A 1,153,433-nucleotide genomic window follows, 5' to 3' on the forward strand; every position below is an offset into this window, starting at 1 on the left:
CAGCTGGCTTCACTTACTTTGTAGTTTCCGGACCTTGTTACTGCAGCTCAGCTGGCATTCAATCAAACAAAAACTTACCAAAAGCCACATGCTCCAATTTTTTACAGTATTTTGTATCACAGGAAAATTTACCTTACTGGACAAGAAGGTGGGATGAGGGTGTCGGCCTAAAGATAAATGGGCATGACCTAAAATGCAATGTGGCAAACTATTAACCCAAAAGGTTGGCACATTGCCTTTGCCCACAGTATTAATTAAAGGGGTTATCCAGCAAAATCTTTCTTTTGATTTTAAATCAACTGGTTACAGAAAGTTATATATATTTGTATTTTAATTCTAGTTTAAAATTTCAAGTCTTCACATACTTGTAAGCTGCTGTATGTCCTGCAGGAAATGTTGTTTGCTTTTCAGTCTGAAACAGTGCTCTCTGCTGACATCTCTGGCCGAGACAGGAACTGTCCGAAGCAGGATAGGTTTTCTATGGGATTTGCTACTGGTCTGGACAGTTTCTGTCACAGACAGAGGTGGCAGAAGAGAGCACTGTGTGTATGGGAAGACTTGAGATTTTTAAATAGAAATAAATTACAAATCTGTAATAACTTTCTGATACCATTTGATTAAAAAGAAAAAGATTTTTGTTGGATAACCCCTTTACTGGGGCAAGCCATCAGAAAAAAATCTTTTAAATCCACTTGTGTCAGAGATCTGTAATTTACTTCTATTTAAAAATCTCAAGTACTTATAAGCAAATCCCCATAGAAAACCTCTCCTGCTCTTCAGATCGGATAGACAACACTAAAGGACATACAACAGCTGATAAATAATGGAAGACTGGAGATTTTAAAATCAAAGTAAATGACAAATCTGGGGCACATGGCAGCAGTTGATTTGAAAGATTTTTTTTACTGAAGTACCCCTTTAAGAGTATAATCACTGGGGTCCTATCACTGGGATCCCCGAAATTTTTAAAATTGAAGCATGTCTCATTTTAGCGCGAGAGGAAAATGTGCCTCGCTCGACAAGGGGTTGGAGGGGAGGTGTTCGCTTATAGAGGAATGGGCATAGGCTATAATGCCACGTGCCAAAATATTGCACCAAAATGATGACCCATTACCCACAGGAGAGGGATTAACGTGCAGATGCATCAGCCGCACAATTTTTTTAAGCAGGCGGGACTTTTTATGCAGTGCACAAAATATGACAGTTGTTGCACCAAAATTATCATTCGGTACAAATGCTTTGATGACTTTTCTGCAATTTTTTTGGGGCTAAAACAGCTTGGCTAAAAATAACTAAGCTACGGTAGGAGTGTAGCACTGCTGCACATTTTTTATGTGCTAAAAACAGAAAAATCTTACTTACAAAGTAGCTAATAAGCAACTATGCTCCCTCCAAGCGTAATTTTTTTTTCTAAAAGGTGCAGTCGGCGCAAAAAGTTTAAAGGTAACACATAAGCCTTCATGACTCAAGCGCAATTTTTTTACTCCAATGTGCAAAAACTTAATATTAGCCAAAATAATAATGCAAACACAGTGATGCATGTGCATTGTATCGCTGGGGGGGGTCCAACCACTGGGATCCCCGAAATCTTGAGATTCCATCGAAGACTTGCAGCGCCTGTACCCGGCCTTTTCTGTAGGTTTGATAGACAATGTACAGAGTGGCAGTGTACATGTGTGACCAGACAGATTTGGGACCCTCAATTTGTTAGACCACCATAATGATACACTTAGTGTTCCCTAACCTGTGGCTCTCCAGCTGTTACAGACTACAACCCTCAATATACATGATGGGAGAGGTAGTTGACCAATGCCTGGAGAAGCACAGGTAGGAGAACACTGGACTATACTGTACATAGTGTATAATCTATTCTGCAGCTTCTGTATCAGTGGAATGAGTCCTCCATGAACCAATGAGACGCGTCTGCCTAAGGAGCGTCTCCTGCTCTCTAATCCTCTCTATGGTTACGAGCTTCCTGGTCGCGTCTTGATTACGTCACATCACACAGCACACGTGCAGAGGCATCTGCGGAAGGTAACTATTCGTGTGTCTGTAGTTTATATAGATGCGGTGACGTCATGTGACCTATAGCGGGATGTATAGCCGGGACAGTGGTGTGACGCAGCTTCACATGTATAATCCCGGGGCCCCGGTGTATCCATTGGTGACCGGTCCTTCCGCCGCTGGCTGTATGGCTTTATACTATAACCCATGACATCACGATGTATAGGCAGCCCAGGCTGTATGAGTTCTATCTATATGACGTCATCGCTGTTCCTGTCTATCCAGTGGCAGCAAATTACTGAAACTGGAAATAAGGGCAATGTCTACATCCAATCAGACGGTGTCTTCTTCACCAGTGGTCTCCAGCCTGTGGCTCTCAAGTTGCATGCTGGGAGTTGTAGTTTTGAAACAACTAGGGAGCCAAAAGTTGGGGAACATCACTTTGTAGACTTGATGTAATCATTACACATGATATGTAGCCTTCCCTACACTGTGCCTCTGTTTTACACTCACTGAAGAGTCTGAGGAAGCACAATAGAACACTGACTTCTTCTGTCTACAAGTATAATAGTGTTGTAAAGTTAGATATTTTTTTTATATTCTGCAATGTAGACTTCTGACCACTAGATGGCAGCAAATGCAATGAATTTATTCATGTTGCTTATATAGTGCTAATTGACACTGTTAGGGCTCATGCACACTGAGCAAAAGGCCAGGAATTGAAGAGGAACCGCTCCTAAATTCTGCTTAAAATCCTCCTGTAAAAGAATGAACAGAGCAATGTCTCATTGTGTTCAATGGGATTTCCGCTCTGTTGTTCACACTGCAGAATTTCCAAGCAGAATTTTCTGCCCCAGATCTGCTTTCCTCTCAGAGGGTATGTGCACACTGAGCAATTCTCGAGGAATTGTAGCTGAAAGTTTTCAGGCAGAATTCAAGCAGAATTTAAGCCCCCCATTGACTTCTATAGGATTCCTCTAGCAGATCTGCAGCAGAAAATTTTGCTCGGAAATTCTGCAGTGTGAACAACAGAGCAGAAAACCCATTGAACACAATGGGACTTTGTTCTGTACATATTTTACGGGAGGAATTTCAAGCTGAATTCCTCGCCTTTTCCTCAGTGTGCACATAGCCAAAGGGTGCGTGCACACTACGGAATTGCCGCGTATGACCCGCGGCGCATTCCGTCGCTCGTCTCCGCACGCGGCGGCGCGCATTTCCGCCCGTGCCATAGAAACTGTTCTGTGCACGGGCGGATTCCGCGTTCCGTCGAAAGAATTGACATGTCAATTCTTTTGGCGGAACGCGGAATCCGCCCGTGCATAGAATAGTGTCTATGGCACGGACGGAAATGCGCGCCGCCGCGTGCGGAGACGAGCAACGGAATACGCCGCGGGTTATAGGCGGCAATTCCGTAGTGTGCACGCACCCAAAAGAAGTAAGGCTATGTGCACACTGAGGAATTGTCGAGGAATTGAAGCAGAAAGTTTTCAGGCAGAATTCAAGCAGAATTTAAGCCACCCATTGACTTCTATAGGATTCCTCTAGCAGATCTACAGCAGAAAATTCTGCTCGGAAATTCTGCAGTGTGAACAACAGAGCAGAAAACCCATTGAACACAATGGGACTTTGCTCTGTACATATTTTACAGGAGGAATTTCAAGCTGAATTCCTCGCCTTTTCCTTAGTGTGCACATAGCCTAAAGTCACTTCTTTTGGGTATGTGCACACGGAGCAATTCTCGCGGAATTCCGCCTGAATTCTGCCATAAAAAGCGGGCGGAATCCGCGTGGAATTCCGCCCGTGTAAATGCAACATTATTCTTTCCATAGAGAACAATGGGATTTCCGACTGCCCGTGCACACAGAGTAAATTTCCGTCCGGAATTCCGCGCAGAATCCGCATTCCGCCCGAAGAATGTACATGTCAATTCTTTGGGCGGATTCCGCTAGAGGAATCTTATAGAAGTCAATGGGGTTTGAATTCTGCTGGTAATTCCGCTTGATTTCCGCTCAAATTCCGCTTGAATTCCGCCAGAGCAGAATAGGCGAGGAATTTCAAGCAGAAATTTTTCAGCTACAATTCCTCGAGAATTGCTCAGTGTGCAAGGGCCCTTTGGCAGAATCTGCCAGAGGAATCCTATAGAAGTCAATGGGGCTTGAATTCTGCTTGAATTTTGTTTGCATTTCTCTTGAATTCCACTCGAATTCAGCTTCTTTTCTGCTCGGAGCAAAATAGAAGAGGAATTTCAAGCAGAAATCTTCAAGCACAAATTCCTCATCATTTGCCCAGTCTGCATGAGTTCTAAGGGTGGGTTCACACTACGGAATTCTCGCGGATAAACTCAGTTGAATTCAACCGGCTGTACGCGCTCACGGACGTACGCCTTACCGCCGGCTCCATAGACACCATTCTATGGGCCGGCTGATTCCGCATTCCGACAAAAGAACTGATGTCAATTCTTTCGGCGGAATGCGGAATCAGCCGGCCCATAGAATGGTGTCTATGGAGCCGGCGGTAAGGCGTACGTCCGTGAGCATGTACAGCCGGTTGAATTCTGCAAATTGACATGTCACTTCTTTTGGCGGAATGCATAATCCGCCCGTGCATAGAATAGTGTCTATGGCATGGGCGGAATTGCGCTCCGCTGCATGTGGTGACAAGCGACGGAATCCGCCGTGGGTTATACGTGGCAATTCTGTAGTGTGCACGCACCCAAACTCTCTACAGGAACTGTAGAGGTTGCTCTCCCCTAATTTCTCCCAGACACACACACACACACACATTCTGTTTATATGGATGGCCATTTAAGCAATGAGATTTAGAATCTGATACTGACAGACAGGAACAATTTTCATAAGTGACTATCTTTCCATACATATTAACACTAAAGAGGAGTTTTTATGGATACATTTATTTTTTGTTCTCTAATCCCATTCTTAGCAAGGACTTCACCTGTGAGGAGTGTAGACAAAAACTAGATGGCCAGAACACAGGAACAACTAATATGTGACTTTTTTTTCCCCAGAATAGCAAAGATCAGAAGGACTTTTAATAATGGCAAGATGCAAAGGGGGACAGAAACGGAAGAATGTGTTTCATGTAGCAAACACTAAAAGTGTGAAAGCCAAAAATAAAGCAAAACCTGTGCTGTCAAACCTGAAGAAGGTGAGTGCATGGTGAGCTGTGACCTATGTCTTCTGTGTCATGGACTGCAGCTATTCTGTACTTTAACCTCTTAAGGACATATGCCGTACCCGTACGCCATATGTCTACAAGAGGTGTTCAGACAGGGGCAGCGCCGCGATCCCGACTGCTATCTGCAGCACGGGACCGAGGCTATTAGTGGGAGCGGGCCGGTCGCCGCTCCCGCTAATTAACACTGTTAGATGCAGCTGTCAAACATGACAGCTGCATCTAACAGTGTTATTTGCAGTCCATCCCTGGTGTCTAGTCACAGCATATTTTATGCAAAAATTCAGCCTGCCATTGCAAAGTACAATTAGTGACGCAAAAATAAGGGCTTATTTGGGTTTCTAGGTGAAAAAATGCAAGTGCTATGGCCTTTTAAACACAAGGAGGAAAAAACGAAAAGTGTCACTGTTTTTTTTTTTTGGCAGATATCAATAGTCCTGGCGATTTTAAGAAACTTTGTAATTAGGTTTATTAGGCAAATATGGTATTATCTGCATTCAAAAAGACTTTCCCCAGGTCCCCTCCCCTCATTCTCTCTCATTCACTGCTCATTGTCAGGAAATTTCGACTGTTTTACATCAGTTGGGCCCTGTGTAACCTATGGAGAGGGGAGGAGGGAGATTAGTCGCCAGCAGAGAACAAAGGATTACACAGTGGGAGCTGTGGGAAAGCCGGTATTCAGAGGTCAGTGCCTCATCTCCCTCCACCTTCAAACTGCTTTTTCATTATAAAAATGCATTTTTCAGCTAATAAACCCAATTACAAAGTTTCTTAACTCACCTGTACTATTGATTTTTGCAAAAAAATAAAAAATAAAATAAATATATATATATATATATATATATATATATATATATATATATATATATATATAAATAATTTAAATGACAGTGACACTTTAATGCAGGTTCTTCTTTCTTCAGATCAATGCTACAACAAGCGAGAAAGTCCACAAAGTAAACCAGGCTTTTACGGAGCTGCACAAGGATGTGGCACAGGCAAAAAAGACGCCCGCAGCAGTGTCAAAAGAGAGTCAGGTAATGTATTTTATTCAGTCTTTTCATGATATTGTATAAAGGTAGTGAAACAGCCACCCCCTTCCCCCAGTGTTCTCAGCAGGTAAGACTACCATCCTCTTAAGGCCCAACAGCCCAGATCTTGCAAAAGTACAACTGGCACCATGCCCTGGCAGCTCAGCTGATGCAAAACTACAATTCCCAGCATACCCTGGCAACCACAGCTCCCACCTACCCCATTGTGTTATTTTTATAACACTGCTAGATTTCTTTGACTTACCTGTGGAGGGATATGCATCAGCAGATTATAGGTGCTTAGGAAACAGGGCGCTATAGGATCTCTGTGGCTTCAGACAGATGTAAAAGGATATGGAAATAACATAAACATATACGGGGAGATAAACATGGTGTAAAGTGAACCTGGCTCAGTTGCCCCTAGCAACCAATCAGATTCCACCTTTCATTTTCCAAAGAGTCTGTAATGAATGAAAAGTGGAATCTTAAAAATGGCTACTGACTTCATCAGAGGGCCAAATATATTCAGACTGGTTAGACAAACCCCTTTGCATTTATGAACCGCCTTGAATTTATGGCATATCCATAGGAACATATCCAACCTCTGGGACCTGCTTTTAACCTGAGATTGAGGGCCCTGGTCCCCCTCCAGCCTGCTTGACTTAGTTAGGGTGACTGTTCTATGATTGTTGTATAACTCCCACTAAAGTTAAAGGGGTACTCCAGTGAAAATCTTTTGGCTTCAGAAAGTTATATAGATTTGTAATTCTTTTTTATTTAAAAATCTTAAGTCTTCCCATACTTATCAGCTGTTGTATGTCCTGTAGGAAGTGGTATATTCTTTTCACTCTGACAAAGTGCTCTCTGCTGCCACCTCTGTCCCAGACAGGAACTGTCCAGAACAGTACCAAATCCCCATAGAAAAGCTGCCCTGCTCTGGACAGTTCCTGTCTCGGACAGAGATGTTAGCAGAGGGCACTGTCAGACTGAAAATAATACATCACTTCCTGCAGAACATACAGCAGCTGATAAGTACGGGAAGGCTTGAGATTTTTAAATGGAAGTAAACTACAAATCTGTATAACTTTGTGACAGCAGTTGATTTGAAAGTAAAAGATTTTTGCAGTATAACCCCTCTAACAGGAGTTACAAAAGTGTACATGTATATGTGTGTCCTTTTGGCTACTACGGGAAGGGCCCTTGATTTTAAACTAGGTGTGGGACCTGCACCTGTCACACTTCTGCAGGTCTCCTGTTTTGTGCCACAAAACCGAGCCGCACAGTCTGTTTAAAAGCAGGCACTTACTGATAAGGACGGATACTTAGTGCCTGTAGTAATGCTCATTTCTCACTGCCAGTCATACAGAACGTGACAACGTAATATGTGGAAAATGGCATTTACGTTCAGAATTAGGGCCGTGCAGAAAATGTTCCAGTGGCATTTCTAATGATGAAGAGGGTGGGGAGTAGGGACGGAGGGGTAGTGCAAAGTTAGGGCACAGATATTCCCGTTTGGCATGGGCTGCAAGTTTAAAAGTATTTTTTTAGGACAATAACTGCATCACCTGCCGAACGGACCTCAGGACAGATCTTGGATTAAAAGCAGCTTTTCGAAGGTACAAGTGGTTTGGGGGGGGGGGTCAGATTGTGGGTACAGAGTCACTTTAAGCTCCATTCACTTCAAAGGAACTGAGCAGCAAAACCCTGCCCAAGCTGGAGACAAGAGTGGGTCTGTCTCTGGAAGAAAGTGGCCATGGTTTTGTAGTGCTGGATAACCCCTTTAAAATGTAGTCTTCTTAGGACCTGGTGTGGATGATTGATAAGGTGGGAGCAGATGGCTCTTCCCGACGGCTAGATAGGAATGAATAGACCCAAGGGTTAAAGGGAACCAATAAGCCCAATTGAGCTGATATGGTTCTCAGGAGTGTGGTATACAGTAATGGACCTCTCTGCTTGTCAATTATCCCCTCCAAGTGTGCTGACAGGCAGAGAGCTGTGATTAGATGTGGACGGGGAGCCGCCCAGATGACTACCTCCCTCCCCTACCTGTCACGAGCCGGGGAAGACGACTTGTTTTTCTCCAGTATAAAGCTTCTGCCGCAGCCGGTAGGTGCCACGTCTGCTGCAGAAGCTTTATACAGTGCTCCTGGGAACCATATCAGGCCAGTTGGGCTGATTGGTTCCCTTTAAGTCCTCTAACCACAGCTCTATTCAGAACAAAGGGAGATGGGGGGGGGGGGGATACAGAGGTCAGACCTCTGCAATCTCTTACTTGTCCTCTACCCTATGGAGTTATTTTATCTTGGAATACCCCTTTAATGTACTTGCTAGTCCTTGGTGATTGCAAAGGTAACATTCTAATTTAAGATTCATCTTAATGTATAGTGGTTGTTTTCTAGGTTTCCAAGCCAGCTGCAGAAGCTCCTCCTGTTGACGTAGACAATGCCACAGACCTATTTTCGCAATTATAATCCATTTCCATGAAGAGAAGGACACTATTCTGTATTATGTACATTTTATTGAAAACATAGTACAAAAATACAAAACATAAGAGTGGTTACACAACAAGGAAGCACACGTGAGGAGGATAGAGGTTTATTAAAGATCCATGGTCCTATACATAGCAGATCAAGGGACTGAAGTGGAGAAAGTGCTACAACTACAAGGCACTTAGACTGCCGGGCATGGTTTAAACTTGGCAGTGATAGTTCACTGGGAAAATTTATCAAGATCAATGGTTTGGCACAAAATTTGCTGGGGGTGTAATATTTTGTCAATGTCACATCTAAGAAATCGATAAGGGCTGTCCTACATATTTTGTGCTGCCTTGTGCAAGGTGGCTCCAACTCAATTCACTGTGTGATCACAAGTGTAAGGGGAAGACAGTCATGCTGGTGGTTAATAAATCATGCCTTTGATATATACAGCTGTGTGTGGTCCGGTCTGTAGCGGATACTATTCAAGGACTGAATTTTTTTTTTTTTTTTAAAGAAGTAACCATTTAAATCCAGAAAGGAAAAGGTTGAAAAATAAAAATGCTTTTATATAATTGTAGTCTTTGGTCGCTGCAACGGGCATGGGCCTAAGGGGCTGATCCAAATTCCCCCCTTATTCTTTTGAAGACAGACAGAAACGTGAATTGTTGATTTCCAGTCCTTAAAGAGTCACTGTCGTATTTTTTTTTTTTGCAGAAATCAATAGTCCAGGCGATTTTAAGAAACTTTGTAATTGGGTTTATTAGCCAAATCTGCCATTATCTGCATGTAAAAAGCCTTTTCCCAGGTCCCCCCCTCCTTCCTCTTTTTCATCCACTCTGAAAAATCTGAAAATTGTGACTTGTTGCAGGAGACGTACCCTGTCTGTTCTAGGGAGAGGGGAGGGGGGAGGAGGAAGGAGGGAGTTAGCCGGCAGCAGAAAGCAGATAACAGAGGATTACAGGCACGGAGCTGGGTGACAGCTGTAATCTGAGCTCAGACAGGTCACTGGTGATGGTCAGAACAGATAACGGGTGAGGGATTTGTAGATTAACTCTTTGTTGTCCTGTTTTGGTCTTTTCTTTAGCTCTCTCCATAGGAGAACAATGAAGACAGGGGGGAGAGCTTCAAACTGCTTTTTCATGATAAAAATGCATTTTTCGGATAATAAACCCAATTACATAGTTTCTTAAAATCGCCTGGACTATTGATTTCTGCAAAAAAAAAATTCACGACAGTGACACTTTAAATTCCAACATATCTGATTCACGTTTTCTCTCAATGTCAGAAGGCTCCACATTACAGTGGATCTGGCGACATTTATCTTACACATATGGATGGACAGATGAACAAGTGCTTGCCAACTTCCTAAATGCACAATAAGGCTGCGTTCACACTACGTATATTTCAGTCAGTATTGCAACCAAAACCAGGAGTGGATTAAAAACACAGAAAGGATCTGTTCACACAATGTTGAAATTGAGTGGATGGCCTTCATATTGAAATAATGGCAGTTATTTACCATTATATAACAGCCATTGTTTTAAAATAACAGCAAATATTTGCCATTAACCCTTTGAGGACCAGGCCCAAAATGACCCAGTGGACCGCGCAAATTTTGTTCTTAGTGCTTTCGTTTTTCCCTCCCCCCTTCTAAGAGCTCTAGCACTCTCAGTTTTCTATCTACAAGCCATGTAAGTGCTTGTTTTTTACAGGAATAGTTGTACTTTGTAATGGCGTCATTCATTTTACCATAACATGTATGACGGAATCCCAAATATATTATTTATGAAGATATAAATAGGTGAAATCGTAAGAAAGAATGCAATATGGTAACGTTTGGGGGGTTCCTGTGTCTACGTAATGCACTATATGGTAACAGCGACATGACACTATTATTCTATAGGTCAGTCCGAACACAACCATATGCAGGTTACACAGATTCTCTGTTATATTTTTTTTTTTATGAAATCCTTTTTTTGGCAATTAAATATTAATAAAATGGGCCTATTGTGACGCTTATAACGGTTTTATTTTTTCACCTACGGGGCTGTATGGGGTGTCATTTTTTCCGCCATGATCTCTTGTTTTTATTAATACCATATTTGTGAAGATCGGAAGTTTTGATCACTCTTTATTGATTTTTTTTAATATATAATGTAACAAAATCGGTAATCTGCGCACTTTTTCCCCTCTTTTCGTGTACGCCGTTTACCAGTCGCAATGACGCTTGTTATATTTTAATAGATCGGACAATTACGCACGCTACGGTATATTATATGTTTATCTATTTATTCATTTTTATATGTTTTATTTATATAATGGGAAAGGGGGGTGATTTAGACTTTTATTGGGGGAGGGGTTTTGGGGCAGTGTGTTAGTGTTTTGAACTTTTTTTTTTTTACACTTTTGAAGTCCCTTTGGGGGACTTGTACATACATTACTTTGATTTCTACACTGATGATTGCTATGCCATAGGCATAGCATTGATATCGGCGATCTGCTCATTGAGCCTGCCTGTGCAGGCTCAGTGTAGCAGATCGCCGATCGGACTGCACGGAGGCAGGTAAGAGACCTCCGGCAGTCAGTTTCAACGATCGGGACCCCCGCGACACGATCGCGGCGTTTAAGGGGTTAATGACACGCAGCAGCGCGATCGCTGCAGCGTGTCATTACCGGTGAGGTCCCGGCTGCTGATTGCAGCCGGCCCCCACCTGCTATGAAGCACGCTCCGCTCCGGAGCGCGCTTCATAGCGGGAAAAACACCCAGGACGTAAGGTTACATCATGGGTCGTCTGGGGACAGACTTCCATGACGTAACCCTACGTCCAGGGTCGTCTAGGGGTTAAATGGCGGCCATCCACTGAATTTCAACATTGTGTGAATAGATCCTTTTTAATCCACTCCTGGTTTTGGTTGCAATACTGACTGAAATATACGTAGTGTGAATGCAGCCTAAGAAAACATGCATAGTAAGACTGTGGGGTGGGATATAAACTGTAAATGGATTACAGGTTATGCAGGTTAGGAAGTGAGACTTGTCCTAACTTCTCAGTAGAACAAGCTGCCAACATGTGGCTCACAGATAAGAATGTATACTGTAAATCTTCATATCTCTTTTAGGGTATGTTCACACTGAAAAATATGCAAGGAATTTGAAGCTGAATCCTCTTGAATTTCCTCCCATAAAATATAAAGGGAGCAATGTCCCATTATGTTCAATGTGATTTACTCTTAAAATTTTCTGCCGTGGATCTGCTATATTAAATATTATTACTGTTATAAGTGCACAGTGTTTTTTCTCAGTCATTTATAGCCAAAAAAGATATTTAGTCTTTTGTGCCACCAATAAAGTGTGAGCATAGCCCAAAACCCAATATCCTACTGAAAATATGGAGAGTTGTTCCACTTTACTCACATGACTAGATCCATCGGTCTAATATGACGGGAACGACGCGAATACAAAGTTCTATTTTCAAAACAAAGTAGACCCTCCGCAGTCACCATTCAGTTAGCCAAGGACAGAAAGCTAACAATGACCACAGAATCCCTCCATGAAACATACTGTTGCAGCTTTGACAGATTTAGTGATAAATTTGCTTTGTATGAATATAATCTTAAATTCAAAAGGATATTACATTCATATTGCATTTAAAGTCCTAGTTACATTTAGTAAATGTTCTTGCATGATAAACTGTAAGAAAAACCTGGAGCTAGGGCTACTGAATAATACCCTTAGGGAAAATCCATGCCATGCAATATAAATCTATACCCAATTGTGCAGATTTCCACGAAAAACTCAGGTAATCTAGTCCCAGGTGCGTCCTGGTCCTCGGCCAGTCTCCAGTCACCTAACCACTATATAGTGCTCATATGTTGGCATGACACATTGCTGGAGGCATGGTGCACAGAGACCGTTGGGGCACCAGGGAGTATAGGCTTTTTTTTTTCAATAATTTTACACTTCTCCATGGAATCTGCAGTAAAACCAAGAACACTTCTTTGCAGGACAATCTGTAACAAATCTTTACTCCTTCTGCAACAAAAATGGACATACTCCATATTTAAAATGGACACGTCAGCAGGAAAACGCATGTGGCTAGACAGGGCTTCTTGTCAGGATTCCAGGCACACTTCCCCCTCCCAATAATCTTCTCCACTGGTGAGATGTAGTACTTTTTGTTGAAATTCAGGTGAGGCTCAAGTGCCCAGGGAAGGTTTCTCAGCATGGCAAGTGCACAGGTAAGTCCAGCCTGTGTCTAGCCAATGGCCAGTTTTCATCTGAATACCCTATCTGACCCATAAAATAAAAAGGACACGGGCTGGACTTACCTGCACTCCTGGTCACTTGATCCCTATTTGCATATTAACAAAAACACTTGTCTCTGGCTAACAGAGAGGATTACAAAAAAAAACAAAAAACCTGTGCAGCTTTATTTCCATGTAGAGGAAAAAAATAAAAATACAGGTAAAGACTCATCCCATCATTGTGCTATATATGACTGTATTTTGTTCTTATGCAGATCTGTCAGGTCTCCTGTGTTACAATGAAGGAAGCACAAAAGATGTTGGTCAAGATAAATATTTTTCTATGATATGAGTATTTTCATATGTATGGCTGTATAAATGCTATGAAGACAAAGCCATCTCATTAATAACCTTTACTGTATGAGTAAGTATTTCTCCGCTCTGTATAGGTGGGTCAGGCAGGACTCATAGGCTTTCTGAATGAGTTCTGGCAGCATTAAAAGCAGCTTTTCATATTAAAAAAAAAAAAAAATACTGAATTGAATAATAGAAAACATTCAATGCCTTTTCCTCCATACTAGATTGGAATAAAAAGAGTCCTGACAGATCTGCTTTAAAACCCACCTCTCGCCAGGTCCATGGCGCTGCGGCCTGTCCATTATAGGCAGTCTCCTCAGCATGGCACATGCCACTATCTTTTCTGCTCTTATACAGCATGCACAACATGCTATGCAGATCTGATGAGGTCCCCTTTAAGAGATGCACCTGCAGTTTAAGGGGCTTGATAAAAACCTATTTGGCCACTGTTAGTGACTGAATAAAATAAGACTTATCTCTACAAACAAGTCCGGTAATAAGAAACAAAGTATTTATAAAATCTACTTCACTGTACATTAAAAAATTATATAATTCCAAGTGTAAAAAAACAAAATAATGACGCTACTGTAAGGCAGATGGAGGTAGACAGAAGTCCAGAAAGTAGGAAATAAACCTAATAATTCAGTATCTGCACATCAAAGAGATCACACACGCCTTCACTGTCATCCAGGTTAAAATTGTAGTCATCTCCAGGGGTTGGAGAAAGTCGCAGGAGTGGAAACACTGGCAGAGGGAAAAAAAAAAAAAAAAGTCACCTGTCAGAGAAATACTGAATAGATTTTAGGTTTACATTGTAAGTCAATAAGACAGTTATTGTTGCAAGACATACATACAAAACCACTATGACTGCTCAACAAATTCAAGTGTGGTCTGTGGACTTCTAGGGATATTCCCATTCTGTTGAAAGCGGCACTATTAGTAGGTTCTGCCCAGAGAACCTGCTGATATGCCGAAGAAGCTAAATACCTTATAAGTAGATTGCAGTTACTAAGGGTCCATTTAAACAGAAAAATTATCAGACAGATTATGTGCAAAAGATTTGAAGCCAAAGCCAGAAACATTATAAACAGAGATCGGGTCATAAAGAAAAGTCTGAGAATTCTCTTTTCAAATCCATTCCTGGCTTTGGCTTCAAATCTTTGTCAGATAATCTGTCAGATAATTTTTCTGTGTAAATAGACCCTAATACTCCCCCCCCCCCCATTTTTTATTAATTCCCTAATTTCCATTATGCAAATCACCTGGCTAAGAGCATTTGGGGCATCACCCTCTGGCTCCGAGCACCACTGCGTCCCTCCCGTCTACTATATATATATATATATATATATATATATATATATATATATATATATATATATATATATATATATATATATATATATATATATATATATTATATATTCATATATGCATAGTGGGCTCTATATACAGCGCCGGCGCAGGGAAGATGTGCCATCAGAGATGGGCTGCTTCCCGCACATGCGCGATTAAGCTGGGGCGCCGCCAATCCTCCCAGAGGTCACTTAAGTTTTAACTAGAGATGAGCGAACCTGGAGCATGCTCGAGTCGATCTGAACCCGAACTTTCGGCATTTGATTAGCGGTGGCTGCTGAACTTGGATAAAGCCCTAAGGCTATGTGCAAAACATGGATATAGTCGTTGGCTGTATCCATGTTTTCCCAGACAACCTTAGAGCTTTATCCAAGTTCAGCAGCCCCAGCTAATCAAATGCCGATCGTTCGGGTTCAGATCGACTCGAACCTGGTTCGCTCATCTCTAGTTTTAACGTATAAGGGTAAAACAAACACAGCAGATACGCAGCAGATTTGATACGGTGTTCAGTTATTTAGATCTAATCTGCTGCGTATTGCAGCAGTAAATACGCAGCGTATAAGCCGTGTGTGTTTGTACCCTAAGTCTGTGTTCGTCTGTGAATGTGTCCGAATTGAAGTGATTGGTTTTTTTTTGCAAAATGTATAAATGAGAGTTAGTGTGTGTGCCTGTTGAGAGAGTGTGGATTCTTTCACCTACAGACCCATACAAGCCCTCATTTTTTGCAACACCATTTTAGGGGCAGGGTCTGCATTTCTGCAGTTAGATAACATGTCAGTCTTACCATAGGGCTATGTTCTGCAAGTCACTACGATTACAACTATAGGCAACTTATATAACTTTTATATTATTAGATGGCTTTTAAAAAATTAAAACCTTTTGGGGGAAAAAAAAAAAAAAAAAAAACCTAAAACGTTCTTGAAATTGCTCTATTACCATCCTTATAACGCTGATTTTTTTGGTCTATGGGGCTAAAAGGGGGGAAAGGAGGGTGATTTAAACTTTAAAAGGACTTTTTTTAACTACATTAATTCTAAGCTCTACTAGGGTGCAACATTGTACAGTTAACTGATCTCTCATAGGATTCAATGTAGTACATACATACTACATTGTATTCATTATTCTGCTGATCATTTCTGCTCAAGCCTATGGGGAGAAGGGAGGGGGGGGGGGGGGTTGGGGGGAAAAAAAACAAAAAAAAAAAAAACAAACAGTCACGGCCAGCTACATAACATTGATTGAGCTTCCCAGATTGCATTTGGGGACGCCTGATTACACCCACTGCACCACTGATGTGTTTTAAAAGGCATTTAATGCAGCTGTCATTTTTGACAGCTGCATTTAAGAGCCTAATTAGGCGGTGGGATACAGAAGCAGGGTCATGGTGTGACCCCTCTCTGAATTCCCTCTAGCGGACACTTGCCTACTGGTAAGACATGTGTCCTTAAGGGGTTTATACAGGAATACCCCTTTATTTTTGTGATGCATTAAGTGAAAAATTTAGTTACACACATGAATTTAAAGAACTTTTGTGCTCTTTACAAGTAATTTCAATGGCCAAAAGAGGTATGATATAGAGAACAGGAATCCATGCAATATGCTTCACTGATCAGCTACATTGACGCCACATCAGGTGCTGTATTTGGGTAGCTATGCTTCTCAGTAAGATTCCATGACATGTGTCCTGTTACGGCTATGGCTGTATATGCATGCTCTCCAGGACTCCCTAAGGGTCCTATTGTTTATCGTTAACCTGAAATCGTTCACCATATTATTGCTATGATCGTTTATTCCTTCTGATCCCAGCAAATCAATGGACAATGTGCAATTACTAGTGAACAAATGCGGAACTACAGCGAACGATTAACGATAATTTTAGGATCAGATATAAATCAACGACATGCAAGCGATTTTTCGATTGTTGCCTGCAATTACACAGCATTATTATAGTTTAAATTGGAACGATATAACGAGTTTTTGCCCGATAATCGTCCCGTGTAATAGGGCCCTAAGGCTGCATCGAAATTCTCCAGGCAAATGCTGAGCATTCATCCGAACCCAAGCGTTTGCTCAGCACTAATCATGGCCATTGACAGTAGATGAGAGATCAGTGAGGCTAGATCAGTGGTGGGGAACCTGCAGCCCTACAGCTGCTACAGGCTTGAGAGCAATAGGCTCCCCTCCACTGTGTCAGACTTAAACACGTCAAATAGTTACAATATTGAATACTGATGCATCGTAATAAAACTATTCTGCTTAGGTGACAATGCACAAAGATCATACGTACCATCAGAAGACATTAGCTCATCAATTAGGTCTCCAGTTATCTGACCTAAAGGGAGTGTGTGTGGGGGGGGGGGGGGGGTTGAGAGAAAAAAAAAATTCAGAATAAAGATTAAGCATTTGTTGGTAGCCATCAGGCGAGATATATATTTAAAACTGGGATTACAGAGCCTGTATCTGAACTGACGTAATACACAGTTCTTCAGTGTGTCTTACTCTATTAATGAACCAGTAACCACTTACCTTCCGTATCATCCAGTTTTGCAATGTCGAATGTATTGGGTTTAAGGAGATTATTAACATCCATTGTAAGGTAGTCACTGGAGCCGGCAGTGGGTGGTGGCAAATCTGTTGTCAGAGAGGGACAGAGGAGAGAATCCGGAAGTCCACAGAAGCTGTTATCCCCTGTGCTCTGCTGAACATTATCTAGAAAGACAAGCAGGAAAATGAACCAAATGATTACAACCTCCCACCCCTACCTGGGCATTTTCTGCCATTCTTCTTCACAGATTCTTACGTTCTTATGGCAGTCGATGGACGGCCATTTTCAGTCACACTGCCATAAAGCAGCACAAGTTTGCAACAAAACAAGGAAAAAGTAAGAGGGTCTTAAGACTTTCTGAATGCCTTATAATCTACGAATGTATATTATAACAAGTTCCATGGCAATCTCAAGCCTATAATGTATATCCGATGGCCATTTGACAAAGGTCACTTATTTGAAACTAATGTGATAATTCCAATAGTACAAGCTGATAGTAATACTATTTATAAAGGGGGGGGGGGAAATATCCTAAAAGTCAACCCTTGACCACCAGGAGTCTCCCTTCTAGTGTCCTACTTTGTCAAGGATAATTCTGTCTGCAGCAGCTAGAGAGGCCACAATACGGGAAATGATGGCAGGACATCCATTCCACAGTTGCCGCCCCTGCTCTCTCTGCAATATCAGAGAGAGCAGGGCGCACATGTGTTATTATATGTTACTGCATCTCTACTCCATATGCTGCAAGTACAGGCATAACAGAGAGGAGGAACTTGAAAATTAAGCAGCAGAGTATCGGACAACGTATGTTCATGCTTCTGACCCATCTGCTTGCCTATAGTGTACTGGTGAGCATCATTGCCCCCTAGACCAGAATCACAGATCAGAAGCCAGGCAGCACAAATGAGCACCACACCTATGGCTTTTTTGTAGTAGAGTTAATATAAATATAAAAAAGAACCAGGATACATCTAGGCAACAGCCAATAAGCCTCCACATTGGATTCCCCCTTTCATTATCCAGGCTGGAGGGGCTTAGATCTAGTTTGTATTTTCATCTATGTTCAGCATTTACGCCTAGGAAAGCCTATTAGGTTACATTCACCTGATGGAGATTAGAGGGATACTTTTGGAATCCATCAAGCCAGCATATATGCAAATATACCACACATTAAAAAACAAAAACAAAAAAACAAAAACACATTTTTGCTATATGTATGCCATCTCCTTGCAAGGGAACAGCAGCTGACAACTTCCCCCGCACACTCACTCACCTGTGTTGCAGTTTTCTGAAGGTTTCTCTGTTTTCTCCTCTGTTGGTTGGGGGTCAGTCTGTGTGGATGGATTCGGCATACTGGGCGGCTCAGCCTGAACCTGAGGTTGTGTAATGTCATCAGGTGGAGGAACAGGAAAAGCCACTGGCTTAGAGGCACTGGACTCCTTATTGATTAGAAGCACATTGATGGGACCAGAACTGCTCTTTAAACTAATCTGGTACTTTTTCTGCCCATTTTGACCCTAAAGAAAGAAGATTTTGAAAAATAATATGAAAAACCCAGGAGGCCCCAGACTATCAGCCTTAGATTTTCATCCAGGAATAAACCTTTATTTGCAGAGACATCAAAACTTTACCTGGCCAGAATCTCAACCAACAATCTTCTGCCATGTGACATGTCAACCCCCCCCCCCCCCACCTTGTGACAAGTCAAGTCTTAAGGGTGCGTTTACACGTACAGGATCTGCAGATTTGATGGCGCTGACTTGAATCTGCTGCAGATCCGCAGCATATTTGATGGCCCAGATTAGATTAAAAGCAAATCTGCGCCATCAAATCTGCTGCAGATCCTGTACGTGTGAACACATCCTTAGAAATTCATCTTACTCATAGAACATACTGTCAGCAATATTAAAGGATGTTTTCATCCATAGGGCGAGTTTTACAAATGGCGCTAATGGAGGTGAGAAGCCATAACCTTCCTCATTCCCCTGCAATTGAATTCAAAGGCCATATGGCTATATGTAACGGTTGGAAGGGGTCTTAGCACCAATCAATACTTTAGACTTGTTTGTGCAACATGTCAAGTTTATTTAAATGACAGTAACACTTTAAAACTGGTCGGGGGTAAACTTTGCCTTCTGTAATTTAATATAACTAGTTTAACTTCATGTCACCAAACAATCCCTTGACTACCATATAGAATGGCACCAGATGTTGGGTACTTTACTTGCACCTACATCATTGCTGTAATACCCAAAAACTGGTGATAATTTTGTGGAAGTTCGCGTTACTGTAGTTGAGGAGTTCTGTGCATGTATCCCATTGAAAAGAACAGGGCTTGTGTACAGAACTCGCCTACGCTTAGGACTTTCCTACAGCAACATGAACGTCAGTTGGCAGCTGTGTCTACATGGGGAAGTTTAATAGCCTACACAGTGACGGGTACGCTTTAAGGGTGCTAACACACACGACCGATGCACAGCAGATCTGATGCGGTGTTCAGTTATTTACATCAAATCTGCTGCGTATCTGCATTAAACAAAATCGGGTCTAAAACACCAAACAACATTCATTAACATATTAAATCCAGAAAACTACTGGATTGTGTGATCATTGCACTACACTCACCATCTCTGGAATTGGGACTTCCAACTGTGTTCCAGAAGGAGCCTGAATGGCTAGAAGTGTGTCACCTGTAAAGTGAAGCATACACATGTCCAAATTATCCTTACATAAAGAGGGTTTTCCCACAAACACACACCTTTATCTCTATCCCATCTTACATTACTTATCTATCCCATTAAAGAGTACCTGTCACCCCCCGTGCCAGGGTGACAGGCTCCCGACCCCTAGTTACAGACCCCTATACTCACCTGATCCCGCTTCCTGATCCGGTCACGGAGACATGAGTGCCCAAAGCCCGGTACGTGCGCTCACAGGAGAGTCCGATGCCCATAGAGAATGACGGAGCATCGGACTCCCCATTCATTCTCTATGAGTGTTGGACTCACCTGTGAGCGTGCGCACCGGGCTTCGGGCTCTCATATCTCCGTGAGGGATCAGGTGAGTATAGGGGGCTGTAACGGGGGGTTACAGGTCTCCTTTAACAGGTGACCAAGTTAAATTTAGTCTAAAGGCAAATATAACCTACTGATGTCACTTTATAACACACAGGTTAGTTTCTAACCTTCACCCATAATGCCGTTTCCATGCAGTTTGTAGTTAAATCCCTAGGCTAGTAAGGCGGTTTGGTGCACTGGAGGAGGGTATACCGACCTCAGTGCAGTGATCCGCCATTGGCTGGCCTGCCCCTTCTAATGAATATCAGCGCAACAGGCCGCTAGCTTACAGATTACTAGAAATTGCATGGAATAGGTGCAGAGGATGAAGGGAAGAGACTAAGGGTCCATTTACACAGAAAGATTATCTGACAGATTATCTGCCAAAGATCAGGTCATAAAGGAAAACCTGAGATTTCTCCTCTTCTCAAATCTATTCCTGGCTTTGGCTTCAAATCTTTGACAATCTTTCTGGACCCTTACCTTCATCCTCAGCACCCTGTGCTAGATAAGGGGTTTATCAGCAGGTTAGATTTGTCTAGTATCCCTTTAAAGGAATTTTGCAGAAATATGTATCACTAGAACTCCTGTATCCAAGAGATGTCCCAAAAGCCTTTAGCTAAGCCATGATTACTGCTGTTCTATATAGGAGACCAGCATGTGCACTCGTGCTGCAAAACATCCTGTTAGATCAGGTTTCTCTATAGCTGGGGCACATACACACTGTAGTTGTCCAACAACTTCAGAAGTAATTATCAAGCTTTTTCTTTACCTTCTTTTTTAACCCTATACTTTTCCTTTTAACCCTATACTTTTCCTTTTAACATTTTCAGGTATAATACAGCTGCATGAAAAACTTAGTGTAATGGAGACCCAGCTGGCTGATTTCCTGTGCACTGCGGCTGTTTAAAGCCCCCAGCCCAAAATAATCCATTCAACACTTTACCAGAAATGTATAGTAGGCAAACCTGTATTTTTTTTCTCTGGTATATTTCTGTTCTAGATGAATGCAAAGCATTTAAAGTGCTGCTTATATCACTTTTAACCACTTAAGGTCTGAGCCAATTTTCCTTTTTGCACTTTCGCTTTTTTCCTCCTTGTGTTAAAAAGGCCATAGCGCTTGTATTTTTACATACAGACCCACATTGGCCCTTATTTTTTGTGTCACTAGTTGTACTTTGCAATGTGAGACTTAATTTTTGTATAAAAATAAGCTGCGGAACCGGAAAAAATTATATGTGCAGTGAAATCTAAAATAAAATGCAATTTTGGTGTGTATGTGTGTGTGTGTGTGTGTGTGTGTGTGTGTGTGTGTGTGTGTGTGTGTGTGTGTGTGTGTGTGTGTGTGTGTGTGTGTGTGTGTTACGCCATCTGCCCTATGTTTGTTACAATTACGACAACATGTAACTTGCATAACTTATTTTATTTGATGGCTTTTGAAAAATTATAATCTTTTAAAAAAACTAAGGTGGAGATTTATCAGACTGGTGTAAAGTACAGCTGGCTCAGTTGCCCCTAGCAACCAGATTCCACTTTTCATTCTCACAGTATCCTTGTAAAATGAAAGGTGGAATCTGTTTGGTTGCTAGTGGCAACTGAGCCAGTTCTACTTTACACCTTGTTTGATAAATCTCCCCCTAAATGTTCCTTAAAGAGGACCAATCACCTAAATATAACTGTCCCTATTATGACAGTACATCTCTCCCTAACTCTATTCATGAAGATACAGACTGCATTTGCAGTCTGTATCTTTATACTTTACCTGATCCTCTGTTCCCTGGCTGTTCCGGTGGGCGCCGCCATCTTGATGACGTCACTTGCGTTCCAGCGGTGCGTTCCAGCGTGACGTCATCAAGATGGCGCCGCCGCCGGAACAGCCAGGGAACAGAGAATCGGGTAAAGTATAAAGATACAGACTGCAAAGGCAGTCTGTATCTTCATAGATAGACTTCATGAAGATACAGACTGTATTTGCATTCTGTATCTTTATACTTTACCTATCCTCTGCTTCAGTGCCGCACGGCCGGGCGCCGCCATCTTGATTACGGGCCTTGCGTTCCACCGCTGGAACGCAAGTGACGTAATCAAGATGGCGGCGCCGGCCTTGCTGCACCGAAGAAGAGGATAGGTAAAGTATAAAGATACAGACTGCAGAGGCAGTCTGTATCTTCATAAATAGATTAGAGGAAAGGGACTAGAAAATACACAGCGATCTTGCGCTGTTTAGCGCGAGATCACTGTGTATTAACGGAGCGGCGGGCAAAGGATCATGGGAACCTTTCCTGCCGCTCTGCATGACGGGAGTTTCCTGTCTCGCGCCGGCTCTTTTGAAAAGAGCCGGCTCGAGACAGGAAAATAAAAAGTGAATAATTAAAAAACGTGACAATAAAAATAATGAATTATATTTACAAATGTTAATAAAATGATGATTTACATCTAATTAGGGAAAAAAATTTTTTTAACTTTCGTCCATGATTGGTTCTCTTTAAAACTGCTTTATTCCCAGGCTTATAGCGCTTTTATCCTTTGGTCTATGGGGCTGTGTGAGGTGTCATTTGTTGCACCATGATCTGTTCTTTCTATCGGTACCTTGTTTGCATATATGCATGCAACCTTTTGATAACTTTTTATTACAATTCTTCTGGATTTGAGGCTACCAAAAACGCACAATTTTGCACTTTGGAGGGGATTTTTTATTAATAAAAATACTTTCACATTAATTAGAAGCCCCCTAGGGGACTTCTATATACACAGCACTGATCTTCCATTGAGATCAAAGCGGTGTATATAATAGAGCACTGATCCATTGGATCGGTGCTCTATTAATTTGGTCTGCTGCAGACCACATCTACAGAATACCGAGCCGGGTAAGGAGAAGGGATCCCCCCTCCGCGATCACAGACCACCATGGAGAGGCTATGGAGGGCATTTAACCCCTTGTGGCAAAATGACGTTCCTGAAACATCATGTAAAGCAGGTAGTTCCTGCAACATGCTGTCCCTGCCTCCCCCCGCTGTCCCTAACCACGATCAGGCAGCGGGAGGTGGCTGTGTCACACAGCCACACCCTGCTGCCCCTGCCCGGAGGGGAGCTGCGCTCCCCCTGGGCAGTTAACCCCATAGGCACCGCGGTCCAGGCGACCACAGTGTCTATGGGGCAGCTGGGGGGAGCTGCCTAATGCGTCTGGGCTGCTATGGTATTAGAAGATCAGGCCCCTGCACTGAGGCAGGGGCCTGGTCATATGAATGAGCTGTCAGGTTCTAACAGCTCATTCATTCTAGAATACATTACAGCACACATGTGCTGTAATGGATTATAGATGGACCTGCAAAAGTTAAAGCACACACATACACAAATACATACATACATAAAATAAATATAAATGTGGTTGGTAAATCTACAATAACAGAATTTAAACCTGCCTGGGATAAACATATATCTATCCTAAGATAATAAGAAAGGAAATACTAAAAAGGGCAAACTAGATGGACCCAGTGGTGGTCTTCTGACGAAATAATATATATATAATATTATATATATATTACATACATACATACATACACACACACACACATTCCCCAACCCCGTAATGACCCAGTCTATTAACCAGTTACATTAATTAACCCGCCCGATTAGCGCCGCAAAAAGAAAAGCCCTCACATAACTTCATTGGCGGAAAAATTAAAATATTACTGCAGTTTTTACAGTGGAGGGATTTATGGGGGTAACATACACGCCCCACAAATCCACTTCAGAACTGAACTGGTCCCTAATAAAATCAGAGCTGAAATTTTCATTAACATTTGAAAAATCGCTGCAAAACTTCTAAGTCCTCTAACATCCTAACAAGTAAAAGGACGTTCACCAAGTGACGTCACCATAAAGCAGACATGTTGTAGATGTTGCAGTAATAATTAGTTCATGTGGCATGACTATCTTTCTAAGGAAAAGAGAATTTTGAATATATAGAAATATAAATATATATGTGTTTTTTGTTTTTTTTTACAAAAACTACTGAGCGTATCAACCAAAGTATACCACAAACAAAGAGGAATAGGTCACGAAAAAACTCTCAGAATAACCGTGATAGTTAAAAGAATCGCAGAGTTATCATTACATAAAGAGAGACAGGTGAGATTTGAAAAATAGGCCCTGGATATTAAGAGGCCCTGGATATTAAGGCCAAAACAGGCTGAAGAGGCAAGGGGTTAAATGCAGCTGTCATGTTTTGAGAGCTGCATTTAAAATGTCCTTATTAGCGAACGCGGCAATACCGCTAATAGCCGCGGTCCTGGGCTGCAGAAAGCAGCTGGGATCGCAGCGGTTCAGAGGGGGGGGTCGCAGCGTTGACCCTCTCTGAACTCCCCTAACGGCGCCATGACGTATGAGATATGTCATGGGTCAAGCTAGGGCTACCATGTAGCTCTACTTATTGACTTAAAAGGGTACCAGTCACTGTGTAGGCTTTTAAACTTCCCCATGGAAATGTCCTAAGTGTCGGAAAGTTCCATGCACAAGTCCCAAAGAGAAAAATAGGATTTATGCATAGAACTCATTGACACCTAGGACATTTCCAAGGGGAGGTTTAAAAGCCCACATGGTTACAGGTAGGCCTTAAAGGGGTTGTCCAGCGAAAATCTTTTTCTTACAAATCAAACGGTGTCAGAAAGTTATATAGATTTGTCATTTACTTCTGTTTAAAAATCTCAAGTCTTCCCATACCTATCAGCGGCTGTATGTCCTGTAGGAAATGTTTTATTTTCATTCAGACATAGTACTCTCTGCTGACATCTCTGGCCGAGACAGGAACTGTCCTGAGCAGGAGAGGTTTCTAAAGAACTAGCATTAACATTAGAGCTATAAAGCTTTAGCTTTTCAGGCACGATGGGTATTCTAGTTTTGCAACAGCTCGAGGGCCGCAAGTTTCTCATCCTGGTATAAAGAGCCTAAAGGCCCTTCTGTCTCCTGACGAATTCCACTACAACATGGTGTCTTCATGGGTATGAAATGCCCCTTAGTGACTCCCCCTTAGTACTGTGCGATCAGACACAGAAGCGTTATATTATGTGGGGATAGCTTTTAATAGAATGTTTAAGTGTAACGGTCATTTTTTTTTGCAGAAATCAGTAGTATAAACTATTTAAAGAAACTCTATAATAGGTTTTATTAGGCAAAAAAAACCTCTTTCTGTACTCAAAAAGCAACTTCCCAGCCTCCCCCCCCCTCACTTCTTATCTGTGCATTATCAGGCAAAGCAGTCTTCATTACAGAGAAGCCAGTATAGACGGGTTCTGCTCTCTCCATTGTAAGCCTATGAAGGGGGGAGGGGCTGAGGGAGATGAGGGAGCAGGAAGAGGTGACATGAAGGTCAGCTGTTTGAATCCAGAGGTTTAGGTGCCCAGATAGTCTACAGAGGTCAGAAAGGTCAGTGCTTATCTAGGAACTTGCTGAGAGAAGATTGCAGGGTGTTGTGCTGTGTAGGACTGCTCCGTGCTCACTCACTCCTCTCAGCCCCTCCCCTCTCCATAGAGCATAATGGAGAGAGAAATCCTGCTTCTTCTAAAGTCAGGGGGGAGCCAGGAAAACAGCTTTTTGAGTACAGAAGGAAACTCTTCTGCTAAATAAAACCTATTGCAGAGTTTCATAAAATCGCTTGTACTATAGATATTTATTGTTTTCAGAAAAATGACCCTGAAATGACAGTTACGTTTTAAATATTTTAAAAAAATTGAAAAGTAATAAATAAATGAATATTTCCAGCATGGCAACTGCATGCTCCAGTAAACAGACCAGTAGGATTTACCTCTTACCGTATGTCAAACCAGTCATAATTATGTGCAAAGAAAATATTAGCAAATGCAAACTTACCATTAAAGCAATTGCAGAGGTCATCATGCGTCACAAAAGAAAATGTATGACTGTGTTAAGGAATAAAAGCATACACATAACCTTATATTTTTTCTTTATAAAGTCACCTGGCCCTTAGGACATCCTAACAAGCCCTCAAGCACAAAGAGTCATTTAAAGATTATTCATCAGGGAGTCTAAAAGGATATTGACCCAGATTTACAATAACGGTCTTATTCTTAAAGGTGTTATCCGGCACATAAAATATTATATATTGCTGCCCTATAGGAAAATTAAACAAACAAACAAACAAACAAACATCTTCTCCTTATCTCTCTGCACATTCCCTGGGCCCTCCACTGACTGCAGCCTCTGCCTCTTTGAGGATCAACTCGCGCAGGCAGTCACAGTCCGTGGCACTGTCCCAGCTCAGTCAATGATGGGCTGAGCAGGCTGTCCTTGCTAAGACAATTGCATCATGGGAAAAGGAGCGATTGCAGTCAGGGAAGGACACCAGGGATGTGCAGAGAGGGAAAGGGGGAGGATTTTTCTACCAATCTAGCAGAATATTGTTACATGGTGGTGCATCATAACCTATACCCCCTTTTGTAGGACACAGCAGAAAGTTGACTTCTACTGTTACATGTACATGTTTTTTGGTGTATCTACAATAGTAAATCTGGGCCATTGATTTACTAGGTTTACACCTACACCTGTGCCTGTACTGCAGTTAAGAAAAGGATATATTTGATTTTCAGAGTCATCCATAACATTATTGATACTCTGCTGCAGCCACACTTTCTGCTGGTCCAGCTCCTTCTCCTTCAGATCCAGATCTCCAATTTCTGCCTTAAGATTCTTTAATCTATCCTGGATTTCTTTTGTGTTGCATCCAGCACCGACACCCCTTATAAATGAGGCAAATGACATAGAAAAACATCACATAATAAAGGGGAGGTGACAAACATATGGAGTGTCTTCATTGCAGTAACTTTATAAATCTTTAAAGGAACATCAAGCAGAAAGTCTTCTCTTCCATCTCCTTTCTTTTGATCCTATAGTTTTATATTGGGATTAAAGGGATTATCTAGTAATACAGAAACATTGCTTCTGTCTTAAAACAGTGCTCCACCTCTCCAATGTGTGGTGCTGCAACTATTTTCTATTTACTTCCAACTGCAAAATTGCACACAAGCGGAGTGCTGATGTTTTTAGAGGAAAGCAGCTATGTTTTTCTAATCCTGGATAACCCCTTTAAAGAGAACCAATCATTGCAAAACTCTATAAACCTAATAAACATGCTAATACAGCTCCTAACACCGTGCACAAGCATATGTGTCTACAGAGTCCCTGGACACCTGTTTGTGCACTGTGTTAGGAGCTATATTAGCAATGATTATTAGATTTTATAGCGAGTTTTGTGATAACTGGATCATTTTAAAATTAAAGGGGAACTCCGAAGAAAAAAATGTTTTTAAATCAACTGAAGTAACAAAGTTATACAGACTTTATTTCTATAAAAAAAAAAAATCTCCAATTTTCCAGTACTTATCAGCTGTTTTATGTCCCACAGGGAGTGCTGTATTCTTTCCAGTGTGACACAGTGCTCTCTGCTGCCACCTCAGTCTGTGACAGGAACTGTCCAGAGCAGGAGCAAATCCCCATAGAAAACCTCTCCTGCTGCAGACAGTTCCTGACATGGACAGAGGAGGCAGCAGAGAGCACTGTGTCACACTGGAAAGTATACACCACTTCCTGCAGAACATACAGCAGCTGATAGCTACTTGAAGACTGGAGATTTTTAAATGGAAGTCATTTACAAATCTTTAGAACTGATTTGAGAAAAAGTAAAAACAAAAGTCTCCATATGCCCCAGGATATCAGCCATATTCTGTGTCCTGTTTTATTGTAAGGTGGCAGTAGAAGGCCTATACAATAATCTCCAGATAAAGGATGCCCTCTCCATAAATCTCAGTGATTTATCCTGCTCTACTCAATCTCATCCACAGCTTAGACCATTCATTGCTGCTTCTCAAGGTGAACTATAAAGAAAAGCAGGGTTTCCTTCTGTTTGTGTGCAGGATAAGGAAGACATACCAGAAGTTAGGCTCCAAAAGGTATGCTCTCAACGATTTAACAGATATTCACCCAGAGGTGTCGCCAGTTCAGGATGACGTCTGGGATTGACAGGTTCACTTTAAACCCGTAGAGTGGAAAACTGCCATATACAGGGAAAAAATAGTCCTAATCCTTGTGTACATACAGATTACCGCTTATCCTGAAAAGATGCACTGTAAAGAGACTGTACCACAGTTTTTTTTTCCCCCTTAGCCGCTCGGTGCTTGCTCCCAATGGCGTGGCTTTTTCACTTTACAACATGTTTGATAAACCTCCCCCATTTTTTATAATATACAATATGTACATGGTACTCTGTGTGTTACTGAAGTCTGATGTGAATGTACACTAACTGTTAATAGATGTTCTTACTTCCACTGGATGCTGTTCTTTGACTTCTTCTCTATCAGACCAATTCCCTCCAAGACATTAGTGATATCATATATTCTGCGCTTCTGTCTCACAGCCAAGGTATCAGCTGCCTGAAAAATAAATATATTAATTGTCAATGAAAGCAATATTTTTGCCCCCCTTTACACATAGAAATAATGTTGCCATGTAAACGCTTTGATACAACAGATGCAGGAAAAGTCAACTTAAAACTTTTCAATGGCATCTGCTCAGTTCAGAGTAAAGGTGATGTTTGCTACATCTGTAGATCTTGGAATTTCCAGACATCAGGATGTTGGTAGATGCAGTTTCCTAGTGACCGTCCGGCATAAAAAAAAAAAAATCTAAAAATCTGACTTATAATTGAAATTCAAATATTCTCTGAAAGTTTCTTCTTTCAGCTCTATGAGATGAGTCAATAGCACCTTGTTATGTTCGGATCCGACACCCGGTTTATATGACCATTACCGTTGTTTTTTTGATGTCGCGAATCAGTGATTTGCTAAATCACGCACGGAAAGCAAGCGACAGACTTGACTAAAGAGATGGCTGTCTGGATGTGGGAATAAATTATCCAGCTCTGCAGGAGAGACTTCTACAGGCGGCAATATGTATCCTCCCGCTGTATGGGCCAGCTGTGTCAAGTAGAGCATGACAGGGACAACTCGGTACAGAAATTACCAATAGTACAGGCAGTGCATATATACCACCAGAATGCACAATGTAAGGCGGCCTACAGCACCACATCTTCACAGCATAGTCGCAAATTCTTATAATGGCGGTACCGATGTATGTAAGGGTTCACTACTAAAACGTGGTCATCTATGAGCACCATGTAGAGGCTACAGATAACTAGGACATGTGGAAAATGTATCCATGTACAAATAGTAAAGTCTGCAATCTCCATTCATGTTTAAATTCCCCGATATACAATTTGCAGCCTGCTCACAGGTTCACACTCCTGTCATACGAGTGTCCTCCCACTAATACTGTGTTTCCCCAAATATGCGCTCTGTCTTATTTTTCCAAGAAGAATTCACACGCACAGCAGGCACAGAGCATACTGTATGGCAGCTTCCAGCCACCAGGGGGAGCTCAACACAGCACACTTGTACAGCACAGCAGAGACAGTGTACAGTATGATGGCAGCAGGGATATGGAGTCGGTAAGCCGTAACTCCGACTCCTGAATTTTCTCAGGACCGACTCCAACTCCCGACTCCTTCATAAATGGCCAGTCATATACCAGGGGAGTTATTTATCACACTGGCTCAGCAGCTTCTCCCTAATGTCCTACATGATTTCTGAGGGAATAAGGAAACATAAAGCAGATTCTCCTGTGTGCAGTGGATGCAGCCAGTCTCCATGTCCTGAACAACTCAGAACTAGACTAGATGGAGCAGGTGGTCTTTTTCTGCTGACAATCTTCTATGTTTCTGACTAATTATTCACCATACACAAAGAAACACTGCTAACAATGCCAGATCCCTGTGATATAGAGGTCAGCCATAGTGATATACAGGGGGTCACACAGTGATATAGAGAGGGGTCACACAGTGATATAGAAGGTCACTGTGGGGGCACGCCATAGCAGGGCTCCAGACTAAAAATTTTTACCTGGGAGCCATTGGCTCCTAACCTGAAAAATGTAGGCGCCAAATAGAATATTTGGTCGCCAACATTTTAAACCATGTAAAATTAATGTTATGTTACATGGGACTTACTGTGTGCAGAGGCCACGGCAGCCTCCTCCTCCTTTAGATCCTTTCTTTTCTTAGTTTGAAAACGTTCAACATGGAAACTTGCAACTTGACAACCATATCCAGTCTGACTCAGTACTTCAACTTCACTTGGCTAGCCTTTTAATGAGGCTTACTCTTCTGAACTTGAACTTAAAGGGAACCTGTCGACCCCCGTGCCGGGGTGACAGGCTCCCAACCTCCCGTTAGAACCCCCTATACTTACCTCATCGCGCCGGGTCCTCATCGCGCTTCTGAAGATGGTCGGGTCACAGAGATCTCAGCCGCTGCAGCCCGGCGAGCGCTGAGAGATGAGTCCAACGCTCATAGAGAATGACGGGAGAGTCCGGCGCTCCGTCATTCTCTATGAGCGTTGGACTCATCTCTCAGTGTGCGCGCCGGGCTGCAGCGGCTGAGATCTCCGTGACCTGACCATCTTCAGAAGTGGGACCCGGCGCGATGAGGTGAGTATAGGGGGTTCTAACGGGGGGTTGGGAGCCTGTCACCCCGTCACCGGGGTGACAGGTTCCCTTTAAAAGCTTGCAACAGTCTATACATACTGAGCTAGACTTATGACTGCAGCCATAGTGACCCCCCACAAGATGTGTATATAAATAGATATATCTCTCACCTAGTGACTAATGCAAGTGACCCCCTACAATACAGACACCTGAGGGGCCCTGATAATAATAATTGTGCATATATCTATCTCCCAGTGTCTGCAGCCAGTTTGCCCTACACTTATAGATGGCCCCCTCCCCTTATAGATGACCCCCTCTACCCCCATTATAGATGCCCCCTCCTCCCCCCCCATTATAGATGCCCCCTCCCCCCCCCCCCATTATAGATGCCCCCTCTTCTCCCCCCCTTATAGATACCCCCTCCCCTTATAGATGGCCCCCTCTCCCCCCCTTGAAGATGGCCCCTCTTCTCCCCCCATTATAGATGCCCCCCCTTCTCTTCCCCCCATAATAGATGACCCCCCTTCTCTTCTCCCCATTATAGATGCCCCCCCCCCCTTTCCTCTATGGTAAGCAGTATTTAAAAAAAACAAACACACAAACTCACCTGACAACCCGCTCCCCCGGCGATCCTCTTCTTCTTCAGGCACTGTCCCCGGCTGATGCGCGGCTGCCGGGGGTGTCCCATCCTATCCCCGGCAGCGCGGCGCGTCAGTGAGCTCCCTGTACGCCGGGGCTGTGACTTCTGACACAGGAAGCGTCTCTGACGTGCGCTTCCTGTGCCGGAAGTCAGGGTCCCAGGCAGTTCACTGATGCGCCGCGCTGCCGGGGATAGGACGAGACACCCCCGGCAGCCGCGCATCAGCCGGGGGCCCGGACTTAAAGAGACAGCGCGCCGCCGCCGGGGCCAGTCGCAAATGGCGCCCAGATTAATAAATCTGGGCACCATTTGCAAAATGTCAGTCGCATTGGCGACCATTTTGGTCGCCATCTGGAGCCCTGCATAGCATACACACACACACACACAGCCTGTCGTAGCCATAGCACACACACACAGCCTGCTGCAGCCATAGCACGCACACCACACACACACACACACACACACACACACTGCTGCGGCCATAGCACACACACAGCTTGCTGCAGCCATAGCACACATGCACACAGCCTGCTGCAGCCATAGCACACACACACACACACACACACACACACCTGCAGCCATTGAACACTAAAGAAAAACACACAATATTCTTCCAGAGAGAAAACACCACACAAGGACAGAGGTTACTGCTACACTACTTATGTCTTCTCCTCCTCCTCTATATTACACAGGATATCTTCATATTACACTGCTGCTCATATTCAGTCATCCAGCATCCAGGAAGAGAACAGCACAGATCTCCCCCCACACAATGGACTCTTCCAGCTCAGAAACAAACTGCCAAATAGTGACCCACCACCCTTATCGAATAGGGCCAGTGTCCTATTAGAATGTTGCTCATAATATATATTCATGAGCAAAACTTGTAAAATTCATATGAAAATTCAATTCAAAACTTTTTAAAGATTTTTTTTTAAAGCTGGAGTCGGTACATTTTTTTCCCACTCCAGCCAAAACTAGCTCCGACTCAAACTCCACAGCACTGGATGGCAGGCAACGAAATAATGGCAGACTGTGTGTAGCTCTACATCTGGTGGTAGGGGACAAAGGGGATGGCGGCAGGAGACGGGCCTCTGGGCCTATTGATGCCTTGCCTGCACATTTACAAGTGACGGCTGCAAAAGGGAACATTGGGGTTGGAGGAAGGTGATGGTCTTAATCTAACCAGCTAATGCATATCGCCGTCTCCCAACTGTTCCAGATAGATGACGTTGGGGGACAGAAGCATCAGGCATGTTGTATTTCAACTGCCCAATCCTATTGCTTTCTGGCTTAATCACCCATCCCACAATTCTACTACATAGAAACTCAAACAAGCATTCATGGGAGAGGTGGGGGGCAGCATTAATCATGAGACATATTTGTGGGATCACCATAAGGCTGACAGCTTTTGTGTGTTTATGGCCACCTTAAAGTGACTGTACCACCAGGCCCAGGTTGAAGCACTGGAGGCGGGCCGACCCACCCTTAGTGGGAGGAAACTCCAGCCCCTCTATGATTGACTCCATTAGAATCAATGGAACCCAATGGACCCACTAAGGGTGGGTCGGCCCGCCTCCAGTGCTTCAGCCTGGGCCTGGAGTTACAGTCACTTTAAGGTGGCCATAAACACACAAAAGCTGTCAGCCTTATGGTGATCCCACAAATATGTCTCATGAAGTGTTATGGTTATGTAACATAACTTTACACATGTCAGAGACACAAAAGTTTTTATCAGTTGGGGACTGGGTGTCCAGACCCCCATGGATAACTAGAATAAGCCAGGAGAAGTCCTTAGCTGAGCACTTCTCTCCTCAGCTTACTAGTACATCTATGAAGCCAGTCTCCTGCATCAAGTTGGGGAGAGAAGCGCTAAGTCAAACGATTGGTGGGGGTCTTAACATCCAAACCCCGACCAAAATCAAAACTTCTGACATGTCAGGATAGGGGATAAGTGGCCCCCTCTGATCTTAAGAATGGGTACAAAATATGAATAGAGCGGCTGGTTGGTGTGCATTGCCGCTTTATGGAAGCTGTACATGGCAGTCCTAGGCATCTCCATAGACCATAAATGCAGTGGTGGCGTACATGCTGACCCGCTGCTCCATTCAGATACAGATTCTGCTCACACCCGAACAGAAGAAAGGAGCCATTTTTGGAAGAGTTGCCATATTTTTCCAAACCTGGATAAGACTTCAGTAACATATCAGGCTTTAAAGGGGAACTGTCAGCAGGTTAGACAAATCTAACCTTCTGATATGTCCCTATTGAACAGGAGACACCAAGGGGGAAAGTATGTCTCTTCATCCTCACCACCGTTAGTCGTGTGCTCCTCAATCTGGTAAGACAGGTAGGAGCACGGCCAACCCCATTGAGCCAACTGGCTGGGGGAGGATTGGTACTATGGGGGTGGGCAGTGCTCCTAAATGTCTTATTGGACCGTGAAGCAAACTACTAACTACACTAGAACGGCACCGAGGATGAAGGGAAGAGTCATACTTTCCTCCTCGGTGACATATCAGTAGGTTAGATTCATCCAACATGCTGATACTTCCCCTTTAAAAGGGGTATTCCCCCCATTATTTTATCTTTAATACATTGCCCACCCGTAGCTTTCCATCTTTCCAAAATAAAGTTATTATGGATTCTGCACAATTTTGCTGTTATCTAGATGCATTCACCGCCACTGAATGCATAGAATCATCAGATCTCAGTCCACTCCGACACGCTCCCTGCTCCTGGCCCCCCCCTCCGAGACGGCATCACGTGTCCTCCTTCTCTTCAATGGGCCGGGTTAGTGCTTCTAACTCAGTCCACTGGAGTGAGGGAGGAGAGTGAGACGCTGACGGCTGCAGCTGCTGATCTCCCTCTCTGAAAGCAGCCCCCCCAGTGTGTAAATACAATTCCCCCCCACCCCCCACCCCACTGTGTGCTTCCCCACAGTGTCCTGCCGCCCCCACATCTCACCGGATGAGTCCAGCTAGGTTTAGGGGCATTTTATTTTTTTTAGCTCTTGGCGGGAATACCCCTTTAAAGTGACTGTACCACCAAGCCCAGGCTGAAGCACAGGAGGTGGGCCGACCCACCCCCAGTGGGAGGAAACCCCCACCCCTCTATGATATGGTTCCATTGATTCTAATGGAGCCACGTCATAGAGAGGTGGGGGGTTCCTCCCACTGGGGGTGGGTCAGCCCGCCTCCAGTGCTTCAGCCTAGGCCTGATGGTACATTCACTTTAAAGTGACTGTACTACCAGGCCCGAACTGAACCACTGGAGGCGGGCCGACCCACCCCCAGTGGGAGGAAACCCTAGCCCCTCTATGATACGGGTCTATTGGTTCTAATGGAGACGCTTCATAGAGGGGCTGGGGTTTCCTCCCACTGGGGGTGGGTCGGCCCACCTCCTGTGCTTCAACCTGGGCCTGATAGTACACTTTAAATCTACTTCAATCTTGGATTTCAGGAAAAACATAAATAAGGCCTATGGCTGTTCTCATGTTTTGCCGGACTTCCTAGGGCTGCATCCCACTTCCACAGCTGTGGGGGCTCCAACGCTGAGGGTCTGGATAACGTTGCCGCCTGCAGAACATTTTGACAGATCCGCTCAACACGAGTCATTGACATACATGGACCATCATCAGATTTGCTTACAGCGTATGTGTAGCCATGCCCCTAGGACTCAGTTCACACTAGCCTTCGATTCTGTCGCCCATAGCAACCAATCACAGCTCAGCTTTCGTTTTACCATAGCTCATTAATATTTGAAAGCTGAGCTGTGATTGGTTGCTGGGGGCAATAAAGAACACGCATCCTGTAGTTTCCACTCACTGACAGCAAGCAATACTATTGAAATGTCAAGGAGTTGAATCTCAGTGAGCAGTACTGTCAGCAGACACTAGGGGCGCTATAGGACGCCTCTCCAGCCTGGTGGGTGACAACACCGCCACTGCCCCCTGCACCTGCCGCAGCGCTGACACCTGACCACAGGGGGGCGCCCGTCACTCACCACTTTCAGGTCCAGCACTCCGTCCTTCGCTTCCTGCAGCAGTGACACAAACTTGCTGGTGAGGAGCCCGAGACTCTTCTCGTGTCTGCTGGACACCCCTGCCGGCTCCGCCATGTCCACTGCCCGTGATACCGGGGGCAGGCCTCTGTAGCCCGCCCCCCTCTACCGGGTAAACACCGGGGGACTCTCCACGCAACACGCGGAGCACCACGAGAGACGCGACTACACGGGAAGTGACGTGTGGCCGCAGCGTTGCCCGGGGAGACAGAAACTTGCAGGAAAAGATGGTACCACACAGTGACATATCTACGGAGCCCCGCCCCTTACGTGAGGCCCGTGCGGCCATATTGGATGAGGGCAAGTGGAGCGGCATATTGGATGAGGGCAAGAGGAGCGACGGACAGGACGCGTGTAACATTCTCCATATCACAGCAGCAGTACAGCCCGCGGGATTTATACAGAAATAAATTTTATACTAAGGGGTTTTCTCCCGGTTAGTACAGAGTTTCCTATTTCCAATAAGGAACCTGGTCTACCCTGTGGCGTGCGCTCTATGGTCATGACGTCACACACGCTTGGACCAATCAGAGTCCTGAAGCAATTGGGGAAGCTATCGGCTATTGGATGAAGAAGAGAACAACACAGAAACACGTGCTGTGCGGGATGTGGAGCGGCCGGGGGTCCTGGGGATATACTGAGGGGAGCAGTCAGGGGCTTTTAGAATAGGCTCCATAGACGACTTTACTATGAGGTTGGAAAGGGGGCAGTCTCATAGGAGAGTCTCTAGGGAGTGTAACTAAATAATGATTCCCTAATACAAAGAAAGTCCAAATCACCCAACAAAATATATAAAAAGACTCCCCTCAACTTCCCTGTGGAAAACAGCCGCAAAAAATAACCTCATACGGCCCCTAAGGTGGAAAAATAAGGCAGCGTATACATGGAGTAAAACTGGCGGAATAGGTTTTTTTTTGCACAGGAAACACTTTGGTGCTGCATGTGCAGGCGGGTTAACCCTGTGAGATGTGTATGTGCAAATTATACCAATGCACACCCACCTGGTTAGGTTGTACATATTAGACACGACTCTAAAGGCCCTATTCCACGGAACGTTTTTGAACGATTATCATTCATAAAATCGCTCAAACGACCGCTCGTTAACGATATTCGTTCTGTGGAATGGCTGTAAACGAGCGAACGACAACGACGAAATCGTTGTTGTCGTTCACTATTTTTTTTCAACATGTCGAAAAAAACTGTTGGTCTTTCAACAATAATTCGCTAATCTTTTCGTTGAATAAAAAATCTTTTAGTCTTTCTTGAAATGTCTACCTACATGCTCAGCCCGGCGAACGTTTTAAACGACCATGTGACGATGTAACGACCGCAAAAAAATCGTTACACTACAGATATTGTTCACGTTCCCACACGTATTATGTGTTATCGTTCGCTTAAAAAAATCGTTAAGTGCTTGTTAACGAGCGGTTGTTGGAGCGAGTCTATGAACGATAATCGCTCCGTGAAATAGGGCTATAACGTAGGTGTATAAGGAGTGCTGCTGCCTTTCACTTTCCGATTTCCCCTGTTGTGGGATCAGGATTAAAATCCAGATAACCTTGCAACAATTGTGGATTTCTAGGCGCTCAAACCTCCGAACTCGGGCACAGTCATTCCACTACAATCAAGAGGCAGAGATTGCCGTTATTATTGCCAACCAGATGTATTCTTTATTGTAGTGCTATGTGTTTCAAGGGTTAACCAGCATGCCTGATGAAGAGGGAGGTTAACCCTTTAAACGTGCAGCACTACAATAAAGAATACATCTGGTTGGCAATAATAACGGCAATCTCTGCCTCTTGATTGAAGTGGAGTGACTGTGCCCATTGCTTCACGGTTAATAGGATTTTTTTTGCAGTAAGGTTGGATAATAAAGGAAAGGATAGGAAAGATAATCTAAACTTCTTACTTGCTGAATGCACTTGCTGTCTTTCCTATGGACAGCTTAGACATTTACTATTAGAATAGAATGATAATAACTAAAGAAAAAACAAAATTATAAGGTGTTGTCCTAATCTTTACAGCCCATAAAGTCCAATGATGCCACCCCGCATGCCCTCCACAGTTCAGTCCAGGTGGTCGGGTTGCTGACCATATGATGCCTGGCAAATTCTATACATAATAGTTATATCATATTAATTAGAATTGAGCTCATGCCTGGAACTCATGGATCATTAGTAAACAAAAATTGTCTGGACTTGAAGATCGTTCAATGTATATGGAGGGCTCCTTACTCTCACCGGCAGATGATGGATAGGGTGTGCTTGATTTCATCTAGCCAACCTTTTTGTATTTAACTATGTATTTTAATTCAGTAGGGACTCCCCTCAATTTCATAATCACCAAGGCAAAAAAAAAACCCAATCAGCAGCAGGTTAATAATAAGGTGAGAAGGAGCGTTTATTTGGACTCCTAACCTGCTACTGCCCAGACCCGGAGTGTCAATTTTTGATACTCTGGGATTGCTCGTACCCGACTCTTCCCAAGAACCCTGTGGAAGCGGGTACTAGGGTAATAATGTGGGGGTTTACACTAAGACCCAGCTTAGTAAAGGATGCCAGCTATCAGGCAGCTTCCACTATTAAGCCTGTTAAGCGAATTAAAAAAAAAGCACAATTCACCAGTTACTATTTATTTATTGAAATGAAAACACCCCCATACCCCTCCTGGACCAAATTTATCAAAGAAGAAAAAAATCCACTGGTCATTGATGTATTCCACCAAACCAAACAGTCCATGGGATTCGAGTATCGGAATAAAAAATTGTTAGTAAATAGAAGGCGCTCTTCCATGCTGCACTTGCGGCTGCGGCCTTGCAATTTCATTATCTAGTGTGTACGCTAGCTGCCGCAACTAGAGCAGCATGGAATGACATCCACAAAGTGCTAAAAGGCTGAGTTACCACTTTGCATTTTAAACATAAACGCAATGTGGGAACTTAGCCTAACACTCATCCTCCATAATCCTGTCAGTATTCATCTTCCTCTATACTGCAACCTCTAGTGATCTTTACTGAAGGCTGCAGTACAGCTGAAGACACAGCCAGAAGTGGGGAGGGATAAGTGCCATGTTCCCAACATAGGAGCAAAACATTATTCTAACAGTTGTTCTGCTCCTTTACTGTAAGCAATGATCTGTATAGCTACCAAGTGGTTAAGTGGGGATTGCTACCTAGTGTCTGCCACGAAAAGTTAAATGACAAATGACATACATTGTATGCCTCCTGCTCTGCTGGAGCCTGGCTGCTGTTGTATGCCACTGCTATACAACAACTGCCTGCTCAAAAGCAGAAGCCTTCTGCTCTTGAGTGGGAAACCCTATACAGAACTGAGTGTGGGCTTTTGTACAGTAAGCATTGGTACACTATGCTCCGCTGCTTACTGCCCTGCCCAGGGACTTATTCATCACTACTTAAAGGGATACTCAGGCAATTCTTCTTTTTTTTTCTTTTTAATCAACAGGTGTCAGAACATTACATAGATTTGTAATTTACTTATATTAATTTTCTATTAACTCCATACACAACGTGGCCTCTGCACCCCACCCACAGATGAAAATCGCAGCTTACGATTGCATTGCAGGGGTGCCAATTGGACCAATGCACCACCAATGACAGCTGTGAAAACAGTTTATATGCTGTAATCGCGGACTGCTTTTTGATGATAATAGCTAGCACCCACTGGATATGCCATCCCTGGAGCCTGTGTCTTACTTTCTCACTTGACCCATACACCATGAGTTGGGAAGGACTTTGAAATGATGGTTTGTATGTTAGCTCGGCTTAAAGGGCAACTCCAAGTGAAAAAAATAAACCTGCTGCAGAAGCATATAGCATTGCTTACCTGTCTAACCCAGTTTTGAAACTACCAAAAATCCATTTGCTTTGGTAAAACAAATCACCAATATACATTTATTACAGTAAATGCACATAAAGTTCTTTTTTCTTTGCACTTACTACTGCATCAAGTGTGGTGTTCCACCACAGTTGTTGTGTATGCACCCCAGTAAGTCGTTCACTCAGGTTACAGTGGGAGATGAAGCACCTTAGTTTCCCCACTAGATGCCACTACTGTTTGTTTGTATTTCTTATGCGCAGCTGAAGTCAATGGGTTAACTGTCTTATGTCATGTGATGTACACTATGCTGACTAGAGGCGAGTGAACCTCGAGCATGCTCGAGTCCATCCGAACCCGATCGTTCGGCATTTGATTAGCGGAGGCTGCTGAAGTTGGATAAAGCTCTAAGGTTGTCTGGAAAACATGGATACAGCCAATTACTATATCCATGTTTTCCACATAGCCTTAGGGCTTTATCCAACTTCAGCAGCCACCGCTAATCAAATGGCGAACGATCGGGTTCGGATGGACTCGAGCATGCACGAGGTTTGCTCATCTCTAATGCTAACCAATTGCAGGGGCTCTTTCTTCTATCCTAACCTATCATTTTTCTCTCACCCACACTCAGCCCCACCACTCACAGGAGGATTTAGATTTACCTCTGTAGGAAGGAGTTAACTTGGTGGAGAAAGTGAGTCAGATGTTAGTCAGTTCTTAGTGACAGAGGACATACAGAGAACAGTTCCTGCAGAAGTTAAGCCAGGGCCTGACTCCGGCCAGGGCCCCTGACAGGGAACAGAAACAGAGAAAGATTTTCTATTTACAAGCTCCCACTACAGTTATGCAGTGCTAAGTCCTAAGTAGAGGAAAAAAGCCACCTAGGTTTACCCTAGCCCACTCCAAGAACCTCTCAAAAAAGTGCAGGGCGATCTAAGAGTAAGAGGAATCGACCCCAGAAGGACAAAGCTACCAAAAGTAAAGGTCTACGTATACTATTGTGCAATGCAAGACAACCGGAAATCTTGGAAGTCTGCGACACCCAGATAACCGAAGACTCGTCACCTAGGACGAGTTCTACGATACTAGGGGGCAGAAGGTGGTCAGACTTAGTCTAAATGTGAGTACGAGTATAACTTATCTACCTTTATATCCTTCAGTTCCGGCAGAGTACAGGATCTACATTGGGCAGGGCTCTGTTGGCAACTCCTCTCCTCTCTACCTCTACAAAGCACTTCTTCAAGCGCCTATTCCTAAAAAAGCACTAAGTCTACTCTATTGTCAGGAATCAAGTTTGTCAATATTTGTGTTGAGTGTACTGGTCTCTGGCAATTGCACTTAGTAAACTGTTCTATTTTTATACAAAACGCACGGGACTCTGCTTCCTCTGTTTGTACCTGCACCCATATACACTACACTGTCTACCTTGGGTTATATTTCCCCTTCTCTGTTGGTGGTGCTACCGACATCCCGGGTGGGTCTACTACCACTCCAGGTTGCCGTGACAAGTGCCCAAGGGACCTGCAACAAGCCTGGAGGTTACCGACCATTGGAGACATAAAGCGACCACAAAGCAGGTATTAACATCACACCTGTTTACTACTACAGACTGGCGTCACAACAAAGTAACGAAGACACTACTGGCCAGTACCACACAAGGTTTCACTTCCTGGATAAAATGATGATGTCACGACCCGACTCCCAGAGCTGTGCGCAGCCCGCACAGCCCTGGGAGTCGAGTCGTGACATCACCATTTTTAAGTAAAGCCTTGATGTAGTAGTAAGTGCAGGGAAAAAGGCACTTTATGTGCACTTCCTGTCATAAGTGTATATTGGTGATTTGTATAACTTTTACAGGACAATACAATAAAAATTTTCACCGGACTTCTCCTTTAATTGCAGTTCTTTATCATTTCATTGTGGTTCCCCCCCCCCCCCCAGGATTGGGGGATCCAGCCAAGCCTCCTGTGACATGACCCCCTGCCCCCTGTCTGCATCATCAGCTTGTGCCTAGCAAACACACACAATGCGACACAGAGGCATGGAATCTCTGTCTCCTAAGGGTCCGTTCACACGAAGCAAGACTGGCGGAATTCTCCGCCGCAGAATCCCGCCAGCCTCCCTGTCATAATGACAGTCTAGTGAAGGCTTGTGCGCCTCCTCTCTCCGCGCTGAAGAATGAACATGTTCGCGCCAGTTTTGATCCGTATGAACGGAGAGCAGACAAAGCAGGAGACAATGTGGATTGGCACAGAGGCCAGTTTTTTTTACTTCCTGGATGTCAATCAGCTACCAGTATGGCAGAACTGTACAGATATGGTAATACATTGTATAGAAACAGCTATATAACTTTTAATAGAAAAATAAGTTTTCTCTATCTAGAGTTCCCCTTTAACATAAAGTATCAAAAAACAGAAACGCCTGGTATTATACCATCTTTGCCCCTCAAGGTATTAAAATTGTACCAAAAATGTGGTACCTTGTGCATTTCTTAAATTGCCTAATGTAAAACAAGGGCCTTGTCTTATATATATATACATATATATTATAGACGTGTCACTGGAGAAGTGTTCGAGGGGGTGTACATCTCACCTAGGTTACTTCATAGTGTGAGATGGTAAGTCCAGGAGGGATCTGTTACTCAGCAGTGCTATGCTGATGAGTTATTTATTTTTACTGGGCCTGGATTTACATGGAATGGCAGGTAGGTTTTGGTAGTGGGACTTGCCATTCCCTCCCCTCGATCCAGGTCAGGTGTTGAGATCAGGTGAGCTCTGACCCTAATCAGCCTGAGAAGGTAAAAGCTCACACAGTGTGAAGGTGGTTGCTCTCAGCCAGGAGTGATCAGCCTGTGTGTTTGGTGGAAACTGCGAATGCAGCCATTGCTGGAGCTTATATACACCCTGCGATATCAAGGTGAAAGACGCTGTGTTATCTAGTGTCAGATAGGTGAGAAACCTGTTAGTAAGCGCCCAGACGGGCAAGATCTTTTGTTTGTTTTTGTTCTTAAAAAGCGCGGTGTTGCTGTATTTCTGTTTGCTGGACTGTTTATACTGCAAATAAACGCCAAGCTGTTCTTTTACAAGTCCAAGTCTGCTGTGAACTGTGTCCAAACACACCATCCCCCGGGAAGATCCCTACAATTGGTGCTGCGGAGCGGACAAAACGGTTGCTAGGGGCAACGGTGTGCATCAACTTGGCTACAGCTGCTTATGTCCTGGGTGAAGGCTGCTGCTTCACTCCAAAAACAGTCAAGCAACATGGAGGAGATGATGAAGCAGTTCATGCAAGCTCAGACAGACGCTAACCTGCGCCATGAACAGGCTAATCGGCAGCAACAACAGACTCTGACAGATGCTAACCTGCGCCATGAACAGGCTCTGACAGACGCTAACCTGCGCCATGAGCAAGCAATGGCTCAACAACAGAAGCTTATCGAGCACCTGATAGCAAAGCAAGAGGCGTCTGCAGGTGCTAATCCACAGCCGGTGGCAGCGGCCGCTCCAGAGACTTTGTCCGTGAGAAGAGCTGTGCAGCGTGCGCTGCAAAAGATGACTGCTGATGATGATGTTGAGGCCTACTTAACTGTCTTTGAGCGTGTGGCTGAGCGAGAAAAGTTACCATCCACTGAGTGGGCAGAGGTCATTGCTCCCTATTTAACAGGCGAACCTCAAAAGGCCTACTATGACCTCAGTGAGCAAGAAGTCAAGGACTATCCTCGGCTAAAAGCAGAGATACTCGCCCGACTAGGAGTTACTGCTGCTGTCCGTGCCCGGAGGGTCCGCAACTGGAGCTACAGTCTGGACAAGTCAGCAAGGTCCCAGATGTATGATCTGATTCATCTGGAAAGAAAATGGTTGGAGCCAGACACCTCTACTCCTGCCCAGATCCTAGAGAGGGTCGTGATGGATCGCTACCTTCGAGCACTTCCTGCTGATCTGCAATGCTTGGTGGGACAAGGTGACCCTAAGAATGCCGACGAACTTGTCAACCTTGTGGAGAGGTTCCAGGCGACTGAGGACTACCTCCGTGATGTTCCTGCAGCATCTTCACCTCCCCGGAGTGCCAGATCTGTGCCGTCAGCTGGTAAGAGACTTCCATCTATTGGGGGAGTGTGGAGGGGTGCTGATAGAGGGAAGAGCGCTCAGGGGCAAAAGACTGGTGATGGTCCCAGGTGGCTAAGTGTCCCTAAAAAGGACTCCCTGCCAAGGAGACCAGGCCCTATCCAGTGCTGGAGGTGCCATGAGACGGGACATATCTCTGCCCATTGCCCTCTTACCAGTGAGCCTGTGGACAGGGCCGTCTTATCCATTGGGCAGGGTAGGCGGCTGCCCGGGGGCCCCTGCATCCTAGGGGGCCCCTGCCCTCTGGGACCTGTATTTTTAGCTTTATAAGACGCACTTATAAAACTAAGTGCGTCCTATAAAGCAAAGACGGCTCCCAAGCAGTGCCGAGCACCGCAAGGAAGCTGGCCTGCCCGCCCCCTCTATTGCCGCTCACTATGCATATGCATAGTGAGCGGCCCTGAGCCACCCCCTCCGCCCACCCAGCCCGCCCCTTCTATCGCTTCTCAGCTGACAGCCGATCAGAAGCCCAGGAAAGTGCAATGAGCAGCACTTTCCTGGGCTTCTGATCGACTCAGCTGAGCGGCGATAGAAGGGGCGGGCAGTCCAGGAACTCACCTGTCCGCTGGCCCCAGCAGCTCCTCTCCCGGCAGCGCGCACTCCCGACATCCTCCGGGCACAGGCAGCGGGGTACAGAGACGCTGCCTGTGTCCTGGATGTGTCATGCAGCCGGACACTTCCGGCACAGGCAGTCTCTCTGTACCCCGCTGCCTGTGCCTGGAGGATGTCGGGAGTGCGCGCTGCCGGGAGAGGAGCTGCTGGGGCCGCCGGACAGGTAACTCGTTTGTTTTTTGGGGGGGGCACTGGCTACTATTGGGGGGCACTGGCTACTGTGGGGGGCACTGGCTACTGTGGGGGGCACTGGCTACTATGGGGGGCACTGGCTACTGTGGGGGGCACTGGCTACTGTGGGGGGCACTGGCTACTATGGGGGGCACTATATGGGGGGATTGGCTACTATGGGGGGCACTATATGGGGGGATTGGCTACTATGGGGGGATTGGCTACTATGGGGGGCACTATATGCAAAGATGTGGGGGATTTGATGGTGGCGGTTGGGGGGGGGGGGGCCAATTCGCACCTCTGCCCAGGGGCCCATAATGCTGTTAAGACGGCCCTGCCTGTGGAGTGTGGCGCTAGCCGGCGTCAGTCGCTATTTGCGGAACCGTCATGTGTTGCGGTCACTGGACTAGAACCGCAAGTCTGCAACATTACTGCCAATGACTTCCCTGTTAAGGCGTTGCTGGACTCAGGAAGCCTTGTCACCTTGGTGCATGCCAGCCTGGTGACTGGGGACTTTGTGCCAGAAAGACATATGAGTGTGGTGTGCATACATGGTGATACAAAAGTTTACCCTATAGTACTGGCTAATGTCGGGACTGAACTAGGCACTGTACAATATGAAGTGGGTGTGGTTAAAAACCTTATGCATAATGTGATATTGGGGCGGGATTTTCCACTGTTCTGGGCTCTATGGGGGAAAAGAAAATCCCCTGAAAAGAGTGAGGATACCCCTAAGTCTAATTGCATTACCCACGGTAAATGATTCTTTTCCTTTGCAGGTCCTGGCTGGTGAGGAAGAGGCTCCTCCCCCTGACCAGAATGTTCCAGACTTAGAGGTGTCTAGGGATAATTTTGGTACTGCACAGTTGCAGGACCCTACTCTCAAAAATGCAAGAGAACAGGTTGCGGTTATGAATGGGGTACCTCAGGAACCAGATGCTGAAAAAAGATTTCCACATTTTTCTGTGACTAACGATCTCTACTATAGAGTCACTAAGATTAATGATGAGGTTGTGGAACAGCTTCTGGTGCCTAAGCCGTACTGGCGTCAGGTACTGGACATGGCCCATAATCATGTCCTTGGGGGCCACTTGGGGACTGACAAAACGCAGGAGAGAGTCCTCCAGAGGTTTTATTGGCCTGCGATTTATGATGACATTAAAAAGTACTGCGAGTCCTGCCCCACATGCCAGCTTAGCGCCCCAGTGTCTCATTTCCGCAGTCCTTTGGTTTCGCTCCCCATCATAGAGGTACCTTTTGACCGCATTGCAATGGACTTAGTGGGGCCCATTGTAAAGTCGGCTAGGGGACACCAATACATCTTAGTTGTCTTAGACTATGCGACCCGCTATCCTGAGGCTGTGCCCCTAAGAAACACTGCATCTAAGACAATTGCACGTGAATTGTTTTATATGTTTTCCAGGGTGGGGATCCCCAAAGAAATCTTGACCGACCAAGGTACCCCGTTTATGTCAAAGGTGATGAAGGATCTATGCAAACTGTTTAAAATCTCACACCTACGTACCTCTGTATATCATCCCCAGACAGACGGGTTAGTGGAGAGGTTTAATAAAACCCTGAAACATATGTTAAAAAAAGTAGTGGAAAAAGATGGTTGTGATTGGGATCACTTACTACCTTACCTGAAGTTTGCTATTAGGGAAGTGCCCCAAGCCTCCACAGGGTTCTCTCCCTTCGAGTTGGTCTATGGTCGTCACCCTAGGGGTTTGTTGGATATTGCAAAAGAGACCTGGGAAAGTGAGTCCACCCCATACAAGAGTGTTATAGAGCATGTAGCACAAATGCAGGACCGTATAGCCACTGTAATGCCCCTAGTAAGGGAACACCTCCAGAGGGCGCAAGAGGGCCAAAGCAGAATTTACAATCGTTCTGCAAGAATCAGGACATTCAGCCCTGGTGACCGGGTACTCATTCTTGTTCCCACGGTAGAAAGTAAATTCTTAGCCAAGTGGCAAGGTCCCTATGAAATTGTAGAGAAGATCAGTGAGGTCAACTACAAGGTACACCAACCAGGTAGAAAGAAGCCTTTCCAAGTTTATCACATAAACTTGATCAAGCCCTGGAAAGACAGGGAATCCTTGGAAGCGACAAACCCTGTTAATCATCTGTCACCACCAATCCCTCTGGTCAAGACTGGTGACACCCTATCAGTGTCACAGAAGCAGGAGGTTAAAGAATTTTTGCAGAAAAATAAAGACAAGTTTTCTGACCTTCCAGGGCGTACGCATCTCATTCGTCATCATATTGAAACGGAGCCTAGAAGCAGAGTAAACCTTAAGCCCTATAGGATACCAGAAGCACGGAGGGAGGCGGTGTCAAAACGTATGCTTGACCTAGGAGTCATTGAGGTGTCCCAGAGCGAGTGGTCCAGCCCGATTGTGCTAATCCCAAAGCCCAATGGAACTTGGAGGTTCTGTAATGATTTCAGAAAGTTAAATGAGATCTCCAAGTTCGATGCTTACCCCATGCCCAGGGTAGATGAGTTGATTGAAAGGATGGGTAATGCCAGGTACATAACCACCCTCGATCTCACCAAGGGCTACTGGCAGATCCCCCTCACTCCTGAGGCTAGAGAGAAGACTGCATTCTCCACCCCTGATGGGCTCTTCCAATATGTAGTGATGCCATTCGGGTTACATGGAGCCCCTGCCACTTTCCAGAGGTTGATGGACTTGATTCTGCGGCCACATCGTGATTACTCTGCTGCCTACCTCGATGATGTGGTAATTTTTAGCCCGGATTGGGAAAGTCACCTCTGTAAGGTCCAGGCAGTGTTGGATGCCATAAGCGATGCGGGGTTAACCATTAATGCAGAGAAGTGTGCATTAGCCTTAGAAGAAGCCAAATACTTGGGCTACATTATTGGGAGGGGGTTAGTGAAACCACAACTAAATAAAATTGAGGCAATACAGAATTGGCCTAAACCCCTCACAAAGAAACAGGTCAGAGCTTTCCTGGGTATTACGGGGTATTACTGTAGGTTTGTACCGAACTTTGCAACAGTTGCAGCCCCGCTAACTGACCTGACAAAGGGAGGTAAGTCCGCAATGGTGACATGGACTCCAGAGGCCGAGAAGGCTTTTCAAAGCCTTAAGTCTGCCTTGTGTCAACAACCTGTGCTAGTTACCCCTGACTTTAGGCGAGAGTTTCTAGTACAGACAGATGCCTCTAACACAGGGTTAGGTGCCGTCCTCTCACAGGTCGTGAATGGTGAGGAGCACCCGGTGATGTACTTGAGTAGGAAGCTATCCCCAGCCGAGAAAAACTACGCCATTGTGGAGCGAGAGTGTCTGGCAGTGAAGTGGGCCCTAGAGTCCCTGAGGTATTACTTACTAGGTAGAAAATTCAAGTTAGTGACAGACCATGCCCCCCTAACATGGATGAAGCTTAATAAGGAGAAAAATGCAAGGGTGACTAGATGGTTTCTGTCCCTACAAAACTTTAATTTTAAGGTGGAACACAGGCCAGGAAAGTTACAGGCAAATGCTGACGCTTTATCAAGGGTACACTGTCTGTGGGGACAGAATGCTCAGCCCTCCGGTCTGAAAAAGAGGGGGGGGGGATATGTAGACTTGTCACTGGAGAAGTGTTCGAGGGGGTGTACATCTCACCTAGGTTACTTCATAGTGTAAGATGGTAAGTCCAGGAGGGATCTGTTACTCAGCAGTGTTATGCTGCTGAGTTGTTATTTATTTTTACTGGGCCTGGATTTACTGGAATGGCAGGTAGGTTTTGGTAGTGGGACTTGCCATTCCCTTCCCCTCGATCCAGTTCAGGTGTTGGGATCAGGTGAGCTCTGACCCTAATCAGCCTGAGAAGGTAAAAGGTTGCACAGTGTGAAGGTGGTTGCTCTCAGCCAGGAGTGAACAGCCTGTGTGTGTGTTTGGTGGAAGCTGCGAATGCAGCCATTGCTGGAGCTTATACATACCCTGCGGTATCCAGGTGAAAGACGCTGTGTTATCTAGTGTCAGATAGGTGAGAAACCTGTTAGTAAGCGCCCAGACGGGCAAGACCTTTTTTGTTTGTTTTTGTTTTTAAAAAGCGCGGTGTTGCTGTATTTCTGTTTGCTGGACTGTTTATGCTGCAAATAAACGCCAAGCTGTTATTTTACAAGTCCAAGTCTGCTGTGAACTGTGTCCAAACACACCATCCCCCGGGAAGATCCCTACAATATATATATCCTCTGGACTCACTTTGTATGCAGAGAAGTACTGCCACAATCATTCTCAAATGCCAGCAAATAAAATACATATTTAGGCTACAAACCCACTTGCCGGATCTGCAGCGAGTCTCCTTGCTGCGTTTTTGCAGCGAGACTCGCTGCAGATCCCAGCCCTATACTTTCATTAGCAGAGAAACTCGCAGCCCGATTTTGTCTGCAGCCCGCCCCATTAACCCCCTAGCCGCCGGACATTATACATTACCGGGTCCCCGTTCCTGCTTGCTTTGGGGCTCCCGGTGTCTTCACGGCCCGCCCGGCCAATCAGTGTGCTGCGGCGGGGCAGAACGTGCCGGGAGCCGCCGAAGCAAGCAGGAGCGGGGACCTGGTAATGTATATCCTGCCCGCCCCGATCGCCCCCGGCCGCACGATCGCCCCCCGCAGCCCGTGCGGCCGCAGCGCACTGATTGGCCGGGCGGGCCGTGAAGACACCGGGAGCCCCGAAGCAAGCAGGAACGGAGACCCGGTAATGTATAATGTACGGTGGCTAGGGGGTTAATGGGGAGGGCTGCAGACAAAATCGCAGCAGGGATGTACATCCCTGCTGCGAGTTTCTCTGCTAATGAAAGTATAGGGCTGGGATCTGCAGCGAGTCTCGCTGCAAAAACGCAGCAAGGAGACTCGCTGCAGATCCGGCAAGTGGGTTTGTACCCTTAGGCTGCGTTCACACTACGTATATTTCAGTCAGTATTGCAACCAAAACCAGGAGTGGATTAAAAACAAAGAAAGGATCTGTTCACACAATGTTGAAATTGAGTGGATGGCCGCCATATAACTGTAAATAACGGCCATTATTTCAATAAAACAGCCGTTCTAAAATAACAGCAAATATTGCCATTAAATGGCGGCCATCCACTCAATTTCAACATTGTGTGAACAGATCCTTTCTGTGTTTTTAATCCACTCCTGGTTTTGGTTGCAATATGAGGACCACAATACTGACTGAAATATACGTAGTGTGAACCCAGCCTAAGGGGGCCATACCTATATAAAGTCAGCCATAGCTGCTGTGCAATCCAGGTTTACTGTTTGTTTTCTTATATGTTGAACTTGGGGACAGTAGAGGTAGAGGGTCATGGGCTACATCCACATTTTTCAATATGCCTCAATGCAATAGCTTATCCAGCACAGGACCCCATATGTGACTAAATGATCACAATGGGCTGTGTACATTCACTGCCTTGTTAATTCTGTTAGGAGATGATGCTGGTTCCTGGAATACTGTAATATCTATGAGTGAACAGCAGATGGCACTGGTGCAATAGACACCGCAACATCTATAAGCTAACAGCAGATGGCGCTGCTATGAGAAACTCAATGTAGAAAGGCAGATGGTATTAGCACACTGTATAATTATGGGGTGAACTGTACTTTTTTGCTGGTACACGCACCACCGGCAGGGATTTAAATGCACTTTTCTCTTTACAAACAGGGGTTAAGTTTGGTCTTTGGACCTGGTGGATTTCCAGATCACCCCTTTAGGGAGCTTACAGTGATTAGCAGAGGATACATAAAGACAGATCACTGTGACCTAAAAAAACTAAGATAACCTTTAGCACTTTGTAATTCTCTTCATACAGTATATTCTATTGATAAAACAGGGGAACCACCCAGTGGAAAGGTATCTAGAACTATATGGTGGATGTTTATAGGCATACTTTAGGGTTTGTTCAGGGAGAGTTGCACAGAGTCCCTGTTTTCAGGAGGGGACACCATGGGGAATCATGTAGACCAGGGATTAAGAACCTTCGGCCCTCCAGCTGTTGCAAAACTACAATTCCCATCATGCCTGGACAGCCAAAGCCAAAGCTTTCTATGGGGATTTGCTGCTGCTCTGGACAGTTCTTGTAACAGACACAGGTGTCAGCAGAGAGCACTGTGTCAGACTGGAAAGAATACACCACTTCCTGCAGAACATACAGCAGCTGATAAGTACTGGAAGACTTGAGATTTTTCTCGCACTTAAATGCACAGTGATACTGATTGCTATAAAGTCAATGTATGTGTATTCTTGCTGCGTGTTTGGTGCGATTTTTACATGCGAGTTTTGATTTTCACATGATTTTCACAGGAGAGTTTAACACCACAAAAACGCAGCTACTTTCGTGCGAGTTTCGTGCGATATATACACAGCGATACGGTATGTGTGAAGGCACCCTTAAAGGGGTTGTCCAGCGAAAATCTTTTTCTTTCATATCAACTGGTGTCAGAAGGTTATATAAATTTGTAATTTACTTCTATTAAAAAAATCTAAAGTCTTTTCATACTTATCAGCTGCTGTATGTCCTGCAGGAAGTGTTTTATTTTCAGTCTGAAACAGTGCTCTCTGCTGACATCTCTGGCCGAGACAGGAACTGTCCAGAGCAGGAGAGGTTTTCTATGGGGATTCATATAAAACCGAGACAAAGTTCCTGTCTCGGCCAGAGGTGGCAGCAGAGAGCAATGTGTCAGACTGAAAATAAAACATTTCTTGACATTTCCATGACATTTAGTAGCTAATAGGTACAGGAAAACTTGAGATTTTTTAATAGGAGTAAATTACAAATCTATATAACTTTCTGATATCATTTGATCTGAAAGAAAAAGATTTTCGCTGGACAACCCCTTTAAGTTCCCCTTTAAGCCTGTGGCACATATTTGGCAATAGCAAGAGATTTAGAACATTGCCATTCTGCATTTGTAAGGATGCGATGGAACATCTAGTGGTCTGGATAAATCTTTTTGCCAGGTTAATGAGTAATGCTGGGATTACACGAAACGATAATTGGCCCGATCGTACGATTAACGATGTCGGAGTAACGATTTTTTCATAACAATCAGCATTTAGACGGTACGATATATCGTACGGAAAAATAGTTTTGCGACTGTTTTAAGATCACCCGCCCGCAGCCCGGTCCCCCGCTCATCTGCAGCCCGGCCCCACGGTCAAACGCAGCCCCCTGCGCCGCCCCGATTGCCACCCCCAACGCTCCGATCGCCACCCCCCCCCCCCCCCCCGCAGCTTCGATCGCCCCCGCCACGAGCATACCTTACCTGCTCAACGTAGCAGGTGTTCGAAATCACCGGCTCCCCTCTTCAGTGCATTGATTGGCTGAAAAGGGGGGCTGGGAATTTCAAACGGCTCCTCTTCAGCTCTGATTGGCTGAAGAGGAGCCGTTTGAAATTCCCGGCTCCCCTCTTCAGCCAATTAATGCACGGCAGCACTGATTGGCTGAAGAGGAGCCGTTTGAAATTCCCGACTCCCCTCTTCAGCCAATCAATGCACTGAAGAGGGGAATCGGTGATTTTGAACACCTGCTACGCAAAGCAGGTAAGGTATGCTCGTGGCTGGGGCGTTCAGAGCGGCGGCGTGATCGGAGCGGCGAGGTAGGCGATCAGAGCGGCGGCGATTGAGCCAGCGCAGGGGGCTGCGGATGGGGGGGGAGGGGCCGTGCTGCGGATGAGCGCGCTGCGGGCGGACTTTCGCGCGACGACTGTTTACACGGAACGATCTGCAAATTTTTTGCGAACGACGATTTAAGAACAAGTTAAAAGATCAAAGTGAACGATTTCTCGCTCGTCCTTCGCTGTGTTTACACGTACGATTATCGTTCGAATTCGATCGTTATCGTGCAAATTCTCCTCACAGCTGCTGTGGCTTTGGTGCTTTGTCCAGTGGTGAGTCTTTGCTTGAGTTATTTCCAGTTATTGTTTCTCTGGGGACAGTATTTCAGGAACAGAAGCGTTTCGCTGCACCCTGGTAATAAGAGTTTAATTTCCTGCTGGTTATCTAATAAATGCACTTCGGTTGTTAATTTGTTGTGTCTTTTAGTTCAGCTGTAATTTCAGATAAACGTTTGGATAGAGGACGTTCATATTCCTGGTTCTTTCAACAAAGTTTTCCCCTTATTATTTTGCCAAGTTTTGAGCACTAATGAAAGGGGAAACTTGCCCAGAGCATCTCTGGGGCTTGATCTGGTCATAACATTGCACGTTTTAGCTGCCACTACAGGGTCTGGTTATGTTAGTACATGGAACAGATGGTAGAATTACATCAATTTATCACCTCCTGTAAAAGAGGAGCCATCTTTATCTCAGAACACTTGGCTTATTACATTGTATAAAGGATTTTGGCAGACATTCCATTGTCGATAATTGACCCCTTTAGCACGGATCTGCTGACTTGTGGTGTTTTGTACAGATTTTATAGAATTTATAAATACACACTTGGGTGGATATTACTTGGACAAGTCATGTGCTATGGTTTTCACAGTGAAGAATGGAGCTAATTGGAAACCGCACCTGAACTAGAGCCGTGTTGTCTCTGAAAGAAAGTGGCCATGTTTTTGTAGCACTGGATAAATCCTTTTAAGAACAGGTCTAGAGTTTCAGGAGGAAATCCAAAAATTCTGGAGATAATGTCCGCGGAATTCCGTCAGCTGTCCGCCCGCACGGGCACGCGCTTTTCCGCCGGCTCCATAGACACCATTCTATGGGCCGGCGTATTCTGCGATCCGCTAAAAGAAGTGACATGACATTGTCCGCGAGAATTCCGTAGTGTGAACCTGCCCTAAGAGTGTGTGAGAGAGTGTGTGTGTGTGTGGTTATGGATTCATCAAGCAGTCTTTTACATGAAGACTGTTCTTTGTTGCCATACCTACTAATTTGAGCTCAGCTTTCAAATAGTTAAGACATCAACCATGATTTATTTAACCTTGACTTACAGGCCACGGCTGAACTAGCTTTTGTTAGGTTGGTACTTGCGCTGCCTTGCTAAGGTACAATAGCTCAGTGAAAGTAAATTTTATTAATGGTGTTTGGCTGAAGCTTATATTAATGTAAGCATGTATGTAGAGGACGTGATACAATGTTATGTTCATTAACAATTGTGGACAATAAAGAAGCCAGTCGTTGACTTACACCACTGAAAAGGTCGCCATGTTTCATTTCTTATAATTTGTTGTGAGAGGAATGATGTAGAATCCCACAGTGAGTGACAAAGAACCAGGTATATTAAGACTCAATAATAGCCAGATGCAATAAAGTTTCTCCAAAGAATCTTGAGGGTGCGTTCACACCTACAGGATCCGCAGCAGATTTGATGGTGTGTTCAGTTATTTAAATGAAATCTGCTGCGGATCCACTGCAGAAAATATGCTGCGGATTCGGTAAGTGTGAACGTACCCTTAATGAACATTACTTCAGGGTAGCTTCACACGTACCGACTCGCAGCGCTAATAACGCTGCAAGTCGGCTAGGTCCTGGCAGATCCCATTCACTACATACACGACCGCTGCGTGTATGTAATTCTGCCGGCCGCTTAACCCCTTCAGCTCCCGCTGCGCTCCCACTCAGCTGTATACATTACCTGTCCTCGCTGCACGGGGTCCCGGCGTACTGCTCTCCCGCCCGACCAATCAGTGGCTGCGGCTAGGCAACACACTGATTGGCTGGGCAGGAGAGCAGTGCCCCAGGACCCCGTGCAGCGAGGACAGGTAATATATACAGCCGAGTGGGAGCGCAGCGGGAGTCGGGCGGGAGCTAAAGGGGTTAAGCGGCCGGCAGATTTACATACACGCGGCGGTCGTTTAGACCGCTGCGTGTATGTAGTGAAAGTGATCTGCCAGGACCTAGCCGACTCGCAGGACCTAACGTTGCGAGTCGGTACGTGGGAAGCTACCCTCAAAATGTCTCTATATATCCAGGGGTGACATTCACACAGCCCATGGACTTGACAATGTACACGGACTTTACCAATTTTTTATCTGTACTTCCAGTGCACACACCACAGCCAGCACAACTACCTAAAAGATGCATGAGCACAGGACGTCCCTCATGGAGTTAAATTTATCAATCTGTCAGCTGCAGTTCTCTTTCCAAACTCCTGACACTGCTAGGAAACCGAGACACATAGATATATGAAAGGTACTATCTGTTCTTCCAGAATTTAGAAAAATGCCATTATTCTCCAATGCAAAGTGTCAGAGGCGTTCCTAAGCTCTTGATCTGCTCAAAGCTGGAATACTTTCTAACTACAGCTCCCATATCTGACCCTGCTTGATTGACAGTTAGCTATAAGCACTAATAGAGATGGGAAGGAGAGCAAGGAGGTGTTGAAGCTTGTAGAATATCGGGAACTAGGGAAAGCCTCTCTGACACATTGCCCCAGAGAATAAAAACCTTTTTCTACATTCTGGAAGCACAGACAGATATATGAAAGGTACCATATAGTCTCCTTGACCTAACAGCCAGGCCCGTCTCTGCCATGAGGCGAGGTGAAGTGTTTGCCTCAGGTGGCAGATAACACAGCCCTTGAGGGGGGCGGCATCAGCCTCCTGTGTCCTTATCATTACAACTAGTTACGGCTCAGTGCCCAGCAGTGTTTCCTGTCAGTTGCCTCATGAGAAGCGCTGAGGAGGCACTGGAAGCCTCGTATTCACAGGTATTCATATCACATAAGACATAGATATAGTGTCTCCTGCTGTTAACCCTTTCAATAATGCAGTTATTATACTCTGCATCACTTACACACTGTAGAAAAGAAAAAGTTACCAGCAGCGGGGATGCTATATTATGTCTTCTCTGCACTGCCGACCTCCGAGCTGACCTCAGCGTAGTGCAAGAGCAGGAGAAGAGGCATAAAAGTCATGTTCTGCTCTGCTGTTAACTCTTTCTGTATTGCAGAATGTAAGTGATGCACAGTAATACTCTACATTCTGCAGTACTGAAAGAGTTAACAGAGCAGCCCGTTTTATGGCTCTTCTCTGGCTCCTGAGGTCAGAGGTCAGCAGTTGTAGATTGCAGTTTGTTTTAAAGCTCCCAGGGGGCCCATAGTGGCTCAAACAGTTTAAAAATCTGGTCACCGCACACTGTTATCTATAGTGCTGTCCCATACACACTGCGATGCTGCACTGTGCCTGTCCTGGATCTTCTCTCCCTGACTATTGCTCTGAGGGGGGAGGGGGGGGGGGGGCACTTTGTCAGTTTTCGCCTCAGGCGGCAGAAAAGCTAGAATCGGCCCTGCTAACAGCTATCTAACCGTGTCAGCAGGTTGAGAAGAGAATTGCAGATGACACATGCAATTAGAATATTTCTCTTGGTGTGTATGCAAAGAGCTCACTGTCACATTTATCTCCCACAAGAAGCATGGAGCTGTGGCAATATGTATTGTGCACATGGAACATGTTGAAAACATATACAAATGTATACAGTACATGTACTACCAGCAGGCTCAGTAAATAAATGAGAAGGCTCATTTAACCCCTTAAGGACCGGGCCAATTTCGATTTTTGATTTTTCGTTTTTTCCTCCTTGTGCTTAAAAGGCCATAGCACTCGCATTTTTCCACCTAGAAACCCACATGAGCCCTTATTTTTTGCGCCACTAATTGTACTTTGCAATGACAGGCTGAATTTTTTCATAAACTACACTGCGAAACCAGAAAAAAAATAAACATATGGTGAAATTGAAAAAAACAAACGCATTTTGTTTATTTGGGGGGTATTTGTTTTTACGCCATTCACCCTGGGGTAAACCGGAGTGCTGCTCTTTCTATGTATACAGATACCAGATCACATAGAAAGAAAGTGCAGGAATCGGGGGAGGGGGCATAACAATCAAAGATACCGGAGACGTGCCTGAGCTGCGGAGGGGGCTGCCGTCCAATGCAGGGTGAGAGGAAGCAAGGGAGGGGTGACCTCTGAAGTTCTCCTGTGTTTGAGCTGTCATGAAGCACATGGCAGGGAGAGTGCTGGGGTCTCCTGCTTACCACAGGCTAGTAACAATCACAGAGCTCCAGCAGTGGCAGCAGCGTGATCAGGAGACAGGAGAGGGATGATGCCTCCAGGGGTTGGGGGAGGGGGGGTCCTGTCCTCTCCAGGCATGCATTTATATCTGATTGACTTCTTGCTATGTGCCCGATGTGTAAATCATCCCCGAGCACATAGGACAGGCAGTGAGGAGGTGGGAGGCACGCTCTGCCTGCTAACTGCCACTTAGGCAATGGACGGATTTTCAGGAGGCTGGGACAGTTTTGCACAAGTAATAGAGAGGAAAACACACAGCTAAGGGGACATTCCGCTTCATATATTTAAAAAACGGTTAAATTTAGGTAAATGATCTAAATTGCAAATATTCTTATAATGGCCTAAACTAACTAAAACTAAATTGTAAAAATATTTTATAGTTGCGCTTTAAGATTTTTCTGGATTTGATGCGACCAAAAATGCACAATTTTGCACTTTGATATTTTTTTGCGCTTACGCCGTTTACCGTGCAAAAACATGAATGTGATAAATTAATAGTTCGGGCGATTACGCACGTGGCGATACCAAACATGTTTATTTATTACATGGGAAAAGGGAGGTGATTCAGACTTTTATTAGGGAAGGGGGCTTTTGATTAAAAACGCTTTTCTTTTTTTTTTTTAACTTCTACACTTATACTAGAAGCCCCCCCTGGGGTTAGGGTTAATATAAGTGCACTGATCTTTCATTGAGATCTATGCTGCGATCTCCACCACTAGACACCAGGGAACGGCTGCATACGGTAATCGGATGCAGCTGTCAACTTTGACAGCTGCATCTGATTACCTGATTAGCGGGCACGGCGATCGGACCATGCCCGCTAATAGCCGCGGTCCTGGGCTACATGCGGCACCCAGGATCGCGGCGGTTCAGAGCGCGGCCGCGTTCTGAACACCCTTACCGACAATAGGGCGTAAGTATACGCCCTTTGTTGTTAAGGGGTTAACAATGAATACACTGGTCTTAAGAAATGTCCCCCAGTGAACTTAAAGCGACTCTGTACCCACAATCTGACCCCCCCCAAACCACTTGTACCTTCGGATAGCTGCTTTTAATCCAAGATCTGTCCTGGGGTCCATTCGGCAGGTGATGCAGTTATTGTCCTAAAAAACAACTTTTAAACTTGCAGCCCCGTGCCCAACGGGAGTATCTGTGCCCAAACTTTGCACCACCCCTCCGTCCCTCCTCACCACCCTCTTAATCATTAGGAATGCCACTGAAACATTTTCTCCATGCTGAACATTGCACAGCTGCTTAACGATCCAGACCATGTGCTGGGCTGACACAGGTGATGAATAGGAGACAATCTGCATGGAGCATTCCTAATGATGAGGAGGGTGGGGAGAAGGGATGGCGGGGTGGTGTAAAGTTAGGGCAAAAATACTCCCGTTTGGCACAGGCTTCAAGTTTAAAAGTTGTTCTTTATGACAATAACTGTATGACCTGCCGAATGGACCCCAGGGCAGATTTTGGAGTAAAAGCAGCTATCCGAAGGTACAAGGAAAGGTTGGGTTTTTTTTTTGGGGGGGGGGGGGGGGGGGGGGGGGGGGAGGTCAGATTGTGGGTACAGAGTCGCTTTAACCCCTTAACGACAAAGGGCGTATAGGTACGCCCTATTGCCGGTAAGGGCGTTCAGAGCGGGGCTGCACGGCAACCCCGCTCTGAACCGCAGCGGTCCCGGGTGCCGCTTGTAGCCCGGGACCGTAGGTATTAGCGGGCACGGTCCGATCGCAGTGCCAGCTAATACAGTAATCGGATGCAGCTGTCATGTTTGACAGCTGCATCCGATTACCGGATCCAGCATCTCCCTGGTGTCTAGTGGCGGAGATCGCTCCCCCGGGATGTTATCCCGGAGGAGCGATCTCCGTTTCTGAAGCCGGCCGGGGACCGCTCCAAGATGGCGCCGTCCCCGACTCGGCACTCGTTTACTTCCGGCTGCAGCAGCCGGAAGTAAACGAGTGCCTATCTCATGGATCTCTGCAGCATATCTATGCTGCAGAGATCTCAATGAGAGATCAAAGTGTACATACTAGAAGTCCCCCAGGGGGACTTCTAGTATATGTGTAAAAAAAAAAAAAATTGTGTTGTTGTCAATAAAAAGCCCCCTCCCCTAATAAAAGTCTGAATCACCCCCCTTTTCCCAGGTTATAAATAAAAGTAAACAAATAAATAAATAAACATGTTTGCTATCGCCGCGTGCGTAATCGCCCGAACTATTAATTAATCACATTCCTGATCTCGTACGGTGAACGGCGTAAGTGGCAAAAAAATTCCAAAGTGCAAAATTGTGCATTTTTGGTCGCATCAAATCCAGAAAAATTGTAATATAAAGCGATCAAAAAGTCGTATATGCGCAATCAAGGTACTGATAGAAAGAACACATCATGGCGCAAAAAAATTACACTTGACACAGCCCCATAGACCAAAGGATAAAAGCGCTATAAGCCTGGGAATGGAGCGGTTTTAAGTGACGTATATTTGTTGACAATGGTTTGAATTTTTTACAGGCCATCCGATACAATATAAGTTATACATGTTATATATCGTTTTAATCGTAACGAGTTGAGGAACGTGCATAACAAGTCAGTTTTACCCCAGGGCGAATGGCGTAAAAACACATTTCCCCCAAATAAACAAAATGCATTTTTTTTTTCAATTTCACCACACTTTGAATTTTTTTCTGGTTTCGCAGAAACTCAGCCTGTCATTGCAAAGTACAATTAGTGACGCAAAAAATAAGGGCTCATGTGGGTTTCTAGGTGGAAAAATGCAAGTGCTATGGCCTTTGATGCACAAGGAGGAAAAAACGAAAAGCAAAAATCGAAATTGGCTCTGTCCTTAAGGGGTTAAAGGAGTTTCCCAGGCTTAGAAAAACAGCACCATTCTTGTCCTCAGTTTAAGTGTGGCTTTTGCACCTCAGTTCTATTGAAGTGAATTGAGCTAAAATGTAATACTCAAAAACACACAACCTTGGGTCAAGTGTGGAGCTGTTTTTTTGCATTAAAGGGGTTGTCCAGCGAAAATCTTTTTTTTTCATATTAACTGGTGTCAGAAAATTATACAGATTTGTAATTTACTTCTATTAAATATCTCATGTCTTCCCATACTTATCAGCTGCTGTATGTCCTGCAGGAAATGTTTTATTTTCAGTCTGATAGTGCTCTCTGCTGACATCTCTGGCCGGGACAGGAAATGTCCAGAGCAGGAGAGATTTTCTATGGGGATTTATAGAATACAGAGACAGAGTTCCTGTCTCGGCCAGAGATGTCAGCAGAGAGCACTGTGTCAGACTGAAAATGAAACAACACTTCCTGCAGGACATACAGCAGCTGATAAGTATGGGAAGACATGAGATACACTCACCGGCCACTTTGTTAGGTACACCTGTCCAACTGTACGTTACCACTTAATTTCTAATCAGCCAATCACATGGAGGCAACTCAGTGCATTTAGACATGTAGACATGGTCAAGACAATCTCCTGCAGTTCAAACCGAGCATCAGTATGGGGAAGAAAGGTGATTTAAGTGCCTTTGAACGTGGCATGGTTGTTGGTGCCAGAAGGGCTGGTCTGAGTATTTCAGAAACTGCTGATCTACTGGGATTTTCACGCACAACCATCTCTAGGGTTTACAGAGAATGGTCCGAAAAAGAAAAAACATCCAGTGAGCGGCAGTTCTGTGGCCGGAAATGCCTTGTTGATGCCAGAGGTCAGAGGAGAATGGGCAGACTGGTTCGAGCTGATAGAAAGGCAACAGTGACTCAAATAGCCAACCGTTACAACCAAGGTAGGCAGAAGAGCATCTCTGAACGCACAGTACGTCCAACTTTGAGGCAGATGGGCTACAGCAGCAGAAGACCACCCCGGGTGCCACTCCTTTCAGCTAAGAACAGGAAACTGAGGCTACAATTTGCACAAGCTCATCGAAATTGGACAGTATAAGATTGGAAAAACGTTGCCTGGTCTGATGAGTCTCGATTTCTGCTGCGACATTCGGATGGTAGGGTCAGAATTTGGCGTCAACAACATGAAAGCATGGATCCATCCTGCCTTGTATCAACGGTTCAGGCTGGTGGTGGTGGTGTCATGGTGTGGGGAATATTTTCTTGGCACTCTTTGGGCCCCTTGGTACCAATTGAGCATCGTTGCAACGCCACAGCCTACCTGAGTATTGTTGCTGACAATGTCCATCCCTTTATGACCACAATGTACCCAACATCTGATGGCTACTTTCAGCAGGATAATGCGCCATGTCATAAAGCTAGAATCATCTCAGACTGGTTTCTTGAACATGACAATGAGTTCACTGTACTCCAATGGCCTCCACAGTCACCAGATCTCAATCCAATAGAGCATCTTTGGGATGTGGTGGAAAGGGAGATTCGCATCATGGATGTGCAGCCGACAAATCTGCGGCAACTGTGTGATGCCATCATGTCAATATGGACCAAAATCTCTGAGGAAGCTTCCAGCACCTTGTTGTATCTATGCCACGAAGAATTGAGGCAGTTCTGAAGGCAAAAGGGGGTCCAACCCGTTACTAGCATGGTGTACCTAATAAAGTGGCCGGTGAGTGTATTTTAATAGAAGTAAATTACAAATCTGTAAATCTTTGATATCAGTTGATTTGAAAGAAAAATATTTTCGCTGGACAAACCCTTTAAAGTAACTGTGCTTATTCTAACTCTGGATATCCCTTTAAATGGACTAACAGTGTCTACATTCAATCTATGCACATCTGTGCAGTACTCAAAAGCAAGGCCAAACTAGACATTTGGGAAATTAACTAAATGTAGTCTCTATTAGACTATGTTTGGTCTATTAACTCCTTAAGGTCAAAGCCAATTTTCGTTTTTGCGCTTTTGTGTTTTCCATTTTATGTTTAAAACTCCATAGCGCTTGCATTTTTTCACCTAAAGACTTATATGAGCGCTTATTTTTTGCGAAACCAATTGTACTTTGTAATGACAGGCATTATTTTTCCATAAAATATGCTGCAAAACCGGAAAAAAATCATTTGCGCTGTCAAATTGAAAAAAAAAAACGAATTTGTTTTGATTTTGTGGAGTTTTGCATTTACACCGTTCGCACTATGGTAAAACTGACTTGTTATGCATGTTCTCAAGTTGTTACGATTACAACAATATGTAACATGTATAACTTTTATGTAACATGTATAACTTTTATTATCTGATGGCTTTTAAAAAATTCAAACCATCGTTAAAAAATATATGTTCCTAAAAATCGCTGCATTCCCAGGCTTATAGCGCTTTTATCCTTTGGTCTATAAGGCTGTGTGAGGTGTAATTTTTTGTGCCATGATGTGTTCTTTCTATCGATACCTTGATTGCGCAAATACGACTTTTTGATCACTTTTTATTACATTTTTTCTGTATTTGATGCGACCAAAAATGTGCAATTTTGCACTTTGGAATTTTTTAGCGCTTACGCCGTTTACCGTGCGAGATCAGGAATGTGATAATTTATAGTTCGGCCGATTACGCACGCGGCAATATAAAACATGTTTATTTATTAATTTCTATTTATAAAATGGGAAAAGGGGGGTGATTAGGACTTTTAGTGGAGGGGATTTTTTATTAATAAACCCTTTTTTTTACATACACTAGAAGTCCCCCTGGGGGGCTTGTATATACATAGCACTGATCTCTCATAGAGATCAATGCTGTGTATATACACAGCAATGATCCATTAGATCGGTCATAGATTGCTATGGCCTGCTGCAGGCCACAGCAATCTATTGCCGAGCCGGGATCAGCGTCATTGCGACGCTGAGGCCCGGCACGGGCAGAAGAATGGATCTCCCCCCCCCGCGATCGCATTGCGGGGGGGAGATCCGTCTCACTAGACACCAGGGATGCTGTGTACAAAGCAGTTCAATGCAGCTGTCAGGTTTGACAGCTGCATTGAAGTGCTTAATTAGCCGGCACAGCAACGGGACCCGCACCGGCTAATAGAGGCTCTACCCGGCTAATAGAGGCTCTGAACACCCCCCGCGGCACCATGACGTACCAGGTACGTCATGGGTCGCTAAGGGGTTAAACTCAATGGGCTGACCAGGAGAAGCCTATGGTACATGTTACATTTGTAATGTGAATGCCCCCTATATCATATGAATAAGTTGATGTCTCCAGGGAACTGTTGCAGGTGTTAAACTTATATATGGCCTGGATGTAGTTTCTCATGTATGCTAGGTAAATTCTGGCTGAATGTCCTAGAGGTGGTGATGGAGTGATAAATTCTAGAATTTTCTTTAAAAGGGATTGTCTGGGACCTTTCAATAAACTAGCATTGTACTGATTTCTGTGGATGCTGTATGTTCTATATACAGTTTCATTATTTATTATTATTAATAATAATAATAATAATAATATTATTATTCAGCTTGTGTTCTCAGGATCAGTCACATGACCACTCTGCCTGTGATGTCACGTTCAATATGTTTCCTGTTCCTTCTACTAAACATGATGACAGGTGGGTGGGGCAGGTGTCCCTCCTATGGGCTGGCTGGAATTCTACACTGATCTTAGCCCTGCCCCTGTAGGCGGAGCTAATATTGAAGCCCAGTAAAAGCTGCAGCAGAAAGGGCAACATGACATGGAGAGTAGCAGGGGCTGATAGCTACCCTGTGGGTGGCACATTGGTTAGCCTTGTTGTCTTGTAGCATTGTACTCCAACAAGGCAGCTATCAGCCCCTGCTCTCCTCCATGTCATGCTGCCCTTTCTGCTACAGCTTCTACTGAGCTCCAATATTAGCTCCGCCTACAGGGGCAGGGCTAAAATCAGTGTAGGATTCCACCTCATGGCTCCACCTGTGATCATGTTCCGTGGAGGGAACAGAAAACCGATATTGAACATGGAATCACAGGCAGAGTGGTCATGTGACTGATGCTGAGAACACAAGAGGAGCTAGAAGTAAATAATGAGAGTGTACAGAGAATATACAACATCCATAGAAATTAATGCAAAGCTAGTTTACTGAAAAGTCCCAGAGAATCCCTTTAAGGGAGTCTACTTTAAATTTTTTAACAAATAAGTGATTCCAGGTATACAGATTAAAGCAGTTTGTATATCTTAAATTTTTTTTCCATAAATTTCCTAATGCTAAAAAGGTTGGAAAGCTCCAAATTAGGGGAAAGTGAATAATGCTATTCCCTAACACATACCAGTGATTCCGGAGGTGAGGGCTAGCTTCATATTTTTCAAAATACCACAAAATTGCACATTATGTTGTCTCTATAAATCACATTTTTTCAGTGTATATAGTGTAAGAAATAATTGTTCATACAATGAAAAATATTAAGAAACTAAAGTTATAATTTAAACACACAACAGTCTAGTGAAATGCAAACTCTTCAATGAGTTGAATGTCACCTAAGTTCCCAACACACCTATGAACAGATGTAATACTAAATTCAGTGCAGCGCTCAGACAAGAGCTACAAATCTGCTTGAATGTCACATAATGCACTGGTAAGCCGCTTGATCTTCTCTTCCATGGCTTTCTTGCTGTTTGCAGTTTCTAGGAGGAGCTGGCGCATTTCTTCTTCTACTTGATAAACCTGCAATGGTAGGAAATATCATAAGTACATGACACACTGAGATTAAGGCGGTATGGATGAACAGCTTTTAGGTAAGATAACAAGACATAAGAAAGCAGTAGGGAGTCCTAGTATTTGTTCTCTATGACACACACATAAAGTAAAGATCTTTGTCTATACAATAGTTTGAGTAAGCAACAGCCACTTAAAAAGTTTATCCCATAACTTATTTTCACATCGGAAGTGTCCCCCTAGGTGGCGCTGCTGTGAGTGGGCTTTAAAGGGGTTATCCAGTGCTACAAAAACATGGCCACTTGTCTCCAGATTGGGTGGGGTTTGAAACTCAGTTCTATTGAAGTTAATGGAGCTTAAAGGGGTTATCCAGCGCTACAGAAACATGGCCACTTTCCCCCTACTGTTATCTCCAGTTTGGGTGGGGTTTTGAAACTCCGTTCCATTGAAGTAAATGGAGCTTAATTGCAAACTGCACCTGAACTGGAGACAAGAATGGGGCAAAAGTGACCATGTTTTTGTAGCACTGGATAACCCCTTTAAGGAAAATTAATCTCCTTCCACTTGTGACAGCCGAAAACTTAAAGGAGAAGTCCATTAAATATGAAAAATCTGCTGCAGGAGCAAAATAAAGAATGTATAATTACCCTTCCCCGTGCCCCCTGCAGCATTGCATCAGCGCTCTTGGACCTCTGTTGTCCTCCTCTAACTTTTGCAATGTCACAACGCAGCTCAGGAATGCTCCCTCAGCCAGTGACTGGGGCGGGACACTGCTGCAGTCACTGACTAGCTGAGGGGGCCCTTCCTGACTAATCATGATGACACTGAAACCCTGCACTGTGGGGACATGGGGACGGGTGAGTATACATTCATTATTCTGTTCCTTCACTACTAAGCAAGTCAGAAAGTGATGTCTATTAGCCGCACTGCAGTGAAGAGAGGATTACTATACAGAGGCTGGGCTGTGAGAGAAGTGACTGGGCATGTGTGTCCTCAAGCACTCACTGACACGGCGTCATCTGCTGCCATCAACATAGTGTCAGGAACTGCAGGGTTGTCTAAAGGCCCTATTCCACCAACAGATCTGACAAAGATTTGAAGCCAAACCCAGGAGTGGATTTGAAAAGAGGAGAAATCTAGTCTTTTCTTTATGACCTGTTCTGTGATTACAGTCTGTTCCTGGGTTTGGCTTCAAATCTTTGGCAGATAATCTGTCGTCAGATCTGTTAGTGGAATAGGGCCTTAAGCCCTTAAGTCCCCGATCCCCTGTTTTGCTCAAGCACTGCTGCACGATGCTATATAGAGCAGGGTCCTATTACGCCTATGCACTGTATATTCCCACTCTGTGCATCAGCCTTTGTACAGCGAGCAGTGATAGCAATAAAAAATTCAGTACAAAGGGTGAATGGGACCTGGCTCTGTATAGTGTGGTGCTGCAGTGCCTGAGCTGAGCAGGAGATCGGGAACTGCAGGGCTTAGACAACCCTGCAGTTCCTGACACAAACATTGGTGGCAGCAGAGTGAGCCATGTCATCCCTTACTGCTGTCAGTTAATATATATATATATATATTTTTTTTTTTTACAAAGTAATATCACTATTTATAGCAATGTATTAGAAATACATTTCAAGTCTCCAGAGAACCCCTTATACTATATAACTTATTACTTGTGGCTCCAAGAACCTATAGTGTCCAGAGCACCTCGAAAACTTGCATTGGCCAAACCAGAGGGAAAGCATTAACTACCCTGGTATGTTAAATGACCCTAGTAGAAGTGGGATAGCCTATGACCCCGTCTATATGGACATAACTTACATCAGGTCTCATCAATATTCTAACTTCATACATTTTTGAAGTTGACAAACATAACTTGCCTGTTGCACACATATAAAATGTAATTGCTAAGACTGCATTTACACCCAAACAATTTACATTGCTATCCAACTTCAAAGGCTGCCAATGGAAGCGCCAGGAAAGTTTGCTCACAGCGGGAGGGCAGAGCTGCAATTAAGAATCGCAATGTAAAAAGATGATATTTCAAGGCTGCATTATATATCTAAAGGCTGCCGGGCCTCTCCAGTCCTAAGTCTTCACTCCTCCTCATTTATTTATATGAAATCATGGAAGGAATAAAGTATAAAGCGGCACATTCATCTGCTGAAACAAAACAGTCATTCAGCCCTAATGTGTTCTGTCAGTCAGATTATGTCTATTGGCACTTTACTTCAATTTATTTCTATAAGGTATAATCTGTTTTTCTTACAGCTCCAACCCTAATCCCAAATAGTTCCACACAAGCCACCATCATTCCATCAATGGAACATGTCTATGATGATCTGTGCAGCTAGGACAGGTACATGTAGCATTAGCTCAGACCAATTTTCTTGATGCCACAGTGCCCTCTAGTGACAGAACCTGGGAACTGCAGACTCTCATTTTACAAGGTTTTAGAAAATGAACCTGAGGTAAAAGCAATTTTAAGTGTAAACCTTCAAAAGAGTCTCAAAAACAAGTGCCAACGAGTGGATAATGGAAATAGGAGAAAGAAGAAAAATCAGGAATATAAGGCTATGTTCACACTACGTATAGAGAACGGCCGGTTTCTGCCCGGATCATTCCGGCCGGTACTTAAGTACTGGCCGGATAATCTTCCCGGCCGCAGAGCTCTGATGCGGGCGCATCAGCGCGTGCCCGCATCAGAGCTTCCCATAGCCCACAGTGAAGTGAGCGGCCGGAGCCTCTCGCTTCACTGTGTGAACTGACAGGGTTTCCTACAGCCGCAATTCATTGAATTGCGGCTGCATAAAACTGACATGTCAGTTATTTGCGGCCCCGCATGGGATCCCGGCTGAAGTGTATACGATGTGTATAAGCTCCGACCGGGATCCAATTAAAAATAAGGCATTGTTCTACTCCGCATAAAGTACGGCCATTGTTGCCGACGGCAACAACGGCAGTACTTTTACATAGTGTGAACATAGCCTAAAACTGAAAAACCTATTCAAGAGGCAGGATATTATTCAAGAGGCAGTGATTCAAGAGGCAGTGATTATTGGTCCCCACACTGCTATTATGAATGGGGCCACCTTTTCACTTTGGCTGCAGAGATGTGTAAACCCACACTATATGCTTAATGCACAAGTCTACATATATATGTACAGTATATATACCTGCATATTGTTTCATGCTGTACATGGATACGAAAATACATACACACATATGCATGCAAAGTACATTTATGTACACTATGGGGGAGATTTATCAAACATGGTGTAAAGTGAAACTGGCTCTGTTGCCCCTAGCAACCAATCAGATTCCACCTTTCATTTTCCGAAAGAGTCTGTGATGTATAAAAAGTGGAATCTGATTGGTTGCTAGGGGCAACTGAGCCAGTTTCACTTTACACCATGTTTGATAAATCTCCCCCTATGCACATACAAGATGACAACTTCAGGAATACAGAGGGATCAACCCCTGTGGGAGCTGTATTGTCATTATGACCCCATTCACACAATTTCAGCACTAATTCGGATTCAGAATCTGAACCTATTCAAACCTATTCCACATATAAGTCAGCATCACTTCCATTGGCAGATTCTGATAGATTGCTGACTCTGCACACATTGCTGATTATAACGTAAGCTTTCCTTGCTATAATGCTGAATGAATGTGATGCTTTAGGTGTTTATTTTCCACCAAAATTTACAGAAAGATTACAAAACCTCATTCAAATCTGCATCTGATTTAACAAAACAATCAGTGTGGATTTCAGGTGTTCCAATTTCCAACAAGTCAGCTAACTGTGTGTTCACACAGAGATTTATCTGACAGATTTCTGAAGCCAAAGCCAGGAACAGACTACAGTATAAACAGGGAACAGGTCATAAAGGAAAGACTGAGATTTCTCCTCTTTTTAAATCCCATTCCTGGCTTTGGCTTCGAAATTCTGTCTGATAAATCTCTGTGTAAATGCACCATAAGTTTCTTCAAGATGAAGAGTGTTCGGGTGAAGTTTACGTTGATTGGGGTAAAAAGGACAAATACTTGCTTTTTCATTGGCTGCCTCTATTTCCTTTTGCTTCTCACTTGCCAGTTTAACAAGCTCCGCCTGGTGAGCAGCCAGAATGGATTCTAGTTGTCTCCGAAATGCGTCATCCACAGAATGAAGCTTCTCCATAATGACCCTGAACACACAGACATCAATGGTTACACATGAACTTCAAACCCCGGGTACTATTCACTAAGAAATGTTTGGTTAGTGAAGAAAGCGACACAATGTACTATTATGTTTGTAGATTATAAGCGAACTTGCCAAACCCAAATGCTTGGCATTTGACTCCTGGTGGCTGGATAAGGTGGATGTACTGCTGTGTTGGATATATTCCATAAAGGAGGCTGAGAAGTCCTTCACTTCCTTTTGAATCACTTAAAGGAACACTCCAGCAATACATTTTATTTCCACTACCAGCATAAGTCTGACTAGCACCATAACAGGCACCATCCGGTCAGCCCTTACCCTGGGAAGAGGAAAAATAGATTTTTTGCTAGAATGCTTTTTCAACAAACTTTACTAAAAATTCATAAAGACTAGGTTGAACACAATTCACACATTACACTAAGACGCTGACGCGTTTCAGCACTTAAATTATTGTGTGCACTTTATTCGGCCATGATCTATTTTTCAACAAATTCTATAAAAGGCATTATCGGGCATTTATAAACTTTTTATAGGTTGCTACCCATACATAAAATCATCCTTATGCTTACCTTCTGCACTCCCTCAAAGTCCTCCTGCGGTGTCTCGAGTACGTAGCTTGGCAGTGGCAGCTCACTTAGTCAGTCATTGAGAGACTGGACAGCACAGCGGCCAGTGATTGGCCGCTATATCTGTGGAAGAGGCAGCAGCTGCGGTCAGTGGGGGACTCTGTAGAGGAGAACCCCGGGGAGCACAAGCCATTTATTAGGTTTTATGTATGGACAGCAATATAAAGGGGAGATTTATCAAAGGGTTTAAAATTTAGACTGGTGCAAACTGGCCACAGCAACCAATCACAGCTCAGCTTTCTTTTTACCAGAGCTGGAAGCAGAGCTGTGATTGGCTGCTGTGGCCAGTTTGCACCAGTCTAAATTTTACACCCCTTGATAAATCTCTCCCAAAATGTTTATAAATGCCAGATAACCCCTTACTTGAGCAATTCAAAGGGAAGTGCAGAACTTCTCAGCTTTCTTAAAGGGGTATTCCCCCCAAAATTATTTTTGCATTAATACTCTGCCCACCCGTAGCTTTCCATCTTTCCAATATACAGTTATTATGGATTCTGCACAGTTTTGCTATTATCCAGCTGCATTCACCCCCACGGATTGCATAGAATCATCAGACCTCAGTCCACTCCGACACGCTCCCTGCTCCTGGCCCCCACCCTCCGTGTCGGCATCACGTGTCCTCAGTCCCAGCACAGTGAAGTGACTGAGAACACTGATGGGGTGGCTGCTGTTACAGAGGGAGACAGTGATCAGCGCAGCTGTGACTGCATCCCTCACTAACAGCAGCCACCCGGTCACCCCCAGCCCAGAGCTCACCCCGTGTGTCCAGAGCCTCCCGGCAGCACTCACCCACAGCGCACAGCCCCCTGGCCCACAACCAACCGCTGCACTCACCCGCGGCACCCCCCCCCCGCGATCGCACGCGGCAAGCTCCGCCCCCGCCATCGCCCGCAGCAAGCTCCGCCCCCGCCAGCGCCCGCGACAAGCTCCGCCCCCATCGCCAGCGGCAAGCTCCGTCCCCCATCGCCCGCGGCAAGCTCCGCCCCCCCCAATCGTCCGCAGCTCTGCTACACCGTCCCCACAACTCAGCTCTGCTACACCGTCCCCCCCAACTCAGCTCTGCTACACCGTCCCCCAACTCAGCTCTGCTACACCGACCCCCCCAACTCAGCTCTGCTACACCGTCATCCCCAACTCAGCTCTGCTACACCGTCATCCCCAACTCAGCTCTGCTACACCGTCATCCCCAACTCAGCTCTGCTACACCGTCATCCCCAACTCAGCTCTGCTACACCGTCATCCCCAACTCAGCTCTGCTACACCGTCATCCCCAACTCAGCTCTGCTACACCGTCATCCCCAACTCAGCTCTGCTACACCGTCATCCCCAACTCAGCTCTGCTACACCGTCATCCCCAACTCAGCTCTGCTACACCGTCAACCCCAACTCAGCTCTGCTACACCGTCAACCCCAACTCAGCTCTGCTACACCGTCAACCCCAACTCAGCTCTGCTACACAGTCATCCCCAACTCAGCTCTGCTACACCGTCATCCCCAACTCAGCTCTGCTACACCGTCATCCCCAACTCAGCTCTGCTACACCGTCATCCCCAACTCAGCTCTGCTACACCGTCATCCCCAACTCAGCTCTGCTACACCGTCATCCCCAACTCAGCTCTGCTACACCGTCATCCCCAACTCAGCTCTGCTACACCGTCATCCCCAACTCAGCTCTGCTACACCGTCATCCCCAACTCAGCTCTGCTACACCGTCATCCCCAACTCAGCTCTGCTACACCGTCATCCCCAACTCAGCTCTGCTACACCGTCACCGCCAACTCAGCTCTGCTACACCGTCATCCCCAACTCAGCTCTGCTACACCGTCATCCCCAACTCAGCTCTGCTACACCGTCCCCCCCAACTCAGCTCTGCTACACCGTCCCCCCCAACTCAGCTCTGCTACACCGTCCCCCCCAACTCAGCTCTGCTACACCGTCCCCCCCAACTCAGCTCTGCTACACCGTCCCCCCCAACTCAGCTCTGCTACACCGTCATCCCCAACTCAGCTCTGCTACAACGTCTCTTCCAACTCAGCTTTGCTACACCGACACCACCATCTCAGCTCTGCTACACTGTCATCATCTCCTTCATTGTCTCAGCTCTGCTACTTCACCATCATCAGGCAGAAGCATTGCATGATGGGAAATGTAGTTTCCTATCTTGGATATAGATCGGCTTTTAGAAAAACTTGTAACTCAGGAACGGCAGCAGCTAGAAAGATGGGAGACGGCTCAAAAGACTCAGGGGGACTTGGTGAGTAAGACCAGCTAGGTTTGGGAGCATTTAATTTTTTTTAGCTCTTGGGGGGAGTACCCCTTTAAATTGTCCTAATCATTTGACTAGGACCTTAGGACATTTAACCACATGTACAAATGATGTATAGAATACAATTTCACCCATGTATCCTGTGGCACTTAAAGGACAACTCCAGCAGGATTTTTTAAAAAAAGTCACACACTTCATAAGCATGCGCAGCGGCATCCTTTTCATTGGCTGGAGAGCATCACACAGCTTCTAAAAAGCTCAGCCAATCAGGGCTGAGGGAGCTGGAAACCATGTGATGTGCAAGCGCACAAGCAGCCTTTTCCTCTGCCGCCACCCCTGCCTCCAACCCCCCACCCCCCCGCTCTGACGACAATGACACAAGATGGCGCCTGGGAGAAAACGACGCGGTCATTAGGTATGTATGCTTTTTTTTTTTTACTTCCGGGGGTGGGGGGAAGAGACAGGGCAAGATAGATTATTAACACACATTACAAAGTTATATAAAGCCTTATAATGTGGGTTAAATAAGCTAAAAGGCAAATCGCTTGAGTTGTCTTTTAACTAAAGGAAGAAAATCCCAAGAAACAAAGAGCCATATCTGATGATATTCTCCTGGCACCCTGCGCTGCCATTTTGTTGTAGCCCACTTTTGCAGCGTGAATGATATGTATACATGATAGACAGTCATTAGACATCAAATAAGGTTACTAACCATCCATATAAAAAGGTGGGTTTCACTGCCTCTTTACAAAGTTTCTTTAAAGCAAAATAGCTTTCTACGTACTTATGGTTTTGAAGGCTTTTGTCCCTCTCTTCAATCAGCTTCTTCTCCTTGGCATCGAAATTCTCTTTCATCTGTCTGACTTGTGTTTCAAGCTGGCTTAGTAATTCTGCTTTATCCTGCCACTTCTTATTCATTGCACTATGAATAGAAAGAGCAAATGCCTGAAATGAGCCCAGATACGACATCAAACAGCACAAGCTCCATTTAGTAAACCCTCTGCTCTGGCGGCTGCCTAATCACCTGTAAGCTTTCTTCACATCCAGCAGCTCGGCCTCCCTCTCTTCCAGCTGAAGCTTCATTTCCTCCTTTCTTGCCGTCTGCTTTTCCAGCTTCTCTTTCAGCTCCTGCAATTGGATTGCTCTTTCATCGTTTTGCTCTCGCAATGTCTTTTCAGTCTCCAGATTTTCTGTACGTAGTTTCCTTATGCGTTCATCCCTTTCCTGCAATCCCTGACAACAGAAAGAAGAGAGATGTATTGATCCTTGTTACGCCTGAAAACATGGAATTCTTTCTATCACATCACGCGCGTACGCTCTGTGACAGATAGGCTGACAAAATGGCATGCAGGCGTATTCGTGTATGGACAGGCTAGGTCCCATTGACTTCAAAGGTCTGAAGGTAATAATTTTCCACGCATATACGTGTCTTGGTTCTGACTCAAACGCGGGGTTTGCGGTCCCTGAAAAAAACTCATACGATGTGGACTGGTCAGGAAAAGTACCAACAATTACTAACTATATATATAATCTGCTAAAACTCAAACAAGCTTCCTTTTTGTTCATTACTATAACCGAACTTACAGTGGGGTATGTATAAGGAGGAGACAGAGGGGGCAAGCAATCATTGAAAGAATAAGTGTTTACCAATTTACAGATGTCTGTATGACAAAGTTTTAGAACTACAAATAGTCAGGGCAATGGTATTTGACATCTGTATTGACCATTCATTGATCCTGTCTTCAAATCAACTGAAATTACTTTTATTTCAAAATCGGAATTCTTCCAATACTTATCAGCTGCTGTATGTCCTGCAGGAGGTGGTGTATTCTTTCCAGTCTGACACAGTGCTCTCTGCTGCCACCTCTGTCCCTAAAATGAACTGTCCAGAGCAGCAGCAAATCCTATTAGAAAACCTTTACTGCTCTGTATAACATTCTGACACCAGTTGTTTTGAATTTTTTATTTTAAGTGTACCCCTCAGGAGCTGTATAAAAGCCACAGAAATGAAATAAAATCTATACCAAAAAACTAAAACACTTATGTACTCACTTCTTTCAGTTTCCGGATGGTTTCAGTTTGGTCGTCTACCATTTTACTTTTGATTCTTAGTGCATCATTGTCTCGTTCATTTTGCTTTTTCAGTGTTTCGATCTCTGTAGAAAGGACTTCAATTTTTGCCTCAAGCCTCCCTCTATCCTGGGCCAAGGCAACACCTAAAAAATATGATTTATTGTTTTCAAGACAGTGGGGGAGATTTATTAAACATGGTGTAAAGTGAAACTGGCTCAGTTGCCCCTAGCAACCAATCAGATTCCACCTGTCATTCCTCACGGACTCTTTGCAAAATGAAAAGGTGGAATCTAGGTTGAGAGAAAGCTTTCATTATTACATGAATTCACTTCATGTGCCGAGCCCAAAATACTCTTTTTAAGGGTGCCTTTACACCTACCGACAACGCTGCGAGTCTGGCAGATCAGTGTCAGTACATACACGCAACGGTCTGAACGACCACTGCGTGTATGTAAATCTGCCGTCCGCTTAACCCCTTCTGATGCCGGCCGCCTCCCGCTCCGCTCTGTATACATACCTCCTCACTCCACGGGGTCTCGGCGTCCTGCTTTCCCGCCCGGCCAATCAGTGGCTGCGGCAGGGCAACACACTGATTGTCCGGGCGCGAGAGCAGGACGCCGGGACCCCGTGGAGTGAGGAGGTATGTATACAGAGCGGAGCGGGAGGCGGCCGGCATCAGAAGGGGTTAAAGTGTCACTGTCGTGAATTTTTTTTTTGCAGAAATCAATAGTCCAGGCGATTTTAAGAAACTTTGTAATTGGGTTTATTATCCGAAAAATGCATTTTTATCATGAAAAAGCAGTTTGAAGCTCTCCCCCCTGTCTTCATTGTTCTCCTATGGAGAGAGCTAAAGAAAAGACCAAAACAGGACAACAAAGAGTTAATCTACAAATCCCTCACGGGATATCTGCTGTGACAGTCACCAGTGACCTGTCTGAGCTCTGATTACAGCTGTCACCCAGCTCCGTGCCTGTAATCCTCTGTTATCTGCTTTCTGCTGCCGGCTAACTCCCTCCTTCCTCCTCCCCCCTCCCCTCTCCCTAGAGCAGACAGGGTACGTCTCCTGCAACAAGTCACAATTTTCAGATTTTTCAGGGTGGATGAAAAAGAGGAAGGAGGGGGGGACCTGGGAAAAGGCTTTTTACATGCAGATAATGGCAGATTTGGCTAATAAACCCAATTACAAAGTTTCTTAAAATCGCCTGGACTATTGATTTCTGCAAAAAAAAAACAACTCTTTTTTCTTTAAGCGGCCGGCAGATTTACATACACGCAGCGGTTGTTCAGACCGCTGCGTGTATGTACTGACAGTGGTCTGCCAGGACCTAGCCGACTCGCAGCGTTATTAACGATGCGAGTCGGTAGGTGTGAAGGCACCCTAAGACACAAAAGGGGAGATTTATCAAACATGGTGTAAAGTGAAACTGGCTCAGTTGCCCCTAGCAACCAATCAGATTCCACCTTTCATTCCTCACAGACTCTTTGGAAAATGAAAGGTGGAATCTGATTGGTTGCTAGGGGCAACTGAGCCAGTTTCACTTTACACCATGTTTGATAAATCTCCCCCATGGGCCTTATTTCCTATCATGTACTAGTAATTAAAAGGTAAACATTACTGATGGCTATTATGCACTGTAAGCAAACCGAGAGGTTTTGTCCAGGATGAAGTGACTTAGGATTAGTAGCGCAATGTAAATAAAAGTATTAAAGCATCCGGCGCCTCTGCATTGATTAGTGGCGGAGAGACACCACTGTAGAGCCACACACCAATCATCATTAGAGGGGCCAACCAGGGCAGATCAGAGCACTGAGGGTGGTAGTCTGGCCCCCAGTGCATCAAAACGGCTCATTTACATATCTAATAAACTACCAAGTTCATGAGAACATTATGTTAGATGCTTATAAACTGCTGAGTTTCCCTTTAAAGGCAAAATGTAGGGAGTTCCCTTATTCTCCCTCTATAAGGCAGTTTAAACCATCTGTGTATTATATGACTGGCAGTATGTGAATAGCATCCCTGTGATATGGCAGTATCCACAAAATATAGGGCCAGCAGACACTGCTTCCACCATTGATAACTGCAGATCACTAGACCTCTGCTGATCTGCTGATTTCTGGAACAGCTTTTTAAAAAGGTTCTGTCTCTTTTAGATCCCTTTAAAAACAAAACGATATAAAGGTTCTGTCAAAATGAAAGATTCCATGCTTTTACCCTGCTGAGTTAGCTCCTGTCCCCAGATTTTCCTTTCGGCTTTTAATCCATCGATCAGGGACTCTTGGGCTGTGAGCTGTGAAATAAGTTTGGATTTTTCTTGCTTCAGCAGCTCAATCTGAACGCTTTTCCGCTTTTCTTCTTCCGCCGCCATCTCCAGGTTGCGTATTTTGCTCTAGAGTAGGATCAGAATTGACAACTGTTCAATGCTTAAAAAAATGTTAAAACAACAAGGGGTGTATAAGTTACAGCTACATTGTAGGAATAAATCTGTGATGGGTCAGCATGTTAACCAGGTATGGATAGCCTATCATGCGCTCGAAAATTCTTTAGGACATATAGATAATTAAAATTAGACTGTAATGTATCCTAACAGACTGTGTGATCAATAAGGCAAGAACTGGATGTATGTTCTATGTTAGGTGGGTATCACTAGTATCCACCGATGCCTCGCAGACTGGACAAGCTGTACCATCACATTGTGGTAGTGACATCAAGAAGCATTTACCATAAGTAAGGACTGGAGGGTCCCTGATCACAGTTCTCATTCCTGTGGGATTTGCTGTGGTGTATCTCCTACCTTGCAGGAGACAGACATCTTTGGAGGTATAGACGCCTGCTGCTCCACAAGTTTAAATAGGAATATTAAAAGGAAAACTTACTTTCAGTGAACTAATGGTTTCTTGCTTTGCTTTAGTGATGTCTGCTATTCTGGCCTTCTGTTCTTTTACCATGGTGGTGAGCTCCTGAATTAAACTAGCAGACTGCTTCTCTTTATGGCGGCTGTGAGAGAGCGCTTCTTTATGTTCTGCCAGCTCTGCTGTGACCGTATCGAAGCCATCTTTAACCTGTGACATCGAGATTATACTCAAAGACCAAATGGATAAAAATGGATATAGAAATACTGGGATGGTACTAAACACCAATTAGTTATCAGTTTGCTGTACTCTATAACTTGGTCTAGAAGTAGATGTGATTGGTTGCTGTAAATGAGAATGATACGACAAAATCAACCAAAAACCTTCTAGGTTTTACAAATCTGTTCACCTGCAAAAATCAAGAAAAAAAGCTATCAAAAACCATATGTGCCTAAAATTTTCCTTGCAAAAAAGCTCAGGACGCCTCTACATAAATCCAGTCAGTCGTACAGGGAATGCTGGTTTAATAAATCCGCCCCTTGGTGTGCTGGCGTTGATGTAATCATGACGACCTGGAGATGGTTATTTTAAGTCAAAATAGTCAAAGTTAGAGGGTCATCCAGGCTTAGAAAAACACGGCTCCACTCTTGTTCTCAGTTTGGGGGCATTTCTGCAGCTCGGTTCCATTGAAGTGAACGGAGCTGAATTGGAATATGACACACAACCTGAGGACGGGTGGTGTTTTTCTTTTTTAGCAGGAAAGTAACTGTGTAGCTTTTATAATCCTGGATAACTCCTTTATCAGTAAGTTAAATGTACCCAAAAATGGTGACTGTTCCTGCAAAAAAAACAAGCCACCACATGGCTATGTGTACACGAACACTTATCAATCTTAGAACAGAGGTATGATGGGAGTTGTAGTTTTGCAACAGCTGGAGAGCCGAGGTTCCCTACCCCTGTCTTAGAACAATGAAAACTAAGCAATAAGGTTCAAACTGGCTTGGTCACTAAAGGGTTCAGAGTCACCATAAAATGCCCAAACTGACCCAGATTTATCAAAACTCCATGTAGCCTGATAATCCTGGTGCATTTCATGCTTCTTCTTTTGTGGACCTTTAATAAAAATGCTTTGTAAATCTCTCTCAATAGAACTTTTCTAAAGTAAAAAAAAAACCTATGACTTAAACTTGCCTCCAAATAAAGAGGTGAGTTATTGTCCAGGCGGATAGGAGCGGCCATTCATGCAGTGAATTACACTCGCTGTGGAACATCATTCACAAATCCTTTTCTTTACTACCACTTTTGTACTTTCGAAAATGACAGTAATCACGCCAAGGCCTGTTTAACGTAAGCCAACAGCCTCGTTCTTCAGCACAGAAGACAATGGGATGATGGAAAACCGTATGGAAGGGACAATGGGAAGGAAAACACTGCACAACACAACATTTCTTGTCTGTTGTAAATGACATCCGTTGGCACAATGGACAGAGGGGCAGTGTGAGATTTGCTGGAACAAGGATGTAAAACATACAGGCCAAACAGATTTATGTGAAATGTAAGCTCCTGGGTCATGGTAAAGGATGGACGCTTAATTCGATATTTTTTCAGCAGATAGTTAGACGTGTTAATGTATTGTTTTCCTGCTGTTAGATGCAAATGTATTGATTATCATCTTTTCATTCTAAAAATTTCAGAAAATCAGTGTGAGATCTGCTGCTGTGGACTGGCCAGCAGACATTTCCGTTCCATGCGGCCTGAATGTAACCGATTACGTCTGAGGCCACAAGCTTTGATTGTTGCCTGTTCTCCTTTTGGGTTCTGAGAGCAGGATGAGCCCCGTAAGGAGTTTCTATAGCTTTTCTATAAAATCAGTACACAACCTCCGCCGCTCTCTGACTGATGCTAAACAAAAAATAATGGGCACACTGCTCAGCTAAGCGCTTCTTCCTCTAGTTTTTGGCAATTTGTGGGGGTTTCATCAACTTGAGCCACAATAATCAAAACCACTGACTTGTCACTATGATATGCCAAAAGTTTCTCAAAATGAAATCAATCCTTTAGGGTATATTCACACGGGCGGGCTCGCAGCGAGATTCTCGCTGCGAGCCCGGCAGGTCCTGTCAGTTCCCATAAACTACATACTTGCTGCGGTCTAAACGACCGCAGCGAGTATGTAATTATACCGCGCTTAACCCCTTCTACTCCCGCCGGCTGTAAGCAGCATACATTACCTGTCCTTGCTGCACGGGTCCGGCGTCCTGCTCTCCCGTCCGGCCAATCAGTGGCTACGGCTGGGCAACACACTAATTGGCCGGACGGGAGAGCAGGACGCCGGACCCGTGCAGCAAGGACAGGTAATGTATGCTGCTTACAGCCGGCGGGAGTAGAAGGGGTTAAGCGCTGTATAATTACATACTCGCTGCGGTCGTTTAGACCGCAGCAAGTATGTAGTTTATGGGAACTGACAGGACCTGCCGGGCTCGCAGCGAGAATCTCGCTGCGAGCCCGCCCGTGTGAATATACCCTTAAAGGGAACCAATCAGCCCAATTGGAGTACTGAATAAATCTCCTGAGCAGCCCACGACATGTACCGGCCGTAGCTACAACAGAAGCTTTATACGGCAGAAAAAGAAGTTTTATTACCCATGAGCGTGGCAGTCATCTGGGCGGCTCCCTGCCCTTGTGTAGTCACCGCTTTCTCTGTCAGCGTGCTCAAAGGGGATAGGTGACAGGTAGAGAGGCCAGTAACAGGCCTCTCTGCCTCTCAATCATCCCCTCCGAACGTGCTGACAGGCAGAGAGCGGTGATTAGACACAGGGAGCCGCCCAGATGACTACCTGCCCGTCTATGCCTGCCGCGCACACGGGTAATAAAACTTCTTTTTCTGACATATAAGGCTTCTGCTGCAGCTACGGCCGGTACATGTCGTGGGCTGCTCAGGAGAATTATACAGTACTCCAGGGAATCATATCAGCCCAAATGGGCTGATTGGTTCCCTTTAAGACCCAATAAATATATCTTCGCTCTTATGGGTCGCCTCATACCCAGCCAAGGTTTACACTTACTGCCTCTTCCTAGTTCCTTTACCCAGTAACAAAATCCACTTTAAGTTATCCGCTCATTCATCACATCACTATACCTCTTTAAATCTTCCCGATTCGATAACAAGAGCAGCACGAAATTCATCCTCCAGATCTGTATACTGTTGTGACAGCGCATTTATTTTCTCCTGAAACTCCTTTATCTGTAGATTATGGAGACGTTCGGCCCTGGACACCTCCTTGGCCACGGCTTCTTGGAACTCAGGCCCATTTAATGGCACTCTTGTATCAAGCTCCTTTCTGGAAATGATAAACACACGTTGTGATATAAAACTTCATGCCCCCAAAACTGGTGATGTATGCAAGAATTCATGACCTCCAAAAATATAAATCTGAATGGCCGAGAAGTGGGTGCTATATCCATCTGTGAGCATGTATGCTCCATTTATTCTCCATGGAAGCTGGCGGTAATACGGGAACACTGTACAATGCTGTTTCCATGGCTCCTATAGAGAATTAAAGGGGTATTCCCACCAAGAGCTAAAAAAAATTAAATGCCCCCAAACTTAGCTGGTCTTACTCACCAAGTCCCCCGGAGTATTTTGAGCCGTGGGTGAGCGACAGGGGCAGGGCCACAGTGCAGTGCGGGTGAGCTTCGGGTGAGGTTGAGCAGAGTGCGGGGGTGCCGCAGGTAGGTGCGGGTTTGGGGGTTTAGCAGAGTGCGGGGGTGCCGCGGGTAGGTGCGGGTTTGGGGGTTTAGCAGAGTGCGGGGGTGCCGTGGGTGAGTGCAGGGGGATGGGGCAGAGTGCGGGAGTGCCGCCGTTGAGTGCAGGGGGGTGGGGTTGGGGGGTCGGGGTGAGAGCGTGCATTGTGATCTCTGGGGCTGGGGGAACACAGTGCAGGTGACCTGGGGGGGCTGCTGTCACAGAGGGAGACAGTGATCAGTGGCAGTGTCCTCCCTCACTTCAGTGGACTGTGTTAGAAGCACTAACCCAGCCTATTGAAGAGACGTGATCCCGACACGGAGGGTGGGAGCCAAGAGCAGGGAGTGGTGTCGGGTTGGACTGAGATTTGATGATTCTATGCATTTGGTGGGGGTGAATGCACCTAGATAACAGAAAAACTGTGCAGAATCCATAACAAATTGATATTGGAAAGATGGAAAGCTTTGGGTGGGCAACGTGTTAATGCAAAAATAATTTTGGAGGGAATACCCCTTTAATAAAGTGGCAATGCAAAGTTTAACAGGTAATACCCCATTTATATGATTGGGTTACATTCCATAGAAATACACAAACTATTAGTAATACCTACATGACTGATGATATATAGCTCTGTAGAAAATACCTGATCAGTTAACACATTACAGAAGATTTCGTCTCATCCCTTATATATTGTATAATCCAATTATGAATAAATTGACAAGCTTGGAAGAAGTGGCGCTTTCACTACATACGTGTTCTGATGTTTTAATAAGCAGTGAGTCATAAAAGTTACCTGGAGATACCAATTATATAATTTTTGCACAAATCAATATCCCTTCAACTACCTAAACCATTGTAATGTGAACAACGCTGAGGATTGACAAAGAGTCCGGCAATACAGATACAAAAAGTGATGTTTTTTTTTTAAATTGATTAGATTTTTACCAGTTTTCTTCTAAGTGTGTGGATTCAAGGGCTGTTTCTGAGACTGCTACACTGATGAACCATCTTAAAGTTTGGCTATTGTTATCAGACTGATGGGATCTGACTACTGTTCCCCTAGCTGAGCACATGTATTGAGGCATGGCTTCATGCTGTTTACCTAGCAGAGCTCCACACTTTTGGTAGTGGCCATGCCTGGTACTGCAGCTTGGAAATGAGACCTAACATCAGGCACAGTCTTGAAGTGTCTCTCCCTTATGCATGCTGTCATGGTGTGTTTACTCAAAGAGATATTATCTGACAGATTTTTGAAGCCAAAGCCATGAATTGATTTGAAGAGAGGAGAAAAGAGGATTTTTGTACTCACCGTAAAATCCCTTTCTTGTGGCTTCATTGGGGGACACAGCACCTGTGGGTATAGGCTACTGCCACTAGGAGGCGACACTAGACAGAAGAAGAAGTGACTCCGCCTGGCAGGCTATACCCCTCCTATAGACACCAGGCTAACTCAGTTTAGTCACAAGCAGTAGGAAAAGAATAGAAAACAACCTCAAAATAATAGGGTGGGAGCTGTGTCCCTCAATGAAGCCACAAGAAAGGGATTTTACGGTGAGTACAAAAATCCTCTTTTCTTGTGCTTGTCATTGGGGGACACGGCACCTGTGGGACGTACAAAAGAAGTCCCAGAGGGTGGGGAAATCAGATGACAATCCCCATGCGGTCTGCCTAACGCACGGCCGCCTGCAGAACCTTGCGGCCCAGACTGTCGTCAGAGGAAGCCAGGATATGGACCTGATAAAACTTTGTAAAAATGTGAACCGAAGACCAGGGACACTGAGGCCTGATGGCGAACCGCCCAAGAGGCCCCCACAGCCCGAGCAGAAAGAGCGGTGACCCGCCCCGCCACGAACACGGTAGGCTTCTGCGATGGCCGTCCTGATCCAACGCCTAATGGTGGTCTTGGATGCAGCCAGCCCCTTGCGCGGACCCCACGGGACCACGAACAGGGAATCCGAGCGGCGGAAGGAAGCAGTGACTGACAAGTAGATCCGTATGGCCCGGACAAGGACCAAACAATGCAGGGACCGTTCCCTAGGATGGGAGGGTGCAGGGCAAGAAGAGGGGAGAATGATGTCCTCATTAAGGTGGAACGTCGACACGACCTTCGGCAGGAAGGAAGGAGGAGGGCGAAGCACAACCTTGTCCTTGTGAAGGACCAGATAAGGGAAGCGACAAGAGAGCGCTGCCAGTTCAGACAACCTACGGATGGACGTAATCGCCACCAAGAAGGCAACCTTCCAAGAAAGGAAACAAAGAGACACCTCCCGTAGAGGCTCAAAGGGAGGACCTTGCAGAACCTCGAGGACTAAATTAAGGTCCCAGGGCTCTACAGGCTGTCGAAAAGGAGGGGCCAAATGGACCACCCCCTAAGAAAAGTCTTCACCTGAGGGCGAAAATCAAGAGCCCGCTAAAAAAGAACAGACAGGGCGGAAACCTGAAAACGCAAGGTGGAATGACTGAGGCCCTTATCCAGACCGGATTGCAAAAAAGAAAGAATCTTTGTCATGGAACACACCAAGGGGTGGGGGTGGGAAGTGAGTCAGAGACCCCCCGGAAACCCCTGTGCTGTGAGGCGGGGGGAGGAAGGGAATCCACCCTGACTTAACCTCTGACAGCAATGTCCCTAAGGACACTGCGCAGGACGACACCCCAGGAGAGAGACCCCAGGAGGGGGAAGAGGGTCCCTAAAAGAACGCTAGGCAGGACAAGCCCCCCAGGAGGGAAGGGGTGGGGGGGAGACCCCAAAGAGAAGACTTGGGGCAGGTGGGACAGGGGAAATACTCACCTGTCCGGCGTCTTCATCCCTTCGGTCACCTTGCGCCGGGGTGGGGTACCGGCATCCTGCCACAGGGAGCGGGCGGTGGGGGACAGGTGACCGACGCAGGGAAATAAAACTTTCCGTGCACCCTCAGGGGGAAGCCACGTCTGGTGTGGCAGCCCACGCTGACGGTCCCCCTGATAACCTAGAAAGAAAGAGAAAGAAATAAAACTAAAATAATAAAGAGGTGCATGGCACCTGTGTCTACCTCCTACGGACACTAGACTAAAACTGAGTTAGCCTGGTGTCTGTAGGAGAGGTATAGCCTGCCAGGCGGAGTCACTTCTTCTGTCTAGTGTCGCCTCCTAGTGGCAGTAGCCTATACCCACAGGTGCTGTGTCCCCAATGACAGGCACAAGAAATCTCAATCTTTCCTTTATGACCTGTTCCCTGTTTATAGTCTGTTCCTGGCTTTGTCTGTCAGATAAATCTTGCACCATTAGGGCCCTATTACACGGAGCGATAATTGGCCGAATCAGGCTAATTAATGCTCTGTGTAATAGAAGCAATGATCAGCAGATCATTGGTTTAGGTTTGGATCCAAAATCGTCAGGCGCTAGCCATGCATCGCTACCTGTCATAGCAATGAACGGCTGATGATTGCCCAAACACCTGATACCTTACTTCTCCCCACTCCTGGTCCTCTCTCCTGTGCTCCACCACTTCTCGGTCCCGGCGTCTGCAGCATCTGAGCATCCTGTCAGCTGACAGGCCACGGCAGCCTGTCAGCTGACGCTGCTGTTGCGGGGACCGGGAAGCTGCAGAGCACAGGAGAGAAGACCGGGAGCGGGGAGAAGTATGGTATCAGATGTTTGGGCAAGAGCAGCATAAACATTGCTAACAATGTCCATGCTGTCCTTGCTGCCCGATTATTGGCCGTCTAATAGGTCCACTAAACGAGCCTCCTTAGTTTGTTCACTTTTTGGGCATGGTGACGCTTTTGTTATTTCATTTGTGTTTTTTGTGTTATAGGTGGCTATTATGATTTGTTGACACTTTAATATTGTACTAAGACCTATCTGAGTTACAGCACTATAGTACTTTCACATGCTGGGTTGCACCACGTTGCCATGTATATTTTTTTCATGCATGTTATATTTTTTCTATATATTTATAGCTATTTGCTCCGAGTAAGTGCATATTCATTCATGCCCAGAGCATAGCCGTAATGTACGCCATGGAAAGGCCAAAGTACAGTGTAGGGTCCGCACTGAGCATGAGGCCACCTTATCGTTGGTTTACACTGTTTGCAAATGGTAACCAAGAGCCCCATTATTTTTGTGGGAATTTTTTTAGCAGTTGGGGGGGGGGGCTGCTTTTTAACTATTTTTACGTCTGTAGTGGGTCTGTATCTTGCCATTGTGGTGAGCCGTTGCATTTTTGTGTTTTTTGTGTGTTTGCAGTTTCAGCCATAGCGGTGTGCTCCTGCCTAGTGTGAATGGTGTTCTAGTGACTAAACATACGTTGCATACATTTCTGGCTGTCCTACATATAGTATACATGTATCTAGAGCTTACTAAGAAGGGGTAATAAATAAACTGAAAGTCTGTTTTGCTAAGAGGAGTTGGGAAATGTATTTTATGCTTCCTTCACACTTCTCTTTCACATTAACTCTGCAGGACAAAATCTAGTCAGTGCTTCACCCCTCCCGATAGTTATGGCAGCTCATGGTACTTTTTAACATAATTCTCACAGTTAGAGCTAAATGTGGTGTAAATGCTGTAAAAAAGTGCTTGTCTGCTTTCAGGCAGTTATAAAGTCACAGTTACCTGTGCGCTTCCTCCCTTGAAGTAAGCAGGTCATGGAGCTGCTGGACCTTATCTTTGTGCTGGCGTACAGACGCTCGAAGCAACTGGTTTTCTCTTTGGGAGGCAGATGCTTTCAGTTCAGTTTCCTGCACGTGTTTCATCTGTGGGCAAAAGAAAAATGTAGAAACTTTTTATATAAATGACAAAAGACAGACAGAAATGGCACAGTGTATCCTTATCTATGTAGCAGCTACTATATCCTGTTAGGCAATTCGGAGTTCATAGAAGGGAGTCCCCTGTCCAGGATCCTCTTATTTTGGCCAGAAAGGAGACGGGTAACAAAATTTGTCTCTCATAGTGAAGCACTTGACTTTCATAGACAAAATAGGCACTGTAACTTTCAAAAACTTTTTGCTATGTCTAAAGTTTTGATCAGGTAAGGGCCTGGGTTTTTAGACCAACAACAAGCTACAAGAACAGGCTAGATGAAGTATGCAGTCTACCGGACTGTATCTTGTGCGCACACCGCAGAGGGAAGCAGCACTTGGCTGCAATTCTGTTCTCACTCATTCTGTAGAGTCTTAGGGTCCCCCATAAGCCCTCAATAACTGATGGTGGAACAATCTCCCACCCGCCTCCCATCCTCACCAAAGATAGGAACGTTCGGTACAGCCCTGAGTGGTCTATGAAGGGGGAAGGGTAAGCCCATATCTCTGACTGAAAAAAAGGTGTGGGCCGGGATTTACCACCATGGCCAACCCCGATCACCACCGACATCATCTGCTGGTGGTGGTTCTAGAAAGCTCATACACCTCATATTGACATCTGAATCCGCTGCAACAGGCGGGTTTGGATGATCAAAGTCTAAAGTGTATAGGGACCTTAAAGGCCTCACTACTCAAAGATTATTATTTAGGGAAGCTGATGGTTTGGGCAGGGAAATGGCAAATGAAGTTTAATGTGGATAAATATAAGGTTATAAACTTGGGCCACAGAAATAATAAATACAATTATGTGCTAAGTAATAAAACACTGGGTAAAACGGCTTCCAGTAAGAGCCAGGCAGTGGTTAATAAAATCATATGATGCATCAAAAGAGGCATAGATGCTAACAATGAAAACATAAATCACTGGTGGGACGACACATAGAATACTGTGTACAGCACCTGTATATAAGAAGGACACGGCTAAACTGGAGTGAATGAAGAAGAGGGCAACCAAGGTCATTAAAGAATGGGTGGGTTACAGGACCAAGACAGGTTATAAAGCTTGGGGCTATTTAGTTTAGAAAAAAAGTTCAAGGGGGCTTGGATGCTTTACTTAAAAAATAAAATATTACAAGTTATTGGCACTAGATTACATGTGACAGGACGTTGATCCAGGGATTGTGCTGTTTGCCATATTTGAGTTGGGAAGGAATTTTTCTCCCTGTGATGGGGCAGTTGGCATCTGCCTCATAAGGGGTTTTGCCTTAGGCTATGTTCATGTTTTTTAAGTAAAGAACGGACGCTGATTGCAATTGCCTCAGCGTCCGTTCTAACTGCAGGGGCGGCATTGCATTGAAGTCAATGCAATGCCGTCCGCTGTGTTCATACATGGTTATTCTAATGCCCGATCTTTAGAACAGGCGTTAGAATAATGTGCCTGTCAGTTTCCTGAACAGCGTCCGGAAACATCAGCTGTTCACACAACACAATGTGCAGCGCGGCCGCACATTGCATTGGAGTGAATGGCTAATTGATTTGCAGACACAGCCGCTGGGGCCCGCAAATCAATTGGGAAAAAAGAACGTGCCTTCAGCCGATACGGAGGTACCGGCTGCAGGAACGGGCTGAGTGCAGCCCAACGGCCAGCTGTTTAACAGCGTCCATTACTATGCAACGGGCGCTGTTAAACGGCGTGTGAACATAGCCTTACTCTGGATCAACACGGTAGGATTTCTGTAGGTTAAATTTGATGGACTCTTGTCTTTTTTATTTATATAAACAACAAAAAAACAATAATCCTGGAGTGCTACTTTAGCTTTAAGTAGTCTTGGATCACAGGAGAGTCCGTACCTCCAATGCTTCTTGCTGTATTCTTTGAGTCTCTAGCTTAGACACTGCATCTTCCAACTTTTTGAGTGTTTTTTGGTAGTCTTCTTCTCTACTAGTGTATTGTTTAATCTCATTTACCAGCCTTTTATTCTCCTCTCTTAACTGATGAATTAAGGCTTGCAAGGTGGTTTTGGCATTTTTTTCCTTTAAAAGTAATTCTTTAATCCTGCAAAAAAAAAAGAAAAAAAAAAAAAAAAGCATGATCAGAATAAAAAGGCCAAATTACCTTCTCGGCTTGTAGCGTTAGTAATACACTGTAATCCAACACTTTCCATTTTCCCTGCAGGTTTCTCTAATGCTCAGAAAAAGAGACCTCTTTACAGACAAGGGCATTCAGAAAAGATTATGACCTTATTCTTTGTTATGTTACATAAGAGGATCTTACACCCATTGTTTATATAAACTATAACTCCCTTTTAAGTCCGCACTATAATGGGGGTAGATTTAGATGGGAGGCTGTAGTAGCGCGTGGGAGAGAAATCAGGAAAGGTTGAGAGACAAAGGTCCTAAAAAACATCCCGCCAGTGTCATGGACATGAAGCAAATTGTTTTATTGATGATGTTTGGAAGATAAAGAGCGCAACAAGTAAAAAAAAAATAAAATGTTGTTCTGACTCTGACTTAGTACAATGGAGGTTATATTGCCTTTCATGACACTAAAAAGTAATGTTTGATCTTGCCCTGCTAAAGGCAGAAAAGGAAAACTAAATGCAACTGAATGGATTATAGAAAAGAGAAGCAGTCAAAAAAGTTGATTCAATAATCTGATAATAAAAAAAACACCATTAAAGGAGAAGTCCAGTATATTTTTATTAAAGTATAGTATTTTTTTTATTAAAGAATTGTATTTGCTCCCAAAAGTTATACAAATCCCCATATACACTTATTACAGGAAATGCTTATAAAGTGCTTTTTTCCCTGCACTTACTACTGCATCAAGGCTTCACTTCCTGGATAACATGGTGATGTCACTTCCTGGATAAAATGGTGATGTCACTTCCTGGATAAAATGGTGATGTCACTTCCTGGATAACATGCTGATGTCACGACCCGACTCCCAGAGCTGTGCGGGCTGTGGCTGCTGGAGAGGACGATGGCAGGGGGACACTAAGGCACACAGGACACTGGAGGGACACTGAGCATCCCTCTGCCATCCTCCTCTCCAGCAGCCACAGCTTGCACAGCTCTGGGAGTGGGGTCGTGACATCACTATGTTATCCAGGAAGTGAAGCCTTGATGCAGTAGTAAGTGCAGGGGAAAAAGCACTTTATGTACATTTCTTGTAATAAGTGTATATTGGGGATTTGTATAACTTTTGGGAGCAAATAAAATACTTTAATAAAATTTTTCGCCTGACTTCTCAGCCACACTATATTGAGGTACGCTCACCGGTCAGTGGTGTACATGGCCACGCTGTTAATGTCTTTCTCTTCCTTTGCCTGGCTATGTAATTCTTTGATATTCTCTGTTAACTTCACTACAAGCTGTTCGGCTTTCCACCTTCGTTCTCGCTCCTGATCTAATTCCTGAACAAGTGCCTGCAAGATAATAGGAAATGAAAGTCAATACAATGCCTATTGTACCTTGACAGATACAACGTGTGGGATTGCCACTTACCCTGTAAGTAGATTCCTCAACTGGCTGGGTACTGGATCCTGCTGTATCTCTTATCCTTACTGGAGATCTTGAAGTTCTGGAAAGTTTGGTCTTGTTGTGTTCTGTGCTGTCTGCTCGGTCTGAGGACAAGCTGTTTGGATTTTCATCTTTCCTGAGTGGGCTGGGACTTCTCTCTTTCCTTACTGTACTGTGCCTTGTGACACTATGAAAGAGTGAAATTGCATTATTTAGCTTGTCTACTAAGAAGTCTCTTGGCTTAAAGATTCACTGTTGTGTTGTTTTTTTTGCAGAAATCAATAGTACAGGCAAAACTTTGTAACTCAGTTTATTAGGCAAATATGTCATTATCTGCATTCAAAAAGACTTTTCCAAGGCCCCCCTCCCTCCTCCCTCTCATTCACTGCTCATTATCAGGAAATCATGTCTCGTTTACATCAGACGTGCCCCTGTCTGTTCTATGGAGAGGGGAGGGGAGAGGAGGGAGATTAGTCGCCAGCAGAGAGCAGAGAACAAAGGATTACACAGCGAGAGCTGTGTGAAAGCCAGTATTCAAAGGTCAGAGAGGTCAGTGCTGACTTCAGAGGAGATAGCCCTATGATGTAGCTGTAAATTAACTCTTTGTTGTCCTGTTTTGGTGCCTCATCTCCCTCCACCCCCTCCCCTCTCCATAGACAACCATTAAGACAGGGGAGAGAGCTTCAAAATGCTTTTTCATGATAAAAATGCAAAACAAAAAACAAAACAAAAAAAAACAGTAACACTTAAAGTCTAGGGGGAATAGGAAAAGACAGTGACTTGGTAGTATTTCTGGCTACCCAAAGCCATGCATTTGCCTGCAGTTTGCATGAGGTTTACAAGGTAACCTTTGTCTAGGGGGATAACATTGATTCTTGGGACCTTTAATATGGCAGTGCAACAGAATATACCCCAGTCTCAGACGCAGCGCTGAGACACTGGAGAAAGCATTAGAAATCCTAGCGAATATCAGTTAAAACTATTAGTATACCTGCTCAAAGTTTGGGTTCTGCTTTTTTGAAGACTGTGGCTTTTTCCAACATGGCTGCTCTTTCGAGCGCTCGGGATCTTACTTCTTTTCGTTCCAGACGCCTTCATGTTTTCTTTGCTGCTTTCGCAGTCGCTTTCTGTAGTCAGGTCAGTGTCTCTTTTAGGTTTCAATATCTTTTCTGCCCGATCGGTTTTGGAACTGGAAGCCTGTAAAAAATAAATGAAGACGTAACAAAACCTCATTTTCAGCCTTGAATTATAAAGAACAAGGTGCCATGCAGCATAAGTAGTTCTACTTTGAAACCTTCTTCAGAAGTTCTGATATCTGATCTTCTAACTTCTTGATCCTCATTTCTCGCAGCATATTGACGGCATCTTGATTTTTAATAAATTCTTGCTCAGAGGATGAAGTAATATCTGTACTTTTATATCCCAAGCCAGAGGCAACTGGTCCTTTTCTGTACTGAGATAAAACCTTATCAATTTGGGGTGTTGAGACTGGAAGATTTCTAGAATCCTAAAGATAAAGAAGAAACATGTTACTACAATAAACCTTAATCCAGTAGACTTCTTACATTTATAGGGTGAATTACAGTGGGATGAAAAACAGCGATCTGATGGGTGATAAGCGTCTGATCACTAGGGATTTCACCACTGGGATCCCCAATGATGGCAGGAATATATGTACAATGGTATACTGCAGGTGTGAATGGCAGAGTTCAGACTGGTTACCTTCAGGTCTTTGTCAGCTGTGTCGCTGTCACATGACACCAGATATTCCAGGAACTCCAGATTAGGCAGATCTACTGAATCTATATCAAGTCCAATAACATATTCACCTAATCTACTTATACCATCCAGGGCTTTTAATTGTGGTAAGTTTTCAAGAATCAAATCTCTGTATCCTAAAGAGAAAATAATACAAAGTCATGAAATGGTTACTGATCAGATATGGCCAGTTTTCAGTATTTCAAGCTTCAAATCTTAAAGGGATAGTCTCATCTCGACTAATATACTTATATTTGTAGGACTCGTCAAGTTAAATAGTTTTTAAATACGTTAATTTAGCAAACTTGTCACCTTTTCCCTTCACATTGCAGATAAGTTCATTATTTAGGTTACCGACCACTACTCTGCTCTAAAAGCAGTGGTCTGATTGGTGTTTATGTATGTTGTTGAACCCTTTTACATTTTAGTAAAACACTATCTTTAAAGCGAATGTACCATCAGGTACATTCGCTTTAATTGTTGCACATGAATATAACGGTGCCGCACTCCTCTTTTTCTTTATTTTTTTTTTTTAACAGTGCTGCTCTATTCATGTGTAACTCTTAAAGCGAATGTACCTGATGGTATTTTCGCTTTGAATCAGTGGTGGCAAACCTGCAGCCTTCCGAATCTTGTATCACGCCTGGCTGTCCAGCTGGAGCTGGTTTGACACCAGTGTTTTTAAATGGTCCCCGTAGTTTTAACCCCCCCCCCCCCCCCCCCCAAAAAAAAAAAAAAAATCTAATCTGTAATCTATAACATATTTGTAAACCAATTACTATTAAAAACAAGGGTTAATCTAACAAATACAAGGCAGGTTTTTAACAAGCGATAAGTACAATTTAAGTAGTTTTTGAGTCTTCGTAGATAATAAAGCAGTGGATGGTTGTCAATATGCCAATAGCCAAGCATTAAAAGAAAGATACCTTCTGTATAACAAACAGGGTTGCCTTTGCCGTCCTGCTCTAATGTCAGGTGTGCCAAAGAGTGCAATCCCATCATGCTGTGCAATACTTGGTCTATGCCGCTAATGCAGTTGCTGTGGAGATACAGGTGGCTGAGTTTATGTTTCTGCCCATGAAGAGGAATTAATCCTGAAAAACAAAAATCAAGACATAAGTGTCACAACCAATGGCTACAAGACTCATGCTACCAAGTGAGGAGGCTGTGAACAATAAACATGTAATGTGGAGAAGAACTTCTGGTTCTCTCACTAATTCAGTGTTTGTAGGTATTCTGCCTATGGTGTGAAACCGAGGTACCTACTCAAAATGCAGAATGGGACTGCATTCAGGAAATGGTTATTATCCCAGCAGCGCTACCGCAGGGGAAAGGAAATACTACACAGCTCCCTTTAAATCAATGGGTTCTCTGTTAATTACAAGTCAGAGCAGGTCCTCCTCCTATAATTTAGAATTTCCTAAAAGGGTATATGAAAATGGGTTTTCTAAACTAGAGAAACCCTTTAATCTGCAGCTAATGGTTACAGTGGTACTGGTGCATAACAATGCTAAGCAGATCTGTTAAAGGGGTATTTCAGGTTAAGTGACTTAAAGGAGAAGTCCGGCAATGTCAAAAAAATGTAAAACTGCTCAAGTGCTGGATCGCCACTTTGGGACACCCACTGGGATCTTCTGCAAAGCAGACATCACAACCTGGTTGATGGACTGCCCACTCAGCCAGTCAGTGATTGGGGTGGGATGCCGCTGCAGCCATTGATAGGCTAAGCGCACAATCCATCAGCCCTTCCCAACTTGTGACATCATCAGAACTTGCGGGAAAATGCACTCCACGTGGGTCCCAGAGCCTGACATGCGGCACATTGTGGGCATGGGGAGAGGTAAGCAATGATTGATTGCTTTACATCTCTAAAGTTGTTTTACACCATGTCCATAAACAATGCCCCATGGACTTCAATGAATTCACACCTAGTGTATGTTTATGCTGCTTATCACATACCACCTCTTTTATGTGTTTTCTGTACATATTATATTGGGCAGTATTCATACACAATTATTTTTCCAAAGAACTTCCACTTTGGCTTCTATATAAGTGCATGGAGCAGCCATGGGTCGTGCTCCTGGCTGCAAATAACTAAGCAATAGCAGAGAGATCATGCTGTTCTGTCTCCTAGGAACCTGTAGCCAGTGTGAGACCCAGAACATTTTAGAATTCACCTATTTAAAAGCCAAAGTAAAAACGTTTTAGGAAAATGATTATAGTGTTCAGTCCTGCACTATAATCATTTTTGTTCAGAACTAGGAGGTACATGTTAAACTCTTAATAACAGGTATTTGTCAAGTCCAGTCATCTATGTTACTAAAGGTGTCCAATGCAATGGCCACTTTTTGGAGAATCAGTTCCAGGAGAATAGACTTTCCTCTACAGCAATACTTTCATATGATAGATTCTCTTTAACCTAAATGCAAATGCAGGTCTCTCTTTATGTTGGCTTGTCTACACCAAGAGCGAAATCATAAGACAATATGAATTTATGCATCCACATCCAGTTCCGGAAGCCTCGGATTTCATAGGCCAATAAACTGAAATGTTAATTTGTTAAACAATTTGAAAAACAATCTGCAGTTCTTCATTGTGTACAAAGTGATATTATCATAAAGATGTTACTGTCACAATCCATTACACAGGCGGAGGAGATGGAGCCGTCGGCTGCATTATCATGTCCCGCTATAAATGTCTGGTCATTAATAAAACCTCTTCAAAGGCAATTCATTGTCTAGCCAAGGAAATGAGAATACAGGGGGGTTACAGATCCACTTACCACTCAGGTCATGTATACGATTATAGGAGAGGTTCACTTTCTTCAGATTTAGTAGGTGTTGCAGCCCTGAGAAAACACAATGTAAAAATCATGTTTAACAATAACTAAACAACAAAGAAACATAAAATACATTAGAAAATATAGAATGAGCCTGTAGCTGTGCGTTTATTTTAACCCTGTGACGACTCATGCCGTATGGATACGGCATGGGCGTCTGTGACCAGACAACCAATGCTGAATTTGTAGGCTAGGGCTGGGCGATATGGCCAAAAAATAAATAATCTCGATTTTTTACATTTTTTTTTTTCTTGATTTAAATCTCGATTTTTTTTTTTTTTTAAATGTATTTATTTTTTTGCTAATTATGATGGGTGTATTAGTAGAGACATAGTGGATAAGGGGTGTAGTAACAGTAGAAGCATAGAAAAAGAAGGGTGTAGTAGTAGCAGTTTTGGGAGTAGTTGTATCAGGAGTGGGGGTAGTGGTAGCAATGGTAGTGGGAGTAGTTTTGGGGGTAGTAGTAGAGCAGTATTGGGGGTAGTAGTAGAGCAGTATTGGGAGTAGTATTGGGGGTAGTAGTAGAGCAGTATTGGGAGTAGTATTGGGGGTAGTAGTAGAGCAGTATTGGGAGTAGTATTGGGGGTAGTAGTAGAGCAGTATTGGGGGTAGTAGTAGAGCAGTATTGGGAGTAGTATTGGGAGTGGTAGTAAAGCTGTATTGGGGGTAGTAGTAGAGCAGTATTGGGAGTGGTAGTAAAGCAGTATTGGGAGTAGTATTGGGGGTAGTAGTAGTAGTAGAGCAGTATTGGGAGTGGTAGTAAAGCAGTATTGGGAGTAGTATTGGGGGTAGTAGTAAAGCTGTATTGGGGGTAGTAGTAGAGCAGTATTGGGGTAGTATTGGGGGTAGTAGTAGAGCAGTATTGGGAGTAGTATTGGGGGTAGTAGTAGAGCAGTATTGGGAGTAGTTTTGGGGGTGGTAGTAAAGCTGTATTGGGGGTGGTAGTAAAGCTGTATTGGGGATAGTAGTAGAGCAGTATTGGGGGTAGTAGTAGAGCAGTATTGGGAGTAGTATTGGGGGTAGTAGTAGAGCAGTATTGGGAGTAGTATTGGGGGTGGTAGTAAAGCTGTATTGGGAGTAGTATTGGGGGTGGTAGTAGAGCAGTATTGGGGGTGGTAGTAAAGCTGTATTGGGAGTAGTATTGGGGGTGGTAGTAAAGCTGTATTGGGAGTAGTAGTAGAGCAGTATTGGGAGTAGTATTGGGGGTGGTAGTAGAGCAGTATTGGGGGTAGTAGTAGAGCAGTATTGGGAGTAGTATTGGGGGTGGTAGTAAAGCAGTATTGGGGGTAGTAGTAGAGTAGTATTGGGGGTAGTAGTAGAGCAGTATTGGGGGTAGTAGTAGAGCAGTATTGGGGGTAGTAGTAGAGCAGTATTGGGGGTAGTATTGGGGGTCCTCCAGGTGCAGGCCAGCGGCAATCTTATAGGTGGGTGGTTGTTATGGGGGCATCTACGGTCCCGCTCGGACCTGCAGGAGGAGCAGCTTGCATTTTTTTAAATTGAAAATCGAATTTACAATTTTCAAAGATATTGAAATTGATTCCCAAAATCTAGGACCGCCTTTAGTGTGATTACAGGGGCCCCGATTGTCTGAAACAGCACTCATAGATAAATGTCGCTCACAAGGTACAAAAAGGTTGGGAACCTCTGACCTAAGGGCAATTGTTTTCTATGCCATGAAAATTGTTTCTTGAAGAGTATGATGTGGCCATGGTGAGAGTAGAAGATGGATATGGGACTCTAAAGACCCCAAGACTGTATTCCAATGAGTGGATAGTCCCATACTGGGGTAATGGGAATCGGCCCTGTCGAATAGGATGTAGATGAGAGAGAGCGTGAGTGATGGATTCCAGAACACCATTCCTATATATCACACATGTATGGATACTCCATCTCCATCAATATGTGACTAGCGGGGGTCCAATTCCACCACTCCCGCCCATTAGCTGGCTGATGGGACAGCTTTGTTCATGTGAGCGCTGCAGCCTCTTCACTTCCTACCAGGAACCTCAGTACACTGGGCAGCAACTGTACCAAACACTGCAGATCATTCTATTCATTTAGAAAAGCCACAATACCAGGACACTACCCAGTGTGCAGAGATGTGCCTGTAGAAACAAGCTGATCAGAACAGGTGAGGGAAGCCAGACCCCCAATGATCAGACCTTACATGGGTTATCTGGCGCTAAAAACACAAAGCCACTTTCTTTCAGAGACGGCAACACTCTTGTCTCTAGTTCAGGTGTGGTATGTAATTGCGCTCCATTTACTTCAATGAGACTGAGTAATGGTCCGTTTACACACACAGATTATCTGACAGATTTTTGCAGCCAAAGCCAGGAATTGACTATAAACAGGAAATAGGTCATAAAGGAAAGACTGAGATTTCTTTTTTTTTTCAAATATATTTCTGGTTTTGGCTACAAAAATCTGTCAGATAATCTGTGTGTGTAAACGGACCCTAATGCTGCGTTTACACAAAAAGACTATCGTTTGAATTTTCGCAGTAACGTTCGTATTTGAGACATAATCGTTTTGTGTAAAGACAGCAAACGATCAAACGATGAGCGAGAAATCGTTCATTTTGATCTTTCAACATGTTCTCAAATCATCGTTCGCTAAAAATTCGCAGATCGCTTCTTGTATACAGTCTTTCAAAGATTCATCCTATGTGAAAGATGGGCTTAAGCAATCTTAAAAACGATCGCAATAACAATTTTTCTTACGAATTTTCGAATGACTTATTCGTCTAAACGGTGATCGTTATAAAAACCAAATCGTTGCTTCAAAATCGTTAAACAACCGATTGGGCAAATCATCGCTTCATGTAAACGCAGCATTACAGAACCCCACCCAAAGTGGAGACAAGAGTGGTACTGTCACTGGAAGAAAGCAGACATGTTCTTGTAAAGCTGAATTATCCCTTTAAAGTGTCACTGTCGTATTTTTTATTATTTTTTTTTTGCAGAAATCAATAGTCCAGGCGATTTTAAGAAACTTTGTATTTGGGTTTATTAGGCAAATATGCCATTATCTGCATTCAAAAAGACTTTCCCAAGGTCCCCTTCTCTCTCTCATTCACTGCTCATTATCGGGAAATCTTGACTAGTTTACATTAGTCAAGCCCTGTCTAATTTATGGAGAGGTGAGGGGGAGGGGGAGATTAGCCGCCAGCAGAGAACAAAGGATTACACAGCGGGGAGCTGCATGAAAGCTAGTATTCAGAGGTCAGAGAGGTCAGTGCTGACTTCAGAGAAGATAGCCCGGTGATGCAGCTGTAAATTAACTCTTTGTTGTCCTGTTTTGGTGTCTCATCTCCCTCCCCTCTCCATGAACCATGAAGACAGGGAGGGGATCTTCAAACTGCTTTTTCATGATAAAAATGAATTTTCCGGCTAATAAACCCAATTACAAAGTTTCTTAAATTCGCCTGTGCACTTTAATGGCCTATCCTTCCAGAGGAGCTAATTTGAGCATTTCATAGACAAAAGACATTGTAATCATCATACTTCAGATATAAGACTGTATAAGTATACGGAGAACAATACTCTAAACAGGTAAATCATTCATAAGGCTGTGTTTACCAGGATGAAAAATGACAGAAGCAGATGGATCTTATTGTAACATAATGAGGTCTGTGAGACCCCGGTGTGGAGGTTCACATCTTAGTAAACTCTCAGGATGGTGGCTGCCGGCAGATTAGATACCGAGGTCACAAACATGCTCTATAGCTCTACATAATCCACCACCCAGCACAGATCACATGTACTTTGCTGTATGTTCCTCTTTGTCCAAACTGATGACATTTCAGAGCAATATCCTGCAACAACATGCAGCACAATGATGGCGAATGAAAGGCTCGGGAAATGGTGCCCGGATTGTATCTCTTCATACCTGCATATGGCATAGTTGTATCGGACCTTTACAGCATATGTCACAATTCTGCTATGTGTGAATAAAGGCCTAATGTATGTATATGTATATATAGATAGATAGAGATAGAGAGAGGGAGGGGGTGGCACTCTAAGATAGGTACAAGGAGGTTTCCACAATACAAAACAGCTGGCGCCATCACAAAAGTACAAGTCTCGGAATGATTATATGGCTTTCACACCAGAATTATTATACTTTTCAAGGCAATCTGTCAAAAAACGAAGCAAAAGCAAAAAATAAAAATAAAAAAAACACAACAAAAAGCAACAGTAATAAATAATAACAATAATTTTTATGTCACCAGATTCTAAAATGTATAATTCACTGCAGTGGAACAGGCTGAAATTTCTGTTGTGAGGCACAAACAAAACTTTTACTTTATGGGACAGACTGAGTGTCAAAAAAAGACAGAGGAAATTCGTATTTCAACATGAAATAATCAGATATTCTTATGCTGTTCCTTTTACTGTAAGGCAGTGTATGCTGTCCCCCTTCTTTTATGAAGGTAACATCTTAGTTTAGAGTGACACTGGGACAGATTCACAAGCAGCAATATATGGAAATGTGATTTTTGTAGCATTTTTAAAGGGAACCCTTCTTGCTCCCTACTGCCCCTCCATTATTTTATGGCAGTACTGAACAGTGTACTGAAGTTGTGTCTACATGTTATCTGCAATGCGGCACTTTCCCTTTGATTGACAGTCCCAGAGTGTAGTGACAAGTCACGGAGGTGGAGGGACAGCAGCATCTACTCGCACTGCCTGCCTCTTCCTCCCCGCCTCTCAGGATTTAATGTTTCATATAATGAACTGCAAGTAACAGAGTCTGTATACTCTAAATCAGAGATTGGGAAGTTTCCGCACTCCTGCTGTTGCAAAACTACAATTCCCATCATGCCTGGACAGCCAAAGCTTTAGCAAGAATGGACCACAGTTTGGCTACATGTATAAGGGTGCCTTCACACATACCGACTCGCAGCAAAAAACTCGCTGCGAGTTTCTGCTACGAGCCGAGGTCCTGGAAGGCCCCTATCACTACATACAAGCAGTGGTCTGAAAGACCGCTGCGTGTATGTAATGCAGCCGCCCCGCACCGCTGTCTCCATACATTACCTGGCTCTGGCTGCACAGGGTCCCGGCGTCTTGCTCTGCCGCCCAGCCAATCAGTGTGTTGCCCAGCCGCAGCCACTGGTTGGCTAGGCGGCAGAGCTGGACCCTGTGCAGCCAGAGCCAGGTAATGTATGGAGACAGCGGTGCGGGAGCCGAAGGGGTTAAGGGGGCGGCTGCATTACATACACGCAGCGGTCTTTCAGACCACTGCTAGTATGTAGTGATAGGGGCCTTCCAGGACCTCGGCTCGTAGCAGAAACTCGCAGCGAGTTTTTTGCTGCGAGTCGGTATGTGTGAAGGCACCCTAACACTGATTTAAACATAGAAAAAAAAATACAGCTAGTATATTGCAAAACTGCTATCAATTACAATCACTGCTGATTTTTTTTTTTTTTAAAGGGGAACTATCAGCAGGTTAGACAAATCTAACCTGGTTATAGCTAGAGATGAGCGAACCGGGTTCGGGTTCAAATCCATCCAAACCCGAACGTTCGGTATTTGATTAGCTGCGGCTGCTGAACTTGGATAAAGCTCTAAGGTTGTCTGGAAAACATGGATACAGCTAATGACTATATCCATGTTTTCCACATAGCCTTAGGGCTTTATCCAACTTCAGCAGCCACCGCTAATCAAATGCCGAAAGTTCGGGGTCGGATGGACTCGAGCATGCTCCAGGTTCACTCATCTCTAGTTATAGCCCTTTATAGTGCCCGGGACAATGAGGAGGAAGATGTGTCTGTTACCTTCCTCCTCTGCGCTGGTCCCATGCTGTAAGGGTGCGTTCACACCTACAGGATCTGCAGCAGATTTGATGCTGTGTTCAGTTATTTAAATGAAATTTGCTGCAGAAAATCAGCTGCAGATCCTGTAGGTGTGAACGCACCATTAGTCGGAGTAATCTGGCCCACTTCTTCTAATGATAATGGAGCGAGTGGGAGGGCTGGATGATACGGCACCCTGCCAATCAGCTACTGGCGGCCTATCTTCATCAGCAAGTCATGTTTAAAGTGTCACTGTCTTATTTTTATTTTTTTGCAGAAATCAATTCACTGCTCATCATCAGGAAATCTCAACTCTTTTACATCAGTCGAGCCCTGGAGGGAGATTAGTCCCCAGCAGAGAGCAAAGGATTACACAGCAGGAGCTGCATGAAAGAGGTATTCAGAGGTCAGAGAGGTCAGTGCTGACATCAGAGGAGATAGCCTGGTGTTGTAGCTGTAAATTAACTTTTTGTTGTCCTGTTTTGGTGCCTCATCTCCATCCACCCTTCCCCTATCCATAGAAAACCAAGCCAGGGGGGGGCTTCAAACTGCTTTCTCATGATAAAAATGCATTTTCTGTCTAATAAACCCAATTACAAAGTTTCTTAAAATCGCCTGTGCTATTGATTTCTTAAAAAAAAATGTAAACAACAGTGACACTTTAAATTTCTAAGAAGCCTATTAAGTTTACAGCTTAGCAATTCTTCCAGACTTAATAAGGGGTTATAGGGGTTTTCCAGTGCTACAAAAACATGGCCACTATCTTTCAGAGACAACATGACTCTTGTCTCCAGTTCAGGTGCGGTTTGCAATCAAGCTCCATTCACTTCAATGGAACTGAGCAGAAAACCCCGCCCAAGCTGGAGACAAGAGTGGGGCTGTCTCTGGAAGAAAGTGGCCATGTTCTTCTAGGTCCGGATAACCCCTTTAACCCTGCTGTTCTGTTCGGTCAAAAATGACTGAATTTGAAATTTGATATTTTTTAAAATATTCATTATGCGGTACTGAAACGTGTGGTTTATTGACTTTTCCTCATTTGAGGGGTTCTCACTAATAGCAGTTTTTATTTATTTATGACCGATAGCCTTTTATACTAATCCCCAGCCATTTTTTGAAAAAAATAAAGGAGTTATAATCTCATTTTGGTCGATATAGTTTATCTACTACTATTTATCAGTTTATCTAGGTCCTTTTGGTCCATACAGAGTTACACATACATACATTTTATATAATGCTGGTGAAAATGTGACTGTAGATGAACAACTGGTATCATTCAGAGGTAGGTGCCCATTCAGACAGTATATTCCAGGTAAGCCTGCAAACTATGGCATCAAAATATGGACTCTGTGCGACAGCAAGGCCATAAGGCCATGTAACATTTTTTTGACACAGAAAAAAATAAAAATTAATTTTTTTTTTTTTTTTTTTAATTTCATTTTAATTTGTTTATGAACAACCATGTTCACACACAGTATAATAATGCAAAAGAAAACTAAATTCAAATAAAACACTTAAATTAGTAAAAAATCCAGACTTTAATGGGCCCGGTCAAAAATAACCGGAACATTATATGTGTATAGTAGAACCGAACAGAACAGCAGGGTTAAGTGATAGAAGGCTCTTAAAGAGATTTTTCTGAGATGCTATGAGCACTGACCTTCTACTGCTGTGAGACGGTTACAGGACAGATTCAAGCTCTGCAGACTTATCAGAGAATCCAGGCCCTCGATTCTGGAGATGAGATTGGATGACAAGTCTAGATGCTGTAACCTGTGGAGGTGTGAGAGTCCTTCAATCCTGGAGATCTGATTGCAGTGCAGGTTGACTGACAGGAGGTGAGCGCTCAGGGTAACTTCCAGCAAACTGGCAGAGTAAAAAAGTAACACCAGTAAATATGTGATCATATTTATTAAGTGTATGGTCTGTATAAAACGGGGGAAACTGAATAGCCGCAAATCAGTTAATGTAGGAAGGGAAGCCTTGATTTACCTTTCAGGCACAGCTCTAATCCTTCTGTAGGAGGCAGATAGGCTCACAAATTGTAGGTATACAGCCCAGAATCACGCTCCCTCTTTCATGCACATAGGACTAGATAAGCCCACCCCACATCATGTGTTCTGTCTTGCTGTCCCAGTTACAATAGGCAGAACTCCCCTAACAGACAGTGGGATAAAAAAACATGTTGAATCATTCCCCCTCCTGGACACTAACAATCGTCTTATACTGCTTATTATCTTTTTAGTCTTCTTCGCCCAGTTCTGAGCTGCTGCTTTCTGCTGAAGACAGAGAAAACTGTGTGAGCTGTTTTCTACGTCTCCCCATCTTCCCCCCTCCCCTCCAACATGGCTCATGCAAATAGCATCTCTGGCCGGCTGGCTCTGTACTCGGTAATGCCGGGAGGGTTAATCTGAGGTCAAGTTGCTGGTGACCTCACTGTGATTTACCCTCCTGGCTATACAGAATACAGAGACAGCTGGGCAGGGACCATGTTTACATGAGCCATCCTGGAAGGGAGAGGGGAGAGGGGAGGGGGAGACAGAGAGAAACACTCATACACAGTTTTCTGTGTCTTCAGCAGAAAGCGGCAGCTGATAACTTGGGGAAAGAGACTGAATAGATAATAACTAGAGATGAGCGAACCTGGAGCATGCTCGAGTCGATCCGAAGCCGTACTTTCGGCATTTGATTAGCGGTGGCTGCTGAAGTTGGCTAAAGCCCTAAGGCTATGTGGAAATCATGGATATAGTCATTGGCTGTATCCATGTTTTCCAGACAACCTTAAAGCTTTATCCAAGTTCAGCAGCCCCCGCTAATCAAATGCCGAACGATCGGGTTCGGATGGACTCGAGCATGCTCCAGGTTTGCTCATCTCTAATAATAACATGTATGGAAGGAATTGTTAGTCTCCAGTAGGGGGGTGATTCAACACGTATTACCCCAGCAGAATACCCCTTTAATTAAAACAGTGATGTAAGACATATCTTAGTTGCCTTGGCTCCTCTCTCCAGTGCTTACCTTGTGATTTGTTTATCCATTAAGCTTAGTTCTTTGCTATCATGGTCGCTGGCCGCCATCTTTACTCAGAGCAGTGGCCCAATCCTAAACACAAAATATTATATTAACATTTATTACAATAGGTCGACGTGTAACAAGAAACCGCTAGATAGCTTGTAGAAGCGTGGCCTAAACACGTTCTCTCAGAAGACGGTCTCATAATATAAGTCTGTGGGACCATCTCGGTCCCATAGACTTTTAGAAGCACGCTTCTAACCCTGCTCATTTTAACAAAAGGTTCAGGTCCATGTACAACCAAAACTTTTAAGATGTAAAAATTTTCTTAAACTGACAGGTACAAAAAAATAAAAATTACAGCCCAAATACTTGTCAATGTCTGTGTCCCTCATCTATCCTGGGTACTCTGATGTGTGAGGATACCAAGACTTCCAAAATGATGTCAGCACAGTGGGCTGTGATTGGCTGCTATCATCAGGTGACATGTTGTCAGTATGAGTAAACAAAGTGGTGGGAATCAGAGGGGTAAGTATGTTGAAGTGTTTTCTTTTTTTTTTACATTTTGTGATTCTAGAAAACTCAAATATCCCTTTAACTATTAATTATTTCTCAGCGCAGACGGATTAGGAAATTATTAACATTACTAATTCCTATATATGATGGATCAGTGCGCCGTACGGTGGATCTCTACTTATAAAAGTGAGCCTAACGTGATTACATGATTGTGTCGGGACAATCTCACCATGGTGGCAGCCAGGACAAGGCTTTGAGGCTTGACACGTGCCGCCATATGTATCTAGTGCAGCGCTCCCAAATCCGTGTTTCAAAACTACAACTCCCATCATGCCCGGACAGATAGGGATCACTGATGTGGAGAAGAGTGTCATGTGACATGTGAAGGATGACAGATCACTAATGAATCACGTGGTAATGAGCAGCGTCCATAGAGTTATAGTACAGCTGATACTGCGGCACTACAAATCCCAGAACAACCAGTATATGCACATATACAGAGGGCGGAGAATGATGCAGCGAACAGCTACCATAGTGTGAGTAGTACCGGCAGGTAACGCAGCAAAACACTCACCCGGGTGTGCACAGGGCTCTGCGGTCCCGCTTTAGGAAGGCGGCACGCTACACAGCCGGAAGCTGTTAGCGGCATGGCAACCGTACGCGTCCAGCACATAGCCCCACCCACCAACCTACGCTTGCAGCAAATGGTCCCGCCCATCTCATCCTTACAACAGGTAGCTCCGCCCATCTCAGCCTTACAGCCAATCAACGAAGAGCCGGAAGGACGTACTTGTTTGTTTATAAAATGTGAGGTGGGCGGCAGAGAGCGGCGTAGGGCGGAGAGGGCGGGAGTGATGTCAGGTCTTTATCTGACGGCTGATCCTATTATGGGGACCGATCATAATAGGCGACATATGAACACGTGTGAAAATAAATATTAAAATATTTAAAATAAAAAAAAAATAATAAAAAAAAAAAAAATATATATATATATATATATATATATATAAACCTTCCTCTAATTCCATAGGTCCAGGCAATGTTCTGTTACTGTTAAGGAGTGTGTTTCTGTTTCATGTGTTTATAAGAGTGTGTTCACATGAGGGTTATGGACAGGACAGGCAAATCACCCCCAGAGTTTACAGGGTTAGGCAGCATTCACACGTTCAGTGTTTTTCCCACCCCGTGATTGTGGTCCGGCAGCAACCTCCGTGATCCTTGCAAAACAGTCCGTTTTTCATCCGTTTTGTATCCGTGTCCGTTTTTTTCATGGATCTGTGTTAAAGCATTTTAAATTACATTGATTACATCACATCCGTGTTTTTCACGGATGAACACGGATGTCACATCCGTGAAAAACACGGATCTCATTGATTTCTATGGGGAATTCTTTCCGTGCATCCGTTCCGAGTAATGACATGTCCTATTTTTTAACGGAACGGATCACGGATCCGTGAAATCACGGAACATCTGAATAGCCCAATAGAAAGCAATGGGCTGTAAAATTGTTCGTGCGCACCGATCCGTGCGCACGGACAACTTCCCGGAACGTGTGAATGCAGTCTTATTCCTATCAATCTGTTATGCCGTGGGTGGGGGCCCAGCTGCCAGGGTTGTAGTTAGGCCTGCCCTCCACCATGTATGCTCCTACTCACAGATACCAGGTAATGTGCAGGACATGGAGGTATCACAGCCACATACTGTGGCAGTACAGATCATAGAATAATCCTGGCATCACTATATGAGATGGATACACAAATACATCCTGACCACCTAGAGACCCCGAGCACTCGCCTCGGCTCCTCGTAGTCCTGGCAGCAGTCGGTGCTCCGGTGACAGTACGAGTCGCAGTAGCACGTGGTGAAGGTGACCCCAGTGCAGGCATTATTACTGGGCACACTAGTGCTCAGGTGTGTGACAGACCCAGGTATCACTAGCCTTATGTAGACTGGCGCTCAGGTGTGTGACAGACCCAGGTATCACTAGTCCTATGTAGACTGGCGCTCAGGTGAGTGACAGACCCAGGTATCACTAGCCCTATGTAGACTGGCGCTCAGGTGTTTGACAGACCCAGGTATCACTAGCCCTATCTGGACTGGCGCTCAGGTGTGTGACAGACCCAGGTATTACTAGCCCTATGTAGACTGGCGCTCAGGTGTGTGACAGACCCACGTATCACTTGCCCTATGTAGACTGGCGCTCAGGTGTGTGACAAACGCAGGTATCACTAGCCCTATGTAGACTGGCGTTAACGTGTGTAACAGACCCAGGTATCACTAGCCCTATGTAGACTGGCGCTCAGGTGTGTGACAGACCCAGGTATCACTAGCCCTATATAGACTGGCGCTCAGGTGTGTGACAGACCCAGGTATCACTAGCCCTATGTAGATTGGCGCTCAGGTGTGTGACAGACCCAGGTATCACTAGCCCTATGTAGACTAGCGCTCAGGTGTGTGACAGACCCAGGTATCACTAGCCCTATGTAGACTAGTGCTCAGGTGTGTGACAGACCCAGGTATCACTAGCCCTATGTAGACTGGCGCTCAGGTGTGTGACAGACGCAGGTATCACTAGCCCTATGTAGACTGGCGCTCAGGTGTGTGACAAACGCAGGTATCACTAGCCCTATGTAGACTGGCGCTCAGGTGTGTTACAGACCCAGGTATCACTAGCCTTATATAGACTGGCGTTAACGTGTGTAACAGACCCAGGTATCACTAGCCCTATGTAGACTGGCGCTCAGGTGTGTGACAGACCCAGGTATCACTAGCCCTATGTAGACTGGCGCTCAGGTGTTTGACAGACCCAGGTATCACTAGCCCTATCTGGACTGGCGCTCAGGTGTGTGACAGACCCAGGTATTACTAGCCCTATGTAGACTGGCGCTCAGGTGTGTGACAGACCCACGTATCACTTGCCCTATGTAGACTGGCGCTCAGGTGTGTGACAAACGCAGGTATCACTAGCCCTATGTAGACTGGCGCTCAGGTGTGTTACAGACCCAGGTATCACTAGCCCTATGTAGACTGGCGTTAACGTGTGTAACAGACCCAGGTATCACTAGCCCTATGTAGACTGGCGCTCAGGTGTGTGACAGACCCAGGTATCACTAGCCCTATGTAGACTGGCGCTCAGGTGTGTGACAGACCAAGGTATCACTAGCCCTATATAGACTGGCGCTCAGGTGTGTGACAGACCCAGGTATCACTAGCCCTATATAGACTGGCGCTCAGGTGTGTGACAGACCCAGGTATCACTAGCCCTATGTAGACTGGCGCTCAGGTGTGTGACAGACCCAGGTATCACTAGCCCTATGTAGACTAGCGCTCAGGTGTGTGACAGACCCAGGTATCACTAGCCCTATGTAGACTAGTGCTCAGGTGTGTGACAGACCCAGGTATCACTAGCCCTATGTAGACTGGCGCTCAGGTGTGTGACAGACGCAGGTATCACTAGCCCTATGTAGACTGGCGCTCAGGTGTGTGACAAACGCAGGTATCACTAGCCCTATGTAGACTGGCGCTCAGGTGTGTTACAGACCCAGGTATCACTAGCCTTATATAGACTGGCGTTAACGTGTGTAACAGACCCAGGTATCACTAGCCCTATGTAGACTGGCGCTCAGGTGTGTGACAGACCCAGGTATCACTAGCCCTATGTAAACTGGCGCTCAGGTGTGTGACAGACCCAGGTATCACTAGCCCTATGTAGACTGGTGCTCAGGTGTTTGACAGACCCAGGTATCACTAGCCCTATGTAGACTGGCGCTCAGGTGTGTGACAGACCCAGGTATCACTAGCCCTATGTAGACTGGCGCTCAGGTGTGTGACAGACCCAGGTATCACTAGCCCTATGTAGACTGGTGTTAATGTGTGTAACAGACCCAGGTATCATTAGCCCTATGTAGACTTGTGCTCAGGTATGTGACAGACCCAGGTATCACTAGCCCTATGTAGACTAGCGCTCAGGTGTGAGACAGACCCAGGTATCACTAGCCCTATGTAGACTGGCGCTCAGGTGTGTGACAGACCCAGGTATCACTAGCCCTATGTAGACTGGCGCTAAGGTGTGTGACAGACCCAGGTATTACTAGCCCTATGTAGACTGGCCTTAAGGTGTGTAACAGACCCAGGTATCACTTGCCCTATGTAGACTGGCGCTCAGGTGTGTGACAGACCCAGGTATCATTAGCCCTATGTAGACTGGCGTTAACGTGTGTAACAGACTCAGGTATCACTAGCCCTATGTAGACTGGCGCTGAGGTGTGTGACAGACCCAGGTATCACTAGCCCTATGTAGACTGGCGCTCAGGTGTGTGACAGACCCAGGTATCACTAGCCCTATGTAGACTGGTGCTCAGGTGTTTGACAGACCCAGGTATCACTAGCCCTATGTAGACTGGCGCTCAGGTGTGTGACAGACCCAGGTATCACTAGCCCTATGTAGACTGGCGCTCAGATGTGTGACAGACCCAGGTATCACTAGCCCTATGTAGACTGGCGCTCAGGTGTGTGACAGACCCAGGTATCACTAGCCCTATGTAGACTGGCGCTCAGATGTGTGACAGACCCAGGTATCACTAGCCCTATGTAGACTGGCGTTAACGTGTGTAACAGACCCATGTATCACTAGCCCTATGTAGACTGGCGCTCAGGTGTGTGACAGACCCAGGTATCACTAGCCCTATATAGACTGGCGCTCAGGTGTGTGACAGAAGCAGGTACACTAGCCCTATGTAGACTGGCCTTAAGGTGTGTAACAGACCCAGGTATCACTTGCCCTATGTAGACTGGCGCTCAGGTGTGTGACAGACCCAGGTATCACTAGCCCTATGTAGACTGGCGCTAAGGTGTGTGACAGACCCAGGTATTACTAGCCCTATGTAGACTGGCCTTAAGGTGTGTAACAGACCCAGGTATCACTTGCCCTATGTAGACTGGCGCTCAGGTGTGTGACAGACCCAGGTATCATTAGCCCTATGTAGACTGGCGTTAACGTGTGTAACAGACTCAGGTATCACTAGCCCTATGTAGACTGGCGCTGAGGTGTGTGACAGACCCAGGTATCACTAGCCCTATGTAGACTGGCGCTCAGGTGTGTGACAGACCCAGGTATCACTAGCCCTATGTAGACTGGCGCTCAGATGTGTGACAGACCCAGGTATCACTAGCCCTATATAGACTGGCACTCAGGTGTGTGACAGACCCAGGTATCACTAGCCCTATGTAGACTGTCGCTCAGGTGTGTGACAGACCCAGGTATCACTAGCCCTATGTAGACTGGGGCTCAGGTGTGTGACAGACGCAGGTATCACTAGCCCTATGTAGACTGGCGTTAACGTGTGTAACAGACCCATGTATCACTAGTCCTATGTAGACTGGCGCTCAGGTGTGTGACAGACCCAGGTATCACTAGCCCTATATAGACTGGCGCTCAGGTGTGTGACAGAAGCAGGTACACTAGCCCTATGTAGACTTGTGCTCAGGTGTGTGACAGACCCAGGTATCACTAGCCCTATGTAGACTGGCGCTCAGGTGTGTGACAGACCTAGGTATCACTAGCCCTATGTAGACTGGTGCTCATGTGTTTGACAGACCCAAGTATCACTAGCCCTATATAGACTAGCGCTCAGGTGTGTGACAGACCCAGGTATCACTAGCCCTATATAGACTGGCGCTCAGGTGTGTAACAGACCCAGGTATCACTAGCCTTATGTAGACTGGCACTCAGGTGTGTGACAGACCCCGGTATCACTAGCCCTATGTAGACTGGTGCTCAGGTGTTTGACAGACCCAGGTATCACTAGCCTTATGTAGACTGGAACTCAGGTGTGTGACAGACCCCGGTATCACTAGCTTTATGTAGACTGGCGCTCAGGTGTGTGACAGACCCAGGTACCACTAGCCGTATGTAGACTGGCGCTCAAGTGTGTGACAGACCCAGGTATCACTAGCCTTATGTAGACTGGCGCTCAGGTGTGTGACAGAACCAGGTATCACTAGCCCTATGTAGACTGGCGCTCAGGTGTGTAGTTTAGTACTCTGTCCCGGTGCCTGGCACGGGATGCAGGATGGAAACGTGGCGCTTTTCCAAATGCAAAGAGAAGAGACATGGGCTTATGGTGCATTGGAGTGCAGGAGCCGGCTTAGTCTCTGGTGTGGTGTGAACGGGACAGTAGTCTCAGGTGCGGTGTATGTTCCTATGCTTGAGGGATGCTGGTCCTTGCTCATGGCCAAGCACGCCCCCATAGTGCATGGGCCCCATAGCAGTTGTGTGGTCTGCCTTAATGGTAGCTATGCCATTGACTGGGACCCTTGCCTATCTCAAAAATGTTCAAAGACGAATACTCCTTTAAGGCTAGAGACAACCCCTATGATGTATTTATTTTCCCCAAAATAGTGTGTATTAGTATAGGTGTAATTTTTATTCACCATTTTAGCCTCTACAATTTTTTTCATTACATTTCATTTAAAGTGTCAAGTCATGTTATTCTTTCATCGAGTGACTCACACCCGGAATGTATTGGGGTGTGTCTACGGTACAGTCCACGGCAAACTTTTTCCACGTTTTTAGTAAGATTTCTGTCATGTCTGAACTCCTCCCTATACAAGTAGATGAAATCTGTAAGATGTACATCACGCTCAGAGCTGCTGGCATGGTCTTCAAGTGCCCAGCATACCATCTACTACAGCACAGAAGTTGTCAGTCAGATAAACACAGAGCGGTGGCTGGAGAGTGGTGCGGGTGCAGACAGTGTCACAGGCCTGCCTCTGCAACATTGTCAGACAGGGGGGTGAAGGAACATAATAAAGAATGTATACATACTCATCCTTATGCTCCTGCAGTGCTGCCTTGCCCATCTCCGACAGCTGCCGGTATCCTGCTGCTGCAATCTTACTTACCTGTATGATGGATCACCTGCTCAGCCAATCAGTGACTGGGGTGGGACACTGCTACAGTCACTGCCTGGATGAGTGGGTGGTCCATCAGCAGGGCCATGACATCGCATCAGTAGAAACCAGGGCCGACATACCCGGAAGCCGTTTGAAAATTACATCCGGCGGCTTTCTGAGAGTGGTGGGAGTAGCGCTATGGGGGGCACAGCGATGGGAAAATATACTTTATTATGTTTCCGCAACCCCCTTTCTGCCTGTGATTTTCTATATTTGTGCGACCTCTCCTTTAAATGTACATTCCTTTTTATGTGGAACCACAGCAAAAGGACCAAGTCTGAATGTCACACAGATGCTAAGAGAGTAGGACTGTCTAAAGCCAGAGATATGTTGTGATTTACTTGTTTAAGAGTCTGTGCAGTCATTCTCTGCCGCATCTACAAAACCATATAAATAAGGATGAGTTTCTGAGCTCCTAAGGAACGATCTACAGAGCCATAAATATATGCATTAGATTGTAATTACGCTTTTGTCACATGAGTCATTATCCAGAAGTATAGCTTCTGCTCAAACAGCTGCTCACGCTCTCATAGCTATTTCTGTTATTAATTTAAATAAGTTATTCTGTAATATGGTATATTACGATATATTTAAAGGGGTTGTCCAGCACGTTAAAGTTTTTTTATATGTTGCTGTCCTCATATTAAACATAAACATCTTGGGGGAGATTTATCAAACATGGTGTAAAGTGAAACTGGCTCAGTTGCCCCCAGCAACCAATCAGATTCCACCTTTCATTCCTCACAGACTCTTTGGTAAATGAAAGGTGGAATCTGATTGGTTGCTAGGGGCAACTGAGCCAGTTTTACTTTAAACCATGTTTGATAAATCTTTCCCCTTATCCTTACTTCTCCACACTCCTCCTATGGCGTCTCTAGGTCCCCTGTTGACCACAGCCACTGACACTTCTGAGATAAAATTGTGTTTACAGTGACAGCCTGCCGAGCCAATCACTGACTGAGAGGGGACAGCCAGGCAAGCAGTGATTGGCTGAGCGGGCTTTCACTGCTGGGAGGATTTTCTAAAGTGGTTCTGCCTGAGAAGCCACTGGAGGACTGTGGAGTAGTAAGTATAGGATGTTTGGTATGTTTTATATAATATAAGGGCAGCACTATATAAAAAGTGCCAGATAAATCCTTTAATTTAATGCCCATAATTTTTATGTGAACAGTATTTTTTTTTGGTCCACTCACTGCCAGGAATCTTTTGTCCACAATGTGGACTCTATTTTGAATGGTAAATTGCCCAAATACAACCAGAATAGAAAAAAAAAAAAAGAAGATTTTTAGGCTATATCCCCCACCAAAAACAGCTAAATATTACCAAAAAACTGTTGAGAAAAATTGCAAAACTAACAGAAAATTTACATGTATAGCTTTATAAAAGTATACCTTTTTATGAAAAGAATGGCCGTTGTTTTTAATTAATTAGTTAAAACAATGGCCATTCTTTTCATACTGCAGTCATTTGCACTGACACCAATACAAACAAGGATTGTTACGGACATGGAGAGAAAGGAGCTGCTGCACCTCACACCTATGGCTGACACTAATGCCTCTCGGCTACGTTTAAAAACCAATGCCAGGATGTTGGTATATAATTTAATCTAACCATATTGCCTCATGTACCACGTGCAGGTCCCCTGGCCAACATGAGTCCCTACACTAACTTACCACTGTTGAACCTTTCTCTCCATGTTTGTAATAAATAAGGACTGTTGTTTCACACAATGTATTGAACAACGGTCATTGTTTACTACGACGGTCAAAAAAATGATCATGTCAATTATTTCTGGCAATATTATTTATACGTTGTGTGAACATTGCCAACAAGGAGAAGTCCAGGGAAAATTTTTATTAAAGTATTGTATTGCCCCCCCAAAACTTGTACAAATTACCAGAATACACTTATTGCAGGAAATGCTTATAAAGTGCTTTTTTCCCTGCACTTACTACTGCATTAAAGCTTTACTTCCTGGATAACATGGTGATGTCACGACCCGACTCCCATAGCTGTGCGGGCTGTGGCTGCTGGAGAGGATGATGGCAGGGGGACACTGAGGGACACAGGGCACTGGAGGGACACTGAGTATCTCCCTGCCATCATCCTCTCCAGCAGCCACAGCCCGCACAACTCTGGGAGTCGGGTCGTGACATCACTATGTTATCCAGGAAGTGACATCACTATGTTATCCAGGAAGTGACATGACCATGTTATCTAGGAAGTGAGGCCTTGATGCAGTAGTAAGTGCAGGGAAAAAAGCACTTTATAAGCATTTCCCTTAATAAGTGTATATTAGTGATTTGCATAATTTAAATAAAAATGTCCGCCGAACTTCTTCTTTAAGAGGACATTCTAAAAGGAAGTCGTAAGAACACAAGGGGGCGCCGTAACACATATGTAACATCAGCAGATACACAGATTTTTTTTTTATTACATACATAAAGATTTTAGGTTTTGTATGATATATAGATATGTATTATTTCATTGTGGGACAGCCCTCTTTTTATATTACTCATAGGGGGACATTTATTAAGTCTGACATTTTTTACGCCGGACTTAAAAATGTCCCCGCATCTCTGGCGCTACGGGGATTTATGTAGAGGCGGAATGCCTCTACATTAATCCCGTGCGAGCCAGTGCGCACGGCCGAAAACCTACACCAGCTGAGGACTTGAGTAGGTTTTCGGCGTATCTTTAAGATACAAAAATGATGAATCGCGCAGACTATGAGTCCGCGCCCCCCCGTTCAGCCCCCTCCACACCCCCTCCCCGCCCCCTGGCGTATCCGTCAGAAAGTGCCGATTTGCGAATATTTTATTCGCAAATTGCCCATTTGCGCTTAAAATCATTCGCAAATCTGCACTTTCCGCCCAAAAAACACATTTCGCCGGATAATACATGTCCCCCATAGTGTTTTTACTTAGTAAGCCAGAAAGAAAAAGTGAGAACAAAAACATAAAACCATTGTGCGCTCACATGGAAACACCCAGAGCACAAGGAATGCCTATGGTATATAAATAGTAAAAAAAACAAAAAAAAAAACAAACAAAAAAAAAACAACAACAAAAGACAATATATAAATTACCCAAATAAGATGCATCTTCATGGCTGTATTCTTATGAATAGAAACAGTATATCACCAGCCCTGCTAGGTCCTTGTTTAATGTATGAGAGCCAGAAGCCATCATTTGCCTGGAAGCACATTCCAAATAATACCGAGATGTGAATGATCATTGCTTCAATTTTTCATTTAGCTGCGGAGCACTTTTCATCTATAATTTATGAATGGCAATTATTTATTTGCTACAAATTAAAGAAATGAGATCTCCCGGTGGAGACGGAGCGTAATCTCTGTGTTTCATAATAAGTGATATATGGGTGTTCGGTGATTAATTTATCAAAGCAGGTGTAAATACACCGGGACAATATTAATCACTGGATTCTATCTACTGCATTCATCATCTACGGGGGATTACAGAGCAATCTTGCACATCTCACTTTACAGTTTTCTAGGAGCAGGGGATGTACAGTAAATAAGACAGTGATATTAAAGGGAACCAATCACGCCAAAAGCGGCCCTAACGCTAAGGAAACGTGCTGGTACATCACCCAGCGCGCTTCCCAAACATACCCTTGTAGCCTGTGTCCCATGTGTATATAATCCACAATCTTACTTTTATAATCTCCCGAGCTGTATGTAAATTACGGGTAAGTACTATAGTCATCTGGGCGTGTGGCTCCTCCATCTAGTCATGGTCCTGGGCATTTCAGCGCCATAATCACGCCCACCTGGCCGTGATTGAAAGCGCTGTTCTCCTGTGACATCACCCGGTGGCTGGCATTGCACGCCAGCGGGCCAACGTCTTTACTACGCCATGCATGCACAGTAGAGCAGGAGAAGACTCTGCTGTATGTCTTAACTACGCAGCGCATGCGCAGTACAGCGGGAGAAGACGCTGCTGCACGTCTTTACTATGCCGCGCATGCGCAGTACAGCGGGAGAAGGCGCTGCTGTACGTCCTTACTACGCTGCTCATGCGCAGTACAACAGGAGGACATGCATGGGAGAGTAAGCTGTGATTACAGCATGCTGCCTTGTGCCGAATGCAGCAGCTGATGCTGTTCTGCAGCAACTTTGGTTCGGGAACTGGCAGGAGTGCTATGAGAGGGGAGTAGGCAGGGTGGGAGGACTGTGATGAACAGTTGAGGGAAAGCAGTGCATCATGGGATGTTGAAGCACAACCACTAAGTACAGAACTACGGGCCCCCAAAAAATGGATTTTTGTTAACAGGTAATCAATAAAGTATGCTTCTGCAGGATGTTTATTTTATTACCTGATGTCAGCCTATCCCTTTAGGTCTCCACCTAGGGCTGTAATTAGAGATGAGTGTACAGAGTGTTCCGAACTATGAAAAAAGTTTGGATCGGTACTGAACAAAGTTTGTAAAGATGTTCGTAAGTTTGTAAAGATGGTGGCTGCACATCTAAAAAAAAAAAAATGGAATACTCACCTGTCCACGCTCCCCCAGTGTCCTCCTCCGAGTTTTAAGGGTCTTTAGCCGCCTCCAGCCTGCTCAGCCAATCAATGCCATGCCCTGTAAATGGCTGAATATGCTGTCAATCTTGTCTCAAGAGAGACAGCCCCCTCAGCCAACCACTGACTGGGACGCTGTCCTGTCTGTCAGTCAGTGATTGGGCACTTTGGGGACCGCAATAAAACAGCTAAATGTTTAAAGAGTCACTGTTGTATTTTTATTTATTTATTTGCAGAAATCAATAGTCCAGGCGATTTTAAGAAACTTTGTAATTGGGTTTATTAGCCAAATATGCCATTATCTGCATTTAAAAAGCCTTTTCTCAGGTCTCCCCCTCCCTCCTATTTTCCATCCACTGCAAAAAATCAGGAAATTGTGACTTGTTGTATGAGACACAACCCTTATTGTTCTAGGGAGAGGGGAGGAGGAAGGAGGGAGTTAGCCGACAGCAGAAAGCAGATAACAGAGGATTACAGGCACAGAGCTGGGTGACAGCTGTAATCAGAGGTCAGATAGGTCAGTGCTGACTGTCAGAGGAGATAAAGGGTGAGGTATTTGTAGATTAACTCTTTGTTGTCCTGTTTTGGTCTTTTATTTAGCTCTCTCTATAGGAGAACAATGAAGACAGGGGGGAGAGCTTCAAATTGCTTTTTCATGATAAAAATGCATTTTTCGGCTAATAAACCCAATTACAAAGTTTCTTAAAATCGCCTGGACTATTGATTTCTGCAAAAAAAAAATTCACGACAGTGACACTTTAAGCATTTTGCTTAAATTATGCACAAACATAGCCATAATATGCTTCTGTGTGTGGGGACCCTAACTCGGAATTCCGAAATACTTTTATTAATAAGGAATCCATTGATTTCTAATCATTTTGTCTTGACCTGATATTATGACACACCAGTAAAACTTTGTAAAAAGTTCTGGAAGCCGTGTACATTTACCCTCTGGGAAGTCATTACCAGCGCTCAGGAAGTCTTTGCCGTTATACATGGCTTTTGACAAGGTTCCAGCACTGAGTTACTGGCACAATGTGCTGGACGTCAGGACTGTACAGCTTCTGTGTATTATCTGCTCATGTCTGTGGGATCCTCACACTGAAATAATAAGTCAGAGCTTCAGCCTGGAGACACAGAGGAGCTTCTGCCGAAAATAGATTTAAGAGCCCCCGTGGATGGAATCATGACAAATAAATATAGTTTGGTGTATCGCAGAAAAAATATATTTCTGGCCTCTGGCCTTTATTAAATCCACTGGTGGGTGAAGTTTTGCCATGTTAGCAATGGGGACAGCTTCCTTTTAATGAGACATTTTATTTGTCATTATCCTATTTTTAATTATTACTATTAATGTAAAAATAATTAATAACAAGGAGTGTGGGTTATGTCTACAAGTTAAAGGTTTACGCCAACTAAAATCTTTTTCTTTTAAATCAACTAGTTTCAGAAAGTTATATAGATTTGTAATTTACTTCTATTTAAAAAGTCTCAAGTCTTCCAGTACTTATCAGCTGCTGTATGTCCTGCAGGAAGTGGTGTATTCTTTCCAGTCTGACACAGTTCTCTCTGCTGCCACCCCTGTCCATGTCAGGAACTGTCCAGAGCAGGAGCTGTTTTCTATGGGTATTTACTACTGCTCTGGACATCTCCTGTTACAGAAAGGTGGCAGCAGAGAGCACTGTGTCAGACTGGAAAGAATACACCACTTCTTGCAGGACATACAGCAGCTGAAAAGTATGGGAAGACTTGATATTTTTAACTAGAAGTAAATTACAAATCCATATGACTTTCTGAAACCAGTTGATTTGAAAGAAGAAGATTTTCGCTGGACAACCCCTTTAAAAAGAATGCCCCCCCCCCAATAATTTTATTCATGATTTTTTTTTTTTCTTTAGCATTTTTTTGTGGTCACAACTTCATTTCTCTGATACAAGACTCCAAATCCCCTGCATATACATACATTCAGATAAATGCAGCTACTCTGCAGGCACCTCTTGGCCTTGCTGTCCCGCACTTCATTACATGGGACATAGCGGTATAGAGAAGGATATATTAATTGACACATTACATTTTTTAGAAATATGGGCCCCAGCAATAAATAGTGGTCTTTATAGAGAGAACCACTGTACATAGATTGTAATGTAACTGGTCACTGCAAGGTTGTGCACCAATTTTCTGGTGTACAAAAGTCACAATAAATTGCAGAATGTATTAGGAGCATTATACCTCTTATTATAACTGAGCCAGTTTCACTTTACACCATGTTTGATAAATCTCCCCCAGTGTATTTAGATACAGATACAGAGATTTGATAGCAAATTATAGTTTAAATTTTGCGTTACACTAAAAAGCCCTATGTGTTGTATAAGTTATATATCACCCAAAAGGAAAACTAAAGTTTCAGACTATTACAAGTAAGGGCCCTATTCCACCGGACGATTATCGTTCAGATTATCGTTAAATCGTTTGAATCTAAACGATAATCGTTCAGTTGAAATGCAGTTAACGATTAACGACCGAACGAGAAATCGTTGATCGCTTTATAAGACCTGGACCTACTTTTATCGTTGCTCGTTCGCAAAATGTTCGCAAATCGTTCGCATTGAATAAGACATCGTTCGGTCGTACGCAGTAGATACGAACGCAATAACGAAGAAATAGCGAAGAAAAAACGATTGCAATTACGATCATAAGTAACGATTATCGTTCCATGGAAATGAGTGAACGTTTTCAGGTCTTTTGCAATAGTGGTCGTTTGAGATCGTTAATCGTTAACGATTACGCGAACGATATTCGTTTGGTGGAATAGGGCCCTAAGTAAATAATGTGGGATTGTTTGGATTACTGCAGTGATCAGTAGTGATACAATGTGAGTATCAGTGTCAGTTATAGGCAAACACCATCTAACTAAACTAAAGTTTAGTGACCCAAGGCGGACAGGTAAATGAAATACAGAATGGTTTAAACAGAAGCTCTTTGTTTTGTAGCATGACCCGAGGAGGACTGTTCACACAAGGCAAACCAAAAATATTGATGGACTAAAACTGAGAACTGGCCCAAAGTTCTTGCTTAAAGGGGGTTACATTTTTCACAAATTAACTGGTGCCTGAAAATTAAACCTATTTGTAAATTACTTCTATTTAAAAACCTTAAGTCCCTCCAGTACTTACCAACTGCTGTATGCCCTGCAGGAAATGGTGTATTCTTTCCAGTCTGATGCCAGGCTATAACTCCCTGACACCATTTCATTTAAAAACTTTTTTTTCTCCTTTAATAAATTCAGGAGTTCAATTACTTTTTCCCCTGCACTGTGGATGTTTACTCATACTGCGTTTATATGGAGGGTAGGTAAGAAATAAGTATTGGACCAGACACTGAAGTACACAGTGTGAATTAGGATATTTATTGAATGCAAACGCGTTCTCTATATATATACAGTGAGAAACATCACACAAATAGTATCAATTTATTCTGCAAAATAAATATATATATATATATATATATATATATATATATATATATATATATATATTTATGTCCTGGAGGCTCTTGAGTTTGGCCTTGCACTGTAGGCACCATGGGGCTTTAGTATCTGATTGTGTTCCTGAGGTTGGGACACCTGTTACAGCCACGGCAGCACTGTCACTCCTGACACTGCACAGGTACTTACCTTTCGCCAAACCCGCATCCACCCGTCCTCCTCCTCTCTCCCTGCTCCCTCTCTTCAAAGCACTTGCCGGTGTGCGCATTCCCTGCCTCCTAGGGCATGCGCATTCTGGCACTGCTATAACTTAAAGTGTCACTGTCGTTATTATTTTATTTTTTTTGCAGAAATCAATAATACAGGCGTTTTTAAGAAACTTTGTAATTGGGTTTATTAGCCGAAAAATTAATTTTTGTTATGAAAAAGCAGTTTGAAGCTCTCCCCCTGTCGTCATGGTTTTCCTATGGAGAGAGTGAGACGAGGCACCAAAACAGGCCAACAAAGAGTTAAGTTACAGCTACATCACCAGGCTTTCTCCTCTGATGTCACCACTGACCTCTCTGACCTCTGAATAGCACTCTGAATAGCTCCCCCCCCTGTGTAATCCTTTGTTCTCTGCTCTCTGCTGCCGACTAATCTCCCTCCTCCCCCCTCCCCTCTCCATAGCTCAGACAGGCTCTGATTTCCTGATTTTGAGCAGTGGATGAGAGAGATGAGGGAGGGGGGGACCTGAGGAAAAGCTTTTTGAATGCAGATAATGGCATATTTGCCTAATATACCCAATTACAAAGTTTCTTAAAATCGCCTGGACTATTGATTTCTGCAAAAAAAGTTTTTAACGACAGTGACTCTTTAACCCTTTGAGGACCAGGCCCAAAAAGACCCAGTGGACCGCGCAAATTTTGATCTTAGTGTTTCCGTTTTTCCCTCCTCCCCTTCTAAGAGCTCTAGCACTCTCAGTTTTTTATCTACAAGGCCATGTAAGGGCTTATTTGTTACAGGAATAGTTGTACTTTGTAATGGCGTCATTCATTTTACCATAACATGTATGATGGAATTCCAAATATATTATTTATGAAGATATAAATTGGTGAAATTGCAAAAAAGAATGCAATATGGTAACGTTTGGGGGGTTCCTGTGTCTACGTAATGCACTATATGGTAACAGCGACATGACACTATTATTCTATAGGTCAGTCCGAACACAACCACATGCAGGTTTACACAGATTCTCTAATGTTATAAATTTTTTAAATGAAATCCTTTTTTTTGGCAATTAATTATAAATAAAATGGGCCTATTGTGACACTTATAACTGTTTTATTTTTTCACCTATGGGGCTGTATGGGGTGTCAATTTTTCCGCCATGATCTCTAGTTTTTATTAATACCATATTTGTGAAGATCGGACGTTTTGATCACTTTTTATTAAATTTTTTATTTATACATATATAATTTATACATACACATTATTTATATATAATGTAACATAAAATCGGTAATCCGCGCACATTTTTCCCTCTTTTCGTGTACGCCGTTTACCGTTCGCAATGACGCTTGTTATATTTTAATAGATCGGACAATTACGCACGCTACGGTATATTATATGTTTATTTGTTTATTTATTTTTATATGTTTTATTTATATAATGGGAAATGGGGGGTGATTTCAACTTTTATTGGGGGAGGGGTTTTGGGGTAGTGTATTGGTGTTTTTAACTTTTTTTTTTTTACACATTTGAAGTCCCTTTGGGGGACTTCTACATACATTAGTTTGATTTCTACACTGATGAATGCTATGCCATAGGCATAGCATTGATCAGTGTTATCGGCGATCTGCTCATTGAGTCTGCCTGTGCAGGCTCAGTGTAGCAGATCGCCGATCGGACCGCACGGAGGCAGGTGAGAGACCTCCGGCAGTCCGTTTTACCGATCGGGACCCCCGCAGTCACACTGCGGGGTCCCGATTGGTAAGTGACAGGGGACTCCCCCTGTCACTTACACTTAAACACCGCGGTCGCGCCGCGATTGCGGCGTTTAAGGAGTTGATGACACGCGGCAGCGCGATCGCTGCAGCGTGTCATTACCGGTGAGGTCCCGGCTGCTGATTGCCGCCGGCCCCCACCTGCTATGAAGCGCGCTCTGCTCCGGAGCGCGCTTCATAGCCGGAGAAACACCCAGGGTGTACAGTTACGCCCTAGGTCGTCTGGGGACAGACTTCCATGGCGTAACTATACGCCCTGGGTCGTCTAGGGGTTAAAATGACAGTACGTCCCTAATTGGTTTGCACCCAATCACCTCCTCTATTGGGGTGGTTACGGGCAATCTAGAGAGGGTCTCTGGCAATTTGGGGTGGTTAGAGGCAACGTGCGGTGGCCGGAAGCAACGTGCGGTGGCTGGAGGAGACGTGCAGTGGTCAGAGGCAATCTGGGGAGAATTACGTGTGGATTCATCCTTAAGATGGAATTACGTGTTGGAACATCCTTAAGATGGATCCTGACCTACAGGATGCGGTAGGAGAAGGCCCCCAAATCACTTACCGTAGGGGCCGTAGTATCGGCGATTTGGTAACACATAGTCACCTTTCACCAGAACCACAGTCACGTACCTGGTTGGATGCTAGGAGCACTATAGGTTGCTATAAATGTGGACATTGTAAGGCATGTGCAAACGTCATGAAAACAACCACATTTAGTAGCAACAGAACTAATCAGACATACAAGATTAAACAGTTCATAAATTGTAGCTCCAAGGGAGTCATTTATCTGGTGACCTGTCCGTGCAGAGCCCAATATGTAGGCAAAACTCTCAGGGAACTACGAAAAAGGGTGTTGGAACACTTGGGGGACATTCGTAACCATAGGGACACCCCATTGGCACAACATGTGAATTCATGCCAAGTAGGGAATATTGGACAACTCATGTTCATAGGGGTGGAGCTATTGCAGAGGTCAGCACGGGGAGGGGACATAGACAGGACTCTCCTGCAAAAAGAATGTAGATGGATCTATACCCTTCATACGATGGCACCAGAAGGGATTAATGAACATCAGAACTACTCCTGTTTCATTTAGACTCGTCCAAGCCCCCTGCACATTCCGCTCTCCTCTTTTCTTCTTCCTCTGACCTTATCATACCACCTCCCCCTCCATCTCTCCTCTCCCTCCCCTATATTGTAATAACACCTATCTCACTTGTCTACACCAGCCCAATTTTACAATCCATACCTCCCTGGGCTGGTTGGATCTCTGATGGCTCACCTTAGGCAGACAGGGAGGGTCTTAGTAGACCAGTAAGTTAGGTCCATCAGATAGTTAGGTGACATAATAGGGTTGTTCTAGTCTAGGTTCCCGAGTGGGACCGCCCTTTTTAGGGCGGCCACCCCACCTAGGAATAGGGCCTAAATCAGCATTCTATAGGGCAAGTTTTAGACCCGATGCTATGTGATGCAAAGTTTGTTAACCGCTACATGGTTCTTGTCACGCTTTTGCTGTTATATCCTGACCCTTATTTTATTAACTTGTTCCCATATCCGACCTTACTATCGCGAAACCCAAATCCCACCCCCATTTTTGTTATCTCGCCCTCCCCCTCCCTTTCTCCCTCCCCCCCCCCCACCTTTCAGCCCCCTTTGTTCTCCTTATTTCCACATTAACATACATAGATGCCATGATATAACTGGATAGTCACACTGGACATCTATCCCTATCCCTAATTTTCACATTGATATACATATGTGCCTAGATGGGGATAGCCACACTGGACATCTATTTTTTGTTAGGGATGGTACCACATCATTTAGTATTCTCCTTTGCCCCGCAATTTACATCTAGGTCCGGGAAATGTCTTTTTATACATACCAGTTTTATATCCACATAGCCAGTGACACGGTGCTGCGCGGGGTCCCAATGAACCTGACGCAGCATAGCACCTGGTTCAGAACCTGGACAGCGGCGCCCCACCGCTCACCTGACACTCTCACTGAGCATTACGTGGGAACTGCCAGGGAGGGGGCGTCCCGCAGCGAGAATGTGGCTGCTTTAGTCACGTGATCGTGCGGAGGCGTTCCCTCACCAGAACGGGATGGATTGACCCCCGCCCAATCAGTGACGCGTCCTTGTCACGCGACGCGCGCGGGGGGGGGGGGGCGTTCCCATCCGGAGGCGCACGCCTCTGACGCCATGGTGTGGGCCGGACGCGGTATCTTAAGCCAGCGCCGGCATGCTCAGTCAGCTCGCTGCCAAAGCAGACGCTGACTTACTTCTGTATCCGGAGACCGCACGGGGAAATCAGTGAGTAGAAACTGTACCGTAGGTGATAGCATACCCTCGGTTTGTGAGCATTGTTACTGAATGGGCATGTTTTCACAACCTAGGTCGTTGCTGTAGAGCTGCCACTGCAGCCATTAGATACAGTCACCCAGGGGTCCGGGAGCACACAGTGAGTAACCCACCAGGGATATTTTCCTTTCTATATAACAATCACCTTAGATTCAGAGGTGTAATCGTTTGTTGTTTTTATTGCAGTGCTTCCCGTGTACCGCACCCCGTTTTGGTCTTAGACAAGGGCCAGTGAGTAACCGCTGAGCGGCAACAGCATGATCTCATGCACACTTGATAGCCCGTCATTTGCATACCCTGCATGTATATAGGTGTATAACTTATACATAACTACTGACCCCAATCTTTGGGTATGCTTGTACTTTGAATTACAAGCGCTAATCTCCACCACTGCGGTATTGGCGCGAATATACTCCCCTGATGACGCCGCAATAACCAGTGGCAGAAACGCGTTGGGAGGATACAACGCTAATGCACTATAGCTGGAGCATATCTAGCCTCCACATGATTGATTAACATATAACTGTGGTTGAAGTCCGCATTCCGGATGGGCGACTTTTTCAACCGATTTTTATAAACTTGTAACTAGGTGATGGGTTCACTATTTATTGGTGTTTATTAATCATCAGAATTAAAAGTTACGTTTTAGGCACTTTCCCTCTCATTCTGTATTTATTGAGAATTACGTGTGATTAGGGGCAACATGGGGTGGTTACAGACAATCTGCGGTGGTTACGGGCAACATGGGGTGGTTACAGACAATCTGCGGTGGTTACGGGCAACATGGGGTGGTTACAGACAATCTGCGGTGGTTACGGGCAACATGGGGTGGTTACAGACAATCTGCGGTGGTTACGGGCAACATGGGGTGGTTACAGACAATCTGCGGTGGTTACGGGCAACATGGGGTGGTTACAGACAATCTGGGGTGGTTACGGATAAACTGAAATGCTTATAGGTAATCAGGGGTGGGTACATGTAATTTTGGGTGGTTACGGCAATCTGGTGTGGTTACGGGCAATCTGGAGGGGGTCACTGGCAACGTGTGTGAGTTATAGGCAACGTGCAGTGGTTATAGGCAACGTGTGGTGGTTATAGGCAACGTGCGGTGGTTATAGGCAACGTGCGGTGGTTATAGGCAACGTGCGGTGGTCAGAGGCAACGTGCGGTGGTTATGTGCAATCTGGGGGGTTACGGGCAATCGGGGCTGATTACGCACCATCTGGAGGGGGTCACTGGAAATTCGAGGTGGTTACGGTGGTGGTCAATATGTGGTGGTTACAGGCAACGCGCGGTGGTTATGGGCAACGTGCGGTGGTTATGGGTAATGTGTGGTGGTTATAGGCAACGTGCGGTGGTTATAGGCAACGTGCGGTGGTTATGGGCAACGTGCGGTGGTTATGGGCAACGTGCGGTGGTTATGGGCAACGTGCGGTGGTTATGGGCAACGTGCGGTGGTTATGGGCAACGTGCGGTGGTTATGGGCAACGTGCGTTGATTACGGGCAATCTGGCGTGATTACGGGCAACCTGGGGTGGTTATGGGCAACCTGCGGTGGTTACGGGTAATCTGGGGGGGTTAGGGGTAATTTGGGAGTAAACTGCAATTATTACTATAATAAAAAGTGTGTGTTTTATTTTTTTGCATGTTTGTCACTTTTTGTACTTTATACATTCATTTTCACTGTATTACTATGATTACTGTGATATTTTCTATCACAGTAATCATAGTTCAGTGACAGAGACCAAATTGGTCTCTGTCACTTAAAATTTTCAGAGCTGGCTGGTTGTGGAGCGCATGCGCACTTCATAACCAGCCAGGACGTCGAGGAGGAAGGAGCTCCAGGATCAGGTAACATATATGGGGAAGGGGGGGTGATTGGGGGACGGGGGTGACTGGGTGGGCGACTCACTGACACTTTTTATCCCCTGTCACCAATGATTTATGGTGACAGGGGATAAAAAGTGCTTCTTTGCACTGGGAACAGGCGATCAGCGGTATATAGTATATACTGCCGATCGCCTGCTCCAGGACCACACGGGGGGTCCCCGATCACTGCCCCATGCTCTCCGCTACCTCCGGGGGACACAATAGAAGTGGCGGCGGGAGGAGGCAAAGTTCTGCAGCCTCCTCCCGCCGCCCGATCAGCGGGAGGACACCGAATCTCCCCATAGACGCTGTGGTCGCATTGACCGTGGCGTTTATGGGGTTAACTGCCCGCGGGGAGCGCGGCTCCCCTCCGGGCAGAGGAAGCGGGAGGATGCTGTGTGACATAGCCTCCTCCCGCTGCCCGATCACCGTTAGGGACAGCGGGGGGAGGCAGGGAAAGCATGACGTTTGGGGAACGTCATGTTGCAGGAACTACTTGTTTTACCTGACGTTCCCCAAACGTCATTTTGCGGCAAGGGGTTAAATGGCGGCCATCCACTCAATTTCAACATTGTGTGAACAGATCCTTTCTGTGTTTTTAAGAGACGAGCAACAGTAAGTATGCAAAAAGGGCAATGGCACACCAAAAATGAGAATAAGTATGAAAGTCTTTATTTAAACAAACTATGAAACATGAAGGAAAAACAATTGGAAAAAGTTAAAAACACTTAAAAACAGATCCCTGAGGAAGTCCTGAGAGCAGGACGGAACGCGTGGGACATCCTTGGGCCATAGTTACTTGCCTCTTCCCCCCCCCCCCTGTCCTTCACTACGTATTTTCCCTAGGTCTCCTGTGTTCCATTCCATCTAGGTGCTGCATGTTTGTTTTTTCCTTTGCTTGCCAAAGGGTTTTTTTTCCATGCCTGTGAATGTTCCATCTATTTCTCATGCACTTACACTTTTGTTATATATGAATTATTTCACTTGAGAGCAGGATCCTATTGGTGATTTGGGACTAGTATTATGTTATTGGATGGGGTTTGAGACAGTTACTTGGAGTATATGGTTCTCCACTATTGGCCCCGAGCACATGATTACAATCATGGTCTCTTGTTCTGTTTTTAAGTGTTTTTATCTTTTTCCAAGTGTTTTTCCTTCATGTTTCATAGTTTGTTTAAATAAAGACTTTCATACTTATTCTCATTTTTGGTGTGCCATTGCCCTTTTTGCATACTTACTGTTGCTCGTCTCTAGTGTTCTGTTTGGTATGCGGGCTTTTGTGCACCCGTTTTCTTATTTGTATTTATATATGCTATGACATTTAGAGCAGTGCACCTCCAGTTTTTCTGCTTTTCTGTGTTTTTAATCCACTCCTGGTTTTGGTTGCAATATGAGGACCACAATACTGACTGAAATATACGTAGTGTGAACCCAGCCTAAAAGGGGTTATCCAGCAGTACAAAAACATGGCCACTCTTGTCTCCAGTTTGGATTAGGTTTTGTCTCCAGTTTGGGTTAGGTTTTGTCTCCAGTTGGGGTTAGGTTTTGTATCCAGTTTAGGTTAGGTTTTGTGTCCAGCTACGGTTAGGTTTTGTAACCCTGTCCATTCTGTGAACCCCTGGACCCAGATGACAGGCCAACTCCTTTATGGACAGGGAGGGAGCCAGCATGACAGCTGTGTGCCAATGAGGTTTAGCGATTCGGCCACAGCAGGGACAGGAAAGGAGGGAAGGAGCCGTCCTGTCATCGGTGTGCCGCGGTGGGGGTGGAAGGGGTTTGGTGGTAATTGGTGCTGCTGGAGGAGGAGTACTATGCATTGCCCATCATTACATGTCACAATTCTTCTTTTCCCCCTCCCATCCACCTTAGGGGACAGGTAAGTGACAGGGAGAAGCACTGCATGATGGGAAATGTAGTTTCCCAGCCGGCACCATCTTTTAGATAGACCTGCTTCTAGAAACTGATAGCTCAGAAACGGCTGCAGCAAGAAAGACGGGAGATGGCTCAAAATACTCCAGGGGACTTGTTGAGTGAAACCAGCTAGGTTTGGGAGCATTTAATTTTTTATCTCTTGGTAGGAATACCCCTTTAATTGCAAACGACACCCAAACTGAAACTTTTTTTTGTAGCACTACATAGCCCCTTTAAGACATCCATCACTGTATATAATACATTAACTTTGAAATAAAGTCCTTTAATTATCTCATATAACAGAAGTTTCCGGAACCGTTTCATCATGCCCTACAGCTATCAATACGTCTTCTGTCCTAAACAACTGTTTAGCAAATAGTATTTAGAGTGTCTTAATAATTTATCACCCCATGACATTTACTGAACGCCGTTGTAACACGGACTTGAAGATGCCAAAAAGATCTTGATGAAATAAAGTCACAGGCTCGATGACTTCAAGCTCTATAAAGCAACCCATGAAGTTATATTATAGATATTATCTGTCTCTTCAACCATTTTTCTACTCTCTCTCCAGCAAATGGATACAGTGTGAGCTTCTAAAATAACAGATCAATCACACAGAATGAGTTGTCACTGTTAAATTAATCAAACAATCCTCGGCGGCTGCAGGCGGTTTTCTCATCTATAGAGACAATGGGAATTGATGATGATTCTGCCGCTGAAATGGTTGGCAACTTGGTAATAGCCATTTTGTCACAAATCCAACAACTGTCTCCAACAAATACGTCAATCATTAATGATCAACGCCGCAGCGCTTTCCAGTCGCTGAATTTATTCTGAGAAATATCTGAAGTGAGGAATTAGATCACGTAGACGCCATGCAATTTCACAAAGTACTTTTGAAGGATCGTGTCATCGGAAAGAATACACTGGATGGAAGAGACAAAAAGTATGACATCACTCTTTATGGTTGCTTCTAAAGTCTTCAAGAAGATTTCCAGTTGATGGTCTATCTTAGGACAAGCTATTAATCTACAGTCAATGGGTAATGTCACGGCTGGAGTCGTGGATCCGCTGTACCACCACAAACGTTGGCGTAAACCTCACCAGGGAGCGATGTCTAAGGGGCTGCTGGTTTTCACCAGAGCTGCAGCAGGTGACCCCCCAGGTTGCTACCCCTAGTTTGGCAGCTGAACCATAAGCAGGCAGGAGACAGGGGCAGGAAACACAGAGAGCTGGGACCACACACTATGGGAAGCATGCAAAGGCTCCAAAAGGGAATGACAGGGCAGGTGCACTTTAAGGCTGGGTTCACACTACGTATATTTCAGTCAGTATTGTGGTCCTCATATTGCAACCAAAACCAGGAGTGGATTAAAAACACAGAAAGGATCTGTTCACATAATGTTGTAATTGATTGATTGGCCGCCATTTAATGGCAAATATTTGCTGTTATTTTAAAACAACGGCTGTTGTATTGAAATAATGGCCGTTATTTACTGTTATATGGCGGCCATCCACTCAATTTCAACATTGTGTGGACAGAGCCTTTCTGTGTTTTTAATCCACTCCTGGTTTTGGTTGCAATATGAGGACCACAATACTGACTGAAATATACATAGTGTGAACCCTAAAAGTGTACCTGTCATAACATGTAAAAAATAAAAAACAACACAGCAAATATATAGTTAATGCTTGCCTTATGTGTACTGTTAGTTTTGTCAGGATCTGAGCTCGCTTCATAGACAGTGAGAATAGCTGCTATCATGGGATAGTATTGAACAGTGTTAGCAATGTAATGAATGAATGTAATAGTTGGCTAGGGGGACTTGAAAAGTATTTAAAAAAAAATTACAAAACGTTTCTAAAAAAATATGACACTCCATAAAAGTTTAAATCACAATAATAACACTATACTAGTAAGTAGTATATGTGCATAAATATAACACTTTAAGGCTGGGTTCACACTACATATATTTCAGTCAGTATTGTGGTCCTCATATTGCAACCAAAACCAGGAGTGGATTAAAAACACAGAAAGGCTCTGTTCACACAATGTTGAAATTGAGTGGATGGCCGCCATATAACAGTAAATAACTGCCATTATTTTAATATAAGGCCCCGTTCCCACTGAGCAAAACTAGCGGAATTCATGTTCATTCTTCAGCGCGCGCTTCCCATAGACTCCGATTATGAGAGGGAGGCTAATGGCATTTCGCGGCGGACAATTCCGCTGCGGAATTCCGCTAGTTTTGCTTAGTGGGAACGGGGCCTAACAGCCGTTGTTTTAAAATAACAGCAAATATTTGCCATTAACCCCTTGCCTCTAAAGCCTGTTTTGGCTTTAATGACCAGGCTCATTTTTCAAAATCTGACCTGTCTCACTTTATGCGTTTATAGCTCAGTGATGCTTTAACGTATGCTAGCGATTCTGAGATTGTTTTTTCATAACATATGACACTTTATATTAGTGGCAAAATTTGGTCACTACTTTGTGTGTTTTTTTGTGAAAAACATCAAAATATCATAAAAATTTGAAAATTTTGCATTTTATGAACTTCTGAAATTCTCTGCTTCTAAAAAAGGAAGTCCATATCACATAAATTGGTTACTAAATCACATTACCAATATGTACTATTTATTCTGGCATAATTTGGAAAACATATTTTACTTTTTTAGGCTGTTATGGGGCTTAGAAATTTATTAGCAAATTATCACATTTTGTGAAAGTTTCCAAAACTGATTTTTTTTTAGGGACCAGTTCTTTTTTTAAATGGATTTAGAAGGCTTGTATACTGGAAACCCCCATAAGTGACCCCATTTTGGAAACTAGACACCTTAAATAATTAATCTAGGGGTATAATGAGCATTTTAACCCTACAGGGGCTGGAGGAAAGTATTCACAATTAGGCCGTAAAAAAATCGAAAAATTTAAGTTTTCAAATAATATATACGTTTAGATTAAAGTTTCTCATTTTCAAAAGGAACATGAGAAAAAAAGCACCCCAAAATTTGTAACCAGGTTCTCCTGAATACAACGGTACCCCATATGTGGGCGTAAACCACTGTATGGGCACACAGCCGGGCTCAAAAGGGAAGGAGCACCAATTAGCTTTTTTAATGCAGATTTTGCTGAAGAAGTTTCTGAGCGCCAGGTGCGTTTGCTGAGCCCCTGTAGTGTCCGCAGAATAGAATCCCCCCAAAAGTCACCCCATTTTCGAAAGTACACCCCTCAAAGAATTCATCTTTGAGTAGGATGAGCATTTTGACCCCACATGCATTAGAGGAAAGTATTCAAAATTAGACAGTAAAAATGAAAAACACGAATTTTTCCAATAATATGTTTGTTTAGTTTGAAATTTCTCAATTTCACGAGGAACAAGAGAAAAAAAGTACCCCAAAATTTGTAACGCAGGTTCTCCTGAATACAACGTTACCCCAAATGTGGGCATACACCACTGTATGGGAACACAGCGGGGCTCAGAAGGGAAGGAGCGCCAATTAGCTTTTTTAATGCAGATTTTGCTGAAGAAGTTTCTGAGCGCCAGGTGCGTTTGCAGCGCCCCTGTAGTGTCCGCAGAATAGGAAACCCCCCAAAAGTCACCCCATTTTGGAAAGTACACCCCTCAAAGAATTCATCTTGGGGTGTGGTGACCATTTTGACCCCACAGGTATTAGAGGAAAGTATTTAAAATTAGACAGTAAAAATGAAAAACTTGAATTTTTCCAATAATATGTTCGTTTAGTTTGAAATTTCTCAATTTCACAAGGAACATAAGAGAATCCGCACCCCAAATTTTGTAACGCAGGTTCTCCGGAGTACAACGGTACCCCATATGTGGGCATAAACCACTGTATGGCCACACAGGAGGGCTCAGAAGGAAGGGAGCGCCAATTAGCATTTTCAGTTCAGATTTTGCTGAAGTAGTTTCTGAGCGCCAGGTGCGTTTGTAGTGCCCCTGTAGTGTCCGCAGAAGAGAACCCCCCCAAAAGTCACCCCATTTTGGAAAGTACACCCCTCAAAGAATTCATCTTGGGGTATGGTGACCATTTTGACCCCACAGGTATTAGAGAAAAGTATTCAAAATAAGACAGTAAAATTGAAAAACTAGAATTTTTCCAATAATATGTTTGTTTAGTTTGAAATTTCTCAATTTCACTAGGAACAGGGGAGAAGCTGCATGCCAAAATCTGTAACACAGGTTCTCCTGAGTAGAACGGTACCCCATATGTGGGCATAAACCACTGTATGGGCACCCAGCCGGGCTCAGAAGGGAAGGAGCGCCAATTAGCATTTTCAGTGCAGATTTTTCCGAAGAAGTTTCTGAGCGCCAGGTGCGTTTGCAGTGCCCCTGTAGTGTCAGCAGAATAGAACCCCCCCAAAAGTCACCCCGTTTAGGAAAGTACACCCCTCAAAGAACTCATCTTGGGGTGCAGTGAGCGGTTTGACCCCACAGGTATTAGAGGAAAGTATTCAAAATAAGACAGTAAAAATGAAAAACTTGAATTTTTCCAATAATATGTTCGTTTAGTTTAAAATTTCTTAATTTCACAAGGAATGGGAGAAAAAACGTACCCCTAAATCTGTAACGCAGGTTCTTCTGAGTAAAACGGTACCCCATATGTGGGCATAAAACACTGTATGGGCACACAGCAGGGCTCAGAAGGAAGGGACCGCCAATTTGCTGGAGCAAAACCGCAGCTAGTAATAGTTATTAGAATAGCGCAGTTACTAAAATACAATAAAAAATGAGATTACAGGTAATGTGGGGTGGTCACGGGCAACCTGGTGTGGTTATGGGCAACCTGGGGTGGTTATGGGCAACCTGCGATGGTTACGGGCAACCTGCGGTGGTTACAGGCAAAGTGGGGTGGTTACGGACAACGTGGGGTGGTAACGGGCAACGTGGGGTGGTTATGGGCAACCTGCGATGGTTACGGGCAACCTGCGGTGGTTACAGGCAAAGTGGGGTGGTTACGGACAACGTGGGGTGGTAACGGGCAATGTGGGGTGGTAACGGGCAATGTGGTGTAGTTACGGATAAACTGAAGTGCTTATAGGTAATCTGGGATGGGTACCTGTAATTTGGGGTCGTTACAGGCAATCTGAGGCTATGTTCAGAATATGTAAGAGACTGGCTGTTCCGTGACCTGGCCGGGTCACAGAACAGCCAGTCTCTAAAAAGATCATCCCAGCCGGTACTGCGGAACCGGCCGGATGATCTTTGGCGCCGCAGAGTTGTGATGCAGGTGCATCCGTGCACGCCCGCATCAGAACTCCCCACTGCACACTATGGAGCGTGCAGCCGGATCCACTCGCTCCACAGTGTGCACTGACATAGTTTTCTGCGGCCGCCATGTGTATGGCCGGAGTGTATACCATGTGTATATGCTCCGGGCGGGATCCCATAGAAGGCAAGGTAACGTATATTCTCGCCATAGTCACGGATGTTGTACAATGGCCGTGGTTTTACGAAAATATACGTTGTGTGAACATAACCTTAGGTTGCGTTCACACGTAGAGGATCCGCAGCAGATTTATTGGTGCAGATTTCATGCTGTGTTCAGTCATTTAGTTAAATTGATATCTGTAGCATCAAATCTGCTGCAGATCTGCTGCGGATTCTGTATGTGTGAATGCACCCTTAGGAAGAAATGTATGCTGAACAATGCCACAGGCAGATAAACAAATTGGGAATTATTACAGCTGCTGCAGACTGTACTAATGTGTGTAAGAATATAATATTGTTATGGGATGTTCTGCAGCAGCTCTGGGTGGAGGACTGACAGAAGTGCTGTGGGATGGGAGTAGGCAGGGTGGGAGGACTAAGAGGGAGAGCTGAGGAACAGCAATGCATTCTGGGAATTGTAGTACTGAGTAACTTTTAAACCAGGAAGTAGCGGGAGAACATAGTAGGGCAAAGGACTACAGAAACAGACAGATTTTTGATGGATTCAGAACTGGGGAAATCTGGTGTGCAATGTTATATTTTTATTTTATTTTAGTTTTTAACTCAAACTGGGGAGTCCACGGAATGCCATTGGTAGTAAATGAGCAATCCCAGAGGGTGGGCTCCATATACAGTATAGCTTAGATTTTTTTAAGAATATTATATTTATAGACAAAACAATATCAACAATTGCTTTCTTCTACTCCAAGGAAACCTCATTACGCTGAGTAGTGGCTCTTTTTTTATATTAAATTAAAAGTGCAACTTGATTGCATAGTTCTGTCATTTTAATTGAGCTGTCGGCTTTCATTTTTCCGGAATATTAATAGTCACTCTCCGTCGTTGATAGCGCTGGCTTTTAATTTCCCCAGGTGAATGTAAATATAGATACAGGGAGCTTTGATGCCATTCAGCCTGCTCATTCACCATGAAAAGAGAGAATGCAAATGACAAAACACATGAGCAGTCAATGAGAAGAAAGATTTTACTTTCATCAACATGAATATCTAGAGAACAGTGGGAATAGTCTGCTTGGTTATTCCAGTTTTCCAGTGACCATTGTGTTATATAGGTTTTTGTGTTTTGAAATAGAGGATTGTTATAGTCTACACATCAGAACCTTAAAGTCACATACTACGCCTAATGTAAAAGAGAACTATGAAGCACGTATCTATCTATCTATCTATCTATCTATCTACTATCTATCTATCTATCTATCTATCTATCTCCTATCTATCTATCTATCTATCTATTCTTAGTAATTTTAGCAGCACAGGAAAAATACGGGTGCCAGGCAAATACTCCAACCACGAGTCCACAGTATATATATAAAGTAGCTTGACGGCACTCCAGATAAGTATCTATCTATCTATCTATCTATCTATCTATCTATCTACTATTATCTATCTATCTATCTATCTATCTATCTAAATTCCAATAGTGAAGCAGCGCTACCTCAATCAGTAGTTTGGTGCCTGCGGATTGCTCCGACGCAGAGCGTAGCCTTGATAAAGTTTAACAAGGTCTGCAGCACTCCAGTATAAGTGAAAAAAATCTTGGTTCTTTATTCCATCACAGTTCACACTGTTTGTGATGGAATAAAGAACCAAGATTTTTTTTCACTTATACTGGAGTGCTGCAGACCTTTGTGAACTTAATCAATCTATCTATCTATCTATCTATCTATCTATCTCCTATCTATCTATCTATCTATCTATCTAAGAATTTCAGAATAAATGCAGCACTCGTGTAGCGATTGATGTGGTGCCAAGCAGTATTTACCAGTGACCACCCGGTATAGGTAATATAAATCAGAAGAATACCGCAGCACTCATGGGATAGCTCTCAGTGTGGAGAGCGAAACGTTGCGGTTTGGGGAAATAAACATGTTGTGTTGAATTCTATCCCATGAGTGCTGCGGTATTCTTCTGATTTATCTATCTATCTACAGTATCTATCTATCTATCTATTATCTATCTGTCTATCTATCTATTATCTATCTGTCTATCTATCTATCTATCTATTTATCTACAGCAGTGATTTTCAACCTTTTTTGAGCCGCGGTACACTTTTTATACTTAAAAAATCCCGGGGCACACCACCAACCAAAATGGCACAAAATGACACTAAAACAGTACATATCATACATATAGTTAATAATATAGATTCTAAATGTATTTATACTCACTCAGTGTGAAACCTGGGCCTGTTTTCTTCTCCCCCCTGTGCTTCTCTCCTGTGCTTCTCTCCACCATACTTCTCCCCCCTGCTTCTCTCCTGTGCTTCTCTCCCCCATGCTTCTCTCCTGTGCTTCTCTTCACCATACTTCTCCCCCCTGCTTCTCTCCTGTGCTTCTCTCCCCCATGCTTCTCTCCACCATACTTCTCCCCCCCTGCTTCTCTCCTGTGCTTCTCTCCCCCATGCTTCTCTCCTTTGCTTCTCTCCACCATACTTCTCCCCCCTGCTTCTCTCCTGTGCTTCTCTCCACCATACTTCTCCCCCATGCTTCTTTCCACCATACTTCTCTCCCCCCTGCTTCTCTCCACCAAACTTCTTTCCCCCCTGCTTCTCTTCGCTGTTTCTCTCCCCCATCCCCAGGTTTCTCTCCCCCCTTCCTCCTCACCTCCTCCGAGATGGTCGCCGCTGCTGTCCGCCTCACCTACTGGCCGCCCGTAGGGCCCGGACGTGCTCCTCCAATCAGCGTAAACCGGGAGCGTGGTGTGCTGCGGCGGGCCGTAGCGCACACATTGATTGGATGCGTGCATCACGGCCCGCCGCAGCGCACCACGCAACCGCCCACATTATAATCCGCCACTGATCGCTGCGCATTGCCGGGGAACAAAACACAGGGGCACCATAGTTTGGGGAACTTTCCCCGCGGCACACCCGACCATGTGTCGCGGCACACTGGTTGAAAATCACTAATCTACAGTATCTATCTATCTATCTATCTATCTATCTATCTATCTATCTATCTTCTATTTATTATCTATCTATCTATCTTTCTATCTATCTATCTATCTATCTATCTATCTATCTATCTATCTCCTATCTATCTATCTATCTATCTATCTATCTATCTCCTATATATCTTTTTATCTTCTATCTATCTATCTATCTATCTATCTATCTATCTACTATTATCTATCTATCTATCTATCTATCTATCTATCTATCTATCTATCTATCTCCTATCTATCTATCTATCTATCTCCTATCTATCTATCTATCTATCTATCTATCTATCTATCTCCTATCTATCTATCTATCTATCTATCTATCTATCTATCTTTTTATCTCCTATCTATCTATCTATCTATCTATCTATCTATCTATCTATCTACTACAGGACTTCTGATGTTTTTTAATTTTATGTAATAACAATAATACAAAGTGTCAGTAAAAAAAATGTTCCTTTTTTTTTGGTCTGGCCTGCCTTTCCCTGCTGCCAGGTCTAGCCCAGACCTGGCAGCAGGGAAAGGCAGGCCAGACTAAGAAAAAAAGGAACATGTCCTCCAATCCTCTTTCTGCTTCCTCTACTTTGGTTGCAGTTTTCAGGTCTGGCTCATAGGATCTGCATTCATGCTCATTCTGCAACTTAAAGAGCCAATATGCACACTTCTTAAGTGTCCTCCACCTATCCCTGTCTGGCACTGTCTTTGTTTAGTAAAATAAGGGCCGTTGATACTCAAAATATTTTTAGTCTTCAATGGTTTCCATTGAAGTCTATGGAAACAACAGCTGTTCGCTCAGACAATGCACAGACTAATAGCCATTGTTCTCAGAGGCCGTCAAATTAATGGTTAGGGCATTTATTGGTAGTCATTATTTAATGAACAACTGACGTTATTTTAAGTTGTTCACAGATTTTGTTCCCCATCCTTTCACCAAAATTCAATGGACCTTTAAGAATAACCCCACCAAAAAGGGTGTTGAATGCGGCCATCATTTAGCCTAAACTCAAATAATGTACCAATGTGCACTGACCACAGCATCTACAGGGTTAACTGCTGGGATCCGAACACGTCTCAGGTCCTGGCAGTTGTGCTGTGGGTCCGGCTATCACTGACAGCTAGGAGCCACTGCAGATGGCACAGGCACAGCTTCTGAGACTGTTCAAGTATAGGAGCATACATAAAGCAACCTCCACTGCACTAAATGCTGAGATGTAGGAGCAAATAATAGATCTGATGAAGCATTGTGGAGTTTATTGTACTGTTCCCACTAAAAATGTCAAGGTTGTTGTCGAAAAACATTGGTGAAGGGACACACGGTTTTGTTTTAATGGCTGCAAGTCCTGTGTGATATAATAGTACTGACAGTGGTGTTAGCCTTGGATGTAGCACTGCCATACACTTAGTCTAGTAAAAGCTTATAGCTATTATTAGGGGGCATCTTGCTGTGTATGGATAATGCATTGCTAGCCTGCTGCTGGTACAAACATTCTGACATAGTGTTACATAGAAGCAATAGTATGAGACATGATGACATTTTTAAAGGTTACAACTATATAGACTTTGGGAATAAATACAGGGAGGCTGCAGTAACTTTAGCATTTATGTGTCTTTTTTTTAAAACTTTTCTTTTTTATAAGAAGCAAAAAAATACAGCAAAAGACAATGTGCCAAAGTAACAGCAACAGTACCCGATATGAGACAATTTGCAATGTATGTACAGTAGGTGCAAAAAAAAAAAAAAAAAAAAAAAAAAAGGTCACAAAATATCAAATCATCAATAAAATCAAGTTTAAAAATGAACTAAAAAAAGCAAAGAACAAAAAACAGTTAAAGTTCAGACAGCTGGAAGTTATTTATGCTGGTAGCTATAGGAATATACAGTAGATAGCAGAAGAGAAGCTTGGGGACAGACACATCTCTAACAGTTTAGCCGAGCTCCCATGAAGTAGTGGAATCATTGTTTTTTTCACATAGAGAACACTCTGTAATTCCAGTTTTTAATATGCCAAAACATGCGTTGTATTGAATGTCTTATCTATATTATTGCTTTAGAGTCTAAGGGGAAGATTTATCAAACATGGTGTAAAGTGAAACTGGGGAGACTCAGTATCAATAGAGTTGCATGCAGTAGTGCTAGCAACATATAACTGTTGGGACTGGGCTTGTGCAGCCCTACACAATCCCCAAAACAGCCATGTTTCATTTTACTGTTGCCAGTCAATGTATAAAAAGAATAATGTATTTAATAAAGTTATATAGCTTCATTAAAGAAATGTTTTTTTTTTTTTTTTTTTCTATTTACGGGAACACAGTGTAAAGGTTTATTTGAATAAAAGTTTTGTCTAGTGATTCATGATGCAGAGATATGAGATTGTGTGAATTGGAGGACAAACCAGGTCTTGATAACAGTGGCGTAGCCACCGTGGTCGCGGGGGTCGCCGCCGCGACCGGGCCCGCCACAAGGGGGGCCCGTGGGGCCCCCCGATCAATCACTCTTGTGACCGCAAGCATTGTTTTGCTTGCGGTCACAAGAGTCTGGCTCCGTCTTTCTGCGCGGCTGCCGGGGGTGTCGCGTCTTACCCCCGGCAGCGCGCGCATCCCAAAACTCCCTGCGCGCCTTGGGCCCTGACTTCCAGTTTCCGGCGCGCAGGGAGTTCTGGGATGCGCGCGCTGCCGGGGATAAGACGCGACACCCCCGGCAGCCGCGCAGCAGCCGAGGACAGACCAGGAGGAGTGAGGATCAACGTGGGAGCGCGATGTCAGGTGAGTTAAGTTTTGTTTTTTTATCAGCCTGTACGGGTGGAGGGAAAGGAGGGGGCCATCTATGAGGGTGGGGGGGAAAGGAGGGGGGCATCTATGAGGGTGGGGGGAAAGGAGGGGGGCATCTATGAGGGTGGGGGGGAAGGAGGGGGGCATCTATGAGGGTGGGGGGGAAGAGGGGGGCATTTATGAGGGTGGGGGGAAAGGGGACCATCTATAAGGGAAGGAGGAAGGGGACCATCTATAAGGGAGGGAGGAAGGGGACCATCTATAAAGGGGGGGGGGGAAAGGGGACCATCTATAAGGGAGGGGGGGAAAGGGGACCATCTATAAGGGAGGGGGGGGGAAGGGGACCATCTATAAGGGAGGGGGGGGGGAAGGGGACCATCGATAAGGGAGGGTGGGGGGAGAGGGGGCCATTCATAAGGGAGGGTGAGGAGAGAGGGGGCCATCTATAAGGGAGAGGGTAGAGGGGGCCATCTATAAGGGAGGGGGTAGAGGGGGCCATCTATAAGGGAGGGGGTAGAGGGGGCCATCTATTTGGGGGGGCAACATAGGGGGAGAGGGAATACACAGAGGGGGGCATATATTATTAGGAGGTCACATAGAGTCAGGGCTACCCACTAAATGAGGGTGTAAAGGGGACAGTACAGATGTGCAGTGTGTATATAGATGAGGATGGTGTCAGAGTGAGGAGACTAATATGTCTGTCTGGCAGATTCTGTGGATTCGTGGCTTGGAGAAGTTCTCATAACGGCCTAGGACGGATGGAGAAGAAGATGAAAAGGAAAGAACTCCGATCAGAAAAGACGTCTCCTGTGAGTCACCTGATATATCTGCACAGTAATGTATATGGTGTATAGAGCCTGTGTAGAGCTGGGGCCACCTCTATATGACTGGATGAGGTGATTTAGTATACTGGATTTGGTCAGTAACAATATGGTGGTGATGGTTGTGGTTGTGGTGTGGCGGTAATGTTTCCTCCCTATATACTGGTATTACTGGTAATATTGGTCTCAGTATACAGGATTTGGTCGGTAACAGTATGGCGGTAATAGGTAATATCTGTCTTGGTGTGTGTGTGTATATATATATATATATATATATATATATATATATATATATATACATACAGTGGTACCTTGGTTTAAGAGTAACTTCGTTTAAGAGCGTTTTGGTTTAAGAGCTCACAGTTTTTCAAAATTGTGACTTGGTTTAAGAGCATTGCTTTGGTTTAAGATACTTCCTGTATTGGGTGGGAGCGCGAGTGGAGAAGGGGCATGGCCTGCATAGCGGGGTCTACAGCACTGTACTCTAAACACCTTCCAAATCATAGCAGATCCCCTTCAGGCTGGGGCTTACATCAGGGGACAGGACTGTGGGGGGGGGGGTAATCTCTCCATAGCTGTAACCCCTCTCTCCCCGGGCAGAGAGTGCTGCATGTATGTGCCCACATCTGTACTGCTCATTCCTTCATGCTCCCTGCAGTCTCTGTCAGCCCTTGTGTTTCCCATCCTCTCCATTACTGTACAGTACAGAATAATAAATATATTTGGGGTGTGGAACCAATTGTCTGCATTTACATGATTTCTTATAGGAAAATTTGCTTTGGTTTACGAATTATGCTCATAATCCAAGGCACCACTGTGTATATATATATATATATATATATATATATATATATATATATATATATATACACACACACACACAACAATAGCATCACTTGGTCGTGAAAGGAGGGGGGGGGCCCAAGTTGGCCTCTCGCACCAGGGCCCAGGAGACATTAGCTACGCCCCTGCTTGATAATAAAGAATTTAACAACTTCGCTGTGTCCAGTCCGCCTGTCTTTATTAGAACATAAAATCACATTACATATGCACAGTGTTTTTGCGCAAATACGAACCGCGTCAGATTGGCATCCTGGGACATTGCCTGGGACATCGCCTTTGTGTGTATATAATTTTATGTAATAGACAAGTGGGCTGGACGCATAGAAGTTGCTTGACGTTATTGGGGAAATCCACTGCAAAAAATTATGAAATGCATAGGCTATATAACTCTGCAATGTGCTCACATTGCAGCTTTTGTTACAGAACGGCCGGTGTCAGTAAAGTTCATCACGGCCGGTACTGTAGAACCGACTGGATGAACTTCATTTCTTTAGAATTGGGATGATGAAAATATACGTTGAGTGAACTTAGCCTAAGGGTATAAACACACACACCGTATACGCAGCGTATTTACTGCTGCGATACGCAGCAAATACGCAACAAATACGCAGCAGATTAGATCTAAATAACTGAACACAGCATCAAATCTGCACCATCAAATCTGCTGCAGATCTGCTGCATATACAGTGTGTGTGTTTTAGTCTGAGTCTTTTTTCTAACTAAGAGTGAGGAGTAGACGCTCTGTAGCGCAGTCTTCTCCCCATTCGATCTTGCGATTGGTACGAGCCTGAACACTCAGACCCGGACTGATCAAAACTTTTGAGATGTCTCTATGACATGTCAAAAGTTTTTTGTAATGGCAGTGAAACTTTTATCTATCTAGGTTTAACTGATTCCGGGACTCTATGAACTTCATACATAATCTTGCAGCTTCAAAGCTAAAATCTTCCAGTATTCCTAGTTAGCCCATAGGTTGCTCTGAAAATCTGAATTCTATAAACAGCCAACAGGTATAAGGCTGGGTTAAAAAAAAAAAAAAAAAAAAACGGGTGAAAAACGGATTGTAAAAAACGGATACATTTGTGTGCATCCGTTTTGATCCGTTTTTCCATTGACTTCCATTATTAAAAAAACGGATCAAAACGGATCCGTTTTTTTTGACGGACACAAAAACGTTGCTGACACTATTTTTTTTGTCCGTTAAAAAAAACTGATCCGTTAAACGTATGCTAAAAACGCAGTGTGAACCCAGCCTTAGACACATGCAATAAACTTATAGGTGGACATTTATCAAACATGGTGTAAAGTGAAACTGGCTCAGTTGCCCCTAGCAGCCAATCAGATTCCACCTTTCATTCCTCACAGACTCTTTTGAAAATGAAAGGTGGAATCTGATTGGTTGCTAGGGGCAACTGAGCCAATTTCTCTTATAATGCATATTAGCATTGGATTAGACATTAGACTTTGTAAAGCAACTTATGTCACTAATGCGGCAGGTACGGCACAGTGTAGCAATGCGAGTAGGGATATCTGTCAATCACTGCTAGCTCTGCTACAGGTTTATGCACACAGCTTCCCCAAGTGTAAGGTCTATTCTAATGCTAATATGCATTAGAATAACCATTAGAGAAGGCCCCACTATCTTTCAGAGACAGCACCACTATTGTGTCCAGTTCAGGTGCAGTTTGCTATTAAGCTTCATTCACTTCAATGGAACTTAACCTGCACCCAAACTGGAGACAAGAGTGGTGCTATCTCTGGAAGAAAGGGGCCATGTTTTTGTAACCCTGGATAACCCTGGCCACTTTCCCCCTATTGTTGTCTCCAGTTTGGGTGGGGTTTTGAAACTCAGTTCCATTGAAGTAAATGGAGCTTAATTGCAAACTGCACCTGAACTGGAGACAACAGTAGGGGGAAAAGTGGCCATGTTTTTGTAGCACTGGATAACCCCTTTAACGCTGGATGCAGCAGTACTATATGTAACTGGGACCAGGGCTTGTGCAGCCTGGCAGTTCCTGACACATCCAGTGGTGGCAGCAGAGGGGCTGTGTGGCCTTTACTGATGCCACTCAATGAAAAAAATAAGTAAATAAATTATATATATATATATATATATATATATATTACAAAATTATATAACTTTATTAGTGAAATGTAAAAGGAATGATCTTTTAATGCCAGAGGAGAAAAGGTATGTGTCTTACCTTCATCCTCTGCGCCACTCCCGTGCACTTAGTTGTACACTCCCTGGTCCGGTAAGAACGTAAGGATCACTTCCCGCCCATAGCAATGATATGGCCTGCTCCATTGATAATCATTAGAAGGGATGGGCCGGCTGGGAACTGATTGGCGCTATGGGGGCAGGGCAGTGCTCCAAATGGTGCCCAAATGGTCTTACTGGACCATGGAGTGGATGACTGAGTGCACTAAGACATACCTTCCTCCTCTGCACTTCCTTTGCAATATGGACATATAAGCAGGTCAGATTTGTCTAACCTGCTACTAGTTTCCCTTTATCCTAACCTTATTTTTTTTTTTTTTTCTTTACAGTTTTTCTTTTTTTGCTTTGTCATTTGGGATTATTTTATACACCACATATACCACCTGCTAGTGGCAAAAAAAAAAAAAATCCTATGCAGATGCCTAATGTTTGACCTCTAAATCTGTCCCACCAGATAACACTATTTAGTATCTTAAAGCACTGGGTAATGCACTGCCTCAATTTACAGATATTATATATTTTTTATGCTTTGCTAGAAAATATTATGTCGTATACATGCAGTTTTAATAAATTATATGACTGCTCCCTATGCATTTAGAATAGTTCTATTGCTGTTGATTGGCAGGCGGCCTTATGTGTAATAAATGTACAGAGCTACTTGCACAATTCACTGCACTTATGTCAGCAATGTGCGTGTTTATCTAGGAGTGAAACCCAGTGGAGTGTACAGCATTTACCTCCAACATAAGAACCTCGGCCGCCTTTGATCCACAAAATTGCTTCATCTATATACAAAACTGCAGGCCCAAATCATTTAAGTCACAGAATGGCTTGTATAATATGACTGTGAATTGAGTGGCCTGGTTTTCTGTTTAGATAGATTGATGATGGATGTTTTGGTCTCACATTGATCCGTACACTCCGAGATGAAAAAAACAATATGCCACTTAATGAAAAATCACTACTGCTGAAAAAGTGAGAAAAAAAAAACATCTCTAAATCTCTTATTTGGCCAAAATTGTCACTTTTGTTATTTCATTTAGTTTAGACACCTGGAGCATATGAACAGAAACTGACAGGGTTGGTTTGATGTGTGATGGAGTTCCCGTGATAGTAAAAATAGTCTGAAGTCAGTGGCGTAGCTACCTTGGAGGCAGACCATACAGCTGCTATAGGGCCCGGGCCCTGCCTTTCTCCATGGTAACTACACCACTGAAGTCCTCCTCATAACTCGGTCCAGGAGCTGCCTGCAAGGACTCCCACCCTGGACACACCGAGATGATGCCGCAGCCCCTCTCCTTCCGGACTAAGAACTCCCCCCAGACTTAACTCCCCACCCAACCAGCAGGGACTCCAAGTGGCTTGCTGCCCCTCACTACCCCCCTACCTTAGGGCCCAGAGTCTCTAAGCTGCCTGTATCTGAAGCAGGGCAGCCCCACTGCGCTGGGGGACCGGGCCAGGTGAGTATACATACAGTTTTTTTGCTATGGGTTCTCATGAATCCTAGTTACGTCCCTGGCTGAAGTACTTATCTACTTGTAATATTAGTAAAGTCCAATAATTTTTTTTTTTTTTTGTGAATGCTAAAGTACGTTTGTTCAAATTAGAGATGAGCACATCTCTATAGGCTATATCCATGTTTTCCTGGACTCCCTAGGGCTGCATCCAACTTCTTTAGCCACCGGTAATCAAATGCCGCAGGACCGGACTCATCTGTTATTGAAAAATTCACATTGACAAGACAGAAAGGAACTTGTTAATTGATGATTGCAACTAGTATGACTGGATCAAAGAGCGGTGATTGGACTAGTTCACCAGAGTACTCGATGGGCATAGGCAGCTATAAAGATTAAAATCCTTCATTATTTAATTACTTGTGAATCATATGTGTTTATTTCTCAACGTCAATGGCATGACTGTAAGGGGACCCCCAGATGGCAGGTCCAGAATTTGGCCTTAACCCCAAAAGATTTTTTTTTTTATTTCAAACTGTTTGTGGGCAGACCCTCTCTCTACTTGCTTAAGGGGGGTCTGTATCATGACATAGTGCTTTTCGGTACTTTAATTCTCTACACTTTCATTTTTAGCCTTCACTTTTAACTGTTTTCATCCTCTTCCTCTATGAGACGGGGCTCTTTTGCTAGATCATGGGTCTCCAAACTGCGGCCCTCAAGCTGTGCCAATACTACATTTTCCATCATGCCTGCACAGCCAAATCCAAAGCTTCAGCTGTCCAGGCATGATGGGAGTTGTGGTTTTGCAACAGCTGGAGGGCCGAAGTTTGGAGACCCATGTGTTAGACACTTGTCTTCTTTATCACTGTTAAACAACATTTTATTTGCCGTAGATTAGTTTGAATCACAGCAAAAACGAAGAAATAGAAGGACCCCTTTTTCTTGTATCTACATACAATACTCACAAAAGGGTCACCTAAAATGCACAGTTGAAACAAATGTGACCTTCTGGAAACTTCTGAATGTACATGTCCAGCTGTTCAATGTTTCAGTAATGTTTGCACATCTTGCTGTTCTCTTAACAAGGTGCTTGTTAGGTGGTGGTGGTGGTGTTACAGTGAGGGCGGGTGTGTCTAGACAATACAGAACTGCCCTAGACATTGTAAATGGTAAAGTGACAGCCCGTACTACTTGTATAACATCAGTAATCCAGTCATTGTGCCTCTACATGAACAACACCGGCCTAATCTCATCTTCATGGAGGACAATACTCCAGCTTATCGAGGTCACAGCATCATTAGGGAATGGCTGCTGCAGACTGGGGGACCTCAAATAGAGCGGCCTGCACCTTCTCTAGACCCGAATCCTGTAGAAAACCCATGGGGTCAGCTGAGTCACAGTGTAGAGACTTGTAACTCTGTACCCCAGTACCTCAATGACCTGAGGGCTACCCTACAAGAAGAGTGGGATGCCATGCCTCAGCAGCCAATAAGAGCGACTTGTGAACAGCAGGAGACGTCGTTGTCAAGCTGTAATTGATGCTCAAGAATAAATCTTATTGAGACAGTACCATTTTTTGGAGGGTATACCCATTACTGGTGTTGGCTTTTGTTTTAATAAATTGTTTGAAATTAAGAAATCACCATTGCTGCTTCTATTTAAGTGCCTAATGATATGGCTGAACTTTATACGTTTTTCGTAAATATTACCCTCAATCCTCAAATATCCCTAACTTTTTAAGTAGTATATATGCCCTCTAAGGGTGCGTTCCCACGTACAGGATCTGCAGCAGATTTAATGGCCCAGACTTGATTTGCTTAGAATCTGCAACTTCAAATCTGCTGCAGATCCGTGTGAACACACCCTAAGGGTATGTTCACGCTGAGAAATTCAGTGAGTAATTGAAGAAGAAAGTTTTCTTTTTGAAATTCCTCACCTATTCATCTCTGGCAGAAAAGGAGCAGAATTTGAGCGGAAATCGAGCTGAATGCAAGTGGGATTCAAGCAGAATTTCTAACACAATTCAAGCCCCATTGACTTATATAGGATTCCCAAAGGCGGAAAGCGGAATTTTTAGCACAGAAATTCCGCCATGTGAACAACACTGCGAAATCCTATGAAAATCAATGGGATAATGCTAAGTTCATATTTTATGGGCGGACTTTGAAGCGGAATCCGTGGCAAATTTCCTCAGTGTGAACATACCCTCAAAAGGGGGTTGTCCTTATTACATGGTCACCTTTATTCACAGATCTGGAAACTCCCTTCTACTATTTCTACCAGTTTTCTATTATATAGCTCCACAAATTGAATATACAGTAAAGCATGGGGGGAAAAAAATCTTTAACCAGAATCAACATTTTAGGAGTATAATATTCCCACGTATCTAGGATGAGGAAGAACAAAGTGCAAAGTTTCTGTTAGTGATTCTGTCATTCACCTTACACCATGCCAAAATCAACAAGATGAATACAGTTATATATAGGAGGACACATTGCAGCCGGGTATTGGGAGCTACGATGGACACACAGTCCAGTACGGAAGAGGAGAGAGTCGTTCTGAGAAGGACTATAGGATATTTCAGTGGCGTCAGCTTTATTGTTACGGTCATCTTGGGCACTGGTATCTTCATCTCTCCCGGTGCCGTCCTTCTCTGTTCACAATTGAACGTTGGAGTGGCCCTTGTCATATGGGCGGCATGTGGTATCATATCAATGGCTGGAGCTCTGTGTTATGCAGAACTGGGGACAACTTTCCCATCATCCGGAGGGGAATATTTTTACATCAAGAAAGGACTCGGTCCCATCCCTGCCTTCATTTTCTTATGGACCTTTGTAGTGTTCCTCAGACCTGCCGCGACAACTGTCCAAGCTCTAATGTTTGCAGAATATGTTATCCAGCCGTTTTTCCCAGGATGCCCTTCACCTGAGGCAATAAAAAAGGCTGCAGCTATTGCTGTCATTCTGACTGTAGGGATCATTAATTGCTTAAGCGCAAAATGGATCATTTTAGTGCAGAACGTGTTTACGGTCCTCAAAATGGCTGCACTCAGTGCCATTGTTATAAGTGGGATTGTCCATCTGGCTATGGGATACACCTCCAGCTTTCAAAAAGCGTTTGAGGGCAAGGTCCCCAATGTGTCCCAGATTGGAGAAGCTTTCTACCAGGGCATGTTTGCGTTTGGTGGATGGAATGTTCTGAATTACGTCATTGGTATGTATTGGCTGCATGCATGTAAATGTAAATGTTTGCAGACAGGTTGGTGACACTGGGAAGAACTGCCTGGCTCCTCACTATGCCTCCTTTCTTCCCCTGAGAGAGCTTTGGCATGCCTTATCTCTCTGAGAACAAAGGGGCCTGGCAGTGAGAATCTTACCCAACCAATATCTATTGGAAGGCTTCTATATATATATATATATATATATATATATATATATATATACATATATATATATATATATATACATAGAGAGAGAGAGAGAGAGAGAGAGAGAGACACTTATATAGCAGCAAGATTCTTTTTGAGATGGAGTGCAAAAAAATGTCATCCTATTTAAGCGGTACCCTGGCGAAAAAAAAAAAATTGGTGACGTAAAGATAAAGTTATACAGATTTATAAATTACTTCTATTTAAAAATAAAAAACCTGTCAGGACTAATCAACTGCTGTATGTTCTGCAGGAAATGCTGTATTCTTTCTAGTCTGATTCAGTACTCTGCTGCCACCTCTGTCCATGTCGCAAACTGTCCAGAGCAGTAGCAAATCCCCATAGAAAATCTCTTCTAATGTGGACAGTTGCTGAAATGGACAGAGGGGGCAGCAGAGAGCACTGTGTCAGACTGAAAAGAATACACCACTTCCTGCTGGACATACAGTAGCTGATAAGTACTGAAAGACTTGAGTGTTTGAAATTATTTAAATCTGTATAACTTTCTGTAACCAGTTGATTAAAAAGTAGCAATACCCCTTTAACAGAATTACATTGACTCATAGGGCCACTTAATATAGTGGTTTTGGTGGTTTTCCTTCGGGAGCCCACCGTGGCTGGGTCCTTCCTGGAGGGATATCTGGCTAGTCCTGTGTTTTGAGACTCTTAAATGAGGCTCCACAGGCTCTTCTTTTGCATATTCATGTTTCCCAGGGAGCAATGCAAATATGATTTCACTGCATTTAACTGGCAACCGGCATTGTTATTGTCTGGCTGGTCTCCCTGAGATCAGCGATCTGTTTTGCCTTTAACAGAATGACATTTTCTTTTTTTTTCTTTTTTTTTTTTTAATTACAAAAGCTCACTGTTGGATCCATATATAAATGTCTATTCTTGTCTATATTACCTGAAGATAAATCTACTAAAATTGTGCTTATAACTTACTGAGACTTGTAAGATTAGAAGAATAAAATTATGTATTTTGTATTACAACACAGGTACTATAAAAAAAGCAGAAAAAGTAACTTTTTGTGATTAGTTGTTATAGAATAGTGGTAGATATCTGTTAGATGCGCACTGTGGAGAAATGATCATACACACTGAAATAAATGTCTGTCACAATGATTTTCCGCAGTGATGGTATAGCAATGGTGCGGAAAGTCCATTTCAAACAGTTATTGTCATTGTTGATTGAATTTATCTGTAGCACATAGGAGGTTTTCCAGATTAGACCCGCTGCCATATTCTGTATGCTACATGCTATTCCGATCCAGATTATGCTGGTCATGGATAATCTGCAATTGCTTTTCTATCTTTCCATTATATCCTTTCTGTAGCTCCTGCTGGGTAAAATAAGTGTAACAATGGATGGAAAGTCAGATTTACAATGTTTGTCTCTGCTTAAGCCAAGAATCACCTATAGAATTTCCTACAGCAGGGATGGGGAACCTGCCGCCCTCCAGCAAAACTGCTGCAAAACAAAACCTGCTTTGGCTGTCCAAGCATGATGGGAATTGTAGTTTTGCAACAGCTGGAAAGCAGCAGGTTCCCCATCTCTGCTGCAGAACATCTGTGGGTGGCTCTTGGCTTTAGGGAATAGAGAGAGGTCTGAAGTAGTTTAGCGCTGATTTCTAATAACCTCCTCTAAGAATCTTTTATTTTTTTCCAATTATCTTTATATAACACGTTGCCTGTAAGCAGATATTAAGTTGTACTCCTCCTTAAAGGGATTATCCAGAATTAGAAAAAAAAATATTCCTCAAAAACAGCGCCACACTTGACCTCAGGTTGTGTGTAGAATTACAATTTGCCTCCATTTATTTTAATGAAACTGAGCTGCAATACCGCACACAAACTGAGGACAGGAGTGGTGCTGTTTCTGAAAGGAAGCAACTATATTTTTGTCAAAGGAAAAAGAAAATAGAGAGGGCACTCACCATAAAAATCTTCTTTATTTAGTCCAAAATATAAAATTCATGCAGAGTGTGTAGCAGTCGGCGGGGACGCCGTACAATCACAGAAAGGGTGTGACAGCCGTTTCACGCGCGCATGCGCGCATCATCAGACACTCCTTCACTCCCTCACCTGCATCCATAAGAAGCCTATCGGTGCAGGTGCAAGGGGCGTAACAACAGCAATGCATAGGTTTAAAAAACAGTATAAAACCAAGTTACAGTGAAGTTTTCAGTATTCTACAATAGGAGGAAAGAAACAAAAGAAACAAAGAAAAAGCGACAGAAAATATATATATATAAACACGAGTAGCAAATTCACAGAAACATACTGAGATCGGTCCGTTCATTTAGCCCACAGCCACTTTGTGCGTTTGTTTTTAAAATAATCTTGGCTTCTTTTTGCAGGAGTCTTTTATTTATGTCCAAACCATCACTGTGAAACACCCGCTGCAAACCCATGAACTTAAGATGTTTAACGTCATCGCCGTGCACGTCATACATATGTTTAATTAACTTTGGTACACCTTTCTTAGTTTTGAGTGAGCGGACATGTTCATAAAACCTTCTATTTAGTGGGCGGACTGTCTTCCCGATGTAGAAAAAGCCGCAGCTACAGGTTAAGGCGTAAACCACATTTCTAGTCCTGCAGCAGATTAAATCCGAGATCTGGAAAACGACTCCACCGAGTTTAACTGATTTACCAGCAGAAAAATGACAACACCAATTACAATTACCACATTTAACATTTCCTACAACGGGAGAATCTGTGAGCCAAGATTTAATGCTCATTTTTTTGGGTTCTTTAAACTTACTGCTAACAAGAGAATCTTTCAGATTTTTACATCGGCGGAAAGCTATTAAAGGTTGTGAGGAAAAGTATTTAGTTAACACCGGATCTTGAGTGATAAGAAACCAGTTATTCTTTATGATGGTACGTATACAGTCAGCCATGGGGCTAAATTTGAAAGAAAAAGCAAAACGTGTGACATCTGAGGACTTTTGTGTGGCGCTGCCACTTTTTTTGGGTTTAGATAAAAGTGAAGTACGTGAGGCTCTAAAGGCTCTATCACGGGCAACTTCCAGATCATTGATAGGGTACCCTCTGGTTGCCAAGCGGGAGACTAATTCACTAGCTTGAGCTAAGTAAGTATCATCAGTACTATTAATACGTCTCAACCGCAAGAATTGTCCGTACGGGACAGCCTTCTTGGTGTGTGTGGGATGGTAGCTGTGGTAGTGAAGGAAGGCATTAGTGGATGTGGGTTTTCTGTAACAAGTAGTATGAATAGTTGCGTCATGCAGGGAGACCAAAACATCAAGAAATTCTAACTGATGTGGATCAGTTTTATAAGTAAAGGTCATATTCATGGAATTAGAGTTTAAATACTGAACAAAATCATGAAACATGTCAGTGGTCCCCTCCCACAAAACAAAAATATCGTCAACAAAACGAAAATAACCTTTGATGAATATAAGAAAAGGATTAGAAACACTGTAAACCATATTTTTTTCCAATAATGCGAGATATAGATTGGCGAGGGTACATGCGACGGGCGTACCCATCGCAGTACCCTCGTTTTGAATGAACCAGTCATCCCTAAACGTAAAAGCGTTATTGCCCAAAATTAAAGTCAAAGCCTCACAAACAAAATCAATAAATTCGGAGGTTCTATCAGAAAAAGAAAGCAACTCCCGAATGGCTTCTACACCTCCCAAATGGGGTATTCTAGTATACAGGCTTTCAATATCAATAGTACCCAAGATCATATTATCCGTACATGGAAGGTCTTGGAGTGCCAATAAAAATTCATTGGTATCCTTGACCAGGGAGGGTACATTGGGAAGTAAAGGTCTCAGGAGCCAATCCACATATTTCGAGAGCGGCTCGGTGACCGAGCCAACTACCGAAACAATAGGGCGTCCTGGGGGAGGAAGGATAGCTTTATGAATTTTGGGAATGTGGTACCATATAGGGGGTCTGGGTGTAGGTGGTAATAATTTCTCAGCTTTATTTTTAGACAAAATCCCTTTCTCCGTGCTGGTTCTAAGGAACGTCTGTAGGCGGGCTTTAATTTTACTAGTGGGGTTCTCCTTCAATTTAACATAAGTTCTGGTGTCACTGAGTTGTCGCATGGCTTCATTTAAATAATCTGTGGTCCAAAGTAAGACAGTGTTCCCCCCTTTATCGGCCTTTTTGACCGTGATGTCATCCCGGCTTTTAAGCCATTTTATACCCGCAATTTCTTGGGGGGTCAAGTTAGGTTTATCTGTGGGGTAAATAAGGGCTCTAACGTCCTCAAGGACTTTATTTCTAAAGAGATCTACATTGCTACCAAGAGGGATTGTGGGAGAGAAAACGGACTGAATTCCACCTGTAAAAAAACTTTTTTTATTTTTAGTAATATCATTAAATGCAGAAGACCCGTTATCTCCATCTGCCAAACCTAATAAAGTATCAAGTACCACAGTGTCACTGGCTGAAGTGGCGCCCGCTAGAGAAAAACCAAGGGCACTGGAGGACATAGCAATGTCACCCTCAGGGGTTGCTGAACTGCCTGAGGGGACATATACATCAAAAAACTTTTTCAATTGTAATTTTCGTGCGGCCTTGAACAGGTCCACCTCGAAATCAGCGAGGTCGAACTGTTCAGTGACGCAAAAATTCAAGCCCTTATTCAGTACTGCAATAACATTGTCTTCCAAGTGCACGTCCGTTAAATTTACAACCAGTGGTGGATCGTCAATCAATGGAAGTTCCCTGGATTGCTCCACGAAACTTGTTTCCTTTTCACACTCTGCGTTTTTCCTTCTTCGCCCACGTCCTCGGCGAATTTTCCTCTTAAAACTGGTACGTTTTTTGCCACAATTACCGGATCGGTGGAACCAGTTGAGGCAGCTGCCCCCAACTCATCCAAGTGCCGGGTTGAGGTGGTTTGAACGTCCGGTTTTTTGGGATTATTGCTGTTATAGAAAGTTCTTTTCGGGTCCTGTGATTGAGTTTTTTTGTTTTTATTTTTACGTGTCAGCTCCTCCGTTGATGAAGAATCCGATTCAGTTGTCCAGAAGTCCGATCTTGTTTTATTTTTAGAACTCTGGTCGGTTCTCTGGTTCTTATATTTTTTATTGTTGTTATTGTTAAAGTTTCTTCTATTATGTCGTGGTTCTTTTTTAGTGGTAAATGCGTTCCCAGTTTCATAATCTAGTTTGTCCCGAATGAATTTGTCCTTTTTTTGTTCTTTATTTTTGTAATCCTGGATAACCCCTTTGATTTCTGAAGGATAAGTCACTTGTTGCTGGTCTTGTGTGCCGTGTCCTTATCTTTGTATGGGATCTTTTTAGGCACTTTTCTATTCTGATTGGTGTAGAAGCATACCTCTTCCCTCCTGAGCACAGCTTTTCTTTCTCAAGGTCCCAGCAGCAGTAGGCCTCAATATCCTGCCCCTTTCAGGTAGACACTGGGCGAGCTGTCCCTGATCTCTCAACCCCTACATACTGGAAAGACCCACTACCTTAGTTACAATGACAGTAATATCCGTCGTAAGGGTTTGGCCGTCAGTACACTAGACTAAATTGTCTAGTCTAAGTTTGCAACATCCATTCGTTCTATGCCAAAGATTTGGTGCATTTCTGAAACATTTGAAGAGGACCTGTCAACACCCCTCACCTGTCTGTTTTAGCACATACACGCATGCAATAACAATTTAGCATCACCTCTTTTTATAGCTTTCTGATGTGGCGTTCCACTGTTATTCCTAGAAATGTTTGGCTCAGTAACCAACTGGGTGTTACCAGTTGGAGGCGTGTCCCCACACTGACACTGTCCAATCAGAGCTGACACTGACTGTGTAGGGCCACACCCCTGACTAGTAACACCCAGTTGGTTATTGAGTCACATATTTCCAGTAAGAATAACTAAGAACAACACATCACAGAGCTATAAGAAAAGATGTTCCAGTATTGTTTGTTAGGGAATACAAGGATTTATTAAACAGACAATTCAGGAGCAGTGATAGGTCCAGTGACACCACACCTACTTTCTGTTAAGCAACACCCACTTGTAGAGAAAGGCACATAAGGGTCTATGTCAGGCTGGGACCCTAAGACACAGGACAGGTGAGGCCTTGCACTGGCACCCGCCTTGCTGTCCCTGTCTATTTACCACAATCTGCTCTAGGCTGCAGAGGTTAACTGGGCGACAGTCCCTGACCTGGATTGGTGAGACACAGAGACGAAGACAAAACAAACAGAATATACTCAGTGTCGTCCAGCCGGGTCAGAATCAATCGGTAGTAGCAATATAGAATCAGTAGTCAGAGAGAAGGTCGGAAGGTCAAGCCAAAATCTAGAAACCAGGGAAAACTAATCAGCATACAACTCTAGCTTTGTCACACTAACAGAGGCTCTATTGCAGGCAAGGAGGCATGATGGGGGTAGCCCCAGGGTGTGATTGGGGCAGAGACCCCAGCCTCCAACCCCCTGACAGAGCAGATTGAAAGTGCCGGCAGCCAGTCAGCATGATAGCAGCTGGGCCGTCCGTCCGGGGAGGTGTGAGCCCTGGCCACGGTGAGAGATGCTAGTGGTCAGCATGTCCTCTGTCAGGAGCCGCACATGCCATCCAGCCCCGTTTCCTGACAGTCTAAAAACCTAAAATCGAAAATATGTTAAGCATGTGGTGCAGTTTTATTTCCCTCATTATGTCTTCTACATTACATAACTTTCACAGCATTAGATGTATATTTCGGGTATGTTATAGCCCTTTAATTATCAGCAGCAAAGCTAACCGCATTGTTGTTATTGTGCTGTAATAGGCGAATACAATTCATTTGTTTTTGATAGGCCTAAATTGAGATTCTGCTGATATACATCCACATAAAGCCGGTCTAATGTTTGCCTCTTGCCTCTAATTGTCTCTAATCACATTAATTTGCAGTTAATGTTCTATTAGTTGCCAATATTGTATAAAACGCAGAACACTCATCATTCTGAGTGTCAGAGTGAGTAGCATATTAAGGTAGTCATTGGAAGTTGATGGCTTTACAGAACTAATTTAGACGGGACAAACCTTCAAAAGATGGTGGGGGAGGAAGGGGCCGAAAAGAAAATATGTTGCGGCTGAAACCAGTCAACTGATAGATACCATTGTGTTCCGAAAATTCTATAATATCAGTAATAAAATTAAAAACCAAATACTGAATCCTGATGAAGTGCACCAAACACAGATAAAGTCCCAGAATAATGTGTAACCGCTTTGTGGCTGGAGTACTTTGTAATTAGAGATGACAGAAAGTTCTGTTTGGTAGGCCTGAACCAGACCTGAAACAACCCGCACTAAACCAGCTAAATGATTGAAGGTGCTTAGCTCTTTTAGTGTGGTTTACAAAGTTTGTTTATCAATACCTGTTTCTGCTCCCCTGGTGTCCTCCTTTTCTTGTCTCTCGTGACCCCCGCGGCCACGAAAAGCCCGTTTAGCCAATCGCTGGCTGCGGTGCTGTCCCTTCTCAGTCAATGATTGGCTAAGCAGACTGGAGGTGGCTACGATCAGCAGGGGACACCAGAGGAGAATACCGGGGGAGTACGGACAGGTAAGCATACCCTTTCTTTTTTATGTGTATTAAATTGTACGGCCACCATCTTTACAAGTTAGTTACAAAGTTTGCAAAAAGTTTGGTTTGCTCATCTCTATTTGTAACATTATGAAGAGATACGGGTTAGTGATTTTTGGTGACTGCCTGGAAAACTGGGATACAGCCTGGGGCTGGGTTCACACTACGTATATTTCAGTCAGTATTGTGGTCCTCATATTGCAACCAAAGCCAGGAGTGGATTAAAAACACAGAAAGGATCTGTTCACACAATGGTGAAATCGAGTGGATGGCCGCCATATAACAGTAAATAACGGCCATTATTTCAATATAACAGCCGTTATTTTAAACTAACAGAAAATATTTGCCATTAAATGGCGGCCATCCACTCAATTTCAACATTGTGTGAACAGAGCCTTTCTGTGTTTTCAATCCACTCCTGGTTTTGGTTGCAATATGGGGACCACAATACTGACTGAAATATACGTAGTGTGAACCCAGCCTATGACCTATGGCTGTAATCCAGTTTTCCAAGCAGTCCTTATGCTGTTTCCATCCTCTCCAAAGAGCAGGCAGACAAAGGGAGTCAGAAGCCGATAGTTCAGGTTCGTACGAACCTGAACCTCAGCGGAGTCGTTCATCTCTAGTAACCACTCTATAAAGCTTTGGTGTACTTTTCTATCCTAAACTTAAAGAGGCACTGTTGCAAACATAAAAAAAGAAAATAAAATAAAACCAGCGGTTATGATCACAAGCAGCTATGCAGTTCTACACCAATATATTCTTTTTATATGTTTTCCATGTTCATATTGTGGTGTCTTACCACGGGTGTTTCTAGTTTAGGCACCTGTCGCAAAAGCCTTGTTCTTTACAGTAAAATGTTCAAAGGTGTATGTAAGTTTTACCACTAAATGTCACTATGTATTGCACAGCTGCAGCCATTCAAGGGTTACTGTCTTATTATGAGATTCAGTGCACCAATGAGAGATGCTCTTTTCTTCCTACCTATCTCAATTCTCTTCTCTTCTGCACACTCTCTTCTCCACCACTCACAGGGACTGTTACACACACCCTGTAGGAAGTAGTCACATAGAGAAAGGAAGTGTAGCGTCACTTTTAGTTAGTTCTTCCCTGATTCTCAGTGGAGCAGGACACACACAGATCAGGCATCCTTGCTGTATTTAGCCAGAAGCCTGGATCTGCCAGGTTCCCTGTCCGGGACAAACCAGCTGTGATAGTGAACACACGTATGGAGAACACAGAGACTCTTTTCCTAACAGCTATACTTACAGACACTATGCAGTGCTAAGCACTTAGGGAGGACAAGTCTGAGAACACCCCAACCCACACCTTGAACACCTCTATACAGTTCAGGGCGGTATCCTAGACGGAGGAACTGACCCAGATAGAGCAAAGCAGCCGTATCCAAGGCCTACGTACTCTATCTCGCAGGGCAGGTGTCACCCTCGTTGGACGGGTAACCCGACACTGCAGGGCAGAAGGTGGTTTAGCGAAACTCACGTCAACACACGGGCACAAGTATTCTTCTCACAAGTATTTCCTCTTCAAGTATTTCTTCTCACAAAGTTCTGTCAGGGTATATTATTAAATTGGGTTGGAGCTCTCCCGACAAACTCCTCTCTACTTCTCTGAACTCTCCTATTCTACCACAGCACATCAACATCTCTCAGCACAGATTCAGTGAACTCAAGTCTGTACCTCAGAGTCACTTGTTACCTTATTATCCTCTATTGCAAGAGACTTGTCAGTAAAGATCTCAGTTTATTAAAGGGAACCAATCACCCAGAAAATCAATGTAAAGACAAGGATATGTGCTGATAGATCACCCAGCACACTTCCCAAATATGCCCCTGTAACCTCTGTGCCCCCCTCAATTAGACAGTAATCTTACTTTGTTCAGGTCACGCGCTGTATGTAAATTTTTGCTAAGTAGTCCTGGTGGGCGTATGTAGTCCTGGTGGGCGTATGTAGTCCTGGTGGGCGTATGTAGTCACGGTCCGGGGGCGTATGTAGTCACGGTCCGGGGCTGTAATCACGCCCAGAGGGGCGTGATTCGGAGGCTTGCGGTCCAGTGACGTCATCTGGCGGCTTGCGTTCCGCGTCGCGGCCGCGCTGACGTGTTCGGGAACCCGCGCATGCGCAGTACGTCAGCGTCGTCTCCCGCCGTACTGCGCATGCGCGGGTTCCCGAACACGTCAGCGCGGCCGCGACGCGGAACGCAAGCCGCCGGATGACGTCACTGGACCGCAAGCCTCCGAATCACGCCCCTCTGGGCGTGATTACAGCCCCGGACCGTGACTATATACGCCCCCGGACCGTGACTAGATACGCCCCCGGACCGTGACTACATACGCCCACCAGGACTACATACGCCCACCAGGACTACTTAGCAAAAATTTACATACAGCGCGTGACCTGAACAAAGTAAGATTACTGTCTAATTGAGGGGGGCACAGAGGTTACAGGGGCATATTTGGGAAGTGTGCTGGGTGATCTATCAGCACATATCCTTGTCTTTACATTGATTTTCTGGGTGATTGGTTCCCTTTAATTCTACTGGGACTCAGTGATAATTGCCCCAGTACCTATACACATAGGCTACACCATCCTTGGGTTATTTTCCCCTTTCTGTGGGTGGTAGTACCTGCAGTCCTGGTGTGTCATCTCCCCACTCTGGACCACCGTAATAAGAGCCCAAGGCACCCATCACAGCCCGGCAGGTCACCGACCATTGAAGATCAATGTAGCCAGCCACAAAAAGCTAAAAGCAGATGTGCCATCACAGCTGTGTGCTGTACTAGGACTGGCGTCACTACTACATCCTAATTGGCTGGCGGTTGAGCAGCGGATCACCCGATAGCAGACACCACAAAATCTTATTGTATGGCCAGCTCTTCTGTCACACAGCACCAAAACCTCTGTAACCACACAGTTACATTAAATGTCCCTGACCAGATGAAGTGCTGGTGAGCGCAAAACATTTGTTGTTAGTCTGTAAGGACATTCCTGCTCCATACTCCCCCTCCCTGCACATGTGAAGTTTAATGAACAATAAATCGGACCTGTGACGCATCTGATCTCCCCTTTTCTACTTTGTATGAACCAATCATCTACCTTAACGAAGCACCGCTGCACAGCTTGAGACTGAAGCCTTTTACCACTGTCTGTGTCCATACTGAACCCAGGTGTCCGAGATTGGGGGCAGTGCTATTCCCTTTGCCTTACTTATATTATACTCACTGAATTGATGTATAACAAAGAGCATTGTCTCCTGGTATGCATGTATATGTGATACGTGTTGATTTTTTTTTCCACAGCAGGTACACTTTAAGCTTACCATACCCCTCCCCTTTCTCCCCTCCCCCCCATACACATACCTTTTGTTAAGCTCATGGACATACTGTATGTCTTTTATTTAGCTATACAATATCTAAACCAGGTACTTGACAAAGAAATGTCATTACCTCATCATTACTCATGACTCAATCACTACCAATCTGATACCAATCTGGCAGGAAGGGTGGAGGAAGGCCTTTAAGTTACTTGCTTAGGGCACTAAAATGGCTTGTTCTGGTGCATATTTGTAATACAGTGGATTGATAAACTGTATGAGTAAAGATGGCAGGAAAAATAGTCATTAAATGACTTTACTTAAATTGTCACTGTCACTTTAAGAAAATGTTGACATGTCATAGAGACATATAGAGAAAAAGTCTAACTCTCCTAATAAACAGAGGTGCTGGGCAAAGACAAGAGCAATATGCAGAAGAGAATAGAGAGTCCAATGAAAATTTACATGCCCCAATTCCAGCTGTACTGAAAATAATGTCTATAAAATCTCAGCAGGTATGACCTTTCTGCATTTCAAAATACGTTAAGCTCTTAGACACAAGGAATGACTAAGAGCTTAACGTAGCCTGAAACACATAGAGGTCATGGCTGCTAAGATTTTATGGACATTATTGTCAATAAAGCTGAAATTGGGGCAAGTCAGTCTTCGCAAAGAGACTTGTTAAAAGTTACACTTTTACAGTTACACTTTTTAGGTGGGTTCACACATAACGTATCCGTAGTGGGTTCCCTGTCACTTTCAATGAGATTACATACTCACAGAGGGATTGTCATCAGGCTGTGAGTATGTAAAAAGGCAGTCCCCCTTTAACATACATTACCGGCTCTGGCTTGCTTCAGGGGTTCCCGGCGTCTGAATGTCTTGCTCGTCCAATCAGTGCGCTGCCCCGCCGCAGCCACTGATTAGCTGAGTGGGACGTCCAGACGCCGGGAACCTCCGAAGAGGGGTTAAGGGGGGGTGCTTTTTACATGCTTGCTGCAGGATGAAAATTCTACTGCGAGTATGTAATCTCATTGAATTGACAGTGAAGAGAGCCGCAGCAGATGCGCTATGTGGGAATGCACCCTTTAACAATACAGGAAGGAAATTGAAAACATTATGTAAGGGAACTTGGGACCTGGATGGAAGAAGGGGACAGACAGACAGTGTGAACCCTAGTGCTAGGCAAACCAAGACTGTCCCAGCCTACTTGCCAGCCCAACCTTAGGCAGTCAGCGACAACTGGGCAAATTTCCCTACACTAGGTAAGTGAAACACAGAACAAAACAAGACAAACAAACACAACAGAGAATAGTCAGTCAGGTACAGGCCAAACTGGAAATAGCAGAACAGTAGAAGAACGACAGGCAAAAACACAGTTCAGAAGAAGAGATGCAGAGGTCAGAATTCCAAGCAATATAATACAATATGAAACTACCTTAAAGGGATACTCCGGGCCGGGGGGTATTTTTGAGGATCGCCGGAGAGGGGGTGGAAATTGAAGGCGGGGATCACTTACCTCCCCCGTTCCAGTGGCGGTGCCTAGATCGTGCCGCCCGGTACTCCCGTCCCGCGGCCGCTTCCTGGTCAGAGCTGCCGCATGAGACGTGATGTCTCAAGTAGAGATGAGCGAACTTTTCAAAAGTTCGTTCCGACCGGACTTCCGGATTCTTTTATAAGGTTCGGTTCGACCGAATTTCGGATTTCTTTGGATTTCATGGTTTCTTTCAATATCTCAAAGTCAAATTTTTTTTTTAGACTTCAATATTCACCATTACAAGGTCTATGCAGGAAACTCACCATTACAGGGTCTATGCAGGAAAAAGGTCACAAATGCAGTGAAGGAGCAGTAGTAGTCATTGGAGGCCATTGGAGGTCCAGCAATAGTCATTTGAGGCCAGTACAGGAGCAGCAGTGGTCATTGGAGGCCAGTGGAGGTCCAGCAATAGTCATTTGAGGCCAGTACAGGAGCAGCAGTAGTCATTGGAGGCCAGTGGATGTCCAACAATATGCATTTGAGGCCAGTACAGGAGAAGCAGTAGTGAACATGGAGGCCGCTCCTCTTAAAGCTATACCGACGTGACACAGGGCGGAGGCTAGTGCAACATCCCTGCTGATTGGAAGTGTTCTGGGCATCATGGGAAAGCGCCTTTCCCGCCCGGAACACTTCCTGCTTTCTAAAATGGCGGCTGCCATTTTAGAAAGCAAGAAAAAAAAAAGAAAAAATTTGGAGCGAACTTCCAAAAATCCGAATCCGACCGGACTCAGACTTTTGGCAAAATCCGACCCGGATCCCATACCGGCCAAACCGGTTCGCTCATCTCTAGTCTCAAGGCAGCTCTGCCAATCAGCGGCCGAAGCGGAGTCCCACCTGGGAGGGCGATCCTTAAAAATACCCCCCGGCCCGGAGTACTCATTTAAACTAAGAGAGACTCAGAGGCTACGTTCAAGTGCTCAAGTGGACTTCTTATGAGATGTCAGAGGCCCGTTCCAGGGTGTGATTGGACCAGTCCTTTGACATCCAGACCACACAGATCACAGACTGGCAGGAAAGGGAGATAAGTGGTGAAGGCAACTATCAATCCTTACTAAGTCTCAGTCTAGGGCTAGCAGAAGAAGGATTACCCTGATTGGGCAGAGGATTACCCTGAAGTCTGAGCAGGCACAGACATAACAAATTGGTTCCGTCTGTCAACTATTTTTTTATTTGATTCAACCATTGCATGGTTTGCCATACAGAAGTGGCACAGCCAATTCCCATATCAGTTAAGCAGTTTGTAGGCCTGTGCACAGTTTATTCTTTGTTTCTTTGTCCTGTCACTTTGTATAATTCATTGTGGAGGTAAGAGCTATAATAGTTAACCCTTCCATGACAGATTTTAATTGTATTTCTTTAAACATTTACCGGTTATTTGTTACCTTTGGCTGCCAGTGAGAATCTCTAAGTAACCTATAAACATCAAACATCCCTACATTTCTATATGTGTAATAGGCATCATAGGTGCTGGAATATTTGTTTCTCCTAAAGGAGTATTGGAGTATTGTCAGCTCAATGTCGGTGTGGCACTATGCATATGGGCTGCCTGCGGTGTGATATGTATGATGGTCTCCCTTTGTTATGCAGAGCTGGGCTCAGTATTGCCATTTGCTGGAGGTGAATACTACCACATTAAGCGAGGACTTGGATCTCTGCCGGCTTACCACCATCTGGACACTAATATTGTTTTTAAAACCTGCATCTGATGCCGCACAAGCCCTGACCTTTGCGGAATATATCAGTCGTCCATTTTGCGTTGGTTGCCCCCAACCGTACTTCCTTAAAAAAATATTAGCTCTTAGGATTCTTTGGGTTCTAGGTGTCATAAATTCAAAAAGTATCAAGGTGATGACCTAGGTACAGAATATATTCACAGTGCTGAAAATGATGTCTTTGACTCTTTTTATTGTGTCTGGAATGATTGAGTTTGGCCGTAACACTAAGGCTTTGGAGCCATTTCAGGTCGCATTGAATTCAGACGTTCCCAATGCAGAGCAGACTGCAGAGTCTTTCTATTTAAGCTTTTATGCCTATGCAGGGCGGAACTCCTTCAACTACATGGATGGTATGTATTTTAATCTATTAGTTTAAGGAAATGCAACAATGCAACAATGTAATTTTCTTAGTATAAAAGAGAACCTCGCTTAGATGTCTCCCCATCGGTTCTTAATCATGGCATACCAAATGATTGAACACTGACCCTGTCATTTATAGTTGAAGCTGATATTTCACAAAACATTTGTCATGTCATAGATGCACATCAAAAGTTTTGCTTGTTGAGTGTCCAGGTGCTGAGACCCGAATGATCACAAGAACAAATGGGGGTAAGCCCTTGATCGCAGCTTGTTCCTACCGTCTCTGCACTCTCTGAAGACAAGCTCTTCTTATAAACTTTCTATGGACCCCATCTTCAACAGTGCAGAGACAGTTAGGAGAAACAGATATTGCGTGAACATGGCCTTACACCTTACGGCTATGTTCACACAACATAGTTTTGTGGCACGCTTTTTGGACGGCTGTCAGATGGCCGCAACAGGACAATATGTAAACATAGCCTAGAGGGGTAATCCAGAAACTTAGGTTTTTAATATATTACTGCAGCATTACAACCAAAAACCAATCCATACCTACCGAATACGCTTCCTCAGGGGTCTCCTGAGATATCTTCAGGTCCCTTAGGTGAACACTCTGGCAACTCCTTCCAAGAGTCATCTAGCCAGTGACAGCCCGCTCAGCCGATTACTGGCTGTGACAGTGTTCCACTTTAGTCAGTGTGTGATGGAAAAATGAGGCTACATTCACACATTCAGTAATTTTTCAGGACCATATATAATGTCTGCAATCATCTGCAATCTTTGTCCGCAAAATTTGTCCCTAATGCATCCATATTGCATCCATAATCCGTATTTATTGTGGATCAGAAAAGAAGGAGAAGGTATAAAATCATTATTCAACTGTATTTTTTATGTATTTACGGACATTATGGACGTTTCTTCTGTAAAAATTATGAATTACGGATTCTCCTATAGACTTCTATGGGACAATCTGTGCTGGAGTTATGATGCTTACTAGAGTTTGCCAGTAATTTTTGTGACAGCAATTTTTGCAATTATGGATCTGCAAAAGAAGAGTCCGATTGAAATCAATGGGCCCTGCATTTGTACATAATTGTGGATCCTAAAAGAATACATTAAACATTTTAAAATTGGTTAATTGTTTTAATGGGGTTATCCAGTGTTAGAAAACATGGCCGCTTTCTTCCAGAGAAAACACTATTCTTGTCTCCAGTTCAGGTGTGGTTTGCAATTAACTCCATTGACTTCAATGGAACTGAGTTGCAGAAACCTCATCCAAATTGGAAACATGTGCGGTGTTGTTTCTGGAAGAAAGTGGCCATGTTTTTCTAAGGCTGGATAACCCATTTAACAATTTTTTCTTTGATCCAATCGTTGCATGATTTCACAAAAAGACTTTGTACACCTGATTCTTTTATCACAGGGGTAGGGAACCTTGGCTCTCCAGCTGTTGCAAAACTACAACTCCCATCATGCCTGGACAGCCAAAGCTTTAACTTTTGCAGTAGTTTTGCAACAGCTGAAGAGCCAAGGTTCCCTACCCCAGCTATATCAGTTAAGCAGCTTGTGCACCTGTGCACAGTTTTTTTATTTCTTTGTCCTGTCACTTTGTGTATTTAATTGAGGAGGTAATAGTTCAATGTTTGTCGGAATGAATTGAATTTGTTGACTCTGCCCGCTAACGTGTCACCCAGTAACCTATAAACAACAAACATCCCTGCATTTCTATACTTTTAACAGTTTAATAGATAATGAACTTTTAGGAATGCTGTTAAATGAACAAGCAGCATCACTCAAAGTTGGATTTCCCAATGCAGAGATCACCAACAATTCAAGAAGAGTTAGCGTGCCGAAAATGGAGCTTTTTTCCCAGCAAAAGAAGGTAAATGAAGACGATGGAAGAGTTTGTCTGAAGAGGCGTTTGGGCTTTTTTGACAGTGTGTGCTTCCTTGTCGGTAGCATCATAGGTGCTGGAATATTTGTTTCTCCTAAAGGAGTATTGGAGTATTGTCAGCTCAATGTCGGTGTGGCACTATGCATATGGGCTGCCTGCGGTGTGATATGTATGATGGGCTCCCTCTGTTATGCAGAGCTGGGCACGGCATTGCCATTTGCTGGAGGTGAATACTACCATGTTAAGCGAGGACTCGGATCTCTGCCGGCTTTCATTACCATCTGGACACTAACGTTGTTTATAAGACCTGCATCCAATGCCGCACGAGCCCTGACCTTTGCCGAATATATCAGCCGGCCATTTTACATTGGCTGCTCGCCGCCCGACTTCCTCAAAAAAATATTAGCTCTTGGGATTCTTTGGGTTCTAGGTGTCATAAATTCAAAAAGTATCAAGATGTCGACCTGGGTACAGAATATATTCACAGTGCTGAAAATGATGTCCTTGACTCTTATTATTGTGTATGGAATGATTGAGTTTGGCCGTAACACTAAGGCGTTGGAGCCACTTCAGGACACATTTAATTCAGACGTCCCCAATGCAGCGCAGATTGCAGAGTCTTTCTTCCAAGGTCTGTACGCATATGGAGGATGGTCCTACCTCAACTACATGGCTGGTATGTACATTTATCTTTTTTGTTTGTGGAAAAAGTAGAAGACATCTAATTATCTTACTATCAGTAATTTACAGGCTTTTCACTGCAGATTAACCCCGTAAAAAAATAGGGAACCCCTTAGTACTACCCCATCCCTATAGAACCTCGATTGATCTACGTACAACAGCTAGGTTCCAGCACTTGCCTTTGAATACTCACTTTTCTTTATTCTTATTTTGCCATTTGTTACCGAAAAGATCCCGAAACAAAAACCATGCTAATAATTTTAACAATTGTTCAAGCCATGTTTTCCCCACCCCCCTATGCGTGAAGTACAATACAATAATAAACCAAAGCAGGTTGTTGTTTTTTTTTTTTTTTACCAATTTACAGGCCTTTTTAATGGTTCATGTTAGTATGTTGCACAGTAAACACAGGACAGCATTTGCCATTTTATAAAAAATAAATAAATCAGTCCTTGACGTAGTCCACCGAATCCGACGTAGTCCTCAGGATACAGGTATCTGGAAAACAAAAAATAGAGAGATGAAAATGCTAGTTGCCGAGGGGGCTATGTATTGCCTTGTGGTCTTATCCTTATTGCTAAGAGAGATAGTTACCACTCTTAGTGCCTTATGCTCATTGCAAGATGGATAGTTACAGCTCTTTGTGCCTTATGCTCTTTGCCAAGGGGGATAGTTACTGCTTTCGGTGCCCTATGCTCAATGTCAAGGGGGGTAGTTACTGTTCTCAGTGACTTATTTTTGTTGCTAAGGGGGATAGTTACTGCTTTTGGTGCCTTATACTCATTATCAAGGAGTATAGTTACCTTTTCGTGCCTTATGCTCATTGCCAAGGGGAATAGATACAGCTCTGGGTGCTGGGTAGGTAGTCCCTTTGGTGTTGTTGGTGTGTTAGGGGCGATTGAATATTCTTACCACCGGCAGCTGCAGCAGGGAGCACTCTCTTCTGTCCAGTACGTCCTTCGTCAGGTCTTTCAATAAGTAAAAGACCTGACAGCAGGATCTCGTCATATAGTTTTCACTAGATCCTGCAGAATCAGCAGTCTCTGCAGACGGAGCTCATGTGAGGACTGTGACATCTCCTGTGGGCCTATGTACAAGTCTTTGGTTAGTTATCCTGGCTCACAGAGACCAAGTTTGTTTCCTCCAGAGTGGGGAAAAGAAGAGGAGAATGAATAGAGCCAATGAATAGAGCCATCATTCTCTATGGGCGTCGGACTCATCTCTGCAGTGCACGCCGGGCTTTCGACAAGAATATCTCTGTCCCGGGACCGGCACCAGGAGCGGGACTTGGCAAGATGGGGTAAGTATCAGGGGTTCTAGGGGGGGGGTGTTGACTGGCCTTCACCCCGGCACAGGGGGGGGGGGGGGGGTGACAGGTTCCCTTTAAGTGAGTGCCTCTTCTGCTGGGGTAGACCAGTGGCCTCTTAGACCCCGCTCCCTGGTGCAGTTTACGTCATCACTAGAGCCGGTTTAGTGGATCCATGACTCCTGTCGTTGCAGGTTCAATCATTTGTGCGACTGGACAGCCCTTCACTTTATTGCTGTCAACCGCACATCTTCTTTTTACATAGGGCAGTGTATTTCTGATAATATAATATTCAATCAGCCAAAGCACGAGCACTGGCCCTGTTACCCTGGACGGTTATTGGGCCCCTCACAAACACAAAATGATGGTATATCATAGAAATGTTAATAATCCTTCAATTTAAGTATACTTATTGAACAAAGTAAGTAATGGATGTGTCTAATAACATCAGCAGTTATGTGATCATCAGGAAAAAAAAATCTTATAATGGACTTTGTACTCATTTCTCTTGGAATGCTAGGTTGAAAGTGACTAGGACATTGGGAGCAGTCTATATCACTTCCAACCTCTCTGAGTTTAGACAGTGCAAATGAGGTCCTAAATAATCTCAGGCCTAGATTTGCTGCACACATCTCATGATCTCATGCTGTCAAATTCTTTATAAACTAGCGGTGTCCCCTTTCCCACATACATTTTCTAGCAAAGTCCCTAAGAGCTACTAAATCCTAAATTAGGGCATTGAGGTCCTTTGTCTATTCACAGAGAATGATGAAGCTTTCTCTAGGAGGCAAAATCACATGTCAAATCTGGACTTGCAAAGTCAGTGATTTAGAGTCGCCTACCCACCGGTATATTTGGTATCATTCTTTATGCATTCTTCATGGCATCTATTGCCACTGTAAATAAGTGTGCAGCACAGGTATATTGTGTGGATACAATGTGTTATAATAATAAAGAAAACTTACATGCAAAATCTTTAATGGGAACCTATCACCAGGGGCAGAACAAACTCTATCCCTGGATAAAGGATCATATATTTGCCCCCTCTTGACGTTCCTGCCGTGGAGAAATCACCGCCCGCTTGTCTGCTAGCTTAATATGCAAATAAGCAGAGATGAGTCAAATGTGCATAACTATAGGGGTAGGGGTTTAAGGTTGGCCAATATGATAGTGGTCCTGTCAGCAGCTTTTTGACGACTAAAATAAAGGCAAAGTGCAATAAGGCTTCTTACCCTGGATCCGGAGATATAACTCTTATTCCAATCTGTCACTTTAGTGATGAGATAGAAGTGTTAGAAATTTTATGCAAATTAAAAGATAGAACCTACCGGCTTCCCTACTGGGCTGCAAAAGCCCAGCAATGTTTGGTCTGTCAGACTAAACAGAGTGGGTGTTTACATGGAAGCATAGGGGCATCAGTTAAAGGAGAAGGGGAAGAACATTGCTGGGCTTTTGCAGCCCAGGGAAATGCCTGATTCAGAGTAAAAGCCCCATTGAACACTGCCTTTGGGTCTGTTAGCAAAAGACTGTTGACAAGTGTAAGAAGTAATAGAAATAATGTTCACCTTCTCCCCATGGTACATTTTGTATGCTTATACAATTCGACATTTTGATGTGCTGTGAAGTATGATTTTTCTGCATACTACATTACAATTTAATTGTGTGCAATTTACCATTGGTTTCTGTGCAGTTAAAGGACAATTCCAGTAACCTGTGTTTATTTAACACACATTACAAAGTTATATAACTTTGTAATATGTGTTAAAAAGCTATCTGGCCCCGTTTCCCCCCTTTCCCACCCCGAACATCCTTCCGGAAGTGAAAAAACATATATACCCAAAAACTGTCGACCGCGTCCTCTTCTCCTGGGCACCATCTTGTCTCGATGTTGTCAGAGTCGGGGGCGGGCCTGGTCTTCCTCCTCTTCGGCATCTTCAAGTAAAGTGAATGGGAGATGAAGGGACTACTGATGCTCTTGCGCACCAGCAGCCGTTTCATTGACTGAAGCACATCACATGGCTGGGGCCAATGAAAAGGCTGCCAATGTGTATGCTCACCAGCAGCCTTCTCTCTCCCATTCACTTCACTGGAACCAGGAAGTGAGGGCCATTTGAAGGTGCTAACTGGAGCTGATGGGCATGCGGCCGGTGGGAGATTCAAGTGGCAATCGTCACCGGAGGGATGGTCAGTATAAAGTGTGTGTGTGTCTGTGTTTTTTTTTTTTCTGGACCGCCGGAGTGGTCCTTTATTCAACATGGTACTGGGGAATTCTGGTCTCAAGTGTTATGCTGCTGTCAGTGGGGAGTGGGTGAGAACATGGGGAGCCTTGTAATAATGAGACAATAGGCACATATATGACCATTTGTGGGTCATTGGGCTTGCACGAACATGGAAAGTTCCTACCGAAATGGTGTTTGTTGTTATGCTGGTTGATGTAAAACTGAAGATGTGCTGGCCTGGAAGGAGAGTCTTAAAAGGGTGCAAACAAACAAAAAAAAGCACGGTTGAGTGGCAAGAATAAGCAGTGCTGGGCCGTAAGAGAGGGAGAAGCACAGAGCTGCTGGGATCACAGACCCCACAGTGTAAAGGATTGCCGAGACCGCATGTGATTCCTATCAAAAGAACCTTTGTTTAGAAAGCCTCTGTTGTGGCATGTGTGATAGGTAGGAATGAATGTGAAGAGCGGAGAGAGAGAAGCTACAGGCCAAGAAAGCAAATACAGTAATTTCTGGATCAAGAGTCAAGTGCAACTGTGAGTATCTCTGGCATTGAGCCACTGTCTGCCTGTATATACTGTAAGCCTAGCTCGAAACGGTCAAGAGACTATTTATACACGATACGCCGCTGGAGGCAAAGGTCAGAAGGCAAAGTCAGAGAAGTTTACTCTAAGTCACCCGGCAACTGCCAGCATACTATGTAACCAACTTTTTCGTCCCTTGCAAGTTAAGCCATTGTCCCTTGCAAGCTCAGCATTACAGCATTAAAATGAGACCCCTTTCTAGTAGGAAGTAGCAGCAACAGGTTTGACACCCGATACAGTGATACAGTGAAGATGAAATTTCTTCTTACAAAGTGTGCAGAAGTTAGCCCAAATATCTGATGCACTGGTGATGATAGAATGAGATGAGACTCTGCCTGCCTGAAGTAGTCCCTTACAGTGGTCCAGCTAGACTGCAGACTTATTATATTGAAGAAACCCTATCTTTCCCTGACTGTTCAGTTCTGTCCTTTGCTGTATGCTGATGAGATGCTGAATGAGGAGTTGAGACTGGGGTGCTTGTTGCTGGTGTAAAGTAGTCACCTGTATTATGATGCCGTGCACACTGTCATCTTCCAAGCTGAAAGTGACCACTGCCAAGTTGGCCGCCAGTTCATATACAGCCTGTGACATCACCCCCTATGTGCCTCATGATTGGCTATGGAGCATTTTCGTTGGCACCAAGCGTCTTGGTCATGTGATCTCACCTTCTTCTTCCTGATTTTCTGTTCAGCACTGTAGCTGGTACCATTTTGCTAACGTTTGCCTTCACCCATCTCTAATTCTCACCCTGTTTGGTAGACTAAAAACCAAAGCTTAATTTCAAATTTTTAATATTAATTCCAGAAATGTGTAAAATCATTGGTTGGCTGTTAAACAGTAGCTATGAGAGTATGCTAACGTCTAACACCCTAGCTATACAATTACCACAGTTAGTTAACTTGGGTCACCAATGACCTGGTAACCTATAAACACCCATGTTTCTGCATTCATTTCTATATGTTTAACAGATTAGTAGATGATAAACTTTTATTAATGCTGTTTTATTATAAAGCATTGAACTTCCCCATCAAAGCTGAGAGTATAAGCAAACACTCAATGTGCTGAAAATGGAGATTTCTTCCAAGGAGAAAAAGATAAAAGAAGACGATGGAAGAGTTTGTCTGAAGAGGCGTTTGGGATTTTTTGACAGTGTGTGCTTCCTTGTTGGTTGCATCATAGGTGCTGGAATATTTGTTTCTCCTAAAGGAGTATTGGAGTATTGTCAGCTCAATGTCGGTGTGGCACTATGCATATGGGCTGCCTGCGGTGTGATATGTATAATGGGCTCCCTCTGTTATGCAGAGCTGGGCACGGCATTGCCATTTGCTGGAGGAGCATACTACCATGTTAAGCGAGGACTCGGATCCCTTCCGGCTTTTATCACCCTCTGGACACTAACATTGTTTAGAAGACCTGCATCCAATGCCGCACGAGCTCTGATCTTTGCCGAATATATCAGCCGCCCATTTTATGTTGGCTGCTCGCCGCCGAACTTCCTCAAAAAAATATTAGCTCTTGGGATTCTTTGGGTTGTAGGTGTCATAAATTCAAAAAGTATCAAGATGTCGACCTGGATACAGAATATATTCACAGTGCTGAAAATGATGTCTTTGACTCTTATTATTGTGTATGGAATGATTGAGTTTGGCCGTAACACTAAAGCGTTGGAGCCATTTCAGGACACATTTAATTCAGACGTCCCCAATGCAGCGCAGATTGCAGAGTCTTTCTTCCAAGGCCTGTACGCATATGGAGGATGGTCCAACCTCAACTACATGGCTGGTATGTATCTCTAGTTACTGGTTCAAAAAATATGCCTAATTTAGTATGTTCATCACCATAGAATAAAGCATATACAAACTTACCTCCTCCTTGAAAAGCCCAACAACAACCCAACCCTGTGGAACTATAGGGTAGGGAAATAACAAAGCTACTTATTATATGTGCTTCATTTTACTGAATACAGGTTTATACGCTATCTGATCCTGATAATTATGTTTAATGGCTTAAAGTTACTGTCAATGTGGGGGGACTAAAAAAATGGCCGCATCCCCACCATATTGGGAGACCATTTAAAAAAAAAACAAAGTCAACTCACCTAGGCCCTGTTCCCGGTGTCCGCACGTCTTCTTCGCTCCCAGGCGCAGTCAGTGTACGTCACACTGGCTGCGCCGGGGATGCCAAAGCTCTCCCGGGGATGCTCGCTGCTCGGGAGAGCTTCGGGCATCCCCGGCGCAGCCAGTGTGACGTACACCGAGCGGAGAAGATGTGCGGACACCGGGGATGGGGCCCAGGTGAGTTGACTGTTTGTTTTTTAATTAACTTAGCTGCAGTTAACCCCTGCCTGACCGCAGCAGGGCTTGACATTTTTTAGCGAATAAGGCAAACCCCTGACAATCAGGGGTCGTCTTATACGCCCAGTAGCCTTATACACTGGACAATACGGTAGATGTAATCTGGCCTGTATATCCTCATAGGGGAAGATTTATCAAACATGGTGTCAAGTGAAACTGGCTCAGTTGCCCCTAGCAACCAATCAGATTCCACCTTTCATTTTGCAAAGAATCTGTGAGGAATAAAAAGTGGAATCTGATTGGTTGCTAGGAGCAACTGATCCAGTATCACTTTACACCATCTCCCCCATAGTGTCTATTGTCAGCCTTCATCTGCCCCTATTTACTCTTTGTACTGATATGTTTTAGTGCATTATTGCCAAGACACTGTCATTTTTAGATCAGTCCAATAAATCAATGACTCACTTCCAGTAATTTAGTACAAATTCCATGTAACATGCTTCAAAAAAGTCACACTTTCCCCTTCAAAATTTGTCCAACACATTAGTCATCACATTCTCAGTTGAGTTCTATAATGTCCTGCTCATAGTGTGCGTTCACATTACGGAATTCTTGCGGATAACTTTCAGTGGATTACGCCACTCGCCCCCCACGTGCTCCCGCTTGACTCGCCATCCCATTTCAATTCTAGGGGCGGATGGCAGAATCCGCCTGAGTGTAAACTTGAGTCTATGAGACGAGCGGAGAGTCAAGCCGGAGTGTGCGAGGGCGAGCGGTGAAATAAGCTGTATGTTAATCCGCAAGAATTCCATAGGAAAGAATCCCCATCTATGATAAGGACAAAACTTTCTTAAATCTAGATATAGTGGATGACATCTTTTTTTTTTACAGAATTGGCTATTAACAGGTCATTTTACAACTCTCTGTAGTGATCTATAGAGATCTTTGAGTTGGAATACCACTCAAGGCCCATGTTCAAGAGTGGCGCTATTTCTACTCCTGAATACCTTCTACCTTGATAGCAAGGTCTTGAGAAGGTAAATGACTCTGGCCATATATATTAGATAGCTTTCAGTCAAACATTTGTTCAACTGTCAGCTATGTTACCCAATATCCACTTTATGAGCCTCTAAAGGCAAAGGTCAGAAGGCAGAAGGCAGCAAAATTTACTCCAAGAAACCCAGGGACTGCTGGCATGCTATGTTGTCTTTTTTAAAAAAAAATATCATACATTTTATATTTTTCTTATATACATTTAAGGAAACCTGTCACCAAGACAATTCTATCTGTCTGTCTAATCTAATTTATTGACATCCTGTTATAGTGCAGGAAAACTGAGCAGATTGATATATGTCTTTGAAGGAAAACATACCGTATAAGTTGTAACATGTTTATTAACCCGTTCACGTCAGCCATTAGTATATATACGTTCCTGCTGCACATGCCCACGTGTGCAGAAGGAGCATATATACATTCCTGACTTCAGGGGCTTTTGATGTGTGTGGAACCACTGCAGTGAGAGTGATAATGACAGGCAGCTGCAATCCCCCAGCTGCCTGTCATTAACCTCTTAAACACCGCAATCTATAGCGATCGCAGCGGTTAAGATAGGCAGGGACAGGACAACCACCTGTCAATGATTGATCGGGACCCCTGTAGCTTGTATCTACGGGCGGGGGAAAGCCACTTACCTCAATTCTGTTGGATCGTCCATCTGTGCAGATCGCCGATAGCACTGATCAATGCTATGCTATGGCATAGCATAGATTAGTATATGCAATCTAATGATTGCATGTTTTACAGTTAATAAAAGATTTAAAAAAAAGTGTAATAAAAAAAGTTTTTAAATGTATAAAAAAAACTTAACCCCCCCAATAAAAGTTCAAAATACCTCCGTGCCCATTATAAAAATAAAAATATGTAAAGAATAAATAAACATATTACATATCGTAGAGTGCAGAATCGTCCGATCTATTAAAATATTACTTTATTGTTCCCGTACGGTGAACGGTGTAAACGGAAAAAAAAACACCAGGATTGATGATTTTTTAAATTATGTTTCAGAAAACAATAATAAAAAGAGATCCAAAAAATTTTTTTATACCAATATTATATTAATAAAAACTAGAGATCATGGCACAAAAAACGACACCCCAACCAGCCCTGTAGGTGGAAAAATAAAAGCGCTATGGCTGAATCATTGCATTAATTTGACCTCGGTCATGAAGGGATTAAAATCTCTGATCATTCTGAGTTATGGAGTCCAGTGGTCGGTGTCACTCAATGGAGCAGACTCTTGAGTATGGAAAGAAAAGAGATTTTAATCACTAAACTACAAGTTATACAAATTTTTTCCCCATAAAGATATTTACATATATGTTAACTTAGGTAGCATTTTCATGTTGACGGGATCCCTTTAAAGCGGCACTATCAGCAGGTTCTGCCGAGAGAACCTGCTGATATGCCGCAAGAGCCCTTTACCTAAGAAGTTGATAGCACTTAGAACCGCTCCTCTGCGCCTCTGCAATCTTCCTAAAATCGCTAATTGCCCCTATGCAAATTAGGGGCTGAAGAGCATTTGGGGCGTCGCCTGTGTTGGGGAGCACCACTCCGTCCCGCCCAGTCCACCCCCTCCAGTCCATTTCAGCCAGCATAGCCTGCTCCCGTCCCGCCCAGTCCGCCTCCATCTGTCCCGTACCCAGGGCCACCGATAGGGCAGTACAACCGGTACTGCCCTATGGGGCCCGGACCGCCGCCCCCGCCCCCCGCCCCCCTTTGTGCCGCTTCGGTCTGGTGAGCTTCCGACACACGCTGCCTCTATCACTGGCCGGAAGCTCACAGCTGCAGCCCTGCGGTCCTTCTCTCCTGCTCTGCAGCGGCGCACGTGACGTCATCGCGCCGAGCAGGAGAGAAGTTCCTGGACCGCGGGGCTGCAGCTGTGAGCTTCCGGCCAGTGATAGAGGCAGCGTGTGTCGGAAGCTCACCAGACCAAAGCTGCATGGGAAGGGGGGACCTGCCAAGCCTGCCTCACCTGCCTCTGCTCCCCCGGCCGCTCCCTCTTCCCCCAGCCTCTCCTCCTGTACCCCCCTCCAGCCTCTCCTCCTGTACCCCTCCTCCAGCCTCTCCTCCTCTACCCCCCCTCCAGCCTCTCCTCCTGTACCCCCCCTCCAGCCTCTCCTCCTGTACCCCCCTCCAGCCTCTCCTCCTGTACCCCTCCTCCAGCCTCTCCTCCTCTACCCCCCCTCCAGCCTCTCCTCTTGTACCCCCCCTCCAGCCTCTCCTCCTGTACCCCCCTCCAGCCTCTCCTCCTGTACCCCCCCTCCAGCCTCTCCTCCTGTACCCCCCCTCCAGCCTCTCCTCCTGTACCCCCCTCCAGCCTCTCCTCCTCTACCCCTCCTCCAGCCTCTCCTCCTCTACCCCCCCTCCAGCCTCTCCTCCTGTACCCCCCTCCAGCCTCTCCTCCTGTACCCCCCTCCAGCCTCTCCTCCTGTACCCCCCCTCCAGCCTCTCCTCCTGTACCCCCCTCCAGCCTCTCCTCCTGTAACCCCCCTCCAGCCTCTCCTCCTGTACCCCCCCTCCTGTACCCCCTCCAGCCTCTCCTCTTGTACCCCCCTGCCTCTCCTCCTGCACCCCCAGCCTCTCCTCCTGTACCTCCTCTAGCCTCTCCTCCTGCACCCCACAGCCTCTCCTCCTGCACACCACAGCCTCTCCTCCTGTACCCCTCAGCCTCACCCCCTGCACCCCACAGCCTCTTCCCCAGCCTCTCCTCCTCTACCCCCCCTCCAGCCTCTCCTCCTGCACCCCCCTTCCAGCCTCTCCTCCTGTACCCCCTTCCAGCCTCTCCTCCTGTACCCCCTCTCCTGTACCCCCTCCAGCCTCTCCTCCTGTACCCCCTCCAGCCTCTCCTCTTGTACCCCCCCCCGCCTCTCCTCCTGCACCCCACAGCCTCTCCTCCTGCACCCCACAGCCTCTCCTCCTGCACCCCCCAGCCTCTTCTCCTGCAACCCCCAGCCTCTCCTCCTGCACCCCCTAGCCTCTCCCCCAGCCTCTCCTCCTGCACCCCCCAGCCTCTCCTCCTGCACCCCCAGCCTCTCCTCCTGCACCCCACAGCCTCTCCCCCAGCCTCTTCTCCTGCACCCCCCAGCCTCTCCTCCTGCACCCCACAGCCTCACCCAGCCTCTTCTGCACCCCTCAGCCTCTCTTCCTGCACCCCACAGCCTCTCCCACAGCCTCTTCTCCTGCACCCCCCAGCCTCTCTCCCAGTCTCTTCTCCTGCACCGCCAGCCTCTCCTCCAGCCTCTCCTCCTGCACCCCGCAGCCTCTCCTCCTGCACCCCACAGCCTCTCCTCCTGCACCCCACAGCCTCTCCTCCTGCACCCCACAGCCTCTCCTCCTGCACCCCAAAGCCTCTCCTCCTGCACCCCACAACCTCTCCCCCTAGCCTACCCTCCTGCACCCCCAGCCTTTCCGTCAGCACCCCCCAGCCTCTCTGTAAGCACCCCCCAGCCTCTCTGTCAGCACCCCCCAGCCTCTCCTCCTGCACCCCACAACCTCTCCCCCTAGCCTACCCTCCTGCACCCCCCAGCCTCTCTGTCAGCACCCCCCAGCCTCTCTGTCAGCACCCCCCAGCCTCTCTGTCAGCACCCCCCAGCCTCTCTGTCAGCACCCCCCAGCCTCTCCTCCTGCACCCCCTAGCCTCTCCACCAGCACCCCCAGCTGCTCTCCATGCCCCCCAGCTGCTCCTCCTGCCCCCCAGCTGCACCTCCTGCCCCCCATCTTCTCCCCCTGCCCCATCTGCTCCTCCGCCTGTCCCCCATCTTCTCCCCCTGCCACCCCAGCTGCCCAATCTTCTCCCTGCCACCCTAGCTGCCCCCTATCTGCTCCCCCTGCCTGCCACCCCAGCTGCTCCTCCTGCCCCCCATCTACTCCCCATGCCACCCCAGCTGCTGCCCCCGAGCTGATCCCTCTGCCCCACATTGCTCCCTCTGCCCCCCCAGCTGCTTCCCCTGCCCCTCTCACCCCAGCTGCTCCCCCTGCCCCCATCTACTACCCCTGCCCCTCTCACCCCAGCTGCTCCCCCTGCCCCCATCTGCTCCTCCTCCTGCCCCCAGCTGCTCCCTCTGCCTCCCCGGATTCTCCCCCTGCCACCCCTAGCTGCTCCCCCTCCCCGTCACCCCAGCTGCTCTCCTTCCCCCTGTCACCCTAGCTTCTCCCCTTCACCCCAGCGGCTTCCCCTGCCACCCCCAGCTGCCTCCCTTCCCCAGTCACCCCCAGCTGCCTGCTTGCAGACTAGTTGTGGTCGGAGAAGTCTTCTTGATTGCTGCGCCAGATGGAGAAGAAAGCAAGAAGCGACGGCAATCGGAGAAGACGTCACCTGTGAGTCATTAGTAACTGCACTGTAATCACTTCTATAGTGTGCAGAGCCTGTGTACCATTGGGGTCTAAATGGGTCAGTGTATTGTTTGCGGTAGTGTACTGACACAGCCCCGCGGTCACTACAGTACACTAGCGCAAACTTTTAAACTAGGACCCAACTACAACAGCCGCAGGCACTACAACTCCCAGCATATCCTGAGGGCTGCAGACTGTCAGTAAATGCTGGGAGTTGTAGTGCCTGCAGCTGTTGTAGTTGGGTCCTAGGTGCATTATACACTGGATGCTTTGTAGCATATAAGAATACATAGATCTGTGGGGGCTCAGTGCAGGGACGTGACCCCAGAACATCACTAATAGGGGATAGTGGTAGATGTTTTGTTCTATCCCCTATTAGTGATGTTCTGGGGTCACTTCCCTGCACTGAGCCCCCACAGATCTTTGTATTCTTATATGCCACAAAGCATCCAGTGTATAGGACCCAACTACAACAGCTGCAGGCACTACAACTCCCAGCATGTACTGACAGTCTGCAGCCCTCAGAGTATGCTGGGAGTTGTAGTACAGTGTAGACAGATGTATTGCTGGATCTTCAGGGCTGATGGTTGTCACCCACAGATTGCAGCCACCAGGAGACTCTGCACACAGTGATTTATTACAGGGTTGTCCTCTCAGAGACTACAACTCCCAGCATACCCTGAGAGCTGTATAAATGTAGGGATTTGTCACAAATACAGATGAATTCAGGAAAGGAGCGGGGTCAGCATGTCGTGTCTCACTGGTTCTATATTGGTGGTCCCCCAGTCCGACACTGGACAGAAGTGGCCCCCAAACTAAGATGTCCCCGGCCTCCTTCCTTCCTCCATCACATTTGTTTGATGAGAACAGCGGGCATCAAGCAGAGCGACACCCAAGTGCCAGGATATATACCATGCATGTACAGCAATGGGGGGGGGGGGGGCGCCTCAGCGTGCAAAGTGCCTAGGGCAGCATAAACTCTAAATACAGGCCTGGCTGCCGGCACTTCATACCAGCAGCCTATGGGAGGCCGGGCCGTGACCTCTCCGGCAGGCGTGATCATGTGACGTCATCACGCCTGCCGGAAGTCCCGTCCCTGCGGCTCGCAAGATGGAGCCCGAAGAGGAGGAAGAGCTGCTGCCTGCACAGCGCGGATTAGGTGAGTAGGATGTTTGTTTTTTTAGGGGCACCTCTGGGGGCATTATTAGTTCATGGGGGGCACCTCTGGGGGCATTATTAGTGTATGGGGGCACCTCTGGGGGCATTATTACTATATGGGGGCGCATATGGGGGCACCTCTGGGGGCGTTATTAGTTCATGGGGGGGCACCTCTGGGGGCATTATTAGTTCATGGGGGGCACCTCTGGGGGCATTATTAGTATATGGGGGCACCTCTGGGGGCATTATTAGTATATGGGGGCACCTCTGGGGGCATTATTAGTATATGGGGGCACCTCTGGGGGCATTATTATCTCATGGGGGCACCTCTGGGGGCATTATTAGTGTATGGGGGCACCTCTGGGGGCATTATTAGTGTATGGGGGCACCTCTGGGGGCATTATTAGTGTATGGGGGCACCTCTGGGGGCATTATTAGTATATGGGGGCACCTCCGGGGGCATTATTAGTATATGGGGGCACCTCCGGGGGCATTATTAGTATATGGGGGCACCTCTGGGGGCATTATTAGTTCTTGGGGGGCACCTCTGGGGGCATTATTAGTATATGGGGGCACCTCTGGGGGCATTATTAGTATATGGGGGCACCTCTGGGGGCATTATTAGTTCATGGGGGGCACCTCTGGGGGCGTTATTAGTATATGGGGGCACCTCTGGGGGCATTATTAGTTCATGGGGGGCACCTCTGGGGGCATTATTAGTATATGGGGGCACCTCTGGGTGCATTATTAGTATATGGGGGCACCTCTGGGGGCATTATTAGTATATGGGGGCACCTCTGGGGGCATTATTAGCTCATGGGGGCACCTCTGGGGGCATTATTATCTCATTGGGGGCACCTCTGGGGGCATTATTATCTCATTGGGGGCACCTCTGGGGGCATTATTAGTGTATGGGGGCACCTCTGGGGGCATTATTAGTGTATGGGGGCACCTCTTGGGGCATTATTAGTGTATGGGGGCACCTCTGGGGGCATTATTAGTATGTGGGGGCACCTCTGGGGGCATTATTATCTCATGGGGGCACCTCTGGGGGCATTATTAGTATATGGGGGCACCTCTGGGGGCATTATTAGTGTATGGGGGCACCTCTGGGGGCATTATTAGTGTATGGGGGCACCTCCGGGGGCATTATTAGTGTATGGGGGCACCTCTGGGGGCATTATTAGTTCTTGGGGGGCACCTCTGGGGGCATTATTAGTATATGGGGGCACCTCTGGGGGCATTATTAGTATATGGGGGCACCTCTGGGGGCATTATTAGTTCATAGGGGGCACCTTTGGGGGCATTATTAGTATATGGGGACACCTCTGGGGGCATTATTAGTATATGGGGGCACCTCTGGGGGCATTATTAGTATATGGGGGCACCTCTGGGGGCATTATTAGTTCATGGGGGGCACCTTTGGGGGCATTATTAGTATATGGGGACACCTCTGGGGGCATTATTAGTATATGGGGGCACCTCTGGGGGCATTATTAGTGTATGGGGGCACCTCTGGGGGCATTATTAGCTCATGGGGGCACCTCTGGGGGCATTATTATCTCATTGGGGGCACCTCTGGGGGCATTATTAGTGTATGGGGGCACCTCTGGGGGCATTATTAGTGTATGGGGGCACCTCTGGGGGCATTATTAGTGTATTGGGGCACCTCTGGGGGCATTATTAGTGTATGGGGGCACCTCTGGGGGCATTATTAGTATATGGGGGCACCTCTGGGGGCATTATTAGTATATGGGGGCACCTCTGGGGGCATTATTAGCTCATGGGGGCACCTCTGGGGGCATTATTAGTATATGGGGGCACCTCTGGGGGCATTATTAGTTCATGGGGGCATCTCTGGGGGCATTATTAGTTTATGGGGGCCACCTCTGGGGGCATTATTAGTTCATGAGGGCACCTCTGGGGGCATTATTAGCTCATGGGGGTACCTCTGGGGGCATTATTAGTTCATGGGGGCCACCTCTGGGGGCATTATTATCTCATGGGGGCACCTCTGGGGCATTATTAGTATATGGGGGCACCTCTGGGGGCATTATTAGTGTATGGGGGCACCTCTGGGGGCATTATTAGTGTATGGGGGCACCTCCGGGGGCATTATTAGTGTATGGGGGCACCTCTGGGGGCATTATTAGTTCTTGGGGGGCACCTCTGGGGGCATTATTAGTATATGGGGGCACCTCTGGGGGCATTATTAGTATATGGGGGCACCTCTGGGGGCATTATTAGTTCATGGGGGGCACCTTTGGGGGCATTATTAGTATATGGGGACACCTCTGGGGGCATTATTAGTATATGGGGGCACCTCTGGGGGCATTATTAGTATATGGGGGCACCTCTGGGGGCATTATTAGCTCATGGGGGCACCTCTGGGGGCATTATTATCTCATTGGGGGCACCTCTGGGGGCATTATTAGTGTATGGGGGCACCTCTGGGGGCATTATTAGTGTATGGGGGCACCTCTGGGGGCATTATTAGTGTATGGGGGCACCTCTGGGGGCATTATTAGTATATGGGGCACCTCTGGGGGCATTATTAGTATATGGGGGCACCTCTGGGGGCATTATTAGTGTATGGGGGCACCTCTGGGGGCATTATTAGTATATGGGGGCACCTCTGGGGCATTATTAGTTCATGGGGGCATCTCTGGGGGCATTATTAGTTTATGGGGGCCACCTCTGGGGGCATTATTAGTTCATGAGGGCACCTCTGGGGGCATTATTAGCTCATGGGGGTACCTCTGGGGGCATTATTAGTTCATGGGGGCCACCTCTGGGGGCATTATTATCTCATGGGGGCACCTCTGGGGGCATTATTAGTATATGGGGGCACCTCTGGGGGCATTATTAGTGTATGGGGGCACCTCTGGGGGCATTATTAGTGTATGGGGGCACCTCCGGGGGCATTATTAGTGTATGGGGGCACCTCTGGGGGCATTATTAGCTCTTGGGGGGCACCTCTGGGGGCATTATTAGTATATGGGGGCACCTCTGGGGGCATTATTAGTGTATGGGGGCACCTCTGGGGGCATTATTAGTTCATGGGGGGCACCTTTGGGGGCATTATTAGTATATGGGGACACCTCTGGGGGCATTATTAGTATATGGGGGCACCTCTGGGGGCATTATTAGGATATGGGGGCACCTCTGGGGGCATTATTAGCTCCTGGGGGCACCTCTGGGGGCATTATTATCTCATTGGGGGCACCTCTGGGGGCATTATTAGTGTATGGGGGCACCTCTGGGGGCATTATTAGTGTATAGGGGCACCTCTGGGGGCATTATTAGTGTATGGGGGCACCTCTGGGGGCATTATTAGTGTATGGGGGCACCTCTGGGGGCATTATTAGTATATGGGGGCACCTCTGGGGGCATTATTAGTATATGGGGGCACCTCTGGGGGCATTATTAGCTCATGGGGGCACCTCTGGGGGCATTATTAGTATATGGGGGCACCTCTGGGGGCATTATTAGTTCATGGGGGCATCTCTGGGGGCATTATTAGTTTATGGGGGCCACCTCTGGGGGCATTATTAGTTCATGAGGGCACCTCTGGGGGCATTATTAGCTCATGGGGGTACCTCTGGGGGCATTATTAGTTCATGGGGGCCACCTCTGGGGGCATTATTAGTTCATGGGGGCCACCTCTAGGGGCATTATTAGCTCATGGGGGCACAGCAGGGAATCCTACATACAGGGGGCACAGCAGGGGATCCTACATACAGGGGGCACAGCAGGGAATCCTACATACAGGGGGCACAGCAGGGAATCCTACATACAGGGGGCACAGCAGGGGATCCTACATACAGGGGGCATCCCACATTCCTACTCGCTTTACTGCACATAACACCAAACAACGCAGTTACTATGGGAGCCTACAGGAGGGAGAAAGGGAAGGAAGTTGCTAGAAATGTGCGGAGCCTAAATTGTTTGTCTCGCAGGTTCTGAAAAGATGAAACATATCTGGAAGGTATCATCCTGGAGGTCTGGGCCGGATGGAGAGGAAAAGGGAAAGTGACGCCTCAGATCAAAGAAGACGTCACCTGTGAGTCACTGTATGACACTTTTCTTATTTTGTAGAACATCATTTAGTAGGGGCGCCCCGAGGTGACAGCTACTACATTATCTGTACTCAGAGATATCACTGTGTTATCTGTTGTGTTACATAGGACTGCAGGTGACGCTACTACATTATCTGTACTCAGAGATATCACTGTGTTATCTGTGCTGTTACATAGGACTGCAGGTGAAATCTACTACATTATCTGTACTCAGAGATACCACTGTGTTATGTGGTGTTACATAGGACTGCAGGTGATATCAGGTGATTTCTCCAGGTTGCAGAAGTTCAAACTTTATTGTGCCCTGGTGTCTGTATGTCTGTATACATGTGTGCTGGTGTCTGTGTGTGAGATCAATTCTAGAGAACTGGCTCATATATCCCATTTTCCCCAGTGGCTTAAAATGTAACCTCTGTTATACAGTTATAGAATTGTAGAACCTAAATGTGAATAAGGTGCAATTCAAATAGACACTTACTTGTATAGCTGCCTCTTGTGCTCTGTATGCAGTGCATTATATTCACCCTTGCAACGTACAATTTATAGCTTGTCTACAAGCCCAGCGGGGCTCATTATGATGGAGACTAAAACTTATACAAGAGTGGGGTAGGGGTTCCCCTGTATTCAGAATGCTGTTGAGTGCTAGGCAATGCCCCGTCTGGGATTATTGAATTTCGAGGGTCTATGCAGCAGGATAAAGACACCTCTGCTGCACAAACAGGATCTCCTAGAAAGCGTTCTCACCGCCATGTATTCGCTATCACTGGCTTGGGTGAGCTAAACTAGTCTGCCTGGGGGGGGTGATTTGTATATGCTCACTAACATGGAACAGCCTCATTATATGAGCCTTATCAACATATTCTATGTTAGTGAGCATATTGGTGAACATATACAAATCAAACAGCCCCCCAGACCCTCGAAATTCAATAACCCCAGACGGGGCATTGCCTAGTACTCAACAGCATTCTGAATACAGGGGAACCCCTACCCCACTCTTGTATAAGTTTTAGTCTCCATCATAATGAGCTCCGCTGGGCTTGTAGACACGCTATAAATTGTACGTTGCAAGGGTGAGTATAATGCACTGCATACAGAGCACAAGAGGCAGCTATACAAGTAAGTGTCTGTATGGTGACATTTAAATTGCACCTTGTTCACATTTAGTTTCTACAATTTTATAACTGTATAACAGAGGTTACATTTTAAGCCACTAGGGAAAATGGGGTATATGATCCAGTTCTCTAGAATTGATCGGAACCAAATTATACCTCCCAGCAAGGCGTGGGGCGAACACACTATTTTTTTTTTTATTAATGTGGGGGGCCCAGACACTTTGGTTGTATGGGGCCCCGAAATTCCTGATGGCGGCCCTGCCCGTACCCCCTCACCCTCCCCCCCAGTCTAGCTCACTCAGGCAGCATCCTCCTGTCCCACTCAGCCCGCCCCCTCCAATGCCGTATGACAGACGTTCAGGACCCGAGGACAATAGGCTGCTCATTGTCACACTGCGGGGGACACTTCTGACGCTTTAATGCCGTTCAGGAGCCCAGGAAAGTATGCTGCTCACTGCTATATTTTGCATATACAGTAGCAAGAACGCTATCGGGGGCTGGGAGCCTGGGCTGAGCTTTACCATCCAGCTCAGCCCAGGCTCCCAGCGCTGATCACACTGCTGCTATATGTAAACTATAGCAATGAATACCCTAATGTCCTGGAGTGCTGAACGGCTGTCATACGGCATGGGAGGGGGCAGGCTGAGTGGGACAGGAGGATGTTGCCTGGGCAAGCTAGACTGGAGAGGAGGGGGCGGGGGTACGGGACAGATGGGGCAGACTGGGCGGGACGGGAGGAGGCTATGCTGGCTTAAATGGACTGGAGGGGGCGGCACAGGAGGGGGCAGACTTGGCGGGACGGAGTGGTGCTCCCAGACCCAGGCGACACCCCAAATGCTCTTCAGGTAAAGGGCTCTTGCGGCATATCAGCAGTTCTCTCGGCAGAACCTGCTTATAGTGCCACTTTAAGTTCATTTTAACATTCAGAGTAAGCTCCTTTTGCAAATAAAGCCAATGTTGCTGTGTATCTCATCCAGCGAGGCATTCACCGTCAGGTTCTATAAGGAGTAATAACACCAACCCCCCTAAACCTCTATTTCTTAGGAATAGACCAGTACTGTAATGGATGCTTCATTGTTACTAAACCCTGGTACAGATTTTGCATTGAGATCCAAATTTTTCAATTGGTGTCTTTGGGAATACCCCTTTAATGTGGTCCACGGAGTATAAAAGTAATACAAATCCTACCTTGTCTCTCCAATTGCAAACTCAGATGTCGACCATTACACAAGTTAAACATTACCCTTTAAAGAGACTCTGTCAGCAGGTTTATGCTGCCCTATCTGAGGGTAGCATAAACTAGCGACAGAGAAGCTGAACAGAGTGATGTATCACTTACATTGTTCTGTACAGCTGATTCAGAGATATCCTCCTGAAAAAATGACGACTCTGGTCTCTGCAATATGCATGTGTGCTCAGTAGTCCTGGATATTTATGAGCACCTGTACACTCATCAACTGCTGATTATCAGTTTTCTATTCTGAATATATAGGCAGATAACTGTCAAACAACATCTGGAGGGTGGAGGGCGCCGGCGCAGCACAAAGCCCATTCTCTTTCATATCAGGAGAACGGCTGAACACAATGATGTAAATAATACAACAATCTGATCAGCATTTCTGTCACTAGTTTATTGTGCCCTCATTTAAGGCAGCATAAACCAAATGACAGATTCCCTTTAAACTCTCCGAAGTGTATACAAATCATTAACCAAGTTGTCATTTGCAAGACTTTAGCTGAGAAAACATAAATCAGAATTTATTGTCACCATGTTTTGTAGATTAACAAACAAAGCTTCACTGTAATTTTTTATATTAATTCCAGAAATGTATAAAATAAAATGTTCTACAGTTGCTATGAGAACATGCTACAGTCTGACACACTTAAGGTGTCTTAGTTATACATTTACCACCGATGAATTAACTTTAGTCACCCATGAGAGTGACCCGGTAACCTATGAACACCAACAACAATTTTTACCGCACTCATTCCTATATGTTTAACAGATTAGTAGATGATGAACTGTTATTTAACGATCAAGCAGCGTCCCTTTGAAGTGGCTTTCCGCAGAGGGTATTAGCAAGCACTACGCTCAGTGCCCTGAAAATGGAGATTTCCTCCAAGAAGAAAAAGCTAAAAGAAGACGATGGAAGAGTTTGTCTGAAGAGGCGTTTGGGCTTTTTTGACAGTGTGTGCTTCCTTGTCGGTAGCATCATAGGTGCTGGAATATTTGTTTCTCCTAAAGGAGTATTGGAGTATTGTCAGCTCAATGTCGGTGTGGCACTATGCATATGGGCTGCCTGCGGTGTGATATGTATGATGGGCTCTCTCTGTTATGCAGAGCTGGGCACAGCATTGCCATTTGCTGGAGGGGAATACTACCACATTAAGCGAGGACTCGGATCTCTACCGGCTTTTATCACCACCTGGACACTAACATTGTTTATAAGACCTGCATCCAATGCCGCACGAGCCCTGACCTTTGCCGAATATATCAGTCGGCCATTTTATGTCGGTTGCCCGCCACCGGACTTCCTCAAAAAAATATTAGCTCTTGGGATTCTTTGGGTTCTAGGTGTCATAAATTCAAAAAGTATCAAGATGGCGACCTGGGTACAGAATATATTCACAGTGCTGAAAATGATGTCTTTGACTCTTATTATTGTGTATGGAATGATTGAGTTTGGCCGTAACACTAAGGCGTTGGAGCCATTTCAGGACGCATTTAATTCAGAAGTCCCCAATGCAGCGCAGATTGCAGAGTCTTTCTTTCAAGGCCTGTACGCATATGGAGGATGGGCCTACCTCAACTATATGGCTGGTATGTATCTTGAGTTACTAGTTTATAAAATATACCTAATTCAGTATCAACATAACCAAAGAATAAAGCCTGATAAAATTTCCTCCTCCTGGGAAAGCCCAACAACAACCCAACCACTGTGGAACTATGATAGGGAAATGGTGACTAATATGGAACAACATAAAGCTAGTTTTGTTCCATATTGGCTGAATGCACATTCAAAAATTCTTGCCATTGTGTGTAAATATTTATCTATAAATATTAACCCCTTCAAGAAAGCCCATTGATGCCCAGATGTCCGGGTCAAATTATTGCAATGTTCCTCCTCACCTTCTAAGAGCTATAGTGCTTTCATTTTTCCACCTACAGGGCTGGTTGGGGTGTCATTTTTTGCGCTATGATCTCTAGTTTCTATTAATATCATATTGGTTTAAAAATTTTGATAAATTATTATAAAGTTTTTTTTGATATATAGTTAATAAAATCAGCAATCCTGGTGTGTCTTTGTCTGTTTACAAAGTTCACCAAACGGGAACAATAATGTTTTATTTTGATAGATCTCACAATTCCGCATGCTACGATATATAATATGTTCATTTTTTATCTTTTATTGGGAGGGGGGTTTATAAGGTTTTTTTTTAATACTTTTAAAAACTTTTTTCTATTGCACTTTTTTTTAACTTTTTTTCACTGTAAAACATGCAATCATTAGATTGCATGTACTGATCTATGCTATGCCATAGTATAGCATAGATCAGTGTTATCGGCAATCTATGCACAGAGCCTGAGTTGCCAAACCAACAGGACGGAGGTAAGAGTTCTACCCCCGCCCGTCGGTACATGCGATCGCGACCCGATCACTTAGTGACAAAAGCTTGTTCTGTCACTGAGTACCTTAAACGCCATGATCGCTATAGATCACAGTGTTTAAAGGGTTAATGAGACGCAGCCCACTGCTGAGACATGGAACCCCACTTGAAGGGTAGCCCTCAGGTCATTGAGGTACTGCGGTACAGAGTTAGGAGCCTCTACACCACAGCTCAGCTGATCCCATTTTTTTATGGGAATTAGGTCTTGGAAATATGCAGGCCACTCCATCTGAGGTCCCCCAGTCTTCAGCAGCTGTTCCCCAATGATGCAACCTTGATGAACTGGAGTATTATCATCCATGAAGATGAGATTAGGCCGGTGTTGTTCATGCAAAGACACAATGACTGGATTATTGATATTAGTCAAGTAGTATGGGCATCCACTGTACCATTCACCATTCAGTATGGAAGCAGAGCGTTTTGCATCAGTCACTGTTGCATCTGGTGGTGGTGTTACAGTGTGGGCAGGTGTGTCTAGTCAATACAGAACTGGTCTACACTTTGTGAATGGTACAGTGACAGCCCAAATTATTTGTATAACATCAGTAATCAAGTCATCATGCCTCTACATGAAAATACAGGCCTAATCTTATCTATATTCTCGACAATGCTCAGCTCATCAAGGTCACATCATTAGGGAACGACTGCTGGAGACTGGGGGACCTCAAATGGAGCGACCTGGACCTTCTCCAGACCTTAATCCCATGGAAAACCTAAGGGATCATCTGAGCTGTGGTGTAAAGGTTCATAACTCTGTACCCCAGAACCTCAATGGCCTGAGGACCGCTCTTCAAGAAGAGTGGGATGCCATGCCTTAGTAGACAATAAGTCAACTTGTGAACAGCAGGAGATGTTCTCGTCAAGCTGTAATTGATGTTTAAGAACACATGACAAGTTATTGAGACAGTGACATTCTTGTCAGCTATACCCACCACTGGTGTTGGCTTTTGTTTCAATAAATTGCTTAGGATGAAGGAATCACCATTGCTGCTTCTACTTAAATTTCCTACAGTCATGATATAATATCACTTTAGCCTGAAGTTTTTACGTTTTTCATAAATTTCACTTGAAAGCCAAATATCCCTAATTTTAGTAGTGTATAACTTGTAACATTGTATCGTCACAAAAAGTCAGCCTTTTCCCTTGTAAATTCATTCATCAGATTAGTCACAACATCCAGGGGTGTAGATAGGATTCATGGGGCCCTATAGCAATTGTACGGGCCCCATTAATCCTGTACGCTTTATGGCAGCTACACCACTGTATATACATATTAGAGGGGTATATATAAGAAGTTGGGGTAGGGTCTTATATACATATTAGAGGTATATGTAAGACTATTATGTACATATTAGACAGCCTCTCATATACCCTCACATATACCTCTCTAATATCCATATGATACCCTCAGATATCCCCCCATATCATAACTCTGTATCCCTTAGGGTTTGGGTAAAGTAAATATGGCCCTTAGTGGTGTGTCTAGGTCCATGTATGGGGCCTTGCCACAAAGGTCCCATAGCAGTTGCATGGTCTGCCTCCATGGTAGCTACGCCACTGACTACATCCTCCAGCTGAGTTCTGTAGTGTGACTGCTTTTTTCATTAACAATCCCCATCTCTGATAAAGATAAAACTTTTTTTCATCTAGATATAGTGGATGCCATCTTGTTATCTAGTATTGGCTATTAATAGGTTGTTTGACAGCTCTCTATAGTGCTTTATGGAGATATTTGAGTTGCAATACGACACAAGGTCCATGTAAGAGTGAAGCAGTTTCTTCAGTTTTTGTTCAAATTCTGAATAACTTTTCTATCTGTCTTATAATAATTTTTGCTCCCAAAGATGTGCTAGGTCTTATTTTTAGGGGAGGTTTAATTTTTACATAAAGAATTCATGTGTCACATGCACAGCAGGGATAGTGCGTGCGGTATAGCAGGGGGAGCTCACCACAGCACACTTGTACAGCACAGCAGGGACAGCGTACAGTATGGCGGCAGGCAACAGGATAATGGCAGACTGTGCACAGCTATACATCTGGTGGTAGAGGACAATGGGGATGACGGCAGGCGACAGGCCTATTGATGCCTTGCCTGCATATTTACAAGTGACGGCAATGGAAGGGAACATTAGGGTTGGCGGCAGGTGGCGGTCTTCATGTCCTGCACGCAGCTTCTCTGATTACAAAAGAACTGCTTACTTTTGGGGGGGGGGGGTTATATTTAGCAATTCAGCAAAACCTTTACTAGGTCTTATTTTCAGGGATGTCTTATTTTTGGGGAAACAGGGTAGGCCTGTCTGTCATACAATTGTACATGCATGGCTCGGACATGCATGCTTGTACATGGGGACGGAAAAAAAGCCTCTGCCAGACACCTCTGGTGGTTACTTGCTCCTTTAGAATGGAGAAATAGAACATGCTGAAATCCAACATGATGCCATTTGATTGAATGGAGGAGTTGGTATTCCCTATACACATGAGATGGTCAGCTGATCCAGCCCATATCCCCTTTATTATATATATCCAGCATTGGTTGTATCTCCAGAAATGCTTCCACATTGTAATTCTCATTCTATTAGTAGATAGGCTTCTGTTGAGTCTTGAGGCACTCGGTATAGTTAGCTCCTGAACACATCATTAGACTATATTTTCCATTTTTAGAGGAAGCGCTTCACCCAATAAAACATGTTTGTATCTGAAATATAGAATCTAATCCTGCACTATGCTGCATAAATATAGATGAGATGTTGGCTCTGTATCTACAGCCACGTATGACACAAGCGTAATGAAAATACAAGTCAGCCGTGGTCTACATCGATACAACATATTAATCTTCCCCGAACTATCATGGAAGAAATCATAGATGGGTTGCTGTGACCATTTATATCTAGGAAATATAAAAGCCGACAGCCCAATTAAAATGATCAATCTACGTATGGAGCCGTACTCTTAATTTAATGGCAAGCAACTGCTCGAGTTAATGGAGTTTCATCTGTTTGGGAGAAAGCAATTGCAGATGGTGTCACAGAAGTTTATAACTAATCTTTTTATGTTTCCTACAGATTGACCTATGACTCCGCCGATAGGTCAGGTATTAATGTTATTCAGCACAATTACTATTTATATCATGTAGATAGATTTTCTATGGGCCTAAGAGGACACACAGTTCTCTATTAATGTAGTCATTGCATTCTATCACTAGATTGCTGTTAATCATATGTAGGGATAGTAAATCTTTCTGAGAGGAAGAGGAGTGTGTTGACCTTCTACAGGGTTTACACATAGCTAGGGCAATACCAGGAAATCAATATATTCTTGGCTTCTATTATTGAAGAAAATAGTTCTGAGAAAACTGGATCAATGATTGGCTGGTTTATAGTAAAATTGTTTTGTGTACAGTATTAGTAAGTGTACTCACTGTACTTACTGACATCAGTTTCCTGTGTACCTTATAGAGTTAAATTTAGACTCCCATCCTCCAGGCTGTGCCGTCCTGCTCTGTGGTGAGTCTGTCCATAAGATGGTTGACATGGAGAAGCATGTGACCATGCCCCGCCCCACAGTGTCTACCACTGAGCCTGTATATGCCTATTGAGAACAATGGGGGCGGGGCATGGTCACATGCTCCTCTATGTGGTCCATCTTATGGACAGAAACACCACAGAGCAGGACAGCACAGTCTGGAGGAGGGGAGTCTGATTTTAGCTCTATGAGGTACAGTCAGTATATACAGTGGGTACACTTACTAATACTGTACACTGAACAATTTAACTATAAGTGGCCAACCCCTTTAATATGTTTGTAAGTGACATAGGAGAATGTGAGATTGGTAAGGTTTTTCTGTTTGATGATGACACAATACTGTGTAATAGAGTTGTTATTCCCAGTCTTAGTTGTTATTCCCATTCCCAGTATAAAAAAAAAAAATGACCTGAAGCATTACTGTGATTTTTGACACATGCTCCGATATGTTAAAAGTTATTGATCACATCAGGTCTCACTCCCGAAACCCAATGCAATCTCAATATACAGCCAGGGGAAGTGTGCGGCAATCTGCTACTCTCCCTGATCCATAGGAATCTCTGACTCTTTCACTGTATGGACCAAAACGGAACAAATAAGTAGGATGTGATTGACAGCTAGGGAGTTAAGCGAGCTACTGGTCACTCCCCTGGCTTTATCGCAGGATTGCAGTGGGTCTTAGGCATAAGATCCAGTGCCACCAGTAACTTTTTACATGTCTTCTGAGGACATGTGAAAAGTTTTTGAAATGACAGTACAGCTTTAACTATACTATATAAATTGTTAGAATAACTGGAACTGGTTTATTGTTTCCAAATGTAAAATAATGCACTTGGGGGATTGAATCCTCTGAATTTCGTATTCAACAGACTCCAATATATTGTATTCATAAGTGCAAAGTTTCGACTTATTAAAGAGTACTCCAATGAAAAAAAAATGTTTTCAAATCAACTTGTGTCATAAAGTTACACAGATTTGTAAACAACAAAGTTTCAAGATTTGTAAATTTCAAAGTTTCAAGTATTCCAGTACTTATCAGCTGATGTAAGTGCTGCAGGAAGTGGTGTATTCTTTCCAGTCTGACACAGTGCTCTCTGCTGCCACCTCTGTCCATGTCAGGAACTGTCCACATCAGTACCAAATCCCCATAGAAAACAAACCTCTCCTGCTCTCCAGATGGGAAAGAATACACCACTTCCTGCAGGACATACAGCAGCTGACAAATACTGGAAGACTTAAAGAGGTACTCCAGGCTGGGGTCATTTTTATTGTATGGATATAGTGGATATAGAAGCCGCCGGTCACTTACCTCCCCGGTCCCAGATTGCCCTGCCCCGTTCTCCCGTCCGGCTGGCGCTTCCTGGTCTGAGCTGCGGCTTGAGATGTGACGTCTTAAGGGAGCTCAGCCATTTAGCTAAGTGGCTGAGCTGCCTTGAGACATCACATCTCAAGCCACAGCTCAGACCAGGAAGCGGCAGCTAAACGGGAGAACGGGGCAGGGCGATCTGGGACCTGGCGATGGAATCGGGGAGGTAAGAGACCAGCGGCTTCTATATCCATCCCCTACCTTGCCGTACAATAAAATGATCCCAGCCCGGAGTTCCCCTTTAAGATTTTTTAACAGAAGTAAATTACAAATCTCTGGCACTTTCTGGCACCGTTTGATTTGAAAGATTTTTTTTTTTGCTGGAGTACCCCTTTAAACTTAGGCACACAACAACCTCATACTTAATAGGTAACGGGACAAAATTCTGTGAGAGATCTTAGTAGACAGAAAATCCTATTTGGTTTTGCTGTTTTATCATTTCTTTTTTTATGCTACTATACAATAAGGAAAAGCCCCCAAACTCACCATGTGAACCTGGCTTAATCCAGATTAATGTTGTGTGATCATATGCATATGCAGAGTGATGGACAATACTGTTCATGGCCTAGTCAGCAGAATTATAACATCTTGCATCTTACAAAGGAGAAGCAGAACTCCAGCAGATAAAGTGAGGAAATGTTGGGTTATTCACCTATGTTCACAAGGTAATTTTTTAGCTGCTTCGTCTTTATGTTTGCAGAGACTGGAGAGTTGTAGGGCTTAGCTTTTGGAAGCGATGTACAGTATCGGCCGCTGTAGGAATTTGATCTTCATCATGTTAAACTTACTTGTCTGGAATATTAATTCTTGCTTATAAATTCTCAAAACGTAAAAAGGGTGTTGACCCCTCTTAATAATGCCCTTTTATTAGAAGGATCACACTACTTGGACCCCAGCAATCAGCCATGATCTGTGGGGGAATTGGATAATAAGAGTTCCATTTTTCTTTAGTACCACAGTGGGAATTAAATATCATATGGTACCCATTCAGTCCAATAGTCAGCTATGTAATGCATGGAGAGGCCATGTCCTTCAGAGAGCCGTTGTAATTGCTTTCTGTTCCAGCTGATTAATGCAAGTCCAGAATAAGGGATCTCCTGTAATAATCTAGAATGCAGTTACTGATTATTTAAAGGGAATCTGTCACTAGGTTTAATCTGCCTTAAATGAAGGCAGCAAAAACTAGTGACAGAAAAGCTGAACAGATTGGTGTATTACTTACATTGTTCTGTTCAGCAGTTCTCCTAATATGCAGGAGAATGGGATTCTTGCTGCACCTCTCACTGCCCTCAGGCTGCTCTCCCTGCCCTTCAGTTGACTGCCTATACACAGCATGGATAGATAACTGCCAATGAGCAGCTGGTGGGCGGAGTCTTCTGCTTCTCATGAATATCTAGGACTACTGGGCTCACGCTCATAATGGAGAGGACTACTTATTGTCCATGTTATTCAGGAGTATGTATCTGCATCTGTTGCACAGAACAATGTAGGTGATACATCATTCTGTTCAGCTTCTCTGTCACTAGTTTATGCTACCCTGACATTGAACAGCATAATCCTACTAACAGAGTCTCCTTCAGTACATACAGACCATTCCTTCAGTACATCAGATACATTGTATGCTTTTCATTCATTTTATCAGAATCTTTCGCCAGATTTGCGCTGCTCTAAGGGCAGCATGAACTTGCTGACATGAATCCCGATTCAGGTGATATCTTTTTTGTTTTTATTTTGATGACTTTATATATGTAAAAGCTTTATTAGCTGGGACTACAGAGTCTGGGATATTCATGAGCTGCACAAACCTTCCACCCGCCACTGATTGACAACATTCTACACAGTGTTGACAGAAAGCTGTCAATCAGCGGCAGACACAGTTTGGAAATTACTGGGCCAGAGCTCTACAGTGACCTTTGTTTCATTTGATAAAGTAGCCATGAAGCGACTCTGTACCCACAATCTACCCCCACCAAATCACTTGTACCACCAGATAGCTGCTTTTAATATAAGATCTGCCCCAGAATCCGTTCGGCAGGTGATGCAGTTATTGCAGTTATTGTCCTAAAAAAACTTGCAGCCCTGTGTCAAATTGGCGTGGCCTAGAGTGTCTGTACCCTAGGCTTTCACCGCCTCTCTGTCCCTCCTCCCCACCCTCCTCATCATAAGGAATCCCCTTAAGGGTGCGTTCACACATACAGGATCTGAAGCAGATCCGCAGCAGATTTGATGGCCCAGGGTTACTTTGCATTGAATCTACAACTTCAAATCTGCGCCATCAAATCTGCTGCAGATCTGCTGCAGATCCTGTACGTGTGAACGCACCCTTATGCTGGGTTTACACGGAGCGATAATTCGCCCAATTGTACAATTAACGATTAATTGTACAATTAAGTTTTCTTTTATAACGATCAGCGTTTAGATGGAACAATATATCATACAGAAAGTTTGTTTTCTGATCGTTTTGCGATCGCTTAAGCCTATCTCGCACATATGTAAAATCACTGAACGACTGTTTACACGGAACGATCGGCAAATTTTTTGCGAACGACGAACGACAATTTAAGAACAAGTTAATAGATCAAAATGAACGATTTCTCGCTTGTCTGATCGTTCGCTGCATTTACACGTACGATTATCGTTCGAATTCGATCGTTATCATGCAAATTCGCACGATAATAGTTCCGTGTAAACCCAGCATTAGGCAGGATTTCTCCTATTCATCACTTGTCTGAACACTGCACATGTGCCTTAACGATCCAGCACATGTGCAGTATTCAGACAAATGATGATTAGGAGAAATCCTGGCCAGGGGCATTCCTAATGGTGAAGAGAGTGGGGAGGGCTGCAAGGCTGCAGGGCTGCAAGCTGCGGCGTAGCTACCATAGAGGCAGGGTAGTCAGTTGCTATGAGGCCCCTGCATGAGGGGGGCCCAGGGGAGAAAGTAAGAGTGTTTGTCCTTCTGCTTAACCCCTTATGTACTGCAGTGTGTAAGTGACCCAATGTTTACTTACATGCTGCAACACAAAAAAGGGTTAACAAGCAGAAGACAGAGATCTCTGCTTCACTGCACTGATTATTGTGAGGCATCTTTCCATCAAGACCCGGCGACATCTTAGATCTGTGCCAAATCCGGAGCTGCAGTGAAGTAGATTATTACTTGATACTAACTCATTGTTATGGAAATGCTGCCCAATAAGCAATGATTTACAATGACCATCACAGAGCCAACTTAAAATTCTCATCTGACACTGATAAAGTGCTCCGTGTGGCAGCTACATCATTCAATATCCAAAAACTTAAGAAGTCTCATTCTATTGTACAGCCCCTGTTATTTGGGGAATTTTTGCTACACAACAGCATGTACATGAATAACCACCGTCCTGACAATTGTCTGCACCTCAGCGACGGCCTCGGCCTGTAACACATTGTCATTGTTATTGCTACGAGTTATTGTTCTCAAACTTTTCAAATCCATCCTTTCCCCAGTGTTTAATTTATTGAGACAGTATGTTCCACTATGGGTTTTGATGTATTTAAATAGTAAACTATTTAAGGCATTTATTCACACATCGGAAATTCCCTAATGATATTGTAATTGAGACTCATTGCTTTTAGGAGCGTTTTATAGCGAAGGAAAATATGCTGTACTTTTATTGCGCAACCACAACACAGACTGTTTACCCCCTAGGAGGAAAAGAATTAGTTTTCCAACTGAGCGGTTTCTTACTAAATGTACATATGCTCATCCGTAATACCGTATAGATGCCAATAATTTCCTGCTATTATGTTGTAGCCTATTGTAAAGCCATAATGGGATGCAATCACACAACTACTAAAATGTGCTTGCATTAAGATCTGTTTACAGTGGAGTAGCCATGTATGTAAAAGCTTAGCCGAAGTAATGCTTTTTAACCAGACATCTTAGGCCAATTAAAGGGAATCGGACATGGGTAGATAGCTGATAGGGTTATAAAACAAGTGATACATGTCTCTTTGCTCTTAGCTGTTTGCATATTTATAAAATCATGTTTTCCTTCTAAGCCCAAAAGTTGGAGAGACTGGGCTGAGCAGCAGTATTCACACCTCCTGATTTATAAAATCGTGTTTTCCTTCTAAGCTCAAAAGTTGGAGAGACTGGGCTGAGCAGCAGTATCCACACCTCCTGATTTATAAAATCATGTTTTCTTTCTAAGCTCAAAAGTTGGAGAGACTGGGCTGAGCAGCAGCATCCACACCTCCTCCCTATTTCGTCCCCTGCGTGATTCATGTACAGGGATTGACTTCTGACATTGACCACAATGTGGGAACGTGGCCTAAGCTGACAAGAGTGGTAGATGGAAAAAGCAGCTGATACTACTTAGCTGCTACCCCTGCATTCAAACTGAACCTGACCTGTGCTTAGGCTAAACTGTATTGTCCTGCCTCAGGCTCCTGAGCACAAGATGGGATAAACTGTTAGGGGGTCAATATATATATATATATATATATATATATATATATATATATATATATATATGCACAGTTCTGGGTGGCCCTATCCCCTTTGCCACTGAATAGTGAAAATGTGTGCACCTCTTCCCTATCCAGAGGATCTGCAAGCAAGAGGGTGTGAAACCCAAAAGTCATGGAAAAGTAATGGAAGTGTTTTTTGGTGGTATAACCCAAGACCATTATGGGGGGCAATTTAATGTTTTCTATGTGTTGCCTTCTTCTACGTATGCAACTAGTTAAAGGGGTAGTGCGGTGGTACACATTTATTCACTAAATAACACACATTACAAAGTTATGCAGCTGATGACGCACTGGAGGGGGATCGGCATGAGGGAGGGCTGGAGAGGTCTGGCCAGCCTCCTGAAGATGATGTTTTCGACTGAAGATGGCGGCCGTGGTTGACAGTAATTATGTGAGTATAATGCAGCACACTTCCGGGGGCGGGGGGGACACAGGGAAGGGGGCCATTTACTTAAATAACACACATTACCAAGTTGTATAACTTTGTAATGTGTGTTATTTAGTGAATAAATATGTAGCACCGCACTACCCCTTTAAGACCTTATGAACATGGCTGTATAGACTTTATTATTGCAGCTAAAGCCATATTGTATCACATGTCGTGCTGTGGTAGTATTCTCAACCTAGAAACAATGGATAATACAGTGATTCATAACATACGGCGCATGGAGTACTTACCTATCCGTAATACAGATAGTGTGCATACACATTATAGCTACTACAATATAAAAAGGCATAAGAAAAATATAGAGGAAAAATAGCCAGGTATAAGCCTGGCTGTGCACATATGACCCTGCTAACAATATATTAGTCCAATATAGGATATATAACAGGATATGTATTATGGTATCATAGTTGGTATTTTTATTGCCTCTCCTATGAACTATTTCATCAAGTAATAATCAATGATAATCCTTGCTCTATCTTTGAAAAGCCACTTTTTGATTCTCTATGAGATTTTTTTTTTGCTACGTTCTTATTGATTACTTTTCATTCCTATTTTTCAGAGGAGATAAAGAATCCGAGTAAAAACATCCCCCGCAGTATAATAACCGCCATGTGTGCAGTGATCGTCTTCTATCTGCTGGTGAACATCTCATACCTCACCGTCCTGACACCCAAAGAGATTGTGTCTTCAGGTACGCTGATTTCCATTTTCCTAATGAATCGAGAATCTACAGTACAAGGTTCAAGTCATTTGTCAAATCCGAATGAAGAACTTACCAAATGAGGGCTGAAATCTGATCTTTTATTTGACTTGACTTTTGCTTTTCTTACACTTTATATAGCAGAGGGCTGCGGCAATGGTGGATATAATGCAGGAGCAGGAAAGCTTATCATGGTTGTACTAGAACCACCAACAGCATAGCGGACTCAATGCTTTTCACATCATCATTTACATTCCCTGGCTCTGATTTTGCTCTGTTAGAGTCTGGGATTAACAGATTCTTAGTTAGGCCAGTAGCATTTCTGAGGAATATATTCCTTAAGAAAAGAACAAAACGCAGCACTCACTGTCTTGCTACTCTTTACGCTTTATGAAAGTATCACATAACCAGGTGCAGGGAAGGACAAATAAAGTAGTGTTCTCCAGCGACAGCTGTTTTGTGCACTTGCCAGAAGAAGTACACAAAAGCACGAAACGGCCATCACTGGGACGCACTGGAAATCCCATGGAATTCTACTGCTGTAAAATTGATTGCATTTATTTTTTGACCCGGAAAAAAAATCTAAAAACATTTTTGGCTGGAAATTCACAATAACATTACGGCTAATAAAACAGTGTGCACCTGCTTCCCTTTAAACTTTACACAAGACATACAGTTACATCCTGTTTGTGTGAATGGTATAAGGGGCAAACTCAGTGAAAAAAAAATGAAATCCACCCTATAGTAAATATTCAAATGACTCTCTTTTCCCACCCCCACCCCACCCCCCCAAAAAACAAAAACCATTGAAAAAAAAAACATACTTGGTATCGCCACATGTGAAATTGTCCAAACTCTTAAAACATAACCTCTTTGATACTGCACAGTGAATGTCATATATATAAAACGCAAGAACAGATTTTGGTTACATCACATCTCAAGAAAGAAGAAATAAAAAGTGATTAAAAAGACCCAACTTCACCAAAAAGGTAAAGATAAAAGCTACAGAAAAATAAGCCCTCACAAAACACTGTAGACAAAAAAAAAATAAATAACATTATAGACATCATATGATTTAAAGCTATTTTTTTTTTGTAAAAAGTAAGATACCAAAACAAAAGTGAAACTATACTAATTGGGCGTTGTATTTTTTTTTGTCCTATGCTATCCATAACTTTTGGCTGTCTTTATCATAAAAGGTCCTAATGGAGCCTTTTACTGATTATAGGAGCTGTATGTAAAAATCCACATGCAACTCACACTTAGTGCATATAAGCTCCCCCTGCTGGTGGTTACAGACAAACTGAATTTTTTCTTTTTACTCTGAGTGAAGGAAGCAGAGTATTGTGAGTTTGGAATCAGAAAATAAGAGCTCATATAAAAAATTATTATAACATCAATCTCCATAGCATAATGCATCTAAAAAGAAATGATGTTCTCAGTTAGAAATAAATATATGGTACATTTTCTGTAGATTTACTTGTGGGATGAGCGATTCTAGATTCCCTGGTGAGAATGTGCCGCTGTGATCTGATCCAGCTTGTTGCTTGCTTTTAACCGTGTAGAATCTTGCCATAGCTGGAGAATTATATTAATATTAATGTCTGAGGATCAGCATGGGAGAGCTGAGAAGTAGGACTAGTTGGAATAACTTTACTTCCTTGGGACTTCAAATGTTAAAAAAAAAAAAAAAAGAAAAAAACCTGACAGGATGAAATCATTAGAGACCTATATTGTCACCTAACAGATTGTGTTGTAGGGTGTAAACATCTCTAGTGATATACAGCAGTCGTTAGAAATATCGAGAAAACTGTACCCAAAACATAGAACCAAACAGAATGTAGCACTTAACATATGGATAATGATGGAACTGAATAACCCCACCACATGGCATAAATTCTAAATTGGTCATTGTACAGTCATGGCCAAAAGTTTTGAGAATGATACAAATATAAATTTTTACAAAGTCTACTGCTTCAGTTTTTAAAATGGCAATTTGCATATACTCCAGAATGTTATAAAGAGTGATCAGCTTAACAGCAATTACTTGCAAAGTCAATATTTGCCTAGAAAATGAACTATATACCCCAAAACACATTTCAACATCATTGCAGCCCTGCCTTAAAAGGACCAGCTAACATTGTTTCAGTGATTGCTCCATTAACCCAGGTGTGGGTGTTGATGAGGACAGGGCTGGAGATCAATCTGTCATGATTAAGTAAGAATGACACCACTGGACACTTTAAAAGGAGGCTGGTGCTTGGCATCATTGTTTTTCTTCAGTCATGGTTATCTCTAAAGAAACACGTGCAGTCATCATTGCACTGTACAAAAATGGCCTAAAAAATGGGAAGAGTATCGCAGCTAGAAAGATTGCACCTCAGTGAACAATCTATCGCATCATCAAGAACTTCAAGGAGAGAGGTTCCATTGGTGCCAAAAAGGCTCCAGGGCGCCCAAGAAAGACCAGCAAGCGCCAGGACCATTTGTTAAAAGTGTTTCAGCTGCGGGATCGGGCTACCAGCAGTGCAGAGCTTGCTCAGGAATGGCAGCAGGCAGGTGTGAGTGCATCTGCACGGACTGTGAGTCGGAGACTCTTGAAGCAAGGCCTGGTCTTAAGGAGGGCAGCAAAGAAGCCACTTCTCTCCAGATAAACCATTAGGGACGGACTGATATTCTGCAAAAGGTACAGGGAGTGGACTGCTGAGGACTGGGGTAAAGTCATTTTCTGTGATGAATCCCCTTTTTCGATTGTTTGGGACATCTGGAAAACAGCTTATTCGGAGAAAACGAGGTGAGCGCTACCACCAGTCTTGTCTCTTGCCAACTGTAAAGCATCCTGAAACCATTCATGTGTGGGGTTGCTTCTCAGCCAGGGGAATCGGCTCTCTCACAGTCTTGCCTAAAAACACAGCCATGAATAAAGAATGGTACCAGAATTTCCTCCAAGAGCAACTTCTCCCAACCATCCAAGAGCAGTTTGGTGATCAACAATGCCTTTTCCAGCATGATGGAGCACCTTGCCATAAAGCAAAGGTGATAACTAAATGGCTCAGGGAACAAAACATAGAGATTTTGGGTCCATGGCCTGGAAACTCCCCAGATCTTAATCACATTGAGTACTTGTGGTCAATCATCAAGAGACGGGTGGACAAACAAAAACCAACAAATTGCAAGCATTGATTGTGCAAGAATGGATTTGGTCCAGAAGTTGATTGAGAGCATGCCAGGGAGAATTGCAGAGGTCCTGGAGAAGAAGGGTCAACACTGCAAATATTGACTTGCTGCATTAACTCATTCTAACTGTCAATATAAGCTTTTGTTACTTATAATATGATTGCAATTATATTTCTGTATGTGATAAAAACATCTGACAAACACACATAAAAACCAGAGGGCAGCAGATCATGTGAAAATATATTTGTGTCATTCTCAAAACTTTTGACCATGACTGTACAGTTTGTATTGTGATGTAACTTCTGTTAGATCCTATGGATAAAAAAGTGGTATTTCAAAGGTTGCTTGTGACTTAAAGGGGTATTTTAGAAAAAATGAACTTTTTGCCCTTTCACAGGATTGGGGAAAATTAGATCAATGGGGTCTTACCTCTGTACCCCCTGCCAATCTTTCTATTAGGCACACGGCATGTGACCCGAGGCTGTATTCATTCCCATGGAGTGACAGAAAGAGACGAGTACGCCGGAAGAGTGCTGTGCTGTGCTGTCATGTGCTGTGCTGTAAAACCACCACTAAAGTGAATCTAGGTGTTTTTATGCTACTATATTTTTGCACCATGTTGAGAATAAAAAAAAATAAAATATGTTTTTAAATAATATATAGCTTGCTGTTGTGAAAGAACTTTAAACTAGTTTCTATGTGTAATTCTGAGGAATTCTTCTTCTTCAGATGATGGTAACTTGAAGGAGGTTAAAGCACGGGAGATTAAATGGGTATTTCACCCAAGAGCTAAAAAATTAAATACTCACCAAGTCCACCTGAGTATTTTCAGCTGTCCTCCATCTTTCTAACTGAGTTACAGGTTTTTCTAAAATCTGGCCTATATTCAAGATGGCGTCGGCTGGGAAACTGCATTTCCCATCATTCATTGCATCTCAGAGCCGAATGCCAAGTATGTGCCTCATCTCGTGGTATCTGCCCATCACTGGCTCAATCTGCTTCTGTTTTAGGCTATGTTCACACAACGTATATTTACGTAAAATAAAGGCCGTTGTACGAAAATATATGTTACCTCTTCGCCTATGGGATCCCGGCTAGAGCGTATACACATGGTATCTATCTATCTTTATATCTATCTACATAGATAGAGTAGAAAAAAAAAAAGATAAAAACTGTGTTTCCTTTCTTCTATACTGCTCAGGAGGCTGTCACTGTTCTATTGTTTTTCCGCCCCTTGGCCAGGTGCTCACTGATTGGTGTCAGTGGAGGCGGGGTGGAGAGGTATTACAGCTTGCTGGGCAACAGAAAAGACAGAGATCATGTGACTTTGGTCTCAGAAGGGAGGGGTAGGACAGAGGAGTGGAGACAGAAGGAACCAGGAAATTAGGCTTTTTAGCAGTTTCAGGGTGTGAGTCAGGATGTGCTGTATCCTGTAAACCTGTAAGCAGCCTAGTTAGATCATGGGTGGCAATTGAACAGGGTAAATCCTTCTTAAGTGGAGTACCTCTTTAAGTATCTGTTAGTAAAGTAGGCCTACTGTATGTAACACAGTCCTCTTACTCATGATGATTATCCCAGTATGTAATGATCCTGTACCTTGTGCTCTTGCCTCCAAGATGGTGCAAGTGCCATCACATATGCCTGTGTTCTGAACAACTCTGCTATCACAGATCCTAAAACACCACTGCATAAGATGTCCTATCCGTAATGTAGGTTTGCATAAGAAGGACACTTTAGTATATACTGTGTGTGCAATTTCTCTTGCCTACATTGTGACTACACAGAATACAGATTCTATACACTACGTGTTATGTACATAGAGTGAATGTCATCTTATCAATTTGTCATTGCAGCTGCGGTATCGGTGACATGGGCCGATAGAACGATTCCATCGGTGGCCTGGATCATCCCTGTTTCAGTAGCCGTCTCAATATTTGGTTCTCTAAATGGTGGAATGTTTATGTTGGGGCGACTAAACTACGCTGGAAGCAAAGAGGGGCATTTACCGTCCATCATCTCAATGCTTCATGTACACTACCTGACTCCAGCCCCGGCTATGATCCTTTCCACAATAATTGCTTCCATTTTTGTCATTCCTTCTGACCTTATTTCATTAACAAACTATTTTGGTTTTGCCTCCTGGCTGCTGGTTGGACTCACCTGTACCAGTCTGGTTGTACTGCGTTATCGTGAACCCAATCTTGATCGTCCCTACAAGGTAGGTTTACATCAATATCATCATTTCGGTTGGCCAATCACTTTAAACGTCGATGTAGAGGTTATATGTTTGTTTTATGAAGTGCATATAATTTACTGTTAAAATTCATTGCATGGCATGGCGCTTTCTTGCTCAGAGAAAAGGAGCTTAATTTAATAAATACTGGATAGGACAAAAATATTAGTATAGTAAGGACTGGTAAGGAACTAACACACTAACTAACCTGCAATTAAAAATTTTCTTGCGGATCCACAGTTTTTATGCAGGAAAATGCTATGTTTACATGAAGCTTTTTCTTTACGTTTTTTTTTTTAATCACGTCAGTCATTTCGCCACCCGTTACACCCTGATACATTATTCTAGTTCAGGAGGACTAATTGGACTTTGGGTGTGTCTTTAATTGAAAAGTCCATTGAATTTAATAGTGAAGACGGTGAAAAAAGAAACACTGTGTGTAAACAATAAAAAAATAACATCAGTTGTTTGCAAAAGACATCCGAAAATAATTGTTATGAATATCATTTAGAAGTCCACTCAAACAACGTCTGTTTAATGCATTGTATGTGTTGGACGTCCCTCTTTCTGTTGACTTTGATACATTTCACTGTGGTCAATTAAAATGCTGTAATAACAGACATCATTTTAAAAAGAAAAAGCAGACGCCTTTTCTCTCTCTCTCTCTTTTTTTTTACTTGTGAACATACATGAATACTGTACTTTGCAGCGGCAGCTTTATTGCTGATTTTGACTTCTCTCCCATTAAGGGGTAAAATCAGAAATTGACATGATGAGGGGCTTAAAGCGCATGAACCAGCAGTACATTCCCTTTAAGATTTCCACATGGATAGAATGGTACCGGTGCAGGAAAGCCAGTGCCCACTTATGGCACCATTCTATTCCTTGGGAACCGGCCGTGGAAGAAGCACTGGGTGCCGGCCGGCCCCCAGTGGGAGGAAACCCCACCCCTCTAAGATGCAGCTCCATTGATTCTAATGGAGCCGCGTCATAGAGGGGCAGGGCTTCTCCTCCCACTGGGCATGGGTCGCCCCACCTGCAGTGCTTCACCCCCGACCGGTACCCGGGAATAGAACGGCGCCGTACGCGGGAACCCAGCCATGGTTCAAAAAACAGGACCGCAGCATTCTATCCATCTGAAAGTCTTAAAGCGAATGTACTACTGGTACAGTCGCTTTAACCCCTTGTGCCATGAAATATGGGTACATCAAGGTAGTGTTAAGGATGTAAAGTCCTGCATGATACAGACAACCCATTCATTTGAGTGAGCACTGTGTAATGCTTAATTAATTCTTACTTCTCTATGTTGGTACTTTAGAGAAATTTGAAGGCTCTTTTTGGTATTTCTCTATATTGGTGCCTGTAAGGGAAGGGGGGGGGGGGTACTTATACTTACCTCCTGGGCTCACACTTTCACCTCTGATCACCCACACCAGGACCAGTAGACAGTGCTTGCAGTGTTTGGGGTCAGTGCATGCAGTCTCTGCTCAGCCAATGACTGATGTGGGACACCACTGCAGCCACTGATTGGACAAATGGACAATGCAGGCACTGCTCCCAAGCACAGCAAGCACTACTTACCAGGTCTGGTGTGGGTGAATGGAGGTGGCAGCGCTAGCCCAGGAGGTAAGTATAAGTACCTCTCTTCCTAAACACTGTGGCCCAGCAGAAGGAGACCTTAAAGGAGCACTTATCAGGGGAATAGACCTGGAAAAGCATGTGGTAGTGCTGGATGGAGATGATTGACAGGGGGAAAAGCTACCACATGGAAGCTTCAAATGAGAATTTACAGATGTTTCTAATAAAGTTGCCATTCAATGTATATAGACATTGCAGATCAGAGAAGCCTACATTGTCTTGCATGATAATTACTATTACGTTTTATATTGCAGGTCTTCCTTCCCATCGCCTTTGGAGTTATCGCAGTGTCCATCTTCCTGGTTCTGGCACCTATTATCCAGTCCCCTAAAGTTCAGTATTTCTATGCTTTGCTGTTTATGTTAAGCGGTGTGATTTTTTATATCCCCTTTGTACATTTTAAGTTGAAGATCCCATTCTTTGATACAGTCACCTGTCATCTGCAGCTTTTTCTGGAGGTTTCGCCAACTGATATTTTTGAAGATTCGAAAACCGAGTAGCCCTGTTATTTCCATCCTATAAAATCAGTCATGTTTATTGAGGACACTTGTGGAAGAATAAAGGCTTTTGAAGAGTTTGCTGTAGATAAAGGTCGGACCTCAATGTCAAGTAGATGTCCAGTGAAAAAAATGAGATAAATCTATCTTGTGACCTACAGGTTAGAAGTCATTCGCTTTGCTTTATAGCAGACGTCTTGTCTGGAGACTCACTTCTATTGTGCAGGAAGAAGGCAGCTAAGGAAAAAATACTCGATAAAGTACAGTTTCAAGTATATTCTGTTCAGCGGTTTTCAGACATAGAATAATCAGAACTCCAAGGTTTCAGTGGGAGAGTTCAACGCTATACTGTAAATAGAATATATTGTTTGAATAAAAAAAAAAAATAACATTTACGTTGGATTCTGTATGGAAAATATAAAGCATAAGGCTATGTTCACACAACGTCAAAATGAAAGAAAAGGCGCTCAATTTTGATATTTAAAAAAACATCAGTTTTTGCCGCAATTTAACTGACTGCAATGGCAATGCATTGAAGTCTATGGGAAGACGGACGTCCAATGCATACACTGCATTGAATAACGGACGTTTTTACCGCGGACGTCAAAATGATGAACATGGTCATTTTTTTCTGACATCTGACATCTTTTGCAAACAGCGGATTTTTTTTTATTAGTTGTTCACACACAGTTTTTCTTTTTCCACCGTTGTTTCTCTGTTTTTACTATTAAATTCAATGGACTTTTCAATTAAGCCGCACCCAAAGGGCAATTAGTAACCCCAAACTAAAAATAATGTCAAACACCAGTCAGACAGCTAAATGACATCCGTTATTTTAGACTCAAAATAACGGACATCATTTTAAACGGAGTAAAAAAAAACGTTGTGTGAACATAACCTAACTGTCATTTAAATGTCTATTTCAAGAATCAATAAGTATGAATAGTTCAAACGATTTTTAAAAATATTCAGTAATAGGTTTTATTAAGCATTTCCTTCTGTACTCAAAAAGCTGTTTTCCTACCTCCCCCCTCACTTCAGAAGAAGCAAGATTTCTGTGTCCTTTATGCTCTATGTAGAGGGGAGGGGCCAAGGGGCACGAGTGAGCACGGAGAGGAGAAAAGTCATCCCTGCACAAAACATCATTCTGCAATCTTCTTTTGCCAAGCTCCCAGATAAGCACTGACCTTTCTGGTCTGTAAATCCAGCATTTTATGTGACAAGACAGTCTCCAAACTGTACAGCTGCTTCTCTGCTCTTCCTGTTCACTCACCCCCTTGACCCCTGCATAGGTTATAATGAACTCAGCAAACCGTCTTCACTTTGCTCCTCTGTAATGAAGACGGCTTTGACTGATAATGAGCAAATAAGAAAGAGAGAGAGAGATAGAGGGGAGGGGGAGGTAGGAAAACAGCTTTTTGAGTAGAGAAAGAGGCTTTTTTTTTATGAAATCTATTATAGAGTTTCTTAAAATCACTTGTACTATTGATTTCTGCAAAAATAAATAAATTAAATGACAGTTACACTTACTGGGGTATTACTTACTGGGATATGACTCCTGCCATATCGAGTGAGTTGTCTACCGGGCCACCAAATCCAGGCTGCCACCAATGGCTGTGTCAGGGGCTGCAAAGCTTCAGAAACCCTGGTCCCGATATAATCACATTTTCATAGGGATATTGAGCCACCCTTAATGTTTATTCTAATACATATTAGCATTTGAGCAGACATTAGAGTTGGGGAAGCTGTCTGTGTTAGAAGTGCTGCAGCAGCCTCACAGTAAAGCAGAGCGAATGGTGATAACCATCACTCACCACTCTCCCTGCTTCATTGTCCTGTGGCTGCAGTGCTTATGACACAGACAGCTTCCCCAACTCCAATGTCTACTCAAATGCTAATATACATTAGAATAAACATTAGCGGAGGCTTAGTATATCTAACTGTGTTGGGACCAGGGCTTCAGAAGAGCTGCAGTACCCGACAGAGCCACTGGTGGCAGCAAAGGACCTGTGTTGCCCCTCCCTGCTGGCAACCAATGGAAACAAAAAAACAAAAACACTTTATAAAAGAAATGTAAAAAAATAAAAATAAATCTTCGGAATATCACTTTTACATTTCTAAGGGGTTAATATTGTGGCAAAAAAATCCGAACATCAATATAAAAACATCATATTATACCCCCAAATCCTTGCATTTTCTAAAATAGACATGTTATAAATATTATATTATAAAAATGCAATCCAACACTTTACACTCTTAGGTGCCCTGATACAATTTGACATTAAGATGTAATATTTGGAAAAATAAATGCAAAAAATTAAAGTTTTTGGCTATACAGTATATGCACATAATCATAATCTAGCCATAAATAAGACAATGCCCATCTGCAGTCTCAGTGATTGAAATTTATTATTGGCAAAAATTTGCTGGAGGTGCTAAAGTCCCAGTCAAAAATATAATCTACTTAGTACTTGTGGAAACCAGCATATTGGAGTGACATAAGGGCTTGGTCATTGAGGTAGGAGACATTTCTGCTCCGTAGGGGGTTAATGCAAGAAAGCAAGCATCAATACTCTCTAAATATAGCACATAGGTTTTTTCTCTTTTGTAACATTGTCCTCGGGATATGAGCAGAGCAAAGCGGTTCAGCAATGTCTGTAGCGCTCATAAAAGAAAAATATCATTTTGATCTCTAACATAATGGGATTCAAAATGATCCGTCCAAAATAGAATTGAAAGGAAGCGAGATTGGTTGATTTTCTACATGGTTCAACTTTATAGACGAAGGGGCCTCATAAATGACATTTTACGTGACGCAGTAACTTTCAGCTAGCGGCAATTACAGTTGAAGTAGTCAACCGGTTCAATGAAAACCTCTGCATTGTTAAAGGGGCACTCCAGAAAAACAAGTTGTGTTCAAATCCACTAGAGTCAGAAAGATATACAAATTTGTAAATTACTTCTATTAAAAAAAATAAAAAAAAATAAAAAGTTTTCCAGCTGCTGTGTGTCCTGCAGGAAGTGATGTATTCTTTCCAGTTTGACTTGGTGCTCTCTGCTGCCACCTCTGTTTATGTCATGAACTGTCCAGAGCAGTAGCAAATTCCCTATAAAAAAAAACAAACTCTCCTGCACTGGACAGTTCCTGACAGGGACAGAGGTGGCAGCAGAGAGCACTGTGTCAGACTGGAAAATATACAACACTTCCTGCAGAACATACAGCAGCTGATAAGTACTGAAATACTTGATTTTTTTTTAAAAATAGAAGTAATTTACAAATCTATATAATGCTGCGTTTACACGGAACAAAAATTCGCCCAATCGAATGATTAACGATTTCGAAATAAAAATGTATGTTTTATAACAATTAGTGTTTAGACGGAACGATATATCGTTTGGAAAAATCGTTCTTGCGATCGTTTTAAGACCGCTTAAGCCTATCTAACACATAGGGTGAATCGTGGAAAGACTGTTTACACAAAGCGATCTGCAAATTTTTAGTGAACGACCATTGATGATTTGAGAACTTGTTGAAAGATCATGATGAACGATTTATCGTTTGTCGCTTGATCATTCGCTGTGTTGACACAAGCCGATTATCGCAAAAATGCAATCGTTATTGTGAAAATTCGAAGGATAATCGCTCCGTGTAAACGCACCTTTACTTTCTGTAATTATTTGATTTAAAGTTCTATTCTATAACTTCCTTTATTATAGTTTGTATCAGGACTAAATGGCTTCACTGTGTATAGCACCATGGCTCTTCTCACAGTTACATTGTGAATAAAGTGTGGATTACTACGATCTCTTGTTTTTCTTCTTTCTACAGATTGCATAGATTTTCATAGGCTTGGCTTCTGCTGGATTTTTCGGGAGTCTTCTTTTAGTTTTGTTACTTGTTTAGTTGGTTTCATAACTTCAAGGTGTCTCCTGGATCGCTGCTTATCAGTGAACATTTCAGCAGAAGCTGCACCAGCCTATTCCTCGGCTTCCTTATCAGTTAACCTACTGATTTTTCTTAGGGCATCTGAAAGAATCAACGTGATGTGGCATGAGGAACCTTAGGGAATATAGAACAATTTTTTTTTAACCTTAAAATAATTCCAAAGCACATAGATAAGCTAAGTATAAAAAAAAACATGCAAAACCCCCCCCAAAATGACGTGCTTCCTCTCACTTCTTCCCCTGTAAGGAGAATCACAACGGCAAAAAAGACCCAAACAAGTGTCAAAAATGCCCCAAAACACATAGGGGGACATTTATTTATTCCTGTGTTTTATGCACCACATTGCCGATGGTTTGCTGATTTATATAGAGGCACAAGTGTGAGCATGGAGAGAAACCTACGCCAGTTTAGAGCAGAGTCCCCGCCCCCCCATTCCGCCCCTCCCCTTTTGGCGCAACAAACTTAGAGGGGACAGATGTGAACATTTATTTGCATTCAGGTCTTTGCGAATAAATTTAATTGCATTTGGCCCTTTTACTCCAAAATTTTTTGAATTGTTTGCCTTTGCCTTGATAATTCCACCCCCCCCCCCCATAGCTTAAAGCTACTTGAATAACTTCAACAAGGAATCCTCAAAACAGAAAGAAAACAGTGCTGAAAAAAGAAGTGATACATTACTTTTTCGGAGCAGATTTACAAAGCAGCTCACAATGAAAGGATCCAAAACCACATGTATAAACCTGGTTGATTTCCAGGCTGTTTTGGAGGTTGTTTTTGTTCCCCCCCCCCTTTTTTTTACTACCCATGTGAACATACTCTAAGAAATGTTAACACCTGGCCTATTACCGCTCCGTATAATAGAGAGAAATAATCAGCCGATGAAACTCCCTTCTGCAGTTTTGCTAAGATTTCAACTAAATCATGGCAAAAATGGTGCTTAAAGGGGTGCTCCAGTGTGGGGGCACTTTTTTGGGAGGACCGGGGAGGAGGTGGCTGAAATAAAAGACGTCCACTTACCTCCCCGATTTCAGCGGCAGGTCCTGCATCACAGCGCTCCGGTGCCCGGTTCCCGGCCGTTTCCGGGTGTCTGACGCCGCCCGAGATGCTACGTTTTAGGGCCGCTCAGCCACTCAGTGAAGGAGGCGGGATCCAAGCGGACTTCAAACGGATCCCACCTTCTTCACTATGGGCGGCGTCAGACACCCGGAAGCGGCCGGGAACCGGGCACCAGAGCGCTGTGATGCGGGACCCGCCGCTTGAACCGGTTTTATTTCAGCCACCTCCTCCCCGGTCCCCCCAAAAAAGTGCCCCCACACTGGAGCACCCCTTTAAGGAAAGTATATGTCCTCTTCAGTTGACTGTGCCCCCCTCCCCCCAGGAACCTCGTGTTTTGGGCAGTTGCCTAAAATGGACATATTATAGCCTGGTCTCGTTGACCAATATGATAATTGATAATTGTGCAGGAAACGTGGTAAAGGAGTGCTATGGTAGTAAGAAATGGTACATACATTCTATGTTAGCACCCTTTCTGAATCCCCCTTCCTTTCCTCTAGTCTTTGTGTATTCCATTGTATCTGTGCTCTGCACGGAAACACCATGTGGCCGTAGCTATGGACGTGAGAGCTTTTGTAAAACATCATCTTGCAGATTCCCTGTTTGAATTATAAAACATAGTTTTGAGAAAGAACACAAAAAAAAAAAAAATCAGGACAAAGCTGTAGCTGAAGAAAATGTATTAGATGAGGATGTGAATCCGCTGGATTACAGCAAGCAATGGCAAAGCCACACCAGGAAGCAGAGTCTAAGGGGCCGCTTGTCTTCGCCAGAACCCGCCACAACACAGGATGGTCTTGCTGCGGCAGACGACACTCTAGGTCACCCTGGTTTGGCTTGCTTATGGTGGCAGACAGGGCCGCTTTAACCAGAGGGCACATGGTGCACGTGCACCGGGCCCACTGGTTAAAGGGGCCCCCCAGAGCAGGCCGGCCGTTGCTATGTGCGACCAATGCGGTCGCACAGGGCTCCAGCCACCAGCCTGTCAGGGGGGAGCGCCATGGATGGGTAATCTACTTACCCCTCCATGGCGCCCCCTGCAGGGCCCCCCGTCCGCCGCTGCCCCCGTCCGCTGCTGCTGCGGCGCTTCAGCGCTGCAGCAGCAGCGACACTGACAGAGAGAGAGCCATTGGCTCCCTCCCTGTCAGTCACTCTTGTGGCCGCACTTCCTGCGGTCACAAGAGGCCGCACTCTCCCTCTAGCGCCCGACGTCACTGGAGCGTCGGCGCGAGGGTAAGGAGAGTGCAGCCTCTTGTGACTGCAGGAAGTGCGGCCACAAGAGGGAAGAAAAGAGGAACGCGTGGACCCAGGTGAGTAACAGTGTTTGTTTTTTTCAATGTTATATAGCAGCTATATACTATTGGGGAGCACAGGGGGCTATATACTATGGGGGAGAACAGGGGGCTATATACTATTGGGGAGCACAGGGGGCTATATACTATTGGGGAGCACAGGGGGCTATATACTATGGGGAGCACAGGGGGCTATATACTATGGGGGAGAACGGGGGCTATATACTATTGGGGAGCACAGGGGGCTATATACTATTGGGGAGCACAGGGGGCTATATACTATTGGGGAGCACAGGGGGCTATATACTATGGGGAGCACAGGGGGCTATATACTATGGGGGAGAACGGGGGCTATATACTATGGGGGAGAATGGGGGCTATATACTATTGGGGAGCACAGGGGGGCTATATACTATGGGGGAGAACGGGGGCTATATACTATTGGGGAGCACAGGGGGCTATATACTATGGGGGAGCACAGGGGGCTATATACTATGGGGGAGCACAGGGGAGCTATATACTATTGGGGAGCACAGGGGAGCTATATACTATTGGGAAGCACAGGGGGCTATATACTATTGGGGAGCACAGGGGAGCTATATACTATGGGGGAGCACAGGGGAGCTATATACTATGGGGGAGCACAGGGGAGCTATATACTATGGGGGAGCACCGGGGGCTATATACAATGGGGGAGCACAGGGGAGCTATATACTATGGGGGAGCACAGGGGAGCTATATACTATGGGGGAGCACAGGGGAGCTATATACTATGGGGGAGCACAGGGGGCTATATACTATGGGGGAGCACAGGGGAGCTATATACTATGGGGGAGCAAAGGGGAGCTATATACTATGGGGAGCACAGGGGGCTATATACTATGGGGGAGCACAGGGGGCTATATACTATGGGGGAGCACAGGGGGTTATATACTATTGGGGAGCACAGGTTAGCTATATACTATTGGGGAGCACAGGGGGCTATATACTATTGGGGAGCACAGGGGAGCTATATACTATTGGGGAGCACAGGGGTCTATATACTATGGGGGAGAGCACAGGGGGCTATATATTATGGAGAGCACAGGGGGGCTATTTACTATTGGGGAGAGCATAGGGGGGCTATATACTATTGAGGGGGAGCACAGGGGGGCTATATACTATTGGGGAGAGCACAGGGGGGCTATATACTATTGTGGGAGAGCACAGGGGGGCTATATACTATTGGGGGAGAGCACAGGGGGCTATATACTATTGTGGGAGAGCACAGGGGGGCTATATACTATTGTGGGAGAGCACAGGGGGGCTATATACTATTGTGGGAGAGCACAGGGGGGCTATATACTATTGTGGGAGAGCATAGGGGGGCTATATACTATTGGGGGAGAGCACAGGGGGGCTATATACTATTGTGGGAGAGCACAGGGGGGCTATATACTACTGGGGAGAGTGCACAGGGGGCTATATACTAATGGGGGAGCGCACAGGAGGGCTGTATATAACTAGAGGAGCACATGAGGGTCTATATACTACAGGGACACCTTAAAACAATGGAGGCACAAAGGGGTGTAACTATGTAGGAGTACAGAGGGGTGTAACTACTGTATAGGGGTACAAGGGACCTAACTACTGTATATGTTGGAGCCTAAAATATTTGTCTGGCAGATTCTGGAGAGAAGATTCACAGCCAGGAGAAGACTTCAAGGTGTCCCAGGCTGGATGGAGAGAAAAAGAAAAGGTGACAGACTCTGATCGGAGAAGACGCCCCCGGTGAGTCACTGGATGTAACTGCACTCTGTTATAGGGTTGTAGTGTTAGGGGTCATGGTGTGGCGGTATTATGTAATGGTATCATTGGTGATATCTTTCTGTTTTGTTTAGTGCAGTTTTTATGTAATATGTAATCACTGAATGGTGGAAATAGTGTTATAAGGTAACTACTGTATGTATTGGGGCTCTTGATACAGTGTGGGGGCAAATTCAGTACATTATACAATGTGCAGAAAGGTAAGGGGGAGGGCCCACTCTTGAGGGCTGTGCACTGGGCCCACCAATGTATTAAAACGGCCCTGGTGGCAGACACGATGCAACGGAGAGCAAAGTAAACAAGCAAAGGAACAGCAGCATTAACCCCTTAAACGCTGTGATCTGTCACTGAGTGACCGAGACCCCATGTACCGACAGGCGGGAGTAAATCACTTACCTCCGTCCTGTCGGATCGGCATTCTATGGAGAGAGTCTGTTGTCAGGCAGGCTCTATACATAGATCGCCGATAACACTGATCTATGCTATCGTATGGCATAGCATAAATCAGTATATGCAATCTAATGTTTAGACTATGTTCACACTACGCAAGTTCCGTGGAAATCACAGCCGCTTTTTCAACGGCCGTGATTTCCACGGAACTTACGTAGTGCTGCAGGCTGAAGGGATCCCGGCCGGAGTGTATACACATGGTATACACTCCGGCCGGGATCCCTAGCGGCGCCGTAGAAAACTGACATGTCAGTTTTCTGCAGCCGCTATTCAGTGACTAGCGGCCGCAGAAAACCCTTTCAGTGCACACTATGGCGTGAGCGGCTCCGGCCGCACGCTCCATAGTGTGCTGTGGGGAGTTCTGATACTCCTGCATCAGAACACTGCGGCTGCAAAGATGATCTTTTCTGAGACTGGTCGTTCCGTGACCCGGCCAGGTCACAGAACGGCCAGTCTCATACGCAGTCTCAACATAGCCTTAAAGTGAAAAAAAAAAGTGTAAAAAAAGTGTAATTTAAAAAAAAAAGTTTTTAAAAGTATATAAAAAAAAAACCTATAACCCCTTTCTCAATAAAAGTTTCAAATACCGCCTTGCCCATTATAAAAAAATAAAAATAAACATATTATATATTGTAGCGTGCGGAATTGTCTGATCTATTAAAATATAACATTATTGTTTCCGCACGGTGAACGACGTAAAGGGAAAAAAAAAACACAGACCAAGATTGCTGATTTTTAAAATTATATCTCAGAAAAAAATTTATAAAAAGAGATCAAAATTTTTCTGTTACACCAATATGATGTTAATAGAAACTAGAGATCATGGCACAAAAAATAACACCTTTGGCTCTTAGAAGGCGGGGAGGAACATTGCATTAATTTGACCCGGGTATCAAAGGGCTCTGTCTTGAAAGGGGTTAAAGGGGTTATCCAGCGCTACAAAAACATGGCTACTTTTCCCCCTCTCTTGTCTCCAGTTCAGGTGCAGTTTGCAATTAAGCTCCATTTACTTCAATGGAACTGAGTTTGAAACCCCACCCAATCTGGAGACAAGAGAGGGGAAAAGGTGGCCATGTTTTTGTAGCGCTGGATAAGGGATCCTGCGGAGTCAAAAAAATTTACAACAAAAGGGGTCAGAAGAGGATGAAAATAATTGTTCTGGTGAACAGGCGATGAAGGAAACTGATGTATCCAAATACAAAAGTTCATTGTTCTTCAGCACAGATGGGCTATAACAACAGATGACAGCTGATACCTGACAACTGACTTCTGACTACTAATACTCAGGTATCAGAGTCAGGTGTCATGATTCTTGCCTTTGACTTCTGACTATCTTCAAACCAGGGGGCAGGTGTCAGACTTAGTGTATAATAGTTCATTAAAATCACTAGATGGACTATATAAAATGAAAATGTCAGCTTGACCTGCTGCCTGAGAAAAGGCCTGATCTGTATCCTCATGCATCCTTAGAATAACACATAGAACCTTACTTATTTAAAAAAAAAAACATTGAATGAGATTTTATCATAATGTTCTTTACTTTCTAATTCTACACAGTTACTGGCTCTAAACAGCATTATTATCTATAGGGAGTATAACTATTGTCAGGCGTTTATCATTGTGGAGGTTTTTGTATTTGTAAAAAGCATGGCAGAATAAAATGGCCTTAAGTTATTGTGACCTTTATAGGCAGCAATTTTCTGAAGAAATGATGACGTGTCCTGACATTTGATAATTGTTACAAAATGCTGGTCTTCAGTGTTCAAGGCTGTAGGAGAAAACACAAAGCAAAACAAAAAAGATGGAAAAAAACACATTGGATTACGAGCATAAATTGTTCCAGGACCATGCTTGTAATCCAAATCCACTCTTAAACCAAAGCAAATTTTCCCATAACAGATAAATGAAATGCAGACAATTGGTTCCACACCCCAAAAATAATGATTTTTTTTTAAATTCTGAATTACATGTAGAACAGATGAAACAAACATTTAGAAACAGCAGAATATGTGATATTATACGTTACTGTACAGTAATGGAGAGGATGGGAAACACAAGGGCTGACAGAGACTGCAGGAAGCATGAAGGAATGAGCAGGACAGATGTGGGCACATACATGCAGCGCTCTCTGTCCGGGGAGAGAGGGGTTACAGCTACGGAGAGATTACCTCCACAGTCCTGTCCCCTGATGTAAGCCCCAGCCTGAAGTGGATCTGCTATGGAAGGTGAGAGAGATTTCCTGGGTCGGAGTACAGGGCTGTAGACCCCGCTATACAGACCATGCCCCTCCCCCACTTCCCTTTCACCCAGTACAGGGAGCTCTTAAACCAAAGCAATGCTCTTAAACCAAGTCACAATTTTGAAAAACTGTAAGCTCTTCTTGCAAAACGCTCTCAATCCAAGTTACTCTGAAACCAAGGTATCACTCGATATACAACTCTGTAATTTCTTTACCCTTGTATGAGATATTCAGCGATTCTTTGGTGACTGGTACTGTGCCGAGGGACTGGCATATGTCTTTAAGAAGGGCTCTAGGACCTCCCCAGGTAATTACAGACCGGTAAGTTTAACGTCCATTATGGGGAATCTATTCGAGGCTTATCAGGGATTACATACAGGAATATGTAAGGAGTAATCTATATAATAAAAATGAAAGTCTGTCTGTCTGTCTGTCCCAAATAGACTTCCAAACGCCTGAACTGTTTGACCCCAAATTGGGCACAGAGATATATTAGGTGCCCGGGAAGGTTATTGCGAAGGTCCCGTCCCCGCCAGATGTACAGGAGAGGAGGGGAGGGGGAAGAGCGGCGCCCCATAGAAATGAATGGGAAAATCTCCACACTGCAAACACAGGTGATATAATTAGCTGCAGCTGCCCAGCAGTTGGCAGTTGGGAGCCTTAGCAACCAATAGGATTACTACTTTCACAGGGAGCTGGAATGTGAATGGTTGCTAGGGCCAGCTCACAACAGATCCACAGAAATAACTGGTAGACCCCCTACTCCATCTATACAGTACATGTATACAGGACCCCCTACTCCATCTATACAGTACATGTATACAGGACCTCCTACTCCATCTATACAGTACATATATACAGGACCTCCTACTCCATCTATACAGGTATACAGGGCAGTATTACCAGCTGCTGATGCCCTAAGCACTAAACCTGAAGACGCCCCCATCCTCACTCACCAATTAGCATCAGGATAGGTAGGTAATAGCTCTAGACGTCACATTTAACACCGCCACACCAGACCTGACCAATAACACCATACTGTGACTGGATAACACTGCCATACCAGACCTGACCAATACCACCTTACTGTAACTGGAAAACACTGCCACACCAGACCTGACCAATACCGCCATACTGGGTGCACGGGACCTCCACCAACTATATACTACAGGTATACTGGACCCCAAACTTTACACTACAGGTATACAGGACCCCAAAACTATACACTACAGGTATACAGGACCTCCACCAACTATATACTTGAGGTATACAGGACCTCCACCAACTATATACTACAAGTATACAGGACCCTAAACTATACACTACAGGTATACAGGACCCCAAAACTATACACTACAAATATACAGGAACTCCACCAACTATATACTACGGGTATATAGGACCCCAAACTATACACTACAGGTATACAGGACCCCAAAACTATACACTACAGGTATACAGGACCTCCACCAACTCTATACTACAGGTATACAGCACCTTCACCAACTCTATACTAAAGGTATACAGGACCCCCAAACTTTGCACTACAGGTATACCGGACCTCCACCAACTATATACTACAGGTATACAGGACCTTCACCAACTCTATAATACAGTTATACAGGACCCCCAAACTTTAAACTACAGGTATACCGGACCTCCACTAACTATATACTACAGGTATACAGGACCCCAAACTATACACTACGGGTTTACAGAAACCCAAAACTATACACTACAGGTATACAGCACCCCCACCAACTCTATACTACAGGTATACAGGACCCCAAACTATACACTACAGGTATACAGGAACTCCACCAACTCTATACTACAAGTATACAGCACCTTTACCAACTCTATACTACAGGTATACAGGACCCCCAAACTTTACACTACAGGTATACAGGACCTCCACCAACTACATACTACAGGTATACAGGACCCTCAAACTATACACTACAGGTATACAGGACCCCCGAACTATATACTACAGGTATACAAGACCTCCACCAACTATACACTACAGGTATCCAGGACCCTCAAACTATAAACTACAGGTATACAAAACCTCCACCAACTATACATTACAGGTATACAGCACCAACTATTTACTACAGGTATACAGGACCCGCAAACTATACAGTACAGGTATACAGGACCTTCACCAACTATACACTGCAGGTATACAGGACTTCCCAAACTATACAGTACAGGTATACAGCCCCCCCAACTATACACTACTGGTATACAGGACCTCCCTCAACTATACACTACAGGTATACAGCCCCCCCCAACTACACACTACAGGTATACAGGACTCCCCCAACTACATACTACAGGTATACAGGACTCCCCCAACTATACACTATAGGCATACAGCCCCCCCACCCCCCAACTATGCACTACAGATATGTGGGACCCCTAAAAACTATACACTGTAGGTATACAGAACCCCTCCAACTATGCACTACAGGTATACACTAATTCCACTGATGAAACAATACCTTTAGATTGGCCTCCTGGGCACCTTAGAACAAATCTAATTAACACACTGACACTTTATACCTGGGCAGCGACGGGTACATTTTCTAGTAGTATAATAAGTGATAACCAGCATAGTTTTGCTGAGGATAGAAGTTGATAGGTGAGTAGAAGCCTGGGTAGGGGGCGGCTGTGGATATAGTGTACCTGGATTTTGCAAAAGCATTTATAACTGTTCCCTCATGGGCTTCTGATGGGTAAATTAAGGTCTATGGGTTTAGAAAGTTTAGTTTGTAACTGGATTTAAAACGGGCTTAACTCTTTAAGGACCGGATCTATTTTCATTTGTACACTTTTGTTTTTTAACTCCTTGTGTTTAAAAGGCCATAACGCTTTAATTTTTTTTACCTACAGATCCACATGAGCTCTTATTTTTTTGTGACACAGATTGTACTTTGCAATCACAGACTTAATGTTTCCATATAATATGCAGCGAAACTGGAAAATTTTAAAATATATGTATATTTTTCTTTCTTTTTTTTCTTTTATGTTTACACCGTTTGCCCTGTGGTAAAACTAACATATTAGCTATATTTCTCAAGTCACTTAAATTACAATCATAGGATACTTGTATAACTTTTATTGTATTTGACTGCTTTTTAAAGCATGCCAGTAATGGGCAGGGAGCAGCCTAGATGACTACCTCCCCCCTCTAATAATAATAAAACTTTTTCTGCCGTATAAGTCTTTTGCTGCAGTCACGGATGCCACGGCTAAATAACTTAGGCGATTTAGCACGTGGCATTAGAAAATATGCTTTTTTATTCTCTAAAAAATGGGAAAAGGGGAGATTTAAACTTTTACTAAGGGATGGGATTTTTTATTTATAAAAAAAAAGACTTTTTTTTACACTGTAATTTGTAGTCCCATTGCTTACAGAGATCAATTCAGTACTAATGTATTGCATTGATCTCCGCAATCAGAGTTTGATTACTAAGGGCTCCTGAAGCCCAAACTAAACTATTGCTGAGCCGGGATCATAGCGTTGCTGAAGCCCGGCAGGTACAACAGATCAACTGCTCCCAATCAGACTGGGGGAGGCATATCACCACATTATACTACTAACAATAGCTTTTAACAGCGTTTAAATGCCGCTCTCAGTTTTGACAGCAGCATTCAAATGGTTAATTAGCCGGCACAGCGATAGGATGAAATCTAATAGCAGCCAAGAGCAGAGACCCCTCTCTGTACCCCCTTGGGGACCCATTGGCATACAGGTATGTCATGGGTACTTAAAGTGACCTCTCACCCCTCTTACTCTCGCTTCATTTAATCATTTAACAGTGTCAATTAGGTGGGACTTAATAGCAGTTGGGCACTATTTCCCTGCTAGGGAGTGGGACCAAATGCCATGAAGCCCCACCTAGGTGACACTGTTCTCCGATGAAATTAAGTAATTTTAGAGCACAAAGAAGACACAGACAAGTTTTATATAGGTATATATATATATAGAATGCACCGCATGTAAACCTGTGGATGGTGCAGAGAACTGCACAGTATAGTAAGGGGGTGACACAAGCCCTCCTCCTGATGACGCCCACGAGTTGGGTGAAACTAGTTAAGGGGCTGTGTAGCAGTTTTTAAATGTCACTCCACCATGAGTCTAGAGATAGTTAGATAGAGAGACTAAGGCCTCTATTACACGGTGTAATAGGCAGCAACGAGTGGGTGAGAGCCATGGGGCCGTAGAGAGGTGCGGGGGGGGGGGGGGGGGGGCTGCTCGGGTGATTGCTTGATCATCCGGGCAGCCCACAGCATATAGTAACTAAGACACAATACTTAAAACATTTTAGGAAATTAGCCAGTAAAAGTTACATTTTAATAGCGGGGTCTAGTCAAGGTGAGCTTTGGGCTTGGTTTGAACATGTATATATGTTGTGTTCGCTCAACTGGTCACTTGCTAGATGGTAACGTGTGACGCCATTTCTATGGTGTTTGGTGGAAATATAGCTCAGCCAGATGTTAGTTTGTCGTGACGCTAGTGCCGGTTGGGCACACAGGTGTGGTGGCACACCTGCTTTTATTTTAATGTACAAAAAGCAAAGGAAGGATTCAGCTCACCAAGGTGTTGTCTTCTCTTGCAGCAGCTTAGGGAGTGGAGGGTGCACGGGAACCTAGTGCCGGCCAGGCACAGGAGACATGGAAGTAGGCTGAAAACGTGGTGTGGATTCCGGCACTCTAAAGTGGCAATTAAAACATAGCTTTTAATACAATAGATTAAAACATGGTATGCACAAGACAGAGTGCCGGAATCCACACCACGTTTTCAGCCTACTTCCATGCTTTTATTTTAGATAGGCTGGCTGTACCCTTTCCCCTGTGGTCAGTAACCTGTAGGGCTGTTTGGGGGTCCCTTGGGTACTTATCATGGTGGGCGGGAGTGGAGTTGTGACCCACCTGGATTATTGGTACTGCCACCCACAGAAAGGGGAGATGACCCAAGGAAGATGCAATGGCTGTGTAGGTGCTTAGGGAATAACCACTTAGAGTCCAATTGGAATAAATAAACTTCTTCTTTACTGCAGGAAGGCTTAATACAGTGATATACAGTAGGATCTTAACTTGTTAATATCCTTGAATTGTTAACAGCCCGATCTGTGCTGGGAGTTTAGAGAAAGGTATAGTTGTGCTGACTGAGTTGCATGCTTAGAGGTAGAAAAGGTTCAGAGAATCAGAGAGGAGGATGTTGTTAAGTCCCAACCCAGGGTAGAAATATGCTCTGCTGGAACCTTAGAAGAAGAATAAGTAGAGTACTTGAGAGTTTAGAGAACACTTGTGCCCTTGTTTTCACTCTTTGGTCTTTGCACCACCTATTGCCCACCAGTGTTGGGCGACCCATCCTAGACGGTGACACAAGCCCCAGACCTTGTTACCTGGGTTGAGCAGAGTGGTCAGAGTTCTTTGATGACACCCGCTCTGTGAGATACAGTACCTAGGCTTCTAGCAACTTTGCTCTATCCGGGTCAGTTCCTTTCTTCTGTTGGATACTGTCCTGCACTTTTAGACTGTTTCTCGGTGTGGGTTGGGGTGATCCCTGACTTGTCCTCTCTAAGTGTGCGTTCAGCACTGCATAGTGTATAGAAGTGCTGCTTTCAAGAAACAAGTGCTAAGGTGTCTCATGTGCACCCATTCTCTACAGAGACCAACAAAAAAACTGTCCATGGGGGACCTGGCATAAGCCAGGGCCCTACTTGGCTACTACAGGGACCGTTCTGGCTTGCGTCCTTCCTCTGCAACAGCCAGAGTAATGGTGTGTTTACACAGAGAGATTTATCTGACAGATTTTGGAAGTTAAAGCCAGGAATGGATTTAAAAAGAGGAGAAATCTCAGGCTTTCCTTTATGACCCATTCTCTGTTTATAGTCTGTTCCTGGCTTTGGCTTCAAAGATCTGTCAGATAAATCTGTCTGTGCAGCATAAAACTCACTAAGGTGTGGCTACACTTCCTCTCCCCATGTGACTTCCTTCTACAGCATTTACAGCATTCTACAGCATTTACAGAGTGAAAGAGAAAGAGAAGGGTAGAGATAGGTAGAAAAAAGAAAGAACTCCCATTGGTGCACAGATCCTAAAAACAATAACCCTTTAGTTGCCTCCAGCTGTGCAATACTTAGGTACACAACATACATACTAGCGACACCTAGTGGCAAAACTACTTCATTAACACTTTTACGTGCTCTGGGGCACGCTGCAGGCAGTATAAAAGAACCTCTGTAGGGGATGGGGTGCACATCGCCCCACTTCCTAACTTCCCAGGACAGAGTCTAAAATCCTAGACTGTGCTGCTGGATCCATTGTCCTGCTGTGGAGAGAGTTCTACACCTATCCTTCGTCGGATGCTTTTTCTCTCAATCAATAACTCGGCTTCAAGCTGATAATTTTTTTCTTTATGGTGAATAATAGAAAGGAGAGAGAAGAAAAGAAAGGAGAAAAAAAGAAAGAAAAAAAGATAGAAAATAAGTGTACCCTCTGGTAATGCTATTTTAAGGAAGCATTGCAGTCGTGGGTGAGTGGCTGTACATTTTGACTTATGGATATAGCCACACATATAGGATGACATAATCCCATTAATGGATATGGAAACCAGGATTCTTAATTAATGAAACAGGGAGTGCAAGATCATGTGAACAAGGCTTTCTTCCACCTTTTCACATTGGATTGTTGCATATTTATATGGACCTTTTAGAATCTGGCACTTCGTGGTCATGTATTTGAACCAATGAATAATTTATTACTTAGTCCTATTGTTAGATGGATGATGCATTAATTATAATTCCATCAATATGATTCATGTACCGTGTGTGGTTAGAGTTCACCCCACTGAACTATGGAGAATTATACTGTCATCCATTTATTGTATTGCTATGGGGTTATAGCACTATTGATTGTGGACTTTGGTTCAAAATTTACATACTGCAGTGTGAACTAGTGAAGTGTTGCATGTTCCTAATGAAAACAATTGAAAGAATACGGAATTTGGTGAGCTTTAAAATATATTGTTCTAAAGGATTGCCATGGGAATATAGCCTTAAAGCGTCACTGACGTTTATTTTATTTTATTTTTTTGCAGAAATCAATAGTACAGGCGATTTTAAGAAACTTTGTAATTGGGTTTATTAGCCGAAAAATGCATTTTTATCATGAAAAAAGTTTGAAGCTCTCCCCCCTGTATTCATAGGTTTCTATGGAGAGGGGAGAGGTGGAGGGAAATGAGGCACCAAAACAGGACAACAAACAGTTAATTTACAGCTAGATCACTGGGCTATCTTCTCTGAAGTCAGCACTGACCTCTCTGACCTCTGAATACTGACTTTTACACAGCTCCCACTGTGTAATGCTTTGTTCTCTGCTCTCTGCTGACAACTAATCTCACTCCTCCCTCTTCCCTTCCCCCCCTCCCCTCTCCATAGGTTAGACAGGGCTTGACTAATGTAAAAGAGTCAAGATTTCCTGATATGAGCAGTGAATGAGAGAGAAGAGGGAGCGGGGACCTGGGGAAAGTACAAAGTTTCTTAAAATCGCCTCTACTATTGATTTCTGCAAAAAAACACAAAAAACGACAGTGACGTTTTAAAGTGGCACTCCGGTCAGAAATTACATAGTTCCTGACACAGACAGAGGTGGCAGCAGAGAACACTGTGTCAGACTGAAAATAATACATCATTTCCTGCAGGACAAGCAGCAGCTGATAAGTACTGGAAGGCTTGAGATTTTTAAAAAGTAGTAATTTACAAAACTACAGTATATAACTTTTTGGCACTAGTTGATTTAAAAACAGTTTTTTTCCTCTGGAAAAATAAATATTGTAAGCTCCAGGTGACATCGCTGCAACACAATTCACTTGAATCTAGGTTCTAGAGGTTGGAGAACCAATCATAATCATATGGCATACGCCATTTAAAGTAGAAGTCCGACAATTGCTAAAAGCCTGCAGCCTGCAGGGGGAGGGGGACAATTGATTACAAGTAGGCACTTACCTTTCCTCCTGCCTGCGATTAGCGGTGGGACCCAGCTGCTGCACTGGCTGCTTAGCCAATTAGAGACTGGAGTGGCGTCCCACCTCAGTCACTGGCTGGCTGAGCGGCCAGCCGGGTTATGACATGGACACCCTGAAGATCCCAGAGCCCAGTAGGGGTCCCATGGGCACAAAGAGAGGTAAGTGCCTACTTGTCATCAATTTCCTCCTCCCCCTGCCGGCTTTTAGCAATCGTCAGACTTCTCCTTTAAGAAGATGGGAATAGTCCTTTAAGTCCACTTTAGCATACCCCATTGAAATGCTAATCCTAAGTCATTTTTCTGCCCTTATACTGATAAAATAGCCATAAAATATAAATTTACTTGGCAACTGCAAAAAAAACCCCCAAAAAACATAAAGCTTTTATATTTCTGTCTGTGAATTGCTTTACTCTTCTAAATTGGACTACGTAATTTCATATACTTCAGAGATCACCTGTCAGGTATTAAAATAGAAAGCAATGAGACGTCCTCCTCCACACTAATTACTGTACAACTTTTATCACTAACCTCAGTTTACTTTCGTACCTTGCACTGACTGAGTCTTTGTCATATAATTCAGAACCTGCTCATATGATACATAAGGTAGCTGCTTTTACTTAAAGGGGTACTCCAGAGAAAAAAAAAAGATATATAGATTTGTAAAGCGCTTTTATTTAAAAAAAACTTAAAGTGTTACTGTCATTTAACTGTCACGTTGCAGATATCAATAGTATAAGTGATTTTAAGAAACTCTGTAAAAGGATTTTTTTTAAGCAAAAGTGTTTCATTTTGTACTTTAAAAAGCTGTTTTGCAGCCCTCCCCCTTCCCCCTCACTTCAGAAGAAGCATGTTTTCTGTGTCCATTATGGTCTTTGGAGGGTAAAGGGATCGTGGAGGGTGAGGGAGCAGGGAGACAAGGGAACCAGCCCAAGTATAGGAGCCAGCACAGCACAATATCCTGCAATCTTACCTCACTGAGTTCCCAGACCAGCACTGCACAGTCTGACCTGTGAACCCAGCATTTTCTGTGCCCAGGCAGACTACAAAGTGCACAGACTAGTTATGCTTTAAGTACTGGAAGACTTAGTTTTTTTTTTTTAACTAGAAGTAATTTATAAATCTGTGTAACTTCCTGAGACCAATTGATTTATTATCACTGAAGCTGTCTACTGTAGATTTACCTCATTGCGTACCTCAAAGTGCCTTGCATGCATAAACAACAAAAGAAACAGACAGAGCTCCATGGTGCAGGGACACTCATATTTTCAGTAAACAGCAAGTACAATATGCTCTCACGCTCCAATGGTATTCCCCCATACTGTATATCTCCCTCCCCCTCTGTAGTTGTTCCCCCATACTGTATATCTCCCTCCCCCTCTGTAGTTGTTCCTCCATACTATATACCTCCCTCCCCCTCTGTAGTTCTTCCCCATACTGTACATCTCCCTTCCCCTCTGTAGTTGTTCCCCAATACTGTATACCCCCTCCCCCCTCTGTAGTTGTTCCCCCATACTGTATATCTCCTTCCCCCTCTGTAGTTGTTCCCCCCATACTGTATACCTCCCTCCCCCTCTGTAGTTGTTCCCCCATAATGTATACCTCCCTCCCCCTCTGTAGTTCCTCCCCCATACTGTATATCTCCTTCCCCCTCTGTAGTTGTTCCTCCATACTGTATACCCTTTCCCCCCTCTGTAGTTCTTTTCCCATACTGTATACCTCCCTCCCCCTCTGTAGTTGTTCCCCCATACTCTATATCTCCTTCTCTCTCTGTAGTTGTTCTCCCATACTGTGGCAACATGGTGGCTTAGTGGTTAGCACTGTAGCCTTGCAGCACTGGAATCCTGGGTTCAAATCCCACCAAGGCAACATCTGCAAAGAGTTTGTATGTTCTCTCTGAGTTTGTGTGGGTTTGCACTATACAAATAAAAACATTATTAACATTATACTGTATACATCCCCCCTCTGCTGTAAGCCCCCCCATACTGTATACATCCTCTCTATTCTGTAAGCCCCCCCATACTTTACCTCCCTTGCCCCTCTGTAGTTCTTCCCCCATATTGTGTATACCTCCCTCCCCTCTCTGTATTTCTTTCCCCATACAGTATATCTCCCTTCCCCCCTTGTAGTTCTTCCCCCATACTATATACCTACCCCCCCCCCCTCTGTAGTTCTCCCCCCATACTGTATACATCCTGCTCTTTGCAGGTAGTTCCTATACTATATACCTCCCTCTGCAGTTTTCCCACGTACCCTCCATCCCACCATATTCAATGTCCCCTACTGTGAATCTTCTTACCACTCCCGCCTTCCCTGCAGCTTGTGTTAAGCAGGTGTGTGTGTGTGGGGGGGGGGGAGCATAACAAGTCTGGCTCTGATTGGTTGATGCTAAGCCGCCCCTGTCATAGTCTGTTGTTTTCACACCTGGGGAAGAAGCAAGTCTGGCTTTGAAACGCGTTGTGTATTTTCCGTTTTATTTTTTTTTTAAATAAATGACATATGGTATCCCTGCTGTTATCTGCACCTGTTTATCTGCTGTTGCATAAGTAGCGAAGGTTTGTCTAGTCTTTGCACATAATTGCAGTAAATGAGGAATGGGGAGGACAGGAATTGGTGTATGGGGGATACCAGGTGGGGATATGCCATCAATGTCTACAGTGGGAATACCCTTGTATAATATCAGACAGAACAGGCTTGGGCCATTGAATAATTGAAGACGTTGGATAATGTGAGAGATTTCATTACCTGCTTGTGTTATTTTCAGTTTATTGATTAATTTCATGCTTAGTATATTCCAGTTTATTACATCTTCAGCATTAATTGAATATGTCACTCGTTTATCAAGATGAACCATCTCACTACCAGACCCTAAGATCGAGATGGCACTGAGATTCAGCAATATGACACGTATGACATATGAGATCTCATAGCCCATCATGCATGACACAATCGCTAATTTTACTCCATAAATAGCTGGATTTCTGTTTAGTATTAAACCTGATGGATGAAGTCATTACCCCAACCAATCAGATGTCTGTCTGCTCCAGTGTTTATCCCAGCCCTGTCAATCTATATCAGGTAGAATGGCTTGTCTGTTCGGTATATGTGGCATCATCTGATATTACAACCCCAAGAGAACTCTACAGCCTTCTCGGGGGGTTCCAGGGTTTGGACTTCCCCCAATTACTCCACCCCACTGATGAATCCTATATAGTCCTGGAAGAAAGGCTTTATAGAATGGTGTGCAGATAATGGACATCACGTTGAGACTGTGAGGCAGGTGGGGTTTTGAGTAAAGTCCGCGACTCGGGTTTCGCTCGGAGTTTCCACCTGTTTTACTGTTAGAGTGGACAGACCTGCAAAATTGCTCAGTGTACAGTATTAGTAAGTGTACTCACTGTATATTTTGACAGCAGCTCCCTGTGTACCTCATAGAACTAATATCAGACTCCCCTCCTTCAGGCTGGGCTGCCCTACTCTGTGGTGATTCTGTCCATTTGATGGCTGACATGGAGGAGCATGTGACCATGCCCCACCCCCAGTGTCCTCCATAGGCATATACAGGCTCAGTGGTGGACACTGGGGGCGGGGCATGGTCACATGCTTCCCCATGTCATCTATCTTATGGACAGACTTACCACAGAGCAGGGCAGCACAGCCTGAAGGAGGGGGGGTCTGATTTTAGCTCTATGAAGTACACAGGGAGCTGCTGTCAGTATATACAGTGAGTACACTTACTAATACTGTACACTGAGCAATTTTACTATAAAGTGGCCAACCCCTTTAAGTAGCCAAATAATCAAGCAGTTACATGAGATACAGCATTAGGCTATGTTCGCACTTCGTAAGCTACGTAATAATCACGGCCGTTGTTGCTGATTTGCTACAACAGCCGTGATTACTACGTAGCTTGCGCAGTGATGCCTTCAATGGAATCCTGGCTGGAGAGTATACACATAGTATACGCTCTGGCTGGGATCCCTAGCGGCACCGCAAGAAACTGACATGTCAGTTTTCTGCAGCCGCTACTCATTGAATAGCGGCCGCAGAAAACCCTGTCAGTTCACACAATGGCTCCGGGCACATGCTCCATTATGGGCAGCGGGGAATTCGGATGATGGCGCGCAAAAATGAGCCCGCATCTGAATTCAGCGGCACTAAAGATCATCCAGCCGGTACTGCAGTAGCATTCATAATAAATACCACGGCTGTGCTAGCTCCAAAACAGTTGCTCAGAACTAGACCTCAACGCCAAAATGCAAAAGGAAACATACAATCATGCAGAAGCATAAATTACTTAGGCGATGTTCACACTGCGTATGTTTCCGGCCATAGTGCGAACCGCGAATATACGCACGTAGTTTTGAGGTTGATGTATTCGCTTGAAAGTATACGATATATGCTCGCACAATGCACACTACGTATGAGACTACGGCCGGATCGTATACTGCGCCATGAAAAATGAACAAGACCATTGTTTGAGGACGGAAATGTTGAAACTCACGGCCGTGGATTTCCATGCGGTCCTGTACAGAGTACTTATTTCAGCCAAATTGAACGTGATTTTTCGATCCAAAAGGTTCTGTGTGGTTTATGAGGCTGTGTGGTTTCATTTCAAGTAAATGACCTGTTTCAGATCGCTTCGAAACAAGCTAGGGAAGCATAAATGTACTACGGGCGTATGTTTGCGGTTCGTACGCATCCGGCCGCATGTCGATTTTTCCCACGCCCGTAGTTTCAGCCGCACATGTACAGCGGCGTACGAAATGCGGCCGGACTCATACGCAGTGTGAACATAGCCTTAAAGCGCACCCTAATACTCTGCATCATCTACATCACAGATTTACTCTGTTTTAACATTAGATCGGAAAAAAATTGGCAGAAAAAAATGTGTTCCTAATAACTTGCTGAAGGTCAGAATAGTAAGTGTTTAAAAAAGTTCCAAGGCATGGCAGCGGAGATACTTTTATTTCCAAAATTGAGTCAATTTTAAATAAAAATGCAAAACATTCTTCCAGAATTTTCTTTTTATAGAACAGATCTGAATTACCAAGAGAGCAATATTTTCTGATACAAAGCAGAGCTCAGACAGCAGCCATCCTTTACATAATTCACACTGCAGAAAACCCCCTTCAGCTTTGGCAAAGCTTCTAAAATATCACTGACTCCAAAGTAATTGTAATTCTCAGTCAAACATGATGCATTTACACGTTTTACTCAGCTCTATAAAATAGAGGCAAACAGAAATGAAGCTGCTCTCCGTACACACTTCCCATTGCTATTCCCACTAAAGCAGTTGACTTCAGCATTTTTATAGTCCCAAACTCAGGAAAAGTTTCCTCCTGTGACATTGTAGAACAGCTTGTAACAAGAACTTCATCAAAACAGGATTTATTTGCTTTATTCCTTTGGTTTATACCTGTTAAGTAAGTTCAAACTTTCTTCAAACGCATATCTGTAGTCCATGAAACCTGAATATTCCAGCCATGACATTTCATGGATTCAGGGCAGCTTCTGCCACAAGGCGGAATGAGTATTCTGCCTCAGGCAGCAGATTCCGTGGTCCCGGAGGGGGCAGCATAATCTTTCCCGCTGCTGTCATTTTAGTTAAAGGAGTTATCCGGCGCTACAAAAACACGATTACTTTCATCCAGAGACAGCACCACTCTTGTCTCCAGTTTGGGTGCAGGTTTTGTAATGGTCTGTTAACACGAAGCGCTAATTCGCCCTATCGATCGTTTAACGATTTTGAAGCAACGATTTGGTTTTTATAACGATCAACTTTTAGACGAATAAATCGTTACAAAGATTGCTAGAAAAATCATTATTGCGATAGTTTTTAGGATTGCTTAAGCCCATCTCACACATAGGGTGAATCGGTGAAAGACTGCTTACACAAAGCGAGCTGCGAATTTTTAGCGAACGACCAACGACGATTTGAGCGCTTGATTGCTCGCTGTGATTACACGAGCCGATTATCCCTCAAATGCGATCGTTATTGTGAAAATTCGAACGATAATCGTTGCGCGTTAAACGCTCCATAACTCTTTTCCATTGAAGTGAATAGAGCTTAATTGCAAACCACACCTGAACTGGAGGCAAGAGTGGTGCTGTCTCTAGAAGAAAGTGGCTATGTTTTTGTAGCGCTGGTTAACCCCTTTAAGTTTAATTTAACAAAAATGACAGCAGTCACGGCCCGGCTTGACAGGCACTCACCTCTCATGCCGCTGCTCATGCTCACCGCTGTCCCCTTGTCCCAACAGGCTCAGTCTGTGATGGCACCTGGCAGCTCTCACCACTCCACTTGGTGGGTTGGAGTTGCGCCGGGGTGTGTGTGATCGGGCGGGTGGTTAGGTTATCGTGTGGGGGCAATTTTGGGATGATCGGGAGGCAGTTGGCTTGTCTGGTTGAGGGGGGAAGAATGTCAAAGGTCAGCGGGGGTGCGTGGGCGGCGGAGGCTTCACAATGGGACAGCCACCTAAAAAAACCTAGAAACAACCCTGCATGGATGCCATGTTAACAACTAAGAGTAAGGGCCCGTCCACACTACGGATTTGGCGCGGAGATTCTGCCAGGAACCTCCGCTTTGAATCTCGCCTGCTATCTTTGAATGAAATGGCTCGCGCGACATGTCATTTCTTTGAGCGGAGGCGCACAAGCCGTCTCATTCAAACACATAGCAGGAGAGATTTGGCGCGGAGGTTCCCGGCTAAATCTCTGCGCCGTATCCGCAGTGTGAACGGGGATGAATGAGGAATATATCTATAAATATATTCTATTTCCTGCAAATTTGCTTAATATGTACAAATATATCGTAAAATATTGCTCTAGGTTACATTGGTTGTGGATTTTTCATCTGAAAAATTGTGAATGTAGAATCTATGTCGGTATACTGTAGCATCAAAATGGATATCTCATTCACCCATATGAGCCATGTGTGACTACTGCGGCTTCTGGCCATTTATAAGACGACGGATCTGCTCAGAGGAGTTCCATGTTGCTTCAGTTCCCATTGAGATTGTTCAGTTGAACTGTTATGTGTTGTCTGGCGTCATGTGTTTGGTATTGGGTCTGTATTTATTCTATGGTCCAGCGTTAAGCCTGTTATTATGGGGTCTGGTCTTCAAACAGTATTTACCATGGGGTCTGTATTAATTCTGGGGTCTCGTCTGAGGTCTGTCTGTACCTCTGGGTATTTATACCAAACAAAATATCTTAAATAGTTCCACATTATTCTCCTGAGCCTAGTCCAAACTTCCCTCTCAGATTTCTGTCATACATATACAGCAGAATGTGTCAAAGGGGTACTTCGGAGAACATCTTTTTCTTTCAAATCAACTGGTTTCAGAAAGTTATACAGATTTGTATTTTACTTCTATATAAAAATATCCAGTCTTCCCATACCTATCAGCTGCTGTGTGTCCTGCAGGAAGTGATCTATTCTTTCCAGGCTGACACAGTGCTCTCTGCTGCCACCTCTGTCCATGACAGGAACTGTCCAGAGCAGAAGTTTTTTATGGAGATTTGCTGCTGTTTTGGACAGACATGTCAGCATAGTGTACTGTGTCAAACTGAAAAGAAAACACCACTTCCTGCAGGACATACCGCAGCTGATAAGTGCTGGATGACTTGAGGTTTTTAAATGAAGTAAATTACAAATCTATATATCTTTCCGAAACCCTCAATTTGAAAGAAAAAAAAAATCTGCCAGGGTATCCCTCTAATTCCTTGCCCCTGCAGGCTATTTTGGCTTTAGTGACCACACCATTTTCCTTTTTTCACCCTTTTTACCTCTTTAACTTCAAAGAGCCGTAGCACTTTTACTTTTCTACCAACTGTCCTGGTTAGAGCATAATTTTTTGTACAGTATAGCAATCAGCATGTGGAGTATAATGTATAATAAGAGCATAAACCTGAAAAAAGATCAGCTGTTTGTAGATACAGGATGGAGCTGCAGATCCCCATAATGCAGGAGCGTAGTACAATAGGCTAGAATAGAGAAGCAGGGCTGCTGTCAGAGGTCTGTGTGGTCACATGACAGCAATGGGCAAGGTGGTGTGTGTTCAGCATGTACCAATCAGGTCCAGTGTCAGAAACTTCTAGACAGCAGTGTGTATAGCTGAGTGTGAGTGCAGGCACATTATAGCAGCACTGTGTATAGCTGAGTGTGAGTGCAGGCACATTATAGCAGGAATGGAGAGGATGGGAAACACAAGGACTAATAGAGCCTGTAGGGAGTATGAAGGAATGAGCAGGGCAGATGTGGGCACAGTATAGCAGGACTCTCTGACCGGGGAGAGAGGGGTTACAGCTATAGAGAGATTACCTCCAAAGTCCTGTCCTCTGATGTAAGCCCTAGCCTGAAATGGATCTGCAATGATTTAGAAGATGAGGGAGACTTCCTGGGTCAGAGTACAGGGCTGTACACCCCGCTATGCAGACCATGCCCCTCCTCCACTGCCCCTCCCACCCAGTACACGGAGCTCTTAAACCAAAGCAATACTCCTAATCCAAGTTACAATTTTGAAAATCTTCTTCCAAAACACTCTTAAAGGGGTAGTGCACAAAAAATTTTTTTTCTTTCAAATCAACTGCTACCATGAAGTGACAGAGATTTGTAATTTACTTCTATTAAAAAATCTCAAGCCTTCCAGTACTTATCAGCTGCTGTGTGTCCAGCAGGAAGTGGTGTTTTCTTTCCTGTCTGACACAGTGCTCTCTGTTGCCGCCTCTGTCCATCTCAGGAACTGTCCAGAGAAGGAGCAAATCCCCATAGAAAACCTCTCCTGCTCTCCAGACTGGAAATAATACCACTTCCTGCTGGGCATACAGCAGCTGATAAGTACTGGAAGGATTGAGATTTTTTAATAGAAGTAAATTACAAATCTCTGGCACTTGGTAGCAGTTGATTTGAAAGAAAAAATATATTGGTGCACTAACCCTTTAAACCGAGCTACTCTTTAACCAAGGTACAACTATAAATATAAATATATATATATGGTAGGTCTTAAAGTCCCATTAGACAAAGCGATTTTTAATGATTAACATTTAACGATAAACATTCGCAAACGAGATTATCATTAACCTAAAATTGTTACCATATTACACGGAACGATAGTTGTTAGTTGCGATTCTTACTACGATCGTTTACTCCATCTGATCCCAGCAAATGAAGGAACGATGTGGAATAACACTGATTGGTTAGTGAACGAATGAGGAAATATAGCGAACGACTAACAATGATTTAAGGGTCAGATCTAAATCAACGATCAACGACACACAAACCATTTTTCGATCATTGCCTGCCATTACACAGGACGATTATCATTTAAATTCAAACAATATAACGATTTTCCGCATGACAATCGTCCCATGTAATAGGACCCATAAGGTAAGCTCTGCCTTTGCCGCTTCCATCCATTACACTAATTGTAAACCATTACATTCCAGATTTAAAAAGTTTTACTTTGCCCAGTACAATGTCAAGAGTTTAAGTAAAACCATTCTTGGAGTTGACATGAGAACTTGCCATGCATCCGCTTAAGAGCAGTATTCTCCACTTTCCCATTGTCCCTGGAAACGTCGGGCACCTAATTATAGTACGCCATTAATCACAGGCAGATAGAAATGCCAATGAAAACTTTTTATTATTTTAATTAACTTTCATATCACTGATTTATGGTTAGAAGCAGAAACTATTTGTGGATTGTACATTACCAGTTTTTCCGAAGCCGCCTTAAACTGCATTGTGCTAGAATTCAATAGATTTATATGGTGCAGATTCATCATCCATTTCTATGTCACTGTGTCAAATATCTAGGTTTCTAAGAGCTGAAAGGTTTATTGTATCCTCCTTTATCTGTGCTGAGGATATAGCACATTTCAGGTCAGAACACTTTCTTAACCCATTCCCCGCCTGCTTCTTATATGGATAGCGCTGGCAACATGTAGTAAATTCCCAGCACTGTATATTTATGGCATTGTAATAGTACAAGCAATACAGTAACCTATGTGGAGGGGAGGCCTCCAACCTCAGCAATGGCTGAAGTCTAAATCTAAAAGTCATTAGCCCTTCTCTTAGTGGTGTATCTATAATTTACCACTATATAGGTGACTGCCAGGTGAGAGGACATAGTGCGGTTACCCAGAGGGAGCATCACGGGGACAAAGTCAGTAGGATGTCTGATCATAGTGGTGCAACAGCCGGCCATAGAGAAGGTTGGTGAACATGGGAGATTTTTCAAACATGGTGTAAAGTGAGACTGGCTCAGTTGCCCCTAGCAACCAATCAGATTCTACTTTCATTCCTCACAGACTCTTTGGAAAATGAAAGGTGGAATCTGATTGGTTGCCAGGGGCAACTGAGCCAGTTTCACTTTACACCATGTTTGATAAATCCCCCCCCGAGTCTTCAATAAAGAGCTCTCTTGCACCCTGTGATTTAGCAAAGTTACTGGGAAGTACACAGTTAGTATTGACAGAGTTAGGTTCCCCTGGGTCATTTGATGTAAAGAAATAATAATAATAATAATAATAATAATAATAATAATACCCAGAACAGTCCGTAACTAAGTAAAGGAGGGGATAGGTGCTCCTTATCCTTCCTCTAGCTCTCTCTTACTATAAATTGACCTATGCTTTCTGAAAGGGTACTCTGTTAAATCAACTGGGGTCTGAAAGTTATACAGATTTGTAAATTACTTCTATTTAAAAACCTCCCGTCTTCCAGTACTTATTAGCTGCTGTATGTCCTACAGGAAGTGGTGTATTTTTCCAGTCTGACACAGTGCTCTGTCCATGTCAGGAACTTTCCAGAGCAGCAGCAAATTCCCATAGAAAACTTCTGCCTCAGATAGTTTGTGTCCCGGGCATAGGAGCGAGCGGAGAGCGCTGTGTCAGACACAACTTACTCCAGGAAATACAGCAGTATTGGAAGACTTGACACATCAGCTGACGCCAGTTGATTTAAAAACATTATTTTTTTTATCTGCAGAACCCCTTTAATGCAATATAATGTAGCAGTGTAAAGTTATGTGCTACCTCACTCCCAGCTAGATAATAAAGCACATATATAAAGCAATATATATATATATATATATATATATATATATATGACTTGTATTTAAAAGAGCTGTCAAACTCATATACAACCAATATTCTCACTAAACAGGACCACTTAGTGATACACACTAAGATACAAGGAAATCCTGCTCCCTTTCATGAATGTATTGGGTATTGTAGCTGTCCTATTATTTCAGGCAAAAGGGTCATTGGGTGTAATTATGGATATCATGGAGGTTGAGTAAATAAATGACGCTAAAGTTGGGTAAACTGTCCCAATACAAAAGCATTCGCTGATATAGTCCTTGCCCAACTCTATTATTTAGTCACTTTATGACATTATTATTTTAAAGAAATACGGTGTCAAACATTTTTTTAAAATAGTCGGGGAGGAGATTTTGGAAAAAATGTCCGGACTTCATCTTTAAGTAATACTATACTGTTCTAGTGTTCGTGATGTGTGGGTCAAAGTGGGACACATGCATGGGGAAACATTTCTGCAGCGCTACATGGTATTTCTCTGAAAAAAGACCTTAAGTACTCCGAACTACGAGCCCCCTCCAGTAAAGCGGTTCCCCAAGGTGCCTCAGATGTTACCAGAGTCTAGCAGACTCCCCTGCAGCATAATCTTCTTTTATTTAACCACTGATCTGTACAGCATTTCTGCTGAATTAGCCCTGTTTATGCTTGATAAAAGATATTCCAGCCAAAATGTTTCACAGATGAGAAGTTATGTAAAAGATTACAATAAATTGGTGGAGACGGCGGCTCCTTCTTCATATTAGAAAAGACAAAGTTAGTCAGCACCTCCTAACAAAGTGGAATAAATGGCTGGTTAAAATCTGCTGCGACTGCAATGTAAAGGCAAACAAACACCAAGATGCAATAGCACCCTGCGGGCGCTAATGTGGGTATGAACGTAATATTTCCAGTTACATTACTGTTATATTTACTGTGCTTATAAACATAAGGCTCTTAGGGCACATATCTTCATATTATTGCCAATATCCCCAAGTCTATAAACTATAGTTGGGAAGCTGTAAAAAAACAGCAAAAAAACAAAAACAAAGCGGTACTGTGGTTTCAACAAACTTTGAAAAGTAGAAGCTAATATACGATTCTTTGTAATACAGTGGTACCTTGGTTTAAGAGTAACTTGGTTTAAGAGCGTTTTGGTTTAAGAGCTCACAGTTTTTCAAAATTGTGACTTGGTTTAAGAGCATTGCTTTGGTTTAAGAGCTTCCTGTATTGGGTGGGAAGGCAAGTGGAGAAGGGGCATGGTCTGCATAGCGGGGTCTACAGCCCTGTACTCTGACCCAGGAAGTCTCCCTCACCTTCCAAATCATAGTAGATCCACTTCAGGCTGGGGCTTGCATCAGTGGACAGGACGGTGGAGGTAATCTCTTCATAGCTGTAACCCCTCTCTCCACAGACAGAGAGTGCTGCATGTATGTGTCCACATATGTCCTGCTCATTCCTTCATGCTCCCTGCAGTCTCTGTCCGCCCTTGTGTTTCCCATCCTCTCCATTACTGTATAGTAACTTATAATATCACATATTCAGCTGTTTATAAATGTTTGTTTCATTGGTTTTACATGTTATTCAGAATAATAAATCATTATTTTTGGGGTGTGGAACCAATTGTCTGCATTTCAATGATTTCGTATGGGAAAATTTGCTTTGATTTAAGAGTGGATTTGGATTACAAACACGGTCCCAGAACGAATTATACTCGTAATCCAAGGCACCACTGTATATCTTATCAGAAAAAAATGTTTTATTTTCTTGTTACAAAGTATCCCCCTCCCCACACTAAAATATAATCCACTCTGAAAAATCAGTTTAGCATTGACTTTTGTTTACTGGTTACAACCTGTAAAGCTCAGATTACAAACAATATAAGTCTATGGATGGGGGGGGGGAGATGGAAGGAGGGGGGTGCTGCCTGAGAACACACACACTGCACTTACAAGTTATAAAATGCTTTTGTCAGTATATTGCTGGGCTTGCTGCAGCCGACGACCCCCTGGTTTTGCTTGCTAGCAGAGGCGGACATGGTGCAGCTGGAGACAATGTAGACAGACCAGCAGCATGGTAGGAAGGAACACAGCAAACAACATGGGCAGGAACCACGGGCAGGAATCATGAACAGGAATCAGAGAGCTGGGACCTTGCAGAGGCCCCAACAAGGAAGCCTAGGCAGGTGCAGGTATTTATAGAAAAATGTCTCTAGATATAGACCAATCAAGGGCGCACTGGCCCTTTAAATCTGTGAGAGCCAGTGCACGCACCTTAGGAAGTGTAAATGTGCATGCCGGCCTGGTAGAGATAGAGCAGGAGCGGTAAGGAGCCCCCAGGGACCGAAGAGGAGGCAGCTGCGTCCACAGGGAGCGGAGAGCTGGGTGAGCAGGTGCAGCTCGTCGTGACTAAAGCGTTTAAAACATTTCATCTATGCAAGAATGCTACCAGTAAAAAAGTGCGGAGAAAAAAGTAAGCACTGTTTCTAAAGTGAGAAAAAAAATCAATCGGGTATAGGGATGCAAATTGCCAGTTTTACTGCACAGTGAACAATGTTAAAATGAAACCCCTCCAAATTATTTTTTTTCTTTCACCTTACAAACAATTTGTTTCCTGTTTTGGGGTATATTTTATGGCAAAAGGAAGGATGTCACAACAAACTACTCTGTAATCTAATGGGAAAATTAAAGAATTGTTTAAAAGAGGGAATGGAGACCCAAAAACTCAAACTGACTGTGCCTTTATTAAAGGATAAGAAAAAGCACAGCTACAGCACCACCACTGTTCTCAGGTTGTGTGTGATATTACAGTTCAGCTCCATTCAGTTTAATAGAACTGAGCTGTAAAACCCACCCCCAAACTGAGGACAGGAGAAGTGCTGTTTATGGAAGGAAGTGGTCATGTTTGGTTAAAAAAACCATATCTGATCTGGTCTGCCCTACATTTTGTTAACAAACACGTTACTCTCCTGTACACTGCACAAAAGACGTATACTGTATATAGGCTATGTTCACACTACAGTATGTTAAAAAAAGAGAAAAGGCGGACGCTTTTGCTATTTAAAAAGAAGTCCATTTTTGCCGCAATATAATAACTTCAATGGAATGTATTGAAGGCAGTGGAATGGCGGACACAGTGTATAAAATACTGGACGTTTGTCGCCACGGATTTCAAAATAATGATCATGCCAATTTTTTTCGGATGTCTTTTGCAAACACTGGACGTTATTTTTTAGTTGTTTACACACAGCTTTTCTTTTTTCACCGTCCTTTTACTGTTCGTACTATTAAATTCAATGGACCTTCCAATTAAAGACACATCCAAAGGGCGAGCAGTCCACCTGAACTAGAATAATGTACCAACAGCCGTCATAGCACTGATTGGTGGCCAAACCGCAAATTGAACTAGATTTGCATTTCCAGGGAAATACATAGTGCTTGAAAAGAGTGCCCCTTTACCAGTGACTTTCAGAGCGCCCCTTTACCAGTGACTTCCAGAGTGCCCCTTTACCAGTGACTTCCAGAGCGCCCCTTTACCAGTGACTTCCAGAGCGCCCCTTTACCAGTGACTTCCAGAGCGCCCCTTTACCAGTGACTTCCAGAGCGCCCCTTTACCAGTGACTTCCAGAGTGCCCCTTTACCAGTGACTTCCAGAGCGCCCCTTTACCAATGACTTCCTTTTAACATAAATGCTGGGTGCTGTCCCTTTAAGAGCGACTTGGGTCCCATCCCTTTAAGAGCAACTTGGCTCCCGTCCCTTTAAGAGTGAAATGGGTCCCTTTAGGAGCGACGTGGGTCCCTTCGCTCTTAAAGGGACCCAGGTCGCTCTTAACGGAACCCAGGTCGCTCTTAAAGAGACCCATTTCGTTCTTAAAGGGACCCAGGTTGCTCTTAAAGGGACCCAGGTTGCTCTTAAAGGGACCCAAGTTACTCTTAAAAGGACCCAGGTAGCTCTTCAAGTGATCCAGGTCGCTCTTAAAGGGACCCAGGTCGCTCTTAAAGGGACCCAGTTCGCTCTTAAAGGGACCCAGGTCGCTCTTAAAGGGACATATTTTTCTCTTAAAGGGACAAATTTTGCTCTTAAAGGGACCCAGGTAGCTCTTAAAGGGACCCATTTTGCTCTTAAAGGGACATATTTCGTTCTTAAAGGGACCCAGGTCGCTCTTAAAGGGACCAATTTCACGCTTAAAGGGATATATTTTGCTCTTAAAGGGACCCAGGTCACTCTTAAAGGGACATATTTTGCTCTTAAAGGGACCCAGGTCGCTCTTAAAGGGACATATTTTGCTCTTAAAGGGACCCAGGTCGCTCCTAAAGGGACCCAGGTCGCTCTTAAAGGGACATATTTCGCTTTTAAAGGGACCCAGGTCGCTCTTAAAGGGACCAATTTCACGCTTAAAGGGACATATTTTGCTCTTAAAGGAACCCAGGACGCTCTTTAAGGGATCCAGGACGCTCTTAAAGGGACCCAGTTCGCTCTTAAAGGGACCCGGGTCGCTATTAAAAGGACCCAGGTTGCTCTTAAAGGGACCCGGGTCACTCTTAAAGCGACCCAGGTCACTCTAGCGACATGGGTCCCATACCTTTTTGAGTGACTTGGGTCCCTTTAAGAGCAACATGCATCCCGTCCGTTTAAGAGCAACTTGGGTCCCGTCACTTTAAGAGCTACTTGGATCCCTTTAAGAGCTACATGGGACCCTTTAAGAGCGACTTGGGTCCTTTTAAGAACGACTTGGGTCCCTTTAAGAGCGACATGGCTCCCGTCCCTTTAAGAGCGACTTGGGTCCCTTTTAAAGCGACTTGCGTTGCTTTAAGGGCGCCCTGGGTCCCTTTAAGAGCGATCTGGGTACTTATAATGGTAAAGATCATTGCTCGGTTACCATGACAATCTTCCTCATGTCAGTGAGACAAAATCATTAAGGACCTTCCATATATTACATCTTCTATTGGCCAATAGTGGACATGTGACTGTGGATGGTGTGATACATTGCCTGACAAAACCTTAGAGTTCCTATTGGCTGCTATATTTCTGCTATTTGCATATGTGCTGTGATTGGCTGTTAGCGGTTAGAGTGTGGCCATTATTTGCAATGGGGCATTATTTTCTATGGGAAATTTGGGGTCGTTTAACGTAAATTTCTTAAAAACGACAAATCCGATCGAAATGAAAAATAGATAGCACACCTCACACCGCCGAGGGCTTCGAAACACAGTTTGAATGGAGTGTGTGCGCAAAGCGTTTCGGGCTGTATTACGCGCAGAAAAATGGCTGGAAGAAGAAGAAACGGAAGAAGAAGAATACGGATTACAATATAGGGATTTTCAAGCACTATAATGACGTCATATTTTCTTTTGAAAAAAAGAGAGGAAAAATCTTTGTGGGAATATAAACATAAAGACAAATATTAAGGAACTGAACAGAGTCTTCTAGGATGGTGACGCATCCATTATATAATCAGAAACACAGTTAAAAATATTTTATTCTGCTGGAAAATGTTGCCTGTCAATCACTCAGACTGGTGGTTTATAACTGATTTCAGTTCAGTAATTCCTTATATAAATCTATTTTCCAGTTGAGCATATTAAAACCTCCCTGGATTGATTGACAGACATGAGTTAGATGGTTGGAGGAACACATCAGACTGACAGAGAATACCATAATGCTCAATTTTTTTTTTTAGATAATTCAGAATTGATTTGCTAGCCGATGTTTCAGGACCTACTGTATATGGTTCAGTAGTCTTTCAATGAAGGGGTTTTGTGGTCTTTATGGATCATACACGTCATCGTTTGGGGAAAATGGCTGAATAGGATTCTTGTTCAGACCTCTTGTGCAGCTTTTCTGTTTCTTGTGCCCCAATCCTGCTGCCTACAGACCCATATGAGGTCTTATTTCTGTGACAGCAATTGTACTTTGCAATGAGACTCTTCATTCTTCCATAAAGTTTGAGGTGAAACCAGAAAACAAATATTTAGGAGGTAATATTGAAATTTTGGGTGCGTTTTGTGTTTATGCCGTTAACCATGTGGTAAATCTGACACCTTAGGGTCCATTTACATAGAAAGATTATCTGCCAAAGATTTGAAGCCAGGAATGGATTTGAAAAGAGGAGAATTCTCAGGCTTTCCTTTACGATCTGATCTCTGTTTATAGTCTGCCAAAGATTTGAAGCCAAAGCCAGAAACAGATAATCTGTCAAATAATCTTTGTGTGTAAATGGACCCTTATTTCTGTTCCTCAATTAGTACAGGAATTATTACAGAAATACCAATTTTCTCTCTGACATGTTAAAAGTTTTTTGAAACGACAGGTACACTTTAAGGCTATGTTCACACTGCGTATGGGTCCGTCCATAGTTGTTCTTACGCCGACGTACATGTGCGGCTAAAACTACGGGCGTGGGAAAAATCGACATGTGGCTGGATGCGTACGAACCGCTAACATACGCCCGTAGTACAGTTCTGCTTCCCTAGCTTGTTTCGAAGCGATCTGAGGCAGGTCATTTACTTGGAAATCTTCGCCCAGCCCCGTAAACCACACAGAACCTTTTGGATCGAAAAATCAAGTTCAATTTGGCTGAAATAAGTACTCCGTACGGGACCGCATGGAAATCCATGGCCGTGAGTTTCAACATTTCCGTCCTCAAACAATGGTCTTGTTCATTTTTCACGGCGCCGTATACGATCCGGCCGTAAGCTCATGCGTAGTGTGCACAGTGCGGGCGTATATAGTGTACTTTCAAGCGAACGCATCAACCTCAAAACTACGTGCTGTAGGGATCTTCCCGGGGGATGGTGTGTTTGGACACAGTTCACAGCAGACTTTGACTTATAAAAGAACAGCTTGGCGTTTATTTGCAGCATAAACAGTCCAGCAAACAGAAATACAGCAACACCGTGCTTTTAAAAACAAACAAAAAAGTCTTGCCCGTCTGGGCGCTTACTAACAGGTTTCTCACCTATCTGACACTAGATAACACAGCGTCTTTCACCAAACACACACAGGCTGTTTACTCCTGGCTGAGAGCAACCACCTTCACACTGTGTGAGCTTTTACCTTCTCAGGCTGATTAGGGTCAGAGCTCACCTGATCCCAACACCTGAACTGGATCGAGGGGAGGGAATGGCAAGTCCCACTACCAAAACCTACCTGCCATTCCATGTAAGTCCAGGCCCGGCAACAGTAAATAATAGCTCAGCAGCATAACACTGCTGAGCACAGATCCCTCCTGGACTTACCATCTCACACTATGAAGTAACCTAGGTGAGATGTACCGTATATTTCGGACTATAAGGCGCACTTAAAATACTATGATTTTCTAAGAAATTGTAAGTGTGCCTTATAGTCCAGTGCGCCTTATATATGGACCAGGACAGCTCCGGCTTCCATGGCGCAGATAGGCTGCTGAGCTCACATCTCCCCGCTACACAGCACAGCGCTCCCTCACCTGGACTCCTGGCCCATGGCTCCGCAGGACTGTCCTGCTGTCCCGCTCTCCCGCTGTCGCGCTGTCCCGCTCACCTGCTTTCCCACTTTCTGCAGCCCGGATACAGGCTCAGGCACAGACTTTCATTTAACCCCTTGCCTCTAAAGCCTGTTTTGGCCTTAATGACCAGGCTCATTTTTCAAAATCTGACCTGTCTCACTTTATGCGCTTATAGCTCAGTGATGCTGTAACGTATGCTAGCGATTCTGAGATTGTTTTTTCGTCACATATGGCACTTTATATTAGTAGCAAAATTTGGTCACTACTTTGTGTATTTTTTGTGAAAAACATCAAAATATCATGAAAAATTAGAAAATTTTGCATTTTATGAACTTCTGAAATTCTCTGCTTCTAAAAAAGCAAGTCATAGCACATAAATTAGTTGCTAAATCACATTACCAATATGTCCTCTTTATTCTGGCATAATTTTGGAAACATATTTTACTTTTTTAGGGTGTTACTGGGCTTAGAAATTTATTAGCAAATTATCACATTTTGTGAAAATTTCCAAAACTGATTTTTTTTAGGGACCAGTTCTTTTTTTAAATGGATTTAGAAGGCTTGTATACTGGAAACCCCCATAAGTGACCCCATTTTGGAAACTAGACACCTTAAAGAATTAATCTAGGGGGATAATGAGCATTTTAACCCTACAGGGGCTGGAGGAAAGTATTCACAATTAGGCCGTAAAAAAATCGAAAATTTAAATTTTCAAATAATATAAACGTTTAGATTAAAGTTTCTCATTTTCAAAAGGAACATGAGAAAAAAAGCATGCCAAAATTTGTAACGCAGGTTTTCCTGAATACAACGGTACCCCATATGTGGGCGTAAACCACTGTATGGGCACACAGCAGGGCTCAGAAGGAAAGGAGCGACAATTGGCTTTTTTAATGCAGATTTTGCTGAAGAAGTTTCTGAGCGCCAGGTGCGTTTGCAGAGCCCCTGTAGTGTCCGCAGAATAGAATCCCCCCAAAAGTCACCCCATTTTCGAAACTACACCCCTCAAAGAATTCATCTTTGGGTAGGATGAGCACTTTGACCCCACAGGTATTAGAGGAAAGTATTCAGAATTAGACAGTAAAAAGGAAAAACACGAAATTTTCCAATAATATGTTTGTTTAGTTTGAAATTTCTCAATTTCACGAGGAACAAGAGAAAAAAAGTACCCCAAAATTTGTAACGCAGGTTCTCCTGAATACAACGGTACCCCATATGTGGGCGTAAACCACTGTATGGCCACACAGCTGGGCTCAGAAGGGAAGGAGCGCCTATTAGCTTTTTCAATGCAGATTTTTCTGAAGAAGTTTCTGAGCGCCAGGTGCGTTTGCAGCTCCCCTGTAGTGTCCGCAGACGAGAAACCCCCCATAAGTCACCCCATTTTGGAAAGTACACCCCTCAAGGAATTCATCTTTGGGTGTGTTGACCATTTTGACCCCACAGGTATTAGAGGAAAGTATTCAAAATAAGACAGTAAAATTGAAAAACTAGAATTTTTCCAATAATATGTTCGTTTAGTTGGAAATTTCTCAATTTTACGAGGAACAGGGGAGAAGCTGCATGCCAAAATCTGTAACGCAGGTTCTCCTGAGTAGAATGGTACCCCATATGTGGGCATAAACCCCTGTATGGGCACCCAGCTGGGCTCAGAAGGGAAGGAGCGCCAATTAGCATTTTCAGTGCAGATTTTTCCGAAGAAGTTTCTGAGCGCCAGGTGCGTTTGCAGCGCCCCTGTAGTGTCAGCAGAATAGAACCCCCCCAAAAGTCACCCCATTTAGGAAAGTACACCCCTCAAAGAATTCATCTTGGGGTGTGGTGACCATTTTGACCCCACAGGTATTAGAGGAAAGTATTTAAAAGTAGAGAGTAAAAAAGAAAAACTCAAATTTTTCCAATAATATGTTTGTTTAGTTTGAAATTTCTCAATTTCATGAGGAACAGGAGAGAAAATGTACCCAAAAATTTATAACGCAGGTTCTCGTGAGTAGAACGGTACCGCATATGTGGGTATAAACCACTGTATGGGCACACAGCAGGGATCAGAAGGAAGGGAGCGCCAATTAGCATTTTCAGTGCAGATTTTGCTGAAGAAGTTTCTGAGCGCCAGGTGCATTTTTTAGTGCACCTGTAGTGCCAGCGTAGTAAAATCTCGCCATAAGTCACCCCATTTTGGAAAGTACACCCCTCAAAGAATTTATCTTGGGGTGTGGTGACCATTTTGACCCCACAGGTATTAGAGGAAAGTATTCAAAAGTAGACAGTAAAAATGAAAAACTCGAATTTTTCCAGTAATATGTTCCTTTAGTTGGAAATTTCTAAATTTCACGAGGAACAGGAAAGAAAACGTACCCCAAAATCTGTAACGCAGGTTCTCCTGAGTAGAACAGTACCCCATATGTGGGCATAAACCACTGTATGGGCACACAGACGGGCTCAGAAGGCAAGGAGCGCCAATTTGCTGGAGCAAAACCGCAGCTAGAAACAGTTATTAGAATAGCGCAGTTACTAAAATACAATAAAAAAATTAGATTACAGGTAATGTGGGGTGGTTACGGGTAATCTGGAGGTGGTTACGGGTAATCTGGAGGTGGTTATGGGTAATCTGCGGTGGTTACAGACAATCTAGGGTGGTTACAGGTAACCTGCTGTGGTTACGGCCAACGTGGGGTGGTTACGGACAATCTGGGTTGGTTACGGATAAACTGAAGTGCTTATATGTAATTTGGGTTGGTTACGGCAATCTGGAGGGGGTCTTTGGCAATTTGGGGTGGTTAGAGGCAACGTGCGGCCGTCAGTGGCAACATGCGGCCGTCAGTGGCAACGTGCGGCCGTCAGTGGCAACGTGCGGCCGTCAGTGGCAATGTGCGGCCGTCAGTGGCAACGTGCGGTGGTTACGTGTAATCTGGCGTGATTACGGGCAACCTGGGGCGATTAGGGGCAACGTGCAGTGGTTACGGGTAATCTGGTGTGATTACAGGCAACCTGGGGCGGTTAGGGGCAACGTGCGGTGGTTACGTGCAATCTGGCGTGATTACGGGCAACGTGCGGTGGTTACGGACAATGTGCGGTGGTTATCGGCAACGTGCGGTGGTTACGGGCAACATGCGGTGGTTAAGTGTAATCTGGCGTGATTATGGGCAACCTGGGGTGGTTACGGGTAATCTGTTGTGATTACATGCAACCTGGGGTGGTTAGAGGCAACGTGTGGTTGTTACGGGCAATCTGGCATGATTACGGGCAACGTGAGGTGGTTACGGGCAACGTGCGGTGGTTATGGGCAACGTGCGGTTGTTACGGGCAACGTGCGGTTGTTACGGGCAACGTGCGGTTGTTAGGGGCAACGTGCGGTGGTTATGGGCAATGTGCGGTTGTTACGGGCAATGTGCGGTGGTTAAGTGTAATCTGGCGTGATTACGGGCAACCTGGGGTGGTTACGGGTAATCTGTTGTGATTACATGCAACCTGGAGTGGTTAGGGGCAACGTGCGGTGGTTAGGGGCAACGTGTGGTTGTTACGGGCAATCTGGCATGATTACGGGCAACGTGCGGTGGTTACGGGCAATGTGCGGTTGTTACAGGCAATGTGTGGTGGTTACGTGCAATCTGGCGTGATTTCGGCCAACCTGGGGCGGTTATGGGCAACGTGCGGTGGTTACGGGCAATGTGCGGTTGTTACGGGCAACGTGCGGTGGTTACGGGCAATGTGCGGTTGTTACAGGCAATGTGTGGTGGTTACGTGCAATCTGGCGTGATTTCGGCCAACCTGGGGCGGTTATGGGCAACGTGCGGTGGTTACGGGTAATCTGGGGGGGTTAGGGGTAATTTGGGAGTAAACTGCAATTATTACTATAATAAAAAGTGTGTGTGTTTTTTTTTTGTGTGTTTTTCACTTTTTGTACTTTATCCATTCATTTTCACTGTATTACTATGATTACTGTGATATTTTCTATCACAGTAATCATAGTTTAGTGACAGAGACCAAATTGGTCTCTGTCACTTTAAATTTTCAGAGCTGGATGCTTCTGGCGCACATGCGCACATCAGAAGCAGCCAGGACACCGAAGAGGAAGGAGCTCCAGGATCAGGTAACGTATAATGGGAAGGGCGGGTGACTGGGGGACGGGGGTGACTGGGGGGGTGGGGGGCGACTTGGGGGGGGGGCACGGTGACACTTTTTATCCCCTGTCACCAATGATTTATGGTGACAGGGGATAAAAAGTGCCGGCAGCACTGGGAACAGGCGATCGGCGGTATATAGTATATACCGCCGATCGCCTGTTCCGGGACCCCACAGGGGGGGTCCCCGATCACTGCCCCATGCTCTCCGCTACCTCCGGTGGCGGAGAGCATGGGGCTTTGATCATTCTTTCATTTCCATCCCTGCGAACAAACATCGTTTATTCGCAGGGATGGGGGCGGCCATCTTGGATCTGATGGCCGCCCGGGGAGGGAGCGGGTTAGTGATCGGGGCACTAGGGGGGCTGATCTGGGGTCTGATTATTACATTTTCATCTCCCCCCACCGTGAATCCACGGTGGGGGGAGATGAAAGCTGTCGGCGGCGCCGGTACCGGAGATTGCCGGTATAATGTTGATATCGGCGATCTCCGGTACCGGCGGCAGGGGAAGGGGGGCCAGGGGACACTGTGACAGTGGCGGCGGGAGGAGGCAACGTCCTGCAGCCTCCTCCCGCCGCCCGATCAGCGGCGAACACCACATCTCCCCCATAGACGCTGCGGTCGCATCGACCGCGGCGTTTATGGGGTTAACTGCCCGGGGGGAGCACGGCTCCCCTCCGGGCAGAGGCAGCGGGAGGATGTGGTGTGATACTGCCTCCTCCCGCTGCCCGATCTCACTTACGGGCTGCGGGGGGAGGCAGGAACAACATGACGTTTGGGGAACGTCATGTTGCATTAAGTACCTACTTTACATGACGTTCCCCAAACGTCATTTTGCGGCAAGGGGTTAATAGCGCCACCTAGTGGCTGGAGGTTGTAGAGCAACACTGTACTGTACTGAGGCTCCTAACTATGGTGGCCACAATGCTCCATGCAGAATTCTGCCAACGGGACTCGCTGGCAGAATTCTGCCTATCCTGCATGGTGCATTATGGCCACAGTACTGTGACATAGTAAGGAGCTTCAGTAGATACAGTACTGTGATCAGCAGGTGACATAGTAAGGAGCCTCAGTAAGTACTGTGATCAGCAGGTGACTTACGTTTTTCGTTAGTTCAAACTTATACACTATAATGCGGTGCACCTTATAGTCTGGTGCGCCTTATATATGAACCTAGATGGCTTAGCAGGCTAAAATTGAAGGTGCGCCTTATAGTCTGGTGCACCTTATAGTCCGAAAAAATAAGGTACACCCCCTCAAGCACTTCTCCTGTGACACGTCTACAGTGCGTATATTCGCGGTTCGCACTACGGACGGAATCATACGCAGTGTGAACATAGCCTTAAATTGCGCTATTCTGCCACAATTTTTCGTAATCATTCACTTTGTGTGACAGCTCAGTTTTGTCCCATAATCTGTAGTCTTACTCTTGCATGTATTTGACATTTTGATCAATTTTTTTTAGGTATCTGATGTGACCAAAAATCTGCAATTTTACACTTTTGTGATTTCTTTTGGTGTTAATATCATTTAGGCCATGTTCACATGCAGTAAGAGACTGGCTGTTCCTTGACCCGGCCAGGTCATGGAACGACCGGTGTCTGAAAGATCATTCCGAGGATGATCTTTCGCGGCGCAGAGTTCTGATGCGGGCGCACACTGAATAGCGGCCGCAGAAAATGGACATGTCAGTTGTTTGCGGCACTGCAAAGGATCCCGGCCTGAGCGTACACCGTGTGTATACACTCCAGCCGGGATCCCATAGAAGAATAGGCAATGTATCTTTTCGCAAAAAGTACGGCTGTTGTTACCGATTTCAACAACGGCCGTACTTTGACGAAAATATATCCCCCTAGGGGATTTCAATGAGCAATGCTCTTAGAGATCGATGCAGTATCTACTTACTGCATTGATCCATTGAATCTGCACTCGATTGCCTTCTGGAGGCTGTAGCAGTCACCGAGCCATGGCAACAACTGAAGCCTGCAGAGGCCTGGGGCTGCCTTTACAATGGATCAACTTCCAATGATTGCATCTCGGGAAGGAGATACAGCCACTAACTGGCCTCTCTTCCTGTCAATCATCCTCGCACTGCGCGTAGACAGGCAGAGAGCGTTGAGTAGTCACACCAGCTGCTTCCCACCCAGATGACTAGTTGCCGCCCATGTCCCTTGCACGGCAGAATAAAACTACTTTTTCTCCTTACTAAAGCTACTGCTGCAGCCTCAACTTGTACGTGCCGCAAGCTGCACAGTAGCTCTATACTACGATTCTGGGAACTATATCAGCATATAATTGGTTCCCTTTAAATGGGTGCCATGTAATGCTTAATGGCCCCTCAAGGTGGCGCTGCAAGGAAATTAAACACATACTGCTAGATTTCTCCACAGATTACAGCTGATCACTGAGGATCCCAGCAGGGAACCTTTCTAACAAATAGAGAACCCCTTTAGCAAGATTTTTTTTTCACTCTTTGTAAAGTCATGACAACATGAGTGTATATGACATTTAATAGATGAAATGCATATATACATGCCGGAAGGTGCTTGACAGATATTTGTGCAGGAATGAACCATTTGAACTCTGCATCTGCTAAATATAACTCCTGTTATCAGCCGCAGGCAGAGAAATTACTACAGAGAAGCCATCACAACACAATACACTGATAGGAGGGGACACCTTCCCTGTGAAGTACATTGTAAAATGGGAAAATTTAAAGGTTTTCCATTTACGTTCTTTGTGGAATTTCTCGGAATTAGTTGAATGTAGCTTCTAACCATGATGTTAGTCCAATAATTAGTGTACTCTGTGCCTCCTATTTATGTCTATTGTATTGCTGGACTAGTCTGGGTTTGTGCTATTCCTGTCCCAGAAGTCTGCAGTTCATCTTGTCTGTACTATAGAAATCATTCATGAAATTCTTATTTGTAATAATACTTTTATCACATTGGCTAATGACCATCTGCGGCTTAAATTGTATTCATCTATTAAATGGAACATTTCTGTTTGCTACCGAAGTCTATTCAAAGTAGTCATTTTAAGTAGTAGGGACTAAAAGAAAGACTAAAAAAAAAGTTTTCTGGGCAAAATAATTATTTTATTTATATACTACCCCCCCTTACTTATTTACTCACCCCCACTGCTGCCATGTCTTCTAGTCCTCAATGCTGTTCTGTTCTGCCTCCTTCCGATGATATTGCACAAAACTTCATTGACAGGAAGAGGATCACATTGAGATCCCACATCTTAGATGCCAGAATCAATAGCAATCACAGAGTCTAAACAGTTTTTAGGCACGTCATTGGCGTTCATGGGGTCTAGTTGGCACCACTGCAATGTAATGGCAGTCAGAAGCCCTCACTAGGCTTCTGTGGCTGTCATGACTGATCTACTAATACAACATGCCTAGGACAGGCTGTATCAGTAGATTGTCATTTTAATAGAATAATGGAATGCATATGCATTACATTGATCCATATAAATAATCAAATTATTGCTAGAAAAGTCCCTTGGGGTGCTGAAAAGGTATCAAATAATAGTATAAAAAAAGTTTATTAAACAACTTCCAAACAAAAATAAAAATAAAAACATATTTGGTATCATCACATGGTTAGTTGTCCAACTATTAAAATACTGTATGAGGCTAAATTCACACACCATAAATTTTCAATAAATAACAGCTGTTGCAACACCGGCTGCTATTTATTAAAAACTAAAATAACATTGTGTCCTATAGTATCCAGTCAGAGTGTATACACTCTTGCCGGGATTCCATGCGGCCGCATAGAAAACTGACATGTCAGTTTTGTGCGGCCGCTATTCATTGAATAGTGGTCGCACAAAACTGACAGTGCAGACAATGTAAAGTGCAGCTCAATGCAGACAATGTAAAGTGCGTAATCGCCCAAAATATTAATTTATCACATTCCAGATCTTGTACGGTAGACGGCGTAAGCACCAAAAAATCCCAAAGTGCAAAATTGCGCATTTTTGGTCGCATCAAATCCAGAAAAATTCTAATAAAAAGCGATCAAAAAGTCGCATATGTGCAATCAAGGTACCAATAGAAAGAACACATCATGACGCAAAAAATGACACTGCACACAGCCACATAGACCATCAGGTACAATAAAAGTTATACATGTTACATATCGTTGTAATCGTAATGACTTGAGGAACATATGTAACATCTCAGTTTTTTCATAGGACACACGGCGTAAAAACAAAGCCCCCCCCAAAAAAAAAATTGTGTTTTTTTTTTAAATTTCACCGCGCATATAATTTTTTTCGCAGCATATTTTATGCAAAAATTCAGCCTGTCATTGGAAAGTACAATTAGTAACGCAAAAAATAAGGGCTCATGTGGGTCTGTAGGTGTAAAAATGCAACTGCTAAGGAAAAAAAACGAAAAAGCAAAAACGAAAATTAGCCTGGTCCTGAAGGGGTTATCCCACCAAACGTAATGGTAAGTATTATGCATTCAGGTAGGTAGTGCTCTCCAGGCATCCATCAAATGAAGATTTCTCCATCAGACTGCCAGACAGTGAAATGTGATTCATTATTCATTAGAACAACCTTTCTATTGGATTTACACCCCTTCAGCTGACACTTGGCATTGAGCGCGGTTATCTTCGCTTACTGTATGTGCAGCAGCCCAACCATGCAAACTTCTTGAAACTCCTCAGTTATTATTAAGGGTGTTCACATACTTTTCAGCATATAGAGTATAGTCTGTACCTAGAGTATGATACCCAAGTCATAGGAAAAAACACTGGAAGAATTCTTGATAGAACTATGTCCCCAGTTTTGTGTGCACTCCCAACAATTTTGAGCTATTGATGTTTCAAGTACTTTCCTAGACAATAGTTTCCCTTTCAGCGCTCCATTTGTTTTATGCATAAATTGCCTCTTCTTTACATTCTTTCCTACTTTTTAAACCGCGCATAATTCAGCAAGGCTGACGCTCAAGTAGCTTCAAATAAGCTGCAGCAATCTGTCCTCAGTGTGAGTTCATAGAGTCAGTCCAAATGAATAATCAATAAAGGGCAGGGGACTTGAGAATCTAAAAAGTGAGAAAACTGTTGATCATTCCACTGAACTGTATGAAGCGAAAATAATCCTGAATAATTTACCATAATCAGCATTCCTCAGACATCTGCTACAGTGTTCAAGACAAGAATATATGACTAGACATAGTGGAGTCTCTACCTATAAATTAAGCAATTCTGTTCTCATCATAAATACTGCATAATTAGTAGTAAACAGTAAAACCCCATAGTAACAGTATATCCAACTTAAAGGGCATTTTGTGGTAGGCCGGTGGTTGCCAGGCGATAGCAACAACGGCCGTGACTAATACGAAAATATACGTTACGTTGCCGTCTATGGAATCCCGGCCGGAGCGTGTCCACATAGTATGCGTTCTGGCCGGGATCTCTAGCGGTGCCGGAAAAAACTGTCAGTTTTTTGCGCCCGCTATTCAATCAATAGCGGCCTCAGAGGACCTGTCAGTGCACACAATGACAGTTGAGTGCAGTGGGGAGTTCTGATGCGGGCGCTCGGATGTCCCTGCATCAGAACTCAGCAGCGCTGAAGATCATCCGGCCAGTACTGGCCAGGATGATGTTATCTGACACCGGCCGTTTTGTGACTTGGCCGGGTCACGGAACAGCCAGTGTCATACAATGTGGGAACATTGCCTTAAACTGGAACTACGGTGATTTAAAAAAAAAATTGCTTCTATTTAAAAATCTCAAGTCTTATCAGCTGCTGTATGTCCTGCAGGAATTGGTGTATTTGTTCCAGTCTGACACAGTGCTCTCTGCTGCCCCATCTGTCTGTGGCAGGAGAAGTTTTTTATTAAGATTTGCTACTAATCTTGACATGGACAGAGGTGGCAGCAGAGAGCACAGTGTCAGTCTGGAAAGAATACACCACTTCCTGCAGGACATACAGCAGCTGATAAGTACTGGAAGACTTGGGATTTTTAAATATAAGTAATTTACAAATCTATATATCTTTATAGTACTAGTTGATTTGAAAAAAAAATCGCTGGCATTTCCCTTTAAGGGACTGTTCAATGCTCAATGTCTGCAGTGATTTTTCTCCCCTTGGTTGGCTTCTATATCCTTAAGATGGTTACAGGAAGAGTGAACAGTAACACTCGATAAAGTGTGACGAGTGGGGGATAAAAGGGGCCTCCCGACGAGGAGCCATAAGGGGGGTCTCTGCGGCCACGACAGTTAGTGGGGGTTCTTAGTGGGGTAGTAGTTCGTGCCCAATTGTAATAGTGGTGGTAGGTGGTTGCATGCTAGTCAAGATGGCCCCCGTCAGAGGGTGGGGGAGGGGGGAACAGGTATGGCCTTTGTGTAGAGACAAAGGGGTCATTAGTATGCGGAGGGAATACCTGGGGGAGGTAGTGAGCTAAGCTAGGTGTTAAAGGGGGCGGGGTTTAGAGTATAAAAGGACAGGTAGTTTGACCAGGGACACAGCACTTTCAAGATCCCACCCTCCCACCCTGTGTTGTTGGATTCATTGTATTTGATGTTATTTATTGTATTTATGGTATTTGTTTGCTGGACCGAATTTACTAGTTGTAAGGCGGAAATCACGATCCTTTCAGCCCAGGTTTGCACTTTAGGTTAGGGGCCTCATTGACAGGGACAGTTCTTCTATACGGTAGCGCTGCTGCCAATGGGGGAGGGCAGGTCTGGTACGGGCTACCCTCAGTTGATAGGGACTTTAGTTTGTTGGCTGAAGGGTCGTGATTTGCGTCGGGCCTCCCCGTTGGTGTTTGTTACAATGTTTAATAAAGCGCAGCGTATGCTGCAATTTCCGCCAAAAATATGTTTTATTGTGTTTTGTTGGGGTATGCGGGAGTGGGGTTAGCAGGTTCCCCCCTTATAGTCAAAAAAAGCTACTTATAAAATTACCTGGAAAAAATCCATTAAACTGTAAAGTTCTGAACAAAACTCGTATTCATTCCCTGTGAAACTTTAGGTTTTTGTGTTTTATACAAAATATGAGCTGAAGGCTAAAGCGGAATGTATGAAGGGCACAGAAGTCTTTCTCTGTATATACAGCATGGACTGATAGAGAAAATAAATGCATTGCGGATATCAGTGGCTTCCAGTGATTCTTTACAAAGGTTTTTTCCCCTTACAATGATTAATGAAGATCCAAGCAAATCCATTTATATGCAAATGAAAAATATTACTATACAAATTTCTGCACTAACTGTTCTGTGGCAAAAGAATACAGGATCCAGGAATACCAACACTATATGGAGAAACACAAAACAGCTTATTACTTTGCTCTGCATGCTGATTCTCCTATCACCGTGTGCTAAAGACTTCTTTATGTGTTCTTTTTTGTGTAGTAAGATCTTTACATTTTATTCTCCGCTTTTTTAAAGGGGAACTATCAGCAGGTTAGACAAATCTTACCTACTGATAGCCCTCTAATGCGCATGGGGCGCCAAGGAGAAAAGTATGTCTCTTACCTTCCTCCTCGGCACCATTCCCATGCAGTTAGTAGTTGAATCCTTGGTCTGGAGCACCGTTAGGAGCACTGCCCTGCCCCCATTGCACTGATCCGGCCTGATGCACTGATGCTCCTGTGTTGTTCTTTATTCTTCCATTGATTCCCTGCTCCCTACTCAGCTAATCACAGAGCAAAGAAGAGAAGGAAGAAGACAAAAGAACACAGGAGCACATACTGAAAGATGACAGCTGCAGTGTCGGGGGGGAGTTGGGGAGGTAAGTATGCATTTGTTTGCCATTTTCCAGCATGGGGCTTAATGTAGGGTTTTTATTGAAAACTTCTTTAATATTTACTAAACCATGTTTTTTTTCATGATATGATTTAAAAATCTATATTTCTAGAAAAAAAATCCCTTTAACTTTTTATATGAGCTTTTAAATTGACCTTCTTTTCTGACCTAGTAATATTCTTAATAACTCGGTTATTTTTATCACCGTATTAAGGACCTGAAGGCAAAATTTAAATGTGTGTGTGTGGATTTCACAGGTATTAAATGTTGCTACTTGGTTACCTTAGTTACATAGTTACATAGTTACATAGTTAATACGGTTGAAAAAAGACACATGTCCATCAAGTTCAACCAAGGAGGGGATGGATACAGGGAAGGGGGAGGGGTGATAGGTTCTATACATATGTATCTATATTATTTTGCTCTAAGAACTTGTCTAGCCCTGTTTTGAAGCCCTCTACTGTTGTTGCTGTGACCAGATCCTGTGGTAGACTGTTCCACAGATTCACAGTTCTCATGGTAAAGAAGGCTTGTCGCCTCCGGAGATTGAACCTTTTTTTCTCCAGGCGGAGGCAATGCCCTCTTGTCCTTTGAGGGGGTTTTACCTGGAACATCTTTTCCCCATATTTCTTGTAGGGGCCATTTATATATTTAAATAAGTTAATCATATCTCCCCTTAAACGTCTCTTCTCCAGACTAAACAAATGTAATTCTTTTAATCTCTCCTCATAACTAAGATGTTCCATTCCCCTTATTAGTTTAGTTGCCCGTCTTTGTACCCTCTCCAGCTCTAGAACATCCTTTTTATGAATCGGGTTCCAAAACTGGACGGCATACTCCAGATGGGGCCGCACCAAAGCTTTATAAAGCGGTAATATTATATCCCTGTCCCGTGAGTCCATGCCTGTTTTAACACATGACAATATCCTGCTGGCCTTAGAAGCAGCTGACTGACATTGTGTACTGTTCTGTAGTCTATTATCTACAAGTACACCCAGATCCTTCTCCATCAGCGACTCTCCCAGAGTAACTCCCCCCAGGACATATGATGCATGTGGGTTATTAGTACCCAGGTGCATAACTTTACATTTATCCACATTGAACCTCATTTGCCAAGTGGACGCCCAAACACTCAGTGTGTCTAAGTCATCCTGTAACATCTGCACATCCTCCATAGACTGTACTGTACTACAAAGCTTGGTGTCATCTGCAAAGATAGAAACATTGCTGTTAATTCCATTCTCAATATTATTAATAAACAAGTTAAACAGAAGAGGGCCCAGTACTGACCCTTGGGGTACACCACTTATTACCGGGGACCATTCGGAGTAGGAATCATTGACCACCACTCTCTGGGTACGATTATTAAGCCAGTTTTCAATCCAGTTACACATAAAATTTTCCAAACCGATAGACTTTAACTTACCCATCAGACGTCCATGAGGAACTGTGTCAAACGCTTTTGCAAAATCCAGGTACACTATATCCACAGCCGCGCCGCCATCCAGGCTTCCACTTACCTCTTCATAGAAACATATCAAGTTGGTTTGACAGCTTCTGTCCTTAGTAAAACCATGCTGGTTATCACTTATAATACTATTAGCCACTACATATTCCTGGATGTAGTCCCTTATAAGCCCCTCAAATAGTTTCCCCACAATGGACGTTAAGCTTACGGGTCACCTTGTTGTGACAGATGAGCTCACACAATTTTATCACAATGTGCAAAGAAACGTGTGTAGTCAGTATAGCAATAATAGAATATAAAACTCTTCTGTAATTCGATGTATAAATAGATGATCAGACATGAAAAAAAAGGGAAACTCTTACTGGACATAAGGTCAAGAAGTCGTTTATTTACAAACATTTAAAAATTATTTTACACAGGTGAGCAAAATTATGACAACATACTGAGTACATACCGTAACAGGTGTCCAGGTAAAGTTACATTAAGAAAGTTAAAGAAACATGTTGAAATAAATAAAATTAAAGGATTTGTTTAAGATTCGATCAAGATGGTCTGCTAATTTTCTAAAGCTCGTCTTCGGGCAGTGTCTGGTATTACAGATCCCTTAAAGGGATACTGTCACCACTTCTGACCTGTCTGTTTTAGTAAATGCTTGTATTCTCCATAAAATAATACTTCTGGAACCTCTTTTCTTATAGCTCTGTGATTATTCTTACTGGAATTGTATGACCGAATAACCAATGTTACAAGTTGGGTGCGTGTCCTTACACTGTCTGACACTATCCAACCAGAGCTGACAGCACCAGACTGTGTAGCGACACGCCCCCAACTGGTAACACTTCATTGGTCATTTAGTCATATATTAGGAATAACAGAGGAACGGCACATCACAGAGCTAAAAAATAGGTGACCCTGAATTGTTATTTCATGGGCATTGTATGTATTTACTTAAAGGGTACCTGTCACCCCGACTGCCTTGGTGAAGGCTGCCCGACCCCCCGCTGGAGCCCCTTATACTTACCCCTTCCACAAAGTCCCGGTCCCTGTCCCGCCGCCGAGCTATCCCCGTTGGAAGCCGTGCACGCATTTACCAGAGATAAGTCGGGCGCCCATAGAGAATGACTGGAGCTGTAGAGCTTTCTGTTGAGCGTGCGCACGGCTTCCGAAGGGTATTTCACGGTGGCAGGACAGGGTCCAGGACTTCGTGGAAGGGGTAAGTATAAGGGGCTCAAGTGGGGGGGCGGGCGGCCTTCACCCTGGCAGTCGTGGTGATAGGTCTCCTTTAAACAATCAGGTGAGGGGATGCAATACCAGAGACAACCTCCAGGCAAAAGGACCTCAGAACTTTGCATCTAATCTCAGTTAACCCCTTCAATATTCATTCACAGGGAAGTAACAGACAATGGAAATATTATCTACACAGTGATCCTGATTGGCATGAATTGAGCAAATCTGTCCAGAGCCATAAAAAATCTCACATCAGTAGCAACATAAAACCTGTCTGTAATAAAAACCAGACTGTACTGACTTGAAAATTTATGAACACATTTTATTGTTTCATTCCCACCTGGCAAATAATTGACTGAAATGTGTTATTGTTATATAAATTATAGCGCCGTTATGATGTCTGAGACCAAAATGGGCCCTATCAGCATGAATGCAAATGTGCATCAACCTAGAGCAAGACAATTATATATCTAGGGAGAAAGGCCAAGCTATTATTTATGATATACACAATGCTTATGAATGGATTATAATCTCTATGCTACTGAACACCGATTTTGGACCTGTGCTAATATAACTTTATTAGTTCATGCCCTGGGAGAGCTTAGTGCACTAAAAGATAATATTGCAATGACAAATGAAAGGCAATTGAATTTGTTCCAGGATAAGATGTTTGGGAAGTATTGAAGATTCTTTTGCTCTGTCCTAACCATCTGAAGAGTCATGTTACTTGTGGTATTTAATAGGAACTTGAGGTCAGAATATTAGATCTAGTGATGACATGTTGTCATGTCAGCATTAGATCTAATATTCTGTACCGATTCATTGATTAACCCTTTCACGACTTGGGGTCATTGATGCAGCAATGCCCAGGTCGTTTTTGGACATCAGCTTATGGGATCATAATGATCAAATAAGCTGATGTCCCTATGTCTGCCCCCTCTCCTCTGTCCCCTGCCGCTGTTACAATCTTGTGAGAGAAGCGACTTTGTGAAGACAGCGCTGGTGTTTCCAAGTAGTTTGGCAACTTTTTCTTTTTTTCTTTTCCTGCTGTTTTTTTTCATTCAGGTATATCATGATAGTACCTTAAAGCTAGCCATACATGTATTATTTTGATTGGCCAGAATGTGGCTGGTCAGTCATTCGCGGGAATGATTGTATGAAAAAATGGCAGCAGTAACATACAAAAGTAAGGAGCTTATAATGTTGTTTAAAAAAATGTCAAAGGTTTTGATCGGTCCAGGTCTTAGGGGGACATTTATCAAACTAATTGCGCCTGTTTTCAGTTTAATATATCAAGTTTGCGCTCAAAATAAATCTAATATGAATTTATGAAGCTTTTTTAGACAAGACTATCCAAATTAGATGCGACTTTTTGAATTAGGTTTTTTTGTTGTTAATAAGATCGAAAGTGCGCCAGAATTCTCTTTTAGCTGAATTTATTAACTGCACCATTTTTTTAAAAAGTCGCATATATAGGCTCATCGCTACGTCTGCTCCGAACCAGATGAATTTTTAAGACTAATTAAAAGACCATTATTTTTAAGACACATTTACTATGCTATTAGACAATTTACATAAATTTGACTAAACACATTAGATTGGAAATTATGCCAAAACATCTTTGACAAAATCGTGTTTTTAGATTTGTTAGTAAATATCCCCCTTAGTGTTTAAATTTGCAGCGATTGTGAGAATGAGCGGGAAGAGGACCGCGCTGATGAGCGGTCTGCTTCCCTCTCTGTGTCAGTTAAATAAATCAGGCTCATAGGTTTACATTATTGGTCCAACTGATCACTTGACACAGAGCAGAGAGAGGAATGTGCTGTATGTGAAATTGTCCCGGTCAGGGTCAGAACACTCTCTAGGGTCTCTCGAATGACACTTTAAAGTGGCAAATGATCATTGAAATTCAGTCAAACTTGTCGTTCACTTGGGTTTTTAAGTAGGCTATGGCTAGAAAAAAGAAAAATCCAACCTGGCCAATCACATTTTTGGCACACATTACTTTGCTGTCAACCATTGCAAATGATGGTTTGTGTATCATTTTCAAATGGTAATTGGCTAAAATCAACCATTTCGTATGACTCCTATCTCAAGGCTATGGGGAGTTTTAGGCTATGTTCACACAAGGTCTTTTTTTAGGTAAAGTAACGGGCCGCCAAGCTGTGGGCTTAGGGTAAATAAGGGTAGTACCCTTGGGGTACATGTATCACAGGCGGAGAACCTAGGATATAGACATTAAGTAAATTGTTCAAATAAAATAATATTACATCCCATTATGTAATAATTACATCTGAATGAAAATACAAAGTTTTCAAGGGAAAAGTAAATACACATTACAGGTAAATTTGTATGTAAAAATGTATTCTTATATTTTTATCCATTCCTATGATTTATTAAAACTCTCCACTCTTTGTAAGTTTCCAGAAGTAGTTATTTCAGTTTTTTTCTATAAAAAGACAAACATAAATATATTTATCTCATACTGTATATATTGTCTAATATAAATTTACCTTTGTGTTAAAATACCAACCATAGGTACAAGGGATGAAATGTGCGTAAATGTAAAAAAAAAATACAAAAAGAAGCAACATATACTTAAAGAGGTTGTCGGGTTTGAGAACCCTTTTTAAAGACCCTCTAAGGGCAATCTAAATTGATGAGTGTCCCTTATTATTAAAGTGTCATTTCTACTTAAAACTGTTGACACAACCTTAAAACAGGGATGGGGAACCTTTGGCCCTTCAGTTCCTGCAAAACTACAATTCTTCCCATTATGCCTAGACAGCCAAAACTTTGGAGTTGTAGTTTGGCCATAGCTGGAGGGCCAAAGGTTCCCCATCCATGACCTAGAGACATATTAACAGTTTTGATCAGTTAGGATCTGGATTTTCAGATTCTACTGATCATTAGATTTAGCCAGAAGACGGGTTTGGCTAAGTGCTTCTCTTCCTGGCTCACAATGATTTCCATCTCACCACATGTATGGTCTCGTGAAATTTTCAATGGTAACAGTCTCCCTTAGTGAGACAGAAAAGGCAATGAGCCCATGAGTAATATGCTTTTGCCAGCTCTAACAATTTATAACGGTTTGAACACCCAAAGCAAAACTTTAAGTCTCTAGGACATAAGTTTTTTTTTTTTTTGGACATTGCCCATTTAAATTCCATATATTAGAGGAAAGCAGCTATAAGGAGTGTCCCTCTCTATGGAAGGCCCATCTTGTCTATTTATCACGAAGTCAGTCTGTTTGAATAGAGTAGAATGTAATGCTTCATCTTCCCTGTGGCGGCGCTGTGTAGTTTAAGTTTAAAACTAAATGCCAGGTTCTTCTTCAGGTCAAAGCAGCGGGACACCTTGGGGGGAATTTATCAAGCTTTGGGCTATGTTCACACTGCGTATGAATCCGTCCGTAGTGCGAACCGTGAATATACGTACGTAGTTTTGAGGTTGATGCGTTCGCTTGAAAGTATACGATATACGCCCGCACAGTGCAGACTTCGTATGAGCTTACGGCCGGATCGTATACGGTGCCGTGAAAAATGAACAAGACCATTGTTTGAGGACGGAAATGTTGAAATTCACGGCCGTGGATTTCCATGCGGTCCCGTACGAAGTACTTATTTCAGCCAAATTGAACTTGATTTTTCGATCCAAAAGGTTCTGTGTGGTTTATGGGGCTGGGCGAAGATTTCCAAGTAAATGACCTGTTTCAGATCGCTTCGAATCAAGCTAGGGAAGCATAACTGTACTACGGGCGTATGTTCGCGGTTTCAGCCGCACATGTACGGCGGCGTATGATCTACGGACGGATTCATATGCAGTGTGAACATAGCCTTAAAGTGTCATTTTTCGATGTAAACTGAGCTGATGCAAATAAATTTATTGGCAAACTCCTGTTTTGCAAATAAAATTTTCGCATCTGCCCAGTTTATGCCGGGTGAGGCCAGGGGGGCGGGGGCTTAACGGGGGGGCAGACTCTGGTTCTACTGAATTCATCATCTTTCTATTGGAAAAATGATGAGGAAACCTATGATCAGCTCTAAGCCAGGTGCGCCTCCTACATAAATCTGCATACCGTCAGCGCTGCGGGGACATTTTTAGGCCGAGCGTAAAAAACACCAGACTTAATAAATGTGCTCAAATTATGATTGAGGGACGCTTTTAACATAGCAATGTTGCAATAAGTGGACAACCCCTTTAACAATAAAGACTATTATCGATTTCTATTTATTTACATTGAAATTGTTAAACGTGTGAATAAAGCACGATTGTGCAAATGTACTTATATATACATTCATTTTAGTACAGACAAACAATAAAGATGCACACACAGCTCAAACGCCATTGCAGAAAAGTGACAACCATGTCCTATTCATAAAAAATGGCTCATACAAATTTACATATGTGTACAATATCATAACGCTCTTTCTAAATGATCTTTCAAACGTTATTTATAATATTAACACAACAGTCTGGAAATTGTGGAAAAAAAAATAAATAAAAAAAACACCTTTACAACCGTAATGATAAAACAATGTTGTAATACAATTGGAAAACATAAGAGAAAATCAATATTAGGAAAAAGTCAATATTTCTTCAGGCTTTCGAGGACCATTAAATAAATGGTATTCTCTTCTTACAAGACCAGGATTGTACCTGCAGAATGGAGAAAGAAGAAAGTTTGATTAAAAATGTAGACTATTTGTCACATAACAGACAGATTGGCAAAACTTTTTTTTTAAGCAAATTAGTTGGACAATAAGGGTCTGTTCACACAGAGTAAAATCGGCGGAGGAGCTCTCTGCTGTGGAATCCCGCCTGTTGTCTGTTTCTGTGGGACGCTTTGCGCACCTTCACTTCCTTGGCTCTTCGCTCAAAGAATCGAGCCATAGACACACTGTTTGACACTGAGGCAGGCGGGATTTCATGGCGGAGAGCTCCGCCGCAGAATTCTGCCAATTTTGCTCAGTGTGAACAGACCCTAATAATAATAATAATAATAATGTAATGGGGAGAAAGTGGCATCTTCTTCATCTTTCAACACTATAGTTCCACTTTCTTTTCCTGCAGGATCTCTGTAAATGTGTGTGTGTAAATATGCTTCTACCAAAACCTATGTAATGTGAAATGATAGAAGGAGGAGGGGGCAGGTGAAGCTGCAGTGTCTCACGGTATGAGCGAAAAATCAAAAAGATATCCAGGTCACTGTTTGGTACATGGAAGAGTCAGCGTTTGCATGTATCCCTGCACTGACCACAGTAGTAATACTCTATAAACAGAAGTGATTGTCCAGACCCACCTTAAGGGTAGCTTCACATGTACCGCATTCACAGCGGATTTCACGCTGCAAGTTTGCAGTGAAATCCACTGCGAATCCTGGTACTGTGATCTTCATTGGGGTTACATACCCGCAGCAGATTTTTCATTCCACTGGGAGTATATAATGCGACCCCTTTAACTCCCCACCGCCCGCAACATACAATACCTGCTCGGCGCCGCGGCTGCATCTAGAGCTCCCGTCAGTCCTGCTCAGCCAATCAGTGACTGCGGTGGGGCCATGCACTGATTGGCTGACTTTGTTTCATAGTTATAATGTGTTAGCATATATGCTGCTAATACAGTACCCCCTGTATCACTTTGAAACAGGCTGCTGCCAGGGCTACAATCATTTAATTCTCTCACTTCCCATAGCTGTATCTCCGATCACAGTGGGTCACAGGAGTGAGACCTAGTGTGATCAGTAAATTTTACATGTCTGATGACTCCACATGCCAGTAATGTTTTAAAGAATGTCTCATACATTTTCCTGTAATACCACACACAGCTTCAAGGAAAGTCAGGCATAGCCAATCGGGAATGAAGCCACTTTGTTTTAGCAATTAGTGGTGGTCTTAGCACCTGAACCCCCACCAATCAAAACTTCTGACATGTCACTATGATATGCTAAGCATTTTTATATTTTTTTTAGGTGAATAATATTAACTACAAGTTGATGGACTTTAACCCCTTCTGTCAGCAATCTGTATATATACGTTCCTACTGCACATACCCCGTGCAGTAGGATTGTATACAGTATATACAATTCTGCACTGACGGGGTTACTAATGTGAGCGGGAGCGCTGCAGTGAGAGCGGTCCCGCACACATCAGTATGTTCGGGGCCGGAGGTAATGAGAGTCAGCTGCTTGTCATTAACCCCTTAAACGCCGCGATCTATAGCGATTGCAGCGTTTAAGGAACTCAGTGACAGAATAAGCATCTGTCACTGAGTGATCGCTGCGGGGGTCCGGATCGCATGTACCGACAGGCGGGGGTAGGCCTGAGAGCAGACTCTATACACAGATCGCCGATAACACTGGCATTGGCATAGCATAAATCAGTATATGCAATCTAATAATTTATAGTGAAAACAAGTGAAAAAAAACAAAAATGAAAGTATACTAAAAAAAGTTTTTTAAAGTATTAAAAAACCCTTTTTAAACCCCCCTCCCAATAAAAGTTCAATATACCCCTTGCCCATTATAAAAATATAAATATTTAAAAAATAAAATAAATAAACATATTACATATCGTAGTGTGCGAAATTGTCCGATCTATTAAGATATTACATTAATGTGCCTGCACGGTGAACGGCGTAAGCAAAAAAGTAAAAAACACACCAGGATTGCTTTTTTTTTTTTATATTATATATCAGAAAAAAATAATAATCAAAAGCGATCAAAATTTTTCTGTTACACCAATATGATATTAATAAACACTAGATATCATGGCGCAAAAATGACTCCCCAACCAGCCCTGTAGGTGGAAAAATAAAAGTGCTATGGCTCTTAGAAGGTGGGGAGGAACATTGATGCACAAAAGACCGGGTCAGATTAGTACAAAGGGCTCTGTCTTGAAGGGGTTAAAATTACTCAATGCGGTATATGAAATTTGCATTATGGAAGATACAGTAAGCTTAGCTATAAATGATGTGTGAAGTAACAGCTCCAGAACATAATATGTAAGTACATGTGATATAACACATTCACAAAGTTACTTTTTATTCTAGGCTTAAACTATATACGAACCATAAAATGGTGCTCAGAAGTAATCCCATGCTTGAGAGCTAATCACAGAGAGTCACATAGCCCACCGCGCCACATTAAGAATGGAAAGTGGTAGCTAACGTCATCTGTCTATGTCAATGGCAAAAAAACCCCAAAACCCTCTGCTTTACAAAGAGCGTGAGACTTAGTGACTGCTTGGAGATACTCATGATTACATACTAGATACTCTGTGATTACAAGATGCTTCTAAATGCATTACCCATAAGATAGCAGTCATTAAAGGAAATGGATACACAAGTTACGACATACATTCGACTTTCCGATTCCCGTTTTAATATGTTGCTATTTATCTGCTTCTCTGAATGACAGGATGAAGCTTTTATTGTTAAGGAGATGGAATTAGCCATTTTCTTTGGTTTTCACAAATGTAAAGGTCCTGTGCTCATATATATTATTTTTTTTTGTCTTATTAAAGGGGAAGTATCAGCAGGTTCGTTTTGTCTAACCTGCTGATGGTTCCTCTTTGATATTTTTGTGGGGACATAAGTAAGTCTCGTTTTTTTCAGCTCCGTTTAAAATGATGTCTGTCATTTTGAGTCTAAAATAACGGACGTCATTTAGCTGTCTGGCCTTCCCTTAGTGCAATGACTGGTGTTGGTATGTTATTAAAGTTTGGTTACTAATTGGCCTTTTGGTGTGGCTTTAATTGTCAATTGAATTTAATAGTAAAAACAGAGAAAGAATGGTGACCAAAAGGAAAACTGTGAGTACAACTAATAAAAAACATCCGCTGTTTGCACAAGACGTCCGAAAATAATGATCATGTTCATTGTTTTGACGTCCATGGTGATAATTAGAGATGAGCGAACCTGGAGCATGCTCGAGTCGATCCGAACCTGAACTTTCGGCATTTGATTAGCGGTGGCTGCTGAAGTTGGATAAAGCCCTAAGGCTATGTGGAAATCATGGATATAGTCATTGGCTGTATCCATGTCTTCCAGACAACCTTAGAGCTTTATCCAAGTTCAGCAGCCCCAGCTAATCAAATGCCGATCGTTCGGATAGACTTGAACCTGAACCCGATTCGCTCATCTCTAGTGATAACGTCCATTATTCAATACATTATGTGCATTGGACATCTGTCTTTCCATTGACTTCAAAGCACTTCACTGCAGTCAGTTAAATCGCGGCAATAACACACGTTTTTTTAAATAGCCAAATCAGCCACCTTTTCTCTATTTTTCATGTTGTGTGAACATAGCCTATCGTTAATATGGTTTGCAAAATTATGGAATTACTTGTTCGATTTTTTTTTTTATGGAACGTCAACTGCAAATATCATTTAGATTTTAGTTACTTTTATAATTTATCGTCATAATTGCCTGGTTATGTTATAGGGACACGTCATTAACTTAAAGTGTCACTGTCACTTCATAAAACTTTTGACATGCAATACTGTCCCAACGAGTTTCTTGGGTTCATCAGGGGACAAAATCAAGGATTTTAGTAAAATTAATCAGTAAAAGATAACATTACGATGACATGGTACCATAAACAGATATAAAGCAGTCATGTAGAAACAGTAAGTAACTAGCTCCAAAAAGGACCATGGTCAATCAAAGTTCCCTTAGACAATGGAGTGGTAGTGTGCACGGAAGTTTGTTGCTCCATTCTGCGGGGATAGTTGGAATCCCTATTGCCAAAGTTCACTGGAGGTCTCACTATGATTACATATGTATACCAGTGGAACACGGATAAGTGTTGTTGGTTTGACAGCAACTTTAACTTCACAGATCATGGTGGTTTATGGTACACTTTGTACTGATTACTCTTTTTTCCCTCCATTTGTGCTGTTGTCTAAGAAAAATGTTTAATATAAATTATATCTAATTAAAAAAAGATACAATATTAGTTCAATTTTATGTTTTCTAGTATGGGATTTGGAGAATACACAGCAACATTTTATTTTGGTCTATTCAAATAAGAGAACTAAAAATGTTAATCTGGATGATAAATATTTGGATCTGTTATCTGTTTAATAAGCTTTTATAGAGAAGCGCTGCTCTGGGGCACAATAGCATCGTCCTCACTTATTCAAGTTCTTTTGCAAATGCCAAACTATTATTGCACAATCATGGCACAAAAAATGACTACCCAACCAGCCCTGTAGGTAGAAAAATAAAAGCGCTATGGCTCTAAGAAGGGGGGGAGGAACATGGCATTAATTTGACCCCGACTTTTGTGCATCAAAGGGCTCTGTCTTGAAGGGGTTAAAATTACTTTATGCGGTACATAAAATTTCCATTACGGAAGATACAGTAAGCTTAGCTATAAAGGATGTGTGAAGTAACAGCTCCAAAACATGATACGTAAGTACATGTGATATAAAACATTCACAAAGTTACTTTTTATTCTAGGCTTAAACTATATATGAACCATAAAATGGTGCTCAGAAGTAATCCCATGCTTGAGAGCTAATCACAGAGAGTCACATAGCCCACCGCGCCACATTAAGAATGGAAAGTGGTAGCTAACGTCATCTGTCTATGTCAATGGCAAAAAAAAAACAACTAAAAAAACCACCACTGCTTTACAAAGAGCGTGAGACTTAGTGACTGCTTGGAGATACTCATGTCGGTGATTACAAGATGCTTCTAAATGCATTACCCATAAGATAGCAGTCATTAAAGGAAATGGATACACAAGTTACGACATACATTCGATTTTCTGATTGCCGGTTTAATATGTTGCTATTTATCTGTTTCTCTGAATGACAGGATGAAGCTTTTATCGTTAAGGAGATGGAATTAGCCATTTTCTTTGGTTGTCACAAATGTAAAGGTCCTGTGCTCATGATCTTGTGATATTCTAATATATACACTACCATTCAAAAGTTTGGGGTCACATTGAAATGTTATATTTGAAGGAAAAGCACTGTACTTTTCAATGAAGATAACTTTAAACTAGTCCTAACTTTAAACAAATACACTCTATACATTGCTAATGTGGTAAATGACTATTCTAGCTGCAAATGTCTGGTTTTTGGTGCAATATCTACATAGGTGTATAGAGGCCCATTTCCAGCAACTATCACTCCAGTGTTCTAATGGTACAATGCGTTTGCTCATTGGCTCAGAAGGCTATTTGATGATTAGAAAACCCTTGTGCAATCATGTTCACACATCTGAAAACAGTCTAGCTCGTTACAGAAGCTACAAAACTGACCTTCCTTTGAGCAGATTGTGTTTCTGGAGCATCACATTTGTGGGGTCAATTAAACGCTCAAAATGGACAGAAAAAGAGAACTTTCATCTGAAACTCAACAGTCTATTTTTGTTCTTAGAAATGAAGGCTATTCCATGAGAGAAATTGCTAAGAAATTGAAGATTTCCTACAACGGTGTGTACTACTCCCTTCAGAGGACAGCACAAACAGGCTCTAACCAGAGTAGAAAAAGAAGTGGGAGGCCGCGTTGCACAACTAAGCAAGAACATAAGCACATTAGAGTCTCTAGTTTGGGAAACAGATGCCTCACAGGTCCCCAACTGGCATCTTCATTAAATAGTACCCACAAAACACCAGTGTCAACAGTGAAGAGGCGGCTGCGGGATTTTGGGCTTCAGGGCAGAGTGGCAAAGAAAAAGCCATATCTGAGACTGACCAATAAAAGAAAAAGATTAAGATGGGCAAAAGAACACAGACATTGGAGAGAGGAAGACTGGAAAAAAGTGTTGTGGACGGATGAATCCAAGTTTGAGGTGTTTGGATCACAAAGAAGAACGTTTGTGAGACGCAGAACAAATGAAAAGATGCTGGAAGAATGCCTGACGCCATCTGTTAAGCATGGTGGAGGTAATGTGATGGTCTGGGGTTGCTTTGGTGCTGGTAAGGTGGGAGATTTGTACAGGGTAAAAGGGATTCTGAATAAGGAAGGCTATCACTCAATTTTGCAACGCCATGCCTTACCCAGCGGACAGCGCTTGATTGGAGCCAATTTCATCCTACAACAGGACAATAACCCTAAACACACCTCCAAATTGTGCAAGAACTATTTACAGCAGAAGCAGGCAGCTGGTATTCTATCATAGGTAATGGAGTGGCCAGCGCAGTCACCAGATCTGAACCCCATTGAGCTGTTGTGGGAGCAGCTTGACCGTATGGTACGCCAGAAGTGCCCATCCAACTAATCCAACTTGTGGGAGCTGCTTCTAGAAGCGTGGGGTGCAATTTCTCCAGCTTACCTCAACAGATTAATAGCTAGAATGCCAAAGGTGTGCAATGCTGTAATTGCTGCAAAAGGTGGATTCTTTGACAAAAGCAAAGTTTGATGTAAAAACAATGTTATTTCAAATACAAATCATAATTTCTAACCTTGTCAGTGTCTTGACTCTATTTTCTATTCATTTCACAACGTATGGTGGTGAAGAAGTGTGACTTTTCATGGAAAACACAAAATTGTTTGGGTGACCCCAAACTTTTGAACGGTAGTGTATATATATATATATATATATATATATATATATATATATAATGTCTTATTAAAGAGCAAGTATCAGCAGGTTCGTTTTGTCTAACCTGCTGATGGTCTAAAATAACGGACGTCATTTAGCTGTCTGGCCTCCCCTTAGTGCAATGACTGGTGTTCTTATGTTATTATAGTTTGGGGTTACTAAGTGGCCTTTTTGTGTGGCTTTAATTCAAAAGTCCATTGAATTTAATAGTAAAAACAGAGAAAGAATGTGTGTGTAAAACTAATAAAAAACATCCGCTGTTTGCAAAAGGCGACCGAAAATGATGATTATGTTTCTTATTTTGATGTCCATTGGGCAGCATAATGGCTCAGTGGTTAGCACCGTAGGTTTCCTTCCACATACAAAAACATACAGATTGGTGAATTTAGATTGTGAGCCCTATTGGGGACAGGGAGCCTGGTTATGTTTTAGGGACACATGTCATTAACTTAAAGTGTCACTGTCACTTCACAAAAAACTTTTGACATGCAATACTGTCCCAACGAGTTTCTTGGGTTCATCAGGGGACAAAATTAGGGATTTTAGTAAAAATTAATCAGTCAAAGATAACATACCGATGACATGGTACCATAAAGAGATAAAAAGTAGTCATGTAGAAACAGTAAGTAACTAGCTCCAAAAAGGACCATGATCAATCAAAATTTCCTTAGACAATGGAGTAGTAGTGAGCATGCAAGCAGGGCCGGCGTCAGCACAGGGCTTACCCGCCTCTAGGGGCCCAGGGAAGGACAGGGGCCTGGTGTTCTGATGTTCAGCCTGATCACTGTAGTGCAGGGTGAGCAGCTGAACATCAGAAAACAGAAGGAGCAGGACCTTCCAGCCTCCTGCAGAGAGAGATGGATGAAGGACCTGATCACATGACTGGAAGGTCCTCAACCTAATTACAGTGTGGAGGTCGACTGGGCAGAGAAGACAGAGCTGTAAGTGCTGTGTGTCTGTCAGTCAGTCAGTCAGTAATGTGTGTGTTTGTCATTTAGTAGTGTGTGTGTCAGTCAGTAGTGTATGTGTTAGTAAGGTGTGTTTGTGTATGTTAGTGGTGTCTCAAGTAGATAAGGATTAAGTGTTGTTAGTTTGACCGCAACTTTAACTTCATGGCTCATGGTAGTTTATGGTACGCTTTGTACTGATTGTTCTTTTTCTTTCAGTTTGTGCTGTTGTCTAAGAAAAATGTTTAATATAAATTATATCTGATTAAAAAAGATACAATATTAGTTCATTTTCATAATTTCTTGTATGGGATTTGGAGAATACACAGCGACGTTTTATTTTGGCCTATTCAAGTAAAAGAACTAAAAATGTTAATCTGGATGATAAATAGAGGGATCTGTTATCTGTTTAATAAGCTTTTATAGAGAAGCGCTGCTCTGGGGCACAATAGCATCATCCTCACTTATTCAAGTTCTTTGGAAATGCCAAACTATTATCCAGTAATGAATGAAATATATGAAAATGTCTGCCCAAACTCTTAGCTCCCCACATAGGATTCCTATACATATATGCATCACAGGCTATTATGTAAAACATACCAGAAATCAGAATTCAGTTACTTGTATCTTCAATGTCTGATACGTGATTTTCCATCTAAAATAGCCAAAAAACAAAGGGGAAAAGAGGAGTTAGTCTGGACAAAGAAATTTAATTTTAATTTAATAATAGATATATTTTTTATTGAATTTGGCTTGAATTTCTGTTTCTTCTAATCAGTTTTAGGCTACATTCACACCACTGGAAAAGGTGGCCGTCTGTTAGTATTGAGGGCCACAAATAATGATTATGATTAGAGATGAGTAAGCCTGCTCTATCGAGAATAGTATTCGCCTGAGTGCTTCAAAGTACACAATACTTGAGCAAGTACTGCATGCTTCTCGGGTGCTTGTCAACAAAAGACTTGTTGAAAAACTGCTGACCAAGCTTTAAGGCTATGTTTACACATAGTATTCTGACAGTATTTTGGTCAGTGTTTGTGGCTAAAAACATCAGTGGAACTGACAGAGAAAATCTATAATGGAAAGATGTGCACAGTTTCTGTGTTTTCAACCTATTCCTGGTTTTGGTTGAAAAAATTGTGACCAAAACACTGAGTGAAATTTTGTATGTGAACATAGCCTAAGGCTTTGTTCACACACCGTATATTTACGTAAAACCATTTATACGGAAATATACTTGTCATTGCTGCCTATGGGATCCCGGACGGAGAGTATACACATAGTATACGCTCCGGCCGGGATCCCTAGCGGCGCCACAAACAACTGACATGTCAGTTTTCTGCGGCCGCTATTCATTGAATAGCAGCTGTAGAAAACCATGTCAGTGCCCACTGTGGAGCGAGCAGCTCCAGCGCTCGCTCCATAGTGTGCAGCGGGGAGTTTGGATGCTGGCGCGCTCGTACTGCGGTACCGGCCGGGATGATCTTTTCAGAGACCGGCCGTTCCATGACCCAGCCGGTCTCTTATGCTGTATGAACATAGCCTAAGGCTGAATAAATGCATTTTGCATTTCCACAGTTTTAATGAAGGGTACCTTTCATAACTGGACACATCAGCGGAGAAATCCTTTGCTTATCTGAAAAGTGGGGTCTGTGTCTCTGGATTAGCAGAGGATTTCTCTGCTGATTTGGAAGTCTGATTGTAAAAGTTACTCTTTAAATTGCATGGGGTGGGGGGAGCGGGGAAAGTATACTTTTATAGAAGTCTTCTAGCTGTCTTCACTATTGCAGCTCAGTCAGTGAGGTGAGATTGCAGGCACTTATTGCCTGAACGGACTCTGCTCTGCCAGTTATTGGCTGCAGCAGTGTCCCGCCTCAGCTGCTGATTGGTTAACCCACTGTTGGCCAGGCTGTCACTTTCAGATTAACCAGGTACTTTTTGCTCTGCACCTGGTTAAATACTCGAGTCTCCTTCTAATTTCGATGGGGCTCTGTACTCGAATCGATTATTGAAAAATACACGACTAGAGTAACAAGCATTTGACTATTTTGGTGCTCGCTCATCTCTAATCATGATCATTATTTGCGGCCCGTAGTGTGAACATAGCCTTACTGGTTATTTCTGTCTTGGGCAATTATGACCTATCCATAGGACAGACATAGGTAATTTACTGTTCTAGTGTATTAGAGGTACAGTAAGTATAACATACATCTTCTGCATGTGTAATAAGCAAAACAATTACATAGCTTATTATTAATCCCTTTAATTTTTTATTGTCCCTGTTTCAACCATAATAAAATAGACATATATTGCAGGAGAAATAGAGTCTCTGCCAATAAGTTGTACCAAGTCATTGCTTCCATCTTCATCAAAATCTTCCTCTATCCCATCTGTCATCTCTTCGCCATCTGCGTCATGTCCTCCCTCAACATGCTCCTCAATGGAATTTTCGGCAGTCTCCGACTTGCATTCTTCCGGAGCCAAATCTGGGTGATCATCTAGATGCTTTTTTTGACCTAGAATACAAAATCATTCATTACCTTACTTTTAGATTTATTATAATGAATAGGTCTTTGCATGTGGGTTTTAGGGAAGAATACTCCCTAATTATTGCAATTAAAATGACTGCAAATGACAACATATTGCCAATGGTCAATTTGCCATATTGCACACATGGAAATCGTGCATCCTGCTTGCCGAGTTCTGTATAATTAGTCCACCAAAAATAGCTAGAACAGTCCTCGGTAATAGTCACAGTTTCCAAGAAACTATTTAATAACTTGTGTAACGTGCTGGATAATGAACAGAATCCATGAAACCCTTCTTGCTTCAGCTATTTCCCTATTTTGGCATAAACACAACATGTAGCTGCCAGAGTGTAAAATCTGCTTGTCTGATATTAACCAGGCAAAACAAGCTGATGGTATATAGGATGCAAAGACTGCTGTATACTGAACAGGGTCTTGGCTTCCATTTTAATATCCAATCCCTTATATATCATGATTGATGCCTATGATAGAACTAGTTATAGATCCTGGGGTTGTTATTACTTCTACTACTCACTTTAGGGTTCACCATTATACATTAAGCATTGTAACCAGCAGTGTTATGTGCAGAATAGGATACATAACCAGTGGCCCTATTACAAGGCCATGTTTTCTAAAGCTGTCAGACTGAAGATTCTTGAGGACTATACATTGAGCTTAGAGTAAGTACTATAACTGGATCACACCCCTTTTCAGACCTTAGGCCCTGTTCACACCACAGAATCGACGGCGAGATTCCAGCGGAATTCAACCGCACGGATTCGGCTCAGACACCTGCCCTATATCAGTTACAATGGGAGGGTGCGCATGCCTCCTCGCCTCTCCCCTCAAAGAATTAACATGACAATTGTTTGAGAGGAGAGGCACGGAGAGCGAAGGCGTGCGCCCTCCTATTGTAACTAATAGAAGGCAGAAGTCGGCGCAGAGTCTATGCGGAGGAATTCCGCCCAGAATCCCGCCGCCGATTCTGTGGTGTGAAGGGGCGTTAGAGAGTCCAAATTTTTTTTTTTCTCAAAAAAGCAAGAAAACAACCCAGTATAAAAGGGAACCCAAATGCTTGGCATTTGACTCCCAGTGGCTGGAGAAGTTGAATGCTGCTCTAGGGAGTCCTGAAAAATTTCAAGGCAGTCATAGGGCAGCATCCAACTTCTCCAGCCACTAGGAGTCAAATGCCGAGCATTTGGGCTCGGAGAACATTGCTGAACTCGAACAGTTTGGCAAGTCTGCTCAACACTCGTAACTTTTATGCTGCCTGAAGCACAAGTCATCTGGGTGGTCCTCAGCACTATCTTCCTGCCCCACCAACCTTGTCTGATAGATTTCTCCTTGTTTTGGTGTAGAAACAGATCTTTCAATGAAGACCAGGAGGGCAGAACTTCTGGTTCGGGCATTATTAAATCGAGACAGGTTCCCTTTAAGGCTATGTTCACACTACGTAAATCTACGGCCGTAGTTCTCGCCGCAGAACCACTGCCGTAGATTTGGGGTATGGACACAGCCTCAGTTTCAATGGGATCCGGGCAGACACACATCGTATACGTTCCGGCCGGATCCCATGAGGCGCCGCAAAAAACTGACAGGTCCATTATTTGCGGCCGGAACTCAGCTCCAGCCGCTTGCTTCACTGTGTGCTATGGGAAGCTCTGATGCGGGCGCGCGCTGATGCGCCCGCATCAGAGCTTCCCGGGCGGATGATCCGGGCTGGGACCGGCCGTTCCGAGACCCGGCCAGGGTCACGGAACGGCCGGATGTTCACGTAATGTGAACATAGCCTAAAGAAGTACTCCAGGATTTTTTTTTTTTTTGCTTATATAGTGCAACATAGGCAAATATTAGAGAATAATGCAGAAATTCTTGTGTGTGCCTCGTGTTCCCCTGTTTTAGCTGATTTGACCTGCAACTGTTTTTAGCCTTTCTTTCTTTGTCTTTATTTCTATTTTGCCACCAGAATGATTTCCTAATGCTGCCCACATTTCCTAACTTTGGAGACAGAGTGGATGTAGTCTCATTAGTGCTGTTCACCTCATCAGACCAACCAGAAACATAGATCTGCCTAGAAGCCATATACACAGAACAATCCATTTTTTTTGTGCAAAAATAAAAATGTTTTTGCAAAGGTTGGGTATAGCCTATCTGGTTAATCTGCCCTATTCTAATCGATGCACTGGTCCTACAGCACAGCACATTGTATCCATCTATTTATCTGCCAATGAATTATCAGCCAAACACCATTAAACAAGGATTATTGTATGAATAAATACGTAAAGTAAGTTTGAGGAGAAAGGTTCTGTGAATTCTTTAGATTTTTTGATGTCTAAAATGTGCAATTCTAAATTTGTGTGTCTGGCATAAATAATTCAGAGATGCCGACGGCACCTCTGAGCGGAGGAAGAAGAGACTTTTCAGAATGCGTCTTTGAATGGTACAGCTTTAGAGGCCAGCCTAGCGCTCCATGCTGAGTGTATCATCTTTTTAAATCACTAGACTGAACACACTTTTCTTAAACCTTCCTCGGTTTTAAAGTTTGTATTATTAAACTTCACTATATTACAGTGGTCATATAAAAGTGAGACCCAACAATCATAGAGGACAGCTTTATTCCTGTTTAAACTTGAAGAGTTTGAAGAGAATGTACTAGTTGGAGTAGTGAATTTTTTTTCTATTACTTGGGCGGTGCCAGCGCAAAGATTCGGGTGCCTCAGTTCCTTTATCAAACTACCGCATTTTTCAAATTCCCGCTATTGGCACCAGTTTCTTGTGTATTGGCCCACTCTATGCACTGAAGGTCGGACCGTCGCCCCAGGTGTAATAATATTGCCCCCTTCCCCCCCCCCCCAAGTGATGCGCCTCCATTAGAATCAAATCTGGCCGCGTCAGTGAGGAGATATCATTACACTGAAGGGATATCGGGCCCGCCCCCAATGCATAGAGTGGGCTGGTGCACAAGAAGAATCTAGCACCTATCGTGGGAACAGGGCGGCATTTTGAAGAATGGATTATGCCACTCTGGATCTCCTGGTAGTGGGGAAAAAATCACTACTCCAGCTGGTACATTCGCTTTAACATCTAACCAGTATACCATTACTGCATCAAAAAGCTCTTTGAGAGCTTATTCATCCATTCTTGCTTAAGTTGTTAAGTGGGTAGTTCTACTCAATGATTGACAGCTCTCTGTGTGCATATAGAAAGAGCTGTCAATCAGTAGTAAGGCTGCCCACTTAGCTCAGAAAGTTGTTAGCTATTCTGAGCCTCTTGTTTAATTTTATTATTAGTCAAAATAACCCCTTTAAAAATGTATCATTGTCTCACTATCATAAGTTATAGGTTATTTTTTTAATCTACCACCAGTTTTTTGAAGCCAGTTGGGATAGCAAGGTTTAGCTTATAGGACTGATAACAGCAGAATGAAATAGCCCAGTCCCAATCACTCAATTACAAGGAATTTACAATGGTGGCTATACAAATGTGTGTGCAGTTAGCTCCCCTAGAGGTGGATGAAGGATGAATTTTGTCATTTAAAGGAGAAGTCCGGTGAAATTTTTATTTAAGTATTGCATTGCCCCCCAAAAGTTATACAAATCACCAATATACACTTATTAGGGGAAATGCACATAAAGTGCCTTTTTTCCCTGCACTTACTACTGCATCAAGGCTTCACTTCCTGGATAACATAATGATGTCACTTCCTGGATAAAATGGTGATGTCACTTCCTGGAAAAATGGTGATATCACGACCCAACTTCCAGATCTGTGCGGGCTGTGGTTGCTGGAGAGGATGATGGCAGAGGGATGCTCAGTGTCCCTCCAGTGCCCTGTGTCCCTCAGTGTCCCCCTGCCATCATCCTCTCCAGCAGCCACAGCCTGCACAGCTCTGGGAGTTGGGTACTGGCAGTTGGCCACTAGGCTTGCAAGGGGGATTGTGAAAAAGTGTGTAGAAAGGCCGGGTCAACATTTAGAAAACACTAAAAGTAAACAAGAAAATACTTGCCTATATCTATGGTTTCAATGGCATGATAAGGTTGTCTATGAGTGATTAAAGCCATGGGGGAAAAACTGTACAGGGAAGTTACATTAATAATTGTACTTGTACCTTCTCATGCCATCAAAACCATAGATTTAGGCTAGTATTTTTTTTTACTTTTACTGTTTTAAAACAATATTTTACATTAAAATTAAAGCGTACCTGTCACAGTTATTATTTTTTTTAAGAAATCAACATGGGCTGTAATTGCAAAAATTTTGCAGTATACTTGCTTATTCTTTTTTAAAAATGTTTTCTATGTTTATATCAATGTGATGCATATGACCGTATAGCCCATACTCTTTCCATTACTCTATTTGGACTTTTCTCTGTGAAAAAAGAAAGAGACCAAACATAGGACCTCCCAGTCATTTGTGCGCTCACACGAGAAAAGACACCTGTCCATCTTGCAGGTTGTATATAAACTGAGGGCAATTAACTAAAGCTAATAAAATATGCAACTTATCAGGAGTTGCGGAATCTGTTGGGGCTATACTAATAATAATAATAATAATTATTATTATTATTATTATTATTATTATTAGAGGCAATGCTCTTTGTTATGTAACTATTCAGTCAGTATAATGTCACTGTGTTACTGTGCTTCTGCATAGCACTGATCACTCAGATCAGTGCTCTACTGATCAATTCTGCCTAAGGCAGACATAATCAGTAGCGAGACCAAAGCTGATATGGAAGGTAAGTATAACTCTCCGGCGTCCACAGGAATTGATGGGCTTGCCTGCAAGTGAAGAACAGTCCGTTACCTGTCAGGGCTCTCTGTGCTGGCTGCATTTAATATGGATTGTGGCATACACAGGATTAAATTCCTGGGGATGGACTGAAGTCTGCTCCTGGTAATTGCAGACAGGTGTCAGTTGTAGCATACAGCTGCCATCCACTAGCATAGCCTCAGCTCCTGAGTCCGTGCTATATGCAACGACAGCCAGGCCACCATAAGTCATATCGGTGGTCGTCAAGTGGTTAAACATAGAAAACAAAAAAATAAATAAATTGTATACTGCACAATTGCTTTCAATCACAACCCATGTTGACTTTTTTTTTTTTTAGTGACATTGCCTCTTTAAAAATGAATATGACTATGCCTTGCCTTTATTATGTACATAAATACTGTGGCAATGAGGAACACAAATTACGATTCAGGTCTCGTCACTTACGTATTCTGATTTTACATTCACTGTAACAACAGTTCATTACCATTAAACGGTATTAGCATACATGAATACTTTATAAGCTTTGTACTGTATTTTAGAGGTTTCAACCATTAAATATAATTAACATTGGATTGTGTTATACATGGGTAAAGGACACACTGGTAAAGACGCCGCATTAAACCGAAATGACACAAAATTCCTCAGCGAAACATCTTGCTGTAATTCATCCTACAAGACGAGAACCATAAATAAAAATGGACACAAAGGGACTGACAGATGGGAGTAACGCAGCGGGTAGCAATGACATGGAGATAAACAGACACTGGAGGAATAGGAATGAAACACTGTCCTTTATGCAGAAGTTACAGACAAGAGAGGACAGAGCGGCACAAACATCACACTAAGCTGTCGCTGCAATTACAGTTGTGGAAATAGAGGAAAAGGGGACAAATAAAACAGAGAAATGGAAGGAGACATGGGAATGAAGCAGTGACTCCACAATGAAGGATTTTTAGTATGAAAATACTGAGAGTCAGGTCATTCATAGACTACAGCGGCCATATTCAATAATTAAAATGTATAGTCTGGAGTAGTGGTGTCAAACCTCCAGCTGTAGCAAATCTACAATTCTCATCATGCCTGGACATTGTCCATTGTCCACACTGGGGTTGTCCAGTGAAAATCTTTTTCTTTCATATCAATTGATATCAGAAAGTTATATAGATTTGTAACTTACTTCTATTAAACAATCTCAAGTCTTCCCATACTTAATAGCTGTTGTATGCCCTGAAGGAAATGTTGTTTTATTTTGAGTCTGACATAGTGCTCTCTGCTGACATCTCTGGCTGAGACAGGAACTCTGTCTCGGTTTTCTATGAATCCCCATAGAAAACCTCTACTGCTCTGGACAGTTCCTGTCTCGGCCAGAGATGTCAGCAGAGAGCACTGTGTCAGACTGAAAATAAAACATTTCCTGCAGGACATATAGTAGCTAATGAGTATGGGAAGACTTGAGATTTTTTAATAGAAGTAAATTACAAATCTATATAACCTTCTGACACCAGTTGATTTGAAAGAAAAAGATTTTCGGTAGACAACTCCTACTAGTTGGTGATTTGTTGCGGCTGCAAAGTATGGTGATGAGGGATTCCAACTTGCAGATCATGCTGAAGGTCTACATGTAGGGCTTTGCTAGTTAGACCCCACAGGACTAGGACACATACCCCATCATTACAAACATATAGGCCCCATTTAATGGGATAAAGCATGCAATGCATGACATGCAAATATAGTTTTTGATCATTTTCATCCAAGAGGGACACATAAAAAGTCTTGTATAAACCTAAATGATGTGTAAAGATCATATTAAATATTAAAACTTCCATTGTCTGATGGGGCTCACAGATTGTGTGAGATTAAAGGGTATATCCAGCAAAATGGTTTTTCTTTCAACCAACTGGTGTCAGAAAGTTATATAGATTTGTAATTTACTTCTATTTAAAAATCTCAAATCTTCCCATACTTATCAACTGCTGTATGTCCTTCAGGAAGTGATGTTTTCTTTGCAGTCTGACACAGTGCTCTCTGCTGCCACCTCTGTCCAAGACAGGAACTGTCCAGAGCAGTATGGGAATTTTCTACTGCTCTGGACAGTTCCTGTCTCGGACAGAGATGTCAACAGAGAACACTGTGTCAGACTGAAAAGAAAACAACATTTCCTGCAGGACATACAGCAGCTGATAAGTTTGGGAAGACTTGAGATTTTTGAAAAGAAGTAAATTACAATTCTATATAACTTTCTGCAACCAGTTGAAAGAAAAAGATAATCCCTTTAAAGTAATTATTTTATTGTATAATAGGTCACTTGTATATACTGGGGTACAAGGTGAGAGGTGCAGTGATGGCCCATGGTGTCTTTATCATCAGATGGGGGGCCCATATCCCACTACTGATGTGATATCTAATAGAAGAGTCCGCACACACATCTATACAGCAGCCTCCACTACTCAGACAGATAATTTTCAATATCCTATCAAATATTAATATACTGTACGCCTTAATTTACCTCTGTATTAGGTTTCATTGCCCAGGTAATAGGCTACTTAATTTTCATCTTTTGTTGTCAACCGTTTTCTACTTGAAACCTTTACCTAATCTCAACATTTTATCACTTACTTTTCTAAGTTTCCGAGATTTATCGATTCTCCATTATGCAAAGTCCTCACTTACCAGTGTTTTTTATTCTTTCCACCTTCACAGCATTGCTTGACCTTTCACTGAAAAATGCCTTTCTGGTTAATTTTCATACAAATGTATTCCAGTCTATCCACACTACACTGATTTAATGGACAACCATGAAGGAAATAGCATTTTACGGGAGTCAATCGCTTACAGTTCATTAGTCATGTTGGGTATTTAAAGGACATTTCCTTCAGGTTTTTATCAGCCTGATGTTCTTGTATTGTAGTATTGTTATCACATAAAGACCGCAAGCTTCTTTGTGTTATGAATGAGGTTTTTTTTTTTCTTTTTAAGCTGGGATTCTGAAAAGGTAATTCCTAGTGACTTCACATACATTACTGAAGAGGAATTCCTGTGTATAAAGTCTCCTGCACATGGCACAGCTGAACTCATATGGAGACTCTGGTAATCTATGCAGTCATTGTCTCCTTTAAATACATTATTAGGCTATGTTCACACAATGTAAGTTCCGTGGAAATCACAGCCGTTGTTACAACAGCCGTGATTCCCACGAAACTTATGTAGTGCTGCCTTCTGAGGGAATCCTGGCCAGAGTGTATACACATACTATACGCTCCGGCCGGGATCCCTAGCGGCGCCGTAGAAAACTGACATGTCAGTTTTCTGCAGCCGCTATTCAGTGAATAGCAGCCGCAGAAAACCTTGTCAGTGCACACTATAGAGCGAGCGGCTCTGGCCTTAGGCTCTATTGTGTGCTGTGGTGAGTCCTGATGCGGACACGCATGGATGCGCCCACATCAGAACTCTGCGGTGCTAAAAATAATCCGTCCGGTATTGCAGTACTGACTGGGATGATCTTTTCTGAGACTAGCTGTTCCATGACCCGTCAAAACCAAGAGGACCAGGTATTTGGTGCAGGGTTGCCCCTGTCAGGGCTGTTTTTCTACTTTTATATGTATTAACTGGTATACAGTCTTTTCGAAAGAATATAAAAACCAAAGATGTATCAAAAAGGGAAGACCCCGGGACAAGGCCTATACTGTATCTTGGACAATGAAGTCAATTCATTTCCTGCCCATTATAAGATAGTATAGTGTATGTAAACCACTAATATGATTTGTCATGCCTCAATATGCGAGTGACCCAGCAGTTATGTTTTCATTACCCGAGATGTACATCAGCAATGGAGGTTTTGCTTATTTTATCCCAATTCCCACCGATTTATTATTTGCGGCATGTCCATAGATTTTCTATTCATTCTTAGAAAATCCACAGCCTTGAGTTATACGCTTTCTCTAGGTTTAATTTCCTTCTTAATGAGATTCCCCAGCCGGTGACATAAATCATTCTCACCAACCTGCTTCAGCCTTCTGCTGTTTTTCAATTTTTTCCAGTCTTCCCAGCAACGAGTCGATTTTAGTTTTGATTTGGGTCAGTTCCTTTTTGATTGTTTGCAGCTCATCTGATTTCACTGGGGAAAGAAAAAACGGAGCGAATCATGACAACAATAATTTCATCTCAATGGACGCATTGTACAACTATCTGAAACGTTCAGGGTATTATGGCGCAGTCATGAGGTATCATTTCTACATCTCTTATTTTCTATAATATGGATGATCTTCAGGAAATGTTTTGCAGCCTAGAATGAGCTTCATACAAAACAATTGGAAAACATCTATCGTAGAAAACAAACTGTAACCGAGGAGACGCAGAACATGAACATTCATTCTATCCATGACGCCCGTAAAAGTCATACATTCATACTATCTTCACTCTAAAACTGGGTTCATATTACATTGAATATACTATATACATTGTCAAAATGGGATACTGATGTATGTGCGCATGTAATGGCACAGCCTCATTAACCTTAAAGGAGAAGTCCGGCGAAAATTTTTATTAAAGTATTGTATTGCCCCCAAAAATGCTTATAAAGGAGAAGTCCGGTGAAATTTTTTATTAAAGTATTGTATTACCCCCGAAAATGCTTATAAAGTCATTTTTTTTCCCTGCACTTACTACTGCATCAAGGCTTCACTTCCTGGATTAAATTGTGATGTCACGACCTGACTCCCAGAGCTGTGCGGGCTGTGGCTGCTGGAGAGGATGATGGCAGGGGGACACTGAGGGACACAGGGCACTGGAGGGACACTGAGCATCCCCCTGCCATCATCCTCTCCAGCAGCCACAGCCCGCACAGCTCTGGGTGTCGGGTCGTGACATCACCATGTTATTCAGGAAGTGACATCACCATGTTATCCAGGAAGTGACATCACCATGTTATCCAGGAAGTGACATCACCATGTTATCCAGGAAGTGAAGCGTTGATGCAGTAGTAAGTGCAGGGAAAAAAGCACTTTATAAGCATTTCCCATAATAAGTGTATATTGGTGATTTGTATAACTTTTGGGGGGCAATGCAATATTTTAATAAAGCTTTCCGCCAGACTACTCCTTTAAAGCGAATTTGTACCAACTATCTGCCTCCCCCCCACTCCCAACTGCTTGTACTGTTGGATTGCAAGAATGCGTCACCTAAATTTTCTTTTACTGATTACACTCAAGTACTAAAATTTATTCTTTTATTCTAATCTGTTTCTATTTTCTGACCTTAATGTTTTTTATTTCACTTATTGTACATTGTTATGGTGGCTGTCATGTTGGCTGCGCTGTTCTTAACGGCATTTAGTGACAGGCTTTACAGCAAGCCTCATGGACATAGATGATAATAGACTCTGTCCCCTTGTGATTAATGTGAAATTTTATTGAGTGGCTATTGTTTTGATGCTATCAACCTACTGGAGTCACATATTGCTGCAATGCTGTACAGATCACTTTACAGCAGTCTCATCTTATCACCACAGACACAACAGGAAGTTCGATAATCGATAAACGATAATCGTTCGGTTGAAATGCAGTTAACGATTAACGACCAAACAAGAAATCGTTGATCGCTTTATAAGACCTGGACCTATTTTTTATCGTTGCTCGTTCGCAAAACGTTTGCAAATCGTTCGCATTGAATAAGACGTCGTTTGCAATAGATAGGAACGCAATAGCAAAGAATTAGCAAAGAAAAAACTATCGCAAATACGATCATAAGTAACGATTATCGTTCCATGGAAATGAGTGAACGATTTCAGGTCTTTTGCAATAGCGGTCGTTTGAGATTGTTAATCGTTAATGATTATGCGAACGATAATCGTCCAGTGGAAGAGGGCCCTTAGCTTAGTTTTAGCCTCAGTGGGGAGAGTGAAAACTGCACGATCTCAGGATTATTTTATAACATAGATAAAAAAATGGAAGATTAGAAAAAAAAAAGTCAATAAAATTTTTTGAAAAATTTTGTTTAACATAAAAATATTATTTAAACAATAAGTCATTTTCTGATGGCACATTCCCTTTAATCCAAGATCTGTCCTGGATTCTGTTCGGCATGTGATAGAGTAATTCTCCTAAAAAACATCTAGCAGCGCTGTGTCAAAGAGGCGTGGCCTACAGAACCTGTGCCCTAGGCCTGCGACTCCTTTCCGTTCCTCTTCCCCGCCCTCCTCATAATTAGAAATACCACTGGGTGGGATTCCTCTTCAAAGTTTTAAAATTTAATCTCATGCAATGTAGTGAGTCACAGAACTGACAGGAGAAGGAATGGGAATCCCAGCCAGGGGCGTTCCTAATGACGAGGAGGGCGGGGAGGAGGAATGGAGATGCGTTGCAGGCCTAGGGCACTGGTGCTCTAGGCCGCTCCTCTTTGACACAGCGCAGCTAGATCAAAAGATGTTTTTTAAGAGAATTACTCCATCATCTGTCGAACGGACCCCAGGACAAATCTTGGATTAAAGGCAGCTATCCAATGGTATAAGTTGTTTTGGGGCATTGTGGGTACAGATTTGCTTTAATAGTCTGAATGTAGTCAACTAGTGACTATGTTCAGGTAGTTTCCCAAACATATTTGTATATTTACTTATAGGTGTCAAACTCAGGCCTTCCAGCTGTTGTAAAACTACAATTCCCATCATGCCTGGACAGCCATGCTAAAGCTTTGCTAGTTTTGCAACAGCTGGAGGGCCTGAGTTTGAAACCCTTGGTTAGCACAATAGAAACAGGTCAATTATACTCTCAGCCCTGCTATATCTATATGGATATATAAGTACCTAGTCTTCTGTGTAATGTTGGCAATAATAATGATAGGTATTCATAAGAAATTAGCACTTGCACTCGATTCGTGTCAAGTTTTATAAAATTTCCCATATTTTGTTAGGCTCGTTTTCTTGAAGTCTTCAGTAGACTCTGTATCGCCATTCCGTCTGCCATCTCATATTAATACCATTCCTTTCTTGGTAATGGAATTTTTTTTTTTTTTAATAAGGCAGTTGAGCATATTTCCACAATGAATGCTTCTCAGCTGAAGTCATCTTTTCTTCCTATAGAGGAAACCTCATCAATGCTATAAGCGATTGGCGAATTTGTGCAAATTCAATTTCAAAAGATCTCTAATGAAAAGGAATAAAACTCTGATCTGAGAGAAATGACTTCTGTAAGATGAATGGCAGGGGAGTAGCTCTCTAAATACATTTCAACCCATCCACAAGTCAAATCCTTTGCTGAGATGCCATGAATAATCTCCGAATGAATAGACACTATTGCTACAAGTAGATTATAATAACAAATATTTCCAGCATTTGCTATCGGTATCGTAGCAGCAGAAAAAAAGAGCGGAAATCCATGAGAAATATATGAACAAACAGCCTAAAAGCTTAAAAATAAATAGGGTTTGGGATTACTGACAACGTCATCGCAGCAGTGTCCGATCCTGGTGCGTCTTGTATCTCTGGATACAAAACAAATGAATCCGAATCCTTATTCTATGTATTAGGTGCTCATTTTGTGATACTCGCACTATTCAGTTATAAGAAAATATAAGGGCACCATGTAGTTATTTTTTTACCATATATGGTCATATCAATATCCAATTTTCATTCAAACTATCTACAAAGATTGAGGTGATGGAACTGAAAAAACACAATTAAAAGGAAAAAAAAATCTCAAATTCCTTCCCTTTAAGATTTTCCATCCAGATTTGTGGGCAGAAAATCTGTAAGACTTTGACATAAAAAAGTGAAGCTGCAACTTTGTGTAGATTTGCAGAGAATTTCTTTCCAGATTTACCAATGGAAAAATTCAAAGCTGTAAATCACTTAAAGAGGTACTCTGTCTATTTTTTATTTTTTTTCCAAATCAACTCGGTTTTAGAAAGTTATATAGATTTGTAATTTACTTGTGCAGTAATTTACTTGGAATGTGCAGTAGCCTGGTGTGAACTGGGCCTGGTGTTTGCTTCCGGCAATTTGGGAGTTAAAGGGGTTATCCCGCGCTACAAAAACATGGCCACTTTTCCCCCCTCTCTTGTCTCCAGGTCAGGTGTGGTTTTCAATTAAGCTCCATTTACTTCATTGAAACTGAGTTTGAAACCCCACCCAATCTGGAGACAAGAGAGGGGAAAAGTAGCCATGTTTTTGTAGTGCTGGATAACCCCTTTAAGCTGAGTTCTGCTGGACTTGATTATGCAGCTGAATAGTCTGTGTGATTGACTGGTTTCTATGCCCGTCTGCAACCTGGAAGATTAGAGCGCTGGTCCAATGGGGATCAGGCTCTTGGTCAGCATAAAAGAAAGCTGAGGCAGTCCCCTGATCGCTGGCTATTAGGTTTCATACCCTGGTCCCAGCTCCCCCTGTCTATTCCTGCGATCCCCGTCCTAACTCCCTCTGCTTGCTCGACTTTCTTACCTGACCTCTGGCTTGACTTTTGAATATCCGATTGTTACCTGATTCTGTACTACGCTGCCCATTTGGTTCTGACCTTGCCTGTTTGACTATCCCATATTGTGTTTGTTTGTCTGTCTTGTTATAGCTGAAATTATTTCACATACATTTAGAAGGACGGTAGACTGACACTCTGTCTTATTTATATGTGCTGGACCATTAAATCTCCCGCTATTTGTTATCCACCATTCAAAGGATGACTATTCAATGATACTATTGACTTGTGTTGAGTGAGCACTTAAATGCTCGAGTTAAAGGAGAAGGCCGGCCAAAACTATTTTTTAATATGTTATTACTTACGGAAAATTTCTAATGTACATTAATTATGGGAAATGCACATATAGGGCTATTTCCCTTAATTTAGTAGATCAGGGAGACTTCAGATTCTCTAAAAAGAGATGACGTCACGCCTGCAGGGGCGCACTATATATAGAAGTCAATGAGTACCATTGACTTCTATATATAGTGCGCCCCTGCTGGACACTCCATTGAAATTACAATGGATGTGTATGTACATGTAATACAGTATACAGTGTTTTTGATTGAATACATTTATGGAATACTTTGGGGAGCAAGTGTCCTTGCTCCCCAAAGTATTCCATAAATGTAATCAATCAGTACATAACAGTAAGCACGCCGCCGCCACCGAATGCCCGCCACTACCAAACGCCCGCCGAACCGCCGCTCTGGATTACACTCAACTACTACTCTCATCAGAGAGAGTAGTAGCTGGGTTCTATCGCCGCTGCCGTCGCCGCTGCTGCTGCTGATAGGTGCAGGGGAGTCGCTCATCACTCTGCAGCTCTCATCCCCCTCCGCTCCCCCCTCCTCCAGCCAAACTTTACTCTATGTGATCGCTGAATCCCCACAGGCGCCGCTCTCCGATCACGCATGCCGGCCGGGGACACCAGGAAGCACCGGGAGCCGGCATGCGTGATCGGAGAGCGGCGCCTGTGGGGATTCAGCGATCACATAGAGTAAAGTTTGGCTGGAGGAGGGGGAAGCGGAGGGGGATGAGAGCTGCAGAGTGATGAGCGACTCCCCTGCACCTATCAGCAGCAGCGGCAGCAGCGATAGAAGCGATAGAACCCAGCTACTACTCTCTCTGATGAGAGTAGTAGTTGAGTGTAGTCCAGAGCGGCGGTTCGGCGGGCATTCGGTAGCGGCGGGCGTTCGGTGGCGGCGGCGGCGTGCTTACTGTTATGTACTGATTGATTACATTTATGGAATACTTTGGGGAGCAAGGACAGTTGCTCCCCAAAGTATTCCATAAATGTATTCAATCAAAAACACTGTATACTGTATTACATGTACATACACATCCATTGTAATTTCAATGGAGTGTCCAGCAGGGGCGCACTATATATAGAAGTCAATGGTACTCATTGACTTCTATATATAGTGCGCCCCTGCAGGCGATCCATTGTAATTACACCCCCGGTTCGTGACGTCATCTCTTTTTAGAGAATCTGAAGTCTCCCTGATCTACTAAATTAAGGGAAATAGCCCTATATGTGCATTTCCCATAATTAATGTACATTAGAAATTTGTCTAACTTTCCGTAAGTAATAACATATTAAAAAATTGTTTTGGCCGGAGTTGTCCTTTAACCCCTTAGTGACCGCCATGCTGCCTTTTCACGGCGGCCACTAATGGGCTTTATTCCGATGCGTACGCCTTTTAACGGCGGGCGCATCGGAATAAATTACCGCCCGGCGGCGGCTGCAGGACGGGTGATCAGCGGTCAGTGTGACCGCTGACACCCTCCTGTAACTGCCCGGAGCGGAGGATTCTCCGCTCCGGGCAGTTTAACCTGTTAAATGCCGCTGTCAAACCATGACAGCGGCATCTAACGGGTCCCGGTGGATCCCGGACGGCGCCGTGGTTCACTTACATGATCGCGATGTCCCGCGGCGCCGTCCGGGGTCCCGATGTCTCCATGGTGATTCCGGGGTCCTAATGAAGGTCCCCGGGGTCACCATGGAGATGCCTGATGCTGACAGGGGTGGCCGCGGCTATTGCCTGTCAGCATGAGGCATGATACAATACATTGCAGTACATCAGGTACTGCAATGTATTGTATCAGTGATCTAAGTATTTTACACTAGTGTACAGTAATGTACACTAGTGTAAAAGTAAAAAAAAGTGAAAAAAAGTGTGCACCAAACACAACACAGCCCCCCCCCCCCCCAGCCCCCCCAATAATAAAGATGCATTACATTCCCCATACACTATAAAACATTACATAAAAGTGATCAAAAACACAAATCCTATACATATTTGGTATCGTTACGTCCGTAACGACCCAATCTATAAAACTATATCAATAATTATATTGCACGACACACGCTGTAAAAAAAAAATAAAAAAAACAGTACTAGAATAGCTGTATTTTATCAATCCACTTTAGAAAATACGTCATAAAAGAGATCAAAAAGTCATATACATATAAAACTTGGTATCAATAGAAACTACAGATCTTCCCGCAAAAAATAAGCCCAAAACCAGCTCTGTCGCGCAAAAGATGAGAACGCTATGGATCTTGCAATGCAGGGACAGTTTTTGTGGGTTTTGGCTAGGAAGATAGTTTCTATTGCGCCAAAGCGGTAATAGTTAAAAAAAACTATACAAATGTGGTATCGCCGTAACCGTAGCGACCCAGAGAATACATGTGTTATGTTATTAGTGACCGCCGATACGGATTTTTACGGCGATCACTAATGGGCTCTATTCTTCTGCCATCAGCTCTTTATGGCGATGGTGCAGAATAGTGCAGCGGCGCCGGTAATGCCCGCAGCCTCCTCCTCTCAGCTATCGGAGGTAGCTGAGGGGTTGGGGGAGAGTGTGGGGTCAGTCCCGGCCAGTCCCCTCACCGGTGATCGCCGTTATTATCAGTATAAAGGCGGCTACCGGTAACGGGCATTGCCAGCGCAGCTGAACGCTTTCATCTCTTCTCACCGTGAATCCACAGTGAGAGGAGATGAAAACATGTCCCCCCCATCCCCAGAATTAACCCTAGTGACCTGGCCACTGACCCTCCCCTCCCTGGGCGGCCATCTGATCCAAGATGGCCGCCGTCATCACTGTGAACAGACTCTGTTCACAGTGATGGATTCCTAAAAATGATCCAAGCTTCATTCTTTCCACCACAGGAGGTGGCGGAGAGCATGGGGCAATGATCGGTGACCACCCGGTGTGGTCCTAGTACAAGTGATCAGCGGTATATACTATATACCACTGATCGCTTGTTCCAAATGGTGCCGGCACTTTTTTACGCCTGTCACCAAAGTCAAGTGCCCTGGATTATCCGTAACCACCCTGGATTACTTGTAACCACCCCAGATTACCTGTAACCACCCCAGATTACCCATCACCACCCCAGATTACCCGTAACCACCCCAGATTACCCGTAACCACCCCAGATTGCCCGTAACCACCCCAGATTGCCCATAACCACCCCAGATTGCCCGTAACCACCCCAGATTGCCTGTAACCACCCTAGATTGCCTGTAACCTCCCCAGATTGTCTGTAACCTCCCCAGATTGTCCGTATCCACCCCAGATTGCCCGTATCCACCCCAGACAGCCCATAACCATCCCAGACAGCCCATAACCATCCCAGACAGCCCATAACCATCCCAGACAGCCCATAACCACCCCAGATTGCCTGTCACCACCCCAGAATGCCCGTAATCTCCACAGATTGCCCGTAATCTCCACAGATTGCCCGTATCCCCACCCATAGCCCATAACCATTCCAGACAGCCCGTAACCACCCCAGATTGCCACAGACTGCCTGTAACTACCCCAAATTGCCTGTAACCACCACAGATTGCTCGCAACCACCCCAGATTTCCCGTCACCACCCCAGATTTTCCGTCACCACCCCAGATTGCCAGTTGCATCCCCAGATAGTCAGTGAACACCACCAGATTGCCCGTCACCTCCCCAGATAGCCAGTAACCACCCCTAGATAGCCAGTAAACACCCCAAGATTGCCCATAACCACCCCATACAGCCAGTAACCACCCCAGATTGCCCGTAACCACCCCAGATTGCCTGTGACCACCCCAGATTGCCTGTGACCACCTCAGATTGACCGTAACCACCCCAGATTGACCGTAACCACCCCAGATTGACCGTAACCACCCCAGATTGGCACAGACTGCTCGTAACCACCCCAGATTGCCCATAACCCCACCAGATTGCCTGCTGCCACCTCAGATAGCCAGTAAACACCCTGAGATTGTCTATTACCACCCCAGATAACCAGTAAACACCCACATATTGCCTGTAACTAAAATGACACTCCTTCTCTTCTGAGCCCTGCTGTGTGCCCATACAGTGGTTTATGCCCACATATGGGGTACCATTGTACTCAGGAGAACCTCCATTACAAGTTTTGGGGTGCTTTTTCTCCCTTGTTCCTAGTGAAATTGAGAAATTTCAAACTAAACAAACATGTTATTGAAAAAATTCATTTTTTTTTCATTTTTACGGTCTAGTTTTGAATACTTTCCTCCAATAACTGTGGGGTCAAAATGGTCACCACACCCCAAGATAAATTCCTTGAGGGGTGTACTTTCCAAAATGGGGTGATTTTGGGGGGGAGGGTTCTATTCTGTAGACATTACAGGGGCACTGCAAACGCACCGGGCGCTCAGAAACTTCTTCAGGAAAATCATGCACTGAAAATGCTTGGCGCTCCCTCCCTACTGAGCCCTGCTGTGTGCCCACACAGTGGTTTATGCCCACGTAATGGGGTACTGTTCTACTCAGGAGTACCTGCCTTACATATATTGGGGTGAGTTTTCTCCCCTGTTTCTCGTAAAATTGAGAAATTTCAAACTAAACAAACATGTTATTGGAAAAATTCTATTTTTTCATTTTTACTGTCTTCTTTTGAATACTTTCCTCTAATACCTGTGGGGTCAAAATGGTCACCACACCCCAAGATGTATTCTTTGATGGGTGTACTTTCCAAAATGGGGTGACTTTTGGGGGGAATCTATTCTGCTGACACTACAGGGGCTCTGCAAACGCACCTGGCGCTCAGAAATTTCTTCAGCAAAATCTGAACTGGAAATGCTAATTGGAGCTCCTTCCCTTCTGAGCCCCGCTGTGTGCCCACACAGTGGTTTATGCCCACATATGGGGTATCGTTCTACTCAGGAGTACCTGCCTTACATATATTGGGGTGAGTTTTCTCCCCTGTTCCTCGTGAAATTGAGAAATTTCAAACTAAACAAACATATTATTGGAAAAATTCTATTTTTTCATTTTTACTGTCTTCTTTTGAATACTTTCCTCTAATACCTGTGGGGTCAAAATGGTCACCACACCCCAAGATGTATTCTTTGATGGGTGTACTTTCCAAAATGGGGTGACTTTTGGGGGGGTTCTATTCTGCTGACACTACAGGGGCTCTGCAAACGCACCTGGCGCTCAGAAATTTCTTCAGCAAAATCTGAACTGGAAATGCTAATTGGCGCTCCTTCCCTTCTGAGCCCCGCTGTGTGCCCACACAGTGGTTTATGCCCACATATGGGGTATCGTTCTACTCAGGAGTACCTGCCTTACATATATTGGGGTGAGTTTTCTCCACTGTTCCTCGTGAAATTGAGAAATTTCAAACTAAACAAACATATTATTGGAAAAATTCTATTTTTTCATTTTTACTGTCTTCTTTTGAATACTTTCCTCTAATACCTGTGGGGTCAAAATGGTCACCACACCCCAAGATGTATTCTTTGATGGGTGTACTTTCCAAAATGGGGTGACTTTTGGGGGGGTTCTATTCTGCTGACACTACAGGGGCTCTGCAAACGCACCTGGCGCTCAGAAATTTCTTCAGCAAAATCTGAACTGGAAATGCTAATAGGTGCTCCCTTCCTTCTGAGGCCTGCTGTGTGCCCATACAGTGGTTTACGCCCACATATGGGGTACCGTTCTACTCAGGAGAACCTGCATTACAAAATTTGGGGTGCATTTTCTCTCATGTTTATTATGAAAATGAGATACTTTAATCTTAACAAATATATTATTGGAAAATTTCTATTTTCCATTTTTTTCCGGCCTAATTGTGAATACTTTCCTCCAGCCCCTGTAGGGTTAAAATGCTCATTATACCCCTAGATTAATTCTTTAAGGTGTCTAGTTTCCAAAATGGGGTCACTTATGGGGGTTTCCAGTATACAAGCCTCCTAAATCAACTTAAAAAAAGAACTGGTCCCTAAAGAAATCAGTTTTGGAAATTTCATGAAAATTTGATAATTTGCTGATACATTTCTAAGCCCCATAACAGCCTAAAAAAGTTAAATATGTTTACGAAATGAAGCCAGAATAAAGAGGACATATTGATAATGTGACTTACTAACTAATTTTTGTCATGTGCCTTTTTTTTTTAGAAGCAAAGAATTTCAAAGTTCGTAAAGTGCAAAATTTTCAAATTTTTCATTATATTTTGATGTTTTTCACAAAAAACACACAAGACAGTGACCAAATTTTGCCACTAACATAAAGTACCATATGTTACGAAAAAACAATCTCAGAATCGCTAGCATACGTTAAAGCATCACTGAGCTATAAGCGCATAAAGTGAGACAGGTCAGATTTTGAAAAATGAGCCTGGTCATTAAGGCCCAAACAGGCTTGGTCCCTAAGGGGTTAAAGGGGTTATCCAGTGAAAATCTTTTTCTTTCAAATCAACTGGTGTCAGAAAGTTATATAGATTTGTAATTTACTTCTATTAAAAAAATCTCAAGTCTTGCCATACTTATCAGCTGCTGTATGTCCTGCAGGAAATGTTTTATTTTCAGTCTGACACAGTGCTCTCTGCTGACATCTCTGGCCGAGACAGGAGCTGTCCAGAGTAGGAGAGGTTTTCTATGGGGATTCATAGAAAATCAAGACAGAGTTCCTGTCTTGGCCAATGATGGCAGCAGAGAGCACTGTGTCAGAGTGAAAATCAAACAACATTTCCTGCAGGACATATAGTAGCTAATAAGAATGGGAAGACTTGAGAATTTTTAATAGAAGTAAAATTACAAATCTAAATAACTTTATGACACCAGTTGAAAAAAATAAATCCTGCAACATTAATTCCCATTCTGCCTATAGGCGCCATTTGGATTCTTTGTCTTATGAGAAATGAGTAGAAGAGAGATTTAATCTCAATATTTTAAGATGTTATTCTCTATCCATAAGATAGGGGGATAAAAAGCTGACTGCTGGGACCCCCCATTGATCATGAGAAAGGGGACAAAATTATCCCTGAAATAAATGGAATACACATGTAACAAGCACGCTATTTATTTTCCATGGGGCTGCTGAATATTTCCAAGTTCAGTGGTCAGAAATATTTATCAGCCTCATTGAGAATAAATGTAATGCTGGCCATACATATGAGGTGGATAACATTCTTAATGCGGAAAACTTTGTCACCATCCATGTGATCGGGGCAAACCAGCAGTTGGACAGCCACCTACTGTATCTGCTTGTAATCCGCTATCCATGGCATCCATAACATCTTATGATGTGAGTATCCCTTTAATTGTGTTCACCAATAGAGTAACTTAGCGGACACTAGAGCCCTATTCGTCAATTCAGGCCAGTGATCAGCTAATGAAGGAACATGCGATAACCCAACAGCAGATCTCCATATATGATAGGGGATGGGCATCTGACAGCCATTTAAAGCAAAGGGCTGTACAATCTAGTGATCTTTCATGCAGCCCTGGCCACACGATCACTGAACCATGTAATAGACTCTATAAACAATCACCAATCTTGAAGATCAGCGCTTGTTTACACTGAGGTTTGGGTCATGTAATACGGCCTTTACACAAGGACTTGTAGCATGTGTTGACCCCATCAGCAAGAATCTGACCATCTGGCTTTCCAGTTTTGTACGCATATAGGACTTCTGGATCCTATCCTTTGAGACCTACACTTATTTTCTTCAGCTTTTTGTATGCTGGCGATTTCTCTGCCCAGGCTAGTCTGTTCCTTCTGTCTTGGGTATAACTATATTACAATTGCATATACAAATCTTGCCAAATTGGCTTCAAGGAACAAACCTGTGCTGTAAAAGAGTAAAAAGAACAGAGAGCATAATGTCTTCTTATCAGTACTATGCAAGCGAAATCACCCATATTCATGTCTGAGCAGCCATGACCTATATACATTATACTTCTTAGCCTCCAGTACACCATAAATCACATTTTACTAAAAAAATATTTTAAAGTAATTTTACCATATTAGATTTACAACGTTCCCCCTATTGTAATTTTACTAACGTTCGCAGAGATGTCACCCTAGAAGACCTGGGTAAAACATTTATGCACTTAACATTAGGCTGGGTTCACACTACGTTTTTGCAATCAGTTTTTTTCCATCAGTTTTTGAAATAAAAAGGATGGAAAAACATGCAATTGTGTGCATCCATTTTGATCCAGTTTTTCATTGACTACCATTATGAAAAAAAAAAAAGGATCGAAACACCTTTTTTATTGTACAAAAAAATGTACTTGACCTTATTTTTGTGTACGTTAAAAAAAACGGATGCTCTTTGATCCATTTTTTTTTAATAATGGAAATCAATGGAAAAACGTATCAAAACAGATATACACAATTGCATCTGTTTTTCCATCTGTTGTTTTGCAAAACCGGCAGAAAAAAAAACCGATTTCAAAAACGTAGTGTGAATGCAGCCTTATTTGGCAATTTCATTCTACTTTTAAAAGTGGCCCAGCTGAGCTCAAAAACTAAAAAGAATGATACTCACCTACGATCCCCCTGATCCCTGTCACTGGCATTTCAACATCACCTGATCCATGCTGCTCATCACCACCTGGTCTCCATTGTGAAACAGGAAGTATCTATTTAGCCAATTACTGGTTGAATTGGGTCACCGATTCAGTGAGTGACTGAACAGGTGCATTTTTAGGCTATGTTCACACTACGTAAATACCGTAGTGATCACGGCTTTTGTTGATCCCGGCCGTGATTACTACAGTACTTACATTGTGCTGCAGGCTGAGGGAATCCCAGCCAGAGTGTAAACACATAGTATACACTCCAGCTGGGATTCACTAGCGGCACCACAAGAAAGTGACATGTCGGTTTTCTGCAAACACTATTCATTGAATAGTGGCTGCAGAAAACCCTGTCAGTTTACACAATGGAGCGTGTGGCTCTGGCCGCACGCTCCATTGTGTGCAGTGAAGAATTAGGATGTGGGCGCGAACTCAGCAGCGGTAAATATCATCCGGCCGTTACTGCAGTACCGGATGATCTTTTCTGACACCGGCCGGGCCATGGAACGACCGGTGTCTCACAATGTGTGAACATAGCCTTATGTTGATATGAAGGCCAGCATGTATTGATCAGCAACAAACAAACACTGCCCAACCAGCAGTGGTGGGGATTGTGGGAGATGAGTATACATTTATTTATATTTTTCAGCCAAACCTGGTCACTTTCTAAAGAAAAAAGAAATTGCCCCTTCAACTTACACAGGGGTTTAACCTTATTATAACACTTAAAAATGATAAGCATCCTAGTCTACCCTACATTACAGCAGAAATGCGTTGGCGGGATTACTGGTTAAAAAAATAAATGAAAATTGCTCTAATAGAAGAGTTGGCCCTCCCGAAATTGTGGCCAAATAACAGCAATTGTTTTTATAATAAATAACTAGAATAGTAATTATAGTCATTTGATAATAATGGCCGCAAATGTTCATGACCATTATTTATTCAAAGTCGGCAGTTGTGTTGTTTGAACCTAGCCTAAAGCTGTCACTGGACTGCACCAATGGGCATGTGGGTGGCCCAACCTTAGAGAAGAGGCCCACTATAAAGGGGTTGCCTAGTTGCTTATAAGTAGATATATTAGAGCCTTGTGTTTATATCTGGAAAATTATGCTCCGCAGCTATAGATGATTGGGGACAGTTGGATGTGTAATTTTTGTCTTGTTTTTCTCTTATAATAGAACAGATAGAGCGAGCATTAGAGAGAACAAGCTTTCAGTATGCACAGATCTGCTCGCTATCTAGATCAGTAACCATTTTCTTCTTATAGTCCAAATGTAAATTGTTATTGCCTCTAAGCGTTTTACTATAACCCAGGGGAACATCGGAAGATGCAAAATGACAGCTCCAGAACCTAAATGGTAGACTCTGGCGGCAGCGATGAATAACAATAAAAGTTGAGCTTTATTTTACAGTATTTTTCCACAATAGAGCCAAGTGAGACGTTCAATACAAGTGGATTTAGTTACCAGTCTTGCTTCAGTGATATTTGCTAAAGGCCAAACCTTAGACACATAGAAAAGTGTGGTATGCTCGCCTTTGTGAGGGGAATAGAGAAGCTATAGTTCTATTTCTTGGGGATATGGGGTGTGATGGTGAGGAAAGTAAAAGATTTAGAGGGGTTTGTGAGGAGCAGAAGATGACTTAACCCCTTAAAGGCCGGGCCTGAAATGACCTTAAGGCCAATTGTCACTTTTGCCTTTTCGTTTTTTCCTCCTCGCCTTCTAAGACCCATAACTCTTTTATTTTCCCATCTACAGGGTCATGTTAGGGCTTGTTTTTTTCCAGGAGCAGGTGTACTTTGTAATGGTTTCTTTTAATCTACCATAAAATAAATGACAGAACCCCCAAAATATCATTTACGGGGTATTTTGGGTTAAAAAAAAAGTGTGATTCTGCAAATTTTGGGGGGTTTCCATCTTCACGTAATGCACTTTACGGTAAATCTGGCATTTTTTCTTTAGTCTATAGGTCGGTCTGAACACGGAGATATGCATGTTTACTAGGTTTAAAAAGGCCCTATTGTGACTATTATAGCACTTTTATTTTTCACCTACGGGGTCGTATGGGACATTATTTTTTGCGCCATGATCCCTAGTTTTTATTAGTTAAATTTTTTTCTAGATCATACGTATAGATCACTTTTTAATACACTTTTTTATATATAAAATGTAATTAAAAAAAGCTATCACTGCGTTTTTTTACCGTTTTTTGTTCATGCTGTTCACCGTAAGGGAGCAATATTGTTTTATTTTAATAGATCGGAATGTTAATTCATTTTATTATTTTTATGTGTTTTATTTATAAAATGGAAAGGGGTGGGGGATTTTTACTTTTATTGGGGGAGGGGCTATGGGGCATTTTTAAAAACTTTTATTAATTCCCCCCCCACACTTTTTAAGTCCCCTTAAGGGACTTGTACATCATTATATTAGATTTCATACACTGATCCCTGCTATGCCTTCACATAGCAGGGATCAGTGTTATCAGCGACCTTCTGATAGAGCCTGCCTGTGACAGACTCTATCAGAAGACTGACGATCAGACTGCACGGAGGTAAGCACTAGACCTCCTGCAGTAAGGCCATGGGATCGGGACCCCCGCAGCATGTCTGTGATCCCGATTGGTAGGTGACAGGAGATGCTCCTGTCACTTACACTTAAACGCTGAGGTCGCAGCACAATCGCTGCATTTAAGGAGTTAATGGTGGAAGCCGCACGATCGTGGTGGCCCGTCATTAACGGTGGGGGCCGACTGCTGATTGCACCCTGTCCCCACCTGCTAGGAAGCGAGCTCAGCTCCTGACGTAAATGTTTGCCCCTGGCAGTTAAGGGGTTAAATAGGTTGTCCATCTTAAACTAATTTGTCCCCTATATAGGGGGAAAGAACATGAGTGGTGAAGGGATCTGCATCACAACATCTTAACTGTCTGCAGTCAAGAACAAAGTCGGTAAGAGAAAGAGACGGGTGTGGTGGAATCAAATTAATACAGCAAAGAGTGAAAGAGAGCAGTATTCAGACAAATGCAAGACAAATTAAAATATATGTCCAAAATACAGTCAACAGCACATCCTCTGCTGTACTTTATGGAAAGAGACTGGCGCTAAAGCCCGCATGGGCACGGATGTTACTTCCATGATGTTAGCCAAACACTATAATAGAAAGATTTGCAACTTTTTTCTGCATTGTGAACCGAAAAAACTGAAATTGTTTGTTACCCAGTACTCTGAATTCTGAGTTGTTTATACCAACACTTGCTTTATACCATATACCAACCAAAATGAATAGAAATAAAATCGGCAAAATTGAAACAGGATAAATGGTTCCCATGCCCTGTAAATAAAATAACAGTATAAAACTAGGGGCAGCCATAAGAAATGCAATTCTTTATTTATAGTACTATATTGAAATATAGTAGGTATAAAAGCTAATATATAAGAGCAAGATAGCAGTCACAATGAATAAATGTATACAACAGGACCACAATCTCATATAAGCCCCTACTGTATGTTACATAGACAACAGTACTATTGCAATCTGAGGCAGTAACATAAATAGGTATAAAGGGTTGTCACATACTTTTGATTTTTTTTTATTGAAGTAATTTTTTTTAATGACCGCTTTTCCAAATTCAATATTGTTAATGAATCTATAATAACTGTAATACACTGTAATGAAGGACACTTACATTTAGATGAGGAGCCACTTGAGGCAGATCTTGATCCTCCTTTCAAAGAGAAGACTCCTTTGCCTCTGCGTGTTGCTGGCACTGTTATACGGGGCCGTTTTAGGGGGATCACAGCGCGGGGAGGAGGTGGAACGCGTCCATGTCCGTAATCAAACAACCTTCAAAAATGATAACATTATGTTATTAGTTTTGTCTCTTAAAATTATCATAGTATGATCACATTATAAAATCAAGTTATGAATAGAAATTGAGGCTATACAGAAAACGTAAAGACAATATAAAAGTTCAGATATAAAAACTGAATTTTAGAACTTCCCATGTTGTAAAATTAAATAGGTGGCATCATGTATATTATTTTCCAGTAATAGTCATACATATTCTCATATATTCATGGAAATATACAGAAAAGGGGACAAATCAGGTTACATCTTTTAATTCAATTTTTTTAAATTTTTTGTCACAACTTTTTTTTTTTTGCATATAACAAGAAGCAGAAAACAATATACAATAGTTCACTCGTGTCAACATGGAAAACAATGGTAGAAAAATATTAGATGAAGACTGGGTAGATCATAGGTTATAATACTTGCATTTGTCTATAGTAATGTGGAACGGATTAAACAATGAACAAGAACAGCTGAAAAATCGGAGGTGAAGGTTTAGTCGGGGGAATTATAATAATAATAATGCTTTTATTTGTATAGTGCCAACTGAAGGAAACCTGCACAAACATGGAGAGAACATCCAAACTCTTTGCAGATGTTCTGTAGAGGAGGAGAATTGGAGGCAGAAGTTATGCAGCCTTAACATTTTACCAAATTGTTACCAGTTTTGGAATCATATTTTCAAAAAGTTATCGTATTTCCTATTTTTCTTATGGTTGAGTTTTCATACAGTTAAAATTGACCGCCCAAATTTTTATTGAAAAGTTGATTCTCTATAGGAGTGGCACTTTAAAAGAAGATGGATAGTATGCATAGTACATAGGGTGGTACTGAAAATTTCTCATGGAAAATCTAGTCTGAAAATGAGGTGGTCTTTAGGAGAGGTTTTATTTGCAATTTGCTTTGGCTATCCATAGAAATATAGAGAGAAAAGTGCAGAGCTACCTCTTCTGATCTTCCCAAACACATAAACGCTTGGCTTAGCGCTCATGTAGGAATGGAAAGAGTGAGCTGCTCCGAGATTCTTCTATTGGTGGCTTATATTCCTGAGAACAAGAGCAAGAGAATGATTTGCTGCTACAGATGGTTGATTGGTCACTCCAAAATTGGCAAGTTTGGGGGCCTTTAAAAGGGTACTACAGACAATTTATTTTAAATCAACTTCTACTCAAGTCTTCCAGTACTTATCAGCTGCGGTATGTCCTGCAGGAAGTGGTGTATTTTTTTGCAGTCTGTCACAATGTTCTCTGTTGCCACCCCTGTATACTTTAAAAATGGTAACTGCAATTCGCTCTAGAAAACTTCTTTCTGTGACAGTACCAGACATGGACAGAGGAGGCAGCAGAGAGCACTGTTTCAGACTGGAAAGAATACACCACTTTCTGCAGCACATACAGTAGCTGAGAAGAACTGGAAGACGAGTTTTTAAAAAATATAAGTCATTTACAAACCTGTATAACTTTCTGGCACCAGTGTTTTTCTCCGGAGTACCCCTTTAATGTCACAATCTATTAGCGTTATGTGTCCCATTGCTGTCCTTGCAGTTGGATCTCCATGTTCTGACTCGTGCAAGTGCATTTTGTAGCTTAGTCATGAGTGAGTAAAGCTTTTTGTTATCAGCCTCATTTTATTTTCCTTGCCCTCACAGTTCATATCACTCATATTACTCAGTGTCTGTATGCGGGAAGAAGCCACTTATCACATCTGCTTTATAGAACATGTGAATCATCTTAGTATAGAAGTTTTTAAAGTATTCTTCAAATAAAAGTTCCAGTGTTTGGTAAGAAAACTGCATCCACCCACACAATGTACTACTGCATTGTGTATTGATTGACATATGACAGCTGTAAAGGGTTCGCCTGTTACCATATGCTCTCCTAGCTTCTAAAAGAAGTGATGGAAGAGGAGATATGTGCACTGGGAGCTGTACTGTACTTATGTTATGGCTGAAGTATAAAATCAGATAAATCTGTTATCATTAGGGGAGAGCAGTCAATCTAATTCTCTTTGTCTTTATAGCTGGCTATTATTCACATGGAAGGAAAAATGGTCCCTTAGAGATAATACTCCTAATCTATGTTCATGGAAATGTCTTCTGAAGTAAGGGATAAATAAAACATAAAATGCTGAGAAAGATGGAAGCCTATAAATAAATACAGTCTGTACTATTTTGTTGCCTTTGTTCCCTAAGATAATGGATCTACTTTGAAGCGTTCATGGTTATGACGACCTCGGGGAGAGTTTTCAGATAAGTGATTGGCAATAGACCGATAGAATTAAGCAATGGTTGAAGAAGACCGCTAGGTGGATCAAAAGACTCATAATTCCACTTTAAAAGGACCCTCTTAGCCCCTTTATGATGTTCTTTATGAGGGTATCTTGAGATAGTGACAGACATGGATTTCAGTGGTCTGTCGATTATGGGTGAGTATGTAGAAGTTCTGGAAAACTGTGATACGAATACTCCCAGGCAGGAGTCTGATGTTTATAAAACACGTAGGCTTTTCCCATCACCCAACATTGATTGACAGCTATCTGCCGGTCAGTATGCATATGGAGGAAAATAGACAGTAGAAGGGCGGGTGGAGCCTGCATCTCACGGACATTAAGGGTGCCTTCATATGTATCGGATCCGCAGCGGATTTCACGCTGCGAATTAGCAGTAAAATCCGCTGCGGATCCAGTGCCAGTATGTGAGTAAACCCCCGAGAGCATACATTACCTGCTCGGCTCCCGGCTTCGGTCCCACTCAGCCAATCAGTACTGCCGTGCACCGATTGACTGAGCAGGGCCAATGGGAACCTGGAGCCTTACATGCAGCCACGGCACCGAGCAGGTAATGTATGCTCTCAGCGGGGGAATGAATGGCACTGGATCCGCAGCGGATTTCGCTGCAAATTCACATCGGGAAATCCGCTGACGATCCGGTACGTGTGAAGGCACCAAAAATGAGTATTCCCATCTGAGCTTGTTATCCCTTATTCATAGGATAGACCAGTACTTCACAATTCCAGTCCTTGTGGCCCACCAACAGGTCATGTTTTGAGGTTACCCCATATAAAGATCACCTGTTATAATACCTGATGCACCGAGTATAATTATATTACTTGTGAACTACTAAGGAAATCCTTAAAACATGACCTGTTGGTGAGGCTTGAGGACTGGAATTGAGAAACACTGGGATAAAAGAGAATATAGGATAGGGATATCAAGTGGATTGCTGGGGGATAGGACCTCCAAGACCAAGACCTCCCTTGTACGATTTCAGGACCAATAAGGGTATTAGCAGTCCTATGGGTAAGAGATAGTGGTGGTCTTTGTAAACTAAAATTTGATCAAGGAAACATTAGACCACAACACATACATCACCTCCAACATTTATGCTCCAGAGGGAAGTCTTGGAAGAAAGGATATGCAAAATAACCCTCACAATGTTCTAAGACTTCTAGTTGTAGTGAAACGTGATAGACCACCTTCATATGAAAACCGTGTAAATGCACCAGTCCATGTTTCTCTAAAATCTTGCAGCCACCATCACAGTCTTTATGGGGCTGTCAATCTGCCAATCAACACTAGCCCTAGTGCTATGTATAGGGTACACACATCTATAACAGTGCCAGTTTTAGGTGTCTACACCCTATTTTAGTTTGTGTTGAGGGACAGGCTACTTGGATGATTGTGATTCAGGAAGCACACACAGATATATGAAAGGTACTATGTGTCTCCTCGACCTATCAGCTATCTAACAGTGTCAGCAGTTTAAAATGTAAATTAAAGCAGACAGATTGACTTTAAGACCATCTGGTTGGATAACATATAAAAAAGTTTCATGTAAGTTTCAGTTCGACAACTTTTTAATACCTAATATAATGATCACTTACATTTTCTGGGATAATTGTCATTTCCCCACTTAGGGTTTTGATTTGGTTGGCTGCACAAATACAATAGAACCATAATAAAGGGATTTATTTCCTTGCATAGGAACACAATCACATTTCCAAACTGATTTGGATGATGTGTCATCAAATAGAAGCAGGGTAATGTTGATGAGTGTATCTGTTTCACTAGAATGTATTGCCAAATTATTCCTCTTTTCTATTTTTGAAGTTTATTATGCAGAACCAGATTCTCATCTGAGGAGCCTGGGGGCAGAAATGCTCTTCAGATACATTATGATCATACAGTGCACATGTGAGATAGGCAGTATGCCATGGATACATAGAAGAGTGTAGCCCAACTGCATATCAGTGCTTACTGCATACACTTTTATCATATGTTTAAGGCTATGTTCACACTGCGTATATGTCCGGACGCATATTTTCACAGCCGGACATATACGCGGTAAACTCCGGCCGGGGATTTACGCTACTTGCGGCCGGCTACGTACGGAGCGCGAACTTACGCCCGAAGTCTACTTACACTTCCCGAGCGCCCTATGTAGCGATCTGACAGCGGTCTTTTACTTGGAAATCTTCGCCTAGCCCCGGACACCCCACAGAACCTTTTGGATCGGCACAAAAAGCTGCAAAAATGAAGAAATCACCTCTACGTACGGGACCGCATGTAACGCTATGGGCGTAAGTTACGGCATTTTCATCCGCAAACAATGGTCTGGTTAATTTTTTACGCCGGCGCATACGATCCGGGCGTAAGTTCGTACGTAGTGTGAACTGTGCAGCCTTACTTCGTATACTTTCCATTATACGCAAACTACGTAAGTCTCCAGCCGCTTATTCACGGAACGCGCTATGGCCGGAAACTTACGTAGTGTAAACATAGCCTCATAGTGAATAAAGACGACTGCACCAACATAGATTAGGCTCCATTCCCTACTGAGTTCACAAAAAGAAGCTTACCAGTTCAACAACTTGCTACATATTTAACTTAAATTCACCAAGAAAAAAAAAGTGTTGGCAAAACTGGTAACACTGCTACATATATACCAGCACCACAGGTAGGTACTATGGGGAAATTTATCAAACATGGAACTTGGGAAGAAGCTGTAAGGAGCATCTCCCATTCTGGAGGTCGCAGTATTATATATTTTTATTTTTTGAGTTACAAATCATAAATAATTCCATAATCCCATTGTTCATCCAATACATCTCTAGTATGACAAATACAGTTGACTATATCTATTATGAAGAGTGTTTTACATACTGGGAATGCTTTGGATCATTTGCTTTGGACAGTGGGATTATGGAATTATTGCTGTGTTGAAGCTGAAAAAATAAAAGTAAGGCTGGGTTCACTACATTTTTATAACCGTTTTTGCAAAAAACGCATGAAAAACGCATGCATTTGTGAGCATCGGTTTTGATCCATTTTCCCACTGACTTCCATTATAAAAAGAAGCGGATCAAAACGCATCAATTTTTTGAACGTGCACCAAAACGTAGCTCACCTGATTTTTGTGTACGTTAAAGAAAAAAAAAAAAGTCTTTTAATGCATTTTTTTAAATGGAAGTCAATGGAACTTCCATTCCAAAAACATACAGATAGGTAAATCACTGCGGAAACTGTGTGCGCTATACAAATAAATAAATACATACATAAATAAATAAAATGGAAAAACAAATCAAAACGGATGCACATAAATGAATGCGTTTTTCATCCTTTTTTTTTTGCAAAAATGAATGAAAAAAACATAGTGTGAACCCAGCTTTAGGGTTAACATACAGACCCATACCTCAACAAGGGCTTCTTGCACCTAATGAGATATTTGGTTCTGTTGGTCACCATAATGTAAGTGCCATATCAAAGTCTGTACTTAGGTTAGGTTCACACATATGTTAAAGGGAAACTTTAGGCTAGAAGAATCTAGCCTAAAGATATCTTCCTATAGTGCATGGAGCAATGAGAATTAATGTAAGTTTCTTACCTTATCCTCTACACTGTTTTGTGATATTATCAATTTATTCCCAATGCTAATAAGCCATTCTGGTGTACTGGGGCCAGGACTACCTCCCCCAGTGTACCAGTTTGGCCCGGCTGGCCCTCCCCTTCTAATTATTATCAGTGGGCTGGTAGGGGTGGATCCATAGTCCAGCCCCCAGTGCACCAGGGAATAAGCTGATAATAACACAAAAACAGCGCAGAGGATGAAGGTAAGAAAATTACCTTCATCGTCAGTGCCCCGTGTGCACTATAGAGAACATATCGGCAGGTTACATGAAGTTCTAACCACCTGCAAACAGTTTCCCCTTAAGGGTTTTAATTACAGGACAAGCAATTGCAGCCTTGAAAGCTATTTTGTCCAGTAAATACTGAATACCATGATGAAAAACGCAATGGACTGCATTAAAGTCACTGGGGTGGTTGGCATTCAACCACTATTATTTTCATGGTTCTGCTCATTTGATGGAACAAAGACAATGAAGAACGTGTGACCACAGTTGGGGAACAAAGTAGGCCATGGGTGGGAGAAATATGACACCCTAAAAATTCTACAAATAACACTACTCCTGTATATAAATGTGCCTGCAAATGCAACTCAGTTTAGTCTACATTAATGGACTTCAGTTTTGGTACCAGTCCCAACTCATGGCATATATATATATATATATATATATATATATATATATATATACTACCGTTCAAAAGTTTGGAGTCACATTAAAATGTCCTTATTTTTTAAGGAAAAACACAGTACTTTTCAATGAAGATAACTTTAAACTAGTCCTAACTTTAAACAAATACACTCTATACATTGCTAATGTGGTAAATGACTATTCTAGCTGCAAATGTCTGGTTTTTGGTGCAATATCTACATAGGTGTATAGAGGCCCATTTCCAGCAACTATCACTCCAGTGTTCTAATGGTACAATGTGTTTGCTCATTGGCTCAGAAGGCTATTTGATGATTAGAAAACCCTTGTGCAATCATGTTCACACATCTGAACACAGTCTAGCTCGTTACAGAAGCTACAAAACTGACCTTCCTTTGAGCAGATTGTGTTTCTGGAGCATCACATTTGTGGGGTCAATTAAACGCTCAAAATGGCCAGAAAAAGAGAACTTTCATCTGAAACTCGACAGTCTATTTTTGTTCTTAGAAATGAAGGCTATTCCATGCGAGAAATTGCTAAGAAATTGAAGATTTCCTACAATGGTGTGTACTACTCCCTTCAGAGGACAGCACAAACAGGCTCTAACCAGAGTAGAAAAAGAAGTGGGAGGCCGCGTAGCACAACTAAGCAAGAAGATAAGCACATTAGAGTCTCTAGTTTGAGAAACAGACGCCTCACAGGTCCCCAACTGGCATCTTCATTAAATAGTACCCGCAAAACACCAGTGTCAACATCTACAGTGAAGAGGCGGCTGCGGGATTTTGGGCTTCAGGGCAGAGTGGCAAAGAAAAAGCCATATCTGAGACTGGCGAATAAAATAAAAAGAATAAGATGGGCAAAAGAACACAGACATTGGACAGAGGAAGACTGGAAAAAAGTGTTGTGGACGGATGAATCCAAGTTTGGGGTGTTTGGATCACAAAGAAGAACGCTTGTGAGACGCAGAACAAATGAAAAGATGCTGGAAGAATGCCTGATGCCATCTGTTAAGAATGGTGGAGGTAATGTGATGATCTGGGGTTGCTTTGGTGCTGGTAAGGTGGGAGATTTGTACAGGGTAAAAGGGATTCTGAATAAGGAAGGCTATCACTCAATTTTGCAACGCCATGCCATACCCAGTGGACAGCGCTTGATTGGAGCCAATTTCATCCTACAACAGGACAATGACCCTAAACACACCTCCAAATTGTGCAAGAACTATTTACAGCAGAAGCAGCAGCTGGTATTCTATCATAGGTAATGGAGTGGCCAGCGCAGTCACCAGATCTGAACCTCATTGAGCTGTTGTGGGAGCAGCTTGACCGTATGGTACGCCAGAAGTGCCCATCCAACCAATCCAACTTGTGGGAGCTGCTTCTAGAAGCGTGGGGTGCAAAAGGTGTGCAATGCTGTAATTGCTGCAAAAGGAGGATTCTTTGACAAAAGCAAAGTTTGATATAAAAACAATGTTATTTTAAATACAAGTCATTATTTCTAACCTTGTCAATGTCTTGACTCTATTTTCTGTTCATTTCACAACGTATGGTGGTGAAGAAGTGTGACTTTTCATGGAAAACACAATTGTTTGGGTGACCCCAAACTTTTGAACGGTAGTGTATATATCTTTTTTTTTTTTCCCAATGTCATACATCGATCGCATTTGAAGCACAAACTGCACAATAACACCATGTAAAAAATAAAATGCGTTATACACCAATTACATACAAATCTATTGCGGAATATAAAGCGATACATTCTTTTCCCGTCGCAACTATTAAAATTGCCCATAAAACCTTCATAATTGCGGATAATGTCTCCCTTGGATGACGTCCCTTTAATATCGAGCAGTACTTGATTCTAATCAGTGGCTCCTTGTGTCAGACACGCTCTGCATGCTACAATAAGCCATCTAAATGTAAGATTCAAGTGTCAGCTCACTTAATGGTTGCCTTTGTAAGAAGACATTATAATTCACTTTTGTGATTTGTTGCTCTGCCTCAATGAGTTTTACATCAGAAAGGTTGAAATTCTTTACTCAATCCACTATACACATTGTTAAAAGATTTATGTATGCAGCCATGGTCTGATGAAGGCTGATGAAGCCGTCTATTAAATACCAACTGCACCTGTCATCTATCTATCTTGGATAAAGTATAAATATAGTATTAGCAATATAAATAAAAAACAAAGAAAACCTCCATAGAAGGATAAATACAGCAGCTCTCCGATGCCACCTTTTGAAGGTAGCTTTCCCTCTTAAAGGTGACATCAGATAGTTCCTTCTTCCCAGAATTCTCAGTGGAGCATGAATGACCTCTGTCTCTGCACGTCTTTGATGCTGTCCTCAAGGAGAAATATTACCTCTATGGTCCAAATTTTTTTTTTTTAGTAAATTTTGAACAAAGAGATAGAATCTTCTAATGGGCCTGAAGGATCCCTTAAAATAGTGTCTCTGTATACCACCCACCAATGCTTATTTTATTACTAGGAAAAGCATTATGGACTATGAACCATTGGTTGGGTGCATGGCTTATATATATGGGACAAAAAAGTCAACTAATACCTTATAATACCATGTTTCCCTTGGGTGCAATTAACCTCTTCACATCAGTAATCTGTATATATACGTTCCTGACTGTGAGAGGGTTTGATGTGTGCGGGGCCGCTGTAATCCCACAGCTGCCTCTCATTAACCCCTTAAACACTGCGATGCACAGCAATCGCATCGTTTAAGGTACTCGGTGACAGGACGAGCTCCTTTCACTGAGTGATCTATGGCATAGCATAGATCAATATATGCAATTGCATGTTAAACTTTAAATAAGAGTGTGAAAAAAAAGTGTAGGAACAAAAGTTTTTAAAAGTATTAAAAAAAACCCTTATAACCCCCCCAATAAGTTTAATATATCTCCTTGCCCATTATAAAAAAAAACAAAAACACCCCAAAACATATTATATATCATAGCGTGCAGAATTGTCTGATCTATCAAAATATATCATTATTGTTCTCACGCATTGAACGGCGTAAAAAAAAAAAAAAAAAAACGACACGCACACCAGGATTGCTGATTTTTTAAAGTAATATGTCAGAAAAAAAAATAATAAAAAGCGATCAAAACTTTTCTTTTACAACAATAGAAAATAGAAAAATAGAGATCATGGCGGAAAAAAATGACGCCCCAACCAGCCCTGTAGGTGGAAAAATAAAAGCGCTATGGCTCTTAGAAGGCGTGGAGGAACATTACATTAGTTTGAACCGGACATCCTGGGACCAATGGCCTCAGTCATGAAGGGGTTAATAAAGTGCAAGCTAGCCAAATGCACTACATATTAATGCACTACAATATTAAGAAGCCCCCTTCCTCCTGAACAGCAGATATGATAGTGGAATTTTATCTATATTATGCACCTGTGCAGCCTACTGTACCCTACTGGATTTTCATACCACCATTTACTTTCATATGCCTTATTAACTTAAAGAGATGTGCCACCCACTAAGATTTCAGGGGCAGCACAATCTATGGGATCAGCCTAGGAAAAAATAATTTAATTGTTCCTCAGCCAATTGCTGTGCCTTTTACACAGGATAATAATTTCCCTGTATTTAAGGACCTGTGGTCAGTCCACCCAATATTTTTATAAAAGCATTTAATAACCTTTGGTACCCTGATTTCAATAACATGCCTAAAGAGTACCTAAAGAGGGACATATCAAATGTTTTCTTCGGTCGGGATCTGAGTGTTCAAACTGTCACGAATGAGGAGAATTAGCTTGGAAGAGTCAGCAAACAGTGCGTTCTCTCCAGGCTTTGTGTCATGTTACCTGGACGGCCATATAGTGTAAGTCTATGGAGCTGACCAGGTTGGAAAATAACACAGAACTGGGAGTAAACGCATTGCGTGCGTTTTTCTCCTGGCTTGTTCTCCTGATCAGTCACAGTCTGAACAATGAGACCCTGTTCGATCAAAACTTTTGACATGTCTCTCTGACATCAAATACAGGTATAGTCCGACAGCATCCCGATAAAGGTCGATACTTGATAAAGACCACACCGGTCGAAATGTCACTTGTTACCTGTACTTGGATATGTGAATAAAGCCTTGAAAACCTTTATTGGGATGCTGTCACTCTACCTGCATTTGATCTACATGTATCCATGTATCCACACTCCTCTTTACTACTCTCTGTCTCTGATGAGCAAAGCGAATCTGGCAAATCAAGATTTGCTGCGAATAGCTATGTCAATTTGCTTTGTTCTGGAAAGCGAATTCCCACTGATTGGTTATGAAAATTCGCAAAAAAACAAATGGGCGGCCTCACATGCTGTCTGGAGCATCACTGCGCGGGAGAAAGGGATTAACCATAATCCTTAGCGCCCATCCAATCAGCTGCAGGCCCCTCTGTGTTGTCAGCACCTCTCCCTCTATATAAGGCGGTTCGGTTCGAGTCGATCCGAACCCGAACGTTCGGTATTTGATTAGCTGGAGCTGCTGAACTTGGATAAAGCTCTAAGATTGTCTGGAAAACATGGATACAGCCAATGACTATATCCATGATTTCCACATAGCCTTAGGGCTTTATCCAACTTCAGCAGCCACCGCTAATCAAATGCCGAAAGTTCGGATTCGGATCGACTCGAGCATGCTCCAGGTTCGCTTATCTCTAGTATAGAACCAATACTTGACAAAACAGACAGGTTAGAGATGAATGAATAAACACAAACAAATATAATACATTGCTATGAAACACCGCAGCCTTTCCTTTGTATGAATAAAATCCTACATTGGAAGCAATTCGAAATCTCAATGTACGTTACTGTCAAAAATTGACAACGAAAAAGGTCAAAATTCAGCGAATCCCTGAGTTTATCCGCTTTAATAATAATAATAAAAATGATAATAATACACACAATAAAAATGTTGAGATTAGTCAAACAATCCAAACACTTTGGCAACAATAATCTATATGTTGATGAGCCGTTTAATGAAACAAACGCTTTTGTTCTCCCAAAAATGACGGGCGTTTGAAGATGAGAAAATAGCTTGAAAGTGAATATCTGCAGCCAAAAATTAATGCATGAATATAAATCCTCTGTCAAGTTAATTACATATTATCTAGATAACTGCTATCTGCAAGCGGCACTGTGACTTGTTAGCGATGAAATGTGAAAAGACTTCAGAATTACATGGAGGAGATTAACTCCTAAACTGCACTTAGCCGCCGTTAGAGGAAAAATACTTGTTAACTCAAGTTCTCGATAAGTCGGGAATCGGCTGTGATAATGGACATTGTATTATATTGCAGTTGGCGTGTAGACAACTCTTCTTTTTGTGCATTTGCTTTATAAATGTAATTGTATTTCGACAGATAGGATATATTGACTCGGAGTACAAATTAAAACTGCATTTGATATTCCCAGATCTCACGCATTATCCCAATATGGCCTCAAATTTCTCATTTCCTATTTGCATTGAAACTAAAGTTTCAGTACTTCTTCCGGCTAAGACGGCTCAAATGTATCTGATGAACCAACAAACATTAGATTTACTACAACAGATATGTTACAAGCATAGATCAGGTGTGTCCCTGGGTGACCTGATGAAAATGAATTTAGACCATTTAAATAAATGACAATAATGCTTTAGGCTATGTTCCCACTACGTATAGAGACCGGCCGGATGATCTTTCGGCCGCAGGGTTCTGATGCGGGCGCATCAGCGCGCGCCCGCATCAGAACCTCCCATAGCACACAGTGAAGCAAGAGGCCGGAGCCGCTTGCTTCACTGTGTGAACTGACAGGTCTTTCTGCGGCCGGAATTCACTGAATTCCGGCCGCAGAAAACTGACATGTAAGTTGTTTGCGGCGGCGTATGGGATCCCGGCTGGAGCGTGTACGATGTGTGTACGCTCCGGCCGGGATCCCATAGCTGTGTTCCGCTTCACCTATGTGTGAGATAGGCTTAAGCGATCGCAAAACGATGTATCGTTCCGTCTCAACGCTGATCGTTATAAAAAACACATTGTTCATTCAAAATTATTAATCATCGGGTAAATTAAGGACCATTACCCTGCCTACAAAACAGGTGCAAGACCTGCATAGCTACATAGTTATCCAAACCACTGAAAGTGACAGTCCCACAGACACAGGAGATACACAGAATCAAGGGAACATTTTCCTGTAGATCCTCCAATGTAGTGTATCTGATTATTTGTGTGCAATGCCCCACTACAGGCCTCCATGTGGGGGAAACAGGGCAGAGACTTAGCGGCCTATTCCACGGAGCGATGATTACACTGGCCAACAAATTTTCAAAAGTTGTTTGGTTCCGAAATAAAATTATCCATTTCTTAATAATGTTTATGTGCTGAATTCAAATATCACAAGGAAAAATGTTAATTGGCTCTAGTTTCTATCATATTGAAGAGTTCTCATGTTACTGTTTTGTGAATTGTATAGAATACAGTATAATAGCCGACAGAATTATTACTTCTGCAATCATAAGGAAGCAAGTTTACTGTTCATAAACTTTTGTAATATATTCATAGGAAACTTAGTTCTATCAGATATCAACTACAATTTACAGGCAGATCCAAGAATTTTTACAAATTAATTCATACATGGGATTGTCTCTGATAACTGTCCAACAGTAATCTGCAAGCATTGATGGGTTACATTGAGGCTAGGTTCACACTGCGTTTTTGCAATCCGATTTTTTGCAAAAATTATAAAAAAAAGGATGCATTCGTGTGCATCTGTTTTGATCCATTTTTCCATTGACGTCCATTGTAGAAAAAAAACAAAAACGGATCCGTTTTTTTTTAACGGACACAAAAACGTAGCTGACACTACTTTTGTGTCCGTAAAATAAAACGGATCCGTTTTGATCAGTTTTTTTTTTTATAATGGAAGTCAATGGAAGAACGGATGCACACAAATGCATACCATTTTTTTTCATCCGTTTTTTGCAGAAAACAGATTTTAAAAACGCAGTGTGAACCTAGCCTTACCCTGATACCTTTTTTCCATATTGGTCATTCTAAGATGATGCAATATACCAGTTGATGATGCAATGCTGATGATGCTAACTTTTCCCAGTATTGTATCACAGGCTGTGAGAAATATAGAAAGTACGTCTATATCTTGAAAATTAGAGCCAATTTCAAAATTTGAACATCATTTTCGATCTCAGCACCCCAAAATTAGTTAAGATCAACTGTTTTCATGTCGGAACCTTTTTGGCCGTTGACCAGTGTTATCAGAGATTAGAAATTCAGAGATTATCGATTATTAGAGAGAACGATCAACCGATGATCGTGTCATTGGCTGATCGTTCATTTAGGTTCAAACCTAAAATAATCGGTCGCCAGCCGCATGTTGCTGCATGGAATAGTGATGCGCGGTGGGAAACCGATGATTTCATAAGCACCATACATTACCTAACCATGTTGCAGGGCTTCTCCTGCGCTCCTCTTCCTCTAGTTCCCGCGTGCAGCAGCAGCTTAGGTGCGGCCTGTTAGTTGACAGGCCGCTCAGCCAATCACTGGCCAGGACCGCTGCTGCCAGTGATTGGCTAAGCAGTCTGTCAGCTCAGACAGGCCCTACCGAAGCTGCTGCTGCGCGTGGGACCGTGAGGGAAAAGAGTGCAGGAGAAGCCCTACAACATGGTTAGGTAATGTATGATGTTTAAACAAGGGCTGCAAGGACATCGGTATCGATGTCCCTGCAGCCCTCGCTAAACGATTATCGGGCCGTGGAACAGGCCCAGTAAACGATCTAGCAGATCGGCGCTCATTTACATTATTGATCGGGCCCTGGTCAGCCCGTAAAATAGGATCCTTAGTCAAGGAATAAACTCGCACCAATTTAATACTAATAACAGCAGGGTAGATCTCCCAGTGGCCACACATTTCTCCAGAGAGGGACATACATTTGAAGACCTGCAGGTTACGGTCTTACCGGGACATTTTGGGGCTGCGTTCACACAATGTAGATTTCAGTCAGTATATTTCAGTCAGTATTGCAACCAAAACCAGGAGTGGACTAAAAACACAGAAAGGATCTGTTCACACAATGTTGAAATTGAGTGGATGGCCGCCATATAACAGTAAATAACGGCCATTATTTCAATATAACAGCCGTTGTTCTAAAATAACAGCAAATATTTGAAATGGCGGCCAACCACTCAATTTCATCATTGTGTGAACAGAGCCTTTCTGTGTTTTTAATCCACTCCTGGTTTTGGTTGCAATACTGACTGAAATATACATATACTGACTGAAATATACGTAGTGTGAACGCAGCCTAAGACATAAAGGTAAAGAATAGAGATGAGTGAACCTGGAGCATGCTCGAGTCCATCCGAACCCGAGCGTTCGGCATTTGATTAGCTGGGGCTGCTGAAGTTGGATAAAGCTCTAAGGCTATGTGGAAATCATGGATATAGTCATTGGCTGTATCCATGTTTACAGACAACCTTAGAGCTTTATCCAAGTTCAGCAGCCGCCACTAATCAAATACCGAATGTTTGGGTTCGGATCGACTCGAACCTGAACCCGGTTCGCTCACCTCTAGTAAAGAAAGAAATGGGAATATAAAGTAATACTAATACAAAAATGTCAAACTTTGTACCATGGGCTCAATATTCATGCCAGCTTCATGTCGGCCTATGTGTGACCTGTTCTGGCTATGAAGGACATTCATTACGATTTGATAGCAAACAGATAGCAGCAAGAATTTAGCATCCTCGCAAGGTTTAGTTTATTGACCTGTTGTAAACAGCAGACCATTCTTTTCTGTGTATATTGCATTTTTTAATTTTTAAAATTTACTACATTTTAATATTTTTAAAATTCACAAAATAAAATGTGTTTGATATATACATGGTGTTGTAAAATCGCAAGAGAAAATGGTGTTCTAACGCTGTGGACGATATACAAGAGAACAAAAAATCTCATAAAGAAGATCACGGGTAGTCGTCTTCATCTCCGAAATGAAACTGGATTACATAGAGCTTGTACAGAATATGTATTAGTATGATACAACCCAGAATCCTCAATGTTGCAGGTGTCACCGAGGGCTGATCAGAATATAGACTGTTACATTAACTTATGTGAAATGAACAATTTCAGGATAAGTGTTCTGTTCAGTTCTTCTGGGGTTTAATATCCTCTTTAGAATTCATGGTTGATGCTGATAACAGCTCGCTCCCTGACTAAAGTAATCTGGAGACATTAAAAACAAAGAGCTACTGTGAGCACTATTAAACTAATTGTATTTTATAATTACCAAAGTTTCCATTATTTAAAATGAAGCAGCATTTTCTTTAGAAGAACAAATAGGTTCACATGCGATGCAAAGCACAATAGCTGCAAAAGGACAAGTAACACAAACATGAGTCTGATGCATCTTATTATTAAGGCAGCTTGATTACAGTTTAGAATACTGAACGTTCAAGCATTCACATGTATTTACTGGGAAACTTGAATAGAAATGATATTTTATGCTGAATACTTATCCACATTTAATTTTCTTCCTGACATTTTTTTTTTTTTTTTACAATTTCCATTTCTTAAAGGGGTACTTCAGAGATTTTTTCCCCAAATCAACTGTTGTCAGAGTTATACAGATTTTTAAATTACTTCTATTAAAAAACTAAAGTCTTCTAGTACTTATCAGCTGCTGTATGTCCTGCAGGAAGTGATATATTCTTTCCAGTCTGACACAGGGTTCTAGTGCCGGCCGCCCTCTGCCGCATCATCATTTTCTCAGCCACGATTGGCTGAGCACAGTTATGCTTAGAGTTGAGCACACATAGGGGGGCATTTATTAAGTCCAGCATTTTTTACGACGGACTTAAAAATGCCCCCGCAGCTCCGGCGCTACGGAGATTTATGTAGAGGCAGACTGCCTCTACATAAATCCTGTGCGTGCCGGTGCGCACCGCCGAAAACCTACGCCAGCTGAGGACTGGAGTAGGTTTTCGACGTATATTTGGGCGGAACGGATGGTAAATCGCGAGGACTCTGAGTCCGCGCCCTCCGTTCCGCCCACTACACGCCCCCTTTACGCCCCCCTGGCGTACTCGGCGGAAAGTGCCGATTTGCGAATATTTTATTCGCAAATCGGCCATTTGCGTATAAAATAATACGCAAATCGGCACTTTCCGCCGAAAATCATCCGTTCGCCGGATGATACATGTGGCCCATAGAGTTGAACCCGAGCTTGCAGCATTTGAATAGTGGTGGCCGCTGTAATTGGATGCAGCCCTAAGAAGACCTGGAAAACATGGCTCCAACCTATGGCCAATGTCTGTGTCCATGTTTTCAGCCACCGGTTATCAAATGCCCCATGCTCGGGTTTGGACGAACCTTAAAGTGCTCAAAGTTTGCTCAACTCTAGTCTTTATATTGTACAATGGAAATGAGAATGGAGCGGACAGGTGACAAGAATAATGAAACAGGACAAATAATAGGAAAAAAGGTAGAGAGAGGAAAGGAGGAGGCTAAGGTATCTAAAGAGTTTTTAGAGAGGTATACAGACAAGTGGTCATATCTTGAAGGTCAGAAGAAGAAGGAGGCTAGTCACTTGATAATGTTTTACCATAATGTACTTGCTATCCACCAGGGAATTACAAAATAAGCCATGATCGGAGTCATTGAACTAATGCGGAGGTAGACCGCCTTGCGGTATACGATGTGTAGGTGGACACATATAAGTCATTTTATATTATTACAAGTGTCACTGGCCCCTTAAAAGTTTCACTGAACTATGTTTTTTATTACTTATGATAAAGGATATTGTCTGGAACAAGTAGAGTGGCTTAGACGGTGGATATATTTTTAAAGATAGCAGAAAAGGCCACTGAAACGAGGCATCTCTTGCTTTGCTTTTCATACTTGCCCTACTATTTCAACACAAACTTCACTATTGTCATAGAAAAAGATGCTGTTCTAGCTGTTCCATTGAAATAGGACGACATTTTCTTAACGAAAAAACTAAAGCCGTAGTATGTCAACTATCGCTATAAGTGTCATTTTATCTACAGGGAAGAAGCAGACTTTTTGTAAAGAATCAATTTTCTTGTTGAAGTAGAAAGAAAATGTGAGCTTACATATCACCAAAATACATTCTGTACAGTATCCTCTAAATTGCACTTGTAGTTTACAAAGATTTATAGTGGCTTAATCCGCACAAAAGAAAATGATAAGAACCTTTCTTGTGCCTTTAGATGTGACTTGTTTCTAAAGGATGACTAAATGGTGGGGCGAGAAACCCATTTATTTTAGAGAACAAGGTCTCAAGTGTTTTCACAGGATTCTAGGAAAAAGTTATTCTCTTTATTGAAGTTTATGACGACAATCTGCACTTTTCTACTAGTTGACTTGGGTAGAGATTGGAATTGATGCCCCACTTTCGATACTTGAAATTTATTGGATATACAGAGGTTGAGGGAGTTTCTTTACAATAATGATGGTAGATACAAACTTTGCTAATTTCCACATTGGAGACGTAAAGCACCAAGAAGAAGCAGCATTGACTACAGATGTGCTACGTTCCTGTGGTAGAGACTGACATGTGTTCCTGCCAATTAGCCCCCAGTCTCTCAGGTGTTTCCTTCTGGGATCAAGGGGGCCAGTCCAATAAGCTTTTGGACCGGACCTCTGACTCACTATATAGTGTTTGCCGGTCTGATCCTCCTTGTCAGTTATTGATCTTGTCCCTGTCTGCTATTTGCTATTGCTCTTCTTTGATCCTCATGACTCTTGCCTTGTTTCTCTGACCTTCCTTGTTTGCTGCCAGCCCTGGCCTTTTTGCCTGTTCTTTGACTTCACTGTTTGGAACATTTTTTTTTAACTGTCTGGATTGATCATTCTCCTTTATTGTGTTGTGCATCTTGTCTGTGTTTTGTGTTACACTAGGGACTGTCGCCCAGTTGCTTGCTGACGTTTAGGTCAGGTTGTGGCAAGTAGGCAGGGACAGTGGTCGGGTCTAAGTCTAAGGTCTAAGGTCCGTGTCTCTTCTTTTTATCTTTTTGTGACACCAGTCGTGACATTTATACAGTCTATTCTGTTTTGTCAATTAAAAAGAAACCCCTGACACCAGTATGAACATGGCCTAAGACTCTGCTTGTTGCAGAATCAATGGAGAATATATTGTTGTGTGAACCGAGTCTTAGGATAAGGCAGCAAAAATTAAATACAGCAGCCGGTTGCTAGATTTAGGCTGTTAGGCAACAAGTCATAATCATAGTATCAGTATGTCTGGAATCATGTGGGTGCTTAGGTGGGTACACCAGGATTCTCATATTTCGCAGAATTTAATTGCCCATCCTTTAAATATATTAATGTCATATTGAGTTTATGTCATATGGGTTCAAATGAGTTGCAACCAAGCAGATCTAGGCGAAGCCTTGGGAAACTTTCATTAGTGAAGAGTAAGTGTGAATGAATATAGTCACTAAACATACTATTGAATTTTAATGTGATTGTGATTGAATATGAAGAATTTGATCATCTGTGTTTAAATTCAGTAGCAGACCTTCTAAGGTGGCCATTAATTTCTCTTTATAGCATGGGAAAAATCATTGCTCTGCAAGTTATATCTGTGGATCAGTCACTGCTGCATATGATCTATTGGAAGAAAACCTTTCAAAATGTGTCTCAGCCTTTTAAAGAGCTGGTCCTTATCACTTGAGCAATTGCAGGATGACTGATGGCTTACTTCTTCTTTCGAGCAGTAGACTTAGGTGTCCACTGTGAAGAATTACTTTTTCTACTACCAGATACTACCTCATGTACAGAGTAATTTAACCTGAGGAAATGCTCAGTTCAAGCACAAGACGTGTCGTTTTATTCTGACAGTAAAGCTAGAAATCTTCTGCAAAAGAATTGATTTCGGAACTTTTTTGGAGGGGTGGCAGCAGTTGAACTTTTCCATGTATACAAGAAAGTAACTCAAGGCACTTTTAGGTCTATGATCTACAACAAATAAAAACATGGTTTCTTCAAGGGGTTATCCAGAGGGCAGAAAAGGTCCTACCTTTTGTGCTTTCCGGTGCTCCACTTCCTCTGTCTGCCCGTCTGTGCTGATAACTTTTGCAGATGATTGGGGGGTGGGAGCACATTGTGGGCGCTGTTGGCACTGTGGGCAGGGTGAAACCACACCGGCACGTAATCTCTTATAGCTGCCTGAAGTCACCCCAACATCAGTAACATTGGGCAGCTATTGATCGCTGCCTACAGCATGCACCCAACCCCCTATCATCTGCAGATGTACCAGCGCAGAAGTGGAGGTGGATGAAGTGGAGTGCTGGAAAACAGAAGAGATAGAACCTTTCCTGCTGTCTAGATAACCCCTTTAACAGTCAAACTATCTTACCTTTGTATAAAGTGATCCTACATAATAGATACAAAATGGGGTTTCAACCTGGGGTTGGAAACACAAGGGGGGAGATTTATCAAACATAGTGTGAAGTGAACTGTCTCAGTTGCCCCTAGCAACCAATCAGATTCCACTTTTCATTTCTCACAGACTCTTTGGAAAATGAAAGGTGGAATCTAAATGGTTGCTAGGGGCAATCGTTTGATGAGTCTTCCCCAAGGGACTTAATAGGGGTGGGTTAAACTCCTTTTTCTAAAATCCCTACTAATCCCCCTTCCTAACTACCCCTAGCTGTTCCTAGAATCCAACCTCAGCCACTGATTTCCTGAGTGGGCCATCACCTATAGACCTTAAAAAAGCACCCTACGGAAACAGGAGGAAAGGCCTGAGGACAGTCAGAGAGCAAGCGAAGTAAAGGAGGCTTTACTTAACCCACACCTTCCTGAACATTTTATAAAAAATAATGTAACACTGGAGAACCTTTATGGCACATAACCATTGTAGTCCTTTATACAGTAGGTCCTCATTTGCAATGCTTTGTGCCTCATTTCATAAACCTGAGGCAAATCACTTAATTTCTTTATGTGCCTTATATAATAGTAAGGATTAGAGAAGAGTGCATGCTCGGGTCCAATCATGTTGGGGCCCAATCGTTCGGTAGAGATGATCGAACATCGGAAAATCTTAGGTTCTATAGAACTCGAACCTTGTTGAACCTTCCACATTTGATTCCCCATGCCTTCCTGGTCCGTGGGGAAGGAGGAGACAGCCCTGGTACCGCCTGGAATTCCGGGATTCAGCCTAGGTAATAGGTAATTCCAGGTGGTACCCGGGCTGTCTCCTCTTTTCCCACGGACCAGGAAGGCACCGGGAATCAAATATGGCAGGTTCGACAAGGTTCGAGTTCTATAGAACCTAAGATTTTCCAATGTTCGTTCATCTCTATCGTTCGGCAGTTGAATACAGGTGACTTAAGAAGGTGGATGCAGCCCTAGGGAGTTAGGGAAAACGTGGATTTCTGGATTCCCTAGGCCTGCATCTAACTTCTTCAGCCCCCTGTATTCTATTGCCAATCGACTGGTCTCGAACATGCTAAAGTTACACTCATCTCTATTAAGGATATATTCATATGGAGTTTTTTTTTATTTTTTTTTAGGTAAAGCACATTTACAGTATTTTACATGTTTCACCTGTAAAAATCACATGGCCAATTACCGCATCAGAAAAACCATATGTGACTGCCCTTCTATGATAAAACATTACCCAGCTGCCAAGCCTTTAGAGGAAATATTGTTGCCAACTGCCTTAAAAGTAAGTATAACAAAAATGTTTATTTTAACACATTGAGCCACTTTGAAGTGATTTTTATCGTTTTATTGTAAAGCGCAAAAACAGATCAATGAAACAAAGTTACTATACCGTTTCAGGAAACAAATGAAATATTTTATATATGAGAACTGTTGAAGGAAAGGGGCAGTAAAAAAAAGTCAGAAATAAAGGGGGGGGGATAATAGCTTGAAGAGTAACTTGAGGTCAGAGACAAGTAGTATGTTTGCTGGAGGACTTGAAAACAAAAATGAAGTCTCAAAAGATAAAAGAAGGCATCCTTGTGCTCTTAGTCATGGGCAATTACCTCTTCTCTGTAGAAACTGCATGTAATTTTTAGGAAATTTGGAAAACCACTTTAGAAAACATAATCACTTCTACTCTTTAATGGTGCCCCCACTGTGTACTGCATTGTGTGAATAGCGGGGCTTGCTGTAGGAGTACTGCAAAATAATATCTTCATCATGTGAAAACGCATTCCCTAAACAGCTTCGTTTTCTAGTCTCCAAACGCTAAAGAATTATCCGAAGAGATACCAAATGTGTGAAGTTAGGACATCTACATCTATCGTTCAGATCCAACGAATTAGGAACAACAATAATTGTAAATGAACAGAACTTAAATTAATCTTTCTAATATATATTTTTTTAAAAACAACAAATGTGTTTTACGTGTGAAGAAAAATCCCTACAAATTTCATTATACAGTTGTCATAAAATTGCTTATTGATTATCTAAACAGATTTTGAGCCCCCTGCTTTAGTACTTTTCTTTATTCAGGTGACAAAAGAATATAATGAACTACAATAATAGCTAGTAATCTGTATAGAATAGAACTATACACTATTAACTTTACATATAGCAAAAACATAAACTTTACAACCTCACATTAACTTTACATATAGCAAAAACATAAACTTTACAACCTCACATTCAGATAAAATAAGTTTAATTTTGATTCCTTAAAGAGTACCTCTCATGAAAATCAACTTTTGACATGTCATCTGATCACAGTGGGTTTCACTGCTAAGACCTTCTGTGATCAGGATGTATAACCGGGCATAATCCACTCCCTGGCTGAATCTCCATAATGGCCAATTCCGACAATATCTATGAGGCTATATTGTTAGAATTAGTGGCTGGATGGGGAGTGAATGGCACAGCTTCCGCGCTGTCTCTCTATCTCTTGATCATGGTGGGTCTCAGCAATGAGACCCACTGTGATCAATGACTTTTGACATGCCTAATGACAAGTCAAAAGTTGTTGTTCATGACAGGTACTCTTTAAAGGGGGTTTTCTCTCAAAACTTTTGTCGATGACCTATTAGGTCATAAATAGTGAGACAAAAAATAGGCGTAGTATGGTCTATGTGGGGGGAATGTAACGTAGCTTACAATTTCGGGACAAGATAAGACATATAATAAAAGATGGTATAAAAAAAGAAACAGAAATGTCACCAATGGTTTATTTACTTGGATAAAAGATACAAATATTTCCACAGTACATTATATTTTCACTTAAAATATTGTTTTGGCTGCATATTCTGCAGAGCTGAAGGGCCCAACCCCGAGCAGGCCAGCCGTTGCTATGTGCGACCAGCGCGGTCGCACAGGGCTCTGGCCGCCGGCCTGTCAGTGGGGAGCACCATGGATGGGTAATCTACTTACCCATCCATGGCGCCCCCTGCAGGGCCCCCCTCGCCCGCTGGTGTGCTGTACATTGTAGCTATGAGCGCTCGTAACGAGCGCTCATATCTACCTTCAGCAGCAGTACTGACAGAGAGAGAGCCATTGACTCTCTCCCTGTCAGTCACTCTTGTGGCCGCACTTCCTGGTGTCGGCGCCCGACGTCAGTGGAACGCCGGCGCCAGGGTAAGATGAGAGCGGCCTCTTGTGACCGCTGAAGTGCGGCCACAAGAGTGAAGAGAAGAGGAACGCGTGGACCCAGGCGAGTAAAAGTGTTTTTTTTATGTTATATGGGAGGGAGGGGGAGGGGGGCTCTATATACTATTGGAGGGAGAGCACAGGGGGGCTATATACTATTGAGGGAGCACATGGGGGGCTATATACTGTTGAGGGAGCACACAGGGGGCTATATACTGTTGAGGGAGCACACAGGGGGCTATATACTATTGAGGGAGCACATGGGGGGCTATATACTGTTGAGGGGGCACACAGGGGGGCTATATACTATTGAGGGAGAGCACAGGGGGGGCTATATACTATTGGGGAAGAGCACAAGGGAGCTATATACTATTGGGGTAGAGCACAGGGGGGCTATATACTGTTGAGGGAGCGCACAGGGGGCTATATACTGTTGAGGGAGCGCACAGGGGGCTATATACTGTTGAGGGAGCACACAGGGGGACTATATACTGTTGAGGGAGCGCACAGGGGGACTATATACTGTTGAGGGAGCGCACAGGGGGGCTATATACTGTTGAGGGAGCGCACAGTGGGATATATACTATAGGGGGAGAGAGCACAGATGGGCTATATACTACTGGGGAGTGCACAAAGGGGCTATATACTACTGGGCAGAGTGCACAGGGGGCTATATACTACTGGGTAGAGTGCACAGGGTGGCTATATACTACTGGGGGAGCGCACAGGAAGGCTGTATATAACTGGGGGAGCACACAGGGGTCTATTTACCACAGGGAGACCTTAAAACTATGGGGGCACAGAGGGGTGTAACTACTATATATGGGCACAGAGGGGTGTAACTACTATATAGGGGTACAGAGGAGTGTAACTACTATATAGAGGTACAAGGGAACTAACTACTGTATGTGTTGGAGCTTGAAATATTTGTCTGGCAGATTCTGGAGAGAGGATTCACAGCTTTATACTGTTTAGGGAGTGCACAGGGGGCTATATACTACTGGGGAGAGTGCACAGGGGTTCTATATACTACTGGGAAGAGTGCACAGGGGTTCTATATACTACTGGGGGAGCGCACAGGAGGGCTGTATATAACTGGGGGAGCACACAGGGGTCTATATACCACAGGGACACCTTAAAACTATGGGGGCACAGAGGGGCGTAACTACTATATAGGGACACAGAGGGGTGTAACTACTATATAGGGGTACAAGGGAACTAACTACTGTATGTGTTGGAGCCTGAAATATTTGTCTGGCAGATTCTGAAAAGAGGATTCACAGCCGGGGGAGACATAATGGTGGCCCACGCTGGATGGAGCGAAAAAGAAAAGGTGACAGATTCTGATTCTGAGAAGACGCCCCCTGTGAGTCACTGGAGGTAACTGCATTCTGTTACAGGCTTGTAGTGATGGGGGTCATGGTGTGACGATATTATGTAATGGTATCATTGGTGATATCTTTCTGTTTTGTTCAGTGCGGTTTTCATGTAATATGTAATCACTGTATGGTGGAAATAGTGTTATAATGTAACTACTGTATGTATTGGGGCTCTTAATACAGTGTGGGGGCAAATTCAGTACATTATACTGTGTAAGGAGCTCCGATTCTGATAACCCTGGGGTGGAGGGGGTGCGCCGAAAGGGAAGAGGAGGGGGGCACTCTTGAGGGCTGTGCACTATGCCCATCAATGTATTACGGCCCTAGGCCCGACAAGCTAAACATTTAAAAATATATATATATGTTATTTAGCGAACTTGCCTCCTTCTCCTCATATGCTGATCTTGTTGACAGCTCATTGTCTAGGTTACCGCTTGTCTATGTTTACTGGTTGTCTTAGGTTGTCTAGGTTTACTCTTCTGTAAAAGCAGTGGTCTGGCTGGTGTTTATATAGCTTAAGGGTACGTTCACACGAGTTTTGCAGCGAGATCCGCTATGAGTCAAGGTCCTGGCAGGTCTCTGTCAATACATACTCGCAGCTGTCTTTTAGACCGCTGTGAGTATGTAATGCAGCCACCCCCTTAACCCCTTCGGCTCCCGCACTGTCTGTTTGTACATTACCTCTCTCCTTGCTTCAGGGGGTCCCGGCTTCCTACTGTGGCTGCCGCTGGGAAACACACTGATTGGCTGGATGGCAGAGCAGGACGCCGGGACCCCGTGAAGCAAGGAAAGAGGTAATGTATAAACAGACAGTGCGGAAGCCGAAGGGGTTAAGGAGGTGGCTGCACTACATACTCACAGTGGTTTTTCATACCGCTGCAAGTATGTATTGATAGAGACCTGCCAGGACCCGGATCTCGCTGCTAAACTCGCAGCGAGATTTCCGCTGCGAGTCGGTACTTGTGAACGTACCTTTAATGTAGATCTATAGAACAATAGTGTATATACAGTATACTGATAATATACAGTATATAAATATGTTTACAAAAAAAAGAAAAACAGACCACTGTTTTAAGAGCAGAGTTGTGGTTGGTAACCTAGACAACAATGAGAGGGAAAAAGCAACATATCAGGAGAAGGAGGCAAGTTTGCTAAATTAAAGCGAACATACCATCAGGTACACCAACAAAGGCGGAAGACTCTGCACTACTGGACCCAGGTTAGGTAAATCACCCAGACACTGTTACATAAGCTACAACAGTGCTTGCATCCAATAGTCAAAAGAATCTAAACACCAGGCCCAGGTGCATAACATTACCATTATCCACATTAAACTTAGTTTACCATTTCTCTTCATCAGATCTCGCTGTAGCATGATATTTGTTGGGCCTGAAGGTTTCTGTTTTTAGTTAGAAGCCTTAATAAAAGATTCTGTCAAAATTGTCAGACAAAATAGCGTAGCCTGCCGAGCTGGTAATATGCCAGACATCATGCTAGAAACCTCATGGACCCCATTATTGTCAGTGAGGTCTATTATGCACCATTAGAGTCCAGCAGATACTGCATCTGGTCTCACAGTTATTTTCGTCATTCTGCTCTTAAGACATGTTGAGAACATACGACTCTTTATGTTCTTTCTTGAGCAATGCAGCAACGTTTATTCCAAGACAGAATCAGAACTTCCCATAGCATACAATGAAGCAAGTGGCCGGAGAAAGTGGCCGGAGCCGCTCGCTTCATTGTGTGAACTCACATAGGTTTCTACGGCCGCAATTCACTCAATTACGGCCGCAGAAAACTGACATGTCAGTTCTTTGCGGCGCCGCATAGGATCCTGGCCGGAGCATATACTATGTGTATATGCTACGGCCGGGATCCCATAGAGGAACAGGCTGTGTTCCACACCGTACAAAGTAGGGCCCGGCCTTACTTTTACGTAGTGTGAACATAGCCTCAGACTGATAAAATCTTTTTAAGTCAGGTACACTGAAAGAGGCCATAAGGGTTTTCTTTGGTTCAAAAAACCTTTATATTTTGTTATACGCAAACAATCGTATTATAATTGGTTGTTACAAAAATCAGACCATGTTCACACAGTGCATGAACAATGGTCGTTATACTTAGTGGCGAACAATAGCTATTTTTATATGACAAGAATGGTCGTTGTTTTAATTGCAAACAACGACTATTTTTGTCATACAAAATATGTTGTGCGAACATAGCCTCAAAGTGGATTTTACAAAAGAAATAGTAATTTTCTTGTTATTAATTGCTAAACAACATATCACAATACTGTCTCCAAAAGCTCACTTGCATTTCTTTTATGGACCATAAACAGGGTGTGCAACGAACATCAGGCCCATGGAGGGTAAAATAACACAAATATACTGTAGGTATAAGAGTATCAATGTCACGTTTATTGTTTTCCAATACATAATTGTTAACTGCCCTGAGACCAGTGCCAATGGACAGAGAAGACTCCTTGAAAAAAATATGTGCTCTATGATTCTTCCCTATAGACAGTAAACTGCCATGATGGAGGAAGACAAAACCAGGCTAGGAACATAATAAAATATCTTTCTTTAAAGTGACTGTACCACCAGGCCCAGGCAGAAGCAGTGGAGGCGGGCTGACCCCCCCTTAGTGGGAGGAAACCCTAGCCCCTCTATGAAAGGGTTCCATTGATTCTAAAGGAGTCACGTAACGGAGGGACTGGAGTTTCTTCCCACTAAGGGTGACTGAGTCATTAAGTGAAGGTATATTTGATTATTTTCCAGGTCCTTTCTCGCCCTCCCGCTCCACGGTAAGTTACAGTCTGTGGAGAAGTGCAATAGCACACCGGTTCTTGCGAAACAACTCAAATGTACTTGTTCACTTGCACAGCTATTATAAGGTTAACCCTCACAGGCTTTGACCTCTTCTCTTGTTCCTTTTTTCAAGTTTATCTGATTTTGTTACAAGGCAGAGCAGAACAATGGAAATGACAACACATATGTGAATAGCACCTGATTGTTAAGAAGATGAAAGTTCAAAAAAACCCCCCTCCCCCCCCCAACCACCTTGAAATTCATGAAATCTAAAGTGTTACTCTTCTGGACCATATATTTTACTCAAACATTTCTTGACGTTTACTAGTTTTCTAATGAAGAGTCTACTTTGTATTCCATTCCATTTCCATTCCCACCCATCAAATCAATTTTTCCAGTCCAGTGCTGAAAGAAGAATGACCATGTTGAGGAAATATTACTCAACTAACTCCATATTGTATTTGCCCAAAGTTCTTTTAAGTCTTTCAAACCCAGAATATATATTTTTTAATTTACAGTAGTATCCTCCCTTGACCACACACTCTTTACCAGAGGAGTAGTTCGGACTCATGGAGTCTCATAACTGTATGGGCAATTCTGACTCCGGCCACAAATGAGACTGAAAGGGCAGGAATCCAATGGCTTAGCAGTGGCGTGATGTGCCTTTATTGTAGCTACTGTACACCGCTGCTCTTTACCATTAGTTCACAATCTATTATTTGGCCACCAATGGTTTAGGCAAAGATTGGCCATATGTTTTTTGTTTTTACAATAAATGGGAAGGATATTGTCTATGTGGGAAAGGAGCTCAACATTAATTTGGAATATATTTACTTTGTGTAGATCAGGAGTTTCAAACTCGCGGCCCTCGAGCTGTTGCAAAACTACAATTCCCACCATGCCTGGACAGCCAAAGCTTCGCTTTGCTTCGCTTTGGCTGTCCAGGCATGATGGGAATTGTAGTTTTTCAACAGCTGGAGGGCTGCGAGTTTGAGACCCCTGGTGTAGATATATATGTATTTATATATATCATTAAAAAGTAATAAAAACTGCACATACCGATTGTAGAAATCCTCTCGGTAGTAATCATAATCAAACTCATAAGTGCTGTGGAAAGAAAACAAAGAACAATAATGATCTGGTGCCTAAAATAATTACATTCATTGATGTCTGCTGAATGAACGTTGCAATTTAGCTCCATACTGAAAGGCATCATTTTCAGCCCATTTTCTGGAAGTGCACATAAGATTAGTTAAGTATGGTAATTTCGCATCCGTCTACAATGTCACATCAAACTACTTTACTATTATGGCTATAGAACACCATGTAATGATAGACCTTTCAGGCAGCATAGAAAAACATTTATAGAGGACAACAAATAATTTGCATATTGTATCAATTGTAAGCCGGGGCTGAATATTAATTGTGGTTGCGTTCTTCTCCTAGATACATATGCATAATGCGGCAAGGTTTAGTAAGTGTTTTAACCACATGCAGGCAGGAATATAAATTCTGAAAAAACTCAGGAAAGTATAACTTTTCACCTATTGTTCCCATTATTATTATTATTATTATTATTATTATTTATTTTTTATTATTATTGCCCTTGATATAGTCCCAGTATACGGTAAGGGCCATTTCATGCGGAGTAAAACTGGCTGAATACCGCCAGCCTCCGTGTCATACAGGCAGTCTATGGGAGGCTCGCTGGCCCTAATGTCATTAGTAAAATATACACTTATATAACGTCAAACAGCCAATGTTGTTCATTTAATAATAAAGTACAGTATATCAGCTTAATGACTACCATAAGACATATGAGGAGAGGATAGCCTTGCCCAGTTGAGCTTACAATCTACAAGGAGAAACAGTAGATAGAGGTGGTCAACAAAGTTATATTTATCTGTAATGAATAATTTGAGTAAATGGATACTCAGATGTTTTCTACTGGAACCTCACCAGTGAGAACATGGCTACCTGGGCATGGTGCCAAAATAAAAATATAAATTAAACGTGTATTACTTCTATCCCAACTGTCCACTTAGATAGGTCATTAACTCCTACAACCTAGATTGAGAAATGCTGAGCTACACTGATCAGAACAATGGGGGAATTTATTGTATATCGTTCTTAGTTATATGTCAACCCTTGTGTCCAACATCAGATTTATTGAGAGATGCATGCTTCTTGTGGCCAATATGAGTCTGCTGCATGGCTATAAGCCGGCGGAAAAGATATGTCAAAAGTTTTGATTATTCGGGATTTGAGTGTTCAGACCATGACTAATCAGGAGAAAAAGTCGGTAAAAGTTTGGGCGAGGCGTGTTTACCCCCAGCTTTCTGTCATTTTCCAACCTGGTTGGCCTCATGGATTTACAATATGAGGTTGTTGTATAACACAGATCTGGGAGAGAATACTCTACACTAAGACTTCTCCCTGCTTGTTCTCCTGATTGGTTGTGGTTTGAACACTCACATCACAAGAGTCCAACAGCACCAATGATCCTAGAAACTTCATAGTGGTAAATGCATGCTGGTAGTCTACAATCCAAAAAGTATCAGGCCAATGTATTAGAAATTTAAAAAGTCCTACATCATCTCTTGTTGCTATGAAAACTCTGAAGTTTATTGTGTACCCAGTACAATGCGACGTTATGGCAGCAAGAGGCCTTTTTTTTCATGACAGGTACTCTTTAATGGAAAACTCGTAGGTTCATGCATACAAACCTGTTAATAGGCTCTTACTTCTTCTTACCAACGCCGGTCCTCTGATACCTGTAAGTCCCACAGTTTTGGTGAAATTCAAAGCTATAAAATATGCAAATACACTCATTAGGAGCAATGGGGGTGATCCTCAACCCCCCAGAGCACTGTTCTGCCCAGCCGCCGGCTTAAATGCTCACACCTCCTGATACATATTCCAACCTACCTGCTTAAGCATATGCATAGGTAGGTATGAGCAACTGAGTCGGCTGGCAGGCCAAATGGTGCTCTGGGCACCGAAGAACACCCACCAGTGCTCCTAACAAGTTAACTTGCATGTTTTTATATGACTGAATTTCACCTAAACCGCAGGACTTCAGAAGTGGAAGTAAGTGGCTACCGGGAAGTAGGTTTGTATGCAGAAACCTACATATAGTTTTCCTTTAACTTTTGTTACTCATAAATACATAATGCAAGCCTCACAAAAGTATTTATTATATGAAAAAGTATAAAAAAGTCAATGACGTTTTCCACTTCCTAAACTAATAGTTATTGACATTGGAAACAATCGATTTATTAAAAGAAAATTAATGTTTACAGTACATTGAATGACTGTGAAATCTTTTCAAATTGAAATTTGCTTCAATCTTATCATAAAATCAGTTTTCACAGCAAGATGTTGAATTGAAAAAAAAATAAAATAAAATAAAGACTGAGGCTGATAAATGTTCCCATTTCATATCATTCTGGTATACTAGAGACAATCCCAGCATGTGAAAGAGAAAAAGCATTTTTGTTTAATTTTTATATTCTAGGCTGGGAATCGGCAAATTGGAATTATCTTCTTTCTGTATTGCCTGTACAGACTTTGCAGCAGCATAAGTGCGCTTTATGGCAGCTTTAATACATGAAAGTCAAAGGATGTCAAATGAACGATGTTGTGGATGGAGGAACTAAGGATGTTTTTTTTTTTTTTTTTTTTTCAATGCTCAGGTTGAATTCTATATGTGGAAACAGCCTTATGCAGTCTTTAAGAAATTAAAAGCCTATCCCACTACACAGGTTAATGTGTTTGGCTCCCTTCTTACTGTAATTAGGGCACCAGACAGCTGATCGGCAGGGGAGTTTTGATAGTAGTGATCTTACTGTATGCTACAGAGGACATGGTTATGGTTGCAGTGATATCTGGTTTAGCATATTATCTAGCTCCTTTTTTGCATACTGTAATTATTGTGTATTACTATCTATACTATTATACACATTTTGGCTTCCACAAGAAAATAAAATAATAATCCAGAATCATAAATTTGCTCTATTTTAGATCCTTCATGTTTTTTGCAACATTAGGACGATTTGCATGAACGTGTTCCATACTCTTAGTTCAGGAGTAATTATCTTTTCCTCCAGCTACAAGTGGCGACCTAATGTCCTATGCTGAGCACCACTTTAACAGGTTGTTACATAATGTTCTTTATGGGCCATTAATATTCCTATTAAAGTGATCACATTTTCCACTCTTTTGATCTTTTGTATTATAGAAGAAAAAAAAAATCTTCCACAGTCTTTTCCAAAGTCAGATTTCTCCTTGTTAATTAAGCTGCCCTTCTTATTCCTGTTTATGAGTATCCTTTCATAGATTTAATTAGGTATGTATCTGCATCGGGAAGGGGAAGATGGTTTCAAAGTGGTTGGTTGCAAGAGTGTGGTAATGCAAGGTTACGAAAGAAAGAAAAGAGAGAAGGATCCTTCCATTCAGACACAGATGCTTGACAAGGATACCAATATATTAGTGAGAACAAATATGGAAATGGATCCTCCTGTGCAAGCAACTGGAGGGGAAAGAAGCCCTGACTTTGTACGGTGTGGAACACTGCCTATTCTTCTATGGGATCCCTGCCGGAGCGTATACACATAGTATACGCTCCGGCTGGGATCCCATGCGGCTCCGAAAAGAACTAACATGTCAGTTTTCTGTGGCCGCAATTCAGTGAATTGGGTCCGTAGAAAGACCTGTCAGTTCACACAATGAAGCAAGCGGCTCCGGCCGCTTGCTTCATTGTGTGCTATGAGAGTTCTGATGCGGGCACACTGATGTGCCCGCATCAGAACATTGCGGCCTGAAAGATAATCCGGCCAGTACTGCAGTACCGGCTGGGTTGATCTTTGCAGAGACTGGCCATTCCATGACCCGGCCAGGTCACGGAACGGCTGGTCTCTTATGTAATGTGAACATACTGTGCCACATACTGTAAATATACAACAGTCCCCAGTAAAGCTAATAAAGTTAGATCAGAAAGGTTATAGACACTTTTACATTTTCTTTTTCTTTTATTTATTTATTTTTTATTGATAATTAGGAAGCAACTTTTTAATTATTCTGTATTAGAAACTTCTTACTATTCAGATGCTAATTAGAAATTGATTAAAGAGTCACTGTTGTGAATTTTTTTTTTTTGCAGAAATCAATAGTCCAGGTGATTTTAAGAAACTTTATTAATTAGCAAAAAAATGAATTTTTTATCATGAAAAAGCAGTTTGAAGCTCCCAAACCCTGTCTTCATTGTTCTACTATGGAGAGGGGAGGGGTGTTGGGAGATGAGGCACCAAAACAGGACAACAAAGAGTTAATCTACAAATACATCACTGGCTATCTTCTCTGAGAGTCAGCACTGACCTCTCTGACCTCTGAATGTTAACCAGCTCCGTGTTTGTGTAATCCTTTGTTCTCAGCTCTCTGCTGCTGGGTAACTCCCCCCTCCCCCCTCCCCTCTCTATAGAACAGACAGGGTTGTGTCTGATGCAACAAGTAACAATTTCCTGATTCTTTGCAGTGGATGACAGAAAGGAGAGGAGGGGGGGGGCTGGGAAAAGGCATTTTTAATGCAGATAATGGAAGATTTGCCTAATAAACCCGATTACAACGTTTTTTTATCGCCTGGACTATTGCTTTCTGCAAAAAAAAAAAAATAAATAAAAAAATTACGACAGTGACTCTTTAAGTCCACAGTCTGACTAATTTTCTGCTCTGTTATATGTAACAGCAGGAACTAGGATTGCACAGCAGCTCAGAAAATAGACAGAGAAGAGAAAAACCCTGGAGGACAGCTCACACAGGCTGGAAACAGAAAGGAGGGGAGACATAGGGTAATGTGCTGCAAAGAATCATTGTTGTTTTGCTTTTTTTTTTTCAATTTAAAGGGTTATTTCCATCTCAACTAACATAGTTGAACTTTTAGGGTTCGTCAAGGTAAATATTTTTATAAATCCATTCATTTGGCAAACTCCTACTCGAGATATGGCCGCACTTTTCCTTCCATTATTGACAGCTTGTTGTCTAGTTTACGACCACCACTCTGCTGTAAAAACAGAGGTCTAGCTGGTGCATATATAGCTATAATGTATAGGGATTGAGATATAGGAGTACATTTATCAAGACTAGTGTACTTGTACACCAAGTACGCCAGGGAAGCATTTTTTCTCATAGTGTATATATACTGTATAATAAATATCTATCTATCTATCTATCTATCTATCTATCTATCTATCTATCTATCTAACTATCTATATTACAGATATATACAGTATGCACACACACACCAGCCAAATTACTGTTTTAGAGCGGTGGTCGATAACTTAGACAATGAACTGTTAACAAAAGGAGGGAAAGAGCAGCTTTTCAGGAGAAGCAGGCAAGGCTTGATAAGTTTTACAAGTATAACTATATTAGTTACAATGGAAATACCCCTTTAGTGATTGACTCTTTTGAAGGTAATTTAGTTCAATTAACTTATGTAGTAAGTGCTAGTTCACCGAATTAGCTTTGTACACATACTACATTTGGTAGAAAGCTTTGCCAGTTGATAGGTCCCCTTCAGTTGTGAATTGTGATTGTTTTGGGAGCCAGGGACCCAGGGGCGGATTAACTTTACCGTAGGCCCCGGGCTGTTCACCAAGCTTGGGCCCCCCCAATCCACTGTAACTATGGCAAAACTAGCGCAGTGTCCATAGTACAGGATAGATAATGTCATGATGCCCTGATTTGCGCAAAATTGCAGTAAAAAAAGCAGCAATTTTTTTTTAAATTCATGGCAGAACTGTCGCCAGAAGACTATATACCACTGAAAGTATAAGTCTTTTTGGGTGGTCATGGGCCCCCCAGGAGCTCAGGGCCCCGAGCTACTGCCCGAAACAGACCTATTATAATCCACTACTGCAGGGACTACTAAATTATCACCCTTAATTACTAACTTTTAGCATTTCATCTATAATTATTGTTATTTCATCATCATAACTAAGTGTAAACTCAAAATTTGAGGATCTGGGCTTCTGCATAATAGAATGATTATCCAACAAACATACCTGTATTCAGAAAAATGAATTACATATTACCATCGCCCTGGGTATTAAATGACTATAATTGAGTGTGCCCAGTGGGTTAATACATGATTAAATTGCCTCTGCTTTATTGTGAGAACAGAGGAGGGCAGGACTGGCCTCAGTGGAAGCTTAACATAAAGCTATAGAAACAGATGAAAGGTAACACATAGCTGTAATTAACCTGCGAAGCAAGCTGTGTGCAGGCAGTTCATTTCTATGTATCCTCCTGAATATTATTCATGTCTAGCCACGCTTCTAAGTTTTATTCTTCAGCTTTATGTGATCTTATGCCTTTTTAATTGATTCTGATAATAGAAAAATGCATAAAATTTTAATCGGTTAAAAAAAAGAAATTGAACAAAGTTTTTCATCGCTATATTTGAAATCCTAATCACCATCTATATTAAGAGTCATACAGATACTTAATGGCTACTATTATATCCAGATAGGATGATGTTTTCTACAGTATAATGCAGTGATAAGAATTACCAGTATCATTGCCCATAAGCACTAACTGTCTACCACCTCCGCTGTACTTGACTCTGCGTTTGCTCTATAGAGAAATAATGGAGCTGTGGGTCATGCGCTGACCTGCCACTCCATTCAAAATAAAGCTGGGAACAGCTCTAGGGATCTCCAGGGGCCAGAGGTTAGACTCAAACTAGCGATCTCATACTTGTCCCCTATCCTGTGGATAAGGGACAAGTAATAATATATTGACACCCCTTTAAGCAATATGACACATTCACTTTAAGGAGGACAAACTGCAATATTTATTTTAGTTTCCATATTTGTGCATTTTTCATTTTGCTTTAAAATATTTTTTTGCTTCTACGAAATAAACAGGACATAGTGGTGCACTTAAAGGGGGACTCTGGCAAAAAAAATTTTCTCTTTCAAATCAATTGGTTTCAAAAAGTTTTTTGTAGGTAAATTTGTAATTGTCAAATCTTCCAGTACTTATAAGCTGCTGTATGTCCTGCAGGAAGTGGTGTTTTCTTTCCAGCCTGACACAGCTCTTTCTACTGCCACCTCTGTCCGTGACAGGAACTGTCCAGAGCAGCAGCAAATCCCCGTAAAAAACCTCTCCTGCGTTGAAAAGTTCCTGTCACGGACAGAGGTGGCAGCAGAGAGCACTGTGTCAGACTGGAAAGAATACACCACTTCCTGCAGGAGATACAGCAGGGCATACCAGAAGACTTGAGCTTTTTAAATAGAAGCAGATTACAAATCTATATAACTTTCTGACACCAGTTGAATTGAAAGAAAATTTTTTGCTGGAGTATCCCTTTATGATATAACATTTTCTGCAATCTTCCACTTAATACAATATATGGCTTTGTTCACACAACATAAGAGACCGACCATTCCGTGTCCCGTCTCTGAAAAGATCATCCTGGCTGTTACTGGAGTACCAGCTGGATGATCTTTGGCGCCGCAGAGTTCAGATGCGCATCCGTATGCGCCCGCATCAGAACTCCCCACAGCACACTATTAAGCGAGTGACCGCTCGCTCCATAGTGTGCACTGACATGATTTTCTGCGACTGCTATTCACTGAATAGCGGCCGCAAAAAACTGACATGTCAGTTTTTTGCGGCGCCCCTAGGGATCCCGGCCGGAGTGTATACGATGTGTATACACTCAGGCCGGAATCCCATAGACGGCCAGGTAATGTATATTTTCGCAATAATCACGGCCGTTGTACAATGAAAATATACGTTGTGTGAACAACATGCCCAAACTGAAAAATGACCCCAGCAGAAGACAAAAGATACAAGAATGGCAAGCTAAAGGGTGTAGCTGGAAACATGATCCAGACAGGAGAGCTGAGGGCATCTTCAGACAATGCTGAATGAGGACAGTAAAGTAAAAAAGTATTATAACATTCCCTGTAGTACACTGTTGACAAGCTATAGAAATCAATATTCTAACAGAATACAGGATGTATAAAATCCTAAGCAAATATAGATTTGATAGGATAGCTCACAGGCTTACAATGACTATGTAGTTGTGATTCATGGGGGTCAGGATTCTTGGGTCATTTGTATACGCACCCATTGATTTACATAGTATACGAGGAGTAGCTGACTGCTGTTGAGGAAGGATGAAGGAAGCCCAAAGGGCAAAGCCCTGGGAGCTAGCAATCCTGGCTTTAATTTTTTTTTCTATAAAAAGGGAAACTTTGGTCCTCAAACTAAAAATAGTTGATTAATCAAGAACATTAGCATCTTAAATGACGGGTTCTGGAAGAAATAGGTGCACCATAAGCAGCTCAGAACTGGGGGAGGGAGACTGAATGCATAATAACGTAAGGAATTGTTAGTCTTACCAAGGCCAGCAACATATGAAAGTTATACTTGAGGGGAATATCCCTTTAATATGGCTGTGATAGCTTTTAAAATCCACCAACTCACTGAAAAACAAACACCCAGCCAACACTTGCCATAAAATAGTAACAAACTGCAGAAATCCCCCCTCCTTCTTCTTTACTCAGTCTCCTTCACCCTTCAAATCCATCCCCCAGTCTCAGACAGTACCTATATCCCAGACTTTGCAGCAATTTTAGATAAATGGGGGCTTACACAGAAGGGTGGTTCATGTTAGGACCAAAAGTAGTCCACCAAGAATATGCCCAGTAGGGCAGATGGTCAGTCTAGGCCTGGGCGATCATCTCCAAGAAGATGACTAGAATGCATAGTCTGTGAAGGAACTAAAAACTGGTCTAGAAGGTTATTTCAGTCTTGCCAAAGGGATGGTGTTTGAAATAAGTTTCACTATCCCCAAACCCAAGGTACTCTCTTAGCCATGCAGTATAGTAGATAACATATTCAGTCGACTCATAATGTATTTCCCTCTTGTGTGTAATATAGATACTTATTAATCATTAATATTTATAACCCTTTATTTGACTTTCATTCCGTCTTTTATTGTACAATTCTAAACTAAAGGCTTTAGTAGCCCTTACCACATAGAGAGCAAAGAGAGTGGGAGCAAAGAGAGTGTGGGAGAGAGAGAGAGTAAAATAAAAGTCAGAAAGTCTAAGTGCAAAGTTACTTCTTTCCTTTCCCAGTTTTTGACTCGACTTTTAAAGTAGATTTATAAAGCTGTCAGACACTGTTATAAATATACAGCGTTTATAGAAGAGTGCCAGAGTTTTTCTCTTTCGTTCCTTTGCATTTTTTACTGCCTGGATCTTGAACTGGGACGCTGGTCCGTAACCTTTTCTTTTACAAGCTCCTCAATGACAACACGTCACCATATTTCAGTAGATCGCGCTTTTCAAATAACCATTTCGCTTCCTCCCTTTCCTCGCCTACTGTGAGCCAAACAAAATCAATGTTTTACAATGAGCCCCTTCATGCAAAGGAATACACCACCCGTATATATCAATAACCAATTAATTGCACGCTCCCGGGATTTCACCCAAGGCATATGGTATACCATCACGCAATTGTTGTGAAGTCGGAAAAAAAAAAAAATCTCTTCAGATGACTTTGCTGACAGGCACCTGTGACTCCGTGATTGAATATATAGAAAAAGACAAAATAGCATTCATCCTAAACCGTACCCTTGAGCTCTCATCCATCATGATCACATGAGATTGCTCAATCAAAGCTACATCTGCGCCCAGGAACTCAAGTAGAAAAACTGAAAAGTAATAATATCTGTTTGGATGTGTGCGGCTTTTTACTTCCTTCTTGAACAGTGATAATGATGGTTTTACTTTTTTGACACATTATGCAGTTTGTGATCATATGAATATGTAACCATAGGGATACATCCAATGGTGTGAACAGCGGGATACAAGCATGAAAGCATATTAACTAGCGGAATATGCAGCGATCTGCAGTACATAACAAATCACTGCATAACAATATCACTGAATTATATAAAAAATATATATATAAAAAATATAAAATGTTATAGACTAAGCAGCCTAAATTAGTAATGGCCATAGCTTTCACCACTTGTCAGGACTATGTTTCTCTCCTGATAACTGCTTTTTTTTAAAAAACTATTCAACCAATATTAATATTTATTATTTCTTTCCTTCTATTATTTTACCATTTAGAATGAATAACATCACTAAACACTGGTGTAGCACAATACCTCCCAATAACTCGCAAATAAAAGGGGTAGTTCAGGCTTAAAAAAATATTTCCGCTTTGTACAGAAACTGTATGATTCTTGTCCTCAGTTTGGGGGGGGGGGGGCGGGTTTTGCAGCACAGTTCCATGGAAGTGAATGGAGCTTAATTGCAATACCATACACAATTTGAGGACAGGGGTGGAGCTGTTTTGGCAAGAAACTAGCTATGTTTTTTTTTTTCTAAATCTGGATAACAAGTGTCACTGTTGTTTAATTTTTTTTATTTTTGCAGAAATCAATAGTACAGGCGATTGTAATTGGGTTTATTAGCCGAAAAATGAATTTTTATCATGAAAAAGCAGTTTGAAGCTCTCTCCCCTGTCTTCATGGTTGTTTATGGAGAGGTGGAGGAAGATCACTGGGCTATCTCCTCTGAAGTCAGCAGTGACCTCTCTGACCTCTGAATATCGGCTTTCATACAGGTACCGCTGTGTAATACTTTGTTCTCTGCTCTGTGCTGCTGACTAATCTCCCTCCTTCCTCCTCCCCTCTCCATAGGTTACACAGGGCTCGACTGTGTAAAAGAGTCGAGATTTCCTGATAATGAGCAGTGAATGATAGAGAGGAGGGGTGCAGGGACCTAGGGAAAGTCTTTTTGAATGCAGATAATGGCATATCTGCCTAATAAACCCAATCACAATGTTTCTTAAAATCGTCTTTTCTTTAAAAAAACAAACAAACAAACAGGTAACAGGGGGGGGGGAGCAGGGCCTGACAACATGTAGAGGTTGTTTGTAGTCAGAGACTATGGGGCAACAGTCACAACAACCTTGCATATACAATTGTAGTGGAGATGAGAATAAAATAGTGGCAAAGGTCTGCAGAGTCTTTAATGGGAATCTGTTATCACTTTCATACTGCCTGAACCACAGACAGCATGAAACAGGGACACTGTGGACTCATTCTGTTCTCTCTGCCCCGCCAATCTTTATTAAGAAATCTATGAATCAAAGCCAGTGGGGCAAGGAGAAGCCACCAGGGACCACACTGATGACTTGGAACCATGTTCTTGATAGGTGTCATCATTCCTCTAAAATTTGACAGTTTTTCAAAGTGAGTCATTGGTTATTGTAATAGCGGAGTCTGTCAGTGTTACATGCAGCCTGTGGTTCAGGCAGCATGACGGTGTTCCCTTTAAGTATGCCAGTTCCAAGTATCCAAATGAAATAAATTCCCTTTAAGTATCCAAATAAAGAAATATACCATGATATAACATAATTCTAGACATATGTTCCTTGTTCCTATGATTGAAGTCAGGTTGATGCTTGTAATGTTTGCATCTGGGTCAGTCACCAACAGCCTAGGCTGTAAAGGCCCACGGGATGTCATCTCTTGTGATTTCATATAAAAAATAAGGAGAATCCTCAAAAACGTTTTCAATTCTTCAGAGGACAGGAAACCGAAATGCTATTAAATGATATGAGATCTTTCTTTTTCATACGATTGAATCAGATACATTTTGCTCACGGGCATATCACAAAATAAGCGATGTGCTGCAATAATCATCCAATTTAAACTGTGTATTCAGCTCATTTATTTTGAATTTTAATTAGCGTACTGTATCGCAATTACCGCTGTTGGCCGTTAATATATTCCACCATTAATTTTACTCCATTTGCATTGGAGATTGCTGAAGGCATTTGTAATAGTCCTGGCATAGACAGTATATGAGAATTAGCCTATTTTACTGAGCATACCTTTAAATTATTTTTACATTTGGTTTGTTTTTACTATGCTGTAACTGCATAATAAATGTAATAACCCCCGCTGCAATATGTAAGGTATGAAGGCAATGAGGCTCAGCTATGTGCACTTCTCATATACAGCACAGTCATATACCATGGAGCAAATTTATAATGTATAAGCTTTAACCTAAAGAACCCTGACCACACTGCCAAACTTTCTAGGCTGTGCCCCCATGATGATAGACAAAATGGGGAGAAAAGTGTGAATAAATGTGTGTATGCCAGAATTTTGCCCTACATTGCCTTTACTTTGCCCTATCAAACAAAGCACTGCATTTAACTGTATGTGCTCCTTTGCACGTACAGTGCACATACAGTTAAAGAGCCAGATACAGCACCCAGCGGCACATGCCTTGGTGCTGGACTTGGCCCAGGCTACCAAACAGTGCACCCCAAATTCCGGACAGTTTCTAAAGCTGCCCAAAACTCTCGATGCCCCCATAGGGTTCTAGACATCATCCACGCCAGAATACCAGACAAATATTAGATAAATCCTATATTTTCTGGTCCTTTTTTCGGGCACGGACACTTTTCAGGAAAAAATTTTGTAGGATGTCTTTGCCCAGTAGAACCATATGGGTCAGGAAATCTATCTGGATTTCCTGATAATACATCCGAATAGATTTTCCTAACATGTGCGTGGAGCATTAGGCAGCACATTAGTTGGACTGGTCCTTTTGTTGATTTTTATGACCTCTTTTGGGGCAGTGGAACAGCGGTCTTTGTTGAAAGGCCTCTAAAATTAGCCGGTTTGAGATCACGATCTGTCCCAGACCTTCATGAATACAGATTCTAGTCATGAAATGTTTGTGGAGTTTCCTGTCCAGGTATTTTTGGCTTCTCACTTTTTCAGTATCTTCCATACCTTTTCCCCTCCTACAAAAAACTTTCGACCCTGCTACTTTATTTGCCCCCGTTTCAACGTTGCTGTACTCTGTGAACAAAATGCAATAAATTGCTGTTTGCAACTCTGGATGCTGCAGGTCATCCTATACTTTGTAAGGGCCAGTCCACACTGAGCAAAAATAGCGGAATTCCAAGGCGGAACTCTCCGACTGCCTGGCTGTGTCTATAAGAGGGCTTGCAGGCCTCTGCTTCCTCCTCTCTCCGCTGAAAGAATAGATATGTGAATGACATGTGACAGAAGTGAAGGCGCGCGAGCCATCCTTTAGACACTGTGGGACACTGAGGCAGGAATTATTCCGCTGCTTTTGCTGCATGTGAACTGGCCCTAAGTGCATATTGGTCACATTAGGGATTGTTCCAGCATGCATCTTCCACCACAAGAAATAGATGATCCAGCAGTCGTTATTGCTCACTGGCCAAGTGTGGGCCCGTGCACCAGAGGAAGGTGCGCAAGGTGATCTGGCCTTTTCCATTTACTATTGTGTCCTCCAATACTACCTTGGCTTATCGGACATACCCATTGAGTTATGTTGGACTTTGTTTTGTGTGATAGGTTTCAACTATCTCCTTGTGCTAAGGACAATGTACTCCTCTGTTTGGCTCTAGTGAAGCAAAGCAGTGGGCATCCTTGTAGGGATAGTGGAACAAAGAAATGTACACCCCCTTTCCCCAATACTGGTCCTGCCATCCTGTTATACAAATCACAGGAAGACACGTAGTCTCAAAAACTTCTGTAAGTTTCTAAATGATTCTGAATTCCAGTATTATACTTGAAGAAACCAAATCTATTGATTCATTCAAAAGCTGATAACTAATAGCTCCTTTATCTATAATAATTGCCCAGAGTCTCAGGTGCTGTTGACATCGCTGTCAAGACTTACGCATGCATGATTGATTATCCAATTTATTGGTAATATTGTATCTGTCACTGTAGTTCAGTTGTGCTGGATTTGACAAGTGCAAAAGGCTGTCCGTGACAGTTGCAGGAGCAAGTGATGGGTTTAAGCACTCGGATGTTACCTCGCACTATTCTGAATGACAGGTTGATAAATTAAAATTACAGCTGAAAAATAAGACTTGGATAAGAAGCATAATATTGATAGCAAGCAGCCGGCACCAAGCATGAGTAACATTTCAGTCCCAGGCAATAAATAATTCCACAATAGTATAGTTTATCAAGTAAAGCTAGCAAAGTAGCTGTCCACCAGACTGAAGGTGACCAGTATAGATGAGCAAACCTCAAGCATGCTCGGGCAGCATTGGATAATTGGTGGCTGAAGAAGTTGTATGCAGTCCTAGGACTCCCTAAGGCTGCATTCAACTTTTTCAGCCACTGGTAATAAAATGTCACACGCTCGGGTTCAGACGAGTGTGCTTGAGGTTCCCTATATATATATATATATTCCATATATATATATTCCACAAGAAGGATATGACTGCAGCACTCTCAAGTCGTGTAACAAAACGGTGATTTATTGGCTCATGGATACACTCAGTAGCAACGTTTCAGATCCATCTATAGGATCCTTTTTCAAGCTTGAAAAAGGATCCTATAGATGGATCTGAAACGTTGCTACTGAGTGTATCCATGAGCCAATAAATCACCTGGGATGGAATGGGAATTTAATAGTTCAGCCGATTACACATGCAGCGATATCAAATATGTTTATTTATTTTTATTTATAAAATGGGAAAAGGGGGGTGATTCACTTTTATTAGGGGAGGGGATTTTTTATTAATATTTTTTAAAACTTATTCAGTAATTAGAAGTCCTACTGGGGGACTTCTAATATAACTACACTGATCTCTATGATGTTAATGCAGCACCGATCCATTAGATCGGTGCTCTATTGGTTTGGTCTGCTGCAGACCAGATCAATAGAACACCAAGCTGGGATCAACGTCAGAGTCGGTAAGATGAAGGGATCCCCCCTACGCGATCGCATCGCATGTGTGTGTTGGGGGGTGATCCCCCTACGAGACTCAAGGAAAAGGGCTATAAAAAACTTTAAAATGAAGCTGTCAAGTTTGACATGTAACGGTCTTAATTAGCGGGAGCAGCGATCGACCATGCCCGCTAATAGCTGTGGTCCAGGGTTGCAGATAACAGTCGGGATCGCGACTGTTATCAGTGGGGTTGCGGTGTGGCCCCCCTCTGAACTTCCCTAGCGATGAGATGGCGTAAATGTACATCGTCCATCGTTAAGGGATTAAGGTAATTCACCAGTGCAACCAGGCAGTAGGAAAAGTTGGAACCAGGCACCATTGAAAAGATGGTGGCAGGAAACAGGGGCAGATGACTATCCGTTTTTTTTCTAGCCTAGCCTGGCAACTTTTCTACCTAAAACAAATCGACAAACAATCTCTTTAACTTACTAACATAAAGTTTAAAGGAGTCTACCCTTGAAGCAAAACTGGTAGCAAAGTTGGTAAAATCAGATTTGGACAATTGACCAGTAAAGTGACCGATATAATTGTATTCCTCATCCTCTGTGTGTTGCCACAACACACCGTTTCCCAAAATGGCCCTTTCATATATACTGTGTATATATATATCACACATAAGCAGACATAAGAACAAATTTTATAAGGATAAAAGTGATAAGGCCTCAGGGTTAGGGTTCTCAGAGGGACAAACAGACTTTTTCCATTACTTAAAATACTGCAATCAGCTATAATGATAGTTTAGAGACAATAATAAAATGTATTATTATTATTATTATTATTATTATAAAAAGGAATTTTCAGAATAATATATAAAAAAAAAAAGTATATATAAAACTTTGTTTACTGCCTCCCCATGCAGTAAAACAATAAAAGAGCGCATACTTACCCTTCTGGCTCCACCCATATCTCTTGCTGTCACATTTGCTGGTACCAGTTGCACCCCCATTCTGGTACCTTTCAGTGACATTGTGATTTCTTGGTCAGCTCTCTGATTGGCAGGATGGGGAGTGGGATGTTATTAGAAACTACCTACATGGGATTGCATGGGACCAGAAGGGGTGATAGTGGGAGCTGTGAGGAAGGGAGAGGGGTGGGTATACTCTTTTATTATTTTACTGTGCAGGGAGGCACAAAAGTGTCTATTTCTTTGTTTTCCTGAAGACCTCTTTTAATTTACTAAATCCACGCTTGGTAGCTTAGCAAGCAGTAGGGGGCAAAGGATATAAATTACGCTTGTAAGGTCAGTCTACACAGTGTTTATTGTATTTTACCATAGAGATGTACAGATCTGCATAGAAGCTGCAGATGAATTGCAAAGTTGCTCTATTTTTCCTAATAGATGCTTTGGGGTAATAAAAAGAATCTACTTGTGAAGACAGACTAGCCTTTAAAGTAATGCTTTTTTTTTCAGTTTTTTTTTTCTCATTATTTTTAGCAGAATAGAATATCTAAAGCAACACTGAAGTAGTGTCTCCTCAATGACAAAGGGTTGTTTTTTGTGATCGGTACATAGCCCTTGATCTAAAAGTATCGTTTGTGACTTGTAGTGTCAACAGTACCCGTATGTACAGTGTAGTGTTCCCTCTTTTTAACCTTTCATTTAATCATAGAAATATTCTTTGTTCAAAAAATAAAAGCCTATGAAAAGTTTTCTGTTAATGGATTCAGTAAACTGAATAACTGAATACATACAATGGCTTTGAAAAGAACCATAATGGAGATTGCTGTTGCATTTCTTTATTAGTATTTATAATGTATTAAAGAAACACATCTTTTTTTTTTTAAAGTGTGGTGTTAACCCTTTAAGGACACAGGCAATATTCATTATTTCTTTCTTATTTTTCCTTTATTGTCTTCCAAGAGCTATAACATTTTTATTTCTCCTTTAACTTAGCTATATGACGGTTTGTTTTTTGTGGGACATGTTTTACACTTCATTCTACACCTTCCTTTATTTTACCATTTAAAGTGTACCTGTCTTTTGGAAAAAACTTTTGACATGTCTTAGATAAATGTTAAAAGTTTTGATGGGTCCTGAACACTCAGACCTGTACCAGTGGGGAGAGGACCGCGCTGCAGCTGTGTCAGTGAAAGAGATGGGCTCCATAGACTCCATTAGGAGTCCAACTCATCACGTGACACAGAGTCGGGAGAGAATTGTGGTTAGCACGGTCTTCTCTCGATCAGTTTGGGTTTGAACACTGAGGCCTGGACCAATCAAAACCTTTGACATATCTCTATGACGTTGAAAGTTTTTCCAAACAATAGGTACACTTTAAGGCTATGTTCACACTATGTATGTGTGCGGCTGTATTTTTTATGCGGCTGGAAATGTGCGGCTGAAACTACGGCCGTGGGAAAAAATAGACATGCGGCTGAAAACATACGGTCATTTACTTGGAAATCTGGTTCAACTAAAAATAACAAATAAAATCTTAAGAAAGTGATGCAAACACCTCTGGATGCATCTGGGAAAGCAGGGAACACAGTTTACATGAATTGCTATTACCGGGGTTTGCGATCCTCTGCAGTAATGCCGATGCCTCTAATAGTTAATATATTGAATTAATAAAACACATTTTCTTTGTAATAAAGACCCTTTCATTGTTCAATAATTTAATTCTAACAAATCCATCATTGTGCAATTAAATATACTGTTAAAATAAATATATATATATATAAATAAATGTATATTTATATATATATTTATTTTTTGACAGTATATTTAATTGCACAATGATGGATTCATTTAAATTAAATTATTGAACAACGAAACTGATTTTATTTCAACGAAAATGTGTTTTATTAATTAAATATTAATTAGTACAGGAAGCTCCATAAGCCGTTAATTCATATTGCCGGCAATAGAGCATTCTGTACTAATCATCACTTTACTTTAATTAAAACATCAAATGTTTCTTCTAATTATGTTGTGACAATAGCATTATTAGAAGTAACATTTAGAATTATATGTGCGCTCAGCTGATTGGCTGATCGGCTGAGCGCACATATAATTAGCGGGTCCGCAGCACAGTGACTTCATTGTGCTGCGGACCAGCGAAGAGGACACATCGGGGTGAGTATAGAGCTCTCCCCACCCCCTCCCCAGCACTGCACCCCTCCCAGCAAGGAAGGGGGGGTCACTTAACCCCTTCCTTGCTGGGATGGGTGCAGTCTGACATCAGTCTGGCCCCCAAGGGGTTAAGGGGGATGCAATACATCCTCCCTTAACCCCTTGGGGGCCAGACTGTAAGCAGCGATCTGTAAAGATTCTGCATACTTTAAGGAGCACAACACCGCTCACAATGATAGGTGTTGTGCTCCTGTTTGTGTGTTTTTTGTGTGTTTCTCCCTTTTTGTTTTTCAGATATCGGTATCCTGGGGATTACATTGTATTCCGTGGACTACGTCGATGACCAGCGGTTCTTTGTTGTTTTTTTTTTATAAAATGGTCAATGAGGGGTGTGGGGGTGTTTTTTTATTTGAATAAAAAAAATTTTTAACTTGTGTCTTGTCTTTATTTCTTTACTTTATAGACTTAGTAGTATTAGACTTCCGTCTAATAGACGGAATCCATTACTAAGTTGGGGCCTAGTGTAAGCCGGTATAAAATGGCTAACACTAACCCCCCCATTATTACCCCAGTACCCAATGCCACCAGGGGTACTGGGAAGAGCCGGGTGCCAGTGGTCCCGGAGCGTCAAAATTGGTGCTTCTGGACCGGGTGGCAGCAGGCTGGTAAGATTTAGGCTGGGGAGGGCCTAAACCAATGGCTCTTCCCACCCTGGTGTTACCAGGCTGCTGTCGTTTGGTTTTTAACCCGGCTGGTTATAAAAATAGGGGGGACCCTATGCGTTTTTTTAAAAATAAATAAATAATTAAAAAAAACCGCACAGCCACACAGATACAGAGTGTGAACCTAGCCTAACAGTGCATTTACAGAAATACTAAATTAATTTAGATTGTGTTATTTTTTAACCCCAAAAAAACATATTTAAAAAAACCCAAAATATAAATAGCTTTGCTTTTGAAGGTTAAAAAGCTTTGCCACATTCTAAGCCCAATATTATCTTTATGCTGTCTATGGAGTTGTGTGAGGGCTTGTTTTTTAAGGGGGTGAGCGAAATGTTTTTACTTTCAAATCAACTAGTTTCAGAAATTTATCCAGATTTGTAAATTACTTCTATTACTAGAAATAGTAATAGAAATTACTATTTAAAAATCTTCAGTCTTCTTGTACTTGTCAGCTGCTGTATGTCCTGCAGGAAGTTGTGTTTTCTTTCCAGTCTAACACAGTGCTCTTTGCTGCCATCTCTGTCCCAGACAGGAACTGTCCAGAGTAGTAGCAAATCCTCCTAAAAAAACTCTCCTTCTATGGACACAGAGGTGGCAGCGCAGAGCACTGTGTCAGACTGGATGAAAAACACCACTTCCAACATACATACAGCAGCTGACAAGTACTGGAAGAGTTGAGAGTTTTAAATAGAATAGAAATAAATTACAAATCTATATAACTTTTTGAAACCAGCAGATTTGACAGAAAAAAAAAACATTTTATCTGGAGTACCCATTTAACACCAAACGTGGGACTGGGGGGGTGAAAGCTCCAGATGTCCAGGTGGCACACAAGGGCATATTGTGGGGTCAGCTCTTTACTTGATACCTTAGTATCACATTACAAGAGAAAGGCATCACAGGCGGTTGTAGAGCAGAGAGCTCTTGCTCAAACAACTCTATTGCCTAATTAGAAATTAGCTTGTCTTGAGGGAACAACATTTTTTTAAGTATTATTTGCTAAATATGATCTTTTTTGTATGCTAATGGCTTTATTTAGTTGCAAGCTAATCCCTCCGCCCATACATATGTTCCTGTATTCTCCTAGCTCCCTGGCGAAGGAGTGACATTGTTTGTGCTCTGGGGAGCGGAGAGAATGAACGCCAGGAGGGAAGCCAATAGCGTATTGCTCGGTCAGTCAGAGCACCGCAGTATATAACTGTAATGTACACTCACAGTTAAAGGTCAAGGACAAGTACACGGGCCCCACAGCAGTGGCGTGGTCTGCCTTTATAGTAGCTACGTCACTGTCTATAGATTATTGGGGGTCTGAACCTTCACTGCGACATGTCAAACGTTTTCTTTTATGACAGGGAGACTTTAATTTTTGATCTAACTGTGCTTACAGAACAGATCTGTATAATATAGGCTGTTTGCATGCTGCGTTGAATGCTTTTCCATTTTATGTAGAAATTAAAGTAAACCCCTATCTATAACACCTGAATGGAGGCCACAATTATTCCCCTTTGTCCTCTGTAGGGTAATGTCCTGCTTGTATAGTAGGCCTATTACTATGCAGCATGATTATCTGCCCTGCCTAAAACTTTTGCACAGTGCTGTATGTGCCATAAAGTTGCATATGTACTTTAGAGGGACACACGCCATTCATTGGTTTTCCAAATCAGAGAAAAATAACTTTCAAACCAGTGCAATGTTTTTACTATTCTTTTTAATATTATTAAGGCTTTTTTCCAGTGACCTGAGGAAGGTCTCTGTGTGACATTTTATAGCAATGCCTGGATATCTGATTTAATTCATGTTCAATTTCCTTCTTTTCCTCTTTTTTTTACTGAAGGTCAATAAACATCTATAGGCTTTGGCATACTGAGCAGATAGGCCTCCTCTCTAGGGCTTTTTACTTTCTCAAAGCCGAACACAATCCTGTTGATTGACAAGAATGAATTTCAAGTTATTTGACCATTTACCTCAGCATTTAGAAGTTTATTATCTCTTCTGCTCAGCCGGGGCTTATTGAACCACTGGAGGCTGCTCCTGGTCATAGACAGGCGTGTAACATGGAGAATGTGTAATATGTGGCAAAAGGCCACCTAAAGCTAAATGTTAATATGTTTCAATAGATATTAGAATATTAATACAGCAACACCCATGAATTAGAAAGTTTTCAATACCGCTCTTTTAGTACTAGCTGGCTGTATGTTTTAAATATTGTCTGAAGGGCTAGTATGTCTGGCATATAAAGTCTTAAGGCCCTATTACACAAAGCAATTATTGGGCATATTCGGCCGATACCGACCGCTACGGCCGATAATTGTGTAATAAAATACAGCAACCAGCCGACATACATGTTGTCAGCTGATCATTGTCTTTCAACATGTTAAAATGTCAATGATAACGATTGCAGCGATATGCTGCCGTCGGTCCATGGAATCTTCTATGGGCTGCCTGGTTGATCTAACGATCACCCGGGCATCCCCCCACGCAGCTCGTCGGCGCTTGTTTGCTCCTCTGCATCGCACTGTGCAATAGGGGCTTTAAAAGCCATGCAATGTACCATTTGAGGAAAATATGCAAAGTAGCTCTCCCCTGTAGGGATATCTGGCTATTCCTGTGTTTTGAGACTCGCAACCAAGGCTCCACGGACTCCTTTTTTGCATATTTAAATTTTGGGGGCATCATTGGAGACTCTTGATTGGGTACTTTATTGGAATTTTTTTCACTGATCTCCTTGAGCTCACTGATTGCTGTGTTTTGTTGGTTGATTTCTCATTGCCCCAACTAGCCAGAATCCTGCTCCACACTGATGAGGGGCAAATACCCCGAAACAGCTGTCTGTGGATGGATGCCTGCCTTTGCAAGCCCTTATCATGTCGCATTACTCGTACCTTGAGTTAGCCTTTGACACAAAAGGGGCCATCCTGTTGTTTCCCTATTTTTGTTCTAATACTCACAACCGAGTGGGACTTAAAGGACAAGTGCCATGAAAAACTTTTTCCTAGTAATTGAAGCACATTACAAAGTTATATAACTGTGTAATGTGCTTCAATCACCTATCTGCCTCCCTTCCCTGTCTTTTCCCCCCTCCACCCCCCAGCAGGAAGTGTAAGAAACTTACACAGACCTAATTACTGTCGTCACCAAGCTCTTCTCTCAGCTTCTTCTTGTGACAATGAGTCATCAGCAGGAGGGCTGCTCTAGCTCCTGATACACCAGCCTCCCCCTCCCCTGCCTTGTCAGGTGACTCAGCTTGCTCAGCTCCGATTGGCTGAACAACTGCAAGCCATCTGAGTCCATGTCACTTGCTTATCTTCCCTAGTGACATGACTCCTTCACTCACTGAGTCCACTTGGCAGCAGGAGAGAGTATGAGGGGAGGGGGGAGCTGCCTATGTGACGGGAGTCAGTCGAAGAGAAGATAAGCAAGTGACATGACTCAGATGGCTTGCAGTTGTTCAGCCAATCGGAGCTGAGCAAGCTGAGTCACCTGACAAGGCAGGGGAGGGGGAGGCTGGTGTAACAGGAGCTAGAGCCACCCTCCTGTTGATGACTCATCGTCACAAGAAGAAGCCGAGAGAAGAGCTTGGTGACGACAGTAATTAGGTCTATGTGAGTTTCTTACATTTCCTGCTGGGGGGTTGAGGGGGAAAAGACAGGGAAGGGAGGCAGATAGGTGATTGAAGCATATTACAGAGTTATATAACTTTGTAATGTGCTTCAATTGCTGAGAAAAAGTTTTTCATGGCACTTGTCCTTTAAGGGGCTATCTATCAGGGTGGTTTGGTGCTCTCCCCATCATGGAGGCACCCCATGTCATCAGGCTAGGGATATCTGGCTATTCCCGTGTTTTGAGACTTCCAACTGAGGCTCCACGGACTCTTTTTTTGCATATTTAAATTTTTGGGGGGAATTAGTGGAGACTCTTGATTAAGTACTTCATTGGAATTTTTTCACTGATCTCCTTGAGCACAGTGATTGCTGTGTTTTGTTAATCTCCTCTTGTAGGGAAAATATTTATCTCTAAACTGCCACCTACTGGAGCTTTCTATTAAAGCGATGTTCAACACTCATAGGGCCTTAATACATGACTGGGGACTATACGCCAAGTCAGGATTTCCCAGTAGGAGGAGTTATCCATCTGTAGACAGCTATTTTGGGGTTCTAATGCCTTGTCAGTACAGAGCAGAGTTATGACTGCTTATTGATAGGGTTTAAACATGGGACCAAGAGGGGTAGTATGTGGCTTAAAGTGAAAATGTCACCACCTTTTTGCATTATGACTTCTCTACACAGGTGTAAAGGGTAAATTTTGTAGTTTTTATACCTTAGTTTAAATCAGACGTCATGGTGATTTTTCCAGTAAAAATTCATCTTTTATCGTCTGTGAATTGTGCTACCTGGGCGGTAGCCCCCCCCTCTGCGGCCATTGGAAGAGGCCGGCCTAAAGGTCTAGGTGCCGATGATGTCACGACAGGGCGTGGCTACCTTGGTGATGTGGTAGCCCGAGAAGCTCCACCCAGGTGGCACAATCCACAGATGATAAAAGATGAATTTTTACTGGAACAAGCACCATGACATATGATATAAAATAAGGTATGAAAACTGCAAAATTTACCCTTTCTCCATAAGAAAAATTATGCAGAATAACTATCCTCCAAAAGGAAAAGAACATGCTGTACAATGCCACCTACTAGAGGTAGTTTTCCAATTTAAGCTACCTCCAGTAGGTGACAGTACACACATAACCTGTGCAGATTGCTTTGAAACGAAATAAATGTGGGAGGTAGAGATGAGCGAACCGGGTTCGGGTTCGAGTCCATCCGAACCCGAATGATAGGCATTTGATTAGTGGCGGCTGCTGAACTTGGATAAAGCTCTAAGGTTGTCTGGAAAACATGGATACAGCCAATGACTATATTCATGATTTCCACATAGCCTTTATCCAACTTTAGCAGCCACCGCTAATCAAATGCCGAACATTCGGGTTCGGATGGACTCGAGCATGCTCGAGGTTCGCTCATCTCTAGTGGGAGGGACTTATATTTGCCATATACTGTGGTGTTTGGATAGTCAAAGATTTGCCAAATGCATTCCAATGCATGCCCAATAAAAGAGCTGTACAAACTTCCTGACACTATCAGCCATCTTAATTTTGCATGTGAGCTCTGATATGATCCCTGGTACGTAATGGCTTTATGTAAATATCTTAATGTGTAATTACTCTAGGTCTCTAGTATATAAATGATCATTGTAGCCATGCACATTGCCCCATCAGATTTATTCTTTCCAGGATGCCGCTGGATCTTGAAATTATTATTCCTATCTTATACTTGAGTGTGAGGTTTTGCTAAGCATACTCTACAAATATTAAACTATGGCTGTATTTTCACCTCAAAAAAGTTGTGTAAACATAGCCTGATTTTGTTATTTTACCCTGACACTGTAATATACTGTATGTTTATTTATTGTGGTATGATATTTTGTAATTCCTGCTCATACTCTATTACAAGAAATGCGTTTTTCTTGTGGCTTTTAAAGGGGTTATCCAGTGTGGGGGCACTTTTTTGGGGGGACCGGGGAGGAGGTGGCTGAAATAAAAGACGTCCACTCACCTCCCCGATTCCAGCGGTGGGTCACTCATCGCAGCGCTCCGTCTCAGGGCCGTCTCAGGGCCGCTCAGCCACTCAGTGAAGGAGGCGGGATCCGTTTGAAGTCTGCTCGGATACCGCCTCCTTCAGGGCTGAGCGGCCCTGAGACGTAACGTCTTGGGCGGCGTCAGACACCAGGAAGCGCCCGGGAACCAGGTAACGGAGCGCCGCGATGAGTGACCCGCCGCTGGAACCGCTGGTCCCCCCCAGAAAGTGCCCCCATGCTGGAGCACCCCTTTAAGTGTTTTCAAAGTGATACTGTCACTCCCCTATTGATACGTGCAGTTTTTAGCACCATCTAGTTTACATGCTGCATAGTTCATATTCACCTGTATAAGCCATGTCTGTTTTCTTTCTGTCCAAAAATGCTTTCTATCATTGGTGGACAGTGTCATCTGGGTGGGGCTTCACGGCCATAGTGCCTCTTCCTGCCTATGCTGGTGCTGTAGTTTCCCCCCCTCCCTTCGTGACATCATTGGAATGGGCTGCTCCTACTACAGTGGAATTCATCTTCTAGGCAGTGAAGTTGCCATATCCTTATCTTCTCTTACCACACCTGCACCACGGAAAATTAATCCCGGCCTCCACTGCAGTCCCCTTCTGAGGATGTCCATAGGGAGCAGGGACTACGGCACCGATGTAGGCAGGAAGACGGGGACACAACAACCATGAAGCCCCACCCAGATGACACTGTCCACCAATTATAAAAAACATTTTTAATAAAAAAGACATGAGAACTGCACATATCGATGGGGGGAGGGGGTGACAGTATCAGCTTATTTGTTTTTTCGTCTATGGTATATTTGGTATATTTCACCTATAGTAGAGATCCCTTTTTGACTTATTTTAATTACTGCATGTGCCCATATTTATGCCTAGCTGATTTTCTTTCTGGGTACATCTGACCCTGACAGGGTTGGAACACTCCTTTTGCTTCAGTGATAGGCTATGACGACCATCATTTTGTACAATAACGGCCGCTATTTGGACTAAAATAGCCAAAAAAAAGTTGTGGGAACATAGCCATATAGTAGTACTCATCCTTTTCTATCTTTGCACCGAGCGTTGTTTGCCCACGTATGTCAGCATCCATTTTACAGCAGTTAATTAATAAATATAGAAAAAATGGTAAGAGTAGCTGTAGAGAGGTAATATGCACATTTCATTAGTGTTGTACTTGTCGGCATATGATTATTATCTGAAGAGAGCAACCTTCTGTCTTCATAATTTAACAAACCACCAATTGCAATCATTGCAATCAATTGTAATTATCGTAAATGTTCTTTCCAAAACACATGGTAATGAGCAAAAGAAATCATCGACACTAAAAAATCTCTTATTAAAAAAAAAGCAAGTGGAGCAAGATAGCCATGTCAGTATACTAACAGTACTGGCCTTTGTCTATAGTACCTCTAAGGACACATTAAGACTATGGGAGGGATTTATCAAACATGGTGTAAAGTGAAACTGGCTCAGTTGCCCCCTAGCAACCAATCAGATTCCACCTTTCATTTTCCAAAGAGTCTGTGAGGAATGAAAAGTGGAATCTGATTGGTTGCTAGGGGCAACTGAGCCAGTTTCACTTTACACCATGTTTAATAAATCTCCCCCTATGTTTTTATAGCCTTAATGTTCACGAACATAGCGGGGAAAGGCAGCCATCTTATAGATCGTGATCATTATTAGCTGACGTCTATACACGAGACGGTCACCTTCCTTCTCCTATGTTTCCGAAGTGGGAACATAGCGTAACACTGCAGTCTTTCAGTTTTTGCTCTCTTTCTCTCTCTCTCTAGCTGTATTCATGTTTTCCAGGAAGCCTTAGGGCTGCATCCAACTTCAGCAGCTACCGCTAATCAAATGCTGTACACTGAGGTTCGTATAAACTCAAGCATGTTCTCACAACTCTAGAGGCCATGCCCTGCACACCGCCTTGCTGCACCCGTCTGCCTATCCATTAGGCGAGCAGGGTATACAGCAAGTCTGCAAAAAGACATAGATTTTTTCCAAAAGCCCCTGGTTATTGCAGACGTTTCCTAATTATGAAGAGGGTGGGGAGGAGGGACAGAGGGGTGGTGCAAGTCTAATGCACAGACACTCTAGGCCACGCCAATTTGACACAGGACTGCAAGTTTAAAAGTTGTTTTTTAGGGCAATAACTGCATCACCTGCCGAACGGACCCCAGGACAGATCTTGGATTAAAAGCTATAAGAAGGTACAAGCGGTTTGTGGGGGGCAGATTGTGGGTACCTAGTCGCTTTAAAATGTAGTACTGCCATAGTGAATGTATCTAAGTAAAAAGTTGCACAAAAAAAAAAAAAAATCACAAAAATTCATATTCATCTGGTACTGACCAGACGTTGGCCTGCGTCTGTTTGTGCGCAAATGATAAATTGGGCGCTAATCCCAGATTATGCGTATTTGCGTACTATGCGTGGGTGAGTACCTAAAACAGGCCGATTAAAAAAAAAGTTGCATTTTAAAAATATCGTCGAATACTGGTTCGTAAATAGAACTTAGACCAAAAATGGGTGAAAAATCCAATTATTCACCTAAAAATAGGTGCAAAGCTCTTGATAAATGTCCTCCTCTGTGTTTTCCTCACACAACACTTGCACCAGTTCTAACAAAAAAGTGTGTGTTGGTACATCCAGGGGTGGGCACATACCATTCCTGGCCACCATGAGGGGTATATCACCATCTTGCCCAGCCATACTACACCACCTGACTCCCCTGGGTTACCACAAGTGTGTATGATGGACCAAAATTATGACCACATAATTTCCCCCTCTATCTCAGTTCCTTTATTTGCATAAAATGAATTTCCTATAGGAAAGCTTAATGCAAAGCTGTCAGCTGCAACTCACATTTCAAGCTGCTGACACTGTTAGATATCTTTTAGGTCAAGTAGCTGGTACCTTTCATATATCCATCTGTGCTTCCAGGACATAGAAAAATGCTTTTATTCTATAGTACAAGGAGCCAAAGAAGTGTTCCCAAGCTCCTTATTGTGCACCAAGCTGTAACATATCCTTAAAGGGGTAGTGCGGCGCTAAACAATTTTTCACTAAATAACACACATAGAGCACAGTTATGCTCAGCCAATTGCAGCTGAGCAGCTAATGACGCGGTAGAGGGGGGCCGGCACAAGGGACGGTCGGAGCGGTTCGGCTGGGGGGGGGGGAACACAGGGAAGGGGGCCATTCACATACATAACATACATTACAAAGTTGTATAACTTTGTAATGTCTGTTATTTAGTGAATAATTTTTTAGCGCCGCACTATCCCTTTAACCCCCCTCCGATACCTGACCCTGCTTGGGACTCAGCTTCCAGGTGTCAATCAAGCAGGGAGGGGGAGAGGAGGCATTACAGCTCGCAGCTATTCAGGAGTTTAGAAAAGCCACTTTGACTCTCTATACCAGAGAATGAAAGTATTCCCATAGGCGTAGCTACCATAGAGGCAGAGTAGGCAGCTGCTATGGGGCCCCTGCAGGAGGGGGGCCAGGGGATGCACAGGGAAGATAAGAGCCAACCTGTGTCCTTCTGTTTAACCCCTCATGTACTGCCATGTGTAAGGTTAATAAGCAGAAGACAAGGGATCTCTGCTTCACTGGTCTGATAACCCCTGACCTCTGTTCTCCTGAGCCGTGCAGAGGTCAGGGGTTATCAATACACTAGCCATCTCCCTCTCTTCTGCTTTGAAGCTTTTTTTGTGCTGCAGCATGTAGGTGAGGTTTATGACACTTCAGTACATAAGGGGTTAAGCAGAAGGTAGTCTGCTCCTGCACCTATGTAGTTAATGGCTCCTAATGGGCCCTTATAGTTAAATGCAGTGGACTGACAGAGCAAGCAGCAATTGCTTTCTGCTCTGCCACAAGAGACTTTATTCTTTGGCCACATCACCAAATATATATATATATATATATATATATATATATATATATATATATAGTGTGTGCTTTTTGTTGTGCGGGGGGGGGGGGGCTGTACAGTTTTTTTTTGCTATGGGGCCCCATGAATCCTAGCTACGCCCCTGAGTATTCCTCTACATTCTGGAAGCACAGTTGGAAATAATGAAAGGTACCATGTGTCTCTTTGTCCCCACAGCGATCTAACAGTGTCTGCAGTTTGGAATGTGAATTACAGCTGACTGATCCCTTTTAAGATTCTTCCCACAAGTATCAAGCCCTTCCATTGCCCTTCAGCTTTTTTTTTGGTATATGTCTAGTATACAACTAGCATGTTCGGTATTCTGGGAGTGATTCCTAGCACACTGTAATAATACAGCTACATACGAAAAACTATTTATTTCACATTTATTTCCTGAGAAAATACTACTATGTTGTCTCATTGGTCTTATTGCTGCCTTGGACATTTGCATTTCTCTGGGTGGTGTCCAAGCAAATTTATTCTGTTTGGTTCTTTATGTTCCTCTGAAATTAACCATAGTGGCTGTTGTAACTTATATATTGTATATCCGCAATGGCTGAGGTCTATAGAATCATCGTACATTTCCATGGCATTTCTCATTGCTTAACTGTGAACTAAAGCCATGGATCTTTACCACCGTTGTGCGTTCCACGACTATGAATTAACCTTGTGCATTCTCGACATGTCTGCGCCCGGCTTGCTCTGATTGATTGAAAATGCGTTGTGCCTACATTATACTATTCATCCAGACAAGCTTGGAAGGCTTTCTAAATGAGTTTTATAGTTCTGCATTCATCCTTGATGCATTGAATGTATTATCCATAGAAACGAGTACAGACTCTTGTCTATGCAAAGTTGAGGCTATGCAATACCCACTTGAACGCTACCATTCAGGGCTGATCGACCTTTTGGGCATGCTGGTATTAACAGTAACCAACTTCTTTTATTGCCTGAGACTAAATAGAAAGAAAGAGTACAAAAATAGAATTTGCAAAATGGTACATTTGCTTAGAATATTTTCTGCATATGTAAGTAGAACTGTACTTTTATAACGCACAAGAACACAGGTTAAAGGAGGACTCCAGGCATAATATAAAAAATCATGGATGGCAGGAGGCAGTGGGAACATAACAATCAAGGGATACTTACCCATCCCCATGACCTTGCAGCGCAGTGCAACCGCTCACGGCCCCTTCGCAATCTTCTGTGATTTCACAACGTGCCATGGAAATACCTGCTCAGCTAGTTAGTGAGTAAGGTGGGACACAACTGCAGAAACTGGCTAAGCGGGTAGTTCCTGATGGGTTGTCAACAACAGGAGATGGAAGGGCTGTCAGTAAGCAGTGACTCTCCGGCTGTAGAGGCACAGGGCAAGGGTAAGTATTCCTGGATTGGTATAGTATGTTCCCACCATACCCTGCCCTCTGAAATGTTTCACATTATGCCCAAAGTTCTCCTTTAATGTATTACTTTTTGTTTATCTGGCACCAACGTACAGTACCCCTCAGCACTGTAGGTCTTTGTTCCAAGTTGGATTCCAAATCTAATATTCTTATTTCAGGTACATACTCTTTCATAGGACCTAAATCCTAAGGAACTGTACTATGCGCTATGGTCCTTTTTGTCCTGACAATCTGCGCAACCACTCTTGTTCATCAAGAAGAGAAAAAACTCTTGAAGAACAGTCTTTATAGTACCACAGCACCATATTCAGGGATCAGTAATAAATCTTTTAAATTTCCTATAAATGTATCCACAGCTTTAACCTTTAATAATTCCCGTGGGAGTGAGTTTACAAAGTTTGTAGCTCTTTTAGTAAAAAGTTTAACATACATTTTTACATTGAAATATGTGACCTTGACTGCTAAAGAATCAAATAAAATTGTCATAAGAGTTCTGTTTAAGACTGTATCTACATAGCTATGATGAACTCCTTAGTTCTCGCTAAAAGGGAACCAATCATGCCAAAAATGGCCCTAACGCTAAGCAAATGTACTGATACATCACCCAGCACGCTTCCCAAACATAGCCTTGTAGCCTGCGTCCCAACTGTATATAAACCCCAATCTTTACTTTTATAATATCCCATGCTGTATGTAAATTAGGGGCAAGTAGTCATCTGGGCATGTGGCTCCTCCATCTAGTCATGGTCCTGGGTGGGTTTCAACGATGTAATCCTCCGGGTGTGATTGAAATCGATGTTCTCCTGTGACGTCACCCGGGGGCCGGCACTCCATGGCGGCGTTCTGACGTCTTTATTATGCCGCACAGCTGGAGAAGACGCTGCTGTACTGCACATGTGCGGCGTAATAAAGACGTATGCGTGCCACCGAAGTGTAATGCCGGCCCCCGGTGATGTCACAGGAGAACAGCGCTTTCAATCACGCCCAGAGGGACGTGATTACATCGCTGAAACCCGCCCAGGACCATGACTAGATGGAGGAGCCACACGCCCAAACTACTACTTGCCCATAATTAACATACAACACGGGAGATTATAAAAGTAAGATTGGGGTTTATATACAGATGGGACGCAGGCTACAAGGCTATGTTTGGAAAGCTTGCTGGGTGATGTACCAGCACGTTTCCATAGTGTTAGGGCCGTTTTTGGCGTGATTGGTTCCCTTACTGGGCCGAGGAGGAAGGTATGTCTCTTGTTGCGTTGTTTCTGTTGTATTAGCAGTGTAATCCTCCGTTCAGAGCACTGTTAGGAGCACTGCCCCACTCCGATAGTGCCAAGCTGACCTGCTCCTTCTAATGATAATCAATGAAGCAGGGTGGGGAGTGCTTCTAACTTTGCTCCGGACTGAGGATTACACTGCTAACGGTGCAGGAACAGTGCTGAAGAGGAAGATAAGAGACATACTTTCATCCCTTCCTAACCAGCTGATAGTTGCCATTTTATGCCCAAAATTTATGAAAGGCTATGCTGTGTCTGTTAATCCTCTTCGGAATGTATAAACAACCTGACACGGCATGTTACTAGTTGTGGGGTGGGGGTGGGGTGTCATTACATACCCTCACATTGTCCAATCAGTGCTGACAGTGTCATTCTGCATAAGGATACACCCGTTTAAACACTAAAACCTGTCTATTTATTCAGACATTTCTTTATGGAAGACAAATGAAACAGCACAACGCAGAGTTGTAAGGCATGATTTAAAATTGTTATTTCAAGGGGAATATAAGTGTTTCTATAAACAGGACAGACAGGAGTGGGGTACAGCACTCACTTTCTTTGGTAGCGCTTTAGAGAATGAATGGAGCCAAAGCCTGTGCGCCCCCTGTTTGCAATGTGTGCGTGTGTGCCCCCTAGGTGAAACTGCAGTTTATTACCAAGCCAGGGCACTGGATGAAGTGTCTGGAAGGCGGCCTTCCTGGCATCTCTCCTCCTGGTTCTGCTTGATAGATTTGTTCCTATTTGTTTATAGAAAAGACCTGTCAATCAAGCTGAGCGTTTCAGAGTAAAATATAGTTACAAATAAGCCTGATAGGATTTCATACCTCCTGATCTTCAATGTACAGTGATTTCTTTCAGGCACTCTAAATGACACAAAACATTTTGCAGAACCAAATACACCAACAGTATTCCAGGTAATAGTTTACAGATTGATGTTCTCTTACGAAGTTGAACTTTTTTTGTTTTGTTTTAACAAGCATTGAGTCTACGTTTTCTTTCCTTTGACAAATAAAGGTTTAAACCTGTTTTATCCTCCAGAGACTACCTGAGATCCTGGACACGGTGCGGCAAAGCTTACTGAATGCCAAACACAGTCATTGTGATCTGCTCCGCGGTAAAGCTGCCCTATTTTTACTCTGCACTGAATTCCGCATGACAGTTTATTGAGTACAAAAGTGCAACAGGAAAGTCAGGTTCAGCGCGCATACTGATCACATGATCAAAGAATGATCAAAAATGGTTCCTATTGGCTCATATAATTATCTTAATGATACATATAAGCCTTGCACTATGTTTATAGAGTAAACCGCTATGTTTCCACTTTGGGAATATATCGGGGTAGGCGGTCAGACGGTCGCTAATAATGATTATGATTAGTGGCTGTCTATTTAAGGGGATGGTCATGTTTGCCCAATATGTTCCCGAAGAGGAAACATAGCCAAACAATAAACCAGAGAAACCCATGTAAAGGCTGTGTTCACACATAGTATTTCTGTCAGTCTTTTTTTAACCAGAACCAGGAGTGGGTTGAAAACACAGTACGGCTAGGTTCACACAAAAAAATAAGGTAAAAATAAGGCCTTCTTTCATATTAGTGACTGTCATTGCTCAAATAACGTCCAATTTTTATAATATTGGACATTATTTGCACAATGACAGCCGTTGTTCTTAAAGACAGCTGTCATTTTTACATAGTGTGAACCTAGCCATACTATGCAAATCTTTCCTTTATAATTTTGCCCTATCAGGAAATCGTATGTGTGAACTTTGCCAAACACAGGAAGAGCACAACAATATATATATATATATATATATATATATATATATATATATATATATATATAGGTTTGGCCAGGCATCAGGGTTTACACATATATATATATAGATATATTTTATTTCCAGTGATCCTACATTACAATATAATAATAAGTTACTAGACATCTGAAATGTTTTGAGGGATAATATCATAAGAAAGTAAACTTAGAAACAAATAAAAACACACAGGTGCAGGTATATAATATTGGCAGACTGCGGCATGGTACATAAAAATGGAAGTAAAGTTTAGTAGCCATACAGTTGTATGTTCTGTTAAGAAATATGGCACAAATTGGGCTACACCGAGTTGTACTTGGCGTAGCTCATCATTATCATTTTTCCATGTGATTAAAGTGTACCTGTCATTATAAAAACTTTTGACATATCATAGAAACATCAGGAAAAAAAGCAAAAATTGGCAGCTAAGATCCTAATTTTTTAATATCTATAGAGCAGGTTTTTATCGTGTGTACACCGAGGGGAAGTATATACGGTAAGCACTTGTAGGTTGCTGTTGCACTTTCTGTCTTTTTGTACTGTATGTCTTAGAGACAAGTAAAAAGTTTTGATCGGTCAGTGTCTAAATGTGTTCAGACCGATCGGGCGTGTCTACACTTCGCTCTGAATTTAAAAAAAGGTGGACATATAATGGGCTCCTATGGAGCCCAAATCTTTTTCTTTAAACTCAGAGCGGGGGAGAGCGCGCTGCGGCTGCGGTCCTCTCCTCGCTCCATCTCCTGATCGGTACGGATCTTAGCACTCAGACCCGAACTGATCAAAACTTTGACATGTCTCTTAAGACATGTCAAAAGCTTTTTTTTATAGCAACAGGTACTGCAGTGTCTTCTGTTTAGTAACTGCCACACAGCCACTGGCCCATTACAGTACACTTTAAGCTGTCCTTTTTTATGTGCCTATAATGTTTCTTAGTAACAATAATAATACTTTTATTTACATAGCGCCAACATATTCCCTGATACTTTACAGTTCTGGGGATACACACAATGGCAAAATCAGACATTACAAAGATACACATGGGCGTTATGGTGCTCATGGTAAGTGCAATTTTTTCTCTTGCAATTCCACCAGTCCGATATCCTAACCCCCAATACAGTCTTATGCATGATGTTTAGTCATTGTACACTGGTCAACACGCTGAATATATGAGCTGAGAGGGAGGTTGCTGCTGCAGGAAGCTGATTGAGAAGAGATTGATCTGAGATATGTGAAAAGATATGATAGATACACCTAATGAAACGTAAAGTTATTTTCTTCTGAAGAGCTACTGTACTTTGCATACTCTCCCAGGGACCATTGCATGGCCTAAAGACCTCTTATGCTAGTTTGACTTTCTCGACTGTGAAAGTAACACAATGACCCTCATATACATATATACAATACTGACCGGTTAAATGTAAAGGAAAAAAAAGAGTCCAACAGCATCCAATATTATTCAAGGTATTAGATGTTTAATCCATAACTAAGCATAACACAGCAACGTTTCAACCCATAGGGTTTTTGTCAAACATGTTTGACAAAGTTGCAGGAGATGGGCTACATGGACTTATAATATAATCAATTAGATTAAGCACTGACCCTGAGGGTGAAGCGCACTGCCACATGCTTGACCTGGCTATATCTAACTACTGGGGGAAATCCCAGACTGACCTACACTTTTGATATGTTTTTTTTTTTTAATAATGGTAACACTTTAAATGACAGCATCTTTGAGATGTACACAAATTTTCTGTTGTGTATGTCAGCATTTTCCATAGTGTATGTAAGGCATAAGCCCCGCTTACCTGATGGGTGGGTAGAAGGGGTGCAGCAAGGCGGGGAGGAGGTGTGGCCTCTTCCTTGCCTAATTTATCATAGTTAACACCTAGAAACCGGTGTAAACCTTGGCATAAAACACATTGAATTGGATTAAAAACACAGAAAGGATCTGTTCACACAATGTTGAAATTGAGTGAATGTCCGCCATTTAATGGCAAATATTTGCTGTTATTTTAAACGGCTGTTATATTGAAATAATGGCAGTTATTTACTGTTATATGGCGGCCATCCACTCAATTTCAACATTGTGTGATCAGATCCTTTCTGTGTTTTTGATCCACTCCTGGTTTTGGTTGCAATATGAGGACCACAAAACTGACTGAAATATACGTAGTGTGAACCCGGCCATAATGTGCTGAATTCTGTTTTGACTTTAACTTCAGAACTGTTCCGATTTTATTTTTACATGTCGTAGATGATATCAGAAAATGAGAAATGCTGATAACTAAGCCCAATCATAGAACAGGAGGCAATTAAGGATTCCGGTTAGAAGCAAGCTTTCAAACACAATGCTAGAATAATGCCTCGGGCAACACTTTTGCAAAGACAGCAAATTTCTGCAAAAAAGGCATTATGGCTTGTAGAGAATGCAGCTGAGATCATTGGTCCTGGCAGATGCTTCTACGACATGGAAGGAACTGCAAAGAACAGCACTTATGGTGATAAAATCAAATGGAAAAGATATTCTGTATGTACATAGATTGTAGGATAGAGGAGTACACAACATATGTGACGTGTCGGGTGATTCGTGGTCTTATCCCAGACAACCTCTTTCACATGGGAGCCGCAAAAAACAAATATCAGGGCACATGAAATATAGGAACCGTACTTTATAGGATATTCTGCTTCCGAAAATTATTCTTATTTTTTGTCCATTATGTGATCAGTGTAGTAAGCTGGTGTAGTGAAAAGAGACGTAGGCATAGTTTCTTCCATCACAGTGACTGGAGCAAGGAAGTGACCCTTGAAGAAAATGTGGTAGTGTGTATGTTAAGGTTCCCAGAAACTGTCTAAGCTCCATTTTGGAATTGAATTACTAGCCTTTTGCCTCTTCACTGAGGGGTGCACAGTGATTGGCTCCTAGTGGATTGAGCATATAATAGTAATCATTGATTTGAGCTGTAACGTCTACTACATGGTATAGGTGCCAGGAGCCGGCCGTCATGCTTGGCTCCTGGCATTGCAGAGTGAGGGGCCAGCTGCCTTCTGGCATCCCTGATGACTGGCTTGGCCTGTTGATAGGGGTATGGCGGCTGCGTCTTTTTTATTGGCGTGGCCGGGGCTTTTCCGACCCCAGCTAATCAGCACAGGTGTTCTATATTGCTATTTACTGACTGGCAGCCTGCACCGCCAGTCAGCTTAGTGTGTGAGCTCTGGAGCTGGAGCCTCAGTCCCAATCACCCCCTGGGGCTGGGACTCCAGTCTCCATAAGTATACTCTCCTATGTGTCCTCCTTGCCTGTGATAGAGCCTCATTCTGGGTGTGACTAAGCTAGCGTTGTATCCTGATTATATTCCTGATTTTGGCTTGGCTTTTTAAATACTCTCCCTGACTACTGATCTTGTACTGCTTCTACCAATAGTTACCAACCCTGCTTGTTTACTTTGACTTTACTGTGTTGTTTGTTCTGTCTTTGTCTCTGTGTTGCACTTATCAAGGTTAGAGACGTCACCCAGTTACCCGCTGCCGCCTGGGGCAGATAATGGTAAGCACGCAGGGACACTGGGGCGGGTGACAGTGCAGGGCCTCACCTGTCTTGTGTTCTTCAGTCCCAACCTAATAACAGGTCCTTTTAATCCCTCAGGATGGAATAGGAATGACACATCTGTATGTAGAATCCTTGCTTTGAAGGAGATGTTGTGATCCAAGCGTTGCCTAACTCATGGAAGTTCTTGACTCTACCACTATCTTGTCTAGAATAAACATGATTTTCTCTCTTTGGGGAGAGAGTGATTGGGGTATAGTATACTCTGCTCACTAGAAAGATCCTGTATTAATGTAAGTTAATAGACTTCCTGACTCAACTAGCACAACAGTATGCAACACTATGACACAAGACAACAGCATAAAACAACACAAGATGAAATAGTGTAAAACCATCAACACACAGCAGCAATACAGCCAACGTCCAGTCTTACATGGTGAAAAATTGCATATTAAATATATGAACAAAGAAGCAATCGATCAAAACTCAGCTCTGCTACATCATCAATATAATCTAAGTGCAGTCTAAACATAAGTGCCACCGTCATTTTTCCTTGTAACCTGTAAGCATAATGTATGAGGGGATGTGACTGCTTGGCAGATTCCATCTTCATGCTGAATGCCGGTTGGGCTTGTAGACAGATAAGCACACTTCATATCATTTCAGATAGATTTGCGTCTCGGCGCACTGACAAGCATCTACACGTTGCTGATGTGTAACTTTTTTATTATCTCTGTTAGATCAGCGTTAAATAGAACTGTCAACCAGATGTTTACATGCATAAAATCTGCCTATAAATAATGTGCCAGCTTCCAGGATGAAATGTTTCTCGGCAAGGCTTTTTATATTGTGTCATGTCTACATGATGAGTTCTTCGTTCTGCTATTTGCTGTAGAGTGCGCTTTTATCAGAGTAATTATCTGTACTTTCTATTAAATCACAAGTCAGGGCACGATTTGTCATTAAACCTGTTTACAACAAAAGTCAGAAACTCTGTGCCTGGAAAACGCTGAAAATTAGAAAATTTTATTGTTCATCAAATGTGTTGTCTGTCTGTTTTGTGTCTTGGTGAACCGGTTTCTTTAAAGGAAAACTCAGTCAAAAACGAATAATCCTGTTCCATTAGAGGCATGAGGGAACAGAATAAAGAGTCTATACTTACCCTTCCCCATGCCCCATGATGTGATACGCGTCATTGGCTGCTCAGCCGCGATTGGCTGAGCACAGTTATGCTCAGCCAATCACGGCTGAGTAGCTGATGACGCAGCAGAGGGCGGCCGGCACTAGGGACGGTCGGAGTAGTTTGGCCGTCCGTCCGAAGATGACATCATTGGCACAAGATGGCGGACGAAGGTCGGCAAGAAGCAGTCATGTATAGAGCACTACACTTCCGGGTCTGGTGTGGGTGGGGGGAAACACGTGGAAGGGGGCCATTCACTAACATAACATGCATTACAAAGTTGTATAACTTTGTAATGTGTGTTATTTAGTGAATAATTGTTTAGCGCCGCACTACCCCTTTAAAGGACCCTGATTGTGCTGTAGGTCTTTATGTTTCCGTTTTTTTTTTGCAATGCAACATCGTCTACAATTATCGGGATGAGATAATTTTATTATGCCGTCAAATTTTCTAGAAGGTTGCTCATCATAAGTTTTTCATCTCAGGTCTCAGTTAAACAAGTTCCCATCACAAATAGGCACATCTGTTACTGGGAATTATCACCATAGAATTTTTTTTACGAGTGGAAGTATATTTACAATCAGAACCTTTTTAAGCTGATTTTTTTCCCAATTCATCCGGAGTTTAAAAATATACTTAAACTTTGATTGCTTTTCCTAATGTAGTCCCTTGTTTCCAGAACACCTTGAGAAAATGTTGCACCTGTTTGAATGGCTCGGGAGAATGAGCATGTAAAGCACTATATTCATGAATAGTGAATAGGATAAGATTGCACTAGCTTTGTACTGCCGCTGCAGAGAGGCATGTTTTCTCTCCAAAGTATGTCACTTCATTTTAAAGCATTATAGGGTTATCATTAAGTGGTGATCCAACAGATTGCATTTCTATAAAAGCCCTAGCCCGGAGTGAATACTGATGTCAGGCTGGAGATGCCGGAGTTGTATACCGACGCAATTAAAACTCCTGCTGTGCCGTCCAGCAGTGATGCACATTGATGGAACATTGTTTCTCTAGAGACTGAACAGGTTGGATATTGCTTCCCCGTCTGTCTCCCACTGGATTGTACGCCTTGATCTAGCATTTTTCACTTTGTTTCCCCAGCCAAACAAATACTTATCTTAAAGTGGTATTATGTCTCACTTTTCTACAGGGCGGTATTAAAAGAGCTGCCATAGTGGTCCATGGGACCTCTACTGTACGGATTTTCATAGTGGTTTTATTTCTGCCATATTCCATATAAACAAGATTGAGTCATGATCCATTAGGCTCAGAATGTATGTGTTTGGGAATATAATTGTACAAAGAGCCTGGTGGAGATTGTATGGCGCTGCCTTCTATCATATACTGTATATAAGCCCTAATTTTTAATGGCCCACCATTAGGATTTGGTGAGGGCACTACATTCTCTTAAAGGGGTATTTCCATCGCAACTAATATAATTCTTTTTGTAGGGCTGATCAAGTTAAATATTTTTGCAAGTACATTTATTTAAAAGGAGAAGTCCGGTTGAATTATAAAAGCCAGCAGCTGGCAGGCACAGGGGGGGGGGGGAATTGATTATAAGTACTAATTTATTTCTCCCCGTGTCCGCGGTGAGTGGCCGGCCCGGCCCCGGGGCCCCCGCCGGAAGGCATTTTGTGATGACGTCACTACTTGGGGAAAAAAGGACTGTCCCAGCTGATGGATTGGCCGCTCAGCCAATCAGTGAGTGGAGCTGCGTCCCACCCCAGTCACTGACTGGCTGAGCGGCCAGTCCTTCAGATGGGTCGTGACATGTCAATGCAGGAGATCCTGGGCCGTCGAAATCCTTTTAACCTTCTTTTTATCTAAAGTTTTGATCACTACCCTCCCTATGTCACTACATATCTAGATTCCATTTTGTTGCTCTTAGGCTGGGTTCACACTACGTATATTTCAGTCAGTATTGTGGTCCTCATATTGCAACCAAAACCAGGAGTGGATTAAAAACACAGAAAGGCTCTGTTCACACAATGTAGAAATTGAGTGGATGGCCGCCATTTAATGGCAAATATTTGCTGTTATTTTAGAACAACGGCTGTTATATTGAAATAATGGCCGTTATTTACTGTTATATGGCGGCCATCCACTCAATTTCAACATTGTGTGAACAGATCCTGTTTCCTCCTGGTTTTGGTTGCAATATGAGGACCACAATACTGACTGAAATATACGTAGTGTGAACCCAGCCTAAGATATTAATCTAATTTCATGTTGTTTGGTCTGAGTTCAGTTTAGTCTGGATAAATAAGTTACTATAAGCAAGTAATTCTTTTATCTACTACACAAAGTGGGAAGAAGCTGCAAGGAGCATCTCCCATTCTGTAGGACGCAGTATGGGGGAAATAAAACATGGTGTAAAGTGAAACTGGCTCAGTTGCCCCTAGCAACCAATCAGATTCCACCTTTCATTTTCCAAAGAGGCTGTGAGGAATGAAAAGGTGGAATCTGATTGGTTGCTAAGGGCAACTGACCCAGTTTCATTTTACACCATGTTTTGATAAATCTCCCCCTATGTCTGTACATTATTCAAATAGTGTATTGATTGCAATTATCACTGTGTAATGCCTAATTTGCCCTGCTGGGGCGCTGCTGGGATATTGAACTCTAAGAAAGAACCTTCTTTCTTAGACCCATACATGTTCTTGTTCATCAACATGTCCCTGGCCGACAAGTCCCGTGCTTGAACTTCATTTTAATTATTAGGGCTTGTGCATGGTACTTGGCTAGCACAGGGAGAACCTATGGTAACCCGATCTTCCAGTGTGAGATTTTACTGCATGCTGGTTAATAGCTCTTGACAATTACCCTTTAAATATATGTGTATATAGTCATATGAAATCAGAAAACCTACAGAACTATATTTAGTATTCCACAGAGCTAGAATAAAATTACCTTCCACTTTTAACCAGGGCTTTAAAATAGACATGGGAGTTCCGTCAACAACTTTCATTAAGGCTTTCTATTACCGAATATCATTTTTATGCCGTTTTGGTCATTGCTGAAATCTGGGCAGCAAATGTGTCAGCTCTATGGTGATTCTGTCACTCTCCCTCAAGCCTAATCAGTTGCTCTTTAAGTCCACCATCATTGACTGCTATCCTCACAGTCAGAGGCTAATCGGTAGTGACACATCTTATAGCTCTGAGGCGGGAGAGAAGAAAATGTATTAGTGTTTCAGGAAACCCCATAATCATCGCTTTACACGCAGCGAGCTGATGGATATTACATTTCAGGAGATAGCCAAGGCCCAAATGTAAATGAAGCGATTCAAATGTTAAAGGGTTCTCAAATTATTTTGCAGGAATGAAGTCTTGGGGACAAAAATACAAGCTCTATTTCCCTCTGCCCTGGGCTGAGTAAGTGGCCGTTTAGACCCTGTGCATTAAAGGGATACAATGGAAAAAATAATAATAAAAAAAAAAAAAAAAAAGAAAGAAATTGGTTTCTGAGTTATACAATTTTGTAAATTACTTCTATTTAAAAATATCAAGTCTTCCAGCGCTTATCAGCTGCTGTATGCCCTGCATAAAGTGGTGTATTCTTTCTAGTCTGACACAGTGCTCTCTGTTGCCACGCCTGTCCATATCAGGTATTGCCCAGAGCAGTAGCAAATCCTCTCCTGCTTTGCACAGTTCCTTTCACAAACAGAGGTGGCAGCAGAGAGCACAGTGTGAGACTAAGAAGAATACACCACTTCCTGCAGGACATACAGCAGGTGATAAGTACTTTTTTTTTTTTTTAAATAGAAGTAATTTACAAATCTGTTTAACTTTATGACATCAGTCAAGGCTTAGATATAATAAATAATAATGCTTTTATTTGTATAGCTCCATCTAATTCCGCAGCACTTTACATAGTTTGTCAATCTCGATACCAACCTTATTTGCACTAAACACTTATTTGTTCAGCCAATGAAAGAATTTATGTAGAGAACAGCACAAAACATGCACTCGGTGTCACTGGAGCCTAAATAAAGTATTGCACCTCAGCATCCGGTACTGCTTTATGCAATGATTCTGCATGAATTTTGTGGCAGTGTTTCCTAAGGACATGCACCATTTATAGCCATCAAAGCAATAGAGAATGCTGCTTAAACTACAGAATGAAAGAAGCTAATTTCGTCTTCCTTCCTCAGAAGTAGCTTAGGGCGCCAGTGTTCCCTGGAGAAGTCTTTGTTGGTATTACCTTTATAATTCTCTATAAAAGTGAACTTACCACCAGGAGAAGCATTTTTATATCAGAGCCTTTGACAAATGACTTATTCTGAACTAGAGGGGGGATTTTACCCCACTGACCCAACCTACAAAAAAATCAGCCTATGAATTATGAAATTGCCCCCCCCACCCCCCCCCCCACCCCGACATTTGTGGTTGCAGGATTTCTGGGTTGCCCCTGTACATATTACAAAGATAAATTTGGCTAGCTTTTATCTAATGTGGATAGCATTCTTAAATGCTCCATCAGTTAAAAAAAAATTACAAAAAATTAATAGAACAAGAGAATTTAAGAAACTTTGTAATATAGCTTGTTTATTCTCTTATTGTGTTGTTTTCCTCCTGCCAAGCTAAACAGCTCAGTCCAACCATGTGTTTATAAGATGGACTAGTAGCTCACTATGCCCATACAAGTCTATGGAGAGAAGTGCGAGGAGTGAGATTAGAGGGGAAGTTCAGAAGAGAGCAGAGGCAGAGCAACTTTGATATTTTGTGTTGTTTTGATGTTGTGTGATGTTGGTTATTCTGCTTCTATGATGTAGCAAACAATAGGTAAAATGGCAGTAGGTTGACCCAAGGCTAAGCCAATCTGCCATGTGTGCATATGTACTGTAAATGCTAAAAACTTGACAACATTGAGTTGGGGTAAGGAGATAAACCCTACCAAAGTTAGCGTTGGTGATTATTTTTCAATAACTAGAAATTCTGTTCAAGGTCCTGTATGTACTCAAATCTCCCACAGGCAGACCCTAAAACTTGTGATTTCCTCCCCCCAAAAAACCCCATAAAGGTGAACTACTGTATCTGCAGGTTAGACTGATCGAACCTACTGATAGCTACCTATTGGGCACAGGGTGCTGAGGATGAGGATATGGCTCTTACGTTCATCCTCTGCGTCGTTCCCATGTAGATTTAATGTAGTGCTCTGTCCCGTATGACCGTTTAGAGCACTGCCTCTCTCCCAGAGCACTGATTTGCCCCCCGGCCTATTAATGATTGTCATGTGATCGGCAATCTGTGGGTGGAGCAATGCTCCAAACGGAATTACCAGAAAAAGCACTACATTAAAACTGCACAGGAATGGTGTAAAGAATGAAAGTAAGAGACATACCTTCATCCTCAGCGCCCCTTGCACAATAGGGAGCTATCAGTAGGTTACATTTGTCTAACCTGCTGGAGGTTCCCCTTTAAGCCAGGCAAGGAATAGCTTCCTGGAGTGACATGAAAGATTTATTTATATCTGGGCGATATTCACACTTCTCCATCTGTTTAGCAGTCACACTGATCCAAAAAATTCTAGCGGTCCCAAACATCACTTATTTCTCGGGGAGCATCTGCTACTATAAGTGCCATCCGCTCAATGAAGAACAAATCAATGACAACCAAGTTATTGGCATGTGTCACAACGTTCTTGGTGGCTTTCTACAATGTTCACTTGCTCTGGATGTGCAGTCGGTTTTATCCCAAAACGATATTTCTTGTTGATGATGAAAACTTTTTTGCTAAGCTGAATCTTTAAGTGAAAACTGTGGTTTGATGGTTCAATAAAACATAGATTCCTCGTGGGATAATATCAGCAGCTGCTCTCAATGATAATGTTCATGACAATGGAAGCTGTAATCTATTTTGATAAATCTGTGTAATTTCTTCTGATGAATTTGTCGGCAGCTTTCATATATCGTTACGGAAAGCAAATCACAAGATGTTAAGATGGCAACAGGGTTGACTGGGAATATTTGCTACGTAATTGAATAGATTAGCCAGACCACAGACTTGTCTTAAAGGGGCCTAGTGAAGGCAATCCTGGTAAATCACTACATTAGGCATTATGGCATGTTTCCGAGAAGTCAGAACCTTTCTCTTTTAGCTCCAGCTAAGAACTGACATCCGTTGACTACAATAGATACCATGTAAGGCTATGTTCACACTATGTAAGTTCCGCAGAAATCACGGCCGTTGTTACGTTGTACTGACGTAGTGCTGCAGGCTGAGGGAATCCCGGCCGGAGTGTATTCAAAAAGTATACACTCCGGTTGGGATTCCTAGTCATGTGCAGAGTGAGACTACTAAGGCGAATGATTGGCTGCAGTGTCACGTGCACAAATATATGAAATGTCATCAGTTTCGGACTGGGGTATCTGGGACCCACCAGAGGAAATGATCCTGGGGGCCCACCAATGAAGAACCAGTGAGGAAAGATAGTCAGTGTTAGTGCAGGTTGTAAAGATGGGGGCCCACTGGTGGATCCTCCAGTCCTCTGGTGGGCTATTCAGACACTGGATGGCATCAGAGCATTTCATATAGGGAATATCAAAGAGGTTGTGGAACTGGAGCACAGTTTTGTATGTTTTACCTTTGTCCTAGCCTGTATCTTACTGTATAAAGGATTCCTTGATGGTCTCTCCGCTCAAAAATGCATGTTATCGTTGCTGGACAGTGCCACCTGGGTGGAGCTGAAAGTATACCTGTCATTCTAAAAAAAACTTTTGACATGTCATAGAGACATGTCAAAAGTTTTGATCAGTCTGCGTCTGAGTGTTCAGACCCGTACCAATCGGGAGATAGAGCGGGGACAAGATGCGCTGCGGCGTGTCCATTCTCTGCTATGAAGGACGTGCTGCAGCTGTGGTCCTCTACCCGCTCTATCTCCTGATCGGTACAGGTCTGAGTGTTCTCTGTGACATGTCAAAAGTTTTTTTTAGAATGACAGGTACACTTATCGTCTGATTTCTGTAAAATCACTACATGTGGGCTAGACACCACACATTTTGTTCTTCTCCACATTAAGAAGATGGCCATGCAGGACGGGTTGGGTAGAAGGTGGAGAAGAATGGCATTTGTGGAGCTTAGTCCACATGCAGTGAATTTACTAAAATCCTGCTTCAGCACTTTCTGATCTGGGCGGTTTTGATGACATCACAGAGGGGAGGTGCCTAGGCTTCCAGATCGGCCCATTCCAATGACATTACAGAGGGACAGGGCCTAAGGCACTAATGTAGGCAGGGAGATAGGGCATGTTGGCTATGAAGCCTCACCTAGACGGCACTGTCCACCCACGATAACATGCATTTATGAGCGGAGAGACCACCAAGAAATCCTTTATACAGTAGGATATGAAATGTCCAGAATGTAAGCTTAAGAATGGTGCTGAGAACTACTTATAAGAAAAGGGGGGTGACATATCACTAAAAACCTATGTAAAACCTACACTCCGGTCTAGCCAGTGTCAAGCCAACTGCTTCCTAAACAAGCACTCTCTAGTACAAGAATTATAACTCTGAAGTTTACATGTAGACAAGGGTAAGCGACAATTATTAAATCTGGAACTTCAAATTTGGGGGGGGGGGGGGGGGGGGGTTAGAAAGCCAATTCACTCGACTCTATGAATCAGACTTTCAGCAACAAACATAAAACTTTATACAATAAATCGCACTGAGAGGCATTTTGTAAAAGCCCAGATGTCCGCTTTTAGTAAATATGTAAACACAGAAAATCAATGCGTTTTTATTTTGCCATTTGGGAGCTGACATAAATGTTTCTCATTTTTTCTTCTGTAAAACAATGGAACATAATAACACAGAGAAAAATCATTAGTGTGAACAGAGCCTTAGAGGGTTATGAAAATGTGTAATGTTGTGTTAAGCATTAGATTCTTATTATTTTTTCAATGATTTTTATACATCAGGGAAGCTTTAAATTGCCTAAAAAAAAAAGAAGATTTTATTTCTTGATTTCAATAGGCGAGACTGGAACAGGGATTTTAATGAGAACAGTGCCTACATGAATGCGTGCATGAAAACTAGTGGTGTATTCCTGAAGTAGGATGTGGAAGTGAACGTCACGCCTAGAGAAAAGATATTTTTATTTTTGACCTTATGATGAAACATTCTTGTGTATCTCCTTCTTAAGGGATGCACACTGTTAGCTCTGCAAGTATACTGTTTTATCAGTGTATACACACAAGCCCTGATCAATGAGGAACAACATCTCACCTCTGTTCTCTTCAGCTCTATGCAAAGCTAAACATTTTTTAAAGTGAATTTGTCAGCAACATTCCAAACTGCTGACCCTGTTGAATGTTAGGTCAAGGAGACACGTGGTACCTTTCATAGATCTGTATGTGCTTCACTAATGCAGAAAAACTTGACTCCTTAGTTCCTATGGCAATAGGCCTCTCAATGGCCAGCCAGCACCCTGCTCTGTACTGACGAGGGACAGTAACTCCAAAACATCCCCAAAATATGTCTACTTCTTCCCACATGCCCCTTCCTGCCTGCCTTTTTTTATTTCATGGGACTTTTCTTTTAAGGGAAAGCTATGGTCAACAGGGTTGTTTTTGTGTTCTTTCTCCCCATTCTCCTAAGCAAAGTGTCAAAGTGCCTCCTCACCCCTCCAAATGACTATCAATAAAGCAGGGATAGGGATGGGAGGGGGAGCAAGGAGGCATTCCAGCTCTCTGCACTTTAGGAGCTTGGAAACTCCTCTTTGACATTTTGTACTGGTGAGCAAAATTCAGTTAAGGCTGGGTTCACACTGCGTTTTTAGCATACGTTTATCCGTTTTTTTTATAATGGAAGTCAATGGAAAAACGGATCAAAACAGATGCACACAAATGCATCCGTTTTTGCAATCCGTTTTTCATCCGTTTAAAAAAACAAACAAAAAGGATGAAAAAAACGGATGCAAAAACGCAGTGTGAACCCAGCCTAAGGGAAGGAGACAACATGGCTTCTCCTCATGCTCATCTCAACCTCCTCCCAACAGTCAGGTCTGGTTCACAATTTAAATGCAGGGCTTCACCCCACTTTCAGGCTGTCAATCCGACCAGTGTGGGTGGAAGGAGAGCATGATTAGCGTGACTGGATCTCCTCACATCATTGCTGGCTTTAGATAGGGATAAACATGTACAGTACTTCTTGGGACATTAAGGGGTTATATATTTTTTTTTTTTGTCTTAGAATATCAGGAATTTATAGGAGTCAGCAAGAACTTAAGAACTGTATATAGGTATCATGATACTAGATTGCTCCACAACTATATAGATTAGAGCAAAATACATACAATAAAACTAATGGACCTACCTGTATAAGGAGGAGATTGGCCTTTTACTTCCTAGTTTTGGTCTATACGGTTTCGGTTCTCCAGCCATGTTGATGTCTGTGGAAAAATTCAGAAACCTTTATTAGACAACCCTGTAATGCTATAAACTACATTTAAATTAAAACTTCTCGACAATGAATACACAGTTATATTAGTAATATATTAGCCGCAGATACAGTACATTTGTGCCAGTCCTCTTGATGACAGCGCTGTCACATTCTTCAGCTAGCTGTCACTGAAGTGACAGCACCATAGGTCATTATCAAGAGAGGGTATGCTTAAAAGCATATAAGAGGATCAGAGGCTAAATGTAGACAGGTCTGTGCCAACTCTGAATTTGAGGGATATGTTTCGGACCAGTGCGATTTTGCAAGGTTGGCTAAATATTGTCAATCGTATAGTTCACCAGAGGGGCGTGTCAGTCTCTGTCAGTTCAGTTAATCATCAGAGGGGCGTGAACTTAATTTTTATAAAAGGGGGTTTATATCAAGTGATGGGTGTAATTATACTATCAACAGGTATATATTATATTATGCGTCCCAATGTAAAACACTCACACTATATAATCACACCCATCACCTGATATTCAATCCTACTCATGAATTCCACGCCCATCTATTAACTAAATTGTCACACAAATTATAAACCCCCATATCTCGGGAATGAAAGGGCATATCAAGAAACTGTTAAAAGGTGTGTGATCAGGGGATCATCAATTATTTCATGATAGCAATCTCTCTTTTTTTTGGGGGGGGGGGGACATAACTGGAGTTTACATTTGTTATCCATGACCATATTGTATCATCTTTAAAATATACAGATGTGTCCACCCTATTGTATCCAGAAATGTCAGTGTCTCACAAACTAAGTTCGATACTTTATCTGCAATTCACATTCTAACCACTGGGTGATGTACACACATATAGGATAAACATCTCAATACAGAGTAATGTAAAATTATTTTTTTCTTTCCTTTCTTTTTTGAAAGCTGCCCATCTTGTAATAATGTAATAATAAATTCCAGTATAAATTTTAATGCACACTCTAACAAACTCTTATTTCCTCGGATGTCAACAGCCGGCAGGATTCTAAATGGGTACATTAATCAGTGTAAAGTATCCAGAACACTGATTAAATAGGTTTTATGTATCCAAAAGGGCTTTCTTAATACCTACGGGAAAAAAATCTTTTTTAGGAACCCACATCATGTTTTTCCGAAAATCATATTTCAATTACATCATCAAATCCAGAATAACTTTAATGTCCCTGAGGAACAAAGCTAAGAGAACAAATACATTGTGAAAACCATACAATGACCGTGTATACAGCATGTATAGCTTCTACTGTATATAATTTTATTCAGGGACATTTATGGAGTTTGCTGGCTTGTCACATGATTGTTTTGCTTGTTTGACTGTTAAGTGTCATTTACTTTGTGTTCAGTATTAATGTTATTATGAATTATTATAATTTTCAATAATTTATATAACTATAATACCATTTGTTAGTTTCTGCAGGAGAAAAACCTAAGAAATGTTGCCACTCCTGGGCCACCCATATTGCCCTTGCTACCTCAAGAAACTTCGGAGGAGACTTAATAAGGTTGTGCCCCTGGCGTATGCTTGCCTTCTCTCTGGCATACGCCAACCATAACCCTGTAACGCCTCTTATTAAATCCGGCTGGGGAAAAAGGAATGGGATTTATATAAGACTGGAGTATGGGTACTCTTGATAAATCTCCCCTTTCATGTTATAGTTGGAATATCATATAGTTCTTGTCCAATGATTGGCTTAAATGGGCTGCAAAAACCCAGCAAGGTTCAGCTCTTTCACAGTACAGTAACTTTTACACACCTGTGCAGGATATTAGACGAGTGTGCAGTAGAAAAGAGAGCCAATAAGCTGTCAATCAAAGCAGTGAAGGTGTGTAAATGCGGGGCAAGGGCAATACTATTTTGCCAAGGGGCCGAACCTTGCTCAGCTTTTGCAGCCTAGAGGAACACCCCATGAGCTTTTGGAACTAATCTTCATATGAATTAAAACAAGTATAGCTCACCGCAAGAGGAGTCAACTTTCATAATAAAAGGATTTATGGAATCAACGGGAGAAGCCCTACTGTACCATGCCCTTAGTTTACACCCTGACCGATCAACTGTAGTGCTTTTCTGGTGTTAAACTTTTACTCTGGTTTAAAAAGTAAGGGGTGCATTGAAAATTATTTCTAATTTCCATTTACTGCCCTAAAAATCTGTCAGCCAAGTACAGGCTCTTGTCAAACTGTGACTACTGTTCCTTTACTTGGAGACAGGCTGTGATATGTCTTCATGTTCATGTCGAAGAGCTAGGAAGACATCTGTCCCAAATGTTCAAAAGTCACAAGTACAAGACTAAAGTCTTTACTTTAACCTGTAAGCAATGTAATAAAGAATCCACAAAGAACCTAATGCCTGATGGTAAAGATCAGTAGGATGGGGGTACTTTTTATAGTGAACATGTTGCCAGTTAAATACTGAATGAATCAGGGAGGCAAAATTCAGTGACGTACATCTTACTAATGCTGTGATGTGAATGTGGTTCTGTCCTATGCCAATGAGTACTCTTTGCAACTCTATGTGGATTGCCAGCACCCTGCTTATGGGTGCTGTTGATCCTAGCCCAGCCTATTGAATATAAAGTGATTGGTAAAGCATATAATGCATGCACTGCTATTCAGTATCGTATAGGAGCAGGAAGTCCGGTGATAGGCGAAAGTCCCTGTTCCTATATGCACATGGTATGCTATATACTGCTATCTATTACCAAACTCCCACATGTGCAGTACTGAGCAGCAATGCTTATGCTATATGCATCACTTCCAGTCTGGATGTGAGAGCACCAGCTAACAATAATTCTAATAAATTTTATTTTAATTATTTTGCATATTTTAGTGGAAACGCATGCAAACACATGAAGGAAACGCTAACTCCTTGCAGATTTTGTACTTAGTGGGATGTGAACCCAGCACTGCAAGGCAACAGTACCAACCACTGAGCCATTGCTGTGCCCGGCAAATGTACTCTCACTGTTGTGAGCGGCAATGCATATACTGTATGCATCACTACTCACTTTACATTTTGTGCCTAGGGCATCCCCATCTGTGCCCCCACCACCCATGCTATGCTGCTGCTCTATTGATCCCCTTCCACATTTCTACATTCCGCTGTCAATAATGTCTTTCTGGAGTGTATGGAAATATTGATCTCCGATAATCATGGATAATTGTCTCTAATACTTTCAGTATTGCCCATGAGCTATGTGAAATGCTGACAATTCTGTTCTTTTGTACCATTGACAGGGGGACCGCATGGACTGCCTCCTGTTATCTGCCATAGACAGTCACCTGCATTCTGATTATGTATTTACAACAGAATTAAATGGGAAATTTTTATCACCATTGAATATGAATTATGAAAAGACTGCGGCTAGAAAATAGGACAATTCTGCTTACGACACCATAACACTACACTTTTTATTTTTTTAATACTATTCATGTCGGCTATCCATCTTAAAAACTGGTTTATCCTAGGCACGCTATAGGAAGACATTCCGCTCTATTGCTGTCGCGCCCCATTCGTCTCTTGCTCATCTCGAACCATGTTGACAGTAGGTGCTCAGTCTATGGATGATCCTTTAAAATCCTTGTGTTATAGGGAGAAAGAACAAAAGGGTAATGATAACTATTACTCTCGTTGTTTCTTTGTTGGTAGATGGTTAATTTGACAAATGATATTGGATGGTTCATATTACCAAGGTGATCTTAGCAAAGAGGGACAACTTAACCTATGGTACTTTACAAAAGCCTCTGCTCTACTTGTATGTGAGAGTCTTTATCCGGAAGCAATTGGCATGAAATTGACTACAATTCTCCCTTTTTTTTTTTTTAGCTTTGCATTTGTTCTCCACCAGTTGCGGTAAATTGTGGCATTTATACCTTAGATTTCGATCTTTAGCAAGGGAAATAATTATCGGGTAATCTGACTTTCTATCACCTCAATTTTAAAAAATCACCTTTGCAACAAAGGAAATGCTAATCACATATAACAATTATTTTCTGGAACACAGTTTAGACACAGACCATATTAGATGCGCCCACTTGTTCCACGCTCGGCTTCGTCTTGAAGGTCATAGAACTACCTCATAGTTTGACAAACAAGGTTCCAGTGCGAGAAAGAATAATTTATTCCATGAAATTCCTGAAATGTAAGTAAAACGTGTCGTGCTATCCGCTAATGAAGTCTGAAACGTCTATAGGCGCTACGCTGTATCATGTAAAGGTCATGTGTCGGAAAGATTTTTCATGTTTTGAAAATTAGGTGATCACAACACATTGGAAACATTTTTTAAAGACACAAACTGATCTTTTGTGTGTATTTTTTGGTTATTTTGCTTTCTTATTGTACACCTGATAAACTGACCAGATGAGCATTGTCATTATTAATGGTAACAGTTTTATTGTTTATTTTGTATCTATTTGTTACCTTTTACAGTTAGATATACACTTTTTTTTTAAATTAATCTTGTTTTTAAAGAAGACGCTTTAAGGTGATGTTCACATTATGTTTCTGCATCCTGTTAATTGAGTTTTTTTTTTTTTTTAATCAGCTGTCAGTTGGCCTTGGCATGTTCACTTATATCAGTTTCTATTAGTGTCAAATTAGTTGCCAAAAGTCCGGCAATGTTTATCTAAACCCAAAAGCTCAGCATTTGACTTCCAGTGCCTTAAAAAGTTGTATGCCACCTTTGGGAGTGCTGGAAAATCTGAACACAGCCATAGGCAATAGGCTGTATCCATATTGTCCTTACAGCCCTGGGTGGCTTTAAACTTCTCTAGACACTAGGGGGGACATTTATTAAGTCCGACGTTTTTTACGCCGGACTTAAAAATGTCCCCGCATCTCCGGTGCTACGGGAATTTATGTAGAAGCGGACTGCCTCTACATAAATCCCATGCGCTCCGGTGCGCACGTCCGAAAACCTACGCCAGCTGAGGACTGAAGTAGGTTTTCGGCGTATCTTTTGGCAGAACGAATGGTGAATCACGCGGACTCTGAGTCCGCGCCCTCCGTTCTGCCCTCTTCACACCCCCTCCCCGCCCCCCCGGCGTAGCCGGCGGAAAGTACCGATTTGCAAATATTTTATTTGCAAATGGGCCATTTGCGAATAAAATCATGCGCAAATCGGCACTTTCCGCCGGGAAAAAAAAAAAGTATGCCCGTTGATACATGTCCCCCTATCAAATGCCAAGTTCTGGTTTGGACGAACGGTGTCGAACTTGAACTTTCAGCAAGTTTGTTTAACAGTGAGTTCCTATCCATTTTAATTTGATGCTTTGTTTACATTTTCGCCTCTTTAGAGGTGTTAAAGGGGTTGTACAGGCAGCATTATTTGGCTAATGCTTTCTTTTTCCCAACACTTATGGTACTTTCTTTCTTCTGGTGCCCCGATCATCACCTTCGGGCAAAACCACATCACCAATCGGCTTGTTATCTCCCATCCTTACTTTGGAAGATGAGATTATTCTAATGAGACTTGTGTGCACTTTCCCATAATTTCTTTCTATTGATTACTATTGCTAAGTACTCTTTTTCTTGTTTCATCTCCTCTTTAGAAAGTGATATGTCTTTGCACTGATAAATATGGATTAACGCATTAACCCTTAGATTAGACCACTGAGGGCCCCTCAGCTCTGCCCACAGTATAAACTACGAAGACTAGAAGTGCTTCCATAGAAGAAAGACGTCTCATTTTACGCAATTCATTTAAAATCACCTTACTGGTGTGAAATGGATGAATTACTGGAAGCAAGCGCCTATGTGCAGAGACTAACATTAAAATAGAGATGAGCCTCAACAACTCCCACCTGTGACACCAGCTCAAGATGCTTTGCAAAGTGAAAAAGCCAATTTCTGAGCTTCAAAAATTCTGATTGCACTTGAGCTGCGGTGAGAAATGATAAGGCTGCATGTGCTCAAGACTTTATCCCTACTCGGTAATGCCAGGGTACGGTACAGGACAAAGTGGAGTTTATACATGACACAATGGATCAGGTTGTTAATATAAAGGTGCCTTGATGACATGTTGTCTTGGAGGGCACTTTTTATACTAATTCTCCTATTATAAACCCCCTCTGTTATAATAACGAGACCCTTTTTTAAAATGTATATGTTTTTTGTTTTTTTTTCCCAACCATAGAAGGTGAATTAGCATTTGTAGGCAGCTCACGATCTTATGAGATGCTATACAATGAGTAGAGAAGAGTAAATTTCTCGGCGCTTCGATTCACTTAAATTAAACATAATTGATCCAAGAGTTCTAATACAAACTCTTTGCATTCTGTCCATAAACATGCAAGTCCCATGGCTCTTTCTTTGTTGTACCTGAAAATTTGGGGATTTCTTAATAGCTCATCTATTACTTTTAATGCAGACCTGTCATCAGCTTTTTGATTACTTAAGTAAAGGCAGAGTATAATACAGCTTCCATCTTGAATCAAGAGATATAACTCTTATTAAAATTCTTTGATCCAGTGCTGAGATATAAGCTTAAGAAGTTTTATGCAAATTAGGAGATGAAGCCCACTGGGGGTGTTTCCTTCAACTGCAAAAGCCAAGCAACATTCCTCCTGTCTCTTAAGCACCGCATGCATGTACACCCCCATGCTATAGACATTGCCAGGCTTTTGCAATTTGCCTAAAACTTCTAAAGCTTATATCTCAGCGCTGGAGCAACTGATTGAAATAAGAGTAATATCTCCTAATAATTCAAGACAACCGACCCTTCTGGCATTTGCCTGAAATGCCAGATGGCCAGTCCGGCCCTGCTCACAAGCCCCACAGCTGGGGGCTTCAGGCCCCATCTGGCTTCTGAGGCTCTGCCTGGAGTAAATAAGCATTTTATTAGTCGGAGACTAATATACAGTAAATCTTGCTTTAAACTGGACTTGGAGTCATGAAAAGAATTCACCTCTAAATAATTTTATAACTTACGTCCCTAATTTTTTTGGTAACACTTCATTCCTCACCAATTATTATAGTTCAGGCCTGCTTTGTATAATCTCTTTATTGTATGTGTTCACATGCAATATATTGAGAACTTGTTAAGCGCTATGATGTCTTAGAAAGAAAACACATTAAGTTGTTATCTAAGAGGGGATCTGCAGACTCTTCAAAGCACCAGGGAAAAGATTCTAAAGCAATCATTCATCTAAAGCAAGCAGAACAAAACCCTATTTACATAAGCCACAGGAAGGCTCCATTATAGCATCATATAAATAAATAATACACAATGGATTTTGCATTGCATGGGATTACTTTATGTTTCAGCTCCGGCCAGACCTTCAATCAGTCAGCTACACAGCTTTGCCTCCACACCACGGTGTGAAAAATTCAATACTTACGATTCCTATCATCTTACTGGAAATGTAGAGCATTCACATTTGTATTAGCTTCTCGACTTTCTTGGATAATCTCTTCTACCAGTTCCACCAACAAACGAATCTATTCACGGTGAAGCTAAGCAGCTTATGTATATTTTTCTAGACAATATAAGACCTTGTTTGATTAATAATGGAAGGACAACTCTGCAAACTTTTCCTCGCCTGTTAGATGTATCCTAGTTCTTTTATTTAAAAGAAAGTCACAGCAATAGACTGTGGGGAAATAATCCGGAGGCAATATAGTAAATCCAAACGTGGCACTTTTATTTTATTTTTTTAAGTTTTTAACTATAAAAGTTACAGTAGGTATAATCAAAGTGTTACTTAACTTAACTTTTGACATGTCATACAGAGATTCAGCAACATCATCCAAAGTACTAATACAATGGGTTTCAGCCGTATAGGTATACGGTACTAAGACGACGTTTCGACCATATAGGTACACAGTCAAAATGTTGTATTAGCACTTGCCAAATAAAACCACTTGGATTATTCTATTACTTTGGATACTGTTGGCTTTTCTTGGTGGCACATACTTGGGATTATGGCCTCTGATGCGTACCCTTACTCATGACCATAGCCATCGGATCTGTTGGTGCTGCTGGACCCCATTGTTTCTGGTATGTCACAAGAAGGTGTCAAAAGTTTTATTCAGTTGGGGCCTGAGACCTCCACCTATCTCTAGATATAGTCGGCAGAAGCATGCGACTGTGTACCTAACTTCCTAGCTGACTGCTCAATCCAAAGATTTATGGAGGATCCCATCCCCTGCAAACAGTGGTATTAAGTGGTAAGCCAGGAAGTGAAGGAAACAACCATTCGCTTCTCCCCACTGTATCTTAAGATTAAAAACTGATGAAAACAAGTGACAATTCAAAAGTGACAATAACAGCCCACAACCCAGATGACTACTTGGGGGGTAATGACCATACGGCGCGCCAATCTGTAAAAGTAAGTTTATAAGTTTTCCTTTTCGGGGACAGAGGATATAGGGACATGTATGGGAAGTGTCACTGTGCTGAGTGATTTATCATCACATTTGCCTAGCTTAATAACCATTTTTAACGTGATTGGTTCCCTTTAAACACTGCGCACACTAAACTACAATCACATTTTTTTTTATCCCTTTATCCATAATACATTCAAGAAAAGAACCCAAACTATATATATTCCATATAACATATGATTCCACGGCCCTCACTCAATCCGACCGGGCATTGGCCAAACCCTGTACAATACTAGATACAATGGAACAACAGGAGGTGCGTGAATCACATGGAAGCATCACGGAAACTCACTTACAGATGGTACTTAACCCCTTACCGCCTATCGAAAATTTTCCCCAGTACTTCCCCATTGTGCTGGAGATGCCAAGCAGAGACAGGCACGTTGATGCATGTCTGGGGGTCGTGTAGTAAAATAACGCAGTTTTGACAACAAATCAGACAATTTGTTCGACAGGTATTAGGCTATAATCCCCCTGGGACCCAGACATGGTTCTATTATCTTTGGGCTTAGGAGACCTCCCAACAGCAGACAAGACAGTGTTGTTTCACATTTTACTTACAGCGAGATCTAAAATTACTCAAAACTGGAAGTCCACTGAATTGCCTATTGTTACTGAAGTCTCGCACATAGTACATCGGAATTGTATGATGGAACATATGATAGGAGGTAGTAGTACTTCCGCTAACAGACCTTTGCAGTTAAATGGGCTAAGTGGCTTCATTATTGTGACTTATTATTGTGACTTATTGGGACTCGAATTTTCGCATAAACGATCGCATTTGAGCTATAATCGTACCGTGTAAACACAGCAAACGATCAAACGACGAGCGAGAAATCATTCATTTTGATCTTTGAACATGTTCTTAAATCGTCGTTTGTCGTTCGTTGAAAATTCGCAGATCGCTTCGTGTAAACAGTCTTTCACCGATTTACCCTATGTAAAAGATGGGCTTAACTGATCTTAAAAACGATCGCAATAACGATTTTTCTTACAAATTTTCAAACAATTTTTCTAACAATTTATTTGTCTAAAAGCTGATCATTATAAAAACCAAACCGTTGCTTCAAAATCGTTAAACAAACGATTGGGCGAGTTATCGCTCCGTGTAAACGTAGCATTAGTGGTTCCTAATGGGTAAACGATGTAGGCCGAGTAGACCGGGCCACAACACTATGGTGACTTCTCTGTGCCCCTCCTGCTTCATATCCCTCCCCCCCCCACTCCTCCCTTCCTCTCCCCAAACCTTAGTACAACTGTATTCTCTTATTGTTTTGGTAATGGTTGACAAGATGATGGTAATGTTTTTGATCGATTAATTTTAAACATGCAGTGTTTTGTTTTAGCTCCGGTTGGAGCCTGTTTTTTGTAAATTTGCTCTGTATGGAGCATGTTATAACTATTCGCTGTTTTGCAAACAATGTGTCGTTTCATTATTGTATTCTTTTTTTGAAAACTCAATAAAACATTTGAAATATAATATTTGATTTAACAGAAAAAAGAAATTGGATGAACAACTCCTTTAAAGCTTCACAGTAAAAATCTGCATTTATAGTTCACACCGAGATAACTGTGCAAATCAAATTTGAAGCACAATTTAGATTGTTCAGGTCATATACAAATCAGATTTTTTTTTACATATAATGGATTAAAATCCTTATCTGAGAACCTGTACTATTACTAAAAAAATGTTTTTAAAATGAAAAAAACAAAACAAAAAAAAACAAAAAACAAAAAAACAACCTGTAGGTTTTAGACAACACATAGGAAAAAAATCAAATATGAAACGGTAAGGGTTTATCTCTGTGCAGTGAGGGCATTCTTATTAAATTCGGCAAAACTTGTCTACAGAAAGGAAGCAGATTAGAAGCGCTCATACCCTGCTACAAGATCTGAACTCTGATCTGGAAGCAAAACCTCTCGGAAATGAAAAGCTATTCCGTGTGTGTTTTCAGGAGCCAATAATCTGAGGCAGCAAGCAACGAAAAAGAGAAGAGGATTCGGCTTTGTCTCTAAGGGTCCTATTTTACGGAGCGATTTTTACCGATTAACGACTAACAATAAACAAATCGCAAACGAGATTGTTTACCATATTACACAGAACGATGGTCGTTAGTTACGATTGTTACTACGATCGTTATTGCGATTGTTACTACGATCGTTTATTCCTTCTGATCCCAGCAAAACAATGAACAATGTGCTATTACTCTGAACGATTCGGAACTTGAGCGAACAAATGTGGAATTACAGCGAACGATTAACGATAGTTTTAGGGTTAGATCTAAATCAACGACACGCGAACGATTTTTCCCTGCAATGACACAGAACAATTATCGTTTAAATTCGAATGATATAATGATTTTTCACACGTAATTTTTCCCATGTAATAGGGCCCTTAGATGCTTTCTATACTGAAAATTTGGGATACGGATTACTCTGTGGATATCTCTTGCAATGAAAAAAGATCATGAATACTACGCAGTAAGGGCCCTATTCCACGGGCCGAGGAGGGCCCGATCAATAATGTAAACGAGCGGCGATCTGCTAGATCGCCGCTTGTTTGCTCGGTGGGGGAACGATGATTTTAGGTCTGGCCCTAAATGAACGATCAGCCGATGACACGATCATCGGCTGATCATTCTCTCTATTTCTCCGAACAATAATCGTCCGAATCGGGCCAAATGTGGCCGATTCGGACGATTATCGTTACTGTGGAATAGGGCCCTAAAGGTGCCTCTGCTAATACACTGTATATGGCGGGCTTGGCCAACTATCTTAGGGCCCTATTAACCGGGATGATTATCGTGCGAAAAATTATCATCATTTGCAGCACAAGGTGGCCAAGTAGGCTTCCCAGGTTCCGCAAATTTCCCTTTAACTGCAAACATCCCCGATGAGCGCTTACAGTTATGACTAGACTCGACAACTTAGTTGTCAGGGAGGGGGGTAATCAAAAGTTTGCTATGGGGCCCAGCCATTTCTAGTTATGCCCCTGAAGCAATAAAAACTTTTGACTGGTATAACGTGTAAAGTTTTTCTAAATGACAGGAACACTTAAAAGGGTTACTCTAGAGGAATTTTTTTTTTTTTTAATTAAATAAACTGGTGTTAGAAAGTAAGACTTGTAAATCTGGTGTATTCTTTCCAGTCTGACACAGTGCTCTTTGCTGCCACCTCTGTCCATGACAGGAACTGTCCAGAGAAGTAGCAAATCCTAAAAGAAAATCTCCCCTGCTCTGGACAGTTCCTATCACAGACAGAGGCGGCAGCAGAGAGCACTGTGTTAGTCTGAAAAGAATACACCACTTCCTAAAGGACATACAGCAGCAGATAAGTATTAGAAGGTTTCTAATGGAACTGCGTCACACAGGGTAGGGGGTTTCCTTTCATTGGGGGGCGGACCGGCCCGCCTCCAGTGCTCCAACCTTGGCCAGGGTTGGTAATTGACTAATGTTGTGCTTGTGAACCGGGCCACAGTTCAAAAAAATCAGCTTCCCCTCGCCGGCGGCGTTCTATTCATGTGTAACACTTAAAGTGAATGTACTTGATGGTACATTATCTTTAAGCTGGAATCTAGCTGGTTATTACCCAGATCTTTCCTCATCAGTTTTAAGTTTTGTGATCCCGAAAAAGTGTTTTTATCCCGAAAAGTTAAGCTACATAAATTTATGACAGTAATCTATAGTGGGCAAATGGAAAAAAAAAAAAAAGCTTTAAAATTCTCCAAATCTACAATACTTGTGAAATATAACAGAACGTAAAAGTCAATTATGTAAATGTAAATCATGAGAACAGGAAAGAACGGCACCAACCAGCTCCCAATCTCGTTGCCGATAAGCTTTGACTGCTGTTGTAGCTTACGTGACAGTTTGCTGACAATAAGCCGACTACTAACTATGATTATTTCACTGCTGGAATTGCGTTGACCTTTTAAAATGACTCTATGCTTGAACAATTTCCTACTTGCTGTAGTGTTACCTCATTTGCACTAACAGATGGACTGTGGGCTCGGCGTTATTCTGCACTCCTCATACTGAATAGAGCAGAAGTTTTGTGTGACTGGTGCGGGTACTGTATTATTTAGCACTGGGAGCCTAATAGCTTTGTGCACAGTCCAAATGTAATAAAATTATAGTAATTCATATTTCATTGTGACAACGCATGCACGGCCTTCTATAGAAGAACAGTTGTAACTACAACCTGCACCTGAAGGAGGTCGTAGTGTCTAACCTCGGACCAGCAGGGGTTTTATAACTACAAGACATGGCAAAGTACAAAGTTAGCACCTCCTAACAAAGTAAAATAAATGTACAGGTTGGAGTCTTTTCTAATTTCTCTATACCAAGGCAAACACAAGTATAGCAGTTCATTGAGGGGGTGCCACCAGCGGATATTGATGACTTGCCTAACCAAGTGCATTCAACGTGGCCGATTATTCCTCAGACGACCATTAATAACTTCATTGTTAGCATGACAAGGTGTGTAAGTGTGTGTCATGGCGCTCATACTCATAAATCAAGGTGATGTGAATGCATAGTTTTCATTTTTTATCATTAAAGGGGTATTCCAGAGAGGGGAAAAAACATTTACAATCAAATCTTCTCAGAAAATTATACAGATTTGTAAATGACTTCTATTAAAAAAAAAAAAAAAAAAAAAAAAAAGTCTTCCAGTACTTATCAGCTGCTGTATGTCCTACACAAAGTGGTGTTTGTACCCTTTCTAATCTTACATGCTGCTCTCTGCTGCCACCTCTGTCCATGTCAGGAACTGTCCAGAGCAGGAGAGGTTTTCTATGGGGATTTGTTGCTGCTCTGGACAGTTCCTGGCATGGACAGAGATGGCAGCAGGGAGCAGACTAGAAAAAATACACCACTTCCTGTAGGACACACAGCAGCTGATAAGTAGTGGAAAAGTTCAGTTTTTAAAATAGAAGTAAAGTACAAATCTGTATAACTTTCAGACACCCAGATCATTTCTCTCCAGAGTACCCCTTTCACATGTCTGCCGATCCTGTGATATCTGTAGTTCTCCGACTTTTCCGTCTTAGTGTTGCACTTTCATAGTTGAGAAGTGCATGTGCAAACAGTATACTGAATCACTTCAAATTGAATTTTTGCTACTTTTACTATGTACAGTTTTGCAACCAAATGTCTTTTTTTTTCAACAGTTCCCATGCAGACAATGGATTTTCATGGTAACGGACAGGGATATTTTGCATGGTATAGGCTGGATTCTTAGAGCCAGTTCACATGGAGTAGATTTGGCGTGATTATTTGTTAATTCTTTGAGCGGACAGCTGCGGAGAGTGGAGGTACACAAGCCCTCCCATAGAGAAACACAGACGAGTTTACTCCGTGCGAACTGGCCCTTACAAATTCTTTTTTTTTGCTCCCTTCTTTGTGCTAATGTACATTTGGTAGATTAACCAGAAATAGAGGACAGAAGGGAATATGGCTGCCATCACAAATACAGAATCTTCGAGAGATAATAGAAGATTGCGTCTAGTCTGCTTTCGCTAGGACTCTATCTTATAAAAGAGTAAGATTTTATGATGAGTGTAAGATCAGATCCTTGGAAGTAATAAAAGGGAGCGTGACTCCACTGAAGCTGTGAAAGGCTCTTTGAACAGATCCACAACCATCAGCCAGGCAGTGTGGGAGATGACTTGTTTCTGATTGAAGGCATCATGGATCCTGATAAGTCCAGATGAAGGAGCTCTGCACTTTGCAGCAGGAGGACCCCCAGGCGATAGTCCCCAGAATAGTGACGGACTGTAATGTAAACTCTTAGGAATGAGGTCCAGGATGGTGGTCATGATGGAACAGACCAGAGGGCACGACAGAAATATAGCCAGAAACAAAGCCATGGATAAGAGCCAGGAGTAGTACAACAGGTAACTGGTGAACAAGCCAAAGGGCAAGGAAAATTAGAGGAAGAGATAGAGGTCACCCAAGAGTCAGGATCAAGAACAGTGATGCAGGAAAGACATGTCTGGAGTAGAGATGATCTAACAGGGCTGAGGTTCAGGTTCGTACGAACCCAAACCATCGGCATTTGACTCCCGCTGCCTTCCCGTTCCTTGGGGAAGGTGGAGACAGCCCGAGTACCACCTGGAAAACAGGGATACAGCCTATTACCTAGTCTGTATCCCTGTTTTCCAGGCGGTACTCAGGCTGTCTCCACCTTCCCCACGGAACATGAAAGCAGCGGGAGTCAAATGCCAATGGTTCGAGTTCGTACAAACCTGAACGTCGGCCCTGTTCAATCATCTGTAGTCTGGAGTAGAGATGAGCAAACTTCGAGTATGTTCGGGTTTGTCCAAAACCAAACTCTCAGCATTTGATCACCACTAGTGATGAGCGAACATGTTCGTAAATGTTCATATGTTCGTACAAACATGACACTAATTGTTCGCCAATCACAAACAATTTGTTCAATAATCGGAATGGTTATAACAGTCATTTTCGAACATATTCGAGCTAGCGAACGAACGTAGCTAATTTGCGCTTTGCGCCTGATAATCTGAATGCATGTGCGTAACTCTAGACCAAAACGTCCGCAATCTGTGTATACACAACTGCGTAATTTACACTTTGCACCTGATAATCTTTATGCATGGATACAGCCATAGACCACAACCCATTTTTTTCCAGAATTCCTTAGAGCTGCGTCCATCTTCTTCAGCAACTGGTGATCCAATGCCAAGAGTTTGCACAAACCCGAATGTAGTTGAAGTTTGCTTATCTCTAGTCTGGACCATTCCTCTGTATGCCATTGTTACCTTTGGACACCAGATGTCTTATCAATCTAATGCTACAGAGGAAGAGGTATCTTCCTGCCTAGCAACTGCATGCGGCTATGAGCATGGTGAGATGGATAATATTTTCCTCCCCTTGCTTGCTAATACTGGCATCCGTGGTATGCAAATCAGGAAGGAGGATCAGATGCGCCAGGTCATACAAGGATTTGGATGCACAACAAAGGAACTGAGAAAACTCCAGCAAAACCGAGAACACGCTTTATAGGAGCTCCTCTGCATTTTAACTATTTATGGGCTCTATGTTATATAGGTCTGCAAAGGGCTTAATTCCCCAGTACTGACTAACTCAGGACCTAGTGCATTGTTTGTATGTTTTCTAATGGAAGCAAGAAAATTGATGTATAGTTTCCTTTAATTTGCCCCTCATTATTCCTCCCCATATGTACATACTAGACACAGCCAACTTATCTATCCCACATTGTTCTATACAAAGGAGCATGGGGCATATGCTGGTGTTATGCAATAATAGTTATATTATACACTTTACTCCGGTTGCTTTTCGAAGCTACTGTAGATGCAGAATTTAAAACGATTTTATTATTACGGTCTTTAATGAAATGATATTTGAGTGGATTCTGTGGGAAAAATAAATTCAATTTCATGAAATTGCTGCACATCTTCTTATCATTGGCAGATGAGACCATATGATAAAAACCTTCATTTATAGCTTTCATTTTCTATTTACAAACAGACAAGTGCAATACACTGTTTCTGCGCTGCTCCTTGCAAAATCTCACGCCTTAAATGTCTAATACAGTGACTAAAAAGAGAACTGCAGTGATAAGAATGTTATAATAAAAACATATGCGGGGTATGGTATGTTAGGGGTTGGGAGAGGTTGAAGCTAATCTGTGTCCCCCACCCCCACCCCAAACCACTGGTACTGTTCTGCAGGTTGAGTGAATCCATGCCTGGTGTTGGGGTCCATTTTCTTCCTTGTGCAAGTAACACATTTTCACCTACTTGTGCTGCCTCCTATACACTATATAGTCACTAAAAACATCATCCTGCAATCCCACCTCACACTAGCAAACCTTCAAAAGTTCTCAAAGCAGCACTGAGCAATCTAACATGTGAATAAAACATTTTCTGTGGCCACAAAGTCTGCAAACTGCACAGGCTGTTTGTCTCCTCCTCTTGCTCTCTCATTTCTGTGCCCCCCCCCTCTATATATAAGAATGGGCATTGTAAACCTGTCTTCACTCTGCTCCTCTGTGATGTAGATGACTTTGCCTTGACAATGAACAGATAAGTAGTGAGGGAGGGACAGCCTTGTAAGTACAGAAGGAAGTCCCTTTGCCTAATAAAACCTATTACAGAGTTTCTTTTATTCGCTTGTACTACTGATTTCTCTATTACACAGGGCAATCAGAAGGAGCAAGCGAGCGCCAACCTATCAGGTCGGCGCTTGCTTGCTCCTCATTCCTCGCTCTCTGCTGTTGGTATAGTGAGTGGGTAAGTGCTAAGGGAAGGGGCACAGGGAGCTGTGGGAGGGGCCAAATCCGGCCAATAATCGCTTCTTGTAATAGGGCCTTGAGTAAGGATTTCCTGGGGGCAGAGGAATAATTCTGATATTCCCAATTGCATTGTTAAACACGAACTGGAGAGAATGGAACCGCTGCACATCCCATCTATGGCTGATACTAATGCCGCTAGGCCTATATTAAAAATCAACACCAGAGTGTCTGTATATGAATTGATCAAGCCATATTGCCCCGTGTACCACCGCGCAGGTCCTCTGGTCCACACGGGTCCCTACGCTAACTCCACACCGTGTCGGTCAGCGACCGCCAACCCCGCAAAGCGTGCACGTGCAGGGAAGGGAGGCCATGGAACGGCCCTGCAACCCCAATGTCACAGGACCAATTGCATTGTTGCTACAATTATTTAGTTTTTTGTATCTAAGCTCATCTTCCTTTTTCTACTAACAATTACCCGGCTGTCCTAATGGATAAAACAATATAGAATTAATCTCCGGAATAAGGATCGATTTGTAATTAGTGAACTTATCTAGGACTAACAGAAGCTTCCCAATCTCATATTTTCAATGGCATGATGGTCGGGCTGTAACATACGAAGCGATAGCCGCTCTTGACTAATAATAGCTTCTGCTAGACCGTACATCTCACTTAATAATTTATGCCGGAGCCGGCTTGGCATTTTGTGTTTGCAGCAGTGTTGCTAAGCAGGGCACATTCTATCTCTTTTAATAGACAATTAGATGCTATTGTTCATTGCAGGCATTTTTATCTTGTTATGGGTGGAATATGGACGCTGTTTATTGCTGTACTGTTGATCAGCTTTTTTTGGGGCAGCCTTTTTTTTCCTGCTAATTGGAGTTAATGATGCTCGGCAATGGTAATACGCCTAGTTATGTATCAGGGTTGGAAGACAGCTCTGTAATTTTCCGTATTGAGCCACTTCTCTATTTTCTCTTTATGTTTTAACATTATTTGGAGGGAGATCATCTCCGGAAAACAATAAGTAATTGTCACATACAATTAGTCATACATGTCAGAGATATCTGCAGTAATTGCACATTCTGTAATCCGCTTTCTTTGTCTGGGGGAATAGGCAAGTCAATGTGTGACTCTACCTCATACACCGGTCATGCTGGTAATAGCCTATATAGCATTGAGTTGCCAGTATTAATGCAATTTATAGTCATTAGACATTGCAATATGAGGACAAAAGGGAACTGAGTTTTCAGTTTTCCATTGTTATTGTTTGGTAAAAAGCCCATATAATATCGGAATAGTTTTTGCCTAGATAGGCCACACACATGTTCAGTCTGTACAAAGGGACTTTGGCCCAGATATATCAATATACCTAATACCAAAGCTGTCTGATTTCACAGCTCACCTTTTCTCTTACCAGGTTCTTGAAAGTATATTCCAATCTCGTAAAGATGTCTTCCTGACTAGTGTTGAATGGACTTGCCAAACTGTTCAGGTTTGGCAATGTTCTACGAACCTGAACTCTTAACATTTGACTCCCGGGGGCTCTCCGTTGAAATACTGAGCCTTTAGGTTCGGAGAACGTTGCTGAACCCAAACAGTTTGGCAAGTCCACTTAATACTATTCCTCACTTTATTCCTCATGATGGTGCCTTCAGAAGGTGGTCAGGAAGCCAAAAACATCTAAACACTGTTAATGTCACTCCCAAATCTACAAAAATTACTTAACTCTCAAGGCTATATCAATTGTGCAACTCTCAATGGCAGTTCCGCAAATTGCGTAACAAAATATTTGCTTCACAAGTTGGGAATACCCCTTTAAGGTAGTAAAGCTGGAACTGGTTGCTATAGGCAAAATCAGAAAGTTCTGGTTTAAGGCAGATTGATAAATGGGCCATCGAAGTTACAAATCAAGCCAACTGAACCTCATGTGCTTCTGCATGATGCCTTCCTATTTGTATTACTGAGCTATAGCTTTCTAAAAGAAATGTTGCTAAATGAATTTATCGCAAACACAGCATCCATGTAAAAGCTGATCAGCGGCACATGGACACGAGGACAAAGTGAGACCCTGACGATGCACCTGCCAATCTGTCCCTTCCTTTTGGAATGGACGGCTCCAACCTGAAGACTGCAGTTACACTCTCTAGGTAAAACGCACAAGACAAGGACAGGACAAACAATAGACAATAGAAGCAAGGTCAGCAAACCGGGTCAGTAACTGTCAGGCTATGAGGTACAGATTCAGAAAGGCAGAGGGAAGTCCAGGAAAGTAAGCCAAAGTCCAGATACACAAGAAATAGCAAACCAAGATATAACGCTAGCATAGGCACTCCAATAGAAGGCTTTATAGCAGGCAATATAAGATGGTGGGAGAAGTAGTTTATAGGAGCTGAAGTCCCAGTCCTGGGTCTTAATTGGGGCAGGGACTCTAGCCCCCTACTCATTGACCTGGGCAGACTGGCAGTGGTGTCTGCCAGTCTGCATAATCAATTATAGGGGACAGCTGAGTGCCGCAGTCAGGGAGTGAAGCAATCGTGCCAGTTAGGGTGTAACCAGGGATGCCGTCAGAACTGAGTGCCCTAGCCGAGGAGTGAGTGGGCCCTGGACGCCACGCCAGTTGGTCGGGAGCAGCACATCCAATAAACTTACTTTTCTTCTTAATAGAGTTGTCAGAAAGTTTTGTTTTTCTTCCCTTCTAGTTTTCAAGTGGTCCAGATCATCATTGGATGTCTGGATATAGGTTGTCAGATACAGCATTCGTACAATTTACCCTTTAGGGGCAAAATTTATTATGGGTCTATTGAGCAGGTCCCAGACACTTTTTTCCTTCTCTATATATAAAAGGGAAATAACAGAAAAAAACTAGGGTCCCATATACAGTATAGATGCCATGTTATGGCTCTACTCAAACAGTGTACTACAGCCTCGGTTCCTATTAAAATAAATAGATGCTGAGACTGCAGTGTTACTGTACCTACTGTACTGTACTGCAGTGTTGAATCCTCTTCAATTCTGTTCTAGTTCCAAATTTATGGGTCTATTTTTTTCTATTTTTCTGCACCATCCATTCAAATGGATATGTGTTCATGAAGTACATGGATGGGTCCTGAATGGAGGCAAATTTGTAACTTATGGTACAAACTAGACAGAAGTTTCCTATTTGCATCAACCACTTACAGAAAATTATACAATATGACCCAAAATGACACTAGTGCAGGGATAAAAGACAAGAGAACAGATCTTCAATTGTAATTCCATCAATAAAAATTAAAAAATTGCCAGAAGTACATTAGAAATAAGTAAAGCACCAAGATAATGTTAATAATGTTTTCTATAGGGCTTTGTGGCGGTAATATCTAAGAATACTGTGGTTTGTAATGAAAAGAAACAAGTGGATGCTTAACCAAATAAATCCTTTCATTGAAGCAGGTAGGGGGTCTTTCATACCTCTATTTTATACAATTTGGAAATGATTCAACGTTGGAAAAAAACACCTATGCTTAAAAGGAACATTAACATAGAAAATACACAAAAGAAAAAAAAATCCCGGCAATCTCTCCTGTAATCTTTTCCTCCACTTTGATCGTATTATTTTTCTTGCAGAAAAACTGTGAGATATTATGTAAGAATAATAATCGCCATATACACTGATCAGCCAGAGTATTAAGACCACTGACAGGTGAGGGGAATGACATTGAGAATCCTGTGACTGTGGTGCCTGTCAAAGAGAAAGATATATTAGGCAGCATGTGAATAGCTAGATTTTAAAGTTGACATTGAAAGGAGGAACAATGAGTTAGGGATTAGCCCAGTGTCGAACTGGGGTATCTGGGGCCCACCAGAGGAAATGATCCTGGGGGGCCACCAATAAAGAATCAGTGAGAAACGACATGTCAGTCAGTTTTAGTGCAGGTTCTAAAACTGGGGGCTTACCGGAGGATCTGGGGGGCCAGTCTGACACTGGATGAGCGCAACTTGAGCATACTCAAGTACCTCCTAACCCAGAATTCTCGACATTTGATTACCGGTGGTTGAAGAAATTAGATGCAGCCCTAGGGAGTTCTGGGACACATGGATACAGCCTATTGCTGAACTGCTGTATCCATTTTTCCAGGCAGTTCTTAGGCTGCATCCAACTTCTCCAGCCATTGGTAATCAAATGTCGAGACTTCTGGGTTCGGATGGACTCGAGAATGTCAAGTTGCGCTCATCTCTAGTAAGGATCTAAGCAACTCTAAGGGCTCAGAGTGTCTCCAAAACAGCAGGTCTTGTGGGGTGATCCTGGTATGTAGTGGTTAATAGTACCCATCAAAATGGTCCCAGGAGAGGCAACACACACATCCATTCTGGAGTTATCATTTAGAAGGAACTTATTCATAATGATTCTGAAAATAGATTTTTTAACATTCTGTTAAATATATATAAAGGGTGTTCCAAAAGTAGGTGGACAGTGTGTAATAAGGAGATTTATCAAACATGGTGTAACGTGAAACTGTCTCAGTTGCCCCTAGCAACCAATCAGATTCCACCTTTCATTTTCCAGTCTGTGGAACAGACTCTAGGGGCAACTGAGACAGTTTCACTTTACACCATGTTTGATAAATCTCCCCCTTTAACTTTAAACAGATCTTAATTTCAATTGCTCCAAACTAGAGGATAAATTCCTTCCTGGCTCCAAATAGAATAATTAAAAAAAAAAAATTTTTTTTATATATATATATATATATATATATATATATATATATATATATATATAGCCCTCTTGTGTAGCCAGAACTCTTAAGGCCCTTCTTGCATTTATTCCTTGAATCAACCATCACAACACTGTATTGAATGGGGTTCCATAGTCTCACTGCTCTTACAGTAAAGAATCCATGCTGTTATGAAAAAAACTTCTTTCCTCTAGACATAGAGCATGCCCATTGCCTTTTAGCAAAAAGATCACTCTGTACTGCTCATTAATATCCATTGTATTCATACATTGTGATTGAATTACTTTTTAAACATCTGAAATAACCCCAATCCTGATAACTTGTCTTGGTCCCGAAATACACCAATTTCCTAGTTCCCTTGGTTGCCTTCCTTTGCACCCTCCCTAGTTTAACCAGTCCGATCCTTATATACAGATGCCCAAAATTGAACACAATATTCCATGTGTCATCTGACTAGTTAGTCTGTTAGTCTGTAGTCTGACTAGTTTCACTTTACACCATGTTTGATAAATCTCCCCCAAAGTTTTTAATTTTTTTTTTTCTGAACCAAAGCAGGAACTTGATGGGCTTTTTTCAACCTTATCCGCTATGTAAGTAAGCATATATTAAACAATACTCTTTCTATTCTTGTAATGCTATTTAATTAAAGAGCAACACAATAAAAGCTTGAGATGCTGTTGATAAAAGAGAATATATTACCGGATATTGCCAAGGTTGCATTCATCATTCATGTGCAATGATGTTTGTCCACACCATGATAGCAAGTGTCCATTGTTCAGAGCTGATTATTTAAATGCAATAGACATAGACTATTTTTTTTTTTTGCATTGCTCTAAAAGACAGGGACATTCTCACTTTTTCTTTGTATCCTAGGCATAAAACTGCAACTTGAAAGTTTGGAAGAGGTCAATATGACTTCTCTGGGTTCAAGCATAGACTCTGTAGATACATTGCTTCGAGATGTATGGTCAGGGGTGTAGCTAGGATTTATAGGGCCCCATAGCAAAAAAAACTGTACAGAGCCCCCCGTAGAGTTCTTTTGCTTTGGGGTCCCATGAATCCCCCCCCCCACACATACACATATACACACACATACTCGCCAACTCGACGCAGTCCCCAGCTGTTCCTTCTTTCTCCCAGGTCTAAAGCACGCGAATGACATCACTCATTCACCGAGGAGCTGAGACAGAGAGCAGCCTCTTGTGGCTGGAGGTGCAGTGCTGCCTTCAGCCACAAGAGAGCCTCGCAGGGCAGGAAGCCAATGGATTTTACTCTGTTAGGGTGGGTTCGTACTGAGGAATTCTCGTGGATAATGTCCGCAGAATTCCTCATTAGAACCCACCCTTAGTCAGAATGCCGCAGCATGTGATGATTGTTCATCACAAATGCTCACAGATAAAGGGCCGGATGCCAATATGGGCCTGTGGGCCCCTTAGTGCACAGGCCCTGTAGCAGTGGTGTGGTCTGCCACAGCGTATGGTACTTGCCTGTGTCTTTTCTATAAGAGCATACCCCAGGCCTCCTGTATCTACCACATATATGTCCTTCATGCCTGTGGGCAACATGCATAAAGCATAAATGTGAGTAACATGTGTGTACATACATGAAAGTTGAAGTCATGTTGTTGTAGTGTGTATTGAATATAGACAACACAGTGACAATACAGCCATGGTTTTACATCAAAAAGGCTAGACTTAATGTTTGTAAAAATCTCCATATATCATGATTGCGGATCTGGGCAGGTGAAAAGTTTTTTTTTTTTTTTAGCTTCAATGAGCTTTTTGGCTGAATCCACCACTGGTGGGTTATATCAGAGGGCCCCCTGACTCTCCACCAACAGATAATGCCGGTGAAGATAAGGGTCAGGAGTGATTGATTTGCACTGCCAGCTCTTTTGTTCTTGTAGAAATAAGCTGGTGCCAGAACTGTATGGCTGCACTTAACCCTTCCTTCCCCATAAAGAACAAATGTACATCGGGGTGGGGTGGGATAGATAACTGTCAGCCCAACAATTGTTTGGCCGACAGTTATTGAAGATGTTAGGTGTTGGGCACGTTTAGAAAGCAATGGCACGCAAACTAGTCATCTGCTGTTATGGCCCATCTTATAGAATGATGACCTACTGTATGTGTTTAGACCAATTAGTTGGAGAATCTACATTGTATTTGGCTGCAGTTCTCTTGACTGTCAGAACTGTTTTTCACTCCTGTTATCCCTTTGGTCGAGTAGCTTCTGTGTATAGGATCCCCATTGGATATTTAGACATTTCAATAGAAATGTCCGAGGACACAGCTCACCGCTTTCCACTGGGCACTCCTGTGCATGGATTCTTCACTCGGTGAAAGATGCCAGCCAGTATAGAGAAAAGATGAATCCAGCAACACAATGCCCGCCCGTATAGGTCTTCTTTATTGTGTAAAGACTGTACCTGTACAAACATGTTTTGGTTTCTAGTCATGTTATCATGATGATATATTCCATATAATACCATGAGTAAGGTTAGTTAGATCCAAAACATGTTGGTATAGTGTGTTTCATTGTGTTTCATTGTGTTTGCACAATAAAGACGACCTATACGGGCTAGCTTTGTTCAAAGTCATTTTTTTAAATGTGTATTCACACTAAAACAGATCCACAGAAAAACTCACTTAATTTTATTCTGCACTTGGCAGCCATGTGTCCAATTTCAATACCGGAAACCGCCAACCGTGAAAGGGCAGCTGTCTAATAAAGTCACCGTTCAATTTATATATAAAGCAATAAAACAGTAAAATATTGCACAAAGCAAGCAGTTCATCTTGCCTTTTTGTGTTTATTATCTGCACTTGAAAAATAGCCGTCTTATTGTGACACTGCTGTGGGCATCAGTCCAACTTGTTGTCAAAGCTAAGTCAGATTGTCCCTAGCTAAAAATCTTGGCTATGGCATATGGACCACTTTATACAATTGTCATGTCAGCTCCTCATCCTACATAGCCGGGATTATCATTTGCAAAATGTCCAACATCGGAATTCAATCAAGTGGAAAGTGATACCTGGGCTGAAGAGCGACTATGCAAAAACCCACTAATGAGCGAGCTCTTGGCAACTGCTATTAAGATGTCTGTGCTGATGCTAAGATCACTGTGACTGTGATCACAGTGTGTTCCAGCCTGTGTGACATTGAATGGTAACATAATAAATATGTGACAGTGAGTAATGACCGCAGAACTTCCTCTGTTCTAAAGATAAAATGCTACCTTCATTCACAACCAAGAGCTGAACTTCAAGACGTATCATTGACATTCATTGTCTGCCGGTAAAACAGAAATGATGAAAATCATCCAGTAGAGCGGAAAGCCTCCTGAAATATCAGTGTTCAGACCAATCTTCATCGTATGGCAATACTAAATATCTCTAAATCCTTTCATGTTCTAAGTCTTATCTGTAGATAAACATAGGGGCAGCACATAGAAAGCTTTCAGCTCCTTCTGCACGTCACTTTACTGCCAATTTCTCTACATAAAGATTTGAAACCTGTGAATTTTAGATGAACCTTGATGTTGTCAGTGGAAATATCGGGGCTTGCATCTCAGTGTTGTGACATCTTAATTCAGTCTTTTAAAATGACTCATGTTCTTTGCTCCATTTGTGTAGAGCAATTTATTTGGAGATAAAAAAAAAAAAAAAAACCTTTAAAAGATGTCGGTTAAGGACACAAAATATGTGTGGCCTCACTAAGCTTCTGTAGGCGTCCTTGTGAAGAAATTTATTCTGATGCAATATGGGATATCTGTCTGAATGTGGTAACAGCATAACACAGAATAATTTTAATGACTGTCCTTATTGTGGTTACTTTTTGAAATTAGGAGGATGTTCAGGTTTTAACATTAAATGGTCATTGTTTCAAACAATGTCCCTTCATTTCATGTGTTATGTTTGTGCCTGTCCAGACCTCGTATGGCTGAGACAGCGCTTTTAGCTATGATTTAGTGTGCATGTTTTCTACTCTGTCTGATTCCAGCACTTGCTGTGTGGTGATTGACAGATTCCACCACACCTGTCTGGTTTCTTCTGCTTGCCTTAGTCGGGCGGCAGATGGTTTAGACTAGTAGTGTAGATAGTTGCTTCTCAACTACTTTCCCTTCCCTGCCAGTCTGTGTTTTGTGTAGTCTATATTTCAGAGGACTGGTCCAATCAGGCCCTGGACCGGAACTCTGACATCTTATAAGTAGTCTGCTTATGCTCTTGCACATTGCTTGCGATAGTCTCTTGTATCTTAAGCTGATGTTTCATATTGGATTGGATTGTTTGGAATTCTGACCTTTTTGCTTGTCCTTCTGACTTCTATTTTGCCTGCTGTTCTTGCACCGCTATGCTATTTTTGATTCGACCTGTATCTGCTTGACTATTATTTATTGTGTTTGTCTGTCTTGTCTAATTCACTTACGTAGTGAAGGTAACGTCACCCAGCTGTCAGAAATCACCTAGGGTTGGGCTGCAGGTAGGGAGGGACAGTTATAGGGGGGCTAACATTAGGACTCACACTGTCTGTCTGTCCCTGCCTTCCATCCAGGTCCCGGGTTCCCTTACACTATGTGATTCCTAAAGTGTTTATAAATCCCTTCATTTCTCAAAAATGACTCCTTCTCCCAGAAAAAAGCCTCGGTCAAAAGGTGTCTTCTTGATGTTAGGGGAATTCTGTCTCTAGTAACAGCTAGATCAGGACGGAACACAGACATCAAGGGTAGGGCTTAGCTGCAGCTATGTGCAGAAGATGTGTAGAGAGTAGTGTTGAGCAGACTTGCCAAACTGTTTGGGTTCTGCATCATTCTCCGATCCTGGGCACTCAGCTTTTGACTCCCAGTGGCTGGAGAAATTGAATGCTGCCCTAGGGCTGGCAGGAAAACATGGATGCAGCCTATAGCCTCCAACTACTCCAGCCACCGGCAGTCAAATGCAGAGCATTCGGGTTCAGAGAACATTTCCAAACCTGAACAGTTCCGCAGATCCACTCAACACAAGAGAGTATGGGCTGTGTTCTTGCAAGTTGAGCCAGTCTTCCTGCCAAAGATGATCTACTCTTAAAGGGTAAACCAAGGCTTTCCTCTCATCCTTCATCCCATATAAAGCTCAGAGCAGCTGTGTCTTGCGTAAACACCAGTTTACCCACTGCTGTATGTCTATAGTCCTCCTATCAGCAGCAGTTCAATGCTTTGTATTCCTTGATGTGCTGCTGTTTCTTTCCCTTCTTCTCACATAGTACCTTGCAAACCCAGTGCATCAGTAACCCAATCCCCCCCCCCCAACTGCCATTTATTGTATGGTACAGTAAGTCATCCTCCATCGCAGTTTCTGCTTGTTCAATGCATTTTCAGCAGCGCTTTATTGTGACAGTTTGTGCTGTTCTGTGATTTTCCAGACAAGTAAGGAAAAGGAAGAACCTGCGTGTGTACTATTGGCAAACCTCAAACACTGGTCCTGCCTCCTGAGATGGAGAGAATGAGAAATAGCTGTGCACCATGAAGGAGAACCTGAGGTGCTCAGTCACAGCAGTGAGAGCCCAAAGAAATCTTTTCCCCATTTTAAAGGGATATGCTGTATGTCCCACCCTATGTGTCCACCCTAGGTAAATAGCATACTCCTCCTTTGCCACACAGCAGTCATAAATTGGACATGCCCCATACCATCACTATGGAAGTCATGTCATAGTGCAAGAGTATATACAAACTGCAGCAAACAAAACACTTAAAGAGAATGTACCATCAGGTACTTTCACTTTAGGGGTTGCACATGAATAAAACGGTCCTTCCTTTGAACCGCGGCCTGGTTCCGTGCAAGACACCAGTCTATTACCAAGCACTGGCTGGGCTGAAGCACTGGAGACTGGCCGGCCTGCTCTCAGTCTGATGAAACCCCCTTCCCCACTGTGATGCAGCTCCACTAGAATCAATGGAGCCGTGTCATAGAGGATCTGGGATTTTCTCCCACTGGGGGTTAGCTGGCCCGCCTTCAGTGCCTTATCCCGGGCCGGTGCTCAGTAATAGACTGGAGCTGTGCGTGGGAAGCGGGCCAAGGTTAAAAAAAAGGATTGGGCACCGGCTTCCCCACGTCGGTGCTGTTCTATTCATTTGCAACAATTAAAGCAAATGTATCTTATGGTACATTCACTTTAGGAAAAAACAGTAAATGTGCTTCTTATTCTGTTATCAGACTCAGCTCTGCTACATTTGAGCTTCTCAGTTTGTAAAATGCTTTATCTATCCTTCATACAATGTATTTTCCATTTATAGCTAAAACAAGCGATGACATTACCATCACCATTGCAGCACTAATACACTGCATGGGTTATTGGTTTGTTCTGGTTGGGATTGTGGAAAGTCATCTACTTTATATTCCTATAAATACAATAACCAGGAGCATAAAGTAAGAACACCAAGTGCACAAAGACTTAACAAATACAAGGGAAGAAGTCAATGAGCCACAGAGAATGGGAGATCTTACAAGAATTACTATTCAGCCTGCGCAGGCCTTATTCCTCACTAATTCTGTCTACTTTTATCTAATAAGCATCTTTGATCCTTTTATCATCCCATCATTAAAGCCATCGGTATTCATCTATGCAACAGCAATCAATGAATTCAATCACCAAGAAACAGGGAGAAGATAAAGGTGCAACTGAGTGTGACAACGCTCCAATATTTAATAGAAACAAGACATTTCGTGGTGTCAGCAATACTGGCTGCAAATAAATTATCTGCATAAGGAATGAATGAGAATCGGTGGTAAGGTACGTGGTTCCCGCTTATTATCTAGAGTCTATAAACTCAGTTTGCACATATTGTCATTACATGCATGTAGGCACATTATGGCATATGGTGACGCAGTCAAATGACACACTTTACAGCTACGTTGCACCCTTTTATTACATATAAATCATGTATAAAATACAATAAATGTGGTGTCAAGCATGTATGTTCAATATTTAGTGCAAATTGTGTATTTCCAGTAGTATATCCAGGGGTGAATTAACTTTACCATAGGCCCTGGGCTGTTCACCAAGCCTGGGCTCCCCCACCCCACTGTAACTATGGCAACACTAGTGTGGTGTTCAGAGTACAGGATAGATAATATCATGATGTCCTGATTTGTGCAAAATTGCAGTAAAAAAGCAGCGATTTTTTTGCAAATGATGGCAGAAATGTAGCAGGGAGACAGTATACCACTCAAAGTATAAGTCTTTTTGGGTGGCCGTGGGCCCCCCAGGAGCTCAGGGCCCCGAGCTACCACCCAAAACAGACCTATTATAATCCACTACTGAGTATATCTGCCCCCGTGTTTTTAAAAGGGGTTTGTCTTATAAAGTTAGTCCCTTCTGTGAAGGGAGTGGCACTGGTATCTTTGGAACATTACATTAACATTACAGGGAATATATAGACTTTCATATAAAGTGTGAACGGGTCAAGTCTCTCATGGCTGAGGCTTCTCTTGTTCAGTGGCTCCTAGGTCCCGTTCTGAATGGGGACTCCACTTTTATAAAGTACTGTACAGTACAGGGGGGCATATTTAGCCATAGGTCACCCAATAAGCTCAAAGGATGTCAATTATGACCATTAATTACAATAACTAAACATCAGGTAAACCCGAAAGATGGCGTTGATGATGATCTACACCTAAAGGGTAAATCAAGGCTTTCCTGTCTTCTCTCATCCCAGATAAAGCTCAGAGCATCTGTGTCTTGTGTAAACACCAGTGTAGCCCACTGCTGTATGTCTATAGTGCTGCAATGTAATTTCCCCCTCTCCGCAGCAGTTCAATGCTTTGCATTCCTTGATGTGCTGCTGTTTCTTTCCTTTCCTCTCACATAGCACCTTGCAAACCCAGTGCATCAGTAATGCACTCCCCACCACCTGCCATCTATTGCATTGTACAGTAAATCATACCCCATTACAGTTCCTGCTTGTTCAATGCATTTTCACCAGCGCTCTATCATGACAGTGAGGAGTAACTACTTTTCTGTCATGGCTAAAAGATGGAGTCCTTTACTGATGTTGACATTTCCTATTATGGATTAATGAGAGCCCTATTTATGTCAATGGAAGTTTAATTCAGTGAAGATACTGTAATGAATTAATTCATTCTATGTCATTATGGAAATACAGTTCCTTAAAGAGTTTATCCAGGATAAGAAAAATCACAGCTACCTTATTGCAAAAACATTGCTACCCCTTTCCTCCATTCACTTCAGTAGAACTGAGATGCAAATCCTATACCCAAACTTAGGGCCCTATTCCACCGGACGATTATCGTTTGCATAATCGTTAACGATTAATGATCTCAAATGACCGCTATTATGAAAGACCTGAAAACGTTCACTCATTTCCATGGAACGATAATCGTTACTTATGATCGTAATTGCGATCGTTTTTTCTTCGCTATTTATTCGCTATTGTGTTCGTATCTATTGCGAATGACCGAACGATATCTTATTCAGTGCGAACGATTTGCGAACGTTTTGCGAACGAGCAACGATAAAAATAGGTCCAGGTCCTATAAAGCGATCAACGATTTCTCGTTCGGTCGTTAATCGTTAACTGCATTTCAACCTAAAGATTATTGTTTAGATTCGAACGATTTAACGAAAATCGTCCGGTGGAATAGGGCCCTTAGGACGGGAGTGGTGATGCTTGTGGAGGAAAAAAGGCCATGTTTTTCTAAGCCTGGACCCCTTTAAAAGGGATTAAATAGACTATCCTACAAACATTTTATTTCTACTAAACATCCAAAAGAAAAGCAGGACATGGAATATTGATCATATAGAAGACAGATTAAGGAAGGTCAACCTGACATCCCCAAACATGGTGTCCACTAATAAGAGCAGAACTCCAGGGGTTAGAGGAGCTGATCACTAGGCCAACTTGTCTTCATGACCCAACACTTTATACAGCATATTAAACCAATCAGCCATAACATTTAAACCAGCTGGCAAAAAAATTGTATAGTTCTGCCCCAAATCCCTGAAGACATCCTGTAGTATCTGGCATCAAGACATTAGAAGCAGATCCTTAAATTTTTATAAGTTCGTAATGGATCAGACTTGTTTTTCCAACAAAATTAACAGATAATCAGACTGAGATCTTATGTAATACCTCTGCCATGAGTGGGTGCACTTGGTTTCGAACAAGGTTTAGGCAGGTGGTAGGTGTCAAAATTTATCTACATGAATGCCAGGACCTAGGGATTCCCAGTAGAGATGAGCGAATTTACAGTAATTATAAAGCAAAGCGCTTCATTATCTCCGCAATCTGCTCATCAGCCGGCTGCTGTTTGGACTGACTGCCGCTCCTCTCCAGGTGCTGGGAAAAGCTGGATCCAGTCCTGGGAAACTGAGATAAGTTCTTTCCATAGAAGAGTTACCATAGCATAGTTAAGCGCATGTACAGTAATTACAAAGGGAAGGGCTTCATTATCTCTGCAATCCACTCATCAGCCGGCTGCCTTATAACTGACTTCCCCTCCATGACGCTCCTGCCTGGGTGCTGTGAAAAGCTGGATCCAGTCCTGGGAAACTGAGAGAAGTTTTCCAGGACTGGATCAAGCTTTTCACAACACCCATGACTACACAACCCCATAAACAGCATACTGCAATGTTCCATGTTCTGACACCATTTTATAATAGGAAGTAGTAACTTTTTTTTTTTAAATGAATTATACTATGGTAGCTCCTTCATGGGAAAAAAAGGAAGGAGCAGGTTAGCTGGGCTAGCTTTCCCTCCATATGTCCATCAATGAACCTTGGGTGGCCAATACGCTGTCACTTTTTCATCAGCTATATTTCCTTGGACTAACTTTACTACTGTAGGTACTAACCACCGCACACCGGGAACACCCCACAAGATGCCCTGACCCAGTCATCAGACCATCACCATTTGTCCCCTCTTTTTCTTACATATTATTCCTGCTTTCCACACATCATCTTTAAGCCCTGGCTGTTCACTTGCTGCCGTATACAGTATATTCCACCCGTGACAAGCGATATTGTCAAAAAATAATCTACGTTATTCACTTCACCTGTCACCGGTTTTAATATTACAGCCGATCGGTGTAGATATCATCCAGATAAACACAAGGCCACTATTTGATGTGACAGTGTAGGACAGTACAATGGTCACAGTGCATGCTAAGATGTCACCAAGCTGTCATGGTGATTATGGTTGGAACTAAGCAAAAACATTCAGACACAATGATATTCCGAGACAATGATATATACACATTTGTTATAGTATAGCATGCAGTGCACATAATATAATTATAAACAATACAATATAATTTAAACAAGCAAAACAAATAAAAGAATCATTTACAGATGTAGCAGAGCTCAATGTGTCATTTTAAACACTGAGCTACATTTTTTTCCCAGCATGAGAACTCTCTGGCTGAGGATAACTTGTAGTCCTGTCCAAAACCAGAGATGACACATAATCATATCCCAACCTGGCTCTGCTACCGTCACATACTGGATCCTGAATGTCAATTACTCATGTTAGTAAAAGAGACTAAATATTTTCATATTTCATGGAGTGCAAGCCTATTTTGTAGAGGTAATAATACATTATAAAAAAACTGCATGTATGTATGATAGGGCAGGAAGAATGGAAATAACAATGCTTATTACATAGATGGATATGTGATGTAACAGCTAGGAGATACGATAGATAGATAGATAGATAGATAGATAGATAGATAGATAGATAGATAGATAGGAGATAGATAGATAGATAGATAGATAGGAGATAGATAGATAGATAGATAGATAGATAGATAGATAGATAGATGATAGATAGATAGATAGATAGATAGATAGGTAGATAGATAGATAATAGATAGATAGATAGATAGATAGATAGATAGATAGATAGATAGGATATAGACAGATAGATAGATAGATAGATAGATAGATAGATAGGAGATAGATAGATAGATAGATAGATAGATAGATAGATAGGAGATAGATAGATAAATAGATAGATAGATAGATAGATAGATAGATAGATAGATGATAGATAGATAGATAGATAGATAGATAGATAGATAGATAATAGATAGAAAGATAGATAGATAGATAGATAGATAGATAGGATATAGACAGATAGATAGATAGATAGATAGGAGATAGATAGATAGATAGATAGATAGATAGATAGATAATAGATAGATAGATAGATAGATAGATAGATAGATAGATAGATAGATAGACAGACATAATCTGTGTGCTCAGTTAAGATAGTAAATGTTTACATCTCGTCCTATGGGATAACCCCACTGTAATATCATGAGTAGCACCAAAAGTCAAACTCAGCTCTGCTTCATTCTCCCACAGCACAGAATTAACAAACTCAGCCTTGCTACATCTGTGTGTACATGAACAAATTCTCTACGAACGTAGCTACATGAATATATTTCTACAAACAGCTGAAACCTGTATCATCATCATCATCATCATCCTCCTCCTCACTCAATAGGACGAGACCTTGCGAGCATCACCACCTTTGATTTGTATACCAGATTGTTAAAAGCAATTGGGTGGCATAATAATAATGTGTCAATTAGAAGGCAGATTAAAGGCATACATTCGGCTAAACTTCATTTGCAATTTTTTTTTTTTTTTTTTTGCTGATATAAAGCTGTTCATTTAGGAGAGTTTCCATAGTAACAATGGAACTATTTTTCCCTAATACACGGATACAGCACCCCTTTCATTTTCTGCAGAATGCATCAAAGCCGAGCGAGTAATTCTCACCCGTGAATGTCATTTATTGATTTATGTCTTACTCCACAGGAAAAAAAATAAGCATCCTATCCCATATCCTCAGCATCTAAGGGATCATAGTAAGAATAGAAAGAAATGAAATGTACTTACATCTCTGATTCCTGCGTTTACTCTTGTACATGGTCATGGTGGACGGAGGCGACTTTTTCAGTAATTAATTTTTTATTTTATTTTATTCACACAGCAACACAAAGGGAGCGGATTGTGCTTCTGCTTTGCAGAGAGACACTTGGCTGTGATGGGAGCTAACCAGCAATTTCACACTGTGAACATGGTAGAAACCATTCTGGTGAAATACAGGGGGGTGGGAAGGAGAGCGAGGCAAGGAACAGATCATTTATATGATGAGACACGGAGTCAGATGCAATCGTTTATATAACTTAGTAAGAATTCCACTATGAGACATACATGGCACAATAATGCAGGCAGTACAGTAGCTGACAGCTTTTCTATGTTAACGATTGGTGTTTATTACCAATAATATCAATATTGACTATTTAAATATAAACATGCAATTCTTTTAAAATACATTGTATACTCTTGCACGTGACTGTCCACTATCTTGAAATATTGCCATTTTCACAATGGATTCTAGAACAATAGACTGGTACTTCCTGTTTAAAGTAGCTTATTGGCTTTGCTGTATAGATTGGGACACCCTGAACAGAGTCATCTCATGATCATTAGAGAGTGGGTGTTTAAGGCCTAGACATGGAGAAAGAGTAGTATTATAAATATAGATATGAATAAAGAATTGATAAAAAAAAATATATATATAGATATGGTTTCAATAGATTCAAATCCTCTGTTATTTTCTGCACCCATCACTTCTTGGAAAGTGTAAAAATCTTTGACATATCTCTATTAAATTATTCTAGTCATAATAAAGAAAGGAAGTGTATATATCTTGTTATTGTGCCAAATCTGGGCTGTCTCTATTATTCTAGTGCAGTGGTGGTGAACCCTCAGCATTCCAGCTGTTGCAAAACTACAATTTTCATGATACCTTGCCAGCCAAAGCCATATGGAAGGTCCACCATCACCGCTCTAGTGGATCAGTTCTACTGGAGACTAGGACATCTACTGCATTTACTTGGTGTTCTCTGTATTAAAATACAGTCACTTGACAGTCTATTTGCATGACTAGAGGTGTATATGCATTGCTGTTCACTTATACAGCTCTATGCAAAGTGCAAGGGTTGTAGCGCAAGGGTGCTCTGCAGCCCCTAGGTTAAGGGTACTCAACAACTTTTAGTGAAGGACCACTTACCGGTCTTTTGTCAAGTAAAGGTGCGAGCTAGTAAACGTGTTTTGTTACTTTTCACAAACGTTGTTGAACTATTTACATACAGAATTGCTGCTTATTAGTTGGAAAACTGGCATTCTTTCTCTCTCACCAGCCCTTTGAAATTAGATACAAAGGGGGTGACTGCCCCCAGTAGTATATAGCCCCCCTGTTGCTGCCCCAGTAGTATATAGATCCTGTGCGCTCCCCCAGTAGTATATAGCCCCCCTGTGCACTCCCCCAGTAGTATATAGCCCCCTGTGTGCTCCCCCAGTAGTATATAGCCCCCCTGTGCGCTCCCCCAGTAGTATATAGCCCCCCCTGTGCGCTCCCCCAGTAGTATATAGCCCCCCTGTGCGCTCCCCCAGTAGTATATAGCCCCCCTGTACCAATGGCTCCCTCTCTGTCAGTGCTGCTGCACGGTAACTATGAGCGCTTGTTACGATCGCTCATAGGTACTGTCCAGAGCACGGCTAAGTATACAGGTATACTGAGCTGCAGCAAGGGTCCGGACATCTGGCCTCTGTGGTCTGTGTTTGGACCGCAGTCCGCCAGTTGAAGACCCCTGCCCTAGGTGATATGCTAACACTATAGCGTTCGCACTAGCTACTGTATATTTGTACATCTTGGTAACCTGACATCAGTTATAGACATACTTGCTGTAAATCCACTTTAAGGCCACATGTCATCATGAGATTTTCACAATTTTCCAATTATCGAAGAAAATAGCCCTAAAGTAGGGACTTCAATGAACGTTAACAGCTATAGTCCCCACTTATCGGCACTATACTTACATTCAATTTGCCATCATTATCTGTCAAACTGTATTAGTCCATGAACAGCTCAGCTTGCGACCATAATAATTTGCACTTTAAGACACAGGGTCACTCATATCTTCTGGTTTACCCCCGATATACTGGATCTAAGCGGAGTGTTGGTCAATAGAGTTGTATGCTTTATTTTCTTTGCTTTCAGTTTCCCAATTTTTATGATTCAATATGATATTAAATGCTGGGAATGAATGAACTTCTGCACTTTTGTGTATACACATAATTATTGATATGCTATGTGGAGGTGGGATCTCAACAATGTGACATTTCTCTTTGCTTGCTCATTGTGATTGATTTATTCACTTAGGACGTCATCTATTATTTACCATTGATCTAGGAGCAGATGAAGAGCAGCAGTCTTTGGTGGTATGTAGAATACAATGACTAAATAATATGGATTGGTCTTCTATAGTTATGTTTTTAATGTTTGTTTGCATTTGTTATTATTGTCATTGATTTACTGTACTTGTGTATTGTAGGGAAAGTGTTCTCAGATCCTATACAAGTGCAGTAACATGGCAGAGTGGCACAACAGCTAGGCGGTATTACTGTTCTTGTATGGGGATCTACCTACGTTTCAGCAGAAGAGTTACATGAAAATGTATTAGCAGGCATAGTTACCTAGACAGGAGAATAGACCAGTGTAGTTGGGGTTTAGGGAATACCCTAACTGTACCAAATCCGCTAATATGAATATCACTTAATATAATTATATCTACAAGTAAAATGACTAAAAGAGGCAACCATATCAACAGGTTTGTAAGTGTAAAATCTGCTGTTAATTTACTCTTAATTTTTTAAATAGGCGATTTTTATAAATCAGTAGTAGGAAACTATAATACAGTGTTGCCTGGGATTACGAGCATAATTCGTTCCGGGACCGTGCTTGTAATTAAAATCCACTCTTAAACCAAAGCAAATTTTCCCATAAGAAATCATAGAAATGCAGACAATTGGTTCCACACCCCAAAAATATTATTTATATAAATAAATATTTATTATTCTGAATAACAAGTGAAACAAATGAAACAAACATTCAGAAACAGCAGAATATGTGATATTATGTTACTGTACAGTAATGGAGAGGATGGTAAACACAAGGGCGGACAGAGACTGCAGAGAGCATGAAGGAATGAGCAGGGAAGATGTGGGCACATACATGCAGCATTCTCTGTCTGAGGAGAGAGAGTTTAAAGCTATGAAGAGATTACCTCCACAGTCCTGTCCCCTGATGCAAGCCCCAGCCTGAAGTGGATCTGCTGTGATTTTGAAGGTGAGGGAGACTTCCTGGGTCAGAGTACAGTGGTGTAGACCACGCTATGCAGACCATGCCCCTCCCCCACTTCCCCTCCCACCCAGTACAGGGAGCTCTTACACCAAAGCAATGCTCTTAAACCAAGTCAAAATTTTTAAAAACTGTGAGCTCTTAAACCAAAACACCAAGGTATTTTATCAGAGAAAAATGCCTATTTTTCCACTTATCAGGCAACTTCCTCCCTCTCTTCTAAACATATCATTCACTCTGTAAAAATTGCTCAAATCCACCTTAAGATAGATGAGTTCTCTGAAGTATCTAAGTGCAGCCCCCTAAAGTCTACAAAGGGGGAGAGAGAGTTGCTGAAGAGAGAAATAAGCTGATAGAGACACATAGAGGGAGCTTGTAGTAGAAGTTATAGATTATCCCAGTGCTGGATTCACAGCTTACACTGCTCAGTGCTTCTCTGTAATGTCCTCCATGCTGCTGTTGTTTCTATGCTATACAGTATGTATGAGATGTGATCGGGGTTAAGCTCCGTCTACTACATCTCGTTTAGGGAAAACTGAAATCTAGAAATAATGAGGTTAAAAATTGTAAAAACTAAAGTCATAACAAAGTTTTATAATGACTTTAAATAATGAATGACTATATGAACCACATAAAACAGACTATATGAAAACTGTTTATATTTTATTTAATCTACCCTTTTTTTTAGTTCTTGTTTACACTTTTTCTGTTTAATGATTTTTTTTTAAACCATTAGTAAATCCTAAATAACTAAAAATACTAAGACCACAAAAAAAACGACAAAACAGTTAAAAAAATGGGTGAAAACTGCACCGTGACTTATGCAAAGCCAAACAGGATATCATAATGGTAAACTAGTTGAATTCCCCTCACTTCTTATTGTTTCACACTGTTCACTATAACAATATTATTTTCCTCAAGAAAATGACCCAATGTATTGTTAGGTAACAAAACCTGAATGTCACAACAGGGTCTCGTAAGTCTCAGTGATAACTGCTAAGAGTTGCCATATTTCAGTAAAAATCTATTTCCTGTCACTGTCTGTGATCATCACATAAACAGCCCCATAGGAGCCGTGTCTTACACCCCCCTGCCAGCTTGTTACCACACTTATTACAGGTACCAGGCGCCCGTATATCAGCAGGCTATTCACTACAGAGTTTATCCTCAGCTTGTACTTGTATCTAATAATATAAGAAAATGGGACAAAAGTAGGCTGCCGTAACGCCATGGCCCTTTGGTTAGGTTCTTCCAAGTTTTTGTCATTTTATCCAGGAGAATATATATTGGTACAGTTTATTTTTTTATTTACCTTTCTCTGGGCTTTCATTCTTTTCTGCTCTGTTGTTATTTTTTTTTGTCCCACTTCCTATCTGGTATAAATCTTTTAATGGTCTTCCTGTTCTTGTTGTACATTGTGGCCAGGAAGTCAGCCAGTTTTATCTCCATCCTACTACACTGACTTCACCATAAGCCTACCCACTGCACTCATTGAACCCTTCAATATACTGGGAGGGAGATAGGGTTGGCTGAATTGCACAAAAGAGTGTACTGGAACTGGAATGGGTAGACTGTTTGTTACAAGATCTATACTAGAACAACAGAATAGTTTGCATGTAGCAATGTATATTCATTAGAGATGAGCAAACCTCAAATATGTTCGGGTTTGTCAAAATCCAAATGCTCTGCAGTTGATTACCGGTGGCTGAAGAAGTTGGATGCAGTCCTAATACATTTGGGCTGGGATTTACTAAGACCGACATTTTTATTAAGGCTCCTTAATAAATCTGCCTTTGCAGCCCTGGTAATGCACCACACAGGTACATCTAGTTTCAAGCTGGTGTAGATGTCCCTTATGATTTATGGTAGATGACTGGCATAAATTACAGTAAATTTGGAGTGCTGATGTGGGCATGCTCCCTTTATGCTGTAGCCCGCCCATTTTTTCGAAAGATTGATAAATCCCCCCTTTATTTGGTTATCTCCAAATCAAACCATAAAATTCAAGTCATGGGCTATAAAATGCTTCTAAATGAGGTTGTGACAAATTCTGGGTCCTCCAGGGAACCCTCTGTGCTCTGGTTGACTAGTATTACCCTGCCTACAGTTTTATACCACAGTAAAAGGGATATTCCAATTTTTTTTTTTGTATGTTGCTCGAGGCATAGAAAAAAAAAAAGTCAAATAAACAAACTTCTCTACTCTAGTTCCCCTCAGCCTCTGTTCAGATCCCTTGCTCATCACCACTTGTTGCTATTTCCATGATCTGGTGTCTCAGCGGGACCTGCCCTCTCAGCCAATCAGTAGTGCTGTGGCGTCCTACCTCAGTCAGTGTTTGGCTGAGCAGGCATGTTTGGCTGTGATGCCTGGTCTTAGAAGTAGCAACAAGCTGTGATCAGTAGGGGATTGGAAGGCTCTGGAATAGGAGCTGAAGGGGACTTGTAGTGTCCTGGAACCCATGTGCCACTACTGTGTCTTAGTCTCTTCTAGAGTTGAGCGAACTTAAAGCATGCTTGAGTTCATATGAACCCAAACGTGGGGCAATTGATTAGCGGTGGCTGCTGACGTTGCCTATGGCTGTATCCAAGTTTTCTAGGGCTGCATGCAACGTCCGCAACCACCGCTATTTAAATGCCGCACAATTGGGTTCGGACAAACTCGAGTATGCTCAAAGTTCGCTCAACTCTGCCTCGTTCAGATGTGCCTGCTCAGCCAATCAATGTGTGAGTCAGGACACTTCTGCAGTCACTGAGTGGGTAGTTCCTGTGGTGTCGTGAAAACACAGGAACTGGGAGATTCAACAGACTGGAGGTTGACAGTGAGCAGTAATGCTGTAGATGCAGGGACTGGTAAGTATCACTCCATTATGTTCTTACCACCCCCTACTCTCTGTTGTTTTTCACCTTTGCCCTGAGTATCCTTTAAGGCACAGTGGGTCAGCTCCTGTTAGTTACCCAACACCGCACTGTAATGCAATGTCAATGCTACAATATATTGTGTCTTTAATAAAGATGGATTTCTAACTGGTAAAAAATAAGTGGCGTGCATTTAGTAAAAATTGTACAGAAAGCAAAAACTGTGTAGCTGACTCATTCTGAAAGAAAGTATCTATACTGTAAAATAATTTTATGCTGCTTATTTGCTTTAGGACATTGCTGCACTCCAGTGATTTTACCATTATTGACCTCCCTAATGTCATATAAATTGCTGACACCAATAATACCGCAGCTAATAGGCGGCAAGAAATAAATAAAAAAAAAACATAGAAATGAAATAAATGACTGCTACTTTTTCCTTAAGGTATTTAGAAAATAAAAGTGGAGGCGGCTGCTGGAATTTGCTTTTAAAAAACACATCATCATATTTTTTAACCGGCGCTCCCTTGATAGGCCACGGCTTAAGTGTTTAGCTATAAAATGTCTCTGTCAGTTTAAGTATAATATAATGGGCCTGCCGTGCAAGAGTGTAACTCACAGCACCTTACCTGAGGCCCGCGACCACCATGAATCTTTAACTGTAGACACTGTATAGCACATATTACTTTATATAGAGAGCTGTACTACGTTGGTATTATTTAGGCATCATATAGCAGTATTTATTTTAACTTTGTGTGGCACTGTACAGCATATTATTTTTGCCATCGATGATTTTAATGCTTATTTACCATTAGTGGGGGAGAAGCTATAAAAATCTTAGGAACAAAGCACTATTAAATGGCCACGCAAGATAACTATTAAAGGGCATATGTAAGAAATGACATGTGGTTCAACCACTTGGGTGCCTCCTAGAGATGAGCGAATCATTGAAAATTTGATTTGCAATGTTCACAAATTTTTACCGCAAAATTTGCAAACTATGAGAAACAGATCTATACATACCTGTCCACGCTCCCCTGGTGTCCTCTTCCATGTCTTTAGTCGCACACTCAGGCAATCACTGACAGAGGGACAGTACCGCAGCCACTGATTGGTTGAGCGGACTTTTACTTATGAGACACAAGAGTGACAGCCCGCTCATCCAATCACTGGCTGCGGCTCTGTCCGTTCTCAGTTAGCAAGTGATTGGCTATCACTCTTGTGCTGTCCATGAGTCAGTAATTGCCTGAGCGCGCAACTTAAGACACATAAGTGGACACTGGGGGAACGTGGACAGGTACATTTTTTTTTCAAATTTTGTTTATGGATTTACCAAAAAGTTGCCCCATCAATCAATTAAATTTTTGCTTCGCTGGATTCGCTCTACTCATCTCTATGTGTGGGGATTGCTGCTTAGTTCATTCTCTACAAAGCCTTAGAAGAGCACCAAATTCTGCAAGTGTCTCAGGAAGATTGCTAAAAAGGGTGAATCTCCTGGAGGCTGCCTTTTTTAAAATTGTACTCACCCTCTCCACATTCCTGTAGTTCTATCCTCTCTGCTGTACTGTAACAGAAAACATCCTGATGCTCACCTTGACAAAATAAAAAACAAGGCAGGAAGGCAAGGGGGTACAGGAACACAATAAACAAAGTATACTTACCTGTCTCTGTGCTTCCGTTGCTCTGCTCCTGGGTCCCACTGCTGGCTGCCGGCCATTGTTATTGGCCAACATCCAGATAAGTCACGTCCCTGGCTCCCCCAGCTGCAACGTCACTGCCCGGCTGCTCAGCCAGTTACTACAGTGGTGTTACATCCCAGTCACCGATTGGCCGAATGAGCGATCAATCACCTGGGTACGTGACGTTTCAGCTGGAGGAGCTTCAAACGGGACCCAGGAGCCGCACTATGGGGAACAAGCATATGTAAGTCCACTTTGTTATGTTTCTCCACCCTCTGCCTTCCTCTATTTTTTGTTTCATGGGAGTATTTATTTATTTTTTTTATACTTTTTATTTGGTGAGGTATTGCACAGATCTGGCATGTCTCTCATCACAGTGTCTCTTGAAATAGATAGGATTATCTTTAGTGAGGCAATATGAAAATATAACAAATTCAAAGGCAGAGATGTAGGTAGAGTATGGATGAAACAATATCTCATTGCAGTAACCTGAATACTTGTAAATGATATAATTATAACTCTCATTTATTTCAAGATAAAAAAAAAGATACATATTGCCATCCAACATCCATCTAAATTGGTATTTTTGAAAATCACACAAAGGACAATAAGTATAATCATCTCCATCTTCCTTTAATGTTACAGTCAAACCTGTCTTTCAAAGGGGTTATCCAGGATTAGAAAAAGCACAGCTACATTCTTGCACAAACAGCGCCACCCTGTCCTCAAACTGTGTGTGGTATTACTATTCAGCTCCATTTACCTAAATGGAACAGAGCTGCAAAACTGCACCCAAACGAGGACAAGAATTATGCTTACCCAAACATAAAGGTGGTGCTCAATTACCTAATATCAGATTCTATAATTTGGCCTCCATTTTCAGACACATCAGAGACTGGATTAACGGTACTTCTTTCTTTTCTAATTATTCCTTGTAGTCTGCTCTTTCTTCTCCTTGGCCTTTGGCTTCGCTTCTTCACTTCTCTATTTCAGAACTACCCTCACATTTAAAACACAATGTTATTATCGCTGATACCGTGGCCACATGGAAAGCTTTAAGAAAATTGTATAAACTCCCATTTAGTCTTTCTAAGTTTTTCCCATTATGGGACAATCCCCTCTTTCTACATGGTAACATCAATCCTGACTATATGGTATGGAAACAAAAACAAATCACTCACTTAAGTAACTTACTGGACTCCGATAAGGGAGAGTTGTTATCTTGGGAAAAATTTAGAGACATGTATGATATCCCTCCCCATCACCAGGTTTTATTTGAACAACTGTGTTCTTTTGCTATTAATAGAGTTAAATCTTGTGCTAAGGCAGAAAAAACTAATGATTTTGATTTTCTACGCTCCAATTCTTCTCCCACCTTAACTCTTTCACAAATATACCGTAGGATATGTGTTGATTCCTTACACAAATCTCCTCCCCCTTTTCTCCGGAAATGGGCTGCAGAAATACAAACAGATAATTTGGAACAAAAATTGCTAAATAGCATCCGATATGTTACTGCAGCCACTCCCAGTGTGAAATTGAGGGAAATCCACTTCCGGCTACTCCATAAGGCAATTTACGCTTTTAACTTTTCTTACTCCACCATGCCAGATGATTTCTTGACATATTGTCCAAAATGTAAAGAACCTAGCGCAGATTTATTACACTGTGTTTGGTCTTGTTCTCAAATTCAGACATACTGGCAATTAGTACAAACCTTTATTCAGAATACATGGAATGAATCCATACCTCTAACTCTACTCAGTTATGTTTTTCATGTTGTGGTGGCCGGGGATGGAGATCCCTCTGAAAAACCTATAGCCTCAAAATGTATTCATCTTACTCTGTTATTAGCCTTAAAAGGCTTACTAAACCACTGGATCTCTGACACACTTCCCACTATTTCTGAGCTAACAACCTCGCTTAAAGAAACTCTTCATTGGGAAATGCTGGATGCAATCCACAACGAAGATGTTTCCACAAAAAAATTCATTAAAAAATGGAAATTTTTTCTCATAAAGGTTCTGTCGCAGGAGGAGAGGGAAGCTGTTATGAAACACTTTTGTAATACTGTTTGGTATCAGACGGCGGAGGCAAGGGGCACCCTAGGAGTACACAGAGTTCCTTAATTATATTAAAGATAGAGATTCTTTATCTACATTTCTTTCGATCCTTTAGAGCATTAATTTTTGTTCTTTAGATTCTATTGTTTTTTATAGCAAAATTGTTTTCAAACTTACTATATTGTATCCTATTTATGTCTTCCTTTGATATGTAACTGTATTGTTATAGATAAAATTTGAAAAATCTAATAAAAATATTTGGGAAAAAAAAAGAATCATGCTTACTTATTAGTGACCTTTTTTTTACTTTTCTTTTTTTTAACCTATTTGTGAATTTTATTATTCTAAACCTCTAAAATTCCTGTTTCCTTAAGTCCTTATTCTACGGAACAATTATCGTTCATAAACTCGCTCCAACGACCGCTTGTTAACGATCACTAAATGATTTTTTTTAACGAACGATAACACATAACACACGTGGTAACGTGAACGATATACAGTATGTAATGTAATGTAATGATTATTTTGCGGACGTTACATTGTCGTTTAAAACGTTCGCCAGGGTGATCATGACCATACGACACACCTACTTTTTTAAAACCTTTTTAAGAACGACTGAAAGATTTCGAACTAATCAGCAAATTATCTTTTTATATCTTTTTTTTTTATCTCAACGATTTTTTTTCGACATGCTGAAAAACAATTTTGAATTACTCACCAACAATTTTGCAGTTGTTGTTCGCTTGTTTACAGCTATTCCACAGAACGATTACCGTTAACAAGCGGTCGTTGGAGCGAGTTTATGAACGATAATCGTTCCGTTGAATAGAGCCTTTAGTTTGGCCAATTCCTTGCAGGTGACCTTTGTGTGGCTCCTGCTTTTTACAAGCAAACCTAAGGCTGGGCAAAGTGTTTTCTTCATTTATATGGGCATTTGTTGGCATGAATCTGTGCAAAAAGGTGTAATCCATTTTCAATCCTCAAGCTTTATCACCTTTTAAAAGGCCCGCTGCTAATAATTTCTAGGAATGGATCAAGAATTTGTCATTGTTTAGAAACAAGTTTTTAGAAATAGCTGGAGTTGTTGTAAAAAGTAAAATAAAATCATACTTACCTATCCCAATTCCCCAGAGTGCCTGTTCTGACATCATCCCTTGTTTAGCTTATCATTGCTATTTCTTACTGCTGAGACAAGTTGTCCCAGCCACTCACTGACTAAAGCTGGCTATATGGTAAGATGTGGTAAGATGAGCGAGCATTAGTAATCGCTTGAGTATTGGGATACTATAAAGTACTTGAGCGAGTAATGCATGCTACTTGGGCACTTGTTACTTGCTCGGCCCTTCCTGACCAACGGCGAGATCCTCTGCTGAATACAAAGATGCAATCAGGCGATAATGCGTCCAATGAGCGGCTGAGACAGACATCATTCCGCTCAGTCAATATTGGGTGAGCGGCAATAGTGAAGGTAGATGGAAGTGGTAAGTATAATTTTCTGGCTCCCCCCCCCCCCCCCCACACACACACACACCAACAAAGCATAGTTTGGCCCCCAGGGGGTTAAGGGGAGCTGTCACTTTCAGATTACCTGGTACGTTTTGATCTCCCGCAGCAGGGGGTGGGGGTGATTTGGAGTTGGGGGGCACCTGGTTAAATACTTGCATCTCCCATTGTTTCCAATGGGGCTTGTTACTCAAGTCCAGCACTCGGGTAATGTGCACTCGAGTATTAAATATGTTAACCTTTTCCAGGGTCCCTCGTGGGTTTGGTATTTCCAACCAACATAATATGCCAGGGGAAGCTAAGATTGGTTATCCATTGAAGTATTATGTGCCCAACATCTATATGAATTTGCCCATAATTCAGCAAAAGGACGGGTCCACCAGAGTGTTATGGTTCATAAAGAGTAAATCCAAGCAGGAGCCTCCTCTATAATATGTGACCTCATGAGGCATATTGGCAGAGGTTGTCCACTCTTGAACCATAGCGGCATGAATCTTTTATCACATCCACTATTTATTCTCTGTGGTCTTCACATGGTTCCATTCTTGCTGCTGAAACTATCATTTAAAGAAAGGCGTCTTTGGAGGTTTGGTATCAGATATCCACATCAATAATAAATAACCTTTGCTGTGCAATAAGCAATTTACCTGCATCAGAAATTGATAGAAATGTCATTCTGTCAAAAATCCTATTTCTTTTAAGCACAGTGTGAAAAACCTCAATACAAAGTAGTTTTTAGTATTTCTCACAATGGGTGAAGGGGTTTGGTTCTATAAATAGCCAGAAAAGGCAATCTCAGACACCCAGGGGTATCATTAAGTCGCTTCACCATTCATCCTTAAGAATAGCATGAAATATAATTCTATTATAGAGTAATAACACTTTGTTATTGCAGTGTAGACTTAAGCGGCTCCGATGAGCTGGAACAAATGGGGAAAATACCTTATTGTGAATAATGTATATATTCTTAAGGCTTTAACATGACGATTATTGGTCGCGTTTCTGTCAAGGACCAAATGGCGGATTTCATATGTATAGGATTACAGTAGTTAGAGGGGTTATCTAGTTAAATACATGATGGGGTGTCTGATTAATGGTGGATCACTGGTTTGCGATGATCTAGTGCCTCCTATGCATGCATGCTATGTTCTATCTTACATAGTGTCTGGTAGACCACATTCTTGTCTATTGGATCCTTTATTACAGTCACATGTTGTCAGGTAGGGATTTGGGAGGACACAGACGAGTGCAGCCCTGCAACTGGCACCCGCCCCAGCTGGCCTTACCTGCTTGCCGCGACAGCTCTAAACAGCTGCGGACAACTGGGCGGCGTTCCCTATGCTGTTACAAGTGAAAACACAAAACAAGACAAGACTCACATAAAAATGGAATGGTCAACGGTCAGAGTCAGCAACAAACGGGCAGCAGAAGGTACAAAATCGGAATCCTAAAGCGAAGTCGAGGTCACAAATCCAAGGTCAGAATCACTAAACAAGTATGGTCAGGGAATAGCGAGATCAAGGCACAATGTGGTATCACAGGCATTGGAGTGAGGGAAGGGGCTGGGATTTATAGTGACCAGGAAGCTAGGTGCTGAGAGCTAACTGGCTAGGTGTCAGGTGTCACAGCAGAAACAATCAGTAAATGAGTCACAGTAAGAAAATGCAGGGAGAACTGAAAAACATGGAGCGGATCACAGAAGACAAAGAACATAACAAAACCAGGAACGGACTATGGTAAAAAGCACCGCAGCGCACCAACAGCAGACCGGTTGCTAAGGACGCCGTTGGCGCGCCCTCAGCAACCGGCCCTGCCAGTAACCACGGACGCCATCAGCGTCCCTCCAGGCTGAGCCGCACGCCTCGGCAGAGGCAGGAGCCGAGTGCGCGGCTCGATTCCTGACACATGTATTGTTACATTGCTAGATATCTGTTCACTCATACTCATCTCTGTAAAAAAAAAGAGGTTCCATTGACCTCGAAACGCATTGTTATTGAGATAATAAATAACTTATACCATATTGGACCAGTCTGCTGCTATATTCCCCCTTGCACTAAACACATCTTTCACTGGAGATCTGACTGCATGAACGCTCCGGGACCGAAACTTCTACTCATCCTACCTGGGAAAGCCTGGCTACCTACCCTGGATACACTCTGGAGTTATCGACTTGCAGTGAGGTAAACCCTGAAGCACGCTAAGGGCCTGTTCACACTGCGGAATTGGCGTTGAATCCAGCCTGCTATCTCTTTCAATGGGAGGCCTGGTGCGCCTACACTCTTCGCTCAAAAAGTTGACATGACAATGCATGCAAGCAGGGCCGATTCTAGCTATTTTTTTTTAAATTTTGAGACAATTCTCGATTTAAATCTCGATTTTCTATTTTTATGTTAAATAAGCAGAAAAAATACACCAAGACACGTGAAGCAGTACTACCAGCTGTACTTGAAGGAGCTGAAAAATTGCATTTTAGCATTATATCCCTGTTCCCCCACATTCCCCCTACAAGATTATCCTGCCCCCTGCCCTCCTCACATTCCCTGTAATTTCACCATGTGCATAGTGCCCCTCAGATTCCCTGTAATATCACCATGTGCCCATAGTGCCCCTCAGATTCCCTGTAATATCACCATGTGCATAGTGCCCCTCACATTCCCTGTAATATCACCATGCCCATAGTGCCCCTCACATTCCCTGTAATATCACCATGTGCATAGTGCCCCTCACATTCCCTGTAATATCACCATGTGCCCATAGTGCCCCTCACATTCCCTGTAATATCACCATGCCCATAGTGCCCCTCACATTCCCTGTAATATCACCATGTGCCCATAGTGCCCCTCACATTCCCTGTAATATCACCATGTGCCCATAGTGCCCCTCACATTCCCTATACAAGAACTCCAGCACTCCCAGGTACCCCCATTCACCATGATAAATGCCTCAGCTGAGTCTCCTATCCTGTGACCTGACAGCAGTCTAAACTGCAGGGACCTCAGAGCAATGGTCAGGGAGAGAAGATCCAGGACAGGCACAGTGCAGCATCGCAGTGTGTATGGGACAGCACTATAGATAACCTCTGACCTCTGACCTCAGGAGCCAGAGAAGAGTCATAAAACGGGCTGCTCTGTTAACTTTCAGTACTGCAGAATGTAGAGTATTACTGTGCATCACTTCCATTCTGCAATACAGAAAGAGTTAACAGCAGAGCAGAACATTACTTTGATGCCTCTTCTCCTGCTCTTGCACTGTGCTGAGGTCAGCTCGGAGGTCGGCAGTGCAGAGAAGACATAATATAGCGTCCCCGCTGCTGGTAACTTTTTTTTTTCTACAGTGTGTAAGTGATGCAGAGTATAATAACTCTGCATTATTGAAAGGGTTAACAGCAGGAGACACTATATCTATGTCTTATGTGATGTGAATACCTGTGAATACGAGGCTTCCAGTGCCTCCTCAGCGCTTCTCATGAGGCAACTGATAGGAAACACGGCTGGGCACTGAGCTGTAACTAGTTGTAATGATAAGGACACAGGACGCTGATGCCGCCCCCCTCAAGGGCTGTGTTATCCGCCGCCTGAGGCGAACACTTCACCTCGCCTCATGGCAGATACGGGCCTGCATGCAAGCCCTCCCACTGAAAGAGATAGCTGGCAGGATTCGGCGCGGAGTCTGTGGGCGGAGGTTTCAGAGCAGAATTTCGGTGCCGATTCTGTAGTGTGAACAGTGATGTTGTGCTCATTGCACAACAGCACTAGGTGAGTCTATTTTGACATACCTACTGTATATATCGGTGTATTACGGTATCATCCGATGGTGCACCCCTTTGTTCTCTTCCTATAGCCTATACTGAAAGATATCTGTTCATGGGAATCAAGAGGGTTGAGGATCTTTCTGTAAGATTTGTGCATCCTTATGCCAAACAGATGCATGATGCTCAGGAAGGTATAAAAAATAGATAAACCTCTTTGAAACATTGCTATGGAACTATGCAAATAGTTATGTGGCAGATGACTGCTTAAGTGCAGCCATGTGTAAAAGTAAACCACCCTCTCTCTTGGAGTATGTTGTTTATGTTTACTTTGTACCTATTTTTACTTCTTGCTTTGTCTTTGCATTTGGCTTTTTGTTGCACTTTTTGCTTTGTCTTTGTATTTGGCATTATTAATTAAAGGGGATGTGTTACCTATTTTTTCGTTTACTGATTAGAATCAAAGAACAAATTTGTTCTTTTTTTCTTATCTGTTTCTATTTTATGATGGTAATTTTTTTCATTCTACTTTTTTATTCATTGTTATGGGGGCTGCCATATTGCCTGAGCTGTTCTTAACAGTATTTGGTGACATGCTTTACAGCAAAGCTTATGACCATAGACAATAGACTGTCCACTTGTCCACAACAAGAGTCTGTCCACTTGAGGAGAATGTTTAAAAATTTTGAGCATACTGTGTGACTTTTTAAGAGGTCATTCCACAGGGAGCTGCTATTGTCTCCTCTATCCACTGGTGTAATGATGCTGTAATGCTGTACAGATCACTTTACAGCAGCCTCCTCTTATCACCACAGACACAACAGGAAGCCTCAGCTTAGTCCTAGTGGTGAGAATGAAAACTGCAAGATCTCAGCATTGTTTTATAATAGATAGAAAAATTAAAAAGTCTTTAAAAATTCTTACAAAATTTCTATAACATAAAAACATTATTTAAACAATAAGTTATTTTCTAATGACACATTCCCTTTAAGTAAACCACTGTAGATCTATTCAGTTAGCGATTGAACCTGCTAGAATAAGGTTATAAATCATTTGGTTATAAATTTTTCTGCAAATGCGGACAAATTTTGCGCATTTGTGAGTAAGGCCTAAATAACATCTAAACTTCCCATACTGGTAAGACCACATATGGTGGCCATATTGAATTAACTGAAATATCTGCATGTGATACATGCAGATTTTGGTGTGGATTTTACCCCTACTATACTCTAGAGGGTAACATCTGCTACGGACATCTGCAGCAGAAATCAACCTGCTGAAGGTTTTATAAAATCTGAACCACAGATCAATTTCCACATCAAGGAGATGATTTTTTTCATCTGTATTTCACAATGGATTTTTAACTGAGCAAATCCACAGATAAAACCTGCAGCATTTGTATCCCCTGTGAATTTACCCTACAGATGGTCTGCACTGTCTAGACAGTGAATAGAAAATTTAGATGGAGGAAAGTAAGAAGAACACAAAGTAGGTTTAGGATAAGCAAATATTAATCCTGAGAACTTCAATATCCTGTGCAAACATAGCGCGCTCATCTAACTTAACAAGAATTGGTCTCTGTAGTATCTTGTCTAAACTAAAAGAAAACTTAAAATTCTGAACACAAAGTATGACCGATATAATGTCTGGTTGAGTTTAAAGGGCAAATTCATTGGAAATGATCTTCTGATTACATGCTGTAGAACATCACATGATGACTTCTGGTACTTGATGCCTGATACAATATATTGTAGCCATACATTTCAATGGGAAATTTCTACAAAAATTTTTCAGAATCAAAAAGAACATGGAGTGAACTAAGTGTAAAGAGCAGAATGATTATACACAACATACAAGGAATATATATATATATATATATATATATATATATACAGTACAGGGATTATACACAACAGCAGGGAATATATATACAGTACAGGGATTATACACAACAGCAGGGAATATATATACAGTACAGGGATTATACACAACAGCAGGAAATTTATCATGTGAAAATGATCTAATTGTTTAAAGTTTTTTATGTTGTTGAAATCCTGCAATATTTATTCTGACCACTAAACCCAAAACTAAGCTGAGACTTCCTGTTTTGTCTGTGATGATAAGGAGAAGGCTGCTGGATGGTGATCTCATGGCGTAAGACACCGGCTGTTCTGCGAGTACAAATACTGCAAGTACTGTAGTATTGGCCGGATGATCTTCACTGGCGCTGAATTCGGATGAGGGTGCATCAGTGCACGCCCAAATCCATATTCCCCGCTGCACACAATGGAGCCAGCGGCCGGAGAAGTAGAAGTCAGGCTTTCCTATACAATGACCTCTGCAAAGGTCACAGAGTTTTCAGAGCATGCTTACAAATGTGTCCCATGCAAAGGATAGTGTCTAGAGATGTTCATTGTTCTATGTTCATGGGGAATGGTTCCGGGCAAATAAGTAAATGCTGTGACCTTACTTATATGTCCCCAAAAATATAGTTTCCGGAGCCTCTAAGTAGTCACGACTGGTGGGAAATCTTGCTGGTAAGCAGGCCTCCCTGTGAGCGTCGGCGTATAGGAGACGATAGCATCACACAGGAGCCATCCTGATCTCCAACACTGCCAGGGAGGCATGATTACTGGTAAGATTCCCCACCAGCCGTGACTACTTTTTTGTGTGTCGTTGATCGCATCTTTTCAGCTGAGCATAAAATTATCATTAATTGTTTACTAATCTATCAGTGTATTGCTGCGTTTACAAAGACAGATTTATCTGACAGATCTTTAAAGCTAAAGCCAGGAACAGACTATAAACAGGGATCAGGTCATAAAGGAAAGACTGGGATCTATCCTCTTTTCAAATCCATTCCTGGCTTTGGCTTCCTAAATCTGACAGATAAATCTTTCTGTGTAAACGCACCCTTAGTGAACATCGTTCATTCATTTGGTGGGATCAGATGAAGTAAACATTTGTAGTGATGATCGTAATGACCATTGTAATTACAATATCAACTAAGGACTATAGTTCTGTATGTTAGGGCCAACGATTTCAGGTCGTTCCCAAACGTGCTCCTTTGCAATTGTTTATCGTTAATCGTTGAGAATGAAAAATCACCCTAAGGGTACTACTACACCAGGCGAATTTTTGACGACTAACAATTAACGATAAAAAAATTTCGAACGACCACTATGGCAAATGACCTGAAATTGTTAGCCCAATTACATAAATAGGTCCAAATTCTATCAAATGGACAATGATTTCTTGTTGGTTGTTTAATCGTTGTCTGCTATTACATGATCCTGTGTAATACGACCCCAAGTCTTTGCTAAAGGGTCCAGTGGATGGTTCTATTCAGTGACTGACAGCTATTTCTGTATTCACACTGATACAGGGAAAACTGTCTATCACCATGTGATTAACCAGACTACCCAGTAAAGATATATATATATTGATGCTTATATATAATCCATAGATTGAGAACATTTTCATAGTGACAAGTTCCCTTTAAGTAAGTTCCATGTCACACTCTGTATAGCCAACTACAGAGCCCTCCAGTTTAAGTGTTCCCATTACACGTGCTATCCACTTTGGACAAGCCTTTTAAAAAGTAAGTCAGTTCTTTTTGCATATTAATTACAGGTTTTGCTCACTGTTGTGAGAGTCTACCATTGTTTGACTTCTTTTCTTATCTTCCTAAGCTGCGGTTTGTACGCCCATTGTGCTCAGAAAATCAGTCAGTCCCCATTATGCTCTCCTTAGTTTTTTTTTTTTTCCACAATGCAATCTACAGTACTTGTTTCCAAAAGGGAACACCGCCTCCACTTAAAATATCCGTATATCTTGAGAACTCATTAGTGTCCTTGTGAATAAAGGTCTCTCATGTACTGAAGCGGCAATACCATATATCTTATGGAAATCCAGAGTGCTTTATGGAGCGGTGCACATGCTAATTACTTCCAATATGTGTCTCCTATCGGCTGATCTACAGGCTGATGGAAGTCGTGTTCTCAGCCAGGTCCCGGGTAACAATACCTTTAATTAATAACATTCTGCTTAAATCAATTATGAATTATAGAGCAAAGAATAAGCAGAGATAGTGCAGCCTAATAAAGGATCCCAGCAGGTTACCAAGTGAATGCTTTTGTCTTCTCTTTTTGGTGGTAGGGGGTGTTCTAAAGTAGATAATAAATGAAAAGTAATAAACATAATCTGTGTGACAGCAAATGACTATAAACCAGGAGTAATTTGGCTCAAGCTTAATAAGAGATATAATTCGATGGGCCGACTCTCGAGAAGAAAGGCGAATAGGAGGTTAATCTATTTCTATGTGGTTATAATTAATATCCAGACAGTGTAAATATTGGCAAGGGCATTACACTCCTATTTCTTTTAGATAAGGGCTACTTGGTACTTTGGCCCCAACACATATCTCACAACTGTCGCAACCAAAGGAAGAAGGGATTTCAGAGTTGGGGCCAGTGGCATAGCTACCATAGAGGCAGGGTAGGCAGTTGCTATGGGGCCCATGGGGGAGGGGGGCCCGGGGATGCACAGGGAAGATAAGAGCCTCCTGTGTGCTTCTGCTTAACCCCATATGTACTACAGTGTGTAAGTGACCAAGTGTTCTCTTACATGCTGCAACATTAAAAAAGGGTTAATAAGCAAAAGACAATTATCTCTCTGCTTCACTGCTTTGATAACCTCTGACCTCTGTTCTCTGAGCTTCTGCAGAGGTCAGGGTTTATTAGTGCAGGAGTAGTGAAGCAGAGAGCTAATTGTCTTTTGCTTACTAACCCTATTTTGTGTTTCAGCATGCAAGTGAGGTTTTGGTCACTTACACAATGCAGTACAGAAGGGGTTAAGCAGGAGGTAGTCTGCTCCTGCACCTATGTACATAACCATAATGGCTCCTAATGGGCTATTATAGTAAAATACAGTGGACTGACAGAACAAGCAGCCATTGGCTCTCTGCTCTGCCTGTCACTCTTGATTCTCGCCGTAAGAGATTTTATATTTTGGCCCCGTAAAGTTTTTTGCTATGGGGCCCCATGAATCCTAGCTACGCCGCTGGTTGGGGCTTATTTATATATGATTTTTGTAAAAAGTTGAAATATGTCCACAGCCCTATTACGTGTAAATATTATTGTACGAAAAATTGTTGTATTGTTTTAATTTTAAGTAATAATTTAAGCGATAATCCGAGTGTATGCAGGCAACAATCAAAGGAAAATTTGTTAAGGTGTTGTTGATGGTATCTTCTGCTCCTCAATTAAGTGTCACTGTCATTATAACTTTCAAAATCTAAATCAGCAGTAGATGTGATATAAAGCAAGTTTGCCATTTACATTCATATATTATTTTTTTTTAGATATCATGGAGAACACAGCACTTCCTGTTTTCTGACTCTTTTTTTCTAAAAAACAAAACAAAACAGGAAACAGTCAGAAAACAGGAAGTCCTGTGTATCCCAGGCCATCTGAGCGCTTACAGAGAGAAGACAGTCATGTGACTGACAGGCATATTGATCCGGGACTCTCTGTGCTGGCCGGAATTCCTGTGTTTAGTCTGTTTTTTTCAACCAGCAAAAGTTAGAAAATCTGCCTTCAGGAGACTGGACCTGGATTTCTGGTAAGTTCAGCTTTGTTTTACCGCATGATAACAACAAAAATGTGATTGTAAATTGCAAACTTGCTTTATCACATCTACTGTTGATTTGGATTTTGAAAGTTATAACAACAATGACATGTTCGTTCATTCATATAATACTGTATAGAGCAGGGATGCCAAACTCAGGCCCTTCGGCTGTTGAAAAACTACAATTCCCATCATGTCTGGACAGCCAAAGCTTTAGCTTTGGCTGTCCAGGCATGATGGGAATTGTAGTTTTGTAACAGCTGGGGAGCCTGAGTTTGACACATGTGATATAGAGTATACAAACGATTGTAGTTACGATCGACTATCATTCAGTGTATTATGGTGAACGATCTCAGGTCGTTTACAAAAGCTCTTATTTATCGTTACTCGGAAAAAAACCCCGAAAGATCGATTCATCTAATAGGACCCTGATCCGCGGTCAGCCCCAGGGAACCTGTCCTGAAGTTTGCTTTCTAAAACATAACTGCTTGGAAAGCGGCCATATGTCGCCACTTTTTCGTATGGTCCCCCATCTCCCACTGGGTGGCAACTGTAGTTGAATTGAAGTATCCATAAAAATGAATTAGCCTTCCATGTGATTCAGGCAGACCTCTACTGTAATAAATATCATCATGAGTCCCTTATTACAGATGAGCGAATGTAGAGCCCTAAGGCCTTATTCAAATGATCCGTGCTTCGATCTGCACAGTGATGATCGGAGGCGGATCACGGCCAGGTCCCCCAGTAGAGATCGCAGAGTGAACAGGAGCGCAGAAGACAATGCTTCAGAAAAATCGCAGAGAGGACAGGAGAGCAGAAGACAACTACTCGCCTACTCCCCTCGTGCTGGCCGGCTCACATGTTCACCAGCATGGGGGGAGTAGGCGAGTAGTTGTCTTCTGCGCTCCTGTCCTCTCTGCGATCCCTGCTGCCGGGTGGCATGGGGAGATTTCCGCAATCCGCACTAGGACAGCGCAGCAGGGGTCGCAGCACGGATTATGTAAATGGCCGAATTCACTTAAATGATTCCTAAAATTGTCCTTGGTCGTGGATCCATGACCACAGACAATTTTACCGGATGGGTGAATGCAGCCTAAGGCTACCTGGAAAACATGGATACAGCCGTTTCCATGTTTTCCAGGACTCCATCAAAATTCTTCAGCCACTGATAATCAAATGCCCACCTCTATTGGTGCATTTACACAGACAGATTTGTCTGTCAGATTTTGGAAGCCAAAACCAGGAACAGAATATAAACAGAGAGCAGGTCATACAGGAAGGACTGAGATTTCTCCTTCAGAAATCTGTCAGATAAATCTGTCTGTGTAAACGCACCATATCCCTTATTCATGTAGCACCAACTTATTTTACAGAGCTGTATGGAGATTGTCACTAATCATATCAGTCCCTGTCCCCATCAGGACAATCTAAATTCACTGATCTGTATGTTTTTGAAATGCAGAGGACTTCTTGGGATTTGAACCCAGGCCCTTAGCACTGCAAGACAATAGTGCTATCAATGGAGCCACCATGGGGGAGATTTATCAAACATGGTGTAAAGTGAAACTGGCTCAGTTGCCCCTAGCAACCAATCAGATTCCACCTTTCATTTCCCAAAGAGACTGTGAGTAATGAAAAGTGGAATCTGATTGGTTGCTAGGGGCAACTGAGCCAATTTCACTTTACACCATGTTTGATAAATTTATAAGGATGGGTTACACTTCCAGTAAAAATGTTCTTCCTAATTACTTTGAAAAACTATACACTGCTGTATCTATGGATTACATTTAAAAGTGAAAAAGAGATTATTATCATTCCTACATGCTGATGTTCCAGCTGAGATAACTAGTCAAAAGCACTAAAGAAATGTATAGGATACATGAAGGTTATTACTCACAATATACAGTATCAGGTCTGCCGAGGAACTATTCCTGTTCGTTTAGGTGACCCACTTTACCAAGTTATAAGGTTGAAGCAGAGAACAGAGAACAGCACAAGTCTAATGTTATGACTGTTATGAAGAGACAACCAATGTATATAACACTATTAGCTTTGTTATTTGGAAACATTGGAGGTGTATATCCTGATCTCATGGAAATGTCAGCAGCAGTAGCCAAGATCAGATACTACATGGGCCGGAAGGCCTTTAGCTTAAAGCGTAACTGTCATTTCAGGGCCATTTTTCTGAACACATTAAATATCAACAGTACAAGCGATTTTAAGAAACTCTGTAATAGGTTTTATGTACTAAAAAAGTTTCCTTCTGTACTGAAAAAGCAATCTCCCAGCCTCCCCCCTCACATCAGAAACAGCAGGATTTCTGTCTCCATTATGTGGCTATGGAGAGGGGAGGGGCTGTTAGGAGTGACTGAGCACGGAGCAGTCCTGCACAGCACAACACCCTGCAATCTTCTCTCAGTTCATAGATAAGCACTGACCTTTCTGACACCTGAATTTAGCGTTTTAGGTGCCCAGAGAGTCTACAAACAGCTGACCTTCATGTCACCTCTTCCTGCTCCCTCATCTCCCTCAGCCCCTCCCCCCTTCATAGGCTTACAATGGAGAGAGCAGAACCCGTCTTCACTGGCTTCTCTGTAATGAAGACGTGTTTGCCTGATAATGCACAGATAAGAAGTCAGGGGGGGAGGCTGGGAGATTGCTTCTTGAGTACAGAAGGAGGCTTTTTTGGCTGATGAAACCTATTACAGAGTTTCTTAAAATCGCTTATACTACTGATTTCTGCAATAAAAAAAACATGACAGTTACGCTTTAACCCATAGCTGCACCAGGACGTTATTGAACGTCCTCGTGCCGCTATGGGAGTTCAGAGGGGGGTCGCGCGGCTGTAAGGGGTGCAGGTGGATGGCGACAAACTCACTCTGACAGCTGAGTAATGTTGGGATAACTTTACTGTAGATAATTCAGCAGTACAACCACAACTCTTTGACTTGTATAACAGGTAGATTCCTATATAGCAGGGACACTGTCTCTTTATGAAGCTAGATAAGTAGCAGGGAGGATATCACTTCAGTCTATGTGGTGTAGCACAACTATATACAGTCTCTCAGGGGGCCCCACTTCCTGACTCTGCTGGTAACAATGGGCTCCCCTGCAGCACCAGCTCTGTCTCCCCTGAGCAGTACCTTTCTCCTTGCTGCAGTGATGAGGCTTGCTGGACACTCCTGTGTCAGTGTCTCTTTGTCCCAGGTGCTCTGCACTCCACTTGCTAGCACTGGGCTGTGTTGCTCTCTTCCCTCACTGCTGCGCACTGCTCTGTCTGCTGTAGCTCTTATGGACCTGGCTGAGCTGTCCTGCTTTCTGTGGATCACCTTGTCACAGATCTCTTTAGCTCTGGCACAGGTCACTGCCCTTGACCTCCAGCACTGGAATCTTCTCTCTCTCCAGGAACTGGGTGGGTGACACTTCCTGAGTCTCTGGCTTTTCCTTCCCCAGTTACCTCTGTTACTCCTAGCTGGGAACTGACTCCCTCTGCTGGACGGAGGTGATAACATCCAACCTTTATGCTCTAATACTGCAGCAGAACCTTCTGGCATTACACCTTCCCCCCCTCGTTTGAGGGTAGCCGTCCCGGCAACCTGGATACCCAAGACATAGTCCTCATAACGTGCAGGCATCCTTCCAAAGTTAGCACGTCCAGAATGTCTTAGCTCAACTGAAGGCTCCACAGAGGGAGCGTTGTTCTCCTCTTGCTGCATATCTTCCCTTCTTTCCAAGGGGGTTGGATCTGGTTGGGGTGGTACCCACCATTCCTCTTCCCCAGAGGGTACCGTGGGCATGTTGATACTCTCTGGCTGGGGTTCAGGAACTCTTCTCAGAAAAGTGCATGGTCTAAGCATATTTCGATGCACTATGCGCATCGGTCCAGTTGCACCCTCCGGTCTTACCTCATACACTGGTATGGTTGGGTTGGGTTGCCGGATCACCTCATATGGCGTGACTTCCCACCGCCACTGCAGCTTTCCAGCCCTTCTGGCTGTGCGATTGCGTACCATTACCCGATCTCCCACCTGTAACGGCAACTCCTTCAATTTCTTGTTTGCTGGTAATGTGCGGGGGCCAAGGCGCTGGGCGACCAGGTCGTACATTTCTTGTACCTTCTTCCGATGGTCTCCCATCCAAGTCTCAGGGGTCCACCCTTCACCTTCTCCACTGTCAGGCATCATCATGGTCAGAGGGCATCTCCCATTTCTCCCAAACATCAACAAGAAGGGTGAATAACCGGTGGCTGAGTGTAAAGTGTTGTTGTACACCCACACTAACTCTGCAATGTAGTCTGGCCATCTCTCCTTTTTCTGTTCCTCCAGTGTCCTCAAGAGCTGTAGAAGGGTTCTGTTCAGGCGCTCACATGCGCCATTTCCCTGTGGATGGTAAGGTGTTGTGCGTGTCTTCCGAATCTGGTACAACCGACAGAGCTCCTCTATCACTCTTCCTTCAAAGCAAGCCCCTTGGTCAGAGTGCAGTTGTGTAGGACAGCCATAAGGCAGAATGAAATTTTTCCACAGGCACTGTGCTGCTGATTCAGCAGTTTGGTCCCGGGTGGGGACCGCTACAGCAAACTTCGTAAAGTGGTCCACCATGACCAGCAAATACTTGTATCCTCTCGGGGACTCTCCTACTGTAAGATAGTCCATCATCACAAGTTGTAGTGGGTAGCTTGTCTGTATAACACCAATTGGGGCCTGCTGATCCCCAGCTCTTGCTAGGTTGCAGTTTCGGCAGCTTCTGCAAATGTCCTGGGCCACCTTTTGTGAGTTAGGATGATAGAAGAATCTCTGTAGCCATGCCCAAGTCTTGGCAGGTCCAAAATGCCCTTTCCTTTCATGCATCCACTCAGCTACGTTCCTTACCTCACTATCTGGTATTACTACTTGCCAGGTGGGACCAATCTCTGTGGGGAGTTGTACTCTTCTGCATAGGACTCCCTCGCGGAAGGTCAGACGGCCCCTCTGCAGCCACAACTTCTTTCCAAATGATGTCAAGGTCTCACACTCCCTGTACGCTGGCTGGTGATCAGTAAGGAGCCATTCTCTTACTCTGGCAATTTGTGGGTCTTGCTGTTGGCAGTCCTGCCACTCCTCCATGGACCTTCCCGCAGTGATCTCGACAGCCTGCTCCACCCCCTGAACCGGAGCACTCTTCAGTGGTTTAGGCACTTTCATGAAATTGGGGGTCTCGACCTCTTCCCGCTCTTCGTCTGTGGGGCCACTGGGATTCTCCAACGGGTTACGAGACAAGGCATCTGCATTAGCATTACTCCGCCCCGGCCTGTATTGTGTCTTGAAGTTAAATTTACTAAGTCGAGCTGCCCACCGCTGCTCCAAGGCACCCAGCTTGGCATTATTCAGGTGAACCAGTGGGTTATTGTCAGTCATCAACACAAACTCGACTCCTGTCAAGATGTCCGCAAACTTTTCTGTCACTGCCCACACCACTGCCAGGAGCTCAAGTTTGAAGGAGCTGTAGTTGTCGGGGTTCTTCTCACTCTCCCGCAGAGTTCTGCTGGCATATGCTATTACACGTTCTTGACCATCTTGCTCTTGGGTCAGTACAGCTCCAAGTCCCCTCAGGCTTCCATCAGTTTGCAACACAAATGGCTTTGTGAAATCAGCATAGGCCAGGATAGGGGCACTGGTCAACAATTTCTTCAGCTCCCTAAAGGCCAGTTCGGCCTCCTCAGCCCAGACGAATGGCTTTCCTTTTGTATCTCCAGGCAAGCACCCCTGGAGGAGCGCATACAGAGGCGCTGCTACCTGGGCAAACTCCTTGATGAATCGCCGGTAATATCCAACCAGCCCCAGGAAGGCCCGAAGCTCACTGCTGTTGCTGGGTGTGGGCCACTGTTTAACGGCCTGAATCTTTGAGTCTATGGGCTGGACTCCTTGCCTTGTTACCACATGACCTAGATACTCAATGCTCTTCTGGAACAAGTGGCACTTAGTGGGTTTCAACTTCAGCCCATGCTCCTCTAGGCGGCCGAGGACCACGTCTAACCGCTCCAAATGTTCCGCAAAACTTGATGAAAAGATGATTATGTCATCTAGGTAGATCAGCAGGCATTCAAAATTCAGATCACCCAAGCACAGTTCCATTAGCCTCTGGAATGTAGCTGGTGCATTGTTCAGTCCAAAAGGCATGCGGAGGAACTCATACAGTCCCATAGGTGTAACAAAGGCAGTCTTCTCTCTGTCTTTTTCTGCCATTGGCACTTGCCAGTACCCACTTGCCAGGTCAAGGGTAGAGAAGAATTTGGCACGGCCTAGCGCTGCCAAGGATTCCTCAATTCGGGGTAATGGGTAGGCATCCCGGACTGTACATGCATTGAGGCGCCTGTAGTCAACACAGAATCGCAGGGTCCCATCCTTTTTCTTTACCAGCACAATTGGTGAGGCCCAGGGGCTCCTGCTAGGCTGAATGATGTGACTTTCCTGCATATGTTTCAGCAGGGCCTTGACCTCCTGATACAGTGCTGGGGGTATTTGTCGGTACCGTTCCCGTACTGGCCGAGCATCTCCAGTTGGAATTTCATGTTCAAGCGTCTGCGTCTTCCCAAAGTCTGCTTCGTGCCGGGAAAAAGCATTTGGGTGAGATCCCAGGACCCTGACTAACTGCTCCCTCTCCTCGGGAGTCATCTCTGCACCTTCCAAATGTACTTCGTTCAAGAGCTGCCCTCCTGTAGTCCTGACAGCTTCAGTTCTTACTTGGCACAATGTCAGGGTGGTGGTGGCCATATCAGTTGACTTGATGTGCCAGCTAGGCTCCTGTATGGCTTCAACCTCCTCAATAGGAAACACATCTGCCACCAGTTCTCTAGGTGCCAGTACCACACTGTGGCTGTTAATGTTCATTATTCTCATCAGGACTTGGCCACTCTGGACTGTGCACAAGGTTCGTCCCACTGCTACCCCTTCTTTCTGTAGCACAGGCTCTACCATCACTGTAGCTCCTAGCAATTGGTGACTGGTGCCCACTGGTAGGGGTACTACTACTTCATGGCCTGCTGGCACTTCCAAAGAGGTTGAACAGGGTACTCTCACACATCCCACTTTTCCTACATGGCAGGACAGGGTTGCCTGCATCCGGCACTGTTTCAGCGATCTCTGAAGGGCCACTTGTGGAGGTTTCAGGTTTGGGACATTCTTCCAATACTTGGGACCCAGCTCTTGAGCCATCAGACCATCTAATTCTTTTAACACATTCATTCCCAATATCACAGGGACTTCTGGGTCCATTGCACTCTGTACCACCACCACTCCTTTCTTCTTCATAAATCGGCCCCAAAGCTCAATGTCAACTTGCATGACTCCAACTATTGGAATAGGCAGACTATTGGCAGCTTTAAGATTTACCCATTCTGTACTTCCCTGGTGCAAGGAGGAGGGAAAGTAAGTCTCAAAGACTTTCCTGGCCATTGTCGTCACTTGTGACCCCGTGTCTAGTAGACAGGACAGTTCTATTCCATTAAACTTGGCTCTAACGACTGGACTTTCTCCTACTAAGTCCATAGCTTCCAGAAGGGGGCACAAACCTGTACTTCCTCCTGCGATTCGCCCCTCAATCGCAGGTGGAACTAGTTTAAATCTCTCCTGTTGCTGACAAAGCCACGGTTGGGGCAGTTTCTGGCTAGGTGCCCCTCCTGATTACATGTCCAGCATCTTCTTGCAGGTTGAGCCTCTCTGTAGGACTGTCTGGATGCAGGACAGGACTCCCCTCGGTAATGAGTCTGAGGTGCAGCCGTCTCCACTGTTATAGTCAGTGCCTCCTTGAGTTCTCTTATCACTTCTTCCAATGATGAGACACGTGCCTCCATACTTTTCTCTTTGACTGGCAGCACCTCTGCTTGCTGGGCTATTGTGACAATAGTACCTTGTTCCTCCTTTTCCAGAGTAATAGCTTCCTTAAGCACCTCATGTAAGGTTGAGTGTGGCTCTAGCTTGAATCTCTCACGTAGGGTTCTCCTTAAAGGCTGGCTCCTCAGGCCGAGAAGAAACTGATCACGCAACACTACTTCCGCATTAGTAAAGGAGGTGGCTCCCCACCCTTCTTTTCTTTGTAATGTGGCCATAAGCTCTTGCAAGCCATTTGCATACTGGGGCAATGACTCATCTTCCCCCTGATATCTGGTGAAGAATTTCTTCCTCAGCATAGCTTCAGATGTTGTATCCCCATACACATCTTCAAGGATGCTTGAGATCTGTTCAAACGTCTGTCTCAGCCTTGCTGGCTGTAGCAATACTGTTTTTCTGGCTTCCCCTTCTAATGTGTTCAAGGCTAGCTCTGCTCTCAGATGTGGGGCAATATTACACAGGCGTGCGGCTCCCTCCAGCCTCTCTCTCCAGTCCTCTAGTAACACACTGGATCCATTAAACTTAGGCAGATGACTCAGTAGCGCCCCCACTGGAATCATGGGCTGCATGCCGCTAACAGATGATGTTGCGCCTTCTGTCGCCATATCCATTTCCATCCTGCCGACTACGCCACGTGTAAGGGGTGCAGGTGGATGGCGACAAACTCACTCTGACAGCTGAGTAATGTTGGGATAACTTTACTGTAGATAATTCAGCAGTACAACCAATTCTTTAACTTGTATAACAGGTAGATTCTTACTGAACAGGAACACTGTCTCTTTATGAAGCTAGGTAAGTAGCAGGGAGGATATCACTTCAGTCTATGTGGTGTAGCACAACTATATACAGTCTCTCAGGGGGCCCCACTTCCTGACTCTGCTGGTAACAATGGGCTCCCCTGCAGCACCAGCTCTGTCTCCCCTGAGCAGTACCTTTCTCCTTGCTGCAGTGATGAGGCTTGCTGGACACTCCTGTGTCAGTGTCTCTTTGTCCCAGGTGCTCTGCACTCCACTTGCTAGCACTGGGCTGTGTTGCTCTCTTCCCTCACTGCTGCGCACTGCTCTGTCTGCTGTAGCTCTTATGGACCTGGCTGAGCTGTCCTGCTTTCTGTGGATCACCTTGTCACAGATCTCTTTAGCTCTGGCACAGGTCACTGCCCTTGACCTCCAGCACTGGAATCTTCTCTCTCTCCAGGAACTGGGTGGGTGACACTTCCTGAGTCTCTGGCTTTTCCTTCCCCAGTTACCTCTGTTACTCCTAGCTGGGAACTGACTCCCTCTGCTGGACGGAGGTGATAACATCCAACCTTTATGCTCTAATACTGCAGCAGAACCTTCTGGCATTACACGGCGACCCCCCTATGAACTGCCGCGATCCCGGGTGCCGCATGTAGCCCGGGATCGCGGCTATTAGCAGGCACGGTCCGATCGCCGTGCCCGCTAATTAAGTACTTAGAAGCAGCTGTCAAAGTTGACAGCTGCTTCTAAATACTTGCTGATATGCATACCTGGTGGTCTAGTGGGGGGGGGATCGCCCCCCTGCGGCGCCATTGCGGGGGGACGATCCCCGCATCCATCCCGGGCCGGGGTCTGCTCCGTAATGGCGCTGATCCCGGCTCGGCATTCTATTGCTTTTGGCTGCAGCAGCCAAAAGTAATAGAACACCGATCTCATGGATTCATGCAGTATAACTATACTGCATAGATCTCTATGAGAGATCAGAGTGCATATACTAGAAGTCCCCCAGGGGGGCTTCTAGTATATGTGTAAAGTAAAAGAAAAATGTATTTTTAATAACACAAAATCCTCTCCCCTAATAAAAGTCTGAATCACCCCCCTTTCCCCATTTTATAAATAAAAATAAATAAATTAATTAATAAACAAATGTTAAATAAATGTTTGCTATCGCCGCGTGCGTAATCGCCCGAACTATTAATTAATCACATTCCTGATCTCGCACGGTAAACGGCGTCAGCACAAAAAAATCCCAAAGTGCAAAATTGCGCATTTTTGGTCGCATCAAATCCAGAATAATTGTAATAAAAAGCGATCAAAAAGTCATATATGCGCAATCAAGGTACCGATAGAAAGATCATATCATGGCGCAAAAAATGACACCTCACACAGACTCATAGACCAAAGGATAAAAGCGCTATAAGCCTGGGAATGGAGCGATTTTAAGGAACATATATTTTCTTTAAAAGGTTTTAATTTTTTACAAGCCATCAAATCAAATAAAAGTTATACATGTTACATATCGTTGTAATCGTAACAACTTAAGGAACATATATAACGAGTCAGTTTTACCCCAGGGCAAACATAGTAAAAACAACCCCCCCCCCAAATAAAAAAAAAACATTTTTTTTTTCAATTTCACCACACATATAATTTTTTTCTGGTTTCCCGGCACATTTTAGGCAAAAATTACATCTGCCTTAGCAAAGTACAATTAGTTGCGCAAAAAATAAGGGCTCATTTGGGTCTCTAGGTGGAAAAATGCAGGCGCTATGGCCTTATATACACGAGGAGGGAAAAACGAAAACGCAAAAATGAAAACTGGCTGTGTCCCCTAAGGGTTTTAATGTTTAGCTTCTTCCATAGTGACTCTGAAAACAGAGTCTGTCTCCGGCAAATTGTATTAACAGACCATCAATCTCAATGGTCTATGATTGCCTATGAAAGGGCCCTAGGAGAACTTAAAAAGTGTAAAAGAAATAAAAAATATATATTTAAAAAACTTCCATATTTGGTATTGCTACCTGCAGAATTGTCCGATCTATTAAAATATGATAAATATATAATGTTCTTAATCCCGTACAATGTAAATAATAATAATAATAATAATAAAGCCGAACACCAGAATTTCTGATTTTTGATCACATCATACATCAGAAAAAACATTACAAAAAGAGATCAAAAAATTCCAACTAAACCAAAATGGTACAAAAGAGGCCCATAGTAATTAAGCAACGATCTCTGAGATCAACACAGTACATATGTACTACATTGATCTCTATGATAGACCAGTGCAATAATCATATAAGTCTCCCTACATTTTTCTTTCATTAATAAAAAAAAATCCCATAGTAAAAGTTTGAATCACACTCCCCCCCCTCTCCATTTTTTACCAGTTTATTAATAAATTAAATAAATAATAAACATATTTGCTATCATCGCAGGCAGATTTGCCAGAACTATTAAATTATCTCATTCCTGATTTTGCATGGTAAACAGCGTAAATGCAAAAAAACAGCTAAGTGCAAATTTGCTGAGTTTTGGTCGCATTAAATCCGGGAAAATTGATCAAAGTGATCAAAAAGTTGCAGATACAGATCATGGCGCAAAAAATTACACCTTACACAGCCCCATAGACCAACAAATAAAAGTCTTATAAGAATGGTAATAGAGCAATATTAAACAAATTATATATTTTTTTAAGGGTTTTCATTTTTTAAAAGCAGTCAAATAAAATAAGTTATATAAGTTGCAAATCGTTGTAATCGTACTGACTTGAGGAACATAGATAACATGTCGGTTTTACCATAGGGAGAACAGTGTAAACACAAAACCCCTCAGAATGAAAATAAGTAATATTTTTGTGATTTTGTAGCATATTTAATGGAAAGTCTGTCATTGAAAAGTACAATTTGTGTCACAAAAAATAGGTGAAAAAAAATGCCATATGGCCTTTTAAATATGAGGACAAAAAGTGAAAATTGGCCTGGTCATCAAAGGGTTTAAGTGCTAGCTCAGAGTCATACCACTTTGTGCACTGTACATGTATGGTGCAAAGTGTTAAGAGGGTTATAAATTCCCCAATATGTTTTTATTTCATGAAAAGTGAGAGAGGACTAGTTACATAGGATATAGCTAGATAGGAGATAGCTGGCACCTGAAACATGGGACTGGTCTCACCAAGATAAAAAAAAAAAAACAGGGAAAAAAATGTAATATCTACTTTTTGTGCCAACACTGCCACCTGCTGGTTTCTTTTTATTTCTGCGCATGTTTGGTGGCAGGCATTAGTCTGCACAGATGTGATCATGTGATGACATTAGATGATGGTTGCAGCATTTACAGCTGAATCTGGAGGCATCAGTATTCCTGAAATATTACACATTTTATGGTCATCCTGTATTACAGGAGCTATGATTAGTAGGTATAATCCTGAAGAGGATTAGCCGTTCAGTAATCTGCTGTGTAATTTGTTCCTTGTTCATGATTCATGAATTATAGGCAAAGGAGGGGAAAAAGTCACTCACACATTAAAATATTATGATTGGAAAATATAACTATATACCATACTGGATCATTTATAATGGCCTGACTTTGTCTGACATTGCTCCACACAATACTGGATAATGGAAATATTTGATGCAAATATATACAAGCACACACTGATGCATATATATATATATATATATATATATATATATATATATATATATATACTCACACACAATGACACACATATATACACATACACACATATATACACACACACTGATGCATATACACACACACATAAATACAGATACACCACTGACATACATACATTTTCACTGGAATGTGATTACACTAGTGCAGATCTATACACCATGAATAGATCTTTTACAGGGAAATCATCTTCCAAGTTTAATAAGAACTGTTGAACCTGAAATATTATCTGCTGCAGAACATCTTTATAAGCAGATCCATCAGTCACCAGATTGTGGGAATGAGAGACAGTATAAGCTGGGAAGTATTTTCTTTTAGTGTTGGGTTTTCTTATAAGAGCCCAGCATTAATAGAAGCTGCTGCAGAACATTTTGAGAGACTACTGACATACACATTTACCAGTGTTACAGACACTACTGACATACACACACACACACACACACACACACACACACACACACACAAACATACACATAAATATAGGAGATACACACACCCTGACATATACATATATACCCACTGATACATAAATACACACTGACATATACTGTACACACCCTGTTTCTCCGAAAATAAGACAGTGTCTTATATTAATTTTTGCTCACAAAGATGCGATATGTCTTCTTTTCAGGGGATGTCTTATTTTCCCACAAAAAAGGATTCACACTTCCCCCCTGTCCTGACTCTCCCCTCACTGTCCCATCAGTCCTGACTCTCCCCTCGCTGTCCCATCAGTCCTGACTCTCCCCTCACTGTCCCATCCATCCCTTCACTGTCCCATCAGTCCTGACTCTCCCCTCACTGTCCCATCAGTCCTGACTCTCCCCTCACTGTCCCATCAGTCCTGTCTCTCCCCCCACTCTCCCATCAGTCCTGACTCTCCCCTCATTGTCCCATTAGTCCTGTCTCTCCCCTCCTGTCCCATCAGCCCTGTCTCTCCCCTCATTGTCCCATCAGTCCTGACTCTCCCCTCATTGTCCCATCAGTCCTGACTCTCCCCTCACTGTCCCATCAGTCCTGACTTTTCCCTCACTGTCCCATCAGTCCTAACTCTTCCCTCACTGTCCCATCAGTCCTGTCTCTCCCCTCACTGTCTGGTCTTCCTCAAGACTGGCCCATGTACCTCTGCCGGTTGGCGGGAACAGCATTGTGGTGCAGAGACAGGTCTGAGACCACATCTTCCCCTCAAAATGCGCACTGCATAGGTGTCATCTCGCTGGGTTGCTGGATGTGACCTCGGGCCTGCGGTGGGATGTGTGGCAGGATGTGGGGGCCATAGACCAGGGGTATGCCTGCTGCGTCAGCGGTGGAGGTTGGGGGTAGCAGAGAGTAGCGGCATGGCGGCGGCAGGGGTCTTACTTTCGGGGGGATGCCTTATTATAAACTATCATATAAATCCTCCACTATGTCTTATTTTTGGAGAGTGTCTTATTTTCGGGGAAACACAGTATATACCCACAGATACATACACACACTCACTGACAAATACTGTACATATATACCCACAGATACATTGACATCTACATATATACCCACTGATACACACACACTGACATATACATATATACCCACAGATTCATACACTGACATATACATATATACCCACTGATACATACACACACACACTGACATATACATATATACCCACAGATTCATACACTGACATATACATATATACCCACTGATGCATACATACACTGACATATACATATATACCCACAGATACATATATACATACACACACACTGACATATACATATATACCTACAGATATATACATAAACACTGACATATACATATATACCCAAGTTTTCATACATAAACTCACTGACACACATACATAGACGCAGCCACAAAAATTGATTGCATTTAATATCTATCTATCTAGAAATAAATGAAAACCACAGCACTTCAAATGCACTAAAAAAATATGGTGTTTATTTTCACCCACAAAACTTGCAACGTTTCGCTGTCCGCTGAGAGCTTTTTCAAGCAGTGACTGCAGGACTTTCTTTATATTCTTTATATCTATCTATCTATCTATCTATCTATCTATCTATCTATCTATCTGTCTATATCCTATCTATCTATCTATCTATCTATCTATCTAACTATCTATCCCTTTTTCTATACCTTCAGCTTTATTAGGGAACCGTTTTTTTTCTTCTCATAAATGTCCCCTTTGTGTACTACTACCTACACCACAAAAATACTGTACACTCTCTGTGTTATGTGTGCACTCCCTGGCTAAGCTGTTTTATTGGAACACTGTGTAGGCTGTTTTATATGGGGGCACACCCTGGCTGAGCTGTTTTATATGGGGGCACTCTCTGGCTGAGCTGTTTTATATGGGGGCACTCTCTGGCTGAGCTGTTTTATATGGGGGCACACCCTGGCTGAGCTGTTTTATATGGGGGCACTCTCTGGCTGAGCTGTTTTATATGGGGGCACACCCTGGCTGAGCTGTTTTATATGGGGGCACTCTCTGGCTGAGCTGTTTTATATGGGGGCACACCCTGGCTGAGCTGTTTTATATGGGGGCACTCTCTGGCTGAGCTGTTTTATATGGGGGCCTTTATATGGGCCTTTATAGAGCTCACTGGCTGTGTTTTTTTGTTTTTTTTTTGGTGGGGGGGGGGGGGGCACTTTCTGGCTGAAATTATTCCATAGCACCTGGATGTCACCATTATAGCTTCATATACCATTTTTCCCTTGTATTTTCTCCACTGATCTAACAATAACATTATTATCCTTTTCTCAGCCTCCTTTTATATGAGCCTAAGAAATTTACACAGGATGTGGCAATCTACTAAATTAGCTTTTATCCTTGTGCTCTCTTTAAGTCTATATGATTCATGGGATACAGCAGAGGGACAATAGCAGAACACAGGCTTAGATTTCATATAGGGTATATTCACACGAACGGGCTCGCAGCGAGATTCTCGCTGCGAGCCCGGCAGGTCCTGGCAGTTCCCATGCACTACATACTTGCTGCGGTCTAAACGACCGCAGCGAGTATGTATTTATACCGCCCTTAACCCCTTCTGCTCCCGGCCGGCTCCCCCGCTGTAAGCATACTTTACCTGTCCTTGCTGCACGGGTCCGGCGTCCTGCTCTCCTGTCCGGCCAATTAGTGTGTTGCCCAGCCGCAGCCACTGATTGGCCGGGCCGGAGAGCAGGACGCCGGACCTGTGCAGCAAGGTAAAGTATGCTTACAGCGGGGGAGCCGGCCGGGAGCAGAAGGGGTTAAGGACGGTATAATTACATACTCGCTGCGGTCGTTTAGACCGCAGCAGGTATGTAGTGTATGGGAACTGCCAGGACCTGTTGGGCTCGCAGCGAGAATCTCGCTGCGAGCCCGTTCGTGTGAATATACCCTAAGAATGGGAGATCACACACACACACACACACACACCCAGCCTTATAACAGATCTGTGCTGTATTTCACTGGGCCATGTGATGCATTAATGAGATTCTTTACATGCTGTATTATGTAGGTACATTGTGTAGCACCATACATGATATGGGCACAGGGCGGTGCCATGAAAATGGACCCTCATCCAACTATGGTACAAAGTTAGGCCATGTTCACACAAGGTATGTTTTGCATAAATCTCGGCCATTGTTGCAATTTGCTGTGCGGCGGTAAATTGGAAGGTGGGCGCACATGGGTGCGTCCGCATCCCAATTCAACATAAATGAAGATCATGCGGCCGCTGTTATACGTAGTGTGAACCTGGCCTTATATGGGACTCTATTAGAGATGAGTGAGCAATACTCGATCGAGTAGCTATACAATTGAGTATTGTACTAATCGAAAGATCCGTTTTTGATCTAGTATGCCATTGAACATAGAATCTAAACAAACCTATAACCTGTTAGGGGATCCCCTTCCCGTCTATTCCATTATAGCAGGAAATTAACTGTATATTTAATTAAAACAGCAAAATGTTCTAATTTTGCTATTATAAACGAAAAATATCAATGATAGAATAAAAATTTGCTATTTTAATTAAATATAAAGTGTTACAGGGAGCGGTATTTAGCATCATTAGCGGTATCCCGACATTAATACAGCTAGAGAGTAACAGTCTATATTTAATTAGAACGGCAAATTTTCATTCTAATATTATTTTTTTATTCATTTACAATAGCAAACTGAAAAAAAAAATAAAATGCTGTTTTGATTATATATATACTGCGGATACGCTGCGGATACGCTGCGGATACGGTAAGTGTGAACGTACCCTAAATAAATAAATAAATAAATATATTTTTATATATTTATATACAAAATGAAAATATATTACATTTTTATAATATATATATATATATATTATACAACGAAAATTTGCAGTTTTAATTAAATATTAACTATTACAGGGAGTGATATTACTGCTGGGGACCGTTGCTTCCCTGCTTTCCCAGTTGCATTCCAGAGGTGTTGGCATCATTTTCTTAAGATGTCATTATGCACTTGGTGACCTCCAAGTAGTCAAATTTAGGTTTCTAAGAAACAAGCATTTTTTTCCTATTGACTTTAATGGGGTTCGATATTCAATCGAATAGTCGAGCATTGCATTGAATTTTGAATATTTTACTTCTCGCTCATCTCTAGACTCTACATGTTAATCACTCTCTCCTCTTTCCCTCCTCTGTCTGATTTTACTTATTCCGTCTTCCATTCATTTAAATGTTATTCATTGGTGTCCTCAAGTGGCTAAAGAGCAGAAAAGCAAGTATTCTCTTAATAGTGAATGCTAATAATGATTATTATTCCAGAGTCCCATGAGTCCCATTTAATACTTTATGTGAATCACATTAATTTTTTCGCTGTATTATTTTTTATTTATAATTTATTTTCCATTCAATAAAAAAGTGATACATTGGTGCCATCAAGTGGCCAAAAAGTGGAACTGCTGAAGTATCATCTGTGTAGTAATGAATAATAAAACAAATTATTTTGACTATATTAACCATGTGGGATTTTATTTCTGAGACAAGCTCACATGATTTCTATTATTATTATTATTATTATTATTATTATTATTATTATTATTATTATTATTATTATTATGGTAATTATTATTATTATTATGGTAATTATTATTATTATTATTATTATTATTATGTTTCACTTTTCCTTTGTATAAAAACTTAACACAAAAAAACTAAAACTATACATTGGTGCCATCGTGTGGCTGAAAAGGGGAACTGCAGAAGTACAGTCATGGTAAAGGATTATAATCCAAATAATCCCCCCCCCCCCCCCCCTTTGTGAATGCAATGAGTTTAGGACATGAGCCACATCCACCAATACAATTAATATCTGATCACAATTAAGGTCTTTGTACTGCCTTCAAAAAGGACAGAATACATTTGACGAGAGATTTACTATATACTAAGAACTAGGGGTGAACTAAACAATCATACATATACATTCAATTCAGGGTATTCTAAAAATAAAAATTGCAATACTGAATATATTGTCATTAATCTCTGTATCCTTGTAAACAGTTGCTTGATAGTTTACATCTGATAGACCACTGAATATTTTGTAAGTTCTGCTTTACACACATATATACCACTATATGTTACAGAGTTCAACAGGGGTAATAGTGGTAAATGCTGGCCTCTAGGTGCAATGTCCCAGAGAGGGGTCCACTGACTTTTCTAAACAGGTATAGGTTGGTACAGGGCCGGCTCCAGGACTTTGTGGGCCCTTGGGCGACAGAGCCTCAGTGGGCCCCTTTGTGGAGCAAGTCATGTGGCGATGCCCCCTCTAGCAGGCAAACATCTTAGGCACTTCACTTTTTTAGCACCTTCCCCTCCTCTGTACAAGCCCCCATCATTGTGCTCGCAAACATTAAAGGGGTTATCCAGCGCTACAAAAATATGGCCACTTTCTTCCAGAGACAGCCCCGCTCTTGTCTCCAGCTTGGGCGGCGTCTTGCTGCTCAGTTCCATTGAAGTGAATGGAGCTTAATTGCAAACAGCACCTGAACTGGAGACAAGAGTCATGTTGTCTCCGAAAGAAAGTAGCCATGTTTTTGTAGCACTGGATAACCCCTTTAACAGGACCCTCTTTGTGCCCCTATCTGCAGTTAGTCCTGCTAACAGTACATGCTGGGGGTTATAGTTTTACAGCACTTAGAAAGTCTCATCCTCTGTAAAAAATGCCCCCCTCCCTCCATCTTTCCCTTTGTACACTCACCATCTCCTGGCCGGGAACTGAGCTGCTCTGGCCTCCTCTAATCAGGTCTGGGCCAAGACAGAAAGGTGCAGAAAGTGCTGATTCATTGATCTGCAGCACGAAGGAGAGCTGGCTGGCCGGGCAGGGAGGTGACTGTTCCCTACCTCCAGCCAGTTCTCAGTCATTGCATTGTATTGGTGTTTAAAAGACTGGACGTCTCCTCCTGACAGCTCTCCCTCCACAAGGATTAAGTTAGTAATGGCAGGAGTGGGCCCCTAGGGGCACTGTGGGACCCGACACTTGCCCGGGTAAGCCGGGTGCTGACGCCAGCCCTGGGTCGGTATCAAATGTGTATAACTTCTCAGACTGCAGTCTGTAGTGTGCAAGTCCCACCACTAGATGTCACTTTTCTTCAGCACGCCTCATAGCTAAAAGTGTATAAGGGTTAACTGATGTCTCCTCTATTATTGATTGTGAATTTCATGCCATTGTCTTCTGGCTAGACTGTGTGGAGTATAGTGAAACTGTCTTCTCTATTTCTGCTACCTCTAAAGGGGTCTACAAGAGCAACTGAGCTACCAAACTCAATTAGTCAGTAGTTTTGCTAAGTGCAAAGGCAGAGTCTCTACTGCAACTTGCTAGCATGTCCCTTGAGGGTCTCCCAGACAATTAGCTATTATCATGTTACTCCCTACCCACATAATAGTATCACCAGATGTCCTTTCGCGTGGATTTGTCTCTACAGCCCCAGCTGAGCCACTCTACCAAATAGGCCCCTAATCCGTAGCTGCAGTATCCTAACTTACCTACGCTCTCCAACTGCAGTCTACTTCAACTACTGCTAACAATCAGTATCTTGTCTACCAGTATTCAACTTGTCTGTCATATTCTGATCATATTTCAACTGCAGTATTATTGCAGTATTATCACAAGTCCATTCTAAACACTGTCTTATCTCCAGTGTGTTTGAGTAGCTCAATTGTATTCTCAAAGATTGTAAAGTCTTATCAGGACTCTATATATCTGTATAACATCTGCCCCCCCTGTGTTATTGCTTCTTGCCCCTGCCTGCCTCATTGTCACCTATAGAAGAGAATGAAGATACAGCCCTGTAAGGTGCAATGGTAGTGCTGATGAACTGTGTGTAGAGAACTGTACGTTGGCTTGGATATCAGAGGACTGCAGAAGAGTCCAGAGTCTTGAAGGCTATAATTCCCCACAACAGTGCACCATGCATATTTGGACAGGTTCCTTCCAGGTAGTCCTCTCACTACAAGTACAAGTCTTCACCTAAACGTACAAAGACTTTGCAAAACTCAAGTATTGTCTACTACAGACATGTCAAACTCTGGGTGCCATTATTTTTGGCCCGCCTAGGAAATCAGATGATTTCCTAGAGCAGGCCCGCTGATAGGACACTGCAACAGACTGCACTGGACCACCCATACTATAATCCAGGGTTTCTAAACCTGCGGTGCGCGAGAAAAGGGGGGGGGGAATAAACTTTTGATTTTAGTGCCGGGACACTGCTATCACCCAGCAGTGTCCCGGCACCAATCACCGTCGCGGCTCTGATCTCCCTCCAGCAGCAGCAGGTCATCCGCGGTACCAGCATACTGTGTGGCTGATGCTGCTGGGGTGAAGGAGAGAGGTCAGGGCCATTCCTATCAGCCAGTGACCACGGGAGGCGCCGGTAATGACATCCCCCAGACCCCGCTCAGCTTGCTCGCCGCAAAGCACCTGCACTCTCCTTCCCGGGACCCATCATCTGATGCGGAGCCCAGGGGAGGGCGGGCTGCCACTATCCTCAGAGTGCACTCCGGGAGGGAAGGGGAGTTGGGGTACTATCGCAAGCTGAGCAGGGTCCGGGGGATGAAACTGCCAGAGCCTCCCGTGGTCGCCGGCTGATAGGAACGGCCGTGACTTCTCTCCCTCCCCAGCAGCATCACCCACCGGCGGGTGCTATGGGGCGCTTGCGCCTCCAACATCAAATTCAACCCCCTTTCTTCTCTTCCTCCTCTCTACCCCCCATCATCTCCTCTCACCCCCATTGCCTCCTCTCTACCCCCATCATCTCCTCTCACTCCCATCGCCTCCTCTCACCCTCATCATCTCCTCTCACCCCCATCTCCTCTCTACACCATCATCTCCTCTCTACCCTCATCATCTCCTCTCTACCTCCATCATCTCCTCTCACCCTCATCGCTTCCTCTCATCCCCCATAATCTTCTCTCATCCCCCATCATGTCCTCCTCTCACCCCCATCATCTCCTCCTCTCATCCCTATCACCTCCTCTCTACCCCCATAATCTCCTCTCTACCCCCATCACCTCCTCTCTACCCCCATCACCCCCTCTCTACCCCCATCATCTCCTCTCTACCCCCATCACCTCCTCTCTACCCCATCGCCTCCTCTCTACCCCCATCACCTCCTCTCTACCCCATCGCCTCCTCTCTACCCCCATCGCCTCCTCTCATCCCCCATCGCCTCCTCTCATCCCCATCACCTTCTCTCACCCCCCTTACCCTTTACCTCCTCTTTTTTCCTCTCCCCCTTCACTTCCTCTATCCTCCTCACTTCCCTGTCCTCCTCTCCCCCTTCACCCCCTCTCCCTTTCTCTCTCTTCCTCTCTCCCCTTCACCCCCTCCCTCTTCCTCTCCCCCTTCACGTCCTCTATCCCCCTCTTTCCTTCTTTTCCCCCTCAGACCTTACTCTCCCCTTGATCTCCTTGTGACTCAGAGGCTGGAGAAGAGAGGAAGGCCCACTCCATGCCCAGATTAGGTGAGTATAATTTTTGTGTGTGTGTGTTGGGGCAGGAGGGGGAGGGAGTAGAATGGTGGGTATTACTATGGGGGCAAGGCAGGGGGCATTATTACTATATGGGGGGGTCATAGAAGGGGATATTATTTTTAAATGAGGGATCCTAAATATGGGGACAACCCACACACCTACTCACTTTACAGCACATGACACCAAACAGCGGAATTATTACTTTATGGGAGCCTATCGTAGTGCAAAGTGCTTGGTGATGCACTCTGACAGTGCCAGGAACGCTGCACGCCACTCTGAAAGTTCCACATATGCTGCTTGTGTGTTTCGATGAATATCAAGGTTGGCCCGCGAGTTTGTCCAAGTTTTTAATTTCGGCCCACTGTCTATTAGAGTTTGACACCCCTGGTCTACTACATAGTAGCTCCTCAACCAGTATCTCTACCAAAAACATCTTAAAGGGATCTTGCTGGCAAAATTACCTGTAAGGCGCAAAATGCACTTTGAAAACACATTGTACTATACCTTAAAGGGGTTGTCCGGCGCTAAAAAATTATTCACAGAATAACACACATTACAAAGTTATACAACTTTGTAATGTATGTTATGTCTGTGAATGGCCCCCTTCCCCGTGTCCCACCACCCCCACCCGTGTACCCGGAAGTGTGGTGCGCTATACATTACCTGTCATGTGCCGACCACGGTCTCCGATCCTCAGCAGTGACGTCTTCTTCGGGCGGCCGGCGGATCTTCCCGAGTGCCGGCCGCCCTCTGCAGCGTCATCCGAAGCTCAGCCGCGATTGGCTGAGCATAACTGCTCAGCCAATCGCACCTGAGCAGCTGATGACGTGGACGCGTCATCAGCCGCTCAGCCGCGATTGGCTGAGCACAGTTATGCTCAGCCAATCGCGGCTGAGCTTCGGATGACGCTGCAGAGAGCGGCCGGCACTCGGGAAGATCCGCCGGCCGCCCGAAGAAGACGTCACTGCTGAGGATCGGAGACCGTGGTCGGCACGTGACAAGTGAGTATAGCGCACCACACTTCCGGGTACACGGGTGGGGGTGGTGGGACACGGGGAAGGGGGCCATTCACAGACATAACATACATTACAAAGTTGTTTAACTTTGTAATGTGTGTTATTCTGTGAATAATTTTTTAGCGCCGGACGACCCCTTTAAAGAGTCTGCCGAGTAAATGCTTCTACTGGTTAAGTTATCCTGGAGTCTGTGCGTATTGTACCATCACGCTCCAGGGGAACAGTGGGAACCCCTTAACGGGCATGTGCTGGTATCCAGGGAGAGCAACTTCCACTCTGAGCCCTGTGACAAGGGCTGCAGCAGCACCACAACATCAGCTCTTACATTTAACATCTTGTGGACCCCTGGGTCACCACCACATGTACACCAATGTACTTTCTATATTAAGCTGCACCGGATCTTGGTATATATATATATATATATATATATATATATATATATATATATATATATTGGTACCTCAGTTTAGGAGTAACTTGGATTAAGAACGTTTTGCAAGAAGAGCTCACAGTTTTTCAAAATTATAACTTGGATTAAGAGCATTGCCTTGGTTTAAGAGCTCCCTGTACTTGATGGGAGGGGGAGTTGGGGAGGGGCACGGTCTGCATAGCGGGGTCTTCAGCACTGTTCTCTGACCCTGGAAGTCTCCCTCACCTTCCAAATCATAGCAGATCCACTTCAGGCTGCTGGAGCTTACATGAGGGGACAGGACTGTAGGGCTAATCTCTTCAGAGCTGTAACCCCTCTTTCCCTGGACAGAGAGTGCTGCATTTATGTGCCCACATCTGTCCTGCTCATTCCTTCACACTCATTCACACTGCTGTACAGAGAAGTTTCTGTCACTGTCCTCCTGCACAGTTCTGTAATTCTCACTTCCTGATTGGTCCATGCTTAACACACACCCCTTCCCCATTGCTGTCATGTGACCACACAGATCTCTGACAGCACCCCTGCTTTTCTATGCTAGCCTGTTGTACTTCACTATGGGGATCTGCAGTTCCACCTAGTTTCTACAAACTGCTGCTGTTTTTTCAGGTGTGTACTACTCCTTTCAGAGGACAGCACAAACAGGCTCTAACCAGAGTAGAAACAGAAGTGGGAGGCCGCGTTGCACAACTAAGCAAGAAGATAAGCACATTAGAGTCTCTAGTTTGAGAAACAGAGGCCTCACAGGTCCCCAACTGGCATCTTCATTAAATAGTACCCACAAAACACCAGTGTCAACATCTACAGTGAAGAGGCGGCTGCGGGATTTTGGGCTTCAGGGCAGAGTGGCAAAGAAAAAGCCATATCTGAGACTGGCCAATAAAAGAAAAAGATTAAGATGGGCAAAAGAACACAGACATTGGACAGAGGAAGACTGGAAAAAAGTGTTGTGGACGGATGAATCCAAGTTTGAGGTGTTTGGATCACAAAGAAGAACGTTTGTGAGACGCAGAACAAATGAAAAGATGCTGGAAGAATGCCTGACGCCATGTGTTAAGAATGGTGGAGGTAATGTGATGGTCTGGGGTTGCTTTGGTGCTGGTAAGGTGGGAGATTTGTACAGGGTAAAAGGGATTCTGAATAAGGAAGGCTATCACTCAATTTTGCAAGGCCATGCCATACCCAGTGGACAGCGCTTGATTGGAGCCAATTTCATCCTACAACAGGACAATGACCCTAAACACACCTCCAAATTGTGCAAGAACTATTTACAGCAGAAGCAGCAGCAGGTATTCTATCATAGGTAATGGAGTGGCCAGCGCAGTCACCAGATCTGAACCCCATTGAGCTGTTGTGGGAGCAGCTTGACCGTATGGTACGCCAGAAGTGCCCATCCAACCAATCCAACTTGTGGGAGCTGCTTCTAGAAGCGTGGGGTGCAATTTCTCCAGCGTACCTCAACAGATTAATAGCTAGAATGCAAAAGGTGTGCAATGCTGTAATTGCTGCAAAAGGAGGATTCTTTGACGAAAGCAAAGTTTGATATAAAAACAATGTTATTTCAAATACAAATCATTATTTCTAACCTTGTCAATGTCTTGACTCTATTTTCTATTCATTTCACAACGTATGGTGGTGAATAAGTGTGACTTTTCATGGAAAACACAAAATTGTTTGGGTGACCCCAAACTTTTGAACGGTATTGTAAATATGTCTCCTACCTCTTGTTCTCGAACGTCTTAATTTGTCTATGTGAAATGTTTTGAAGTTGAAGGTTTTTAACCCCTTGAGCCAAAATGACGCACTGGCCGGTCATGGAAAGTAGTGAGTTTTCACATCATGACGTACCAGTACCCCATAATGCACAGGGGCTCTATTAAGCATGTGAGTAAGGACCAGCTGATATTAATTACACTGTCACCTGTCATTAACCCCTTAAACGTCAGTGTTTAAGAGTCCGATCGGAATCACACTGATAAGACACACTACAGGGGTCCTGATAATTTTCCCTGTTTTTTATACTTATATCTGTGCATTTAGCTTAGTGATCTTTTTATAGAGTCTGCTTTAGACAAACTCTATTGGAAGATTGCAGATAACGTTGATCAATACTATGCAATGGCACAGTACTGACCAGTATATGCAATGCAATAATTACATGTAATAATGCAATTGCAAGTAAAAAAAATATTTGTAAAAATATGACATAGCCTTTCCCCCAATAAAAGTTCAAAGCTATGTTCACACAACATCTTTTTTTGGCCATTTTGTTGCAGTTGCAGTTGACGCCAAAATGCTGCCAGTTGAGGCAAATGACAGTCTAATTTGCATAAATTGGGGTGTTTTGGCATAAAAATTAGGTTGTTTAAAAAAGTTTGTGAAACGGCCAAAAAAAGACGTTGTATGAGCCTAGTTTTAATAAGCCTCTTACCCAATAAAGCATGTAAAAATAAATAAATGTTATATATCGTAGTGTGCGTAATTGTCTGCTGTATTAATATATAACAACACTTTTTTCATACGTTGAATGGTGGAAACGAAAAAAAAAAAAAAAGACACAAAAAATATTTAAGAAAATTCCATATTTTCCAGCGTATAAGACAACTTTTTGACCCTGAAAAATATTCTCAGAAGTCGGAGGGCGTCTTATAAGCCGGGTATGGTCGCCACATACGGTGGGGGAGCTAAAAAATGGCCGCATCCCTACCGTATGCGGCGACCACTATAAAAAAACAAGCAGTTAACTCACCTGTGACCTGTTCCCAGCAGCCGTGCGTCTCCCATCCTGTTTCCTGCACAGACAGTGTAACACTGCCTGTGTCGGAGGTTTCCGAAGCTCTACCAGGCGGCCAAACATCTCCGAGCTTCTCCGATGAGACGCTTGCTGCCCAGGAGAGCTTCGGGAACCTCTGGCGCAGGCTGTGTGTGTCACACTGCCTGCGCCGGGAACAGGATGGGAGATGTGCAGCTGCCGGGAGTGGGTCACAGGTGAGTTAATTGTTGTTGTTTTCTTTTTCCTTAACTACAGTTAACCCCTGCCTGACCGCAGCAGGGCTTCAGCTAGTAAACCCTGCTGCGGTCAGGCAGGAATTAACATTTTTCGGCGTATAAGGCGAAATCCTGACAATCTTTTTTTAAAGTCAGGGGTCATCTTATACGCCCAGTCGCCTTATACGATGTGATACCAATAAAAACAGAATAGTGTGGCATGAAAATGTCGACCCAACCAGCCCTGTAGATAAAAGTGAAATGTCTCTTAGAAAGTGAGGAGGGAAAAAACAAAAACACAAAAATGAAAAATGGCCTTGTCATTCTGGGGTTAAAGGGGTATTCACATTTGGGCATCCAAGTTAAGTGCTTAGAAGGGTTCAGCGGCCTCATAGAGAATAAATGGAGTCCCAGCTGCAGTGGCCACATAGAACACTCCATTCACTGAGGGGTGATTGTGTTCTAGGGATCGGTGGGAGTCCAGAAGGTCAGACGCTCTGCGGTCTGCTAATATAGGGGATAACATGCCCAGATAAGAACAACCCTTTAACAATATAGGTGATGTAGGGAATAATGTAGTTGTAATTGTAGCTGTAGTAATGTGCAGTAGTCTGTTTTCTTTTGGTAAACTCTGCTGACACCTAGTGGCAATTTATAAAATGACTACAATGTGTAATGGCTTATGTAAACTGTATAATTGCGGCAAATGTAGCCTGTGTTTTTTCAGTTTGCAGCTGCACTATGTTGAGTTTTTTTTTTATAAAGTTTTTTGATGTAATATACTTATTATAGTCATAAACATTGCAAGTAGGTGTGCACTAATTTACACATTGGTGGTGCATGCCTTAAAGAGGTTATCCTGCGCTACAAAAGCAAGGCCACTTTCTTCCAGAATGTTAATAAAAATACTGACACAGAAGACGTTTGCAGATATTACTTGGCTTGTATTGAATTCTTATTGTTACAAATCATCACTATTTACATTACTTTCAACCTTATAAAGTCCAATTGATCAACACGCATGTGTAAGGACACTTTTAACAGGGCTCCATCTTCGCGCCGGCATGGACGCTGCTGAAGTCCAAGTATCCCTTAAGAGGCAGAGACCTCCATTTCAGCTGGGAGGCCAGATGGTAGCGTCATTACGCAACATTTTGGAGACCACTCCTCCTTTGTCAAGTGTGCTGTGGCTAATACACAGAGAAAAGCAGGAAAGTAACCTGCAAGTGCCAGGACTTACCACACATACTCCCTCCAACGTACACAAGAAAACTGTGAGCTTTTCTCTCTGTCTCCCCCTTCTCCCCCCTCCCTTCTGAAATGGCTCATAAACGCTAAACAAGTCCCTGGCAGGCTGTATCTACACCTTTGTAGCTTTTTTGTAATGGAGGGAGGGTTAATCTGAGGGCAAGTCGTTAATGAACTTACTGTGATTATCCCTCCCAGCATTACAAAGTTGCGAATAGGAACTTGTTTACATCAGCTATCTCAGAAGGGAGGTGGGAGAAGGGGGGGGGGGGGACACACAGAGAGAAAGGCTTATACACAGACTTATGTGTCTTCAGCAAAAAGCAGCAGCTCAGAACTAGGGGAAGGAGAATAAATAGATTATAACAAGTATAGAATGAATTGTTAGTCTCACCAGGGGCAGCCACATATGAAAAATGTTTTAATGCAACACCCCTTTAATTTTAAACTAATCCCTACCCTGAAAGGAAGCCCTATCTTGATTTTGCTGGGTTTTCGGAACATGCTTGAACATGCTTGAAATTTAAGCCCTACATAAAAAATAAGCTCTAGGTACAGTCAGCGTCCTCATGTAACCAGCATCACAGAGTAGTAGCAAATCCCCATGGAAAATTCTCCTGCACTGGACAGTTCCTGACATGGACAGAGGTGGCAGCAGAGATCCCTGTGTCAGACTGGAAAGAATATGCCACTTCCTACAGGGCATACAGCGGCTGATAAGTACTGAAAGATAGGTGGCCAATCCTTTAACAGTCAGTGTTTGGTGGAGTTTAATCTGTAAAATTTCCTGCATTTCAATACTGAAAACATTTTTCTTTCAATAGGTTTTTAATATTTTGTAGATGGGCGCCAGCAGAATGAAGCGGCACTGTAAACGATGAGTGCCAGTTTCTACTTACTTTTTACTGTGGCATGGTAGAAAATATTAATCCCACAAATGGTATATATATAACACAGAGAAATACATGGGGTTAAAAAAAAGCCAGTTAAAGCTGCTGGATCCGTGCAAAACTGTATGCAATCCCAGCTATCTGCTTAGAAATTTCCTTGTGTGTTATGTTCAGTATCTACCACAAGATGGCACTGTAGGATTACAAACCTGCCTGGAGAGCTCTGGGCACACAGAAAATAATTTCTCAATCATAAAAGAGATAATTGAAATTAACCATTACCCATCTTTCTGCCTAAAGTCCATAAAATATATTGGTTTTCTTTGTCGATAAAAATTGTTGTACACTGATAGAAGAAAACGTATAATTGCTTTTCAGCTTTGTAAAAAATCATGTTCCTGTCTTGTTTCCATTATATTTGCAAGAAATAAAATTGCGATTGTACATGTTCATTTTTCCCGAAGCTAAAAACATTGACCGACTTAGAATTCAGACGAGAAAATGGAACTTATGGCAACTTTTCTCCAATCACAATTAAAGTTTAGATTTCCCTATAGACGTCATAAAAAAAATAAATAAATTATACGAACATTTTTCGCAAGTAATTCTTATCATACACAAATACAGGAATTACTGTTTTTTTCTTGATTTCCTTAAAGATTGCAGTATGATTTGTACGGGGATAAATATATTCTGCATTCATAATACTAGAAAAATATATTAGTGTGTGACTATTTTACTATTGGCTATCAATAAGCTGATGTCATGTTATTATTCAACATACTATCTGCTGTGATCTGCGCCATTGCTTCAATGCTTAGCAGATTCCAACTATACAACATGGACCCCATAGACTATAATGACAGAAATGATAGAACTGCTCACCGTTCTTTTTTCATCAAACTGAATGCAAGAGGCAATAGAGGCTCCAAACAGCAGTGTGAACATAGCCATAGTGGCGCTAGTCTGTCAGCTGTATATTATGCTCAGAGCTGTAGACCTAGGCAGATAGCTGATGACCCTAATGATACCTGTATCTTAGCTGATGGCTGCTTGCAAATGCATATATGTACAGTACATATTTTTTATAGGCTGTCTACTCTCCCCAGTCCTCGTCCTGATCATGCAGTCATCATATTATGACCACAGGGCAGGGTCAAAACGTAAGGTAATAGAAATATAGAAGATTGTCGGCAGAAAAAGACCACTAGGTCAATCTAGTCTGTCCTTTTGGTATTTCTCTTCTTATTATCTTAGGATAGATATATGTTTATCCCAGGCAGGTTTATACTCTGTTATATAGCTAGATTTACCTACCAAATCTGCTGGAAGGTTGTTCCAAGCACTGACTACTCTTTCAGTAAAATAATATTGTGTCACGTTGCTTCTGATGTTTCCCCCAACTAACCTCTCACTGTGTCCTCTTGTTCTGGAGTTCAGTTTATTACCAAAAACACTTCCATCCTGAACCTTATTTAGTCCTTTAACCCTTTCTGGACCAGGCTTATTTTTGTTTTTGCGTTTTCGTTTTTTCCTCCTTGTGCTTAAAAGGCCATAGCACTTGCATTTTTACACCTACGGACCCACAAGAGCCCTTATTTTTTGCGCCACTAATTGTACTTTGTAATGACAGGCTGAATTTTTGCATAAAATATGCTGCGAAACCAGAGAAAAATTATATGCGCAGTGAAATAAAAAAAAAAAAAAAATGCAATTCTTTTTATTTGGGGGGGATTTGTTTTTACACCGTGTTTCCTATAAAAAAAACTGACATGTTATATATGTTCCTTAAGTCGTTACGATTACAACGATATGTAACATGTATAACTTTTCTTTTATCTGATGGCTTGTAAAAAATTCAAACCATTGTTAACAAATATACGTTCCTTAAAATCGCTCTATTCCCAGGTATATAGCGCTTTTATCCTTTGGTCTATGGGGCTGTATGAGGTGTCATTTTTTGCGCCATGATGTGTTCTTTCTATCGGTACCTTGATTGCGCATATGCGACTTTTTAATCGCTTTTTATTACAATTTTTCTGGATTTGATGCGACCAAAAATGCGCAATTTTGCACTTTGGGATTTTTTTTGTCCTTATGCCGTTTACCGCGCGAGATCAGGAATGTGATTAATTAATAGTTTGGGCGATTAAGCATGCGGCGATAGCAAACGTTTAATTATTTATTTATTGATTTTTATTTATAAAATGGGAGGGGGCTTTTTATTAATAACAACACTTTTTTTTTTTTTACACATATACTAGAAGCCCCCCCCCTGGGGTTAGGGTTATTATCCCCCGGGGTTAGGGTTATTCCCCCTGGGGTTAGGGTTATTCCCCCTGGAGTTAGGGTTATTCCCCCTGGGGGACTTCTAGTATAAGTACACTAATCTCTCATAGACATCTATGCTGTACAGATATACTGCACAGATCCATGAGATCAGGGTTCTATTGCTTTTGGCTGCTGCAGCCAAAAGCAATAGAATGCTGATCCGGGATCAGCGCCATTACGGCGTAGACCCCGGCGGCACCTGACGCGCAGATCGCTCCTCCGTGACAACGTCATGGGGGGGCGAAACTGAGCCGCTGAAACTGAGCCGACCCCAGCTGTCCCTACCTACTTGCCACACTCTGCCCTAGGCGGCAGCGGGCAACTGGGTGACATTCCCTATGCTACAGCAGGTGAAAACACAAAACAAAATGAGACAATACAAACACAATAATTTGAAGGGTAAGCGGTCCAAGTCAGCAATGTAGGGGAAGCTAAAGTACAGAATCCAGAAGAGGGGTTGATGTCAAAAAAGCCAAAGGCCAGAATCCACAGGAGTCGAGGTCACAAAAGCCACAGGTCAGAATACACAAAAAACTCAAAGTCAGGTAAAGCTAGGTCAAGGAACTAGGTGCTATCACAGGCAGAGAACTTGAGACAAAGTGAAAGACTTATAGTACCAGATGTCCCAGCCCAACCCAGATACTGACAGCTAACTGAGCGAATCAGTTGTCAGTCAAATCACTGTGATCGCAAACACCTAGTGCTGATCAGCAGGTGGAGTGCAACACTGGACACTGCTACTACCAGGAGCAGCAGAGCAGAGTATGAAAAACAGTGTGAAAAACATAAGCATTCTGGTTGCTATGGACGCTGAGCCAAATGCACTGCCCGAGTCCTAACACTTTCATTTTCCAAAGAGTCTGTAAGGTATGAAAAGTGGAATCTGATTGGTTGCTAGGGGCAACTGCGCCAGTTTCACTTTACACCATGTTTGATAAATCTCACCCAATAACTCTGTAATAAAGTGAGTACTATATAGCTTAGGATTACAGCATTGACAACAAGTCACCTACTCCTGCGTTCATGGATATCTGCACAAGTTACAGAGTATACTCCCAACACATTTCTTTAGACCAATGACCAGTTTGGTGACTTTTCTTATGATGGCCGCCCCCATAATTATGTAAATAAAAAAAGAATGAAAAGTATGTTAGAAATACAGCTGCAAGTTGATCATAAAGGTTCATAGAAGTTCATCATAAAGCTCAGGGAAAGATGTCATTTAGAAATGGAGTCTACAGAGGGGTAACCAGTTAAAGAAAGGCCAGATGGGGGAAAATCAATTTCCTTCCTAATGTGTTTTCCATTCTAAAAACACAGTGGCATCATAGTTTGAGATTACAAACCCACTTGCCGGATCTGCAGCGAGTCTCCTTGCTGCGTTTTTGCAGCGAGACTCGCTGCAGATCCTGGCCCTATACTTTCAATAGCAGAGAAACTCGCAGCAGGGATGTACATCCCTGCTGCGATTTTATCTGCAGCCCGCCCCATTAACCCCCCGGCCGCCGGACATTATACATTACCGGGTCCCCGTTCCTGCTTGCTTCGGGGCTCCCGGTGTCTTCACGGCCCGCCCGGCCAATCAGTGCGCTGCGGCGCGGCAGCGCACTGATTGGCCGGGCGGAATGTGCCGGGAGCCGCTGAAGCAAGCAGGAGCCGGGATCAGGTAATGTATATCGCCCCCAGCCCCCGGCCGCACGATCGCCCCCAGCCCCGCAGCCCCCGACCGCACCATCGCCCGCAGCCCCCGGCCGCACGATCGCCCCCAGCCCTGCAGCCCCCGACCTCACGATCGCCCCCAGCATCGCAGCCCCCGGCCGCACGATCGCCCGCAGCGGGCGATCGTGCAGCTGGGGGCTGCGGGCGATCATGCGGCCGGGGGCTGCGGAGCTGCGGGCGATCGTGCGGCCGGGGGCTGGGGGGCTGCAGGCGATCGTGCGGCCGGGGGCTGCGGGGCGATCGGGGCTGCAGGGGGGCGGGCAGGATATACAGTACCAGGTCCCCGCTCCTGCTTGCTTCGGCGGCTCCCGGCACGTTCCGCACGGCCAATCAGTGCGCTGCCCCGCCGCAGCGCACTGATTGGCCGGGCGGGCCGTGAAGACACCGGGAGCCCCGAAGCAAGCAGGAACGGGGACCCGGTAATGTATAATGTCCGGCGGCCGGGGGGTTAATGGGGCGGGCTGCAGACAAAATCGCAGCAGGGATATACATCCCTGCTGCGAGTTTCTCTGCTATTGAAAGTATAGGACCAGGATCTGCAGCGAGTCTCGCTGCAAAAACGCAGCAAGGAGACTCGCTGCAGATCCGGCAAGTGGGTTTGTAACCTAAAGGTGTTTTCTAGATGCCAACATAAAAGACCTTATTTTAGACTTAGACTTAAAGTTTTTAAAAAGTTTTCTAGGCTTTAAAAAGGGGTGGTGCTGGTTTTGCAAATAAATTGCTATTTTCTACTGAAAACTTCAGCCTCCTTCCCACAGTTCTGAGCTGATGCTTTCTGCTGAACACTAAAATCTGTGTGTGAGGTTTTTTTTCTGTTTCTCCCTACCTCCTGAGAAGACTAATGTAAACAAGTCCCTGACTGGCTTTACCTGCAACATTGTAGCTTCTTTGTAATGCTGGGAGGAACAATCACAGCAAGTTCATCAGCAACTTAACCTCACTAACCCTTCCAGCATTACAAAGAAAATACAATGTTGCAGATAAAGCAAGTCAGGGACTTGTTTACATCAGCCATCTCAGAAGTGTACTGAAGAGGCAAAGAGCACACCTCTCTACTCCTTTCTCCTCCCTCTTCTTCATGAATAATCAATGCTTCCTGGCTTCCTGCTCGCTCAGCTGTCAGCCAGTGTCTCTGATTGCAGATCAGTCCTCTGTAGGCAGTTTATGTCTAAAGGAATCATTCAGATATAATTGAATCTCTGGGCCCAAATGTGTTGGAACTGTGATTTAGGGGTAACTCACCTGTCTAGAGACCTGCCAGCAGTTAATTCTCTGGTACAAATCCCCTGATGGAAATGAAATAGTGGTCTTTATTTTTCTCATTATTGTATCATTTTTAGGGCTATGTTCACATAGAGTATTTTTGCTCAGTATTTTGAAACCAAAATCAGGAGTGGGATTAAAAACACAGAAAGGCTATAGAAACAATGTCGAAGTTGAGCGGATGGCCGTCATGTAATGGTAAATATCGGCCGTTGTTTTAAAATAACAGTAATTATTTGCGATTAAATGGCGGCCATTTACTCAATTTCAACAGTGCTTGAACATAGCCTTTCTGTGTTTTCAATCAGCTCCTGGTTTTGGTTGCAAAATACTGACAAAAATATTGTGTGTGAACATAGCCTTAGCAATAATACAATAATGAGAAAAAAACAAAAAAACAAACAAAGACCTCTGCCTACAGAGAACTGATCTGCAATCAGAGACACTGGCTGACAGCTAAGTGAGCAGGAGGCTGGGCAGCATTAGAGAGGAGGAAGAAGTGGTGAGGTGTGCCAGAGTGCTCATCAGGGCAATGCCAGCTACAGTGCACTGTCAGCACCTAAGGTAGGGCCCGAGAGCTGACAGATTCCCTTTAAGATTGGCCAATAATATGGGATCATGATGGGTAAACACAAAAGCACCTCAAGTAATACAGAACTCAAACAGGAAGATGTGATAGTAAAGAGGTAGCGCCAGAGCATTTTTTCTCTGCTGGATTAGATCAGTATTATTTAGTTTCTTTAGTAGAATAAAATGACGTTTCCTCTAATAGTCTTGTGGGACTGAGCTTGTAGGGTCAAATCACGGCAGATTAAACTTTATTCTGCTAATTAAAGGCACATAAGCAGATGTGATCATCAAAAGAAGATAATGCGCCTTTAGCAGATAAATAAGACATTCTCCGTTCACTCGAGAGGTCAGAGCGCTTTAATTAGGAGAGATGACTTCAAACAAGAGACAGTTATATGATGCTCAGGAGGGAAAACAAACTCTCTGATCAGCAGGGTTTATCCACAAAACTGAGACAGCCATTAGCTTTTAAAGCACCAGCACAGCGCTCTATTAGACATCCGGCAAAGTTTTAACCCCTTCAGGGCCTCTGTTCTTGGTCAAAGATGTGTAACCTCTGCATCAGAACCTAACAAGGTCAGAATGAAGTAGGTAAATGCCTAGGGGGAAACAGGGAAGAAGAGGCAATTCAGGAAGAAGAAAAAAAGACAATTTTCTAATGAGGATTACCTTTGTGTATTGAAAGTAAAGATGCAAAAGGAGACCATTTAACCTTCTTTCGCTGTAATGATAAAATTTAGGGATCCAAGGGGGTATGATGCGTTCTGAAACTACCAACAGAAAACTGAAAGCTTCATGATAAAATCTTATAGGGTGGACACCAACTATGAAATGTGCCTTAAAAACATTGAGGACCACCTACGACTTGTCTTATATGAACCTCTAATCAGGATATAGAGCTCCACTACAGATGTGCAGCGGGGGAGCAAGGTAGGTAAGTATGGCTTTTCCTCTTCCCCTCCCACTCGCCGTTGCAAAATGTTTAAAAGCAACAATTAATCGGTCTCTCTGCATTTTAGATTTAAGAATTTAAAAAAAAAATGTATACAGTAAACAGGAAATGGGATGCTGATCTTAAAGGGGATATCTGGGAAGCTTAAAAATTCTTATCCGTCTCACCTACTGAGACAAAAGGGTTACGGGGTGGGTACATACCACGAGCATCGCATGCTAGTGAATCCACATGTGCACACTATGGCCAATATCTGCTTGTTGTCGCTGTGACATCAGTAATATTGGGCAGCTATTGGTCTGTGCACTGCTCATGACATGCAGCCTCCCCTCCAGACATGCTCACTCTAGTTTTAAAAAGTATAAGGTGAAATGGCTAGAGGAAGGAAGTGGGGAGCTTTTATAAGACCTATTCTGTTTTTTGGACAACCCCTTTAACAGTTTTGCTCTGGATCATAAAAAGCATCTGCCTTTTTCTAGAACATTTGCCACTCCTGTCCATGGTTTGTGTCATTAAAAATAAATATGGCTGACATGCACTACCTGCTGATAGCTCCCCAGTGGGCACGGGGCACTGAGGTTGAAGGTATGTCTATTCCTTCATCCTTGGTAGCATTCCTGTGCTGTTTATTCTGCAATCCTCTGCCTAGTAAGCTGTAAGGATCACTGGGGGTTGGGCTACAGGGCCAGCCGGATCGGTGCTGAAGGGGGCAGTCGCCCCTCCCCCAGTGCTCCTAATGGCTAATCGGGCAAAGGATTTCAGAATAAACAGCATGTGAATGGCACTAAGGATGAAGGTAACAGACACACCTTCATCCTCTGTGCCTACTGCTCAATAGGAAGTTATCAGCATGTTAGATTTGTTACCCTTAAGATTTCATTAGAAAAATTTGAAAAACTTTCAAGACAAAACAAAAAAATTTTATACTTAGAAGTTGCACACTAGAATCTAAATAATAGTTTTTCTAATTATCGGTAAAGAACTATAAAATTGATTAAATAGGACTTTCAGGTATAACAATGGATTTCCTTTCCTAAATAACTATTTGGAAGCTCAGAAAGGATTTTTTTTATTTTATTGTTTAAACCCAGAACCCCCAGTTTCCTTGTATCAAAGTATATTAGTCTAGCAGGTAACAATTCCCTTGGGGAACCTTTCAAATGGTTTTTACTGTTATACTTTGAAATAACAAGTCAGATGAAAAGAGGTTTCTTGTAGAAAGAGAAACGCAGGTGACAGTTACGAGATTGATGGATAAAGCAAATAAAATGTGAACCTATACTAAAGTATGGAGCTGCAAAAGGAATATAGCAATTGAGGAACTGACAGATAATGAATTGCAAATACAATGGAGAGGAAATTATACTTTTTCATTATTTTGATTTTTTTTTTTTTCTTTTTTTTAAATCCCCATAAAAGTCTTCTGACAGGAAAGAAATACTTTGAAATACTTACCTTAAAACTTTTCTCTCATAACCCTGTTTGTGCTGCTCTTTGTTATAAAAGTGAGATGTAGACTGTTTTTAAATGTTTCCAAATATAAAATACTTGGAAAGAAGGAATTTTCATTCAGATTATTGTTTTGGTAATCCCTTGTTAGTGAAGACTTTAGAAGAGAAGGAGGTAGTGGGGTAGATTAGGGGTAGTGATTACAGAGAGCCTTAAAGGGAGTCACCTAGGAGGTAACTAGGTGGTAGGGAAAGCTAATTGTATGCCGGGCTGTATAGCTAAGTATAACCAGTAGGAAGAGGGAGATTGTTATAACTATATTAAAATATAACTTTATTGACTTTTTTTTACTTACATACTGCCTGGCAGCAGTAAGTAGTGACACAACACAGTACACCGGAGGGGGCTTGGGGGGGGGGGGGGAGTAGGGGTCACGTCACCCATCACTGTTTCCAGGCACTGGTGGTCAGTATGTAAATAGAGAACTATATATGTGGTAGGGCTACGTGAGTGTCTCTTATTCTAAGGTACACTGTTGGTATTTGTGCCAGCCCTGCCAGTGATGTTAAGGTATGCGGTTGTGTGTGTATAGGTGCCTGGGCGGAAAGAAGATGACAGAGTCCTGGTAGTATAAAAATATTACAGTTTTACTGTCAGGCTTTTCTATAACAGTACACGTTTCACAAGTAGATAAATCTTTACACACTGGAGTGCTTGACCTTTGTGCTGGAAGAGATGCTTGACGGTAGCAAGAGAGAGAGGTAGTTGTAGCAGTGCTTGTAGAGTGGAGTAGATTAGATTACAGTAGAGGAGAAGAGTTGGCCAGAGGAACCCCAGCCTAGTGTATCAATCTGCAATAGTGAAGTGTTACTTGTACTTGTCTAAAGACTTTGGTCTGACCACCTTCTGCCCCCTAGTATCGTCAAACCCGCCACAGCCGTTGTCATCTGGGTGTAGCTAGGTGTACAAAGGGTCCCATACGATACCATAAGATAATCACATGGTATACATGAAACATTAACCCATTACGACCTTCAGTCGTGCAACACGACACCTAGTTGTGGAACTGTAGAATACTGCATCACTACTTTAACCTGAAAGAAAAAAAAAGGCTTTTTTGACAGCTGCACAGGAGAGACAAAAACACAAGAGGTGGGACACAACATACATACACACATAATTTTTTTTTAAATAAAGTTTTTTTTTTTACAAAGTAATATATCTTTATTAAAGGGAACCAGTCAGGTCAGCCCAATTGGGCTGATTTGGTTCCCTGCATCACTGTATAAAGCAGCTGTGCAGTCCCTGACTGGCTTTATCTGCAAGATTGCAATTCTAGGAGGGTTAATCTGAGGTCACGTTGATAATGAACCAACTGTGATTAACCCTCCTAGCATTACAAATAAGTTACAATGTTGCAGATACAGCCAGTCAGGCACTTGTTTACAACAGCTGTCTCAGAAGGGAGGGGGGAGGAGACAGAGAGAAAAGCTCAAACACAGATTTGTGTGTCTTCAGCAGAAAGCTGCAGCTCATAACTGGGGGAAGGAGACTGAATAGATAAAAATAAGTATGGAAGGAATTGTTAGTCTCACCAAGGAGAGCAACATATCAAAATTTATATTTGAGTGAAATACTCCTTGAGGGTGGGTTCACACTACGTATATTTCAGTCAGTATTGTGGTCCTCATATTGCAACCAAAACCAGGAGTGGATTAAAAACACAGAAAGGATCTGTTCACACAATGTTGAAATTGAGTGGATGGCCGCCATATAACAGTAAATAACGGCCATTATTTCAATACAACAGCCGTTGTTTTAAAATAACAGCAAATATTTGCCATTAAATGGCGGCCATCCACTCAATTTCAACATTGTGTGAACAGATCCTTTCTGTGTTTTTAATCCACTCCTGGTTTTGGTTGCAATATGAGGACCACAATACTGACTGATATATACGTAGTGTGAACCCAGCCTTAAAGAGAGAGATGTAGCAAATTACCAAGAAAAGGGTCTATGAGCAGCATAGAGCCATGAAAGATCATCAAGAAGCACTGCACGAAGCTGGACACAAGGCCTGTAACTTTCAAATCACATTTTGCATGCTGGTAAAGCAGATAGACAAAAACTTCTGTTAGACAAATGACAGAAAATGTTACCATAAGTTTTCTCATTAACATTTCACCATGTGATTCACAAACCCTTCATTATGGTTTTATTAACATTTAATACAGTGCTCTAGCAGCTTGGTGTCAGCCAGGTCACTTGTTTTATAAGACTCACAGAGCCGGTATCCTCTTAGGCTCGGGGCATTGGAGTAATCCAAATGTATGAACAATTTTTGATTAATGGTTTTTCAGCTTGAGTGAACAAAAGGTCGTGATAAATGGTACAGTCAGTCTTTATAGGCTTAGGAAGGAGAATGTTAAGTTACACTTCGGGTCATTCTTCATGCTCTCGCCGGGCTGTGTGTGCAGTTATGTTTGCTGCTTTATCATTACAAATATTGTCCTTTAATATTTAGCTTGTGCTGCAAATGTCACATTCACACTGTAGCATCCGTCACGGACATTTGTTGGGAAAAGGCTTTTTTTCCCTGTAGAAATGAAACACTGACCTTTTGGCTTTTTTATTTTTATTTTATTTTATTATGTATATATTTTTAAATTTTTAACACCCAGATAAAATATCATGTAAATATCTGTTTAGTCATTTTATAAAATAGAGAGAAGGGTAGTGCTCGTTCACTATTTAGTTATGTTCACACAACGTACTGTTTTTTAAAAGAACTGCCCTTGTTTTCCATTAAAACAACGGCTGTTCTTTTCATACTGCAAAGAAATGTATTAAAGTCAATGAAACAAAGGCTGTTGTTTTCATACAAGGCATTGAACAACAACTTTTTTTTCACACTCAAAACAAAGACTGTTGTTCTAGTGCCTTCAAAGCATCTCATTGCGATAACGAAATAAAAGCCGTTCTTTTCAAAAATAGTACATTGTATGATCATAACCTATGAAACCAATGAAATAAAAAAGAACTAACCCGGTGAATGTGGATGATTAAAATCACCCACACCACCTAGAAGCCAAGAATTTATATATAATGTATAGCTGGGGTCATCATGGATCATCTCTGGAGTCCCTCATCAACAGGTGATATCTTCAAGGGCGAAGAGTTCGCCTGACCATAATCGGGTACGGGTCACATAACAGATAAACAACACATATAATGATATACTCAGGGAGCGCTGGACAGCTCTTTTTCTATATTGTTGCCTGTTTAGTCAGTTTGCATTGTTGTCTCTTTTATCTTGTGCTGATCTTCTATGGCAAATTCTGTTTTTGTGCTTTTCATTCCTTTTTTATTTTTTTCTCTTTTACTGGTGGTGTCTACATATTTTATGCACACATCAAATGAACCAGCATAGACTTTTGGCTCATGTGATCGCAACATAGAGACCAGAAAAATGATGAATGGTTTATGATGCAACTTATAAACAAGTAGTAGATAAATAATGCAAAGCGTTTGCTAAATTACTCAGCATGTTTGAAGTCTGCAGATCTTCTCTGGCAAATGTTAAAATTGTATTGGAATATTCATTTGATCCTCTCATTATGGGATGCTGTCACAACATTGCTTAATGGTGGGAATAATGTTGTTGTTGTTTTTTTTTTTAATAGAGCATACGTTATGTTTGGTTTCTGCATACACAATAATTTGAAGCAAGATGATTCTGATTCTGCTCCTCACGCCTTAAAAAAAGGGGGTACCATTATTTATTCCAACTGTCTGTATAAAGACTTCTTTATACAGCTGTCAAGCCTAAATTCTGCAGTTTTCAAACCTTACTTTATAATAGATGTCTTTGTGCTCGATCCAGTGAAAGATGCTATTTATCATTGGTGGATTATGCCACCTGGGAGGAGCTTTACAGCCACTGCGCCACTTCGCCCCGCCCACATCAGCACCATAGGTCCGCCTCTTCTTGGCGTCATTGGCGTCTAGGCCCCACCTTCTCGGCAACCACTGGAATGGGCTGGCATAGAGGTCTCCTAGAGGCCAAGGGGGGGGCCTAGATGCCTATGGTGTCATGGAGGGGCGGGCTTACGGCACTAATGTGGGCCAGATGAAGTGGCACAGCGTCCGTGAAGCCTCGCCCAGGTGGCATAATCTACCAACCATAAAAAGCATTTTTCACTGGACAAAGCACCAAGAAATCTATTATAAATTAAGGTATGAAAATTGAAAAGTGCAGAATTTTACAGCTGTGTACAAAAATTCTCATTCAGAAAGGGGGTGACAGTGTCACTTTAAATCAAGGCTTACAGAAGATACAGCAATGAATAGATATCTACAGTACAGTAGTTTTCTTCATGACAAAAAAAAACTAAACATTTTGATCTATCAGAAACCAATTCTAGCTAAAATGTCACATGTGTTTTCCTTAGTGGTTTCCTCTATGCCAGTATCACAACCACAACCCTAGTACAATACTCATTACAAGCATGGAAGGTGCCGCATGATGCAAATATAGACGGACCAAGTGGCATCTTACAATGTTTTTTTTTTTTTTTTTTATCCTATTTACTCTTGTGATGCATTTTTGTGCATGTGCGTGACGGGTATCCTTTCAAATATGACAAATGTTTTAAACTCACTCACGCTGTTTGGTAAATTTGTTGCATTTTTAGACTTTCTAGCATAAGTTTACTTTGGCTTACTTTCAGAGTGGACACCAAAATGATGGCCTATTTTTATGGCACATTTAGGCAACAGTTTCTTTCTAATGAAGTCATGTCCATTGTCAGAAAAGCCTAAAACACATAAATGTGGTGCAAGTCACTGCAATCAGTGTCCTAAATAATAAGCTAAGTGGCCCCGATGGATCAGTCTGCCTAAAACCAAAACTATCTGGATATGCACAGAACAAATAATCACATTTCAGCTTTCATTTTACCAGGGCTTATTAATAGAGAAGTCTGGAAATTTGAAAAATCCTGGATCTTGGATCTCCTTTGGCTGCAATGTCACAACCTAATTAATGGACAGCCTGCTCAGCAAGTCAGTGACTGATGCGGGACACCACTCCAGTCTCTGATTGGCTGATAGGGCAATCAGAACTCAGGGGGTAAATACCATCCAGTGAGGGTCTCAGAGCCTTTGACACAGCGTTTTGTGAGCAAGTTGAGAGGTAAGTAGCCTTTCTTTTTATGTACCACCCGCCCCCCGACACAGCCCTGCTGGCTGACAAATTTTTAAAACTGACGGACTTCTCCTTTAAGATACGAAAGTATAGGCATGATTGGTTGCTATGAACAAAACTAGACTTTGGAAAATCTGGGCCATTATGTCTCCCACAGACAATGAGAATGTTGATGATAGGTCTCTTCCCAAATAGATGGGTGTATAAATTAGGACCCTATTACACGCAGTAGTGGATTATAACAGGGACGTTTCGGACGGCAGCCCGGGGCCCTTAGCTCCTGGGGGGCCCATGACCACCCAAAAAGACTTATACTTTCAGTGGTGTACTGTCTCCTGGCTACACTTCAACCATGATTTGCAAAAAAATCGCAGTTTTATTATGGCAATTTTGCACAAATCAGGACATCATGACATTATCTGTCCTGTACTATGAACACCAGGCTAGTGCTGCCATAAGTTACAGTGGGGTGGGGGGGCCCAGGCTTGGTGAACAGCCCGGGGCCTATGGTAAAGTTAATCCGCCCCTGATTACACGGGACGATTATTGTGCGATCGTTAAATCACTTGAATTTAAACAATAATTGATCGTTTTTGATCAGGCACTCATCAAAAAATTATTCATATTTCATTGATCAATGATTTAGATCTGAACCTATAATTATCGTTAATCATTCGCTAACTGTTCGCTGTAATTCCACAATCTTCGCTCAAGTTCCGCATTTGTTTACTAATCGTTCAGTGTAATTGCACATTGTTCATTGTTTTGCTGAGATCAGAAGTAATAAACGATCATAGTAACAATCGCAATAAGGATCATAGTAACGATCTTACCTGATGACCATCGTTCTGTGTAATATGATGAACAATTTCAGGTTAATGATTAAAAATCTCGTTTATCGTTAGTCGTTAATCGTTAAAAATCGCTTCTTGTAATAGGACCCTTAGCCTCTCTTTCTTCCCCTTTTCTCCTTCTCATGCAGTTACGTTACTCTGATTGTGTTTTTTCAGTGATTCTGAACAGTTAGGCTATGTTCACACAACATACGGCCATTGTTGCAATTTTCAACAAACTGCATCGGCTGTATAAATACGAAAAAATACGTTGCACGGGTGCCTCTGGGATAGTATACGCTCCGGCCGGGACCCCTCATGGCGCTGCAAAGAACTGACATGTCAGTTTACTGCGGCCGCTAAACAGTGAATAGCGGCCGTAGGAAACCCTGTTAGTGCACACAATGAAGCACCAAAAGCTTCATAGTGTGCTGTGGGGAGTTCTGATCCTAGCGTGCGCTGATGCGCCCGCATCAGAACTCTGCGGCTGGAAAGATTATCCAGCCGGTACTGCAGTACCGTCCGGGATGATCGTGGCAGAGACCGTCTGTGACCCGGCCGGGTCATGGAATGGCCGGTCTCTTACGCCATGTGAACATGGCCTTATACTGTATGTACTTTGTATGTACTCTATAACTGAATCTGAACCTCTACCTGAATGACATAAGCTAAAAACCTAATTTGCTGATCCTGTAGTTCAACTAAGCTCTGCTGTTTCAGTATTGTGACTTAAAGAAGGATCTCCCCAAATGGCTGGTGGTGGCTGGGAAGCTGAGCTAGCTGTCTCGTGAAATCTGCATAACTCCCATTGACACTTATGGAAATTCTGTGAATGCTAATAGGAGAGTAATGCAAATTACAGGAGGCTCGACCAGAGGGGGCCAGGAAGCCATGTTGTAGCAAGATAGAAATACTTTTGTTTTAAAACTATTATTGAGCCCAGTGTTGATTTCCCCTCCTACTGGATTCTAGATCTGAGAACCCCTTATCATTACAGTTGCTAATGCTTAATTATCGAACATTGAGGCTCAATAACACTCAGTTCACTGAAAGTAAATAGCCGCAATGAGATTTACTTCTTCTCCTTATTATCATTATTATTCTCACATTTTACATGGTTATTGTTACTCTTTTTCTCATTCAGCTATAATATTTTAGCTTTAAAAATAAATTCCTCAGTTTAATGTTCCATTCTGTTGATTTGTCAATAACATTCAAGCCGTTAATTGAATTTATTTGGAAAATTTCCCTTTATTATGTTAGAAAACATCCACAATCCATTGTGCCGGGGCGCGCAGGGCACAGCAGTGTTTACTAAATGAAAACAAAATCATTCTATAATTTACCAAGATCTCGCAATGTATCCATTGCTCTCGGTAACTAATTGCTTTATGGACGGCACATTTTTACTCCGCAGATTTATCTGGGCACTTTCGGAGCTCATAATGCGTTATTTATCTAAATTGGATTACATTTCTGTTGTGTCTCCTCAGCTGAAATGATCATAATTCAGGAAATCAATCAAATTCACATTAAACTAAATTATAAAGTGCCGGAAGATAAATTACCCGGACAACAGACATTTATTAGCCGGATTTGTATTTGTTATGAAACTTTTACTGTAGCTTTTAATGTTTTTATCTAAAATATATTCTGCCCCATGTATCATATTTTATGTTATTATATAGAGGCCGAGGGCACAGAATAAAGTCACTTTTTTCAGATGTTATATTTAAAGAGTGGGTCTAAAACAAGGAAAAAATACACTTAGCACATCTCCATGTTAAATGGTTGAAGCTACTCTGTACCCACAATCTGCCGCCCCCCAACCACTTGTTCCGTCAGATAGCTGCTTTTAATCCATGATCTGTCCTGGGGTCCGTTCGGCAGGGGATGCAGTTATTGTCCTAAAAAACAACTTTTAAGCTTGCAGTCCTGTGTCAAGTTGTAGTGGTCTAGAGTGTCTATGCTCTAGGCTTGCACCGCCTCTCTGTCCCTCCTCCCCACCCTCTTCATCATTAGGAATGCCCCAGGCAGGATTTCTCCTAATCACCACTTGTCTGAACACTGCACAGGTGCCTTAACGTTCCAGCACATGTGCAACACTTAGACAAGTGACGATTAGGAGAAATCCTGCCTGGGGTGTTCCCAATGATGAAGAGGGCAGAAAGGAGGGATGGAGAGGCATCATAGGCCTAGGGTACAGACAATCTAGGCCACATCAATTTGACACAGGGCTGCAAGTTTAAAAGTTGTTCAGCTGCCGAATGGACCCCAGGAAAGATCTTGGATTAAAAGCAGCTATCCGACAGTACAAGCGGTACAAGAACATTATTCTAATTTATTGTGGATTTCAGTGGAATTCAGTGTGTCTATAATTGAAATTCCCATTAAAATTACTGGTAAAGATGGTGAAAGAGACAGTAAAATAAGAAAAACTGTGTGTTAACAGCTAAAAAATAACGTCTGTTGTTTGCAGAAGATATTTGCTAATAATGATCATTATTTTTACCTCCTCATAGACAACGTTCGTTATTTAATACACTGTGCGCATTGGGCAGCTGTCATTTTTTTAGACTTGAGGTCAATTAACATGTGGTAATAACAGATGTCATTTTAAATAAGAAAAGCGTAGACATTTTTTTTTACTTTGTGCGAACATAGCCCAAAACTTCATTTCTAAAATAAAGGTGGAGTCACGTGCACTGGTAGTGTGATATGAAGTAAAAAGATGACTTGTTCAGTGTTGTTTTAGGCCTCGTTCCCACAATGTAAATTTTCTATTAATCACAGCCACTGTTGCCGATTTGCAACAACTGCCATGATTATTAGAAAATGAACAGTGCACTGCAGTCAATGGGATCCCAGCCAGAGTGTATACCCATAGTATATACTCCAGCTGGGATCGCTAGCGGCAGCAGGAAAACTGACATGTTAGTTTTGTGTAGCTGCTATTCATTGAATAGCAGCCGCACAAGCCAAGCCTGACAGGTCACACAATGGAGAGTGTGGCCCTGGCCGCACTTTCCATTGTGTGCAATGGTGAATTGAGATGTGGATGTACACGGATACGCCCACATCCCAATTCAATAAAAATGAGGTTTATCTGGTCGGTACTGCAGTACCGGCCGGGATAAACTTCAGTTACACCATTCATTCTGTGACACGGCCACATCATAGAATGGCTGGTGTCATACGTCATGTGAACGTGGCCTTAAAGGGGTACTCCAGCGGGGGGGGTGGCACTTTTGTGCTGGGACCGGGGAGGAGGTGGCCTAGCATCGCGGCGCTCCGGTGCCTCAGTGAAGGAGGCGGGATCTGAGCGGACTTGAAACGGATCCCGCCTCCTTCACTGAGTGGCTGAGCGGACCTGAGACTTCACGTCTCGGGCCCGTGTCAGACACCCGAAAGCGACCGGGAACCAGGCACTGGAACCGGGGAGGTGAGTGGACGTCTTTTCCCTAGGCCACCTCCTCCCCGGTCCCAGCACAAAAATGCCGCTCCGCTGGAGTACCCCTTTAACATGAATTTATACTTTTTTTTTCAAATGATAGGAAATAAATTTTAGCTATATATAAATTATTTCTGGGTTTAAAGTGGATGAAATTGTGGCTTCTGCAATGTCAAACGGAAGGACATTGCGCATTGTACAAATGTGCACAGTAATCATATTTTCGGCATACTAAAATAATCATATTTGTCAGACATGATTCAAAGACAAACGCGATTGATTAATGTCTCGCACAGATCCACTTATCTCTCAAGTAAACACACGTGGTGGTGATGCCCTCTAGTCTTAGAGCAGCCGAAAGGAGGTTATCCTAGCAAACATTGTTCTATGGATAATGAATTCAACAATTCTAAGAGTTTTCAATCTTACTTATCTCTCTCTGTAAGACTACACACAGTATTTCTAGGCAAACCACCTTCTGTCAGAAGAGCGGCATACCATTGCTTACTAATATTCAGCAAAAACACTAATGGTATGTAGATGTAAATGTTGCCACCTATATCTATATTATTTATATCCTTCATAGTAAAATGCAATAAAAGGGAAAACAGATATAAATTAATGCACATAAATAATTGGTGCTGATAAGAAACATACATTATACAGCCAAGAGTGATCCACTTCCCATGTTATTTGCTGTTATTGGGACTTTAACTGTAAACTAAACTGAGATAAGATAAAATAGGGAATAGGAATAAATTCAAACAAGTATTATTGTTAGGAAGTCATTTTATCTGTCAGTGCTAGGAGGGGACTGTCTAGTGAAGTCAATGTCTGTGTAAGTTATATACAGAAACAGAATGGAAATAGACACACAAAAAAAAATTAATCTATCACTATCCTTGAACCAATGAAATTTAATTGTGTGCTTTAAAAAAAAATAAAAAATGCTGCACCATTACGGAGACATGGTTGCTCAGCACCCCCCAGTACACTGTTTCCTCTTCCCACAAATGAAGTGGCCTTCATCCAGCTGAAGAACAGATTTGTTAGGCTGTTAAGTCATCTTTGGAAATTGAAAACGTTCACCAGGTAACCCTCCAGTGCAACAAACTTGCTAATTTGCATTTTTAGAAAAGCTGGCATATCCAAAGAATAATGTGGCAGATTTTTTTTTAAGTACACCATTTAATTCAGCACGGTGGCACCGATCAGCTGTTATCAATAACAACGAAGGTCCAAGGAGGTTGGTGATAGATTCGCTTTAACCACCAATAATAAGAATTAAAGTTAATAAAGTAAAAATATTTTCAATGCAGCTAGTGACTGCGTTTGAGTTCTTTTTGGAGTTGAGCAGACTTAAAGCAAGTTCATCTGAACCTGATTGTCAGATTTATTCATGTTTTTCAGGCAGTCCTAGGAATGCATCCATCTTTTCAAGGCAGAGCGATTCAGCAGCAGAATGATCAGATTTGGGTTTCGCTCAAATTTATTGTAAGTTTGCTCATCTATAGTTATTTTCTACGCATCTATAGTCATTTCCTCATCGAGAGACATTACTAAGCGCGCTTTTTGTCCACTGAAGAGGTCATTCCACAGGGAGCTGCTATTGTCTCCTCTATCTACTGGTGTCACATGTCGCTTTAATGCTGTATAGATCACTTTACAGCAGCCTCCTCTTATCACCACAGACAGAACAGAAAGTCTGACTTTAGTTTTAGACCTAGTGTTGAGAATGAAAACTGCAAGATATCAGGATTATTTTACAATATAGACAGGGAAGTGGAAAATAGAAAAAATAAATTGCTAAAAATTCTTTAAAAAATATGTTTAGCATAAAAATTTGATTAAAGAATAGATCATTTTCTGATGACACATCTCCTTTAGGTTATCCTGTCGATTAAAGCGAAGAGTAAGTGGATTAAATGTTTCATTATGAAAAATATGTAAGAATTGCATTTTCTGCATTTTCTTATGCATGTTGATATCATAAAAAAATCAAGAAAAGTATGTTTAAAAAAAGAGTATAAAAGCATAAAATGAAATGTTTTATTTTCACTTTTAACACAACTTTTCTGCATATTTGTATCACCGTAAGGCAAATATGACTTCTAATGAAATTGTTGACATACTGTTCATCTTTCACATTTAGGATCTCAGTTAAAGTGGTTTACTTATCTCCATGTTTCTGGACACGTGTAAGCTCAGAGACACAGTAATGTTGAGTCGTCGACGCTGCTCCTGTGCCCTCCACCCAGAACCAGGAAGTGAGCTCTAAACCTGTTCACACTCCCTGTGTTCTTCGATCCTCTGCCCACAGCCACTGCTGGAGCTTCTAAGCCGGTCTCTGAAGAGACAGGCCACTTAGCCAATCACTGGCCACAACACTGTCCTGTCTCAACCAGTAATTGTCCTCACCGGTGGCTGCGGGCAGAGGGCAGAAGCAAGAAGAACACTGGGGAGCACGGACAGATAAGTATAAAGTTTATTTTTTTACACATGTATCAGCCATTGGCAAGACGAATCTAACCTGCTAATAGCTGCCTATTGTGCTTAGGGCACTGAGAATGAAGGTGTGTCTCTTACCTTCTTTCTTGGTGGCTTTCCAGTGCAGTTTTAGGCTATGTTCACACTACGGATGAGACCGCCCGTTCCGTGACTCCGGCCAGGTCACGGAACGGCCGATCTCAGCCCGGATCATCACGGCCGGTACTTAAGTACCAGCCGGATGATCTTTCCTCCGTGGAGCTCTGATGCGGGCGCATCAGCACGCGCCCGCATCAGAGCTTCCCATAGCCCACAGTGAAGCAAGCGGCCGGAGCCGCTCGCTTCACTGTGTGAACTGACAGGTCTTTCTGTGGAAGGAATTCATTGAATTCTGTTCGCAAATAATGGACCTGTCAGTTGTTTGCGGCGCGCATGGGAACCGGCCGGAGCGTATACGATGTGTGTACGCTCCGTCCGGGATCCCATAGCAAACAATGCTATGTTTCATCCCGCAAATCTACAGCTGTAGTTCTGCGGCGAGAACTACGGCCGTAGGTTTACGTAGTGTGAACATAGCCTTAATGTAGTCTTGTGTCCGGTAAGGCAGTTTGGAGCACAGCCCCCGAATTTGTCCAATCTGATGATAGTTTCCCTCTAAATGGTCGTTTTCATGGGCTAATCGTTTTCTTTACATTGAGCGATAATCTGTCGAATTGGCCTGATTTGGCACATTTAGGGTGCATTTACACAGACAGATTTATCTGACAGACTTTTGAAGCCAAAACTAGGAGCAGACTATAACAGACCAGGGAACAGGTCATAAAGGAAAGATTGGGATCTATCATCTTTTCAAATTCTTTCCTGGCTTTAGCTTCGAAAATCTGTCAGATAAATCTGTGTGTGTAAACACACCATAACACAGTGTAATAGGGCCCTTAGGACCCTATTACACCAACAGATTATCTGACAGATTTTTTTGAGCCAAAGTCAGAAATGGACTATGAACAGAGAACAGGTCATAAAGGAAAGACTGAGAAGAGCATTAGAAGAGGGTCCACCTAAGCTTGCACTGCCTAAGACTTAGACAATTTTAGTAAATCTGGGCTGATGTCTTCTGCCAAGTCACAAACAGACAGTACAGTCCGAATGGGTAACTAACATGTAATGCTTCACTTCTCCAATGGTGGCACTGTAGGAAAACTGAACACTCAGGGTAACATTTATTAAGAACGGTGTACTCATACCCTGGTTTTAAATTAGACTTTGCTTCCAATTACCCCGCTGAATTCACTAATAGGTGCACGCAGGGGCGTAGCTAGGATTCATGGGGCCCCATAGCAAAAAACTGTATGGGGCCCCATAAATCCTGTACGCCCCCCCCCCCCCCCCCCCCGCCAAACACAGACAATGACGCACATATACACACACAGAGGCACCATTAACATATATACAGATACGCCACTGACATACACACATATATACACTGTAATGTGATTACACTAGTGCTGATGTATACACCATGAATAGACTGTACACAGGGAAATCATCTCAGTGTAATAAGAAATACTCAACCAGAAATAAAAGAAAATGCAGCAGATATTAGTGGTGGGTTCTTTTATTAGAGCCCAGCATTAATAGAAGCTGCTGCAGAACATCTTTGGGAGCAAACACACACATATACACCAGTGCTACAGACATTGCTGACATAAAACACACACATATATATAGCCACAGATACATACACATACTGACATATAAATATATACACAGATACATATATACACACACTGACATATACCCACAGATACATATATACACTCACTGACACACATACACAGCACTTACAGCTCCCAGGCTTCCCCCTCCTCCTCCTGTAGTCTGGGCTGATCTTAACATAGGTATTGAGGACCTTTGGGTCATTGACCCAAAGGTCCTTAATCCCTCTCCTGTGCCGTCTGGCAGGTCCTGCTCCTCTGTTCAGCCCGCTCACCCGGCACTACAGTGAGGGGGCTGAACAGTACAGTGGGGGTCCCTCTTCCTCTCTGGACCCCTGGGGGAGCGAGGTACCTACCATGAAGGCAGGGCAGGCTTCCTTGGGCCCCCTTCATGCAGGGGCCCCATAGCAGTTGCCTTCACTGTAGCTACGCCACTGGGTGCACGGTGTAGATTTCTGTCATGATTTACCCCTGCAAGCTGGTAAATCAAGTGTGGGAGGAGGCCATACCGCCTTCCTTACTGGCCGCACCCTCACCCAGCTATTAGATGAGCGGGGGTAACGGCAGGCATACTCCACAGAGAAGATAAAAAACATGTGCCTCCTCCATTGCAGATGCCACTGTTGCACTGATAATAAATGACACCCCCACCAATGTTGGATTCTCCTGTAGATTACTGATTGCTGGGGGTTTCATCGGCAGGAAAACCTGTGATTATCTTTTTTTTTTTCCCGGAGGATGCTTTCAAGAAAAAAGAACTGTTACATACCTGTTCATATGCCTCCCCACAGTAAAATAACATATAGCATCAAAATAATATATACTATTCATATACCCTACACTAAGTAACTGCTTGCAAAGTCCAGAGAAAGTTCACTTTATTATCTAAGATGAGTGTTCTTTATTGATGTAAATTAACAATAGCAATTCTCCATTACTTGTCCTCCTCTTCTTATTTATGAAGATGAAAGCTCATTTTGGCTTTCCAATCCATTATCTCATTAAGTGAGTTATTCTCTTGTGGGCTCATTTATGTTATTATACCGCATAAACTCATTTAATGTCTTATATTAGATTGTCTGCGGCCTTTATTGCTGTTTTGATTTAATGTTTTGTGCCAAATATTAACAGCTTCATAGTCCTGGGATTTAATGGGTTGATGTTAGCTCAGTGATGTAGATTTAATTTTTTTCCATTCACTAGAATAGATCTCCAAAAAGTTGACAGGGTTAATTCCCATTACGTATTTTTGTAGTTTTAAGTTTCAGAAGAGACTTTAACATTTGCTGGTTCGAATTTTTCTATTTGTTTTAAGTATTGCATACAGTATTGTGTCTGAGATGTGTCGTGCAAGGCTCTAGTTTTAAATGTCAGGGCTGACTACATAAATTGTCACTCCTGTGATTTCTGTAGGGAGATCAAATAGGGTGCAGAGGTTACAGTGGAAGCTCGGACTCTCTGATCAATACGAGACAACTAACCTCTAAATGATATAATAGTTGGCAGATGCCATTACAGATTTTGCATTAGGACCCAGAAGCAGAGATGAGCGAACCTGCCCAAAATTCAGGGCTGCATTTCCCTTCTTCTGGCATTGGGATTCAAACACCGATAGTTCAGGTTCATGTGATCCCGATCTTTCGGCAGGTTTGCTCATCTCTATCCAAGAGCTTTGGGTTATGCCTTTGCTCTAAAGAAAATTTTTCACCTTCACAAGATAATGACTGATGAGGATTTCAGTTTGACACCAGTTCAGGAAAAATGTTCCCCATAAAAGAGCCAAAAACTTTACACCTTCAAACACACATATATACATGACTTTTGGATATGGAATTGATCCTTGCTTTCTATTTAAATATCTGCAACTATGAAAAGCACAGACTATGAAACAAACACACGTTGTTTTGTATCAAAATGGTCACCACTTTAGTTAAATCACAGGACTAAAACAATTTGAGGAGTCTGGGGAAGAGCTAGGCAACTGAGATTCGTGAATACTCGGTGATCCCCAGGGTGACACCCTCTCGCTTTCTATTTTAGCAAAGCCGGGGCAACAATGACCCTACTGAAGATCCAGATTCTTGTGCTAACCACCACATTTTTTTTTAAAGGTTTTATTTATTGCTTTTAAGATTTAACAGTAAAAGGCATAAACTAATAGCAACAGAGACAAAACATCCATACTACTGAGCAAAAGGGTACAGCAGTAGTACATTTCAACCCTCAGATCAAAGGAAAATATGCAGGTCAACCTTACTATTATACAGCGGCCTATGCAACAGAGTGTCTAACGAAGCAAGGGTGCCAAGGATGTGGCAGCAAGGTATAAACTAAATCAAAGTCCTCAACATTGTATAGGGCCTGTTCTACAAGAAAACACATGTACTATTTATTCGCTCACTCCATTCACACATTGCTCGGGAGCTGTGCCTCATCCCTCAACCCAGCTAAAGTTATTTTAGCAGATAACCAAGGTTCCCAAATGTGATAGAACCGTCGTCATCTACCAGTTTCAGCCAGTGGGACAAAGTAGGACGCTTAGGAGGTTTCCAGTTCAGTAGAATTGTTTTACGGGCATAATATAGCAGGAAACTATACAGAATATGGCTATATTTAGTAGGTACCAAATCATTTACCAGACCAAGCAGACTATTTTCGGTTGTGCATACTCCTGGAAGCCCCAACTCCGCATTCAGTAAGTGATGCACTTTTGACCAGAAGTTTTGAATGACTGGACAAAGCCAAATCACATGGATCCATGTACCCTTCCCCCCACCACACCTAGAGCAAGTGTCCACTGAAAGGCTGCCTATCCGCACTAATTTAACTGGGGTAAGGTACACTCTGTGGAGCCACTTAACCTGGATTAGTTGGTCTCTAGCACATATTACAGATTTTTTCCATTAGCTTACCAATTCTTTAAGATGATGGTCTTCAAGAGAGGGAATATCAGCCTGCCATTTGGCAAATGAACTGTCAATTGGGGCACTCTGCATGGACATTAACTTTGAGTATAATGATGATACTGGTTTCTGCAGAGGGTCCCTACGTATCACCCCTTCAATGGGGCCACAATCCAATATAATGCGTTCCCCCCAAACTGTACTCTGCAAGCGTGTCTTAACTGAAAGTATCAGAATAAGGCAGACTGAGGGAGATTAAACCTTTGCTTAACGTCTGCGAATGTGGAGAAGACACCTTCTGGGTACAACTGAGCCAAATATTTATGTCCCCGCTGAGCCCAAAAGGTGAAATCTGGAAGACTAAATAGTTCTGGCAGATGTTGGTGCTAACCACCACATTACATGACATTACTATTATCATAGTAATGTCCACCATAACTTGCCTGCAACTTCTACCTGGCTCCCAAACCAAAAAACTAAAGCTGCGATGGTATGAAAAATATGTCATTTATTTTTTATTTATTTATACATTTTATATAAACTTAAAGGACAACTCTGGTGATTTTTTCCGCCCACTAAATAATACACATTACAAAGTTATATACCATTGTAATGTGTGTTGTTTATGTAAATGCCACGTTCCCCATGTACCCCCGGAAGTGTAATAATAAACACTCACATAATCACTGTCGACCCCTTCAGTCCCGGCCACCATTTTGGGACAATTCAGGAGGCCGGCCTGACTGCTCCAGCCCTCCCTCATGCCGGCCCCCCTCTTGCCTATGTAATTAGCAAGCCTTTGATATAAGGAGACACACTAAATAAAAAAAAAATAAAAAAAACTTTTTATTTGGCTGCCATCTGATTCACAGTTCCTGCGCTATCCACGTAAGTGCAGAACAGCAAATCAGTGCAGTCAATGGAAATGAAAAGACTGCCAGGCTGCAGAGAGCACTGTGTCAGACTAGAAAGGGTATACAACTTCCTACAGGGCATACAGCAGCTGATAAGTACTGGAAGATTTGAGTATTATAAATGGACATCATTCACAAATCTTTATAACTCTATGAAACCAGTTGGGTGTACCCCTTTAAGGATTAGCACAGCGTACATAAACGAAAAGCCAAAGGAGAAGCATTTATAAATGTCATGGAAAGCATGAAACATGAAAAGCGCAGGATGTTACAGTGTAATGCAGATGATAAATTGCCACATTGTGTATTATTTTGTATCATTTAAAAAAGTATATATTTTTCTTTTTTTGAGTCAAATGTATAAAAAGTGTCTATTTTTCACATTTTCCATCTGGCTTTCCCCTCCTACAGCTTCACATTTACTTTGCTACTGGAATAAACTGACAGGATACTAATGATGCAACACCTACAGTGACAAGTTAAAAAGAAAAAAAAAAAAAACCTATAAAAGTGGCATGTAAAGGATATAATAGAAATGTCATCATTCCCTTGTGACATTTCCAGTATAATAAATATGAGTAAGCCCGCTTTATGCCTGGTATAATAACATTGACGTACCCCAGGTATGATGACGTGGGAGTACGGTGTAAATTATATACATTGCTTTCTTACTTCTTCATGTGCCGTGCTATTTTAAAAGTAACTATACCTGAAGATTGTAATCACAAATAGACTTAAACATACTGTACACTCCTCAAGGGGTTCTTGAACCAAGCTGGTGGGCAATGCCTTGCTACCTATAATTATAGTTATTCTGGTTGTAATGCACGTCAAAAGAAATGAAAGCTTTACAAATGGTCCTATAAAATTATCGGTTCCACTATGCTACATACAGAACCTTAGCTGGGGTATAATTTCACATAACAATGACAGCAACGTTATTATAAAATGCGGCCACATATAGTGCAAGATCTACCAAGGGTTGCCACATGATTATGGAAAAATACAGAACTACATTTACAGTTAAAGTCTATATGAAATCTTAAATTGACTTTGTAAATCAATTTTATTTTGTACTGTTTTACTATAGAAAATAATACCTTTAGGCTGTGTTCACACAACGTCAAAAATAGAGAAAAGGTGTCCGTTTTTTTAAATTTAAAATAACATCATTGCCACGATTTAACTTACTGCTATGGCAGTGCATTGAAGTCAATGGAAAGATGGACATCCAATGCACACAATGTATTGAATAACGGACGTTTTTGCAGCGGACGTCAAAATAATGAACGTGATCGTTATTTTCGGACGTCTTTTGCAAACAGCTTTTTTTATTTGTTGTTCACACACAGTGTTTCTTTTGTCACCGTTCTTTCTCTGTTTTTACTATTCATTTCAGAGGACTTTTATATTAAGCCACACCCAAAGTCCAATTAGTAACCCAAACTAGAATAATTTACCAACAGCCGTCATTGCACTAAGGGGAGGCCAGGCTGCTAAATAACGTCCGTTATTTTAGACTCAAAATGACTGACGTAATTTTAAACAGAGCTGAAAAAACATTGTGTGAACATAGCCTTATAGTGTTAGACAATACTTTAAAACATACTTTAGTCTGACCATCTTAATAGTGATAATGGTGAGGCCAGAGCACCCTTTCACTACCCTTTCTGCCACTCCATCTCTCCGAGCTCTGCTGAAATCGCATGTAGGTGCCATTCATCCAGATCAAGCTGTGGCTTTACTGACTCACCACCCTGCTGCAATCTGCATGAATGGTGTAGAGAGCTCTGCCTGTAAAATAGATTGAGGGACAGAGAGTACAGATAAGCGAAGCAAATAACAGCAAATATAGCAACAATTCAATTGACGTAGAGAATTTTTGCTAAATTATTTAAAAAAAAAAAAGGGTTTATTCACCAGTCAGCACTCTGCCAGTATCCTCTCCCATGTCTTCAGCCCGGCCAGGCAATCATTGACTGAGGGACAGCACCACAGCTACTGATTGGCTTAGCAGGCTGTCACTCTCAAGACATAAGAGTTACAGCCCCCTTAGCCAATCGCTAACAGCATCATGGCCAGTGATTGGCTGAGCATGGTATCCGTCAGCCAGGTCGTGATGTACCCAGAGGGGAGCTAGGAAGACAGCTGGCTGGGGTCCAGGAGCGGGACAGGGGAGTATGATCATTTTAATGATTCATTTAATCCCGCCCCCCCCATGCCTGTAATGATTTTTGGATCCCCCGCACAACTTCTCTTAATGTATAGAAGCCATGGAAAAACATAGTATTGGTACTATACAATCTGTTCGACTATTGACTATAGGATCTTCCATGTGACAGTTTTCCTGAATGTTAAAGCTATCTTTTGTGCTCTTCTCCATTCACAGGTTAAGGCTATGTTCATATGTGCTGTGGAAAGACAATAGGCAGGGTGGGAGGACCATAAGAGCGGAGCAAAAGCTGTGCATTTTAACAACTGTATTGCTGTGCATCTGCATAATGTAGTAGTAAAGGACTAAGACCCGCAAAACAAATGGATTTTTGATGGTTTCAGAACTTTGGGGAAGATAATAAACAATTCTATGTGCTTTGACAATTAATATATATATATCTATATCTTAATGTGAGAGTATTTAATTTCCTTTTATCTCACTTAAAAACAAAGGGTTGGACATGTTAAAATTCAAAAAGCTTTATTGTTTCTTTCCACCTATCTGATGAATGAGTGCTAGCCAAACACCTAATACCCATTACATGGCCTATTTGTAGTTGAAATATCTGAAACTCTCCCATTCATCTCAATGGTGTTGCAATAATCTGTATACAGGCATTATATACAGTATACATATGGGAATCATAAGACTGGTAACATATATCATGTTAAATATTGTACGGTATATGCAGTTGATTATTTTAAAATATAATAAAACATGAAATAAAAAAATATAGATAGGAGATAGATAATGGATAGATAGATAGATAGATAGATAGATAGGAGATAGATAGATAGATAGATAGATAGATAGATAGGAGATAGATAAATAGATAGATAGATAGGAGATAGATAGATAGATAGATAGATAGATAGATAGATAGATAGATAGATAGGAGATAGATAGATAGATAGATAGATAGGAGATAATAGATAGATAGATAGGAGATAATAGATAGATAGATAGATAGATAGATAGGAGATAGATAGATAGATAGATAGATAGATAGATAGGAGATAGATAATAGATAGATAGATAGATAGATAGATAGATAGATAGATAGATAGAAGATAGATAGATAGATAGATAGATAGATAGATAGATAGATAGATAGATAGATAGGAGATAGATAGATAGATAGGAGATAGATAATAGATAGATAGATAGATAGATAGATAGATAGATAGATAGGAGATAGATAGATAGATAGATAGATAGATAGATAGGAGATAGATAGATAGATAGATAGATAGATAGATAGATAGATAGATAGATAGGAGATAGATAATAGATAGATAGATAGATAGATAGATAGGAGATAGATAGATAGATAGATAGATAGGAGATAGATAGATAAATAGGAGGCAGATAGGAGATAGATAGATAGATAGATAGATAGATAGATAGATAGATAGATAGATAGGAGATAGATAGATAGATAGATAGATAGATAGATAGATAGATAAATAGGAGACAGATAGGAGATAGATAGATAGATAGATAGATAGATAGATAGATAGATAAAATTATGCAAGAGGTTTTTCTGCTCTTAGATGATATATCTAATAATTTAAAAAGTTAATAAATAATAAAGTTAATAAATTACAAAAAGTTATAATATAAACTAATCCAATGTACTTGTCATTTTGTCTGATTTCACCTATTTTCCAACCACTAGGTAGCAGTGTGGCTTTAACTTTACTGCTGCTGCCTGCTATCACGTCTGTACAGTCTGAGATAAGTCACCGCCTGTTTATATGTTGAGTCTAATAAATATTATAAGGAAAGCAAAACAGCAAAATGAATAATGTTATGAAGATATATCATTTACATGACGTGTAGTAATGTAACAGGAAAGCACATATTAGTGTCTGACAGAGACCCAAGTCTGCAGCAACCAAGTGGGTTGTTATGATTTCGAGGATCCCTTCAGGGCATCCCTGCTTACCAAGGAGTTGTGCAACAGAGTATGTTGTCCAAGGCAATTATCTGTACACTGCTGTCTTACCTAAGACTGAGTGTCTGGGAGATCTGTCTGTAATCTAACACACTGCATCAATACACAGTCTTGGTTAATGTACTGTAAGCGTGTGACTCACTATACACTTTCAATTCACTTTCTGCATATCAATGCATTAATTTCAACAGTAGTCGGCAAACTAGTTACTTCTATCACATGCCATGTAATAGTATACTAAAGAAGACCAAATGTGAGGATAGCTGCATAAGCTTGGAACTTACTGTAGGTTGGGAAAAGCAACTGGACTGTATGTGGTATTTATATCTTGCCTGACCCCTTTAAGAGGGAGAAATATGTTTTTTTTTTTTTTAGTTTATTTTTTTTTTAATTATTATTTTTCCAAGCATGTACCATTTATATACATACGTTATAAAACCAACACTCTTTATTTAATCCCCTACCCCCTAGCAGCCCCACCCGAGAGAGAGAGGAAAAAAGGGAGAGATAAAAAAAACAAAAAACAAACAACAACCGATAGGATTTCTTCTAATTTAGCAAGAGCTATACTCCAACCAGGGACCCCATAACCTGTAATGTCTTTTCATAGCCTTACATGAAGAAAAAGAGGAACGTAATCCTCATACCGCTGAACTCTGTCCACCAAAAGTCTCCACTTTCGCTGTAGGTTGGGAAAAGCAACTGGACTGTATGTGGTATTTATATCTTGCCTGACCCCTTTAAGAGGGAGAAATATGTTTTTTTTTTTAGTTTTTTTTTATTATTATTTTTCCAAGCATGTACCATTTATATACATACGTTATAAAACCAACACTCTTTATTTAATCCCCTACCCCCTAGCAGCCCCACCCGAGAGAGAGAGAAAAAAAGGGAGAGATAAAAAAAAAAAAACAACAACCGATAGGATTTCTTCTCATTTAGCAAGAGCTATACTCCAACCAGGGACCCCATAACCTGTAATGTCTTTTCATAGCCTTACGTGAAGAAAAAGAGGAATGTAATCCTCATACCGCTGAACTCTGCCCACCAAAAGTCTCCACTTTCGCTGTAGGTTGGGAAAAGCAACTGGACTGTATGTGGTATTTATATCTTGCCTGACCCCTTTAAGAGGGAGAAATATGTTTTTTTTTTTTTTTTTTTTTTTTATTTTTCCAAGCATGTACCATTTATATACATACGTTATAAAACCAACACTCTTTATTTAATCCCCTACCCCCTAGCAGCCCCACCCGAGAGAGAGAGGAAAAAAGGGAGAGATAAAAAAAACAAAAAACAAACAACAACCGATAGGATTTCTTCTCATTTAGCAAGAGCTATACTCCAACCAGGGACCCCATAACCTGTAATGTCTTTTCATAGCCTTACGTGAAGAAAAAGAGGAACGTTATCCTCATACCGCTGAACTCTGTCCACCAAAAGTCTCCACTTTCGCTGAACAATTTTCTAGCTATCATAATCTTAGCCAAGAGAGTTAGTTTGTTTACCAGTGAACCAGTACTCCCATCGTTCTTATAACCCCCTAACAAGAAGCTCGGAACTTCCTAAACTAAATCGGGCCCCACTATTCTAATAATCTCTTGTTTAACTAATCTCCAATACCTCCGAATCTCTGAACACTCCCATAGGAGATGAAAAAAATCTGCCTCCTCCATGGAGCATTTGGGACATTGAGAGTTGGAGCGACACTTTCTCTTATATAAATCATTAGGTGATAAATAAAGTATATACAATATCTTAAGTTGTATCAGTCTATGGGCGGGATTGAACGTTGCATGCCAAACATTGCCCATTACCATCGCCCATAGATCTTCTGATACAATACCAATTCTTAATTCCCATTTTTCTCTTGCCTTAGCCAAGGCCCCTTAACCTCTTTCTCTAATTAACATCCTATAGATATCCAATAAACATTTCTTACTTTCTATTGCAGACCCTAAGTACTCAAAAAATTCATGTGATTGTGCATACCAAATCTCGACATTAAGAGTAGAATTAAAGGCATGTCTTAACTGCGCATACCGAAAAAAGTGTGAATCTGTAAGTGCATAATTTTGCTTCAATTCATCAAGTGACAGAATAACCCCATTGTCCACTATTTGTGAAATAAATTTAATACCTCTAGCAACCCAAAAACACTGATCGCAAATCTTACCAAATTCCACCAAATGGAAGTTACCCCACAGAGGGGAAGATGAGAGAAACCCCTTAATATTATAAATCTTTCTTATGGCTCTCCACACCTTACAATATAACTCCATGTGTGATAACATCTTCTTACCCCCAAACCCCCCCTCTAATCCCATGAAAATATTATCATATAATCCATTCGTATTACCTAAAATAAATTCCAATCTCCAATTCCTAATTGATTGCGCTACCATTGCTAAAAAGTACAATTTGAAATCCGGCAAAGCCATACTTCCTTCTTTAGATAAGCCAGTCCAATTATAATATTTAACTCTCGGTCGTTGTTTGCCCCAAATAAATGAATTTAATAAAATCGAAATTCTGTGGAACCATGACTCAGCAATCCATACAGGGGAAGCGTACAAAATAAAAAGAAGCTGGGGAAGGATAATAATTTTTATTATTGCCATACGGTCGACCATGGCTAGTGGTAACCCGACCCAGAATTCCATCTTCTTCCTAATTTTAAGAAAAAGAGGGTGCAATTTGAGGGATACATATTTTTCTGTTCTAACCGCTAGTTTAACCCCCAAGCATGCCAAAGAGTCTTCTACTTTTAATGTATGCACCAGGGGACAATCTATGATCCCACCGTCACCCATTGGTAACAAGGATGATTTTTTCCAATTGATTCGTAGGCCGGAAATTCTACCATAGTTTGAGACAATATCAATAATATTTTAAACGGCGCTCTCCCCTCCCTCCAAAAAAAGCAGGATATCGTCCGCGTATAGGAGGATCTTTTCCTCTCTGCCCCGAAGACCAAAGCCCTCTACTCTAGGGGATACTCTGATTTTAATTGTCAAGGGTTCAATAAAAAAAAAACAAAAAGGAGGGGAGACAGAGGGCAACCCTGCCTCGTCCCTAGAGGGAGAAATATAGTTAGTGGAGTAGGGGTTTAGAAACCCTTCCTTATAGTGTCACTGTCGTTATAACTTTCAAAACCTAAAACAACAGTAGATGTGATATAAAGCAAGTTTGCAATTTAATAATAATAATAATAATAATAATAATAATAATAATAATAATAATAATAATAATAATTTTTATTTATATAGCGCCAACAGATTCCACAGCACTTTACAATTCTGGAGGTACATACATACAGACAAAAAAATCGACATTACAGAGATACATATAATTATCCATACATGAGGAGTGAGGTCCCTGCTCGCATGCATGAGCTTACATACTATCAGGAGGGGGTGCAAGACAAAATGGCAGAGGGGCAAAGTGCATCGTTGTTCTTATGGTCCAGCCATCATTATAAATAAGGCAGTGCTGGTAAGGGGGGGTGAACCTGTCACCAGCCAATGCCTGCATGCACAGGTCTAAGTGCTTAAATGCTTGGTGTGTGTGTGTGCGTGTATGTATGTGTCTGTGTGTGTGTGCATGGTGGAGGTGTCTGTGTGTGTGTGTGTGTGTGTGTGTGGAGGGGGGTTGAGGGTTGAGTCAAAATTAGGGAACCTGGTAAGCCTGTTTGAACAGATGTGTTTTGAGGGCACGTTTGAAGCTTTGGGTATTGGTGGTGAGTCTGACAGTCTTGGGTAGTGCATTTCATAGAACTGGTGCAGCTCGGGTGAAGTCCTGGAGACGGGAGTGAGAGGTGCGGATCAAGGTGGATGTTAGTCGTAAGTCATTAGAGGAGCGTAGGGCACGGGTAGGGTGGTAGACAGAGATGAGGGAGGAGATGTATGGTGCAGCACTGTGGAGAGCCTTGTGGGTGAGCAGGAGGACTTTATATTGTATCCTGTGTTTAACAGGGAGCCAGTGTAGAGACTGGCACAGGGGGGAGGCATCAGTATAACGGCTGGACATGGGGATGAGCCTGGCCGCTGTATTGAGAATGGACTGGAGAGAGGAGAGTTTAGAGGAAAAAAGGCCGATTAGTAAGGAATTGCAGTAGTCTAGACGGGAATGAATCAGAGCGACAATGAGAGTTTTAGCAGATTCGACAGGAAGGAAGGGACGGATTTTAGAGATGTTTTTTAGATGCAGATTACAGGAACGTGAAAGAGATTTAATGTGAGGAGTGAAGGACAGATCTGAGTCAAACATAACCCCAAGGCAGTGGGCTTGCTGTGTAGGGGTTATGGTTGCACCACAGACAGAGATGGAGATGTCAGGTGGAGGGTGTTTAGCAGAGGGAGGGAAGACAAGAAGCTCAGTCTTACAAAGGTTTAGTTTTAGGAATAGGGAGGACATAGCGTTAGAGACGGCAGATAGACAGTTACTGGTGTTCTGTAGAAGAGCAGGGGTGATATCACGGGAGGAGGTATATAGCTGGGTATCATCAGCATAGAGATGGTACTGATAATTTGTCCGATGGGTAAAGTGTAAAGTGAGAAAAGGAGAGGGCCCAGGACTGATCCCTGAGGAACCCCAAATGTAAGGGGGAGAGAAGTTGACGTGGAGCCAGAAAGTGATACACTAAAGGAGCGGTCGGAGAGATAGGAGGAGAACCAGGAAAGAGCAGAGTCCTTGAGGCTGATAGAGCGGAGCGTGGAGAAGAGGAGCTGGTGGTCTACAGTGTCAAAAGCTGCAGATAGGTCCAGGAGGATGAGAAGTGAATGGTCACCTTTAGATTTGGCGGAGAGGAGATCATTAGAGACTTTAGTAAGGGCAGTTTCTGTAGAGTGGTGAGGACGGAAACCGGACTGAAGGGGGTCAAGGAGAGAGTTGTCAGAGAGGTAGCGGGTTAGGCGGGAATAGACCAGACGTTCCAACAGTTTGGAGATAAAAGGAAGATTAGAGACAGGTCGATAGTTGGCTGCACAGGAGGGGTCTAGGGAGGTTTTTTTCAGTAAGGGACTGATAATGGAGTGTTTGAAAGCCTAGGGGAAGATGCCAGAGGAGAGGGAGAGGTTGAAGATTTTAGTAAGGTAAGTAGTGACAACAGGAGAGAGAGACTGGACAAGGTGTGAGGGAATAGGGTCACTAGGGCAGGTGGTGGGACGAGAGGAGGAGAGGAGTCTGGAGACTTCCTCCTCTGTTACAGGTTCAAATACTGAGAGGGAAGAGGAGGAAATACAAGAGAGAATGGGATCAACACTTCTTTGGGACTGGGAGGTGATCTCCTGACGGATGGTATCTATCTTTTCCTTGAAGTAGGATGCTAGGTCTTCAGCACAGAGGTTAGTTACGGGTGTCTGAACTTTGGGTTTGAGGAGGGAGTTGAGGGTATCAAAGAGACGTTTTGGGTTATGGGATAGAGAAGAAATGAGAGAGGTAAAGTAAGATTGTGTAGCAGAATGAAGAATTATTATTTATTTATTTTTTGTTATCATAGAAAACACGGCACTTTCTGTTTTCTGACTCTTTTTTCTCAAAGAGTTAGAAAACAGGAAGTCCAGTGTTTCCAAGGTCATCTGAACGCTCACAGAGAGAAGGCAGTCATGTAATTGACAGACACATTGAGCCGTGACTCTCTGTACTGGCCGGAATCCCTGTGTTTAGTCTGTTTTTTTCAACCAGCACAAGTCATAAAATCTGCCTTCAGGATACTGGACCTGGATTTCAGCTTTCTTTTGCAGCATGATAAAAAAAAAAAAAAAAAAAAATCTATATTGCAAACTTGCTTTATATCACATTGTCAATTTAGATTTTGAAAGTTATAACGACAGTGACACTTTAAGTTTGATAAGCTAGCCATCCTTTTATATGGCAGAAGGGCTATAAAAATATTAAATATAAATTGATAAAAAAAATGAAAGGGAATCTGTACCCATGGAATCACTCCCCCCAAAACTACCGTTACCATTTATTAGATGATCAAAAGTCCTTCTCGTATGTGTTTTTCAGAATGCTCCTGTGGTGAAAAATCATCTTTTATTCTTCAGCAGCGGTGTCAATGAGGCAGGGCCTAGAGCATCTGTACCCTAGGCCCGCGTATGCCTCAGATGTCTTCTTCTTCACCCCTCCTTCCTTTGGCTTCTAGGAACGCCCCTGGCCCAGATCTCTGCTTTCAAATGTTTGCACATGTGCTGTTGGGATCCTAGACGCTTCTGGTCCAGTGACGTGGCCATATTTCTCGTTCCAGGCTAGCTAATTGGAGAGCAGAGATCTGGTCCGGGGGCATTCTTAAAAACCAGGGGTTCAGAGAAGAAGACACCAGAGGCGTTGCAGGCCTAGGGCATGGATACTCTAGGCTCCTGCCTCATCGACACTGCTGCTGGAGAATAAAAGATTATTGTTCACCACAAATACCATGCATTTTGAAAAACACACCCAGCAAGGGCTTTAGATCACTTAATGAACCATTGGTTTTGGGGGTGATTCTGTGGGTACAGATTTGCTTTAAGGGAATTATCCAGTGATGCAAAACATGGACACTTTCTTTCAGAGACAGCACTACTCTTGTCTCCAGGTTGGGTGCTGGTTTTGTAGCTCAGTTGCATTGAAGTTAATGGAGCTTAATTGTACACCACACCTCAACTGAAGACAAGAGTGATGCTGTCTCTGGAAAAAAAAAAAGTGGCCGTGTTTTTGTAGTGCTGGATAACCCCTTTAAATTTCTCTCAAAATGGTACTGTACATGCTTGAGATCACAGTACAAAAAGTGAGCCCATAAATGAAAACTTGCTCATAGAATAAAGATGACATGTCAGTTTAGTCATAAAGTGCACTGCATAAAAGTGAAGGCCCCCAAATTGCATAAAAAATACTGTATTTTTTTTTTAAATGTATGTTAATGGTACAACGAAAGGTAACATTATAAATCACTATTGTTCTTGCAAAGGCAAGCCCGCTTATGGCTCTGTAGATGGAAAAATAAAAGAGATTTGGCTCTAAGAAGATATGGAGTACAAAAAGCATAAAGAAAATTAGACTGTGCGCTCAAGGGGTTAAAGTAAAGGTCTAGTTTAGAAAAGCTGAGTAATAAAAGGTAGGAGATCCTTCATTTTGGATTTTCATCAATTAGCTGGAAAGGAGAAGATTAGAGATGAGCGAACCGGTTCGGTTGGTATGGGATCCGGTTCGGATTTTTCCAAAAGTCCGAGTCCGGTCGGATTCGGATTTTTGGAAGTCTGCTCCGAATTTTTTTTTCTTGCTTTCTAAAATGGCAGCCGCCATTTTAGAAAGCAGAAAGTGTTCTGGATGTGAAAAGCGCTTTCCCATGATGCCTGGAACACATCCAATCAGCAGGGATGTTGCACTAGCCCACCCCCTGTGTGACGTCGGTATTGCTTTAAGAGGAGCGGTCACATGAGAGAGGGAGAAAGGAGACTGATATTGTACAAAAGCAAAGACAAAAAGATTATTAGGAAAGCTAAGAGGAGAAACATATAGTGATTGAGAGAGAATAATAGAGAGGGCGAAAGATAGATAGGTAGATAGATTAGGCATAGGAGAGCAAAGGGTGCACAGAACAAAAACTTGCTATACAGATATACAAGTACTATAGTTGGACCCTTGGAAGAGTGTATATGACATAGGTGTTTTCCTGAGGCACAAATATATACCTTGTACATGTGTGTAGAATAAAACTCTAAAAACTATTGCTGGACCTCCACTGGCCTCCAATGACTACTGTTGCTCCTTCACTGCATTTGTGACCTTTTTTTCTGTATAGACTCTGTATGGCTATGTTCACACAACATTTTCTCAGTGCCGTTCAAAATTACGTCCGTTATTTTGAGTCTAAAATAACAGATGTTTTTTTAGCAGCCGGGCCTCCCCTTAGTGCTGTGACTGGTGTTTGCACATTATTTTAGTTTGGGATTACTAACTGCCCTTTGGGTGTGTCTTAATTTAAAAGTCCATTGAATTTAATAGAAAAACGGAGAAAGAACGGTGGAAAAAGAAAAACTGTGTGTGAATAACTAATAAAAAACGTCCGCTGTTCGCAAAAGACGTCCGAAAATAATGTTCATGTTCATTATTTTGACGTCCGCTGCAAAAACGTCTGTTTTTCAATGCATAGTGTTGCCTGGACGTCTGTCTTCCCATTGACTCCAATGCATTGCCATTGCAGTCAGTTAAATCGCGGCAAAAACTGACGTTTTTTTAATTAGCGAAATCGTCCATTTTTCTCCATTTTTTGTTGTTGTGTGAACATAGCCTAAAAGTGAATTTCCTGCATAGACCAGTAAATGGTGAATATTGAAGTCTAAAAAATTGACTTTGAGATATTGAAAAGATAATGATGTTACTGACATGTAGAGCCCTTAATTCAACCAAATACGCTACCCCCGTATCATATACACTAGATGCTTTAAACTATGAAATCCGAAGAAATCCGAAATTCGGTCGAACCGGAAGTCTGGTCGGAACGAACTTTTGAAAAGTTCGCTCATCTCTAGAGAACATGTACGAGTTCCCTTGCCTCTTGGGATTGAGACATGAATGTGTAATGCCTCATTTTCCCTGCGGGGGTGCTGCAGGGGATATAGATACTGCCTGGTTCACTCAAGGATTGCAGCTGATCTCTTGGGACTCCTTAGTAGTGTGACACCTTGAAGTCTACTACTAATAATAACCGGTTGTCAAAAGCACAGAACATCTGACAATGGTAACCATTGCTATTCTACCTGATCAGAAAATCAGAAACCTGGGCAACCCCATTATAAGTCAATAGGATGAGTTATGATCATAAATAAAATGCTATATCCTTTTAAAATAAAATCATATCACCAATGTGAACAGTGCCTTATGTCCCAATAATCTGATATTTTTCTGTACTTTACATGCCTCTAGATTAGCTCGATCTAAATCATGTTATCAGAGTTTAGAAATGTAAATGGATCCGCCGAGTGCCATGTCATGAATATACATTACAGTATGAAATATTTTGATCCTGTCATCAGCATACAACAGCGTAATGTACATGTTCAATGGGATTCATTTCATTTGATAAAATTGTGCTTGACATTTTACCCATCACATCATCAGTTTCTGCAGGCAGCTCCTTCATGCATTTTTTTTTGACAAGTGAAGCTCATTACGTGGTTTAAATACATGCATAAAGTAATAAGAGCCTGACTTGTTCCAGGGCGACATCCCCAAAACGATACATTAATAGGATGGAATATATTTCCAACTAAATCAAGTACCGCCAATTCTACGTTTGTGTTGCTGATTCTTGTCTCTGTTCGGATTAATGTCACTTTATTAAAATCAAGTAAATAAATAAATTCCTCCCTTGATATTCAGCCGCGTACAGGATTACATTACCTGGAATTTTAGAGAATGCAATTTGCAGCAGAAACAGATATTGTCTTTGATTTCATGCATGTTTGAACATTTCCTAACAGTCAGTAGCCAAGTGAAAATTTTTGTCGTTTTAAGACAAGAGTAATGTTGAGCGGACCTGTCAAAGGGTTTGGGTTTGCCAACGCTCTCTGAACCTGAATGCTCGCAATTTGATTTCCTGTGGTTGCAGAAGTTGGTTGCTGCCCTAATGAGGCCATAGGCTGTATTAATGTTTTCCTGGCAGCCCTTTGATGGCATCCAACTTCTCCAGCCGCCAGGAGTCAAATGCCGAGCATTTGCATTTGGTGAACTTTACCACACCAGTTCAGCAGGTCCACTCAACCCTAGACAAGACCATTACAGACCCTCTAGTAGGACACGTTGAGCAGTTTGGGCAACTGAATTAAGATTCTCTTTTTTAGCTATCACAACTGTCAGTGTCCCTTATGATCAATGAATGCCTATTTCTAAAGTAGCCAAAATGTAATAAAAAGAAATTAATAATATTTTTTTGCCAATAATGTTAAAGGGATACTATATCCACCACTTATGTGCATCAAATAGACAGTACCAGAGGTTTGTGGGGGTAGGTGTGTTGGTGGATACAGTATCACTTTTAAGGTTTGTCCAGTGGGATAGTGTTAGGAACTCACCTGCCAGGGCTCCTGCGGCGTCCTCCTCGGTCCCGGCTTCCTCTGTCGGTGCTAGGACCCAGCGCCGAGGTGGCCGCCCGAGCCGGGTGACGTTATGGAGACCCGATGGTAACCAGGGACGCCGCGGCTCCATGTCACTCGTGGCGGCCGCCCAGCCTGTGCAGCTGAACGGCATCATGCTCAGGCTGAGGGGCGGATCGCTCCGCCACTCAGTCAGTAGCAGACCAGCTGCTAGGTATCTGGGATCAGGGGGTCGGACCAATGGTGTGCTGGTCTGGCCTCCTGACCCAGTATAAAGTGTAATCACTGCCAGCTTTCTTTGCTGGCTATTAGTTGTACTGATCCCAGCTCCCCAGTTCCCTGTATTCTGCCCTATTCTTTCTACATTATCTTGCCTGGATTCTGACCTTTTGCCTGTCCCCTGACTACCCGCTTCTTTCTGATTTTGTACTGAGTTGCTCATTCGGTTTCTGACTTGGCTAGTTGACCTTCCCACATTGTGTTTGTCTGTCTGTCTGCGTTTTATGTTCTGCACGTATTCAGCATAGGGATTGTCTTCGTGGTTGTCCCCGACCGCTTAGGGTCGACCGAGGCAAGTAGGCAGGTGACAGTGGGTGGGATCAGATTCAGGGCCCACTGTCTCGTGTCTTGTCATCACCTGCCTATCGTGACAGATAGTTTCATTTTAAAAAGGGGCGGACAAAATAAAAGAAAAATAAGTCTTACTCATCCTCCTGTCCCTGTTCCAATGCTCTCTTGGTCTCTGCTGATCTTCACTTCTTGGCCATAGAAAATGATAGAAAATGACCCAATCACTGACACCCAATCACTGTGTCCTGTGTGCCAAAAGGAGACCAGGAGATGGAGATCAGTGAAGACTAGTGTTAAGTGAACCTGTTTAAAAGTTTGTGTATCAATGTTTTCCCGGCAGCCCTTCGGCGGCATCCAACTTTTGCAGCCGCAGGGAAACAAATGTTGAGTGTTCAGGTTAGGATGAAGTTGTTGAACCCAAACATTTTGACAGGTCTGCTCAACAGTAGTGGAGACCATTGAAGCAGAAGCCCCCCCCCCTCCCACATAAAATTCCTCAAACAGATAGCACCTTTAAGACCAAATGAAAAGAGCATCCAAACATGTTTTAGGTGCTCCGACTTTACTTGAAATGATGCTGAGTATTTTAGGATACAATCTCAATGTAATTATTCTTTGTCCCTTTACATCATTGGCCAAAGAGATGCAAAATAAATAAATGTTATTTCAATTTATACCATAGCAATAGAAATTGGAGATAATCAGTGACATGACAAGTTCTTCTGGACTCCTCACTTTGCTCTATTTGCCATCTAGAACCATCCCTTTAGTATTGTGAAAGGCGCTTGTCTTGGTTCAGGCTTTACAATAAACCAGACCTTGTAATATTAACTAGTAATCAAGTTTCTTAAAAATCTTTTAATTTCACTGTTGAAAAGACCAAAACGGAAAAAGAAAAAAGCCTTCCTCCACGCTGACCAAATAATATGCAACTTGCATAACATGCACAACCCGACCAGATGAGCTGCACTTCACTCAAACCTTCCCTCTCGAATGCTCTTTTCAGATACGGTGTCACCCTATAAGGTCCTCTTCCCTTAGTTTATCCTCTTCTCTGTCAGCTTAATTTCACTGTACAATTTATTTCTTATTTCTGTAACCAGTATAAAAAATAAAATATTTTACACTGCTGCACAATTGCATGTGAATAGAGAAGAAAAACCGGAAAAAGGCAGAATGGACTCAAGACTCGAAGTGTTATTATTACATTCAGCCTTCTACCACAATAATATAACACCATATACAATAAAAATGTTCAGTAAATTGCTACATGGTTTCCTGTATGGCTTTAATCAATTACGTGAGACATACACTAGGATATCAAGGCTTCTTATTGAATGTTTATTAGCCTCCTGTGACATGTTACATGGGTATTCTTCTTAGTTATGTTGCTAAGGCTCATGTAAAAATAAAAAATTAAAATATAATAATACTTATCACGGTCACTCTTGCTCTTATTCCCTCAATTTCCAGTTTCCTGCTGCTTGATGTTGTTGATTTAAAAAGAAGTGCGATCTGCCCACATAGCCAGTTATTGACTGAGATGGGACACTGCCGAGGCCAGAGATGAGGAGAGGAGAAAACGGTGACCAGAATGGGAGTCTCTGGGGGCCAAGTTGGCGTCTCACTTCTTTTTATTTTTACACCAGCCCAAGGCATACAAAAATGTTATGCTTAAATGAATACGCCCTTTTGGAATAACTAGTTCTGAACACTATTAGATGTAGATAGACCTGGACCAATGAACTAAGAGGTAAAAATGTTCATCCCTATTGGAAAATGTAACTACAGTTAATAAATATCCAATCCAATGGTGCATCTGTGCAATGTGTTGGAAAAACAGGACTGCTACTGATGGCTTGGTGCCAGACACTGCATGACACTGTGAATTTCATGACATGGCAGAGCTACTTTTGCAGATAAAAGGAAAGGGCATAAAATGGGCCAATATAATATTAAAGGGGTTATCCAGGGGTTATCTACAAAAACATGGCCACTTTTTCCCCTCTCTTGTCTCCCGATTGGGTGGGGTTTGGAACTCAGTTCCATTGAAGTTAATTGAGCTTAATTGCAAACCACACCTGAACTGAAGACAAGAGAGGGGGAAAAGTGCCATGTTTTTGCAGTGCTGGACAACCCCTTTAAGCAGATGGATATATATTTTATAATATCTCCTGTTTCACCCAAAAGCATTTCACCCTACCATGAAAAAAAAAACAACATTTGGTTGATTTATCAGATTTTTTTTGGAGGTTACTTGAACATAAGCCCTACTTTAAGTATGCCCTAGTTACAGTCACCACCTGCACCAGCTCTAGGTTATGTAACGTGATGTCATGGAAACAGACAATAGGCATACTGTAGCTCCTGTCCTGGACAAGTGCCCCACTACCTCCTACTAAGGCAGGTCAAAATCCACTCAGCTGCTTATGAGTCTGTCTCCAAAGTCCCTCCTCCTGCCTCTCAAGTTCACAGTTTCAGCCGGGATATATGAACCTTAAAATAGATTTGCTCTACTGGTTACTGTATAGGTAGAAGTTAGAGATGAGTGAATTTACAGTAATATCAACATGAAGTGCTTTGTTATATCTGCAATCCGCTCTGCAATCACCCGGCTGCCTTTTCATTCACTGCCACTCCATGCTGCTTCTCCCCAGGTGCTGTGAAAAGCTGGATCCAGCCCTGGAAAACTGGGAGAAATTTTCCCAGGACTGGATCCAGCTTTTCCCAGCACCCAGGAAAAAGTGGCACAGAGATCAAAGGCAGATAGCTGATGAGTGGACTGCATTTATAACATAGGGGTTCGCTTTACTATTACTGTATTTTGCTCATCTCTAGTAGCAGTACATTTTTATTGTCGACTATAATGTTGTTCATGGAAAAAATAGACCTACCCTGAAAATAAGCCCTATTTCCTTTTTTTTTTCATATAAAAAAATTCTATAAGACCCCGTCTTCTTTTCAGAGAAACACTGTAAAACCTTACTGTACTGTAACCTGTGCAAATTATTTTTTGGAAATAAAAAAAGCAAAAAACCCATGGGAAAAATGTGGATAAAATGTGAAATCTCCTTCAATTTAATCTAATTTTTCTCATTTACATCCTGCTGCTTAATGCTTGGAAGTGTAAATCTTTCGCCAGCATTTATGCTATACACTGGATTCAACCCCAGCTCTTACCAACAACTGCACATGAATCATGCATGCTAAGAATGGATTATTCTACTCGGCTATGACTACGAGGGGGCAGGGGTCATTAATATGTACTCCTGATATTTTCCTCAGGTATTCACTGCCAGAACGCAAACAATTCCTGATAGGCAAGAAAAGAAAGAACATAGCTTGGCATGAGGTAAAAGTCAAAGGTCTTGTCAGACCAAGAAAAAAATCATATAAACAGAACAAATGGCCTTTATTGTTATTTTAACGTGACATTAAAAACATTCACCTCATACACTTGCATAACTTTTATGCCGTTATCCTGACCCCTACCCATTCTTACAGCACATATTGTGCTCCAAAATTCTGTTGTTACAGTTTTAACCCATTAATAGTACGGTAGTACCTCGGCTTAAGGAGTAATTTTGATTGAGAGCGTTTTGCAAGAAGAGCTCCCAAATTTTCAAAATTGTGACTTGGTTTAAGAGCATTGCCTTGGTTTAAGAGCTCCCTGTACTGGGTGGGAGGGGTAGTGAGGGAAGGGCATGGCCTGCATAGCAGGGTCTACAGCCCTGTACTCTGACCCAGGAAGTCTCCCTCACCTTCCAAATCATGGCAGATGCACGTCAAGCAGGGGCTTGCATCAGGGGACAGAACTGTGGAGGTAATCTCTTCACAACTGTAACCCCTCTCTCCCCAGACAGAGAGTGCTGAATGTTTCCCTCCTGCTCTTTCCCTCCTGCCAACTGCGGCTATAATATGCCTGTACTTACACTCCTCCATTCACACTGCTGTATAGAAAAGTTTCCGTCACTGTCCTCTTGGACAGCTCTGATTCTGACCCCTTGATTGGTCCAGGCTGAACACACATCCTCTCCCCACTGTAGTCATGTGACCACATAGACTTCTGACAGCAGCCCTGCTATTATAGCCCCTCTATTCTAGCCTGTTTTACCACGCTACTGCATTATGGGGATCTACAGTTCCATCCTGTATCCAGTGGCATAGCTACCATAGAGGAAGGGCAGGCAGCTGCTATAGGGCCCGTGGGGTGGGTGGGGGGGGCAGGGATGATAAGAGGAAGTTGACAGGGAAGATAAGAGCCGTCCTGTGTTCTTCTTCTTAACCCCTTATGTACTGCAGTGTGTAAGTGACCCAAAGTTCATTTACATGCTGCAACACAAAAAAAAAAATAACGGTTAAAAGCAGAAGAGAAGGAGATTTCTGCTTCACTGCACTGATAACCCCTGACTGCTTTTCTCCAGAGCTCCTCCTGAGATGAAGGGGTATCAGTGCACTAGTTATATCCATTTCTTGTGCTTTTAATCTTTTTTGTGCTGCAGCATGGAAGTGAGGTTTGTGTCACTTACACACTGCAGTACATAAGGGGTAAAGTAAAAGGTAGTCTGCTCCTGCACCTATGTATTTAACCATAATGGCTCCTAATGGATACTTATAGTTAAATACAGTGGACTGACAGAGCAAGCAGCCATTGCCTCTGGCCACAAGAGCCATCACCCAGCCTACAGTGTATTTATAGTGCTTTGTGCCAGGTTCCATAGACTTTCTATAGACTCCATCCCCTGCAGCAGAGGAGCGTTTCCCCCTGCTTGTTTTAGTGATCGGTGGAAGTCTCTGCACCCAGATCCAACCGATTAACATTTTTGAGTAATACTTTAAAGAGGTACTCACATAATCAATATTTATCACTTAGTCACAGGATAGGTAATACATGTCCAATCCTGAGATTTTCATCCCTGGGATCCCTTTCAGCTCTCCACATAACAACAGTGAGCCTTTCTCAAGAATACATGAAATGGAGCTGCATTTCCTGGTCGAGCATTTGTACACAGTACTACAGGTACCAGAATGCAATACTTTCCCTCAGCTGTTCATCACAGTCTCCCACCCTGCATATTCCTCACCCAAATCTATTGCAGATCATCTAGGCTGGGTTCACACATTGTAGTTTCATTGTGTTACTGAATTATTTGCAGTACTTTATCATTTCATTGTTGTCCCACCCACAGAGCACACTGTATTCTCTACCTGTAACACCACACAGCACACTGTATTCTCTACCTGTAACACCACACAGCACACTGTTTTCTCTACCTGTAACACCACACAGCACGCTGTATTCTCTACCTGTAACACCACACAGCACACTGTATTCTCTACCTGTAACACCACACAGCACGCTGTAGTCTCTACCTGTAACACCACACACCACGCTGTATTCTCTACCTGTAACACCACACAGCACGCTGTAATCTCTACCTGTAACACCACACAGCACGCTGTATTCTAAACCTGTAACACCACACAGCACACTGAATTCTCTACTTGTAACACCACACAGCACGCTGTAATCTCTACCTGTAATGCCACACAGCATGCTGTATTCTCTACCTGTAACACCACACAGCACGCTATATATTCTTTACCTGTAACACCACACAGCACGCTGTATTCTCTACCTGTAACACCACACAGCACACTGTATTCTCTACCTGTAACGCCACACAGCATGCTGTATTCTCTACCTGTAACACCACACAGCACGCTATATATTCTTTACCTGTAACACCACACAGCACGCTGTATTCTCTACCTGTTAAGCTGATATTGAAATAAAGTAAAGAACTTTTTGATTTTTATCTTTCATTTTTCTTTCTTTCTTTTTCATTTTTTTCTTTTCATTTCCACGTACATATTATGATCAAGCATCTGTTATCTTTGAAGTTAAGCCCCACAATAAGGCTCTGATCCTCTCTGCCGTTTAGCATCATTTACTTGTGTAACTGCATCATTTTTGTGAATACACTGCAGTACTGCAATGACACTCCAACATGTGTGAACACAGCCCTAATTTCACTGCACACTTCTGCACAATCAGAGAAATCAGTGCAACACCTGCTTCTGGCTGGTCAGAGATGGTGAATCACTCAGGGGATTGGGTGATCCAGCCACGCCTCCTGTGACATCACACCCTGCCCCCTCTCTGCATCATCAGCCTGATCTCAGCAAACACACACAATGTGAGACAGAGGCATGGAAGATTTGTCTCCTAAGGTCGGAGAGCAGTGGGAGCAGGAAACAATGTGGATTGGCATAGAGGCCATTTTTCTTCACTTCCTGGATTTCTATCAGCTACCAGTGTGGCAGAACCGTACAGATATGGTAATACATTGTATAGACACATCTATATAACTTTTAATGTACTTTTAATAGAAAACAAGTTTTCCTTATCCGCAGTTCCCCTTTAAGCTGTGCACTAGAGATGAGGAAAGCAGGGATCAAATTCGTTAATATTCACCATTCAAATCTTAGCGAATTTCAATAAAACAGCCAAACTATGGTAGCTTTAGTATTGGGACTATTACAGAAGAACAAATTTGTGAACACGTGTTCTTGTAAAAGTATAAAAAATTGGAAAATCACAATAAAAAAAAAAAAGGGGAATCTACCAGTTACTGATCCAATCTAATGAAACCTAACTTGTATAACACAGTAGGAGTGGAGTGCGAGCACTGACTATGTAAGGTGCACACTCCATTTACTTATCCCAGTAAATTGGTAGAAATTAATAGGAGTTTACTGGAGATTACAGTGCTCAGTGCCCAGTGAGTGAATAATATGGACTACACTGGCCCTAGTGAATTCCTATAGGCACCCAGTTACTTGGTGAACTGGACACTTGGTTGGCAGCTACAACAATCACCCACAATCACCCCTCCTCTCCTATCCTCTCCCCCTATATCTCTCCCTGCTCTTCTCTAACTGTCTGCTGCGATCCTGCTCCTCCACAAACAGCCGACTGGTCACCTTTGTTATCGAACCACCTTATATAGATATATAGAGCTGATTGGACAGGCGCTAGGGATTATAGTTAATCCCTTTCTCCCGCCCGGTGACGCTTCAGACAGAATGTGTGGCCGCCATTTTCTTTTTATTTCCTTAACGAATTGGCGATAATTTGCTTAACAGAACAAAGCGAATAGACCACCGGATTCGCTTCGCTTGTCTCTACTGTGCCCCACAATTGTGAACTTCTATTCTTGATTGTGTAAATGATATTAAAAGATTTGTCAAATCCCTTAATAATGAAACAAAGAAAAATTGGCAGATTCATTTAAACATTTATTAACATTTAAAAAGTGCAATAAAATGGTTAAGCTGGAAATTTTTTTATCTACTTCAAATAAGAAAAAGAAAAATAAGAAAAAAGATCAAAATGAGATTAAAGGGGGAAAAAAATAGGTTTTGCTCGATTTCTCTATATACCTTAATAATTCTCTTTCAAAGCAAATCTTCATAGCGGGGACTGACTTCCCCTTGTAAAAAATTAAATATGATCAGAAAATATCAAGACTGGAAAACAACATCTTCTTCTATGGTGACTGAAGCAAGACCACTAAACATAATCACACTGGGGGACAGTTATTAAAACTTGTGTACTCGTACACTGGTCTCAAATGAAGTCCTGTGCAGATTGGCGCCTTTTAGTAAATATGCCGGGACCTGTGTCTGCCGCATGGTGGACGCAGAAATCTTAAAATAAAAAAAATTAAAATAAAAAAATAACCAGCACTCCTGTGGCCAATTAATGTCAACACTGCCAACAATGCCATTTAGAGATTTAATAGTGTGCAGGAGAAATAAAAACTTGATGGAAAAAACTCTGGTGAAACTACAGTGGCTAGACACTTTCGTGAACAGGGCCACCAGATCTGCAATCTGAGATGGCAAGTTATGGACCAGGTGGAGTTAATTGCAGATAATGAGTAGGTATGATCAAACACGGGAAAAAGTTAGGTTCTATCGAACTCGAACCTTGTTGAACCTTCCGCATTTGATTCCCAATGCCTTCCCATTCCGTGGGGAAGGAGGAGACTGCCCGAGTACCGCCTGGAATTCCGGGATACATTCTAGGTAATAAGCTGTATCCCAGAATTCTAGGCGGTACTTCGGCTGTCTCCTCCTTCCCCATGGAACGGGAAGGCATCGGGAATCAAATGCAGAAGGTTTGACAAGGTTCGAGTTCGACAGAACCTAACTTTTTCCTGGTGTTTGATCATCCTTAATAATGAGAAGAACAACAAGAGGTTACTCCAAAGTGAAACCTTTTGGATCACCAAATTAGATTGTTTGTACCCTAGAGGGTTAAACGAGGTTTGCAGCTTTGAGGCATTTTTAAAAACATCTCCTTATACTCATGATAATGCGTGATTTGTGATATATAATCTAACAAATGAATATTGGATTGAAAAAACAATTTATGTAAAGGTGGACTGCCTCTACATAAATCCTGTGCACGCCAGTGCGCACGGCAGAAGACCTACACCAGCTGAGAGCTGGAGTAGGTTTCTGCGTATCTTTAAGAGAAAACAATAATGAATCGCGCAGACTCTTAGCCTGCGCCTCCTGTTCTGCCCCCTCCACACCCCTTCCCGCCCCCCTGGTGTACCCGGCGGAAATTGCCCATTTGCGAATATTTTATTTGCAAATCGGCCATTTCCGAATAAAATCATTCACTAATTGGCACTTTCCACCGGAAAAAACACATTTCGCCACTTCATACATGTCCCCCTATATGTTGTTGTATAATAAAGGTGCATAATTTTATCAGCTGTGTATTTGGGTGTATATCCTCCTCCACCCCATGATGTCTCTGCCCATTGAGTGGCACTACTTTCCTATTTTAATTTACAGAACCTCAGACTGTGTTTCTGGCTGAGCACCACTGGAGCGTTTCTATATCTCCACAGTACTGGCTTTTAAACTTTGAGGGCTAACAGTAAGCTATGCCTTCGACTATCTAAATACTAGGTTTCTTCCTCCAACTCTGCCAAGGGTTTTATATGTACCATAATTCTCAGAAAATACGACCGACCCCGAAAATAAGACCTAGCTTAACCCCTTAATGACAGAGCCAGTTTTCATTTTTGCACTTTTGTTTTTTTTGTCCTCATGTTTAAAAGGCCATAGCGCTTGCATATTTTCACCTACAGACTTACATAAGCCCTTATATTTTGCAACACCAATTATACTTTGCAATTACAGACTTCATTTTTCCATAAAATATGCTGCAAAACCAGAAAAAAAATATTTGTACAGTGAAATTGAAAAAAAAGTTCATTTCTTTTTATTTTGAGGGGTTTCACGTTTCTGCCGTTCACCCTATGGTAAAACTGACATGTTAGCTATGTTCCTTAAGTCAGTACAATTACAATGATATGTAACTTGTATAACTTTTATTTTATTTGATGGCTTTAAAAAAAAAAATTAACATTAAATTAATGTCTTTAACCCCTTAACGACATCGGGCGTAAACTTACGCCCTCGCGCCCTGGTACTTGGCGCATCAGGGCGTAAATTTACGCCCGATGTTTCCCCGATCGCTGCGTGTTCGCACACAGCGATCGGGGAAGATGGCCTGCTATAAATCATAGCAGGCCATCTTAGCTTCACGGCACGGGGGGTGGTTAACACCCCCCGTGCTTACGATCGCCGCTATAGGCTGATCAATTCAGATCAGCCAATAGCGGCGATCGGAGCCTTTCTGGGTCATCGGTGACCCGATGACCCGAAAAAAAATGGCGGTCGGTGCTGTCCGAGGACGGCACCGACCGCCATTACTGTAAAAAGTAATGGTGATCGCCGTGCCACCGGCCCGATCGCCGTGAACGGCCGGCCGTTCACGGCGATCGGGCCGGGGGCACGGCGATCAGAGTCCCATAAAATAAAAAATACCTGCCCTGGACCCCTCAGCTAGGTAGCCGAGGGGTCCAGAGCAGGTATTTGTACATTACTCACCTGTCCCGGGCTCCTGATCGGCGTCTTCCGGGTTCGCGGCGTCCTCGTGTTCGTTCGGGTCTTCGGCTTCCTCCGTGACGTCACGTTCGGCTTCTCTCGGCTATATTCGGCTCCAGCGTCGGCTTTTTCCGTATTTTGCGCTCTGCTGCCCTCTAGCGGCTGATATGTGTAATACACTTATCAGCAGCTACAGGGACGTTCAGAATGTAAAAAAGTTTTTTTTTTTTTTTTCCAAATTTTTTTTTCTATTTTCCGCACCCTATCGCCGCTGAGTGTTGATCAGCATCACACAAAAGTGCGCTGCTAATCAGCAACTTCTCCTTTTTGGCGTAGGATGTTTTTTTTTTCTATATTTTACTGCCACGGTCTGCTGATAAGTGCCGCACATAAGTGCGGCATTTATCAGCAACTCCTTTGTTGGCGTAGGTTTTTTTTTTTATACTTACTCTAATAAAAAACACGTAAAAAAACACTTGGCTTTGTTCCCATGCTGTAAATAAACTATTTATCACTGCTGCATGAAAAGAGTGCTACGGAGTTTTCTATTACTATATATTGGGGTCACAAACCCGTCTGTGAAAAGCACCAACAACCCACACCCGTTGTGCACCCTTACCCCTTTCTATCTACCCGTGTCATAGACTCCATTCTATGCACGGGCGGATTCCGTCGTCCATCCAAAGAATGAATACTTTGGACGGAGAGCGGAATCCGCCCGGGCATAGAATGGAGTCTATGACACGTGTGGAGACGTGCGCCTGCATCACTCCGCCGGCGGGTGCCAACTGCGGAATGCACGAAGGGTTATCTGTCGCGATTCCGCAGTGTGCATGTACCCTTAGAGTGTATGAAGGAAGGGACACCCGAATGCAGCCCCCAGATGCCCCCCCCCCATCCTCGGAACAAGTGTAAAGATAGTCCGGGAGCTGTTCTTCCCACTGCTGGATAAAGGTCACCACCTGTACGGGGATAACTTTTATACCAGCACCCCCTCTTCCAGTCCCTCGCTGCCCTGTAGCTTGCGGCACGATCCGAACATATCAGAAGCAGTAATAGAGCCCTAATTTTTAGCAGCCATGGAGCGGACCCAGCGCTTCTGGATATGAGGAACCCCGTATCGCACCAGGAGAACATTTTCCAGGTGACGTCCCCCACACTGGAGAAAGGGAGACCCCAGAAGAAGTGCAGAGTGTGGCATAACAGGGGGATCAGAAAGGACGCCATTTTCCAGTGTGACACCTGTCCTGATCCCCCCGGCCTCTGCATACAGGATCGCTTCAAGGCGTACTACACGTCATTGGGGTTCTACATTATCTAAATTCTGTCCCTTATTCCTATTTCAGGGGTCACGTTGGTCCGGGGATTATTCTGATCGCCAATATGGAGTCGGGAAGGAATTTTCCCCTGTGATGAGGCTACTGTCGTCTGCCTCACGAGGGGTTTTTGCCTTCCTCTGGATCAACACAGGTTGAGTTTGATGGACACCTGTCATTTCCAACCTTATAAACTAATAATTGGCCTAATACCCCCAAATAAATTAGAATTGTCCCTTTTTCCCAGCAGAGTAGGTATGGCCGCCATTCCCATTAGAGGATGCCATGATGCAATTACAAAGCCTCTGTGCGGCCAGGACAGTAGAAACCCCCCACAAGTGACCCCATTCTGGAAACTACATCCGATAAGGAATCTAACAAGGGGGGCAGCGGGGATATGGCCCCCTGGTGACGGCCACATTTGGGACGTGAAAATGAAAAAAATGGTATTTTTTATTTTCTCGGCACATGTTCTACGTAAGTGCCCGTCACCAGTGGGGTCCATATGCTCACTGCACCCCTTGTTAGATTCCTTATGGGGTGTAGTTTCCAGAATGGGGTCACTTGTCAGGGGTTTCTACTGACCTGGCAGCACAGGAGCTTTGTAATTGCGACATGGCCTCCATCCTCCATTCCAGCCTCTAAATGGCGCTCTGTCCCTTTGGTGGCTTGCCCTGTGCCCATATGGCACATTATGCCCACATGTGGGGTATTTTCGTACTCAGGGGAAACTACCCTATACATTTTGTGTTCATTTTCTTTTTAACCCCTTGTGGAAATGGAAAAAATCAAGGCTAGACCAACATTTAGTGTAATTTTTGTAAAATTTTTACTCTAAATCATTAATCTTGTCATGATTTTTTCATTTTCACAAGGGGCTAAAAGATAAAAAAAAACACTAAATGTCTAGAGCAATTTCCCCTGAGTACAGAAATATCCCACTTGTGGACATAAAGCGCCATGCGGGCGCAGGGTAAGCCTCCGAAGGGAAGGAGCGCCATTTGGTTTTTGAAGGCTGGATTTGGATGGAATGGATTTCGAGGGGCCATGTTGCATTCAAAAGGCCTCTGTGTTGCCAAGACAGTTGAAACCCCCCACAAGTGACCCCAATATGGAAACTACACCCCTCAAGAAACGTAACAAGGGGTGCAGTGAGCATATGGACCCCACTGGTGACGGGCACAAATGTGGAACAATGTGGCGTGAAAATGAAATATTACATTTTTAACACTATAATGTTGGTTTAGCCTTGAATTTATCATTTTCACAAGGGGTTAAAAGAGGGGAAAAAAAACAAAATGTGTAGAGCAATTTCCCCTGAGTCCGAAAATACCCCACATGTGGACATAAAGCGCCATGTAAGCGCAGGGCAAGCCTCCGAAGGGAAGGAGCGCCATTTGGAGGTTGGATTTGGCTAGAATGGATGATGAACGCCATGTCGCATTTACAGAGCCCTCGTGCTGCCAAAACACTGGAAACCCCCCACAAGTGACCCCATTATGGAAACTGCACCCCTCAGGGAATCTAACAAGGGGTGCAGTGAGGATATGGACCCCTTGATGATGGGCACATTTGTGCCATGAAAGTGAAAAAATGAAATTTTTTACTTTTACGTCACATTGTTCCACATTTGTGCCCGTCACCAGTGGGGTCCATATGCTCACTGCACCCCTTGTTAGATTCCTTGAGGGGTGTAGTTTCCAGAATGGGGTCACTTGTGGGGGGTTTCCAGTGTCTTGGCAGCACGAGGGCTCTGTAAATGCGACATGGCCCTTGAAATCCATTCCAGTGAAATCCAGCTTCCAAAAGCCAATTGGCGCTCCTTCCCTTTGGAGGCTCGTCCTGTGCCCGCTTGGCACTTTATGTCCACATGTGGGGTATTTCGGTACTCGGGAGAAACTGCGCTACACATTTTGTGTCTTTTTTTTCCTCTTATCCCTTTAAGAAAATAAAAAATTGAAGGCTAGAACAACGTTTTAGTGTAAAAAATAAATTTTTCTTTTTTCACGCCATATTGTTCGGAAAATCTGTGAAGCACCTGTGGGGTCCAAATGCTCACCGCACCCCTTGTTACATTCCTTGAGGGGTGTAGTTTTCTAAATGGTGTCCCTTTAGGGGTGTTTTTTAGGTTTTGGCACCCCAGAGCCTCTGCCAACCTGAAGTGGTACAGTCAGAAATGACCAAATATAATGGAGCCATTGAAATTCACTAGGCGCTCCCTTATATCTGAGGCTTGTGGTTGCGTCAAATAGCGCAATAGGGCCACATATGGGGTATTTCTATAAACTGCAGAAACGGGGCAATCAATATTGGGGTGCATTTCTCTGGTAATAGGTTTATAATTATGAAAAATATTGGATTACAATAAAATCTCTGCACAGAAAATTAAAATTTTCTAATTCCTTACACACTTAGCTTTTATTTCTGTGACTCCCCTAAAGGGTTAAAACACTTTCTGGATATGCTTTTGCAGAGTTTGGGGGGTGCAGTTTCTGAAATGGGGTGCTTTGTGGGGCTTACTCACATACAGGCCCCTCAAATACACTTTAAACCTGAACAGGTCCCTAAAAATATCTGATTTTGAAATTTTACTGAAAATTTGGAAATTTGCTGCTAATGTTTTAAGCTTCCTATTGTCTAAAAAAAATGAAAGATCGTTTAATAAATGCCGCCAACATAAAGTAGACATGTTGCTAATGCTATTTAATATATAATTTATGTGGTATATCCACTTTCTGTATACGCAAAAAAGTTTCAAAGTTGGAAAAATGCAGTTTTTCAAATTTTTTCACATTATTTGTTTTTTTTTTCATAAAGATTCGTTATGAGTATCGACTCCAATTTACCAGAAATGTAAAGTACAATATGTCATGAGAAAACAATCTCCGGATAGGATAGGTAAAAGCATCCCAAAGTTATTAATGAATAAAGTGACACAGGTCATATTCATAAAATTTGTCTCTGTCATTAAGGCCATTTCAGGCACTGTCCTTAAGGTGTTAAATTTGTTCTATTCTCATCCTTATAACGCTTTTATTGTTTGGTCTATGGGGCTGTGTGAGGTGCCATTTTTTGTGCCATTTTTGTGCCTGTTTTTTCTTTCGGTACCTTGTTTGCATATATGCGACTTTTTAATCACTTTTATAAAAAATTTTCTGGATTTGATGTAAACAAAAATGCGCGATTTTGCACTTTGGCGGGTTTTTGTGCTTTTACCGTGCAAGATCAGAAATGTGATAATTTAATAGTTTGGATGATCATGCATGAGGCGATACCAAATATGTTAATTAATTAATTTATTTATTTATTTGTTTTTATTTACAAAATGGGAAAAGGGGGTGATTAAAACTTTTATTAGGGTAGGGGATTTTTTTTATTAATAAAAACACTTTATTTTTTTTCACATATGCTAATTAGAAGTGCCATGGGGGACTTCTACATACACAGCACTGATCTCATATTTAGATCAATGCTGTGTATATAATACAGCACTGATCCATTAGATCAGTGCTCTATTATTCTGGTCTGCAACAGACCAGATACACTGACTGCCAAGTCGGGATCAGCGCTATTCAGACGCTGAGCCCCAGTCAGCCCAGTAGAAGGGATCTGCCCTTCGCGATCGCATTGTGGGGGGAATATCCCCCTACTACACACCAGGAAGAGGGGTACAGTCACTATTTAAATAGCTGCATTTAAATAGTTAATTAGCTGTGCTGGCTAATACCCGCTGTCCCCATCTGCACCTAGCAATTGGGGACTGCAGGCTGCAGAAGAGGGCTCATGCCGGAAGCCTTTTCTGTTTACTCTTAACGGCGCATTATAAGTATACTCGTCATGTGTCATTAACAGGTTAATATTTGCTTTTTGGAGTAGGCTTGAAAAATAAGCCCCAGATAAAGTCACCTGACCAGATCCCAGACACTGGGTGGCTGATCATCAACCGATCAGTGCCAGAATTTTTATACTTCACCAATATCTGATCAACCCTAAGCTGCCAGGGAGGCATAATTGGTAAGAAAATGTGTTGCAGACTGGAGTGGTTACAGGCCGAGTAGTAATAACTCTCTCCCTCCTCCTAAGGTAAAAACTACCACAGTGGTCAATATAGCCGACCCATCCAGAGATGGGTCACTGATGTTAATCTGGGGTATGGTGGTATATATAGAGTTGCCCTTTAAGATTGTATAGGTGGGGAACCACAACACAGTGGAATGGGAGTCCTTTAATGGGTTATCTGGGCCGAGCCATTAGCAACACAGTTTCAGATTCCAGAAATAACTAATCTCCATTAGTTGTTATGCTGATAGTTGTTAGGATTCTTGTGCCAAGTGCCTCTTGAGGGGAGCGCATTAGAATAGCTCCGCCCTCTTTCTGGATCTTTCTACCTAGTGTGGTACACTAAGGAGGCAGTTCGTGTTGCTATGGTAACTCTCTGCGTGTGTGTGTGTGTGTGTGTGTGTGTGTGTGTGAATAAAAAAGATGACCTATCTCCAGCATGACTCCTCTCTATAATACAATAAAGAAAAAACAATATATTGATAAAACTATGTCAATAAAATACAGTCCGTTCCCTGCCCAACCCCAGGGAAAACACACTCCTGTATACTACTTATGCACAGCAGAGGACATTAAATATGGGAGAATGAAAGGTACATGGGAGAACTACAGAGGGGGGAGGAACAGTGGCGTAGCTACAATGAAGGCAGGGAAGGCGACTGCTATGGGGCCCCTGCAGGAAGGGGGCCCGAGAAAGCCTGCCCTGCCTTCATGGTAGGTACCCCGCTGCCCCAGGGGTCCAGAGAGGAAGAGGGACCCCCACTGCACTGTTCAGCCCCCTCACTGTAGTGCGGCTGAACAGAGGAGCAGGACCTGCCAGACGGCACAGGAGAGGGATGAAGGACCTTTGGGTCACATGACCCAAAGGTCCTCAATACTTCTATGTGAAGATCAGCCCGGACTACAGGAGGAGGAGGGGGAAGCCTGGGAGCTGTAAGTGCTGTGTATGTGTGTCAGTGAGTGTATATATGTATCTGTGGGTATATGTATATGTCAGTGTGTGTATATATGTATCTGTGTATATATTTATATGTCAGTATGTGTATGTATCTGTGGCTATATGTGTGTGTGTGTCACCAATGTCTGTAGCACTGGTGTATATGTGTGTGTTTGTGTATGTCAGTAGTGTCTCAAGTGATTGATAGGTTTGCTCCCAAAGATGTTCTGCAGCAGCTTCTATTAATGCTGGGCTCTAATAAAAGAACCCACCATTAATATCTGCTGCATTTTCTTTTATTTCGGGTTGAGTATTTCTTATTACACTGAGATGATTTTCCTGTGTACAGTCTACCCATGGTGTATACATCAGCACTAGTGTAATTACATTACAGCGTATATATGTGTGTATGTCAGTGGCGTATCTGTATATACGTTAATGGTGCCCCTGCGTGTGTATATGTGTGTCATTGTCTGTGTTTGGCGGGGGGGCGGGTTGGCGTACAGGATTCATGGGGCCCCGTACAGTTTTTTTGCTATGGGGCCCCATGAATCCTAGCTACGCCCCTGGGGAGAAAGGTATAATGTATGAGAACTACCTGCAGAGGGAACATGCATACCATATGGGGGAACGACTAAGGAGAGAGGAGGGAGGTATACAGTATGGGGGGCCTTACTGCAGAGGGGGATGTATACAGTATGGGTAAAGGGGAGGGAGGTATACAGTATGGAGGCTTAACTACATTGGGCTTACAGTATAGGAGTCTAACAAGAGTGGGACATACAGTATGGTGGCTAACTACTATATAGAGTTGGGCTATATTTAGGGGAATACTATGTTTTTTCAAAAATAAGACCTGCCCAGAAAATAAGGCCTAGTCTTTTTTTTCTCTGAGAAAAAAAAAATATTAGACCCTGTCTTATTTTTGGAGAAACACAGAGCTTCTGGTATGTTTAATAACTTTCTGTATGGGATAGATCTGTATCTGTTCTAGTATATGGTACCATTGGCAGATAGGCCACTAGTGTGCCATGCAGCAGGGAAGCATAGCAGCACAATTGTGCTGATTGGTTCCATTTAAATATACTATATTGTTCTGATATATTATAAAAAAAACAATTCCCTTGTAAAAGAATTGTTTAATTATAACATTATATCAGATTTTGTGAATTTGTTGTTCAGAGACAGCAATAAAAAAACATCTGGGCGGCAGTGAATACTTCTTTACGGCATCGGAACTTTTCACTAATGCTAAGAAAATTATTCAACTTACATGAGGAAAATATCATAATTGTTCAAATTTTCTGCTCTCCAGTAATACAAATGAATGGGCTGCCACACAGTAAATCCTTGCCTAATAATAAAGGATTAAAGAGAAGTACGGCAGCTTTTTATTTTTATTTTTTTTTTACCTCTACATTGTATCATGATTTGTGCAAATCCTACTTGATTACCTCCTGAGAGGTTCATAAGGTAAAATAGTGGCACCAAAGGAGATGAAGGGAAAAGGTCATCCTGGGCGGCCAGATGCTCAAAGTCTATTCTGTATGGAAAAGCCATAAAAATAAGATAAGATTCATATGATAGTAATAAGATAAGGAGATAGACACCCACAATCATACTATGAATTCGCTTGCAGGTTCTATCATCCCTGAGCTGGGCTTAAGTAGTAGAATATTTCAATCTGTTTACTACTTGGAGACAATAATTCCTTACTCTTCCAAAAGAACATGAACATTTAGAAGAGGAAAGTTAATGTTACTCTCCTGCTGGTTAATTCCCTTTCGTAATCATGAACAATTTTATTCAAGTAGATTTTCTTCTTGTAACATGTATGAATGGTTAGGAATAAATATTCAGCACAGCAATCCTGAATCCCTAAGTACTTCACACTTGTGTTTCACATCCCCGGGAAAAAAAGAAAGGATTTGAAGACATAGAAAGACAGTAAGATGGATTATGAGGCATTTATGTACCATGCTGATATCCTTATTCTTACGTTACAATGAAACCTTCTGAGCCCAGTGGTTATTAGCGAGTGGCAGTATAGGGATCAAAGAGGTGCAGTGGCATTGACCGCCGATATGGTTAAAACTTTTTAACAAAAATTACTAGTACATGTAAAAAAAAAAAAAAAACTGGTAATAGATCACTAGTGATTTTTTATGATTCTGAGCCACCTTGATACGAATACTCCCTGTTTGATATAATCCTTAAAGGGGTTATCCAGCGCTACAAAAACATGGCCACTTTCTTCCAGAAACAGGACCACTCTTGTCTACAGTTTGGGTGAAGTTTTGTAACTGCAAACCACACCTGATCTGGAGACAAGAGTGGTGCTGTCTCTGGAAAAAAGTGGCCATGTTTTTGTAGTGCTGGGTAACCCCTTTAAAGGAGAACTCCAGGTAGAGGTTAAAAAAAAATGAAACTTCTGCAGAAGCATAAAGCATTACTTACCTGTCTATCTCAGTTTTGAAACTACCATAAATCCATTTGTTTGGGAAGGTTTTGCTCTGTTTTGTGTTTCTGTCCTTCCTGGTTTGGCATTTCCCAGAATGCAATGCAAACCTCATGTGATCATTACAGCCCCCAACCATTACAATCAGTAAAATTAGTGCAGCAGCTTCTTCTGGCCGGAAAGAGATGGTGAATCACTCAGGGGATTGGGTTATCCAGACCCGCCTAATGTGACATCACGCCCTGCCCCCTGTCTGTATCATAAGCAAACACACACAATGTGGGACAGAGGCATGGAAGATTTGTCTCCTAGGGGGGGATAGCAGCAGGAGCAGGAAACAATGTGAATTGGCACAGGGGCCATTTTTTTCACTTCCTGGATTTCTATCAGCTGCCAGTGTGGCAGAACCATACAGATACAGTAATACATTGTATAGACACATCTATATAACTTTTCATGTACTTTTAATAGAAAAAAAGTTTTACTTATCCGGAGTTCCACTTTAATTGCCTTTAGGCATATCCCTAATGCTGATCAATTGGTTGTGTGAAGCTGTATTCACACTGCATTTTTGCAATCTGCATAACATATTTTAAATTGGTTACTTTAAACTTACACAAAAACGTTAAACGTATACTAAAAAAAGAGAAAAAAAAATATTTTGGGATAAAAAAAATAGACCCAAACTGATTGCACACATTTGCATCTGTTTTGCATCTATCCCCCCCCCCATTGAAAGTATACATTAAATGGACTGCAAAAGCTTGCACAGTTTAGATATTTTTTAGCTCTCTGGCCACAAGTTGATGTAAGACTTTAAATTTCTTCCCTAGAATATTGTTCTTTCTGAATTCACTTACAAGACCCCTCTTGACCCTATATAGTCAATTATTAAAGGAATCCTGTAGTCATTATACTTTAGCATTGTCTGCTTCCCTTTTTATGCAGAAGTCCTTGAGTTGCTAGGTAATACCTTAGAGGGATTGTCCAAGATAACAAAAAAACAAACAAACAAACAAACAAACACAGCTACTTTCTAGTAAAAAGAGCACCACACCCATCTCCAGGTTGTGTGCAGTATTACAATTTAGTTACATTAACTTCAATTGAACAGCAGAACCTTTGAGGGACCAATAAAAAATAAAGTTTAGGAAAGTATAATTTTATTATATTCCATATATAAAAAAGAAAAGCTTCAACTGCCCCCCCCAAAAAAAACAAAACAAAACTATGTCTCCTTACAAAATATATATTTTTTTTATAGAAAACATTAAAATAATACACATAAAATACACATATTTCATATTGTCACATCCATAACAACCTGAACTTGAAAATTTAAATGACACCAGAATTGTTATATTTGGCCTCCGAAAAAAAAATAAAGCAATCAAAAATCCATATGTATTCCAAGATGATGCCAATTAGAAGTACACCTTGTCCCACAAAAAACAAGCCCTTGGATAGGTATGTGAACAAAAAAATAAAAGGGGAAAAAAAAACAAGAAAAGAAAATTGCTCGGTTATTAAGGGGTTAAATTAAACACCAATGTTCAACAGCTAATGTTATTTTATATAAATATTGTTATTTAACAGCTAGGGCACATTGTTGTATTTCTTTAGTTAAAGGCAGTTTTTACTCTAAGCATCTCCAACGATAGCTGGCCGCAGCTGGTGACATATTTCTCAATGTCCCTTGATATAACAGACTACTAAAATAAACCCTTCAATTTTTTTTCTCTATAATATATTAAAGAGAGGCAATTTGATAAAGGATTACATGGGTGTTAAAATACATAGCATTAAAATACATTTAAGGACGTAACATAGAAAACATTAAGATAGTCTCCAAATAGCATACTTGCCTCGGGCTAGTTTCACATAAACACTTGGACATATATACTGTAATGCATTCAGGATATATTTATAAACCTTCATTTGTTCCACATTTTTAAAATGGAAAAGTGTTATTCTCATCAATCTCCATACAACATCCAATAAGGATGAGACAAAATCAGGTTTCTTCATAGTTTACCCAATTTTAATGTAAAATATAATATTGACAAAAGAGTCCATACCCTTTGTTATGACATTTAAAGGAATTTTTGGTTTGAATGTTAGGTTGTCGTCCCTAAAGGACGGGTTCTACTTGTTATACTTGCTGTATATTTTGTACCCAACATCTCTGTAATGTTGACATATATGTTATTAATAAGTCTATACTTGGATACAAATTACAATGTACTTGACTTGTCTATATGGGAAAAAGGTTTTCTGCTGAAAAACGTTAAGAAAAATTTATTGAACAGGAAAATAATGTAATTGAAACAACTCGTCTCCATGTATTAAAAGAACAAATGCCTACATACTTACCTCTCCCCCTTCCCTCTCCGGCTGTGCCGCTTCTGGTTGTCTCTCTACTGTGTTGTCCTTTCTTCCCGCTTCACAGCTCTACTCTGTGGCAGAGAAAGTCTCATTGACTTCAATAAGAAGTTTCCTTGTGCATTGGCTGAATGTACAAATGTACAAGCTGAAATTGAGTTATCATGGTTTTAGAAATCTTTTTGAAGTCAACAGGAGTCAGATTCCAGGCAGAACTCCCTTTGATTTCGAGGCAGAATACTCGTCAAAATCCCTGTGTATTCTGTCTGAAATTTCTTAGTTTGCTTATTCCCTAGGACAGAATTGCGTCAGGTACAGAGCTGGAGTAAGGTATAGATTTTCACAGTGGGTAGAAAACTTTTTAAAAGGATCTTTTCAACATTCAACAATTCAAGCCTTTATGGTAGTATGGCCACACTGAAGCAACTTCCCATTAAAGGTCACATGGTAGGCCACTTTGTTTGCCCAGACACCCTTATTCCTTAGTTGAATGCTTTGGCCCAAATTTCAAAACTATAAATACAAAGTACAGGCAGATCCTTGCACTGGGTCAATGATTCACCTTCCAAGAAGAAAGGATCCTAGACACAGAACCAAGACAGTGAATTAAGTTGAGTTCAATCTGTGGATATCTTTGAGATCCTTGTGCATTTCAGTCAAAAGTCACAATAAACCATTGAGTTCAGCAAGACTGGCTGACTGTCTCAAGTATACGGACCTCTCAACTCTCCATTGACAGATGATATCAAGAGAGAGATGGATCAGGCATGTTGGATTTTATCTTTTTAAACTTTTTTGTTCTCCAAAAGCTATCTGGCAATGGCTTATCATTAGAGATGAGCGAACCTGGAGCATGCTCGAGTCGATCCGAACCCGAACTTTCAGCATTTGATTAGCGGTGGCTGCTGAAGTTGGATAAAGCCCTAAGGCTATGTGGGAAACATGGATATAGTCATTGGCTGTATCCATGTTTTCCAGACAACTTTAGAGCTTTATCCAAGTTCAGCAGCCACCGCTAATCAAATGCCGAACGATCAGGTTCGGATGAACTCGAACCCGAACCCGGTTCGCTCATCTCTACTTATCATCCATCCTTTCTCAACTGAGAACACCTGTACATTCATGTATATGGAGAGATCAGAAGAGAGAGTGTTGTTGGTTCTGTTTACCTTTTTAGCTGTGTCTTGCTGCTAAACATTCTGAAGTGTCTGTCATGTTTACAGCAGGTTGTCTAGGTTCCCGACCACCTTTCTGTGTTATCAGCGGTGGCTGGGCTGATGACTAACTCCATAATTGCTCTGAAAAAAGGAGTGATCATGGATCTCAGAGCATGCATGGCCACCTTATCTGCAGTAATCCATCTTCACACTGACAGCTCCCAGCCTGTGGAGCTGTCAGAATGGGACCTGGCATAGCAGAGCCCAACACAGAACAGCAAAATAGAGGAACACAGCACTGCTAGCAAGAACAGTCAATTACTGTGGAGATGCCCACCCTCCAACCAAAGCATGAAGGGAAAGCAGGCCTGGAGCATGAAAGGGGTAAGTTTGGCAGCTGAGAACACCCCTTTAAGTGACCAAGTCTCTGATACACTATCAAAGAAACTGATACAATATCTGCACATTGATACTCCTAACTGGACAGAACCTGCAGAGAAGACTTGAAGAAAATCCCAAAATACAAGTCGACCAAGCACTCAAAGATTAGTCAAGAAGACCTGTTGTAACCATTGGCAAAAATTCGGAATATTTATGTAAATGTGATTTTTTTTTTAGTTTTGTATTCTTAGTAAATTTGTGTAGTTTTTTTTTTTTTATTCTCTTTATTATTCTGGAAAACTGTGAGTAGATTGACATGGAAAAATAATATTATCCATTTAAAATGAGGGTTTAACGTGACAAAATGTGAAAAAAAAAATCACGCGTCTGAATAGTCTCTGACTGCAATATGTATCATTACAGAATGGGAAGAGAACTGTTGAATCCTTAAACCCAATGCCTATTGGCAATGTGTCTCTTCTCATTACTGATAGAGATAGCCAGAACGCTTCATCCTCTCTTTCAGCAGAACAATTTAGGAAAATGAATATTTTTTCTTATTCGTGACATATAATTGATGATTACTTTGCCAATGTCAAAGCGGAGAAGAGGAGATTAAACAGGATTATACATGTATATTAGAACAACCAATGTAAGAACCTAAATTATTGTTCTCATATAATTTTTTTTCCATGTTACCATCATTGTTATTTTGACCTGAAGACTAAACCTGCCTTTTCTATACACTTTAGATTGAATGTTCTCAGAAATTTAGCATACATTACATAAGGTTCTGTGTCTGATCGAGGTAAAGCCAAATGTGAGCAGAGAATAACATGTCTCTGTGCATTTAGTCAGAATAATGTAATGGCTGTGGACAGGATTTTCTCATTTTACTCTGAGGAAGATAGAATAAAATGAGGTTGGGTTATCTCATAGTTTGCAAACAACATCCGCTCGCTCCTCTGCAAAAACTTGACATTAGCATTTTACAGAAACTTCTAAGATATTTTAAATGAGTGACTACATATATCCATATAGAAAATACGCCATAGTTATCTCCGAATCCCATATGTAAGTAGTCCAAGAGATGCATACAGAATGAGTATCGACCAGAGAAGTTTGAGCAATGGCTATCTCTATCTCCATATATTACACACTATTAGATTCTATCACTCTTACTAATCTTGGGAAATGTTGCTTTCACCTTGATGTTGAGACTGACAATGTGGAGAAAGGCGTTAAATTAACATAGGGGATTTGCAGAAATTAAAAAAAAAACTTTTTCTATTTTTGGAAATAGTGCCACCATTGTACATAGACTGTATTTAGTATTGCATGTCCATTCAAAGGAATGAGGTTGAACTGCAATATCAAGCCTGGTGTCACAGAACGGCCGCTGTCAGTAAGGTTCATCTTAATTTCTTTTGAATTGGAATGCAAACACTTATGGGTGTGCCTGCGTTCCAATTCACCATAGCCGACAATGTAAAGTGCGGCCGGAGCCACACTTTACATTGTCTGCACTGTCAGCTTTGTGCGGCCGCTATTCAATGAATACCGGCCGCACAAAACTGACATGTCAATTTTTTGTGTGACCGCAAGGAATCGCAGCTAGAGTGTATACAGAGTGTATACACTCCGGCCAGGATTCCATTGAAATCAATGTAATGCATTTTTTTCATTTAATAACGGCCCTTGTTGAAGTTATCAAATGAAAAAATACATTGCATTGATTTCAATGGAATCTGCTGTGTGAACTGTGCCTCAAAGTGCATGGACTTAAGTCGTGCTGTTCTACTGAAGATATTCAGTAAAACAAAATATGTTTACCTGAATGGCTTACAGTATTTTGCTAAATCAGGGGTGGGGAACCTTTTCCATGTTGAGGGCAAGTCGGGCATTAATAAAATCATTTGAGGGCCTCATACTGTGCACGACAATTAGTAGCGTGGGTTTGCAGCACCCAGGGCAGGGCAAAGTATTGTTCCCCTAGTGCCCCTGCTATTGTAGTTAACCCCAAGTCATGACCCTTGTAGTCTAGTAAACTACCCCAGTGATGCCTCTGGTAGCCTAGTTAACCCCACCAGTGATGTCCCTGGTAGCCTAGTTAACCCCCCAGTCATCTCCCTGGTAGCCTAGTAAACCCCCCCAGTCATGACCCTGGTAGCCTAGTTAACCCCCCTAGGCATGTCCCTGGTAGCCTAGTTACCCCCCAGTCATGTCCCTGGTAGACTTGTTAACACCCCTCCAGTCATGTCCCTGGTAGCCTAGTTAACCCCCAGTGCCTGTCCCAAATAAAAAAATAAACATCCCACTCACCTTTCTTCCGTTCCCATGCTGCCCAGGTCCTCTTCTCTCCCCTCTAGCCTGTGCCCGTCTTCTCCTGCAGGTGGCATGCGATGAAATTAAGTTATCATGCGTGGCCCGCAGGAGAAGGAAGATGTGCGCCGCTCTAGTGGTGAAGGGCATGGCACTCACAGCATCCTCCTGTGTCTGGCAGTTGTCACAGACACAGGAAGATGCTGTGTATGCCAGCTCCTGCCCCACCGGAGCTGCACATATCACAGGGGAGCCGCGGGCCGCATCAGGAGGTCTCAGGGGACGGATATGGCCCGCGGGCCGGAGGTTCCCAACTGCTGTGCTAGATGGTAGGAAATTTCTAATAAAGACTATTTAGTAAGTTGTTTCTTTTTGCATTCAGGAAACAAACCAATATGAAAAAAAAAAAAAATATTCATGCAAAAGTTTGCATAGCCTTTAAAGTTGTCGTATAAGAAGCTTTGATAAAACGTTAATCTTTTAAAATGATGTCATTGTAAGTCTAACATTCTGCAGTAATATACAGTATCTTATAGGAGTTAGTAAGTTTTCTGGGTGTGAACTATAAATCTCCTGTTCAATGATAAAATTCTGTCTGCCTGCAGTCACCAGCAGAGGGAGCTGAAGAACTTATTGCTCACTGTTTTATTACTGAGGTCAATACGTAAAGAGCATGCAGTAAGTAAATAATTAGCACAAAATTTAGGTCAAAAACAAAATAGTATTCAGGGGGTTAATATTAACCTTAGGGAAAAAAGAGACCAGAAGTGTTGTTCTTATTAATGGACACATAAATAATAACCAAATAGTAAAATTACATTTGATTTCCTACCTAGTGGTTGACCTCCAATAATCCTTGCGTTTTCTCCTGCTACTGCTGCCCTTGCGTGCCTTTCACTGACGTACTGTACAAATGCATATCCTTTATGTACCGAGCATCCAACTATTTTCCCATATTTTGCAAATATTGCTTCAATGTCACTTTTTTTCACAATGCCTGTATTAAGATTGCCAATGAAGACTCTGGAATTGATTGACCTTGGATCATTCTTGTTTGTGACGTTGCTAGTCTGTGTTTTGCCAGTCATTATTGTAATTCTCTCCGGTCAACTGCAACAATAATAAAAAATAAAAATTTATAATAAAAATTAATAATAATAATAATAATAATAATAATAATAATAATAATATCAAATTAATAACAAACAAATAAACAAAAAACACATATTGCCCTAGACAGGCAAACCAACATTTTTGCATTCATAGTTTATTTAATAAACTTTTTCTGGCCGTTGTATCAAATTACGTCCATGGTTTAGCATGTTTCAGTGGCCATCATTGCAATGATGGCCGCTGGAACACTATTCTAGTTAAGGCGGTAACAGTCCTTTGCATTTAATACAAAAAATGGTGAAAAGAACGCCAAAATAAATGTACTGCATTCCATTGACATCAATCATAAATTGGCAATATTGGATGTTATTTGAAAAGGAAAAAAAAAGCGGACGCCTTTTCTCTCTTTTTTTTTTAAAGAGTGTGAACATAGCCTTAGGGTCCTTTTACACTCAAAGATCTTTAGATGTCAACGGCATTAGCAGTGCTGTCAGACCACACAAACCACCGAAGGAATGAGTTTTCTAGGAATGCTCATTGTTATTAATCGGCCTGTGTGAACGTGCCTTTAGACCACCTGATTACTGAATGCTGAGAAAATCTTGTCCAATATAACTTGCTCTCATTTTTCTATTGCTTTTCTGCATCATGACTTCTTGGCTTAATCATCATATCAGTCCATGCAGATTAAAGTGGTTCTTCTGGAAACCATCTTCTTTGAGATGGGCCATCAATGTGTGATCTGAGGATTATGACCCCCTGAATTCTCACTAAACAGATAGATCTAGAGTTCTCCTGCTTCTTCCAGGAAAGTGTAGTATTATAAATGAATGGTTCATTGTGTAAAATACTTAGAAAGGCAGGGGTCACCAGGGTAAAAGGAATAGCCTTCGGATTTCTCCACTTTGGCGAATAGAGGAGGATTTTGAGTAGATGAATGTACGAGAACTTTCCTGAGCAATGGAAAGTGCTTGACTTCAGGAGAAAACCCCATTAAAGCAGCACTCTAGGGCACTTCTGTGACAGACTCATCTAAGCCAATCACTGGCTAAAGTGGGAAAATACTGCAGTCGGTGATTGTGACTGTCACTTCCAAGTCGAGCTGAGGACCTGAATACACAACAGGAGGACCCCTGATGGAGCATGATAGATAAATATAGGTAGTATATATTTTCTATGCAACCCCAGTAATATCTAAATCAGTATGATGACCAGAATACCACTTTAGAGGGGTTATCTTAACTATTTTAATTGATGATCTAAATTTAGGGCCCTATTAGATGACCCAAATAGGACAAGGGATAGCAAACTTATCGGTAGAGGGTTAGTCATTGGAATATCCCCTGATTTTGAGAATGGGGACACAGCTGCCCCTGGAATTAATAATACACACCAGTCAGTCTCTGGAATTTCCAACTTGGAAATGTTCAGTAGCCCCATACAGAATACATGAAGTACTGGCTGTGCATGTGTGGTGTGCACCATTCATTTTCTGGTTTATTTTTAGGATTGTGTCCAAGCAGTCAGATCTTCACCAATCTCCACCATTATCTCCATAGGATTATGGAATAATTAGGGAATAGCCCATTTTAGTTAAAAAAACAACAACCTTTCTTTGTAATCCCACACATCTATTTTTTATTTTTTTTTGGTAGAGCATAGAATACGGTATATTGTTTATTTAAATTCTTATTTTAGGAGAAAAAATAATAATGCGTGTTCCAGCACTTAAAACAACAAGCACGTACAGTACACTATGATATTATTCCAGATACATGACCTTGGTTCACTTGCTCATTGTAAGATGCTCTTGATATGAGTTGTTCAGCTGAGCTATTTCTGCTGTTTGTTATCTAATTACTGTATATGGGCTAAAAAGGCAGCACATACAAACAAGCTGTAGAATAACACCCATTACTGTTGTTTTCATTGTCAATTCAAGGTATTAAATAGGTGATTATCCTCATTAACAATAGCTTTCCAGCTTTTAAGGTGGCCCTAGGAGGACATACAATTTTGTATCTATACAACATCGCCAATCACCTTCGCCTCTGATTACAAAGTGGAAGCTCAACCTGTCTCTAGGGATGTCAAGCAAACAGCAACCTTTTATAGACCTGCGGACACTACAAATTGAAAAGAACAATACAGATATTAATGAGATAGGAATACTACTGCATATGTTGTGATTAGTGTTAAGTGGATCAGTTAAACATTTTGGGATCGGTAACGTTCTCTGAACCCGAACGTTTGGCATTTGATTCCCCACAGCTACAGAGGTTGGATGCAGCTCTAGGGCTGCCAGGAAAACCTGGATGAAGGTCTATGACTGTATCCATTATTTCTAGGACTCTCTAGGGTGACATCCAACTTCTTCAGCCACTGGTAAACAAATGTCAAGTGTTTGGGTTTGAGGAACATTGCCAAATCCAAAATGTTTGACAGGTCCACTCAATACTAGTTGTGATAACTCCTAAATGAATCCCAAAGTCTTCAATTGCTATAAGAAAGTATTATACTCTATACAAAGGAGTATTTAATGAAATAGTAGGGCTAAAAAGCAAACCTTACAATTGACCCCCATTCCCCTGACATCTCTAACAAATCTACTATATCTTTATTATTGTCTGTCATTCCATTTCTAGGTTCAACTACATCTCTTTTTATTTTCTGAATTTATACATTATATATTTCTGGTTGCACAGTCACCACTAGGGGGTGTTACCTGCATACAGATGTATACAAACCTCCAGAATGCTGCCTGCAGGGAGTTTGCCCTAGTGGCTGCTGTAAATAAGTGACATAACAATGCTACGGCGAGCAGGGATAATAGTTTACTGCCAGGACCTCGCCAACCATGGCCCATAGCCATCATCTGCAGCCAATCCACCTTAGCTGCAGTGATCACATGTCCGACGTAAAGGTTTTAGAAAGAAGAGACCTTCTACTAGTAAGAATGGGAGTGGCAGGAGAACGGAAAGATGTATATGTCTTTTTTTTTTTTTATAATAACAACCCCAATAAGTCTGACATCATATGGGTCAGAAAGCTGAGTCCTGCCACAATCTTCAGAAAAGGGAACCCAATCCTTTGTTGTGAATGGAAGAGCGGTTTGGCACTCATGCCGCTGCCCCATTTGTTGCTACCTTCAGCAGGTACTCGTAGAGGACAAATGGAGAAGATGCCAAATCGCAGCATTTAAAAAAAATTCTAGAAATCGTTGAGGAAGGGTGCGTGTGTGTGTGTGTGTGTGTGTGTGTGTGATCTCACGCCTATGATTTAGTCAGATAGACTAATCACAAGATTGTTCCCCCTCCTCTAACCCTCCTTCTATCCTTGTTCTAGTATAATTCCTGTAGAATGATAGATATGTATATAAACTTATAAAGAATATTCATGTTCAAGGACCCCTAGTGACAATAAAATGGTAAACATAGTGGCTGCTACCCGAAGCTTGTCCAATCATTGACCATCCTGTGCCAGAAGCGACAGCCTCGATAGCACCTACGTCTTCTATTAGCATTTATAATACTTCATATTCATGCTGTGGCACTCCTGTATACTTCTCCAACAAGATGGGTCACCTTTAATACATCTCTGTTATAAGCTTTCCTATAAATACCAATCGGGATAAAGCACTTGCAAATAGTGTTACTGGAGAAGGTTCATTTCCACCATGTCACATTGATTTCTTTTAAGTGCACATGTGCTACAGTCCTATCTGCCATACAAAAAGCTTCATATTTTTATAATCAGTTGCATTGACAATCAAGGCCAAGTAGGGAACAAACCGGGACAATAAAAGACTTCTATCCTTTTGTCCAGTAAATGGCAGCTAGAGCACATTATCTTCTCTATCTTGTTAGATACCATTGACTGTCGTTGAGGGAGCAGAAAAGGTTAGATGTAGTTCTTTACTGCAATCAATGCATTGCTATCACAAACTAACATTTCTCCTGTTCAAACGCAAAGGAACAAAGAGCAGAAAGAGACAAAAAAAAAAAAAAAAATGCTGGCTGAACCAGAATAACAAAGCGACTTAACAGAATTAGAGGGAGCATTTTTTTATGTATACCTCCGTGTCCCAGTTTTGTGTACCATGTGATGTGTCAGTTCCTGTAAACTGCATACTGTGTCCTACATTTCTGGTAAAGATGTGCAAACACACACTCTCCATCTCTTTAAGCATTCATGGCCTGGGCACATTAGTATTCATGTCATTTTATGCATTTTGACAATCAAAGTATTTCGCCTTCTGATTCTGAATAGCTTGAATGGGTACATTCTGTCGTCTGATAAAGTTGTAAAGAGTATGAAGCAATAAAAAATCTAAATGTATTAAAGAAGATGGATTTATTAGTAATAAAGCAGGTGCCGAATGCGTTTAACAGCTCATACAGTGTTAATGTTAAATCAATAATAATATTCAGAATAATAATAAGTATTAGGCTATGTTCACACACCCTCAAAATGACGGCTGTTTTTATAAGACGGCTGTCATTTAATGGTAAATAATGACGGTGTGTGAACATAGCCTAACTCTGTACATTTTAATGAGTGTAACCCAATAACAGGAGAACATATGTTAGGTTGACCTACCTATAAGGGGAACTTTGGCACTGCAGTTGGTCTGAACTTGACTTAAAGGGGTTTTCACACCTAATAGAGTATAATGAAAGGGACACAATTCTGGTATGACACTGCATTATTTTTCCCTGAATGGCAGCTTCACATTGTAACTTATTGTAGCTGATCCTATTCACTTGAATGGGCTGAACTACAGTCCCTTGCACAGTCAGGTGCTTTACTGCTTTCATTCTCACAATCTTTTGAGGCCTCAGGGATTGGACCCTGTAGTGACTTGGTAGAATGAAGAACAGTCAACCAGTGACTTGGTATTCCGGACAACGGCTTCACTGCTCCCACAGAAAACCACCCACAATTGACCCTCCTCTCCTCTCCTCCCTGTCCCTTTCTCTGTATTTCTCTCCCTGCTCTAACTGCCTGCTGCAACCTGCTCTCCCCTATACACAGCCGACTGGCCGCCTCCAAGAAGCCAATCACCTTATACAGAGGGTATGTGTGTGTCTGTGAGTGTGTGTGTGTGGGGGGGGGGGTGCAGACATCACAGAAGGGTGGTTTTCAGCTGATTGGACAGGTGCAAGCGGTTATGGATAATCCCTTGATCCCACCAAAGGACAATACTGTAAGATAACATGTGCGGCCACCATCTTGGCCACCATGAATTTAGTGAATTTGTTGAACAAATCGTGTGAATTTGCTTTGCTGAATAAAAAGAATTGACAGCACGATTCGCAAAGAATCCGCTTCGTCAGATTTGCTTCACTCTTCTCTATTTAGAATCCAAAATGAAAGGAAATAAAAAGAAGGCAAAAAACCTCCTCCTGTGATGACACTACGTACGTTCCGTAGTAATCATGGCCGTTGTTTCTGATTTGCAACAACAGCTGTGATTCCTACGGCTCTTATGTAGTGCTACAGGCTAAGGGAATCATGGCTAGAGTGTATACACATAGTATACACTCCGGCCGGGATCCCTAGCTGCGCTGCAAAAAACTGACATGTCAGTTGTCTGCGGCCAGGATTCATTGAATAGTGGCCGCATAGAACCTGTCAGCGCACACAATGGAGTGTGCATCTCCGGCCGCACACTCTATTATGTGCAGTGGGGAATTCGGATGCAGGTGCACACGGATGTGCCCGCATCTTAATTCAGCAGAAACGAAGATCATCCGGCTGGTACTGCAGTACCGGCCAGGATGATCTTCTCTGACACCGGCCATTCCATGACACGGCCTAAAGGTATATGAACATGGCCTCAAGGTATATGAAGTAGAGCAGGTGAACACTGATCATTGATCACCTTTTTGCCTCTTTGGCTTTGTTTGTATCACCTGGAAGTATGGGGTACAGGTGATCCTGGGTATGGTGTCTCCAAGTGATAGAACGTCTTCTAACATGATGGGGCTACCAGAGCCGACTAAAGTACATGCCAGATTGCCAGTGCTGCCCCCAAAACAGTGGGAAGTTCAGGGTGTAAAAAGGAACCACATTTATTATAAAGTAATGCACATAGATATTACATGTTTCAGGAACACTTTCAATTTAAACCAAGTTACAATTTTTGAAAAACTGTGAGCTCTTTTTGCAAAATGCCTTCAATTCAAGTTACTCTTAAACCAAGGTGCCACTTGTACAGTACAGACCAAAAGTTTGGACACACCTTCTCATTTTAGAAAGTTTTCTGTATTTTCATGACTATGAAAATTGTAGATTCACATTAAAAAGGCATCTAAACAATGAATTAATACATTTAGTATTACTTTAAAAAAAAGTGTGAAGATACTTAAAAAATGTCTTATATCCTAGGTTCTTCAAAGTAGCCACCTTTTGCTTTGATTACTGCTTTACACACTCTTGGCATTCTCTTGATAAGCTTCAAGAGAACTGCCCACAGCAACCAATCACAGATTAACTTTAAGATCTGGTGAAAGGAAAGCTGAGCTGTGATTGGTTGCTGTAGCCAGTTTGCATCAATCTAAATTTTACACCCTTTGATAAATCTCCCCATTTGTTTCCAAACTTTTGGTCTGTACTGTATATTTACTATGAAATGTCCAGAATTCTGTGTTGCTTAAAGGGTACTCCCATCTTATGTAAAAGATTCTCACAGGTGGTCAAGAAGCCAAAAATAGCCAAGAAATGCAATTTGCATAACTCCTATAGACTTTAACGGGAGTTGTGCAAATGGTGTAGTCCTGTGAGCTGCTCAGTTTATTCCATCAATGAGAATCTGTAGAACACTTTCGGCTTCCTGTCTACCTCCAATGGTGACAAACAGGCCTAAGGGGGCTGGAAGGCTATAATAATAAGATGGGAATACTCTTCTTTTATCTCTTGTTTTTTTGACCTGAAACAACCTCCAATAATATGACAAACACTTTCTTTCACCGTATCTTTACTTCATGAAGGAATTGATTTAATGTCAAAGGATAGATTCATTGCTGCTCAAGACCCAAATTCACAAATTTATTTTTAGCTCCCAAATATTATATCACAAAGTAACCGTCAGGATAGGACAATCCACCTGAAGTTCTTTCTTTCTAAAGGGTTAATGAAAACTTAGGTTTTTCTTTTATATATTTTTTATGTTTTATTTAGGTTAAAAGGACAACTCCGGCCAAAACTATTTTTTAATATGTTATTACTTACGGAAAGTTAGACAAATTTCTAATGTACATAAATTATGGGAAATGCACATATAGGGCTATTTCCCTTAATTTAGTAGATCAGGGAGACTTCAGATTCTCTAAAAAGAGATGACGTCACGAACCGGGGGTGTAACTACAATGGATCGCCTGCAAGGGCGCACTATATATAGAAGTCAATGAGTACCATTGACTTCTATATGTAGTGCGCCCCTGCTGGACACTCGATTGAGATTACAATGGATGTGTATGTACATGTAATACAGTATACAGTGTTTTTGATTGAATACATTTATGGAACACTTTGGGGAGCAAGTGTCCTTGCTCCCCAAAGTGTTCCATAAATGTAGTCAATCAGTACATAACAGTAAGCACGCCGCCGCCGCCGCCACCGAACGCCCGCTGAACCGCCGCTCTGGACTACACTCAACTACTACTCTCATCAGAGAGAGTAGTAGCTGGGTTCTATCGCCGCCGCTAATGCTGCTGCTGATGGGCGCAGGGGGAGCCGCTCATCACTCTGCAGCAGCTATCATCCCACTCCGCTCCCCCCTCCTCCTCCGGCCAAACTTTACTCTATGTGATCGCTGAATCCCCGCCGACACCGCTCTCCGATCACGCATGCTGGCCGGGGACACCAGGAAGCACCGGGAGCCGGCATGCGTGATCGGAGCAGCAGCAGCATTAGCGGCGGCGGCGACAATAGAACACAGCTACTACTCTCTCTGATGAGAGTAGTAGTTGAGTGTAGTCCAGAGCGGCAGTTCGGCGGGCATTCGGTAGCGGCGGGCGTTCGGTGGCGGCGGCGGCGTGCTTACTGTTATGTACTGATTGATTACATTTATGGAATACTTTGGGGAGCAAGGAAACCCATAAATGTATTCAATCAAAAACACTGTATACTGTATACATGTACATGTACATACACATCCATTGTAATTTCAATGGAGTGTCCAGCAGGGGCGCACTATATATAGAAGTCAATGGTACTCATTGACTTCTATATATAGTGCGCCCCTGCAGGCGATCCATTGTAATTACACCCCCGCTTCGTGACATCATCTCTTTTTAGAGAATCTGAAGTCTCCCTGATCTACTAAATTAAGGGAATTAATTAATGTACATTAGAAATTTGTCTAACTTTCCGTAAGTAATAACATATTAAAAAGTAGTTTTGGCCGGAATTCTCCTTTAACAAGATTCTTATGCTTTGTATTGGTAGTAATTGACATGCAATATAGTTTTAAAAGAAACAAAAAATTCATAATTTGATAATTTAATAAGCTTTCTTGGTTGTCAGTAAAAGACACCTGCCTCATCGAACCTTTTGCTGCAGTGATGTCGAAGTAGAGGTGTCAAAAAAATAATAAACACCCACCAGTAGATCCCATTTTGGAAACTTTACCTCTCAAGGGATTATTCCAGTGGAGTAGCGAGCTTTTGAAGGAAACAGATGCTTCACAGAAACAAGACGTACTGTAAATGTAATGTGGTCTTGTTGTGATCTGCTCAGTAATGTACAGATGCCACATTTGTAAATAGATCATTATTTGAGCTCTTCTTTATGCAAAGACATCTAAATATATAAATATGTCTTATAGATGAACAGACATAAATTAGAGAGAGAGAGACAAGAATAGATATTTAACAGAAAGAGATAGGATACAGAACAGAAAGGGATTCCCACAGGATTTTCTTAAGGTGGATTTATTATTTGTAGATAGTCTCTAGTAGGCCGCTTACCCCTGTGGATAACCCCCAGTAGGCAGTTTTCCCTGTATATAGCCACCAATTAGCCGTTTTCCCCAGTAGAAAGCCAAGAGATGGATGCCAGCAGGAAGTGTCCCATATAGATATGCCCCACAGAAGGCAGTTTTCCTTGTCGATAGTTTCTAGTAGGTAGTTTCCCCCTGTAAATGGCCCACCATAGGCATTTTCCTTATGTAGATAGCCATAAGTAGGCAGTTTGCTTTTATAGATATTCCCCAGTAGTTAGTGCCCCCCTGTATACCAGTTTCCCACTGTAGATTCCCTACTAGGGGCTATCTACAGTGCAAACTACATACTAGGTGCTACGTGAACAACCCCAAGTCATAGTTTCCACCTGTAGATAGTCCCCTGTAGGCTGTGCCCCCTGCAGATAATGCCTAGTTGGAGTGTTCCCCTGTAAATAGCCCACAAATGGCAGTGTCCCCCTGTGGATGGTCCCCAGTAGGCAGTGTCTCCCTGTAGATAGAACCCAGTAGGCAGTGTCCCTCTGTAGGTGGTCACCAGTAGGCAGTGTCCCTCTGAAGATGGTCCCCAGTAGGCAGTGTCCCCGTGTAGATAGAACCCAGTAGGCAGTATTCCCCCCAGTATAATAGACTGGAGTAGACAGTTTGACCCCTGTGCCCAATCGCCAAAAGAAAAATAATAAATAACATGCTCCTCCTGTCTTCTATCTCCCTTTTAGTCACCAGCATTCTCTCTTCTCTTCTTGTAGATCGCAGGAACCTTCCTGCCTTAAGCCACTGGGAGCAACTCTTTCTCGGGGACACATAAACACACAATAAAATGCTGTGTTTTGAAAATGCACTTGATCATGTGTTAGGATGGTCCGAACCGAGTTCCGTTCGGGTTCGTACGAACCCGAACTCTCAGTAATGATTCCCGCTGTCTGCCCGCTCCGTGGAGAGGGTGGATACAGTGGGAGGACCGCCTGGAAAACTGGGATACAGCCATAGCCATAGGCTGTATTCCAGTTTTCCAGGCGGTCCTCCCGCTGTATCCACCCGCTCCACTAAGCGGGCAGACAGCGGGAATCTGTTGCCGAGCGTTCGGGTTCATACAAACCCGAACATCGGCAGTTTCGGACCATCCCTAATCATGCGATAATGATTACCAATGATAGTGAAACACTGTTGAATATAAGGTTGAAGTGAACACATTAGAGATGAGCGAAGTCGATCGTTCGGCATTTGATTAGCGGTGGCTGCTGAAGTTGGATAAAGATCTAAGGTTGTCTGGAAAACATGGATACAGCCAATGACTATATCCATGTTTTCCACATAGCCTGAGGGCTTTATCCAACTTCAGCAGCCACCGCTAATCAAATGCCGAACGATCGGGATCGGATGGACTCGAGCATGCTCGAGGTTCGCTCATTTCTAGAACACATGTATTTGCTTGCTTGAGAAAGCTCTGATTGTATGAGCGAAACATCGCACCTTTGGGAGCAATAAATCCACTTGTTTGATCACATCTGGAGTGCTGCGGTGATATACCTTCTATAGATAGATTAGATAGACAAAAAGATAAATAGATACGAACTATACGGAGTTGAAAAGAATATTTATTGGATTGTGTGTACTTTTAAAGCCCTCCTTAACATTGAAAATACATAAATTTGAATATTTTTTCTTCCCAAAAAAAAAGTTTATGGGCCTATTTTTGACAATATCCCAGAATATGTGAGAATGTCATGCACAGCACATCCTCTTTGTGTTTCTACACTTGTAAATGAGGAGCTACCAAATCTTCATAAATTTAAATACATTTGCAATTATTTGTCCAAAATATTCCTAGTACTTAACTTTTCTCCAATGTCCCTAATTTACTGCAGCTGCCACAGCAGGCCTTTAATGGAGATTTGCAAATCCAGCTTGCCTCAAGCTGCACACCCTTCATTTAAAGCAGTTGTCATTTAAGAGTTGGTTGACTAAGCAACATCACACCAATTTAAATGAGGCATCTCAATATGGCTTCTGGGAAACTTCAGCTGTTCTGGGAAATATGGAGAACGAAACACAAAGCGCCACTGACAAATCATTGTACGGCCTCACGGATACCTGACAGAATGGGACTGGACTGGGTGGCTCGGCTGGAAATCATAACTGTGCCCAATGGAAATCACTTCTATGCGGACACAGGTCTGTATAATGAAATATAACTCACGGGAAATTTAATCTCCATCTAAACCAGAACATTCATGTAACACAAGTGTCACTTCTTCTATGATGTATTATCTTCATTGACCTTACCAGGCCAAGTATTACAAATACAGTCCGTCGGCAGAATATAGTAACTGTGTCCCTAAAAGGGTTGTCTGATGGCAGTCACTCTCCTCCGGGACAAAAGGATTGGGCATATTGATATATACCATATCTGACTCTTCTCTCCCCGACACATCTGCTATTGGGGGGTAAGTCAGTAAGCCAACATGCATGTTAGATTTGCCTGGAACTTATCTTTTTGTACTCCAGTGCAGGGTATGGCTATGTTCACATTACGTTTTTTCCCTTGCATTTATTATTTTTTAATAATTAATTATTTTGAAGTTCCAAATTATGTCAGTTATTTTGCGGTTTAGCCCCGTTGATGGCCGTACATTATTCTAGTTTAGGTGGACTGATTTTCCTTTGGGTGTGTCTTCAATTTTAAATTCAATAGACTTTTCCATTAAAGACGGTCAAAGGACGGTAAAAAAAAAGTGTGTGAACAACTAAAAAATAACGTCCGTTGTTTGAAAACTTTGTCCATGAATTAATTGCCATGATCATTATTTTGACGTCCATGCAAACTGTCCGTTACTTAATACACTGTGTTCATTGGGCGCTGTCATTCCATTGACTTCAAAGCATTCCATTGAGGTAAATTAAAATGCGGTAATAACTGACGTCTTTTTGAAAAGAAAAAGTGGACTCCCTTTTTTTTATTATTTTACTTAGTGTGAACATAGCCCATATCTGATCAGAAGTGCCAGCCAAAGCGTACCAATATTCCCATGGTTGTCGCTGCTGTGCGGCACTGAACTACTTGTCACAACACTGCCAAAGTAGCTGGGCCAATCAATAAGTGATTTGTTTGACACCAGTGTTCCAGTGCTTTATTTATACTCCCTAAAGGTGCGTTCACACCTACATGATCTGCAGCAGATTTGATGCTGTGTTCAGTTATTTAAATGAAATCTGCTGCAGAAAATCAGCTGCAGATCCTGTAGGTGTGAACGCACCATAAATCTGTTTCCTGATGCCTGTGATAGATTCTTTTCTTGTACTCCCCTTTCATGTAACCCCGATCTGTTGCCTCGATTGAGAAGGTGTAAACCATGCAGAAATCTCCTGTTGATTTTGATGCAGAATTTTTTGAAAAAAAATTTTGGTTAAGAAAAGAAGTGATGCATCACTTTTTAGAGCAGTTCTGCTTAAAAGCTCACCAACAGGTACATCACTTTGTTTTTTTTACACCCCCCCCTCCCCAGAGCACTGAGGGCAGGCCCGCCAGCCCCCACTCTGACGCGGCTCCATTGAATCTAATGGAGCCGCATCATGGAGGGGTGAGGAGATTGTCCCACTAGGGGCCAGTGGGCCAGCCCCCTGTGCTCCATGATGGTCCTGTGCTCAGGAACAGACCGGCGCCATGTGCAAGAACCAGGCGACAGTTTAAAAACAACAACCCCAACACCAGTATGTCCATGCTGGCACCGATCTGTTAATGTAAAAAACCCAAAGCAATGTACCTGATGATAGATTTACTTAAAGATCAATGGGAGATTAAAAACCACACCCTAAACTACACCATGTTTTTTCTTGTTTATGCTTTGCCTTTTATATACACGTGCATTATCTATTATACTTTATTATCAGTCATTTCATGCTGGATAAAGGCTTATTATAATGTACCAACTACTGAGAAGTCCAGACAAATGTTTTTCCATTTAAGATTCACATAGAAATATATGATAGATATTAGTAGTTTTTTTTATGAAATATACATTTCTAAGCTCTGTATATTGTAATGTTTCTTTAAATGAAACCTCTATTCTTACTCATTGCATTGACTAAAAACATACAGGCTGCTGATAATGTCACTGGAAGACCAAATTCAACCTTTTGCAGCCTATAGTGTCTTATAATGACATGTCCAAAAAGAGGGAAAAGATCTGAGTATCAGAACAACAAGTGAAATCTTACAGAACATTTAGTGTAAGTGAAACTTTAAATAGAATTTTACTCCTCACATAGAAGTATTATAAATCTGTGAATACATTTTTGGATTTTCCCTCTGCCACCATTGTCAGCATGGATTTACATGTGGTAGATTTATTCCAGACATTTCTGCAACTGATCACCTGGATTTATCATAATAGCTTATTTTAGTGTCAAGCATGGATTTCAGTAAGCCCCATTCAGTTTAAAAGGGATAGGTATAAAATTTTGCAAAAGTATTATACACGGCACATAGTAGGTGACGGGGAGGGAACCAGCTGTAGGTTTTGTATTGGAATCCTGGAGCTTCAAGTTATGGTGCTGTACAGAACACTGCATTGTAGGTGCTCAGCTAAGTTGTTATGGGTCAATATATCAAAAAGATGGTCAGTGGGGTAGCTATAGGGGTCAAAACCTGACCTATAAATTAGAGGGACCAAGAGACCCCCTTTTACCTGCTAAAATCCAGTGCTAATGCTCAGTAGTAGAGATGAGCGAACCAAACATCACAATCTGAGATACGTTACGAGCTTTCAAAATTTGGTTAGTTATCGGTGTCCTTCTACGGGTCTCAGGTGTCCCCCACCAGCTTGTTTGTGTATGTTTACTTATCCCAGCATGTTTTTGTTCCAGTGTTGCTTTTGGAAACAAAAAACAGCAAAATTGGAACAAAAATATGTTGTGATAAGTAAATATACAAAAAAAAAGCTGGCGGAGTAGAAAGCAATACACTGGCATTGCGTCTATGCAAAGCTAGCATACAAAAAACTAACTGTATGAAACTGCTTAATCCCCTAAAATAATACAAATTATTAGAGTTGAGCAAGCATCCAGCATTCTCGATCAAATGCCGAACACTCGGGTTTGGACGAACTGGAGCATGTTCGATATTCGATAACTACAAATTTTATTATTTTATGGGATTAAGAAATGTTCAGGTTCCTCTGAACTGAACCCAAATTTGACCTCAAAGCTTAGCGAACCTACCGAACCGAACTTTTGGAAAGTTCACTCATCTGTACTCAGTAGTATATGGAGGTTAGTGTGGAAGCACCGACAGGGGCAGTGGAGATAAAAACAGTGTGTTAACCCTTTCCTTACAATCTGGTCACTGCCTATGATGCCAAATCCAAACTTTTGGTAAATGACAGGGACACTTTAAAGGCAACAGGAAATACACTACTACAACTTAAATAAAGTTTATATTTACCATTCTGGTTTTAGTTCCAAAACACTGTGCTGTTTATTTTCATACCGATCGGTTATAAGGAGGTTTAGTATTTCTGACTTAAGTCATATAATTCTGGTTTCAAGCTGCCTTGAGGGGGCTAACAGCCTATGGATTTATTTAGCATGTAATGAAGTCTAAATAAAGATATATGCAGTAAGATCCCTCTAGTGGTAGCCGCAGATAGCAGCCTCATGCCCAGCCTTTATGAATGACCCTGTATGTAATGTACAGTGATGTAGGGTGTGGGGGGGCTGTAGAATCCGGGGTAAAGAGAGGGGTGTGTGGAGGAGAGAGTCTAGGCAAGTTGACCAAGCAGACTGTATAATAAGGAATAATATGGTTAAAGTGGAAGTGCCCCTTCCTGTGTGTGCCAGTTAACCACACTGGACAAAGTACAGTGGCTGGGGACACAGTCCCTGCACCTGCAATGACCAAGTGACTGACACAGTAAACAACATCAGGAGTGGGCGCAGAGGAGAAGGAGTCTCCCCTACTGCAGAAGCTAAATCGAGGAGAAAGAGGACAGAGAGAAGTTTCTGTTGTCAGAGAGACTGTTGTGTGACTAGGTGCAATAACCTCATCAGATGTTTGTCTTGAATGGTGGTCTTTCCACCAATGGTGGAAAAGGGTTTGCTGGGGGGAAAAAAGCGCTACAGGCCAAAGAGGTGATTGACAGTAAAGAAGGCCAGAGCGAGTAAGAGGTAAGTGCTACCTACTGAATGACTGAAAAATATTCACAAGATATCTTGTTGTCAGGACGACGACAATAATTGACAACTGGCCACAAAGGGCAACCAGTTGGCGGAGACGTGTCCAAGACCTTATATCTAAGTACCGTGCTTAAGTTATGAGAGTGGCAGCTGTGTCTATAAAGTAAGGCAGCCCAGAAGTGCAGGCTTAGTGCTGCCAGGCCTTAAGAGAAGCCTAGGCTCTATCCCATGAGGAAGTCGCTAACAACCACTAGGATTATGGATGCTTTGAGTGTAGTGGGAGGCCCCAAAGCAGATGTACTTAAGGCTTAGTAAAGACTGTGATAGCACTCCTATAGCAGATAGGTCGCCCTTGTGAACAGTAAAGTTTTTGATTACTGCGTTTTCCTTTTACCATTAGTTTCAGGCCACCCTGAAGCCATCTCTACCTCAATGCTTTACAGCGACAAGGGAGTCAGTGCTACATTGTTAATCTATGAATAAATTACAAATTTAAGCAACTTACTGTAATTAACTATGAAGCAAACTTTCAGTCTGGGCCACCATCAATCTCCAGCAGCCAGCACTGAGAAAATTACAAAGTTTCTTTCATAATGGATTACCAAAATAGCATAGTGATCATTCATTTTAATTAGTGCGCTACGTACATAAACTACTTTACATTTCACATTATAAATATTTATACTGACAAGATAAATCAATTATCAGACCGCAACACAGAAACAAGGATTTTGGCCCGTGCAGGGTGAGTTCATTGTGATGAGCTCGGCAATTTCCTGGTGGGTCTCAGGTTATCTAGAAGTATCAGTTATTCAAAAATATTAAAGTTACAAAAACAAAGAGCAAAATATTGGCAGAATTACACTTCTCATATTTCTGAAGACAGGAATCAAATACTGGAAAAAATTTAGATACTTCTGGCGGTGGCATAAAAAACAACAACAAATAAACAACATCAGCAACAAAATAAACAGATACCTACCAGCTCTACTGGCTATCATCTACTTTCAAGACAAGTTATTCACTGCAGTGGTGGCTGCTCATCCAATCACTGGGTGTGGTGGGACATCTCTGCAGGGAAGAGCTCATCTTGGAAGTTGGGAGTAGACGGTGCTTTGAGTGACCAGATGACATCACAACAGGATCTTCAGGTAACTGAGGTAGGTAATAATGTGATTTTTTGCTAGGGTCTTACCTGCCTCAATACCATCTGCGTTACCTTTAACATTTATACCCAGCCAACACTTTGTAACTGAATGTGTACGACCCTGGTGTTAGAGTAGGGGACTGGATGACAAAAGACAGATGCAGATCTGATGCTGACACCAACCCTGCTGTCCCTGCCTATTTAAATCAACTGCCCTAGGCAGCAGAGGACAACTGGACGACAGTCCCTAACTTAAATAAGTGAACACAGAACAAGACAAGACTGACAAGAAACACAATAGATTAGGGTCAGAAATCCGGTTCTAAACACACACACTAGCAAAGCAGTACAAAAATCAGTAAGTCAAAATGACAATGACAATGATATTGGCAAAATGACAAATGACAATAAATGCAGGAGCCATTCCTAGGACAAGAGGAAACTCAGGGTCTGAGGCTCTATCACAGTCCAGGACAGGAACAGAGGCAAGTGGAGGATACTTATCGGACCTGGAGTCCCAGAGCAGATCAGACAGATCACTGGTGGTACCAGCTGTCAGTCAGCTGATTACATTGACAAACACTTATTGCCGATCGGCCAGATGTGGTGAGGCCCCGGCGACGGCTACATCAGAAAAAAGCACCACCGCGCCCCTAGCAACTGGCTGTCACCTCCTGCTGTATATAATGTTTCTACATGTTTATCATCTAAACCACAGTGTGCAGCATTTGATTACTAGCCCTGCATCCAACTTCTCCAGCCACCGGTAGCCAAATGTGCATTGCACAGGTTTGGAAAAGCCAGAGTGTGCTAAAAAGTTTGCTGATCCCCAGTCCCAACCCCACATGACCCCCACCCCACTCAGCCAATCACTGATTAAGGCAGAACAGCATTGTGGATACATAGGCCAGTGGAGGATCGGGAGTGTCACCGTGGCAGCTGTAAGGGATTTGACAAGGTGGAACAAATGTTTCTTATCCCCAGACAACCTCTTAAAAAACGAATTGAATTATTAAAACTTTGGGGAAGATTTATCTAAGGGTGTAAAATTTAGACTGGTGCTAACTTGCCACAGCAACCAATCACAGCTCTTCTTTCCTTTCACCAGAGCTGAAAGCTGAGCTGTGATTGGTTGCTGTGGGCAGTTTGTACGAGTCTAAATTTTACACCCTTTGATAAATCTCCCCCTTTGTGTCTGTTTTAAGGATAATACTTTACTCCTACAGTCTTTATTGTCACTGTTAATGTTACTTGCTTCCATTAACTAGTAAGCATTATCTCCCTTTGTAAAGGTCACATAAAGGTCAGATTCATATTTGCATGCACATACAGTATGAATGGGAATTCAGGCATGTTTTTTAAACTTTAACAATGTTACAGTAAAATCTAGGATTTTTTTTCCACTAAAACAGGAATATTTTTAGTCATTTTGTTTCTTTTGTTACAGATTTATACAAAAATTTACAACAAAACTACATAAAAAGTTGAGTCATTTTGTAAAAACGCTGCATAACTTATCTTCTACTGATCCTGCATTGTAGCCCAAATTGTATAGCCCAGAGCTGAATTCACAATCCTGCAGGCTTTAAAGCTGAAATTTCCCAGCAGTCTCTGCTTAGTCAGTGCTTCTCAAGAGATTCCACTGGCAATTTGCATTCCGAGTAGTGTTATCTCTTTACCAGGTACTGTACAGTAATCTTGCATATAGAAAGCAGCATGTCTTACTAAATTATAGGCGCTCAGCTATGCCTTTAGGGGGGGGGGGGGGGGGGGAATGAAGTATGATGACTAGCTTGCTAAGGCTTTCTAATAACAAAATTTAATGTATTCTCTATACAGACTGCGATGTAGAATCAGTACAAGACAAGTATTGCAGTGTTAGGCTATGTTCACACTAGGTTTAAAAAAAAAAAAAAGGAAAAAGGCGTCTGCTTTTTGTTAAATAAAAAAGTCTGTTATTGCATTATTTTAATTGACGTCAATGAATTGCACTGAGGTCTATCGAATAATGCACGTCATTTTCACACAGTGTATTAAATCACGGACGTCTTTTAAGGAGGTCGTCAAATAATGATCATGAGAATTATTATTGTTTTTCAATTAACGGATGTAATTTATAAGTTCTTCAAACACTATTTATCTTTTTTCACCGTCCTTTGACTGTCTTTACTATTAAATTCAATGGACTTTTCAATTAAAGACACACCCAAAGGGCAATCTGTCCACCTAAGCTAGATTAATGTACCAACAGCGTCATTGACGAGTGGCCAAAATCGCAAAATAACTGACATCATTTAAAAGAAAATTATAAACAAACAAACAAAAAACTTTCTTGTGTATTCTATTGATATATAAATTGGAAAGTGGTGCAGACAAAACCTTTTAGGAAAATCACTGGGTTTAATACAAGAAAAAAGTAGCAGAAATAGTATATAATCTGTAAGGTTATGTCCACACACTCTTAGAAGAGAATAATGAAAGCTCTTTAGCAGCCCTTTGTTCCAGGATGTTACATAAAGCATTTCTGTATCATCAAAATAGAAGCACTTTATAATTTTTAATAGCTTTTAACTAATTATCTTTAACCACAATGGGTGTAAAAGAAAAAAGGAAATGAAAGAAAATAATATTTTTTTCATTCCGCCCCCCCCTAACTTTACAATTTTACCCTGCATGGCATAGGTCCTCTGCTGTCATCAGTTACTGTGTCAGGAACTACAGGGCTGCTCAAGCCCTGGTCGCAGCACAGTTACGTATTGTCAGTGCTCAAGGGCGTAACTAGAAATTACTGGGCCCCATAGAAAACTTCTGATTGCCCCCCACCTACACACAAATTATACATGCACACACAAGTAGGTACAATTCATACAGTAGATACATACACACAAATAGACACACTACATACACACATGCACAATCACTTGTTATGTCGGGAAGCTCTGAAGTGTTCAAGTTGGTTGCAGTGTGCAGCTTCTCCATCTCCTCCTCCTGTTCCGACATCGGAAGGGAGCAGGAAGCAGCCTGAGTTCATCGGAGGTGGGAGAGGGGCCTGAGGGTGCAGGGGGTCGGGCCTTGCATCTCTACATCTTCCTGTCTGTCATAATTACTGTCTCTATTTAATAAGCTGGCAGTTATCCAGCTTACCGTATAGAGCCTGGGATGACAGGCAGAAGTATACAGAGTTCAGGGCTCAGGGGGCTAGAGGGCCGCTATGGCTTCTATGGTGGTAGTTTCGCCCCTGTCAGTGCTGCTACATACAGCTTTAACAATACTGAGCCTCCCCTAATGTTTGTTCTAATGCATGTTAGCAATAGAATAGAAATTAGATTTGGAGAAGGAGCCTGTGGCATAGTGTAGCAGAGCTGTCAGTTACTGCTTGCTCTGTTACAGGGTACAGTGCTACTGACACAGAAAGTTTCCCCAACTATGATGTGTATTCTATTGCTACCGTGGATTAGAAAAGACTTCAGCGGAGGATCACTATCACTTTGTAATATGTTAAGCAACACTGCAGTTCCTGACACAGCTAATAGTGGCAGGCGGAGGGTCCATGTCATCCCTTACTGCTGCTACTTCACATAAAAATGTTTAAAAATCTATCTATCTATCTATCTATCTATCTATCTCATGAAGATACAGCAGCACTCACAATGTCAAATTCATGTCAAATGTTCAATTCATACAGCATATAAATATAGGAGTCCAAAAATCATCCAATGTATACTGATGTCACATCCTAATAAAGCACCTGTTTGCTCACTTGAGGTTATGCTTGAGAAAAGCTCTATGTGGCATCACACCTTGTTTTTGCTTTTCTGTGAAATGAAACATAGTTTGAAGTGAGTTTGCCATTTGTAGTACTGTGGTATCTTCATTATTTCTAGGAGGAGGTTGAGATCAGATCTCCTGTTACTGGCACACACTTTTGAAGCTGTGCCCCATACTAGTGTTTTAGATATACTGTATATATATATATATATATATATATATATATTTATTTATTTATATACAATGGTGCCTTGGATTACGAGCATAATTCGTTCCGGGGCCGTGCTTGTAATCCAAATCCACTCTTATACCAAAGCAAATTTTCACATAAGAAATCAATTGGTTCCACACCCCAAAATAAGGATTTTTTTTTATTCTGAATAACATGTAAAACAGATGTAACAAATATGTATAAACAGCAGAATATGTGATAATATAAGTTACTGTACAGTAATGGAGAGGATGGGAAACACAAGGACTGACAGAGACTGCAGGGAGCATGAAGGAATGAGCAGGACAGATGTGGGCACAGTATAACAGCGCTCTCTGTCCGGGGAGAGAGGGGTTACAGCTATGGAGAGATTACCTCCACAGTCCTGTCCCCTGATGCAAGCCCCAGCCTGAAGTGGGTCTGCTATGATTTGGTAGGTGAGGGGGACTTTGGTCAGAGTACAGGGCTGTAGACCACACTATGCAGGCCATGCCCCTCCCCCCACTCTCTGTATCACCCAGTACCGGGAGCTCTTAAACCAAAGCAATGCTCTTAAACCAAGTCACAATTTTGAAAAACTATGAACTCTTAAACCAAAACACTCTCAATCCAAGTTACTCTTAAATCAAGGTGCCACTGTATATATATATATATATATATATATATATATATATATATATATATAATTTTTTTTTTTTTTTTTTTTTAAGTTATATTACAGAGTTAAAGAAATGTTAAAAAAGAAGATATTTTCTTTTTAAGTGCAGCATCCATAGTTAAATGGGATCTGTCACTAGCTTTATGCTGCCTTAAATGTGGGCAGCATAAACTAGTGACAGAAATGCTAAACAGATCCAGGTATGGGCTGTGTGCTGGACTACTCCCTCCACCCTCCGGCTGCTGATTGACAGCTGTCCGCCTATACACAATATACAGATAAACTGTTAAGGATGTCATGATTATGTTTTGTGTATTTAGTGAAGCTATTACAATATTGTGCTGACCTTCTAAACATGTAGAGATATCTACATATCTTAAAGCTTATGTAAGTAAACACTAGTACTATGCAAGTAACTCTTTTCACACCTCAGCCAGGGAAGTACTGACACAAGCCTTAGAAGAAGAACACCCACCTCAAGGAAATATATACTGGTTGCCACCTTTGAAGAAATATGATCCACTGTGACCATAAACTGTGTCACAGTGTTTGATTCTTCTCCATAAGAACTCTTTTAGATTCACTAAAAAACACTGTCTGCCATCTTCTGTTCCCCCTATCTCTCCAGTATCCTTTACCTCTGCTCTCCTGAACTCTCGCTCTGTGTGGAACAAACGCACTGAGATTTGTGATCTTTTCATCACCAAATCCTTCACTCTTCTGGCTCTCACTGAAACCTGGCTACAACCATCTGACACTGCTTCCCCTGCTGCTCCATCCTATGGTGGTTTTTATATCTCCCACACCCCCAGACTTGAGGGTAGGCATGGTGGAGGAGTTGGTGTTCTTCTCTCCCCTCAGTGCACTTTCCAGGTCATTCCCCCTGAACCCTCTCTCTCATTCGCCTCCTTTCAGGTTCACCCCCCCAGACTCTCCCGCCCACTTCCTCTCAGAGTTGCTGTCATCTACCGCCCCCCCCCCCCCCCCCCCGACTTTCTTTGACAATTCCTTGCCCACTTTGCCACCTGGCTCCCTCATTTTTTTCCACAGAAGTTCCTACACTAATCCTCGGCTTCTTCAACATCCTCGTCGATATGCCCATCTCCTCTCCCACCTCTAAGCTTCTCTACCTAACCTCCTCTTTTGGCCTTTTACAGCTAACCAACTCTCCCACACACAAGAGTAGGCATTCCCTATACCTGATCCTCTTTTGCCCCTGTTCAGTTTCCAACTTCACAAATAATCCAGAGTTATCTGACCAGTTATCTGACCACAACCTTCTCTGTTTCGCAATTACAAACAACCGCACCCCTCCTGACACTCCTGCCCCATAAATATACAGAAATCTGCGTGGTATCAACACTCAACCACTCATCTCTCACCTGCCCAAACATGGCCACAAAACACCATAATTGATCCTAGACTCTGTAGCTCCCCCTACTCTCCGAACACCCACCACAGATGCCCTGGCACACACCGTAACCTTGTTTCTTCTACGATGCTCTAGGACTGCTGAATATCTGTGGAGGAAATCTAGAACCACAGCAGATTGCATTTATTACAAATTCACTCTCAAATCTTATTACTCTGCCCCTAACCTCGCCGAACAGGCTTATTTCACCTTCCTCATCTCTTCACTGTCAAACAACCCAAAACGCCTCATTGATACCTTTAACTCTCTTCTTAAGACCAAAGTTCAGACACCTATCACTGACCCCTGTGCTGAAGATCTGGCCTCCTACTTCAAATCTAAAATTGACACTATCACTTCTGACATCACCTCCCAGCCCCAAAACCCAATAGATCCCATTCCCTCTCCCACCTTCTCTTCACTCTCTGCTTGACAAAGGAAGAAGTTTTCAAGCTCCTCTCCTCCTCTCGTCCTACTACCTTCCCTAGTGACCCTATTCGCTCACATCTCCTCCAGTCCCTCTCTTTTGCTGTCATTGCTCACCTCACTAAAAATATTCAACCTCTCTTCTGGTATCTTTCCCTCCTCATTCAAACACTGTATTACCCCATTACTGGAAAAAACTTTTTCTTGACTATTGTAACTCCCTACTTATTGGTTTTCCTTTCCATAAGCTTTCCTCTCTCCAGTCTATCCTAAATGCAACAGCCAGACCCATCTTCCTCTCTAGCCATTACACTGACGTATCCCCCCTTTGCCAGTCACCGCACTGGTTTCCCATTAAATCCAGAATTCAGTTCTAACTCCTCACCTACACCGATAAAGCTCTCCGCAACTCTGCCCCTTCATACATATCCTCCCTCATCTCCACCTACCATCCTTCCCGTGCTCTGTGTTCTGCTACCGATCTTACACTAACATCTTCCATAATCAGAACCTCACACTCCTGCCTCCAAGACTTCTCTTGTGCTGCACCAGTTCTCTGGAAAGTTTAACCAAAAGACCTCGGACTTATTTCCAACACCCACAGTTTCTTCAGGAAAGCTTATAACATTCCCTAATCTCGTCTCCCTCTCTGCTATCCCTTCTCCATCTACTCTATAACCTCTTCAGTGCCATGTAGGTACCTTCTACCTGAACTCAGACAATGGCGGTTAGGCACTTTGAGACTCTTTGTACAATAACTGGAAACATCGGCAAATAAAGCACTTTTTGCCTCTCAGGTGACCCCCCAGTCATCTGTAGGCGCTATATAAATAAATATTATTGTTGTTGTTATTATTATTTAACTGTTAATTTGGAACATACAGTCAATATGACAGCACTCTTGAGGTGCATCCATTTCACAACTTCCAATCAATAGCCAGAGGGAGCTGATACTCATGAATATAGAGGACTTTTGAGCTCACACACAAAATGGAGTGAACAAGTATGCAGTACTCAGAGACTTGATTATTCAGTAGGGTATCTCTGAATCAGCTGCACAGAACAATGTAATTGAGACATCATTCTGTTCAGCTTCTCTGTCACTAGTTTATGCTACTTTTAGATAGGACACCATAAACCTGCTGACAAAGTCTCTTTAAGTAGCATTCATATTACCACTGTATACTTTTATACACTGTGGTTGTATATTGTACATCACTGCTTTAGATGAAGCATTATCATATCCGGGAACATAAGGACACCCACTAAGAAATAATTGTATCCTATCTCCAGAGTTACACTTATCTATAGAAGAGATTTATATCACGCTTATTGATGAAATTAGGAAATGCACACACAATTATCTATGGACACTTACAGAAGTAAACAATTGTGGAGTTGTTAAACTTGATGTATGAACATAGGGAAGGAGTGTAGAATAAATGAGTCTCCAAAGAACATTGAAATTCATTAATACAAATTTTCTTTGTCCCAACTGCATTTTATATAAGCTTGTTGATGTTTAAAAGCCATTGTTTTTACCAAGAAGACTTTGATAAATGAGATTCCTGCAGCATTACAGAGACTCGAATAGCAATGGAGATATCGTTCTCAGAAACTAGCAAACACCACACCATATTAAACATTTTAATACAGTGAACTAATGTCTGAAACGCGAAGGAATATAGTAACCCTTTTTATAACCCAACAAAAAAACTAAATTAAAAATATAAAAACAGTTAACTCCTTGCCAGTGATTTTTTTTTTTACTCTGTTTTGCTCATTGACTCTGTTTATTGCCCAGTGACTTTGCACTAATATCTGACTCTTCTGGTATGACCCTATCTTGCTGATCACACGCCATTGTGTATTTTTGTCCTCGTCTTGTAATTGTCTCATATTTGTCATGTGTCCTGTTCCAGTTATATCAGCGCTTGGGATACGTTGAGGCAAGTAGGACGGGACAGTTGACGTAAAACAGCATTAGGGCTTCACTTTTCTCTGTCTTCTGTGTGTATCCTAACCAGTCCTAACACATTCATTATCAAATAATGGCCGTTGTTTTAGCTTTTCCCCCTAAAAACAACATTGTAGGAACATAGTCCAAAAATACTGCCTTATGACCCTAAAAATGAGCAAACATACAGTGTTTGAACATGGCCTAATGTTTCCGTCAGACACCACTTTTGGGCTATGTTCACACACAGTATTTCTGTAGTGCTTTGGTCAGTATTTTTACAACCAATATCAGAAGTGGAAGTAACAGGGCAAAATTATAATGGGAAGATTTGCAAAGTTTCTGTTTTTTTTTTTTTTTTTTAACCCACTCCTGGTTTTAGTTGTAAAAAGACTGACCAAAAGACTAGTGGTAATACTGTGTGGACATAGCCTTGCACTTTTTTTTTTTGTGGTGGTGGTGGTGGTGTCATGTGATTCTTTATCTTTTGATTTTAAACACCCCCCTAAAGAAATTTAAAACTTTCTCTGGAAAAATGCTTAATGCAGAGGCTGCAAAAATAAATAAATAAATAATAATAATAATAATAAAATAATAATAATAATAATAATAATAATAATCGTGTGGGTGTTCCTTTTCATTTCTCTTCAATGACTCTCAGCTAACATGTGTCTGCAGTATTTTACATTTTGTAAAAAAGTGCCCAATTTAGATTGGATCATGAGAACACAAGGACTTGAGACAGCAATATAATACGAATGCTTCCATGTGGGCATATTTTACAATTTTGAAACCGACTTTAAGGGGGTTGTCCGGCGGTCGACCTTTTAATAATATAATGCTGCTTATGCATAAAAAACAATAAACATGTTATCCTTACCTGTCCACACTCCCTCTGTGTCCTCCTCTTATGTTGCCAGTATCCCCTGCTGACTGCAGAGCCCCCATTTTGGAGACAAAGTTTGTCTCCAAAGTGGAGGCTCTGAGGTCAGCAGGTGACACCACAGGAGGACCACAAAGGAGCGTGGACAGGTTAGGATAACATGTTTATTGTTTTATATGCACCAGCAGCAATAAATTAAAAAATGCAGACCGCCGGGCAAACCCCTCTAAGGTTATATTCATAAGTAGCAGGTTTGTAGTAAAACTTTCTGAGACTGTCCCATTCATTTGGTTAATATAAATTCACACGTTTGCTACAAAAACAACCCTAGATGTATGAAAATGATTTTACATGGCAGAAATATGTGCAACAACCCTCTCATGTGTGAACAGGACCTATCAGTAACCTTTGCTTGACAGTCACATTCATCGCATTTCACATTAAGCTATGGGATGTACAGTAAATGTGATGCAATTTCTGGTGTGAAAATATTTGTCCATTAACATAAAAAAAAAGAAAAAAGAAATAAAATAAAAATGTTAAACTGCCCAGAAAAATGACTACAAAGAGCAATCACAAATATATGTTCATGAAAATAGAAAACACTTTCTGAGTAAACAGTGCGGATCTCAGGGCGGCCACATTTGTCCTGGCATTCCTTCTGATGTGCAGTTTACGTTTGGCTTGACCAGGAACAGATGAGAAGTAAAATTGCCTTTCTTGAGTGAGTTATTGGCTCGCAATCTGCTCCCTAATTGCCATTTAGCAAGAATGCCCGATACTAAAAGCTCTGAATGCCACATACAAAGTTCCCATTTGTTATTCCTCCACTATTTCTGTGCCCTGTGGACCATGTTACGCGATATAAATCATGTTGCTTTCCTAACTCCTTTAAGCTTCCTTCATATACACTTTTTTTGCAGCATCTTGTTCCCTTACAAAAACCACAATGTATTTCAAGTATTTTTTTCCATTGTAGTTTTCACATAAAAAAAAAAAATTAAAAAACTTTTTTGTTGTTTATTTGCATTTTTCAATATCTACAGAGGCTCCTAAGTATAAAATATCTGACTCCAACCTTAAATATGCAACCAAACTGGACAAAAAACAAAGGAAAACACCTTGAAAATGCAAAGATTCTTATGATCTTATGGCCACATTTTATACCTATTTTACAGTCGTAGTTAGCTTTTATATTACTGTGTGAACACAGCATAAAAGTGATCAGAAAAATCCAAAAAAAATAGGTATTGAGGAGACATGCGCCAAATTAGTAAATCTGGTGTTCAAACCCAGACATATAAAATTCAAATAGCAAACGAAATCTACAATGATTTTAAATCTAGGCCATCTGTTTATGCGCTCTCTGTATATTTTCCTTTTCAGCATCTTTTGATGTTTTTGGGCCACTGGCATTTTTTTTCATTTTCAAATCACAACAGCAACAGGAATCTTATTTCTTTGGCATTTTTCCTGTACGCTTCTCTATAAGAAGAAAAAAAAAATACCAGGAAAAGAGGCATGTGCAAAACAGATTCTAAATAAAAAAAAGATTTGTTTAACATTTTAAAAAAAATTCACTGACTTTTTTTTTAAATATACTATTTTTCTTGCATTTTAAAACGCCAGAAAAAGAGCCCTAATTTGATTTATTTATTTTTTGCTGGTGATTTACAATAACATTGATATTATTTGTAAGGAAATGCTGCAAATAAAATAATGTGACCTTTAACAGAACCACAAGCATGAAAGTATTGAAATCGAAAAGTTCCATGTTCTCTTGCCATTCTATTCCCAGATGACTTGCTGAGCTAACCTTTCCCCGTAGAAATTTGCTTTGGCTAACAGCTCATTTCGCGACATATTTGGCATTTTCCCCAGTAACTTCTCCATTCCCCAAACCCCCTGGTTACACTGGCAGAGTGGGCAGTAATCCAATTAGGCAGGAAGCATAGAGAGTCATTTTTCATTCGGCTTAAGTCACTCTCAACACAAGAAATTTCAGATACCCTCTTTGTTCTATCAGAACCTTTAATTGCTTCAAATAAATTAATCACCTGCTGGAAGACAGCAGAAAGAATCCTTAGTGACAAGATCCAATTTCCTTTCATCCGTCCTGACACTGGACCGTTTACTTTAATCTTTTTGCCTAATATAAACAACGCCAAGTTAACGGCAGAACATCGTTTGCATATTATGCAGATTATTTCAGCTGCTTGATCACAGTTTAGACTGACAGCGAAGACAAATAGAAGCTTATTGCAGATTAGGGCCGCACGTATGTTTGTTTGCATTGAATTGCCTTTAATTTACCTGTGCCGGCGCCGGGTGGGGATGATATGGGCATCAGATTACATATCATTTACATAATTAGTGATAATGACAGAGGTGGCTGAAGATGGGAATGAAATTAACAAATACTGTCAATAAAGAAACATATAGTTTATTACTTCAAGTACCATATCCGAGCTTCACCAAGTCTGTATGCATCACTTAAAGGTGCTTTCCCAAAATAAGGCTATATTCCCAAGACTTTTTTTTTAGGTAAAATAATGACAGTTTTTTTCAAAAAAGGGCTGTTTTTTTTCTTTTGTTTGTTTTTTTTATAATGATGGCCGTAAATAGTGATCATGATTAGAGATGAGCGAACCTCGAGCATGCTTGAGTCTATCTGAGCCCAAGTATTCAGCATAGCGGGGGCTGCTGAACTTGGATAAAGCACTAAGGCTATGTGGAAGACATATCCATGTATTAATGTTTTCCAGACAGCTTAAGAGCTTTATCCAACTTCAGCAGCCACCGCTATGCCGAGTGCTCGGGTTCGGATAGACTCGAGCATGCTCGAGGTTCCCTCATCTCTAATCATGATCATAATTAACAGTCGTCATGATCAAAAACAGCCTTTTTTTTTAGCTAAAACAGACGTTGTGGGAGCAGAGCCTTAGGCTATGATCCCACACAGTATTTTTGCTCAGTAATTTGCAACAAACCAGAAGTGGATTGAAAACACAGAAAGGCTCTGTTCACACACTGTTGAAATTTAGTGGACAGCCATCATTTAATGGCAAATATTACTGCCTATTTCAAAACAATGGCCTTTGTTTTAAAATAACAGCAATTATTTGACATTAAATGGCGGCCATCCACTAAATTTCAACAGTATGTGAACATAGCCTTTCTGTGTTTTCAATCCACTTTTGGTTTTAGTTGCAAAATACTGAACAAAAATACTGTTTGGGAACACAGCTTAAAGGGGTTCTTCAGGAAGCAGTAAAGGTCCTACCTCTTCTGTTCCCTGGAGCTTCACTTCCTCCCTCTAGCCATCTCAGAAACTATATGTTGCCTCCAAGTAATGTCCAATACGTGCCCAATGTCTCCACATCATCAGTAACATTGGGCAGACATTGAAATGACTGTACAGACATGGCTTCTCCCACATGTAATGCTCAGGACATGTACCTGCCCACTTTCATCTTGGAAGGTATGGTGTGAATTGTAGTTTTGTAACAGGTGGAGGACCAGGGGTTTGACACCTCTGTTCTATGTACATATGATATGTTATATAGGGGTCTGGCTGCTGCCCCCCCCCCCCCCCCCGCAATTACCCCAATTGTTTTATTCCTCTGGGAGATTAGGTAGTGAAATGTAGATGGAAGGGTTAATTCTGTTGTTAGTTTGAATGCCATTCTCCCTTTAGTTTCTGTGCTCTTCGCATTATCTCTTATAACTTGGCACCGAGCGGTACTAGATGACATTGTTTTACTGATCTGTGCCTGCTCGCACAAACCTAAGGGAGGAGGACAGATCTGTGGAGAGGTTGTGTGCATCTCCAGCCTCCAGCATGAGATCCTCAAGGGCCCTGAGGAATCCGACTGTTCAAGTGTGAAACATTGCTATGGAAGTGTGCAGATGTTCATTACCTGAAATTGCTCTCAACTCTGGGTGTGTTGAATAGGCAGTAAATAGGCTCTCCCTGGGTTGTTTGTAAGAATATATAGCTAAGTATGTCTTGTTGCTTCCTTCCTCTTAACTTCTTTGTGCATGCTCAATGCTTTTCTCCTGTCAGTTTAATGCTGGGTATTGTGAGTTATGCTGCGTTTACACGTAACGATTATCGCGCGACTTTGCGCGATAACGATCGAATTCGAACGATAATCGTATGTGTAAACGCAGCGAACGATCAAACGTTGAGCAAGAAATCGTTCATTTTGAACTTTGAACATGTTCTCAACTCGTCGTTGATCGTTCGCAAAAAATTCGTTCCGTGTGAACAGTTGTTCGCCAATTTAACAAATGTGTGAGATAGGCTTAAGCGATCGCAAAACAAATTTTTCGTCCAATATATCGTACCGTCTAAACACTGATCGTTATGAGAAAAAAAAAATTGTTACTCCGACATTGTTAATCGGACGATCGGGCCAATTATCTTGTCGTGTAAACGCAGCATTAAACATGTCTATTACATACTGTAATGCTTCCCGCTGCTTAACATGTGAGTATGCACAAAGTCATGCAATGGTTAATTTGCTCTGTGCTGCCATCTCTGGTGGAATATATTGTAAGGGTGGGTTCACGCGTAAAAGAGCCACAGCGGATTTTACGCTGCAAGTTCACAGCGAAATCCACTATGGATCCCTTCCCTGTCACTTTTATTAGAATTACATACTCACAGCGGAATTGTCATCCCGTTGTATGTAAAAGGCAGCCGCCTTAACCCTCCGCGGCCTGGCACATACATTACCAGGTCCGCTCTCCAGCTTGTTCTGCGGGTCCCAGTGTCTAGATGTCCCACTCAAACCAATCAGTGGCTGCGGCAGGGTAGCGCAATGATTGGCTGAGCGGGAAGTCCAAACATCAGGAGCCCCCTAAAGCAAGCCAGAGGACAGACCCGGTAATGTATGCACCGGGCCGCGGAGGGGGCTGCCTTTTACATACTCAGAAAGGGATGACAATTCCGCTGGAGGATGTAATTCTATTAAAAGTGACAAGGAAGGGATCCGCAGTGGATTTCACTGCAAACTCGCAGCGTGAAATCAGCTGCGGATTAGTTACGTGTCAACCCACCTTAAACGTGTATGAAAAGCAGGTAACATAGCCTTCCCACATAGAAAAAGCATACAAGGGCTTTTGTGGGAGGGATCCCTGAGTCCAAGCTGTGAAGACCCTGATGGGGTGGGAAAGGCTCCAAGAACACTATTTGGATCGTTAAATTGGCAGTTTACACCAGCTGAGGGAGGGGGAATGAGGGCGAGACGGAGAGAAAAGCTCACACACAGTTTTATGTGTCTTCAGTAAAAAGCAGCAGCTCAGAACTGGGGGAAGGAGAATGAATAGATAATAGCAAGTATGGAATGAATTGTTAGTTTCAACATGGGCAACAACATATGAAAAGTTTGAGCATAATACCCCTTTAAGGAAAACAAACTATTTACATGAAAGGTTTTGAGTGTCAAGCAGATCATTTGAAAGGAATCCTGTTATGTAAAAAAAAAAAAGAAAAGAAAAAAGTTTCAATAATAAAGACAGAGTAGTCTTTTTTTTTTTTTTACTTCTCCCAGAACATGTGGGTGATTTAACTGACAATACTGTTAAGTATCTGCAATCATTATGCCTTATTCACATAACACTATGGAATAGAAAACATTTGAAATCAGTTTTTCTCTCCCCGTCTCCCTAGGACTGATACATGGCCCTTATTTGCCCTTATTTTTTACATTATAGGAACACTAATTTAATTAATAAAAAAACACACATGGCTTGACAGGAAGTTCAAACTATGGCTGTCACCCGCTTACTTATTTGTGTCCCAGGACCATGTTTGTTTGCATTTGCTACAATTTGCTGTCAATTGCATTTGCTACAACTAGGCTATATTCACACTGTCAAAATGATGGCTGTTTTTATTGTACATATAATGATGGCCATTGTTATAAAACAAACAAACAAACAAAAAAAACCCAGCTTTGTTTGTTGTCAAATGATGACTGTCCAATACAAACAGCCTTTATTGTAAGGCTATGTTCCTATAACGTCATTTTTTAGTGGAAAAACATCCGTCTTTTTAAAAAATAGATATCATTACTAATCATGACCATCTATTACTTTTTTACATGAAAAACGTTCATCTTTTGATACAGATGGACGTTTTTCATGTAAAAAAAGACATTGTGGGAACATCTCTGATTAAAACTTTATTTTCCCTTATCCTGTGGATAGGGGACAAGTAAAAGATTGTGTGGGGGTCTGACATCTGTACCCCCCAGTGATCTCTAGATCTGCCCTCGGCTCCTTTGTTTTTAATTCAGCTCCGCGTCGACACAGGACCTTCAGCCTTATTTGATCTCTATGGAGCTGCCGAAAAAAGCCGAGTGCTGTAGCTGATTTGGAGATAGCTTTGGGGCATGGAGGTCGGATCCCCTGCAATCTCTTACTTGTCCCCTATTCACAGGATAGGGGACAAGTAAGTTTTAAATGGAAAACCCCTTTAAGACTCGGCATTCGTTTTTCTTATTTGTTTGCTATCATTTAACTTGTCATGATGTATTCTGCCATGCGGTTATTGGTCATTAATATAGGAAAACAAATGGAAATCTGGCAGACCCCATTATAGGTCAATGAGAAGAACTGTATTCAGCGCAAAGAGGGCACATTATGAGATCACTTCCTATAGAAAATACCTTCACCTGACACAAAAGGATGCTCAGAGTATCCCATAGCCTCTGCCTGCTTGCCCTCTCCCATAATGCAATCTGGTGCCATCTCTTCCTATGGTACACAAGCTCCTGATAATTCACATGAGATAAATGAAAATGTTATTTATCAGATGTCAATATAATAACATAAGGAATGTCATTAAAGGGGTTATCCAGTGCTACAAAAACATGGACACTTTCCCCCCTCTCTTGTCTCCAGTTCAGGTGTGGTTTGCAATTAAGCTCCATTTACTTTAATGGAACTGAGTTTGAAACCCCACACAATCTGGAGACAAGAGAGGGGGGAAAGTGTTTTTGAAGCGCTGGATAACCCCTTTAATTTTCCCCATCAGTTTTGACATTAATTCTGATTGATGGATATGTTCTTTATTTATTCATGGCCACAGCTGATAAGGCAAATATCCCTTTCTTCATTGGGTGTTTACCCCCTAACCTGCTACCCTAGATCTTCAGAGACATTGTGCATTAAATCCTACATTTAACCACCTTACATTTATTTATACTGCAAAAAAAGTCATTTCTACTTATAAAATAATCTTTCATTGGAGAAATATTAAAGTACATTTACAGGAAAACCTTTAAGGAACACCAGTAAAATAGTCATTGGAAGAATCATTTGTACCAGACTTGTCAGGTGCACAACGTTCAGCACAAAATTATGGCTACTTATAAAATCCCGAATCTTTCGGATAGTTACTAGAAGTACAGCCTTCTGAGAGCTAGAGTCTCTTCATTTGATAAACAGTACTAAGAGAGTGTTAGGAAACCATATTGGGCCCTTTTAGCCAGGCATATTAAAGGAGAAGTCAGGCAAATTTTTATTTTATTTTAATTTTTATTAAATTATTGTATTGCCCCTCAAAGGTTATATAAATCCCCAATATACTCTTATTACGGGAAATGCCCATAAAGTGCTTTTTTCCCTGCACTTAATACTGGGCTTCTCTTCCTAGATAACATGGTGATGTAACTTCCTGGATAACATGGGGATGTCACTTCCTGGATAACATGGTGATGTCACTTCCTGGATAACATGGTGATGTCACTTCCTGGATAACATGGGGATGTCACTTCCTGGATAACATGGGGATGTCACAACCTGACTCCCAGGATGTGGCTGCTGGAGAGGATGATGGCAGGGGGACACTGAGGGTCACAGAGCACTAGAGGGACACTGAGCATCCCTCTGCCATCATCCTCTCCAGCAGCCACAGCTCGCACAGCTCTGGGGGTCGTGACATCACCATGTTATCCAGGAAGTGACATCACCATGTTATCCAGGAAGTGAAGCCTTGATGCAGTAGTAAGTGCAGGCAAAAAAGCACTTTATATGCATTTCCCGTAATAAGTGTATATTGTATGACTTTGATTTGTATAACTTTTGGGGGGCAATACAATACTTTAATAAAACTTTTTGCCAGACTTTTCCTTTAATGGTATCCTATCAGCCAAAGTGATATCACAGTGTTTGACCCTCATGCATTGATACATATTCACTTAACCGATAAACTGAGATGGAGATTTACCATTTTGCATCTGGGTCTGGAAATCTGTATGGTGGAAAGTTGGTCCTCGCGGGAGACCCTTAGTGCACATCACCTGGATTGCCCACATGTAGAGATAGGCAACAAAAGAATCATGAATCATGAAGTAGTGTGCAAAATGTACAGCAAGTTCATTAAATGGGCACTGCCACTTAAACTAATCGGCCTGTTTAAAGGGGCCCTAAGTCTCTGGGGATGTCTCAGTTGCACACGAAGAGTAAGGAGAAAAGCTCTCAACTGTGCACTTTTTTCTTCAGATATTCTAATGAACCTTAACCAATCAAAACTTTTTTTTTTTCCAAAATCAAAACTTTTTTTCTAGGGTTGATTCAAACGTATTGTATGGCAGCAGATTTCACACTGCGATACTCTGTACTGTTATGCCAGATTATAGCCACAACCTACTTAACCCATCAGCTGACAGGCTTTAACAAGCTAAAACTTTACCTGCCCACGCTCCCACCTGCTTCTCCAGCTCTCTGGTCACTGACATCTTTCTCAGCTAATCAGTCAGCTGTCCTGCCTCTGAATGGCTGAGAGGGACATCAGTAACCTGAGAGCTGGAGAAACAGGTGAGAGCACAGGCAAGTAATGTATTAGCTTGTTAGCCCAGCAGAGCCATAGGAGATAACCGTATTGCTATGGTTTTTGCAACAAAACTGTACATATACTCTTAAAGTGACAGGTACACTTTATTCTGGACAGTAATTCATGAGAGTACCATCGGGAAAATAACTAGCGGCACAGTTTGGGAAGTACTGCTTTAGAGTCTTCCATGTTTAGTACCCAGTAGTTTACATGTTGTTCACCTTTAGATACGTGCCAGTGTTATCATCCGATAAATGCCTAGTAACACATGTGTTAAGTGAAGATACAAGCTCTGAAGGTGAGAGATTGGTAAAGTATGTCTTTTGGATATTTTTCATCTATTTTGTGTCCACAGAGATATAGAGTTCCTGCTCAGTGAATTCATGTTAGAAATAAATCTCTACAGGTGTTCATTCCACCGGTTGCTTGGAAACTAGGATAGTGTGTGGTTTGACGGTAACAATTGCAGGTTAACATTTTAGGTTTCAGCAAAAAATTTTCTGTGATTGTCTATGTTGATCTCTCGCCCAATAGTAAATGTGTTTATTTATAGAGTGTGTAAATGTGTGTATGCAATGGATAGACAAACAAGCAGATAAAATGTATTTCATCTGACATCCAAAAATTCTAATAATCCAGGATAGTTTCCATCTAAAATATCACAAAACCAGAAGTAAAAGACCGAGCCGGTAAACAATGACTTCTCCAAAGTAAGACAGTAACCACTGTAGATTTCAGAGTAGCATGTGGGCTGTCATTTTTATGTACATCCAATAATCCAGAATAAGGGATAATTTGGTCATGGGTAAATCCCAAAATTGGTGGATAATTGAATAAAAGAGTCATTATTGAATTTTTTTTTTCTCCTACAGATATCAATTTCAAAAACTTTGCAATTGTTTTAAAGGCCTTAAAGAGAATGTTGCGGCTGCAATTTACTTTCCAAACTGCTGAAACTATTAGATAGCTGTTAGGTCAAGCCTGTGTATAATATATATATATATATATATATATATATATATATATATATATATATATATATATATATATATATCAATCTGTACTTCCATAACATAGAAAAATGCTTTTATTTTCAGGTGCAAAGAAAAATGATGAAGGTTGTAATGCTTCCTCACCCAAGCACCCCAATCCCTTTTCCTGCTGGATTGAAAGCTCTTTGAAAAATGTTGCATCTGTGCACAGTTCACAGCCAGTGAGGCACATTTGGAGATTGAAGAAGCATTTCAGCTCTCAGCATTTCAGGGGTTTAGAAATACATCTTTGGCTCTTTGCATCTAAGACAATTCACTTGGAAATCTAGTTTTTGTGACTGTAACATAGATGCAAAAATGTGTTCATATCAGTGTTGGACTGGCCCACCGGAGGATCATCTGGAGGAGCCCCCAGCCCAGAACCTGCAGACACATGCGCACTGACTGACTGTACTTAGCCCCGACAGCAGGATGCACAGAAGAATACAGTCACTGTGTGTGCACTGGGGATGCAAAATGTATACCCAAGCAAGAAATGGGTGGTCGGGCTATCTCATAGACCAGGGAGGCCAAACTCAGGCCCTCCAGCTGTTTCAGAACTACAATTCCCATCATGCCTGGACAGCTAAAGCTAAAGCTTTGGCTGTCCAGTCATGATGGGAATTGTAATTTTGTAACAGCTTGAGGGCCTGAGTTTGGCACGTCTGTCACAGACTATGTGTATAATCCAGAATATGGTTGCTATCCTAAAAATGCTATATTGAATCAAGAAAAAGTTTTTTCCAGTGGCAAGGGGTCATGTAGAGAAGGCCAGAACTCTCTTAGAAATGGATTGCCGCCATCAGGTTTACAATATCTTTTGTGGTTCAAAAAACATTGTAATCAGGAACGTTCCCTGTGATGCACAGCTATTTGCTTGCTGTCCATGGTGCTGAAAACATATTTAAAGACACTGAATACAGACGCTGATTATTATTGCACTTTTCTGGGCTGAACCCCATTCAGATATATTTGGCAGATTATTTCAGCCACAGAAACTTCTTCAACTCATTTGCCATGTGTGAAAATACTCAAATAAGGTAACATGTTAGGATACGGCACACATTATAATGAGCTCTATAGGTTGTAATTACATACAGTACCACATTAATTGAAAATTAATTCATTAGAAAATTGTTCTCTTGTAGGAATGTCATCTCTATAATGTGACAGCTTACTATGCGGCATTTTGGAACCCGAACATTATAATATATTGTCTGTCAGCTACTCTGGCATGTGAGAAATAGAGGCTGGATAGTATTGTAGACAAGGGAGAGAGGTGAAAGAGGTGAACGCGCAGTTATTTTTATAGACTCCACCATTATGTTGCTCATGGGACAGTAATGTACTGTACTGTGGATATACCGAATAAAAACATTTACCAAGAGTTACATGCAGAGTTTTGCAGCACGGAGAATCAGCAGGAAATGTTTCTTTCAGGCACTGTAAAATAGGAGGCAATCCAGAGATCTACAGTATATCCATCAAAGGTATAAAGTCCGATTAAGTGTTGTCCAATGACTGCTGATTTTCCTAGGACTACTTATGATGGTACAACCTACATATATTTTTTTCCAGTTGCCAAAGATGTTTGAATACATTTAGAATAATACGGGATGTGGTATTTCAAAATGACATTAGTGTCACTAAATTGGCTCTAGTTTTTGAGATACTCAATATAATGGTCTCACTCCGATATGACCTGTAGCCGCTGACATATGCAGCAGAGCTCCCTGGACTGGGTTTCTTCAGCTGTCCTCGGATTCATAACTCAACTGAACTATTTGAAATTTACAAAAGTTCTAAATGATATTCAACAGAGATGAGAGCAACTTAAGGATGGTCGAGTCTGATCATTCCGTATTAGAATACTGGTGGCTAAATAAGTTGTATTAAGCCATAAGAAGTCGAGAAGAACATGAATTCAGCCTATGGCTCTATCTATGGTTTCCCAAACTCCCTAGGGCTACATCCAACTTCTTTAGCCACCAGTATTCAAATACAGAATGATCAGACTCTACCATGCTCAAGATGTGCTCATCTCTAATATTCAAGCTTCTACCTGGTGCAGTTATCGATAACTTCGTAGGGAACAATAGGCTCCTGTACAGATTTTTCTCGGTTATTTTAGCAAGGAAAAGGGGGAGCATAACAAATTGATGGAGGAAGAGAATTAAGGCAGCCCAGACTGAACAATGAAATACTTAGCAAATACTACAGTATGTAAACATATGTAATGGACATAATGGAAAACATAAAGAGTGTCTATGTACTCTGGATGTACAGAGCCTGTATACCAACATATCTCAGGTGGAAAGAATGTCCTGTATCAATGAGCAATTATGTAAAAATTCTAAGTTGGATAACACTATGATTCATTTATTCAAAACTTTTTTTAGATTTGATACTAACTTTTTTCTGCAGTTGCATGGCATATTCATGGGCTTATTGGTAGCCCCCCAGTCTGGCAAATATTTTCATGCATGAAGAACGAAATATGATGAAATGACCAGAATGTCAAACACTTCCTGGACGTTGAAGTGAAAAGGAGAAGGTTTGAAACCACTTCATATACTAAACCCACAGATAAGAATAACAATCTTCATTGAAATAGCCAACATGCTCCACATGTATTTAAGAGTTAGCCCAAATCTCAATTAACTAGGGCTAAAAGGATAGCAAATACCGATGAGGAACATCAGTTTAATATAGAAAAAAAAACTGAAGTAGAGATGAGCTGTGGGCTTTGAAGTCTGCTCTGCACCGTGCCGCTCCTTCCCGGCTGCTGGAAAAAGCTGGATCCAGTCCTGGGAAACTGGGAGAAGTTTCCCAGGACTGGATCCATCTTTTTCTGGCACCTGGGGAGGAGAGGCATGGAGAAGACTTCAAAGGTGGCAGCTTGATTAGCAGAATGCAGATAGGAACAAAACCTTTCCCTGTTAATGTACAGTAATTTCAGTAAGGTCAATCAACAGGGGAAAGGATTATGACTACATGATCAGACTACACATCAGTTTGTTAGTTGACTGTAACCATGGAGACACATAGGTCTAGAAAAACGCTGTGGACACAAGATGGTCTCTACAATCTAAATTATTCTTTTAGATTATTTCTTTTAAATTGTGGCATCAAAGGAAGCATAGAAACAGCATAAGAATGCCGTTTACAGCATCAACATGCCGTTTACAGCATCAACATGTCGGATACTATAGACCTCACATTTAGGTATAATTTTTTTTTTAGAAAAATAAAGATACCCTTTAAATATGTACCTTATTTTCATGCCATCATGCCATCCGGAAGTTAATCTAATGGGATAAAGTTTCCCCTTGTGGAGACCACCAGCTGGCATAAGGAGTTATATAGGCCAGCCAACAATTTTTTTCCTTTAGAACCAGAAGTAAGAAAGTTATCTCTCCAGTGTCACCTTTTGGAGGTAGCTACCCTGTAAATCAAAGTCCATACCATACAAGAGCCCTGAAACATGACTGTGGATTATTAGTCAAACACCTATAAAAGGATGAGGACCCTTTTGAAGGCTGTTGTGGTGTTCTATGCTTTATCAGTGCAGAATAGGTTGCTGCCTGTCTGGGAAGGGTCTTTGACATGGACTGGGGATAGTCTTTCTTCCTATGGAGACCATATAGGATTATAGAGGCTATAAAATGCTCCTGATTCTGGTTTGGATGATAATACCTAACCTAGCTTCAATGCCCTTTTTGGGGTTGGACATTGATTTCTGTTGTACCTACCTTACTTCCAATAGATGGCACTAGAGAGCCAGATTTCTTGATTAGAAGAGCTTAAAAAAACAAGGTATTGTTTTTCTCTGTTACTTATTATCCAGAATCCTTAAATAACTTCACCTTTGTTTTCTGGTTATGTGAGCTATTACCCAATCTATGTGACTGTCATTCTCTATTTTCTAATAATCATACTAATAAAACGTTTGATTACAGCTTCACCGAAGTGATCAAAGACACCCGGCCTTGGATGATATCTGTCACTTGCAAAACAGTTACTTATCAAAGCCATATGCATTTTTAATAAGGCAGAGGTAATTTGCATAATTAGGGTTGATTAGTAGGTGGTTATATCTCATCCAATTGGAAAATTATTATATGTTCTAATGTTAAATGAATGTCTTGTGTGATATTTTTGTTGCATGAAAGTAACATCATGCACAAAGAATGCTTGTAAAGTATGTGACACTAGCTTTCATTCAAACTATGGTGTTTCAAGGGGTATTGTGGTTTTATAAGTGCTACACTAAAGTTATCAGGGCTGCATCTTGTAACACTTTCTGTACCTATGTGATGATCACATGACAAGCACAGGTTTTATCCATTAGAAGTATCAATAAATGGCTGAAAACAGAGATCTTTAGAGAATTGATGAAGAAAGTATATTTCAAAATGGAAAATTAAATGTCTAATTTTCCCTGTTAGGAACATACAATAAGGGAACATAGGTAGGGAAGACATGTCAGTGAGCGCTAGTGCTAGGACCTCGAACTGTCCCTAATTGCGCTGACTTAAGGTGGTCAGTGATAACTGGTTGATGTCCCCTTCCTACGCCAATATGCACAATGAGACAAGAGAAGACAAACAAACAGTGACGAATGGTCCTACAGGAAAGGGTCAGAAAATCAAGCGGGCATATACAGTACTAAGTAAGCAGAGAAACGGTAAGGTAAGATAAAGGGCAAACAAAATGTCAGAAAATCCAAAAAAGCAATCCGGGTAAACGCCAGCCAAATCTAAAATATACCTATAGCAAGCAGTGAGCAGAGGGCCAGTGATATTCTTATGGGATGTCAGAGTTCTGGTCCAGGGCGTGATTGGACAAGCCCTCTGACATCCAGGCCACACAGATCACAGACTGGTACGGAAGAAATATGAGTGGTGAAGAAACTGTCAATCACAACTAGCTTAACCATCCTTAGCCCATATAAAAGTCAGTAGGAGAAACAGATGGGTGTGGTGGAACCCAATTAACACAGCAAAGGATAAAATAGAGCAGTGTTCAGACCAGTGCAAGACAAAATACAACAAATGTACAAAATCATGGTTAACCGTGCATCCTCTGATGAACTTTACAGACAGAAGATGGCGCTGATGCCTGAACATGTTACATTTCCTTTACCTTTTTGCAAAAAGCCTAAAATCTTTTATAATTCTGATGGCATTTTAAAGGCTGCAGCGAAAAAGTTGTCTTGAATACACTGAGGATAGGATAAACTTATGATGTTATTGTAATTATCCGCCAAAGTTCAACATCTTTACATGAAGTATCAATACATCATAGTGCTATTACCGACTCACTGGGGAGCGGCTAATGGATGCAGTTAATAACTCGGAACCAACATTTTCTTTTAAAAATTCTGAAAAAGGAAACAAGTGTGAGAGAAGATGTTTATGTACACAGTAGACTGTACTCTCTCCCTATATTTATATTACTACTTAATAATAAATATTATCTTTAATTTTAAATAGTAAATAGAATACGGAGTTGGATGTGGAGAGGGATGTAGTTCCGGTTTCTTAAGCTGGGAATGGAGATCAGATAAATGTTGCCTGACCCTGACATTTTTGGAGTAAGCGGGTGACCAACCATTGTGGATACCAGCCACCTAACTTAGCCTTGATAGTGGATGTCAGGGGAAATAAGGATCAGGCAGTTAGGTTATAACTACCTGATCCTCATGTCCTCCAATCCAGGGTCAGTGGCTCTGGCAGTGCCCCCCCCCCCCCCCCAAAAAGAAAAAGAAAAAAATTAAAAACTGATGCACAACTGGCTGAGTGAGAGTTCTAGCTATATATAAACAGCATAGGACACCAGCATAGTGCACTAATAGGGCATATGGACAGGGGTTGACTAGGTTGAACAATTGTATGTGTGTCCATTCACTCTATTAGTGACTATGTTCCGTTTATTTCCCGCACGCACATACACTTTTATTTTTGCAGAACAGTGTGGTCTCCTGCTTTCGGACAGATGCTATAATAAATTATCCAATAAAAACTAGAGAAACAAATTTACCTGCTCAGCGATACCTGGGGAATGTTCAGATTCTTTAAAAATAACTATTCAGCATGTTTTATGTTTTGCATAATATGGTCTCTGTCGTATATTGTTTTATAATGTCATTGTACCACAGTTCATCCAGGCTAGAACATTCAGGTTACCTTGTGCTTTAAAACTTTTTTGTCTAGTTGTATGAGCATAAATGTCTTTATACACTCACATTTCTTCTTGTGTGAAGTGTATCTGGTCACAGATGGATCCAAGATGGTTTTGGACAAGAGACATTTACCATTCTGGGAAAACGTTTTAATGAATTGCGTAAACAGTAAGGGCTGTATTACATGGCCCGATCACTAATCTAAGGGAGCAGTGATCTGCTATAGCAGCCTATTACACAGCTGGATAATAGGGCAGCAAATAAAAAATAAAAAGACTGTTCATTGCAAAGTGCCCTATTAAGGCATACAAATGATTTACTTAAAGGAGAAGTACTGTCAGCAGCTTTTGTTGATTCGTGTAAAATTGGTGGACAATAGAGCTTCTTACACTAAATCAGGAGATATTACTCTTATATCAGTTTCTCACTCCTGTGCTTTTATAAGATATAAGCTTTTAGAAGTTTAATGCACATTAGGACATAAGGTCCACAGGGGTGTCCTCTTTGGCTACAAAAGCCAAGCAATATTCAGACCCTTCTCTCCTAACACCCCTATACCTGCATGTAAATGTCCACAGTACTGGAGCGACAGATTGAAATAAGAGTTTTATCTGCCAATTTGGGTAATAAGCCATATTGTGCATTGTTTACTTTAGTCTTCTAAAAGCTACTTACAGGTTCAACTTAAGGGAGTGTAGGTTAAGCACTGCTAGAGGTTTACATTGATAGTAACTACTGTACTGTACTGAAAGCCATTAGTGCTTGCCACTTTACATTTGCGCGCTGTATAGAATAGAAAAATAACCAAGAAAGTAAAATAGGATATGAAAACACTTGACATCAAAATGTATTGTCTGTAAATTGACTTGGAGAGTCTTTCTAGCATACTAGAAAAGGTCATAATGTTCCATGTCTTTAGAACAGCTCAGTCCTCTCTGTCCCTATGCACCTGCATGGGAACATATTGTTATTGCCACAAGGGAACCAATCTGTAGATGGCTATTATTGGCCCAATAGCATCTGTATAAGTCAGAGTGTTATTACACTGGTGATAGTGGCTGCAGGTAGTGCCCATATGTAACCGTTGTAGGCTGCATGTGGCCTACTCGTGAGCACCACCCATAACCAAAAGGGCTCCATGTAAGAACATCCTTAATCCACCCCATTGGTAACAGCAAAAATGTTACTGTGAATAAATAATCCTCTTTACTACAAAAATGAGCATTGTATGGGTCTTTGGGTCACATTGAAAATGCAGTCCAACCTAAAAGTATCATGTTATAGAGTAGGAGGTGCTGAGCTGAGCAGAGTGATATATAGCTTTATGGGAAAAGTTCCAGCATAACTTGTCATTTATTCATGTAAATCTTTACCCATTCTGGGTTTAGTAGTCACATGGGCAGAACTACGCAGTGATTGACAGCTCTATATATGCAAACCTTTACATATATAGTTGTCAATTTTAGTAGGACCACCCACAAAACCACTTAGCCCAGAATAAGTAGAGATTAAGTAGAGAATAAGTACATTAAGAGTATATCATAAAAGTCCCATATACTGTAGCAATAGTCTCTACATGAACCATGCTAGCCAGCACATCTTTTCATTTACCCACTGAATGATTTTTTGACTTCACCAAAAAAGTGACCTATCAGCAGCCACTAAGGACCTGTCAGCAGCTACTAAGGACCTGTCAGCAGCCACTGATTACCAGTCAGCAGCTACTGCGGACCTGTCAGCAGCCACTGAGAAACTGTCAGCAGTCACTAAGGATCTGTAAGCAGCCACTGATGACCTGTAAGCAGCCACTGAAGAACTGTTAGCAGCAACTACGGACCTGTCAGCAGCCACTGATGATCTGTCATCAGCCACTAAGGACCTGTCAGCAGCCACTGAGGACCTGTAAGCAACTACTAACGACCTGTCAGCAGCCACTGATTACCTGTCAGCAGCCACTGTGGAACTGTCAACAGTCACTAAGGATCTGTAAGCAGCCACTGATGACCTGTAAGCAGCCACTGAAGAACTGTCAGAAGCCACTACAGACCTGTCAGAAGCCACTGATGACCTGTCATCAGCCACTAAGTACCTGTAAGCAGACACCGATAAGCAATGTTTCCAGCACTAATCTCTGCAACAGAGAGTTGTTGACTCTACAGTGCACATGCCTAATCATTCTCCCATGAACGCCACCCCACCCCCCTCCCACCGATGATATTGAGGTGCAATGGGGTACAGCCATCCCACGTTCTAGATATTGGTGGGGAATCCCAGCACTAGAAACCCCAGCCTATCTTAGGCGGTAATTAGGTGGCTAGCAGGAAAAACCCTGTCTCGTAGAAAGCCAAACAGAAATCTCTGTGTTTGACTTGAATACAATCAGCATGAAAACTGTATAATTTTATCATCAATGAAACAAATTAGAGCCACGAAGTTAGATAAAACACGGCCTCCTCTCTTTCAAGCTAGGGAAACATACTGCGTTCTATGTAGAGTGATCTCTCTGACTCTAGCATGAAGCTAGTCGGTTCTGTAGCAATAAATTACTAAACTAATTATCTAGTAGCAGGCTAGCTGAATCATTTAAAGGGGTAATTAGCAATCAGATATAATGAGCACTTCTACTATTTCATGTCATACTGTATTTAGCTTCCACACAGCCTAAAGCAACTAAATTATATCTTCTTCTTCACGGAGGGCATTCCAGTTATATTGAGTGCATCAGCCCATATTATTACTCTCCAATGTTTAATTCTTCACTGGACTGAACACCAAGATTCTTCTTGTCAAACTTTTCACATGTCTTATGGGCACTTTTAAGCACATAATTATTTAGCAATGCAAATGTAAACTGCTAGCTAACAAAATTATGGGCTTATTGTACAAACATTATGGGGTTCTTAAATGGTGTGAGAGCAAAACTGCCTGCATTTAATATACTTCTTAATTGAATATATAAAACAGCAGAAGGATTACACACAGGCATAAACAAGCTGGAAACTAAGTTAGCTAGGGTAGTGTAACACATAGCATTACTGAGGTGGAGCAATGTTCACACACACTCGAAATTATGTCATTTTTTATTGGATGGCTCCATTTAACGTCCATTATGCTAAAACAATGGCTGTTATTCATATAAAAACAGTTGCTATTTGTAAAATAAAAATGGCTGTCATTTTGATGGTGGGAGAATATAGCCTAAGGGTTATTATTAGAAACCTGCCTTAATGATATGATTGCAAACTTGCAGACTATGGCTAAGTTCACACAGCGTAAATTTTCAAAAGTAACAGCCGTTGAAACACTGTCAGCTCTTTGTTGAAAACTAAAATAACATTGTGTCTTATACATTCCTAGGCGGAGTGTATACACTCTGTATACACTCCGGCTGAGTTTTAATGTGGCTGCATAGAAAACTGACATGTCAGTTTTATGCAACTGCTATTCATTGAACTGACAGTGCAGACAATGTAAAGCACGGCTCCAGACGCACTTTACATTGTCTGCTATGGTGATTTGGAACGTGGACACACCCAAATGCGTCTGCATTCCAAATCAAAATAAGTCAAGTTCATCCGGCCGGTATTGCCCTACCGGCCGATGTTAACACAATAAGGAAGGGTAAAGCAGATAAAGGTCATAACTGGAGATAACAAATACAGTACCAAGTCAGCAAGAAAATGGGAAGTCAGGGAAGGAAGCCAGAGGTCAGATAAAAATAACAAACAGGTGAAACACCAGCCAAATGTAAATAGACTTGGCAGGGGTCCGTCAATCCCACCCAGCTTATCTTTCTGCAGAACAAGGTCAGCAAGAGAAACACGCATGTGTGGTAGATTCCACTGTAGGAAAGGAGTAGACCAGTGCAAAACAACAAACAATACATACACCAAATCAGGGTAAACGGCACATCCTCTGCCATACTCCACAGACAGAGGCTGGCGCTGAAGCCCACATGGGTACAGATGTTGACAGTATTGTTATGGGCTTTGTGAATTGTAAATTTCTCTACCACCCACTGAAGTGAGACTGTTAATAAAAAAAAAAAAACTGGGTTTTGCACAACTGAGCATAAAAGGTGGTCCCCCTACTGTCCCACAATATGGCTCTCAGAAGCTACTTTTGGGTAGTGTACTTCTTTGTAAGAGTTTACTGACTTCCTCTATGATGCATATGGAGCAATTTTTCCAGTTTACAGACTGTGAGAAGGGGGCGCATCATTGGATGAAGAAAATGAGGATGGTTGCTTTGCCAAACTAACCACCATCTAGGCCTTTCTGACCCGGCTGTTAAGAAGTGTTGGGAGCAGTGGTTATGTGAGGGCACACACATACTGTACAGCGAACAGGCACCAGAAGGCCCAGACAGACAACAACAATATGGAATAGGAGCAGCTCCCACAGATTCCTTGTCCACCATCCACACCCAAGCCGCACTTTCATTACACACCCTTTTCTCTGCCCAGACTAGCTCCCATTACGTACCCTGCCAATGACAGCCAATCATGGTAGTCTTTACAGTGGTGTCGTAATTGACAATGTCTCCGCCAGATTCCAACACTTCCTTGACTTGCCTGGTCACGAGATTTATTACCAATAAAACTGTTGAGTTTACTGTAGCAATTAATAAAGTCTTTATTAAGAACTGAACATTAAAAGACCCCAAAATGAAGGTGACTACCAGAAGAATCCATAACCATACCAACAGCAAGTGAATATCTAGCTGTTTTTTTTTTTTGTTGTTCTTTTAATGTTTTTAGGTTGTAATTTATATACTTACTGTAATAAAGAGTGAATAGTTTGCTACAGTAAACTCAACAGTTTTTTTTGTGTGTGACTATTGGCTTAATAGTTGGAAAGTGTTACGACTAGTGCACATACGTGAGGGATTTGATATTGCTTTAGATCACATGTTCTCTATATTAATGTAATTCCCTAGTGCACATAAGTGAATGTTTAAGTTGATCTTATTTCCAATAGAGCATTTATGGGACCAGCTGGGACACCAGTTTCGACATCCTACGAGTGTGCAGGATCTACAGGCCCAGCTGTAACATTTGTGGGCAAAGGTGCTGCTGGATGCCAGAACCTGTATGCTTCCAACCATATTTAATTTTGTATCCAGAATAGATACGGTACAACTGGGGCCTTTCACTCTAGTATGCGATCACTTACATATATTATCATTATATTCACACATATAACTTCTTCTTTGGTCATTTTTGTTTTTCATGAGATGAGCGAATACAATTCGATCGAGATGGTATTCAATCGAATATATACGAAAGCCCTCCCATCGCAGTTGGTGCTTTTTTTAATCCATTGACCATGCAGGGAGGCCGTAAGGGACCCTGGGAGTACGCACGCAGCGCAAAAAAGGCGTCTACCCTCATCGGATAGCTGAACCACATGACCTCGAATTTTAAATACTTGGCTCCCTCCTCTCGACCGCAGATGAGCTTTCAACCTAGCCATGGAAAGATCTTGGAGCAGGGAGAGATAGGTTTTAGTAGCGTTTTGGTTAGGCAGGATTACTACAGAACCCAAAAGGGCTTTTCAGGGCTAAGATAAAGCGAAAAAGTCATCTCTGAATCCAAAGCACTTCTCAGTGCTAAGAAATAGATGATATAACAGCAGCATCAGCGTCGGCAGGTGTATTCATTCCAGTGACTTATAGTGTCCCTGTTTAACACCACTAAGGGCATGTTATACATACTGTTCCAGTAGCCCACTAAGGACACTTGATATATACTGTTTCCGCAGCCCAGTAAAAGGCACATGATACATATTGTTCCAGTAGCCCAGAAAAAGGCACGTCATACATACTGTTCCAGTAACATTCGTACAGCATGATGCGTGATACGCGCGAATAACATGACGCTCTGCGGACGCAAATTGGAATCATGTACTGTATGTAACACTGCGCAAGAAATCCAAATGAAATGTGTGAACATTGCTATAAATGTTTGTAAAGGGTTCGCAAATATTTTTCCTTCGCAACTGCAGAGAGTGACATTATACTGCAATTTTGGGGTGTTGGGTGCACCCAGGCATGCTCCCCCGAATGTCCCAGTGTCATTCCGGAGGTGTTTGCATCGTTTAGGGAGGTTTCATGGGGACTTGGTGACCTCCAAGTGGTGGAATTTTGATTTCCAAGTGCTGCAAATTTTTTTCCCCATTGACTATAATGGGATCGAATACTCGTTCGAATAGTCGAATATCGGTGCCTATTCGTTTCGAATTCTTTTTATGTCTATGTGTATATCTGATAAAACTGGAGCCTATGGTGGAAACACGTTCTCTGCTGATGAGGGGGATTCTTTCTGACAATGTTAAATTACTTCAATTTTAAGGCTTTTTAAGCTATTTTACATGACAATAGTGGCTGGTAATTGTCTTGTATGATGAATCTATGATTACTTTTCTGCAAATTTTGTTAAGGACTCCAAATTCTTACTATGCACATAACATTATTTAAGCATGCTGGCTGCAGACCCCAGCACACCCACTGGGTGGCCACCTATAGCATAAGCAACTCTGGATAGAGTACAACAAAATCAGTTTTTAAACTTTTTTTAAGCGGATCATATTATTCCACAGATGTTGGGATACTGTATGTTGAGATGTTAAGTAAACAAGAAGGATGACAAACAATACCTTTGTACATATGCTATTGAGTTCTTTTTATGACAACTAATATAGATTAACGTTTTCAATGGAGGTCATGGGTCATTTCCCCATTTAATTCTTGGTGTATACATATTTATATATATATATATATACCGTATTTTCCAGCGTATACGACCACTGGGCATATAAGACGAACCCCAACTTTTCCAGTTCAAATATAGAATTTGGGATATACTCACCGTATAAGACTACCCCTCTACCAATGCACTCCAAATAAATATTAACAGAACATCAAACAGCAGCGAGACCTGAGAGGCAGAGAAGGAGGTACACTAATACCGGAAGGATACAAGGGCGGGACTGACAGGTGAAAGAGATGTGTTTTTCTGGGCACAGTGCACTCTACAATTCACATTAGAAGCGACCTCGGCACTGCCATACGTCTGAACTGGACCTTCTGCAGGTGTATCGTATACCGCATGTTACCGTAGCTACCGGAGGTGCTCCCCACACAAAGGGACAATATCCGCAACAAAGTCTTTTAGCAGGAAACAGCGGAGGCACTCACCGGTTCTAGCAAAGTATAAATTTCTTTATTCAGCCATCAGGCAAAACATGAAGTCAGCGGACGAGCACTAGGCAACAGCTGTTTTGCACTTCACAGCGTGCTTCGTCACAGCGACGAAGCCCACTGACGTGCGAAACAGCAGTTGCCTAGCGCTCATCCGCTGACTTCATGTCTCGTGAAGAGACAGAAACGTTGCATGGATTTTTCTACTAATATGGAATAAACACACTCTTGGATTTTTTCACTATATGGTTGTGCTGCAGAATTCTTGCAGTATATATATATATATGCGCGTCAATTTACTGAGAAAAGACGCTGAAGAAGAAAACTGGCCAATTCATTAGATCCACAAATATTTAGCACAGTGTTTTGGAGATAAAAAGTGAGTCTAATAGTCAGGAATATAGCATATCTCTGGAACATCAGACATGATGCATTTCATTATAAACTGCATTGATGACAAAAGCTAAATTCTCTTTAATATTCTGTTTTTCTTCTCTTGAAGCCACTGCCATATGAATCAGAAGCCCTAGGAGTACAGCTTTGTAGATAGAAAATTATCATATTAGAAAACTCTACAGTCTAAATTAAGTCAATGTTCTTTCAAACTACAGTACTAAAAAATGCACGTGGCCTAGGTGTCCCTGCCATCCATACTGCATCGGCCAAGTGGATATTTTGGACCTGTAATGTGCAAATATTAACTAGAGAACAGATGGAAGTATCACTGGTGTAGACATTTGTGAGCCATCAATTTAGCTCCCAGCATAAGTAATAAACACAACTTCTGGGCACTACAGTTTGATAAAAAATTCACATTAATTTGGTCTTTAAGGCATCATAAAACTGAATGGTTATTGATTCCATAAAGTAAAAACTGAGGTTCTTAAAGTCCATAATGTAGTTGAAAAACCATTTCCTAAGGATAAAATAAAAAGTGAACATTGTAAGAGTTTGGTTTTTTATGTCTATGGATGTTACAACTCACAGAGGAACAGAGAACTTGTTCATAATCCTAAACTGTACATGTGCTTAGTTATATAGCACATAAGGTTCATGAGCACAGCAGAGTGAAATAAATCCACCTCCTAAGTGGTCACCCGGGGGGGGGGGGGGGGGGGGGGATTTACTAAAGATCAGTATTTTACAGAATGGACCTTAGCTAATCTGCACTGGTTTAGGTGGAGTGGTATTCACCTCTGAATAAAAGTGGGTGTACTGTACATGCACCACAAAGTGAAAGGCAGGAACTGGAGTAGATGTCAGCTATAATTTGCACCATTTTTCTGGCATGAATGAAAGTAAATATGTTAGCCTGTGGGAGCACCCACCCTTTTTTAATAAGCCCCACCCACTTTATAAAATATGGCAAGTGATAGAAGTTTTTCCAAAACAGACGAGCGCAAATTTGCAATTACATTCAGAAATTTTCCCCTAGGTTCCGATGGACAATTACAATGCTTTCAAAAAGTCTTTAGCAAACAGCAAACACCAAGTCATTAGGGGGAAAGAACTATCCGTTGAGCTCAGAGACAGTAGCGTTTGTAGGCACAGACCTGGAGAGAAGTGACCAGGAACCAAATGGTCACTCTGACTGAGCTCCACAGATCCTGTGTACAGATAGGAGACACATTTAGGTCAACCATCACTGCAGCCTCCACCCATTTGGCAGAAAAAAGACATGTGAAAGCCAAACTGAATTTAGCAAAAAAAACATCTAAAGGACTCTAAAACTGTGGAAAACAAGATTCGAACAATTCTAATCATCATGTTTGGAGAAAACCAGGCAGTGCTCATCATGCTGTAAGGGAGACCAAGAGACTGGACAAGGTTGAGGGAAAGCTGAAAGAAGCAAAGTACAGATATTCTTAATAAAAACCTGATTCACAATGCTCTGGACTTCAGAATGGATTGAACTTTCACTTTTCAACAAGACAATTACCCTTAGCACACAGAGGAGTCTTGGGGACATGTCCTGAAGAGGCCCCGCTCTGGCTTGAACCCAATTTCTAGAAAGACCTGAGCCTCTACAAGCAATGGTGACACACCACACCAGGGAGCAGAGACTTTGGGATCACTGGTATTCACCAGTGCCTGCCTTAAGGTGGGATGGACTTGCTGTGGCAGGCAATGCCACGTCACTACGTGGAGGTGGCAATGTGAAGTGAGGTACAGAAATGTAAATGAGCAACAGAACAGGTGCAGGAACAAGTCGCGGCGGGAGAGCAGGGTAAGTGAGGGGGCAAGAGCATGGACTGCACACGTGGCCATGACACAGAGCTTGAGAGGATCTGCAGAGAAGAATGGAAGAAAATCCCCAAATCCAGGTGTAAATCTTGTGGTATCATAGCCAAGAAGACTGGAGGCTGAAATCACTGTCAAAGCTGCTTCACCTGAGTAAAGAGTAAAGGCTCTGAATATTATGAGAATGTGATATTTTATTTTCTCCTTTTCAATATATCAACAAAAGGTTGTGTTCCCACAATGTCTTTTACTGGCACTTTCACGGCTGATTTATTTATTTTTTTTGTTTAGACTGCCATCATTTTGGTGCCAAAATGCTGCCGCTTTATGCATTTGTTTTGGCGCCAAAAAAGTGTTGTGTAGCCAATTTTTTTTAAACATTGCATTTATGAGGTACTGAGTGCAGAATGATCGGGGAAAGCAAAAGGCTGTAACATAACAAAATGAGAAAAAAATAAAATACGAAAGGATCGGAAGACTTTCCAAATGCATTGCATGCATTCAATAGAGTCAAGGTTGTAAGACAGCTTTACAATTAACAGATTTAGAAGATGAAACAGATTTCCGTACAATTTGTAAAAAAATAAAATTGTGCTGTGGACGCACATTTGGTCATGTGACTAACCTCAATTTTTGCAAACTTTGCTGTACTTCAATGATATTTATAATTGTACTTTATAGAAATGGTCATTCGCGTAAAATATCAAGTTGATTTTAATGACTAAAATACAATTAGGATAAAACATTAACTTGCTGAGCCGATTCCATGTACAGTACATAAAAAAAGCCAATCCAGCTGACTCAAGACTTTATTGTATCAAATATTAAATCCAACCTACTGTACAGACTGATGAGCCATAAAAATAATAATCCCTGACCTACACAAAGTACACATTGAACCGGGCACACTTTTTGCTGAGTCAGGTTGGGTAGATGATATACCAGATAAGAAATCTTAGCAATCAATATACCCATCGTCAGCAGCACAGCCATATATAAAGCCGCATATAAAGACTAATAATCAGTAGTCAAAACCAATGCAGAACATACTGGAGCGATGCCAGCGAACAGGAAACAGAAAGAAAATGTTTAGATTTGCCTCGAAACTTAATTCATCAGCTTCTCCAGGGAAGCAAGTCAAGGACTAACTAGAGCAAAAGTCCTGTCAGAAGATATTTAAGTCCACCAGAGTTTAGGTCAAGGTTAATAGCTAGTAACATTGTTTTAGATTTCAAGTGACAAACTGCAGAATGCAGCCATTTGTCACCGTGAAAGAAAGACAAGCACATTACAGACTGACTAAACATCTCTTCAATAACCTTAGGGCTGACAGTCCCTTGAAAATGTACAAACTGGGAATATTTATTCTCTATGTGGATAACAGAAGGAAGGAAGACACAGGCGTTACATGAAACATCATGGCCCGAATGCAAAATTTGTAACAGGGTCCCCCATCTTCTGTGTGCCACCTATAATAGTGGTATATTTGCCTATTTGGTTCCTTCAGGAATCAGGGCCCAGGTTTTACTGATAAAAGTTTAAATTTGTTGTCTTCACTTCCAACCAATCACTGGCTGACAAGGTTAGTAGCATTGGTGTTGCTGTGGCTTTTTTTTTTTTTTTTCCTTTTTATGAACCCGACATGTCTATTTAAAGAATAGCGGACGCACAAAACTGACATGTCAGTTTTTCTTGCGGCCGCTAGGGATCCCAGACGGAGTTTACATTATAGGGGAAGATTTATCAAACATGGTGTAAAGTGAAACTGGCTCAGTTGCCCCTAGCAACCAATCAGATTCCACCTTTCATTCCTCACAGACTCTTTGGAAAATGAAAGTGGAATCTGATTGGTTGCTAGGGGCAACTGAGCCAGTTTCACTTTACACCATGTTTGATAAATCTCCCCCTATGTGTATACACTCTGGCCGAGATTCCATTGATTTCAGCGCAGTGCATATTTTGAATTAATCACGGCCGTTGTTGCAATTTAAAACAAATCAAAACAATGATTAATTTCAAATATACATTGTGTGAACGTGGCCCTAGAACCATTTTTCCAATGCTAAAATCCTGCCATCAATGCCATAACTATATTATCAGTATATCTTCATACACACTGTACGATATTAGGCTCTATTCGAACCCCCCACATCAGCTTCATCATAAGGATACATTTGGTAAACAAGAAGATCTAAATAGATGTATCCTTTGATGAACTTATGCAAAGAGAGTTTCTTGTGGCATATGTCTGTCAGAATAGCTTCTGGATATTGTTTCTTGGCATTGCTGAAAAGCGTAATCTACCTCTAGATTTCATATTAAGGCATACAATTACTGACAAGCAACTTTTTTGAATATATAATTCAGCGCACAATTCTAAAAGAAGTAAAAAAAAAAATTAAAAATAAAAGTATCAGATGCAGTGTGAATAGAGTCTAAGCCTTTTGATGCTGCGGAGTGAAGTCTCTTCCTGCACTGAGAAGGTCAAGAGTTTTAGGGGGAGGCACCTTGATATACTTTACTATTATATATTATATATATAATATATTATATTATATTATATTATTATATAAAGGTGTTAGTGCTGGGACTTCTACAGTGCTCATGTTATCAGAGCCATCAGGACAGCTGTATACACAGCCGCACACCTGCCACAACTGTTAACCCTCCGACTGTTGAGATCAAACCTTGTAGCCTTGATCTCCAACCCCTGCGGCATGATCGTCAGAGCTGGCATCGCTATTGAGACAGACTTGGACTGAAAAGGTCCCTAGAGCTGCCACTTGTAAAAACCTGCTAATACATTACAGTGAAATACTGCAAATATACTGTATGGCCGTATATTGTGATAAAGCAATATAGTGAATAAAAAAAAAAGGAAAAAAAAGAGAAAAAGACCACCTGGCCCATCTAATCTGCACTTTTAGTATTTCCCATTGTATTATCTGAGGATAGATATATGTTTATCCCAAGCAGTTTACATTCAGTTATTATAGATTTACCAACCACATGTACTGGAAGTTTGTTCCAAGCATCTACTACTCTTTCAGTAAAGTAATATTTTCTCAGGTTGCTTTTGATCTTTCCCCCAACTAATCTCTCACTGTGTCCTCTTGTTCTTATCTAAAGTATTATTTAAATAAATGTAATACAAAATAAAATAATGTTCTCTTTTTATAAAATAAATTTAAAGGGCAACTCCAGCGTTTTTTGTTTTTTTTTAGCTTATTTAACACACATAACAAAGTTATATAACTTTGTAATGTGTCTAAATAACCCATGTGGCTCCGATCCGCCCTTTAGCTTTGGCTGCCAAGGCATGATGGAAATTGTGGTTTTGCAACAGTTGAAGGCCTGAAGGTTTCCCATCTCTGATCTACAGTACATACTGTAGTATAATAAACTTGGATCATTGGCAAAGGGTATCACTCATCCGAGGCAAATAACCGCTGAGCGGTTATTTCACAGGTTCCCCGACAGAGGATAGGAGTCGTAGTCTCAATTACTCCAAACTTCTTTATTATGACGTTTAAAACAATAAAACGTTTCGAGGAGAATACCTCTCCATCAAATAATTAACATCATGCTAACATTGTGCTTGTACAGCCCGAACTTACAGTACTCCAGCGGGATTGCATGTCATTGGTTACATTAACCTTCCCTCTCATGGATTTAAAACTGTAAAAATGTATCCTTAACAGGCTTGTTTTCATAATTCTCCCATTTTCAAAACGGATTGATCAGGAAATATATACAAATACAAATTACATATACATATTATATACTAACAAATATATATTTCCTGATTAATCCATTTTGAAAATGGGAGAATTATGAAAACAAGCCGGTTAAGGATAAACTTTTTACTGTTTTAAATCCATGAGAGGGAAGGTTAATGTAACCAATGACATGCAATCCCGGGAGATTCGAATCCCGAATCTACCGCGCTGGAGTACTGTAAGTTCGGGCTGTACAAGCACAATGTTAGCATGATGTTAATTATCTGATGGAGAGGTATTCTCCTCGAAATGTTTTATTGTTTTAAACGTCATAATAAAGAAGTTTAGAGTAATTGAGACTACGACTCCTATCCTCTGTAGGGGAACCTGTGAAATAACCGCTCAGCGCCAGACGTCTGAATCTCCCACACATCCTGCCTTGGATGAGTGATACTGTTTGCTGATTTTTTGTCCGAATTCCTCGGATCATCAGACGGGCAGCGGGCAATACCCTAAACTCCTACAAAGCATCTGGCGGTGTCGGGCTCGTAGTGTGACCATTGAAGGTGAGCAGTACCAATTCATTTGGTATATCTTACACCTACCACTGCAGTTCCACACTATGTGCACCGGGTGCTGTGTTTTCTTTCTTTTTTTCTTAGCAAACTTGGATCATTGGCTATAGTTTTTTTTCCCTAGGAGAGAAATATTTTCTTAAAATATTGGAGAAGATTTAGCTAACTAGTGTGAGGCTGGGTTCACACTGAGCAAAACTAGCAAAATTCCACCGCGGAATGCCGTTAGCCTCCCTCTCATAATGGGAGTCTATGAGAGGCGCGCGCTTTTGCTCTGTCCGCGCTGAAGAATAAACATGCTCATTCTTCAGCGCAGAGAGACGCTGTGAGAACAGCAGCACGCACCTCCCATAGACTCACATTATGAGAGGGAGGCTAACGGCACTCTTATAAAGCATCCATATTAGGGAATAGTGTAAAAAAAAAAATAAAAAAAAAAATATATATATATATATATATATATATAAAATTATTATGTGCATTTGTACGAGCAATATTAAACAATACTATAGTGAAAGAAATTTATATAAATACTAAATAGTTATTATGAATTAGTATTATAAATATATAAATATTAATTTAGTGATAAATAAATAAATACAGACGTGTATGTGTACAGAGTATGGTGCTAAACAATCGCTGAGTGCAGTTAAATTCACCAAATCCATATTATTATGAGCATAAGAATTTATGTGAACCCGGCCTAAAGTAGAATTGGCTCAGTTGCCCCTAGCAACCAATCAGATTCCACATTTCATTTTCCAAAGCATCTGTGAGGGAAGAAAAGTGGAATCTGATTGGTTGCTAGGGGCAACTGAGCCAATCCTACTTTACTCCAGTTTGAACAATCTCCCCCATTGTTTCTTTTGTAATAATATATTATCATTCTTTGTTCAGTCTATGTTCACACACAGTAACATAATACCAAAATATGGCCACCGTTTTGAGTGAAAATAAAACATGTATAAACAGGTGGTAAAACAGGTGGTAAATAATCATCATGTTCATTTTTTTATGGTTATAATCAATTACGCCCTATATTCTATATGTTGTGTGTACTGCCAGATAACTACATTAAAAATACGGGCGTATTTTTGCCTCAAACTTACGAATGTATTTTGGCATTATTTTACTGTGTGTAACCATAGTCTTATATTAAAGGATATTGGTTTAGTTAGTGGGGTTGTAGCAGTAAAAAGTGGAAATATTTCACAGCAGTCCTTAGGGTGGACCCATATGTACACACAGTCCTACTAAAAGCTATGTAACCACAAGACTTGTGATCAGATATTAAAGGGGAATCCTGGAGGAAAAAAACCTGTTTTTAAATCAACTGGTGTCTGAAATACACTTTCATTTAAAAACCTCAAGTCTTCTAGTTATACAGACTGTTAAATTATTTCTATTAAAAAAAACAACGTAAGTCTTCTAGTACTTATCAGCTGCTATATGCCCTGCAGGAAGTGGTGCAATTTTTTCCAATCTAACAAAATGCTCTCTGCTGCTACCTCTGCCCATGTCAGGAACTGTCCAGAGCAATAGCAAATACCCATAGAAAACTTCTCCTGCTCTGGACAGTTCCTGACATGGACAGAGGTGGCAGCAGAGAGCACTGTGTCAGACTGGAAAGAATACACCACTTCCTGCAGGGCATATAGCAGCTGATAAGTACTAGAAGACTTACGTTGTTTTTTTTAATAGAAATAATTTAACAGTCTGAATAACTTCTGACACTAACTGATAAAAAAAAAATCTCCACAGTTACCCCTTTAAGAAAAAATGAGCACTGTGTCACTTGGATTATGAACTAGAGAGCTACAAGCATTGCTCCTTTGTTCTGTGCTTTGATTCACTGCAATTTTATAGAAAAGGTCTAAACAAGAATAACAATAATTACCGCTGAACAATTGAGTATTTTGCAAATACAAGCTAACCTTATTTCTTTGGCTTTTACATGTAATCAGCTCAGTTGGAACCTGTTTCAGTCCTGTAGCTGAGCCACTATACACAACACCATTCCCACCGTACATGGACGAAATATCCTAATTGCAAACACATTGTAAATGGCCACTTAAAGCGGCAGTGCTGTCCCCTGGATGCTTGATGTGTAGGTCTAATGTAGGGAATGGTAGTCTGATCACTCTTCTGTATTCTGCAGTGCTTGGATCACACATATGACATGTATGGATTAGGATAAATATACAGTAGCTTACACTCCATTCATCCAGCAAAGGCATCAATATTTTTCATCTCGGTCAGATTATGCCGCCTCTTGCTGTTTACCACCGAATAATCCAATTAGGGAACTAAATTTGGATATTATTGATATGAGAGCTAAAAAGCTACAATGCAACCTTGTAACAATCTAGGCAAATGGTATTATACATCATCCAGGTCTAGGGCAGTTAAAGGGTTAAAGGGCAGGTCTAGGGCAGTTAATGTCCGCATCCCTAGTTTTCCAGGGCAGTTAAAGGGTTAAAGGGATTGGCCACTTTATAGTGAAATTGCTTAGACTACAGTAATAATAAGTGTACTCACTGTATATACTGACAGCAGCCCCCTGTGTACCTCATATGCTAAAATCACTTCTCCAGGCTGTGTTGTCCTGCTCTGTGGTGAATTTGTCCATAAGATGGCCGACATGGAGGAGCATGTGACCATGCCCCACCCCCAATGTCCTCCATAGGCATATACAGGCTCATTGGTGGACACTGGGGGGCGGGGTATGGTTCTATGCTCCTCTATGTTGGCCATCTGATGGACAGGCTCACCACAGAGTAGGAGAGCCCAGCCTGGAGGAGGGAAGTCTGATTTTAGCTCTATGAGGTACACAGGGAGCTGCTGTAAGAATATAGAGTGAGCACAGTTACTAATACTGTACACTAAACTATTTTACTATAAAGTGGCCAACCCCTTTGAGGTTTATACTTGATGGTCTAGATAGGCAATGTAAAGGTTAATGTCATAATCCTTGTTGGGCTAGGTCACTAAAAATGTTAAATAAGTTATCCTAAATTAGAAAAATAAAATAGCTGATTTCTTCAAAAAACAGTGCCACTCCTGTCCTCAGTGTGAGTGTGGTATTACAGCTTAGCTCCAATGAATGTATGAATGATCATCTATAGGCTGGATTCACACGCTGTAACTGTGCGGCTGTATTTTTTATGCGGCTGTAAATGTGCGGGTGAAACTCCGGCCGTGGGAAAAAATAGACATGCGGCTCAAAACATACGGTCATTTACTTGGAAATCTGGTTCAACTAAAAATAACAAATAAAATCTTAAGAAAGTGATGGAAACACCTCTGGATGCATCTGGGAAAGCAGGGAACACAGTTTACATGAATTGCTATTACCGGGGTTTGCGATCCTCTGCACTATAGCCGATGTCTCTCATGGTTAATATATTGAATTAATAAAACACATTTTCTGTCTAATAAAGTCCCTTTTATTGTTCAATAATTAAATGTAAACGATTCCATCATTTTGCAATTAAATATACTGTTAAAATAAATAGATATATAAATAAATGTATATTTATATATATATTTATTTTTTGACAGTATATTGAATTGCACAATGATGGATTCGTTAGAATTAAATTATTGACCAACGAAACTGAATTTATTTAAACGAAAATGTGTTTTCTTAATTAAATATTAATTAGTACAGGAAACTCCATAAGCCGGTAATTCATATGCCGGCAATAGAGCATTCTGTACTAATCATCACTTAACTTTAATGAAAACATCAAATGTTTCTTCTAATTATGTTATGACAATAGCATTATTAGAAGAAACATTTAGAATTATATGTGCGCTCAGCTGATTGGCTGATCGGCTGAGCGCACATATAATTAGCGGGTCCGCAGCACAGTGACTTCATTGTGCTGCGGACCAGCGAAGAGGACACATCGGGACATCGGATGGTGAGTATAGAGCTCTCCCCACCCCCTCCCCAGCACTGCACCCCTCCCAGCAAGGAAGGGGGGGTCAGTTAACCCCTTCCTTGCTGGGATGGGTGCAGTCTGACATCAGTCTGGCCCCCAAGGGGTTAAGGGGGATGCAATACATCCTCCCTTAACCCCTTGGGGGCCAGACTGTAAGCAGCGATCTGTAAAGATGCTGCATACTGTAAGGAGCACAACACTGCTCACAATGATGGGTGTTGTGCTCCTGTTTGTGTGTTTTTGTGTGTTTCTCCCTTTTTGTTTTTCAGATATCGGTATCCTGGGGATTACGTCGGATTCCATGGACTACGTCGATGACCAGCGTTTTTTTTAATGTTTTTTTTAATAAAATGGTCAATGAGGGGTGTGGGGTTGTTTTTATTTGAATAAAAAAATTTGTAAACTTGTGTCTTGTCTTTATTTCTTTACTTTATAGACTTAGTAGTGGAAGCCGTCTAATAGACGGAATCCATTACTAAGTTGGGGCCTAGTGTTAGCCGGTATAAAATGGCTAACACTAACCCCCTATTATTACCCCAGTACCCAATGCCACCAGGGGTACTGGGAAGAGCCGGGTGCCAGTGGTCCTGGAGCGTCAAAATTGGCGCTCCTGGACCGGGCGGCAGCAGGCTGGTAAGATTTAGGCTGGGGAGGGCCTAAACCAATGGCTCTTCCCACCCTGGTGTTACCAGGCTGCTGTCGTTTGGTTTTTAACCCGGCTGGTTATAAAAATAGGGGGGACCCTATGCGTTTTTTTTTTTTAAAATAAATAAATAATTTTAAAAAAACACATAGGGTCCCCCCTATTTTTATAACCAGCCGGGTTAAAAACCAAACGACAGCAGCCTGGTAACACCAGGGTGGGAAGAGCCATTGGTTTAGGCCCTCCCCAGCCTAAATCTTACCAGCCTGCTGCCGCCCGGTCCAGGAGCGCCAATTTTGACGCTCCAGGACCACTGGCACCCGGCTCTTCCCAGTACCCCTGGTGGCATTGGGTACTGGGGTAATAATAGGGGGTTAGTGTTAGCCATTTTATACCGGCTAACACTAGGCCCCGACTTAGTAATGGATTCCGTCTATTAGACGGCTTCCACTACTAAGTCTATAAAGTAAAGAAATAAAGACAAGACACAAGTTTACAAATTTTTTTATTCAAATAAAAACACCCCCACACCCCTCATTGACCATTTTATTAAAAAAAACATTAAAAAAACGCTGGTCATCGACGTAGTCCATGGAATCCGACGTAATCCCCAGGATACCGATATCTGAAAAACAAAAAGGGAGAAACACACAAAAACACACAAACAGGAGCACAACACCCATCATTGTGAGCGGTGTTGTGCACCTTACAGTATGCAGCATCTTTACAGATCGCTGCTTACAGTCTGGCCCCCAAGGGGTTAAGGGAGGATGTATTGCATCCCCCTTAACCCCCTGGGGGCCAGACTGATGTCAGACTGCACCCATCCCAGCAAGGAAGGGGTTAACTGACCCCCCCTTCCTTGCTGGGAGGGGTGCAGTGCTGGGGAGGGGGTGGGGAGAGCTCTATACTCACCCCGATGTTGTCTCTTCGCTGGTCCGCAGCACAATGAAGTCACTGTGCTGCGGACCGGCTCATTATATGTGCGCTCAGCCGAACAGCCAATCAGCTGAGCGCACATATAATTCTAAATGTTTCTTCTAATAATGCTATTGTCATAACATAATTAGAAGAAACATTTGATGTTTTCATTAAAGTAAAGTGATGATTAGTACAGAATGCTCTATTGCCGGCATATGAATTAACGGCTTATAGAGCTTCCTGTACTAATTAATATTTAATTAAAAAAACACATTTTCGTTGAAATAAATACAGTTTCGTTGGTCAATAATTTATTTCTAACGAATCCATCATTGTGCAATTCAATATACTGTCAAAAAATAAATATATAGATAAATATACATTTATTTATATATCTATTTTTTTTAACAGTATATTTAATTGCAAAATGATGGATTCGTTAGAAATAAATTATTGATCAACGAAAGTGTCTTGATTACAAAGAAAATGTGTTTGATTAATTTAATATATTAACTATTAGAGGCATCGGCATTCGGCATCATTGCCGGCTATTTTTGAAGTACTCCGTACGGACCGCCTGTCAATCCACGGCCGCATATTCAGCCGCAAACAATGGTCTTGTTCATTTTTTACGGGTCCGTTTACGATAGGGCCGTAGATTCATACATAGTGTGCACTGTGCAGCCGCATATCCTATACTTCCAAGCATACACACGAACCACCAAAAATACCGCCGCACAATTACAGCCGCAAATACAGCCGCACTCTTACAACGTGTGAATCGAGCCATAGTCTGTATGTTTAAAGAGCTTATCTAGTCAAAATCTTTTTTTTTTTTCTCTTTTCAGTCTGGTACAGCGCTCTCTGCTGCCACCTCTGTCCATGTCAGGAACTGTCCAGAGCAGTAGCAAATCCACACAGAAATCCTCTCCTGCTCTGGACAGTTCCTGTCTCCGACAGAGGTGTCAGCAGAGAGCACTGTGTCAGACTGAGAAGAAAACAACTAAAGATGAGCGAACCTGGAGCATGCTCGAGTCCATCCGAACCCAAACTTTCGGCATTTGATTAGCGGTGGCTGCTGAAGTTGGATAAAGCCCTAAGGCTATGTGGAAAACATGGATATAGTCATTGGCTGTATCCATGTTTTCCAGACAACCTTAGAGCTTTATCCAACTTCAGCTGCCCCCCACTAATCAAACGCCAAACGATCGGGTTCGGATGGACTCGAGCATGCTCGAGGTTCGCTCATCTCTAAAAACAACACTTCCTGCAGGACATACAGCAGTGGATAAGTACAGGAACACTTGAGTTTTTTTTAAATAGAAGTAAATAACAAATCTATATAGCTTTCTGTAATCAGTTGACTTGAAAGAAAAATATTTTCGCTGGCTAACCCCTTTAACCACTGAGCCAGATATTTATCACTTATCCTTGGTGACAAGGTATAATGTTAGAATACCCCTTTAAATCATCAGCTGGTGAGATTGACAAGGTGTTTACTTACTGTCTGGAGTCTTTCTACGTCTCCCCTGCCATCAGGACTAATTTTTCATTATTGTGCAAATGAACAAATAAAGCAAATGCCTGCAAGTCATAATTCAGTCAACATGCTATGCTAATCAGGATAAAATAACACCATTAGTGATCAATTAAACAGCATAGACTCAACTGGGAAAAGCTGTTACTTTGCTGGCAAGGCCCTTCACACTGGCATTTCTATTAGAGAATCATTTCAGCCACTATAATAACAATTTCTTCCAGGAAAAACAACTTGGAGACAGACACTTCACATGGAAATTGGATTTGATGGACTGAGATGCTGGCGCTTTAAAGAGTCCAGGTATAATAACAGCGGCAGCCGAGAAATCATGCCTAAACAAACAATAGGACAATTTTTAGAAACACTTAACTTCCTCTCTGAGGAAAAACAAATACGCTTTGCTTTGCTAGCAAACACATATTCTATTACTTCCAATGTAAGGTGATTTATTTTTTCAATTACTTTAGAGCATTTTTCTAGTGGAGTTTTTTTTTTTTTATGCTGTAATTTATTTCTGGATCCCATCACAATTTCTATTTTTATTGATGATTTCAGGAGAATCATGTTTAAACCCCCGGAAAAAAACAAAACAAAACACCAATACTTTTTGCAAATCCAGGTCGACGTATTACAGACAAGATTCAGCTTTCCAATAATGGTAAATTCAAACTCGACATGAAAAGTTATTTTTCCACAGGGTGCTATAGAATTGATGATATTCTGCTTATCCTTTAGGTCACTGTGCCTGGGAAAGGTAGACATGAGACGCACCGATTTTCTGAATCGGCAAAAAGAGAAAAAAATTTTTTGGGTTTTTTTTTCTGTTCTAGGGTAAAGAAGGAAATAATCAGGTCCTTAGAAACATGAGAGCAGTGATCTGTTTGGTTATGATTAGAGATGGTGGAATCCATTTTGTAAAAATCTAATTAGTTTTGAACTTCACAAAAAATTCTAAATCGTTACGGACAATTTGCTCATAGAGGAAAAGGAGCAATTGTTAAAGGATTTGGCCACTTTATAGTAAAATAGTTCAGTGTACAGTATTAGTAAGTGTACTCCTTGTATATACTGACAGGAGCTCCCTGTGTACCTCAGAGAGCTAATATCAGACTCCCCTCCTCCAGGCTGTGCTGTCCTGCTCTGTTGTGATTCTGTCCATAAGATGGCCGACATGGAGGAGCATGTGACCATGCCCTGCCCCCAGTGTTCTCTATAGACATATACAGGCTCAGTGGTGGACACTGGGGGTGGGGCATGGTCACATGGTCAGCTCTATGAGGTACACAGGGAGCTGCTGTTAGTATATACAGTGAGTACACTTACTATTACTGTACAATGAACTATTATACTATAAAGTGGCCAACCCCTTTTAAGAAAAAAAGTCCCTGTTTATGTACACAGGGAGGCCTAGAGGTCAGTGGTTATGTAGTATCCAGCTTACACTCAGGGTGCTATTAGACAAAATTATTTTTCATTTTCTTCACATAATGATAAACAATTGCAAACAAGCACTTTTACAAGCGACCTGAAATCTTTCACCATAACACATAGAATGATAGTCATTAGGATCATTATGTATATACTCTAGTAGACAAACAATAATAATAAGGGACAAACAATGTGTACATAAACCAAAGATTTGCACATGATTAGCTCAAAAGATGCAATCAACGACATATGAACAAACACCAACAAATTTTCCTTGGTCGTTTGATCATTGCCTGCATACAGACTATCACTTAAATTCGAATGATTTAATGACTTTTTAATGATAATCTTTCCATGTAATAGGGTCCTTACAGTACTATACATCCAGCCAACATGTAAGACTGCTTAGTGTACTTTCCAAGGGTGCGTTCACACGTACAGGATCCGCAGCGGATTTCACGCAATGATTGGCTGATGGGGAACAAGGAGAGCTGAGAGCCTCACACATAGCCGCGGCGCCGAGCAGGTAATGTATGTTCCGGGCCGGGGACTGCGAGCGTCGGGGGGGTTAAAGGGGCCGGGTTACATATCTGCAGTGGGATGAAATCCGATGCGGATCCTGTACGTGTGAATGCACCCCAAAAGCGTTTGACAGCAGTCCTTGCCCCTATAGATAGTTTGTATTTGCAGGGAAGTTTGTGCACTTCTGAAATGGTATGCAACTATGAAATGAATCTGGCAACAAGGTTTGCAAAATCAGACTAAAGAGATTTGCTCATCTCTAGTTGGGACTGACAATTACTTTGTAATTTTAAAACCTTGGGTAGTAAAATAATGATTGCAGCTCACCCATATAGGCAGTCCTGAAAGTCAAGTATCTGGCTTAAAGTCATTTTCACTATCCTCAGACATATCAAAAGTTGCTGTTTGTACTGGGTATCAGCTGCAATCCAGAAATACAGCTAAGGGGAGGGAGCAGCAGAGTACTTTGCTCCCCACATTGCAGGGACATCTAACTCAGGATTTAAAGGAAATAACCAAAAATACTTTAAGGACTTATTTGACGGCAAGCAAGTACAGATAACTTTACACTTAGGGTAAATTCATCAAGTTTAAGGCCATGTTCACATTGCGTATAACACCAGCCGTTCTGTGACCTGGATGGGTCACAAAACGGCCGATGTTACTGAGGATCCTCCCAATATTCGTATAGTCGAACGAATATCGAATCCCATTATAGTCTATGGGAGAAAAATACTTGGGACCTGGAAATCAATATTCGACCACTAGGTCACCAAGTGCTCAATGAAACCTCAGGAAATGATGCCAACACCTTTGGAATGTATAAGGGACACCAGGGGAAGCATGCCTGGGTACATGAATGTAAAGTAGAAGCATACGTTTCGGTCTAGCAGTATGCACTTGCGTATGTATCAAGTCAGGTGCAGTGTAAAATACGTAATAACGAAAATTAATTATAACTACAAATCAGCAGGATAACAGGTATAATCCCACACTCACAGTATACAGAAGTATACCGCATATATAATTGGTTTTTACAACAATAAAATTAAAGGGCTGGTCAACGCCTTTACAGGATGCAGACTGCGCAAATCAGTAGTAGTAAGATAACAGGTATTATCACACACTCACAGTATACAGCCGTATCCTGGATATATAATTGTTTTTACAACAATAAAATTAAAGGGCTGGTCAACGCCTTTACAGGATGCAGACTGTGCAAATCAGTAGTAGCAAGATAACAGGTATTATCCCACACACACAGTATACAGCTGTATACACTATCAGTAGATGTCTGAACATACTGCCTGTCTCACAACAGCTTTTAAATATACTGTATGATTTTTATACTTTTAGCCCTTACAAGGGCTTATGGAGGTCCCTCCCTATCTAACTTCACCTAAAAGCTTTCTCTCCCTGGTATAAAGCCTGTCCCTCTCTAGCTCCAACCAGCAAGTGACACAAATCTGAAATCACTATTCTTATATTCAGGAGGTGACGTAGTTTAGACCGCCAATCACAGTTGGAGTTTTTTTTTAAAGTCCTGCCTATTCCTAGTACCTGTCCCTTCCCCCTGCATGTTTATTGGCTGGAAAATAGCGCCAGAGGATGTGGGAGAGTGAATGAAATTTTTATTGCGTTATCGTTCGAATATTCGAACGCAATTGAACAGCACAAATAGCGTACTATTCGATCGAAAAGCTATTCGATCAAATACTGTTTGCTCATCACTAATTATTTTTACTGTTGTTGATGTTGTTGTTGTAATTATAATATTACATTACACAAAAGAAGACATTGAACGTTGAGTATCTAGTACACAGAAGTCTACATAACCAGGGAGCTGTTCTTGGTGCTGAAACTGCCAACTGTGTTGTAGATGAACTTTGCAAATAAAGAGCCGCCTTTGCCCCTGCCCCATCTGTGCAAAGCTGCACTGAGAAAAAATGATCTATAAGTGAAAGGCCATACCTCATGCTGCCTTTTCTCTGGGTGTATTGGGAGGCTGTGATCTTAATGGCAGGTTCTAATAAGTCATAGTACCTCAGTATATGCAAATAATCTGTAGGACTCAATATATATTTTGCAGGTTGCATTCCATGATAGGTATTGTTCTTCTAGGCATTTATTAAAATCTAAGTAAAACAAAAACTGGTGTAACCTACCCACCAATGACAGCTCAGCTTTCATTTTACAAGAGCTCATTAAGATAAAAAAAATAATAGTGATTGGTTTTTACGGGCAAAGGGTACCAGTTTTTGTTTTATACAGATTTTATACAGATTGTTACTATTGGCCCCTAATTTAGAATATTGTTTTTTATATATAGTTTTATATAAGATTGCATATACAGGTATATGCATTTTGTAGAAATCTGAGTGCTGAGCTGACAATGCACTGATACAGTATTTATTAGCGTTATTGTGCAAGTTTTTTTTTTTTTTCTGCAATTACATTAAATTAAATAGAGTGCCTGAATTCCATTTTTATTAAGCTTTGCTCATTTTTTTCTGACAAACATAAAAAGGGCTTTGAGGTCAAAAATATAGAAAACTAGTAATGTGCAAAGAGATGTAAGACCTGCATTAGCTTAAGGCTGTGCCATATTTCTCAGCCAGGCATCAGTGATTATGCCCCAATATATTAAAATGAGGACAATAATTTTTGGGCACTGAAAGGATTTCTTCAGTGATACATAAAAAAGTTACTCAATTGCCCAATACTTTAAAGGGGTATTCCGGCGGAAATATTTTTCTTTTAAATCAATTGGTTTCAGAAAGTTATATATTATAGATTTGTACTTTGCTTCTATTTAAAAAAAATATCCAGTCTTCCAGGACTTATCAACTAATACAATAGGAAGGAAGTAATTTATTCTTTCCAGTCTGACACAGTGCTCTTTGCTGCCACCTCTGTCCAAGATAGGAACTGACATGGACAGAGGTGGCAGCAGAGAGCAGTGCGTCAGATTGGAGAGAATACTTCACTTCCTGCAGGACATACAGCAGCTGATAAGTAGTGGAAGACTGGAGATTTTTAAACAGATGTAAAACACAAATCTATATAACTTTCTGACACCAATTGATTTGAAACAATAAGATTTCTGCCAGAGAAACCCTTTAAAGGGGTTTTCTGCTTAAACAAAACTTTTAATATGTTACTGCCCTTGGGGCGAACATACTGTAACAAACAGGCTATTCTCACTTCTCTATGCTCCCCCAGTGTCCTCCTATGTTATCTTTGGGTCCTGTCTGAATGATCTTGCCCCCAATTCTGAGACAAACTCATCTCGGAGGTGACAGCTCCCTCAGTCAATCACTAGCTGAGATGGGACAAAGCCATTGGAAACACCGGGGGAGCATGAAAAGGTAAGAGTAGTCTCTTTGTTATGTACTCCCCATAGTCAGCAACATATTTAAAGTTTCGTTATAAGTAAAAAAAATAAATAAATAAATAAAAATCACTGCACACTACATTGCTGACATCCATCACACAAAGTAGGGAACCTATAAAACTTGAACCCCACCCCTGCCATTAATACAATTCAACATTTGATTATATAAACCATATAAAATTATGTAAACCATATAAAGTATACATATAAACTATACATTATACCCCCAGATAAATTATACATTTATACCAATATAAATCAGCACTGACATCCGACATTAGTGAAAATATCTATTTATTTCCTCATAATTCTTGGGAAAAGCTTAGCTTGTTGCATTATGGAAGAATAAATACATATATTTTACATAATTTCCCCATATTTTTGGATACTGTGTTTTCCTTCATGTATTTTACGACCAGTTTAGAAATGGATAGGGACAGAGTGTTTGTAAGCCGTCTGCATATCTCAGGTACTATCTATTCAGAACAGTATCTAAACTGAGGTGCAGGTCAGATAGGCTGAACACCATTATACCAGGTGGCTTACATGTAATGTCGCTGTTCCATATAGTATTCCGGAACAAGAACTCGGCAGCTGTGTGCGTGCTGCCAAGGCCGGAGAGCTGTGTACAACTACTATATACAAGTCGGCAATTCACTTAGAATTCAGCACATTTACCAATTGTTCCTACAGACAATAAACCCACAAAAACAAATGGTCAAATGTGAATGGTAATAACAATGAATAATTCATCGAGTATCTGCAGACTGAATCAAGATTTAATGTGTACTTCACAATACAAAATAATGGCATGAAAGTGGTTACCAATCCTTTTCAGGCTCATGAAAAGACAGCCGTGTTCTAAACAATCACAATTTATTCGCTTTGAGCAGACAGGATAGGAAAAAGAGATCTATATAGTATGTCACATATTTATACATAAACAAGCGCGCAGGACACTCCGCCATTAATTATTTATGGCTTCAATAGATTCGGCCTGGCAGGTTCCTTCTTATTGGAAAAATATAATGTAGTCGCTTCATACCGGCTAAGGCTTCTATCATCTCTGGATAAATAACACACTAAATGGCTTCAAGACGAGGAATGTGTTTATTGGCTTAAAGTTATCGGGAATAATAGGCAATTTTAGCAATGTGATTACATTTATCTATAGATGTTAACGCTAACACCACATACAGTAGGTTCAGAGAAGCACTCGCCGCTCACAGACATGTTAAGTGTGATCTCTATTCCCAGCGCAATTGAATTTGTGGCGATAAAGAAAGCATCTAGAAGCATCTTGGCTGAATACATAGTTACAGATAAGAAAATATCCCGAAAGCCAGGCTTAAACTTAAGCACTTCTCTAAATGTTCAAATGCTACTAGGGCCAGCCTAGGAAAGCAACCTTTCTAATAGTCATAGGTGATGATAGCTCGAGCAGGTTCTTTATTTGCCAACAAGGTGTTTTAAAGGGGTCAATTAAAGGCGGTGTAAATGTATATATATATATATATATATATATATATATATATATATAAATTAAAAAAAAAGAGATACTCACTTCCCCCTGTCCCCTGTAGCTACCATTTAGCTGACTTTAGCTCTTTCCTGCAACTTCTTGTCTCTTTGATTCATTGTTTCCAACAGGAACAGAACTGCTCAACTAATCACTGAGCAAATAGGGACAGTGCCAGAAACTATGATTGGCTGAATGGGGAAATTCCTGAAAAATTGTTGACATGAAGAGAAGAAGAGAAGACAGCTACTCTGATCATAGTAGGTATCTATTCTTTTTATTTTCAAATCACACCTAGTTCCCTATGCCACAAATAAAGTGAATATACCATCAGGTACATTCGCTTTAAGTGTTGAATATGAATAGAATGGGACCGATGCAGGCAAGCTGTTGCCCCGGTCCTTTTTTTTTTTAACAATGGCCCAGTTCCCGCGCACAGCAGCAGTCTGTAACCGAGCACCGGCTCGGACTAAAGCACTGGAGGAAAACCTGCCCCTCTATGATGCGGCTCCATGGTTGTTTCGCCACACCGGGCTTGTCCGTCTCAGTGCTTCAGCCCGGGTCAGTGCCATTCTATTCATAGGCGACACTTAAAGTGAATATACTGTACCTGATGGTACATTCGCTTATATCCCTGTATTCCCACACCAACCCTTTTAATCCAAGAGTTATGAAAAGAAGATAGAGTCAAACAAGCACCAAGTGGTTAGTTGTGCTGTACTATTAATAAACTCCAGAAGGGGGCCCTATTTTGATCTTTGCTATGGTACCATCTTATCTGTATTTATGACGCTAAGCCTGATACAATTATCATTATTATTTTGTCCAATTATTATTATTATTATTATTATTATTTTGTCCAAAGAAAAGTTGGGCCAGCAAATGGTGCATAAATATGCCTTAATACTTTTTTTCTTCTTTGAGGCCATGGTACATGGAATTTGCAGGTCCACGTTAAAGAATTTTTTCAGGATTTTCTGAAAATTAACTAAAGACTGAAACTTGGCTTTCCTAGGCCAGTTTCTCTGATATCACATACATTGTTCATGTTATTCTGCAGCCATTAACCAATTTCAACTCTCTATTCCTGCCTATATTGGGCATAACCGCTGAAGACAGTGATTTGCTGTCAATGAGAATGTGTGTTATACACATAGTAAAGCACTAAGAAGACATAATATGACACTGACGGGAGCACATAGCATGATTCTGCAGGGTGTAACAAGGTGAGCTTTGTAAATACAAAGACCTGGACCTGACAAAAAGTTAATCTCGAAATTTGTTGTCTAAATAAAGTTGCCATTCCAAGATTGCGACGCCTATCATCCTTTGGATCAAAGTATTTAGGCAGTCTGCCAATGAGCTCCCATGGTATCCTTCAACTCTCCTTTACCACTGAACCTCTATTGATGCTAAAGTTCTTTTTTTTTTTTCCAAATTTTTTATTGTGATCAAGAAAAAATAAAAGAACATCTTCCAGAAAAGTAATAATAACAATTAGGACACGCAGGTCCTAGCACCAAGTACATTGATGCTAAAGCTCTTATGATCTACATAGTAGTGCAATTCAATGATTTAAAATTAATCCTTACAACCTAATCATAAAACTACATCTCATGATACCAGAAAATTGATCATGTAAAGTATGTTATTTTTTAGTAGATGTATTATAAAATATTATAAATAAACAGTAACATTATTGTCCCCTGTCATTGGTAAAAACACTTAAAAACAGGTCATCTGAAATTGTGTCACTTGCCCTATATCCATATTTTTATTATTTTTCACAATCGCACAGGAGACTTCAATATCTTTAGCTTTTTTCCGATAACTCAGTGTCTAACACAGTCACACACAGTATACGATCACTGTATGAGTTGATCACTTACCTTTTTAGAATCCCCACTTGTTAGAACTTTTTCACTCGAGAATCCAGTTTATCCCAACACAAGTTCAACTCTATGTCCCAAATAACCTACAAAAACAACAAAAAAAAAAAGAATTAATAATATTGTATATTGACTAGTAGTCAATAAATTATGCACAATATTGTATTTGCTACTGTGGCATTTTTCTAGGTTTATGATCATCTGTTTAGGGTATCAGTTTCATACCATTTTAACTATTTTGTACAATGTTACTGCTACAACTGGTAAAATCTTTCTCCATATATTTCATGTAGTTTCAACCCTGCAGCTACATGTATTTAGATTTCTGTTAGAGAGCACCTGTGGCTAAAAAAAAATCAAAAAAAAAAATCAACATTTTATATAATTTTGTAGCCACTGGCTACTGGAGCCGATTCCATTACTATTTTCATTGTTATTTTGCCTCTCCTGTTACCAATATAAATTTATATAAATTTTTATATTTAGCTGTATTTTTTTCTCTAAATAATCAGGAGGGCATAAATCACACCCCTTCAATCACAAAATTACACCCTCTAAAGCTCCTTAACACCTCTCAGTGCAATTCATGCCCACTAAGCAATATAATTGCATCCCCTGCTTCATACCCCATCTGCTTCATCCCCGAAGCAGATATTCGATCGAATATTCGATCCCATTAAAGTCAATGGGAACAAGTATTCGATTATTGAAAAACTGAATACTACTTATGTGGTTTAGGCCTGTTATCCAATTATTTGATATAATCGATAGAGTATTTTCCGGCAGAGTTGGCTGGGATCAACTTTTACCCTACGTGAGGTATATCACCACGTCACTTTCTACTGCTACACTTACCACCAAGGGAACAAAATATCCATTTAATCCTCCTTAGGCTATACCTCTGAGGTTAAGGATACATAAGAAACTGTGAATTCTGAAAATTAAACTAATAATATATTTACAATGTACCATAATAGAGAAAATATAAAAATAAACTAAGACTTCAAAACTTTTCTGGTGTTTTTATTCATTCTTGCCTAAAATGAAAGGCTACATTTACACGTCCATTTGTTTACAAGGATGAAAATCTGGATTCTCTAATTTTTATCTGCAATTCGCAAAAAAAAAAAAAAAAAACCTTCCGTATTGCATCCATAGTGTCATACTGTCCCCACCCCCCAAAAAAGGTCTTATGGTCTTCTGGGGTCCATTTTTCAGTCATTTCTATCAGGCAGGATATTTTTGGCATGGCATTTACAGGTGGTTTGGCGGACGGTTTTGCAGATTGAAAAATTACTCTCCGCAAATTTTTCACTCTCTATAGACCTCTATGGGGGTGTCCGTTCCATAATCACAGACCACATTACAACATGTCCTATTTTTTTTTCGTCACGGATTGCAGATCCGCAAATTTACTGGATGTATGAATACACCTATTGAAATTAATGGGTTTTAATGTATCCAGTATTTCCACGTCCATGAAAATGGATGAAAAATACTGAAGTGTGATTGTAGCCTTGGAAGTCTTGGATACAGCGGTAGTAAACAATCTTCAAAAATTATGAACTTTTTGTTTGTCCTACTTAACTATATTTTTTCTTCACTTAGATTTTATTTTCCAATCAATATACAATCACATCATAAAAAGCAGACATATCAAACCCCCCGCCCCCACGGTCCCCCTAGTAATACTCACTTAACTAGTTCACCTCCCTTATTATTGTCATAATACTAACTCTTATCTACAACATCATGCTCTGTAGTTCCCCCCTGTCTGCCACCCATAGAGCGGGCGCCACTTCAGGTTACATTAGACACCTATATTTCCCATTCCACCAGGTACAGTGACAATTGCACTACCAAATACCCTTGCCCTAATTGTCCGGAGGAGGAAAATGAAAAAACAAAACAAAAAAAACCCCATAAAACTATTTGCCAGATTTTTAAGTCTTCCAATGGGAGTTCCATTCAACCTAACCCTTTTTATATTCCAGTTTAGCCCATTAAGTATACTCTCTATTTTTTTTTTAAATATTGATCGCCCTAACCAAATTGGAGCAGCTTTTAAAATATACAGCAACTGGGGTAACCATATAATTTTACTTAACCATATTATTATATGCAACCAGCAGAGGTATTATCCCCCATCGGACTCAGCAGGGGATCCACAGTATGTAGTCATCTGACTTGATCCTTTCTCAGAGTAAATAATTAAAGGAAAATAAAAAATTATAAGGAAATGACCATAAAATCCAGAGAATGGTATTTATTACATTAAGCGATATTCAGACTACCCATTAGCACATTGGCATGTGGCAGGATTACTTCTGAATAGTGGTCAATGGCATCATTATGGTAAGTAATAATGGTGAATGGGATAAATAATTTCGGAATGCTTTGCAATTCAGCTTTTGTCTTTTATACATTGCCACATAATATATGCATAATAAACATCCGCTGGGCATGTTTGTAAGTTAAATATTTGGTTCTCTACAATGAGAACACATTTCCTATATTTTCAGTTCAACACGAGGAAAGAGAACAATTGTAGTTCTCTGTCGGAACCTGCCACTGATGAATGCCTTGGAATGGAATGAATTTCCATAATCCTTATATTTGAAATCTTGCCATGAGAAGGAATATTCTATTTGCTGTGCATTATTTTAATTTATTGAATGATGAAATTGTTTTCCTGCGGAGGGTACGGATTCCGGGCAGATTTACACTTTGCTAATTCCTACAAGCTAACTTTCTACAAGAGCTTTTCGTAAGAGACTTAGAGTGGGTAATATTTAGAAAAGATTAATATTGTATGCCTATTGTTGAGGTCATAATACACCTAGGTGACTGGCTGAATAGCTTAAATCTTTTCCTAGGTACCATTCACTTCTAAAATGGGAAGTGTAAGGGTAACATTTGATTTGTTAAAATGTATTTATAAGGCTTAAATCTAAGCTATACTTTTATATATTACACTAAGCCTCCGTCTGCCAGTAGTTTATATCCAAAATGTGCAGCAATAAAAGGATTAGCGAGTATACTGAACTATTTTTTTTCGATTTTTTTCTACTTTGTTCCATTTACTATAAATAGTAATTTTCCTTAATTTAATAGATTATAGCTGCCACTAAAGTCGGACTTCTGGGAATGCCAACATGTTTTCCTTGATTGGAGACTTATTGTAAGTTTGCTTATCTCTAGTGATAACCAATTACACTCATAGGATATTCCATCAATTTATTAAACGGGACAACCGCTTTTTGCTGCCAAAGGTTCCAGGGCACTAATTTGCACCAAATCATAATTAAAGTTCATACTAGCCACATATGAAACGTATCAGAAAAATCTCAGTCCTTCAAATGTTAATAAAGATTATAAACACAAGTTCCTTAAGGCAACATGACCTACTTGTACATGACTGTTCTGTTAAGGGGGCATGGAGCTGGCTTCATTCCCAGCGGTTTCTAGGTGGCCACTAATAGCCATCCGAAAGTGATCTCGGTGCCAGCTATTTAAAAGTTGTTGTCAGTACTGACAGAGGCTTTTAAATGGTTTTGCTTCACCTCATTGGTGGTGCAGTCGTTTGGATAATTTCCTTGCAACATAATTGCAGGGAACTGCTTCGTTGTAATGTCAGCCAGAGGATCTTGCTTGGTCTCCATGGCTGTCCTAACTCAGCTATTAATACAGTCTGCCTATTGCAGGAGCTAATGGATCAATGCAGTACATATGCACTGCATTAATCTTTATGAACAGTTAATTGATTTAATTAAAAAATGTTGTTGTTTTTTTAAATATAAATAAATCTCACCCATGATAAACACTTAAATAAAATGAGGCTATGTTCACACTACGTAAAACTACGGCTGTAGTTTTTGCAGCAGAACTACGGCCGTAGTTTTGCGGTGTGGAACATAGCTTATTCTCAATGGGATCCCGGCCGGAGCATACACACATCGTATACGCTCCGGCCGGGATCTGTGCGGCCCCGCAAATAACTGACAGGTCAGTTTTCTGCGGCTGGAATTCAGTGAATTCCGGCCGCAGAAAGCCCTGTCAGTTCACACAGTGAAGCGAGCGGCTCCGGCCGCTTGCTTCACTGTGGGCTATGGGAAGCTCTGATGAGGGCGCGTGCTGATGCGCCCGCATCAGAGATCCGTGGCCGAAAGATCATCCGGCCGGTACTTGATCCGGCCAGAGACTGGCCGTTCCGTAACCCGGCCGGGGACACGGAACGGCCGGTCTCTTAAGTAGTGTGAACATAGCCTAAAAATGTAAGAAACAAACCAAAAATGATATATGTAGTATGACTGCATGTCCTATTGTCCAAACTATTTAATTATAACAGTCCTGATCTTTCATGGTCAACGGTATAAGCATGTAACATTATATCCCAGAAAAAATAAAGTTCACATATATGCAACAATGATACTGATAAAAGCTACAGATCATGTCCCAAACAAATAAGCCCTCACATAGCCCGCAGACAAAAAAAGTAAAAAGAGGCAGAGTAAACAAATTTTAAGAACATTTATTTTAACAGAAAAAGTTTAATTTGGTAAAATGTAATTTACAAAAAACTACAAAAATATAGTTGTAATTGTAATGATCTGAAAAATGCTTTTAATAATGCTTTTATTTGTATAGCGTCAACTGATTCTGAAGCACTTTACATAGTTCTTCAATTTTGGTCTCTGTCCCCATTAGGGCTCTTAATCTTAATTCGCCTATCTGTATATTTTTGGGTGTGGGAGGAAACACGCAAACACGGGGAGAACATACTAACTCTTTGTAGATGTTGCCCTTGCCCTTGCCCTTGAACCCAGGACTTTAGCACTAACCACTCACATGTCCAGCGCTAACCACTGACATGCCAAAATAACATGTCAGTCCAGTACTACATGGTGAATGCTATAAAACTGAAACCCCCACAAATTTGATAACTAGTGTTTTTGTTTTCAATTTCACCTAATGACAACAAAAAAATGTCCGCTTTGCAGCATGTTTTATACGAATAATAATGTATGAGGCTATGTTCACACAACGTAAGTTCTGTGGGAATCACGGCCGTTGTTAGAACAGCCGTGATTCCCAGAGTCTATACACATAGGGGGGAGATTTATCAAAGAGTGTAAAATTTAGACTGGTGCAAACTACCCACAGCAACCAATCACAGCTCAGCTTTAGGCAGTGCTGAAAGGAAAGAGGAGCTGTGATTGGTTGCTTTGGGCAGTTTGCACCAGTCTAAATTTTACACCCTTTGATAAATCTCCCCCATAGTATTTATGTCAGTATACATGTCGGTTTTCTGCAGCCGCTATACATTGAATGGTGGCCTCAGAAAACCCTGTCAGTGCACACAGTGGAGTGAGAGGCTCAGGCCACTCGCTCCATTGTTGTGCAGTAGGGAGTTCTGATGCGCCAGCATCACAACTTAGCAGCGCTAAAGATCATCCGGCCGGTACTGCAGTACAGGCCGGGATGATCTTTTCAGAGACCAGCCGTTCTGTGACACAGCCGGGTCATGGAACGGCCGGTCTCAAACGTAGTGTGAACATAGCCTGAATCTGTATGTAGAAAGAGAAAATAATTTTTGCATTTTAAAAAATGAAAAATCTAAATTGACTTTTAGGCCAGGTTCCCACACAGGAACGGACGTCATTTTGAGGCCAAATAACGTCTGTTATTTTGCAATGTCAGCAATTTCGAAATAACAAACTGACAACTATCTGTGTTTTTTTTTTATTTTTAATACCTGTGCAAATAAAGAAAACTGTCAATCACTAAGTAGCACCACCCACTTGGCTAATTATCCCAGAATGAGAAGGAATTTACATGAATATCTATCTTCTCTGCTCCTCCTGCTCTTTAACATTGTGCCTGCATATTAGACTGCTTTTTTAATGTGAAATTGGATCTTTCATTAATTTTACATAGGGAGCAGATACTGTATTTTCTCCTTTTAGCGGAAGAGATCTTTAATCCATCAGCTTTTCTGCTGAGCTCACTGCCACAACCCGCACCTGACAACGATTCGGAAATCCCCAGCGTGAGCCCCAGACCAGCTATTTGATGGATCTCCTTCAAAAATTTTTATAGCATTTTCCATCTGTGAGTTTTACTCATAAAGTCGCGGCTCGTAACTAAAGAAAAAAAAAATTGCTGTTGTGTCAAGAACTTGATTTAAATGACAGAACAAAACTGTCAGACGGCGCTGCTCCTTCCCACGGACAGCTGACATGGTAAGATTAAGTGACTTCTGTTCTGCTTGGTTCTGACATGCGCCTGGGGCACAGGCAAAACACTGTGATACCTGTTAGACTGGAGACTTATGTATCTCACTAGCTTCTCAGGCTATGCTGGTGCCATGTTGTGAAGGATATCATCAAACACGGGAAAAGTAGCATTCAAAAGGAAATACCTGCTGACAAGGAGTAACGCTTATTTGTGCGCAAAATCTGGAATCATTTATGAAGTTTCATTTTTAAACATAATGCATTTTTTTTTTTAACAAGACCTGAGTGTGACAGTTACCTCTGTATTCCCCATAGCTAAGCTTCCGCACAGGCATAAAAACATGTCCAGTATAAAACCAAAATGCTCTGCTCACACCACATTCATGAGCTGAATCACAAGGATATAAACAGCAATTCCAAATACAATTCCTGTGCTGTACGCTTAGGTTTCTATGAGCCAAACATGATGAAATAATGTCCCAATAGCACTTGGCAACTTAACACCAGGCTACATTACTTGACAGTATTAAACGTGAACAGTTTTATAGAATATTGATAATAATAATAATAATAATAATAATAATAATAATAACAACGTACAAATAAAAAATGCTTGAATTAAAACGGATTTTTCATCTAGAATATTGGTGATATATAGATAAAATATGTCACCTATGTCTGATCAGTGAGTTCCAAATATTTTGATCCCCGTCGGTGACCCTTTAAGTTATACTGCACACTAGATTTCTACTAAGAACATAGACCTGCAACCACTTATTTCTGCCCTAAATGTAGATCTGGGCGGGCAGACCCCCCTATGAACAGAGATAGGTAATAGAAAATATGTTGTAAAACTTAATTGGCAGTAAACTTCTTTCATTTGAAATAACATCCGCTGCTGGACCAGCGGTGATTTTTTTCTTGTTATTCGGAAATTTGGGTGTCCATGAAAAATGAGCCACGCAGTGACGTAAATCTAGGTGACCGCTATTAGATTAGAATAGAGATTGCACGCATTACCATCAAAGTGTGGTCCGTTGTCATGGATACCTGATTTTCTGGATTACGAGAGAAATTCAGCACTGATGCGGCAAAGGATGTAGTGACAGGTACGCTTTAAAGGGGGACAAAATGTACTGATAATCTATCCACAAGTCGGCTGATCACTGATCAGTGGGGTGCTGACAACTGGCATCTGCACTATATAGTGCGGCATGAAACAGTTGCCAGTTGTTGGCACCTTGATGATCACTTATCCTATAGATCAGTTCATTTTGGCCAGAAAACCCCTTTAAATGCAATGGGGGATATAATTGATATTTCCCCTATTTTGTGATCACCCATTGCTCTAGATGTTGGGAATGCCAATAAATTTCTTACCTTCATTGTCTAATTCTTCACTTTAGTTAATATGTAAATAAGGTGGTCTGTTGCAATGGGGCCAGACTGATCTGCCCGACTGCCTGTTTTCCTGAATATTGAGGCGATACTCTGCAGTGATGTCACTCTAACAGCTCATCGTTGCAGAGCGCCAAATAGAAATTCATGAAGAGGGGTAGGCAGGCAAATGGGTTGGATTTACATATTGATTATAGTGAAGATTCTGAGAAAATGCTGCTGAGGATGAAGCTTTCTCAGCATTCCATGCAGTATGGGAACATAAGCCAACTATTACAAGGTGCAAACTTAGGGCAATATTACACGGTCAGATATTCCGGATAAGCAAGCACCGATCTGCTAGAGCAGTGTTCACTTACTGAGCCTATTGTATGACTCCATTATCAAGCAGCAAGGGCTATCTACTTATCATCTATCTATCTATCTATCTATCTATCTATCTATCTATCTATCTATCTTTAGCAATGTACGTAGAGCCCTTGCCTCAGGTGTAAAATAATAAACGTTATACAGTACATACCTGTCAATGCTCCCCGGTGTTGTTCTAGCTTCTGGGGGCAGGGGAGCAGAAGCGAGAAAAACACCAGGGAGCGTAGACAGGTATGTATAACGTTTATTAATTTTTGAAACATTGATCAGCCGTCAACCACCCATTGCTATTACACATAGTGATGTGCGTCCAGAGGCCAATGGTTTTAGGCAGAATTAAACGACACGATCACTCGATGATCGTTTTCATTGGCTGATCATTGTCTCCATTACACGGAGCAATAATCTGCCTAATCGGTCTGGTTTGGGCCCTTAGAGGGTTCAGACTACGGAATTTACGCGGATAAAATCTATTCTATGGGCCAGCCGCTTTCGCTATCCGCCGAAAGAATTGACGTGTCTATGGTACGGACGGAGAGGCACGTACAGGCAACGGAATCTACTGGATTTTATCCTCGCGAATGCCGTTGTCCGAACCCACCCTTAGACTAGACACCTTGAGTCACAGATGAATTCTTAGACTGTCTAGTCTAAATTTCAACTAAAAACAGATTTTCTCTCCCCGGCTGTATATTTATATAGCTATTTTTGCTGTAGTGTTTTGGTGACACTTTTGGGCTTTGTTCATACTTTTTTCATAATGCAAAATGCTTGGGATATAATATATGGCATTTTATCATAGGTTTTACCATAGGATTCGATACAGACCAAAATAATAATAATAATAATAATAATAATAATATATTAATCAATAATATAAATATAAATTATAATATAATATAATATATAAATTCATGTTTTCTTTTTCTTTTTTCCCCAGCAATTGCATAAAACATAGAAATAATAATGTCGGAGCCTTAACAATAACAAACACAAAGAGACATTTTCTCCAAAATGAATGTTAAATATAACAATAGACATTTATCAATGAACAAAATAAGTGCCACATTTAAGCAAGTATATTTATTGTAGATCAGTTCATGGTAGCAAAGTCATTGGAAGGATCAAGGAAACAAGCTCCAGTAGCTCCAAGTATTGTAATTTATGGCACAACAATTACAGCCAAATTAACAGCTCATTAAGACTATTTAAATAAACAGTGGAAGACTGGGAGACAATGCGTCAATGTGTTCACCACAGGGAAGCAATTATAGTTACATTAGTGGATAAGGATGAATAATTAAGAAAACATTGCCTTTAAAAGAGCAGGAGCCCAGCATGTCTTATGTCTTGTAATCAATGCATACAACCTGCACTTATGTGTCCACTATACAAATTGCTGCATGAAGTGGCCAATGCACATTTAATATGCTGATATATAATGTTGTATAGTACGAAGGAAAGAAATGATGCATAAAATGCATTATAGAAGCCAGATACAATTATTCATCTTGCTTCTTTTAATAAAGAAGCAAATAGAATATTTTGGATCAAAGTAGTAGTAGTAGTAGTAGTAGTAGTAGTAGTAGTAGTAGTAGTAGTAGTAGTAATAATAATAATAATAATAATAATAATAATAATAATAATAATAATAATAATAATAACTAGAGATGAGCAAATCATTTAAAAATATGGTTCTCATTTGCAAATTTTTACTATGAAATTTGAAAACCCAACTTAACGAATCTATACATGCCTGTCCGGGCTCCCCCTGTGTCCTTTTCTGTGTCTTCAGCCTTCCCCATCCTGCTCAGGCAATCACTGACTGAGGGAAAGAGCTGCTACCAGTGATTGGCTGAGTGTGTTGTTATTCTCCAGACACAAGAGGGACAGCCCGTTCAGCCAATCACTGGCCGCGTAGCTGTCCCTTCTGAGTCAGTCAGACATTGGCTGAACGGACTATCACTCTTGTGTCTCGAGAGTGACAGCTTGCTCAGCCAGTCACTGACCATGGTGCTTTCCTTCAGTCAGTGATTTCCTAAGCAGGCTGAAAGCAGCTAAAGACAGACAGACAGACAGACGAATAAACTTTTTTGGAGGACAAACTTTGTTAATGAATTTTGAAAAAATTAGCTTTGCCCATCTTTATTATTATTAATAATAATAATAATAATAATAATAATAATAATAATAACAATAATAATAACAACAACAACAACAATATAAAAAAGATGTCAAAAATTAATTGTCATGATCATTATTTTGCAGTCCACGCAAACAACATCCGTTATTTTGTTTATAGCATATTTCAGACTCTCTACTGACAGATAATGTGTTAAAGGGGAACGCCACATAAGGAAAAAAAAATTTATTAAAAGTAAATTTAGGCTTTGTTCACACTACGTAAAAGTACGGCCGTTGTTGCCGATGGCAACAACGGCCGTACTTTTACCACGGTGGAACAATGCCTGTTGTTCTATGGGATCCCGGCCGGAGCGTACACACATCGTATACGCTCCGGCCGGGATCCCATACGCCGCCGCAAACAACTGACATGTCAGTTCACACAGTGAAGCGAGCGGCTCGGGCCTCTTGCTTCACTGTGGGCTATGGGAAGCTCTGATGCGGGCGCATGCTGATGCGCCCGCATCAGAGCTCCGCGGCCGAAAGATCATCCGCCCGGTACTTAAGTACCGGCCGAGATGATCCGGCCAGAGACCGGCCGTTCCGTGACCCGGCCGGGGTCACGGAACGGCCGGTCTAATACGTAGTGTGAACATAGCCTAAAAGTTATATAGATGCGTCTATACAATGTATTACCATATCTGTACGGTCTACCACACTGGTAGCTGATAGGAATCCAGGAAGTGAAAAAAAAACACATTGTCTCCTGCTCCCACTGCTCTCCTCCTATAGGAGACAAATATTCCATGCTTCTGTCTCCCATTGTGTGTGTTTGCTGAGCACAGGCTGATGATGCCGAGAGGGGGCAGGGCGTGATGTCCCAGGAGGCTTGGCTGGATCCCCCAATCCCCTGAGTGATCCACCATCTCTGACCGGCCAGAAGCAGGTGCAGAAAGGACTGTAGACTGTGATAAACAGCGGAGGGAAAGCATTGCATTCTGGAACCAGTACTACTCTTTCTGGGAACTGCTCAACCAGGAAGCAAAGAGACACAATACAGAACAAATCCCCTCAAAACAAATGGATTTTTGGTAGACAGGGAAGTAATGCGTTATGCTTCTGCAGAAGTTTCATTTTTTTAAAACCTCTACCTGGAGTTCCCCTTTAAGGCCCCATTACACTAAGCGATTATCGACCAATTAATTAATTAATTGATCAATTGCTGGCCATTATGACCAATAATGACAGTGTAATAAAAGGCAACAATCAGCCGACATGAATTCCTATATATATATATGTATAAGTATATATATATATATATATCTCTATATATATATATATATATATATATATATATATATATATATAGTTCTAACTATATACTATATATATATATATATATATATATATATATATATATATATATATATATATATATAGATATATATAGATATATATATATAGTGGTGCCTTGGATTACGAGCATAATTCGTTCCGGGACCATGCTTGTAATCCAAATCCACTCTTAAACCAAAGCAAATTTTCCCATAGGAAATCATTGAAATGCAGACAATTGGTTCCACAACCCAAAAGAAATGATTTAATATTCTGAATAACATGTAAAACAAATAAACAAACAATGAAAAACAGCTGAATATGTGATATTATAAATTACTGTGCAGCTATCAGCATGTGGAGTATAATGTATAGTAAGAGCATAAACCTGAAAAACAGCAGCAGTTTGTGAATACAGGATGAAACTGCAGATCCCTATAATGCAGTAGCGTAGTACAATAGGCTAGAATAGAGAAGCAGGGCTGCTGTCAAAGGTCTGTGTGGTCACTTGACAACAATGGGGAAGGGGTGTGTGTTCAGCATGTACCAATCAGGACTGACAGAGACTGCAGGGAGCATGAAGGAATGAGCTGGACATAGGTGGGCACAGTATAGCAGCACTCTCTGTCCGGTGAGAGAGGGGTAACAGCTATGGAGTGATTACCCCCACAGTCCTGTCCCCTGATGCAAGCCCCAGCCTGAAGTGGATCTGCTATGATTTGGAAGGTGAGGGAGACTTCCTAGGTCAGAGTGCAGGGCTGTAGACCCCGCTATGCAGACCATGTCCCTCCCCAACTCGTGCTCCCATCCAGTACAGGGAGCTCTTACACCAAAGCAATGCTCTTAAACCAAGTCACAATTTTGAAAAAATGTGAGCTCTTAAACCAAAACCCCCTCAACCAAGTTACTCTTAAACCAAGGTACCACTGTATATATATATATATATATATATATATATATATATATATATATGTATATATATATTAGTGATGAGCGAACCGAACCGTAACGAACCAGATTTGTTACGAACTTCGCAAAAAGTTCAGTTCGTCAGCGAACCGAACTTTTTGCGAAGTTCGTAACAGATCTGGAATATTCGATATTCGTTCGCATATCTCCTGATATTCGAATATTCGATCCCATTAAAGTCTATGGGAACAAGTATTTGATTATTGAAAAACATCTATTCGACCACTTGGAGGTTCACCAAGTCCACAATGACACCTCAGGAAATGATGCCAACTGGGACAGCAGGGTAAGTATCTAGCACCCCAAAATCGCAGGTAATAAAGTCACAAGTCGATGTTATACAGGTGAATTACCTGGTTATTAAAGGGTGTATGAATATTTTATAGGTACAGCTTGTCGGCTGTATTATGTAGCAGGTAGCGCTTGGTAAACAGAGTGCCTTATAGTAGCACAGCAGCCTGCTTGTACCACCCTGTATTTATGTATGACGTAGAAGCACATAGCACTGGATGAACACACGTACTACTCTTTTTTTTTAGATCGAGACGTCTAGCACGTATCAGCAGCACAAAGCACTTGGTGAGCAGAGTGCTTGCACTACCATTTGTAGATTTGCTACTACATATTTGAATGGAAACACCCAGTAGCCTTGTTTGCTGTCACTGAATGGGAACAGCCAGTACTCTTGTTTGCTGTCAATGAATGGAAACACCCAGTGTCCTTGTTTGCTGCAATGAATGGAAACACCCAGTACTCTTGTTTACTGTCAATGAATGGAAACACCCAGTAGCCTTGTTTGCTGTCAATAAATAAAAACACCCAGCGACCTTGTAGGCTGTCACTGAGCGGAAACACCCAGCGACCTTGTTTGCTGTCACTGAATGGAAACACCCAGTAGCCTTGTTTGCTGTCACTGAATGGAAACACCCAGTAACCTTGTTTGCTGTCAATGAATGGTAACACCAAGTAACCTAGTTTGCTGTCACTGAATGCAAACACCCAGTAACCTAGTTTTCTGTCACTGAATGGAAACACCCAGTAACCTTGTTTGCTGTCACTGAATGCAAACACCCAGTAACCTAGTTTGCTGTCACTGAATGCAAACACCCACTAACCTAGTTTGCTGTCACTTGCTCATCACTAGGTGTGAACCAAAATGTCCCTCTTTGACCATGCAGAAAGTTGTGAGGTATGCAGTCATATTACTCACCGCGACGTATCTCTCTTCCAAGCTCGGTCAGGATATCAGTGCTTTTTAATTTTAAATCCGACCATTTTTCGCTGGATTTGCCCTCTGGTCTTCTGGACATTTAGCTGTCTCCGAAGGACACGCAGAACTTTCTGTATAATTTTTAACTTATGTTGGTTAGGGGTTTTTCACACATCCCTGTCTTAAATCATAGTCCCTGTCATGAAAGAACTGGACCATGATCTTTAATTCGGGCCTGGTGAATGGAGCAGCTCTCTCTGCCATGTTTCCTGTCTTCTGCTGTGCACACTGCAATGGTCGTATGAATGTCATGTATGCATCGCACGAACTTCGTACGCATCGCTAGACGTACAAATATCGTACGTATATACGCAAGCGTAACTAACTGTTAATAGCTGGTTTATACTGAGATTTTGTGGTGTCAGATGCTTCCTCTGCTTTCCTAGTTGCATTCCAGTGCTGTTGGCATCATCTCCTGAAGTGTCATTGTGGACTTGGTGACCTCCAAGTGGTCGAATAGATGTTTTTCAATAATCGAATACTTGTTCCCTTAGACTTTAATGGGATCGAATATTCGAATATCAGGAGATATGCGTACGCTTATCGAATATTCGAATATCAGGAGATATGCGTTCGCTCATCGAATATTTGAATATTTCAAGCAGGCTTACCAGGTTCCCTAATTTTGACTGCTACCCCCCCCATACACACACCTACCTACCTCCACCACGCACACACACATACATACATACATACATACATACATGCACACACACCAAGCATTTAAGCACTTAGACCTGTGCATGCAGGCATTGGCTGGTGACAGGTTCACCCCCCCCTTACCTGCACTGCCTTATTTATAATGATGGCTGGTCCATAAGAACAATGAACCACTTTGCCCCTCTGCCATTTTGTCTTGCACCCCCTCCTGATAGTGTGTAAGCTCATGCATGGGAGCAGGGACCTCACTCCTCATGTATGGATAATTACATGTTTCTCTCTGTAATGTCTATTTTTTGTCTATGTATGTACCCCAGAATTGTACCGCAGTGCTGCGGAATCTGTTGGCGCTATATAAATAAAAATTATTATTATTATTTCACTTAGCAAGGTTCGTTTTAGGTTCGGTTCGTACGAATCCGAACTTCACGAAACTTCACCGAATCGAACCGAACCGAACTTTTTAAAAGTTCGCTCATCCCTAATATATAAACACTACCGTTTAAAAGTCACACTTCTTCACCACGATACGTTGTGAAATGAATAGAAAATAGAGTCAAGACATTGACAAGCTTAGAAATAATGATTTGTATTTGAAATAACATTGTTTTTACATCACACTTTGCTTTCGTCAAAGAATCCTCCTTTTGCAGCAATTACAGCATTGCACACCTTTGGCATTCTAGCTATTAATCTGTTGAGGTAAGCTGGAGAAATTGCACCCCACGCTTCTAGGAGCAGCTCCCACAAGTTGGATTGGTTGGATGGGCACTTCTGGCGTACCATACGGTCAAGCTGCTCCCACAACAGCTCAATGGGGTTCAGATCTGGAGACTGCGCTGGCCACTCCATTACCGATAGATACCAGCTGCTGCTTCTGCTGTAAATAGTTCTTGCACAATTTGGAGGTGTGTTTAGGGTCATTGTCCTGTTGTAGGATAAAATTGGCTCCAATCAAGCGCTGTCCACTGGGTATGGCATGGCGCTGCAAAATTGAGTGATAGCCTTCCTTATTCAGAATCCCTTTTACCCTGTACAAATCTCCCACCTTATCAGCACCAAAGCAACCCCAGACCATCACATTACCTCCACCTTGCTTAACAGATGGCGTCAGGCATTCTTCCGGCATCTTTTCATTTGTTCTGCATCTCACAAACGTTCTTCTTTGTGATCCAAACACCTGAAACTTGGATTCATCCGTCCACAACACTTTTTTCCAGTCTTCCTCTGTCCAATGTCTGTGTTCTTTTGCCCATCTTAATCTTTTTCTTATATTGGCCAGTCTCAGATATGGCTTTTTCTTTGGCACTCTGCCTTGAAGCCCAAAATCCCGCAGACGCCTCTTAACACTTGACACTGGTGTTTTGCAGGTACTATTTAATGAAGATGCCTGTTGGGGACCTGTAAGGTGTCTGTTTGCACAAGGGTTTTCTAATTATTAATTAGCCTTCTGAGCCAATGAGCAAACACATTGTACCATTAGAACACTGGAGTAATAGTTGCTGGAAATGGGCCTCTATACACCTATGTAGATATTGCACCAAAAACCAGACATTTGCAGCTAGAATAGTCATTTACCACATTAGCAATGTATAGAGTGTATTTGTTTAAAGTTAGGACTAGTTTAAAGTTATCTTCATTGAAAAGTACAGTGCTTTTCCTTCCAAAAAAAAAAAAAAAAAGGACATTTCAATTTGACCCCAAACTTTTGAACGGTAGTGTATATATATATATATATATATATATATATATATATATATATATATATATATAAGAGAGAGGGAGGGGGGGTCATGTTTACTGAGCTTCTGCTTTGCTCTGTTTATGACAGAGGTATGTTTTACAGCAACTTCATGGACCATCAAAAAGAAAAGAATAATGGGCACTTCTATGCATCCTCTGTCACCTGTATAGTGGGCATTACAAATGGGGGATCCTGTGTTTTTTATGTATAGATGTTAACTTTGATTATAATCCTGTCTGTCATGAGTCTTCTTTTTTCTTTTTTCCTATAGAACAGGAAGTTTCAGTTTATTTTAAGTTTAGTGGCGAGATTGAAAATTGCAAGATGTCAAGACTGTTTTTAAAAAAAGCAAGTAAAATTTAAAATAAAGACATCACCAAAAAGTTTCTTAAAGAATGGCCCAGATTTATCAATCTGAGACAGAAATTGTATGATTTTTACATAGTAAAAATTCCAGTTTGGCTTTAATTGTATCACATAAAGCATTGGGCAGATCAGTCTACTTCAGTTTACCTTCTTTTTGAATATTATTTTTTTTTTTACCAAGGACATAATTTAAGATAAGAGCGGCTTAGGAAACACCATTCTAGATAAATTCTCCTCATAGTGTGAACTGTCAAGGAGGGATAACTAAAGTTTAGACATGAATGGAGAACTCCACTGTACCTTTCTTGTAATTACCTTCAACAGTTCTAAAAAGCTGCAATGTAAAATTGTCTTGAAACAGATGGATAGGTGACAATTTTTCGATCAGTGGTGTCTAAATGTGTGGACCACCGCTAATCATGAAAAGGGTTCTCTGATCTCTGCTCACTTTATCTTAGAAAGATCCGAAGTACAGTACAATATGCGAGATAAGCAAACTTAAGCAAAGATAAGCAAACTTGAAGTTCACACGACTGGTCTTTTGCAAACTCCATCGTTCGCTCCATCGCAAGTGACCTCATAAGTGACCACTTAAGAATTAGACCAGAATTCAACCAGAAGGAAACCATAAGAAACCTCTGAGGAAAAACCTGTGAGTACTGCACATGTATTCCATAGACCTACTAACCACTTAATACATTTTTACTATTTTCATCATGCTTTTTATCTCTCTATATCTGCTAATCTTGCGTCTACATACCTATCCCCCACCCATTCCCCCTGTGGACTCTGTCCACATCAGCCCCTCTCTCCTTCCGTCACCCATGTACTGTTCACACTCACTCTTAACCTTCCTGAACCCCCATCACCTTTGTTTCTCCAAGGTGCAGCACAGAAACCGTCCTCATAAGTCACTAAATCATCTACTATCTCTCACAATTCTCCTCCTTCTTGCAGCAGGAGACATTTCTCCTAACCCTGGTCCTCCCTCTTTCACTAACAGCTTCTCTTCTCCTACCTCCTTCAGAAACCCTCATAACCTGGTCAGGATCCGTTGCTTGCCGATTCCCATCTCCAGTAACTGTGCTCTCTGGAACGCCCGGTCTGTCTGTAACAAACTTACAGAAGTTCATGACATGTTTATCAATAAATCACTCGACCTGCTGGCTCTTACGGAAACATGGCTACAAGAGTCAGACACGGCCTCACCCGCCGCTCTGACCCATGGTGGCTTACACCTTTCCAATACCCCTAGACCTGATAACAGACATGGCGGAGGAGTGGGTGTACTTCTCTCCCCAGACTGCACTTACCAGGTCATTCCCCCTGAGCCCTCTCTCTCATTCTCCTCTTTTGAAGTTCACACCGTACGACTTTTCCATCAATTTTCCCTGAGAATCGCAGTCATCTACCGCCCTCCTGGTTCACCTACTAAGTTTTTTGATCACTTCTCTACCTGGCTTCCTTACTTTCTATCTTCTGATATTCCTGTTCTAATCATGGGCGATTTTAACATCCCAATTAACAACCCAATCTCCCCATCAGCCGCTCAGTTTCTCTCTCTAACCTCACCCACAAGGCTCTCCACAGTGCTGCACCTCCCTATATCTCCTCCCTCATCTCTGTTCCTTCATCTCTCCTCTAACGACTTAAGGCTAACATCCACCTTAATCCGCACCTCTCACTTCCGTCTCCAGGACTTCACCCGAGCTGCACCAGTCCTATGGAATGCATTACCCAAGACTGTCAGACTCACCTCCAATACACAAAGCTTCAAAAGTGCCCTCAAAACTCATCTGTTCAAGCAGGCTTACCAGGTTCCCTAATTTTGACTGCTACCCTAAAACCCGACCCACCCCCCCCACACACACACACCAAGCATTTAACCCTTTAAGGACCGTGCTAACTTTCGTCTTTGCGTTTTCGTTTTTTCCTCCATGTGCTTAAAAGGCCATAGCACTTGCATTTTACACCTACAGACCCACATGAGCCCTTATTTTTTGCGTCACTAATTGTACTTCGCAATGACAGGCTGAATTTTTCCATAAAATGTGCTGCGAAACCAGAAAAAAATTATATGCGCAGTGAAATTGAAAAAAAAACGCAATTATTTTTCTTTGGGGGGGGCTTCATTTTTACGCCGTGTGTCCTATGGAAAAACTTAGTTGTTATATATGTTCCTCAAGTCATTACGATTAAAACGATATGTAACATGTATAACTTTTATTGTATCTGATGGCCTGTAAAAATTTAAAACCATTGTTAACAAATATACGTTCCTCAAAATTGCTCTATTCCCAGGCTTATAGCGCTTTTATCCTTTGGTCTATGAGGCTGTGTCAGGTGTCATTTTTTGCACCATGATGTGTTCTTTCTATCGGTACCTTGATTGCGCATATGCGACTTTTTGATCGCTTTATATTACATTTTTTCTGGATTTGATGCGGCCAAAAATGCACAATTTAGCACTTTGGGATTTTTTTGTGCTTACACCGTTTACCGTGCGAGATCAGGAATGTGATTAATTAATAGTTCGGGCGATTACGCACGCGGAGATAGCAAACATGTTTATTTATTTATTTTTATTTGTAAAATGGGAAAAGGGGGGTGATTCAGACTTTTATTAGTGGAGGGGATTTTTTATTAATAAAAACACTTTTTTTTAACTTTCCCTTACAGTAATATGAAGCCCCCTGGGGGCTTCAGAACTGATCTCCCATTGAGATCAATCCTGTGTATATAATAGAGCAATGATCCATCAGATCGGTGCTCTATTATAATGGTCTGCTGCAGACCATCTGAATAGATTGCCGAGCCGGGATCAGCGTCATTCTGACGCTGAGCCCCGGACGGCTCATTAGAACGGATCACCCCTCCGCGATCGCATCGCGGGGGGGGGAGATCCCCCACTGGACACCAGGGAGAGGGGGCACAGCTGCTATTCAAATGCAGCTGTCAGCTTTGACAGCGGCATTTGAATAGTTAATTAGCCGGCCGCGGCGATCGGCCGCGGCGGCTAATACACGCGGTCCCTGGCTGCACTTAGCAACCGGAGACCGCGCGCTGCAGAGAGGGCTCACGCCGGGAGCCCTCTCTGTTTACTCTTAACGGCCGCATGACGGGTATACCCGTCATGCGTCGTTAAGAGGTTAAGCACTTAGACCTGTGCATGCAGGCATTGGCTGGTGACAGGTTCACCCACCCTTACCTGCACTGCCTTATTTATAAAGATGGCCGGACCATAAGAACAATAATGTACTTTGCCCCTCTGCCATACTGTCTCAAACCCCCTCCCGATAGTGTGTAAGCTCATGCATGCGAGCAGGGACCTCACTCCTCTTGTATGGATAACTATATGTATATCTCTGTAATGTCTGATTTCTGTCTATGTATGTACCCCCAGAATTGTAAAGTGCTGCGGAATCTGTTGGCGCTATATAAATAAAAATTATTATTATTATTATTTGGCCGAATCCAAAGTGGATGGTGCAGTTGTTGATTACAGCTGCCTGGAAAATATGGATGCAGCACTAGGGCTGCCTGGAAAACATGAATACATCTCTAGTAGAACTATAACTCTCATCCTGGACTTGTCCAGGCTGTATCTGGTTCGGGTTCAGTTAAACTTATTGTAAGTGTGCTCATCTCTATACAATGCCCATACTTCTAAGGCCACTTCTAAGGCCTTCTAAGGCCACTTCGAAGTATACTTCTAAGGCCATGTTCACACAACGTATGTTTTGTATAAGTCACGGCCGTTGTTGCCATTTGCAACAACGGCCATGATTTACCCAAAACATATGTTGTATTGTGAATGAATGGAATCCCGTCCGAAGCATATACCAGTATATCAGTTTTCTGCGGCCGCTATTCAATAACTAGTCGCCGCAGAGAATCTGTCAGGTCACACAATGAAGTTCAGCCGGGAATTTCGATGTGTGCAGCGGAAATGAAGATCATTTGGCCAGTATTGCAGTACCGGCCAGGGTGATCTTTAGTAACACCGGGTGGGTCACAGAACGGCCGGTGTTATATGGAGTTTGAACATGGCCTAACTAGGAGTATTGTCTACATAATGTAATATTGCTTCATAATTTCAGAAAGATCACCGCCAGCTCGCCTGCATGCCCAACATGCAAATTAGAAGAGATGAGTCCGATGTCCATGGGAAATCACTGCTTACTGCTCTTCTAATTAGCATATTGGGCACACAGATGAGCAAGCAGCGATTTCTGAATGGTGGTACTATCAGAAGGGGGTAAGTATGAAGGGCTCTATCGGGGGCTCAGGTGGGATCCACCCCAGATGCAGGGGTGACAGGTATTCTTTAAGGCTACAGGCACGCATGTCTTTTTCCAGAAGTTCATCCAGCATCAAGCAGAAGTATATCAGAGAAGTATATCAGAAGTATATCAGAAGTCTATCCTTTTTATTTCCTATTGCTTTTGAAACTACTCTTAGCTTTGGCTCGAAACTGGTAGTGGCAGTTTAATAAAAACCCTGCTGCATGTGATGGCAGCCTTAAAGGGGTTATCCAGCGCTACAAAAACATGGCCACTTTCCCCCTACTGTTGTCTCCAGTTTGGGTGGGGTTTTGAAACTCCGTTCCATTGAAGTAAATGGAGCTTAATTGCAAACCGCACCTGAACTGGAGACAACAGTAGGGGGAAAAGTGGCCATGTTTTTGTAGCACTGGACAACCCCTTTAATCTCATATGTTCAATGTCTTCTACTTGTAACAGATGCAAGAGGCAAGAAATGCCTGTTCTTAAGGTCTGGAAACAGAAATTCCTAATTACACAACCTCAGAAACAATGATACCATTTTAGATCAATGATACCATTTTAGATGTGTTTTTTAAACCTTTAGGCTGGGGCTAACAATGACCTTCGCTGCACCACATTACGACATTGCATCTATTTAGTCAATGTGGTTGTCTGGCAGCAGGATATATAACATAATTATATTGTTACATGAAACAAGAAATCCAAATTGATGAATTTCTGGTCACAGGTTGCCATAATGTAAGTCTTCTACAACCTGATAACAACTTATGACACAATTATTGATCTAAAAACAGATTTATAAATTTATAAATGGCCACATTTATTAGACATACAGTAGTTGCTGACTAAAGTAAATGCATTGTGCAATAAATATCTTGAATCAGGAGATGTAACTCTTATATCAATCTGTCACTCCAGCTATGTGATAATAAGTGTTAGAAGTTTTATGCAAATTATGAGAGGCTCTACTCTCCTAATAGCAATATGCCTGCATGTAAACCCTACTCTATTTAAAATGACAATTTGAAGATCACTAGGCTTGCAGCCCAGGGGAACAAAAAAAAAAAACAGGATTTATCTCCTAGTTTACATAAAACTTCCAAAGCTTATGTCTCAGTACTGGAGTGATAGATTCAAATAAGAGTTATGTCTTCTGATTCAGGGTAAAATGCCTATTGTACACTGCCCTAAATGATGCAGACACCTCCGGAATGACACTGGGACATTAGGGGTAGCATGCCTGGGTGCACCCAACACCCCAAAAAAGGAAAAATATTTGCGAACGCTTTGCGAACGTTTACGGCAATGTTCACACATTTCCTTCTTATTTCTTACGCAGTGTTACATACATGATTCCAAGGTGTGTCTGTAGAACGTCATGTTATTTCGCGTTATCACGCGTCATGCTGTACGAATGTTACTAGAACAGTATGTATGACGTGCCTTTTTCTGGGCTACTGAAACAGTATATATCAGGTGCCCTTAGTGGGATACTGGAATAGTATATATCAGGTGCCCTTAGTGGGCTACTGGAACAGTATGTATGACATGCCTTTTTTTGGGCTACCGGAACAATATGTATGACATGCCTTTTACTGGGCTACTGGAACAGTATATATCAGGTGCCCTTAGTGGGCTAGTGGAACAATATGTATAACATGCCCTTAGTGGTGTTAAACAGGGACACAATAAGTCACTTGTACACACAGGGTACTGGAATGAATACACCTGCTGATGGTGCTGCTGTTATATAATCTATTTCTTAGCACTGAGTGCAAAGTGCTTTGGATTCAGAGATGACTTTTTCGCTGGATCTTAGCCCTGAAAAGGATTTTTGGGTTCTGTAGTAATCCGGCCTAACCAAAACGCTACTAAAACTTATCTCTCCCTGCTCCAAGATCTTTCCCTGGCTAGGTTGAAAGCGCATCAGCGTTCGAGATCATGTGGTTCAGCCATCCAATGAGGGTAGACGCCATTATCGCGCTGCGTGCGTACTCCCAGGGTGCCTCACAGCTTCCCTGCATGGTGACTGGATTTAAAAAAAGCACCAACTGCGATGGGAGAGCTTTTGAATGTTTCCCGCTTATTCGCCTCAATACTCGATTGAATTTGAATCTTTCGAATACCGCAATATTCGATCGAATACCATCTCAATCGAATCGTATTCGCTCATCTCTATTAATAATCTAATTGATAATGTAGATAAAGAGCTGACAGATTCCCTCTAAAATGATTCCTGCCAACCTTTGCCTTGACCGCCTCTGTAGCTATACACGTCACCAAGAGAAAAAGTGATGCAGTAAATGACATTTTTTTTGTTGTCTTTTATTTGTGCCATCCCAACAAACCTGTTCTTTTTGTACACAAAAAAACAACCAAAACCAGTAATCCAATTTTGATATATCCTATTAGCTCTTGGGTCTACCTACAGTAATTCCAACCACTCTGATCACAAGGGTACTCATTATATCAACAAATAATGGGCTTAACAGCTCACAAAAACTTTCAATGTTCAGGAGAGATAAAAATTCTCTTAGATGTGAAGTTATACGCTCACAAGAGTCTCATTTATCTGAAGTAGACTCCAAATATCTAAAACATAAAAAAATCTCTCATTTATTCTCCTCTCATGCTGATCATAAGAAAAATGTGGTCCTAATTGGCGCAAAGGACTCCCTAGCTTTTCAACCTATATGACATGAATAAAAAAAAGAAAAAAAAATATCACTGTGATATGTGTAATTGTAGTTATTCTGTTGCTTCTATAATCTATTATCTATCCAAATAAATTTTGCAAATAAATTCTGACAATGTAGCCTCATAGACTTACATTGTCTGAATTAGGCGATCAGGAGATAGAACTGGGGAGAGGATGACATGGTCACCATGCTCTCTCCTTATCTATATCTCCTGATCACAGGGGGTCCCTTAACCATCACGTTTTTTATATTCTCATAATTTTTTAATTGTAAAACCTTTTACCTTACCATACCAAAATATATATATTTTACCTGTCCATGGATTGAATAAACCACTGTTATACTTTTTCACTACTTTTGGAGTGCTGCAGTAACTTTCTTGTTGGATAACTATACACCGAGTGACTCCCGGTTCTATAGCTGGCACCCGCTGCATCTATATACCAATGTGTTGCATCCTTTTTTACACACACACATATATATATATATATATTTTTTTTTATGTAAGTCAGTAACTTTTGGTATGTTTAATTTATTCCGCGGGTAATTAAGTTACATCAATAGCTGATTTATATCATTTTTATTTATATTTTTTGTATGTTTTTACAACATATCAATATTTACCAATGTAGATTTGCTATATAATTGTCACCAATTTCCTAATAACAAATTTTTCAGACCAATGACTACCCTGAACCTTCTCGAGTAACTGACCACTTTTCGCTCTAAAAAAAAAACAGCCAATTTTAGTGCAAATATGAAAAGTATCTGTTAATAAATGAATCCCCTATTAATATAGTAAATGTTTTTCAGCATATTATAGTTCACTTTGCAATCTTAAAAGTGATCTGAACACCCTACATTTATATCCGGCAGGTATCAACGCCTTTCTGAACTGTATCACATTATCCTCTTTGTGACAAGAACAATTATCAACTATTAATGCCCTAATAGCACTTTCAGAGATTTAAAAAATAATCAGTTCCTTAAAATTCCCCAAGGGTCTGGCATTCTACTTAATATTTTAAAACCTTTTCTCTCATCTTTTCTCCGTATCTCCCACGACTATACAACCTCACAATAAACAAGAAATTCCCCTGAAGTACTTAGGGCCACATGTATCATCCTGCGAACGGATGATTTTCGGCGGAAAGTGCCGATTTGCGTATTTTTTTATACGCAAATGGCCGATCTGCGAATAAAATATTCGCAAATTGGCACTTTCCGCCAAGTATGCCAGGGGGGCGGAAAGGGGGCGTATAGTGGGCGGAACGGAGGGCGCGGACTCAGAGTCCGCGCGATTTACCATCCGTTCCGCCCAAATATACGCCGAAAACCTACTCCAGTCCTCAGCTGGCGTAGGTTTCCGGCGGTGCGCACCGGCGCGCACGGGATTTATGTAGAGACAGTCCGCCTCTACATAAATCTCCGTAGCGCCGGAGCTGCGGGGGCATTTTTAAGTCCGGCGTAAAAAACGCTGGACTTAATAAATGCCTCCCTTAGTGCTCTTCTGCTGTAGTTACACAAATAAAACCTAAAAAACTTTCAAACAACCCTCCCAACTTTCACCCTTCATTATTTGAATAAAGCATACTTTATCTTTGGTCCTTCAAGGGTTAGATCAACCCTTCACATTGGCGACAATGTGACTGTAGTGCTCTCAGTGCTATTATTTGTCCCCTGAGAGTCTCCTTTATTGTGCGCAGGTATTTTTCATTCTCTCTAGTCCATTTTGTAAAAAAACACAAAGCAATGTACCAAGTGATATATTGGCTTTAATTGTCTGGAGAGTCGCTTTCATTGTGTACAGGTTTTTTGCATTCTCTCTTCTTCAGGGAGTGGTACTAAATTGTGGTTATTAGCCCAAAGTACTTACACCTACTCCATCCATAATAGAAAATGAATGTAGCTGCCGGAGAGGGTCGAGTACAGGTCATGTGCCATACCCGTGGCTGTATTCATTACAAAGAAGCAGGATGCCTAATCTGGAGATTGGTGGTGGTGGTGGTGGGGGGGGGGGACAGAGTTCGGACCCCCACGATCCCCCACAGTCCCCTATTCTATATATAGTGAACACTCCTCACTATTTATGTGAGCACTATCAGATAAGCACAGAATTAAACCTCTTAAACACCTGTCTACTTCTATCTTTAAAGGAGAAGTTCGGCAAAATTTTTTATTAAAGTATTTGATTTGCCCCCAAAAGGTATATAAATCACCAATATACACTTACTAAGGGAAATGCACATAAAGGGCTTTTTCCCTGCACTTACTACTGCATCAAGACTTCACTTCCTGGATAACATGGTGATGTCACTTCCTGGATAAAATGGTGATGTTATGACCTTACTCCCAGAGTTCTGGCTGCTGAAAAGGATGATGGCAGGGGGACACTGAGGGGAACAGGGCACTGGAGGGACACTGAGCATCCCTCTGCCATCATCCTCTCCAACAGCCACAGTCCGCACAGCTCTGGGAGTCGGGTGGTGACATCACCATTTTATCTAGGAAGTGACATCACCATGTTATCCAGGAAGTGACATCACCATTTTATCCAGGAAGTGACATCACCATTTTATTCAGGAAGTGACATCACCATGTTATCCAGGAAGTGACATCACCATGTTATCCAGGAAGTGATGCCTTGATGCAGTAGTAAGTGCAGGGAAAAAAGCACTTATAAGCATTTCCCGTAATAAGTGTATATTGGTGATTCGTATAACTTTTGGGGGACAGTATAATACTTTAATAAAAATTGGACTTCTTTAAGCTGTCTAATAGCTCACATTCACTCTATCCTGGATTCAATGCATACTGTGCGCCTGGCCCTATTTATCCCTATAAAACAAAAACATGTATGTGATGTTGTGTAAAATTGTGGCTGATCGCGCTCCTGTGTGAGTGCAGCAACTATAGGAATAGATTACTTTGCTAGATGGATACCCTGTCTAGCCGGATGAAACAAACAGTTGTATTAGTATATACTAATGTCTCTCTATGTTTGCTGGCCCTCTTCCTATGTTATGTGATGGTATATATGCAAGTGGACTGTCAAGCAGTCCAAAAACGTTCCTCTGCCCTGTTTGTATCCACGCAGTGATGGTCAGTGTTTAAAAATAATACGATATATGGGTATCACTCACCCAGCAGTGTGGTTTGTCTTAATGTTCTCCACATTGGGTGAAATCAGCTCCCGGATATCCGAGTAGTATTCGGCTGTCTGAGTCCTTCAAAATATAGTATAAGGGGGGGGGGGGGTCGCGTTCCGGCCGGTAACGCTCCTCTCTCCCACTGCAGAACTTTGAATAGATTCCTTCAGATTCCAACGTGACGTCACATCTCCTAAGGAAGCCTGAAATGGTCAAACAACCTTCGACATGTTTCGAGGGATACGCCCCTCTTTGTCAAGAAGCTTCTTGACAAAGAGGGGCGTATCCCTCGAAACATGTCGAAGGTTGTTTGACCATTCCAGGCTTCCTTAGGAGATGTGACGTCACGTTGGAATCTGAAGGAATCTATTCAAAGTTCTGCAGTGGGAGAGAGGAGCGTTACCGGCCGGAACGCGACCCCCCCCCCCCATATACTATATTTTCGAGGACTCAGACAGCCAAATACTACTCGGATATCCGGGAGCTGATTTCACCCAATGTGGAGAACATTAAGACAAACCACACTGCTGGGTGAGTGATACCCATATATCGTATTATTTTTAAACACTGACCATCACTGCGTGGATACAAACAGGGCAGAGGAACGTTTTTGGACTGCTTGACAGTCCACTTGCATATATACCATCACATAACATAGGAAGAGGGCCAGCAAACATAGAGAGACATTAGTATATACTAATACAACTGTTTGTTTAATCCGGCTAGACAGGGTATCCATCTAGCAGAGTAATCTATTCCTCTAGTTGCTGCACTCACACAGGAGCGCGATCAGCCACAATTTTTACACAGATTATCTCCAATTTAGTGATTACAGGTAACAGTAATCTGACACGCAGCTCCAACAACCTAAATTAACATCTATATTGGGTTGTGCAAACAATATAATGTAGGTAGCGCTTTTTAAGTACAAAAAAAACCTTTTTTCAGATGTATGTGATGTTGCTTTTAAGGGTGTATCGAATGGGTTGGGACTCCAGCCTGCTCTATATATGACATCTGTTAATAGCCAGGGCAGAGCTAATGGTACAGAGCAGGGGTGCCCATCTTAACAGTTTCCTATATAATGATTTTGTTTATTGGGTCTTTTGTGGACTGTCATGTGATCAGCACCACCAACAGCTTCACTGGAAAAAAAAATGGGAATTTCTAACATTTTGGAATGTTCCTGTTTGGGGTGAATCGTCCTCTGATTTGCCAATCCAGATGTCGGGTTTTTAATTTTTGTAATGTACTTTCTCTGTTACATATGGGAAGCAGAAGGAGCTATACTAAGTTAATCCCCTGGGTACCAGACTGCTCTTTGCTGGGGGAGTTGTATTATACATACAGCTCTGGGCTTCTAGCTTCACTTTAGCCAATCAGCGGTTACATCAGTGTCCCGCCTGAGTTGCTGATTGGCTGAGAGGACTATCCTGAGCAATTAGTATAACACAACCCCCTGCCATGGGTTTAAAGCTGTAGAAATGAATTATAGATCTCCACAGCCTTAAGCCCCTATTACACGGGGCGACCAGAGAAGCAAATGAGCGCTGTCAGCGCCCAATTGCTTCTTGTTCCGCGCTCGCTGTCGTCGCTAGTACATGGCAGCAGCAAGCTGGAAACTGAAGGAGGGGCAGCGGGGAGCTGCGGGGGGCAGCCCGGGTAATCGCTAGATCGTCCGGGCAGCCCATAGAGGATAGCTGTGGTCTGCTTTCACCGCTCCTATTCCAAGGAGCGACAGCAGCATTTCACTGCTATTACAGTCGTTTGTCTTTCAACATGTTAAAAGACAAACGACTGCAACGATCAGTCGACATCGTTCATGTCGGCTGATTGTTGCCTACTATTACATGGGACGATTATCGGCCTTATCGTTCTGTGTAATAGGGCCTTTAAAGGGGTTCTCCAGCTAAAATCTTTTTTCTTTCAAATCAACTGGTTTCAGAAAGTTATTTAGACTTGTAGTTTTTTCTATTTTAAAATCTCAAGTCTTCCCGTACCTGCTACATACTTGCTACCTGCAGGAAATGTTGTTTTCTTCTCCAGTCTGACACAGTGCTCTCTGCTGCCCCCTCTGTCCATGACAGGAACTGTCCGGAGCAGCAGCAAATTCCCATAGAAAACCTCTCCTGCTCTGGAAAGTTCCTGTCTCGGACAGAGATGTCAGTAGAGAGCACTGTGTAAGACAGGAAAGAAAACAACATTTCCTGCAGGACATACAGCAGCTGATAAGTATGGGAAGACTTGATATTTTTAAATAGAAGTAAATTACAAATCTATATAAGTTTTTGAAACCAGTTGATTTGAAAGAAAAAGATTTTCACTTGAGTACCCCTTTAAAGGTTGTTGAAAGGCAGCATTTGAGCAAGCGTTTTAAATACCGAGCACCCGAGTAGCACAAGGTGCTCGCCCAACACTACTCTTGAAATATCAGGGAATGAGTTAATATACTGCAAGTGATTTCTCTCGACTTTTTAATGATATAGAATAGACACTTCACGTGAATTTTATTTCAGTTTTCCTCATGACAGTATCAGGGGATGGGAGATGTACAGGTATATCAGCTATTGATCCGCCATGGAAAAACCTACAAGAAATGGAACAATTATTCTGAGAAAAAAAAATTCTTAAAAGACACAGGTATCAAAACAAATTAGACCTATGGGGAAACCATTGATTTAAAGGGGAGGGGGGCAATATTTCTAAGAATGCGAAGTCTTACGGCTTCAATAACCATGAAATCCCAATACCGTGGAGCACATTCAATGAAAGGAGATTTGAATAGCGTAAGAGATGAAGTCAGAACCACAAGGGAAAAGGATGAAAAGAAGAACAAAACATACAGATAGATGTCAGGAAGACAATGTAATGCTGCCACTGTCCACTCAACAGACGACCTGAGCTTTAAAGACTCTGCATTATCTACACTTCTAAGAGATAGAAAAAGCTTTAGGTTAAGAAAAGAACATTGAAATCAAATAAAAAATTAGACACGGCTAGCCCTGTTAGAAAGAATATTTTATACGTTACTTTGGAGGAGCCAAAATGTCCGCGTATAAATCATTAAGACGGTATCATTCATTTCGACTATTTTATTCAATTCATTTTAAATCTATTTAATGGCTGTTTTCTACTGACTTCACAGAAATTAATGGAAATAGAAGAAGTTTAAGGGCATTACATTAATCTACTGGCTAAAATTTGAACAAGAAGTAAAAGGCAGTGACTTTGGGAGTTGGCTTTATTCGAATCACGTTATTCGAATCGGCATTATCAGCACTGTGTAAAGGTATTAACACTAAAGATGGGTAAAGTGAATAACACTGGTGACTCCACTGCAATGGCGTCCAGTACGGGATTAGAGATGAGGAAACTGAGTTCAGACACAAAGCACTAAGGCCAGTGAATGTGTTAAAGGAGAAGTCCTTACTACTTACGGCTATGTTGAAACTATGTAAGAGACCGGCCGTTCCATGACCCGGCCAGGTCACGGAACGGCCGGTCTCTGCAAAGATCATCCCGGCCGGTACTGCAGTACCGGCCAGATGATCTTTATGGTCATAGTGTTCTGATGCGGGCGCATCAGCGAGTGCCCGCATCAGAACTCCGCATAGGGCACAATGAACCAAGCGGCCGTTGCTTTTCCTATGGCCGCAATCCACTGAATTGCAGCTGCAGAAAACTGCCATGTCAGTTCTTTGAGTCGCCGCACGGGATCCTGGCCGATGTGTATACGCTCCGGCCGGGATCCCATAGAACAATAGGTATTATTCCACAACGTGCAAAGTATGGCCGATGGCAACAACGGGCGTACTTTTACATAGTGTCAACATAGCCTCCTACTGCATCAAGGCTTCACTTCCTGGATAAAATGGTTATCCGACTCCCAGAGCTGTGCTGGAGCTGCTGGAGAGGATGATGGCAGGGGGTCACAGCCCGCACAGCTCTGGGAGTCGGGTCTTGACATCGCCATGTTATCCAGGAAGTGACATCACCATGTTATCCAGGAATTTACATCACCATGTTATCCAGGAAGTGAAGCCTTGATGCAGTAGTAAGTGCAGGGAAAAAAACACTTTACACTTATTTTGGAAAATGCTTATATATTGGTGATTTGTATAACTTTTGGGGGCAATACAATACTTACATAAAATTTTTTGCCGGTCTTTAAGATGTCTAATAACTCACATTCACTGTATACTGGATTCAATGCATACTGTGCGCCTGGCCCTGTAAATGTTATTTGGGCAATGAGATATACACTGTATGCATTACTGCTCAGTCTTTGACAGTCCCTGATCCTGTATGAACCGAACTGTGGGGCATACATGGTCAGTCCCTCTGTTACTTTGTGTATTTTAACTCTCTCTTAACCCCTTAACGACGCATGAAGGGCAAACCCGTCATGCGTCCGTTAAGGGGGATCAGAGAGGGCTCCCTGCGTGAGCCCTCTCTGTAGCCCACGGTCCCCGATTGCTATGTGCAACCAGGGACCGTGGGTATTAGCCGCCGCGGCCGGCTAATTAACTATTCAAATGCAGCTGTCAAAGCTGACAGCTGCATTTGGATAGTATATGTGCCCCCTCTCCCTGGTGTCTAGTGGGGGATCTCCCCCCCGCGATGCGATCGTGGAGGGGAGATCCATTCTAATGAGCCTGCCGGGGGCTCAGCGTTGGAATGACACTGATCCTGGCTCGGCAATCCATTTAGATGGTCTGCAGCAGACCATTATAATAGAGCTGATCTGATCTGATGGATCGGTGCTCTGTTAAATTCGCAGCATTAATCTCAATGGGAGATCAGTGCTGTGTATAAAGAAGTCACCCAGGGGGCTTCTAATTACTGTATGTGAAAAAAGAATTAAGTGTTTTTATTATTTAAAAAAAAAAAACCTCCCCTAATAAAAGTTTGAATCACTGCCCTTTTCCCATAAATAAAAAAATAAACATGTTTTGTATTGTTGTGTGCATAATCCATCATGGCGCAAAAAATGACACCTCACACAGCCCAATAGACCAAAGGATAAAAGCGCTATAAGCCTGGGAATGGAGCGATTTTAAGGAACGTTTATTTTCTGTAAAAGGTTTTATTTTTTTACGAGCCATCAATTAATATAAAAGTTATACATGTTACATATTGTTTTAATTGTACCGACTTGAGGAACATATATAACATGTCAGTTTTTCCATAGGACACACTGAGTGAAAACAAAGCCCCCCCCAAAGAAAAAGAATTGCATTTTTTTTTTCCAATTTCACCACGCATATAGTTTTTTTCTGGTTTCGCAGCATATTTTATGCAATAATTTAGCCTGTCATTGCAAATAACAATTAGTGTCGCAAAAAATAAGGGCTCATGTGGGTCCGTAGGTGTAAAAATGCAACTGCAAATTAGCCTGGTCCAGAAGGGGTTAAAGGGGTTTTCTCATCTTCCCCGTATTCATCTTGGCTCCGTTGCGTCCCCTCTCACGTCCTGATTTGGCGGTGCCAGAGACAATCCAGATGCCATAGAGCTGCCTGGAATATGAGTGGGAGGCTAAAGAACTGTAAATTAGGCTTCCCAGTGCTCCCTCAGCTCCCGGTCAGCAAGCGGACGGCGGACTCTGCCTGAGCATAGAATGGAGCCTATGAGACAAACGGAACCTCAAGCGGAGGCGCGCAGCAGAATCTACAGTACTTGAAGTTCTCCGCTCGGAATTCCTAGTGTGCACATACCCTAAAGTTGCAACACAACCTCTAGTGGTGATCTGGATGACAAAAAATAGAAATTTTTTCCCTAAGTTATTATTATTATTTTTTTTAAATTTTAAGAACACTGCTAGACTGCTGAGACTTCCTCCGCTTTGATTCTACAAAAACACACTGTCCCACACATTTTTCTTTTTCTATACAGTTCTGCTGTGTGGGTCGAAATATAAAAAAAAAGCTGAAATACTACAAGGTAAGAACATCTGTTATTTTTTATTCACACAGTAATACAAACAGCTATTGTATCCCATGAAAAGCCATACTTTACATTCTATCTTCTTTTATTACCGACTGCCGTATAATAACATTATAAATAACCCATCAATGCTCATATTTATGTAGATGTGTAGATGTAATTTCTTTATCTCGGCATGTTACATTCTGACACATAGCTGTAAATATCTTGTTCTCCTAGAATCAATTATCTGAAAGATAGCGCTAAATCTATAGCGTCTATGCAGAATAGACACGTTCATTGCATTGTCTGGTAAATTAGTGTCAGGAGGGCAAGGAAGTGAGCCATTCAATGGAGGGATTAAAAATAGAAATACAATATACTTGCAGGGATAAAAGAGATACAATATACTGTACTCTGGAGACGTGCAATTTCTTTTGACTTTCTTGCTCTTGTAATTTAAACCCCAATTATAAACAATTTCTTTGCCATTGCGGCGTCTACTACTATTCTCATCATGACTGACACATCCGTGAATTATTGTAATCAATAGGTTCCATAAACCAGAGTAAGGATCTGCATTTCCTACCATAGCTCTTGGAGGTGGTGTCAGGGGACGCATTTCAAAGTTTAATTTCGTCTTACTCAGGTATATTCTCTTCTAGATGAACTCATTATTTATGAGGTGACCTTAGCCCCATCACTTAGGAGAAGCATGGATATCAAAGTCAATAGAATATCTGGATTCCATCCAATATTACCATCTCAATATTTGGGGAGGTGTAGATGCAATACATGTTAATAGATAGCAGTTTCTTCTACTCGTTGTGTAACCATTGACTGTCACACTTCCGTATTGTAGAACATGGTGATATAACATGGGCAAAGCTATAAAGATGAGAAGAGGTGGCAATCATTTCAGGACCCCTATTTTTCAGCTAGAGGGAAGAGTTGCTATGAAGGTCATCTTTCTATTTAATGGTTATTTGGTTAATGGCAGCAGAGCGCTGCTATATCAGTTGTTTGTCTTTCAACAAGTTCTTTAAACTTTAAAAAACGCCCAGAAGGACACAGAACTGTTAAAGGGATCTGATTAAATTTGAAAAAGAACTTAAAGGAGTTGTCCCATGAAATTTAACCCCTTAGTGACCGCCGATACGGCTTTCTACGGCGGTCACTAATGGTCCTTATTCTGCTGCCATCAGCTTTTTACGGCGATGGCAGAGAATAAGGCTGCGGGGCCGGGACGGCCCCCACCCCATCCCCCCGGCTACCGGAGGTAGCTGAGGGGTTGGGGCAGTGTGTGGGGTCCGTCCCGGCCCCCCCCCCTACCGACGATCGCCGCTATTAACGTTATAGCGGCGACCGTCGGTAAAGGAGATTACCGGTGCCGCCGCCGCCTTTCATCTCCCCCCGCCGTGAATCTACGGCGGGGGGAGATGAAATAAGTGTCCCCCAGACCTCAGATCAGCCCCCCCTAGTGCCCCAATAACTAACCCCCCTCCCCCGGCGGCCATCATTTCCAAGATGGCCGCCGCCATCGCTGTGAACCGACTAATGTCGGTTCACAGCGATGTAAAAGTTAAAATGAATGAAAGCCCCATGCTCTCCGCCACCGGAGGTAGCGGAGAGCATGGGGCAGTCATCGGGGACCCCCCCTGTGGGGTCCCGGTACAAGCGATCAGCGGTATATACTATATACCGCTGATCGCTTGTGCCATGTGCTCCCGGCACTTTTTATCCCCTGTCACCATAAATGATTGGTGACAGGGGATAAAAAGTGATGTCCCCCCACCCCCCAAGTCGCCCCCCACCCCCCCTGTCACCCCCCCTTCCCCATATACTCACCGGATCCACGGAGCTCCTTCCTCCTCGGTGTCCTGGCTGGTTATGAAGTGCGCATGCGCTCCACAACCAGCCAAGCTCTGAAAATTTAAAGTGACAGAGACCAATTTGGTCTCTGTCACTGAACTATGATTACTGAGATAGAAAATATCACAGTAATCATAGTAATACAGTGAAAATGAATATGTAAAGTACAAAAAGTGACAAACATACAAAAAAATAAAACACACACTTTTTATTATAGTAATAATTGCAGTTTACTCCCAAATTACCCCTAACCCCTCCCCAGATTACCCGTAACCACCGCACGTTGCCCGTAACCACCGCACATTGCCCGTAACCACCGCACGTTGCCCGTAACCACCGCACGTTGCCCGTAACCACCACACGTTGCCCGTAACCACCACAAATTGCCAGTGACCCCCTCCCGATTGCCCGTAACCACCCCAAATTACATGTACCCACCCCAGATTACCTATAAGCACTTCAGTTTATCAGTAACAATCCCAGATTGTCTGTAACCCTTCCAGGTTGCACATAACCCCCCCAGGTTCCCCGTAATCATGCCAGATTACATGTAACCCCCCCCAGATTGCACATAACCACCCCGCGTTGCCTCTGACCACGCCACGATGCCTCTGACCACGCCACGATGCCTCTGACCACCGCACGTCGCCTCTGACCACCGCACGTCGCCTCTGACCACCGCACGTCGCCTCTGACCACCGCACGTTGCCTCTGACCACCACACGTCGCCTCTGACCACGCCACGGCGCCTCTGACCACCCCAAATTGCCAATGACCCCCTCCAGATTGCGGTGCCCATGCCAGATAACAGGTATCCACCCCAGATTGCCTATAAGAACTTCAGTTTATCCGTAACCACCCCACATTGCCCGTAACCACCCCACGTTGCCCGTAACCACCCCAGATTGTCAGTAAGCACTGCAGGTTGCCCGTAACCACCCCACGTTGCCCGTAACCACCCCAGATTGTTTGTAAGCACTGCAGGTTGCCCGTAACCACCCCACGTTGCCCGTAACCACCCCAGATTGTCTGTAAGCACTGCAGGTTGCCCGTAACCACCCCACGTTGCCCGTATCCACCCCAGATTGTCTGTAAGCACAGCAGATTGCCCGTAATCAGCCCACGTTGCCTGTAACCAGCCCACGTTGCCTGTAACCAGCCCACGTTGCCTGTAACCACCCCACGTTGCCGTAACCACAGCAGGTTGCCCGTGACCACCACACGTTGCCCATAACCACCCCTCGTTGCCCGTAACCACCCCACGTTGCCTGTAACCACCCCAGGTTGCCGTAACCACAGCAGGTTGCCCGTGACCACCCCATGTTGTCCGTAACCACCCCAGATTACCTGTAACCACCTCAGGTTGCCCATAACCACCCCTGGTTGCCCGTAACCACCCCACATTACCTGTAATCTCATTTTTTTTATTCTATTTTAGTAACTGCGCTATTCTAATAACCATTACTAGCTGCAATTTTGCTCCTGTAAATTGACGCTCCTTCCCTTCTGAGCCCTGCTGTGTGCCCATACAGTGGTTTATGCCCACATATGGGGTACCGTTGTACTCAGGATTTGGGGGATTTTTCTCTCCTGTTCCTCGTCAAATTGAGAAATTTCAAACTAAACCAACATATTATTGGAAAAATTTGAGTTTTTCATTTTTACTGGCCAATTTTGAATACTTTCCTCTAATACCTGTGGGGTAAAAATGGTCACCACACCCCAAGATGAATTCCTTGAGGGGTGCACTTTCCAAAATGGGGTGACTTTTGGGGGGAATCTATTCTGCTGACACTACAGGGGCTCTGCAAACGCACCTGGCGCTCAGAAACTTCTTCAGAAAAATCTGCACTGAAAATGCTAATTGGCGCTCCTTCCCTTCTGAGCCCGGCTGTGTGCCCATGCAGTGGTTTATGCCCACATATGGGGTACCGTTCTACTCAGGAGAACCTGCTTTACATATATTGGGGTGACATTTCTCTCCTGTTCCTCGAGAAATTGAGAAATTTCAAACTAAAGGAACATATTATTGGAAAAAATCGAGTTTTTCATTTTTACTGTCTACTTTTGAATACTTTCCTCAAACACCTGTGGGGTCAAAATGCTCACCACACCCCAAAATAAATTCTTTGAGGGGTGCACTTTCTAAAATGGGGTGACTTATTGGGAGATTTTACTCTGCGGACACTACAGGGGCTCTGCAAACGCACCTGGCGCTCGGAAACTTCTTCAGCAAAATCTGCATTGAAAAAGCTAATTGGCGCTCCTTTCCTTCTGAGCCCTCCTGTGTGCCCATGCAGTGGTTTATGCCCACATATGGAGGTACCTTTTCACTTAGGAGAACCTGCGTTACAAATTTTGGGGTACTTTTTTCCTCTTGTTCCTCATAAAATTGAGAAATTTCCAACTAAAAGAACATAATATTGGAAAAATTTGAGTTTTTCATTTTTACTGTCTACTTTTGAATACTTTCCTCTAATACCTGTGGGGTCAAAATGGTCACCACACACCAAGATGAATACTTTGAGGGGTGCACTTTCCAAAATGGAGTGACTTATGGCGAGATTTTACTCCGCTGGCACTACAGGGGCACTGCAAACGCACCTGGCGCTCGGAAACTTCTGCAGCAAAATCTGCATTGAAAAAGCTAATTGGCGCTCCTTCCCTTCTGAGCCCTCCTGTGTGCCCATGCAGTGGTTTATGCCCACATATGGGGTACCATTGTACTCAGGAGAACCTGCGTTACAAATTTTGGGGTACTTTTTTCCTCTTGTTCCTCGTGAAATTGAGAAATTTCAAACTAAACGAACATATTATTGGAAGAATTCGAGTTTTTCATTTTTACTGTCTTCTTTTGAATACTTTCCTGTAATACCTGTGGGGTCAAACTGGTCACCACACACCAAGATGAATTCTTTGAGGGGTGTACTTTCCAAAATGGAGTGACTTATGGGGGGTTTTATCTCTGCTGACACTACAGGGGCACTGCAAACGCACCTGGCGCTCAGAAACTTCTTCAGCAAAATTTGCATTGGAAAAGCTAATTGGCGCTCCCTTCCTTCTGAGCCCTGCTGTGTGCCCATACAGTGGTTTACGCCCACATATGGGGTACCGTTGTACTCAAGAGAACCTGCATTACAAATTTTGGGGTGCTTTTTTGTCTCATATTCCTTTTGAAAATGAGAAACTTTAATCTAAACGTATATATTATTGGAAAATTAAAATTTTCAATTTTTTTACTGCCTAATTGTGAATACTTTCCTCCAGCCCCTGTAGGGTTAAAATGCTCATTATACCCCTAGATTAATTCTTTAAGGTGTGTAGTTTCCAAAATGGGGTCACTTATGGGGGTTTTCAGGATACCAGACTTCTAAATCCATTTAAAAAAAGAACTGGTCCCTAAAAAAATCAGTTTCACGAAAATGTGATAATTTGCTGATACATTTCTAAGCCCCATAACACCCTAAGGCTGGATTCACACGCTGTAACTGTGCGGCTGTATTTTTTATGCGGCTGTAAATGTGCGGGTGAAACTCCGGCCGTGGGAAAAAATAGACATGCGGCTCAAAACATACGGTCATTTACTTGGAAATCTGGTTCAACTAAAAATAACAAATAAAATGTTAAGAAAGTGATGGAAACACCTCTGGATGCATCTGGGAAAGCAGGGAACACAGTTTACATGAATCGCTATTACCGGGGTTTGCGATCCTCTGCACTATAGCCGATGTCTCTCATGGTTAATATATTGAATTAATAAAACACATTTTCTGTCTAATAAAGTCCCTTTTATTGTTCAATAATTAAATGTAAACGATTCCATCATTGTGCAATTAAATATACTGTCAAAAAATAAATATATATATAAATAAATGTATATTTATATATATATTTATTTTTTGACAGTATATTTAATTGCACAATGATGGATTCGTTAGAATTAAATTATTGACCAACGAAACTGAATTTATTTAAACGAAAATTTGTTTTCTTAATTAAATATTAATTAGTACAGGAAACTCCATAAGCCGTTAATTCATATGCCGGCAATAGAGCATTCTGTACTAATCATCACTTTACTTTAATGAAAACATCAAATGTTTCTTCTAATTATGTTGTGACAATAACATTATTAGAAGAAACATTTAGAATTATATGTGCGCTCAGCTGATTGGCTGTTCGGCTGAGCGCACATATAATAAGCCGGTCCGCAGTACAGTGACTTCATTGTGCTGCGGACCAGCGAAGAGGACACATCGGGGTGAGTATAGAGCTCTCCCCACCCCCTCCCCGGCACTGCACCCCTCCCAGCAAGGAAGGGGGGGTCACTTAACCCCTTCCTTGCTGGGATGGGTGCAGTCTGACATCAGTCTGGCCCCCAGGGGGTTAAGGGGGATGCAATACATCCTCCCTTAACCCCTTGGGGGTCAGACTGTAAGCAGCGATCTGTAAAGATGCTGCATACTGTAAGGAGCACAACACCGCTCACAATGATGGGTGTTGTGCTCCTGTTTGTGTGTTTTTGTGTGTTTCTCCCTTTTTGTTTTTCAGATATCGGTATCCTGGGGATTACGTCGGATTCCGTGGACTACGTCGATGACCAGCGTTTTTTTTATGTTTTTTTTAATAAAATGGTCAATGAGGGGTGTGGTGGTGTTTTTATTTGAATAAAAAAATTTGTAAACTTGTGTCTTGTCTTTATTTCTTTACTTTATAGACTTAGTAGTGGAAGCCGTCTAATAGACGGAATCCATTACTAAGTCGGGGCCTAGTGTTAGCCGGTATAAAATGGCTAACACTAACCCTCTATTATTACCCCAGTACCCAATGCCACCAGGGGTACTGGGAAGAGCCGGGTGCCAGTGGTCCCGGAGCGTCAAAATTGGCGCTCCTGGACCGGGCGGCAGCAGGCTGGTAAGATTTAGGCTGGGGAGGGCCTAAACCAATGGCTCTTCCCACCCTGGTGTTACCAGGCTGCTGTCGTTTGGTTTTTAACCCGGCTGGTTATAAAAATAGGTCGACCCTATGCGTTTTTTTTTAATTATTTATTTATTTAAAAAAAAAAACGCATAGGGTCCCCCCTATTTTTAGAAATATCAAAATGTGTTTGATTAATTTAATATATTAACTATTAGAGGCATCGGCATTCGGCATCATTGCCGGCTATTTTTGAAGTACTCCGTACGGACCGCCTGTCAATCCACGGCCGCATATTCAGCCGCAAACAATGGTCTTGTTCATTTTTTACGGGTCCGTTTACGATAGGGCCGTAGATTCATACATAGTGTGCACTGTGCAGCCGCATATCCTATACTTCCCAGCATACACACGAACCATCAAAAATACCGCCGCACAATTACAGCCGCAAATACAGCCGCACTCTTACAACGTGTGAATCGAGCCTTAAAAAGTAAAATATGTTTACCAAATTATGCCAGAATAAAGAAGACATATTGGTAATGTGACTTAGTAACTAATTTATGTGCTACGGCTTTCTTTTTTTAGAAGCAGAGAATTTCAAAGTTCATAAAATGCAAATTATTTCAATTTTTCATGATATTTTGATGTTTTTCACAAAAAACACACAAAATAGTGACCAAATTTTGCCACTAACATAAAGTGCCATATGTCACGAAAAAACAATCTCAGAATCGCTAGCATACGTTAAAGCATCACTGAGCTATAAGAGCATAAAGTGAGACAGGTCAGATTTTGAAAAATTAGCCTGGTCATTAAGGCCCAAACTATCTGCAGCACGAAGGGGTTAAAAAAGCAGTGTGTGTGTGTGAAAATAATAAACAAAGTACCCATCGTCATGCCACGTAGCGCCACCTCCAGTTCCTGCTGTTCCTGGTGTCCTGTAGCTCATCCAGCTGCAATGTCACCTACCAAGCCAATCAGCGCCTAGGTCAGGGCACTGCCCCAGTCATTGACTGGCTGTGCAGGCAATAATTTAGCCGTAATGCTCCATTGCATTTGGAAGGGTCAGGTATGTTGCGTACTTGGATTTCAGCTAAAAATTACATCCATTGGATGTCAGTGCTATGGAGGCACAGGTGAGTTTGCTTTGTTTATTATTTTCATGCATCCCCTTCCTTTATAGGGGCATTTGTAGAAAAAATGTATATATTGATAACCCCAATGGAAACCAGCTTCTGTTATGTTAACTATTTGCAAGACATACCAGCAGGTCTAGGGGAGATAGGAGAGAGCTGGTTATGTCCTATACAAAACTATTTAGAGAGGAGGCACAAGGTGGACCATGGATGGAAGAATGGTTGGAATGAGTCTGAAGCAAACAGAGACTCAAAGAAGCTACACAAGAACCTACTGTAGGTGCAGGGCTTGATTCACAGCTTACACTGCTGATTATTGTTCTATAGTGTCCTTCATGATGCTGAACAGGAGCGGGTCATAATAGGAACCCATTTTTGTAGTAGTGTCTACTATGTTATTATATCCATTTTTGTTTCATTGTGTTTATTGGCCAGATAGAGGCCAAAAAAAAAAAAACACTGCTAGCTTAAATATATCTGCAATCCTTTTAGCATTTTCTTGCTTTACTGCTTATTATACAGGAACGTTCTTTGCTAGCGGCCTCGTGATGATGTCCTGACTATTTTAGTAATATGGAAATGATATGCTTCACTCTTTGTGTTATTTTGCAGGTTTCTTTTTTATCCACTGTAAGAGATTGAGCTCAGATAAAGGTCAGAAATTCAGATAAAGAATAAATGGAGTGAGACTTCAGTGTACACACTGTCAGAGGACTCCTGCTCTCTTTAATTATAATGGAATGAACTATTTCACTGTAACCATTTAACTTACACACTGTACTGTAGGACTAAGTGACTGCTGTGAAGATAGAGGAGAAGTATTGATGAAGGTTGTCTTTCTCCATTTCCCAAAAAACACTCCACCTCACAGTACAGCAAACTGCATTATGCTCATTTATTATGCAGAACCATCAAACATCAAACTTAGGCTATGTTCCCACACAGTATTTTTGCTTAGTATTTTGGTCAGTATTTTGCAACCAAAACCAGGAGTGGATTGAAAATTTAAATGCTCATTTAACGGCAAAAAATTGTTCTTATTTAAACAGTGCCCATTGTTTTGAAATAACAGCTATTATTTGCCATTAAGTGATGGCAATCTAATTTCAACAGTGTGTGAGCATAGCCTTTCTGTGTTTGCAATCCACTCCTGGTTTTGGTTGCAAAATACTGACCAAAATACTGTGTGTAAAAATAGCCTTAGGCCATGATCAAACAAGCAATTTGCAACAAAGGCCGTGATTTATACAACACATACGTTGTATGTGAATGAATAGAATCCCGTTCGGAGCATATACACATAGGGGGGAGATTTATCAAAGGGTGTAAAACTTAGACTGGTGCAAACTACCCACAGCAACCAGTCACAGTTTAGCTTTAGGCAGTGCTAAAAGGAAAGCTGAGCTGTGATTGGTTGCTGTGGGCAGTTTGCACCAGTCTAAATTTTACACCCTTTGATAAATCTCCCCCATAGTATATACTCTGGCCGGGATTCCATCCGGCCGAATTAAAAACTGACATGTCAGTTTTCTGCGGCCGCTATTTATTGAACAGCGGCTGCACAGACATGTCAGCTCACGCAAAGGAGTGTGCGGCTCCAGACACACTCTCCATTGTCTGCTATGGTAAATTGGGATGCAGGCGCACACAGATGTGCCCACATTCCAATTCAGCACAAATGAAGTTCATCAGGCCGGTACTTTACTGACACCGGCTATTCTGTGACTCGGCCGGGTTCCAGAACGGCCGGTGTCTTACAGTGTGCAAACCAAGCCTTAAACTGTGTTAGTAAATCTCAGCCACAGCTCTGCTCTACAATTTGTGGATGACAAACACAATAATTCTGACTGCACTACAACGACTATGAATCATAACCAATATCATTGCCAATGAAGGACAAATACGGAATGGTCAAAGTGCCAGCAGCCTGAAGGACCATCCCTGTTTAGCCATGCGTCCCTTGACAGCCTATTCCAAACTAGGGTGCCTAATATTATGTAGCTACTTTATAAATTTTTGACCAATGATAAACACTTGTGTGTACATGTTATTACACCACATTGTGGTATTAGGCTATGTTCATACTATGTAAGAGACTGGCCGTTCCATTACCCGGCCGGGTCACGGAATGGCTGGTCTCTGCAAAGATCATCCTGGCCGGTACTTAAGTACCGGCCAGTTGATCTTTCCGGCCACAGTGTTCTGATGCAGGCGCATCAGCACGTGCTCGCATCAGAACTTCCCATAGCGCACAATGAAGCGGCCGGAGCCGCTCGCCTCACTTGTGTGAACTGACATGGGTTTCTACAGCCGCTATTCACTGAATTTTTGGGGGCACAGAAAACTGACATGTCAGTTCTTTGCGGCGCCGCATTGGATCCCGGCCAGAGCATATACGATGTGTATACGCTTCGGCCGGGATCCCATACAAGAACAGGCTGTGTTCCACACCATACAAAGTACGGCTGTTGTTGCTGATGGCAACAACAGCCGTACTTTTACGTAGTGTGAACATAGCCTTATATTATATTTGAATTCCGAGTGCTTGCTTTGTTCTCAGTCTATTGCTGAGATAAAAAGCTAAAATTCTGTTTAGCCAGTATGGCATATTATACTAGTTAATGGCTCTCCTCCCTATGGGGATAATAGTTTCTACTGCATTTATAAGCAAAACAAAGCAAGATAGATGTCTGAGATGGAGCATTCGGGAAGCCTGGGACAGCGAGTCTACGCAGTGTGTTGAAGAGCCAGGTTTTACAAAAGGATAGACATTCTGGCAGGGCTGAATGAGCGGGAGACAATATAGTGTATCGCTAGAGAAACATCTTTTCTAATTCTCTTTGAACTAGAAGTCACAGACATCCTGCCTGAGAAGTTTTATCATGCCGAGGTTTGGTTAAACTGCTTTGATCATTATTTTCTTCTCTTTTTCCTCCTCTTTCTCTATACCTGGCTGTAATAAGTATAGTGCCGCCATCTATCTTAATGACTTCTTTAAGCCAAGTGCTTAATGTCCTGTAAATGCTTTACCGGGTGATAGGTGTCCTTTGAATTGGGCATTATAGGTGAAATATGTTACTTATTAAGTTTCTAGTACAGAACAGAGACTCAATTAAAGAGTTTACTGTGAGTTGATTACAGTCATTTAGTGGAGAGACTTTGCTTCGATACGTGGATTACTTGACCCCCTTTAACCTCCTTTGTTTTGTGATTTTGCTGGAAACAATGAAACGGAAATCTTAAACGTTCGCTTATCTATGAAGTCAACTTTTATGTGTTTTAAAATACAGTTTGGCCATTAAGCATAAACTATTATTTTTATTCATTCATTTATTTATTCATTTTATGTATACATCAATAGCCATATTTTACCCTGCTTTCTGTCCCCATTGAGGTTCAACAGAAAATGACCTATTATTTAAAACAAATTTTCATGTTAATAATAAAAAAAATGACATTTCATGCCCCTAAATGCATATGTATTAGTATATAATTCTTCTAGTATTCTTGTATAGGGTTACCAGTACCCACAGTATCTCACCCCCTTCCTTGGTTCAACTTGATAGACACATGTTTTTTTAAACCATACTGTGTGTCTCCTTAAAAGAAAGTATCGTATTGCCCCCCAAAAGTTGTACAAATCCCTAATATACACTTACAAAGTGCTTTTTCCCCAGCTACTACTACTACTACTACATACTACTACTACTACTACTATTACTACTACATCAAGGCTTCACTTCCTGGATAAAATGGTGATGTCACAACCAGACTCCAAGAGGTGTGCGGGCTGTGGCTGCTGGAGAGGATGATGGCAGGGCATCCCGAGGGACACAGGGCACTGAAGGGACACTGAGCATCCCATACAATAGGTGAAGGTTCCACAGGTTGGACCTCTACCGGTTCATAAAGTCATTAGTGTTGGGGGAGCATGCTCGGTTGGGCATAGTGCTCAATTGAACTCAATACTTGACCGTGCTCCTCATGCTGCTTGGGTAAAGGTGGCAATGCACCTCCAATAACTGACGGACAAACAATCGTTTATTTAAATATCCCGCCCATTTCAGTAAATTATAAAAAAATTTGCTCTAATTTTTGTATAATTCATATTTAAACTAAATATACAAAGCTTTGAATTAAAAAAAAGTTATAGCTTTTTGTAAGACAAAAATTCTGGTGGTATTGGGGCAATTACGAGCATCCTGCCGGAGTTCTGATATGTCTTGTAGACATCTATTACATTTTTATATATTTCATTTAACAAGGGACAAAATATACAGAAATTAGAACAACAAAATGTAATAGGTCAACCAGATAGGGGGGCACCTGGTTAAATGCTCGAGTCGAGCACTTGAGCATTGAAAAATGCTCGAGTAACAAGCATTCAAGCATTTTAGTGTTCGCTTAACACTAAAAGTAACTTTATATCTTAGGATTTTATAACATAGCAAAAGGATACAACTCAAAAATGTGTTGTTATACTGTATGTATTGTATTGTGCTGAGCTGACTATAGGAAGCCAGAGCTTTTAAGTCTTAAACTGCAGAGCTTTTCAGAGCGACCGTGGACTAAGCCAGTCAATGTCATTGTGACATTACAAGTAAGTGGCGTAAGCTAATGACTCTGTTTCTTTTAGATTTCATGGAAAGAGTAGAATCTTAAATTAAACATGTTGAGTTCTAGAACCAAAACTTTTTTTAAAAAGTGCTTTAGACTGTACTCTATGACCTAGTTTCTCTGGCTGGTATGCTGAATAATTCAATGTGAGATCAGAGCATACAGTTAAAAGGTTTATGCAGCAAATCCAAAATAGTTTAATGCATGAAGAATACTTACAGTACATAATTTGTTAAAGGAACACTGGCACATATTGTACCCTATAAGCAGTTCAATACTGCCCCCCCCCCAGAAATTCTTTATTGTCAGTCTTTAATGCTGCAATTTTAAATTTACAGCCATCCCTTGAGCAAGTGGGACATAAGGTAACTACAAGGATTGACATCCTGCCATTTTAATCTTGAATGATTCATGGTGTACATACTAGAAGAGGTTACTCTGATATCTGGCAGTCAGATGATATTATACAGTATGCCTGTCTTTATTTCATCCATTTTTAAAACTGAATGAGAATTATCTTTATGGTTTTTCATATGCGGCTCTCAAATAAAAATTTAAAAAAGTAAAAATTGGAAGAGTTTGGTTAAAAATATCCTACCAGTTTGTGTATATTTCCTCCAATGAGACCCCCGAGCTACAGACTACAAACCCTTTGTATCTGATCCTATAGCTCTATACCCTATATTCTACTTCATGCTAACCCACTGGCTGGACTGCAAAACTTTGCTTGCATCTAGTCTATAAGTATATAGGTAGATGCTTTGGATTTCTTAATATATATATATATATATATATATATATATATATATTTATTTATTTATTAGGGATGGTCCGAACCTGCCGAGGTTCAGGTTCGTACGCTCGGCAGCAGATTCCCGCTGTCTGCCCGCTCCGTGGAGCGGGCGGATACAGCGGGAGGAACGCCTGGAAAACTGGGATACAGCCTATGGATATGGCTGTATCCCAATTTTCCAGGCGGTCCTCCCGCTGGATCCACCCGCTGCACAGAGCGGGCAGACAGCCGGAATCATTACCAAGGGTTCGGGTCGTACCATCCCTAATATATATATATATATATATATAGATAGATAGATAGATAGATAGATAGAGAGAGAGAGAGAGAGACAGAGACAGAGAGAGAATGTATATGCTAAAGTACACAAAAAAATAATAAAAAAATAAATAAATATGGCTTAGGTACAGGTTCTCCCTCATTGACCCTCAACTATTAAAAGAATGGGAATCTTATGATACGTTCGTCAACTGAAATTCATTTAACAAGCTATCACCCTTCTCTCAAGGGATGGCTGAGAATTTTCTGGGCTCCAAAACAATAAGAGTAATGTGTCCCTTCCCATGTATAATATTTATAATACAGTACTGTAAATGAAAAGCGTCATCACTGCAAAGACAAAGTTGAATAGACTTTAGCTTTAGGTCCTATACACAAACTTATAGTTCGTTTTCTATCCCTAGATAAAAACTGCTATAAGCAAGTGACCAAACACCTTAGCCTGTTTCTCCATTCACCTAGGACTGGGTTGTATACACTGATCATGGTACTGTTTGGAGTTTAAAATTGCTCACCAAAGACTGCCTACAGTCCACCCTGAGAGGAAAATTCTACTTTCAAGAACCTGTTCCTTATCCCGGCAAAGAAATCTGGCAAGCTAAAAGAGGGAAAGCTGAGCAAGGACTCTCTTTAGACTTTTTGTGGGCTTACAGTCTAAGGCTATGTTGACACAATATGCAACAATGGCCGTGATTAATACAAAACTTACGTTGTACTGTAGTCAGAGGCAATCCCGGTTGGTGTGTATACACATAGGGGGAGATTTATTAAACATGGTGTAAAGTGAAACTGTCTCAGTTGCCCCTAGTAACCAATCAGATTCCACCTTTCATTCCTCACAGACTCTTTGGAAAATGAAAGGTGGAATCTGATTTGTTGCTAGGGGCAATTGATCCATGACACCATGTTTTATAAATCTCCCCCATTGTATAGGCTCCATCCAAGATCCCTAGCGGCCACATGAAAAACTGACATGTCCGTTTTCTGCGGCTGCTATTCGTTGAATAGCAGCCGCACAAGCCTGACAGGTCACATAATGGAGAGTTGTGTTAAATGGTGAATTGGGATGCGGGCGCACACGGATGTGCCCACATCCCAATTTAATAGAACTGAAGTTTATCCATCCAGTATTGCAGTAGTGGTCTGGATATATTTCACTGACACCGACCATTCTGTAACACGTCCAGGTCACAAAACGGCAGGTGTCTTGCGTAGTGAGAACCTGGCCTAAATAAGTATAGCATGCCTTTCATGATGTAAAAAGTTCTTAGTGTGCAGTAGTCCAAGTGGGAGATTATGAGGATATGTACCAGCAGTTTTAATCAGTCCTGGGCAAGAAATGAGCAAGATCAAGAAAAAGGAAATCTTTTTAAGGTGGAGGTGGCAGGAGGATGTAGTTTAAATTACAGATTCAAATCTAGTTTCCTTCCTACAGCTTTAGTTAAATAAATGATAATCTTTCTAGCTGTATGTAAACTGTATGATTCTGTATGCAGTTAGCTCCCCCTAGTGACGGCTACAGACAGTAGCAGTTAAACTATCTAAAGGGAGTCACATTAGTCAGTCATCCAACCAACCAACCAACCAGTTAAGCATTTCTGGCATATCAAATCCAAATCCATTAAGTGTCTTTGATAAGAAAACCCCTTTTATTCTTTAAATTCCATAAATGTTTATAACAGAAGAACGTGCCAAATTATACACAATGGCCTTAGCTTATCTAGAAGTTTGCATCCTTCACAATTATACACTTCATTCTACGAAAGCCGAGAAGGGTGTTAAGTTTATGATGTATAATTCACACCCCATTAGTGAAGAACATACAAGACAAAATCTACATCAAGAGCGACTGCTCAAATATGCACAATTACCAGGCATTCAGAATTCATTTTGTAAGGATGAAAACATGCCACATTTAATTTATCAGATGCTACTTTTCATCACATTTCTCTTTTCTACAGTGCTCTGAAAACCTATAATGCATTCTCACATTTTACCAGTAAAGACATCACAATAAGGTGCGCCGTACAGAGAAGAGATTTCACACAAAGTGCATCTTCAGAACCAGAATGATGAAAACAAATTGAATTCTTGTTGATACATCACATCCAACTGTGAAGAATCAGAACATATCATGCTCATTTTCCCATTGGGGTATGTCTAATTAAACTTGGAATTGATGATTTCTTTGTAAATAAATTTTATTTACTTGGAAAATATTCCTACCTTGTCATAGATAAACAGCATTTCCACTATATTATGCAAAAAAACAAAAAAAACAAAGGGGTATACATATATGAGATCCTCTGGGACCTGCACCTATGTTCTGATTGAGATCTCCTTTGCCTTCTCTGGTTTGTTTGTGGCATTAAGAAGTGGTTGGGAAGCTTAAAGTTGTTGAATCAAGCACTCTTTTGCCCAATTTGCAGGGCTCCCATTAACTTTAATGAGAGTAGCACAAACAGTGTAGCTTGCAGGGCTCTTTAGGTACTGTACAACTAATAATATAATTCTTACCTAGCTTTCCAAGACTTCCCAAAGCCAGATATACCAGGCATATAACTCTATCTATCTATCTATCTATCTATCTATCTATCTATCTATCTATCTATCTATCTATCTATCTATCTATCTCATATCTATCTATCTATCTATCTATCTCATATCTATCTATCTATCTCATATCTATCTATCTCATATCTATCTATCTATCTATCTATCTATCTATTATCTATCTCCTATCTATCTATCTATCTATCTATCTATCTATCTATCTCATATATATCTATCTCATATCTATCTATCTATCTATCTATCTATCTCATATCTATCTATCTCATATCTATCTATCTATCTCATATCTATCTATCTCATATCTATCTATCTATCTAATATCTATCTATCTATCTATCTATCTATCTATCTAATATCTATCTATCTAATATCTATCTATCTATCTATCTATCTATCTATCTATCTATCTTTCTAATATCTATCTATCTCTCTATTCACATCCCACCAAGGACATCTGCAAGGAGTTTGTTTGGGTTTCCTCCAGGTACTCTGATTTCCTTCTCCGAAAACATACAGATAGAGAATTTAGAATTAACATTGTAAATTACAGCGCTTTCATCATTGGCAAGCATTATAAAGTGCTATGGAATAACTCTATAACTAGAAATAGCTGGGCCCCATAGCACATGTTAAATGCCTAGTCTCGTGTTTTAAGTCTCGCAAGGGACTTCTTTTTTTGCAGAGTTGCAATACCAGACACAACCCAAAGACAAGTGTGGTGCTGTTACGTATGCACCTCCTTTAACACTGCAATTTGCTTTTCAGTTCTTTTACAATGTACATGTTACAGGACTTGCACAAAAATCTACATCTGTTCAGGAGCAGGTATGGATTTTTGCATTGTAAACCATTTACCAGGAGTAAACCTTTATAAAGTAGGAGCAGGAAGGGGCCATGCCTCTTCCCCACCTTGCCATGCCCCATCCCCAAACCCTATATATCAGGCGAGCATGGGTAACAACTGCCATATGCCACAAAGGAGGTAAGAATCTATGCCTTTTCTGTAGACTACACCATTGGCGCAAGTTTAATGAATCTGCCCCATAGTGTACAAACTTAAACAATACACATATTCACATGCAATAAACACACAAAGGCATACATACAGTACACAAAAACAATACATATACATCCATCTATGTACACAGTAAAGACAGACATAAACCTATACCCCAGCTGTCCAGGAATAATGGGAATTGTAGTTCTGCAATGGCTGGAGGGCCGCAGGTTCCCCCTCCCTGACTTATTCAGTGTATAGACGTAAGCAAACATCCGGAAAATAAACTATTCTAATTCACTCACATAAAGTAAGTAAAGAGCATGACTACTCTATAAAAGGCAATTACTTTAATACAAAAGTTTTGGTTACATTTAGATTTCTTTTTGATATCTCTGTTTATATTGAGTTATATTGTTTTGGCTGCGAGCAATTCCAAGCATATGTTTTCATATATTTCTCTAAATATTAAGTCTTGGCCGCAAGGCAACATTTCGAGTTAGGAATGATATTGCTTTGCTTGCTATAATATTTAAACTTTGTAAAGAAAGCGCATTACATAATGCAGTGGTTTTAGAGGGTTTTAGCATATATTGGGAAACTATATTACTTTTAAGGTCAATGATTATTGCCGAGGATCCTCTGGGACAGCAATGGCTACATCTACTTCACTGCATTTATTTGTATGTCTGCTTAAAGGTAGTAAGAGGAAGATTTCCAATATATTGTACTCTGGTTGGTTGCGCTTTTCTTTATAGAAATGTATCTTAATTGAATGCGAGTATACTTTCCTAGCGCTGCTGTAGTAAAAGAGCAATGATTTCACTGCCTGGTGCCAGAAGACTATGCAAATCTGTTCCCCCAAAGTGACTGATTTCAGATGAGCCACCTTCTTTCTTCCCCTAGCTCTTCTATTAAAATTGGAAACTTTTGCAATAGCGTTAAGTTACATAAAGGTGAACTTGGGGCAAATGTAAAAATCCAGGGTAGGTAGAGGATGGTGGGAATATAATAAAGCTGGGATACTTACCTGTCCCGGTGCCAACACAGCTCCACCGCTCACAGACCCCACCGGTCTCTTAAGGCTCCCAGTCCTTGGACCAAGCTCAGAAATGTCTGCACAGCGGGACATCTCTACAGTCAGTGAATGGATGAGCGGGTAGTTCCTGCCAGCCTGTGATGACCGGAGGCTGGCAGTGAGGTGGTGGCACTGCCGCTGCAAGGGCACTGGGGAAGAGTAAATATGACTTCTTTATTATGTCCCCCCACCCCCTGCAGGGATCAGTTTCCTTTTTAAAACACACTTGGTTACATGCAGACTTTGTGGTCACTATGGGGGGCATTTATTAAGTCCGGCATTTTTTACACTGGGCTTATAAATGTCTTCGCAGCTCCGGAGCTCTGAGGATTTATGTAGAGGCCCATTGTCTCTACATAAATCCAGTGCGCGCGTAGCCCGTCCATTTGAGCAAAGTGAGGCAGAGCTGGCGTAGGTTTCACTATAATTTTTACTCCTAAAAATTCATAAATGCCCCCTCTGTGTGCTGCCGCAATCCCCGAAACGCCTTCTCCCTGGCGCAAGTGGTGCAGAGAGGCCACTTGCGAATAAATTATTCGCATAACAAGCATTTGCAGTTAAATTGTGGGCTTTTTGCGCCAGGAATGCCCTGTGCACCCTGATACATGTCCCCCTATGTTTCCTTTGACATTTCCAATACAGGAGGTCACTTATGTATTATAATAAGAATGTGTATTGTAATATATAACATGGAAAGCGAGCTTTTTAGGACTAATGAATATGTATTAACCCCTTAGCGACCCATGACGTATCTAATACGTCATGGCGCCGCGGGGGGTGTTCAGAGCGGGGTCCTGCCGGGACCCCGCTCTGAACGGCGCTGATCCCGGCTGACACGTGCAGCCGGGCAGTGCCTCTGTTAGCCGGCGCGGGTCCCGTTGCCACGCCGGCTAATTAAGCACTTCAATGCAGCTCTCAAACCTGACAGCTGCATTGAAGTGCTTTGTACACACTATCCCTGGTGTCCAGTGGGTCGGATCCCCCCCCGCGATGCGATCGCGGGGGGGAGATCCGTTCTTCTGCCCGTGCCGGGCCTCAGCGTCGGAATGACGCTGATCCCGGCTCGGCAGTAGATTGCTATGGCCTTCAGCAGGCCATAGCAATCTATGACCGATCTCATGGATCTTTGCTGTGTATATACACAGCATTGATCTCTATGAGAGATCATTGCTGTTTATATACAAGTCCCCCAGGGGGGCTTCTAGTGTATGTAAAAAAAAAAGTAAAAAAGTGTTTTTATTAATAAAAAATCCCCTCCCCTAATAAAAGTCCAAATCACCCCCCTTTTCCCATTTTATAAATATAAATTAATAAATAAATAAATAAATAAACATATTTAGTATCGCCGCACGCGTAATCGCCCGAACTATTAATTAATCACATTCCTGATCTCGCACGGTAAACGGCGTAAGCGCAAAAAAATCCCAAAGTGCAAAATTGCGCATTTTTGGTCGCATCAAATCCAGAAAAAATGTAATAAAAAGCGATCAAAAAGTCGTATATGCGCAATCAAGGTACCGGTAGAAAGAACGCATCATGGCGCAAAAACTGACACCTCACACAGCCCCATAGACCAAAGGATAAAAGCGCTATAAGCCTGGGAATGGAGCGATTTTAGGTGACATATATTTGTTAACAATGGTTTGAATTTTTTACAGGCCATCAGATACAATATAAGTTATACATGTTATATATCGTTGTAATCGTAACGACTTGAGGAACATGCATAACAAGTCAGTTTTACCATAGGGCGAACGGCGTAAATGCAAAACTCCCCGAAATCAAAACAAATTCGGGTTAAAAAGGGGGGTTAAATTTATTATTACTTCTGGAATCAAATCTAAACTAAATTAATCCTTTATAATCATAATAAGAAGTAAACACATCATAACATGGTGAGAGTCACAACCGGCCTTGGGAACCCCGCCTGGAAGGAATTTTCCCCCATGTTGTGATAGACTAGCCACTCAGCCAATCAGTGACTGGAGCAGCATCCCTACCCAATCACTGACTGGCTAAGCGGCCAGGTGGTGACATGTACACCTCAGAGATTCTGGAGCCCGGCGGGGTCCCGAGACCGATTCCGCCGTCACGGGGCGAGGTAAGGCGCAAACATCTATGTTCTCAGTGTAGTAACATAGCCTTAAAGGGGTATGCAGCACTATAAAAACATGGCCACTTTGGCACCTCTCTTGTCTCCAGTTTTGGTGCAGGTTTTGAAACTCAGTTCCATTGAAGTAAATGGAGCTTGATTGCAAACCGCACGTGAACTAAAAACAAGAGTGGGGCAAAAGTGGCCATGTTTTTGTAACGCTGGATAACCCATTAACCCCTTAACGACATCGGGCGTAAATTTACGCCCTGATCACGGTAAGGGAGTTCAGAGCGGGGCCGCGCGGCGACCCCGCTCTGAACCGCGGCGGTCCCGGGTGCCACTTGTAGCCCGGGACCGCTGGTATTAGCGGGCACGGTCCGATCACCGTGCCCGCTAATACAGTAATCAGATGCAGCTGTCAAACATGACAGCTGCATCCGATTACCGGACGCAGCGTCATCCCTGGTGTCTAGTGGGGAGATCGCTCCTCCGGGATGTTATCCCGGAGGAGCAATCTCCGTAACTGAAGCCGGCCGGGGACCGCTCCAAGATGGCGCCGTCCCCGGCTCGGCACTCGTTTGTTTCCGGCTGCAGCAGCCGAAAGCAAACGAGTGCCAATCTCATGGATCTCTGCAGCATATCTATGCTGCAGAGATCTCAATGAGAGATCAGAGCACTTATACTAGAAGTCCCCCAGGGGGGCTTCTAGTATAAGGGCTCGTTCCCACAGAGCAAAAGCAGCTGAATTTCTGCGCTGAATCAGCGCTGAAATTTCAGCCATTAAAATAGGTGCAGAGCTAATTTCCATTGTGTTGAATGGAAATTCTGCTCTGCAGTTCACAGAGTGGAATTTCCGCACTGAACTAATCCGCTTTCCGCCAGAAGAACGAACATGTTCATTCTTCCGCTAGCGGAAGCCTATACAAACCAATGGGGCTCTAATTTTCTGTTTCAGCTCGGAATACAAGCGTAGTACAAGCGGAAATTACGCGCTGAATCAGCGCGGAAATGGAGAAAAAAGGGGGGGAGGAGGATTCTAGTATATATTCTGGTATAGTCTAGTTTACTCGCCAAATACTTGCTGAATTTCAGCGCTGAATGCATGCGGATTCAGCGCGGATTCCTCGAGTGTTCCGCGCTGAATTTGTCAAGAGTTGATTACGAACTGAACACTTTCCTAGCTGAATACGCAGGGATTCTGCTTACATTCTGCTTATATTCTGCTCGGAATTCAGCGTCAGTTGATTTCAGGCGGAAATATTTCCTCGCGTAATCCGCCCCTTTTGCTCTGTGTGAACGTAGCCTAAGTGTAAAAGTAAAAAAAAAAGTGTCATTATTAATAAAAAGCCCCCTCCCCTAATAAAAGTCTGAATCTCCCCCCTTTTCCCAGGTTATAAATAAAAGTAAATAAATAAATAAATAAACATGTTTGGTATCGCCGCGTGCGTAATCGCCCGAACTATTAATTAATCACATTCCTGATCTCGCACGGTAAACGACGTCAGCGCAAAAAAATCCCAAAGTGCAAAATTGCGCATTTTTGGTCGCATCAAATCCAGAAAAATTGTAATAAAAAGCGATCAAAAAGTCGTAAATGCGTAATCAAGGTACCGATAGAAAGAACATATCATGGCGCAAAAAATGACACCTGACACAGCCCCATAGACCAAAGAATAAAAGCGTTATAAGCCTGGGAATGGAGCGGTTTTAAGTGACGTATATTTGTTGACAATGGTTTAAATTTTTACAGGCCATCAGATACAATATAAGTTATACATGTTATATATCGTTTTAATCGTAACAACTTGAGGAACATATATAACAAGTCAATTTTACCCCAGGGCGAATGGCGTAAAAACACATTTCCCCCAAATAAACAAAATGCGTTTTTTTTTTCAATTTCACCACACTTTGAATTTTTTTCTGGTTTCGCAGTGTACTTTATGCAAAAAATCAGCCTGTCATTGCAAAGTACAATTAGTGACGCAAAAAATAAGGGCTCATGTGGGTCTCTAGGTGGAAAAATGCAAGTGCTATGGCCTTTTAAGCACAAGGAGGAAAAACCGAAAACACAAAAATCGAAATTGGCTCTGTCCTTAAGGGGTTAAAAAACCCTATGTCAATTTTTTGTCTATGTATGTACCCCCAGAGTTGTAAAGTTCTGCGGAATCTGTTGGAGCTATGTAAATAAAAATTATAATTACATTAGCATGTCTATGGACGGCTGTACATTTATATAGCAATATATCATTAATACAATCACTAAATTTTGCCCTAGAAGCATCCGGCAGTAAGAGAATTTTAAGGAATGCTATGGAAAAAAAAATTCTATTCTGAACAAGAAACAGCAGCTTCAAAGTCTAACCCTTCTTTATTCATTACAAATGCTCTATATTATAAAAAACTGTGGTTATTATAATGGCTTAGAGAGCAAAGGGTGGTATCATGACCTCCTCCAGCAGAGCATATGTGACCAACGTAGCCGACATTACACTTATCATATCCAGCTTTAGTCTTCACAAGGTAAAATCTCATAATAATCCCAGACAGGAGGCATAGAAAATGTTACATAAAGAATAGATTTTGCAGGCTGTGTTATGTCGACTGTATAATCTAAAGAAAATCTGAAATCCTTGCATTGCGCGGAGTAACAAAGTTAATATTGACAAGATCTCACAAGCTGTGCCAGCTTCGGGCCACATCTACTATGAATTTATTAAATGTTCTGAACTTTGGGCGACACGCGCAATATAAAAGTAGAGCGTTTTTCTGCTTAGCATTTGCAGCCGTTCATATTGAAAATGAATGTCTGAGTATTCAATAAAACAGAAAGGATCGGCGGCAGAACAGCAGAAGTAGTTAGAGAAGGTGGAAAGACATCAAGGTAATGCTACAAGGGGGGCCAACAGACCGTGCAGGCGGAAAAGCGGTGGATAACATTATGTAAGATTGCGGCGTTCTAGATATCTGGAAACAATGAAACAACCTTTATGTTTAATATGGTTCTAGCACTTTATACAACCATGTATTAATAGCAACCATAGCGGTAGGTGTATAAATTATTTAGCTATACTGTGTTGCGTTCCTGCTTACACCTATGGTCTTCAAGATCAAAACTAATGGTCTTTTTCATCCTTTTCCCCAGACACCATCTAGAATGAAGAGGTAGAAAATTATTCAGTATGCATTTAAAGGGGTATTCCACTGGGGGGGGGGAGTGCTTTTTTTTTGTCAAATATCTTTTATTTTCCCCTGAAAATTATTATTGCACTAAATAGTTACAAGCATGTGATATTTGCATTGTCATTCCTGGACTTCTCCATGTAACTAAAAAGCCTTTGCTACATGTCCACTCCATCTCGCTCTCTCCTCTTCCTCCCTCCCATGGGAGACATCGATCAGTAGTGGGCCTTGTTACTCTGTGATGTATAAGCCATGGGAAGGGACAACCAAAGGGGGCATGTAGGACAGGCAGGGTCTGGCAGAGCAAGGGATGCTGGGATTAGTAGTTTACTGGCGGCGGCCCGCGTTGCAGCAGAATGGGCAGACCAAACAACAACTTCCATGGAGCCACAGGAGCTGGGGATTTTTATGATTTTGGGCTTGAAATACTCCTGGTAAAATGGTGAGTTCATTAGTATATTTAGGAGAATTTTTATGTTCCAAACAGTTTTCGGAATAACCCTTTAGGAAACTGTAAAATTGAAATTTAGGGTCGGTTCACACTTAATAGAATTGCAGCAGATTTATTAGCATTTATTGTCCCATGAGTGGCTGCAGCAGGACAGCGCACTGATTGGCTAAGAGGCATGTCAAGACAGCGGGAGCCACAGAACAAGCTAAAGCACAAACCGGGTAATGTATATAAAGGGCCGCAATGGGCAGATACAATTTGACTAAAATCTGTACTTTATGTCCATTATTTTTTTTTTTTATAAAATATTCTTCAAAGTAATAGATCATTGTAATGCTTTTTGTAGTTGATAGAGGGCAATGGAAAGTCTGTCAGTCTTACAAATGAACTTATGAAATCCAAGGTGGTCACAAGATTCATTATTAGTAGAGATGAATGTTTCATGATCTTTGCTATCTGTTCATCAGCCTGCTTCCTTTTAACTCAATGCTGCTCCGTACCGCTCCTCCCTGGGTGCTGGAAAAAGTTGGAATCAGTCATGGGAAACTTCTACCAGTTTCCCAGGATTGGATCCAGCTTTCTCCAGCACCTGGGGAGGAACAGCAGTCAACTAAAAGGCAGCCGGCTGATGAGCAAATAGCGGAGATGACAAAGCACTTGGTTATTACTGTAAATTCGCTCATCTCCAATTATTAGTGTTGAACAAATTTACTGTAAGTTCACGCTAGAAGTCTGGCGTCTGTTTTTATAATGGAGCCACAAGTAAGGTGGATTTCTAATGGATACTGATGAACAAAGATGAGTAAATCTCCCTACATTCTTTTTAAGTCTAATTCAGATTGACAGATTTGGTTTCGGATACTGATTGGGATTTGGAAATTTCCTGAATGTCCGATGATTGCCCATACAAAATAACAGGAGCAGGTACTCCTGTCAAAGTCAGGAGTCCCTGCTTCTGCTCAATAAAGAGAGGCTGGGTTGCAGAGAGCCTGGACCAGCCAATGTAGTGAGTGGTAGCTGTGATGCTTACATCTTAGGCTATGTTCACTTGTTTCCTAGTTTTGTCTTTAATTTCGGATCCGCGACAATCAGAAAATTTAGGGACCATTGATTTAAATTTTGCTGTTCACGCTGTCCGTGTCTTACAAATTTGCAATCTTAAAAAAATTGCATCCGCAAAATTTACTGACAGGCTCTAGTACGGGCAGCCATTGCCGCACAGAAGTCCTACAGAAGTCTATGTATATTGTTATATTGTATATGTTTTATTGTAATTAATGTAATATTTATGTATGAAACATCTGTAATGTCCGCAAAACGTCCATAAAAAAAATACAGACGAGTAATCATTTTTAACCATTTCTACTTATTTAGCCATTAGAGATGAGCGAACCTGGAGCATGCTCGAGTCCATCCAAACCGGAACTTTCGGCATTTGATTAGTGGTGGCTACTGAAGTTGGATAAAGCCCTAAGGCTATGTGGAAAACATGGATATAGTCATTGGCTGTATCCATGTTTTCCAGACAACCTTACAGCTTTATCCAACTTCAGCAACCCCAGCTAATCAAATGCCGAAAGTTCGGATTCGGATGGACTTGAACCCGAACCCGGTTCACTCATCTCTATTAGCCATTTTTTTTTTCATTTTGCTTTTTTTCTATATGTATACCTATAATCTATCATCATATACCTATGAGAAACATGAGAAAGTCAAAGCAGACGGGATGTTGATGTTTTCACTTTAAATATACATTTTATCCACAACAGCAATGAATGTAGAATTACTCTGTCTACTACATTGAAGGCTAATTATACAGGAGGGAAATAACTACTATGTTGCCATATGTAAATGCCATATAATTAAATAGCTGTATGTATACGTGTCTTGTAATTATCTATCTTGTAACTGATTTTTACATCAGAATTAAGATGACATATTAAACTAGATTTGGTGTAAATGTATAAACTGTATAAATGTTAAAGTGGAGCTCCGCCTGGCTTCTCTGAACTTTTTACATAACTATTTCCTGTCAGCCATCTTTTCTTCTAAGATATGCAACATATTCCTGTGAGATACCAGACTTGATCTGCTATCAATCACCAATCCATCCATCATGAATGTCTCAGACAAGCCGGAGTTTTTACAATTTTAGAAGGTTATGCAAAGATGTATGCATGAAAAGACATGGTTTATGGTAAGACATGGGCATTTTAACAAGTTTCATGCATCAATTTTGCACATCCTGAAACTCATAGGCTTTGTTCCCCCTTTTTTGCGTGTTCATGTTTCCCAGGGGGCAATGCACCTAGGACCTAACTGCGTTGAGCGCTTTAACTAGCAGCCGGCAGTGTTATCATTTGGCTGGTCTGTTTCTTTTATGGCTCTACTAGGCATTGCTCCCACCTAGCCAGAATCCTGCTCCACACTGATGAGGGGAAACACCCTGAAACAGCTGTCTGTGGATGGATACCTGGCCTTGGTTTTTCCCTTGTCATTACATTGACTTATAGGGCCACTTAATATGGTGGTTTTGGTGGTTTTCCAAGAGGAGCCACCCCTTTGGCTTGGTCCTTCCCGGAGGGATATCTGGCTAGTCCTGTGTTTTGAGACTCCATGGGCTCCTTTTTTACGTGTTTATGCTCCCACTATGTAAAAAAGAAAAAAAAAGGACGTTATATTTATAATTATCTACATTGAAGTCAATAGAATGATGGCCACCCAATAGACGTAGTGTATTAAATAACAGCCGTTATTTGTGGTAGCTGTCAAATTAATGTTAAGGGCCAACTTTGTATTTCATTCAGAATAATGTTCCAACTAAACATAAACTATGGCAGTGTTTTGATAAGGACAATGTTTTGAGTATCAAATAAGGGAAAGAAAAAATGCTATATACTGATTAGATTTTGTTCAGATGCCTATAGAAATGCTTTGACACCCATTAATTAAGAAAACAAGTACCTGCCCTTAGATAGTGTAAAGCTGCTCAGACACCCTATGAGAACTGTCTACATTTTAGTCAAAAGCTTGCCTTCATGACTTCTACATATCTGCAACCCTAAAAGGTTTAACATAGAAACATAGAAGATTGTTGTCAGAAAAAGACCACCTGATGCATCTTATGTGACCTTATGCTACCTTTCAAAACAGACACATTTAATATCCAGGTACATTGATGATGTACCATATAAAGCATTTGCATTTTTTTTAATTACTGCTCCAAACAGCTATATACAAAAATAAAGCAACTTAGTTAAAGGGGTAGTAAAGCGTTTTGCTTTTTTTCCTTTCAAATCAATTAGCGCCAGAAACTACAGATTTGTAATTTACTTCTATTTAAAAATCTCAAGTATGTCAGTACTTATCAGCTGCTGTATGTCCTGCAGGAAGTGGTGCATTCTTTCCATTCTTTCCAGAAACAGTGCTCTCTGCTGCCACCTCTGTCTGTGAAAGGAACTGTCCAGAGCAGTAGCAAATCCCCATTAAAACATCTTCAACAGAGGTAGCAGCGGAGAGCACTGTGTCAGACTGGAAGAATACATCACTTCCTGCAGGACATACACCAACTGAAATCTACTACAATACTGGAGATTTTTAAACAGAAGAACAGAAGAAATTACAAATCTATATATTTTTTTGACACTAGTTGATTTGAAAGAAGAAAAAAAGTTGTAATATGCTTGTGTGGTTGAAAGGTTCATACAGACAAACCTTGCCTGAACTGTGTTCCTGTACTTCAAGTGGCAATGGAGAGCAAGCTCTTTTCTTTCTGGGGAGCTGCATTCCTATGAAGCATGAATTATAAAGCTTTATGTTACTTTGGTGGTCTTCCCAGGGAAGCACACTACCTCCTCAGTCCCTTTAAGTGTGGGTTCACACTGCGTTTTGGATTTACGTTAGGCTATGTTCACGTTTTTTTTCAGCTCCATTTAAAACAACGTCCCTTTGTTTTGTTTAGCTGTTGGTACATTATTCTAGTTTGGAGTTACTAATTGGACTTTGGGTGTGACTTAATTGAAAAGTCCATTGAATTTAATAGTAAAAACGGAGAAAGAACGGTGACAAAAGAAAAAACTGCGTGTGAACCACTAGTAAAAAACGTCCGCTGTTTGCAAAAGACGTCTGAAAATAATGATCATGTTCATTATTTAGACGTCCGCGATAAAAACGTCCCTTATTCAATACATTGTGTGCATTGGACGTCCATCTTTCCATTAACTTCAATGCATTGCCATAGCAGTCTGTTAAATCACGGCAGTCACGAACGTTATTTTAAATTTCCTTTTCATTATTTTTGACGTTGTGTGAACATAGCCTTAAGGTGCCCATTTTCAAGAAAAAAAGAAAAAGAAAATCTGTGAGTACACTTACCAATACTGTATCCTCAGCAATTTTACTACTATTTTACAATTTTACTCTTTCCCTTCTTAAGGAAATCTATTTTGCATATAAGGGGTACATGGGGTCCCTCTCTGTCCAATAATACAACTGCAATATAAATGGCACACTGTACATGGCATTGGATGGGTGGGTGATGTCTGTTTGAGATTTGGGAACAGACGTTTTCAGTTATACCTCTAAAGCAAACCAAGCCCTGTTGGACACTAGCACTCTAGTAATTAGGCTATGTTCTCACAATGTCTTAATTTGTCCGTTTAACGGCCATCAATTTTCCACCGAAACAAGAGTGCATTATGTAAATTATGGTTGTAATTTGCCAAAAACAGCTGTGTTTTGGTGCGAAAATAACGGCTGTTAAACGGCCAATTAAAATCAGTATGGGAACATGGCCTTACGGTAAATATGCATTTTATTTCTGTACATTTACTTTGTATATCCCTATATCTTTTAGTGGAGGACTTTTTCTATGCATCTGCACTAATGATAAAGACAAAACATGTTTCATGGGGATAGAGTACAATTGCTTTATAAAGTACTATATGCAGAAGTAATGCAAAGAAAAAAAAAAAAAGATTGAATCAAAGAAAGAAAAAAAAAACCTTCTCTTGACTGCGAAACAACCAGTTTGCCAGTAGAACAATCAATATTAAAAATGACCTGGAGGGGAAAAGGCAGCAGAGGATTACATGTAGGTGGTGAACAGTTAATAGTGTAAGTGCATGTACAGGCCATAAAGGTTTCTGGCTGTTCAGCAATTAGCTGAATAATAAAAGGAATACTGCAAGAGCCAAATGTTAAAAATAATATTCAAAGGTTACATTGTATAAAATCATACTACCTGGAATTTGGAGAGAAAATAATTATTGCCATTGAGATGGAGAAAAAAAAGTAAAGAAAGCAGAGAAAGCCTCATACAATTACTGAGAAACTTCAAAAAGTCCTAGAGTCGTGATATGTGGTCTGCAATTATAGATCTCCCATAGTGAGCTATAACCATTTGTCAGGGCCCTTTGGGCTCAACACAGGTAATTATTATGGGATCCCACCTACATCTATAGGTCATGTACCTCTCATTGCTGGGAGTCCTACCCAACTTGCTCTTGTAGATTCAGTTGTAAATTGCAGATTACTTTATTACACGTTTAGGCACCTTTACACTAAATGATTATCGGATTTTCCGCCTCACCTCGCTTTCTCTCCAGGTCTCTGTGACCTAACACTCAGTGAGGGATAGTTATTTTAGCCACCATTCCCCTAAAATAGTCCGCTACCAATTGTGCCACCATTAAACCATTAAGAGAGTCCAAAACTAAAGAGTAACCCAGTTTTCCAGGCAGTCCTCAGGCTGTATCCACCCTCTCCATGGAGCAAGCAGACAGCGGAAATCAGAAGCCGATAGTTCAGGTTCATACGAACCCAAACCTCAGCCGGTTCGCTCATCCCTACTAAAGAGTTCCAATCATGAACCTTCAAAACTATTGATTACCACCAGCTTTGAAGACCTTCCACTGCCACAGATGCTGTGATAAATAAAAAAAAATCTGCCCCTTCCCCCCAAAAAAAACAAAAACTCTCTCTTTGCACCCTGGCCACTACAACAGAATGGGTGGGTGGTCGAATGTTTTAGCTGGCCAAAACCCAGTTATCCCCACCCCCAGAAAATCACTTAAATACCCTGTTCTTCCCTTTCCTACCTTACTCCCTACCCCCCTAATCATTGTTCCCCTTAACCCCTAGCACTAACCCACCATACCCCCCCAAGGCAGAAACCCCCTTTAGCCCAGCATCTATGGCCCAGACAACAAGGCCCAGTTATGCAGGCCTCCCCTTAAGGGCTCTGCCCCTTTTGTACAGCCTAACTTGATTTACAGCATAGACTGCTCATTACTGCTCTATATTGCCCTTCCTGCTGCTGCAGATTCTTAAGGTGTGTGTATAGTGACATAAAAGAACAGGATCCCTTCTTCTGTGTCTCCAGTGTATTGCAGACATCATTGAGTTTAAACTCCATCCTCTAGCTCAGGGTTAACTGAAAATTAGAGATCAAGCCTAAACCTGGTAAAAACTAGAGATGATCGAACATCGGAAAATCTTAGGTTCTATCGAACTCGAACCTTGTCACCCGGGCTGTCTCCTCCTTCCCTACGGACCGGGAAGGCATTGGGAATCAAATGCGGAAGGTTTGACAAGGTTCGAGTTCGATAGAACCTAAGATTTTCAGATTTTCGCTCATCTCTAGTAAAAACACCATATACTAGTAATAAAATGGCCAGAAACAGTGCTGCTCCTCATATACAAACACAATGCAGCTTATATAAAAGTTACCTGGAATGACAGCTATGCTTTAAATCACCATAGAGGACTTTGACGATCTAAGCTCAGTTGAATAAAAGTGTGGCGGGTCCTTGCCTAGCAGGTGAATTTACTTGTATTAAAACAGCCCAACTTGTTTGTGACTTTAGGGTAAAGTCAGTGATGGTCAGAAGTCCTGCTTTTATCCATGAGCAGCCTTCCGGTGATAACTTTCCAGCCACTGCTTCTCCTGGCAACTCCCGGCTGCAAACATCTGTGTAGTTACATCTGTATCTGAACAGGTTCCTGAGGAAATTACACTCAGCCACTGAAGCACTTCTAAGCCCATCAAGCCAGTAAATCTAACACTCCCGATAAACAATGTTTTGCAGAGGACTCAGAGTTGGATTTTCACACATGTTTACGTGATTCTCAAGAGCTCTTCCTATTCACTGTCGACTTTGCAGAGACTTACATGCCAAATGCCTGCCATGCTGTTACAGTCTCCAGTCAGTTTTCATGCCGCTTGTATTGAGACGAAGCGACGAGGTATAAATCATTCTGCGATCGGTATTGAAGGAAACAATAAATACATTTGGGGTGGTCGATTTCCTATTTCTTTTAATCGTGACTAATAATCCCCAATAATCGGGAGTTTCAACGTTACATTTGTCTTTGGAAGAATTGGTGATATGCGGCAGAACTGAAGTACAATATAATGGCATATCATGAAGAATAGCAAACTCAGCCCTGGTTCATTGGCAGGCCTGCAATCCTCTCTATTTTATGAGACTCTGTATTCAAGGATGTTGCTAAAGGTCAGAGATGGGGAACCTTTGGCCCTCCAGCTGTTGCAAAACTACAACTCCAATCAAGCTAAAGCTTTGTCTGACCAGACATGATGGGAATTGTAGTTTTGCAACAGCTGGAGGGCCGATGGTTCCCCATCCCTGCCCTATAACAACATCCTTGAATTTAGAGTCTCATAAAATAGAGAGGATTGCCAAAATAAACAATCAATGATATAATATGACTCGGCCTGGAGGGACTATGATCCCTACTAATAATCATATTGTCTGCATATACTCCCTATATTGTCCATGCTGTCCACAAAGTGTTTGATAACTGGAACAGAGCAAATCTTAATAATTTAGGTAAGGGTTAGATCGCCAACATGAAAAGAGATGGAGACTGAAGGCAAGCCTGACGGGTCCGCAGCAAAAGAAAAAGATAAAAGGTTATTTACCAAAGCCGTAGCAATGATCAGGGGTTTTAGGGGGCCCTGGAACATGTTTTTGCATTAGGGCTGAGAAGCCTAAAGTTATTCCTTGGTCTATGTCATAAAAACATCCCCCTTGTGCATTTACTGTATAACAATCTCTATTGGAAGTAAGTTACAGATTACTGTAAATGTCATTTACATAAACACCAATATATATTCAATACATCGACTAACATTAAAAATAGTGATCTCATGGTGGAGAGTGCCAAATGACAAACTCAGCAGTGCTAGATCTGAGCCGTGAATAAGATCCATGGGGATTTGGTAATTCAGAGCCTGTAAATCCTTATTTTGGCTAAATAACTGGATTCAAATGATTTACTCGTTTGTCACTAATAAATGTCAAGATTTCAAATATTTTGTCTTCTGCTTATAAACAGAATGGTATTTTATGGCGCATACGTTAATTAAATGGTAATAACTTTTGGCAAAGAACGCTTCAGGAATTAGTCAGCATTTGGATGGAGTATACAGTATGTAATTAGCTGTGAAACATATGGTTTAGTGTTTAATTAATGGAACAATGAGTGTATGTGTGTGTGTGTGTGTGTGTTTGCAGTGTGTACATGTGTATATTGTCTGCAAATGTTTATGTAGTGTGTGTGTGGTGTTTGGGTGAATTTGTGTGTAGTGTGTGTGCAGTTTGTGTAGCATATGTGTGCATACTGTGTAGCATATGTCTGCATATTGTTTGTGAATGTCTGTATAGTGTGTGTATGGTGTTTGTGTAAGTGTATGTGTTTGTGTGTGTGGCGTGTATATTTAGGCTCGGTTCATACACAGTATTTCAGGCAGTATTTGGTCCTCATGTCAGGTCCTCATAGCAACCAAAACCAGGGGTGGATTAAAAACACAGAAAGGCTCTGTTCACATAATGTTGAAATTGAGTGAATGGCCGTCATATAATGGTAAATATCTGCCATTATTTCAATACAACAGCCGTTCTTTTAACAGCAAATATTTGCCATTAAATGGCGGCCATCCACTCAATTACAACATTATGTGAACAGATCCTTTCTGTGTTTTTAATCCACTCCTGGTTTTGGTTGCTATGAGGACCGGACATGAGGACCAAATATGGCCTGAAATGTACTGTGTGTGAACGACACTGTCACCCCCTTTGTGCATTCTGACATCTGTACACAGGTGTAAAGGGTAAATTTAGCGTTTTTCATACTTTATTTCATATCATACGTCATGTTTTTTGTTCAAGTAAAAAGTGTCCTTTTATCAACTGCAGATTGTATTAAGTGGGCGTGGCCTCGCGGTATTAGCACCACTTAGCCACGCCCACAACGGCACCGTTGGTCCCGCCCCCTTGACGTTCATTGGTTGGCCGACATAAATGGGGTGGGGTCTAGACCTTTCAGCCAGCCTGTTCCAATGGCCGGCGAGGGGGCGGGGCAAACTGTGGTGTTGTGGGCGGGCTAAGTGGCACTAATGGTGTGAGGGCCCGCCCACTTAATACAATCTGCAGTTGATAAAAGATGACTTTTTACTTGGACAAGCACCATGACGTATGATATAAAATAAGGTATGAAAAACGCTAAATTTACCCTTTACACCTGTGTACAGATGTCAGAATGCAAAAGTGTTACTTTAAGCGTGGGTCACAGGTCATCTTATTTTTACATATTAAAATAAAATAAAAATGGCTACAAAATATTTTTCTGATAGTATCTCTGTTTACATATGTTTTTTTGCAAACTCAAAAATAAAACAAAAAACTAGTAAACACAATACCAACAATTTTCAAAAACACCACTAAAAGATAAAAAAAATGTGTATAGAACATACCATGATGTCATTCGGTGCTCATAATACAGTCAGTATCTGGCAACTCAAAACAGGAAAAGGAAATTTAATGTTGGACGGTTGTGGTATAAGGGTTAATGCTTTGCTGGACTGTGTCTTTCCACTTAAAGTGGACAACATCCACAAGTTAGAGCAAAATTAAGATTCCAGGGTATCCACCTGCTGGATCCCCGAACAATCACAAGTACAGGGACACTGAAATCCCTGTTGAATGAGGTTGTGAACCGTGCATGTGTATCGCTGCTTTATTCATTCTCTGTGGAGCCAATGAAAAGGCCAAAAGCTGAAAGGAATCTAGAAAGCTTGACTTAAGGACAAAGATGGCCAGTGGTGGGTCGTCCCATAAAGTGTTAAAATGTACCTGTCATAAGGGTCACTGTTGAATGAGCGATGAAGGCCGGTCTCCGGGCAGAGGTTTGGGACCATGAGACCATTGTGTGCTCTAGCTCCATTGGATCAGAATGGGGGCTGGTCTCATACATGTTTGGAGATATGGAGATCTGAACTTCCACCTGGAGAGTAGACTTCACTGTTGATCCGGCAGCATCCCACGTGACAGGGAAAAACTAGTAGCAGAGAAGTGAAGACGAGCGGCCTATGTCTGATACCTGTGCCACATCTAATATCTCTGGCAGAGATAGCTGGAGACCTACTATTCCCTGCCCCCAAGTGATTAGGACAGTGAGTGCCTGTGCCAGCCCAGAACTTTGGAAGTGAAATAAGAAGAAAAAGTTGAAAACGGGCAAGGCATGAGCTACCAGATCCAGTCACGGCCAGGAATTAGGAGAGAAAGAAAGTAGCATTAATAATGGAGATAGTGTGCTCATCACCAGCCTTCCATGGTTAGGCTGTGCTACACTGTTGAGCAGCTGTTTAAGAAACTTGTGCTTTTATGTTTCTTCTTTTATTTTTGTTTTCCGTTATATCAAGAAACCCACAAGACAGTGCCCAATGGACAACATTAATTTTCAATGGGGTCCATCTGCCAAGGTGTCCATTGTTTTGATGCAGCTTTCAACACAAGCTTAGTCAGATCGAAGAGCAACTAGAAAGAGCCTTTCTCCCATGCTGTGGAAGTGAGCATTATATAGACCACCTACTGATTTCAATGAGAACTGTGCAGTGCTTCTTTTCCCCTGTAGTAGTGCTAGAGGGGAATTGTATACTTGCTGCTCGATTTCCCAGCTGGAGGTCCCAGCAGAACAATACTCTCTGATCAACTTATCCTGAGATGATCCTTCTAAGTAGAAAAGAAGTTAACGAAAAACTATAACGCTGAATGTGAGCTGCTGCTTTATTCCTACCATACATTACTATCAGTCAGGGGGGATTTTTAGGACCCTGTGAAAACCTGACAGATCCCAGCTGCACGTAGTCTGTAGTCACAGTTGTGTCAGTACATTTAGAAAATGGCCTCTAATCTCTGTTTAGTTGTTTGATAAGAAAAATGACTTTGCTGGTGTGAGAAAAGTGAAGGATATCTGATAAACATTCCATTATTAATAATGACGCTATTATCGGCCCATTATAATGATAATTGCTGGTTAGTTAGAAGATTACTGAACAACCTGTATCTCCCACGGGTTCTGTTTTCTTAGCATTCCTTTCTATTTATTTTATAACTACAATATTTAAAGGGGTTATCCAGTGCTCCAAAAACGTCGCCACTTTCTTTCAGAGACAACACGACTCTTGTCTCCAGTTCAGGTACGGTTTGCAACTAAGCTCTATTCACTTCAATGGAATTGAGCAGCAAAACTCCACCCAAGCTGGAGACAAGAGTAGTGCTGTCTCTGGAAGAAAGTGGCCATGTTTTTGTAGCGCTGGATAACCCCTTTAAGTTAAAGAGAAGTTTTTTCTTGTTGCAGTATTAGACCATGTTCACACAACGTAAGTTAAGTATTTATCGCGGCCGGGATGCAGTACTGGCCAGGACGATCTTCTTAAATACTGGCTGTTCTGTTACTCAGCCGGTTCACAGAACTGCCAGTGTTTTACAAAGTGTGAACATGGCCTTAAGCCGTGTGTACTGCCTGCCTCTATACAGCACTGTATTACAGGGGCATCTAATGTACAGTAGATGCTTTTCTGGAGTATACCTCCATTATTTTGGAACCTGCTATATACTGTAGGGCTCCATATACTTCTTTCAGTGCCATGTACAATAGAGCCCAATACACTTCAATTACTGCATGTACATCAGGGCTCCATACACTTCTATCTGTGCCATGTACAATATGCCCAATACAACTCTATCAGTGCCATGTACAGTAGGGCTTCATTCTATCAGTTCCACGTACAGTGTCATAAAACAGTCTTGCTTCATATACATCTATCAGTGCAATGTACGAATGGGCTCCATACACGTCTATGGGTGCCATGTACAGTAGGGCATTATATACTTCTGATTCACACAAGATGTGTATGCTGGCACTGTCCCCAGTTTTAGGAAACCAAGCAAGTGGTGCTCAGCTTGAGAAAACAGTCCAGTAAAGTCTTTGCACAAAAGGATAAGATGAAGTGCGGCAGCTCACCAAAATCGGTTAAAAGCCGAGAAGAAGCGTTTTATATGGGAAACGGCCGTCGCTCTGTGCCATTTACAGTAGGGCTCCATACACTTCTATTAGTGCCATTTACGGTAGGGCTCCATATACAGCTATCAGTGCCATTTACAGTAGGGCGCCATATACATCTATCAGTGCCATGTACAGTAGGGCTCCATATACATCTATCAGTGCCATGTACAGTAGGGCTCCATATACATCTATCAGTGCCATGTACAGTAGGGCTCCATATACATCTATCAGTGCCATGTACAGTAGGGCTCCATATACATCTATCAGTGCCATGTACAGTAGGGCTCCATATACATCTATCAGTGCCATGTACAGTAGGGCTCCATATACATCTATCAGTGCCATGTACAGTAGGGCTCCATATACATCTATCAGTGCCATGTACAGTAGGACTCCATACACATCAGTGCCATGTACAGTAGGGCTCCATACACATCAGTGCCATGTACAGTAGGGCTCCATACACATCAGTGCCATGTACAGTAGGGCTCCATACACATCTATCAGTGCCATGTACAGTAGGACCCCATACACTTCTATCAGTGCCATGTACAGTAGGGCTCTATACACTTCTATGGGTGCCTTTCTGCTCTCTGAACACACAACAAATCATAGTTTCCTAGCCAAGTATGCAGATGCCCTGAACAGCATATCTGTCAGGAATGTGACTTTGCGCTCCTCGGTCCGTGCTGGGCGACCGAGGAAGCGCTGAGCCTCTGGTTGTTTTTTGTTTGCAGTCCTGTCTGAATGCTGTCTTAGTTTCCCAGCCACACCCGCATTGCCTGTTACACTCTGGCAGTGCAGGGGTTACTCCTTATAGACCTGTCCAGCTGAGCTGGGTGCTGGGATCAGGGCTGATCCAATCAAGTGCTGGACCCAGTCCCTGATTCCAGATAAAAAAGCTGCAGGCTCTTCATTTCCCTGCTGGCTATTGAGTGTTACTCAGCTAAGCGCTTCAGCTCTCCTGGTTCTGTTACTTCTGTTGCCTGACCTATTGCTTGATCTCCCAACCTGCTTTGTCTGCTGCCTGCCCTGACCTCCTTGTCTGTCTCTGACTCTTCTTCTGACCGCCGTTGCTGACCCGGACCGTAGACTTTGCATTATTGTGTTTGTTTCGTCTGTCTTGTTTTGTGTATCACCTGGTGTAGGACAGGGACTGACACCGTAGTTGTCCACGGCCGTTTAGGGCCGTTGAGGCAAGTAGGTAGGGTCAGAAGGTGGGTTCTAGTGGTTAGGGCTCACTGTCTTGTTCTGTTCCCCACCTACGTCCGGCGACTTTGTGACAATATCCTTGTCACAGACTGCATCAGCTATAGGGTATGTTCACACAACTAATAACCCGTACTTTTTATGATGAAACTGCATTATATTGCTGGTTTAATAGCAACGTGGTCGCTACTTTTTACTGCACACTGGCAACACCCTACAAGGCCTATTGTTTTAGAAGTTCTCTGATCCAGTTGCTCAGATTCCTAGGCTAGCTTATTGTTCCTGCTTCCTATACAAAAACTTCAAATACTGACTGTTCACTTAATGCCTAATATGTCTATCCCACTCTTGACATTGTACCCAGATATAAATCATTACTTGGTTCCCTTGGTTTTAATGTTCTGGCTGATCTGTGTGAGTCTGTTATATATTTTTTACTGTGTACTCATACTTCCTAAGGTTGACCTTGTGCAGAATTCCCTTACTCATATGAAGGATAGTGATATGACAACAATAGTAATAATAATGATAACAGTAATAATTATAATTAGTATTCTTTGGCTTATATAAATAGTGAGACGCTTTGCTGCAACGCCGCCCACCAGTGACCTTGCAGTAACAAGAATTACTCCGACATTGCTGTAATTATAAATCGCTTCTAGACTTTTGCTTTCTACAACCATCTGTCTGACGACTAAACGCATTTTACTGTATCTCAGTGTTTTTTTCTCTGTTCTTCATGTATTTAATTATTAACCATTTCATAAGATGTTTTTTTCAAACAATGTATTATGAAGGAATCTCATCTACTATGTAACAGTGCAATATTTAAGACGCAGTTATTGTCAATCCTAGAGGCCTGCAGCCATTCTGCAATGCAAAAATTACCTTGTAATGTAACATATAACTGCATACAAGGTAATCACCTGCTGTATATTCTAGTCTATTACAGTAATTGTATAACAAAGGCTGAGGCGATGCATAAAAGTCTATCAAGAAGCAGACGTCTGTACTGCATACCAAAGATTCTGTTAGCCTTAATAAAAAACATAAAGTTAAAAACAATGCTATAGCATCAAAAGTGTCAGTGCATTCTGATCCAATTATCAGCTATTAAAGAGACAGCAATCATGATTGGTCCATTTCCTAATGTAAACGATTTCAGAGAGGCAACAGCAATGGCAGATTTATGACTGAGGAGACTGTGGGCAGAGACTGGGCCTTAATCTCCACCCATCAAGAAAAATAAAGAAGAAGACTGTGGTTCACTTCTCACAACTTCTAGCACTCTCTACAGCCTTCGCCTTAAAGCGGCTCTATACCCACAATCTGCCCCACCAAACTGCTTGTACCATCGGATAGCTGCTTTTAATCCAAGACCTGTCCTGGGGTCCGTTCGGCAGGTGATGCAGTTATTGTCCTAAAAAACAACTTTTAAACTGGCACCCTGTGTCATACTGGCGTGGCCTAGAGTGTCTGTGCCCTAGGCCTGCACCACCTCTCCGTCCCTCCTTCCAACCCTCCTCATCATTAAGAATGCCCCAGGCAGGATTTCTCCTGTTTATCACTTGTTTGAAGTCTGCACATGTGCCTTAGCAATCCAGCACATGTGCAGTATTCAGACAAATGATGATTAGGAGAAATCCTGCTCTGGGGCGTTCCTAATGATGAAGAGGGCGGAGAGGAGGGACAGAGAGGCGGTGTAGGCCTAGGGCACAGACACTCTAGTCTAGGCCACACTAATTTGACCCAGGGCTGCAAGTTTAAAAGTTGTTTTTTAGGACAATAATTGCATCATCTGCCAAAGGGACCGCAGGACAGATTTTGGATTAAAAGCAGCTATACGACAAATTGTTGTTATTATCTGCATACGCACAGAAAGATTATCACTTGAATTTGAATGATATATAGAGATGAGCAAATCGGGTTCGGGTTCGAGTTGATCAGAACCCGAATGTTCGGCATTTGATTAGCTGGGGCTGCTGAATTTGGATAAAGCTAGAAGGTTGTCTGGAAAACATGGATACAGCCGATGACTATATCCATGTTTTCCACATAGCCTTAGGGCTTTGTCCAAGTTCAGCAGCCACCGCTAATCAAATGCCGAAAGTTCGGGTTCGGATGGACTCTATAGTGTTCTATAGTCCAAAAATACAGCATGTGTTTTTAATGGAAGGGAGTAAAATTCCCCAGTTGAAGGCTTATTTCTTGGCAAATTTGGCAAACTTTATTACACATATCTCTAGTTCCAAGAATCACTATGAATAATAAATGTTCCATACAGGACACATATGTCAATGATATTAGCAAGTGGGTACAATTAGCAGCTACTGGAGCAATAATAAGGTCCATCCATAACAGAACCATGATTTCCAACAAATGGCAACCCCATCTGGATTTGTCCTTGAAGCAGGTCATTTGCGGACAGTCTATAGCTGTGAACTGGATAGGTGCTGCTATTCTGTATCATTGTAGGATAAAGAGCCATAAGAATTTTTTTTCGAGGACCTAAGTTTATTTTTTATCCCGATAATGCAGGTAACTTTTATTATAAGCTATTCTTTCAAAAATTTAAACTGGATTTTAATGCTCCGTCCCTATCTTCTTCCTAAACATTATCCATGCATAGGATGTACAGTGCTACTGCTCCAAACTCAAATATAGTTGAAATTAATTTGAAATCATTACATTATAAGCAATTTACATTCCATCAGATTTAGCCTCGGGGTTCCCTTCAGGTTCCATAGAAAAGATGTCATAGCCTCACACTTCTCCAACACTGCAGGCGTAATACAGAACATCATCTCAAAGAATGAAAGTGCCATATTATATAGCACTTATTACACTACTTGTCGAGCACATCCAGCGCTCTTGCTGTAACTATGAAGTAAATGAGGTGTTCTGAATGAAAATGTCAGACAATGCGGAAAATGTTCTTACCAGACTGCAGGAGAAATAATAGGATAAACTACACGGTAAACCAAGAAAACAAGATCATGAATTTTAAGAAAATCACAAACCAGTAAAGCAATGGCAGCCCATGGTGTAGTACATGTTATTTTAAGACTATAAGGTCGGGCAGCAGGTTAGACAAGCTTAAGCACGGAGGCGGCAGGTACTGTAACTTTATTATGTTGGTTTGTTGCATCCTTAGTGAATAATTTTAGCTTTTGTTAATATGTAAATGAGAGTGTTCGGTGCAATGGTGGTGGTCCTTTAGCCTTAAGTGCAACCATCCACCTGCTGCACCGATCATCCTTAAAAGAGCTGATAAATATTCAGCTGGTATAAATATCAATCAGTAGGTATACTGCAGTGGCCGGTAGGCACATTGGTACACTGGTTGCACCAAATGTCCTTATATACATAACAACAAAATTTAAGATTACTCAATAACACTGCAGCGCACTGACATAATAAAGATGTGGCAGTCGACCTGTCCCCTGCCCTATTAAAGCTTTACCTGCTGATGCATTTCCTTTAAAGTTTTTGGTCCTGATGTAAAAAAAAGTCACTTAGTAATTAGTTAATTATAAAAAAAAACCTTTTGACATGTCGCAGAAGAATAAAAGGAAAAAGGTCCAATAGCATCCCACAGTAGAAAAAAAAATCCAAAATATTTTATATGATCAGGTATAGCAAAGGTCAGGAGTTGAAGACCTATGGATTGAAATATTGCTTTGCTGTACCTGATCGTGTACATTAAGGATTGTAGGCTTAACAGCGTGCATGCAGCATACTGTATTTTTGTTCTTTGTGATCGCAGAGGCATGTCAAATGATTGGATCAGTTGGGATCTCAATGTTCTGATCTTACCAATCCCTAGATATAGTCAGGAGAAGGGAGCAGCTACACTTTACTCCCTGGCTCCCTTCAATCTCTGTCATTATGCACAAAATGGGCCCCATGGGCTACTTTCTAATAGACACTTGTCTCCAGTTCAGGTGTGGTTTGCAATAAAGTTTTATTCCCTTCAATGAAACTGAGTTGCAAAGCCTCCACCCAAACTGGAGACAAGAGTGGCGCTGTTTCTAGAAGAAAGTGGCCATGTAACAGATGTGGCTGGAAGGCAGGGCTGACTTCAGACTTATGTGAGGTCTTGGGCATTGTGAACTGAAGCATAAATTCCTATAGAAAACAATGGAGTGCTCATTGAATTCCAGTGTATTCCACTGCAAAACACTTATCCTCTATCCATAGTACATAGACTTAACCAGAGCTCCATTTCTTGTCTATTGGAGCGCTGAAGATAGCCAAGTGCTACACTGGAACATTTTGAGCACACTTAAAGACAATGAATAGAGGGGCAGTTAAGTCTGCACGTTTCCATTTCTGGTGGAGAAATTACATCTTGACACCTACCATCAGACACGTATCACCTGTCCTGTGAATGGGGGATGAGTATCTATAGTGGTAAAACCACTTCAATGAGAATACTGCTCACGCCAAGGCAGCAACTTTTTTTTTTACTGCTTCAGCTTGCAAGAACTCAGCTTCATATGATCTAAAGTTATTGTGATGAGTACTTGAGTTGAAGGGGTCAAGCACCTATTTTTACTCATGATCCAGGGCTACGGCTTTCCATACATACAGAAGATGTATTGTCAACTACCAATCCTTTTCTTCCTTCGTCTTAACTATACAGAATGTAAAATATCTATCTATCTATCTATCTATCTATCTATCTATCTATCTATCTATCTATGTCCAGATCCTTGGACGGTTCCTTTTCCTATACTAGGAGATTCTCCGTGTTTTGTTTGTCCTCATAGACATAATAAAATAAAATATTAGAACTAAACAAATGCCTAGCCTACGAAATGTTCCTGTTGTATGTATCTGAGAATCTCTACCTCCGGGGCTTATCTCGGTAAATTCAATCCATTTGTAGTGCATGTATGTATATGCATCTCAGGTGCAGACAATGCTTTCTCCTTTCATTACGCTCTATTCCTTCCATTACGCTGATATTCTCCCGTATGTCTTATTTTGCCGGCTGGCTCGTTTTTTTTTTTTATCTTCAGACGCTCCAGTATTTCTCCCAGTAGTCTGCCATCTCATCTTTGTTTTTTGTTTACCCTGTAAAGGATAAATTGTATCAGGTCTTTTGAGTCCACTGGAAACTCGGCAAACTCAGATAAACTTTTAAGATCAAAGCGCTTGTCGAAAGAAAGTTTTCTTGTCAACTCGGAGGTAAAGCAATCTCGGACAGGAAATGCAATAAAAACATGTAAAACACTCATAGCAAAGCTACTGGCTTGGAAAATATTGATTGACACATAAAACCTTCAATAAAAACTTATAAGGCATTTTTTTTTATTTCAGCACTGTAATAATGATGGAGGGCCGTGATGTCCGGGCAGAGCATGGGGAAGATCAGAGCACTGCTTATACTCCTTAGATCAGAATAATCCTGGTTTACTTCAAAGAAATAAGAAAATTCGCTGTTATGTTGGTCCTAAATTGGGAGCTTTCTCCCTAACCCATGATTGTTAGCACAGCAGCTGATCTAACGTCAATGTATATATAGAAAGAAAGAGCAGAGCATAGCTTTCCATTGCGGAAACACTATAAGGCCAGTTTCGAACAGCTATAATGTGGCCTAATTTTAGCATCCAGATTAAAGCCACACTACTTAGACTTCCTGCAGTTCTATCGATCAGGACTTGGATCACTATAGGGTTGTAAAATCTTAGTTCAGTTCAGTACAACTATACAAGGTTTCAGTATTGGAGGGTAAAATGGGCATAAAAAATTCCATTGGCATTAGAAATTATGGATCAACTAACATAGAGATCATCAGAAAATGAATTAATAAATAAATAAAAGATAGCTAAATCGGAACAATTTCTATTGTTTATACCAGCCAAACAACTGTAAGGCCATGTTCACACATGGCAAAGCACCGGTCATTATGTGACAAAACGGCTGATGTCTGAGATACTGCAATACCAGATGGGTTAACCAGATGGGTTAACATCACTTCTTTTTAATTGGAATACAGGCACATTCGGGTGTGCCCGCACTCCAATTAGCCATAGCAAATAATGTAAAGTATGTCTGGAGCCGCACTTTACATTGACTACACAATCTATGTTGTGTAACTGTTCAATGATTAGTGGCCACACAAAAAAGACATGGCAGTTTTCTGTGCAGCCGCATGGAATCCCAGCCGGAGTGTATACAGTGTGCATACAGTTTCATTTTATATATATATATATATATATATATATATATATATATATATATCTCCTTTTTCCATTTTGGGATTACACATTTTTTTTGTTAATTTTTTTTGTAGTCAGCCATATTGCATGAGGTTTCTGCACAGCATTCAGAGATATAGGTTCTGATTTATTAAGCTGCCTGAAGTTTGTACCATCTGGTTTTTCTCATAGCGACCAATCACTGCTCTTGTTTTATATTCTAACAAGCTCTGGTAAAAATAAACCTGAGCTATGATTGGTCACTGTGGAATAAAAAAAACAAAAAAAACAGTATGGATTTAAGCAGGGGCGTATATCAGTGTTTTGCTATGGGGGTCCCATGAATCCCTTCCCCTACCCATATATATACTTAGCTAGGCCAGCGCAGGCCTAGGCTATGTTCACACTACGTATAGAGACCGGCTGTTCCGTGACCCGGCCGGGTCATGGAACGGCCAGTCTCTGCACGGATCATCCCGGCCGGTACTGCAGTACCGGCCGGATGATCTTTTGGCCGCAGGGTTCTGATGCCCACATCAGAACCTCCCATAGCACACAGTAAAGCGAGCGGCCGGACCCGCTCGCTTCACTGTGTGAACTGACAGGGTTTCCTATGGCGGTAATTCATTCAATTGCAGCCACAGAAAACTGACATGTCAGTTATTTGCGGCCCAGTACGGGATCCCGGCCAGAGCGCATACGGTGTGTATACGCTCCGGCCGGGATCCCATAGAAAGTAAGGCTATGTTCCACATTACATTAAGTACGGCCGTTGTTGCCATTGGCAACAACGGACATACTTTTACGTAGTGGGAACATAGCCCAAGCCTGATGTTAGATGTATAAGGACTAACAAAACTAAACTAGGAGGTGTTAGTGATCAAACGATTTAAAGAATTTGTCTGTCTCAATTTGGGATTAACAACAATGTAATCTTCTGAGTCAGTTTGGGTCACATTGGTTGCTAGCGGTACATATCCTAACAGCAACAGCCAGCTTGACTCAGACTATTGAGGCATTCAATAAAAGGACAGATTGGAATTGAGCTGATAGTGGAAAAGAGCAAAAAAAGATTGACAAAAGTCACACCATTTTCTACGTCTCTCTCTCTCTCTCTGCCATAGTCATTCTAGGGGTTGACTATTTGGACAACCACTGTCCATGTTATTGTTACATAGATGCTAGTCAGTGTCAGTTCAGGATAATCCCTTCTATAGCGGAGGACATATGGCCTGATAGGTAACCCCCCTTTTTTTTTTTTTTTTTTTTTTTTTATAAATCAACAGGGTTTGTACAGAGGTTTTGGTGCTGTGTGACGGGAGAGCTGGCCATGCAATACAAGCACCCGCAGGATTTTCTGCTACTGAATGTGAAAGACTTGTCCTGCTACATGAACACTGAACAGAGAACAGAGAATAGTCCAAATATAAGCACAGAATGGGCCCCAGTTTGACAGGAAGGGAGACACTTAGTGGCCATATATGTAACATTGATTTAAACATAGAAAACAAAAAGAGCATACTGTAAAAGTGCTCGTGATTACAGCATGAGATGAGCGAAGCACCTGGAAATTTGTTTTGCAAGCTTCAAACTCATTAACAAGTTTCATGTAAACAGCCAAAGCTATAGTAGCTACAGTACTGGGACTATTAGAGGAGGGCAAATTTTATGAAGCATGTTGTTGTGAAAGTGTCAAAAATTGGAAAATCACAATTTAAAAAAAAATTACAGACAGTCAATCATCCAATTTCCACCATAGACAGCAGTGGACAGAACAGGAGTGGAGTGTGACCACTGATTATGTAAAGCACACACTCAATTTAGTAATGAAACCCAACTTGTATACCACAGTAGGAGTGGAGTACGACCACTGATTATGTAAGGAACACACTCAATTCACTGATCCCAGTAATTTGGTAGAACTCAATAGCAGTTTACATGAGTGCCCAGTGAGTAAATAATATGGACTGTGTCCTTACTGGTCCCAGTGAATTCCTATAGGCACCCAGTTACTTGGTAAACTGGACACTTGGTTGGCAGCTACAACAAACAATCACCCACAATCAGCCCAGCTTTCCTATCCTAAACCGACTGGTTACCTCTGGAAACGAACCACCTTATATAGAGGGGGAGGTTCTGACATTACAGAGGGGCCTGTAGCTGATTGGACGGGCACTAGAGATCATGGTTAATCCCTTTCTCCTGCCCAGTGGCGCTCCAGACAGCATGTGTGGCCGCCATTGTTTTTTTTTGTTTTTTTTCAAATTTCCTCAAAGAATTCCTGGGAATTGGCTTTGCAGAACAAAGCAAATTGATGGCTGGATGTGCAGCAAATTTTGACTCACCGCATTCACTCTAATTACAACCCCTGACGATTTTGTAAAAAGAAAAAAAATTATGACAGTGCTTCATTAATTTTACTCATTAAATAAACATAAATACTGTAAACATATGGCGAAAAGCTGTTCTGTATAAATTGCCCTCTAAAGACAAAGACACCCTCCTTCTACCGGGAGAAAAAAATAATGTTGAATCTCCAGATGTGTCAAACCTTCTTTACCCCAGGGGTGAGCGTAGATAATTTCTTAGAACAAAATAACATTGACACATACATGTATAAGCTCTGTTCATTCAATCTGATAATCACTTAAGATCAAGAGGGACCTTTTTTATAGGACAGACAGGCTTATTTATTTATTTAGTTTATTTATTTTATCTTTCTCTGGATAAGGGATGGGGAACCTTCAGCCCTCCAGCTGTTGCAAAGCTAAAATTTCCATCAGGCCTTTGAATCAGGTTAAAACTTTGGCTGTCCAGCCATGATGGAAATTGTAGTTTTCAACAGCTAGAAAGGCTGAAGGTTCCCTATTCCTGCTCTGAATCCACAGAAGAAAATCTGACTGTAGATTCTCCCTTTACATCCCCTTTATCGGAATCCTCGCCCATTGCTTAGTTGATCTTGATGGAGATATCTTCTTTCAACCACACTAAGTAACGTGGAAATCCAATTTACCTGTTTGGCTAACCTTACGATGAAATATTTGATCACCATTGGCTCAATAAAAATACTTTCAAGCTATTTAAACCTTTTTCTCAAATATTCATGTATCTTCTAAATATTATTAAAACTTGCTACTAAGTACTTTTCACAGTGTTATTGAACCATTGCTAATCAGTCTGTACTATTAATTAAAACTTAATGACCTGTATCTTTCTGTCATTAACAATGTGTGACTTATAACTACAAAGGAATGTAAATTAGCATGGCTGCATCACTGGAAGACTGTTTACACAAAAAGAAAAGATTAAAATGGAACAGAAAAAAAACATCATCCTCCCCATTAATTTCCTCATTTCTGACATTATAGGCCGTCTTTGAATGAACAACAAACTCGTAATTAATGGAAATGTTTGTTCTTTGCTAAAAATCAAGGACATTTTATGGGTCCATTTATCCATTACTCATGCATTAACTTTTTTTTACCATAAAGTCTTTTTTAAAAAATAATTTTAATCTACAATCAATAAAGGAAGAGTACTTAAAGTGGTGTCAGGATACTGCAAGTACAGATCGGGCCGGGAAGGGATGGGGTGGACACGGACGGTGAACTCTGGACCAGTTCCAGCCCACTGTCCCTGCTTACATGCCTTGGACAGACCTAGGTGACTGCGGGTGACAGTCTCTAAAGCCCTTATTACACGGGGTGACTGTGAGGAGGAAACAAGTGCTGTCATCGCTTGTTAGCTCCTCGTTCCCAGCTCGCTGCAGCCATGTGCACGTGGCGGCAGAGAGAGGGTGAGTGCTGGGGGGCCCGTGGAGAGGTGCAGGGGCGCTGCCCTGGTGATCGCTTGATCGTCCCGGCAGCCTATAGCATAGAACAGCGGTCTGCTGCTGCCGCCGCTCCTATTCCACGGGGTGGCACCAGCAGTCGTTTGTCTTTCAATATGTTGAAAGAAAAATGACTACAACAATCAGCTGACATAGTTCGACACAGAGCGATTATTGGCGGTAATGGACGTTATTGGCAGAATACGCCAATAATCGTTCCATGTAATAGGCCCTTAACTTGTGACACATGAAACACAAAATGCAGACTAGACAAATTTATAGATAGGGATAGTAAGGAGCCTGGGGTCAAACCAAACAGGCTGCAAGGTTCATAATCAACAAAGGGTTAACTGGCTGGGGAAGTTATATAGGAGGTCAGAGGTCTGGTCCATAATGTGATTGGATCGGCCCCCTGATCTTCACCCACTTAAATGTAATAAAACACTTAGGGCTGGCAGGAAGAGTTGCCAGTCACACAGCTACAGGATTCAAAACCCCCATCAGGTGAGAGAGATCTTCTTCGGGCAGATGGTGGAATCTGGCAAACCATACAAAAAGCCTTATGGTAGCAGCATAGAAGCGCATGGCCACCAGAGCCCGCGAGTGGGTGTAAGCTGCCCAATCCATAACGTGTGTTTAGATGGGATTCCGTAGTGTGCACATTCCCTAAGTAAGCGATTGCCTGAACAAGCTGTCACTGCCAAGATGAGTGGCAGGGCTGCACTCAGCGGGGGTCACCAGAGTAGGACACCAGGGGAATGCATAGAGGCATAGGCTCTTCATTATATTGTATATTAGTGATGAGCGAATAGTGAGATATTCGAATATTCAATATTCGTACGAATATCCCCTCGAATATTCGATCAAATATTCGATCCCATTAAAGTCTATGGGAACAAGTATTCGATTAGTGAAATACATCTATTTGACCATTTGGACGGTGAAACCGGAAGCTGGGGGATTTAAACGCTTATCGAATATTCGCGGGATATTCGTACGAATATCGAATATTCGAATATCTCACTATTCGATCGAATATCTATTCGATCGAACAGTATTCACTCATCACTATTGTATATAACCGCAGCTATATAGCCAAAATTTTCTATAACTCCTTTGAAAGAATTTTTAAATGATCAATATGTTTTCAATAACCCATATGACTCTTATTTGATTGTAAGTCTAGAACTGCAGCTCAGTCAAATGAAAGAGACCAAACAAGGTGGATCATACTATTAATGATGATGATGATTATTATTATTATTAGTTTCTTTTTGTTTTTTATTATTATTATTATTATTATTATTATTAGTTTCTTTTTGATTATTATTATTATTATTATTACTACAGCAAGTAAATGTTTGGACAGAAGTAACATTTTAAGAGGCAGGAAGGAAAAGGTTGTTTTTTTTTTCTTTGCAACCAACTGATTATGATGCCATAATTGTGCCAATCATATGCAAACCTGTTGGTGCCAAAGCACAACCCATGTATATTTGTATTATGGACATTTTATATTTTATGAGATTAAACATTTAGAGCAAAAATTATTTATGAGACCTAAACATAAAACAGGGAAAAAAAGGCACAAGGCAAGTCAAAGTGAAGCAGATAAAAGCGGTGGTAAATAAAGCCTAGGCAAAAATTAAGATCTAACGTCGATCCACAAGACCCATTTTTCGTCATTGAGTCCAAATGCTTATGGCTAAATAATGGAATGGACATGGGAATAAAGAAATGTTGAGAAAAGAAGATGGTAAGCTGTGTTGTGGTCGAGCGCTTCAGGAGGTGTTGCTCTACAACAGCTGAAAAGCCGCAGCTAGTCGACCCATTATTCAGTCTCGCCTTTGTTATGTAGCTGTAAAATGGAAAGCTGCCATAAATATTTCATACAGAGCAATAAAATATAAACCCGACCACTCTTACACAGGCGAATGAGCAAATGTTAGATTCCAGATCTCAAATTTTGGCTGCCAACTGCAGATTCCCATATGTCAAAATAAATATACATTAAGCAAGTCATAAAACAACATTTCGGTTTACACATTAGCTAATTGCTAGGAACATTAGTCAGAGTTTATTTTTGACCTTACCCGGATTTCAGATATTCCTAAATAGAACCCCTTGGTATTTGCTCATGCTATCAATGTTTTGCAGCTTTCGACAAACACAGCATTCCTTCTGTTGCCTTTCTCTGTATAAATTGCTCTACTTGACAGTTGTATGAATCAAGCATTAACAACCTAGATTGCACTGAAGTAGGAAAAGCATCAGAATGAAAAACTCTCATTTATCACTCTACTTTATCCCAGTGATGGGATTTTATGAGCACAATTTATCAATCCCAGCAAGGCATTAAATGCAGAGTTAGGGCCCCATTCGCTAAAAGACCAAGATTTGGGATGACGTGCTTAGATTGGCAAATTATTTGCTGACTTACAATGTCTAAGTGTTTTTTAATAAGCTGAGTTTGTAAGATTGGAAATATATTTACCAAGAATTATACTAAACTACGCTTTTTAAAACATGTTGTATCACTGATAGTATAGAATGATGATGGTGGTCACGGTGGGTAAAAAGTACTATTAATTATTTTTAGAATATACAGACTATTAAAAAAAAAAGTCAGTTTGGTTTTTTACCCAAAACAGTCTACGGTCAATTTTACAGGAAGTTGTTCAACCTACTAAAAAAAAAGTTAGACTACCAGAGGCCAAAAACCACTTTAGAGATGAGCGTAACTTGAGCATGCTCGAGTTAGATCATTCAGCATTTGAATACTTGTGGGTGAAGAAGTTGGATGCAGCCTTAGAGAGGCCAGGAAAAGATGGATGTAGCCTATGGCCTATGGTTTTACCCATATCTTCCTTGACTCCCTAGGGCAACATCCAACTTCTTTACCCACCAGTATTCAAATGGAAAACATTTGGACTCTGCTGTCTGCTGGTAGACCTTTATGACTTATTCATCCCAATGAAGTTGTCCACTGCTTGACCTTTATGGCTCATTCATAGGAACCAATTAGGCCCCTTTTTCAATTTTCTACCTGTATAACAAAATTAAATTATAATCAAAGTCATAAGTGTCCAATAATAATACTTAAATGCCAAAGCCCAAGAAGAAAAATGTTTTTTATTCGATTTTTTTAGTCTTTTTGCATTGATCCACCATTTGTATATTTTGTTTTATTAACTTGGCTGCATGAGAACATATTTGTTTGATCATTTGCTATATATATATATTTTTTTTTACTTTGCGTTACATGTATGTTAACTTTTATACTGTTAAGAAAATCGAACAAAAAAGGCGTCATGCTAAAGTTTTTATTTATTTATTTAATCTGCACACTTATCATCACTTGTACAGGTAGGTGTGTTGTGAAGGTACCCAAAGGGTATCCAGGGCCAATGTATGTTCGCCTATTTTTATTTTACTTTTGTTTTTCCCGTCAAAAGGCATTTTAAATTTGGTTATTTATTTACTACTGACATGCAGTATGTATCTATGGATGGCCTGGCACAACACTGTTCTTATCAGCAAAGATGTGTTTAATCCACAGTCTCTACTCTTCAGGGGATACATGTACATAGCTGCCCTGTCAAATAGACAATCAGGCGACACACACAGGATTACTCACTGACTCAGTATTAAGTGTAAATATTGTTTGTGTTTTTTTTTTTAACTACATTTAAATGTAATTAACATCTACACTACTGACACATATATCCAAAATATAAGCCAAATTTTTAATGGCTTGAATAAATTTACTCCATCATCATTTGGGTGTTTGCAATCAGATTAATCACTGAAGTCCATGCAATGTACGGCCACCAGAACGGCCATACATTGTGTGGACAGAGCGGGAAAAACGCCCGTTGATCAATACAGTGTGACAATGGCCGTTGTTCCCCATAGAGAGACGAAACTTAGACTAGAGGGTGTTAAAAAGCGCCAGATCACAAGGGCCTATGCTGTTTGATAAATTTGGTGTACCTTTTGACTATCTAGCCTATGTTCATCCACTAAGAGTTGGCTTATTTTGCAACATACTTGTGTGTCAAAAAGTTCAGACTCTGTTTTGACAAATCCATGCCCCTCATTAATAAGTAACACCCAATTTTAGAAAAGGCAAAAAATCTAAAAGTATCTAAATCTGACATGTCATGTAAGATTTTTTTTTTTTAATGTACATGACAAATTTTATAAAAAAATTGCAAGAGTAAATCCGCCCCATTGTCTCCTTGCCTCTCTCCCCTCTACATAAAACTGACCCAGAAGGTAATACTTTTCGTCATGCTCCCAACCTTGCAATCATGCTGGGCACGTTAAATACATATACTGTGGCTTTAAGGGGATTAATATTTATAAACAAAAAAGTAGCAATGATGAGTGTTTGGTAAACAAATATAAAAAGTTCTCAATCTCACATTTCCATACATGTCATTTGTAAAAACTGGGTATTAGTAAAAACATTGATGGCTCTGCGGAAAGTTATATTCTTTCTATGGCAATCCACATTCCTCTGCTTGCAGTAACAAGAAAGGTATTGATTGTTCTCCCATCCCAGGAGAGCCCTTCTACAGATAGATCAATTATGAGTCAGAGTTCCTAATAAATAAATTTGGTCTACTGTTTGACAAGCCGGCCTTTTCATAATTGCAGTGATTTCCAAACTGACAAAACACCTTGAATAATTCCATTTCAATACAGTATACAACATGATAAAATTCTGTTCTCGCAGAGCCATTCATTCTGGTAATGACGCCTCTGTACACTGTTATTTGTTTCACATGAGTTATGTGTCCAACGTTATTGAATCAGCAGAAAAATAGTCGTTCTTCAAAAACATTCTGGTTTTAATTTTCACATTCTAGAAATATAATAACAATTATTAGTGGAAACTAACGTATGTCTGAGCCATAGGCCTGAAAGTCATAGCAGAAACTGGGTTACCATATGTTCACAAAACAATGAGTAGAATTCTATTTGACAGCATGCCAACTCCATGATACATCCACAAATACAAATAAATAAATATTCGATAACTAGCAAGACTCTACATGTGGCCTATATATATTTTTTTGTGCAGACTTGCCTGTTCAAGCAAAAGTTTAACTCTTTAATATGTAAGACAACTTTGGCATCCAGACTTTCAGACCATGATTCCTTGGCCCGATCAGAGAAAATCAATCTGAGGGCTCACAATTCATCTAATAAGAACATCTGTTTATTATGCCAGTATGGCTGGCACTGTCGAAAGGAGCCCAACTGAAAAAAAAGGGAATAAAAGAAGAAGCCTTAAACTCAAAGCTAGTGTAGGTATGCAGATGGGTAAAAATTGGTATGTGAAATGAAAATGGATAAGTGAAAATCCACAAAATGACAAGAACAGAATAAAAGCAGCTCAGGCAATGGCAACCCTAAGTAACAAAAAAAAAAAGAGAGAGAGAGAGAGAGAGAGAGGAGCCTGGATGTCCAGGCAATATACCTAATGTCTACTTCATAGTCCAAATAAAAAGCAATTTAATATTGGTAATAAAAGTAAAAAAGGTGAAAATCTCAAAGCATGAATCAATGCGTCAGTGTAAAAACCGAGATATAAATATAACTACTAACACACATATTAGAAAAAAAAAAAAAAAGTAATACATAGTTTAAAATGTAAAATGTGACATGTAACCATAGGGCCCTTATGGTGTTATGCTAGTCACAGCCGTGGTAAAGAGACACAACAATAGCGCATTGGAATATATTAAGCGCTGTAGAACTATAAGTCTCAGCTGGACTGTGCTGCAAAAAAAAAAAAAAAAAATGGAATCACACTGAATTGGAATAAAACCACACTGGGATTGCAGGAATGGCACTGTACTGTCACAAGTCTCAGCTGGAATACACTGCAGCGAGAGTAGAACCACACTGAACTGGGATTGCTGGGATTGCACTGTACTGTCACAAGTCTCAGCTGGACTACACTGCAGCGAGAGTAGAACCACACTGGACTGGGATTGCTGGGATTGCACTGTAGTAGCACAAGTCTCAGCTGGACTACACTGCAGTGAGAGTAGAACCACACTGAACTGGGATTGCACTGTAGTAGCACAAGTCTCAGCTGGACTACACTGCAGTGAGAGTAGAACCACACTAGACTGGGATTGCACTGTAGTAGCACAAGTCTCAGCTGGACTACACTGCAGTGAGAGTAGAACCACACTAGACTGGGATTGCTGGGATTGCACTGTAGTAGCACAAGTCTCAGCTGGACTACACTGCAGTGAGAGTAGAACCACACTGAACTGGGATTGCACTGTAGTAGCACAAGTCTCAGCTGGACTACACTGCAGTGAGAGTAGAACCACACTAGACTGGGATTGCTGGGATTGCACTGTAGTAGCACAAGTCTCAGCTGGACTACACTGCAGTGAGAGTAGAACCACACTAGACTGGGATTGCTGGGATTGCACTGTAGTAGCACAAGTCTCAGCTGGACTACACTGCAGTGAGAGTAGAACCACACTAGACTGGGATTGCTGGGATTGCACTGTAGTAGCACAAGTCTCAGCTGGACTACACTGCAGTGAGAGTAGAACCACACTAGACTGGGATTGTTGGGATTGCACTGTAGTAGCACAAGTCTCAGCTGGACTACACTGCAGCGAGAGTAGAACCACACTGGACTGGGATTGCTGGGATTGCACTGTAGTAGCACAAGTCTCAGCTGGACTACACTGCAGCGAGAGTAGAACCACACTGATAAGCAATGAAACCACCCTGGGATTGCTGGCAGTAAATGGAGTGCTGGTGCTGGACTCCTGGTTAGTCCATGGACTCTCTGCTCATTAGCATAGGGGAGAGATGTTAAAGGAGAAATCTAGACAATATTGTGATATTGGTGTTAAAATAGAGGTACAGTGCACGGCGGCACCTCTCACCCGTCCCTCGGCTTGGAGATGTCGTCAGGCCGGTTCAGTTCAGGTTAGGCTTAGTTTAAGTTCATGGGGAGCACTCTCACCAGCTGATCAGTAGCATGGCCTTGTTCTCAGATAGATGCAGGGAGCTGAGGTGCTAAGTGGCTGGGTCCTAATGCCAGTGGGTTCTGATCGTTGGTAGCAGGGCCCCTGGCTACCTGCGGTGGATGTATAGATGAACAAAATGTATGCCAGTGCTGTGTATATGTCAAACGCGTTTCAGAACCACTCCTGGGTTCCTTCCTCAGTGGCTAAATTATGAACCACACTGCAATCCCAGTGTGGTTTTATTTCAATTCAGTGTGATTCCATTTTTTTTTTTTTTGCAGCACAGTCCAGCTGAGACTTATAGTTCTACAGCGCTTAATATATTCCAATGCGCTATTGTTGTGTCTCTTTACCACGGCTGTGACTAGCATAACACCATAAGGGCCCTATGGTTACATGTCACATTTTACATTTTAAACTATGTATTACTTTTTTTTTTTTTTTTTCTAATATGTGTGTTTGTTAGTAGTAGAGATTTTCACCATTTTTACTTTACTTCGAATAGATATTCGATCGAATAGTAACGTATTCGATCTATCGAATATTATCGAATAGTTCGTCAAATATTCGAAAAATATTCGATAAGCGTTCAAATCCCCCAGCTTCCGGTTTTTACCTCCAAGTGGTCGAATAGATGTTTATCAATACTCAAATACTTGTTCCCATTGACTTTAATGGGATTGAATATTCGATCGAAAGATATTCGTACGAATGTCAAATATTCGAACATTTCACTATTCGCTCATAACTAGTATCCAACCTATGAGACCTAAGAACAGTATTCCAGAATCTCTTATCTAAGTATAGCAATAGTGGGAGTGCTGGGAGCCCATGAAATCTTGGGATTGGGGTCCTATGTATTCCGTAAGAATGAAGGGGTGTGCTCGGCAATCTCCAGCAGCTCCCTTAGATAATCCCTTGTCGCTCTGTTCCCATGGGAGAATCTACTCAAATGGGAATTCTGGCATCTGCATAAAAATAAATATGTGGTGGGGCAATATTTATCCAACCTCTGGTCCCATGCAGCTCCCACTCTGCTTCTGGGATGAGAAAATCACTGGCTGAGCAGGCAGGTCCCGTAGTGAGAGCTCATACTGGAAGCAGGAAAAGGACAGAAGATTAGGAACCAAAAAGAGAAGAACAAGAATGTGGGAGACTAGCGGGGAACTTGGGGTAAAAAAATATTCATATACATATATGTTAATTCTGACAGTGTGTGAACATAGCCTAAAAGTATTTTTAGGACTAGAATAAAGCAAACAATATGGGTGGTGTGCCCGGGTTGCTGGAACTGATGTTGGGCCCTGCTGGTGGGTTCTGGTGTTTTTGGGCACTACTTGTCATGGTGGCGTGGAGTGGTAACACCCACTCCCGAACACAAGGCAACCAGATCTTGGTTTGGACTAGGGTGAGGGGCAAGTGCGGTGGCAGAGATAACACTTTAAGCAACTTGTAAGATTTACTTGAAAAAGGTATCTTAGTGCAAAACAGTTAAAACATTGTTCAGGTACTTAGTGCAAAAAAAATTATGAATACAATAGTCCAACAGGTGGATAGATAAGTTGATAGGAGAAAACAATAACGATAATAGGAAACAGACAGGAGGGCCCTTGTCTAATGTACTAAGTACTCTGTCAGGACATGGTGAAATGTTGAGAAGTGTTCTGAAGAAATCCTCATACTGACAAATGGAGGTGTCTAGTTATCTCACCTAAGCGCCTTCTGCCTCACAGTGTCGGTTTCTGTCCTATTGGGGTAGTACGAGTCCCAGGTCCCAGCTCTGGGTTGAGCTGACTTGTAGAATCCTTCCTACTAAGCTGAGTGCTTGTCAGTAGAGAGCGGCTGAACTTGCACTGTGCTCTACTGCAGGTCCAGTCTTGAGTTTGCCCATCCCTTTTCTAAGGTGGTCAACTGTCCTGTTTTAGCTAGTCTGTCCTCGGCGTAGGCAAGGGTTAAGACTCCCTTGTCTTCAGTTTCCCTTGGGGTCTTATCTAGCAACCCATATTGGATGGATAGCTAGTGTCAGGAACAACTATAAACACATCCTGCCTGGCCTGTAGCCAGGCACTAACTAATTAGAAAAAAGGAAGTAGTTACTGTCAAGGAGGAAGTGTGTGCAGGCAGACCTAGTGTTATCTGCAGCTGTGCTGTGAGAGAGTGGCATCTAGTGGTTGGAGTAAGGAACAGCGGCCTCCTGTCCTTACCTGGGACACTAGAGTAAAACAGTTTTATCAAGGTGTAAGAAAAGAAAAGAAAACACGTTGTGGGACAATAAATAGGCACCTGTGTGATCTTTGCTGTATCCAGCGTCCCCATATTAGTCTTCCCTGCCTGCTTTAATCACATAGCTTTGGGGAGGACTTGCTTGTATAATTAAATATCCTCTACAGAAAGTCACTGTCCTAAGCAGTATACATTACAAGTGGTGACTAGGGATAAGCAAACCGGCCGAGGTTTGGGTTCGTATGAACCTGAAGTATCGACTTCTGATTCCCGCTGTCTGCCCACTCCGTGGAGAGGGTGGATACAACCTTGAGGACCATAGGCTGTATCCCGGTTTCCTAGGTGGTCCTCAGGCTGTATCCACCCTCTCCATGGAGCGGGCAGACAGCGGGAATCAGAAGCCAATATTTCAGGTTTATACGAACCCGAACCTCGGCCGCTTCGCTCATTCCTAGAGGTGATATGGACATGTCATTGCTACACACTGGACACTCCAAGCCTTGAGAAAAGTGTTCAACCAGTCAGCCGACACCTTTAAGAAGACTGTAAAAAGTCAAAAGTCCCTTATGAAGGTGACGTCATCAAAGTTTATCTATGTAGACATAAACCATATTTGTATATGAAGGATCTAAAATCAGCTGTAAATGCCATGACAACAGTGTATCATTTCCCCTGATCTCTATGAGGCAAGGACCTGAACTTGCTTTAATCACAGTAATGATGATGTATGACTAATGCATTTCATTGTATAAACTCAAAGAGCAAATGAAAGGCTGGAAATAAATAATTTCACATGAGAATGTGTGCTGTTATGTTTATGCCGATGCCCAGGATGTCCTTCAAAATGAAAGGTCCATCTAAAGTTATCTCGATTTATGCATGCCGGCGGCACAATGCAAATTATAAAGCCAAGCATATATTAAATTTACATTTAGCTTGAAGCATTTAAATAACTTCACTCCGCTTCTCTCTTTTATGCTGTTTTTTTGTGTGTTTTGCAATGCAATGCTATTACTATAAACACCTAAATGAACTTTTTCTCTCTCACAACACATCAAACCAGAGGACCCCAGCTTGCCGGGAAAAAAAGCGTAAATCTGTTGTGACAAATACATGAAGCTTGGAAAAACATTTCAAATACAGTATGTTGCACATTTAGGCTTTTTGGCAACATGATAATGAAAAGTCACTCATGCTAATGTACGTTAAACATTGTGCTAAACAGGAATCATTTCATCCTATTTTAATTAATACTAAATATATTGACAGAGAAACTGTAGCTTTAAAAAGATATTCCCCTGAAAAACATTTGTACATCATTAAATAAGTCACCCATAGCTTTATATATCTGCAATATAAAGTAATTTCGGCTTCTGCGCCGTTTCTGTGCTTTCCGCAGCAACTCACCCGCTAAAAATCTATTATACACGAGTCCACTGCGACATTGCTCCCTACTCCTGGCCCTCACATACTGTGTTGGGGATCACGTGTTTACCGTCTCCTCAATGTTCTGTGACTCCACCAACAGCCATCCCACCAGCACAGCCTCCCCCCAGCCCCGCTCTTGTCTTGTAACCCCCAGCGGTACAGCCTCCAGCCCCTCTCCCATCCTGTAACCCAGCCGGCACAGCCTCCGCCCCCCCAGGAAGCTGAGCTGACTGGGTTACAGGATGGGAGCATGGGTGGGGGCAGCTGTGCGGCACTGTTAGGGGGAATAATGGCTGTGCCGGCAGGGTTTCTGGGCGGTGTTCTTGGGTGGAGTGGCGGCGGTAGGGATGCCTGCTGTCAGAGACAAGAGACACAGCAGACTGTCAGAGAGAGCATGCATCCCTCCCATCTCTGCTATGAAGTATTAGCAAGCAGGAAGCAGGAAAAAAAAGCTGCACTGCATGATGGGAAATGTAGTTTCCCGGCCGGCGCCAACTTGGATTTAGATCTGCTTTTAGAAAAACGTGTACCTCAGGAAAGGGAGCAAGACAGCTCAAAATACTCAGGGGGACTTTGTGAGCAAAACCAGGGAAGTTTGAAAGCATTTAGTTTTTCAGCTCTTGGAGGGAATACCACTTTAACCTCTCCTTCTTGTTCCTTGCAAGGGCTATTCAGGATTAGAAAAATATGCTCTCTTTTATAAACAGTGCCACTCTTGTCCTCGGTTCACACATGGTATTGCAGCTCAGTTCCCCCGAAATGAACTGAGCCATGTTTCTATACCATACACAACCTGAAGACAGTGCTGTGCAGTGCTGTTTTTTTTTTTTTTTTTTTTTTTTTTTAAAGAAAGCAACTATGTTTTTCTAATCCTTTAAACACTTATGATTTTCCCACCTAACCCACATTGGTCTCTTGACAATTAAAGCTAATTCTACCATAAAACACTATTTTAGTCTAGACGAGAATGAATCTATGTCTGGAAAAGCTTTGGAAAAGCCATAACACTCACTAAGACAAACTATGCAGTGGTTCCCCTGATAGGTTAACTCTGGAGATGAGGGAACATGCTTTATCACGTATAGTATTCGAGTATTAACTTGAGTAATGGGTTTCTGAAAAGTACTTGATACAGCTGCTCGGCTGCTCTCTAACAAGAAGCTTGTTGAAAGGCTTCTGAGCCTAATGCCTTTCCACAGCCTTAGGTCATGTTCACACATTGTCTTTGTTAGTAAAATAACAACTGTTTTGATACTCAATATTTTCACTTTTCAATTTCCATTAAAGTCTATGGAAACAAAGGCTGTTCGTTCACACAATGCATAAAATAACCACTGTTGTTTATTTAGTAAACAATGACCGTAATTTTAAGTTGCTCACACACAGATTTTTCTTATTTTCCCCGTCCTTTCACCATCTTTTCAAAATCCAATAGACCTTTAAAAATAACCCCACCCCTAAACTGTACCAGCGGCCATCATTGCAATAGCGGGCACCAAAGTATGCTAAACAACAGTTTGATACTCAAAATAACGTATGTTACTTAAAGTGTACGTGTCATGATCACCTCTGAGTCGGTGTCTGCCTCAGCCACTGATAAAAAAACAGAGCGGTAAGTATAGTTTATCCGCTCCCCTCCCCACCAACAGAGCACAGTCTGGCCCCTAGGGGGTTAACTTAAATGGGTTATGCAGAGTTAGAAAAACATGTCTGTTTTCTTCCAGAGACAACACAACTCTTGTCTCCAGTTCAGGTGTGGTTTGCAGTTTAGTACAGAGTAGTGCTGTCTCGGGAAAAAAAAGTGGCCATGTTTTTCTAATGCTAAATAACCCCTTTAAGTTAACCCCCTGGGGGACAGACTGCCCTGTTGGTGGGGAAGGGAACAGAGAAACTATGCTAGGATAACCCCTTTAACCCCCTTGGGGCTAGACTGTCACTTTAATATAACCAGGTACCCTCTGCTCTATACTCAAGTTTCCTATTGTTCTCAAAGGGGTTCGTTACTGAAGTTGAGCACTCGCCCATTGGAAACTACTTGACTCCAGTAATAAGCTTTCGAATATTTTGATGCTCGCTCATCTCCAGTTAACACTTTATCACCCCATGACACATCGATGGTATCCAAGCATTATGTAATGATTCTGATTTCGATACAGGGTTAGATGTCAAGTAGCGTCTCGACAAGAAGATTAAAATTCATTTTCTGTCTCAAATCATTGTTGTCATTATTACGACAAGCTGATAACTACACTTACTATTACAATATCTAATATCTTTTGTAAAGCATTTGGAGTAAAAGGTTAATGTGCTAGAGCATTGTGAATAGAGATGAGCGAACCGCGAGCATGCTCGAGTCGATCCGAACCCGAACTTTCGGCATTTGATTTGCGGTGGCTGAACTTGGATAAAGCCCTAAGGCTATGTGGAAATCATGGATATAGTCATTGGCTGTATCCATGTTTTCCAGACAACGTTAGAGCTTTATCTAAGTTCAGCAGCCCCAGCTAATCAAATACCGAACGTTCGGGTTTGGATCGACTCGAACCCGAACCCGGTTTGCTCATCTCTAATTGTGAAGTATTTTTTTTACTTTCTTCTGTCTACAATAGGCTATGTTCCCTCAATGGAAACATAGCAGGAGAAGATAGTCATTTTTCTCCACTATGTTTCCGTCTTGGGAACATATATATAAGGTCATTTTTAGAGGCAATTCACAAAAATGCATAATACATTGTGATTGAGCTATTTTCCCCACACTGTGTACATCACTCCTACAGCTAAGCCCAAACACCATCTCATCAGGCCAACTTTTAACTTCTCGGAATAAAATGTTTGGATGTTTTTTTATGCTTTCATGCCTCATTTATAATTTATTGTGATGCAGCCTTAGGTTTTTAGAAAACAAAGGTGTTGTAATTAGTTCCCATAGAGAAGAACACTAATGAGCAGCTGACTTATACCAGACCTGTAGAGCATACACAAATTAGCACATTAATATTGCAAGTTTTATGGTAAAGTTCCATTATTTTGAACCCAGCAGGAAAACAGCAGCTGAAAAACAGAAAATGTCCACTGCAGTTTAGAAATCAGCGAAATGAGCCGGACAAAATGAATTTCTGAAGATTGTATATTTGTTTACTTCTCTAACTGTTGCTTAATATGTTCAATTATTTGTATGGCTGTCTATACTTGGGCTATCAATAAAATGTCTTAAAGGCTTTGTCCTTTGTTTTGTTTGCATAATAAGTGAAACAGATTTGCTAATAGTCTCGCTTAAAAAATATGATTGTTTCCTGTATACAAGCTAAATGAAGTATGTACGATGAATAAGTGACACTCACCAATGCAATTAACAAAGGGTGATTTATTCATGCAAAATCCAAGGCACTGTGGGCCAGCAAAACACAACAATTCAATAAAATCCAAGGGATAAGTCAATCAAGATTTTCGATTGTTACAAAATTTTAAGATGCAAAGAAAAAAAGGTCAGTGGAGCCTAAGTTATTAATCCTAAAACACAGGAATAGCTTAGTATCCCTCCCGGGAAGGAAACCCGTTGCTAAATGGGTGCCTCCTGGTGGGGAGAGCCCACTGAGAGGCACCCCCTAGCAAGAGGTTTCCTTCCCAGGAGGGATATCTGGCTATTTCTGTATTTTGAGACTTTTAACTGAGGCTCCATGGACCCTTTTTTTTTCCCCTTGCAGAAAGGCATTACGGGAGAGGTCTTGATGAAATGCTCCCCAATGCCTTTACCTGCAGTCTATTGGATTTTGAATAAATGACCCGCTGCTCATTGCATTGGTGAGTGCCGCTTAATTATTGTAATACTTCACTTGACATTTCTGCAACTATAATAAGCAGAGCACTATGGGGTCCACCTGATCACTCCCAGTGGAAGACAAAGCAGCATATTGGGACATTATACAAAGAGTATCCTTTCTAGCATTGCCAGATTGTGTGATACTTGTTTGCATGTTTCCTGTTTACAGCTTCTATGTGTCTCCATGGTTACAGACTACACAACTCTGGTGTAGTCAGACATTACAGTCAAGTCCTGGTTTAGGGGTGTATGACTGCAAGGGGTACATTGGTTTTTCTTAGTACAAAGCTGAGAAGGCGCTATTAAGGAAACATGGTACCTTCACACATTACTGCATTGCTCTTTTCCCTTTCTTTGGACATCTTTATCCTAAGCAGAAGGTGAATATCACACTCATTCATCAGATGGCGCCATATTATTTTTATATTAGCTTAGTAGAAGCAGCTGTCAGCTCTTCTTACCCAAAGCTCTTACAGCCTCTGTGCTATGTAACTAAAGAAAGGAAACCTGTCTTCCCTTCTGGTTATTTAGCATAGGAGTTATGGTAAGAGCAGCTGACAGATCCTGATTCTATGTGCAAAAAGTAGGGCATCTGCCAATGATCAAGTAAGATTTTGTCCTTCTATAGGTGTTGGATGATAATGGTGAGATCATGGGAAGCACATTGGAGGGGAGAAGATGGCACTTAAGGGGAAATAGGATGGTATTGATGGAAAGAGGTGAAGGATACTAGAGGGGGAGATGATATGCGAAGAAAGAGGAGTATATTCTATTTAAATGGGGCCAATGGGGTTAGAAAGGGTAGACCCTAGGGAAAATATGATACTTGATTTGAAGTGTGAGACTTGCGTTTGATTAAAAGGTTACTGGAATGTGTACTTAAAGTGTAACTGTCATTTAGAAACAATTTTGCAAAAATTAATAGTACAAGCAATAAAAAAAAACTCTCCCCTCCCCCCCTACTTGCAGAGAACTTGATAATGAACAGATAGGAATTGAGGGGGAGGCTTTTTGAGCATCAGGAAGAAACTCTTTTGCCTAATAAAACAAAGTTTCTTATATTTGCTTGTACTATTGATTTTTGCAAAAGTGTTTTAAATAACAGTTACATATTAAAGGGGAAAGATGATATTGAGGGGAAAATACTGGAAGACTGGAAGGGTAATATATGTACATGTAAAGGCAAATATAAGACTTGGGGCCCTATTACACGGGAAGATTATTGTGCAAAAAATCATTATACTGTATCGTTCGAATTTAAAGGGAATCCGTCAGCTCCCGGGCACTACCTAAGGTGCTAACAGTGTGCTGTAGCTTGCAGCCCCCCAGTAAGCATGGTGCTTTTTTGGTAATTTTCCGTGCAGAGGATTATGCACAATCCTATGTCTCCTACTGTCACAGAGCTGTTGTTCGTGCCACACTTGTCATGCATCCTCCTCCCTCTTCATGAATAATCAATGCTGCCCGGCCTCCTGCTCGCTCAGCTGTCAGATTGCAGATCAGTACTCTGTAGGCAGGTTATGTCTGAAAGAATCTTTCTTCTGCAATGTGTTGGAGCTGTGGTCTAGGGGTAACTCACCTGTCTAGAGACCTGACAGCATTTCATTCTCTGGTTAGAATCCTCTGATGGAAATTAAATAGATGTCTTTTTTTCCCCTCATTATTGTATCATTTTTAAGGCTATGTTCACACCCCCACAGTATTTTTGCTCAGTATTTTGCATCCAAAACCATAAATGGATTGAAAACACTGAAAGGCTATGTTCACACACTTTTGAAATTAAGTGGATGGCTGTCATTTAATGGCAAATAATTACTGTTTTTTTTGTTGTTTTGTTTTTAAAACATTGTCCCATATTTGCCATTAAATGACGGCCATCTGCTCAATTTCAACAGTGTGAGAACATAGCCTTTCTGTGTTCTCAATCCACTCCTGGTTTTGGTTCCAAAATACTGAGCAAAAATACTGTGTGTAAACATAGCCTTAAAAATTATACAATAATGAGAAAAAAAAGACATCTATTTAATTTCCATCAGGGGATTCGAAGCAGAGAATGAACTGCTGGCAGGTCTCAAGACAGGTGAGTTACCCCTAGACCACAGCTCCAATACATTAAGGAGGAAAGATTCTTTCAGAGATAACCTGCCTACAGAGGACTGATCTGCAATCAGCTGACAGCTGAGCGAGCAGGAAGCTGGGTAGCATTGATTATTCATGAAGTGGGAGGAGGATGCATGACAAGTGTGGCAAGAACAACTGCTCTATGACAGTAGGAGACATAGGATTGTACATAATCCGCTGCACGGAAAATTACCAAAAAGGCACCATGCTTACTGGGGGGCTGCCAGCTACAGCACACTGTCAACATCTTTGATTTAGATCTGAACCTAAACTCATTGCTAATCGTTCACCAATCGTTCGCTGTAATTCAACATTCGTTCGCTGTAGTTGTGCATTTTTCACTAATCCTTCAGAGTAATTGCACATTTTTCATTGTTTTGCTGGGATCAGATGCAGTAAACGATCATAGTAATGATCGCAATAACAATCGTAGTAACGTTCGTAACTAACGACCATCGTTCTGTGTTATATGGTGAACGATTTCAGGTTAACAATAAACAATCTCGTTTGCAATCGTTTATTGTTAATCATTAAAAATCAATTCGTGTAACAGGATCTTACTGAGATGGGATGATACTTAGAGAAGGAATTATGATATCTACAGTAGATAGAGTGAAGAGATGGGGGTAAAATAGAAAAGAGTAGAGAAGAGGAGAAGAAAATCATCATCATATCTTAGGGGAGTATACATTAAATACAGATGATACCTGAAGGAAGATGAGAAATTAAACCTGGGGGGCATTTTAAAGGTGGACAAGGGAGGAGGTGTTACTTTGGGGGGGGGGGGGAGATGATACCTAAATGGGAATTAGATTTGGAGAGGGCTGGTAGATGATACCATAAGGGAGGAAATGATGCCTTAATACCTCAACATAGCAATTGGGCTGATCAGGTGTAAAAAAGTAAAGTGTAATCCCATCAAATGTAAACAGTTCTTTCCCAGAACCTTTCTCAAACCAGTTGGAAAAAGGCATGTAAGATTTAAATAAGTATAACTACGGAAGCAGAAGATAGTCATTTCTAATTTGATGTAGATAGTTTTTTTTTTAAATGCATAAAGGTAAAACAACTGCAGTTCCTCTAGCCCAGAAAAGAGCTCAGCTTTCAACTCTCATATCGCTCTGGTAAAATAAAAAATCTGAGCTTGATAAATCTCTCCTCCCAGTGTTCCTAAAATGTGGGATTGTTCTCAATGTATAGAAGAGCACAGAGACGGGAAATAAAGTGATTGTATAACTAAATATCACACTAACAAGCACATGAACAAATAACAAAAGGTTATTGTCAGGAACCGGACAGCAAGACAATACAAGACAGTGAGCCCTGACGCTGAACTCCGCCCACTGTCCCTACCTGCCTGCCGCAATCCGCCCTAAGATGGCGGCGGGCAACTTGTCGGTGGTCCCTGTGCTGGCTTGGTGGGACACAAAGACAAGACAGACAGACAAAACACAATAAAGAGTAGTCCACAGTCCGGGTCACAACAAACGGGTAGCACAGTACAAAATCACAATTCAAAAAGCAAGGTCAATAAACAGGCAATATGGTCAGGGGCAGGCAGCTAGCAGGGATGGTCACAAATACAGGCAAAAGGGTCAGAATAAATATAGCAAGAGTAGCAGAAACAGAACCAGGCAGAGACAAGCTCAATATCCGGCAGTGAGAGGCAGGCTGGCCGACGCTATATAGGAGACCAGAGGTCCAGTGCAGAAACTGATTGGACAAGACCCCTAATCTCCTCAGAACACCTGGGGCAAGAGCAACCTGACTGGCAGGGAGAACAGTCTATCAGACTAGCTAACCAGCATCATAGTTAACTCCGGAGTGGCCAGGAGTATCTCATGCAAAGCAGGTGTGGCTGAAAAAACCCAGAGGAAATAGGCCAATGTTCAGACAAGGTTCAGGACACTGCACAAACATACAAAAACACAGAATATCAGCGTCATCTCAGCCACGCAGCACGAGCTGAGGGGCGCACAGAGTTCGGCACAGGCACATTCATGACAGTACCCCCCTTTTTACGAGGGGCCACCGGACCCTCACTTGATAAATCAGGTTTAGGTGGAAAAGGACCTCTCACCACACAGGTTTCAATGTCACTATCAATGTCATTATCGGTCTCCCACTCATCAGCGGAGGACTCTGGGTTACAGACAGATAAGTTACAGACCATCATCACCACCATCACCACCATTGACATTTTCATCAGGTACAGGTATGGCAGGTTTATCAGAGGAACAATTTATGCCAATTTCCCCAATGGTTACCTGTGCGTCCAGATGACCTTCCTGGGAGTCACCTGGACGCTGATGATGATGTTCTGATCGCCGGGGACGTATGGGGCAATGGCTAATGTAGTGACCCCTGTTCCCGCAGTAAAAGCACAGGCAATTATGTCCCCGAAACTCTTGTCTTGTCCTGACGTTCAATACTCCCAGCTGCATAGGTTCCTCCTCTGAGACAACAGGGGGGAGGAAAGGTTTTTGAACAGGAGAAGTGGAAGATTGGAAGAGGTCAGAGATAGCTTCCACCCTCTTTCTGTCACGTAGTCTGCGGTCAATACTAATGGCCAAACCCATGGTCTCTTTAAGGGTTGGTGGATCTGGGTGACCTACCCAGGCATCCTTAATGCCCTCTGCCAATCCTTGCTTGAAGAAAGCCTTTAAAGCCGGTTCACACCAAGTAGTCACCACATAAAATTTTCTAAATTCAGAACAATATTCCTCTGCTGGTCGCTTACCCTGAGGCAGAGAGTAGATTATTCTCTGCCAATGCCATGTGATTCGGTTGAGCATATATAGTACCCAGGGACAAAAAAAATTCCTCCAAACTACTCCATTCCTCCTCCTCAGGAGGGATTTTGAGAGCCCAAGCCTGAGGATCTCCCTGAAGCAGTGAGACCACAATACCAACCTTCTCCTGCTCAGAAGGAAAGTTATTGATCCGAAAAAAACAACGTGCAAGCACCCCTAAAGGACTCAAACTTCTCCATATCACCAGAAAATCTATCAGGGAGCAACATGATTTTCCACCACTGGGGGCACTACCACAACATTATTCTGGTTGGCAGACAAAATTTGAACCTGTTTAGCAAGATCATACACCAGGCAAGACAACGCCTCCATCTTAGCAACCAGGTTTAAATCCATTAACTGGGTTATCTGGTTGGCCACTTTGACCACCAGGCCTGACACCCCCTCCTCTCAGTTTAGTAGAATGTGATATCAAGCCCGATATTATTTACATTTTCAATGTAGGAAACAAATTATGCATATATTTAGAAATAAAATTTTTAAAGATTATTAAGCGAAATGTAAACAAATTGTTCAGTGAACATAAAACAATGAACTAATTAGAACTACCACTATATATACACATAACATACATTGAAGTTTGCACTCAGGTGGCCTATATTGTAAACCCGCTGAATCATGATTTCTTTAAAATTTTATAAGAACTGTCTTGGAGACTGCAGACTTCTTCCTTGCATTCAGTGCATGGAGAAGACACTTTAAGGTCATAAATCTATGCCAAGGTCTGTGCCGTTAAGATGGTAGTTTATTCTCTGTAGCTGGCCTCAACAAGAGAAAATAAATAATTTGTACCTTTAGCTAAATAGAAAATATTCAGTGTGTCATTTTCGTCTTGGAAGACTACATGCATAAATGGATACTGTTACTGTAGCTTTGTTTAACACGAGAATGTTTCTATATCGCCATACGCCTATTATTTGACAGGACAAAAAAAAGTGTTATAGTTTTTCGAACAGTATCAAGCAGATATATTTCTGCATGCTGGGAAATCCAATTGTCATTGATGTTTGGCGCTGACACCAGAACTTAGACCGGTGCTGATAGAGTCGAAGAAGTAAATGGGGCATGAAAAGAAGGGGGTGCAATGTATGGATTAGGAATAAAATCTCTGCAGGTATATCTGTGGAGTGTGCTGGAGCTGTAGGATCTGATGGACCAAACTTAATATAGAGTGAGAGAAGCCAATAGTATATTGAGAATGGCAAGTGTGTCTTGGAAAATGAAAAGTATGTAAACTTTTAATCATAAATTGTAATTATTTTAAAAGTTTGGTTTAAACTCAACCCCACTAACTGAACTTAAACAGCATAACTGTCTGCACTCCTCCAGTTTCCCCTGCTGATTGCGGCTGCCTCCCCTTCCTGACTGAGACGAGAGTGACAGCCCGCTCAGCCAATCACTGGTCGCAGCACTGTCCTGTCAAAGTCAGTAAGTGATAGCCATCTCTATCATATCGGGAGTGACAGCCCGCTCAGCAAATTTTTAAAAGTAAACAATTTTTTCTTCTCTGGAGCAGCCCTTTAAGAGTAGCTAGAAAAAACGTTGGGGAACAGGAACAAGATATTTTTGTGATTCAAGGAAGGAAGTCTATACTGATTGGGAGAGCAAATGTTTAAAGTCACTGTCACCATTGAAAACTTTTGACATGTCATAGAGACATGTCAAAAGTTTTGATTGGTCTGGATCTGTGTTCAGACCCATACCGATTGGGAAAGAGCTGTCATCTCCCGATTCTGTGTGACATGATCAGTTGGGCTCGTAATGTAAGTCTCTGGAGCCTGAGAGATTATGCTAACCCAGAGCAGGGAGCAGATGTGCTGCAGCACGGTCCTCTCTCCGCTTGTTTTGACAATCCGTACGTCAGAAGACTCAGACCAGGACCTATCAAAACTTTTCACATGTTTTCTATGATGAAAATGACACTGTAAGATTTAAGTGGATCACATCTGTTCTGCCAAGTCCAACGCTTATTGTGTATGTCACAACGATCTGGGTTATTAGGGTTTCGACCCAGTTGGAGTAGATCTATGGCTATACGCTGCTGCCACTAGTATAATGGCTAGTATAAACAAGGCACTCATGATTTATTTGTCACCAAGTGTATACATATATCAATAATTTAATGTGATTTGGGTATACATGATATAGAATCTAATAGAAAATTGAGTTTAATAATTTCCTGTGTGAGTCACATTCCAATATATAAATTGTTGATGAGTACAATAACAGTCCAGACAGTGAGTCATCCCTGAAGTTTGTTCAGAACAGATGAGGTACTGCACGCTTTCTGGCTAAAAAAGACTTGAGGCATTCTTGGATGCAACCGGTTCATAACATAAATTGTTCTATTTGCCAAATGTATGTTTTTGGAGATGGAGAACACCTAAAAGTGGGCACATGATTATTGCACCAAGTAAAAAGATCTAAAAAGCTATGATAAATCTAAATGGTTGTGGGGTGGATTGGTAGTATTTTCTTAAAATACTTTATAATACACATCAAAAAGAAAACGAGATTGGATTATATGTCATGGATTTACTGTAAGAGAAACTGCTAAGTTGCGATCTGAAATCACCTTGCTGAAAGTAATACTGTAAAAGTTTCCTACACCAGTTTCACAGATGGGCGAATTTCCTAATATAGAGGAACAGCTCCCCCATATAAAGACTGAAATATGGATTTCAACTTCCACTAAGTTCCACTTGGCAAATACAACCATAATCAGAAATGTATTCAACCATTACAAACAAATAGAATTTTGACTTATTCACTCATCTCTATCTCCTATCTACAATCCATTTTATAAACTTTTGGGGCACATCAACAGTTTACAATGTTTATTGGTGCGAATTGGAATTTGTAAACGATTTATGTACAGTATGCGCCATAATTTATACAACTTTTGGCTGCCTGTTTTTTACACATTATAGTTTCTACGATGCCCCAAAATGATTAAGAACAAGCACCTATAGCAAGACACGGTGGGTCATTTAATTCACTTCCCAATATTTTTACAACATTTGGGTTCCAGTGTGCTTACTCTAAAAGCTAGTACTTACACTAAATTTACAAATAATTGTGAGAAACAGCACATGTCCATTGTATTTAACTCAAATCCGAATGTTCAATTGCCAGGAAAATATGGAAGCAGCCATAAGCCATAAGATGTATCCATGTTTTCCAGAACTCCCTAGAGCTGCATCCAACTTCTGCAGCCATCAGTAGTCAAATGCCACACGCTAGGGTTTGGACAGACCCGAGCATGCTCTAGACCAGACTAATGTTGGGTCACAATTTTTTTTTTTTGTCAGTTTTTGGTAATTTTTAATAATAATAATAATAATAATAATAATAATAATAATAATAATATATTGTTGGTCATACAATAAAATGAAATAGGTATTATAATAAAATACATATCTAAAATAGGTAAGTCCTAAATAAGATATGACAATATAAGAGAAGAAAATCCGTATAGTTCTAAAGACCCAATAATTATTTAACTGGAACCAGAACTACAGTACACAAAGTGAAACAGAAATAAGAATTATAATATAAAATGAAAATATCAAAGGAATAAAGCAACGTACAACTTAGTCCATGAGCAAATCCAAATTCTCATCTGGATTTTGTGCATGCATTTTTATGTCCATACCCTTTTTCAGGGTTGGGACAGTCACTGACTATTTTTGTTACTAGAGAATTGAGGCTCTAGTGCCCAATAGTTGTCCCCCAGTATTGTAAGTGCCCTGGGTTGGCCAGTCTATATGTCCAAATTCACTGCCTCTGTGCTTATTTGCACTTTTCAAACCTTATTTATAGGCGTGTAAACAGAGAACAGGAGGAGCTGGCTAGCCCTGGGTTCTTCTCATGCTAGAGAATGCCTCCTTGGTACTTGAGACTCATTTACATATTAACGAGAAAGAAATAGTATATGAAGAAGGGGAAATCAGACACTGTGGACAATGTCCAACAAATGATAACCGCACTGCCAATGCAAGTGCTATTTGTTATGTAACTTACATATATGAATGACTACAAAAAAAAAAAAAAAATCAATCTGAAGAAAAACAGGATTTGGCACTCACCAATGAAGCAAAAAGTAAAAAAAAAATCCTTTATTCACCAAACAGGTAACATGGGGTGGACGAATTTAATCAGGCAACAGCTGTTTCGCGTTTGTCACAGCTGTGAAAAAGTGTGACAAATGCGAAGCAGCTGTTGCTTGATTACATTCGTCTACTCCATGTTAGCTGTTGTAAATAAAGAATTTTTTTATTTTTTTGCTACATTGGTGAGTGCCAGATCTTGTTCTTTTCAGATTGATTATTGCTTGGAAGAACTCTTTCTATACATCTGTGCACCACCCGTAGCAAGCTCCAGTTTGTTGACCACTATGCATACCTGACTACCTGGTCCATTAGTGTTTGTAAGTAGTGCTGAGGATTTCTGATGTGGTGATTTAAAAATTTGTGTGTGTGTATATATATATATATATATATATATATATATATATATTTATTATTCTTATAATAGGAGAAGAGCCAAAAGATTGAATAGCTTCATGTGAAAAGCTAAGCGTAGACTATACCAATGAGAACAGTTTCATAAGAATGTCTTTATCAATAGTTTTACTTCGTACTAAATCGGCTTGTGAGTATATTTTACCTTGAAGCACAAAACTTCATTCTACAGTACATCCCTTATAAAATTAATCACAGAGAGTTCTACAGAATGCATACAGAAGCAAGGACACATAAATAAAGAACAAGGTCAGAAGGAAAAGAAAGAAGTTTGTGCAACAGTTTCACCAATATATACTATACTAGAAGGCCAACAATTTAGGTATTTCGATCCACATACTTTACAGCTATAGTATTGTTGGTACTTTATAGAAATAGAATAATTATATGTATTTAGTATTTACCAAATCAATACAAATAATATATACATTCAGTTTCAAGTTATTCTTAAAATAAAATTACAATGTATCAGGGGGATTTATTCATTGGTGGTCTTTTTGACATCTGGTCCTTATCTTAAAGTTCCATGGTGTGCTTTTGAATCGTTTGGTAGATTTATGAAGTTGTCGCACAGACTTTGACAAGTTTTATGAGGGATGAGGTTTTGCTCTCACGCCCACCACCAACACCGGCCATCTTTTGGGACAGGAGGGCCAACGCCACTGCACATCAAACCTTCATGGGCATGGCTTAACCACCATCTGCAACGGACTATCCTAACTCTGGGCCTATCTACAGGATCGCTATCTACCAACCGAAATCTGGTCGCTGTAATTACTATCCTGGGCTACCTGCAACTTCTCCTTATCTTGGGGTTTACTGCCGTTACTATAAAGACCCAGGTTTACAGAATCAGTTACCTCACACTAACATTATCCTTGGATAAAGGGATTCTCTGACATCTACATCCAGTTATGACCAGTAGGTTGTACACACCGATATGGAACACCAGATACTTACCTACTAGAAACGACAGCATCTGGACTAGGGGCCAAAGTTGACAATTTGACTAACTGCTCATCATAGAAAGCTGACCTATCCAATCCCTGAGGAACCCAGCGCCACAGACTTAAAGAAACGCGTCGGTGGATGGCTTAGGGTCAATTAGCAGTGTACAATATACGGCACTGACTGCATATTCTAAGGGACATTTATGTCTAAATTGTACCATATAGCCTTATGACTAGGATCTATCAAGGTCCGTTCTATATTTATGTGACACCCTACACTGATAATATTCATACCCTTACTACTACTCCTACACCACAGAGGTAGGGCCAGTCCCGCCTGGCGATAGGGGATGCCCGCACCAGGCGACCACATATAGATACAGGCAGGGACTTGTTAGGGTGATACTCTGACTTGTTTATAGGTCAGATCTCTCCTGGGTACATGTACCAGAGTACCCCTTTTTGTTTTTGTCTATTTACAGCACTACTTTTTATAATACACTACAATAAAAGCTATTTTTCACCCTTCTTTTTTGAGTCAACCCCGGTTGTCATGTTAGTTGTTTTCTTGCTCTAGATGGACATTTTATTTAGACTACAAAGAAGTACCAAAGTGATGTCTGGGGCTACATCTTTTTATGTCCGTTCCGTGGCAGTCTTTTTGGATGGTCGTAATTTTTTAGCTAAAATGTGTCCGTTTTTTGTCAATTACGCCCGTGGTTTGCATAAAACAGCATCATTTTGGCACCAAAATGACGGCCATTTAAAGAGACGGCCACAAAAGACATAGTGGGGACAACTTCCACTGCACACTGTTCATAACAAATAAAGTTTTTTGGTCAGGGATAGATAGATAGATGTAACATATATATATATATATATATATATATATATATATATATATATATACACACACACACTACCGTTCAAAAGTTTGGGGTCACATTGAAATGTCCTTGTTTTTGAAGGAAAAGCACTGTACTTTTCAATGAAGATAACTTTAAACTAGTCCTAACTTTAAACAAATACACACTATACATTGCTAATGTGGTAAATGACTATTCTAGCTGCAAATGTCTGTTTTTTGGTGCAATATCTACATAGGTGTATAGAGGCCCATTTCCAGCAACTATCACTCCAGTGTTCTAATGGTACAATGTGTTTGCTCATTGGCTCAGAAGGCTAATTGATGATTAGGAAACGCTTGTGCAATCATGTTCACACATCTGAAAACAGTCTAGCTCGTTACAGAAGCTACAAAACTGACCTTCCTTTGAGTAGATTGTGTTTCTGGAGCATCACATTTGTGGGGTCAATTAAACGCTCAAAATGGCCAGAAAAAGAGAACTTTCATCTGAAACTCGACAGTCTATTCTTGTTCTTAGAAATGAAGGCTATTCCATGCGAGAAATTGCTAAGAAATTGAAGATTTCCTACAACGGTGTGTACTACTCCCTTCAGAGGACAGCACAAACAGGCTCTAACCAAAATAGAAAAAGAAGTGGGAGGCCGCGTTGCACAACTGAGCAAGAAGATAAGCACATTAGAGTCTCTAGTTTGAGAAACAGACGCCTCACGGGTCCCCAACTGGAATCTTCATTAAATAGTACCCACAAAACACCAGTGTCAACATCTACAGTGAAGAGGCGGCTGCAGGATTTTGGGCTTCAGGGCAGGGTGGCAAAGAAAAAGCCATATCTGACCAATAAAAGAAAAAGATTAAGATGGGCAAAAGAACACAGATATTGGACAGAGGAAGACTGGAAAAAAGTGTTGTGGACGGATGAATCCAAGTTTATGGTGTTTGGATCACAAAGAAGAACGTTTGTGAGATGCAGAACAAATGAAAAGATGCTGGAAGAATGCCTGACGCCATCTGTTAAGCATGGTGGAGGTAATGTGATGGTCTGGGGTTGCTTTGGTGCTGGTAAGGTGGGAGATTTGTACAGGGTAAAAGGGATTCTGAATAAGGAAGACTATCACTCAATTTTGCAACGCCATGCCATACCCAGTGGACAGCGCTTGATTGGAGCCAATTTCATCCTACAACAGGACAATGACCCTAAACACACCTCCAAATTGTGCAAGAACTATTTACAGCAGAAGCAGGCAGCTGGTATTGTATCGGTAATGGAGTGGCCAGCGCAGTCTCCAGATCTGAACCCCATTGAGCTGTTGTGGGAGCAGCTTGACCGTATGGTACGCCATAAGTGCCAATCCAACCAATCCAACTTGTGGGAGCTGCTTCTAGAAGCGTGGGGTGCAATTTATCCAGCTCACTTCAACAGATTAATAGCTAGAATGCCAAAGGTGTGCAATGCTGTAATTGCTGCAAAAGGTGGATTCTTTGACGAAAGCAAAGTGTGATGTTAAAACAATGTTATTTCAAATACAAATCATAATTTCTAACCTTGTCAATGTCTTGACTCTATTTTCTATTCATTTCACAATGTATGGTGGTGAATAAGTGTGACTTTTCATGGAAAACACAAAATTGTTTGGGTGACCCCAAACTTTTGAACAGTAGTGTATATATACATATGTTAAAAGAGGACTAATTCAGTGTATGTTGAATGTACCAACCATATTATTAATTATATGTTTTTGGCTTTCCAAATGGCGGTGGTGAACAGACCAGAGGAGACCGAGCAGAGGTAGGACCTGCATCTTTGAGGCACTTATGGCATATCCTGCTTAAGTTCCTTCTAAGTTGATGTGCCTAGAACTGGCTATTGTGTATGGTAGTGGAGATGGCACTCTGTGTAGCAGTGGTGCTCAGGGTAGGGTAAAGTCCCAAGTAAACCAATAGGAACAATCCTGGAACTCACCAGATAGAGTAATGCTTATTTATTCAGTGCAAAGACATTACAGGATACAGGATGACGCGTTTCGGCTCATAGCCTTCATGGGCTTATCAGCTGATAAAGGCTATGAGCCGAAATGTGTCCTCCAGTATCCTGTAATGTCTTTGCACTGAATAAATAAACATTACTCTGGTGAGTGCTGGGATTCTTCCTATCGCTAAAACTGGTTATTGGGCCTGACAGCTGCAGGCTTTCCTTTTATAGATGTGGACCCTACTGTCATAGATTAACACTTTAATGGAATTATTGTACTATTTAAAGGGGTTTTCTGATTTGATATTAATTGTGCACAGTCCTCAGGATAGGTGAAAAGGATGAGAATTGCGGCATCTGACCACTACCTCTTATATCAAGCGGTGAGTCAAGAACCAACCCACCACTCTATTGAAAACAAAATGGTTGGAAAATCCCTGTAATTTATTTAAGTGATTGTCAGAAATTGACTAGAAAAGCCATTTACCATTACAATACTTCCCAGGCTAAGGCCATGCTCACATGGCGTATAACACCAGCTGTTCTGTGAACCAGCCAGTGTTAGTGAAGGTCATCCTGGCCAGTACTGCAGTACCGGCCGGGTTATCTTCATTTCCGCTGAATTTGGATGCGGACACACCCGTGTGCGCTCACATCCCAATTCACAGCTGCACACAATGGTGCGAGTGACCTGAGCCGCACGCTCCATTGTGTGAACTGACATGTTCTGTTGGCTGGATAAAATCCCGTCCAAAGCTTTTCCTGTGTTTATCCGCTCTGGTCAGGATTCCATTAATTCCAATGCAACATGTTATTATCATAGTACATGCCCGCTATTGAAAATTGCAACAACGGATGTGATTTATGCTAAACATACGTTGTGTGAACATGGCCTAACAATGTAAACAGCTCCGTTCAGGGGGCCAAGAAAGGCAGTACTCTATTCTTATTTTCTGTATTTTTTTTTTATTTTTTTCATTTTATCCTTCATATAGCATTTTTTTCCAGCAAAAAAAAACCCTTCTCTAATACTTTATATTTGATCCATTATATCACTTTTAAATACTATTCAGACATACAAATCATTCTTTTTTAGCCAAATGAAGCCCGATAAGGGCAATCTGATGGTCTGTTCTGCCCAGTGTTAGTGTGGAAATCTCAACATGTTTTATTTCAACAAATTATTATATGCATTGCACACAAGCAATGAACGCTTTGCTCTGCCTTCATTAGAGCCATCACTCACGATCCCTTCAACTCAATGTGGCTGTTTGTCAGATGAATTTTATCATTCCTTAAGGCAATCAGGGAGTGAATGCAATTTTACATTATCATGTTATTTGAGATGACTCCGGAGAAAGTTTATCTTTATTTGCATATCATAAATTCTATGCCCGAGAATTTATTTCAAGATTGCCAAAAAATAGAATGTAAATTATATTTATTGTGTCTATATGGAGGAGGCATGGGTATGGCAGCAACTCACATCAGATCATAGCCTGTTGGCACTGTCATAAAAAGAAAACAATTGTATCTAAATACATATACTGTACCTGCATGGTGCCAATTACTCCCATGTGGTTAATCCTAATCTGTTTTACCTTCATAGAGTATATTTGTCTTTTATATAAGATTTCCTAATTATAAGTGGAGACTGTCCTTACAAACAGCTCCTATAATAAAACATGAATTTCTATAAATCCATCAATATTTGATACACTGCACTTTGATGCTGATGTACTTGCTTGATATCACTAGGAGGTACTTGGTTGGTGTTTGGTATCACTTGGAGTACTTGATTGGGTCTTGTTGTAAATAGGGGGTACTTGGCTGGGGCTTGTTGTCACTAGGAGGCACTTGGTTAGGGATTGTTATCACTAAAAGGTACTTGCGTGAGGCTTGTTGTCTCTAGGGGGTACTTGGTTGGGGCTGGTTGTCACTTGAAGGTATTTGCTTGAGGCTTGTTATAACTAGGGGGTACTTGCTTGATGATTTTTGAAACTTGGAGGTACTTGCTCGGGGCTGGATATGGTTGGGGGTACTTGGTTGGGACTTATTATCACTCGGTGGTACATGGTTGGGTCTTGTTATGACTAGGGGTACTTGGTTGGGGCTTGTTGTCACTTGGGGGTACTTGGCTTAGAATGGCTGATAAACACTAATTTAAAATATTCATAGATTTAAAGAGGTACTCCAGCTTAATGTAAAAAGCCACAGTGGGTTAAGGTGGTGGGAATATATTAAAGAAGTTATACTTACCTGTCCCCATTCCCCCGCAGCCACAGGCTTACTAACTCATTGTCAGCCTCCAATCTCCTGTTTCTCTTGGTTTCCTGTGTCAAATAACCCAGCAGGAATTACTCGTTCGGCCAATAAGTGATGTCAGAGTAGTCCCACCTCAGTCACTGACTAGCTGAGTGGGCTGAGTAAGCCAGGTCATGACATCCCTGGACCGGGAATGGCTGGCGTCCATAAGCGATGATGCTGCATTGCAGGGGCACGAGGATGGGTAAGACTAACTTCTTTATTATGTGTCCATCCGGAAAATTTACATCTAGCCGGAGTACCCCTTTAACCCCTAGACGACCTAGGACGTGCGGGAAGTCTGTGCCCAGACAAGCCGGGAGGTACCAGTACGTCCTGAGCTATGAAGCGCGCTCCGGAGCGGAGTGCGCTTCATAGTAGGTGGGGGCCTGCAATCAGCAGCCGGCACCTCCCCGTTAATGGCGCGCTGCAGCGATCGCGCTGCAGCGATCGCGCTGCAGCATGACGTTAACTCCTCAAACGCTGTGGCGTTTAAGTGTAACTGACAGGGGGAGCCCACTGTTATTTACCGATCGGAACCCCCCAAAGTGTGACTGCGGGGGTCCCGATTGTTAAAACGGACCGCCGGCAGGCTCAATGAGCAGAGCGCCGATAACACTGATCAATGCTATGCCTATGGCATAGCAGTGATCAGTGATGAAAATCAAAGTGTTGTAAAGTAAAAGTCCCCCAAAGGGACTTAAAATGTATAAAAAAAAGTAAAAATCACTATTACACTGCCCCCAAACCCCTCCCCAATAAAAGTTTAAATCACCCCCCCTTTCCCATTATATAAATAAAACATATAAAAATAAATAAATAAACATATAATATACCGTATCGTGCGTAATTGTCCGATCTATTAAAATATAACAAGCGTCATTGCGAATGGTGAACAGCGTAAATGAATCTTCATAAATAATAGTTTTGGAATTCCGTCATACATGTTATGCTAAAATGAAAGACGCCATTACAAAGTACAACTGTTCCTGAAACAAACAAGTCATTACATGGCCTTGTAGATAGAAAACTGAGAGTGCTAGAGCTCTTAGAAGGGGGAGAGAGAAAAACGAAAACACTAAGATCAAAATTTGTGCTGTCCACTGGGTCATTTTGGGCCTGGTCCTCAAAGGGTTAAACATTAAAAACGTAAACTATCAGAACTGCCTAAAAAATTATGCGTTATTGGGATTACCAGACCAACATATACTAGAATGAATCGATTATTACAATACTTCATAATTTAATGTGATATTCACTTGACACATCGAACGACATATAAAACCACTTGTACACTCGGTGGTTTTCAGAGTGCTGCTACTTCCCCAGCCTATTGATTTGTATTGAGCCTGGTACTTCCTCTAGATGCGGACAAGTGGTTTTGCATTGGGGTGTTTCTTACAATGCCATCTTTATGTAGTGGACACTTTAATCGGTTCGTCCGTTCCTTGTACCCCAGAAAGTCAGCATGAAATAGTGTATACGGCCCCAGGAATCCCAGCGATCAGCTATTAACTGTGGGAGAATATGGTAGAAACTGTTTCATTTCAATGCAGTGCAACCACAGGAGTAGTGAAGCTTTATGCAGTGTCTATTCAAATCAATGGACATGCTGGGTCCTCTGAAGTGGGACATGGTCTTTGTATTGACTGATAAATAATGAATAGGCTGTATAAAATGTCAAAAATAGTACCGCAATACATAAATAAATAAACACTTCAATCCAGCCTGATGGGTGTTCAAAAATCCCTTTTATTTTATTTTTTTCTAGTTTGTAAATTTATTTCGTCATTGTGACTGATGTGAACTGTCGCTAAACACTTCTGTTGTGCATTTGCATATTTTGGCACAGACTTGATCAAGCACTGCCATAACCTTTAAAGTCCAGGCTATGCAGTACGCTAACTTGCAGTCCTATGTAAAACATCAAAAAACGCAGAGGTATGACAATAACAATGATATCAATATGCCAATAAACAATGTCAAATCTTCTGTATGCTTGCTTCAAGTCTTATAATTACACAGTGTTTATACTCTATGCTACAATACATTTCTTCTGCAGCTACGATTGTAAATGTGTGTTTCCATTAAAGAAGCTAGGGTACCTTACTTTACCAATTAAAGGGGTTATTTGGACTCTAAAGAAAACTTTAAAGGGAACCAGTCACTATAAAAGTGGTACCAAAGCTATCGGCATCATGTTATAAAGAAGACAAAGCTGAGTTGATTGATATGCATGTTAATGGAAAAAGATTCAGTATAATTTGTCATTTATCTATTGAAATGTTTGATCTTTCCATGCTAAAGAGTCCAGTCTATTGAGTGAGACCGCCCACTGGACTCCTTATCACAGAATGAGTAGGAATTTCACTCAACAAGTTACAAGTTATACTGAATCTTTTCCCACAAAGATATCAATCTGCTCAACTCTTCCTGCTCTATTACATGATGGTGATAGATTAGATAGCATTGTCTTGGTGACAAGACTGAATAAGGCAGGACACCAGAGGAGAGCTGGAAGATACCAAACCATATTTAAAGTTTTTTAGTAACCGGATAACTCTTGTAAAAAAAAACAACCCTTCAATGGTACTTTGTAGATTTGTCTGCATCTTCTTCAACCAATGGAATAATTAGTTTGGACACAATGGAGCTGCACCCTGGTCTCTGATCACTGCTTATACAAATCTTTAAATTAATAAACTAAGATGAAAACACTTTTCCATCAAGATTTTTTATTTTAATTTTTTCTTAATTTAAAGTGCATCTTAAAACCAATCTGTATCGTCGAACCCCGTCCCCAAACTCCCAGAACAGTTTGTTAGCTTTTCTTAATCCATGCCTGGTCCGAGGCCTCCCTTGTCTCTTAATGCAGTGTCAAAGGGGCAGGGCCTAAAGCACTCGTTCCCTGAGCCTTCTAAAGAGTAATATTCTGCCGATAAAGAAGAAAAGCCAAGCAATGTAGACCTAGCACACAAGTGATCTAGGACCTTCCTCTCTGACACTGCACCACCAAAATAAAAGATATTTATTAATCAAATACTAGCACTAGGAGACAATGGAAGCCCGAGACTATACATGGATTGAGACAATCTAACAAATCGAATAATCGTTATATTGTTCGAATTTAAACAATAATCGATCTGTGTAATTGCAGGCAACAGTTGTTTGTGTGTTGTTGATTGTTGATTCAGATCTGAGCCTAAAATTATCGTTAATCGTTCGCTAATAGTTGGCTGTAATTTAACATTCGTTTGCTCAAATTCCGCATCGTTCAGTGTAATTGCACATTGTTCATTGTTTTGCTTGGATCAGAAGGAGTAAACGATCGTAGTAACAATCACAATAACGATCGTAATAACGATCGTAACTAACGACCATCGTTCTGTGTAATATGGTGAACGATTTCAGGTTAACGATAAACAATCTTGTTTGCGATCGTTTACCGTTATCTGTTAATCGTTAAAAATCGCTCTGTGTAATAGGACCCTAAGTAGATGCAGCCACATGGACTGGTCACACTACTGCAAAGTATACAGCATGCGTTTCTATTTAATTTTGGGAAGCACGCAGGTCAGTTTTCCCTTTGAAGGTCTACAGGTAGCCATGGTAATCATGTTGTGCTGCAGTTATGGTCATTTCTTCCCAAAGACAAAATGTACGGATTTATACTTGTTTGCTTAGCTCTTGCTGCAGCCATTTGTGCTTAAAATAGAATATTATCTCTCAGAAATCGCTGCACAGGCCATTAATAAACATATCCATGGATCCTATCATTTTTCTTTTTCTCAGTCCTTTTCTAAATGATCTACCTGTTGTTTCCACTTGTTCATGCTGAGTATTTTTCTTACTGAGAGCCATGTTGTGCGGACCATAATTTGTCTTAATAATATTTGATGAGTTCTATTTTCTGTCCTTTGCAGATGTAGCCTCCAGAAAAGCTCAATCTACTAATTTACCATTTAAGAAGTTATCTATAAAATGATATGATCACCTCCAGCTCTCCGCTGCCGATATTACAGTGTGCGTTTAATGTACAAAAAAACACCTTTCTGGCTCGCTCAGCCACTGACACATTGCTTCCCTATCATTAAGTCATTAAGTCAACTATCGACTGTAATGTCTTCACACTTCCAGATTTCGGCCTCTGTGGCTTCCCCTATCCGATATGTGAATACTGCCATCAATCATTAAGTAAATTGACCTTAAACAGTTTCATGATTTTAGATTGTAAAATTAGAATTCTGGTGACAATGCTTTGCTCATAACCATAACCTTGAGCAAATAATTGATTGCTCAAATTATTTTTTGACAATTTTACATAAAAACCTACACAAAAACTATTGATAAGTTCCCCATAATTATTTTATGTGACTTTTTAAAACGTTACAAAATTCACAACTTTTTTCCGCTCTATAATGTTTCACCCTATGGTGTTCACACACTGTCAAAATGACAAACATTTTTATCAGACGTACGTCATTTAGAGGGGGTGTATTGAATCATTCCCTCTCTTGGAGACTAGCAATTCATTCCATACATGCCTTTACCTTTTCTGTCTCCTTTCCCCAGTTCTAATGCATGCTGCTTTTACTGAAGACACAGAAAACTGTATGTAAGCTGCTCTCTCTCTTTCTCACTCCTCCTTCTCCCTTCTGGGACTGCTCATGTAAACAGTGTACCTAATGGCACTGCTCATGTAAACAGTGTAATCTAATGTCAATTACTTGTCACCTCACTGTGACTAACCCTCCTCACCTTACAGAGAGCAGAAACAGCTGGCCGTGGAACTGTTTACATGAGCCATCTCGGAAGGGAGTTGGGAGGACAGGGAGATAGAGAGAGCAGCTCACATACAGTTTTCTTTTTCTTCAGCAAATGCAGCAGCTCAGAAGTAGGGGAGGGAGACAGAAAAGGTAATGACATGTATGGAGTGAATTGTTATTCTCCAGGAAGGGGGAAGATTCTTATAACTATGGATGTTATTAAAAAATAACAGCTGTTATTTGTTGGTAAAGGACAGCCACTCAATAAAAGTGTACAGTAGAAACCACGGCACTCGTTTTTCATGCAAGAATAAGTGGAGGTTTTATTTAACAGTGTGATACAAGATATATACTCCGACCATAGACAGAAAGTACATGAGATGAGACCAATAATGTATTGTGCAACGTTTCGGTCCAACCAGGACCTTCCTCAGGCCATAGGGTCTCTCGTGTGCTACATGTATGAAGGAGAGGGGGGGGGGGGGCGATTTTTTGACCATCAACGATTAACAATAAACTATCTCAAACGACCGCTAAGGTGAGCGACCTGAAATCGTTCACCCAGTTACAAGGAATGATGATCATTACTTATGATCGTTCTTGCAGTCATTCTGTCATCGCTACTGCGTTCATAACTACTGCGAACGACCAAACAACGTCTTAGTACATGTGAACAATTTGCAAAGGTCCAAATTCTATTAAAGGACCAATGATTTTTTGTTGGTCGTTTAATCATTGTCTGCTATTACACTAAACGATTATCGTTCAAATCCGAACGATCTAACCATTTTTTGGACAATAATCGTCCCATGTAATACCACCCTAAATCTTAAAGGGGTTATTCAGTATTAGAAAAACATGGCCGTTATCTTTCAGAAAAAGTCCCACTTTGGTCTCCAGTTGGGATATGATTTTGCAGCTCAGTTCCATTGAAGCAAATGGAGCTTAATTACAAAACCACACCCAAATTGGAGACAAGACGTGTAAGGTTTCTAGAAGATAGCATCCAAGTATTACTAATACTGGAAAACCCTTTCAACCCCTCTGTTTTTAGCTTGATATGCAGTTTTTCTTCTTTGGAGAATGGAACCCTGCATGGCTTCTTACCGGCCAAGAGAAGAAGGCATATAATTGATCCGCTCTTTTCAAGGGCACTACAGCAACTACATGTTTTTTTTGTATATGTATAGTTGCAAGGGGATCAACAAGATGATATAGTATTTTCTATTTTGTCTTTTTTTTCCTTTGTATTTCTATAAATAGAATGTTGAGCAACAATGAGAATGCAGTTCACTTCTCTAATAGATCAATACTCAAGCAAAGTCATAATTATCATCAAGAAGAAAAAGAAGAAGCATAAAATATACCTATAAACTGACAATACACAAACAAAGTATTTTATCCATCTACAAAAAAAGGACGCTCCGAGTATTATGAATAAGGGCCAGTTCCCACAGAGTAAAATTGGCGGAATTCTGCCACCCTCCGTGTCATACTGGCTGTCTATGAGAGGGTTAGCACGCCTCCTCTCTCCGCACCTCTCCACTCATAAGAATTGACGTGTCAATTCTTCCGCGTAGAGAGAGAAGGTGTAAGCCCTCCCATAGACTGCAAGTATGACACGGTGGCTGGCGGGATTCTGCGGCAGAGAGTTCCGCCATGAAATTCTGCCAGTTTTACTCCGTGTGAACTGGCCCTAAAAACAATATTTAAAAGCAGCAAAGGAGACCAATTAATTTCTTGCTTTTGGTAGATGCTGAAACAATCTAAAGATAGAACAACTGTATCAACGATTCCATTAATTACTGTTGGTAAGTTCCTAAATATTAGTCATTTTTAACTTGTATGTATGCCTCATTCCTTTGCTCGATTATGCTATTTAGAAGATAAAGCAATGGCCCTATACAGATGCCATTTTTCAGTTTTGGTGTCCTTTGATGGTTGAAGCATGAATATGACTATCTTTTGAAGTCCCTGGGAATGAATTGCTTGGCTTTATCGATATCTTACACAGACCTTAGTGGAAATGGCCACTTGATAACAAAGCCATCTCGCTTAAATATGACTAGTGAGGAGCAAACATCCCGATGTTCAGTTCAAATCCCGAAAACAAACATCAAAAAAATATTATTGTGATCGGTTCGTATTCGCCCAACATTCACGAACAAATAAAGAACATACAGTAGAAGCGTACACTTTGGTGTATGCACATGCGTACAGATTATCAGGTGCAAAGCATACATTACACAGTGGCGTACGTTCGCAAGTTCGAATATGTTCGAAAAGGATCGTTATAAGCATTTTGATCATTGAGCAAATTGTGATCAGTGAACACAAACAATTGGCGTCATGTTTGTACGAACATACGTACACTTACGCACATGTTCGCTCATCACTAAATGTGACTGCCATAGGCATCTGGTTTCATGAGATGGGATGGGGCCCTAGCTAATCTTAGTCCAGTCATGCTTAAATTCCAGAACTTGACTACAATCACTATTTTGAACTGTTGTTCCTAATAGTATTTTCAACCCGATTTAAAGTATCTATCACTATCGCAAGTTTGCAATTTACATACATTATTTATTTTTTTAGTTATCATGGAAAACACAACACTTCCTGTTTTCTCACTCTTTTTTTCTAAAAAAAAAAATCAGTAAAAAAAAAGGAAACAGGAAGTCCTGTATATCCCAGCCCATCTGAGCGCTCACAGAGAGAAGGCAGTAATGTGATTGATAGACACATTGACTCTCTGTACCGGCTGGAATTCCTGTGTTTAGTCTTTTTTTTTCAACCAGCACAGACTGGACCTGGATTTTCTGGTAAGTTCAGCTTTGTTTTACAGCATGATAACAACAAAAAAATAATGAATGTATATTGCAAACTTGCTTTTATTATCTACTGTTGATTTACATTTTAAGGCTGGGTTCAGACTACGTATATTTCAGTCAGTATTGTGGTCCTCATATTGCAACCAAAACCAGGAGTGGATTAAAAACACAGAAAGGCTCTGTCCACACAATGTTGAAATTGAGTGGATGGCCGCCATATAACAGTAAATAACTGCAATTATTTCAATACAACAGCCGTTGTTTTAAAATAACAGCAAATATTTGCCATTGAATGGCGGCCATCCACTCAATTTCAACATTGTGTGAACAGATCCTTTCTGTGTTTTCAATCTACTCCTGGTTTTGGTTGCAATATGAGGACCACAATACTGACTGAAATATATGTAGTGTGAACCCAGCCTAAAATTTATAATGACAGTGACACTTTAAGAAAGACTAACCGTATAATTTAGTATATAAGACAAAACCGCCTATGGATCCATGTCATTTAAAGTCCAAAGACTATCTCAGCTTCTTAGAGAACAAGTGCATTGTCCTCTAAAATGTACAAATGCAATAAAGTATTTTTTTGGTACAATTATTCCATTGGACTGTAGGTAACATTAAGTTAATAAATATTTTAACATTTTTAATATTTGTATACAACATATTCCATCCCCAAAGACTGTATTGTGCTGCTATTGGATTATTTATCACTATGAACAACATTCAAAGGCGATTCATATATTATATGGCTGATAATTACTTTATTTTATTATTATTCATAAATTGTACTGAGACTAATTTACTGTAGTCGTAGTCAAGACATCCTGAAATATTTCAGGCTATATATAACAAAATATTTCCTCCGGATTAAAGCATGAAAATGCTCTTGCACAGACAACTATTTGTAAATGATGCTGACAAAGGCATAACGTACTGCTGGCGAACTATAAAATGCCATGATATATCAGGAAATATTTCTATAATGTTTACAAATTAAGCTTGATGCAGCAAGGAAATGTTTCTTCCTTCTGAAATATGAGAAATTTAATGCAGTCAAATTTCCAGTCATAGAAAGCCTTTGAAAAAAAAAAAAAACATCAAGATGGAGCTGATTTCTAAATTGATTTTTGTTTCTTTCATGTTAAATAGCTGTTTTGCTATACAGTACATTGAGAAATATGCTGATTAGGACTAGAGATGAGAGAACCGGTTCGGCCGGTATGGGATCCGGTTTGGATTTTTCCAAAAGTCCAAGTCTGGTCGGATTCGGATTTTTGGAAGTCCGCCCCGAATTATTGTTTTTCTCGCAGGAAGTGTTCTGGGCGGGAAAAGCGCTTTCCCATGATGCCCGGAACACATCCAATCATCAGGGATGTTGCACTAGCCCACCCTCTGTGTGACATCGGTATTGCTTTAAGAGGAGCGGTCAAATAACTGTACGACGCAGTCTGCACAGAGAGAGGAAGGAGACTGTTAGCAGTGCACAGAGCTCGTTAGTGACAAACTTTGTCAACAGTGATAAATTTTGATTAAACTTTATGTATTATTATATATGCAGATCCATCAGTGTTCTTATACGCTCAGATGGGATTACAGTAGTAAAAAAAATACCAGTATATATATGAGACCATAACAAGAATAGATGAAAGCTCAGAGTAAAGCCCCATCATCCCGGTAAAGAATGGCTTCTATACAAGTCACAGAGCATGCCAAAAAACCTCTTCCATACAAAAGAACAGAACCTGTAAAAAAACAGTTCAGGCAATATTTTCACTTCATCCTCTATTTTCTTATCTCTCAGTGGTTGGCTGAGCAGGCACTTCCTTGTGTTGGGACCAAGAAGCAGTGAGTTCCTGGGAGTGAGCACCATTGACAGGAGATTATGAGGGCAGCTTATTATCCCAACCTGACGCCTTTTAACCCCTAGACAACCTATGCCGTACTCGCCACTGGCAGGCTCTATGTGAAGAGTGCCGATAACACGTATTAGTGATGAGCGAATCTACAGTAGGAACGAAGCAAATCCGAATCCACCCATCAGCCTGAGGGGCTTTGAAGTGTGCTCCGCTTCCTTCCTCTCCTCCCAGGTGCTGGAAAAAAGATGGATCCAGCCTGTGAAACTGGGAGAAATTTCCCAGGACTGGATCCATCTTTTCCCTGCATATGGGGAGGAGCAGCAGGAAGTGGAGCACACTTCAAAGCCCTGTAGACTGATGAGCAGAATGCCGGTAGGAACGAAGCGCTTTGCTTCATTCCTACTGTAAATTCGCTCATCACTATACTGATCAATGGTATAGCATTAACCAGTGTATGCAAACTAGTGATTGCTTGTTATAGCCCCCTAGGGGGACTTAAAAAGTGTAAACAATAAATATGTTTTAAAAAATATGGCGAAGCCTCTCCCCCAATATAAGTTAAAATTACTCCCTTTCCTATTAAACAAATAAAACGTGTAAAAATAATAAAAAAAAAAACAAAAAACATATTATATATTGTTATGCACAGATCCAAAGAAAACACCGGCACTACAGGTCCCAGTCTGGGGGTTTAAGCAAGGGACTTACTCCCTCCCGTTACGGTGTAGGTGGTGCTCAGCCTTACAGTGGTACAACTTGATCCATACACAAGGAAAAAATGTTCAGCGGCACTTCACCATAAATTTCACCTTTATTGATTCCAACACATGCTTCACAGGACTATGAGAGGACGCTCCCTCCCCACCGACGTTTCACGCCTATCTGGCGCTTTCTCACGGCATCCGTGTAAAAAAGCCCTTACATGGCCCTGTAGATGGAGAAATAAAAGCCCTATAGCTCTTAGAAGGTAAGGAAGAAAATTGGCCTGCTCAGGAAGGAATCAAAATATTTAAAGTATACCTGTCATTAAAAAAAACTTTTGATATGTCAGAGAAACTTGTCAAGTTTTTAACGGTCAGGGTCTGATTGTTCAGACCCTGACTAATCAATAGAACAAGTAGGGAGACGACCGTGCTGTTGCGCACTCTTCTCTCTGCTCCTATACACCTTGCTGTGTGGTCTCTCTTCATTTTTTTTCTTTTTATTGACAGTGCCCATTTAACATCAACTTTTAGGCCAGGTTCACAAAACATAAGACACCAGCCAGTGTCAGTGAAGTTTATTCTGGATGGTACTGCAGTAACGACCGAATGACCTTCATTTCTTGTGAATTGGGATGCGGGCGCATTCGGGTGTGCCCGCATTCCAATTACCCATACCCGACAATGAAGAGTGCGGCCAGAGCCGCACTTTACATTGTCTGCAGTTTAGTGTGGCCACTATTTATTGAGCATGTCAGTTTTTCGTGTGGCTGCAAGGAAACCCACTCCATCCGGGATTCCATAGACTTTAATGCAATGTAATTAATCACGGCCGTGATTAATTAAAAATATACATTGTGTGAACTTAGCCTAAGAAATCATGGGCAAAGCAAATCTATGTGCGCAGACTTTGCTCAGCTTCATTTACTAAAACCATCTAATACTTACAGTATGCAATTTAAAGTTAGGCTAGACAGTTGATACACTAAATTTCTCATCATGGCTCACCCTTGTGTTACTTGTCCCCTAAAAAGCAAGGAGGAAACAGTGTGAAAAACATTGGTGCTGGGCATGTACAACTTTTTTTTGGCTTTGTTCCATAGTTGTGACCTATTTCCAATAGTAAATGTAGGTCAGTGTGTTCGGTCATCTCCGTTTCATGGTGTTACAGTTCAACAATAAGATCAATTCTTGTATTTTAAAATATCCTTTGGAAAGGAGAAAACGGCAAACACTAAAATTTTCAGCACCATGTTATTTAAAAGACTTCTATAGCATCAAAATATTCTGGCGCTTTGTACACATATTGTAATCATTCAATCACAGGCAGATAACTATTATAAAGATAAGCAAAAACATGAAAGAGCTCAAATACGGAGGTAAAAATAACCAACGTGTCTCAGATCGCACGGAACAAGACTCTCAATATGATACAAGGAGGTAAAAGCCCAGCTGGAAACTCCATTTATCTTGCAGCAAAGCTTGATTTGAAAGATTGAATAAAATCAAGCAATCAAAAGAAACAATGTATAACAAGCACCAAATTAGGAACAATGGAGAGTCGGCTGCCATGGATTCAGACTATTTATTTGCATAACTGATTAAAGGAAAAATACTTTTGATGACATCATCAGTAAGAAAAATGAATAATGTAATAATTTTTCAATGCTGATATATGTCCTGATAAGGAAAACGTTTCCAAGGATTCTGATGTCCCCACAATACTCCTGCGGTCCCCTCCACAGCATGAGACATTTTTCATTTTTCTTCTGTTAACACATTAAAGGAAGTTGAATTGGCCTATAATAGATTTTTTAGACAGACAGTTTGCTTCCCTAGTGACCCTGAGACACACACACACACACACACACACATATATATATATATATATATATATATATATATATATATTAACAGGCATAAAACTCTCTAAAGGCATTCCATAACCTGTGGATCTGTTTAGAGACTAAACATGCTAGACATGCTTTCCAGACATGCTAGAAATCATAGTTTTGCAACAGGTAGGGAGACACAGGTTGGGAATCCTTGTCCCAATGCTAAGACTTGGTGGATGTGATAAATTTTTCTAATTCATTTGAAGTTGGAAATAGTAGTTGTACCAATTAGCTTAAGGAGGATGTACCATCAGGTACATCTTCTTTAATAAGACCCACGGATAGAACGGCGCCGTCATGGGGAAGCAGGAGCCACGGTCTGTTTTTGGAACTGCGGCCTGGTTCCCGTGTACAGCGCTGTTCTATCCATGGGAATCGGGCCTTGGCTGAAGCACAGGAGGTGGGCTGGCCCGACCCCAGTGGAAGGGAGTTCCCTCCCCTCTATTAGAATCATCGGAGCCGAGTCATAGAGGGGCGGGGGATTCCTCCCACTGGGGGCAGGCCGGCCCGCCTCCTGCGCTTCAGCCCCGGCCCGGTAGCCATGAATAGAATGGCACCGTACACGGGAACCGGGCCATGGTTCAAAAAACGCACTGTGGCACGGCATAGTTTGTGACTTTTGGCTGATCTGTGCCACACTTGCCAAGTGGGCTGGGCTTACTGCTGGAGGAGGGGAGAATGGCTCTGTAGGAAGGGGGCATGGTTTTTACACTTTACTTTTTTTCACAGTGGTAAGGTAAGATGAAGTGGAAATCTGCACCAGCTTCTGGCATAGAGGCTATCACATGGTTATCTTCAGATACACTGGGATTAATCAAGAGGCTGCTCACATTATGTTTTAATAACCCCCCCCCCCCTCCCATCTTAAAGGATTTTCTGCTAACATCCCAAAGATAAGGCAGGACACTTTCAGAGGTCTTGTGGAGTGGATGCCTTGATGGAATTTGTGGCACGAGGAGGGGCTAACAATATTTGTAATTTTCATGTTACGGTTAACTGCTATTAATTTAGTATATTCCTAATTTCTCATCCGCAGCTCAATACCAATAAGCTATAATCGTCTCCAACTTCCAATTGCCTCGAACTCCTTGATGCCCAGTCATAATTTTCATAACGTTAGTTTGTGCAGTGAGGCTTACAGAAAACTATTAATACTCTAATTTGATAATGTGTTACAAAACTCCATGGTGAATATTTCCTGCAGGATTTTTTTTTTTCCATTTCCAATTGCTCTTCAGTCATTTAAATGTAAATTCATTTCCATTTTTAACTCTATCGCAAGATAGTTTAAAAGTAAAATTAAGTCTTCCAATCTCTGGTAATATTTCCTTATTTGTATAATGCAAATATTAAAGGTTGGCTAAAGTATATACTGCAAATATTATTATATAGGATAAAAAAAAATAAAAATTCACCGCATTATGTTTATTTCAGAACCTAAGGGATTGAGGGATGGTGCATGACACATGAGTTGTCCCTTATGCGTTTTGCGAATACCTGTGTAATGAAGCGCCCCAAGAACCACAACATGCCAAATTCTTGTTCATTTGACAGCCACCATTCCCAGCCTCCCCTCACACATGAAAGTTCAGCATGGCTGAACGTTCATGTGCCCTCTATGGGGAGGGGATGGGCAAGCTGCAGACAGACAGCTCTGGTGATGACCTAGCTCCTCCAGAAACATGATGGTGCATGTACACCTTTAATATTATCTCTCCCATCCTCCACATATCCATGAATGTTTGGCATGATTGAATGTTTCTGTGTTCTCATTGGGAAGCACAGTTTATCTTTCCAAAAACAAAGGGGACGGACAGGTAAAATACCTTGAGCAGTGATAATTTACTTGGTAGGCTCCCATACACTTTATACTGACAAACATTAGGACACCCTAACACTCTGCAAAACCTTCAAGAACTCATCAGTTTAGAGCAATTTGACACTGGAAATAACGAAAGCCACACATCTCAGTACATTAGATACATGTAATATCCACTGGTCTACATGGTCATAATATATTCAGTATGGTTTACTTTGTCCTGTAATGCCAACTTTGTAAATTAACTTTACTCCGTCCTATGCCCCGGGGGGGGGGGCGCTTTAGGAAAAGGTTTTTCCTGGACAACCTTTTTTTATTTTTTTATTTTATGAAAAGAAAATAATCAGTCTATTACAACACAGTAAGCTTAAAGGGGTTATCCAGCGCTACAAAAACATGGCCAATTTTCCCCCTACTGTTGTCTCCAGGTAAGGTGTGGTTTGCAATTAAGCTCCATTTACTTCAATAGAACTGAGTTTAAAAACCACACCCAATCTGGAGACAACAGTAGAAGAAAAGTGGCCATGTTTTTGTAGTGCTGGATAACACTTTTAAAATTTTCCTTAGGGAGGCATTCACATCACAATAAATGTTTTAAGGTATGGGGTACATCAGCATATGGTGATACCAAGGCCGGATTAAGGTTGGTGGAGGCCCGGGGCAACAATTTTGTTGGGGCCCCCCCATTTTCTTCCCCCACAAATAAACCATACAGCAATCTATATAGGTGGCTGATTACTGTAGGACTCCTGGCTGTATGGCTCAGCATCCTCCTCTCTTCTGCATATGATTGTCCCTAGAGGCTGCAGTCCAGAGGAAGATGTCAGGCCCTAGAGACAGGATGGGAGAGGGGTGAGCATCGCGGTATGTTCCCACTTAATTCAATGCGAGAACACAGCACTTTAGCACTTTCTGTGCTCTCTTGCCCACTGTGTTAGCCCCCACAGCTAGCATGTGCAGTTGTGAATTGCAGGCAGAACCTGGACTTCCCAGAAAGTCCCATCTTCATTTCCCAACAATATAAACTACCTGAAGCAGTAAAGAGCAAAAAGTACTTAAAGGCTGTGTATAATCTATAGCGGATATGGTACATGTGAATATACCCTAAGGATCATGGCATATATAGCTGCACACAGGCTACATGTCATATGCTGCACACAGGCTATATATACCTTATGCTGCACACAGGCTATATATACCATATGCTGTACACAGGCTATATATGCACCATATGCTGCACACCGGCTGTATATAATACACTGCACACAGGCTATATATCATACACTGCACACAGGCTACATGTCATACACTGCACACAGGCTACATGTCATATGCTGCACACAGGCTATATACCATACACTGCACACAGGCTATATATAATATGCTGCACACAGGCTATATATAATATGTTGCACACAGGCTATATACCATACACTGCACAAGGCTATATACCATATGCTGCACACAGACTATATACAGTATATACCATATGCTGCACACAGACTATATACAGTATATACCATATGCTGCACACAGGCTATATCTCATACACTGCTCTCAGGCTATATATCATATGCTGCACACAGGCTATATACCATACACTGCACATAGCTACATATAATAGGCTGCACACAGGCTATATACCATACACTGCACACAGGGTATATATAATATGCTGCACACAGGCTATATATCATACATTGCACACAGGCTATATATCATACACTGCACACAGGCTATATATATATATATATATATATATATATATATATATATATATATAAATATATACTCCTGCTCTGATATATGCCCCCATAGTATATACCCCTGCTCTGATTTATGCTCCCATAGTATATGCCCCCTGCTCTGATATATGCCCCTATAGTATTTACCCCTGCTCTGATATATGCCCCCATAGTATATGCCCTCTGCTCTGATATATGCCCCCATAGTATATGCCCCCTGCTCTGATATATGCCCCTATAATATAAATCCCTGCTCTGATATATGCCCCCATAGTATATGCCCCCTGCTCTGATATATGCCCCCATAGTATATGCCCCCTGCTCTGATATATGCCCCCATAGTATATGCCCCCTGCTCTGATATATGCCCCTATAGTATATATCCCTGCTCTGATGTGCCAATACAAAACAAAGCCTCATACTCACCTGATCTGGGAAGATGACAGGTCTTCTCTCTTCTGGCTCTTCTCTGTTCCTTCAGCCTGAAAGCCACTGTGACAGATCCTCCAGCATGCTCCATGATATCACATCCCTGCTGGAGAGATTAGGTTTCCTTGCTGAGGTCCCACGCTGTCCTCTCCTCAGTGAGGGTGAGGGGCGAGTGAGGACCTCTGCAGGAGACAGGCACCCGGAAGCTTGACAGGAAGAATCCATTCGAAGACCCACCAGGGGGGAGTCTGAGCCTGCTGGGGGGGAGATGTTTACACAGGATTAACCCTACACCTCCCTCCCTCCCTGCCTGGACAGCATGCAGTGTGCCCAGTGCTGTGTCCAGGTAGGGTTTCCACATGCTTTTTGCTCGTGGGACTGGCTCCCAGACACCACTTTCGGGTTTGGGCTGGTCGCGGCCCCCTAGTGGTGGAGGCCCCTGGGCACGTGCCCCTGGTGCCCTCCCTTTAATCCGGCCCTGGGTGATACTGGTGTATACCCCTGCATACTGGCAGAACAATGCTATATAGATGTTCCTCCCCCCTGCTAAAGTATAACAGAAACAATACTTTGGCACAAGGGCCATTAAGTATGGTGTTGTCTGCAGATAGCAGAAATAACATGGATGTAGTAATACATGTCATTGCTGGAGAGAGATGCAAAAGAACACTGCAGAGACACCATCACATGTCTCGACATCAGTGAACTAGCCAGACCTTCCTCCGGGAAGGAACAACCAAGCTAAGGAATGTCTCCAATCAACGAAACACCCAAAGCAAGGTATCCATCCACAGACAGCTGTTTCAGGGTATTTTCACCCTTATCAGTGTGGAGTAGGTTTCTGGCTAGTGGGAGCAATGCCTAGTAAGTGCATGCAAAAGGACGCTAGTTGACCTCACAAAAAACACCACAGAGACACCATCACGTGTCTCAACGTCAGTGTATTCTAGAACATTGCTCCCTGGGAAATAAAGACATGTGATGGTGTCTCTGAGACATGTGATGGTGTCAAAACATGTGATGGTGTCTCTGCAGTGTTCTTTTGCATATTTGATTTCCCAGGGGTAATGTTCTAGAATACACTGACGTTGAGACACGTGATGGTGTCTCTGCGGGGTTTTAATTGATCTCTCTGAGGTCAACCAGCGTCCTTTTGCATTGCTGGAGAGAGGCCGGTCTTTTGTATAACAAATGTTAGGAAGGAGATTTGTACATGAAGCCATCTAGCACACACGATTAGAACAAAAAAGATGTCTGGTCTATTCCATAACGCTAGTCTGTGACTTAGGAGACCAAAGGAAGGAATGGTCATACACCCAAAACATGTAAAGAGCGATACCTAGGAGAGATAGAATGGAAGTGGTCTGGCACACTATAAAGATAGACAATTGGCCTGACAGATGAAAAGCTCTGGAAAAGGATTCAGAAACACATGCAGGAGTTGTGAAAGTAATAGTCTGGCACCTCTTACAGTTACTGGTGTATGCCAAGAATGGTGTCATACATAAATAAAGGAAGACAAAAACAATTAAAGGAAATGATATAAAAAATGATAGAAAGGAGTATGTCTCAAATTCACTGCTTATTATTCATCTCCTTAGAAGACAGAATATGGCGGGTATACAGGGCTAGACGGACGCATTTGGAGATCCTTTGCCAAAATACGGTACGTTGGCCTCTTCTTTGACAGGACTATGGAATTGTTTAGTCAGTTTATGACAGTCCTAGGCCCAAGGCCCAAGATAGAAAGTTGATTGCACTTTCTTCTTATTCAGACATAAATGTGGGCAATAGTGAAGAAGGTCAATGCCCATGGCCATATGGTCATATCCCCATTCTCTTGCAGCTTATGAGCAAAAGCTCCAGTTCAATTTATAGCTTTTTCCTGTTTAATTACTTATTTTCCTTTTCAAAATCTACAGTCTGTACCTTACTTGAAATTTCATTTCATACTATAAGAACTGGCTTTTTTTTCTTAACTATGTCCCTTCCTGTTAAATTTAAATGGACTTAGAGGGCATCATAGCAACTGGTCCCCCGAAACCTTACATACTGTATCTATTCTATTTACACATGTGCCGTGTCCTGTCTAAAAGCTGCAGAAGTATAAGGCTATGTTCACACTACGTAAGAGACCGGCCGTTGCGTGACCCCGTCCGGGTCACGGAACGGCCGGTCTCTGGCCGGATCATCTCGGCCGGTACTTAAGTACCGGCCGGATGATCTTTCCGGCAGCAGAGCTCTGATGGGGGCGCATCAGCGCACGCCCGCATCAGAGCTTCCCATAGCGCACTGTGAACTTACAGGGCTTTCTGCATGTCAGTTATTTGCGGCCCCGTATGGGATCCCGGCCGGAGCGTATACGTGTATACACTCCGGCCGGGATCCCATAAAGAAACAGGCATTGTTCCACCACGCCAAAAGTACGGGCGTACAACAACAGCCGTACTTTTACGTAGTGTTAACATAGCCTAAAGGTTGTTGTGTGGCTGTAAAGTACATCCTGATAGCTAAATCACATGTGAATATTGTAAGTTATACTTATATAATCTTTAATGTTGCTACATATGCATATACTGAGGTGTTAGGATGTGCAATTTTTTTTTTTTTGTTTAATTTAAAATCTTAAAAATTAACAAACATTTATATAAACAATTTCATACATATAATCATATACCTCCTTCCCACCCTCCCTTTCCCTCTCTGTCACCAGTAGGGATCAATCCATATCAGGAACAAAAAAAAAAAAAAACTTTCACATAAACCCTTCTCCTTACCTCCCCATACACTCTGAAGTCTCTCATATTTTACAACACATCTTTCCCATTCAACCTTACTAGGAGCTTCGGAGGATATCCACCTGTGAATAAGCAGTAATTTCGGATAAAAAAATACCTCAAAAGGATTTTTCTCTTTTTTCTTGTGACATCCTGAGATTCATGGTATCTCCCAATATTACCAACTCTATGGACCATGTTTTTCAGTATGTTAAAATTAAACATTTAAAAATGGATCCGTTAAACAGACTGCAAAAACGCAGCATGAACCCAGCCTCAATTGTAGTTGCTATGCCAATTCATAAACAATCTATGGTGCATGGATAGTGATGGATGCAGCAGGACTTGTACTTCTTAAGGCTATGTTCACACTATGTAAAACTACGGCTGTAGTTCTCGCCGCAGAACTACGGCCGTAGTTTTGAGTTGAACATAGCCTAATTTGTAATAGGATCCCGGCCGGAGTGTACACACATCGTATACACTCCGGCCGGGATCCCATGCGGCGCTGGAAAAAACTGACATGTCAGTTTTCTGCAGCCGGAATTTAGTGATTTCCGGCCGCAGAAAGACCTGTCAGTTCACACAGTGAAGCAAGCGGCTCTGGCCGCTTGCTTCACTGTGGGCTATGGGAAGCTCTGATGCGGGAGCGCGCTAATGCGCCCGCATCAGAGCTCTGCGGCCGGATGATCCTTAATGTCAGATGGTACTTAAGTCCCGGCGTGATGATCCGGGCACGGAACAGCCGGTCTGTTACGTAGTGTGAACATAGCTTAAAGGTGTTTTCCAGGAAGAAGAAAAGGGTCTTTTCCATGGCTTAACACTAACATGTAAAATGTCAGTCTTTAGTAAATGGGATCTGCTGCTTCTACACATCACTATATGTCACCAGATGATGCATCATATTTACATCGCCATTCCATTGCACTATGATGTAATAATCCTGATGACATCATTACTTCCTTTCCCCATCCTTAGTAATAACATGCAGTACGACTATTTATACGGTAAGAAAACCCTCATAGATTACAGCCACAGCTTTTCAGGAACTATTTTATCTCCCCGGCTTTTTACATTCAGTATTTCTTTGTATTGCTGTAATAACCTCTCCAGTGCTTTCACTATAAATCCTCTGTTTTCCCTTGTTCTTAACATGACTGGCAACTAGCAGTGAGTCAGTACTTTCCAGATCAGTGATGACTGATTAACAAGGGTAGCAGAGCATAGATCCATCACTTATGTGTAACTGGAAGAGGGAATTTCACTTGATCTTTTGTTATACATATACCTAATATTTAAGGGTTGTGCAGAATATCACCCTTCCAGCAGACGAGGTGACACAATCCTTACAACTTGTTCAAAATGAGTCAGAAATTAGAGTCGGATCTACCGATCAATGCCGCTTATAACGTTACTGCGGAATAATGGCATCATGTACTTAGCATTCATTAATGAATCAATCCTACACTATACTGAACTTGTTGTAGTCTGGAGTAATCACTATTCCTAAGACTCATTGATGGGGAATTTATTTTGATATCTTGATGTGCGGAATAAGTGATAAGTCAAGCAAAACGGATATTTGTGTCCCATTTTAAGTAGTAATGCATGGTCATACATATACAAACATATAGCTTGTGCAAAGCTGAGGGTTATTACTAGAAGTAATAGATTGTATCAGGCCCATAAGGAATAGGATTGATTGCAGAGGGTGTAGACCAGTGTGCAGAACTGTTTTTGAGGGTGGCTTATTGGCACTCCCAGCTTTTTATGCCCTGGGGGGGGGGGGGGGGGGTCTAACCACCAGTACCCTCAACTATCCTGAGAACAGAGATGCAATTTCCCTGCAATTACAGGAGTGTTTAGCCTATGCAGCCACCATAGTCAGTGCTCTATTAGTTTTCTGTGGTTCCAAGTTCAGCACTTGGAACTGTTCAGCATCCTTCTAGAGAATGATTGGAGCAGTGGCCGTTAGTGATGAGCGAACATCCTGATGTTCAGTTCGGATCCCGAACACAAACATAATTTTTTTTTTATTGTGATCGGTTAGTGTTCGCTGAACATTCAAAACGAAATAACAAACGTACAGTAGAAACGTACGTTTTGGTCTACGCACATGTGTAGGGATAAATGCAAAGCATAAATTACGTAGTATGTTCGCAAGTTCGGATATGTTTTGAAAATGATCGTTATAACCATTTAGATCATTGAATAAATTGTTTGCGATCAGCGAATACGAACAATTAGCGTTGTGTTTGTACAAACATACGAACATGTTCACTCCTCACTAGTGGTCGCAAAGGCGCTGAGATCTCTCCAATCATTGCAGAGCCACTGAATGCCCTTTCTTGGGATCAGTCGGTGTCAATTATTCTTTATGAGGCCATAGAAAAGGAATACCCTCTGACTGCTATAATATTGAGTGTTTATAGTAGTGATTAGAGTGTTTAATGGCCATAATTACAGTGTGATGATATGCGTTAGGAGCATGTGTCTAGTGTGTGCATCTATTTGCTGTGTCCAGCATGTGCATCGTTTGCTGCATCCAGCGTGTGCATTGTTTGCTGTGTCTAGCGTGTGCATTGTTTTCTGTGTCCTGTGTGTGTTTGATGTGTTGCATATTCTGCACTTATTTGATGTGTGTCTACTCTTCTATAACATGTCCACTATGTGCACAAAATACATTTGTTGTATAATATATTTAAATTAAGAGAGAGGGGACCCATGCACAATTCTTGCACAAGGCCCCTTGATCTCAGTATCTGCCTCTGGTAATAAATAATACCTGTATAGCCCATGTCAATATAAGAACTTAGATATTGTTAGAACATAGGATGTTGTTATTTGTTTCATTTTAAAAAGCTCACATGATTACATAGTTACATAAAGTTGACAGAAGTCTAAGATAAGAGTCCATCAGGTTTAACCTACAGTACAACTCTACTGTGTTAATCCAGAGAAAGGCAAAAGCCCCTATGAGGCAGATGACAATTTCACCATCACAGGGAGAAAAATTCCTTCCCAACTCTAAAATAGAAATCAAAATAAATCCCTGGATCAACATTCTATCGCATGTAATCTAATGCCCATAACTTGAAATATTATATTTTTCAATGAAAGGATGTGGGCCTCCTTTGAATAAAATGAATCAGCCATAACGACATCATGTGGCATAGTCTCACTGCTCTTACAGTAAAGAATCTGCGTCTGTACAAGTGGTGAAACCTTCTTTCATCTATGCCCCCCTGTCATAATTACAGGCCTAGGTGAAAAAAATAACCAGAAAGATCTCTGATTGACATTAACTGGCGATTCAAATACATACATGAACTCTACTATATTACATAACAAAAAGAATTTTATATTGTAATCTGGCCAACATGATGTCATACACAGTCATGTTTCATTATGAATTTACATTTACTCTACCAAAACTTCTAGGATGCTGACAGTGCACACAGAGAAGGCAGTCATGTGACTGATGGACACTTTGACGGACTCTGTACTGGCCGGAATTCCTGTGTTTAGTCTGTTTTTTTTTTGTTTGTTTTTTTTTACAACCAGCACAAGTCAGAAAATCTGCCTTCAGGAGACTGGACCTGGATGTTTGGTAAGTTCAGCTTTGTGTTACAGCATGATAACAACAACAAAAAATAATGACTGCATATTGCAAACTTGCTTTATTTCACATCTACTGTTGATTTAGATTTTGAAAGTGATAACGACAGGGACACTCAAAGTTATTTTCAAAGACATGGGGGGAGATTTATCAAATATGGTGTAAAGTAAAAGTGGCTCAGTTGCCCCTAGCAACCAATCAGATTCCACCTTTCATTCCTCACCGACTCTTTGGAAAATGAAAGGTGGAATCTGATTGGTTGCTAGGGGCAACTGAGCCAGTTTCACTTTACACCATGTTTGATAAATCTCCTCCATGGTCTCTGTTCTCATGATCAGACATGTACCCCTTATCTTGTGCTATTATTACAGGCAGTTGGATTTCACTGCACATGCACACAAGGGGGATTTTTGGATATGTTGTTATGGTAAGACAACCACCTTAAGGCCAGATTCACACGTAATGGATCTGCAGCGAATTTCACGCTCAAAATTGGCAGAAAATCCGCTGCAGATTCCTTGCCTGTCATTTTCAATGAGATAACATACTCGCAGTGGGACTGACAGCTTCCTTAACCTCCCGCTGGCCGGAGCATATATTACCTGCTTGGCGCTCCTGCTTGCTTTGGGGCTTCCCAGCTGCTTCCCAGCAGCTTCTCAGCCAATCAGTGTGCTGCCCCACCACAACCACTGATTGGCTTAGCAGGATGTCCAGATGCTAGGGGCCCCCGAAGCAAACCGGAGCGCAGAGCAGGTAATGTATGCTCCGGCCGGTGGGGCTTAAGGGGCTGTCACTTACATACAGTAGGATGTCAATCCCGCTGTGAGTATGTAATCTAATTGAAAATGACAGGCAAGGTATCCGCAGTGGATTTCGCTGTAAATTCGCAGCGCGAAATCCGCTGTGGATCCGTTACGTGTGAATCTGGCCTAAAGGTAATTCCTAATCTCAGCACAAAAAAAGATAACTCGCTGCATAGTGAAAATAAGTGTTGCAATAATAACTCTTTGTGGGATTTCATAACCCTGCTTGCTGTCAATGAATAACAATCTTCTAGGGAACAAAATCTGGTCTGGTCATATGTTGATAGCACAGGGGCCGGACATGTTACAGAAGTGACTTGATAACTACTCTATCGTGTAATAAGTTAATCACTTGTCCATTCATCACATGACCAGAGAAGATTTCTAGTCCCTGGATTATTTTTATTTTTTTTAATGAATGCAAGAAGACATCTTGAATACAGTGCATCTTTAATGGAAGAAGTGTTTTTGAAAACTTCTTAACATATCCTTAACATGGAAAACCCCAGGAACACAACTCAAAACCTAGAAATGATGGTCTACGGTCTACTTGTCATTAACCCAACTGTATTCCTAAGCCATTCTTACACACATCAAGTTGAAATACAGAATGAGGAACAGTTTAGATTCTCCGGTCACTAGATGAAAGGTGGTAGCATGATAAAGATGATAACTCATCAGGTTCAACAAAAAATCCACTTTCACTCTACGGCTTCCCACTCCATAGCCTCCTAGACCTCCCAGACACCAGCATGAGAGCAAAATGATTTGTTTACTTGCAAAAAAGGCTAAAATATGAAAGTTTATTATTTGTACAAACATCTGACATATTATAATGATGTTTATAGTTTTATTGGTGGGAGTCCAGGTGCTGAGACCCCAACCAATCATAAAAGGTCAATAAAGATTTGCCCCACTGTTTCCGATCAGCTCTGTTCAGCTTACCCTAGGTACAGTAGCTCTAAGAGTATTGTATGGATTCCTCAATATAGATGATTGAACAGCGGAAAATCTTAGGTTCTATAGAACTCGAACCTTGTCGAACCTTCAGCATTTGATTCCCGGTGCCTTCCTGGTCTGTAGGACAGGAGGAGACAGCTGGGTACCACCTGGAATTCCGGAATACAGCCTATTACCTAGGCTGAATCCCGGAATTCCAGGTGGTACTCGGGCTGCATCGGGAATCAAATGCGGTAGGTTCGACAAGGTTTGAGTTCTATAGAACCGAAGATTTTCTGCTGTTCGATCATCTCTATTCATCAATAGTCTATGCGACTTTCTATGAATCTATACACAACATTCTTGGCTTCTGATCTGAAGAGGCACCACATTCAGCTGAGCACTTATGCCTTTTCATTTTAACAACTTATGCGGTCAACCCACCTGGTCCCCCAATGATCAAAACTTTTAAGGTCACTGACCTGTCAAAGGATTGTAAAGAAAAATAGAGTGATACTTTCATATAGCCTATATGTATAATCTATAAAATAAGAAACTGTAAGCCATCTTAGTTAAAGGGGTAAATAAGTTTCAACAAATCAAGCGTATTCATATAAATGTTCTACAATATTTCTCTGATTTATATCCTTGTACTTTTTTTTTTTTTTGCTTTTATTGTTTACTTCCAGGGAATAAGAACCTGTCCCAGCCATGTAATGGACACACAGCTGCATAGTTAAGTTCTCATAACTAAAGCAATACAGCAAGAGAGCAAGTTACTGCATGACTATCCTATTGCCAGTATAGGATACCATTGTATCCACTGAAACCAGTAAATGACTGCATGCAAGAATCTGGTGATACAGATGGTATAATATGGATACAATGAATACCCTAGAATTGATAACATTGTAATATCCATTGTAATGAGAGCTATAAGAAAGCTTGAACTGAGTGTTAGGGAAGATGTGATGGGAAGATACTCTATAAACCTGTCCTGAGTTATCCCTAGTGCCACTTATGAGGGAGTATCACATCCTTAGATCCCAGACGTCACATGCGAAGTTTGGAGTATTAGGGTATGTGCACACTGAGGAAAAGGCAAGGAATTCAGCTTGAAATTCAGCTTGAAATTCAGCTTGAAATTCCTCCTGTAAAATATGTACAGAGCAAAGTCCCATTGTGTTCAATGGGTTTTCTGCTCTGTTGTTCACACTGCAGAATTTCCAAGCAGAATTTTCTGCTGTAGATCTGCTAGAGGAATCCTATAGAAGTCAATGGGGGGCTTAAATTCTGCTTGAATTCTGCCTGAAAACTTTCAGCTACAATTCCTCGAGAATTGCTCAGTGTGCACATAGCCTTACCTTGCAGCATAATAAATATCTCTAAGTACCAAAAGTATTCAGTTTAGAACAGATCAAGTGTATTATCGAGATGGTTGCTACATGTCTTCTATCTGACAAGGTTGCAAATTAGATGATGTTCACTTCCTGAACTGATAGCCGGTCCATACCTGTCACCCAATATATAGCTCTAATTTCCAACAATGTACAATTCTCTATACTAACAGAAAGAGAATGCGTTTGCCTTTATTTGTCTTAATCCATATCAGGGTTGTCATATGTCACCCTCATAAATGACAGCATCACTATCCCTGACTGAAAACGCTTGGGGGCAACAACATCTCCTTGTTGACTGATGGTTTACACATCCAGCCTTTGCATAACAACTAAACTAGGATGTTGTGCTGTTATCAGCTCCAGCAATGTCAGGGACACCTGCAAGACCATAAACACTAAGTGACATTGAACTGCACTAATAGATTTACTATCATTTCGTAATGGAACCTCTGACTAGCAGGAATTGGCTATGATATAAAAAGACAATGGCAAGTATATGGCATAAATGTATTCAGTATGTAGCAGAGCTGAACTGGGTATTAGCTAAAAGAACTGCAGTCCTAGAGAGGTGCATAGGGCAGATAGCATGGAACAAACTTAGAGGTAGGTAGGTAGATAGATAGATAGATAGATAGGAGATAGATAGATAGATAGTAGATAGATAGATAGATAGATAATAGATAGATAGATAGATAATAGATAGGAGATAGATAGATAGATAGATAGATAGATAGATAGATAGATAGATAGATGGGAGATAGATAGATAGATAGATAGATAGATAGATAGATCAACTAACCACAACAAAGACTGTCCTTATACCTTACCATACATAAGAAGTTATGCTATGCTATGTTATGTTATATGACCTTTGCAGCAAGTTCTGCAAATAAGAAGATGACCCCCATAATCATTTCTAAAATGCCATTCATTTGTAGTTGGCAGTAGATGTATAAGCACAAGACATAAGCATGTAAATAGATAAAAATGCAAGATGAGCTGTCATAAGGTCTAAGTATAGAGAAACTTATTTGGAAGAATCACATGTTTACAAATAAACACTGAAACCAAGTAACTAAGTAAAAGAACTGCAAGAGTATTAGCACAGCATAAAGCATACATATGCACAAATAATAAAATGCTGCTATAAGCTAGTTCCTGATTGCAAACAGTGGAAACGCCTTCAAGAGATGAAGTACCTGCACTGTGAGCCTCTCAGATGTTCACTTCATCTTCTGTTGACAAGGAAACCAAACCGCACTTCATTTTTCCAGAAAAAAAAAAAAAAAACACTTCCACTGCCATCAATGGGAAATGTAAATAGCTTCACAAAACAGATAGACATATATGCGTATACCTCAAAATGATTTCAGGAGAGGACAAATAAAATAATCACAAGTCAATGGCAATTGAATGAGTGAAGAAGGTAAGAATAAAAAAAAAAATGATCACCTTTTTAAGAAAAAGTTGTCAAGGGTTAATTATTAGAAACTAGAGGAAAGAAAGAAAAATCATAAAAAAATCATAAAAATAATAATAAAAATGGTGCTTTTTTTTGAGCCAGGGTTCAAGAAAAGAAAAATAAAATGAACATCTTGCCCCAGAGAGGTTGCAAGAAGAAGAAGAAGAAGAAGAAGAAGACAAACTCTTGGCAACACTGTATTGCAAAGAAGAACAAATCAGCCCCCAAAAAAAGGGAATCAAGAGTTCTAAATATATAAAAAGGCAGAAAAATAAAAGAGCAATACATCTACTTCACATCCTCAATGGAAACCAGTTGCATATAGTGAGCTGTGGAGGTTTCCCAGCAACTCTCAGATGCAGCACCTCTCTCTCTAGTACCCAGCCTGCTAGAAAAACTTGCACTCAGGGTTAAAAAGCATGCCCCAGCTCCCATCTTATACAAGTTCTAGAAAAAATAATAACAAGAAAAAAAACAAAAACAAAAAAACAAAACAAGACAAAAAAAAAAAAGACAAGAAGTCACCGAGAAGGTACTCACCCTGCGGGAGTATAGGGATGCAATAAAAAGGGGATTATTAGGAGTAAAATACAGTATGGCGGTGGCACAAGGAGGATTGAGGAGCTTCTCTCTCTCTCTTGGTGTCTGCCTTGGGCACTGACACGTGACTTGGAGCCAGGCTGACTTGCAGGCAGAGGAGGTGGGATGAGTAGATGGAAGGAGTATGGGGGTGCTGGGGGGTAGGTAGGAGTCAGGCAGTGAGATGCTGGAGACTAGATGCTGCCACCTTGAAGAAGATGAGGAAGAGAGAGTAAAGCAGGTGTGGGCTCTTGCAGTCCTAGTGCATGGGGCAGTCCATCCCCAGCACACAAGTGCAGCACAAGTTTTGCCCAGATGCCAGTGTATTTCCAGCTGCCAGTCAGCCCGGGCAGGTTGGGAGCCGAGCTGCCGCTGCTGCTGTTCCTGGTGCTGCTGCTGGAGCTGAGGAGGCTGTGTGTGAGAGGAGTCAGGAAGGGGGAGGAACGCTACAAGTCCAGGCTGGAGAGATGCAGCTCACTGCAAGCTTCTGTGCATCCCGATCTCCTCCTGCATCAGCGGGCTGTGCAGGGTGTGCATACATTAGCGAGCAGCTGGGGGGCACACCTGGTAGTGACAGTCTCTATTAGGCACAATAGACGTGATAGAGAGCAAGGGGGGAGGCTGGAGCATGTGACTGAAGGAGACTGGCTTGGCTTCTTATGGATTTCTTAGTCTTTATTAATACTGGTCTCTGCTAAAGTTTGGTTTGGTTTGTTTAGTTTTATATTATAGGCTGATATTCACATAGGACCCAAACTCCCTTACAGGAACTTCAAATGCATATCCACAATGTAAACTTAGAGAGAGAGAGAGAGAGAGAAAGAGACAGAGAGAGTATTGCTGATATGCTGATGATATTGATATATATATATATATATATATATATATATATATATGTATACACTATATATATATATATATATATATATATATATACATACTAGACTTACAGAATAGTATACAGTGCTCCAGAGAAGCATCATATGATGTCTGAGTAGTAGTATAGGGTATTGATAAAGTGAAGGCTCTTTATAATTTCTTTACTTAGTTTCTCAGTGTTCCCCCTTGTTCTTTCTGTGTCTGTGTTTAAGGGTATAAACACACACACCGTATACGCAGCGTATTTACTGCTGCGATACGCAGCAAATACGCAACAAATACGCATCAGATTAGATCTAAATAACTGAACACAGCATCAAATCTGCTGCAGATCTGCTGCGTATACGGTATGTGTGTTTGTACTCTATTAAAGACAATACAGTACATAGTGTATAGAGATATAGTGGCTCACAATACAGGCATTGCAACACATAGGATATTTGTAAACAACAACTTTAACATCTTTACTATGTTGCACCAAACAAAGATGGTGACGTATTAGGCAGCAATGCTCAGTAGTTATTAAAGTGATGATGTCTTTCTGTTAGTGGTTGCCAACCTGTGGCTTTCCAGCTGCTGCAGAACTACAACTCCCAGCATGATATGACAGCTTTCAGCTGTCTAGGGATAATGAGAGTTGTCATTTTGCAACAGCTGGAAAGACACATGTTGGGGATCACTTATTAATGCAATAAAAATACAGAATAATTATCATCAGGTCAGTTCATCCTAACCTCTCCAGGGAACCTTTACTATAACACTCTATTGCACTGTGTTTATGTAAGAGAAGGTTTATAGATATGCCAATCATTCCTGTTAAGTGTACTGGAGTCAGTCCTATACCCCTCTGTGCATCACTACTGCTTACGCCTCTGGCCATGCCCCCTAATAAATACTGACTACCCATGGAATGCGGATTCAAAGTAGCCAAAGTAGTGTCATAGTAGAGGTACTCTGTACTTTTTTTTTTTTTACATTTTTACAGGCTGGCATTAGTGGCATTTGTCTATATTAATGATGATAAAAAAAACAGGTTCACAATATACACTCTGCTTAAAGTGGAACGACAAATCTAACCTGCTAACAGCAACCTAGCACCAATTACTATCAATGAAGGGGCGGACAGGGGCAGATCGCTGTGTGGGGGTGCGGCTACAGCCCCCCCATGTCCCACCTACTTCTTATATTATTAATGGAGGGGTCCGGCTGGACAGTTTAGTGAGACAGGGGTTGGATATGCTGAAATTCAACTGCTTGATCCTTTTGATCTTGGAGAGATAAGCCACAATTAGAGAAATCTGGCAGTGGCTTACCCCCTCATTTTGGATACATGTATGCATGACCGAGCCAGGCTTTTTATGTATATGGAGGTGGAGACATCCATATGACTAGCCATCCAGTGTCTGTGGCTAGCTTTACTATTTAAATTCTTTACAGGCGACGTTAGCAAGCATCATGTTGTAATGGATGGATTACTGGGTCAAAATATTAACAACACAGTAGGCCTTGTGGGGTGTTATCAGCATACAGTAGTTAGATTTTATTAAAAGTGGTCAAAGAAAGGACAACTGGAATATAGCAATCCTATCTACATTACCACATAAGAATTGAAGGGTTAACCCCACTGAAGAGCTGCTGAAAAAGTGAATGCTGACTTGTACAAAGCTGTAAGGACACGCAGTGCATATTGCTGCATATAGGACGGCATAACTAGAAACCAGTCAGAGTGCCCATGTTGACCCCTGAAACCTACAATGGATATGTCAATGAATATCAAAACTGATCAGGTCTAAATAATCACATTTGCTGCTAAATTATTGTATGGTCATGCATATTATGGGGGAATATGTATAACACTGGGGGAGATTTATCAAACATGGTGTAAAGTGAAAATGTCTGAGTTGCCCCTAGCAACCAATCAGATTCCACCTTTCTTTACTCACTGACTCTTTGGAAAATGAAAGGTGGAATCTGAAGCCAATTCTACTTTACACCAGTTTGCTAAATCTTCCCTATTGAGCTTAAAGGGGTTGGCCACTTTATAGTAAAATAGTTCAAAGTACAGTATTAGTAAGTGTTCTCACTGTATATACTGACAGCAGCTCCCTGTGTCCCTTATAGAGCCAAAATCAGACTCCTCTCCTCTAGGCTGTGCTGTCCTGCTCTGTAGTGTTTCTGTCCATAAGATGGCCAACATGGAGGAGCATGTGACATGCCTCGCTACAAGTGTCCACCATCGACATATACAGGTTCAGTGTTAGACACCTGGGGGCGGGGCATGGTCACATGCTCCTCCATGTCAGCCATCTTATGGACAGACACACCACAAAGCAGGACAGCACAGGAGGAGTCTGAGTTTAGCTCTGAGGTACACAGGGAGCTGCTGTCAGTAAGTAATGTGAGTACACTTACTAATACAGTACACTAAACAATTTTACTATAAAGTGGCCACCACCTTTAAGCAAAGAGCAGCACTAATCCTGGATAACTTGGCAGGTTATACAGTAAATAAAATTTTTAAAGGACTACTTGTATGTGTTCTGAATAATAGAATAGTTCCTCTGCAGGGTCACTCTAAGAGGAAAAAAAGATTTCCCTATATAAAAAATATAGGTGATATCTGGGATTAGAAAAACAGATTCCAGAAATAGCATAGCTCTTGCACTTAGTTTGTGTGTATATTTGGTATTGCAGCTCAGTTCCATTGATGCAAATAGAAGCTAGCACGGTTTTTGGATGAAACCCGTTATGTTTTCTAATGGGGGTTTCAGTAACCAAACCTACTGTAGTCAGCATCTTAACTGTGTGTCAACTACATTTAAAAAGGGATTTATCCTACATGGACAGCCCCTTTAACCCTTAGGCGACCCTGAACGTACCTGTACGTCCAGGGCCGCCTACGTGTGTTCAGAGCGGGGCCGTGTGGCGGCCGCGCTCTGAAGCGCCGTGGTCCCGGGTGCGGCATGTAGCCCAGGACCACGGCTATTAGCGGGCACGGTCCAATTGCCTAGCCCACTAATAAAGTAATCGGATGCAGCTGTGAAAGTTGAAACTTGAATGCAGCCATCCCTGCTGTCTAGTGGGGTTGATCGCTCCTCCGGGACGTTGTCCCGGAGGAGCGATACACACATCTTACTCCTGCCGGCACTTGTTGTTGCTTCCGCACTGTGTTCGGCACTTGATTGCTTCTGGCTGCAGCAGCTGGAGGCAATCAAAGTGCCTATCTCATCGATCTATCCTGTATTAGTATACAGGATAGATCTCAATGAGAGATCAGAGTATTTATACTAGAAGTCCCTCAGGGGGGCTTCTAGTATAAGTGTAAAAGTTTTTTAAAAAAGTTTGTTATTAATAAAAAGTCCCCTCCCCTAGTAAAAGTCCCCCCCCCTTTTCCCATGTTATAAATAATAATAAATAAATAAACATATTTGGTATCGCCACGTGCGTAATCGCCCGAACTATTAATTGATCACATTCCTGATCTCGCACGGTAAATGGCGTAAGCGTAAAAAAATCCCAAAGTGCAAAATTGCGCATTTTTGGTCGCCTCAAATCCAGAAAATTGTAATAAAAAGCAATCAAAAAGTTGCATATGCGCAATCAAGGTACCGATAGAAAGAACACATCATGGCGCAAAAAAATTATACCTCACACAGCCCCATAGACCAAAGGATAAAAGTGCTTTTTTTCTGGTTTTGCAGTGTACTTTATGAAAAAAAATCAGCCTGTCATTGCAAAGTACAATTAGTGGCGCAAAAAATAAGGGCTCATGTGGGTTTCTAGGTGAAAAAATGCAAGTGCTATGGCCTTTTAAGCACAAGGAGGAAAAAAATGAAAATGCAAAAGTTGAAATTGGCCCGGTCCTCTAAGGGTTAAAGCACATACTTAGAGAGTTTTGTTTACTGTGACCTGATGGCATCATATACAGTAGTTGCTTTACATTACAGGGGTGCCTCCCAGTGGGGGATCACCAAACCACCCTGATACATAGCCCCGTAAGTCCCACTCGGTTGCGAGTATTGAAACATAAATAAGGAAATAACAGGGTGGTCCCTTTTTGCATCAAAGTCTAACTCAGTTAAGAGTATTGCGACATGACAAGGGTTTACCAAAGCCAGGCATCCATCCACAGACACTTTGTATCTCGTGATCACTTCAGTTACTTTGCAGCTCCCTCTCTCTGATCCAAGTGTCCTCCTCAAGTAATGGAAGCAGCTTGACAGGAAGCAGAGAAAAAAATTCTCATTGTGTTATTGGGTCGATGATCACTTAAGGCCCTATTACACAAAACTATTATCGTCCGTACTTGGGTGATTACCGGCCCAATCAGCCAACATGCACAGTGCCAGCTGATCCTGATCTTTCAACATGTTTAAAAACATGATTACGTCAATGGTCTGCTGCTCGTCGCTTTGTGTAACAGGAAAAGCGTCAGCAGGCCACGCTCACTTCAATGGGCAGCCCGAACGACCTAAGGATCATTCGGACCGCCTCTCCTGCTACTCCACTCCCAAGCAGCAAGCAGGGAATGAGGGGGAAGTGTGAGCTGACCTGACAGGTTCAGCGCTCATTTTTCCCTCAATATCATGATGTGTAATTTGGCTTTACTTGAAATTTACAGTCTGTTGTATTTTTCTTTTATTCTCAAGGTACTCAGTCTTCAAAGGCGGGGTGGGGTGGGGGTATAAAGATTGAGTACTTTTGTCCTGGTTAGAGATGAATGAGTGTGACTTAAGCATGCTTTTACTACAGTTTGGATCAGTCCTGCTACCTGTATCCTGAATAGTCATTTGGGGACCAAGACTAGAGATTCGAGTATTGTTGAGGAGGATTGCTAGACATGTGAATATCGGTGGCTGAGAAATTTGGATGAAGCACTAGGGAGTCCTGGAAAACATAGATACATCCATAGGCTATGTTCATACAACGTAAGTTCCGCTGAAAACAAGGCCGTTGTTTCAACGGCCGTGATTTCAACGGCCGCGATTTCCACGGAACTTACATACTGCCGCCAGCTGGCCGCTATTCAGTAAATAGCGGCTGCAGAAAACCCTGTCATTGCACTCTATGGAGCTGTGCTGTGGGGAGTTCTAATGCAGGCACGCACTGATGTGCCCGCATCAGAACTCTGCCGCGCTAAGGATCATCTGACCAGTACTGCAGTACCGGCCGGGATGATCTTTTCTGAGATCGTCCGTTCCGTGACCCGGCTGGTCTCATATGTAGTCTGAACATAGCCAAAGGCTGTATCCCTGTTTTTCAGGACTCCCTAGGGCTGCATCCATCTTTTCAGCCACTGGTATTCAAATGGCTAGCAATTGGACTAGAGTATGCTCAAATCACGCTCATCTTTAGTCTTGGTCCCTAAAGGAAAGTCAGGATACAGGTAGCAGGAGGAATCAAAATTGTGGTCAAACTGATTAAAAATGTTCCAAAATTCTAATTTTAAGGAGGGTGTCTTAGTCAGGTCAAGCATAGTCAGGAAACAAGATGACTGTGGTTGCCAGTTATGTCGCTGATTTGGCAGAGGGAGCGCTGAGGCTGTTTTTGTCAAGAGGGAGGACCCACTGTCACATTCCGGAAAACATTTACTAGTTTAGTAATTTATCATTCTATTTAAAAAAAAAAAAAAACAACAACAGAGGTTTTAATCCACAGAAGTCACACTAGGTATTTTTATTTTGTTTTATAACACTGTCAGCTCTGAAATCTATTGTGTATAAAGATCCCTGGAGAGGAGATGTATCTTTAGAATGTTTCTTTCTGTGCAAACAATCAGTCAATGATCAAAGTCTTTGTTTATTCCCTATTCTATGCCTGGTCTGAACAACACCTGAACTCCATGACATTGCCTGCTTTATTATTGCATTACTAATGTTTGATTGATTAGATTCTTCCATCAGATGAATAGTTATATATTTCTAATAAAGGCAGAGCTGTATTGAATTACAAATCTTATAGATATTAACAGATACAGACATCAAAATTTAGTGACCATAGATAGATAGATAGATAGATAGATAGATAGATAGATAGATAAATAGATAGATAGATAGATAGATAGATTTGCCACAGCAGGCATACAGGAAGAGACTTGTCTGGGTAAATCTCAGCTACATCCTATTACAGGAGTTGCTGCTGTTCTTTACAGCTCAGTCAGTAGGTGTAGCACTAACTTCTTAGTTTTCATATATTCTCAGCGTTCCTTGCTGTGTCAGGCTTCAGCCTTAGATCTAACAATAGTCTAGGAACACCGCAGCACAGACTGATTATGTCAGAGAGAAAATAGGGAGAGTGGATATGCGAAAACCTCTGCCATAATCTCTGTTGTTTTTCCTGTTTTTTCTTGTTAGGATATAAGGAATTTTGAGTAGATAACAATTTCCATATCATGTATATGGATCCAGTGTACAGTATGATTACAATCAGTATTTGACACATTCAGTTATATACAGTTGGGGGCTGCGTTCACACTACGTACATTTCAGTCAGTATATTTCAGTCAGTATTGCAACCAAAACCAGGAGTGGATTAAAAACACAGAAAGGATCTGTTCACACAATGTTGAAATTGAGTGGATGGCCGCCATATAACAGTAAATAACGGCCATTATTTCAATATAACAGCCTTTGTTCTAAAATAACAGCAAATATTTGCCATTAAATGGCGGCCATCCACTCAATTTCACCATTGTGGGAACAGAGCCTTTCTGTGTTTTCAATCCACTCCTGGTTTTGGTTGCAATACTGACTGAAATATACATATACTGACTGAAATATACGTAGTGTGAACGCAGCCATATACTGTATACAAAATCTAGAATTTTTTTTGCAACATAAAATAATTTGGATTTAGGGAAAAAATGTGATTTACCTATTTCTAAATATCGAATTGATAACTTATCCCTTAATCCCTTCCCATTCCCCTTGTTACCGCTTCATTTACTTATACAATTCATCACCGTCCAATCAGCAATGAGTATGAAGAGATGTGTAAACGTGTAGACTCTATAGGGTTGCTCCCTATTGATAAGGAGTATGGTATGTCTAGCTATTAAATTACTCATATATTTACAGGAGAAATAACAGAGGAATGTCCAAATGCAGAGCTCTAAAGGTCCTTTTGGAAGCCAAAGCCATGGAATGGATTTGAAAATAGGAGAAATATCAGGTTTTCCTTTATGACTTAATCTTTGTTTATAGTCAGTTTCTGGCTTTGGCTTCAAATCATTGGCAGATAATCTGTCAGATAATCTTTCTGTGTTAATGGACCCTAAGGCAAAGATATTTTAGAATTTAGATTTAATAGGAATATATTTACTAAAACAGAAAGGTCAAGAGAATGGACAGGAATACCAAACATAGACAATTAAGGGGAAAAAAAGAAGAAAAAAAGGTGCTTAGGATAAAAAAGGAACTGATGTCACTCCTCAACTGTCTGATTTAGTAAATACATGTGTGGTGTCCCACCACGGGTGTTTCTAGTCTTTACACCCTTCGCAAAAGTCTTTACTCTAAAGTAGAAGTGGTAATGAATTAATACCCAAGTTTTGCCACTAGATGTCGCTGTTATGTATTTAATGTACCTCGATACTGTACGGTTGGATGTAACTAAAGGGTTATTGTTTTAGGATCTGTGCACCAATGGGAGTTCTTTCTCTTTTCCTCCTATCCCTATCCTTCTCTTTCTCTTGCACTCTCTCCTTACTCACTTACAGCACACCTTATAACTGCTGTAGAAGGAAGTCACATGGTGAGAGGAAGTGTAGCCACACCTTAGTGAGTTTACTCTGGCTTTTGTAGAGGAAGAATGCAAGCCAGATCAGTCCCTGTAGTAGCCAAGAAGGGCCCTGGCTCCTGCCAGGTCCCCTGTGCACAGTCTTACTCTGGTCTCTGTAGTGAATGGATGCACATGAGACACCTTAGCACTTTTTCTTGAAAACCAGCTCTTCCACACACTATGCAGTGCTGAACACACTCCTAGAGAGGACAAGTAAGGGATCACCCCAACCCACGCCGAGAACCAGTCTAAAAGAGCAGGACAGTATCCAGCAGAAGAAAGGAACTGATCCAGATAGAACAAAGTTGCTAGGAGCCTACGTACTGTATCTCGCAGCGCGGGTGTAATCGGAAAATTCTGACCACTCTGCTCATACCAGGTAAGAAGGTCTGGGGTTTGTGTCACACTCTAGGACGGGTCGTCTGACACTGGTGGGCAATAGGTGGTGCAAAGACCAAAGAGTCAAAACACGGGCACAAGTGATCTCTCTACTCTCAAGTATTCTACTTATTCTCCTTCTAGAGTTCCAGCAGAGCAATCTTGTACTCTGGATTGGGACTCTCTCGACATCCTCCTCTCTACTTCTCAGAACTTCTACTACCTCTCAGCACGCAACTCAGTCGGTCTCATTGTATCTCTGTCTCACAACCTCCGAGCACAATACGAGTTACTAAAGATATTATCAAGTCAAGATCTCAATATATACCACTGTAATGAGTCTTCCTCCAGTAAAGAAGAGTTTATTTATTTTACCTGGACTCAGTGGTTATTCACTAAGCACCTACACAGCCATTGCTTTCTCCTTGGGTCATCTCCCCTTTCTGTGCATAGCAATACCAATAGTCCGGGTGGGTCACAACTCCACTCCGGACAACCGTGATAAGTACCCAAGGGACCCTTTACATCCCGTCAGGTCACCGACCACAGGGGAAAGGATATAGCCAGCCCCTTTAAAATAAAAGCAGGTGTGCCAGCATACCTGTGTGCCCAACCGGCACTGGCATCACGACAACTTAACATCTGGCTGAGCTATTTTTTGACCACCATAGAAGTGGCATCACATTACCACCTAGCAAGTGACCGGTCGAGCGCACTCCACACATGCAGTGCCTATAAATTGCAATACCTATAAAATAACAATTCTGGAACACCTTGCCTTAAAGATCTGTGATGTACTGTCCCTCTGTTATTTCTACTGAAAATGCATGACTCAATAACCAACTGGGAGTTACCAGTAGATGTGTGTCCCTGTACTGTCTGACACTATCCAATCAGAACAAAAAGTGCCAGAATGTGTATGGCACGCCTCCAACTAGTAACACCCACTTGGTTATTGAGTCATAGGTTTCTAAGAACAATAAAAGAGAAAACACAAATATATAAGAAAAATGTTCTAGAATTCTTATTTCATAGGCATTGCATGTATTTACTAAAACAGACAGGGTGATGGTGCTATCCCTGATGGATTAGGGGGTTTAGAGAGTAATATTTGGCAATCCTGGTTCTTTAGCATGCTTAAGCAAGTTGAGTTCTCCTGGTGGGTGAAATATTTTTTTAAAGGGCAGAAAAGTAAGGTGGATTACCAGTGCAGCCAGTAATTGGCTAAGTAGGAATTTCTTAAAACAGGACCAGGGTGTATAGATATGCAGGGAGACCCAAGGATAAAAATGGTAAAACAACACCTTAAAGGCTTTGTTCAAAAACTGTCAAAAAAAGGCCTTTTTTTTATTATTTTTTTATGACCACCATTTACCCATTACTATACCAATTATGCCCTTGTTATAAAAAGCAGTGGTTATATGCTGTTAAACAATTGCCATCCAATAAAAAAACAGCTGTCATTTTGACTGTGTAAAAACATAGCCTTAATTTTTTGGTGATGTGTTTACTCATTTTTCATCTATATTTAAAAATAATCCTTAAAGCGACTCTGTACCTACAATCTGACCCCCCCCCCCCCCCCAAACGCTTGTACCTTCGGAAAGCTGCTTTTAATCCAAGGTCTGTCCTGGGGTCCGTTTGGCAGGTGATGCAGTCATTGTCCTTAAAAACAACTTGTAAACTTGCATCTACGTGCCCAACGGTCGTGGCCTAGTTTTTGTATGCATTAGTCTGGCACAACCTCTCTGTCCCTCCTCCCCACCCTCCTCATCATTAGCAATGCTGCTGGCAGATTGTCTCCTATTCCCCACCTGTGTCAGCCCGGGACATGGGCTGGATGGTTAAGGCACCTGTGCAATGTTCAGACAGGAGAAAATGTTTCAGTGGCATTCCTAATGATGAAGAGGGTGGGGAGGAGGGACGGAGGGGTGGTGCAAAGTTAGGGCACAGATATTATAAGCCACGCCCGTTGGGCACGGGGCTGCAAGTTTAAAAGTTGTTTTTAGGACAATTGCATCACCTGCCGAACGGACCCCAGGACAGATCTTGGATTAAAAGCAGCTATCCGAAGGTACAAGTGGTATTGCAGTTTACATTCTGGCCATTAAAGAGTCACTGTCGTATTTTTTTTTTTTTTTGCAGAAATCAATAGTCCAGGCGATTTTAAGAAACTTTGTAATTGGGTTTATTAGCCAAATCTGCCATTATCTGCATGTAAAAAGCCTTTTCCCAGGTCCCCCCCCTCCTTCCTCTTTTTCATCCACTCTGAAAAATCTGAAAATTGTGACTTGTTGCAGGAGACGTCCCCTGTCTGTTCTAGGGAGAGGGGAGGGGGGAGGAGGAAGGAGGGAGTTAGCCGGCAGCAGAAAGCAGATAACAGAGGATTACAGGCACGGAGCTGGGTGACAGCTGTAATCTGAGCCCAGACAGGTCACTGATGACTGTCCAAGAAGATAACGGGTGAGATATTTGTAGATTAACTCTTTGTTGTCCTGTTTTGGTCTTTTCTTTAGCTCTCTCCATAGGAGAACAATGAAGACAGGGGGGAGAGCTTCAAACTGCTTTTTCATGATAAAAATGCATTTTTCTGATAATAAACCCAATGACAAAGTTTCTTAAAATCGCCTGGACTATTGATTTCTGCAAAAAAAAAATTCACGACAGTGACACTTTAAGCCTAATAATAGACTGATACTTTTTTTCCCCATTTTTAGAGATTCACATTTCAGCAGCACATTTCTCCTCTTCAACATAACACGCAATATTACAGTGAAAGGTGACAACAGTATATAGATAAAATGAGCTCGGGTCATTCATTGATTTTTACAGATTTCAGATACTAAATCTTGTTTTTTTTCTAATCTGTTTCTGTTTAGTTGTATTTAATTCAATGTACATTTTTATGGGGGCTGCCATCTTGCCTAGGCTAATATGCTTTACAGTATGCCAATTGGACAGACACAATAGACTATTCACTTGTTTAAGACCAGAGGTCACTGTGCAGGAAGGGGGAAGCCTTAGCTCTGTTTGAACATTTCCTATTGTGTTTATTCCTACCTATGATATGGAGAACAGGAAATGAACATTGTCACACCTAGTGGTGAGAATAAAAACTGCAAGATTTATTTTATAATTTAGATAGTATAATAGAAAAATAAAAAAAAACAGAAAAACAACATTAGAAAAACATGTTTATCATAGAAACCTAGGTAATTTTCTGATGTCACATTCCATTTAGCACTAGTACTATGACCTTAGGAAGTCCCTGGATATATTTGCCTACTTACCTAAAGGATATCAAGTAAGTAGTTTTTTTTTGTTGAGTTAGAGATGGTATTACATTGAGTTGAGTTAGAGATGGTATTTCATCGAGGCAATAATTCAATTTATTCTCACAGCTATCCATAAACCGCAAGCAGTCAGATTACAAGACAGAATAGATACTGTGACACCCCACACCCATTCACTTTAGTGAATTCTTCACCATCCAATGAAGCATCATTTTGCTCATCACAAACCACAGGAGGCTGAAGACCTATATTCACTCCTGGACTGAAATTACTATTCCATATGCAAATGATGGAACCTTACAGTGCGAATCCCATTCTAGCACCACATGATATTTTTTTTAAATCACCTTAAAAAGCTTTTATAATACTAAAATAAAATCCAGGACCTTCTACAATAATTGGATGTTTTTGCCCGAAAGTTTAATTTATCTCCATAGAATAAACTTTGAGCTGTTAAGGGCGTAAAGCAATGTCTCTCAAATAACAAAGCACATTACTTGTTTTAGGAGATCACCGCTGTTGAGGATACGCTGCATGCCTGAGCGTGCGCCGCTACTCCTTTGTGAAAGATAATGAGCATTTCCCACTGAGTAGCAAGTTGCTTTTCAAACTGTTCAGAACCTAAGAATGGAAAAATGTGGCATTCAGAAAGATGTACGTGGCTTCCAAATATAGATGGATAATATATAAAGACTATTGCCTTTTAAAATGTACTTCTGTTTAAGAAAGCATATCCGTTACCTACTTAAATATATGCATATTTTTTTTTTTAAATATATGCAGTCATTTTTATATTTCCTTCAAAAAGTTTTATAACTTAAAAAAATTGCATGATTTTAGAAGGATTATTTTGCATATAATAATAATAATAATAATAATAATAATAATAATAATAATAATAATAATATTAATTTTTTTGTATAGCGCCAACAGATTCCGCAGCGCTTTTTAAATATTCAAGTACAGAACAGGTAATATTTATAATACATTATACAATAAATAAGTAAAATAAAATAGAATACAATACAAACAGTTATAGAGACTAGAGGAGGACTGGAGGTGACACAAGAGGCAGTAAGTGCTTTATTTTTGCCAATGTTCCAGTCATTGAATATAGTTGCAAAGTGCCTATAAGTGATTGGGCGAGCCAGTCAAACGCTCTTTCATTTTGTTGCATGAAATAAGGGTTTAATCACCTACCAACCAGCAAGAATTCTGGCTCTCACAGACATGTTAGTTTTTCTTTGAAAAGGTATTCCGCCCATGCCCTTTTGAAAAATAAAAATAAATTCCAAACCTCCTAGTCTTAACCCCCTTCCCACCAAATAAATTTTTAATATCTCTCCCACTCTCATTGGTGCCTCTGTTGCTCTGAAGTTTTTCTATATTCGGCACTATAATGACGATAGTGCCAGCCGGGAAACTACATCTCCCAGCCTGCCAGGCGCCACCTTCATTTAAGAGGAGGAAGGCCCAGACTGAGGACAGATGTGGGTGGTTCACGTGTCGTCCGCCTTGCAAGTAGGTCAAGTTGTAAGTGAGAACCCGACCTGCTGCAGAGACAGAAGAAATTTGATCCACATCTCTGATGGGAAGGGGGTAAAGCAGGAGTGAGACTTTTTGGAAGCCGCGTTACAACCTTTTAATGTCTATAAGGCCATGTTTACAAAACGTTTTGTATTAGGACGATTTGCAACAACGGCCATGATTAATACAAAACTTACGTACACTGCAGTCTGAGGGAATCCTGGCTGAAGTGTATACACATACTATACGTTCCGGCCGGGATCCCTAGCGGCCACACGAAAAACTGACATTCATTGAATAGCTGCCGAATTAGCCTGACAGCTCACACAGATGCGCCCGCATCCCAATTCAGCACAAATGAAGATCTTCCAGCCTGTACTACAGTACCGGCCAGGATAATCTTCACTGACACCGGCCATTCTGTCAGCCGGCTCACAGAACGGCCAGTGTTTCACGTAGTTTGAACCCAGTCTAAGAAAGTGAGTGACACAACATAGCACTGGGACGGCACAGAGGTCATAAAAATGAATGTTGTTTATAATAATAATGTCGTTTTGAGCTTACATTTTCTCAAAGGATAATAAGCCATTTCTCTGGAGCACAGTAGTACCTTATATGTGGTCATACGCTGCTGTTTTGGCATACATGTACAGCAGTATATTCAATCCCCTTGGTGGCAGTGTTGTATATAATCAAGTAAAGTATTCTTAAACTTGGCTATGGCTGGCTGTAACTTGACTCAGCAATAATAGCTAATAGCCAGGGATTTCTGAACCCAGACTAATAATGGACTGATCACTGCTCTGGCCTCTTTCCAAAATGGAGTCACTTTGGCCACATGACCCCCTACACTGAAAATATGTACAAAAGTGATCCTTTTCTCACTGCCAACCTACAACACTGGTCTCAATTATGGGGACGCAGCTTAATATTGCTTCTTAATATTCTGCAGGTTTCTTTCTCTTTAGATCTACATCACATACAGTAACTCAGCCGTCCTCTTCTCTTTAACTAACTGAGGTGGTTTAGTAAATAACAAGTAGACCTGTTACAAAGCTAGCCTAGAGGAGTTTTATGTAGAGACTTTAACCTTCCTGACATTGGGTAATAAGTAGGAGAAACTGAGAACGATGGATGGTTGCTATGGTGACCTGTGAAGAGATCTTCATAACATGGGATGTATCACCATCCGGCTGCTATCGCTGGGCAGCAGTGATGACGACTGAAACTAGAATGCCTATAACCTACAATATTTGCTTGTTATTTCCTTCTATTTCCCCTAAATTTTATGTATATCTACTGAAAAAAGGAGTTTTCTCCATACCTGGGAGTATTTCTGGCAGGGGTAGCTGAATGCTTACATAATGATTTAAAGTGTTTTTCACTCATTTTTTTTTTTTTTTTTTTTGGACATGGTACCAATGCAAATACCCCTACAGTGCAAAAGTTACAAGAAAAAAATTTGTGCAAGCTGCACCAGGGAGCAGAGTCTAAGGGGCCGCTGGTCTTCACCAGACTTGCCGCAAGGAAGAATGGGACTGTTGAGGCAGGCGACCCCAAGGTCACTACCTCTGTCACAACTTATATGGGGAGGTGGAGCACGGTACAGAAGGGAGGTGGGGCAGGCATGTTGTCAGACACTGGCAAGAGGGTCAGGGCTGGTGGCAGGCAATACAGAGTCAAAGAACGTGAGCAAGGGGACTGGTACACTGTAATGGTAGATCAGCAAAGGGAAAGCTTTTTCTATAGGTAATGAACACTAAAGATCCAGCAAGGTTTACAGGAAGTTACTGGAATTTATTGGAAAGATGGCAGGCAGGGACCAATTATTTACTGTGACTTTATTATTATTATTTTATTATTATATTATATATTATAATATAGTATAGTATATATCTATTAAATATTGTTTACTTGACTGGGGTGGGGTGCGCACACTGGCAAAGAGCAGGAAGCAGTAGCGGGGACACATGAGATGGGACACTGGGGGATGAAACCAGGACCCAGGATGCGGTGTCAGCCACAGCAGAAGCTGGAGGGCCACCGGGAAGCGGCCATGTAGCCATGACAAGTATGATTACAATGATACCCAATATTTCTACCTCTTATTTTGTCTTTGAGTCTACAAGGATAATTGAAGGCTCATTTTTTTTGTTCTGTAGTTGATATAAGTGTCCAAACATTACATCTCAAGCAGAGACAAGTTGGGAAAGGACATATCTGTTTACAGTATATTTCAGTATTGTCGATATCTTTCATACATGGATGTTACAGCCATGTTTTCCAGGACTCCCTAGGGCGGCATCCAAATTCTTCAAATGCCGAATGATCAGACAGTCGCAGTCATCTCCTAATTTATTTTTTTCCTTAGCTAACTTTCTTAAAATCCCAGAGCCTTGTTGTCATTAGGCCCCCGTGACACTGGTCAAAGACACGGTGTTCTGCAGCAAGTCTGTGGCCTCCATAGAAATAGCACTTGCATTCAGATAATAATTCCAGGCAGGCAGCTGCAGAAATTCTCTATTTTCTTTGATCTGATCATTCCGGCTTGTAAAGTAAGTGAATATAATTCCATCCCCTAACTTACTGCACAAATACATGAGGTGGAAATTAACTTTCTAGACTATTCTTCATGTATTCGTCCTGCCTTCTTCCCTCAATGCCATGCTGTGTTCTACATTTGATTCCATTACAACCCTGACCGTGTCTTCCTCAGTTTATTTAATCAGTAAACAAAACCCACAAAGAAATCCCTTTCCCTGGGACTATCTCTATAAAGTTATTAAATTCACACAAAGGTCTTTTCGGTGTTTGCCACATTTATTGCAGGGCACCATTAATAACGATTGACGGCGACAAGCTTTATACTTCTTTCAGGATGAGAATAGAGCGTTGAGGGTTTCTCACCATTGATTTCATTTCTGTTTATTAAAATGTCATAATTTCTTTTAATAAATATTTTAGATGGTTTCCTAGTGAACGGAGGTAAAAGAGTAATATGTCAGCTGGATTATGTCCCCCTGGAGAATAGTGGTGAGTCATTTCAGAAAGCAGAAAGCAATATCTACAATGGTTCACAACATGGTGCATCTATATACCAGAGATGACAAACATCCCAAAAGATCTGCACATTAGTTAAGGAAGTGCAAAGGAAGATGTTTCCAGAATACTAAAAGGTGTTTAGAAAGCTGGGTGCATGGTCCTGAGAGGACAGTACAGTATTGCATTATTTTCTCATCTTTTTTTCATGCACTATGAGGACAAACAAGGCTGCTACCATAGCAGAAAAAGCTCAGGCAGGTTCCTTAGTAGACCATGTATTTACCCAGTGAGTTAAGGAAATGTATGATGAAAAGCCACTAATCTAATCCGACTAGCTAGGATCAGCTGATTGCTGGAGTTACACATAGGGAGATCTCCTTTTAAAGGGCTTAGAAAAGCCATTTTCCCCCTTGCTTGTGTTGGAATTTTTTTTCTCATAAACCCCCGAGGAGGACAGCGCACAAGTATGGTAAGGAAATGCTTTAGCAGCTCAAGCGTTATATGCATTATAAGGCTATGTTCACACAACGTAAGTTCCGTGGCAATAACGGCCATTGTTTCAACGGCTGTGATTCCCACGAAACTCAAATTGTGCTGCCTTCTGAGGGAACCCTGTATACACTCCAGCTGGGATCCCTAGTGGCGCCGTAGAAAACTGACATGTCAGTTTCCTGTGGCTGCTATTCAGTGAATAGCGGACGCGGAAAACCCTGTCAGTGCACACTATGGAGTGGCGCTAAAGATCATCCGGCCAGGACTGCAGTACCGGCCTGATGATCTTTTCAGAGACCGTCCATTCCGTGACCCAATCGGAACAGAACAGCCAATCTCTTATACCGTCTGCACATGGTCTTATAGTGATTGATTCCCTTTAAATATTGTTTGTATTTAGACAAAGTTTTCATCTGTAGAATGGCATGCTGATGTCCTTGCCCAGTGAGTGATAGACATTTGAGAACACACAGTATTCACTTAAACCTCCTGCTTTGCATCTCAGGCTCCACATTTTAGTACCCTGCACCTAGCACCTACCAACATGCATCCATTCCTGGTGGCATTTGAGCACTTCAAATATTTTTAGACTAGGTGTCAAGCTTCTGTAAAGCCTTAGTGAAAGGCCACGCAGCGGAGTCTAGGCATACACAAGTATTTGTATTTCATTTACATTTGACAAAATCATTCTCTCAGAACAACAATGCTTAAAATAATTATTAATCACGCTTAGCATAAATTAGCATAACATGAATAATTAAAATATTTAAACGGGAGAATATTTATAGCTCCACTGAAACATCACAAAATGTAAAGTTTACAAATGTAATACAACCCAAGGAGATTACGTTAATAGCCACCACATTACTTGTCACAGCAGATCCATTTTAAATGTGGATTATGGGAATTTTATGGATATATTATTTGGCTTTGTTGCAAATTTTATGGCTTGCTGCTTAGCATGAAGTTTGACTAGTGTTTTTAATGGTTCTGTTGATTCCATGACTAAATGTATTGTTATAAATAGCTCCAGAGGTCCCAAAGGAGATGATAGACTTAATACTCAGTAACCCCAAGTTAGGTCAAAAACTGTGTGGTTAGATGTTACAGACTATGGGGAAATACTGAACACGCTAGAAAACAAAAAAGTATTTTGGTTTGAGGCTTTTGTGGCTTTGTGGCACTCTAGGTCAGTGCTTCTTAAACGTTTTGTTCTCAGGCCTCACCGACCGATTCATATTGATACTTTGGCCTCACCAATAAACATTTACTACTAAGCAGCACTAGATACCACCATGTAGAGCACCTATTATGATCCCCCTGTATAGAGCTCTAGTGAGACCACAGGGATATTGATAAAATAGAATGGGTCCAAAGATGAGCTACAAAAAAAATGGAGGGTGTGAGGCATAAACCATATCAGTAAAGACTTAAAGCGAATGTACCATCAATGTGCAGCTTTAGGTGTTGCACATGAAAAGAACAGCACCAGAAGCCAGGGCTGCGGTCCTTTTTCTGGAACTGCGGCCCAGTTCCCACGTACGGTGCAGATCTTTTACTGAGAATCAATGGAGCCACGTCATAGAGGGGAGAGAGTTTCTTTCCACTTGGTGAATAAAATAAAAAGGAATTGAGGTACTCACGGTCAGCGCTGTCCACATAAAGTGTCCGAAAGCTTAAATAAATGAATTTAATATAGTGAAAAATATATTTAATATAGCACAAATATGACGCGTTTCGAAGACATACGTCCTCTTCATCAGATAAAACAAAGTGCATAACATAGGATAGCAGGAGGGTTACTTAAATAGGCTCAGGTACAAAAAAGAAAAACCCATTAGGGGGCGTTTCCAATTGATTAAGAAAAGTGCATACAATCTACATAAAATCATGATGCATAAAATCAATAATAAATAACATTACATAACGTATATCATATAACTGGTACCATCAGAGCACACACATAAAAAAGTTTAAAATAATGACTGGGATATAGATCGCAACATTGCACAAGATGCTGGACTAAATAAACCATATACAAAACCTTGCACAAGCTGCTGGGCTAAATAAACCATATACAAAACATTCCACAAGATGCTGGGCTTCAAAAACCATATACAAAACCAAAATAACATCGCCTCTATTGAAGCAAAGATATACAGACCTCATAGACCGATCTTATAACACTAGTATAGTACTAGTACTGGAGGCCTGCCTCCAGTGCTTCCGTGCTCTGTAATGGACCGGCACCGTGCACAGGAACCGGGCAGCAGTTAAGAAAAAGGACAGCAGCACCAGCTTCCCCACGCCATTCTATTCATGTGCAACACTTAAAGCGACTTTGTACCCACAATCTGACCCCCCCAAACCACTTGTACCTGCAGATAGCTGCTTTTAATCCAAGATCTGTCCTGGGGTCCATTCGGCAGGTGATGCAGTTAATGTCCTAAAAAACAACTTTTAAACTTGCAGCCCGTGCCGAACGGGAGTATCTGTGCCCTAACTTTGCACCACCCCTCCGTACCTCCTCCCCACCCTCCTCATCATTAGGAATGCTCCAGACATATTGCCTCCTATTTTCCACCTGTGGCAGCCCAGCACATGGGCTGGATCGTTAAGGACCTGTGCAATGTTTAGCATGGAAAAAAATGTTCCAGTGGTATTCCTAATGCTGAAGAGGGTGGGGAGGAGAGACAAAGGGATGGTGCAAAGTTAGGGCACAGATACTCCCAGTTGGCATGGGTTGCAAGTTTAAAAGTAGTTTTTTTGGGACAATAACTGCATCACCTGCCGAACGGACCCCAGGACAGATCTTGGATTGAAAGCAGCTATCCGAAAGGTACAAATGGTTTGGGGGGGACCAATTGTGGGTACAGAGTCGCTTTAAAGCGGATGTACCTGATGTTACATTGGCTTTAAGGATTTGAATCTGCATAGTCTAGAGAAAAGAAGAAAAAAAATATTAAAACCTTTAAATATGTTCCAGGACTAAATTAGGGTTCACGAAGAAAGTGTTTTTGAAAAAAAAAATGAACTCAAGAGGACACAGCGAGTGGTTAGTTGGGGGAAAGATCAGAAGCAACATGAGAGAATATTACTTTACTGAAAGAGTAGTAGATACTTGGAACAAACTTCCAGCAGATGTGCTAGGTAAATCTACATTAACTGAATGTAAACCTGCCTGGGATACACATATATCTATCCTAAGATAATAAGAAGGGAAATACTAAAAGGGCAGACTATAAGGACAGAGTGGGTTTTTTTCTGCTGACAATCCTTTATGTTTCAAAAACAGCACCACATCTGTTTTAAGGTTCTGTGTGGTATAACAACTCACCTCCATTGATATCAATGAAAATAAGCTGCAATATCACAGGCAAACTGAGCATAATGGCAACACTGATTCTGGCAGAAAGCAGCTATGTTTTTCAAATTCAGGATGATGGGTGTAACTAACTTACACCTATCATTGATCACCCAGCTAAGCAGAATTAGCCAGTAGTGGGTGAGTGAGTACCAGGTAGTTAGTAGAGATGAGCGAACCAGCCTGATTTCTGGTTCGTATGAATCAGAAATCTCAGTGGCTGACTCCCGTTGCCTGCTCCCTCCGTGCAGCGGGTGGATACATTGTAAGGAACGCCTGGAAAACTGGGATACAGCCATTGGCATTGGCTGTATCCCAGTTTTCTAGGCGTTTCTTACAATGTATCTACCCGCTGCATAGAGGGAGCATGCAACGGGAGTCAGCCGCCGAGATTTCTGATTCATACGAACCAGAAATCAGGCTGGTTCGCTCATCTCTAGTAGTTAGCTCGAAGGTGCCCTGCATGCTGGATAAAACTGTCATTGTGGTGTCCCACCACTGCTGTTCTTTTCTCTTTTCTTATGTACCTTTCACAAAAGCTTCTTTCTCCAGATTAAGTGGTGAAGGAGGTGTTCTACAGTTTCACCACTAGATATCTTATATGTTTATGTACTTATATACACAGCTGAAGTTAGGAATGGGTTAATGTTACCGTGTTCCATGTGCTTTTATTGACCTATGGGATGTGCTTTCTACTTCTAACCTATCTCTTTTCTTCTTTCTTATGTAAACACTCATCCCCACCACTTACAGGGTAGATTACTTAGCCCCTGTAGAAAGTTACTTGGTGGAGGAAGTTTAGTCAGTCTTATTCAGATTCTCATGGGAGAAAGACACACTGAGCAAGTGCCCTTGCAGTAGCCAAGCCAGGGCGTGGCTTATGCCAGGACCCTTGTCTGGAACAGAGGAGTCTAGTGTGAGACACAGATGCAGCTTGAGACAGCCAGTTCATTTACTACTGATACTATGTCTATTATGCAGTGCAAAACACTAAAAAGGAAAAGAGTCCAGGAACACCCTAACCCACGCCGAGAACCAGTCTAAAAAGAGCAGGGCGCGTGCACCCATATGCTTTTTGTGCATTTTATTTTTATGGGATCGTCAGAATACCCCTTTAAGCAAATAAAAGAAAAAACACACACGGCTATTTGTTTATCTTTTTTTCCAATCCCCACATCCTTTATCTGTCAGTTTGCCAGAAAATTGCAGTATGGCAAACTGACATAATGGTACTGTGCAGTGATGGCTTCACACTGGCACTTTGGGACTGTATAGCTGGGACACTAATGAGTTTGCAACCATTTGGGTGCTGCAGTTAGTATTTTCCATGGAAACTATGGAGTTAAATGGCCAGAATCACAATTTATCCTGATTTCTGGGCATAGCTCCAGAGTATGTACAATCACCATGCAGTACATTAACAGTGCTGTACTGGAATTACATCGCATAACATCATAAATGAATGAAGTGGTTAAAAACAGCTATGAACACCTCCATAAAATAAATCGATGACACCTCCAAGCTGTTAAAGATTTTAACTTGTACCTGTCATAGAAAAATACTTTTGAGATGTCATAGAGACATGTCAAAAGTTTTGATCAGTCCTGGCCCATGCATTCAGACCTGTATTGATAGTGAGAACGAGCCGGAAGATAACCACGCTAAGCGTGATCCTCTCCCTTCTATGTGTTACATGATGTAATGTAAGTCTACGGAGTCTGACTCTTTCACTGAAACAGAGTGGTCCTCTCGCCACTCAACACTTACACTTGGACCAATCAAAACTTTTAACATGTTTCTATGACATAATAATAAAAAAAAAAATTACCAGCACTATATCACTGTTCACACTATGCAGTTTCACGCTGCTGTGGCTGACATACAGACAAAAACAAGTGCAAGTGCCATATGTCCCCTTGTCATACACAATAAAAAAAAAAAAAAAAAAAAACCTCCTCTATGGATTTTTTTTTTAAAATAAGGTTCTTAACAAACCATTTGATAAAATAGAGTGAACCATCTTACCATGTTAAGGTGACCTTAGAGAGATGGTTTCTAACAATGACTTCTCTTGGGCTAACATTACGCCTACAAAACTGGGCATAAGGGATCTAACTAAACTCTGTTTAAAACACCCACAGCAGATGGGTGCAGTGCAAGCCAACAGAAGGTAGCTACACTCCCCACATATAACACATAAAGCAAAAAAAAAAAGGCAAAAAATAGCATTCCAATACCACTGTTCACAATGTGCAGGTTACAAGCTGCCGTGGCTAATATATAGGGGGAGATTTATGAAACATGGTGTAAAGTGAACCTGACTCAGTTGCCCCTAGCAACCAATCAGATTCCACCTTTCATTTTGCAAAGAGTCTGTGAGGAATGAAAGGTGGAATCTGATTGGTTGCTAGGGGCAACTGAGCCAGTTTCACTTTACACCATGTTTCATAAATCTCCCCCATAGTGTTTAGTTGGAACCTTTATGCCCAGTTTTGTAGGCTTAATGTTAGCTCAAGAGAGGCCAGTGTTAGGGACCATCTCTCTGAGGTCACCTTAACCTGGTGAGATGATACACTCTATTTGATTTGCTAAGAACCTAAAAAAAAAGGGTTTTTTTTTTTATTATGTGTACTATGGAGGGAGTATACTGTATACGGTAAGTCCTAGCATGCACAGGTTGCTGTTGCACTTTCCTGTTTTTGTATGTCATGTCAAATTTTTTTTCAAACAACAATGACACTTTGGGGGACATTTACAAAGGTCCTGCCCAAGGTGATGGGCATGCAGGGGAGTCCGACCTTGGAAAAGGGGGTGGGACCTAATTTTAAGACCAGTGTATGAGTACATCGAACTTGATAACCCCCCCCCTTTAAGTTTATATCTGTGTGCAGGTGTCAATTGTAATAAATCTAGTTTATAAGGAGCCCCCTTTGTGCAGTGCTGTGCCCCTTTTCTGTCCACTTAGTGAGAACGGCACAGACTGAAGAAGAGTCGCAAAATATTTTTTCACGCCTAGGCTTTGTGACTTTGCCAGGCACAAACCTTGATAAATATCCCCTTATATGCTTTTATGCCAATAAATACAAAATTGAGGCTGAAGTCATATAAAAGAGAAAAACATTAAGCTCTTATCTAACAGAATCCCAATTTTGAAGATTTTACACACCGCAAGAATTTTTATTTCCATTTATGAGCTAAGTACAATTTATTATGTGGGATTATTATTAGGTGGGAAACATACATACATACATACTGTACATACATACATACATACATACATACAGTACTTTACATCTAAAAATACCACTTTAATCAAGAGAATTCCCAGTTGGTAGCTGGAGCATACTCAGCACAGCAAAAATGTTTGCACAAAATAAAAACAAGTTAAGAAATATTCCACGCTTCACCGCTAGCACTAGAATAAACTCTTGGCTTCTGCAAAGAAACTAAGTGAAGAAATTGGTATACAGATGTACATGCACATTGCCAAGACATAACATTGCTTCCTGCACCTGCTTATCAGCCTTTGTGCCAATGTGTATGTACAAGTGCTATAATATGTGCAAAGGCGACTTGTTTTCTATGGCTATAATATAGCGACTTGTGGAAGGTTAGTGTCATTGACTTCTAGTTTATTCTATGCAGAGGCGACATCATCTCTGACACTGAGCTTAAGCGAAATGAGGCAGCAGACATGGAGTAATCTAAGAATGATTTATTTGTATTCTACAGAAAAAGCATGAGAGCCATATTCACATTAGGTGGATATGTTGCCGCTATTAACTTGCAGTGCAGATTTTAAATCTGTGAATATGTTAAGTCTTTATAGTAGAATTTGCTATGGATTACCTGAATTTTAAGATTATAGACCCATTTGCTACTTTTTAGAACTGTAGGAAAGTCTTCAGTGGAAATCTGCACAATTGGATTGGATTGCCTGCTGTTGTAGATTGTAAGCAAATCTACATTGCTGCCCCATGTCAATATAAAGTTTTGTAAAGAAATGCTGACTATATGTAAAAGGTTACATCTGCCTTTTCCTGGGACAATCGAAAAATGTACCATCATACATCATTATATTAAAGGGATACTCAAGAGAAGTTCCTTCTCCAACCCGACTGGTTTAAGAAAGTTATACAGATTTGTAAATTACTTCTATTTAAAAATATCAAATCTTCCAGCATTTATCAGCTGCTGTATGCAATGCAGGAAGTGGTGTATTTTTTTTCTTCCATTTTGACAAAGTGCTCTCTGCTGCCACCTCTGTCTATGAGATGAACTGTCCAGAGCAGGAAAGGTTTTCCATGAGCATTCAATGCTGTTCTATACAGTTCCTGGCATGAGCAGAGGTGACAGCAAAGAGAACCCTGTCAGAGTGAAAAAACAACATCACTTTTCGCAGGACATACAGCAGGTGATAAGTACTGGAAGGCTTAAAGGGGTACTCCAGTGGGGGGGCACTTTTTTGCTGGGACCGGGGAGGAGGTGGCCGAGGGACGTGCACTCACCTCCCTGTCCCCAGTGGCTTGTCCCGCATCGCGGTGCTCCGGTGCTCGGTTCCCGGCGACTTCGGGGTGTCTGACGCGGGCCCGAGACATGACGTCTCAGGTCCGCTTAGCCACTCAGTGAAGGAGGCGGGATCTGAGTGGACTTAAAACAGATCCTGCCTCCTTCACTGAGTGGCTGAGCGGACCTGAGACATCACGTCTCGGGCCCGCGTCAGATACGGGAACCGGGCAGGGAACCAAGCACCGGAGTGCCACGATGCGGGACCCGCCGCTGGACCCGAGGAGGTGAGTGGATGTCTTTTCCCTCGGCCACCTCCTCCCCGGTCCCAGCAAAAAAGTGCCCCCCCCGCTGGAGTACCCCTTTAAGATTTTTAAATAGAAGTTATTTACAAATCTGTATAACCTTCTCAAACCACTTGAATTAAAAAACAAAAAATCTTCAGAGTATCCTTTAGGAACATTTTTCACATTTAATGTCCCTTATAGGCTATGTTTACACAACATTTTTTCAGCTTGATTTAAAATGAAGTCCGTAATTTTGAGTCTAAAATAATGCACGTAATTTAGCAGCCTGGCCCTCCCTTAGTGCAATGACTGGTATTTGTACATTATTCTAGTTTGGGTTACCAGTTGCCCTTTGGATGTGGCTTAACTCCTAGACGACCCTGGGGGTACCTGTATATCCTGGGCCGCCTAGGAGACTTTAGAACAGTGCTGCGCAGCGGCCCCACTCTGGACCGTCGTGGTCCCGGGTGCCGCTTGTAGCCCGTGACTATTAGCGGGCACGGTCCGATAGCCATGCCCGCTAATTAAGTTTTGAGATGCAGCTGTCAAAGTTGACAGCTGCATCTGAAAACTTACTGCAGCCATTCTCTGGTGTCTAGTGGGGTGGATCCCCCCCACGTCGCGATCACGGAGGGGCGATTCTTGCTTCTGACCTGGACCAGGGTCTGCGCCATAATGGTCCCGGCTCGTCACTCTATTGTTTTCGGCTGCAGCAGCTGAAAGCAATAGAGTGCCTATCTCACTGATCTATACAGTAAAACTATACTGCATAGATCTCAATGAGAGAGAAAAAAAGCCCCCTCCCCTAATAAAAGTTTGAATCACCCCCCTTTTACAATGTTATAAATAAAAATAAATAAACATGTTTTGTATTGCCGCGTGCGTAATCGCCCAAAATATCAATTTATTTAGTGCAAAATTAGGCATTTTTGGTTACATCAAATCCAAAAAAAAATGTAATAAAAAGCGATCAAAAAGTCGCATATGCGCAATCAAGGTACCGATAGAACGTACTCATCATGGCACAAAAAATGACACCTCACTCAGCCCCATAGACCAAAGGATAAAAGCGCTATAAGCCTGGGAATAGAGCAATTTTAAGGAACATACATCTGTTAACAATGGTTTGAATTTTTTAAAAGCCATCAAATAAAATAAAAGTTACACATGTTACATATCATTGTAATCATAACGACTTGAGGAACTTATATAAGAAGACAGTTTTACCAAAGGGCGAATAGCGTAAAAAAAAAAAAAAAAAGTGTTTTTTTTTCCCATTTTCACCACACATTGAATTTTTTCCTGCTCTTGCAGTTTACTTTATGAAAAAATTTTGCCTGTCATTTCAAAGTACAATTATTGTCGCAAACAATAAGGGCTCATGTGGGTTTCTAGGTGAAAAATGCAAGTGCTATGGCCTTTTAAGCACAAGGAGGAAAAAACGAAAAAGCAAAAATTTAAATTGGCCCGGTCCTCTAAGGGTTAATTAAAAAGTCCATTGAATTTAATAATAAAAAAATGGAGAAAGAACAGTGACAAAAGGAACACTGCGTGTAAACAACTAATAAAAAATGTCCGCTGTTTACAAAAGACGTCCGAAAATAGTCATGATCATTATTTTGACGACCGCTATTCAGTACATTGTTTGCATTGGACGTCCGTCTTTGCATTGACTTTAATGCATTGCATAGCACTCACTTAGCGGCAAAACAGACATTTTTTTAAATAGCAAAAGAGCAAAAGAAACTTACTCCTTTTTTAACCAAGGTGTTTAATAAGGCCTCAGTGTCCTCTCCTCTCACGCGGCAGTCGCTCAGGGCTACAATAGTAGTCATTCCGAAGTCAGGGAAAGATCCCTCATCATGCTCAAGTTACCGACCAATATCATTGATTAACTTTGATATTAAAGCTTTCTCTAAACTCCTGGCAAACCGACTGAACCCATTGTTACCGCCAATTATTCATTGGGACCAAATGGGATTCATAAGGGGTAGGGAGGCAAGAGGCAAGAGACAATATTAATAAAACACTCCTAGTGGTCTCAAAAGCGAGAGGGATGGGATCCTCGATGTGCTTGTTATCAGTGGACGCTGAGAAAGCGTTTGACCGTGTGCACTGGGGTTTTTTGGAGGCTTCATTGGTACAAATTGGTCTCGGGACTAAGTTTGTGGGTAAGATAATGTCACTATATACAGACCCCACTGCTCAAGTTCAAGTGAATGGCCCTTTGTCAAGCTCATTCACAATTCGAAACGGAACTAGACAGGGATGCCCCCTTTCCCCCGTGTTATACGCCATAGTCATGGAACATCTGACAAATGCTATCAGGAAGAACCCCAGTGTGCACGGTCTCAGAATTGGTGGGACTCAGGTAAAGACAGCTTTTATATATCACGCAACCTTGGATATCTTTCCCATTGATAATAAAGGAATTCGAAAGGTTTGGACATTTGTCCAACTTCAAAGTGAATTTAACGAAAACAGAAGCGTTGGACATCTCGCTACCCAGGGGAGAGACTGAGAACCTGACCCGGGTGTTCCCCTTTAGGTGGAAGACTCAGTCAATTAAATACCTTGGTATACTTGTACCTAGGGACCCCTCTCTTCTGTTTAGTTTAAACTACCAACCGCTTCTGGAGAGAACGGATAGGGATCTCAAGCAATACACGGTAAAAACATTATCATGGTTTGGGAGAATAAACGTGCTGAAAATGGACGTTATCCCACGACTATTGTATATTTTCCAGGCCTTACCCATCAGGCCCCCAATTAGTTTTTTCAGGAGATTAAGATCTTTGTTCATTGCGTTTATCTGGGGATGTCGAGGAAGTAGAATTGGATACAGGACTTTTTCTCGCACTAAGGAGAGGGGAGGGGTTGGTCTACCGGACCCAAGGTTGTACCACACGGCAGCAGTCCTACTACGGTTAGTGGATTGGCACTTCCACAGAGAGAGCAAACAGTGGGTCTCACTAGAAATACAAATGACTCACCCAGATCTCCATGTTGCTCCATGGCTCCCTAGAGAGAAGAGACCATTGGAGATTTACCATTTTTTATTCTCCAAAGTATTTTTTGAGACCTGGGATAACATTGTGAAGAAAGGATTTCTGACAAAGAACAGAGGCCCACTAACTCCCTTATTTCGAAACCCAGAGTTTCCTCCAGGTATGACAGTGAACATATTTATGGGATGGACAAAAGAAGAAGACGTTAGGGTTCACCATGTACTAGAGGGTTCTACGTTACCCTCATTAGAGAATTTGCGGTCTAAATACCCTGACATTCTCATTTCAAGGATGGCGTTCTATCAATTGTCCTCCTTTGTTAATGATCCAATTAGCAGGGACAATTTTAGAGAGGCTCCTACTAGACTGGAAAAGGTCTTCTTACAGAGAAAGCCTCCAAAACATGCCTTATCAGTACTTTACGGTCTTTTGTTGGAAACAATATCACAAAATCTGCCCCCATATACGGAAAAATGGGAAAGGGAGATAAAGGAGACCATTACCGCAGAGGAGTGGAAAAAAGCTTTTACATTTGTCCATAGGACACCACTGGCATGCGCAGCTCAAGAAAAGAACTATAAACTGCTGACCAGGTGGTATAGATGCCCCAGTCAGCTTCACACGATCTTCCCCACAGTACCTGAGACATGCTGGCGATGTGGCACAGAGAGAGGCAATATGCTCCATATATGGTGGGAATGTCCTATCATCCAGGTTTTTTGGGAGAAAGTTTTTGAGGCTTATGAAGCAGCCTCGGATCTCTCAGTGGAGCTCTCTCCCTAGATTGCTTTATTATCCATGCTACAAGGCTCTAACTCCGCAGTTAAGAGAGGGCTGTTAAGACACCTACTTGTAGCAGCAAGAACAGTTATCCCGAAACATTGGAAGGATGTTAATCCTCCAACGGTCTTAGAATGGGCCCACAAAGTCCAATTGACCATGGAGAGAATGACCCCCTATCGACTTTCAGCATACTTGGACTGGGTGGACAAAATTTATAGAGTCACCATTTTTTCTTACATTGGTAAATTAGGACCCCCGTTGAATAAGATTGACCTTAAGGTTGTTGAAAAATTATCAGAGACGTATGTCATTTGTTGCGATGTTAATATATGTAGTTAGGTGGATTTATGTTGTTAAATGTGATTTGTTGGTGAATGTATATATGAAAAATATAAATAAAGATTTAAAAAAAAAAAAAGCGTCTGCCTTTTCTCTATTTTTTACATTGTGTGAACCTAGCCATAATCTAAAATTCAATTTAAAAAATGAAATCTTTTATGGTGGAAAAATAAAATTTAAGAATGAAATTAATGTGGCTGCATAGATTAAATTTACACATGCTCTGGATCAGGTATAAATCTGCAATTCCTGCACCAAGTGCAGGTGCAGCCAGATTCAGTAAGAGGTGTGTGCTTCTTAGAAAATCCTGCGGGAGTGGAGTGTAGTGGAGCTTTAAGATTTATCTTGATAAATGTCCCCCAATGTATATATACACCAGCCAGACCACTGTTTGAAGAATGGTGGTCAGTAACCTAGACAACGAGCTGTCAACAATGGAAGGGAAAGATCAGCATATCAGGAGAAGAAGGCAAGTTTGTTAAATAAATGTAAAAGATTTACCCTGATGAGCCTAATAAGTATAACTATATTAGTTGAGATGAGAATTAGGGATGGTCCGAACATACCGAGGTTCGGGTTCGTACGAACCTGAACTCTCGGCAATGATTCCTGCTGTCTGCCCGCTCCGTGGAGAGGGTGGATACAGCTGGAGGACCGCCTGGAAAACTGGGATACAGCCTATGGCTATGGCTGTATCCCAGTTTTCCAGGCGGTCCTCCCGCTGTATCCACCCTCTCCACGGAGCGGGCAGACAGCGGGAATCAGATGCTGAGAGTTCAGGTTCGTACGAACCCGAACCTCGGTATGTTCGGACCATCCCTAATGAGAATAGCCCTTTAAGGAAAATTTAATTTTTGATTCTTTTTTTCCACCTACAGAGTCATGTGAGAGCTTATTTTTGTGGGACCAAGTGTTTTTTGTAAAGACACCTTGAATTTTTCCATAAAATACATTACATTCATTTCCTTTTTAGACCTCTCACTAGGTGGTTTAGCTGACAGTTTTACTTATGCTTTACTAGATTTTTTTTTTTTTTATCACTTTATTGTTACCCATATGTCTTTTTTATTTTTTTGTGTGAGGGTTCATTTATTGCATTGTAATCTTTTTTTATTTACATTTACATTTATTTACATTTACATTATTTACATTTTTATTTATTTTTTATGTTATTTTATTAATTTGAACAATTTTGCAAGTGGGATATGTTTATTTTTTCATTCTTTTTTATTTATTTATTTATTTATTTATTTTATCCTTACAGGACTTGTATGGACAATCACTTGATTGCGCATACTGATCAATGTAATATTACGCATTGGTCATTGCAATCTGTGATCTCCCTATGGCAGACTGTAGAAGCCAACCAGGCATTGCAGCCTATGAGGTTTAGTTTTTTTTTCTATGAGGATAGGGATAGTTGATGTACAATGTTTGTACAATACAAGAGACCTTTGATGATTGGAGGACACTAAAGATGAGCGAACCAGGTTCGGGTTAGAGTCTATCCGAACCCCATTGTTCGGCATTCGATGAGCTGGGGCTGCCGAACTTGGATAAAGCTCTAAGGTTGTCTGGAAAACATGGATACAGCCATGTATTCATGATTTCCACATAGCCTTAGGGCTTTATCCAAGTTCAGCAGCCACCGCTAATCAAATGCTGAAAGTTTGGGTTCGGATGGACTCGAGCATGCTCCAGGTTCGCTCATCTCTAGAGGACACATAAAACAGAGCTGAGTTTATATCTGGAGGAATATATCATGACATCTACTACCTTTGAACTATAGTATATGGTCTACTTATGATTTGTGCATTTGGCACTTTTGATTATATTGTGCCTCCCCCGTTTAATCCGAGTTTATGGCCTTCATTGCAAATTAGTTAGCTAGAAATAATCAGACTCCGACAGGAGAACCCATGTGTGTGAATGGTTCTTGCTGGTGGTCTTATGACTCATATAGTAATTCGTATCATTTTTCATAAATTGTCTCTCAGTCTGCTGAAAATATTTTCCTACTCATTGCTTTATATTGAGAGCTTTAGAAAGTGAATGATTTCACATTTCCTTATGTAACTTTCTCCTTTGAGCCTAATATAAATATTTTATAGCAACCTATTAACATTTTTTTTTCCAGAACAATTTATTATAGTAATATGATATCAGATCCTACGTGCACTATTTTAGGCAACACAATTCAGTGCTGCTCCAATCAATAAAGCATCCATGCATAGCTGACTTACTTCCATCACTCATCATATTTCAATCTTTCTGCATTGTGAGCATTACATTAACCATGCTTTATAATAATTAGCCTAGATTGAGTGCTCCATAGATGAATGAGCATTTGAGCAAATATGCCTTCATTAGGACGTACAGACTCATAAAGTATTATCAATACCCATGTCAGAAATACATCACCCACCCACTAAGGTGATTAGATTAGATTTCTTTATAGGCAAATTCCTTTATTTTGCCCATATTCTTAGCAAGTATTTTTTTAATAGATAAATCACTTAAGTGTCACTGTCGTTATAACTTTCAAAATCTCAATCAACAGTAGATGTGACATAAAGAAAGTTTGCAATATACGTTCATTATTTTAATTTTTTTTAGTTTTCATGGAAAACACAGCACTTCCTGTGTACACACTACGTATATTTCAGTCAGTATATGTACATTTCAGTCAGTATATTTCAGTCAGTATTGCAACCAAAACCAGGAGTGGATTAAAAACACAGAAAGGATCTGTTCACCCAATGTTGAAATTGAGTGGATGGCCGCCATTTAATGGCAAATATTTGCTGTTATTTTAGAACAACGGCTGTTATATTGAAATAATGGCAGTTATTTACTGTTATATGGCGGCCATCCACTCAATTTCACCATTGTGTGAACAGATCCTTTCTGTGTTTTTAATCCACTCTTGGTTTTGGTTGCAATACTGACTGACTGGTCCGCTGTTGCCCCCTCCACTTACTGTTCCCCTGGCCGCTTCCTGGTCTGAGTGGGTACCGGGTCACGATGTGTCAGCCCCACTCAGCGGGTCCGCCTTGGTCACTGATTGGCTGAGCAGGGCTGACATGTCACAATCCAGTCCCCACTTAGACCGGGAACCGGAGGGCCGACAGCGGACCCCAGCTCTGGAGTCAGGAAGGTAGGTGCATGTAGTTAGGTTGAGCCACCTCCTCCCCAGCTCTTTGAAAAAGAATGTCGGGGACCGGACTTCCCCTTTAAACTTTGTATTGCTTTTTTTTTATATATACATACAATTATTTATTTTTACCCCTTTAATGTTTCTATTTCAGTACTTACATACTATGGATGTAAAAAAAAAAACTCTTTAACCAGTATCATTAAATACAGTAGTCTCATGTATGGCTACATTGTTTTATAGAACTGAAGTAAAGATTATAAAGTCTTCAGAAAATATTCTATAATTTTTTTGGCTTTTAAGTATTGTGAAGCATTACTACCTTCTATCACATAGCAGGAGGCAAATGAATATATTACTTTAAAGTTCTGTTACAATTTTTACATCCATTTTGTGAAACTTTACATTACAAATCATAATTTTAGTTGAAGCCAGAGACTTTAAATCGCAGACAGTGGATCGATGTTGATCAAGCTGTTACAACAATGTTTCTCAGATTACAATATGGAAATGAAGCCATACAATATACAACTTTTGTCATAAATATAATAAAATATTTGTCAGGCTTGTAAGCACTGGACTACTTCTACATTAGTTCATTAATTCAACTATATTGTAAAACCCTTGGCCATCAGTCATGCAGAGTGAGGGCCGGCTGCCTGCTGATGTTCTGATTTAGCACAGTGGGAACTATTGGCTCAATGGGAAACCACTGTCTAGCTGCCAGCAGTAATATGAATATGTGTGAACTTAGGCAATAGGTTTTGAAACTAAAAAAAAAAAAAAATGCAGACAAAAGAAAAGGAAGATGAGTAGGATGAGCTTATGGTGTTTGATTCTTATGATCAAGAATACCTCTACTTGTGAACTGTTAATATTTTATTATACATGGATGAAAATAAAATCCATCATTGGCTGGATTGTTATTTCAAAATAAAATGGATTTTTTGACACTATAAAAATTAATAAAACTGATTATAAATTGTAATAAAAATGATAAAATGTCTCGGTCCCCCTGTAGCCTTTGTTTTATCCCCTGCAGTGTTGCCATGTCATGTCATTATTGGTCATTGGGAATTGTAGTTTTAAACAGCTGGAGGGCTGAAGTTTTCCTATCACAGTCTTAGGCTATGTTCACACGGCGTGAGAGACTGGCCGTTCCGTGACCCCGGCCGGAATCAGCGGGCGTCTGCATCAGAGCTTCCCCCTGCACACTATGAAGCAAGCGGCCGGAGCCGCTCGCTTCATAGTGTGAACTGACAGGGTTTCCTACGGCTGCAATTCATTGAATTGCGGTCGCAGAAAGCTGACATGTCAGTTATTTCCAGCCCCGTAAGGCATTGTTCCACCGCACCGCACTTTTACGTAGTTTGAACATAGCCTTAAAGTTCAGGGCTGTCCTTTAGGTTATTTAAAATATTTCATTCATATTTTTTCTAAAGTTATTGAGTACATGTTAATTTCATTATGATGCTATAATTTTTGCTGGAGTGTAATCTCTGTTCATCCCTTTTAATGGAAAGATTCAAAAAACACCGGGGGCGCACATAGTGTGTTAAGGCTGCTCACCTGGGGTGGTCGTGCTACGAGCCCGACACCGCCAATCGCATAACCAAAATAATGTGGAGAAGGTTCTGCAGGCTGGAGGTACAACCAAGGTTGTGCCTTGAAATGCGTAATTCTTGCCATAAAAGTTCTGATTTTACATCCACCTCTACTACTCCTATTGTTCAAGGAGTGAAACTCATTGGATGCCGTCAAAGTCCCAGACCCTTTGCTTGGTTGTACCTCCAGCCTGCAGAACCTTCTTCTCATCCATTTTAATGAATGACACATGATAATATACTGTTTGAAAATATTAAACATCACAATTCCTAAATCTTTTAGCTTGCAGAGAATTTTTTTATTTATTTCATAACTGCATAAAATAGATTTCCTGTTGCGTTACTTACAGTTATTCAAAAGTAAATGTAAATAAATAAATAATGAAGACATACTTCATTGTTGAATGTACATATATATAGAATGTATATCGGACTGAAGTAACTGGGTCCCACCAGAGGAAATAATTATTGCGGCCCACCTTCCAGCTTCCCTCTACTCCCCAACAGTATTGCTGGAACATCTTCACACAAGCATTAACTGTGTAGTTAACCCATGCCGATTTCTATTTAAAAAAAACATACAGTTTTTACCATAAGGGGAGATGGTGAACCATGCAGATAAGTGACATGTCAGTTCTTTCCATGTGGTTCCACTCTCAAATACCCATTAAATATCTATATTTAGTGTTACAGGTAACAGAATTCTTCATGCAAGATAATTAAAAGCAGACCCTCTCCTAACCTCCCAGAATGCCAAACACTACTTACAAATGTACGACATGCAGTGTGGTCTTGTTTGCACACTTACATTTTGGACACAGATCCCATCCTACATACATTCCACGAGGCGAGTAAAGTTGCCACTTACACCAAACACAATTTTATTTCATCACATTCTGGTCCCCCAAAAATCCCCAAAATGGTACATATAACCCTATATCTATGTGCACATAACATTGAACAGCGTCCGTTGCATAGCAATGGACGCTGTCAAACTGCTGGCCACCACCCTGCATTCAGCACGTTGCTGCAGCCGATACCTCTGTATCGGCTACAGGAATGTTCTTTTTGTACAATTGACTTGCGGGCACCGTTGGCGGTGCCCACAAATCAATTAACCATTCACTTCAATGTAAAGTACATACATACATTGTGTGAGCAGCTATTATTTCCAGACACTGTTCTGTGGACAGCATTCGGAAATAATAGTAGTCTCTAACTAGTGGAACACCGGCACTACAGGCACCAGCAGTTCAAGTTACTTAATCCCCCAACAGGCCAATTATTTAGTCAATATTAGTCCAAGATTATAGGAAATAAGGAGAGCTCTTCGCGGCACTCTCTATATGTTCACCTTTATCGAATAAAATGCATTGCAGGACACACAAGGAACGCTCCTGCACCGGCCTACGTCCGTTTCACACCCTCCAGAAAAAATAGGTATGTACATTAGTTTAACGCCTGCTTTAAAGAATGAGCATTAAAATAACAATGTGTGCATTTAGCGGACTGCATTGCATTGACTTCAATGCAATGCTGTCCCTGCAGTAAAGAATGAAAGCTGATTCCATTGCAATCAGCGTCAGTTCTTTACTCAAAAATAATGTTGTGTGAACATAGCCTATTGGTAGCCAAAATAGAAATACCGTAATTATCTATGGTCCTTGCTCAACTCAAATCTTTATCTAGGATAAAGAAAGTAGAGGTTATAAGGCACAACGATAGGGAAGTCAAGAAATTTTTTGAGAAATGGAAAATCTTTATTATTATAACTCAATATACTGTACAAGAAGTTGCTGATATAGTTCGTCAGTTTCAGTATACAGAATGGTATTGCAAAGGTATCCTGGCTGACTCGCTGGGAGCACTGAGGCTACCTCCTTAATCAGTTCTCCCCACAGGAAATATGTGGTGACGGATATGTTATCTGTATGAAACAGGCCTTTACGGCAAAGGTCACACAGATGTAAATTTTTATATCTACCAATATTAAGGAGCAGTAAGTTGACCTTTCGGAACCCATAATGATGTCATAATGTAATGCACTGATGTGAACCATCACATAATTTTCATTGGAAAATTACTGATTTACATTATAAAAATTTGAGTAACGACAATCAGGTCATAAATAAGATTGACTAATAAACTAGAAACGGAAACCACTACCGATACATGTATATTCCATTAAAGTGAGCGAAGAGCATTTAATCTATTAATGACCTTTACATGACATAATATACCTTTAGACCTGTACATTGATATTCATCTTTTTTTGACGTTATAATTCTTCTCTTACAATTTAGCATATTGAAGTAATAAAATAATAATTGGAATTGATATTAAATTGTGATCATTAAAATGACATATTTTTAGGATCTTGTTAGCCATTAGTTTTTATAAGATCTACAAGGAGTTATTAACATTTCTGGAAAAAAAAAATGTGCAGGGTGAAACGAATATTTTATGCTTTTAATGCACTGTAAAAGTAATGAACTAAAACAAGGAACGCCATTAGGACTTAACTGTAAAGAAGAAAGATTTCCTTTATTCTAGATTAAATGTGGGAAAGCTGTTACCCACAGAATACACAGGCTTTTTGGAAATACAGTACTGTACTCTTTTAAGGATGAAGAGAAATTTATGATTGCACCATTATGAATGATAATAAACCCTAAGGAGTTTAAGCCAATGTCTTTGCCATTAGAGGTAATCAATCAAGAAGTAGAAGAGAACATCAGTATCACTCTACTATATAGAAAATTTCTCACTTCAGATTTTCAAGCCTCATCAGTGAGAGAAAAAAAAAGACTGTATCAATTTTGCATAAGGAAACTTGGTGAAAAGTTTTCAAAGAAATTAATACAGCAGCGGACACTCTACTTCAGCTTCTTGTTCTTAAAGGAGAAGTCCAGCCTCAGGAGGGTTTGTTAAAATGGCAGGGCGATCCGCCATGTGACTGGCTCCGGGATCGCTCTACACCATGACCCAGCTCATTGACAGCCAGCTTAGCCAGTTAGTGACTGGGGCGGCATTTCCCCCCAAGTTGTGATGTCATGACAACACAGGAGGGAAATGACTTCTGGCGGGGGTCCTGCACCGGGAAAGGTAAGTAGTTGTTCCCTTTCATTTTTCCCCCTGCCCCTGCCTGATTTAAAAAAATAAATCTCTATTACTTTGCTTGGCAGTATTAGTGCTTCGGCCATAGTGGTTGCATTTTCCTTTTAGAATCCCTTAGGAGCCTCTGCCTCAGATTCTTAAACAGTTTTTTTTTTCTTTAAAAACAAAGACACCTACGGATGGTGTGATGTACTCCGGAGGAAAAAAAAATATGTTTTTGAAAGGGGTTATTCAGTCTTACAAAAACATATGCTTTTTTTCTAGAAATAGAATGAAGCTGAATTGTAATACCACATGCAACTTGACAACAGAGGTGGTGCTATTTTTGCTACAAAGTAGCTGGATATTCCCTTTAATTCTTTCTAGTTAGACATGGTGTTCCCTACTGCCACCTCTGTCCATATGAGAAAACCTTAAGCTCTAGACAATTCCTGACATAGACAGTGGTGGCAGCAGAAAGCACTGTGTCAGACTTGAAAGAAAACCACTTCCTGCAGGACATACAGCAGCTAATATGCACTGGAAGACTTTTTTTTTACAACTGTTGCTTTGGAAACATTGTATTTCTCGGAAGTATTATTGAAAAATAGCAGTGTGATAAACCCAAACCTGGTACTCAGGGTGTACCTTTCCGCATGGGGTTACTCAGAAGCATATTTATTTTAAGTTCACACATACTGTAGTGTTGTGCTATAATGGTCCTGGTTTCAGGACGGCCTCTCACTACACTAAGGTTGAAGTTATTCCTACTTCTTTAAAGTATGTTTTTTGTTTCAAATGAGTATCAGATTAAGCTATCATTTGTGTATACATAAAGGACACTATTGTACTTGCATTTTCTTTATGCAACTGTCATTCTTGCTGCTAGTAACTCTCCCGTACACGACACACTGAAAAATGGTGACCCTGCTCACCTACTGTATATCTCTGTAGCATATCGTTGGAGGCAACAGCATAATGGAGGGCATTATAGAGCAGTGAAGAATAGTGTAGCTGAAGAATCAAGCACTGGGGAGGCAGTAAGCTGGGAGAGCTGCGAGTCCAGTGTAATATTGTACAAGAGGCTATAAACTTACATAACCCCTATCCACAGGATAAGGGACAAGTATGAGATCAGCAGGTTCCAACCTCTCAAGGATTTCAGGTTCCTCTCAAGGATTTCAAGATCAGCGCCCAAGCTCCATTTATAACAAAGGAGCCAGGGTGCCAATGTACAGATCCCCAGAGGGCATGGAGGCACAAAGGTTGGACTTTCCCCCAAGCGAATTAAAAGCGAATCTCTGACCCCCTAACTACTTACCAACCTGGTGGAACTGCTGAACAGATATCAATAAATGCACTCAAAACATACCTTTATTGCCTGTGTCTTTGTTTTAATTTTCACCAAAAAAAAAACAAAACGGTGGGGCGGGGCCTTTTGTTCCTGGGCCCTAGCATAAAGTGTATATGGCTGATTATGCACATAGAGCACGGAGAGGCATAGTGATGCTAGGGCCCAGGGAAGAATTGGCTTCACCACTTTGATCCTATTCACAACAGCTCAAATAAAGTTTTTTTTAATGTAAATTTGAAAAAAAAAAAAAAAACAGACTTAACAAAGGTATGTCCTGAATGCTTTTTACTTATGTCTATACAGCAGTGCCACTAGCTTGGTTAATGGTCAGGGGGTAACAGATTCACTTTAAATCAATAAATCCCTTTAAAAAAGTAATAAAACAGGAAACTCTTGGGGAAGATTTATCAAACTGGTGTAAAGTACAATTGTCTTAGTTGCCCCTAGCAACCAATCAGATTCCACCTTTCATTTTTCAAAGAATCTATGAGGAATCAAAAGAGGAATCTGATTGGTTGCTAGGGGCAACTGAGCCAGTTTCACTTTACACCAGTTTGATAAATCTCCCCCTTTGTTTTTATTGTCCCTAATATCCTCTTTCACACCCACCTATCCGTTTCATTGCTTTTGAAGGGGTCATTGCTCCTATCATCTAACAGTGGTAAAAGTAAAGCGTCTATTCCGAGAGTCCTATAAAGCACAAGTTGTGTAAGACAGAGGCGAGCAACGTGAATTATAGATGCATGAAACCTATTTTTAAATTGCATGGTAAATGTAGTAAAATGAGACAGATATCATAAGAAAGATGGAATGTTGTAAGCCTGGTGGCACGGATGACTGGGATTACATTAACCTTTATTACCGGAGCCATCTGCAGTAATTATCATTCTTTGTGATTTTTGTCTGAACCCGGAAAGGTGCTATTGTTCTCCAGAAGGTTCAGAAGCTGCAATATTTTCAATCCGTCATTTTTTTTTTTTCAGATTTCACTCTTATCTGCAAAACAATGGCAATGTTATTAGGAGGTTATCCAGTTAACCTTTCATTTTATGAAGTTAAGTTGCACTCCACTAGCAGTATATTTCCCCAGCCTCAATAACTTGTGTAATGTCGAGAAGATTCTCGGTGCCACAGCGGTGGATTATCATTTCTAAATGCCTTATTTCTGATCAAATTGAACAATTTTCAGATTAATGCTAGTTAGCGTGATTATGTTACTATAGCAATTAATGCCGGTTTGTATGCTTAGGATATTGTAGCAATTAAGATAAAACCATGATAGTGATAATTACCTGATGTGATAACGTTACACTGTAAGCAGGCATATTGTTATCTCATTAGAGCCGTGACCATTTTACAGCGTATACTCATATTCTAACCACTATCCCGCTTCTTGCCTGTATAATTGAAAGAGTCCTTGCCGCTCCTAACGTAGAAGAATTGAGTCAACAATTGATACGTTAAAGGGGTTCTCCAAGACTTAGAAATAAACATGGCCTCTTTTTTTCCCAGAAAAAGCACCTTGGCTATGTTCACACAACATCCAAAAAAGGAAAAAGGCGTCCGCTTTTTGTGTTTAAAAAAGACGTCCGTTATTGCATCATTTTATTTGGCTTGACTAAAGATCGGGCGTTAGAATAACGATGTGAGAACACAGCTGGAGGCATTGCATTCACGTCAATGCAATGCCGCCCCTGCAGTAAAGAACGGACGCTGAGGCAATTGCAATCAGCGTCTGTTCTTTACTTAAAAAAAACATTGTGTGAACATAGCCATTGAATTGCATGGCGGCCGTCTTTTGAGGCAGACGCATTCAATACAATGTGTGAAAAAGACGTCTGTTATTCCATAGACTTCAATGCATTTTAGTCAAGCAAATTAAAAATGATGCAATAACGGACCCCTTTTTAAACACAAAAAGCGGACGCTTTTTTGGACGTTGTGTAAAAATATCCTTTGGGTGTGAGTTTGTAGATCAGTTCCATTAAAGTGACTGGAGGTGAATTGTAATTCCACATACAACTTGCAGACAGGGGTGAAGCAGTTTTTACAAGACTGTAGCTGTGGGGTTATTATTATTATTATTATTATTATTATTATTATTATTAACGTGTGAAAAAGCTGTAAGCCTGTCACTCATCCGATATCCACCTGTTTGCAATGTGAAGGAATAAAGCGTATCTATTTTGCTACAACGTGGTGAGTGCCTCCACTGTTACTTCAAAGTTGCTTAGTCATGTTTATGTGAATGTACAAGTAAGAGACTTGTTCGATAAGAATGTGAGGAGAAAGCGCCTGGTGCAGCAAAAGTTCTAAAATAATCGTAAAGGTTGACTCGATGAAGCAAATAATATGAATAACTGAGGAGTACAGCAAATGTCACCAGGGTGAAACAACACATAATCAGTAACCACACTGAACAAAAAATAAGGGAATGGGGAAGAGGAGGGGAACTTGTACACGGGACCGTTAAATAGACTCTCTATGGACTGGATGCAGGTAAGAATATCCCAATCATATAGGGTACCAAATCTAAGGGTGCCTTTATACAGAGAGATTTAGCTGACAGATTTTTGAAGCCAAAGCCGGGAAAAGATTTGAAAAGGGGATAAATCTCAGTCTTTCCTTTATTAGCTGTTCTTTGTTTATAGTTTGTTCCTGGCTTTGGCTTAAAAAATGTCAGATAAATCTCTCTGTGTAAACGCATATATACGCGTATATATACGCGTATATATACGCGTATACATATATATATATATATATATATATATATATATATATATATACAGTATATATTTTTTATTTATTAAGGCCTGAAAAAATAATTGTGGAAGGACGCTACAACCAAAAAAAAAAACTTTCCCTGCACCCAGCTAATTATTAAAGCATGAGAGGGATGGAGGTGGACATGGCCGGAGTGACTAGAGACCACTGTGTCTACTCCCCTATGACTAGTGCCATTCAATGTTGTGTTTTGGCTAAATGTGGCATCACACTGCTGAATGTATCCACACAGGATAAGGACATTGTTAGATACACCTTTCATGTATTTGAGACAATTTGTAGGCCTAAACATACTTTCTCTTTTCCCTTACTTTTTCCCTGCTCTATGGATGTTTATGGTGCATGAACAGTACAACTATTTGTTATCTGTCTGGATAGACTGCGACTTAGGTAACAGTAAAACAACACAGTATTAGTAATCAATGCAGAAATCCAGATAATTCCCTTTACTTACCTTTTCTTTCTGTGTATATCAATAAAACATTAATGAACATCCTTACCAGATTACATTTATTCCTTTTCTCTTCATTAATAAGTAAATAATGAATGAAACCTTAACATCCAACATGAAAGATATAATAACAAGGTTACGTTAAGAATTTAATTTCTTCTTCTTATATTAATATACTTTCAAATACGTTTTCTGACCTTTACTAAGCATAGAATAATGTCCTTATAATCTACATAATACTCACACTTGTATTACATTTGAATAGTGTAGGTACATATATTACTTGGAATAGTACGTCTATGCATTATAGTACAAAATGGTTTGTCCTGATGATCACAATAGCCAACCAATGATTGACAGCTCCACTTGTCCTTAAAGGAGAAGTCCAGCAAAAAATTTTTATTAAATTATTGTATTGCCCCCCAAAAGTTATAGAAATCACCAATGTACACTTATTACAGGAAATGAACATAACGTTCTTTTTTTCCCTGCACTTACTACTGCATCAAGGCTTCACTTCCTGGATAAAATGGTGGTGTCACTTCCTGGATAACATGGTGATGTCACTTCCTGGATAACATAGTGATGTCACGACCCGACTCCCAGAGCTGTGCGGGCTGTGGCTGCTGGAGAGGATGATGGCAGGGGGATGCTCAGTGTCCCTCCAGTGCCGTGTGTCCCTCAGTGTCCCCCTGCCATCATCCTCTCCAGCAGCCACAGCCCGCACAGCTCTGGGAGTCGGGTTGTGACATCACCATGTTATCCAGGAAGTGACATCACCATGTTATACAGGAAGTGAAGCCTTGATGCAGCAGTAAGTACAGGGAAAAAAAGTACTTTATAAGCATTTCCTGTAATAAGTGTATATTGGGGATTTGTATAACTTTTGGAGAACAATACATTACTTTAATAAAATGTTTTGCTGGACTTCTTCTTTAAAGCGAATGTACCAGCAGGTACCACCATTTAGTATTGGATACAGACTTTATCTCAACCCTTGTCAGCCTTGTCATTGATAATACTTGGGCTGACAGTTTCATTGTGAAAGCATAGATCCAAAGCTGTTCTATGATAATTACTAGAGACGAGCGAACCTGGAGCATGCTCGAGTCCATCAGAACCCGATCGTTCGGCATTTGATTAGCAGTGGCTGCTGAAGTTGAATAAAGCCCTAAGGCTATGTGGAAAACATGGATATAGAGCTTTATCCAACTTCAGCAGCCACCGCTAATCAAATACCGAGCGATCGGGTTCGGATGGACTCGAGCATGTGTCATGGCCGCGGCGGCGTCCCGTGCTCCGGGACGCCGCCGCAACCGCCATCCAGCTCAGGCAGCCGCCGGGGTCCTGGTGCAGGGACCCGGCGCTGCTGTCTGTTCGGCCCCGGGGGGCGCCTCACCTCGTCCCGCTCCTCCTTCCGTCTGTGCCGGCCGGCGCGCGCGTCCCCGCCTCCTAGGGCGCGCGCGCGCCGGCTGTCTCAGATTTAAAGGGCCAGTCCGCCCCTAATTGGTAGTTGCACCCAATCACTCCCTATAAATCCCAGCATGCCCTGTCCCCTGTGTTGGAGCCTCTACATGCTTCCCATAGCGTTTGGCCCAGCTCCCTGTTGTTCCTGATACCTGTCCGCTACCTGGTCCCTAGTCCTTGTTCCTGATTCCTGTCCGCTACCCAGTCCCTACTCCTAGTCCCTGGTTCCTGCTTCCCGTCTCTCTGCTGTTCCTGTGTTCAGCCTGTCACCTGCGGTACGCTTACACGCCACTGTCAGTACCTGCTCCTGTCACGCCTCGCCTGCCGTCACCAGCAACCAAGCCAGGGGTAGCGACCTGGGGGTCGCCTGCCGCAGCAAGTCCATCCCGCCTTGCGGCGGGCTCTGGTGAAAACCAGCGGCCCCTTAGACTCCGCTCCCTGGTGAGGTTTGTGCCATCGCTGGTGCCGGTCCAGTGGATCCACTACTCCGGGCGTTACAGCATGCTCGAGATTCGCTCATCTCTAATAATTACTAGTACATTCAAAGGCATTAATGTATTAGAATCCCTCTACCAAAAAAATCCCTCCTATGGCCATTTTGAGGAAAGGATGGAAGGTTACACTTCATTGCAGGCGACCATGGAAATACAAAAATAATGACTTTGGTATTAAAGCATAGAATGTATGCCGGGGGAAGGGATTAAAAGACTTAGATCAGTCACATAAACAAAATCATGTGTTTCAAATAAACATAACTGATAAAAATAGAAGCATAACAATACACACAATAATAATAGGAGAATACTGCTGACAAAGGTTAGAACAGCGGAAATACAATGCAATAAATCTCTCTACATCTATGCATAAACATTTATATGAGTCATCTAATGATACCATTATAGGTGTGTGCGCTGCTCAGCGATACATCCATACCATATTAAATTAAAGGCTGCTATATAGACACTTGCTTATCCAGTAGATCTTTTATTTAAAAATATAAACCATAACACCAATAACAAATCAACAATATAAATAATATGTAACTGTACAATATATAAGTCCAAGAGTCCATAAAGTCCATGAAGGCATTGACTGGTCCAGCCTCATACTCACCAAACACACCAATGTATTAACCCAAATACATGCAAACTAGATTATTTTCCCAATAGACACACCAATACCACAAATATTAACCAAACTCAGAACAACTTGTGCACAATGACTAACATAACAATAGTCTATAGTAAACCCCTGGTTTGGTTACGTTCCACATAAAATAAATATATACACAAATAAATCCATCCAGAGTGCCGCAGCCTCAGCTCCTGACACAGCTTGCCCAAGTATAATGCATGTTCTAATAATTTTACCCCTTAAGGTCAAAGCCAATTTTAGTTTTTGCGCTTTTGCTTTTTCCACTTTATGTTTAAAAGGCCATAGCACTTGCATTTTTTTCACCTAGAGACCCATATGAACCCTTATTTTTTGTGACACCAATTGTACTTTGCAATGTATGACTTTATTTTCCCATAAAATATGCTGCGAAACCGGAAAAAAATCATTTGCCCTGTCAAATTGAAAAAAAAAGGAATTTGTTTTCATTTCAGGGAGTTTCGTGTTTACGCCGTTCGCCCCGGGGGTAAAACTGACTTGTTATGCATGTTCCTCAAGTGGTTATGATTACAACTAGGGATGAGCGAACTTTTGAAAAGCTCAGTTCGGTTTGATCCGGCAAACTTTTGTGAAGTTTGGCTTCGTCCGAACCGAACTAAAAAACGAACCTTGCTCTGACGACTGAATAATTGCAGCTACAATAGTGGGAGTGTGATAGGGTATAGTTTCGATTAGTTGCAGTTGCTAATACAATGAAAAAAGTTAAAAAAATCAAAGTGCAAAAATAGTGGAAAAAAAAAATGCCAGCAATAATACTGCACTAGTAATGAGTGAATAGTAAAATAGAGGTAGCATATGAACCATCCCAAAATTGGTGACAGCAAGCAATGTTACTGTGTATTTCCATTCAGTGACAGCAAACAAGGTTACTGTGTGTTTCCATTCAGTGACAGCAAACAAGGCCAGTGAGTGTTACCATTCAGTGACAGCAAACAAGGTTACTGTGTGTTTCCATTCAGTGACAGCAAACAAGGACACTGGGTGTTTCCATTCAGTAACAGAAAACAAGGTTACTGTGTGTTTCCATTCAGTGACAGCAAACAAGGACACTGGGTGTTTCCATTCAGTGACAGCAAAGGTGTAAGTGATTACACGGGGCATAGGACACAAAGTTCCTTGGATCCAGTAGGGTGGAAAACAGACATGTGACAGTGGAACCAGCAGCAGTAATAGTACTGTATTGGACCCAGTGTAGAGGAGGGGGAGGAGGAAGCAGTAGCACTTGATTGCAAACAGCCCAGTATGGTTAAAAAGAGACTATTTGAGGAGAAGCAGTACCTGATTGCACTCAGGCCAGTGTTATTGAGAACAGACTAGTCATGGAGCAGGAGGATGTTCAGCCTTGGAGTGGTGGCCTGGGAATCCTTGCTGATGATGTTGGTTACCGCACTTTCCAGAATACGGACGAGTGGAATGATGTCCTTGATGCCTGCTCACAGAGTCGCGTCCTCAAAAGTGATCAACAATTGGCAGGACATGTTCGAAGAAACCTGTGCACTATGAGGTTTATCACATGTGCCATACAAAGTGTATGACTCCCTGCTGCACTGCAGAGACAATGTTCCTCCCTTTGTTGGGTACAACACTTCCCACCGTTAGTTGACCTTGGGTCAGCCATTCATATATCTCCTACCTGATGGTCCGGAGGAGCTCCTGCCCACTGTGGTTTTGTTCACCCAGCCTTACAAAATGGAGGACAGACTGAGAGTGCCGAGCCTGACATCGTTGGTAAGACACCGGGGCAGGTTGGACTGCAGTCAAAGTGGCGGATGGTTGCGAGCTGGCGTAGGCAGAACTTGTGAAGAACTGGCCCCCTAAAGCACCGGGGAGGTGACAGTGGCAAGAATAAGCTAACTTTATGGTGGTCTTCTGGGGGAATGTTGGCCCAATGGGCAGTAACAGACATGTACTGCCCTTGGCCATAATTAAAGGAGCAGACATCAGCACTGGGGTGCACGGTCTTGGACACCAAGAATCCCAATGAGTCGCCAACATTTTTCTACACAACTATGCAGTGGATGGGAGAGCCGATGGGACTTTTTTTTTTCTCGGACTGTGATGGGACTTTTTATGGACTTTTTTTGTTTATGGGAAAGTGATGGGACTTTTTTATCGACTTTTTTTTAGTTTTTTTAATTTTTTTTTTTACTTTTTGTTGTTGCAGCTAAACAGGGTTCTTCTATTTTTTTAACCTGATTTTAAAGCTACCAACTGATTATCACTTAATAAATTTGATAAGCTTGAAAATTGAAGTTGCTTTCATGTGTCAATACTCAGACAGCTGTCACATTACATTTTTGATTAGGCAGCACCCAGGTATATCTGAGGAGACTAATTTAAGGTCTCACCCTAACAGGGGTGACGTCACACATATGGATATTCACATAAAACCAGGATACAAGGGATTATAGGAGTCATAATCCTTTGTATCCTGGTCTATTCTGTGAAAAAAGTACAATTTTGCGTCACTGTTGTTATTTTTTCCAGATGCGGATGAACATTCTTAAAGTTCGTAACAAATCCAGTTCGTACCGGTTCGGTTCGCTCATCCCTAATTACAACAATATGCAACATGTATAACTTTTATTTTATTTGATGGCTTTTAAAAATTCAAACCATTGTTATTAAATATATGTTCCTTAAAATTGCTCCATTCCCAGGCTTATAGCACTTTTATCCTTTGGTCTATGGGGCTGTGTTAGGTGTCATTTTTTGCGCCATGATGTCTTCTTTCTATCGGTACCTTGATTGCGCATATGCAACTTTTGATCGCTTTTATTAAATTTTTTCTGGATTTGATGCAACCAAAAATGCACAATTTTGCACTTTGGAATTTGTTTGTGCTGACGCCGTTTACCGTGCGAGATCAGGAATGTAATAATTTAATAGTTTTTGCGATTATGCACGTGGCGATACCAAATATGTTTATTTTTTTGTTTATTTATTTATATTTATAAAATGGGAAAAGGGGGGTGATTTGAACTTTTAATAGGAGAGGGGATTTTTTTTTTTCCCCACTGTAACTGGAAGTTCCCCTGGGGGACTTGTATATACACAGCACTGACCTCTTATAGGGATCAATGCTGTGTGTATATATAGAAGATACATTGCTGTGGCCTGCTGCAGGCCAGTGCAATGTATTGCCGAGCCGGGATCAGCGTCATTGCGACGCACAGATCTCCGCCCCCCCCCCTGAGATCCGTCCCACTAGACATCAGGGACACCGGGAGCAAAGCATGTAAATGCAGCTTTCAGGTTTGACAGCTGCATTTGGATGCTTAATTAACCGGGTGCGGCAACGGGACCCATACCGGCTAATAGAGGGGCTGCCCTCTCTGAACTCCCCCCGCCTCACCATGACGTATCAGATACGTCATGGGACGCTAAGGGGTTAACCTCTTAAGGACATAGGACGTATGCGTACTTCATATGTCCTCACTTGCACTTCAAAGCGGGGCCGCGCGGCGGCCCCGCTGTGAAGTGCCGCGATCCCGGGTGCCGCGAGTAGCCCGGGACCGCTGCTATTAGCGGGCACGGTCTGATCGCCGTGCCCGCTAATTAGCTAATCGGAGGCAGCTGTCAAAGTTGACAGCTGCCTCCGATTACCGGAGGCAACGTTTCCCTGGGGTCTAGTGGGGGAGATCGCTCCTCCGGGACCTTGTCCCGGAGGAGCGATCTCCGTTACTGATGCCGGCCAGGGACGCGTCCAAGATGGCGCCGTCCTCGGCTCGGCACTCGTTCGTTTTCGGCTGCAGCAGCCGAAAGCAAACGAGTGCCGATCTCATGGATCTTTGCAGCATATCTATGCTGCAGAGATCTCAATGAGAGATCCAAGTGTATATACTAGAAGTCCCCCAGGGGGGCTTCTAGTATATGTGTAAAAAAATAAAATAAAGTGTTGTTAATAGTAAAAAGCCCCCTCCCCTAATAAAAGTCTGAATCACCCCCCTTTTCCCAGGTTTTAAATAAAAGTAAACAAATAAATAAATAAATAAACATGTTTGCTATCGCCGCGTGCGTAATCGCCCGAACTATTAATTAATCACATTCCTGATCTCGTACGGTAAACGGCGTCAGCGCAAAAAAATCCCAAAGTGCAAAATTGCGCATTTTTGGTCGCATCAAATCCAGAAAAAATGTAATATAAAGCGATCAAAAAGTCGTATATGCGCAATCAAGGTACCGATAGAAAGATCACATCATGGCGCAAAAAATGACACCTCGCACAGCCCCATAGACCAAAGGATAAAAGCGCTATAAGCCTGGGAATGGAGCGATTTTAAGGAACGTATATTGGTTAACAACGGTTTGAATTTTTTACAGGCCATCAGATACAATATAAGTTATACATGTTATATATCGTTTTAATTGTAACGACTTGAGGAACATGCGTAACAAGTCAGTTTTACCCCAGGGCGAATGGCGTAAAAACACATTTCCCCCAAATAAAAGAAATGCGTTTTTTTTTTCAATTTCACCACACTTTGAATTTTTTTCTGGTTTCGCAGTGTACTTTATGCAAAAATTCAGCCTGTAATTGCAAAGTACAATTAGTGACGCAAAAAATAAGGGGTCATGTGGGTTTCTAGGTGGAAAAATGCAAGTGCTATGACCTTTTAAACACAAGGAGGAAAAACCGAAAACGTAAAAACGAAAATGGGCCATGTCCTTAAAGGGTTAATACAAATTCAGTAAATTTTTCTTTTTTTTTTTTTTTTTTTAGATTGAAGCCATGCTTACAGGATCTGCTCTACATACAGTGTTTCCCTGAAAAAAGAGAGTGTCTTATGTTACTCTTTGCTCCCAAAGATCTGCTGAGAAGAATTCACATGTCACATGCACAGCAGGGACAGAGCGTACGGTATGGCATCTTCCAGCCACCGGGGGAGCTCACCACACCGCACTCTTACAGCACAGCAGGGACAGAGCATACGGTATGGCAGCTTCCAAGCGATCTCCACATGGATTGTCCTCCTATGGACCCTTAGAACAAATGCAATGAAAACACAAAAAGACAAACACTATGGGGGAGATTTATCACAGAGCGTAAAATATACACTGGTGTAAACTGCCCACAGCTCAGCTTTCAGGTCTGGTAAAATAAAAGCTGAACTGTGATTGGTTGCTGTTCGTAGTTTACACCAGTGTATAGAGATTGGCACTCAATTGCTTTCGGCTGCTGCAGCCGAAGGCAATCGAGTGTCGAGCCGGGATCAGCGCCATTACGCCGCAGACCCCGGCCGGGTGAGGACACGGGGATCACTCCTCCGCGAAAACATGGGGGGGGGGGCGATCCCCCTACTAGACACCAGGGAATAGGCTGTAGTAAGTAATCAGATGCAGCTGTCAACTTTAACAGCTGCATCTGAATACTTAATTAGCGGGCACGGCGATCAGACCATGCCCGCTAATAGCTGCGGTCCTGGGCTACAAGTGGCACCCTTGACCACGGAGGTTCAGAGCGGGGCCGCGCGGTCCCCTAGGCGACCCAGGATGTATGGGTATGCCCAGGGACGTCTAGGGGTTAATCCATAAACAAAAAGTATAATGGTGTTTATCCTTGGACCCCTGCAGATGCCATACATGGCAAAACATGTTGGGTGAGTTTTTCTTTATCTTTTTATTGGGATGCTGTTCTCTTTGCTGTTGTTGAACAGATTGCAGCTGACAATATAGTGGGACATTTATTAAGGCTGCTCCAGTGGCATAAGCTCAGAGAAGGCACAGATTCTTACCTTCCCTGTGGTCTACGCCTTGCATAACTCCTGCTTGCCTAATGGGTGGGCAGGGGTGCGGCCAGCTTGAGAGGAGGTGTGGACTCCCCCCAAACCTGATTTACTATGATTCATGCCTGTTTGCAGGTATAAATCATGGCAGAAATTGACACCTGCTAGCTGCGCCTCTTAGTAAATCTGGTGGGGTAATTGGAGACGAGTACGCTAGTCTTAATTTATGTCCTCCATACTTTATAATTTACGAAATTTAAGAAGCTCTCCTGTAGCAGGTGTATAGATTTTATTTTATATTTTGCTACTCTTGGGCTTATTTTCATAGTTGTGGCAGACAATCATGACATTATATATTATAAATATTTTTAAGTTTTAACATCACTTATGCACCACTACTATATTTGTACATATATGAAAGAGATTTATTAATACTGCTAAAGACAAAAAAAAAAAATCCTTTACTTTAAAATTGGGCATCTTTCTGGCATGACTTTTAAACTTTTGCTGCTGAAGAAAAAGCCAATGAAGGCTTTGAAACGCGTCCAGCTATTTTAAACTCCTTTTTTTCTTGCACATAATCCATTTTTATATCATCATCATCCATCTGATCCAATACAAGTGTCCAGGAAAGGCATTATTCTCCACTTGAATTTTGGCGCCAAAAAACACACAAGGTCCCGCGGGCAACAAGCCCATCTGCGCAAGCGCAAGCCAGCTCACCTATTTATTAAGCGCCCACCAGCGCGTCCAGCGCTTGACAGCCAGGACACAAGAACCACTGCTGCCGGAACGGTCCCCTCTCAACGACCAAGACCCAACTACCGCCGGACGGGTGAGAAGTGTCAGACGACACAACATTATTACATTTGCCGTATTTACTAATTAACAACATCACAACTCATGCTGTCACAGCTATCAGGCGGCTTGTAAAGTACCGGAGATATCGCTACTGAATACAGTTAGCGCCTATTGAGACATTTTCACAATAATCTCACTCTATGGATACCAACTAAAGTATGCAATATATTATAACTATGCATCTAATTAACGTATACCTATGAGTCCAATCAGTAAAACAGTTCAATTAACCACCGTGAATTGTGCATAGACGGTACTGAATCGATCCGGCAAAACAGCACCCTAAACTGAGCTTTGAAATAAGACTGTTAAGGCATTCCAGCAATACAGCAATTACGGCTCAATTACGACATAATTCTACGTTGTTTACTATATCTATAAACATGTATTAACTGGCACTATACTAATTAGTCTATCATTTCAACCAATTAAGGATCGTTACTATTAAGAGGGATCATTTGGATGTGATAAACTACATATATGAACTAAGACTTTCTTTTTATTATCCACAGGAGATTTTTATTGGTATTTTTTCGTTTTTTTGTATTTTTCTCTGTTTTCTTTTTTAATACCGCTATTTTCTATATTGTATCTATCATGATTTATATATAACACTATGTAGTGTACGTTTTTAATTTTTAATATTGATCTAAATATATTGTCATTTGATTATTTTATGTGTCCTTTACTCTAATATACATTGACCCAACCAACAGGCCAATATAGTTCATCACTGGTAAACACCTGAGGACCCCATCACCAATTTTAATTCTTTGCATACTTCTTTTCCCTCTGGTATAAGGGTAGGGGGTTAACCTCGGCAAAAACCAGTTGCAGTCGATCTCGTACTATTGCCTTATTTAAACTAAATGAGATCAATTGTCCCTCTTATCATACATTTCATAAGCTGGTTTGATTTTTAGCTTGGTGTTCATAAATATTACATCCTACTTTCCCCATTGTCAGGATATCGGCAGCTGCTAGAGAGAGTTTATTAGTTTATTAAATGTAATAAAAATAGCTTTACAGTAAGCTCAAACAGCTAATCATGGGTGGGGGTGTGGGGGGTGCCTAGAGTTGGATCCCCAGTAATCTAATATTAATAGCTTATCTTAAGGCCAGGCCATTATTTATTTATTTGTTTTATAAAAATTACCCCTTTCAACTCTATTTGCAGAATTCGGAACTCTGGATTGAAAAAATGGACTCATAACTTATAATTTTGAACCCATTTAGGATACAAAATGAAATGATATTCAACAGTGTACATTGACATCACAGAGGAAAGAAGGATTACATTTCAGTCAATCAGGAGTTGACACGGGAGAAGGAACTTAATACAAAGTGGTGACAGACTGGTGACAGACTGCTTCTGCAGGAAGAGATAAGAAGTATCTATGTAAAACTGGCCGCACACTTCAGATAGCTGTCAACCAAACACTCATTCCCTCAACAGCTACTTCGCCTGACCCCCCACTTCACTTTCATGCTTGTCTCATGGGTGTGCATGTGTTCCAAATGGAAATTGGTGTCATAAATGTTTCTTCTGGTGGTAGAGGAACAAAAGAACAAAGGAGAACAAAAGAACAACAACAAAAATTAAATATAATAAAAGTAAAAGTAAGTTAAAAGTAACTGAACTACCCCCCCCCCCATATGGGGGGAGTTGTAAGACCCCCCCCCCCCCAAAGTTGGTCATTATTTGGCAGACATTAATTTATGTATGTATTTTAATATATAATCCATAAAAAAGAAAATCTAACATTTATACACTGCATAAGAAATTTATGCCATTTGCCAACACATTCTGTAAATAACCCCCTATAGTTTAAAGGAGGTCGCAGGATTTGTTTTTGGTAAAATTATAGCTTTTTGAAAGAATTTTAATATAGCTGCTACGGAAATGAAAAGCCTTCACTTCCATACAATTATTTTGACCCGCTACACATAAGTGAATCTATACTTTGTCGCTATGGTAACTAATAAACTCTTAAGAAATTCTGGCTTTGAAAATAGACGTAATAATAAACATACAGGTAACTGCATAAGTCCCAAAGGTTAAATCAATATTTCTATTGTGGGTAATGCACATATAGCAATTCTCCCCGGGTCCATTCTCTGCAGCCCATGCTCGTCCTATAACTTCATTACCGAGCATTGTTCTTTAGTTTGCAGAATCCCTTTTGTTAATTTTCGCTTTGTGCATACTCTACATTTTTGATTAAGGTTGGCAGGAAGGAGAGGTAGATATTCATTATACGCATTGCTCTTCCATCAGTTACTATGGCTACATGATTGTATCAGCACAAATCCAATCCATTTGTCTCCCAGGCATAGCCTTTTTAAGTAGGTAGTGTAAAAATTTCATAAAGCCTTCTTGAAATGTGCATAAGATACACATAGCCAGTTTCAGATGTGCATTACCTGTGTTCATGTATAAGCTTAGAGCTGCCGACTACTGAAAATGTTAGTGTAAATGTTAGCCAGAACCATAAAAGAAAGTATTTTATATTATAAAAATATTGATTTTTTTTATTTTTTTTATTTAAACTCTGCAAGAGGTAGGGCTACAGTTTCACCCACCTAATCCTTAATGGTAAAAACTCCCAACCATTTGATATGCCTGAATATGTCTGCTAGGGAAGTCTAGTGTCATTAAGCACACAGTGAAATTTATCAAGGACTTTGCACCTATAATAATTGGATTTTTCACCCATTTTTTGGTCTAAGTTCTATTTATGAGCCAGTAGTCGACGGGTGAATATTTTTTAGATGCATTTTTTTTTTCATCTGCATGTTTTGTGTATTCACCCAAAAGCTCGGATAATCTGGGATTAGCACCCAATTTATCTTTTACAACTTTTTAAAAAGTCACACAAACAGGTGTAGGCCTACGTCTAGTCAGTATCAGGTGAATATGTTTGTGCAATTTTTGCGCCTTTTTCTGTGACTTTTTACTTAGATACATTCACTATGGCAGTGGTACATTTTATTAAATCAGTCACAAAATATTGGACCAAAATATACACCAATCCTCATTAGAATAGTCCCACAAATTAGACTTGTTAGTAAATGTTCCCCATAATGACTGGACTGTGTATGTGCAAGTTTAGCCTGTCTGCCTCCTCCTGAGAGCACAAGTCATGCTCCAAAGGGTCCACAATGTGCCCAAATTTCTAGGATTGATGGCACACAGGCCTTGGTTAGGAGTCCCACTTTAGGCAACTTTTTAAACTTAACTTGAAAAAGATGAAAAACAGTTACAAACAGTGCTCAGGTGCAAAAATAATCAGCAATAATATTCAAACAGGTAGATAGGTGAGTTGATAGAAGAAACAGTAAGGTAACAGGTGTCAGGGACCATATAGGAGGGCTGCTTGCCTAATGTACTATGTACTCTGCCGGGATGTGGTGAAGTGTCTCTTCAGTGTTTGAAGAAGTCCTTGTACTCACGTATAGATGAGTCTCAGTTATCTTACCTAACCGCCTTCTGCCCCAGAGTGTCGGGTTTCCATCCTACTGGGGTAGTACGAGCTCCAGGTCCCTGCTCTGGGTGGAGCTGAGTTGTAGAACCCCTGCTACAAAGCTGAGCATCTTGTCAGTAGAGAGCGGCTTGCTGGCACTGTGCTCTGCTGCAGGTCTAGTATTGAATAATCCGTCCATTTCTCTAAGTCGACTGTCCTGTTTTCTTAAGTAGAATCCTCGACGTAGGCAAGGGTGAAGACTCCCTTGTCTCCGGTCTCCCTAGGGGTCTAGTCTAGTGACCCATAGTGGTTGGGTAACTAGCTGCAGAAATAACTATGTACAGGTCCTGCCTGGCCTGAAGCACTAACTAATAGCTAAAAGGAAATAGTTATTATAAAATGAAGTGTAAAGCTAGACCTAGTATTATCTGCAGCTGTGCTGTGAGAGTGCGACATCTAGTGGTTGTAGGAAGAAACAGCGGCCTCCTATCCTAACCCATGACACTAGAGTGATACACTTTTACCAAGGTGTAAGAAGAAAAGAAAAAAAACGTAGTGGGACACTGCATCATATTATGCAGGGCACACCAATTGAATGAGGAAGTCTCAGTACTAGGACATAACACGTAGGACATCTCTGAGTCGCAACTTATCCTGTTACACCCTACATGGTTATATTAATTCATTACTAAAAGCACCTTTTATCTTGGTTTTGCACTTTATTCGGATAACATCTTTTGTTTGCATTCTTTTCTACTTGCTGCTATATAGGCACTTGGCACATTCATGTTTACTGGCAAGGATTGATGTGTATACAAATGCATTATAATCAGCTGTCAAATACATGAATTGGACATCTGCAGGGTGTTTATGCACAGTATATATTAGCTTGGTTACAGGCTCAAGGGACCAATTGTATTGATTTGGTCTCTTTTGGGTGATACACTGTTATTTTGTTGTGGGGGTTGTTAGCATTCATGGTATGTTGGTCAATGAGTACCCAGTACTAGGAGCAGGGCCGGCATCAGCACAGGGCTTACCCAGGCAAAGTATGGTGCCCACAGTGTATTTAGGGGTCCAGATAGGGAGAGGAGCCCAGTGTTCTGATGTTCAGCCTACTCACTGTAGTGCAGGTTGAGCGGGCTGAACATAAGACACAGGAGACAGAGCAGGGCCTCCACAGAGACCAGATCACATGACCCAAAGGTCCTCAACCTTACAGTGTGGAGAGCAGCCAAAGAGAGAGGAAGAGGAAGAATACTTAAGTGTATTTGCTGTGTGTTAGTGTCTTAGTGTGTCTGTGTCAGTCAGTCAGTGTCTGTGTCAATAATGTGCGTTTGTGTATGTTAGTGATGTCTCAAGTGATTGTGCATAGTGGGTGGATGATAGGTGCATAGTGAATGGATGAGGGGGACACTGAGGCTCTGTTGCCCAAGCGCCTGCAGAAAACCTGGATCCATTCCTGAGTTGGTGCATATCCCTCAATTTTGAACCTGTCAATCACCACACAAGTACTAGCATAAGACACAGTTCAGACTAGTGCAAAGGAAACATACAATTCAGACGTTGAATCAACACACATGGCCAAAAGTGATGTTTGGTTGTACTTTGCACGCAGAACAGGCACATTCATAACAATTCTCTTATGTAGCTTGTCAGCAACAGTTCATGGATTGGCCCAGGCCTGCTTTTGTGATATAACCCCTTTGTTTCTGTACTTTTCTATACCCAATTGTTTTAATTTGTCATAATCAGAAACAGCAGTTCACGGCTTAGACCAGGGCTACATGTGTGATGTAACATCTACCCTGCTGTGACACTGTTGCTGTATTCCTTTCTGTTTACATAGCACATTGTAAAGCCAATGCATTAATATACACCATAGGCTATGTTTTACCCTGTCTAAAAAAGAAAATAACATCTGTTATAATTATAATAATTATAAGTTAGAATTGAAGTCAATTAAATGCGTTGAAGTTAATAGAATGATGGCCACCCATTACACATAGGGGGAGATTTATCAAACATGGTGTAAAGTGAAACTGGCTCAGTTGTCCCTAGTAACCAATCAGATTCCACCTTTCATTTTCCAAAGAGTCTGTGAGGAATGAAAAGTGGAATTTGATTGGTTGCTAGAGGCAACTGGACCAGTTTCACTTGATAAATCTCCCCCATAGAGTATTAAAGGGGTACTCCGGGGCTGATAAAAAATAAAAAATAAATCAATCAATCAAACATAGCTTTCCCACTCACCATCCCTCCGGGATTCCCGTTTGAATTTCCAGCTCTTTGCAGGTCCCTGAAGCTCCAGTTGGTGTCTTCATTTTTCCTTTACTTCCTGGTTTGGGCTTTTCCATGATGCACTTTGTCTCCTGTGTATCTAACTGACTCTGTAAAACAGTTAGATGGCTTACAGCTTGTTTAGCCAATCGGAGCTGATCAACCTGTGTCATTTGACAAAGGGAGGTTGGCCTAACAGCGCTTAGACCCACCTCCCTCTTGATGATGTAATTGTTACAAAATGGCTTCCTGGGGTCAACAGTCATTAGGTAAGAATGAGTTTACTTCACTTCCTGGTGGGGGGGTTGAGGGGGGAAAAGATAGGGAGGGGGGCAGATAGGTGATTAAAGCATATTACAAAGTTATATAACTTTGTAATGTGTTTCAATTATTGGGAAAAAGCTTTTCGCTGGAGTACCCGTTTAAATAACAGACTTTGTTTGAACGGATGTCAAATTAGTATTTATGACACAGGCCTTTTTTTTTTGCAAACAGTGACAGAACATTTTTAGTTGTTCTCACACCTTTTTTTTAACCATCCTTTCACTGTCTTAACTAGAGATGATCGAACAGCAGAAAATCTTAGGTTTTATGGAACTCTAACCTTGCCGAACCTTCTGCATTTGATTCCCGATGCCTTCCTGGTCTGTGGGGAAGGAGGAGACAGCCCAGGTACTGCCTGGAATTCCGGGATTCAGCCTAGGTAATAGGCTGTATCCCGGAATTCCAGGCGGGACCCAGGCTGTCTCCTTCTTCCCCACGGACCGGGAAGTCATCGGGAATCAAATGCAGAAGGTTCGGCATAGTTCGCGTTCGATAGAACCTTAGATTTTCCGCTGCTCTAGTCTTAAAGGGGTTGGCCACTTTATAGTAAAATTGCTCAGTGTACAGTATTAGTAAGTGTTTTTACTGTACATACTGACAGCAGCTCACTGTGTACCTCATAGAGCTAATATCAGACTCATCTCCTCCATGCTGTGCTGCCCTGCTCTGTGATGTTTTGGTCCATAAGATTTCTAACATGGGGAGCATGTGACCAGGCCCCACCCCCCAGTGTCCACCACTGAGCCTGTATATGTCTATGGAGGACACAGTGGACAGGGCATGGTCACATGCTCCTCCATGTCAGCCATTTTGTGGACTGAAACAAAATAGGGCAGGACAGCCCAGCCTGGTGAAGGGGAGTCTGATTTTAGCTCTATGAGGTACAGAGGGGGCTGCTGTCAGTATATACATTAAGCACACTTACTAATACTTTGCACAGACCTATTTTACTATAAAGTGGCCAACCCCTTTAACTACTAAATTCAATGGAGCTTTTATAAAGAACCACACAAAAGGGCCTAAAATAGAATAATGCACGAACAGCTGTCATATGACGGGCACCCAAAACACAAAATGACTGACTTAGTTTGGAACTCAAAATGACGGACATCATTTTGAGAAATAAAAGAACGGACAGAAGAAAAGTCATGTGAACATAGCCTTACACTGCAAAAATAGCATACTTTATAATGTCTAAGTAATAGCGCTACAGTACCTAATAAAGAGCGCCATATAGTGCTGAAATAATACTAACAAACAGTGACCAAATAACAGTTATGTGCACAAGTGATAGTATCTACAAAACATTGCTGTACAATTATTAAAAGGATTTGTGGTGGTCAGAAGCCTAAGGTCTTATTCACACGTAATCTACGGATCCCTATTTCCGGTATTCGAGTTAGTGCGCATTGTTGTCTATTGGGCTTTCACAGGATTAGTAGATTACAAGGACGGAAACCAATCCTGAAAAAAAAAAGGCTGTGTCCTAGTGCGGACCTAGATTTTTTTTTTACGGATCCTCTCATAGAAATCAATAGAATCTGCAATTTTTTACAGATTGTAACCTGTTTGGCATCAGTATGTCTGTAAAAAAAATACAGATAAGTTATAATTGACTTTTTTTTTTTTTAAAGGATTTACAGAAATACAGATGCCTTACATATGCCCAATCTGTAATTTTAAGCGGATTGGATAGCGAGAGGAGTCTATGGACTTGGAAAAAATACTGAGCATGTGCATAAGGCCTAAAGTACCAGCCTGTTATTGGTGCAGAGTGGTCTGAGCACCCCTTTGTGTTCCATATATGTTTTTTTATGGAGTAGCCAATTGTAAAATGTTTGATAAATCCATTTTTTTCTTCTGACAATTTTCTATGTTTCTATCTTTCAGGCTATGTTCCGAAAATGGGAATATAATTGAATACTTTCCGCCATGAACATTCTGTGTGGCAACCAATAAAAATAGACGTCCGTCTTTTGGCAATAAAATGAAGGCCGTCCAGAAAGATAGCCATCATTTTCTCGTTGTGGGAACATAGCTTTAATAGGCAAAGTCCAACAAGAGAAGAAAAAGCTCTGGAAAAGTTGGGACAAGTTCTAGAGGTGCCTTATTGTTATGTTTAGTGTTTAATGACTATTGAAGGGGATTAGTCGTGAAGGGCGATGACCTCTAAACGTGCTGGAACCTTTATAAATTCTATTTATAAAATGTGAACCAATCTCTTTCACTGCAGATTTTAAACCTGGGGAATCAAGTCCACTAACTATAGGGATGAACAAATCACGAATGTTTTATCTTTCTCTTTATCTGCAAAAAATAACCTTCCCATATATTCAATCTGTTTGGCGTCTTGAGAGACGAAATAAAGGGCTCACCAAGCTGCTATAATCAAGTAGATGTGCTATCTTAATTTCGAGAAATACTGCAGCAGGGAAAGAGTTTTTCAAGCTGCAGGTCTATTGAAGTTTTCCATTAGGGGAAAATTGCAATTCAATTATTTCTTAATAGAGAATTATATGTATACCAGGTCTTATTATCTTAGATAAATTGACTTTGGATTACATCTCTCAAATAGACTTTCTATTGAAGCAGATTTATATAGTAATTAGTTTTATCAAATGTGAAAACATAATATATTACTTTTCATATCAGACTTGGAAAAATATTTTCAACACGTATTGCAAGTCTATAATAGCTGAAATTTTCACATGACGCATATACAGGGGATAGATCTTTAACCACATCTGTGTTTACGGTTGAGCAAGTGAACAATGTAGTCTAGAATATTCTTCGGAGAAAGTTTCTATCGGATTTTGGCATTGGGATGATGTCCTCATTCGGCCACAGGAAAAGGGGATTGGGCGGATAATGGGCCATAAAGTCCCTTTAAGAAACTGTGTTAGTATTCACTCCAAACATAAGTGGGGAGTTGTGGTCTAAGCTCATATCAGTCAGGTTGTTCCACACGAACCCAGAAAAATATTCATAGAGTTTACTTTGCACATAGTTATGTGGGAGTTTAAATAGCTCCTCTGTGTAAGTTAAAGGTCACTACCATTATGCACCGCCACATTCACCATTGATTGGTGTGGGAAGAAACAGCCCCTGCGCGGGTACTAGGTTGCTAAGGCAACCATCTCATGTCTGCCAAGTACATTATGTTGACAAGCCTTTCAAATGTATTAGCTGAGATGGGAGTACCCCTTTAAGAAATGTAGGTCCAAACTGATACAGTATTTGAAATTAAACATATTGTAAAGGGGTTATCCAGCTCTACAAAAACATGGCCACTCTCTTCCTGAGACAACCCCACTCTTGTCTCCAGCGTGGGCAAGGTTTTTGCAGCTCAGTTCCATTGAAGTGAATGGAGCTTAATTGCAATCCGCACCTGAACTGGAGACAAGATTTGTGTTGTCTCTGAAAGAAAGTAGCCATGTTTTTGTTGCACCGGATAACCCCTTTAAATGTACAAGCATTTCTGCAACTTTCCTGTTTGACAGATATAGACTTACTAATCTCACCATAAGACTAACTAAGATGGGCCAGGCATGCTCAGTTCAATTTAAATCTCACGGAGGAACTGGCATTTGGCCTGCAGACAAGGAAAATTGTGGGAAAGTTTGTTCACTGTTGCATGGTAACAGCAGGGTCACAGTTTAGAGAGGAAACCAGGAAGTGATCAGGTCCATGGGGAGAAAAACAGTACAGGGATACTTTACTAAAAACAGCACATTTGTACCTCTTTACATACATGTATTTGTTACACATCTGATTTTAAAAAGAATCTAAAAAGAAAAATAAATAGTAATGTGTGAATGAGGCCTAAAAAAGCCATTTTCAGGCCTGGTTATAAGGGGGTTAAAGTGTTTAGGCAACAAGAACATGGTGATTCCATTGTTATTTATAGAGCGACTATATATGTACTGTATGTATGCAGCTGGGCCACTAGCAGCATGTAGATCTCTTGCAGTCAAGGTATCCTAAATCTAGGTAAGACGGCTCTGGCTGTGTGACTCATCAGAGGATGATGACACCTGCTTGCAGAGATGCCTTGATGTATATTGCAGGACCGAGACTCTGTGGAGGTAAAACACAATTAACGAAAATGACTCCGGTGTTATTTTCAGGATTCGGGATCATAAACCTGTTAAACAGTGACCGACTGGAATGAAAATTTTATATCTGTTTTATATCTGTTGCTTTAGTACTATTGCACTGTATGTGTGATGAACAATTGCTTTGTATTATAAAACAGCACTGACTGTGACATATGTTTTTATTCTAAATTTTAGAAAGAGAAATAGTGAAAATTGTTAATTTAAAAATCATCTGACTCCCTTGGAAAAAATCTAAAACCATCTGGCCAGTGTGACACTGTTCTATTTATTGCTCACAACTGGCTGGATACTGCCGGAGCATAAACAGTAATTAAGTACACAATCCAGCCATGCATGCCAAATCTGCTAGAACTATCCTTTGAGTATCTTAGACTTTCCAAGCCAGTGACTTTATTGAAGCTTTGGCTGGTAATTAAACATTAATGATTTATGGTATGAGTAGGGTTCATTTACTGCTCACTGAAATATGCTTGACAATGTCTTTGTGATTTTCCTCAGACTCCTACTTACATGGGCTCTATTATAAAATCAGGTAAGGTAAATTAAAAAGCCATATATAATGCAGATGTGTTTCATCATGGCAATATTCTTCATCTTTTCACATGTTTAAGTGTTCTTCACCAGGTCTAGTGTTACATTAGATGGCAAACTGTGTGTCATTTTCTCTTGGCCTACCAGCCAACTACAAAATATGAAAAGCATGCAGGAATGATTTTTGTGTGCGGGGTGGGGGTTGTAAAAAACTAAAGATTAAAAAAAATATACAGATTATTATTTCAATATATTATTTCAATATATTATTTTTAAAGGGGGGCTATCAGCAGGTTACACTAATCTAACCTGCTAATAGCCCCTAATGTGCATGGGTTGGAAGCACTGCTCCAACCCTATGGCACCGATCCGGCTAGGCACAATGTGGGCGAGGCAATGCTCCAAACGGTGCTCCGAGCCGTGAATTCAACTAACTTCACAGGAAAGGTGTTGAGGAGAAAGGTAAGAGACATAACTTCCTCCTTGGCACCTTGGAGGCTATCAGCAAATTAGATTTGTTCTCAGTCAGTTAGGTTATGCTGTTGATAAACTTTATACTCATATTTTTTAAAATATTTTTATTAGTTTTAGAGCATAATACTAATGTCTCCAGCCATATCTTTTCATTAGTTACAGTAAGTTAGATCAATACATTTTTTATGACATCTTGTCATCACAGAAACCTGGGATGTTCTTAAAATGCTCAAAAAGGCCTAACAATCTCTGTGTCAAAGACTTAAAGGGGAACTCCAGGTAGAGGTTAAAAAAGAAAAGAAACTTCTGGAGAAGCATATAGCATTATTTATCTTTCTATCCCAGTGTTGAAACTACAGAAAATCCATTTATTTTGGGGGATTTGTTCTGTATTGTGTTTATCTACTTCCTGTTTGAGCAGTTCCCAGAATGCAGTACTGGTTCCAAAATGCAATGCTTTCCCTCAGCTGTTCATCACATTCCTCCACTCTGCCCATTTCCCACCCACATCTGTTGCAAAGCATCTAGGCTGTGTTCACACATTGCAGTTTTATTTTGTTACTGAATTATTTGCAAAACTTTATAATTTCATTTTTTTTCTTTTCATTTCCATGCACATACAGTATTATGATCAAGCATCTTTTATCTTTGAAGTTGAGCCTCACAATAAAGAGTTTATCCAATACTATCTTACATAGGATATACTTTTTATGTCTCATTTTTTCTCCAGTGCTGTGCTGGCAGTGCTGGCTCTAAAACTGGTTGAACTTTTGACTTCTGCAATTAGGCTATGTTCACACTACGTTAACAACCGGCCGTTCCGTGACCCCGGGCGGGTCACAGAACGGCCGGTCTTAGCCTGGATCATCCCGGCCGGTACTTAAGTACCAGCCGGGTGATCTTTCCGGCCGCTGAGCTCTTAATGCGGGTGCATTAGCGTGCGCCCGCATCATAGCTTCCCATAGCCCACAGTGAAGCAAGTGGCCGGAGCCGCTTGCTTCACTGTGTGAACTGACAGGTCTTTCTGCGGGCGGAATTCACTGAATTCCGGCCGCAGAAAACTGACATGTCAGTTTTTTCCGGCACCGCACGGAATCCCGGCCGGAGCGCATATGATGTATGTACGCTTCGGCCGGGATCCCATTAAAGATAAAGCTATGTCCCACCCCGCAAAACTACGGCCGTAGTTCTGCAGCAAGAACTGCGGCATAGTTTTACGTAGTGTGAACATAGCCTAAAAATGTAAATGACAATTACACTTTAAAATCCCTTTTACTTATGCTATCGCTTGATACTGGTTGATACTTATTGATTGCTGAAAAGTGGGGGAAAAAAATGACAGCCCTCTAATGCTCACAGGGGGCCAAGGAGGAAGGTATGTCTCTTACCTTCCCCCTCGGTGCTGTTCTCGTGCAGTTAGTAGTTGAATCCATGGCCCTAAGCACGGTTAGGAGAACTGCCCTGCTCCCGTCACGCCGAGCTAGCCCGCTCCTTCTAATGATAATCAATGCAGTGGATGGGTCGGATCAGCGCGATGGGGGCGGGGCAGTGCTCCTTATGGGTGCTCCGGGCCATGGATTCAACTGCTAACTGCATGAGAATGTGACCGAGGAGGAAGGTAAAACACATACAGTACCTCCCTCCCCAGCGCCCCATGCACATTAGAGAGCCATCAGCAGGTTAGATTTGTCCCCTTTAAGTGCACAATCATCCTTTTTTTTTTTTTGTCTGCATGGGTAATTTCTGCATAATCTGTGGAATACTTCTTGACAATATCTTATGTACGATATTATGTCAATGAGGCCATTGGAGCCAGAATAAAAAGTAACAAGCAATCCAAAGTAATAGTTGTAAGAAAACTTTCTAGTTTTATTCTGTATGCTTCAATTATTTAGCAAATGTTCTTCACTTTCACATAAGAAACAGAGAGAGAGAGAGATAGCAAATAAAGAATCATCAATGTGGGAAAACAAAAAATATATCACTTTTGGGACAAAATAATGTGTAGTTTGCAAGACCAAACATGAATGTAATTCCAGCTTTAAAACCCAAGAGATTGTGTTTTGCAAAATTGATTCGATAATGGTATGCATGTTTCCTTCCAGTAACAGATACCATTTTGTGAGGCTGTTTCCTTGATATCGCTCAATAGGTTTCTTCTGACTGAGAAGCCGTATACTAACATGATTGACATTGGCTGATTACCCCATGAGCGAACTGCAGCGCAGTCAATACGGCAACGTGACCTATAGATGTTACACCACTTATACTGTAACTATCAAAGACGACACAAAAGACATTTATCAAAGGCTCTTTAATGTACATTAAAAGCAGGTTACTGTTTTTCATGTCTTCTATACTGAGACACCACTGTTTGAAGTTATAGTCCTAAAGCCCGAGGCTTCGGTACTGAGATGCTCACTTGACAGGTTGTCCCCTTCTGATTTCTGTCACATGTCGCATATTTCACTAAAGTAATAATTTACATCAATATCTGTAACCTAACTTGTTGGTATGGTTGCATATTCTGCACATATGTATACTATATCTTCAATTTGGTCCATTTTCTTATTAAGCCAATTCAACACAATCTCACAATATGGTGTCAGAGTGTCATGAACTCAAGTTGATGTGAAAATCTATTAATTTTACACCAAGCATCAGGAAATATTAGAGATAAAAAAAATTGATAAATTTCTTATTTGGATTCCCACAGGGTTTTTTGTAATTGTACGTTGCAGATCTTTCATCTAAAGTGATATTTATACATTTCCTCTGGTAAGTTTCCTTTATTCAAAGACAATTGCCATTGCTTGTACTACCTTTAACCCCTTAAGGTCAAAGCCAATTTTCGTTTTTGAGCTTTTGCTTTTTCCATTTTATGTTTAAAAGTCCATAGCGCTTGCATTTTTTCACCTAGAGACTTATATGAGCGCTTATTTTTTGCGAAACCAATTGTACTTTGTAATGACAGGCATTATTTTTCCATAAAATATGCTGCGAAACCCGGAAAAAAACATTTGGGCTGTCAAATTGAAAAAAAAAAAAAAAAATTTGTTTTGATTTCGGGGAGTTTTGCATTTACGCCGTTCGCCCTATGGTAAAACTGACTTGTTATGCATGTTCCTCTAGTTGTTACGATTACAATGATATGTAACATATATAACGTTTATATTATGTGATGGCTTGTAAAAAATTCAAACCATTGTTAACAAATATATGTTCCTTAAAATCACTCCATTCCCAGGCTTATAGCGCTTTTATCCTTTGGTCTATGGGGCTGTGTCATTTTTTTAGTAATAAAAACACATTTTTTTTTTTTTTTTTATACATAAACTAGAAGCCCCCCTGGGGGACTTGTATATAGACAGCACTGATCTCTCCATAGAGATCAATGCTGTGTATATACACAGCAAAGATCATTGTAATCGGTGATAGATTGCTGTGACCTGCTGCAGGCCACAGCAATCTATTGCCGAGCCGGGATCAGTGTCATTCCGACGCTGAGGCCCGGGCCGGCCAGAAGAATGGATCTCCCCCCCGCGATCGCATCGCGGGGGGGAGATCCGTCCCACTAGACACCAGGGATGCTGTGTACAAAGCACTTCAATGCAGCTGTCAGGTTTGAAAGCTGCATTGAAGTGCTTAATTAGCCGGCGCGGGTCCCGTTGCCGTGCCAACTAATTAAGCACTTCAATGCAGCTAATAGAGGCACTGCCCGGCTGCAGATTGCAGCCGAGAGCGGTGCAGTTCAGAGCGGGGTCCCAGAGGGATCCCGCTCTGAGCACCCTCCCGCAGCACCATGACGTACCAGGTACGTCATGGGACGCTAAGGGGTTAAGTAACTTTTTTCAAGTTGGTGCTAAGGCAAGTTAAAAGAAAACAAGAAGAAAGTAAGTAGATTCACCCATCCCATTCCCCTGTTGTCACAAAACCTACTCCTTGGGTAACCCCTTCAAGACACCCAAGAACCAATTTATTGAACTCTCCCCCCCCCCCCCCAGCATTAAAGAAGAAGTCCATAACAATTTTTTGTCATGCGGGTCGTAGTGTCGGCTGAGAAAAAGATCCCGGAGGCCGGGGGGGGGGGGGGTGTCCCAGAGTTGAAATCCGACGCTGGACAGGCACAGGAGGAGATGAGTAGTGATGTTTATTATGTAACACTCTTGCTTTTCCCCAAAAATACAGCAACCCAGACTTCCCCTTTAAAATTTTTATTTTAATTGTGGTTAAGTGTTCTATGTATAAACTTCCACAAAGGAATAATAACAGATAAAATATAACCAAAAAGATTAAACTTCAGAATATAAAATTTTTTAAATATGTGTATTACAACTTCTGCATTTTCAATAAAAACTCAAACAGGAAAATCAGCCATCCCATGAACTGGGATTTTTAGGTATGCAGGTACCAAAGAAAGCTTCCTATTTCCTCTGACATGTTAACCCTATAGGAAATGTCAGTTTTGCCAATGACATAAGAGGAAACAAGTAGCAGTAGAGAGCAGTTGGGACAAAGAACTATTGGAATGGAAGTTGTGGGAAATTGGGGGCAGGTAACTATTTTTTTTATCTTTTATCTTTTTTTTTAAAGAAAAAATCTTCCTGCAGACTAACCCCTTAAAATTTGTGAGTCTTTAGAAAGAAAATATAAATGTAAAATTTACAACTAGCGCTCTTCTAGTCAAAGGAGTTGGCCACTTTGTAGTAAAATTGTTCAGTGTACAGTATTAGTAAGTGTACTTACTGTATATACTGACAACAGCTCCCTGTATACCTCAGAGCTAAAATCACACTCCCCTCATCCAGGCTGTGGTGCCCTGCTCTGTTTTGTTTCTGTCCATAAAATGGCCGACATGGAGAAGCATGTGACCCTGCCCCACCCCCCAGTGTCCACCATAGGCATATACAGGCTCAGTGGTGGACAGTGGGGGCGGGGCATGGTCACATGCTCCTCCATGTCAACCATCTCATAGAAAGAAACACCGCAGAGCAGGGCAGCACAGCCCAGATTTTAGCTCTATGAGGTACACAGGGAGCTGCTGTCAGTATATACAGTGAGTACACTTACTAGTACTGTACACTGACCAATTTTACTATAAAGTGGCCAACACCTTTAATCAAAGCCCAGTTATTATCACAAACTAAAACTGTAGCTACAGGCAGCCCGTTAAGTCTAAGTGATGACTTTCAAGATGCCCAGGACCTTCCTGTATTGTTTACCGGCTTAAAAATTTAAAGGGGTATTCCGGACGTGAATGGGTGAAAACAATAATATCCACCTACTTCCCTTGCCCCACCTCTGCAACCCGCCCAATGTCCTGCCTTTTCTGCTGTATGGCTGAGCTGGCCTGCCACTTCAAGACCAGGAAGCAGCGGACTGGAGTGGCGAATGTGGGAAGAAGTACTGGAGCCGGGAAGGTAAATTTTTTCACCAACCCCCCCCCCCCTGGGCATTGCTGAAAAAGGGGTCCCGGCCAGAGTACCCCTTTAAGACCTGTTACTTTATGTGATTCATTTGAAAACCACACAGAGCTATAAAAGAATACAGACTGTAATCCTTGATGACTACCAGATCTCGATTATAATAACCCAACCAAAATATTTTCCATATCTTACTGGACCACAATTACTGTGAGTGGAATAGTGACTTTAATTGAAATCAGAAGAATTCTCAAATCTTGAATGGAGCTAGACCCTTCATGACATTGATAGGAAACCATTGGCGCTCCATCTGTTGCAAAACATAATTTATTTTATCATACCTGGGCAGCCGAAGCCCAAACTTTCAGATATTAGGAAGAGCCCGGCACTCACCAAGTAGATTATGCTTCTTTATTGTAGTGTAGCAAACATATGGTACAAGGACGCGTTTCGGCCAAGCATGGCCTTCATCAGCTTAGGGGTGTACACCCCTAAGCTGATGAAGGCCATGCTTGGCCGAAACGCGTCCTTGTACCATATGTTTGCTACACTACAATAAAGAAGCATAATCTACTTGGTGAGTGCCGGGCTCTTCCTAATATCTGAACATTTTTCTCACCTCGAGCACCACCGCCACGGAAGTGCCGTCTTCTACATATTTCTGAAGCCCAAACTTTGGCTGTCTAGGCACGATGGGCATTGTGGTTTTGCAGCAGAAGATTCCCTAATGCTCAATTTAAAAAAAAAGAAAAGGAAAAAAAAATACTGGATTTGCAAATTGCAGATATTCTTCAACATTTTTGAAAAACTGACAGCAAAACCTAAATCCAGCTACTATGTGTAGACCATGGAGTAAGCTGATGACATTTCTCATAGTAGATCCACTTTGAGTGATTTATAGTAGAGTTTCTGAGCATTGCAGCAAAGAATCGTCTGTGCTTCTATTTTCCGCCATTGTCCAATGCAGTTTTACATTTGTCATTCAAAGTGTATTTCTAAACAGGGCCATAGATTTATTTATAAAGGTACCGAACAGTCAGTGTACTAAGCCAGACTTCATAACTCATCCATGCAGGCTGCTCCTATTTACTAATAAATTGTAGACTAGGCTTCTCAGGAGATCTGTACAACATTTATTTATTTCCTAGACCTTTCCCTTTACAGACACACAGCCATATATAAGTTTTAGGCTTATTCATATTTAAAAGCCCAGGAAAATCCCTAAGCTAAATCTGCTGTACGTCCTTGGAAAAAAGCAAATATCTAATAAACCCCCAAAACACAATCCTATTATTTGATGCAGAAATGAATGATTAAATTGTTCCAATATATACAGTGCGTATACTGGATCAACCAATATATGAAAGAATATTTCCATTTTTTCATTGCTACAATGCATGAAAGAAAGAAAGAAAGAAAGAAAGAAAGAAAGAAGCAACAAAATACTCACGCCTTAAATTATTTTAAAGTTATGCAACTAATATACTTGGTTTTGTCATTCCGTAGTTTGAAAGCTTTACGCTTGTTGCCAGTATAGCCATGAAACAAAGCTGTAATTATCTCTATATAGATGCCGACATGTTAAAGGAGTCGTCAAATTTGGTGCCATAAAAAAAGAGCTGGTCATGGAATATCCCACTTGTTAAACCCACAGCAGTGAGCAGCAATTAACATTGAAATTAGGCAAGAAGTGTTCAATTTCCTACTACCATCTACTGACATTTCACAAAGTTTTTGGCATCCTGTCAAAATCTGGTGCTAACATATCTGTGCAACGGACAGATGTCGACCCTATTTACCTCTATGAGCCAAGTGTAATCAGCCAGTGACTAAGGGTCCTATTACATAGGTGGACTACGGCCTGATTATTTTAGTAAATGATTGGGGCTCATTTACTGGACGTATTAAACAACCCGATAATAGGACAGTAAGGATTGCATGGACATTGTTAGCGATGTCCATGCAGCCCTTGCCCAAACACCTGTCACCTTACCTCCGGTGACCCCACTCCCGCTCTTCTCTTCCGTGCTCCGCAGCTTTCCAGTCCCGGTGGTAGCAGCGTCTGAGCAGCCTGTCAGCTGACGGGTTGGGACCACCACAGCCCGTGATTGGCCGAACGGCTTGTCAGCTGACAGGCAGCTTAGTTGCTGCAGCCACCAGGATCAGGAAGCTGTGGAGCACAGGAGAGAAGAAAAGGGGTTGGGAGAGGTAAGGTGTCAGGGGTTTGGGGAAACGTTTGCCGTCGGCTGTGCATTGCTATTACATGTAGCAATGCGTGGTCAGCGCCTGACGGTTTTGTGTCCAAACCTAAACCAATGATCAGCCGATGATCGTTGTCATCAGCTGATCATTGTCTCTGCAACATGGAGTGATAATTGTCCGAATTAGCCCGATTCGGCCAATTATCTCTCCCTGTAATAGGGCCATAGATTTGGGTAATTTTTCCGTAACCACATAAAATTTTATTTGGGCTCAAGCCAGTGTGATAACTGGTATACTTGCAGGAAGTCACCCGAACATAGTCACTAGATGATCAAGTTCAAGCCAATCTGGCCCATGCCTATCTGGGCACAGATCATCATACTCAGAATTTGACAGGGTGTGGGAAGGCACAATCGTAATATGAATGCACGCTTACATACTTTGCATTGTACTATGTATGGCTTTGACTTTTCCACAACTGAGTGAGTTTGCTATATGAATACTAACAAAAATATTTAACTTGACAACCCCTACAAGTGTAACTATATAGTTAAAAAGGGAATACCCCTTTAAATTGTGTCAGAATTTTGAGCCAAATATTTGGTGTATTTTTGATGTACAGGCTGCACCTTTTTTGTCAGACCCAGAAAAAAATGATCAAAAATTGTCTCAAACTCCTTGTGTTGGTTAGAATTAGTAATTTTAAAGCTGTGTAATTTAACCCCTTCATGACTAAAGGTTATTAATGCATAGATGTTCATGTCAAGGGCTCATTTTTTGCCCAACAATCTATATATGTCAGAACTCGTTTCTCTGGTCAGCTGCCAGCCGACAAGGAGCAATGCTCGGCAACTGTCAATGCTCAAGGCTTGCAATCACACCCAGTAAAACATTCCGCTACAGGCTCTTGGAGTGGCAGGGGGTTGTTACAAGAGCAAATAGGAGTGCCAGGAGTGTGCACCAATAAGCTATGGCGGTGGTGTCCATTTAATTCTGCTGCTATCAATTAGTGATGCCTGTGATTGTCATACTGGAGCTCACTAACATACCTTCTGCTTATTGTTCTCCTGGTTTTCTCGGATCTTCTGCTTGTATTTCGGACTATTTGGACAATTTCACACACTATTATATAAATTTTTAAAAATATTTTTCTATTTTTTTACATATATTTTATCTGTAAAACGGGGAAGGGGGTGATTTAAACTTTTAGTGGTGAAGTTTTTTTTTTAATTTTTCAAAACCTATTTTTTTTTATAATCACTTTTTGGGGTCCCGTAGGGGACTTATATAAGCAATGGTTAGATTACTTATACTAATAAATGATGCGCCACTGGATAACATTGATCAGTGAAATCGACACTCTGCATGTAGAGTCTTCTTGAGGCAGACTTTAGATCTAGCATGCTCCATTGTGTGCAGCGGGGAATTTGGATGCAGGGGCACACATGCGAATCCGAATTCATCAGAAATAAAGATTATCCGGCCGATACTGCTGTACTGGCTGGGATGATCTTCGGTAATGCCAGCCGTTCTGTAATCCGTCCAGGTCACAGAACAGCCAGTGTTATACGAAGTGTGAACCTGGCCTAAGAATGTATATAGCAGTATGGCTGATGTGAAAGGGTTGATTCAAATTGCACCAAAATTCTAGCATTTGCAAAAATAAATGTATGCTACTGGGTTAAAAATTGACAACATTAGTTTAGAAAAAGTCTATTCAATTTCTTTCATATTAAGGTCTCATCATTAGTTTGTAAAATTTACCTTGGTCTCAAATTTTGAATCCTGAAAACAGAGTAAAATTGGTTAAACCAGAGACAGAGGGCAGAGAGAAGCATTTGTAGCAGACAATCACATTTGCCAAAACTGCTGTATGTCCCCAGCAGAGCCTTCCCATGAACTGGGAGCTGTCTTACCGCTGACGGCAGGGCCACCTCTCAGTTTGAGAAGCAGTGGTTTAGTACTTGTATCAATCTGACACCTGATACATGGGTTTATATAGGAGCTACTGTATATGTTGAAAACTATCATATTCTTTTACTCAACACAACTTTTAAAGTTGCTACTTTAAGTTTTCTTAGCATCAGTCCATTGAAGTGACAATAAAATGAACACAAAAGTTTTATGCATAGTTTGTTTAATGCGTGTTTGTAAGATATCCATGTTTAATGGCGTGTTAGAGGGATGAATAGGAGGTGGTGCTGGATGTGGAGAATGGAGAGGCCGTGACATAGCTGCACTGGATCACATTTTGCTATGAACTAGTTCCGCTTAAAGTGTCTTCTCATTAACTTTTGCAAAAGTGAATCTCGTAAATATCAATCATCTTGACGTCCATTTATCAAGTCTTCTCCTGAGCAACATACATCTCCATTACTCCCTCAGTTGCTTCATTAGACTGTCTAGTCTCTGAGTCTTTATGTGCTCAACCATGAATATATACACACAGAACAGCATGGTACAAATCCCTCCCTTAATGCTGAATGTTTCTTTATATTGAAGGAATATTGCTGTGATTATTTTTACTTATTTATTTTTACATATCTTTGCTAAAGATTAGAGATGAGCAAGCATACTCGTTATTTGGACGAGCATCTCACGATACTCGAGACAATAGCATATTCCTCTTCCCGCATGTTTGGCGGCTTTTTCTCAGCCAATAATTTTTTTTTTATTACTCCAGACTGCTGTCTGGGACTTGTAGTGCACCTACCACGATTTTAGCTGCACACTGTTGTGATCGACTGCTGGCAGAAAGGAGACAGCAGGTGGTGCATACAGACCTCAGTACTATTTTTTTTTTTTTTTTGTGGCTGGTGCTGCTGCTGTTGTACATTGTATTGCTGTGATTTGTAGTACAGCTGCATAGAACCTCACTGCTCATTGTCCTGTGTGACAGGTGGCATCCACCATATACCACCACTTACGGACAGATTATACGACAACCTCCAAAAACTAGTGTATCTTTTGTCATCTGCAGCCAGTCATCAGGGTTGCTTTTTTTCTTAGTGCAGCTATATCCAAGCTCACTGTTCATTGTCCTGTTTAAGAGGGTGGCAGACACCATATAGCAGCACTTACTCACAGACTATACGACAACCTCCAAAAACTAGAGTGACCAGTATCTTTTGTCATCTGCAGCCAGTCTACAGGGTTACTAGTAGTAGGCTCTCTAGCGTGACCCCCTTTAAATGGTCTAGATTAGTATGTTCGATATTGGGTGTATATCGTTCCTAAGAATAACATAAGTGATTGGGTACAGTATCACAATTCATATATAAGTCCAAGTTGTATATGGAAATAAACACTCTTTATATTCATAAATTACAATAAACATAAAATTAAAATGCATATCTGTAGCAAAATTCATAAAAAAATACGTGTCTATAAACATATATGTCGGTATATATCTCTGTGGTGTAATTCATAAGATGGTCATAGAAAAATATATAATCAAATTCATGACATAAAAATATTGTAACATATAAAATATTTTTGCATGGTATATTTCATGAGATAATCATGAAAAATAGGATTTTGTCCATGTGCGACTTTGCAGGGCCCTTGCAGGTCGCTATAGTTTATGATCACTGTGCTTATATTGAGTGGGTTGTCGTTCCTCAATATTTCCGTGGTGTTTCTATCATTTTCTGAGGTTGACAGGTTTTCACACAACCTTCCCTTGGCCGAGCTTGGGTCCCCTGCAAAAATGCTTGAGTTTCCCATTGACTTCAATGGGGTTTGTTACTCAAATCGAGCACCCGAGTATCGGGAAATATTGGTCTCAAGTGACGAGCACCCGAGCATTTTAGTATTCAATCATCACTACGGCCCCCTCTGCTGCCATCAATGGCCGTATTGGGAACATTAGGGCTTCACAAGCCATGGTCCTGCCGCAGTAACATATCATTAGCATTAGAATAGAAATTACACTTGGAGAGCTTGTCTTAAGGCCCTATTACATGCAACGATTATCGTCCAGATTCGGACGAAATCGGCCACTACGGCTGATAATTGTCCTGTGTAACAGAAGGCAACGATCAGCCGACATGAACGACGTCGGCTGATCGTTGCAGTCGTTTGTCTTTCAACACGTTGAAAGATAAATGACTGTGACAGCAGTGATCTGCTGCCGACACTCCGTGGAACAGGAGTGGTGGCAGCAGACCGTCGCTATCCTCTATAGGCTGCCCGGACGATCTAGTGATCACCTGGGCAGCCTCCGACCCCGCCCCCCCCCCCCCGCGCAGCTCCCAGCGGCCTCCCCTGGACTTACCTGCTTACTGCCAACGCGTGTAATAGCGGCAGCGATTGTTTGCTTCTCTGTATTGGCCCATGAAATAGGGGCTTTAGTCAGCAGTGCAGCAAAGCGAGAGGTGATTGGCGGCTATTATTGCTCACTGGACACTAACAGGCATTAGAATAGATATATGTGGAGGCTCAGTATCACTAGCGATGCAGGCTGCGCTGGGACCAGAGCTTGAGGAATCCTGCAGTTTCCAGCATAACCATTGGTGGCAGCAGAAGGGCAGGTTTTTGCTCCTTTCTGTTGCCACTCCATTAGAAATAAAAATTACATTTGCTTAAATAAAGTTATATTGTGTGATTTTTTTTTTTTATATACACCTGAATACTTCTTTAAACACAATTCCAGAATAGAATTTGATGCTTGTTTACATTAGTCCATAAAACGTTCTCCCCCGCTTTATTATGTATTCCTTAACAAGAGGGTGCAGCAAATTAACACAAAAGTCTATCTGCATGAATAGGTATATTAATATGATTGTATTAATTATAGGAATATTATGGCCTTCAATTAAGGAATGTGTCAAATTATTTTTATGGCACAGCATTTACACTCGCATTGTGTGTCTCCTAATTTATTGTAATAGGATTGAATGAACTTTTAATTCCACCTTTCTGCACCTGTTTCCATTTGTTGCAGAAGGACAAAGCTTCAGGCTTATATTTTATGCAGTACATTTTTATTATTACCATTAATTTTCTTGCTTTAGAACTAACTTCAAACATTTGCTTTTATGGTTTCAGACAGTAGAAGCCCAGGAGACAAGACAACAACAATGGCTATTATTGTAGCAAACGTGATGCTGTGATATTTCCCAGTTTCTCAGTCTGTGTACATTTTCTTTTAAAGAAGATTTTCTATTCTCTTAGCTATTGATACAGGAAAGTGATTTAGTAATGCATGTTACTATGGTGTTATGCGTACTTATAATTGATGTGTAATTGTTTTTTGCATATGTTTTCTCCATATTTGTAGTTATTTTAGAGCTACATTAGAATCAAATTGGGGAGATAATTTAAAGTGGTACTCAAGCAAAAATGTTTTTCTTTCAAATCCGCTGGTTTCAGAAGGTTATATAGATTTGTAATTTACTTCTATATAAAAATTAATGTCTTCCAGTACTTATCACCTGTACTGTGGTGGTGTATTCTTTCCATTATGACACAGTGCTCTCTGCTGCCACCTCTGTCCATGTCAGGAACTGTCCAGAGAAGAAAAGGTTTTCTTTGGGGATTTTCTGCTGCTCTGGACAGTTCTTGTCATGGACAGAGGTGGCAGCAGAGAGCACTGTGTCAGACTGGCAAGAATACACCATTTCCTGCAGGGAATACAGCAGCTCATAATTACTGGAAGACTGGAGATTTTTGAATATAAGTATATATCGCTGTGCTACAGAAGAACGTGCGGGTGCAACTGTTAATTTTTCTAGGGGAGGGTTCAATATGTACAGAAAAGTGGTGCCCAATGGCACCTCTCACCCGTTCTGCGCCCGGTGTGGTATCAAGAACCGTCCATGTGCAGAGGGTACACGTCCAGGAGATCCCTTTCTGGGTGGCTGCGCGTCCCGCTGGTACCCAGCCTGCTGGCATGTTTATGCAGCCTCATTCTCAAGCGTAGATAAGTGGCCATGGCAGCAGGTCCTAGTGCTCGAAGATATAGGTGCCAGATCACAATGTAAATGAGTAGCGGGGCCCCAGCTACTGTTGGCAAAGAGTAGTACGCTCACATATGATAAAAGGAAGTGATGTTATATAAAGAAAAACTGTAAAAGTTTTAGACAGTGAAAACTTAGACTAGATAATCTAGGAATAATCCAGAAACCTGCTATTTAAAAACCTGGCGCATAGGCTGTATCCATGTTTGCCAGCGCTCCCTAGGGCTGAATCTAACTTCTTCAGCCACCAGTAAGTAAATGCCGAACGATCAGACTGGAGCGTGCTCGAGTTGCGCACATCTCTAGTTTTCACCCTTATTCTGCCCCAGGATGCAAAAGCTCTACTCCTTCTGCTGAAAGGTACTGGTATGTCTGAATGGATGATGGATGAAATGGATGATTTTGAACTTTGTTGTCGATTATCATTTAGAACTCTATACAAATGACTATGCATAATGGACAAAGTTTAAATTCCTGTCTGCTCCCCCCCCCCCCCCCCCCGGAAAAAAAAAATGTTAATGTTCTTAGTAATAGTAATAAGTGGAGTTTTACTATTAGTTCTTGGTTCACAATGTATGGGCTAAAAGTTGGACACTTGGGAGGTAGTTGCATTGTTTCAACCAAGATCTAAGGTATAGTAAAAACAGTTACAGTTGTACAAATGGCAAATAGTAAAAAAGCCAAAAGTTTCTTCCCCCTTTTTTATAATTTTTCTTCCTCGTCAAATATCTAGGCCTCTTACTTGTCAAAGTTAGGTCACCAAGCCCTGACTGGATGAACATGTTCGCTAGATATAATGTTTTCATTAAAGTAGCCAAGATTTTCTCCATTAGTACTGTAATTTAACCAATCAGGTCTGTTCAATCTCCCCAAGTAACGCGCTTGAGTATACTATAAAATGAAAAATCTGAACTTTGAACAAAGAGAACCTGAAAGAGAGAATCATATATGCTGTTAACTTGACATCTTGTAAATCGATCTGTCATGTTAGACTCAAAGTGTTATAATAATAATAAAAAAAGAAAAAAAGTTAAGAAAGTTAAGTCTGCACTTAAAAAGAAAAGGAGACAAAGGGCAAAAAATCTTGTAGATTTCTTTAAAGTAATTGTAAATTAATTTTGTATTTTAAGAGTATTTCCAGCTGTTCAGGGTTTTTTCTTTTAATCATATCAATTGTATTGAAGTTTTCAGTAGGCATAATACATAAGAATACTCCTACCCCTTCTTAGAACCGCATTGAATAGAACATAAACACAGAAGTCCAGGTTCTTGATACAAAGATTTGATACAGACGGCAAAGGAGACGGGTAGAGATAATTACCTTTAATTATACTTCCAGTACAAGCAGAAACGAATAATAGTCCATCACATAAAGAGGCAACATCGTTGGTGTCAAACAATAGGAATCGTATACATCAAGGAAAATTAAAATATTCTTTAATGTTATTCTTAAACATCACTTAATAGAACAGTTAGTTCTTTTACGCCTTAAAAAAACAAACTTTAGTTTAGCTTTATCTTCCTCGTGTTCAAAGGGCCATACTGCTTTAATTTTTTCAAGTAGAGGCCCATCTGAGGTTTTAATTTTTGCAACACAAATTTGTAATAACATGCTTATTTTTTCTAAAAAATACGCTGCAAAACAAACAAAAAAATATTTGGGCAATAAAATCTGTAGGGCTTTGTGAGGGCTTACTTTGCACCGTAATCTGTAGTTTTTATCTCTACTACATTTGCGTATCTGCAACTTTTTGATCACATTTCATTCAAATTTTTTTCTGGGTTGTGATGTGACTAAAAATCTGCAATTTTATACTTTGGTGGGTTTACTGGGTGAGATCAGGAATGTGATGTTTTAATAGTTTGGGTTATTGCTCATAGGGATCAATGCAGTACATATGTATTGCATTGATCCATAATTCTTCAGCAGCCTGTAGCAAGCCCTGACCTCAGGCAGCCTGGAAGGCCTTATGAAGGCCTTCCAAATGCGCTAAAAACAGATCTACTCCTTCAGATCTTACTGCGGGGAGCCGATTCCCCCACCTGGCCACCAGTAAAGATATTTCAGGCCATTTAAATTCTGCTATCAGTTTTGACAGTGACATCTAAATAATTTAATAGTCAGCATGAAGGATCGCTCATCTGTTTTAGCCATTAATAGAGTGGTCATGCTTTTCCTGTGTCTTCCTGTGTCAATTGGTTAAGTAAAGCAATACCATAATGGATTGAAAAATAGACTTGCCATGTCAAGTATTGGGCTCCATATACTTGCAACATTTCCTTCTGCTTCATGCTTAAAATATACCCCTTTCTTCAGCCTTACTACATCATTCATGGTATTATTTTCAGACAAAATTGAAGCAGGGACTCAAAGCCAATGCATATCAATTAACTTTCTGGTTTACAAAAAAAATCTTGGATATTAAATTCCTCCTGACATTTTTCCAGAATATCCAAGAGGCAGATTCTTAGATCAACAGGGATATATATATTACATCCTGAATATAATCCTCTTCCACAAACTGCCAGAACGTACGTGTTATATATTTCCCTTCTATCCGACACTTAGGACACATGAAGTCACCTCTGAAACTAATCTTGTGCATACTATATAATATGGCAACTCTGACACGATAAATGTTCAGTGTGTATGCCATGATTAAAAACAGGTTAGACTTAAAACAGGTTAGGTTTGTTCAAATAAGTAAAAAAAAAAAAAAAGCAGCAGTAGCCTAGTATTACCAGGGTGGGACTTTTGTCCCCTTCTAGCATAATAATACCAGCCTGTAGCCACCCCAGTCTCCAATTGTTATTTTTTGAGGCTCACGGTCTTATGGTATTCTTCTACTCCTCCTAGTATTCCAAGTGGCTGTTGGTCTGATACTGGGGTGACTACAGGCTGGTATTATTATGCTAGAAGGGGACAAAAGTCTCACCCTGGTAATGCTAGGCTACTGTTGCTTTATTTTTCTATTAATTATTTGAACAAAACTGAATGGTGTCCCTCTGATTTTCCATAACCAACCACATACATACAAACCAAGCAACATCATAGTAATAAGAACCTAACATGTTTCAAGTCTAACCTGTTCTTAATCATGGCATACACAATAAACATTGATCATGTCAGAGCTGCCATATTCTACAGTATGCACAAGATTAGTTTGAAAGATGACTTCATGTGTCCTAAGTGTTGGATAGAAGGGATATATATGACACGTACGTTCTGGCAGTTTGTGGATTATAATAAGGTTGTTAATGCTAGCCATTTTAGGGGCGAACACTTAGATCCTGCTTAGTAATGGATATTCTCTTCAAGACAATTCCTATGTTCAATCGCACACATTGCATGCCCTCCTGTTTTTGACCTTGTAAGTCAAACCATAGACTATTATAAAATAATTTACAGATCTGAATTCTTTGCACAAAATTGAAACGATTCCCCATTATTATTTTCATTTTAGGTTACAAAGTTACACAGTAATAAATAAATGTTCTTTTGTGGGAAATGTTTCAACTTTCCTTATTTCACTAATTTCTTCTATAATACCTTTCGGCTACATTAAGATAGTCTACTGAAAATGTTCAGTTCAAACTAAAGACTGAATTGCTCCTGTAGTATAGTACACAACAACTCCTCAGAGAACCTGGAAAGTACAAAGCTTTCAAAACTAATCTCGGGAATATTTATGCTGAAAGTCAGGTTGTTAAACCTTTGATGTCGAAATGTGCTTTCATTAGAATACACATATCAGTGCTCTCAATAATAGATGCCCCATTAACTTGATTTAGTATTTTTGAACTGAGGCAGTCAACAATTTCTGAACATTACGACAGCTGTGTATTTCTCCTGTAACTTGCCAACATTTAACAGAATAAAAAGTGATAAATGCCTGAAGTGTCAGTAGACTACGACACCTTCTGTACTGTTGGAACCAAAGAAATGCGGTGAAGAAACATTAATTGTTATTGCTTCTCTAACTCACCTTTTGATGAGGCAAGACTTAGTGATAGTTATGGGGTCTAGGTGACTTAGTAGAAGAACTATTAATGAAAACGATATCGAATGCACCATATTTCACGACAAAAACATTCTTAGAGAAGATGTATGGATGTGTCACCCCTTATCTGGGAATTTTGTTAAGGAGTCTATTTCTTGTGACTCAAATTCAATATATTAAAGCAGGGATGGGGAATCTTTGACACTTCAGCTGTAGCAAAACTGCAATTTCCATCAAATCCAAAGTTTTGGCTGTCCAGGCATGATGGGAATTGTAGTTTTGAAACACCTGGAGGGCTGAAGATTTCCCAACCCTGCATTAAAGCAAGTATTTTTTTTTTTAGTTAAACTTTATCATTTTTTATTCTTTATTATTTTATCACAAAATTCACATAAAAAATATTTGTTTTCCTTTTTTCCCATTCCTGCAGCACTGTATAAAGCTGCTGTGCAGCCTGCAGCACGTACTGGCCACACCTGCAGCAGCAGCTTTATAAGGGAGAAAATTAAGTTTCAATCCCCGTCACATGGCAGGCTGAGGCAGGCACATGGGCCACTCCCCGTGTGTGTAGTCACCACTCTCTGCCTGCCAGAACCCCCGGCAGAGATGATTGACAGGCAGAGAGTCTCATTACTGGCTGGTTACTGGCTAGTATATGCCGTAAGCTTCATAGCAGCTTTATACAGTGATGCAGGGAACCAAATCAGCCCAATTGGGCTGATTGGTTCCATTTAACTGAGGTTCCACAAACCTCTTTTTTGCATTTTTGTAATTCCCAGTGGTAAAATGCACCTAGGATTTCACTGTATTGAGCGCTTTAACCAGCAGCCAAGCAGAGATCACTGATAAGTTTACTGTATGGCTTTACTAGGCATTGCTCCCACCTAGCCAGAATCCTACTCAACGCTGATGAGGGGCAACACAATAAAACAACTTGATGGGCTTGTAAATTGAGTTGGACATTAACTGAAAGGGCCACTTAATGTGGTGGTTTTGGTGGTTTCCCTACATGAGCTGGGCCCTTCCCGGAGAGATATCTGGCTAGTCCTTTGATTCTAAACTCTTAAATGAGGCTCCACTCTTTTTTGCAGATTTGTAAATCCTAAAATAAAAGTCATCCACAAAACTGGAGCCTGTAAATTACTTTCTATGTAGAGGACTGGAATGTTTTCAGGGTCCTCTACAGATTACACATGGTCTCAGAAACATTAAATGAAGCTGCCCTCACCTGGTGCCCAAAAGAGCAACTCATCCTGGCGCAGGTAAAGAACACTACAGGACATGTAATGTCACACTATACTGTACAGAGACGTTACCAGAAAGTAAATTACTGCATGCACTTCATGAATACTGGGGTTTTACTAATAAAATTAACACTTTTACTGGTTGCTCATCTCGTTATTCACATGTATTAGTGTAGGGAAATAATTCTTAGGACCTACTCTCCACGTAGAGAGAACAAATGCATGTCAACTTTGAATTGCATTGTAATAATAATAGCTAGACATGAGCAAACTTACAATAGGTTCCAAAAAACATACAGATAGGTAAATTTAGACTTTGAGTCTAATGAGCAAATTTACAGTATAAACTAAGTGAAGCGCCTTAGCTCGGCAGTCGGCTTATTAGCTTGCTGTCTTTGAACTCTGCTGCTCCACTCCTGGGAAAACTGTATCCACTGCTGGGAAACTGGGAGCCATTTCCCAGGACTGGATCAAGCTTTTCCAGGCACCCAGAGCACAGAGCACAGAGTTCAAAGGCAGCCAGCTGATAAGGTGCTAAGGTGCTTCACTTCGTTTATACTGTAAATTTGCTCATCTCTAATTGTTAGCCCCAATGGTGACATGGGGCAAAAGAACTATTGATGAACTATGTAAAATGCTGCAGAATCAGTTGGCACAATACAAATAAAAGCATTATTATTATTATTATTATTATTATTAAGTTTGGGTTTGCACAAACCTGATCACTCTGCATTTGAATCCCACAGCCTAGGGCTATGTTCACAAAACACATCTTTTCGTAAAAGTACGGCCGTTGTTACAATCGACAACAACTGCCGTACTTTTTCCGACGAGATACGTTGCTTAGTCTTCTATGGCATCCTGGCCGGAGCGTATACTCATAGTATACGCTCCGTCCAGAATCGCTCGTGGCGCTGCAAACAACTGACATGTCAGTTTTTTTGTGGCTGCTGTTCATTAAATAGTGGTTGTAGAAAAACATGTCAGTGCATACTATGAAGCAAACGGATCCGGCCGCTCGCTCCATAGCGTACAGTAAAGAGTTCTAATGCATCAGAACTCTGCGGGGCTAAAGATCATCCGGTCGGTACTGCAGTTCCGACCGGGATAATCTTTTCAGAGACCGGCTGGTCTCTTAAGTTGTGTGAACATAGCCTAGGGCTGCATCTATCTTCTCCAGGCTGTGTTATTCTAAAGCCAAGCAATCAGGCTCGCCAAAACCCAAACTTACTGTAAATTCACTCATTTCTAATATGATTTATCTTTCACTGTGTCTCTTTCTTTGAACTGTAAAATAATTTCCATGCCCGTCTCTACTTTACTGTTCACTATGCCTCTTGCATCATAAACTTGCAATTTCTACCAAAGAAACATGTGGTTAGGAGAGAAAAAAAAAGACCTGTTTATATTTGAAGACGGTGGCCCTGATCTCTAATTACATTCTTTATTAGCCTAGAGACATAGATAACAGGTGATCTTGGAGATTATTCAATTACTTTGAGCATAGTTACATTTCATATTATGATAATTTTCTTTCTACAATGTCAGTTTTAATTTGTCAGAAATCTGTAAAATGAGATGATTGTGCTGCCATGTTAGCTCAATTAGCTGACAAAGGCTGTGTACAAACACTCTAGGTTTTCGTTAACGCCGCATAACATGGTCCAAGGTAACAGGTGCTTATTCTAGCATTGTTCTTCATCTAAATTAGTTTCATCTACCATAAATAAAAGGCTGTTGGAGAAAGCGGCTTCTCACCGTTGACGTGTAATGTGCAGTTCTTTTTGCTGAACACAATCTGTGTTTATTAAAGAGATTCTTTACCTAAATTTATTTTAGGGGAAAAAAACTATAAAGAGCCCATGCTGAGATGAAAATGGAATGGTGGGACTACTGCCAATAGGTTTTTCTCATTCTGTGCTGGCCTTATAATGCCTGTCCAACTATGAGGTTAAACAGCTATGTTATTGAGCCAGACTGGTTGCTAAGGAACTCTGCCTAACAACAACAACTGCTTTTTACATGTAGTTGTGAGGCAGCATTGCCCCTTGCAGCCATTGTGGGTCCAATAACATGGGTTTTTAACCAAAGTTGGGACTAGGGATGAGGTGTTGGCAGAGGTAAAGCTGTTTTGGCATGAGCTCAACTATTGGTAATTAAATGTGAAAAATAACTTTTAACCTTTTTTTTTTTTTTTAAACTTCACACTGCATTTTAGCAGTCCAATTAACATATACATTTTATGAAAATAAAGGATGCAAAATGGATGCAAAAAAATCCCATTAAAGTGTGTGCAATCTGGACTTCCATTATAGAAAAATAAAATGGATCAAAACAATTTCGTCTTTTTTTTTTTTTTTAGATGTGATTGCAACATTTTTGTTTATGTAAAAAGTGACCTTTAAGAAAAAAAGAAAAAAAAACAAAACGCATTAAACAGACTGCAAAGCCAAGATGTGAACACAGCCTTAGAGACCCATATCCTAATATTTCACTAACAGAGTTAGTAAAGAAGCACACCAGCACTGAATCCTCATCTCATCAGGTACATAATGGAGCGGCATCACAGAGGGACAGGGGTTTACTCCCATTGGGGGCGGGGCGGCTCACCTCCAGTGCATCAGCCAGGGCCGCTGCCGGATAATAGACCGTCGCTGTGCGTGGGAACTGGGTCGCGGTTCAAAAAGAAGGACTGGGCACCGGCTTCCCCACGTCGGTGTTATTCTATTGATATACTACACACAATGTTACCTATACATGGACAACCCACTGATCTGAGTGCATATTGTGTAATTCCTTATTTGCACTGTATGCAAAATGAATGTTTTTTGCTACGTTTCTCTACAAATATCACAGCTAATTCTTTGTAATCTGCAGTCCAGAAACCAATGTTTAGCATTGCTGCCCTGCTTCTCCACCCTAGGATTTGTATACAGTTGCAGCAATAACTTGCCCACATACCCACTCACCACTGCAGATAATTGTTGGCCTTAAATGGGCTATTTGCTACTTAAAAACTTTTTATATGTTGCTTGCCTATTATAAAACATAACAAACATCTTATCCTTAGCACCTACAGCAATATCAACCCTATTGCACACTTTCGTGTCATCAACAAACAGACAAGCCTTTTTGAAGGTTTGAAACCATTTATTTCATTTTTGTTTATGTGTTTTACTTATAAAATGGGAAGGGGGAGGGGTGATTTAATTTTTTTGGTGGGAGGGGCTTTGGGGAATTTAAAGAATAAACTATTTATTTATTTTTTTTACACTTTTTTAGTTCCCCCAGGGGACTTTCACATACATACATTTGGTTGTTAACATTCATCCCTGCTATGCCATAGCATAACAGGGATCAGTGTTATCTGCGATCTTCTGATAGAGCCTGCCTGTGGCAGACTCTATCAGAAGACAGAAGATCAGACTGCACAGAGGTAATCAGTAGACCTCTGACAGTCAGGCCATGCGATCGGGACCCCCGCAGACCCCGGGGTCCCAATCGGTAAGTGACAGGAGCTGCTCCTGTCACTTACACTTAAAACGCCACAGTCCGATCACGATGTTTAAGGGGTAAATGGCAGGTTGCCGTGCAATCGTGGTGGCCCACCATGGAGGGTGAGGGCCTGGGTTCTGATAGTAGACGGTTCTTACCTGCTATAAAGCGAGCTCAGCTCCTTACATTGCGGCCCCCCGGCACTGTTGAGGTCAGTGATTTGCTGCAGTGGTGGTGTGGACATAGAGGAAATGGGCCTCATATGTTAGTAGTGAATTGTTTTATATGCAAAAAAAATAAAATAAAATAAAATTCAAATAGCTTGTGAGATTAAAGCCATAATACTTCATTCCTTTTCCTTTTTTTTACTCATGTTTTCAATACTCTCCCATTAAATAAATGGTGACACATTACCGTAGTGGGAGAGGGGAGCATATTCTCTCATTCTGATTGCTTGTTTCATGCAAGGTTTCTTCAGGAAGTCTCATATGAAAAACTGCTTATAGGTTCTGTCATTGCTGTAAAATCCATGACCTTGGGGAATGTGGGAAATTCCTATGAGAACTACAATGGAATACGTGTAGAAAAATACCAATCGTACCATTGTTTTTCCCCTTTTGAAACCTAAATAAATGTGATAAACAATGATTTATCTACCTGCTATATATTCTACTATATTTTTCTGCCAGGAAGTATTCCTATAATAAGGACAAGGTCAGGATGCTTTTGTTTAGTAGAAATTAATATCATTTTACCAATGAAAATGCTATATAGCTGCGGAGCCTCTGCCAAATCTGTAATCTTTAGTAATTGTAAGTAAATTGAATTTACTTGTTTTATAATCCTATAAATATAATTGACATGGGAAAGGTAAAGTGCTGCATCATACATTTAGGGAAGACAATTTAGATTTGTTATCGTGGTTATGGCCATAACTAAACCGAATGCTTTGTTCTGTTTTTAACCCCTTAACGACATCGGGCGTAAACTTACGCCCTGGCGCCCTGGTACTTAGCGCATCAGGGCGTAAATTTACGCCCGATGTTTCCCCGATCGCTGCGTGTTCACACACAGCGGTCGGGGAAGATGGCCTGCTATAAATCATAGCAGGCCATCATAGCTTCTCGGCACGGGGGGTGGTTAACACCCCCCGTGCTTACGATCGCTGCTATAGGCTGATCAATTCAGATCAGCCAATAGCGGCGATCGGAACCTTTCCGGGTCATCGGTGACCCGATGACCCGGAAAAAAATGGCGGTCGGTGCTGTCCGAGGACGGCACCGACCGCCATTACTGTAAAAAGTAATGTTGATCGCCGTGCCACCGGCCCGATCGCCGTGAACGGCCGGCCGGCCGTTCACGGCGATCGGGCCGGTGGCACGGCGATCAGGGTCCCACAAAATAGTAAATACCTGCCCTGGACCCCTCAGCTAGGTAGCCGAGGGGTCCAGAGCAGGTATTTGTACATTACTCACCTGTCCCGGGCTCCTGATCGGCGGCTTCCGGGTTCGCGGCGTCCTCCGTCATTCCGTTCGGTCTTCGGGTCTTTCCGGCGGTCCTCGTCGTCTTCTTTCGGCTATTTTCGGCTTCAGCCTCGTCATTTTCCGGATTTTGCGCTCTGCTGCCCCCTAGCGGCTGATATGTGTAATACACTTATCAGCAGCTACAGGGATATTCAGAATATAGAAAAAGTGTTTTTTTTTTTCCCCAATTTTTTTTTTTCTATTTTCCGCACCCTATCGCCGCTGAGTGTTGATTAGCATCGCACGAAAGTGCGCTGCTAATCAGCAACTCCTCCTTTTTGGCGTAGGGTGTTTTTTTTCTATATTCTACTGCCACGGTCTGCTTATAAGTGCCGCACATAAGTCCGGCATTTATCAGCAACTCCTTTGTTGGCGTAGATTTTTTTTATACTTACTGTAAAAAAAACACGTAAAAAACACTACATTACACCACACTACATTGAATAAAGTTTGACACTACACCCCTACATACCCCATATACTAGTCCCCATATAAAGATGGCCCCCAGGGTGTTTTCGGTGTCAGAGGGATACGTTATTATTGCCTCCGACACCGAAACAGCCAGTGAGGATGAATGGGGGGGATCCTTCTTTCCTCCATTCATCCTCATCATCCAGTTACGTGTCTGGGGGTAGCGTAGCGTACGCTGCCCCCCAGACACGTCTTTTCCGCCAGTACCGTCCCAATAAGAGATGACGGTATGGTGTGAAATTCTACAAACTCTGTGAGAGTACCTCTGGGTACACTTACAGATTTAGGGTACGTGCACACTGCGGAATCGCGACAGATAACCCTTTGTGCATTCCGCAGCTGGCACCCGCCGGCGGACTGATGGAGGCGCGCGTCTCCATCCGTGTCATAGACTCCATGTTATGCACGGGCGGATTCCGTCGTCCATCCAAAGAATGAACACGTTGGACGGAGAGCGGAATCCGCCCGTGCATAGAATGGAGTCTATGACACGGACGGAGACGTGCGCCTGCATCAGTCCGCCGGCGGGTGCCAACTGCGGAATGCACGAAGGGTTATCTGTCGCGATTCCGCAGTGTGCACGTACCCTTAGAGTGTATGTAGGAAGGGACACCCGAATCCAGCCCCAGATGCCCCCTCCCCTCCCATCCTCGGAACAAGTGGGAAGATTGTCCGGGAACTGATCTTCCCACTGCTGGATAAAGGTTACCACCACCTGTACGGGATAACTTTTATACCAGCACCCCCTCTTCCGGTCCGTCGCTACCCGAGCTACTGTAGCTTGCGGCACGATCCGAACATATCAGAAGTAGTAATAGCGCCCTAATATTTAGCAGCCATGGAGCGGACCCAGCGCTTCTGGATATGAAGGACCCCGGATCGCACCAGGGCAACATTTTCCAGGTGACGTCCCCCACACTGGAGAACAGGAGACCCCAGAAGAAGTGCAGAGTGTGGCGTAACAGGGGGATCAGGAAGGACACCATTTTCCAGTGTGACGCCTGTCCTGATCACCCCGGCCTCTGCATATTGGATCGCTTCAAGGCGCACCACACGTCACTGGGGTTCTACATTATCTAAATTCTGTCCCTTATTCCTATTTCAGGGGTCACGTTGGTCCGGGGATTATTCTGATCGCCATTATGGAGTCGGGAAGGAATTTTTCCCATTGATGAGGCTACTGTCGTCTGCCTTACGAGGGGTTTTTGCCTTCCTCTGGATCAACACAGGTTGAATTTGATGGACACCTGTCATTTCCAACCTTATAAACTAATAATTGTCGTAATACCCCCAAATAAATTAGAATTGTCCCTTTTTCCCAGCTAAATAGGTATGGCCGCCATTCCCATTAGAGGATGCCATGATGCAATTACAAAGCCTCTGTGCGGCCAGGACAGTAGAAACCCCCCACAAGTGACCCCATTCTGGAAACTACACCCGATAAGGAATCTAACAAGGGGGGCAGCGGGGATATGGCCCCCAAGTGACGGCCACATTTGGGACGTGAAAATGAAAAAAATTGTATTTTTTATTTTCTCGGCACATGTTCTACGTAAGTGCCTGTCACCAGTGGGGTCCATATGCTCACTGCACCCCTTGTTAGATTCCTTATGGGGTGTAGTTTCCAGAATGGGGTCACTTGTCGGGGGTATCTACTGACCTGGCAGCACAGGAGCTTTGTAATTGCGACATGGCCTCCATCCTCCATTCCAGCCTCTAAATGGCGCTCTGTCCCTTTGGTGGCTTGCCCTGTGCCCATATGGCACATTATGCCCATATATGGGGTATTTTCGTAATCAGGGGAAACTACCCTACACGTTTTGTGTTAATTTTCTTTTTTAACCCCTTGTGGAAATGGAAAAAATCAAGGCTAGACCAACATTTAGTGTAATTTTTGTAAAATTTTTACTCTAAATCATTAATCTTGTCATGATTTTTTCATTTTCACAAGGGGCTAAAAGATAAAAAAAAACACTAAATGTGTAGAGCAATTTCCCCTGAGTACGGAAATACCCCACTTGTGTACATAAAGCGCCATTCGGGTGCAGGGTAAGCCTCCGAAGGGAAGGAGCGCCATTTCGTTTTTGAAGGCTGGATTTGGATGGAATGGATTTTAAGGGGCCATGTTGCATTCAAAAGGCCTCTGTGTTGCCAAGACAGTTGAACCCCCCCACAAGTGACCCCATTATGGAAACTACACCCCTCAAGGAATGTAAAAAGGGGTGTAGTGAGCATATGGACCCCACTGGTGACGGGCACAAATGTGGAACAATGTGGCGTGAAAATGAAATATTACATTTTTTACACTATAATGTTGGTTTAGCCTTGAATTTATCATTTTCACAAGGGGTTAAAAGAGAAAAAAACACACAATATGTGTAGAGCAATTTCCCCCGAGTCCGTAAATACCCCACATGTGGACATAAAGCGCCATGTGGGCGCAGGGCAAGCCTCCAAAGGGAAGGAGCGCCATTTGGATTTTGGAGGTTGGATTTGGCTAGAATGGATGATGAACGCCATGTCGCATTTACAGAGCCCTCGTGCTGCCAAAACACTGGAAACCCCCCACAAGTGACCCCATTCTGGAAACTGCACCCCTCAAGGAATCTAACAAGGGGTGCAGTGAGGATATGGACCCCTTGATGACGGGCACATTTGTGCCATGAAAGTGAAAAAATGAAATTTTTTACTTTTACGTCACATTGTTCCACATTTGTGCCCGTCACCAGTGGGGTCCATATGCTCACTGTGCCCCTTGTTAGATTCCTTGAGGGGTGTAGTTTCCAGAATGGGGTCACTTGTGGGGGGTTTCCAGTGTCTTGGCAGCACGAGGGCTCTGTAAATGCGACATGGCCCTTGAAATCCTTTCCAGTGAAATTCAGCTTCCAAAAGCCAATTGGCGCTCCTTCCCTTTGGAGGCTCGTCCTGCGCCCCCTTGGCACTTTATCGCCACATGTGGGGTATTTCCGTACTCGGGAGAAACTGCGCTACACATTTTGTGTCTTTTTTTTCCTCTTATCCCTTTAAGAAAATGAAAAATTGAAGGCTAGAACAACGTTTTAGTGTAAAAAATAAATTTTTCTTTTTTCACGCCATATTGTTCGGAAAATCTGTGAAGCACCTGTGGGGTCCAAATGCTCACCGCACCCCTTGTTACATTCCTTGAGGGGTGTAGTTTTCTAAATGGTGTCCCTTTAGGGGTGTTTTTTAGGTTTTGGCACCCCAGAGCCTCTGCCAACCTGAAGTGGTACAGTCAGAAATGACCAAATATAACGGAGGCGTTGAAATTCACTAGGCGCTCCTTTGTATCTGAGGCTTGTGGTTGCGTCAAATAGCGCAATAGGGCCACATATGGGGTATTTCTATAAACTGCAGAAACGGGGCAATAATTATTTGGGTGCATTTCTCTGGTAATAGGTTTATAATTATGAAAAATATTGGATTACAATAAAATCTCTGCACAGAAAATTAAAATTTTAAAATTTCTTACACACTTAGCTTTTATTTCTGTGACTCCCCTAAAGGGTTAAAACACTTTCTGGATATGCTTTTGCAGAGTGTGGGGGGTGCAGTTTCTGAAATGGGGTGCTTTGTGGGGCTTTCTAACATACAGGCCCCTCAAATACACTTTAAACCTGAACAGGTCCCTAAAAATATCTGATTTTGAAATTTTACTGAAAATTTGGAAATTTGCTGCTAATGTTTTAAGCTTCCTATTGTCTAAAAAAAATTAAAGATCGTTTAATAAATGCCGCCAACATAAAGTAGACATGTTGCTAATGCTATTTAATATATAATTTATGTGGTATAACCGCTTTCTGTATACGCAAAAAAGTTTCAAAGTTGGAAAAATGCAGTTTTTCACATTTTTTCACATTATTTGGGTTTTTTTCATAAAGATTTGTTATGATTATCGACTCCAATTTACCAGAAATGTAAAGTACAATATGTCACGAGAAAACAATCTCAGAATCAGCCGGATAGGTAAAAGCATCCCGAAGTTATTAATGACTAAAGTGACACTGGTCATATTCATAAAATTTGTCTCTGTCATTAAGGCCATTTCAGGCTCTGTCCTTAAGGGGTTAAACAGGGAAAATATATTTTTATACAAATATTTTTGCATGCAAATTACATACAAATGAATCTTTTTTTTTTATTATTGAATTAATGAGGATAAAAAAAAATTGCACTTAAAATTTAAACAAATAAAATAATTGATTTCGACTATGTTCACACTAAAACAAAAAATAAAAATAAAAAGCTTTTTCTTTTTAAAATAATGTCAGTTACTACCAAATTTTAATTGACCTCAATGGAATGCATTTAGGTCAGTGGGATGACAATTGCCCAATGCCCGCAGTGTATTAAATAACAGATGTTGTCTGAGCGGACGTCAAAAAAATAATCATGACAATTATTAGCAGACGTCTGTTGCAAACAACGGACGTTATTTTTTAGTTGTTAACACACAGATTTTCTTTTTAACTTTCCTTACACCGTTGTTGCTATTAACTTCAATGGACTTTTCAATTAAAGACACAACCAAAGGGCAATCAGTCCACCTGAAATAGAATAATGTACCAGCAGCCGTCATTGTAATGACGGGCGGCCAAAACGTGAAATGACTGATGTAATTTTGAACTTAAAATAATGGACGCCATTAAAAAATATAAATGGAAAGAAAAAAAAAAGGCCCATAACATAGGGCTGTACACAGCATCAGGACCCAGCGGGGAGAAACAGCACTCAAATGAGCAATTGCAGTGATTGGTGAAGGTCTTAGAATCCAGACTGCCACTTGGCATTTTTGTTTCACAGTGGATAGATTTGTAGGAACTAAGATTAAAAAAGGAGTCCGTGGAGTCTCAGCTGTGAGACTCAAAACACAGGAATAGCCAGATATCCCTCCAGGGAAGGAACACCTGTTGCCTTCCAGTGGGGAGATAACCAAACCACCCTTATACATAGCCCCTTAAGTCCCACTCGGTTGTGAGTATTGGAACATAAATAGTGAAATACCAGGGTGGTGTCTTTTACGTCAAAGTTTCACTCTGTTGCGGGTATTGCAACATGAAAAGGGTTTACCAAACCAGGCATTCATCCACAGACAGCTGTTTCATGGTATTTGCCCCTTGTCAGTGTGGAGCAGGATTCTGGCTAACGGGAGCAATCAAAGGTGGACCAACAAAACAACATTCACTGAGCTCAAGGAGATCAGTGAAAAAATCCAATACTCACTCAAGAGTCTCCATTGCCCCCTATAAACTAAACTAAGATGTTTCCCAGAGCAAAGACTAAATCTAGTTATAAAACAGGAAATGGACAGGACCTAGAGGGTATTGTTCTTCTACAAATTATGAATAAAGGTACAGTACTGATTCCCCCTACAAAGATTGCCAACATTTCACCACTTTAAGAGGCACTGTATGACAGAGAGACAAGTTAAAAGTTTAAATCTGTTTTCGTCTGAATGTTCAGACCTGACCGATGATGAGAACGAGGCGGGAGAAGACTGCGCTCAGTGTCATGTGATGAGACATATGTAAGTCTAAGGGGGACATCTTTTTCACTGACACAGTCTCATTGTATTGATCTGAACACTGAAACCCTGACCAGTGAAAAACGTTTGACATGTCTCACGGATGATGACAGTGACACTTTAACTTCTACATAGATATATTATGAAATTAATTGGGACATAATTCTGGAAATAAAAACTGAATAATGAACGTTATTATTAATAAAATAGTTGTATAATGAGGCTCCCTCTATCTACTGTAAACTGGGACATTGATACCATAATATTTCACTGCTTATATTTCATTATACTTCTCATAGCAATTTTCCACATTCTCCAAGGTCAAGGATGTTACTGCAATAAGGAAACCTATATGCAGTTTTTCACTTGAGACTCCTGGGAAAAAAAACTTATATCAAATAAGCAATTAGAATAGGAGTATCTGCTCCTCTCTCCCACTACAGTAATGTGCCATCATTTATTTTGTGGGCGGATTTTTTTAACATAAAAAATTAAATGAATAAAAAGACAAACAGAAAGGCAATAAAAGGATTTGGAATTGGGAAATAATTACCGATTACAGCTTAACCTTATATGCTGATTGATTTTTTTTTTTTTGTGTACACCTTGAGGCTATGTTCACACTACGTATATTTGAGGCTGTATATTTGAGGCTGTATAGCAACCAAAACCAGGAGTGGATTGAAAACACAGAAAGGATCTGTTCACATAATGTTGTAATTGAGTGGATGGCCGTCATTTAATGGCAAATATTTGCTGTTATTTTAAAACAACAGCTGTTGTATTGAAATAATGGAAGTTATTTACCGTTATATGGCGGCCATCCACTCAATTTCAACATTATGTGAACAAATCCTTTCTGTGTTTTCAATCCACTCCTGGTTTTGGTTGCTATGAAGACCTGACATGAGGACCAAATTTCAGCCTCAAATATACATAGTGTGAACCCAGCCTGAGTCTGTAGTGTTTTTTGTAGTGTCTCCAGCAAAGGATATTTTCTAGTGATCTTTTTACACCTAGGCCTGTAATCATGAAAAGGGAGCATCCTTTACGTCTAGAAGAAAGAAGGTTTCACCATCAGCACAGATAGGGATTCTTATCTGTAAGAGCATTAAGATTATAGAATTCCTGGGGCAACAGAGCGTCAGTGGGCCCCTTTGTGGAGCAAATCATGTGGTGACAGTAAAAAAACTTGACTTGTTCAAGTCCAGCGTCCTAAGGGAACAGAGAGTAGTTACATCGAGTTACTCACAGATGATGTGATCTTGCATTGGAATCCTTCCTTTTTCGTCATCTGCCATGAAGGCTTGTCTCAGCTACGTCTTTTCTCTTCATAGTCTGTCAAACAAGTATCTTGGGCTGGATTCACACGTTCCGTGTTTGTTCCGTGAAGCATGGATGACATGGAAAGTGAAGCTGCACGGCATGATGTAATCATATCATGCCAGGAACAGGAAAACTTTTTAAATTATCTTGTTCAAGGGAGACTTGGATGCTTTTTTTGCAAGAATATAATATTAAAAAATACGGACATGGAGAGAAAGGAGAAGCTGCACCACACATCTATGGCTGACACTAATGCCTCTCGGCTATATTTAAAAACCAATGCCATGATGTTGGTACACAATTTGATTAGGGATGAGCAAAATTTTGAAAAGTTCGGTTCAGTTCGATCCGGCGAACTTTCGCAAAGTACGGATTCGTATGAACCGAACCTAAAACGAACCAGCCACCACGATGATGTCGTTGATCCCATAGCCATGCCTGGTCACAAACAGAGTCACATCTTCAAAAGGGATCAACAATTGGCAGGACATGTTCGAAGAAACCTGTGCACTATGAGGTTTATTACATGTGCCATACAAGGTGTATGACTCAGCCCTCCCTGCTGCACTGCAGAGACAATGTTCCTCCCATTGTTGGCTACAAAACTTCCCACCGTTAGTTGACGTGGGGTCAGACATTCATATATCTCCTCCCTGATTGTCTGGAGGAGCTCCTGCCCACTGTGGCTCCATTCACCCAGGCTCACCAAATGATGGGGGAGTAGTAACAGGGCCATCTTCATCACTGGTAAGCCGGCCAAACAGACCCCGTCCGCCGTCGCACTGAACTACTATTCCCATCATCTGCTCAAAGTATAAGCAGATTATGGGAAAAGTAGTGGGGTTTTCCTATCACATGCCTGCCACCGGGCGCAGGGGGGAGCCGCTCATAACAGGGGCTTCTGTGCAGCCATCATGCCCCCCCTCTTTCTTCATCCATGATCCGGGCAAACCTCCCCTCTACCCATTGCTGACTCCCCACCCGGCTGCCGTTCTCCCCTCACACATACTGGCTCCTGGTGCTTCCCGGTGTCCCCGGCCGGCACGCAGCCTTTTTTTGTGGGTGAGGATGGTCAGTGTGGACACCGGGAAGCACCAGGAGCCGGTATGTGTGAGGGGAGACCGGCGGCCGGGCGGGAAGCCAGCAATGGGATAGGGGGAAGTTTGCCCGGATTGTGGAAGAAGAAGGAGGGGGGAGCGGAGGGGGCATGATGGCTCCACAGAAGCCCCTGTGTGATGAGCGGCTCCCCCCTGCACCCGGCATGTGATAGGATAACCCAGCTACTCTTCCCATCATCCGCTCATACTATGAGCAGATGATAGGGAATAGTCGTTCAGTGCGGCGGGCGACGGAGGGCAGGTGACGGCAAGCGGGCAACGGCAGGCAGGCTGTTTGGCCAGCTTACCAGTGATGAAGATGGCCCTGGTACTACTCCCCCATCATGGGAGATGACGGGAGGAGTAGTACTGTTTATATGTGGCAGCAGCACTGAACAGGAAGGAAGTGGGGAGGTAGATGCACAGGCACCTCTCTGCCTTCTTGCTCGTTGCCCTTCTAATGTACTGATTGAATACATTTATAGACACTTGCTCCCCTAAGTATTCCATGAATGTATTCAATCAATAAAGTACACTGTACACTACATTCCATTAATTTACATAGACATCCATAGAAACAATAAAGTCCCATAGACTTCTGCATATAGAGCGCCCCCTGCTGGACACTCCATAGGAATTACACCCTGGGTCGTGACGTCACTGTATCTGAGAGAATTCTCACACTCCATGATCTACTAAATTAAGGGAAATAGCAGTATATGTGCAGTTCCCATAATTAATGTACATTAGAAATTTGTCTAACTTTCCACAAGTAATAACATATCAAAAAATTATTTTTGCCGGACTTCTCCTTTAATGCTATTTCTTCAGCATATTAAAGAGGTTGTTCACAGAAAAAAATGTTTTCTGTCAAATCAACTGGTGCCAGAAGGTGCCAGAGATTTGTAATTTATTTCTATTAAAAAATCCCATCTTCCTGTACGTATCAGCTGCTGTATGTCCTGCAGGAAGTGCTGTATTCTTTCCAGTCTGGAGAGCAGGAAAGGTTTTCTATGGGGATTTGCTACTGCTCTTGACAATTCCTGACATGGACAGAGGTGGCAGCAGAGAGCACTGTGTCAGTAGGAAAATAATACACCACTTGCTGCAGGACATACAGCAGTTGATAAGTACTGTAGGACTGCACATTTCTGGAACTTTCTGGAACCAGCTGATTTGAGAGATTTTTTTTTTTTGTGAACTAGCCTTTTAACCCTTAGACGACCCTGGACGTAGGGTTACGTCATGGAAGTCTGTCCCCAGACGACCCATGACGTAACCTTACGTCCTGGGTGTTTCTCCCGCTATGAAGCGTGCTCCGGAGCGGAGCGCGCTTCATAGCAGGTGGGGGCCGGCTGCAATTAGCAGCCGGGACCTCACCGGCAATGACACGCTGCAGCGATCGCGCTGCCGCGTGTCATTAACCCCTTAAACGCCGCGATCGGAATTGTCCGATCTATTAAAATATAACAAGAGTCATTGTGACCGGTAAACGGCGTACACGAAAAGAGGGGAAAAAGTGCGCAGATTACCGATTTTATGTTACATTATATATTAAAAAAAATCAATAAAAAGTGATCAAAACGTCCGATCTTCACAAATATGGTATTAATAAAAACTAGAGATCATGGCGGAAAAAATGACACCACATACAGCCCCGTAGGTGAAAAAATAAAACCGTTATAAGCGTCACAATAAGCCCATTTTATTAATATTTAATTGGCAAAAAAAAGGATTTCATAAAAAAAAATATATATAACATTAGAGAATCTGTGTAACCTGCATATGGTTGTGTTCGGACTGACCTATAGAATAATAGTGTCATGTCGCTGTTACCATATAGTGCATTACGTAGACACAGGAACCCCCCAAACATTACCATATTGCATTCTTTTTTACGATTTCACCTATTTATATCTTCATAAATAATATATTTGGAATTCCATCGTACATGTTATGGTAGAATGAATGACGCCATTACAAAGTACAACTATTCCTGTAAAAAACAAGCACTTACATGGCTTGTAGATAGAAAACTGAGAGTGCTAGAGCTCTTAGAAGGGGAGGAGGGAAAAACGAAAACACTAAGATCAAAATTTGCGCGGTCCACTGGGTCATTTTGGGCCTGGTCCTCAAAGGGTTAATACTGAGTTCTTGCAGGCTGATTATTCATCTCCATTTTCACTCTAGTGAATACACTTTCTGTATTATATTCACATAAAATAATAATGATCTGGTGTATTTTTTTTACTCTTGTCTTTAAAAGTTTCTCATTCTCTATAGGCATAGTACTTAAAGTTATGATGCCCATTATAACACTGACAAGGGAGATACCAACATGCTCAAAAATCTTTGTAATCCAGAAAATGAGTAATAGAACTGGTATGCCTGCTTCTAGTGTACAAAGGGGTAATTAGATTTACAATAAGAACGGGGTGTAACCAGCTCACCTGGTGAGTGCATGACCACAGAACTTCTCAACACATGCAAGACAGTAGAAATGAGGTCAGCACTTTCAAAGTAAAATTCAGATTATTGAAGGTTAGTGTTGAGCGGATTTTTAAAACTGTTTGGGTTCTGCATTTGATTCCTTGTGGCTGCAGGGGTTGGATTCCACCCTGTATCTATATTTTTCTGGACTTCCTAAGGTGGTATCTAACTTCAGCAGCTGTGGGAAATCGAATGCCGAGCATTTGGGTTGGGAAAACTTTGCCGAACCCAAACAGTTTGACAGGTCCGCTCAACACCATTAAGAAATCCATTAAGAAATCCATAATATATGTCAGATGTTTTGTATTTCTTTTTATATTTTTCTACGCACATTCCTATGATGGATTTTTAATAGATTAACAGAATATTAGTTTGGATGTGCTGATCTCCCTCCATTTTTTTAGATTTACAACTTCTCACCTTATTGCTTTAAGGGAAAAAATAAATAAATAATAATGATCAAAGGGCACTGATTGGCAAAGGCAGGGGATAACATGAACAAATATAGAAATATTCCCCCTGAGGAAGCTGTGGGTGAAAAACAAGTTGGGTTTGGGGCTGCAAGTTGCCGTCATTCCTCTAGTGGGTCAGGTCTGACTTTGGTAAAGTAGATGGGTTTGTATTGCTTTTTGTAATATTTATTTTTAAAGCATCTTGATTCTACGTATAATGTAGGCGTTAACATACAGAATTTATATTTTTAGAACATAATATAAAATCAAGAAAGAAAACTACATGATTAAAGATAATGACAGGCTGGTAATTTGTGGTAGATATCGACCCACAAGAGTTTACCATCTACTGTACATGGTGTAATAATCGTTTGCAATACCTCTGCCTTCAATATAGATAGCCTCTTCTGTGCAGTTATTATAGACTATTTACAGTTTCCTTATCCTGTTGATAATCTTAACTTTTGCCATTATCGTTTATTAGAATAATATTAGGTTATCTCCTATTTAGGTAGCGCATGTATACTTGGCAGGCCGCCTCTTGCATGAACTCTTTCAGCCAGCACTGTTTGCTACTTAACTGTTATTTAATTGTCAGTAAATGTGATGGCTAACTACTATTTATCTATAATATGTACATTATAATACTTAACCCGCTTATCAAAACTTCAGTGGCTATTGACAGCATACCACCAGTGTTCTAATGTGTCTTTCAGAAACCTATTTCACTTTTTTGTTTAATTTTCATAATTAATTTAACCATCCCTTTAAAATATGCAAAAATTTGAATGAATTTTTTTTTAATAAGACTCTGCTGCGGGCGGGAAATAAAATTGATGGCCAGTTCAGCTGTCAGTTATGGAAGGTGTACCTGAGCACCCGATGCTTCATTGAGCACTATGCTCGACAGAGCATGCTCGCTCAACACTAGTACTAACACATGGAAGGTGGAGATAAAAGTGCCATAGCCAAAAAGCATTCCGGAGGGAAAGGGTTCATAAGCTTTCCCTATATAGCCAAAATCAATAGCACAAGTGGTGTATGATCTTCAGACAAAGCCGACATAATGAATACAGTTCTGAATGAGACAGCGGCACTATCATACTAGTATTTTTCATCATGGCCATGATATTCATTACCCGCTCTCCAATCTTTTTACAACTACTGGTAATTGACAGAGTATATACAGTACAAGGCTTAATATGCTGTCTACAGCATTGGCCTCTGTTGTGTGCACAACTGGAAATCACATATCAAAGCAACTACTCAAAATTACTCATGACAGCTCAATTTTAAACAAAGTGACAAAGGGCAAAGAGCTGATGAACTCTGATGAAATGTTCAATACATGTGCATCTCTATCAGCTTTGTGCAAATCAACACGCATTGCATACTGCTGCATTGAGCACAAGACGGAATGCAGACGACAGGCCTTATCAGGAATATCTTGGAAGCTGTTGTCTGGAAACCTTCACCTTCAACCTGTTGCATAAATACAATGTTAATGGTATGCGCGGTAGATTTCTACATGGTAACTGTTCTCTAGAAGAAGCTGTTAATTTCCTCAGACCTCTGCTACAGGGTTATTTGAAAGTTGGATTGTTCCAATCCAGATGAAATTGGGAGCAAACTGGGAACAACTAGAAACAATAACATTAAAAATATTTTTCTTTAGAAATTAGTATAAAGAATTTGGATATGGTTGCAAATAGAGGTCATGATAACACCTTTACAGAGGTCATTGCCAAGCTTGTCTTTAGAAGCCTGATCCTGAAAAGCTTGAGAAGCAGGAAGCAGATATTGACATTACTAGCAAGGTCAACCAATATGTGACCCTGCTGATCTCGATCCCCAGTATAGTTATTGAGACAGCCTCTCACTCTCATTTATGACACTCAAGAAATAAACATGACATCTATAAGTCACATGATTCTATTTAAAATCACAATAACAGACCTTGTAAAATTTGAGTTTTAGCCGGTGATTTAACTTTTTAAAGACAATTAGCCTTGAAATAATTTTAAAAAATCAGGCAATAAAAATATTGAAAAAGGGGGGTCTCTACATGTTTTTCCTGCTTGACGAAGAGTTGATCAGAAGATCAATTTACCGGGATAAATCATGACACAGACTGGAACAGTACACAAACCTAAATAAAAGTTATGGTTTCCTAATATGCAGTTTGCATAAACAAACATTTGGTCAGTGATAGTATGCTACAGTATGTTCAAAGCTGTCTGTTCAGGTGTTACAGCAAGGTGTCTTTGTATTTTTCCAATGAAAATATTGTCCTGGAATTTTTGCGGGGCGAAAAAAAATTCAATAGTGAGTAATATAATTAAAAATATTGGATAATTATAACAATAACATAATTGGAGGAATACCGAGGTCACTAATTGCAACAGAATCCTTCACTCCACAACTGGGTTCAAAAGGCGCAGGTCCAAGTAAAAAAGCAAGGCAAGATAAAGTACTAAAAATTTATAAAAAAAAAACGACACTTGTTGGTCCTTTGGCTTGACCACCGATTAGCCAGTCAGCAGAGCTTCAAACTTGGCAATTGGCTGGACATCCATATATACTGTACATGCAATGTCCATGCAAAACCCATCACTGGAGGAATGATTAAACAGCATGCAGAGGTGGGTATGGATTAGGCAGAATTGTAGAAGACTATCATATATCATATAACAAAACTACTTTAACCCCTAGACGACCCTGGACATACAGTTACGCCATGGAAGTCTGTCACCAGACGATCCTGGACGTAACTGTACGTCCTGGGTGTTTCTCCTGCTATGAAGCACTCTCGGGAGCGGAGAGCGCTTCATAGCAGGTGGGGGCCGGATGCAGTGAGCAGGCGGTACCTCACAATAATGACAGGCTACAGCGATCGCGCTGCAGCGTGTCATTGAAGGGGTATTCCCCCCTAGAGCTAAAAAATGTAATGCTCCCAAACCTAGCTGGCCTTACTCACCAAGTCCCTCTGAGTATTTTGAGACGTCTCCCATCTTTCTAGCTGCTGCCGTTCCTGAGTTACAAGTTTTTCTAAAAGGCGATCTGTATCCAAGATAGGAAACTACATTTCCCATCATGCAATGTTTCTGCCTGATGATGGTGAAGTAGCAGAGCTGAGACAATGAAGGAGATTATGACGGTGTAGCAGAGCTAAGACAATGAAGGAGATGATGACAGTGTAGCAAAGCTGAGTTGGAAGTGACGGTGTAGCAGAGCTGAGTTGGCGGTGACTGTGTAGCAGAGCTGAGTTGGGGGAACGGTGTAGCAGAGCTGAGTTGTGGGGAAGGTGTAGCAGAGCTGAGTTGGTGAGTGCCGCGGGTGAAGGTGGTGCCCCATGGCTGATCACGAAGGGGGGGTGCCACTTGGAGATCGTGCGGTGGAGGGGTTGGGCGGTGATCGCGGGGTGCCACTGGTGATAGGGGGCGGAGCTTGCCACGGGCGATCGGGGGGCGGATCTTTCCGCGGGCGATCCCGGGGCGGAGCATGCCGTGGGCGATCCCGGGGGAGGTGGAGCTAGCTGCGGGCGATCGCGGGGGTGGGTGGCGATTGCGGGGGGCGCAGCTTGCCCGGGCGTTCGCGGGGGTGGGGGGGTGGAGATTGCCGCGGGTCATTGCGGGGGGGTGGAGATTGCCGTGGGTGATTGCGGGGGGCGGAGTTTGCCGGGGGGGCGCGGGAGAGTGCGGAGGTTATGCTGCGTGTGAATGAGGGATGCCACGGGCGATGGGGGGGGGGGCGGTTGGTTGTGGGGCGGGGGAGCCAGTCATCGGCTGATTGTTGTCTTTCACCTAGTTTAAAAATCATCGGCAGCTAATGAAAGTGTTTAGAAAATAATAAAATTATACTTACCTCTACACGCTCCCAGGTGTCCTCCTGCCTTTTCCTCGCTCACCATAGCCACCACTGAAGCTTCAAAACCAGCCTGTGCAGTGACAGGCCACTCAGGCAAACACTTTTGTGTCACAGCCAGTGATAAGCAGAGTGGCCTGTCACTGCACAGGCTTGAAGCTTCAGTGGTGGCTGCTGTGAGCAGGGAAAAGTCAGGAGGAGAGAAGTCTGGAGAGGTAAGTAATAATTTAGTATTTTATATATATATATATATATATATATATATATATATATATATACATATATACATACACAGTATATATATATATATATATATATATATACAGGGGCGGGCTGGGCCGGGGGGCAAGGGGGCATGTGCCCCCCGGGCTGGTCTTCCCCACCAATGAGTGGGCCGCGACCCGTGGCCGACCCTCTGCTATAATTGAGACTGAAAGAAAAGCGCGGCCGGCCGCCGCGCTATTCCCTCAGTCTCTTTCAGGCCGCCTGATCCCCCCCAGTAGCCGCAGACGTGCCGCGCGCAGGCACGTCTGCAGGCACCTACATCAGGTCCCCAGCGGTGACGTCACTTCCCTGACGCGCCGCTGAGGACCTGAGAACTGAGAGAGGAGCCGCCTTGCTGCAGCAGCAGGGAGAAGCTGCTGCAGACTGAAGATCCGGCCCGAGGAGAGGTGAGTTGTTTATCTTATTTTTTTTTTTAAACCCCTTCAGGGAGGATGCACAGTGGGGCTATTCTATGAGGGGGGGATGCACAGGGGGGCTATTCTATTAGGGGGGGATGCACAGGGGGGCTATTCTATTAGGGGGGATGCACAGGGGGGCTATTCTATGAGGGGGGATGCACAGGGGGGCTATTCTATTAGGGGGGATGCACAGGGGGGCTATTCTATGAGGGGGGATGCACAGGGGGGCTATTCTATTAGGGGGGGGGATGCACAGGGGGGCTATTCTATTAGGGGGGATGCACAGGGGGGCTATTCTATGAGGGGGGATGCACAGGGGGGCTATTCTATTAGGGAGGATGCACAGGGGGCTATTCTATGAGGGGGGATGCACAGGGGGGCTATTCTATTAGGGGGGATGCACAGGGGGCTATTCTATGAGGGGGGATGCACAGGGGGGCTATTCTATTAGGGAGGATGCACAGGGGGGCTATTCTATTAGGGAGGATGCACAGGGGGCTATTCTATTAGGGGGGATGCACAGGGGGGCTATTCTATTAGGGAGGATGCACAGGGGGCTATTCTATTAGGGGGGATGCACAGGGGGGCTATTCTATAAGGGAGAATGCACAGGGGGGCTATTCTATGAGGGGGGATGCACAGGGGGGCTTTTCTATGAGGGGGGATGCACAGGGGGGCTATTCTATGAGGGGGGATGCACAGGGGGGCTATTCTATGAGGGGGGATGCACAGGGGGGCTATTCTATGAGGGGGGATGCACAGGGGGGCTATTCTATGAGGGGGGATGCTTAGGGGGGCTATTCTATAAGGGAGAATGCACAGGGGGGCTATTCTATAAGGGAGAATGCACAGGGGGGCTATTCTATAAGGGAGAATGCACAGGGGGGCTATTCTATAAGGGAGAATGCACAGGGGGGCTATTCTATAAGGAGGGATGCACAGGGGGGCTTTTCTATAAGGGAGAATGCACAGGGGGGCTATTCTATAAGGGAGAATGCACAGGGGGGCTATTCTATAAGGGGGATGCACAGGGGGGCTATTCTATAAGGGGGGATGCACAGGGGGGCTATTCTATATGGGGGGATGCACAGGGGGGCTATTCTATATGGGGGGATGCACAGGGGGCTATTCTATATGGGGGGATGCATAGGGGGGGCTATTCTATATGGGGGGGATGCATAGGGGGGCTATTCTATATGGGGGGATGCATAGGGGGGGCTATTCTATATGGGGGGGATGCCCAGGGGGGCTATTCTATAAGGGGGGATGCACAGGGGGGCTTTTCTATATGGGGGATGCCCAGGGGGGCTATTCTATAAGGGAGAATGCACAGGGGGGCTATTCTATAAGGGGGGATGCACAGGGGGGCTATTCTATAAGGGGGGATGCACAGGGGGGGCTATTCTATAAGGGAGAATGCACAGGGGGGCTATTCTATAAGGGTGATGCACAGGGGGGCTATTCTATAAGGGTGATGCACAGGGGGGCTATTCTATAAGGGGGATGCACCGGGGGGCTTTTCTATAAGGGAGAATGCACGGGGGGGGGGGGGGGGGGGCTATTCTATATGGGGGATGCACAGAGAGGCTTTTCTATATGGAGATATGTGCACGGGGGGGGGGGCTATTCTATATGGAGGGATGTACAGCAGGGGGGCTATTCTATATGGGGGATGTACAGCAGGGGGGCTTTTCTATATGGAGAGATGTGCAGCGGGGGGGGGGCATTCTATATGGAGGGATGTACAAATGAGGATGTTGCTGGAGCAAGAAGCCTAAAATGTCTGTCTGACAGATCCCGTGGAGAGGAGGAGTCATGGCCAGAGAAGCCTTCATGATGGCCGGAGCCAGATGGAGAAGAAAAAGAAAAGTGGACGTCTCTTCATGCAGAGAAGACGCCTACTGTGAGTCACAGGATGTAACTGCTTTATAATCACTTATAAGGTCTTATAACTTATCAGGGGTCTCAAATTCCGTCCCTCCAAGTGTTGCAAAACTACAATTCCCATCATGCTTTATCTGTCCAGTCATGATGGGATTTGTAGTTTTGTAACAACTGGAGGGACGGAGTTTGACAAGTGTGCTCTATTGTCTGTGTTCTTATACCTGAGATAGATAGGAGATAGATAGATAGATAGATAGATAGATAGATAGATAGATAGATAGATAGATAGATAGATAGGAGATAGATAGATAGATAGATAGATAGATAGATAGGAGATAGATAGATAGATAGATAGATAGATAGATAGATAGATAGGAGATAGATAGATAGATAGATAGATAGATAGATAGATAGATAGATAGGAAATAGATAGATAGATAGATAGATAGATAGATAGATAGATAATAGATAGGAGATAGATAGATAGATAGATAGATAGATAGATAGATAGATAGGAGATAGATAGATAGATAGATAGATAGATAGATAGATAGATAGATAGGAGATAGATAGATAGATAGATAGATAGATAGATAGATAGATAGATAGATAGGAGAGATAGATAGATAGGAGATAGATAGATAGATAGATAGATAGATAGATAGATAGGAGATAGATAGATAGATAGATAGATAGATAGGAGATAGATAGATAGATAGATAGGAGATAGATAGGTAATAGATAGATAGGAGATAGATAGATAGGAGATAGATAGATAGATAGATAGATAGATAGATAGATAGATAGGAGATAGATAGATAGATAGATAGATAGATAGATAGATAGATAGGAGATAGATAGATAGATAGATAGATAGATAGATAGGAGATAGATAGATAGATAGATAGATAGATAGATAGGAGATAGATAGATAGATAGATAGATAGATAGATAGATAGGAGATAGATAGGAGATAGATAGTAGGAAGTGGCTATCTAGCAGCTCATTATGTATCTTCGATTACACATGATATCTCGACCAGCAGACACATTTTAATAATGAGAACCTTCTATGGCAGGGGTCTCAAACTCGCGGCCCTCCAGCTGTTGCAAAACTACAATTCTCATCATGCCTGGGACAGCCAAAGCAAAGCTTTGGCTGTCCCAGGCATGATGGGAATTGTAGTTTTGCAACAGCTGGAGGGCCGCAAGTTTGAGACTCATGTTCTATGGGGATGATCCTGGTATTTGTACAGTGGATGTTAGTTAGTAATGGCGGCGGTGGTGAAGGGGTTGTGATATTTGTTTCTTTTATACTGGTATTATTGGTCTGGGTATACTGGATCTCAGTTATGGTTTGGTGGTATTAGTTAGTATGAGGTGGTAATGGTTGTGGTCACAGTGATAATATATGTTTCTTATATACTGGTGTATTTGATTTGGTCAGTAACGGTATATAACTGTATCAGTTCTGTTCTGGGGTCACATCCACATACTGAGCCCCCACAGAACTCTGTATTCTGATCTCCCACAAAGCCTCCAGTATACAATACACCAAGAATCCTCCAAGTACAACAGCTGCAAACACTACAACTTCCAGCATTTACTGACAGTCTGCAGCCCTCAGGATATGCTGGGAGTTGTAGTACCTCCTCTGATAACAGCTGGTGCTGTAGAGATTCAGGGCTGATGGTTGTAACATGATAAGAGAACCAGAAGGGCATTGTAAATGATTACAGCACTGATAACAGGGTCACCAGGTACACAGCATGGTACCTTAACCCTGGTGCATTCACACAGACAGATTTAGCTGACAGATTTTTGAAGCCAAAGCCAGGAATGGAGTTGAAAAGAGGAGAAATCTCAGTTTTTCCTTTATTACCTGTTCTCTGCTTATAGTCTGTTCCTGGCTTTGGCTTCAAACATCTGTCAGATAAATCTCTCTGTGTAAAGGCCCCCTAAGGTACTATGCTGTGCACCTGACCTAGGTTCCCTTTAATCCAATAGATATATATCCTGGGATAGCTCTCATTACATACTATATAGCATGTGAGAGACCACTAGGTTTAAAGAAGTACTCAGGGGCTTGAGACATTTCATCCGGAGGTGAGACAATTACAAGGGCTTTTCGTGGCTGGGAACACTGGCCACAATACTATAATTCTGTGGCGCATGTAGTATCTTCCTTTCCCGCACTTATTTGGGGAGGGTAATACCAGGTAAGGGCCAGAGTGGTCCTTAAAGGATGGGCCGCTAGCCTGCCAGTCAAGGGCCAGTGCCGTGTGCTTGCCCCCCAGGCTAAAATCTGCCAGCCAGCCCCTGTATATATATATATATATATATAGCTCTTGCTGCACAATCATTGAGCCTTGCATAGGCTATGTAGGCGAGCGCTGATCGAGCAGATCTGCGCTCACTTATAGGAAATGTCGGGTCGTCTAATACAGCCCTAAGTCCAGTCTACTGTTTGGACATTTCTCTTCTGTTTGCTTTTATGTTTTAAAAAACTGGACTTAAAAAAAAACACAATATTACTTTCTGTTCCGTAATGAACAAATATTTAATTAGAAAAAGATGTAATTCAAAATCTTTAGAAAATGCTGTAAGGCAGCAAGGCAAAAGATAATAGGAAGGTTTTAGCTCAGATGGAAATTGGAAAACAATAGCTCAGTGAAATGTTAAATATTATTAGTACACATAACAATTCCATTTTATGTTACAACTCGAAAATTCTCGTTCTCATCTTCATTGATCTTGGAGGTATGAGACGGTCGGTGTACAGTACATGCTCTATGGTATTGATTAGGTAATAAACACTTCTATAATTTGAAGAAAATGAAAACCGCTATCACCAAACTAGTTATTGCTTGATGTTGAAACTTCTGTCAAAGCCCGGAATATCATATAACTGCATGGCAGGAGTTAAATGCCATTTCTGGAAGGCAGACAACCCCAAATCTTACAAAGCAGCATTTGTAGAATTGTAAAACATTCAGGTTTAAGCCAGTCATACAATTTAGATAGCTGCTGGCAGTTACATATGTGTCTTTCCTTACCTTTGAACACATCCCAAAATGTGCATCATAAGGTACTGTAACTATCTTAGAAATAAAATGGAATTTTTCAATATTTTGTCAGGGGATAAATATGCTATATCTTTTGATGGCAACCTGATGGTTTTAATGTGAATTTCAGTCTTTTAAGGGGTTTGATAGCATGTTGCAATATTGTAACATGACAAATTGGGATACCTAACTAAATTCAAGGAAAGGTCAGGATGGACATGACCTATTGGATATATATGTATTTATTTTTATTTTAACACCTTAACGACAACGGGCATACATTTACGCCCTCACTGCCTGGGACTTAACGCAGGAGGACGCAGGTCCCGGGCTATGGAGCTATGGAGCGCGTGAGGACCCTGCTATCTGCAGCCAGACCCTCACCCTCAATGGCAGGCCGCCGCCGCGATCGTGTGGCCGCCCGCCATTAACTTAACGATCGGCATTTGCCATTCACTTAACGATCGGGACCCCCGCAGCGTGTCTGCGGGGGTCCCGATCGCTTTTCCTGACTGCTGTAGGTCTCTTACCTTCCTCCGTGCAGTCCTCGGATCGGTGTTCTGATTCGGCCTGCCACAGGCAGGCTGAATCAGAAGATCACAGATAACACTGTTCCCTGCAATGCTATGGCATAGCAGGGATCAGTGTTACTGAGCTAATATATGCAAGTGATAGCTCCTTAAGGGAATTATAAAAGTGAAAAAAAAATAAATAAAAGTTTTACAAAGTGCCTCAAAGCCCCTCCCCCAATAAAAGTGTAAATCACCCTCCCTTTACATTGCATACATAAAACACATAAAAAGTAATAAAGTTAATTAACATATTATACACCTAAGCGTGCCTAATCGTCCAATCTATCAAAATAAAACAATACTTTTCCCGCACAGTGAACGTTGTGAAAAAAAAACGGTAAAAATACGCAGAGATTTCATTTTTTAATGTCATTTTATGTATAAAAAAATTTTATAAAAAGCGATCAATACATTTCATTTAGAAAAAATTTTTACTAATAAAAACTAGAGATCATGACGTAGGGGAAAAAATAAATGCGCTATAGGAGTCACAATAGGACCATTTTAAATATGCCTATTTGCAAAAAAAAAAAAAAGTTTTACTGCTAATAAAAATAGTAAAACGTAAGAAAACCTAGTAAACTTGCATATCACCGTCTTCAGACCAACCTATAGAATAAAGGAAAAATGCCAGTTTTACCGCAAAGTGGATTACGTAAACAAAATTTGCTGAATTACATTTTTTGCCCCAAGTTCACCCCCATAAATGATATTTTGGGGGTTTCGTCATTCATTTAATGGCAGATTGAAAGATGCCATTACAAAGTACAGCTGTTCCTGAAAAAAACAAGCCCTCACATGGCCCGGTAGGTGGAAAAATATAAGAGTTGTGGGTCTTAGAAGGAGAGGAGGAAAAAATGAAAATGCAAGTGACAATTGTCCCTGTCCTTAAGGCCATTTCAGGCTCTGTCCTTAAGGGGTTAAAAGGGATAGAAGGGAGAGCAAAGTTGTGGCAGCTCAACTTTTTAAGGACAAAACAATAAGGCATGTTTAAGATCTTTTTCTTGACATCTGCCATCAATGGACATATGTGAGGTCCCCATGCACATTAGATAGCTAGCTGAATATAATGTGTATGGCCAGATTTAAGAATCCAATGATTGTGCTTATAATTGTGATTTTTCTTTTTCTGCTTAAACCCAATAGAGCAGCTACTGATAATTTTCTTGCCTGAATAATGAAATCATTTACATAAAAACTATTAGTACAATATACCTGCAGTACCAATTATAGCCACATGGTGTGCTATTTAGGAAAATCATGCATGCAAAGCTTGCTGAGCGGACCTGAGACGTACAGTATCTTCTCGGGCCCGTGTCAGACACCAGGAAGCGGCCGGGGACCGGAGCGCCGGAATGCGGGACCCGCCACTGGGACCGGGGAGGTGAGTGGACGTCGTTTCCCTCGGCCACCTACTTCACAGTGTCAAGAAAAAAATGCCCCCCCCCCCTCCAGAGTACCCCTTTAAAGGAGAAGTCCAGTGAAAATGAAAAATCCTGTGCAGTGCGGAAACATAGCAAAACAGCTATACTTACCCATCCATGTGCCCCAGCAGTGCTGCTTTAAGTCTCACAAACCCTTACCAGCCTCATGAAGCTCCCGCTCCTGTAAATTCACACCAAACCTGAGGAATGCTGTCTCAGCCTGTCAGTCACTGATGCAGGACACCAATGTAGTCTCTGATTGGCTGCATTGGGAGTTCTTGCTGGGTCATGATGGCACAGGAAGCTGGAAAAATTGGAGGCCAATCTGGGTCTGTGAGTGGTACATAGCAGATTTTTTTTGTTTGTTTTAGTTTTCCTTAATTATGAAAAAAAGATTTTGTTGCTGTATGTGTGAAATGATCTCTTAGCAATCATTCCTCTCTGGCATGCAGTATGTGTTTTGGTTTAGGTATTTTGTAGCTATTCTTTTAAAGATTGCTGCTATGACAGATATATTTGTATATAAATAACATTGTGATGTGTTTTGTATTCAGACAAATAATAATATGATTTCTCTTACTGCAGCATATGTTATCTGCTAGGATCATCTGTTACTTTTGTATTCTGGAATACATATTCATTGTCAGAGTGTGTAGAATAAATCATTATTTATTTACCCTTTAAAAATAATAATAATAAAGTGTATACTTTTTCATAAACACTGATCTATGAAATGCCTTATAACTTGGTCATTACTGGTTTAGAAACATATGGGATTTACTTGTACACTGTATGTGGGAGATTTATCAAACATGGTGTAAAGTGAAACTGGCTCAGTTGCCCCTAGCAACCAATCAGATTCCACCTTTCATTTTCCAAAGAGTCTGAGGAATAAAAAGTGGAATCTGATTGGTTGCTAGGGGCAACTGAGACAGTTTCACATTACATCATGTTTGATAAATCTCCCCCATAGTGTCATGCTTGTGATGTCATATTTGTGTTTTCATGTGGCAATCATTTGATTGCAAGATTAAAAATTGCTGATCACAAACCCACATACCTGAGCTGCCTGCCAATGACCATCCTGCTGTCATTGACTATGCTATTGTGCCTAGGACCTAGACCTTCCTTTTGCCTGATATTGTCATGCATTGAATTGTTGTCTTTTGGTCAACTAGGACAACCTCCATCACACTGGTAACATTCTTAGGCCATGTTCACACGCTATAAAAAAAAGGGCCACCATTTGAATTTAAAATAATCATTCTTCAATTATTGACATTGAAGTCCAATGGCCGTTGGTTTACACAATGAATACAATAAAGGCCGCTGTTCGTAAATCAATATTCCTGACATTGCGGCTGTTAGGCTATGTGCACACAACGTCAAAAATAGAGAAAAGGCGACAGATTTTGATATTTAAAAAAAACGTCCATTATTGCGTCCATGATTTAACTGTCTGCAATGGCAATGCATTCAAGTCAATATAAAGACGGACGTCCAATGCACACAATGTATTGAACAATAGACGTTTTTACTGCAGACATCAAAATATTGAACAAGATCATTATTTTCGGACGTCTTTTGCAGACAGTGGACGTTTTATTAGTTGTTCACACACAGTTTTTGATTTGTCACCGTTCTTTCTCTGTTTTTACTATAAAATTCAAAGGACTTTTCAAATAAGCCACACCCAAAGGCCAATTAGTAACCCCAAACTAGAATTATGTACGAACAGCTGTCATTGGCTAAACAGCTAAACAGCTAAATGTCATTTTAAACAGAGTTGAAAAACGTTGTGTGAACATGGCCTTAGTATGCGAACAGCGGCTGTTATTTTAAGTTGTTCACACATAGTTTATTAAATTAACCATTCTTTGGCTATGTTCACACAATGTCAAAAATATTAAAAAAGGTGGCCGATTTTCACATTTAAAAAAAGTGCAGAGGTTTAACTGACTGCAATGGCAATGCATTGAAGTCAATGAAAAGACAGACGTCCAATATACACAATGTATTAAATAAGGGACGTTTTGGCGCTGGCGTCAAAATAATGAACATGATCTTTATTTTTGGACGTCTTTTGCAAACGGCGGAAGTTTTTTATTTGTAGTTCACACACAGTTTTTCTTCTGTCTCCGTTTTTACTATTAAATTCAATGAACTTTTCAATTAAGCCACACCCAAAGTCCAAGTAATAACCCCAAACTTAAATTATGTGAAAACACCAGTCATTGCACTAAGGGGAGGCCAGACAACTAAATGAGGTCCGTTATTTTAGACCCAAAATAACAGACGTCATTTTAAACGGAGCAGAAAAAACGTTGTGTGAACATAGCCTATCACTGTCTTTTGCATTAAATTTAATGGGCCATTTATTTATAGACACACCGAAAAGGCCATCGTCCTATTTTTGAGCTAGAATAATATTCCAATGGCTGTCATTGCAATGACGTTCGCTGGAACATGCTAAACCACATCCGTTGTTTGGTACTCAAAACAATGGCCATTATTTTTAGTATTCAATAATGGTCCAATAGTGACCTGGTAGACTTCTACAGATACATTCAGATTTCTCCCGCATTTGAGTGAAATGGGTGAAAACCAAAGGGCTGCTTGAGATCTGCCCTGAAGTTTATTAATTTTTTTTTTTTTTTTTTTTAATTATCCACATAAGGAAACTTTCACTAGTGATCCTCTGACCATCCATATCATACACTGCCCTACCATGGTAGTGCATCATATTATGCCAGTGAGCATTAGGATATGTTCCCACAACTGTTTTTTGTCCGTATATATTTTTTTAAAATGACGTCCATCATTTTGAGGTCAAAATGATGTCCATCAATTCGCGTTTTGGACGCCCGCCAGTGCAGTGGCGGCTGTTGGTACACAATTCTAGTTTAGGTGGACTGGTTGGCCTTAGTAAGGACAGTAAAAGAACAGTGAAAAAAGAATAACTATGTGAACAACTAAAAAATGACTTCCGTTGTTTGTTAAAGACGTCCAAAAATAATTGTCATGATCATTATTTGACGTCCGTTTCAAAAGTCCGCTTTTCCATAGACGTCAATACATTTAATTGAAGTCAATAGTGACCTGGTAGCCTTCTAAAGCTAAGTTCAGATTTCTCCCGCATTGGATAATGGGTGAAAACCAAAGGGCTGCTTGAGATCTGCCCTGAAGTTTATTAATTTTTTTTTTTTTTTTTTTAATTATCCACATAAGGAAACTTTCACTAGTGATCCTCTGACCATCCATATCATACACTGCCCTACCATGGTAGTGCATCATATTATGCCAGTCAGTATTAGGATATGTTCTCACAACAGTTTTTTGTCCATATATAATTTTTTTAAATGACGTCCATCATTTTGAGGTCAAACTGATGTCAATCAATTCGCGTTTTGGCTGCCCGCCAGTGCAGTGGCGGCTGTTGGTACACAATGCTAGTTTAGGTGGACTGGTTGGCCTTTGAGTGTCTTTAATTGAAAAGTCCACTAAATTTAATAGTAAGGACAGTGAAAGAACAGTGAAAAAAGAATAACTATGTGAACAACTAAAAAATTACTTCCGCTGTTTGTTAAAGAAGTCCAAAAATAATTGTCATGATCATTATTAGTGATTTATCCACCCTTTCCACCACATGCCGAACCCTGGCACCAGGGAGACAGCAAACCATTCGGTTGAGGCGGTCTTGGCGACAAATTATTCTATCCGTCTTCCTGATTATAGAATCCCCTACAACCACTAGCTGTCTAGGCCTACCTACATTACCATCCCGCCCACTACTAGTTGGACTGTTCCCCCGGCTGTTAGAGAGAACAGGTTCCACTAGAGCTGCCATTTCTGACACGGATGCCCTTGCATCATCACCTAACTTGGCAATTTTGCTTGGGCATATAGTAGGAGAAGTGGCCTTCCTTTTCTTGGATCCCTTACTGGTCCCTCTAACTACATTAACCCAGCTACTTACTTGGGCCTCTTGATCTATATCACCACCCTCCATCTCTAACCCACTAACTTCCTGCTCAGTGAGCCGAAGTTCCCTCTCAAGGTGGCCAAGTTCCCTCAGTGTTGCAATATGCTTCTCCAGATCTCTAACTCGAGCTTCTAGATGGGCAACATGCTCACATCTGTCACAGCGGTACTCACCCTGGAACACCTGCTCCAGTTGTGCGTACATGCGGCAGACTGCGCACTGAATGAATCCTTCCATCTCGCTAGCCATCATCCTCAGTGCAACAAAAACAGCGAAAAAGAAAGAGATTTAGCACTTACCAGAACTTGTAACTCCTTCTTTCAACTCCTTTTTTAAACTCCACTTATTTTCAACCACTTGTCAGCAAGCACAGTGAGCAAGCGAGCATGGCTCTCTGGAATACTGCCTGTGCCATGCGCATCGCAGGAAAGACAGCGGGAGCTTAGGGAGTTAAATGCATGGCTCAAGTCGTGGTGTAGAGAAGAAGGGTTTGGGTTTTTAGAGCACTGGGCTGACTTTTCATTGGGGTACAAACTGTTTTCCGCAGATAATTTGCACCTTAATGGAAGGGGGTCCGCTGTGCTGGGGGAGAGAATCCTAGAAGGGGTGGAGGGGTTTTTAAACTAGGGATGTGGAGGGAGGACAATGTAGTGTGTAATATAGTGGTGGATAGGTTAGAGAGGGGACAGAACAATGAGGAGGGAGGAGAAGGGTCCTGTGGGGGGAGGATAAAAACAGTGCATAGGGAGATCCATATGTTGCGGATGAACAGTGAGGATGATTGTGGCCACAGCACAGTAATAATTCCCATTTCTTATAATGAAGCGGTTAAACTCAATGGTAATATAAAGTGTATGGTAACTAATGCCAGAAGTCTAGCCAGCAAGATGGGGGAGCTGGAGGCCTTGGTTCTGGAGGAGCCCATTGATGTGGTTGGTGTGACTGAGACATGGCTGGACTCCTCACATGACTGGGCTGTCAATATTCAGGGATTTACGTTGTTCAGAAGGGACCGGGTGGGCAGAAGGGGAGGAGGAGTATGTCTGTATGTCAGAAATGATATTAAAGTGAGTGTAAAAGATGCAATAGTGGGCGATGACTGTGATGATGTGGAAGCATTATGGGTAGAACTACAGAAGGAGGTAAAGAGTGAAAAAATTATTCTTGGTGTAATCTATAGACCCCCCAACATTACTGAGGAGGTAGATGGCCAGTTGAATAGACAAATAGAGCGGGCTGCCCGGGAGGGAACAGTAGTGATAATGGGGGACCTCAACTACCCAGATATAGATTGGGGTCACGGTTCAGCTAAAACCACAAAGGGGAGGGAATTTCTTAACCTCCTGCAGGATAATTTTCTGGGCCAGTTTGTGGAGGAGCCAACTAGAAGTGATGCCTTGTTGGATCTGGTTATTTCTAACAACGCTGAGCTGGTTGGGGATGTCACTGTCCATGAACACCTGGGGAATAGTGACCACAATATAGTGACTTTTAGCTTAAAGTGTAGAAAAGAAAAACATGTTGGGAGGGCAAAAACTCTTAATTTTAAAAGGGCCAATTTTCCTGGGTTAAGGGCAGAACTTCAGGGCATAGACTGGGAGCGGCTGCTGTCACATACGGATACAGCTAATAAATGGGAAATCTTCAAATCCACATTAAATAACTGTACTGCCAAATATATTCCTATGGGTAACAAATATAAACGGTTAAAATCCAATCCCACATGGCTTACAACCGAGGTTAGAAGGGCTATAAATGAGAAAAAAGGGGCATTCAAAAAATATAAATCAGAGGGGTCAGCTGTAGCATTTAAACATTACAAAGAAGTCAACAAAACCTGTAAAAATGTAATAAAAGCAGCAAAAATTCACAATGAAAGGCAGGTAGCTATAGAAAGCAAAAGAAACCCCAAAAAATTCTTCAAATATATTAATGCAAAAAAACCAAGGTCAGAGCATGTAGGACCCCTAAATAATGGCGACGGGGAATTAATAACTGGGGATCAGGAGAAAGCTGAGTTACTTAATGGGTTCTTCAGTTCTGTATATACAAAAGAGGATGGAGCTGTGGTGGGTGGGGCCAGTACTGAGGTGGGTGGGGCCAGTGCTGCTAACACATGTAATGTACTGAACTGGTTTACTATAGATATGGTCCAAGATAAATTAAACAAACTCAATGTAACCAAAGCTCCAGGGCCTGATGGATTGCACCCCAGAGTTCTTAGGGAACTCAGTTCTGTAATTTCACTACCCTTGTATGAAATATTCCGTGATTCTTTGCTTACTGGTATTGTGCCGAGGGACTGGCGTAAGGCAAATGTAATGCCGATCTTCAAAAAGGGCTCTCGAACTTCCCCAGGTAACTATAGACCCGTAAGCTTAACGTCCATTGTGGGGAAACTATTTGAGGGGCTTATAAGGGACTACATCCAGGAGTATGTAGTGGCTAATAGTATTATAAGTGATAACCAGCATGGTTTTACTAAGGACAGAAGCTGTCAAACCAACCTAATATGTTTCTATGAAGAGGTAAGTAGAAGCCTGGATGGCGGCGCGGCTGTGGATATAGTGTACCTGGATTTTGCAAAAGCGTTTGACACAGTTCCTCATGGACGTCTGATGGGTAAGTTAAAGTCTATTGGTTTGGAAAATTTAATGTGTAACTGGATTGAAAACTGGCTTAATAATCGTACCCAGAGAGTGGTGGTCAATGATTCCTACTCCGAATGGTCCCCGGTAATAAGTGGTGTACCCCAAGGGTCAGTACTGGGCCCTCTTCTGTTTAACTTGTTTACTAATGATATTGAGAATGGAATTAACAGCAATGTTTCTATCTTTGCAGATGACACCAAGCTTTGTAGTACAGTACAGTCTATGGAGGATGTGCAGATGTTACAGGATGACTTAGACACTCTGAGTGTTTGGGCGTCCACTTGGCAAATGAGGTTCAATGTGGATAAATGTAAAGTTATGCACCTGGGTACTAATAACCCGCATGCATCATATGTCCTGGGGGGAGTTACTCTGGGAGAGTCACTGATGGAGAAGGATCTGGGTGTACTTGTAGATAATAGACTACAGAACAGTACACAATGTCAGTCAGCTGCTTCTAAGGCCAGTAGGATATTGTCATGCATTAAAACAGGCATGGACTCTCGGGACAGGGATATAATATTACCGCTTTATAAAGCTTTGGTGCGGCCCCATCTGGAGTATGCCGTCCAGTTTTGGAACCCGATTCATAAAAAGGATGTTCTAGAGCTGGAGAGGGTACAAAGACGGGCAACTAAACTAATAAGGGGAATGGAGCATCTTAGTTATGAGGAGAGATTAAAAGAATTACATTTGTTTAGTCTGGAGAAGAGACGTTTAAGGGGAGATATGATTAACTTATTTAAATATATAAATGGCCCCTACAAGAGATATGGGGAAAAGATGTTCCAGGTAAAACCCCCTCAAAGGACAAGAGGGCACTGCCTCCGCCTGGAGAAAAAAAGGTTCAATCTCCGGAGGCGACAAGCCTTCTTTACCATGAGAACTGTGAATCTGTGGAACAGTCTACCACAGGATCTGGTCACAGCAAAAACAGTAGAGGGCTTCAAAACAGGGCTAGACAAGTTCTTAGACCAAAATAATATAGATGCATATGTATAGAACATTTCACCCCTCCCCCTTCCCTGTATCCATCCCCTCCTTGGTTGAACTTGATGGACATGTGTCTTTTTTCAACCGTATTAACTATGTAACTATGTAACTATGTAATTATTTGACGTCCATTTCAGACATCCGCTTTTCCATAGACATCAATACATTTAATTCAAATCAATAAAAAAAATCTGTAAAAACTGACTTTTTTGAAAATGAAAAACGGATGCTTCCCCCCCCCCTTACTTAGTGTGAACAGAGCCTTATGTTGACAGTTAACTATACAGCCATGCCTCTGGCACAGCAATATAGAGTCACATACAAAGCCTGGGGGGCTTCAGAAGGTCTCTGCACATGGATACCAAGCAATTATGCAGGTAAGGTGGCAGTTGTACTATGGGGCTGTCATACCAACAACCAAGCTTTCAAGATCTTGGTCCAGGAAACCCATGCCAGGCTGTTAGGCTTCTACTGTAAAAAAATGGTTGCCTAGTATAAAATCCCTTAGTGACCACAGTAAAAACGCATTTGGATGGTCGTTAAGGTGTTAAACAGCCTAATATCTCAGATTTTTTAACCTCTCCTTTGTAATCTCTAGATCGTCATCTAATCTCAAGTATAAACTCTTACTTGTGTTAACCTTCGTAACAGCTAAAAGCTTTATGTTACCTATTTCAAAAATAAATCATTCATTCAGCCCTTGAGATCTAAAAGTTCAGAAGAAAACTTCAAGAACGTCCTTTATGATAATATTTGTATTGTTCTTCAGATGTCGTGATCTTTTATTCCCCGTATTTATTGCTGCTCTAACCAACAATAATTATATCTATCAAAACTAACAAATTACAAATATACAATCTTCAATTTATATTCGGAAAACCTGCCATGCATAGTTTAGTGTTACCTTTGTTCTCCATATCATAGCAATGTCTACTCACTGTGGCTGGCAGCCAGGAGCTTTATTGTTTCAAGTACTTGTAGCAACATGAAGTAATTCTAAACCACTGAGCTGGTACTTCGTGTTATTGTTTTGTAGTCAGTAAGTTTTCACAAGGGAAGACTCTCTTGTAGATCAACACATCGGTTTTCTTATATAGTTAGAAGGTGAGCCAGCACTTGCTATTACTTTTGATGCATTTACCCCAAGATGTGTGTAGAAAACAAATGCTTGATTATTGTCTGTATATGGAATCACTGAAAATTATTTTACCTTAAAATAAAAATAAAGTCCCTTTAGGAGACTCCTTAGTCCCCTTTAATAAAATATGTCTACTACAGATAAACAAGCATGGACAGTTGAGCATGGTACTTGATCATCAGAGGTGCTCAATCGAGCTTGATGCTTGACCGATCTTGTACTACTCAGGTGCTCAGGTTACAAAAAGCTTGTTGAAGGGCTGCCGAGCAGCCATTCAACAAGCTTTAAGGCTGTGGAAATACACAATGCATTTGACTCTGGGTCACAGATTGGACAGTGTTTTACCACTTCTGAACATAGCCTCATTCTGTTGTGGGATGAAGGGTGAATCAACTCCATGGTGTGGCCCAAAGCCAAACAGGTTTGGTTCACAGTGGGTCCACAGCCACCGCCCGCTACAATTAGTAAGTCTGACATGGCATACATAGAACAGCCACACCCCTTTAGTGGACCTACATTGCCCTTTAAAACTACAGTAATTTTTCATGGCAAATGTTCCACGACCACTAGTGCCAGCTAGAGATCGAGAAAAATGTAGAGTTACCACCACCAAGACTGCATGTCTGTGCTAATTTGGATTATCATTTTAATGTCTTGAGTAAATATGTTCCCTACATTAAGCATTTGGACTTCTCAGAAAAACCATATTCCATTATATAACTAATGAAAAGGTAAGGGCGGACACATCTGTAGCTGGAGAGTAGGAAAACTAGTCATATGGGTGAAACAATTCAGGGAAAACAGCCGTATCTTCTCAGGAGAGTCTGCCAACTCTACGACACACCATAAATGTGTACCATGGATTCTTTCATTTGGTGAAATGGTACTAAATAAATCTTAAGTGCTTCAATAATTTGTAGTACATGGACTATTTGAGGCCTAACTGCTGAAGAATACGAGTTCAAGAATTTAAAAAAAATCCAGATTCAGCTAATAATAATAATAATATGTATTTGTAGAGCTCCAAAAGATTCCACAGTGCTTACTAGAGATGAGCAAATTGCATACAAATGATTTTTTATTAAAACAGGCAAACTATAGTAGCTACAGTACTGGGACTATTACAGAGTAGCAATTTTTTTCAATAGCTGTTGCTGTGACAGTGTCAAAATTGGAAAATGTCACTTTTTTAAACTATCAATCAGCCTGTCAATCATTCAATTTCCGCCATGGACAGTTTGGACGTTGGTGGATCAGCGGCATAATATCAATTTTCTCCCAGGACAGCAGTGGACATTGGTAAATGAGCACCCAGTGTGGTATTAAGATGGACACTGTGTTCATTGTGACTTCCTATAATGCACACCCAACACCCAGTGACTTGGTGTAATGAGCAACAGTCACCCAGTTACTTTGTATTCTGGACAATGGCTTCACTGCTCCCGCAAAAAATCACCCACATCCACCCTCCTCTCCTTTCTTTCCCTATATCTCTATATTTCTCTCCCAACTCCAACGTGCTGTCCACTATACACAGCTGACTGGCTGCCTCCAGGAAGCCAATTACCTTATATAAAGGGTAAGTGGGGGTTGCTGACATCCCAGCGGGGTTTGCAGCTCACTGGATGGGTGCAAGGGATTATGGATAATCCCTTGCTCTCGCCAAAAGACAGTTCTGTAAACTAACATGTGTGGCCGCCATGTTTAGTGGATTTGCAAAGCGAAGCTGGAGAATTTGCTAATCACTACGAAGCAAAATTAATGCCAATTCACTGCAAATCAGAATTTGGTAGATTCTCTTCGCTACTCTCTAGTGCTTACCATTACAGTAGTTTGAGGAAGAGAGGGTCCAGTGATGACAGATACTTAAAAAAGAATTTGGGCAAGCACTTTTCAGTTAGCAGAGGCTTTTAGATCTAGCCTAAACTATAATGAGCATACTATATTGTATAATAGGTGCAGTATATAGCAGCCCTAGGAACAATAAGAAAAAATTTAAAACTAAAACCATAAAAAATGTATAGTGTTTTACTGTCATTGTAAGCAAGTGGTGTATTCTTCTGTTATACCCTAGCCTTATATGTCACCGAAATTCAAAGAATTATTCTAATTTTGTAGCTAGAATTTGTTGTGCCAGCACAGGTTGTTATCTTTTCCATCTACGTGTCACCAGTATATTTAGCACTGATCTACAAGCCATAGGCAGAAAACAATAACCTCTGATGTTTAGTTTCTAAGTAAAGTTTCCCATCAATTTGCTATCAAAATCCTGCAGTGGTCAGCAGCAAAACAAAGAGCAGGCATAGCGCTTATTCCTGAAAGTACAAATCAGTAGGCAACTCATGAATCAAATGAGTGCAGAAAATAATGAGACCTTATCAGAGAGACCCATGCTACATAATTAGGGGTATTAAAAATGTCCTTGCACATCAATCAAGAAATTGGTGTGATGTTAAAATATAGAACTCTTATCTCCTTGTTTACTGCTCGACCTTTGGAGGAAAGTTTGCTTAATAAACTGACCGAAGGCATCTTTTAGCATCGACGGTGAAATGATGTAACCTAACCAGATGAAATGTCACCTGTCTGTCAAAACCCAACAGCCAGATCTAGAACACAGTTGCCAAATATGTGCTCTTAGATAAACAGAAGTTGGAAATAGGGAATAATGATTGGTTGTTTTAGCTCAATACAAACCTCTAAGTTGTATAAGGGCACGTATAGGTTTACTACAAAAATGGATTATTCTTAACATAGTTGTAAATGTGATGCTGTTTCCATTGACTACCATAGCATTATGCTCTTCTGTTCATAGTATAAAGGCTCATTATGGAAACACAAATATTGTGTATTAATGATACAATGTTAGGCTATGTTCACACTACCTATATTTTTGTAAAACTATGGCCGTTGTTGCCGATTGCAACAAAGGCCGGGATTAATACGAAAATATATATGTGACGTTGCTGCCTATGGAATCCCGGCCGGAGTGTATACACATTGGGGGACATTTATTAAGTCCGGCGTTTCTTACGCCGGAATTCTAAATGTCCCCGCATCTCCGGCGCTACGGAGATTTATGTAGAGGCGGACCGCGTATCTTTGAGTTGAAAAAATGATAAATCGCGCGGACTCTGAGTCTGCGCCCCCCGTTCCGCGAAGTGCCGATGTGCGAATATTTTATTCGCAAATCGGCCATTTGCGAATAAAATCATTCGCATATCGTCACTTTACGCCGAAATCATCAGTACGCCGGATGATGTGTGTCCCCCATAGTATACACTCCGGCCGGGATCCCTAGCGGTGCAGCGAGAAACTGACAGGTCGCATGCTCCAGTGTGTGCAGTGTAGAGTTCTGATGCGGGCGCGCACGGATGCACCCGCATCAGAACTAAGCGGCGCTAAAGATCATCCCGCCGTTACTGCCGTACCGGTCGGGATGATCTTTTCTGAGTCTCTTACAAGGTCTAAACATGGCCTTAAACTGGAAATGCCCTGGTCATACCTGTCTTGAGCTTGGCATGACCCTCGGCTTGTGGTGTGCTCAAACTCTGCTGGTAGTCTTTTTTTGTCTTTTTTTTTTATCATGTTTTTGCATATATCTGATCACTATACCACCAGTCCTAACATCTCTATTACTTTCAAAGACTTTCTTACAGATAATGACCCATCTCCTTCGTCACCATTCTCTACAGCTACATGACTGCCTTCACCCCAGGCTCTGAGAAAGTTTAACTTTTAGGCTATGCTCACACACCATCATAATAATGACTGTTTTTATTGGACAGCTGTCATTTAACAATAATTTTTAACAATTTTTTTTTAACGATTGGTTATTTTACAAATAATACTGTATATCAAAATGGGGGATGTTTAGAGCAGACAACCCCTTAAAAAAGAATATTCACACAATGTCAAATAAACTCATGTTTATTTTAATCTGGGAAAAAAAAAAAAAGTTGTGGTCAGACAGTGCTGACATTCATTTATCTCAGAGCAGAATAAAACACTGGACATTTAAAGTGACCAATACTCGCTTACAGCAGCTATAGTAGTAGTAACTAAACACATTAGACTTAAAGGGGTACTCTGGAGACTGAGGGCATTTCTTATGTCAATACGCAGCTTTAACAAAGTTAAATTACTTTGTATTATAACTTTATAATATATATATCTATTTTTTAAATATACATATACACTTCCGAGTACACGGCTGCAGGGCTCTGATCCCTGCCCTGTAATAGCGCTGCTGAACGTCACTGTCGCTAGGCACAGCAGGGGTTTTGTTCCTTCGTGGACTGTACCCACCACTATTAAAGAGATTAGCTGTTCAAGGTCAAAACTATTTTAACCGATCACAGCCAAGCCCCGGGACCCCTGATATAGAATATTATGACAAAAGGTAACTTATAATTTATTGATAAAAAAACTCTGCTCATTCTAGGCTAAGTAAAGTGGGTGGTCCTGTTCATTGATTGACAGCTATAAGTGTTTATATAGAAACGGTTGTCATTTGCTGAGCAGAACCCTCCACATGGCCGCATGACTACCTGCAATGAGCAGAGATTTTTTCCCACAAGAGCTATATAATAATCCGCTTAACTCTTTCTGCTATATAATATGCTACCTGCAGATTTCAACATTTCAGATTCCCTTTAAGAGGCCTTTAAATTATTAATACAGACATATTCCCTTATCCATACAAGCTACAGTATTAAATCTGGCACTGACATCATTGTGCTGATCAGCAGTCCAGGGATTACACCAACCTCAATCCAATATCGCCATCCTCCTGAAACCCTTTAATACAATACATATTGTTTCCATTATAACCTATAAAACTTAAAGAAGGTAAAGATGAGTCATAAAAATTTCCCTAACTTTATAAATGCGGTTCTTTTACTCTATTGCTGCTCATTTGAGACTTTGTTAAGAACGTAATGATCCCCTTATCATCCGAAATGAACCTTTCAAGTTTCTCCTAAGAAAAACATTCAACTTTTACTGTTTCACTGATGTTCTCGAGAACGTCTAGCACAGAGGTGATAGACGAGGAATAATATTTTATGGCCTCTCGCTGTAACATAGATTCACTTATGTGCTGTAAATTCTACATAAATATACAGTATAAAAGTAATTATGTCAGGAAGCCAAATTACATGACACACTAAGGCTATTTTACAGCAAATAAATAGTTCCTTCAGCTAATGTGTATGCACAGACAGCAGCTGACTGTACCTGTGTGGAGCTGAAAAGCTATTGTTGAAAAATATCCCTGTCATAGAAAACAATTACTTTCCATTCCATAAAGTATTTTGGTTCTTTAACTTGTTTATTCCATACACTGGAAAAGATTTATAAAAATACACAATGGAAAGAGGAAGTGGAGAGAGAGTCGCCGGCAGCAGCCAAACAGATTGCTGCTTTTATTTTATAGCCTGCTTTACAGAAAACATGGCTGCAATCTGATTGGTCAATGTCTAACAATTTACTTTACCTATGATACATTAGACAATAAATATGCTTTTAGGGTTTTATGAGAAAAAAAATGATGTTTATGAGGTTGAGTTGCAATGCAACACATAGCAATAAGCTGGGCCGCTATAGAAAAATGACAGATCCTATTTCTTTAAGGCCCTTTTCCAAACAAAATTTATTGATGATCTATCCTTGAGATCCTGGTTCCAGCAGTGAGGGAACTTGGGATATGGATAGGATTCAGGCATAGACAGTGTGAGCCCTAGCAATACCCCCTCCCCCCAAGACTGTCTCTGGTCTCTGCCCTCTTGTCAGTCTGACTCTAGGCGGTTGGTGATAACTGGGTGATTGTCCCTACACTGGGTAAGTGAAACATAGAACAAGACAAGACAAACACAATAAAGAATAGTCAGGCAGATACAGGTCTAACCAGAGATAGTAGAATGGTGAAAGAACAGCAGGCCAAAACTGAGGCCAGACGGACAGCATTCCAAGAAATCAAAATTGGAACACCAACTCGAGTTATCGAAAGCAATGTCCAAGAGCACAAGTGGGCCACTTATAAGATGCCAGAGTCCCGGTCTAGGGTGTGATTGGACCAGCCCTCTGATATCCAGACCATGCAGAACACATACTGACAGAGACGGGAGAAAAGTAAAAAAAAAAGGTAATTGTCCATCACTCCTCAGTGTAAACCATCTACAGCCCAGTACTAGGGCTAGCAGAAGAAACCAGACGGGTGTGGTGGAACCTGCCAATCACCACAATCTCAGCCATACTTTACAGGCTAAGGACTGAGGTCTGGACAGGCACAGATATAACACTTGCTATATTTTCCTGTGTATGGTGGGACAAACGCCCTAGAAAATTACTGTTTGGCAGGTGTGCTAGTTGACAGAAAACAACCAATTTATTATCGAGGAACTACAATATACCGGGTGTAGGTCATGAATAAATTCTGTCTGGAAAAAACCTTTAATCAATGCAAACCATTTAAATTGCTAGTTTAAATTAGAAGATAAGGCACAATTGTGGGAATACCTTAAAACATAACTTTTATTGTATTAATTTAAATACACCCTATTGTGAAGCCGTTACGATGACTAAATATACTGCTGATATGCAATCTACAGTACAGCAGTTGCAAATGCTGTCAACCAGCTATATAATTGCCAACCATATACAATAATAATCATACAATGAACCACTGTTGTGTATCAAATACTCCCAACGTGTTTCTACCATGATATGATGGTGTCATAAGGGGAGATAATATGAGAAAACATGAATATTAGGCAGCTAGGGAATACCTGTTAGTTCAACTTATAGTCTAAAAAGTAGTGTCCTCTAGGGCACAATAAGCTATGCTCCAGAGTCGGGAGTTTAATGCAAGAATACTTTCAGTATGATCACTCCCATATGCCATCATAGGGTATACCATGTAATTCATTTATGACCTCCATATCCAGTTACTTACATGCACTACAACTATATATGCACACAACATGCAGCGTACAAATTACACCAGATTACTGTATATGACAATGCCAGTATTAGTTGCCACCGGCACTGAATCTGCCGGATGACAGCTACGTTCAGCGGGTATTACTAGCAGTGCTCTAGCGGCTCTCTCACCAACATCACCACAGGGGGTGTGCCTGGCCGGGAACTGCAAGCTCCTGTCCATGTCCACAAGGTGGTGCAAGACATCCCAGCATTTACTTCAGAATCACTGATAGAAGCATCCTACTGACAGAAACCAGTGAGCATCAACTTCAGTCCTTAACACTTCGCCTGCTTAGATGGTAGCAGTTTAGTAACAGTGTCTGCATGCAATGAATAGTAGGAGGGTGTACAGTGGATACGCTAATGTGGCTGACATGATCTTACTGGTAACTTTCTCACCTGTATCTTTTACACCACTTCTTTTGTTTTATCATAGAAGACACAATTCAACCTTCCTATGGAGGTTCTGCTGGTCGACAGGAAGGGTCAGTGAGAAGACATTGGCACACAAAACCTGGCTATGGATATATACCCTTACAAACCCCTGGCATTGTTCTATAACTGATGTACCCCCTGTTATGTTACACAGGGGGGGGGGGGTTACTCTGTACTGCAAGCAGTCATGCTTTTTTCTCTCATTCCACCCCACAATTAATATTTTGTTGGTATTTTTATTTAATGCTATTTTGAAAGGAGTCATTACAAAATACAATTGTTCCCGAAAAAAACAAGTCCTTATATGGCTTTGTAGATGGAAACATAAAAGAGCTATGGATCTTAGAAGGTGAGGAGGAAAAGTCCCAAAAATTAAAATAAGAGTAAAAAGCAAAATCCAAAAAAATCCCAAAAAATTGTATCATTACCAGCGCTGTCACTGCCAGAAAATCCAATTCACCAGGCAAATGAAGAAAAACTTGTTTATTTGGTTGCACAACGTTAACATGTTTCGGGAGAGTATCCTCCCTTCCTCAGAACCAAAGTGCATAGTGAACTCATGGAAACAGTGTGGTTTAAAAGACATGGTAAAACACACCACACCCGCCCAGGGGGCGGGGGGAGGAAAGAAAGCAAAACATAGGTTAATACATATTCAAATATAAAAGATATAAAACTACTATATAAAGCACAGCACTAGCGCATATACATATATATATATATATATATATATATATATATATATGTGTATGGACCTAAGTACCTTCGGATTCAAAAGGTGCACTTTATTCAGACACAAGTATTTCTAGTCTGCCTGTATGAGTGAATGTGCCAAGCAACTAACAGAGGAGTGTCTCCACAGCTGTCCCAGCGTTTTAGTGGAGACAGGCTTCTGAACTGAATTAGCATAATGAATAAGGTCCAGCTGAGATAGTGGACTGGCTGACAGGGAAATCCCCATACAGCCATCATGCAGTACAAAAGGGGCGGGCTCTCAGAACACCAAAGTTTCCAAGCTGGTATGAATTATGATTTCAGTATGAGTTATAAATTAATAATGGTTATGACGATCTAAAGTGAAATAAAATAAAATAAAATGAATGAAGTCAAGATAATAAAAACAACCTCATATCTCAGTAACCATGATGTGAGGATGAAAAAAGCATATAGCAATAGATACATGCTGTTAGTGTGTGTAAGATAAAAGGACATAAATATGTCGCTAAGCATCAAATATTAATAGATAATAAAAAAATAGAAAATGTATGTATAAATTTATGGCAAAAAAAAATAATAATAATAAAAAAAAATTAAATATAAAAAAAAATGAAATTAAATAAAAAAAATATATAATATATATATTATATATTATAAATAATAGACAATTAATACTCATGTCAGTTATGTCTTTTTAAAGTGTGTGGGTTCTACCAAGACTCAGAAATAAGGGCTGGGCATGATAAAATTTCACTGTCCCACCCCTTTGTTAACAGAGAGACAACTCGCTGTCAGGCTGTGGCTTACCCTTCCCTGAAAAGAAACATGGGCATTTGCTAATTTTTCTCTCATTCCACCCCACAAATAATATTTTGTTAGTATTTTTATTTAATGCTATTTTGAAAGGAGTCATTACAAAATACAATTGTTCCCGAAAAAAACAAGTCCTTATATGGCTTTGTAGATGGAAACATAAAAGAGCTATGGATCTTAGAAGGTGAGGAGGAAAAGTCCCAAAAATTAAAATAGGCTGTGTCCATAAAATCAAAATCCATCATCCTAAAGGGGTTAAGATTCCCAATATCAACTGTACATTGATGCTCTGAAGATCAGTCTAAGCAATAAATAGGAGCTATGGGCTTCCACTGATTTAGGGTACTATTACACGGAACGATAATCGGCCGTATTGGCTCTATCTGGCCGATAATCGTTGCGTGTAATAAAGACAACGATCAGCCGATGATCGTTGTCATCAGCTGATCGTTGATATAGGTTCTGACCTATAATCGTCACCCGACCACGCACCGCTACGTGTAATAGCGGTGCGCGGCCAACGCTGACAATATGCAGAGAGGAATACATACCTATCCAGGTTGCAGGGCTCCTCTTCCTCTGAGCTTCTCACCGGGTCCAGCGCGCTCCGGCATCACAGCGGCCTGTCTCAGCTGACAGGCCGCTCGGCCAATCACAGGCCGGGACCGCTGTGAAGCTGGAGTGCGCAGGACCCGGAGAGAAGCACAGAGGGAGAGGAGCCCTGCAACCTGGATAGGTACTGTATGTATACAGTTTAAACAAAGGCTGCAAGGACATCGGTAACAATGTTTCTGCAGCCCTTGTTAAACGATTATCGGCCTGTGTAATAGGCCCAGTACTCTACAGTAGACATTAGAAAAACATGACGACTTTCTTGCGGAAACAGCACCTCTCTTGTCTCCATTTTTATTTTTATTTTTTAACCCCTAGACAACTAAGGACATACCGGTACGCCCTGGAAGTCTGTGGCCAGACGACTCTGGGCGTACTGGTACGCCCTGAGCTATAGAACGGAGCACGCTTGAAAGCAGCCCACCGTCAATGACAGTCTCCAGCAATCGCGCTGCAGCGTGTCATTAACCCCTCAAACGCTGCGTTCAAGTGTAAGTGACAGGGGGAGTCCCCTGTCACTTACTTTCTGGTCATTAAGTCTGCCATCAGTGATCAGTGTTTGCAATCAAAGTCATGTATGTAAAAGTCCCCCATAGGGACTTAAAATGTGTTTAAAAAAAAAGTGAAAATCATTATTACAATACCCCAAAGCCCCTCCCCCAATAAAAGTTTATCACCCTCCTTTCCCATTACATAAATAAAACATATAAAAATAAATAAATAAACAAACATATAATATACCATAGAGTGCGTAAATGTCCGATCTATAAAAATATAACAAGCATCATCACTAACGGCTAACGGCGTAAACAAATAGGCAGATTTTATTAATAATTAATTGCAAAAAAAAGGATCTCTTAAAAAAAATATATATAATATTAGAAAATATGTGTAAACCTGCATGTGGTTGTGTTCAGACTGACCTATAGAATAATGGTATCATGTCGCTTTTACCATATAGTGCATTATGTAGACACAGGAACCCCCCAAAAGTTCTGGATCGATCTAAACAATAAATAGGAGCTATGGGATTCCACTGATTTACTCTATACACACAAAGTATTAAAAGGGTTATCCAGGCTTAGAAAAACATGGCCACATCCCCCCCCCCCCAGAAACAGCTCCTCTCTTGTCTCCAGTTTGAGTGTGGTTTTGTAACTCTGTTCTATTGAAGTGATTGGAGCTTCTTCGCAAAACAACATCCAAACTGGAAAAGAGAGTCGTGCTGTTTCTGGAAGAAATCGGCCATTCTGGATAACTCCTTTTAATATTGCATATTTTCATATCTCTGCTGACATCTTATTAGAAGGGCTACCTTTGTATCTAACCTAAAAAGTTCTTTTTATAAACACTTTGGCACATTGTAGATTACTGTTTACTGGACCTCTAGTGTAACGATGGAACTATTATGATTAGGGATGGTCCGAACCCTCCGAGGTTCGGGTTCGTATGATTCCCGCTGTCTGCCCGCTCCGTGGAGTGGCTGAATATATCAGGAGGACCGCCTGGAAAACTGGGATACAGCCTATGGCTATGGCTGTATCCCAGTTTTCCAGGTGGTCCTCCCGCTGTATCCGCCCGCTGCACGGAGCGGGCAGACAGCGGGAATCATTACCGAGAGTTCGGGTTCGTACGAACACGAACCGAACTTGGTTCGGACCATCCCTAATTATGATCTTTAATGAGACACCGTGTTTTTTTTTTATTTTTTACCCCATTGACTTTAGGATTTTGCCTGTTTTACCAGATAGAAAAAAGAGTTATGTAGCATCGTTCAACAGTCAAAAAAGAAATGAAAACCTAGTAGAAAAGAATTCACACAAGTTGAAAGAGAAGCTTATGTTGCATCTATGTTTTACACTTTATACATATTTTATCTAATAAACCAGACAACTAAGAGCATGATACATAAAACTAAATATCAGCTTCCTCGGTTATTATATGTACTTAAATTTAACAAGCAAACAATTAAAAGCATCATTATATTTACTTTAAGTAACAAAACTATAAAGCAAACGTAAATCGTCCGTCTGCAATGCACAGTCCTACTTACGGAGAGGAGTGAAAGCGGGGCTATATTATCAGTAATAAAAGCACCATATTTCTTGGAAACGACCTTTTATGCCACAAAAGTGTAATTATAGAAAAGCTTTTTTTAAAAAATTTGCAGTAAAAAGATTGTTGCTGCCTGCTGTTAAATTATTTTACTGTTTGAACTGATAGCTTCAGGTAAGCCACAAAATCACAGGAAAGCAGAAACAAGGGGAAAATGTAAATGAGCAGAAAAAGACACAGTGCAGTTTTCTATCTACAAAACTATTAATATATTTGATAACGCAAAGCCCAGTAAGGCATATGATGTACACAACACTAATACACATACAAAGTCACATACTAAGATTACTTTTATTAACAATAAGACAAAGTGATACAAAGCTTATAGTTTAAGGCTACGTTCACACAACGTATATTTTTATTAAACAACCATTATTTAATGTCAGTGGCCAATCGCATTGAACTTTATGGAATCCCGGCCAGAGTGTATACACTGAATAGTGGCCGTACAAAAATTGACTGTGCAGACAATGTAAAGTACACCTCCAGCCGTACTTTACATTGTCTGCTATGTTTAATTGGAATGTTGGCACACCCGAATGCGCCCGTATTCCAATTAAAAAGTGATGTTCATCTGGCCGGTACTGAAGTTATGGTCAGGGTGAACTTCACAGACAGCGGCCGTTGTCTTACAGCATGTGAAAGTGGCCTAAAGGGGTACTCTGGGCAAAAGTAAAAAAAAAAAAAAAAAAAGGACAGGTGGTGGTGGGAACATATCAATTAAGTTTTACAAACCCATCCTGATACCTTCACAGCACGACACCACTGCTCATGGTCACCCGACAGTCGCCTTTATCTCCCAGTTCTGTTCCCGTCCCCGCTCAGAAATGCCTGCTCAGCCGATCAGTGGCTGAATTGGGATGGCTCTGTAGTCACTGACTGGCTGAGCAGGTAGTTTCTGTCATGACCAAGTGATTTCACAGGAATCTGAAGATACAGGAGGCCAGTGGGTGACCGTGAGCTGTAGCGGAAGGCTAAGTATGGATTATCACTTCATTATTCACACACACCAGAGCAGGTAGTTAACAGCACCACCAACTGCCTCCTTAGTGTACTACACTAAGTAGGAGAAAGTACAGAAAGAGGGTGGGGCTATTCAAATCAACTCCCTTTTAGGGTACCTTCACACGTACCGGATTCAGAGCGGATTTCACGCTGCGAGTTTGCAGCGAAATCCGCTGCAAATCCATGTAGTGTGAAGTTGAATGGGGTTACTAACCCGCAGTAGAATTTTCATTTCACTGCCAGTATGTAAGCTGGCCCCTTTAACCCCCCGAAGTCCACGTCCGGAGCATAGATTACCTGATCAGTGGCGCAGGGCAGCATGTGAGGCTCCTTGCTCCCATTGGTCCCCATCAGCCAATCAGTGCAGTGAAAATTCTGCAGCGGGTAAGTAACCCCATTCAACTGAACAGTACCAGGATTCGCAGCGGATTTCGCTGCAAACTCGCAGCGTGAAATCTCCTGTGAATCCGGTACATGTGAAGCTACCCTAAAAGGCAGTTGTGACAGGAATTCCAAGAAGATTTCTTGAGTGCAGCTATAGTGGGAGTAACACCCTCTAAGAGGACTGCAGCCAGTGAGGCGATTTACTGGAGTCAGTATAACCACTAATGGTGCTACATATGGGAGTGGTTGAGCCAAGGAGCTTATTTTATTGATGAACTTACCAAGAAAACAAGCCTGATCCACTTACTTATCAAGGTATTCACACTGTGGGGCAACTCCTCGTGAAACCCTTAGTCATTTCTGGGATCCAAAACGTTGTGGCTTATGGCCCGGCCCAGATACCCTTAGAGGACTCCCATTAAACTGGGTTTTGGTTCACTATCTATCCAATTCACAAATGGCGACCATTCCGATCCTAAATTAAATTATTTGTGATCAGCATACTTGAACAATTAGCATCAATGAACATACGACCATTTATGAATATGTTTGCTCATCACTATTAGTAACTGGTGGGGTGCAGACACCCACTCGCACCCAACTGTTCGGCACCTCACTAGACAGTCAAAGGAATTTGTATAACTGCAGCTCAGGTTCTATTAAAGTTAAAAGGGTTATCCAGTGCCACTTTCTTTCAGAGACAACACGACTCTTGTCTTCAGTTCAGGTGAGGTTTGCAATTAAGCTCCATTTACTTCAATGGAACTGAGCAGCAAAACCTCACGCATGCTGGAGACAAGAGAGGGGCTGTCTCTGGTAGAAAGTGGCCATGTTTTTGTAGCGCTGGATAATCCCTTTAATAGGGACTAAGCTGCAGTTACACATTGCCACCACTACACAATGAATGGAGACAAAGTCCTTTCACTGTTTAGTGTGGCGCCGAATAGCTGACGGGCACAGGTACCTGGTGTTAACACAACAGCTGTGGTGGATTGGTCTTATGAAATTTTAGTGATGGATTGTAAAGGGAATGACTTAGGGGCCCATACACCCATGAACTTGGTTAGAGGGTTTTCTTTGTCAGTGGGAGTAGAAGACTTGCAGGGAGTGGTGATATTGCGGGATGGCTCAGAAAAAGTGCAAACAACAAACACACAGCAGGATAATAAAGACGAGTAAATATTGGATAATAACAGGTTCAGAAAACTGAAAAGGAAAAAAATAATTAAATGGCAGCCTCTTTTAAGATGTCAGACTACGTGTATGATAGCGTTATTCAATAGCTTCATTTGTAGCCCATATTTTGTACATTGGCAACAGCAATAAACATGAAAAATTCTCCAAACCTCTCTATGAAAATTGTCATTAATTCTTCATTTGGAGTAACAGTATTTGTTACTAGCCAATGTTCTTCCGGAATTTAACATAAAAACAGCGATTATTTCAGCACATAATAATAATTTAACTATTCATCACGTTTCTTACATTTTCATAGATGTGAATACCTATGTTGAGAATTCTCTGATGTCTGAACTGCATAATTTGAATTTCTGGTATTTTTCATGTACGGTATATCAATCATATTACACTGGAAAGAAGTGTCTGCAATATTTCCACTGATGTAGACCTTTCATACATATTCATATGGACAACACCAGAGAGGTTTAAATTCTGATCCATCCCTTTCTGCCTGTCATAGAAGCAGTAAAAGCTATTTGAATGAATCACTGATAAGCTGTACTGCCAAGTACAGGGAACAAAAGATATCAATATGACGATGTCTTCATGTCTTGGTTGTGAAGTTTATTCTTACCATGTGTATTGTCAAATGATATTTAGCAGTTTTAGGAGATGGAATCATAATCTTGCAAGCTAAAATCACTCAGGTTATTTGCAGAGGTGTACTCTCTTGACATAGCACTGTCACTGTGCCACTTGCCTATTGAAATGGTATGTTAAAACAACAAGTCTTTATGTTTATTTTATCATTTTATACTATATTATATTTCTTTTTTTTTTTTAGAACTGAAATATCTAATATATCTAAATATATTTATTTATAACTTCCTTAACCCTTAGAGGACCCGGCCAATTTCAATTTTTGCATTTTCGTTTTTTCCTCCTTGTGTTTAAAAGGCCATAGCAGTTGCATTTTTTCACCTAGAAACCCACATGAGCCCTTATTTTTTTTGCGCCACCAATTGTACTTTGCAATGACGGGCTGAATTTTTGCATAAAGTACACTGCGAAACCAGAAAAAAATTCAAAGTGTGGTGAAATTGAAAAAAAAAAACAACAAATTTCTTTTATTTGGGGGGTTTGTGCTTTTACGCTGTTCACCCTGGGGTAAAACTGAGTTGTTATATATGTTCCTAAAGTAGTTACAATTACAACGATATATGACATGTATAACTTTTATTGTATCTGATGGCCTGTAAAAAATTCAAACCATTGTTAACAAATATATGTCACTTAAAATCGCTCCATTCCCAAGCTTATAGCGTTTTTATCCTTTGGTCTATGGGGCTGTGTCAGGTGTAATTTTTTGCGCCATGATGTGTTCTTTCTATCGGTACCTTGATTGTGCATATGCCACTTTTTGATCGCTTTTTATTACAATTTTTCTGGATTTGATGCGACCAAAAATGCGCAATTTTGCACTTTGGGATTTTTTGCGCTTACGCCATTTACCGTGCGAGATCAGGAATGTGAAAATTAATAGTTCAGGCAATTACGGACGCGGCGATAGCAAACATGTTTATTTATTTATTTATTTGTTTATTTTTATTTATAACATGGGAAAAGGGGGGGTGATTCTGACTTTTATTAGGGGAGGGGGCTTTTTACTTATAACATCACTTTTATTTTTACTTTTACACATATACTATAAGCCTTCCTGGGGGACTTCTAGTATAAGTGCACTGATCTCTCATTGAGATCTTTGCTGTATAGTTATACAGCAAAGATCAATGAGATCGGCACTCGTTTGCTTTCGGCTGCTGCCGAGGCAGGGATGGCGACATCTTGGAGAGGTCCCCGGCCGGCATCAGGCACAGAGATAGCTCCTCCGGGGCATTGCGATCTCAACCACTAGACACCAGGGAAGTGCTGCAGCCGGTAATGGGAGGCAGCTGTCATCTTTGCCCGCTAATAGCCGCGATTCTGGGCTACATGCGGCACCCGGGATCACGGCGGTACAGAGCGCAGCCACCGCGCGGCCCCGCTCTGAACGCGGAGAGGCGGCCCTAGACGTACGGGTATGTCCAGGGTCACCTAAGGGTTAATTCCAGAGCACTGTGTATGACACAAAACAATGTTTGTTTAACCCCTTAGCGACCCATGACGTATCTGATACGTCATGGTGCCGCGGGGGGTGTTCAGAGCGGGGTCCCGCCGGGACCCCGCTCTCAACGGCGCTGATCCCGGCTGACATGTGCAGCCGGGCAGTGCCTCTGTTAGCCGGCGCGGGTCCCGTTGCCGCGCCGGCTAATTAAGCACTTCAATGCAGCTGTCAAACCTGACAGCTGCATTGAAGTGCTTTATGCACACTATCCCTGGTGTCTAGTGGGTCGGATCTCCCCCCCGCGATGCGATCGCGGGGGGGAGATCCGTTCTTCTGCCCGCGCCGGGCCTCAGCGTCGGAATGACGCTGATCCCGGCTCGGCAATAGATTGCTATGGCCTGCAGCAGGCCATAGCAATCTATGACCGATCTCATGGATCTTTGCTGTGTATATACACAGCATTGATCTCTATGAGAGATCAGTGCTGTCTATATACAAGCCCCCCAGGGGGGCTTCTAGTCCATGTAAAAAAAAAGTAAAAAAGTGTTTTTATTAATAAAAAATCCCCTCCCCTAATAAAAGTCCAAATCACCCCCTTTTCCCATTATATAAATATAAATTAATAAATAAACAAATAAATAAACATATTTAGTATCGCCGCACACGTAATCGCCCGAACTATTAATTAATCACATTCCTGATCTCGCACGGTAAATGGCGTCAGCGCAAAAAAATTCCAAAGTGCAAAATTGCGCATTTTTGGTCGCATCAAATCCAGAAAAAATGTAATAAAAAGTGATATATGCGCAATCAAGGTACCGATAGAAAGAACGCATCATGGCGCAAAAAATGACACCTCACACAGCCCCATAGACTAAAGGATAAAAGCGCTATAAGCCTGGGAATGGAGCGATTTTAAGGAACGTATATTTGTTAACAACGGTTTGAATTTTTTACAGGCCATCAGATACAATAAAAGTTATACATGTTATATATCATAGTAATCGTAACGACTTGAGGAACATGCATAACAAGTTAGTTTTACCATGGGACGAACGGCGTAAATGCAAAACTCCCCGAAATCAAAACAAATTAGTTTTTTTTTCAATTTGACAGCGCAAATGATTTTTTTCCGGTTTCGCAGCATATGTTATGGAAAAATAATGCCTGTCATTACAAAGTACAATTGGTTTCGCAAAAAATAAGCGCTCATATACGTCTCTAGGTGAAAAAATGCAAGCGCTGTTGACTTTTAAACTTAAAATGGAATAAGCAAAAGCGCAAAAACAAAAATTGGCTTTGACCTTAAGGGGTTAATAGTTAAATTATACCTGCCATTAGAAAAAAAACTTTTAACATATCACGTCATGGGTGACAGTGAGAACTGGGTGCAGCAATGCCGAGCTGAATCAGTACTGCATCTCTGTGCCCCATTGAGTTTATACATGCCTCCAGGGAGATGTATGATCTCAGAGCGAGACATAAAAGGGGTAAAAAGCAACCTACCACTCCTGAGAATCCCAGCTACTGAGTCACGTCACAGCTTGGCCATTGCTCACAGTGTGGAGAACTGTGGTCGGTAACCTAGACAGCAACCTGTTAACTATAGGGTAAGAGGGTTGTAAGAGGGTCAAAATGCTAAAGTAAGCGATTCTGCTAAAAATTTAGATAATAAGACTACACTTTAAAAATTCAATAGATGGTCATATTAGAAATATGCTGAGCTACTTACCAGAAAGTTGAGCTTTAACCTTGTAGCCTGTAGGATCTGCTGGTTAGACCATGGTTATGGCCATATGCCATTCGTATGGCACAAAATTATTATCAGGTGAGATTGGTGGCCTCTTTGTTGGGCAGAGGTATAACCCTTCTTTCAGGCAGCATCAGGCAGTTCCTCTACCCTGTAAATAAATACTAGGTACAACTGTGAAAACTTGGGGGAGATTTAAGAAGAACGGCGTACTCGTGCGTCGGTCTTAACCCTTTGAGGACCAGGCCCAAAATGACCCAGTGGACCGCGCAAATTTTGATCTTAGTGTTTTCGTTTTTCCCTCTTCCCCTTCTAAGAGCTCTAGCACTCTCAGTTTTCTATCTACAAGCCATGTAAGTGCTTGTTTTTTACAGGAATAGTTGTACTGTGTGCACAAGCCAAAAAGACAGAAATGGCTGCACATCGCACCCATGGCTGACACGAAAGCTTATTCAGCTACATTTAAAACCAACATCAGAAGTTAGTATATAATTTGGCCAAACCATATTGCCTCATGTACCACGTGCAGGTCTTCTGATACACATGAGTCCCTAACCAAAAAACATCACTGTGCCGGTCAGCGACCACAATCCCCGCAAAGCGTGCGCAAGCAGAGAAGGGGGGCCACGGAATGGCCCTGCAACCCCATTGTCACAGGACCAGACCCTAAAGGGCCCCCCCAGACCCCGCAGGCGCCACCGGCGGAAAAAGTGGACGCCAAGCAACACAAGTGTGAACAAGCTCTTACCTCTCTCCATTCCTCTGCAGGTAGAATGGGAGAATACTAGGAGATCCTCCCCTTATGTACACAGGTGCTTCCTGCTAATTTGGATCACATGGGTCTTACAAAGCACGAGTGCTAGCCACAATGAAAAAAGGGACAGAATACCTAAACTATGCACAAGCCAAAAAGACAGAAATGGCTGCACATCGCACCCATGGCTGACACGAAAGCTTATTCAGCTACATTTAAAACCAACATCAGAAGTTAGTATATAATTTGGCCAAACCATATTGCCTCATGTACCACGTGCAGGTCTTCTGATACACATGAGTCCCTAACCAAAAAACATCACTGTGCCGGTCAGCGACCACAGTGATGATGTTTGGTTAGGGACTCATGTGTATCAGAAGACCTGCACGTGGTACATGAGGCAATATGGTTTGGCCAAATTATATACTAACTTCTGATGTTGGTTTTAAATGTAGCTGAACAAGCTTTCGTGTCAGCCATGGGTGCGATGTGCAGCCATTTCTGTCCTTTTGGCTTGTGCATATTTTATGTATTCTGTCCCTTTTTTCATTGTGGCTAGCACTCGTGCTGTGTAAGACCCATGTGATCCAAATTAGCAGGAAGCACCTGTGTACATAAGGGGAGGATCTCCTAGTATTCTCCCATTCTACCTGCAGAGGAATGGAGAGAGGTAAGAGCTTGTTCACACTTGTGTTGCTTGGCGTCCACTTTTTCCGCCAGTGGCGCCTGCGGGGTTTGGGGTGCCCTTTTGGGTCTGGTCCTGTGACAATGGGGTTGCAGGGCCATTCCGTGGCCCCTCTTCTCTGCTTGCGCACGTTTTGTGGGGATTGTGGTCGCTGACCGGCACAGTGATGATGTTTGGTTAGGGACTCATGTGTATCAGAAGACCTGCACGTGGTACATGAGGCAATATGGTTTGGCCAAATTATATACTAACTTCTGATGTTGGTTTTAAATGTAGCTGAACAAGCTTTTGTGTCAGCCATGGGTGCGATGTGCAGCCATTTCTGTCCTTTTGGCTTGTGCATATTTTATGTATTCTGTCCCTTTTTTCATTGTGGCTAGCACTCGTGCTGTGTAAGACCCATGTGATCCAAATTAGCAGGAAGCACCTGTGTACATAAGGGGAGGATCTCCTAGTATTCTCCCATTCTACCTGCAGAGGAATGGAGAGAGGTAAGAGCTTGTTCACACTTGTGTTGCTTGGCGTCCATTTTTTCCGCCGGTGGCGCCTGCGGGGTTTGGGGTGCCCTTTTGGGTCTGGTCCTGTGACAATGGGGTTGCAGGGCCATTCCGTGGCCCCTCTTCTCTGCTTGCGCACGTTTTGCGGGGATTGTGGTCGCTGACCGGCACAGTGATGATGTTTGGTTAGGGACTCATGTGTATCAGAAGACCTGCACGTGGTACATGAGGCAATATGGTTTGGCCAAATTATATACTAACTTCTGATGTTGGTTTTAAATGTAGCTGAACAAGCTTTCGTGTCAGCCATGGGTGCGATGTGCAGCCATTTCTGTCCTTTTGGCTTGTGCATATATAGTTGTACTGTGTAATGGCGTCATTCATTTTACCATAACATGTACGATGGAATTCCAAATATATTATTTATGAAGATATAAATAGGTGAAATCGTAAAAAAGAATGGAATATGGTAATGTTTGGGGGGTTCCTGTGTCTACGTAATGCACTATATGGTAACAGCGACATGACACTATTATTCTATAGGTCAGTCCGAACACAACGATATGCAGGTTACACAGATTCTCTAATGTTATATATATTTTTTTTTATGAAATCCTTTTTTTTGCCAATTAAATATTAATAAAATGGGCTTATTGTGACGCTTATAACGGTTTTATTTTTTCACCTACGGGGCTGTATGTGGTGTCATTTTTTCCGCCATGATCTCTTGTTTTTATTAATACCATATTTGTGAAGATCGGACGTTTTAATCACTTTTTATTGATTTTTTTAAATATATAATGTAACATAAAATCGGTAATCTGCGCACTTTTTCCCCTCTTTTCGTGTACGCCGTTTACCGGTCACAATGACGCTTGTTATATTTTAATAGATCGGACAATTCCGCACGCTACGGTATATTATATGTTTATCTATTTATTCATTTTTATATGTTTTATTTATATAATGGGAAAGGGGGGTGATTTAGACTTTTATTGGGGGAGGGGCTTTGGGGTAGTGTGTTAGTGTTTTGAACTTTTTTTTTTTACACTTTTGAAGTCCCTTTGGGGGACTTGTACATACGATACTTAGATTTCTACACTGATGAATGCTATGCCATAGGCATAGCATTTATCAGTGTTATCGGCGATCTGCTCATTGAGCCTGCCTGTGCAGGCTCAGTGTAGCAGATCGCCGATCGGACCGCACGGAGGCAGGTGATAGACCTCCGGCAGTCCGTTTCAACGATCGGGACCCCCGCAGTCACACTGCGGGGGTCCCGATCGGTAAGTAACAGGGGACTCCCCCTGTCACTTACACTTAAACGCCGCGGTCGCGCCGTGATCGCGGCGTTTAAGGGGTTAATGACACGCGGCAGCGCGATCGCTGCAGCGTGTCATTGCCGGTGAGGTCCTGGCTGCTGATTGCAGCCGGCCCCCACCTGCTATAAAGCGCGGTCTGCTCCGGAGCGCGCTTCATAGCGGGAAAGACACCCAGGACGTAAGGTTACGTCATGGGTCGTCTGGGGACAGACTTCCATGACGTAACCCTACGTCCAGGGTCGTCTAAGGGTTAAATTAGGCCCCACCCCTTTTCCACTGCTGGATTCACTAAGAGGCGCACGCCTCTTAATGAATCCAGCCAGCCAACCGCCCGAACTTGCACCCGCCACACCAAACCTACAGCTGCTTCCAGCAGGTGAAGATTTGGATCATGATTTATGCCTACAGGCGTAATGGGGGGCGAGAGGAGGCCACGCCCCCCCCTTGCAGCGCCCCCTGAGATCCCCCTGCCCGCCCATGGGGTGAGTGGGACATACAGCTGGCGCACGCCAGAGAGAAGGGGCTCATCTGTACCTTCTCCCTGGTGTACGCCTAGGGCATACCTTTCATAAATGTCCCCCTAGGTGTCTATGGACTCCAATCTGATGGTGCCATAGAAGGTTCGCTAGCTATCCTCTATGTATGCAAGATATAGGAGTGGCAATTCAAGTCGTCTGAATATTGTTGTCCCTCTGAAAGTTGTAGATGACAATCTGTGTATGAAAGCGTTGGAAAAAGTTTTTTGATCTGTAAAAGAAACTAGATTTGCATTTCCAGGGAAATACATAGTGCTTGAAAAGAGCGCCCCTTTACCAGTGACTTCCAGAGCGCCCCTTTACCAGTGACTTCCAGAGCGCCCCTATACCAGTGACTTCCAGAGCGCCTCTTTACCAGTGACTTCCAGAGCGCCCCTTTACCAGTGACTTCCTGAGCGCCCCTTTACCAGTGACTTCCTTTTAAGAGAAACTTTAATCCTGGGTGCCGTCTCTTTAAGAGCGACTTGGGTCGCATCCCTTTAAGAGCAACTTGGCTCCTGTCCCTTTAAGAGCAACATGGGTCCCTTTAGGAGTGACCGGGGTCGCTTTAAAAGGACCCAGGTCGCTCTAAAAAGGGACCCAGGTCCCTCTAAAAAGGGACCCAGGTCGCTCTTAAAGGGCCCCAGGTCCCTCTTAAAGAGACCGATTTTGCTCTTAAAGGGACCCATTTCGCTCTTAAAGGGACCCATTTCGCTCTTAAAGGGAGCCAGGTCGCTCTTAAAGGGAACCATGTCACTCTTAAAGGGACATATTTCACTCTTAAAGGGACCCAGGTCGCTCTTAAAGGTACCCAGGTCGCTTTTAAAGGTACCCAGGTCCCTCTTAAAGGGACCCAGGTTGCTCTTAAAGGGACCCAGGTCGCTCATAAAGGGACTCATTTTGCTCTTAAAGGGACATTTTGCTCTTAAAGGGACCCAGGTCGCTCTTAAAAAGACCCATTTTGCTCTTAAAGGGACACATTTCGCTCTTAAAGGGACCCAGGTCGCTCTTAAAGGGACCCAGGTCGCTCTTAAAGGGACCCATTTTGCTCTTAAAAGGGACATATTTCGTTCTTAAAGGGACCCAGATTGCTCTTAAAGGGACCCATTTTGCTCTTAAAGGGACCCAGGTCGCTCTTAAAGGGACCCATTTTGCTCTTAAAGGGACCCATTTTGCTCTTAAAGGGACCCAGGTCGCTCTTAAAGGGACCCATTTCGCTCTTAAAGGGACCCAGGTCGCTCTTAAAGGGACTCATTTTTGCTCTTAAAGGGACCCAGGTCGCTCTAAAAGGGACCCAGGTCACTCTTAAAGGGACAAATTTCACTCTTAAAGGGACCAATTTCACGCTTAAAGGGACCCATTTCGCTCTTAAAGGGACCCAGGTCACTCTTAAAAGGACCCATTTTGCTCTTAAAGGGACCCAGGTCGCTCTTAAAGGGACCAATTTCACTCTTAAAGGGACCAATTTCGCTCTTAAAGGGACCCGGGTCGCTCTTAAAGCGACCCAGGTCGCTCTTAAAAGGACCCATTTCGCTCTTAAAGGGACATATTTCACTCTTAAAGGGACATATTTTGCTCTTAAAGGGACCCAGGTCGCTCTTAAAGGGACCAATTTAACTCTTAAAGGGACCCATTTCGCTATTAAAGGGACCCAGTTCGCTCTTAAAGGGACCCAGGTCGCTCTTAAAGGGAGCCAGGGCGCTCTTAAAGGGAACCATGTCACTCTTAACCTCTTAAGGACATATGACGTACCGGTACGTCATATGTCCGCACTTGCACTTCAAAGCGGGGCCGCGCGGCGGCCCCGCTTTGAAGTGCCGCGATCCCGGGTGCCGCGAGTAGCTTGGGACCGCTGCTATTAGCGGGCACGGTCTGATCGCCGTGCCCGCTAATTAGCTAATCGGAGGCAGCTGTCAAAGGTCCCAGGTCGACCTTGTCCCGGAGGAGCGATCTCCGTTACTGATGCCGGCCGGGGACGCGTCCAAGATGGCGCCGTCCTCGGCTCGGCACTCGTTCGTTTTCGGCTGCAGCAGCCGAAAGCAAACGAGTGCCGATCTCATGGATCTCTGCAGCATATCTATGCTGCAGAGATCTCAATGAGAGATCACAGTGTATATACTAGAAGTCCCCCATGGGGGCTTCTAGTATATGTGTAAAAAAAAAAAATAAAGTGTTGTTTATAGTAAAAAGCCCCCTCCCCTAATAAAAGTCTGAATCACCCCCCTTTTCCCAGGTTTTAAATAAAAGTAAACAAATAAATAAATAAATAAACATGTTTGCTATCGCCGCGTGCGTAATCGCCCGAACTATTAATTAATCACATTCCTGATCTCGTACGGTAAACGGCGTCAGCGCAAAAAAATCCCAAAGTGCAAAATTGCGCATATTTGGTCGCATCAAATCCAGAAAAAATGTAATAAAAAGCGATCAAAAAGACGTATATGGGCAATCAAGGTACCGATAGAAAGATCACATCATGGCGCAAAAAATGACACCTCGCACAGCCCCATAGACCAAAGGATAAAAGCGCTATAAGCCTGGGAATGGAGCGATTTTAAGGAACGTATATTGGTTAACAACGGTTTGAATTTTTTACAGGCCATCAGATACAATATAAGTTATACATGTTATATATCGTTTTAATCGTAACAACTTGAGGAACATGCATAACAAGTCAGTTTTACCCCAGGGTGAATGGCGTAAAAACACATTTCCCCCAAATAAAAGAAATGCGTTTTTTTTTTCAATTTCACCACACTTTGAATTTTTTTCTGGTTTCGCAGTGTACTTTATGCAAAAATTCAGCCTATAATTGCAAAGTACAATTAGTGACGCAAAAAATAAGGGGTCATGTGGGTTTCTAGGTGGAAAAATGCAAGTGCTATGACCTTTTAAACACAAGGAGGAAAAACCGAAAACGTAAAAACGAAAATGGGCCATGTCCTTAAAGGGCTAAAGGGACATATTTCACTCTTAAAGGGACCCAGGTCGCTCTTAAAGGGACCCAGGTCACTCTTAAAGGTACCCAGGTCGCTTTTAAAGGTACCCAGGTCCCTCTTAAAGGGACCCAGGTTGCTCTTAAAGGGACCCAGGTCGCTCATAAAGGGACTCATTTTGCTCTTAAAGGGACATTTTGCTCTTAAAGGGACCCAGGTCGCTCTTAAAAAGACCCATTTTGCTCTTAAAGGGACAGATTTCGCTCTTAAAGGGACCCAGGTCGCTCTTAAAGGGACCCAGGTCGCTCTTAAAGGGACCCATTTTGCTCTTAAAAGGGACATATTTCGTTCTTAAAGGGACCCAGATTGCTCTTAAAGGGACCCATTTTGCTCTTAAAGGGACCCAGGTTGCTCTTAAAGGGACCCATTTTGCTCTTAAAGGGACCCATTTTGCTCTTAAAGGGACCCAGGTCGCTCTTAAAGGGACCCATTTCGCTCTTAAAGGGACCCATTTAGCTCTTAAAGGGACCCAGGTCGCTCTTAAAGGGACTCATTTTTGCTCTTAAAGGGACCCAGGTCGCTCTAAAAGGGACCCAGGTCACTCTTAAAGGGACAAATTTCACTCTTAAAGGGACCAATTTCACGCTTAAAGGGACCCATTTCGCTCTTAAAGGGACCCAGGTCACTCTTAAAAGGACCCATTTTGCTCTTAAAGGGACCCAGGTCGCTCTTAAAGGGACCAATTTCACTCTTAAAGGGACCAATTTCGCTCTTAAAGGGACCCGGGTCGCTCTTAAAGCGACCCAGGTCGCTCTTAAAAGGACCCATTTCGCTCTTAAAGGGACATATTTCACTCTTAAAGGGACATATTTTGCTCTTAAAGGGACCCAGGTCGCTCTTAAAGGGACCAATTTCACTCTTAAAGGGACCCATTTCGCTATTAAAGGGACCAATTTCGCTCTTAAAGGGACCCAGGTCGCTCTTAAAGGGAGCCAGGTCGCTCTTAAAGGGAACCATGTCACTCTTAAAGGGACATATTTCACTCTTAAAGGGACCCAGGTCGCTCTTAAAGGGACCCAGGTCACTCTTAAAGGTACCCAGGTCGCTTTTAAAGGTACCCAGGTCCCTCTTAAAGGGACCCAGGTCGCTCTTAAAGGGACCCAGGTCGCTCTTAAAGGGACCCAGGTTGCTCTTAAAGGGACCCAGGTCGCTCATAAAGGGACTCATTTTGCTCTTAAAGGGACATTTCGCTCTTAAAGGGACCCAGGTCGCTCTTAAAAAGACCCATTTTGCTCTTAAAGGGACACATTTCGCTCTTAAAGGGACCCATTTTGCTCTTAAAAGGGACATATTTCGTTCTTAAAGGGACCCAGATTGCTCTTAAAGGGACCCATTTTGCTCTTAAAGGGACCCAGGTCGCTCTTAAAGGGACCCATTTTGCTCTTAAAGGGACCCAGGTCGCTCTTAAAGGGACCCATTTCGCTCTTAAAGGGACCCATTTCGCTCTTAAAGGGACCCAGGTCGCTCTTAAAGGGACTCATTTTTGCTCTTAAAGGGACCCAGGTCGCTCTAAAAGGGACCCAGGTCACTCTTAAAGGGACAAATTTCACTCTTAAAGGGACCAATTTCACGCTTAAAGGGACCCATTTCGCTCTTAAAGGGACCCGCGTCGCTCTTAAAAGGACCCATTTCGCTCTTAAAGGGACATATTTCACTCTTAAAGGGACATATTTTGCTCTTAAAGGGACCCAGGTCGCTCTTAAAGGGACCAATTTCACTCTTAAAGGGACCCATTTCGCTATTAAAGGGACCAATTTCGCTCTTAAAGGGACCCAGGTCGCTCTTGAAGGGACCAATTTCACTCTTAAAGGGACCCATTTCGCTATTAAAGGGACCCAGGTCGCTCTTAAAGGGACCAATTTCACTCTTAAAGGGACCCATTTCGCTCTTAAAGGGACCCGCGTCGCTCTTAAAAAGACCCATTTCGCTCTTAAAGGGACATATTTCACTCTTAAAGGGACATATTTTGCTCTTAAAGGGACCCAGGTCGCTCTTAAAGGGACCAATTTCACTCTTAAAGGGACCCATTTCGCTATTAAAGGGACCAATTTCGCTCTTAAAGGGACCCAGGTCGCTCTTAAAGTGTCCAATTTCACTCTTAAAGGGACCCATTTCGCTATTAAAGGGACCCAGGTCGCTCTTAAAAGGACCCATTTCGCTCTTAAAGGGACATATTTTGCTCTTAAAGGGACATATTTTGCTCTTAAAGGGACCCAGGTTGCTCTTAAAAGGACCAAGGTCGCTCTTAAAGGGACCCAGGTCGCTCTTAAGGGGACCCAGGTAGCTCTTAAAGGGACCAATTTCGCTCTTAAAGGGACCCAGGTCGCTCTTAAAGGGACCCAGGTTGCTCTTAAAGGGACATATTTCGCTCTTAAAGGGACTCAGGTCGCTCTTAAAGGGACCCATTTCGCTCTTAAAGGGATCCATTTTGCTCTTAAAGGGACCCAGGTCGCACTTAAAGGGACCCATTTTGCTCTTAAAAGGACATATTTCGCTCTTAAAGCGACATATTTTGCTCCTAAAGGGACATATTTAGCTCTTAAAGGGACATATTTTGCTCTTAAAGGGACCCAGTTCGCTCTTAAAGAGACCCAGGTCGCTCTTAAAGGGACCCAGGTCGCTCTTAAAGGGACATATTTTGCTCTTAATGGGACCCAGGTCGCTCTGAAAGGGACCCAGGTCGATCTTAAAGGGACCCAGATCGCACTTAAAGGGACCCATTTTGCTCTTAAAGGGACATATTTTGCTATTAAAGGGACATATTTAGCTCTTAAAGAGACATATTTTGCTCTTAAAGGGACCCAGGTCGCTCTTAAAGGGACCCAGGTCGCTCTTAAAAGGGACCCAGGACGCTCTTAAGGGGACCCAGGTAGCTCTCAAAGGGACCAATTTCACTCTTAAAGGGACCAATTTCACACTTAAAGGGACATATTTTGCTCTTAAAGGGACCCAGGACGCTCTTAAAGGGACCCAGGTGGCTCTTAAAGGGACCTAGTTCGCTCTTAAAGGGCCTCGGGTCGCTATTAAAAGGACCCAGGTCGCTCTAGCGGCATGTGTCTCTTTAAGAGCGACATGGGTCCTATACCTTTTGGAGTGACTTGGGTCCCTTTAAGAGCAACATGCGTCCCGTCCGTTTAAGAGCAACTTGGGTCCCGTCAGTTTAAGAGCGACTTGGATCCCTTTAAGAGCTACATGGGACCCTTTAAGAGTGACTTGGGTCCCGTCAGTTTAAGAGCGACTTGGATCCCTTTAAGAGCTACATGGGACCCTTTAAGAGTGACTTGGGTCCCGTCCTTTTAAGAGCGACTGGGGTCCCTTTAAGAACGACTTGGGTCCCTTTAAGAGCGACATGGCTCCCGTCCCTTTAAGAGCGACTTGGGTCCCTTTAAGAGCGACTTGCGTTCCTTTAAGGGCGCCCTGGGTCCCTTTTGAGAGCGATCTGGGTACTTATAATGGTAAAGATCATTGCTCGGTTACCATGACAATCTTACTCATGTCAGTGAGACAAAATCGTTAAGGACCTTCCATATATTACATCTTCTATTGGCCAATAGTGGACATGTGACTGTGGATGGTGTGATACATTGCCTGACAAAACCTTAGAGTTCCTATTGGCTGCTATATTTCTGCTATTTGCATATGTGCTGTGATTGGCTGTTAGCGGTCAGAGTGTGGCCAATTTTTGCAATGGGCCATTATTTTCTATGGGATATTTGGGGTCGTTTAACGTAAATTTTTTAAAAACGACAAATCCGATCGAAATGAAAAATAGATAGCACACCACACACCGCCGAGGGCTTCGAAACGCGGTTTGAATGGAGTGTGTGCGCAAAGCAGTTCGGGCTGTATTACGCGCAGAAAAATTGCTGGAAGAAGAAGAAACAGAAGAAGAAGAAGAATACGGATTACAATATAGGGATTTTTAAGCACTATAAAAATAGATCACAGTGACAATTTGACAATGTCTTAGATCATGTCCTAAAAAGATACATTATAATGAAACAAAAGCGTTACATCTGACATCTTTAGTCAAAGAACATATTATACGCTATGTTTAAGGGTCTGATTGTAGAAATAATTTTTCTATTCATATCTCTGGCTATTCAAGAATTTTAATAAGCACATAATTCCAGTCGAATCTCACTATGAAAATTCTTACTGCTAATTGAATGTTTTAACAATATACAATTCAGTTCTTTTCTTCTTGCACACAATGTTCCAGAAATCCTAATATTCCAAACTTAATTTTAGTCTTTTTGATGAAAATGTTCCTGACAAAAGCTTTGTCTTTGGACTGTCATTCGATGGTCCAAGTTGTCAGCCGCAGTGGCACACTATGAATGCCTTTGATCAGCCTTTCTAATTATGGTTTCAGCTCTGAATTCACCAGACTAAAACCTATGACCCATCCTATTGTGCTGCAGTGATTATTTTATTTAGACAGAATAATAATATATAGGAGGACTTTTCTATTAGACATAGACTCCTGTACCATCAGATGGCCTTGTGAGAACAGCCACCAGCTCCTTAAAAAGACTTTGTCAGCAGGTTTCTGCCGTCCTATCCCAGACTAACATAAACTAGTGACAGAGAAGCTGAACAGGATGATGTATCACTTACATCATTCTGTGCAGCTGATCCAGAGATATCCTCCCAAATAACATGGGCAATAAGTAGTCCTCTAAATTATGTGCATGAGCCCAGTAGTCCTGGATATTCATGAGAAGCAGAAAACTCCACCCACCAGCTGCTGATTGGCAGTTATCTAACCATGCTGTGTATAGGCAGTCAAGTATAGGCAGTCAGCAGCTGAAGGGCGAAATCAGCATTTTACAACATGATTAAGTTGCAACTGCATACATAATTTTTTATATTATTATTATTACCTACCAGTAAACCACCCATGAATATTTATTACTACTGTTTACCACAGAATTATAAACACAGCACCCCATAATACAAGCGATATAGGAAAGGAACCAAGGCTGGTAATAAAGTCTACTATATTTATTTACTCCTTATTGAAAAGTCAGTCAGAATAGCGGCCCTGAACAGGGGGAACATATTGCCATTTCACCGACGTGACATTGTTGTGTTTACTTGTATGTTTACTTGACTCATTCATTTTGGTTAGAGTAATAACAGCCTATGCTTAGAGTTTGGGACTGATTAAGACTGATAACCACTAGATGATCAATTTGAGTTACAGTTCTCTTAATTATTAATAACTTAATTTTTATTAATTTAATACTGTCTTCTGTAATACTGCACTTAGTAATAGGAAAGTATTCAGATTTTCTCACATTTGTGCTCGATCAAGCATCATGGTGCTCGTGTTATTGCAAGACACATTTGAACTCCAGCAGATGTTGCCTCCTTCACCTTCAAGGGATGTGTAAACAAAGGGGGACTTTTATTAAGTGCAGCGTTTTAGGTGCCTGGCTTAAAAATGTCCCTGCAGCGCTAACACTATGGAGATTTATGTAGAAGCGCACTGCCTCTACATAAATCCCGTGCGCGCCAGTGTGTGCGGCGAGGAAACCTACGGCAGCTTTGAGCTGGCGTCGGTTTCCTGCTCATTTTTATGCGGAAAAAAAAAGTTAAATCTAGAGTCCACGCCCCCTTTCTGCCCCCTCCACACCCCCTCCCCGCCCCCCTTGCGGACCGGGCGGGAAATGGTCAGATGCGAATATATTTTCGCAAAACGGCCATTTACAAATAAATATATTCGCATCTGGCCGTTTTCCACCAAAAAAATAGACCATTTTGCCTTGATAGATGTCCCCTGGGAAGTTGTGTAGTTTGATCCCTTAACTCCTTGCATTTTTTCACCTACAGACCCATATGAGGGTTTTTTTGTGAAACTCTAGATATACAGTATACATAAACTATCATTATACATCGAAACTATATCTATATGCACCAGCCAGACCGGATTCTAGTACAGACGTGGCACAGGTTGCCCTATAGAAGTCTACAGCAGCGTCCATAATTTTCGCAGATCCGTCATTTTTACGGAAGAAAAATCCATAACGTCCGCAAATCTGTAAAAAAAAAGTAATGATGAGTAATCATTTTAAATTATTCCCACTTATTTAACTATCACCTTCCCCTTCTTTGCTGATCCGCAAAAAAATACGACATATGATACATTACAACTTTTTTTTTTTGCAGATAAAGATTGCGGACGATTGCAGACATCATATACAGTCCTGAAAAACTACTTAACATGTGATGTAGCCTTAGTAAACTATTGCAGTGCAAAAAAATTCCATATTGTTAACTGCATGCAGCCATTGTATGTGTTATGCTAAAACAGCTAAATGTGATAGTAATTATACCAGTGCAATGCAAAATGACACCTGATATTAGAGATTTGCACATGCTAAAATGAAGGATGGAAAATAATCTTTTATGGATATATCATCCTTTGTAGGTTTTCATGTGCTCAAATTGTAAAATGTGTTAACAAGCTCTAGCGGGCTCTATATTATTATCAGTTATTTGCCAAAGGAGCAAGAATACATTTGTATCAACATATTCTAAACCGGGCTCTCACACTAATGGGCCTGTCACTGTGGTATATTATTGCCATTGATATCTGATTGTGGCTTTGTCATACCTAGACAGTCATATTACCTCACTCCTTGTTCCCTGGACACATTTCCAACTCTTCTTTTTTCTTCACAGTAAATTACATTTTTTTTTTCTTTTTCCTTTTCATTCAGAATGACAAAATTCTATTACTTATGTACTAGAGAATGGAATGTACATTGTAGAGTTTCAATGTGGCAGGCTGGCATGTCACCAGAGTTCATTGTCGAATCCTTACTATCTCCATTAATTCAGGCATTGAATAAGCTAAGAAGAAGAATAAAACATTCTTAGAGGAAATTAAAGTAACATTGTTAGCCAAAAAGAAATGTCAATGGCACAAAATTGGGTTTGTTAAATTAAGAGGATGACAATTTATAATAAAATACATTAAAGATAATAAAGGGCTATGTCGTTTTCATTACTGGTACTAAATAGAGGAAGTGTTCTCAGGGAAATTTCAGATATGACACTGGCAACAAATGGAGCACTGAGCACATAAAACCGGATCAAGGGAGAGATAGTCCAAGTAAAAGTTGATGTAAAAGTTTATTTCTGTAATAGACATGCAAGTTAGTGCGAATGTAGAAAGGGTATGGCGGTGAGCTGAAGAATTTGCTATACTGTATATTAACCCCTTTATGACCGAGGTCATTGGTGTCTGGGTCAAATTAATGCAATGTTCCTCCCCGCCTTCTAAGAGCCATATCGCTTTTATTTTTCCACCTAGAGGGCTGGTTGGGGTGTCATTTTTTTGTGCCATGATCTGTTGTTTTTATTTAGTATTATATTGGTGTAAAAGAAAATTTTTGATTGCTTTTTATAATTTTTTTGTAATATTTTAATATATGGGACAAATCCGTACCCTGTGATATGTAATATGTTTATTTATTTATTTATTTATTTTACATATTTTTGTTTTTATAATGGGCAAGGAGGTATTTTATACTTTTATTTGGGGGGATTAAGGGTTCTTCTATGTTTTAAATTCATAGAGCCTCAAATCAAAATCAGAGATGCCCCCCACTTATTGTTCACAGTACAGTAATGCAAAAATGAGGTTAGGGCTGTGTTCACATTTGGATAGTAGCTCCATTTGAAATTCTAGCAAGATGACTACAACATGCATCTTGCTGTCCCAATAATTATTGGAATCCACAAGGCACTGATGGGACCCATTGTACATGGGATCCATTACAGATATGGGGCTTCTGTTATAATTGGAAAGCCATGAAGCATATTTTATGTGAACAAAGCAGAACTTATTTATTATATAAACATAAACTTAAGAATGGATAGCAGTGTTGTATATTACATATTCTGCACAAAGTAGGTAAATTAACTCGCCCCTCAATGGCCCCCTAAGCCTCTGTCTCTATTACAGCTGCTATATTTGCTACAGTTATAGTTAAAGTTATTCACTCCTAATCAGGTTCTTAATATTATCAGAAAGCTTTAAGCCTTAGATAAGGATTCTGGACAGGTTGTGTCAACTAAGCTGTGAAGGATCATTGCATAAGAAGTACAGTACTTCACTCAATGAACAGGTTGTAAAGTGTTACAGCGGGATGACATAACTTAGGAAAGTGAAGAAAACTATGGTGGTAAACAATTTGTAAATGTGTAAATATGTGTCCACCCTTACCTTTTCTTTAGTTTGTGTCACAACTGCAGGTAGGGTTTAACCAGGGAAGGGACGAGGGGGGACACAGACAGTGAGATCTGAACTCGTCGGGCCGGGGTCAAAACCAAACGAGCAATGCATTACAAAAACAGGATCCAGGTAGCAAGGTCAGAAGATACAAAAGCCAAAGTCAAGTAACCAGGTGTAGTAAGATAGGAAATAAAGAAGCAGAAAATACACTAGCTGGCAAGGGTTAAAAGCCTAATGGGATGGTATATAGGAGATCAGGGTCTGGTCCAGGAGTCCAATCACAAGCACCTGCAATACACTTAACTTATTGGCAGGGGGATCTTCCAATCACACACATAGTATCCCAGCACAGCAGCAGGAACTCAAATCTCCTGACAAGTGAAGCAGCGCCCCAGGCAAATAGAGATGCTGTTGGGTATCCCTGACATCACCCGTCCGGGAGCGAGGCAAAATAAATCTGGACCGCGCTCCTGCAGTGCACACACTGTGAGACCACCGATGCATAGCTCTGGAGGTGTGGGGCAGCACTCCAGCCACAGACAATGCTGGAGCACGGCCAGGTAAGTATGTGACAGTTTGGTTAAGATTGCAATTTCTCTTAAACCAATTTAATAAAATATCACAACATGCTATTGAAATACCTAAAAGGTTTGACAACATACAGGGTATATTGGGCTTAGTATATTTTGCAAAAGATGGGGCTCCAGAAAGCATTTCAGATTTTTTTTCCCAAGATAAAACTGGCATACTGTATTGAGAAAAGCCCTCCTTAGTGCCAAGGTGAAATGTTAATAGCACACAACAGTTGGTCCCTGAGGTCTTGAAGAAGGCATTTTAAAAAGCAGAAAATAAAGGTTTGTGGGCAGCAAGCCGGGAGTATGGAAGACAGGGAGAGGGGTAGTGGAGAGGATGATGGTGGTAGTAATAATGGAGGCTGTGTGTATAGCGCTGAGCTATAGAATGAGGGGATACTATGAGCTGCAGAGTGATAGTGATGCTGTTTCCTGTGGCAAGGCTGGGCCTTGTGGTGTGCTGTAGCCTTAGTCACTGATTTGTCACAGTCTCTTGGGGCATGAGGGCTTCCGCAAGGGAAGGCTACTCGCTAGCAGAAGTCCTCTCCTGGGGGGCTACTGGAGAGGGTTTTAGAGGGGTTGCACTGATGTTCTTGGTAATCAGCCAAGTGGACCTATAGATTCCCTGATACTGCTGTCTGGCAAGATGGCCCTTGATGATAGTGAGGTACAAGTGAACCAGACAACAGGGAGACAAGGAGAGAGATAGTGCAACAGTTACTTCTTTATTGACAACTTTAAGGGCGCTTGAAAAGTACATACAGGTCTTACTGCTGTAACACAGTAACCCTCGAATGGATTATTGTGCTTGTGTGGAGAGTATAGAGGGTTTGCCTGAAACCAAAGTTCATCACAACAGATGGGGTTCTGGGGGAGTGCTATGATCCTGTAATCCTGATCTTTCCCAGTGGAGCTTAAGTCTTTCTTTCCCTGTCAATTATGTTTCTGCTTAGTCATCTATGCAGAGCCAAAAGCCATTACTTGTGGTTCCAATCAGTGCCCAGGGGTACTTGTGCAACCTACCCCCCAACCTAGTAAGAAACGGTACAGAGGCCAATTCATTTTCAGTGCATATAACAGTACATAGAAATCCTTATCATAACCCCATTTTTCATACACATATATCACAAAATGCAATTGACATCTTTACAGAAATCCTATAAATCTTATCTGTATCGTTGCTGATGTGGACATAGCATAAGTACATTGAGAATAATGTATTATTCCATTCTGAGAGGCTTTATGAATGAGTCTGCTATAAGCAAACAATCCCTGACACTGCAATCTCTAAGACCTGCACTTGAGGACTGGGTCTTATATTAGAACAAAATTAGAATAGAAAAGAGTCGCACAACCAGAATTAAGCCACCGTTTCCTTAGAACTCACTTATTTACTTCCCAATTCTGATCGCAATTCTGAAATTCTACAATAATCTACACATGCTGTTTGCTTAAGCAAAGGAAAGCAGTGGTAAATATTAAGCTAAAAGGCCATTCAGAGAGCTGTCCTTTTGGCAACGCAAATCATTGCAAAAGATGGATAAGCGTTTATTAGTTTGATGTCATTTACTGAGAAAATTGCCTTCAGAAGCCAAGAACAAAATTTCTCACAGCCTTTGGTTTAAGCTTTCTACAGGAAAAACTGCTGGATAGGTGGCTGCAGATTAACAAAGAGCCACAAATCTTATGCTATGGAAATACATGTATTTCTCCAGATAATTCAATACCATTACATTATTTATGATGTAATTATAACTGTACGTTTTCCATTTATATATTGTGATTAATCACGTTTATATTTAATAATTGCCTATTTAGTTTTAAAGACACTTTGTTCTCACATTTACTGTGTTTTACATTTAGCCAAAATAATATTCGTTACGTGGAGTTGAGATGCTGCCTCTTTTTTCTGTTCAGTTAAGATTTTGTAAATATATTAGGGAAAAAAATAGGGCATGAAACAGCTTCTGATTAGCCTCAAATATATGAAATTGACTCATTTTCTTGCTTTGTATCCCTGACCCTGCCAGTACAGAGTCTTAAAGGGAACCTGTCACCCCCCGTGCCGGGGTGACAGGCTCCCGACCCCCGTTAGAGCCCCCTATACTCACCTAATCCCGCCGGGTCCCGCTTCTGGAGGTGGTCGGGTGATGAAGATCTCAGCCGCTGCAGCCTGGCGTGCGCGCTGAGAGATGAGTCCAACACTCATAGAGAATGACAGGAGAGTCCAGCGCTCCGTCATTCTCTATGAGCGTTGGACTCATCTCTCAGCGCGCGCGCCGGGCTGCAGCGGCTGAGATCTTCATCACCCGACCACCTTCAGAAGCGGTACCCGGCGGGATTAGGTGAGTATAGGGGGCTGTAGCGGGGGGTCGGGAGCCTGTCACCCCGGCACGGGGGGTGACAGGTTCCCTTTAATGCGTCCATCAATTAAATGATTGCCCTCTAAAAGCTGCCTTCAGGAGACTGAACCTGGATTTCAAGTGAGTATAGCTTTGTTTTAACCCCTTAAGGACCGAGCCCAAAATGGCCTTAGGGATCAGGACAATTTTCAGTTTTGCGTTTTCGTTTTTTCTTCCTCACCTTCTAAGAGCCATAACTCTTTTATTTTTCCAGCTACTGGGCCATGTAAGGGCTTGTTTTTTTCAGTACTTTGTAAAGGCACCTTTTGATCTACCATAACATGTGTGTTGGGAACCCCAAAATATCATTTATGGGGTAATTGGGGAAAAAAATACAATTCTGCAAATTGTGAGGGGTTCCCTGTTTACTTAATGCACTTTACAGTAAAAATGACATTTTATCTTTATTCTATAGGTCGGTCTGAATACAGAAATATGCAGTTTATATAGCTTTTCTAATGTTTTACTATTGTTATTACTTTTTTTGCGCCATGATCTCTAGTTTTTTATTAATACCATATTTGTGTAGATGAGACATAATTAATCCATTTTTATTCATTTTATTTAAATAAAATGTAATAAAAAAATCAATCCTGGCGTTTTTTTAGGGCATAAACCCACACACCGTATATGCAGCGTATTAACTGATGCGACACACAGCAAATACGCAGCAGATTAGATCTAAATAACTGAACACAGCATCAAATCTGCCCCATCAAATCTGCTGCGTATTTGCTGCGTATACAGTGTGTGTATACTGCTTTTTGTTTACGCCATTCACCATGCGGGAACAATATTGATTTATTTTATTTGATCGGATGATTATGCACGCAACGCTATAGTATATGTTTATTTATTTATTTTTATGTGTTTTATTTATAAGATGGGAAAGGGGGGTGACTTGAACTTTTATTGGGGCAGGGGCTATGGTGTGTTTTTTAAAACTTTCTTTTTTTTTTCTTACACTTTTTATATCCCTTTAAGAGAATTTAACATTTTTACATTGGATGTCTTACACTGATCATTGCTATGCCATAGCATATCATTGATCAGCGTAATCTGCGATTATTGCATAGAGTCTGCCTGTGCAGTCAGATAGAACGATCGGAACCCCCACAATCACACTGTGGGGTCCCGATTGGTCAGTGGCAGGAGTTGTGCAACCGGGGTTAATGGCAGGCGGCCGCGCGATAGCCTATCATTAACACTGAGGACCTGGCTGCATTTAGCAGCCAGTCCCCACTTGCTTTGAAGTGAGCTCAGCTCCTGAGCTCACTTTAAAGCACCAGCAGTACGTCATGGGTCCTTAAGTGACAGGATTCTTTGACGTACCCATATTGCATGGGTCCTTAAAAGGTTAAAGGAGTACTCCAGCAAAAAAATTAAAATCTTTCAAATCAACTGGTGCCAGAGATTTGTAATTTACGTTTGTTGAAAATCTCAAAATCTCCCAATACTTATCAGCTGCTGTATGTCCTGCAGGAAGTGGTGTATTTTTTCAAGTTTGGAGAGCAGGAGAGGTTTTCTACCGAGATTTGCTAATGTTCTCGACAGTTCCTGTCATGGACAGAGGTGGCAGCAGAGAGCACTGTGTCAGACTGGAAAAAAATACACCACTTCCACCAGGACATGAAAGTACTGACAAGTACTAGAAGATGAGATTTTTTAATAAAAGTAAAAATTACAAAACTCAATTTTGAATTGAAATTATATTAAACGTTTGTTCCATAATCTGCAGTTTCCAAACAAATCCTCCCCCTTTTATAGGTTTAACATAACCCAAAAACTTTTCAATAGCTGTGCCTGAAGTTAATATGACAGTTTAATATGCCTGCTGCTCTTCAGATGCATCATTTGAATAAAAGATAATGAGCCGCCTAAAACAATTAGATACAGAAGGCAAATGCATTTTTCTAATGCGTAATTCTTCTGTGCAAAACTGGTGAGTGATTCTGTGCTATTAGGAGGCAATCTGATAACCATTTGTTTAGCTGTTAGCGCTTCTGCCCAGTGATCAACCATTCATTTTGAACAGACTTTAGTCATCATGATATGTCTTCCAGAAACAAAATGAACAGAATAAGGGTGTTCTTCCAGTCATCTGAATGGATTGTATTGGGCTGAAAGAGGCAATTATAGACGTACTTTCATAAACAGCCTTAAAGCATCCAGTATATGGAGTAGAGATGAGCGAAGCGAATCTGACTAAATTGTTTTGCAGTGAATCGGGCCTTCATTTTTTTACTTAGCAATTCATGAATTTGCCAGATTCGCTTTGCAAATTCACTAAACATGGCGGCCAAGATGGCGGCCACACATATTAGCTTACCAAACTGTCTTTTGGCAGGAGCAAGGGATTATCCATAATCCCTTGCACCCGTCCAATCAGATGCAAACCTCACTGTCATGTCAGCACCTCCCCCTATATATAAGGTGATTGGCTTCCTGGAGGGGGCCAGTCGGCTGTGTATAGTGGAGAGTAGATTGCAGCAGGTAGTTAGAGCAGGGAGAGAAATACAGAGAGATAGGGACAGTGAGGAGAGGAGAGGGATTGTGGGTGGTTTTCTGAGGGAGCAGTGAAGCCCTTTTCCAGTATACTAAGTAACTGGGTGACTGTTGTTCATTATACCAAGTCACTGGCTCACGCCCACATGCGGACAGCTGCGCGCACGCGCGTCTCCGCCCGTGTCATAGACTCCATTCTATGCACGGGTGGATTCCTTCCTCCGTCCAAAAAATGATCAAGTTCATTCTTTGGACGGAGGAAGGAATCCACCCGTGCATAGAATGAAGTTTATGACACGGGCGGAGATGCCCACGCCTGACGCTGTCCGTGAGCAGACACGAGCGGCAGATTACGTGACGGACTTTCCGTCACTTTTCAGCAGTGTGCACACACCCTCACAAGTCTTTTGAAGAATACTGGTACTTTTTGTGTATATCCAGTCAAGTTGAAGGAGATTTATTTTAAAACAACGCATTCTCTGAAAAGTTTTCTCTTTTAAAATAAAGAAAGCAAATACAGATGTTAGGTTGGGAATCTAAGACACAGGACAAGTAAAGCCCTGAAACTGCCACCTGCCCCACTGTCCCTGTCTTTTAGCGTTGTCAGCTCCTTAACCAGCCCCAACCTGAAGACTAATCACTATTAGGGATGGTCCGAACCGAGTTTGGTTCAGGTTCGTACGAACCCGAACCCTCAGTATTGATTCCCGCTGTCTGCCCGCTCCGTGAAGCGGGCGGATCCAGCGGGAGGACCGCCTGAAAATCTGGCATACAGCCATAGCCATAGGCTGTATCCCAGTTTTCCAGGCGTTACTCCCGCTGTATCCGCCCGCTCCACGGAGCAGGCAGACAGCAGGAATCTGATGCCGAGCGTTCGGGTTCATACGAACCCGAACCTCGGCAGCTTCAGACCATCCCTAATCACTATACTGGAATACGTAAAACAAAAACAGTCATTGAAGTACCAAGTCAGGAGGTGAAGGCGGTAGTCAGCCAAGCAAAAGATCAGGAAACCAGGAATAACACAGTAAGAATACAACACTAGCTTATTCACACTCAAACGAAGCTCTATCGCAGGCAAAGATGCATGATGGGGGTAGTAGTCTTATGGAGGCTGGAGTCCCAGCCCCAAGGCGTGATTGGGGCAGAGACTCCAGCCCCCAACCTCCTCACAGAGCTGACTGGCGGTGTCGGCTGCCAGTGAGCATAACCCAACCCAATGGATGCTGGCCGACCAGTTGTTTGGGACTCGCCGGTTGTCAGTAACGCCATGTATGCTTCCAGGAGGCCGGCCACATGCTCCGACAGTGTCGGGAGCCAAGAGTGACAGCCGTCTATATGCTAGCTACCATGCATTATCTAATAGTGGATAAACAATGCCTGGTATAAAATAGAAATCTTAAGTGACATGGGTAAGGGTAGTATTCCCCAGTACATCAGTACTGGATGTTAGGAGTCTGTAAAATACTTTCTGATGAAATCTTCAACAGAGGGTAAAAATATAATAAAGACAGAGCTTCTCTGTAAGTCAATGTCCAATCCACTAAAGATCCTTGAAACATAATTTAAGGGATTTAAGAAAAGCCAGAATTTGTATGAGAAGAGCATAAGAGAAGTTTAGGTCATTTTTGTACTGTCCTAGTCCCCTGATGATGCTGTGGGTGTAGTGAAACATGTCCGGGAGACACTATGTTGGTTTATTTTAATAATTCATAGGAATATTCGGCACAATGTAGGCACTGTTAATAAGCATGATGTACATATGTCTGTCTGGCCCTAATTGTCTAAACAGTTTAATTTTTGTAAAAGCAGAATAATGAAATAACTAGAAGGGACGATCATTGGATCGAGTGAAATAAATTAATTTGTAAATGTAAAGCAATAGGTATAATGGAAAATTCTCCTTTGGTAGAGCCTTGGAATTAGTTTAAGTAGCAAATCTCCCTCTTTCTGTTGTCTGAGATAATGTGATTATAGAAGAATACTAAGGAGGAAAAGGGAGGAGTGGCAAGGGCAATGTGAGTTATCAGGTTTGTGACTGGTATACAGCTCTTCTATTTCTGTAATTTTTCTGCAGAGGAAAGAGAGGTCTGCAACACGAATGACTGAGCTTTAGTGGTAAATGTCATCAAGGCACATGAAGACCTATGGTATCAGCATGGTAATAAAACAATACAATTATTATGTATAACTTTGGGGTACAAAAGGTTTTCTTCCTTTAAATACAAAAGTTTAATTCTTGGAGCATAGAGTCCTGGGAGCTCAAATGACAATAACAGAAGAATTCATCAGTTAGACCGATCAGTTCAGTGGTGACAACCAGAATTTAGAATACAGCTCTGGATAACAAGATACTTTAATACATGTATCCATGTGTATAACTCCAAAACAGTACAGATAAGCAGAACAATAGATTTTCAAAGGCATGTAAACATATGTTCATTCTGTAAACTTGTAATAAAGAGTTCTATACAATTCTATAACAAAACGCATACCCAGGGCTATATTAATAGCTGCTGCTGCCCTAGGCACTAAGCCTGAAGACGCCCCATCCTCACTCACCAATTAGCATCAGGATTTCCTAGTTTCACATTTACTGTAAGTCGTCATATGCATCTGAAACCAGACCCTCATGCTGTAACCAATAGGCGTATGGCCAATAATCCTGGTAACAGCACATGACATGAAGAAATGTGAGAGTGGTTTGTTCACTTACATTCCTCTACATGTAGAAACATTGTCTGAATCGCGTTTTTCATGGTTTTTAACAGCTTAAAACATAAACAAATTTCCACATTGAAATCAATGATTAGAGCCGTCTGTATGTTGTCTGAAGGAATTCTCACCACAGGATTGGTAGATTTGGTAGGTAATAGCTTCAGGTGTTACATTTACCACCGGCACACCAGACCTGAACAACACCACCATACTGTGACTGTATAACACCACCACACCAGACTTGACCAACACTGCCATACTGTGACTGGATAACACTGCCACCCTAGACCTGACCAATAACGCCATACTGTGACTGGATAACACCACCATACCAGACCTGAACAATACCACCATACTGTGACTGGATAAAACCACCATACGAGACCCGAACAATATCACCATACTGTGACTGGATAACACCGCCATACCAGACCTGACCAATACCACCATACTGTGACTGAATAACACCGCCATATTGTAACTTGATAACCCAGCTATACAAGACCTGATCAATACCACCATACTGTGACTGGGTAACACCGCCATATCAGACCTGACCAATACCACCATACTGTTACTGGATAACACTGCTACACCAGACCTGACCAATACCGCCATACTGTGACTGGATAACACCGCCACACCAGACCTGACCAATACCACCACACTGTGACTGGATAACACCACTACACCAGACCAATACCACCACACTGTGACTGGATAACACCACTACACCAGACCAATACCATCATACTGTGACTGGATACCTCTGCAGTGCTAGACCTGACCAATACCACTCCCCCCCCCCCCCAAAAAAAAAAAAAGAGACCAGATTTACTGGCAAGTCAGAACAGGAGGTGGGAGACAAGAAAAAGTTGTTTCCTTCCCCATGCTCCCTGATGCTGCCCCCTGCAAGGTTCTGATCTAGTCACCGGACCACAGGTGCCTAGTGGTAAATAGGGCCCTGCACATGCCCATGAAGAGAGTTGCACAGATATACAAATGTACACAATAAGTAATAATGAAGTAAACACCTGCGCAATAGTTTAATGAAAGTTCTGAGTTCCAGTTAAATGTTCGGTTTTCTTCTTCTCCATTGCTGCATCCAATCTCGAAGAAGAATATTAATATGTACATAGTTTAGCCTGTACAAATACCACATCAAGTGAATCCATAATAAGCATTCTGTTAATTTCCATAAGAGTAATATAACTGAATATGTAGATCTACCCTTTTTATGTAGCAAAAAGAGAATGCATGCAAATCAACCATAACCTAAAAGTCAGAACACAAAGGCATAACAGATTTCCAATGTGCTTTGATGCAGTCAGTGCATACAGGGAACAAAAGCTCAGATTACAGCCATTTATATTACATAGCAAGGAATTTAACTGAATATGCAAATCTTTTACTGTGTAATGCTAAGCTAAGCTTATTAACATAAGTACAATTCCAGAGAAGTAAATATGTAAAAGTTTTCAATGCATGACATGTGTAAAGGCTTACGTAAGCCACCAAATGAATTACTGTGTATTCTGGGGCTTGTAGTGCAATAAAATCTGTAGACCCTGTTGCAGCTTATTGGGCCAAATTGTTCTACGATATTAGAATTGGTCTACGATATTAGTTAAAGGGGTGGTGTCACAAAGAAAACTTGGTCTACAGTAATGCATTACGTTAAATGAAATATATATTTTTAATTTATAAGCATTTCTTTAAATGTATAGACTCATTAATCCCCTATGTGCTGCTTTGTTTCATAGCCTGTTGCTCTTGGTTAAAGAGACTTTGCTAGCAGGTTTATGCCATCCTATCTCAGGGTAGCATAAACTAATGACAGAGAAGCTGAACAGAATGATGTATCACTTACATTGTTCTGTGCAGCTGATCCAGAGATATCCTTCTGAATAGCATGGGCAATAAGTAGTCCTCCCCATTATGTGCATGAGCCCAGTAGTCCTGGATATTCATGAGAAGCAGAAAACTCTGCCCATCACCTGCTGATAGGCAGTTATCTATCCATGCTATAGGCAGTCAACTGTCAATCAGCAGCTGAAGGGCGCGGGGGAGAGGTGTAGCAAGAATCCTATTCACCTCTATAATTAGAAGGGCTAAAGAGAATTATACAAGTAATATGCAGATCTGTTTAGCATCTCTTTAAGGACTGCCCGGAATTCACTAGGTTGGATTACTCATGCTTAGTTCACAGTCACATGATCTGTCCCATTAGTACTGGCACTTGGTTTTCACTTCACATGTGGGCAAGGAGGATGGTGGGAAAGTGTCTGCACTGTTGCATGGAAACAGCAGGGTCACAGGGAGGAAACCAGGAAGTAATCAGATGCATATAGAAACAAAATGGTTGTGACAACACCCCTTTAAATTTCTGCTTCTATTGGAAACAATAGAAGCTTGGCTGCTTCTTAACACTCAGACTCCAATCTGCCATAAAACGGCAGGTACACTGTAAAGGGGGATTTCCAGAAGAAAAAAAATGTTTTCCAATCAACTGTTGCCAAAAAGATGTATAGATTTGTAAATTACATCTATATAAAAGAGTTAAAGTCTTACAGCATTATTAGCGGATGTTTCTTAATGGAAGCTGGTGAAGTTATTTACTAATGCATCCCAATGGGCACTGAATCAGTGGAATGCCAGAGCAAAGAATTATTTTTTAAACTTGCAGCACTGTGTCATACTGGCGTTGCCTAGAGTGTCTGTGACGCCTCTGCTTTCTTCGTCCCCACCCTCTTTAAAAGTAGGAACGCCCCCGGGCAGTAATTCTATTCATCACCTGTCTAAATAGTGCTCATGTGCCAAAGGGAGACAGTATGTGTCAGTATGACACAGTACTGCAAGTTTAAAAGATAATTTTTTGCTATAACCAAAGCACCGGGCACATTTTTTAAGACATGACCTGTAAGGATTTACTCTCATTTAACAGATGGTACTAGTGGTTTGGTGGGGTGGGTTGGTGTATACAGATTGGTGTATACAGATTGTCTCCTATTCATCAGCTGTGTGAATACTGAACATGGGCTGGATCATTAAGGCACCTCTGCAATGTTCAGACAGGAGAACATGTTCCAGTGGCATTCCTAATGATAAAGAGGATGGGGAGGAGGGACGGAGGCGTGGTGCAAAGTTAGGGGACAGATACTCTAAGCCCCGGCCGTTGGGCACGTTTAATAGTTGTTTTTTAGGACAATAACTGCATCACCTGCCGAACGGACCCCAGGACAGATCTTGGATTAAAAGCAGCTATCCGAAGGTACAAGTGGTTTTGGGGGTCAGATTGTGGATACAGAGTCGCTTTAAATACTCGAGTCTGCCATTGTTTTCAATAGGGCTTGTTACTCAAGTCGAGCACTAAAAAAAGCTCACCTTCAGTAACAAGCACTCAAGTTTTTAAGGGATCAATTAACTCTAGTGTTAAGTTTAAATTAGAGAGGAAATGCTCTAATATTCCTAGTTTTACATATGAGAAAGGTTTTATATTCAATTCCCCTAATTATTCATAATTATTTCCCAGGAAGTAATAGGACTTTTTTAAGGTTTTGGACTGGTCTGTCCAATTTTGTTACTTGACCTCAGTAGAACTGCTGTGCCAAGGTCAGAAACAAACTGTTCATACATAAAAACTTACTGATGTGCCAGAATTGTAGAGATTGGACAATCAGTCATTGCCCAAAGTCTGGCAGCTGAGAGATGCAGGCCATGTTAAAGTATAACCCCACTGTTGTAAAACAGAAATTGTAATTTAATATTACAGTGCTTAAAACGTTTCAGCTTAATCAGCTCAGTATCTCCTTTAAAAACTGTAATTAAATTCCGAGCACATGAGGTACTAATCTGTCTAGGATACATTTTGCAACTTTAAAAGCAAACTACTGTAACTTCAGCAACCACACTAAACAATATCAAGAATTAAGGGTCACTTTAATTAAATGCAAGTCAAAATGGATAAAACTAAATTCTATTTAATTTTAATATGAAAAGTAAATGACTGAAAATAATTACATTTAACACCGTCAGACACCTCCATTAAAATAAAAGCCTTGGGGGTTAAAATACCTTTCAAATTATAGTATCTCATTTGAGATTTTTAGTGTCAGCCTACAGATGGGAAATTAACGGTAATAGAAATTTTGTCATATATTTTCTGTGACAGCATACAAAGAGCAAGAAAACTAAAAAGCAAACTTCTTAAAGTTGTAAAATTCTATGTGGGAGCTCACGCAACAATGCCATGGATTAGAAAACCATAACCAAATATACCTTAACCCTTTGAGGACCAGGCCCAAAATGACCCAGTGGACCGCGCAAATTTTGATCTTAGTGTTTTCGTTTTTTCCCTCCTCCCCTTCTAAGAGCTCTAGCACTTTCAGTTTTCTATCTACAATGCCATGTAAGGGCTTGTTTTTTACAGGAATAGTTGTACTTTGTAATTTTACCATAACATGTATGACGGAATCCTAAAATTATTATTTATGAAGATATAAATTGGTGAAATCGTAAAAAAAGAATGCAATATGGTAACTTTTGGGGAGTTCCTGTGTCATGTGGTAAAAGTGACATGATACCATTATTTTATAGGTCAGTCCAAACACAATCATATTCAGGTTTACACAGATTCTTTAATGTTATATATTAATGAAATCCTTTTTTTGGCAATTAATTATTAATAAAATGGGCCTATTGTGACACATATAACAGTTTTATTTTTTTACCTATGGGGCTGTATGAGATGTCATTTTTTTCCGCTATGATCTCTACTTTTTATTAATACCATATTTGTAAAGATCTGACGTTTTGATCACTTTTTATTATTTTTTTTATATATAATGTAACATCAAATCGGTAATGCGCTCACTTTTTTCCCTCATTTCGTGTACGCTGTTGGCAGTTCGCAATGACGCTTGATATATTTTAATAGATTGGACAATTATGCAGGCTATGGTATATTATATGTTTATTTATATAATAGGAAAGGGGGGTGATTTAAACTTATATTGGGGGAGGGGCTTTGTGGTAGTGTACTAGAGATTTTAACTTTTTTTTTTTTTTTACACATTTAACACATTTTAATACACTTGTGTGATTACACACACTGATCATTGCTATGCCATAGTGCAGGCTCAGTAAGCAGATTGCCGATCGGACCGCACGGAGGAAGGTAAGAGACCTCCGGCAGTCTCTTTCAACGATCGTGACCTTGGCAGTCACACTGCGGGGGTCCCGATCGGTAAGTGACAGGGGACTCCCCCTGACAGGGGACTCCCCTTGTCACTTACACTAAAATGCCGCAGCCGTTTAAGGAGTTAATAACACACTGCAGGGCAATCGCTGCAGCCTGTCATTAACAATGAGGTGCCGGCTTCTCACTGCAGCCGACCCCCACCTCTTATGAAGAGCGCCCCGCTCCAGAGCGCGCTTCATAGCAGGAGAAACACCCTGGGCATACAGTTACGCCCAGGGTCGTCTGGTGACAGACTTCCATGGCGTAACTGTGTGTCCAGGGTCGTCTAGGGGTTAAAGGGGTTATCCAGGCTTAGGACAATGGTGGCTTTCTTCCAGAAACAGGATGACTTTTGTCTCCAGTTTGGATGTGGTTTTGCAACTCAGTTTTATTGAAGTGAATGGAGCTGAATTGCCAAAAACACCCATACTGGAGACATGTGTTGTCATGCTGTTTCTGGAATGAAACAGCTATGTTTTTGTAAACTTGGATAAACTCTTTAAAAAAATCTGTTTTAAAACTAATAACTAGGGATCACTACAAGAGATGAGCTTCAAAGCTCAGGTTCATCCAAACCGAATCTTAAAAGAACCAAACAGATTGGCTGGCTGCAAGGGATTAGGGATAAGCCTTTGCACATGCACTTTTGTGATATGTCAAGCAAAGACAAAGAGATTGGACTCACGAAAAGTCGCAGACTAGCAGCGTTTTTCCAACGCTGATCATCCCGGTGGATTGTCCCATGTGGAGCTCGGCTGAGCGAAAAAGACTGTACCGCCTCCGCACTTCATCGCAACTGTCTGAACTGTGCACAAAGGATGAGTATGTAACCTTTGGAAAACAAGTTTTTCTTGTATTTTTTCTAAAAAGTAAAATTGCAATATTGAAGGATATACTGGTATGAAGTGATTATTGGACTGTGAACAGGGTTTACAAGCCCCTGTGTCAATACCAGTTGGAGGATTGGCACTTGGTGGTCTCCTGACTATTGAAGTGTGCTCATCTGTCAGCTGATTGCTGGCCCTTTTATATGGCTATAGGGGAATGCGCATTCTATGGACTTATTCCCACATCCTGTAAATTACAGGCCCTATGGACAGTGAACCCCTGTGATGGACCGTTTCCCCGCCTGGCATGATGTTGATATGGGGCAGGGAAACAGTGTGAATGACGCAGCCGCGTGGCTCTGTGCCATGCTCCAATACAGGGCTTCCCCATCCATAGCAACAGTAATTTACGGGACGTGGGCATAAGCCCATAGGAATACTCATTAATGATAATCACACATCTCTTATTGTGCGTCTAGACAGAGAGATTTATCTGAAAGGTTTTTTATTCTAAAGCCAGGAACAGACTATAAACAGGAAAGAGATCATACAGGAAAGATTGAGATTTCTCATCTTATTAAATCCATTCCTGGCTTTGGCTTCAATAATCTGTCAGATAAATCTCTCTGTGTAAACACACCGTACGTAAATTCAGCGAGACCTGCACTTGCTCCTGTAGATTTTTGCCAAGATTTACACCTGTTGGCAGGTGTAAAGCATCATAAATCAATGCACCCAGGACCCTCCAACTGCAACAGCTGCAAACACTACAACTCCCAGCATTTACTGAAAGTCCACAGCCCTCAGAATATGCTGGGAGTTGAAGTACAAATGAACAGACACCTCATGGGGTTGTCCCCTCACAAACTACATCTCCCAGCATACCCTGAGAGCTTTATAAGTGTAGGGCATTCTAAGAGTTGTAGTTGTCATTCACAAGGGAGCTGTGGTCACAAATACAGATCAGTCCAGGATGGGAGATTGGGAGCAGGTCAGCATGTCTCTTCTCACTGGTTCCTTCTGGAAGTGTCCCCCAGCATCAGCCCTCCCAGGAATCCAGGACACATGTTCCAGATAGGGCCACTGTGCAGTCTGGGTTCCCCCTTAGACTTCACACCTCACTCAGCGGTGACTGATAGCTGATTGATAGTGAATCTGAAAGATCCGCCCCTCCTTCACACCTATTGATAACAGCGGACTGAGAGATTTAGGGGGGGTTCTTTAAAGTTTTGCCCTGTTGCCAAAGTGGGCTAGAAACTGCTCTGCTTCTAACTATGGGTCACTTAGGAGATGCAAATTTTCACAAGCTGACATCTTTAGGTGGCAATCAAACAAAAAAAGACATAGCAACTAGTGATGAGCGAACATGTACGTAAATGTTCCCATGTTCGTACCAACATGGCGCTAATTTTTCACGTTTGCCGATCACGAACAATTTTTTTGATGATCAGATTCTTTATACCGATAATTTTCAAACATAATCTCAAAATATATGCAACTGCGCAATTTACACTTTGCATCTGACAATCTGTACGCATGTGTGTAGACCAAAACATATGCAACTGTGTTATTTACACTTTGCATCTGATAATCTGTACGCATGTGTGTAGACCAAAACATATGCAACTGTGTTATTTACACTTTGCATCTGATAATCTATACGCATGTGCGTAACTCTAGACCGAAACATACGCAATTTGTACACGATTGCATAAATACGTCATTTACGCTTTGGTAGACCAAAGTGTTCGCTTCTACTGTGCGCTCGTTATTTGTTCGCGAATGTTTGGCAAACACAAACCGATCACAATAATTTTTTTTATGTTCGTGTTTGGGATCCGAACCGACCAACGGGATGTTGGCTCATCACTAATAGCAACATGCTGAGTTGTAAAAAGAAAAAAATGAATGGGGTATTTCATTGTGTATTGTAGACCTCAAATTTTCCTTCTAATATTAACAGGAAACATCTGCGTAATGAAAAAGATACACTATATGGACAGGTCTGTCATTCATTCCATTGTCACTTGTGTATAAAATCTGGCACTTACTGGATCAATGCACACCATGTAAATCTACAGTGCAGTCCTTCTAAGTGCTTCAGAGCAGGTGTAAATTTTTGTGCAATGGCTGCGGCGGGCACAAGGCTTATCTTGGTTATACAAGCCAGGCAAGAAGGGGCAGGACTTTGTTTAAGACTGGTGTTCTCATACTCAGTCTTGATACATGTCCCTCAAAATGAGAAGACCCTATCCCCTTAAGGTCAAAGCCAATTTTCGTTTTTGCGCTTTTGCTTTTTCCACTTTATGTTTAAAAGGCCATAGTACTTGCATTTTTTCACCTAGAGACCCACATGATACCTTATTTTTTGCAACAAAAATTGTGCTTTGCAATGACAGGCTTTATTTCCCCATAAAATATGCTGCGGAACCAGAAAAAAAAATAATTTGCGCTGTCAAATTGAAAAATAAAAAGGAATTTGTTTTCATTTCAGGGAGTTTCGTGTTTACGCCGTTCACCCTGGCATAAAACTGACTTGTTATGCATGTTCCTCAAGTTTTTACAATTACAACGATATGTAACATGTATATACACACCAAAGATCCATTAGATCGGTGATAGATTGCTTTGGCCTGCTTCAGGCCAGTGCAATGTATTGCCGAGCCGAGATAAGCGTCTTTGCAACACTGAGGCCCGGCACGGGCAGAAGGACGGGGGGGAGATCCGTCCCACTAGACACCAGGGACATGCGGCGCAATGCCTCTAAATGCAGCTGTCAGGTTTGACAGCTGCATTAATAGGCTTAATTAGCCGGCGCGGCAACGGGACCCATGCCGGCTAATATAGGGGCTCCCTGGCTCCCTGGCTACAGATTACAGCCGGGAGCAACGCCATTCAGAGAGGGGTCCCGGCGGGACCCCTCTCTAAATGCCCCCCGCGGCACCATGACGTATCAGGTAGGTCATGGGTCGCTAAGGCGTTAAAGACTACGTAGATTAAGTAAGAACTCATCTAATAAATCTTAGAAGAAGAATCTAGTTAAAGGGAACCAATCAGCCCAATTGGCCCAATTAGCTCCTGCAGCAGCCACGGCATGTACCGCCCGCGCTTATACCAGGGAAAAATGACTTTTATTCCCTAGGCCCGTGACAGATACAGCCAGGAAAGTAGTCATCTATGCGTCTCCCCGCCCTTGTCTAGTCACCGCGCTCTGTCAGCGCACTCAGCAGGGATGATTGCCAGGCAGAGAGGCCAGTAACGGACCTCTCTGCCTGTCAGCCTTCCCCTCCGAGCATGCTGACAGGCAGAGAGCTGTGACTAGACACGGACGGGCAGCTGCCTAGATGACTACTTCCCTGCCCGTGTCTGTCACGAGCCGGGGGAATAAAAGTCATTTCTAACCGGTATAAAGCTCCGGCAGGAGCTTTATAAATTGCTCCAGGGAACCATATCAGCCCAATCAGGCTGATTGGTTCCCTTTAAACTCAGATGATCATTACTGGTGACTGCATGGCAAGATGTCAGCTAAGCTAAAAAAAAAAAAAGTAAAATTATTAGTTTTATATAACATTTTTTGGCCAACATAAATCCCATTATTTCTGATGACAATAAAAAATAACACCATAAAAAAATTGGGAAAAAAGTCGGAAAAGATAATGACATGAAATTTATTTTCAGAGTAACTAAACAACTTGTAATCACTTAGTAAAACCTAAATTGCGCATCTATGACAACATCAATGTATATTCTAATATGTTTTAGTACACAAAACAAGACTTGTATTCTCATCAGTGCAAATTAGTGAATTTATTGCATCCATTCTACTTATTAGGCGTTTTGTGTTAAATTGTTGTTACTACTTAGTGATTTGTAGTGAAATGAACAAAGTTAATTTATGTTTCTGTTATTTTACAATAGAAATACTCTAAGGTAATTTAATATCCTAATTAAAGATATAATTGACTTACACTAAGTGAAGAAATTGTAAAAATGTGTTGTAGTAAAAAAAATCTATATATATATTCTCTGGAAAAAAATTAATTTGTTAAAATAAAGTGAGGTAGTTTGTTATTCTATGTAATTTTCAGCCCCATGACATTTTTTAGTAACATCACATGGGAACTTAGCATGCCAATTATTTCAGCACGTCCCTTTAGGGATTTTGAGAATGTGTATTTTATTACTTGCATTATCCTCTTACTTGCTGTTATACTTAAAGAATACCTGTCAGGATATTTTAGCTAGTAAAATAAATGGTATAAGTTCTATTTTGGTATTATTTTAATTTGCAATATCAATCACTGGCAAAATTGATGGAATCAACATGCCTGGCTTTTTCATTTTAAACCAAAGTTTGACACAAAAGAATGCTTCTATAATAGCTGAAAAACCTGATGTCGTGATAACATACCTAATACAAATGAAAGTAAAAGATTTTTAATAATGGTATATTTTATCCAGGTTAAGGAGAACTCCAGACCCCATCTAAAAATCTGGTACAGGCAGGGGATGTAAAGCAGGGAATCAGGACAGCAGGTGCATTCCATAATATTAACCCCTTCCCCCAATATGACGTCCAGGGACGTCATGAAAAGCAGTGGCAGAACGCATCATGACGTCCCTGGACGTCATGCTTTCCCTGCCTTCCCCCTCTGTCCCTAGGTGAGATCGGGCAGCAGGAGGAGGCTATGTCACACAGCATCCTCCTGCTGCCACTGCCCAGAGGGGAGCCGCACTCCCCCCCGGGCAGTTAACCCCATAAACGCCGCGGTCAATGCGACCGCAGCGTCTATGGGGAGATTCAGTGTCCCCCGCCAATCGGGCGGCGGGGGGAGGCTGCAGAACGCTGCCTCCCCCCACCGCCACTAACAGTGTGTCCCCCGGACCCCTCCCCTCGTCCTCCGATACCGGCGGATCGCCGCTACTACCGTTTTAGCGGCGATCCGCCGGTACCGGGCATTACCGGCGCCGCCGATAGCTTTCATCTCCCCCCACCGTGAATCCACGGTGGGGGGAGATGAAAAATGTCCCCTCAGACCCCAGATCAGCCCCCCGATCACCCTACCCGGGCGGCCATCAGGTCCAAGATGGCCGCCCCCATCCCTGCGAACAAACGATGTTTGTTCGCAGGGATGGAAATGGATTAGTGATCAAAGCCCCATGCTCTCCGCCACCGGAGGTAGCGGAGAGCATGGGGCAGTGATTGGGGACCCCCCCGTGTGGTCCCGGAGCAGGCGATCGGCGGTATATACTATATACCGCCGATCGCCTGTTCCCAGTGCTGATCAGCACTTTTTATCCCCTGTCATCATAAATCATTGGTGACAGGGGATAAAAAGTGTCACCGTGCCCCCCCCCAAGTCACCCCCCACCCCCCCAGTCACCCCCGTCCCCCAGTCACCCCCCCTTCCCCACATACGTTACCTGATCCACGGAGCTCCGTCCTCCTCGACGTCCAGGCTGATTCTGAAGTGCGCATGCGCTCCAGAATCAGTTATCTCAGAAAATTTTAAGTGACAGAGACCAATTTGGTCTCTGTCACTGAACTATGATTACTGTGATAGAAAATATCACAGTAATCATAGTAATACAGTGAAAATTAATGTATAAAGTACAAAAAGTGACAAACATACAAAAAAATAAAACACACACTTTTTATTATAGTAATAATTGCAGTTTACTCCCAGATTACCCCTAGCCCCCCCAAATTACCCGTAACCACCGCAGGTTGCCCATATCCGCCCCAGATTGCCCGTATCCGCCCCAGATTGCACGTAATCACCGCACGTTGCCCATAACCACCGCACGTTGCCCATAACCACCGCACATTGCCACTAACCACCGCACTTTGCCACTAACCACCGCACGTTGCCCATAACCACCGCACGTTGCCTATAACCACCGCACATTGCCTATAACCACCGCACGTTGCCCATAACCACCGCACGTTGCCTATAACCACCGCACATTGCCTATAACCACCGCACGTTGCCACTAACCACCGCACGTTGCCACTAACCACCGCACGTTGCCCATAACCACCGCACGTTGCCACTAACCACCGCACTTTGCCACTAACCACCGCACGTTGCCCATAACCACCGCACGTTGCCTATAACCACCGCACATTGCCTATAACCACCGCACGTTGCCCATAACCACCGCACGTTGCCTATAACCACCGCACATTGCCTATAACCACCGCACGTTGCCCATAACCACCGCACGTTGCCCATAACCACCGCACGTTGCCCATAACCACCGCACGTTGCCTGTAACCACCCCAAATTGCCAGTGAGCCCCTCCAGATGGTCCGTAATCAGCCCCGATTGCCCGTAACCCCCCCATATTGCACATAACCACTGCACGTTGCCTCTAACTCACACACGTTGCCAGTGACCCCCTCCAGATTGCCCGTAACCACACCAGTTTGCCGTAACCACCCAAAATTACATGTACCCACCCCTGATTACCTATAAGCACTTCAGTTTATCCGTAACCACCCCAGATTGTCTGTAACCACCCCATGTTGCCCGTAACCACTGCAGATTGTCTGTAACCACCCCATGTTACCCATAACCACCGCAGATTGTCTGTAACCCCCCCAGGTTGCCCCTAATCACATGTAATTCCCCCCAGATTGCCTCTGACCACCGCACGTTGCCCCCGACCACCGCACATTGCCCCCGACCACCGCATGTTGCCTCCGACCACCGCACGTTGCCTCCGACCACCGCACGTTGCCCCACGACCACCGCACGTTACAGGTTCCCATCCCAGATTACCTATAAGCACTTCAGTTTATCCGTAACCACCCCACGTTGCTCGTTACCACAGGTTGCCTGTAACCACCGCAGGTTGCCCATAACCACCCCAGATTATCCGTAACCACCCCACATTACCTGTAATCTCATTTTTTTATTGTATTTTAGTAACTGCGCTATTCTAATAACCATTACTAGCTGCGGTTTTGCTCCAGCAAATTGGCGCTCCCTTCCTTCTGAGCCCTGCTGTGTGCCCATACAGTGGTTTATGCCCACATATGGGGTACCGTTGTACTCAGGAGAACCTGCGTTACAGATTTTGGGGTACATTTTTTCTCCCATTCCTCGTGAAATTGAGAAATTCTAAACTAAACGAACATATATTGGAAAAATTCGAGTTTTTCATTTTTACTGTCTTATTTTGAATACTTTCCTCTAATACCTGTGGGGTCAAACCGCTCACTGCACCCCAAGATGAATTCTTTGAACGGTATACTTTCCTAAATGGGGTGACTTTTGGGGGGGGTTCTCTTCTGCTGACACTACAGGGGCACTGCAAACGCACCTGGCGCTCAGAAACTTCTTTCGGGAAAATCTGCTCTGAAAATGCTAATTGGCGCTCCTTCCCTTCTGAGCCCCGCTGTGTGCCCATACAGTGGTTTATGCCCACATATGGGGTACCGTTCTACTCAGGGGAACCTGCACTACAGATTTTGGCATGCAGCTTCTCTCCTGTTTCTCGGGAAATTGAGAAATTTCAAACTAAACAAACATATTATTGGAAAAATTCAAGTTTTTCAATTTTACTGTCTTATTTTGAATACTTTCCTCTAATACCTGTGGGGTCAAAATGGTCACCACACCCCAAGATGAATTCTTTGAGGGGTTCACTTTCCAAAATGGGGTGATTTTTTGGGGGGGTTCTCTTCTGCGGACACTACAGGGGCACTGCAAACACACCTGGGGCTCAGAAACTTCTTCAGCAAAATCTGAACTGAAAATGCTAATTGGCGCTCCTTCCCTTCTGAGCCCCGCTGTGTGCCCATACAGTGGTTTATGCCCACATATGGGGTACCGTTGTACTCAGGAGAACCTGCTTTACAAATTTTGGGGTGCGGATTCTCTCATGTTCCTTGTGAAATTGAGAAATTTCAAACTAAACGAACATATTATTGGAAAAATTCGTGTTTTTCATTTTTACTGTCTAATTTTGAATACTTTCCTCTAATGCATGTGGGGTCAAAATGCTCATCCTACCCCAAGATGAATTCTTTGAGGGGTGTACTTTCGAAAATGGGGTGACTTTTGGGGGGATTCTATTCTGCTGACACTACAGGGGCACTGCAAACGCACCTGGCGCTCAAACTTTTTCAGAAAAATCTGCATTAAAAAAGCTAATTGGCGCTCCTTCCCTTCTGAGCCCGGCTGTGTGCCCATACAGTGGTTTACGCCCACATATGGGGTACCGTTGTACTCAAGAGAACCTGTTTTACAAATTTTGGGGTGCAGATTCTCTCATGTTCCTTTTGGAAAGGAGAAACTTTAATCTAAACATATATATTATTGGAAAATTAAAATTTTCGATTTCTTTAAGGCCTAATTGTGAATACTTTCCTCCAGCCCCTGTAGGGTTAAAATGCTCATTATACCCCTAGATTAATTCTTTAAGGTGTCTAGTTTCCAAAATGGGGTCATTTATGGGGGTTTCCAGTATACAAGCCTCCTAAATCAACTTAAAAAAAGAACTGGTCCCTAAAAAAATCAGTTTTGGAAACTTTCACAAAATGTGATAATTTGCTAATAAATTTCTAAGCCCCATAACAGCCTAAAAAAGTAAAATATGTTTCCCAAATTATGCCAGAATAAAGAGGACATATTGGTAATGTGATTTAGTAACTAATTTATGTGCTATGACTTCCTTTTTTAGAAGCAGAGAATTTCAAAAGTTCATAAAATGCAAAATTTTCAAATTTTTCATGATATTTTGATGTTTTTCACAAAAAACACACAAAGTAGTGACCAAATTTTGCCACTAATATAAAGTGCCATATGTGACAAAAAAACAATCTCAGAATCGCTAGCATACGTTAAAGCATCACTGAGCTATAAGCGCATAAAGTGAGACAGGTCAGATTTTGAAAAATGAGCCTGGTCATTAAGGCCAAAACAGGCTGCGGAGGCAAGGGGTTAAAGCAGGTGTATTTAAATATAATTTAGATATGAAGAAACGGCCGGAAGAAGCACGCTAGCATGAAATGGCTATTGCTTTAGTGGAACTGATTCCTGGCTGTACACCGTTATTTGCAGTTATGTAATAGTTGACCTTTGAAACTTATGGGGAGTACTTATTCATATCTACAAATGCGATCTGTGCATAATTGGTGTTACAGGACCTGAGCACCACCGGGGTTGCCCAATTTCTTGTCCAGTGGAGCTATTATATGTTGTTAAGGCTTGACCCAGTGTTAGCGCCAGGATTCCACTGTTAATAGTGCTGAAGCACTGTATATCTATATTTGTATTATAATATAAAACCTATACTTACCTGTTCCTACGCCCCCGCGGTGCTGTGTCCTGGTCTCCATCAGCCTCCTGCAGCTTCTGCTTTTGCAACATTACTGACTGGCTGAGCAGGTACTTCCCACCGCTGGTGTGTGACAATGTATTAAGCTGTTAGTGAGCTGTTGACGTGGTGCTAATGAGGCATGGGAATAAGTAAATATAGATTGTTTATTATTCCTCCTTCCCCTTGCTGTACCTTATTTTTAAATGGGGCCTGGTGTCCTTTATGTAGACACTAGCTCTAACAAAGAGTTAAAGACTTAAAGGGAATATTTGGAGAGCAGGAATGGTATCACCTTTTATGCTCTTTAGCCGCTCCACTTCTCCTCTCTGTCTTTCCTTGCAAGTAACTTCTGCAGGCGAGAGGGAGAGCCAGGATGTTGCAGACAGTGACCAATAGCTGCTTGATGTTGCCGATGTTGTGGCGACATTGGTCACCTACTGGACATTGCGTGTGGGCATGATTTTATCCGCATACAATGCCTGCAGCCCCCGCACCATGCTCCCACTGTCCTCCTGTCTGCAGAAGTTTCTTGCTGCAGAGCAGAAAAGGTAGGACCTTTCCTAATGAATAGGATTATAAAATTCCTTGAAGAAGAAAATCAAACACAAAGGGGGAGATTTATGAAAGGATGTAAAAATACACCTGGTGTAAACTGCCCACAGCAGCCAATCACATCTCCTTTTATATGTTACCAGAGCTAAAAGCTGAGCCGTGATTGGTTGCTGTGGGCAGTTTACACCAGGTGTTTATTTACACCCTTTCATAAATCTCCCCCAAAGTGTAGCAAAATATGTTTGTTGTTCACAGTCAGTTGTGTGAGGCATTTGGTACTCGTGTAAAGAAAATGGGAAGGTTTTAAAGGTAAAGCCTATGGGTAGACCAAACACATTATGAATGTTTCAGGAAAAAAAGGAGAACAAACAACACATAAAAAATGCACAACAACAAACAACTACAACAATTTTTGGCTTAAGTACAGTACACTCTGTTTGATCAAATAGTTTGATATTTTTTAAATATCTATAGAGCAGGTTTTTACTGTGTGTACACCAGGGGGAGTATATACGGTAAGCACTTGCACCTGTAGGTTGCTGTTGCACTTTCTGTTTTGGTCTGTACTTAAGCCACATGCAGCGTGCAACCTACAGTGTGAACAGAGGCATAGACGTGCTGCCAATTTTTCCTTTTTTTATGTCATAGAGACATGTTAAAATTTTAAAAGGTCTAGGTCTGAATGTTCAGATCCGTGTTGATCAGGAGAATGAGTAGGCAGCACGTCCTCTCCTGGTAGAAAAAAGAGTCTGGCTCTATAGAGCTCCATTATAAGCCCAACCCTTTCATTAACTCAGAGCGGAGACTGGATACATTACAACCCGTCTTCTCCCGGCTCATTCTCTTGATCGAAAGTTTTTTGTAACAACAGTAACACTTGAAATGATACAAAGTTCCAGTCACATAGATGATTGGAGGACCACGCTGTCAATCACTATGCAAAGCAGGGTGTTAACCGTATATATGGTGGAAAAAAATCTTTCCAGAGAATGAATGGGATTTAACATGAATCAATTACCTTAGCCAGAGTAGAATCCAACCATGTCCAAAGTCGAAGGCCAGAGCTTTTACTTGTTTTCTTTCTTTTTTTTTTTTTTTAACAGTACTTTGCCCTTTGTTCTTGGTTTTGTGATTTTTGGTAGCTTTAACTCTTATTGTTTTTTATCTGTTTTTATTTTTTACAGCAATCCCGTAGGTCTGGAATAAACAAAATGTACAGCATTAAAAAAAAATTTCCAGCTAAAGGTCTTGCACTTGCACAAAAAAAAAAAATTTGAAACACGGAATAAATAAATAATTGCATTTGTAATTTCTTGAGTATTGTTGACTTCTTCTAGACCATTTAAAAGTAAGCAGAGACCCCAGAGGTGTTGCTGGACTATTCCCTTAGGTGCTGTGTTATGTGTGATGCACTTTATAACCCACTTCAACAAGGTCATAAGTAAAAGGCTTGCTTTTAACCGCAGGGCTATTTTTAAAAGCAAAAGGATGCTTAGTACCAAAAGATCATTGTAAGGGCTCCTTATAAAATGATGGAAACACTGCTTAACCCCTTGCCTCCGCAGCCTGTTTTGGCCTTAATGACCAGGCTTATTTTTCAAAATCTGACCTGTCTCACTGTATGCGCTTATAGCTCAGTGATGCTTTAACGTATGCTAGCGATTCTGAGATTGTGTTTTCATCACATATGGCACTTTATATTAGTGGCAAAATTTGGTCACTACTTTGTGTGTTTTTTGTGAAAAACATCAAAATATCATGAAAAATTTGAAAATTTTGCATTTTATGAACTTCTGAAATTCTCTGATTTTAAAAGAGGAAGTCATAGCACATAAATTAGTTACTAAATCATATTACCAATATGTCTTCTTTATTCTGGCATAATTTGGTAAACATATTTTACTTTTTTAGGGTGTTATGGAGCTTAGAAATGTATCAGCAAATTATCAAATTTTCATGAAATTTCCAAAACTGATTTTTTAGGGACAAGTCCTTTTTTTAAATGGATTTAGAAGGCTTGTATCCTGGAAACGTCCATTAGGTTTTGGAAACTACACACCTTAAAGAATTAATCTAGGGGTATAATGAGCATTTTAACCCTACAGGGGCTGGAGGAAAGTATTCACAATTAGGCCATAAAAAAATTGAAAATTTAAATTTTCCAATAATATATACGTTTAGATTAAAGTTTCTCATTTTCAAAAGGAACATGAGAAAAAAAAGTATGCCAAAATCTGTAACACAGGTTCTCCTGAGTACAACGGTACCCCATATGTGGGCGTAAACCACTGTATGGGCACACAGCGGGGCTTAGAAGGAAGGGAGCGCCAATTAGCTTTTTTAATGCAGATTTTGCCGAAGTTTCTGAGCACCAGATGCGTTTGCAAAGCCCCTGTAGTGTCAGCAGAGAGAAAAACCCCCATAAGTCACCCCATTTTGGAAAGTGCACCCCTCAGAGAATTCATCTTGGGGTGTGGTGACCACTTTGACCCCACAAGTATTAGAGGAAAGTATTTAAAATTAGACAGTAAAAATGAAAAACTCGAATTTTTCCAATAATATGTTCGTTTAGTTTGAAATTTCTCAATTTCATGAGGAACATGAGAGAATCCACACCCCAAAATTTGTAACGAAGGTTCTCCTGAGTAGAAAGGTACCCCATATGTGGGCATAAACCACTGTATGGGCACACAGCTGGGCTCAGAATGGAAGCAGCGCCAATTAGCATTTTCAGTGCAGATTTTTCTGAAGAAGTTTCTGAGCGCCAGGTGCGTTTGCAGCGCCCCTGTAGTGTCCGCAGAAGTAAACCCCCCCAAAAGTAACCCCATTTTTGAAAGTACACCCCTCAAAGAATTCATCTTGGGGTGCAGTGACCATTTTGACCCCACAGGTATTAGAGGAAAGTATTCAAAATAAGACAGTAAAATTGAAAAACTAGAATTTTTCCAATAATATGTTCGTTTAGTTTGAAATTTCTCAATTTGACTATGAACAGGGGAGAAGCTGCATGCCAAAATCTGTAACGCAGGTTCTCCTGAGTAGAACGGTACCTCATATGTGGGCATAAACCACTGTATGGGCACACAGCGGGGCTCAGAAGGGAAGGAGCGCCAATTAGATTTTTTAATGCAGATTTTGCTGAAGAAGTTTCTGAGCGCCAGGTGCGTTTGCAGTGCCCCTGTAGTGTCTGCAGAAGAGAACCCCCCCCAAAAGTCACCCCATTTAGAAAAGTTCACCCCTTAAAAAATTCATCTTGGGGTGTGGTGAGCATTTTGACCCCACAGGTATTGGAGGAAAGTATTCAAAAAAAGACAGTAAAAATGAAAAACTAAAATTTTTCCAATAATATGTTCGTCTAGTTTAAAATTTCTAAATTTCACAAGGAACAGGAGAAAAAATGTACCCTAAAATCTGTAACGCAGGTTCTCCTGAGTAGAATGGTACCCCATATGTGGGCATAAACCACTGTATGGGCACACAGCAGAGCTCAGAAGGGAAGGGAGCGCCAATTTGCTTCAGCAAAACCGCAGCTAGTAATAGTTATTAGAATAGCGCAGTTACTAAAATACAATAAAAAATTAGATTACAGGTAATGTGGGGGGTTACGGGCAACCTGGGGTGGTTACGGGCAACCTGGGGTGGTTACAGACAATCTGGGGTGGTAACGGGCAACGTGGGGTGGTAACGGGCAACGTGGGGTGGTAACAAGCAACGTGGGGTGGTAAAGGGCAACGTAGGGTGGTAACGAGCAATGTGGGGTGGTAAAGGGCAACGTGGGGTGGTAACGGGCAACATGGGGTGGTAACGGATAAACTGAAGTTCTTATAGGTAATCTGGGATGGGTACATGTAATTTGGGGTGGTTACAGCCAATCTGGAGAGGGTCACTGGCAATTTGGGGTGGTTACGGGCAACGTGCAGTGGTCAGAGGCAACGTGCGGTGGTCAGAGGCAACGTGCGGTGGTTACAGGTGACGTGCGGTGGTTACAGGCGACGTGCGGTGGTTACAGGCGACGTGCGGTGGTCAGAGGCGACGTGCGGTGGTCAGAGGCAACATGCGGTGGTCAGAGGCAGCGTGCGGTAGTTACGGACAATCTGGAGGGAGTCATTGGAAATTTGGGGTGGTTATGGTCAAGGTGCGGTGGTTATGGGCAACGTGCGGTGGTTATAGGCAACGTGCGGTAGTTACATGTAATCTGGCGTGATTACGGGCAACCTGTGGCGGTTACGGGCAAATTGGGGTGATTACGGACAATCTGCAGGGGGTCACTGGAAATTTGGCGTGGTTAGGGTCAACGTGCAGTGGTTACGTGCAACCTGGGGCGAATACGGGCAACCTGCGGTGGTTACGGGTAATCTGGGAGTAAACCGCAATTATTACTATAATAAAAAGTGTGTTTTATTGTATGTTTTTCACTTTTTCACATTCATTTTCACTGTATTTCTATGATTACTGTGATATTTTCTATCACAGTAATCATAGTTTAGTGACAGAGACCAAATTGGTCTCTGTCACTTTAAATTTTCAGAGCCAACTGCTTCTGACGCACATGCGCACATCAGAAGCAGTCAGGACGTCGAGGAGGACGGAGCTCCAGGATCAGGTAACGTATATGGGGAAGGGGGGGGGGGGTGACTGGGGGACGGGGGTGACTGGGGGGGTGGGGGCCGAATTGGGGTGGGGGACACTGAGACTTTTTATCCCCTGTCACCAATGATTTATGGTGACAGGGGATAAAAAGTGTCGGGCAGCACTGGGAACAGGCGATCAGCGGTATATAGTATATATACCGGCGATCGCCTGCTCCAGGACCCCCAGGGGGGTCCCCGATCACTGCGGATCGCCGCTAAAACGGTAATAGCGGTGATCCGCCAGCACCGGAGGGGGCACAGAAGGGCCAGGGGGGGATCAGCAGTGGCGGCGGGAGGAGGCAACATGCCACAGCCCCCTCCCGCCGCCCGATCACAGGCCTTCTTTTAAAACTCCCCATAGACGCTGCAGTCGCATTGACCGCAGCGTTTATGGGGTTAACTGCCCGGGGGGAGCGCGGCTCCCCATCGGGCAGAGGCAGCAGGAGGATGCTGTGTGACACAGCCTCCTCCTGCTGCACGATCTCACTTAGGTACAGTGGGGGGAGGCAGGGAAGCCATGACGTTTAGGAAACGTCATGTTGCAGGAACTACCTGCTTTACATGACGTTTCCCAAACGTCATTTTGTGGCAAGGGGTTAAAAGAATGATTGCCATCTAAAAACCAACAACCTCATGGATCCAAACCAGCATGGTTTTACTGCCGGACGATCATGTCAGAATTATCTTATTGATTTATTTGACAATGTCACTAAAGTGGTAGATAAAGATGGTGCCGTGGATATGGCCTTTCTGGACTTCAGCAAAGCCTTTGATACAGTTCCCCATAAAGAGCTGATAGAGAAATGACTAAAAATTGGACTTTAATCCCTGGATCGTTCAGTGGATTTGGGGTTGGCTGAAGGATAGATATCAGAGGGTTGTTGTTAATGCGTGTATATTCCGAGCAGAGACTTGTTACAAGTGGTGTGCCACATACTGGAACTATTCCTTCCTTATGTTTGTGTATACCTTCCTGGATGGTGATACATAAGAGTTAGGTTGCAGATCCTACCATCTCATTTTGATTAGACACTATAATGAGCAACATAGGTTCTTTACAGAAGTGATGAGGTTACAAACTGCAGGAGGAACGGGAGAATGGCAGCAGTCAGGGGCACACAGCAGGGCATGGAACTGGTAAGAGACAACACACTGTCCGGTGCCAAATACTGGATTTAATATTTTGTTATTGTTACTTTAACTCCTTACTATTTATTAATTAATCAACAGCTACATCTTATATATATACACTTCATACTTTGCAACTTTTCACTGTATCCATACTTTGTTATATTTAAAGTGTCTTTTAAAGTTTTTATTGGTCCGGGTCTGAGTGTTCAGACTGTGACCAATCAGTAGAATGAGTGGGGGAAAGGTCTGCAGTGTCCCGTGATCCTCTCCCACCATTGTGTCAGTAAGAAGAGACATGGGGACTTTTCCTGGCTCATTCTCCCAATCGGTTGCGGTCTGAACACTCAGACTTCGACCAATCAAAACTTTTGACATCTCTCTGACATCTTAGTCTTTTTTTTTTTTTGGTGACATCGCCTCTTTATATATCCTAAGATAATAAGGAAGAAAATACTAAAAGGGCGGACTAGATGGACCCAGTGGTCTTTTTCTGCCGACAATCTTCTATGTTTCTATGTTTCTATGTTTCTTGATTGCGATTACCCTTACTCCTTTTTTTCATCTCTTAACTCTGTTCTTACTTTTTGATTCAATAAAAGCTTTGAATATGAAATAAAAATAGTGGTTCAGGGAAGAAACAGAGTGCTGCACCTCACACCTATGGCTGATACTAGTGCCGCTTGGCTAAATATAAAACACATCAGAATTTTGTGTATGAATTGATCAAGCCATACTGCCCCATGTACCTCGTGCCGGTATCTGATACACATGGGTCCCTACACTAAGTCCACACCGTGCCAGTCAGTGGCCACCAACCCCGCAGGCGTGCACAGCCAGGGAACGGGGGCCATGGGACGGCCCTGCGACCCCCATGCCACAGGACCAGACCCAAAAACACCACACCAGAACCCGGCCAGCACCGCCGGCGGAGAAGGTCGCCCCCAAGCAGCACAAGTCTGGATAAGGTATTGCGCTCACCATAGCTGCAGCAAACAGAATGGGAAAAAACAGGAGGGATTAAAACCATGTGCACTCAGGTGTCTCCTGCTAATTGCGGTCATGTGGGTCTCACCAGGAGGAGTGCAAAACACGGAGAAAAGAGAGAAACAAAATGCGGTTCAGGGAAGAAACAGAGTGCTGCACCTCACACCTATGGCTGATACTAGTGCCGCTTGGCTAAATATAAAACACATCAGAATTTTGTGTATGAATTGATCAAGCCATACTGCCCCATGTACCTCGTGCCGGTATCTGATACACATGGGTCCCTACACTAAGTCCACACCGTGCCAGTCAGTGGCCACCAACCCCGCAGGCGTGCACAGCCAGGGAACGGGGGCCATGGGACGGCCCTGCGACCCCCATGCCACAGGACCAGACCCAAAAACACCACACCAGAACCCGGCCAGCACCGCCGGCGGAGAAGGTCGCCCCCAAGCAGCACAAGTCTGGATAAGGTATTGCGCTCACCATAGCTGCAGCAAACAGAATGGGAAAAAAACAGGAGGGATTAAAACCATGTGCACTCAGGTGTCTCCTGCTAATTGCGGTCATGTGGGTCTCACCAGGAGGAGTGCAAAACACGGAGAAAAGAGAGAAACAAAATGCGGTTCAGGGAAGAAACAGAGTGCTGCAGCTCACACCTATGGCTGATACTAGTGCCGCTTGGCTAAATATAAAACACATCAGAATTTTGTGTATGAATTGATCAAGCCATACTGCCCCATGTACCTCGTGCCGGTATCTGATACACATGGGTCCCTACACTAAGTCCACACCGTGCCAGTCAGTGGCCACCAACCCCGCAGGCGTGCACAGCCAGGGAACGGGGGCCATGGGACGGCCCTGCGACCCCCATGCCACAGGACCAGACCCAAAAACACCACACCAGAACCCGGCCAGCACCGCCGGCGGAGAAGGTCGCCCCCAAGCAGCACAAGTCTGGATAAGGTACATGGTTTTAATCCCTCCTGTTTTTTCCCATTCTGTTTGCTGCAGCTATGGTGAGCGCAATACCGTATCCAGACTTGTGCTGCTTGGGGGCGACCTTCTCCGCCGGCGGTGCTGGCCGGGTTCTGGTGTGGTGTTTTTGGGTCTGGTCCTGTGGCATGGGGGTCGCAGGGCCGTCCCATGGCCCCCGTTCCCTGGCTGTGCACGCCTGCGGGGTTGGTGGCCACTGACTGGCACGGTGTGGACTTAGTGTAGGGACCCATGTGTATCAGATACCGGCACGAGGTACATGGGGCAGTATGGCTTGATCAATTCATACACAAAATTCTGATGTGTTTTTTATTTAGCCAAGCGGCACTAGTATCAGCCATAGGTGTGAGGTGCAGCACTCTGTTTCTTCCCTGAACCGCATTTTGTTTCTCTCTTTTCTCCGTGTATTGCACTCCTCCTGGTGAGACCCACATGACCGCAATTAGCAGGAGACACCTGAGTGCACATGGTTTTAATCCCTCCTGTTTTTTCCCATTCTGTTTGCTGCAGCTATGGTGAGCGCAATACCTTATCCAGACTTGTGCTGCTTGGGGGCGACCTTCTCCGCCGGCGGTGCTGGCCGGGTTCTGGTGTGGTGTTTTTGGGTCTGGTCCTGTGGCATGGGGGTCGCAGGGCCGTCCCATGGCCCCCGTTCCCTGGCTGTGCACGCCTGCGGGGTTGGTGGCCACTGACTGGCACGGTGTGGACTTAGTGTAGGGACCCATGTGTATCAGATACCGGCACGAGGTACATGGGGCAGTATGGCTTGATCAATTCATACACAAAATTCTGATGTGTTTTTTATTTAGCCAAGCGGCACTAGTATCAGCCATAGGTGTGAGGTGCAGCACTCTGTTTCTTCCCTGAACCGCATTTTGTTTCTCTCTTTTCTCCGTGTATTGCACTCCTCCTGGTGAGACCCACATGACCGCAATTAGCAGGAGACACCTGAGTGCACATGGTTTTAATCCCTCCTGTTTTTTCCCATTCTGTTTGCTGCAGCTATGGTGAGCGCAATACCTTATCCAGACTTGTGCTGCTTGGGGGCGACCTTCTCCGCCGGCGGTGCTGGCCGGGTTCTGGTGTGGTGTTTTTGGGTCTGGTCCTGTGGCATGGGGGTCGCAGGGCCGTCCCATGGCCCCCGTTCCCTGGCTGTGCACGCCTGCGGGGTTGGTGGCCACTGACTGGCACGGTGTGGACTTAGTGTAGGGACCCATGTGTATCAGATACCGGCACGAGGTACATGGGGCAGTATGGCTTGATCAATTCATACACAAAATTCTGATGTGTTTTTTATTTAGCCAAGCGGCACTAGTATCAGCCATAGGTGTGAGGTGCAGCACTCTGTTTCTTCCCTGAACCGCATTTTGTTTCTCTCTTTTCTCCGTGTATTGCACTCCTCCTGGTGAGACCCACATGACCGCAATTAGCAGGAGACACCTGAGTGCACATGGTTTTAATCCCTCCTGTTTTTTCCCATTCTGTTTGCTGCAGCTATGGTGAGCGCAATACCTTATCCAGACTTGTGCTGCTTGGGGGCGACCTTCTCCGCCGGCGGTGCTGGCCGGGTTCTGGTGTGGTGTTTTTGGGTCTGGTCCTGTGGCATGGGGGTCGCAGGGCCGTCCCATGGCCCCCGTTCCCTGGCTGTGCACGCCTGCGGGGTTGGTGGCCACTGACTGGCACGGTGTGGACTTAGTGTAGGGACCCATGTGTATCAGATACCGGCACGAGGTACATGGGGCAGTATGGCTTGATCAATTCATACACAAAATTCTGATGTGTTTTTTATTTAGCCAAGCGGCACTAGTATCAGCCATAGGTGTGAGGTGCAGCACTCTGTTTCTTCCCTGAACCGCATTTTGTTTCTCTCTTTTCTCCGTGTATTGCACTCCTCCTGGTGAGACCCACATGACCGCAATTAGCAGGAGACACCTGAGTGCACATGGTTTTAATCCCTCCTGTTTTTTCCCATTCTGTTTGCTGCAGCTATGGTGAGCGCAATACCTTATCCAGACTTGTGCTGCTTGGGGGCGACCTTCTCCGCCGGCGGTGCTGGCCGGGTTCTGGTGTGGTGTTTTTGGGTCTGGTCCTGTGGCATGGGGGTCGCAGGGCCGTCCCATGGCCCCCGTTCCCTGACTGTGCACGCCTGCGGGGTTGGTGGCCACTGACTGGCACGGTGTGGACTTAGTGTAGGGACCCATGTGTATCAGATACCGGCACGAGGTACATGGGGCAGTATGGCTTGATCAATTCATACACAAAATTCTGATGTGTTTTTTATTTAGCCAAGCGGCACTAGTATCAGCCATAGGTGTGAGGTGCAGCACTCTGTTTCTTCCCTGAACCGCATTTTGTTTCTCTCTTTTCTCCGTGTATTGCACTCCTCCTGGTGAGACCCACATGACCGCAATTGGCGGGAGACACCTGAGTGCACATGGTTTTAATCCCTCCTGTTTTTTCCCATTCTGTTTGCTGCAGCTATGGTGAGCGCAATACCTTATCCAGACTTGTGCTGCTTGGGGGCGACCTTCTCCGCCGGCGGTGCTGGCCGGGTTCTGGTGTGGTGTTTTTGGGTCTGGTCCTGTGGCATGGGGGTCGCAGGGCCGTCCCATGGCCCCCGTTCCCTGGCTGTGCACGCCTGCGGGGTTGGTGGCCACTGACTGGCACGGTGTGGACTTAGTGTAGGGACCCATGTGTATCAGATACCGGCACGAGGTACATGGGGCAGTATGGCTTGATCAATTCATACACAAAATTCTGATGTGTTTTTTATTTAGCCAAGCGGCACTAGTATCAGCCATAGGTGTGAGGTGCAGCACTCTGTTTCTTCCCTGAACCGCATTTTGTTTCTCTCTTTTCTCCGTGTATTGCACTCCTCCTGGTGAGACCCACATGACCGCAATTAGCAGGAGACACCTGAGTGCACATGGTTTTAATCCCTCCTGTTTTTTCCCATTCTGTTTGCTGCAGCTATGGTGAGCGCAATACCTTATCCAGACTTGTGCTGCTTGGGGGCGACCTTCTCCGCCGGCGGTGCTGGCCGGGTTCTGGTGTGGTGTTTTTGGGTCTGGTCCTGTGGCATGGGGGTCGCAGGGCCGTCCCATGGCCCCCGTTCCCTGACTGTGCACGCCTGCGGGGTTGGTGGCCACTGACTGGCACGGTGTGGACTTAGTGTAGGGACCCATGTGTATCAGATACCGGCACGAGGTACATGGGGCAGTATGGCTTGATCAATTCATACACAAAATTCTGATGTGTTTTTTATTTAGCCAAGCGGCACTAGTATCAGCCATAGGTGTGAGGTGCAGCACTCTGTTTCTTCCCTGAACCGAAATAAAAATAGTGATGGTGAGTGGGTTAAGTCAGAGAGACAAATATAGAATGCTATTCTAGTCCAAAAGCAATGCTGGAAGCCAGATGTACCTATAAAGCTGATTGAAAGTATTTTATTGTCCACTGTATGGAGGACTCCTTCATCATCGTAACATAAACATCACCCCCTAATGTGTGAAAAATCATATAAATGTTATAAATCCATATACTTTTTCTACACTCTCCAGTTGACAGAATCAGAAGAAATTAAAAGATAAGGAAGATCCAAGGAGAAATGTGAAGCACTTCAGCGGGAGTTTTAGAAAAGTATTATTCTGGCTTTCGGCAGGTGTCTTGTGTTGTATGAGCTGCATACAATTACTTGTTCTTACTGGGCTTACTGCTAATGATCTGAAAAAGTCTGTTTTCACATTATCAGCATCAATGTCAAATGTTAAATCCCCATTGTGCTTATGTCTGTCTATTGTCCTTTCTATGCATTGTCTCTTATTGACCCAAAAGCTTGTAATACATCAGAGTGTGATGCTTTAGTCTTGCAAAAATATTTCAAGGCTGAAATTGCAAGAGCAACAGAGTAGCTTAGAGGACTGAAATGATATGTTTGTACAATGAAAGTATTTCTGTAAACATGTTTATCCAAGGCTACAGTACAATTGATTGCTCTGTCTACCATATTCACTGGAGGGCATCCCACTTATTGTCTGTACAGTACACTAAACAGAATCATGTGCTTCTAGACTAGGTACATAAATAAATAGTTTTAAAAAAATTAGATCATCTTTTCAGGGGAGCAAACAATAAAGCATTAATATAAAAAGAAAAAAAAATATTGATCAGAGTCCCCCACCTATTGCTAGATAGAGGTGGGTTCACATTGAGGAATTCTTGTGTCAGGATAGGGACAGGGAGATACAAGGACAGGTGAGCCCTGAAGCTGGCACCCGCCCCACTGGCCCTACCTGCTTGCCCCAGATGCCCTAGGTGGCAAAAGGACAACTGGACGGCAGTCCCTGATCTACTAAAGTACAACACTAAACGAAACAATAAATAAAATCCGAATGCAAGACCAAAGTATAAAGGATATATATATAAAGGATATATATATATATATACATATATATATATATATATATATATATATATATATATATATATATGTACCTTGGTTTAAGAGCACTTTGGTTTAAGAGCTCACAGTTTTCCAAAATTGTGACTTGGTTTAAGAGCTCCCTGTACTGGGTGGGAGCGCGAGTGGAGGAGGGGCATGGTCTGCATAGCGGGGTCTACAGCCCTTTACTCTGACCCAGGAAGTCTCCCTCACCTTCCAAATCATAGCAGATCCACTTCAGGCTGGGGCTTGCATCAGGGGACAGGACTGTGGAGGTAATCTCTCCATAGCTGTAACCCCTCTCTCCCCAGACAGAGAGTGCTGCATGTATGTGCCCACATCTGCCCTGCTCATTCCTTCGTGCTTCCTGCTCTCTCTGTCAGCCCTTGTGTTTCCCATCTTCTCCATTAATGTACAGTAACTTATAATATGATATCACATATTTTGCTGTTTCTGAATGTTTGTTTCATCTGTTTTACATCTTATTCAGAATGAAAAATAATTATTTTGGGGTGTGGAACCAATTGTCTGCATTTCTATGATTTCTTATGGGAAAATTTGCTTACAGAACTGTCTTTTGGCGTGACCAAGGGATTATTCATAATCTCTTGCTCTCATCCAATCAGCGGCAAACCCCACTGTGATGTCAGCACCCCCCCCCCCTTTCCCTCTATATAAGGTGATTGGCTTCCTGGAGGTGGCCAGTCAGCTGTGTATAGTAGAGAACAGGTTGCAGCAAGCAGTTAGAGCAGGGAGAAAAATGCAGAGAGATAGGGTCAGAGAGGAGAGGAGGGTGGATTATGGGTGGTTTTCTGTGGGAGCAGTAAAGCCATTGTCCAGTATACCAAGTCACTGGGTGACGGTTGTTCATTATACCAAGTCACTGGGTGCTGAGTGTGCATTAGAGGAAGTCAAAGTGAGCATGGTGTCCATCTTAATACCGTACCTCACTGGGTGCTCATTTACCAAAGGCCACTGCTGTCCTAGGAGAAAATTGATATTACGCCGCTGATCTACCAACCTCCCCTACTGTCCATGGCAGCCATTGACAGGCTCATTGACATTTTTTATTTTTTAATGACATTTTCCAATTTTTGACACTGTCCCAGCAACGGCTGTTGAAAAAAAATTACTACTCTGTAATAGTCCCACTATTGTAGCTACTATAGTTTGCCTACTTTAATGAGATTTGTTTGTTTGCAATTCCCAAACTAGCGTGAATATTTGCGAACTTTGTGACACAAATTTCTGAGTGATCCACTCATCTCGGCTTCTAGTATTGTCCTCCACACAATACTAGTAGATGTGTCATCGACAAACAGTGAAAAAGAACATTAAAAGCATTAAAAGCTATAAAGGCTTTTGCTTAACTATGTGATTCACAAGGAAACATACTTTTCAAAGTACAAGCAAAAAAAGCTTAACAAAAGGTAAAAAGTGCATCTTTTTCAATCCCCCCCTCCCCTTGTCTCCTTTGTTCGAAACAAGTGTGGAATTGTTTATAAGTAGATGCATATCTTGTCCATATTTTTATACTAAGCTTTAAAAACCTGAATATTTCTAAATGCCCATCTATCTGTCAAAAGAGACTTTGTGTGATATTTCTATTAAACTAAAAATAAATATAGTGCTGTGAAAAGAATCTAAAATGATAAAATCGTCAGGAAATCAAAGGTCAGGTTGTTACCATGGTAGCATTACTACAGACTGGGATTTCAAATACAAAAAAAATAATAATCATGAGACAAGCTGCATCTGTAATATTCAATCACCAAACAAGTTGAATTCTTTTACTATGATATGGTTCACAAGATAAATTATGAGCATACTGCATGTTGAGAAAATTGTTTTGTGTTATTTTTACGGCAAAAACTAATGTGCTAGACCAGTTATGTCTAACTCTGGCCCGCGGTGCCAACATTTTTGGTCCGCCAGGCAATTCACAGTTTGAATTACATCTGGCCGACCATCGCGTTAGATTATAATATTGGTGGTCTGGACAGCTGCTCGGACCGTCCATATTCCAATCTTATAGGCCACAGGCAGTTTTTAGCTTGTGGCCCTGGAGTATGTGAGTGGTGTCCCGACGTTTGCAACGCAGTGACACCACCATACACTTCGTGCGCTGGGCACCTCCCGCTGCCTCTGGGGCCCCATAAAAGAGTCCAAGCTAATGGGACAACCTGTTACCCCTGGACGGCCCCCCAAACCCTCCCTACCCCTGGATACAGCCCCCCATACTTACATGAGAAGAAAAGTGGGCGGCATCAGATGAGTGCGACCGGCATCAGGAGCGGGACCAGCAGATGGGGGAAAGTATGGGGGGCTGTATCCAGGGGTAGGGTGAGTTCGGGGATTATGGTTAATCCCTTGCATCCGCCCTTTCACTACACTGTACTACAACATGTGCAGCTACCATTTTAGACAAAGTTCAGTATAAACTTTTGAAACATTTGGTTTGTTCCTGAATCAGTTTTTTTTTTTTTTTGCAAAGTCCAGAATCTTGATTTGGAACTGTAGTGGACACCGCAAGTAACAATTATAATAAAGGGTGTTACTGAAAACCCAATAATACCAACAGTACAAAAAGCAAAAAGACAGTAGAAAATTGGGTATAACAATAAATAAGTGCACTCCAAAATAATGTAAAATAGCTTTATTACACTGGCTAGAACAATTAAAAACACTTAATCACAAAGAACGGCAACATCCTGGAATATGGGCCACACCACCTCCTGTTTCAAGTTCCTGAGTGGCTTTGAGAAGATGATACCCCAGGCGTATCCCCGATATGCTGCAGCTTCGTCAGGAGCCAGAATCTTGATTTGGGAAGTCCATTCCACTTTAAAATAATAATAATAATAATAATAATAATAATAATAATAATAATAATAATACAATAACTCTTTAAGCAAAGAATAAAGCGCTAAACACAATGAGACATATCGGAAAATTAGTCATAATATTTTCATCACTTCCCAATATAAAATTCTTAACCAACAAGGTTTATTAATTTGGAAAATAGAATTCAAGGTGTTGATAATTTATCTCCAATATTGAAAAAGCTTGGAGAATTTCCAAAACATGTGAATTATGTCAGGATTGTGACAAGAACACCTCGGACATTTGTATATCTTTTCACCTCTAAATCTATCCAATTTTTCAGTGTATAATAAAGCATATGAGTTGTATTCCACAGAGACTTTGTGTGTATAATATGCATAATCTTTGGAGGTGAGGCAAGAATTCTTCTCCACTGTTCATCAAGGTCAGGAACTTTTTTTTTTTTTTTTTTTTTTTGCAGCCTTACATTGGTTTTAGTTTTTGAGTGTAATGTTTGTATATAAAATTTTACAATTTACATTTATCCCCCCCCCCCCCCCATAATTCATGGTGTGCAGGTCGTCACCCAAAACAGAATTGTCTATAAATTTTGCCTGCGATTCACGTAAAACATTCAGCCCAAGAATGGTTGGTAGTTGATTCCGACTATAGGAACTTAGGAGTTTGAAAACAGGACCCTCTCTATTAATTTCCTTGATGGCAGATTTGAGGTGGTTTCTTAACCAGACAAACCCTTTTAACCTTTCTACCTTTTTTACATTTTATATATAGATACTACACATATATTGTACTGTTTACTGAATGGGTTCTTCAAAATTTAGACTATGATCAACAAAGACACCATGACTTCTTAAAGGGTTTATCCAGCGCTACAAAAACATGGCCCCTTTCTTCCTGAGACAACACGACTCTTGCCTCTAGTTCAGGTGTAATTTGCAATTAAGCTCCATTCACTTCAATGGAACTGAGTAGCAAAACCCCACCCAAACTGGAGACAATGGTGGTGCTGTCTCTGGAAGAAAGTGGCCATGTTTTTGTAGCACTGGATAACCCCTTTAATCGTAACACAGTGAATGCATAGGGTTTGCTAAATGAAGATGCATCTTCTTCTTTTGGAAACTGTACAGTCAGTAAACAAAAAAAAAAAAATAAAAAAAAAATAAAAATATATATATATATATATATATATATATATATATACAGTGGATTCCGGAAATTAAAACTCGTTGAGGACAACTTAGAAAAATTGTCCTCAACGAGTTTTAATTTCCGGAATCCACTGTATATATATATATATATATATATATATATATATATATATATATATATATATTTTTTTTTTTTTTTTTTTTTTTTTTTTTTTGTTTGTTTGTTTGTTTTGTTTCCCTGGTAAATTGTATATTCACTTGAAAAAAAATCAGATTTCATAGGAACATTCATTTAATAATAATAGGTATCAAGCCATTCTAATTTGTATTTCTTTTAATCATTATTTGTACTTTTTTCTTTATACTGTTGTAACGCCTGGAGTAGTGGATCCACTGAGCCGACACTAGCGATGGCACAAAACCGCACCAGGGAGCGGAGTCTAAGGGGCCGCTGGTTTTCACCAGAGCCCGCCGCAAGGCGGGATGGGCTTGCTGCGGCAGGCGACCCCCAGGTCGCTATCCCTGGTTTGGTTGCTAGTGACAGCAGGCGAGGCGAGGCAGGAGTAGTAGGCAGGAGATGGTGCTGGCAGAGGTCTGTAGGCGTAACCGCAGGTAACAGGCTGAACACAGGAGCGATAGGGTGACAGAGGAGCAGGAACCAGGAACAAGGACTGGGGACCAGGTAGTGGACAGGAAACAGGAACAAGGACTAGGGACCAGGTAGCGGACAGGAATCAGGAACAACAGGGAGCTGGGCCAAACGCTATGGGAAGCAAGTAGAGGCTCCTACACCTGGAAGGGGGCAGGGCTGGAACTTATAGGGGAGTGATTAACATACAAGCCAATTAGGAGCGCACTGCCCCTTTAAATCCGAGACAGCCAGCGCGCGCGCCCTAGGAGGCGGGGACACGCACGCCGGCACATCGACGGGCAGGAGCGCGGTGAGGTGAGGCGCCCCCCGGGGGCCGAAGCAACAGCAACGCCGGGTCCCTGCATATGGACACCGGCTGCTGCAGAAGTGGGAGAGAGGGTGCGGCGGCGGTCCAGAGCACGGGACGCCGCCGTGGCCCTAACAGTACCCCCCCCTTTGGCATCACCCTCTTTCTGGTCTGCATAAATTCCTTGATGAGATCCCGATTCAGGATATTAGATTCGGGTTCCCAGGATCTCTCCTCAGGACCAAAACCTCTCCAGTCCACTAGGAAGAAACGTCTTCCTCTGACAGTTTTCATCGCTAGGATGTCTTCAACAATGTATACGTCGTCAGAGACGGCTTGTGGAGTGGAGGACGAAGCTTTACTGGAGAATCGGTTTCGGACCACTGGCTTCAAGAGGGAGACATGGAAGAAGTTCGGGATTCGCATAGTAGGGGGTAGATGGAGTTTGTAGGTGACTGGGTTAATGCGTTTTAGCACTGAGAAAGGACCAAGAAATCGAGGACCCAACTTGTAGCTGGGAATCTTGAGACGGACATACTTGGCCGAGAGCCAGACTTTGTCACCTGGGAGAAGGTTTGTGGCAGGTCTCCTCTTCTTATCTGCCTGGTCCTTCATGCGTTCAGAGGCTTTGAGTAAGGACTGTCGAGTCTGTTCCCAGATCGACTGAAGGTCAGAGATCAATTCCTCCACGGCAGGAACCCCAGATGATGGAGAGAGAGGCAGAGGAGGACGAGGGGGATGCCCGTAGACCACATAGAAAGGAGACTTGCCTGTGGAACTCGAGTCCAGATGGTTATAAGAAAACTCTGCCCATGGAAGTAGATCGGACCAGTTGTCTTGGTGGCTGGAAACAAAATGACGTAGGTAGTTACCCAGGATCTGATTGACTCTCTCCACTTGTCCGTTGGTCTGGGGATGATAGGCAGATGAGAAGTCCAGCTTCACTTGGAGCTGCGAGCAGAGGGCACGCCAAAACTTGGAGACAAATTGAGAGCCTCGGTCGGACACAATGTGATGAGGAAGTCCATGCAGGCGGAAGATGTGTCGGAAGAACAACTGAGCCAGCCAGGGAGCAGAGGGTAGTCCAGGAAGGGCCACGAAGTGAGCCATTTTAGAGAAGCGGTCAGTCACCACCCAAATGACTGTATTACTTGCGGATGGAGGTAGGTCCGTGATGAAGTCCATCCCTATGTGGTGCCAGGGACAGTCCGGGACTGGCAAGGTCAAAAGTAGGCCGGCAGGTCACTTGACATCCTGAAGGAGATTGGGCCACCAGTAGTAACGGGAGATCAATTGCCCGGTCTTTTGAGCTCCCAGATGCCCGGCCACCAAAGAGGAATGACCCCACTTCAAGATGCGTTTTCAGAGTGCGGGGCGCACATAAGTCTTACCGGGAGGCAGTCTCTGCAGAGTAGAAGCGGCAACTGGTACTAGGCGATCGGGAGGTATTATGTGACGAGGGGATTCCTCTTGCCCCATGACATCGGATGCTCGGGATAATGCATCGGCTTTTATATTCTTCTCGGCTGGACGGAAATAAATAGTAAAGTTGAACCGTGAGAAGAAGAGGGACCACCTGGCCTGCCGGGGATTGAGGCGTTGAGCCGATTGGAGGTAGAGGAGGTTCTTGTGGTCCGTGTAGATGTTAACGGGATGTCTAGCCCCCTCTAGGAGATGACGCCACTCCTCCAGTGCCAACTTAATAGCCAGGAGTTCACGGTCTCCAATCGTATAGTTCCTCTCGGCAGGGGAGAAGGTCTTAGAAAAGAACCCGCAGGTTCTGGTCTTGCCTGATGTGTCCCTTTGCAAGAGGATGGCTCCTGCGCCCACAGAAAATGCATCGACTTCAAGAGAAAATGGCTTGGAGACATCCGGACGGTCTAGAGCAGGAGCAGAGGCAAAGGCAGACTTTAGGCTATTGAAGGCTTGTTCGGCCTCTGGAGGCCAACGTCTGGGATCCGCCTTCTTCTTGGTGAGAGCCACTATGGGTGCGACCAGGGTAGAAAAGTGAGGGATGAACTGCCAATAGTAGTTGGCAAATCCAAGGAAACGTTGGATAGCTCTAAGTCCCACAGGACGTGGCCACTGGAGAACAGCTGAGAGCTTGGCTGGATCCATCTGTAGGCCCTGGTCGGAGACAATGTATCCAAGAAACGGCAGGCTGCGCTGATGGAAAACGCACTTCTCCAGCTTGGCATACAAATGGTTGGCCCGTAGTCTTCGTAGAACCTGCCGTACATGGGACACGTGGGTTTGCTGGTCGTGGGAGAAGACCAGGATGTCTTCAAGATAGACAATGACGCAGACATAGAGGAGATCGCGGAATATATCATTCACGAATTCCTGGAAGACCGCTGGGGCGTTGCATAGGCCGAATGGCATGACCAGATATTCGTAGTGCCCATCTCAGGTGTTGAAAGCGGTCTTCCACTCGTCTCCTTCACGAATACGGATAAAGTTATACGCTCCCCTGAGATCCAGCTTGGAGAAGATCCTAGCTCCACGGAGACGGTCAAATAGTTCGGGGATTAGCGGAAGAGGATAGCGGTTCTTGACAGTCACCTTATTTAGGCCCCGGTAGTCTATGCATGGGGGGAGGGAACTGTCCTTCTTCTGCACAAAGAAAAATCCAGCGCCAGCGGGAGGCGTGGATTTACGGATGAAGCCCTTCTGTAAGTTCTCCCGGATGTAGGAGGACATGGCTTCAGTCTCGGGCACAGAGAGAGGGTATACTCGACCACGTGGAGGAGAAGTTCCTGGAAGAAGGTCTATAGGGCAATCATAGGGCCGATGAGGTGGTAGAGAGTCCGCCTCCTTGGCCGATAAGACATCAACGAAGTCCTGGTATTCCTCCGGTAGTTCGGATAGAGGCTTGGCGTAAGCAGGTGACCTCGTAGAGCACTTGGGTTGAGGAGACCTCAGACACCGATTTGGACAGTCCTGACCCCAGCTGAGAACCTCCCCAGTTCTCCAGTCCAGCTTAGGGGTATGTAATTGCAGCCAAGGGAGACCCAGCAAGATGTTGGAAGAGGAATGGCGCAAGACGTAGAAGGAGATCCTCTCCTGATGTAAGGCGCCCACCTGGAGGACTAGAGGTGCAGTCTGGCAGTGCACAGCTTCAGTAAGAATCTCGCCCGTGACCGAAGAGATAGACCGGGGTTGGGCTAGCCGGATCACGGGTAGCCGCCATCTTTGGACCAACGAAGCAGAAATGAAACTGCCAGCAGCACCAGAGTCGATGAGGGCAGTAGTCTGGAGAACTTGCCCTGAGGGGGTCTGGATGGAGACTGGCATAGTCAACCTTGGAGAGGTGGCATTCACACCTAGGGAGGCCTCTCCCACCGGACCTAGGTGCGAGCATTTCCCGGACGCTGAGGACGTTGGGGACATCTCTGCCGATAGTGATCAGCGCCACCACAATAGAGGCAGAGATTCAGCTCAAGTCGACGGGCCCTCTCATCAGTCGTCAGGCGAGCTCATTCCACCTGCATAGGAACTTCTGGAGACGACTGGGGCATAGGAGCAACGGGATTCTGGAACACCGGTGCCAGCCGGGGATGGCGACGGGGCAGACTCAAACGCCGTTCTTGCCGGGCCTCCTCCTCTCTCTCGGAAAACCTGGTGTAGACTCTGGTAGCCAGTAGTATGAGTTCGTTCAAGGAGGTAGGAAGGTCTTGGGCAGCGAGCACATCTTTCGCTCGACTGGACAGGCCCTTTCTAAAGGTGGCAATTAGGGCGGCCTCATTCCAGTCTAGTTCTGCAGCCAGGGTGCGGAACTGGATGGCGTAATCACCAACGGAGGATGTTCCTTGCGATAGATTGAGGAGAGCATTCTCAGCCTAAGACGCACGGGCAGGTTCCTCAAAGACAGAGCGGAACTCGGCTGCTTAGAGCGCTCGGTGGCAAACTGACTGCTTAGAAGTTCAATATGCATAGTGCATTGAGTCAGGAATCCTCTGCACAACTTGGGGTCACCTCCATATTTACTTGGGAGAGCCAGTCATAGTTTTGAAGCGGCTGTAGGAGGTGATGACTGCTGAGCTGTGGTATGCTGCTGTACGGCTGCAGTCAGTTGTTGGATCAGCTGTGACTGTTGCTGGATCTGTTGAGCCTGTAGGGCGACCACTCGGGCTACTTCACGGATATCAGGCACCTCGCCGGGATCCATGGTTGGAGCCTACTGTAACACCTGGAGTAGTGGATCCACTGAGCCGACACCAGCGATGGCACAAAACCGCACCAGGGAGCGGAGTCTAAGGGGCCGCTGGTTTTCACCAGAGCCCGCCGCAAGGCGGGACGGGCTTGCTGCGGCAGGCGACCCCCAGGTCGCTATCCCTGGTTTGGTTGCTAGTGACAGCAGGCGAGGCGAGGCAGGAGCAGTAGGCAGGAGATGGTGCTGGCAGAGGTCTGTAGGCGTAACCGCAGGTAACAAGCTGAACACAGGAGCGATAGGGTGACAGAGGAGCAGGAACCAGGAACAAGGACTGGGGACCAGGTAGCGGACAGGAAACAGGAACAAGGACTAGGGACCAGGTAGCGGACAGGAATCAGGAACAACAGGGAGCTGGGCCAAACGCTATGGGAAGCAAGTAGAGGCTCCAACACCTGGAAGGGGGCAGGGCTGGAACTTATAGGGGAGTGATTAACATACAAGCCAATTAGGAGCGCACTGCCCCTTTAAATCCGAGACAGCCAGCGCGCGCGCCCCAGGGAGGCGTAGTTGTTAGTCAGTTTCTTTGTAGAGTGGGTAGGACAAGCCACAGGTTCCTGCTACGGTGACTTAAGCAGGCCTGGCTTAGGCCAGTGCCTTGACAGGGACTATATCTCTTTTTCTGGCTGGGAGCAAGTAACTACTGTAGCTAGGTGCAGTGTTAAACCAAGAGGTGATGTAACTGGGAACACAGGAGAGACCACCTTGCCTACACCAAGGATTCTTCAGTCATGACAGTCACCCCCTAAGGAAAAGGGGGTGGGACTGATCCCCAGTAAAGCAAAGCAGTGACTAAGCCGACGTACTTTACTGACAGATGCTCATCCACTTGGGGTTAGGCTTCAGTGGGAGCTACACCTAGAGACAAAGACCTAGGACTTGTACTACCTTCTGTCACGGCCGCGGCGGCTTCCCGCGTTCCGGGTTGCCGCCGCGACCGCCTCCTGTCCCGTGCAGCCGCCGGGGTCCTTGTGTAGGGACCCGGCGCTGCTGCTGCTTCGGCCCCTGGGGCGCCTCACCTCTCCTCCGTGCATGTCGCGGTCTGTGCCGGCCGGCGCGCGCGTCCCCGCCTCCTAGGGCGCGCGCGCGCCGGCTGTCTCAGATTTAAAGGGGCAGTGCGCTCCTAATTGGTTAGTGTCACCAATCACTCCCCTATAAATCCCAGCATGCCCTGTCCTTAGGGTTGGAGCCTCTACATGCTTCCCATAGCGTTGGCCCAGCCCCCTGTTGTTCCTGAGTCCTATCCGTTACCTGGTCCCAAGTCCCTGTTCCTGAGTCCTATCCGTTACCCGGTCCCTAGTCCCTGTTCCTGGTTCCTGTTTCCCTGTCACTCCATCTGTTCCTGCGTTCAGCCTGTCACGTGCGCTCTCACCTGCAGACCATTGCCAGTGCCATCTCCTGCCTACTGCTCCTGCCACGCCTCGCCTGCCGACACCAGCAACCAAGCCAGGGGTAGCGACCTGGGGGTCGCCTGCCGCAGCAAGTCCATCCCGCCTTGCGGCGGGCTCTGGTGAAAACCAGCGGCCCCTTAGACTCCGCTCCCTGGTGAGGTTTGTGCCATCGCTGGTGCCGGTCCAGTGGATCCACTACTCCGGGCGTTACAGTAGGCTCCAACCATGGATCCCGGCGAGGTGCCTGATCTCCGTGACGTCGCCAGAGTGGTCGCGCAACAGGCTCAACAAATCCAGCAACAGTCGCAGCAAATCCAGCAATTGACTGCCGCCCTACAGCAGCATGCTACAGCCCAGCGCTCACCACCACCAGCAGCCACCTCGAGACTTCGACTGGCCCTCCCGACTAAATATGGAGGCGATCCCAAGTTGTGCAGGGGATTCCTGGCTCAGTGCACCATGCATATTGAACTTTTAAGTAGTCAGTTTCCCACCGAGCGCTCTAAAGTGGCTTTCATCATTAGCCTATTGGAGGGTAGAGCTCTGGCCTGGGCCACGCCGCTGTGGGACCGAGATGACCCTGTTGCTGCCAATCTCCGGGCCTTCCTATTCGAGTTTCGCTCCGTCTTTGAGGAACCTGCCCGTGCTTCTTCAGCCGAGACTGCTCTCCTCAACCTCTCTCAAGGCAGCTCCTCTGTTGGTGACTACGCCATCCAGTTCTGCACCCTGGCAGCTGAATTGGACTGGAACGAGGCCGCCCTATTGGCCACCTTCAAGAAGGGCCTGTCTAGTCGAGTGAGAGACGTGCTCGCTGCCCGAGACCTGCCTACCTCCCTGAACGAACTCATTCTACTGGCCACCCGAGTTGATACTCGTTTTTCGGAGAGGGAGGAGGAGGTTCGGCATGAACATTTACTAACCCATTCCCGTCGCCATCCCCAGCTGGCGCCGGTTTTCCAGAATCCTGACCTTTCGATGTCCCAACCCTCTCCTGAGATTCCTATGCAGGTGGAACGGGCTCACCTGACGCCTGATGAAAGAATCCGGCGCCTGGAGCAGAATCTCTGTCTCTATTGCGGTGGTTCCGATCACTTCCGGCTGGGATGTCCCCTACGTCCCCAAACATCCGGAGGATGCTCGCACCTAGGTCCGGTGGGACAGGTGTCCCTAGGTGCGAATGCCACCATTCCAAGTCTGTCTATGCCAGTTTCCATCCGGACTCCCTCAGGACAAAATCATCAGACTACTGCCTTCCTCGATTCTGGCTCAGCAGGCAGTTTTATTGCGGCAACATTGGTCCAAAGATGGCGGCTACCCGTGACCCGACTAGCCAGGCCCCTGACTATCTCCTCGGTCACGGGCGAAATTCTTACCGACCGTGTGTACTACCAGACCGCATCTTTAGTCCTCCAGGTGGGTCCTTTACATCAAGAAGAGATATCCTTCTACGTCCTGCCCCATTCTTCCCCCGCGGTCCTCCTGGGACTCCCGTGGCTACAAGAACATGCCCCTCAGCTGGACTGGAGAACCGGGGAGATTCTCAGTTGGGGTCAGGACTGTTCCCACCAGTGTCTCAAGTCACCTCAGACCAAGTGTATTATGTCATTTCCTGTCCCGGCCAAGCCTCTATCCGGCCTACCGGCAGAAGACCAAGACTCGGCGGATGCCTTCTCTGCCGAGGTGTACCCTCTCCCCGTACCCAAGACTAAGGTCGTGTCCTCTCACCACCGGAAGAACTTACAGAAGGTCCTCGTCCACAGACCCACAGTCCCTTGCCACGTTATACCGCCTGATCGCCTAGTACCAGTCGTCACCTCCACTCTTCAGAGAGTACCCCCCGGAAAGACTCATGTTCACCCTGCGCTTCGAAGAGGTATTTTGAAGTGGGGACATTCCTCGTTGGAGGCCGGGCACCCTGGAGTCCGTAAGACCGGCCAACGGATCTCTCGCCACTACTGGTGGCCCAGCCTATCCCAAGATGTCAAAGACTTTGTGGCTTCCTGTGCCATTTGCAGGCAAGAAAGAGGGGGAGGCCAAAGGGGGGGGGTACCGTCACGGCCGCGGCGGCTTCCCGCGTTCCGGGTTGCCGCCGCGACCGCCTCCTGTCCCGTGCAGCCGCCGGGGTCCTTGTGTAGGGACCCGGCGCTGCTGCTGCTTCGGCCCCTGGGGCGCCTCACCTCTCCTCCGTGCATGTCGCGGTCTGTGCCGGCCGGCGCGCGCGTCCCCGCCTCCTAGGGCGCGCGCGCACCGGCTGTCTCAGATTTAAAGGGGCAGTGCGCTCCTAATTGGTTAGTGTCACCAATCACTCCCCTATAAATCCCAGCATGCCCTGTCCTTAGGGTTGGAGCCTCTACATGCTTCCCATAGCGTTGGCCCAGCCCCCTGTTGTTCCTGAGTCCTATCCGTTACCTGGTCCCAAGTCCCTGTTCCTGAGTCCTATCCGTTACCCGGTCCCTAGTCCCTGTTCCTGGTTCCTGTTTCCCTGTCACTCCATCTGTTCCTGCGTTCAGCCTGTCACGTGCGCTCTCACCTGCAGACCATTGCCAGTGCCATCTCCTGCCTACTGCTCCTGCCACGCCTCGCCTGCCGACACCAGCAACCAAGCCAGGGGTAGCGACCTGGGGGTCGCCTGCCGCAGCAAGTCCATCCCGCCTTGCGGCGGGCTCTGGTGAAAACCAGCGGCCCCTTAGACTCCGCTCCCTGGTGAGGTTTGTGCCATCGCTGGTGCCGGTCCAGTGGATCCACTACTCCGGGCGTTACACCTTCCAAGGCAGTCACTGATACTAGAAGGCAGAAGGTGGTCAGATAAGATAACTGGGACTTATCTAAAGATTCAAGTATCTTTCTTCACACACATCTCGGCTTGAGTATTGTGCTAATTAGGCAGAGACTCCTACCCAGACCCTACACCACTCTCTCTCAAGACAAGTCTTCACTCTCTCTCCTATCACTATCTCCTCAAATCTACCTCTGAAGTTTTCTATGCTCAGTTTTTGGTGTGTTCCAGTCAGCAAACTAAGTCTGTGCTTCCTGGCTACCACTATCTACCACTTCCTCACTTCCTAGCGACCTTCTAGCCGATTGGATCTTAATTAGAGATGAGTGAACTGGGTTCGGGTTTGAGTCCATCCGAACCCGAACGATCGGCATTTAATTAGTGGCGGCTGCTGAACTTGGATAAAGCTCTAAGGTTGTCTGGAAAAAATGGATACAGCCGATGACTATATCCATGTTTTCCACATAGCCTTAGGGCTTTATCCAACTTCAAAATCCAACTAACGGAGATAGAGGTGCCGTCTCACACTAATGGAATCAGGTCCAGTGGTCAGAAAAACTATAAGGTTATCACCGGCGTACAAGGACCACTTAGGGACTAACTAATACTTAACTTTTAATAGTTCATTAAAAACATGGTCCACACAAACAAACATAAACACCCAATCGTATACTCTATATACAGTGTAGTTTCCTGAAGGGCACTAGGAACTGGGAAGTTGTTAATCCCACACATTAAGGGGGTACTGATAGATTAAGACTGTAGGCCGGACGCTATGAAGAAGGAGATAGAGTTAGAGACGGAAAGGGGAAAGAAGAGGGGTAATGGCATACCCTGCTCTAAACCCAGATAACCTCTTGCCCTGCCTTTTGGGGAACCCACCTCCTTAATAGGGTGACCCCAACCATGATGACAGTCCCTCTCCTGTAACAAGTGCCCAGGAGGAAACAAAGAGGAAAAGACAGAAGACAGAAAAGAGTGCATAAACGTGCCAACTCAAACCACCTAAAAATAAAAATAACAGCAAGAGATATATTTATATACAGGTACAGCACATGTTTCATAAACAGTGCTTGTTCCGACGCGTTTCCACCGTCCCAATTGTGGACGGATTCATCAGGGAACACACAATGCACTCCAAGGGATGTGCTTAAACAAATTTCTGCTGTAAAGATATCCTCTCATCAAAAAAAGTTTTTTTGTGGACCTCTTTCAATATGGTATAACTCAATAATACAATAAATAGCTCATGGTAGATATGGTGACAAAGATCAGGTAAACAACCCCAGATAAATGTAGATAATCATCCACAAAACATAAGCCAATGTAGCAAAATAAATAACCAACTTGATAAAGCAGACTGTCTGCTACTGGTTATACTTAGCTTAGCGGATGTTGGGTAGAGAAATACACCTACCGACAGCAGGAATTGTACAGGGTACTCTACTGCTGTAAGGTAATTAATTTATAGGCGTTGTACTATCCCCACTGGCATCACTTATGGGGATTAGGCCAGGTCATGAATCATGTGGGGTTAACACGTGACCGCACGTCACGTGACCTGGGTACCCGGAAGTAATAGCGCAACGGCCGGTATAAGAGCCCGGCATTATCACTAGCCAGTATCTCCCTCTCATCGTGGGGTGATCATGGATCTCTGTGATAACCATCATGTCTATCGGCACTACTACTCTACCCAACATCCGCTAAGCTAAGTATAACCAGTAGCAGACAGTCTGCTTTATCAAGTTGTTTATTTATTTTGCTACATTGGCTTATGTTTTGTGGATGATTATCTACATTTATCTGGGGTTGTTTACCTGATCTTTGTCACCATATCTACCATGAGCTATTTATTGTATTATTGAGTTATACCATATTGAAAGAGGTCCACAAAAAAACTTTTTTTGATGAGAGGATATCTTTACAGCAGAAATTTGTTTAAGCACATCCCTTGGAGTGCATTGTGTGTTCCCTGATGAATCCGTCCACAATTGGGACGGTGGAAACGCGTCGGAACAAGCACTGTTTATGAAACATGTGCTGTACCTGTATATAAATATATCTCTTGCTGTTATTTTTATTTTTAGGTGGTTTGAGTTGGCACGTTTATGCACTCTTTTCTGTCTTCTGTCTTTTCCTCTTTGTTTCCTCCTGGGCACTTGTTACAGGAGAGGGACTGTCCTCATGGTTGGGGCCACCCTATTAAGGAGGTGGGTTCCCCAAAAGGCAGGGCAAGAGGTTATCTGGGTTTAGAGCAGGGTACGCCATTACCCCTCTTCTTTCCCCTTTCCGTCTCTAACTCTATCTCCTTCTTCATAGCGTCCGGCCTACAGTCTTAATCTATCAGTACCCCCGTAATGTGTGGGATTAACAACTTCCCCAGTTCCTAGTGCTCTTCAGGAAACTACACTGTATATAGAGTATACGATTGGGTGTTTATGTTTGTTTGTGTGGACCATGTTTTTAATGAACTATTAAAAGTTAAGTATTAGTTAGTCCCTAAGTGGTCCTTGTACGCCGGTGATAACTTTATCCAACTTCAGCCGCCACCGCTAATCAAATGCCCAAAGTTTGGGTTCGGAAGGACTCGAGCATGCTCGAGGTTCGCTCATCTCTAGTCTTAATCCATCCCTAGTTCTCTGCTCAGCTCCAGTCTAAACAATGTCTTCACATTGCTTTTGAGAGTTCTACCGCAGAAGAAGAGCATCTGGCCCCTGGCCTTAGTACTCCTTCATTTCCCCAGGGTCCTTCTCTGAGAGTAGCGACCTAGGAGCCCATCCTGCCTCGAGCGGATTCTGGTGAAAACCTAGGGCTCCTTAGACTCTGCTCCTTGGAGAAGGTACATCAGAATTCCTTGGTAATCCAGGGGATCTACCTTCTCATGCCTGTTCCATTTGTTACACCATGGATGTTTTTGGACTTTTAATTTCCTTGATGTCTTTGTCACATGTCAAAGGTTTTTTGTAATGACAGGTACTCTTTAAATTATAATTTTACGATATACTTGTGTCTTGTACAGGATGGCTAGTAGTGTCACATGTCTTCACAAGATCTGTCTAGGATTAAGGCACAGTTCCCCTGCAGTAAACGCTGAGCTTATATACCAGAGACAACATACTATATAAACAAGTGTGGCTCTGTTTTTGCACACGACAGCAGCCATGTTTGTATAATCTTGTTTTTATTCATCTAATGTTTTGCTTGTACTTTCTTCATACCATCAACCACCACTTCTCTTTGTCTTCGCTGAGGTCTCAGACATTAAAGTAAATGTTCGCCTTTTATCATCATGTTGTTTCAGGTCCAGCATTCTGTTCAGATTTATGTCTTAACTTCTCTTCACAGCAGACGGAGCTCCTTTTTGTGATATAGAGCTTCAAGTTCCCTGCAGAGACAAAGTCCCCCATTTATTAAGACTGGAATTCCATACACCAGCTATACAATTGGAATAAAATGTTCACAATTTTTCAAAATCCACATACTTATTAAAGGCTATGGACACCTTTGAATGAATGGTTTTTTTACTTTGTACTTTTTAGGCTATGCTCACACACAATAAAACAGATCCCCAATATGGCTGTAATTAAGATTAAAAATATAATTATGGGGGCGACCATTTTGTTATTTTAACAGCATTTAAAGACATGCTTTACAGCAAGCCTCTTGAACCACAGGACATAACAATCAAGAACCTTCGAAAAGATTGGAAAGGCTTCTGGGCATGCTCAGTGACCTTTATAGTGGTTATTCTACAGGGAGTAGTATGCAGGAGTATGAGCAACAGCTATTATGAGTACCTTTGTTATCTATATACTGGTGTCACCTGTCACTGTACTCCGATCTGTGTTAAGAAATTAGAAATATCCTGTACTGAACAGGAAGTCTGAGCTTAAGTTTAGGCCTAGTGGCCACAATGTCTATAGAACATATTTTTTGTACAGTGCACAAGCAAGTATGCAATCATTCATATAATTTATTCTTAACCGCTTGATTTGATAAACTATGCACATAATTGCCCTCTTCACCGTTCATACCAGACAGACTGGGAGAGGGCACTGTCTTTGTGAGTGAATTCTACATAACTCCTGTGAGACTGTGTGCTGGCTGTTTTTTTTTTAGACTGACCTAGGTAATGTTAATCCCCCCTCCCCCACCATGCCCATTAAAAAAAAAAAGTATTGCCTGGTTTGCCTATGGAGGAGTGAGCAGCACGACATTTGAGCTCCTGGTCCTCTGAGTACCCACTTACCTTATTTCATGAGGGGACGTTTGGGCAGGACTCCGGCTCCTCTTGGCCCCGAAACCCCAGGGATTAAGCAGTTTTTCACCGCTTCACAGCAAAGCAAAGGCTCCAAGCGGGGATCCAAGATGGCGACGCGGACTGCGCGCGCGGCCTCACCACACGCCACAGAAAGCCAGCGTTCTCCCAGCAGAGATGCCGACAGCAGAGAGGCATACCATGACTCGGAGGAGGAAGATTGGAGTCTGAGAGACCTGGGGAGATATATACGGTCACTACCAACAAAGCAGGACTTTGAGAAATGCGTCAGCCGTATTGAGGCGACTTATAAGAAGGAGTTGCGCACCTTGAAGCACGATATCAGCTCCAGGTTTGATGACATCGACAGGGTACATTATGGCGTAAAAGCGCAACTGCTAGCACACCAAGAGGTGATTCAATATCAGTCAGTGAAGATTGAGGAGCTTATAGGGCGCCAAGAGGATGCCGAAAATCGCAACCGAAGAAATAATCTGAGGCTTCGGGGCCTACATGAGACGGTCACAGACCTAGACGCTGCAGCTCAGGCAATCTTTACCAAGCTACTCCCGCCCATCTAGGAGGATCCGGTCGAGCTCGATAGTGGGTGGTTGGTTTAGGAGTAAAAGGTTTCTTAATTTCTTTGCTTTAAAATCCATGTCACAATTCCAATAAATATACAAGGCACGAACTGACGCGTTTCTGGCACTCAGCCCTTAGTCATAGATAACGTGCATAAGACAACCATGTTACTTATGTAGGGAGCCAGAGCCTTGGATCCTCCCCCACACACACATGCAGGTTAATTAGCTAATACAAGTTTCCCACTAGCTGCATGCAACAGATGTAACTACATCAAAATACATAGTTTAAATTAAAACTGAATAAAATACATTACAGATCAGCAATTTAATAACAGGTCTAGTCTATGATTAAGTCCTGCAGGAAAGGATGTGCCCATCATAAGTATCCAAAAACCTTCTCGGTTCAGGAGCTTCTGTTTCCTATCTCCTCCCCGATCAAGGTTAAACACCCTTTCTATGGCAGTGATGGTAAGCGTGGATACGTCCCCTGCATGAACTAAAAAAAAAAAAATGTTAAGATACATTAGAGGGGTTACATACTGTAATATGTTTGGCACCATATATATGTTTCCTCAATCTTTCCTTTAGGCGACCCCTTGTGCAACCCACATACCCTATATTACATGAGGTACATTTAATGTAATAAATAACCCATGTAGTATTACAGTTAATGTATGATCCAATTTTATGTATTTTATTGTCTATGGATTTATGAATAGTTTTATCGCTAGTAATGAAGTCACAACATCCACATCTAATGCCATTGCACGTATAATAATGCAACCAAGTTGTTGATCTTGATGTGGCTATATGGGAGGGTGATAGTAACGTCCCTATTGTGGGAGGTCGTTTTGTAGAAAATCTACACCCCTTTTCTAGAATACTTTTTAATTTTTCATCCTGGTATAAAACCGGAAGATATTTACTCACGATATTACGTATAGCATTAAACTGTTTAGAGTATGTGGTTACAAATGTTGGAATATTATTAGATTTATTATTTGGCATTGTTACAGATGTTTTGGGTAAGAGTAATTCTGTTCTATCTCTATTTCTAACCTTTTCAAATGCTCGTTCAATATTTATGTTGCAGTAGCCGCGTCTTTTTAATCTGGATGTGAGCTGCTCCGCTTCTTGTATGAACGCCTCCATAGTGGAGCAATTCCTCCGAATTCAGACGAATTCCCCCACTGGGAGGCCTTTCTTAGTTTGTTCAGGATGGCATGAATCTGCCCACAGTAACGTGTTCCCTGCTGTAGGCTTTCTGTAATTTGTTGTAGTTATTTTATTCTCATGTCCGATCAACTGAATGTCCAAAAAAGGTATTTGATGATGATTCCACTCATAAGTGAACCTCAAAGAAAAAGGATTGTTGTTGCAATATGAGATAAAGTCTGATATGGCCGCCACATCAGATGCCCACACAATGATGACGTCATCTATGTAACGGCCATACCAGACGATATCCGAAATGATATCCGAATTCTCTCGCGCTGTGGATAGCGTCTTGCAATGTTTACGTCCTGCTCTTCTCGGTCGTTTTTTCCGTTTTTTGACACTTGATTTTTGGGTGCGTTGTTGTTGCATGGTGGGAGGAACAATTTATTTTTGATGTTTCCAATCCTTTCATTTCAGATATCGTCTGGTATGGCCGTTGCATAGATGACGTCATCATTGTGTGGGCATCTGATGTGACGGCCATACCAGACTTTATCTTATATTGCAACAACAGCAGGGAACACGTTACTGTGGGCAGATTCATGCCATCCTGAACAAACTAAGAAAGGCCTCCCAGTGGGGGAATTTGTCCGAATTCGGAGGAGTTGCTCCACTATGGAGGCGTTCACACAAGAAGCGGAGCAGCTCACATCCATACAGATACAGATTAAAAAGACGCGGCTACTGCAACATAAATATTGAACGGGCATTTGAAAAGGTCAGAAATAGAGATAGAACAGAATTACTCTTACCCAAAACATCTGTAACAATGCCAAATAATAAATCTTATAATATTCCAACATTTGTCACCACATACTCTAAACAGTTTAATGCTATACGTAATATCGTGAGTAAATATCTTCCGGTTTTATACCAGGATGAAAAATTAAAAAGTATTCTAGAAAAGGGGTGTAGATTTTCCACAAAACGACCTCCCACAATAGGGACGTTACTATCACCCTCCCATATAGCCACATCAAGATCAACAACTTGGTTGCATTATAAAGGTAATTATACGTGCAATGGCATTAGATGTGGATGTTGTGACTTCATTACTAGCGATAAAACTATTCATAAATCCATACACAATAAAATACATAAAATTGGATCATACATTAACTGTAATATTACATGGGTTATTTATTACATTAAATGTACCTCATGTAATATAGGGTGTGTGGGTTGCACAAGCCATCGCCTAAAGGATAGATTGAGGGAACATATATATGGTGCCAAACATATTACAGTACGTAACCCTCTAATGTATCTTAACATTTTTTTTTAGTTCATGCAGGGGACGTATCCACGCTTACCATCACTGGCATAGAAAGGGTGTTTAACCCTGATCGGGGAGGAGATAGGAAACAGAAGCTCCTGAACCGAGAAGGTTTTTGGATACTTATGATGGGCACATCCTTTCCTGCAGGACTTAATCATAGACTAGACCTGTTATTAAATTGCTGATCTGTAATGTATTTTATTCAGTTTTAATTTAAACTATGTATTTTGATGTAGTTACATCTGTTGCATGCAGCTAGTGGGAAACTTGTATTAGCTAATTAACCTGCATGTGTGTGTGGGGGAGGATCCAGGACTCTGGCTCCCTACATAAGTAACATGGTTGTCTTATGCACATTATCTATGACTAAGGGCTGAGTGCCAGAAACGCGTCAGATCGTGCCTTGTATATTTATTGGAATTGTGACATGGATTTTAAAGCGAAGAAATAAAGAAACCTTTTACTCTTGGAAATGCCGACCATTACTTTTTTTCATTATCTACTGCTGTTGAGGAGTTGGATCCCTCTAGGTCGTAGCACCAGAGAGGTGAGCTGGGTGGTTTAGGCTTACACGAACCTCAGGGCTCACTGGTTCTCTGGACGAGTGTGGTGCAGGGCCTTTTGGCTCTGCGCTGTTCTACAGTTAGCCATGTGTGCTTTTGTCTTTTTCTGTTATTCTTTCTTTGGTTTCTTTTACTCTCCTCCCCTTCCCTTCCCTTCCCTCTCCTGTCTGTCTGTCTTCTCCTTACCCTTCTTTCATCCCCTACCCCTCCCTTCCCCTCCCCATCCTTGGGTGCTCTTACTAGAATCATCGACCTGCTGTTTTACTGTAAAAATCATGGGAGTGATTAAGTCTATGTTCACACACAGTATTTTTGCTCAGTATTTTGGTCAGTATTTTGCAACCAAAACCAGGAGTGGATTGAAAACACAGAAAGGCTATGTTCACACATGTTCAATTTTTTAACAGCCGGTAATACTGAACATGTTCAACACTGTTTAAATGGCGTGGATGGCCATTGTTTTTTTTTAAATAAATGCAATTATTTGCGATTAAATGGCGGCCATCCACTCAATTTCAACAGTGTGTGACCATAGCCTTTTCAATCCACCTCTGGTTTTGGTTGAAAAATACTGAGCAAAAATACTGTGTGTGAACATAGCCTTAATGTGAAGGGGCTAAACATCCCGGAACGTAGGAGGCAAATTGCATATCCCCAACATAAGCAACGGGTTATGGTTGCGTTTCTACAGGAGATGCATTTTAAATCTTACCATGTGCCGCGGTGCACTTTATTTTATTACCCGGTGTGGCATCATAGTACGAATCCACAGGGGAAGTCCAAGGGAGTCTCCATTGCCTTCCATAGGAGGTTTAATCCTACTGCTCTTTCTTCTCTTGCAGACTAACAGGGCCGGTTCTTGTTTCTCCGGGTTTCCTGGCAGGACCGCCAATATGTACTGGCTAATGTGTATTTTCCCAACCAAGGTCAGGTACAGTTCTCCGGACAGGTCCTGAGGACATTGGAGAGGTTTGCGGAGTCGCTACCTGTGGTATTAGGTAGAGATTTAAACATGGTCTTGGATCCCAAACTGGATTCTTCCTCCGCTTGGCAATTAGGAAAATACAGACTCTATTTCATAATATGCGATTAGTTGATCTTTGGCGCACGCTCCATCCTGGTGTCAGGGACTATAGCTTTTACTCACCGGTTCACTCCTCATAAATTAGAATTGATGTATTATTAATATCCCATTCTCTGTTAGACCTTTTTCCCACAACCTCAATTTCTCCTATTTTATGGTCAGATCATGCCCCGGTTCATGTCTCCCTATGTCTCCAGCAGGGGGTTGGTAAAACCTTTAGCTGGCGTCTGAATGAAAACCTGCTAGACGATGCTCTATGTGTAGCTGATCTTCAGAAAGCAATAGATAATTTCAAGGGGGCACATGAATCGGATCATACTGCTGCACCCATGAAGTGGGAGGCTCTTAAGGCAGTCCTGAGGGGCGTTTTGATATCTCATGGCTTTCGCCTTAAGAAAGAAAGGGGAGCAACCATTAAGAAATTAGCAGACAAGATAGCCTCTTTGGAAATTAGTCACAAGCGGTCTCTTTCACCTGGCACATATGCAGAACTTACCACAACACGTACTATTCTCCTACGAATTCTAGACCAACGATCTGCATGTTTCAGAGCGAAACTGCGCGCAAGGTATTATGAATTTGGGGACAAAAGTTGCCGCCTACTCTCGAAAGCCATACATCCCAGATTACAGAATACCTTTGTCCCCTCTATGCGGCGTCCGGATAGGAGTAAGGCCTATGCCACACGTGATATTCTGAAATTGTTCATAAATTATTATGCCTCTTTATACTCCATCAAGGGTGCCCTGGCTCACCTCTCACCGGATGACTTGCAGGGTAGGATTCAGGACTATATGTCCAAACACCCCATTCCCTCCCTTTCTCCTGAGGTAAGGGACGCTATGGAGAGTGAGATATCAGTAACTGAACTGACTGCTGTCATAAAGGAGACCAAGCTTGGTAAGAGCCCTGGCCCGGACGGCTACACGGCCAGGTTCTGTAAATTGTTGGCTGGCCCTCTGTCTCCTGTGCTTCTCTCTGCTTTCAATAAAGTATTACAAGGTGGGTCGTTTCCTGCATCTGCTCTTTTAGCTCATATTACCGTGCTCCCTAAGCCAGGGAAACCGGCGGATGTCTGTGCCAACTTTAGGCCCATTTCACTGATAAACCTAGATGGGAAATTATATTCCAAGATTCTGGTTATGCGGCTTAGCACACATCTCCATTATATCATATATAAAGATCAAGTTCGTTTCATAAAACAGAGAGAGGCACGGGACAACACGATTAGGACCCTGACCTTAATGGAAAGGGCCAGAGCTATTGGGGCCCCCCTGTGCATCCTGTCTCTCGACGCTGAAAAAGCGTTCGACAGGGTGCACTGGGGGTTCCTTAGGGCCGCATTGGGTTTTATGGGACTCGGTCCGATAATGGCGGGTGGGGTTATGGCTTTATATGAGGGCCCAACTGCACAGGTTAATGGCGTCTTATCAGAGACCTTCCCGATTTTGAATGGGGCACGACAGGGTTGCCCCTTTTCCCCCCTATTATACATCATAGTGATGGAGTTTTTGGCCGCAGCCATAGGGGACAATGACTCTATCAAGGGTCTGGTGGTAAATGGCAGGTCCCATAAACTGGCTATGTATGCTGACAATGTTCTGCTATACCTTTCCCAACCATCGGTAAGCATACCTAATGTACTAGATAAGATAAGACAGTATGGAGAGCTTAGTAACTTTAAAATTAATACCACCAAATCTGTATTGTTGAACATTTCCCTTCCTGGCCCTGTCGTGTCCCAGTTGAAATCGGCCTTCCCCTTTAGGTGGCAATCGCGCTCACTTAAATACTTGGGGTGCAGCTTGTACCTGATATGGGGGCACTCTATGAGGTGAATTTTGCGCCATTGCTTAGTGACCTTGAGAAAGAGATTGATAACTGGTTACACCTGAATTTGTCTCTATTTGGCCGACTTGCGGCAATAAAAATGAATATCTTACCCTGTGTGCTATACTATTTCCAGACCCTTTCTGAGGAAACTAAAGACACTGTTAACTAGATTTATCTGGCGACGTAAGAGGGCTAGACTCCCGTATAGACTCATGGCCCGGCCGAAATTGAAGGGGGGAACAGGCCTCCCTGATTTCAAAGTGTACCATGCTGCGGTCACGGGGGCTTGTATTCTAGATCTTTTTCATAGTAAACATACTAAGCATTGGGTCTCTCTTGTTGGAGACCTGTCGACTTGCTCGCCAGTCTCACTATTGTGGAGTGAATCGGGGAGTAGGTCTACATTAGGCAATACTCTTGCTCTTGTTAACCGCTTCGTGCTGCAGCTAGTTTGGGCCTTAATGACCAGGCTAATTTTTCAAAATCTGACTTTATGCTCTTATAGCTCAGTGATACTTTAACGTATGCTAACGATTCTGAGAATGTTTTTTCGTCACATATGGCACTTTATGTTAGTGGCAAAATTTGGTCACTACTTTGTGTGTTTTTTGTGAAAAACATCAAAATATCATGAAAAATTTAAAAAATTAGCATTTTATGAACTTTGAAATTCTCTGCTTCTAAAAAAAGAAAGTCGTAGAACATAAATTAGTTACTAAGTCACATTACCAATATGTATTCTTTATTCTGGCATAATTTAGTAAACATTTTTTACTTTTTTAGGGTGTTATGGGGCTTAGAAATTTATCAGCAAATTATCACATTTTCGTGAAAGTTTCCAAAACTGATTTTTTTAGGGACCAGTTCTTTTTTTAAATGGATGTAGAAGTCTGGTATCCTGAAAACCCCCATAAGTGACCCCATTTTGGAAACTACACACCTTAAAGTATTAATCTAGGGGTATAATTAGCATTTTAACCCTACAGGGGCTGGAGGAAAGTATTCACAATAAGGCAGTAAATAAATGGAAAATTAAAATTTTCCAATAATATATACGTTTAGATTAAAGTTTCTCATTTTCAAAAGTAACATGAGAGAAAAAGCACCCCAAAATTTTTAACGCAGGTTCTTTTGAGTACAACGGTACCCCATATGTGGGCGTAAACCACTGTATGGGCACACAGCCGGGCTCAGAAGGAAGGGAGCGCCAATTAGCTTTTCCAATGCAGATTTTGCTGAAGAAGTTTCTGAGCGCCAGGTGCGTTTGCAGTGCCCCTGTAGTGCCAGCGGAGTAAAATCTCCAAATAAGTAACTCCATTTTGGAAAGTACACCCCTCAAAGAATTCATTTTGGGGTGTGGTGACCATTTTGACCCCACAGGTATTAGAGGAAAGTAATCAAAAGTAGACAGTAAAAATGAAATACTCGAATATTTCCAATAATATGTTCCTTTAGTTTGAAATTTCTCAATTTCACGAGGAACAGGAGAGAAATGTCACCTCAATATATATAACACAGGTTCTCCTGAGTAGAACAGTACCCCATATGTGGGCATAAACCAGTGCATGGGCACACAGCTGGGCTCAGAACGGAAGGAGCGCCAATTAGCATTTTCAGTCCAGATTTTTCTGAAGAAGTTTCTGAGCGCCAGGTGCGTTTGCAGCGCCCCTGTAGTGTCAGCAGAATAGATTCCCCCCAAAAGTCACCCCATTTTGGAAAGTGCACCCCTCAAGGAATTCATCTTGGGGTGTGGTGACCATTTTGACCCCACAGGTATTAGAGAAAAGTATTCAAAATTAGACAGTAAAAATGAAAAACTCAAATTTTTCCAATATTATGTTCTTTTAGTTTGAAATTTCTCAATTTTATGAGGAACAAGAGAAAAAACGTACCCCAAAATTTGTAACGCAGGTTCTCCTGAGTGAAATGGTACCTCATATGTGGGCATAAACCACTGCATGGGCACACAGGAGGGCTCAGAAGGAAAGGAGCGCCAATTAGCTTTTTCAATGCAGATTTTGCTGAAGAAGTTTCCGAGTGCCAGGTGCGTTTGCAGTGCCCCTGTAGTGCCAGCGGAGTAAAATCTCCAAATAAGTAACTCCATTTTGGAAAGTACACCCCTCAAAGAATTCATTTTGGGGTGTGGTGACCATTTTGACCCCACAGGTATTAGAGGAAAGTAATCAAAAGTAGACAGTAAAAATGAAATACTCGAATATTTCCAATAATATGTTCCTTTAGTTTGAAATTTCTCAATTTCACGAGGAACAGGAGAGAAATGTCACCTCAATATATGTAAAACAGGTTCTCCTGAGTAGAACGGTACCCCATATGTGGGCATAAACCACTGCATGGGCACACAGCTGGGCTCAGAAGGGAAGGAGCGCCAATTAGCATTTTCAGTCCAGATTTTTCTGAAGAAGTTTCTGAGCGCCAGGTGCGTTTGCAGCACCCCTGTAGTGTCAGCAGAATAGATTCCCCCCAAAAGTCACCCCATTTTGGAAAGTGCACCCCTCAAGGAATTCATCTTGGGGTATGGTGACCATTTTTACCCCATAGGTATTAGAGGAAAGTATTCAAAATTGGCCAGTAAAAATGAAAAACTCGAATTTTTCCAATAATATGTTGGTTTAGTTTGAAATTTCTCAATTTGACAAGGAACAGAAGAGAAAACGTACCCCTAAATCTGTAACCCAGGTTCTTCTGAGTAAAACGGTACCTCATATGTGGGCATAAACCACTGCATGGGCACACAGCAGGGCTCAGAAGGGAAGGAGTGCCAATTTACTGGAGCAAAACCGCAGCTAGTAATGGTTATTAGACTAGCGCAGTTACTAAAATAAAATTTTTAAAAAATGAGATTACAGGTAATGTGGGGTGGTTACGGACAGTCTGGGGTTGTTATGGGCAACCTGAGGTGGTTACAGGTAATCTGGCGTGGTTACGGACAACATGGGGTGGTCACGGGCAACCTGCTGTGGTTACGGCAACCTGGGGTGGTTACAGGCAACGTGGGGTGATAAAGGGCAACGTGTGGTTGTTACGGGCAACGTGTGGTGGTTACGGGCAACCTGCAGTGCTTACAGACAATCTGGGGTGGTTACGGGCAACGTGTGGTGGTTACAGGCAATGTGGGGTGGTTACGGATAAACTAAAGTGCTTATAGGTAATCTCGGGTGGGTACCTGTAATCTGGCATGGTTACCGTAATGTGGAGGGGGTCATTGGCAATTTGGGGTGGTCAGAGGCAACCTGCGGTGGTCAGAGGCAACCTGCGGTGGTCTGAGGCGACGTGGCGTGGTCAGAGGCGATGTGGCGTGGTCAGCAACGCGGGCTGGTTACGGGCAACCTGCTGTTCTTACAGACAATATGGGGTGGTTACGGGCAACCTGCAGTGCTTACAAACAATCTGGGGTGGATACGAGCAACGTGGGGTGGTTAAAGGCAACCTGCAGTGCTTACAGACAATTTGGGGTGGTTACGGGCAACGTGGGGTGGTTACGGGCAATGTGGGGTGGTTACGGATAAACGGAAGTTCTTATAGGCAATCTGGGGTGGGTACCTGTAATCTGGCATGGGCACCGCAATCTGGAGGGGGTCATTGGCAATTTGGGGTGGTCAGAGGCAACGTGGCGTGGTCAGAGGCGCCGTGGCATGGTCAGAAGCGACGTGGCATGGTCAGAGGCGACGTGTGGTGGTCAGAGGCGACGTGTGGTGGTCAGAGGCAAGGTGCGGTGGTCAGAGGCATCGTGGCATGGTCAGAGGCAACGTGTGGTGGTTACGTGCAATCTGGGGGGTTACATGTAATCTGGCGTGATTATGGGCAACCTGGGAGGGTTATGTGCAACCTGGAAGGTTACAGACAATCTGGGATTGTTACTGATAAACTGAAGTGCTTATAGGTAATCTGGGGTGAGTACATGTAATTTGGGGTGGTTACGGGCAATCTGGAGGGGGTCACTGGCAATTTGGGGTGGTTACGGGCAATGTGCGGTGGTTACGGGCAACGTGCGGTGGTTACGGGCAATGTGCGTAGGTTACGGGCAACGTGCATAGGTTACGGGCAACGTGCGGTGGTTACGGGCAACGTGCAGTGGTTACTGGTAATCTGGGGGGGAGTTAGGGGTAATTTGGGAGTAAACTACAATTATTACTATAATAAAAAGTGTGTGTTTAATTTTTCTGTATGTTTGTCACTTTTTGTACTTTATACATTCATTTTCACTGTATTACTATGATTACTGTGATATTTTCTATCACAGTAATCATAGTTCAGTGACAGAGACCAAATTGGTCTCTGTCACTTTAAATTTTCAGAGTTGGCTGGTTGTGGAGCGCATGCGCACTTCATAACCAGCCAGGACGCCAGGTGGGGCATGACTTTGGGGGGACGGACACATCACTTTTTATCCCCTGTCACCAATCATTTATAGTGACAGGGGATAAAAAGTGCCGGGATGCACGTGGCACAAACGATCAGCGGTATATAGTATATACCGCTGATCGCTTGTCCCGGAACCCCACAGGGGGGTCCCCGATCACTGCCCCATGCTCTCCGCTACCTCCGGTGGCGGAAAGCATGGGGCTTTCATTCATTTTAACTTTTCCATCACTGTGAACAGACATTAGTCTGTTCACAGCGATGGCAGCGGCCATCTTGGAAATGATGGCCGCCGGGGGAGGGGGGTTAGTGATCGCCCTACTAGAGGGGGCTGATCTGAGGTCTGGGGGACACTTATTTCATCTCCCCCGCCGTAGATTCACGGGGGGGGGGAGATGAAAGGCAGCGGCGGCCCCGGTAATCCCCTTTACCGGCGGCCGCCGCTATAACGTTAATAGCGGCGATCATCGGTACGGGGGGGGGGGCCCCCGCTATCTTATTCTCTGCCATCGGCGTAAAAAGCTGATGGCAGCAGAATAAGGACCCTTAGTGACCGCCGTAAAAAGCCAAATCGGCGGTCACTAAGGGGTTAAGGTCCTGATGTCCTTCAGTGATTGGATGGCACGGTCTTGGAAGTTATGGGCACGCCCCGGCTCTCTGACACCCTTTATGGGAAGCCTCATTGTCCCACCAGACTTAGCTGCCCGGTTCCGACAGGTGGGAGACGGGACCTCAGATTTGCAATTCAGACATTTCTGCACAAGTAGGGGAGTTCGCCCCTTCTCCGAACCGGTGGAGGCTACAGCTCTGCAATCCTCTGAATGGCTAGTTTATGATCAACTCAAGCCCCTCTTCCTTACTATTAAAGATAGCTGGGCAACGATGGATGAATTGTCGGATTTTGAGCGTTTCTGTGCCGCTCCCTCCCATCCTGGGCATGCTATCTCATTGTTATATAGTACGTTTCTGGAAACTAGGGATGAGAATTATATTCCTTCATATTTTTCCAAGTGGGAGAGGGATCTCGGCCATTCTATTTCGGAGGCAGACTGGAGATCTATTTTTCTCCGTGTACATAAGTCTTCCCTCTCTAGTTATGCACAGGAGAAAAAATGTTAAATATTAACACATTGGTACTATTACCCAGAGCGACACCACAGGCTCTTCCTCTCAGTTGTGGTGCGAGTTCTGGTAGCCTGGAACATATTTGGTGGTCTTGCCCGGTCATTAGGAGTTTCTGGAGGGCGGTGTTCGCCTTGTATGACAAGGTGTGTTCCACTACGACCCAACCCACATCAGACCTAGCATTGTTATCTTTATCCAGTGGGCCTGACAAGTCCTTCCGTAGAGGACTCATGCGCCATTTTATGCATGCAGTGAGACAAGCGATCCCACGAAAGTGGAAGGCTATAACTCCTCCCTCTTCAGGAGACTTCTTGGACTCCCTCTCTTTTCTTAGACGTATGGAGGACCTTTCTGCTCACTCAGAAAAAGAGAAAAGAAATTTTACCAAAGTTTGGTTTTGTTGGGATGTATTTAAGGACTCTGGAGATCTATCTGTGTGGATCTCAAATCATTGGAGATAGGATTCTGTGTTAAAATGATCCCCATGATATCATTTGGTATAGTAAGAGCTCTTACACCCTGTCCTAGCCCTTCCCCTTTTCCTCGTGTTTGTTTCCCTTCCCCTTCATTCCCCTTTTCTCTCCTTTGTCCTCTGTCTCTCTCTCCTTTTTCTCCTTGTATTTCTATTTCAGTTTTTTCTTGTTACTTTTCCCAGTCAGGGATATGGGATTTTTGATGTCATGCTTTAGTACATGTGTGCCTTACTTTGTGCTGTTACCTTCCTGGGAGAATTTTATATCTTATGAAACATAATCTATATTTTCTTGACTGTCTCGGGTTATGGTCTCCTAGAGATGGCGACATATAAAACTGTATACTTTGTATTATGATACTGTCCCGCCTGTTATACAGGAATGATTGCTTATTGTGCAATAAACCTTTTATTTACCAAAAAAAAGTCTTATACATCATATACAGACAAAAAATTGCTGGTGGCCTACCCACTTGTGATTGTTAAAATACCAGAATCATTTACAAAATCACTAAAAATCTATCATCTGTCATGGTAAAAGGGGTTCTCCATCAAAAAAGTATTTTTGTTTTCTCAGCTGGTATGCAAAACAAGAGTCCGTGGAGTCTCGGTTGCGAGTCTAAAAACAGGGGATAGCCAGATATCCCTAGCCTGTTGCCACGGGGTGCCTCCATGATAGGGGAGAGCACCACACCATCCTCATAGATAACCACTTAAGTCCCACTCAGTTGCGAGAATTGGAACATAAATAGGCAAACAACAGGGTGGCCCCTATCAAGGTGGAGTGGTGCTCTCCCCATCATGGAGGCACCCTGTGGCAACAGGCTAGGGATATCTGGCTATCCCATGTTTTGAGACTCGCAACTGAAGCTCCACGGAATCTTGTTTTGCATATTAAAATTTTTGGGGGTATCAGTGGAGACTCTTGATTGAGTACTTCATTGGGATTTTTTTCACTGATCTCCTTGGGGGAGATTTATGAAAGGGTGTAAATATACACCTGGTGTAAACTGCCCACAACAACCAATCACAGCTCCTCTTATATTTTACAAGAGCTAAAAGCTGAGTTGTGATTGGCTGCTGTGGGCAGTTTATACCAGGTGTATATTTACACCCTTTCATAAATCTCCCCCCTTGAGTTCAGTGATCACTGTGTTCTGTTGGTTTTCCTCAGCTGGTGCCAAAACATTAATATAAATTAATATAAACCTAAAGTCTTCTAGTACTTATCAGCTACTCAATGTCCTGCAGCAAGTGGTGTATTTTTTCCAGTCTGACACAGTCCTCCTTGCTGCCACCTCTACACTTCCTGCAGGGCTTACAGCAGCTGATAGGTATTGGAAGGCTTCAGATTTTTAAATAAAAGTACTTTACAAATCTATCTAACTTTTTGGTACGAGTTTAAAAAAGCCAGAGTTGCCCTTTAAAGGGTAAACATTTTTTTTGTGCTCATATTATAGTAGATGCAATATAACATTGAGTGGTTAAATCAGCAGCAGAAAATCTTTTACAATTTTCAATATCTTTTTAGCGCTGCAGTACATTCTTGTATTTTTCAGAGGTGTTGGATACAGAACTGTACATTCTCTCAGCACAACAGGACAACGTGATCCAAATAAAATGTTAAATATTAGATTTAAATGCGCCATTCTTCTGCTTTGAGTTATTTTGAAAATGCTTCAAAAATAAAGTCCTTGAACATTAGGGAACAAGAACATTATGGTGCTGATAGAAGACTCTATTTAACGGGAAATTATTCATGCCCAATTCAGATGACATTTTAGTTTCAGGCTGCCAAAGGGAGCTTTATTAGTATGTCATTAATCAGTGCCTTGGTGGTGTCACCTGGTGAAAATGATTTAGAAGAGATTAGAGCACTCAAATGAAACACAGAAAATATCAAATTTATTTCCTACATTAATCAGTCAATGAAGTACATTTAGCAGAGGATGACATTTATATTCATTTATTTCAGACACTACGGCAGCCTCTTGTTCACTATTAACCAATATTGCTTTCTTTGCAAGAAATTTTTTATATGTTAATGTCTTTTAGGTGTGAGCAGTGTGAGAATGGGGATAGATTGAAAAATCTGATCTGATATAGATCTGTACTATAGAAAGTACTAATGCCGTGTTTACACGGAGCGATAATTTGCCCAATCGAATGATTAACGATTTCAAAGTAACAATGTGTTTTTTATAACGATCGGCATTTTGACGGAACGATATATCGTTTGGAAAATTACTGCGATCGTTTTAAGATCACTTAAGCCTATATCACACATAGGGTGAATCGGTGAAAGACTGTTTACACAAAGCGATCTGTGAATTTCTAGCGAATGACCAACGACGATTTGAGAACACGTTGAAAGATGAAAATTAACAATTTCTCGCTCGTCGCTTGATCGTTCGCTGTGTTTACACAAGCTGATTATGGTTTAAATGCGATTGTTATCGCGAAAATTAGAACGCTAACCATTCTGTGTAAACGCACGATAAGAAAACACAGCAATCACTGAGCTCATTGAAAAAAATCCAATGAAGTACTCACTCTAGAGTCTCCATTGATATATTGCCCCCTATAAATTTGAATATGCAAAAAAGGGGCCTGTGGAGCCTCTATTGCGAGTCTCAAAACATGGGAGTAGCAAGATATCCCTCCAGGGAAGGAAACCTGTTGCCAAGAGGTGCCCCCCAATGGGGAGATGACCAAACCACCCTGACAAATAACCCCTTAAGTCCCACTCGATTGCAAGCATTAGAATACAAATAAAGAAATACCAGGGTGACCCTTTTGTGTCAAAGTTTAACTCAGTTGTGAGTATTGCAACTTGACAAGGGTTTACCAAAGCAAGGCATTCATCCACAGACAGCTGTTTCGGTCTATTTGCCCTTCATCGGTGTGGAGCAGGATTCGGGTTAACGGGCGATCAAAAGTAGATCAACAAGACACAGCAATCACTGAGGCCAAGCAGATTAGTGAAAAAAATCCAATAAAGTACTCACTCAAGAGTCTCCATTGATACATTTCCCCCAATAAATTTAAATATGCAAAAAAGGGGTCTGTGGAGCCTCAGTTGCGAGTCTTCAAACACAAGAATAGCCAGATATCTCTCCAGGTAAGGAAAACCTGTTGCTGAGGGGTGCCTCCCAGTGGGGGGATCACCAAGCCACCAAAATACATAGCTCTTTATGTCCCACTCGGTTGCAAGTATTGGAACACAAATAGGGAAATACCAGGTTTTCCCTTCCTTAGAGGAAGTTCTGACTACTCCTGTGTTTTGAAACTCGCAATTAAGGTTCCACGGATCCCTTTTTTCCATCACTACAGTTCTAAGCCCTGTGATGGTGCTGGAGAGGAAGCCCAATCGCCATTAAAATGGTTGTCCCACCATTACCCATACAGAAAAGGGGATGACTGTCTAATTGTAGGGGCTCTGATTAGTAAATCCTAGAGATGAGCGAATAGTGAAATATTCGATTCGATTGGATTCAATTCGAATAGCTCCGGATATTCGACTATTCGATGGAATATCGAATCTCATTATAGTCTATGGGAGAAAAATCCTTGGGACCTGGAAATCAAGATTCGATTAATTGGAGGTCACCAACTCCAAGCCATCTTTAGAAAGTGAAGCAAACACCTCTGGAATACATCTGGGAAAGCAGGGAATCAGTATTTTAGGGCATGGTATTACCAAGGTTAGCGATCCCCGACAATAATGCTGATTCCTGTAATGGTTAATATTTAATTAATAAAACAAAGTTTAATTCTAAAAAAGTTATTTTCTTGTTCAATAGCTTAATTAAAACGAATCCATGCTTTTGCAATTAAATATACTGTTAATAAAAAAAAAATATATAAATAAATGTATTAGAATGAAAATGTGTTTTATTAATTAAATATTAACTACTACAAAAAGCTCTATTGCCGGCAATACATATTGCCGGTAATACAGCTGAATGTACTAATTACAATGTTTCTTCCAATGATGCAATTTTTTTTACCACAATAGCACCATTAAAAGAAACATTAAGATTTATATGTCGGCTCAGCGGACATATAAAGAGCCGGTCCCGTCACACTAAGCTCAGTGTGTCGGGGACTGGCGAAGAGAGAAGATAGGAGACAGAAGATAGAAGACATCGGAGGGTGAGTAGAAGCTCTTCCCCCCCATGCACTACACCCATCCCAGCAAGGAAGGGGTCACTTAACCCCTTCCTTGCTGGTATGGGTGCAGTCTGACATCAGTCTGGCCCCCAAGGGGTTAAGTGGGGACCTTTACTTAACCCCCCTGGGGGCCAGATTGTTCAGTATGGCACCCAAAGGGTTAAGGGGGATGCAATGCATCCTCCCTTAACCCCTTGGGTGCCACACTGTAAGTAGTAATCTGTAAAGATGCTGCATACTGTAAGGTGCACAACATTGCTCACAATGATGGGTGTTGTGCTCCTGTTTGTGTTTTTTTGTGTGTTTCTACCTTTTTGTTTTTCAGATATGGGTATCCTGTGGATTATGGCGGATTCGATGGACTACGTCGATGACCAGCGGTTGTTGGGATTTTTTTTTAAATAAAATGGTCAACAAGGGGTGTGGGGGTAAAATATTTTTCACTTGTGTCGTGTTTTTATTCCTTTACAAAATAGACTTAGTAGTGGAAGCCGTCTAATAGTGGGAATCCATTACTAAGTCAGGGCTTAGTGTTAGCGGGTATAAAATGGCTAAAGCTAACCCCCCATTATTACCCCAGTACCCAATGCCACCAGGGGTACTGGGAAGAGCCGGGTGCCAGTGGTCGTGGAGCGTCAAAATGGACTGGGCGGCAGCAGGCTGGTAATATTAAGGCTGAGGAGGGCCAAAAACAATGGCCCTTCCCACCCTGGTGTTACAAGGCTGCTGTTGCTTGGTTTTTAACCCAGCAGGTTATGAAAATAGGGGAAACCATACATGTTTGTTTTTTTTATTTAAAAAAATAAATAAATCTCATCTCTAGTGAGACCCCTTCAAGAATGATGGCACATTTCTCTGGTCAGAATAGAGCAACACTGTGCCCAGAGAACACCCAATGCATTATGCTTCATGGAAGCGGATCAACATTCTTTAGATTGCAGGCTGCCTCAGCAGGTAGACCACACCACCGGCAGACAGTTATCACTGGTGATGAGCGAGTACTAAAATGCTCGGGTGCTCGTTACTCAAGAAGAATATCTCCCGATACTCAAGTGCTCGTTTCGAGTAACAAACCCCATTGAAGTCTATGGGAAACTCGAGCATTTTTGCAGGGGACCCAAGTTGGGTAGAGGGAAGGTCGTGTGAAAACCTGTCAACCTCAGAAAATCATGGAAACACCACAGAAAAGGACAGGAACACAGCAGGGACAGCATGCATGGATGCCTCTGAGGCTGCCTAATCGCACTATTACGCCAAATTACAGTATGGCAACAGTATGGCAGTGATCACACAGTGAAGGATTAAAACAGAGAAAGCATATGAACCACCCCAAAATTTAGCCTGACACAGCATGGCAGTGAGAACACAGGGAACAATTGAAACAAAGGTAGTATATGATGAACCAACAATGAAATTTGACTGTAGCAGTTGGGGTAACATTCCCTGCATCATGTGACTCACAACTTTCCCCCCCCCCACTGCTGTTTTGAGTTTGAATTTGACTTTGAATTTGACTATAGCAGTTGGGGTAACATTCCCTGCATCATGTGACTCACCACCTCTCCCCCCACCGTTGTTTTGAGTTTGAATTTGACTTTGAATTTGACTGTAGCATTTGGGGTAACATTCACTGCATTATGTAACTCACCACCTCTCCCCCTATGGCTGTTTTGATTTTGAGTTTGGTTTTAACTGTAGCAGTTTGAGTAACATTCCCTGCATCATGTGATGTTCATGCGGTATTGCTGTCTCAGCACAATACTCAAGACAACTGCAGAACTGGTGTGGCTCAGGCATCCTGGTTTTAAATCCTTGAGGATCTGGCAATTGTCTCATGCAAAGGAATCATCACTTGAGGTCCTGCCTTACTAATTATGTGCTGCCCAACAACTAGAATTGTCATTTGTTTCTTTAGTTTGAACAGGGTCTGATTTTTATATAGGACCTCCTACTCAATCTATACAGTATATGTACTGTATACAGGACCCCCTACTCCATCTATACAGTACATGTATACAGGACCCCCTACTCCATGTATACAGGTATACAGGGCAGTATTACCAGCTGCTGCTGCCCTTAGCACTAAACCTGAGGATGCCCCATGCTCACTCACCAATTAGCATCAGGACTGGTAGGTAATAGCTCCACACATCACATTTAACACCGCCACACCAGACCTGACCAATACCGCCATACTGTGACTGGATAACACCACCACACCAGACCTGACCAAAACCACCACACCAGACCTGACTAATACCGCCATACTGTGACTGGATAACACTGCCATACCAGACCTGACCAATATCGCCATACTGTGGCTGGATAACACTGCCATACCAGACCTGACCAATACCGCCATACTGTGACTGGATAACAACTCCATACCAGACCTGACCAATACCGCCATACTGTGACTGGATAACACTGCCACACCAGACCTGACCAATACCGCCACACTGTGACTGGATAACAACTCCATACCAGACCTGACCAATACCGCCATACTGTGACTGGATAACACTGCCACACCAGACCTGACCAATACTGCCATACTGTGACTGGATAACACTGCCATACAAGACCTGACCAATACCGCCATACTGTGACTGGATAACACTGTCATACCTTACCAAATAAGACCGCCACACCAGACCTGACCAATACGACCACATTGTGACTGGATAACAACTCCATACCAGACCTGACCAATACCGTCATACTGTGACTGGATAACAACTCTATACCAGACCTGACCAATACCACCATACTGTGACTGGATAACACTGCCACACCAGACCTGACCAATACTGCCATACTGTGACTGGATAACACTGCCATACAAGACCTGACCAATACCGCCATACTGTGACTGGATAACACTGTCATACCATACCAAATAAGACCGCCACACCAGACCTGACCAATACCGCCACATTGTGACTGGATAACACTGCCATACCAGACCTGACCAAGACCGCCATACTGTGAATGGATAACACCGCCACACCAGACCTGACCAATACCGCCATACTGTGACTGGATGACACCACCATACCAGACCTTACCAATACCGCCATACTGTGACTGGATAACACCGCCATACCAGACCTGACCAATACCGCCATACTGTGACTGGATAACACTGCCATACCATACCAGACCTGACCAATACCTCCATACTGTGACTGGATAACACCGCCACACCAGACCTGACCAATACCGCCATACTGTGACTGGATGACACCACCATACCAGACCTTACCAATACCGCCATACTGTGACTGGATAACACCGCCATACTAGACCTGACCAATACCACCATACTCTGACTGGATAACACTGCCACAGCACCTCCATACACTACAGGTATACAGGACCCCCGAACTATATACTTCAGGTATACAAGACCTCGACCAACTCTATACTACAGGTATACAGCACCTCAACCAATTCTATACTACAGGTATACAGGACCCTCTATACACACTGACACTTTATACCCGGGCAGCGCCGGGTACATTTTCTAGTATATATATTTTTTTTTTTTTTTTTTTACGGCAAGTAATTGTATTTCTTTTCCTACAGGTAGGTAGGACATTGTATTATAGAGCCGTCTTGCATTCTTACAATGCAATACAATGCATTCTTACGTCTTGCAGACTCTTACAATGATATTATCAGATTAGAGATTTTTCCTTGCGAAAAGATTTGAATAGAAAGCTGTCAATATGGAACACATATTGTTCTATGCAGTTGACATCTCTTTTAAAACATCTTTGCACTTTCAATTTTTATTAAATATACAGGGTTGAAGTATTCCAAACATAATTTTGCATTACTGAAAATATATGCTACGATCTCACTGAGAAATCTTATTACAAGTAAATTGTACTTTGTGCAATCTGTACAATCCACCATAGAACATGAATATAATAAATAATGTGGATCTTTCCCATTGAACATCTTAGCAGTATAATGAAATGGAATAGAAAGATATTTCAACAATTTCTTAGGCTTTCATCTTTTGAAAGTGAGCAGAAATGATGCATGACTATATTACTCCAGCTCCACTACGACACATTATATGGGAAATTATCAAGGACAGAGACATAATACAAGTCTATAGTTCCTTTTGTCAGCGTATTATTTAAATAATATATATGATAAAAACTGTAAAACTGTCAGGGAAAGAGGAGAACTAAAAGCAATTACATTATATGTGAGAATAAGGAAATGTATAGAAAGATTATAAATTAAGATTATGCTCATAATCCAGTACTTTAAAATCATTAAAGTCCTTTAAAAAATATATATCAGTTCTTTTTCTGTATTGTGGGAATTCTAATAGGTTACTTTCTCCTTCGCTTTCTTCCATTTCTTATGATTTTCCATTTGTAACAGGGAAATTGTATATATTGAATCGCCATTGTTACCCCTTCCCCTCACAGTGAGTTTCATTCTTTGGCTTTCCTTTCTTCGTCACATTCTAAGATCCATAAAATTTTAATTTTTACATCAATTGAACCATATGTGGACTTTTTCTTTTTGCGGGACAATTTGTGTTTTTAAAAGGGAAATAACATCAGGTACATTGGCTTTGAGTTTTGCCCATGGATAGAACAGCGTCGGCGCAGGGAAGCTGGTGCAGCAGCCTTGTTTCCGTCTATTCACGGGCACCAGACCAGAGGTGAAGCCCCGGAGGCGGGACGGCCAGCCCCCAGTGGGAGGAAACCCCTGCCCCTCTATGACACGGCTCCATTAGAATCAAGTCACGGTTCAAAGAAAAAGACCACGGTGCCAGCACCATTCTATCCATGGGCAACACTTAAAGCGAATGTACTTGATGGTACATTGCTTTAATGGCACCCATTATCTTATTGGGATTTTTTTTTGTGTTTTTTTTTTTTTTTTTTTAAGTTCTGGTAAAATTACATGTTAAAGAGTCATTGCCATTGCAAATAACTTTTTGACATGTCAACAAAAGCCATACAAAGCGTACAACAGTACTCTATTACTTCAGTCCTTTTTAGGATATAAGTAGAATGGATGCACGCTGTGTCAGAGGCAATCCTAACAGCCCTATGGAGAAATGGGAAAAAACAAAAACACAAAAAAATGCTAAATGCAACAGCTCACCACTAATGACAAGATCCAGACCCCAAATCATCCCGGCATGAGGCCACATGGTGGGATGGTTTGCACTATTTGCAAATGGTAACCAAGAGCCTTATTATATTAAGGAGATTTTTTTTATTGCTGCTTTTAGTGATTTTCATATCTGTATTGGGTCTGAATCTTTCCATTAGCTGTGAGCTGTGGCCTTAAGAAAAATAGGTATTTAAGTATTTCTTTTATGTTGGGATTAGGCCCCTTTATCTACTGGCCCCATGCGCAGTTGCACAGCTGGCACACAAGATGTATCCAGTCCAGGTTCTGATTTATTTTAATCCTGCACTAAATGAGTTCCAATTGAATTTTGTGCCTGAACTACGACCTATGCTTTATAATTATCATTTTCATCTTTTAAGTTGATCCCTTTCTTTTCTTTTTTTCTTTTTTTTTTTTTTTTTACCTTCGTTTCCAAACACCTTGGTGTTTGAACACTTCGGTATTCAAAATTTCCCTAGAAGTTTTGTTTGGTCCTCGAATATTGTTCGGTATCTGAACAAAATAAGGGGAGATAACTAATTTATCACTTATTGAGGTGTTCGGGAACACTAACGTTACAGGAGCAGGGATTCCATTCATAATCATAAAGGGGTGTTCCCAGCAGCGGAGGCAGAGAGAGAGAAAAGCAGGAGTGGGTGACTGTTTGAAGTTGCCGTGCAGCCCTTACTTCTCCCCGCTGCAGGGAACAACTCCTCTAGCCTGCCCCACCTCCCTGGACTCTTCTCTGGGCCGCCAGGGCTGAAGCACAGGTACTGACGGCTTGAAAATGGGTGCTGGCAGCTGAAGCAGGTTGGAGGAGCTGTTACCCACAGCAAGGAGAAGCAAGGGCTGCACGGCAACCTCAAGCAGCCACCCACCTCCACTGTGGGAAACACACTGTGAAGGATGATGGGAAACCCTGCTTTAAACGGGTGTTCCCCGCTCCTTTACAGTAAGTAGTGGTGCAAGATGCATCGCTACTTACTGATAGTCTGTATACTCTGTGGGCCAGGTGCCAAGCACCTGACCGATGGAGTATAAAAGCCAATTAAAGACATTTATATTGTTCCCTATGGGAACACACAGCTCAGTTCTCAAACCGCTCGGTTCTGGAACAGCCTTCCAGATTAAGTTAGAGAACAGTATTACTTTAGTTTAATTTTACCAGTTAACAACAATACAAAATGTATAAACAGAGAAAAATCTAACTCACATTAATATAGAAACACAGAAACAGAGGAGATTGTCAGCAAATTGTGTAGCCTGGTAAATTACTAAAGGAGAACTCCTGGGGACAAAAAAAAAAAAAAAACGCAGACACAAAGCTTATATATTTACCATCCTTTTGGTGATGATCGTCGACTGATTCTCCCGCGGGCCACATTCCCGTCATCTCCGTCCGCCGTCATCAGATCCCCCTCATTTCTGGGTTGCGGAGCAATGAATGGGAGAGAAAAGGCTGCTGGTGAGCTGGAGCCTTTTCATCGGCTGGAGCGCATCACATGGCTTCCAGCTTGCTTAGCCAATCAGGGATGAGCAAGCTGGAAGCCATGTGATGCGCTCCAGCCAATGAAAGGGTTGCTGGCGCGCAAGTGCACCAGCAGCCTTTTCCTATCCTGTTCACTGCTGTGGAAACGCTGAAGAGGAAGAAGACCAAGCCCGCCCCCTGCTCTGATGACATCGACACATTGGGAGAAGAGGACGGGGGGGGGGGGGGTCAAAGGGGGGGAACGGTGCCAGATAGCTTATTAACACACATTACGTTATATAACTTCATAATATGTGTTAATTAAGCTTAAAAAGAAAATTGCCCAAGTACTTTTTTTTCTTTTTTTTCTTATCTAAGGATAGATATATGTTTGTCCCAGGCAGGTTTAAGTTCTGTTATTGTAGATTTACCTACAGGACCACATCTGCTGGAAGTTTGTTCCAAGCATCTACTACTCTTTCAGTTAAATAATATTTTATTGTATTGTTTCTTCTCTTTCCCCCAAGTAACCTCAGATTTCGTCACCTTCTTCTTATGTTCAATTTCTTATTAAAAACACTTTCCTCTTGAACCTTATTTAGTCCTTTAACATATTTAAATGTTTCAATCATGCCCCCCCCGCCCTTCTTTCTTCCAGACTATACAGATTTAAATCCTTCAGTCTTTCCTGATATGTTTCATGCTTTAGACCGTTCACCAGTTTTGCAGCCCATCTTTACACCTGTTCAAGTTTATTAGAACCTTTATGTAGGTGAGGTCTCCAGAACTGGACACAGTATTTCAGATGTGATGTCTAGAGCTCTATACAGAGGGATCACAATCTTCCTCTTCCTACTGATAATACTATGCTATAGCTATACAAACCAGCATACCATTAGCTTTCCCTACCACCTGGTTGCACTGGTGACTCATTTTATGACTTTCAGAAATCACTATCCCTTAATTCTTCTCTTCATAAGTCTTTGCCAACATAGAACTGCCAATAAGATAATCAGATAGAGGATTTCACCTCCCTTAGTGCAATTTTTTACATTTGGAAACATTGCAGCTTCTATTGTTTGGACCACTTACCTGGTAAAGCTAAATCATTTTCCATATTACTGACTACTCCAGGAATATCAACCCTATTTCACACTTTTGTGTCATCAGCAGCAGACAAACCTTCCCTACTAAACCTTCTCCTATGTCACTAACCTTACCTACCAAACCTTCTTCTATGTCTCTATCCTTACCTACCAAACCTTCTCCTATATCAATAACCTTACCTACCAAACCTTCTCCTATGTCCCTATCCTTACCTACCAAACCTTCTCCTATGTCACCAATCTTACCTGCAAAACCTTCTCCTATGTCACTATCCTTACTTACCAAACCTTCTCCTATGTCACTATCCTTACCTACCAAACCTTCTCCTATGTCACTAATCTTACCTACCAAACCTTCTCCTATGTCACTATCCTTACCTACCAAACCTTCTCCTATGTCACTTACCTTACTTACCAGACCTTCTCCTATGTCACTTACAGTACCTTACTTACCAGACCTTCTCCTATGTCACTTAAAAACATATACTGTATATTAAAAAAAAAAAAAAAAACAAGACCCAGAGCAGACACTTGTGGCCACCATTTGTAAACAGTCTCTGCTTGAAATATACATAATAAAAAACAACCCTCTGATATCTATCTTTCACCAACCACAAATTCACTGAACTATTGGGGGATTAGGTCCCATTTTGTAAAATTCCAAATTGTAACTTGGTTTAAGAGCATTGCTTTGGTTTAAGAGCTCCCTGTATTGGGTGGGAGGGGGAGTGGGTGAGGGGCCAGGTCTGCATAGGTGGTCTACAGCTCTATATCCTGACCCAGGAAGTCTCCTTCACCTTCCAAATCATGGCAGATCCACTTCCTTCCTACTTCATGCTCCCTGAAGTCTCTGTCAGCCCTTGTGTTTTCCATCCTCTCCATTCCTGCTATAATGTGCCTGCACTCACACTCAGCTATACACAGTGCTGATATACTGCTATCATGTGCCTGCACTTACACTCAGCCATTCACACTGCTGTATAGAAAAGTTTCTTTCTCTGTCCTCCTGCACAGCTCTGTGATTATCACTTCCTGATTGGTCCATGCTTAGCACCTGTCACTCTGTCCACACAGACCTCTGACAGCAGCCCTGCTTCTCTATTCTAGCCTGTTGTACTATGCTACTGCATTATGGGGATCTGCAGTTCCATCCTGTATCTACAAACTGCTGCTGTTTTTTTTATACCTATGCATTTACTATACATTATAGTACTGATGCTGATTGCTATACTGTACAGTCACTTACAATATCACATATTCAGCTTTTTCTGATTGTTAGTTTCATCTGTTATACATGTTATTCAGAATAAAAAATCATTATTTTTGGGGTGTGAAACCAATTGTCTGCATTTCAGTGATTTCTTGGGAGAATTTGCTTCGGTTTAAGAATCGATTTAAATTACAAGCACGGTCCCGGAACGTATTATGCTTGTAATCCAAGTCACCACTGTATTAGCTGTTTATAGCTTCTTCAAACTTTTTATGAACACAATTTATAGGCAGGATTAATATTCTTACCCTCCACATCTTTATAATATGCCCCTCTACTAGTCCTACCGGTAACCTCTGACTTGTCTCCCAGCTCATGCTGTAAATGAGACATTATGTTGTGAGGTTCTTTATTACGTGTCTTCTTCAGTATTCACCCAGCTCAGACAACAGTAAATAACAATCTGAATTGATTATGAGATTAATAAATACAAATCAGTAGAACATTGATCTGTAAAGCATTTTATCGTCTCACCTACAACCATAACCTAAACGGACACCTCGCCTTCATTTCTACCCAGACCACAGACTCCAGGCGTCACCTCCATAAAATAAAACTGCCTTCATTTAGGATAATTGCATGCTATCTATCTTTTTAGTCATTTTTATTGGACTTGCGGCTAAAACAACGTGTTAATCTTCAGAAAATGACCTGATAGCTTTGCGGTTCTGCCTGATCCGTCATTTTTCAATGAAAAGACTGAAATGCAAGGATAAGAGAACAAATTGCAAAAGGTTCCCAGTGAAATCTTTGCAATTTCACATTTTGATTAATTTCAGATAAATGTCAAAAAGTATTAATCTTGTAAATATTTTTTAGCTTTCTACCGATATTGAAAGACTATTCGTTTTTGATTAGTATTCACAAGTGGAAATAACCTACTAAATAGTCCTTGTCGCATGGTCCAGTCTATTACCTTAAGATTTAAGAGATGAAAGTAATTCACAGAGTGTTTGATGCTATAAGTAGGTGGTCAAGTCACTGGGAAATTAAGTGAGTGATTTCTGGTGATATACAGATGTAGCCAGGGTTAACATGATTACAATGACGCATTTAACTCGACACTCTAATTGACTTGTATGTGGAAAACCAGTATGGTGCATTTTGTTATGTTTCATCTGCTACATTATACATTAACTTTGATATTACAAGTATTGTATAGCCTCACCGGAACACCTTAAAGAGTACCTGTCATTATAAGTACCTTTTGACATGTCAGTAGGAATGTATATGTGTAGAATCCAGCAGCACTGGTCAATTCCCTGATATACACGAATGGAGATGCACGCTGGAACCCACTATCCCTGGTTGGTGGGTACGTAGACTAGAAGAAGTTGAATCCAACAGCATCCAAAGTTGAGAGAAATCTTCAAAACTTTATTGTATCACAGGTAAAAATACAATATGACGTTTCAATTCTCAATGAGTCTTTGTCAAGTATACATAACCAAAGTACAAGCAGTGGTAAACATGTAACACATTAGTGGCATGTAAGACCTGGCATGACCATGTTCCATAAAACCATCACAGTAAGGTTGACACATAGAGAGACATGTAAATCACAGTAATCTCCTTATGGGGCATGTAATATGCAAATGAAAGCAAATCAGACCTCATAAAGTATACAGTGGCATCATAGCATGAGGGAAAAGGAGCATAGGAATAGCCCACTGAGTAATCCCTGTTCTCACTGTATCGGGGTCCATACCTGTGTCAATTAGGTATCATAGGAGGTGGATGCAGGAGGTCCATGCCAGAGAATATGGCCGACTGTATCAGTGTCATCCGCTACGGTGGTATGGAGAAGAGCCGGCTGTGACGTCAGACGGGCTTACCCGCACGTGGTGGGGACGCCGGAAGTGACATCTCGCTATGTATGGGGGGTGGCCCTACAGGACGGACTCCGTGATGCAGTCAAGGAGACACAGACACTTGTCCATGGCAACAGCCTGGGTGCTGTTAACGGGTGGCACCGGTGTGGGCAATCTAATGGACATCAATCGCAGCTCGGGATGAGATAAGTAGAGGAACCAGTGCAGTAAGAAGGGAGCAGAGATGGAAAGAATAAGAAGGAACGTGGACCTGTAGTGTAAATCATATCGGAATACAAAGCCATTCACTGTAATGGGCAGTCACGCTGTGGACAAGCTTGTAATCTTATTAAGTATTTTTATTAAGTATTTTTACTTGTGAGCCAATAAAGATTTGAAGATTTCTCTTAACTTTGGATGCTGTTGGATTGAACTTCTTCTATGTCAGTAGGAATGTCAAAAGTTATTGATTGCAGCGAGTCTCACTGCAAAGACCTGCTGAGATACAAAGATAGAGCTGTAGAGAGGGATTGCAGCAGCAGAACGATCCACCCCCCAGCTGCTCACTAATTCTGAAACATTTGCTATAAGATATAAGGGGGCTAAAGTGCCAGAACGAGTGAGCAGCTAGAGAGTGGATATCACTGCCCGCCATGCTCTCTCTCTGGCTATAGCTTCTGATCACTTTGGGTCTCAGTAGGGAGACTCGCTGTGATCAATAACTTTTGACAGGCCTAATGATAAAAAAACAGAAAACTGCAATAGCAACCTGCAAGTGCTAGGACTTACCGTATAAACTCCCCCATGATACAAATGATTAAAACCTGCTCTAAAAATTTTTTATTTTGTAAATAATGTTCTTAGCAAACTATTTGATCAAATAGAGTGTACCATCTCACCACTTTAAGGTGACCTACAAGAGAGGGTTCCTACACTGACACTGGCCTTTTTTTGGGCTCACATTAGGCCTACAAACTGGGTATTAAGGATCCAACATACCCTGTTTAAAACACCCACAGTAGATGGGTGGAGTGCAAGCCAAAAGGAGGTAGCCACAAACCCCACATATAACATGAAAAGAAAAAAAAATGGCCAGCACACCAATAACACTCTTCACACCATGCTAATATACAGACAAAAACAGAAAAGTGCAACAGCAACCTGCAAGGGCTAGAACTTACCGCATATACCATTTATACTACTTACCCTGGCTACCTCCTGTTGGCTTGAACTCCACCCATATCCTGTTGGTGTAAAACAGTCCAAGTCCAAGAGAGGTCAGTATCAGTGTAGGAACCATCTCTCTGATGTCACCTTAACATGGTTAGAGGGTACACTCTATTTGATAAGATTGTTTGATAAGAACATGATTTTAAAAGAAAAATCTTTAGAGCCGTTTTTATCTTGTGTATGAAGGGGAAGTATATACAGTAAGTCTTAGTCTTAGCACTTGCAGGTTGCTGTTGCACTTTTCTGTTTTTGTCTGTATAATAGCCACAGCAACGTGCACCTGCTTAGTGTTTATGCTGTTATTGGTTTGCTGGCAATTTTTGTTTTTGTTTATTATTATGTCTGCTGACATGTCAAAAGGTATTTATAGTGCCAGGTACTTAAATGCATTCCACAGTGATACTACCAGTCTGAGGTAACACCAGGGTATATATGATGACATTTTTGGATTGTGCTATGAATACTTCTAATAGACAAATGCCATTAAAATGTGTAACCATTAAAAGGAACACCCAAAATTTGTCAAATATAAAAATACCTACTGTAAATATATGCTGGAATAGAATGTATTTTAAATGAAGCACATTTTCAAATTATTGGAAATTAAAAATAAGATATTATTAGGAAATGACAATTCATTAGTGTTTTTTTTTCTCCTTCTAATTTACCATTTCATTATCTAAATAAATAATCCTAGAATCTTGCTGTTTTAACGCGGGTCATTGAACCTTTAATAGGCTATGTTCACACAACGTCTAAAAAAGGAAAAATATGTCCGCTTTTTGTTTTAAAAAAGATGTCCATTATTGCTTTTTGATTGACTTAAATAAATTGCATTGAAGTCTTTCGAATAACCCTTTAAGTAATGGAATATCAGTACGAGATGCCATCCTATCATAATTGGTGGGGGCTGAACCCTGGGACACATTTTGATTGTAAAAATATTATGGAAGCCCTTTGACCGATCACAGTAACTATTTGCAGACACTAGGGTGTGGCTTATTTAAAAAGACAGGTGTATGATCGTCTCTGAAGTGGAGCCAAGATTGACCAAAAATAAAGCAAGTGAACTTCTAAGTTCACTAATAAAAAAATAAAAAAAGACAGCACTTACAGTGGTATTCCATTTACCTTTGTTCTCCAGCCAACTAATATAGAATGAATAACCTTTCTCAATGTACCTTTAGAATAAAGTATAGTGAGACATATCAGGATCCAGTAAAAATGATAATGACTTTTAAATATGCCATATGAAAATAATTGCTCTTCAAAATACCATTCCTTAAGGACCCAATAATAAGGAGCAAAAACTATTTAAATAGCATTAACCTGTATGCTTTATTATCTTAACCCAATTCTCTAACATGGCGCATTGTTAATTGCTATGTGCCCTCTGCAGCCCGGCAACTTCAATGTCAGAATTAATCTGCTTGACATGATAGTTTACCATGGCATGTTTAGTTAATTATACTTGTGTGGAAAACTTGATTAGAATTAACTTTAACAAGAGCCGAGTAGTTGCAGGCAATGAATTCCATGTGTTTTTCTTCATTTGTTTGCTATGATTTTTTTTTTTTTTTTTTGAAACATCAAACAGCCATGATTTTTTTTTATCTAATATTAATTAACATAAAAAGACAGTCAGTTTCATAAATCTTTCAAAATTCATTTTGAATTTAGAATTTGTGTGATCAGAAGTGTAGACTAGTATACTGTTTCCTCAAGATAAGGCCCTTTGCCATTAAGATCAGCAAACACTCCATCGAGAGAGACAACTTCACTCTAGGAAATTTTCAAAAGTTAAAATATCAAATTTACAAAGGTAAAAGAAAAATCAATGTAAAGGAAAGTAATAAAAACTCTGATAAATGATATATTTGCATTACATATATGAGAATGAGCAAAAGGAAGTGTGTGCTATGTACTTTCTCTTCCCATCGCTATGCACGTCATAGAGACATACTTAGGCAAGTCTATGGGATCATATTGGGGGACATTTAATATGACCGGCGCACTCGTACGCCAGTCTTAAATTAGGCCCCTCCCCCTTTTCCTGCCCGAAGTCACTAAGAGTTGAATGCCTCTTAGTGAATCCGGCCGGCCATGCGCCCAACCCTGTGCCCAGCACACCAAATGCCCTCCTGCTACAAGCACGTGTAGATTTGAATAAATAATTTATGCCTGTGAGCAGGCGTAAATCATGATAAATGTGGCGCGGGAGGAGGCCATGCCTCCTTCTCTCCTTGTTCTGCCTCTGTTAAGCCCCCCCCCCTGCCGGCCCATGAGGCGAGCGGCGGGATACAGAAGGCATATGCCAGGGAGAAAGGGGCAAATTTGCTTCCTCTCCCTGGCTTATGTCCCGGCTGTAAGCTTCATAAATGTTCCCCCTTGTGTTCATTCTAGAGATCAGTTGGGTCTTAGCACCCAGACTCTTGCTGATGTAAACTTACTAACATGTATCTTTGGGGGTCTTGGTGCTGAGACCCTGCCGATCGCTAGAATTAACTGACAGAGGCGCTTGGCAGCAAGTGCTGTGCTCCTTCTTAGCTTAATGAGCCTTTGGCCTCGATGGTCCATTAGAAGTAAAAGTTTTTTATGTGTGTGACCTTACTGTTGCAGGCCTGGTAAGAAACACTGGAGAGCGGGCAGTAAAGATGAGTGAACTTTTCAAAAGTTTGTTCTGACCGGACTTCCGGATTTTTTTGAAAAGTTCGGTTCGACCGAATTTCGTATTTCTTCGGATTTCATAGTTTAAAGCATTTATATGATACCGGGGTAGTGTATTTGGTTGAATTTAGGGGTCTACATGTCAGTAACATCATTATCTTTTAAATATCTCAAAGTAATTTTTTTTTTTAGACTTCAATATTCACCATTACAGGGTCTATGCAGGAAACTCACCATTACAGGGTCTATGCAGGAAATTCACCATTACAGGGTCTATGCAGGAAAAAGGTCACAAATGCAGTGAAGGAACAGCAGTAGTTATTGGAGGCCAGTGGAGGTACAGCAAATATTTTTTAGAGTTTTATTCTACACACATGTACAAGGTTTACATTTGTGCCTCAGGAAAACACCTATGTCATATACACTCTTCCAAGGGTCCAACTATAGCACTTGTTTATCTGTATAGCACGTTTTTGTTCTGTGCACCCTTTGCTCTTCTATGCCTAATCTATCTACCTATCTATCTTTCGCCTTCTCTATTTTTCTCTCTCAATCACTATATGTTTCTCCTCTCCGCTTTCCTAATAATCTTTTTGTCTGCTTTTGTGCAGCAGCAGTGTTTTGTCACTGACGAGCTCTGTGCACTGCTAACAGTCTCCTTCCTCTCTCTCTGCAGACCGCGTTGTGTGGTCATGTGACTGCTCCTCTTAAAGCAATACCAACGTCACACAGGGGGTGGGCTAGTGCAACATCCCTGCTGATTGGATGTGTTCCGGGCATCATGGGAAAGCGCTTTTCCCGCCCAGAACACTTCCTGCTTTCTAAAATGGCAGCTGCCATTTTAGAAAGCAAGAAAGAAAAAAAATTCGGAGTGGACTTCCAAAAATCCCAATGCGACCGGACTCGGACTTTTGGAAAAATCCAAACCGGATCCCATACCGGCCGAACCAGTTCGCTCATCTCTAGCAGGCAGCATGGAAGCTGTAATAGATTTGGAGGTCAGTGAAGTTTTTTCATTTACTATGTGTGTTCTAGCTATTAGACCATATTGTTATCCTAAACAACCCCTTAATAAGAAGACATTTATACCTACTTTCTTCACTGCGAATTTCTGTCAGTCCCCTCAGTCCTCAAAGAATCCACCAAGAGTTATACAGAAAACAGGCAAAAGAGTGAAATGGCTACAGTCTCACTGTCTGTCTGTGAGAGTCCATCCTAGAAGCAGGGAGAGGCACATAAGCGAGGGACATGAAATTGGCACAAAACCTACATCCTTGCAAAAAATAGACCACCCACTTAGCAAACATGGGGAGAGAGGAGACAGGGAAAATATAAAGTGCTCCCTGAAGTTACAATATTAAAGGGGTTATCCAGCGAAAATCTTTTTCTTTCAAATCAACTATTGTCAGAAAGTTATATAGATTTGTAATTTACTTCTATTACAAAAATCTCAAGTCTTCCCATACTTATCAGCTGCTGTATGTCCTGCATGAAATATTGTTTTATTTTCAGTCTGACACAGTGCTCTCTACTGACATCTCTGGCCGAGACAAGAACTGTCCAGAGCAGCAGCAAATCCCCATAGAAAACCTCTCCTGCTCTGGACAGACTGAAAATAAAACAACATTTACTGCAGGACATACAGCAGCTGATAAGTATGGGAAGACTTGAGATTTTTTGATAGAAGTAAATTAAAAATCTATATAACTTTATGACAATGACTATGTTCACACAACATTAAAAAATAGAGAAAAGGCGGCTGATTTTGCTATTTAAAAACACGTCCGTTATTGCCGCGATTTAACTGCCTGTAATGGCAATGCAGTAAAGTCTATGGAAAGAAGGACGTCCAATGCACACAATGTATTGAATAACGGATGTTTTTACCACTGACATCAAAATAATGAACATGAACATTATTTTCTGTCTTTTGCAAACAGCGGACGTTTTTTATTAGTAGTTCACACACAGTTTTTCTTTTGTCACCCTTCTTTCTCCGTTTTTATTATTAAATTCAATAGACTTTTCAATTAAGCTGCATCCAAAGTCCAATTAGTAACCCAAACTAGAATATTATACCAACAGCCGTCCCTGCACTATGAGGAGACCAGACAAACACTACATGGCGTCTGTTATTTTAGACTTAAAATGACGGGCGTCATTTTAAACTGAGTTGAAAAAACTTTGTGTGAACATAGCCAATAGTTTACTTAAAAGAAAAAGATTTTCGCTGGACAACCCCTTTAATTGGTTCCAGGACGACCATCGTAAACTATTGTATCTTGAGACTAAAATTCCATGGAAAACTGGTAATTGTTTTTTTTTTTTTTTTTGTGATTTAAATTTTTATTAATTTTCAAAATTCACAAAAATTTACATTAATGAGGTACATACATGTTCTGATATATTATTGTTTTTGTGCAATTGTGTGGTGTGCATTGCTGCAGCGCATAGATAGCAAGTACCATAGCTGCTTAGTTAAACAGGTCCAAACTGTTTTTTTTTCTGTGGTCTGCTCTGCACCTGGGGGTAAGGTTAATTGATCTCAGGTGATTAAATCAAGGCTCAGCACTCACTGTGTGTGCTTGCTCACTGCTGTGGTTTGCTGACAAGTGGTCTGAATAAGTGGAGTTGAAAAAAGTTACAAGTTCTGGTAAGTGCTAAATCTTTCTTTTTCACTTTTTTTTTTGCACTGAGGATGATGGCTAGCAAGATGGAAGGTTTCATTCAGTGCGCAGTCTGCCGCATGTACACACAACTGGAGCAGGAGTTCCAGGGTGAGTACCGCTGTGACAGATGTGAGCATGTTGCCCATCTAGAAGCTCGAGTTAGAGATCTGGAGAAGCATATTGCAACACTGAGGGAACTTGGCCACCTTGAGAGGGAACTTCGGCTCACTGAGCAGGAAGTTAGTGGGTTAGAGATGGAGGGTGGTGATATAGATCAGGAGGCCCAAGTAAGTAGCTGGTTTAATGTAGTTAGAGGGACCAGTAAGGGATCCAAGAAAAGGAAGGCCACTTCTCCTACTATATGCCCAAGCAAAATTGCCAAGTTAGGTGATGATGCGAGGGCATCAGTGTCAGAAATGGCAGCTCTAGTGGATCCTGTTCTCCCTAACAGCCGGGGGAACAGTCCAACTAGTAGTGGGCGGGATGGTATTGTAGGTAGGCCTAGACAGTTAGTGGTTGTAGGGGATTCTATAATCAGGAAGACGGATAGAATAATTTGTCACCAAGACCGCCTCAACCGAATAGTTTGCTGTCTCCCTGGTGCCAGGGTTCGGCATGTGGTGAAAAGGGTGGATAAATTACTTGGGGGGGGGGGGGGGGATGACCCAGCTGTCGTGGTCCATATGGGAACCAATGACAGGATACAAGGTAGGTGGAGGTCTATTAAAAATAATTTTAGAGAAATAGGTGCTAAGTTGAAGGAAAGGACCTCCAAGGTGGTATTCTCTGGAATACTGCCTGTGCCATGCGCATCGCAGGAAAGACAGCGGGAGCTTAGGGAGTTAAATGCATGGCTCAAGTCGTGGTGTAGAGAAGAAGGGTTCGGATTTTAGAGCACTGGGCTGAATTTTCATTGGGGTACAAACTGTTTTCCGCAGATAATTTGCACCTTAATGGAAGGGGGTCCACTGTGCTGGGAGAGAGAATCCTAGAAGGGGTGGAGAGGTTTTCAAACTAGGGATGTGGAGGGAGGACAATGTAGTATGTAATATAGTGGCGGATAGGTTAGAGAGGGGACAGAACATTGAGGTGGGAGGAAAAGGCTCCTGTGGGGGGAGGATAAGACCAGTGGATAGGGAGATCCATCTGTTGCGGATGAACAGTGAGGATGATTGTAGCCACAGCACTGTAATAAAACCTATTTCTTATAATGAAGCGGTTAAACACGATGGTAATATAAAGTGTATGGTTACTAATGCCAGAAGTCTAGCCAGCAAGATGGGGGAGCTAGAGGCCTTGGTTATGGAGGAGTCCATTGATGTGGTTGGTGTGACTGAGACATGGCTGGACTCCTCACATGACTGGGCTGTCAATATTCAGGGATTTACGTTGTTCAGAAGGGACCGGGTGGGCAGAAGGGGAGGAGGAGTATGTCTGTATGTCAGAAATGATATTAAAGTCAGTGTAAAAGATGCAATAGTGGGCGATGACTGTGATGATGTGGAAGCATTGTGGGTAGAACTACAGAAGGAGGTAAAGAGTGAAAAAACTATTCTTGGTGTAATCTATAGACCCCCCCCCAACATTACTGAGGAGGTAGATGGTCAGTTGAATAGACAAATAGAGCGGGCTGCCCGGGAGGGGACAGTAGTGGTAATGGGGGACCTCAACTACCCAGATATAGATTGGGGTCACGGTTCAGCTAAAACCACAAAGGGGAGGGAATTTCTTAACCTCCTGCAGGATAATTTTCTGGGCCAGTTTGTGGAGGAGCCAACTAGAAGTGATGCCTTGTTGGATCTGGTTAATTCTAACAACGCTGAGCTGGTTGGGGATGTCACTGTCCATGAACACCTGGGTAATAGTGACCATAATATAGTGACTTTTAGCTTAAAGTGTAGAAAAGAAAAACATGTTGGGAGGGCAAAAACTCTTAATTTTAAAAGGGTCAATTTTCCTGGGTTAAGGGCTGAACTTCAGGGCATAGACTGGGAACAGCTGCTGTCACATACTGATACTGATAATAAATGGGAAATCTTCAAATCCACATTAAATAACTATACTGCCAAATATATTCCTATGGGTAACAAATATAAACGGTTAAAATCCAATCCCACATGGCTTACAACCGAGGTTAGAAGGGCTATAAATGAGAAAAAAGGGGCATTCAAAAAATACAAATCAGAGGGGTCAGCTGTAGCATTTAAACATTACAAAGAAGTCAACAAAACCTGTAAAAATGTAACAAAAGCAGCAAAAATTCTAATATTCAAATATAGGAGGGCTATAAATGAGAAAAAAGGGGCGTTCAAAAAATACAAATCAGAGGGGTCAGCTGTAGCATTTAAACATTACAAAGAAGTCAACAAAACCTGTAAAAATGTAACAAAAGCAGCAGAAATTCTAAAATTCAAATATACTAATGCAAAAAAACCAAGGTCAGAGCATGTAGGACCCCTAAATAATGGCGACGGGGAATTAATAACTGGGGATCAGGAGAAAGCTGAGTTACTTAATGGCTTCTTCAGTTCTGTCTATACAAAAGAAGAGGATGGAGCTGTTGTGGGTGGGTGTAGAAAATGGCGTTAGCACCTGTAGTTTATGGCTCGCCGCAGTAGGATGACATCAGAGAGGTTTCTTTATAAAATGGAGATTTATTGCTTCTTCTTTAAAAGTAGTGAAATTACAGAATTGAATAGAAAAGAATATCAGAGAAACGTCTTACAGCCCTTAGTGTCCTTAGTTCATATGAGTCCTTTGAAGTGAAGGGTTTGTCTTACAAATTGTCACGAGCTTCAGGCAGCTGTTGCTTCACTCAAGCATCCTGGGAGACATTCCTTCCTTCACGCTTCCATCATGGATTCCTCACGCTTACATCACAACCTTCTCCTTGAAGGCTCTGAATCCTTCTTGTGACATAGGGCTCATACCTTCTGTACAGCCCTGATCCAACCAACCTCCATCTTGGTAACTACCATCTTATATAGGGTTCATGACTCACTGTCAATGTCATGTGTGGGTGGGTTTATTATAATTGCGTCTGTGTACCTGTACATATATGACCATAACAAATATAGAACTCTTTCTCTATGCATCAGCATAACCTGTTTCCACTCATGGATGTATAGTTATCGTGCTGTGTACAGCATTACCACTCTACATAGTCATGTAACCGTGAATAGTGCTGTGTACACTTATGTATCTATTTCCAACTTATACACGTCTCCTTAGTATAGAATATGATATTATAATGTCAGTATTACAATCACTTTATACAGTGAATAGTGTTGTGCTATTATGGTGAGGTCAGCAGTATATATATGACTTACATTATATTATACCAAGATATTGTTCATTGTAAAACACATCATTTTTAACAGTGGGGCCAGTACTGAGGTGGGTGGGGCCAGTGCTGCTAACACGTGTAATGTACTGAACTGGTTTACTATAGATATGGTCCAAGATAAATTAAATAAACTCAACGTAACCAAAGCTCCAGGGCCTGATGGATTACACCCCAGAGTTCTTAGGGAACTCAGTTCTGTAATTTCTCTACCCTTGTATGAAATATTCAGTGATTCTTTGCTTTCTGGTATTGTGCCGAGGGACTGGCGTAAGGCAAATGTAGTGCCGATCTTCAAAAAGGGCTCTCGAACTTCCCCAGGTAACTATAGACCTGTAAGCTTAACATCCATTGTGAGGAAACTATTTGAGGGGCTTATAAGGGACTACATCCAGGAATATGTAGTGGCTAATAGTATTATAAGTGATAACCAGCATGGTTTTACTAAGGACAGAAGCTGTAAAACCAACCTAATATGTTTCTATGAAGAGGTAAGTAGAAGCCTGGATGGCGGCGCGGCTGTGGATATCGTGTACCTGGATTTTGCAAAAGCGTTTGACACAGTTCCTCATGGACGTCTGATGGGTAAGTTAAAGTCTATCGGTTTGGAAAATTTAATGTGTAACTGGATTGAAAACTTAGCTTAAAAATCGTACCCAGAGAGTGGTGGTCAATGATTCCTACTCCGAATGGTCCCCGGTAATAAGTGGTGTACTCCAAGGGTCAGTACTGGGCCCTCTTCTGTTTAACTTGTTTATTAATGATATTGAGAATGGAATTAACAGCAATGTTTCTATCTTTGCAGATGACACCAAGCTTTGTAGTACAGTACAGTCTATGGAGGATGTGCAGATGTTACAGGATGACTTAGACACACTGAGTGTTTGGGTGTCCACTTGGCAAATGAGGTTCAATGTGGATAAATGTAAAGTTATGCACCTGGGTACTAATAACCCGCATGCATCATATGTCCTGGGGGAATAACTCTGGGAGAGTCGCTGATGGAGAAGGATCTGGGTGTACTTGTAGATAATAGACTACAGAACAGCACACAATGTCAGTCAGCTGCTTCTAAGGCCAGCAGGATATTGTCATGCATTAAAACAGGCATGGACTCACGGGACAGGGATATAATATTACCGCTTTATAAAGCTTTGGTGCGGCCTCATCTAGAGTATGCTGTCCAGTTTTGGAACCCGATTCATAAAAAGGATGTTCTAGAGCTGGAGAGGATACAAAGTCGGGCAACTAAACTAATAAGGGGAATGGAGCATCTTAGTTATGAGGAGAGATTAAAAGAATTACATTTGTTTAGTCTGGAGAAGAGACGTTTAAGGGGAGATATGATTAACTTATTTAAATATATAAATGGCCCCTGCAAGAGATATGGGGGAAAGATGTTCCAGGTAAAACCCCCTCAAAGGACAAGAGGGCACTGCCTCCGCCTGGAGAAAAAAAGGTTCAATCTCCGGAGGCGACAAGCCTTCTTTACCATGAGAACTGTGAATCTGTGGAACAGTCTACCACAGGATCTGGTCACAGCAACAACAGTAGAGGGCTTCAAAATAGGGCTAGACAAGTTCTTAGAGCAAAATAATATAAATGCATATGTATAGAACCTATCACCCCTCCCCCTTCCATGTATCCATCCCCTCCTTGGTTAAACTTGATGGATATGTGTCTTTTTTCAACCATATTAACTATGTATCCATTGAAATCAATTGGTAATTGTTTTTTAATATTGTTGAGCGAGCATGCTCGGTCGAGCATAGTACTTGATTGAGCAGTGGGTGCTCTACCTTGTGGTGCTGTTAAAATATTTATGCTACTGTACTGACATAGCATGTCAGTACAGTAGTGTAAATATTTAAAAAGTTTCAGAGCTCCCAGCATCATCAGTCAAGGGGTAAAATATACAAAAATTAGAACAAAAAATAGGTTTACCATACACCCTCCACTCTACAGAGTAGGAGAGACCTGGCTAAATGCTTGAGTCTGCCATTGATTTCAATAGAGTTCATTACTCAAGTTGAGCACTCGAGCATTGAAAAATTTGCAAACACAGGTAGCGAGCCGTACAGGACATGTAGCATTTGACTCCCGATGCCTTCCCGGTCCGTGGGGAAGGAGGAGACAGCCCGAGTTTAATCAAACCTAAGATTTCCATATGTTCGATCATCTCTACAAGCCTCCTGCTTATTGGGAATGCACAGAGCAAACACCAAACTGTACTCATAAATGGGCCCACATTTACTGACAATAGTGTAAGCATTGATACGTTTTGATTAGAGATGAGTGAAGCGGGTTCGGGTTTGAGTCGATCCGAACCCGAACGTTCGGCATTTGATTAGCGGTGGCTGCTAAATTTGGATAAAGCTCTAAGGTTGTCTGGAAAACATGGATACAGCCAATGACTATATCCATGATTTCCACATAGCCTTAGGGCTTTATCAAACTTCAGCAGCCATCGCTAATCAAATGCCGAAAGTTCGGGTTTGGATCGACTCGAGCATGCTCCAGGTTCGCTCATCTCTAGTTTTGATAAATAGAATAGGCTTCAATAAGTTACAAAGCACACAGTCATAGTCTTGGTTCCATGCTCAGAGGCACTTATTTGCCCTTTATTAGGGAGAGCAGAGCACATATCAGTATTATCAATAAAGGATTAGTGACAATGCAAAGCAATCACTGGAGCGGGCTCAGATGCAAGCAGAGTAACAGGAGAGGATGAAAGCTAATAGTAGCCAATCTTTGAAGGCTCAGATCTATCAAATGAATACTCAGTGATGCTAACAAAATAGAACATACAGGCTTAACGACTGCAACAGAGCGATTATAATAGGAGCCCTGGGTTTCAGATCAGTAACAAGGAGGATCAGAACTAATGCAACAGCAATCAGTAAGCGATCAGGAAAACAACCTAGTAATAAAAGTCCACAAACCGTATAGTAATCGGTATATAGGGCCGATTACACTGTAATGTCTCTAATGAATCAAGGAATTGTGTGAATGATAATCCATTCTATCATTATAGACAAATTATTATTATTATTATTATTATTATTATTATTGTTTTATTAAAAGGCGCTGATAGGTTTCATTCTTACTAAAGGACTCACAGCTTAAAGAGCAATACTGAAAATATAATATACACAAGGTCCCCTAGGCTAGGCCGTTAATAATATATAAAGTTAGAGATTTATTGGATGTTGAAAGAGACAGGTAAAATTATGCCACGTGTATGATCACACGGCATAAAAAAATAATAAGCAAAATAGTAGGGAAAAAAACTATATAGAGAAAAAAAACAGGAGAATTCATAAAAAATAAAAGAAGAAAAATTTGAAAAAAAAAAAATGAAAAGTTGAAAAATTGATGAAAAGAGAAAACTGGACAGTTAAATGTTATCAGCAATGAAGTTAATGATATACAAATGTTAAAAACATAAAGCACTTTTAGTGGAAACAAATAAATATTGCACAACTTCCGGTCATATAGAGAAATAGTGTCCATGTCTATACTCTAATAGGGTTAGTGCAAACATATTAAAATCATTAATGCGTGTTGATGGCAATGGTTGCAGCAAGATTCGACAATTAGTAATGTTGCACTGTTACAGCTGAGTTATATCATCACACAGTTAAAGGAGAATTCCGGGCAGGGGGAGTGTCAAGGAAGGGAGGATGTAAGAAATATTGTGTACTTACCTCCCTGGCTCCAGTGCTGGTGCCGTATACCGCGCTGGAGTCGGGGAGGTAAATACACATTATTTCTTTCATCCTCCCCATTCCTGGCACTTTGGCAAAAAAGAAGTGTTCCTCCATCATCAGCAGGTGGGTGATTAATGACAGCCAGTATGGTTTTCGCGCTATTTAAATGATGGCGGGATGTGGTGCATGCATATAGGAGTTCCAGGATGCTAAATCCACATGTTAGTTGGTGTCAAGTTTAACATCCAAATCTCTTGTGTTTTAGCTGTGATTATCATTATTCTAATGATTTAAAGGATGTACAGGAATCATATTGTAAGTTTTGGGTTCTACAGATATAGCATCAGTTTTTAAGAACTAATTGTTGACTGTATAATATATTTGTCAAATATATTTCACAAACAAACTTTCTGCATTTCAAGTGTTAGAGATAGCAGCAGGGTAGAAAAGTGAGTTGCACACCAGCTCAAATTGTAGACAGGGAGGAGAGACTTCTGGAGGGTAGCTTATACAGAATGAAGAAAGAGAGTGGAAGAAATACAAGACAGTTTGTGAGGAGAATCTTATAAAGTGTGTCCAAGTGTAGAGGGACTAGAACTCACACAGCAAACTGTAAAGGCTGTAGAAGAGAAACTAAGCTATGACCTAAGTAGAAACCAGTCAGTGTTGATAACCTAAGAATTCCAGTATCTACTTCAATGTACAATGTTGAAACCCTAAACAGACTGCAATTTATATAATAGCCACTTTTTAACCACATTTACATATATAGCATATACATTTTCCCACAAGTTTAGAGTATGGTCACACTGAAGAATAGGAAGAGGAAAGTTTTCAAGTGGAAATTCAAAGCCCCAATGACTTTTATGGGGTTTCTCTAATGGAATTCTCCCAAAGAATTGACTTGTCAATTATTTGGGCAGTAAGCAGCTCCACAGCGGAACATTCCACGTGTATATTCCGCAGTGTAAACAACGGAAAGTAAAGAACGTAAATCCCATTAAACACAATGGGACATTAATCTGTACATATTTTACAAGCAGAATTGATAGAGGAATACTTGTAAAATTTAAGGGGTTATCCAGTGCTAAAAAAAACATGGCCACTATCTTTTAAAGACAACACGACTCTTGTCTCCTGTTCAGGTGCGGTTTGCAATTAAGCCCCATTCACTTCAATGGAACTGAGCAGCAAAACCCCACCCAAGCTGGAGACAAGAGTGGTGCTGTCTCTGGAAGAAAGTGGCCATGTTTTTGTAGCGCGGGATAACCCCTTTAAGTGCAGATTCAGCTTGAAATTCCTCGCCTGTTGCTGTGAACATACCCCTATTATATTCAAATATTCAAAGACAATTCAAATCCCACACATGTGAATGTTGTTTCTACATCTCTATTCTAATGCAATGAAAATTTCCATGTGAAAAAAAGCAAAGAGGAAGTGTAGTAAATTTTGCAAGGGAAAACTTGTGGATTGGCCTTACTGAATTCTCTTGTGGCATTTCAAATTGCACATCGACTTCAATAATCCTAGAGTCAGCCTTGGACTCCCGCTGTGAAAGTCTAAAGTAAAACATGCATCATATATACAAAACACAAATCTGATTTGTAAAAATACCTTAATCCAGAGTGTTTCATTTTCTTGGGTAAATATTCTAAAGGGCAAATACAAAAGTAGCATTCTGCTTGTATAGAAATTGCTCTTCTCCACAGGCAGAATAGTCTTGTCCTCAGTTTGAGTGTGGTCTTGCAGGCCATTTCTATTGAAGTGAAAGGAGGTTAGTTGTATTAACTAACACAAAAAACCAGAGGACAGGGGAGGTGCTGTTTTTGCAAGAAAGTAGCTGTGTTTTTTCTAATCTTGGATAATCTCTTCAAACCTTGTATACACCATTAAAAAAATCCTTGAAGAACCAATTTAAAGGGTAATTCCATGAATTAAAGTGTCACTGTCATTATAACTTTCAATATCTAAATCAACAGCAGATGTGATATAAAGCAAGTTTGTAATATACATTCATTATTTTTTTGTTGTTATCATGCTGTAAAACAAAGCTGAACTTACCAGAAATCCAGGTCCCGTCTCCTGAAGGCAGATTTTCTGACTTGTGCTGGTTGTAAAAAAGAAAAGAACTGTCAGAAAACAGGACATGCTGTGTTTTCCATGATAATTAAAAAAAAATAATGAATATAAATTGCAAACTTGCTATCACATCTACTGTTGATTTATATTTTGAATTTGAATAGGTATATGATATATGATCCCGGGAGCTCCTGATGCAGACCCGCAGCTTCACACTCCATACCATCTGTAATCTACAGAGCGTGTGCATGCAGCCTTTGTTTGATAACTCTCCTCCACATGTTTATTTATGATTAAAAAAAATTACTCCTAGTTAAAAAGCAGTAAAAAAAAAACAAAAAAAAAACAGAACCCCTATAACTAGCTGTAAGTTGGTCAATGTCTGTGGGAATGGTGTAGAATAGAAAACTTTCCCCCAGACATTAGTTTGTGAATCATTTCTAAATGACAGAAACCGTGATCTAAAATGATGTGTTTCTCTTGACGTATAATCACCAGGTATTCTCCCGGAGGATCAAGTAATGCACTTTGTTTGACAGAGGAGAAACTGCCTGACATGACTTGCAGGCATTTGATATTTATTACAAGATTTAACAAAGAGGAAATTTTTGGGAAGAAAAAAAAAAAAACAAGAACAACAGTCGGTTTTATGTTCTTCCTCTACTATTGAAGATGAATAATTCTTTCTCTGTGTGCACTTTTTGGCTATGTTCACACGTTTTTCCAGTTCTGTTTAAAATGATGTCAGTCATTTTGAGTCTAAAATAACGTCCGTCATTTAGCTGTCTGGCCTCCCCCTAGTGCAATGACTGGTTTTTGTACATTATTCTAGTTTGGGGTTACTAATTGGCCTTTGGTGCGGCTTAATTAAAAAGTCCATTGAATGTTATAGTGAAAAAAACTGTGTGAACAACTAATAAAAAACATCCGCTGTTTGCAAAAGACGTCCGAAAAAAATGATCATGTTCATTATATTGACGTCTGTGGTAAAAAAGTCTGTTATTCAATACATTGTGCACATTGGACGTCCGTCTTTTCATTGACTTCAATGCATTGCCATTGCAGTCAGTTAAATCGCGGAAATAACGGACATTTTTTTAAATATCAAAATCGGCTGCCTTTTCTCTATTTTTAACATTGTGTGAACATAGCCTTTATTGCACAGTTTTTTGTTTGTTTGTTTTTATCCCTATCTGGCAATAACTCTGCTTTTCATGTCTGGCAAATTCTTAAATTTTATTTGAGAATTTTATTTAAATTCTTCTTTTTTTATACTTTATACTCCAATTGGAACATTTATGTCCTTATTTTAGTGCATGTATTTGGTTTGTGAAGGTTATTTTATATCATATTAATGAAGTTATGGTATTAGAGGCATAGTTAGCAGGGGGCTTTTGGGGCACATTCTCTATGTGTTGGATGTCAGAAGAGTTTCCATTACATGTGTTTTCTGGGTATTTTACATTGATAGCACATTTTCAGGCAGGGAGGTGACACCTAGCTAGATGATCAACTTTTTGACAGAGCCACAAGAAAGTGCTACAGTGATTTCCTATGGCCATCGGACTCATCTCTGCTCATTTGCATATTGAGTGGTTAGATGAGCCAGCAGCCAGATCTGTGTGGCGGGAGTCGGACAGGCAGGAGTAAGTATGTATGCGGGGCTGTGTCCAGGGATGGGGTGGGTTCGTTGGGACTGCACAAGGTGAAAGGTTCACTTTCAAAAAACATGCAACCCTTGTCAAATGAATGAATGACAGACTGGCAGAATAAATGAATGATTTAGCACCTACATGGCTATGTTGTCAGAAAACTGAAAGGTTATAGGTCTTAAGTTGGGTTAATAGGAGTTAAGTTGATAAAATGTGATTTCTTTTTTGAAATTATAATTTTTTTAAATAAGGGCACTAAATTATAAAAGAAATACTGTATATGAATGTATTATTATTATCGTTATAATAACATAAATAAAGCAAATCTAAAAAGACAACAAAACTAATTAAATATGATTTTTTATTATTATTATTATTATTATAAGGTATTAGCGGGCACGGTCCGATCGCCGTGCCCGCTAATACAGTAATCGGATGCAGCCGTTCCCTGGTGTCTAGTGGGGAGGATCGCTCCTCCGGGACGTTGTCCCGAAGGAGCGATCCACACATCTTACCCCGTAATGGCGCTGATCCCGGCTCGGCACTCCATTGCTTCCGGCTGCAGCAGCCAGAAGCAATCAATGTGCCTATCTCATGGATCTGTGCTGCATATCTATGCAGCACAGATCTCAATGAGAGATCAGTGCACTTATACTAGTGCTATGGCCTTTTAAGCACAAGGAGGGAAAAAAGAAAATGCAAAAATTGAAATTGGCCGGGTCCTCTAAGGGTTAATGAATTAATTTAAGGAAAAGTCCTGTGGTTTTTAAAATGTGGCAGGAGGGAACATAAAAGGGAGTTACTTACCTTTCACCATGCTCCCGATGTGCCTCATCGCAGGCTCCAGGATCCTGGCTGGAACTCATTTTTCACAGAGTTTTGATGTTGTTTCCACTCAGAGAAAAATGCCAAACCCGACTAATGGATTACCCTATCAGCCAATCAGTGACTGAAGCTGTGCCCCATCCCAGTCAGTGATTTGCTCAGCAAAGCAATCCATCAGCTGAGTTGTGAGGTCGCTTGAGTCAGAAATCCCAGGAGCCCAGCGGTGGTCCCGGAGGCGTGAGACAGCATTTTGGAGGTGCAAGGAAAGGTCAGTAAAGCTTGCTTATTATACTCCTCCTTGTCCCTACCACATGGAAATTTTTAAATATCACATGACTTCTCCTTCACATAAAGATGTACAAATCTGTGGCTGAAATAGTCTTTTTTCACCCTCTCACCCCTTCAATATTGATAACAGTAATGCTATGTTTACACGGAACGATTATCGGGCGAATTTTCGCGATAACGATCGCATTGAGCGATAATTGTTCTCTGTAAACGCAAAAAACGATCAAGCTATTAGCTAAAAATCGTTCATTTTGATCTTTGAACATGTTAATAAATTGTCGTTGGTCGTTCACTGATTTTACCAATGTGCGAGATAGGCTTAAGCGATTTCAAAACAAATTTTCTGTACGATATATCATTCCAAACGCTGATCGTTATAAAAAAAAAAATTGTTACTTCGAAATCGTTAATAGTACGATCGGCAAATTATCGCTCCGTGTAAACGTAGCATTAACCCCTTCCCCCAATATGACGTCCAGGGACGTCATGAAAAGCAGTGGCAGAATGCATCATGACGTCCCTGGACGTCATGCTTTCCCTGCCTCCCCCCTCTGTCCCTGGGTGAGATCGGGCAGCAGGAGGAGGCTGTGTCACACAGCATCCCCTTGCTGCCACTGCCCGGAGGGGAGCCGCGCTCCCCCCCGGGCAGTTAACCCCATAAACGCCGCGGTCAATGCGACCGCAGCGTCTATGGGGAGATTCAGTGTCCCCCGCCGATCGGGCGGCGGGGGGAGGCTGCAGAACGCTGCCTCCCCCCACCGCCACTAACAGTGTATCCCCCGGCCCCCTCCCCTCGTCCTCCGATACCGGCGGATCGCCGCTACTACCTCTTTAGCGGCGATCCGCCGGTATCGGGCATTACCAGCGCCGCCGATAGTTTTCATCTCCCCCCACCGTGAATCCACGGTGGGGGGAGATGAAAAATGTCCCCTCAGACCCCAGATCAGCCCCCCGATCACCCTACCCGGGCGGCCATCAGATCCAAGATGGCCGCCCCCATCCCTGCTAACAAACGATGTTTGTTCGCAGGGATGGAAATGAATAAGTGATCAAAGCCCCATGCTCTCCGCCACCGGAGGTAGCGGAGAGCATGGGGCAGTGATCGGGGACCCCCCCGTGTGGTCCCGGAGCAGGCGATCGGCGGTATATACTATATACCGCCGATCGCCTGTTCCCAGTGCTGATCAGCACTTTTTATCCCCTGTCACCATAAATCATTGGTGACAGGGGATAAAAAGTGTCACCGTGCCCCCCCCCAAGTCGCCCCCCACCCCCCCAGTCACCCCCGTCCCCCAGTCACCCCCCCTTCCCCACATACGTTACCTGATCCACGGAGCTCCGTCCTCCTCGACGTCCAGGCTGATTCTGAAGTGCGCATGCGCTCCAGAAGCAGTTAGCTCTGAAAATTTAAAGTGACAGAGACCAATTTGGTCTCTGTCACTGAACTATGATTACTGTGATAGAAAATATCACAGTAATCATAGTAATACAGTGAAAATTAATGTATAAAGTACAAAAAGTGACAAACATACAAAAAAATAAAACACACACTTTTTATTATAGTAATAATTGCAGTTTACTCCCAGATTACCCCTAGCCCCCCCAAATTACCCGTAACCACCGCAGGTTGCCCATATCCGCCCCAGATTGCCCGTATCCACCCCAGATTGCCCGTAATCACCGCCCATTGCCTATAACCACCGCACGCTGCCCATAACCACCGCACGCTGCCCATAACCACCGCACGTTGCCACTAACCACCGCACGTTGCCACTAACCACCGCACGTTGCCACTAACCACCGCACGTTGCCTATAACCACCGGACATTGCCTATAACCACCGCATGTTGCCCATAACCACCGCACGTTGCCACTAACCACCACACGTTGCCACTAACCACCGCACGTTGCCCATAACCACCGCACGTTGCCACTAACCACCGCACGTTGCCACTAACCACCGCACGTTGCCCATAACCACCGCACGCTGCCCATAACCACCGCACGTTGCCACTAACCACTGCACGTTGCCACTAACCACTGCACGTTGCCACTAACCACTGCACGTTGCCACTAACCACCGCACGTTGCCACTAACCACCGCACGTTGCCTATAACCACCGGACATTGCCTATAACCACCGGACATTGCCTATAACCACCGCATGTTGCCCATAACCACCGCATGTTGCCCATAACCACCGCATGTTGCCCATAACCACCGCACGTTGCCTGTAACCACCCCAAATTGCCAGTGAGCCCCTCCAGATGGTCCGTAATCAGCCCCGATTGCCCGTAACCCCGCATATTGCACGTAACCACCGCACGTTGCCTCTAACCACTGCACGTTGCCTCTAACTCACACACGTTGCCAGTGACCCCCTCCAGATTGCCGTAACCACCCAAAATTACATGTACCCACCCCTGATTACCTATAAGCACTTCCGTTTATCCGTAACCACCCCAGATTGTCTGTAACCCCCCCAGGTTGCCCCTAATCACATGTAATTCCCCCCAGATTGCCTCTGACCACCGCACGTTGCCTCTGACCACCGCACGTTGCCCCCGACCACCGCACGTTGCCCCCGACCACCGCACGTTGCCCACGACCACCGCACGTTGCCCCCGACCACCACACGTTGCCCCCGACCACCGAACGTTGCCCCCGACCACCGCACGTTGCCCCCGACCACCGCACGTTGCCCCCGACCACCGCACGTTGCCCCCAACCACCGCACGTTACAGGTTCCCATCCCAGATTACCTATAAGCACTTCAGTTTATCCGTAACCACCCCACGTTGCCCGTTACCACCCCACGTTGCCCGTTACCACCCCTCGTTGCCCGTAACCACCGCAGGTTGCCCGTAACCACCCCAGATTATCCGTAACCACCCCACATTACCTGTAATCTCATTTTTTTTTGTATTTTAGTAACTGCGCTATTCTAATAACCATTACTAGCTGCGGTTTTGCTCCAGCAAATTGGCGCTCCCTTCCTTCTGAGCCCTGCTGTGTGCCCATACAGTGGTTTATGCCCACATATGGGGTACCGTTGTACTCAGGAGAACCTGCGTTACAGATTTTGGGGTACATTTTTTCTCCCATTCCTCGTGAAATTGAGAAATTTTAAACTAAACGAACATATATTGGAAAAATTCGAGTTTTTCATTTTTACTGTCTTATTTTGAATACTTTCCTCTAATACCTGTGGGGTCAAACCGCTCACTGCACCCCAAGATGAATTCTTTGAACGGTGTACTTTCCTAAATGGGGTGACTTTTGGGGGGGTTCTCTTCTGCTGACACTACAGGGGCTCTGCAAACGCACCTGGCGCTCAGAAACTTCTTCGGAAAAATCTGCACTGAAAATGCTAATTGGCGCTCCTTCCCTTCTGAGCCCGGCTGGGTGCCCATACAGTGGTTTATGCCCACATATGGGGTACCGTTCTACTCAGGGGAACCTGCGTTACAGATTTGGGCATGCAGCTTGTCTCCTGTTCCTCGTGAAATTGAGAAATTTCAAACTAAACAAACATATTATTGGAAAAATTCAAGTTTTTCAATTTTACTGTCTTATTTTGAATACTTTCCTCTAATACCTGTGGGGTCAAAATGGTCACCACACCCCAAGATGAATTCTTTGAGGGGTGCACTTTCGAAAATGGGGTGACTTATGGGGGGGTTCTCTTCTGCGGACACTACAGGGACACTGCAAACGCACCTGGGGCTCCGAAACTTCTTCAGCAAAATCTGAACTGAAAATGCTAATTGGCGCTCCCTTCCTTCTGAGCCCTCCTGTGTGCCCATACAGTGGTTTATGCCCCCATATGGGGTACCGTTGTACTCAGGAGAACCTGCGTTACAAATTTTGGGGTGCGGATTCTCTCATGTTCCTTGTGAAATTGAGAAATTTTAAACTAAACGAACATATTATTGGAAAAATTCGAGTTTTTCATTTTTACTGTCTAATTTTAAATACTTTCCTCTAATACCTGTGGGGTCAAAATGGTCACCACACCCCAAGATGAATTCTTTGAGGGGTGTACTTTCCAAAATGGGGTGACTTTTGGGGGGGTTCTCTTCTACGGGCACTACAGGGGCGCTGCAAACGCACCTGGCGCTCAGAAACTTCTTCAGCAAAATCTGCACTGAAAATGCTAATTGGCACTCCTTCCCTTCTGAGCCCCGCTGTGTGCCCATACAGTGGTTTACGCCCACATATGGGGTACCGTTGTACTCAAGAGAACCTGTGTTACAAATTGTGGGGTGCAGATTCTCTCATGTTCCTTTTTGAAAGGAGAAACTTTAATCTAAACATATATATTATTGGAAAATTAAAATTTTCGATTTCTTTAAGGCCTAATTGTGAATACTTTCCTCCAGCCCCTGTAGGGTTAAAATGCTCATTATACCCCTAGATTAATTCTTTAAGGTGTCTAGTTTCCAAAATGGGGTCACTTATGGGGTTTTACAGCATACAAGCCTCCTAAATCAACTTAAAAAAAGAACTGGTCCCTAAAAAAAAATCAGTTTTGGAAACTTTCACAAAATGTGATAATTTGCTAATAAATTTCTAAGCCCCATAACAGCCTAAAAAAGTAAAATATGTTTCCCAAATTATGCCAGAATAAAGAGGACATATTGGTAATGTGATTTAGTAACTAATGTATATGCTAGGACTTCCTTTTTTAGAAGCAGAGAATTTCAGAAGTTCATAAAATGCAAAATTTTCAAATTTTTCATGATATTTTGATGTTTTTCACAAAAAACACACAAAGTAGTGACCAAATTTTGCCACTAATATAAAGTGCCATATGTGACAAAAAAACAATCTCAGAATCGCTAGCATACGTTAAAGCATCACTGAGCTATAAGCGCATAAAGTGAGACAGGTCAGATTTTGAAAAATGAGCCTGGTCATTAAGGCCAAAACAGGCTGCGGAGGCAAGGGGTTAAACAATAAATTATATGCAGTATAAAATAATGGTAAAATACAAGGGTTTTGAAAAATACAGTGTCATTGAAAGAAAAGTAAAAAGTTTTATCCCTTGTGTCAAAAAATGTACTTGGTCTTGAAGGTCCAAAGTAGGCCAGTCCATGAAGGGGTATTCTTAGTTGTTATTCCCATGTGCTTAGTCTGGTGAAAAACATAAAATAATGACATTGAAAAAAAGAAAAAAAAAGGGGAGAATAATAATTCAGCTTACTGACTGACTATAAAAACCCATCTTTATTCCATTAAAATCTGAAAAAGAAAAAACTAAATTTTCCCATTTGATATACTGGGTGGAGTGCTCGGCTAAAAGGAGGTAGCCACACCCCCTACATGTGACACATATGTGTCTACCTTCTTTTAGCCATGCAACTTCCTGTGGGTGTTTACACAAAGAGATTTATCTGACAGATTTTTGCAGCCAAAGCCCGGAACAGGCTATAAACAGGGAACAGGTCATAAAGGAAAGACTGAGATTTCTCTTCTTTTCAAATCCTTTCCTGGCTTTGGCTTCAAAAATCTGTCAGATAAATCTCTTTGTAAAGGCAAATTTAGCCATGTACTCCACCCAGCTCCTGTGGGTGGAGTTCAGTTGATCCTATATGCTCAGTTTTGTAGACTTGGGCCTTATTACACCAGCAGATTATCTGATTTTTTTTTAGCTAAAGCCAGGAATGGATTATAAACAGAGAACAGGTCATAAAGGAAAGACTAAGATTCCCCCACTTTTTAAATCCATTCCTTGTTTTGGCTTAAAAAAAATCTGTCAGATAATCTGTTGGTGTAATAGGGCCCTTATAGTCTGAGAGAGGCTAGTAGCTAAGTATAGGGTGCAACTCTCTGGGGTTCACCTTTACGTTGTGCGTTGGTGCATTGAAATTGATCAAATGGTTTGCTGAGAACCTCATTTAAAAAAAAAAAATCTACAACAAATTTTTATCATGTGGACACTGGGGGGAGTATATATGATGAGTCCTGACACTTGCTTTTTTTTTGCAGCAATTTTCTATTTTTATCTGTTTATTAACCTACAGCATAGCCTTGTCTCTTTCTATAAATTCTTCTATTTGCAGTGTGAACATATTCCATGTTGATTCCACCATCGATCACACCTTTACTTATATTACCAAACACTTTACACCTTGTTGATTTAATAAAGTAATAAATGTTTCATATATTTCGCACCTCCAAGTAACATCTTACTATGAGAGGTTCATGTTGCCTGGTGATGAGATTACGGTACATTGATTTAATTACTCACACATGTATAAATTCTGAAGATGTTTTCCTTCCTCACATGAAGATGCCATGTAATGAGTATCATGGATTATAAATCTGGCAACATAATATTGTTCATATGAAAGATTACAATAAATAATCATTTTGGTGCCAAAACTGAATAAATAGACTGGAAGGGGTCAAGCATCTATTTTGGTATCGGGATGAACTACTCCATTATGTAGGTATAAGCAGTAGACATAGTGTAGGCATTATTGTCCTCTACATAGAAACTTATAATTGGTTTTGAGTGGACCTGTCTAACTTCTCGGGTTTAGCATTGTTCTCCGAACCCAAATGCGCTGCATTCTTTATTTTCACTGATAGTTGACCAGTGGGGTGCCAACAGGCAGCTTCCTTGCTGATCAGCTATTCATGCCTGGACAACAGTGAGAACAGAGGCCCAGTCTTGGCTTCAATTGATGTGAATATGAGCTAAGACTGGTAGACTCGATGGACTAAGGGTGGTATTGCACTGGACGATTTTTTTTGGCGATTAACGATAAACTCAATCTCAAACTACCACTATGAAGAACAATCTTAAATCCCTCACCCTTTCACACAGGACGATAATCGTTACTTACGGTCATTGATGCGCTTATCTTTTTCTGGCTCATAGACCTGGGAACGACCAAACAACGTTATTACACCGAACAATGTTCAAACGATTTGTGGACCATCATAGGTCCAAATTCTATCAAACGATCAATGATTTCTCTTTGGTCAATTGGTTAAATTGTCACCTGCTATTATATGAAATAATTATCGTTTAACTCTTAACGATCTAACGATTTTTCGATTGATCATCGTCCCGTGTATTACAGCCCTAAGTGGTCATTTTCTGCCGTCAATCTTCCATGTAAACAATATAGCCCCCACTAAGCAGGAAACAGAGCCAACTACTTCTGGCTCCATTCTCACTGTAGTGAGGGTACCGAATAGCTATCAACTCTTGACAATAGGCTATCAATTGTTTTATTCTGGAAAACATCTTTAATAACATATGTGTTCAGGGCCTTATTGTGAGTAATTTTCCTTGTTTGTTGTAATTTTTTATTAACATATTTTTTCTGCAGGACAAGTTATACTATTTTAATGTATCATTGGTTAACTTGTATTAGCCCTTTTTGCAGAGGAACAAAAAAGAAAAAACAATTTTACATTTTATTTTAAAAATTTGACTTGTTTAAGTGTTAGTACTTTGGCACAATAGAAACATAATAAATAAATAAATAAACAATGTTGCCACATACAAGATTTACAACCCCCCCCCCCCCCCCCCCCCCCCCACACACACACACACACACACACACACAATTTTTTAGCCTGATTGGGTAATGTTGGTGTCAGGACGGGGCAGGTAGGGACAAGACACGACAGTGAACGCTGACGCTGAACCCTACCTACTTGCCTCAAACGGCCCTAAGCAGCCGTGGACATCCACGTTGATGTTCCCTTTGCTGAATATGTGCACACAGAATAAGACAGACAAACAAACACAAAATGGGGTGGTCAAACAGGCCGGGTCAAAACCAAACAGGCAACGCAGTATAAAATCAGCAAACAATCAGATAGTCAAATAGTCAGGCAGGAGGTCAGATAACAATTCGAGCAAAAAACAGAGGGATTAGGAACGGGGATAACAGGAGTAGGCACAGGTAAGCTGGGATCCAGGTATTAAATGAATAGCCAGTACTGGAGTGAGCAGCTAGCTGTATTTTATCTAGGATCAGAGGCTAGGTCCAACAGCTGATTGGACCAGCCCTGATCCCAGAACCAAGTTCAGCTGAATTATTGAAATCCTGCAGAGCTCTGGTTAACTGCACTGATGGATGGAAAGCAATTGGGTGTGTCAGAACAACCAGGTCCAGTTCAAACCAGGCTAATGCACATTCCTGACAGTTGGGCTTATCTTTTATTGGGAAATTTTAATGGGAAGTTTTTTCTCTGTACCATTTTATGATACAGTAGATTTTTTTTCAATTTCTTTTCCATTTTTAAAAGAAATAACACAAAAAAAGTTTGTTAAAAGTATTGCTAATAATGCCTTATATCAAAGAACCACATAGCAGCGTGAGATACATAAAGCCAACAATTTCTTATTCCCTACAAAAAGATACAGTGTTATTGCTCCTCTCTGCAAGCAAGAAGTCAAGGGCTACAGTGAAATACAGGAGATGATAATCTACTTAGTTTTCTTTGGTATATAACTAGGCTGATTTACTATTCACCACAAAAGCTACAAAAAAAATCTGGAGAAGCAGTAGTGGTATCAGAAAACATCCCCAAGTGTAGAACTGCGTAAAATGGTTGATGTGATTTATCAATGATTTAATTCATTTACTTAGTATGGTAGATATAATCCCTGATTATTAGGAATCTCAATGAACCATATAGCAGTTATGCTGTTGTGTTCTTGGTAAGTATCATATATTTGGCAGGAAAACTGTTAAACATACTAGTTATAGCTTTGATCATGGGCATAACTAGAAATAGCTGGGCCCCATAGCAAAGTTTTGATTGCCCCCCCTCCCCACCTCACTGACCAAAAAACCTGCCAAGCGTAGTTATAACATTTAACTGCACATGCTCGCCAGGAGCGCTTGCAGTGTAAGGGACATGTGCAGCACCCAGGAGGCCTTCTCGGCCACTAGGTACTTTAAATGATGACTGCTCAAAGGGCCCAGTGTATTCCAGGGGTGGGCCACCGGGCCCCATAGAAGCCGCTATGGCTGCTTCGGTGGTAGTTACTCCCCTGACTTTTATTACAATCTGTTGGCTTTTTGATGTTTTTTTATTGTTGTTGTTATTATTATTATTAGTTGTTTGTTTAGAGTCAACAGTTATTTTCTCTGTATACTGTACAAGTCTGGCTTAGCTACTATATGTCATTGATGAATTATTCAGGAAGAAAGGCATATTTTCCCTGTGTCCTCATTAGTATAGTTTGATCCATTGAAGATTTCCTAGGGGTTCATTGCTACTAATGATGCACTTCATTTAACACAATGACAGAATTACTAATTCTCGTAGAATTAGTTTTGTTCTCTGTTGAATTAACAGCATATCTATTGTACAGAAGGGCAGGAGTAGTGGGGGCACGACACTGTGCATTATAGAAATAATGTGCTATCATTGACAGTTTCTGGATTATTAATCAGTGTGAAGGGATTGATTTTTCTTGTAAAATGCTGTTTGGGCTTAAGGCCAAGAAGAAGGTAACAGTAGCGTGACTTTTTAGTGTCAAATACTTGTATAGAGACAAGATTGTTATAAATTAGGTTGAAGGTTGAATTTTATGCTCTGAGATGTAAAATTTAAAAGCAAATGTAAAATGTTACACAAGAACATATAAAGTTACTGTATAGGGGAATTAGAGGTATAGATTACTACCCGAAGCCCAGTGACCTCTCTGACACATAAGGACACAACACTGTTTATGTGGCCAGTCTACGTAGAAATTTTACAACTTTACCCAGAAGATTAAAAAGGATTTTATGCTGCCTTAACCACAGAAATATATACCTATAGATAGTATACAGAGGCCCACTAGGCAGGAACATATAGTAAGTCACTGCTATATGGGGGAACTAGTGTTAAGGGTTAAAGCGCAACTATAAAATATTTTGACCATTCAGTTTTAGTTGGGTCATGATAAGACTTTTTGCAATATACATTAATAACCTAAAATGAACAGTTTTTTAAATGCATAAAGCCAAAAGTCCCCTCAGAGCTCTCTTTGCCTCTGACTTATTTCTGCATTCCTGCTGGACACGGCCCATCCCTGCAGATCTGTACCTAGAGTACAGACTCTGACAGCAGCATCAGATAACAGCCCTGACACAGATGGAAACAGAAACAAAACCTCCTCCCCCACCTCATAGCAGCACCTTCTCCCCACTCACCTCACAGAGGTCACTAAGCAGAGAGTTGTGTGTGAGGAGCAGCGCAGGGGAAGAGCTGGATGGAGGCACAAGTGTATCCAGTGCCACCATGACTCCAATGGACTGCATGAGGGAGAGTGGGTGAGTCACTGAGGGGAGGACTACAAGTCCCAGCACAACACAGTCCTTCCATAGTACATATAACATTCACTATCAGATGTCTGCAGCAGGTGCCGCCACCTCCATAGCTGACATTATCCTACAGTGTTATGAGAGCAGATGACTGTATGTAATCCCACTGTGTGTGATACCATCTGCTGGGGCTCTGTATCTAATCTTACGTTATGAGGCTGGGTTCACACTATGTATATTTGAGGCTGTATTTGTGAGGCTGTATAGCAACCAAAACCAGGAGTGGATTGAAAACACAGAAAGGCTCTGTTCACATAATGTTGTAATTGAGTGGATGGCCGCCATATAATGGCAAATACGTGCTGTTATTTTAAAACAACGGCTGTGGTATTGAAATAATGGCCGTTATTTACTGTTATATGGCGGCCATCCACTCAATTTCAACATTGTGTGAACAGATCCTTTCTGTGTTTTCAATCCACTCCTGGTTTTGGTTGCTATGAGGACCTGACATGAGGACCAAATACAGCCTCAAATATACATAGTGTGAACCCATGATACTGTATGCTGTGGCTCTATCTGATCCTGCTATGTGTGATACATCTGCTAAGGTGCTGGTCAGTGAATAAAGGGAGCTAGCCAGGGAGATGAGGGATAGACCACGCCCACTTTCATGCAGCCAGAAGAAAAAATCATTTATTCTTCTGAGCCAAATACTAGGGATATCTCAGCAAACGCACACACTATCAATGCAGTTTAGGGCACTTTTTAAAGGGTAACAGATGGGCTTTTTGTTTGAGGAATTTCATTTTTGGCTACTGAAATTATAGTTACGCTTTAAATCGCCATACTCATGGGTTCTAGTAACGAAACAAAACTACCATGTATACAATGATCTGATCTGATGGGCAGCACGGTGGCTCAGTGGTTAGCACTGTAGCCTTTCAGCGGGTTCCTGGGTTCAAATCCCACTAAGGGGAACCTCTTCAAAGAGTTTGTATTGGGGTTTGTGTGGATTTCCTCTGGGTACTTCGGTTTTCTCCCACACCCAAAAACATACAGATCTGTATGGAATCTGTGTGCGCTATACAAATAAAAACATTATTATTGTTATTATCTGCAACTGATGACACATAAAGTAACAAAAAGAAAAGAGGGGCTACTACATGTGAGCTACTATTATGCTAAGTATTCAGTAAATCTACATAAGGTGCACGTGCATAGCAGCATAACAGTAAATGTAAACAGATGAAGTAGAATTACATGGAGCACTCAGTAACAATCAACGTACGTATGCATATATTACAAACAATGCTAAAGTTAAACCTGAACTGTCAATAACAAATGGAACCCCCCCCCCCCCGACGTTTCGGCAGAGCCTTTATCGAGGGGTACTGGTTGTAAGGGGTTCATGATATAAATATCACCCTGCCTAAAACTTCAACCAATCGCCAACCAAACTCACAGATGAAAGAAATTAAAGGGGAACTCCACATAAGGAAAACAGTTTTTTTTCTATTAAAAGTATATTAAAAGTTATAAAGATGTGCCTATACAATGTATTACCATATCTGTACGGTTCTGCTACACTGGTAGCTGATTGATATCCAGGAAGTGAAGAAAACTGGTCTCTGTGCCATTTCACATTGTCTCCTGCTCCCACTGCTCTCCCACCTTAGGAGACAAATACTCCATGCCTCTGTCTCATATTGTGTGTGTTTGCTGAGATCAGGCTGATGATGCAGACAGGGGCAGGGCATGATGTCCCAGGAGGATTGGCTGGATTTCCCAATCCCCTGAGTGATTCCCCATCTGCGACTGGCCTCTTTAGCCTCTAGTCTAAATCTGAGCAGACAAGGAGTGACAGAAGCAGCTGCTGCAACGTCACTGATTGTGCAGCAGTGAAATTAGGGCTACGTTGACACATGTTGGAGTTTCATTGCAGTACTGCAGTGTCTTCACAGAAATAATGCAGTAAAACAATTAAATGATGCTAAACGGCAGAGAGGATCAGAGCCGGCATTGCCAATCCCACCTGGAAAAAGGACGAGGCATAAACAGTATATCCCATGTAAGATAATATCGAATAAAGTCCTTTTTGTGGGGCTCATTTCAACGATAAATGACGCTTGATCATAATGTGTTCGGGGAGATGAAAAGAAAAAAAAAGAAAATTAGAAAAGTTCTTTATTTTATTCCAATATCAGTGTTACAGGTAGAGAATACAGTGCACTGTGTGGTGTTACAGGTAGAGAATACAGTGTGCTGTGTGGTGTTACAGGTAGAGAATACAGTGTGCTGTGTGGTGTTACAGGTAGAGAATACAGTGTGCTGTGGGGTGTTACAGGTAGAGAATACAGCGTGCTGTGTGGTGTTACAGGTAGAGAATACAGTGTGCTGTGTGGTGTTACAGGTAGAGAATACAGTGTGCTGTGTAGTGTTACAGGTAGAGAATACAGCGTGCTGTGTGGTGTTATAGGTAGAGAATACAGCGTGCTGTGTGGGGTTAAAGATAGAGAATACAGTTTGCTGTGTGGTGTTACAAGTAGAGAATACAGTGGGCTGTGTGGTGTTACAGGTAAAGAATATATAGGCTGCTGTGTGGTGTTATAGGTAGAGAATACAGCGTTCTGTGTGGTGTTACAGGTAGAGAATACAGCGTGCTTAGTACTGCAAATAATTCAGTAACATAATGAAACTGCATTGTGTGAACACAGCCTAGATATTCTACAACAGCTTTGGGCGGGGAATGGGCAGGGCGGAGGACTGTGATGAACAGCTGAGGGAAAGCATTACATTATGGAACCTGTAGTACTGTGTACAACTGCTCAAGTACAGCCACTTAATACAGAACAAAAAAAACCCAAAGCAAATGTATTTTTGGTAGTTTCAAAACTGGGTTAGATGGGTAAGCAATGCTTTATGCTTCTGCAGCAGGCTTTTTTTTAACCTCTATCTTGAGTTCCCCTTTAATGAAATGGCAGCCCTGAATTACCTGCGCTGGCCCATGCTCTGGCCCATGATCTTCCGAGTCCAGTGCCTTGTGACACTTCACATAAAAACATGTGGTCACATGAACAACACCATTGCCCAGACCCAACAGCAGCGTTGGCGCGCATGCGCACTAGAAACTGGGTCTGGAATAAAGAAATGAAGAGGGGGTGGCAGTAATCCCCTGTTCATTTTCTCTCATACTGTAAATGGCACAGCAATCCAAAGTGAATTAATCCCTGGAACAAGATACCAAAAAAGAAATATGATGGAATAAAATAGTTCTTCTAAAATATATTGTATTTCAAAACTGATATTAACATTAAAAACAGTGGCATAAGGTAGTACTGTTGCCAAGGTAACTGTAAAACTCCTAAGGCGTCTTGTGCACGGGTCAATCAATTAGCAAAAGGTGATTGAAAAAGAGAAGTTAAAGTGATGATCTAACTAAATTCATCAGTCTATCATGCATTTGAAATATTTATTTTATTGTTGCCTAGTGATACGCTGTAGATATCAGACATTGCTATACTATCAACTATAATCTGGTAGTTAAAGGGAATCTGTCATTAGTTTCACACTGACCGGACCACAGATGGCAGGAAACATTGGCTCCCTTGTCACTGTTATTAAAAATAACTTTTGCCATCAGGCATGTCAAAAGTTATTGATCACAATAGTTCTCACTGCTGAGATCCACTGTGGTCAGGAGGCAGGAAGAAAGTAAAGCAATTGTTTGATCTACCCTGGCTGTGGAGCCTCGGTTGAGAGTCTTAGAACATGGGAATAGCCAGATATCCATAGCCTGTTGTCGAGGGGTGCCTCCAGATAGGGAGAGCACCAAACCACCCTGATAGGTTGCCCCTTAAAGTGGATGTACCATCAGGTAAATTGCGGCCCGGTTCCTGTGTACGGCGCCGATCTATCTACGGGTACCGGCCAGGGCTGAAACACTGTAGGCGGGCCGGCCAGCCACAGTGGAAGGAAGCCCCTGCCCCTCTATGACATGGCTTCATTGATTCTAGCGGAGCCACGTCATAGAGGGGAGGGAATTCCCTCCCACTAAGGGCGGGCAGGTCCGCCTCCAGTGCTTCAGCCCTTGTCCGGTATCCGTGGATAGATTGGCGCCGTACACGGGAATCGGGCCGCGGTTCAAAAAACGTACCACGGCATCAGCTTCCCCCCCAACTGCGCCATTCTATCCGTGGGTCATCCTGATGGTACATCCTCTTCAAGGCCCACTCGGTTGTGAGTATTGGAACATAAATAGGGAAACACCAGGGTGGCAACTTTTGTGTCTAAGTCTAACTTAGTTGCGAGTATATTTTGAGACTTGCAACCGTGGCTCCACAGACTCTTTTTATGCATATTTACATTTTTAGGGGCCATCAATTAAGACTCTTGATTGAGTATTGGAGTATTTGAGTATTGGAATGTTTTCACTGATCTCCCTGAGCTCAGTGATTGCTGTGTTTTGTTAGTATATTAGCTCATTGCATTCTATGTTATAAGAATTAGTGAACTGTTGGGGAGTGGATTACATGGCAGCCACTTTCTCTTAAATAAAGCCTCAGGCCTGTGATCACACCTCCCTATCCGCTCTTTCCCAACCCCCTTCCCCCATCACTGTCTGAAATACTTTATTGTTTTTTTGCTAGTAGAATGTCTGCCAGAATGTTAGTGTTGTGCGCGGTATGATGTATAGTGTATGAAGCCTGTGCTGTATGTCGTGTCGTATCAGATTTTTGCTGTTATTTATCTTGTGCCACTACAAAGCGTCGCAACACAATGTATGTATGTTTGACGATGACCAATTGCAATACAGCTCTTTAATAATGGCAGCCACTTTCTCTCACCGACTATATCTCCTGATCACAGAGGGTCTCAGCAGTGAGACCTGCTTTGATCAAAAACTTTTGACATGAATGATGACATGTCAAAGCTTATTTTTCATAGCTGCCACAGTAATCCATCAATGCTCCAAGAAAGCACTGCAAAGTAATGGCTAATGACTAGTGTTGAGTAAGCATGCTCAGTCAAGCATAGTGCTTGATTAAGCATTGGAGTTCTTGATTGAGCTTGATGCTCCACAGAGCACCTTGTGGCCATACACCTTAAATTAAATTTCTCACCTATCACAGAAACCTATTATGTTTTTTTTTTTTTCTTTTTTTTTCTTGTTTTTTTTTGTAAACTTCTAATTTTTGTATATTTTTTTAAAATGAAAAATTCAAATATTGGAATGAAAAAATGTAATAGGTTTTAGCAAGACACTTTAACACTCCTTCAAGGAAGAAAATATACAAAACTTAGAAGAAAATAATACGTTAACCAGGGGTCCCCCTGGTTAAATGCTCAAGTCTCACCTAGATTTCAATAGGGTTCCTTACTCGAGAACACTAGCGATGACATGTCAAATATTATTTTTAATAAAAATAATAATAAAAATAATAATAATAAAAAAAATTTAAGTAAAAATATATAGTAGATAAATTTAAATCACTAGTAAATAAAATTCTTTAGTCCTCAAAACCACAACAGCCCTATCTTACCAATTGAATGATTTCATGTACAGGTCGCGGTCATATACTGATCTGGCCAAGGTTTAGGCAATAATATATTAATTTAATAAAAAACGCATGATAGAGATATTCATCAAATAAAAGTAATATTTAGAAATAAAAAATAGAAAAAAACGCATTCATAGAGTTATCATCAAGATGGGAATCAAGATGGGAATCAACACATGGGACATTAAATAGATGCACATATGAATTAAAATTCGATACACAAATAAAGAATCAATTAAAAATCAAAAACGTCTCTGTGTATTGAGCGGTATCGCTGGGTGCCGGCCGGTTGCAAGATTGTATTGCTTATGCTTTTAGTTGTAAGCCACTAGTTCCACTCTAGTTTCAATACAGTTTAGAGGTTGACCTTGGATTTGTAGTCCTTCCAGGTACATATGTAGACTCGGACTTGTAGTCTTTCTAGGTACGTGATATACAGATATCTTTTAGACTAGTAGTCCTCCTGAGTTCTCAATACGTGATCTGCTTTGTTAGATCACTTCATTTAAATCACTTCACTGTGTGTGTCTCTCAGTTATAATATAAGTTGATGTAGTTTGTATAAAGATTAGTTGATACTTAATGGTACTTTAGACAAACAGTGGTAACAGTCACAGACTTGTGGCGTTTGTGACGCCTCTCACCCGTCCCGAGGCGGCTGGTGGTATCGCTTCCTCCCTCTCTGCTGGCAGATCGCAGCAGCCTGATGATGTTAGCGGCTAGTGGAGTGATCCTGTGGCGCGTCCTCGTGGTTCTGAGGATGTCTTCGCGCGCGATAACACAGCCTCGGTTTCGTCACAGATAACTCCGTCCGGTACAGGGTGATGGAGATGGTCGTGGTATTGCAAGTGGCAAGTGTCTAGATGGTATAACACAATCAGGGGGCCCCCCAGAGGGACAGTATGTCAAGAGTAAGTCCCCAGAAAATAAAAAATAAAAAATGTAGAAAAATAAGAGAAATAATGTTCAGTTTAAAATTGCAGTGACTAATCTGATATAGCATTAGTCTGTAAATAATTTCCATACGCGTTTCAAGGTTCTCAAGATTTAACCTCTTTGTCAGTGGCGATGATGCTAGTCTTTGCAGGCCCATTTGATGGGACATTTATAGTCCGTTACTAATTGATCATGTGATATCCCAAAAAACTCAGGACTGGATTCGAATATTCCAGACCATCTTTTGCGATCTGCATAGGAACTCGTTCTCCCTTCTCATCTAGGACATATATTCGATAAATAAATATTCTTCTAACATGTATTCTTATAACCATTGTATACTGCAGGTTACAAGAGTGCAATGATGAAGCACTCAGAGAATCTGGTTGCATTATTATATCGCTATACCTGTGCATTCCAAAAACGCATCACACACGCAGCATATGTGTACAAAGACTAAAAGAACAAAAAACACAAAATAAAGGTATAGGAATATATATACATAAGGGATAGACAAAAACTTGAGGCAAAAGACCAATTGTATGGTTGTCGATAATATGAGTATGTAATATTATTATGCTATGGAAAGTGACTTACCAATGCAGTGTTTACCAAATACTGGGTAAAGCAAACTGTCCCTCTCTCCATATCACATATTTACTAGTATTAGTAATAGTAGTAATCTCATAATCTCATAATATGGCCGAGTTAAACCATAAAGCATGATAAATAGATTTGCTTATAAATACCCATTCAGTGGGATGTATCCTAATACATAAATAAAATAGAAAATGTAATAGTCGATATCAGTGACCCAGGTACCTCAGGTCCTGCGGCCTAAGTGGCAGGGGCGGATCCGGCGCCGTGTAGAACGGCCTGGCATGGAGCCGGCCATGACACAGAGGCCACCAGGAAGGGATGATAGGGTCACAAAGGGAAACTATCACAGAAAACCAAAGAGCTCCAACTCTGCGTTCAAGCCTCTGGGTTCGAGGCTGTCAAACTTGAATATACTTTGTGATTCTATTCTAGACATCTTGCTTATATAGTCCCCCCCTCTCCAGTCTTTTCTGACACTTTGGATTGCTGTAAAGGACAGTTGGGAGGGGTCACAGTTATGAACCTCTTTGAAATGAGATGATAGAGGGTGAGTCAATTCACCTTTTCTGATGTTCCTAATGTGCTCAGTAATCCTTACTTAATCCAAAGAGATAAAACAGTAGGACCCCTCCTCCCATCAAGACCCCCAGTAGTGTATACTAGAGCCCCGAACCTAGGGATTCAGGTGGCACCAACCGTATCCAAGACAGCATCTCAAATAACATCCAGCAGAACTTGGTTGGAAACCCCGGGATTCCATAAGTGTGGCACCTGCTTGGGCTGTAAAATCACTAATACTCCCAGATACACTTTGAAGGTCAACTCCACCTCGAATGAATTTGGAGTAGACATTAAAGAACTTTTGACCTGTAATTCTAAGGTTGTCATCTACATCATTCAGTGTAACTGCCCGAACCAATATATAGGACGCACAAAAGGACAGTTGAAGACCAGGATTACTGAGCACATTAGGAACATCAGAAAAGGTGAATTGACTCACCCTCTATCATCTCATTTCAAAGAGGTTCATAACTGTGACCCCTCCCAACTGTCCTTTACAGCAATCCAAAGTGTCAGAAAAGACTGGAGAGGGGGGGACTATATAAGCAAGATGTCTAGAATAGAATCACAAAGGATATTCGAGTTTGAGAGCCTCGAACCCAGAGGCTTGAACGCAGAGTTGGAGCTCTTTGGTTTTCTGTGATAGGATCACAAAGGGAAACTATTTTCCCTTCCTGGTGGCCTCTGTGTCATGGCCGGCTCCGTGCCAGGCCGTCCTACACGGCGCCGGAGCCGCCCCTGCCACTTAGGCCGCAGGACCTGAGGTACCTGGGTCACTGATATCGACTATTACATTTTCTATTTATGTATTAGGATACATCCCACTGAATGGGTATTTATAAGAAAATCTATTTATCATGCTTTATGGTTTAACTCGGCCATATTATGAGATTATGAGATTACTACTATTACTAATACTAGCAAATATGTGATATGGAGAGAGGGACAGTTTGCTTTACCCAGTATTTGGTAAACACTGCATTGGTAAGTCACTTTCCATAGCATAATAATATTACATACTCATATTATCGACAACCATACAATTGGTCTTTTGCCTCAAGTTTTTGTCTATCCCTTATGTATATATATTCCTATACCTTTATTTTGTGTTTTTTGTTCTTTTAGTCTTTGTACACTTATGCTGCGTGTGTGATGCGTTTTTGGAATGCACAGGTATAGCGATATAATAATGCAACCAGATTCTCTGAGTGCTTCATCATTGCACTCTTGTAACCTGCAGTATACAATGGTTATAAGAATACATGTTAGAAGAATATTTATTTATAGTATATATGTCCTAGATGAGAAGGGAGAACGAGTTCCTATGCAGATCGCAAAAGATGGTCTGGAATATTCAAATCCAGTCCTGAGTTTTTTTTGGATATCACATGATCAATTAGTAACTGACTATAAATGTCCCATCAAATGGGCCTGCAAAGACTAGCATCATCGCCACTGACAAAGAGGTTAAATCTTGAGAACCTTGAAACGCGTATGGCAATTATTTACAGACTAATGCTATATCAGATTAGTCACCGCGATTTTAAACTGAACATTATTTCCCTTATTTTTCTACATTTTTGATTTTTTATTTTCTGGGGACTTACTCTTGACATACTGTCCCTCTGGGGGGCCCCCTGATTGTGTTATACCATCTAGACACTTGCCACTTGCAATACCACGACCATCTCCATCACCCTGTACCGGACGGAGTTATCTGTGACGAAACCGAGGCTGTGTTATCGCGCGCGAAGGCATCCCCAGAACCACGAGGACGCGCCGCAGGATGGCTCCACTAGCCGCTAACATCATCAGGCCGCTGCGATCTGACAGCAGAGAGGGAGGAAGCGATACCACCAGCCGCCTCGGGACGGGTGAGAGGCGTCACAAACGCCACAAGTCTGTGACTGTTACCACTGTTTGTCTAAAGTACCATTAAGTATCAACTAATCTTTATACAAAACTATATTTTATATAGTTTATACATCAACTTATATTATAACTGAGAGACACACACAGTGAAGTGATTTAAATGAAGTGATCTAACAAAGCAGATCACGTATTGAGAACTCAGGAGGACTACTAGTCTAAAAGATATCTGTATATCACGTACCTAGAAAGACTACAAGTCCGAGTCTACATATGTACCTGGAAGGACTACAAATCCAAGGTCAACCTCTAAACTGTATTGAAACTAGAGTGGAACTAGTGGCTTACAACTAAAAGCATAAGCAATACAATCTTGCAACCGGCCGGCACCCAGCGATACCGCTCAATACACAGAGACGTTTTTGATTTTTAATTGATTCTTTATTTGTGTATCGAACTTTAATTCATATGTGCATCTATTTAATGTCCCATGTGTTGATTCCCATCTTGATTCCCATCTTGATGATAACTCTATGAATGTGTTTTTTTCTATTTTTTATTTCTAGATATTCCTTTTATTTGATGAATATCTCTATCATGCGTTTTTTATTAAATTAATATATTATTGCCTAAACCTTGGCCAGATCAGTGTATGACCACGACCTGTACATGAAATCATTCAATTGGTAAGATAGGGCTGTTGTGGTTTTGAGGACTAAAGAATTTTATTTACCACTGTTTCCTCCACCCGCTCATCTCTAGGTAAGGGCATTTTTAGTTTAACCTCGACCTATTCAGTGATAATTGTGAGCTGCACCAATATTTTACCCTCTCAAATTTAAATCACTGTCCTAATGTGAAGAAAAATTCCAAATGACACCTTCTATCTTTTAATATTAAGGAGCTTGCCAGAAATGAGTCATTCCCTAATGGCTCTGCATCACTACCAGTCAGACTGCCACTGAAGATTTTTTTAAATTTAAAGCTTGGTGAGAAAAACTTTAATACATTTAGAATTGTAAAGTTGTAAAAATCTATACCCTGATAGGAAAATTGACCAAAGCTCCAAGTTTTATTAGGCAGGAAGCCCTGCCTTCCCTTTATTCCTTGTGCATACTTATGAATTGTTTGTGACCGTGTGGTTGTTGTCTGGCTTGTAAATAATGTTCCAGCTACTTTGTAATTGCTTCAACATTCCTTCATTCTCCAAGGACCTCTTAGAAATGATGCCGAGCTCTTGGTTTCCTTCTGTTTGTAATTAAATTGCTGAACTGTGGGTAACATTTGTTTAGTTCAGCTGCCTGTATCAGCTGCTTCTTAAGGTTATTTAAAGAATTAGAAATGAAATAGGAAGGATTTTCAGGCAACCAACTATGTTATATTCCATTAACAGAGATGTTGTAAAAATATTTTTATTTTTAATTTTTTTTAACCCAGTCTCTTTTCCTTTAATGTCAGAAGCAAATTATAACTCAGAGGATGTTCAAAGAGAACTTGCAGTATTCTATTTTATTAATTTATGGTCTGATGTACTAAGTCTATGCATATTGTCTAGCCACCAATGAGGCACCAGAAAAATGTATGCTTATTGTATTCTACAAAAGACAAAAAGTCATAAAAATACAACTAAATTGGGGATAGAAATGTAAAAAAAAAAAAAAAAAAAATGAGGACAGATTTTTCTGCTGTCCAAAAGACTTTCTTTGAATGTTTGAACTTGAATGAATGGACCAGCAATTTATGCATATGTTAGTTCAGTTATAATACGGGAGCGGGCTACTAGGCTACTAAGATGGGTTTATTGTCAAATGACTAGGGATATAGGTTACAGATGAGTCCATGGACAGTATGGGGAACCATTGAACAGATTTTTTTCCCCAGGTTCATATTATTTTTTCATCTACCGAATGCAACTTAAGTTAATTTTTCTTTTTTATTTAATCAAATCTAGTTAAACATGTAATACGTGGGATCTACACTAAAGCTCATTATTAACAGATGGCCAAGATCAGTTAATGCATCTTAGCTCCTGTTAAAGGAGAAGTCCACAAAAAAACAGGTTGGGAAGTGGATGGGGGGAAGATAATAAAGAAAGTATATTTACCGTTTTCTGTGCCACACTAGCATTCTCCATCTCTCCCTTTGTCAATGTCACAACCTGGCAGATGAATGCCCCACTCAGCCAGTAAGTGATTGGGGTTGGACACCGCTGCAGTCACTGATTGGCTAAGCTGACGATGTCTCACCCTTTCCCGCCAAGTTGTCACATACGTCAAAGCCAGGAAAAAATGACAACCAGAGGGGTACAGGAGCCTGGTGATGCAGAGCAGCGGGGCACGGGGACCAGTAAGTATTCCTTATTTATTATGTTTGTCGCATCCCTGTCAGCACTTTCATTTTTGAATCGCCATACTTCTCCTTTAAATTAAGTGGAGGCAGAGCTGCGGAAACTGGTCTTGGCTACTGAGGACAGAGCTGTCTGCTTCCTGTTATGGCTCTGTCAAACAGCTCATTGATGGGGGTGCTGGGTGTCAGTTCCTCACCAATTTGATGGAAAATCCCTTTAATTCATTTTACTTATGATCTCCCTTGTTTTTGTCAATGTAGAGTGGCATTAGCTCAAAGAAAATTTTCCCACTTCAAACATTTATAGAATATTGATAAGGCTAGGTTCACACTGCGTTTTCAGCATCCGTTTAACGGATCCGTTTTTTTTTAACGTCCAGAAAAATAGGGTCAGCAACGTTTTTTGGTCCGTTTTGGTCCGCCAAAAAAAGGATCCGTTTTTTTTATAATGGAAGTCAATGGAAAAACGGATGCACACAAATGAATCCGTTTTTTGCAATCCGTTTTTCATGCGTTTTTTGCAAAAAACGGATGCGTTAAACGGATGCTGAAAACGCAGTGTGAACCTAGCCTAAGTTACATCGTAAATGTTGGATGTGTTGTTCCACCTTTGGGATTTGGGGATTCCACCAATCTGTGGAACTTTAGATGTAGAAAATGAAACTTCTAGAAGAAGACAGAATTGCATTCTGAGGATGACTCCTTGTAGGCGAACTCCAGAGACCTCCATATAGTAGATAATTACAGAATATTCTGTGCTTATAGTATAAAGTAACTTCTCTTTAGGAGTTAGTTTTTCTCTCATCCACTTTTTCTTCCACACCTACATCTTTGTTACTTTTTTCCATACTGTTTTCTCTTCTACTGACTGCTTCACTGCTTCTGTTTTTAGATTTTCGATTTTTCTATTCGCCAAACAAGAAAATCAATAAAATATCAAATAAAAAAGGAAAGACTATTTTATGTGATGAGGACAGTCTTTCTTCTATGTCAGTCAGTTATGCGCCTGACCTTTTATTTCTTAGGTAGCCACAGGAGGAAACTTCCCTTGAAGGGTAGAATCACTATTTCAAACAATTAATGCCGTTGCTAAAAAAAGTGTATGTATACAGTACAACTTTCATGGTTACGGATTGCAAACAAACTTTGTGTAGTCCGGTTCCTACATCTCTCCCCTGCTTCTTGCTAAACACATTTACTGGTATAGAAAGATGTAGAGAGCATATGTATTGGTTGGGTATTACTTATATAGTAAAGCAATTATAATCATATGATAATTATATGGTGTAATGAACTCCACAGACTCCTTTTTTGCATATTTAAATTTTGGGGGCATCAGTGGAGACTCTTGATTGAATACTTCATTGGAATGTTTTCACTGATCTCCTTGAGCTCGGTGATTGCTTTATTTTGGTTGATTTGTCATTGCCCCAACTAGCCAGATTCCTGAAACAGCGGTCTGTGGATGGATGCCTGCCTTGGCAAGCCATTGTCATGTCACAATACTTGCACCTTGAGTTAGACTTTGACACAAAAGGGGCCCTTTTTATGTTCCAATATTTGCAACCGAGTGGGACTTAAGGGGTTATCTATGAGGGTGGTGTGGTCCTCTCCCCATCTGGAGGCCTCCCGTGGCAACAGGCTAGGGACATCTGGCTATTGTTGTGTTTTGAGACTCGCAACTGAGGCTTCACGGACTCCTTTTTTTGCATTTTTACATTTTTGGGGGCATCAGTGCAGACTCTTGATTGAGTACTTCATTGGAATTTTTTCACTGATCTTCTTGAGGTCAGTGATTGCTGTGTTTTATGGTGTAATGGATATAGATTTAGGCTAGGTTCACACACACACACACACAGTATATTTCAGTCAGTATTGTGGTCCTCATATTGCAACCTCAACCAGGAGTGGACTGAAAACACAGAAAGGCTCTGTTCGCACAATGTTGAAATTGAGTGGATGGCCGCCATTTAACGGCAAATATTTGCTGTCATTTAAAAACAACGGCTGTTGTACTCAAATAATGGCAGTTCTTAATCGTTATACTGTATGGCGGCCATCCACTCAATTTCAACATTGTGTGAACAGAGCCTTTCTGTGTTTTCAGTCCACTCCTGGTTGAGGTTGCAAAATACTGACCAAATATTGAAATATACTGTGTGTGAACCCAGCCTTAGAAAAGATTATAAAACCCCATTTTGTTTGGATTTTTTTTCTAGTACAATATCAAAGAAGCAGTTCCACTCGGGTTTTTGGTTGAAAAAGGACTGTCAGAAATACTATGTTTGAACATATATTACATGTGTTGTCTATGGTGCTGAACAAAGAGCTGAATCAAATTTCAGTGTTAACTTTTGAACCACAAAAGATTGATTTAATCTGATTGTAGCAATTGATTTCTGAAACAATTCTGTTCTTCTTTGATATGCTACATGATGACCTTCCCATTAGAAAAACTTGTCCTTGATCCAATGTAGCGACTTTTGTGATGGTGGCCATGATTCAGACATAGCTTAAAAGATAGGCCCCTACCCCATTACTCGCTGGATTATAAAGATATACCATTTGCTCTTTTTGTTTCTAAAATAAAACTGTGTCCTAAGACTTTTGACTCACCCTGTAGATACAGTAGGAGATAGATCACAACTTAGTAGCAGGAACAATAGATCTTTAACAGGTGGGGTCACTGAGTGGCTAGAACAATATAGCCAGGGTCCAAAGAAATGAGGTTGCATTAAAAAAAAGATTCTGTTTCTCCGAAAATAAAATACTGGGGGAAACTTATTGTTGACTTTAATAGTGGCAATTTTTCTATCTAGTTTTTGCCATTTCTATTTCTTGTGCTTGGTGAATTTATCAAAAATTGCACACGTTCTGAAAAAAATTACGCATGGCTTAAACATTCTGCACAGCATTTTTTGTCTAAGGATCAAGTGAAATGTATTCACCTGGTCCTGACCAGACACAGTCCTGCACCAGTAGGTGCGAATTTAAAATTTTTGTGCACATAATAAATAAGGCGCAGATCCCATATTATGCAAATATTTAGGTGAATACACAAAAAACAAAGAAAATTTTTCTTAAAAATCACATCTAATAATTATTTTGACATTGAATACTGTATCATAAATACTCCTTAGAGCAAAAAATGTGTGCAACCATCACTTATTCACTGAAAAAAGGTGCAAAGCTCTTAATCCCTTCTTGACCGAGGTCATTGGTGCCTGGATGTCAAATTAATGCAATGTTTCTCCCCGCCTTCTAAGAGCCATAGCACTTTTTCCACATATAGAACCGGTTAGGGTGTAATTTTTTTGCGCCATGATCTCTAGTCTTTAGTGTCATAATTGTCTTTTTGTTTTATGCAGTATGTAATTTACCTCTGACATTCAAAACATGATAAAAACATGTAAAATCCATGCTGTGTGTACCCAGCCTAATAGTAAGCTACACTATGTCACCATTTAATTATAAATATTTATCTCCAAGCAAAATAATGGCTCATTGCCGAAGACTATAACTAGATGCTGATTTTTTTTTAACCCACGGCTGATAAGATTATTTGGTGGGAAACAATGGGAGTGATCACCAGGTTTCACTACTAATCTTCTCTCATATCTTTGTCTACCAGCCTACCCGTGAATTATGCTTTGCTAATGACCTCCGCCTAACATCCAGCCGTACTTTACATTGTCGTCTATGGTTAATTGGAATGCGCCCACATCCCAGTTTAAAAGAGATGAAACTGGAGTACCAGCCAAGATGAACTGGCTGTTCTGTGACACGGACATGGCCGGCAGTGGAAACACTGTGTAGAATAAAAGCCATAAATGATTATGACCGTCTAAATAAAGAGCATGCTTATTATCATGACCTGCTTTTGCAAAATACTTTTTCTTTTATTTATTTTTTTCGGGGAAAAAAAATGTTTACACATTCTATCTTCATTCAAAATTACGACTGTATTTATCTTTTATTTTACTGTGTGAGAATTTATCCCTAAAATAAACCCTTTCCTTATTGATATAGAATAGTTGTACCTTACATTTAAATTGGTCATAATAGTCCATTATTATCCAGCCGATGTGGTAGATAGATGTTCACTACCTATAAGAAGGGAAATACTAACAAGGCAGACTAGATGGACCAGGTGGTCTTTTTCTGCTATATCTATTTCTTCAGAAGTCCTCTACAGCTACTGTATGTCACCATCTGCCCTCCTTCAACACTCAGTCAGCATTATTACAACCTTTATCCTCTATGTAACTAATGTAAACTTTAAACACATGCTTATTCCATAGCCAGAAGAGCAGTCTCAAAGGGCAGGGCCTCTCCTTAGTCACCTTAAAACATGGACAAATGTCCCTATGGCTCATAAATGCCTCTAAGTTGGCATTTATGTAAGTGGGCCGTATCACTCCAGAGGGGTATGAACTGCCTATTTCGCCCGCCTTATAAATGTGCTAGAAGAAGAAGCTTTTTCTTAGAGAGAGTCAAAAGAACACAGAGGCCCCATACATCTGGTTATTTAAAAAAAAAAAAATATCTGCAGATAAGCATTTTTTTAATGCTTCAAACTGAAAACGTAGGATTTCTATGATCTAAGAGAGCAATGCAATATTTAACCGTGGGACAACAACCCTTTTAACCCCTTAAGGACCGGGCCTGAAATGGCCTTAAGGACCGGAGCAAATTTTATGAATTTGACCAGTGTCACTTTATTCATTAATAACTTCGGGATGCTTTTACCTATCCGGCTGATTCTGAGATTGTTTTCTCGTGACATATTGTACTTCACATTTCTTGTAAATTGGAGTCGATACTTATAACGAATCTTTATGAAAAAACCCAAAATAGCGTGAAAAAATGTGAAAAAATGCATTTTTCCAACTTTAAAACTTTTCTGCTTATACAGAAAATGGTTATACCACATAAATTATATATTAAATAGCATTAGCAACATGTCTACTTTATGTTGGCGGCATTTATTAAACTATATTTCATTTTTTTTAGACAATAGGAAGCTTAAAACATTAGCAGCAAATTTCCAAATTTTCTGTAAAATTTCAAAATCAGATATTTTTAGGGAACTGTTCAGGTTTAAAGTGTATTTGAGGGGACTGTGTGTTAGAAAGCCCCACGAAGCACCCCATTTCAGAAACTGCACCCCCTAAACTCTGCAAAAGCACATCCAGAAAGTTTTTTAACCCTTTAGGGGAGTCACAGAAATAAAAGCTAAGTGTGTAAGAAATTTGAAAATTTTAATTTTCTGTGCAGAGATTTTATTGTAATCCAATATTTTTCATAATTATAAACCTATTACCAGAGAAATGCACCCCAATAATTATTGTCCCGTTTCTGCAGTTTATAGAAATACCCCATATGTGGCCCTATTGCGCTATTTGACGCAACCACAACCTCAGATATAAGGGAGCGCCTAGTGAATTTCAATGGCTCCGTTATTTTTGGTCATTTTTGACTGTACCACTTCAGGTTGGCAGAGGCTCTGGGGTGCCAAAACCTAAAAAACACCCCTACAGGGACACGATTTAGAAAACTACACCCCTCAAGGAATGTAACAAGGGGTGCGGTGAGCATCTGGACCCCACAGGTGCTTCACAGATTTTCCAAACAATATGGCTTGAAAAAAGACTAAAGTATTTTTTACACTAAAATGTTGTTCTAGCCTTCAATTTTTCATTTTCACAAAGGGATAAAAGGAAAAAAAAAACACAAAACATGTAGCGCAGTTTCTCCCGAGTACGGAAATACCCCACATGTGGACATAAAGTGCCAAGCGGGCGCAGGACGAGCCTCCAAAGGGAAGGAGCGCCAATTGGCCTTTGGAAGCTGGATTTCACTGGAATGGATTTCAAGGGCCATGTCGCATTTACAGAGCCCTCATGCTGCCAAGACACTGGAAACCCCCCACAAGTGACCCCATTCTGGAAACTACACCCCTCAAGGAATCTAACAAGGGGTGCAGTGAGCATATGGACCCCACTGGTGACGGGCACTAATGTGGAACAATGTGACGTGAAAGGGAAAAATTTCATTTTTTCACTTTCATGGCACAAATGTGCCCGTCATCAAGGGGTTCATATCCTCACTGCACCCCTTGTTAGATTCCTTGAGGGGTGTAGTTTCCAGAATGGGGTCACTTGTGGGGGGTTTCCACTGTCCTGGCAGCACGAGGGCTCTGTAAATGCGACATGGCGTTCATCATCCATTCTAGCCAAATCCAACCTCCAAAATCCAAATGGCGCTCCTTCCCTTCGGAGGCTTGCCCTGCGCCGACATGACGCTTTATGTCTACATGTGGGGTATTTACGGACTCGGGGGAAATTGCTCTACATATATTGTGTGTTTTTTTCTCTTTTAACCCCTTGTGAAAATGATAAATTCAAGGCTAAACCAACATTATAGTGTAAAAAATGTAATATTTCATTTTCACGCCACATTGTTCCACATTTGTGCCCGTCACCAGTGGGGTCCATATGCTCACTACACCCCTTGTTACATTCCTTGAGGGGTGTAGTTTCCCTAATGGGGTCACTTTTGGGGGGTTTCAACTGTCTTGGCAACACAGAGGCCTTTTGAATGCAACATGGCCCCTCGAAATCCATTCCATCCAAATCCAGCCTTCAAAAACCAAATGGCACACCTTCCCTTTGGAGGCTTACCCTGCACCGGCATGGCACTTTATGTCCACATGTGGGGTATTTCCGTACTCAGGGGAAATTGCTCTACATATTGTGTTTTTTTTTATCTTTTAACCCCTTGTGAAAATGAAAAAATCAAGACAAGATCAATGATTTAGAGTAAAAATTAAAAAAAAATTACACTAAATGTTGGTCTAGCCTTGATTTTTTTCCATTTCCACAAGGGGTTAAAAAAGAAAATGAACACAAAACGTGTAGGGTAGTTTCCCCTGAGTACGAAAATACCCCACATGTGGACATAATTTGCCATATGGGCACAGGGCAAGTCACTAAAAGGACAGAGCGCCATTTAGAGGCTGGAATGGGGGATGGAGGCCATGTCGCAATTACAAAGCTCCTGTGCTGCCAGAACAGTAGAAACCCCCCACAAGTGACCCAATTCTGGAAACTACACCCCATAAGGAATCTAACAAGGGGTGCAGTGAGCATATGGACCCCACTAGTGATTGGCACATGTGTAGAACATGTGCCGTGAAAATAAAAAATACCATTTTTTTCATTTTCACGTCCCAAATGTGGCCGTCACCAGGGGGCCATATACCCGCTGCCCCACTTGTTAGATTCCTTAAGGGGTGTAGTTTCCAGAATGGGGTCACTTGTGGGGGGTTTCTACTGTCCTGGCCGCACAGAGGCTTTGTAATTGCATCATGGCATCCTCTAATGGGAATGGCGGCCATACCTACTTAGCTGGGGAAAAGGGACAATTCTAATTTATTTGGGGATATTAGGGCAATTATTAGTTTATAAGGTTGGAAATGACAGGTGTCCATCAAACTCAACCTGTGTTGATCCAGAGGAAGGCAAAAAACCCTCGTGAGGCAGACGACAGTAGCCTCATCACAGGGGAAAAATTCCTTCCCGACTCCATAATGGCGATCAGAATAATCCCCGGATCAACGTGACCCCTGAAATAGGAATAAGGGACAGAATTTAGATAATGTAGAACCCCAGTGACGTGTGGTGCGCCTTGGAGCGATCCAGTATGCAGAGGCCGGGGGGATCAGGACAGGTGTCACACTGGAAAATGTTGTCCTTCCTGATCCCCCTGTTACCCCACACTCTGCACTTCTTCTGGGGTCTCCCTTTCTCCAGTGTGGGGGACGTCACCTGGAGAATGTTGTCCTGGTGCGATACGGGGTCCTTCATATCCAGAAGCGCTGGGTCCGCTCCATGGCTGCTAAATATTAGGGCGCTATTACTACTTCTGATATGTTCGGATCGTGCCGCAAGCTACAGTAGCTCGGGCAGCGAGGGACCGGAGGAGGGGGTGCTGGTATAAAAGTTATCCCCGTACAGGTGGTGACCTTTATCCAGCAGTGGGAAGATCAGTTCCCGGACGATGTCCCCACTAACTCCGAGGATGGGGGGGGGGGAGGGGGCATCTGGGGGCTGGATTCGAGTGTCCCTTCCTTCATACACTCTAAGGGTACATGCACACTGCGGAATCGCGACAGATAACCCTTCGTGCATTCCGCAGTTGGCACCCGCTGGCGGACTGATGCAGGCGCACGTCTCCGTCCGTGTCATAGACTCCATTCTATGCACGGGCGGATTCCGCTCTGCGTCCAACGTGTTGATGGAATGACGGATGATGGAATCCGCCCATGCATAGGATAGAGTCTATGACACGGGCGGAGACACGCCCCTGCATCAGTCCGCCGGCGGGTGCCAGCTGCGGAATGCACGAAGGGTTATCCTTCGCCATTCCGCAGTGTGCACGTACCCTAAATCTGTAAGTGTACCCTGAGGTACTCTCACAGAGTTTGTAGAATTTCACGCCATACCGTCATCTCTTATTGGGACGGTACTGGCGGAAAAGACGTGTCTGGGGGGCAGCGTACGCTACGCTACTCCCAGACACGTCACTGGATGATGAGGAGGATGAGGATGAATGGAGGAACAAAGGACCCCCCATTCATCCTCACTGGCTGTTTCGGTGTCGGAGGTAATAATAACGTATGCGTCTGATACCGAAAACACCCTGGGGGCCATCTTTATATGGGGATTGGTATATGGGGTATGTAGTGGTGTAGTGTAAAACTTTATTCAATGTAGTGTGGTGTAATGTAGTGTTTTTTACGTGTTTTTTACAGTAAGTATACAAAAAAAAACCTACGCCAAAAATGGTGTTGCTGACAAATGCCGCACTTATGTTCGGCACTTATCAGCAGACCGTGGCAGTAGGATATAAAAAAAAAACACCCTACGCCAAAAAGGAGGAGTTGCTGATTAGCAGCGCACTTTCGTGCGATGCTGATCAACACTCAGCGGCGATAGGGTGCGGAAAATAGAAAAAAAAAAAATTGGGCAAAAAAATTTTTTTTTTACTACATTCTGAACATCCCTGTAGTGGCTGATACGTGTATTACACTTATCAGCCGCTAGGGGGCAGCAGAGCGCAAGATCCGAAAATAGACGACGCTGGAGCCGGAAAAAGACGAAAAAAGACGACGCTGGAGCCGGAAGAAGCCGATCGGGACTCACGGAAGAAGCCGAAGTCCCGACAAGATGGAGAGGACGCCGGGAACCCGGAAGACGCCGATCAGGACCCCGGGACAGGTGAGTAATGTACAAATACCTGCTCTGGACCCCTCAGCTACCTAGCTGAGGGGTCCGGAGCAGGTATTTATTACTTGTGGGGCGATCGGGACGGTGGTACCGTGACCACCATTACTTTTTACAGTAATGGCGGTCGGTGCCGTCCTCGGACAGCACCGACCGCCATTTTTTTCCGGGTCATCGGGCCACCGATGGCCCGGAAAGGTTCCGATCGCCGCTATGGGCTTATCAGCCAATAGCGGCGATCGTCGGCATGGGGGGGGTTAACAACCCTCCATGCCGACAGGGAGAGATGGCCTGCTATGTATTATAGCAGGCTATCTCCCCCGATCGGGACCCGGCCGGCCGCGGCGCCCGTTTAAAGGGCTGACGTACCGGTACGTCATGGGTCCTTAAGTGACAGTGATCCATGACGTGCCGGTACGTCATGGGTCCTTAAGAGGTTAATAATACATGTGAGTGCATATAGTTCCTACGCTCCTAGCAGTCACTGCAGGCAGACAGGATTTAGCTCTATGGCTGTGACAGGAAGAAGTGGAAACTCAATTTAAAGAGTTGGGTGGTTTTGCTGAGATTTGTCTGATGCCATTTAAAATTCTGTCTGATCCTCCTTAGTAGCATACTACAAGCTGACACTTTCCTGGTAGCCGTGAATGCTGACATAGTGACAGTTTGCAGTTAGGGAGTAAAGAGAAGAATTTTAAACGTCATGCAGCAAATCTAAGCAAGGTTGATCATATCCATACTGTAGACTGCAGAACATCTGTGTTTCCTGCTTGATTTAGAATCTGTTTGGAATATTCCACTTTTCTACCCCTGACAAATAAAGGACTTGGTAAAGAAAACAATTAAACATTTTTTTTTTACAATCCTAGTGAAAGATTTAAAACATACAAATAAGTAGCAATGCAAATCACTTTAGTTTTTAGATTGCCACCAGGATTAAATTGGGAAGCTATGCATCCTCTGTTTACCCCCTGGGGCCAGCCTGTTCAAAATGGACCCTAGGTGGTTAAGTGGAAATGCTTAGCATTCCCACTTAAAGCCCTGGGGGCAAGATTGTGCTCCATCTGCTGTGCTGAGAGCATTGCACTCACTCCAGTAAGAAGGGGAAAGTGGATTAACCCCTTTCTTGCTGGGGCAGGCGCAATGCGCTCGGCACAGCAGATATAGCAAAGTCTGACCCCCAAGGGATTAAGTGGGGATGAAGAGCATCACCACTCAACCTACTTGGGGCCAAACAGTAAGTAGTCTATACTGCCTGATTTTTTTTTTCTCTCTTTTTTTGTTTTTCAGTTATCGCTATCCTGAGGACTATGTAAGATTCAGTAGATTAGATTGATGACTAGTTCTGTTGTGTATTTTTTTTTCTCCATGCATTTTAAAGGTTTAGAAGTAGAAGCTGTGTGATAGTGTGAGCCTGTAAAATGGCTAATACAACCCCTACATGGAGTACTGAGTAGCCAGGTACTAGAATGTCAAAAAATTATTATCCTGGATTTAGCAGTAACAGGCTATGTTCACACAACGTCTTTTCATCTCCGTTTAAAATGACGTCCGTCATTTTGAGTCTAAATTAACGGACGTTATTTAGCAGCCTGACCTCCCCTTAGTGCACTGAAGGGTGTTTGTACATTATACTAGTTTGGAATTACTTATTGGACTTTGGATGCGGCTTAATTGAAAAGTCCATTGAATTTAATAGTAAAAACGGAGAAAGAACGGTGACAAAAGAAGAACGGTGTGTGAACAACTAATAAAAAAGTCCGCTGTTTGCAAAAGACGTCCAAAAATAATGATCATGTTCATTATTTTGCTGCCCGCGGCAAAAACGTCCGTTGTTCAATACGCTGTGTGCATTGGACGTCTGTCTTCCCATTGACTTCAATGCATTGCATTGCAGTCAGTTAAATTTCAGCAAAAACTGACGTTATTTTAAATATGAAAATCGTCCGCCTTTTTAATATTTTTGACGTTGTGTGAACATAGCCAAGGGCTGGAATTATTAGGCAAAGGGGTGCAAAATAAATTTTCTTCCTGAGACTGGGTTCACACTGCGTTTTTGCAATCCATTTTTTTTCATCTGTTTTTTGCAAAAACCGGATGAAAAAAACGAATGCATTTGTGTTTGTGTTTTTTAAAACGGACACAAAAGTAGTGTCAGCTGCGTTTTTGTGTCCATCAAAAAAAAATGATCCGGATTGCAAAATCGCAGTGTGAACCCAGCCTAAGAGGGGTCCTCTTCGAACACAGGAGCCAGAAGCAACAAACTCTGCAAGCTAAGTGCTTTTATATTGTATTGTGAGCGAGTTTTGGAGCGTGCGAGTTTTAGATCTGAAGTGTGTTTTTGTCTCAAGTGTGGGACTTTAATATTCTGGGACTTTAGATTTGGGGAGTTTTAGAGGAAAACAAATTGTTTATTTACTTTTGAACACATTGTTTGCTTTTGTTGCTTGTTTGTTTTTTCTTTCTTTATACATAATATCCCCATATAAATGAGCGCCATGTTTGACAATGCGGCCCAATGTACATCTTGTGCGATGTATGCAATCCTTGATCAACCGATCGAGGGTGCATACCATTGTGGGAGATGTGTGCATGTTGCTGATTTGGAAGCCCAGATCCTGGATCTAAATGAGCGGCTGCAACGATTGAGATGCATTAGCAAACTGGAAAGGGGTCTGGTGCTCACTGAGCAAGCACTCCAAGGGGTAGATGGGGGAGAGAGTGATAGCATGGAGGTACAGGAGGAAGAGGCAGCTAGTTGGGTCACAGTTAGAAAAAGGGGTAGAGGGAAGAGTGTGAGGGAGGCCAGTCCTGATCTGGCACACCCCAACAAGTTTGCCAAATTGGCGGATGAGGGGGATGTTGATTCAGGGGTGGCATTGCTGCAGCAGGACACTGCCTCTGAAAGCCAGGGGGGTGTCTGCTCCAGTAAGGTGGGAAACAGGAGTTCAGGGCAGGCCAGGCAGGTACTGGTAGTGGGGGACTCAATTATTAGGGGGACAGACAGAGCAATCTGTCACAAAGACCGGGATCGTCGAACAGTGTGTTGCCTTCCTGGCGCTCGAGTTCGTCACATCGCGGATCGGGCTGACAGATTACTGGGAGGGGCTGGCGATGACCCAGCAGTCATGGTGCACATTGGCACCAATGATAAAGTTAGAGGTAGGTGGCGGGTCCTTAAAAACGATTTCAGGGACTTAGGCAGGAAGCTAAAAACTAGGACCTCCAAGGTGATATTCTCCGAAATATTTCCTGTACCACGAGCCACACCTGAGAGACAGCGGGAGATTAGGGAGGTAAATAAGTGGCTCAAGAGCTGGTGTAGGATAGAGGGGTTTGGGTTCATGGAGAACTGGGCCGACTTCTCGGTCGGTTACAGGCTCTACGGTAGGGACGGGCTGCATCTCAATGGGGAGGGTGCAGCCGTGCTGGGGGAGAAGATGGCTAAGAGGTTGGAGGAGTGTTTAAACTAGGGCCCGGGGGGGAGGGCAACTACAATATAGTAAGTGAAGACAGAGTAGATGGAGAGCTGGGCCTAGATTATGGAACTGGGGGTGGAGCGGCGGGAGGGGTTAGAACAGTCACTAGTGACAAGAGGAAAGGGAATATGGACAAATATATTAAATGTATGTATACTAATGCTCGAAGCCTCACTAATAAAGCTGAGGAATTAGAACTCATAATGGTTGAAGAGAAATATGATATAGTGGGGATAAGCGAGACATGGCTGGACGAGACCTATGACTGGGCCGTTAATATCCAGGGTTATAGTCTATTCAGAAATGACCATAAAAATAAGAAAGGGGGAGGGGTCTGTCTATATGTTAAATCATGCCTTAAGCCTATTCTGCGGGAGGATATATGTGATGATAATGTGGAGTCTCTTTGGGTAGAAATAAGGGGAGGGACGAAGAATAATAAAATTCTTATAGGAGTGAGTTATAAACCTCCAAGTATAGTGGAAGAATCAGAAAATCTTCTTATAAGACAAATAGATGTGGCAGCGAAGCAGGGGGAAGTCATTATTATGGGGGACTTTAACTACCCAAATATAAACTGGAAAGCAGAAACCTGCAGCTCCAGGAAGGGAAGCGTGTTTTTGGAAATAGTAAAAGATAATTACCTTTCCCAACTAGTAGAGGAACCAACAAGAGGGGGGGCCCTTCTGGACCTGATCTTAACCAATAGGCCCGACAGAATATCAAAAATAGAGGTGGGGGGTCACCTAGGTAATAGTGACCATAACATAGTAAGTTTTCAATTATCCTTCAATAAAATTATTAGTAGAGGGGCTACAAAAACATTAAATTTCAGGAAGGCTAATTTCCAAAAACTAAGAGAGGACCTTGGGAACATAGACTGGGACAATGCCTTCAGAAATAAAAGTACACAAGAGAAATGGGACATATTTAAGAGCATCCTGGGTAAATCGTGTGAACGACACATACCATATGGGAATAAACGTAGTAGAAATAAGAGAAATCCAATGTGGTTAACTTCAGCTGTAAGGGGTGCAATAAATGATAAGAAACAAGCATTCAGACTACTAAAACAAGAAGGTAGTGGGGAAGCATTGAGCAACTATAGACAGAAGAATAGAATGTGTAAAACGCAAATAAAAGAAGCAAAAATAGCAACAGAAAGAAGGATAGCCACAGAAAGTAAAACAAATCCCAAAATGTTCTTCACTTATATAAATACCAAAAGACTTAAAACCGAAAATGTTGGTCCCCTCAAAAATAATCTGGGTGTAATGGTGGAGGGGGAAGAGGAAAAGGCCAATCTACTAAATACATTCTTCTCTACTGTATTCACAGAGGAGAATCCCATAACTGACGACATGACTAGGGATAATGTTAATCCTCCCATAAATCTCACCTGCCTAACACAACAAGAAGTGGGGAAACGCCATAAAAACATTAAAATCCATAAGTCACCGGGCCCAGAAGGTATCCATCCTAGAGTTTTGCAAGAATTAAATACTGTGTTGGACAGACCGTTATTCCTAATATTTAAAGATTCTATTACGACAGGGATTGTTCCACAGGACTGGCGCATAGCTAATGTGGTACCGATATTCAAGAAGGGGTCAAGGAGTGATCCTGGAAACTACAGGCCCGTAAGTCTAACATCTATAGTAGGTAAAGTATTCGAGAGGATTGTAAGAGATGCTATACTAGAGTATCTTAATGAAAATAATCTTATGACGCAGCACCAGTATGGATTTATGAGGGATCGGTCCTGTCAGACTAATCTGATCGGCTTCTATGAAGAGGTAAGTTATAGACTGGACCTGGGGGAGCTGTGGATGTTGTGTATCTGGACTTTTCAAAGGCATTTGATACTGTGCCGCATGAAAGGTTGGTCTACAAAATGAGGATGCTGGGACTGGGGGAAAACGTATGCAAATGGGTAAGTAACTGGTTGTGTGATAGAAAACAGAGGGTGGTCATTGATGGAGAATATTCAGATTGGGTTTTAGTTACTAGTGGGGTACCTCAGGGGTCAGTGTTGGGTCCACTTCTTTTTAATATTTTTATTAATGATCTTGTAGAGGGGCTACAGAGTAGAATCTCCATTTTTGCAGATGATACTAAACTGGGTAAAGTAATCAGTACAGAGGAGGATAATATCATATTACAGAGGGATTTGGAGAAGCTAGAGGCTTGGGCGGAGAAATGGCAAATGAAGTTTAATGTGGATAAATGTAAGGTTATGCATTTGGGCCATAGAAATAATAAGTACAGTTATGTGCTAAATAATAAAACACTGGGTAAAACTACTTCCGAAAAGGACCTGGGGGTATTGGTGGACAGTAAACTCAACTTTAGTGATCAGTGCCAGGCAGCAGCTGCCAAGGCTAATAAAATAATGGGGTGCATCAAAAGAGGTATAGATGCTAAAGATGAGAACATAGTTTTGCCTCTTTATAAATCACTAGTCAGACCACATATGGAATACTGTGTACAGTTTTGGGCACCGGTATATAAGAAGGACATAGGTGAACTGGAGCGGGTGCAGAGGAGGGCAACAAAGGTCATTAAGGGAATGGGTGGGTTACAGTACCAAGACAGGTTATCAAGCTTGGGGTTTTTTATGCTAGAAAAAAGACGTCTTAGGGGCGATCTGATCACAATGTACAAATATATGAATGGACAGTACAGAGATCTTTGTAGTGGTCTTTTTACTCCTAGGTCTGTAACAATGACAAGGGGGCATCCTCTACGTCTAGAGGAAAGAAGATTTCATCATCAGCATCGACGCGGGTTCTTTACTGTACGAGCGGTAAGACTGTGGAACTCTCTGCCACATGAGGTTGTCATGGCCGATTCATTAAATAAGTTCAAGGGAGGACTTGATACTTTTCTTGAACAATATAATATAACAAGTTATGGGCATTAGATTTCTGGTGATACGTTGATCCGGGGATTGTTCTGGTTGCCATTGCAGTCGGGGGGGGGGAGGGGGGGGAGTTTCTCCATGTGGTGGGGCGGTTGTCTTCTGCCCCATAGGGGTTTTTCGCCTTCCTGGATCGACACAGTAGGATTCTCCTAGGTTGAACCTGATGGACTCTTGTCTTCTTTCAACCTTGTTTACTATGTTACTATGTTACTATGTTAACCCTGGCACTGCTAGGCTGCTATTTTTATTTATTTATTTAATTATTTTTACAAAGAGACTGGAAAAACGTAACTCATCTCCTGAAATAAAGGGTTAACTGATCTATTTACATGTTCAATCAATGCTGTAGTTTAGCTGGTTCTACTAAATATTGATATATGTAATTTTCCCATCTATTAAGCTTTAATTAACTTGTTAAAATTCATAATTTAAACTCCACATATTAACCTGGGAGTCATTCTATACAATATTCAGCATTGGGCACTTGTAGACATTCACATCAAGAAATCTGTCATGTTCTAGGAAATTAATTCCTTTTTATCTTTCTCCCCCTTGGAGTATATTATGTCCACACTTTTTTCATGTGAAAAGATCAGATACAGCTTGGCAAGAGTCTACTTACTGGGATTTCTGTGTTGAATGCATGTCAGTACTTTTATTTTCCACAGTGCAGACGTCATCGGAAGAAAACTGCTACATTCAAACTACAACATGGATACCTATTACAATGAAGTGGTCGAGGATTAAAACTCTGTTCACACTATGTATAAACAACGGCTGATGTTTGACATGTTCCTGCAACCAATATTACCATATTGGCTGCAGGAACATAATTTCATTTTTTTTAGATAGCGAGCACCTTTGGGTGTGTCTGCAATCCGATTAAGCATTGAACACAATGTAAAGTACAGCCGTACTTTACATTTTGTGCACAACTATTTTCTACAGCTGCTGTTTGCCAAACAACAGGCGTAGAAAATAGGAAAATAGACATGCTTATTATTTTCTGCGGCCGCAGTTTAACAACGGCCGTAGTGTATACTGTATACACTTTGGCCATTGTTGCATTGAAATCAAGGGTATAGTTTTTTTTACCAACTGACGTTCTTTTCAATGAAAAGAACAGCCATTTTTAATTAACTCAATACGTTGTGTGAACATAGCCTCAAAATGGATTTCCCATAGCTTCTGGTGTGAAATATGTGAATAAATATACCCTGTAGTTTTACTGACACAATCTTTTTGTTTGTTTGTTTTTATTTTATTTATTATACCACTTTATTTTGTGTTTCGCATTGTTGTTGTTTTTTTGTATTTTTTTAATCTTTATTTTTGTTGTTGTTGGATTTTTCATGTCATGTGATGCTACTTTGTTCATGTAATTTAAGGATTTAATAAAGAATGTGAGAAAAAAACACCACCGAAAATCATGTTTGAGTAGGAAAAAATATATACATATGATTTTTTGAGAAAAATGGCACAAACCGCTTAACAAAAGGGGGGAAAAAACAAAACCCAGAGCATGATATAATTTGGGAAAAATGTCACTAACTGCGAAATGTAAGGAAAAATGTCACATACAAAAATAAATAAATTAATAATAATATTAATAATAATAAATGTATATATGCATACTTATAAGGCTATAATGTTCTATTGACTTCCAGCTAACTTTCTTACCAAAAATCTTTTTTCCTTACCATTTTTCCACTCTAGGGCTATGTTCACACAACGTCAAAAATGGAGAAAAAACTTCCGATTTTGCTATTTTAAAAAAGTCAGTTTTTGCCACGATTTAACTGACTGCAATGGCAAAGCATTGGAGTATATGGGAAGACGGACGTCCAATGCACACTATGCATTGAAAAACTGAAATTTTTGCCGCCGACATCAAAATAATGAACATGTAAATTATTTTTGGACGTCTTTTCCAAACAGCGGACGTTTTTTATTAGTTGTTCAAACACAGTTCTTGTTTTGTAACCATTCTTTCTCCGTTTTTACTATTAAATTCAATGGACTTTTAAATTAAGACACACCCAAAGGGCAATTATTAATCCAAAACTAAAATAATGTGCAAACATCAGTCACTAAGGGGAGGCAGGCTGCTAAAAACGTCCGTAATTTTAGACTCAAAATAACGGACGTCATTTTAAACGGAGCTGAAAAAAACGCTGTGTGAACATAGCCTAATCGTTCCCATTTGCAGCATTTGCTCCAGAGCAACTATACAGGTCACCCAACAGAAATCAACTGTTACACATACAGAATACACACAGAAAACCCACATTATATAATAATACTCTACTAAGTATGTATAGGAAAAGATTTTTTTTTTCCAGAAGAGGTAGATACAAGAACAAAAAAAAAAAAGGAAATGATCAAATATAGAATATATGTAAATGAAATTGAATGTGCTGGAGGAAGAAAAGTAAATGAGTTAATTAGAAGCCTGCAATCATGTTTCTCCTCAACTTGCTGGAATAATTACCATGGCATGACATTGATAAGGGTTCATTTATTCTCTATAATTATATTTGCTTAATATATTTTAATTAATGCAGTCCCTGCTTTCATACAGTGGCTCATTTGATATCACTGTGTTGCGTCAGGTATGAGCAATTCTTTTAAGTTCATTGACTATCATCCCTTTTTTTGTATTTTCTTATTATCCGTTTCTCCATTCTACTTTTCAGTATGTGATACCTATAATCTTATGACAATATGTAAGAGGAAGGAAATTTGCACCAAAGACCACCCTGCATAGGCAGCAATTTCCTAATATTCTACTATCAGACAAGCTCCCTTTTGCTGCCAGAACCTTCTGATAATAACAAGTAAGCCTTCAGGGAATTCTTGATGGTTGATCCCTCAGTAGATAGAAGCTGTTTTAGGAAATGACACACACATCAGTTTGGTGAGGATTAATATGAGTTAACAGGGCACCTTTATCTCTAGAAAGTGGAATATGTACTTAGCTAGATAAAGTTATAGCACAGAAATACTTCAATTCTTAAAATTCTGACTCCTAATTGGTATTCTACCATGTTAAAAAAGGCATAAATGGATAGAACTCTGCAAAGGCTTGCTCTTATTGCCATGTTTTAGCTTGTCTTTTGACTATTGTAAGTGGATAGACTTGACAGCTGTTTTACTTGGGCAACTTGTCCCTGTAATATAAAACAGGTTCCCCCCATTTCATAGCCAAACTGATTCCCAACATATTTATAAATCACTTTTTTAGGTTAAGTTTACATTACATATAAGTTCATTAACCCCTTAACTACCTATATCTCATACGCTATGGCGCCGTTAGGGGAGTTCAGAGAGGGGACGTGCCATGACCCCACTCTGAACTGCCACGATCCTGGCTGCTATCTGCAGCCCGGGACCGCAGCTATTAGTGGGTGCGGCAGATCGCCGTGCACGCTAATGAGGACATTTAAATACAGCTGTCAGACATGACAGCTGCATTTAAATGCCCTGCACAATGCCATCCCAGGTGTTTAGTCGCGGGATCTCCCCTCTGTGATCTGATCATGGAGGGGAAATCCCTTCTTCTGATATGTGTAGTTCTATTAGAAGTCCCCCAGAGGGACTTCTAATTAACCTCTTAAGGACGGAGCCAATTTTCATTTTTGCGTTTTAGTTGTTTCCTCCTTGTGTTTAAAAGGCTATAGCACTTGCATTTTTCCACCTAGAGACCCATATGAGCCCTTTTTGCGTCAGTAATTGAACTTTGCAATGACAGACTGAATTTTTGCATAAAGTACACTGCGAAACCAGCAAAAATTCAATGTGTGGTGAAATTGAACAAAAAAACAAATTTTTTGTTTTTACGCCATTCGCCCTGGGGTAAAACTGTTCCTCAAGTCATTACAATTACAATGATAAGTAACATGTATAACTTTTATATTATCTGATGGCTTGTAAAAAATTCAAACCATTGTTAACAAATATATGTTCCTTAAAATTGCTCCATTCCCAGGCTTATAGCGCTTTTATCCTTTTGTCTGTGGGGCTGTGTGAGGTGTCATTTTTTGCGCCATGATGTGTTCTTTCTATTGATACCTTGATTGCACATATATGACTTTTTGATTGCTTTTTATTACATTTTTTCTGGATTTGATGCAACCAAAAATGCGCAATTGTGCACTTTGGGATTTTTTTACGCCGTTTACCGTGCGAGATCAGGAATGTGATTAATAAATAGTTCGGGCGATTATGCACGCGGCAATAGCAAACATGTTTATTTATTTATTTACTTTTATTTAAAACATGGGAAAAGGGGGGTGATTCAGACTTTTATTAGGGGAGGGGCCTTTTTTTTCTACACTTATACTAGAAGCCCCCCTGGGGGACTTCTAGTATAAGTGCACTAATCTCTCATTGAGATCTTTGCTGTATAGTTATACAGCAAAGATCAATGAGATCAGCACTCGGATGCTTTCGGCTGCTGCAGCCGAAAGAATTCGAGTGCGGAGCCGGGATCAGCGCCATTTTGGCGGAGACCCCAGCCGGCACCAGTCACGGAGATCACTCCTCCGGGACAATGTCCCAGGGGAGCGATCTCCGCCACTAGACACCAGGGAAGTGCTGCATCCGGTAATCGGATGCAGCTGTCATTTTTGACAGCTACATCTGATTAATGTATTAGCGGGCACGGCGATCGGACCGTGTCTGCTAATACCCACGGTCCCGGGCTACACGCGGCACCTGGGACCGCGGCGGTTCAGAGCGGGGTCGCCGTGCGGCCCCGCTCTGAACACCTCTTGCGGGCGCATGACATACGGGTATGTCATGCGTCCTTGAGAGGTTAATGTGAATGTTCAAAAGAAAAGTTTTTTATTAATAAAAATTACCCTCCCCTAATAATAGTTTGAATAATCATATTAATAATAATAAAAATATTTATTTGTATAGTGCCAACAGATTCTGCACCCCTCTTTTCCTATTTAATAGATGAAAACATGAAAAAATAAACATGTTTGGTATCACCACGTGCGTAATCGCCTGAACAATTAAATTATCACATTCATGATCATCAAATCCAGAAAAATTGTAATCTGCACGTAAGGTACAGTACCAATAGAAACTACATATCATGCTGCAAAAAATGACACCTCACACAGCCCCATAGACAAAAGGATAAAGTGTTATAAAGATGGTAATAGAGCAATTTTAAGGAACATTTAGTTTAAAAAAAAAAATTACATTTTTAAAAGCTGTCAGATAAAATAAAAGTTATGCAAGTTGCCTATCATGTAATCGTAACATATATAACATGTCAGTTTTACCATAGGTGAACGGCGTAAACCCCCCCCCCAATTAAAAAAAAAAAGTTTTATTTTTAATTGCACCCCCACATATACATTTTTTCAGAATTCACTGAATATTTTATGCAAAAATTAAGTCTGTCATTGCAAAGTGTAATTAGTGACGTAGAAATTAGGGCCCATGTGGGTTTTTAAGTGAAAAGGCCTTTTAAACACAAGGAGGAGAAAAGTAAAGCACAAAAATTGAAAACTGGCTCAGACTTTAAGGGGTTAAACAATGGCCGTAGTTGCAGGTTTGTAACCATGGCCGTTGTTCAATAAATTTACCTATCACATTCACTACTATAGAAACCTGGCTGGAGTATATACACTCTGCATACACTCTGTCCGGGATTCCTTGCAGCAGTTTTGTGCGGCCGCTATTCATTGAATAGTGGCCGCACAAGACTGACAGAGCAGAAAATTTAAAGTACAGCTCTGGCCGCACTTTACATTGTTGGCTATGGTTAATTGAAATGCGGACACACCCGAATGCGTCCGCATCCTGATAAAAAAAAATGAAGTTCATCCGGACAGAACTGCATTACCTGCCGGGATGAACTTCACTGACACTGCCAGTTCTGTGACACAGCTGCACAGGACAACCCAGAGCCATATGGGGGTCCTGGAGCAGCAATCCAGCACTGCAAAGGCACGGGGAGAGGGCAGCAATGATTGTTATGTTTCCCCCTGCCCCCACTGTTTGTCATATTTTTTTAGATTGCCGCACTTCTCCTTTAACTAAAAATTACTCTTTACCCATGAAAAAGTGTTCCAAAAGTCTTGACCTCTAGGTGTCTCTCTTCTCTGCAGTCTGTGCATTGCCTAACTTAAAGTGACACGGTCACCCCCTTTTAGCATTATGACGTCTCTACACAGGTGTAAAGGCTAAATTTTGCAGTTTTGGTATGCGGCCATCATTGGTATGGGCCGACCTAGAGTGGATGGGGAGTAGACCTTTAGGCTGGCCTGTTCCAATGTCCGTCGAGGGGCAGGGGCCTATGCGCTGATGATGTAATGGGGGCCAACAGTGGTGTTGTGGGTGGGGCTAAGCGGCGCTTCACTCGTGAAGCCCCGCCCAGATAACACAATCTGCAGATGAAAAAAGATCCCTTTTTACTGGAACAAGCACTATGACGTATGATATAAAATATGGTTTGAAAACTGCTAAATTTACCCTTTACACCTGTGTAGAGAAGTCATAATGCTGAAAGGGGGTGACAGCGTCACTATAAGGGGATATTTGTCTCTGCAACTCTGGGTCTCCAGTGGAGATTACACATCCAGCGACAATTCACAAGACCTGGAGACAACTGTGAGCGCAAATAAAAACAGAGAATCCTTAAAAACATATTTAACACCTCCCGAGGCCCCTAACCTAGGCAACAAGCTGTATATTAGAAACTAAGGCAGTAGAGCCAAAATACAATAATGAAAAGCATTTGCAAAATGTCTAACTTTTGCATTATATATCACAAAACTTTCAAAAGTTTAGGAGATGAGAATACTGCTTTAACTTCTCAGGAGCAAAACAGAAGATTAGTACTTAGTGTAACCCTTTCTTAGCTGTGATCCTGCTGCTGTAGCTTTTATTTCTAAGAATATAGCACCTTGCAAATCCGCTCATTTGGTAACCCCATTCTCCCTCAACATGCCATCTAGTACTGTAATGTGTAAATCATTAACCCAGAGCAATGATAACCAGTTCGGTGCACATTCACCAGCACTATGTCATGGTATAGCAAAGAGGAATGTGTTGTACTGTGCTGTTATTGGCTAGAGAAGTATTTGAGGAATCAGCAATATTCTATTTTGATATGTCTCTATAACCCACAGAGCTCTAACCTTGATCCTCTGCACCCTTTTTTGTGAATTTTGTAATTGAATTAATATGCTAAGTAGGCGGTATGGTGCTCTGGGCATGGGACTGCCGTCTTCAGTGCACTGCTCCACCCCGGCCGCCCTGCCCCTTCTATTGGCGCTCTGCAAGGATGTCCCTCCAGGGCTTATCAATGCAGAGCACCAGATGAATATTAATTATGAATATTCAGAATAATATTAAGTTCAATATTCATCGGCAGAGGTGGATTGGAGCATTGAGAGCGGTAGACCAGTGCACCAAATCGCCTCATTAGCATATGGATTTGACTAAAAAGTTCCCAAAAATGGCCCTGAGGATCAAGGTAGGAAAGTTTCCTACATCCTCAACATCTTATGCACTACAGGGATAAATCAGCAGGTTCCAACCCACTGATAGTTTCAGACAACCATTATCCAACCATGTCCACAGGATAGGGGACAAGAAAGAGAATCGGGGATCTCCAGATTGGCCTCTGGCATCTTTTTTTTAATACAGCCGCGTGTCGGCACATGGTTCCATTCATTCTCTATGGATGTGGACGGAGAGTCGAATATAGCAATTGGTCAGCCCTGTCAAGGTTGAACCTTCTGCAATTTTTTACTTTTACCCTATGCTGTGGATAGGGGAAAAGTAAGTTTTAATCGAATAACCCCTTTAACAACCTCACTGATAGCACGCCAAAGCATGTGCTTGTGTTTTTTTTTCAGGTGACACTCATGCTCTATACTAAATAAATGGAAACATACTTCATGTATTGTAAATCTTTTCGATAAAAAGCTACACACGCCACAAAAAAAGTTATTTTATGGCAAACATAGTATGACTTTTAGTAGAAAAAAAATATTTATTTCGACATGCCGAAACTATAAAGCTTTTATACTTTTATATGAAATTTTCTGAACCTTTTGGCTTTTAATTTCAGGAGTGTTTTATTGTGACTCATGATCACTGTATCAGAAATTCTAAAGGTTTCTGTTAAATGTACTGTTCCAAAACTATACATAAATACAAGGTTAGTGCTCTTTTTCTACAAAAACATTCTTGGAAAGGTTTAAATTTGATGTTAAACCAAACCTCAGTGAATATTGTCTATTCTGTCACAAGAGCATTCTTGTTGTTGGCATTCATTTATGGAGACCAATTGACTTTTCAATTTCTACTAAAAATGTTTGTGGAAGATACGATGCAGAATCTATCAGACTTGTTCTTTCTCACCTTAAAAAGCCACGATTGTTTTTACGGAACTCGCTTCATGGAATGAATTTGTCATGCAGAAATGTGGAAAGTGGTTTCCAAACTGTTGCCACAAAATTCTTACCATTTAGATTCTGTAGTATTCAGTTGTCTAGTGTAGAATAAAAGGGAAACTGACAGCACAAACATTAAAATCAAAGTGCTGCCCATTTCCAGTACCCTATCTAACAAGCATTGTGTAGGAACCTTCATGTTCCCTCCCTGATCTGGAATTTTTGCAGTGTCATAGAGGTCAGCCTTTGGCCATGTGTCCTGCTCTTGGACCATGGTTCTGTCCTCATGTGGCCCTTGCCTCCATCAAGAACGATTGACAGCTGTCTCATCCTGTTCTTCCGAAGACATGGCGGCTGTCAATCATTCTGGGAGGAGGCAGGAGCCACATGAGGAAGGAGTTGTGGTCTGAGAGCGAGACGGGCATATACAGTGTCCCAGACCCTCCTCTGTTGCAGTGTCACCGGGAATTAAAGGAAACCGATCACTTTAAGAATGCCTATAAAGCTATACTCATGGTGTAATGAAGCCCCCGGTGCTGTTTCCAAACATGTAACTAACACCTATGAGCTTTTCACATACCCCTGAAAATTACGCTTGTAAATGTCCCGTGTGACACAAATGGCACAATCAAGTTGGCTGTAATCCTGCCTCTCTGGGAGCATCAGGGCTCAGAGACGGCAGCAGGCTCCTGCATTGAGAAGCACGGAGGGGCTGTCATCTCTTGGTATGGCCCCTCCTAGACAGGCAGGGTTACAGCCAACTCGAGCATGCCATCTGTGACTAATCGGCGCTGAGGAACGCTCACATGACTAGTTAAAGGTAATTAAAGGTACATATGGCCCGGGACATTTACAAACTTCATTTTCAGGGGGTATATGCAAAGCTTATAGGTATCAATTACAATCTTGAAAAGTTTCCCGTTAAAGATCTTTTTTTTTTTTTTTTTGCAAAAATGCTGGATCAGAGAAGAAACATAAAGGCACCTATACAATGCATGTTAGATAGGGAACTGGAAACTGGCAGCACTTTGACATGCATATCTGTGATGTCAGTCAATCAAATTAACCCGCAAATAATTATTTTTAGTAAGTTATACATTATTAAAATCAAACAAATCATCAAATCCAGTAATAAGATTGAACTCCAAGCCCCACTGTCAATCTTTCTATATCAATATTATCATGTCTGAGAAGCTGTGGTTGAAGATAAAAAATTGAAACAAGTATATCAAACTATTTTTCCATTTGTTGAGTAAAAATGAAAATTAATTTCTTTCTTTTATACATTGAAATCCTCAGCAGGACATGTAATAGTTTTATTCATAGACCTGCCATTTTTAGACGGGAGCAAAGAAATTCTATTTATTTGCCCTGTGTGCTCTCTCTGTTTCACTGATGGAAAGAATTGTTTGGAATACCTTGATTATAGAGCACTAATGTTACATTAATAATCACATACATCAGAAATTAACAGGCTAAAATAACAGCAAAGCTGGCGACACAGAACACATAGAACACAATAGATAGATGTGAAACATTGGAAACTCTCAATGGGTCAGGTACATTCTATCAACTGATCTTTTATTTTCAAGTCATCTGGAGGGTTCGTAGATATTACCCTTTTAACTTGGTCACCATGTTTTGCCTCGGTCACAGATGAAATAAAATAATGTTAAATAATGTGAATACAGTACACCAAATTTCCCAAAGAAAATACTGAAATTATACATTATAATACTAAAAATGGAAAGCCGCAAACATAGGGCACATAAATATGTGACTTTGTCCTGTGGACAAATTAAAAAAAAAAGACTTAGAGCTTGATGCTTGACCGTGCTCAGGGTACTCAAAGTGATTTTCAAAAATATTTGTGCTACTGTACTGACACAGTGTGTCTGTACAGTAATGTGAATATTTCAACAGTTTCGGAGCTCCTGGCATTATTATTCATTCTGATGCCGGGAGCTCTGAAACTGTTTAAGGGTACCTTTAAACTAAAAAACAATCAAGCAGCCATATTTACCCATCTGACTTTCTCTTGATGCCCTCCAAAACCCTCTGAGGTCCCTTGTTTACTGACAGCCTGCTCAGCCAATCACTGGCTGCAATGGGAGAGCGCAATGATTGGCTGAGCAGGATATCACTGTGCAGAGGATCATAGCCGGCACCAGAGGGCATCGGGAGTAGCGCTGAAAAGTAAGTATGACTGCTTTATTGTTTTTTACTATAGCAGTTGCACAGCATCAAAGGTTTTACAAGATGTTGTGCAAGACACATTAGAACTCTTTTTTTTTTGCTTTGAATTTTTGTATATTTTATCCCTTGAAGGGATGTTTAAACAAAATATACAAAAATTACAATAAAAGCAGGGGGCACCTGGTTAAACGCTCATATCTTCCATTAATAACAGTAGGGTTCGTCACTTGAGTCGAGCACTCGGGTATTGAAAAATGCCTAACTCGAGTAACAAGCATGCAAACATTTCTCGCTCAACGCTGTTGTTGACAGTTCACTCCACTATGTTACAGAATACAGATGAAATCAACTGGAATGCTTGAACACATTCTGCTTGAATTTTAACTTGATACCTAGAATCTTCCAGACAAAATTTCAGTGCTTTTGGGACACACATGATCTATAGAAAACAAATTTTAATGGGTCTGTCATGCCACAATGGCACTTAATGGCTGAGCTGAGCCGCCTCCTCTTCCCTCTCCATGCACTGACTTACGTATAAGGGTTGCAAATATCTGACTTGATTTAATTTTAATTTTGATTTAGTTTTGCCGAACATTTCCAGCAGACTGAATCCCATGAATCCTTGCACACAAAACTTTTTCTTTTCTCATCTCTACGCATAAGTGTTTGACAAAGTGTCATTTAGCATTCTAGCACCCGTACAGCAAGTCTTGAAATACAAAACAGTTTGGAATATTTTTCTATTTGTATTACATTTACTGACCTTTTTCATTTGCAATGACACTTTTAGTTACATTGCAGTCACACTTCAGTTCCTTTCTAGATCATTGTGCTGTACGTAATAACAGCCAATGCTCTAGAGAAGGCAGATGCTCGGCAAAAGATAAATTTAGTAATATGAGATCATTTTTTCCTGGATAATATTCTTCGTTTCTGCTGTTCATCCATTCCTTTAGATTTGAATCATTTAAGCAGATATAATCCTCTATTAAGACGCTAAGCCCAGAAAATCAAAAAACATCATAGTTTTTTTGTTTAGTCATCACAATAACTTACCGTATCTGATTTGACACTAATAATCACATACCTAAATGGGTCTGAACATGATCTAAACTCCTTCACAGAGGCACCATATACTTTACAGTTACAGTTCTCAAATAAAGCACAATTGTCTGTTGGATGTATTTAAATCCAGGCTGCCTGAAAAACATGGATGCTACTACAGGTCATAGACTGTATCTATGTTTTCCAGGACTCTTTGAAACAAATATTGAGCATTCTACAGTATCTCACAGGGGATATCTGATCAACATCTCCCTTTACATATAGACTACTTAGAAAGAGTTAGGGATGCTTGGCTTGCTTGCGAAATTTATGACAAATGTAATTTTATTTTATTTAATGTTGTCCATAACCTTTATTTGTAAATTTTGTTATAATTTATGTAATCTTTCTTTTTTTTTTTCTCTCTTTTTTTTGTCCTTGGTGCTATTAGTTATGTGGCCCTGTGTAACGCCCGGAGTAGTGGATCCACTGGACCAGCACCAGCGATGGCACAAACCTCACCAGGGAGCGGAGTCTAAGGGGCCGCTGGTTTTCACCAGAGCCCGTCGCAAGGCGGGATGGACTTGCTGCGGCAGGCGACCCCCAGGTCGCTACCCCTGGCTTGGTTGCTGGTGTCGGCAGGCGAGGCGTGGCAGGAGATGGCACAGGCAATAGTCTGCAGATGAGAGAGCACGTGACAGGCTGGACACGGGAACAGGTGGAGTGACAGGGGAACAGGAACCAGGAACAGGGACTTGGGACCAGGTAACGGACAGGACTCAGGAACAACAGGGAGCTGGGCCAAACGCTATGGGAAGCATGTAGAGGCTCCAACACAGGGAACAGGGCAAGCTGGGATTTATAGGGGAGTGATTAGGTGCAACTACCAATTAGGAGCGCACTGCCCCTTTAAATCTGAGACAGCCGGCGCGCGCGCGCCCTAGGAGGCGGGGACGCGCGCGCCGGCCGGCACAGCGGGAGACAGGAGCGTGGAGAGGTGAGGCGCCCCCCGGGGCCGAGGTGATAGCAGCGCCGGGTCCCCGACTATGGACACCGGCTGCTGCATGGGGCAGGAAGCGGTCGCGGCGGCGGCCCGGAACGCGGGACGCCGCCGCGGCTGTGACAGTACCCCCCCCCTTTGGCCTCCCCCTCTTTCTTGCCTGCAGATGGCACAGGAAGCCACAAAGTCTTTGACATCTTTAAACAAACTGGACCACCAGTAGTGGCGAGAGATCCGTTGGCCGGTCTTACGGACTCCAGGGTGCCCGGCCTCCAACGAGGAATGACCCCACTTCAAAATACCTCTTCGAAGCGCAGGGTGAACATGAGTCTTTCCGGGGGGTACTCTCCGAAGCGAGGAGGTGACGACTGGTGCTAGGCGATCAGGCGGTAAAACATGGCAAGGGACTGTGGGTCTGTGGACGAGGACCTTCTGTAAGTTCTCCCGGTGGTGAGAGGACCCGACCTTAGTCTTGGGTACGGAGAGAGGGTACACCTCGGCAGAGAAGGCATCCGCCGAGTCTTGGTCTTCTGCCGGTAGGTCGGATAGAGGCTTGGCTGGGACAGGAAACGACATAGTACACTTGGTCTGAGGTGACCTGAGACACTGGTTGGAACAGTCCTGACCCCAACTGAGAATCTCCCCGGTTCTCCAGTCCAGTTGAGGGGCATGTTCTTGCAGCCACGGGAGTCCCAGGAGGACCGCGGGGGAAGAATGGGGCAGGACGTAGAAGGATATCTTTTCTTGATGTAAAGGACCCACCTGGAGGACTAAAGGTGCGGTCTGGTAGTACACACGGTCGGTAAGAATTTCGCCTGTGACCGAGGAGATAGTCAGGGGCCTGGCTAGTCGGGTCACGGGTAGCCGCCATCTTTGGACCAATGTTGCCGCAATAAAACTGCCTGCTGACCCAGAATCGAGGAAGGCAGTAGTCTGATGATTTCGTCCTGAGAGAGTCCGGATGGAAACTGGCATAGACAGACTTGGAATGGTGGCATTCACACCTAGGGACACCTGTCCCACCGGACCTAGGTGCGAGCATTTTCCGGATGTTTGGGGACGTAGGGGACATCCCAGCCGGAAGTGATCGGAACCCCCGCAATAGAGACAGAGATTCTGCTCCAGGCGCCGGATTCTTTCATCAGGCGTCAGGTGAGCCCGTTCCACCTGCATAGGAATCTCAGGAGAGGGTTGGGACATCGAAAGGTCAGGATTCTGGAAAACCGGCGCAAGCTGGGGATGGCGACGGGAACGGGTTAGTAAATGTTCATGCCGAACCTCCTCCTCCCTCTCCGAAAAACGAGTATCAACTCGGGTGGCCAGTAGAATGAGTTCGTTCAGGGAGGTAGGCAGGTCTCGGGCAGCGAGCACGTCTCTCACACGACTAGACAGGCCCTTCTTGAAGGTGGCCAATAGGGCGGCCTCGTTCCAGTCCAATTCGGCTGCCAGGGTGCGGAACTGGATGGCGTAGTCACCAACAGAGGAGCTGCCTTGAGAGAGGTTGAGGAGAGCAGTCTCGGCTGAAGAAGCACGGGCAGGTTCCTCAAAGACGGAGCGAAACTCGAATAGGAAGGCCCGGAGATTGGCAGCAACTGGATCATCACGGTCCCACAGTGGCGTGGCCCAGGCCAGGGCTCTACCCTTTAATAGGCTGATGATGAAAGCCACTTTAGAGCGCTCGGTGGAAAACTGACTACTCAAAAGTTCAATGTGCATGGTGCACTGAGTCAAGAATCCTCTGCACAACTTAGAGTCCCCAGAGTACTTGCTTGGGAGGGCCAGTCGGAGTGAAGAAGAAGCGTCAGGAGGTGGTGTGCGCTGGGCAGTAGTCTGCTGCTGTAAGGCGGCAGTGAGTTGCTGGATCTGCTGTGACTGTTTCTGGATTTGTTGCGCCTGCTGAGTGACCACTCTGGCGACGTCACGGAGATCGGGCACCTCACCGGGATCCATGGTTGGAGCCTACTGTAACGCCCGGAGTAGTGGATCCACTGGACCAGCACCAGCGATGGCGCAAACCTCACCAGGGAGCGGAGTCTAAGGGGCCGCTGGTTTTCACCAGAGCCCGTCGCAAGGCGGGATGGACTTGCTGCGGCAGGCGACCCCCAGGTCGCTACCCCTGGCTTGGTTGCTGGTGTCGGCAGGCGAGGCGTGGCAGGAGATGGCACAGGCAATAGTCTGCAGATGAGAGAGCACGTGACAGGCTGGACACGGGAACAGGTGGAGTGACAGGGGAACAGGAACCAGGAACAGGGACTTGGGACCAGGTAACGGACAGGACTCAGGAACAACAGGGAGCTGGGCCAAACGCTATGGGAAGCATGTAGAGGCTCCAACACAGGGAAAAGGGCAAGCTGGGATTTATAGGGGAGTGATTAGGTGCAACTACCAATTAGGAGCGCACTGCCCCTTTAAATCTGAGACAGCCGGCGCGCGCGCGCCCTAGGAGGCGGGGACGCGCGCGCCGGCCGGCACAGCGGGAGACAGGAGCGTGGAGAGGTGAGGCGCCCCCCGGGGCCGAGGTGATAGCAGCGCCGGGTCCCCGACTATGGACACCGGCTGCTGCATGGGGCAGGAAGCGGTCGCGGCGGCGGCCCGGAACGCGGGACGCCGCCGCGGCTGTGACACCCTGCTGCAAAGTAGCTATACATTATTTTCAGTATCATTTGAGAATGCTAATATCATGTTTTGTCGACATGGACGAATGAAATAAACAAGCACTGATATCTTCAATAATAAGGTGGTTGCCGCCTAATTTCTATTTATTTAGAAAACTAGGTTAACCATGACATGACAAGAGAAAACATAACAGAACAAACATGGGTGGGGAACATCACAATCAGCAGAACAGAGGAATAAAGACAGTGTTCAGACTAGAGATGATCAACATCGGGAAATCTTAGGTTCGATCAAACTCAAACATTTTTGAATGTGCAACATTGATTCCCGATGCCTTCCCGGTCCGTGGGGAAGAGTACCGCCTGGAATTTCGGGATAAAGCCTACGTAATAGGCTGTATCCCGGAATTCCAGGCGATACTCAGGCTGTCTCCTTGCCCCACGGAGTGGGAAGGCATTGGGAATCAAATGCTGCACGTTCAAAAATGTTTGAGTTCGATTGAACCTAAGATTTCCCGATGTTCGATCATCTGTAGTTCAGACTAGGCACAGACAAAGGCAACAAATCACAGAATAGGGAGAAAATTATGGCCAAAAGTGCAGTCTCTGTCGTACCATATGCACCGAGGACCGTGCTAATGTTCCGTCATGTGCATTCATAACAGTAGGTGATGTTATTCAGTAAATTTGCCCAGTTGGGTCATGTGCATAAACGTGTTGTATTGTGCACCAAAATCTGTTCACACCAAGAATAGGCAAACACTGCAAACCTTAGTGTACTGGGCACAGACACTTTACTATTTTTTGTCCGCACACCTTTATACTGTATGTCCGAAGAACTCATAGGTGGGAATGCCCACTATGTGGACAAACAATATGCATCAGTTGGAAAGAGTAGGATTGTTTTGGCACACAGTAATAATAAATGTGTTGGTTGTCACATGCACCAAAAATAAAGTGCAATTATCCCCAAACATTTGTCTTGTGACCAACAGTAAATTTACTTTCATATACAGATGTGTTAATACTTTATATACTTTAAGGTCTGAAAGCACACATTAATTTTTGGCAGTGATTGATGCAGGTTTTTGCACCCACTCTTGTATTTAGCTGAAAAACAGTTACAAAAATTGCCATGAAAACTGCAGGTTTGTTTCCAACCTTAAAAAATAATCTTACATTTTAAAATATTAATTCCCAGTAAACTCTTTTTGACTTTTCCGCATCACTTTTATAAGGATATATCATTTTTTTTTCTTTACAAAAACACTTACAAGTTCTCAATACCTTTATTGATCGTGAACACTGGCCAGTGCTTTCAGATCTATTTTGCTATAGAAAGACGTCTGCTAACCTTTCAAATTATTGATTTTATTTAGAAACAGAAGTGCATGACTTTCATTACAATGATAACATTGCTGATTCACAGGTTTTTCTCAAAACTCTGAGAAAGGGTGGGGTATGGACTCACAGGGTGACCAAAATGAACAAGTCTAATACACCCAGAACCCTCTCTACAAAGTCAAAGTAAACTGCTTGCACTTTTACTACACATTGAAAATAACCATGGTATGTTTGATATTACAGGTTTAATATAAGATTGATCTGATCTAAATTTAGAAAATAAAAAAGTTAATTGAATTTGGAAGGGGAAAAAAAAAGATTTATTTATTTTTTTTGCCTAGAAATATCTTTCCCACTTTACAGTGCTTGGTTTGTAGTTTTTGTGACCTGAACTTGTCATCCCAATGTTATATTGTACCACACAGGTTTGGAGCCAGGCCAAATTAACAACTACTCTTAAAGATGGCGTGTATCTGTTGGGTTTTTCCAATGCATTGTTTCTTTAAAAGAACACAACGGCAGACCAACGCAATCTAAACAAAAGAGTTTACTGAATCTTGGTGGATGCATTTCTTTAACAAAGATAGTGGGTAAAGTCAGGCGTGGGAAGAAGTCACACGTTCCATGCACGGTCCGTATATATGGATGATGTGCTGCTCAATGAAATACAAAGCTCCCGGCATCATGACTCATTGTGCAAAATTATTACCCGGTCAGCTACCTCCATCTACTTGTGCCACTAAGACTCTCTAAAAATTACCTATAGTATTTTTTATATAGGCCCCACACTCACAGTCTATTGGGCACAGCCGATTGCTTCCTTCTAGTCGACCGAGGCTTATTTACCTGAAATTTTGGCCTCTACAGGCCTTACCTACTGGGCCACCCTACACTCCTTTAGGGCAACCAATTGTCAATGTAGATACAATATCTATTGACCCATCTGGACTAAGAATCCTCCAAATCAGACTAAACTACAGCTTTCCACCGGTTTGAGTACTCTACTGGTTGCCTCCTGCAGGTTACCTATACCAGACTAATGTTCCTGTGGCAGCACAAGCAGACTTTCCAAAGTAAGCTACTCATAGTACTCTCGGCTAATATTTCCTCACTGGTAGCCCACACAGAATGTGGTACATCACCCATTTGTATAGCCAATAACTTCTTTACTTTTTCTGTGAACACTCACTGCACAGATGACTCTCCAGCTCACCTCCACACAGACCTGCTCCACATTCCAGCATGCTAGCGCTTTATCAGCCTCCAGTCCTACCTGCCTCTCTTACAAAGGAGTAAACCAGCACCCTGGAATCTGTTCTCAAGCATAAGTCTTAACTCACACAGACCAGTAGTGCTTCCAATGTACCCAGGCTTAAACTGGCCCACAGAAGAACAGGTGAATCCTCCAGTGGGCTCCTGAACTAAAATGGGTTCTTTCTTGTGTCTGCAAAGACAGTCATTAACTATGTCACTGTGTCTGACTGGGTTAGTGGTAAGATAAAAAGATATCTTGCTACAGTGTTTCCCCAAAAATAAGACATCCTCCTTAAATAAGACACCCTAACTAATCTACCAAGTAGCCCAAAGTAAGGCATCCTCCCAAAAGTAAGGCCCCCCACCAAAAGTAAGGCCGTCCACTACTACCCGCCGCCGCTCACCCCCTCCCTCCTCATGATTGTCCTGTGCCGCTCACTCCTCTCCCTCCCGTGCTACTCACCCCTCCGCCTGCCACCCTGGCCGCTCACCCCTCCGCCTCCCTCTTGTGCTGCTAACCCCTTTGTCTCCCTCTTGGTCTGCTCACCCCTCTGTCTCCCTCTTGTGCCACTCACCCCTTTCTCTCAACGTGCTTGTGTGGTGCGAAATAAGACATCCCCACACACACACAGAGTGCCTCTTTGGGAACAAAAATTAATATAAGGCATTGTCTTTTTTTCAGGGAAATAGTATTTATGTCTTGCATCAGTATAGTTCCATAGTCCCCCATAGTCTTCTATGCTGGTAAAAAAAAAAAAAACATTATTCTTTTATGATAGACATGGTTCTGGGTATAAATACTAGGTGCACATGGCAAAGGCCAGGTTTAGCCCTATACTGGTGGTAAAAAAAAAACATGGAGAAATCTTACCTTTTGCCCTTGCTTTGTAATATCTTCAGGAGTCAGCTCTTTTAATACCTGAGTTATGCAAACTAAACTGTCTCCCAACATGTCCTAGATCTAGAACCAACCAGTAATTGTATGCGGTAATTACTTTGGCTTATACTGGGAAATATGGGAAATCTACATATTCATATTGTATGATTCTAAAAATAAAATACATCGACAAACTTTCCACATTTCTGACAGTTTTGAAGGAAGAAAGCAAAGCTAGGATTAATCACTGAGAAGATTATAAAATTGTCACCGTGTTGGTTTTAATGAACACAGTATATAATGTCACAGATTAAAACATGACACAGCGGAGAGTTCCAGGAGACGCTAAAACACTAGCAAAAATAGACACTTGTTATGATAACTCATTTGCTTCTCCCTTAGATGTTTTATTTATATGTAAAAGCCAGACACAACAGATGTAGGAATCAAGGGGAACATGCAAGGTTCCCCTTTAATGTATCCTATTATCTTATAAATAAAACAAAAAGCCAACTCTGCTTATTATAAGCTATATCTTAACCCCTTCAAGACCTGGCCCAAAATGACCCAAAGGACCACGACAATTTTCATTTTTGTGTCTTCATTTTTTCCTCCTTCCCTTCTAAGAGCTCTAGCACTTTCAGTTTTCTATATTCAAGGCCATGTAAGTTCTTGTTTTTTACAGGAGGAGTTGTACTTTGTAATGGTGCCTTCCATTCTACCATAACATGTATTATGGAACCCCAAAACTATTATTTATGAAAATATAAATTGATGAAATTTGAAAAAAAAAACTTTTGGGGGGTTCCTGTGCCTACGTAATGCACTATACAGTAACAGCGACATGATACCAATATTCTATAGGTCAGCCCGAACACAACCATACTGTATGCAGGTTTACACAGATTCTCTAATGTTTATTTTTTTCTTTAATGAAATCCTTTTTTTTTTTTTTTGCAATTAATTATTAATAGAATGGACCTATTGTGACTCTTATAACGGTTTTAGTTTTTCCCCTACGGGGCTGTACGGAGCATTATTTTTTACACCATGGTCTCTAGTTTTTATTAATAAAGTTGTTTAGATCAGATGTTTTGATCACTTTTTATGAATTTTTTGTATATATAATGTAATTTAAAAAAATCAGCAATTCTGGCACCTTTTCCCCTCTTTTCGTTTACGCTATTCCCTGTGTGGGATGACGATTGTTATATTTTAATAGATCAGACAATTATGCATGCTACGGTATATAATATGTTTATTTACCTAATTTTTTTATATGTTTTATTTATATTATGGGATGGGGGTGATTTTAATTTTTATTAGGAAGGGGTTTTGGCATATTTTGAAAAACATTTTTACTTTTTTGTTACTTTTTGAGTCCCTTTAGGAGACTTTTACATGCAATCATTAGATTTCACACACTGTTTAAAGGGGTAGTGCGGCGGTAAACAATTATTGACAGAATAACACACATTACAAAGTTATCCAACTTTGTAATGTATGTTATGTCTGTGAATGGCCCCCTTCCCCGTGTCCCACCACCCCCACCCGTGTACCCGGAAGTGTGGTGAGCTATACATACCTGTCACATGCCGACTCGTCTCCGATCTTCAGTCTACGATGCCGTCTTCGGACGGATCTTTCCGAGCGTCCTGAGTGCCGGCCGCCCTCTGCAGCATCATCGGCTGCTCAGCCGTGATTGGCTGAGCATAACTGTGCTCAGCCAATCGCGGCTGAGCAGCCGATGACGCGGCCACGTCATCAGCTGCTCAGCCGCGATTGGCTGAGCCAATCTGTGCTCAGCCAATCGCGGCTTAGCATCTGATGACACTGAAGAGGGCAGCCGGCACTCAGGACGCTCGGAGGGATTCGGCCGGGCCGTCCAAAGACGACATCGCAGATTGAAGATCGGAGACGAGTCGGCACGTGACAGGTATGTATAGCGCACCACACTTCCGGGTACACGGGTGGGGGTGGTGGGACACGGGGAAGGGGGCCATTCACAGACATAACATACATTATAAAGTTGTATAACTTTTTAATGTGTGTTATTCTGTGAATAATTGTTTACCGCCGCACTACCCCTTTAATGCTATGCCATAGGCATAGCATTAAACAGTGTTATTGGTGCTCTGCCCATTAAGCCTGTCTGTGGCAGACTCAATGAGAAGAGCGCCAATCGGACCTCATGGAGGAAGGTAAGTGTCCAATTGATAAGTGACAGGAGCTGCTTCTGTCACTTACACTTAAACGTTGCAGCGTTTAGGGGGTGAATGATAGGCTGCAGTGTGATCGGTGCAGCCTGTCAATAACAGTGAAGACCCGGCTGCAATCAGCCCCCACCTGCTATGAAGCGTGCAACGCTCTGGAGCGCGCTTCATAGCGGGATATATGCCCAGGGTCCTCTGGTGATAGGCGGCCAGGGCGGCCAGGACGTACAGGGACATCTAGGGGTTAAAGACACCTCACATAATCTTGCAAACTAATGTTACCTTTATTCTTCCCTAAATACTAAATGTCTGTGCATAAAAGAGTTTATTTCTTCAAGGACGAGTCTAGTTGTATATTGTTAATGAAATTTTTGTCACATGATCTACTCAGTAGTTTTAGTTTCCCGTGCAGATAAACTTCCATAGCCCTTATTCCTCCTACGTATATTTTGTTGCATGAAATCAAATTGTTTTTAAATGGAGTTAAGTGTAGTAATAATAATAAAAATGCTTTTATTTTTAAAGCGCCAACTGATTCCGCAGCACTTTTTTGGTCCCTGTCCCCATTAGGGCTCAAAATCTAAATTCACCTATCTGTTTTAAGTGTGGGAGGAAACCGGAGTACTCAGAGGAAACCCACAAAGGAAACACAGAGAGAACATACAAACTCTTTGCAGATGTTGTCCTTGGTGGAGGCTACCCCAAAAGTAGTAAAGGCATTTTCCACCAATTATGTATAGTATATTAATAACTATCATTCAGGGAAGAAAAAGAGTGCTGCACCTCCCACCTATGGCTGATACTAGTACCTCTCGGCTGCATAAAAAACATCAGAATTCTGTATGTGAATTGATCAAGCCACACTGCCCCATGTACCTCGTGCAGGTATCTGATACACATGGGTCCCTACACTAAGTCCACACTGTGCCGGTCAGTGACCACCACCCCCGAAGGCGTGCACAGTCAGGGAAGGGAGGCCATGGAACGGCCCTGCAACCCCCATGCCACAGGACCAGACCCAAAAATGCCACACCAAAACCCAGCCAGCAACACCGGCGGAGGAAGCTGCCCCCAAACAGCACAAGTCTGGATAAGGTATTGCACTCACCATAGCTATCACAGATAGAATGGGACAGACAGGAGGGATTAAAACCATGAGCACTCAGGTGTCTCCTGCTAATTGCAGTCATGTGGGTCTTACCAGGAGGAGTGCAAAACACGGAGAAAAGAGAGAAACAAAATACGGTTCAGGGAAGAAAAAGAGTGCTGCACCTCCCACCTATGGCTGATACTAGTACCTCATGGCTGCATAAAAAACATCAGAATTCTGTATGTGAATTGATCAAGCCACACTGCTCCATGTACCTCGTGCAGGTATCTGACACACATGGGTCCCTACACTAAGTCCACCAAAACCCAGCCAGCACCACCGGCGGAGGAAGCTGCCCCCAAACAGCACAAGTCTGGATAAGGTATTGCACTCACCATAGCTATCACAGTGTAGGGACCCATGTGTATCAGATACCTGCACGAGGTACATGGGGCAGTGTGGCTTGATCAATTCACATACAGAATTCTGATGTTTTTTATGCAGCCGAGAGGTACTAGTATCAGCCATAGGTGGGAGGTGCAGCACTCTTTTTCTTCCTTGAACCATATTAATAACTATCACCTTGCAGGAATAGAGGGCTACCTCTCTAATTTCTCATTTACTACATGGCCTTTTCTTTTTCATTTTGGGTTGAATTTTTTTTTAATTATCTTGTACCACATAAAAAGGAAAACAGACAATGATGCTGATCTATGCATAATAGCCAAAAGAGTGTCACAATAAATTCAGACTGAAAATATGTTTACTCACTCCTTAGAGGGGAGTATGATAGAACCCCCCTCCACACACACACACACACACACACACACACACTCCACAGGCTTGAATCGCCTTGAACAAAAATCTTTCTCCAGTAAAGCTGCTGTCTCCGCTACCTGGAGAGATACTTTTGCTCAAGGCGATCCAATGTGGCGGGGGGAGGGGGGGGTCTTATCATATTCCCCTCCAAGGAGTGAGCAAACATATGACTTTCAGTCTGAGTTTATTGTCATATTTAGCTATTGTAGATATTATGCATAGATCCGCTATATATCCACTATATTATACACCTGAGGGAGATCGCTCAACTACCGGGCAGGATTGTAATGGATCTGATTAAGAAACGTTTCTGGGTGAAGGAGTGGTGAGATTCACCACTCACCAAATGTAAGTGTGATTTTTGGTTGAGTATCAGTTCATGTTGCAGGAATGGTTACATTCCTGATCAGTTTGTTTTTTAGTTTTTTGTGTTTTTTTGTTTTGCTTTTTTCTATATATAACTCCTAATTATCTTGGTTATAGTTTAAAACAGGGATCTCAAACTCATAGCCAAGGGTGGCCAAATGTGTTGCCTAAAAGGGGTAACCTGGGAACATCATTTTTTGTCTTAGAGGGCTGCTTCTGAAAGCCTGTCAGCCTTGTAAGAAACGATTGCTAAGCCAATGACTGTAAGAATTGTGAAGCACCGGGGAGCAGGAGCCATTAGAATAGAGAAAGACCCGGATTGTGGTGCTCAGAGGATCCCTAGATAAGTCCAAATTATAGGTACCACTAGAGATAAAGCAGTCACATCACTCACTTGTAATCTAAATGATGTTTTATTGTGGTCACATAACAGCCAACACTGACACACACAAGGTAACAGCCGTTTCATGCTCAAGTGTGAATTTAACCTGTAAGCTGTGGTACCTCTGAGGAGAATTACAACCAGCAAGACAGAAGCATAGTCATCCCCATTCATGTGAGAAATGAAAGGGAGATGTGCTTCTGTCTTGCTGATTGTAATTCTTCGCAGAGGCACCACTGCTTAGAGGTTACATTTACACCTGAGCATGAAACGGCTGTTGCCTTGTTTTCCTCAGTGTTGGCTAAAGTGACTCTGTACCCACAATCTGACCCCCCCAAACTGCTTGTACCTTTGGATAGCTGCTTTTAATCCAAGATCTGTCCTGCAGTCCGTTTGGCAGGTGATGCAGTTATTGTCTTAAAAAAACAACTTTTAAACTTGTAGCCCGTGCCAAACGGGAGTATCTGTGCCCTAACTTTGCACCACCCCCTCTGTCCCTCCTCTCCGCCCTCTTCATCATTAGGAAAGCCACTGAAACATTTTCTCCATGCTGAACATTGCACAGGTCATTAACAATCCAGCCCATGTGCCGGGCTGACACAGGTGGGGAATTAGAGGCAATCTGCCTGGAGCATTCCTAATGATGAAGAGGGCGGGAAGGAGGGACAGAGAGGTGGTGCAAATTTAGGGCACAGATACTCCTGTAAGGAACGGGGCTACAAGTTTAAAAGTTGTTGTTTTTTTAGGACAATAACTGCATCACCTGCCGAATGGATCACAGGACAGATCTTGGATTAAAAGCAACTATCCGAAGGTACAGGCGGTTTTGGGGGGGGGGGGGGGTCAGATTGTGGGTACAGAGTTGCTTTAAGTGACCACAATAAAACATCATTTGGATACAAGTCGAGGCTGCTTTATCTCTAGTGGTATCTATATGCCTTATTTCCCCTGATAATCCCTTAAGGGCCCTGTATAATAAGTGACTCTATGATGAAGTTGTATTTAAGATACCTACAGTATGTTGGCCTGACCACCACCCAGGGCCATATTAACAGCAGCTGCTGCCCCAGGTACTAGACCTACAGACGCCCCATCTTCACTCACTGATTAGTTTCAGGATTTTCTAGTTTCTGAAAATCATATTGATATCTGATCATTCTTAGCCCACATTTACTGTACGTCACCACATGCAGCCGAAACTAAACCCTCATGCGGTAAGCAATAGGCATATGGCCACTAATTCTGGTAACTGCACATGACTACTAGGGAAGAAATGGGAGCATGGTTACGGCCACATGTTTTTAACTGTTTAAACATAGACAAATTTCTACATTGAATCAATGATTAGAGCAGTCTGCATATTGTCTTATGGAATTCTCACCCAGGATTGGTAGATTGGTAGGTAATAGCTCTGTGTGCCACATTTACCACTGCCACACAAGATCTGAACAATACTGTCATTCTGTGACTGGATAACACTGGCATACCAGACGTGACCAATACCGCCAAACTGTGACTGGATAACACTGCCACACCAGACCTGACCAATACCAACATACCCCTCCACCCCACCCCCCTCGAAAAGACACCAGATTTACTGGCAAGTCTGAATGGGGGGTGGGAGATTAAAAAAAAAAGAAAATAAATTGTTTCCTACGCCCTACTCCCTGGTGTTGCCTTCCTGCAAGGTGCTGCCCTAGGCACCGGACCACGGGTGCCTAGGTGTAGATACGGCCCTTCCACCACTGACTTAAAAGTAATTATAACATAATCTAAAAAGTATCTCACCAAGAGCTAAGAAGTTGAAATAGTCTTGATTTTGTGAGAGAAAATAGTGTTGGCATTAATGAACTAGAAATTTATTTCACCCTATTCACCATAGCATTATTGTCCACACCAGGCAACCATTAAGTACTGTACTGGGATGAGTAACAATCATAGTAAATTGTCATCTGGAAGCCGAATATGCTATAAAAATATTAATACAACGAGTGGAAACTATTCACAGAATCATTGCAGTCCCGACCTCTACCTCTTTTAACAACATTTAACATTTATAACATAATATTTTCACACAAAACCCAATAGGAGTGACATTTTAAAGTTACTCTTTTCAATTTACCAGCAAAGTCATTTAACGAAAATATCAATAACGTGACATTTAGAGAAAAAGAAAAAAGTTTCCCCAAAATATTAGTTTTAACATAATTTGCTGTTTTATGTGCATGATTTGTTCAAAGAATCTACAAAATTAGAATTTTGAGCATTGCAGTGAATTTAAATGGATAAATGTAATTGTTAGAGATGTAGCTACTTATCAAAGGGCATAAATCATCAGAAAAGGACACTTTTTATTATATATATATATATATATATATATATATTATATATATACTCATTCTTTTACTTAGATATTCATGTTAAAATGAGCCTAAAGTAAACTTTTTTTTTTTACCCTAACCATTCAACACAATGTTTTGACATGTAATTTTTTTCTACACTTCACTTGTTAGCTTTGGTTTGTAGACTTTATGTGAAGAGTTAAGAATTTATTGGCAGCTCTACAGCCCATAGCCCAATTATGAAAGGATAGCAGCGACTGACTTTTTGCTACCACACAGTGTAGCATCAAAAACTATTTCCCCATTTGGGAATGACATTATCATGCACCTGAGCAGCCATGTTTCTATCAGCATACATAGATGAAGTTGATGCCGTGGATAATGCCTATCTGGACTTCAGCAAAGCCTTTGATACAGTTCCTCATCAGGAGATAATAGGTTAGCAGACAGAGATGGAACTGGCTCTAGCTGACCATGTGATACTGTGCAGATGCATCATGGGGTTGATTGCAGATTTAAAAGACAGTAGAAATACCGTAGTTTGTAATCTTAATGTCAAAATGTTGTGGGATCAGGTTAGAAATAATTGCAAGAGCATACCTACCAACACAAGAGCATACTTTTTTTTTCTTTCTTCTTGATTAACAGACAATAATAAAATATGACATAATGTACTCCATTCGGCTAATGGCTCCCAATGCAAAGTTAGATCATCACCCTAAGAAATGCCCATCAAAGATTGTACTAAAAATAAGTTTGAGTAAATTCCCCTTAGGTGCTACATTAAAGGGGTGCTCCGGCGGGGGGGCACTTTTTGGGGATGACCGGGGAGGAGGTGGCTGAAATAAAAGACGTCCACTTACCTCCCCGGTTCCAGCGGCGGGTCCCGCATCAAGGCGCTCTGGTCCCCGGCCGCTTCCGGGTGTCTGACGCGGGCCCGAGACGTGACATCTCAGGTCCGCTCAGCCACTCAGTGAAGGAGGCGGGATCCGTTTGAAGTCCGCTCAGATCCCACCTCCTTCACTGAGTGGCTGAGCGGCCCTGAGACGTAGCGTCTCGGGCGGCGTCAGACACCCGGAAGTGTCCGGGGACCGGAGCGCAGTGATGCGGGACCCGCCGCTGGAACCGGGGAGGTAAGTGGACGTCTTTTATTTTATCCATCTCCTCCCCGGTCCCCAAAAAAAAGTGCCCCCACGCTGGAGCACCTCTTTAAATAGGCTTAAAGGAGTAGGTCAGATCCTTTAAGCCTCTACAACAAAGTTCTTACAGTGGAGGGATCCACCTCTATGATGTCCATATCCCTAAAAAAGCAGTATGGTTGGAGGTTCATAAAACAAACACTTAAATTGCGTACAGTGGAGTCCGCCCATTATACTGTAGATATCTTTTTTTCCTTTAAGTAGAATTTTCTTACCATAATAAGAAGTAAATAAAATTACAACAGAACGCAAAAGACAAAAGAGTATGGCACTTGATAATATTAAGTTATCAAATTAATTTCCAGTGAAGGATAAAGGAATTTGTATGAATTGAACTAAATTATGTCTTAGTAAGCACAATAAAAGTGTTTTATGCTTTCATTAAAACCTATGAATCTATGAATCGAGTTTGTGGAGGCTTTTCAGATTACACATTTCCTATAAGAATAAAAAAAGGGCTGTTAATTATAGAAAAAGAAGCTGCAGTAATACATCTCCGCAAAATGAATAAATCTGCACTTCCATTTGCTTTCAGTTTAAGCACTGTAATGGATTAATACACCAGTCCTTACTCTGTGTTTTAGTCTAACTGGATGGTAATTGCGTACGTTTCTGATAATGGAAGAATAAACCCTGCTACATGCAAACAACCTACCTGTAATCTACTGTAATAACATTATAAAGATTCCATTGGCCTGGATAATATTAGCCTATAAGACCTGGATTACTGCAACCAAGGCCTTCTTGAATTGCAGAAACTGTTTAGTCATAGATTCATAGAATTGATCTTCATTAGAGATGAGCACAACTCGAGCATCCACAAGTCTATTCGTTCTGCAATTGATTACCGTGGCTAAAGAAGTTAAATGCAGCCCTAAAGAGTCCAGAAGAAAGCGGATACAGCCTATGCATCCAATTTCATCAGCCATCGGTAATCAAATGCACAATGATTGGACTTGTGCATGATTAAGATGCGATCATAAAAAAAAAGTTAAACCTGGTTGTGGAGGACACAAGATTCTAATGAAAATTCATTATATAATATCTTTATCACATACATGATGTCGGCAAAACCGAGACAACATGGACAGCAAACTCAGAAAGATAACCAAATGGATATTTAAAAAAAAATTGCTAAAAGAGGATGTCAGTACAATGTCTAGGAATTAATTTCTATTGCACATGCCCAAGTATTAACCTTTAGGGGGAGATTTATCAAAGGGTGTAAAATTTAGACTGGTGCAAACTACCCACAGCAACCAATCACAGCTCAGCTTTAGGCAGTGCTTAAAGGAAAGCTGAGCTGTGATTGGTTGCTGTGGGCAGTTTGCACCAGTCTAAATTTTACACCCTTTGATAAATCTCCCCCTTAGGGTCTGTTCACACTATGGAATTTTAGCATCATTTCAAGCTGAGTCCGCACTGCCATTGATTCAGTAGAACTAGTGATGAGCGAATACTGTTCGATCGAATAGATATTCGATCAAATAGTAAGGTATTCGATCTATCGAATATTATCGAATAGTTCACCAAATATTCGATACATATTCGATAAGCATTCAAATCCTCCAGCTTCTGGTTTTTACCTCCAAGTGGTCGAATAGATGTTTTTCAATAATCAAATACTTGTTCCCATTGACTTTAATGGGATCGAATATTCGAATATTTCACTATTCGCTCATCACTAAGTAGAACATCTCATGCACAACCTGCCATCCGCCCAAAGAATTGAATGTCAATGGCAGCGTGTGCATGAGAAGTCCTGTTGAATCAATGGGACAGGCGGAACAGACTCCACATGGACTCTACATGGACTCCGCTTTAAATTCAGCGAAAAATAAGTCACAAAAGATAACTTTTAATATGTCGTCAGACATAACAAGAAACAAGAACCCACACAATTAGATTTAAAGAAGCAAAGGAACCCAACAGCATCCAGTCTATTTAGCAAAAATCCAAAAGATGTCTGGGAAAATAGAATAAATGTATGTTGGAGATCCCTCAGGTTTCCTTAGGGGTGCACTGAGAGGAGGTCCCTTAAGGTCGTGTGCTAAGAGCAGTATAGTGGGCACTCAGACCAAAATGTATACGGCTCAATAAACCTTCTGGGTGCGGATGACAGTCACTGTAACGGTGGTGCTCTACTGAATAGTAGCGTAGATCAGCACATGTAGAAAACATATAGTGGCACTCACCGGGTCCTTTTACAATGATGCTTTATTACAGAGCAGATACAGAGCAACAAACAAGTGCATTCCACAGGAGAGGAGCGACGATCGTTTCGCGCTACTGCGCTTCGACTGGCCACTATATGTTTTCTACATGTGCAGGTCCCTTAAGGTCCCCACACACCTTAGACAAGTGTTTCTCAAAATTCTTTACTGGCATCTCACCCAACAGAGCAAAGTGATGCCTGGGCCTCACCAGACTGACCAATAGGGTGCCTTACAGTCAGTGGTGGAGGTCCACAGAAAAAAAAAAAAAAAAAAAACTATTGCTCAGTCTGCCCTTCAATTGTTTCCTAAACTCCGTACAACATTAAAATAAGCATAAAATGAGTCAATAATGTTCCTAAACCACTATTGTAGCCAGGGAAAGGACCGTGCAGCTTAGAATTACTTTGGTAAAGACTGCCTCCCCAACTGTGCCTCACCAACAACTAGGGGGTGCCTCACTATTGCGGCCTGCCTCACAGTTTGAGAAGCACTGCCTTAAGGCCCCATTACACCAGGTGATTATCGGCAGTATTTGGCCAATTATCAGCCATTAAGGTCAATAATTTCTTGGTGTAATAGCTAGTGTTAAAAGGCAATGATCAGCTGACATGCACAATATCGGCTGATCCTTGTCTTTCAACACATTGAAAAAAAATTACAACCATAACAATGGTCTGCTAGCCGTCGCTCCATGTAATAGGAGCGGTGGCAGCAGACTGATGCTATGTCCTATAGGCTCCCCACATGAGCTAAAGATTCCACCCGCACTCTTGCACGCTCATGGCGTGTGAAATAGTGCCAGCATGAGCGGGGGAGGAGGAGTAAGCCAGAGCTGATCTAAAAGGGGGGCACTCGCTTTCTCCTCCAGATCGACCCATGTAATAGGGCCTTTAGCCTTTAGTCAGCTTGTTTGGCTGTCAATCTTAGAGCTGTCTTGAACAACCACCAACAGATGACGTAGGATCAAATGGAAAATCACCGCCCGACCCCTTTGTTTAATTAACCTCTTAAGGACATAGGACGTACCGGTACGTCCTATGTCCTCATTAGCACTTCAAAGCGGGGCCGCGCGGCGGCCCCGCTTTGAAGTGCCGCGATCCCGGGTGCCGCGTGTAGCCCGGGACCGCCGCTATTAGCGGGCACGGTCCGATCGCCGTGCCCGCTAATTAGCTAATCGGAGGCAGCTGTCAAAGTTGACAGCTGCCTCCGATTACCGGAGGCAACGTTTCCCTGGTGTCTAGTGGGGGAGATCGCTCCTCCAGGACCTTGTCCCGGAGGAGCGATCTCCGTTACTGATGCCGGCCGGGGACGCGTCCAAGATGGCGCCGTCCTCGGCTCGGCACTCGTTTGTTTCCGGCTGCAGCAGCCGAAAGCAAACGAGTGCCGATCTCATGGATCTCTGCAGCATATCTATGCTGCAGAGATCTCTATGAGAGATCAAAGTGTATATACTAGAAGTCCCCCAGGGGGGCTTCTAGTATATGTGTAAAAAAAAAAAAAAAAACGTGTTGTTAATAGTAAAAATCCCCCTCCCCTAATAAAAGTCTGAATCACCCCCCTTTTCCCAGGTTTTAAATAAAAGTAAACAAATAAATAAATAAATAAACATGTTTGGTATCGCCGCGTGCGTAATCGCCCGAACTATTAATTAATCACATTCCTGATCTCGTACGGTAAACGGCGTCAGCGCAAAAAAATCCCAAAGTGCAAAATTGCGCATTTTTGGTCGCATCAAATCCAGCAAAAATGTAATAAAAAGCGATCAAAAAGTCGTATATGCGCAATCAAGGTACCGATAGAAAGATCACATCATGGCGCAAAAAATGACACCTCGCACAGCCCCATAGACCAAAGGATAAAAGCGCTATAAGCCTGGGAATGGAGCGATTTTAAGGAATGTATATTGGTTAACAACGGTTTGAATTTTTTACAGGCCATCAGATACAATATAAGTTATACATGTTACATATCGTTTTAATCGTAACGACTTGAGGAACATGCATAACAAGTCAGTTTTACCCCAGGGCGAATGGCGTAAAAACACATTTCCCCCAAATAAAAGAAATGCGTTTTTTTTTTCAATTTCACCACACTTTGAATTTTTTTCTGGTTTTGCAGTGTACTTTATGCAAAAATTCAGCCTGTAATTGCAAAATACAATTAGTGACGCAAGAAATAAGGGGTCCTGTGGGTTTCTAGGTGGAAAAATGCAAGTGCTATGACCTTTTAAACACAAGGAGGAAAAACCGAAAACGTAAAAACGAAAATGGGCCATGTCCTTAAAGGGTTAAAGATAAACCGCAATCCGAGCACACTGGCCTACTTCACCCCTTCCCATAGAGAGTACAGGAACGCTTGCCCCTGCTGTACAGTCCTGTGTATGGGGAGGACAGCCTCAGTTAATGAAGGTGTATGGTCACCTTTAGAGTTCCTTTACACCGTGCCGCCAAACTGCTTTTATTACTGCACTGTGTGAATAAAGTTTTAAAACTGCCTAATATAGGATTGACATATCAAAAAGCAGTAGATGTTTATCCTGGAAAACAATTTATAAATCAGCATGCCATTTACATCATAATATCAAACCTTTTATCCAGCTGGACAATGAACCTCTCTGTTCATCCATAATTTATATGAAGTTTTGGACAGCTGTTGATTTATTAAACAGGATTATTGCATGTCTTGGCTTTAATATTAAATAAAGGTGCCAAAAATATAATTAGCAAGAGAGCAGATTCCTCTACATTTTGAGAAAAATATTAAACTAGAATGATGATTAGTTTTTGTTTCTTTTCTTTTTTTAAAAAAATTTTTTGTTGTTTTAATCTGTCGATTACATCATTTTAGAGACGAAAACATGACAAAGCCTGAATAGTTTTTAATCTTATTGTGCACTGGTATAATAAGAGACATCTTACCACCTGCTACCTGCTTACTCACAAATAACACCGTATTGTTGTTGTCATGTTAGATAACAAGAGTTTTCAGGTAGCTTGGTCTGGTTTCCTGATTAAGATTACGAGTGAAAAGAATATTTTTTATCAGTATATCACACATCTTAGCGTATTAACCAGATGTGTTAACTTATCACTGTGAATTCTGCTACATCTAAATTTTGTGCTGTTAAAACAGTTTAGGAAAAACTTTTTAATTTACCCTTAATAGAAGAAGGCATCCTATTCAGGAAGCAGTTCCTTTAAGGGGGAAACTAACAGCAGGTCAGAATTCGTTGTCCGCTCAGCCAATCAGAAGCTGGGGCAGGACACCTCCCCAGTCATTGACTGGCTAATCGAGCAATTGATCACCCGGGCAGTGACGTTGCACCTGGAGGAGCTGAGTAAGTGACATACCCGGATGCCAGAAAAAAAGTGATAGACAGCGATCTGGGAAAGGTACAACGGAGGCACGGGGATGGTTAAGTATACTTTGTTTATTGTTACTGCGCCCTCCTGCCTCACTGCCTTTTTTTTCATTTCATGGGACTTCTCTTTTAAGTGTGAAAACCAAGGAGTGGCCGAAAGAGAAACCAGTTGGGTGGCACACACCCATTGCCCGTGACAGATTTCACATTCAGATTTTTTTAATCCCTTAACGACATCAGGCGTAAATTTACGCCCCCGTGCCCTGGTACTTAACGCATCAGGGCGTAAATTTACGCCCGATGTTTCCCCGATCGCTGTGTGTTCGCACACAGCGATCGGGGAAGATGGCCTGATATAAATCATAGCAGGCCATCTTAGCTTCTCGGCACGGGGGGTGGTTAACACCCCCCGTGCTTACGATCGCCGCTATTGGCTGATCAATTCAGATCAGCCAATAGCGGCGAATGGAACCTTTCCGGGTCATCGGTGACCCGATGACCCGGAAAAAATGGCGATCGGTGCTGTCCGAGGACGGCACCGACTGCCATTACTGTAAAAAGTAATGGTGGTCACGGTGCCACCGGCCCGATCGCCGTGAACGGCCGGCCGGTACCGGCTGGCCGTTCAAGGCGATCGGGCCGGTGGCACGACGTTCAGAGTCCACAAAAATAGTAAATACCTGATCTGGACCCCTCAGCTAGGTAGCTGAGGGGTCCAGAGCAGGTATTTGTACATTACTCACCTGTCCCGGGGTCCTGATCGGCGTCTTCCAGGTTCGCGGCGTCCTCCGTCATTCCGTCGGGTCTTCGGCTATTTCCGGCAGTCCCCATCGTCTTTTTTCGGCTATTTTCGGCTCCAGCCTCGTCTTTTTCCGGATTTTGCGCTCTGCTGCCCTCTAGCGGCTGATATGTGTAATACACTTATCAGCAGCTACAGGGATATTCAGAATGTAGAAAAAGTTTTGGTTTTTTTTCCCAAATTTTTTTCTTTTCTATTTTCCGCACCCTATCGCCGCTGAGTGTTGATCAGCATCGCACGAAAGTGGGCTGCTAATCATCAACTCCTCCTTTTTGGCGTAGGGTGTTTTTTTTCTATATTCTACTGCCACGGTCTGCTGATAAGTGCGGCATTTATCAGCAACTCCTTTGTTGGCGTAGTTTTTTTTTTATACTTACTGTAAAAAAACACGTAAAAAACACTACATTACACCACACTACATTGAATAAAATTTGACACTACACCACTACATACCCCATATACTAGTCCCCGTATAAAGATGGCCCCCAGGGTTTTTTCTCATACGTTATTATTGCCTCCGACACCGAAACAGCCAGTGAGGATGAATGGGGGGATCCTTTTTTCCTCCATTCATCCTCATCATCCTCATCATCCAGTGACGTGTCTGGGGCTAGCCTAGCGTACGCTGCCCCCCAGACACGTCTTTTCCGCCAGTACTGTCCCAATAAGAGATGACGGTATGAAATTCTCCAAACTCTGTGAGAGTACCTCAGGGTGCACTTACAGATCCAGGGTACGTGCACACTGCGAAATGGGGAAGGATAACCATTCGTGCATTCCGCAGCTGGCACCCGCTGGCGGACTAATGCGGGCGCGTGTCTCCACCCGTGTCATAGACTCCAATCTATGCATGGGCGGATTCCATCGTCCATCCAAAGAATGAACACGTTGGACGGAGAGCGGAATCCGCCCGTGCATAGAATGGAGTCTATGACACGGAGGGAGATGTGCGCCTGCATCACTCCGCCGGTGGGTGCCAGCTGTGGAATGCACGAAGGGTTATCTGTCGCGATTCCGCAGTGTGCACGTACCTTTAGAGTGTATGATGGAAGGGACACCCGGATCCAGCCCCCAGATGCCCCCCCCATCCTCCGAGTTAGTGGGGAGATAGTTTGGGACCTGATCTTCCCACTGCTGGATAAAGGTTACCACCTGTATGGGGATAACGTTTATACCAGCACTCCCTCTTCTGGTCCCTCGCTGCCCGAGCTACTGTAGCTTGCGGCACGATCCGAACATATCAGAAGCAGTAATACAGCCCTAATATTTAGCAGCCATAGAGCGGACCCAGCGCTTCTGGATATGAAGGACCCCGTATCGCACCAGGACAACATTCTCCAGGTGACATCCCCCACACTGGAGAAAGGGAGACCCTAGAAGAAGTGCAGAGTGTGGCGTAACAGGGGGATCAGGAAGGACACCATTTTCCAGTGTGACACCTGTCCTTATCACCCCGGCCTCTGCAAACTGGATCGCTTCAAGGCGTACCACACGTCATTAGGGTTCTACATTATCTAAATTCTGTCCCTTATTCCTATTTCAGGGGTCACGTTGATCCAGGGATTATTCTGATCGCCATTATGGAGTCGGGAAGGAATTTTTCCCCTGTGATGAGGCTACTGTTGTCTGCCTTACGAGGGTTTTTTGCCTTCCTCTGGATCAACACAGGTTGAATTTGATGGACACCTGTCATTTTCAACCTTATAAACTAAAAATTGGCCTAATACCCCAAAATAAATTAGAATTGTCCCTTTTCCCCAGCTAAATAGATATGGCCGCCAATCCCATTAGAGGATGCCATGATGCAATTACAAAGCCTCTGTGCGGCCAGGACATTAGAAACTCCCCACAAGTGACCCCATTCTGGAAACTACACCCCATAAGGAATCTAACAAGGGGGCAGCGGGGATATGGCCCCCTGGTGACGGCCACATTTGGGACGTGAAAATGAAAAAAATGGTATTTTTTATTTTCTCGGCGCATGTTCTACGTAAGTGCCCGTCACCAGTGGGGTCCATATGCTCACTGTACCCCTTGTTAGATTCCTTATTGGGTGTAGGTTCCAGAATTGGGTCACTTGTCGGGGGTTTCTACTGTCCTGGCAGCACAGGAGCTTTGTAATTGCGACATGGCCTCCATCCTCCATTCCAGCCTCTAAATGGCGCTCTGTCCCTTTGGTGGCTTGCCCTGTGCCCATATGGCACATTATGCCCACATGTGGAGTATTTTCGTACTCAGGGGAAACTACCCTACACGTTTTGTGTTCATTTTCTTTTTTAACCCCTTGTGGAAATGGAAAAAATCAAGGCTAGACCAACATTCAGTGTAATTTTTGTAAAATTTTTACTCTAAATCATTAATCTTGTCATATTTTTTTCATTTTCACAAGGGTCTAAAAGATAAAAAAAAACACTAAATGTGTAGCGCAATTTTCCCTGAGTACGGAAATACCCCACATGTGGACATAAAGTGCCATGCGGGTGCAGGGTAAGCCTCCGAAGGGAAGGAGCGCCATTTGGTTTTTGAAGGCTGGATTTGGATGGAATGGATTTCGAGAGGCCATGTTGCATTCAAAAGGCCCCTCTGTTGCCAAGACAGTTGAAACCCCCCACAAGTGACCCCATTATGGAAACTACACCCCTCAAGGAATGTAACAAGGTGTGTAGTGAGCATATGGACCCCACTGGTGATGGGCACAAATGTGGAACAATGTGGCGTGAAAATGAAATATTACATTTTTTACACTATAATGTTGGTTTAGCCTTGAATTTATCATTTTCACAAGGGGTTAAAAGAGGGGGAAAAAAACAAAATGTGTAGAGCAATTTCCCCTGAGTGCGTAAATACCCCACATGTGGACATAAAGCGCCATGTGGGCGCAGGGCAAGCCTCCGAAGGGAAGGAGTGCCATTTGGATTTTGGAGGTTGGATTTGGCTAGAATAGATGATGAACGCCATGTCGCATTTACAGAGCCCTCATTCTGCCAAAACACTGGAAACCCATTCTGGAAACTACACCCCTCAAGGAATCTAACAAGGGGTGCAGTGAGGATATGGACCCCTTGATGACGGCCACATTTGTGCCATGAAAATGAAAAAATGAAAATATTCCCTTTCACGTCACATTGTTCCACATTTGTGCCCATCACCAGTGGGGTCCATATGCTCACTGAACCCCTTGTTAGATTCCTTGAGGGGTGTAGTTTCCAGAATGGGGTCACTTGTGGGGGGTTTCCAGTGTCTTGGCAGCACGAGGGCTCTGTAAATGCGACATGGCCCTTGAAATCCTTTCCAGTGAAATTCAGCTTCCAAAAGCCAATTGGCGCTTCTTCCCTTTGGAGGCTCGTCCTGCGCCCCCTTGGCGCTTTATCGCCACATGTGGGGTATTTCCGTACTCGGGAGAAACTGCGCTACACATTTTTGTGTCTTTTTTTTCCTCTTATCTCTTTAAGAAAATGAAAAATTGAAGGCTAGAACAACGTTTTAGTGTAAAAACTAAATTTTTCTTTTTTTCACGCCATATTGTTCGGAAAATCTGTGAAGCACCTGTGGGGTCCAGATGCTCACCGCACCCCTTGTTACATTCCTTGAGGGGTGTCGTTTTCTAAATGGTGTCCCTTTAGGGGTGTTTTTTAGGTTTTGGCACCCCAGAGCCTCTGCCAACCTGAAGTGGTATGGTCAAAAATGACCAAATATAACGGAGGCGTTGAAATTAACTAGGCACTCCTTTATATCTGAGGCTTTTGGTTACGTCAAATAGTGCAATAGGGCCACATATGGGGTATTTCTATAAACTGCAGGAACGGAGCAATCAATATTGGGGTGCATTTCTCTGGTAATAGGTTTATAATTATGAAAAATATTGGATTACAATAAAATCTCTGCACAGAAAATTAAAATTTTCAAATTTCTTACGCACTTAGCTTTTATTTCTGTGACTCCCCTAAAGGGTTAAAAAAACTTTCTGGATATGCTTTTGCAGAGTGGGGGGGGGTGCAGTTTCTGAAATGGGGTGCTTTGTGGGGCTTTCTAACATACAGGCCCCTCATATACACTTTAAACCTGAACAGGTCCCTAAAAATATCTGATTTAGAAATTTTACTGAAAATTTGGAAATTTGCTGCTAATGTTTTAAGCTTTCTATTGTCTAAAAAAAATGAAAGATCGTTTAATAAATGCCGGCAACATTAAGTAGACATGTTGCTAATGCTATTTAATATATAATTTATGTGGTATAACCACTTTCTGTATAAGCAAAAAAGTTTCAAAGTTGGAAAAATGCATTTTTTCAAATTTTTTCACGTTATTTGGGCTTTTTTCATAAAGATTCGTTATGAGTATCGACTCCAATTTTCCAGAAATGTAAAGAACAATATGTCACGAGAAAACAATCTCAGGATCAGCCGGATAAGTAAAAGCATCCTGAAGTTTTTAATGAATAAAGTGACACTGGTCATATTCATAAAATTTGTCTCTGTCATTAAGGCCATTTCAGGCTCTGTCCTTAAGGGGTTAAGACATCTTAAGATTTATAAAACATTAATGGGGACATTTATGAAAGTCTCGCCAGAGGCGCACCAGAAAGAAATCTCAGATTTTCCTCTTCTTCCTGGCGTACACCTGCTGTATCCACTGCTCGCATGATGGTGGGCAATGGTTTGGCGAGGCCGGGAGGAGGTGTGGCCTCTTTCAACGCCACATTTGTCATGATTTACACCTGCTCGCAGGCGTAACTCATGATCCAAATCTAGGAGCAGGTGTAGATTTGGTACCCTGGGTGTATGTTCGGGCACCTGGCTGGATGGTTTCACTAAGAGGTGTGGGCCTCTTAGTGAATCCAGCCATGGAAAAGAGGGCAGGGCCTAATTTAGGACTGGTGTACCAGTACCCTGGTCTTAACAACCCCGCCTTAAATGCTTTTAAAAAGTAGTCTGAAAGTCTGAAACCATGCTTTTTATGCCTGTCCTTAGGATACACTCACAAATGACCCTGTATAAAATTCTAAACAATTAAAAACATCCATGATAACAGTGCAAATTACACACAAATAACCCAAATACTCTGCGCTACATGTTACTGACATTGTATGTGCTTTGTTACGCGTGCAGAGTCATCTGGTCCACTTGCCATTTCGTTTTTGCTTTCTACCAACTCACCTGCATGACATCCATTTTGATTTTCCTATCTTTTGACCTTGCAATGTATATATTCTGAATTATTTCCCAGTTTCATCCATCATTCTTTTAACAAATTCAGTGAAAAGTAAAAAATCTTTTGAAACGTGTACATACAGTACATTTCATTATTTTCGTACTTGGCATGTCTCCTTTTTCCCTTTATGACAGAGTGCACTTGAGCATGAACTTCTCGAGAAGCAAAACTTGATATTTCATGTTGTTCCCATCTAATTTGTTACATTTCATAGAGTTTCTTCATTAAATACTTGGATTTCTCTTTCTTCAGGTGCCCCCCATAGATGTTCAAAGAAGTCAGGTAACTGTGGAGAAAAGTCCATGACAGGAAGAACTCTTTGTTAAAACAAAGATTCTTCACAAGGATCCAAATCAGAGGATACAGCTTGTCTTTGAACATTGGTGTGGAACCTTCCCATTGCCAGGGTGAAGCTCAGGCTAAACACTCCAATGTCTGACTATTCTGACCCTTGTGTTTCACATGTTTGATATGCTGAGGTACAAATCTTTCTTTTAGTTACTTCCTAACATAAAACTCTTCTCTTACCGCAATTAATCTTAGCCTATGCCATGTACTTAGCCTTATTCCCTGCCATGAGACATTTACAAGCTGCTACTCTTCCTTTGAGACCTCGGCTAGCTATCCTTTATTTGACAATGTTTTTTTGCCAATTGGAGTCTCTTGAGCTTGTTACAGCACTTTCTGCATTGGTGATGTTTAGGCAGAAAAGCCTCGGTTGTGATTGACAGCTGGGATCTTGCTGTAACTGTAATTTAAAGGAAATGTGTCATCAGAAAACAACCTATTGTTTAAATTAGTTTTTATGTTAAACATTTTTTTAAGAATTGTTGATTTTTTTTTTTTCAAGTTTCCATTTTACTATTTATGTTTTAACATAGTTTCCATTCTGGCCACTATACCTAAAATTAAGACTTCCTGTTATGTAAAAGTAATTTCCCAGCTGTGCCCTCCCGATTAAAACAGCCAAGGGTACAATGAAACGTGACACCAGTATATAGATAACAAAATAGAATGACCTCTATAAAGGTCACTGAGCATGCCCAGAAACCTTTTCAATTCAACTGAATACGATTGGTCCTGTTTATTGTTTTATAGGTACTCTTTAAAATTACAGATACCCTTATAGTTTATATTTTTAGGAACAGCCCTTTCTGTTCTTGCTCAATGAATCAACCAATTACAACATTCTCATAGTCTAACCTCACTTATCCTCTTATAGTAAAGAATCCCTCTGTCATGATGGTGAAGCCTTATTTGCTGAAAAAGTACAGTATGCCCTCTTACCATGGTTATAAAGAGATCACAAGACAGATCTCTGTCCGTCCATTCCTATATCTGCATGTATGTAATCAGATATAAGCAGTCATTATTTCCAACCTCTGTCTATGTACATTGCTGCCACTGTCTTGTTATACATTGTGTTCATTTGCTTTAACATTAAATGAGATTATTGCCATCTTTCATTTTTACTTCAGTTTGTCTGGTACCTGTGTATTCCGACTAGAGCATATATCAGCAGAAAGAGCAGAGGAACAGCGGACACATCCAATGGCGGCAGTCACATTACATTAATTGTTTTAACGCTCTGCTTGCTAGTGAGATTTAAATCTTGTTCACAAATAAACATAGTATTTTTCATTGCCGATATAAAAAGATGCAAAATTGCACAAATATTTACACCGTTTTGTAGCAGATGAAGTGAAACAAAGTTTTATTAGTCCAAAAGGAATATTTTAACCACATAAACCTCATCCATTGTACAGTGAAACCTTGGATTATAAGTAACTTGGTTGTGTAACTTTGCTTTGCAAGACAAGCAAATAATTTTTAAAAAGAAGAAAGATTTGGTAATACAAGCCCGGGTGTGCCTATCTTGATATTGTATTGGGTAAAAAGCCCTCTCATTTTAACCCGCTGCTTCTGCTGATCAATTAGACATTTTCTTTCTCTCCTTCAGTGCCTGTCTGCATCAGGGACCCTGTAGAACTGCAGTGATCCTCCTGTGGAAGCGAGCAGCTCAGCCTTATCTCCTGCGAGTTAGGCTGCTGCGTCTTCTTACTCCGGAGTTCAGGCAAACTAGATCCTGCCTGCAAAGACATAACCCAAGCAGTGAGTGCTTCAACTCCCCAGGGCCTAATGCGGACATCTCCCGCCACTGCTGCGCACTTGTCACAGCCATCTGTCCCACACGTGGTGCTGGATGGTGTATGACCACTGCTTCGCTCTAACCCCTGAATTAACCCCTTCATCGATAGCTCCTCCAGGCAGCCAGCACTAGAACCAGCAGATATCAGCACCAGCAGGTTTGCAGCAACCTGGGGAGTTGTGTGTGGATGGAGAGTAAACTGATTAACCCCTTCTTTACAGATACAATGTTCTTTATTGATACAGAACACCTTTTCATACCTTATTTTTGGGTTGTGGAACAAACGTTGTAATGTAGTTTTAATTATTTCTTATGGGAAAATTTTCTTTGATATACAAGTGATTTCCACGTTTCTGGAATAATTTATGCTCGTAATCCAAAGTTTCACTGTAGTTGGAAACAACAAAAGTCAGATGATCTGAACGCAATTACTGAAATTTCTACAACAGCTCAGCTTTCAGCTCTGGTAAAATATAACAGGAGCTGTGATTGGTTGCTGTGGGCAGTTTACACCAGGTGTATATTTACACCCTTTCATAAATCTCCCCCTATGTGTATACACTACGGACTGGATTCCATCGACTTCAGCGCAATGTACTGTAAATTTACAATTAATCATGGCCGGGGTTGCAATTTGCAACAACGGCCGAGATTTATTGAAAATTTACGTTGTGTGAACATAGCCTTGTTGTGTGTCTATGTAAATTCATTCTAGTCAGTAATTTCTGTTTTGTTTCTCCGATGTAAATCCCTGTGGGGCACCATGTACATTTTATCATATAAACCACATAAGTGAATGTACATTTACATCTATTTTTTTTCCTTTCATTTCGGATAATACTCTTTTTCCATGTGCAGACCCAACTCCAGAAACTGATCGAAGAAGCAGGGAAGCGATGAAGGGAACTATTGTTTTCTCTATAGCACCTACCCGTGTACAATTAGGGAAAAAACTCTTTTATTCACTTTACCTGTCAGTGGTTTTCATGTTATCGATGATTAGTATATAAATCTACTGCAAAGGCCTAAGGGTTTGGTTTCTCAGATAACTCGATTTCTATCATCTTGGCTCTTTATGACACAATGGGGGAGATTTATCAGACTGGTGTAACGTAGAATTGTCTTAGTTGCCCCTAGCAACCAATCAGATTCCATGTTTCATTCCTCCCAGATTCTTTGAAAAATGAAAGGTGGAATCTGATTGGTTGCTAGGGGCAACTAAGACAATTCTACTTTACACCATGTCTATATGTGTTCATAAAGTATTTGGATAGGGGTTGTGTTAACTATTTGATTTTCTATCCCCAGTTTAGTTGTGGTGCAGGTTTTTGCACCTTTTTATCTAGGTCTAGTGATTCGCCCCCTGTGTCTATGTCTCATTTGCCATTTCAATCAGATCTTTTTATTTTATAATATAGTAATTGCTCCAGCAACAGATTTATATTTTAGATACACACATGAATCCTTTAACATTATTAATATTTTACCGAAGAACAGAACATACATCCAGACTTTATTTCAACGCACTCCGCATATATTTGCTATGAAATGAATAAAGGTTTGTCGGCGTTACCCTTTAATATGATATCTTTTAAATGACTTTGAAGGTATTTCTGAATTGATTATTCTGTTAGCTGCCTTTTTGCTTCTGCTTAAAGTTTCCTTGGATGCTGATAGAAAATCCTATCAGCATTATTGCATTACTGCGAGTCAAGTGCAATTTCTATGAAAGTGAGTCGATTCCAAAAGTTTTCATTTTATTAGCTTTACATAAAATTCCCATTTCCATGTTTTAAATATTTTGTGTCTATCTTGTGCCGATCTTACTTTCTCTTCCATTGTTAGTGGCTGCATTAGGATAATTATGAATACTGTTTGCCTAACACAGGCACAGTCACTGGGGTGATTTATCAAGCAGTCTTACAGTAATAAAGTTCTTTTTTGCCCATAAAAACCAATGAGAGCTCAGCTTTCATTTTACCTGAGCTCAATAAAGGAGTACTCAAGAAAAGTTTTAAAATAAATTTGTAAATTACTTTGAATAAAAAATTTAAGTGTTCCTGTATTTATCAGCTGCTGTATGTCATGCAGGAAGTGGTGTATTCTTTCCAGTCTGACACAGTGCTCTCTGCTGCCACTTCTGTCCATGTCAGGAACTCTCCAGAGCAGTAGCAAAACCCTAGGGACATTTCCTGACATGGACAGAGGTGGCAGCAGAGAGCACTGTGTCAGACTGGAAAGAATACACCACTTTCTACAGGACATACGGCAGCTGAAAAGTACTAGAAGACTTGTGTTTTTTACACAGAAGTAATTTACAAGTCTGAATAACTTCCCAGTTCATAAAAAATCCTACAGTCCCCCTTTAACCCCTTAGCGTCCCATGACGTATCTGGTACGTCATGGTGCCACTGGGGGTGTTCAGAGAGGGGTCCCGCCGGGACCCCGCTCTGAACGGCACCACTCCCGGCTGCAATCTGCAGCCAGGCAGAGTCCCGTTGCCGTGCCAGCTAATTAAGCACTTCAATGCAGCTGTCAATCCTGACAGCTGCATTGAAGTGCTTCATTCATAATCTCCCTGGTGTCTAGTGGGTCGGATCCCCCCCCCCCCCCCGCGATCGCATCCATTCTTCTGCCCGTGCCGGGGCTCAGCGTCACGATGACGCTGATCCCGACTCGGCAATAGATTGCTGTGGCCTGCAGCAGGCCATAGCAATCTATCACCGATTACAATGATCTTTGCTGTGTATATACACAGCATTGATCTCTATGAGAGATCAGTGCTATGTATATACAAGTCCCCCAGGGGGACTTACAGTTAATGTAAAAACGTGTTTTTATTAATAAAAAATCCCCTTCCCTAATAAAAATCCAAATCACCCCCCTTTTCCAATTTTATAAATATAAATAATTAAGTAAATAAACAAATAAATAAACATGTTTGCTATTGCCGCGTGCGTAATCGCCCGAACTATTAATTAATCACATTTCTGATCTCGCACGGTAAACGGCGTCAGCGCAAAAAAATTCTAAAGTGCAAAATTGCGCATTTTTGGTCGCATCAAATCCAGAAAAAATGTAATAAAAAAGGATCAAAAAGTCGTATATGCGCAGTCAAGGTACCGACAGAAAGTAAACATCGTGGCGCAAAAAATGACACCTCAAATAGCCCCATAGACCAAAGGATAAAAGCGCTATAAGCCTGGGAATGGAGCGATTTTAAGGAACATATATTTGTTAACAATGGTTTGATTTTTTTGCAAGCCATCAGATACAATAAAAGTTATACATGTTACATATCGTTTTAATTGTAACGACTTGAGGAACATGCATAACATATCAGTTTTACCCTAGGGCGCATTGTGTAAAAACAAATACCCTCCAAATGAAAGAAATATGTTTTGTTTTGTTTTTTCAATTTCACCACACATTGAATTTTCTTATGGTTTCGCAGTGTACTTTTTGCAAAAATTCAGCCAATAAGGGCTCATGTGGGTTTCTAGGTGAAAAAATGCAAGTGCTATGGCCTTTTAAACATAAAGTGGAAAAAGCAAAAGCTTAAAAAATGAAAATTGGCATTGACCTTAAGGGGTTAATATTTAGAAGTTGAGCAGTGATTGGTTAAAATGGCCAACAAAGAACATTTTTATTGTAAAGTCTTCCCCAATGTTCCTCCTGAACCTTTGCCCTTCATACAGCGCCTTTCAATGTTTTCCTTTTAGCAAGTCCCAATGACTAATCACTCCTTACCAAATTACTCCTATTGCCAGTCAAAGCCCCCGATTTTCTGCAATTATGCCCCCCCCCCAGTGACAACCACAGTCAGCATCTACATCATCCCTTATCCCTTAGCACTGTGGATCACTTCTCCTCTATAATAACATGTGAGTTAGGCCAGGTTCACACTGTATCAAAGGCCCTGATCAGAGAATCTGTCACACTTGCCATATGGCACTGGTAAATGAAGCCAAACAGAATGCTGCACCAATTGACACAAATAGGGCCTGACAGATCCTATAGACTTTAAACCTTTCAAGACAGAGCCCTTTAATGCCCGGATGTCTGGGTCAAATTAATGCAATGTTCCTCCTTGCCTTCTAAGAGCCATAGCGCTTTTATTTTTTCACCTACAGGGCTGGTTGAGGGGGGGGGGGGGAGGTATGCGCCTTGATCTCTAGTTTTTGTTAATATCATATTGATGTAACAGAAACATTTTGATTGCTTTTTATAAAAAAAATTCTGATATATAATTTAATAAAATCAGCAATCCTGGTGATTATATATATATATATATATATTTATTTTTTTTTTTTTTCGTTTACGCCGTTCATCCTGCGGGAACAATAATGTTCCCGCTACGATATGTAATACGAACGCTACGATATGTAATATGTTTATATATATATATATATATATATATATATATATATATATATATATATGTATGTATGTATATTTTTATTTTTATAATGGGCAAGGGGGTATTTTAAATGTTTATTGGGATGGGGAGTTTATAAGGGGTTTTAAATACTATAACAAAATTTTTTAATTACTCTTTTTTTTACACTTTTTTTACTGTAAAACATGCAATCCTTAGATTGCATGTACTGATCTATTCTATGCCACAGTATAGCATAGATCAGTGTTATCGGCGATCTATGCATAGAGCCTGCCTGAGATCAGACTCTATGCACAGATCGCCAAACCAACAGGATGGAGGTAAGAGGCTTACCCCCGCCCGTCAGTACATGCGATCGGGATACCCGAAGCATGGCTTCTGGGGGTCCCCATTACTCAGTGACAGAAGCTTGTTCTGTCACTGAGTACCTTAAATGCCACTATCGCTATAGAGTGCGTCATTTAAAGGGTTAATGACACGCAACTGTAGGATTGCAGCTGCCTCTCATTACCTCCGGCCCCAGACACTGATGTGTGCGGGACCGCTCTCACTGCAGCAAGCCCACACACATCAGTAGGCCCCTGAAGTCAGGAACGTATATATACATTCCTACTGCACGGGGTATGTGCAGTAGGAACATATATATACGTTTTACTGACGGGGTTAATGGGGTTTGTTGTCTTTTCCACTCTTGTCTATCATTTTATAGGAGAGTAAAATGCCTTCAGTGGTTTTTTGACCTGTAAGTCTGCAACTGAGGCCCTTGTAGTGTCAACCTACCCTTACCCATACATAGAACCTTACATGTCAAAACTTGCATTGTTAGGCTATGTTCACACAACATCTTTTTTGGAACTTCATGGCTGTTGTTTACAGGCGTCTTTTTGGCTCCAAAATGCCGCCATTTTATACAAATGAAGAAAACATTTCATTTGCATAAAACTGCATTTTGGCATTTTGGCACTAAAATGAAGGCCATCCCAAAAAAATGGCTGTGAAATGGCCAAAAAAAGATGTTGTGCGAACATAGCCTTATAGATCATTGTGTATCAAGAAAGATGAGACATTGATACACTTACATACCCCTTTGGTCTTCCAGTCCTGTTATATCTTTGTAGCGTCATCTGTACAGAAACAACACACATAAGAATATAACCTCATTTCAATCAAAATTCATTCCACTCAATTTTTTTTCTTTTCATTATGCAATAAATGAACCAGACTGCCAGGTTATTGTGAAAGTATTTAAAATAATTAAAATAAAATTAAGTTGACTAAGTTAATGGAAAATATCAATTTTCACGGTTTGAGAGAAAAAAAGTAACTTAATTTGCTGAGCAGAAATTATATTGAGATTATGCACGACGGGAGAGTTAATTCTTTAATCCTTTTATCAAACGGAGACAAAGCCTTGTATACACAGTTTCACATAAAAATATAAATAACCTTTTGTATCTAGAAAATAATATTCTTATGTATCATTGACATTTTAGGCTAAGTAAACTGAAGTATCTAAAGCATGAAATAATTTAGTTTATCATGAACACAGCTTCAGTGACATTCATATACTGAGGGAAATGATGCTATAGGTTTTAAGTATCAACAAAAGAAACTATTGGCGATGATACAGTAAACTGAACTCATACAATGAGGGCATATAGATGTGTCCATCCTAACCTTTCCTTTAGTTAAGTTAAGGATTCCAATTTCTCACAATATCACAACATGTTATTAGAACACTCAGAGGCTTAAGCTATATAAGAGATACTTGGTGTCCAGATATAGACACACCATATATACATGTAGTTACAGTAAGTTATGAATGCATAACTTAATTCCACTTTATACATCACTGAATGCATATAGACTAATATCTTATTCCCTGCACCAACATAAATTCCCCCATAAAGTTTAGAGCTATGTTAAATGGGCAGTATCATCACTAATAAATATTATTATATCAGCAGGGGAGGTGATATACTACATATTTGCAATTTACATTTTTTTTCTTCGCCTGTTTTCTATACAAAATACCATTCTATAAATTCTTCCACTAGGTGTCTCACTTTCTGGAAAATTGCAGTCAAGGCTGTGTCACTTGGTCTTTATTAACAGAACAAAAAGAGACCAAATGCAGAAAGTGATGTCAGTTGTCCCTCTGTTCTGCACAGGCTGGCCCAGTGAAGAGGAATACTGACTCGCCAGCCGTACACACCCACATACATGCCCCTGTGCACTGTTGCAGCTGTGTAAACTAATTGTCCTGAGGCATATGTCATATTTTTGGTTTTGCACTTTATTAAGAAAGGATATATGGAGATATATATATATATATATATATATATATATATATATATATATATATCTATCATAGAGGCGGATCCAAAACCCTTGAGCAAAACAGGGAGCCTCTTCATAAGAGCTAACATTTTTACAGCACACCTGGCTCAATACATGAACAGCTTTTGTTCCCAATAGCAAAAATCTGCACCTACAGCAAAAGGCCTTCTTAACCCCTAGACGACCCTGGACGTGATGTTACGCCATGGAAGTCTGTCATCAGACGACCCTGGATGTAACTGCACAGGGTGTTTCTACTGCTATGAAGCGTGCTCCGGAGCGGAGCGCGCTTTATAGGAGGTTGGGGCCGGCTGCAGTGAGCAGCCGGCACCTCACCGTTATTGACAGGCTGCAGTTATTGCGCTGCAGCGTGCAATTAAATCCTGCAGCGTGTCACTTACCGATCAGGACCCCCGCAGTGTGACCACCCGAGGTCTTTTACCTTCCTCTGTGCGGTCCGATCGTCGATCTGTTCACTGAGCCTGCACAGGCAGGCTCATAGAGCAGATCGCCTATCACACTGATCAATGCTATGCCTATGGCAAAGCAATGATCAGTGTGTGTAATCAAAGTACTGTATGTAAAAGTCCCCCAAAGGGACTTCATATTAGTAAAAAAAAAAAAGGTTAAAAACACTAATACACTGCCCCAAAGCCCCTCCCCCAATAAAAGTTTCAATCACCTCCCTTTCCCATTATATAAATAAAACATATAAAAATAAATAAATAAATGAACATATAATATACCATAGCGTGTGTAATTGTCCGATCTATTAAAATATAACAAGCGTCATTGCAAACGGCGTACACGAAAAGAGGGAGAAAAAGTACCGATTTAATGTTACATTATATATTAAAAAAATTAGAAAAAGTGATCAAAACGTCCGATCTTCACAAATATAGTATTAACAAAAACTAGAGATCATGGTGGAAAAAATGACACCCCCTACAGCCCTGTAGGTGAAAAAATAAAACCGTTATAAGCGTTACAATAGGCCCATTTTTATTAATAACTAATTGCCTTAAAAATATATATATATATAACAGTAGAGAATCTGTGTAAACCTGCATATGGTTGTTTTCGGACTGACCTAAAGAATAATGGTATCATGTTGCTTTAACCATATAGTACATTACCCAGGAACCCCCCAAAAGTTACCATATTGCACTCTTTTTTACAATTTCACCTATTTATCTCTTCATAAATAATAATTTTGGAATTCCGTCATACTGTACATGTAAAAAACAAGCCCTTACATGGCCCTGTAAATAGAAAACTGAAAGTGCTGGAGCTCTTAGAAGGGGAGTAGGGAAAAACCAAAAACAATAAGATCAAAATTTGCGTGGTCCACTGGGTCAATTTGGGCCTGGTCCTCAAAGCGTTAAAGGGGTACTCTGGAGGGTAAAATTTTTTTATGCTGTTGTTTTTCATGCATTGTTTTGATAAAAAAAAATTGCTTTGTAATATAACTTCATTACGTTCAGTATGGAGCGACACAAGCCACTCTGCTACCACCAATATTTGTGGCTGTCAAAGCTCCACAGTTCCCATGCCTCTGCTGTGATCAAGCCCTCCATACTGCTATCAATCAATGGAAGTTGATATATAAACAAAAAACTAAGCATTTATTTTAATGAGGTTAAATTGCAAAGCATTTTTATCAAAACAATGTATTAAAAAACATTGTTCTCCAGAGTAAAGTTTTATCATGTAAGAACCCCTTTTAAGGCAGATACTATCATCTAAGTTTCTAAATATTGGATGTGAGAAGGTCTCCTAGTCAGGAGTGGAAAGCACAGACTAAATGAAGAGTTGACCACACATATGTACAGTATGGCTGTACAGCTTTAATAGGATCTCCTAAGAAATAGACTAAGTGGGGTCGAGTATATAGATCTGTCTCCTATATCCTGGCTGGCACAAAGACAACATGATAATTAGCAGAATGACAGTTCTCAAGACACCCAATTAGTCAAGGTTTAAAATAATATCCTTGACCAATTAGTCTTTTGTGGAAAAAAAATTAAAATAATAAAGTACGAACAGATAGAATATGAGGAATTTAAATTCTTACAATTAGTAATACTGGTAATATGCAAAGGTATCACATACCACATGTATATCTAAAAGAGCAGGGTGTTGTGTACTTCCATGACAGCTCCTAAACGTAACAAACATGTCACAAATCAAATACTGTAAGTGCCATCTGAGAGCTTTATGTAGATTTTCCTTAGTTGTGCAGTTTACTGTTCATACTGGACGTAAGACGTGAAATATTGTGCAAGGAATTAAATACAGTATGCAGGTAGTATTGTCATTTTTGTATGGTTGAACTAAAAACTTGATGTTTGGAATATGAAGACAACAAAAATGACGTGGATAATAGTGCAAAAAAAAAATATATGAGAACAGACTACTTGGGGGAAAGATCAGAAACAACTAGACATGAGCGAACCGGGTTCGGGTTCGAATCGATACGAACCCGATCGTTCGGTATTTGATTAGCTGGAGCTGCTGAACTTGGATAAAGCTCTAAGGTTGTCTGGAAACATGGATACAGCCAATGACTATATCCATGTTTTCCACATAGCCTTAGGACTTTATCCAGCCACCGCTAATCAAATGCCGAAAGTTCGGGTTCGGATCGACTCGAGCACGCTCCAGGTTCGCTCATCTCTAGAAACAACACAAGAATATATTACTTTAAAGAGTAGTAGATGCTTGGAACAAACTTCCGTGTACATTTAGAGACCGGTGCTTGGCGTACGACGCGGATGCGTGACTCCACCTGCAAATGAAATGTGGTATGTATTGTACTTTTATGATTTGTTATATTCCCCTTTTTCTACAATTTGCCCGCAATGGATCTATGAGTTTTTGATGTGTGTATATCGACCGGAAGCACTCTTTTCTTCCTTGGACTTGTTGCTATATAAGGTTACACTTACTATATGTTTGTTAGAGCTTGAGAAAGGCCCTCTCAGATTAGAGGGCAGAAACGCGTTGCCACCAATAAACTAATTTATGCAATTCACGGTTTACTACGGACGGCATTTATTCATGCAACACCGGATTCCTAATGGATACGGTATAGCTATAGATTGCCACTGCTGATCACCTGCGCCTGTTTGCGAGAGGACAATTTGCTATCTGCCGGGTCCTGGCAGTGAACTACCCTTGGAACAAACTTCAGCAGATGTGGTTGGTAAATCTACAATAACTGAATGTAAACCTGCCTGGGATAAACATATATGTTTCCTAAGATAATATTAGAGGAAATACACTTTGGGCGGACTAGATGGACTAAGTGGTCTTTTATTGCTGAAATTTTTCTCTGTTTCTATGTTTTTTAATTAGACAATGTGCATTTCAAGATCCTTTAGATCCCTTCCCACATGATAAAACAATAGAATGTTAGCCTTTAATCTATTGATTTTGCAGAAACATTTTCGTTTTCATATCTAAAGATTACATATTACAAATAGAGATGGACATTAACCTATAATGACAAGTAAGACTAAGAGAATGTAAGATGACATTAAAACTGTCGAGAAAGGCGGATCTAGCGCTTCTCCATTAGCAACAACAGAAATTTTTATTGTAGATGATTATACACAGATCAGAGAGATAAGTTAAAGCCAACGCGTTTCAGGTTGCAATTGGCCTTCGGTCATGAATACATGGTGTTCGGTGTGTTCCTGCAGCCGATACTGCTGTATACTATTTTTTTTACAATTGACTTGGGTGTGCCTGCAAATCAATTAACCATTTACTACAATGCAAAGTACAGCCGCTGGCCGTACTTCACATTGTGTTAATAGCTATTATTTCTGGACGCTGTTCAGCTAACAGCATCTGAAAATAATAGGCATGCTCATTATTTCTAAAGAATGGGTGTTAAAATAACGCTGTTGGAACACAGCGGGCGGCATTGCATTAAATTCAATGCAATGCCGCCCCTGCAGAAAAGAATTGACACTGAATTCATTTCAATCAGCATACGTTCTTATCCTAAATAGAATGTAGTAGGAACATAGCCTAATAAAGAAAACCGCTGTGAGTGGTAAGCTGGCTATGCTGTTTTCTTGCGTGTCTACTTGGGCTACCTTTCACTAGAAAGGTCAGCTAAAGATAAACTATATATATACAGTGGTGCCTTGGATTACGAGCATAATTCGTTCCGGGGCCGCACTTGTAATCCAAATCCACTCTTAAACCAAAGCAAATTTTCCCATAAGAAATCACTGATATGCAGACAATTGGTTCCACACCCCAAAAATAATGATTTATTATTCTGAATAACATGTAAAACAGATGAAACAAACATTCAGAAACAGCTGAATATGTGATATTATAAGTTACTGTACAGTATTGGAGAGGATGGTGCCCGCATCATAACACCGCAGCCGGTAAGATCATCTGGCCGGGACTGCAGTACTGGCCAGGATGATCTTTGCAGAGACCGGCAGTTTCTTGACAAGGCCGGGTCATGGAACGGCCGGTCTCATACGTCGTGTGAACATAGCCTTAAAGTGTTTCTTGGATAAAGCTGTATAAAAGGTATCTTTCATCAGCGGTGTATATAGACAAGAGAGGCTCCCATAGCCAAAGTAAAAGTTAGGAACTTCTTAGGAGCCACTCAACACTTTTACACCCATCTCATCCCTTTTTATTTACTACCTCGGTTGCTATCATTGTGTCACCTATGGAGACTACACACTTATGAAGGTTTTCGACAACCAATTAAACGGCAAAACTACCAATTTTCCATTTGCCCCACCTTTCCGCATTGGATGTCTCTATAACATATAGGCTATGTTCACACGTCGTAAGAGAACGGCCGTTCCGTACTTAAATACCGTCCGGATTATCTTTTCGGCCAAAGAGTTCTGATGCAGGCGCACCAGCGCGCGCCCGCATCAGAACCTCCCACAGCCCACAGTAAGGCAAGCGGTCGGAGCCGCTCGCTTCACTGTGTGACTGACAGGGTTTCCTACGGCAGCAAAACATAAACGTCAGTTATTTGCGGCACGATGTGTATACACTTCGACCAGGATCCCATAGCAGAATAGGCTATGTTCCACAGCGTGAAAAATACGGCCGTTGTTGCGGATGGCGACAACGGGCGTACTTTTACGTAGTGTGAACATAGCCATAGACTGTTACTCATTGTCTATTTAATCTAATGTATATAATAGAGTATACAGCTTTCCCCCACGTGAATAACAACGGTTTGAGTAGGTTTTCTTTGCTTCATTTGTTTAAAGGCTTTAAACACTAAAATCAGACATGAAGGGTAATACACATTTATTCTGAAATTGAAAAATATCTCGAGGAACATGCAGATGATGAACTCTAGGAAGCAGATCTTGAAAGAAATACATAAAAACAACATTTTTTTTAAATAAAATAAAAATATTCATGTTGTGTTCTGCTAGATATTTCAGACATAAGAAGAAACCTGTTTTATCTGACAGATAATATCTTTAGTCCATTGGGATTGACATGAGATCTTGGCCTAATTTTAAAATAGTCAATAATTTTCCTGTTTTCAAAAGTTCATTGAAACCATTGAATGGCAGCAAATAGTAAAAGTGATACATATCCATCCAATTAATATTTTATTTCACCTTTAACTGTGACTGCCTGCCGTCCAGCTCCTTCCCAAATGTTTAATAATTCACTTTTTCCTTACCAGTAGTACATCTGTAAAGTATTAAAAGCCTGAGGCAAAGTACAAACATCGTGTAATCCCCAGACTTCTGTGGACAAAAAGGTAAAGCAGAAATTACATAGCAAGTGTGTCTAAATGTCACATACAGTTTTCAGATTGCAGTTTGGTGGCAAGAAATTGAAATGTAGACATCCCAAATGATGAGGTTTAAATGGTGCAGTGATAGGAGATTGTGCTGGACATTAAGGTTCAGTTGATATATACATTAAGATATATTATATACATGGTACTCAAAAGACAAATCAAATAGTAATCTGCATAATCAAATATGTACAAACCCCAATGACTCTAATGCTTCCTCTTTTCTACAGAATATAAATTTCTATCCAGTCTAGTATAGCATAGTATAAATAGATAGTAAAATGGAGGATTAGAAAAACATTTTTAAAAATTCTAAAAAAAATATGTCTAACTTTATTGAAATAATAGCTCATTTTTTGATGACACATTGGTACTGATTTAATAACATGTTCTCGTCAGAAAATTGTCAGGTTTTGTCCATTTTCCCTGTCGGTTTGGTGTTCCAACATGTTTTTTAAAGGTGTGCAACACAATTTTTCCAAAAACCCAACAAACCTGTCATTTTTGTTCATAAACTCACTAAGTGGGAGTGCTAAAGGCGGTCTTTTAAAATCTGTCGCAACCAACAGATTTAAGAAGCAAACTGTCATTTTTTCTACAGGTTTTCTATTCTAAAAACCAGTCACTTCTAAAATGGTAGGATGGTGGGGTTTTAGTTTTGTCCTGTGAAAAACTTTCCAGATCTACTAATGGCACACACCATATTAATGAATTTGACACACAAAAGAAACAGACACATATGGGGGCTTATGTTTTGCAAACTAAATTTACTTTGTAATGACAACTTTAATTTTACCATAAATGGCATGGCGAGAGGGAGGAAAAAATCCTGGTCAGGTAAAATTGGAAAAAAAAAATGCTTCTTGGTAATCTTGGGAGCTTTAATTTTTATGCAATGCAATTTATGGTTAAACTAACACCTTCTTCATACTCTAGGTGGTTATGATTATAATGATAGTCAATTTATTAAAACATAAAAAAAAAAAAAGAAAAAAAGTATAGACCTGAATTCACTTATTCCTTTGCCCTTAGAAAAATCGATCCCCTACTTTTCAAACCTTTGGTGTAAAATTATTTATTTGTTTTATTTTTTTAATTGAAATCCCTCCTTTTTCTATGACTAGGAGTTCAAAGTAAAAATTTTTTCTCCAAAAACGATGTGATAATCTCCTCAGCTCCTCCTGAAGAAGATGTTGACTGATCAGACTACTCGTTCAATGTGACAAGTTCCCTTTAATGGCTCCACAATTTCCCTTATCTTACAAGTCTCCTCCATGCATCTGTGCCCTAATCTCCTGATACCTTCACACACAATCTCCGTTCCTCACAAAACCTTCTTCTTTGCTCTCCTTTTGTCAGTTCCTCCAAGATTTCGCTTCTGTACTAGCCTATCGCTCAGTAAGCTCATGTAATTTTTATAGTCTCATCCTATATATATAAACCTTTCTGTATTTCACATGTACAGCAGCCTGGAACCAATAAATAATAAAAATAATAAAAAAACAAATAGTTGGACAAATATAGCTTTATTTCATGTTAAAAGGCTTCATATAGTAGCACACACAAGACAAAGAGTTTTGCGCATGCGTGCCCAATCACGTCATGAGATGTTACTTGTATGAAGAAAATGTTACTTGTATCTCCTGCTGGTCAAAAATCTCCAAGGTTTTTAAAGGTTAAACAATTGTGCCAATGGCACGTGCCTAGAGTAAAAACAATTGTGTCAGTAATAAAACACAAGCTCATTACAGGAATAAAAAAAATGACGATAGAAGATTTAGTGACACACACTCTGCATAGTGGTAAGCAATGTAATGCATTTACAGAACAATAAATAGTTCCAAGTGCCTTTCTTGTAAAGTAAAACTATATATATATATATATATATATATATATATATATATATATATATATATTTTTTTTTTTTTTTTTTTTTTTTTTTTTTTTTGAGTGCTGGATCAACACTTTTTTGCAAGTATCTTTGGATTGATTTATGGGCTGGCAACCCTGGATGTGTGAACCTTGTTTGGAAGATTAGTCCTGGAACTTCACTTTAATGGGTGGGATGACACAATTCCACTTTTTCTAATTTGCAAAACATCTTCACTAATTTAAAATTATTATTCTTTGTAGCACTGGGGATAAGGGACTTAAAGGAAGTCTTCCAGCTCTATATCATAATTGCAGTTATGGGCAGATAGCTGATAAAGAGGAAACATTAATGATACCTGTCTATTTTGTTTTGACAGTTTGCAAAGTTATAAAATCATGTTTTTCTTCTAAGCTCAAGAGTCGTAGATGTCTCCTTTCTCTATCCCTCCCTCCCTGCCTTTGTACAATTCTCATTTCTGGAAGCCAAACAGGAAGGGGGCAGGGTGGAGGTGTCTATGAAGCCCAGATATTTACCCTATCTTACCAAGTCCTGCTCCTGGAGCCAGTCTCAGGACGGAGATATCCTTGTCAGAAGCCTGATGTGCGCGCTGCATAGATGAGTTCAATGCCCATAGAGAATGAATGGAGCTGTCATTCTCTATGGGCGTCAGACTCATCTCTGCAGCACACGCGCTGGGCTTCCGACAAGGATTTCTCCGTCCCGTTCCCTTTAAACTTGTCAAATTAAATATTTTTGCAAATACAGTGGCACCTTGGTTCTCAAACTGCTATGAACTGAAACCATTCAGTTCTCAAACAGTATTTTCAAGGAAAGTTTGCTTCAGAAATCAAACACTTGCTCGGTTCTCAAACACTTTTTTGGCACCCAGTCTTGAAGTACAGTAATACCTCGGCATACAAACGCATCTGAATTTGAACAGTTCGGACGTACTGAAATAAAATAAGTTACATCAATTGGCTTTCAGTGCAATTGGGTTTTTAAACACAAAGAGGAAGAAAAGAAAGTGCAAAATTGAAAATTGTTTTCATTAAGGGGTAAAATTAGTTTCTTTGGTCAATCTTCAAAGAAAACCCTTTGAAACATCTGAACATGACTGACAGACCTTAGGAACATAGAAGATTGTTGGCAGAAAAAGACCACCTAGTCCATCTAGTCTGCCCTTTTAATAACTCCTTTCTAATTATCTTGGATAGATATATGTGTATCCCAGGTATGTTTAACCCCTTGCCTCCGCAGCCTGTTTTGGCCTTAATGACCAGGGCCTATTTTGCAAATCTGACCTGTCTCTCTTTATGTAGTGATAGCTCTGCGGTGCTTTTAGCTATTGCGGTTATTCTGAGATAGTTTTTTCGTGACATATTCCTCTTCATGTTTGTGGTATACTTTGGTTGATACACAGTAGTTTTTTTGTGAAAAACACAACATTTGCGCAAAATTTAGAAACATTTACTATCCTTCATATTTAAAATTCTCTTTTTCTGAGAAAAATAGTTATGCCACATGAATTAATTATTACTGCAACATCTACGACATGTCTGCTTTATGGTGACGTCATTTGGTGAACATGCTTTTACTTTTTACGATGTTAGAGGGCTTCGAAATCTTGCAGGGATTTTTCAAATTTTCAGGAAAATTTCCAATTCAAATTTTTTTATGGACCAGTTGAGTTCTGAAGTGGATTTGTGGGGCCTGTATGTTAGTTACCCCATTGAATCCCTCCACTGTAAAAGCTGCACCCCTCAACGTATTCAAAGTAACATTTCATAAGTGTATTAACCCTTTAGGTGTTTCACAGAAATTTAAGCAAGTTGGAGGGGAAATTTAAAATTTTCTTTTTTTTTTGGCAGATATTCCATTTTAATCTATTGTTTCCCTCTAACACAGCAAATACTAACTGAGAAATGGAACTCATTATTTATTCCCCATATTCCAAGGTTTCTAGAAATCCTCCACATGTGGCCGCAGTGCATCACCTGACTCAACCACAGGCCGCAGAAGCCTTGTGTATTTTTGGGGTCTTTTCTTATTTCAGGCTTTTTTTAGCCATTATACCATGTCACACGAGACTTGCGGTGCCAAAATATTTGTGTAACACAAGTTTCCATCGGTACCATTCTGGGGGACATGTGACTCCGTGATCATTATTTATTTTTTTATGAGATGGTACGAATAAAAAACACAATTTAGTAGCTGTTTTTCATAATTTTTTTTGTACGCCATTTACTATACCTCACATATGTTATCATTACTCGTCAGGTCGGTACGGTTGCTGTGATATCCATGTTATATAGCTTTTGTTATAGTTTATAGCATTTATACTATAAAAGCTGTGTCTTGCATATTGTAAGAACAGCAATATTTTAATTTTTTCGCCAATGGAGGACTTTTTTTTTTGGTGGCATAAGCTGACGCTTTTAGTGGTACACATTTTGGGTACAAAAAAATTTCGATACCAAATATGTGTACTTTATTTATAGGGGATCATTTATAAAGGGAGGATGTGGAATGTGTATATTTATTTATATTTATTTATTTAATTTTTTTGTTTTATGTATTTATTATGTATTTATTTATTTATTGTAATTAATTATTTATTTATTTATGTATGTGTGTGTTTAGTATTTTTTTTTACTTTCACTTTTTCACATATATAATGCATTACAGCACATGATCAGTGCTGTAATGCATTATATATTGAATGATCTGTCAGTGATTACTCGTGCGGCTCGGGAGGGGGGGCGCGCACACGCGCAGGGAAAGGGAGCACAGGGGGGGAGGGGTGCCGGGAAAGGAAGCACGGAGAGGGGGGGAGCGCCTGCAAAAGGAGAGGAAGCACGGGGAGGGGGAGCGCCTGCAGAGGGAGAGAGGGGGCTGGGAAGGGGGAGCAGGGTCGGCTTCGGCAGAGGAGGAGGGGGTGCAGGGTCGGCTCCGGCAGAGAGCGGGTGCCTGGGAGGAGCACAGCAGTGTTACAGCATGTGCAGCTGCCTTCTCCCAGAACCTGATCGGAGAGAAGAAGGAGATCTCCCCATAGACGTTGCGGTCGCACCGACCGCGGTGTCTATGGGGTTAACTGCCCAGGGGGAGCGCGGCTCCTCTCTGGGCAGTGGCAGCGGGAGGAGGCTGTGTGACACAGCCTCCTCCTGCTACCGGATCTCAGCCAGGGACAGTGGAAGGAAGCAGGATGAGCATGATGTCCAGGGACGTCATGATGCTTTTCATGACGTCCCTGGACGTCATATTGGGGGAAGGGGTTAAAGTGTAACTGTTGTTCTAACTTTCAAAATCTAAATTAACAGTAGATGTGATATAAAGCAAATTTGCAATTTACAGTATTTTTTTTTTTTTTAGTTATCATGGAAAACATCTGAGCGCTCACAGAGAAGACAGTGATGTGACTGATGGACACATTGAGCCGTGACTCTCTCTACTGGCCAGAATTCCTGTGTTTAGTCTGTTTGATTCAACCAGCACAAGTCAGAAAATCTGCCTCCAGGAGACTTGACCTGGATTTCTGGTAAGTACAGCTTTGTTGTACAGCACGATAACAACAAAAAAATAATTAATGTATATTACAAACTTGCTTTGTATCACATCTACTGTTAATTTAGATTTTGAAAGTTATAACGACATGGACACTTTAAATTCAGTTATTGCAGATTTACCTACCACATCTGCTGAAAGTTTGATCCAAACATCTACTACTCTTTCAGTAAAGTAATATTTTCTTGTGTTTCCGCCAACTAGCCTTTCACTTTGTTCCCTTATTCCTGTGTCCAGTTTTCTATTAAAAGACTTCCCTCTTGAACCTTATTTAGTCCTGCAACATACAGTATGTACGTGTTTCAATCTTGACCCCCCTTTCCCTTCTTTCTTCCAGATTAACCAAATTCAAATCCTTAAATCTTTCCTGATAAGTTTTATGCCTGACACCCTCCACCATTTTTGTAGCCGTCTTTGGACCTATTCTATTTTATCAATATTCTTTTTATGGTGAGATCTCCATAACTGGACACAGTATTCCAGATGTGATGTCACTAGAGCTTTATACAGCGGGATTGCAATCTCCCTACTGGTTATACCTCTAGCTGTACAGCCCAGCATGTGATTTGCTTTCCCTACTTGCCTGGTTACACCGGTGACTCATTTTAAGACTGTCAGAAATCACTACCCCTAAATCCTTCTCTTCTGAAGTCTTTGCCAACACAAAACTGCTGATATGATACTCGGATAGTGGATTTCCCCCCCCCCCCCCCCCCCCAAGTTAATTATTTTACAGTTTATTGTGCAAATTACAATGCATATATAAAGCATACATCTTTTTATACATATTATTTGTATGTTTTTTTTTTTTGTTTGTTTTGTGTGTCTTACATACAGTATTTCTAAGTTTTTATTTTTCTGAGTTACTTTTGGAAGCTTTAAGAAGTTAGTATTTTCAACAAGCTCCCTGCCATGAAAGCACTCCAGCTACTGAGCTATTCCGAAACTGCTTTCACTGCATAAAGAATATATTAAATCAGCTTGTGCTAAACATTCATAATCGCTTATATTCACCCTACTGTTTGCAAATAAAATGGAAATGAAAACTGTAGCAATTTATGGTCCATCTCATGTGAATAAAAAAATCAGCTTTAGATGAATCACAATATGTGTCATTCGTCATATTAAGATGGAATACTTTCTACATTCTGTTCACATTATTTCTGTAATGACTTTGCGGTAGTCGTCGATTCAGCTGCAGTACTAGAGGTGAATTTATTAATGCTTAGCGCAAAATGTAAACTTTAATAGTTTGTTCCTACAGAATTTAATTTTGAACTTTAAAATAGCTCCAATAAAATATATTTCTTTTTTAATATTATAGCTACAAACATGTTCTAAGAGTAATAGCTACACCAGCCCAATAATGGATTCGCAAAGGCACATTTCTGCACATGATATGAAAAGAACCTTGCCTGTAAGGAGATAAAATACTTATCTATTTTATTCTAATTCTAGCCATAAAAATAGATAGCTGTCATCCAAATCATCCATTGAGAAAACATTACTATCAGCATTTACCAACAGAAGGAAAATTAGTAGTAAAAGGCGTGACTTTCTGTACTGGTCAGACTTCATGTGTTTAGCCTCTTTTTTTCAACCAGCACAAGACTAAAAATCTGCCTTCTGGAGACTGGACCTGGATTTCTGGTAAGTATAGCTTTGTTCTACAGCATAATAGCTAAAATATATATAATGAATGTATATTGCAAACTTGATGTATTTCACCTATACTGTTTATTTAGATTTTGAAAGTTATAATGACAGTTACAAATTAAAGTGTATCTGTTAGCAAGCCTGTCGCCATGGATACCCAAAGTTCTGTGACAGGTACACTTTAAGGGTAGCTTAACACGTACTGGATCCGCAGCGGATATCACACTGCGAGTTTGCAGCAAAATCCACCGCGGATCCTGGTAGTGTGAAGTGAATGGTTCACATACCCGCAGCAGAATTTTCATTCTGCCAGTATGTGACCCAGCCCCTTTAACCCCCCCGCATCCCACCACCCCTTGCCCGCAGCATACATTACCTGCTCGGCGCTGCAGCTATGTGAGGCTACCGGCTCCCGTCGGTCCCCATCAGCCAATCAGTGCACGGCAGCACTGATTGGCTGATGGGGAGCGAGGGGAACCAGGAGCCTCACACACAGCCACGGCGCCAAGCAGGTAATGTACGCTGCCGGCCAGGGACTGCGGGCAGTGAGATGGGGCAGGGTCACATACTGGCAGCAGAATAAAAATTCCGCTCCGGGTATGTGACCCATTTACTTCACACTTCCAGGATCGGCAGTGGATTTCGCAGCAAACTCGCAGCGTGAAATCCGCTGCTGATCCGGTACATGTGAAGCCACCCTTAAGAAGTATTCAAGCTTTTGGTTTAAAAAAGGTGCTGCTGGGGCTGGGGTAGGGTAAAAAATAGAATAGAAACCCATACTTACCTAGCGCTCTTGCCATTGTTCCCATTTTTCTCCTTCCAGTCCTTCCCACGATTTTCCTTCTTCCAAGACAAGTTCTTTGAGCAGGACCTTCCCACTTAGCCAATCATCCATAAGGGACACCACTGTGGCCAGTGAATAGCAGGAAAAAAGATGATCAGAGACTGAAAGGAGATGAACGGGGGCTGCGAGGGAGCAGCAGGGGGCCAAGGTTAGGTAAGTGTACGTTTTAACTCTATTTTTCCCCCACCCCAGTAACTCTTTTTTTTACAATAAGTTAGAATACCCCTTTAAATGCATCTAGTATTTCTTTTTTCCTTTTGACATTGTTGGTTTTGGTTTACAGATAACTATTATTTACTTTTTGTAATGTTTGAATTAAGATGCATTTAAATGCACATTACACGTGGCTCTGTGTATTCTCTATATTGTGTGATTAAATATTTATATAGGCGAAACTATAATAAAAATGGCATTAATACAGAACGAGATTACATAAATGTTTAATATCTACATGCAGTGTGATGGCATGGTTTGCATATGCAAGTATTAGAGATTGGGGTGCTCAATTGAGCTGGATGTTTGACCGAGTAGCTTGTGCTTCTCAGGTTACAAAAAGCTTATTAAAAGGCAAGTAACACCACTACAGCTGCTGATTGGCTGAGCAATGTGAAGATAAAAGCTGGAAGACCTGAGCTGTAAATATAATTTTAGCCCCTCCCCAACAGAGCACAGTCTGGTCCCCAAGGGGCTAACTCAACTCTCTGGGGGTCAAACTGTCACTTTAGGTTAACCAAGTACCCGGGGGGGGGGGGGGCACCTGGTTAAATAGCCAAGTCTTCCATTGTTTTAAATAGCGCTTGTTACTTGAGTCGAGTACTCGAACATTAAAAAAATGCTCAATTCGAGCACTCGAGTATTTAAGTAGGAATAATAAATAAATAGTTCAAAAAGCTAATAACTACTACTTTGATACGCCAGAAAAATTTCTCCCTAGGTCTCAGCTTGAAAAGGAAGGTCAAAAAGCTGCAGTTTAAACTTTACTTGTATTTTAAGGTCACTTACTATTACCAATGTCATTTCTCAGCGATATGTCTACATAATCCTCATCGACACAACACTATAAAATCAACCACTGTCTCCAAGCATAATACATCATCCACATAGCCATTAGTGAGGATCTCTCATAAACACATGGAACAGAATCATCATTGTGTTTTGCACTTATCTTCTCACTGTGAAGTGAAGAAGAACTTCCTATTTTATGTCTTGTTTTGAGCTACATAAGATATTGATGGCCTCTTCTTTAATGCCAACAATGCATCATTACAGAATGGCTGATAAACATGTTGGATATTTATGCCAGTAAAGTGAGTGCCCATGAAATGCCAGCGCTTAGTAGAAACCAGGTAGCAGGCAATTTACACTCTGATTATTGCCTGCTGTCTGACTCTTAAATGTTGTTTTCGGAGAATATAAAAATGATTCATATAAATGCTCCTAAAAAATAAACTTTATTGCACAGATATTTCAAGACAGAAACTTTAGCAAGAACGAAGCAGAGAGAAAGACGTTGATGGCAAACAAATGCCATGTAGTTTTATTGCTTGTCAGAGCTATTGATTCAGAGGAACGAGAAGATGTCAATACAACCTTTAAGTCAGCGTGTGAGCTTTTAAATTGTGAGCAGTCCATGGAGGATGATCAAAGACAGTAACTATGAATATCAGCAGCGTAAAGGCAGGTACAGTATCTGCGGCAATGCATTGTAATGAGGAGGGTGTAAGTGGTGTTGTATCAATGGACTAACTTCTTTTACTTCCATTGTATATTACTAAATTATCAAAGATTGGGCTTGACTCTATATAGGAATGTAGAATGCCCAATTTTATGGAAGAATCCTGTCACCCCCTTTGTGCATTCTGACATCTCTACACAGGTGTAAAGGGTAAATTTAGCGTTTTTCATACCTTATTTCATATCATACGTCATGGTGCTTGTTCAAGTAAAAAGTGTCCTTTTATCAACTGCAGATTGTATTAAGTGGGCGTGGCCTCGTGACATTAGCACCAATTAGCCCCGCCCACAATTGCATCGTTGGTCCCGCCCCCTTGACGCCCTTTGGGCGACGTAAAGGGGGTGGGGTCTAGACATTTCGGTCAGCCTGTTCCAATGGCCAGCGAGGGGGCGGGGCCAACTCTGGTGTTGTGGGCGGGGCTAAGTGACGCTAATGCCGCGAGGCCCAGCCCACTTAACTCAATCTGCACTTGGTAAAAGATGACTTTTTACTTGAACAAGCACCATGACGTAAAATAAGGTATGAAAACCGCTAAATTTACCCTTTACACCTGTGTAGAGATGTCAGAATGCAAAAAGGAGGTGACAGTGTCACTTTAAATTCAAATTTAATTAAATGAATATTTCTTCATTTACCAAAAACAATTCCTTTGGGTGCCGTTACAGAGAGAGATTTACCTGACAATTTTTTGAAGCCAAAGCCAGGAATGGATTTGAGAAGCTGAGAAATCTCAGCTTTTCCTCTGTTTTTAGTCTGTTCCTGGCTTTGGCATCATGGTTACTTTGGAGTTTGTTTGTTTTTTGTTGATGTTTTTTGTACCCTACAGGAAGTGGTGTATTCTTTCCAGTCTTACACGGTGCTTTCTGCTGCCACCTTTGTCCATGGTATAAACTGTCTAGAGCAGCTACAAGCAGCTACAAATCCCCTTATAAAACCTTTTCTGCTCTGGACAGTTCCATTCATGGACAAAGGTGGCAGCAGAGAGCACTGTGTCAGACTGAAAAGAATAGACTTCAGATTTTTTAATTTACATATCTGTATAACTTTATGACACAGTTGATTATTATTATTTTTTTCTCCTGGGCTACCCCTTTCATGTAAGCCCTTCCTAGTTGTTCCTTGTATAGCACTTTACAAAACTAGTGAATCAGTAACACATTTTCACTACACGCCCTCCAGAACTGTACTGTGCAAATCATTAGCCCAGCACAGTGCCAGGCTTTTCCACTTTTACCAGCACGTTGTCATGACATAGCAGAGAGGAGAAGGTACTGCCCTGTGATTGGCCAGACAAGTCACATAAGGAGAACTGTAAGTATACTACTGGCAAACAGCCCAACTCTAGTCCTGCCAATTAAAATTAGGGGAATGAGAAACAGCTGTGCACCATGGAGGGGCTTTCATTGGCATTCAGGGGCTTAATAACAGCAGTTGGAGCACTAACATCACTTTATCATTACTCTGAAGGGTTAATTTAAGTAACTCAATTTTTTTTAGATCTCATGAATGACAAGTGCACTTTTACGGTTACATTCACCTTTGCAATCAGCTTTTCATTTCTAAATTGGTTGTAGCCAAATTTGCAAATAGTCTTCATTAAAAGTATAATACCATGTTGTGTCTAGAGCTCCTATACAGATCTAAACTCAACATATGCTGAGATGTATGCTGTAGGATCACCAGCCTTTCACAGCACCATGTGCTGCATTTGTCTATGTGTGGACACATATACGTGATTTTTATATAAATGATGTTGGAACCAGGTACAGCATACAATGTTTCGACCCTCATAAGGTCTTTGTCATACTTGACAAAGATGCTAGAACTGGATGCTGTTGGACTTGTATCCTGTAACATTGGCCCACAGTGTTATTGTGGACCCCCAGTATGCATCCCTATCTATCTGCAGTTGAACCTATTGGTGCTGCTGGACTCCTTTACTCTGTTTGGTATATTTTTTTGACATGTCCAAAAAATTTTCATAACAACATTGGCACTTTAAAATGTTGGCTTAGTATGTTCAATATTTTTTTGTTAACATCCTAAACCTACATTCTATGTCAACATTCTGACATAGAATGTTGTCATAAAATGTTGACTTAGAATTTAGGTTTAGACTGTTGATTTAGAACTTAAGCTTTGAATGTTGACATACAGTATGATGTAGGTTTAGATTGTTGACATAGAATGTAGGTTTGGATTGTTGACTTAGAATGTTGTCATAGAATGTATATTTGGAATGTTGACATAGAATGTAGGCTTAGAATGTTGACATAGAATGTAGGTTTAGAATGTAGACATAGAATGTAGGTTTGGAATGTAGACTTAGGCCATGTTCACATGGTGTAAGACACCGGCCGTTCCGTGACTCGTCTGGGTCACAGAATGGCTGGTGTCAGAGAAGATCATCCCGGCCAGTACTACAGTACCTACCAAATCATTTTCACTGGTGCTGAATTCAGATGCAGGCGCATCAGTGCGCGCCCGCATCCCAATTCCCTGCTGCACACAATGAAGAGTGCGGCCGGAGCCACATGTTCCATTGTGTGCACTGGCAGGTTCTCTGCGGCCTCTATTCAAAGAATAGTGGCCAGAGAGAACTGACAGGTCAGTTTTTTGCGTTGCCGCTAGGGATCCTTGCAGGAGTGTATATTATGTGTATACACTCCGGCTGGGATTCCCTCAGCTGCAGCACAATGTAAGTTCCGTGGTAATCACTGCCGCTGTTGCCGTTATTCAACAATGGCCGTGATTACTACGGGACTTACGTTGTGTAAACATCGCCTAAAATGTTGACATAGAATGTAGATTTAGAATGTACAGTAGGTTTAGAATGTTGACATAGAATGTAGGTTTAGAATGTTGAAATATAATGTACATTTAAAATTTTTACAGAGAATGTAAGCTTAGAATGTTGACATAGAATGTAGGTTTAGGCTGGGTTTACATTTATAAGTGTTACGGCCGCGGCGGCGTCCCGCGTTCCGGGCCGCCGCCGCGACCGCTACCTGCCCTATGCAGCAGCCGGTGTCCATAGTCGGGGACCCGGCGCTGCTGTCACCTCGGCCCCGGGGGGCGCCTCACCTCTCCACGCTCCTGTCTCCCGCTGTGCCGGCCGGCGCGCGCGTCCCCGCCTCCTAGGGCGCGCGCGCGCCGGCTGTCTCAGATTTAAAGGGGCAGTGCGCTCCTAATTGGTAGTTGCACCCAATCACTCCCCTATAAATCCCAGCATGCCCTGTCCTTAGGGTTGGAGCCTCTACATGCTTCCCATAGCGTTTGGCCCAGCCCCCTGTTGTTCCTGAGTCCTATCTGTTACCTGGTCCCAGTCCCTGTTCCTGAGTCCTATCTGTTACCTGGTCCCAGTCCCTGTTCCTGAGTCCTATCCGTTACCCGGTCCCTAGTCCCTGTTCCTGGTTCCTGTTTCCCTGTCACTCCATCTGTTCCTGCGTTCAGCCTGTCACGTGCGCTCTCACCTGCAGACCTTTGCCAGTGCCATCTCCTGCCTACTGCTCCTGCCACGCCTCGCCTGCCGTCACCAGCAACCAAGCCAGGGGTAGCGACCTGGGGGTCGCCTGCCGCAGCAAGTCCATCCCGCCTTGCGGCGGGCTCTGGTGAAAACCAGCGGCCCCTTAGACTCCGCTCCCTGGTGAGGTTTGTGCCATCGCTGGTGCCGGTCCAGTGGATCCACTACTCCAGGCGTTACAGTAGGCTCCAACCATGGATCCCGGCGAGGTGCCAGATCTCCGTGACGTCGCCAGAGTGGTCGCGCAACAGGCTCAACAAATCCAGAAACAGTCACAGCAGATCCAGCAACTCTCTGCCGCCTTACAGCAGCAGACTACTGCCCAGCGCACACCACCTCCTGACGCTTCTTCTTCACTCCGACTGGCCCTCCCAAGCAAGTACTCTGGGGACTCTAAGTTGTGCAGAGGATTCTTGACTCAGTGCACCATGCACATTGAACTTTTGAGTAGTCAGTTTTCCACCGAGCGCTCTAAAGTGGCTTTCATCATCAGCCTATTAGAAGGTAGAGCCCTGGCCTGGGCCACGCCACTGTGGGACCGTGATGATCCAGTTGCTGCCAATCTCCGGGCCTTCCTATTTGAGTTTCGCTCCGTCTTTGAGGAACCTGCCCGTGCTTCTTCAGCCGAGACTGCTCTCCTCAATCTCTCTCAAGGCAGCTCCTCTGTTGGTGACTACGCCATCCAGTTCCGCACCCTGGCAGCCGAATTGGACTGGAACGAGGCCGCCCTATTGGCCACCTTCAAGAAGGGCCTGTCTAGTCGTGTGAGAGACGTGCTCGCTGCCCGAGACCTGCCTACCTCCCTGAACGAACTCATTCTACTGGCCACCCGAGTTGATACTCGTTTTTCGGAGAGGGAGGAGGAGGTTCGGCATGAACATTTACTAACCCGTTCCCGTCGCCATCCCCAGCTGGCGCCAGTTTTCCAGAATCCTGACCTTTCGATGTCCCAACCCTCTCCTGAGATTCCTATGCAGGTGGAACGGGCTCACCTGACGCCTGATGAAAGAATCCGGCGCCTGGAGCAGAATCTCTGTCTCTATTGCGGTGGTTCCGATCACTTCCGGCTGGGATGTCCCCTACGTCCCCAAACATCCGGAAAATGCTCGCACCTAGGTCCGGTGGGACAGGTGTCCCTAGGTGTGAATGCCACCATTCCAAGTCTGTCTATGCCAGTTTCCATCCGGACTCCCTCAGGACAAAATCATCAGACTACTGCCTTCCTCGATTCTGGGTCAGCAGGCAGTTTTATTGCGGCAACATTGGTCCAAAGATGGCGGCTACCCGTGACCCGACTAGCCAGGCCCCTGACTATCTCCTCGGTCACAGGCGAAATTCTTACCGACCGTGTGTACTACCAGACCGCATCTTTAGTCCTCCAGGTGGGTCCTTCACATCAAGAAGAGATATCCTTCTACGTCCTGCCCCATTCTTCCCCCGCGGTCCTCCTGGGACTCCCGTGGCTACAAAAACATGCCCCTCAGCTGGACTGGAGAACCGGGGAGATTCTCAGTTGGGGTCAGGACTGTTCCCACCAGTGTCTCAAGTCACCTCAGACCAAGTGTATTATGTCATTTCCTGTCCCGGCCAAGCCTCTATCCGGCCTACCGGCAGAAGACCAAGACTCGGCGGATGCCTTCTCTGCCGAGGTGTACCCTCTCCCCGTACCCAAGACTAAGGTCGTATCCTCTCACCACCGGAAGAACTTACAGAAGGTCCCTTGCCACGTTATACCGCCTGATCGCCTAGTACCAGTCGTCACCTCCACTCTTCAGAGAGTACCCCCCGGAAAGACTCATGTTCACCCTGCGCTTCGAAGAGGTATTTTGAACTGGGGACATTCCTCGTTGGAGGCCGGGCACCCGGGAGTCCGTAAGACCAGCCAACGGATCTCTCGCCACTACTGGTGGCCCAGCCTATCCCAAGATGTCAAAGACTTTGTGGCTTCCTGTGCCATTTGCAGGCAAGAAAGAGGGGGAGGCCAAAGGGGGGGGGTACTGTTACGGCCGCGGCGGCGTCCCGCGTTCCGGGCCGCCGCCGCGACCGCTACCTGCCCTATGCAGCAGCCGGTGTCCATAGTCGGGGACCCGGCGCTGCTGTCACCTCGGCCCCGGGGGGCGCCTCACCTCTCCACGCTCCTGTCTCCCGCTGTGCCGGCCGGCGCGCGCGTCCCCGCCTCCTAGGGCGCGCGCGCGCCGGCTGTCTCAGATTTAAAGGGGCAGTGCGCTCCTAATTGGTAGTTGCACCCAATCACTCCCCTATAAATCCCAGCATGCCCTGTCCTTAGGGTTGGAGCCTCTACATGCTTCCCATAGCGTTTGGCCCAGCCCCCTGTTGTTCCTGAGTCCTATCTGTTACCTGGTCCCAGTCCCTGTTCCTGAGTCCTATCTGTTACCTGGTCCCAGTCCCTGTTCCTGAGTCCTATCCGTTACCCGGTCCCTAGTCCCTGTTCCTGGTTCCTGTTTCCCTGTCACTCCATCTGTTCCTGCGTTCAGCCTGTCACGTGCGCTCTCACCTGCAGACCTTTGCCAGTGCCATCTCCTGCCTACTGCTCCTGCCACGCCTCGCCTGCCGTCACCAGCAACCAAGCCAGGGGTAGCGACCTGGGGGTCGCCTGCCGCAGCAAGTCCATCCCGCCTTGCGGCGGGCTCTGGTGAAAACCAGCGGCCCCTTAGACTCCGCTCCCTGGTGAGGTTTGTGCCATCGCTGGTGCCGGTCCAGTGGATCCACTACTCCAGGCGTTACAATAAGGTGATCCGGCCTACTTCTTTTACCAGAAACTGATGACAACTGATCCAACAAAAATGTATTAGTTGTCATCAGGCATCCTTTCCCTTTTTTTAAAAAAAAAATCAGTTGCTGGAGACGCTGTGCGCAAGAATGCTGCAAGTGTTTCTCTGTATGGCCTGTCGGAGGTACAATTGAATCACTGCATGCTTTGAACTGTCTCAAATGTTGCCTTAGAACATTGGCTTTGAATGTTAATATAACATTCTAAACCTACATTGAATGTCAACATTCTGACATTGTCATAGAATAGAATTGTCAAAGTTGTCATAGAATGTTGACTTAGCATAAAAGGAGAACCTGCACAGTTTGCTAGATGACCTCTGCCACTAGAAATCCTGTGGAAAAGGAAAGATTGGACAGGCAGCACTCAACAAGTATTTGTGAAGGGTACTTGTAAAGGGCTTGCCTGTGGAACACCCCTGCATTCTGTTATCTCCCACATGTATTGATAGTTGATAGTTGATACACGCAAGTACAGTGGTACCTTGGTTTAAGAGTAACTTGGTTTAAGAGCTTTTTGGTTTAAGAGCTCACAGTTTTTCAAAATTGTCACTTGGTTTAAGAGCATTGCTTTGGTTTAAGAGATCCCTGTACTGGGTGGAAGCTGGAGTGGGGGGGGGGGGGGCATGGTCTGCATAGCGAGGGCCTTCAGCACTGTACTCTGACCCAGGAATCTCCCTCACCTTCCAAATCATAGCAGATCCACTTCAGACTGGGGTTTACATCAGGGGACAGCACTCTAGAGGTAATCTCTCCATAGCTGTAACCCCTCTCTCCCCCGGACAGAGAGCGCTGCATGTATGTGTCCACATCTGTCCTGCTCATTCCTTCATGCTCCCTACAGTCTCCGTCAGCCCTTGTGTTTCCCATCCTCTCCATTACTGTACAGTAACTTATAATACCACATATTCTGCTGTTTCTGAATGTTTGTTTCATCTGATTTACATGTTATTCAGAGTAATAAATCATTATTTTGGGGGTGTGAAACCAATTGTCTGCATTTCTATGATTTTGCATGGGAAAATTTCTTTGGTTTGAGAGTGGATTTGGATTACAAGCACGGTCCCGGAACGAATTATGCTCGTAATCCAAGACACCACTGTACTTGGTGAGTGCTGCCTGTCTGGTCCTTTCTTTGCCATCAATTTTTTTTTTCCCAAACAAATTTTATTAAACAGAAAAATTATACATCATGACACAGAGCATGACAACAAAATATGCAGGACCTTGCAATATCATGTGGCTAAACAGAATGCTCTCAAGAAACTTTTTTTTTTTTTTTTTATGAAATTTTGTGCGGAAGACTGCTGAAAAGACTTAAAGCACAGAGTGGTATTGGAACTGTGTTTAAAAGGAGTTTAAAGACATAAAGCCATATTATAAACATAAAAATAAAACTAAAGAGAGAAAGAGACGGTATAGACCAGCACTGCATAATTTTAGAAAAGTAATATATCATAGTATTAGATGAATAATAATAGAGAGACTATGGCAACCCCTGTGTTGTGGGAGATGGGGAAGAAGAGGCCATATATTTCTTATAGAAGGTGATCCAAGGGGCCCAAATCCTGCTGGGCATACAGCAGCTGATAAGTACTGGAAGGCTTGAGATTTTTTTTAATAGATGTAAATTACAAATCTCTGGCACTTCATGGCAGCAGTTGATTTGAAAGAATTTTTTTTTTGGTGCACTACCCCTTTAAACTAATGCATTCTAAACAGCTTGGTATCTAAAAAGAAATCTAAATCCTCATTACAATGAGTGGGCTGTAAATAGTGGATAGCTGTTCTATTTTTACTAGTCTCAAATACAGAAGCATCTATTTCCTTTGGTTTATTCAATGATAGCATCGGCCCTAGCATTCTGTAAGAGTCTAAGGTGACAGGCACATTCAACATTTACCAAGATTCCGGTATCAGAACTGTTATTTTCCTTTAAGTGTACACAGTAATGCGGGGATATATAATAAAGCTAAGCTGCAATTCCTCACTGAAGGAGATCTAAATAAATACTCAAAACTTTCTCATTTTGATGTCAGGCTTCACCGGGCAGCCACCTCCATTCTGTGATTTCCTATTGCTCGCTAGAAAGCCGACAAACTACTAATCTTTTCCTTTTTGCTTCTGGAAGTTATGTCCAAATGAAAGATCAAAGGGGTCAGTATTTTGTTTCAATGAGTAAACACGGTCTATATCCAGTCCACGGAGAATGCATTGTAGAGTAAAAGTTGTATGAAATTCAATTCCATCAGGATGATATAACGCAGCCAGGAACTGGTGGGTTTAAATAACTTGTATACATTTACTTTTAGGCTATGTTCATGCAATATTTTTTGAGGCAAAAATACAGCAGTATTGTGATCATTACGGCCAAAAATAATGATCTGGTTTACAGTTGTAATTATCAAATATAGACGCATTTTCAACATAAAAAACGTTGTGTGATCTCAGTATTACTTTATCTTATATTAAACTGTAACTTGCAAAGATATTACATTGTGTATTTCATCAAAAGCCATCCGAGAAGGCTAGATGTGTAAATGTTATCCAGAATTAACTCATTTTGTCAAATATAAAGATGAGCAAACTTACAGTAAGTTTGGGTTTGTCTGAACCCGAACTCTCTGCATTTGTTTCCTGGTGGCAGGAGAACATGGATGTAGCCCTTGGGAGGCCTGGAAAAAATGGATTTAGCCATACGTCATTGGTTGGATCCATGTTTTCCAGGACTCCTTAGAGTTGCATCCAACTTTTCCAGCCACTCGGAGTCAAATGCAGAACGATCAGGATCAAGAAAACGGAAACTTACTGTAAGTTCTCTCATCTCTAGTCAACGTAGCATACAGTATGATAAACTATTATACTTTTTGGCAGATAGTGATTACATTTTAGACATAAACTGTGGAGGAAAGGGGGAAACCTGTTGTGCCATGTAACCGAAATAGGGTCCATATTGAATGTTGTCATCTTGGATTTATCTTCAGTTTTTTAAATGGCATGGAAGGAGTATGAATTTAAACAGATTCAATGAAAATGAATGGTTAACATAATTTATTCTAGCTTTTTTTTTTGTATAAGCAATATGAATGCTAGCATTATTATAAGCTTAAGGGTTAAAAGATACTTCATATCCAGTCAATGACTGGACATTCATCTAATAAGATTTTACCAATCACACTGCCCTGGGCAGATCCTGCACCAAGACTTATCTGGACAGAATGGAGAATAGCCTATTCTTCCTCCATTGCATCTTTTTTTATATATTTTTTTTACAATGGTTAAAATTAGAGATGAGTGAACTTTTCAAAAGTTTGCTTCGGCAGGTTTGCCAAACTTTGAAGTAAAGTTTGCGTTCATCCTAACCAAACCTTAAATGAATTGCACTAAACCACTAAACGATTGCAGGCATCTAGATGTTTTAGAATGGGTCACAAACTTCGCTCATCAATACTTACCTGCCCACACTCCCTCAGTGTCCTCTATTTACAGCTCTGGTGTCCTCTGCAGCTGCCAAAAGCCTTGAAAAAAGAAATCACTGACTGAGAACAGACAGCGAAGCAGCTAGTGAATAGCTGAGTGGTCTTTCATTCTTGTCTCAGGCCAATCAATGGCCGCTGCCTGTCCTGAGGGAGTGTAGGCAGGTGAGCATACTTTTTTTATTTTTTTATATGTATTAAATTGTGTGCCTACAATCTTAACAAACTTGTTGCAAACATTGCAAAAAGTTTAGTTCAGTAACTAATCTCAGTTTGTAAGATTCAGTTCGCTCACCTCAAGTTAAAATCCCCTTAAAATACTTTTTAGCAAACCAGAAATATAATATTTGCACATTTAATAAGCACAGGGAACTCTTTATCAAGTTAGATTGCATATGCAGGAGGAACACAGACACACAATATGTAAGAAGCTAGGCATGCATGTGGGGACACATATTTTAAATCAGAATCATATTATGGCAGAATAAAATATGAAATAAAATAGAATTCTAAAAAAAAGGTGCCTGGGAATTAAAGCTGGTAAAAATGTTCCAGTCTTTGATGCAAGGGCCGTAAGTCTAATACCTGGATTTATGATGTGTTGCATGGACACACTTCCTACCCTTGAAACAGACTGGCTCCAGATCTTGGAACTCCTCAGTCATCGTGTCTGTTGCCCTTCCATCTGTAACATAAACCTCCCCTTTATTGCTCTGGCTTATGGTAGTGATAGATCACTCCATGTATGATGACTTGGTGTAACATCTAAACATTGTGCTCTTCTCTCTGGTGAGCCAGCAATATATACTACTTTTGACTCCAAAGAAATAAAATATTTCTCAAGTATTCAAGATCGACTTTGAAATTAGACACCTTCTTGTCCAGTTTCCAGACATCCGTATAGGTAAAAAAAAATGCTTAGATAGGTCACGCTGTTTCCATTGGGTGAGAGGGAGAGAATGGAAAGTCTCCCATCATGCTTCTAGAGGGGTCATGGTGGTCTGCTTTACTGACAACTTTGCTTAGTATATTCATGATTTTGGTTCATTATGCAGAATGTGTCACTAAAATATAGGAAGCCTCTTATGTATTAGTATTCCATCACTTTATTAATTTATCACCTACACTGTACCAGCATCATGCAGTTAATTAACATATATCTCATTGTTCCCTATAAAAATGCACACAGTAATTGCTGCCTTCACAGAACTGTACAGTCCATACACAATAGCCAGATTATTGGCTCATTATGATATATTTCTTCAATACATTCTGTCCCTAAGCACTCAACAACATATTATGTGAAATGCAAAGTATTGAAACCATCAAGAGCCCAACATGTTTCTTAAGCAGGAAATCATCAGGGTCCATAAACCTTCATCAGTATAAATATAATAATACCATTAGAGAACCCATAATGTTTCTATTATTTCAGAACCATATACCAGATGGATCTTGGACCAATATCAGATAGAGATGTTACCAGAAGCCTCCCGTGTTTCGAGTTTGTGGAATCAATATATATTATTCGGTCATTACTAAAGAAAACACACAGAATTGAAACCCTGTGACATGCTGATTTCTTATTGGAGGGAACTTGGGGGCAAAGGGCCACACCCACTATATCGACCAAGCACTCCTGTATTCTGATGTCAACCTTGTGTATTAGATCAATTACAGTGGTGCCTTGGATTACGAGCATAATTCTTTCCAGGACCGTGCTTGTAATCCAAATCCACTCTTAAACCATAGAAAAACTTCTAATAAGGAATCACTGAAATGCAAACATTGGTTCCCCACCCCAAAATAATGATTCTTTTATTCTGAATAACAGGTAAAACAAATGAAACAAAGATTTAAAAACAGATGGATATGTTATAAGTTACTGTACTGTACTGCATAAACCTGAAAAAAGATCAGCTGTTTGTAGATACAGGATGGAACTGCAGATCCCCATAATGGCGAGGATGGGAAACACAAGGACTGATAGAGACTGCAGGGAGTATGAAGGAATGAGCCCGGGCATCTGTGGGCACAGTATAGCTGCACTCTCTGTCTGGGGAGAGAGGGGTTACAGCTATGGAGAGATTACCTCCACAGTCCTGTCACCTGATGTAATCCCCAGCCTGAAGTGGATCTGCTATGATATGGAAGGTGAGAGAGACTTCCTGGGTCAGAATACAGTGCTGTAGACCCTGTTATGCAGACCATGCCCCTTCTCCGCTCCGCCTCCCACCCAGTACAGGGAGCTCTTAAACTAATGCAATGCTCTTAAACCAAGTCACAATTTTGAAAAACTGTGAGCTCTTAAAGCAAGTTACTCTTAAACCAAGGTACCACTGTAATCTGTTATCAACCTGTATATATAGCTTAGGAAGAAATCTGGCAAATCAAGTGTGTTTATTACGTACAATAAAGAGGGCAATAAGCAAATCTAGCTTACCATCCTCATCCCCAGGTGTATACATTTATAACCTTATATGTTGTGCATGCATGGGGTATTCATGTTCTATTTTTATTTTTTTCCAAAAGTGGGCTGTCACTCTCACAATTCTTTTATCACTCTTAATATGTTTTCTCACTGTACTTTATTTATATATAGACACTTTTGGTTCATTAGTATGTGTTTACATTTTCATTCTTCAGGGGGCATCAATCATGTATAAACAGCTTCAGAATCAGAGACTCAGTAATGCCGTACACTCATATATCAGTCTATGCTTAAAGTGATACTGTCACCCCCCACACACACTCATTTCACTTCACTGGTTAACAGTATCACCTAGGCGGGGCTTCAAAGTAGTTGAGCACCATCTCCTGGGTGGGGGTAGGGCCCAACTGTCATGAAGTCCCGCCTAGTTGACACTGTCTACCGATGAAATTTTTGATTTTAGAGCAGAAAGAAGACAAGTTTTATACAGGTATACATCAAATGTGCAGCATCTAAGTTTGTGAGTTGTTGAGACCAGCACATGGAATAAGGGTAGGTGCCAATATCACTTTAAGTCCAAGAGGTCTCTCTGTATATTTAGGTTGTTCATTTATAGGCATGCACCAACGGCAATGCATCATCTAAAGCGCTTAGGAGATGGTGGTAACCCAATAGTCTGGTATCACTATCCACTTGTTAACAATTTACCTATGGGTAACTAATAATGTACCAATGCAGCCAATATTTACCAACAGCAACGATTTGGCCAATTCCAAATACTTTTTAAAAATTCTAGGAAAATGCAGAAATCTTAAAACATTACACAAAGGTTAACCGTTCTGCACTAGTAGCTTTGAGAATTACATACATACATTAACATTATCAATACATAGCTAGAGGGATGGTTTTTTATCTTTAATCTAATGACTAGGATAAAGTCAAGATGGTCTACAAAATACAGTTGTACATGATAAAATCATTAAGACCATTGGGCTTTACCATGTCCAATCTGAAGGTCCATCTGCCTCTGTTATGAAGAGAAAGCAACAGACTTCTGTTGCTTCTGGCCAATATTAATTTATCGGAGGCTGGTCATACACTTTGTATAGAAGACAGCTGAACCCACCAATATTGATTGGCTTGGCCATCATCATCTTACATGCTGGGGGCTATCTGACTATCCTGGACAATAGATGATGGACAGGAAGAAGATAGAGAATGTTTAATTTAAATACGTCTGATCCTTTGCTCCCACATGAGATTAGCTGCTGCCAGAGGGATCTGCTAGTGATAGCTTATTTAATGTATCCGAATAGATAAAAATGTATCTTCCTGGTTGCACAGAGAATTTGCTAGAGTGGAAATAATTGTATCCTTTTCCCAGTTGTCAGATGTATTAGGATATAAACAATACTATTTTCATTGACTTACAGCGTGCAGAAAATGAGGAACAAAAATTAACGCAATTAGAAAATTGCCGTAAGTGTTTAATGGTGAATAGAGATCAGCGAACCTCGAGCAAGCTAATCAAATACCGAATGTTCGGGTTCGGATCGACTCATACCCGGTTCGCTCATCTCTAATGGTGAAACTTTTTTATTAAAAAAGTAGCAATTATATTAAAGGGTTTGTCCAGATATAAAAAATATTTAAAAAATAGAAAAAAAGTTGGGAGCAGTGTTTAAAAGAAAAAAAAAAAAGGTTACCCCAACTCGGGGTATGTGCACACTACAGAATCCATAACCTAAACAGAATGCCCAAATAATCAAGTCCTAAACGCACAAAAGAATATATACCAAACCAAAACAAGTATCCACAAGGGATCACAAAAAATGCAGGACAATCATAGAAAAATATAATTATAATCTTTATTCAAATATTTCTTATTTAAAATAACATAAATATAAAGGGACTGAAACAGAACCAAATACATAAATTAATGAGGGGACATGAAAAGATGTTTTATGAAATCGTATATTGCACATGCATGATGATAGATAAGCACTAAAGTGACTGTGGCAATAAAGGCAACCTCCACTGTGTAGTAAATGATGTAAACAGTATTGTAAATAGCAACAAAAATTAGATGTACATAGGCAAAATCCTATTTCAAGTCACAGTTGCTCAGTGAGCAACATATATACGTGAAGTCACCAAAAGTATATAGTATATATGGACGCTAGGAGGATGCGTGCATTGCAACGAGTCCCACTCACCTATTCACCCTACGCACGTTTCGTGTGGCTCGCTTTGTCAAGGGATATGAGTAATGAGGTGAAACCTCATTCTTTTACTCTGGATGTGGCCAATCAGAGCACCCCAACGCAGGTGGGATAACTCACCCTAATAGTAGCAGCAAACCCACAATTGATTTACGGGCACCGGCAGCTGTGCCTGCAAATCAATTAGCCATTCACTCCAATGCAATGTGCGGCCGCAGCTGCACATTGCGTTGTGTGAACAGCTGATGTTTCCGGATACTGTTCAGTGAACAGCGTCCGGAGATAATTGACAGGCACATAATTCTAACGCCCGTTCTAAAGATCGGGCGTTAAAATAACGATGTGAGAACACAGCGGGCGGCATTGCATTGACTTCAACGCATTACCGCCCTTGCAGTAAAGAATGGATGCTGAGGCAATTACAATCATCGTCCGTTCTTTACTGAAAAAGAACATTGTGTGAAAATAGCCATAGCCTGTATGCTCATCCACTCCACATGTGTTGCCTGAATATGGAATAAAAAAAATACATTTTGCAACGTTTGGCGAGTGCCTCTGCTGCCACCAGTAGCGTTTGATCAAAAGGACGCTGTTATAGATCACTTGATGTGTCATTTTCTCTGTATACTCTGCTAAGTTAACATTTACGTACTGAGTCTCATTAGGACAGGTATTGGGATGATATTTTTAATGAGGTTGTCTGGAGAGAGCGGAATTCGATGTCACTGAATGTCAACAAAACACTGACACTGAGGACAAGCGGTCGAGATCCAACAGAGGAGCGGGACAGGTAAGTATACATTACTGACATGTCCCCCAATAGCCCCGGCGGGATTACTAATAATCAATGTATCCTAGACAACCCCTTTAAGCGATTTTATTTATTTTGTCTCATGTTTGTAACTTTGAGGATTTTCTCATTGGTTAGTGGGGGTACAGTTGGGGTATTATTAGTGAGGATGTTATTACCATATCGTCTACATTTAACCTATTCACCTCTAAAACAGCATACGTTCGAACCTTTTTTTTACTATTCTTTTTATGTATACACATGATATATAGCACTAGTGTCTACAAACCCTAAAACTTTGTAAAAAAAAAAAAAAAAAAATGCACCACTTTATGCTAAAGTTTCACGTTCTTGCTTCCAACATTTCCCTGCGGAAGGACAGCTTGACTCCCTGTACATTGACAGTAACACACTTTGTCGTACTTTTATTCCAGAAACATTTTTATCCTACTAAGTCGCAATGACATTTAGGTAAAATCCAGCCAGTCATTTAAAAATGTAAATGACTGTGCAGTGCCATGTAGCAATGTTAAGGAGATCGAGTGGAGACATTAAGAAATATTCTAAATGTATCTAATCTGGCTCTGTTTGCCGAAATGTCAGCAGTCTGATCTTTGGCATGTACACTTATTATTGTCTGTTTATCAAAGCACAGAAAAGTGCTCCTTGATGCATAGCGATTCTTTAATTAACTTTCTGCTTGACTCTATGCCGATTGTGAAGCTTTCCTTTGGGTTTATTTTTACATTTGGCAGCGTCTAAGATTTTTTTTCCAATATCTCTGACAGATGGTTAACAGTGTAAAAAATTATTCCACACATACTTCTGTTTACTGTATGTTACACACAAAGCCTAAGGATCACAGAGCAAATGGAACATTGTCTGGTGTCCTTTGAAAAACCCGTGACTGATGGTTAATGTCTGCCATTTATTTTTTTCTGTGCAATGTTTAACTGTATCTGACAATGTTAGACTTGATTCACGCGGCTCGAACAAAACACAGGAATAAATGCAAAAGAGAAACAAAATTTAAAGGGACACGCACAAATAATCATAGTAAATGTTTAGGCAATGTAAAATTGATTCCTGAGGCATATTATGGGGGGGAAAAACAACATTGAATTCATTGTAGTAATAAAATGAACATGTATTGCTTCTGGTGTTACAGATATGCAGCATATCCTAATGAGAATGTGCCTGTACTCAACAAGAAAGCCTGAAACAATTAGTGTTGAGCGAGCATGCTCGGGCGAGCATGGTGCTTCATCAAGTTTCATGCCGGACCGAGCATCACGTGCTGCTCAGGTGCTCGGTATAGAATAAGCTTTTCAACTAGCTTTAAGGCCACAGCCTTGGTCGGTGTTAAAATGATAATTACCGCTCTGGTGTTCTGTCTCCTATTTTCACTTTTGTTGCTTTGCTCTAGATTCCTGCAGCCAACACCAGGGGAGCTCGGGAACTTAGTGCAGACAATAACTGTAAAATAGTATGCTGGACCCCACCGGCATGCAGTCCAATTGGTGCCAAAAGTTTGTGTATCCTTGAAGATGACCACGCCGACTTGGCGTGGTGATCTCCATGGATACCCCCCACCTGATCATTTCTGCTGAGACCTCAAGATTCATAAGCATACAAGCAAGATGACCATAAAGCATCAATAATATAACTTCTCTTCTGCATTCTGCATTCTGCAACCCAATTTGCATTCCCATTTAAGATAAAAAAAAAAACATAGGGTAATAAACTCAGGGGGAAAAAAAGACAAATAAAATTATAGATATAAGATAACATTGAGGCTATGTTCACACAATGTATGTTTTCAGGCATATTTTAGGACAGCCAGCATACAGTATTTACTCCAAAATACAGCCTAAGGCCAGGTTCGCACTTAGTATAAGTGACCCTGCCGAATCACAGAACGGCCCGTGTTACTGAAGATTATACCGGCCGGTACTACAGTACCGACATTATGATCTTCAATTCTGTTGAATTCGGATGTGGGAACGCCCATGTGCGGCCACATCCGAATTCCACGCTGCACACAATGGAGCATGCGGCTGGACAGGTTCTCTGCGGCGGCTATTCAATGAATATTGGCCGCAGAAAACTGACATATCAGTTCTTTAAGTGACCGCTAGTGATCCCAGGTGGGAGTTTATAGCATGTGAATACACTCCAGCCGTGATTCCATAGATGGCAGAACAATGTACAGTAAGTGTCATATTAATCACGGCCGTTGTTGCAAATCAGCAACAATGACCGTGATTAATATGACACATTGTGTGAACATGGCCGAAATTTTCAAAATACTGCTTTATTTTGGCCTCAAAATGTCAGCAGTCACAAAATATGGCTGAAAAAAGATATTGTGTGAACATAGCCTATTATAGATTTTCCAGATAATAAGGTTGCTACTTTTTGTCAGTGTCCATGGCGATTCAACTTTATGTTTCATGACTATCCAAACACCACAATGATTTGGAAAGCAGCCATAGAAATGAATTGCACACCGTGATGTCCTCAATAAAACCTAATGTTTCACAAACCCAGTGTTTTCCCTAGTGCCATGCGCTGGCTCTACACAGTTTATTAACATCATTCCCGCTGAATAAATTATATTCTTAATATTACCTTTTAGTAAATATCTTTTTACAATCCCAGATAACAACAATGACGTTCATTATCTTTTCTTACAACCCAGCAGTGGCATTAAAAATAGAGAAAACCTTTTTAATTGCTTTTATATTTCCATTCGGCTGTGCTTCTTCATTAAAAGCGCGGGCGCCGAGCGCAGAAATATATTTAGAGTTTATAATGCAATCTCAGGCAAAATAAAATTAAATGTTAAAATGTCACAGATCGTGTCAAACATCTTGTTGGGAAAATCATAAACATGTTTGAAAATGTCAAAACAGAGAAAATGACAAGAATTTGGCTTTATTACAAACAATAAAAGGAATCGAAATAAAATAATTTAAGTTTTTTTTTTTTTTACTTCTACACATTCGGATATAACATTTCAGATATAAATGTCAGATGTAAAATTCAAATACAGCAAATAAATATTTCTTTGGGATTTGGAAAAGTTTGACTTTTTTCCTGTTTTAGTTTAACTCCATTTTTTTTTACTTTCTATTGTGTGTAAAAAAAAATTAAGTAATTTCTAATTAAAGAAAGTGGATCAAATGTTAAATTATAGTTTCATGACTTAAAGGGAAACATCTAGCCTGCTGATATGTCCCTATAGTCAGGATGAAGGTAAGTTTCTTAACCCCATCCTTGGCGCCATTTTCATTATATCATAAGTTTATTTCCTATGCACATGAGGCAGTTTAGTGCACTGGGAGCAGGATTATCACCCCCAGTGCACCGTTCTGCTCTGGGGCAGCCCACTCTGCTGATATTCATTAGACAGGGTGGTCCGGCCAGGGAGGATCAGTGAAAATCTTCATACGACCTGACATCCCATGTGACTACTATATATGTTGCAAGATTATTTAGTGGGTACTTCTATTGGCTAGACAGCAGATAGACTACCTACTATTTGTAAAACTATATATTTTTAGAGGATTAAGCGGTTACATGCAGTTAGTTTTTTCTATGCTAGCATTGCATAGACATGATCCCCATGTATGCCAATTGCTTTCTCCCCCACCAGCTTATCTTGTGTATATTTATTATCACAGCATGTTTTCATTCCAATGCTGCTGTTTACCATTTCCAACAGCAACATTAGAATGAAACATGCTGTGATAAGTAAATATACACAAAAGAAGCAGACAGGAGATACCATAGACCCAAAGGAGGACACCAGGGGCGCAAGGACAGGTAAGTATAGCCTCTTTCTGTTTTTTATGTGTATTAAGTTGTGCAGCTGCCATCTTTCTGAACTCTAACGAACCAAACTTTGTAATAAGTCTTGGTTTGTGAAGTTTGGTTCACTTTTTTCTGAAAATAATATAAGGAAACACTAGATGGTCCAGGTGGCTGTTTTCTGCCAACAATCCTCTACAGTTAAAACAACGGCTGTTATATTGAAATAATGTTATTTACAGTTATATGGCGGCCATCCACTCAATTTCAACATTGTGTGAACTGATCCTTTCTGTGTTTTTAATCCACTCCTGGTTTTGGTTGCAATACTGACTCACTGCCTGGGGAATTCACTAAAACTTAACATTTATTCTATTGTTAAAAAACTGATCACCCGGATGTGAAGAAAAACATCAACCTAACACCAAATCAAAAATTTACCAACAAATAAACACAGTTTTGGTAAAAACCAATAACACCAACCACCTGTGATAACGTCACAGGCTATCTCTCTATGCCGATATGATAATCGGACTTACAGATGTAGCCTGTGTTAACTTGGTCACAGTGACGCATTTAACTCGACACTCTAATTGACTTAACACAGCTGCCTGACACAATTGTTGCGTCAGGCATCATGTTAACCCTGGCTACATCTGTATTTCCCTATCAGTGCCGGTAAGGTAGCCGGACTTATGTCTCTAAAACCTGTATATTAGAGGGAAGAAAAAAGGGACACTATGGATGGGGGTCCCTATCCCTACAGGTGGCTTATTTACCCGGTGACTCGGGGTGAGTAGATGATGGACGTGTGGGACGTCTAACGTGGGTGTGTCTATTAACTCCTCGCCTTGGGGCCCTAATGTAACCTGCCCTAGGCGGAGTTTACGTCCTGAGAAGGACGGCCCCGCACCGGATCCTATCCCTCACTCTCCTCAACTTCCCCTATACTGATGTCTACTAACTGTCTCACTGGGGATCCCTGAGCTAGCTAACGTTGCTATTGACAATACAGGACTATAGATGTAAAGATTTATTATATCCCTATACAGATAATAGATGGGGTGAGGGATAGGAAATCACAGATATACCACAAGTAGTGATATATTTATTGGGGGGTAATCATGATGTAGTCTCAGTTATGGTGGACTAGTCCCTCCCATTTCAGAATACTGTGTTTAAAAATATATAAACTAATCATACAGATGTACACATATTGCTACTATGCAGATCAAGCTGATACACAAAAAAACTGAAAGTGCATGTAAACGATATAAACTGCTAGCCAGACACAGTATATCCAACTCTGATTACTGGGTTATACTCATCACTGGTCCGGGCAGCAGGACAGTCTCTACGCGTTTCTTGTCCCCCATCAATCATCAGGAGACCTAGTGGGGGGTCTGATATAAGACATCTGTAGCCGTGATAGACGTCAAGCCATGATGATGGTTGTCAGGCGTCTATGGTTGCAATACTGACTGAAATATACTGATTGAAATATATGTAGTGTGAACGCAGCCTATAATCTGTACACAATCTGTATGCAAATGCATAGATCAAAACGTAGGCTTCTTCTGTATGTTCGTTATTTCTTCGTAAATGTTCAGTGAACGCGAACACAAAACGAACATGAACCAATCGCGATATTTTTTTTAATGTTCGTGTTCGGGATCCGAACTGAACATCAGGATGTTCGCTCATCACTACTTCTGTTTATAATAGAGACATTGATAGTATGTAGAAACTATACAGTAAAAATATACTGTTCTTAAAACAAATTAGAAAGTGCTATTGTTGATGCCTTCATAGGATTCTTATGTTGTTGATGCCTTTTTCAGACTTGTTATATTGTTGATGCCTTATTAATGGTTTCTTTATTGTTGGTGCCTTCTTAGGCTTCTTGTTTTGTTGATGTCTACTTAGTTGTTTTCATTTCTTCCAATTTTTTTACAGCAGAATAAAATGGAAAATCATAATCATAATGCAGGAATGAGTAGAGCAAAACCACAGCTCATTATCTCTGAAAACCGGCCACAAATGACACAGACATGTCTCCTTGCATGAAGTCACACATGCCCTTGTTAAGGCTGAAAAATCTGTGTTGTTGTTATTATTATTATGTTTGTGTTGTTATTTTTTTTATTTTTTTATTTTTTATACCTTTACTTCAATTGTCGAATATTTGAAAAATTTTCAGGTCAAGGAAACTTAATATTTGCTGCTATGACAACATGCAGAACTTTTTTTATGTTTTGTAGGTCTTTCACAATGTACTAAAGAAATTGTAAAATCCAACGTCAGATACAGGAGAGGACAGGAAGGAATATTTTAAGAGACACTGTGACAAACTACAATGTGAAATTTGATGGCAACAGATACAACGTCAGGTGAGCTGCTACCATAAGCATCCTGACATCTCTCATATGTATACAGTAAGTGCAAATTTTAGTGGAACTGTTTGATAACCGTGTCTCTTTAGGCTATGTTTACACAACATAATAGAGCGGCCATTGGTTTTTTACCATGATTTCCATAATTTTTTACAAATTAGAGGAAAACTGCAGCCAGGAGACAAATCAGTAACATTAGAGAAAATACTGAAGGACCTTAACTATGATGACACCACATGATAAATACATTATCTATCCCGTACTATGAGCACTACACTAGTGTTGCCATAGTTACAGTGGGGTGGAGGGGCCCAGGCTTGGAGAACAGCCCAGGGCCAATGGTAAAGTCAATCCGTCCCTGCCATTGTTGCATTGAAATCAATGCTAACGTATTACTTTCAAAATTAATACGTTATGTAAGCAATGCATAATCTTAAGAATGAAGAAAAAAAAATTTTTGGGGGAAAAATTTGTTCTAAGGCTTGGGGGGAATATCTGATCAACAAGATTTTTTCATGTGAACATTTTTTATTCTAACGATATTTGATAAGAAGACGGAAAAAAAATATAGGAGTAAAAAAGAATAAATGGTCATTTCAAACAACTTCCCTCTATTTGATTCATCAACTAAAATGACCCCATATCCCAGGACAACAGCTCTTGGCCACTAGGTGTCTCACTTCTTTGCAATTCATCATCCATTTCCTATTGTCAGAGCATATCTGTCTTTAGTAACGGATACATTAGGAAAAACTATAGGAAGTGAGGCAGGGTTAACCATGTGCTATAAAACTGAAAAATTATGTTGCTCTGATTCTTATACTTCTGCTGTTTCTTTCATTTCTGCTAACATTTCTGTGCACCTTGCAGACCCAGAGCATTAAAACCCCTTTCTCCCTCCCCATACTATATTACCTTTCTATGTAAATCATCAGCTTGATGCCATCATGTTGTGATATAGTACAGAAGAGAATGTGATGTGATGTGCTGTGACTGACCAGATAAGTAAGAGAAAGGAAGTCCATATATTTGTACTACTGGCATTCAGTCCAGCTCTCTAAAAGAAAGAAAATTAGCTGTGCACCATTATCAGGGGCTCAGTAACAGTTTAGAGAATACTAAAATCACCATTCTGCAGATTTTTAAAATTCTTTTAAAACAGTAGGTACATATTAAGGGAAATTTATTTTTTATCTAAAAATATTATTGCACTGATAAATGTCTACCTATAAAATTGGGGAAAAATAAAAAGTGTGTATACACTCCGGCTGGGATTCCCTCAGCCTGCAGCACTACATAATGCCGCAGAAATCACAGCTGTTGTACTTACGTAGCGTGAACATAGCCTTCTTCTATATGCAAAAGAATATTTCAAATCAGAAAAATTTGGAAATACACCCAAAAAAGGAGGATGGAATTTGTTAGGGAACTAGGAAGAATGCCAAAAATGTAGCTTTTTATGAGACAAAGGCACGGCAGCCTCAGATTCGTCCGAGTTACTAACAGGCGGGAACCTCTTAAGGCTCTATTACATGGAGTGATTTTTTTTTTTTTTAAATTGCTATAACGTTGAAAAATGATAGATTATTTGTCCGTGTAATAACACCCAATAATCAAAATTCGTTCATTCAAAAAATTCAAAAGTAAAAAATCGTTTATTTTTGTCTTTCAACATATTGAAAAAATTTTGTTGGTAGTCCACTGGTTGTTCGCATATCTGTTCGTGAAATAAGCTGTTCTACGATAAAACATGTTGTGTGGGCCGTCCTGAGGAAAGATTGACGACCATATAACGACCTAAAAACAATTGTTCATAACAGTATTCGGTGAATGTAATAACCTCAGAATCGTTCGCTACAAAATTGCTAGTTTTCACTAGCGAGCGATCGTTATAGCTACGTTTTATACGGCCTTTAATAAATCTGTTGTGGGGCATGGGGACAGGGATTTATCTAAGAACTGGAGCAGATACTGTACCTATCACAGAATCTTTGGTCTCAACAATGCTAGAAGGCAAAGGCTAAGGTAGATGAGGAAAAGTAATCCATCATGCTTGACTTTGGCTTTCCAGGCTCAATGGGAATTGTAGTTTTGCAAAAGTTCAGGGGATTAACATCTGTGCACTAAGGTAACAAAAAAAAGGAATACAGTATTTCAATTAAATACTACTTTCTAGTTTTCATGATTACAAAAAAAGTCTACCAAAAACTACTAAGCCTTCCATGTACATTGTAAATGAATAGCATTAAAAAAGTCAGATATGTATACAATCAATATGCTTCAGGGTTCATCAAATGCCAGCTCTGTGATATTTAGGGTAGTATACTGTACCCCATTTCTCTCCTACAATGTATGTCCAAACCATCTCCAGTCCTTTTAAAGTATTCCAAAAAGTTTTTCCCACAATTTTAAAGGGACCTTTTAATTATCTGGGTCGGTCTTGAATATTTCAGATAATTGGGATACAATGAAGTGGATACAATGAATAGTTATTTGGGGAATTGAAGGCTTGGAGTACATCCTTTTTGCATCTTGTTTTATTATCACACAGCTGCAACCTGAACATTTTTATCTTGGAATATAAAAAATAAACACGTTTAATGATATATACACTATATTAAGGTTTTGGGAAACATCTTGCCAGGCTAATGCACATGGTACAAAATCCTGAACTGTGAGCATTAGTTGTAGCCATTCATCTCCAACCCAATTGGAGATGATTTATTTATGTGATTACATTTGTTTTCTGGCAAAGCCTTCCAGTCTCACTATGTATTTTCACATTTAATGCTCATTTTCTACAGAGTAAGCAGCAGTAAACAAACTGTGGTTTAGCTTAGTATTTGCTACTGAGTGCACAGTATTGTGCAATGTTGGGCAACACAGGAAAGGGTAGAGTGACTTTTTAGGCAGGCATAATGTTCAAGTGACAAGTAAGCTTAGCCAAAAAGCCAAAAAGTATTAATAGATTGACCCAATGGCGACCAGGCCAGACCATGGGCTTCTCTGCCAACCCAGTATATGCTCCCTCTTTGTTTCCATTACCTGAATTGCTGGGTCAAACAGGCCCATTAGTGTAGGTCTGCTGCTGAATGGCACGTGCAACGAGCAAAGTTTAATACACTCACACCTTTCTGTACTTAAACTGCACACACCACCCTTTGCCTCCTGAATGTGGTGCATCTTATTACGAATAAATGAAAAGGAACCTCCCTGCCTTCTCCTTCCCTCTACTGTATGCACTGTCAGTGGCTGCTGCCGCTACTGACCACCAACCAACCTCAAATGGTATGATTTTTTTATTTTAATGTTGAGGCGAAGGACATGTTTAGAAAGAGGGGGAAAGACTTTGGATGGGAGCATGCTAAGAAGCAGCAGAGAACAGATTGTGGAGAGGGGCATTCAATTTTAAATATGTCAATGTGACTGTCACGAGCTGGGCCATGCTCTCAGGTTCTGGCTCTGCTGGAGCGTGTGCGGCTGGCCTGTCAGACTCACCGATGGTGTCACTGGTAATCCTCCCGCTTGGTTGCTAGAGGCACACTGGCGGCATCCTTAACTACCATGCTCCGGTCAGGCCTCCACAGCTTGCCGGCTGGGTGTTCAGCTGCACATTATTGTTGTAATGTTGTAATGTTGACTGGCAGATGAAGCTGCCAGTCAGCTTTAGGTTTGTGCACATAAACTCTATCTGCAGAGTACCTTCCATAATGGCTGACGGCCAGAGCTGTGTCACTTGTGTTAAAATGGAGATTTGTTACAAAATGAAATCACCATTTTTGTACGGGTAATGAACCACAAACCCAGTGGGATGAGAGTTTTCTTCTTAGTTATCTGGGCCAAGCAATAAGCCAATGGGGCAGATCCCAAAAAATACTAAGGGTATCTTGATGATTAGACCATCAATGTAAAGTACCTTGACGAGAAAAGGTGATCTAGCTTCCTCTCCCAATAAAATTAAGCTTCTTGGCTCAATATCTTGTATCTGTTGCACTAACTTAGTGGTGAGCTGTCTCCTAATAATCTCCTCAGTTTCTCACGGCATGTGGTCCCCTCTGATGATGACTCTACCACAGCTAACCTCATAGTCATTGAATTCCTGTCACTCCTCGGCTGTTATGTGGCGTTCATTTACATACAGTAGCTTTACCCACTTTCCAGATGTTTCTCTGCTAACAGCTGCTCTTATCCCAGTAGGCAGCGGGTGATGTTTTTGTCTAAAAGTAGTATGACACTAGAGGATTTTTCAGCAATTAACGATAAACAATCTCAAATGACTGCTATGACGAACAATTTTAATCATTCACCCTATTACACAGGACGATGATTGTTACTTACAGTTGTTCTTGTGCTCGTCCTTTCCTGGCTGATAGACCAGGGAACGAGCGAACAATGCAATTACACACAGTGGCGGTCTTTGGCACCAAGCATCCAGGGGGGCCCCCACGCCCCGCTCTTGTGCTCAAGACCGCTGGACAGGGCCGCTGCCCTGCTTGCTGCTGCTATCTGAACTGTAACTATGAGCACTCGTAATGAGCGCTCATAGTTACATACAGCAGCACTGACAGGGCGGGAGACATTGGCCCCCTTCCTGTCAGTCACTCTTGTGGCCGCAGGAAGGCTTTTCCCTGCGGTCACAAGTGGCAGCTTTGTCCTTGTGGTGCCGGCGCTCCAGTGACATCACTGGAGCATCGGAGCCAGGACAAGGGGAGTGCGGTCTCTTGTGATCGCAGGGGAGGAGACTCCCGGACCCAGGTGAGTATAAGTGTTTGTTTTATTGTGTTATATACTATATGGGAGGGGGTGCACACAGGGGTCTGTTTAACTGGGGGAGCGCAAATCGGGGGTCTATATAAATGGGGTGAGCACACAGGGGGGCTATAGACTACTGGGGCTTCACAGAGGGGTCTATATACTACTGGGGGCAGCACACAGGGGGTCTATATACTACTTGGGGCAGCAGAATGGGGTCTATATACAACTTGGAGAGCACACAGGAGGTCTATATCCAAGTGGGGGAGCACACAGGGGGGCTATATACTAATGGGGGAGCACACAGGGGCCTATATACTACTGGGGAAACATACAGGGGGTCTATATACTACTTGTGAGGCACAGAGGTGGTCTATATATAACTGGGGGAGCACACAGAGGTCTGTATACTACTTGGGCAGCACACAAGGGGTCTATATAATACTGGTGGGGCACACAGGGGGTCTATATACTACTGGGGGAACCACACAGGGGGGTTAAATACTACTGGAGGAGAACATAGGGGTCTATATCCAAGTAGGGGAGCACACAGGAGGTCTATATCCAAGTGGGGGAGCACACAGGGGGCTAAATACCCCTGAGGGAGCACACAGGGGGCCTATATACTAGTGGGGAGCACACAGGGGGTATATACAACTGGGGGCAGCACACAGGGGGTCTATATACAACTGAAGCAGCACACAGGAGGTCTATATACTTCTGGGGGAGCATACAGGGGGGGCTATATATAACTGGGGGAACACACAGGGGTCTATATACTACTGGGGAAGTAAACAAGGGGTATATACTACTGGGGGCAGGACACAAGGGGTATATACTATTGGGGGCAGCACACAAGGAGTATATATTACGGGTGGTAGCGCACAAGGGGTATATACTACTGGGGGCAGCACACAGGGGGTCTATATACTACTTGGGGCAGCAGAATGGGGTCTATATACAACTTGAAGAGCACACAGGAGGTCTATATCCAAGTGGGAGAGCACACAAGGGGGCTATATACTACTGGGGGAGCACACAGGGGTCTATATACTACTAGGGGAACATACAAGGGGTCTATATACTACTTGTGAGGCACACAGGTGGTCTATATATAACTGGGGGAGCACACAGGGGTCTGTATACTACTTGGGCAGCACACAAGGGGTCTATATAATACTGGTGGGGCACACAGGGGGTCTATATACTACTGGGGGAACCACACAGGGGGTTTATATACTACTGGAGGAGCACATAGGGGTCTATATCCAAGTGGGGGAGCACACAGGAGGTCTATATCCAAGTGGGGGAGCACACAGGGGGGCTAAATACCACTGAGGGAGCACACAGGGGGCCTATATACTAGTGGGGGAGCACACATGGGGTATATACAACTGGGGGCAGCACACAGGGGGTCTATATACAACTGGGGCAGCACACAGGAGGTCTATATACTTTTGGGGGAGCACACAGGGGGGAGATATATAACTGGGGGAACACACAGGGGTCTATATACTACAGGGGGAAGCAAACAAGGGGTATATACTACTGGGGGCAGGACACAAGGAGTATATACTATTGGAGGCAGCACACAAGGAGTATATACTATTGGGGTCAGCACACAAGGAGTATATATTACTGGCGGTAGCGCACAAGGGGTAAATACTACTGGGGGCAACACACAGCGGTCTATTGTTTTGGAACGCGTGTCGAGGGGGGGGGGGGGCTGACATAACTTCGCTTGGGGCCCCAGAAATGCCAAGACCGCCCCTGATTACACCAAACAATGTTTAAAAGATTTGTGAACAATCAACGATGAAAACAGGTCCAGATTCTATCAAACAATCAACAATTTCTCTTTGGTCCTTTAATCGTTGCCTTCTATTACACAAAACGATTATTCCCATGTAATAGTACCCTAATTCTCTGAATGTGATGTGTTTGTGTGTAAATCGTCACCCACCTCTATTTCAGCTCATCTCTATAATATACAATGAAAAAAAATACATATTAATATACATATACAAAAAAATATATATATACAGGCTCCGTTCTCTGCCCAGCCTTAGGGGTACTCACTGAGTATGCTGCAGTACTATATAATTCTTTATTTTTCCTGAGAGTTGCTCCAGCAGGATTAAATACTGACAAACTTATAGATGGTTACTGAGGTTATCTGACCTATTCTGCTTATTTCCCAATATTCTACTAATATAGAGAAAACAGATTCTTTAAGGCTATGTTCACATTACGTGAACACCTAGCCGTTCCGTGACCCCGGCTGGGTCACAGAACGGCCGGTCTCAGCCCGGATCGTCCCGGCCGGTACTTAAGTACCTTTCCGGCCGCGGAGCTCTGATTCGGGCACATCAGCGCGCGCCCGCATCAGAGCTTCCCATAGCCCACAGTGAAGCAAGCGGCCGGAGCTGATCACTTCACTGTGTGAACTGACAGGGCTTTCTGCGGACGGAATTCACTGAATTCCGGCCACAGAAAACTGACACATCAGTTTTTTCCGGCGCCGCAAGGGATCCCGGCTGGAGCGCATACGATGTATGTACGCTCCGGCCGGGATCCCATTCAAAATAAGGCTATGTTCCACCCCTGAAAACTATGGCTGTAGTTCTGCGGCGAGAACTACTGCCGTAGTTTTACGTAGTGTGAACATAGCCTAAAGGGGTATTTCCATCTCGATCATTTATAGCATATGCTTTGGGTATATAAATCAATGAAATGGGTAAATTGCAAGTCCACTAGCAAAAGGACTGATCACAGAATAGCAGTCTAAAACATAAACTTTAATAATATCAAGTACAGATTTTACATTAATAATAAAGTGAATCATTATTCCCAGTTTCCCAGGACTGGATCTACAACCTGGGGAGGAGCAGCAGGGAGCGGCAAAAGGCAGCAAGCTGATAAGTCGACTGCTGAGCTAAAGAAGTGAATCTCCTCGTTACTAATTTGCTCATCTCTAATATGAATCACAAAAGAGTTACCAACAAAGTATCAACAAACCTGAGTTATTGATAAAGAAACCATACTCTGGGTGGACCAATTGAAGATCACTTCTATAAATTAGAGCCATACTAAAAACAAGGGTACATAATGATAATCCGAACATGGAATAATGATAGAATGTGCCATTGAAATGATAACAAAAACTGACCGGCTTAAGACAGACTGTCTAAGAGGTGGGAGAACTTAACTATTCAATAATGATTGAATTTTTGCAGCACATACACAATCCTATAGGAATAGAGGTCTTTCACCATAGTAGCCAGAAATACATTAAATATGTAATGGAATTTAGTCAAACATATTCCTGCAATGGTATTAATTAAATGGTAATTCAAAGTGCAGGATATCTCATATATCAAGTCAACAGGGTATGTGTCTGGATCTAGAATCTACACATATGCCAATAAGACACATAATCATAAATAAATGATCAATAGCGGTTTCTTGAATCAGTACTAAACAATAACAACAACAAACTATTGTGCAGAGATATAGGACATATGTTAAACAAAGCGTCAATAATAAACCAATAATACTTATCAGTATTCAGCTCTATCGCTATGCAGTCTGTACGCATTTCACTTTCATGAGATCATCAAGAGATCAATAAAAGAAGGATTTACTCAAAATGGCCATAAATGGCTGCTTTATGTGGATTCCACCTCTGGGATCCACATCTGTGGTAAGAATGAGGACCCTCAGACCCATCTGACCTATTTGAACTGGAGTTGGCCAGAATCCTCAGTGGGCTGTTTTGTGCAGTTTACGTAGCTCTGATAGACATTAATAGAAGTTCCATAAAAAGCGCAGTACCACACCCATATCCTGTGAATATGCCCTTAAGGTTACAAACCCACTTGCCGGATCTGCAGCGAGTCTCCTTGCTGCGTTTTTGCAGGGAGACTCGCTGCAGATCCCGGCCCTATACTTTCAATAGCAGAGAAACTCGCAGCAGGGATGTACATCCCTGCTGCAATTTTGTCTGCAGCCCGCCCCATTAACCCCCCGGCCGCCGGACATTATACATTACCGGGTCCCCGTTCCTGCTTGCTTCGGGGTTCCCGGTGTCTTCACGGCCCGCCCGGCCAATTAGTGCGCAAATCAGTGGGCAGCGCACTGATTGGCCAGGCGGAACGTGTCGGGAGCCGCTGAAGCAAGCAGGAGCCGGGATCAGGTAATGTATATCGCCCCCAGCCCCTGGCCGCACGATCGCCCCCAGCCCTGCAGCCCCCGGCCGCACGATCGCCCCCAGCCCTGCAGCCCCCGACCGCACGATCGCCCCCAGCCCCGCAGCCCCCGGCCGCACGATCGCCCGCAGCCCCCTGCCGCACGATCGCCCGCAGCCCCCGGCCGCACGATCGCCTGCAGCCCCCGACCGCACAATCGCCCCCAGCGGGCGATCGTGCAGCCGGGGGCTGCGGGGCTGGGGGCTGCGGGCGATCATGCGGCCGGGGGCTGCAGGGCTGCAGGCGATCGTGCGGCCGGGGGCTGGGGGCGATCGTGCGGCCGGGGGCTGCGGGGCTGGGGGCGATCGTGCAGCCGAGGGCTGGGGGCGATCGTGCGGCCGGGGGCTGCTGGGCTGGGGGCGATCGTGCAGCCGGGGGCTGCGGGGCTGGGGGCGATCGTGCGGCCGGGGGCCGGGGGCGATCGTGCGGCCGGGGGCTGGGGGCAATCGTGCGGCCGGGGGCTGGGGGCGATCGGGGCTGCAGGGGGGCGGGCAGGATATACATTACCTGATCCCGGCTCCTGCTTGCTTCAGCGGCTCCCGACACGTTCCGCCCGGCCAATCAGTGCGCTGCCCCGCCGCAGCGCACTGATTGGCCGGGCGGGCCGTGAAGACACCGGGAGCCCCGAAGCAAGCAGGAACGGGGACCCGGTAATGTATAATGTCCGGCGGCCGGGGGGTTAATGGGGCGGGCTGCAGACAAAATGTATGTACATCCCTGCTGCGAGTTTCTCTGCTATTGAAAGTATAGGGCCGGGATCTGCAGAGAGTCTCCCTGCAAAAACGCAGCAAGGAGACTCGCTGCAGATCCGGCAAGTGGGTTTGTAACCTAAAGGACAAGTGCCATGAAAAACTTTTTCCAAGTAATTGAAGCACCTGAGGGAAGCCTTGGCTAGTTTCTCCGGTTCTTCAGCCCCGGGGTCCGATGGCCTACCTTTCGAGATTTATAGAGAATATGGCGACACCCTGCTACCTATCCTTTCTGAACTTTTTAATGAATCCTGTAAGAAGGGTGTCTTGCCGTGCTCTATGAGAGAAGCCAATATTATATTAATCTTAAAGAAAGATAAGGACCCAAGGGAAATGGGCTCATACCGTCCAATCTCCTTGCTGAACACTGATTTTAAAATAATCTCTAAGGTGTTAGCAGGGAGATTGAATAAGGTTATCCCGGACCTACTTGGTCCTTAACAGACGGGATTTGTGCCCGGGCGCTCTATATTTGATAACCTACATAGGGCCTATGCTAATATTCAGATAGGGGCAGAGGTCCCCCACTCCATCCTGTCCCTCGATGCCATGAAGGCCTTCGACAGGGTGGAGTGGGGCTACCTCTGGAGGGCCCTGGAGGCTTTTGAACTCGGGGCAAATTTTATTGGCTGGGTGAAACTTCTCTATACAGGGGCCATGGCTAGAGTTATTGTGAATGATGAGTTAACGGAGAGGTTCCCTCTAACAAGAGGTACCCGGCAGGGTTGCCCGCTTTCCCCTTGTTTGTATGATTTGTATATCGAACCATTGGCAGAAAAGATCCGTAGGGAGGAGGGTATTCAGGGCTTCGGTATTAAGGGAGATAAGGAAAAAATTATTTTATACGCTGACGATGTGTTATTATTTGTAAAGGACCCCCAGCAGAGCGTCCCTAAGCTAATTAGCATTGTTGCAGAATTTGGGCAAATAGCAGGTCTAAGAGTAAACTGGGGAAAGTCGGCAATCCTCCCGTTGGTACAAGTTGGAGAAGTGAGTGGAGGAGGGATTGAGGAACTGCCCTTAGTGGATGTGGTAGAATATTTTGGTATTAAAGTATCTGGGCAGGTGGATAAATATGTGGATGTTAATGTAAAACCCCTGATAAGGAAGCTAGACAAAAAGATTGACACCTGGCTTAATCTCCCCATGTCTATGGCAGACAGAGTAGCGGTGGTAAAGATGATCCTTCTTCCACAGCTGCTGTATTATATTCGTGCATCCCCAATGTGGATCCCTGAAATTTGGTTCAGAAAAATTGAGGTGATGATTAATAAGTTAATCTGGGGAAGAAAAAAAGTCAGGATTAAGTATCGAGCCTTGGTAAGGCCCGAGGGGGCGGGGGGTCTAACTTTGCCTGACTTTGGGCTCTATTTTCTGGCTGCTGGAGCCCAGAGCCTTGCAGAGGGGACCTCCTCTCCCATAGTCTCCTATATTATGACACAGATAGGGGGGGGGGAACTATTTTTGAAATACTGGAAAGGGGGAATGTAAGTAATCAAGGAATTAGGGTTAAGTCCTTTGTAAGACTATATAGTAAGGTATGAAGAAACATTAAAAGACTGTGTGGAATTAGAGGCAGTTTGCCATGCACCCCCCTATGGGGGAATGAAGGTTTAAAAGAGTTCACCAAGGGGGATATGGCTAGATTTTGGGTTACTAAGGGAGCAACACAGGTCCAACATTTATTTAAGGATGGTAATTTAATCACATTTGAGTTTGCACAAGAATTATTTCTATTGAACATTAAAGATAGATATCGCTATTCACAGATCTGGCACGCTGCACAAGCTACACTGGAGAGAGACAGATTTCAAGTCAGTTCGCACGAGGTGATAGAATGTATAATGGGAGAGAAAAAGAATAGATTACTAACAAAAGTTTATAAGCTAATAGTGGGGGAACTCAGTCCATCACATTTGGTTAGGGCACAGGAAAGATGGGAAAAGGTGTTTGGATATATCGCTGAGGAAATATGGCAATTGTGTGTTAAAAATTTGGCAAGGGTTCTATTAGTATGCCACATAGGATCATCCAGCTTAAAATGTTTTATTGGCTATATTATACACCTAAAGATATAGCTAGGATACAGGACAACCAGAGAGTGTGTTGTAAGAAATGTGGGGAGGTAAGTGTAGGTTTAGATCATATGATATGAACATGCTGTAAGATTAAGCAATTCTGGGGGAAATTATGGAACATTTGGAGCGGTGTCTGAATAGAAAACTTGAGCTTACAGCCCCGGAGGTAGTGGTGGGGGGGATTGTAGACGATGGAAAAGGTGGAACACTCCTGCTAAGGTGTTGATTGCAAGATGCTGGCTGGACGATACCCCCCCCCCCCCCCATATAAGAGCATGGTCTAACCTAGTGGGAAAGATCAAAAGTTATGAAAATATCGCCGCAAAACCCTATGTAAGAGCTAAGAAACGTTTTGATAGGACGTGGAGGAAATGGAAGGGAGTGGATGATTTAGATTGATGTTTTGTTTTAGTTTTTTTCTCTTGGTTCCGTATCCGGGCTGGAAGGGGGGGGAGGGGTATATATTATGTGTTGTGATCTTATGTTATTATTATTTATGGTATGGAAAAAAAAAAGTAATTGAAGCACATTACAAAGTTATATAACTCTGTATTATGCTTCAATCACCTATCTGCCTCCCTTGTCCACTTGTCCTTTAATCTTTGGGATGGGAATGACCCTAAGTGCCAAAGGCAGAGATAAGAGAATTGACTCAGAATCACATAAGGTCTGAATTGATTCCTTAAAAAAAAAAATTATTTGGTAGAATGAGAACTTTTTGGTGACTTTTGGAGGTACGTAGCAATGCTGCATATATCCCAATATCCACTCACTACATTTGCTACAGCTCAGTACTTTTTTTTGTACATAATTGGCCTCGGCAGTCACAAGCCAATGTGGATCACTTCCAAATCAGGATCCTAATCCAAACAAATCTAATTTGCAGAATTGGACCTGGAAAAAAAATCCAAGGAAATTCACTAATCTCTACCTGGAGCCTTATACCTTTATCTATTTTGGATGCCCTGTCGGAAACACATTCACTATGAAAAAACTCTTCAATTTTGGATACTTTAACTAAGTTCTATCGATTCAAAAATCCAGAAAAGTGGCTTTTAATTCCATATCAAATCAGGCAAGTGAAGAGGTCCATAGTTGCTAAATGTAAGCCATTTTTCAAATCTTTATTTCATTTAAGGCGAGCAATAATAGTCGAGAGTCCTTGCTATCTAAGAGAACCTGATTAGAAAGCAGATTTGCTCACCCTAATATACAGCTATTCCTACACTCTTCTGTAGAACATTTACTTTGGATTATTGCCTATAGATTGACTTTGATTGTGTCCTTGGTTAAACGCCAGCAGACGAGTTAGTACCCTCCTGTTCTATTTGGATTCTGGCTCGGATTCTCTTAATTAGAAGGATATATTGACTTGACTCCATGGCCGGCTTTAAATCTGATATACAAAAGTGTCCTATTTTAATATGCCTCTTTGAGATGAGGTCATCTAAGCTATCATTCAGCCTTAATAATAAAATTCCACATGGAAGCAGGGGGGTTAAGGAAAGTAATAGCTCTGTAAAACTTTAATGTAATAAAACTCATAACAAGCAACAATAGTTTAATTCAAAGCATATTTTATAACTTTAATTTGCAATCATGTAAAAATGTAATTACTTTCCATATTTAAAAAAAGGACATTAAGATTTTAATTTGTATTTTGATGGCCCAAAAAGACAGGTTTTGTGGCTTGGAAGAGATTTTCATTTATTAGAAGGTTTCTGCCCCTGTATATATATATGAAATTAGGTGTACATTTTCCATGGAAATATTCAAGCAGAATGTTAATTAAGGTAACAAAGACTGTACTGAAGACTTTATCTACAAGTGAAGATGTTATTAGGTTGTATATCACAATAGAGAATACAGATTCCGTGATCTAAGGAAGACTATTTTCCAAATGTCTTTCTTAGTATTGTATAAAAGATAACGATTTTCAGGGGTATAATAAACAACCCTCCCAAAATTCCATTCCGTATTCTGTTGACATTGTTAATTCTTTCCAGTTACTCCTAGGTTTGCCCACAAAACCACACAGAATTTCCCACTTTGGCATAAATATGCAGAAGTCCAAAGAAATTTTTTGTAGTGGAAAGCTAAAAGAGATATGCAGGCGCCATAGGGTGAAATCCGTGAGAAAGGTGGTGCAAACAAAAGCACTTGGATTTGCTTGCATTATGATGTTGTACTCACAGAACATCTAAATACGCTCTCAATGGAGAAAGTGATGTAGGTCGGAGCAGTCACAGGTTTCTAGGTTGCCAGGATCCTGAGCAATCCTGGTGGGGTGTTGAGTCCCCGCAATTGGCAGCAGTGAATGTAGATGAAACCTTGACAGGCGCTGGCCGATAGTAGATATAGGACAAGGTCCAAAGCAGGTACTAGTAAAAACACATTTATTTGTCTCAAGGGACAACCCGTTTCGGGGGTACAGGGGACTCCTTTCTCAAGTCAGCGAGACGTGCAACACCTTGTCCTTCTATTTAACCTTTAAAAAAAATTTTAAAAAATAAAAACATAATTGATAAAACTCCATTCAGAATTCTGCAGGGTTAGATCCACAACAAATCTCCAGACCAATTGAAACCCAGGTGTTTCTCTTGGTCCAGAGATGGCTTGTGGATCTAATCCTGCAGATTTCTATATACCCAATCATTTGGTGTCTCCAGGAGAAGCTGCGGTATCGCTATTTAGTACGTCCCCATACAGTTGAACCTATTCCTTTGCACAACTCTAGAGTGCTTCCATTATACCACTCACCTTTTTGGAGTATTTGTTGCCCACCACCACACCAGGAGGCGCCCCTTTGTCTTTTTTGTATCCATTCAGACTTGAAAGATCATATTATTTATTCCACACAGTGAACACAGACACACACACAAACTTGTTCACATAACTATGGAATAAAAATTAAGAACAATAAAGTTATGATATCAGAATATGACAATACAAGGCAAACTTTTTCATTTAATTGAAAGCAGTATAATGCAAAAAAAAAGAAAAAATTATTTCCATGTGCCCAGTCTGAAAGTGGCATTCTTTAGGCCTCTGAAGTGTTGAGGGCTGGAATGCCTCCTCACTCCCCCTTAAACCTCTATTTCTCATATATTCACAGTCAGCTGGAAGCTGAGCCCTGTTTACAAATCTCGCTCCTGCGCTGGGCATACAAATTATGTGTAGGTACGATATTTGAGAACAGGGCTCAGCTTTAGCTGTCAACCCCTTCAATACAGAGCCCTTTGATGCACATAAGTCCGGGTCAAATTAAAGCGACTCTGTACCCACAATTTGTCCCCCCCAAACCACTTGTACCTTAAGATAGCTGCTTTTAATCCAAGATCTGTCCTGTGGTCCGTTCGGCAGGGGATGCAGTTATTGTCATAAAAACAACTTTCAATCCGGCAGCGCTGTGTGTAACGGCCGGGGCTTACATTTGTATATGCATTAGGCTGGCACCACCTCTCTGTCCTTCCTCCCCACCCTCCTCATCATTAGGAATGATCCAGGAACATTTACTGCTGTTTGAGCTTTGCACAGGTATATTAACGATCCAGCCCATGTTCATTATACAAACAGGTGCGGAATAGGAGACAATCTGCCTGGAGAATTCCTAATGATGAGGAGGGTGGGGAGGAAGGACAGAGAGGGTGTGCCAGCCTAATGCATATACAAATGTAAGCCCCGGACATTAGACACAGCACTGCCGGATTGAAAGTTGTTTTTATGACAATAACTGCATCCCCTGCCGAACGGACCCCAGGACAGATCTTGGATTAAAAGCAGCTATCTGACGGTACAAGTGGTTAGGGGGGGACAGATTGTGAGTACAGAGTCGCTTTAATGAAATGTTTCTCCCCGCCTTCTAAGAGCCATAGTGCTTTTATTTTTCATTTGTCATTTTTTACGCTATGATCTCTAGTTTTTATTAATATCATATTGGTGTAACAGAAAATTTTTGATTTATCTTTATAAATTTTTTTGTTATATATAATTTAATAAAATCAGCAATCCTGGTGCTTTTTTTTTTGTTTTTGTTTCTATTTATGCCGTTCACCATGCGGGAACAATAATGTTATATTTTAATAGATCGGACAATTCCGCACGCTACGATATGTAATATGTTTATTTATTTATATTTTCATTTTTATAATGGGCAAGGGGGTATTTTAAACTTTTATTGGGAGGGGGTTTATAAGGGGTTTTTTAATACTTTTAAAAACTTTTTTATTTCACTTTTTTTTCCCCACTTTTATTCACTGTAAAATATGCAATCATTAGATTGCATATACTGATCTATGATATGGCATAGCATAGATCAGTGTTATCGGCGATCTATGTATAGAGCCTGCCTGAGAGTAGACTCTACACATGGACCGCCGAACCGACGGGAAGGAGGTAAGGAGCTTCCCCCCCTGTCAGCACATGCGATCGGGGGTCCCGATCACTCAGTGAAAGATGCTTGATCTGTTACTGAGCACCTTAAATGCCGCGATCGCTGTAGATCGCGGCATTTAAAGGATTAATGAGACTTAGCTGCAGGATCGCAGCTGACTCTCACTACCTCAAGCCTGGACACAGATGTGAGCGGGATAGCTATCCCTGCAACAATCTCGCTCACATCAGAAAGCCCCCGTCAGTATATATACAGATTGCTGACGGAAAGGAGTTAAGTAAGCAGAAATAGCGATGGAAGGGGGAGTGAGGAGGCATTCCAGCCCTCAGTATTTCACGGGCTTGGCAAAGTCTCTGACACCTGGTACTAGAGAATAAAAGTATTTTTCTATGTTTCAGAGGACTCAGATAGGAACTGTGCCACCTCCTTGACCTAACAGCTATCTAGCAGTTCTGCCATATTCTGCCATTTGCCGTTTTACCAATACATTATATTTACATTAATGAATTAAAATAAAGTGTGTCCTTTCAAAGAACATGCAAATAACAAGCTGTTGAACCGCTACCGTATGTCAGTGGAGAAGTGAAAAGCTGTGGCTTTAGAAGTCAAATGAGTTGTGGATCATTGATGTAAGTTCTTGGGCCAACTATACAGGGATAAAGCATGCTGATATCATGTTGAGGAAAACCTGATGTAGTCAATGAGGAGGCTTCTCCTTTATCCATCTCTTTTATCCTGTATGCCATAATGACCATATTCTCCTGTCTTTAACCCCTTAAGGACCGGGCCTGAAATGGCCTTAAGGACCGGAGCAAATTTTATGAATTTGACCAGTGTCACTTTATTCATTAATAACTTCGGGATGCTTTTACCTATCCGGCTGATTCTGAGATTGTTTTCTCGTGACATATTGTACTTCACATTTCTTGTAAATTGGAGTCGATACTTATAACGAATCTTTATGAAAAAACCCAAAATAGCGTGAAAAATTGTGAAAAAATGCATTTTTCCAACTTTAAAACTTTTCTGCTTATACAGAAAGTGGTTATACCACATAAATTATATATTAAATAGCATTAGCAACATGTCTACTTTATGTTGGCGGCATTTATTAAACTATATTTCATTTTTTTTTAGACAATAGGAAGCTTAAAACATTAGCAGCAAATTTCCAAATTTTCTGTAAAATTTCAAAATCAGATATTTTTAGGGAACTGTTCAGGTTTAAAGTGTATTTGAGGGGCCTGTGTGTTAGAAAGCCCCACGAAGCACCCCATTTCAGAAACTGCACCCCCTAAACTCTGCAAAAGCACATCCAGAAAGTTTTTTAACCCTTTAGGGGAGTCACAGAAATAAAAGCTAAGTGTGTAAGAAATTTGAAAATTTTAATTTTCTGTGCAGAGATTTTATTGTAATCCAATATTTTTCATAATTATAAGCTTATTACCAGGGAAATGCACCCCAATATTGATTGCCCCGTTTCTGCAGTTTATAGAAATACCCCATATGTGGCCCTATTGCGCTATTTGACGCAACCACAAGCCTCAGATATAAGGGAGCGCCTAGTGAATTTCAATGGCTCCGTTATTTTTGGTCATTTTTGACTGTACCACTTCAGGTTGGCAGAGGCTCTGGGCTGCCAAAACCTAAAAAACACCTATAAAGGGACACCATTTAGAAAACGACACCCCTCAAGGAATGTAACAAGGGGTGCGGTGAGCATCTGGACCCCACAGGTGCTTCACAGATTTTCCAAACAATATGGCTTGAAAAAAGACTAAAGTATTTTTTACACTAAAATGTTGTTCTAGCCTTCAATTTTTCATTTTCACAAAGGGATAAAAGGAAAAAAAAACACAAAACATGTAGCGCAGTTTCTCCCGAGTACGGAAATACCCCACATGTGGACATAAAGTGCCAAGCGGACGCAGGACGAGCCTCCAAAGGGAAGGAGCGCCAATTGGCTTTTGGAAGCTGGATTTCACTGGAATGGATTTCAAGGGCCATGTCGCATTTACACTGGAAACCCCCCACAAGTGACCCCATTCTGGAAACTACACCCCTCAAGGAATCTAACAAGGGGTGCAGTGAGCATATGGACCCCACTGGTGACGGGCACAAATGTGGAAAAATGTGACGTGAAAGTGAAAATTTTCATTTTTTCACTTTCATGGCACAAATGTGCCCGTCATCCAGGGGTCCATATCCTCACTGCACCCCTTGTTAGATTCCTTGAGGGGTGTAGTTTCCAGAATGGGGTCACTTGTGGGGGGTTTACAGTGTTTTGGCAGCACAAGGGCTCTGTAAATGCGACATGGCGTTCATCATCCATTCTAGCCAAATCCAACCTCTAAAATCCAAATGGCGCTCCTTCCCTTCAGAGGCTTGCCCTGCGCCCACATGGCGCTTTATGTCCACATGTGGGGTATTTACGGACTCGGGGGAAATTGCTCTACACATTTTGTGTTTTTTTTTCTCTTTTAACCCCTTGTGAAAATGATAAATTCAAGGCTAGACCAACATTATAGTGTAAAAAATTTAATATTTCATTTTCACGCCACACTGTTCCACATTTGTGCCCGTCACCAGTGGGGTCCATATGCTGACTACACCCCTTGTTACATTCCTTGAGGGGTGTAGTTTCCATAATAGGGTCACTTATGGGGGGTTTAACTGTCTTGGCAACACAGGGGCCTTTTGAATGCAACATGGCCCCTCGAAATCCATTCCATCCAAATCCAGCCTTCAAAAACCAAATGGCGCACCTTCCCTTTGGAGGCTTACCCTGCACCCGCATAGCGCTTTATGTCCACATGTGGGGTATTTCCGTACTCAGGGGAAATTTCTCTACACATTGTGTTTTTTTTTTATCTTTTAACCCCTTGTGAAAATGAAAAAATCAAGACAAGATCAATGATTTAGAGTAAAAATTAAAAAAAAATTACACTAAATGTTGGTCTAGCCTTGATTTTTTTCCATTTCCACAAGGGGTTAAAAAAGAAAATGAACACAAAACGTGTAGGGTAGTTTCCCCTGAGTACGAAAATACCCCACATGTGGACATAATTTGCCATATGGGCACAGGGCAAGTCACCAAAAGGACAGAGCGCCATTTAGAGGCTGGAATGGGGGATGGAGGCCATGTCGCAATTACAAAGCTCCTGTGCTGCCAGAACAGTAGAAACCCCCCACAAGTGACCCAATTCTGGAAACTACACCCCATAAGGAATCTAACAAGGGGTGCAGTGAGCATATGGACCCCACTAGTGATGGGCACATGTGTAGAACATGTGCCGTGAAAATAAAAAATACCATTTTTTTCATTTTCACGTCCCAAATGTAGCCGTCACCAGGGGGCCATATACCCGCTGCCCCACTTGTTAGATTCCTTATGGGGTGTAGTTTCCAGAATGGGGTCACTTGTGGGGGGTTTCTACTGTCCTGGCCGCACAGAGGCTTTGTAATTGCATCATGGCATCCTCTAATGGGAATGGCGGCCATACCTACTTAGCTGTGGAAAAGGGACAATTCTAATTTATTTGGGGGTATTAGGCCAATTATTAGTTTATAAGGTTGAAAATGAAAGGTGTCCATCAAATTCAACCTGTGTTGATCCAGAGGAAGGCAAAAAACCCTTGTGAGGCAGACGACAGTAGCCTCATCACAGGGGAAAAATTCCTTCCCGACTCCATAATGGCAATCAGAATAATCCCTGGATCAACGTAACCCCTGAAATAGGAATAAGGGACAGAATTTAGATAATGTAGAACCCCAATGACGTGTGGTGCGCCTTGGAGCGATCCAGTATGCAGAGGCCGGGGGGATCAGGACAGGTGGCACACTGGAAAATGGTGTCCTTCCTGATCCCCCTGTTACCCCACACTCTGCACTTTTTCTGGGGTCTCCCTTTCTCCAGTGTGGGGGACGTCACCTGGAAAATGTTGTCCTGGTGCAATACGGGGTCCTTCATATCCAGAAGCGCTGGGTCCGCTCCATGGCTGCTAAATATTAGGGCGCTATTACTACTTCTGATATGTTCGGATCGTGCCGCAAGCTACAGTAGCTCAGGCAGCGAGGGACCAGAAGAGGGGGTGCTGGTATAAAAGTTATCCCGTACAGGTGGTAACCTTTATCCAGCAGTGGGAAGATCAGTTCCCGGACGATGTCCCCACTAACTCCGAGGATGGGGGGGGGAGTGGGCATCTGGGGGCTGGATTCGAGTGTCCCTTCCTTCATACACTCTAAGGGTACGTGCACACTGCGGAATCGCGAAGGATAACCCTTTGTGCATTCCGCAGTTGGCACCCGCCGGCGGGCTGATGCAGGCGCACGTCTCCGTCCGTGTCGTAGACTCCATTCTATGCACGGGCGGATTCCGCTCTGCGTCCAACGTGTTGATGGAATGACGGATGATGGAATCCGCCCGTGCATAGGATAGAGTCTATGACACGGGCGGAGACGCGCCCCTGCATCAGTCCGCCGGCGGGTGCCAGCTGCGGAATGCACGAAGGGTTATCCTTCGCCATTCCGCAGTGTGCACGTACCCTAAATCTGTAAGTGTACCCTGAGGTACTCTCACAGAGTTTGTAGAATTTCACACCATACCGTGATCTCTTATTGGGACGGTACTGGCAGAAAAGACATGTCTGGGGGGCAGCGTACGCTACGCTACTCCCAGACACGTCACTGGATGATGAGGAGGATGAGGATGAATGGAGGAACAAAGGACCCCCCATTCATCCTCACTGGCTGTTTCGGTGTCGGAGGCAATAATAACGTATGCGTCCGATACCGAAAACACCCTGGGGGCCATCTTTATATGGGGATTGGTATATAGGGTATGTAGTGGTGTAGTGTAAAAATTTATTCAATGTAGTGTGGTGTAATGTAGTGTTTTTTTACGTGTTTTTTACAGTAAGTATACAAAAATGGTGTTGCTGATAAATGCCGCACTTATGTTCGGCACTTATCAGCAGACCGTGGCAGTAGAATATAGAAAAAAAACACCCTACGCCAAAAAGGAGGAGTTGCTGATTAGCAGCGCACTTTCGTGCGATGCTGATCAACACTCAGCGGCGATAGGGTGCGGAAAATAGAAAAAAAAAATTGGGAAAAATTTTTTTTTTTTTACTACATTCTGAACATCCCTGTAGTGGCTGATACGTGTATTACACTTATCAGCCGCTAGGGGCAGCAGAGCGCAAGATCCGAAAATAGACGACGCTGGAGCCGGAAAAATACGAAAAAAGACGACGCTGGAGCCGGAAAAAGCCGATCGGGACTCACGGAAGAAGCCGAAGTCCCGACAAGATGAAGAGGACGCCGGGAACCCGGAAGACGCCGATCAGGACCCCGGGACAGGTGAGTAATGTACAAATACCTGCTCTGGACCCCTCAGCTAGGTAGCTGAGGGGTCCAGAGCAGGTATTTATTACTTGTGGGGACTTTGATCGCCGTTCACGGCGATCGGGACGGTGGTACCGTGACCACCATTACTTTTTACAGTAATGGCGGTCGGTGCCGTCCTCGGACAGCACCGACCGCCATTTTTTTCCGGGTCATCGGGCCACCGATGGCCCGGAAAGGTTCCGATCGCCGCTATGGGCTTATCAGCCAATAGCGGCGATCGTCGGCAGGGGGGGGGGGGGTTAACAACCCTCCATGCCGACAGGGAGAAATGGCCTGCTATGTATTATAGCAGGCTATCTCCCCCGATCGGGACCCGGCCGGCCGCGGCGCCCGTTTAAAGGGCGGACGTACCGGTACGTCATGGGTCCTTAAGTGACAGTGATCCATGACGTGCCGGTACGTCATGGGTCCTTAAGAGGTTAAAGGGAACATGTCACCATGAAAATACTACCTAAGCTATTGTCATCCTATTCTACAGCAGGAAGAACTGAGTGGATTGATATATATCTTTAAGGGAAAAGCTTCAGTATAACTTGTAATTTATTGATTGGTTTCCATGCTCAGGAGTCCAGTCCATTGAGTGACACCGCCCACTTGACTCCTTAGTCTGGAATGATAAGGGATTTCTATCAACATGTTACAAGTTATACTGAATCTTTTCCCACAAAGATATATATGAATCTGCTCAGTTCTTCCTGCTCTATAACTTAGTGCTGATAGATTAGACAGCATTGTCTTGGTGACAGGTTACTATTACATTTTTTAATTGTATTTGTTACTTCTGTTACTTGAAACCACAGTCTTTATTTTTCTTCATTCTGCCTTTTTTTTTTTTAACTTCACCACCGATTGCTCCTATGTTAACTCGGTGCCTGTGATTTAATAACCATCAGGCCATGTCTTAATCAAAACAAGCTCACATATAAAAACAGAATTTATTTTAATGTATTATTGATTTCCCCTGTGCATTTTATAAGAAGATCTCCTGCACAACTAGTTTCTGACTAATAAATTGACTTAGGACTTAAAGGATGAATTATTTAATAATTAATAACATTTTTAATAATATTTTTTTTCTTCTTTTTTCTTTTTTTTTCCTGTGGATCTGCAATAGAATGTCTTTCATATTCTATAATGATATGCAACTTTACTGCATATATATCATACTTACTAATATGATTATAGACATGATTGTCATCCAGTATTTAATTGGAATGTATGTAAATAAAACATTAATGTTAATATTGCCATGTGTTATGCCAAAAGAGAACATGATGTTCATACTAAAATTATTCACTTGGCCAACATCACTATCAAATAGCTGTGATATCTGAGACATCTCTGTGGTTGCCTTGTCTATAAAAAGGAATCATAACTTGAATAAAAGACTAAAAAATTAATTCTTTTTGTGTTGCTTCTTAACCCCTTCAAGACAGAGCCCTTTGATGCAAAAAAGTCTGGGTCAATTAATGCAATGTTCCTCCTCACCTTCTAAGAGCCACAGCTCTTTTATTTCTCCACCTACAGGGCTGGTTGGGGGGGTCATTTTTTGCACCATAATCTCTTGTTTTTATAAATATCATACTGATACAACAGAAAAAATTTGATTGCTTTTTTTTTTTTTTTTTTGCAGTTTACACTGTTCACCGTGAGGGAACAATAATGTAATATCTTAATAGATCGGACAATTCTGCATGCTACGATATATATTATGTTTACTTATTTTATTTTTTTAAACAATTTTTATTTTTAAAATGGGTAGGAGGGTTTATTAAATTTTTATTGGGGGGTAAAAGGGTTTTTTAACACTTTAAAAAACCTTTTTTACTACCTTTTTTTAAACACTTCTTTTCACAGTAAAACATGCGATCATTAGATTGCATGTACCGATCTATGCTATGCCATAGCATAGCATAGATTAGTGTTATTGGCGATCTATGCATAGAGCCTGCCTGAGAGCAGACTCTATGCATAGAACGCTGAACTGACAGGACAAAGGTAAGAGTCTTACCCCCGCCCATTGGTACATGCGATCGGGACCCCACAGCCCTGATCACTCAGTGACAGATGCTTGTTCTATCCCTGAGTACCTTAAACGCTGCGATCGCTATAGATCGCTGCATTTAAGGGGTTAATGAGACACAGCTGCGGGATCGCAACAGCATCTCATTACCCTCAGCTACCCGGACACTGATGTGTGCAGGGCCGCTCTCACTGCAGCGGTCCCGCACACATCAAACCCCTTCAGTGACAGGAATATGCATATACGTTCCTGCTACACTTGGTATGTGCAGCAGAAACGTATATCTACGTATTGCTGACGTGAAGCGGTTAACCTAGTACATAAGTCAGAGTGTTCCATTTAGTTACAGTAGCAGCGACCCCATGTAAAGAAATGGTATGGTCCATTTGTTGTCCAGAGACTGGTTTCCAAAAGGGAAGTGCTTGTTTCTTTTTCTTGGCTTTCAAAAAAAAAATTATTGTTCTTGGTGACTTTTTTGTTTTGTTTTTGTTAAAAGTAACCGGTCAGTTGATGATGATGCTGTCCTATAAGTGCCTATACACTTTCAATGACACTTATCTCTCCCCATACACATAAAAATTCAGCACAGACATAGATTCCTCTGCTCCCTATGGGGCACATAGGGGTAAGATGTGGCCAGATTGCACAAAAGGGTCGACTCCTCCATAAACCATACATAGACCGCCTGCCTTTAGTATAAAGTTTACCTTAGGTAACCTAAGTGTACGCAGCACAAGTTCCTCCCAAAGTAAGAAAGTTATTTTAAAATTGGACAAGATGCATATGACATCATACATTAAAGGGGAATTCTGGTATCAGGAGATTGTATTTAACCCACTCACATCAGCAATACAGGTAGATAAATAAATAGTCAATGCAACTTCTGGTGCCCCATGCAGTTACAATGTATATATACTATCCTGGTGTAGAGAGGTTTTAATGTATGCATGGCTGCTTCAGAGTAAACAGCCCTGCACACATGAATGTGGAGCCAGGCATAATGACAGGCAGCAGTGATCACCACAGTTACGACTGGACAAATTAACAATCCCCCACGGTTGCCAGGATGACTACCATTGTGTTGGTGGTGTGTGACGTGCACATTGCTCTCGCATGTCCTGTGGTGCTGCACACAGTATTAGGCTGGGTTCACACTACGTATATTTCAGTCAGTATTGTGGTCCTCATATTGCAACCAAAACCAGGAGTGGATTAAAAACACAGAAAGGATCTGTTAACACAATGTTGTAATTGAGTGGATGGCCGCCATTTAATGGCAAATATTTGCTGCTATTTTAAAACAACGGCTGTTGTATTGAAATAATGGCCGTTATTTACTGTTATATGGCGGCCATCCACTCAATTTCAACATTGTGTGAACAGATCCTTTCTGTGTTTTTAATCCACTCCTGGTTTTGGTTGCAATATGAGGACCACAATACTGACTGAAATATACGTAGTGTGAACCCAGCCTAACATTGAGCGCAGCAACCACAGAATGGTACTGAATGTGACATGCAGAGTTGTAGCTGGCTTTTCCTGCGCTTGGGGCAAAGATTCAGTTTGACACCTAACTATTCCTCCCTGATTTTCATAAGAAAAAGAGCCCACCTTCATCCAGACTACAGCAGAGGGGGGTTGAGACATAGAGCTGAGAGCCTAGGATGTCACAGTTAACATAGGGTTAGTGAAGTACTGTATGTCCATATCAGGGGCAATTACACTGCGCAGTGACTGTGAACTTTAAACTGTTTACACAAGTGAAAGGTAAATCTAATCTGGACCAATTAAACAAACCTGGGACCCTGTTTATCTGGGGAGAGGAAGTCAGGAGTCAGTGGACTTCTTCAGCCTCATCTTGGAGCTATACAATGGGCTGCACTCCAAAGCAACTGACTGCCTGAACCCGGAGTGAGATGAAGCAGAAGCAGTGAAGGTGGGTGAAGGGGCTACTATACATCAGCGGTCCAGACCAGTGCACAGCGCAGAAAGAGCAGGCTGATGGGAAGCTGTCTGCTGGGGCACATTGACCTGGCTTGTGAGGCTTGGTAAAGGACCCTGCATCTTATTCTGTCCCTCCCCCAAACGCCCCTGGCAGCACATGTGGCACCCCCCTGTGTCTGGCGGCCACTGCACTCAATCTTTTACTGTGTGCAACACCCACCAGCCACAAGAAGGTGCTGTACGTGGCTCACATGTCCGATCATCTTGGGGGCTGGAGGATCCCCACCCCTGTTGTAAAGCCTCCTAGAGAAACAAAAAAAAATTAAGAAAATATACAGAAAAATAAAATAAAATAAAATTACATTTTCCATAAAAATGGGTTTTATTTAGTATTTAATGTGTACAACGCAACAACAGCCAAGCATATACTAAAGCACATTCTAACCCTAAAATCCCCTATCCCAGGAAGAGATCCTCTGCCGTCACCTTCATATCTCATCACTTGCGATTAATTTAGTGGACACATTAGTATTTCCACAAACATCTGCTACCATTCCTATTTACTTTGTCCTTTGAATCCAGAGTGCTCTAGGGAACAGAATGATATGGGGGTTTAGTGTTTAGGGAAAATTTTATCAGAGAAGGAAAAAATTAGCCTTTATTTGTTATGATGGAAATTGTAAAACTTTTCATTATGCAAAGATTACCCTTTCTTGCAAAAAAAAAAGTAATATCCCTTTAAACATTTGATATCATAACAAGGTTATTTTTGCAACCTTAGCAGAGAATATTCGAGACGTATTATACTTAAACACCACTTCAATGCATCCGAGCAGAAAAACTAGTAATAACCTTCTCCATTGTGCATTATCATTGTTAATGTTGGAGAATTTTGTTATGGCACAATGTGTGTTCTGTGCTTACTGACCCCCAGATGTCTGCTGTAGAGCACAGGGGTATTTACAGTCTGCGTTTTATCTATGTGCTGCTTCACTGAAAGCAGAAGTACATTTCTGAAATCTTAAGAGGCTTGTCAATGGAGATTACATTTTGACAGGAATAAACAGCACATGGCCAGATCCTAGGATGACAAAATCTGTCAAACTATAAAGTTATCACTGCTAAGTGTAGGTAAAATCTTGAAATAGGAAAAGTGATACTTATTGTTAATAAAATATGTGCACTGGATGGATCTCAGCCAAGTCTTAAAATATCCAATACCAACTTATAATGCCATAGTAATAGCAAAGCTACTAGCTAAAAGACAAAAAAAGTTTTTTTTTTTAAAAAAGGTGTCCTTTTATTTGGCTTTTTTTTTTAATTCAAAAAGTTTAATAATGTATAATAGGGGAATTATTAATATATTATTAAGATGTGGCAAGCCCATTGTTAAAATATATATTTTCTTGCATCCTACTATACAATAATAAAGGGTGGAAAAAAAAAATTAATTATAATAAATTAAAAGGAACAATAATTATACTATTCTAACTATAACATGTGCTAAAGAAAAAAATCAATTAAAAGTTATTTTTGTGGCAATAATTCAGAATTTAAAAAAAATCTCATACAATGTTCATTTGAGCAGAAAGTGCCATCCAGTGCCAAGATAAGTAGCATGTACCTGAGCGAGACAGGGCCACGTTCTCCTATTATTATTGATCAAAAGCATCAATAATTATTAGCACCATACAGGGCCCAGATTAATAGTGCCCATAAAAATAATACATAGGCGGTAATTCCCAAATACATTATCTACAGATTATGTAAATAAATATTGAATACAGGGCTCTTGAGTTTTGCCGTACAGTACAAGACAGGTGGCATCTAAAAGGGTTGTCCAGGATAAAGTAATTGATAGCTTATTGATTGGCGGGGTGCCAACACCAGGCTCCCCTATCAATAAGCTGTTTGGTGCCTGCACTACAGTGAGAATAGAGCTGAAAGCAGTTGTCTCACAGCCCTGTGTAGAGGTGGCATTGGTGCAATACAGCATCAGCTCCTATTCACTTCAATAGAAGCTGAGACTGCAGTACACAGATACAGATACAAATGCATCTGGCTTTGTTCTCACTGTAGTGCTAGCACTGAACAACTGATCTGCAGGGCTGTCAGTTTCCCATCAATCAACTATTGATAGTCTGTCCTGTAGCCTAGGGGCTCCTTATCTACTCTATCTATCTGTCTGTCTATCTATCTATCTCCTATCTATCTATCTATCTATCTATCTATCTATCTTGGAGTTAAAAAGCAGTCACAATCAATTTTGGTCTCTATGAAATATTTGCTTTCATTATTTATTCCAACTTTCTGAGATCCATAATTTTTTTTTATCTTTTCCATTAATGAAGCCAGGCAAAGCCTTGATTTTTTTGTTTAATACTGATTAACTTTAAGGGTAGCTTCACCCACACCGTATCACAGTGAATTTTTTGTTGCGGATTTGCAGCAGATACGTAGCAGATATGCAGCAGATTTGATGTAAATAACTGAACACAGCATCAAATCTGTACCATCAAATCTGCTGCAGATCTGCTGCGCATCGGTCGTGTGTTAGCACCCTCAGGGTGCGTTCACACCTGCAGGATCCGCAGGGGATTTTCATGCTCCGAGTTTGCAGCGAAATCAGCTGCGGATCCTGTACTGTGAAGCTCAATGGGTCCCAAACACGCAGCGCTGATCCGCTGCCTGCATGGGACCCGGCCCCTTTAACCCCTGCGCCGCCACCTACGTCCGCCCGCAACCCCCCCCCCCCCTGGCCCCCCGCACGCCCGATCATCCCCCCCCGGACGCCAGATCGCCGTCCGATCACCACCACGCCTCCCCCGCACGCCCGATCGCCGCCCTCGCCCCCCCACCCTGCACGCCCGATCGCAGCCCTGGCGCACCCGTACAGGATCTGCAGCAGATTTGATGGCGTAGATTTAAATCTTCAGCAGATCCGCAGCAGATTTCATGGCCCAGACTTACTTTCAAATCTGCTGCAGATCTGCTGCAGATCCTGTACGTGTGAACGCACCCTTAAATACTTTCCACGAGAGCAGAACAGAAAGAAAAAAAAAAGAGATAAAAAAGTCTAAAGAAAAATTTCCGGCCTGCACTTAAATGTGGACACCTAAATTATGCCACCAGTTAGAGGTATGGAGGAGGTAAGGACGGCTACTATATGAAACACTGATGGAAATGCTGACTAACGTGTTAAAGAGGTCATCCAGCGTTTAAAAAGTTTTTACATATTGCTGTGCTCTTGGTAAACATAATAAACATCTTAAGCTTACCTGTCTGCCCTTCCCCAGTGTCCTGATGTGGCCTCTTCATAGTCCCCCGCCGACTGCAGCTCCGCTACTTTTGACACAAACTCATCTCTGGAGTGATAGCCTGCTCAGCCAATCACTGGCCACAGCACTGTCCCGTCTTAGCCAGTGATTGGCTAAGTGGGCTGTCACTCCCAAGGCGACTTTGCCTTAGAAGTAGCTGAGCTGCAGTCAGCAGGGGACATCGGAGAGGCCACATCAGGACACCGGGGGAGCACGGAGAGGTAAGCATAACATGCCTATTATGTTTAACAAGAGTGCAGCTATCTAGAAAAACTTTTTAAATGATGGATAACCACTTGAACATAGCCTCAATGTGAATGAAATATTGTAGAATAAACTGTTTAGCTAAATAAGCCAATATTCACATGTAATAACTGTCAATCACAGATCTTTTCCTATCCACAGTAGTTACTTTGTACTTCTCTATATAAGATATAAACTCAACAACAATTTGAGGAGAAACTTTTTGATTGGCTTAACAAGTCTTATTATATTGATCCTCTTCAACAATTGTGATACACTGGACTTCTGGAGACAAGGTGATTCTGTGCCTTTGTGTTTTAACAATGAAGAGACTGAAGAGACACAATTGATTAATGGAGGAAGAACAGAAAATTGAACATAAAAAATAGAAGATCAACCTGTAGCATGCAAACTTCTAAAAATAAAAACTGAGCGCGCCTATTCCTTTTTTGTAGTCATAAACGAAGAAATAACCCTTTAGATGTGCATTCTCTAACATTACATAGTTGTTATGTCCCTTTGTATTACTGCAAATCATCATTCTACTTAAAGTTGATGGGGCATGTTTGTGCTCTTTTTTTGGCTGATATTGAATTTTTGCTCAAAGGGTATTAGTTATTTTTTTTTTGTTTGTTTGTTTGCTTAATATCTCAAGTTTACACCATTTTCACAATTTGTACCAGGAGGGGCGTGGTTTCAGATTAGGTATCTTTTTTGGCTGATAATATGTGTGATTTTTTATTTTGCACAAAAAAATTGTCAAAAGAACAGAAAGTGCAACAGCAACCTATAGGTGCAAGTGCTTACTGTATATACTCCCCCTGGTGTACACGCGATTTAAACCTGCTCTATAGATATTAAAAAATGAGGATCTTAGCAAACTATTTGATCGAACAGAGTGTACAATGTCATCATATTAAGGTGTTCTCAGAGACATAGTCCCTACTTTAGCATTTTCACACTAGCAATAACCTTCTCCTGGGCTAACAGCCTAAAACTGGGCAGATAGGATCTAAATAATAACTTTTTAAAGCAAAAAAATAAAATAATTGTGCAGCAGTACGCCTTGCGTAGTTTTTTTTTTTTTTTTAATAAAGATTTTTTATTGTGCCAAAAAGAAACTGAACAACAATTATTAATGCATGTACAGTATGCCTGGTAGTAAATTTTGCAGAAGGAAAGCAAGAATATGCACATTGTGTAATAATTGACCCCTGCAGAAACAAATTATACATTCCTCCTAATAAACTCCAATAAGAATGAAGCGTGTTCAAGGTTTTGTGCAGGCTTAATGATATCTATTTATAAGGAATGGAGCTACATTTATAAATTAACAAAAATTAAAATTGGCACTTTTACTTAGTAAAAGGAAAAAACATGAGGTTAGAATACATAAATCGTTGTAGTGCATAGAATGCTTAGAATAAATGTCATTTTATTTCCTTGTTCCTCAGTGCCATATTCGCTAAATCTTCTCTTTACATCCAATCATAGGGCGCTGAAATTTCAGCCGTTAAAATAGGTGCAGAGCTAATTTCCATTGTGTTGAATGGAAATTCTGCTCTGCAGTTCACACAGTGGAATTTCCGCACTGAACTAATCCGCTTTCCGCCAGAAGAATGAACATGTTCATTCTTCCGCTAGCGGAAGCCTATACAAACCAATGGGGCTCTAATTTTCAGTTTCAGCGCGGAATACGAGCGTATTCAGCGCGGAATACAAGCGTAATACAAGCGGAAATTACGCGCTGAATCAGAACGGAAATAGGGAAAAAAGGGGGGGGGGAGGATTCTAGTATATATTATGGTATAGTCTAGTTTACTCGCCAAATACTTGCTGAATTTCAGCGCTGAATGCATGCGGATTCAGCGCGGATTCCTCGAGTATTCCTTGCTGAATTTGTCAAGAGCTGATTACGAGCTGAACACTTTCCTAGCTGAATACGCAGGGATTCTGCTTATATTCTGCTCGGAATTCAGCGTCAGTTGATTTCAGGCGGAAATATTTCCTCGAGTAATCCGCCCCTTTTGCTCTGTGTGAACGTAGCCATAGAAAAGGAGCTGGCGCTACAGTGCACACGTCCAGCAATGGCAAACTGTCAATCAGATGTTGCAGTCATAGATGGTGCAATGCCAAGTCAGACTGATGCAAAAAAAACTTCCAGTGTAGAAATGATGAAGTCTGCAGCCACCAAGTAAATGACTTTGGATGCTTTATTACAGGGTACAGTACATGCTTATGAATTTGAGTTAGAGCACACAGATTGCCGGTATGGAGTCTAACAGAATGGTTCAGGGTTTGCTGACCCAATAGCTAATCGTATGGATGTCTTGTGGGATGTAGGGAGAGCACAAGCAGGTGCATTTTTTTTGTTGTGTAACACCAAAGATGAACTGCAGCTGCTAAGAGTTAAGACCATGGAACAATGAGTATACTCGCTAGCAGATAAAGAGGTTTGCCTCATTTGGACTATTAAGTCAGTCTTTTCTTGAGTACAAAAGAGTTCCAAGGGGGTTGTGGTTCTACAAAGAACCAGCTCAATATACAGAAGACGAGAGCTTTATGCAGATTTGGAAAGAAGCTCTCCCTAAGTACTCCATGAAACTTATGCACATGATTTTTAATCACAACCAAACAGAATATGGAAAGGTGACCACCAATTTATGCAAGGCTAAATTAGAGCTGCACAGCAGACAATCCGAAGAACAATCCAAAGCATTTCTTACAAAGCTGGGTAAAAAGTTGGTTACTATCCAGATTAAATCACAGAAAAAAAAAGTAAAACATTTCTACAGGATAAAGTTGACTTTGACATAGGACGTGTGTTTGATTCGAGTAATAAAAAACATTTCCCGTAGACAAGAAGAAACATTAGAAGAAAAGCAATGACTACTGCACTACGGATTTGGATTCCAGTGATTCCGAGGAGACCTCTAGAGGTTAATAAGGACTACAAGTATGAGCAGGTCCTTCGATCCCTTTAATTTTTGCCACCCAAAAAAGGAGGCATACTCAAGCTTAGAAGAAACTTTCTGTCATTTAGTAGACACTAATGTGATCTCACCGGTAAGTTCTCTGAGCATTTGAAAACCCTTTCGAGGAAATATGTCGAACCAGTTGATCTCTCAACGTTTAGCCAAAAGCCAAAAACTGTCTTGGTATTTTCTTTCATAAGTTACCGAGCCGACCCCCAGGTCACCTGATTGTGGCTGGGATCTGCTTGGTGTTTGAGGGAATATCTAAATATGTTGACTGGCTGTTGCGGCATTTAGAGATATTCCCTCATATCTCAAAGATAGTGGGGAATTCTTGAGAGCCCTGCAAGGTATTCAATGGCAAGACCACTACAGTATGGGCTCCGTTGACATTGAGAGCCTGTACACTCACATCCGCCAGGATGAGGGTGTGCAAGATGTGTGCTACATCCACAGGGGCATTGAGAAACCTCCCTTATTTGTGGAGTTTGTAGGTGAGACAATGCTTTTAGGTTTCAAAAATTCAAGCAAATTTCTAGGACTGCTATGTGAATGCCTAGAGCATGTTCCCTAGCAAATTTATGTTTAGCGATCTTTGACAAAAAATATATCTTTACGACACAGAACCCCTTTGCAAAATATAATATTACCTTTTTACACTATATCGATTACATATTTATAGTCTGGGCAGCCATTAGAGAATAGTTTGACGTTCTCAAAAGAGTCAAACTATTCACTAGAGATGAGCAAACTTTTCAGAAGTTCGTTCCGACCGGACTTCCGGATTTTTTTTTAAAGTTTGGTTCGAACGAATTTCGGATTTCTTCGGATTTCATAGTTTAAAGCATCTATATGATACGGGGGTAGTGTATTTGGTTGAATTTAGGGCTATATATTAGTAACATCATTATCTTTTCAATATCTCAAAGTCATCTTTTTTTTTTTTACTTCAATATTCACCATTACAGGGTCTATGCAGGAAAAAGGTCACAAATGCAGTGAAGGAGCAGCAGTAGTCATTGGAGGTCAGTGGAGGTCCACCAATAGTCATTTGAGGCCAGTACAGGAGCAGCAGTAGTCAACATGGAGGCCAGGCAGGAGCAACAGTAGTCAACATGGATAGCACTTGGATATCTGTAGAGCACTTTTTTAGAGTTTTATTCTACAGACATGCACGAGGTATATATCTGTCCCTCAGGAAAACACCTATGTCCTATACACTCTCGCAATGGTGCCACTATAGGACGTGGCTATCTGTAGAGCACTTTTTTTAGAGTTTTATTCTACAAACATGCACAAGGTACAGTATATATTTGTGTCTCAGGAAAACACCTACAGTATGTCATATACACTCTCGCAAGGGTGCCAGTACTAGTACTAGTACTTGGGTATCTGTATAGCACATTTTTGTTCTGTGCACCCTTTGTTCTCCTATGTCTAATCTATCTACCTATCTATCTTTCGCCCTCTCTATTTTTCTCTCTCAATCACTATATATTTCTCCTCTCAGCTTTCCTAATAACCTTTTTGTCTTTGCTTTTGTAGAATATCTTCTCAGTACACCAGCGTGCAGCAGCAGTGTTTTGTTACTGACGAGCTGTGTGCACTGGTAACAGTCTCCTTCCTCTCACTGTGCAGACTGCCTCATGGGGTCATGTGACCGCTCCTCTTAAAGCTATACCGACGTCACACAGGGGGTGGGCTAGTGCAATATCCCTGCTGATTGGATGTGTTCCGGGCATCATGGGAAAGCGCTTTTCCCGCCCGTAACACTTCCTGCTTTTTAAATTGGCTGCTGACATTTTAGAAAGCAAGAAAAAAAAATTCGGAGCGGACTTTCAAAAATCCAAATCCTAACGGACTCAGACTTTTTGGAAAATCCGACCTGGATCCCTTACCGGCCGAGCCGGTTCACTCATCTCTACTATTCACCTCTGTATTTGGGGGTGATAAAATGGACTTTCTTGACATAAGGGTGGAGGTAGGTGAAAGCATTCTGGTGACCTCTGGGTTCCAAAAAATCTACTGCCATGAATGCATTTCATTATGCTAGTTTTCATCCGACTCACGTCAAGACGTACATTCTCTATAGTCAGTTTGTGCAATTGCAATGTGTGAACAGTACTGAGGAGGGATATCACAGATAGGCGGTAAAGCTTGCTGGTCATTTAAGCCAGAGGTTATCCAATGAGACTGGTTAAAAAAGCTGATAACGGAGCCAGAAATCTCTCTAGGGATGAACAATTAAAGGGTAACCTGAGAAGGAGAGATCGAAGTAGGAGGTTTGTGTTTTCCTTTAAACCTACAGGAATGAGTCAAATCATCCATGTAGCAGTGAGACGCCATTGGCACCTTATTGAAATGATCGAAGATCTTAAGGAAATTGCCGTTAGACAGCCATTAATATCTTATAGGAGGTCCTGTATTATTACAGATTATCTCTCTTGTCCTTGTAGAGGAAATAAAAGAACAAAGAATTGGTTAGAGGCACGTTCCTCAAAAGGTAATTACAAATTTGGCCATCGCTCTTTTTGTCACTCTATGCTAGAATTGAAAAATATAAATCTGGAAAGCATATCATGGGAAATCAGCTTATTACCTGTAGATCGTCCTTCAGCGTCTATGTGGCATTGTGCCCATGTGGCCATTTTTACATAGGCAAGACAATTCAGCAAATATTTGTATGTTTCAGAGAACCTAAAAACTCCATTAACACAGGTGTTGGCTTCACACGTTGACAGCGATGGTCCAAATTTTTAGGTTTGGAAAATATCAGATGTAGCCAAGATGGTGGAGACCATCATAAGCGGTCATTGAAGAGAGAGTCATGGTGGATCATGTGCACAGGAGTGCTGGGAGCGCTTGGCCTAAACGACAAGAACAACATGAATATTAATTTTAAATCTTCATTCCTTGATAACATGGTTTTTATAAAAATTGTACACAGTTGTTATACGCACCTGTTTTATCCCAGCAGAGTAGCGTTCATGTTGTTGGTAACATATGCATATTGTAATCACGGTGACTACTGATATATTTAGCAGTGCCATCTGCATGACGTAATCACTGTAAGCCAGAAGATGCGTGTCTAGCGTGAAACAGCCGTTGCTCGTATTTGTGGAGCGTCATTAGACCAAGATCGTTCTATAGACTGTAATAAATAATCACATTTGAATGACATGTCTGATGGTACAAATGACAGCAACACATTAAACTGTAGGTTTTCTATTTGTAGATTAAGATACATAGATAGGCAGATGGCTAGATATGTACGATAGATAGATAGATAGATAGATAGATAGATAGATAGATAGATAGATAGATAGATAGATAGACTATAAGAGTTTAATTTACTCGCTCTAGCAGTTTTTTCTTTCACTAAATGTCATACCTATTATGAAAAAATTGTAAATTGTTTTTCCACTAGAATGACTCACAAAGCGGACAGAAAATTTGTATTCCCACAAATCATGCCAATGATTGAAATTAATGAGAATATCCAGCAAAGACATTTCAATCCATGCACATCTGCTGTCCTCAATTTGACCTGCTATGGAAGATTTAATCTATTATGATGGACTTAGTTTGCATGAGATCAGCAATCTGAAATGTGCTAAAAATGTTACTTCCAAAATTTAACTGTTACATATACCAAGTGCTTAATTTTAGGTTCAACATTCTGAAAGTTTGTCCAAAAATTCCTTTTACCATATTCCCATATACTGAACCACCAATTACCTTTCCCTATCTTGGGTGCCGTACAATGGTTCAGATACTGCAAAAATAATTTTTTAAACAAGTTTTTTAAAAGAAAATCTTTTTTAAAATTTCTTTTTTATTCTGCCATACAAGAACTATGCTATGTGTGAATATTCTGTATCCTCAATGGAAGCGTCTGTGGATATGAAACTTGCACTTCCATCATTCAAACTGTGAAGTACAAGCACCACTTCAGATAAAATAAAAAATTCAAGATCAGTCCAGTAGCTTTCTGATAACTGAATTAAAAAAAAAAAATCCTATTATATACAGTACTGTTGTCATGATCGCACCTGAAAAGGCATCAGTGCCACCCTCTGCTGCGAAGTTTCGACCTCTTCGCCAAAGACTGCGCTTTTGGCCATGATCCGTTCCTTGTTTTACTGTGTTTTCTGCTTAAGTCATCTGTGTTCCGGTCCATGTTTTCTTAGTTTTCCCTGTACTTTCCTTGCTGTGGTCTGTTCACTAATTGTGTCTGCTGTGGTGTGATTGACAGGTCTCTTCACCTCTGGCTTTCTGTGTTTCTCTTGTGTGTTTCTCCTGCTCCACCTATCCGCTTGGAGTCCGGGACTTCTGTTCCCTTATAAGCTTCTCCCTCCCTTCACTCAGGGCTCTTGATAGTTTTGCAGCTTGTCTGTTCTGCTAGATCCAGCCTTTGTGATATTGTCTGTATTCCTGGTTTCCTGATCCCTTGCTTGTTTGTTAGCTTTTTGTCTTTTGGTTCAGTTTTCTTCTTAGTCCTCAGTTTACCTTGCTTAGTGCTCAGTTCTTCTTGCTTCATCTCTGGCTTTGGCTCCACTGTTCTGGCTTTGGCTTCACTGTTACCTGGTTGCATCTCTGGCTTTCGTCCTCCGTTCGTTTGGTCCTCTGTTCCTTGCTGCTTTCTTGGTCCTGTCCTTCTGTGTGTCTTTGTGACTTTGCCTTGTCTGCTGTCATTGTACCTTGTTCGTCTGTACTGTCTTGTCTGTGTTCACACTTATTTGAGTGCAGGGATCGTCGCCCAGTTGCGGACTGGTTGTTTAGGACCTGCACTGCAAGTAGGTAGGGAGAGTGTGGGGGGTCTTAGCTATAGGGCCCACTTGTCCTGTGTGTCTTTGTTCCCGGGGGCCCTGACAACTCTAGTGTAAAAATTACCTTAGGGACAGACACCTTCAAAAGGCACATCAATAGTGTCTAAATAGACTAACATTGTGAAACTAATGTCACTTTCAAATCAGAATAATAATAATCCATTAATTTCTTAATTATAGCAATTAAATTGGAAATAAAATAGTAACTACATTTCTGATATTTCTAACTTTGAAAAGTAAAATTATAGAGTTGTAATAAATGGGCTGGAAATAAAACCTACTGTATGTCTTCCGTTCCTATGTACATACAGTAAAATGCTATTCAATGTTCATGTAAACTGTGTCAGTGGCAAAATGTATTTATTTTTACCATGCTATATTACAAAAATAGTAAAATAAATTATAGAACTGTACTTCATAGTAAAATTAGAAGGAAAACAAAAAAAAATAAAAAAATAAATGCTATCTGACAATGTATGGTTGGAAATTTGGGTAATAAACCTGATCTATAGTTGTGTTGAGTTAGCGATAGGAGAAGAATAGATGTCATGCAGGGGTAACATTAGTGGAAACATGATTGGTTGGGTGAGCTTCGATAAAAATGGGTAATTTTATTGTTTGCTTATAAATATTCTTGAAGATGCTGTCTCAACTGGACACTTCCTTCTAGAATTTAGCTCTAGGGGATTAAGATCTAGAAGTTTCACCATGGCCATGCCTGGTCAGTATTCACATGAAACTGTTGGTAATATTGCTTTAGTTATTGTTCTGCTGCCATGTGTTGTCTATGTGTCATCTTGTTCAGTCTGGTTATGTGGTGCAGTTAACATCGAGCATGGGCAACTTTGTTAGTTGTTGTTTGCACATAATCCTGCAAGACTGCTATCTGCCCTAAAACAAGTTCTGGGGGAAGGGGGGTCCTGAATACTGGGAGCCATTGCTAGGACCCAGGAAAGAAAGTGAAAAAAGCAAAGTCTTCCGACCCATTAGCGCTGTACTGGTAAAAGAATAATAATAATAATCTCTTTTTTTTTTCAGAGCTTCATAAATACATTTAATATTTATGGATCTTAAGCATCTAACATAGTTTATAGTGAAGCTATCAGTCATTTTTGCATAGTCTTGCCTATCATTTATTTATGTTTATTTTTTTCTTGTTCTTCAGGTCACTGAATGTTATATCATTTTCTGTCAAATTCCTGTTTAGTTTACTATACGACTTTTGAAAAGTTTATTGATTACTTATTTACCATTGGTTTGGTGTAGATGTGACCCTGTCTAATATACAGTATGTACCACAGATGCTTACCGAACACTGAGTTATTTAATACTAAATCACAATAAAATGCTAAATAATTTTAAAAAGAAAGTAGGAATTGATTGAAACTGTCTGGGAAATTGATGAAACCGCAATAGGCCACTGTTACTAAGAATATAAAATGTAACTCATTCTTTTAGTTTAAAATGAGTGCAATATAAATCAAGTGATTAAAATATAGTTACTGCTACATGTTTTAATTGCCTGGAGCTAAATAGATACCTAGATTAGTAAGGGGACCCCCCCCCCACACACACACACACACACACACATATCTCCTGAGGGAGTACCTCTTGTGACCAACCAACCCTTATATGCAGAGGAGCCATTGAGACACATTTCTCTGCTAGGTTTCTCCCTCCCTCCTATGTACTGACTAGATAAGCTGCAGACTAGCATCAGTTTTCAGCATAATTTAAAATCTGTTTCATAACTTCCCCTGACAAGTTTCACCGGTGTCTGTTGGCTTTTTCATAGCCACTTTGAGAGTCCAACAGTTTCATAGAATTAATGCCAGCCTTAAGTATATTTATGTTTCACTTATTACAAAAAAAAAAAGTTATATTTCATGGCATTAAAAGCCGCTGGGGAAAGAGGGGTATTATCAAGGAGAACCCCCTTATAAGTTATTTATAGTCAACCTATACCTCCCAGTAGGGCAATGGTCAAATATAGAGATGAGCAAATCACTCAGAAATTTGTATTGCAAAGCTCACAAATATTCACTCGAATTTGCATACAAATGAATTATTATTAAAACAGGCAAACTAAAGCTTTATATGTATTATCCCACTCTGATACTAAACCTTCTCCCTCTTCAGCGTATACAGTAATAGATGACTATATTAAACGTTTAGGTATGCCAAGTTTATCCTCTGAAATTAGGGATGCCCTTGAAACACCGATTACAATGCAGGATTTGAGGAGGCCATTGGGTCCTCGGATGCTAATAAAGCTCCGGGTACGGACAGCTTCTCGTTATCATATTATAGGAAATTTGGCCCAATAATTCAAGATCACTTTTTGGAAGCATTTACAGTAACTCTCTGTTAAGGGGTGGTGAGTTGTCCAATGACTCACTTAGGGCCTATATTACAGTCATCGCCAAGGAGGGAAAGGATACATCTCAATCTCATAATTATCGCCCTACTTCTTTACTAAATGTGGATTTAAAGTTAATTGCAAAAATACTGGCTTCTTGACTTACTCCACATTTACAGCATATTATACAGTTAGACCAGGTAGGCTTTATGCCTACACGCGAAGCATGCGATAATAACAGTCGGGCGATTAATAATATACACCATGAATCTTTACACCCTTCCTCCTAAATGTTTCTTTCTACTGATGCAGAAAAGGCCTTTGACCGAGTCAGCTGGCCTTTTCTTTTACTGACCTTATGTCATCTTGGACTCAGTCCCAATATGTTAGCCTGGGTAGGTGCGTTGTATTCTTCCCCTACGGCGGCTGTCTCAGTCAACGGCCTTCTCTCGCCCTCCTTCCGTATTTTTAACGGCATCTGCAAAGAATGTCCTCTTTCAACTTTGATATTTATTCTCACTTTGGAGCCTTTTTAATGTTATATTAGACGTAGTTAAGATATTAGGGGATTTGTTGTAAAAGGGTATGAACACAAAGTCGCAGTGGACGATTTATTGTTTTTTCTTTCAAACTCTATTGCTTCTCTTCCTAATCCTCTTAAAGCGACTCTGTACCCACAATCTGTCCCCCGCAAACCACTTGTACCTTAAGATAGCTGCTTTTAATCCAAGATCTGTCCTGGGGTCCGTTCGGCAGGTGATGCAGTTATTGTCCTAAAAACAACTTTTAATCCTGCAGCGCTGTGTCTAACGGCCGGGGCTTACATTTGTATATGCATTAGGCTGGCACCACCTCTCTGTCCTTCCTCCCCACCCTCCTCATCATTAGGAATGATCCAGGAACATTTACTGCTGTTTGAGCTTTGCACAGGTGTCTTAACGATCCAGCCCATGTTCATTATGCACACAGGTGGGGAATAGGAAGCAATCTGCCTGGAGCATTTCTAATGATGAGGAGGGTGGGGAGGAAGGACAGAGAGGGTGTGCAAGCCTAATGCATATACAAATGTAAGCCCCAGCCGTAAGACACAGCGCTGCAGGATTAAAAGTTGTTTTTTAGGACAATAACTGCATCACCTGCCGAATGGACCCCAGGACAGATCTCGGATTAAAAGCAGCTATCTAAAGGTACAAGTGGTTTGGGGGGTCAGATTGTGGGTACAGAGTCGCTTTAAAGAACTGGTGCTTTATTGGGAGCTTTCTAATTATAAAATAATTCCCTGCACGTGCACGCTTTGCGGGGTTGGCGGTTGCTGACCGACACGGTGTGGAGTTAGCGTAGGGACCCGTGTGGACCAGAGGACCTGCACGGTGGTACACGGGGCAATATGGCTTGATCAATTCATATACAGACACTCTGGTGTTGATTTTTAATATAGGCCTAGCGGCATTAGTATCAGCCATAGATGGGATGTGCAGCCGTTCCATTCTCTCCAGTTCGTGTTTTACAGTTCTCCCTCTCTGAACAGCTAGCACTCCTTTATAAGACCCACATGACCAAAATTAGCAGGATATGCCTGTGCTCACATGTCTGGACCTTATGTCTTCCCCATTCTGTGAGAGCAGCAATGGTAAGTGTAATACCATATCCATACTTGTGTCGTTTGGGGGCAGCCTTCCCCACCGGTGGTGCTGGCCGGGTTTTGGTGGGGCTTTTTGGGTCTGGTCCTGTGACATTGGGGTTGCAGGGCCATTCCATGGCCTCCCTTCCCTGCACGTGCACGCTTTGCGGGGTTGGCGGTCGCTGACCGACACGGTGTGGAGTTAGCGTCGGGACCCGTGTGGACCAGAGGACCTGCGCGGTGGTACACGGGGCAATATGGCTTGATCAATTCATATACAGACACTCTGGTGTTGATTTTTAATATAGGCCTAGTGGCATTAGTATCAGCCATAGATGGGATGTGCAGCCGTTCCATTCTCTCCAGTTCGTGTTTTCAGAAGTTTGAAGCACTGAATATTTCACTTCCGTCTCATATGGTATGGCATAAAGGGACTTTTTCCTGGTTTGGGAGGTGCTCGATATATCAAAATGAATGTTTTACCTAGGATATTGTTTTTATTTCAGGCCCTCCCAATATCGGTTCCCTCTTGTTTTTTTTAGATCTATTTCTTCTCTTTTTAATAAATTCATTTGGGCACATAGAGCTCCCAGAGTGGCTAGAAGCATAATGTTTTGACCCAGGGGAGTAGAGGTTCTTGGGTTACTGAATATCTACTTATATTATGTTACTACACACTTGACAAGGGTGATAGATCGACATCATCTTTAGGAAGGTAAACTATGGGTTATATTGGAACAGAATATTATGGGGCTGGATTTGACATCAGTGGCATGGATCCCTAAGGCTTTCCAATATAGTCCTTCACATCCGACAATCACTCCTACTCTTAAGTTGTGTGTCCAGGGGCCATTTGGGTTTTTGGCGGTGCTCTCGAATGAATCATTTTCTGCATTCCTTGCCTACCACTAAAAGTAGTTGTGTTTTTTTTTACCTTTGGTGGATGGGGCTGGGTGTGTGTGTGGGGGGGGGGGGGGGTTGAGTCTGTTTATATATTTTTTTTTTTATTATGTGGGGGGGGTGTATATGTATATTATGAAATAAGGAAAATTTCATAAAGGAGAGAATTGAAAAAAAAAACAGGCAAACTATAGTAGCTACAATAGTTGGACTATTACAGAGTAGCAAATTTTTTCAACAGCTGTGTTCAATTTTTTTAAAATGTCAATCAACCTATTCTCCACTATACACAGCAAACTAGCTTCCTCCAGGAAGCGAATCACCTTATATAGATGAGGGGGGGCGGGGTTGCTGACATCACAGTGGGGTTTGCAGCCAGCTGATTGGACAGGCATTAGGGATTATGGGTAATCCTTTGCTCCCGCCAAAAGACAGCTCTATAAGCTATAAGTGCAGCCGCCATTATGGCCACTATGTTTAGTGAATTTGCGAAGGGAATCTGATGAATTTGTGAATCTCTAAGAAACAATTTTAATGCCCAAATCGCTGTGAATCGGAATTCGTCAGATTTGCTTCGCTCATCTCTAGTCAAATACCTTAAACAGTTGTGAAGACTGGCATATTTAATATGCCATTATAAGTAAAGGGGGTAATCACCAGTGCAACCAGGCAGTAGGAAAAGCTAATTGTTTGCTAGGCTGTATAGCTAGAGGTATAACCAGTAGGAAGAGGGAGATTTTGATCCCGCTGTATAGAGCTCTGGTGAGACCACATCTTGAACACTGTGAACAAGTTCTGGAGACATAATACTGATAACATAGAACAGATTAAGGGATGGGAAAGAAGAAAAATGAACTATTGTTAAGCCTTGCAATTTTCCTTTTGGCCACTAGGTTTCATATTTAGAGGAACTGCTGTAAAATGACCTATACAGCACTGAAGCATAAGGTGATACTAACGTATAACAATAGCAACTGTGGAATGAGGCCACAGAGTAGGCTTACAATGAGATGTTTTTTGTGTTTATGTCCATGAGGCTTGCAAATCTGCCTATAATGGCTAAAACCCCTAATTCCCTTTAACATGGACTTATCGCAGATCTGTATTAACCATGTTAGAGACATTTTAATGTGTATAATACAGCAGTTATACCCTCTTCTCATACAGTCTTGCTCAATTGAAATCCCCATAAAAATTCCTATGAATGCAAAATATTTACCAGTAAAAACCTAAACTATTACAGTGAATATGCAAAAGAAGAGCCCGTGGAGCCTCATTGAAGAGTCTCAAAACACAGGACTAGCCAGATATCCCTCCGGGAAGAACCCAGGCAAGGGGCAGCTCCTGTTAGGAAACCACCAAAACCACCATATTAAGTGGCCCTATAAGTCAATGTAATGACAAGGGATAAACCAAGGCTATGTAACCATCCACATAGAGCTGTTTCGGGGTGTTGCCCCTCATCAGTGTGGATTTGGTGGTTTCCTAACAGGAGCCCCTTGGCTGGGTCCTTCCCGGAGGGATATCCTTAGTTTTGAGACTCTTCAATGAGGCTCCACGGGCTCTTCTTTTGCATATTCATATTTCCAAGGGGGCAATGCACCTAGGACTTCACTGCATTGAGCGCTTTCACTAGCGGCCGGTAGTGTTGTCATTTTGCTGGTCTCCCTGAGTTCAGCAATCTGTTTCTCTTAAACTATTACAGTGGCATTCTAAAACTAATTTTAATAGTCACTGTCATGAAAAATAACCTTTGACATCAGGCATGGTAAAAGATTTTGCTCACTGTGGGTCTTACTGCTGCAACCTGCTGAGATGAGGAACTACTGTATAGCCTGGGAGAGAGCATGGCAGCCTTACCATTCACACCCTGGCTGTATTATCATAATAGGCATTTCCGGTAATGGAAGTCTGTGAGACTGCATTGTCGGAATTAGTGAGCAGCTGTGGAGTGGATCATACTGCTGGCACACTCTAGGCCGGGGAGAGGACTGCACTGCTGCTGTGCTCTCTCCGCGGTTATATCTCCTGATCAATATCTTTTAGGATACCTGATGGCACAACAAAAAGAATGGAGTCCTGCAGCACAGTCAAACTAGGTCTGGAACTTGAAGTGAGAATGAACGCTGGAGAGTCAGTAATCCAATACTGACATATGTAGCACCGAAGATTAAGATAGTCCAACAGCATCTAGAATCAGTCAATAATCTTCAAATTTTATTGTAAATCCAAGAGCATAGTAACAACTTTTTGACTCCAATGATTCTTTATCAACCATAAGGCTGTTATTCTGTAAATGTTTGATGAAGACCCATTGGGGTCAAAACATTGCTGCTATGTTCTTGGATTTGCCATAAAACTTGAAGATTATTGATTGATTCTCAATGCTATTGGATTCTCTTCATCTTATGTGCCTGATGATGTGTCAAATGTTATTTTTCATGACAGGTACTCTTTAAATGTTTTATGGGACCAGGGAAGTTGTTGTTGTTCCTTTGAGGAGAACACCAAACTGGTGTATGAAGTCTAACAAGCAGTGCAGTGCTCCATGGGTTAAAAAAAAAAGTATGCAAAGTAGCTCATTTTCACTAGTAAAAGAAAAGAAGAAGTTTGAGCTACCTTGCATAGTTGTTTCTAGAGATGAGCGAATTGCTCATCTAAATGAAGCGAAGCACTTTGTTTGATCAGCGCTCCACTCATCAAACGGGTGCCAGGGTAAAGCCCAGCATTATGGAGGAGTGGTAGGGAGCAGTGCTGAAAGGTCGGCAGCTTGATGAGTGGAGCGCTGATCAAACAAAGTGCTTCGCTTCATTAAGATGAGCAATTCTCTCATCTCTACTTGTTTCCCATGCTGCATTGCAGGACTGGTAAGACTATATACGCCAGTTTAATAGTCACCTCGAGGAGACACGACGACTCCTTTTGAAAGCTTCTAACAAGCTAGCCTGTACTTAAGAGGGGCAAAGCTGGGTAACTACCCCATCTGATGGCTTGTTTTATAATCCTTAAAGGGAACCAATCACCTCAATGCATATAAAGCTAAGTACATGTGCTGTTAGACCACACAGCACACTTCCCACACATGTTTTCATAGCCTCCTAGCCTCCCCCGTGTAAGCCACAAAGTCACTTTAAAAACTGGCGCCCTGTATGCAAATTACCTGAGGTAGTCATCGGGGCGTTGTGCGGATAGCAGGTAGTCACGGTCTGCTGGGCATCTCCTATCGTCCTGGGCGTTCTTCCGCTTTAATCACACCTCTGTGGGCGTGATTCAAATTACACAGTATCTGTGACGTCACTCGGGAGCGCGCCATGCCCGACGTCAGCGCGCCTACGCTGTGACGCCGCGCATGCGCAGTACCGCCACTTCCGCTCCGGCGGTACTGAGCCTGTGCAGAATAGCCTCAAACTCCGGCTCACACTGAGTTCGAGGCTATTCTGCACAGGCGCAGTACCCCCGGAATGGAAGCGGCTGTACTGCACATGCGCGGCGGCACAACGTAGGCGCGCCGACGTCGAGCACGGCGCGCTCTCGAGTGACGTCACAGCTACTGGGCAATTTGAATCACGCCCATAGGGGCGTGATTAAAGCGGAAGAACGCCCAGGACGATAGGAGACGCCCAGCAGACCGTGACTACCTGCTATCCGCACACCGCCCGATGACTACCTCAGGTAATTTGCATATAGAGCGCCAGTTTTATAAAGTGACTTTGTGGCTTACACGGGGGAGACAAGGAGGCTATGAAAACATGTGTGGGAAGTGTGCTGTGTGGTCTAACAGCACATGTACTTAGCTTTATATGCATTTTTGAGGTGATTGCTTCCCTTTAATCCCATTTTAAGGCTTTTCAAGGGTTAAATATTTATTTGGGCAAAGCTACCCCCCTCTTCACCCCAGTAAGGGGCACTAATACACAAGTACTTTCCCTTCTGTAAATTAACTACTTTGCAGTTGAAAATTCTAGAAGACATAATTGCTTTATAAAAAGCGGGATATTTTTACTATTCATCCATTGAATTCTTATTATTATTAACAATAATAGCAAAAATAAAATATATAACCTAGCTGCAAAAATAAATTACTGCCTACCAACAAAAGAGACGTTCAAACCCTTTGACTTCCCAAACAAATAAAATTATAGCCTTTCAGAAAAATATATAAAAAAAACCACTCTCACATATGGACGTTACATTGTTACATTCATAAAGACCCTATTTTTAAAATAGGTTGAAAAGAAAATTGAGGAGACTATTGTAGTGCGGCCAGAGTGTACAGTTCTATTTGCCTGCAAAAACCTCACTGTGTAATTTTCTGCCTTGGGAACATTTAGAAGCTTTATATGCTGTTTTTTTTTTGTATTTTTAGAGTTAACAAAGTGTGAAAAAGTCACCGGTTGGTAATATAAACTGATTGAATAATATATCAAGGAGGGAAAGACTGTCTTGTGAGAAATTCATGCACTATTTTATGTCTGCATTAAATCGATTAGACTAAAGCGCTTACTTTATGCTCTTAAAGAGGTAGAGCTGCTTCTTCTGGATTTCACATATTTTAAGCTGGATATAACATCACCAAGTTGTCTCAAATCCTGACTTGGTTTAATAAGTTAATCACATGAACAATAAAAAAAAGATATATATTAGGGATGAGCGAACCGAACCGTAACAAATCAAATTCGTTACGAACTTTGCAAAAAGTTTGTAACGAATCTGGTTAAAATAACATTAACAAATAAAATCACAGAATAGACAAGTCCAAGACATCTTAAGAGAGTGATGCAAACACCTCTGGAATGCATCTGGGAAAGCAGGGAATCAGTATTACAGGAATTGGCATTATCGGGGTTAGCGATCCCAGGCAATAATGCCGATTCCTCTAATGGTTATTATTTAATTAATAAAACTAATTTTCATTCTAATAAAGCTATGTTCGTTATTCAATAGCTTAATTAAAACAAATCAATTCTTTTGCAATTAAATATACTGTTAATAAAAAATAAATAAATGTATATATTTATTTATTTATTTTCAATTTATTTATTTACAGTATATTTAATTGCAAAATAATTGATTTGTTTTAATTAAGCTATTGAACAACAAACATAGCTTTATTAGAACGAAAATGTGTTTTATTAATTAAATATTACGTTTTACAGAAATCGGCTCTATTGCCGGCATTTAATAATAGCGACAATAGAGTTCAATGTAATACTTAATTATTAATACTTTAATTAAAACAGCAAATGTTTCTTCTAATTATGTTATCACAATAGCAACATTAGAAGAAACATTTTGATTTATATGTCCGCTCAGCTGATTGGCTGAGAAGACATATAAAGAGCCGATCCCCGAAACAGCTCGGTGTGCCGGGGACCCGCGAAGAGAACACATCAAGACATCGGAGGGTGAGTATAAAGCTCTCCCCCTCCCCTGCACTGCACCCATCCCAGCAAGGAAGGGGGGTCACTTAACCTCTTCCTTGCTGGGATGGGTGCAGTCTAACATCAGTCTGGCCCCCAAGGGGGGACCCTTACTTAACCCCCTGGGGGCCAGATTGTTCAGTATGGCACCCAATAGGTTAAGGGGGATGAAATGCATCCTCCCTTAACCCCTTGGGTGCCAGACTGTTAGCAGCGATTTGTAAAGATGCTGCATACTGTAAGGTGCACATCAACGCTAACAATGATGGGTGTTGTGCTCCTGTTTGTGTGTTTTTTGTGTGTTTCTCCCTTTTTGTTTTTCAGATATTGATATCCTGTGGATTACGTCGGATTCGCTGGACTACAGCGATGACCAGCGGTTGTTTGGATCTTTTTTTAATAAAATGGTCAATGAGGGCTGTTGGGGTGTTTTCATTTGAATAAAAAATATTTTTCACTTGTGTCTTGTCTTTATTTCTTTAGTATATAGACTTAGTAGTGGAAGCCATCTAATAGACGGAATCCATTACTAAGTCGGGGCCTAGTGTTAGCCGGTAAAAAATGGCTAAAACTAACCCCCCCATTATTACCCCAGTTCCCAATGCCACCAGGGGTACTGGGAAGAGCCAGGTGCCAGTGGTCCCGAAGCATCAAAATTGGCGCTCCTGGACTGGGCGGCAGCAGGCTTGTAATATTAAGGCTGGGGAGGGCCTAAACCAATGGCTCTTCCCACCCTGATGTTACTAGGCTGCTGTTGCTTGGTTTTTAACCCGGCTGATTATGAAAATAGGGGGGACCCTATGCGTTTTTTTTTTTGCCGGTACTGGAATATTTATGCATAAGCATAAACATTAGAAAAAGTTCACGGCACTCAAGAAAAGTAAATGCAGGTGGGTGCCAGCATGCAAGCCGAGGGAGCCTCCAGGCAAATTGTATATAGTCCAAGAAAAGCTGCAGCACTCCGATATGGCAAAAAGTTAAAAAAGTTTATTCACATCCCAACAGCAAACACAGCATGCTGTGTTTGATTGATTGATTGATAGATAGATAGATAGATAGATAGGTAGTAGGGATGAGCGAACTTTTGAAAAGTTCGGTTCGGTTCGATCCGGCGAGCTTTCGTGAATTTCGGATCGGTCCTAACCGAACCGAATATGAACCTTGCTTTAATGGCTGAATAATTGCAGCTACAATAGTAAGAGTGTGATAGGGTATAGTTTTTAGTTTAGTTGCAGTTGATATTACAATGGAAAAAAGTGGGAAAAATTTTTCCAAAAATAATGAGAGGAAAAAAATAAAAAAATAAAAAAAATAAAAAATAATAATAGGAATAAAATTAATAAAATATAGTGAATAAAAGTGCCAAAATAGTGACAAAAAATATTGAAAAAAAAAGTTTGCAAAGAGGATGCGGCAGCACTTGATTGCACCCAGGTCAGTATTGTTGAGAAGAGACAAGTTGAGTAGCAGGAGGAGGCAGCAGTTGATTGATTCCAGGCCAGTATTATTGAGGAGAGGCTACTTGAGGAGGAGGCAGCAATTGATCGATTACAGGCCAGTATAATGAAAAACAGACTAATATTGATCAGGGGCGGATTAACTTTACCATAGGCCCCGGGCTGTTCACCAAGCCTGCCCCCCCCCACCCCACTGTAACTATGGAAGCACTAGCCTGGCGTTCATAGTACAGGATAGATAATGTCCTGATTTGTGCAAAATTGCCATAAAAAAACAGTGATTTTTTGCAAATTATGGCAGAAGTGTAGCCAGGAGACAGTACACCATTGAAAGTATAAGTCTTTTTGGGTGGTCATGGGCCCCCCAGGAGCTCAGGGCCGCCCAAAACGCCCCTGTTATAATCCACTACTGCTAGTGATGATTATATTTCTATTTTTGTTCCTTGGCTTACAAAGTTCTGACAAACTAAATCTACTTACTCCTACGAAGCAGGTTCACTGGCCATGATACAATTGCATCTAGGGGGTCACGTGATTGTTTTGAGAAACAAATGTATCGTTTTTTGTTCCTGTGTGTATATGCCAAGGTTATTTCGCCATTTTCTGTATTTTCACATCTGAAGAGTGAAAGCAATTCACTCAATTACCTTATTTAGAACTGTGAAGGCAAATCGATGGAGGCAGATATGGTTATCGATAAATCACTCATCAACGTTTATGGACTAATCTTAGAAGTAAGTATTTGATAACGCCTTGCCATTAATGAGTTAATAAATGTTGACATAGGTGGAGTTCTAACAGCTTACCGCTTTTTGGCTTATCATTCTTATCCTATGGCTATATCAGTCTGAGAAGTGATGTGTGTGACAGTCACTTGATGTATTTTTTACAGTTAGTGTCAAAATTAAATGTACAGGTCTGGTCTTCGAATATATCAGATATCTGTTCTCAATAATGCTTACATTCTGTCCTGGTACTTTACATTGCTTTATTTTATATATGTGTTGTTAAAGGCTTTTTCCTTCCTAATTTCTCAATTACAAGTTAGTCATGAATGATCTTTATTTATGACGAAGCTAAATGTTTATTATGGATTTTTGCCCCCACCTATTGCCCTGTGTGACTACTTTGGTTACCATACATTGCTGATAGTAGTTCACGTCCCTACGAATGTGTGTAATTCCTATGGCTTGCCCAAAAGGGTTAGCTCTAAATCGCACTATACATTTATATTTGTTAGGGTACAAACACACACACCGTACACGAAGCAAATACGCAGCAGATCTTCAGCAGATTTGGTGGTGCAGATTTGATGCTGTGTTCAGTTATTTAGATCTAATCTGCTACGTTATGTTTTAACCCTTTGAGGACCAGGCCCAAAATGACCCAGTGGACCGCGCAAATTTTGATCTTAGGGAGGCATTTATTAAGTCCGGCGTTTTTTACGCCGGACGTAAAAATGCCCCCGCAGCTCCGGCGCTACGGAGATTTATGTAGAGGCGGACTGCCTCTACATAAATCCCGTGCGCGCCGTTGCGCACCGCCGAAAACCTACGCCAGCTGAGGACTGGAGTAGGTTTTCGGCGTACATTTTGGCGGAACGGATGATAAATCGCGCGGACTCTGAGTCCGCGCCCTCCGTTCCGCCCACTCTCCGCCCCTTTTCCGCCCCCTTTCCGCCCCCTGGCGTACTCGGCGGAAAGTGCCGATTTGCGAATATTTTATTCGCAAATCCGCCATTTTTGCTTAAAAACGCAAGACGCAAAGACGCAAATCGGCACTTTCCGCCGAAAATCAGCCATTCGCCGGATGATACATGTGGCCCTTAGTGTTTTCGTTTTTTCCCTCCTCCCCTTCTAAGAGCTCTAGCACTCTCAGTTTTCGATCTACAAGCCATGTAAGTGCTTGTTTTTTACAGGAATAGTTGTACTGTGTAATGGCGTCATTCATTTTACCATAACATGTATGATGGAATTCCAAATATATTATTTATGAAGATATAAATAGGTGAAATCGTAAAAAAGAATGCAATATGGTATCTTTTGGGGGGTTCCTGTGTCTACGTAATGCACTATATGGTAACAGCGACATGATACTATTATTCTATAGGTCAGTCCGAACACAACCATATGCAGGTTACACAGATTCTCTAATGTTATATATTATTTTTTTATGAAATCCTTTTTTTTGGCAATTAAATATTAATAAAATGGGCCTATTGTGACGCTTATAACGGTTTTATTTTTTCACCTATGGGGCTGTATGGGGTGTCATTTTTTCCGCCATGATCTCTAGTTTTTATTAATACCATATTTGTGAAGATCAGACGTTTTGATCACTTTTTATTCATTTTTTTTAATATATAATGTAACATACAATCGGTAATCTGTGCACTTTTTTCCCTCTTTTCGTGTACACCGTTCACCTATCACAATGACGCTTGTTATATTTTAATAGATCGGACAATTACGCACGCTACGGTATATTATATGTTTATCTATTTATTTATTTTTATGTGTTTTATTTATATAATGGGAAAGGGGGGTGATTTAAACTTTTATTGGAGAAGAGGCTTTGGGGCAGTGTAATAGTGTTTTGAACTTTTTTTTTTTACACATTTGAAGTCCCTTTGGGGGACTTTTACATACACTAGTTTGATTTGTACACTGATGATTGCTATGCCATAGGCATAGCATTGATCAGTGTTATCGGCGATCTGCTCATTGAGTCTGCCTGTGCAGGCTCAGTGTAGCAGATCGCCGATCGGACCGCACGGAGGCAAATGAGAGAACTCCGGCGGTCCGTTTCAACGATCGGGACCCCCGCAGTCACACTGCGGGGGTCCCGATCGGTAAGTGACAGGGGACTACCCCTGTCACTTACACTTTAAGGGGTTAATGACATGTGGCAGCGCGATCGCTGCAGCGTGTCATTACCGGTGAGGTCCCGGCTGCTGATTGCAGCCGGCCCCCACCTGCTATGAAGCGCGCTCCGCTCCGGAGCGCGCTTCATAGCGGGAGAAACAACCAGGGCGTAGAGTTACGTCATGGGTCGTCTGGGGACAGTCTTCCATGACGTAACCCTACGTCATGGGTCGTCTAGGGGTTAAATATTTGAGGCTTACACTAGGACTACATGATGGGAGTAATTGTGTACTGTGTATATGATATGGGCCAGCAGCAGACATCATGGAGGGAGAGGGAGGAGGGAGGGAGTTAGCAGCACGGGAAGCTCCATAACCCACCCACATAAGTGACGTCATATTTAGTCAGCAACATTGCCTCTAACAAGGGAAAAGCTTCGACTAGCTATTACCTTACCAAGCGAGCATTGTTTGCAAGAGGTTTATATTATTTATTTATCTTTTTATTAAGGTCCGTGCTCGGCCACTGCTATGGGACGGCCCTGCGCCTGGGTACACAAGCCGGCTAAGGCGGAGTGCCGCATGGAGGGAGGTTGCCCGGATTGTGTACCCAGGTTGGGACAAGCATAGTAGATTACAGAAGTTGATCATTGGTAAGTTATTTACCCACTATCAGGCCCGCTTCTGCCATGAGGCGGAATGAGCCTTCCGCCTCAGGCAGCAGAATTTGCGGTCCGGCAGGGGGCGGCATTATGTCCCCCCGCTGTCATTTTTGTTAAGTATCACTTAACAAAAATGACAGCGGCCGCTCACCTGTCCCGTCGCCCGCGCTCTCCACATCCCATCAGGTCCCGCGATGTCACCCTGCAGCTGTCACGGACCTCCAGGCTGTGGTGAGTG

At 42.0% G+C, this 1,153,433-nt stretch overlaps 5 protein-coding genes across 11 annotated transcripts; 2 read left to right on the plus strand and 3 right to left on the minus strand.

Moving 5' to 3' along the window:
• Positions 1-1,949: 1,949 nt before the first annotated feature.
• Positions 1,950-9,154, plus strand: RBIS (ribosomal biogenesis factor). Of its 2 annotated transcripts, none has more exons than XM_069957424.1 (4): positions 1,950-2,034; positions 5,033-5,172; positions 6,123-6,236; positions 8,630-9,154. In XM_069957424.1, the coding sequence occupies exons 2-4, from the start codon at positions 5,062-5,064 to the stop codon at positions 8,699-8,701; spliced, it is 297 nt and encodes a 98-aa protein (XP_069813525.1). In that variant the 5' UTR covers positions 1,950-2,034; positions 5,033-5,061; the 3' UTR covers positions 8,702-9,154. The 2 variants fall into 2 exon arrangements, with proteins under 2 accessions (XP_069813525.1, XP_069813526.1); XM_069957425.1 differs by lacking the exon at positions 1,950-2,034 and adding an exon at positions 2,169-2,189.
• On the minus strand, positions 8,747-35,736 carry E2F5 (E2F transcription factor 5). Its single transcript, XM_069957423.1, has 9 exons — positions 35,460-35,736; positions 28,598-28,707; positions 26,854-27,017; positions 26,132-26,173; positions 19,833-19,897; positions 18,481-18,724; positions 17,189-17,371; positions 16,950-16,994; positions 8,747-14,053 (listed from the first exon to the last, which is right to left on the minus strand). Exons 1-9 carry the CDS (start codon positions 35,571-35,573, stop codon positions 13,944-13,946), a joined length of 1,077 nt encoding a protein of 358 aa, XP_069813524.1. The 5' UTR covers positions 35,574-35,736; the 3' UTR covers positions 8,747-13,943.
• Positions 35,737-63,628: 27,892 nt separating this feature from the next.
• LRRCC1 (leucine rich repeat and coiled-coil centrosomal protein 1) lies at positions 63,629-102,504 on the minus strand. Its single transcript, XM_069959923.1, has 20 exons — positions 102,402-102,504; positions 101,318-101,401; positions 99,960-100,165; positions 92,446-92,511; positions 90,590-90,757; positions 89,628-89,800; positions 89,200-89,412; positions 88,897-89,102; positions 87,891-88,092; positions 87,663-87,811; positions 86,235-86,439; positions 84,199-84,338; positions 79,003-79,204; positions 75,888-76,073; positions 75,226-75,400; positions 72,993-73,156; positions 71,965-72,173; positions 71,725-71,862; positions 67,899-68,034; positions 63,629-63,859 (listed from the first exon to the last, which is right to left on the minus strand). The coding sequence occupies exons 2-20, from the start codon at positions 101,374-101,376 to the stop codon at positions 63,737-63,739; spliced, it is 3,120 nt and encodes a 1,039-aa protein (XP_069816024.1). The 5' UTR covers positions 101,377-101,401; positions 102,402-102,504; the 3' UTR covers positions 63,629-63,736.
• A 41,457-nt stretch (positions 102,505-143,961) lies between these two features.
• LOC138784383 (b(0,+)-type amino acid transporter 1-like) lies at positions 143,962-203,508 on the plus strand. Of its 2 annotated transcripts, none has more exons than XM_069959924.1 (4): positions 143,962-144,651; positions 194,158-194,289; positions 199,329-199,693; positions 201,601-203,507. In XM_069959924.1, exons 1-4 carry the CDS (start codon positions 144,153-144,155, stop codon positions 201,844-201,846), a joined length of 1,242 nt encoding a protein of 413 aa, XP_069816025.1. In that variant the 5' UTR covers positions 143,962-144,152; the 3' UTR covers positions 201,847-203,507. The 2 variants fall into 2 exon arrangements, with proteins under 2 accessions (XP_069816025.1, XP_069816026.1); XM_069959925.1 differs by lacking the exon at positions 143,962-144,651 and adding an exon at positions 182,401-182,902 and having other exon boundaries at positions 201,601-203,508.
• Positions 203,509-257,799: 54,291 nt separating this feature from the next.
• Positions 257,800-750,367, minus strand: RALYL (RALY RNA binding protein like). Of its 5 annotated transcripts, none has more exons than XM_069957428.1 (11): positions 750,312-750,367; positions 740,359-740,482; positions 589,739-589,824; positions 518,263-518,540; positions 369,804-369,879; positions 323,133-323,180; positions 294,586-294,743; positions 277,621-277,734; positions 268,666-268,835; positions 266,920-266,974; positions 257,800-258,472 (listed from the first exon to the last, which is right to left on the minus strand). In XM_069957428.1, the coding sequence occupies exons 4-10, from the start codon at positions 518,516-518,518 to the stop codon at positions 266,933-266,935; spliced, it is 864 nt and encodes a 287-aa protein (XP_069813529.1). In that variant the 5' UTR covers positions 518,519-518,540; positions 589,739-589,824; positions 740,359-740,482; positions 750,312-750,367; the 3' UTR covers positions 257,800-258,472; positions 266,920-266,932. The 5 variants fall into 5 exon arrangements, with proteins under 5 accessions (XP_069813529.1, XP_069813527.1, XP_069813530.1 ...); XM_069957426.1 differs by lacking the exon at positions 750,312-750,367 and adding an exon at positions 741,999-742,442; XM_069957429.1 differs by lacking the exons at positions 323,133-323,180; positions 750,312-750,367 and adding an exon at positions 741,999-742,442.
• Between the last annotated feature and the right edge of the window lie 403,066 nt (positions 750,368-1,153,433).

The sequence above is a fragment of the Dendropsophus ebraccatus genome, chromosome 2 (genome assembly GCF_027789765.1).
Source record: "Dendropsophus ebraccatus isolate aDenEbr1 chromosome 2, aDenEbr1.pat, whole genome shotgun sequence".
NCBI lineage: Eukaryota > Metazoa > Chordata > Amphibia > Anura > Hylidae > Dendropsophus > Dendropsophus ebraccatus.

Excerpts from the sequence above, each read along its gene's own strand:
- RBIS (XM_069957424.1), top strand. The coding sequence starts at position 5,062 with ATGGCAAGATGCAAAGGGGGACAGAAACGGAAGAATGTGTTTCATGTA. Across the intron at positions 5,173-6,122 it reads TGCTGTCAAACCTGAAGAAG|ATCAATGCTACAACAAGCGA; the intron begins GTGAGTGCATGG and ends TTCTTTCTTCAG. Across the intron at positions 6,237-8,629 it reads CAGTGTCAAAAGAGAGTCAG|GTTTCCAAGCCAGCTGCAGA; the intron begins GTAATGTATTTT and ends GTTGTTTTCTAG.
- E2F5 (XM_069957423.1), bottom strand. The coding sequence starts at position 35,573 with ATGGCGGAGCCGGCAGGGGTGTCCAGCAGACACGAGAAGAGTCTCGGG. Across the intron at positions 28,708-35,459 it reads GAGTGCTGGACCTGAAAGTG|GCAGCTGATACCTTGGCTGT; the intron begins GTGAGTGACGGG and ends TTTATTTTTCAG. Across the intron at positions 17,372-18,480 it reads TTCAGAAAACTGCAACACAG|ATAATGTTCAGCAGAGCACA; the intron begins GTGAGTGAGTGT and ends TTGTCTTTCTAG.
- LRRCC1 (XM_069959923.1), bottom strand. The coding sequence starts at position 101,376 with ATGGCGGCCAGCGACCATGATAGCAAAGAACTAAGCTTAATGGATAAA. Across the intron at positions 90,758-92,445 it reads TCGTATACATGACCTGAGTG|GATTAATTCCTCTTCATGGG; the intron begins GTAAGTGGATCT and ends TTTGTTTTTCAG. Across the intron at positions 71,863-71,964 it reads GATGTGAAGAAAGCTTACAG|TGCAATGAATAAGAAGTGGC; the intron begins GTGATTAGGCAG and ends TTCTATTCATAG.
- LOC138784383 (XM_069959925.1), top strand. The coding sequence starts at position 182,401 with ATGGGCTCTCTCTGTTATGCAGAGCTGGGCACAGCATTGCCATTTGCT. Across the intron at positions 182,903-194,157 it reads CTACCTCAACTATATGGCTG|AGGAGATAAAGAATCCGAGT; the intron begins GTATGTATCTTG and ends CCTATTTTTCAG. Across the intron at positions 199,694-201,600 it reads ATCTTGATCGTCCCTACAAG|GTCTTCCTTCCCATCGCCTT; the intron begins GTAGGTTTACAT and ends TTTATATTGCAG.
- RALYL (XM_069957428.1), bottom strand. The coding sequence starts at position 518,518 with ATGACTGGCAAAACACAGACTAGCAACGTCACAAACAAGAATGATCCA. Across the intron at positions 369,880-518,262 it reads TATTGGAGGTCAACCACTAG|ACATCAACATGGCTGGAGAA; the intron begins GTAGGAAATCAA and ends ATTTTTCCACAG. Across the intron at positions 268,836-277,620 it reads ACAGCAGAAGGCTGAAGCAG|GTCAAAAAAAGCATCTAGAT; the intron begins GTTGGTGAGAAT and ends TTTGTATTCTAG.